At 42.8% G+C, this 1,104,401-nt stretch overlaps 7 protein-coding genes and 2 long non-coding RNA genes across 21 annotated transcripts; 6 read left to right on the plus strand and 3 right to left on the minus strand.

The window, feature by feature from the left end:
- Positions 1–635: 635 nt before the first annotated feature.
- On the plus strand, positions 636–53,446 carry LOC138798554 (transmembrane protein 26-like). Its single transcript, XM_069979069.1, has 7 exons — positions 636–695; positions 6,036–6,456; positions 26,720–26,798; positions 29,333–29,395; positions 31,964–32,184; positions 42,651–42,727; positions 52,883–53,446. The coding sequence occupies exons 2-7, from the start codon at positions 6,266–6,268 to the stop codon at positions 53,242–53,244; spliced, it is 993 nt and encodes a 330-aa protein (XP_069835170.1). The 5' UTR covers positions 636–695; positions 6,036–6,265; the 3' UTR covers positions 53,245–53,446.
- LOC138798555 (uncharacterized) lies at positions 7,817–235,849 on the minus strand. Of its 3 annotated transcripts, XR_011364097.1 has the most exons (4): positions 235,549–235,849; positions 234,124–234,247; positions 51,643–51,777; positions 7,817–8,577 (listed from the first exon to the last, which is right to left on the minus strand). It is a non-coding gene; the product is annotated as an uncharacterized lncRNA (long non-coding RNA). The 3 variants fall into 3 exon arrangements; XR_011364098.1 differs by lacking the exon at positions 51,643–51,777; XR_011364099.1 differs by lacking the exons at positions 7,817–8,577; positions 51,643–51,777 and adding an exon at positions 152,734–152,781.
- On the plus strand, positions 67,388–102,053 carry LOC138798916 (transmembrane protein 26-like). Its single transcript, XM_069979533.1, has 8 exons — positions 67,388–67,437; positions 70,832–70,907; positions 87,964–88,188; positions 91,732–91,744; positions 92,401–92,432; positions 98,284–98,313; positions 100,632–100,641; positions 101,704–102,053. The coding sequence occupies exons 1-8, from the start codon at positions 67,388–67,390 to the stop codon at positions 102,051–102,053; spliced, it is 786 nt and encodes a 261-aa protein (XP_069835634.1).
- A 45,720-nt stretch (positions 235,850–281,569) lies between the features above and the next one.
- Positions 281,570–341,003, plus strand: RHOBTB1 (Rho related BTB domain containing 1). Of its 3 annotated transcripts, XM_069980288.1 has the most exons (11): positions 281,570–281,662; positions 288,701–288,806; positions 324,982–325,183; positions 326,035–326,138; positions 333,238–333,423; positions 333,540–334,501; positions 336,252–336,370; positions 337,445–337,595; positions 338,691–338,779; positions 339,162–339,267; positions 340,380–341,003. In XM_069980288.1, exons 3-11 carry the CDS (start codon positions 324,992–324,994, stop codon positions 340,550–340,552), a joined length of 2,082 nt encoding a protein of 693 aa, XP_069836389.1. In that variant the 5' UTR covers positions 281,570–281,662; positions 288,701–288,806; positions 324,982–324,991; the 3' UTR covers positions 340,553–341,003. The 3 variants fall into 3 exon arrangements, with proteins under 3 accessions (XP_069836389.1, XP_069836391.1, XP_069836390.1); XM_069980290.1 differs by lacking the exons at positions 281,570–281,662; positions 288,701–288,806 and adding an exon at positions 318,203–318,584; XM_069980289.1 differs by lacking the exons at positions 281,570–281,662; positions 288,701–288,806 and adding an exon at positions 319,860–320,052.
- Positions 341,004–388,803: 47,800 nt separating this feature from the next.
- CDK1 (cyclin dependent kinase 1) lies at positions 388,804–410,205 on the minus strand. Its single transcript, XM_069979070.1, has 8 exons — positions 410,119–410,205; positions 405,894–405,952; positions 401,329–401,485; positions 397,355–397,478; positions 397,098–397,268; positions 395,878–396,041; positions 390,445–390,586; positions 388,804–389,128 (listed from the first exon to the last, which is right to left on the minus strand). Exons 2-8 carry the CDS (start codon positions 405,928–405,930, stop codon positions 389,015–389,017), a joined length of 909 nt encoding a protein of 302 aa, XP_069835171.1. The 5' UTR covers positions 405,931–405,952; positions 410,119–410,205; the 3' UTR covers positions 388,804–389,014.
- A 9,512-nt stretch (positions 410,206–419,717) lies between these two features.
- On the plus strand, positions 419,718–926,667 carry ANK3 (ankyrin 3). 7 transcript variants are annotated; one of them, XM_069980293.1, is made up of 47 exons: positions 419,718–419,939; positions 507,439–507,477; positions 764,715–764,819; positions 765,857–765,955; positions 769,152–769,250; positions 779,093–779,191; positions 780,136–780,321; positions 784,620–784,643; positions 787,579–787,677; positions 792,377–792,475; positions 795,358–795,456; positions 799,552–799,749; positions 808,645–808,743; positions 810,112–810,210; positions 812,511–812,609; positions 812,866–813,063; positions 814,476–814,574; positions 815,914–816,012; positions 818,550–818,747; positions 821,637–821,735; positions 822,435–822,533; positions 823,906–824,004; positions 824,943–825,038; positions 829,218–829,290; positions 829,537–829,599; positions 847,648–847,771; positions 856,497–856,599; positions 861,179–861,285; positions 867,788–868,012; positions 876,349–876,503; positions 884,402–884,613; positions 885,005–885,212; positions 885,896–885,992; positions 886,570–886,798; positions 887,118–887,243; positions 888,822–888,944; positions 894,530–894,611; positions 905,489–905,563; positions 905,852–905,983; positions 906,400–906,546; positions 911,914–912,574; positions 913,978–914,311; positions 915,651–915,779; positions 919,146–919,229; positions 919,351–919,422; positions 921,621–921,702; positions 925,301–926,667. In XM_069980293.1, exons 1-46 carry the CDS (start codon positions 419,898–419,900, stop codon positions 921,684–921,686), a joined length of 6,099 nt encoding a protein of 2,032 aa, XP_069836394.1. In that variant the 5' UTR covers positions 419,718–419,897; the 3' UTR covers positions 921,687–921,702; positions 925,301–926,667. The 7 variants fall into 7 exon arrangements, with proteins under 7 accessions (XP_069836394.1, XP_069836396.1, XP_069836397.1 ...); XM_069980295.1 differs by having other exon boundaries at positions 419,719–419,939; positions 915,687–915,779; XM_069980291.1 differs by lacking the exons at positions 419,718–419,939; positions 507,439–507,477; positions 784,620–784,643 and adding exons at positions 695,675–695,788; positions 891,384–891,410; positions 897,436–904,953 and having other exon boundaries at positions 764,718–764,819; positions 912,487–912,574.
- On the minus strand, positions 772,020–783,235 carry LOC138799311 (uncharacterized). Its single transcript, XR_011364237.1, has 3 exons — positions 783,157–783,235; positions 778,728–778,933; positions 772,020–772,204 (listed from the first exon to the last, which is right to left on the minus strand). It is a non-coding gene; the product is annotated as an uncharacterized lncRNA (long non-coding RNA).
- Positions 926,668–984,939: 58,272 nt separating the features above from the next.
- On the plus strand, positions 984,940–1,021,385 carry CCDC6 (coiled-coil domain containing 6). The gene is made up of 9 exons (XM_069980299.1): positions 984,940–985,247; positions 1,002,294–1,002,443; positions 1,006,487–1,006,615; positions 1,009,968–1,010,071; positions 1,011,202–1,011,362; positions 1,014,208–1,014,364; positions 1,016,162–1,016,262; positions 1,018,518–1,018,642; positions 1,019,835–1,021,385. The coding sequence occupies exons 1-9, from the start codon at positions 984,990–984,992 to the stop codon at positions 1,020,021–1,020,023; spliced, it is 1,374 nt and encodes a 457-aa protein (XP_069836400.1). The 5' UTR covers positions 984,940–984,989; the 3' UTR covers positions 1,020,024–1,021,385.
- Positions 1,021,386–1,070,219: 48,834 nt separating this feature from the next.
- Positions 1,070,220–1,087,835, plus strand: SLC16A9 (solute carrier family 16 member 9). Of its 3 annotated transcripts, none has more exons than XM_069980302.1 (7): positions 1,070,220–1,070,492; positions 1,074,746–1,074,802; positions 1,075,873–1,076,090; positions 1,081,970–1,082,113; positions 1,083,324–1,083,419; positions 1,084,240–1,085,139; positions 1,087,204–1,087,835. In XM_069980302.1, the coding sequence occupies exons 3-7, from the start codon at positions 1,075,895–1,075,897 to the stop codon at positions 1,087,383–1,087,385; spliced, it is 1,518 nt and encodes a 505-aa protein (XP_069836403.1). In that variant the 5' UTR covers positions 1,070,220–1,070,492; positions 1,074,746–1,074,802; positions 1,075,873–1,075,894; the 3' UTR covers positions 1,087,386–1,087,835. The 3 variants fall into 3 exon arrangements, with proteins under 3 accessions (XP_069836403.1, XP_069836404.1, XP_069836401.1); XM_069980303.1 differs by having other exon boundaries at positions 1,070,220–1,070,438; positions 1,074,746–1,074,818; XM_069980300.1 differs by having other exon boundaries at positions 1,070,220–1,070,438.
- Positions 1,087,836–1,104,401: the final 16,566 nt, after the last annotated feature.

Below are 1,104,401 nucleotides of genomic sequence, written 5' to 3' on the forward strand. Positions count from 1 at the left end.
AACGTGGACCCAGCCTATTTTATGGCAGTGTGTTATGGTTTAGATATTGGCATCAGGTCAGATTATTTACCATATTTTCCGGGTATAAGACGACCCCCAACTTTTCCAGTTAAAATATTGAGTTTGGGATATACTCACCGTATAAGACTACCCCTATTCCAACGCACACCAAATAAAAATTAATAAAAAAACATCAGACAGCAGCGAGATCTGAGAGGCAGAGAAGGAGGTATAGTAATAATGGTAGAATATAAGGGCAGGTCAGACGGGTGAGAGAGGTGTGTTTTTCTGGGCTTAGCGCCACTCTACCGTATTTTTTTTAACATACCCCGGATTCCTGCAGCTTGCGCTGCGCTTTATACGGTCGCCGCATACATCGGGGATGCGGCTGTTTTTTAGCTTCATCATATGCGGTGACCGGAGATTCTCCAGTCTGGTTTTGAGATTTCTCAGCACCCGCCCAATAACACAATACCCGGCGTATAAGACGACCTCTGCCTTTTGAGAGGATTTTCCTGGGTTAAAAAGTAGTCTTATATGCAGGAAAATACACAATCCTTTTGTGAAGGAACAGTGGAGCAGTTGCCCATAGCAACCAATCACATTCCAGCTTTCATTTTTAAAAAAGGCCTAGGAAAAATGAAAGCTGCAATCTGGTTGCTATGGGCAACTGCTCCACTGGTCCTTTACACAAGGTATAATATATCTCCCTCTTCATATATCTCTGTCTCTTCTCAACTGAAACTTTTTTCGTTCCATTACTGCTAGAGAGGAAACTTACCAGGACATGATGTGTAATGTAATACAATTGATGTTATGTGCTACCATTTCTCTTTGGGTCCTGTATGTACAGGAGCCAGGGAGAAAGAGTCAGCACCCTGTAAGACTTGTATTCTAAACTTTCAGCAGCCCCCATAGAGAATTATGGAGTTCTATGGAGACCCCACCCCCACAATCTCTAACTTGTCCCCTATCTTGTGAACAGGGGACAAGTAATTTTAAATCAGAAAATCCTTTTAAATTTATGCTGAGATGATCCCAGCTGTCAAACCCTAAGTGATCAGCTTGTTTTTGCCATCTAATGTGTACAGGAATCTTTAGACTTTCCCCTCCCAAATGACGAGGGGAAGAAGGAAAGATTTTAACATTCTTTTGTTCTAAAGACAGATAAGCCGCTACTAGAGGTGTTTGGCAGTGGCTTATTCCCCTATCACTAGTGAGATAAGCTATTGGTTAATCTATGGGTTTGGCTGACATCCTTCCAATGTATATGTACAGTACATACAGTATATGTCTCATGCCCATCCGTGTCAGGGTATAAATAGTAATATTACAGAAGATCTGCTAAGGATTCTATTCTGCTAAGATGGGAAAAGGTTCTTACAGCAGATTGTTCCAGTCCAAAATACATTAATGTGTGCAATCATTCACATAGTGATATAATTATCAATAGTTTGGGGTCATAATGTATGTAAACTCAAAGAGGGAGTTTTATAAAAGCTGCGCCCCAGGCATACGCAACAGAGCAGGAGCATATTATTACCTGCTCCATAGCGTATACCGGCCGATGGGCGGGCGAAGGGGTGTGTCAAGGAGAGTAGGAAGTGGGGCCTCCTCCCACACCTGTTTTATCAAGGTTTACATCTGGAAACAGCAATAAACCAGTTAAAAATCTACACCTGCTCCAAAGCAGGTATATATTTTTGCACAATGTCTGTGATGGGTGCAAGGCTGCCCAGCCCTGCCCCTTTAAGTAAATCCAGCCTGGGAAAAGGGGGTGGGGCTTTATCTAAGACTGGCATACAAGTACGCCAGACTTGATAAATGTCCCCCAAAGTGTGTGTGATACAAGACTATGGTGTGTGGTCAGGATACATGATCACATGTCATAAAATAATCTCTTTAGGACAAAGACCTCGCTCTGATTTGGAGACATGAAGGGGAATGTTTACAGATATGTCTTTTAGAAAAATAGTGCTTACTATAGTGCTGGAGAGTGTGAAAGCGGACAAGAGGAAGGGCTCAGCATCTGTACATGTGACAAATAGGAAACTGGAGAGCGAGCACCTAGGAGGACAGGCTGCAAGGAAGATAATAGCAGATGACTCCAGCTCTCTAAGGTCTCAGGGATAAAACATGATGTTTAAAAAGTCTGAGCAAACAAAGCAGACATTTGAAATCATACAGAATCCATAATAAAGATAGAATACTTGAGTGGTGAGACTTAACACCACGGAAAAAAAAAACAATGCTGTGAGAATTACCTCCCTGCATATTTATTATACTGGATGGCTTACAGTATTCAAACAAAAAGACCCTGCTTGTTTTCTAGAAACAGCACCATACATGTTCATAGGCTGTAGCTAGTATAACCAATACCAATATTACTCACAGCACATGGACAAGTGTGGTGCTATTTTTGTTAGGCTATGGCTACACTGAGACCTGTTGTAGCACTACTGATTTACTTTAAACTCCTAATGACCACCAATACACCTTTTTAAGTTGAACTCGCACTGTATGCCCTGTAACATACAGCTGACATCTGTCTGCATCTACCAGGAGTGGACTGCAGTGCTGTGATTAATATTGATCGTAGCATACACAGTGTAACCTGGCAAGTGCCAGACCTATCAGGGGACCAGTCAGCACCCACGTTCTTTGCTGTGGTTGTGCATCGGTTGCTGTGGTTGCAAGAGTGTTATACTTACAGTCCCTGGCAGCCATGGTCTCTCTACTGATTAAGTCTGCCTCAGGCAGACTTAATCAGCAGAGCATTGATATAACTGATCAACGCTATATTTTGGTCATATCCTCTATCAGATAAAATGGAATAAAAAGCAAAAAAAATTTCCATCCACCTGAGCCTGGTACCGTTAACAACTACAGACCATAGCACAAAATAAAAGCCCTTATATGTTGCTTTACATGAAAAATTAAGAGGTAATAGTAAGAATATGGTGATTCAAAACCATGATTTTTTTTCTAAAAAGTTTTCATTTCTTAAAGTTATTAAAAAAGAAAACTAAAAGTATATAAACTGCCTATCAATGTAATCAATATGTTTTATGATGAATTGCAGGATGTCATATAAAAGGTCTATTTGTCCTACAGAAATTAAAGGGGTACTCCACTCAAATATAACTTGTCATATTTTGCTGTCCATGATGAAACTAACAATTCTGATCTCCCTGTAATTAACACTCCTGGCATTACAAAGTGGCTACAAAGATGCTGATAGGACTTGTTTACATGAGCTCTTAGAAGGGAGCAGAGAGGGAGATGGAGAGGACAGCTCACGCACAATTTTCTGTATTTTCAACAGAAAGTAGCACCTCAGAACTGGAGAAAAGAGACTGAAAAGATAAGTATTGAATGAAATAGTCTCACCATGAGCAGCAATATAAGAAAAATATAAAATGTCTGAGCGGAATACCCCTTTAATCCCTTATATGGCCTATTATAAGGAAAACATTAGAGTTATAATTAGAGATGAGCAAAGCGAATTTGACAAATTCCGACTTGCAGCGAATCGGGCATTAAATTTACTAGATTTACTTGGCAAATTCACTAAACATGGCAGCCGCACATGTTAGTTTACAGTACTGTCTTTTGGCAGGAGAAAGGGATTATCCACAATCCCTAGTGCCCATCCAATCAGCTGCAAACTCCAATGTAATGTCAGTAACCCTCACCTCACCGTATATAAGGTGATCGTCTTCTTGGAGGCGGCCAGTCGGCTGTGTATAGTAGAGAGCAGGTTGCAGCAGGCCGTTAGACCAGGGGGAGAAATACAGAGAGATAGGGACAGAGGAGAGGAGGGTGGATTGTGGGTGCCTAATTGTTCATTATACCAACTGAGTGCTGGGTGTGCATTATAGGAAGTCACAGTGAACACAGTGTCCATCTTAAAGCGACTCTGTACCCACAATCCGACCCCACCAAACTGATTGTACCTTCAGATAGCTGCTTTTAATCCAAGATCTGTCCTGGAGTCCATTCAGCAGGGAATGCAGTTATTGTCCTAAAAAACAACTTTTAAATTGGAGCACTGTGTCCAATGGCCGGGGCTTAAATTATGTATGCATTAGGCTGGCACAACCTCTCTGTCCCTCCTCCCCACCCTCCTCATCAATAGGAATGCTCCAGGCAGATTGTCTCCTATTCCTCACCTGTGTCAGCACGGCACATAGGCTGGATCATTAGGGCACCTGTGCAATGTTCAGACGGGAGAAAATGTTCTAGGGGCATTCCTAATGATGAAAAGGGCAGGGAGGAGGGACGGAGGGGTGGTGCAAAGTTAGGGCACAGATATTGTAGGCCACGGCCATTTGACACAGGGCTGCCAGTTTAAAAGTTGTTTTTTAGGACAATAACTGCATCACCTCCCGAACGGACCGCAGGACAGATCTTGGAATAAAAGCAGCTATCTGAAGGTACAAGAGGTTGGGGGGGGGTCAGATTGTGGGTACAGAGTCACTTTAACCACAGGCTTCTGTGTCGCGGGTCTCTTCTTCTCTCTTCCCTCGCCCGATGAGCAACTCTCTGGTGGAGTCCCGGGCAGCACATCACTGAGCTCCCTGTACTGGAAGTCCTAGCCGCTGCGGCGCACATTGAGCTCAGTGATGGCGCTTGCCCGGGGCTCCACCAGGGAGCTGCTCATCGGGCAGGGCCAACATTCTTGTGATCGCAAGCAAAGCGCTGCTTGCGGTCACAAGAGTGATTGACAGGGAAGGAAGCCTATGGCTTCTCACGCTGTCAATCAGAACACTGACCACCCAGGAGGCCCGCTCGGCCGCTGGGTGCTGCAAGCGGTCAGCTCCGGGGGCCCAGGCCATGGGCCCCCTGATGCTACAGGCCCCCCTATGGCTGCTATGATGGTAGTTCCGCCCCTGCCATGACATAGTGTTAGTGAAAGTGCACTAAATATGTGTTTTACACAGTAGCAGCAGCATTGTGACAGTATGTACACCACTATTTTCACAAGAGACAGTTTCCATGAGCTTTATGAGCGGTGAAAGATGAAAGGGATGCCTTTATTTGACTCTTAATAACTCTTTGGGTGCTCATTTACCAATGTCTACTGCTGTCCTGGGAGAAAATTGATATTATGCCTCTGATCCACCAACGTCCACTACTGTCCATGGCGAAAATTGAATGAATGACAGGCTGATTGACATTTTTAAAAAATTTACATTTTCCAATTTTTACACTGTCACAGCTGTTGAGAAAATGCTACTCTGTAAGGATATGTGTACACTGAGGAAAAGGTAAGGAATTAGGTGAGGAATTAAAGAGAAATAGGCTCTTATTTCAGTTTGAAATTTCTACGGTAAAATATGTACAGAGCAATTTCCTATTGTGTTCAATGGGATTTCTGCTCTGTTGTTCACAATGCAAAATTTCCAAGCAGAATTTTCTGCTGCTGATCCACTTTCTGCCCAAAGAATTGACGTGTCAATTCTGCTAGAGGAATCCTATAATTCTTGCATTCCGCTTGTATTTCGCTTGTATTCTGCTTGTATTCCGCTTGTATTCCGCTTGTATTCCGCTTAATTTTCTACTCAAATTCTGCCAGAGCTGAAAAGGCAAGGAATTTCAAGCAGAAAACAAACAAAACAAATATGCTCAGCATGCATATACTCTAATAATCCCACTATTGGAGCTAATATAGTTTGCCGGTTTTAATCAAAATTCGTTTGTTATTGATATTCACAAATTTGCACAAATGTTCATGTACTTTGCAAACTGAATTTCTGAGTGATTCGCTATAGTTATGATTTTTTGATGTAAGCAGGTGCAAATTTGCCAAAAATCTTAAACAGCAGAACTTTTAAATACAAATTTAAGATTGCTGAATTTAGATGACAAATATGCAAGAACAGAACTAATATTCCCCCCTAAAAGGTTAATTAAAAAAATATATATATGTTTAGAGCTTTTAAGGTTATAAAAGAAGAAACTGTGTACCACCATAGTAGGCGGAGTAATTCTTTATGATGCTAGAAGGCTCATTCTCACTTTTTTCCCTACAGTGTGCTGTGAGCACCACAGCTCCGGACAAGTTCAGCAGACGCATAAGTTCAGGAAGTTTGGAGGAGGGGCGATTTAAGAGAAGCTATAGGCTTCTTTGTTGCAGGAGAGGAAAAATCATCTGCACAGATACACATCACACATCCTTGAAGCAACTTTCCTGTCCTGTCTGAAAAACTTCACTGGAGACGGAGAAAAAGGAGACTCATTTACCAAGAGACATACTAAAACCATGGAATTCAAAGTCTTCCTAAGTGCAGTTCTGACCAGATTGTTATTCGTGCTTCATTCTGTGGTTGGAGTTTGGAGAGTTTCAATGATAAAAAATGACAATATGTACTGGCTGCTAGCTCTGGTCAACATTTTACTGGTGATTGAGATGGTGCTGACAATGAAGCTAAAGAAGGGACGAGGGCTGAAATGGTAAGTAATTCTCTATACATTCTATTTCTATTACTTCTGATAAATTAACTTTACACTTTCTTTCCTGTCTTCTGTGCCACCTAGTCATAACATCTGTGTGCATTTACGATCACATTGGATGATCAGTGATAGAGTTTGTTTAATATTAAGTTAACTTAGAAAAATTAATTAAGTTAACTTAGAAAAATTTATAGAGTTCTAAATGGCAAAAATGACCACTTTATCCCAAAAGTTAACTTGTAAGTTACTTTACAAAGTCATTATATATCAATGTATGGGGCATGTGCATGCAAATAAATAAATTACAGTATGGAGCTACATGTATTTGTAAGTATATAAGATACAGAAGAGCTGAGTTTGTCATTTGCCACATCATTTCATATCACTGTGTGCAATAGGCTGCAAGCAAACCCATTGCATTACTGTATGATGATGTACAGTGCATCCTCAAACTAGACAAGTCCAGGTCTGCTGCCTCAGCAGTGTGAAATGAAATATAGTCATACATTCCATTGCAAAGTATTACGACCGTATTAATAATGTAAGTGCAATAGTAGGCAGTTTATTTATTTATATTGGTACAATAAGGGCCCTATTAAAGTCAAATCCAGGAATGGATTTAAAAAGAGGAGAAATCTCAGTCTTTCCTTTATGACCTGTTATCTGTTTATAGACTGTTCCTGGCTTTGGCTTCAATCATCTGTCAGATAAATCTGCATGTGTAGTAGGACCTTTAGCCTGGGATCATATTGTGTCTGTATTGTGGCCACTGGTCAGATGGCAGATCTGTCAGCCTAGACGCATGCCTGTCATTTCAGGTCATCAGGCCTGTGGTTAGGCCAGGACTTGTGGCCATAATTGTGTCAGTATTACTCTAGTGTGAACCCAGCCACAGTCTTATTTATTTCTCATAGTTTGAATGAAGTGTTCTGACCTATGCCCTATTGGTTCCTTGCTGTCTAGAGCCAGTAGGCGTTTGATGTGTTTGGACAAGTACACAACCTATTCCATTGCAGACACCATAATGAGTAAGAGGAAGGTCAGACACAATGTAAATAAATAATGATTAGGTTAAAGAGAAAATAAAACAGACAGATAAATGGACACTCACAGTTTTTAATGGACAGAATGATATTGTATGGATTAGTATTTAACCATCATTGCTATATTTTACATTTAGGACCATATTTTCTTTACTTAAAAGGATATTCTAAAGGCCCTATTCACACATTAGTAATCCTGTCTGTAATTGCGGACCCACAACTATGAACAAAATTCAAATGTGTATCCGTACCTGTCCGCATTTGCACAGACCCATTTATTGAATTGGTGGATCATGGCCCTAGTAGGCCCATAGCAAGTACCGATATCTAAAAGGGTCCATAGAAATCAATAGGCACAATACTGTGCGTAATTATGGACAGTATAATACTGATGTGTGAAACGGGCAAGATCATGAGGGTCCAACCTCTGGGATCCACTAGGATCTCCAGAACAGAGCCCTGAGTCTATTAGTGGAGTGGTGAGTTGTACTGTGCTCGGCTATCTTCAGTGTTTCCATGGACAATGAATAGAGCTGTGGTGGGCGGTTCCACATAAATTAAAGGGGTGTTCCAAGTTAAAGGGGTATTCTGGGCAAAATTTACTGAGCGAGCGGATGCCCACACCCGTCACTTGTGCTGATCAGAGTTGTCTCCATTCATTGTGAGGCGGTAGAAATGTACAACAGCAGCTCAGATCCCATTCAGTCAATATTAGAGATGAGCGAGCATGCTCGTCCGAGCTTGGTACTCGTTCGAGTATTAGAGTACTCAATGGTACTCGTTACTCAGACAAGCATCTCACGGTACTCGAGACAATGGCATCTTCCTCTTCTTGCATGTTTGGGGGCTTTTTCTCAGCCAATCATCATGCAGGACAGTCTTTGAGAGCTCGTAGCATCATTTGGGAACCCTACATGTTGATAGCATCGATTAGCTGGCCAGATAATATGACCCAGGCATATAAGAATCAGGTTCCGCGATGCTTGCTTCAGACATTGCTGACATTCTCTTGGCTGGCTGGGATCTGTAGTTCAGCTATACATATCTTCACTGTGCCGTGTCCTATGCACATGGTGCCCTTAAAAAAAAAAAGCACCAGTTACATACATACTCTATACGACTACCCCCAAAACTGCTGTCAGTATTCTATTTGTCCTATTGCTGACATTCTCTTGGCTGGCTGACCACCCGGCTGTTGCCCATAATTTGGCGTAATGTTGCGATTAGCCAGTCCGAGAGGCATCCATATATGCTGCCCCTGCTGTTTCCTGTCCATTTCCATGTTGTTTCCATCATTATTAGAGGTTTCCAGGTTTTTAGGCAACCTTCCCTGTGCAGAGCTTTGGTCCCCTGCAAAAATGCTCGAGTTTCCCATTGACTTCAATGGGGTTCATTACTTGAAACGAGCACCCGAGTATCGGGAAATATTCGTCTCGAGTATCAAGCACCCGAGCAGGGATGTCTATCTAAGGCTCAAGCCATGCTTTTGCAGTCAGTTTAGCCTACATTTTATGAAGGAAAACAGATGCAAAAACGGATGCCATTGTGTGCAATCCGTTTGATGGTGCGTTCACACCTACAGGATCTGCAGCTGATTTTCTGCAGCAGATTTCATTTAAATAACTGAACACAGCATCAAATCTGCTGCAGATCTGCTGCAGATCCTGTAGGTGTGAACGCACCCTTAATCTGTTTTTCCTTCAACGTTCCTTTATAAGAAAAAAATGGATCAAAAGCGATGTGTTTCCCCCCCCCCCTTTTTTAGCATACGTTAAAAGTAACAGTTTAAAAACGTTAAACTAACTGCAAAGGCACAGTGTGAACCCAGCCTAACTGAATATCATACTCTCAGTGAAGTCAGACTCCTGAGTAGATGAATAGGTGGAGCTAGCTTGGCTCAGTACTGTGCATTCATTGTAGTTTGGAAAGTGCTGAATGCCATTGCTTGCTACAAATAGCAGTTCAATCCATATATTTCTAAAACAGCATATTCAGCATTTGCACAGACGTCATGTACACTTTCATAATTTAAGAAGTGAGTAATTTACTTTATGTTCAGTTCCAGCACTGTGCGCTTTTTCACAACTATAAAAAGTAACAATACTTCTATTCATGCAATAGGCCTTTCTGACAATATTTTATATTGGCTGTATAGAAAGCAGCTGCAATGGCACATTGCCACTATGTTACATTTTACATAATAACTTACTTTTTTGGACAATGGTATCAGCATGTACAAATACATAAAGTACTGCATGCAGTGATTAGGTGATAGCAGTGATTAGGGTTATACAGTGGTATAGCTATAAGGGGTCAAGTGATTGCAATCACAGTTCATGGTTGTGTTCACACATAGTATTTCTGTCAGTATTTTCGCCAATATTTGTAGCCAAAATCAGGATTGGAACTGACAGGGAAAAATTATAATGGAAAGATTTGTACAGTTATGTGTTTCAATCCACTCCTGGTTTTGATTGGAAAAAAAAACTGTCAAAAAGACTGACAGAAATACTGCGTGTGAACATAGCCTAAGGCCATTTCTGTAACTCCAATGGAATGCCCTTAAAAATTCAAAGAAAGATCTGTATACATGTGTGGACAGCTTTTCACTCATTTTCCACCCCCTTATTATTTAAAATGGGGGTCAGGAAAACCCGTACATGAAAGATTTCAAAGAAAGAAATATCCTGTTACTATATTAAAAATTCATATCCTACAGCTCTAGGCCACATTTCCACACAGTATTTTTGGTCAGTATTGTGGTCAGTATTTTTCAACTAAAACCAGGAGAGGATTGAAAACACAGAAAGGCTACAGTGTGTGAACATAGCCTTTATGTGTTTTCAATCCTCTCCTGGTTTTTGGTTGCAAAATACTGACCAAAATACCGAGCAAAAATACTGTATGGGATCATGGGCCTAAAGGGTATTTCCAAGTAAAACATCTTTGTCAATCATTCTGGCGCAGACCTAAAGATTCAACCGGCGGCCGTAGCACTGGAGAAACCAGATGCCAGAATCCAAGCAGCATGGTAAGTAAAGACTGCTTGTGATTTAGAAACTGACAGCAAGGATTTATGCATATCTGTGCTGCCAGTTTCCCTTTATTGGTATTGTCCACACATAACCTTGTTTAAACAGAAAGCTGTGTGGCGGACAACAATAGATTTTAAAGTCTTCTTTAAACATACAATCAGCCAAGGATCGGGTGTTTTCCTGGTCCTCAGTTCATCACTGTTACTTTTACGTGTGCCGATTATTGGTCGCATAAGCATTTCTAGCAACACTACTGGCCGATAATCGTTCTGTGTAAACGGCCCTTAAAGAGGATGTACCACCAGGTACATCCTCTTTAAGCTGAACCCACGGATCGAATGGCGCCGTCACAGGGAAGCCGAAAAATGGACCGTGGCCGGTGAAGCCGTTTTTCGGACTGCGGCACTGGCTTCCCTGTGACGGCGCCATTCGATCTGTGGGTTCAGCTTAAAGAGGATGTACCTGGTGGTACATCCTCTTTAAGTGATATCAGTGCCACTCTCTATAGAAAGATAAGCTGCTTTTTCAGTTCTGTTGCTACTGCTCTTTAGTAAATAGATAGACCGCGCCATTACTCCCCAGTGAATGGATATGCCACATTCTAGGAGATGCCATCACTGCTTTCTTGTGAATGGATCTCAGAGATGTCACCACTGTCCTTCAGTGAATGGATAGGCTAAAGGCTATGTTCACACAACGTCAAAAATAGAGAAAAGGCGGCCGATTTGCATATTTAAAATAACGGCCATTTTTGCTGCGATTGAGCTGACTGCAATTGCAATGCATTAAAGTCAATGGGAAGACGGACGTCTAATGCACAGTGTATTGATTAACAGAAGTTTTTGCCACGGACAGTAAAATAATGAACATGATCATTATTTTCGGACGTCTTTTGCAAACAGCGGATGTTTTTTATTAGTAGTTCACACACAGTTTTCCTTTTTCCACCGTTCTTTCTCCGTCATTACTATTAAAGGGGTTATCCAGAGTGGGGGCTATTTTTAGATCTGGCCGGGGAAGAGGTGGCTGAAAGAAAAGACACCCGGAAGTGGCCGGGAACCGGGCACCGGAGCGCCGCGATGCGGGACCCGCCGCTGGAACCGGGGAGGTGAGTGGACGTCTTTTCTTTCAGCCACCTCCTCCCCGGCCAGATCTAAAAATAGCCCCCACGCTGGATAACCCCTTTAAATTCAATGGACGTTTCAATTAAGACACACCCAAAGTTCAATTAGTAATCCCAAACTAAAATAATGTGCAAACACCAGTCATTGCACTAAGGGGAGGCCAGACAGCTAAATGACGTCCGTTATTTTAGACTCAAAATAACGGACGTCATTTTAAACTGAGCTGAAAAAACGTTGTGTGAACATAGCCAAACAATCATATTTCCCATTCACCCCACAGCAACTGGGTCTATGTCATTTCAAATTCCAGAGCTAAGTTCGGTCCCACTCTAGGCCTGTCCTAACCCTGTAGTCATGTGTTACTCCAGCAGAACCTACCTGCAGTTAGACTGTACTATAATAATAAGTAAATGCAGACTGCCAATGCAGCTTCCCGGACCCCCTTGTACAGTCCATCTTTGCAATGTCTATGCTAAATACATCCTAATCCATAGAAAACAACTATGTAAATCCATAAATTATTATACAAAGCCTTTTATAGGTATAACAAAGTTAGACTCAGACATGTAACACAACTTCCCATCCATTATCTGGCATTTAGTCATGCAGCAGGTCAGGGTACATATAACAACTAATAAATATTCGCTGCCTTATCCACATTACTACCTGAACAATACCAAGTAGACTTCAGGTAAAATTGTTCCTTCAGCTTCACACAAAATGAAAAGGACTTTTTCTTTAATTCTACAAGTCACATTGAATTACCAAAGAAGGATAACGTGTGCTATCACCTTAATCTGTTCTTCTCATCTCCACATTTGGTTAAACCTGCTGGTGTGAAGAAGTTGACTCATTGCTTTTTATGTCACTTGTATTTTTTCTACCAGACCATGTAACATGTTTTTTTTCTTAACCTAAAACAGAATGGTCTTTCCTTGTTGCAAAAAAAAAAAAAAAAAAAGCAATACAAAGTAAAGCCTTTTATTAGCTTTGATTTCATTATTGTTCTTCAAGCTACTTAGGATTTTACTCATACTATTGCTATGTGCCTGTGCAACCTGCAATCTAATTTCTCTAACAGTCATTCATAAATGGTTATGAAGAAACCATTGGGTTGGCAAACATTGGACACTCATTGTACAGCAAACTACCTTGGCCCAAAGTCACAGCATCAAAGGGTTCTATGATATTGTGATAATGGATCAGTAAACCCTCAGCTGAGCCAGGTCACTTGACCTTATTGTGAAAAAAAAAACAAAAAAAAAACAGAAAGTGCAACAGCAACCTATAGGTGCAAGTGCTTACTGTACATATTCCCATAGGTTGTACACACGATAAAAACCTGTTCTATAGATTTTAAAAAATGAGTATCTTAGCAAACTATTTGATCAAACAGAGTGTACCATGTCACCACATTAACCCCTTAACGACATCGGGCGTATATTTACGCCCTGATGCCGGTAAGGACGTTCAGAGCGGGGCCGCGCGGCAACCCCTCTCTGAACCGCGGCGGTCCTGGGTGCCACTTGTAGCCCGGGACCGTAGGTATTAGTGGGCACGGTCCGATCGCCGTGCCTGCTAATACAGTAATCAGATGCAGCTGTCAAACATGACAGCTGCATCCGATTACCGGATTCAGCTGTTCCCTGGTGTCTAGTGGCGGAGATCGCTCCCCCGGGATGTTATCCCGGAGGAGCGATCTCCGTTTCTGAAGCCGGCCGGGGACCGCTCCAAGATGGCGCCGTCCCCGGCTCGGCACTCGTTTACTTCCGGCTGCAGCAGCTGGAAGTAAACGAGTGCCTATCTCATGGATCTCTGCAGCATATCTATGCTTATACTAGTCCTTCCCACTAGTCCTTCTAGTATAAGTGTTAAAGTAAAAAAAAAAGTGTTGTTAATAGTAAAAAGCCCAGGTTTCCCAGGTTATAAATAAAAGTAAATAAATAAACAAACATGTTTGCTAAAGCCGCGTGCGTAATCGCCCGAACTATTAATTAATCACATTCCTGATCTTGCACGGTAAATGGCGTCAGTGCAAAAAAATCCCAAAGTGCAAAATTGCGCATTTTTGGTCGCATCAAATCCAGAAAAATTGTAATAAAAAGCGATCAAAAAGTTGTATATGCGCAATCAAGGTACCGATAGAAAGAACACATCATGGCGCAAAAAATTACACCTCACACAGTCCCATAGACCAAAGGATAAAAGCGCTATAAGCCTGGGAATGGAGCGATTTTAAGTGACGTATATTTGTTGACAATGGTTTAAATTTTTTACAGGCCATCAGATACAATATAAGTTATACATGTTACATATCGTTTTAATCGTAACTACTTGAGGAACATATATAACAAGTCAGTTTTACACCAGGGCGAATGGCGTAAAAACACATTTCCCCCAAATAAACAAAATGCTTTTTTTTTTTTCAATTTCACCACACTTTGAATTTTTTTCTGGTTTCGCAGTGTACTTTATGCAAAAATTCAGCCTGTCATTGCAAAGTACAATTAGTGACGCAAAAAATAAGGGCTTATGTGGGTTTCTAGGTGGAAAAATGCAAGTGCTATGACCTTTTAAGCACAAGGAGGAAAAAACTAAAACGCAAAAATCGAAATTGGCTCTGTCCTTAAGGGGTTAAAGTGTTCTCAGAGACATGGTCCTACTGTAGCATTCTCACACTAGCAATGGCCCCTCCTTGGTTAACATTAATGGCCTCTCCTGGGCTAACATTAAGCCTACAACTGGGCAGATAGGATCCAAATAATCTCTTTTTATAGCACCCTTGGGACATGGGTGGAGTGCAAGCCAAGAAGAGGTAGCCACACCCCTTATATACAACAGAAGAGAAAGAAAAAATGGCTGCAAGAGATTATTTTGCTCTTATCTGCCAAGTTGTAGGCATAATGTCATCCCAGGAGATGCCATTGCTAGTGTGAAAATACTAGAGTAGGACCATGTCTCTGAGGACACCTTAATGTGGTGACATGGTACACTCTGATCAAATAGTTTCCTAAGATCCTCATTCTTTAATATCTATAGAGCAGGTTTTTATCTTGTGTACACTGGGGGGAGTATATCTGGTTAGCACTTGCACCTGTAGGTTGCTGTTGCACTTTCTGTTTTTCTGTCTGTATTTAAGCCACAAGCAGCATGCGACCTGCAGTGTGAACAGAGGCAGAGAGGTGCGGCCAATTTTTCCTTTTTTTTCTATTGACCCTATTGTGGTCATAGCACCCGTGAAACATTTTGGTCAACCTGGGGTTATAGATTTTTAAGTGATGAGATGCGTTTTTAGTGTTCATAAATATGATATACTATCCTGTAACTGCAAACTTTTAAATGGGCCCTCATTATGGTGCCATGGTTTACTTATGTTTGTTTCCCTCTCTTTGCCTTTTCTACAACCATTGGGCCAGAGATGGCCACCTACAGGAGCCTCCCCAGAGTGGAGTAAATTTCTAACAGAGAACCATTTTGTTGGACCTTTATCTTAATTCGATCAAATCTGGCACCAAATTATCTTTTTATGACTGCATAATCTGTTGGCGCTATACAAATAAATATTATTATTATTATTACTATTACTATAAGACACTTGTCCAAAAAAGGCTTCATTGCTGCAGTACTTTGAGTAAGGGTAGCTGCCAGGTGTCATTAACGTGCCAGCATGATTACATGCCATATACCCTTCTGTTACGTATTCATTAATACAGTGTACCGGATTTGGCAGAGCTGCTCTGTGGCAGCTACCATTTGCTATTTTCTACATGTACAGTACAGCTTTGAGCTTATTAGAGAACAAACCCTTCCACATGCCAAATAGATATTTTAGATTATTTCAACGTATCCACTTCACAGTGAAAATAACCTATTCAAAAATCCACCTTATTCACCTTAGCTATTCTCACTATTTTAGTCATTGTTGGGGGGGAGGGGGTCAATCAGCAAGAACAGGAATGTCCCTAAAGTACACTAATGAAGTTTTAAGGAATCCAAATCTCTTCTATTGCTTCTATCCTGTTTAGGCTATATTCACACTTCGTAAAACACACAGCCGTAATTCATAGCACCGGCCGTAATTGTGCAAACAACGGTCGTTATTTCGCAAATAACGGCCGGTGTTATAAATTAGGGCCGTGTTTTTTACGTAGTGTGAACCCGACCTTAGGCAGGAATTCCTGAAGTCTTGTATACATATGACTGTGAACAGTGTCATTAGACTAGTTGTCAATCTTTATATCTAGAAAATAATATTAATACAAGTTTGTGTAACATCAGAGCTGAATGGTACTTGATACATATTAAACTAATCACATGGAGTGTGGTGGCTTCCAAGATTTTGGAATTAGTGACCCTTGTGAAATGTGGTTTGGCTCAGAGAAGGCTGGGGGTTTTGTGGGAATAAATGAAAAACAGAAGTAACTGTGACTTGCCTCGAGGATGATGTTTCACATCTGAAATTCTGTGGAAGTTTTAGGAGGCATTTAAAATAGTCATAGAATGACAGAAGTATGGGATATTGTAAACCAATCACAGAAACATTGTGCGTTATAATAACAAAATTATAGATAGATGGTGTTATTATGGCAAATATACATCTTAGAAGGGTGATCTTTTGCTTGGAAATCCCCTTTCTAAATGAAAAGTAATAGAGATTTAATTACCAGAGGCTGAAGAAGTTGAATGTAGCCCTAAGACTGCATGGAAAACATTGATAAAGCCATAGGCTATAGGTTGTATCCATGTTTTCCAGGACTCCCTAGTGCTGCGTTCAACTTCAGCTACTGGTAATCAAATGTAGAGCGTTGGGTTTGGACAAACCCGAGCATGCTCGAGCTTTGCTTATCTCTAATTCTTATTGATATGGAATAAAACAAAAATACTACATATACAGTTAAAGGGGTAGTGCGGCGCTAAAAAATTATTCACAGAATAACACACATTACAAAGTTATACAACTTTGTAATGTATGTTATGTCTGTGAATCACCCCCTTCCCTGTGTTCCCCCACCCCCGCACGTGTACCCGGAAGTGTGGTGCATTATACATTACCTGATCCGTGTCGAGGGCCGACTGCCATTTTGTGCCAAACGCCATCTTCGGACAGACAGCCGAATCCTTGCCGCCGCCCCCCCCCTCCGCCGCGTCACAACTGTGCTCAGCCGCAATTGGATGAGCATAACTGTGCTTTAACTCTATAAATACAGGGTCTAAGATGTAGCTTGGCAATGAAGAGGAAATGTTTGAAAGACTTTAGATGTGACCCCTTTCACTGAGCATGTTGGCTCATCAGCAGGTAACAGTATAATAATCAGAGATGAGTGAACCTCGAGCATGCTCGAGTCCATCCGAACCCGAACGATCGGCATTTGATTAGCGGTGGCTGGTGAAGTTGGATAAAGCCCTAAGGTTGTCTGGAAAACATGGATACAGCCAATGACTATATCCATGTTTTCCACACAGCCTTAGGGCTTTATCCAACCTCAGCAGCCACCGCTAAACAAATGCCAAACGATCGAGTTTGGATGGACTCGAGCATGCTCGAGGTTCGCTCATCTCTAATTATAATGTACAATACATAGCCAGCAAAACAAATTGTCTCACATGTCTAATATCGCCACTAATCACATTGAGGTGAAAACTTGGCTGGGGAAATTAAAGCAATATGTGATGTACAGTAAACTCTGTCAGTGATTTAGTTGTAAGAATCTGACTTATCATACAGGATATTACATATTTATTTAAAGTTTGGACAACATGGGGGAAGAAGTTGTGGTTTAATGGTTCTCCTAGCAGACATGCTCTCTTGAGCTCCTAAGAACCCCAGCCTAATATCATGTAATCCCCTCTTTCCATTTTGCAGACATTTATTATGTCTAAGCCTTATACTTCTTCTCCGCATATTGAAGAGCTGCTAGGTCTCCATGTTGTTGCCCTGGGAGCCTTGCCAAATGTATACAGTTTCTGGCACCTGCTCCTGGACCTCCATTTTGCTGTGCTCTGCTTACTTGGCTGCTGTGTCTGGTCATAGTCATCTGGTGCCCTGATGTCCTTCCTACATCATCTACACAGTTCAGTGTATCCCTCCATACTGATGACACTATTCTCTCGTGAGGGCACAATATCAGAAAGAGTACACTCACATTTAGTAGTCTTCACTTCGACCCTTTTATTTTCGCTGTGGTTCAGTTCGGCTGCGTGTGAACAGAGCACTGGACGTAGCTGGAGGCTAGGCGTCCTCTCCCCTGCAGCACGACGTTTCGGAAGGCGGGACTTTTTTGAATACATATTTTTATCACGGGTATGTCCACTATATGATTCCGCGATGGCATGCGTAACGATACGTCATCCTCATTTCCTTTGCAATGGAAAATTCAACAGAGCTGTTATTTTTCCCTATTTTTGTTTGCCCTAGACATACAGCCCATAGCTATAGCCATACACCAACCTCAATCTATTTGTGGTGTCTGACTTGGATCCTTAGTCAAAAAGATTTTCCTGTGTGTGGATAACACGTTTGTGTACCACAGTGTAGTGTATGTCGGTCCCTCCCTGACGTCCCTTTTGGAGTTGGTTAAGAGATTTTGAGTTTTTCTGGATTGTGAGTTAACTGGGCCAAATCTGTTATTTATTTATTTTTTATTTATTTCTTTACTTTGCCTGTCAATCTGACTAGTCATGGCTCAACACCGGCAAAATGAACTAGTTCAGCCTTGCTTGCGGGATTAAAGCATTACCAGGACATGAAGCTATGGAGTCAGCAAACCCCGACATGATAGGAGGCCTGTCTGTGCAGTCTGTGCAGCGTCCCTTGGAGCCTAATCAGCACAAATGAGCTGATTGATTCCCTTTAATTCCTACAAATTGGAAGCACACATTTTTAAAGGTACTTGTAAGTCTAAATATATGTTTAAGTTCATCCCTACAGAAGTAGCCCATGGGGGCATGGCATAAATTGATATTTCTATTATATAAATATCAACGGATTCGTGCAATGCTTCTTACCATCTAGGGCATGGTTTACTAGGACAGATGACATCATTTGGAATAAAAGATATCATTTTAAATGCAGTTACTACTTATAGGTGAGCTTGGAAAGTGTGAAATTATTAGGAAGCAGGAATAGAAAAGATGTTGGGACTTCCTGCAGCCTGCACAGAAAGATGCCAATAAGTCTCTACTTAGCTTATACATTCCTCTGTAGTTGGCACTGGTGAGAAAATTATTTTACTGAGCTTAAATGCCCTTGATAAATTTATCTTTGTCTTTCTTTTTTCTAAAATAATTGAGTAGAAGGGATATTGACCATTGTGTTATGTTAATCTTTAAATTACAGGTAATTTAAGTGACAACAGTATATATATAGTTTAGTCTTGTGCACCATGGAGAAGAAGATATGCGGATGATAATCTCAGTTGGTACAGATAAATACTTCTAATTGATTTATACAGCGCTGTTGTTACAACTGCTCGGAAAGTTTCGAAAATTCAAGGACAAGCAGCCAGCTAAAAGTTGGACGTGTTATATGGTGACTCACACAATGTATAAGACATAGGGAGCTGCATTTTAATGACTGATATCAAATTTCAGCTCTGCACATGGTTTCTGTAGAAATTGAAAGCTTCTGTTTAAGTCCTGGCAATGGTGTAGCAGAGGGCAATGTTAAAATATGGCCTTTTTGTGTTGGTTTTACAATGATATGGGGTCAAAACTGAGGGAACAAATGACACTTAAAGGGCTATCTGCTGGGTTATTACTAGAGATAAGAAAGGCAGCCGGAAATTCATTTCGTAAGGTTCACTAATTTTGGGTCAAATTCATTAATATTGGCAAATCAAATCTTAACGATTAAAAAACAAACAAAAAAAAAACAGACAAACTATATTAGCTACAGTACAGGGACTAATAAAGAAGGACAAATTTGTTAAAGCATGTTATTGTAAAAGTGTAAAAAAAAATGTCAATCAGCCAGTCAATCATCCAATTTCAACCATGGACAGCAGTGGACATTGGTGGAGCAGCGGTGTAACATCAATTTTCTCCCAGGACAGCAGTGGACATCGTTGGATCAGGAGGTAGCAGGGAAAGGGCCTCTCTTCGACCCTTTCTCCCACCCAGTGACACTCCCGACAGCTAACATGTGCAGCCACCATTTTTTTGCGAATTTACTTAACAAATCCGTGTGAATTCGCTTCACAGAACAAAGCAAATTGACTGCGTGATTCGCAGCAAATCTGGCTTCGCCAGATATGCTTCGCTCATCTTTAGTTATTGCCTGTCATGTGAATGTACCTTAATGTATGCTAGATTTACAATGTGATTCTTCAAAACAGTTTCACAGCCCTACTAGGTAACTATGAGTTAAGGGTCCATATCTCTCGACAAGAATGAGCATGGTTGGGCAGCTCTCTCTCTCTCTCTCTCTCTCTGGAGGATTTGCCCTGTCCTCTATTGCACAGACAGCTCTTTGACTACAAGTGATATTGTCACCCCGTTGGTCAAGGTGATGATTGCTGCGGCAACATAGACAGTGGCTGCTGCACATTGTCGGTACCTTTGTAAGCGCTGTCTTTTGGCATAAAAAGGCTTTTAATCATTGGTGGCAGTGGGACTTCTTGGCTCTTAAGTCCCTTCTCTCCTCCTTGGTTCACCAGTTGTTTTATTAGGATTAACACCCCCCACACCCCCCCACACACATGTGTAAGTCACATGGGGGCATGGATTAAAGCACCAGACTGAGGTGGGGAGAAGGGACTCAATGGCCGAGAAACCCTGCCTTGGTGACACAGTCCATCAATGATCCATCAAGTTGCCAAATTTGTACACAAATTACAGCTGGTGTGTGGTGGTGGTGGTAGTGGTGGTGGTGGTGGTGGGGGGGGGTTTGTCATCATAGTAGGAAAGCTTTTTATTATCAGATCATTGTTAAGGGGCTCCTCAAGTGTTTAGGGATTGTCCATTGAGGAGAACCCTTTAAAGTAAACGTGTCATCAGAAAATGATCTATTGTTTATATGTTTACGTTTTTATATTGAATATTTCTTTAACCCCTTAACGACCACTGGACTAAATCTATGCCCACGTCTGCCTGGGCCTTGGCGCAGGAGGACGTAAATGTACGCCCTGCCAGGGTCCCGGGCTATGGAGTGGGCTCAGGAGCTGAGCTCGCTTCATAGCCAGTGAGGACTGGCTGTTATCTGCAGCCAGGCCCTCACCCTCAATGGCGGGCCGCCGTGATCGCACCGCATGATGACAGTATTTAAAGGGTTAACGGGGGCCGGCCACACTGTGTTTAAGTGTAAGTGACAGGAGCAGTTCCTGTCACTTGCTGATCGGGACCCCCGCAGCGTGTCATTTTATGGCAGATGAAAGATGCCTGTTCCTGAAAAAAAAAAGCTCTCACATGACCCTTTAGCTGGAAAAATGAAAGAGTTATAGGTCTTATAGGCCCAGTCCCTAACCCTTTGAGGACCAAGCCCAAAATGACCCAGTGGACTGCACCTATTTTCATTTTTGCACTTTTGTTTTTTACTCCTCCCCTTCTAAGAGCTCTAGCTCGTTCAGTTTTCTATCTACAGGGCCATGTGAGGCCTTGTTTTTTTTAGGAATAGTTGTACTTTGTAATGGCATCTTTCACTCTACCACAACATGTATTATGGAACCCCAAAAATATTATTTATAAAAATATAAATTGGTGAAATTGGAAAAAACAATGCAATTTTGTAACTTTTGGAGGTTCCTGTGTCTACGTATTGCACTATACGGTTTACGCAACATGATACTATTACTCTAATGGTCAGTCCGAACACAACCATATGCAGGTTTACACAGATTTTCTAATGTTTTGTTTGTTTTTTTTAGATGAAATACTTTTTTTTTTTTTTTTGCAATTATTAATAAAATGGTCCTATTGTGACTCTTATAATGGTTTTAGTTTTTCATGTATGAGACTATGTGGTGTGTCATTTTTTGCACCATGATCTCTACTATCAAATTTGTGTAGATCGGATGTTTTGATCACTTTTTATTATATATATATATATATATATATATATATACACACAGTATATATATATATATATATATATATATATATATATATATATATATATATACAGTATATACATATTAACAAAAAATCGGTAATCCTGGCGCTATTTTCCCTCTTTTCATTTACGCCGTTCACCATACGGGATCACAGTTGTTATGTTTTAATAGATCGGACAATTATGCACACTACAGTATATAATATTTTTACTTATTTATTTTTATATGTTTTATTTATATAATGGGAATGGGGGTGATTTTAATTCTTATTGGGGGGAGGGGCTTTGGGGTATTTTTAAAAATATATATTTTTTTTACACATTTTAAGTCCCCTTGGGGGACTTTTACATGCAATCAATAGATTGCATACACCGAGCAAGGCATAGCATTGATCAATCTACTAGGTGCTCTGCTCATTGAGCCTGCCTGTGGAAGACTGAATGAGCAGATCGCCGATCGGACCGCAGAGAAGAAGGTAAGAAACCTCTTGTGGTCTGACACAGCGATCGTGACCCTCGCAATTAGACTGTGGGCGTCCCTATTGGTAAGTGTCAGGAGCTGCTCCTGTCACACTTAAACGCTGCATCGCGTCATGATCACAGCGTTTTTTAATGGGTTAATGACAGGCTGCAGTGCGATCGATGCAGCCTTTCAATAATGACGGCCCGGCCGTTGAATGCAGCCAGCCTCCACCTGCTATGTAGCTCGCTTCATAATCCAGGACGTACCTGTACGCCCAGGGTCATCTGGTGACAGGCGGCCAGGGCAAACAGGTATGTTCTAGGTCATCTAGGGGTTAAAGAATTTTTGCAGTTTTTTTTCCCCAAATTTTTTGTTTAACTTTTCATATTATAAAATAATACTGTAATGTGCAATTTTCATTCAGATCACTGTGCCTAACACTAAGCTGACATTTGGCTATCTATCAGACCTCTTATGAGCACTCCCACAGCCAAATTATGGGGCGCTGATCAGTTACCATGCTGGCAAGAGATCTGAAGACCTCCATGATCTGCTTGTACAGCTTCAGACAGGCTGTAATAATAGATCACTGACTCAACTGATAAAAGTAATCCATAGATTTTTGAGAAAATGTTTAGTGTTTGAGCTTTAACTTTCTACTCTTAGGCTATGTCCACACTACGTAAAAGTACGGACGTTGTTGCCGATGGCCATACTTTATGGGCCTGTGAACACTGCCTTATCTGCTATGGGATCCCGGCTGGAGCATATACACATCGTATATGCTCCGGCTGGGATCCCATGCGGACCCGCAAATAACTGACATGTCAATTTTCTGCGGCCGCAATTCACTGAAAAGACCTGTCAGTTCACACAATGAAGCGAGCGGCTCCGGCCGCTTGCTTCATTGTGTGTTATGTGAAGTTCTACAGCCATAAAGATCATCTGGGCAGAGACTGGCCGTTCCGTGACCCAGCCGGGTTACAGAACGGCCGGTCTCTTTTCGTTGTGTGAACATAGCCTTAGACTGTGTTTGCTCAGTATTTTGGTCAGTATTTTCCAACCAAAACCAGGAGTGGATTAAAACCACAGAAAGGCTATGTTCATACACTGTTGAATTTTAGTCTATGGTCGCCATTTAATTGCCGTTATTTTAAAACAACGGCAATTATTTGGTTTCAATCCATTCCTGGTTTTGGTTGAAAAATACTGTTTCTGCTGAATTCCCCGCTGCACACAATGTAGCATGCGTCCGGAGCAGCTCCATTGTGTGAACTGACAGGTTCTCTGTGGCCGCTATTCAATGAATTGTGCGGCGCTGCTAGGGATCCCGGCTGGAGCGTATACTATGTGTATACACTCCGTCCAGGATTCCCTCAGCTGCAGCACAGTGTAGGCAAAGTATTAATCACGGCCGTGTTGCAAATCGGCAACAACGGCCGTGATTAATACTTTACTTACGTTGTGTGAACACAACCTTAGGATGATATCAATTGAAGGCTGGTATTTGCCACTTTCCCATGTCTTCTAAAAATAACAATGCAGGACACATCACACTAGTGATGAGCGAATACTGATCGATCGAATAGATATTCGATCGAATAGTGAGATATTAGAATATTCGATATTCGTACGAATATCCCGCGAGTATTCGATAAATATTCGATAAGCGTTCAAATCCCCCAGCTCCCGGTTTTACCCTCCAAATGGTTAAATAGATGTTTTTCACTAATCGAATACTTGTTCCCATAGACTTTAATGGGATCGAATATTCGATCGAATATTCGCAGGATATTCGTACGAATATCGATTATTCGAATATCTCACTATTCGCTCATCACTACATCACACATGTATATGTATGTACTCTACATGTCAGAAGCATCAACTAATGCGGATTGAAGAACAAGCTATAGAATAATAGACGAGTATAGGATAACACGACCCAGTATATTTCTCTGAATTCTGAACTTCCATCAGATTATGTTTGTGCAGGACTGTAGTTCTTTATATAAAGACTTATGTGCAAAAGACTTATTCAGTAGATTAGTGGAAGGAACCGTTTTGCAAGTCATGCCTGCCAAGATTTCCCAGCTGCCTCTTTCAGACCTGGGAAAAGAAGTTTAACATCAGCTATGTCATATTATGATTTTCCTTTTGTACTAAACACGTTTGGATTCAGCTCTGTGCTCATTGCTATAACATCAATGCTCTTAATCACAGGGCCATAGATTTTCTATTATAATTCTTCGTATTTAGTGTAAAATTGTCGATACAGACCTGTGCGACATTAGCAGTAAAAGACTTAATCACCGGGTTTTAGATTCTGTAATTATTGGTTGGTATTAAATATAGGTATATATATATATATATATATATATATATATATATATATATATATATATATTTATTTATTTTTTTATTTTCTAGGTATTTCTGTTCACTCTTAGCCTTTTGATGACCAAGCCCAGTGGATCGCGCCAATTTTCATTTTTGCGTTTTCGTTTTTTCTCCTTCCCTTCTAAGAGCTTTAGCACTTCCATTTTTATATATACAGGGCCATGTAAGGGCTTTGTTTTTTTTCAGGAATAGGTGTACTTTGTAATAGCGTCTTTCATTCTACCATAACATGTAAGACGTATCCCTTAAAATATTATTAATGAAAATATAGGTAAAATTGGAAAAAAGTTATGGTAACGTTTGGGGGGTTCCTGTGTCTACATAATGCACTATATGGTAAAAACGACATGATACCATTATTTTGTTGATCAGTCCGAACACAACCACATGCAGGTTTACACAGATTCTCTAATGTTATATATATTTTTTTTTTATGAAATCCTTTTTTTTTTGCAATTATTATTAATGAAATGGGCCTATTGTGACTCCTATAACGGTTTTAGTTTTTCACCTACGGAGCTGTATGGGGTGTCACTTTTTGGTGCCATGATCTCTAGTATTTATTAATACCATATTTGTGTAGCTCGGACGTTTTGATCACTTTTTATATATATATATATATATATATATATATATAATGTAACAAAAAATCTGTAATCCTGGCGCTTTTTCCCTCTTTTCGTTTACGCCGTATGCAGTATGGGATGGCGATTGTTGGTGACCGGACAATTAGGAACGCTACAGTGTATAATTTGTGTATTTATTTAATTATTTGTATATGTTTTATTTATATAATGGGATAGGGGGTGATTTTAATTTTTATTGGAGGAGGGGCTTTGGGTGTAAACGCAGCATTAGGCATAGCAATGATCAGTCTCCCAGGTGGACTTGTGGGTGCGTTCACACCTACTGGATCCGCAGCTGATTTTCATGCTGCAAGTTTGCAGCGAAATCAACTGCGGATCCTGTACTGTGAATCTCAATGGGTCCCATACACGCAGCCTGCATGGGCCCCGGCCCCTTTAAGCCCTGTGCCGCCCTATCGCCCGATCGCCGTGCGGGTGGTGTGGGGGTTTAAGGGGGGCCGGGGCTGTAAGTTGCGGGCGCAGGGGTTAAAGGGGCGGGGTCCCATGCAGGCAGCGTGTATGGGACCCATTGAGATTCACAGTACAGGATCCGCAGCTGATTTCGCTGCAAACTCGCAGCATGAAAATCAGCTGCGGATCCGGTAGGTGTGAACGCACCCACAAGTCCACCTGGGAGACTGATCATTGCTATGCCTAATGCTGCGTTTACACGGAACGATTATTGTTCGAATTTTTGCAATAACGATTGCATTTGAGCGATAATAGCTTTGTGTAAATAGTAATAGTAATAGTAATATTCAAAGATTCACCCTATGTAAAAGATGGGCTTAAACGATCTTAAAAACGGTCGCAATAACGATTTTACTTAGGAATTTTCTAACGATTTATTCGTCTAAACACTGATCGTTATAAAAGCAAAATTGTTGCTTCAAAATCGATCGATTGGGCGAATTATCGCCTCGTGTAAACGCAGCATTAGGCATAGCATTAATCTGTGTTATCGTGGCTCTGCTCATTAAGCCTGCCTACAGCAGACTCAATCAGCAGAGCGCCGATCGGACCGCACGGAGGAAGGTAAGAGACCTTTGGTGGTCTGTGAAAGCTATTGGGACCCCCGCAGTCACACTGCAGGGGTCCCAATCAGTAAGTCACATGAGCTGTTCCTGTCACTTACACTTAAACGCCACTATTAGTGTTTAACGGGTTAATGACAGGCTGTAGCGTGATTGGTGCAGCCTGTCACAATGAAGTGCACTTCGCTCCAGAGCGCTCTTCATAGCTCCTTAGAGACCCATGACATACAGTTACATCCAGGGTCCTCTGGTGACAGACATCCATGACATAACTGTACGTCCAGGGTCGTCTAGGGGTTAAATAATGTTGCACAAGAAAACTGAATAAAAATTACCAAAAGATGGAGGCAAATGGCACAACAAAATTGATACTGTACATGGGCCCAAAGTGTTACTCCAAATGGTTCCCATGCCTAGATAATACATCTTTGTAAAGTTATACTTCCTGTGCATTTCAGTCATTTCATAATGATTTCTTATTTTCTTTCTACAGGGTTTCACCTCCCATATTTTGCTTTTTATTAAGCATAGTGCCGTCTCTCTGGCTTCTAGAAATAGACGCAGGACTTCAGGTAAGCATGGTGTAAAGTGCTGTGTAATATGATGACACTGTGTAAACTGAATGACTAATGCTGGGTTTACACGGAGCGATAATTCGCCCGATCGTACGATGAACGATTTCTAAGTAACGATTTTTCTTTTATAACAATCAGTGTTTAGATAGAACAATATATCGTACAGAAAATTCGTTTTCTGATCGTTTTGCGATCGCTTAAGCCTATCTCGCACATAGGAAAAATCAGTGAACGACTGTTTACACGGAACAATCGGCGAATTTTTTGCGAATGGCGAACAGCGATTTAAGAACATGTTAAAAGATCAAAATGAATGATTTCTCGCTCGTCGTTCGATCGTTCACCGCGTTTACACGTACGATTATCATTCGAATTCGATCGTTATCGTGCAAATTCGCACGATAATCGCTCCGTGTAAACCCAGCATAAGGGTCCATTTACACAGAAAGATTATCTGACAGATTATCTGCCAAAGATTTGAAACCAAAACGAGGAATGTATTTGAAAAGAGGAGAAATCCAGTCTTTCCTTTATGACCTGATCTCTGTTTACAGTCTGTTCCTGGCTTTGGCTTCAAATCTTTGGCAGATAATCTGTCAGTTAATCTTTCTGTGTAAATGGACCCTAAAAGTATGTGAACACCTGACCCTCAAATGAGCTTGTTGTGCATTCCATTATAATACCACATGTGTCAGTATGGAGTTGGGCCCCTTTTGTGGAGAGATTTGGAGTGTGTCTATGGGAATTTTTACCCATTCGGTTATCAGACTATAAACAGAGAACAGGTCATAAAGGAAAGACTGAGATTTCTCCTCTTCGCAAATCCATTCCCGACTTTGGCTTCAAAAATCTGTCTGATAAATCTCTCTGTCTAAACACCACAAGTGTTCAATAGGTTTGAGGACTCTTGAGTAGATGGCATTCTATGGCATCTATCAAAAATAGAGTGTAAGAAAGTATACAAAATTTATTGGGGAGCATATTCCTCTTAAAGGGGAATGCTGGTGAAATATTTTTTCTTTCAGATCAACTTGCGTCTGAAAGTTATATAGATTTGTAATTTGCTTCTATTTCAAAATCTCACGTCTTCCAGTACTTATCTGATTCTGTATGTCCCGCAGGAAGTGGTGATTTCTTTCCAGCCTGACACAGTGCTCTCTGCTGCCACCTCTGTCCATGTCAGAAACTATCCAGAGTAGTAGAAAATTCACATAGAAATCCTCACCCGCTCTGGACACTTTCTGCCATGGAAGGGTGGCAGCAGAGAGCACTGTGTCAGGCTATTTTTACACAATGTAAGAGGCATATTAATCACGGCCGTCGTTGCTGATTTGCAACAACGTCCGTGAGTAATACGTCACTTACTTTGGGCTGCCGTCTATGGAATCCTGGACAGAGTGTATGCACATAGGGGGACATTTATTAAAACCGGTGTTTTCTGCGCCGGACTTAAAAATGTCCCTGCAGCTCCGACAGGACAGTATGGAGAGTTATGTAGAGGTGCACTTCCTCTACATAAATCCCAGTGTGTGCGCCAGAAAACCTACGCCAGTTTAGAGCGAGAGAGATAATTTTTTTGCGAAAAAAATGATGAATTAAGCGGACCCAGAGTCAGTGCCCCCCTGTTCCATACCCTCCCCACCCCCCTGGTGTACTGGGCGGAAAATGCCCAGATGCAAATATTTTTTCGCAAAATGACCATTTGCGAATAAATTTATTAGTATCTGGCCATTTTTCGATGAAAAATATGCCTTTTTTTCCTTGATAAATTTCCCCTATAGTATACACTCTGGCCGGGATTGCTAGCAGCTGACTGACATGTCAGTTCAACAAACATGTCAGTTCACACAATGGAGCGTGCGGCTCCGGCCGCATGCTCCATTGTGTGCAGAGGCAAATTGGGATGGGGGCGCACACAGATGCATCCGCATCCCAATTCAGAAGAAATAAAGATCATCTGTCCGGTATTGCAGTACCGGCCGGGATGATCTTCTCAAACACCGGCCGTTCTGTGATCTGGCCGGGTCACAAAACGGCCAGTGTTTTACAGAATGTGTACATGGCCTCAGACTGTAAACAATTTACCACTTGAACAGAACATACAGCAGCTGCTAAATACTGGAAGACAGAAGTAAATTACAAATCTATATAACTTTATAACACCAATTAATTCGAAATTCAAAATTCGAAAGCTTGGGGCATCTACTCTTGGCACATTTTGAGTTGCACGCGGTTAAAGCACAGATCCTGTCACATCTTAAGTCTTATCAACGTTTTATATTAGCCCTTTGAAATGTGACAAGTTTACAGATATTACTATAAAGACACCTATAAGTGACTGAATTGAAGATCACTGACCAGTAGCTATTGTCAGTCAGAGTTCCCCCCTAGGATGTACAATACAATGATATAATGACAAACTATGTAAACTATAACCTAAGTTGTGGCTGTGGTATTCTGTAGCGTCAGCATCAGTTTTAATTCGTTGTCACATATGTGATCCTAACACATTTTGTCTTCATATTTTCTAGTCATGTCCTAATAAAACGGAGTTAGTCCTATCAAAGAACAACCATTCAGACATAATAGAAGCGGTAAGTTGCACAATGTTTTTTTTTTATTCCCAAGCACGCATGATGGTGTATTTCCAGTTCTGGTTGTATGAGTTTGTCACTGATCGAGGAATCTGGATATAGATCACTGCTTCTATATTGTGTAAAGATAAATTTGCCTTCTCAAAGCAGTGAGTGGCAATAGGTGAGCTGTAATTCGCCCATTAGATGGGTCTGCCTCTCAAGTTTTCAGAGATAAGTGTGATTGCAAGATATTAGGTTTACCCCAATATATTTTATACATTGTGTGAACTAACGACTGCTGTTTCCATAGACTTCAGTGGAAATCATTGAAGACTGAAAACAATAGTCTATCTTTTTGCATGCTCACTAACACTATACTCTTACTGTAGTATCTGGATAGCTTTAAAGGGAACCAATCACACAAAAATAGGCTATAAAGCTAAGGAAACGTGCTAGTAGATCAGGTAGCACACTTCCTAACCATCATCCTGTCCCCTCCGTCCCCTGTACATAGAGCTCGCAAAGTTAGTTTATTAGTCTCCCGGGCTCTATGCAAATTACCATCTAAGTAGTCACGAGGGTGGGTGTCTTCGTCAAGTAGTCACTGTCCTGGGCCTGCTTCGGCGCTGTTATCACGCCCCTCTGGGCGTGTGTAGAAAGCGCCGCATGGTGACGTCATTGGGGGGGCCGGCATTGCACGTCGGCCTGGCCGACGTCTTTACTAAGCTGCGCATGCACAGTACTGTGGGCAGGGCTGTATTAACAGCTGCTGCTGCCCTAGGCACTAAACCTGAAGACGCCCCATCTTCACGCACCTATTGGCGATACCAGATCTGACCAATACCACCATACCCCCCACCCCCCTGGAAAAGACACCAGATTTACTGGCAAGTCTGAACGGGAGGAGGGAAACTAAAAAAATAAAAACAAAAAAAATAGTTTTATCTGTCCCCCTGCTCCCTGGTGCTTCCCCCTTGCAAGGTGCTGCCCTAGGCACCGCACCACGGGTGCCTAATGGTAAATACGGCCCTGACTGTGGGTGAAGCCGCTGCTGTACTACGCCGCGCAGGCGCAGTACCTCAGCATCTTCTCCGGCTGCACTGCGCATGCGCAGCTTAGTAAAATTGACGGCCAGGCCGACGTGCAATGCCGCCTCCCCCTAATGACGTCACCATGCGGCGCTTTCTACACACGCCCACCGTGATAACAGCGCCGGAGCCGGACCAGGACAGTGACTACTTGACGAAGACACCCGCCCACCGTGACTACTTGAAGAAGCCGCCCACCGTGACTACTTAGATGGTAATTTGCATAGAGCCCGGGAGACTAATGAACTAACTTTGCGGGCTCTATGTACAGGGGACGGAGGGGACAGGGGGATGGTTATTAGGAAGCGTGCTGGCTGATCTACCAGCACGTTTCCTTAGCTTTATAGCCTATTTTAGTGTGATTGGTTCCCTTTAAATTCTCACTTCATTTACAGTTACATAGTTAATAAGGTTAAAAAAGTCCATTTAGTTCAATCTACAGTATAACCCTTCTGTGTTAATCCAGAGGAAGGTAAAAACCCCCATGAGACAGATGCTAATATGGCAATCAGAATAAATCCCTGAAACAACACCCTATCACATGTTATCTAATGCCTATAACCTATAATGTTATAAAAAGCATGAAAAGCATCCAGACCTTCCTTAAACTCATTTAATGACTCAGCCATGACAACATCATGTGGCAGAGAGTTCCATAGTCTCACTGCTCTTACAGTAAAGAATCCCTGTCTGGGCTGATAGTGAATTCTTTTTTCTTTCTGTGGCAAAAAAGACTTTCTGTTTTAATGTTTGCTTCTTTTTTACACAATTTATTCTTCTGTCTATAATTGTCCAATACTTTCCCACTAACCTTTTGTTTTAGTAGTCTGAACTTCTGCACAGTCCACTACAGTCCACCAGGCACACAGCTTTATTTATCCATATTTTACTGCAGGTCCCTAATGGTGTGTTTAGACAGAGAGATTTTTCTGACAGATTTTTTAAGCCAAAGCCAGGAACGGATTAAAAAAAAAAAGGAGAAATCTCAGTCTTTTCTTTATGAGCTGTTATCTCTTTATATCCTGTTCCGGGCTTTGGTTTCAAAAATCTGCCAGATAAATCTCTCTATCTATGTCTAAACACACCATAACCTCATAAACTAGTGTTATCCAGACAGCGGAAAAGGTCGTCCTACTTCTTCTGCTCTCTAGCAGTCCACTTGTTTCCCCTGACCATCTCTGCTGACAACTTCCTGGGGGAGGGGGGGCATGTTTTGGGAATTGGAAGCATTGCTTGCAAGCAAAACCATGCCCACACGCAGTGTCCAATAGCTGCCCGAAGTCACCGCGACATCAGCAACTTCACGTGGCTATGGTTCGATACCCTATCTGCTTAGTGTGAGAGAAAATTAGAAGCTTTATGTCAATGCCAGAACTATCTACAGTGCTGGAACCAGATATAAAGAGTTGTAATGTGTAATGTGTGGTTAAATACGTCGTAACTCATCTGTCTGCACTGTAATGTTCCAAGCTAATGCAAGTGTCTTATTTTATTGCAGAGCATGCAAATTGTTCAGTCGCTTAATGAAATTTGTCAGTCGGCCTGGACTTTAGGACTGCACCAGACATTTCTTCTCCTTCTCATTATCGGAAAATGGCTGCTTCCAATTGGAGATGGAGTAACACGTGATCAGCTGTCTCAGCTACTCCTTTCCTTTGTGGGAACTGCAGCAGACACCTTAGAATTTTGTAGCGAGACTTTGGAAGAACCTGGCATAAGGTATGTTCTATCAGTTGTTAAAGTGTCACTGTTGTTTATTAAAATGTTTAATGTCATACAGACATATGAAAGGTTTTGATCGCTCCACGTCTGAGTGTCAGTATGAGAGACTCATACTGATCGGGAGAACGAGCGGTCTCTATGACATGGCAAAAGTTTTTACAAATGACAGTAACACTTTAAATACATATATTAGCATGATTAAATTGCAGATATTTAGAGCAAGCTTGCTTGGCTGTTACCATACCCCCATAGTCTTTAGTGGAAAGAGACGATTAATTGGAATCACATCCATTCTCAGTCTTGAGCAGCAACTTACAGGGATTGATACTGCTGCTTCTTTAACACTTTGGACAGTGTCCTCCCTCCCCTATGTCTGTACTTTTGTGGTGTGCTCCTTTTTCCATCTGGGCTGTTGACTTTTTGCCTTATTTTTTGTTACTTGGTGCATGTCCTAGATAGAATAGAGAGAGACCAGACCAGTTGAATGCAGAAATACGATAAATGAATGTGCAAAAGAAGAGCCCGTGGAGCCTCATTAAAGAGTCTTGAAACACAGGACTAGCCAGATATCCCTCCGGGAAGGTCCCAGCCAAGGGGTGGCTCCTGTAGGGAAATCACCAAAACCAACATATTAAGTGGCCTCATAAGTCAATGTAATGAAAAGGGAAAAACCAAGGCCAGGTATCCATCAACAGACAGCTGTTTCCGGGTGTTGCCCCTCATCAGTGTGGAGCAGGATTCTGGCTAGGTGGGAACAATGCCTAGTGGAGCCATAAGAGAAACAGATCACTGATCCCAGGGAGACCAACCAAACGATAACACTGCCGGCTGCTAGTGAAAGCGCTCAATGCAATGAAATCCTAGGTGCATTGCCCCCTGGGAAACATTAATATGCAAAAAAAGAGCCCGTGGAGCCTCATTAAAGAGTCTCAAAACACAGGACTAGCCAGATATCCCTCCAGGAAGGACCCAGCCAAGGTCGATAATCATGGTCAAATACAGTTCACTTTCATAAAAAGGCAGCAGGCTGTAATGGAGACCTACATCAGCATAACAAGAGCTGTCTTAAAGCAAATATGTACCCGTTGCCAGCGGTGCAGTGAGGAGGGATGTCAATGAGGATGGGCTAGAGCATCTGTGCCCTAGGCAAGCAGTGCTTCTCTGTATGGCTAGGTTCACACTATGTAAAAATGAAAGCCATCTTTTATAACAACTGCCATCCTTTCAATGCTAAAAGACTAGACTTCTCTTCACTTGGTATAGATATTGTGCTTTTTAACTTTTTTATTTGGGGGGGGGGGGACAAAAACAAAAGTTATTTGCCCAGTGACGGCTCTTGTTATGAACGACGGCCATCATGTTTACATAATGTGAAACTAGCCTATGAGTGTAGCTAAAAAGCCCAGTATTAGGGATGAGCGAACCGAACCGTTATGAACCAGATTCGTTACGAACTTTGCAAAAGGTTCGGTTCGGTACCGAACCAAACTTTCAAAAGGTTTGTGACGAAGTTTGATAAAACCGCAACGGCGTCGCAAAACTGTATTGTTTTCACAGAATGGAAGAGGATATAAGGAATTATTACTCCTATAATCCCTTTTATCCTTTTATTATGTGAATGTCAAGGTGTGTGACGTCACTACAGGAACAAGAAGTGCCTGAGCGTCCATGCTCTTTCTCATTGTGTGTCTAGACTGCAGAGAGAGAGGAGCTCCGTGCTAGTTAGGGAGGGAAAGCACATAGATAGATAGGCAAACAAGTAGATATTTACAGTGAGGTAGAGAGAGGGATAGGCAGAGATAGGAAGTAAAAAACTTGTGATATCCAGAAAATAGTTAAACACTGATATATCACAAAATATCTTTATTACTTGCTCGAAATAGTATAAAGCACAGGGTAGTGGTTGGGGGGGGGGGCAGAGGCTGTGTGACCACTAATCACAATCATTTATGCCAACAACAACCTTAGTATAAGAGGGAGTGCAGGCAGGACGCCCACAATTTATTCTTTAACGTCAAGCCAGATGTTCATCTCCCTGCCCAGGCTCAACAGGGCCCTCTTGGTGGTGGAGTTATGGTGCGTGCCTCCGTCAGATGAGGTTCTTCATTCTCTTCATCCGATGAGGCCTCTGCTGTTTGTTGAGCTTCTTCATCTCTGCTGACAAATGAACAGTGGACAAAATCTGTTATTACAAACATGTTACCAACATTGTAACAATTCTCAAGAACCAATATGCATCCAATGCAGGATTTTACTTAGGCTTTTTGTGTCCTTTTTTATCCAGTATGTCCAATGTGTTAGCCAGGGGCGTAACTACCACTATAGCAGCCATAGTGGCTGCTATGGGGCCCGCCGCATCAGGGGGCCCCATGGCCTGCTCCTGCAATACACTGGGCTCCCTGAGCCGTCATCATTTGCAGCACCGGGTGGCCCTGCTGGTCTCCTGGGTTTTGCAAATGTCCCTTTAACTGCAAGCACTCCTGACCAGAGCTAGCAGTTATGTAGTTATGACTTCACTTGACCGTTTAGTGGTCAGTCGGGGGGGCGGGGGAGGGGGGGGCCCAATCAAAAGTTTGCTATGGGGCCCAGCCATTTCTAGTTACGCCCCTGGTGTTAGCCTTACCTTTGCGCATAATCTAGACTATTGATCAACATTCACACACTGCTCCCCAAAAATGATGCTCAGGGAAAATAATATGTCTGCAAAGAAATAGTAATTTATTCTCACATCTTGAGCTAATTAGCCCTTGGCTCCCTAAAAATCTAATTTGAGAAATGAGTGGGACATTGTTAGGTCATATGTAATCATTGGGGCACATTTGTAGCTATTTATCCTGTCCGTGCTTTGTAGCTAAATCGAACTCCAGTTAGGTCTTACATCATCGACTTATTAAACAATTTTTAGTATCCAGTTAGGGCACGCTGCATTTATAAAGAATATTGAGTGTACAGCAGGGGGAGCATTATTGTTAGTAACTTTATTATTATCCAGTTCCAGAAATATATAGGTCCCCCTGCAGGAAGCTCGATATATAATATAATGTACATAATCTCTGTCTACGTAACACATGTCTATATGTCTGCACACATAACAGACTGAACTAATACTGACATCATCTGATCCTATCATGGACAGATGCAATTGAGACACACACTTACTGGCGCCGTCTGCTGGCATTCAAAATGAAACGCAGCATTGGGGCGAAACGCAAAGAGTCGAGTTCTTCTTGTGAGGCCCCACGGCTCATCAGCTGCCGTCGCTCCCTGATGAATCTGTCCCTCACACTGGACCACCTGGTCTCCACATGTTTGGCTGAAAGCAAAAAACGTACAGACATTAGTAATATATGAGCGTCAGGTGACCATAACAGTAGAGTTTCTTGTTTGACATAGTGGGTAAATAACTTACCAATGATCAACTTCTGTAATCTACTATGCTTGTCCCAACCTGGGTACACAATCCGGGCAACCTCCCTCCATGCGGCACTCCGCCTTAGCCGGCTTGTGTACCCAGGCGCAGGGCCGTCCCATAGCAGTGGCCGAGCATGGACCTTAATAAAAAGATAAATAAATAATATAAACCTCTTGCAAACAATGCTTGCTTGGTAAGGTAATAGCTAGTCGAGGCTTTTTCCTTGTTAGAGGCAATGTTGCTGACTAAATATGACGTCACTTATGTGGGTGGGTTATGGAGCTTCCCGTGCTGCTAACTCCCTCCCTCCTCCCTCTCCCTCCATGATGTCTGCTGCCGGCCCATATCATATACACAGTACACTACTCCCATCATGTGGTCATAGTGTAAGCCTCAAATATTTCAAACATAACGTAATAGTGAATTCGACACCACAATCCGGAGGGGGGATGGGGGAGGGGGGAGTGAGTTAGCTGCACGGGCAGCTCGCTAACACAAACCATAAGTCACACCCTCGTTTCTCAGCAACATGTGATCAAACTAAGAAAATTCCTGGAAGAGATATTACACAAACATAGCGAATCAAACATAATTAGCGGCACATTGGCTACAATTGGAAATACATTGCATTATGTTTCACACAGACACATAGCCTAAGGGTACAAACACACACACCGTATACACAGCCTATTTACTGCTGCGATACGCAGCAAATACGCAACAAATACACAACGCATACGCAGCAAATACGCAGCAGATTAGATCTTAATAACTGAACACAGCATCAAATCTGCACCACCAAATCTGCTGCAGATCTGCTGCGTATTTGCTGCGTATCTGCTGCGTATACGGTGTGTGTGTTTGTACCCTAACAAATATAAATGTATAGTGCGATTTAGAGCTAACCCTTATGGGCAAGTCATAGGAATTACACACATTCGTAGGGACGTGAACTACTATCAACAATGTATGGTGACCAAAGTAGTCACACAGGGCAATAGGTGGGGGCAAAAATCCATAATAAACATTTAGATTCGTGATAAATAAAGATCATTCATGACTAACTTGTAATTGATAAATTAGGAAGGAAAGAGCCTTTAACAACACATATATAAAATGAAGCAATGTAAAGTACCGGGACAGAATGTAAGCATTATTGAGAACAGATATCTGATATATTCGAAGACCAGACCTGTACATTTAATTTTGACACTAACTCTAAAAAATACATCAAGTGACTGTCACACACATCGCTTCTCAGACTCACAATGATAAGCCAAAAAGCGGTAAGCTGTTAGAACTCCACCTATGTCAACATTTATTAACTCATTAATGGCAAGGCGTTATCAAATACTTACTTGTAAGATTAGTCCATAAACGTCGATGAGTGATTTATCGATAACCATATTTGCCTCCATCGATTTGCCTTCACAGTTCTAAATAAGCTAATTGAGTGAATTGCTTTCACTCTTCAGATGTGAAAAAACAGAAAATGGCGAAATAACCTTGGCATATACACACAGGAACAAAAGAATGATAGATTAGTTATTTTGTTTGTCAAAACAATCACGTGACCCCCTAGATGCAATTGTATCATGGCCAGTGAACCTGCTTCGTAGGAGTAAGTAGATTTAGTTTGTCAGAACTTTGTAAGCCGAGGAACAAAAATAGAAATATAATCATCACTTCACTAGTAGTCCGGTGGTGCTGGCTGGGTTTTGGTGGGGCTTTTTGGGTCTGGTCCTGTGACATTGGGGTTGCAGGGCCGTTCCATGGCCTCCCTTCCCTGCATGTGCACGCTTTGTGGGGTTGGCGGTCGCTGACCGACACGGTGTGGAGTTAGCGTAGGGACCCGTGTGGACCAGAGGACCTGCGCGGTGGTACACGGGGCAATATGGCTTGATCAATTCATATACAGACACTCTGGTGTTGATTTTTAATATAGGCCTAGCGGCATTAGTATCAGCCATAGATGGGATGTGCAGCCATTCCACTCTCTCCAGTTCGTGTTTCACAGTTCTCCCTCTCTGAACAGCTAACACTCCTTTATAAGACCCACATGACCAAAATTAGCAGGATATGTCTGTGCTCACATGTCTGGACCCTATGTCTTCCCCATTCTGTGAGAGCAGCAATGGTAAGTGTAATACCATATCCATACTTGTGTCGTTTGGGGGCAGCCTTCCCCGCCGGTGGTGCTGGCTGGGTTTTGGTGGGGCTTTTTGGGTCTGGTCCAGTGACATTGGGGTTGCAGGGCCGTTCCATGGCCTCCCTTCCCTGCATGTGCACGCTTTGCGGGGTTGGCGGTCGCTGACCGACACGGTGTGGAGTTAGCGTAGGGACCCGTGTGGACCAGAGGACCTGCCCGGTGGTACACGGGGCAATATGGCTTGATCAATTCATATACAGACACTCTGGTGTTGATTTTTAATATAGGCCTAGCGGCATTAGTATCAGCCATAGATGGGATGTGCAGCCGTTCCACTCTCTCCAGTTCGTGTTTCACAGTTCTCCCTCTCTGAACAGCTAGCACTCCTTTATAAGACCCACATGACCAAAATTAGCAGGATATGTCTGTGCTCACATGTCTGGACCCTATGTCTTCCCCATTCTGTGAGAGCAGCAATGGTAAGTGTAATACCATATCCATACTTGTGTCGTTTGGGGGCAGCCTTCCCCGCCGGTGGTGCTGGCTGGGTTTTGGTGGGGCTTTTTGGGTCTGGTCCTGTGACATTGGGGTTGCAGGGCCGTTCCATGGCCTCCCTTCCCTGCATGTGCACGCTTTGCGGGGTTGGCGGTCGCTGACCGACACGGTGTGGAGTTAGCGTAGGGACCCGTGTGGACCAGAGGACCTGCGCGGTGGTACACGGGGCAATATGGCTTGATCAATTCATATACAGACACTCTGGTGTTGATTTTTAATATAGGCCTAGCGGCATTAGTATCAGCCATAGATGGGATGTGCAGCCGTTCCACTCTCTCCAGTTCCTGTTTCACAGTTCTCCCTCTCTGAACAGCTAGCACTCCTTTATAAGACTCACATGACCAAAATTAGCAGGATATGTCTGTGCTCACATGTCTGGACCCTATGTCTTCCCCATTCTGTGAGAGCAGCAATGGTAAGTGTAATACCATATCCATACTTGTGTCGTTTGGGGGCAGCCTTCCCCGCCGGTGGTGCTGGCTGGGTTTTGGTGGGGCTTTTTGGGTCTGGTCCTGTGACATTGGGGTTGCAGGGCCGTTCCATGGCCTCCCTTCCCTGCATGTGCACGCTTTGCGGGGTTGGCGGTCGCTGACCGACACGGTGTGGAGTTAGCGTAGGGACCCGTGTGGACCAGAGGACCTGCGCGGTGGTACACGGGGCAATATGGCTTGATCAATTCATATACAGACACTCTGGTGTTGATTTTTAATATAGGCCTAGCGGCATTAGTATCAGCCATAGATGGGATGTGCAGCCGTTCCACTCTCTCCAGTTCCTGTTTTTAATTATACTGGCCTGTAATCGATCAACTGCTGCCTCCTCCTCAAGTAGCCTCTCCTCAATAATACTGGACTGGAATCAATCAACTGCTGCCTCCTCCTGCTGCTCAACTTGTCTCTTCTCAACAATACTGGCCTGGGTGCAATCAAGTGCTGCCGCATCCTCCTTGTAAACCTTTTTTTCCAATATTTTTTTCACTATTTTTGCACTTTTATTCACTATATTTTATTAATGTTATTCCTATTATTATTATTATTATTATTATTATTATTATTATTATTTTCTCATTATTTTTGGAAAAAAATTTTCCCACTTTTTTCATTGTTTTTTCATTGTTTTTTCACACTCCCACTATTGTAGCTGCAATTATTCAGCCATTAGAGCAAGGTTTGTTTTCGGTTCGGTTCGGACCGATCCGAAATTCACGAAAGTTCGCCGGATCGAACCGAACCGAACCTTTCAAAAGTTCGCTCATCCCTATCCAGTATCTATACCAAGTGAAGAGAATTTCAGTCTTTTAGCATGGGAAGGATAATTACTTGTAACATAGTTTCTGACAAGTGTAAATAAATTCAGAGATTTCTTCAGTCAGACTAACATCGATTATATTAGTAGAAATTGTTTACCTATTCCTTGCTGTGAGACGAGGCCATTTAACAATACAAATACTAATCTGTTCTTGCAGTTTGTCTTTATTTTCTGTTCTGTTCTTTGAAGTTGATATTAAAGGGATAATAGCCTGGGCAGAAGTCAAATCCATAACATTCACGTACAGAAGACTGAAACATCACCACAGTATATATTTCACAACAACAAACCATTACAGAGAATAAGGAATATGATCCGGATATACTCATCCAATATCTGATTAAATCCAACAATCATATTTATTTTATCACCTCTACCAATGAAAATTAGAAGCAAATGATTTCTGTGTGAAAGCTTGGTTGACCACTGATGTTTGATGTGAAACAAAGAGCCTGGTTCTCATCATGTGCTAAAGGCTTTATGTTCAAATGCATTTTGTTTTCCAGACAGAATCAATACAGAAACCTTGAGAGTGAGAAAACTTGATCATTTTACAATTTGGCAAATTGCCTGCCTTTCATCCAAAATGAAAAAACAAAACAAAAAGAAAGCATTTTATACCACTAGTTGTAAAGTTATTGCCATGTTGTAGTTGGGTATGAAACCCTTACTTGCAAAAAAAAACAAAAAAACAGCTAGATGATATATGCGCTAAAAATATGTGACAACTAAGAGTGGAAATAAATGCCTAGACTACAGATTCCTATGGTTCATATGGCTGCTGTAATTCCTACAGTATCTGCTTTACAGAAAATAGTAATGGCAGGTGCGTGACAGAGGAAGGGTTTCCTATTGGTGCCTAATTGCATGATCATTAAAGTCTATAAAGAGAAAGTATCAAAATAAGCGAGCCATCAGGGAGTGGATCGCACTGCTGTCACGCTCTCTCCCCGGTTGTATCTTCATATATCAATAACTTTGACATACCTGATAACATGTCAAAAGTTATTTTTAGAGCTAAGCAAACTTTGAGCTTGCTCAAGTTCATCTGAACCTGAGTATGCCGTTTTGCATTAGGGGTGGCTGCTTAGGTTGGGTGCAGTCCTTGGGAGTCATGGAAAACATAAAATCATGCTGGATGTTTGTTCAACCTTAGTTATTTATAATGACAGGTACTCTTTAACCCCTTCACATCAGCAATATGGCTACATATGTTCCTATTGCCAATGCGCCATGCAGTAGGAAAGTATATATACGCTCCTGACATGAAGGGTTTGCTTCAGTGTGCGCAGCCCTGCATGCATTAATGTGCCAAGAGCCAGAGATAATGACAGGCAACAGCAGTTTATATTTACAGCCATCCTGTCAGATAGGCGAGCTGTATGTAGAGTCTGCCTCAGACAGACTCTAAATGCAGAGCACTGATAACACTGATCACTGCTATGCAATTGCATAGCATTGATCAGTATAAGCAATTTAAAGATTGCTTGTAATAAAAAAGTACGTAAAATAATTTAACATATCTGGTAGCGCAGCCTGCAGAATTGTCCAATCTTTTAAAATCTAACAATATTGTTCCCACACTGTGAACAGCCTAAACGAAAAAAGAGAAAAAAACACCAGGATTGCTGATCCCCCCCCCCATTATGTATCAGAAAAAAAAGTATAAAAAGCTATTAAAAAAAAATCCGATTTACACCAATAGGCTATGTTCACACAACGTTTTTTCAGCTCCGTTTAAAATGACGTCTGTTATTTTGAGTCTAAAATAACGGACGTCATTTAGCAGCCTTGCCTCCTTTTAGTGCGATGACTGGTGTTTGCACATTATTTTAGTTTGGGATTACTATTTGCCCTTTGGATGCGGCTTTATTGAAAAGTCCATTGAATTTAATAGTAAAAACGGAGAAAGAACGGTGACAAAAGAAAAACTGTGTGTGAACAACTAATAAAAACCGTCCACTGTTTGTAAAAGACGTCCGAAAATAATGTTCATTATTTTTAAGTCCGCGGTAAAAACGTCCGTTATTCAATGCTTTGTGTGCATTGGACGTCCGTCTTTCCATTGACTTTAATGCATTGCCATTGCAGTCAGTTAAATCGCGTTTAGCAGACGTTTTTTAAATATAAAATTCTGACACCTTTTCTCTATTTTTGACGTTGTGTAAACATAGCCATATGATGCCAATAAAAACTAGAGATCATGGAGCAAAAAAATGAGCTGCCATACATCCCTGTAGGTGAAAAAAATGCATTACGACTCTATGAAAAGATTGCCAATATAACTGATCAGTGCTATGCAATGATATAGCATTGATCAGTATATGCAGTATAATGATTGCATATTTAACTATAAAAAAAAGTGTAAATTTAAAAAAAAATACTAAAACAATCTTTATAAATGAACTCCAATAAAATTTAAAATTACCTCCTTTCCCATTATAAAAATGAAAATATATAAAATAAACACATATATATATATATATATATATATATATATATATATATATATACTGTATATATATATATATATATATATATATATATCGTAGCATGTGGCATTGTCTAATCTATTAAAACATAACATTGTTCTCACGCGGTGAACAGTGTAAACGAAAAGAGGATTGCTGTTTTTTTCATTATATACTGGAAAAAAATTATTAAAAAGGGAACAAAATTTTTCTTATACACCAATATGATACCAATAAAAACTAAAGATAAAAAAAATTAGGTGCAAAAAATGATGTCGCTCTTAGAAGGTGATGAGGAGAGCACTGCTTCAGTGTGACCTGGACATTCATTCATTGACATATACTATGACATATACTTATTTGGTTTCAGCTTTTTTGTATCAACCCATATAAAAAGTAATTGTTAATTTTACTGCACAGCAAATCCATTGTTTTCTTCTGGGGTCTACAGCCATATCCATTTGTTGGGGGCAGCAAGCTGAGTTAAGCTTTTTTGCTGTTTTGTGCAGTCAAAATGTCTCATTTACTGATGACTGAGATAAATATATATATTTTTTTTGTTTTGCAGAAATAACCCAATATTGCTGTATGCTATCCTTGGTGTATGGACATGGAGCATGTTACAGTTTCCTCTTGACCTTGCAGGTAGGTAATATTCCCAAACAACTGACAAAGCTCTGTTCAGTTTCAATCTATGGGGTTCCAATGGTTAAGATTTCCTATATTTTTTAGAGTAAGAACTATACAGTGTACAGCGCTGTTCTTGCCAACAGAAATACTATAAAAAATATAACTATATTAAGGTCAATAGAGTGTTCCAGGATCCCTTTGTGATCTGTTGAAAAACCAATCTATCACAGACCTTGTGGCTGTGTTATATGTCATTCCAGCCTTTTCTTTTAGCCATCACCTATCCCGTATTCTGTCTTCATTTGGTTATATCACTTAGCAGACTACTACTACCAATAGGCCTTATCTTAACCATATATTCATATTCTGGAGACAAAAAAAAACAAATTTTAAAGATAGCTTTAATAAAGTTATATTTCTTTGTAATATAATTTAATTAAAAAAAAAGAGTGTAGTTTTTTATTTTTATATGTACTTCCGGTGCCTGTCAGCAATAAGAGGCGACACGGCCCCTCTGCTGCCACCACAGTTTGTGTCAGGAACCTCATGGTTGTAAGCCATGCAGTTCACAATCTCCTGCTATGTTTTACGATTGCTAAATAGCACTAAAAAGAGCAGGTGCTGCCCCCATGTAGTATATCTTCTTATATATAGTACACAGAGAGAAGAGGCTGCCCAAAACCATCCCAGTGTCTGGCAGCCTCTGCAGAAAGAGTAGTGATTGCTGTCACTGCTCGCTCTGCTTCTAGAACAGTGATCAGTGATAGTAATCACTTCTCACTGTGCAGAGGCTGCCAGACATAGGCATATAACCCTGCAGTTCCCAACAGAAACTGTGGCCCTATGTCACCCCTTATTGCTGCCAGGCACTGGAAGTACAGATAGAAATAAAAAATGAGACTTTGCTTTAATAATATTATATTACATTGTAGTATGACCTAATTAAAAAATATATTATGGGGGGAAAAAAAGAATTCAAACACTCTACCATGCATAACAATTGTTAAACAAATTCATCTATTTCAGGGAGGTACACATAAATAATAGGTGCTCACTAGTGATGAGCAAGCATGCTCGTCCGAGCTTGGTACTCGATCCAGTATTAGGGTACTCGATGGTACTCGTTACTCGGACGAGCATCTCGCAATACTCGAGAAATTCTCATCTTCCGTTTCCTGTAAGTTTGGGCGCTATTTCTAAGCCAATAAACATGCAGGAGACTCTTTGGTACATCTTGCGATCACGTGGGACCCATACATGTCGACAGCAGCAATTGGTTGGCCAGATCAGATGACCCTGCCATATAAAACGGGCAGCCGGCAGTACTCACTTCAGACGCATACTGAAAGGGACAGCTGCTGCTGGTCAGGGAGAGCATCAGTGTAGGATTTAGCGTTCCAGTAGGCAGGGAATACTAGCATACAAACAGCCCCTTTCAGGGCTTCAAAGCGTTTTTTAATAGTATTACTACAGACTGCTGGCTGGGTCTTGCAGTGCTGCTACCACGATTTCACCAGCACACTGTGGTGATCGGCTGCTAGCAGAAAGGGGACATTAGGTGTTGCATACAGACCGCTAAGAAGTGCTCAGTGCACTCTTTTTTTATTTTGGGGCTGGTGGTGCTGCTGTACTAGATTGTATTGCTGGGATTTGTAGTACACCTGCATAAAACTTCACTGCTCATTGGACAGGGGTGTCAGAGAGTGTGTATAGGTGCAGCCACTACCAGATTGTACAGTACAGCCCCCCAAAAACTAGTTGCTACTACACTGTAATGCTGGGATTTGTAGTACACCTGCATAGAACTTCACTGCTCATTGTAAGGGGGTATCACAGAATGTGTATAGTTCCAGCTGCTACCAGATTGTACCGCACAGCCCCCCAAAAACTAGTGGGTACTACACTGTATTGCTGGATTTGTAGTACACCTGCATAGAACTTCACTGCTCATTATAATGGGATATCGCAGAGTGTGCATAGTTCCAGCCACTACCAGATTTTACCGTACAGCCCCCCAAAAACTAGCGAGTACTACACTGTATTGCTGGGATTTGTAGTACACCTGCATAGAACTTCACTGCTCATTGTAAGGGGGTATCACAGAGTGTGTATAGTTCCAGCCACTACCAGATTGTACCGTACAGCCCCCCAAAAACTAGTGGGTACTACACTGTATTGCTGGATTTGTAGTACACCTACATAGAACTTCACTGCTCATTGTAAAGGGGTATCACAGAGTGTGTATAGTTCAAGCCACTACCAGATTTTACCGTACAGCCCCCCAAAAACTAGCGAGTACTACACTGTATTGCTGGGATTTGTAGTACACCTGCATAGAACTTCACTGCTCATTGTAAGGGGGTATCACAGAGTGTGTATAGTTCCAGCCACTACCAGATTGTACCGTACAGCCCCCCAAAAACTAGTGGGTACTACACTGTATTGCTGGATTTGTAGTACACCGGCATAGAACTTCACTGCTCATTGTAAGGGGGTATCACAGAGTGTGCATAGTTCAAGCCACTACCAGATTTTACCGTACAGCCCCCCAAAAACTAGCGGGTACTACACTGTATTGCTGGGATTTGTAGTACACCTGCATAGAACTTTACTGCTCATTGTAAGGGGGTATCACAGAGTGTGTATAGTTCAAGCCACTACCAGATTTTACCATACAGCCCCCCCAAAACTAGTAAGTACTACACTGTATTGCTGGGATTTGTAGTACACCTGCATAGAACTTCACTGCTCATTGTAAGGGGGTATCACAAAATGTGTATAGTTCAAGCCACTACCAGATTTTACCGTACAGCCCCCCAAAAACTAGCGGGTACTACACTGTATTGCTGGGATTTGTAGTACACCTACATAGAACTTCACTGCTCATTGTAAGGGGGTATCACAGAGTGTGTATAGTTCAAGCCACTACCAGATTTTACCGTACAGCCCCCCAAAACTAGTAAGTACTACACTGTATTGCTGGGATTTGTAGTACACCTGCATAGAACTTCACTGCTCATTGTAAGGGGGTATCACAGAGTGTGTATAGTTCAAGCCACTACCAGATTTTACCGTACAGCCCACCAAAAACTAGTGGGTACTACACTCTATTGCTGGGATTTGTAGTACACCTGCATAGAACTTTAATAGAATGTTACCCCTACTGCTACAGTCAAATTGAAAATCGAAAGGGTGCTGGGGGTAGAAGGCTACTTGTTGGCTACTGCTGGGCCTTAACTGGCATCCATGTTGACTACTGGTGTGCCTGCCCTTGCCTCCTTATTGGCTACTGCTGGGCCTTAACTGGCATCCATGTTGACTACTGGTGTGCCTGCCCTTGCCTCCACGTTGGCTACTGGTGGGCCTTAACTGGCATCCATGTTGACTACTGGTGGGCCTGTCCTTGCCTCCACGTTGGCTACTGCTGGGCCTTAACTTGCATCCATGTTGACTACTGGTGTGCCTGCCCTTGCCTCCATGTTGGCTACTGCTGGGCCTTAACTGGAATCCATGTTGACTACTGGTGTGCCTGCCCTTGCCTCCTTGTTGGCTACTGGTGGGCCTTAACTGGCATCCATGTTGACTACTGGTGTGCCTGCCCTTGCCTCCACGTTGGCTACTGGTGGGCCTTAACTGGCATCCATGTTGACTACTGGTGGGCCTGTCCTTGCCTCCACGTTGGCTACTGCTGGGCCTTAACTTGCATCCATGTTGACTACTGGTGTGCCTGCCCTTGCCTCCATGTTGGCTACTGCTGGGCCTTAACTGGAATCCATGTTGACTACTGGTGTGCCTGCTCTTGCCTCCATGTTGGCTACTGCTGGGCCTTAACTGGCATCCATGTTGACTACTGGTGTGCCTGCCCTTGCCTCCTTGTTGGCTACTGCTGGGCCTTAACTGGCATCCATGTTCACTACTGGTGTGCCTTCCCTTGCCTCCATGTTGGCTACTGCTGGGTCTTAACTGGCATCCATGTTGACTACTGGTGTGCCTGCCCTTGCCTCCATGTTGGCTACTGCTGGGCCTTAACTGGCATCCATGTTGACTACTGGTGTACCTGCCCTTGCCTCCATGTTGGCGACTTCTGGGCCTTAACTGGCATCCATGTTGACTACTGGTGTGCCTGCCCTTGCCTCCTTGTTGGCTGTCCACCCAGGGAATGCAACTCAACATGAAGATTCTTGTTATCTCCTCTCCTCCTCCTCCTCCTCTTCCTTCAATTCTGAGCCAACAGCCAAGTCTTCTTCCGCCATGCAGTGTCTGGCCTAATTATTGGGAGGCTCAATTGCTTCCTCACTCACTTCTAATGGTTTTCTGTGTCCTCACTGCCATGCTCTGACGTCACACTACATCTGCGGAGGAGCGGGACTGCTTGCCGGGGGCCTGGCGATTGGACCCCCGCCAACCAGCCAGATGTTTTATTTTATTTGGTCTAGCCGTGGCCGAGGCCTCACCACCCCCGGTCGAGAGGCATCAGATGTGCCCTTGATGGTGACTGACAGCTGGCCTAGCCAGTTAGCTGTGAGCACCTGGGTTCGTGTGTGAGCTTGGTTGCATGTGACAAGGGGCAGAACCTGGTGGCGGCTCTGCAACTCAGTAGCCTCACACATGTACCATGCCTGGCCCACGTCTTCAACCTAGTGTTGCTGTGGTTCCTTAAAACTTACCCCAATGTAGCTGACTTGCTCACCAAGGTGCACTGCATCTGTGGGCATTTCCACAAGTCAACTAGTTAAACTAACCCAAACTGCTACAGTCAAATTCAAAGTCAAATTCAAACTCAAAACAATGGTGGGGGGAAAAGTGGGGAGTCACATGATGCAGGGAATGTTACCCCAACTGCTACAGTCAAATTCATAGTCAAATTCATTTTACCTTCCTTGTCTTGTCCATTTCGAACCATATTATCTGTGGATATCATCTCATCTTAGGGGTGTCCTCTGCCATGACCAGGCCTTTCACCAGTAGCTTCTATCCTTCCTTGGATGTTGTAGTAGCCTTTTTGAAGGCAGGATTGACCGGGCCTTTCAACAGTATCTTCTATCCTTCCTTGGATGTTGTTGTAGCCTTTTTGAAGGCAGGATTGACCAGGCCTTTCACCAGTACCGTCTACCTACCTTGGATGTTGTAGCCTTTTCGAAGGCAGGATTGACCAGGTCTTTTTAATAGACACTTGCCCTCTCTTAGAGACTCTTTAAAGGATTGAAAGTGTATTCATTCGTTCAAATCAAATTCCGGGGCCTCTTAAGAAGACTGTATTGTCATTCTTTGTCCCTACCTCCAAAGACATGCCTCTCATGCACAACTGCACGTGGGTGTGAGGCTAAATCTAGCCATAATTGTATTGTCCATCTTGGTTTGGGTCTGTGGTGTCAGGCTAAGTTTTCGGGTGGTCCATATGCTACCGGTGTTTGAATGGTTCCATGTGTTCTCACCGCCATGCTGTGTCAGGCTAAATTTTGGGTTGGTTCAAACGCTAACTCTGCTTTATTGAAACTCTGTGTCCTCACCGCCATGCTGTGTCAGGCCTAATTTTTGGTAAAGCTCACTTGCTACCTCACTTTTAATGGTTCTCTGTGTCCTCACTGCCATGCTGGGATGTCACACTACGTTTGCGGAGGAGCAGGACTGGTTGCCGGGGGCCCGCCGATTGCGTCCTCGCCAACCAGCCAGCTGTTTTATTTTATTTATTTTTTGTCTAGCCGTGGCCGGGGCCTCACCATTCCCCGGTCAAGAGGCATCAGGTGTACCCTTGATGATGACTGAGAGCTGGCCTAGCCAGTTAGCTGTCAGCACCAGGGTTCGTGTCCACTAAATATCCCAGCCCCTGGACTCACTCCAATTTTTGGGTGGGCTCACTTGCTTCCTCACTCACTTTTAATGGTTCTCTGTGTGCTCAATGCCATGCAGTGTCTGGCCTAATTTTGGGGAGGCTCACTTGCTTCCTCACTCACTTTTAATGGTTCTCTGTGTCCTCAATGCCATGCTGTGTCTGGCCTAATTTTTGGGAGACTCACTTGCTTCCTAACTCACTTTTATTGGTTCTCTGTGTGCTCAATGCCATGCAGTGTCTGGCCTAATTTTGGGGAGGCTCACTTGTTTCCTCACTAACTTTTCATGGTTCTCTGTGTGCTCAATGCCATGCTTTGTCTGGTCTAATTTTTGGGAGGCTCACTTGCTTCCTCACTCACTATTAATGGTTCTCTGTGTGCTCACTGACATGCTAGGTCTGGTATAATTTTTGGAAGGCTGACTGGCTGCCGCTTCTACCTTGTTCACTCTGTCCTCACCGCCATGCTGTGTCAGGCTGAATTTTTGGGTGGTTCATAATATGCTACCTCTGTTTTAATGGTTCCCTGTATTCTCACTGCCCTGCTGTGTCAGGCTGAGTTTTTGGGTGGTTCATATGTTACCTATGTTTTAACCAGGCTGTTGCACAGAATTAGGCATAATGGTGCCATTAGGCAGCCTCAGAGGCATGCATACATGCTGCCCCTGCTGTTTCCTGTCCATTTCCGTTGTGTTTCCATCAATTTCTGAGGTTGACAGGTTTTCACACGACCTTTCCTCTACCGAACTTGAGTCTCCTGCAAAAATGCTTGAGTCTCCCATTGACTTCAATGGGGTTCATTACTCGAAACGAGCACTCGAGTATCGGGAGATATTCGTTTCGAGTAACGAGCACCCGAGCATTTTAGTACTCGCTCATCACTAGTGCTCACAAAAAAACTGACAATCGGCACTATACTTCTGTGATTAGTTTCACAATTCTAAGTTAATTCATTTCTTAATATGGATGAGGCAACCGGTTCCTTCTGAGCCAACCTCAAACCAAATGTACTATAAAATTGGGTTTCGGTTTTCATGTACATTGCAGTGTACAGGTGTCCCTGGTCCGGTACAGTAAATGGTGATGCATACATGTAGAAATGAGCAAAGTGATGGCAGTCGCACAGGTTAGCTTGCGGGACTGTCATTGGGTGGGAGAAAGGGATTAACCATAAACCCTTGTGTCCATCCAATCAGCTGCAGGTCCCTCTGTGATGTAAGCACCTCACCTTCTATTTATCCCCTTAAAGACAGCCAATTTCGATTTTTGCGGTTTTGTTTTCTCCTCCTTGTACTTAAAAGGCCATAGCACTTGCTATTTTTCACCTAGAAACCCACATGAGCCCTGATTTTTTGCGCCACTAACTGTACTTTGCAATTACAGGCTGATTTTTTTCATAGAGTACACTGCAAAACCAGAAAAAAAAGAAATGTGTGGTGAAATTGAAAAAAAAAAAAAACAACAAAAAAAACCATTTTGTTTATTTGGGGGGTATATATGTTCCTCAAGTCGTTACGATTAAAACGATATGTAACATGTATAACTTTTATATTATGAGATGGCTTGTAAAAAAATTCAAACAATTGTTAACAAATATATGTTCCTTAAAATCGCTCCATTCCCAGGCTTATAGTCCTTTTATCCTTTGATCTATGGGACTGTGTGAGGTGTCATTTTTTGCGGCATGATGTTTACTTTCTATCAGTACCTTGATTGCGCATATACAACTTTTTGATCGCTTTTTATTAAAATTTTTCTGGATTTGATGCAACCAAAAATGCGCAATTTTTCCATGTTGGAATTTTTTGCGCTTATGCCGTTTACCGTGCGGGATCAGGAATGTGATAAATTAATAGTTCAGGTGATTACGCACACTGCTAGACCAAACATGTTTATTTTATGACATGGGAAAAGGGGGGTGATTCAAACTTTTATTAGGGGATGGGGCTTTTTATTAACAACACTTTTTTTTTTTTTTTTTTACACTTATACTAGAAGCCCCTCTTGGGGACTTCTAGTATAAGCACACTGATCTCTCATTGAGATCTATGCTGTATAGTTATACAGCATAGATCAATGAGATAGGCACTGGATTGCTTACAGCTGCTGCAGCCGGAAGCAATCGAGTGCCGAGCCGGGATCAGCGCCATTATGGCGCAGACACCCTGCCGGTCCAGACGCGTGGATCGCTCCAACCCACTAGACACCAGAGATCGGCTGCAACTAGTAATTAACCCCACTAGACACCAGAGATCAGCTGCAACTAGTAATCAGATGCAGCTGTCAGATGCCCCGCTCTGAACTCCCTTAACGACCGCAGGGCGTAAATATACGCCCTGTGTCATTAAGGGGTTAAGGTGATTTGCTTCCTGGATGCCAATCTGTGTGTGTAGTGGAGATTAGGTGAAGCGGACAGTGAGAGCAGAGCAGATAGAGAAATAAAGAGAGATATAGGGACAGAGAGGACACACCCCAGAGCAGTGAGGAGAGCCAGGCAGGGCAGCCTATGGCCACAGTACATGATCGTACTCCCGTGGAATCCCCATCCACAAATGATATCCTCTGCATCAACATCAGAGGATGAAGCTGGGTCTCTGCCATGATCCAGCATCCAGTCCCATCCAAACGTTTAGGCTCAGGGGGGAAAAAGGTTAGGTGTAGAACATCAGCCAAAGGTATTTAACGGGTACCACAAGTGGGCAGCAGTGGCAGTTAAGAAGAGGCTAAAAGCGTGGCTGCTTGGAGGAACTGTCCACTGACATCAGCGGTGTGGCAATTACTTCCATCTTGGTGGCAGAAAATATCATTCGGCCATCTGGAATCTCTGTGACTACAAAGTGGGTAGAAATTTTGGTACAAACCCAGGCACCACTTCTATGCGTCAGCATATGGAGCTCCACCACCACCCTGAGTGGAACCGGGACCCCTAGGGCATGTGGCAGTCTCCATCAAAGTAAAGTCTCCAATAAAATATTCCCCCCCTTTAAGTAATCTTCCCCCACCACAGTATATTGGGAAAATCTTCTCTAATTTAAGGGTGTTGCAAAATTTGCCACTCTTTTATTTAATTAAATCACTGTAAAGCGTTCTTGAATCTGACCTTTTCTCTGTTCCATTCTCTATCACATGATCCTTGCTTTTTGTTTTCTGGTTTATTTAGGTGTATCCCAATTGACTAGGTTTTCTTTTCCATTTTTTGCCAGTTGGCACATTCAGCTCAGCTGACTTGACTTTACTTGACATGGAAAAAAATATAAAAAATCTGTAAGCTAACGTGTGGCCGCCATGTTTCGCAAATTTGTGAAGCAAATCTGGCAAATTTACGAATCGCTACAAAGCAAATTTAATGCCTGATTTGCTTTTAATGCCTGATACAAATTGGAATTTATTCATCTTTAGTTACTAACATAAAAAAGTAAGTGTTACTCTTGAGAGAGAGGAATAACATCAAATAATACATGTTTTGTTTTTTGTTTTGTTTTTTTAAATTGGTCATCTTGTGCAGTTCATCTCAGGATATCTCAACCTAACAGGAAAAGGAAGAAAGGACACATCTGATTGATCAGTAAATTTACTCTTAAAATGTATTTAGTTTTAGGAAAAGGAGATCAACCCTAGGTCCTCTTCCACTAAGCACCTGATAGGCTATGAGTCATAGCAGTCCCATGCCTTACTTTTATGGCCACGTTTACCAATATCAAGCTATTTTGTATATTTTCTACATTTCTTCAATAATTATGAAATACTCAAACTGAATTTCAAACTCTCCATTTACCTCCTCAACTAGAAAACCTGTTTAATTGTAAAAGACAAAAGACATTTCAAAAGTTTTCATTGGTCCGGGTCTCAGTGTTCACACTCATATCGATCTGGAGCACAAGTAAGAAAAAAAGAGTTGGGCTCCATAGACTTACATTTATGAGCCCATTCTCTTGCCGATCAGCATTGGTCTGTACACATAGACCAGGACTGATGAAAACCTTTGACATGTCTCTATGATATGTCAAAAGTTTTTACAAATGACAGTGACACTTTAGGATAACCCGATTGCTTCCCTTTTACCAGAGACGCAAAGGTATGATAAGACATAGCAAACGCTTCAACAATTGTAAGCTATTTGCTAACCATGGTGCCTTTCTATGTCACCAGCAATATTTTTTATTTCTGGTAATAAAATTGTGAAATTACAATTATATAGTACTTTTTTGTACATGATACAAGTATGTACAATAGAGAAGCTCACAGCCTACGTTTTCATTCAGAATGTACTTATTTGTAATAATGCTTGCTGGCAAAATCCAGTGTTACATAACCGTTTATTTGTTGTTTCTGTTTTATAGTGCAAAATATCGTATGTGAGCAAGGAACATCAATCAAGAGGAATATTTATAGACTGCTCTGTACGTACAGTGCAGATCTGTGGAACATCGGGATAAGTCTATTAATTCAGGATGGTCCATTTCTTATCATTCGAATTCTTCTTATGGCTCGCTTCAAAATCATTAACCAAATGTTAATATTTTTTGCGGCAAAAAACAGCCTGATTGTTCTGCTTCAGGTGTACAGGCTTGTCATAATACTTATAGACTTTTATGGTTCGCAAAATGAAGCAAAAGAGAAAACAGAAGATCCAGAAGTCCCAGCTATATCTGAAGCTTTGGAAACAGATGTAATTATTACAACTGATGAAGAAGCTCAGTAATTGGTTACATTCCTTTTTTTTTTTATAAATATATATTTAAATAAAAATATTATTTTAACTTTTTTTCACCATTTTACATCATTTTTGTCAAGTATACATACACATACACACAATACACATCAAACCCATCCCCTTCTCTAATCCCCCCTACCCCCAGGCAGAGCGGGGGGGGGGGGGGGGGACATATACTGTACGTGACAAGTCTTTCCAAAAATATTATTTTCTATATAAGAAACCCTTCCACCCCTTAACGGTTGGTAACTCAGTAGGCAGAAATTTTTTAACAATTTTCAATCTAGCTCCAAATATTTTTTTAGACATTTTTAGTTTCTGCCTCTTGGAAACTTCTAAGTATCCTTTTCCAAAACCCTAATTATAGGTTCTAATGGTATTACCACTTTTGTTTCAGTTTGAATTTTTTTTTACCTTCTTTTCATAATATCCCTGTAACTCAAGACAAGAGCATAAGATATGTAACCATCCTGTGGGGCCTCTATTACACGTTATACATTTCAGCGTTCCCCTCCTACCTATGATACAGACTATATACTATATTGAATTGGATTATTCTGAGACTGTTTTCTCGTGACATGTTGTACTTTATATTTCTGGTAAATTGGAGTCGATACTTACAGCCTATCTTTATGGGGAAAAAAAACAAAATAATGTGAAAAATTGCATTTTTCTAACTTTGAAATTTTGTGCTTGTAAGGAAAATGGTTATGCCACATAAATAAGATATGAAATAGCATTAGCAATATGTCTACTTTATGTTGGCAGCATTTATTAAACTTTCATTCAATTGTTTAAGACAATAGAAAGCTTCAAGGTTTAGCTGAATTTTTCCAAATTTTCACAAGAATTTCAAAATCAGATTTTACAAGGGACCAGTTCACGTTTGAAGTGGATTTAAGGAGGCTGTATGTTGTGAAGCCCCACAAAGCACCCCATTTCAGAAACTTCACCCCCGAAACTGTGCAAAATCTATTCCAGAAAGTTTTTAACCCTTTAGGTGAGTCACAGAAATAAAAGCTAAGTGTGTAAGAAAATTGAAAATTTCAATTTTCTTTGCAGAGATTATATTGTGATCCAATATCTTTCATAAAAGAAAACCTATTTCCAGAAAAATGCACCACAATTTGTATTGCCTCGTTTCTGCAGTTTATAGAAATGTATGATATGTGGCCCTATTGCTCGATTTGACGCAATCACAAGCCCCAGATGTAAAGGAGCGCCTAGTGAATTTTGAAGCTTCCATTACAATTGGCAAATTTTCAAAGTACCACTTCTAGTTGGCAGAGGCTCTGGGGTGCCAAAACCTAACAAACACCCCTAAAGTGACACCATTTAGGAAATATAACAAGGGGTATAGTGAGCATATGGACCCTAGTGGTGACAGGCAGAATTGCGGAACAATGTGACGTGATAATGAAAAATTTTATTTTTTACACTAAAACGTTGATGTAACTTTGAATTTTTCATGTTCACAAGGGGTTAAAAGAAAAAATAAACCACTAAAAATGTAGAGCAATTCCCCCCGATTACAGAAGTACCCCATATGTGGACACAAAGTGCATAGCCGGCACACGGAAAGCCTCCAAAGGGAGGGAGCACAATTTGGATTTTGGAAGCTGGATTTGGCCAGAATGGAGGACGAAGGCCACGTGGGGTTTGCAGAGACCCCGTGCTGCCAAATCATTGGAAACCCCCCACAAGTGACCCCATTATGGAAACTACACCCCTCAAGGAATGTAACAAGGGGTATAGTGAGCATATGGACCCCACTGGTGAAAGGTAAATGTGCCGTAAAAATGTAAAATTGAAATTTTTTTACACTAAAACTTGGTCTGGCCTTAAAATTTTCAGGTTTACAAGGGGTTAAAAGAAAAAAAAAAACATAAAACTTATAGAGCAATTTCCCCCGAGAACAAAAATACCCCACATGGGGACATATTGTGGCATGATGGCGCAGGACACGCCTCCAAAAGGAAGGTGCGCCATTTGGCTTTTAAAAGCTTGATTTTGCCAGAAAGGAGGACGGAGGTCATGTTGGGTTTATACAGCCCTCGTGCTGCCAAGACAGTGGAAACTCCCCACAAGTGACCCCATTATGGAAACTACACCCCTCAAGGAATATAACAAGGGGTATAGTGTGCATATGGACCCCACTAGTGACAGGCAGAATTGTGGAACAATGTGACGTGAAAATGAAAAATTTAATTTTTTACACTAAAACGTTGATGTAACTTTGAATTTTTCATGTTCACAAGGGGTTAAAAGAAAAAATAAACCACTAAAAATGTAGAGCAATTCCCCCTGATTACAGAAGTACCCCATATGTGGACACAAAGTGCAAAGTCTGCGCACGGAAAGCCTCCAAAGGGAAGGAGCGCAATTTGGATTTTGGAACCTGGATTTGGCCAGAATGGAGGACGAAGGGTTCGCAGAGCCCCCGTGCTGCCATATCATTGGAAACCCCCCACAAGTGACCCCAACAAACTCAGGAATCTGTGGTTCGTAGGGGTTGGGGGTCACTTGAGGGGGCTTGTGGGGCTTCCTGGGGCGGCGCCTTGGGGGCTTGTCATCACTAAATGATGATGATTATGAGGAAGGAAGAAGGAACAAAAGATCTTCCTCTTCTCCCTCACTGGTTGTCTCAATATCTGAGGCAACCCAGGCCAATGCATCCTCAGCCGAGAACAACCTGTGGGCCTTTTTTTGTTTTTTTCTTTAGGGTGCCTTCACACACACCGGATCCGCAGCGAATTTCACACTGTGGATTTGCAGCAAAGTTCACTGCGGATCTAGTGTCAGTGCATCCCTATGAGAATGCATATACGCAGTGGGCTTGACATACTGCTGCGTGTAAGTAAGTTAACCCCCCGCTGGACGGAGCATACATCACCTCCTCCCTGCTACCGCTTGCTTCAGGGCTCCCGGTGTCTGCTCATCCCGCGCAGCCAATCAGTGTGCTGCCCCGCCGCAACCACCGATTGGCTGAGCAGGACATCCTGCCGAGAACCTCCAAAGCAAGCTGGAGCGGGGAACAGGTGATGTATGTTCCGGGCAGCGGGGGGTTAACATACATACACGCAGCAGGATGTCAACCCGCTGCGTGTATTTATTCTCATAGGAATGTACTAACACTGGATCCGGTGTGTGTGAAGGCACCCTTAGAGGGGTGTGTAAGTGTTATGCTTCTACACGTGAAAGTGTGTGTGTGTTTTATGTACTGTTTTTACATATTTATTTTTTTTACTTGGCGGGCACACCGGGAAAGGGGGGGGGATGCAGAAAAAAGAAAGAAATTTACTCTGAAGAAAAAAAAAACAGCAAAGGGCAGAGGGTGGCAGGCAGGGGAGAGGGTGGCAGAAGAGGAGAGAGGGTTGCAGGAGAGGGGCGGCAGGACGGAGGAGAGAGGGTAAGAGGAAAGGGTGGTAGCAAAGAGGGGAGAGGGTGGCAGGAGAGGGGTGGCAGGATGGAGGGGAGAGGGTAAGAGGAAAGGGTGGCAGGACAGAGGGGAGAGGTTGGCAGGACAGAGGGGAGAGGTTGGCAGGACGGAGGGGAGAGGAAAAAGTAGCGGCAGGACAGAGGGTGGCAGGGGAGAGGGTGGCAGTGGAGGACAGAGTGTGGCAGTGAAGGGGAGAGGGTAAGAGGAGAGGGGCGGCAAGACGGAGGGGAGAGGATAAGAGGAGAAGGTAAGAGGAAAGGGTGGCAGGACAAAGGGGAGAGGTTGGCAGGACAGAGGGGAGAGGTTGGCAGGACGGAGGGGAGAGGGTGGCAGGATGGAGGGGAGAGGAAAAGGTAGCGGCAGGACAGAGGGTGGCAGGGGAGAGGGTAAGAGGAGAGGGGCGGCAAGACGGAGGGGAGAGAGTAAGAGGAGAGGGTAAGAGGAAAGGGTGGCGGGACAGCGAGGAGAGGTTGGCAGGAAAGAGGGCAGAGGTTGGCAGGACAGAGGGGAGAGGTTGGCAGGACGGAGGGGAGAGGTTGGCAGGACAGAGGGGAGAGGTTGGCAGGACAGAGGGGAGAGGTTGGCAGGACAGAGGGGAGAGGTTGGCAGAACAGAGGGGAGAGGAAAGGGTAGCGGCAGGACAGCGGGTGGCAGGGGAGGAGAGAGGGTGGCAGTGGAGGACAGAGGGTCGCAGTGGAGGGGAGAGGGTAAGAGGAGAGGGTGGCAGCAGAGAGGGGAGAGGGTGGCAGCAGGGAGTGTGGATGGCAGCAGGGAGGGTGGATGGCAGCAGGGAGGGTGGCAGGAGGGTGGGTGGCAGCATGGAGGGTGTGTTGGTAGGTGGGTCAGGTGTCAGCAAGGAGGGAGGGATGGTGGGTGCCAGCAGGGAGGGAGGGATGGTTGGTGCCAGCAGGGAAGGAGGGATGGTGGGTGCCGGGAGGGAGGGATGGTTGGTGCCAGCAGGGAGGGATAGTGGGTGCCAGCAGGGAGGGAGGGAGGGATGGTGGGTGCCAGCAGGTAGGGAGGGTGGCATGATGGGTGCCAGCAGGGAGGGAGGGTGTCATGGTGGGTGCCAGCAGGGAGGGAGGGTGCCAGCAGGGAGGGAGGGATGGTGGGTGCCAGCAGGGAGGGAGGGATGGTGGGTGCCAGCAGGGAGGGAGGGAAGGTGGGTGCCAGCAGGGAGGGAGGGTGGGAAGGTGGGTGCCGGGAGGGAGGGTGGGATGGTGGGTGCCAGCAGGGAGGGTGGGATGGTGGGTGCTAGCAGGGAGAAAGGGAAGGTGGGTGCCAGCAGGGAGGGTGTGTGCCAGCAGGGAGGGTGGGATGGTGGGTGCCAGCAGGGAGGGTGGGTGCCAGCAGGGAGGGTGGGTGGGATGGACGGGTGCCAGCAGGGAGGGAGGGAGGTGGGTGCCAGCAGGGATGGATCGGTGGCGGAACGGGGAGGAGGAGTAAGCACCGGGCAGCGGCGTGGGGGAGAAGTAGGAAACATGGAGTGGCTGACGGGGAGGAGGAGGAAGCGGGGGCAGCATGGAGCGGCGGTGGGGAGGAGGAGGAGGTACCGGGGAGGAGGGGGAGGAGACAATCGGGTTACGGGGGAAAGCGGGAGAGAGCACAGGGAAGTCAGAGGCTTCTGATCTCCCTGTTATTGGTGGCAGCACGGGGGGGCCAGAAGAGGAGGAGGCAGTATGGGGGAGGAGGCACCCGGCGCCCGGCACACCCCAGGTACGCCGGGCTCACTGCACAGTACTCCCATCATCAAGGAGATGATGGGAGAAGTAGTAACGATCGCCCATGAATAGCTGGCCGGTGGTCACCGGCCAATCACGGGCAATCGGGGGGCCGGATCCACGGGCAGGTGACGCCCGGGCACAGCAGTGATTGGTGCTGTCTCGGACAGCACCAATCACTGCTGAATTCCGGGGTCCGGTCCTGTAAACAAAGAACATTGCTGTGATCGGTCAATCACAGCGATGGGCGTCACGGGGGGCAGGGAAACTGATAGAATCAGCAGCCATCTTCACCGGAGCCCAGCACGATTTAGCGCGGCGGCTGTACCGGTACGTCATGGGTCCTTAAGTAACAGTGATCCATGACGTACCGGTACGTCATGGGTCCTTAAGAGGTTAATCATGGCATAGTATGAATATGAATAAATGAAACATTTATAGTCATACAAAATGTGGAAAGACCTGCAGACCACCCCCACTACAGATGGAACAAATTGTGTGTTATGCACTAGGGAATTAACCATTAGTGCACCAGCAATGGAGATGATAGGGATCATGTTTCAATATGCAGCACATGGATACAGGTTCAGGCAATGGACAAATGCTGCATGTGAACATGTCCCTTTAACTGCAACTCCAAAGTATGGACAAAAATCCAAAAAACGCACATAGAAAGACAATGATTGCACATAGTGTGAACATGGTCATTAAAGCTGTATCAGACTATATAGAATAATGCAAAAAGGTATAGAGTTGTAATCCAACAGTATGATGTAATGTATGGATAAAGAAAATCAATGAGGATAAGCAAAATCGTTGCAAAAATTTAAACCAGTGGATATACTGGTATCTAGGTGTAAAATCCAATGCACCTCACGTTTATACGGAAGGTGTGCCCAGTCTCCTCTTCAAGAAGGTTCATTGACATGCACTAGGGAGTTAACCATTAGTGCACTAGCAGTGGAGGTTGTGGAGATCATGTTTCAATATATGTCCCTAAAACTCCACCCTCAAAAGGTGCACAGGAATGCAAAAAGACACACATAGAGAGACAATTATTACACATAGTGGGAACATAGTCATTAAAGCTAAATCCTTGATCTATATAGAATGATGCAAAGAGGTATAAAGCTATAATCCAACAGTATGATGCAATATGTGAGTGTAAAAAAATCAATTAAAAATAAGCCAAATCGTTGCGAAAATTTAAACCTGTAGGTATGCGGCTATCTAGGCGTAAAATCCAATACGCCTCACGTTTTTGTAAAAGGTGTACCTAGTCTCCTCCCCTGGGTGGTTTATTGACATGTTTTATGCCCTGTACTTCTAAGGAGGTTAGATCCCCACTGTGTGTTTCACTAAAATGTTGGGATAACCCCGACATGGATGTTCTAGTGAACATTCTAGAGGCTGTGCTCACATCAGTTATATCAGCAATAAAAAAAGCAAAAGCTACCGGCACTACTCCGGGAGGAATATATCAATCACCTTTGTCTTATATCCCGCCGGGTTAGACAAACCAAACACAAGTACTGTCTGTGCTCACTGGTTGGTGCTCACTCTCTCTAAATAGCAAAAGCAATTATCGAAATCCAAAAAGAGAACAGAAAGGGCACTCACCCTTTTTATGTGATCTTCTTTATTGCAGCATTGTGGATTAAAACTTACAGGATGTATGCGGGCTTATCCATAGTATGCCAAGCATAAGAAATTTCTTCCTCCTCAAACTGAAATGTGAATGTGAGATTTAAATCATTATTATAAATGAAGAATACAAAGTTCTCCGCGTCCTGGCAAGAACCTGTCCAGAGGAGGAGGAGGTTATCAATATATCTTCCATACCATGAGATATATGGTGAAAATGGATTGGTGTGACTGTAAAGGATGACCTCCTCCCAATAGGACATGTATAGGTTTGCCAGGGACGGGGAGAACTTCGCACCCATAGGACATCCCAGTATCTGCAAAAAAAAAGTGTCCTCAAACATAAAAAAAAATTGTGTGTAAGCAAAAAAATAGTGGCTAAAACAATAAAGTGTTGTAAATTGTCACTATAATTGCTATACTTGCAAAGATGATGTTTGAGGGCCATAATGGCCTTGTCGTGTGGTATGCTGGAGTATAAGGCTGATACATCACACGACAGCTATTTGGTATTTGTTTTCACTGGAAGTTTATCTAGAGACTGCAGGAGGCTTTACTCATCACGGACATAACAAGGGGTATGGGTAACCAGCGGTTGTAATAAGTTATCAACCCAGGCACAGAGGTTCTCCAATAGGGAACCTATGCCCAACACTATGGGGCGCAGAGGTGGGGGAAAGACATTTTTATGGGTCTTTGGAAAATCATGGAAAATAGGAATGACTGGATGTTGTACAAACAGAAATTCTGAAAGTTTTTTGTCTAAAACCCCCATCTCTGCACCCAATTGTACAACTATGGATGTACAACTATGTATGGATTGGAAATTAAATCCCTCAGAGCATGGCGTTCTTGCTGGTGCACTAATGGTTAATTCCCTAGTGCATCACACACAATAGTGGGGGTGTAGTGGGGGTGGTCTGCAGGTCTTTCCACATTGTGTATGACTATAAATGTTTCATTTATTCATATTCATACTATGCCATGATTAAGGGACTACATCCTAAAAACGCGTTGGCGCATGTTTTTATTGTTTTGTCATCCATTTTTAAGATGTGAAATAAAGATTCTACTTTTATTCAACTGGAGCGGTGGACAATCCATTATCCTATGATTCCTGCTCCCACCTGTTGGCACCAGGTGTTTTCATCTACCTGCTCCTTCCCAGGAACCCGCCACACAAACAGAGGACTAAGCACAAGATACAAGGGTGAGCTGACTGCAACCTGCTTTCTATAATTTATTGACCTTATCTTTTAGGGCTTTCAATACTGATACTACAGTCATGGCCAAAAGTTTTGAGAATGATACAAATATTAATTTTACAAAGTTTACTGCTTCAGTCCTGACGAAGGGTGTACCGAAACGGCGTTGGGGTGTTTCTGTGGGTAAGGGAGCCGCACGGCATATATGTATGGTGTTTGTATTTTGTTTCCTATTCTGTGGTAGGCATTATAGTTCTGTTTTTTATCTGAGGTGACTATTAGTTAATGCTAAGCACTTTTTGCACTTTTGGAATTTACCTTCAGCACCTCAGATTATTAAAACCGTACATAAACTTTGTTATTTATTTGATTACTTGAGCATGCTTTGCCTTTGTTATGTCTGTTTATTGCATGTTGCACTTTGTAATGTATACTATTCACTGGTCAAAGCATGCCTTACATTTTCTTAATTTTTCATGTGTCGTGTGGCTTCCTTTTCCTTTTGTTTGTCTTGTCCGTTGTTGTAATCCTCCTTTTTGTATGTACATGTTATGAAAAAGTTTTTAATCATGTCTGTTCATAATAATTGTTTCAAATAAACTTTATCATTGATTAATTTATTTGTAGTGGGCTCAAATATTTCTTCCTTGTGGGGAGGTCTGTTTGGTGGTATAATTCAGTTTTTAAAATGGCAATTTGCATATACTCCAGAATGATATAAAGAGTGATCAGCTTAACAACAATTACTTGCAAAGTCAATATTTGCCTAGAAAATGAACTTTATCCCCAAAACACATTACAACATCATTGCAGCCCTGCTTTAAAAGGACCAGCTAACATTGTTTCAGTGATTGCTCAATTAACACAGGTGTGGGTGTTGATGAGGACAGGGCTGGAGATCAATCTGTCATGATTAAGTAAGAATGACACTACTGGACACTTTAAAAGGAGGCTGGTGCTTGGCATCATTGTTTCTCTTCTGTTAACCATGGTTATCTCTAATGCAGTCATCATTGCACTGCACAAAAATGGCCTAACAGGGAAGAGTATCGCAGCTAGAAAGATTGCACCTCAGCCAACAATCTATCGCATCATCAACAACTTCAAGGAGAGTTGTTGCCAAAAAGGCTCCAGGGCACCCAAGAAAGACCAGCAAGCGCCAGGATCATCTCTTAAAAGTGTTTCAGCTGCAGGATCGGGCTACCAGCAGTGCAGAGCTTGCTCAGGAATAGCAGCAGGCAGGTGTGAGTGCATCTGCACACACTGTGAGGCGGAGACTCTTGGAGCAAGGCCGGGTCTCAAGGAGGGCAGCAAATAAGCCACTTCTCTCCAGAAAAAACATCAGTGACAGACTGATATTCTGCAAAAGGTACAGGGAGTGGACTGCTGAGGACTGGGGTAAAGTCATTTTCTCTGATGAATCCCCTTTCCGATTGTTTGGGACATCTGGAAAACAGCTTATTCGGAGAAGACGAGGTGAGCGCTACCACCAGTCTTGTCTCATGCCAACTGTAAAGCATCCTGAAACCATTCATGTGTGGGGTTGCTTCTCAGCCAAGGGAATCGGCTCTCTCACAATCTTGCCTAAAAACACAGCCATGAATAAAGAATGGTACCAGAATGTCCTCCAAGAGCAACTTCTCCCAACCATCCAAGAGCAGTTTGGCGATCAACAATACCTTTTCCAGCATGATGGAGCACCTTGCCATAAAGCAAAGGTGATAACTAAATGGCTCAGGGAACAAAATATAGATATTTTGGGTCCATGGCCTGGAAACTACCCAGATCTTAATCCCATTGAGAACTTGTGGTCAATCACTAAGAGACGGGTGGACAAACAGAAACCAACACATTCTGACAAACTGCAAGCATTGATTGTGCAAGAATGGACTGCTATCAGTCAGGATTTGGTCCAGAGCATGCCAGGGAGTTGATTGATTGAGTTGATTGAGAGCATGCCAGGGAGAATTGCAGAGGTCCTGAAGAAGAAGGGTCAACACTGCAAACATTGACTTGCTGCATTAACTCATTCTAACTGTCAATATAAGCTTTTGTTACTCATAATATGATTGCAATTATATTTCTGTATGTAATAAAAACATCTGACAAACACCCATAAAAACCAGAGGGCAGCAGATCATGTGAAAATATAATATTTGTGTCATTCTCAAAACTTTTGGCCATGACTGTATGCTCTTATCATGCAATTCCTCTGCTCGTCCTGTTATGTCTATACCTAAATATTTTAAACTTTCAGCTGGCTGTAAGATCTTAACCTTCAGGATTTGATTATCTTGTATGTTTATCAAAGGACCTGAAGGGGCTGAAGGACAGACTTGCTCCAATTTATGGACAACCCCTACACCTCCCCATACTTCATAATAACTTCCATTACATACTCCATGGATGTCTCGTTAGCTTAAAGACCATTCTTATCGACCTCCGCCCCCCATATTCCTATCTTCCCGAATTAACATAGTCAGAGGCTCAATTGCCAAAATAAACAACATCGTCAACAGCTGTGTCTGGTCCCTCTCTCTAACAAAAAGCTTGCTGATATCTTCCCATTTACTGTTACTGTCGCTTTACTGTTACTGCTCCCTACTTATCAGGTCAAATCAAAAGGGGTTTATTTTTCAGGGCAGGCCATTTTTCCTTGCTCCAGTCACCAATTCTACACATAGGGGAATCATTAGGCAACAATATATTTTTTTTACGTATTTTTTTACGTATTTTAACATTGGCTTGTTACCCAATGCAAATCTTTACGAGATAATGTGCCCTTAATTTTATTATGGCGCAGGTATACAGAAGCACAAGATGTTTTTTTTTCCCTCCAGAAATCAAAGATACCCATTTTACTACACAACTTTGCTAAAAGGGAGATGAGCGGAATGTCTACTTCTTTTAAGCTCTTCCTAAAACTGTCTCATTGTATTACTACAGCTGTATCGACCTGTGGTAATATTGGTAGACTTTTATGGTTCTTTAGAAAATTAATCCAAAGGGAACATGGTAGAAGAATGCTGTCAATGTGAGCCCACAGATGATCCAGAAGTCCAGCCACAAGTCTCACCTAAAGCAAGAATTTGGAAACCAGTGTTGTCATTACAATAGATCAATGTCTATCAGAAGCTCAGGGAATGGTTACAATAAAAAAGTACACCCCAACTTTTCCAAGGGCAAAGGGGTCTACTCCCATGTGTTTCTAGTCCTGAAACCACCAGGTGGAGATTAATAATTGATCTTCATAAACTGATTCGCTTCATTGTCAAGAAGAAATTCTGTATGGAATCTGTGAAATTGGTCAATTCTGGACAGAGGGGACTTCATGGCAACCTTAGACTTGAAAGATGCCTACTTCCACATTAACATTTTTAAGAAACACAGGAAGTATCTAAGAATAGCATTGGGGATAGAGGGACAACGATGCCACCTTCAATTCAAGGAGTATGTTTGTATACTCCCACATGTACTCTAAGTGACATAAAAGGAAGCACTAAAGCATGTGGAGAGACAGCTCATGGTTAGAGATAAGAGAACCGGGTTCGGGTTCGAGTCGATCCGAACCCGAACGATCGGCATTTGATTAGCTGGGGCTGCTGAACTTGGATAAAGCTCTAAGGTTGTCTGGAAAACATGGATACAGCCAATGACTATATCCATGTTTTCCACATAGCCTTAGAGCTTTATCCAAGTTCAGCAGCCACCGCTAATCAAATGCCGATCGTTCGGGTTCGGATCGACTCGAACCCGAACCCAATTCGCTCATCTCTACTCATGGTAAATAAAATTGAAACTATCTTACAGTTTTATAATTAAGACATGGTTGTTCTCATTAAAAAAAAATTTCCTCGCCCAAACATCTAGGTTGTGCTCACACATTGCAGTTACATATTGGAATAAAGGAGAGCTGGTCAGAGATAGTGAACCACTCCTCCTGTGACATTTTATTTTCAATTTCCTGTCAGTGGTGTAAATCTTGGAGATGGATCGCTAATGTTTTGAGGATGTGTGAGCTACAAAGGCACAGGAAATTTAGTAAAAGTTGAAGGAAAGATGAATGTAGCACGTTATCAGTAAATACTGGAGGCAAATTTGCACTAATCAGCCCGGAGGTTTCGCATGGGACGTACTTGGATGTTCCAACGAACCAAAACAGAAGGCCAAGTTCGGGAGGAGTAGGTAGGTTCCCCATTAGGTTCTGTATATAGTAGAGGTCAACCATAGGTAAAAAATAAGAAATAAAAATAAATAAAGAAAAATAATATAGTACAGACCAAAAGTTTGGACACACCTCATTCAAAGAGTTTTCTGTATTTTCTGGACTATAAAAATTGTAGATTCACACTAAAGGCAACACTATGAAATAACAGATGTGGAATTAAATACTTAATATATAATATAGTGTGAAACTACTGAAAACATGTCTTATTTTCTAGGTTCTTCAAAGTAGCCACCTTTTGCTTGGATTACTGCTTTGCACACTCTTGGCATTATCTTGATGAGCTTCAAGAGGTAGTCACCGGAAATGGTTTTCACTTCACAGGTGTGCCCTGTCAGGTTTAATAAGTGGGATTTCGTGCCTTATAAATGGAGTTGGGACCATCAGTTGTGTTGTGCAGAAGTCAGGCTAAGTAAAGAAAAACAAGTGGCCATCATTACTTTAGGAAATGAAGGTCAGTCAGTCCGAAAAAAAATTGGGAAAACCTTAAAAGTGTCCAAATGCAGTTGCAAAAACCATCAAGTGCTACAAAGAAACTGGCTCACATGAAGACCGCCCCAGGAAAAGAAGACCAAGAGTCACCTCTGCTGAGGAGGATAAGTTCATCCAAGTCACCAGCCTCAGAAATCGCAGGTTAACAGCAGCTCAGATTAGAGACCAGGTCAATAGCACACAAAGTTCTAGCAGCAGAGACATCTCTACAACAACAGTTAAGAGGAGACTCTGTGCAGCAGCCTTCATGGTAAAATAGCTGCTAGGAAACCACTGCTAAGGACAGGCAAAAAGCAGAATAGACTTGTTTGGGCTAAAGAACACAAGGAATGGACATTAGACCAGTGGAAATCTATGCTTTGGTCTGATGAGTCCAAATTTGAGATCTTTGGTTCTACCAGCGTGTCTTTGTGCGACGCAGAAAAGGTAAACAGATGGACTTTACGTGCATGGTTCCCACCGTGAAGCATGGAGGAGCTGTGATAGTGTGGGGGTGCTTTTCTGGTGACACTGTTGTGGATTTATTAAAAATTAAAGGCATACTGAGCCAGCATGGCTACCACAGCATCTTGCAGCGGCATGCTATTACATCCGGTTTATGTTTAGTTGGACCTATGAGAATACATACACGCAGTGGGCTTGACATCCCGCTGCATGTATGTAAGTTAACCCCCCACTGGCCGGAGCATACATCACCTCCTCCCCGCTCCGGTTTGCTTTGGGGGTTCTCGGCAGGACGTCCCACTCAGCCAATCAGTGGCTGTGGCTGGGCAGCACACTAATTGGCTGCATTGGATGAGCTATGCTGGGAGCCCCGAAGCAAACCGGAATGGGGAGCAGGTGATGTATGCTTCGGCCAGCGGGGGGTTAACTTACATACACGCGGCGGGATTTCAATCCTGCTGCATGTATGTATTCTCATAGAAATGCACTGACACTGGATCCGCAGTGGATTTAGCTGCGAATCCACAGCATGAAATCCGGTATGTGTGTGTGTGTGTGTGAAGGCATCCTAAAGTAAAAAAAAAAAAACACTGTTGTGGATTTATTAAAAATTAAAGGCATACTGAGCCAGCATGGCTACCACAGCATCTTGCAGCGGCATGCTATTCCATCCGGTTTATGTTTAGTTGGACCATCAATTATTTTTCAAAAAGACAATGACCCCAAACACACCTCCAGGCTGTGTAAGGGCTATTTGACCAAGAAGGAGAGTGATGGGGTGCTATGCCAGATGACCTGGGCTCCACAGTGACCAGACCTGAACCCAATCAAGATGGTTTGGGGTAAGCTGGACCACAGAGTGAAGGCAAAAGGGCCAACAAGTGCTAAGCATCTCTGGGAACTCCTTTAAGACTGTTGGAAGACCATTTCCAGTGACTACCTCTTGAAGCTCATCAAGAGAATGCCAAGAGTAATCAAAGCAAAAGGAGGATACTTTGAAGAACCTAGAATGTAAGACATATTTGTAGTTGTTTCACACTTTTTCGTTAAGTATATTCCACATTTGTTAATTCAAAGTTTTGATGCCTACAGAAAACTCTTTTGTTGAGATGGTGTGTCCAAACTTTTGGTCTGCACCGTGTACATATATATATATATATATATATATATATATATATTGCTCCTTCATTATTTTAAATGAAATATGAACATAATTTATATCAGCCCGTAAGTTAATATCTGAACTACTAAAATAGAACATTATTCATCCTACAGGGTAAACACTATAAGGGCCTTATTACACAGGACTATTATTTGCCCAACCAGGCTGATTCAAGCAGATATCACCCTATATAGTAAAGCCAACGATCAACAAAAGGAGGAAAAAACTAAAGGGCCACAATGAAGCAGTGCTTTCCTCATCGTCATTTGCACCTCATTTTTTTTATCTGGTATTATATTGGTGTAAAATAAAAATTTGCTTTTTTTCCCCTGATACATAATTAAAAAACAAAACAAAAAACAGCAATCCTGTTTCTTTTCCTTTCCTCTTCTAGTTTATGTTGTTCACCATGTGTGAACAATATTGTTGTTGTTGTTGTTATTATTATTTTAATAGAACAGACAATTCAGCATGCTACCATGTATAATATGTTTATTTATTTTATTTTTTACATATTTTTATTTTTATAATGGGAAAAGAGGTAATTTAAAGTTTTATTGGGGTTTATTTTATAAAGAGTTTTTTTTATCTTTAAAAACTTTTACAGTTAAATATGCAATCATTGGATTGAATATACTAATCAATGCTATGCCATTGCATCGCACTGAACAGTAATATCGTCGATCTGAAGATAGTGATCAGAAGATGGCCACGCTGACATAACCGAGGTAAGGAGAACTCCTCTGCCTGTCAGTGCAAGTAATCAGGACTGGATACGGGGGTCCAGATTAGAAATGAGGGTCCTTTAAACGATCGCCGAGTGACGTCACACGGCGATCGCGGGAGGATGGATGCTGTTTTCTACAGCAGGCCATCTTCCCTTTACACGGAGGGGGAAGTTTGACACACACCCCACTCCCCCCGTGACGCCGATCGCCGTGATTGGCTGCCCAGTTTTGCCCAGCTAATCACGGCTATGCATGTGAATTCTGGGTTATGTGATGCTGCTGACCCGGAATTCAGTGGTGATTGGCGGTGTCCGTGACCAATCACTATCATGCCTGATGGGGGTTAGTTGCCGGTCTGCGGGGTGCCCGATCGCCCAGATTGGCCGGTTACCACCGGCCAGCCAATCTCAGGTGAGCCGAGCAATGTGATTCATTGATCCCTCCCTGCTCACAGATCCTGAGGCGAGCAGGGAGGGATCAATTAATTATATTGCCCGGTTCAGGGTTCACGCCGTCCCCGCGCTGCCCCCATGTGCTCCTGTGCTGCCGGTGTCGTTGGTGGCACAGTGGATGCAGGGAGATCCTGCTAGCGTGCTGCTAGCAGTCTCCCTGCATTTCTTCTGCCTCCTCCGTCACCAGTATCCCCCTCACCATCCACCCTGCTCCCCTCTGTCATCCTGCCACCCTGCTCCTCTCTGTCATCCTGCCACCCTGCTCCCCTCTGTTATCCTGCCACCCTGCTCCCCTCTGTCATCCTGCCATCCTTCTCCCCTCTGTCATCCTGCCACCCTGCTCCTCTCTGTCATCCTGCCACCCTGCTCCCCTCTGTCATCCTGCCACCCTGCTCCCCTCTGTCATCCTGCCACCCTGCTCCCCTCTGTCATCCTGCCAGCCTGCTCCCCTTTGTCATCCTGCCAGCCTGCTCCCCTCTGCCATCCTGCTCCCCTGTCATTCTGCTCCCCTCTGTCATCCTGCCAGCCTGCTCCCTTCTGTCATCCTGCCACCCTGCTCCCCTCTGTCCTGCCACCCTGCTCCCCTCTGTCCTGCCACCCTGCTCCCCTCTGCCCTGCCACCCTGCTACCCTCTGTCCTGCCACCCTGCTACCCTCTGTCCTGCCACCCTCTCCTCTTGCCACCCTCTCCCATCTCCTGCCAACCTCTCCCCTCCGTCCTGCCGTCCCTCTTCCCTCCGTCCTGCCGTCTTTCTCCCCTCCGCCCCTCCCCCCTCTGTCCTGCCACCTTCTACTCTCTCTTGCCACCCTCTCTTCTCTCCCCTCCGTCCTGCCATCCCTCTCCCCTCCGTCCTGCCACCCTCTACTCTCTCATGCCACCCTCCGTCCTGCCACCTTCTCCCCTCCGTCCTGCCGCCCCTCTCCTGTCACCCCCTCCCCTCCGCCCTGGCGCCCCTCTCCTGCCACCGTCTCCCCTGGATCGGTGGTGATATTGTGTCCCCTGCCTCTGCCCTCTGCTGTTTTTTTTTTTTTCTTTTTCAATGTAAATTTTTTTTTTTTTTTTGTAAAAAAATTCTTTTTCCGCCCCAGTATAAAATAAAAAAAAAAGTCAAAAACATCACACACACAAAACGTAAAAACAGTACATAAAACATACACTAACACTTACACGTGTAAAAGCATAACACTTACACCCCCGCTCTAAGGGTGCCTTCGCACACACCGGATCTGCAGCAGATTTCACGTTGCGGATTCACAGTGAAATCAACTGTGGATCCAGTGTCAGTGCACCCCTATGAGAATACATACACGCAGTGGGCTTGACATCCCGCTGCATGTATGTAAGTTAACCCCCCACTGGCCGGAGCATACATCACCTCCTCCCCGCTCCGGTTTGCTTTGGGGGTTCTCGGCAGGACGTCCCACTCAGCCAATCAGTGGCTGTGGCTGGGCAGCACACTAATTGGCTGCATTGGATGAGCTATGCTGGGAGCCCCGAAGCAAACCGGAATGGGGAGCAGGTGATGTATGCTTCGGCCAGCGGGGGGTTAACTTACATACACGTGGCGGGATTTCAATCCTGCTGCATGTATGTATTCTCATAGAAATGCACTGACACTGGATCCGCAGTGGATTTAGCTGCGAATCCACAGCATGAAATCCGGTATGTGTGTGTGTGTGTGTGAAGGCATCCTAAAGTAAAAAAAAAAAAAAGACCTAAAAGTTGTTTTCGGCATGGGTTTCGCATTGGAACGTACTTGGATGTTCCAACGATTCAAAACAGAAGGCCAAGTTCGGGAGGAGTAGGTAGGTTCCCCATTAGGTTCTGTATATAGTAGAGGTCAACCATAGGTAAAAAAATAAGAAATAAAAATAAAGAAAGAAAAATAATATAGTACAGACCAAAAGTTTGGACACACCTCATTCAAAGAGTTTTCTGTATTTTCTGGACTATAAAAATTGTAGATTCACACTAAAGGCAACACTATGAAATAACAGATGTGGAATTAAATACTTAATATATAATATAGTGTGAAACTACTGAAAACATGTCTTATTTTCTAGGTTCTTCAAAGTAGCCACCTTTTGCTTGGATTACTGCTTTGCACACTCTTGGCATTCTCTTGATGAGCTTCAAGAGGTAGTCACCGGAAATGGTTTTCACTTCACAGGTGTGCCCTGTCAGGTTTAATAAGGGGGATTTCGTGCCTTATAAATGGAGTTGGGACCATCAGTTGTGTTGTTCAGAAGTCAGGCTAAGTAAAGAAAAACAAGTGGCCATCATTACTTTAGGAAATGAAGGTCAGTCAGTCCGACAAAAATTGGGAAAACCGGATCTGCAGCAGATTTCACGTTGCGGATTCACAGTGAAATCAACTGTGGATCCAGTGTCAGTGCACCCCTATGAGAATACATACACGCAGTGGGCTTGACATCCCGCTGCATGTATGTAAGTTAACCCCCCACTGACCGGAGCATACATCACCTCCTCCCCGCTCCGGTTTGCTTTGAGGGTTCTCGGCAGGACGTCCCACTCAGCCAATCAGTGGCTGCGGCGGGGCAGCACACTAATTGGCTGCGTTGGATGAGCAGACGCTGGGAGCCCCGAAGCAAACCGGAGTGGGGAGCAGGTGATATATGCTTCGGCCAGCGGGGGGTTAACTTACATACACGCAGCGGGATGTCAATTCTGCTGCATGTATGTATTCTCATAGGAATGAACTGACACTGGATCCGCAGTGGATTTCGCTGCGAATCCACAGCATGAAATCCGGTGTGTGTGTGTGTGTGTGTGTGTGTGTGAAGGCATCCTAAAGTAAAAAAAAAAAAAAAGACCCAAAAGTTGTTTCCGGCTGAGGAGGCATACGTCTGGAAAACCTCCGATACTGAAGCAACCAGTGATGATAAGCCCCCAAGGCGTCTCCCCAGGACTAGGCCCCAGGAAGCCCCCTCAAGTGACCCCACCCCGTACGAACCACAGATTCCTTAGTTCGTTGGGGTCACTTGTGGGGGGTTTACAACGTTTTGGATGCACGGGGGGGGGGGGGCTCTGCGAACCCGACATGGCCTTCGTCCTCCATTCTGGCCAAATCCAGCTTCCAAAATCCAAATCGCGCTGTTTCCCTTTGGAGCCTTTCTGTGCGCCGTCTTTACACTTTGTGTCCACATGTGGGGTACTCCTGTAATCGGGAGAAATTGTTCTACATAATTAGTGGTTTATTTTTTCTTTTAACCCCTTGTAAACATGAAAAATTCAAAGTTACACCAACATTTTAATGTAAAAAAACTCACGGCACATTGTACCTGTCACCAGTGGGGTCCATATGTCCACTATACCCCTTGTTACATTTCTTGAGGGGTTTAGTTTCCATAATGGGGTCACTTGTGGGGGAATTACAATGTTTTGGCAACACGGAGGCTCTGCAAAGCCGACATGACCTTCGTCCTCCATTCTGTCCAAATCCAGCTTCCAAAATCCAATCCTTCCCTTTGGAGGCTTTCCGTGTGCCGATTTTTGCACTTTGTGTCTACATGTGGGATACTCCTGTAATCGGGGGAAATTGCTCTACATGATTAGGGGTTTATTTTTTCTTTTATCCCCTTGAGAACCTGAAAAATGTTAATTTTCACGGCACATTGTTCCACATTTGTGTCTGTCATCAGAGGAGTCCATATGCTCACTAAACATCTTTGAGGGGTGTAGTTTCCATAATTGGGTCACTTGTGGGGGGTTTACACTGTTTTGGCAGCACAGAGGCTTTGTAAAGCCGACATGGCCTCCGTCCTCCTTTCTGGCGAAATCCAGCTTCCAAAAGCCAAAAGGTGCTTTTTACTTTTGGAGGTGTGTCCTGCGCCCGCATGTTACACTATGTTCCCATATGGGGTATTTTTGTACTCGATGGACATTTCTCTACAAGTTTTACGTTTTTTTTTCCTTTTAACCCCTTGTCAACCTAAAAAATTAGAGGCTAGACCAAGTTTTAGTCTAAAAAAAATTAAATTTTTCAATTTCACAGCACATTGTGTCCATCACCAGTGGGGTCCATGTGCTCACTATACCGCTTGTTACATTCCTCGAGGGGTGTAGTTTCCTAAATGGTGTCCCATTAGGAGTGTTTGTTAGGTTTTGGGACCCCAGAGCCTCTGCTAATATCATATATTTCTATAAACTGCAGAAATGGGGAAATACAAATTTTGGTGCATTTCTCTGGAAATAGGTTTTCTATTATGAGAGATATTGGATCACCATATAATTTCTGCAAAGAAAATTGAAATTTTCAATTTTCTCACACAATTAGCTTTTTTTTTTTTTTTTTTGTGACTCACCTAAAGGGTTAAAAAAAAATAAATTCTGGAACAGATTTTGAACAGTTTGGGGGGTGCAGTTTCTGAAATGGGTTGGTTTATGGGGCTTAATAAAATACAGCCCCCTCAAATACACTTCAAACGTGAACTGGTCCCTTGAAAAATCAGATTTTGAAATTCTTGTGAAAATTTTCTGTTGTCTTAAAAGCGTTCTATTGTCTTAAACTATTGAACGCAAGTTTAATAAATGCTGCCAACATAAAGTAGACATATTGAGACATATTGCTAATGCTATTTAACCCCTTCACGTCAGCCATCTGTATATATACGTTCCTATTGCACATGCCCCGTGCAGTAGGAATGTACATATACGTTCCTGACTGACAGGGGCTTTGTGATGAGAACGGGATCGCTGCAGGGACAGCGATCCCGTTCTCATCTGTGTACAGCACCGGAGATAATGAGGATCAGCTGCGATCCCGCAGCTGACCCCCATTAACCCCTTAGTGACCGCCGAAACGGCGGTCACTAATGGGCCGGTGCCGCCGCTGTATTTCATCTCCCCCCACCGTGAATCCACGGTGGGGGGAGATGAAATATGTAAAAATCAGACCCCAGATCAGCCCCCTAGTGCCCCAGTCACTAACCCCCCCTCCCGCGGCGGCCATCGGATCCAAGATGGCCGCCGCGATCACTGTGAACAGACTAATGTCTGTTCACAGTGAGCAAAAAAGAAAAATGAATGAAAGCCCCATGCTCTCCGCCACCGGAGGTAGCGGAGAGCATGGGGCAGTCATCGGGACCCCCCCTGTGGGGTCCCGGTACAAGCGATCAGCGGTATATACTATATACCGCTGATCGCTTGTGCCACGTGCCGCCGGCACTTTTTATCCCCTGTCACCATGAATGATTGGTGACAGGGGATAAAAAGTGATGTCCCCCCACCCCCCAAGTCGCCCCCCACCCCCCCTGTCACCCCCGTCCCCCAGTCACCCCCCCCTTCCCCATATACTCACCGGATCCACGGAGCTCCTTCCTCCTCGACGTCCTGGCTGGTTATGAAGTGTGCATGCGCTCCACAACCAGCCAAGCTCTGAAAATTTAAAGTGACAGAGACCAATTTGGTCTGAACTATGATTACTGTGATAGAAAATATCACAGTAATCATAGTAATACAGTGAAAATGAATGTATAAAGTACAAAAAGTGACAAACATACAAAAAAATAAAACACACACTTTTTATTATAGTAATAATTACAGTTTACTCCCAAATTACCCCTAACCCCCCCCCCCCAGATTACCCGTAACCACCGCAGGTTGCCCGTAACCACCGCACGTTGCCCGTAACCACCCCAGGTTGTCCGTAATCACGTCAGATTGCACGTAACCCCCCAGATTACCCGTAACCACCGCACGTTGCCCATAACCACCGCACGTTGCCCGTAACCACCGCACGTTGCCCGTAACCACCGCACGTTGCCAGTGACCCCCTCCAGATTGTCCGTAATCACCCCAGATTGCCTGTAACCACCCCAAATTACATGTAACCACCCCAGATTAGCTATAAGCACTTCACTCTATCCGTAACAATTCTAGATTGTCTGTAACCCCTCCAGGTTGCCCCTAACCACCGCAGGTTGGGCATAACCACCGCAGGTTGGGCATAACCACCCCAGATTGCCCGTAATCATGCCAGATTACATGTAACCCCCCAGATTGCACGCAACCACCGCAGGTTGCCTCTGACCACCGCACCTTGCCTCTGACCACCGCACGTCGCCTCTGACCACCGCACGACATCTATGACCACCGCACGTCGCCTATGACCACCGCACGTCGCCTGTGACCACCGCACATCGCCTATGACCACCGCACCTTGCATCTGACCACCGCACCTTGCCTCTGAACACTGCACCTTGCCTCGAACCACCCCAAATTGCCAGTGACCCCCTCCAGATTGCCCGTAACCACGCCAGATTACAGGTACCCACCTCAGATTACCTATTAGCATTTCAGTTTATCCGTAACCACAGCAGGGTGCCTGTAACCACCCCAGATTGTCCGCAACCACCCTAGATTGTCCGTAACCACAGCAGGTTGCCTGTAACCATAACAGATTGTCTGTAACCACAGCAGGTTGTCCGTATTCACCCCACGTTGCCCATAACCACCCCAGGTTGCCTCTAACCACCCCAGGTTGCCTCTAACCACACCAGGTTGCCTCTAACCACCCCAGGTTGCCGTAACCACAGCAGGTTGCCTGTGACCACCCCATGTTGACCGTATCCACCCCAGACTGCCCGTAACCACCCCAGACTGCCCGTAACCACCCCAGACTGCCCGTAACCACCTCAGACTGCCTGAAACCACCTCTAGATTACCCGGAACCACCCCAGATTACCCGTAACCACCCCAGATTACCCGTAACCACCCCACATTACCTGTAATCTAATTTTTTTTATTGTATTTTAGTAACTGCGCTATTCTAATAACCATTACTAGCTGCGGTTTTGCTCCAGCAAATTGGCGCTCCTTCCCTTCTGAGCCCTGCTGTGTGCCCATACAGTGGTTTATGCCCACATATGGGGTACCGTTCTACTCAGGAGACCCTGTGTTACAGATTTTGGGGTGAATTTTCTCTCCTGTTCCTCGTGAAATTGAGAAATTTCCAACTAAAGGAACATATTATTGGAAAAATTCGAGTTTTTCATTTTTACTGTCTACTTTTGAATACTTTCCTCTAATACCTGTGGGGTCAAAATGCTCACCACACACCAAGATGAATTCTTTGAGGGGTGCACTTTCCAAAATGGGGTGACTTATGGCGAGATTTTACTCCGCTGGCACTACAGGGGCACTGCAAACCCACCTGGCACTCAGAAACTTCTTCAGCAAAATCTGCATTGAAAAAGCTAATTGGCGCTCCTTCCCTTCTGAGCCCTGATGTGTGCCCATACAGTGGTTTATACCGACATATGAGGTACCTTTTTACTCAGGAGAACCTGCGTTACAAATTATGGGGTACTTTTTTTCTCTTGTTCCTCGTGAAATTGAGAAATTTCAAACTAAACGAACATATTATTGGGAAAATTTGAGTTTTTCATTTTTACTGTCTACTTTTGAATACTTTCCTCTAATACCTGTGGGGTCAAAATGCTCACCACACCCCAAAATGAATTCTTTGAGGGGTGCACTTTCCAAAATGGGGTGACTTATGGCGAGATTTTACTCCGCTGGCACTACAGGGGCTCTGCAAACACACCTGGCGCTCAGAAACTTCTTCAGCAAAATCTGCATTGAAAAAGCTAATTGGCGCTCCTTCCCTTCTGAGCCCCGCTGTGTGCCCATGCAGTGGTTTATGCTCACATATGAGGTACCGTTGTACTCATGAGAACCTGCGTTACAAATTTTGGGGTACTTTTTTTCTCTTGTTCCTCGTGAAATTGAAAAATTTCAAACTAAAGGAACATATTATTGGAAAAAATTTGAGTTTTTCATTTTTACTGTCTAATTTTGAATACTTTCCTCTAACACCTGTGGGGTCAAATTGCTCATCCTACCCCAAGATGAATTCTTTGAGGGGTGTACTTTCCAAAATGGGGTGACTTATGGGGTTTTTTCTCTCTGCTGACACTACAGGGGCACTGCAAATGCACCTGGCGCTCGGAAACTTCTTCAGCAAAATCTGCAATGGAAAAGCTAATTGGCGCTCCTTCCCTTCTGAGCCCCGCTGTGTGCCCATGCAGTGGTTTACGCCCACATATGGGGTACCGTAGTACTCAAGAGAACATGTGTTACAAATTTTGGGGTGCTTTTTCTCTCATGTTCCTTTTGAAAATGAGAAACTTTAATCTAAATTTTAATTTTTCATTTTTTTAATCTAAAATTTTAATTTTTCATTTTTTTACAGCCTAAAGCTGGGTTCACACTATGTATATTTCAGGCTGTATTTGGTCCTCATGTCAGGTCCTCATAGCAACCAAAACCAGGAGTGGATTGAAAACACAGAAAGGATCTGTCCACACAATGGTGAAATTGAGTGGATGGCCGCCATATAACGGTAAATAACTTCCATTATTTCAATATAACAGCCGTTGTTTTAAAATAACAGCAAATATTTGCCATTAAATGACGGCCATCCACTCAATTACAACATTATGTGAACATAGCCTTTCTGTGTTTTTAATCCACTCCTGGTTTTGGTTGCTATACAGCCTCAAACATACAGCCTCAAATATACGTAGTGTGAACCCAGCTTAATGGTGAATACTTTCCTCCAGCCCCTGTAGGGTTAAAATGCTCATTATACCCCTAGATTAATTCTTTAAGGTGTCTAGTTTCCAAAATGGGGTCACTTATGGGGGTTTCCAGTATACAAACCTCCTAAATCAACTTAAAATAACAACTGGTCCCTAAAAAAATCAGTTTTGGAAACTTTCACGAAAATATGGTAATTTGCTGATACATTTCTAAGCCCCGTAACACCCTAAAAAAGTAAAATATGTTTATGAAATGAAGCCAGAATAAAGAGGACATATTGGTAATGTGACTTAGTAACTAATTTATGTAATACAACTTTCTTTTTTTAGAAGCAGAGAATTTCAAAGTTCATAAAATGCTAATTTTTTCAATTTTTCATGATATTTTGATGTTTTTCACAAAAAACACACAAAGTAGTGACCAAATTTTGCCACTAATATAAAGTGCCATATGTGACGAAAAAACAATCTCAGAATCGCTAGCATACGTTAAAGCATCACTGAGCTATAAGCGCATAAAGTGAGATAGGTCAGATTTTGAAAAATGAGCCTGGTCTTTTAGGTGCAAATAGGCTCGGTCTTGAAGGTGTTAATATCTAATTTATGTGGCATAACCATTTTCCTTACAAACACAAAGTTTCAAAGTTAGAAAAATGCAATTTTTCTAAATTTTTCACGTTAGTTTGGGGTTTTTCCAAAAGATAGGCTGTAAGTATCGACTCAATTTGTCCAGAAATATAAAGTATAACATGTCACCAGAAAACAACCTCAGAATCAGCAGGATAGGTAAAATCATCCCAAAGTTATTAATGGATAAAGCGACACCTGTCATATTCCTGAAATTAGGTTTGGTCCTTAAGGCCATTTTGGGCTCCGTCCTTAACCTCTTAAGGACGCATGACGTACCCATACGTCATGCGCCCGCAAGAGGTGTTCAAAACGGGGCCGCGCGGCGACCCCGCTCTGAACCACCGTGGTCCCGGGTGCCGCGTGTTGCCCGGGACCGCGGGTATTAGATACAGTACAGTAATACAGTAATCAGATGCAGCTGTCAAAGATGACAGCTGCATCTGATTACCGGATGCAGCACTTCCCTGGTGTCTAGTGGGGTGGATCGCTCCTCCGGGACGTATATGCGCAATCAAGGTACCTATAGAAAGTAAACATCATGGCGCAAAAAATGACACCTCACACTGCCCCATAGACCAAAGGATAAAAGCGCTTTAAGCCTGGGAATGGAGCAATTTTAAGGAACGTATATTTGTTGACAATGGTTTGAATTTTTTACAAGCCATCAGATAATATAAAAGTTATACATGTTATATATATCGTTGTAATCGTAACAACTTGAGGAACATGCATAAGAAGTCAAAGAAGAAAAAAAAAAAACCTAAAAAAAAATGCTTTTTTTGTTCAATTTCACCACACATTGAATTTTTTGCTGGTTTTTTAGTGTACTTTATGCAAAAATTCAGCCTGTCATTGCAAAGTACAATTAGTGGCGCAAAAAATAAGGGCTCATGTGGGTCTCTAGGTGGAAAAATGCAAGTGCTATGGCCTTTAAAACACAAGGAGGAAAAAACTAAAACGCAAAAATGAAAATTGGCTCCGTCCTTAAGAGGTTAAAGTGTCACTGTCGTTTAAATTAAATTTTGCAGAAATCAATAGTACAGGTGATTTTAAGAAACTTTGTAATGGGTTTATTGGCCGAAAAATGCTTTTTTTTTTTATCATGAAAAAGCAGTTTGAAGCTCTCCCCCCTGTCTTCATTGTTCTCTATGGAGGGGGAGGGGTGGAGGGAGATGAGGCACCAAAACAGGACAACAAAGAGTTAATTTACAGCTACATCACTGGCTATCTCCTCTGACAGTCAGCACTGACCTCTTTGACCTCTGAATAGAGGCTTTTACATAGATCCTTTGTTCTCTGCTCTCTGCTACAGACTAATCACCCTCCTCCCCCCTCCCCTCTCCATAGAAAAGACAGATACCAACTGATGTAAACCAGTCGAGATTTCCTGATGAGCAGTGGATGAGAGAGAGGGGACCTGGGGAAAGTCTTTTTGAATGCAGATAATGGCAAATTTGCCTAATAAACGCAATTGTAAAGTTTCTTAAAAATGCTGGACTATTGATTTCTGCAAAAAAAAAATTAAATGACAGTGACACTGTCACCCCTTTTGTGCATTCTGACATCTTTACACAGGTGTAAAGGCTAAATTTAGCGGTTTTCATACCTTATTTTATATCATACGTCATGGTACTTGTTCAAGTAAAAAGTAATCTTTTATCAACTGCAGATTATGTTAAGTGGGCGTGCCCCGCCCACAACGCCGCCGTTGGCCCCGCCCCCTTGGCGGCCATTGGTGGGCCGACCTAGAGGGGGTGGGGCCTAGACCTTTAGGCCAGCCTGTTCCAATGGCTGGTGAGGGTCGGGGTCATGGTGTTGTGGGTGGGGCTAAGTGGCGCTAATGCCGCGAGGCCACGCCTACTTAACATAATCTGCATTTCATAAAAGATGACTTTTTACTTGAACAAGCACCATGACGTATGATATAAAATAAGGTATGAAAACCGCTAAATTTGCCCTTTACACCTGTGTAGAGATGTCAAAATGCACAAAAGGGGGTGACAGTGTCACTTTAAAGGGTTAATAGGCCTTTTTCTATGCTACAATTCAAAGGTTCATTTACTTTGTATCATCTCAGAATTCTTTATTACATAAAACTTTAAATGTTTCTGGGGGGAGAGGGGATGCAGAGGGATGGGGGTTTCTGAACTGCTGGGGAGTGGAGGGGGTTATACAGTGCACAGTCTATCTTCTTTGGCATCTGAGCCCAGAATATTGTCACAGCAGACAAGTTTGCATTCTCCATTGATAAATTGATAGATGTCCAGGTAGTCAGCATTGCAATGAGTTCCATTGATAACAGCAGGGGCCTGTTCAGTGTAAGAATTATAGCCTTCAATCAAACAGTTTAATGCACAAACAAGGTTTTTTTTTTCCCCAAGCCTTTATTAAATAGCAATGGTAAAGGTGAAACTCATAATATTGTGCATCTCTACTAGCACAATATCAATCCATAGAAACTAGTCTATCAAAAAAGTATCAGCTAATCACCTTAACCCCTTAACGACATCGGGCGTAAGTATACGCCCCGCAGGGTGGACTTTAACGCAAACGGGCGTATACTTACGCCCGATGTTTCCCCGATCGCTGTGTGTTCACACACAGCGGTTGGGGAAGATGGCCTGCTATAATGTATAGCAGGCCATCTCTGCTCGTCGGCATGGGGGGTGATTAACCCCTCCCGTGCCGACGATCCCTGCTATAGGCTGATCAATACAGATCAGCATATAGCAGCTGAAAACATCTTTCCGGGTCATCGGTGACCCGGAAAGCAATGGCGATTGGTGCTGTCCAAGATAGCACCAATCGCCATTAGTGTGCTACAGAAAGATAGCTGAGGGGTGCAGAACAGGTGTGTGTGGTGCAAGTGTACCATACTCACCTGATCTGGGCGTCCGGAGCGACGATCTGCGGTCCGCGCCGTCCTCGTGTCTTCGTCGGCTCACTTCCGGGTTCGGTCGTCCAGCGTCGGAAGTCTTCGGAAACTCTCGGGTCTTCGGGTTCGGCGGGCCTCGGCAATCTCCCAACCTTCCGGCAGCGTCGCTCTACTGCCCCCTAGCGGCTGATCAATGAATATCATTCACTGATCAGTTGCTTTGGGTTAAAAAGATTTTTAATTTTTTTTCCAATTTTATTTCTTTTTTTGCGCCCTAACCTAACACGTAAGTGCGCTGCTGATCAGCAACTCCTCCTTTTTGACGTAGGGGCGTTTTATCCCCCCTATATCCTACCGCCACTGTCTGCTGATAAGTGCCGCACATAAGTACCGTCCCAATAAGAGATGACAGTATGGCGTGAAATTCTACAAACTCTTTGAGAGTACCTCAGGGTACTCTTACAGATTTAGGGTACGTGCACACTGCGGAATGGCGAAGGGTAACCCTTTGTGCATTCCGCAGCTGGCACCCACTGGCGGACTGATGCAGGCGCGCGTCTCCACCCGTGTCATAGACTCCATTCTATGCACGGGCGGATTCCGTTGTCCGTCCAAAGAATGAACACGTTCATTCTTTGGACAGAGGGCGGAATCCCCCCGTGCATAGAATGGAGTGTGACACGAGTGTATGAAGGAAGAGACAGCCGAATCCAGCCCCCAGATGCCCCCCCCCCCCCATCCTCGGAATTTGTGGGGAGATCATTCGGGAACTGATCCTACCACTGCTGGATAAAGGTTACCACCTGTAGGGGATAACTGTTATACCAGCACCCCCTCTTCTGGTCTCTCGCTGCCCGAGCTACTGTAGCTTGCGGCACAATCCGAAAATATCAGCAGTGTGCCACCTGTCCTGATCACCCCGGCCTCTGCATACTGGATCGCTCCAAGGCGCACCACACGTCATTGGAGTTCTACATTTTCTAAATTATGTCCCTTATTCCTATTTCAGGGGTCACCGTGATCCAGGGATTATTCTGATTGCCAATATGGAGTCGGGAAGGAATTTTTCCCCTGTGATGAGGCTACTGTCGTCTGCCTTACGAGGATTTTTTGCCTTCCTCTGGATCAACACAGGTTGAATTTGATGGACACCTGTCATTTTCAACCTTATAAACTAATAATTGGCCTAATACCCCCAAAGAAATTAGAATTGTCCCTTTTCCCCAGCTAAATAGGTATGGCCGCCATTCCCATTAGAGGATACCATGATGCAATTACAAAGCCTCTGTGCGGCCAGGACAGTAGAAAACCCCCCACAAGTGACCCCATTCTGGAAACTATACCCCATAAGGAATCTAACGAGGGGGTCAGTGGGGATATGGCCCCCTGGTGACGGGCACATTGGTGCCGTGAAAATGAAAAAAATTTATTTTTTATTTTCACAGCACATGTTCCACATATGTGCCCATCACCAGTGGGGTCCATATTCCCACTATACCTCTTGTTGGATTCCTTATGGGGTGTAGTTTCCAGAATGGGGTCACTTGTGGGGGGTTTCTACTGTCCTGGCAGCACAGGAGCTTTTTAATTGCGACATGGCCTCCATCCTCCATTCCAGCCTCTAAATGGCGCTCTGTCCCTTTGGTTGCTTGCCCTGTGCCCATATGGCACATTATATCCACATGTGGGTTATTTTCGAGAAATTACCCTACACGTTTTGTGTTCACTTTTTTTTTTTTTAACCCCTTGTGGATAAGGAAAAAATCAAGGCTAGACCAACATTTAGTGTAAAAAAGTTTAAATTTTTACACTAAATCATTGATCTTGTCTTGATTTTTTCATTTTCACAAGGGGTTAAAAGATTTAAAAAAAAAACACTAAATGTGTAGAGCAATTTACCCTGAGTACGGAAATACCCCACATGTGGACATAAAGTGCCAGGCGGGTGCAGGGTAAGCCTCCAAAGTGAAGGAGTGCCATTTGGCTTTTGGAGGCTGGATTTGGCTGGAATGGATTTCGAGGGCATTGTTGCATTTAAAAGGCCCCTGTGTTGCCAAGACAGTTGAACCCCCCACAAGTGACCCCATTATGGAAACTACACCCCTCAGGGAATGTAACAAGGGGTGTAGTGAGCATATGAACCCCACTGGTGATGGGCACAAATGTGGAACAATATGGCGTGAAAATGAAATATTATATTTTTTACACTATAATGTTAGTTTAGCCTTAAATTTTTCATTTTCACAAGAGGTTAAAGGAGAAAAAAACACACAAAATGTGTAGAGTAATTCCCCCTGAGTCCGTAAATACCCCACATGTGGACATAAAGCGCCATGTGGGCGCAGGGCAAGCCTCCAAAGGAAAGGAGCGCCATTTGGATTTTGGAGGCTGGATGTGGCCAGAATGGATGATGAACACCATGTCGCATTTACAGAGCCCTCGTGCTGCCAAAACACTGGAAACCCCCCACAAGTGACCCATTCTGGAAACTACACCCCTCAAGGAATCTAACAAGGGGTGCAGTGAGGATATGGACCCCTGGATGACGGCCACATTTGTGCCGTGAAAGTGAAAAAATGAAAATTTTCCCTTTCGCGTCACATTGTTCCACATTTGTGCCCGTCATCAGTGGGGTCCATATGCTTACTGAACCCCTTGTTAGATTCCTTGAGGGGTATAGTTTCCAGAATGGGGTCACTTGTGGGGGGTTTCCAGTGTTTTGGCAGCACGAGGGCTCTGTAAATGCGACATGACCCTTGAAATCCATTCCAGTAAAATCCAGCTTGCAAAGGCCAATTGGCGCTCCTTCCCTTTGGAGGCTCGTCCTGCGCCCGCTTGGCACTTTATGTCCACATGTGGGGTATTTCTGTACTCGGGAGAAACTGCGCTACATGTTTGTTTTGTTTTTTCTTTTATCCCCTTGTAAAAATTAAAAATGAAGGCTAGAACAACATTTTAGTGGTGTAAGAAGATGTTCTGCATCAGCTAAGGTGTATGATGTTCTGCAGCAGCTGAGGTGTAAGAGGATGTTCTGCATCGGCTAAGGTGTATGATGTTCTGCAGCAGCTGAGGTGTGTATGAGGAGGTTCTGCATTAGCTAAGGTGTATGATGTTCTGCAGCAGCTGGGGTGTATGAGGTTCTTTATCAGCTAAGGTGTATGTTGTTCTGCAGCAGCTGAGGTGTGTATGAGGAGGCTCTGCATCAGCTAAGGTGTATCATGTTCTGCAGCAGCAGCTGAGGTGTAAGAGGATTTTCTGCATCAGCTAAGGTGTATGATGTTCTGCAGCAGCTGAAGTGTGTATGAGGTGGTTCTGCATCAGCTCAGGTGTATGATGTTCTGCAGCAGCAGCTAAGGTGTATGGGGATGTTCTGCATCAGCTAAGGTGTAGGGTGAGGTTCTGCAGCAGCAGCAGCTGAGGTGTGTATAAGGAGGTTCTGCATCAGCTAAGGTGTATGATGTTCTGCAGCAGCTGAGGTGTGTATGAGGAGGCTCTGCATCAGCTAAGGTGTATGATGTTCTGCAGCAGCAGCTGAGGTGTAAGAGGATGTTCTGCATCAGCTAAGCTGTATGATGTTCTGCAGCAGCTGAGGTGTGTAAGAGGAGGCTCTGCATCAGCTAAGGTGTATGATGTTCAGCAGCAGCAGCTGAGGTGTATGGGGATGTTCTGCATCGGCTAAGGTGTATGATGTTCTGCAGCAGCTGAGGTGTAAGAGGATGTTCTGCATCGGCTAAGGTGTATGATGTTCTGCAGCAGCTGAGGTGTGTATGAGGAGGTTCTGCATCAGCTAAGGTGTATGATGTTCTGCAGCAGCAGCTGAGGTGTGTGTATAAGGAGGTTCTGCATCAGCTAAGGTGTATGATGCTCTGCAGCAGCTGAGGTATGTATAAGGAGGCTCTGCATCAGCTAAGGTGTATGATGCTCTGCAGCAGCAGCTGAGGTGTATGTATAAGGAGGCACTGCATCAGCTTAGGTGTATGGTGATGTTCTGCAGCAGCTGAGGTGTATGATGTTCTGCAGCAGCTGAGGTGTGTGTTATGATGTTCCACTGCAGCTGTGGTGTACTATGAGGTTTTGCAGCAGCTAAGGTGTATGATGAGGTTCTGCAGCAACTGAAGTTTATGATGAGCTGCCGCAGCAGCTGGGATGTGTGTTATGATGTTCTGCAGCAGCTAAGGTGTATGATGAGGTTCTATGCGTATCTTTATAAGTAACAGCCTCTTACCAGACAACAACTTTTAGCTGTAATTGTTGTAAGTTCCAGCATATAGCCCAGCTGCTGCAGAACCTCATAATACACCTCAGCTGTTGCAGAACCTCATAATACACCTCAGCTGCTGCAGAACCTCATAATACACCTCAGCTGCTGCAGAACCTTATAACACACTTCAGTTGCTGCAGAACCTTATAATACACCTCAGCTGCTGCAGACCCTTATAACACACTTCAGTTGCTGCAGAACCTTATAATACACCTCAGCTGCTGCAGAACCTCACCATACACCTCAGCTGCTGTAGAACCTCATCATACACCTCAGCTGCTGCAGAACCTCATAACTCACACCTCAGCTGCTGAAGAACCTCATACACCTCAGCTGCTGCAGAACCTCATAATACATCTCAGCTGCTGCAGAACTTTTATCATAATACACCCCATCTGCTGCAGAACCTCATAATGCACCTCAGCTGCTGCAGAACCTTATAACACACTTCAGTTGCTGCAGAACCTCATAATACACCCCATCTGCTGCAGAAACTTATAATACACCCCAGCTGCTGCAGAACCTCATAATGCACCTCAGCTGCTGCAGAACCTTATAATACACCTCAGCTGCTGCAGAACCTCATAATACACCTCAGCTGCTGCAGAACCACTTCATACACCTTAGCTGCTGCAGAACCTCATAGCACACCCCAGCTGCTGCAGAACCACTTCATACACCTTAGCTGCTGCAGAATGTCATCATGCACGTCAGCTGCTGCAGAACCTCATCATACACAAAGACAAAATAATAAGTGTACTTATAGCTGGAGTAACATGAGAATAATTGCTACACAACTGAGTAGCGTGTTAGTAGTATGGATGCAAATATATCATTTACATACGTGTATATATCTGTTTAAAGTGTAACGGTATGTAATGTATACAGTATGGGAGGCATTTATTAAGTCCGGCGTTTTTTACGCCGGACGTAAAAATGCCCCCGCAGCTCCGGCGCTACGGAGATTTATGTAGAGGCGGACTGCCTCTACATAAATCCCGTGCGCGCCGTTGCGCACCGCCGAAAACCTACGCCAGCTGAGGACTGGAGTAGGTTTTCGGCGTACATTTTGGCGGAACGGATGATAAATCGCGCGGACTCTGAGTCCACGCCCTCCATTCCGCCCACTTTCCGCCCCTTTTCCGCCCCCTTTCCGCCCCCTGGCGTACTCGGCGGAAAGTGCCGATTTGCGAATATTTTATTCGCAAATCGGCCATTTGCGTATAAAAAAATACGCAAATCGGCACTTTCCGCCGAAAATCATCCGTTCGCCGGATGATACATGTGGCCCTATGTGTGTTGTGTGTATATGATGTATGTGTGTTATTTTAATGGGGTCAAAGTGTTCGGCATGGCCTTAAAGTGTCACCATCGTTTTAAAAAACATTTGACATGTCATAGAGACATGTCAAAAGTTTTGATCAGTCCGGGTCTGAGTGTTCACACCTGTACTGATCAGAAGAACAAGCAGGGAAAGGACTATAGGGGAGACTTATCAAACATGGTGTAAAGTGACACTGGCTCAGTCGCCCCCGGCAACCAATCAGATTTCACCTCTCATTCCTCACAGACTCTTTGGAAAATGTAAGGTGGAATCTGATTGGTTGCTAGGGGCGACTGAGCCAGTTTCACTTTACACCATGTTTGATAAATCTCCTCCCATAAGTCTATGGAGCGTTTCTCTTTTTTTCGACATGTCTCTGCGTAAATGTTTTAAAAAAAACAACAGGTAAGTTTCAAAGGTTACCTGTCACGAAGTTGATGTCTCTGGAGTGATGTTCAGATGCACGGTCTGCTGGGAGGTTGGGTTACCATGTTTTTTTAAAAATATGGATCATGCATGGAACTGGTCTGGCATGGGACGTATCCAAAGCAACCCAATCTTCTACAGACAGCTGTGTCTGTACGCCGCACCAGAGACATCAGTCAAAGATATGTCACAGATTTTTTGTTAATGGGGGGGCCCAGACACTTCGGGTGTATGGGGCCCCAAAATTCCTGATGGCGGCCCTGTGCAGCGTCCTGCTCCTTCTGTACATCCTGGCAGAAGGACCAGCGTTCTGAGGGCCTAAGCATAGCTGTCCAGGGAGTTTGCCTGTAGCAGGGGGCACTGGCACTGGCTGTCATCTGACTGGGAAACATCACCCAGGGCCCAGTCAGATGACAGCTAGCACATATGACTGTACCCTGTGTAATGGCAGTGTTCCTTTACATTGCCACAGCTCTGCTTGGATGCCGCCTCTGCAAGGGCCCACCTGCAGGGAGGAAGGGGGAGGGGCCCATCAGGGGTTTCCCCGGCTCCCCGGTGGCCCAGTCCGAGGCTGCCAGTAGCTATTGTCAGTCAGAGTTCCCCCTCAGAATGTACAATACAATGATATAATGATAAATTATTTAAACTGTATTATGAAGCGTCAGCATCAGTTTTAATTTGTTTTCACATATTTTATCCAAACACATTTTGTCTTCATATTTTCTAGTCATGTCCTAATAAAACAGAGTTAGTCTTATCAAACTACAATAGAAGCGGTAAGTTGCACAATATTTTTTTTTATTTCCAGTTCTGGTTGTATGAGTTTATCACTGATCGAGGAATCTGGTTATAGATCACTGCTTCTATATTGTGTAAAGATAAATTTGCCTTTTCAAAGCAGTGGCAATGGGTCCGCTGTAATTCATCCATCAGATGGGTCTGCCTCTCAAGTTTTCAAAGATAGGGGTGGTTGACAGATATTAGGATTACCCCAATATATTTTATACATTTTGTTAACTAACAACTGCTGTTTCCAGAGACTTCAGTGGAAATAATTGAAGACTGAAAACAACACTAACATTCCAAGCTAATGCAAGTGTCTTATTTTATTGCAGGGCATGCAAATTGTTCAGGCACTAAAAGCAATTTGTGAGTCAGCCTGGACTCTCAGACTCCACCAGTCTTTTCATATCCTCCTTATAATTGGAAAATGGCTGATGCCACTTGGAGTCGGAGTTACCCGGGATCAGCTGTCTCAGCTACTCCTGTCTTATATGGGAACAGCTGCAGACACCCTGGAGTTTTGTACCGAGACATTGGAAGAAACCGGCATAAGGTATGTGATATCAGTTGTTAAAGTGTCACTGTCATTTGTAAAAACCTTTGCACCTGTGCTACCATCACGGGGGATCTCCCCCCCCCCCCCTTGCAACCCCTGCCACTGCCGGAAATGGTCCACAGGGCTAACATGGATATCCCCCGCAGTTTGGAGGGGACCCCGCCAATATTGGCCCCCAACTCACTAGTAGCCATCTGAACTCTCTGGCCCACTCTCCACCTTCTCAGGCGGCCCATGTGACCACCGAACTGGATAGACCTATCACGCTCGCAGACCTGCAATCCCTTATGCTATCTCTGCCTACAAAAGATGACATCTCTTTACTAGCCAAAAAGATAGTAGACAAATGTAGACAAGTATTTACCAAATTTAATGCAGAACTCACGTCACTCTCCACTAGAGTGAATGTTCTGGAAACAACACAAGAATCTTACTCCTCTACTGTACAAGCTCTGCAGTCGCTGGTCCACCAACATACTGAACAACTGTTCACACTCCAACAACATCTGGATGTTGTGGAAAACAGAACTTGCAGGAACAACATTAGAATACGGGGGCTCCCGGAGTCAGTCAATCCTAATGAACTCTGGCCCGCTGTGACCTCCATTTTCATTGATCTCTTAGATAAGCCTCCTACTGCACCGACTGAATTGGACAGAGTACACAGGGCATTCCGCCCCCTGAGCCAGGATGAACAACACCCACATGATGTTATCTGTAGAGTCCATTTCTACGCAATAAAGGAGCACATTCTTCAAAATGCACGGAAACGCCAGCGGATTACTTATAAAGGAGCGTCGCTTCTATTGTTTCCCGATCTTTCCAGACACACTCTGGCACAAAGAGCAGCTCTCAAACCGGTCCTGGGAGCGCTCAGAGATAAAAACATACCATACCGGTGGGGATTCCCGTTCTCTCTATCTGTACGCAGGAATGGACATACCCACACACTTCGCTCCCCGGATGACTTGCCGGGATTTCTCCAGGACCTGGATCTGCACAATATCTCCCTACCGGATTGGCCAGTGATGACCACTTTTCCATCCAAGAGGCCCCCCCAGAGATCACCTCTAAGGCCTGCTAAATCACCGTGCCCGGGGTTGCCGCCCAGATGCCCACACCGTCGGGCCCCCCCACATTCTGGGGATCGCGATGCCATGCCAGGCGTCGCACATGCCTCCTCCGGCGAGGCCACCTGAGTGCTGCCTGTTACTGCCTTCAACGACACGACCCAGTATCCTTGCAGTATTCCCCCTTGTTGTCAGTGAGAGTTCATAAGACCGTTACCATTTGCTATTGTTTCCCCAGATGATCTGGTGCATTGAGCCCGAGCGCATAGTTACTTAGTTGCATATGCTGGAAATTTTTGCCTGTTTATAGTGTTATAGTGTATTTCTTCTCTTCTTGGTACCGGCAGCATTTAGATGTTATTAACACCCGATTTTTTTACCCCCAATAGGTGAAGGGCCTGTTGTTGGACCCTTGTTATAGATTATATATAGTTCACGCCGCAGTTTTAGATTACTGCTTGTGTTCTTTTTCTTCTCTCCTCATCTCGCTACTCTCTCCCCCCTTCTCTTCTGCTCCCTTCCCTTACATAACCCCCCCCACACACACACACACACAAAAGTAGTAGGGTAAACTTCCTTGCAACACTACTAAAGGTTTATTCCTTTTTGTCCTTGTTTTCTCCAGTTTCCCTCCCTCCCCTCTTCCCCCTTCTCCCCCCTTTATTTCTCTAGGTCCCACCGCAGAGGTCTCCCTTCCTCTCCCCAACCCCCTATCAACCCCGGCCTCCCCTCCGTCCTTCTCTTTTAAATGTGGACCTGAAGGTTTTTGCCAAACTCATTGCGAACAGGCTGGGCCCTTATCTCCCTTCCCTCATCCATCCAGACCAGGCGGGCTTTGTTCCGGGGAGGGAGGCTCGCGACAACACGCTGATGACCCTTGACACCACTCATGATTCTATCCTTGGACACTGAAAAGGCATTTGATAGAATCTCCTAGCACTCACTCATATACTCACACAAAATACCCTCCAACAAATTGGTTTAGGCCCCACGCTCACCTCTAAAATTCTCTCCTTATATCACAATCCCTCGGCTCACCTGAAGATCAATGTTTCCCTATCATCCCCCTTCTCTATTTATAATGGGACAAGACAGGGGTGCCCATTATCCCCCCTATCCCCCTACTTTATGTCCTCATCATGGAGCACCTTCTGGCCTCCATCCGCCGCAATCCTGACATTTTGGGCATCAAGATCAGAGACTATGAATATAAGTGTTCTGCCTTTGCAGACAACCTTTTGTCTATATTACTGATCCTCACGTCTCCCTCCCTTGATGTGGGAACTGTCGGCCTTTGGCGGATGGTCCAACTTTAAAGTTAATGCAACCAGATCGGAAGCTCTAAATGTCTCCTTGCCACCACATACTGTGGAATCCTTAAAACGCAGCTTTCCCTTCTCATGGCACCAAGCGGGAATTAAATACCTAGGTGTCCTCATTCCGCTAGACCTCACATCGCTGTTCTGTTGCAACTTTCAAACACTGCTCTCTCAGTTTAAAACTCAATTGGCTTCATGGGACCGTAAGGAATTTTCATGGTTTGGTAGAATAAATATCCTTAAAATGACTCTCTTACCAAAACTTTTATACCTCCTACAGACAATACCTATACACATACCCATATCCTACTGGCGTTCCCTCCAAAGTCAGTTTGGGCTCTTTGTGTGGTCCACAGGGAGACTGCGCATTAACAGGAAAGTCCTTGCCTGTTCCAAGGCAGAGGGCGGAGCGGGCCTACCTAACTGTCACCTTTACTACCTTGCCGCCATGCACGCTCGCCTCTTGGATGTATTACATAGTCGTGACACTAAAATATGGGTACGTGTAGCACACACCATTTACCCCCACTCGCTCGCAGCCCTCATGTGGTCGGGACCTCCTACCCCCTCCGCACTTTGCTCCCTTTCCTTCACAACTGCCCATATGATTTTGACCCTTCACCCCGCCACAAATAAAAAGTCTTTGGGGGACCCCAAAAGGCCCACTTCTCTCAGTAACTGACAACCCAACCTTTTTGCCTGGCCATACCCCCAATCTCTTCAAGGGAGCCACCAAAAACCTACCCCTCCGGTTCACTAAAATCCTTTCCCCTAGTGACCTGCTACCTCTCTCCTCTATAGTCCCTGATCCGGCCCTTTAAGGCCGCAATTTTCTGGCATATTCTCAGTTACGCCATTTTTATACGTCCATCAAAAACTACCATAACCTGCATCGACCGCTTTCGGATTTTGAATGTCTGTGCTTATGCCCTCCCTCCTTCCCCCCGCATGCCATTTCATCACTCTATCGATTGCTGCTGTCTGCTGAGTCCTCCTTGCTGCCCCCCTATTGCTCGGCCTGGGAACTGGAGTTGAATAAGCAATTCTCTATGCCCCAGTGGACTAGATGCTTTACGCTCTCTCATAAAGCGGTGGTCGAAAATAGGGCCCAGGAGACCAATTATAAAATTATCTCCCGATGGTACAGGACTCCAGAGCAACTTCACAAGTGGTACCCATCGGTGCCCGACAGCTGCTGGTGTTGCGGCAGCAGCGTGGGAACAATGTCACACATCTGGTGGGTGTGCCCGCCCCTCAGACACTTCTGGTCCACGGTTCTCGCCACTATTAGGTCAATAACTGGGGTCACTATCCCTGACTCTCCTGAAACTACCTTACTATACATGCTTGACATGTCTGTCCCCAAATTCAAGAATCGCTAACTCGCCATTTGCTACAGGCGGCTAAGACGTCATCCCACGTCAGTGGCAAACCCCCGACCCCCCCCCCACCATATCTGACCGGTTGGCCGAAATCTCCCTCACCCAACGCATGGAGGACCTAATTGCCCTGACGCCTACAGATGCTGACCGTTACAACAAGACCTGGTACTACTGGACGGAGTTTTTGAACTCCAACACCTATCGCAATCTCTCTGACAGGCCCCCCCCTGCGGTGGGATAAAGACCTCTTGCCCCCCCCCCTCTTACCACCCTCTCCCCACTCCCCCCCCCCTTTTTTTTTACCTGCTTTTGCAAGCTCCGTCTTACCCTGCCCTCTTTCGCTTTACCTCTCTTCACTTCACCCTGCCCGATGCTTGGGCGGATGCAACCGTGCGTCAAAATGCTTTCATTTACTGCTGTATAAGCCATGTGTGCAATTTAGCTATGTATTCTATCATTGACCTGTGGACACTGGTCGCTACTCAGGAGACCTTCCTGCTTCTATACCATCACGATAACTTTCATCTACCACTGTTTGGTTCCCATCATTGTCACATTGACATTGTTCTTATTATTATCCTTCAATGTTGTTGTGGTGCTACCCGCATCTTGTTTGCTCTTGTTCTGTCAGTATTATTAAGATGAACTGCTCATTTCCTTTTTGTTCTTAAAACAATAAAAAACCTAAATATGAAAAAAAAAATTAAGGTTGAATCTGATTGGTTGCTAGGGGCAACTGAGCCAATTCTGCTTTACGCCATTTTGAAAATCTGCCCCTTAGTGTAATTATTTTTGGTTGAGAAATTTTACACCTTACCCCTGATTAGGCCATAGTTTATTTATATAGACTAATTTGTGTGCAAGTATGAAACCTGATTTTGCACAAAGGACTGTCAGTTGTCAGAAATCACTTGTCATTAATCATGTATGTTTTATAGGACATTTGTGTAATTTTGTTATTTGTGTTTTTCAGGTCCGTGCTCGTCCCCTGCTATCAGGGCCGGGACAAGGAGTTTTGGTGCCCTAGGCAGACAGGGCAAATGGCGCCCCCCCCCCCCCCCCCCCCGGGACTTCTATCTGATGGCATCGCTGTGTAAGAGATATGTGCATGACATCAGATTTTCCTAATCACATGTATTTACAGTGCATGGCATCAGACGTAGTTTCTTAGTAATTGTGTCTCTCTGTGGCCCATGACATGATGCTCAGATGCTACTTCTGTATCATTCATAGTGCAGGATCAACGACTTGAGCATCAGAATTGCTTGATGTCTTCATTGCACATTTAGGCTATGTTCCCACACAGTCTTTTTGTTCATATATTCTTGAAATTTTGTGGATGGCCACCATTTAACGGCAAAAAAATGTCTGTTGTAGCCTTTCTTTGTTTTTAAGCCACTCCTGGTTTTGGTTGCATAATACTAAGCAAAAATACTGTGTGGGAACATAGCCTCACAATGCATTTCAAACACAGCAGCAAGCACACCACTTCTTTACCAGGAGCTGTGCCATATGGCCAATAATCCCAGCAACATTGCATGGCTATCAGTGAAGGAATGGCAGTGTTGTGTTGTTGTTTTTTTTTAAAGGGGGAAAAACACTGAAAGGACTTTTTTAATACTTTATTTTAAAGAAATGTTTGTCTTTTTTTCTTAGGGATTAAGAGACCTAAATATATATATATATATATATATATATATATATATATATATATTATACATATATATTTATTTTTTATTTTTTTTAAGGATCACGCTGCGTTTATGCCGTGCATGATAGCTATCAAATCCCACCAAAAGGAGGTTAGGGTATAATTTGACATAGTGCAGCAGGAACCATTAAATTACCATCAGCTGGTGACTATGCTCACACTGCTTCCTGCTGGATCACTATTAATTATGGTGCGTTTACACACACAGATTTATCTGACAGATTTTGGAAGCCAAAGCCAGGGATGAATTTGAAAAGAGGAGAAATCTCAGTCTTTCCTTTATGACCTGTTCCCTGTTTATAGTCTGTTCCTGGCTTTGGCTTCCAAAATCTGTCAGATAAATCTGCCTGTGTAAACGTACCATTACACAGGACACAATAATTCAGTATACCACACTAATGAGTCCAGGTAAATTAATTGAAGTGGCTGGGACAATCTCTAAGTGAGTGTGTTGCAGTCTATGGGGGATGTCCATGCTGATGGATAGCTGTGAGGTACTGCACTAGCTGTACTCACATGTGTGGTGTGTGTCAGGGACCCCCAGTACAGCTCCCTGTCCCTCCTTTGGCTGCTCCTGTCTCCTTATCTGTGACTTACATTGCAGCAAGTCAGGTTTAACCCTTTCACTACTTTACTTTAGATATTCCTCTAACAGTAGCTACAGAAGAGCAGTTAAACCTGACTGCTCCAACAAATCAAGATAAGGAGACAGCAAGAAAATGGAGCCCCTTCCTATGTGACAGGACTGCTGCCCCCACCTCAGAGTCCATCTGTCCTGTCACAGCCCTCACACATGTACAAGGAATGGTGCTGTATAAGAGAAGGAAGCAGAGAGATTACTCACACACACACACTCACACAGGACGGGTCGGCCGGGGGAGGGGCGCCTCATCTCTGGCTGCTGTGTATGTGCACAGAGCTGCTGAGCTCATTGGTGGATCAGACGGCAGGGGGCGCTTCTGTCATCCCACCGATCAGCAGCAACAGATGCCGTACAGCAGGAGGGAGGGGAGTTCATGGCCCCCCAGCTGAGTGTCAGAACGGCCTCAATGACATCCGGCCCCTGCAGCCCGCCCCTGTCTGTCTCCGTGGGCAGGGGGTGGGGGTTGCTGGCTGGGATAGGCTGTGGGGGGCGGGGGATGGTGCCAGGCTACAGGGACTGGAGGATAGGAGCTCACTCCTTACTGCGTCTCACTCCTTGCTGCGCCCCCTGTAATTAACCACCAGATGGCGCCCTAGGCCATCGCCTACCCCTGCCTACCCTTTGTCCCGGCCCTGCCTGCTATAGAGGAGGATCCAGCGCCTGGGTACATAAGCCGGCAAAGGCAGAGTGCAGCATGGAAAGAAGTGGCCTGGCTTGTGTACCCAGGTTGGGACGAGCATGGGAGATCCCAGCAGGTGACCATTGGTAAGTACCTTTACACACTTGACACAGGTTGTATGTCAATTGTATTTGATGTATGTGTTGCAGGCCTATTAGACTTTTTTGCACTATGGCAACAAGCAAACTCTAATGGGCTGGTCACAAAACAAAGATATAGTAAATATTTTTATCCCTTTTTTGCTTTCAGCCCAACATGTGGAGACAAGGTGGCACAGTGTGAGGGACAGGTTTGTCAGGGAGCAACGCCAACTAATGAGTCGTGGGGCCTCACAAGAAGAAATTTACTCTGCGATTTTCCCACCAGCTGAGGTTCATTTTGAATGCCAGGGGACGGGGACAGTAAGTGCTTATTCTAACTTTAGAGTCATGTCATGTCCTTGTTGCCTCCCAGACAGGCCCCATGACATGAGAATTACAGATAGTCGTCGCTGATGCACTCACATGCCCTGCCGGGGACTGACTGCAGAGCTCACCGCTGCCCCAGCCTCCTGGCGACTCGTTCCCTGATGTCGCCCCGGCAGCTCGGGTTACATCAGGGAACGAGTCGGCATGAGGCTGGGGTGGCGGTGAGCTCTACAGTCATTCCCCGGCAGGGCATGTGAGTGCATCAGCGATGGCAATGTCAGTGGCGGCAGGGGTTTGCTTGTGATGGGGATAGCCCTGGTACTACTCCCCCATCATCTGTCAATACTGTGAGCAGATGATGGGAGGAGTAGGACAGTGTATTATGTGTGCATATGTATCATGCGACCCCTGCTGGATACTCCATAGGAATTACAACTGATTTGTGACAACAGTCTTTGAGAGAATTGAACAATTCCATGATCTACTAAATTAAGGGAAATAGCAGTATATGTGCATTTCCCATAATTAATGTACATTATGAATTTGTGTAACTTTCCATAAATAACATTTTAAAAAATACTTTTGGCCAAAATTCTCCTTTAATAGGGAGCCACGACCAACGGGTCGCAAGATGTGTAAAATTGTCAATTTGTTCTTCTATGCTCCTATTGTTATCCTGGCATCTGATTTTACTACCAGTGCGTGGATGTAGCTTCAAAGCAGACTATGGGATAGATTTATCAAACATGGTGTAAAGTGAAACTGGCTCAGTTGCCCCTAGCAACCAATCAGATTCCACCTTTCATCCCTCAGACTCTTTGGAAAATGAAAGGTGGAATCTGATTGGTTGCTAGGGGCAACTGAGCCAGTTTCACTTTACACCATGTTTGATAAATCTCCCCCTATGTGAGCCTGGCCAAATAATCAATTGCTATGGTGGCCTCAGTAGCTGCTTGGCTAAACTCTGTTGAAGCTAAAGTCCCAGCACCAGGTGTGAGAGCAAAGGCCAGGAGAAGAACAGGATCATGGAAATGCAATGTCAAACAGGTTATTGACAAGGGCTTAAGAGACATCCATAATGATGTCCCTGCAGACCTAGATCAACAATCATACAGCTGTGCAATAGGCTCTGTCAACAAACTACAAGGTAATATGCGTTCATTACTATAATTTATTATTCTATCCAAACATTGGACTATGTCAGGGCCGCTAGTCATCCAATACTCTAGCTTCAGGGAAGAGCAAGCCTACTCCAGTTGTCATATTTTAATTAATAGGCCACTCACAGCCTGATGAAGCTACTGCATTGGATGGATAGGGTGTTGTGCCACTTCTAAAAATGTATAGAATATGTTTAATTATTGATTATGTCCAATGTTCCTTTCTCAGCAGAGCAGAAGAAGCTCAACAAGCGGAGCCCTCGTCCCCTGAAGAAAGGGAAGAACCTCAGCTGGTGCTCCTAAAGTTCGACAACCGAGCTACCACTGTATTTTGGAAATTAAGAACTACACAGTTTACAGCGCTATTCTTGCCAACAGAAATAGTATAACAAATTATAACCACTTTAAGGTCAATATAGTATCTCAGGATCCTTTTGTGATCTGTTTAAAAACCAATCCATCACAGACCATGACTTATATGCCATTTCAGCCTTTTCTTTTAGCCATCGCCTATCCCTTATTCTGTCTTCATTTGGTTATATCACTTAGTAAACTACTACTACCAATAGGCCTTATCGTAACCACATAATAAAGGGGTTTTCCAGAGGAAAAAAAAACTGTTTTTATAGATAACTTAAATAAAGTTTTATTACTTTGTAATATAACTTTTATTTTAAAAAAAATATATTATTTATTTATGTACTGCTGGTGCCTGTCAGTGCCCCCACTGTTTGTGTTAGGAACTTCAGGGCTATAAGCTATGCAGTTCACGGTCTCCTGCTATGATTTACAACTGATACACAACACTAAAAAGAGCAGCATATACTATATATTTTTATATACAGCACACAGGGAAAGAGGCTGCCCGATACCATCCCAGTATCTGGACGCCTCTACTTCTAGCACAGTGAGCAGTGACAGTAATCACTGCTCACTGTGCAGAGGCTGTCAGACATAGGCTTATAGCCCTGCAGTTCCCATCAGAACCTGTGGCCCTATATCACCCCTTATTGCTGCCAGTCAGTGGAAGTACAGGTAGAAATAAAAAACTACACTTTTTTATATGGTTATATTACAAAGTAATATAACTTTATTAAAGCAATCTGCCAAAAAAAAAAAAAAAACTCTTAATGGTGCGTTCACACCTACAGGATCTGCAGCTGATTTTCTGCAGCAGATTTCAGTTAAATAACTGAACACAGCATCAAATCTGATGCTGTGTTCAGTTATTTAACTGAAATCTGCTGCAGAAAATCAGCTGCAGATCCTGTAGGTGTGAACGCACCCTAACAGTCTCAAGAGTACCACTTTAAGGATTTCCAAGCATAACAAGTGTTAAACATATTCATCTATTTCAGGGAAGTACACATAAATCATAGGGGCTCACAACAAACTGACAATGGGCACTATACTTTTGTGATTAGGTTCACAATTCTAAATTAATTTATTTCATAATATGGATGAGACAACCAGATCCTTCTAAACCAATTTCAAACCAAATCTCCTATCAAATTTGGTGTCAGTTTTCAGGCACATTGCACTGTACAGGTGTCCTTGTCATTTGTAAAAGCTTTTGACATGTCATAGAGACATTTCAAAAGTTTTCATCTGTACTGGTCTGAGTGTTCAGACCCATACCGATCGGAAGAACAGGTAAGAAAAAAAAAAGAGCTGTGCTCCATAGACTTACATTATGAGCCTGACTCTTTTTTTCTAATGGGGTAGACCGTGCTGCAGCTTATCCTCTTCCCGCTCGTTTTCCTGATCAATATGGGTTTAAACACTCAGACCCGGGCCGATCAAAACTTTTGACATGTCACTGGAACATGTCAAAGGTTTTTTTTTACAAACAACAGCGAAACTTTAAGATGACCAGATTGCCTCCCTTTTACCAGAGGCAAAATGTATGATAAGCAGTGGCGTAGCCACCGTGGTCGCGGGGGTCGCCGCCGCGACCGGGCCCGCCACAAGGGGGGCCCGCGGGGCCCCCCGATCAATCACTCTTGTGACCGCAAGCATTGTTTTGCTTGCGGTCACAAGAGACTGGCTCCGTCTTTCCCCCGGCTTCTGCGCGGCTGCCGGGGGTGTCGCGTCTTACCCCCGGCAGCGCGCGCATCCCAGAACTCCCTGCGCGCCTTGGGCCCTGACTTCCGGTTTCCGGCGCGCAGGGAGTTCTGGGATGCGCGCGCTGCGGGGGATAAGACGCGACACCCCCGGCAGCCGCGCAGCAGCCGGGGACAGACCAGGAGGAGTGAGGATCAACGTGGGAGCGCGATGTCAGGTGAGTTAAGTTTTGTTTTTTTATCAGCCTGTACGGGTGGGGGGAAAGGAGGGGGGCATCTATGAGGGTGGGGGGAAAGAGGGGGCCATCTATGAGGGTGGGGGGAAAGGAGGGGGGCATCTATGAGGGTGGGGGGAAAGAGGGGGCCATCTATGAGGGTGGGGGGAAGGAGGGGGCCATCTATGAGGGTGGGGGGAAGGAGGGGGCCATCTATGAGGGTGGGGGGAAGGTGGGGGGAAGGAGGGGGCCATCTATGAGGGTGGGGGGAAGGAGGGGGCCATCTATGAGGGTGGGGGGAAGGAGGGGGCCATCTATGAGGGTGGGGGGGAAGGAGGGGGGCATTTATGAGGGTGGGGGGAAAGAGGGGGGCCATCTATGAGGGTGGGGGGAAAGAGGGGGGCCATCTATGAGGGTGGGGGGAAAGAAGGGGGCCATCTATGAGGGTGGGGGGAAGGAGGGGGCCATCTATGAGGGTGGGGGGAAAGGAGGGGGCCATCTATGAGGGTGGGGGGAAGGAGGGGGACATCTATGAGGGTGGGGGGAAAGAGGGGGCCATCTATGAGGGTGGGGGGAAAGGAGGGGGCCATCTATGAGGGTGGGGGGAAGGAGGGGGACATCTATGAGGGTGGGGGGAAAGAGGGGGCCATCTATGAGGGTGGGGGGAAAGAGGGACCATCTATGAGGGTGGGGGGGAAGGAGGGGGGCATTTATGAGGGTGGGGGGGAAGGAGGGGGGCATTTATGAGGGTGGGGGGAAAGAGGGGGGCCATCTATGAGGGTGGGGGGAAAGAGGGGGGCCATCTATGAGGGTGGGGGGAAAGAGGGGGGCCATCTATGAGGGTGGGGGGGAAAGAGGGGCCATCTATGAGGGTGGGGGGAAAGGAGGGGGGCATCTATGAGGGTGGGGGGGGGGAAAGGGGACCATCTATAAGAGAGGGAGGAAGGGGACCATCTATAAAGGGGGGGAAAGGGGACCATCTATAAGGGAGGGGGGAAAGGGGACCATTTATAAGGGAGGGAGGAAGGGGACCATCTATAAGGGAGGGGGGGAAAGGGGACCATCTATAAGGGAGGGGGGGAAAGGGGACCATCTATAAGGGAGGAGGGGGGGGAAGGGGACCATCTATAAGGGAGGGGGGGGGGAGAGAGGGCCATTCATAAGGGAGGGTGGGGGGAGAGGGGACCATCCATAAGGGAGGGTGAGGAGAGAGGGGGCCATCTATAAGGGAGGGGGTAGAGGGGGCCATCTATAAGGGAGGGGGTAGAGGGGGCCATCTATAAGGGAGGGGGTAGAGGGGGGCATCTATTTGGGGGGGCAACATAGGGGGAGAGGGAATACACAGAGGGGGGCATATATTATTAGGAGGTCACATAGAGTCAGGCTACCCACTAAATGAGGGTGTAGAGGGGACAATACATATGTGCAGTGTGTAGAGAGATGGAGATGGTGTCAGAGTGTGGAGCCTAATATGTCTGTCTGGCAGATTCTGTGGATTCGTGGCTCGGAGAAGTTCTCATAACGGCCTAGGACGGATGGAGAAGAAGATGAAAAGGAAAGAACTCCGATCAGAAAAGACGTCTCCTGTGAGTCACCTGATATAACTGCACAGTAATGTATATGGTGTATAGAACCTGTGTAGAGCTGGGGCCACCTCTATATGACTGGATGAGGTGATTTAGTATACTGGATTTGGTCAGTAACAATATGGTGGTGATGGTAGTGGTTGTGGTGTGGCAGTAATGTTTCCTCCCTATATACTGGTATTACTGGTAATATTGGTCTCAGTATACAGGATTTGGTCGGTAACAGTATGGCGGTAATAGGTAATATCTGTCTTGGTGTGTGTGTGTGTGTATATATATATATATATATATATATATATATACATATATACAGTGGTACCTTGGTTTAAGAGTAACTTCGTTTAAGAGCGTTTTGGTTTAAGAGCTCACAGTTTTTCAAAATTGTGACTTGGTTTAAGAGCATTGCTTTGGTTTAAGAACTTCCTGTATTGGGTGGGAGCGCGAGTGGAGAAGGGGCATGGCCTGCATAGCGGGGTCTACAGCACTGTACTCTAAACACCTTCCAAATCATAGCAGATCCCCTTCAGGCTGGGGCTTACATCAGGGGACAGGACTGTGGGGGGGGGGGGGGTAATCTCTCCATAGCTGTAACCCCTCTCTCCCCGGACAGAGAGTGCTGCATGTATGTGCCCACATCTGCCCTGCTCATTCCTTCATGCTCCCTGCAGTCTCTGTCAGCCCTTGTGTTTCCCATCCTCTCCATTACTGTACAGTACAGAATAATAAATATATTTGGGGTGTGGAACCTATTGTCTGCATTTACATGATTTCTTATAGGAAAATTTGCTTTGGTTTAAGAGTGGATTTGGATTACAAGCACGGTCCTGGAACGAATTATGCTCATAATCCAAGGCACCACTGTGTATATATATATATATATATATATATATATATATATATATATATACACACACACACAACAATAGCATCACTTGGTCGTGAAAGGAGGGGGGGGGGGCCCAAGTTGGCCTCTCGCACCAGGGCCCAGGAGACATTAGCTACGCCCCTGATGATAAGACATAGAAAACGCTTCAACAATTGTAAGCCATTTGCTGGCCATGGTGCCTTTCTATGTCACCAGCAGGAATTTTAATTTCTGGTAATAAAATTGTGAAATTACAATCATAGAATACTTTTTTGTACATGATACAAGTATATACAATAAAATAGCTCACAGCCTAGGTTTTCACTCAGAATGTACTTATTTGTAATAGCTTGCTGGTAGCACCACTGCACAATCCAGTGTTATATAACCTTTTATTTGTTGTTTCTGTTTTATAGTGCAAAATATTGCGTGTGAGCCCACAACCAAGAGGAATATCTCTAGACTCTTCTGTACATACAGTACTGACCCTCGGAACATCACTATAAGTCTATTGATTCAAGACGGATCATTCCTCATTATTCGTATTATCTTTATGGCCCAGTTAAAAATAGTCAACCAACTGTTACTATTCTTCACTGCAAAAAATAGCCTGATTCTAATGCTTCAGGTATACAGGCTAGTAGTAATAATGATAGACTTTTATAGTTCAGAAAATGAAGAAAAAGGGAAGACAAAAGATCTAGAAGTCCCAGCCACCTCTGAAGATTTGAAAAATGATGTCATTATTACAATAGAAGAAGAATAATTGGTTACAATAACTTTTATTTTATTATTTATTTTTTATTTTATTTTAATAAAGTTTTATGTTAACCTTCACCATTTTCATCATTATCTTCGATAATTTGCAATACATTACACATCAAACCCATCCCCTTCCCAAATCCCCCCCTCCCCCGGGGCAGATTTGAGGGGAAAAAATACATATAGGTGACAGGTCTTTCCAAAAATAATGATATTTTCTATATAGGAGACAGGACTCCTTCCACCCCTTAATGGTTGGTAATTAAGGTAATTTTTTAACAATTTGCATTCAGACTACAAATGACATTTTATAATTTTCTTGTTTCTGCCTCCTGAAACCTTTTAGTATCCTCTCCTAAAATCCTAATTGTAGGTTCTAATAGTATTACCACTTTTGTTTCAGTTTGAATTTCATTTACCTTCCTCTCCTATTATCCCTGTAACTCAGGACAAGAGCATAAGATATGTAACCAACCAGCCGGGCCTCTTTTACACCTTATACATTTCAGTTTTTGGTTGATACATTCAGTAGTTTTTTGTAAACAACACATTTGTGCAAAAATTAGAAAAATTTACTTTTCTTTATATTCAAAATTCTTTTTTCCTAAGTAAGATAGTTATGTCACATGAACTAATTATTACTGCAACATCTACAACATGTCTGCTTTATGGTGACATCATTTGGTGAACGTTCTTTTACTTGTTAGGATGTTAGAGGGCTTTAAAATTTTGTAGCGATTTTTCACATTTTCAGGAAAATTTCAAATTCTGATTTTATTAGGGACCAGTTCAGTTCTGAAGTGAATTTGTGGGGCCTGTAGGTAAGTTACCTCCATAAATCCCTCCACTGTTAAACTACACCCCTCAAAGTATTCAAAGTAGCATTTCATAAGTGTATTAACCCTTTAGGTATTTCACAGAAATTTAAGCAAGTTGGAGGGGAAATTTAAAAATGTAATTTTTTTTGGGCAGATATTCCATTTTAATCCATTTTTTCCTCTAAGGGCGGGTTCACACTACAGAATTCTCACGGACAATGTCCGCGGAATTCCGTCAGCTGTCCGCCCGCACATCTGGGCGCCTTTCCGCCGCCCCCATTGACACCATTCTATGGGCCGGCGTATTCCGCTATACGCTGAAAGAAGTGTCATGTCACTTCTTTTAGCGGATCGTGGAATACGCCGGCTCATAGAATGGTGTCTATAGGGCCGGCGGAAAAGCGTGTGCCCGTGCGGGCGGACAGCTAACGGAATTCCGCGGACAATTCAGCAAATACTAAGTGAGAAATGGAACTCAATATTTATTCCCCTTATTCCAATGTTTCTAGAAATCCCCCATATGTGGCCGCAGTGCGTCACCTAACTCAACCACAGGCCTCAGGCCTGACAGAGACCTGGTGAATTTTGGGGTCTTTTTTATTTCAGGTTTTTGTTAGCCATTATACCATGTCACAGAGGCCTTGTGGTGAAAAATATTTGTGTAAGACAAGTTGACGTTTCCATCTGTACCATTCTGAGGGACATGTGACACCGTGATCAATATTTTTTTTTTTATGAGGCGGTATGAACAAAAAACACAGTTTTTCACCATTTTTTGGTATGCCGTTTACTATACGTTACATATAACATGTTATCGTTATTCGTCAGGTTGGTCCAATTATAGTGATATCCATTTTATATGGCTTTTGTTATAGTTTATTGCATTTATACTATACATTATAGTTTATGGTATTTATACTATACATACTGCTTGTGTCTTGCATATTGTAAGAGCAGTAATATTTAAATTTTTTCACCAATGGAGTTATGTGAGGGATTTTTTTGCAGCATAAGCTGACGCTTTTAGTGGTACACCTTATGGGTACATGTGACGTTTTGATAGCTTTTATCTACATTTTTTAGGGGGCGGGATTAACAAAAAATCATTTTGGTTAGTTTTTTATTTTTTTTTTAATGGCGTTAATCAGGCGGTATAATTAATATAGCAGGTTATAGACGGGGTCATTACGGACGCGGCGATACCAAATATGTGTATCTTATAGGGTGATAATTTATAAAGGGTAATGGGGAATGTGTATATTTATTTATTTATATTTATTTATTTTAATTATTTATTTATTTTGTATTTAATTAGTTAGTTATTTTTATTTGTTTTAATTAATTATTTATTTATGTATTTGTGTGTTTTTTTTTTTTTACTTTTGCATATATATATATATATATATAATGCATTACAGCACATGATCTGTGCTGTAATGCATTATACAGTGAATGAGCTGTCAGCTTTACAGCTGATAGCTCATTCAAATGATCAGGACCTGATCGTTGAGCACCGGGAGGGAGCCAGAGCCGGATCCGGGTGGGGGTGAGCAAGGGGAGGGAGAGGGAGCTGGATGGGGGGGGGGGAATGGGGGGGAACTGAAGCAGAAACAAGGGGGGAGTGAGCATGGGGAGTGAATGGGAGAGGGTGCCAGAGCCGGATCGGGGGGAGCGCATTGGGGGGAAATCCGGATCGGGGGAAGCCAGATCAGGGGAGGAAACTAGATCAGTGAAGGGGGGGCGGAAGCTGCAGCAGGATTGAGGGGGGAGGAAGAGCAGCACGGAGAGGGAGCTGGATTGGGGCGGGGGAGCAGCACGAAGTGGAGAGGGAGCTTTATTGGGACAGGGGGAGAATAGAACCGGGGCGGCGGGAGGAGGCAACATCCGCAGCCTCCGCCCGATCAGCGGGAAGCATCGGATCTTCCCATAGATACTGCAGTCGCAACGACCACGGCATCTATGAGGGTTAACTCCCCCGGGCAGTGGCAGCAGGGGGAGCCTGTGTGACACAGCCTCCTCCCGCTGCCCGGTCTCAGAAAGGGACAGTGGGGGGAGGCAGGGAAAGCATGATGTCCAAGGACGTCATGATGCGTTCTGGCACTGCTTTTCATGACGTCCCTGGATGTCTTATTGGGGGAAGGGGTTAAATTGGATTATTCAATGGTTATAATTTATTGACACTTGTTTTATATTTTTCAGTATAACAGCCCATTGGTTGTCAGACATCTTGTCTTCCCACTCTTTATTACCATTTCCACATATTTTATTATCTCTTAAACCCCGGTATAATCTTGACAACCCTTTCCATTTATTTTCTGTAAAGAGAATTTTTATTATTTCAGGAGATTCCTGTATTATAAACGGCTCCTTATTCAATGTTGTCACATAGGCATGATATAGACATATATCTTCATATCATCCTTTATCCAAAACCTTATTTCCCTCGTTTATCGCCTTCCAGGTTTTGATCTTTCCATCTATAAACAACTCACTTATTTTTCTTATCCTGGCTTTACTATGTTCCATTAAAGGGGTACTCCGGCCCGTGGGACGGGATGTACGGGGTGGCGCGATCCGGGCACCGGCGCTGGAACTGGGGAGGTAAGTGACCTCCGCCGTCCATAACCACCCCCTCCCCGGCAATAGCGTAAAAATACCCCCGGCCAGAGTACCCCTTTAATACCTTAGACCTTTTCACCTCCTTCAGATTAGTATTACACCATAATGGAGTGCAGCTTAGCCTCCCCATCATGCATCAATCCACATTGGGGTGGTGGTAAAGAGGTGTACAAATTTAGGTAGAATAACTGCTTTTACCAACATTGTTTTCTATTCTTGACCAAGCTACAGGAGTTTCAATACTGATACTATGAGGCTCATTTGCCAAAATGTCTGTTCCTTCTCTCTAAAACAAAGATTTCCGATATCTCCCCTATGACTGTTACTGTCTCTTTTGCCTGATTATAGAGTAGTGTTACCATATCTAAAAAGGGCTTACCTAATCCAAACTCATCATGACCCATAAAAACTCCCAGTCCACCTTTTTAAACTCGTCTAAGGACAGGACGGAGTGGGAGCTCTCCCCAAAGCCAACCTGAATGTTCTGATATAACCTAATTATATTTTGTTTTATCACCCTCCCAAGAACAAACCCCTTTTGGTCTTGATGAAACAACTCCTTAATAATTAATTTTAATCTACTTGTAATAGCAATAGCATATGTACATATATTTATTTATTTTATTATTATTATTTTTTATTTATTTTTTTTACATAAATTTTATTAAAAACTTGGTATGCAAACACATAAAGCAATTAAAGGTTACAATGCCATTAAACGCACTCCTGAGCTTGCAGAAGGTGTGCAGATTTTACAAAGTACAAATATCAATAACCCACAAGGCCAACTTACACTAAAACCAACAAACCAAAGGCCTGATTGAGCAAAGGAACGAATCCTAATAGAACAAGAATACCATATTAAATTGGGTTACCTACGCCTGGTAGTAAGAAGATTGAGTCCATTTGAGCCAAGTTGCATCAATTCTAGAATGACAGAGGGTGGGAGAAGCTCCATATCGGAGCTGCTCCATATCGGAAGCAAAGTTAACTGAGCACAGAAGTTTTGTTATGGTAGGAAGAGTATTGGACTTTCAATACTTGCCAATGTTGGTCTTAGCTGTTTGCAGAATATGAAATGTTATTGCTTGATCATCTTTAGGCAAATCCAAGATACCAATATGTAAAAGTGCCAGATTAGGGGACCATGGTATAGGGTGTTGCAGCAGGTAAAAAATTACATCTCAAACCATGCCCCAAAAGTTTTTAACCAATGGACATGTCCAAAATATATAGTATATATCCCCTGTTGCCTTTTTGCATCTTCAACATAGACTGGATACATTTGGATAAATTATCACTAACCTAGGGAGGGTATAATACCTTCTGTACAGAACCTTCCTAGATTGAACAACTGAGATCTCTCTCCCATAGCTCCCAGCATGTCAAGGTGGAGTCCAATAATTTAACTAAAATGGCATTATATAGCATGGAGATACCTTTTTGTTTTATTTGGGTTGTGGAAGAAATTTAAAATGGGGTTTTGGGAGGGTTCTGTGAAATTGTGTGTTGTTGAAGTGTCTAATTAGTAAATATTTATAGAATGCCGAACTAGAGAGGTGAAATTTATAGATACATCCGAGAAGGACATCGGGAGATCCGCTGAACAAATGTCTGCAATAGAATGTATCCCAGACCTAGCCCAGGTAGAGAGATCAAGGTTAGGAATCAGGCATCTTAATACAGAAAATAGCAATTCATCCATTTGGGTTGGTGAGCTATTACCTTCCCCCAAACAATTTTTTTTTGTGGAACTAAATGGGATAGTTACTGTGATACCCAATGATGACATCCATAAAAGCACCTGAAGGGAGCTGGGATTGCAGTATATTTGTTCTATTTGTACCCATGTTACGAACATCCAGTTCCTAGTTTGATCTAAAATGGTTGCGTAGTAATAATGAATCAGACTCAGGAATCCCAATCCACTTTTCTAAACAGGTAAATAAAGAATTTTGGATGAAACTCTTGCTCTACAAGATTTCCAGTCATATTTAAATAAAAGCTGTTAAAAGAGTGTAAGAAAGAAACGTATTTTAATTGACATATTCCTAAAAGTGTACAGAATTTTCATGACAACCAACATTTTTATGGCTGCCTTCTGCCCCTTCCAAGAAATTTCATGCGCTAGATAGTCTTTGAGGTGTTGGAAATGGTGATATAGGGGCTGCATTCACACTACGTATATTTCAGTCAGTATATTTCAGTCAGTATTGAAACCAAAACCAGGAGTGGATTAAAAACACAGAAAGGATCTGTTCACACAATGTTGAAATTGAGTGGATGGCCGCCATATAACAGTAAATAACTGCCATTATTTCAATATAACAGCCGTTGTTCTAAAATAACAGCAAATATTTGCCATTAAATGGCGGCCATCCACTCAATTTCACCATTGTGTGAACAGATCCTTTCTGTGTTTTTAATCCACTCCTGGTTTTGGTTGCAATACTGACTGAAATATACATATACTGACTGAAATATACGTAGTGTGAACACAGCCTTAACAAGGTAAATTTATATTGGAAACTTAAGTTGAATATATGGAGGTTTCGGTTGTAACGAGAAGGTATGAGGTTCCATTATATATGGACTTGTACTTGAAGTGAAACCTAGGTCCTCCTTAAAGTTGTTATGACTGGCTCTAAGATATCCTGTGTAATATAGAGAAGGAGGAGGAGGAGCAGAAGACATAAGTAGAGCAGCAGTGACCTCTGTCATCAGTGTGGTGTTTTCTCTCTGGAAGAGGTTTGCATGTTTTTCTTGCGTGTTCTATGGCTGCAGCAAAGTGTGTGTGTGTGCTTGTGTGTGCTATGCCTGCAGCAGGCTGTGTGTGTGCACTATGGCTGCAGCAGGCTGTGTATGTGTGTGTGTTATGGCTGTAGCAGGATGAGTGTGTGTGTGTGTGTGTGTGTGTGTGTGTGTGTGTGTGTGTGTGTTGTAAGGATCTTCCCGGGGGATGGTGTGTTGGACACAGTTCAGCAGCACACTTGGACTTATAAAACAGCTTGGAGTTTATTTGTAGCATAAACAGTCCATAACAGAAATATAGCAACACTGTGCTTAAAGAACAAAACAAAACAAAAGGTCTTGCCCGTCTGGGCGCTAACTAACAAAACAGGTTACCTCTCTGGCACTTTGATAACAGTATCGCAGGGTATGGACAATCCCCAGCAGCAGTGGTATCCCTTGCTCCCAGCAAATACAGCATGCAGGCTGTTTCCTCCTGGCTGAGAGCCAGGACCTGTACACTGTGTGAGTTTTTTGCCTTCTCAGGCTGATTGGGATCAGAGCTCACCTGATCCCAAAACCCACACTGGAACGAGGGGGAGGGAATGGCAGATCCCACTACCAACCTATCCGCCATTCCAGTAAATCCGGCCCGGAAAAATTAAACAACGACTCAGCAGCATATCACTGCTGAGCAACCGATCTCTCCCAGATTTACCATCTCACACTAAGCTGTAACCTAGGTGAGATGTACCTCCCCTCGCACACTTTTCCTGTGACAGGTCTACATATCCCCCCCCCCTCTTTTTCAGACCGGAGAGCTGAGCATTTTGTCCCCACAGACAGTGTACCCTTGATAGGGCGTCCGCATTTGCCTGTAATTTCCCTGGCCGGTGTTCCACACTGAAATTAAAGTTTTGTAGGGACAGAAACCATCTAGTCACCCTTGCATTTCTCTCTTTATTAAGCTTCATCCATGTTAGGGGGGCATGGTCTGTCACTAACTTGAATTTTCTGCCTAGCAAGTAATACCTGAGGAACTCCATGGCCCATTTCACTGCCAGACATTCTCTCTCAACGATGGCGTAGTTTTTCTCGGCCGGGGATAGCTTTCTACTCAAGTACATCACAGGGTGCTCTTCGCCATTCACGACCTGTGAGAGGACGGCACCTAACCCTGTGTTAGAGGCATCTGTCTGTACCAGAAACTCTCGCCTAAAGTCAGGGGTAACTAGCACCGGTTGTTGACACAAGGCAGACTTAAGGCTTTGAAAAGCCTTCTCGGCCTCTGGAGTCCATGTCACCATTGCGGACTTCGCACCCTTTGTCAGGTCAGTTAGCGGGGCTGCAACTGAGGCAAAATTCGGCACAAACCTTCGGTAATAGCCCGTAATACCCAGGAAAGCTCTGACCTGCTTCTTTGTGAGGGTTTGAGGCCAATTCTGTATTGCCTCAATTTTATTCAGTTGTGGTTTCACTAACCCCCTTCCAATAATGTAGCCCAGGTATTTGGCCTCCTCTAAGGCTAGTGCACACTTCTCTGCATTGATGGTTAACCCCGCATCACTTATGGCATCTAACACCGCCTGGACCTTACAGAGGTGACTTTCCCAATCCGGGCTAAAAATGACCACATCATCGAGGTAGGCAGCGGAGTAATCACGATGCGGTCGCAGAATCAAGTCCATCAACCTCTGAAAAGTGGCAGGGGCTCCATGTAACCCGAATGGCATCACTACGTATTGGAAGAGCCCATCAGGGGTGGAGAATGCAGTCTTCTCTCTAGCCTCAGGAGTGAGTGGGATCTGCCAGTAGCCCTTAGTGAGATCGAGGGTGGTTATGTACCTGGCATTACCCATCCTTTCTATCAACTCATCTACCCTGGGCATGGGGTAGGCATCGAACTTGGAGATCTCATTTAACTTTCTAAAGTCATTACAGAACCTCCAAGTTCCATTGGGCTTTGGGATTAGCACAATCGGGCTGGACCACTCGCTCTGGGACACCTCAATGACTCCTAGGTCAAGCATACGTTTTACCTCGGATGATACCGCCTCCCTCCGTGCTTCTGGAATCCTATAGGGCTTAAGGTTTACTCTGCTTCTAGGCTCAGTTTCAATATGATGATGAATGAGATGTGTACGCCCTGGGAGGTCAGAAAACTTGTCTTTATTTTTCTGCAGGAACTCCTTAGCTTCCTGCTTCTGTGACACTGATAGAGTGTCACCAGTCTTGACCGGAGGGATTGGTGGTGACAGATGACCAACAGGATTGGTCGCCACCAAGGATTCCCTGTCTTTCCAGGGCTTGATCAAGTTTATGTGATAAACTTGAAACGGCTTCCTTCTACCTGGTTGGTGTACCCTGTAGTTGACCTCACTGACCTTCTCTACAATTTCATAGGGACCCTGCCACTTTGCTAAGGATTTGCTTTCTACCGTGGGAACAAGTATGAGTACCTGGTCACCTGGGCTGAATGTCCTGATTCTTGCAGAACGATTGTAACTTCTGCTTTGGCTCTCTTGCGCCCTCTGGAGGTGTTCCCTTACTAGGGGCATTACAGTGGCTATACGGTCCTGCATCTGTGCTACATGCTCTATAACACTCTTGTACGGGGTGGACTCACTTTCCCATGTCTCTTTCGCTATATCCAATAAATCCCTAGGGTGACGACCATAGACCAATTCGAAGGGAGAGAACCCTGTGGATGATTGGGGCACTTCCCTAATAGAAAACATCAGGTAAGGTAGTAAGTGATCCCAATCCCGACCATCCTTTTCCACCACTTTTTTTAACATATGTTTCAGGGTTTTATTAAACCTCTCCACTAACCCGTCTGTCTGGGGATGATATACAGAGGTACGTATGTGTGAGATTTGAAACAGTTTGCATAGCTCTTTCATCACTTTTGACATAAACGGGGTACCTTGGTCAGTCAAGATCTCCTTGGGGATCCCCACCCTGGAAAACATATAAAACAATTCCCGTGCAATTGTTTTAGAGGCAGTGTTTCTTAGGGGTACAGCCTCAGGATAGCGGGTCGCGTAGTCTAATACAACTAGAATGTACTGGTGACCCCTAGCCGACTTTACAATGGGACCCACCAAGTCCATTGCAATGTGATCAAAAGGTACCTCTATGATGAGGAGCGAGACCAAAGCACTGCGGAAATGTGACACTGGAGCGCTAAGCTGACATGTGGGACATGACTCACAGTATTTTTTTATGTCAGCATAAATCGCAGGCCAATAAAACCTCTGGAGGACTCTCTCCTGCGTTTTATCTGTCCCCAAGTGGCCCCCAAGGACATGATTATGGGCCATGTCGAGTACCTGACGCCGGTGCGACTTAGGCACCAGAAGCTGTTCCACAACCTCATCATTAATTTTAGTGACTCTATAGAAGAGATCATTAGTCATAGAAAAACGTGGAAATTTTTTCTCAGCTTCTGGTTCCTGAGGTACCCCATTCACAACAGCGACCTGCTCTCTCGCATTTTTGAGAGTGGGGTCCTGTAATTGTGCAGTACCAAAATTATCCCTAGACACCTCTAAGTCTGGAATATTCTGCTCAGTGGGAGGAGCCTCTTCCTCGCCAGCCAGGACCTGTAAAGGAAAAGCATCATTTTCATCCTGTACATTTTTATCATTGACCGTGGGTAATGCAATAGACTTAGGGGTCTCCTCACTCCTTTCAGGGGATTGTTGTTTTCCCCATAGAGCCCAGAACAATGGAAAATCACGCCCCAATATCACATTATGCATAAGGTTTTTAACCACACCCACTTCATATTGTACAGCGCCTAGTTCAGTCCCGACATTAGCCAGTACTATAGGGTAAACCTTTGTATCACCATGTATGCACACCACACTCATGTCTTTTTGCCACAAAGTCCCCAGTCACCAGGCTGGCATGCACCAAGGTGACAAGGCTTCCTGAGTCCAGCAACGCCTTAACAGGGAAGTCATTTACAGTAATGTTGCAGACTTGTGGTTCAGTCTCTAGTCCAGGAACTGCAACACATGACGGTTCCGCAAATAGCGACTGACGCCGGCTAGCGTCACACTCCATGGGCTCAGTGGTAAGAGGGCAATGGGCAGACATATGTCCCGTCTCATGGCATCTCCAGCACTGGATAGGGCCTGGTCTCCTTGGCAGGGAGTCCTTTTTAGGGCCACTTAGCCACCTGGGACCATCACCAGTCTTTTGCCCTTGAGACACTGCCTGAGCACTCTTCCCTCTATCAGCACCCCTCCACAATCCCCCAATAGATGGAAGTCTCTTACCAGCTGACGGCACAGATCTGGCACTCCGTGGAGGTGAAGGTGCTGCAGGAGCATCACGGAGGTAGTCCTCAGTCGCCTGGAACCTCTCCACAAGGTTGACAAGTTCATCGGCACTCCTAGGGTCACCTTGTCCCACCCAGCGTTGCAGATCAGCAGGGAGTGCTCGTAGGTAGCGATCCATCACGACCCTCTCTAGGACCTGGGCAGGAGTAGAAGTGTCTGGCTCCAACCACTTTCTTGCCAAATGGATCAGGTCGGATGAGTATCTCTGCTCTTAGCCGAGGATAGTCCTTGACCTCTTGCTCACTGAGGTCATAGTAGGCCTTTTGAGGTTCGCCTGTTAAATAGGGAGCAATGACTTTTGCCCACTCAGTGGAGGGTAACTTTTCTCGCTCAGCCACACGCTCAAAGACAGTTAAGTAGGCCTCAACATCGTCATCAGCAGTCATCTTTTGCAGCGCTCGCTGCACAGCTCTTCTCACAGACAAAGTCTCTGGCGCGGCTGCTGCCACCAGCTGGGGATTAGCACCTGCAGACGCCTCTTGCTTCGCTATCAGGTGCTCAATAAGTCTCTGTTGTTGAGCCATCGCTTGTTCGTGGCGCAGATTAGCATCTGCCTGAGCCTGTTCATGGCGCAGATTAGCATCTGCCTGAGCCTGTTGTTGTTACAGACTCACTTGCATTAACTGCTTCATCATCTCCTCCATGTTGCTTGGCTGTTTTTGGAGTGAAGCAGCAGCCTTCACCCAGGACATAAGCAGCTGTAGCCAAGTTGATGCACACCGTTGCCCCTAGCAACCGTTTTGCCCGCTCCGCAGCACCAATTGTAAGGATCTTCCCGGGGGATGGTGTGTTGGACACAGTTCAGCAGCACACTTGGACTTATAAAACAGCTTGGAGTTTATTTGTAGCATAAACAGTCCATAACAGAAATATAGCAACACTGTGCTTAAAGAACAAAACAAAAGGTCTGCCCGTTTGGGCGCTAACTAACAAAACAGGTTACCTCTCTGGCACTTCGATAACAGTATCGCAGGGTATGGACAATCCCCAGCAGCAGTGGTATCCCTTGCTCCCAGCAAATACAGCATGCAGGCTGTTTCCTCCTGGCTGAGAGCCAGAACCTGTACACTGTGTGAGCTTTTTGCCTTCTCAGGCTGATTGGGATCAGAGCTCACCTGATCCCAAAACCCACACTGGAACGAGGGGGAGGGAATGGCAGATCCCACTACCAACCTATCCGCCATTCCAGTAAATCCGGCCCGGAAAAATTAAACAACGACTCAGCAGCATATCACTGCTGAGCAACCGATCTCTCCCAGATTTACCATCTCACACTAAGCTGTAACCTAGGTGAGATGTACCTCCCCTCGCACACTTTTCCTGTGACATGTCTACAGTGTGTATGGCTGCAGTAGACTGTGCATGTGTGTTTTGGCTGCAGCAGGCTGTGTGTGTGTGTGTGCTATGGCTGCAGCAGGCTGTGTTTGTGTGTGTTAGAGAGAGGCAGAAATTAAAGGGGCATTCTGGGTAACAGTAAAAAATCCAGGGGGACAGGGGGTGATGGGATCATAATAAAGAAGTCCTATTTACCCGTCCCAGCAGGCACAAATCATGGCAGAAATCTACACCTGCTCAGGGGCAGCTGTAGATTTCTGCGCTGGCCATACAGCTCGTGCAGATCAGACCAGATACACGTGGCGTGAACCCCTTAGTGAATCCAGCAGGGCCTAATTTAAGACTGGTGTACGAGTACACTGGTCTTGATAAATTCACCCCATTACGTCTATATAGTATATAGGCACAGATGATGCCTATATAGGCCTATAGGCCGCATTCACACATTCTGTGTTCCACAAGGAACACGGACGTGGAAGGCCTGTAATGAACCCCCCCCTGTGATAAGATGCTGAGAGCAGGGGAACTGTACAGATATGCTGCACACTGTAATGACAGTGGCATGTGGTTGCATCATTGCAGCGCGGCGTATATATCTGTACAGTTCCCCCCATTGAACGCATATATGCGCCTAAGGCACAAATGAAGCGTATATACTATATAGACACTATATAGATGAGGTTTATATAGGCACAGATGAGGCCTATATAGTGTATAGGTCCAAATGAGGTCTATGCAGTATATAGGCACCAATGATGCTTATATATGATATCATATTTGCCAACAGTCCCAATATTTTTGGGACTGACCCAGTTTTCAGGAGACAATCCTAAAAAGAAAAAAATGGAAGACCAAATTTACGAAAAATAATGTATTTTATTTAAATATATTTCAAATGAAAAAAATCCACTAAAATTCATAAAGTGGGAGCTAGAAGCTAATACATATCCCCAACATATGGTGGAAGGGAATATATTACATTACATAGTAAAACAAACCCTGATAAATGTATAAAATGGATAAAAGTAAATAAATGCTAACTAGTAATCCACATTCATATGTACTGGGCACTGGACATGTAACAAGCAAAATGATAAATTCACAGTGCAAAATCAAATCAAAAGATAAACACATTCAAAGCGCGCGTCAGGTGAGTGATGAGGTGGACCTATGTACTTAGGACATGTATGGGTAATGTGCAATAGTTTTTTGATTGTTTTTATCTTTTGATCTGATTTTCCACTGTGAATTTATCATTTTGCTTGTTACATGTCCAGTGCCAAGTACATATGAATGTGGATTACTAGTTAGCATTTATTTACTTATTAGGGTTTGTTTTACTATGTAATGTAATCTACTCCCTTCCACCATATGTTGGGGATATGTATTAGCTTCTAGCTCCCACTTTATGAATTTTAGTGGAATTTTTTTATTTTAAATATATTTAAATAAAAGACATTATTTTTCGTAAATTTGGTCTTGCATTTTTTTCTTTTTCTTTTTTTTTCTTTTTTGGTGTTTGTTTAGGTTTTGTATATGCATTAAGACCCTATATGTGGTAGCCTTATATAAGTGAGGAGACAATCCTGGCAAAATAATGTCCTGGGAAGCCCTGCCCCCATTGTGGGAAGTTTAGCCCCCCCCCCCCCATGCCCCAGCGGCACCACACTCTGTTCCCTCCTCTGCCCCAGACCAGCATGAGGAAGTATTATAACTGGGGGAAGGAGGGACGGGGCTGAGGTGGCTTATTGTTTAACGGGGCCTGTAGATGACTCTGGGGGGGGGGTATCTGGGGGTATCTGTCCGACAATTGGTGGCTGTCGGGGGCAGGCTGCCACCTTGTGCGCACAACCTCATTATTTATTTCTGGATCCAGCTCTCATCCCCTCTATGATAGGTTCTGCAGCAGCTGGGGTGTATGAGGTTCTGCAGCAGCTGGGGTGTATGAGGTTCTGCAGCAGCTGGGGTGTGTTATGAGGTTCATACTACAAGTTCCAGCATATAGCACAGTTGCTGCAGAACATCATAATATACCACTGGTGACAAGCCACACCCCACAAACCACACCTACTGTAGGCCACACCACCACACATACCACACCCACAATAAACTACACCCCTTGTTGTCAACTCTAAAGTGTTCCTGGAAAAAAATGTCAAATGTTGGCAACTATGCTATATAGACACAAAATATGTGTATATAGGCACAGATTAGGCCTATTTAGTGCATAGGCACAAATTATATCTTTACAATATATAGTATAAAATGAGGCTTATATACTAAATAGACACATGAGGTCTATTTAGTATATAGCAGGGGTAGGGAACCCTGGCTCTACAGCTGTTGCAAAACTACAACTCCCATCATGCCTGGACAGCCAAAGCTTTAGCACAGACATCAGGGCCCAGCAGAGAATTCTCAGATGGGACCTGCCATCTGTGGTGTAGTGCATTGTGAGTGGGCCCCTCCACCCCTCAGGCCCCTGTGCAGCTGAACCTGTTGCACGTGTGATATGTCCACCCCTGCCCAGGAGCCACAAATACAAAGAAAGTGCCATTATTTTACATCTAGCCTACCCATGTATGAAGTATGTGCTTATATAACTCCATGTACACATACCCCCTGCTTGTTCAAAGACTTAGCCTATTGTAATTTGACCCATTTTAAAGTTTCCATACAAAACATTATCCTGCAGAGCACATGCCTGTTTCAACTAACAATATGCATAGAAAATCTTCTTTTTTTGCCTTTTCTAATTTTATCAAATTCCTTTGGGAGAAACCCTTTTCCTCCTCTACATTTTTGCACTTCCTGAGCACTTTCAGAATAACTTCCTGCACTAGTAGTGTGGATGAAGAGAATGAAAAGATGTTTGTTTTTCTGCAAACACAAGATCTAAAACTAAATCACGTAGTACCACACACACAGCGCCTACAACCATGTTTCACTACAGTGAGCTTGTACTTTACAATGGACAAATATTGTCAAACTTAGCTGCTGAATATTCAACATGGGAGGTAGAAAAAATTGGCAAGAAAGTTAGATGTTAACATCAGCCAAAAAATAATTGTCTTCCATTGTTCTTAATCGAGCTCTTAATTTCAGACATTGTTTCTTTATAAAACTGTTTTACAAAAGAGAAGAAAATCAGCAATACAAACTACAAGAATAAGCTAATTTACTGAAATTATCCATTTAATTAATGCACTTTAACAATTCTCACATTTGAATTGTTTAGGTCATTACACAGCCTGAGCATGTTCTTTGTGATTAACAATGTTCTATTGTGTGTTTATTCTGGTCTGTGCAGTTGAGAATTACCATACTATTTGTATCGCTAAAACTGATCCGGCGGCAGTAATTCAGATGGCGATTAACCCCTGTGAGATTGATTCTTCACTTCATACTGTAAGGGCCCTATTACACAAAATGATTATTGGCCATACTTGGCTGATTACCGGCCGTACTGATCGGTGATCGTTTCGTGTAATAGCTCATGCCGAAAAACAACAATCAGCCAGCATGCATGATGTCAGCTGATCATTGTCTTCCAGCATGTTAAGTAAAAACAACAATAGCATCTAAAGATTGTCTGGGCAGCCCCTCCCGCAGCCCTGCCCCAGTTACGCTTTAAGGCCATGTTCACACAACATATAGCACCGGCCATTCTATGACCCGGCCGGGTCACAGAACGGCCGGTGTTACTAAAGATCATTCTGGCTAGTACTGCAGTACCGGCTAGATGATCTTCACACAATGGAGCATGTGGCCGGGATTCCCTCTAGCTGCAGCACAATGTAAGTAAAGTATTAATCACGTATTCCGACCGGAGTGTATAATATGTGTATACACTCCAGCAGGGATTTTATGCTTTCACATACAACGTGTGTGCTGTATAAATCACGACCGTTGTTGCAAAGGCCGTGATTTCTACAACACATACGTTGTGTGAACATAGCGTAAGGCTTGGTTTGAACACTGTATTTTTGCTGAGTATTTTGGTCCTCATATTGCAACCAAAACACACTGTTGAAATTTAGTGGATGTCCATCATTTATTGACAAATAATGGCCATTATTTCATAGAACAGCCAATGTTTCAAAATAACGGCCATTATTTGCCATTAAATGACGTCTATCCACTAAATTTTAACAGTGTGTGAACATAGCCTATCTGTGTTTTCAATCCACTCCTGGTTTTGGTTGCACTATGAGGACCAAAATACTGAGCAATAATACTGTGTGTGAACATAGTCTAACTCTGTAAGGACCCACAATGTACCTGGTACGTCATGGAATCCCTAAGTAGAGACAGAGAGGGCTCACTACATGAGTCCTCTCTGTGCCGTGCCACTCCTGGCTGCTATCAGCCAGCAGTATTTAGAGGGAATCTTTCAGCTGCATTTCATATTCCAAACTGCTGACGCTATAATGGTCCTTTTACACAGAACGATTTATCGTTCGAATTTGCACGATAACTATCGAATTCGAACGATTATCGTACATGTAAACGCAGCGAACGATCAAGCGACGAGCGAGAAATCGTTCATTCTGATCTTTCAACGTGTTCTCAAATCATCGATTATCGTTCGCAAAAAATTCGCAGATCGTTCAGTGTAAACAGTCTTTCAATGATTTCACCTATGTGTGAGATAAGCTTAAGCAATCGCAAAACGATCGCAAAACGATTTTTCCGTACGATGTATCGTACCGTCTAATTGCTGATCGTTATAAATAACATATTGTTCATTCAAAATCATTACTCGTGCGATCGGGCGAATTATCGCTCCGTTTAAAAGTACCAATAGATAGCTGTTAGAACATAGCAAAATGCTATTCTTATATAGTGAGAAGAGTCAAAGAGGCTTTCCTGAGCTCCTGAGGGGCACAAGCTTTAATACTTTCTAACACCTCCTTCCATACCTAACCCTGATTGGGACTTCAGGAGTCAATCAGACAGGGAGGAGGTGGTGGAGACATTCCAGCTTGTAACTTATTCTGGGAGCATTGACAGATATATGAAAGGCACAGTGTTTCTCCTTCTTCCTAACATCAGTCTAACAGTGTCAGCAGTTTGGAACTTAAATTATAGCTGACAGATTCCCTTTAAACGCCTTGTGAAAGCAATCCCTGATGGTCTAATGGGGGGTATTAACTTGCCTCGATGTGATAGCTGCAAGCGGATCCATTATATTTACTGTTCGGGTCCTCTTCTGGTTCCCAGCACTGTCCTGGCTCTTCATTCTCTTTAGGCTGCCTTCAGCAGCCTGAAGTAATCAAACCCAGATAACATAGATCAATGTTGTACATAATTATATACTGCACTGATCCCTATAAACAATCATAGTATTGCTAATTGTTGTCCCCTAGGGGGACTACAAATTAGTGTAAAAATAAAAAGAGCGCCGTAGGGACAAAACCCCCTAAAATTTTCTCAGTTTCACCTTCCAAATATTTTTTTTCTCTTTTAATGCATATTTTATGGAAAGTAAGTGTGGAAAGTAAAACTGGCTTGGTCCTTGGGGGCTTAAAAAATACAATTTAGGAGACGGAAAGCCCTCATTGATTACAGTAAACACCACCCAGACATCATATGTCTTCAGGAGACCCATTTCTCTAACACCTCACAACCCAGGTACTTCCACAAGAACTATACTCGTTTTTATGTAGCAACGCATGAACGAAAAAAACGAGGAACCCTTACACTTCTTAAAAATTCCTTTCCGCTCCAAATTACTTCATCAATAGCAGATACTGAAGGCCGATATATCATATTGCTTGGTTCTCTCATGTCACACACGGTCTGCATAGTGAATAGTTATGCTCCCCCGGATAAGCCGTTCCACACCTTCCAACATATTTTACGCAAACTAGCATCCCTACAATACCATACGCTCATCTGGTGCGGAGACTTTAACTTTACATGGAACCCATCCCTAGATAGCACAACTGCCACCCGCTCCGACTTGTCCAAGACAGACCGGGCCAGATTTCACGCACTTATTAAAACACACGTCCTGACAGATACGTGGAGAGAATCGCATGGCCCACACAAAGGGTACACCTACTACTCACCTTCCCACCGATCATACTCAAGAATTGACATGATCCTCACAAATTCCCCAGCTCTTCCATCTTTGCTGTATTCTAGGCACGTGGTCTCCTCCTGGTCAGACCATGACAGTGTCTTATCAGTCTTCCTCTTCAACACCACCTCTCCACCTCCATTCCGCTGGCGACTCAATGAGGCCATGCTGACAGACCCGACAGTAAGGTCTGAAATAGAGGCTGATCTGCGCTCCTACTTTAGTATTAACACCACGCCGGATGTATCCTCCGGTGTTGTCTGGATGGCTCATAAACCTTATGTCAGAGGCACCCTAATTAAAAAAGCAGCGCAAAGGAAGAAAGAGAGAACCAAACTGCAAACTACCTTAGAACATCAACTACACCGCCTAGAAATTGCAAACCAACATGCCCCCTCCTTGTTCCTCCATAGACAGATTAAAACTATTAAGATGCAGTTATCTTCCATTCTAACAAATAGAGCTGAAAAAGCCATTAGGTGGACCCAAGCCACCTACTATCGGTTTGCTAACAAACCAGACAAACTACTAGCAGCAAAACTCCGTTCCAAAGAAAAACTCAACACCATATACCAGATAAATGGACCGAGAGGCTCCCCTACATCTAACCCTGACACCATTTACAAAACGTTCTGTGAATATTACACCTCCTTATATTCTGAACCCACTCCTCCTTCCCTACCTGACATTACAACTTTCCTACAAACGCTACGTCTACCCACACTGACAGCTGAAGCGGCCACCTCACTAGGACGGGATATAACTGAAGAAGAGATAGCAGCCACTATAAAACACCTAAAAAACGGGAAGTCCCCGGGCCCAGATGGCCTCACTGCCCTTTATTTCAAAAAGTTCTCCACCCTCCTCATACCTCACCTTAAATCAGCCTATAATGACATCCTAGCTGGAAAGCAAATGCCACCTGAATTTTACACAGCATTAATTACTGTCATCCCAAAACCTAACAAGGACCCCCTGCAGACTAAAAACTATCGGCCTATCTCCCTCCTCAACATTGATTTGAAAATTTTCACCTCCATCTTAGCCCAGAGACTTAACCTACTACTCCCCTCACTAATACACAAAGACCAGATAGGATTCATCCCAGGACGACAAGCCCCTGATAATATACGCCGCACCCTCAATCTGATCCATGCCGCTCACCTGAACAAGCGCCCCCTATTTCTCTTGGCACTCGATATAGAGAAAGCCTTTGACTCCTTATCATGGCCATATCTCTTCCAAGTTTTACAAAAACTAGGCTTTTCAGGCCCCTTTGTTAAAGCACTACAGCTCTTATATGACTCACCTGCAGCATTCCTAAAACTCCCTTCTAGCTCTCCTAACCAAATCCCTATCACCAGAGGTACTAGGCAGGGATGCCCTCTTTCCCCAGCCCTATTTGCTCTAGCAATGGAACCCATTGCTGAAGCCATACGAATGCACCCGGACATCCAGGGACCTATTATGCGAGACCAAACCTACAAATGCAGCCTTTTTGCGGACGACCTTCTCCTCACCCTCCACAACCCTCTCATCTCTGTTCCAAATCTCCTCTCACTCCTTCACACCTTTGAAACATTATCTGGACTTAGAGTTAATGTAGATAAATCTGAGGCCTTACTTATCAACACTGCCCCTCCAGAGCGACACCACCTTATAGATACATTCCCTTTCCAATTTAGAGAGCATTACCTCACATACCTGGAAGTAAATATCCCTGCAACACTGGCCTCAGTCTATAAATGGAACTATACCCCCTTATTTAGTCGTTTGGCCCAAGAGTTGACTCAGTGGTCCTCCCCCTCCCTATCGTGGGTCGGCAGGATAAATGCAATTAAAATGGTAACCCTCCCCCGGTTGCTATACCTATTCAGGGCCCTCCCAATACCCATAATTGCCCATGACCTCCATAGATTTCAAGCACAAGTTTTCAAATTTATTTGGAACAATGCTAAAGCCAGAATAGCTAAATCTATTATGCACTATCACAAAAGACTGGGAGGCCTCTCAGTTCCTCATTTTGACAGGTACTATAAGGCTGCTCGTATTGCCCAACTTTCCGTGATCTCCGCCCGACAAAATGCACCCCGCTGGGTTCACTTGGAATCAGCCTTATTGGAACCATACTCCTTGAATGGCTTACTATGGTCCACCGGTCTTCTCCCACGAGAACTGAAAGCCAAGTCCCCATTAACGCACCATTCACTGATTCTCTGGAGAACCCTCCGCTTCCAGTACAAATTGCAATTAAACCCCTCCCCTATGCTAGAAATACTTCGCAATCCTATGTTCCCCCCTGGCCTTTCCCCCTCAGAATTTCGGTGGTGGACGGAAAACCATCTGACCACCCTCAAGAAGTTTACGCAACACTCCATATTAGTCCCTCTAGACAGATTTCGCCAAGACCACCTCATTCCGCCCTCAGAACTGTTTAGACTACGCCAAATTTACCATTTTCTCGAATCCCTCCCGTGGCAAGGCAACACTAGCTCCTCCTTCTCATCATTTGAACACATTTGCCGTTCTGACCCAACCGGGAAGGGGATAATCTCCGATCTTTATTCCACATTCAACTCCCCTCCCCCCCCACAGACCAAATTACCTTTCATGATCAAATGGGAAACTGACCTTGCTCTTACACTATCCCCAGAGCGATGGCATCATTGCTGTGAACAGATCACTAAAGGAAGCCGGCAAGTGTCCCTTATGGAATCCTCGATTAAGGTGCTACATAGGGTCCATTATGTGCCCAGCCTCCTTCATAAATTCTATCCCCATGTGCCACCGACCTGTTTCCGTGGCTGCTCAGATACTGGCAATACACTGCATACTTGGTGGACCTGCCCTGTGGTCTCTAGCTTTTGGGATTCTATATTGGTAATTCTCTCCTCCCTGCTTCACAAAGCCCTCCCTAAAAGGCCATCAGCACTCTTACTAGGTGACAAATTTCCCTCCACTAATTTCAAACAACATAAACTACTCCAACACGTCCTTATGGCTGCCAGAATTCACATAGCGGCCAAATGGAGATCTCCCACACTGTCAGTCCAGGCAGTTGTTGACAGGGTGAATGTAATCATGCTCTATGAAAAAATTGAAGCCACCCGTACTGACACACTCGAACACTACACCGCAGTCTGGCAACCATGGCTAGACTACGCAACCACCCCATCCCTACTTTCAATGCTCCGTCTAGCTTCCTAGCGATGGAATCCTCCGTACCTACGCATGAGCTAAACCCTCCACTCCCCCCCCAAGGGACTCTATTACCCTTCATGTTTAAACCCTGCAGGCACTTGAACGACCTTGTATGCTAATACGGTATATCCGTTTGTTTGTTGTTTGTTTGTTTTATGTTTCCTCTTCCCTGATCTTGTGTTTTCTTCTTCCAAACCTGGAGGAGGTATCCAATGTACTTTATCCCCCCTGCGTGGGGCGATTTTGCCTTGATCCTGTTTATTGTATGCATTAAATCTTCCTTAATAAAAACTTTGACACTAAAAAATACAATTTAGAAATATTGCCATGGGTTAAAGGAAATGTTAATAATAATAATAATAATAATAATAATAATAATAATAATAATAATAATAATAATAATATTTTCCAAGCATGAAATATTTTATTTTCCAGCTGACCAGCATTCATAACAAACCGATATTTCCTGCTTTCTTTAGAACATTTGTTAGCTTTGCTTTGCTAACCTGCATAGACAGGTTAGGGACAGTTATTAAACTGTAATACTCTGCACAATTTCTCTCTCAGTTGACTCTTCTTATGCTGCGTTTACACGAAACGATAATTGGCCCGATCGTACGATTAACAATGTCGGAATAACAATTTTTTTGTCATAACGATCAGCGTTCAGACGGTAAGATATATCGTACGGAAAATTCGTTTTGCGATCATTTTGCGATCGCTTAAGCCTGTCTCACACATTGGTTAAATCGGCGAACAGCTGTTCACACGGAATGAACTGTGAATTTTTTGCGAACGATCAATGCCGATTTGAGAACATGTTCAAAGATCAAAATGAACGATTTCTCGCTCGTCGTTTGATCGTTCGCTGCGTTTACACGTACGATTATTCGAAATCGATCGTTATCGCGCAAATTCGCACGATAATTGTTACGTGTCAATGCAGCATTATTCATTGCAATTACAATTAAAGGGATATCTGCCGTCTCATAAGGTGATAGTATATTGCACTTTATTAGAGGGGGGGTCCAACTTCAGGGACTTCCACCACTGATTGAGAGAATGAAATAAATGCCATGCTGGTACAGCACTACATCCCATTGTGAGTATTTCCTTGCACAACATTGCTCCTCATCACCTAGCTTTACAGGGAATGGCAGGAGGCTAAATCCACTTAAATGGGGTCTTGCTGGATTTCTTCTTCCTACCCAGATAGGCAGGTAAAAAACAAGACGATAATTGCAGTGCTACAACAACACAGACCCTCACCAAAGTATACAGGCACAACATTAAAGGAAAACTAACAGCCAGGATACTCTAACTTGCTTCTTTGTTTCCTGATGTCCTATTTGATCCTTTCATCAGCCATTAAAGGGGTTGTCCGGCGAAAAAAAATTATTCACAGAATAACACACATTACAAAGTTATACAACTTTGTAATGTATGTTATGTCTGTGAATGGCCCCCTTCCCCGTGTCCCACCACCCCCACCCGTGTACCCGGAAGTGTGGTGCGCTATACATTACCTGTCGCGTGCCGACCACGGTCTCCGATCGTCAGCAGTGACGTCTTCTTCGGGAGCTTGGCGGATCTTCCCGAGTGCCGGCCGCCCTCTGCAGCGTCATCCGAAGCTCAGCCGCGATTGGCTGAGCATAACTGTGCTCAGCCAATCGCGGCTGAGCAGCTGATGACGTGGCCGCGTCATCAGCCGCTCAGCCGCGATTGGCTGAGCACAGTTATGCTCAGCCAATCGCGGCTGAGCTTCGGATGACGCTGCAGAGGGCGGCCGGCACTCGGGAAGATCCGCCAAGCTCCCGAAGAAGACGTCACTGCTGACGATCGGAGACCGTGGACGACACGACATGCGGTGAGTATAATGCACCACACTTCCGGGTCTAGCGTGGGTGGGGGGAAACACGGGGAAGGGGGCCATTCACAGACATAACATACATTACAAAGTTGTATAACTTTGTAATGTGTGTTATTCTGTGAATAATTTTTTTTCGCCGGACAACCCCTTTAATGACCTTCTCAATCAGGTAAGAGGAGCTAAGTAAAACTATTTTTTATACTGTACTAAAATAGTCATGTTGTCCACGTTACTTTTAACGTGTATTCTGACACCCACCCAAATTAAACTAATGACTAGTATTTAATCAGAATGAACTCATCACAGCTAGCTTGGGAAAAGGAAGTATCTCAGACTTAAATTGAAAAACCACAACCATCCTCAAGAACTGAAAGTGTGAGTCATACAGTAGATATTATTGATGGATGACCAGGGGCGGACAGCTGCATAGGGGGCCCACTCTCAACCAAAAATCTAATTCTAATGTCTGTTAGATTGAATATATAAGTCTAAGCTAAAGAACTCCTTGACTTGACTTTTCTTTGATGAGTCACAGGAGAACAAGGGCTCTATATATTGTTCATGCACAGGAGGCCTCTACCTCTGCTGGACACCATTTACTAATTTGCAAACAGAATAATTCCACATAAACAACTAATATGTAACAAAGGAGGACAAACAGAATGGGATCACAACAGTGCCTAGAGAGATTATTAAAACTAGGGTTAGGGTTTATCTATCTATTTTTGCACCAACACAGAAATGCATTCTTTACTGTAAGAGCAGTGAGCACTGTTTCCTCTAACCTGTGAGCTATGGAAAGGAATATGCTGAAGGCAAACTAACAGCAGGTTAGAAGGTGAGAAGACTAACCAGTTGTTATGTTTCCATATGGCCAGGGATGGTAATTCTCTTACCTTATTCACACGTTCAGTAAAGCTGTCCGTAATTGCGGATCCATAATCATGGTTCATGTTAGAGCACATTGATTTATATTGGGCTATTCACACAGTCTGTTTTAATATTGATCCATAATCCTTTTGTTAAAAAAAAAAAAAAAATGTCCTAGTGCGGATTGTGATTGCGGTATGGATTACCAATAGAAGTCTAGGGGATCTGTATTTTTTATGGACGTCACTGATGTCACATCCATGATGTCCGTAAAAAACACGGATCAAATCTATGCAAACCAGTACTGTTTATATTTTACAGATATGGATGCTATTACGGATGCAAATACAGATGAATTTATACGGACCACGGAAAAAAAAATAGCGGGAGGATTTGCGGTCCAGAAAAATTACTGAATGTGTGAATGAGGCCTTACCTTCATCCTAAGTGACATTTCAGCATATGCAAATAAAGCAGTTTGGTGTACTAGGAAAGTGCACTGACCCAGCCTATTCATCCATCTCTATGCAGTAATGTACTCCAGAGCGCAACCTCCATGTATATAAGATCAGGAAGGCCAGCAGGGGAGATCGGTAGTCCCTCCCCAGTGCGCCAGACCACCTAATTTGCTTATTGAATAAAGTGAAGATTTACTGTAAACAAGGCCCTTTAGCCTGTGAAAACATAACTGCAGGTTACAGTCTTCAAACCTGCTGTTCGTTTCACATAAAAACAACATTCTAATGAGGTTAACAATCCAAAGAGCAGTAGTATCTATCAAGCTGATCACTTCCAGAGTGCACAGCTTTCAGAAAACGGTGGCCGTGAGGGTACAGAATTCTCTTTTATGGTGCGTTCACACCTACAAGATCTGCAGCTGATTTTCTGCAGCAGATTTCATTTAAATAACTGAACACAGCATCAAATCTGCTGCAGATCCTGTAGGTGTGAACGCACCCTTAGGGTATAAACCCACACACCGTATACGCAGCAAATACGCAGCAAATACGCAGCAGATGTGATGGTGAAGATTTGATGCTGTGTTGAGTTATTTAGATCTAATCTGCTGCGTATTTGCTGCGTATTTGCTTTGTATCGCAGTAGTAAATACGCTGCATATACGGTGTGTGGGTTTCTACCCTAAGGTCACTAAGGAGTGCAACAACATTACAGGTTACAATTACTACATTCTGGAGAAAAGTTAGTGATCCTGAGATGTATTTTGACTGCCAGATTTGGTTTTTATTTGCATTTCTCTGGACCAACACTACAAGATCATAAGCTGAACTGGATAAACATATTCCTTTTTCCAGCCTTATAACTATGTGATTTTACCCGTTGATATTTCTTGGAACATGGATACATATTAGTGTTTTCTTTTACTATGTAATACGATTTTAGGAAAAGAGAAGAACTACATGAAATAAATAATATAAAACAAAAAGCTCAACGCAATTGGCATAAATTCCCTTTACAGCACCGTTGGGGTGTCTGATTTCATGTTCTAATATCACAATTTTAACTAAGGCAATTAAAGCTACAAATTGCTGTTTCATATTAAAATAAAGCAATAAAAGTTTTGCTTATGCAAATTACTTTGGTTTCATAAAAATCAACATGTTATAACCGAGTACAGCTGGAATTAATCTTTACAGAGTCCAAGATGCTGTAAGTAAAAGGGAATAGACAAGAAGGTTTGGAAAACAAAACCTCTCTCATATGGTCCTCAGATGGAGGACTGGATTCTCGTTTGAACAACTGGTGCCAATTGGGGGACAGTATCAGGGGGTGGTATAGTTGTCTTCTAAGAGCCACCTTAGAACTCCATGTTGTCATCCCATGAAAGTAGGAGTGTGTAATTAAATTAATTGAGATAAGTACTCTCTGAGAAGGAAAGTTTTTGGAGAACTTCTTGTTTGAATCAACCTATAGAAATACCAGTTGCAAACCACTGTCACCATACATTTCCCTGTGCAAACCATCATCCACTATCACCATACATCTCCCTGCGCAAACCATCATCCACTATCACCATACATCTCCCTGCGCAAACCATCATCCACTGTCACCATACATCTCTCTGCTTCTACCAATGTCCACTGGTGCCATAAGTCACTTAGCTTGAAGCAATTTAACTAGTGACTATCTATGCCTACTGGTGGCAAACCCCTCTGCAGAGAGCAAGATTAGCTCAGTGATCATACACCAATGGGAGCTCATGCCACAAGTCTACCCTCTCCCCAGACATAAGCCAAAGTACCCGCTGCCACCCCCACTTGGAATAAGCCATCCTCGGCCAGAAGCCATGTCCCACACTGGTGCACCCTTTTTACCACAAATGCTCCATACTCCTGTCATATTAGCCAGTGTTAGTCTATGTACACAGGGGGGCATTTGAAGTGCTGGGTCCCCTAATGTTGGGCGGGCCTGGCTATAGTACCATGCTTGATTAGCCAGTGTCAGGACAGAGGTCTTGAATGGATAACCAGAGACATAATGTTACAGGGCTGACCGGGCCCCTAAGCGCACGGGCCCAATAGCAGTTGTGTGGTCTGCCTTAAAGGAGAAGTCCGGCGAAAGTATTGTATTGCCCCCCAAAAGTTATACAAATCACCAAAAGAGCTTTTTTCCCTGCACTAACTATTGCATCAAGACTTCACTTTCTGAATAAAAAGGTGATGTCACGACCCGACTTCCAGAGCTGTGCGGGCTGTGGCTGCTGGAGAGGAAGATGGCAGAGGGACACAGGGTACTGGAGGGACACTGAGCATCCCTCTGCCATCATCCACTCCAGCAATCACAGCCCGCACAGCTCTGGGAGTCCGGTAGTGACATCACCATTTTATCCAGGAAGTGAAGCCTTGATGCAGTAGTAAGTGCAGGGAAAAAAAGCACTTTATAAGCATTTCCTGTAATAAGTGTATATTGGTGATTTGTATAACTCTTGGGGGGCATAACAATACTTTTTTGCCAGACTTCTCATTTAATGGTAGCTACAGCACTGTTGATGCCTATGTATCCACAGCTTTTGTACATTTATAGTCCAACCAGGGACTAGTCTCAAAGGGATGTTTTGCTTTGTTAAGCAACCTATTCCACAGGTCAATGCGCTGTTAAAATCAGTGCCGTTCTCATTAATTGGTGCTTGGTTAAAGGCTCAACCACGATCCAGGAAGGATCATGTGACCTCTGCATGCATAACTCATTGGCAGCACATCCCCTATTACAGGGAAAAATAACATTGCTGCCCAAGGGAGAGGCCCTCATGTGCCTAGTGGCAGATGTGGCCATGAAGCATTTCCTCGTGCATACTCTGACCAACCTTCGCTGTGTGTGGGAGAGCTTGACACCATGCTATGTGCACTAGTCAAGAATCCCTAGTGCGTATGATTTTTATGAGAATTTCAATGGAAATGGATAATGACACCGAATCAAAAATCAATGCGGAGGTAGTTTTCCCACATTTGTGTTGGAGTCAATAACAGAACAGCTTGGTGACCTGTTAAACTCTATTCTAAAATCTATGATCCATTATTTGGTCACCACTAATCTAAATGATTTATCCATCCTAAAAGGACATACAAAGTTTGTCTGACTTGTTTGTGTGGGAAGGTAGTAAATTAGAAACCACAAAGCACCATATTCCCGGCCTGTTTTCAGTTAGTAGCCTGACAAAAATACACATTGCGGCTGAGTGGTGTTTAACCCCCTCCAATTACATACACGTCATCATGACCTTGTTTTGTGACTTCCAGCTGATACTACTTTTTCTGGTTTGAAAGTAGAAGAAAACTACTAAAATTCTCCTTTTATTAACTGTGACTCAGCTCGGTCTCTGCCAGATGTTATCACTTAGTGTTGTCTGTTTTATAAATTGCTGTTTCAGAGAGAAAAGACATGTCATGGTTCAGATATCATGCAGCCAGATAGTTGTCAACAGAAACATTATGTACCCACCATCAATTTCTACATGCATAGCGGAAGCAGGATGCGGCAATTGGCTAGGTCCACACTATGTGAAAACAACGGTCATCTTTTATAACTACAGCCGTCATTGCGCAAATGTCGCTTATTTTTAAATAAGGAACGTTATTTGCATAATGACAGCCATTGTTATGAAACACGGACGTCATTTTTACATAATGTGAGCCTAGCCTTACTGTTTAGTGTGTCATGAGTGAGTAAATTTCTACTTTTACCCATCCTGGTCTGATGGGCAACAACCCCAAACAGCAAAAAAAACAGAAGGTGCAACAGCAACCGACAGCTGTCTGCAGACGGGCACCTTTTCCTTCTGGGGGAAATTCTTGCTTAGCTAAAAATACCAAGGCACAAGAGAGTAATGTCTTCCCCTTTTGTAGGAAAATTCCTTTGCATATATTGAAATAAGTAACTTCAAAAAGGGAAAGACAAACCTTTGAATTTCCTGTTGTACTGTATAAACAGTACCAATATCTGTAATGTCAGAAGTATATGTAAATTATGCTGTATGCCTCAAAAGAAGGGACGCTACTGGATACTAACTATAAAATATCCTTGTTTTAGCTCTTTATAGAATGTGTCTGTACAATAAGGTATACGGCTGGTAACTATATAGCAGACATTTTATTTGTTTTTGGTGATTTTTCTTTGGACACATCAAATGAATAGAAAGTAAATATTAGGGATGAGCGAACTTTGGAAAGTTCGGTTTGGTTCGGTTCGATCTGGCGAACTTTCGTGAAGTTCGGATTCGGCCGAACCGCACCTAAAACAAACCTTGCAATAACGGCTGAATAATTGCAGCTACAATAGTGGGAGTCTGATAGGGTATAGTTTTGTTTAGTTGCAGTTGCTATTACAATGAAAAAAGTGGAAAAAATCAAAGTGCAAAAATAGTGAAAAAAAATTAGCCAAGGTGTAAGTGATCACACGGGACATAGGACACAAAGTTCCTTGGACCCAGTAGGGTGGAAAACAGACATTTGACAGTGGAACCAGCACCAGTAATAGCACTGTATTGGACCCAGTGTGGAGGAGGGGGAGGAGGAGGCAGTAGCACTTGATTGCAAACAGCCCAGTATGGTTAAAAAGAGACTATTTGAGGAGGAGGAGGAGGCAGCACCTGATTGCACTCAGGCCAGTATTTTTGATGTTATATTATCAATATATTAATATATTATTGTGTGATACATCTGCTAAGGTGCTGCTCAGTGAATGGAGGGACCCAGCCAGGGAGATGAGGGATAGGCTACGCCCACTTTCTCTCAGCCAGAAGAAAAATTCATTTATTCTTATGAGCCAAACAACTGGTGATATCTCAGCGAATGTACACGCTATCAACACAGTTTATGGCTCTTTTTAAAGGGTAACACATGGGCTTTTTATTTGAGAAATTTCATTTTTTGGCTACTGAAATTATAGTTACGTTTTAAATGAAAAAACGGGAGCGTGTGTAACACCATCATTGAATTTGCAATGAAAAAAAAAAATACCATAGATTGTCATATAAATACATTCATGCTGGCACAAACTTAGATTTTGCTGGAATTTTAGGTTATTTAAGGTTACTTATAGCGGCGCATGGACTTTTATTTAAAAATATTAGACATGTTTAAAGTAGTTAAAGGTTGCTCTTTGCGCAGAGAGAAGTTTTACAATTGTCTAATATACTTTATTGGCTGGCTGTCATAAGCCTACTTTAACACTGCACTAAGCAGAGTCCAAAGCCATACCCATCAGAAGAAGATCCTAACATGTAGTGTACGTCTGACATTTACTACATAAACAGTAAAAAAAAAAATTAAAAAGTATACTGCGCGCACTGCATCTTTTCATGGGATTCAGCTCAATTGAACAGAAAGGAAGTCTGCACTATTGCATCCAGAAATATTCATCCTGTATGGTAGCCAACATGACTTTTGGCCTCAGAAAGGTATATTAGGTCTCTGGATCTGTTTAACACATGTGCAGGAAACTCTACGGGTGTTTGCATTAAATGGAATCAGCTGAACATTGTTTAATACAGTATAAAATCAGCCTTAAAGGGGACCTGTCACCCCTGATCAGCCCCCCAAACCCACTCTAACCCTGGATATGGCCCCTCATACTTACCCCATCCTGCCACTCCGGCCACAGAGATACGGCTGCTGCTCATCTGCGCGTTCAATAAGCAAATGAGCGGAGATTAGTCCTACATCCATAGGAAATCATTGCTCCAGTGAGCAGTGATGGGGAAAGTATGGGGGGCCATATCCAGGAGTAGGGTGGTTTTGGGGGCCGTCAAGGGGTGATAGGTTCCCTTAAAAAGGACATTAAAAACACTGAAGAGACACCATCTCGTGTCTTAACGTCTGTGAGGTAGCTAGACCTTCTTCCGAGAAGGAACAACCAAGCCAAGGAATGTCTCCAGTCAAGGAAAACACCAAAGCAAGGTATCCATCCACAGACAGCTGTTTCGGGGTGTTTGCCCCTCATGCATATTTTATTTCCCAGGGGGCAAAGCCCTAGATACACTGACATCGAGACATGTGATGGTGTCTCTGCAGTGTTTTGGTTGATCTCCCTGAGGTCAATCAGCGTCCTTTTTGCCTGCACTTACTAGGCGTTGCTCCCTCTAGCCAGATTCCTACTCCACACTGATGAGGGGCAAACACCCCGAAATAGCTGTCTGTGGATGGATACCTTGCTTGGGTGGTTTTCTTGACATTCCTTGGCTTGGTTGTTCCTTCCCAGAGGAAGGTCTGGCTAGCTCACTGACATCGAGACACGTGATGGTGTCTCTGCAGTGTTATTTGGCATATTTGATATCCAAGGGGGCAATATCCTAGATACACTGACGTTGAGACACGTGATGGTGTCTCTGCGGTGTTTTGGTTGATCTCCCTGAAGTCGACCAGCGTCCTTTTTGCATGCCCTTTAAAAGGACATGTCTGACAAAAATTTTGGGTTTTTTTTATCAGATATTCACAAGTTATACAGTATGTACTTAGATGACACTTATCAGCCAGCAAGATCCATCTGTAACTTGGCCAATAAAGGTACCACGCCTAAAATACTTTTTCGTTTTGGAGTATTTACCATCGCTTAGCATCTGTAATGGAAATTAATATAAGATTTTCATGTATTTTATTTCACACGGTGAACAATGATAAAAAAAAATATGCTGTTACTGTTTTTTGTTCTAAACATTTATGTCACAGTGAATACAGTAAAAAGTGAATCCATAAAATGAGGGGAGGGAATTGGTTCTCTCCAAACTGACCTTGCTGGGAATTTGGAGAAAATTCAAATTTCAGTTTGTTTAGAGCGTACCACAGTATTCAGAAGAGACTGTTGACAAAGACAGGACTCATTGCTTAGTTAGGGTGGGTTCATACTGAGGAATTCTCACGGATAATGTCTGCGGAATTCCGTTGTCTGTCCGCGCGCCTTTCCGCCGGCTCCATAGACACCACTCTATGGGTGGGCGTATTCCGCTATCCGCCGAAAGAACTGACATGTCACTTCTTTCGGCGAATAGTGGAATACGCCGGCCCATAGAGTGGTGTCTATGGAGCCGACGGAAAGGCGTGCGGACAGACAGTGGAATTCCGCAGACATTATCCCTGAGAATTCCTCAGTATGAACCCACCGTTACATTAGCCGATGGACAGACAATGTTATATGCAATAGTCAAAGCATACACTCTACTCCATGCACATGCACAATAGGCTGATCGCCCTTGTTATTTCAGTCACCTACGGCACCGCCAATTACCTGAAGATGTAGAAAATATAAGGGCACAGCTGGACATTCTCCATACACATTAGATTGTTGGCACTCATCATCATGTCTGATCACTATTTTGGGTATATAGCAAGTATAACAAATAAACTTGGAAAATAAGGCAAAAAGAACAAATACATTGTACATGAACGCCTGTACAATTAGCTGTAATACATTTAAATATTATCAACCAGAGGTTACCTTTAGATGAGGTGTTGACTATAAAGGGAAGCCATCACTGTTAAAATGCTATATAATCTATCAACATCATGTTATAGAGCTGACAGATTGATATATATTTGTGTGAAAAGATTCTGTAAAGCATGTAACTTATAGATTGAATTCCCTTCTCTTTTAAGTGCTAAGGAGCCCAGTAGACAGCTGTGCTTAATAAAAGGGTTTAAGTTCTCCTTTAGTGTTATACAGAGCCTGGTTATATACAACAATGGCAGTGTTATATACAGCCTGGTTATATACAACATTGGGAATTTTATTGGCAGGTGCATAAACATTAAGATTTTTACCTGATTCAACTCTTGAGCCGCAATCTACAATTTTCCATGTGGAAAACCTGTTGTATTTAGTTGATGGAGGTCCTGTATACCTGTAATGTATAGTTTGGGGGGGTCCTGTATACCTGTACTGTTTAGTTCAGGGGCACTGTAAAGTTGGGGGGGGGGTCCTGTATACCTGTACTGTATAGTTAGTGGAGGTCCTGTATTCCTTTACTATATAGTTTGTGGAGGTACTGTATACCTGTGCTGTATAGTTTGTGGAGGTACTGTATACCTGTAGTGTATAGTTCAGGGGGGTCCTGTATACCTGTAGTATATAGTTGGTGGAGGTGCTGTATACCTGTAGTGTAGATTTTGTGGGGGTCCTGTATACCTGTGCTGTATAGTTTGGGGGTCCTGTATTACCTATAGTGTATAGTTTGGGGGTCCTGTAAACCTGTACTGTATAGTTTGGTGGTCCTGTATACCTGTACTGTATAGTTATGGAGTCCTGTATACCTTTACTGTAAAGTTGGTGGAGGTACTTTATACCTGTGCTGTATAGTTGGTGGAGGGGCTGTATACCTGTAGTGTATAGTTATGGAGTCCTGTATACCTTTACTGTAAAGTAACTGTAAAGTAACCGTAAAGTTTGTGGAGGTCTTGTATACCTGTACTGTATAGTTATGGAGTCCTGTATACCTTTACTGTAAAGTTGGTGGAGGTACTTTATACCTGTGCTGTATAGTTGGTGTAGGTGCTGTATACCTGTAGTGTATAGTCCAGGGGGTCCTGTATATCTGTAGTATATAGTTGGTGGAGGTGCCGTATACCTGTAGTGTATAGTTGGTGGAGGTCTTGTATACCTGTAGTATATAGTTGGTGTGGGGGTGTGGTGGGGGTCTACCATGTATTTTTGTGGATCTGTTTTGAGGCAACCAATCAGATTCCAGCTCTCATTGAAAATGAAAGTAGCAATTTTATTAGTTGCTAATGCTTACAACTGCCTTTACTGCTGGGGAGCTGCAGCAATAATTATGTCACCTGTGTGTGCAGTGTGGAGATTGTGCCAGTCATTTCTATGGGGCTCCTCTTCCCCATCCCGCTCCCCTCCTGTACATCTGGCAAGGACGGGACCTTCGCTCTAACCTTCCCGGGCACCCAATGTATGTGTGTGCCAAATTTGGGGTCAAACGGTTCAGGCATTCGGAAGTCTATAGAGAAAAGACAGACATTCATTTTTATAATATAGATAACCTCATCCATAATGATCTGAACCATAAAATTATCCTATTATTTATCCCGCATGGTGAACACTGTAAAAAATAAAAGCTAGAATTGCTGTACTTTGTTAAAAAGGAAAACAAAAAGTCATGTATCCAATTAGAAGGCACTTGTAAAACTAAGAACATTGCTTGGTCATCAAGGGGTTAAGGGAAAGTTACCTTGAAACAAAGGTGTGAGAGTTGCTTTCCATATCCTTTAGGCTATGTTTAGACAACGTCCAAAAAAGAGAAAAGGCGGCCGTTTTTTCTATTTAAAAAGACATCCGTTATTGCCGTGATTTAAGTGGCTGCAATACAATGCATTGAAATCAATGGAATAACGGACGTCCAATGCACACAGTGTATAAAATAAGGGACGTTGTCTACGCAGAAGTGAAAATAATGATCATGTCATTTTCAGACGTCTATTGCAAACAGGGTTTTTTTCTACCTTTTCTACCTTTCACCGTTTTTATTTATTTATTTATTAAATTCAATAGACTTTTCAATTACAGACACACCCAAATGCCAGTTAGTCCACCTAAATCAAAATAATGTACAAGCAGCCGTCACTGCACTGATGGGCGGCCAAACAGCAAAATGACAGATGTAATTTTAAACGGAGCTAAAAACGTTGTGTGAAGATAGCCTTATTCTGAATATTTTCCCCTAAAGATATATGTCAATCTGTTCAGCTCTTCCTGCTCTACATCATTTTTATGGTGATAAAACTGACCCTGCATGTTAGTTGAAAGTTTTTGATGTGTATGAGATTCTAGAGACGTTAGCCATATTCTCACATTCCATGCACAGTCCGTCTATATAGACGATGTGCTGCGATCAGCTTCAGAACTGCATGTCACTTCATCAGCGGGAAGATTTAAACAGTTTCGGAGCTCATGGCATCATCATGAGTGATGATTCGGGAGTTCTGAAACCCAGTCCATAGCACATCGTTCGTATATACAAACTGTGCATACAATGTGTGAATGTAGCCTTTCTCCTAATTTAGCTCCTAATGTAGTTCCTTTGTTTGTGGGGGAGACAACCCTCTGATGAAAGTGTCTGGAAGCTGTATTTCAATATATACAATGTGCTCCATTGACATCAATGGGCAATTGGCCAGCAATGCACACACCCCATAGAATAACTACCTTTTTTGTGCCAAAAAAACATGCTCATTATTAACATTGTATTGTATTTTTGTATTATTCTACTGCCAGTGAACCTAGCCATATAGTGAGTTATATACTGTAATTTTCAGCGACTTTTTAACCCCGAAAAATCAGGGTTAAAGTTGGGGGTCGTCTTATACGCCGGGTATGGTCGCCCTATACGGTGGGGGGGGGGCTCAAAAAAGGCCCCATTCCCACCGTATGGGGCGACCACTATAAAAAAAAAAAAACCTTTAACTCACCTAGGGCCCATTCCCGGCCTCTGAGTGCCTGCCGTACCGTCGCCAAACCTCTCCCGGGTAGCCGAGCGTCTCATCAGAGAGGCTTGGAGACTCTCAGCTGCCAGGAGAGCTTCGGGAGAATGAGAGAGGCTTCGGGAACTTTCTCCCCCTCTCTCATTCTCCAGAAGCTCTCCCGGCAGCCGAGCGTCTCCTCGGCTCCTCGATGAGACGCTCGGCTGCCCGGGAGAGGTTTGGCGATCTCCGTCCCCGGCGCAGGTAGTGTACGTAACACTGCCTGCGCTGGGAATGATACGGAAGGCATGCGGAGGCCGGGAATGGGCCCTAGGTGAGTTAAAGGTTTGTTTTCTTTTTAATTTAGCTGCAGTTAACCCCTGCCAGGGGTTAACATTTTACGGCGTATAAGACAAACCCCTGACAATCTGCTTAAAAGTCAGGGGTCGTCTTATACACCTGAAAATACGGTATAGAGAGAGAGAGAGAGGAATGCCTGTTAGCGGAACACTATCTAAAGTGCATAGCCAGCCTTACTAAGCTCCCTTTGAATAAAATGCCACTTGTGTGGCACTTAGTCTAAGGACAGTGAGTTTTATACATTTGGTCCAGGCTTCTGTAACTTCAGCACTTTTTATATTGGACCTCCTTAGAATATTCAAGTGTAATTTCCAAGGGTATAAAAAGGTTGGGGAGTGATGCTGGGGACTGATAATAATTTACTTTCTAAATTGCAGGTTGTCAAAATTTATTCAATTGCCAATAATATGATTTGGCTATTATGTTTGCAGTTAAAACGACACGGCATGAAAGCGAGTCCTGCTATAAAGTATAAAGCAGGGCAGTGATGTAATGCAGTTAAGGTTACAGCATTATGATTTTTAATTAATGTTTAGCACTGAGAAAAGCCGCCTGCTGTAAGGACTTAGCACCTACACTGCTAGGCATGGCGAAAAAGTTTGCTTTGTAAAAAAAAATTACTCAAAAATGTATCTGCCAAGTGTATAAAACAGCTGCAAGGTCTCTGCTTGTGAACTTGAATGGTGTTGGAAAAATACCATGCACGTTCACACTATTATATGATGTATAGAGAAATGTATATGAAATGCGTCTTATGGGACTGTCAGATCGTAACCTTAATAATCGGCATATATCCAACCAATGAACGCAACAGCTATAAATCACACACACGTGTGCTTGGCCAAGACACTGATTTTTTTTTGTTTAAATACATCCATATGCTGTATGTGAAATTATTCCTGAAAGTTATATTTACTAATACATGATATTTTTTTTTCCTTTCAACATGGGAAAAATGGTATACTAATAATAATAATAATGTTGCAAGTATAATTTTATCTAATTGGTAGATTAACAGAATTTAACTAATGTAAAGTCTAAGTCAACAACAATTTTTCTTATATTGTTCCAACAGAGAACAGATGAAAGGCAACAGGACTGCGGGATCAGACTACACAGGTTTTGTTTGTTGTCTGCTACCATGGAAACAGATACTTGAAAAATCCACAACACTCACTATTAATCCTCAATATTTGTCCAAATTTTTTATTATAACATCATCAACATGAAGTGCACTCTCTCAGTTACATTCAAGGTTAGTCCATTGATATGTTAGTTTATTAAGGTACCCTAATATATATACTGGACATTTCATTCCTCCCAGATCTTTCTCAGCAGTCAATGGAATCAAGTAATAGAGAATATTATAATTAGTAACCAACAACTTTACAATTAGCAACCAACATTATAATAATAATAATAATAATAATAATAATAACAACCAATTCTTTATTTATATAGTGCCCACTTATTCAGCAGTATTTAACCCTTTCCCCCACCATACATTCTGGCCTTGCTGACCAAGTCCTTTTTTTTATTAATTTTTTACGTTTTTCAATAGTCGCCTTCTAAGCTGTATGGTCTTTTTATTTTTCAACTGGCATAGCCATATGAGGGCTTATTTTTTGTGGGACAAGTTGTAGCATTTTGAAATATGCATGACATTTTCCTTTTTTATTTTTAGCATTAACAAAATACAAAGTACAAATACAAATAGTGTTATTGTTCAGGTCGTTACTGGCGTAGCGATACCTAAATAAAAAAAAAATAATAATATATATATATATATATATATATAAAATGCTTTATATACAATGAGGGAAGGGAAAGGGAAACTGTTTACTGAATAGGGGGATGGGGGATGTGTTGTATTACTTTAATTTTTATGCACTATTATTTTTTTTTTTTTTACTTTTTTCAAGTCCCACAAGGCAGCTATTACAGAGATCATTAGTTCACTACTGTAATACGCATAGGTGGATTATAATGGGGGCAATCTGGGCTACCGCCCAGGGCTCCAGGGTCCCCATGAGTTTGCCAACATTATAATAACGCTGCCACCGCACACCTCTGCCCCGCGAGCCAGCACTCAGTGGCAGCAGAAGTGACGCACGCAGGCAGGTCTGCTAGAGCGTCCTCTGGCCGGTAACGTCACTTCCTGGATGCAAACCGTCGCAAAGGAGCGAGGAGCGAAGGCCAGAAGAGGAGAGAGTCATAGCTCTTCAGCTCCACGAGAGTTCACTTTTATTATTTTGTTTTTCACATGAAGGCTGCACAACATGCTCTTCATGGGGGTGCTACAGAGAGGGGGCTAGTCATAGGAGGGCTACACAGAGGGGGCTATTCATGGGGGTGCTACACAGAGGGTGCTTTTCATAGGGGTGCTACACAGAGGGGGCTATTCATGGGGGTGCTACACAGAGGGGGCTTTTAATGGGGCATACTACACAGAGGGGGCTATTGTATATAGAGGAATTATTCACAGACAGGGCTATTCTATAGAGAGGGATGCTACAGAGGGGTCTATTCTACATGTGGGATGCTAAATATGGCATCAGAAAAGCCCTGCATTTATAGTTCACATAGCCTATTATAGCCCCTGCGAGCAGGGTTAGTTGGGGCATGGTTAGTGAGGTGGGGGCAGGGCTAGAGGGGGTGTGATTAGGAGGGGTCCACAATTTCTGAACTGCCAGAGGCCCATAATACCCTTAATCTGCCCCTGGTAATACACTAGTCATCTAGTGCAGTATTTTATATTGTGTATTAAGCCTGACAGGCTATGTACCCAGCCATGCTACAGCACGGCCAGGTACACAGGTGTCTATTGCAGCCCTGGGGGCCTCACAAGTCCCCCCGGCTGCCGTGGAGATGCATCCGATGGAGATCCCAGCCAATTGGTAAGTCTCTTTCTCCAGTGTCTTTAAATGTCGCGGTCATGATCTAACCACTGCATGTAAAGAGTTAATCTATCAGGAACTTGATTGCTGCACGTGGCCCCATTATGCCTTATTCTAGGCCCACCGTAAAAAGGTGGCAGCCTAGAATAAGGACCCTTAATGACCCCCATGAAGTGATGTATCAGTGGTCATTAAGAGGTTAAAAATAGAAAAATAAATGGATAAATAAGTAATGCTAAAAGCCTAATTTATAACACAATTTCATTTCATAATTCATAGCAGACAAGGTTATAATCCCATGAAATGGGTGTAACTGAACATGAATGTGATACTAGATTTCCCAAGTGTACAACATTACTACATTACTTGATCACAGAGCCACGTTGTACAGTAGGTTCAGGCTCATATACAAACCCGAGTTAGAATTGTGTTTGCTAGTCTGCTAGTCTAGCAATATATATGGCAATAATAATAAACGTAACAGAGAAAAATGGCTAGCCCTACAATATATGTCAAAGAGAATCAAATAAAGAGTAGTAGCATGGTGGCATATGCATATCCAGGACAAAATAAGCCATAACTATGCATGTGTGCATCTAAAAATAAGTAGGACACTGACCTGCATATTCAAATCTATTGTATACATGATTTGCTTTATTGGTATAGCCCGAACTTATTTCACAGCGCTGTAAATAACATGTCATTACTTAGATCAGTCCCTGTATATATTGTATTAGGGCTGACAATGTAAATTCTTCTATCTAAGCTTATATGCCATGCAGTGTGTGTCAGAGTACCGGCAGGAAATCTATGCACACATGGTGAGAACATACAAACTCCTTGCAGATATTGCCATTGTGCTTCCCAATTATATGATTTTATACAGATAATAAAGTGCAAGAAAAATGCAGGAACACATAATTTGCACCCCCACAACAGGAAGACACATACCAGGAAAAATGTACAGTATAAGGCTAGGTTCACACACCTCCTTTTTATGGCCATATGATGGCCGTCTCCAGGGTTTAAGGCCAAATAACAGCCATTATTCCATCATAGGGGTTCAATCATATCTGCTTGTGTTCATAACAAATCTATTCATGTAATTGAAAGTATCTATGAAAAATGCATCATATGGCTTATGACTGTATCTATCTTTTCCAGTACTCTCTAGGGCTGCATCCAATGTCTGCAACTGCCAGGACTCAAATGCTGAGCGTTCTGGTCCGGTGAACGTTACCAAACCCAAACAGTTTGTCAAGTTTGTACATTAGTTATGGTTTTTACCTACAATGCTTCTGGTAAAATTTATGCCAAATTTGCTGGCAATAAAGGCAAAATCTACATGTAACATATGCAGATTTGGCTGTGGATGTCAAAGATTTGTGGCAAAATTCATGGTAGACGTTATCCCACACATAAATAATCAGGGCTGCGGCGGAGCCCTGTGGTCCAAGCTGCCGCCGCACCCGCTCTCCCTCCTCTCAGTCTGCCGCAGTCGCTGGAGCCCATGTGCAAGGGCTCGGCGCTGCCCTAGTTTCGGCCCATGGGGGTCTCCCTCTTGCCTGCTCCCCGCTGTCCCGCCTCCTAGGGCGTGCGTGCGCCGGCTGTCACAGATTTAAAGGGACAGGTCGCCCTTAATTGGTGGTTCCATCAAACACACTGGAGGAGATTTATCAAACATGGTGTAAAGTAGAACTGGCTCAGTTGCCCCTAGCAACCAATCAGATTCCACCTCATTTTCCAAAGAATCTGTGAGGAATGAAAAGTGGAATCTGATTGGTTGCTAGGGACAACTGAGCCAGTTCTACTTTACACCATGTTTGATAAATCTCCCCACTCACTCTATAAATATCCCCACCTGTCCTGCCCTTGCCTTTTTGGAGCCTCTGCATGCTTCCAAAGTGTGTGGTCTCAGCTCTCCGTTGTTCCCGCCATCTGCGGTCTCCGCTTGTGACTGCTACCCCGCCATTCCTGTGTATCCAGCTGCCTGCCTGCCTACCTGTCTTGCTACACCTCGTCCGCCATCACTAGCAAGCCAAGCCAGGGGTAGCGACCTGGGGGTCGCCTGCTGCAGCAAGTCCATCCCCCCTTGCGGTGGGCACTGGTGAAGACCAGAGGCCCCTTAGACACCGCTCCCTGGTGCGTCTTACGTCATCGCTAGTGACGGTCAAGTGGATACACGACTCCAGCCGTTGCACTTATCCTAAGCCAAGGCCAGGGTTACAGAGATTAAATTACCCATTGACCATTGCAGCTCATCACAGGTGTCAGCAGCACACTACTCAGCCAGTGACTTGATGCAACAGCCATGTGGACACCATCAATAGGCAATAGCACTTGAACAGCAGTGGATGTTTCAGTTGAGAAATTGCTTTTTTCATGGCATTTTCCCTTCTTGGCCTAACTTTGCTGATCTAATAATATTTTTGAAAAGATGCATCAATTTTCTTGTTTTTCATACTGTTAAGTTCCAAGAACCATAAGCTTTTTATTTTTCCATCAATGTAGCCATATAAAATCTTGTTTTCTGTGGGAACAGCTGTAATTTTTAATTCCACCAATATAAGTGATTGAGCTTTATCTGTTTTTGGGAGAGTGAAAAATGATAGGACTACAGAAATACCAAATATTATATATTGCACAATAAAAATCACTTTGTTATAAAACTCATTTGTTTATGTATTGCCATATTCTAAGGGTATGTTCGCACACATTAGAGTTTCACTGTGTAAACACAATGAAAGACGGCTGGATGGCATTGAAACGATCAATTACTGTAATGACACAATGCAGTAATTCAATGAAATGATCAAATACTGCAATGAAATGATCAGTTACTGCAATAAAATGATGCAGTCACATTGTATTTAAATTTTTCCATTGCATTACTACATGTGTGAACTCAGCCTAAGAGCCATAACGTTTTATTTTATTTTTTTTTTGTATCACCTAATTTTGCATTGTTTGCACCAGAGCTTGCTATCATTGGTATGTACCATTTTTTAACGCATGCAACTTTTTGACTATTTTTAATTCCATTTTGAAGAAGGCAAGATGAGCAAAAACAGAATTTCTGGTGACGGATTAATTGCAGTTGATAATTCAATAAAATTTTTAGTTGTTTTTAAAATATTTTTAGCTTATTATTTACCTGTGTATTATTTTATTTTTATTTTATTATTTTCAACTAAATAAAATGATACATGGTCTTTAAAATTTTTTAAGAAACATCATTAACCCCTTTATGTCTGCCATATGTCTACATACATTGTAACTACTGATGCCATGTGCGTTAAAATGTGTATATAAGAGGAATTTTATGTGTGCAGCGCTGCTTCAGTGCCAGCAGCCACTACAAAACTATTGACCCCTTGAACGTCCTGATCTATAGCAATCAGGACATTTAAAGGTGTCAGTGACACAGCGGATCCTGTCACTTACTGATCTGAACCCTACAGTGTGATTGTGGGGGTTCTGATCAGTTTCCCAGACAACTGGGAGTCTCTTACCTATCTCTGTGCCTCAGGGAGACTCTTCTAGCAGAGTGCTAATCTCACTGATCACAGCTATGCAGTGGCATATACCAGTATAAGTAATCTAATTATTGCTTGGAAAAGTCCCTTAGGGAAACCAAAAAAGTGTAAAAAAAAAATAAAAATTTTAAGCGTAGTACCATCAGGTACATTTGCTTTAAGTATTACCTAAGTATAGAACGGCGCCGACGCGGGAAAGCCGGTGCTGTGGTCCCTTTTTTGAACCATGGGCCGGCCCACCTCCAGTACTCCCCCCCCCCCCAGCCTTGTGCATGTGAATAGAACGCCGCTATACATGGGAACCAGGCTGGGGGTGAAGCACTGAAGGCAGGATGACCTGACCCCAGTGTGAGGAAACCCTCACCCCTTTATGACGCGGCTCCATTAATTCATAGAGTTCTGACCATTATGGATTAGTCCCACTTTTTGCTTCTGCACCTGGTTTTTGCAAGCCTGAAATCAGGAAAATCAGGGAATACAATCAGGATACAAAACCCTAGCATAGTTACCTTCACAAGGAGGCTCTATCGCAGTCAAGGAGGACACATAGCGGAGTGTTTTTATGGAGACTGAAGTCCCAGCCCGAGGCTGTGATTGGGGCTGAGACTAAAGATCCAGATCACATCACTAAGCTGACTGGTGGTGCCGGCTGCCAGTCAGTACATACATATGACTTTCACCTGAGCTGATCGCCGGGGGTGGTGAAGCCCCGGCTGCGGCAATATAATAGAAGATGCTGGTCAGCGCATATATTCAAATATATTGAGATTATTTGTGTATATAAATATATTTTTGTTATATTATGTTTAAGAAAAAATGAAAATATCAAAATGAAAAGTATCAAAAATACCCATTAACACCAATTTGGTATCAATAAAAACTATATATCATGGCGCCATAATGAGCCCCTAAACAGCCCTGTAGGCGGGAGTTATGGCTCATAGAAGGAGGAGAGTGCTGCTTCAGTGTGACCTGGACATCCATGCATTAATGACCTTTAAAGAAAAATCTGGTCTAGATCATGGTTGGTCTTTTCATGCAGTGAACATTGTTCACTGCATTTAATTTGCACTATTTTATGGTTTTTTTGTTTTTTTTTCATAGATCATCTGTAACCTATTTATTAAGTTTGTAGAAGAGTTTGTAGAATGTGACTAGACAGTGGTAAAATGTAGTGGTGTCTCTGTATTATTTCCTACCACTGCTCCCATCTAAGGAAATTATTTACTTTATTAGATATAAAGTTGTTTCAAGTTTCTCCTGAGTGAACAAAACTAATAAACATTCTCATTTGTGCCAGGATAATAATAACATCTATACAAACTGTGAAATGAAATCTGCATATTGTTTAGATTTTCAACATTTGTTTAAATTCTCATTTTATTACGACTTGGACATTGGACAAGAAATTGTATTTTAAAATCTACATATTAAAGAAAAGAAGCAAGCCACACGGCAAGTAATAAGAATGCCTCACACTGTATGTACAATATGCTGATGCAGAATGTGAGGGGAAATAATAAACTCACGTAATAAAATTATAACATCATAATGAACGGTTACCTGCCTCAAATGTGTGTGTCCATTAATGGTTTCTGCTTAGTGTCATCTTATAAAATTCCATTCAATTCAGTTCTTCTATTCCATCTGTACTCAGAAAGACTTTAAACATCTGGACCTAGTTAGCATTAGTATAAATGTTGCTTAAAGGGGTTTTCCAACTGAGTTGGTAAAGTGTGAGCCACATACATAGTTTAAAGGAATATCAACGGGCTATTTTTTCAACCCACAGTCCTCATCTCATCACTTCCTGTTTTCCTTTCTTAACTGTGGTTATACCGTTGCTGTGAAAGAGTGCACACACTTTGCCATATAACCCCCCTTACTTGCATGGACTAACAGCCAATACTACCAGAACAGACTATGGCTATGTATTTTTTTAGACAAAAACACTGCCATTTTTTGATAATGACAACCATTAATAATGATCATGCCATTATAAAGTAACAGCCATTATTTTAAAAACAGTGATTTTTCAAATGAAAAGACATTGTGGGATCAGAGCCTTAATGGCCATACACCTGCCTACTACAAGGTGCGTGGGGTTTCTCCAACCACCGGCAGGTTATGTCAATGGAGATAGGGGTCAGGCATGATGGTAAATTACCGCCTGACCCCTTCGTTCTGGGAGAGATAAGCCGCAGCCATAGCAGTTTACTGCTCCTCGTATAGAACACAGGATTGCTGGGCCATGCCAAGCATTCTTGTGTATGGGAAGAATGGGGGCCAGACAGGGTGTACAGAAACCTTTTAAGTGTACAGGTGTACAGAAACCTTTTAAGTCTATATATCAGTGCATTTTTAGAAAAGCCTTTACACTAGAAACACGTTCATTTTCACATATTTCATCTGTTTATCCTAATGGGAAAGCTCTCAAAATTATTGACAATATGACTCGCTATTGTTTCACAATATTGTTCTTGCAATCTCTTCTTAATAATGTATATCCCATATTAGTAGGAAAAATTTTATATGAAGACTTCCTGTTCTAAAAATAAAAAAAAACATTGTGGGTGTTTCCTGCCTTATACTTATCCTGCACATACTTTTCCAGAATCCCTTTTCTGCATGCACAATGGAGACTGAATTCCAATACTTACATCACAGACCAGGAGATTGCAGTTAAACTATTTCAGATAAGTATCGTAGTTGATGCCCTACGATAGTTGTATCCTAGAGCCACAGGTGATCAAATCAAAGCAGGCACATTGGGGGATAATAAATATATTTACTGTATGTAAATGGATTTAGAAACTTTTCAGAATCTTTCACTTTATTCACATTTTTGCTATACAGTATTGTGGCCTTGTGCTTAAATTTTTTAAAATCAAGTTTTTTACCCAATGTTCTACACTTAATTCCCCATAATGAGAATGTGAAAATGGAATTCTAGAAATATTTGCAAATGTATCAAAAAGAATAAAATTAAAACTTTGGTAAATCTTTGCTATGATACTTGAAATGTAGCTCTGGGGGCTTCCGATTTCTCTAGATCTCTGAGTTGTCTCTGCACCTTGTTTGAAGTCCCCTTGTGGTAAATTCCGTTAATTGCACATGATTCAAAAAGGTTAATACAAGGTCTGACAGCTGACAATGCACTGATAGTATCCAAGATCACAGTGGCCTTCAGCATTTATCAATAAAAAAAAAACATAATAATTTGGAATAACCAGGACTAGATATGGCCACCCCACCCATCTAATCAATCGGAGGGGGGGGGGGAGGCCTTGATAGAAGAGGTGACCAAGGATCCAATGATCAAACTGGTTGAGCACCAAATTTCCTGTGTGAAGATGGGAGGAAATTTCAGAAAGTCAACCATCACAGCAGCACTCCAGCAAACTGGAGAGTCTGGCTTTATGGCAGAGTGGCAAGAAAGAAGCCTCTCCTCCATAGAAGACAAATGAAAGCCTTTCTGGAGTTTGCAAAGAAAACTTCCAAAGAATTCTTAGCCTTTAAAAAATGAGATTCCCTTGTTTGATAATACCTAGAGTGAACTTTTTACCCACAATCCTAGGTGTCATGTCTGGAGAAAATAAGGAACTGCTCACCACCTGCCCACTGCTATCCCTACATTGAAGCATGGTGGTGGCAGCATCATGAAATGGGGAGACTGGTCAGCGATGAGGGAAAGCTGAATGGAGTACAGAGTTCCCAATTAGAGATGAGCAGACCTTGAGCACCCTCTCCCAAACCCAAGCGTGCAGTATTTGATTACTGTTGACTGAAGAAGTTGGATGATGCTCTAGGGAGTCCTGGCTGTATCCATGTTTTCCAGGCAGCCTTAGCATTGCATCCAACTTCTTCCGCCACTGGTAATCAACTGCTGCATGACCGGAGTTAGAACAAACCCAAGAGTCGAAGGTTCACCTTCCAACAAGACAATGATCCTAAGCACACAGCCAAGACAACACAGGAGTGCAGATAAATTTTGCACTGGGGCCCATCGACTTCCTCTGGGGACCTCTATGTGAAAGTCCCTGAGGGCAGGGCAGATTCTAGCTCTTCTGCTGTCTGAGACGGAAAATTGAAATCCCTGCCCCCATCTTGCTCGTCAGCTGATTCTGTGAAATCGTTAAAATCATCTGTACTTGCATGAGTGTGTAAACAGGAAAATGTGGGTGACTATAATGAAGTTAACGGGGTTTTCCAGAGTTAGAAAAGCATGGCTACTTTCTTGCAAAAACTGCGCCACCTGTATCAACAGGTTGTGTGTTGTATAACAATGCAGCTCCATTTACTTCAATAGAACTGGATAGGACATGAGAGGTGTTGCTTCTGAAAGAAGACAGCCATGTTTTTGTAAGCCTGTATAATCCCTTTATTGGCAACACGATTTAATGAGCTCTGTAGTCTTGTATGTCTTGTAAGTCTTGCGGCATTATGTTGGCCCATGTAAAAGGGTCCTAAGAGAATATCCTCATGGCATCATACACACCACCCTGTGAATATAATACTGCTACACATTGGGGGACATTTATTAAGTCCGGCATAAAAATGTCCCTGCAGCGCCAACAGTACAGAGATTTATGTAGAGGCTCACTGCCTCTACATAAATCCGGCACCCACCAGTGTGTGCGCCAGGAAACCTACGCCAGCTCTGAGGTTTCCGCATCATTTTTCGGCACGAAAAATGATAAATGAAGCGGACCCAGAGTCTGCGTCCCCTGTTCCGGCCCCTCCACACCCCCTCCCCGCCCCCCTGGTGAAGCTGGTGTAAAATGGCCGAATGCAAACATTTGTTCGCAAAATTTTAAACCAGAAAATACAACTTTTTCCTTTGATAAATTCCCCCCATTGTGCCCCATGAATATAATACTGCCACATTTCCATCCCCCCGAAAATAATAGTGCCACACACTGTGCATGCACACTGTGTGTCCTTGATAGTGTGACAAACCGTGCCCCCTTGATAGTGCCACACACTGTGCCTGTGAATTTAACAGCTTCATACACCATGTCACATGTTATATTCCCTGAATATAATGCAGCCACATAATGTGCCCCTGATTATAATAGTGCTGCATACAATGTGCCTCCTATACAGCACAACATACTGTCCCCCCACAAATTAGTAAAACACACATTATGGTCTCTGAAAATGACAGTGTGAAGCACCAAACTGGTCAAATGCCCTCCTGAAACATGCCATGAGTAGTTCACAGTGCCCCAGAAGAAATCATAGTTCCATTCACTGATAACTAGCCACAATTTGACTTTCCCAGAAATGACACAGTGTGAAGAGGGTAACATACACTACATGAAGGGCTTATGGGAGCTGCCAGGGTGTAAACTGTGTCCAGAGCAGTAGAGGAGGAAATCTGCCTTTTTCTGTGTCACGGTGCAGTCATTTTCACTGTGACCTCCCTGACCCCATCACTCAGCACTGTGTTCATGAATACTCACCAGAACCTGGGAGCCAGCACCAGCCAAGAGGAGGATGACAACAGCAGCAGCGTTGTCAGGTCGGGGAGGGGGAAAGCAGCACTCTGCTCTACAATGAACATACTGACGTGTTAGAACCTTACATGCTGGGCTCGGATGTGGCAAACCAAGGACACAACCGAAAAGCCACATAGCAGCCAACTGTGTGCCATAGAGGAGCAGCACATACTGTGATTGCCAGTACTTGCAGATGGGGATCAGAAGGACCATGGAAGATACATCAGAAGTGCCCAAACACATAGCGCACTGGAGGGTAAGGAGCCGGGAGGTCAAGCTCAGCAAACTACAAATCTACCGTTATCTGCCACCAATCCAGTGCAGGACCTGTTCATGAGGCTGTCGCTACACACCCATGTCCTGAACTTAGTTGATTTTAGTATAGGGGTGGATCTGACAGGCATAAAGATGAAGTGGCGGCTGCCCAACTCACACCAGGGGCACATACAAAATAATAGTGACTTTAATAAAATGACAGGGCCCAGTTGCTGCCCCTGTTAGGGACAGAAAATCTGCTTCCTGAGACAAAGTCCACACCTTGCCTCATGACAGAAGTGGCCCTGGTTGAGAGATACGGTAAATCTTAAAATACTTGTAAATTGCTCCACCAATGGTCTTCATCCAACCTGGCAGGGCTTTAGAGGATCTGCAGGAAAAAATTGTAGAAAATACCAAAATTCAAATCTTGTGGCATCATATCAAAGAAGGTGCTTCAACTAAGCTTTTTACCGCTGTTACAAAAGGCGATTAAGGTGACTGAGTCAATCAAAAACTTTAAAATCCTGCAGCGCTAGGCATTAAGAAGGTGTAGTACATATAGTATAAATTATATGTGACAACTAACTTTTATGTACTTTTATTACTTACGTTTTATTAAACAAAATGAAAGAAGCTTTAAGTTAGAAACCCTCCAACAATGTGTACAATGCTCAGAATGTTTAATGCCAACTATGGAATACAATGTACAGAAAACTTCTTTCCTCCCAGGCAACTTATTCACATTCAGCCCTGTGGTAATGTCATAAGTTGAAAATCAAATATTTATTTAGCATTTGCTTCATATAGAACATTTACTTTTTATGAAGCCACAGTAAGAAAAATCAAAGGAATTGTACAATGAACATGAAAAAAATATTTACTTCATATTGGAATATATAGTGGCTATGAAAACTGCATTCTTCTTTTTGATAGTAATAGAAAAGCCTAGAATCAATAATATGTTTTGCCCTGATATGGGTAAAGGGTAATGAATAGATTACAGGACTGGCCTAAGGGCCCTATTATATGAAGCTATTAGCTGCCAAATCAGGGAAGATAACTTTCCATGTAATTAAGACAACGATCAATGATCGGCTAATCGTTGTCTTTCAGCAAATTTAAAAATCATCCCAAGCTCCTGCAGGACAATAACATCCCCTACCAAAGTAGCTTAATAGTTATTTCAGGATTTGTCAATTCTCAAATGTTCGACTAACCCCACTGAAATCAATGGAAGACTTAAGCATTTAAAGGGGTACTGAATGTTTTTTCTTTAAAATTAATTGGTGTCAGAAAATTTAGATTATAGATTTGGAATTTACTTCTACTTAAAAATCTCAACTCTTCTAGTATTTATCAGCTGCTATATGTCCTGCAGAAAGTGATGTATTTTTTGCAGGCTGACACAATGCTCTCTGCTGCCATCTCTGTCCGAGACAGGAACTTCCAGAGCAGTAGCAAATCCCGATGGAAAACCTCTCCTTCTCTGGACAGTTACTGTCTTGGACAGAGGTGGCAGTTAACTGTAAAAATATAAAACTAATAATGGCACAGGGCACAAAAGGAGGCATGCCCTGTGTCATTATTTTTGCATTCTGACTTCTCTACGCAGGTGTAAAGGGTAAATTTTGCAGTTTTCATACCTTATTTTATATCATACTTCATGCTGCTTGTTCAAGTAAAAAGAGATCTTTCATCAACTGCAGATTGAGCTAAGTGGACAGAGCTTTGCGGCAACAGCACCACTTAGCCCCTCCCACAGCGCCACCACTGGCCCCGCCCCTCCATTACATCATGGGACCATAGGCCTCACCCCCTCGTTGACCATTGGAACAGGCTGGCCTAAAGGTCTAGGCCCAACACTAATGAGTGTCGAGGGGGCGGGACTAACATTGGCATTGTGGGCAGGGCTAAGTGGCGCTGATGCTGTGAAGCCCCACCCACTTATCACAATCTGCAGTTAATAAAAGATCATTTTAAACGTGAACAAGCACAATGACGTATAATATAAAATAAGGTATGACAACTGTAAAATTTACCCTTTACATCTGTGTAGAGAAGTCAGAATGCAAAAAGGGGGTGACAGTGTCACTTAAAACACAAAGGCGGCCTATCCCTGTCTGGATCACCAGTGCTCAATAAAAGTCTGGAGGCCATTTTGAGAAGGTCATCAGCAGGAAAAAGCGGAGGGTTGGTTGGTGCAATCTACATGTACTATTGCGAGACCTGTTGCATGGAGAATACCATGCCACATACAAAATAAAGGGCAATTTATTTCCCCATAAAGCACATACAACGTGTTTTAAGGTTTAACAAACTCTTCCTCTGAACTGGAATGACTTCTCCTCTCTAAAAATTAGACAGTTTTAGTAAATTCACCCCAGTACAATACCTTTTGCCCTTTCTTCTAGGTAGGATTACGCATAGAGTAACTTTAGTCTGTTAAGAATCCTTCAATACTTTGATTCAGCTGTATCCCACATGGGAAAATTAGAAATTACATAATTTTCATCTAAATTACTAAATTGTCTGTGGAATACATGAACATACTGAGTCCTCCAAAGAGTGACACTCTCTGCAGCTGCCTTTTGCTATAGTTAATGGATAAAATTCCTGAATGGGGGATGATAATAAATTACCTCAGAATTACCTGGGAAAAGTATTTAAAATGGACATTTTATGCCAGAAAACTCATTTAGGTATAATAGTTGGCACAGGTCAGAACCCAGAGGTAAATCGAAATAGGATGGGTGTATGGGTGAACCCCACTTTGCAGTGCCTAAAGCACCTAAACATATTTATATGCTTCATTTTCCTATACTATCCTCTACATGTTTTGTGATTGGTTGAATTAATTCATTTTGGGAAAACTTAATGTACATAAAAAAAAAAATCTACCTAATGATTTGCCTTTATATTACAACATCTCTTATCATTTGCATTGAGCACCAACTCACTGTACAGAATCTAATTATGTCGGCCCTTATCTACTCGGAGATCTGTGCCGGTGACAAGTAGCCTTTAATATTTTATTTTCTTCCAGAAAATGAATGTCCAGGGATTAGAACAGTGTCAGTAGCGTGTCAGTAAAATAACATAATAAGAAAATCATTACCAGTATTTGATAATAGAATAAAAAAAAATAAAAAGCAAACAGCACAGCACATATTCCACAAAGAGACAATAATAAAAAAATAAAAAAACTGAATGTGATGTATGAATATTTATGAAAAACAATTATTAGCCTGAGCTGAGCTAGACAGTTCATGCACAGATCATTGCCAGCAGAAATGTAATAAAGTAATCTCAAAGTATTCAAAGGGAAAACAGTTGGGGACTTACTTTATGATGTTTCAATGGGCTACATTACTTAAGACGCCATTCTCTAATCTACAAAGAGAGTGTTTCGATTATTATAAAACTATCTCAAACAGACATATTTAAAAACCGAAAGCTTTCATACATCAATCAACTGATTCTCAAGATAGTCTTGGGATATTGAAAAGCTTGTGTGTCTGTATTAAAAATTGCACGGGGCTGTAGAGCCGGCGTTCTGTGTCAACTTTTGATTAATTAGACGACCGTTTTTCTTTGCTTTATCAAAGATGTATTTTGATTGAAATCAATGGGGGATCCATTGTCACATTCATCTTCTGTATCCTTTGTTGATTCTCACTAAAAAAAATATATATAATGTAGAAAAGACACTAAAGTACCTTTCTATTCGAAAAACCCACAGCTGTAGTTTCTTTGAAAAATTGCTGCCTTATGATATCTTTAACTGTAGAGTCCTAGTTGACTAAAGGCCCTTTGAAATTATGCCTCGGGCATCAATAATTCTAAGTGAGTAGGCCACGGGGAGAAGCGGGCACGGGTTAAGACATGATCAAATGCAAAATATTTGATGTTTTATTTCAGAGCGCCAGCCTTTATTTCGTTCCGGTGATAAACAATTGGCTGACATTTAAAAAGCGACCTAGTGGGGTGTATAGGAAAGCTCCTGATAACGTGGCTCTCTGAAACATGGGAATTGTCACCATTATCACTATTCAGTCTTAAATCAACCATTCTCAGCAGCTGCTGGAGTTAAATTTATCTTTCTTAACAGAACATATATGAGGCAGATGGAGTTTAAGAATATTTGCAAGAAAGGTCATAATCCATGAAAAATAGCTCCAGGCAGTTTTATATTATCTGGCAGTAGGTGGGCAGATTTCTATAATTTTCAAAGGTTACATTGTGTCTGTTTATGTAGTTTACAATATTACTAAATGTATATCTTAAACAGTCCTATCTAGCTTGTTAAGTCTCACACTGATCGAAAGGTATCTCATATTGATTGTATGCTGATGGGAATGTAAAACAGTTTGGTAATGACTACTATGTACTGTACTACTTTACTGGCCAAAACCTGGTCTGTGTTCATACACTACAATCATAACTGAACATGTGGTTTGCATAGAGGTGTCATCGGGGGCAAATACAGAGTTTTGGATCTGATGTTCATGCAGCTTGTTGCGTAAATCACAATATCACAAGAATTGCCTAAATTGTGATATATATATATATATATATATATATATATATATATATACATATTTGCCACCCCTTGCAAAAAAATACTAGCCACAGGCCTAGAGGCTATATTACACGAAACAATGTTCTAGGGGAAGTGAGCGCCGAACTGTAAGGTCAGCATTTGCTTCCCCCTTGTTACCCACTCGCTTGTGCTTTTACATGCACAGACAGCAAGCGTGAGGGGCTGCCTGGATAATCTCTAGATCATTCGAGCCTCCTATTGAAGTCGGCAGCAGTCTGCCTCCACCACTCCTCTTATGCGGAGTAATGCTCAGCAGGCGACTGCTGTACAAATTGTGCTCTTTCCACATATTGAAAGACCACGATCAGCCGACACTGTGCATGTCAGCTGATCTTGGCCTTTTAACACGTCCTATTACATGAAACAATTATCAGCCAGAACGGCCACATAGGGCTGATAATCGTTTTGTGTAATAGGGCCTTAAAGCGACTCTGTACCCACAATCTGCCCCCCCCCCAAACCACTTGTACCTTCTGATAGCTGCTTTTAATCCAAGATCTGTCCTGCGGTCCGTTCGGCAGTGGATGCAGTTATTGTCATAAAAACAACTTTTAATCTGGCAGCACTGTGTCTAACGGCAGGGGCTTACATTTGTATATGCATTAGGCTGGCACACCCTCTCTGTCCTTCCTCCCCACCCTCCTCATCATTAGGAATGCTCCAGGCAGATTGCCTCCTATTCCCCACCTGTGTGTATAATGAACATGGGCTGGATCGTTAATACACCTGTGCAAAGCTAAAACAGCAGTAAATGTTCCTGGATCATTCCTAATGATGAGGAGGGTGGGGAGGAAGGATGGAGAGGTGGTGCCAGCCTAATGCATATACAAATGTAAGCCCCGGCCGTTAGACACAGCGCTGCCGGATTAAAAGTTGTTTTTAGGGCAATAACTGCATCCCCTGCCGAACGGACCCCAGGACAGGTTTTGGATAAAAAGCAGCTAGGAGGTACAAGTGGTATGGGAGGGGGGACATATTGTGGGTACAGAGTCGCTTTAAAGCAGTCTGCGACTTAAAGGTAAAGTGGCAGGGCTGGGAGCCCATGGCTCTGAGCTATAGTATAGTTTCTTTCCTGAAGGTGTGGATACAGTTGAAGGCTATGTGCAGTACTTTTAGGTTCATTTTGGTGCAAAACAACCGCCAAGTGTACATTATTGCCATTCTATGAAATGTGAAATCTGCACTTTTTTTATAATGTTTATTGCACTTTCTCTCTGTACCATATACTTGACAAGTGGTGAAGGGTCAAAATGACACACACATTCACATTCTCGCCATAAAGTTACACTTTCCTGACATCTAGTGGTAGTGTTAAAAGGCTGTAATTCCCAGGCCTCCCGCTGTCTTCTGCTCTCCACTGTTGTCATCATTTTGACAACATCGGGTGATGTGCCATTCCCATTGTCCATTTTCCTTCAGAGCATAGGAAACCATGAGGTAGTGGTACTTCCACTGCACAGGTTAACCGTCACCAGTTACCATCTGCAATGTCCCTAAAGGGGTATTCCCATCTAGTGACATTATCCCTATCTATAAGATAGGAGATAAGTTGAGCAGTGGGGGTCCGGCTATTGGCGTCCCCACCAATCCTGAGAACGGGGACACAACTGTGGCAGGAATGAACAGAGAACTCCACCCATGTGCAGCCAGTACTTTATTCATTGTCTAACGTGTCTAATTGCCTGCAAAAGTTTTGAACTTGGAAATATCAGGTAGCTCCATGAATGGATCAAGCATTGGCTGTGCCTGCATGCTCTATTTATTCCATTAGAGGTTATTGAGAGCTGCCCATAGAGCAATGTATATAAATTGTGCTGTCAGGCCACCCTGGAGAATTACCCGGATTGTTAGCATTTATAAGTAGCTTGCGCCAAAAAACACACATAGTGGTTGGCTCATTTAATAAGCCATATACATGACATAATGTTTTTTCCCCACATAATCAAAGCCTTTGTAGTTTTTCTTGTAAGTTAGAATTTTCCTATAAATTTTTTTAGTATGAGTACTGAGATGTTTTAATTATACCTTATATGTAGTTGATAAATGTATACTAGTTTTCCCTCTTTCATTTTAGTCAGTCTTGGAAAGCACATTTTTTATTTAGTACAGGGTAAACCAAAACAGATGATAAGTCCTAAGCTTTCACCATAGATCTGGCAACATTTAAAAGGATGTGTGAACACTCTCAGAAATAAATGGTACTGGTTATGATATCTATCTGAATATGCTATATTAATGGCAATCCGTGTTCTTTTATTGGAGGTAGTGTATTTCATGTATACAATCACTATCAGCTCAGAGAGCTCAAATGGTCTTAACTAAAAGTTTGGTATAGCCATCCCCTATTATTTATTATTATGTCTATATGTATAAAATATGTATAATTAAAGAAAATTTTAGTTCTAGATCATTCTCAAAGCTCAAGTGTCAAGAAGAATTTTCTGATCCACAGCATGCATGCTGCCTCCGTCCTCCATCCCTCCCTGCTTGGATTCCAGCAATGAGCCTGAAAAGTGTGGGGGAGGGAGGAGGTATGCACTGTATCTACAGCATCCTAATATTTAGCTATACAATATCCAGGTATACAGGGCCATATAGCACCACTACTACTACTATTGCTACTAGTACAACAAGCATCAAACACCATCCAGTTCTAGGGTAGTGAGTGTTATTACCTTATTAATACCATGTTAATTTAATATTTTAAAGGAATAGACATTCTTGCAATTCAGTGAAATTAGAGTAGAGAGCAGATAAAAGGTAGTCTACTCAAGAGAATTATATAGATTCTGTACAGAGAGAGAATAGAGTTCATACGAGACAAAGCAGATGCTGTAAAAGCTAAACTAAACACAATTTTTATTAAAGACCATAAGTACCAAGAAACAATGGGAAAAAAAATATTTTCATATTGTATCCATAGCTTTCCACTGAATGAATGTTTTATAACAGCAACTTTGTCTTTTTTTTTAGCTTTAAAATCCCTTTATAGCCATATACAGGTAACTGATAAAATTCACTTTAGAGAGCTTAAGAGCTTACTTTATAGTAAGGCTGAACATTCACTTTAAAGCATCACACATCTGTTATAGATAAAGACAGTCATGGTCATGGATTTATGTTGGATTGTATTGACTTATGATATATTTGTTCCAAGTAATTAACAAGATTACTTTTTTATGTTCCTACCATTAGGTATTTGTGTTACACCATCATACAAATAATTCACATTTAATAATTTCATCTTGTTTTTATTGATATTGCAGATGACCCAGATGCTACATTTTTGTATATTACATGTGTAGAATGGGGCTTATATTTTATACTTACTAGAGTCGACAAATTCCTATTTCATTTATACCCATACTACAGGCTACATGTCAGGACAGGGAGGTACGGACACAACAAGACAGTGGGCCCTGAGTCTGAACCAACCCACTGTCCCTACCTACTTGCCTCAGTCGGCCCTAGGCGGCCATGTACAACCACAAAGGCGTTCCCTACGCTGTATATGTGGAACACTCAACAGAAGAGACAAACAAACACAATAAAGGATAGTAAACAAGCCAAGTCAGAACCAAACGGACAACGCGGTACAAAATCAGCAAACAATCGGATAGTCAAATAGTCAGGCTGGAGGTCAGATAACAAGTCGAGCAAAACAGAGGAATTAGGAACGGGGATCTCAGGAGTAGACAGGGAAGCTGGGACCAGGGAGTTAACATAATAGCCAGCAAGGTAATGCTGGTTCTGACTGCTATATATACTGGATCAGGAGCCCGGACCAAAGGCTGATTGGTCCGACCTCCTGAATCCAGCTAAACAACAGCTGCAGACCTGCAGGCTGAGTGGCAGAGCGATCTGTCACTCAACCTGAGTGTAGAAGCCGCTAAGCTAAGTTGCCGGCCAGCTGCTTGTCACGTGAGCTTGGGGCGTCCCTGGTTGTCAGGGATGCCGTCGGATCTCCGTGACGTCACTCGACTCCGGCAGGCGGAGCGACGGCGAGCCGAGCTGGAGGAGGTCACCGCAGGATCCTGGTTAGGTAAGTCCCTGACACTACACCTGTGAAGATTGTGCATGGTTTCTTCACTGTATTCAGTAAGTGCCCTTAAAAAAATCCATTTGTGATATCAATACAACTGAAAAGGAACCAAAGTAAGAGCTAGCTAAACTGAAATGTTATTTTTTACCTAAAGAAATGGAACACAATCAATAGGAGCCCTGAAATATCCTACTGTAATATGAGTACACATTAGATGAAACCATTGCTTAAATGCATAGAAAACCTTGCCTTAAATATCAATGCTATCTCATTTCTAATATCTCATTACTTAATTAAACAAGTCTTTGATAGGCTAATGGGCTTTCATTACCGTCAATTAAAATACACTTGTAATAATAAGAATAGTCATTTAATAAAGTAGTTCTATTGGATGTTAAGCTTAATAGAGAAGTACCCTAAAATAGAAATATTTATACAAACGTTAGTTCTATAACCTTGAAAAATGTTCTGCTTTGGGACATAAAAGAATTTGGTTGACATGGTTTATTTTTTTTTTAAAGTGCTGAAAAGAGGGAACGTCAGCTACATCTGAAAACTGGTTTCAGGCAATATATCTTCACACAATGATAAATTGTGGATGGCGTTCTTAGGATAACCAGTCTGGATAATCAATCAAAGGAACATTTACATTCATTGTTCCTGAATTCCCAGGATAAATTGTCATGCTGAGCAAGTAACACACTCTAAATGAATCAAGGCAATTACTGAGAAAAACTCTCAATGCAAATAAAACAGTAAATACCATATATATAGCTTAATGTACATGAGTTGTTTTTGCTTCATTCATCTTCTCATTTAGATATTCTTAATTTACATTTTCTTAGAATTATGTTTATTCTTTCTGATCACAAACATGGACAGAATATTAATATATTGCCAAGCCTACTGCCATATACTGTACTTATAGTTACATATAACAACAGTAAGTATTGGTTGCTTTATTTACAAGTAATTGAGTCAGTTTCTGCCTCCCATTCCTAAAAAATAGTCTTTGTTATAAATTTAATAACTTTAAACTGCCACTCAGAGAAGGTTGAAACAAATCATTCCAAATGGCTTTCAGCAGTAGGCAGGTTAGAGGGGGTTACACATGGGATGACAGTAGAAAGAAGAGCATTCATGGAGGGCTGTAGATAGAGAAGGAAGCAGATACAAGTACAAGTATAGAGAGAAACAGGGGTCACAAAGGAAACTACAGGGACTGTAAATGCGAAAACTAAGCAACCTTTGTAATAAACTCCTATGAGCTTTTTGCACCATAAAAAAACAAGAGTATAAAAAATGCTTTTTAAAGATATCCATAGCTTTTAGGTTTGTTTTAAAACAATGTATTTTAAGTAAGCTTCAGGGTGCCTTCACACATAACGGATATCCGCAACGGATTTCACGCTGCGGATTCGCAGCAAAATCCGCTGCAGATCCAGTGCCATTCATCCCTATGAGAGCACATACTCACAGCGGGATTGACATCCAGCTGTGAATATGTGAGTTAACCCTCGCTGCCCGCCACCAAGAGCATACATCGCCTGCTCGGCACTACGGCTGCATGTGAGGCTCCCATCGGTCCAGCTCAGCCAATCAGTGTACGGCAGCACTGATGGCTGAGCGGGACCGAGGCCGGGAGCATGACAGTAGGTAATGTATGCTCTCGGTGGCGGGCTGCGGGCGGCGGGGGCTGCAATGGTGGCTGTGTATTGGATTTTCAGAGTGGATTCTGAAATTTCTAGTGCAATACAGTACATAGTTTGAAAAGTGATGGCATAGTAAATTATCAATATTTATATTCAATATTAAAGTAGAACAGGATTAACACAGATAACTGATAATTACATACCTAACTATTCATGACATGCTTATATTATGGACATTATCAAAGCTAAAAAAAGGGCCAACAGGCAATTCATAATTGGTTTGGTAGTCTGTTCCAACCATACAAACAGGAAGCCTGAAATAACACTGCAAAGAGATGTAGTGATTGTGAGCAGAATACATGCTCAGCAGTGATGGGATACTGGGAGGCAGCCAATTGCCGATGTCAGAAATACATATTTGGCAAATGTATTATAAAGTTCAGTATGCAAGCAGTTTTTGCTTTTTTTTTTAAATTGAATTATATTCAATGTATGTGTTATTATTAGAGATGAGCGAACCTCGAGCATGCTCGAGTCCATCCGAACCCAAACTTTCAGCATTTGATTAGCGGTGGCTGCTGAAGTTGGATAAAGCCCTAAGGCTATGTGGAAAACATGGATATAGTCATTGGCTGTATCCATGTTTTCCAGACAACCTTAGAGCTTTATCCAAGTTCAGCAGCCCCCGCTAATCAAATTCCGATTGTTCGGGTTCGGATGGACTCGAACCCAAACCCGGTTCACTAGTTATAATCTACCTAATTCTATAAACATAAGATTTGTTTACATGATATGGTCACTGCACTCTCAACAAGCTTAAAGGGAACCTGTCACCCCCCGTTCCGGGGTGACAGGCTCCCGACCCCCTGTTAGAGCCCCCTATACTCACCTAATCCCGCCGGGTCCCGCTTCTGGAGGTGGTTGGGTGATGAAGATCTCAGCCGCTGCAGCCCGGCGCGCTCGCTGAGAGATGAGTCCAACGCTCATAGAGAATGACGGAGCGCTGGACTCTCCTGTCATTCTCTATGGGTGTTGGACTCATCTCTCAGCGCGCGCGCCGGGCTGCAGCGGCTGAGATCTTCATCACCCGTCCACCTCCAGAAGCGGGACCCGGCGGGATTAGATGAGTATAGGGGGCTCTAACAGGGGGTCTGGAGCCTGTCACCCCAGCAATAGAGAGCCCCTCCTCCTGCTATGCCATCATTATTAGTCGGTGGAACGCACGCAGCGTTCCACATAGGGGAAGTTGTGGCTGTTATTCATTTATGCGCCACTACTTAAGAGAGGAGCAGCCATGTATAGTCTCCTAGGGACATTCCATCATGGCAGGAGCTGACCTATCCCAGGAGCTGACCTAACAACACTCTCTGTGGCTATCTGTGACAGTTTTGGATGAGTATTGGCTTTCTTTACTTATGGATCCTGTTTGTTGATTTATTTGTTGTGGGTTATCTACACCAGTGATTTTCAACCTTTTTTGAGCCGCGGCACACTTTTTATACTTAAAAAATCCCGGGGCACACCACCAACCAAAATGACACTAAAACAGTACATATTATACATATAGTTAATAATATAGATTCTAAATGTATTTATACTCACTCAGTGTGAAACCTGGGCCTGTTTTCTTCTCTCCTCTGTGCTTCTCTCCTGTGCTTCTCTCCACCATACTTCTCCCCCCTACTTCTCTCCTGTGCTTCTCTCCACCATATTTCTCCCCCCTGTTTCTCTCCCCCATCCCCAGGTTTCTCTCCCCCCCCTTCCTTCTCACCTCCTCCGAGATGGTCGCCGCTGCTGTCCGCCTCACCTACTGGCCGCCCGTAGGGTCCGGACGTGCTCCTCCAATCAGCGGAGACCGGGAGCGTGGTGCGCTGCGGCGGGCCGTAGCGCACACGTTGATTGGATGCGTGCATCACGGCCTGCTGCAGCGCACCACGCAACCACCCACATTATAATCCGCCACTGATCGCTGCGCATTGCCGGGGAACAAAACACAGGGGCACCATAGTTTGGGGAACTTTCCCCGCGGCACACCCGACCATGTGTTGCGGCACACTAGTGTGCCACGGCACACTGGTTGAAAATCACTGATCTACACCACATGGTTTGGACCATTTGTTTGGATGTATTATTACCATGCTCACACAGATCACAGTGTTTGTCCTGGGAACCCAGCAATGAGATCCCTATTTTTCTATCTGATCTATAGTCCCAATATGCTGTATCTTTAAGGACTTTACTGTCTCATTGGTCTGCTCCCCAATACCTGTACTTATCCAGCAGCCCACAAGGGGTAGTGTTAGTGGTGCTGCTTTATGTATTTATCCCACTACCTTTTGGAGTTTTGTTATTATTTGTGTTTGCACCAGTGTATCCCTGATGATCCTGTGGTTACAGCACAGGTGAAACGCGTTGGATGTTTGTATCTATTTTGGTGTGGTAGTTTATCTACTTGGGTCACTTTTTTATTTGTTTGTTTGTCTTTTGTCCTGCACTTAGAATAGCACAGGGAACGTCATCGTTGTTGGGGCCACCCTATTAAGGAGGTGGGTACCCCCAAAAGGCAGGGACAGCGCTTCTGTGATAGGAGTGAATAGAATGCACTGTGTTCCTTTGTGTACACACGTAATTATCTGATGAACTGTTAGCCTGTGTTCCCTGTTTATCGATATTCTTACTGTCCTAGGTGCCGGTATTGGTCATTCACGTGGATTGTGTTACATTGTTTATTTGTTTTTCGTGTAATCATATTTTAGTCTGATCAATTAAAAGTTATGTTTTAAGCCCATCTAGTGCCTGCCTTTTAGGAGTTGGAATTCTGTAATTTGTGCATGGTAGCACGGGGCTATGCCCATCTTGTTGGAGATTTCTTGACCACCTCTTTCATTAGTTTGGTCAATTGTGGAATTTTTTTTTACAAGGTCCTAAGACTCTCACTAACTTAAAGCCTTTTGCCTTCTTCTGGAGGAAGTTCTCCCTCTCTGAACGTAACTATAAAGTGAGTAACCGAGAACTCCTGGCTATTAAGTGGGCATTTGAAGAATGGAGACATTTCCTTTAGGGGAGCCAAACATAAGATTATGGTCCTCACCGATCATAAAAATCTTTTGATACATTGACAATGCCAAACGTTTCTCCCCCAGGCAGGTTACCTTTGGCTTCACCAGAGTGTCCCACACGACAGATTTGGTTGCCATAGACCCAGGTTGCATCTGCAGAGCCTAAAGATGGAGTAATGGTGCTGGTCGTAAGGCTACAAACTATCACAGGAGCCCCCGAGTGGTAGAGAAAGGTCAATTAGCTGTATCAGTAACAGCACAGTACCAGTATTGCAGCACTCTTGTGTAGTCAATCAAGCTGTGTTTTTTTATTCCAAAGTGGCAAAATGCATTCCAACCAATAGAAGCGTTTCAATTTCTTTTCAGGAATCTTTCTCAAACATCAGTATTGGTACAGTATGTACTTGTACCAGGAAAACACATGTAGACAAAATCAGCAGGCAGAGGGATAAATGATAGCAGTCCAATAGTCAGAAGCCAGGAGATAGCATACATACAAAATTAGTAGCCAAGCAGTTAATGTGCAAGTAGAAATGATAGGCAGAATCAGCTGGGAAAAGGTTACCAGTACACGAACTAAAGGTCAGATGTCAGATGGTATATAGCACGTATAATACTCAGGATATACTCAATGTAGGCGTCAGGACAGTAAGTGGAGTACAATAGTAAAGGAATGGGAAGAGGACACAGACAGTGATCCCTAGCCTGGACGCACGCAGCTGACCCTTCCTATTTGCCTCAAAAAGCCCGAAGTACCTACGGACAAGTGATGGTCCCTTACCTGAGGGTATAGTGATATCCTGAACAGAGACAAGACAGACAGACACCAAGGGGAAGTCATACAAGCCATGGTTTAAACCAAATGGACGATGCAGCACAAAATTGTTAACCAAAAGAATTGTAAGGGAAACAGGAGCCGAGGTCAGGAAAGCAATATAACAATGCAGATATAGAAGACACAGTCACGGAGGGGCGATCCTTCCAACCTGTACCGGCCGGGGTCTGCGCCGTATCCCGGCTCAGCACTTGATTGCTTTCAGCTGCAGCAGCCGAAAGCAATCCAGTGCCTATCTCATTGATCTTTGCAGTATAACTATAGATCTCATGAGAGATCAGTGTACTTATACTAGAAGTCCCTCAAGGGGAATAACCCTAACCCCAGGGGGGGCTTCTAGTACAAGTGTAAAAAAAAAAAAAAAAAGTATTATTAATAAAAACAAACCCTCCCCTAATAAAAGTTTAAATCACCCCCCTTTTCCCAGGTTATAAATAAAAATCAACAAATAAATAAACATGTTTGGTATCGCCGTGTGCGTAATCGCCCGAACTATTAATTGATCATATTCATAATCTTGCACGGTAAACGGCGTAAGCGCCATAAAATCCCAAAGTGCAAAATTGTGCATTTTTGGTCGCATCAAATCCAGAAAAATTGTAATAAAAAGCGATTAAAAAGTTGCATATGTGCAATCAAGGTACCGATAGAAAGAAACATCATGGCGCAACAAATGACTCCTCACACAGCCCCATAGACCAAAGGATAAAAGCACTATAAGCATGGGAATAGAGCAATTTTAGGGAACATATATTTGTTAACAATGGTTAACAATGGGTTTTTACAAGCCATCAGATAATATAAAAGTTCTACATGTTACATATTGTTGTTATCGTAAAGATTTGAGGAACATATATAACAAGTCAGTTTTACCCCAGGGCGAATGGCGTAAAAACAAATAATGTTTTTTTTTTTTTTTTTTTTTAAATTTCACCACACTTTGATTTTTTTTCTGGCTTGCAGTGTACTTTATGCAAAAATTTAGCCTGGCATTGCAAAGTAAAATTAGTGGTGCAAAAAAATAAGGGCTCATGTGGGTTTCTAGGTGAAAAGATGCAAGTGCTATGGCGTTTTCAGCACGAGGAGGAAAAAAACGGAAGTGCAAAAATGCAAATTGGCCCGATCCTGTAAGGGTTAAAAAATACATTTTGGCCAGAGTTGTCCTTTAATTGGAAACTTCTTAGATAACTTGTAAAAAATTAAATATATGCACCTCTGAATCCACATCTTAAAACACCATAGATAGATGCATTGGTCTTTTTGTTTTTATTATGTTTGTAAAAAATGTATTTTTGGATGGCATTTTTACTCAAGTCCTATAAAGATGTCTACAGGGTCAGGCCTATCACAAAGTCTACTAAACATCTGGCACCCCTGAGTTAGACAACAGAAAAATATTTTAGAGTATAAAAACTCCCCTGGTGGTCTAAAGAAGCGAAGGGGTCAATGTTACTATATTTTTTGGTTTAGGGTTAAACAAGGGAGATCATGTTAGCTTAGTGTCATTATCTGATCGCTTAAAAAACAGCAATGATGCACATAGTTACCGTGTTACATTTAGCAGTGCAAGTTAGGCCTGGTTTACATAAGCATTGTATGAGGACATTTCTGAATATGTATTCTGGCCTCAGGTCCCATCCAGACTGCAGGTCTAATCATATAAACTGTCAGCATTATACATCCCTATGATAGATCTCTATGATACTGCAGCAAGGAGACAGAAGTGTTCAAGTGTTCAGGTGTGAGTGTGTGCTAAAAGCCTGTACTTATTGTAATTTGCGATGTAGTAGTGATAATGTTTCGCCACAAGTTGTCGCTATTGTAAGTATGTTTACTCAATTGCTGCACAGCTGAAGTCTGGAAAGGGTTATTGTTTGCTTATATGTCACATGGATCTTTGAACCAATGAGAGTATCTTCTTCTTCTGTCCTATCATCTCTTTCCTTACTTCTTTATGCACTCTTCATCCATTCACGGCACACCTTACAGGGAGCTGTAGAAATCACATGGGTAGAGGAAGTGTAGGGGTCTTTTGTATTGGACTTTGTAGGGGAAGGATGCAAGCTAAAACGCTCCCTACAGTGGTTACTTTGGGCCCTAGCCCTCTGCCAGTTCCCCAGTCCAAGTAGCAGTCTTAGTCAGGTTCCTGTATGGTGAGGAAGCAAGACAAGATGCACCTAACAGTTTCTCTTCAAGTTACCTTACTCAGCACTATGCAGTGTTAAACCCCTTACAGGAGAGGACAAGTCAGAGATCATCTCAACCCACGACGTGGACTAGGAGAGTCACAGTGCAGGACAGTATCCACAAAAGGCAGAAAGCTAGGAACTGATCCGGATAAAGCAAAGTTGCTAGAAGCCTATGAACTCCATCTCGCAGCGCGGTCGTCAGCAGGAAACTCTCAGCAATCCGCTTATCTCAGGTAACAGGGTCTGGGGCTTGTGTCACCCTCTAGGACGGGTCCCCGGACAATGGTAGGGCAACAGGTGGTTCATTCCGACAAGAGTTGATGCACGGGCACAAGTGTTCTCTCAAGTATTCTTCTATCTCTACCCCATACTCCAACATCCTGGCAGAACACAGTACTACTTGGGTTGGGACTCTCACAACATCCTCCTCTCTGCTTATCTAATTCTTCTGTATACCTCTCAACACTCAACCCAGTCAGCACGACTGTACTCGCTATATTCCTATCACAGATCTGGATCCTGAACTATTAAGTGTTTTATCAAGTGTTACGTATTCTGTCAAGGCAAAGCTGTATGTTCTGCTGCACACAAGAACCTTCAGAGTGAACAAGATTTTTTTTAATGGTGATTCTTCGTCCCGCACCAACACAGTGTACACACACTCCTTGGGCCATTTTCCCTTTCTGTGGGTGGCAGTGCCAACAGCCTGGGAGGATCGCTACTCCATTCCGGCCCACTGTGACTATAACCCAAGGGACCCCGTAGCAGCCCGGCAGGTCACTGACCACAGGGGAAAAAGGTGTAACCAGCCCTCTCAAATAAAAACAGGTGGGCCACCATACCTGTGTGCCCAACCGGCACTGGTGTCATGACACAACACTGTAGGGTCTGGCTACATGTTGGCCATCCACCAGAGAGTGTAACACTCCACCACCTAGCAAGTGACCGTACGTACCACCTCTATACCAATGCAGGGGTGGCTCACCATGTGTGTTTGTGTATTTGTGTGTGTGTATGTATGTATGTATGTATGTAGCAGAGCTGTATGTGTGTAGAATACCCACTCACAGTTTTGCCACACACACACACATAAATTTAATACATACAGGTTCTGACCATAGTCCAGGGTACATTTAGACTACATCCAATACTCTGGAGCATGTGAAAGATCCTGCACCAATATGGGAACTAAATGATTCCTAAGGTTCATTGCTTCCAGCTTTCTCTCCTGATCCGCCCTGATCACACAGATTTGTGCCCAGTAGGAAAGGGAGAAGACTGTACAGCAATGAACGGCTGCATAGTTCTCTCAGGCCCCCTTCACACGTCCGGAAAAACCATCCGGATTTTCTATCAGGAAATCCGGACGGATTTCCGGACCCATACACTTTAATTAGTCACGGACACCCTTCCGGATTTTTCCGGAAGGGTGTCCGTTCCGGAAAATAGATCCGGAAAAAATAGGACATGTCCTATTTTTATCCGGAATTCCGGCCCGGACGCTCCCATAGAAGTCCATCAGGAAAGTGCCCGTGATTCCGGATAAGTGAGAGCCTGCCGGCCCCCGCAACCACTGGCACCCCTACCTCCCCACCGCACAGGCAGCGACAGCACAGGCCTCCCCCCCGGCGCCACGACCCCCGGACAGCTTCCACCAACTCCGCCCCCTCCCCCCCCCGGACCGGACAGCTTCCAACCCCCGCGCCCCCCCCCCCCGGACCGGACAGCATGCACCTACCCACGCCCCCCCGGACCGGACCGGACAGCATGCACCTACCCCCCCTCCCCCGGACAGCATATACCCCCCCCCCCCCCCCCCCGGACCCGGCCGCGTACGCACAACGCCAGCAGCCCCCCCCCCCCCCCCCGGAACTCACCACTCTTCGCTGCACCCCCGGACCGGACAGCAGCCGCCTGATCATCCAGCTCGCCACTCTTCTCTGCACCTCCGCCGGCCCGCACGGGACTCCCCACCAGCCGCCGCCGACAGGTGAGATACAACATCCCCCCCCCCGAACTAAAACTCCCATCATGCAGGCCATGATGGGAGTTGTACTTCTGCTGCCTGTGGCCATCCAGGTTGCAGAAGTACAACTCTCATCATGCATCTGCTGACAGGCCATGATGGGAGTTGTGCTTCTGCTACCTGTGGCCATCCAGGTTGCAGAAGTACAACTCTCATCATGCATCTGCTGACAGGCCATGATGGGAGTTGTACTTCTGCTGCCTGTGGCCATCCAAGTTGCAGAAGTACAACTCCCATCATGCCTCTGCTGGCAGGCCATGATGGGAGTTGTACTTCTGCTACCTGTGGCCATCCAGGTTGCAGAAGTATAACTCTCATCATGCATCTGCTGACAGGCCATGATGGGAGTTGTACTTCTGCTACCTGTGGCCATCCAGGTTGCAGAAGTACAACTCTCATCATGCATCTGCTGACAGGCCATGATGGGAGTTGTACTTCTGCTGCCTGTGGCCATCCAAGTTGCAGAAGTACAACTCCCATCATGCCTCTGCTGGCAGGCCATGATGGGAGTTGTACTTCTGCAACCTGGATGGCCACAGGCAGCAGAAGTACAACTCCCATCATCCCTTATGTTGGCATACTAGACCATATTAAGAACTATTTTTTTTTTCTCATCAGGAAATCCTGAAGGTTTTTCCTGATGATTTCCTGATGGTAAAAACGGATTACTGTCAGGAAATCCTGATACTATCCTGATGACATTTGAGGTCTCCTGATCAGGATTTCCTGACAGTAAAAACTGACACGGACGTGTGAATGGGGCCTCAGTGGTCAGGTACAGCACCTCACAGGAAAGCAGGGCAGTCTGACACTGACGTTTAAAACACATTTAGGCTATGTTCACACTACGGAAAAGTACAGCCGTTGTTGCCATCGGCAACAACGGCCGTACTTTGTACGGGATGGAACACTGCATATTCTTGTATGGGATCCCGGCCGGAGCGTATACACATCATATACGCTCCGGCCGGGATCCCATGCAGTGCCGCAAAGTACTGACATGTCAGTTCACACAATAAAGCGAGCGGCTCTGGCCGCTTGCTTCATTGTGTGCTATGGGTCTCTGCAAAGATCATCCCGGCCAGTACTTAAGTACCAGCCGGATGATCTTTCCGGCCGCAGTGTTCGGATGCAATGTTCAGCGCACGCACGCTTCAGAACGCTGCGGCCGAAAAGATCATCCGGCTGGTACTTAAGTACTGGCCGGGATGATCTTTGCAGAGACCGGCCGTTTCAGTCTTACGAAGTGGGAACATAGCCTTAACAATAAAGTCATTTTCTTTAAATACGTTTTTGCATGGTGTGTTGCACTTTAGGTTTTAAGTCAAAACTCGTATACATTCAGAAAATAACCCGATCGTAGTAGCTGAGTATACTGACTACGTTTGGAAATTACCATTGAAATTGATGGGGCCCATGCCTGTAAGTTCATGTATTTGTTCGCTTCCCATTTGACAGGATTCTGACATATACAAGGAAGGTGTTGGAAAATCATGATTGATACCAACAGGAATCTATTTTTTTATTTGATTGATTGTCCATACTTTCAGTAAGGCTCGTCTTACTCTGCATTATGTAGTGTCTATACATAAATACTTCGGGGAAAATTCCTCATGCATGTTTCAACCATTTCAGCCAACTACAGCACTATATAGCACAGCAGGAAAGACAGAAGGTGTTGTGAGGAAAGCGTGTACTATAAAGACCAATCCTAAAGTGGAAACTGTAGTTCACACAACATACAACCCAAACTAACTAGCCAATTAAGAAAATAAAGTTTCAGTGGATGTTATATCATATTTGTACACTAGATGGCAGCATATGACACTACTTGTTTTTTATTATTGAGCACCACTCATTTAGCACACTCTGCCTTTACATTACTGATGTCATCTTTTTATCCTAATTTGTACCATATATAGTCTTCATTTTCTATAATTTTGCTGTACCTATAAATATTAGCAACCTATAAACCCTGTATCCTGGTCCCAGATGGCACTATGCCTAGTTATAGTCCATGTCACATTGCTAGATTTTGTTGATTTTCTTGCAGTCAGCTTGGCAACTTAACAGTTAACAGTTTTCCTATCTATTCTATGTATCTACAGGGCCATGTAGGGGCTTGTTTTTTTTTTCAAGAACAGATGTACTTTGTAATGGCACCTTTCACTCTAACATGTATGAGGGAATCTCCAAAATATTATTTATGAAAATATAAATTGGTGAAATATTGTAACCTTTGGCAGATTCCTGTGTTTACCTAAAGGACTATATGGTAAAAGTGACGATTCCATTATTCTAAAGGTCAGTCCAAACACAATATATGCAAGTTCAGACAGATTTTATTTTTTATTATTTAATGACATTTTTTTTTGCAAATAATTATTAATAAAATGGGCCTATTGTTACTCTTATAACGGTTTTATTTTTTTTGCCTATAGGGCTGTATGGGGTGTCATTTTTTGCACCATGATCTCTTTTTTTTATTAATACCATATTTGTTTAGATTGGATATTTTGACCACTTTTTATTATTTTTTATATATATAATGTAACAAAAAATCAGCAATCCTGGCGCTTTTTTCTCTCACTTCCTTTACGCCGTCCACCGTACGGTAACGCTTTTGTACTTTATACTGTAAGTCCCCCTCGGTTACATGCAATCTTTAGATTGAATACACTGTTCAATGCTTTGCCATAGTATAGCATTGGTCAGTGTCATAGGCACTTTGCACATAGAGTTGGCCAGAAGGCACGTAGAAAGGTAAGAGACCTCCGGCGGTCTGGGAAAGCAGTCACAATGCGGGGGTCCCAAATGGTAAGTGAAAGGAGCTGCTCCTGTCGCTTACACTTAAACTGCTTTAAAGGGGTTAATGACAGGCTGCAGCGCAATTGGTGCAGCCTGTCATTAACAGTGAGGGCCCAGCTGCTGCATCCGGCTGCCAACAGCTATGAAGTGCGCTCTGCTCCTGAGCATGCTTTATAACAGGATATGCACCCTGGACATACCTGTACGCCCAGGGTCGTCTAGGGGTTAATGTAACATTACCAGCCATACTGTACATCAGGGGCGTAGCTAGGGGTTCAGTCTAGGGGGGGCGGGCAAGTCTGAGTGGGCCCCCAACCGATTAAGTTACCCATAGGGAACCTCAGCAGAAGACACTGCTTTCCAAATAATAAAGGAAATATTTAACTACATTACTCATAGAGAACAGGGACTGAGAGCAGTGTAAAAGGCTTTCTACTTTTCACATATATGGCCATGTAAAATTTAAAGGGCTTATGCAAGATAAGAGAACCATAGCTGCTTTGTTGGGTGACCTCCATCATACTGAGTATTAGATGCTGGGAAAGCAGGGTGACCTCCATCATACTGAGTATTAGATGCTGGGAAAGCTGGGTGACCCCATTATACTGAGTACAAGATGCTGGAAATGACCAACATCATAAGGGGTGTAGTAGTGAAGGTCTAGTGGATGAGGGGTGTAGTAGGGAAGTATAGTGGATAAGGGGTGTAGTAGTGGGGTATAATGGATGAGGGGTGTAGTAGTGGGGTATAATGGATGAGGGGTGTAGTAGTGGAGGTATAGTGGATGAGGGGTGTAGTAGTGGAGGTATAGTGGATGAGGGGTGTAGTGGTTGAGGTATAGTGGATGAGGGGTGTAGTAGTGGAGGTATTGTGGATGAGGGGTGTAGTAGTAGTGGAGGTATAGTGGATGAGGGGTGTAGTAGCTGAGGTATAGTGGATGAGGGGTGTAGTAGTTGAGGTATAGTGGATGAGGGGTTTAGTAGTGGAGGTATAGTGGATAAGGGGTGTAGTAGTAGTACAGGTAGATATGAGGGGTGTAGTAGGGAGGTATAGTGGATGTGGGGTGTAGTAGTGGGGTATAATGGATGAGGGGTGTAGGAGTGGAGGTATAATGGATGAGGGGTGTAGTAGTGGAGGTGTAGTGGATGAGGGGTGTAGTAGTGAGGTATAGTGGATAAGGGGTGTAGTAGTGAGGTGTAGTGGATGAGGGGTGTAGTAGTGAGGTATAGTGGATGAGGGGTGTGGTAGTGGGGTATAATGGATGAGGGGTGTAGGAGTGGAGGTATAATGGATAAGGGGTGTAGTAGTGGAGGTGTAGTGGATGAGGGGTGTAGTAGTGAGGTGTAGTGGATGAGGGGTGTAGTAGTGAGGTATAGTGGATAAGGGGTGTAGTAGTGAGGTGTAGTGGATGAGGGGTGTAGTAGTGAGGTGTAGTGGATGAGGGGTGTAGTAGTGAGGTATAGTGGATGAGGGGTGTAGTAGTGAGGTATAGTGGATGAGGGGTGTAGTAGTGAGGTATAGTGGATAAGGGGTGTAGTAGTGGAGGTGTAGTGGATGAGGGGTGTAGTAGTGAGGTATAGTGGATGAGGGGTGTAGTAGTGAGGTATAATGGATGAGGGGTGTAGTAGTGAGGTATAGTGGATGAGGGGTGTAGTAGTGGGGTATAATGGATGAGGGGTGTAGTAGTGGAGGTATAGTGAAAGAGGGGTGTAGTAGTGAGGTGTAGTGGATGAGGGGTGTAGTAGTGAGGTATAGTGGATAAGGGGTGTAGTAGTGAGGTGTAGTGGATGAGGGGTGTAGTAGTGAGGTGTAGTGGATGAGGGGTGTAGTAGTGAGGTATAGTGGATGAGGGGTGTAGTAGTGAGGTATAATGGATGAGGGGTGTAGTAGTGAGGTATAGTGGATGAGGGGTGTAGTAGTGGGGTATAATGGATGAGGGGTGTAGTAGTGGAGGTATAGTGAAAGAGGGGTGTAGTAGTGGAGGTGTAGTGGATGAGGGGTGTAGTAGTGAGGTATAGTAAATGAGGGGTGTAGTAGTGGGGTATAATGGATGAGGGGTGTAGTAGTGGGGTATAATGGATGAGGGGTGTAGTAGTGGAGGTGTAGTGGATGAGGGGTGTAGTAGTGAGGTATAGTGGATGAGGGGTGTAGTAGTGAGGTATAGTGGATGAGGGGTGTAGTACTGGGGTATAATGGATGAGGGGTGTAGTAGTGGAGGTGTAGTGGATGAGGGGTGTAGTAGTGGAGGTGTAGTGGATGAGGGGTGTAGTAGTGAGGTATAGTGGATAAGGGGTGCAGTAATAGTATAGGTAGATATGAGGGGTTTAGTAGTGGAGGGGACAGGGCACACACATTCCAGTCAGCTCTACTGTGTGTCGGCTCTGCTGTGGTGCTGGGCTTTCCTCCCCCTTCGAAAGTGAAAGTAAGGGATTGTGCTGTGCAGCCGTCCCCTAGTGAGGCAAAGAGTCTGCTGCCTGAGGCAGAAAGCAGCAGTTACCAAGTGAACACATGGCAGACCCTCTTCTTACCACCAGCCCGCCATTTTTTCCACTAATACAGCAGGTATACACACCCCAAGCTGCATCCCCCCAGTAGCCTGTAACTCCAAATTAGATCCCCGTCATTTGGCCAGACCAGTACATCACACCCAAGGGCTGGCTGGCAAATTTTAGCCTGGGGGGCAAGCCCACAGCACTGGCCCATGAGTAGCGGCTAGCGGCCCATCCTTCAAGGACCACCCTGTCCCTTACCTGTTATTACCCTCCCCACATCAGTGCAGGGAAGGTAGATGGTAACTTGGACCTGTACGTCCTCCAGCAGCCATGTTCCCACAGTTCGGATAACGTCTTCGGGCCTTCCAGTCATTTGTAAACAGGGAATTCCAATTGCTCCCTGAGTCACTTTCCTGTATGAGGCTATGTTCAAACACTGTATGACACTGGCCATTTCGTGACCCGGCTGGTGTCAGATAGTATCATCCTGGCCGATACTGCAGGATGATCTTCAGCGCCGTTGAATTCAGATACGGGTGCATCCGTGCGCGCCCGCATCAGAATTCTCCGCTGCTCACAATGGAGCATGCGGCCGGAGCCGGACGCTCCATTGTGTGAACTGACAGGGTTTTCTGTGGCTGCTATTCAATGAATGACATGCCAGTTTCTTGCGGCACCACTAGGGATCCCGGCTTCTATACGGGAGAGCGCACGCTCCACCGCTGTCTCCACTCAAAGAAGTGACATGTCACTTCTTTGAGTGGAGAGCGGCGGCAGCGGAAGAGCGCGCGCTCTCCCATAGAGAAGCAGTTTCACACTGAGACAGGCGGGATTCTGCGGTGGAATCCCGCTTGTCTCAGTGTGACTATTCCGCCTGATTTACCCAGTGTGAACAAGGGCTGACTCTGACTCCACAGCCCTGGTGTAAACATACCCTAAGTATATGGGACGGCTCATCACAGAAACAGAACCGTCCCATAGACTTATATTGACAAAGTGACTTCTGGCCCCTTCACACAGAGCAGTAGAAATTCCCTGGTCACAAATGACCAGAAGGGCTGGAGAAGTTATCCGAACTGTCAGAACATCACCGCTAGCAGAACTACAGGTCCGGGGTGCCATCTACTGACCCTGCACTGATGTGGGGAGGGTAATAATAGGTAAGGGCTGGAGTGCTCCTTTATAGGGAACCAATTAGCACAATTGTGCTGATGTGGTTTTCAGCTGCACAGTATAGATCTACTGTGCAGCTCCCCGAGGCTACCAGTCACTGAGTATAAGGGTATAAACCCACACACCGTATACACAGCGTATTTACTGCTGCGATACGCAGCAAATACGCAGCAGATTAGATCTAAATAACTGAACACAGCATCTAATCTTCACCATCAAACTTTTGCGTATCTGCTGCGTATTTGCTGCGTATTTGCTGAATATACAGTGTGTGGGGGCTGGGTTCACACACTGTATACTTCAGGCAGTATTTGGTCCTCAAGTCAGGTCCTCATAGCAACCAAAACCAGGAGTGGATTGAAAACACAGAAAGGCTCTGTTCACACAATGTTGAAATTGAGTGGATGGCCGTCATATAACGGTAAATAACTGCCATTATTTCAATATAACAGCCGTTGTTTTAAAATAACAGCAAAAATTTGCCATTAAATGACGGCCATCCACTCAATTACAACATTATGTGAACAGAGCCTTTCTGTGTTTTCAATCCACTCCTGGTTTTGGTTGCTATACAGCCTCACAAATACAGCCTCAAATATACATAGTGTGAACCCAGCCTAGCTATGCTGCATTTACACAGAGAGAATTATCTGACAGATTTTTTAAGCCAAAGACAGGAATGGATTTGGAAAGAGGAGTTATCTCAATCTTTCCTTTATGACCTGTTCCCTGTTCATAGTCTGTTCCTGGCTTTGGCTTCAAAAAGCTGTCAGATAAATCTCTCTGTGTAAACACACCATAAGATGGTGGGAAAGCTGGGTAACCTCCATTATACTGACATACAGGATGCTGCGAAAGCTGGGTGACCTCCATCATACTGACTACAGGCTGCTGGGAAAAATGGATGACCTCCATTATACTGACTGCTACACAAGATGCTGGGAAAGCTGGGTGACCTCCATTATACTGACTGCTACACAAGATGCTGGGAAAGCTGGGTGACCCTATTATAGTAACACTGAACAAAGGTGGGCGGCACTACCAATGACAGTTCATGGTACGGGGCTGGCTCCCGGAGTGAACAAGAGGCAAGACCCTTGTGGTGCTAACTACAGTAACACAGTCATATGGAAAATATCACGTAGTGTAGAAGGAAGTGCAACTATTTCCTTGGGTGACACCATTATACTGATTACTATACAAGATGCTAGGAAAGCTGGGTGACCTCCATTATACTGACTACTATACAAGATGCTGGAAAGCTGGGTGACTTCCATTATACTGACTACTATACAAGATGCTAGGAAAGCTGGGTGACTTCCATTATACTGACTACTATACAAGATGCTGGAAAGCTGGGTGACCTCCATCATACTGACTACAGGATGCTGGAAAAGCTGGGTGACTTCCATTATACTGACTACAGGATGCTGAAAAGCTAGGTGACCTCCATTACACTGACATACAGGATGCTGGGAAAGCTGGGTGACCTCCATTATACTGACTACGGGATGCTGGGAAAGCTGTGTGACCTCCATCATACTGACTACAGGATGCTGGGAAAACTGGGCGACCTCCACTTTACTGACATACAGGATGCTGGGAAAGATGGGCGACCTCCACTTTACTGACATACAGGATGCTGGGAAAGCTGGGTGACCTTTCATACTGACTACACGATGCTGGGAAACCTGGGTGACCTCCATTATACTGACTACAGGATGCTGGAAAGCTGGGTGACCTCAATTACACTTACATACATGATGCTTGGAAAGCTGGGTGACCAGAGTGAACAGAGAGGGGGCAGGGGATCCCCTCACCCATGTACTGTTCAGGGCCTGGCACCCATACAGACCCCCCTGCATATTTGGGCACCAGGCCCTGAACAGTACATGGGAGGGGGTACAGATCCCCTCTGCCCTCACAATACTGCTTACTAGGCCATGGTGCAGGGGAGAGGGAATGCTGTATAATTCATAATAAACATCTTACCCATATACTGTTCAGGCCTAGTGGTTGGCCCCCGCCCGCGAAACTCCGCCCCCGCAACTTTGGCTCCGCCCCCTTTCACCCGCGACCCTTACCTAGGCCATAGTAGATGGGGGTCCTCTCCATCAGTCCCAGGCAGGAGGGGGTGGTCTGTCCTCTCTTCCAGGGCAGTGGGCAGGAAGCTGTGAGCTGTGCTGCCTGCTCCATGAGTGAAGGAAGAACCACACAAGTAAGCACCCTCTCCCGCAGCGACCGTGGCCCCGCCCCCGCGATCATGGCCCCGCCCACTCACCGGCGACCATGGGAGAGAAAAAAAACCTTTGCCCCTTCCCCTGAAGGTGCCGTCCTAGGCAAATACGGCCTGAATGTGCTTTAGCTGTTCCTGTTGCCTGTGATATGTAGAAACGGCCCTGCACAGCAGCCTTACTGACATCCGGCTGCCGCAGCCCTTGGTGAGTTGGGGGGATCGGCCCGGGGGGCATATGCCACCCTGCCCCCCGGCCCAGCCCGCCCCTGATCACACCCCACACCTCCTCTCCCCCCAGAAAAAGAAAGGACGCCATAATTACCTGCAACGCAGTACTGTCACAGTAAGCCTCAGGAGTCAGCTCACTCCCTGAGTCTCTGCTCTGTGTGTGTGACTCAAGTGCAGGGGGAAGGGAGCAGCCTCTTGTGGCTGGAGGCGGAATTTTTCTGCTTCCGGCCACAGGAGTGATTACATGGCCAGGCTCAGCATCCAGCAGCTAAGTGCCGCCCCAAGAGCACTTGCCGGATGCCGGGGGACCCAATTCAGCGAAAAATCTCTGGAGATCACAGTGGGCCCCTGCCAGAGTGGGCCCGGGGGCAGCGGCCCCCCCTGCCCCCATCAAATTTCGCTACTGCTGTACATCCATTCAATAGCATATAAGATTATAAATATTATAAATATTCTAAGTTTAACAGTAATTTCTGACTCTTAATAACTGGATTATGTACAGCCAAACGGAATTTTTTGTTAAACATATTCTTGTACCTCGCCTTCCATTGTTTTAGGAGGCCTGCCAATATCTGCAAATGTGCAATGATAAACATTCCTTAAGCAATAGTTGGACTGCAGATATAGGATAAGGAAAGTGTTGACCTCCCATTGATGTTAGTAGAAAAGCATGTTGGAATTATGTTGCATTTAAGTAGCGTGTAGAGAAATGTAACAACAGGGAGCTATCTAAAATGTTTTTCTTAGACCAGAGAATTTATCTTGGAGCCATATCATATGCTATCAATGAAGGGAAATTACTGAATGCAACAATATATACTTAGAAACACAGGATCCTGGGCCATGATGGGAATGTACAGTATGCACCCTAGCTCCTTCCTTACTCACAGCTCTATGCCTTTTACTTTGACAAAGTTAGGATACAACTCACAAATATGCAGTGTCCCAGAAAGCTTTTTAGTGGCTGGGTTAAGGATGGGCCCTATTCACTGGTTCATTTTTTAGGCAGATCAAAAAGTCACGCAATCAAGGTACCGATAGAAAGTACAGATCAAGGCAAAAATGACACCTCAAACAGCCCCATAGACCAAAGAATAAAAGTGCTATAAGCCTGGGAATTGAGCGATTTTAAGGAACTTATTATTATTATTTTTAAAAGGTTTTAATTTTTTTTTTTTAATAAAAGTTATACATGTTACATATCAAGTTGTAAACAACTTGAGAAACATACACTACCGTTCAAAAGTTTGGGGTCACCCAAACAATTTTGCGTTTTCCATGAAAAGTCACACTTCTTCACCACCATACGTTGTGAAATGAATAGAAAATAGAGTCAAGACATTGACAAGGTTAGAAATAATGATTTCTATTTGAAATAACATTGTTTTTACATCAAACTTTGCTTTCTACCTTTCCACCTTTTGCAGCAATTCCAGCATTGCACACCTTTGGCATTCTAGCTATTAATCTGTTGAGGTAAGCTGGAGAAATTGCACCCCACGCTTCTAGAAGCAGCTCCCACAAGTTGGATTGGTTGGACGGACATATCTGGCGTACCATACGGTCAAGCTGCTCCCAGATCTGGTGACTGCGCTGGCCACTCCATTACCGATAGAATACCAGCTGCCTGCTTCTGCTGTAAATAGTTCTTGCACAATTTGGAGGTGTGTTTAGGGTCATTGTCCTGTTGTAGGATGAAATTGGCTCCAATCAAGCGCTGTCCACTGGGTATGGCATGGCGTTGCAAAATTGAGTGATAGCCTTCCTTATTCAGAATCCCTTTTACCCTGTACAAATCTCCCACCTTACCAGCACCAAAGCAACCCCAGACCATCACATTACCTCCACCATGCTTAACAGATGGGGTCAGGCATTCTTCCAGCATCTTTTCATTTGTTCTGCATCTCATAAACGTTCTTCTTTGTGATCCAAACACCTCAAACTTGGATTCATCCGTCCACAACACTTTTTTCCAGTCTTCCTCTGTCCAATGTCTGTGTTCTTTTGCCCATCTTAATCTTTTTCTTTTATTGGCCAGTCTCAGATATGGCTTTTTCTTTGCCACTCTGCCCTGAAGCCCAAAATCCTGCAGCCACCTCTTGTAGATGTTGACACTGGTGTTTTGCAGGTACTATTTAATGAAGATTCCAGTTGGGGACCTGTGAGGCGTCTGTTTCTCAAACTAGAGACTCTAATGTGCTTATCTTCTTGCTTAGTTGTGCAACGCGGCCTTCCACTTCTTTTTCTACTCTGGTTAGAGCCTGTTTGTGCTGTCCTCTGAAGGGAGTAGTACACACCGTTGTAGGAAATCTTCAATTTCTTAGCAATTTCTCGCATGGAATAGCCTTCATTTCTAAGAACAAGAATAGACTGTCGAGTTTCAGATGAAAGTTCTCTTTTTCTGGCCATTTTGAGTGTTTAAGTGACCCCAGAAATGTGATGCTCCAGAAACACAATCTGCTCAAAGGAAGGTCAGTTTTGTAGCTTCTGTAACGAGCTAGACTGTTTTCAGATGTGTGAACATGATTGTACAAGGGTTTTTCTAATCATTAATTAGCCTTCTGAGCCAATGAGCAAACACATTGTACCATTAGAACACTGGAGTGATAGTTGCTGGAAATGGGCCTCTATACACCTATGTAGATATTGCACCGAAAACCAGACATTTGCAGCTAGAATAGTCATTTACCACATTAGCAATGTATAGAGTGTATTTCTTTAAAGTTAGGACTAGTTTAAAGTTATCTTAATTGAAAAGTACAGTGCTTTTCCTTCAAAAATAAGGACATTTCAATGTGACCCCAAACTTTTGAACGGTAGTGTACATAAAAAGTCAGTTTTACCCCAGGGTGAGCAGCGTAAACACGAAACCTCCCCAAATTAAAAAAAAAAAAGCTTTTTTTTTTTCAATTTCATCACACATTTAATTATTTTCTGGTTTCGCAGCATATTTTATGCAAAAGTTCAGCCTGTCATTGCAAAGTACAATTAGTGACGCAAAAATTAAGGGCTCATGTGGGTCTCTAGGTGAAAACATGCAACTGCTTTGGCCTTTTAAGCACAAGGAGGAAAAAACGAAAGCGCAAAAATGGAAATTGGTCCGGTCCTTAAGGGGTTATAGACCTTCATGAACTGCTGGGAGTTGTAGTTCTCACAATAAAATACATACTTCTGTATTTTGTAGGAAGAACTACAACTCCCAGCAGTTCCTGAAGGTCTATAGCTGTCAGGGCAAACTGGGAGTTGTGGTTCCCCATCTATGGGGTTATGTGTTACATAGTTCTGGAGAATTCATTTTACATTAATAAAAAATGTAACACCCAACCCCATAGATTGTGAACTACAACTCCTAGCATGCCCTGGCAGCTATATACCTTCAGTAACTGCTGGGAGTTATAGTTCTCCCTAAAAAATACATATTTTTTTTTATTTTGTTGGGAGAACTACAACCTCCAGCTGTTTCTGAAGGTCTATAGCTGTCACTGTCAGGGCATGCTGGGAGGTGTAGTTTATAACATTATAATCTTATTTTTTTAATCCTAAGGGCCCAGCTTCCACACTTATATTAGAAGCTTTCACGCTTACATTACAGTACTTTTCATTTTATACTTTTACTACCTGCTGCCAGGGCAGATTCTAGGTTTTATGCTGCCTGAGGTGAAAATTGAAACAGCGCTTCCTCCTCCCACAAACATAGCTATATACCAGCAGTGGACATATTGCATACATGACTATATACAATGTAATATATATATAATGAAATGTATATATGTAATGAATACAGAACTATATTACAGAAGAGCATACACTACACACATGTTAGTCCTGTCTTAGTGGTGGTGACATATGGGGACCCCAGTTGTAGAGACCCCCTAATAGTAAAGGCCTCCAACTGCCTAATACTGCCAGCTTCAGACACCCAATAATACTGTTAGTCTCTGAGGGTGGGTTCACATGTACCGAACATGCAGCGGAGCAAAATCCCCTGCGGATGCAATTCCTGTCATTTTCAGAGATTACCTGCTCCATGCTGCAGCTGCACCAGAGGCTCCTGGAGGTCCCTCTCAGCCAATCAGTGACTGCGGCAGGGCTGTGCACTGATTGGCTGAGCGGGACCTAGGAGACCGGGAGCCTCAGGTGCAGCTGCAGCATGGAGCAGGTAATGTATGCTCTGGCCGGTGGGGGGCTAAGGGGTCCTGATGCATTCCCACTGCGAGTATGTAATCTCTGAAAATAACAGGGATCGCATCTGCAGCGGACTTTGCTGTGAACTCGCAGTGTGAGATCTGCTGCGGATACGGTACATGTGAACCCACCCTGAGACCCCTTAAAGGGAACCTGTCACTAAGGACGCGGGCACAGAGCCTGCCCGACTCCCCAATGCAGCCCCTGGATACTTACCCTTTCCGGCGAGTCCTGCTCCCGGAGCCGATCCCAGGACGAAGATATCAGCGCCTGAAGCCGTGTATGCGCGCCGCAGAGATGAGTCTGATGCCTATAGAGAATGACGGCTCCATTCATTGTCTATGGGCATCAGACTCATCTCTGCAGCGCACACACACGGCTTCAGGCGCTGATATCTGTCCCGGGACCGGCTCCAGGAGCGGGACTCGTCGGAAAGGGTAAGTATTAGAGATGAGCGAACCTCGAGTCGATCCGAACCAGAACTTTCGGCATTTGATTAGCGGTGGCTGCTGAAGTTGGATAAAGCCCTAAGGCTATATGCAAAACATGGATATAGTCATTGGCTGTATCCATGTTTTCCAGACAACCTTAGAGCTTTATCCAAGTTCAGCAACCCCCGCTAATCAAATACCGAACGTTCGGGTTCGGATGGACTCGAACCCGAACCTGGTTCGCTCATCTCTAGTAAGTATCCAGGGGGTCAGGCGGGCTCTGTGCCTGCATCCCCAGTGACAGCTTCCCTTTAATAGTGCCAGCCTCAGAGACCCCTTAATAGTGCCAGCCTCAGAGACCCCTTAATAGTGCCAGCCTCAGAGACCCCTTAATAGTGCCAGCCTCAGAGACCCCTTAATAGTGCCAGCCTCAGAGACCCTTTAATAGTGCCAGCCTCAGAGACCCCTTAATAGTGCACGCCTCAGAGACCCCATAATAGTGCCAGCCTCAGAGACCCCTTAATAGTGCCAGCCTCAGAGACCCCATAATAGTGCCAGCCTCAGAGACCCCATAATAGTGCCAGCCTCAGAGACCCCTTAATAGTGCCAGCCTCAGAGACCCCTAATAGTGCCAGCCTCAGAGAGCAGCTCTGTAGTTGTAGTTTACACTTACTAATATGGCTCCCAGTCTCACATATACTGCTCCCTATATACAGGTACTACCCTCCCCCATATACATGTATCCCACCCTTTCCTTATCTTCACACTGTCTGCTGCCTGACAGATATGCTGCTATATGAGGGGCCATAGCTGATTCCCCTGCTCAGAGGCCATAGAGGGATCGGTAGTGACTAAATCCCATACCGCAAAGGGACCTCACTGGGTGCGCGCACACAGCTCCCAGGCAAGCCCCGCCCCGGCCGGATTTCATTGGCTGCTCCACTCCGGGCTTCCTATCAGTTAAAATCAGCCCCTGCCGGACCCCCGACCCTAATCCGAGCGTTTAGTATTAGGGTTAGGGTTGGGGGTCGGATTAGGGTTACTAAAATCATCTAACTATCCCCTTCCCACACAACAACCCTAACCCTAACCCTCGGGGTTGATGCTAATCAGTAGGGTTAGGGTTAGGGTTGGGGCTGTGGGGAGGGTTAGACATGAGAATCAGTGGAACGTAACCCCAATCCGACCCCTAACCCTAACCCTGATACTAAACGCTCGGATTAGGGTCGGGGGTCCGGCAGGGTCTGATTTTAACTGATAGAAAGCCCGGAGTGGAGCAGCCAATGAAATCCGGCCAGGGCGGGGCTTGCCTGGGAGCTGTGTGCGCGCACCCAGTGAGGTCCCTTTGCGGTATGGGATTTAGACACTACCTAGAGGGATCATACAGGATCTTTATCTACCTGCAAGGACCTGAGGTGATCCGCCCCCTCCTCATGATGTCATCAGGTCCTTGCAGGTAGATAAAGACCTCTATGGCCTCTGAGCAGGGGAATCAGCTATGGCCCCTTATATACTGTACATTATTGCAGGCTGCTGAATTTGCGCAAAATCGTGGTAATTTTACCGCGATTTTGCACAATTGCTTTGACAGAGGATGTAGCCCTCTGGCATTTTCCAGACTTGCCCTATGGCCAGTCCGGTCTTGCACATACTCCTCGCTGTTTAGACAACAGTGCCCCCTATTGACTTTCTTAAGTGACTGCTGTTGTTGGACATTACAGGGATGTAGAGGGGGTTATGCAAATTAGACCCATATTTAAATCTTGCTTCCCTATTGGGGAAGAGGCTTAGATGTTAAAACTGTAGTCCAGGACCTGCGAAGATAGGCTCTGAATGTACTTTTCCGGCAGTCACGATAATTTGACCCTTTGTCCTGTTTTCCTTTGTGTCTACAAGTGCTCTTTAGCACTAAAGGGGTTGTCCAGGCATAGAAAAACATTGCCACTTTTTTCCATAGACAGCGCCACTCTTGTCCTCAGTTTGGATGTGGTTTTGCAGCTCAGTGCCTTTGAAGTGAATGGCACTAAACTGAAATATGAAACGCAACATGGGGACAGGGGTGGCACTGATTTTGCAAGAAAGTAGCTGTGCTTTTTCTAATCCTGGATAACCCCTTTACTGTAGGACCCGTATACTGGCATCACAACCGGCCTAGAGACTTATCGCCCCCCCTACGTGACCTTTATAGTGTCACCCCCAAAGATGGGAAATGGAAGTGAGGACCCATACTTGTAAAAGGGGGAGGGGGGCTCCACACAAGGGAGGTATCTCAGCCCCTACAGGGCAGTTACCGATGATGCACTTTTTTGTTAGTTACACACTTTCTATCGCGGCCAAAACCACTCCACACGGGTAAGCCATTCAACGCCACCAGGATTGTAAGCCTAAGCAACTGTATTTTAATGTGTTTAAAGTCTCTTAGTAAAAGTTCCTGCTACATTACCTTCCTCCTTGTCTCTCTGGGTCTGATTTACATTGCGTCTACACCGGGGTCTTAAAAGATCTGAGGCATGGGTCCTTTGAGTTGCAGCTTGCTCAGTGAGGGTGGGTTCACATTGAGGAATTCTCGTGGATAAACTCTGCGGAATTCCGCCGGCTGTACGCGCTCACGGACGCGCGCCTTTTTTCGCCGGCTCCATAGACAACATTCTATGAGCCGGCTGATTCCGCATTCCGCTGAAAGAATTGACATGTCAGTTCCTCCGGAATGCGGAATCAGCCGGCCCATAGAATGGTGTCTATGGAGCCGGCGGAAAGGCGCGCGTCTGTGAGCGTGTACAGCCGGCGGAATTCCGCAGAGTTTATCCGTGAGAATTCCGCAATGTGAACCCACCTTAAGAGGTTAAACACACAAAATTCTATCAGAAGTCTGAAAGCCTTGAAAATAAAACATTTTACCAAAATACTGGGGCAGGTGGAATAGGAAAACCTGCACAGGCCAATTCTAGCCTCTCTGCTGCCTGAGGCTAAAACTGAAATAGCACCCCCACCGAAAAAAAAAAAATCTAAAGTAAGTAAGGAAGTGAGCCACTGTTCAGTATCAGCACAGCTGGCCGTATAACTCTATATGATAATACTACAGTTACCAAATTATACCACTATACAAAGAACAAATAATATCACCATATATATATATATAACCATCATACTGCTACTGTACTGAGATCAACCTCAAATACACTAAATAATACCGCCCCAGAATAACCGCATATTACCACAACAAAATGACTAAATATTATCACCAATATTACCACTACACAAGGGAAAAATAATACATTCTGACCGTGACTGAAAAATACCACTGCTACTAAATGAAAACCATTGTACAGGGTTCAGAATTACCCCCACATAGTGACAGTATAGTGATCAGGGTGCAGTTACATCTAGTGACTAACAGGTGACGTCTTCTCTCATAAGAGTTGTTCACTTTTCATAAGTCACATTCATTCAGTCACATCCAGTCACAGCCATTATGAAGACTTCTTTTAGCCATGACTTGTCCTCGCAGTATCTATTGGACAAACAACAAACATTTTAGACTCCACACTTTACCAACACTCTCCTCGCCCCTATACAATATCTCATCCATAGTGCCCCAAACATGAATAGTTCCCCCTATCTGAAACCCACACAGTAACTAGCCCCTTCTGTTCCTTTCTTTATGCTGTAAATACCTATTTTTTTTTGCCCTGACACAAAAATGGGCACTGTCATGAAAAGTAACCCTAGACACGTCATGAGACAAAACAGAAAAAAATGCTGCAGCAATAGAGATGAGCGAACCTCGAGCATGCTCAAGTCCATCCGAACCCGATTGTTCATCATTTGATTAGCGGTGGCTGCTGAAGTTGGATAAAGCTCTAAGGTTGTCTGGAAAACATGAATACAGCCAATGAGTATATCCATGTTTCCCACATAGCCTTAGGGCTTTATCCAACTTCAGCAGCCACCGCTAATCAAATGCCGATCAATCGGGTTCGGATGGGCTCGCGCATGCTCCAGGTTCGCTCATCTCTATGCAGCAACCTGCAAGTGTCAGGACTCACCGCATATACTCCCTCTATCGTACATATGATAAAAGCCTGTTCTAAAGATTTTTTTAATTTTTTTTTTTTAAACAAAGTTCTTAGCAAATCATCAAATAGAATGTATCTCACCACTTTAAGATGAACCCCAGAGAGCTGGGGGATATTTTTTTTCTTTTTATGCAATGAGACATGTCAAAAGTTATTGATCAGAGTGGGCCTCACTGCTGAAACCCGCTCTGATCAAGCAGCTAAAAATGTCAAATTTTCCCATTTACTTCTTTGGGGAATTTTGACGGAGTGCGCTGCTGGCCGGGGATTGCGTCGCCCTTCCAAACTCTCCCAGGCTATATCTCTTGATCAGAGCAGGTGTCAGCAGTGAAGCCCACTCTGATCAATAACTTTTGACATGTCTCATGACATGTCAAAAGTTTGTTTTTGTGACAAGAATGCTTTATTTATTATTTTATTTGCCATTCAATGACGGCCGTCTACTTAATTTCACCAGTGTGTGAACATCTTTCAACAACAGCCTTTCAGTGTTTTCAATACACTCCTGGTTTTGGTTGCAAAATACTGAGCAAAAATACTGTGTGTGAACATAGCCTCAAGGTGGTCTTACTCGCAGTTCAAGCAGCTGTGGCTAGTCCTCCCAAAACTTGAAAATAGCATATTGCAAGTGCTAGCTACTGCTGCTACCTCTACATGTAAGACTGTTTGGGCTCAAATTTTCAGAAGTTTTAGAGCCTTTTTTTTTGCCTTTGGTCCCTTTTTAACCCCTTTGACGTATTATGATATTTCAGTGAATATAGGCACTCCTTTTCCTAATAAATATCTTGAGAAAAAGTGATCTACAGTAGTTTTAAAAGTCTCCACTAGATGGCGATGTGTAGTAACTAAGCCACTAAGTGCCGCTATACTGCATGTTTGTTGTTACCTATTTCATACAGCGCAAAGTTAATTTTAACAGGAAAATGATGTTCTAAACTTAACCTGTGTGCAATTATTGCTTGTACAGCTTTGTTTATGCCATAACTATATCCAGAATTGAATTACTCTCAATTCAATTATTTCCAGTTCTGATGTTAGAAATAAAGACTACTGCTACAGATGGTAATTGTTCTCTGTTTGTTCACTACAGCTGGTGGTCTCAGGCTTATGGGGTATAATGAGATGTGGTAAAGGCCAATGTAAATGTTATTAGCTAATCTGTACAAATGATCCTATTTGGGTTTTCTGTCCTTAAACGGTGGCACGCAATGCCAGGGATGAAAGATTGTAGACGTTATCATACAGTGGATAGGATAGCTAGAAATAGTACAATGTAATTTCTAATAGGTGTATTGTATTTGTGATGCACCTTGGGAAGCATTTTATGACTATGTGCACACAACGTAAGTTTTATATTAATCACAGCTGTTTTTGCAACAACGGCCGTGATTAATATAAAACTTACGTTGTACTGCAGTCAATATGATCCCGGCCAGAGTGTATACACATAGTATACACTCCAGTCGGGACCCCTAGCGGCGGAAGCAAAAACTGACTTGTCAGTTTTGTGCAGCTGCTATTCATTGAATAGCCGCAGCACAACCGTGACAGGTCACACAATGGAAAGTGCGACTCTGGTCGCACTCTCCATTGTGTTTAATGGCGAACTGGGACGCGGGCACACACGGATGCACCTGCATCCCAATTCAATAAAAATGAAGATCATCCAGTCGGTACTGTAGTACTGGCCGGGATGATCTTCACTGACACCTGGCCCGATCACAGACTGGCCTGTGTCTTACATAGTGTGAACCTTGCCTATGGCTGTATTATTTAGATTCTGAATAGCAGTTGTATTTGGGTATTGAATGACAGTATTGTGTGGGCATTATATAAGTGTAATGTGAGCACAATATATCAGCATTAGTTGGATACTGTATACAGCCATGTTCACATGGCCTAAGAGACCGGCCGTTCCGTGACCCGGCCCGGATGATCTTTCAGCCCACAGAGTTCTGGTGTTCCGTGCGCGCCCGCATCAGAACTCCCCACAGCACACAATTAAGCAAGTGGCCGGAGCCGCTCGCTTCATTGTGTGAACTGGCAGCGGCCGCAAAAAAACTGACACGTCAATTCTTGGCGGCGCTGCGAGAGATCCCGGCCAGATCGTATACTATGTGTATACGCTCCGGCCGGGATCCCATAGAAGGCTACGCACCGTAGCTTTTCGTAAAAAGTATAGCAGTTGTTGCCGATCACAACAACGGCCGTACTTTTACAAAAAGTTACGTTGTGTAAACATAGTCTAAAGGTGTTTTTATTATTTATTATCAGCTGGAGCCTATGTCTTGTCTGAAGAAGGTATCCTGCATACTAAAATCCAATATGCTGAACCGTGTTTTTCTCAAAATCAGACACTAGGAGATAGCGGTTCTGCCCTTTGTCCCCAGGTCCTTTAGACATTCTCATGATCTGCAAACAGTAGTCTTGTGTATAGACAGTATGTTTTATACACAAATTATATAACACTGCTTCGGGGAAGGGAGCTGTCCAGAGACCTTAACCAACCTCGACATGGTCCTGAATGTTTTTCTACCTTCATTGCCTCATAGCCAGAGTCTCTATGGTCTGCCCTTTGCCATCATGTAATGTGTTTTTGATCTTATATTGTTCCTGTTTGTTACTCTCTATCGCTTGTATAGCTCTCTGGAGTTTCCACTGATCCCTGCCCACTTTTAGAAAATAAATACAGCCATAATAAAATCCCAGGGAACTTGTCATCAAGGCAATGTTATCTAATATATTAACATCACGCTATAGAGCTGGAAGAACTGAGCAGCTTGATATATATCTTTGTGGGAAAAGATTCAGTATAACTTTGAACTTGTTGATTGAAATTCCGTCTCATTCTGGGTTAAGGAGTCCAGTGGGCTGTGTCACTCAATAGAGCGAACTCTTTAGCATGGAAAAATCAGAGATTTCAATCAATGTTAAAATTTATACTTATTTTTTCTCATAAAGACATATATCAATCTGCTCAGCTCCTTCTGTTCTATTACATGATGCTGATAGCTTAGGTAGCATTTTGATAGTGACATGTTCCCTTTAAAAATGTCCTCTAATATATATATAAATAGAGAGAGAGAGAAGTCTAATTTTCTAAAAAAAAAAAAAATCTTTACTCAGCAAGTAGCTACCCACTACGGAATAATAATTATTTACAGTAAGTCTTGGAAAGTATCAGACTACACACCTGAATCTGTATAGGAGCCGTATACAGAGAGATGTTTACATGTATATCCAAAGAGGTATTCTCCTTCTCCTGATATGCTGCTCTTTTCTTTCCATTGTTGACAGGTCATTGTCTAGGTTACCGACCACCACTCTGCTCTAAAAGCAATGGTCTGACTGGTGTATATATATAGCTTTTATTTGAACAGTAAACAATGGATATTAATGTGCATATATCCTTAAAGTCAGCAATTAAGTAAAACCATGGAAGCCCATTTATTCCTGTTTGTGCACATATCCTAATTCACACCTAGCAGGGTCCTGGTAAAATATAATCCCATTTTCTCAGTATTTCCATTCAATAGACAAGTCTGTGCAGCCTGCTTGTTAACCCCTTAAGGTCAAAGCCTATTTTCGTTTTTGCGCTTTTGCTTATTCCATTTTAAGTTTAAAAGTCCATAGCGCTTGCATTTTTTCACCTAGAGACGTATATGAGCGCTTATTCTTTGCGAAACCAATTGTACTTTGCAATGACAGGCATTATTTTTCCATAACATATGCTGCGAAACCGGAAAAAAATCATTTGCGCTGTCAAATTGAAAAAAAAAACGAATTTGTTTTGATTTCGGGGAGTTTTGCATTTACGCCGTCCACCCTATGGTAAAACTGACTTGTTATGCATGTTCCTCAAGTCGTTACGATTACTATGATATATAACATGTATAACTTATATTGTATCGGATGGCCTGTAAAAAATTCAAACCATTGTTAACAAATATACGTTCCTTAAAATTGCTCCATTCCCAGGCTTATAGCGCTTTTATCCTTTGGTCTATGGGGCTGTGTGAGGTGTCAGTTTTTGCGCCATGATGTGTTCTTTCTATCGGTACCTTGATTGCGCATATACGACTTTTTGATCGTTTTTCATTACATTTTTTCTGGATTTGATGCGACCAAAAATGCGCAATTTAGCACTTTGGAATTTTTTTGCGCTGACGCCATTTACCGTGCGAGATCAGGAATGTGATTAATTAATAGTTCGGGCGATTACGCGCGCGGCGATACTAAATATGTTTATTTATTTATTTATTCATTTATATTTATAAAATGGGAAAAGGGGGGTGATTTGGACTTTTATTAGGGGAGGGGATTTTTTATTAATAAAAACACTTTTTTACTTTTTTTTTTACTGTAACTAGAAGCCCCCCTGGGGGACTTGTATATAGACAGCACTGATCTCTCATAGAGATCAATGCTGTGTATATACACAGCAAAGAGATCAATGCTGTGTATATACACAGCAAAGATCGATTAGATCGGTCATAGATTACTATGGCCTGCTGCAGGCCATAGCAATCTATTGCCGAGCCGGGATCAGCGTCATTCCGACGCTGAGGCCCGGCACGGGCGGAAGAACGGATCTCCCCCCCGCGATGCGATCGCGGGGGGGGGGGATCCGTCCCACTAGACACCAGGGACGTGCGGCGCAGTGCCTCTAAGTGCAGCTGTCAGGTTTGACAGCTGCACTTAGAGGCTTAATTAGCCGGCGCGGCAACGGGACCCGCGCCGGCTAATAGAGGCACTGCCCGGCTGCACGTGTCAGCCGGGATCAGCGCCGTTCAGAGCTCGGTCCCGGCGGGACCCCGCTCTGAACACCCCGAGCGGCACCATGACGTATCAGATGCGTCATGGGTCGCTAAGGGGTTAAGGCCCAAATTACAATGGGGCAATATCCCACACCAATTTAGCTGTTTAGTTGAATAAATCAAAGTTGTCACAGGGACAATTGGGAATTTAGTCTTGATAATAATTCAGAGCTTCATTATTTCTGTTATTTGAGTCATGGTAGCGTCTTGGGCACCCCATCGCTAACCTTCATCAGCAACGTCAGCAGTGTCCTATTATACAGAGCTTACAAGTCTTTCTCATTGATTTATGCATTAAAGTAGCTAATACTTGACACTGGAAAATCCACAGTCAACACACATCACACAATATTCTCAGCAGTGGCAAGACATCACTGTATAAATGAATGAACTTAGCAGGAACATTGAACTAGGAGTGATGATACTGTCAGGGCCCTATTCCACGGGACAATTATCATTTGAAAAATCATTAAATCGTTCGTTGTTGAACGATAATTGTTTCGTGTAATAGCAGACAACAATTAAATGACCAACGAGAAACAACGAGTAACAATCATCATTCTGTGTATTTGGGTGAACAATTTTAGGTTGTTCGCCATATCGGTCATTTGAGAATGAGATTGTTAATAGTTAATCGTCAAAAAAATCACTTTGTGGAATAGAACCCTTACTTTCATGGATGAGAAAGATAGTGTAATGTCAGGGACAGGGATGTGTAGCTACAGTCACCACCTGCCTCACTACCTACCTGGAGTATCTACCCTAGATGAAAGCCTCCAACTAGGCGACGGTCTCTTCCTAACTAATGTAATTTCAGGAAATAAGACCAAAGTCAGAACCAGGAATATGCAAAAGAAGAGCCCATGGAGCCTCATCAAAGAGTCTCAAAACACAGGACTATCCAGATCACCCTCCGGGAAGGACCCGGCCGAGGGGTGGCTCCTGTAAGGAAACCACCAAAACCACCATATTAAGTGGCCCTATAAGTCACTGTTATAACAATGGAAAAACCAAGGCCAGGAAACCATCCACATACAGATGTTTCAGGGTGTTGCCCCTTATCAGTGTGGAGCAGGATTCTGACTAGGTGGGAGCAATGCCTAGTAGAGCCATAAGAGAAACAGATTGCTGATCTCAGGGAGACCAGCCAAACGACAACACTGTCGGCTGCTAGTGAAAGCGCTCAATGCAGTGAAGTCCTAGGTGCATTGCCCCCTGGGAAACATAAATATGCAAAAGAAGAGCCCATGGAGCCTCATCAAAGAGTCTCAAAACACAGGACTAGCCAGATCTCCCTCCGGGAAGTCAATGTAATGACAAGGGAAAAACCAAGGCCAAGTAACCATCCACATACAGCTGTTTCGGGGTGTTGCCCCTCATCAGTGTAGAGCAGGATTATGGCTAGGTGGGAGCAATGCCTAGTAGAGCCATAAGAGAAACAGATCTTCTTTTGAAACAGATCTTCTTTTGCCTATTTATGTTTCAATGCACCTAGGACTTCACTGCATTGAGCGCTTTCACTAGCAGCCAACAGTGTTGTTGTTTGGCTGGTCTCCCTGAGATCAGCGATCTGTTTCTCTTATGGATCTACTAGGCATTGCTCCCACCTAGCCAGAATCCTGCTCCACACTGATGAGGGGCAACACCCCGAAACAGCTGTATGTGGATGTTACCTGGCCTTGGTTTTTCCCTTGTCATTACATTGATTTATAGGGCCACTTAATATGGTGGTTTTGGTGGTTTCCTTACAGGAGCCACCCCTAGGCTGGGTCCTTCCCGTAGGGAGATCTGGCTAGTCCTGTTTCGAGACTCTTTGATGAGGCTCCACGGGCTCTTCTTTTGCATATTCATGTTTCCCAGGGGGCAATTTCCCACCAGGGAAATGAGCCAGTGGTCAGAACACTGTAGATCCAATAAGCAGAACAATGTGTGTACACTAAAGTAACAATCATGGGACTGTGGACAGCAGCCACCTGTAAAAATCTAGACGCTGGTGCTGAACCCAATTGGCTTGGTGTCTCCACTCTGATACTTACCCAAAAATGTATTTACGTCGACATGCATATTTTATTTCATATTTATTTACGAAACTTACCAAATACCAAAATGAGAAACTTTATATTTTATGCAATTACATGAGAGGCCTTAAAAGCATAAACCCCCAACCTAGAAGAACAAAAGGATAATAAAGATGTACATTTTTGATACATGATAGGAATTATGATAATGTATATATAGCATTCTTATTCCCGCTTGATGCATTACATTTAATTACTACCCAGCAGGATGTTTACATTGCTACTGCTCTCATTCTGTACATGTAATAATTGTGGCATGCTGTCAGGACTGACTGCTGAGTTGCCTCACATTAACATGTTGATTTACATTCCTTAGTGTCATATGATCTCTTTCAAACCAGATTTCATAAGCTTAAGGTTGCATATATGTCTAAGAAAGAACAAAATAAAATATTCCATGAATGTGTTATTTCCATTCCTTACATAGCAATGCTGGAGGAATACATAAGCACATTATTATACCCTCCAGCAGTGAGACAATATTTCTCATTTCAGTTCACCTTTCCTGGTCTATTGTAGATATGCAAAATTCAAAATGAGACACCCCCCCCCCCTCTTCTCTCATGCATATCAAAACACCATAACAACTAGGGAAAGGGCAGAATATAGTTTGTTGTTCTCCCTTGCCTATTCATTTCAATGGGGGCTTTACATGAGCAAGGAACCAACTTTTTTAAAAACTCCACAATAGTTGCTTCTATGATATATACCCTTGCCTTTGGTATAACAAAATAACAATCGTGTGGTAACTCGGCCAGTTATTGTGATGTTGTTTGTCATAACGCCAGCACTGTAGCAGTGCACAGGTGTAGTCAACCTAATTTTTGTGTCCGTTAAAAAAAAAAAAACAGATCCATTTCTTTTATAATGGAATTCAATGGAAAAAACGGATCAAAACAGATGCACACACATGCATCAGTTTTTTCCATCCGTTTTTTGCAAAACTAGTGGAGTATAGGATTCGGAGCAATTTGCCCTAAAACAAAACAATAAGGCCATGGATTGAACTCCTGGCCACCCTTGGAGCAAATTCAATAGACACACAAAAAGACAAAACACATTTTAAGGGACATGCACTCTTCATTAGGTCTTTAAGACTCATGTCCCTTGAAACGTGTTGTCCCAGCTGCTGTATGTAAATAAATGAGTTTGTTTCTTCAAGTAGTGAAACGACTTAGCTTTCCTTGTAACCTGACTGGTAAGCTCCTCAACAACCCACCAATTTTACAATAACTCCCTAGCGACCATTGCTTCTACCAAATCCTGAAGGGTATTTCAGGAGAAAGTGGCAGCTCTTCGGTGATCTACTGTGCTCAATACTGTTTAATAGAGTTGCATCTACAACTCGACTCTGCCAGCTGAGTGGCTTCTCTCTATAGTTAATGGTATGCACCTCCCGATCATTTCACTTTACTGGTGAGCGCCCTTGCTCTTTATGTTTTGTCGTTTGTAAAACTTTATACTCAGACAGCCCTGGGTAATATGTCTTGTAAACACTAATAATAATGAGGCTTGTTTATTCCGTTCCTTGATTAGATTCGCCCAGCTCTGTTTCTTTACTCCCCTTTCCCCTTTACAATTTCCAATGTTTAGCTGTAATAGGGTAAACATTTGTGTTGAGTGGATTTGCCAAACCGTTTGGCTTTGGCAACACTCTCTCAACCCAAACACTCTGCATTCCCAGCATCTGAAGAAGCTGGATGCCATCCTAGGGCTGCCAGGAAAACATTGATACAGCTTATGGCCATGTTCCCACTTTGTAAGATGACACCTGGCGTATAAGACGACCCCTAGGTTAAAAAGTAATCTTATAATAAATAAAAATAAATAAATATATATATATATATATATATATATATATATATATATATGCTTTTTGGCTGTACATTGATCCATTGATCGCTTTGGCTTTGTGGAAACATGGCGTACATATACAGCATGCCTTTGCTATTAGGCAATAAAGCAAACAAAGTAGCTAAGCAAGCTTCAAAGATGGTTGGCGCCAGCCGCTATCAGCAACCAACAATCACTGTCAATGACCAACATCAGTGATCAAACGGCAGGTCTTGTGGAGAATTCCTGGTCCCCTGTGGTCAGTGTCCACAGAAAGCTATTAGGCGAGATAACCTATTATGGAAAGATGTCAGATCAGTCAGTGCATGGCTGTGCAGACCAGTCAGTGTGCTCATGCAGACACCTAACTACAATAGGCATGTGGGCCTCAGTATGGTATCATGTTATGGAGTCATTGAAAAGATGGACTGGTCTGAGAAATCACATTTTCTTTTATATTATGGTCATATAGAGGCAAAGTGTCATTATATCTGGCACTGCCTTTTTGCCTAGCAGCATAAGTGCTTAGTATATTTTAATCCATTATTACTATGGTGTTACTATAAAGCCATGTAACCTTCCACCTTCATACATTTTTAGCACTGTGTGCAAGGCAGCACACCACAGCACCAACTTTTAGATAAAAGGAATGAATAAAAAGAAATAAAATTAAAAAAAATTGTGTTCTACACACAGACATAAAACTTTTTGATTAGACTACTTGATTTTGGGTTCTTTGACTCTCTATATCGGTATCCTTGCTATTTGGCTTGTGGAGCCATTGGACTGGAGGTTCAACACTCCATTATCTGTTGTTAGTGCCTTGTGTGTAGAACACAAATTTGTATACGGATTTTAATGCATACTCATTAAAAGTTATATTTTAATACGTGATTCTGAGATATTGTATATATACTCCACGTATTTGGACCACTAGTTTTTGCACACCTTGACTTGGTGACGCAACTGTAATTTCTAATACTTTACCTCTTCCTGCTCCCCGGTGTCCTATTAGCTTGTCATGGCTCACCACAGCCACTCGTGAAGCTTCTGAAGCCATGTCTGCAGTGACAGGCTGCTAGCCACAGCAAATCGGCAGACTTGCCACAGCAGATCGGAGCTTGCTTAAATAGAATATTGGGCCGTGTAATACGGCCTAAGCCAATACCTCTTACTCTGTCTGTGATGATAAGTAGGGGCTTCTGGAAAGCGAGAGGTGACACTGGTAGAGGAGACAATAGATAATGTTCACAGCTCAGCCTCCTATTTCCTGTGGAATGACCTTTGCCCAGTTCTCAAAGGTCACACAGCATGCTTACAAATTTACCCCATACAAAGAATATGGTCATAAGGTGTTCCTTGTAGCTATGTCCATGCGACTTGCTGTAAAGTATGTTACAAAATGTTGTCAAAACAGATCAGGCAAGATGGCTGCCCCCATAATAATGTCTTAAAAATATGATTAAACAAAAATTACTCTCGTACGGAGTACCCCTTTAAGTGACAGATGGTGGGATCTGTGAAAGGAACAACTGGACAGCTTGCCAGTCAAAGGCAGTGAAGGAGGAATGTGGCTCTAAATGTACTAGTGTGTCACTATTAGCTCAAAGAGATAGAAAAACTATATGGGAAACTACAGATTGTCCAAACATTTAAACTTAAAGGATAGTGTACAAGAGCATATTTAGTCTATGTTCACACTGCGTATGATTCCGGCCGCATTTCGTACACCGCCATACATGTGCGTCTGAAACTACAAGCGTGGGAAAAATAGACATGCGGCCGGATGCGTACGAACCGCGAACATACGCCCGTAGTAGAATTATGCTTCCCTAGCTTTTTTGAAGCGATCTGAGGCAGGTCATTTACTTGGAAATCTTCGCCCAGCCCCGTACACCACACAGAACCTTTTGGATCGAAAAATCAAGTTCAATTTGGCTGAAATAAGTACTCCGTACGGGACCGCATGGAAATCCACGGCCGTGAGTTTCAACATTTCCGTCCTCAAACAATGGTCTTGTTCATTTTTCACGGCGCCGTATACGATCCGGCCGTAAGCTTATACGTAGTGTGCATTGTGCGGGCGTATATCGTATACTTTCAAGCGAACGCATCAACCTCAAAACTACATGCGTATATTCGCGGTTCGCACTACGGCCGGAATCATACGCAGTGTGAACATAGCCTGATGGTGCAACACATGACAATGTGAGAAATCCATCCAATGTACCTAAACATTTTTCTCGGGTTCATGTAGGAGCTATATTGTCACTCACCATCACGGGAATTGAGAAAAAAAATTTCCGAATCGTGGAATTGATAGGAAACAGAAATTATTGAATCGTGAAGGTTATAGGATTCTAATGCTTAATATTTCATCACCTAAAGGAGTCAATCATAGACTTGATCTGCTTTTTAATTACTTAATATATTCTTGTAATTGTATGCAATTGTATCATGTCATATTACTCTAAACCTGAGTGTAATCATCAATGTCGTACTCGGCCAGTGCTGTGATGTTACTCATGACGTCAGTTTAGTGGTATTGTACAGGTGTGATGTTGGTACCTGTGTTGGCCGGTTTGTTATCCCCAAATAGTCGGTATCCTCCGGGAGTGTTTAGAGTCCCTTGGGCTCTTATCACGGCAACCTGAAGTGGTAGTAGACCCACCCGGGATGTTGGTACTGCCACACACAGGAAGGGGAAAAATAGCCGAAGATAAACGGTGGTGTGTGTGGGTGCAGGTGCAAATAGATGAGGCAGAGTCCCATGCGTTTAGTATAAAAATAAAAAACTTTACGCAACAAGGCTTGAGATGAACAGTACACTTAATACAGTTAGGGCAAATATTGAAACTGAAAACGTAGTTGGTGACAGTAAAGTAGAACCAGTGCGTTACAGAAGTAGATGCTTTGAAGTAGTAAGTGCTTTGTTAAAGTAGGTGCTTTGCAGTAGTAAATGCTTTGCAGACAAGGAAGAGGAGAGAAGTTGCCAGAGGAGCCCTGCCCAATGTAGAATATGTGCTCTGCCGGAACAGGAATGTAGATAAGAAAACATAAGGGATACTCGTATTCATGTATAGACTATAGTCTAACCTCCTTCTGCCCCCTAGTTTTATAGAACCCATCCAAGGTGGGTAGCATGGGCCCCCATCATCGGTTATCTGGGTGTAGCAGGTTCCCTAGATTACCCAGTCGTCCTGAGCTGCGCAGTAGGATACGTAAACCTATTCTTGGTAGCTTTGACCTACTGTAGCCATCTCCACTAGTGTCAGGAAACTGCCCTGCACATTTTAGAAGGGTTCCTGGCATTGGTAAGGGTTATCCTAGGTGGCGTCTCTCCCATAAGGTGTGCTTAGCACTGCATAACTGTGGAAGTTGCATTCATAAAGAAAATCCTCTGTTACTGTCTCTGTGCCTGTCTTTACTAGCTTTACTTCTGCAGGAACAGGGTCTCTTTCTGTCCTCTCACTCTAGAAAATAACTAGAGACTGACTCACTTCCTCCACCAGGTTAACTCCTTCTACAGGGGTAAATCTAAAGTCTACTGTGAGTGGTGGGGCTGAGTAAGGGTGAGAGAGATGAAGGATAGGATAGGATAGGATAAGAAGAAAAAGCATCTGTGACTGGTCAGCATAGAAAGACATGGTACAACACAGTTAACCCTTTGACTCTACAGCTGTGCATAAAAGACGAAAACAGTGGTGACACATAGTAGGGAAAATAAGGTACTACATCTCCCACTTTATTAAAGCGGCACTATCATATGAGCCAATCGCTATTTACCTCAGGATTCCCTGACTGTAATTCATATTCCTGTGGGGTCCGTTATGCGGTAGTTTTTTGCTAATTGGCCCGAACCTGCTGACAGTGTCGCTTTAACCTGAGTTAAAACTTTGTACAGGTGCCAAGGAACAGCACCTTGTGCTGGGACACCACATCAAGAACGGGTGGGAGGGGGAAGGGACTATGATTTCCCCTATATATGTTTCTCCAATACCTGTTCACACAGGATCTATGATTACGGGATTAAAACCAGAAACGTGTTAGATATGTCAATTTTTTCTACTTTTTGTATCTGCCTGGAAAACTTTTAATGAATTTGGAATAAAGGCAAAGTTTTATTTGATATGCTGACTTCCTTGTCTTGCTTTATACACTCCTCCATTTAATGTCATAGGTGCAATAGGGACATGACTAAAAACGTATCTATTTTATGTTTAGCTATTGTACTGAATATAGCTCACTTTGTAGGTAACTAATATGGACATGGTAGATACTTTCTATGATGATTGTATGTGTCGTAAGCGCTCCATATACTACTTTGCATTCATTCATAGTATGAAAATGTCACATTTGTTTTGTGTGATAACTAATCTGTTACCTTTTATAACATTCTGACATTTCAACCAGCTCTTCAACGATGCGGCGCTCATAGGCATATTTCATGACCGTCCAGTCATTCCTCATTCAATCTGTGCATTCACATCCATACAGAGTCTGACAAGAAGCTGTATTAATACACTGACATGTGAACACAATTACAGGACAAAGGAAACTTGGAAATCAAATGGAGCGTAAATAGGTGTCCAGTTTCTTAAGCTTTGTCATTTTCAGATCAATAATCAAGCAGACACTAGTTGTGGATTTCGGAAAGTTGCCTTTAATCAATATATCCTTGTCTATCTAATAATAGCTTGTAATGCTTGTAGTAAAAAGCCACATCTCAACAGCTCGGTGTGCGCTTTATCTCTTCTACCTCCCCTGCCTCTAACCACACACAATGTAGACAATATATACAAATATATATTGAACCTTCATCCACAGTCCTATACAATAGGAAAAATGAAGACACAGCAGCATTCCAGAGGAACCAGTGTGTGTGTGTCTGTGGGGGGGGGGGATAACTCATTTACTAACCCATGTTCACTGTCATATCGCAGCCCTCCATATGTTTCACTGAATATGAGTGAATAATTTACTTTGTTCACTGCATCTTGTAAAGTAACACACATTCATTTTTTATTTTCTCCTTTTTTGCAATAAAATACATTTTTTAAATTAAATACTACTTTATTTTGTCACTACATTAAAAAAAAAAAGAGACAGAAGAGTTATCTCTGATCCCAGCCATTAGAGCAAAGGCCATATTACACGGCTCAATGTTCTATATGAGCACGCACATTTGCTTACTGAGCCTAATACACGGCTTGCGTGCAGCAAGGGCTATATATATATATATATATATATATAAATTGTTAGTGATGCCCTTGCCGAACATACAGACAATAGTAAAGCAATACTTTACCTCTCCACCCTCCACGGCTTTCTTCCGTCGTTCAGCCTTCTCCCAACAGCCGCCGCTGAAACTTTTAAGATGTCTCTGAAGTAACAAGCCGCTCAGCCAATCTTTGGCCGAGATGGGACAGAGCCACGGCCAGTGATTGCCTGAGCAGCTTCAGAGACGGCTTCAGAAGCTTCAGCGGTGTTGAGAAGCCAGAAGGACACCAGGGAACATGGAGAGGTAAAGAATAGCTTCATTATTTTCTCTGCACTTTCATTGGCCGCAGACCATGCACTTCCTGTTACAAAAAGCGATGCATGGTTGGCAGATGATTATTTTTAAACCTGCTAAAAGACAACGATCAGCCGATAATCGGGTCCTTGGCAGATCGTAGTCTTTATTACACAGGGCAATATTTGGCAATATCAGTATGATTGGGCAGATAATCGCCCCGTGCAATAGAGCCCTAAGGTAACATTAAAACAATAGATACAGCCCAGGGTATAAATAAATCATAGGAGAGATGCCTTTTGATATATTTATACATAGTTATTAGGTCACCCTTCATCCAATTTTCATAATCTTTCTGGGTACTGTAGCCCACCCACTCCATTACTCTATTACTTTGGTTGTCCGTCTTTGAACCTACTCCAGCTCCATTATGTTTTTGTTCTATGAGGGTGTCCAAAACTGTCCACAATATTCCATGTGTGGTCTGACTAGTGATTTATAAAGTGATAGTAATATGGGGGAGATCAAACTGGTGAAAAGTAGAATTGTCTTAGTTGCCCCTAGCAACCAATCAGATTCCACTTTTCATTCCTCACAGATATTTGAGAAATGAAAGGTGGAATCTGATTGGTTGCTAGGGGCAACTGAGCCAACTCTACACCAGTTTGATAAATCTCCCCCTATGTCTTTGTCATGTGCTTTTATGCCTATTTATGATTCATCACATGTTCCTACTGGATATTGTTATATATAGTTATAATTTCTCATACAGCTACTCAGGAGTTTAATGTTAGTACAAGGACATGGAAATATTTTTTACTTTATAGGATATGCTTTTGCATATGTTTTGACTGTACATTTGGCTATGTGTCAGGAGTATTTCCCGGCATATCTGCTCAATATGGAAAAAAAATGACTTCTCAGCCTAATCTTTACTATCTATCAACATAGAAGTATTTGAGAGCTTATTTGTTTTCAGTCTAACATGCTCATTTAGAAATCAATCATGTGATGCCAATGTTTTATGCATATAATATGATCCAGGGTATTATATTTCTTTGGGTGAAATATCGCTATAGTTTAGCTTTTTATCTATAGCGATATACATTATGATCTCTAGGAATAAGTGATGCATGACAACTAGCACATCAATAAACATAAATCGGCGGCATTCACACCTGATTGTGCAAAATAACACATCAAGGATGATGGATCCACCAATCCCAGTTTTTATCAGCTCCATCACTTTCTCCATCACTCACATCTTTTTTTTTTGCATAGTCTGTCTTGATCAGTATTTTTATCCTTCAGGGTCAGAGAATGACAGATTAATAAAAGATTATGAAAATGAATGTGAACACGTATAGTACATACAAGCATATCGTTGTTGTTTGTTGTCAGAGCATAGATGCTTCCTGCTGGTATAACCTTTAACCCCTTAATGACATCGGGCGTAAGTGTACGCCCCCACAGCGTGGTACTTAATGCAAACGGGCGTACACTTACGCCCAATGTTTACCGGATCGCTGTGTGTAAACACGCGGCGATCCGGTAACGATGGCTGCTGTAATACACAGCAGACCATCGTAGCTTGTCGGCACGGGGGGTGGATTACACCCCCCGTGCTGACGATCGCTGTAATTGGCTGATTTATTCAAATCAGCCAACTACAGCGATTTTCCGGTTCCCGGGTCATCGGTAACCCGGAGCCCCTGAAAACAATGGTGATTGGTGCTGTCCGAGACAGCACCAATCACCATTACTGTGTATAGTGAAGGGGGCCATGGTGCCACCCCCCAGATCGCCAATGGCCGGCCAATGGCGGCGATCACAGTAAAGCAGTTAGTTAAGAGGTGCAGAGAAAGTGTGTGTGGTGTGTGAGCACCATACTCAACGGATCCCGGCGCTGGAGAGAAGATTTGCGGTCCCGCGGCGTCCCACGTCGTTCTCCGTCGTCTTCCCTCGGCTCTGCTCGGCTCCGCTCGGCTCCCGTTGGTTTTCGTCGTTTTTCTTCGGAGATCTTCGTCCAGGTACTGCCCCCTAGCGGCTGACTAGTGTATATCATACACTAATCAGTGGCTTTGGGGTAAAGAAGTAGCTTTTTTTTTTTTTTTTCCCAATTTTATGTATTTATTTTTTTACGCCCTTCCGCCGCTGAGTGCTGATCAGCATCGCACGCAAGTGCGCCGCTGATCAGCAACTCCTCTTTTTTGGCGTAGGGTTTTTTTTTTTCCCCTTCCCCCCCCCCCCCTTTATTTTCTATATCCTACCGCCACTGTCTGCTGATAAGTATCGCACATAAGTGCGGCATTTATCAGCAACTCCTTTTTTGGCGTAGGTTCCCCCCCCCCTCTTACTGTGAAAAACACGTATAAAACACTACATTACACTACACTACCCCACATTACACATTACACTACTTGAAATAAAGTTTTACACTACACCACATCACATTTACATACCCCCCATACACCAATCCCCGAATAATGTCCCAGAGAGTGTTTTCGGTAAAAGAGGCATACGCGCTTATTGCCTCCGACACCGAAATGGCCAGTGAGGATGAATGGGAGGATCCTTCTTTCCTCCATTCATCCTCATCATCATTATCATTATCATCATAATCATCCAGTGATGATGACTTTCCACCTAGGCGTCCAAGGAGGACGCCTCGGGCTGCCCGCCAGACACGTCATCCCATGCCGCCCCCTGCCCCCCAGACAGGTGACCCCATCCCGTCCCCTGCTCCCCAGACACGTCATCCCAACCCGCCCCCTGACCCCCAGACACGTCATCCCATCCTGCCCCCTGCCCCCCAGACAGGTGACCCCATCCTGCCCCCCGCCCTCCAGATAGGTGACCCTATCTGGACCCCAGACCCCCAAAATCATCAGCCCTGGATTCCTGGCTTTATGGCAATGGCGGGGATCCAAATTAACCCCACAGGTCTCAGAGAAATAGACTTTTTCAAGCTCTATTTCTCTGATGACTTTGTAAATTTGATGGTGGCGCAAACAAACTTGTACGCGCACCAATTCCTAGCCCAGAACCCCTCCTCTTCTTTTGCTAGGCCCATGGCGTGGACCCCTACTGATGCAGCCGAAATGACAAAATTTTGGGGGCTCCTGCTGCACATGGGCCTAGTAAAAAAAACACAATTCGGCAATACTGGAGTGGGGATATTATGTATAATACCCCACTTTACAGTATGGCCATGGGACGGTTTCGATTTGAAGCCCTCCTAAAATTCTTGCATTACAATGACAATGCAAGGTGCCCCCCACGAGATGATCCCTCGTATGACCGACTGTACAAAGTACGGCCGGTCATAGAGCACTTCTCAGCCAAATTTACTGAGATGTATATCCCAGAGAAATACATCTCAGTAGATGAGTCCCTCCTGAGCTTCAAAGGAAGACTCCATTTCCGCCAGTACCTTCCCAATAAAAGATTGCGGTATGGCGTGAAACTATACAAACTCTGTGAGAGTACCTCAGGGTACACTTACAGATTTAGAGTATATGAGGGTAGGGACACCCAAATCCAGCCCCCAGAATGCCCCCCCATCCTCGGAGTTAGTGGGAAGATCGTTTGGGAACTGATCTTCCCACTGCTTTATAAAGGTTATCACCTGTATGTTGATAACTTTTATACCAGCATCCCCCTGTTTCGGTCCCTCGCTGCCCGAGCTACTGTAGCTTGCGGCACGATCCGAAAAAATCAAAGAGGCCTACCAAGTCACCCTGTTAGACAAGTAATGCAAAGGGGGGAGAGCAAGGCCTATGTCTGTGAAAATATGTTGTTGGTCAAATATAAGGACAAGCGCGATGTCCTTATTCTGACCACAATTCACAGGAATAGCACCACCCCTGTCACTGTACGTGGTACCACAAACGTGGTGAACAAACCTGATTGTGTTCTAGAGTACAATCAGTATATGGGAGGAGTTGATCTCTCAGATTAAGTCCTGAAACCATATAACGCCACGCGAAAAACCAGAACGTGGTATAAAAAGGTGGCCGTATATCTGGTACAGACAGCGATGTACAACGCTTTTGTGCTGTACCGATATGCCGGCCACCTGGGGAAATTCCTTGAATTCCAGGAAGCAGTAATCAAAGCCCTGATATTCGGCAGCCACGGAGCGGGCCCCAGCGCTTCTGGATATGAAGGACCCCGTATCGTACAGGGACAACATTTTCCAGGTGAAGTCCCCCACACTGGAAAAAAGGGGAGATCCCAAAAGAAGTGCAGAGTGTGCCGTAAAAGGAGGATCAGAAAGGACACCATTTACCAGTGTGACACCTGTCCTGATCACCCCGGCCTCTGCATAAAGGATTGCTTCAAGGCGTACCACACGTCATTGGAGTTCTAAATTATCTAAATTCTGTCCCTTATTCCTATTTCAGGGGTCACATTGATCCAGGGATTATTCTGATCGCCATTATGGAGTCGGGAAGGAATTTTTCCCCTGTGATGAGGCTACAGTTGTCTGCCTCACGAGGGTTTTTTGCCTTCCTCTGGATCAGCACAGGTTGAATTTGATGGACTTCTGTCATTTTCAACCTTATAAACTAATAATTGGCCTAATACCCCCAAATTAATTAAAATTGTCCCTTTTCCCCAACTAAATAGGTATGGCCGCCATTCCCATTAGAGACTTGCCATGATGCAATTAGAAAGCCCCTGTGCGGCCAGGACAGTACAAACCCCCCACAAGTGACCCCATTCTGGAAACTACACCCCGTAAGGAATCTAACAAGGTGGGCAGCGGGGATATGGCCCCCTGGTGATGACCACATTTGGGACGTGAAAATGAAAAAAATTGTATTTTTCATCTTCACAGCACATGTTCTTCATATGTGCCCGTCACCAGTGGGGTCCATATGCTCACTGCACCCCTTGTTAGATTCCTTATGGGGTGTAGTTTCCAAAATGGGGTCACTTGTGGGGGGTTTCTACTGTCCTGGCAGCACAGGAGCTTTGTAAATGTGACATGGCCTCCATCCTCCATTCCAGCCTCTAAATGGCGCTCTGTCCCTCTGGTGGCTTGCCCTGTGCCCATATGGCACATTATATCCACATGTGGGGTATTTTTGTACTCAGGGGAAATTACCCTACACGTTTTGCATTTATTTTCTCTTTTAACCCCTTGTGGAAATGAAAAAAATTAGGCTAGACCAACATTTAGTGTAAAAAAAATAAAATTTTTACACTAAATCATTGATCTAGTCTTTATTTTTTATTTTTCACAAGGGGTTAAAAGATAAGAAAAAACACTAAATGTGTAGCGCAACTTCTCCCAAGTATGAAAATACCCCACATGTTGACATAAAGCGCCAGGCGGGTGCAGGGTAAGCCTCCACAGGGAGGAAGAGCCATTTGGCTAGAATGGATGGTGAATGCCATGTCGCATTTACAAAGGCCCTGTGTTGCCAAGACAGTGGAGGCCCCCCAAAAGTGACCCCATTCTGGAAACTGAACCCCTCAAGGAATGTAACAAGGGGTGCAGTGAGGATATGGACCGCTTGATGACGGGCACATTTGTGCTGTGAAAATGAAAAAAGGAAATTTTTCACTTTCACGTCACATTGTTCCCTATTTGTGCCCGTCACCAGTGGGGTCCATATGCTCACTACACCCCTTGTTGGATTCCTTGAGGGGTGTTGTTTCCAGAATGGGGTCACTTGTGGGGGTTTACCACTGTCCTGGTAGCATAGGGTCTCTGCAAATGCAACATGGCCCTTGAAATCCATTTCAGCCAAATCCAGCATCCAAAAGCCAAATGGCGCTCCTTCCCTTTAGAGGCCCGTCTTGCGGCCGCATGACGCTTTATGTCTACATGTGGGGTATTTCCGTACTCGGGACAAACTTCTCTACACGTTTTGTGTTTTTTTTTTCTTTTAAACCCTTGTGAAAATGAAAAATTCACGGCTAGGCCAATGTTTAAGTGTAAAAATTTTTATTTTTACACAACATCATTGATCTAGTCTTGACATTTCTCATTTGCACAAGGGGTTAAAAGAGAAGAAACAGAACAAAACATGTAGAGAAATTTCCCCCGAATACGGAAATACCCCACATGTGGACTTAAGGCGCTATGCGGCCGCAAGACAAGCCTCCAATGGGAAGGAGCGCCATTTTGCTTTTTGGGGCTGGATTTGGGTAGAATGGATTTCAAGGGCCATGTTGCATTTAAAAACTCCCTGTGTTGCCAAAGCAGTGAAACCCCCCCACAAGTGACCCCATTATGAAAACTACACCCCTCAGGGAATGTAACAAGGGGTGTAGTGAGCATATGGACCCCACTGGTGACGGGCACAAATGTGGAACAATGTGGCGTGAAAATGAAATATTACATTTTTTTACACTATAATGTTGGTTTAGCCTTGAATTTTTCATTTTCACAAGGGGTTAAAAGAGAAAAAAACACACAAAATGTGTAGAGCAATTTCCCCCGAGTCCGTAAATACCCCACATGTGGACATAAAGCGCCATGTGGGTGCAGGGCAAACCTCCGAAGGGAAGGAGCGCCATTTGGATTTTGGAAGCTGGATTTCACTGGAATGAATTTCATGGGCCATGTCGCATTTACAGAGCCCTCGTGCTGCCAAAACACTGGAAGCCCCCACAAGTGACCCCATTCTGGAAACTACACCCCTCAAGGAACCTAACAAGGAGTGCAGTGAGGATATGGACCCCTTGATAACAGGCACATTTGTGCCGTGAAAGTGAAAAAATGAAATTTTTTACTTTCACGTCACATTGTTCCACATTTGTGCCCGTCACCAGTTGGGTCCATATGCTTACTGAACCCCTTGTTAGATTCCTTGAGGGGTGTAGTTTCCAGAATGGGGTCACTTGTGGGGGGTTTCCAGTGTCTTGGCAGCACGAGGGCTCTGTAAATGCGACATGACCCTTGAAATCCATTCCAGTGAAATCCAGCTTCCAAAAGCCAATTGGCGCTCCTTCCCTTTGGACGCTCGTCCTGCGCCCGCTTGGCACTTTATGTCCACATGTGGGGTATTTCTGTACTCGGGAGAAACTGCGATACACGTTTTTTGTGTTTTTTTTCCTTGTATCCCTTTGTGAAAATGAAAAATTGAAGGCTAGAAAAACATTTCAGTGTAAAAAATTTTTTTTTCTTTTTTCACGCCACATTGTTCTGAAAATCTGTGAAACACCTGTGGGGTCCAGATGCTCACCGCACCCCTTGTTACATTCCTTGAGGGGTGTAGTTTCCAGAATGAGGTCCCTTGTGGGGGTTTTCCAGTATTTTGGCACCCCAGAGCCTCTGCCTGCCTGAAGTGGTACAGTCAAAAATGTCCAAATATAACGGAGCCATTGAAATTCACTAGGCGCTCCTTTGTATCGGAGGCTTGTGGTTGCGTCAAACAGCGCAATAGGGCCACATATGGGGTATTTCTATAAACTGCAGAAATGGGGCAATCAGTATTGGGGTGCATTTCTCTAGTAATGGGTTTATAATTATGAAAAATATTGAATTACAATAAAATCTCTGCACAGAAAATTTCAAATTTCTTACACACTTAGCTTTTATTTCTGTGACTTCCCTAAAGGGTTAAAAAACTTTCTGGATGTGCTTTTGCAGAGTTTAGTTCTGAAATGGGGTGCTTTGTGGGGCTTTCTAACATACAGTCCCCTCAAATACACTTTAAACCCGAACAGGACCCTAAAAATATCTGATTTTGAAATTTAGGAAAATTGGAAAATTTGGAAAATTGCTGCTAATGTTTTAAGCTTTCTATTGTCTAAAAAATATTAAAGATAGTTTAATAAATGCTGCCAACATAAAGTAGACATGTTGCTAATGCTATTTAATATATAATTTATGTGGCATAACCATTTTCTGTATAAGCAGAAGAGTTTCAAAGTTGGAAAAATGCATTTTTTCACAATTTTTCACGTTATTTTGTTTTTTTTCATAAAGATTCATTATGAGTATCGACTCCAATTTACCAGAAATGTGAAGTACAATATGTCACGAGAAAACAGTCTCAGAATCAGCCGGATAGGTAAAAGCATGCCGAAGTTATTAATGACTAAAGTGACACAGGTCATATTCATAAAATTTGTCTCTGTCCTTAAGGCCATTTCAGGCTCTGTCCTTAAGGGGTTAAATGAATCCTAATTTCTTATCATCTTGTCTTTTATGTGAAAAACTTGGCACAGAGCTCCTAATACTCTACACATCCAACTGCTAGAGAGATATATTAACAAATTAACATACAAGCAATAATTCCAAACCCAGTCTGATGACGAAATCAACAAAGGGCAAAATAGCAATCAAATTTAAAGGAGTTTCCCATCCTGCAAAGTTGATAGGGAATAACTATCTGTCTGGAGGGGGTTCTAAATGCTGGGACTTCCAGTGATCTCAATGGGGAGCTATTGGAGCAGTGGGTCCAGGGCCGATTCTGGGGTCTGTGCCGCCTGAGGCAAACCTCAGGCTGCCGCCCCCCTCACTGGCACTCGAACTCCATCCGCCCCCAACCCCCCCCCCCACCCCGCGCCCGCCCGCGCCCGCGGCAAGCCCACCACCAACATACACTACCTCCCCCACCTCACTGGAACACCCAGGGGATGCGGCCGCCGGAGCTCTTCAAGGCGGATCTGCCGCTTTAAAAGCAGGGGGCTCCGCTACCGCTAGCTATTCTATCCAGTCCATTGAGCTTCCGGGACAGGTCACCTGATGCACGCCGGCCCCGTAAGCTCACAGCTCCAGCCCCGCGCGCCGCAACTCTCTAGTCTCCTGCTCAGTGGCATACATGTAACAGCTGACCGCACAGGACCGCGGAAGAGGTGCGGCGCACGGGGCTGGAGCTGTGAGCTTACGGGGCCGGCGTGCATCAGGTGACCTGTCCCGGAAGCTCAATGGACTGGATAGAATAGCTAGCGGTAGCGGAGCCCCCTGCTTTTAAAGCGGCAGATCCGCCTTGAAGAGCTCCGGCGGCCGCGTCCCCTGGGTGTTCCAGGGAGGTGGGGGCGGTAGTGTATGTTCTGGAGGGGCCCGGCAGGCGGCCCTACAACTGATAATCTGGGCGGCCCAGTGGGCATTTGCCCGGTCCGCCAGATTATCAGCCGGGCATGCCGCCCCCTGCAGGACCGCAAAATCTGCCGCCTGAGGCGGAATACTCATTCCGCCTCATGGCAGAAGCGGGCCTGAGTGGGTCACACATCCATACCACCGCTCCATTCATTCTCTGTTGGAGCTACGGAAACAGCAACGTTCAGCTCTATCCGCATCTCCCGTAGAGAATGAATGAAGTGACAACATGCATGAATGACCCACCACTGTATTTTAACAAATTTCCCATTTCTGTCGAGGATAACTTTGCAAGATAGGAAAACCCCAACCCCAAAGGATATCTCTAATGGTAGGCTATCTATACTTACCATTCATCCCTCTCTGATGCTACTCAGAAGATTTATACTACATATCAGTTTCACAACTGCAACCCTTTGGCATTAGATTTTTCTTGGTGTATACCAACAACTTTCAAACAGAGTACCAACAGCACTAAAATTACGTCATACACATTAGGGCACCTTTCACACATCAGTATTTTGCATCACTATTTGTAAGAAAAAAATTAGGAGTTAGTGCAAAACATGGAAGCGATACAAATCCATTATAAATTTCCTAAGTATTTACATTGCCCCTCCATAGCCTCATCCATCATGAGACAAGATTAGTATCTTGCCACAGCTGGCAATACCAGGTGCTTCTGCATAGTGAGTGGCCATGAATACATTTATTACTGGTATATTCAGTAGATTCTTCCTGGTGATGATTGCTTATGGGCTGAATTTTATCAACTAAGTCTATAAGTATAAATTGGATATGCAGCCCTTCATTATAAAACATTCAGCCCTTTCTTGTATATAAATATATTATGAAAGGAACTTCATTGAGTACTCCCGAGATTATTGGAATTGTTTTTGCCAATACATATATTTTTTCATATTCCTATACACCTCCTGCTTGTGGCAGCAGAAAGGGGCCATTTCGCCCCTCTGCTGCCACCGTTTGTGTCGGGAAGCCCTGCAGTTCCTGACACAAGCTGCAGGGCTCCGATCTGCCAAATTGTGCCATTGCTATGTAGAGCATGGGGTTTGTTTCTCTGTGGACTTTATATGCTAATATACAGTTCACGGGGTAGGAGACAGCCTGCCCGACACAATCATGGTGCTGGACCTGTGCCACCCCTTACTGCTGCCACTAACCAGAAGTGCATGTGTATATTGAGGCTATGTTCACACCATGTATCTTTCCGGCCGCAGTGCGAACCGCAAATATACGCACGTAGTTTTGAGGTTAATGCGTTCGCTTGAAAGTATACGATATACGGCCGCACAATGCACACTACGTATGAGCTTACGGCCGGATCGTATACGGCGCCGTGAAAAATGAACAAAACCATTGTTTGAGGACGGAAATGTTCCAACTCACGGCCAATGTTCCAACTGCGGTCCCATACGGAGTACTTATTTCAGCCAAATTGAACGTGATTTTTAAATCCAAAAGGTTCTGTGTGTTTTATTGGGCTGGGCGAAGATTTCTAAGTAAATGACCTGTTTCAGATCGCTTCGAAACAAGCTAGGGAAGCATAACTCTACTTCAGGCGTATGTTCGCGGTTCGCCTGCATGTTCGCAATCTGTCCGCATGTCTATTTTTCCAGCGGCCGTACTTTCAGCCGCACATGTACGGCTGCGTACGAACTATGGCCGGACTCATACGTAGTGTGAACATAGCCTAAAAAATATCATTTTTTATAAAGTTATATTACAAAGTAATATAACTTTAATAAAGCAATGTATTGGGCATAATAGCGTACCCCTTTAAATTACAATGAGGTCTAAGTTACACTTTCCATACATTATCAGTGAATTACTTTATTAGTCAAGAATCAGAATGGTCGGCCCTTATAACTAATAACACTTTACAGCATATTGAAATGAATACTCAGGATACTTTAGAATAAAAAAAAGACCTGACTAAAAAAAACAAAAAAAACAAAATTGGATATGTTTTAATTCAAAGAGACATATTTAATCCCTTCAGGACATTCTCTACTTTCTGCACAGTTCAATAGTTTATCTCCGCTACTATGCAGATGTAAGGTTGGCTTTACTTCACTGGCAGTAATCTTTTCTATCTTGTGTGTTTCAGCTGAAGCATACATTTTCCCTTCATGTTGTAGGAAACATCTGCACTATGTTAGCTAGTTGCATGTTTAACTCTTAATACAATTTGATTAGGATTTTTTTTTTATTATTGAAAATGGCTTTATTCATAATCAGTCATCAAGAAAAACATATGCACTGTATACTATAATGCAGCACATGCTGAGAAAACAGTACCTTAAATGACACACTTACTACTGTATGTGTGGTGTCCCACCATGGGTGTTGCTATTGGTTACACTACTACTTGGGTTGGAACTCTCTCAACATCCTCCTCTCTACTCTTCTGATCCTCTCTTCTACCTCTCATCACGCAACTCAGTCAGCACAGCTGTATCACTCCTTCTACTCTCAGTGCAGTTCTGGACTCTAACGTATTAAGTAACTTATCAAGTGTAAAGTATTGTATCAAGGCAAAGTTGTATTATCTGCCGTCTATATCAAGTATCTTCACAGTAAACAAGATTATATTTATACATATGCTTATTCTTTACTAAGCACCGATACAGCAAACACACCTTCCTTGGTTCAACTCCCCTTTCTGTGGGTGGTAGTGCCAATAGTCCGGGTGGGTCACTACTCAACTCCGGAACACCGTGATAATTGTCCAAGGGTCTCCGCAACCGCCCGGCAGATCACTGTCCACAGGGAAACAAAGTATAGCCAGCCCACTAAAATAAAAGCTGGGGTGCTCCCATACCTGTGTGCCCAACTGGCGTCACGACAAACTACCACCGGGCAGAGCTAACCACTGCATCAGTGGAGTCACACTGTACCAGATAGCTTGTGACCGGCCATCCGACCATTTATGTTTTTTTGTTAAATCGCTGCTTTTGTACAGAAAATAAGAAACATCTTATTCTCAACTAATCAGACTCCTCCTGTGACATCTTCAGGTCACCTGCTGAAGACTCCGCTGCTACCTCCAAGAAGGACTCGTCTCAGCAGTGACAGCCTGCTCAGCCAATCACTGGCCGCAATACTGTCCCTTTTCAGTCAGTGATTGGAAAGGACCTGGAAGAACATAATGCTGTCTATATGAGGTTTCACAGCTAATGTATATCAGTGCAAAAACCAAGCCATCAGGAGGAAAGAACTGCCTGTAGAGCTAAGAGACAGGACTGTGTGGAGGCACAGATGCAGAGAATGGTACAGAACCATTTCTGCAGCACTACACGTTACTAAGAGCACAGAGGCCTCAATAATTCTTAAATGGGAGAAATTTGGAACAACCGGGACTTTTCTTAAAGGCAATCTGCTGTAAAGTCAGCTGTAATTTACATTCCAAACTGCTGTTACTGTTAGATAGCTGTTAAGACAAGGAGACACATGGTACCTATCATATATCCAGCTGTACTTTCAGAACGTAGAAAAATGTTTTTTATTTTCTGGGACAAAGAGTAAAAGATGCTCTTCCAAGCTCCAACATAGCAGCAATAGCCTAAAGGTGTTCACTTGACCAAAACAAGCTCTTAGGGGAGAAGGGCTTTGCTAAGAGGGGTGAGCAAGAACCCAATGGCGGAGCTCCAAAGAGTCTTTGTGCTGCTAGTTAAGAAATGTCCAGAAGGTCAGCCATCACTGCAACGCTCCACCAATCTGGGCTTTATGGTAGATTTGTCATCAGAAAAAAGCCTATCTTATGATAGATATATGTTTATCCCATGCACGTTTATATTCAGTTACTGTAGATTTCCCTACCACATCAGTTGGAAGTTTATTCCAAGTATCTACTACTCTTTGGACCTTCCCTACTCCATTGTTCCTCAGCAATTTGCTCAGCCTTGTAAGTGTAATGTAATCTTTAACATATTCTTGGCAAGTTAAGAGTTGTAAGGGGAGCTACCACTCTGGTGGACCAGGAGTATTCATACATTACATGCATGGCCATACATTTGAATGAGGACCATGTATTGCTCCTTTCCTTGTATAGCAACGCCTGCATAGGAAATGTATAGTCAGACATGGCTTTCTCTAACAGCTGACTGGGGTTTAGAGAGATCAGATGACGTCTTTGTTAAACAAGCCCTTAAATGACTGCATAAAAGAACTCCACCCTCTGTCACCTTCACGTATTTCACGTATCATTGGTTTCTCTGAATCATTGTAAGTTTTGAGTCATAGAGGAAAAGAACATTAAAAAGCATTGCCTGTATTTTAGATAATGTGATACCGCGCTTGTAGTCACTTATACAAAGAATTTTGCTTGAGATTAATGTACAAGGTCTAATACCTGTAATTACATTTGTTCCTTATACTATGCATCAGATGTGTCCACTTCAAGGGTGCTGCAGGATAAGTTGTCTTAGAAGACGCTAGCTCCTATGTCCTCAGTATCTTACAGCTGACACTTGCCTGCAACTGTAGCCATCCAGTGTCAGGTAGCAGTATAACCCTCTACATGGCACAACTAATAGCCATCATAGCGTGTAGAGAATAGATTGATAGGTGCCACATCTTTGGAGGGGTCTGATCAGCTCACCTGCAACACAATTGTGGAGTGCTTATTAGTTACCTTCTGTAAGCTTTACAAAATATCAAAAGTCCCTCACTGTAATGCTATACAAAGGAATTCACTATAAGGGTGGGTTTATACTGAGGAATTCTCGCGGATAATGTCCGCAGAATTCCGCTGTCTGTCCGCGCGCACAGGCCGCACGCCTTTCCGCCAGCTCCATAGACACCATTCTATGGGCCGGGGTATTCCGCTATCCGCCGAAAGAAGTAACATGCCTCGCAGCATATCTTATGTTAAAATTAAAGATATTTTAAAAAAGTATAAATAGTCCTTGAAAGTCCTCGAGTTTCTGTGGATGGAAAAGTGTAATGGCTCTTAGGGCCCTATTACCTAGAGCAATAATCTACCAATTCAGGCTAATTCAGCAGATTATTGCTCTGTGTAATAAAGACAATGATCAGCTGATAAAACAATCATCAGCTAAAACGTTGTTTTTTCCAGCCTAAAAATCTTAAGAGATGACTGGCTGTTGTGGCGTGTAAAAGAGATGCCCACCCAACAGCTGATATCTGTTTAAAAAAATAAATAAACCTTATACATACATACATACATACATACATACATACATTATTATTTTATTTTATTTATTTATTTTTTTTGGGGGGGGGGGGGGGATTATGAGGCAAGCTATCAATTAATACTCTTGAGTCCTCCATTGATTTTTTTTTTTGCTGATCTTCCTGAGCTCAGTGATAGTTGTGTTTTACTGGTCTATTATTCATTGCCCCCATTAGCCAGAATCATACTCCACACTGACAAGGGGTAAATACCCTGAAATTTGTGGATGCGTGGCTTTGGTTAGACTTTGACAAAAAAGGGGCCACCCTGGTATTTCCCTATTTGTATCCCAATACTTACAGCTCAGTGGGACTTAAGGGGCTATGTATCAGGGTGGTTTGGTGATCTTGTCAGTAGGAGGCACCCTTTAACGAAGGTCTTCTTCCCAGGAGGGATATTTGGCTGTTTTGATTTGAGACTTGTGACTGAGGCTTTTTGCATATTCTTTGTATCTCACATTGCAATCAGTTGATTGTATGTAAAGTATAATGCATTGGAAATCCCACATCCCTCTGTCAAGCCCTTTAAATACTGTAATCTCTACTTAAGAGAAACAGATCACTGACCAGCCAAAGATAACATTGTTGGATGCTGGATAAAGCGCTCAATACAGTGAAATCCTAGGTGCATTGTTGCCTGTGAAACATGAATATGCAAAAGAAGAGCCCGTGGAGCTTTATTTTAGAGTTTCGAAACAAAGGACTAGCCAGATATCCCTCCGGGAAGGGCCAAGCCACGGTGTGGTTCCTGTAGGGAAACCACCAAAACAACCATATTGAGTGGCCCTTTAAGTCAATGTAATGACCAGGGAAAACCAAGGCTAAGTATCCATCCACAGACAGCTGTTTCGGGGTGTTGCCCCTCATCAGTCTGGAACAGGATTCTGGCTAGGTTGGAGCAATGCCTAGTAGAGCCATAATAGAAACAGATCACTGATCTCATGGAGACCATCTAGAGCTAACAATGTGGGTTGCTGGTTAAAGTGCTCAATACAGTAAAATCTTAGGTGCATTACACCCCAAAACAGCTGTCTGTGGATGGATACTCAGCCTTGGTTTTCCCTGGTCATTACATTGACTTATAGGGCCACTTAATATGGTGGTTTTGGTGGTTTCCCTACTCCTTGGCTGGGCCCTTATATGAGGCTCCACAGGTTCTTCTTTTGCACAATCTCTACTTGGCATTCAAGCAGACAGAACCATTAACTGCTACATTGAGAGGGCTGACTGCTGGGTTTAGCTTCTATTTGTATGGTCACAGCTTCTGTGCCCATACAATAGCATGCCAAACACAATTAGCATGGCGCCTCATGACAAGGCATTCCATGACGTACATGTAGGGGTTAAAGCGACTCTGTACCCACAATCTTTCCCCCTAAACCACTTGTACCTTCGGATAGCTGCTTTTAATCCAAGATCTGTCCTGGGGTCCGTTTGTCAGGTGATGCAGTTATTGTCCTAAAAACTACTTTTAAACTTGCAGCCCTGTGCCCATAAGCCATGGCTTGGAGTATCTGTGCCCTAACCTTGCACCACCCCTCCATCCCTCCTTCCCACCCTCTTTCCTATTCCTCTGCAGTGAACATTGCACAGGTGCCTTAACGATCTAGCCCATGTGCCGTGTTCTCACAGCTGATGAATAGGAGACAATCTGCCTGGAGCATTCCTAATGATGAGGAGGGACAGAGAGGTTGTGCCAGCCTATTGCACAGACACTCTAGGCCATGGCCATTGGGCACAGGGCTGCAAGTTTAAAAGTTGTTTTTTTAGGACAATAACTGCATCACCTGCTGAACAGACCCCATTACAGACCTTGGATTAAAAGCAGCTATCTGAAGGTACAAGCGGTTTGGGGGGGGGGGTCAGATTATGGGTGCAGAGTCGCTTTAAACAATGAATAATCGCATTATTGCTTCCTATTTAAACTAATTATACAGAAAATAAATAGACATAGAAACATAGAAGAAACATAGAAGATTGTCGGCAGTAAAAGACCACTGGGTCCATCTAGCCTGCCCTTTTAGTATTTTCTTTCTTATTATCTTAGGATAGATGTATGTTTATCCCAGGCATGTTTAAATTCTGTTATTGTAGATTTACCAACCACCTCTGCTGGAATTTTGTTCCAGATATCTACTACTCTTGATTCTTAGGTGATCCATTATCTTCTTTTTTAGAAGAGTTTCCATAATTTTCACTACTACAGATGTTAAGCTCACTGGCCTGTAGTTACTGGGCTCTTCTCTACTCCCCTTCTTGTGGATTGATATAACATTGGCCGTTCTCCAATCATCGGGGACATATCTTGTTAGCAGGGATTGGTTATACAGATCTGTTAGGGGGCCAACAATCACAGATCCGAGTTCTTTAAGAACCCTGGGATGGACACCATCTGGACCCATCGCCTTATTCAGCTTTAAACGGGCAAGTTCCTCTACAACTTCAGCCTCTGAAAATACTGGAGCTGAACCCATACAACTGGAGGCAATGCTGTGTCCAACCATCCTGTGATTGTGAAGGCCTCCTTCTGAAAACACTGAGCAGAAGTAACTATTCAAATAGTCAGCGACCACCTTATCTCCATCAATAAATGTATTCTCCCCATTACTTATTTTAGTAATGCTGCAGCCATTCTTCTTCTTCTTCCTGTCACTTATATATCTGAAGAAGGTTTTATTCCCCGCAGTAACAGATTTTGCCATTTCTTCTTCTTTTGAGGCTTTAGCAGCATTTATAATCTGCTTTCCCTCCTTCTGTATAATTTTATACGTCTCTCTGTCAGCTTAATTTCCAGTCTCCTTATACTTCCTATACGCTGCGTTTTTTCCCTTTACAATGGCCTTAACCTCTCTAGTAAACCATAATGGATTCTTCTTCTTTTTACTTTTGCTAACTTCTCGTACATATAGTCTAGTTGCCTTTAATATGGCATTTTTAATTCTGCCCACTGAGTGCTCGCTCCCGATGTTTTATCCCACCCTCTTAATTCTTTATCTAAATACTCCCCCATTTTCTTAAAATCTGTCTGCCTAAAATCCAGTACTCTTGTTGTAGTATGGGATTGGACGCAGTCAGTTTGTACGTCAAACCATAAACACTGGTGGTCACTGGAACTGGAAAAATGTCTAATCATCTTAATATTGGCTGCAATAGAGTACACAGCATCCTTGAGCAATGTCAGCTTGATTCACCTCTTTACTAAATCTTATAGTGTATAATAGAGAAGACTATGTTTTAGCTAAGTAGAATGACTTCTCCTCCTAAGCTGACATAATTTTATTTGGTTCGAATGAAAGAACCGGGGCAGCTACGCACAAGGATTAGAACTGATTAACCAGCAAATCTTGTTAGCATGTCAGGTTTTTAAACTCACATAGAGACCAGTTATTATTTGTCTTCCTTTTTCTTTATGAGCGTGAGATTGCAAAAAAAAACTATACACAAAAGATATTCACACTGCAGTGACTGCAGAAATGATGCTTAGAGGCTAGCAAAGCAAATTACAGCTTACACATTCAGTATAAGCACTTCAAGGCCTCCAGGGACTATGCCCTAACTTCTTCAAGGACCATATGGAAGGTTGATACTGAAAAAAGGGAATGTGTGGGACAGTACTTTGTATGGGGGACAGTATCAACAACTTGATTAGGATACGCTACAAAAATTAACAGCTTAAGTAAAAAAACAAACACAAAAAAACATGTGCTGACTTTTTTCATAGACGTCATGTGGACTCCGGCGGAGATGAATATGTTGGAGACATAGAAGTCGACAATATCTATATTCGGCCATATCTGACAATGATTCAAGAGCATGAGGCCTTACTTTGCTTTGCTTGGCCCATTTGAAACAATGCAGAAATCAACCTGACTGTTCCTTTTCTTTAGGTTCCACCCCTTCTAACACAAAAGAATAATATCAATGAAAAAGGGTTGCTTTACTTTAGGGATGTATGGGAGAAAAGAAAAAATGGTGGAGAAGGCGCCTTGTGTAATTCTGTTACAAAAAAATAAAAAGCGTGCAAGGTGTAGGTTGATGCTAACCTGGGTGCCCCCTGGGTTTTATGCGTATCACCCCAACAGTCGGAGAAGCTTAGGGAGATGGCTGCTGGCCGAATGCTTTGTACATTGGGATGCTTCCACTGGAGGGGGCCCTTACTGTCATGTCAGGAGCGAGAAGTCTGGTTGTGGTGATGCCAAGGATATCTCCACAGACATGTTATATAAAAAGTAATAGGTGGTTTTATTGATTAAAAACCAAATGTTTTTTATTTGGTTTTAATCAATAAAATCACCTATTGCTTTTTATGCAACTTGTCCATGGAGATATCTTTGGCACCGCCATGATCAGACTTTTTGCTCTTTTTTTTTCCCTCCTAGCTTTACATTATGGTTAACGGGGTTCCATCCTTTGTGACCCTTAGCAATCATAAGGATAAAGGCAATGCAGTGCTGGTGTAGTGTAGTGCCCTGTCATTGTACTTCTGGTGCACAATGGTCCCTGGTTACTAGGCTGTGCAGGCAACTATAGGCCAATGCCAATAATAACAATTCTAGCATGTACATCCACTGAGCCCTTGGATCTGAAAATCAGCTGACAGTATCACTTGCCCTTTGAACTAAGGAAAAAGTGTATTTCGGGGTTAGATGGTGAAGCGGTTAAAATTTTTACTAAACTTTTACCGAGCTAGATGGGGATTATGATGATATAAAAGAAGCTTTGTGCATGTGCGTGTGAGCTGATTAAAGCAAAATAGAAGACTGAATAAGTGCTAATAGTTTAAAGGGCATGAACAGCTTTGTCTTGAAGTTTTTTTTTCATGTCCACTTATTTCCCAACTACAAAATAAAGCAACTTTTTATCCGTCTTAGTTAAAGTTGCCTAAGATTTTGGTTATACAGAGCGTGTAAGTCCTTCAACCAACTAGTGGTCCTGCAGAACCTGATCCCTCCCTTTTTTTAGAGGAGCTTAGTGGATGTGGAGAAAGGGGAAAGCATACATGGTGGACAGTTTACACAGGTTGTAGATAAGGCAGACAGCATACACAAGTAGTTTGCAGGAGAAGAATCACATAGGCGGTGTACAAGTGCAGATTGAAAACATAACTCAGGGTAAAATCTTTGAAAGATTAATTATATGTAATAAAAGGAATTCCTTTACGAACTAAAGAAAGGAAAATAAATAAATTTAAGAATGAAGTTTGGCTAATACAGCAGCATCCTTGGACCCACATGTGAAAAGGAACTGCCCATTCAGCCAGTCACTGGTGGAGGTGGGTAATCACTGTAGCCAGTGTTTGGTCGAGTAGAGTTCCTGGGTGGATTGTGAGCCATCAAAACAGTGTAGGTGCAGCTGCATCCCCCCTTTTCTTTCACACAAACATATTCTCCTGTTATGAGGGCGCTTGCTCATGTGCACAGAACCTGTAAGGTGGTAAAGACTGTATGGCTTCATATGAAATAAGAGATGTAATGGCACCATAGACTGCTAGAGACCCATGTGCATGAGTTTATACAAGTAGCATGCTACAAGTTTAAGTGGAAGAAAAATCACACAAAAGCCAAACATGATGAGTAAAGTACTTAATTTTTGTATAACATATTGTTTTGAAATAATAAGAACAGTCCTGATTTTCTCTTCCTCTAAAATGACCAGATAGTAAGTAAATAAATAAATTAATTAAATAAATAAATAAATAAATAGTAATTTACTAATGTAGTTTATGTTGTAGTTCTGCCCCCAGTATAAATCCTCATCCAGGCAGAACAAGGAGTTTATGTAATCTCTGCCTCCATGTGGTATGCCTTTGACTATATTTAAAGCAAATGTACTACTAGGTACATTGCTTTGTGTTTTTTACATGAACAGACCATGAATCTAAAAGAAAGGGGTTTTGTCACACTAGGGCCGGCGGGCTTGCCCCTACTGCTTCATGCCTGGCCGTTGCTCGGGAATAGTACGACGCTGTGCATGGGAACCGGGTGTCAGTTCAAAAGATGAACTGCGGTACCGGCATTCGTGCATCGTGTTCTTGTAAAAAACGCAAAGCAATATACCTAGTGGTACATTTGCTTTAAAAATATTGAAACTTTTTATTGTTGTTACTTGTCACTTTTCAAATACACAATTACCATAAAACAGAAAACATGTTATCATCTCTATCTTTTTCTTTCATTTTTCGCTCTCCTAATGTTATAGGACAGCATATTTCTATTGCAGAAATTGTCTGGCTTCTTACCTTTTTTAGTCTAATTGTAAGGGGAGCCTATGACCAATTTTACCAGGAGCCAAGAAATTCTGCATGATAAAATAAAAGCATGCTTTCTTATCTTACTCAGTCTCTTCTCAGGTCTCCGACATCTGCTGGTTCACTTAGTGGTGATTCAGTTACAGCAGGATTGGCATCAGTAATAAACACGATTTGACAGGAGAGGGAAGAATAAAGCCTCAGGAGTACTGGGCATTAAAAAGTAGCTTTACTTGAGTTGGCGGAATTATTCTGAAGGGAAAAAAATCTACATAGCTTTGTTAGAAACCAGACAGTGCTGGAGTGTTTGTCGGAAAGCAATCCTAGCCTTTCTTGTAGAAGCGTATCAAGCTTTTCTGATTGTATTGAAGTTTAAACGCTTTCATTATACTTAATGTATTAGGAAAAATAGCACACCTACTCACAAGTATAAAAAAAATATATGGCTTCAGTTATTTTAATAGTTACCTATGAAACAAAGTTGAAAAAATCAGATGTGTGCCACATACATACAGTTTTTCCTCGAAAATAAAACACCCTCCAAAAATAAGACACCCCAACTACCCTACCCTCTAGCCTAAAGTAAGGCATCCCCCAAAAATAAGACACCCGTACTCTAAACTAGGGCAACACTTAAAGTAAGGCCGCCTGTTGCCACCCGCCGCCACCCAGGACTAATTACAGATGTACACTATAGTATAAACAAATGTGTATTTAGGAAATTAATGGCCAATAATATTGAAAAATAATATAAAAAAATTACAAAAGCTTTCCAGTACTAATTACAAATCACTGTGATAGCTCTATTCTAATTGTGAATCTAAAAATACATAAACATTAACCATTTGTGAAAGTGAACACATACAGTAAGGGGGGAGAGATTTATTATGTCCTGCAACATTTTGGTATTTTTTGCTTCTTGCAAACCCAGATTTTGCTCAATAAATATTGTACAAACTCTAACTTCACGCAAAAATGTTTGAACAAAACTGAGCTTGTACAAAAATGTTGCAGTTTTGCCTCTCTATGCTGATGGATACCCCCTTATGTGATTACCATAAACATAACATTTTTAAAGCGACTCTGTACCCACAATCTGATCCCCCCAAACCGCTTGTACCTTAGCTGCTTTTAATCCAAGATCTGTCCTGGGGTGATGCAGGTAATGCAGTTATTGTCCTAAAAAACTACTTTTAAACTTGCAGCCCTGTGCCCAACGGGCTTAGCCTAGATTGTGTATGCATTAGGCTGGCACACCCTCTCTGTCCCTCCTCCCCACCATCCTCATCATTAGGAATGCTCCAGGCAGATTGTCTCCTATTCCCCACTTGTGTCAGCCCGGCACATGGGCTGGATCGTTAAGACACCTGTGCAATGTTCAGCATGGAGAAAATGTTCCAGTGGCATTCCTAATGATGAAGAGGGTGGGCAGGAGGGACGGAGGGGTGGTGCAAAGTTAGGGTACAGATATTCAGTTTGAACGTTTAAAAGTTGTTTTGTAGGGCAATAACTGCATCACCTGCCGAATGGACCCCAGGACAGATCTTGGATTAAAAGCAACTATCTGAAGGTACAAGTGGTTTGGGGGGGACAGATTGTGGGTACAGAGTCGCTTTAAATATTACCCTTATTTTTCAAACTGTACTTTCAAAAACTATTAAAACCATTTAAAAAATGGTCATAATGTATTTGTCATTGTGTTTGTACACAAGGAGGTAGACTCTGTCCATTTTATAGTATAACTTGTGTGGCATTTTTCACCAGACTGTTACTCTGCAAGCATCATCTGTCATTTTCAGAAGCAGCAGCTGCAAAGCAGACATTATAAGGCAGTACTGAGTAGTCTGAGCTAAGGGGTGGACTACAAAAATAATGTACTAGATTACTACACTTCAATGTAACCTCATACTTCATTAAGTTGTGCCACCGAGCAGTCCTCAGCTTGGATCTGGTTTTTCAGCTCGTTTCCATTGAAGTGAATGGAGCTTAATTATAATACCACACACAACTGAGGACAGGGGTGGTGTTGTTTTTGCAAGAAATTAGCTGTGCTTTTCCCAATCCTGGATAACTCTTTTTAATATTTACCCATACTATCTGTTTTTCTAATCCTTTTGAGTTGATAGTATAAGTTGTCTTTTTGGTTTTGTGTGAACAGCTATGTTTGCACCTATAAATTCTTATCTTATCATAGAAACCTATTGCCATATACGGTTATTGTCCGTCTACAAAGTAAATCCTGAATAAATCTGCTTCCTGTGAATGTGTATCTTCGCATGACTGCTTTACCTTGCACTAATCCGGGCAATGGAATGCAGTAGGAGAAGTTACAGTATCATCAAAACACCTTGTGATCGGAAGTCACCCACAATAAAGATGATGTAAGCTCACCATTATGTGTGTAATAGTAAACTCATACTTTCAAATGTTCAGTAACACTGTGTCCACACCCAGGCCTGAACTACATTGGTTTCAGTGTAGGCTGTTCAATCAGATATAATTTAACTTTTAACACCCACTCATTACACTAATTGTAGACGGTTTATTTCTGCCCTTTTTTTCAACATATTGTAATTATCATTGCTGGAAGTTACCAAAACAATACCATAAGCCAAACATTTCGTCATAATTTGTATCTTGTGTTTGATGACTAATGTATCCGGTACAGTATTATATTTATCCAATACTTCCATTTACCAGAGTTCAAAATATTGTACCCAATAAAAGATACATGTAGCCTTCAATTTAATTTTGGTGCACCTGCTGGGATGTTGGGCCATGAGCTACACATATCTACTCAGTTATTCATCATTCAAACCAAGCAATGGAGGCTTCCTTCATTGATCCCATCTTAAAAATTAGAATGGGACATATATTTATTTCTACTATAACTGCATTAGGAGTATTGATTTAACAAACCTGTATATAGTAATATTAAGTTTCTTTTGCAAAAAAAAATCTCTGTGTTCCTTGTACCTTTTGCCTCTTCAGCTGCTAGGCCTCCTGTCAAGGCTATTTACCCTCACTAGGCTTACCACCACTGCTACTGCTGTCTTCGAAGCTGCTGCTCCTCTTCTTTCCTGCTTCTTGTCTCCCTACTCTTCTCCTTTCCTCTCTTTCAGTATTCCGATCACTGATATCTTCCACCTCCTAGGTATCTCTCCATAGAGCTGGCTCATTACCTCTTGCAGTTCTGCCCCCCCCCCCCCCCCATCCAATGACCTTTCACCACAGTCTCTTAAAGGACCAAATCTCCGTCACTCTTTACCTGAGTGATAAGGTTCCTAGTTTCCTGTTTTGTGAAAAGGTGTTCTAGAGAACCATTTGATATGTTTCTGATCCAGCTTGTTTCCCAACTTCATCTTATTATCTTTTTCATGCCCTAACCCAGTAGCTACCATAAAGGCAGACCATGCCACTGCTATGGGGCCCATGCACTAAGGGGGTCCACAAGCCCCTGGCCCTTTAATTATGATCGTTAAATTCTGCAGTGCACTGCCGGACAGAGCAAGAAGCCATTGGCTTCCTGCCCTCCCAGTCTCTCTTGTGGTCGGAAGGAGCATTGCACCTCCAGCCACAAGATGCCTCTCCACATACTCATATAGCCCAGCACATTCCACTGGCATTCTTACTCAGAAGGAATGCTCAGCACTGTGCCGGGTCAGCTAAGTATTGGGGGGGGGGGGGGGGACGCGTACAGGATTCATGGAGCCCTATACAGTTTTTTGCTATGTGGCCTCATGAATCCTAGCTACGTCCCTGCCCTTACCTCCTGACTGTCCTAAATATTGAGTACTCTGACCTTGATCTGTGCACCATATTGACTAATCTCCACCAGCCCTGACTTCTGCCCACCTCAGTTTGCTTATTGTCTAATTCTTTGGTACCATGCTCGGATTTGTCAGATGTTGGCAACAGACAGGGCCGTATTTGCCACTAGGCACCCGTGGTCCGGTGCCTAGGGCAGCGCCCTGTGGGGGGACTTCATTTTCCCTTTTTTTTTTTTACCCCCTCGGCGCATACTAGGCACCCATGGGCCGGTGCCTATGGCGGCGGAGGGGGGGTATTGATCGCCACGGTCCGGGGCCGGGGTGAGCTTCCGGCACAGACAGCTTGACAGAGGCCGGAAGCTCACAGCTGCAGCCCCGCGATGCCCGAACTTCTCTCCTGCTTGGCAATTACGTCATATCATGTGAGCAAGGAAGAAGTCCGAGACTGCGGGGCTGCAGCTGTGAGCTTCCGGCCTCTGTCAAGCTGTCTGTGCTGGAAGCTCACCCCGGCCCCGGACCCCCAGCTTCTCTCCTGTCCCCCTACTCCTCCCCCTGACCCCAGCCTCCCCCCTGCCCCTCTCCTGCCCCCCTACTGCTCCCCATGACCCCCAGCTTCTCCCCTGCAACCCCTACTGCTCCCCCTGACCCCCAGCCTCACCCCCTGAACCCCAGCTTCTCCCCTGCCTCCCTACTGCTCAACTCGGTGTTACGGGTGTTACGAAAGGTTCAGTTTGGATGGAATGGCCCATTAACAGGATCTACCCTAAATAATAACAAATCATCTGCATACAATAAAATTTTACTTTCCGATCCCTCCAACCCAAAACCACTAAACTCTGAATGCTGCCGAACCCATGCTGCCAAAGGTTGAATATAAATTGCAAATAATAAGGGTGAGAGGGGCACCCTTGAGGGGTTCCTTAACTGAAGGGAAAAGATTTGGACAAGAAGCCATTAATAGACAGTCTTGCTAGTGGGGAGTCATAAAGGGAACAGTTCCAAACCACAAGCTGCTGACCTAGTCCCATCTTATCTAAGATGGCCCAAAGAAATTCCCACTCCACCCTGTAGAACACCTAAGTGGCATCCAAAGACAGGATGGAGCGGGAACCCGGAACCCCAGGTTGAATATTGGTAAACAGTAGTGGATTATAATAGGTCCGTTTTGGGCGGTAGCCCGGGGCCCTGACCTCCTGGGGGGTCCATGGCCATCAAAACAGACTTTTACTTTAGGTGTGTATTGTTTTCTGGCTACAGTTCTGCTATGATTTGCAAAAAAATCTGCTGCTTTTTTTTTACTGTGATTTTGCACAAATTAGGGTATTTTGACATGATTTATCCTGTACTATGAACACCACGCTTCTGCTGCCAAAGTTACAGTAAAGTGGGACCCAGGCTTAGTGAACAGCCCGGGGCCTATGGTAAAGTTTATCCGCCCCTGTTGGTAAATACTCTAAGAACATTGACATGTTCAGTGCGGCCTGGGATGAATCCCCCGTGCTCAGGACTAATTAGGGTTCACCCCAGTCAGTCTCCTAGCAATGATTCTAACAAATAATTTAAAGTGACACTGTCACACCCTTTTTGCATTATGACTTCTCTACACAGGTGTAATGGGTAAATGTAGCAGTTTTCATACCTTATCTTATATCATACGTCATGGTGTTTGTTCAAGTAAAACGTAATCTTTTATCAACTGCAGATTGTGCTAAGTGGGTGGAGCTTCATGGCAATAGCGCCACTTAGCCCCGCCCACAGCACCACTGTTGTCCCCGCCTCTCCGCGACGTCATCGGCAAATAGGCCCTGTCCCCTTGACGCCCATTGTATGGGATAACCTAGAGGGGGTGAGGCCGAGACCTTAAGGCCAGCCTGTTCCAATGGATGATGAGGGTGTGGGGCCAGACATTGACACACAGCACTTACAGCTCAGTCTTCCTCTCTGTCGGGCTGATCTCAATACAGTAAGGTTGAGGACTAGAGATGAGCGAACCGGGTTCGAGTCTATCTGAACCTGATCGTTCGGCATTTGATTAGCGGGGGCTGCTGAAGTTGGATAAAGCTCTAAGGTTGTCTGGAAAACATGGATACAGCCAATGACTATATCCATTTTTTCCACATAGCCTTAGGGCTCTATCCAACTTCAGCAGCCATCGCTAATCAAATGCCGAAAGTTCGGGTTCGGATCGACTCGAGCACGCTCGAGGTTCGCTCGTCTCTATTAAGGACCTTTGGGTCATGTGATCAGGTCCTTTACCCTTCTCTCTCTGTGCAGGTCCTGCTCAGTCTCCTGTGTCTTGTGATAATCAGTGTTCAACCGGCACTACAGTAAGGGGGTGTAACATCAGAATACCAAGCCCCTCTGCCTCTCTGGGCCCCTAAAGGCACTGTGGGCCCCAGCACTTGCCCAGGTAAGCCCTGTGCTGATGCCGGATCTGAAGAAGACCCAGCACTTAGCATGGGCACAGGTGGTTGAGATACTGTAGTTTAAAACTTGCCCTAGGCCCATGTTATGGCCCTCTTGACATTTAATGCTGTCCCAATAGTAATTATGTATTGTAATAACGCCCACACTATAATCTGGCTGCAGCTGTCCTTGGAGATAAGAACTCTTTAGAATGGGTTTCTAAATCCAGTCCCACAGCAATGAACTGATCATTTCATCAGCTCTGATCTGAAAAAGGGTTGTCACCTGTCCCTTAAAGAAAAAAACTTTTGCATGACTGAAACAATCCCATAGATTTATTGTAGGACTGTACACTTATCCCGGCTCGTTCTAGCAGTCAGTTCAGGTCTCAACACCCAGACCCCCATCAATCTAAATCTTTAATATGCTATCTGTGATGTCACTGTTTGTTTGTTTTTTGTGAAAGTGCCCTTTTAAAGTTTTAAGGAAATATAAACCAACCTCAGCATCTTAGACTTTTTACTACACCAGAATGTCCAATATACAAACTCTATTATGAAGTTATTGAAATTATACACTGAATGGATTCACTATATATATTTTTTAAACATGTCTACGCTCAATTGAAGCTCATATACAGTATATGCTTATTTCAGTTCTGTGTATTTGGGCAGATGCCAATAAAGAACATTTGTGAAAACTCGTTTGTCAAATCTGAGCCACACAAGTTTATGAAGCATGGTTAGGCCAGCTGTGAATTTCCTGGCCACATTTAGCTTCAGCTCAAGTCATTGAGCTCAGTAGAAGAATGAGAAACACGTGCAAAATAAAAAAAAAGCCATTTATGAACAGCCAAAGAACAACAATGGAGACCACATATCCTAAAGTACAGGCATGTTCTACTCTTAACATGTACAACAAGTGAATGGTAGAGTTGTAGGGTCTCTTAAAAGTCAAATAAGGCAGGAACATGTGAAGGAACATAATACGTATGGAATACTTCAGCTTGAGAACATTAGGTCCCAGACTAAAGTCCTAAACTGGAAAGATTACAGACAACAATGAAATCTCCAGCAAATGACAAATCAAATAGAAAAAAATGTCACATTCATGATAAGCAATATTTTTAGACTTATTTACATTCACCCTGGGGACTATATACAGCTGAAGTCATAAATGTTCATATGCCTTAGCCACCTGTTAGAAGACTAGCCCCTTGCCGGCGATATCCCTGACAACTGGCCTGGCCTCACCAACCCCAGCAGATCGGCATTAGGAGCTGTACTTAACAATCAGCTGACTGATGGCTGATATCGCCAGTGAGCTGCCTGACATGATCTGGGACTTCTTCACTTGAGTTCACGTCTTGCCTGTGATAGAGCCTAGTTTACTACTGTGTCTTGACTGAGCAATTGTTCCTGCATTCGTTTCCTGGTTTTTGGACTTTATGGCTTGGACTTTGATTCGGTTTTGTACTGCTTTGACCAGGATTCAACAACCCTGAATTATTGTGTTTGTTTTGTCTGACTTGTTCCGTGTTCACTTATCTAAGTTAGGAACTGCCACCCAGTTGTCCACTGTTGCCTAGAGCAGTTGAGGCAAGTAGGCAGGGACAGCAGGGTGGGTGCTAGCAGTAGGGCATCAACAGTCTTGTTTTGTTCAGTCCTCTACTCTAACACCACCTTCTTTAAAACTAACTATAACACAAATCCTGTGCCTAAACCCTCCCTGGTACCTTATAGCTGTCAAGTACAGCATTTGAATGCTGTGTCTGGTGGTCTGGTATTAGGCATCCGGTCAGTAGGCAAGGGGGTGGAGTCACAGTGACATTTAGTCATGCTGCCTCTGTTCTTTTCCCAGCAAATCAGGTTTGGTTGACACTAGAGATGAGTGAACCTGGAGCATGCTCAAGTCGATCCGAACCCAAACTTTCAGCATTTGATTAGCGGTGGCTGCTGAACTTGGATAAAGCCCTAAGGCTATGTGGAAATCATGGATATAGTTATTGGCTGTATCCATGTTTTCCAGACAACCTTAGAGCTTTATCCAAGTTCAGCAGCCCCAGCTAATCAAATACTGAACGTTCGGGTTCGGATCGACTCGAACCCAAACCCGGTTCGCTCATCTCTAGTTGACACCCTTAGTAATGGGAAGTTCATGCAAAGCCAATCACAGACCTCCAAATACTTCTGAGCATTGGAACAGGTTAACTAAGTTAGGGTCCTCTGGGCCCAGTCATAGCTGCAGCCCCTGCCACTGCTAAAGTTACTCTACTGCATGTATGCTATTGAGATGTAACTCCTACAGAGTTATGTGTGTATACTGTAAATGAATCCATAGATTTTTTTTTATAAGCATTGGCAACGCATTATGATTTCCGTAATTTTGTGAAATGCCCCTTAGTGTGATTAATTGAAATGCTTAACGTAAATGTATTAGCGATCTTATACATTCAGACTTAAATTTATTTTTCTACAACAGAAACTCAGGGAAAAAAGTAACTCTGTGAAACGTAATTACATTTAGACATATTCGGAAAGCATTGCTATTCTGAGATAAAAGGATTAGTTGGAAAGTAATATACCAATTATTTCTCATACAGACACGTGGGTGATGCTTATTCAGCTCATTTTATTAAGTACAATTGCAGCAACTGAACTTAGGTTCAGTGTGACAGGATCATATATAAAATCTAATACAAGATAAAATTAGGCCTGCATACCTATTTGCATAATTAATACTGGAATCTGAACTAATGGAATGAGTAATATTTAGGGTTGCCACATTTTCCACCCCAAAATATCATCCAGATATACATGGGTGTGGTTTGGACACATGGCTTCATACGTAATTACTACAGAGAAGATCAGGGTGAAAGCCGTATAGACAAAAGTATGATGCTAATATATTTTTACAATGTCTATCATGCTACCAAACATTATTATTGTATACTTACTAAGTAACCTGTATTTCCTGTCTAAGGGTATGTTCACACTAAGCAAAAGTGGTGGAATTTCAAGTGGAGCCTGTGCCGCGGATACTGCTTGAAATTCTGCCTGTCCCATTGATTCAATTGGATTTCTTGTGCGCCTCTGTTCTCCACCCAAAGAATTCACATCCCTCTGGGAAGGACCCAGCCAAGGAGCAGCTCCTGTTAGGAAACCACCAAAACCACTATATTAAGTGGCCCTATAAGTCAATGTAATGACAAGGGATAAACCAAGGCTAGGTAACCATCCACATACAGCTGTTTCGGGGTGTTGCCCCTCATCAGTGTGGAGCAGGATTCTGGCTAGGTGGGAGCAATGACTAGTAGAGCCATAAGAGAAACAGATTGCTGAACTCAGGGAGACCAGCCAAACGACAACAATGCCGGCTGCTAGTGAAAGTGCTCAATGCAGTGAAAACCTAGGTGCGTTGCCCCCTGGAAAACATGAATATGCAAAAGAAGAGCCCGTGGAGCCTCATTGAAGTCTCAAAACACAGGAATAGCCAGATATCCCTCCGGGAAGGACCCAGTCAAGGGGCAGCTCCTGTTAGGTAACCGTCCACATACAGCTGTTTCGGGGTGTTGCCCCTCATCAGTGTGGAGCAGGATTCTGGCTAGGTGGGAGTATAGGGGAGCCTATGCTTACCTTCCCACACTCCCCCAGTGTCCTCCTGCAGCATCTCTGGTGTCCCCGCTGACCGCAGCGGCCAAAACTTCAAAGACAAACTTATCTCAGCAGTGACAGCCACTGACTGAGATAGGACAGTGCTGCAGCCAGTCATTGGCTGAGCGGGCTGTCACTGCTGAGACAAGTTCATCTTGAAAGTGGCAGCATTTACAGGGACACTGGAGACACAGAGGGAGCGCTAAGAGATAAGACTAGGCTCTTTATTATTTTTCTTATAACTAGAGCACAATTTTAAAAAAGATTTTAGCACCACATAACCCGTTTCCAAGTTAGTCCACCCATTTCTCCGTAAGCCTTGCCCCTTTGTTGAACAAGGCACAAAAGTATCTAAAGAAAAAAACGTGGTGAAAATCATGTAAAGTAATTGTTTGACCAAATTGTCGCAGATTTTAAGTGCACATTTTTTATCGCCTGTAGTTCATGACTCTTGATTCTTAAGGCTGTGCAAAAAACTGTGCACGTGTACCCCCTTGTGCCAACCCCACACTTGACGAATTTTAATGGTTCTGGCATTCCTTGGGGCTGGCATAGGTGAAATATTCTATTCATATACGGTATAATCTGACTATGCACTTACAAAAACATGACCATGACTGCTGGTACAACATTATTATCAATTTCAGCCTCCCCCTCCTCATAGAAAAAGGCTGTGAGACCTGCTTTTCCCGCCTGCACACAGTTATACAGACTCATAAAGGAAAAACTACAAGTCACTCTGAGTAGGAGGCACAGGATTCACAGGAATATTTATAAAGCTATATTCTTGTACATGAATCAGATCATAGAAAACCATATATCGTTGAGCCTAGTATCAATCTATCTATCAAATTCTGCCCTAAAATACTCTAAGAATTGCTTTTCTTTCTGTTATGAAGAACAGGAAATTGAAGTAGTAGAAGAAATTTTAAAGTTATGGGGTGAATCACTTACCAAGTATACTTGCCTGACCCTTTGGTGCCATGCCCATGCACTGGTATCTTCTCATTCACTGGGACAGCTACTGCCTGTACCAGGAACGCTCTTGGGAAGCGACCTGGTACCCTCTTACACCTAAACATAGTGATGGGTCAGTGCACCGGAGTGAGTTTCAATGCTTCAGTGCTTAGTGTTTTATTGATTTATAAGGATGAGCCTGCATGGCTAGGCATCTCACACAGCCACTCGCCACGCAGGCTCATCTTCAGGTCAATTAAAAGGGTGATTTCGCTCACTTTTGTTCTTCTGCATGAACTAGCCCAGTTCTGGGAGTTGTCTGTATGCCCATGAGTCTGATAAAGGGCAATTGCCCAGTAAACATTACTACAATTTTAAAAATCACAATTTAATAAAAAGCTGTTTTGTTATTGCACATGGAACAATAAAATAGGATAGGGGGAAAGTAAATTTTTCCTGTAATACCCCTTTAAATTCAAATAATATAACGATTTGTCGCACTATAATCTCTCCATGCAATAGGACCCTAAGTACAGCTTCCAGTGCAATAATAATTGAAAACCTACAGGACAATAAGGCTCTGCTCATCAGCATGGCCCAAAGCCAAACCAGTTGGGTAGCACAACAGGTCCCCATCCTTTGCCCCAATACACCTCTAAGATAGGAACATTCACATTACTTCAGTGCAGTTTGAAGCCTGAAAAATCTGAAGAAATCTGTGATAAGCTTTTTGATTTGTTAAAGTTTCACTGTCTTTTAACTTTTCTTTGCAGAAATAAACAGTACAGGTGATTTTAAGAAACTTTGTAATTGGGTTTATTAGCCAAAAAATATATTTTTATCATGAAAAAGCAGTTTGAAGCTCTCCCCCCTGTCTTTATGGTTCTCTATAGAGAGGGGAGGAGTGGAGGGAGATGAGGACAACATAGAGTTAATTTACAGCTACATCACTGGGCTATCTCCTCTGAAGTCAGCACTGACCTCTCTGACCTCTGAATACCGGCTTTCACACAGATCCCTATGTGTAATCGTTTGTTCTCTGCTCTCTGCTGGCGACTAATCTCTCTCCTTCCCCCTCCATAGATTATACAGGGCTCGACTGATGTAAAAGAGTCGAGATTTCCTGATAATGAGCAGTGAATAAGAGAGAGTAGGGAGGGGGGGGGTACCTGTGGAAAGTCTTGAATGCAGATAATGGCATATTTGCCTAATAAACCCAGTTACAAAGTTTCTTAAAATCGTATGTACTATTGATGTCTGTCGTTTTTTTGACACTTTAAACAAATACCTGTAAGTATACAGTACTTTATCCTTTGGTACAGCATAAAGTGTGAAGGTCTTAGCACCAGTCATTTGCTGCATTTACAGTCTGTAATATAACTACTGATTGCCAATGGCTCAATGAACCGGCAACCTTTAATTAGCAAACAATTTCACTGTTCAGAGGATATAATGAATTTGGCCTAAGATTACAAATACATTTTCATTGATTCATTGACTTGATACCTATTTGTAATCAATTGCAAAAATTGTTACTCTACCATCTAACATATTTAATCAGCTGCTGGAATAAATGGCCATCGAATAAGGTATTAAATACATGAATATTCAGATATTAAGGATAATTAAAGGCGATATATTAGAATGTCAACAACCAGCAGACCTATCATCTCAACTTTTATATTACACTTTAGATTATATATGGCAACCCTAGATATATATAGCTAGTAGCTGGGAACGGAAGGTGTCTAGTTTTAAATAGAATATCATCAGCTAATGAGAACATTGATCCTGATATATTAATGTGTTTATGTCAGATTTTTTATTTATTTATTTATTTTTTTCAAAAATGTAAACCCTTGTATAAAAAAATTGTGTAAATCTTTATGTAAAAGGTCAGTCCAGGCATTCCTTTAGGCTGTGTTCACATGCTCGATAAACAACAGCCATTGTTTCACACGCAAAACAACGGCCAATGGTTTATCATGTTCCTATAGCTCACAATATCAGCCGCAGTAACATTATTTTAGCTCAATATTGACTGCTGTCCTATTCGTGTGTGATTAGTAATAAAATTCCATTGACTACAATGCAAAGGACGGGTAAAAACAAAATATTTCTGTGTGTGAACAACTACAAAGAACGCCCGTTGTTTGTGAAGCAATGGCTGTGAAAAATGGACATGCTCATTATTTTTGCGGCTCCGTCAAACAACGGCCATTTATCAATACATTGTGTGAACAATGGTCGTTGTTTGCATTGACTTCAATGCAATTCATTTCATTATGAAATGAAAGGCCGTTGTGTAAATTAAAAACAACGACCACTCTTTTAATAAAAAGTATGTAGCGTGAACAGACAACCTATCTACTTAGCGATCCACTCTAAATGGTGGACCACAAATGGGCAACAGTCCCTTCGTAAATACTGAGAGGACAGGGCAAGGGATCAGTAACAAACAAGGTCAGGTTAGACCCCAAACACATAGGTCGTCATAAGGAAAGAAAACAGATAGGCAAAGGCATAGACAAAATACTCTTCCAAGGTCAGACATTCAGGAGAAGTAGAGCAGAACAAATCACAGAAGAGCAATCCAAGAAGCAAGCAGTGGTCTGTACAACATGGTTCAGCAGGCAGAAGATGCAGGTGTGGTAAGACCAATCACAGGTAGCTTGTTCCCAGCAAAACGACTCTTTAAATCTACCATGGAACATTGGACTCTTGAACTGGGTTAATCAGCTGCACAGATGACACAACTGGTAACCAAGACTACTGAGGATGTCAGGTGCTGTGCGAACACAAGAACCGGCTTATCTTAGTAGAGCGGATCGGAAAGTATTTTACATTTGCCCACTACACCCAGAGTGTGAGGGAGATTTGGCTGAATTTCCGACCACAGTGTACAGCAAGAACAGAAAGTTTGTTACAGGACGTACACTAGACAGAAAGTTGGTATAGCGAAGGAAGAGCAGACAGTTTGCATCTGCAATGGAAGGAAAGCATGAAGGACCACAGAAAGATAGTAAAATACCTTCATTTACCAATACATGTTAATTTATTGGAAGTTAAGAATAGGTTTCATCTTTGGAAAAAATGCATTATGTTACATATTATATAATGATACATATATCATACTGTGGTAATACCTGCTGAATGAAAGGACTCCCAAGACAGACTGCACGACCTATCACTAGTCTCTCCATTTGGTCCTGGATGTATCTACAACCACTTCGCATCCTACAGTTATGTGTCTTGGAGACATTCTGCTTCCTGTTGTAGACAATGTAAAAAAAAAAACCAAAACTTTTAGAGTTCGAAAGCTAATAAAATGTTGCCCCCAAAATACTTGTCGATTGTATATTTTATGTAAAAGACAATATGCACTGATTGGGAAAAATAATGAATTACTTCTAATAGAGCTTGTTTCTTAACTATATTGAATATGTTTTTAAGAAAGAGTAGTTTGTAACATATTGTAATGATATAAGGGTCGGAGGGCTAAGTTTGGCAGAGAACCAGAAGAGAACAGAGCCATTTAAAATGCAGAGACAGTATGCATGCATGACTGAGCAAAATGAGATGTTAACTGCTTGCATGTCTGGCAAAAGTTAAAGAGGTCACCTTGTTACAAAGAATACTAATAGAAGGCATATAACACCATGTGAGATACTGAAATAGCTCTACTTTCAAGAGTGCAAATAATGGGACTGCAATAGCTGATTATGTAATGTAAAATGTTACAACATACCGCCTATCTGTGACCTCAGGTATGATTTTGTTTACTTCTTGCAGATGTAACATATTGTATCTAAAGGTTAGTTGGACCTTTATAAGAGGACACCTCCCAGACTCCCAGCAGAGTAAGTTAGTCTCCAACATAGATATCCAGCAGGAGGGAGCTGACAGCTCGTTCTGCACAAGCAACTCTTTCTATCGCTATACTGATACACTGTAAAGCAATAATATATAAGGGGCTTCTTAATGTATGCTGACATGTCCCTTCTTAGGTTGATATATATCAGGCCTCAGCCAGGCCCTAACACTTATTTACTAACAAAGCACTGTATAGAAACCCTGATACCATAAAAAAAAGGTTTTCATTGCATGCTAGGGCTATACTCAGAAAAACAATGGGCGCACAGTTGGTGGCGTCCCCAAAGTCCATTTGGCAGGGGGCTGTCCCTATTATAGTTACCCTCATAGGAACATAGTATTTACATGTGGACATAGGTTATGTCAATTACATACATATAAGTAAGAATATGCTGTACACATTCAAAAAAATCTCACACATAGATAACATGGAAAGCTGTGTCGGCCTTAACTTTGGAGGCTATGTCGTTTCCTCTTGACATACAGGATAAAGAATTGTAAACACCCAATTATCAGACGCCTTTCCCTCTCCTTTAGTTTATGTGGGGAGGGTTCGTCTGGGATGTCGGGTGTACCATATCAGTCTTGGGGTTCAGGTTCAGCAAGAATAGTAATATATGTGTGTCAGCACATGATTGATATCCAGTAGGAACAGATCAGTGGGTCCTGTTGATGATCAGTGTGTTATAGCTCTGCACCTTTATGGCTTCTTTCGGTGATGGAGCTGAATCTCCCAATTCTCCCAATATCTTCACTCGGCTGATTTATCAGTTGATTAACGTCTTATGTTTTCTGCACAGTGTGATGTCCTATCCCCGCAGTCACCAAGTCAATGCAGGGCCCTACAGACAACAGCTGGTGGTCACTAGGGTGGGTGTCTGAAGTGGTCACTGCGATGGGTGTCTGGGGTGGCTGTGTAATAGTTGTAAACGCGTCAGCTAGGTGTGCTGAGAAAGCTGTGATGGAAGAAAACTACTATAGTTGCTCCACCACAGAGATTCTAACTGGATTAACTGACTAGTTTTTCCTCTGGGTATAAACTACTCTGTGATTGGCAGGAACAATCTGGAAGGCTCTGACGCTGGCCTGTGATTGGTGGGATGGTAAAAGGTATCCAGTTTAAGGATTGGTTGGGGGAAATCACCCCATACAACAGTGGCATAGACACAGATAATCATACAGTTAGGAAGTTAACCCCTTTAAGTACCTCTCTTCAGCTGGGCTAAAAAGTACATAAAATATAGTGAGACATCTTCTGGTGGGAGTGCAGAATACACCTTTACTATCCACACAACACTTTAATAGCAAATGCTTTTGTGCTGAACTACATATAGCGGAACAGCAATGGCACAACTGTTCTGGGACATTGCAGGAGTCTCCGGTTTGATCTGTCCTCTGGTTCTCTTTGCTTTGCCACTACAAAAGACGTTGGTCTTTTTGTATGGGTGGCACTGCCATCAAGTGAATGATCACGCTATTTAAGGATAGGGTCAACAAATCAAGAATTAGCTGTAGTCCCCTTTGCAACTTCTTTATCCTCGAAAAGCAACAGTAGCATTGAGCTAGTGGGAAACTTAGCATGTGCTACTAGTGCAAGTGGGATGGTTGTATAGTCAGCTCCTAGTGCTCAATAGAATATTGATCCCCGGTTCTGATCATTGCAATTCAGCAACAGCGATTCAAGAACAGCAATTCCACTTCATAATAGGTGGCACATGAAAGGGTCTGCAATCCCTTGTAATCCAGTTGAGGTCTTCTAATTCCTGGTCATCCAGTGTGGCTCTGTCCAGTTGTTTATTCCATTGCCTTGTTCTTTTACCCTATGAGTAACTGAAAGATTTCCTAATAATTTAGAGTCTTTAAGGGGAGAAGTAAGATTAGAGTCATACTTCATATTTCATTGGCTATGTTCACACATAATTATAATGGAAATATCTGTTTCTGTGTTTTCAACCCACTCCTGGTTATTGTTGACTGACTTAAAACTGACCAAAAGAATCATGTAAATACTATGTGTGAACATAGCCATTCACCCAAAGCTACAAGATCTCAAAGTATTTTGACCAAACATGTCAAAAGATCACCTTTTATTAAATGCAATACATGTCTGGGTACATCTGGATATTTAAGGCCAGGGCTCCACTGCAACTTTTTGAAGCGCTACATGATTGAGCTGCTATCAAGCTATAGTTGTTGTCCAAAGCAATACATTGGACTGCATGCAATCTTGTGGACTATAGCTTTTGCTCAATCTTGTAGTGCTACAAAAAGTTGCAATGTAACCCTGGCCTTACCTGTTATATAATTCACCATTAGGTTTGGCTCACTGCTTTTGGGTGGTGCACGTAGACGAGAACAAGTCCAACGTATAACAATAGAATTCTCAGCACTCACCAAATTGCTTGAAGTTTTTATTGTATCCTTCCATCTCAAAGTAAAAAAAAAAAAAAACTTTACAGGACGCGTTTTGCCTTCTCGGTTGATAAAGCCGAGAAGCCAAAATGCGTCCTGTAAAGTCTTTTCTTTTTTTTTTTTTTTTTAAGCAAACTGTAAAGTTTCTTTTTTAGGCAAACTGGTGAGTGCCGATAATTCTATTGTTACCTAACATATACACTGATAGTATAACACAGTTGTGTGGTGCGAATCCTGCCTAACAATTTGGATCATATAAAACTGATCCCATTACTTGCCAGAAGGGAATTATTTTGCTGCAGTCTTACACCCTAAGGCCATGTTCACACAACGTAAGTAAAGTATTAATCATGGCCGTTGTTGCTAATTTGCAACACCGCCATGATTAATACTTAACTTACCTTGTGCTGCAACTAGACGGAATCCTGTTCAGACTGCATACACATGGTATACACTCCGGCCAGGATCGCTATCGGCCATGCAAAAAACTGACATGTCAGAACTTGCCAGGTCACACAATGGAGCGTGCGGCTCCGGACGCACGCTCCGTCGTGTGCAGCAAAGAATTCGGATGCAGGCGCACAATGATGCGCCCACATCCGAATTCATTAGTACTGCAGGACCGGCCTGGATGATCTTCAGTAACACTGGCCATTCTGTTATCCGGCCGGGTCACAGAATGGCCGGTGTTTTACATAGTGTGCACATGGCCTAAAAGGGTAATCTATATCTGACCACAAAAACTTTCATCATAGCTGTTATTTTCCAGTTTTAGATCTAATACCCCAAATCTGACAACACTGATTATAGTTACTATACACACCATTTATCCTGACTCAATGAGAATGATACTACGATATGTATATTTTGGAACTTTTCAGTAGGAATTTATAGTGAATGAAATGTTTCACTGCAGTCAACCATTTTTGATATTTTTGATAAATGTATGTTTATTATATTTGACAATTTGCCCCATTTCAAGTGTCAAATAAAATCCCCAGATTGAATCTAGCAGTGCACAGGACTGTAATGACTGTATCATGTGCTACCTAGTACTTTTCCGATCACAGGGATAAAACCTGTATGTCTGGTTTGGTGAGACAACCGAATGAAAAACAAGTCTACTATTTTCTCAATCTTTAAAAAAGATCTCCTGCAGCACTTACTAAATGATCTGCCCTGTCATAAATGTATACTTGGCTAGCCGCAAACAATAAAGGCATCTCTGTAATGTGCTCAGTTTTTCTCCATAAACTCGGATGTCGTCATGCTTTTACATCTTATATAACATTTATCAAGCTTGGAAGCCGGTTCAGGTGTCCTGCTGAGCCGTCTCCTTGCGATGACATTTTGCAGGCAGTTAATAATACCTGTGACCTATAGAAGGCCATTTCTTGATTGTTAAATAGTCTGTGTTGAGTCTAATGTGTGAAGTTAAATGATGGTTTGGAAAAAAAAATGACCACTGCTTCAATGAGTGTATAAAACCATAGAATGACACCGATAGAAAGGCTATGTCTCCTGCTAACTATTTAACGAAATGTGAAATTGCTTCCTTAGTATATGTCAACTGAAAGGTTTGCTACTTGGCATTTCAATTATACAGTAAGTATGCGGCACTCAGTGTAATGGGGAGCTCCGATCATCCTAATGACCCTTAATAGTTATAAAAGCTTATTTGAGGTTATACTGTTTTATATTTTAGATATCATTTAAGTTAGAGGTTCTTGAAGCTATTACTTTTGCATTGTACTTTTATTTCTATGACTACTTCTGGTTGAAAACACCATCTTTATAAGAGAAGGACACTAGCTGGGCATGGGTGCTGCCACTCCATTTAAAGTGTCACTGTTGTTATAACTTTCATAATCTAAATCAACAGTAGATGTGATATAAAGCAAGTTTGCAATTTACTTTCGTATTTTTTTTTTTTAAAGTTATCATGGGAAACATGGCACTTCCTGTGTTTAGACTCTCCCGTGTTTCCCAGGTCATCTGTGTGCCCACATTAAAGTCTACTATTACTGTTTGAACCTAGTCCATGATTATCTTTGTGGAGATTTGCTCAAATTGCATAGTGATTCTATGAGTATTATTGGATCTATACTTGTACACCTGTGCATGGCCTAGACCAAGCAGTGGTAGAGGAATGAATCCATAAGGTACTAGATAGAGTTGTGTCTATTATTAGCCCAACATATAGAGGTGAGTGAACTGATGTTTGTGCTACCCTGGTCTGGCCCTTTGCCACTGAATATACTACAACAGAAGGCATCTTTTCTTTTCTTGTTTAAAAAATTGACGGACATAATGAGTTGTCACACTGTGTACTGGCCAGGACTTGATGTGTTTAGTCTCTTTTTTTTTAACCAACACAAGACTAAAAAGCTGCCTTCAGGAGACTGGACCTGGATTTCTGGTAAGTCTGTTTTTCGCAGCGTGAACAGGCCCTAACAGTAACATTAGATGAACAAACTTATCTGCACCAACTTGGCAAGTTCTTATTCCAACACATGAATAACAAAAGATCCAAGTGAATCTTTGACAAGAGTAGTACTGTCGAGTCTACCAGGAGTCCACTCCATGAATTGCAAGACTATGTTGCACTGTATTGATCAAGAAATGAAATACAAGGAATAAATGCATTCTGCAAAAACTCCTGTAAAGAAAGACATCAGCAGCAAATAACAATATAACACTAACTCCAGATGGGGCCCACAAAGAGTTAAGTTTTAGCAGGAGAGTACTTGCACAGCTAGCTCCTGTTTCTGACTAGATGATTCTCTATCTTGGAGCAGACACAAGACTTTAGAGATGAATGCCCACTCAGCATGGACTAGAAATAGTTTTGAGTAAAACCTCCTGAAGTGCTACACATTTCTGTGATTACCATGACCAACCCAGGACTGACATCTCCTACTTCATCTTATGTCTAGCCAAGCATGTCTATTCAGGTTGGACTAGGTTACAGTGATTGGTTCTAACCTAGGTTACAGTGATTGGTTCTAACCTGGAAGGAAGAGTTGACTTTAGGAGACTCCTCTATCATAACACACGTCTAGCAGGAGCTGGTCTGAGGAAAGTCATGTAACCAAAGTTCCAAGCATCCTTTACATATACAATCCGCCTGTGGTGACAGTAGAGGGCAATGTATTATACCCTGAGCATACCATTACAGGGTATTTATCTCAGCCTTCCCAGGGTATTTCCTTATCAGCCTGTTAAGTCCACAGCGTAGCATAAGGGGCTATGCCTTTCGCACAAGTCAAAAGAAGGTACACAAATTGCCCAACTCACCCACCTAACCCGGAAACGATACCCAGAGATTCGCCACATAACACCTTTACAAATCACAGGTGGGACACCGGCACCAGGACACTACAATAATATGTAGCTAATATTAACATGAAAGATTCCCTTTAAACCAGACACCATAGTATTACCACACATTTGTTCTACAGAATATATCTACTTTATAAAACTTTTAGGCTATGTTCACACACTGTATATTTTCATAAAACCACGGCCGTTGCACAATGGCCATGATTTATACAGAAATATACATCCATTTCTGCCTAGGAATCCCGGCCGGAGCGTATACACATAGTATACACTCTGTCCGGGATCTCTCACGGCGCCGCAAACAACTGACATGTCAGTTTTCTGCGGCCGCTATTCATTGAATAGCTGCCGCAGAAAACCATGTCAGTGCACAGTATGGAGCGAGCAGCTCCAGGCCCCTCGCTCCCTAGCGTGCAGTGGAGAGTTCTAATGCAGGCGCACACAGATGCGGCCGCATCAGAACCCTGTGACCAAAAAGATAATCCGGCCGATACTGCAGTACCGGCGGGGAAGATCTTTTGAGAGACCAGCCGTTCCGTGACCCGGTCGGGTCACAGAACAGCCTGTCTCTTACTGCATGTGAACATGGCCTTAAGATGTAATAATGATGATCATGGGAACTTTCCTCCAAACCCTGAGAAAGCAATGTACAGATTCATAGAAAACCTATAAGACTTTCTATGAATCCATTTTACACTGATCAGAAATAAAGGGGCACTGCACTCAGCTAAGATCTTCTACCGCTTTGTTTTAGCTATGGTAGGGCCCTATTACACGGGCCGATTATTGTGTGAAAAATCGCTAAATCGTTTGAATTTAAACGATAATCATTCAGTGTAATTGCCGGCATCGATCGAAAAATCATTCATATGTCGTTGACCGTTGATTTAGATCTGAACCTAAAATTATCGTTAATCGTTCGCTATAATTCCACGTTCGTTCGCTCAAGTTCCGCATATTTTCACTAATTGTTTGGTGTAATGCTGAGTTTACACGTAACGATTATTGGCCCGAACGTACGATGTCGGATTTACGATTTTTTTTTTATAATGATCAGCGTTTAGATGGTACGGTTCGCGCTGCGATCGTTTTGCGATCGTTTAAGCCTATCTCACACATTGGTTAAATCGGCAAACGACTGTTCACACGGAACGATTTGCGATTTTTTTGCGTATGATGAACGACGATTTGATGACCTGATGAAAGATCAAAATGTACGATTTATCGTGCGTCGTTCGATCATTCGCTGCGTTTACACGTACGATTATCGTTCGAATTCGACCGTTATCACGCAAATTCGCACGATAATCATTACGTGTAAACGCAGCATAACTGCACATTGTTCATTGTTTTCCTGAGATCAGAAGTAACGATCATAGTAACGATCGCAATAACGATGGTAATAACGATCGTATCTAACGATTATCGTTCTGTGTAATATAGTGAACGATTTTAGGTTAACGATAAACAATCTTGTTTGCGATCTTTAATCGTTAGTCGTTAACCGTTAAAAATCGCTTAGTGTAATAGGACCCGTAGTCTCTGTATCAGATCCCCCTCCCACCACTACCACCAATGATCGCTTTTAACATGAAAAGTTTTTAAAAATGTACATATCTTTTATTGTCTGAGAGAGGAACATTTTGCCGTCTCTCCTGTACCTAATTCTGTTGCTGTATATCAATATAATGTCACCCTAAAAGAAGCTAGGTGACATATCCTAGCTTCATCCTCTCCGCTACTTAGCAACAACACAGAAATATCCGAGGTCCCACATCAGGGCCATATACTCATTGTATAGGAAGTGTAAAGGACTCCCTAAGAAATACTTACCAGCTAAAACTCCCCTTTTCTGCATTTTCCCTTAATTCTTCTGCCTTTATTTCTACTTTAATAGGCCCCTTGGTGCTCCAGACTGTGTTATTCATTGCTCATCTAAAAGAGAAGAATATTCACATTTAAACCAAATCCTACAAAGAAACCCGGGTAATGCTGTTCTGTGCAGCCATTAGGTTTTCATGCTACTGATGAGCGCTACTACGTAAATAAACAGACTGCTTTGCCGGTCTGTTAAGCAGCTTAGAAAGCACCTGAAAAAACATGGTGAAATTTCTCCCTCCTGGGGATCGCAGCAGGATAATATGAATATGGAAATTTATTGTAATAGGCCAGCATCTCTGAAATGTGTCATTCTGCCTTAACCGACCGGTAAAGAATGGTCTATTTTAAAGTCTTTCTCCTAAATTGGACGTCTCCTAAAGAGGACGTTTATACAACATGTGTGACCCAAGTAGAAAATCTGCTTTTTATTTTATTTCTTTTTTATTATTCTTTTTTTTTACAAAGTGCTAGATAAATTATAACATAAACCAGTATAGTTTTCAGCATTTGCGGCGTTATGGACTATATGATTTTTTTAAAGGATTTTCTGGAAGTCAAAGCTGCTTACTCTTAGCCTTATTGCAGGGGGTCTGACCTTTGAGACCCCCTAATGTCTAGCAGAATAAAGTCGCTGTGTACTCCAGCAGACATCCCATCGCTTTCAGAGCTTATTCGGGGACATCATTTTATCTGTACAGACAGCTGTGTCTGGTTCTAACCCTCAGTTCCATTTAAGTGCAGGTCCAGGTAAAGTTGCCTGTACATACCGACCAATGTGTCTGTATAACATACAATGGCCTCTTCTTTCTGCTGACTGTCAGTCTTCTTGGAGGTCAGACCTCTACCAAACATTGCTGCTGGTGGTGGTTACTGGTTGGAATCAAGGAGCAGCCATAAAGAAGATTTCCCACGAAAAGAGAAAAAGCATCAGTTCTATCAGTTCTGACCCAACAAATACAGCAGTGGAGAAGGCTCGTAGGCTTCGTAATAGTGAAATCGCAGATGTCAATGAAAGCACTGAAATAGTGTCCTGAATAGTGGGCAGAAAAAAGGTTGAGAAGTCTCGACATTAATATTGACATATGAAGCATTGGCTTGAGTTTGCAAAAAAATTAAAAAATACAAAGTGTGGACAGTAGAAGATTGGAAATGGGTGATTTGGAGTGATTTGATGAAAGGCAAAAGAATGGGCTCTGGTGGGTGTAAATGGGTCTGGAAGAATCAAGGAAAAAGGGGGCTAACACATCGAAAAGTTAAAGGAACTGTCAAATTCAGTGGAGGAAACCTGATGATAGGGGTTGTTTCACAGCCAAAGGAATTGGATACTTGACCAGAATTGGTGGTGGTCTCAATGCCGAGCTGTACAAGCGAGTGCTATGGGTATGAAAAGGATGACATAGTGTTCTAGCAGGACAACATCTCGAGGCATATGTCAAGATTAGCAAAGAAATGGTTAAATGATATTGAACTACAGTTGCTGGATTGGACCCCATAGTCCCCAGACCTCAATCGAATGTAACACTTGTGGGTAGAGTGTTCAACCCAAAAAGTTGTATTCATACCCAAGTGAGTCAACCAGTATGCACCAACATTGATAAATGTGTAGAAGAGACCGGAGGGCAGATTTTGGTCGAGACATGTTTGACTCTGATCGAGAGAGCATGCCCAGAAGGATTCAGTTCCATTGTGTTACTGAATTATTTGCAGTACTTTATCATTTCATTGTGTTTCCACCCACACAGCACACTGAGCACAGGTCCCCTGTACCCCTATAAAGTAGTTACACCCCTCTGTGGCCCCATAGTTTTAAGGTGTCCCTGTGCCCCCACTTAATAATTAGGTATGCTCTGTGCCCCAGTATAGTAGTAAGGTCCCTATATAATACAGTCCCCACATAGTATAAGGCCTCTGTTTGCAGCCCCAATGTAGTATAGACCGCTGTGTGCTGCCCCCAGTAGTAGATACCACTATGTGCTCCCCCCAGTAGTATTTACCCCTTGTGCACTTCTCCCAGTAGTATATACCCCTTGTGTGCTGCCCCCAGTAGTATATAAACCCCATTGTCCTGCCTCCAGTAGTATATAGACCCCATTGTGCGCTGCCCCAGTAGTATATACCCCTTGTGTGCTTCCCCCAGTAGTATATACCCCTTGTGTGCTCCCTCCTGTTATATAGATCCCCGCAGTGTGCTCCCTCCTGTTATATAGACCCAGCTGTGTGCTCCCCCAGTTATATATAGACCGCCACTTTGTGCTCCCCCGCTTATATACACCAGCTGTGTGCTCCGACCAATTATATAGACCCTGCTGTGTGCTTCCCCAGTTATATAGACCCCCACTGTGTGCTCCAGCCGCTTATATAGACCCCCTTCTGTGTGCTCCCCCAGTTATATAGACCCTGTTGTGTGCTCACCCAGTTATATAGACCACCTGCTGTGTGCTCCCCCCACCTATACAGACCCCCGCTGTGTGCTCCCCCCGCTTATATAGACCCCCGCTGTGTGCTCCCACCGCTTAAATTGACCCCTGCTGTGTGATTCCCCCGCTTATATAAACCCTGCTGTGTTCTCCCCCCACTTATATAGACCCCCGCTGTGTGCTCCCCCCGCTTTTATAGACCCCTGCTGTGTGCTTCCCCCGCTTATATAGACCCCCGTTGTGTGCTCCCCCCGCTTATATAGACCCCCGCTGTGTGCTCTATGGTCTGTATTTTAGGGGGCCTAAATGTCCCCTTCCTTAGGAGCCACATTTGGCTTTCTTAAGTACCTATTACATAGGCCGACCTATCAGATTAGCGCTCACTTGTTCCTCGTTCCCCGCTCACTGCCTGTGCTATTACGCGCGCCGACAGTGAGTGAGTCAGAGCAGGGGGGCCGCGGGGCGCTGCAGATCTGACTCCCGGGACAATCTTTAGATCCTCTGGGGAGCCCAAAGGAAATAGCGGCAATCTCCTATTGCAAGAAACGACGGCCAGGAGACCATCTTTATTGTTCAAAAATCTTTCAACATGTTAAAAGACAAGAATCAGCCGACATTGTGCATGTTAGCTGGTCATTACCTTTTAACAGGAGCTATTACACCAAGCAATTATCGTCCGTAACGACTGATAATCGGCCAAATACATCTGATAAATGCTTGTTGTAATAGGGTCCTATTAAACTAAAGTGTAATAGAAGACAATGCACAATGTCGGCTGATCACTGTCTTTTAAGGTGTTGAAGCGGCTACGCTGAGGATAGCAGTGATATTCTGCCGTCGCCCTGTGTAATAGGTGCGGTGACAGCAGACCGCCGGTATCTTCTATGGGCTGCCCGGACGATCAATCGATCACCCGGGCAGCCCCACCGCCGCTCCCCGGCGCTTGTTTGCTTCCTCTCGTCACCCTGTGTAATAGGGGCTTAAGTGATTTTTCGTTTTACAAACATTAAAGGTAACTAGGGCAATGATAAGACTATTATCAGTTAAAGATAAGACATTTCTCAAAGTATAAAGAGAGATATCCATTAGACCATGTTGTTATGTGACTACGCCAAGTGACCTTTGGACACGACGTCAGTCTAGACAACATACTGTTTGCATATAGCTGCAGCTGTGCCGAAGTACATTCATAGATGTTTTTTATGGCTACAATCTTGGAAACCCCTTTAAGTAAGGCAGTGGCCCCCAACTGGGGCTTTACCTTAATCTGCATTACTCCAATACAATGTTTTAGAATTTAAATATTTACAATAGAAATGAGTGGAAAACTACTAGGATAAAGATGTGGCATGCTGTATCCTTTATTGGCTTCTATCATTGCAATATAACAGTGAAATTAACTAGGGGAGCCTAAAATTACAATACAAAGCAAATAATATACAGTACACGTGCAATTGACAATGATTATTACCGGTGTGATGCTTTGACTCTAGATGCTGAGCGGAGATGGTTACAGAGAAATCTTATAAAACATGAATGTGCTGAGTGCCGATGTAAGATGGGAGATGAAAATGCTACGTTCAGTATGCTACATCGGTTGAATGTCAATACGGCTGGCTGGATCTGAACTCGATGAGGTAAACTATAGAGGTAAGCAAGGCTGCAGACGTAAGCCGGGCTGACTGCTAAATCTATTAGAGAGTTACAGTGAATCTCATCAGCGTTCACAAACAATAAGCACCGAGCGGTTACTGGAATATTAACCATCCGTAGGCATCACACTGCTGCACATGTAAGCCAGTCTGCAAGAACGTCTGATTTATAAATAGCAAAGCTGATTTCCACAGTATTACACTGCTGCTCTGATGCTTCTTTGATGTTTACCACTTGCAGTATTGTTACATGATCATCCCCAGGATATATCTAGAAGGAAGACAGTTGAAATTCCCTGTATAACAAAATTTTATACCATTCCGATGTGTTTTGCCATGAGGCATAAGAACATCTTTGGGACTTGCTTTCTTCAACCGTCAGTCCGTAGGCGCGCCTCCCGACATCTACGATACAAAAAAAGAACCTGAAAGACTAGAAAAAATTAGTTTTTGTCTACCTTCCTCTTAACGGCTGATTGAAGAGGTTCAGAGATAAAAAAAGCATTAGTGTCAGTCTTGTCTGTGGGCTGTGCCTGCTGTTTCCTTCAATAAGGCTGAATTGCAGTACTAGTAGTACTGATTCTAGCAGCCATGTTTTTCTATTATGATACGCCAACGGCTGTTCTGCCCATAGAAAGTAGATTTACCAATCGATTAGTAAAAACTATATTTTTGAAGCCTGGGCCCTAATGTGCTCCTCATGTAGCACTATATCAGGGGCATAGCTAGGATTCATGGGGCCCCATAGCAAAAAACTGTACGGGGCCCCATGAATCCTGTACGCTCCCCTACCCCCCCCCCCCCCCCCCCCCCCCCCCACACACACACACACACACTGCCAGACACAGACAATGATGCACATATACACACACAGAGGCACCATTAACATATATACAGAAACGTCACTGACATACACACACATATATACACTGTAATGTGATTACACTAGTGCTGATGTATACGCCATGAGTAGACTGTACACAGGGAAATCATCTCAGTGTAATAAGAAACACTTAACCAGAAATAAAAGAAAATGCAGCAGATATTAGTGGTGGGTTCTTTTATTAGAGCCCAGCATTAATAGAAGCTCCTGCAGGACATCTTTGGGAGCAAACCTGTCAATCACTTGAGACACACCTGACATACACAAACACACATATACACCAGTGCTACAGACATTGCTGACATACACACACATATAGCCACAGATACATACACATACTGACATATAAATATATACACAGATACATATATACACACACTAACATATACATATACCCACAGATACATATATACACTCACTGACACACATACACAGCACTTACAGCTCCCAGGCTTCCCCCTCCTCCTGTAGTCCAGGCTGATCTTCACATAGACGTATTGAGGACCCTTGGGTCATGTGACCATAAGGTCCTTCATCCCTCTCCTGTGCCGTGCAGGACCTGGCAGGTCCTGCTCCTCTGTTCCGCCTGCTCACCCGGCACTACAGTGAGGGGGCTGAACAGTGCAGTGCCACTGGACCCCTGGGGGTACAGTGGTCGGATGTCAGTGTCAGTACTTACCATGAAGGCAGGGCAGGCTTCCTCGGGCCCCCCTTCCTGCAGGGGCCCCACAGCAGTCGCCTTCCCAGCCTTCATTGTAGCTACGCCACTGCACTATATAATTAAAATCTAGAAGATGTTAAAGGGAAATAAATATTTCTAATCCACTGGTTGCCTCAGGGCAAACCTTTCCTGTTCTAGACAGTTCCTGACATAGACAGAAGTGGCAACTGGGAGCACCATGTCACACTGAACAGAACTACACAACTTAGCATAAAGTAGCTTTTCAGTACCGGAAGGCTTTATTTTTTTAATAGAAGTGATTTAACCTCTTAAGGACATAGGACGTACCGGTACGTCCTATGTCCTCACTTGCACTTCAAAGCGGGGCCGCGCGGCGGCCCCGCTTTGAAGTGCCGCGATCCCGGGTGCCGCGTGTAGCCCGGGACCGCCGCTATTAGCGGGCACGGTCTGATCGCCGTGCCCGCTAATTAGCTAATCGGAGGCAGCTGTCAAAGTTGACAGCTGCCTCCGATTACCGGAGGCAACGTTTCCCTGGTGTCTAGTGGGGGAGATCGCTCCTCCGGGACCTTGTCCCGGAGGAGCGATCTCCGTTACTGATGCCGGCCGGGGACGCGTCCAAGATGGCGCCGTCCTCGGCTCGGCACTCGTTTACTTCCGGCTGCAGCAGCCGAAAGCAAACGAGTGCCGATCTCATGGATCTCTGCAGCATATCTATGCTGCAGAGATCTCAATGAGAGATCCAAGTGTATATACTAGAAGTCCCCCAGGGGGGCTTCTAGTATATGTGTAAAAAAAAAAAAAAAAGTGTTGTTAATAGTAAAAAGCCCCCTCCCCTAATAAAAGTCTGAATCACCCCCCTTTTCCCAGGTTTTAAATAAAAGTAAACAAATAAATAAATAAATAAACATGTTTGCTATCGCCGCGTGCGTAATCGCCCGAACTATTAATTAATCACATTCCTGATCTCGTACGGTAAACGGCGTCAGCGCAAAAAAATCCCAAAGTGCAAAATTGCGCATTTTTGGTCGCATCAAATCCAGAAAAAATGTAATAAAAAGCGATCAAAAAGACGTATATGGGCAATCAAGGTACCGATAGAAAGATCAAATCATGGCGCAAAAAATGACACCTCGCACAGCCCCATAGACCAAAGGATAAAAGCGCTATAAGCCTGGGAATGGAGCGATTTTAAGGAACGTATATTGGTTAACAACGGTTTGAATTTTTTACAGGCCATCAGATACAATATAAGTTATACATGTTATATATCGTTTTAATCGTAACGACTTGAGGAACATGCATAACAAGTCAGTTTTACCCCAGGGTGAATGGCGTAAAAACACATTTCCCCCAAATAAAAGAAATGCGTTTTTTTTTTCAATTTCACCACACTTCGAATTTTTTTCTGGTTTCGCAGTGTACTTTATGCAAAAATTCAGCCTGTAATTGCAAAGTACAATTAGTGAAGCAAAAAATAAGGGGTCATGTGGGATTCTAGGTGGAAAAATGCAAGTGCTATGACCTTTTAAACACAAGGAGGAAAAACCGAAAACGTAAAAATGAAAATGGGCCATGTCCTTAAAGGGTTAAAGGGATATTCCGGTGAAAATGCTTTTCTTTTAATTCAAATAATTTCAGAAAGCTATACAGATTTGCGATTTAATTCAATTTAAAAAATATCAAGTCTTCCAGTACTTATCAGCTGCTGTATGTCCTGCAGGAAGTGGTGTATTCTTTACAGCGTGATACAGTGCTCTCTGCTGCCACCTTTGTCCATGTCAGGAACTGTCCAGAGCAGTAGCAAATCCCTAAAGAAAACCTTTCCTGTTTTGGGCAGTTCCTGTCACAGACAGAGGTGGCAGCAGAGAGATTCAATAAAGATTGGATGGATCAGAGGGTCAACAAGTCATGGACTATAACTAGCTAAGTTTTAACTGATTAGCAAACCTATCAATTATGTAAATCTGTCAAATGTATATAAATCACCCTATGGAAGGCGGTATGCAAAGTAAAGTCACAAGACTGCAGTTAATATGCATTCTTCATCATGAATCATCAGCAATAATTACAAAGTTGTTGGCATATTGACTTATGTAGAGAGGTGAAACAACCTGTAGTTTATTTATATTATAAAAGATGTAGCTTTATGTAGGTCAATATGATATTATGGTGCAATGTACAGACATCCACCTGATCGTAATCAATAAAAAAATTCTACACAATAATAAAGATGTCTATTTAGAATTGATTGTTAATTGATAATTGATAATTATTTTTATTACTATTGAAAGTTAGAGGACTTGTCTGGGCATGAACATAAACATGATTTATATATGGTTGGGGGCGCTAGAAAAATAAAAAAAAGAAGTGATACTCACCTCTCCCAATCCTCCCACAGATCACAACTCCTGTACCTGTTGGTCACTGCTGTTGGTCGCTCAGCCAATCAGAGTGCCAAAGCCCCTATAGCACTTTAAGGACAAATTTTTGGCTTATTTAACACACATTGCAAAGTTATATAACTTTGTAATGTGTTTAAATAACCGGTCTGGCCCCCTTCCCCCACTTTCGGACCCCCGACCCTGCCCCCGGAAGTTAAAGAAAGTATACATTACCAATTACGGTCGTCACCCGGGCGCCATCTTGTGACGACGACATCAGAGCTGGGGGGCGGTCCGGGTCTTCTTCCTCCTCGGCGTCTTCATAGAAAGTGAATGGGAGAGAAAAGGCTTCTGGTGCATATGCGCACCAGCAGCCTTTTCATTGGCTGCAGTGCATCACATAGCTTCCAGCTTGCTCAGCCCTGAGTGACTGAGCTTGCTGGAAGCCATGTTATGCGCTCCAGCCAATGAAAAGGCTGCCGGTGCGCAAGCGCACTGGCAGCCTTTTCTTTCCCATTGACCCGGAAGTAAGAGACATCTCTGGACGGCGGTAAGACGTGACGGAGACGCGGACGGCGGGCGAATCGGTTGGCGATCATCACCAAAGGGATGGTGAGTATGGTGTCTGTGTGTGTCTGTTTTTTTTTGTTTTTTTCGGGTCCCGTGGGAGTTGTCCTTTAAAGGGTAACTATAAAGTTTCGCAGACGGCAGGATATGCTGGGAAAAAAACTGCTGCATCGCTCTCGATGCAGACGCGTGCCAGGTATGGATTTCTTCCAGCAGTGCTTTTAATTGCATTAGAAGAAATACGTACCTGGTGCATGGCTAAATCGGGAGCGCGGCCGGAGCATTTTTCTTCACAGCGTATCCTACCACCCACGACACTTTATAGTTACCCTTTAAGCACTAGACAATGGCTTTCAGCTGAAAAGTTATGTAGTGCAGATCATTATTGCACACTTCGTATTAGGAATTCCCTTTGAATTTTGAGGAAATGTTTACTAATGTAATAATTGTGAGATAACTTTTTTTTAAAGAGGTACTCCACTATTTTTTTTTTCTTTCAAACCAACTGGTGTCAGAATGTTATATAGATTTGTAGTATACATCTATTTAAAAATCTTAAGTCTTCCAGTACTTATGATATGCTGTATGTCTTACAGGAAGTAGAGTTTTCTTCTCAGTCTGACCCTGTGCTCTCTGCTGCCATCTCTCCAGGAACTGTCCAAAGCAGTAGCAAATCACTATAGAAAACTTCTCCTGCTCTGGACAATTCTTGACAAGGAGAGAAGTGGCAGCAGAGAGCACTTCACATAGTTTTTGCCAATTATTGCTCCCTGTTCCCAATAGGGCTCACAATCCTGGGTGTGGGAAGAAACTGGAGTACCCGGAGGAAACAGGGAGTACCCCATGCAAACACGGAGAGAACATACAAACTCTTTGCAGATGTTATCCTTGTGGGATTTGAATCCAGGACCCCAGCACTGCAAGGCTACAATGCTAACCACTGAGCCACCGTGCTGAAAGAAATTGTACCCCTTTAACTTTTCTGTCACAAAGCAAAACATCAGGCTTTTCCCTGCACCCGTCACCCATGATCCAAATTAAAAACAGCACTGTACAGATACGTCATATGAAACAGAAACTACTGTAATCTATACATGGTACAAATCTCCATACACAATTACAGTACCCTATCGAATCTCATCTAATCCATTCCCCAGAAAGGAGCATATCAGGAACATGAGATGATACACATCACAGATTTAGGAAAGCATATGTCGTCTAAACAGCCTAGGAAAATAGTTTATAAATACACTATATAGTCAGGATTGTCTCCAGAGTACAACATCTTCACAATATAAACCTGATTTAAGATTATTTAATCTTTTTTTCTTACAGGTACTCTCCGATGATAAACTGATCCAATGGTGTCCCACTGCTGGCGTCCTTAACAATTAGCTGTTATCTGTTTTTAAATTCATCACCAGTGTTCAATTTCCCTGCAGCGCCACCACAAGGGGAAAGTGAAGAACTACACACAATCCACTGAAATGTATGGGTGGACAATGTGAAGCATAGACATGCAGGTTGAGGCTCACTGTGTAGCAGTTTTGATAAAAGTTTTGGGCCCTGGAATACAAACATCCTCAATTTATGTTAAAGGGGTATTCCTATCTCAACGAGCAGAGCTAAACTTGTAGAGTTCGTCGAGTTAAATATTTTTGCAAATCGTTAATTTATCAAACTTCTCCGGATATGACGTTTTTTTCCCCTCCTTCGTTGACAGCTCATTGTCTAGAATACCAACCACCGCTCTGCTCTAAAAGCAGTGGTCATGCCTGATATATTCATAGCTATAGCATACATATTTATATTATTATATTATATAATATTTATATTATACAGTATTTATACTTTATGGGGGACCTTTATGGCGTATGCCAGGGAGAAGACACATCCCTTCTCCCTGGCGTTTGCCTGCTGTATGTCCCGCTTGCCTAATGGGCGGGGGGGGGGGGGGGCACAGTAGGATGAGGAGGAGACGTGGCCTCCTTCTGTGTCTCCTTTATTATGATTTATGACATGGAGAGAAAGGAACGGGTGCAAAATTCAACACCAGGGTGTCTCTATATAATTTGATAAACCATAATAGCCCCGTGTACCACGTGCAGGTCCCCTGGTTCACACGGGTCCCTACGCTAACTCCACACCATGTCGGTCAGTGACCGCCAACCCCGCAAAGCGTGCACATGCAGGGAAGGAAGGCCATGGAATGGCCCTGCAACCCCAATGTCACAGGACCAAACCCAAAGTGCCCCACCAGAACCCAGCCAGCACCACCGGCGGGGAAGGCTGCCCCCAAACAACACAAGTATGAATATGGTATTACACTCACCACTGCTGCTCACACAGAATGGGGAAGACATAAAGTACTGACATGTGAGCACAGGCATATCCTACTAATTTTGGTCATGTGGGTCTTATTAAGGAGTGCGAGCTGTTCAGAAAAGGGAGAAATGTAAAACACGACATGGAGAGAAAGGAACAACTGCACATCCCATCTATGGCTGATACTAATGCTGCTAGGGTGTCTCTATATAATTTGATCAAACCATAATAGCCCGGGTCCCTACACTAACTCCACATCGTGTCGGTCAGTGACTGCCAACCCCGCAAAGCGTGCACATGCAGGGAAGGGAGGCCAAGGAATGGCCCTGCAACCCCAATGTCACAGGACCAAACCCTTTTTTCATTTTCTGATCCAAATTAGCAGGAAGCACCTGTGTACATAAGGGGAGGACCTCCTAGTGTTCTCCCATTCTACCTGCACAAGAATGGTGAGAGGTAAGAGCTTGTTCACACTTGTGTTGCTTGGTGTCCACTTTTTCCGCCAGCGGCGCCTGCGGGGTTCTGGTGGGCCCTTTGGGGTTTGGTCCTGTGATATTGTGGTTGCAGGGCTACTCCGTGGCCCCCCTTCTCTGCTTGCGCACGCTTTGCAGGAATTGTGTTTGCTGACCGACACAGTGATGTTTTTTTGGTTAGGGACTAATGGGTATCAGAAGACCTGAACGTTGGTACATGGGGCAATATGGTTTGATCAAATTACATACGAACTTTTGATGTTGATTTTTAAATGTAGCTGAACAAGCTTTAGTATCAGCCATGGGTGCGATGTGCAGCCATTTCTGTCTTTTTGGCTTGTGCATTTATTATGATTTATGCCTGCTGGAAGCCGGGTAGATTTGTTGTACCGAGCGCAGGGCCAGCCGGGTTTACTAAGAGACATTTGCCTCTTAGTGAATCCAGCTGGGGAAAGGGGTGGGTCCTAATTTAAGACTGGTATACTCATACTCTGGTCTTAATAAATGTCCCCCTATATTGCTATATATATATACACTTGGGGGTTATCAAACTGGTGTAAAGTAAAACTGGCTTAGTTGTCCCTAGCAACCAATCAGATTCCACCTTTCATTTCCTAAACAGTCTGTGAGAAATGAAAGGTGGAATCTGATTGATTGCTAGGGACAACTAATACAATTCTATTTTGCACCAGTTTGATAAATCTCCCCCTAATATATAAATCAGTCAGACCTTTGCTTTTAGAGTGAAGTAGTAGTTGATAACATAGACAACAAATTGTCAACAATGGAAGGAAAAGAAGGGCATATCAGTAAAAGGAATCAACCTTGCTAAATAAATGTGTTTTCAAAAATATTTAACCTGGTGTGCCCTTCATGTTTAATTTCATTAGTTGAGATGGGAATATCCCTTTAACTAAGAGTTTTTAATACAGTATTAGTAAATAGTTTTCCTTAATGGGGTTTTCTGGGCATTTAACATGGCCGGGAAAATCCCTTTAACTGTGTGCAACCCCTGAAATGCAATTTGATAATATTAATTTTTAAAAAGTTGTAAAAGATCATTACACAATTCCTATTGAAATGTATAGGATGTGTCGTATCCTGGAACAAAACAATACAGTTGTCAAGTGTCTAATTCTGTGTCTGGGTTTTGTGAGTTACCTGTATACAGCCATTTTGCTTGTCTCACTGCTAAACCCTGCCGTATTGCCTAAGCTCAAGTATTATGGATGTTCAAGGTTTAATACAGTTTTTTGTTACCACTCCTAGTGGGTCTAATGCCAAAGATGTATGGAAGATTGGTTCCATGACCTTCATTTCTAGGTTGGAGCCAATAACTGCAAACCTAAGTCCAACCCTCTATCCCCAGAGAGCTACTGTAGATTTTGCTAGTCAGTCCCGGCTTGACCAGGCATGTGTGGGGATGTGTATGACAGGATGCTAGGCCATGTGAAGTGGTTTAGACTGAGTTAGTTCCACTTCCCAGTTAACATCTGCTACAAGCAAGATAACAAAAAAGTTTTATCAAAGCTCAAAATCCTGTCCCAGTTGCTATTTTGACCTAAGACAGATCTAGGTCAGGGTTGTGGTGATAACGACACTGTGCAAAGTTCAGATCACCCTGAGAGAGCAAATTAACTCTAAAGATCCTGATCTTACAGGGAAACATGGCAAGACAGGCAACAGCTTAACAAGGACTCTTCTGTGACACTTTACTCTTTGTAGGCTTCCAGTAAGGGTACTATTACACGGAACGATAATCGGCCGAATCGGCCCTATCCGGCCAATTATCGTTCCGTGTAATAAACACAATGATCGTTGTCATCGGCTGATCGTTGATATAGGATTGTCCACCGACCGCGCACCGCTACGTGTAATAGTGGTGCGCGGCCGGCGGCTAACGATTTGCAAAAGAATACATTACCTATTCATGGTCAAGGGCTCCTCCTGCTCCTCTTCTTCCCGGGTCCCATGCACTGCAGCTTCAGCCAATCACAGGCCGGGACCGCCGCGGCCAGTGATTGGCTGAGTGGCCTGTCAGCTAAGACAGACCGCTCTGAAGCTGCAGCGCGCAGGACCCGGGGAGAAGAGGAGCAGGAGGAGCTCTGAACCCGGCATAGGTAATGTATACCAGTTTAGCAAGGGCTGCAAGGACATTGGTAACGATGTCCCTGCAGCCCTTGTTAAACGATTATCGGGCCGTGTAATAGGCCCTGTAAACGAGCGCCAATCTAGCCAATCGGCGCTCGTTTACATTTATTATCGGGCCCCTATCTGCCCGTCTAATAGTACCCTTACAGTTTGTGCTTTGACAGAATTTCTGCACAGAGACTTTCAGTAAATTCTTCCCAAGTTACACATGTCTAAAAAGTTGAGTCACATACATAACATCATGGTTACTGCTACCTTACACCAATGTTTCAAGGAGTCCTCATTGTGCAGACCTCCATTGACAAAACTTATGAGGTTCCAAAGGAAAGATAAAGGATCAGCCAGTTACAATAGACTTTGTCCGAGAGACTTCAACCCTCAGCTGCCTTGACTGATCCCGCTATCTTGCAATGTGTCCATAGAACACACAATAGGATGAAATTATAATAGTAGATGAAGTGGTAAAGGGGGTATATAAAACACACTCACTAATTATGGTGCTAATTGGGCACAACTCTAGAGGGATTTCCAAGGTATACTGCATGTGTAAGTGAACGGAGTGGCCTCCAGGGCTTTGGGGTTTTCTGTATGTTACCCACATGGGCATGTATCTCTTCACTGTGAAAAATATGCTTTTTTTTTAAGGTCCAGAAGATTTTGGAACTTTATAAACATGGTAAGAGTTAATTTATATGTTTCTTTTTGGAGCTGCCATCTTACCCCCACCTCTTATCGTGTTTCCCCGAAAATAACAAAGTGTCTTATATAAATTTTTGCTCCAAAAGATGCTATGTCTTATTTTTAGGCGATGTCTTTTTTTTCTGTGAAGAAGAATAAACACTTGTTGTTGAACAATAATTGAGAACATTTATTATATACTGTATATATATCACAAACCAGCATAACCAAACAAAACCAACCACCTCCACCCTACCTGCACCCCTACTCCGTCCCCTTTGCAGCGTGGCGGCCTGGATCTTACTTTTGGGGGAAGCCTTATTTTCAGGGGGATGCCTTATTTTAAACTATGCTGTAAATCCTGCTCTATGCCTTATTTTCGGAGGATGTGTTATTTTCGGGGGAAACAGGGTAGTTGGTGGCCTTGACGTCGGAGGCTACCAAGGCTGTGGAAGGTGGTCATCTGAAAAGGAGTAAAGTGCTTGTAGCAGGAGTAACTCCCATAGTTACCAACAGTTCTGGTTTTGCCGGGACAGTCCCGGTTCTGAGGAGACAGCCCCGGCAAAACCATGTCCCGGGTATGTCCCGGGAAGCTCCGCCCCCTTCCAGCGCGACTGATGTCACTCATGCAGGGCAGGGAGAGGAGTAGCTTGGGGACTAGAGGAACCATACTGGTGGGTAAGTATAGCTTTTTTTATTTTAAATACAGATGAATGGAGGATGCTGAAGGGGGTACTGGTATGATGATGAAGGGACAGGAGGAGGATGAGGGGGGAAGTAGTATGATGCTGGAGGGGCAGGAGGATGAGATGGGTAGTATTATGATGATGGAAGGTCAGGAGGATGAGATGGGTAGTACTATGATGATGGAAGGGCATGAGGATGAAGGGGGTATTAGTATGATGATGGAGGGGCAGGAGGATGATGAAGGGTTAGTAATATGATGATAGAGGGGCAGGTGGATGAAGGGGGTAGTAGTATGATGATGGAGGAGCAGTAGGATGAAGGGGGTAGTAGTATGATGATAGGGGGTGCAGCTTCATCATATGGGCACAAACTACCAGTATATAAAGTCAGTTAGTAGAGTGACTGAAACTGGGGTGTGTAATATACTGGGGAGCTAATACTGGGGTGTGTAATATACTGGGGACCTAATACTGGGATGTGTAAGGTTCCTTTTGTGTTGTTCTGACTGTTAATTTTAACTTTGTTGTTCTGAAAGTTAATTCTAACTTCAAAATTTTGAACCCACACCCATGATAGGCCACAACCACCGAGACCACACCCACAATAAGCCACACCCCTTTTTACCGCTAAAGTGTCCCTGGAAAAAAATTTCAAATGTTGGCAACTATGAACTCCTACATTATTTTGTCAAAGCTCCCAGAATTGGTGGTTCCGGTGACCACAATGGCAACTGGACTACCCCAGCAAGTAATGCCTGGGGTAGTCCAACTGCTATAAGTCCTAAAAGGGCTATAAATATATAGGCTTTTCTGCCCTGCTGCAGAAAGAGAGAGAAACACCATGACTCTAAAGGTCCCCATACACCTTATCCCTTTGGCAGCCATACCGGCCGCTTGCAGGTTGTAACTGGTTGTAACTGTTCTATTGGCAGCGATTATTTTCTGTACCAAATTTGTTGCATGACCAAAGAACAAAACAAAAGAGGAGCACAGCATGACTAAAGTTAACCTATATAACTGAAGTTATATAGGTTATACAGCAGAATCACAATCCATGAAGAAGCAGCATGGAGCCCCCAAGCAGATGTATAACTTGCCTCTGCTGTATGTTATGTGCACATCTGGCACAGTCCTAGATAGTGTAGCATATGTACTGAGTCCTAGGGAGGGAACAAGCAAGCTCCTTTGCCTTGGATAGTGCATTTTGATCCAAGACAAGGGACATTGACATAAATATAAAAATTCCTCTTGGCTATCTTCTCCTTTGAATACAGAGATTATAACATAGAAAACGACTGGTGTATGTTGCAAGAAAAATGGCACTAACAGGACACACACCAGATATGAGCTACATTCTCCATGAAGGCGCTAATAATAGGGTGTATATAAAAAGCCCTGTAGACAGGCATCTTGGCACCCGTATCCCCATTCTAAGGATATGATACAGCACATATGCAATGAATCTTCTATATTTGTGTCTAGATCAGGGTAATAGATTGGATAAGTTAAACCTTCCCGCTAATATCTATTCCATTACATAAGTAGCTAATGTTAGCGCTCCCGTGAGAAGGGCAAACACTCAAACCTTTGTATTTAACTTGTCTCATCACAATCAGTGCAAACAGGATCACACTATATGGCCCAGCCAGATACCAGACCAGCACAACTGAGGTTATTCGAGGTCAGTGTGGTAAACATTAAGCAGATAATCAATATACCCACCAGTTACTGGAAGTGAAATAAATAGCCTTGCCCCCAGCTCCAGACTGAGCAAAAGACCATGTGAGGATATAAACACTGACCACGAGGGAGCTTGTTTACATATCATCTTCATGTGCTCAGCTGGCAATAGGACATTGCATATGTCTAATCTACATAATAAAGTAGGTCTTTTTACAGGTATGGAATCCATATGGACTAAAAGCAGGGATGGGGAACCTTCGACCCTCCAGCTGTTGCAAAGCTGCAATTCCCATCATGCCTGGATAGCCAAAGCGAAGCTTTGGCTGTCCAGGCATGATGGAAATTGTAGTTTTGCAACAGCTGGAGGGCCGAAGGTTCCCCATCCCGGGGCCCTCTTCTATGAGCCAGGGCAGATTGTCACTGAGAGGAGGGCCTCCTTTTAGAAGGGCTTCCTTCTTCATGACCAGGCTTCCCTGGCTGACTGCTGATGGTTATATAGGTACAAAAAAATATACGATCAAGACAGGTAAAATCTATTTTACTCAAGTGGCAAGCATTACGGTCCATTAAAGAGAAACATCATGCCTATGGGTAGCTTTACCTTCTATATAAATGTAATCAGTCAAGCCAAATGGGGTGTGTTTACAGCCGATGACTCTTCTACTCAGCGGCTGCACCTTGATGACTCATTTACATACAGTACATGCGAGGATTAAACTTATTTTACATAATGCTGCTATAAATATAACATATAGACACCTTTAGCAAACTAAACCCCAACAGTAAATGCAAATGCTGGCAGCTTAGGGTCATAAAATTGACATGCTCCTGTAAACTGCATCATCTACCAGACATTCTGTATGTGATCATGTAGCTTGCTGTGGGGAGGTAAGAGGAGTTATAGCCACTATTTATAGGCAATGTCTCTTGGCACATTTACTGAAAACAATAAAGGACCAATCACTGACAAGCAATGGCCAGAAGTTTTGAAATTAATATTCACATTATTCCTAGGTGAGGCCCAAAGACTGACACAGATATAAAGGGCATGTAAAACACACTTGTATAACAATGGTTCCACAGCGATGGTGCATGTCCCGGGCCGCCGCTGCCCCTCTCCCCGCAGGCTCTGCAGGGTGGACGCCAGAGCCCACGTGCAGGGGCCCAACACCGCCTCTTCAGCCCTCTCGGGCACCTCACGAGGCCCAGCTCCTGTCCTCTCTGGCTCCCGGCTCTGTGTCCCAGCTCGGTGCGCATGTTCCCACCTCCCAGGGCGTGGTGCCCGCCAGGTGCTGTAGGGACAGTATGTCCGTAATTGGATGTTGCACCCATTCATCTCCCCTACATGAGCATCTGTCCTGACATTCCCTGTTAAAGTGTCTGCATGCTTCCACACTGTGTGGTCCCTGTCCGTGTTTCCTGCCCGTGGTTCCTGCTATCTGTGGTTCTTTCCTGTGACAGCTATTCTGGTTTCATCCATGAGCCCTGTTGTGTTCAAGCCTGCTTGCCTACCCGTCTTCAGCTGCACCTCACCCGCTGCCGCTAGCAAGCCAAGCCAGGGGTAGTGACCTTGGGGTTGCCTGCCACAGGAAGTCCATCCCGCCCTGCGGTGGGTACTGGTGAAGACCAGCTGCCCCTTAGACTCTGCTCCCTGGTGCAGCTTACATCATCGCTAATCGTGGTACAGAGGATTCACAACGCCAGTTGTTACAATTGAAATAAGAGAGAACTCCAAAAGCCCAAGATGTGGCATGGTGGATGCGTATTTACTGCATATGAAGTAGGAGTCTACTGAGTTGGGCTCTTTTTAGAAAGGAATTAATTCACCTTCCAGACCTGTTACTAACCCTCTTTACAAACCTTGTTTTCCAGACAGCCTTATGGCTGCATCCAACTTCTTTAGTCACCGGTAATCAACAGCCAAAATACTTAACCCTTTGAGGACCAGGCCCAAAATGACCCAGTGGACCGCGCAAATTTTGATCTTAGTGTTTTCGTTTTTCCCTCCTCCCCTTCTAAGAGCTCTAGCACTTTCTGTTTTCTATCTACAAGGCCATGTAAGTGCTTGTTTGTTACAGGAATAGTTGTACTGTGTAATGGCGTCTTTCATTTTACCATGAATTGTATGACGGAATCCCAAATATATTATTTATGAAGATATAAATAGGTGAAATCGTAAAATAGAATGCAATATGGTAACGTTTGGGGGGCCCCTGTGTCTACGTAATGTACTATATGGCAGAAGCGACATAACACTATTACTCTATAGTTCAGTGCGAACACAACCATATGCAGGTTACACAGATTCTCTAATGTTATATATTTTTTTTTAATGAAATCCTTTTTTTTGGCAAATAAATATTAATAAAATGGGCCGGCCTATTGTGACACTTATAATAGTTTTATTTTTTCACCTATGGGGCGTAATTTTTTCCGCCATAATCTCTAGTTTTTATTAATACCATATTTGTGAAAATCGGACGTTTTGATCACTTTTTATAAATTTATTTTACATATAATGTAACATTAAATCGGTAATCCTCGCACTTTTTTCCCTCTTTTCGTCTAGGCCGTTCACCGTTTGCAATGACGCTTTTTATATTTTAATAGATCAGACAATTGCGTACGCTACGGTATATAATATGTTTATTTATTTATTTTTAAAAGTTTTATTTATATAATGGGAAAGGGGGGTGATTTAAACTTTTATTGGGGGAGTGGTTTGGGGTAGTGTGTTAGTGGTTTTGAACTTTTTTTTAAATACATTTTAAGTCCCTTTGGCTGACTTGTACCTACATAACTTATATTTGTACACTGATCATTGCTATGCCATAGGCATAGCATTGATCAGTCTTATCGGCGCTCTGCTCATTGAGCCTGCCCGTGCAGGCTCAATGACCAGAGCGCCAATCGGACTGCACGGAGGCAGGCGAGAGACCTCCGGCGGTCCGTTTTAGAGCGCGCTTCATAGCTCAGGACGTACCGGCACATGTAGGGTCGTCTGGGGACAGACTTGCAGGACGTATCGGTACGTCCTAGGTCGCCTAGGGGTTAAAGTTCACTCATCTCTACTAACCTCCTATCCTGCCACCTTTTTAGCAGTGCCATCCTGTTGCTTCCCTTCCTCCAAGATAGTGCCAAACACTGACTCCAAGGCAAAATCGCAGTCCCTTTGTGCTCCCCTCCTGATAGTAATAGTGCCACAACAAACTTATATATCGCTGCCACAACAAAAAGGAGAGCAATCAAGGCGCTATGACGCTTTTATACTGTGGCCTGCATTGTACATGACCTTAAGTGCCTGCAGTCTATGACAATATATGGTGGGGAAGAGAAATAAAGTATTGACTATATCCTGAGAACACAAATCCGGTTGATAGGGGCATAGGGAGCTGGTTTCTCTTGTGTATGTCCCTGAAGGTATCACAATGGATTGGCTCACGTATCTATTTTGATTAGTTGTGGTTGATTACTGATTTTCCTGCTGCTAGATCCCACTCCTGGAGCTGAAGGATCCCGCCTCTGGTTGAGGTTCAATCTTGTCAGTAGGCCCAGGGCCTCTGTCTTATTTTCAGCTTTGTCTTGTTACTCTCTTCGCTGAATATAGTGATAGTATAGTAAACAGATAGTCAGAGGGGTTACCTTATGAAGACACTCCTATTCATACGCTCAGTTACGGCAGAATGGCCCCAGAGCAGCTGTTATGTTTGCTATTTTGGTAGATACTCCCATGATATAGCACCTTAAAACCAGAGCCATAAACTAACCTTTCCTTGGCATGGCTATTAATAAGATATGGTCCTTGTCTAAAAGGATTCTGATATCTTAGCACTAACAAAACCATTGTTTTTTTACTGTTTTTGTTACTGTTTATTGTGACACGTTTAGACAAGTGTACGTGTTACCCATATAACACTGATAAGTATAATATTTACTAACAAACCACATTGTTTGGACACAAACATACCCAAGTGTTTATATAGCACTCCACAACCATGAGGACATGTTTTGTATTCCCGCCAAAGTGTATCCCTCTCTTGGCATGAGCTGAAAGCTATTTCCAGCAGGAATTTTAGTGTTAGTGGGAGAAGTCTACAGTGTTGTTCCCTAGAAATGCTTTGTAAAGGATTTGAATACTACACTACATGACTTCTAGTCTTCCCTGCTAAACATTAAATCGTACCTGTCGCAAACAATTTTTTAAGGAAATCAACAGTGGTTGTCAATATAGTTGATCGAACACCGGAAAAAGTTAGTTTCTATCGAACTCGAACCTTGTTGAACCTTCCGCATTTAATTCCTGATGCCTTCCCGTTCCGTGGGGAAGGAGGAGACAGCCCGAGTACCGCTTGGTATTCCAGGATACAGCCTAGGTAATAGGCTGTATTCCGGAATGAGGTATGCAGCTGCAGGAAGATATCACAATGAACCTGCAGATAGATAGTTTCCATTTAAATTAATTTTATACATATGGACAAACTGTGGTCCATGCTTCTTTTTTACCGATACTTGGTCTTTTCTGTTCATCATGCTGGTTGTATATTAACTGAAGGCAATTAACTTAGGGTGGTATTCCACGGGCCGACCAGGGACCGATCAACGATGTAAACGAGCACTGATCTGCTAGATCGGCACTCGTTTACTGGGCCTATTCCACGGCCTGACAATCGTTTAGCGAGGGCTGCAGGGACATCATTACCGATGTCCTTGCAGCCCTTGTTTCATACTTTACCTCACCAGGCTGCAGGTCTTCTCCCCATCCCGTGCCGCAGCAGCTTCGGAGAGGCCTGTCTCAACTGATAGACCGCTCAGCCAATCACTGGCCGCGGCGGTCCCGGACAGTGAGTAGCTGAGCAGTCTGTCAGCTCAGACAGGCCGCTCCGAAGCTGATGGTGCCGCGCGGGACTGGGAGAAGGAGAAGACCTGCAGCCTGGTGAGGTAAAGTATGATATTTTCAAATCGTTAGTCAACTGCTGTGCACCACTATTCCATGTAGCGACTGATGATTTTAGGTTTGAACCTAAATGAACGTTCAGCCGATGACAAAATCATCGGCTGATCGTTCTCTCTATTCCACGGAGTGATAATCGGCCGAATCGGGCAAATTATCGCTCCATGGAACAGGCCCCTTAGGCTAATTATATTATTAACTATTCATGCTTGAAGGAGACAATGCTGTTTGTTATGCAACAATTTAGTCAGTATAATGTTACTGTGTGGTTACAGAGATTTTGATGCTGAGAGGAGAGCTGACCATACAATGCGTGTACCCCCAGGATTTTCTGCTACTGAAAGTGAATGTGCACCAGCTGTACACATGTACAGCGACCACTTGTCCCGCTTTGTGCACGTTCAGGAATACCAAGACCAAATATCGGGATGGAGGGAGCATGGACCGTTTTACGGAAAGGGAGACTCCTAGTGGCCAGATGTATAACGTTGATTTAAACATAGAAAAGTTTTTAAAAAAAGAGAGAGTACAGTGGTACCTTGGTTTAAGAGTAACTTGGTTTAAGAGCGTTTTGGTTTAAGAGCTCACAGTTTTTCAAAATTGTGATTTGGTTTAAGAGCATTGTTTTGGTTTAAGAGCTCCCTGTACTGGGTGGGAGCGCAAGTGAAGGAGGGGCATGGTCTGCATAGCAGGGTCTACAGCACTCTACTCTGACCCAGGAAGTCTCCCTCACCTTCCAAATCATAGCAGATCCACTTCAGGCTGGGGCTTGCATCAGGGGACAGGACTGTGGATCTCTCCAAAGGTAATCTCTCCATAGCTGTAACCCCTCTCTCTGGACAGGGTGCGCTGCTATACTGTGCCCATATCTGTCCTGCTCATTCCTTTATTCTCCCTGCAATCTCTGTCAGTCCTCATTGGTCCATGCTGAACTCACACCCCTTCCCCATTGCTGTCATGTGACCACAAGGACCTCTGACAGCAGCCCTCCTTCTCTATTCTAGCCTGTTGTACTACGCTACTGCATTATGTAGATCTGCAGTTCCATCCTGTATCTACAACTGCTGCTGTGTTATCAGGTTTATGCACTTACTATACATTATACAGCACATGCTGTTTGCTATACTGTACATTAACTTATAATATCACATATTCTGCTGTTTATAATTGTTTGTTTCATCTGTTCTACACATTATTCAGAATATAAAATCATTATTTTTGGGGTGTGGAACCAATTGTCTGCATTTCAACGATTTCTTATGGGAAAATTTGCTTTGGTTTAAGAGTGGATTTGGATTAAAAGCACGGTCCCGGAACAAATTATGCTCGGAAACCAAGGCACCACTGTATATTGAAAAAAAATTGAGACAGCTAATTTGTCCAATTATCGTTTTGTGTAATAGAAACAATGATCATCGGCTGACCATTGATTTAGGTTTAGGCACATCCAATGATTTCCCAAACACCTGACACCTTACCTTTCCCCGCTTCTGGTCTTCCCTCCTGAGCTCCACAGCTTCCCGATCCTGGCGACAGTCGCATCTGAGCAGCCTGTCAGCTGACACACAGGCTGCGGCAGGCTGCGAAGCACAGGAGAGAAGACCGGGAGCAGGGAAAGTTAAGGTATCAGGTGTTTGGGCAAGGGCTGCATGGACATCGTTAACGATGTCCATGCAGCCCTTACTGCCTGATTTTCGGGCCGTTTAATAGGTCCAGTAGCAGATCAGTGCTCATTTACTAATAGGCCGTAGTCAATCCAAGTAATAGTGCCCTAAGACTTGTGTGACAGTACAGAGGGAACGCACCTCTGGTATGGTTAGGAACAGTAGTTCCACAGCCAGTCACAGTCATTATAATCCCATACCTTTTTGCCATATTGGGTTCATACTGAGCTCAAGCAGAGCCAAAAACTTAACTTATGTACTTAGTGACAAAGGCTTATCATGTGCAAAATATAACAGAATCTCAGATAAATAAAAAACACAGAAGGTAATATCCTGGTATATGAAGGTCTTATGCAAATCGCTGCCTTATGTAATCTGTAACAATCAGCATAGTATAAGAAACAAATGACTGTCTCCTGTACTATCTGCTCTCTTCCCTCACTGGCTGTTATGTATAGGACCACAGAAGACGTTCAAGTGACTTATGGGCTACAGCTGATGAACCTTTGAAAAATTCTCTTGCTTTTGGAAAAACTCATCTGAAAGTTAAAATTCACTTTTCAATGGTACAGATATTTATAAATGTGTTTGTGCGACTATTTCAGACCTGGGCCAGTATTACTCTTATCAGAAAATAAGGAATGATTTATTTTGTACGCTAAAGTGAAAATTCATGTAAGCAGTATATTAGTTTTTGTCTTCTAGGAAATGAGATTTCCATAGATTATGCAGTGACAGCCAGAAATAAATGCACTCACTTCTGTTCTAGTGAAATAAATCAGGAAGCTTGAAACTTTCTAATAGTTTTAATGTATTTTAAACACTTTAGATGCAGTGATTTATACTTTGCTTGGGAGAATGCTTCTACAGTTATACTATAGGACTCCAATACATTGATTTAAAGGATTAAAGGGGTATTCGGGGAAAAATTAACTTTTCCCCTATCCACAGGACACCACTGAACCCCCTGACCATCTCCGTATTGAACCCCTCTGGCTCTGCCACGTGCCGACCCGGGGCTCTATTCATTCCTATAGAGCATCGGAAAGAGCCAAGCACGCCAGAAGAGCGCTGTACTCGGCCCTTTCCATCACTCCATAGGAATGAATAGAGCCGCAAGTCACCTGCTGACCCAGGGCTCTATTTATAACAGAGCCGGCAGTGTCCAATACGGAGTTTGCCGGGGGGTGGGTTCATTGGTCGGACCCCTGCAATCTCCTACTTTTCCCCTATCCAGTGGAAAAGTTAATTTTTCCCAGAATACGCCTTTAAGTAGTTTAAATGAGTAGTTTAGTAGTTTAAATTAGCGTTAAAAACATGGTCACTTTCTTCCAGAGACAGCACCGTCTTTGTCTCAAGTTTGGGTGTGTTTTTGCAACTTAGTTCCATTGAAGTGAATGGAGCTTAATTGCAAACCACACCTGAACTGGAGACAAGAGTAGAGTTGCCTCTAAAAGAAAGTGGCCATGTTTTGGTAGCTCTGGATAACCCCTTTTAAAGTCAGGTTCCATTTTGTTTAACCTTTGTTTTCCTACTGTTCAATTATTATATGTGTGTAGATGACCCCAGTTCACTACTGTTTTCAGCTGTCCCCAATAGTATCTAACACAGAGCCTTCCATTAAAAGGCCCTCTATATGTATAAAGCATCGATCTCCAGGATCAGCCCATGTGACACTGCGGTTTTCATGGGGTAGAGTGTGACATAAATATTGTAAAATGTTTATAGGGGAACTATATGTGGCACTGTTATTTTTTAAAAGTTCAGTGCATGGCATAAATGCTGCATAAACTTAACCACAACAATGTTTTCTGTAAAAGCTTGGCAGAAGGAGTTTATCCTGAGGAACAACCTCATGAAAGGCAAAAGTTTTGACAAAAGAAATAATCCAATTACACAACTATGCAAGTCATGAGAAGTTCACCTATTCTTGTAACCATGTGATAAGACAGTGTGCTGCGTTCCGGCCTCCAGTGTGCATATCATGCATCCAAGTATTCAGCCATAAGGATTTTATCAGCACTTAATTATTCTGCATAGAAGTTATCATTCAGTCTGCTAACATCTAGGCACGGAAGTGGTTCTCTTTTTGTTAACCCTATTTACATGGCTTGGAAAAAACCTGAACCTGAATACAATAATGTGCAGAAGTATCAATATTCCCATGGATTATGCCGGAAAAATCCACAAATTAGCTCAATTCAGGCTGATTCTTGATCTGATCCGCCAACATATCCACTGCATGGCCATCACAGGTGTCTTTGAAATACATGTTGCATTTTCCACAGGTATGTGCAGATACATGGGAACATAAAGTTATATGTAGTAAGAGATTGAGTTGTAATATGGTTGCATTTTAATGTTATTTTCCCGCTATATCTAAATGAAAAATTACACAACTTTTAAACTATTCTAAAAATATACTGTCATTTTGCATCTAGAGCTACTGTACAGAGTGATGTGTTTCTATGGTGACAGACTACAAACATACTCTGTGTAGTCTGGTCCTTCAGTCATACTCCTTTCTATCTGTCCCATACTTTTTACTTACACACATTTGAGTGGTAAGCAAGAAGTAGGGGACAGATGGACAGAAGTATGACTACAGTATAACTACACACAGATTTCAAGTTAAAGTGATACTGTCACCAGTATCTATCTCGCAGTGCAGTTGTCAGCAGGAAACCCTCTGCATCCCAGATAACAAGGTCTGGGGCCTTATGTCACCCTCTTAGGACGGTTCAGCCACAACTGGTGAGCATTAGGTGGTGCAAAGACCCAAAGGTCAAAACACTGGGGCAAGGTATTCTCTTCTTCTTCTAAGTATTCTTCTACCTCATCCTCCAACATCCCGGCTGAGCACAGTACTACTTGGGTTGGGACACTCAAGACATCCTTCTCTCTGCTCCTCTGATTCTTTGTATCTTTTCTACAGGCTACTGAGTCAGCACGACTATACCCTCCACTATACTCCTATCACAGAACTGGATCCTGTATTATCAAGTGTTCCACCGTGTGTATTATCAAGTGCTTTCTCAAGAGAAAAATACCCTTTCAAGGGAAAGCTGTATACTCTGCTGTACACCAGAACTTTTCAAGTAAACAACAGATTAGAGACTCTGTGATTCTTCGCTCCACACCGACACACTTCAACCTTGGGACATCTCCCCTTTCTGTGGGTGGCGGTACCAATAGTCCGGGAGGGTCACTACACCACTCCGAACCACCGTGACTACACTTACCCAAGGGACCCCATAGCAACCTAGCAGGTCACTGTCCACAGGGGAACAAGGTGTAACTGGCCCTTTAAAATAAAAGCAGGTGTGCCACCATACTTGTGTGCCCAACCGGCACTGGCATCATGACACAACATCTTTGGGACCAGCTACATCTCGGCCAACCACCACAGAAGTGGTGTCACACCATTCCTCACCGTCACACCGGTGGCGTCACACTGTTCCTCTGCCATAGCACCGCGGGTGGTCACCACACTACTGCTTCTCCCTATGGCCCCTCCCACTGCTCCCCGCTTGCTGTCTATGCATGTGATAGCACACACAGTGAACGGGGAACAAGGGGGAAGCCATCACTGAGGTGACAGGCCGGTGCTCGCTTCCTCCTTGTTAACGTGCAGTGTAATACGACCTCATGTCTATAGTCTAGTCTAGATTAGATAAGGTAAAACTTGCATTCTTTCTCTTCATTTCCTCTTTATAAATAAATATATATATTATTATACACTTTAAAAAAAATTATATCATTTACTTTACAAATTTTAAAATCCATACCAGTCTCCTTCACTTAACCCACAGATAAATTGTTGATCTAGTTCTAATCCCATCATCCCTATCCAATACCTGCACTGAATTGTGGGCTAAGCTTCTTGTCCAATATTTACAAAAGTTTCTTAACTTCTTTTCTTATCTCGTTAAGTTAAAACTGCACTAATGCATTACAAAGGTTCACAACTTTGCTGATACAAATACATAGCTGAACAATTATCTGATGTTCTTTTCGATAATGAGAAACACAATAAACCCTCTGACTTGGCACTTTCAGTTTACCCTCTAAGGCCCAGAAACACTTACTTTGTTAGTGTAATGTCTCGCGGCTATGGTTTATGCAGAATGGTTTTAAAGTGTTTAGATGTTTACCCTTAGCAATATAAAAAATAAAAATTTAAAGAGTCTTTCCAATTGTTCATCTTTCATGCATTCACACAGACAGCTGGTGTATTGGGTCAGGTGTTAAACTGTAGATAACATTACTTTACTTTTCAGGATTAGCCTTTTGATCACCAAATTTTCTATACAATTTACTAATATCAACCATTTTTATGTTTGGATTGGAAATGCTTCTTTGCTCATCATACAGTATGAAATTTATTATTAGAATCGCTGTAATATGTAGCTGGGTTTTGAAAGATAGTAATTGTCTTTATACCCTATGCTCTTCACTAGGGTCCCTCTGCTGCACAGGGCTATTGTGGCCTAGTGGCCTTTACTAACCCCAACCCCCATCTGCTTCAGAAATGACCCCTATCGCATAGGCCTGAGCCTTTGACTCCCCTGTTTATTAACACTTCATTTTACCCGGTTATGGAGACATCATACCTAAAAATAGTATGATCCAGCTCCTCAACATTATGCCTGATGCTTCCTTATGTCCCTATCCCTAAGTTTCACAGTCAAAGTGCCAGACTTGTTTTCCTATGGCTTTCATTTATACACCTTCTCTATTTCTCGCCTTATATGTTTAACTGACCTTGAGCTAGTACATAAAGCGACACTACATCCTCCAACCCACCTCCCCCATTGGTACCGTCCATTTGATTAGAGTAAGTCCTTCCCGGTCATGCCTTTTCAAATGCTCCCGGTGCCTTGGTTAGGGTAAAAAATGATCTTTTAATCTGTGACATCACTTCTTTCTTCCTCCCCCTCCTTGTTGTTAGGGCAAGATTTTCCCTATTTATCGCTTGTTTAAACAGTGCGCATGCCACACCTCATTGACTCGGCTGCTGCAGATTAAAAGATCAATTTTCACCCTAACCAAGGCACCAGGGGCATTTTAAAAGACACAACCAGAAAGGACTTACTCTCATCAAATGGACGGTACCAGCAGTTTGGGGGGTGGGTTGGTTGATACAGTATTGATTTAAATGGATTTCAGGAAAATAACCAATAGCTAACTATCTGCATTCCCATGAATTGAAACAACAAAAGCGGGCATACTTACCTCACGCAGCATTATTGCTGTATGCATATGTCAACATTCTATTAAAAATGGAGGCCAACATTTACCGCAGTGCCTAGCAGCAGGTCCTCTTACCTTAATAGTCCAAATGTAGTCAGCTAGTGACAACATCTCAGCCGCTTCACACACATACACATTATTTTGCTGAGCTCAACAATGCAGCAACCCATGCTATGGAGTCCAGCAAAATATCTTGTACATGTGAGGAGTGGCCCTATCATAGTCGCTAGCAGAAGGTAGGCCATTAAAGTGAATGGACCACTGCTTTACACGGCACACGTTGGCATTCATTTTTTTGACAGAATGCCAATGTATACCTAGGACATACAGCAATGTGTAATCCCAGCCTCAAGCTTTCTTCAATATAAATCATTGCTTTGTTCAAGATACCCTGAGTTAATGCCTTTTGACTATGTGATGTGGTTTCTTTTATGTTTCTTCTATCATCCCTTTGTTCTTACACATTGGGGGGTCTGTTCCCAACCCTGTCTTTGAATGATACTATATGAAACCTAATCTATCGAATATTTTAAATAATTTTCTGGTTATTGTTTAGTCTATTATCTGGTTTTGTTTTCTAAATCCCACATTCAGAATTGAGAACATTTTCCCCCAAAATAACATTACAACAACTTCCTCGTAGGGGTTGTTTTTCTGGATTAACACTGCAGGAACAGTAATGCTTGAACACAACGGATGGTTGTCTTTATTCAGTCTAACTATGTAATACAATGCTCAGTTTGTAGGCAGCGTTATAATTTAGATGATGCATAAAAAAATCTATAATTAACAACATAATTACTTTATTTCCTGTTTTTCTCCAGCACGTTGTCTGAGAGGATAGAGAGGACAAACAGAGGAACTTTAATGTATAACTCATTCATATTTAATGGTAAATTAAATGCCTCCTTCTGCAAAATACATCATCCACCCCTAGTAAAAGTCTAATGACCTGGATATGAGACTTTGCCCGTATTACTCACTGAGAAAGTATAATGTGCAGTAACCCAAAATAATCAATGTGCATTTTTGAGGCCTCAAAGTAGCTTAGAACTAAAAGAAGTAAGTGTGACTCATCGTCAATTACATAGGGCATATAAGTGAAAAGTCAAAAAAATCACCTTTTTTTTTAAATCTGAATTTGGGGTTAACCCACTTGGAATGTTATGTCGCAGCTTATCATTCTGTGGTAACCCACTTGTGATAACATAGAGGTTGACATTTATTTTCTTAACTGACCAAAACATAGTTGTAATGTCACACCAGCTTACCTCGCTCAATTGACTTGTCTGTTTTCCTAACAATATCTCAGCAGTTATCTGATGGAAACACCTTTGTGATGTCACAACAGTTGATCTAAGACTGGGTTTACGCTACGTCATCCCTGTAAAATGGCATCCTGTCAAAGAGGGATGCCAGAGTGTACTGCTATGTCTTGGCAGCAGGCCTATGCAATTTATTGTCTTATACATTTTTTTAATTTTAATTTATTTATTTTTTAAGTTTTTTTGTCCCCCTAGTGACCCCATGTGTTGCATGGATCAGTTAGACTAGTGCTCTGCTAGCAATGCCTTTTCAGTTCTTAAGCCTTCCATTTAAAGAAGAAGTCCAGTGATTAAAAAAAAAATTCAATTGGCAGAGGCGGGGGGGGGGGACATAATAAGCAATCACTACTCATCTCTCCCAGTGCCTTTGCAGTGCTGGATAGCCAATTTGGGACCCCCAATGGGCACCAGGATCCCCTTTACAGCCAACGTCACGACCTGGTTTATGGACTGTCTACTCAGCCAGTCAATGACTGGGGCGGGACACCGCTGCAGTTCCTGATTAACTGAGCGGTAATCCATCAGCTGGGTCAGAAGTCGGGGAAATGCCTTCCGGCAGGGGTCCTGGAGCCTGTGATGTGGCGCTTCACGGGTATGGGGAGAGGTAATTAATGACTGTTTATTATGTTCCCCCAATGCCCCTGACGGCTGAAAATTTTCTAAAATCGCTGGACCTCTCTTTGAAATGTGATTCTAAACCCAAGTAAAACATCTAGTATGATTTTAAGTACATCCATTTTTTTAACCTTCAAAAAAAATAAAATATATTTGTGAAACAAACACAGAAATGTCCTTATTAGACAATAAAAGGAAACCCTTCCTTACCCTTCCCTAAGGCCATGTTCACATGGCGTATGAGACCGGCCGTTCTATGACCTGGCCGGGTAACAGAACGGCCGGCATTACTGAAGATCATCCCGGCCGGCACTGCAGCACCAGCTGAATAATCTTAACTATGTGTATACGCACCAGCCAGGATTCCACAAATGCAACGTATGTTTAGCATAAATCACGGCCATTGTTGCAAATTGCAACAACAGCTGTGATTTATGCTAAACATAAATTGTGTGAACATGGCCTAAGAATGGTGTGTTTAACCACTGACCAACTCTTTACTTTCTCGCCCACCCTACTAAACCCAGATTGCCTGGCCTTGAGGGCTTGAAAAAAGGCAGCAGGAGGACCAGTTTACAAAGCTAACTGTGAAAATACACCATAAATAAATGTTTGGTATATCAATGAGTTAATTTACACAACCTGCTCTATGGCCTCTAATGTTATTATAGTTATTTACATTTTCTATTGTCTGAGACGTCTATAGACCCACTTTGTATCCTCCCATGTTTTTGTTCCCTGAGCTATACAGAGGTTTTTTCCATTGCTTGATGTAGCGTGCCAAAGTGGAACCAGTATTCTTCTCTGAAAACATATCCACAATACAGGGCTGTATAGAGGCAGTGTCTGGCTGCACACAGATATCTCTGTAATACACGTGCATAAAGCCTACACCAAAACCCGATTCCAAAAAGTAACATAAATAATGCCACTGCAGTGAAATATTGGTTAATTTCACTAGGAAGAGTATAACATAATAGTCCCTTTAGAAAAGTTACGTCTTGCCCTGGGCCATAGGAGATGGAATAGCTTCCTGCTTATATAAACAAAGAGGAGACATTTTTTCCTAACAATGGATTTTTATTATATTATTTTTACAGACACCTTCAGGGTATTCGTGTCTCTTCTATTCAGAGAAGCCAAAATTTTAACTTGAGGCCAGGCCCTTTGATTTTGGCATATATATATATATATATATATATATATATATATATATAAAATGGAAGGTAAATTAGAGAAAGTCAAGCATTCTTTTAGTTGTCAGAGATGCTCTGACCCTTTTAGGAGCAGAGTAAGGGCCCTATTACACGGAGCGATAATCGACCGAATCAAGCTGATTCGACCGATTATTGCTCCGTGTAATAGAGAAAACGATCAGCCGATAAAACGATTAGCGGCTGATCGTTGGTTTAGGTTTAGACCTTAAATTGTCAGGCACCAACCATGCATCACTACATGTGATAGCAATGCACGGCCGATGGCTGACGACTGCCCAAACACCTGATATCTTACCTCTCCCAACTCTTGGTCTTCTCTCCTGTGCTCCGCAGCTTCCCGTTACCCGACTCCTGCAGTGTCCGAGCAGCCTGTCAGCTGACAGGTGGTTTAGATGCTGCTGCTGCCTGGATCGGGAAGCTGCGAGGAGCAGAAGGAGAGAAGACCGGGAGTGGGAAGAGGTAAGATATCAGGTGTTTGGGCAAGGGCTACATGGACATCGCTAATCTAATAGGTCCAGGTGCATGGACATCAGGTCATCTAATTGGTCCAGTAAACGAGCGCCAAACTAGCAGATCGGCACTCGTTTACTAAAATGATCGGGCCGCACTTGGCCCGTGTAATAGGACCCTAATGCACTTTTAGGATATTATTTAATCTTAGTATGTTTTAATCTATGTAAAGTTTAGAGATGAGCGCAGCTCGAGAATGCTTGAGTCCGATTTCTCGGCATTTTAATATAGGTGGCTCCAAGCTAGGGAGTTCTATACCATCCATTTTCCAAGAAGGACTACAGTATGCCCAACTGTATGTCCAACTTGTGCGACCCCTTTTAAATCTAATATAAAAACATAGTCAAAAACCATAATGTTTACCATTTTGCAATGGTCAGATGACTGTTGACACTTTTTCATAAATGGCTGCTTTCATAAAGAATAAATAAAGTTACTGTTAAAAGATCAGGCAATAAAACAGAGATATCTATTCTTGATTGTAGCAAATCATGTTGTCCTGGTGTGCACCAGGTCATGTACCAGCTAAAAAACTTTATCACGTTGTGTTTTTGAAATATAAGTTCAGAATAGGCAGAAAATTGACAAGTGGTTCAAGTAGTCGCAGATTTATCTCCTGCACAATATTATGTGTTGGGATTACAAAAGGTGTACACATGAGGATTTCTAAACATTTGACCTCCATAGTAATAGGAAGAAAATATTTTACTTGGTTCTTATCCAATATTCATGAAATACTATATTTTGGCATTGAGTCCTTGTTTGGAGAGTTATAAACCACCAGCACAGCTATACATTGTCAGGAGCCTTGAGGAAGTCAGCTCATACCAACATCCAAATTAACCCATCCTGTTAAGAAATATCTTGCGGCAATACCAATGTTTATTCCTTATTTTAATGCAATGAATGCAAAAGTGACAAACACTGATAACTAGAGATGAGTGAATCGTAATGTGCTCCAAATCGGCCGTCAATTCGCTTCGTTCTGCAAAGTGAATTCCCGCCAATTTGTTAAGGAAATACGCATAAAAACAAAATGGCATCCACACATGATGTCTGAAGGGTCACTGGACGGGAGAAGGGGATTAACCATAATCCCTAGCGCCTGTCCAATCAGCTGCAGGTTCCTTTGTGATGTCAGCATCTCCCCCTCCCCCTCTATATAAGGAGGTTTGTTTCCGGAGGTGGCCAGTTGACTATGTGTGGAGGAGAGAGCAGGATGGCAGCAAGCAGTTAGAGCAGAGCAGGGAGAGACTAACAGAGCCATATAGGGACAAAAGAGGAAAGGATAGGATAGGTGGGCTGATTGTGTGTGATTTTTGGTTGTAGCAGCCAACCAAGTGTCAAGTTTACCAAGTAACTGGGTGCCTTTAGGAATTCACTGGGACCAGTGAAGACACAGCCCGTATTATTCACTCACTGGGCCCTGGGCACTGTAAACTCCTAGTGAGTTATACCAATTTACTGGGATCAATAAATGGAGCATGCGCCTTACAAAATCAGTGCTCGCACTCCACTCCTACTGAGTTATACCAATTTACTTGGATCAATGAATAGAGCATGCGCCTTACATAATCAGTGCTCGCACTCCACTCCTACTGTGTTATACAAGTTGGGTTTCATTAGATTGGATGAGTGACTGGCTGATAGTTTGGCTGTTTTATTGAAATTCGTTAAGATTCGATTCGACCCAAATTCGAATTCGACCCCAAATTCGCAAAGCTCATGAAACGAATTTCCTCCTGCTTTGCTTATCTCTATTGGTAACTATAAAAGTTTTTTTTATTATTATTTTGGTCATCAAATCTTGTATTCTGAACTTGCCTTCCAACCCAGTGACCACTGCCATGACCGCTATTACTTTCTTTTTGTGCATGACTCCGTAATCATCACATTAGTGGACCAAACTTTGATACTAAGACTTTTTATATTGTGAAAATCTGAATGAAATATTATACTTGCAAACACCTTATAGCTTAGTACCCATACCCTAATTGCTGCATAAATTAAAAAATATTTATTATCAAAGAGGCCTTGTAATTAGATTGCCCATGTATGCTTTAAAGGGGACCTGCCACATTGAAAATGCAAAATATTCCATAGGCAGCATTGTACAGAGTGGGAGGAGTTGAGTAGATTGAGGGAAAACATTCAGTATAATTTCTATTCTATTGAACCAAACCGCTGCTTACCTGCCTGCACTCCCTCATTGTGCTCCTGTTTCAGTCTATGTCCCTGCTCACTGATGGTTAATCACTGAGCTGTCCTGCGCAGCCAGTGATTGGCTGAGAAAGCCGTCAGTGAGGAGAGACCTGGAGACTGAAGCAGGAGCATGATGAGGGAGTGGCGGCAGGTAAGCATTTGCTGTTTTTTTTACCGGCAACTAATTAGTTAAATATGGCTTTCACTACATCCTCGCAGTGAAATGAAAATCTGCTGAAAAAAATGCAAGCCCACAGACTGCAATGTTACTGAGCGGCCCCCGATACAAAAAAAAGTCAGCAAAACATTTAAGCAAAAAGTTCAATGCATGATCTATTGAACTTTTTGCACTTTGCACAAGGCACTTTGCTATATAATATTTTTATTGACTAATATGTGTGTCTAATGCTGCGTTTACACGTAACGATTATTGGCCCGATCGTACGATTAGCGATGTCGGATTTACGTTTTTTTTTTATAACGATCAGCGTTTAGATGGTACGATATATCGTACGAATATTCGCACTGCGATCGTTTTGCGATCGTTTAAGCCTATCTCACACATTGGTTAAATCGGCAAACGACTGTTCACACGGAACGATTTGCAAATTTTTTGCGTACGATGAACGACAATTTGATGACCTGATGAAAGATCAAAATGTACGATTTATCGTGCGTCGTTCGATCGTTCGCTGCGTTTACACGTACGATTATCGTTCGAATTCGACCGTTATCGCGCAAATTCGCACGATAATCGTTACGTGTAAACGCAGCATAACAGACTTGTATTTAACCATGCGGTTCCCTCTCCCTGCTGCTGTTGTCTGTGTTGCTTCCATATTTACATATCATACTTTCATTTTTTAATCTTTGTCTCATTATGATTAGTGGTTAGACACTTGAAGTCGTGATCTGCCTGGTATATATAGGTACCATAATATTTTTTGTGGGTTTGCAATGTTACTGATGTTACTATCTCAGCAAATTGGCTGCAAACTCGCAGCTTGAAAACCACTGTGAAAGCGCTATAGGTAACAATACCCTATGCCTTCACACGTACTGTATCGCAACGGATTTTACAATGTGTGTTACGGCCTATGGGCTCTACATTCTCACAACTGATTTTCATTCTGGTGGAAAAATGTAGCCAAGGCCTACTTAACTCAGCAGATGCCGGGCTAACAAGTGAATACATTACCTGTCCGTGCTCCGGCTTGCTTCTCTGGCTCCCAGGTCACTGACGTTCCGCTCAGCCAATCAGTGTGCTGATTATCTGAGCGAGACAGCAGTGACCTGGGAGCCAGAGAAGCAAGCTGGAGTGCGGACAGGTAATGTATCGCAGCGGATTTTGCTGTGGAGTGGCGTGAAATCCGCTGCAATATGGTACGTTTGAAGACACCCTAGGAGTTTTTTTTGTTAAAACCAGGAGTTAGAAAGGGCAGGTTATGTGTAATGTAGGCATAAATATTTTAGACAGTGTTAGGTGCTGCTATTTAGGTCTGCCTGAATGCCGCTTTGTCTGAAGCGAGGAGGTTGTAGAGAATTCGGAAGCGAAAGGCAATTATTTCATGCTCCATAATACAGGTTCACCCTTGTAATTAATGCAAATTAATGGCTAATTAAAAATGTGTGAGCCAAAAAACTATTATGAATATCTTGGAAATGGTAGATAGACGAGCATAGCATATAGATATTACTCTGTTTTTTAATTTAGTACAAAATATACCATAAAAAACTGTATTAATATGTATGGGGTAGGAACCAATCAACAATCTTCCATAGTTGGCTATGGCTGCCATATTCCATACCTTGAAAGTGCCAATTCTACATCATCTCTTCTCATCCCTGTACATGCCATGATTTAGTCCTAGATGTCTTTATTTTTGCTGGTCCCAGATTTCTCAGTATGAAATGGTTCTTAAAGGATTCATTTTCTGAATAAACTAGTAGGGATCAAGACACAAAATGGTAGTGGACAGATGGCCTAATGGTCTATTCTGTCTGAGATTCATCTGAGATTAAGTCAGAACCTGAAGACGGAATTCTAAGCTTGAGGACAGCAGCAATTTAATGTATTATTCATTTGTTTTCTGAATGTAAAATGATTTTTTTTTATTGAAGAATTTTTAATAGTTTTTAATTAAAATATATATATATATATTACAATTTAGCTGCTAACCAGAGAAAGAGAAGGTAAATCTACCAGATGGACTTTCTGGTCATATTACATGGTCTGACATTAGCTATAGGCAATCGGCGCTTGCTAACAGAGCTTATTACACGGCGTGATGGTTGTGCTCTCACTGCGGCTTACCTCTCCCCTTCCCATAGAGAACACAGGAGCACTGTGTTTGGGAAAGACAGGTGGCAGGTGGCAGGTCTAGACCCCACCCCCTTTACGTCGGCCAACCAATGTGCGTCAAGGGGGAAAGGCCAACGATGCAGTTGTGGGCGGGGCTAAGTGGCGCTAATGCCGCGAGGCCACGCCGGTATAATACAATCTGCAGTTGATAAAAGGACACTTTTTACTTGAACAAACACCATGACGTATGATATGAAATATGGTATGGAAAACGCTACATTTACCCTTTACACCTGTGGAGAGATGTCAGAATGCACAAAGGAGAGAGCTCAAAATGACCTTAAGAACTGGGCCAATTTCCATTTTTGCAATTTCGTTTTTCCTCCTCGTCTTCTAAGAGCTATAACTCTTTTATTTTTCCATTCACAGCTCCATGTGTGGTCTTGTTTTTTTCAAGAACAGGTGTACTTTGTAATGCAGCCTTTCAATCTACCATAAAGCTAATGACTGAATCCCCCAAATATCATTTATGGGGCGAATTTGGGACAAAAATTGCAATTATGCAAAGTTTTTTTTTTTGGGGGGGTACGTCCGTGCACGGTAAAAGCATACAGCATACTTTATGGAAAAATGAAGCCTGCCATTGTAAAGTACAATTAGTGGCTCAAAGAACAAGGGCTCATGTGGGTCTGTAGGTAAAAAAAATGCAAGCGCTATAGCCTTTTGAACTCAAGAAGAAAAAAACGAAAACACAAAAACAAAAATTAGCCTGTTGCTGAAGGGCTTAATTTCGACCAATTTAAAAAAAAAATCACATTAATTGGCCAGTGTAAAAAGCCCTTAAGGGTTCTTTAACACATATAGATAAACTGCTTAAGTGCTTGTTTAGTGAACGACAAGCAATCAATTTTTCTTTTAAACAAAACGATAGACATTTAGTTGAAAAGAAAAATCTCTAAGAAAAATTGTTAATGGGATTGTATTTAAGATTGTAAATAATATCAGAATTGCATTCGTATATATTCTGTGAACGATGAGTGTTTGCACTGTATGGGCCAGTTCACACGGAGTAAAAGAGGTGGAATTCTGTGATGGAACTCTCCGCCGTGGAATCCCACCAGCCTCAGTGTCATACCAGCTGTCTATGGGAGGGCTTGTGCGCCTCTCTACTCAAAGAATGAACACGTGGAGAGGCGTGGAGAACGGAGGTGCGCAAGCCCTTCCATAGACAGCCGGTATGACACTGAAGCTAGGGGATTCCACAGCAGAGAGTTCCATTGCAGAATTTCGCCTCTTTTACTTGGTGTGAACTGGCCCTTAGACTTGAGAACAGTTACCAATGATTTAAGGTCAGCTTAAAAGATGCAATCAACGATTTACAACCAAATTTACTGTACATTGTCGTGTTTAAATCAGAAAATTATAAATATATTTAACATGGACGTGGAATGCCTGTAACGGACTTCTCCCCCCGCCCGGGAAGCATCTGTGATAAGATGATGGGAGCGGAGGAACTGTACAGATATGTGCCACGCTGTAATGAATCAGCCGCGTGGAACGTGTGAATGCAGCCTCAGTGAGATTGTTCTGTTAGGCCATGTTCAAATGGCGTAAGACAACAGCCGTTCTGTGACCCGGCCGGGTCACAGAACGGCAGGTGTCAAAGAAGATCATCCCAGCCAGTACTGCAGTATCGGCCAGATGATCTTCCTTTCCAAAGAAATCAGATGCGGGTGCATCCGTGTACACCCACATCCATAATCACTGCTGCACACAATGGAAAGTGCGGACGGAGCCGCATGCTCCATTGTGTAAACTGACATGTCTGTGCGGCCACTATTCAATGAATAGTGACTGCAGAAAACTGACATGTCAGGTTTTCGTGCGGCTGGATAGTATTCCAGCCGGAGCGTATACTATGTGTAGGATTTATCAAACATAGTGTAAAGTGAAACTGGCTTAGTTGCCCCTAGCAACCAATCAGATTACACTTTCATTCCTCACAGACTCTTCGGGAAATGAAAGGTGGAATCTGATTGGTTGCTAGCGGCAACTGAGCCAGTTTCACATTACACCATGTTTGATAAATCTTTCCCATGAGTATACGCTCTGGCTGGGATTCTATTTATTCAAATGCAACATATGTTACACTGTAGACTGTGTGTTTTTGTATTTGTTATGAAATCCTGTAAACCATACAATTCATATAGTGATAGTATTTCACTTCAGGAGAAATGCTGAGTATAAACACTTCTCCTAATGCTCCGGTGAGCAGATCACATCAGGTGACAGGCTGCTTGTTTGGTTTGCAGAGACCTAATAATACTTGAGGTAATAGTCGACTGTGTCAACGATACCGGTAACGTGCACTCAGCCATTTGTGTTTACAAACTGTGTTGCAAGAGAAAATGAAATTGTAGGTGTGTTGTGGGTGTGACATCCTCCTTAGGGGCCTGGTCTGGACGGAGTAAAACCTCGCATAGGTGACAAACTGTAAACACATGATCCAGGTAACTCAGAGTTTGACTGCCGGAAGGATTGCTGTGACTGTTCACACCAGGTATGGCTACTTGCATTTTTTTCTGCAAACTGCATTTGTTGCTGACTGCTCAATGACTTTACACTGTTGTATCATGCAGCTATGTAATACTGTTAAAGGAACTTTATATGAAGCAGCTGTTGCTGCCCTGGTGACAATGGAACAGACTGGACTGTAGGTGACAAAACAAATGAATGCTATAGGATTCTTTACAATAATGTAGGGAGTTAAAAAGCCTTGGAAATGTTGTGAGTGTTAAAATGGTGTTTCTCTGTGCAGACAGCTGTGGACGTGCTATGTGCACACAACCACTATGTACATAGCCCATCTATACAACTCTAGGGATGGTCCGAACCGAGTTTGGTTCGGGTTCGTACGAACCCGAACCCTCGGTAATGATTCCCGCTGTCTGCCCGCTCCATGGAGCGGGCGGATCCAGCGGGAGGACCGCCTGGAAAACTGCGATACAGCCATAGCCATAGGCTGTATCCCAGTTTTCCAGGCGTTACTCCCGCTGGATCCGCCGGCTCCACGGAGCGGGCAGACAGCGGGAATCTGCTGCCTCGGCAGGTTCGGACCATCCCTAACTGCCACACTAACTTCTTTTATGGTCAGAATTTTTTTAAAGTAGTCTTTCAGGTACTCATTAAAGACAAAAAGCTGACTAAGGTCTCCGCACCTATTATTTTGAGTTTTGTTGGTTGCAAACAAGGGGCATGTTCTGAAAATGACATAAAAATGCAATAAACCAATTTAAAAAAAATTAAAAATTACTGGTGGGAAAAACAATGCAGTGCCATTCATCTGCATGCTGTGGCAGGAAGCACATGGATGTAAGCCCAGTTCAGATGAATGGAGTCAGGTACATTTCTCTAACAAATCTGATTTCTTCTTAAGGTGGTGGTGGTGGTGGGGGGGGGGGGTCTACACATAACAAGGAAGATTTATTACTGCAAAAAAAATCATAACCTGTGCAAAATTTATTAAAACAACACCACTGCAGTTTTTTAATGCAGATTTTAATGCAGATTTGCCATGTAATATTGCAATTACAATCAAGCTGCAGGCTGTTTGCCCAATAAGGAGGGAAAACTGCTGACAGAACATAGATTGGGTTGTGCCCTTTGAATAAACTTTATGGGGGAGATTTATCAAACACGGAGTAAGTGAAACCGGCTCAGTTGCCCCTAGCAACCAATCAGATTCCACCTTTCATTTTTCAAAGAGTCTGTGAGGAATGAAAAGTGGAATCTGATAGGTTGCTAGGGGCAACTGAGCCATGGGACACCATGTTTGATAAATCTCCTCCTATAATCCAGGCAAATATATACAGTATGTACATTTTACCCATAGTGACTGTCTGTATCATTGTAGTCAATGTATCATTCTTCCATTGTTATATATTTATCATGCTATCATTGTTTTGTATTCACCTGCAGGTTTCTACTTTTCATTGTTTTTAAAGTGCTTAAGGGCAACCAATCAGCATGATTGTGCTGATATGGTTCCCAGCAGCACAGTATAGAGCTACTTTGCAGCTCACAGAGCATACCAGTCATGGCTGCAGCAGTAGATTTACATTGGGCAAAAAGATGGTTTGTTATGCCACGTGTGGCTGGGAGAGGGGCAGCAACTAGTCATCTTAGCGGCAAGCCATCCGTGACTAGTCACAGCTCTCTAGTCAGCACACAGTGTGGGGATGATTGCCGCCAGCAAGCCGCCGGTGACTAGTCACAGCTCCCTAGTCAGCACACAGTGTGGGGATGATTGCCGCCGGCAAGCCGCCAGTGACTAGTCACAGCTCTCTAGTCAGCACACAGTGTGGGGATGATTGCCACCGGCAAGCCGCCAGTGACTAGTCACAGCTCCCTAGTCAGCACACAGTGTGGGGATGATTGCCACCGGCAAGCCGCCAGTGACTAGTCACAGCTCCCTAGTCAGCACACAGTGTGGGGATGATTGCCACCGGCAAGCCGCCGGTGACTAGTCACAGCTCCCTAGTCAGCACACAGTGTGGGGATGATTGCCACCGGCAAGCCGCCAGTGACTAGTCACAGCTCCCTAGTCAGCACACAGTGTGGGGATGATTGCCACCGGCAAGCCGCCAGTGACTAGTCACAGCTCTCTAGTCCACACACAGTGTGGGGATGATTGCCATTGGCAAGCCGCCCAGGAGTAGTCACAGCTCTCTAGTCAGCACACAGTGTGGGGATGATTGCCACCGGCAAGCCGCCCAGGACTAGTCACAGCTCTCTAGTCAGCACACAGTGTGGGGATGATTGCTACCCTTCTCACGCGGCGTAATAAAACATCTTTTTCCCCTTTGTAAAGCTACTTCTGCAATGCTCCCAAGATGGGAGGGGGTGGGTTTATATCCTGATCGCAGCGTAAAGGGAAACCACGCCCACACAGGATGACCCAATAGCCGCACAATGTTGTCACATTAGCAACAATGTGCAGGTATTGAACATCTCAGTTTAGATGACCTCTTTAAGGCTGAACTCATACATGCAAATTTCTGTGCATCTTTATTGCAGTTTTGTAAGCAGAAAGCCAAAAATAAATTAAAAAGCAAACGAAAACTATTGCAGATAACTTATCAACTATAGTACGGCCGTTCAGCATTTAAATTCTGGTGGCTGAAAAAGTTGGAAGCAGCCCTAGGGAGTCCGTGAAAACATGAATACAGCAATAGACTGTATCCATGTTTTTCAGGTAGTCTTTGGGCTGCATCCAACTTCTTTAGCCACCGGTATTCAAATACCGAATGATGCATGCTCGAGTTGCGCTCATCTCTACTAAGACCGCTTTAATGTTGTCTGAAGCATTGGGGCAATCCTTGGTGGCATCTTTCTGCCCCACCAGATATCTCCCTATACCTAAACAAGAAGAGTGCTATCCATCAAGGCTGGAAGGGTGGTAGGATGCTAACATAGATCACCCCAATGACTTGTGGCTCAGTCATCAAAAAAGTGAATGATTCCCTTTAAGTAAACACCAATGCATTTCAGTTCTGTATTCATTCATGCATTTAGCTGAAAAATCCACATAGGTGAATCCAGCCTAATCGTAGCCACTTTGCACTAGCATAGTATTCTGAGATAATAAATAAGCAGGCAACATATGTGACGTGTCTGAGCAGCAGAATCTAGGAATGTTACAGCATGTGATTGCATTCCCTAATAATAACCTCTGTTTATCGTATACAATACAATATGTAACTCCAAAGTAACAAAAGACATAGATCACTGATCCTGCATTAGTCAGCTGGCATAATACCACTCTGGAATTGGCGTCATACCAGTCTCCAGAGGTTGTAGTGTAATAGCTAGAAACCTATAGAGGAGAACTGTACAAAGGAAGTACTAAAGAATTCTTTGATAGGAATGTGAGATAAGAAGACAACTTCTGCACACCTGAGCATGTCTGGGCTTCTTCAGTTCAAAGTTTTACTGTACTATACATAGCACCATAACCAGCCTGTTATCAGAGTATATAGGGATATACTCTGTATGCATTACTCAGAAAGTATATGGTGTCATTAAAGGGCTTCCTTTTATTGCCAGAAACAGCTCTGCTTTTTTCCATGGGCTGTGTCATATCATACAGCTCACACATGTATTTTTCATATGTATTACATGTCGGACATGCCAGAGAAGAAGACTTTGTAAAAAAGCTGTTATCTATATAACCTTTATATATTTGATATGTACGGTATTTATCAAACACCTCCCTATTGGGCACGGAAAGTGTTTGGGGACAGCTAGAGCCACGCGGCCTCACAACTAGCAACAGAAAATTTGCTATCCAGAGAATTAACAGACTATGCACGAACAATGCAAGGAAACAAAGTTCTATCTCATTCTTGTATCATCTTCTCATAGCTTCTAACTATTTCTCTAGACCAGGGCTTATAACGTCCTGGCAAAGAGAACTACGGTTATCTCTCACAGATGCAGCGGTGCAATACATTTTATCCAAATCAGAGGGCTTTTCTAGATGTGTCCTACTATAAATGAACCATTATCAGCTTTAGACGAGATGGTACAAGACACCTGAGTGGCTATTTGTTACAAACTATCCCCAGCAGGTAAGTGCTGGAGATGTCTAGACCAGATACAATCTCTCACACACGTTTGGTGGGATTGTCCAAACATAAGACCCTACTGGAAACAGGTGGAGACCGTGATCTATCAACCCAAGCTGACTTCCACATCTCCATGGACATAATTGCTTTGGGCAGACCCTCCTCTAACTTCACACCTTCTAAACACAATGTAGTCACTCGGTTCTGGGAAGAAAAAGAGCGCTGCACCTCACACCTATGGCTGACACTAGTGCCTCTCGGCTGCATAAAAACATCAGAATTTTGTGTATGAATTGATCAAGCCACACTGCCCCATGTACATGACCACAATCAGCAGGAGACAGCTGAGTGCATGTGCTTTTATCCCTCCTGTTTGTCCCATTCTATCTGCAGTAGCAATGGTGAGCGCAATACCTTATCCAGACTTGTGCTGTTTGGGGGCAGCTTCCTCCGCCAGCGGTGCTGGCTAGGAGTTTTTTGGGGGGGCATTTTGGGTCTGGTCCTGTGGCATGGGGTTGCAGGGCCATTCCATGGCCCCCCTTCCCTGCCCATGCACGCCTGCGGGGGTGGTGGTCACTGACCGGCACAGTGTGGACTTAGTGTAGGGACCCATGTGTATCAGATACCTGCACGATGGTACATGGGGCAGTATGGCTTGATCAATTCATACACAAAATTCTGATGTTTTTTATGCAGCCGAGTCAGTTATGAGCCAGTTTCACTTTACACCATGTTTGATAAATCTCCCCTATTGTTACTATAATGTTCATATGTTAGAGTATGTGTAACATTTACTAGATAGTTATATCAATAGCAGCCGCTGAAACCTTTCAGACACCAATTCACATTTATACTGTAGGTACTGCCAGCTAGACTTACAGTGGATTTCCATAGGAGAAGCATGGATCTGACAAAGTGGATTTGACCTGTGTAATTCTTTGTTTTCCAATTTTTATGTGCTCTTCTCCTTTACCAGTAACCTGCATATTCAACCAAAAGGAGTAATACATGTCTAAGGTCAACTTTATGATTAAAGGGATTTTCCAGGGAAAACATACTGATGAGCTATCCACTCAGCATCTACATCGATCAGCTATTCGGTGCCCACACTACACAGTGAGTGGGGCCAGAAGCTGTTGACTCCATTCACTATGTAGTGGTCAGACCTGGTTATTGCAGTGTATCTGCTGTTCACTTGAATGGAAGCTGAGCTGTAGTTAAAGGGGAACTCTAGGTAGAGGTTAAAAAAATGAAACTTCTGCCGAAGCATATAGCATTACTTACCTGTCTATCCCAGTTTTAGGCTGGGTTCACACTACGTATATTTCAGTCAGTATTGTGGTCCTCATATTGCAACCAAAACCAGGAGTGGATTAAAAACACAGAAAGGCTCTGTTCACACAATGTTGAAATTGAGTGGATGGCCGTCATTTAATGGCAAATATTTGCTGTTATTATAAAACAACGGCTGTGGTATTGAAATAATGGCCGTTATTTACTGTTATATGGCGGCCATCCACTCAATTTCAACATTGTGTGAACAGAGCCTTTCTGTGTTTTTAATCCACTCCTGGTTTTGGTTGCAATATGAGGACCACAATACTGACTGAAATATACGTAGTGTGAACCCAGCCTTAAAGCGTAACTGTCATTTCAGGGTCATTTTTTTAAAAACATTAAATCAACAGTACAAACGATTTTAAGAAACTCTGTAATAGGTTTTATAAACCAAAAGAGTTTCCTTCTGGACTGAAAAAGCATTCTCCCAGCCTCCCCCCTCCCTTCAGAAGCAGCAGGATTTCTGTGTCCATTATGTGGCTATGGAGAGGGGAGGGGCTGTTAGGAGTGACTGAGCACGGAGCAGTCTTGCAAAGCACAACACCCTGCAATCTTCTCTCAGTAAGTTCATAGATAAGCACTGACCTTTCTGACCCCAGAATCCTGCGGTTTAGGTGCCCAGAGAGTCTACAAACAGCTGACCTTCATGTCACTGTCTTCACTGGCTTCTCTGTAATGAAGACGTGTTTGTCTGATAATGCACAGATAAGAAGTCAGGGGGGGAGGCTGGGAGATTGCTTCTTGAGTACAGAAGGAGACTTTTTTGGCTGATAAAACCTATTACAGTTTCTTAAAATCGCTTATACTACTGATTTCTGCAATAAAAAAAAAATATGACAGTTACGCTTTAAAACTACCAAAAACCTATTTGTTCGTTTGGGGGGGGGGGGGGGGGGGGGGGGTTTGTTCTGTATTGTGTTTCTGTCCTTCCTGGTTTTGCAGTTCCCAGAATGCAATGCTTTCCCTCATCACTGTCCCCCACCCATCGCAGTCAGTAAAATTAGTGCTGCACCTGCTTCTGGCCATTTAGAGATGGTGACTCACTCAGGGGATTGGGGGATCCAGCCAAGCCTCCTGTGACATCACGCCCTGCCCCCTGTCTGCATCATCAGCTTGTGCTCAGCAAATACACACAATGTGAGACAGAGGCATGGAATATTTGTCTCCTAAGGGGGACAGCACAAGGAGCAGGAAACAATGTGAACTGGCACAGGGGCCTTTTTTTTCACTTCCTGGATTTCTATCAGCTACCAGTGTGGCAGAACCGCACAAATACGGTAATACATTGTATAGACACATCTATATAACTTTTAATGTACTTTTACTAGAAAACAAGTTTTTCTTATCCGGAGTTCCCCTTTAAGCCTGGCCAGTTCTCACACTGAATAGATCTAACTGCTTCCAGCCCTGTTAGTGTGGGCACTGAACAGCTGATAGGCGCAGGTGTTGGGTGTTGACACCCCACCGATCAAAGACTGATGACCTATACTGTGGAAGCACAATACTTCCTCAGAGACAGAGATGATTTTATACTGTGTTGTGCTATCGACTTCTGTAGTAGCTGTCTGGAATATTTGTTGTTGTTTTTTTTATTTTTGTGTATGTTGCTCACATAGCATTGTTTTACCTTATAGCTACCGACTAATAAAGTACAAGGAAGAAGAGTGCATGCGATCAATTCATTCACTGGCTTTCCCTGTGGAATTGCTGAAGATGGCGTGTGTTTCTTTCTCTGTTGTGGTAAGAGAACATTTCCCATCACAAATATCTACCCTGACACTCTGCATATCCAAATAGAAAATCTCTGATGTGGCAGATTGTTATGTTTTTACTAACTATATCTGAAAACCAGTTTAAACATATTCCAAACAAAGGGAGAACCGGAAAATAAAGGGGTAACTGGAAGCAATGTTCATGTTCACAGAACGTAAGTTCTGCGGTAATCACGGCCGTTGTTGCAACGGCCGTGATTAGTAATGAACTTACGTTGTGCTGAAGGCTGAGGGAATCCTGGCTGGAGTGTATAGACTTAGGGCCACATGTATCATCCGGCGAACGGATGATTTTCGGCGGAAAGTGGCGATTTGCGTATTTTTTTATTCACAAATGGCCGATTTGCGAATAAAATATTCGCAAATTGGCACTTTCCGCCGAGTACGCCAGGGGGGCGGAAAGGGGGCGTGTAGTGGGCGGAACGGAGGGCACGGACTCAGAGTCCGCGCGATTTACCATCCGTTCCACCCAAATGTACGCCGAAAACCTACTCTAGTCCTCAGCTGGCGTAGGTTTTCGGCGGTGCGCAACGGCGCGCAGGGGATTTATGTAGAGGCAGTCCGCCTCTACATAAATCTCCGTAGCGCCGGAGCTGCGGGGGCATTTATAAGTCCGGCGTAAAAAACGCCGGACTTAATAAATGCTACCCATAGTATATACTCAGGCCGGGATCCCTAGCAGCGCAGCGAGAGACTGACATGTCAGTTTTCTGCGGTCACTATTTAATGAATAGCGGCCACAGAAAAATCTGTCAGTTCACACAATGGAAGATGCGGCTCCGGCTTCATGCTCCATTGTGTGTAGGGGAGAAATCTGATGCAGGTGCACACTGATGCGCCCACATCAGAACTGTCACTTTAAAAAGCATTATCTCAGCTCTTCTAGTAATTGGTCAGGGTCGGAACACCCAGACCTAGACTGATCAAAACTTCGATATTGTGCAGAAGTTGTCGAGGATGAAGGTATGTCTCTTACCTTCATCCTCAGCACGATTTTAATGCTCTTAGTCATTTGTTTCACATTCCAGTAAGACCATTAGGGGGACTGCCCCGTCCCCATATTAACAGTCCTTCCCGCCCCCGGACAGCAGATTGCAGCTATAGGGGTGGGTCAGTGTTCCTAACGGTGCCCAGTGTTCCTAACAGTCTTACCAGACCGTGGAGCAAATGACTAAATGCATTGAAACATACCTTCATCCTCTGCATCTCCTGCACAATAGGGAGCTATGAGCAGGTTACATTTGTCTCATGTGCAGATAGATGCCCTTTAATATCTTTATATCGATCATAACTCTGTTTTTCTGCTACAGAGCTCTAAATCATTTGCATTGAACTAGAGTTTAAGGGTCTGTACCAATGATCCCCAACTAGTCAACTGGGCGTCTTCTCTTTGGCAACTAGTCACGATCAGGGGTGTGTCAGCACTGTAATCATGCCCCTCTGGGCATCATTCAAAGCAAAGTAAGCTCCATGACATCACCGAGAGGTGGGCCTTTACACCACAGCGCTGACACACCCTGTGAGTGTGACTAGTTGCCAAAGAGAAGACGCCAAGATGACTAGTTAGAGATTAATTACATACAATGCCAAAACGTTCTAGTTTTTCACAACGGATTAAAATGGGTCTGCCTGGCAGTTTTATTCCTTCTTAATTGATCCCCTGCCAATGCTCGCCACAAAGTAGTGTTCACGGGCTAAGGTAGTTCAAGGCTACGTTCACACAGAGCAAAAGGGGCGGATTACGCGAGGAAATATTTCCGCCTGAAATCAACTGACGCTGAATTCCGAGCAGAATATAAGCAGAATGCAAGCAGAATCCCTGCGTATTCTGCTAGGAAAGTGTTCAGCTCGTAATCAGCTCTTCAGCGCGGAATACTCAAGGAATCCGCGCTGAATCCGCATGCATTCAGCGCTGAAATTCAGCGAGTATTTGGCGAGTAAACTAGACTATACCAGAAAATATACTAGAATCCTCCTCCCCCATTTTTTCCCCATTTCTGCGCTGATTCAGCGTGTAATTTCCGCTTGTATTCCGCGCTGAATACGCGCGTATTCCGCGCTGAAACAGAAAATTAGAGCCCCATTGGTTTGTATAGGCTTCCGCTAGCGAAAGAATGACTTCTGGCGGAAAGCGGATTAGTTCAGTGCGGAAATTCCACCGTGTGAACTGCAGAGCAGAATTTCCATTCAACACAATGGAAATTAGCTCTGCACCTATTTTAACGGCTGAAATTTCAGCGCTGATTCAACGCAGAAATTCAGCTGCTTTTGCTCTGTGTGAACGAGCCCGTATAGTCTGATTTACTCCAACCAACACTGAAAAAAAAGGCAGTTTAACCAGTTTAACTGTCCAGCTGTGTAACTAGAAGCCATAATATGGAGATCAATATAGTAAAAATGGAGCTTTATATTTATAAAAAATAATCAACGCATAATATTGAATTTGTTTAGCTATAATTCATAGGTAGGATAGCCTTACAGTCTATGTTCTATTTACTTACTGGTAGTGAATAGGTTTTTATAGGTGTTTGTTAATATGTACTTTATGGCTCTATGCACTCAAAGTATGTAAGCTTGTGTTGTAAAATGAACAGTGAGGGATGGAAAAAACATACATTAATTCCCACACAATAATGCCATCTGTCTACAAGTATAATAAACAAGCTGAATCAGCTCCTATTTCATTCTGCAGATTATCCTATCCTATGCTTACAATGTTTCAGTGAATGACCGCGCTGCTAACTCCATGTAGCGTGCCTCTCAATAGTAATAAACTACAAAGCGCTCAATGCACCAGGCTGCTTTTTGTGTCCCAGTAACACCTTCTCACATATCTGAGAGGTGTTAAGGCTCCTAGGGCTCCTTTATAATGACGTTATTTCTGTCTGCTTGTTTTTGTTTTTTCGTTTTTTTTTTGTATTTTGTGTATTTCTATTTAAAATTACGTCCGTTATTGCCACGATTTAATTGACTTCAATGGACACAATGTATAAAACGACAAACACTGTCTGCGGGGACATCAAAATAATCATCATGTCACTTATTTTCGGACGTCTTTTACAAACAGCAGACATTGTTTTTTAGTTGTTCAAACTGTTTTTCTTTTCTTCATTGTCCTTTCACCGTTTTTACTATTAAATTCAATGGACTTTTCAAATAATGACACACTCAAAGGCCAATAAGTCTACCTAAACTACATTGGCTCTTTTTGGCATATTTGTATTTCCCAGTGATCAATGCACCTAGAATTTCACTGTATTGAGCTCTTTAACCAGCAGCCGGCAGTGTTATCTTTGGCTGGTCTCCCTGAGATCAGTGATCTTATGGCTCTACCAGGCCTTGCTCCCATCTAGCCAGAATCCTGTTCCACAATGATGAGGGGCAACACTCCGAAACAGCTGTCTGTGGATGGATTTTTCCCTTCTGATTACATTGACTTATAGGGCCACTTAATATGGTGGTTTTGCTGGTTTCCCTACAGGAGCCACCCCATAAATGGGCCCTTCCCGGAGTGATATCTGCCTGGTCCTGTGTTTTGAGACTCTTTAATGAGGCTCCAAGGGCTCTTTTTTACATATTTGTTCACCTAAACTAGAATAATGTACCAACAGCCTTCATTGCACTGATGGACAGCGAAACCACAAAATGATGTCTGTCATTTTAAGCGGAGAGGAAAAAATGTTGTGTGAACATAGCTTATGAATGATAGGCTTTAAAATAAAGTGGTCTGCTTACTGCTGAAAAAATAGGCAAGACTTTTTGTATGAAAAATTAACATTTTTTTAAGTCACATTCAATTTAAAAAAAAAAAACTTTCGACATGACATAGAGGTATGTCAGAAGTTTTGATCAGTTGCAGTTAGGGTGTGTAGACCCTCACTGATCACTAGAATGGGCTTGGAGAAGCAGTAACTAATTAGTACCTACCTGCTCATAGCAATTGGTGGGTGTTTCAGCATTCAAATCCCAGCCAATCAAAATGCTTGACATACATACAGTCAAAAAACTTATGAGGGGAAGATAACAAGGTGTTCATGGCACAAGACATAAAGCAGGATATAAACACCAAGGGGAGAGGGGATTTATCAAAGTTTTACCAGAAAACAGGTGTAAAAAGGTGCAATTTATTTTCATAAATAAGCTATGGCTCAAAAATTGGTGACAATTTTAGTCAAACACAAAAACCATTGGTAGCCCCACCACCATCAGGAGCAGGCTCACGTGAGACTGGCTTACAGAGGATTTCCAGCTACAGACAGTACATTAGTAAGTGACTAATCTGACTGCAGTTAAACCATTTGCACAAGATTTTTAAAGACTGGAAAACCCCTTAAAACATCTTAATTATGCAAATTGCTTTAATTCTTCCAGAGTTTGTTACTTGCATTGTTGAACACTAATTAGCAAAATGTTATTTGTACCCAATTCCCATTTACATATGTACTTGTACTTTAGAGACTCGTTATTTATAGTTACTTTAGTATCACACGCCGTTGTAATTACTCTCTAAAGCATTGACTCCTAATCCCAGCCATAGCAGGTCATGCCAAGAAATAAATATTTAATTTGACCACGTTGTGGTATATTGCTGAAATTTCTTTAATAGGTCAGTGTTTAGGCTTTCCTCTCACAACATTCTTTCTGTGTGTTTTTTTTTCCAAGAAAAAATGACATCCGCCATTTCGCGCTTTCGGCCTATTGCCCTTTGGGTGTGTCTTTAATTGAAAAGTCCATTGAGTTTAATAGAAAAGATGGTAAAAGGACGGTGAAAAAAGAAAAACTGTGTGTGAACAACTAAAAATGACATCCGTCGTTTGCAAAAGACGTCCACAAATAATTATCATGATCGGTTTTTTTGAGACCCACGCAAACAACATCTGTCATTTAATACACTGTGTGCATTGGATGTCTGTCATTCCATTGACTTCAATGTCATTCCATTGACTGACTACTATAACCACATAAACAACATAAAATCTGCAAAAGGCCGACTTCACTCAAGCTTACAGGAGTATGTCTCTAATATGGATCCAAAATACCTTAATTTTACAGATAAAATACCATTGGTATATCATCAGTATTTTATCAGTATTGCATATGTATCCTTGATATGATAGAAACCAGCATTCTATGCACTGACTAGGGGTCCTATTGCAGGGTGATAATCGTCCAAATCGGCCTGATACGGGCGATTATCGCTTAATGGAATAGACACAACAATCAGACGATGATCATGCCATCGGCTGATCGTTTATTTACGTTCAAACCTAAAATCATCGGGCTGCATGGAATAGCGATGCGCGACGAGCAACCAACACTTTCACAAGCACCATACTTTACCTAAGCATGTTGCAAGGCTTCTCCTGTGTACCTTCTTCCTCCCGATCCAGCGCGCAGCAGCTTAGGTGTGGCCTGTCTTAGCTAACAGACCGCTCAGGCAATCACTGGCCAGGACCGCTGCAGCCAGTGATTGGCTGAGCGGTATGTCAGCTCAGACAGGCCACACCGAAGCTGCTGCTGCTGCGCGCTGGACTGGGAGGAAGAAAGAGCGCAGGAGGAGCCCTGCAACATGTTCAGGTAAAGTATGGTGATTAACAAGGGCTGCAAGGACATCGGTAACGATGTCCCTGCAGCCCTCGCTAAACGATTATCGGGCCGTGTAATAGGCCCAGTAAACGAGTGCCAATCTAGCAGATTGGCAGTCGTTTACATTATTGATCGGGCCCCCATAGGCCCGTGGAAGAGACAAATCTGAACAGACAAATGCGCAAAGCAGGAAGGAGAAATAGAGCAGCAGTTTGTGTCTATGATAAGATAGATGTATGAGGTCTTCCTGATGAAGGAACTGATCTGTCCCCAAAACACATTATAAGTTTTCAGAAATAAACTACTGACACCTTAAGGAATACTCTGGTGATGCTTCCATATATAGCGCTCTATTTTGGACTGTGAGACCGTTCCTTAGACAATGCAGATAATAAGCAGTCACTGATCACAGATCAGTGTCCTAATAACCACTGATCTTGGAGGCTTCTGACGACAGATCCATGGGGATCATCTGATCAGAGCACTGACTTCAGTTTATAAAGGGAATTCATCATGAGACTAATTTTAGGTGGTGACTTAACATAAAGACCAAACTAGACATATAGCAAATGTTTAAATCAGGTGGGATAGAACCCAGTAAGCTGTTTCCCAAAGGGCATTTATTGGTGCTCTAATTCAAAGGGATCTGTCCTGGTGGAAATCTCTGTACTTAGAAAGACCTACTTATGGTCTATAGTGTATTAGGAAATAAAGCGATAAAAATACATGTGCCTAACAACAGAGGGAACGCAGGTGGCTAAGTAATACCTCTGTGCAAAAACACTAATTATAATACCGGTAAAAAAAATGGCTAGGGACTATCCACCACAAGGTTGCATGACACGAGTCTTTAAGGAGCAGTAATTGACCCAGTTATTCTTCCTCAGGTGATCACATGAATGAAGCATGAATATTTTTAACCTTATACCGAGGATTGTAGTCTTGTATCTCATGTATAATTATGGTTTAACTTTATTAATAAAATGGAGCTTCCAGTTGTTCTCTTAGGGTCCTATTAGACGGCCCGTCCAATACTATAAACTAGTGCTGATCTGCTAGATTGGCGCTCGTTTTTTGAGCTTATTACAAAGCTTGATTATAGTTTAGCAAGAACTGCACTGACATCATTAGCGATATCTGTGCAACACTTGCCTTAAACTGTTAATACATTACCTGTCCATGTCCCTAGTCTTCTGCCCCCTGCTTTCACTCTTGGCACCACGGCTGAAGCTTCAGGCCGGCCTGTCTCTGACGGGCCACTGTCGCTTACAGGCCACTCAGCCAATCACTGGATGGGACCGTCGCGGCCAGTGACTGGCTGAGCAGCCTGTCAGCTCAGAGCCAGTTTTGAATCTGCAGTCGCCAGGAAGCAAGCAGAGGGCAGGAGAAGACCGGGAATGTGGAGAGGTAATGTACCATCAGCCATGCATCGCTATTACATGTAGCAATATGCGGTCGGCAACTGATAATTTTAGGTCCAGGCGTATAGACACGATCAGCCAATGATCGTTGTCATCGGCTGATCGGTGTCTCTATTACACTGAGCGATTATCGCTCCATGTAATAGGGCCCTTAGGGCCCTATTACACGGGAAGATTATCGAGCAAAAAATTGTTATATCATTCAAATTTAAACCATAATCGTTCTGTGTAATTGCAGGCAACGATCGAAAAATCGTTCGTACGTCATTGATCGTTGATTTAGATCTGAACCTAAAACTATTGTTAATTGTTCGCTGTAATTCCACATTCGTTCGCTCAAGTTCCGCATTTTTTCACTAATTGTTCAGCGTAATTGCACATTATTTATTGTTTTGCTGGGATCAGGGATCAGGAATAAACGATCATAGTAACAATCGAAATAAAGATCGTAGTAAAAAAAATCTCATTTGCGATCGTTTATCGTTAGTCGTTAATCATTAAAAATCGCTCTGTGTAATAGGACCCTTAGGCTATATTCACACAGCATTGAGTGTATAATAATAATATTTATTTGTATAGCACCAACAGATTTTTTTTATATACAGTACAAAGGTTACATAATACACAATTAAATAATTAGAATAAATAAAAATAAAATAAAAATACAAAATGTAACCGAGACTTGCTCATTGGAGCTTACAGATGCTTACAGACGTGGGTCGACACTAGGCACAAGTGCTTTATATGCACAAGCCAAAAAGACAGAAATGGCTGCACATCGCACCCATGGCTGACACGAAAGCCTGTTCAGCTACATTTAAAACCAACATCAGAAGTTAGTATATAATTTGGCCAAACCATATTGCCTCATGTACCACGTGCAGGTCTTCTGATACACATGAGTCCCTAACCAAACCTCATCACTGTGCCGGTCAGCGACCACAATCCCCGCAAAACGTGCGCAGGCAGAGAAGAGGGGCCACGGAATGGCCCTGCAACCCCATTGTCACAGGACCAGACCCAAAAGGGCACCCCAAACCCCGCAGGCGCCATGTGCTACAAGTGCTTTATATGTCCATGGTCCAGCCATTGTACATAGTTGGAAAGAACAGGATGAGCCAGTAACAACGCCAATATCTGATTGCAAGTAAAATGTATAAAGTGCATAAACCATCAGGGATGAGGAGCCTGAGGACACGCTTGAAACTGTGAGTATTGTGTATGAGTCTGAGGTCTTTGAGTAGGGCCTTCCAGAGAAATGGTGCAGCACGAGAGTCTTGGAGGCGGGAATGAGATGTTCTGATTATGGAAGAAGTTAGGGTTAGATCATTAGCAGAGCATAGAGCATGGGAAGGATGATAGGTGGAGATGAGGGAGGAGATGTATGGAGGGGCAGCGTTGTGGAGAGCTTTATGGGTGAGGGTAAGAAAGTGTATACCAGAAGTTTGCCACTGTATAGCCACGGTATATATTATCCATTGGCCAAATGCAAAAATTTGTATGCTGTATGGCTGTCTTTGTTGTACAATTTGAAAGCTTTCCCATGTTTACCCCTTTCTATGTGAACATAATCGTACTGTTCCACGGTAAGAACGATTGCCCTCAAAACACAGGCCCTTGAAAAACACTTGTAGAATTAAAAAAAACTTGCATGGCAGTTTTCTGGTGCAATGCAATTTTTGGGCAAGCCAAAATGTTGTGACTTTATCCCCCTTTCACTGCCTTTTTCACCAAAGGTGGGCATGCATCTTCAATGATTGTTGGTCAAACCTTCGTTCAGCCATCAGTTATGTTTCCCGACCTCCCCGAACACATGAACGTTTAGCGAAGGGAAAGATAATGTCCCTTTCTCCCATCCTTTAAATTTAGCCACATTTGTGCATCCCCTATTTTTAATGAGGGGTCCATGACCTTTCAGACATGCCCTTTGCATACGGCTACAGGAGCACTTTCGCAGTCCTGTCCGTAGGTTACATTGGACCAGAGTAGTATAGTATAAGACTTATACTGAATATGATAAATAATAAAAAGTTGTCATGACTGTTTCCAGGTTATCAGTACATGGGTCTTTCATGAGCTGCATACTGTAACCATTTCCAATATCAGCTGATCAGGGCTGGTTGCTCTGTTTACTTGTATTTGTTTGATAAGGATCATTATTATTAGGCGGTTATAATATTATATTCAGTTTATTGGATACAAAATAAAGATCAACATCTCAAGAATGTATTGACTGAACATTACTGAACCAAATAATCTTATCGTTATTTTGCATTTATGATTATATCATAAATTGGGAAAGATATTGAGGAAGATTTATCAAACATGGTGTAAAGGGAAACTGGCTCAGTTGCCCCTAGCAACCAATCAGATTGCATTCTTCACAGACTCTTTGGAAAATGAAAGGTGGAATCTGATTGGTTGCTAGGGGCAACTGAGCCAGTTTCATTTTACACCATGTTTGCTAAATCTCCCCCATTGTTTCTTAAAGGGATCAGCCACTTTATAGTAAAATTGCTCAGTGTACAGTATCAGTAAGTGTACTTACTGCCCTTTCTGACAATCAGCAGCTCCCTGTGTAGCTCATAGAACTAAAATCAGACTCCCCTCTTCCAGGCTGTGCTGCCCTGCTCTGTGGCGATTCTGTCCATAATATGGCCAACATGGAGGAGCATGTAATTATGCACCGCCCTCTGTGTCCCCATAGGCAGGCTGAGTGGTGGACACTGGGGCATGGTCACATGCTCTTCCATGTCGGCCATCTTATGGACAGAATCACCACAGAACAGGACAGCACAGCATGAAGGAGGCGAGCCTCTGATTGCAATTCCGTCATTTTTTTAGTACATTATTATGTAGACAGCAATCTTCCCTGAGCTGTTTTAACAGCATTTAGTGACTTGCTTTACAACAAACCTCATTAATACAAATAACATCTAGACCCTATTCTTTGTATGTAGTAACACAATGCCAGCTCTATTCTTTGTATGTGACATTTGTAAGCATGCTCTGTGCCCTATGTGACTTGCACGTAGGTCATTCTACAGATTGTAACTTTTTTTGTTATCATATAATTAGTAAAAGGAAAGAGTAAGAAAAAAAAAATTCATTAAAAATATTGTTTAACATAGAAAACTTTATTTAAACAACAGGCCATTTCTGATGACACATTCCCTTTAGGTAAACTTGCACAAATAAGCTTACAAATAGGGAGATAAATGTCAATCCAGCCAAGCCAAGACAGGGAGAAGCTGGCTGGGAGCCGATCCTGTGACTCTTCTCTTAGTTCCTGGCTTGTTTTCAAGCTATGTTTTCTCTGAAATGTTGCAGTGTTTCATTTCGTAGAAAAATACTGTTTCTATCTAGGGAGCCCTAAAGACTTCATTCTGCCCCTTGTTTAGGCATGATCAATCTCCTGACTATTCCCTTTAAGTTTAACCTCTTCTTTTCAGTAAAAGGGGTCTCAAAGAATAAAATCCTTATAAACATTCTTATTACCCTATTTATTATCTTTCCTCTTCTATATTTGTACTTTCTACATAGCAGACTAATATAGCACACTCCTGAAGATCCCGTCTAGGCCAGACCGTGTACTGTTTTTGAATTTAAATATTATATTTTAAAGGAAGGTCTTCATACAAAGGTGACTGTACAAACATAGTAGTTTCAGTTTCCCTTGACTGCAAGTGACATAAAGAAAGAAATGCATTGAGGTTAGTGCAGCTTTTAATCTGCCAGGCCACCCACACAATTCTCAGAGTAGTATTTACATTTAATTACAGAGCAAAACTTTGTGCTAATGAGATTTTAATCACGTTGTAAGTGTCAGTGTAAAGAAGACACGTGACCCAGGTTATTGGAGTTTACAGACTGGTAATCTGTACCAGTTTAGTCATATGATTTCTTTTTATTATTATTATTATTATTATTATTATTATTATTATTAAAGGTTTTTAAATAGTAAACCAAAAAACGGACCTGATATGACCTGCATTTTGCATGTCCAATTGGCCTCTAGAGGGAGCTAATATACAACCGTATATGTAATCAAAGTGCCAAAATCCTTCATGCACTTAAAAATAACACTTTAGAACAGTATTGAAAGTAGCATTTCATCTCTCCAAATTCTGCAAATACAGCAGAGATTTCAGCATTGTTTCAATACAAATTGTGCAAAAGTCAGTGAGGGACATTGACTAAGGAGTAATTGTGCGACTTTTCAATGTTGGTTGGTGTTTATTTTGTTCTGATATATTGTGTGTGATAGTAAATGTATCTAAGAAAAAGGTCACAAAAAAGTTGCAGACATACTCACCTGGTACTGACCAGATTTAAGCCTGCACCAGTTTTTGTGACTGGGTGCAAATCCCAGATTATGTGAATTTTGGGGTGAATACTCAAAACAGGCAGATTAAAAAAAAACTGCATCTAAAAAACATTTGCCCGTCGAATACTCTTTCATAAATAGAACTTAGACCAAAAGTTTGTGAAAAATCAACTTAAAACTATCAACTTAAAAATAGGCGCAAAGCCTAATTTTCCCCATATTGATCAGACAATGAATGATTAAATGCTTTTTCGTCAACTAATCTTTTGGATCATGAAGCACCAAAAATCATTTTTAATCAGCCGCATTGTGTAAACAGGGGCTGCCGGCAGCGATGTCCAGAAAATGTCTGCGTTGCCCCGCATTTACAATAATTGAGCTATGTAAAGCTCCCAGTATCAGGCAGCAGTTCTCCTGCCTAAAGGAAGCTTTGGGAATACATTACACAGCTAGATCTCTGCCCAATCCAGGAAATCGGCAATCGTTTAGTCTCTGAGGGTGACACACTGAGGAATCCGAACGGATAACATCCTATGGATTTCGCTGGTCGCTCCCGCTTAACTCTCCGTCCGTACTAAAGACTCAATGCTAGGCTCAGGCAATGTCGCCACCCCCCCCCCCCCCCCCCCAAAAAAAAAAAATAAAGAATTGACATGTCAATGCGAAATCTGCCCGAGCCTAGAATGGATTCTATGGCACGGACGTAGAAGTTATCCATGCGGATTCCTCAGTGTGAACGCACCCTTAGGCTATGTTTACACTACGTAAAAGTATGACGGTTGTTGCCATCGGCAACAACGGCTGTATTTTGTACGCCTGTGAACATTGCCTACATTTCTATGGGATCCCGGCCGGAGTGTATACACATCATATACGCTCCGGCCTCATCCCATGCGGACCCGCAAATGTCCGCAGAAAGACCTGTCAGTTCACACAATGAAGCGAGCAGCTCCGGCCAATCGCTCCATAGTGTGCTGTGGGAGGTTCTGATGCGGGCGTGCGCTGATGCGCCCGCATCAGAACACTGCGGCCGGAAGGATCATCCGGCCGGTACCTAAGTCCTGGCCGGGATGATCTTGGTGTGAACATAGCCTTACACAGCTCAATAATTAGGCAAGCAGGGTGCATAAATGATTGATGGACTGTACATGCAGCTCTTTACTTCTATCCTTCGTCAGCTGCACATCACCTATTACACAGGGCAATGGGCAATTAACCAACAAGGATTTTCTTTTTTGCAATCTAAAATATACAATCAGCCGACAAAGAAGCATTTGTTTATTTGTCAGCTAAATGCTGGGCATTTTACAAAAGAGCGAATAAGCCTGATGTAATAGGCCCCTTAGATTTCAACATATCCATTAAAGAGTCAATAATTTTGACATGTCATTGAGCATGTGAAAGGCTTTAATTGCAATGGGTCTTACTGCTGAGACCCACCGTGATCAAGAGATATAGCCCGGGAGAGAGCGCATCCACTTCCCAGTCGCTCGCTAATTCCGACAACGCCTATATCTCATATCTCACCAATGGAGTGGAACATTGAAATAAAAACATACTCCCAGAATCCTGATGACTATCCCTCATTATCCATATCCGCCATCTATGAGGTTATTTACACCCTTGTGTAGGAACAGGTCCGATTTCAGTTTTTAGTTACAAGTCAGCACAAACCACTTTTACTTTATCCAGCCTAAGTTTTTGCTCAGATTTCATCTGCATCGGTCATCCTATATTTTTATTATTTGTAAAGTGAAATATTTTGTGGATTTTTTTTTCTATCATTGTATAAAACAATGCTGCACATTTTGCTGATTTATTATTTGCTTACTCTAATATTTCTATATATACATTGTGGTCTCAGAAATTACCAGGAAGCCTTCTGCATAGCTCTCACTATTTATCAGCTTTTCTTGGTAATCTGTTGTGTGCAGAAATCAACATTTCTTTATGAGATTGTTTTTTTCCAAGTAGAATAAAATGCGAGTCGCGTGCTACGCACATAATGATGAGTTTAAACCGCTAAATTCTTCTTAGCAGCAGGTACCTACCCAAATTCTCCATCCAACACACACAGTAGGCGGCCATCCCCAATACTATGAAGAATACATTTAATATTTTTCCGGAGCCAGGCAGATTATTTGTACGTATATGTAGAAAGATATGTTAAAATATTCTGTGAAATTTAGACTAGATCTAATCACCTTTTTGACAACTCTGCAAATTAATTTGTAAACCATATAATGACATATTAAAGTGATAAATAGGTTGTTATTAGATAGATAGATAGATAGATAGATAGATAGATAGATAGATAGATAGGAGATAGATAGATAATAGATAGATAGGAGATAGATAGATAGATAGATAGATAGATAGATAGATAGATAGATAGTAGATAGATAGATAGATAGATAGTAGATAGATAATAGATAGATAGTAGATAGGTAGATAGATAGATAGGTAGGTAGATAGGTAGATAGATAGGAGAGTGGATAGATAGATCGGAGAGTGGATCCAGTAACATGCTGCTATATGCCTCGCAACTACCTTGATTTTGTTGGGAAAAGTCAGAGAACTAGGCCAGAAAAAAGCTGGTGTTTATGCAAAGCTCACCAAACATTGAACACTTTAAGGGCATTTCCAGGGTTTAGACTTAAAGGGAACCTGTCACCCCCCCCCCCCCCCGTGCCAGGGTGACAGGCTCCCGACCCCCCATTAGAGCCCCCTATACTGACCTAATCCCGCCGGGTCCCACTTCTGGATGCGGTCGGGTGATGAAGATCTCAGCCGCTGCAGCCCGGCGCGCGCTGAGAGATGAGTCCAACGCTCATAGAGAATGACGGAGCGCTGGACTCTCCTGTCATTCTCTATGGGTGTTGGACTCATCTCTCAGCGCGCGCACCGGGCTGCAGCGGCTGAGATCTTCATCACCCGACCGCATCCAGAAGTGGGACCCGGCGGGATTAGGTGAGTATAGGGGGCTCTAACGGGGGGTCGGGAGCCTGTCACCTCGGCATGGGGGGTGACAGGTTCCCTTTAAAGAGGCCTTGTGGCCATTAAAATAAATATTACATAAGGGCTGTAAATGTGGTGGAAAAAATATTCATCCCCACCTCACAGCTCCCTACTGTTCCATCATCTCTGCCACCCAGTGATGTCCCAGCACACTCAGCATGGAAAGTTCCAGCCAATTACTGGCCTTCCACCTTGGACTCCAGGACAGCAGCAGAGGTGGAGCAGCAGGGAGCTGAGGGATGAGTATGCTTTTTTTTTTTTTTTTACAGCCTAATCCCTGACCCAATGCCATTGAAAAGGTCTGAATACTCTTTAAGTGTCTATTTTTTGTTTTTTAAAGCAGCAGGTTCAACCCAATGAAGATTTTTACCTGATGACAGCACAGCTGGTAATGAATTCTCTCTTCTTCCCCCCATTCTTACAATATTTGCTAATTGCCCCTATGCTAATGAGGGACTTAGGAGCATCTCCCTAAGCCCGCCCAGCCCGCCCCCTCCCATACCGATCCCTCCCGTGCCGCTCCCTATGCATATATGAATATGCATAGTGGGTGGCTGGGAGCAACCACCTCCCTCACTATGCAGCACGGGAGGGGGTGGGGTGGGCAGCACAGGAGGGGGATGCTGGGCGGGCAGCCCCAAATGCTCCTAGGCCCCTCATCAGCATAGTAGCAATTAGCAAATATCGTAAGAATGCAGGGAAGAAGAAAGGATTCATTACCAGCTGTGCAGCCATCAGGTAAAGATCTTCTGTGGCATATCAGCAGGTTCATTGGGCAGAACCTGCTGATAGTGCCACTTTAAATGTAGGCAAGTATGCTATGAGATTTGGCTTAGGGCTAAACCAGGAAGCAGACTGTAGGGGATTGCTAGTTCTTTACCTTCACCAAAGAAATCCATAGTTCATTTACCCTAAGCAGTCTCCAGTAACAACAGCCAAATTCTAGAGGATAATTTCCTGAAGCACAGAGCCAGAAATGATAGGCAGAAGAGTAGTTGTACAAGTATTAGGCCCAGTTCACACTGAGCAAAAACAGTGGAATTCTGTGGCGGAGCTCTCTGCTGCGGCATCCCACCGTGTCCTGCAGTATTGGGAGGGCACGCGCACCTCCGCTTACTCCCCTCTCCACTCAAAGAATTGACATGCCAATCCCGTAAGTGGAGAGCGGCGGCAGCGGAGACCCTCGCATCCTCCCATAGAGATACTGCAGGACACTGAGCACGGTGGGATTCCGTGGCGGAGCTCTCTGCCGTTTTTGCTCAGTGTGAACTGGGCCTTAGGTTAAAACTGGAAGAGTTCACGTAAAAACAGCTAAACAAGCATGAGTCAGATAAGGCAGCAATAAATAAACAAATAAATAAAAATAAATAAATAATAAACTAAATAAAACTGACCTGGGTCAGGACAGGCAGCAATAGTAAACATAATAAAAAAACATCTGTGTTAATGTAAACAGTAATATAAACCATTTCCAAATATACCACAAGAACCACAGGCAAGAGAGGTGTGTCCAAAGCATCTGTAAATAAGCAGAAGTGCTCATCCATTTGCCAATCATCCCTTTTGAGCATAGACCTTAAGGAACTGCCACCCTCTCACTTTGGAGAGCTTTAGGACACCAGTGTCCAAACATAAACAGATATGAGAAAGACAGGTAGATATATAATACATAGATGTGAGTCAAGGGGTAATGTGTACATATCTACTGCTTTTTTGCAATAAATATCTCTTTTTAGCCAGAACTGGTAAAATTCAGTAAGAAGGGATCACGGTAATTTGTCTATTTTTATGCTCCGTTTGTATGACAATATAAATGGATAACTTTGATCTTCCCACAGAACTCTGTTGTTTTAGACAAGGTTAATCTCTTTATTCTGCCAATGATAAAGTTAGGTTTTTGTCTTTAAAATTATGTATAATTAGTGTTGGCATAGCTATGCCCGGGTGCTCTGTGTGGCCTATAATTGGTCTATGCACAAATATTATTAGAATTTTCTCATTTGACATCAAAGATTCTGACAATTTTAGATTAGTTAACTTGTGTATTTTTTTGTGTTTGAACACCCCCCCCCCCTTCCTCATCCCAACATAATATATGGTCATTTTACTGCATTGTGATTTTGAAGCTTGTATTCAAAGGGAATGTTTCATCAGAAAATGACTTATCGTTTAAATTATGGTTTTATGTTAAACATATTTTTGTAGAATTTTTGGTGACTTTTTTTCTAATTTTCCATTTTTCTATCTATATTATAAAATAATCCTAAAATATTGCAGTTTTAATTACTAAAGCTAAGCTGAGACTTTATGTTCTGTCTGTGGTGATAAGAGGAGTCTGCTGTAAAGTAATCTGTACAGCAGCAACATGTGACACCAATAGATAGAGAAGACTACAGCAGCTCCCTGTGGAATGACCTCTTCAAAGGTCACAGAGTCTTGCTGTAAAGCATAAATATGCAAAAGAAGAGCCCGTGGAGCCTCATAAAAGTCTCAAAACACAGGGCTAGCCAGATATCCCTTCGGGAAGGACCCAGCGAGGGGTAGCTCTTGTTAGGAAACCACCAAAACCACCATATTAAGTAGCCCTATAAGTCAATGTAATGACAAGGGGAAAACCAAGGCCATGTATCTATCCACATACAGCTGTTTTGGGGTGTTGCCCCTCATCAGTGTGGAGCAGGATTCTAACTAGGTGGGAGCAATACCTAGTACAGCCATAAGAGAAACAGATCGCTGATCTCAGGGAGACCAGCCAAACGACAACACTGCCGTCAGTGTTGTCGTTTGGCTGGTCTCCCTGAGATCAGCGCTCTGTTCCTCCTATTGCTGTAAAGCATGTCACTAAATGCTGTTAAAAAAAAAACTCAGGCAAGATGGGAGTCCCCATAACAATGTAAAAAAAGGGAAATAATATTTCAGTCAGAAAACACAAACAGATTAGAATAAAAGAACAACTTTTAGTATCTGACTAATTTCATACATTTTAGATGCTAAATGCAGGGTTCAGGTGCACTAGGTTTAAAACATATTACTAAGGGCCCCTTTTAAGTAAGCTTAGCTGACCTAGTAAGTTCACACTAATTTAAGGAGCCTTTTACACAATTCAATCATTATGCAGACAAGGGCACAGGAACAATCAAGGTATCACTCACCCTTCATTATTATCATTATTGGCTGCACATCCCCCTGATTCTTAGGCCCGAATACATAATATGATCATCTACCAAACAAGCGTTTTCTCATTCAGTGGCCGATTGCTGACCCTTTTACATGGCTCATTTATTAGTTTAGAACATTTCCACAAACATTTATTTGGTGGATAGTCAGACAGTGTAAAGAGCCTATACGCTTGTGATCTTACTTCGTAGACTATATCTCCTTCTGACAGTGTTAGGGTGGATACCCTTTCTGTTTCTCGCATGGTTCTCCTCCAAAAGAAGACAATCCCAGACAAAAGCAAAACGAACAACTCAAGTTAAAGGACAACTACGGTGAAAAGCTTTTTTTCCCAGTAATTGAAACACATTACAAAGTTATATAACTTTGTAATATGCTTCAATCACCTATCTGCCCCTCTTCCCTTACTTTTCCCCCCTCAACCCCCACCAGAAAGTGAAGTAAACTCATTCTTACCTAATGACTGTTGACCCCAGGCTTTTCTGTGGCAGCCATTTTGTGACAATGACATCATCAAGAGGGAGGCGGGTCTAAGCCCTGTTAGGCCAGCCTCACTTTGTCAGATGTCTCCGGTTGCTCAGCTCTGATTGGCTGAGCAAGCTGTAAGCCATCTAACAGTTCTACAGTCAGTTAGACATCACAGGAAACAAAGTGCATCATGGGAAAGCCCAAACCAGCAAGTGAAGAAAAAATGAAGACACCAACTGGAGCTTCGGTTCAGTTTTTCTTTTATCAGCACCGGAGTTGTCCTTTAACATAACTTTTTCTCAAACAATGTTACAGGAAATTTTGTTAGTTACAGTACTCTACTAAGGCATAAAAGCTTGAAGATTAAAGTCCCACTGGATGTTGCTTTTTCCTAAACATTACTATTACTGTAATGTTAATTAGACAATAAAAATATCTAACAGTTCAAATCTGTTAAGGTTTCCGTTCCCTCTTCCTCGGCAGTGTTACTTCACACAGGTGTCTCTTTATTTGGCAAGCTCCCCCCTTTTACCAGACACTGGTCTTAGAGGTTAAAACCTCTACATATATTCCATCAAATATTGCCCAGTAGGCTACCTCTCTCCGGCTTCTAAGTCTCATGGACACCTGCTTTCAGATTTCTTATCACCATTGGGGCCAATTAGTTTTGCTCTGCACTCCTTCCTCCCGTCCATTGCTACCACTGCTACCAAGTCCCAATCAGGCTTACAACCCAGATACCATTATCTAGGCCACTCCACAGGCCTGCAGGGAAACGACATCCAGCTGCAGCTATCTTCTGGCCTTATAAGACTGGGGATTTCCCACTTTGACCCAACTTCTGCAACTTCTGCAACTGCTTGCCTCCCTGAAAGGTCATCCATACCAGGGTAATTTGCCCCCACAGTCCCAGTAGACTCTTGAGAGCTAGCCATTCATAGGCTGACAGTACAAAAGTAGCAGATGCCCCCACAAAATGACACATGCCAGCCACTTCTACGGCCAATCTTTCCCTAGCCTCAGGATTGTAGTTACTTCCATCATGACCTTGGTAAGGCTCCTTCTTCAGAGCTTCTCACACAGCCCACAGTCCACCAGTGCTTCTATAGCCTCCAGTCCTGCTCTCCTGCCCAAGAGACGGCTAGTGAACTACTATCCAAGTCCCTGCACTTCCTTCTCACTATTCAGGCCAACAGCAAAGGCAGCCGGTGAAAGATTATCTTCTAACATGTTACAAGACAGTTATCCATTTTCCAGCTCATCTGCTGATTGCTGTCTCTATTACATGGAGAGATTGCTGCCTGATTTGGTACATAATCTCTCAGTGTAATAGGACCTTACACACTCTTCACACTTTGACACCGAACCCAGGTCGTTCAACACCGTACCAGGGCTCCATCCATTCATTGTAGTGCAGCAGAAAATCGGTGTCACAAAGCTTGTACCGAAAAATAGCTCACATTGTGTAACCAGATCCAATGAAAGACATTTCCTTTCATACCAATACATTAGATGGTTGTGTCTCATCCTATGCGTACATAACTTTCATCTGTCTCAGATAATTGAATGGATTTTTACTGTTTCGTGTTCGATGTGATTTGGCTGCTCTTCCTGTCACAAAGACAGGATGAATGATGATGATGATGATGATGTAACTTGGGACTGCTCTACACATTGAGTGCTGACATAATCAAAAAGCTGCTAGAAGTAGCCTGATGGAAAAATTATACAATAATAAAAATAATAATAATCAGCAGCATTATAAAATGCATTTCTCAATACTTACCTAAAAATTTTTATCCACTACTTTTTTTCTGGCGCAGTTCCCTAAGGTCTTATTCACATGTCCAGTAAAACTGTCTATGGTCGCAAATCCGCAACCACAGACAATTTTAGGGCCTATTAAATCCTATGTGTGCATTCACACCATCCATGCCGTCATCTGTGCCGCGAAAAAATAGGACAGATCATAGTGCGGATGGCAGCACGGATGCCTCCCCCCATTCCTGTCTCTTCTCCTGTCACTGCTCCCATCTCTTCTCCGCTACGGTGGAGGTTGGGTTGCTGGGGATAACTGGAAGGGAGGACTTGTGGGATACATTTTCTTTTTAAATTTTTTATGTGTATCAAATGTGCACTGTGGAACATTATTCCTTTCTGTGATGATTTTATTGGTGATTGTCTTTTATGGAAATGTAAACTAAATGTTGAAAGAAAAAGAAAAAAGGATACAGCCCCACAGGTTGCAATTTGCAGTTGGAAAATGTGCAGCAGTGGAAATCCTTACCAAATTGTACAGATTTATTTTAGATCTACCTATGGAAGACGTGCCAGTCGTACACGATGTGCACTACATTAATTATTAGTTTTAGACACAAAAAAGGAGCGTAACCTAAGAAGTGCAATAATGTGCCAAAATTCTATCACAAATTCCTAGTGCAATTTAGGACAACTAATAAGTGGACTAAACTTAGACTAGACAGTCTAAGATTACGACAGATTTATTAAACAACCTGAGCAACTGTAATAAATTTGGCACATCCTTAAGCTGTCTTGTCTAAGTTTACACTGTCTAAGAATAAAACAATGTTAGTAAATGCAGGCAGTGTTTTTGACTAGCCCATAACAAACTCGCAGTGCATCCACAACATAAACTAATATGTCTATTCGGGCCAAATCCCATTAGGATTCTCCATGGATTTTTTGCAGCGTATAGATGTGATTTGTTGAAACCTCCCCCTGACTATAAAGAAGTTGTCCCACTAATAACACTTATTTAAATGAGTTTTATACTGGGGGTGCATCACTCCCAGTAATGTAAGGATCCTAAGGGTCCTATTGTAATACAACGGTGGCCATGTCTACGCTCACTGCCTCTCCATTTATTATCTATGAGACTTCCAGTGAATACAGCACCATTGTGCATACATGACCACTGCACCAGTCCAATGGTAAACTCAGGATTCCTGTTTTTGAGATCAGTGGTTGGGCCCTCAACAATCATAGACTTATTCCTTTTATCATGTAGCTAGGGTATAAGTATTGGTGGGGAAATACATTGTTTAGGTGATACAATGTAGGTGGGATGCTAGACATTGTTAGGAAATTGCTAGACTGGATGATTCAGATTTGGTGGAAATGGTAAATAAACCTTTGTAATTTCTGGTTTGTAATCTTAGTCTTATTTGAATATGAGGCAGAGCAGTAAAGAGAACATAAAGTAACACACGCTCCTAGTGGAATGCTACAAAATATATCCCCTCTCTTATTAGGGCTTGTCAGAATAGACAATGCCTTTGTGATGAATGCTGTGACTCCATCAACACCATGACAAGCGTCTAGTAGGAACCTGTTTTTTGTTGTTCTTTCCCACAGGCTCAGCCTATTCTCTATGCGACACATCTCACTGTCCAGGTGCTTTAAAATATTAGTGGAATTTTGCTAACATGTCTACCTAGCTAAATATTTGTTTTTATAGTGGGATGAATGGTAGCACGTAGAACCTATATATAGTTAGTAGCCCATAAAGAACATACGCATCACTTTGAGGAATAACCTGGTGACCTACTCTTTGTTGCCTTATTCCCAAAATCTATCTATTGTCATTTCCACCTTGTTCTGACCTGTGAGAGTCTAACAACTTCACAAGTGGATGTAAGCTGAGAATTAGAACGTGTCTGAACCAACGTTACCCCCTGCAACAAACCTGTGAGACATCAATGACTCATTGTCCTCTTTGGAAGCTGAGATTTTATTTTCCTATCCATAGACATGTGCTGGAGACCGCAAAAATGTGATAATACAACACAGGTATTAGGATCTATAAATATATATTGCTCATACCTGGCAATATATGAGAGGGGACATCATGGAGATGCAAAAAAAATTGACGTGACACTCTTCCTGTAAAAACTTTTTTCCCCTATGCCCTGTCCTTTTGTATATAATACCCCCTAAACAAATACAAATCACACTCCGGACTTCTTAAATGAAGATTTAGACCATAGCCAGGATGTGTATACAGACCCCAGACTATAATCACCACCCCCCATATATGCTATTTACCAACCTGGTGTGGCAGACCAGATATTTGGCAGAGCTGCAAGGGGCACATAGGTACCATCCAAGCCCAGGTAGGCAGGACATGTCAATATCATGGGGCCCATGGTGGTCTGTAGCTACTACTAGAGGGACTCTAGTGCATACATTAAAATGAATAGCCCCTATCAGTGGCAGCATGCATCCAGCATTATGTCCTATCATTTTAGGTCTGAAAAATGCTGATTTAAAATACACATATGTAAGCCTTAGCGTTCCGTGTGTCCCTTTGTAACTGGAATATCCCCACCGTGTGGTTGGATAACACGCTAAAGCATTTGCATATGTTGGCCAATAGAAGAGGACTTGAAACCTTAAAGCCCTATTACACAAAGCGATTATCGTCCATATTTGGCCAATCATAGGCCATTACGGACAAGTATCACTTCATGTAATAAAAGGCAACGATCAACATGTTGAAAGACAATGATAGTAATGATCTGCTGCTCTCGCTCCGTGTAATAGGAGCAGTGGCAGAAGACCGCCACTATCACCTATTGGCTCCCTGGATGATCTAAAGATTGTCCAGGGAGCCTCCTGCCCTCCCCCCCCCCCTGCGTACTTACCTACTTGCTGTAATAGCACCGGCAGCGAGCGGGGAAAAAGGAGCAAGCGAGCGCTGACCTTTCAGGCCGGCGTTTGCTTGCTCCCTCTGATCGCCCCATGTAATATAGGCTTTACTGTTTAGACTGTAAAGGGCACTGTGGATTGCACTCACAAACTGGGGGGTGGGGGTTATGGGAGACTGATACTTCACCACCCACTGATCAGCACTGTAACTGTATAGTATAACGGTCTGGGGCTCCCAGGTCATGGAGGAGGACAGTGATTACAGATGATTGCAAGAAATTCAGGAAAAATGCCTGTCAATTTTTAATCCAATTTGTTAATCAAAAACTTCTGCTATGTTTGGATAGAGAAAACTCTATAGTGATGAGGTAGCTGATGTAACCTCACCGATCTACTTTATCCATTGATTAATCAGTAACTGGGAAGAACATAGTAATGAGTAGAAAAACTGGTGGAGACATCTAAAAACATGAATGAACACTGAACACATCCACAGACCACAGGGCACGTCTGCTTGACAATTACAGCATGCGGCATATACAGATGTGTTTTACATTGTATGATACAACTAATGTTTGCAACAATTTTTCTTAAATGCTGAGTCGGCATTACAAAAAATCTGTATATGTAATTTTAATAAAAGCCCCAATGAAATACTATAAAAAACACCATATAAACAAAGATGGGTGAATGTGAGCACTCTTGTATTTTACCATCCGTATTATGGTTACACAGTCTGATGACCCAGGCCCAAGCTCTGGCCAGGACTTGAAGTGTGAATCTATCTGAAGATGGCATGGATGGAAAAAACAGGAGATGTCGAAGATGCTCAGAAAAAGCTCAGATAGGCATTCCCCTTTAAATATCACTGTGCTACCATGGTTGTTTTTGTTTTTTTTGCTATGGATTAATGTACTTTTTTTTGTCCACCGCCACCCAAATTTATTATAGAAGTTTGGCTTGGAAAAAATTAAAACAAAATTATACCTACCTCCCCTGATTCCCTGCAATGTCAATCCCAATGATCACGCAGGAAATGTTTGCACAGCCAACACACAGAGACCACTGACAATTTTAAGGCCCATTAAATCCTACGTGTCCTTTCATACCATCCGCGCTGTCATCCATGCCATGATCCTTGCCACAAAAAAAATAGGACAGGTCATAGTGCGGATGGCGGCACAGATGCCCCCCCCCCCCTCACTCCTGTCACCGCTCCTGTCTCTCCCCCACTCTTGTCACTTGCTCCCGCCTCTCCCCCACTCCTTTCAACCTTTCCTATCTCCCCCGCTCCTGTCACCCTCTCCCATCTCCCCTGCTCCTGTCTCCCCCGCTCCAATACCCTCTTCCATCTCCCCTGCTCCTGTCTCTTCCCCACCCCAATCACCCTCTCCCATCTCCCCTGCTCCTGTCTCTCCCCCGCTCCAATCACCCTCTCCCATCTCCCCTGCTCCAATACCCTCTTCTATCTCCCCTGCTTCTGTCTCCTCTGCTCCTGGCTCTCCCCCGCTCCAATACTCTCTTTCATCTCCCCTGCTTCTGTCTCCCCTGCTCCTGTCTCTCCCCCACTCCAATCACCCTCTCCCATCTCCCCTGCTCCTGTCTCCCCCGCTACAATACCCTCTTGCATCTCCCCTGCTTCTGTCTCCTCTGCTCCTGTCTCTCCCCCACTCCAATCACCCTCTCCCATCTCCCCTGCTCCTGTCTCTCCCCCGCTCTAATCACCCTCTCCCATCTCCCCCGCTCCTGTTACCCTCTCCCATCTCCCCTGCTCCTGTCTCCCCCCGCTCCAATACCCTCTTCCATCTCCCCTGCTTCTGTCTCCTCTGCTCCTGTCTCTCCCCCGCTCCAATCACCCTCTCCCATCTCACCTGCTCCTGTCTCCCCCGCTCCTGTCTTTCCCCCGATCCCATTTCCCCTGCCTCCCCATTTCCCCTGCCTCCCCCGCTCCTGTGTCTCCCCTGCAGGTAATGGGAACTGTCATAGAAGTTGTGGTTTGGAATTGGGGCAGGTGAGTATCACTTATTTTTGCACCATAATCGTGTGGCATCGGACTACCCCTTTTAATTGCTATACAGATTAGTTTAAATAAAACTCAAAAACCCATTGCCGTTAAAAATTAGTTCATGTGATAGAGTCTTTAATAGACCGCACTCCTACAAATGTTCTGCTTTATTTGAAAGATTCTGAGAATTACAGAGAATAACATTCAGTCCTTCCTGTATCTCTGCTTCTCTAGAGCAGCTGAACTTTACATGAGCATCGATAACTAGGTTCTAATTGATTTCCTGTGTTCTTGTAGACAGGATGTCTCAGTATCACTTTTATTATCATTGTATAGTTCATTCTTAGAAAGAAACTAACACATTGGCCATTTCTAGAAAGTCCGGAAGACATATATTTTTTTTCTTCTTCATCATCAGATAGAAGGAAGATAAACCAATATAGTGTATACATACATTGAGTAAAGGATTATAGTTACAGATCACTGTATGGTTATAGTCTCCAAGCTATGTGGCTGTAGCTACCTGTCACTGTGGTGGGAAAGCTAACTCTGGAGCTGAAATCATTAAAAACACAAATATAAAAACATTAAATAAAAACATGTTTAGATGTGATAATACTTAAAGGGGTTCTCCACAACCTGTCAACCTGTTCACAATAATTTAGCAGTTTTACAATAATTTAAAGGGAGACTCCAATGAACATCTTTTTCTTTCAAATTAACTGGTGTTAGAAAGTGCCAGAGATTTGTAATTTACTGCTATTTAAAAAATCTCCAGTTTTCCAGTACTTATCAGCTGTTGTATGCCCTGCAGAAAGTGGTGTATTCTTTCCAATCTGAGACGGTGCTCCCTGCTGCCACTTCTGTCTGTAACAGAAACTGTCCAGAGCAGTAGTAAATCCCCATAGAAAACCTCTGCTGCTCTCCAGATTAAAAAAAATAACACACCACTTCCTGCAGGACATACAGCAACTGATAAGTACTTGAAGACTTGATTTTCAATCTGGAGAGCAGCAGAGGTTTTCTATGGGGATTTACTACTGCTCTGGACAGTTTCTGTTACAGACAGAAGTGGCAGCAGGGAGCACTATCTCAGACTGGAAAGAATACACCACTTCATGCAGAACATACAGCAGCTGATAAGTACTGAAAGACTGAATTTTTTTTTTCTTCAAAGAAGTAAAATACGAATCTCTGGCACTCTCTGACACTAGTTGATTTTAAAGAAAAATATGTTCACTGCCGTCCCCCTTTAAATTCTTGCAAACTGCTAAATTATTGTGAACCCAAACTTAAAAGAGCTAAAAAATAAAATGCCCCCCAACCTAGCTGCTCTTACTCCCCAAGTCGTCTCCCGCCGTCTCCCGCCTTTCTAGCTGCTGCCGTTCCAGAGAAAACGTTTTTTCTAAAAGCCGTATAAATCCAATATGGCGCCGGCCAGGAGACTACATTTCCATGCAGTGCTTCTCGCTGCTTGCTGGAACCTGTAGTTCAACAGAAGCTCTGTGACCTGATATATTGTGATGTGGATGGATAGCAGCTTGCTGGGACCTGTTGTTCTACAGAAGTTCTGTGACCTGATATATTGTGTAGAAATACAGGTTCCAGTAAGCTGCTATTCATCCACATCACAATATATCAGGTCACAGTTGTGGATGGATAGCAGGATATACGCTAGGAGGCCGAGAGGAGGAGGAGAAAATCATTCGCACCGGTCACGGCTGCAAATCCCCCACTGGCACAATCATCCCCATCCTCCCCGCCCGCCGGCCAGCCACCGCTACTGCTGCTCTTTGGCACAATCATCCCCATCCTTTCCTGCCCGTCGCCGCTGCTCACCCGCACCATTCCGCCCCCCCGACACTATCATCCTAAGCCACACCACTGCTCCTGCTGCTCTCCGGCACAATCACCCCCATCCTCGCCGGCTGCCGCTACTCACCCGCACCAGTCCCCCGGCCCGGTGCAATCATCCACCCCCCTGTCCGCCTGCTGCCGCCGCTCTCCCGCACCCCCCCCCCCCCGGCACGCACCGATGCGGGAGAGCATCAGCGGTATCGGATGGGCGGGGGAAGAAGGGATGACGATCGTCCTGTTGGTTCCCGGGCCAGGGGTCTGGTGCGGGAGAGCATCAGCGGTGGGCGGGCGGGGAGGATAGGGATGATTATGCCGTTGAGCAGCTTAGGATGATAGTGCTGGGGAGGGACGGGACTGGTGCGGGAGAGCAGCGGAGGCGGCCGGCGGATGATTGTACGAGCAACCAGGCCAGGGGTTTGGTTAGGGCGGTGACGATTGTGCTGGGCCGGGGAGACAGGGACCGGGGGCGGCGAGATGGGTGGTGACGATTGTCCCGGGGCGGGTGCGGGAGGGCGTAGGGGGGAGATGGGGATGATTGGGCTGCTGTGTGCCTCTCTTCAGGGGAAGACTGTCCTCCCTTTCTTCAGTGGGCAGGGTTATAATCGTTCACCCTGCCCATTGAAGAGATGGAGGACACGTGATCCCGACACGGAGGGTGGGGGCCAGGAGCAGGGAATGGTGTCGGACAGGACTGAGATTTGATGATTTTATGCAACCAGAGGGAGTGAGTGCGTCCAGAAAACAGCAAAACTGTGCATAATCCGTAATAAATGTATATTGGAAAGATGAAAAGCTATGGGTGGGCAATTTATTAAAGCAAAAATGATTTTAGGGGGAATACCCCTTTAAATTCTTGCAAACTGCAAAAATCTTTCAGAGCATTTTATGTATGTGACAACTGTAGCCAGAAGGAAAGGGTGACACAAGTTGTAATAATAAGATTGTAATATTGCAGCTTCTGCGCCACTTTACATTTAAAGGGGAACTATCAACTGGTTAGACGACTATCCTGCTGATATGTTTCTACTGTGCAGGAGACGCCGAGGAGAAAGGTATGTCTCTTACCTTCCTCCTTGATGGTGTTCTTTGCTCCACGGTCCGGTGAGACTCTTAGGTGCACTGCCCAGTAGCTCCATTCCATTCATTACGATTAGAAAGGGTGCGGATCGGCGCTATGGGGATGGCTAGAGCTACTAACAGTCTCATTGGACCGTGGAGCAAAAGACTAAGGGCCTATTCCACGGGAGCGATAATCGCTCGGTGAAATAGAGAAAACGATCAGCCGATGATCGTGTAATCGGCTGATTGTTTATTTAAAGCCAGACCTAAAATCATCAGTCCCCCACCGCACATCGATACGGTGGAAAAGCGGTGCGCGGCGGGCGACCGGTGATTTGAGAAGCAGCATACATTACCTGGCAGGACTTTTCCTCCGTTCCGTCTTCCTCCCCGTGTCCTGCAGCACAGCATCAGCAGCTCCGGAGCAGCCTGACTGAGCTGTCAGACCGCTCAGCCAATCACAGGCCACCGAAGTTGATGCTGCGCCGCGGGACCCGGGGAGGAAGACAGGGCAGAGGAGAAGTCCTGCCAGGTAATGTATGCTGCAAGGGCATCGGTAACAATGTCCCTGCAGCCCTCGCTCAACGATCATCAGGCCGTGCCCTGTAAACGAGCGCCGATCTAGCAGATTGGCGCTCGTTTACATTGTTGATTGGGCCCTGTGGAATAGGACCCTAACTGCACGGGAAATGCGCCAAGGAGAAAGGTAAGAGACATACCTTCATCCTCAGCGTCTCCTGTGCAGTTGGGACATATCAGCAGGTTAAATTCGCCTATCCTGCTGAGTTCCCCTTTAACCCCCTAACAACAAAGGGCACAAATGTACGCCTTGGCGTCGTTAAGGGTGTTCAGAGGGGGGCCGCATGGCGACCCCGCTCTAAACCGCCGTGATCCCGGGAGCTATCTGCAGCTCGTTGTAATCGTTCTAATTTGAAAAACATTTATGACAAGTCAGTTTAGCCCAGGGCGAACAGCGTAAACACGAAAGTTCCCCAAATAAAAAAAATATATATTTTTTTTTTTTCTATTTCACCACACATTTAATTTTTTTCTGGTTTCGCAGTGTACTTTATGCAAAAAATAAGCCAGTCATTGCAAAGTACAATTATTGGCGCAAAAAAATAAGGGCTCTGGGTGAAAAAAATGCAAGCGCTACGGCCTTTTAGGCACAAGGAGGAAAAAACGAAAGCGTAAAAATGGAAATTGGCCCGGTCTTTAAGGGGTTAAAATAAAAGCCCATGGGCCAGTATAGAGCAGTAGGCTAGTATGGCTATTAGAGGGCACCTGGTGCTCCCATCACAGGGCACATCTTATGGGATCCTATAGATCAGCTACGTGAGGGAGAACGTCTCACATGGCAGTAAGTTACCGTGGAACGTGACCATTGTTATTGTCATCTCCCCCCTCGGGGCACTGCAAGGTGCAGAATGGCTGCAGCTATGGGCCCGGCTCCCTCCAAGCTGTCATTAGACTGACGTCAGTCCATTGAAGTGACAAGAGACGCCCGCGGCCGTGCGGCCCCTGCTGTACACAAGTTGTTATTGTGCCCGGGAGGCTGGGGAGCTGCACACGGTACCGCACGTACAAGCGCACAGCAGCAGCAGCGGCAGACAATAAGCCGGGGCGCGCGCTCTGAAGTGCTCGGGGCCGCGCTCTAAGGGAAAGGTGCGCGCCCGCGCTCTCTACACCAGGGGGCGCGCGCTCTATCGCCGCCGCTCAGAGCGCTCTCGTTGTTTTTCATGAATGAAATCCAATCGGGCGGATATAAATAGCACGGGAGGCGCTGACGTCACGCGGCGAAGCGGCTGCAGCTGGAGGTCGGCTTCTTGCATTATACACAGCCCTGCCTGCGCTTCTCGGTTCACGGTTTTTTTTTTTGTTTTGTTTTGTGTTTTTTTTTTTCTTTTTCCTAAAGTGTCTGCGGGAGGGAGGAGATTAAAGAGGAAGAAAAAAAAAGGGGGATGGAGATGCTTAAAAGGGTAAAGATCGCCCCTTAAGATGGATAGGGGTAGGGAATGTCATCGCAAAGGGAGAAGACAATGAGATGGCGCTATGGTGCTCTGCAAACTTGTGCCTAGTCTGAGCCTGGCACCTCCATCCTTCCAGGGAGAACAATAGTCATCGCAGACAAGAAGTCATCCAAGAAGGACAACACACCAGGTATTCTAGTCACTGACTAGCCAGCTGTCTGTCTATGTATATGGCACCAACATATTCTGCAGCCTTGTACAAAGCATGCACTTAGATTGCATTGCATGGCACAGGTACTAAGAACAATTCCTTTAATTTTTAAAGAATGGGAAGAACATGCAAACTCCATGCAGATGTGGCTATAGTGTCAATTCATTGATGACTGGCCTGTTCCTCTATGCAGCACAGCTTGCCGGCCATGTGTGTGTATGTGAGAGCGTTGTGTTCTATGATGCATGTAGGGAGGCATGACGTCTGCCCGCACAGGTATGTGTCGCCTGCCCGCACAGGTATGTGTCGCCTGGATTCCTGCGCTCTCTGATCACTCGTGGGCTTTTGATGTGCGGCACCATTGATATAACGGTAACACAAGAGAGAGGGAGAGGCGTTATCAGCACAGCCAGGAAATAAAGCAGATCAAGGCGGATGTAATGAGGCTTTGTGTCTTTTTTTTTTTTCTAGTGGACGCTGTAATGTGGCATTTAACCCTGATGAGGCTGCATCCTCCTTGGCGGATCGGATATAGGATGCATGTGGATGTTTGGGTGAGGGCGCTACAAATTTGTCTTTGTGTATGCTGAATGGCAGCGACTAGGTTTATTCCCAGGCTCGGGCTGTGTTGTGTCTATGGAGTGTGTTGTGTGTTGCTGTGACAACCGTTCTGTAGGAAGGCGTGAGGGGGCTCGAGGCGCAGAAAGCTGCCATATGATTGTTTAAAAATAGCGTCCACATTCGTCAGGGAATAGGATCCTATCTACCTTAGCACATCTATATATTTATATACGTTACAAAGCTATTTTGTGTATAGGCATCTGTAGAGCGGCGTATACTCTATATACAGTATAGGAAGCAAATTATGGATTAAGATATAGGTGGCTATTCAGTCCGCAGTTCGTCCATATATTTATTTTTTTATTGCATTTAATGCAGTTGCATCACATTAATCCATGTGCTGCTAGGAGTTTATTTTATTGTCCTATAAAATGGCACCTGTGACAGGTATCTACGTTCAGTAAGGGAGTCACAATGGAAGTATGTATAGAATCTACCATATAAGTGTTAGTCTATACTCCATTTATAATTCAATGGCGCTGCATGTTCTACTCAGGTGACTCCAGGTGCTGACTGGGTGGCGGGTTGGCACACCTGTAATCTACTAGGATTTGTCATATGGAGATGTGAGTCACGGTGAGGGATGGGAAGTTGTTTCCTATGACTGGATCCAAGCCTACATATTTGTCACGTTGTCTAGTAAAGTTCAACCTCAGTACAGTTATTGACTGCGTCTTGTTCAGGCAGCAGCGGCTTTTCCAATGAGACCTGAGGCGACGTAGGTAATGCCGGGATCAGAGGTTTGTCGCCACTGACTATTCTGCCAAGACCAACAAGAATTCTTCACAATCTGATTTTGCTTTCTTCCTTTGTACTGGATATACAGGTGAATAACGTTACTCTTTCATTACTGTACTTACTGGTTATTAACTCTGTAGCTGCTGTAGAACTACAAGTTTTAGCATGTTTTATAGCCAGAAGGGGGCAAGAAGTGGTCCATCATGTTCCACACCAGGGGGTAGGGAATCTTGGCCCTCCAGCTTCTGCAAAACTACAACTCCCATTGTGCCTGGACAGCCAAAGGCTGTCCAGGCATGATGGGAGTTGTAGTTTTGCAACAGCTGGAGAGCCAAGGTACCCAACTTCTGTTCCACACCAACTTTAGAGCTGAAAGTTGCTAGCATATGTTGTGGTGTTAGTTGTCAGACTGTCTAGACATGCTGGTATTTGCAGTCCTATTGCCATAGTTTTTCCTGCCTGTGGCTCTTGTAAAGTGTAACAGGTGATCGTTTACATAATGGCGAGGATTAGCGAGAGAGAGAAACACAACTTTTCATTGTTAAGAGAAAATGTGTTCTTCTGATCTGTTAGTGATGCAGTCTGGGATCTTGCATAATATTGCGGACCTTTGCTTCCGATGTTGTGGCAGAAATCTCTGAGCAGGGCCAAAGGGCTCTAAATACAATCATCCTAGAAAACTGTTTTACAGGTGTCTGTCATCTATAAGAGGATTGTAGGAACTGGATGTCCTTTTAAAATAATGCATTAAAGAGTCTAGTTTAAAGGGATACTCCGTCAACTTTTTTTTTTCCTTTTTCCAAATCAACTGGTGTCACAGAGTTATATAGATTTGTAATTTACTTTCATTTAAAAATCTGAAGTCATCCAGCACTTTTCAGCTGCTGTATGTCTTTCAGAAAGTGGTGTATTCTTTCCAATCTGACACAGTGCTCTCTGCTGCCACCTCTGTCCAGAGCAGTAGAGGTCTTCTATGGGGATTTGCTGCTGCCATGGACAGAGCACAGTGTCAGACTGGAAAGAATACACCACTTCCTGTAAAGCATACAGCAGCTGATAAGTACTGGAATACTGGAGATTTTTAAATAGAAGTAAATTACACATCTGTATAAGTTTCTGACACCAGTTGATTTTATTTCTTTAGCCAGAGTACCCCTTTAATATTGAGAGTTAACTTCACCTACTTGTTAGATGTACAGGTAGATATTGGAACGCATATTCTAATATGTCATGGTATAAAATAGTTTATTGAATTTAGAGATTTCATCAGCCAAACATCCATCCAGGCATCCATGATGGGAATTGTAGTTTTGCAACAGCTGGAGGGCCGAAGGTTCCCCATCCCTGATATAGAGTGACACAATGGGGGAGATTTATCAAACATGGTGTAAAGTGAAACTGTCTCAGTCGCCCCTAGCAACCAATCAGATTCCACCTTTCATTTTCCAAAGAGTCTGTGAGGAATGAAAAGTGGAATCTGATTGGTTGCTAGGGGCAACTGAGCCAGTTTCACTTTACACCATGTTTGATAAATCTCCCCCATTATATACAAGCCACAGAACTGATAACTATGCCATAATGTAAACTGAAGCTCCTATACAGCAGATTGTTTGTATTTTCTCATAAATCCTTGGTATGAAGGGGATGACTATAGAGAAACCATACATATCCTTAGGTGTGTTTCATGAAGTATATGTCCTTGTCTTTTGTAAGAAGTGTGATAATTACATTTTATTGATTAATCCAATTGAAATATTTGCCCTAGGCTTATAAGCTTGATGTAGACTCAGCACACAGGCTAATTAAACATGAAATACATATATATATATATATATATATATATATATATATATATATATATATATTTAGTGTGTGTGTGTCATTGGTACAGTTACAGTCAGGATGTCGGTGATCTTTGTACTTCCTTTTTGATGACTAGTGAGTCAGCTCTGGGTAAGGCATCCCACAGTGTCTTAACTGGAAAGTACCTGGTACCTTCTCCGCTGGCTGGAAAGTGTGCGACAGCATGTTGAGAATGAACATCCTGTGAAATAAACATTCATAATATGCCTCAGTATTAAGAATACATTCTTCAAGATGCTAAGAATGACTGAATGAGGCTTAAAGGGACCTTCCCAACTTCAGACAATGAATGGAACGCTGGCCGTGCATGCTGCCATCATTTATTCAGGGCACACTTTTTCTCTGGTCACAGGAACAATGAGGGTCCCAGCAGTTGGACACCCACCACTTAGCTCCATAGCATAGGGAAGTTTGTAATACGTCTTTAAGTTTAAGTAAGAATCACTTTTAAATGGGTATTCCTACGCTGTTTACGTAATTCCCATTAACCATAATATGAGTTGCACTAACTACATCAAATAGGCAGCTTGGCTGTTTTTTTAGCTTCCTGGCCACTATCAACTGCTATAGTGGGTCAGGGAACCTTCAGTTTCAAGGTGCGGGACCCATATGAGCTATTTTTGGCATATCCATAAATTTACTGTATAGGACTACCCCTTTAAATTTTTCCCCTGAGTAACTCTGAGGACTGCAGCGAGTGATTGCTCACATATGCTTTTCTATAAAGTACAAAACACTGTCTTTCAAAGGGTTAAAAAAAAAGTTTAATCTTAAACTTTTTGTACCATATGCAAAAGTTGCAGCATGGTGCTTCCATAGCCAACTACTTGTTCTGCAGTCTCTAACAAAGTCTGTTGTGTAGTCCGGCTGGTGAGTTACCATGACTCCAATAAGTGACTTGCAAGTTGCATAGAGCAGAGTTGAGAATTAATATACACTGCAATACAAATATTTCCCCACTGAGCTTCATTTCTTTTCTTCAAAGACTAAACAAGCATCCTCCTTTCAAGGATTTCCTAGACAGAACAGTGTTAGCCCAAATGGAAACAAGGAAATGTTCAAGACAGAAGTTGTAATACTGGTTTACCATTAAACATCATGCAGCTTTTGAGGGCTCCAGACAGTGTAAGGTTCAAAGACGTCACATTTCCAGTCTCTACTGGACATCAGGATATTACCAAAAAGGTTATTCTGACGTACAGGGCGATGGCTCGAGGTGCACCTCTAGGCTTGCCACTCTACTAGTGACTACATCATTTAGTCATTTTACATGAGTATACGTCTTATTTGCAGGACACAAAAGTCTAGTCTACCATGCTTTAGTCCAGGGATGGGGAACCTTTGGCCCTCCAGCTGTTACAAGCTTTGGCTGCCCAGGCATACGTTGAGTTGCCTTATCAAGTTTTGGTTTGGTGCAACACTTCTTGTTATTTGTGTATTAAAAAAAAAAAAGTGAGAAAATCAAGCATAGATGTGCACTACTGGCAACTATTGGCTACACTTCAGCAGCTGAACCCCTGCTTCCAGTTGATATGGAAGGGCTTGGTACTGCTACCCTTTGGGCCCATGGAAGGGAGCCAAGGGCCTCTGTACTCGCGGATCCCGCGAATAACTTGCTGCTGATTCCGCCGCTTAACACCCCCCCTTTAGGTTCCACCAGCCCCATAGACTCCATTGTATGGTCAGGTGGATTCCTCCTTCCGCCCAAAGGATTGAAATGTCAACTGTTTGTGCAGACAGCAGAATCCGCCTGACCCTAAAATTAAGCCTATAGGACGGACAGATGTTCAAGTGGGAGCGGTCACGGAATCCGTGGCAAGTTATCCACATGATTTTCGTAGTGTGCAAGGGCCCTTTAAGTGATTGACTGTATGTAGTCACTAGAGTCCCTTGGCTCCCTTCCATGCACTACACCTCTTCTTCTTTTTCCTTGGAGATCCCCAGTGATACTTCCCTCTTTGATATCTTTCAGCCATATGATTATATTATTTTAACTGTACCCACTGGCATCTACAGTGTTTCTAAAACATTAAGTACAGATCATCTTTTCTAGAAAGCATGCACAGATCGCCTCTCATAAGGCATTGTAATGTTTAGCATCATTTCTCTTGGTGCTGGTTAACAAGCTCTGAGAATAGATGCCTGGACTAGAAAGCAGAGGCGCTGTGGTGGTGTAATAACGTCTTTCCTATGGGAATATATATGTAGAAAATTAACAGATATAATTACTGCACTGCAGTAAAAACCCCGGAAATATTGTGTGTAGATGGAAGAGCAAGCAATAGAAAAGGATACAGGATTTGCAGTCTGATATTTACCGGGTGTCATGGATTTTATTGAAATCAATGATTTTTATTATAATGGTTACTATTTATAGTGTATATCTGTAGGTGGACGTGTATTGTGCTATGTGTTTATTTTTAGAATATTTATTATTGTTGTAGACCAGATGAAAAATAGCACCTTACTGTATTGTTCTCACTATTATTGAAAACTATGGTTCTCTTATCGCTGATAAAAAAAAGACCCTTTAAGGGGTTGTGCAGTTTAGAAAATCCATTGTCCTATACTATATTAGGGATATTAATCTCTGGAGTTGAGAGCAATTACAAAGAATGTCGCTGTGTCTGGAGGACCTGACTCATTGATGTGAATGGGCGCTGTGTAATGCTTCATTTCCCCTGTGGTGGCGCTGCAATAAATTGTACCAGGTTTCCCCACAGACTGCAACTGACCTTAGTATGAAATGGACCCTTCTAAAAAGTACGATCATCCATAGTGGAGAACCCCTTTAAATACTTGCTGGGGTTGAACAATTCTTTTTGTGTATGCTTATAATGGGGACTTGGCTTCCACAGCGTTTGGATTGCATTGTGAACACGTGAAAACACAGCCATATTTTGTGTAAGTGCAGTCGTGATAAAGAAGATTGGCCGCATTCCAGATACACCTTACACAGGCTGGCGTATGTTTAGAGCAAACAAATGCTGTCATGATGTTTATTTCGTTCAGGTGTGACCTGATACTCCACGGCTCCAGGCGTTCAAGTATAAAAGGAGGAGCATCCCTCTAATTTTTAGTTGTAGAGTACTCTCCATAGAGCTAGGAGTGAGTTGTCAATGCTTTACTCATCATACCCTCGTTGCCTTCTTAGGGCTGCATAAATGGACACTGATATGGACTACGAAAGACCGAATGTCGAAACCATCAAGTGCGTGGTGGTGGGAGACAATGCGGTGGGCAAGACGCGGCTTATCTGCGCAAGAGCGTGCAACACTACACTAACCCAGTACCAGCTGCTGGCCACACACGTACCTACAGTGTGGGCAATAGATCAGTACCGAGTATGTCAAGAGGTAAGTGTCAGTGAATTCTGCATATGCATGTTTCCATGTCTGACCATAGCTGTCTGTAAGAAAGATAGGAGATATATCGGTTGAATCACTTCTCTTATTCATATATTTTATTGTTTGATTTATTGTAGCCATTTGTTCTTTTTAACATATAACTGTAGGGGAAGAAAAATATATACCATCCCATATAAATAAAGTCAGTATGTAGCGGAACAAATATTGGGAGAATTCAGGCAATAGGTCATAAAGGAAAGGCTGAGATTTCTCCTCTTTTCAAATCCATTCCTGGCTTTGGCTTCAAATCTTTGGCAGATAATTTGTCAGATAATCTTTCTGTGTAAATGGACCCTAACGACACTTTGTCATGGTTGCTTTTGAAGAACTGTTAACAGATTACAGTACCTGTGAAGGTGCATAGGTAATGATGACTGGCAGCAGTACTTCTTTTCTATTGACTGCACCAAAAACACTTATCCCTTATTATCGAGACAACAGTCCAGTTTAATGCACATGTTAGGGAGCGAAGGACATGGGTCATCCCTAATCTGCCTCCCATTGACTATATTTGATTTTCATGACACTCCCTAATATTGCCAAATTATTACCTGTGCACATGCACATTGGTTTAGTATTATAGAGTCAATGCCTATGTAGGATTGCTTTCCAGATGCATTACCAGCTATTGTATAGCCGTAATCATAGATATGAAACAAACCATTCTCTGTTAGTCCTGCATATTAGGTTTTGTGATGACAACAGAAATAGTGCACCATCTGCAGAATTCTTCAGCAAGAAGAGGTTGCTGCAGCATTAAACCTGTACTATTATATATATATTTTTTCTTTTTCCTTAAGGTCCTTGAACGCTCCCGGGACGTTGTTGATGAAGTGAGTGTATCTCTCAGGCTGTGGGACACCTTTGGGGATCATCACAAGGACAGACGTTTTGCCTATGGAAGGTAAACACTATTGCTTACTCCATACATAGCCAGCCAAATACATCCACATTACATTTGATGGGTACAAAGAATATTGGGTTTTATAAGTCTTAATGGTGCTGAAATCGGAGACTGGGATCGTATTTCACACAGTAAGCGTATCTGATGTACAGTACTTTACCATTCAGGTATTAAGAGAGGGATAGCATTACTATGGTAACTTAGATGCTGTTCTTCTTTTCCATATTTGTTCAATAGCCATATGTATGGGTGCACCCTTGAAGTGGTTGTAGAACAGCTCCAAGGTCATGTGAATGTAGCTTTCTGTAAGCAGCTCATTGACTGAAGTCATTTTATATTCTGCTCAGCTATTCCTTGGTTATCTTGGTCCTTTTGACAAATAACAGATGGGATAAGTGCTAATGGCAGCCATTACTGCGTCCATATGGGTTGTAAACCTGTGTCCTCCTTTCTACATGCCCTGAATAATGTATATAATTTAGCACTTCTTCCTACCTATGCCGCATCTCCTATACTGATTTGCTCATGTCAGTTTTTTCACTTGAGTCTTATATCGTCATTGCATTACCAGACCACGGTGCACAGACATGTGTGAGAGAGGGACTTCTGGTAAAATGATAGTCATAAAATTAGAAACTACAGCTGGGCTCTAAAAGGGTTAACAGTAGTTTGACAATAATGGAAAATGTTTTGCAAACAGTGAATGAGAATAGCCCGGTTCTGTGATGTAAGGTATTTTGAAAAGTTTACAAAATCACATTGTAAATTCCTACACAACAGCCTAAGGCAGGGAACAGACAGAGATTTCTTAAAGGTTCTCGAATCTTGCAAATATCTCAAGATTTTTTAATAACTTGTTTACCTGTTAGAAAAAAATATAGGGGGAGTTTTATCAAACTGGTGTAAAGTAGAATTGTCTTAGTTGCCCTTAGTAACCAATCAGATTCCACTTTTTATTTTTTAAAGAATCTGTGAAAAATGAAAGGTGGAATCTGATTGGTTGCTAGAGGCAACTGGGACAATTCTACTTTACACCAGTTTGATAAATCTCCCCCATAGTGTCCATATCATCCTCCACCGATTGTTAGATGGGAGAAGAGCTCAGCTATGGGCTTTACTCCCCAGGTTGCTGCACTTCTCCTGGCTCTATTCAATGATTGGAAGGGTTTGAGCACCCAGATCCTGACTGATCACTGATCTGTCCTCAGATTATTGGTTGTCTGACTATTGGAACCCCTGTCGACCAGCTACTGAAGACTATATATAATGCTTATGCAATTGCTGCAGCCTCTTCAGTGTTTCTCATCTATTGATGCACCGTCATTTTAGTTGCAACAATCAAACAAACTACAGCGTTGCCCAGTTCATTTGAATGGAGTAGTGCTGCAATATCTTGCACCGCTGCTACAACAAGTATGGCAACTGCAGAACAACTTTTTGGCATGTCTAATGAATATGCTCTATATGAAAAAAATGGGAAAAACCCTTTAAGAAAAACTGCCGTATTAGGCCCAAGACCTTATGTTTATCTCTTGCTTAAAATTATTGCTGACCACTGCAAGATTAAGTAAGACAAAAAAAACCTTCAAAACACAGTATCTTTAGGCTAATTCTTATGTCCAATCCTCACCAGCTGCTATGGCAGCCTAGTCTGCTTATGGTGAGGTTCAGCAGCAGCAGTAAGTGCCGCTTGCAATCTGTTGACAGCAGGTTGACCCCATCAAGGTTCAGCTTCGTTTAATACAAGCAAAGATTTAATTACTTAACAGTGTACACTTAGGATTAAATATAGTCTGGAATCTATGTGCAGAAATGCAGGGCTGCTCCCCCCCAGCAGGTGCCACTCTGGGTTATATTGGGGCCTGTCATATCTCAAGTCATGGGACATTAAATATATAGAGCCAAATCTAAATTTCTGGCTCAAGCATTTAAAACTTCTCATCATTTCATGCAGTATCTGGGATGTCTGTCGTGTCGTTGGCAATTCTTGAGGTCATAATAAAGTAATAAATTGCAGGCAATGTAAGCAAGTTCTGTGCTGCCATGTACGGGCAGTGTCATCTCTGTAACCTTTGCACCAAATTTACAACATGGAAAAACGTGTATTTCACATTTCATGTGTTTGTAGTTACCTCGGACTCTAACCTAGACGCTGACAGCTAAAACCAAGTAAACAAGTAATGGATACATAAGCGGGTGTAACTAAATAGTATCATAAATTTACAGGGCCTGGGACTAGATCTTGTGCAAAAAGTATCCTCATGAAAGTGCTCACCTCACTTTCAGTGTACCTGGACTCTTTCAGCAGAGCTAGGTTATTACAAGTATCGTGGGGACAATTCACTTTCTCTGCAACAGGTGCACTTTTTTTCATATTTTAGATTCTCTACATTGCTGCTGTAGTACAGTGGATTTTCCATGAGAAAATCTGCATCATACTGTCTATATCACCCCCTAACAAGTCATTGGGTTAGAGAAGCCAAGCCCAGTGGCCGTACACATGGGTGTGGTGGCATCTTTCTGCTCCCATCACAATGACTTTCGGTTCCACCTATTCAATTAGCATCTAACTCATTTACATCCTGATCTTCCATGCCTTGTTCTGTGTTCTACTAATAGCTCAATGGAGCATTGGTAATTTGGGGTGTTTATTAAAATGCTGGGGATTACACTCTATTACTACATGCTTGGCGTCCTTTGATGACAAAGGTCGTACGTGACTGACTACAGCATTCGGCCCAACAACATCCTCTGAACAGTGGTTAAAGCTTGGGGGATTAAATAGCCTAGATGAAAAAGCAGCTATATGTGCATACATTGCATTATTGTAGGGAGATGGCACAGCAATAAAATGTACAGTTTCTGTTATTATGGCTCATCATAATCTTTACAAGCAAAGGATACAAAAAGCTTGGCTTCCTTTATTGTACTTGTCTTTTAAGTACTTTTCTGTGCACTCTTTGGCTTAATCAGTACTTAGCCCTGGGCAAAGTCTCGGATTGAATTAAAAAAAAAAGTTATTGGATATCTTCTAGACACTTGGAGTAGTGCCTGGGTTTGATATTTATAGCTTTAGAAGTCTTTTTTATGTTTAGGATAGAAATATGTAGAGCGGTTACATAAAGCACTTTATTTTGTGAGTATTGTGGCTTAGATGGTGCTTGTCACAAAACAGGGAACTGCTAGAATGGAAGTGTGGAGCAGTGATGGCTTTCCTGGCTTAAAGTATTGGACCATTTTTTAAAATTGTGTCATTTACCCTTTCATTTCTTTGTATATGAGAGCAGAGCTCCAAATTCCCTTTATTTGCATTATATAAAACTCTAAAATTCTGTCTGCCTGCAGCCACCACTAGGGTGAGCTCATGAGAGTACTGTATACTGCTTATACACTATCTCCATGAAACATTATGCAGCAAGCTTCTATGCTTCAGAGACAGCCATGTAACTCTTTCAGTGGAGCTAATAAAAGAGTTATCCAGTGCTAGAAAAACATGGCCACTTTCTTCCAAAGACAACACCACTTTTGTTTCCAGTTTGGGTGCAGGATCTGTAACTCGGTTCCATTGAACTGAACAGAGCTTAGCTGCAAAGCACACCTGAACTGGAGACAAGAGTGGTGCTGTCTCTGGAAGAAAGTGGCCATGTTTTTGTAGCAATGGATAACCCCTTTAAAAGCTCTTGCTGCTATAAAAATATATTAATATTAAGCAACTTCCAATCTTTACCTACATAGGCCAGGTTTACATTCATCTGCCAGTAGAAAAGCGCTAAAAGAAAAAGCATCTTTGAACTGATCCTGTTCATTTCAATGGGACAGTTTAAAGCATCTGGCGTGCTAATAGTGCTGCCAGATCACTGAACAGGCCGTATGTTAAAATGTGTCTTGCAGTGTACTGCCATACGGCATGCCCGTTGATGGATTGAAGGATAGAAATACGGATGACAACTGATACCTTTTTGGCATCAGTTGTGTTCAGTTTCTGAAAAAAAAACTTGAACAGATGCAACTGATAAATGTAAACAAAGCCTTATGCCCATGTTACACAGGGCGATCTCCAGGGGCAAGCAAGCGCTGACCTGTTAGGTCAGCGCTCGCTTGCTTCTCGTTCCTTGCTCGCTGCTGGCGCCGACAGTGTGCACGTGTGTGCAGGGGGCCACAGGGGGAGATAGCGGCAGTCTGCTGCTGATGCTCCTATTACACAGAGCAATGGCAGGAGACCGCAGCTATCTGTTGAAAGACAATGACAGACAACAATCAGCTGACATTGTGCATGTCAGCTGATCGTTGCCTTCTATTACACAAATCAAATATAGTCCGTAATGGCCGATAATTGCCAAATACAGCTCGTAATCGCTTGTATAAAAGGACCTTTAGAGTTGAAAAAGATGCTGTTGTAAATAAAGTGGTTCCATTGTTTAAAAAACACTTACCTCCTAAGCCCGAAATGAGCAGCGATTTAAATGAATACATTAGTTATACTGAATTGTTATATACACTAATATATATCCAGCACCTTCTGCTCTGTAACATACTGCCTGCAGGTCAGATGGCATCTTCAGCATGGCAGGTTCAGTACTTTAGTACAGTTCTATGCTGCTTTTTCTCTCCACACTCAGTATCACTGCTTGCCATCAGTGAATGGGTACATTGTTGTTTATACCCAGAAGCTAAATGTACTTACACACGCTACTATATCAGAGCTCTGTATACGTATAATCTGTGCTCCTTTGTCACTTGTACAGGACAGGTTTTCAGGCTATGAAGGTAAACACTAAAAGGCTCCATTCACTAACAGCTAATCTCTATCCTGAAGGTGGCGTAGCATTGATACAGTGTATATGCAGTTACATAACTTTACATTAGACTTACAAAAACTTACAGTAACACTTAAATGAATTAGTAACTGAATACCTATGTTCAATGAATCTAAGAAAAAAAAAAAAAATTCCCAGATTTGTTCTTCTAGGCAATATACGTTCTATTTTGTGAATATCAAACAGTTAAGTAACTTTGCATTGAAGGTTCAGCCATGAATGGTTACTGTGTTCCTGAACCCAACTGTGTTCTTTAAACTCCCTATAATTACTAGTGTAGAGCCTGACATGACGTAGATTATTAGCAATGGGCTGTAGAGATCAGCACTTACGGAGGTCATGTGATATATCCAAGTAATGAGCGAGCTTACGCCACCACCCAGCCTAGAAGACCAGGAATGTGAACATGACCTGAGCAGTATTAAATAGGTGCCTACTGTATAGCCAGGGGAGCGAGGGTCTGCTATATTATTGCCATCTGTGTAGGTGCCTGCAACAAGTTATATGAGCTCATCAACCTTTGCTAAATGCTAAATGAAAGAGACCAATTATTGCCGCGATAACCCTGTAATTACTTAGGTGGCGCCCTTTTTAGCGGGCGGCCAGAGCAGCGAGACTTAGGATCTTTTATATTTGGCATCAATATACAGGTTTTTTTTTATTCTAACAAGGAGCAACCTGCAGTGTTGGTACATTAGCATATTATTTATAGAAACCGTGTGTCTAGCGTGATCTTCCTGCCATTCTGTTGAGATCTAGAAAAAGAACAGGAGGTGTATGATCACGAGGCAATTAGTTCTTGGATCTGTTGTTTATGTATTAACTCATGCAGTATTGGGGCGATAACAGGAGCGAAAATAGAATGTTTTGTTACTGTTAATAACCACAGCCTGTCTGTGCTGGAGGCTGAGAGGAGCTCCAAATGAATTCATTATATATATTTAGCACCTCTCTGTAGGAATATAGCACTTCCTTTAAGTGTTGGATGGTATTTGCAGGCATTAGAATAGACATCTCATTTTGTCGGGAAAAACGCCCACAAGGAGTGCAGATATTTACTTACTGGGTAGCACATGATAAATTGAAAGGGGTATTCCAAGTTAAAATAAGTTATGCCCAAAGTGTCAGATCGCAGAGGGCCCAACCACTGGGATGGCTCAATCTCCAGAACAAGGTACCAAGTGATAGAGATGAATGGAGCAGCGACTGCCACTGCAGCGTTGTCTATAGAGCTCACTAAGTTTGCTGTCTCTGGCAGCTCCATACACAGTGAATACTACTCATCCCTCCATTCTTAATAAACACTCAAAGCCCTGTTCTGACGATATCCAGTGGTCTGACACTTAAAAAAAAAAAAAAAAAAAAATAGCAGAATAACCTCTTAACAGAAGTTTGCCTTTATTAAATATCAAGGATGACCTTGGTTGAACTTAATGGCCATGTTTTCTTGTCAACCGTACTATGGAGGCCGCTAGGGACATTATATTTTACATTAACATTTTAAAGTGATACTACAACCCCCTTACACTCACTTCCCTTCATCAGTGGACAGTGTCAACTAGGCAGGGCTTCATGGCAGCTGGGCCCCATCTCCTGGCTGGGGAGAAGGGGCCCAACTTCCATGAAGCCCCGCCTAGCTGACACTGTCCACAGATAAAATTAGGCGATTTAAGAGCAGAAATAAGACACAGACAAGTGTTATAAAGATATATATTGAATGTGCAGCATCTAAGCTTAAGGATGATGCGGAGAACCACACGTAGAATAAGGGGGGAATGACAGTATCACTTTAGGCATTAGTCATTCCCAGCCCTTTAAAAATGTCCCCAGCCCCTTTCTCTATAGGGGAAGACTCCTTGTGTAGCAGCAGCTAGGATGACCCTGTCACCATGAAAATTGTATTATGTAAAATTGGTAATTGGTAATGTCCCCTCATTCTGGGTTTAGGAGTCCAAAAGGCAATATCTATCAATGATTGATAGTCTTTACAGTACAAGCATACATACAGAAATAGCTGTCAGTCACTGACTTCTAAGCCCAAAATCGGCAGATGTTTATATATAAAATATATCATAAGGCTAAAATCGGTAAAATGACAGCTCTTGCTGCTGCTGCTGTCTGTAGGTGAACCCCTAGATTCTGAAGAAACTTAGAAACTCTGGTTGGGTAGCACTGGTCTAAATAAATTGTATGGAGCTTGCACTTAACTTTTTAATACTGATGTGATGTGATTTAGATGTGATTTATTTCTATCTCTGATTCAATGGTGCTCTCTTTTTCAGATCTGATGTTGTTGTCCTGTGTTTCTCAATTGCAAATCCAAATTCCTTAAACCATGTGAAAACAATGTGGGCTCAGGAGATCAAGCATTTTTGCCCCCGCACACCTGTCATTCTTGTTGGCTGCCAGCTGGACCTGCGTTATGCCGATCTTGAAGCTGTTAACAGAGCAAGGCGACCATTAGCCAGGTAAAAAAGTTCAACGCTTTATAAAGAGGTGGTGGAGGCAGCATATAGTCATGAAGAGATACTAATTTCTCTTTAGTTTACAATACATTTACTCTTCTGTGTAATTTCCATTACAGACCAATAAAAAGAGGAGACATTTTGCCGCCAGAAAGGGGAAGAGAAGTTGCAAAGGAACTCGGGATTCCATATTACGAAACCAGTGTTTTTGACCAGTTTGGGATAAAGGATGTGTTTGACAATGCAATCAGGGCTGCCTTGATCTCCAGGAGACATCTTCAATTTTGGAAGTCTCATCTGAAGAGAGTTCAGAGACCTTTACTACAAGCTCCATTCCTTCCCCCTAAATCACCACCGCCAGTTATCAAGGTCCCCGAATCCAGTGAGTCTAACATTAATGATGCTGGGGATTTGTTGGACAATCCATTGTGTGCAGATGTCATGTTTGTCCTTCAGGACCAAAAACGGATCTTTGCTCATAAAATTTACCTTGCTACCTCCTCTTCAAAATTTTATGACCTTTTTTTAATGGAACACGAAGAGTCTCAAATCCCTTTAGAAAGGTTTTGCAAGAAGGAAAAACCCACCAAGGATTTGTTATTGCGGACATTAAGCCTTGATACAGATGAGGACACTGATGGGGCTTCCTTGAAACCATCCAATGCCTGTCTTCGGATTTCAAGGAGCGATGACACCTTACTAACTTCAGATTGTGACGAGGAAGGTTGTGTTTCTTTATTATCTTGGAGCAAAGGCTTTCATAGTATGCACCAAGAACTGATGGTCAACCAAGTCTCTAATAGGACTTGCTCAGTGACTGTGGTCCGAATGGACTCCTCTATACAGTACGGGCCTTTTAAGACTGTGTTAAGGTTTCTATACACTGGACAGCTAGATGAAAATGAAAAAGGTTTGATGCGCGTAGCACAGATTGCAGAAATTCTAGAAGTGTTTGATTTGCGAATGATGGTAGAGAACATCACAAACAAAGAAGCCTTTATGAACCAGGAGATTACAAAAGCGTTTCACGTCAGGAAAGCAAATCGAATCAAAGAATGTCTCTCCAAGTCAACCTTTTCTGGTGAGCAGATTCTCTTTTGATTAGATTTCTATTCATCGGTTCTTCTGAGCACCTCTTCAAGTATTAGAATTGTAGAGTTTGTACCTTTTTGCAGGTCATTTTTATAGCCCCTCGCAGCACTGATGACCCATTTCAGCTCTGTCATCTCTTCGACCTCATACTTTTCCTATATCTTCCTACAATTTCTTAAAGTTGCAAATCTCTTTTCTTATGAATATTTTTATTATCTTTCAAAAAATTATGCTTGCCCTATAAAAAGGTAACTTTAAAGCATCTACTCATGGAATTGCCTTAAACGCTAAGCTGCAATTTAAGTTTAAGGTCCCTAGTTTCACATCCACCTTGACAAATAGTATATGAAGACAAATGTTAGAAGCCTATGTTTAAAATATTGGCAAGCTAGAGCACAAAAAAAAAATTGAGGTGCACCAAATCCATATATAACAATTCTCTAATGTACACCTATTGTCAGAATGACTATCTGTACAAGTAAGAATGATCCAATTATTGAGCCAGGAAGCCGCAGGAAACTCAGGTTATTGCCGCTCCCCTGCCATCCAATTATTCTGTGTCTACTATTTCATGGGGAATATAATGGTTGTTTATATGATAGCCTGCATTCTGCTGACTGACTCTCCTTAAAGAAGATCTTTCCTTGGCAGCTCCTCTTTAAAATTAGGACATGATGCTACTGTTGAAAGTTTGACGATAGTGAGGGTGGGTGGAGGGAGATAAAAGTGTGGCTTGGTGAAAAGTGGATGTGGCTTTGGTATAGAAAGGGTGTGTGGCTTATATGCACCAATTTAAAATTGGTCTAAAAGCGCCAGTCTTGTAGACTGGTGCTCGTTTAGAGTCTATTATAAGGCTCTATTACCATCGCTAGCTGAATCATTCATATGGGCCTTTGCTAAATTTGTTAATCCGCCACCATCCCCAGGGAGATGCGCATCCAGCGTACAACTTTTTTACATGAGAAGATCAACCAGTGGACTAGCATTGGTTCATTCATTGGCCCCATTACACATGGCGATATTGGCCGATACACTCCATGTAATAGGGCCGTTGAATGTCTAGTCTAAGAACCAGACAGTTTGTAATTTACCCTTTCCCAAGAAGTGTGAGCAGGTCTAAAGACCCGTTCACACTACGCAATGTCAAGTCTTGGAGCGGAGAGCGGAGGCACCCAAGGCCTCCCATTGAAAGACATAGCAGGTGGGATTTGGCTCTGCGCCGATTCCATAGTGTGAACGGGCCCTAAAGGAATCACAACATTTACTTATATTTAAACAGTGTCTAAAAACTAAACTTCTAATCCTTCCCAAACAATTAGCATACAGCGCCTATGAATGGGTGGGAGAGGAGGCATTGTTCCATGTGACATACACTTCCATTGTTTCCCGCACATGCAGCTATGTATCTGCAGTGGTAAATGGTGGTACATGTAGTGTCCAATAAAATCTTATATATATATATAGTTCCATTAAATTATATATAGAATAGTCCTTCATTGTAGGTAACATGGCTAAAAATAGCTGTTTCCATTTTGTTTACTGCTTAAGGAACACATAAACAATAGCAGATGATGTTCTGACACCTCTTGGGGCCAATGCACGGTTTAACTCCTAGCCAGGAGCATTGTGCAATGATAACCTAGTCTCTCCTCTTTGCTCTTCTGCTGACATCGTTCCCTGTATTCCTGGAAGCTGTGTGGCAACAGGCTTAGTGATCATGTTTCTATATTTGGTTCCAGATGTGACATTTAAATTGGATGATGGAAGCATCAATGCCCATAAGCCGCTGCTAATCTGTAGCTGTGAATGGATGGCTGCAATGTTTGGAGGCTCATTTGTGGAAAGTGCAAATAATGAGGTATATACACTTTAAGGGTTCTAGGGGGGCCTTTTGCCTACTGTACTTTATTGCATACATTGCGTTATCGTCTCCCTACAAAAAACATATCTGGTAAATATGGGCCCTATTTATAATACGAAGGAAAACCTTCGGTTGTCAAGGGCAATAAGGTTAGTTTTCTTTTTGGCGGTCTTAATAAATCAGCCCCAAAATTCCAGTTACAAGCAAATGGAGACCCCCTTTAAACTTTTTTTTAAATGTAAATTGTATATTATGCATAATACTATACAGCGCAAAATTTAATTTGTATCCTAAATGGAGACCCCCTTTAAACTTTTTTTTTTATGTAAATTGTATATTATGCATAATACTATACAGCTCAAAATAGCAAAAAAATATTTACAGTAGTGAGTAATGGCATAAATATCATAGGGGCTATCCATGCACTTGCAATAGAGCACAGGGAGACTAGCCCCTTTGCTATTCAGTGGTAAAAGCCTGTGCAAGTCTCCTCAAAGCATTAAATTCTTAAGGTGGCCATACACTTTCAATATCTGTTATCTCTCCCGACCTCTCCATACACATAAACATTTGGCTGTAGTTGTTATGTCTTGTATAGAGAGAGGAGGGGTAAACCACAACTAGATGGCTCTGGTGTTGGCTTATCTTTCCTAGAACAAATGGGTCATGCGGCAAATATCCAACATGCCAGACCCTTGTCGCCACCGACATCATCTGTCATTGGAAAGTTAGGAGGCCACCATACACTTCCAAGCCAGCAAACTTTAGCCTGAGGTATATGGGCAACTTTAGCAAATAAGGATGCAGGTAGTTGGCCCAAGGGCCATAGAAAGGGGTGGAGATGGGAGAAAACATCTGGACCCTTTTGTCCTGCGTGGCTAATCCAGCGCCATACACTGAGGCCTATTGTGATCTGTGCCGTGGGACTCCCCTATGTCATTGGTAGTAATTTCACAGATGATATAGGTAACTCCACAGTATCCTCTTGATAGACACAGAAGATATAATGTCCTTTCTTGGCATAAGTTATTCGATCTAGGTGTTAATTGAGAATTCGGTGTTTGTTTGCAGGTCATTTTACCTAATGTAAGCAAATCCTCAATGCAAGCTGTGTTAGACTATCTCTACACCAAGCAGTTGTCCTGCACATCAGACATGGACCCACTGGAGCTCATTGCACTGGCAAACAGAATCTGCCTTCCACGTTTGGTGGCTCTCACCGGTAAGAGCTATAGGATGCTATGCCGTTGTTATATTATTGTTCTCGACTAAACAACTAAAGAGTAGAGTCACTGTGATTAAAAATAACGTTTGGCATGTGAAACAATATTGATCGCAATGGGTCTCACTGCTGTGACCCACTGTAACCAGGAGATACAGCTGGAGAGAGAGCGTGGCAGTAGTAGGATCCCTTTCCCCAGCCATATTTCTGTATCAGCTAATTCCGACAAAGCAAGTCTATGAGGCCACATTGCTGAAATTATCGAGCGACGGACTATGGTAGTAAAACTGGCTGCAGTCGGTTACCCTTGACATGCCTGATGACATGTTAAAAGTTATTTTTAATGACAGGTACTCTTTAAGATCAAAACTGAGGAAGCCATGGAACATTGAGTATAGTCTTGATTTGGGCTTGAATTTGTTAGCTACCTTTGATGCTACATTAGCAAAACTGGAAAATTGACCACAAATCCACAGCATGTGAACATCCTCTTATTCAAATTATCTTCAGTGGGAAATCTGGAACTTAATTGCAGCATGTGAACATACCCTAATGGGCAATTGCACAAATTGCACATCCCAAAAGAGGTGTCTTAGGTATAGGCTACAGCAGTGCAGTCAAGTCAAATGCAAGCGTCAGTCTTTACTACGGAGTCCCTTGGTGGGATTTCTAAGCCCCGAACAATTGTATTGGGGCCATCAAATACCTATAGAGATTCTTACTATAGCATAGAAGTTGTATGACTTGTTTCTTACCCTATACACTCCCTTGGGAGGCTGTTTTTTCCTTCTATAAAAAGTAATCTGTAAAGTATATTTGGGAGAGCCGAACCTGTATGTAAATGGTAGAAATGATAGTGATAGCATGACTATGGGCAGCTAGCTGTGCAGCCAGGGGCCCATAGCTCCACCAGTTCTATAATGTTGTCTGTAATGCGTATCTACATTGCATTCCCCTGGGATTATCAGATTCTTATACTGTCTATAGGGTATTAATAGAATCTGCTTTGTATGTATATTTTTTTTCCGATGGCCAGAAATATTTCTATTATTTATAACTGTTGTCACTGAGTGTAAAATGTGCTTTGTCCTGCAGAACAACATGCTGTGCAGGAGCTGACCAAGGCTGCGGTCAACGGGGTGGATATTGATCAGGAAGTGCTGACCTATCTGGAAATTGCTCAGGTTTGTAGTATTATGGTTCTGTTCTATCGAGCACAGAGGATATTACTGTATAAGCACCAGAGGCAGGAGAGAGAGAGGAGAGCAGATGTAAATGTCTTTATCTTTCAGCAGAGATTATCTTGGCTAAAGATCAGGCAGTCCTGGAATTGTGTTGATCGGATGAGAGAGGCATAGATGTTCATAACAGGACAGAGACATGATGTTGAATCTTGCTCTTATGTAAGTGTGCTGTAACCCATAGCAAGTAGTCAGATGGTAGCTGTAAACGGTTTAATCTAGTTCGGCTCCCATCTGGTTCATTGCTGTGCTTTACACTACATTTACCTACATTGCATTATTCTATAGTGTGCATTTATGTAACTTTGCTTTATTTGTCTTACAGTTCCACAATGCACATCAGCTAGCGGCCTGGTGCCTGCACCACATCTGCACCAACTACAACAGCGTCTGCTCCAAATTCCGGAAAGATATCAAATCTAAATCACCTGGTAGGTAATTCTCAGGGCTAAAACATTTGTTGTGTATATAGTAGTGTAATGATATAGTGAAGATTCTGCATATTGTCACAGGCATCGGGAACACTGTCGCGGTAGTCAAGTTTATTTTTTGTGATCGTCTGTTTTCAATCATTTTTTGCTCCAGTTCCCACAGTAGACGAGCCATCATTGCTATTTTTAACACTCCTTCACACAGCCATCTGTCAAGGTGATTTCTCATTCCAATGGTTTTTATTTTCCTTCATTCTCACAAGTGATACCATACACCTTTTTTTTTTTCCCTGATCTTTCTGCTCAATGCAATGGTCAGGACGTTAACTGGGGATAACTGTGTCGATGTGTATGAATATCCAGAGACCAGAAGCTTTCATTATCAACATGATTATTTTGATCAACTTGATTATCTTGGTCATTTAGTAGAATAATGCTGAACACACAGGTGTAGGGCTTGTTACAGAAAGGTTATCAGTACTTTGTCTCATAGTCACTAATGGGATCATTGCACGGCCTGGTCTGTGAAACAATGTAGTTTCCAGCTAAATCACTGCAAGCAGAGACCTTGAAAACCGAGAAATTTATATAAATTATATATAATATATATGTATGTATGTTGGAGTGTGTCTTATCACATTTAATTTTTTTTTTACCTTTTAGCTTTCTTAAAACAATATTGGGGATTATGAGCAAAGTCAGAAACTCTCCCAGTAGGGAAAGTTAGCCATCTATAGATTGCTTTTAGGTTCTTGTAGGGTACGTGCATAACCTGTTCTTGCCCTCAGCAATACAGCAGTACAGAGATGCTATCAATATGGGACAAAAGGGCATTGCATGGAGAAGCTACCTCCAGTAGGTGATATTGAAGAGAATTTTTTTTCTTCTAGAGGAGAGCAGGGAGTTCTGAAGTCCAGTCTATCTCACCCTCAGAATAAGGCATTATCCCTGCAGCAATCTGTGGAGTAAAGGGCTCTTCAAACTAACGATAGTATGGGGGGGGGGGGGTCTGGACACCCAGACATTTTTAGACATGTAAAGTTTTTCAAAGTGATAGTTGAGTTTGCACACCCACATTCTAACAGGCCAGGTCTGTATCATGTCTTCTATAGAAAACCAGGAGTATTTTGAAAGACAACGTTGGCCACCAGTTTGGTACCTTAAAGAAGAAGACCACTACCAGAGAGTGAAGAAGGAGAGGGAGAAGGAAGACCACATCCATAACAAACATCGCTCAAAGCGCAAGTGGTGCTTCTGGAGCTCTTCATCCGCAGCCTTTGCCTAAGCAGTGACTTGAAAACACATGTAAATGAATATTGTCTTAATGTTAAAACAAGCTGTACAGTAGTTACCTGAAGCACTGATATGAATCCACATGTGTGCATTTATTGTTTTTTTATAAGATCAAAGCACAATTTCACTTCAAGCAGGTCAAAAAAAAAAAAAAGCTTGTTACCTTTAACTGGGGAGGGTCCTTGCAGACCTTTGTATTACAGGAGAAGGATTGGCATTGGTAGGCAAAAGGAATGGTCATTATGGCCGCTTAAAACATACCTATGTAAGGAGATATACACTATGTTCAATACAGGGATCCGTCTCATTTTGGAAAAAATTCTCTCTGGTTAGACTAAGCCAATACATGGACGAGTGCTCACCCACAATAACGTGTATGTTGTAGAGCACATCTCCTCAACTAGTACTGTGTTTAAAAAAAAAAAAAAAAAAAAAACTCGGGATCAACATTGTGTAGCATCCAGGCTAGTGTGTCAAGCTAACCTCACTTGTGGAAAGCTCGATAATCATGTTTAAAACCTAATTGTCTGTATATACGTTTCTGCTTAAAGCTCTCTGAATAACCAGAATATCTTCAGATTCAGGTATTTTTTTAATTAATAAATTGCACGATCTTTATAACAATCAGTCAAAGCAATGCAGAAGGCAAAAGTCATATTTGCCACGTGTACTATGTGCTGCCCAGATTAGTCCTTGAGTGCCAATGGCCGAAGACGGGGTCACCGAACCTTATGTCATTTAAAACCTGAAAATGTGGGTAACAGGAATTAATCTTAGTGTTTTACTCCTCTTACCTCCTATCTGACACAAAAAGAGATGTTGGAGGATGAAACCGGTCGCACATGGTCTAATACGTCCACCTGACATTTGGCTTGGTTGGGTGTAGCTTCTAAGCGCTGTAAAGACATTTACTAGAGGGCTTTGTACCCTAATGCACTAGTAGAATCTCTTCTTCTGGATCCACCATGAGTGGACATGAAGTGAAACAAACTCTATAGTTTCAGGTTTTGAGTGGTATCTGGCTTTTAAGTCTTCTATACCTCGAAAAGCAGGCCAGTATATAATTCTTAAGGCATGGCTTAGCATATAATACAAGCCACTTTATTTTATTGGCTGCTTGCTGGCTAAAACTGTATAAATTAGGAATCACTGATGCTGTATTGCTCAAAACAGATATAAAAATTCCCATTGAAAAGGAAAAAAAAACAATAATAGTGAACATAAACACTACAACCTAGCAATGACACGATTTTGTCATGGGGAAACGCTTTTTTATACTGTCTTACATGGAATATAACAATATTCTGTATGTGAAATGCCTATCCTAGGTTAGACTATTCAACATAGAAGGGCTTTATTCACAGGGATATGCAGGGTACATAAAACACCCTACTTGTAGGAAAATGTGTGACTGTCATTGTGACCTAAACTATGTACTTATCTTGTGGTATCATCCATTTATTACACAGTGGTCTTCCACCTTCAGTGCGGTCTAGTGGTGGTTTAATGTGAACCTGTACAGAATTTTACAAACGTACTGTATAATGTATACTGCGAATACGAAAAACACAGGGAATGTTGGACTCTTCTCTGGTGGTGTGGATCATTCCCATTTTCTTGTACACATTTGAAGGTCCAGCCAATTGGTTGGCTACAAGTTGATGACATCACTTCATGTCTCAGTGATGTCATTTCCTCCTATTGTATTGATACAGATCTGAGAGAGAATATTTGGTCTGAAGTCGCTACATCCCATGATACAGATCTAAGAGAGAATATTTGGTCTGAAGTCGCTACAGCCCATGATTATTGTCAGGTTCACTTTAAATTCTGGGTATTAAAAATGCCTGGATGTCACATACTGTAGCTAAGTGGATTTCATAGCATTTCACTAAAACACTGTGCCCAGGATGGGCATATGAGCCTCCCTATTGTTACTTAGTGAATATGCTTCCTGTGTATCAGTATTCCTTACCTTCTCTTCCTTCACTTATTTAAATTGGTTGTTGTGTGTATTTTTTAGTGTTAAGTATATAAAAAAAATATATGAATATTGTTGAAGGAGGATCAAAGCTGCTCCTGGGCCAATATATCACAATGCATATCATAGCAGACAAGCTGTCATTGTTGCTATACAATAGTCATGTGGTATTTAAGCCCCCACAGAACCTAATAGAAAGGTGGATCACCATTGTGAAGAGGCGCCAGAAGGAGATTGTAAACCTAAAATACAGGTCCTATATGGAAAGACCCTTGGTAACGTTCACAAAGTACAGTTTACCCAGTCCCATAGAGTAATGGAGCTTGAGATTCCTGACACTGTGCCTATTATCTCTAAATACAAGAATTTGCTTACTTACAGGAACCTAGGTCTCCTTATGAAGCCTATGTCTACGTATATAGTAGGTATGAAGTACATGAGAGGTTTTCCGGAAAATTTCCCATGTATTTATGAATGTTACCAAGAATTCTTCCGTATAAAATGTAAGGTATTTTAGCCTTAGTGGCCTTTTATATGGAAAATAATCCCCTAGCCTGGTCCGTGTGCTTCTCCTAACGCTAATGCAGACTACTTAATCACAAGTGTACTTGAAAACATAACTGGATAAAAACACAATCTGAAATGCCTCTGTAAAACCATTTCTTAAGAATACTGCCTTGTATTGTAAATCAAGTCTAAGTTTTAATGTAGACTTTAAGCTGTGCACTATGTATACTACATATATAACGTTCATTGTAGCAGAGCTGCCAACACAATCCTTTAAGATCTTTAGGCCCCACCCTCATGACTGCCCCCAGAATGTCCATGACCTAAAGGCTTCTTGTGTGGTCAGCTCCACCCCCTTTTCCCAGGACTGTTTTAGCTATGCACTAAAGTTGTGCAAAGCCATAGCAACCAACATTTAAAATTTAACTGACACTAGTCCCATATAAGGTCGTTACTGATTGGTTGCTGTGTCAATGTCAGGAAATAGTTTTATAGACGGCATCAATCATTGTGGAATTTTAAGTGCTCATGTGAGATTTGTAAGTTAGGCCTGATCAAATATAAATCCATTACTTACCCCCAGAGTTGCAGAAAGCCATAACATTAATAAAATTCAGGTTTTTGACAGGAGTTCAATGTTGGAAAATATCATTCACTTTTAGCATTATAGTTACAGGTGCTATGAAAAACAGGGATAACCCTGTTATAATATACCAGCAAAAATAACCAACACAATTTGCGCTCTGCATAATGGACTCATCAGAACGTTGGTATCGCTGATCTGGGGCAAAGGATATATGTTCATGTAGGCCATGTGACGTTAGGTGTTGCAGGACTGGTTACCCGAATCCACACCTTGATGTCTGCTGTGACCCTTAGGAATAAAGTAACAGTCGTCGATTTTACACAACCAAAGCTCAGTTTGTAAACTTGCCAAATGTTACAACTATATGAACGCACCTGGGGTATATGCAATAATATCCTGTTGTAATCTTAAATGTCAGTTTATTTAACCAAGTGGCTGGTTCATTTGGTTAATACAGCCTATGGCCTTTATCTTTGTGGTTATTTTATGTTTTTAATTTTGCAAAAAAAAACTAAAGAAAATGTCAATAAACTTGTTTAAATATACAGTTATTGTTTTGTGTGGTTTGTAGTAAGAGTTACAGATTATATATAGACTGTATATCTACATAGCGGAGGATATACAGCTTGTCACAGTCAACACTTTTGCCTTGGTTGTGACTCTAAAAGCTTAGGCTGGATTCACGCTGTGTTTTTGCAATTCGTTTTTTTTTTTATCATTTTATGCAAAGAAAAAATGATAAAAAATAAAGCATTTGTGTGCATCCGTTTTGATCCGTTATTCTATGACTTCCTTTGTTAAAAAAAAAAACTGATCAAGAAGGATACACAAAAAACAAACACAGTCCAGCATACAATTTGCTTTCCCTACCACCTGGTTGCATTGGTGACTTATTTTAAAGTGTCACTGTCGTTATAACTTTCAAAACCTGCAATTTACATTCATTTCTTTGTTGTTATTGTTGTTATCATGGAAAACACTGAACTTTTTTAAATAAAAAAAAAAAGTCCCGTGTTTCCCAGGTCATTTTAGAGCTCACAGAGAAGGCAGTCATGTGACTGATGGACACATTGAGCTGGCCAGACTTCATGGCCCAGATTTATCAGAGGGTGTAAAATATAGACTGGTGCAAACTGCCCACAGCAACCAATCACAGCTCAGCTTTCAGCTCTGGTAAAATGAAAGCTGAGCTGTGATTGGTTGCTGTAGGCAGTTTACACCAGTCTATATTTTACACCCTTTGATAAATCCCCCTTGTGTATAAAGTATAAAACAAAGTCTTGTTGCCACAACTCTTTGCTACAACAGACAAGATGCCTTATCCTTTATAAACTCACAGGTACGCTCTAGTACTCCGTAAAGGCTTAAACAAATAGACTATACCTTGGCTCTTTAAGGTTGTGGGTATGTTTGGAGCAGCAAGGAACAGACATTTTTTTCAACTGGGTTATCCAGGAAGTCGGTGAAAATAAAAATGCTCCAAATAAACTTCCTTGTACATACCAGTGTCCCCGTGTTTGTTTTCAGCCCCAAACCATGGTGCAGGTGCACTGGTATCCTCCCCTCCCTGCTCTGTTGCTTCTGACTGCCAGGTAACCTCTCACTCTGCCTATTGGTTACCTACTGCATGTTCTCTATAGCAAGGGCCCTAATGAAGACACAGGCAGCCTGGGTTTGGCTATGAAGCAATAGGGTACAACCTTCTTGAAGCGTTAAACAGAAGTTGTAGCTTTGTAGACCCCAGTGCTTCCATGTTCCTTGTCCAACCTTGTCCCGATGTCTTAAGTGGCAAACACAAACCCTGAGTTTTCTCATATGGAATATTTCTTTACTATTCAAGGTATTCTGCACATGTCCTGCAATTCTATTCTCCGACATTACATTCTTTGACAGAAGAATAGAGAGAGATGGGTACTTAGATCACCATCAGAGACTTTTATGTGGTAAGAGAGCACATGAGCACACACATGAATAACAGGAAAAGTAGGGCATATCCAGCAATGTTCTTCTGAGGGACAGACCCTAAAAGCATTATATGTCAAAGCCAGGATCAAAACAACTCTGCAAGGAGAGATCTTACAAAGACAGTGAGTTCACAGTGCCGTCAATTTTTTATTTTTATTTTTTGCAGTCATTTCTGCAACAAAACATTAATGTGTCATTAATTTGAATGGGATTGTTTCAAGGGAAAGCTGATGGAATTTGCAACTTCAGAAAAATAGAAAAATAATGGACAGAGGTGTAAGAATACACTGCTTCCTGCAGGACATACAGCAGCTGATAAGTACTGGAAGGCTTGAGATTTTTAAATAGAATTAATTTACAAATCGGTATAACTCTCCGACACCTGTTTATTTGAAAACGAGTTTTATTTTTTCCCCCGGGGTACCACTTTAAACTCGGCATCTTATTAATTTACGTGACAGATTTTTATCTCGATGCCACATATGTACATTGCAAGTGTTAATTTTGCCTGAGAGGAAACCAGGCTTTTGTGACTATAACAGACAGGATCTAAAACAGAGATGGGAATAAAAGGATATAGTAGCAGTGCCACTGTATATGTGATGAGATATCCAAGCTCAAAGCTATTCTTGAAGCACAACTAACATTGGGTTCATGGCAGCAAACTGGTTTGCTCTGATTGGGCTATACACATTTCATTTGCTGTCTCTATTTGAGTTGTTTACATGTTGTATTTGATTTTTGTAGTGGTTCGTGTTTCATCTCCCCTTAGCTTATATTTGTATGGGGTCACTTTAGTACATGTATACTGAGTTATATAGTCTTCTCTTTTTCTTTTTGTAATATTTCAGGTTTTGGTCTCTAGGGGGTCGCCCCTATTACAGGGCTCCTCTTTTGGTTAACTTACACATGTTTATGAGCAATTTAGGTGGTTTTTTTCCACATTTTGTCAGGCCTTAAACTTGATAGATTATTTCCTGGGCTTACAAATAGTGGCGTGCATACAATTTTTTTGTGCTCTTCTTCTCTATGATGTGCAAGACTAAAGTATTTCAGTGAACAAATACATAAGCACATTCTCACATAGCTGAAGCATGGTTTCCTTGTCCCCCCAGGCCTATTTTTGGTAGCCTGAGGTGGTCAGAAGGCAAAAATACCTGAGTCGGCTGTCGTAAGCAATTTGTGTAACTTTAAGTAACCCTTTACTTTATTCTGAACCGTGTAAACAACCCCGCCCGAGAAGTTTTGATCAGTCAGACCCCTACTGATTAGAATGAGCAGGGGAAAGCACATGGCTGTGCACTTCACTCCCAACACCTCTGCAATCGCCTTACAGTTGCAGGAGACTAAGGTTTACATATCTGCTAGTAATTTATTTATATGATTTTTAGAATGTTAAAAAGCATACAAATATCTGGTAATATTATCTTAATTTTTATGATGTTCATCCTAAAAACAATAGAGCACTTAAAGAGAACCTGAAATTAACTGTTCCTATAATAAAAGTTTCTCTCTCCCTAAGTCTATTCATTAAAATACAGACTGCCTTTGCAGTCTGTATCTTATATCTTACTTTACCTGTATAGCGGTGCAGTATTGCCGGGCGCCGCCATCTTGATGATGTCACTTGCGTTCCAGTGCTGGAATGCAAGTGACGTCATCAAGATGGCGGCGCCCGGCAATACTACACCGCTACACAGGGTTAGGTAAAGTATAAGATACAGACTGCCATGAAGTTTACTTATGAAGATACAGACTGCCTTTGGCAGTCTGTATCCTATACTTTACCTAATCCTCTGTAGCGGTACAGTAAGGCTGGGCGCCATCTTGATGACGTCACTTGCGTTCCAACAAGGTTTTAATAGCGTTTTGGTTAGGCAGGATTACTACTGAACCCTAAAGTCCTTTTCAGGGCTAATATCCAGTGAAAAAGTCATCTCTGGAGTCTGCATCCAAAGCACTTCTCAGTGCTAAGAAATAGATGATATAACAGCAGCAGGTGTATTCATTCCAGTACCCTGTGTGTACAAGTGACTTATAGTGTCCCTGGTTTAGCCCACTAAGGGCACGTTAACCTTATACCTATTGTGCCAGTAGCCCAGTAAAAGGCATGTGATACCTATTGTGCCAGTTGCCCAGTAAAAGGCAAGTGATACCTATTGTGCCAGTAGCCCACAAAAAGGCAAGTGATACCTATTGTGCCAGTAGCCCAGTAAAAGTTACGTGATACATATTGTCCCAGTAGCCCACAAAAAGGCACGTCATACATACTGTTCCAGTAACGTTCGTACAGCATGATGCGTGATACGCGCAAATACTATGACACTCTACAGACGTACATTGGAATCATGTATGTAATGCTGCGCAAGAAATACGAACGAAATGTGTGAACATTGCCGTAAAGCGTTCGCAAATATTTTTCCTTTGGAACTGCGGAGAGTGGCATTATACTGCGATTTTGGAGTGTTGGGTGCACCCAGGCATGCTCCCTCTAATGTCCCAGTGTCATTCCCGAGGTGTTCGCATCGTTTAGGGAGGTTTCGTGGGGGACTTGGTGACCTCCAAGTGGTTGAACTTTGATTTCCAAGTGGCGAGAATTTTTTTCCCATAGACTATAATAGGATCGAATATTCATTCGACTAGTCGAATCTCGGTGCCTATTTAATTCGAATTCTCAAAAGTCGAATATTTCACTACTTGCTCATCTCTACTGTGGAGCCTTTGTGCTGCTGTAGTATACCATGGAACCAAAGAGGAGTGTCTATGAAGCTTCTGGTTCTTCACTCCCAACCCTTGGAAGGGTTTGTGCAGCAAGGAACTCTCAGGTTGCTACCCTTAGCCTGATCATTGTTGAAAACTGCAGACGTGCATGTAGCATAGTACAGAAGAACGCAACAGGCATAGTTGTTCATGCAGTAGATCAGGCCAGGAGGCAGCGCCGGACTGGGCCACCGGAGATTCCTCCGGTAGGCCCCAGCCTCCCATGCTGATGCAGCACACTGACTGTCGGGCAGCAGGGCCCCCCAACAGTTATACTGCGGGCCCCCCTCCCCAATTACTCTTGTGACCGCAAGCAGTGTTTTGCTTGTGGTCACAAGAGGCAATCTGCCCCCCAGCAGATGCCGCACTCTCTGGGGGGTCCCGCACCCAGGCAGTGCATGCATCAGGAAGTTCACTCTGCGTCGGCCGTGACTTCTGGTACAGAGAGCGCATGTTAGAGTCGCTCCCTGTACCAGAAGTACCAGCCCAGGCACACGCCGAGCTTCCTGATGCGTGCGCCGCTGGGACACCCCCCCGGGGGCCGAGCATCAGCCAGGGGAGGAGAGAAGACAGACGACGGGGGAGCAAGATGTTAAGAGAGTTGTTTTTTTTATCTGCTATGCACAGGGGGGACCATCTATAAGGGGGATATAAGGGGGGCAACATAAGGAGGGCATCTATAAGGGGGATATTAGAGGGGCCATCTGTAAGGGGGTAGCAGGGGGGCCATCTATAAGGGGGTAATGAGGCCATCTATAAGGGGGATATTAGGGGGGCCATCTATAAAAGGGATAACTGGGGGGCATCTATAAGGGGGATAACAGGGGCATCTATTAGGGGGATAACATGGGGCCATCTATAAGGGGGACAACACGGGGGGCATCTATAAGGGGGATATTAGGGGTGCATCTATAAGAGGGATAGCAGAAGGGGGCATCTATAAGGGGGACAACAAGGGGGGCATCTATAAGGGGCATAACACAGGGGGGGCACCACAGGGGGCATCTATAAGGGGGACAACACAGGGAGGGGGGCATCTATACATAGTACAACATAAAGGGGCATGTATAAATGTATAAGGGGGACAACATAGGGGGCTTCTATAAGGGGGATAACACTGGGGTTCAACCTATAAGGGGGACAACACAGGGGCCATCTATAAGGGATACAGATGAATCCAGGAAAGGACCGGGTCAGCATGTCGTGTCTCACTGGTTCTTTATTGGTGGGCCCCAAGAATCATTTCCTCTGGTGGGCCCCAGGTACCCCAGTCCAACACTTCCAGGAGGATTCCTAGAGATACAGGTTAATGCTCAGTATTTGGTGCTTGGAGAGGCAGCTCTTCCTTCTCCCCCCCTACAAATGATCAGGTGCCCATCAGTTGGAGCATAGCTTCCTCACAGAACGCCAGCTGCATGTGGACCTGGATACAACTGATCTACTTAATACATCTGCAAAACGACAACACCAATCCCCCTAGCAGTAGACCACCACAAGGACCGAGCACTTACCCGCTCGCTGTCAGCATGTGTAATAGCGTTGGCAGTGAGCAGGAAACGAGGAGCAAGCGAGCGCTGAACTGACAAGTCGGAGCTCACTTGCTCCTCTGAATGGGCCCATGTAATAGGGCCTTAGGTAACCTTGTAATAGAATGACCACTGACAACTTAAGAAGGCTCAATAATATAACAAAATCAAAAGTTTTACTAATAATTAACACATAACTAGAGATGAGCGAACCGGGTTCGGGTTCGAGTCCATCCAAACCTGAACGATCGGCATTTGATTAGCGGTGGCTGCTGAACTTGGATAAAGCTCTAAGGTTGTCTGGAAAACATGGAGACAGCCAATGACTATATCCATGTTTTATCCAACTTCAGCAGCCACCGCTAATCAAATACCGAAGGTTCGGGTTCTCTAAACATAACCAATAACAGAAAAGTTATAAGACTATAATGTAAATAAAAGAGTGTTAGCTCTTCAGAATCATATTGGAAAGAAAAATCTAGGCAAACCCCAAACGGCAAGCCTCGAAGAACCTACCCCAGTATAACAAAGTGCTGACAATACCAATTAGGGTAACTAAAACATCTAAATACGCAGTTTATGAAGATAAAAGAACATACTTGTAGCATTCATCCCATTTCATTCTTTATTGTAGATAAATCAGCGATTACATAATAGATGATAAGAATACCTAAGCTCAGCTCACTGGCCAGCGGCCGCCTCCTGTCTCCCATAAGAAAGCATCATGAGATGTGAAGCTGCTGATGGCCAGTGCGTTGGATTGAAGTTTGTGCATCATGTCTACTTTATCTACAATAAATCAGGAATGGCGTGAGCGTTGCGAGTTTGTTCTTTCATCTTTATAAACTAGATCCTTGACAACTGTCACTGCAGTTTTTATTGCCAAACTGTGTTCAACACACCCTACCACTTCAAAGTGTGTATAAAGCATTAGTACACACATCACGTCCATCAGTTATCCTCTACTGACATTGTACATCATCTAAGTAGGTTTAAATAAATAAACATATAAGTGTAACCCAGTAACAAATCCCTTAATACTTCTCATATAATACAACAGGCAGAGCACTATATAAACACATACTGGACATTTATCAATGGTTTTTGTGTAGGTTTTGGTGCAAATTTTTAAGCAATCACTTACCTGTGCAAGAATATATGATTTCTGTGTTTTACGCAAAAATGCAAAGCAGTGTGCAGCAACCTGTGACATTCTTACATTGGTGTTCGAGCATTGATACCTTACAGCAAATATAAAACACAATTACAGTAAATATAAAACACAACATATAGTCTCACCCCTAGACATTAAGGGGGACATTTACTAAGTCCGACGTTTTCTGCGCCTGACTTAAAAATGTCTCCGCAGCTCCGCCAGTACGGAGATTTATGTAGAGGCGGAGTGCAGTGATGAATCACGCGGACTATGAGTCCGCGCCCCCGTTCCGCCCCCTCCACACCCCCTCCCCGCCCCCCCGGCGTACCCGGTGAAAGTGCTGATTTGCGAATATTTTATTCGCAAATCGCCCATTTGCGCTTAAATTCATTTGCAAATCGTCACTTTCCGCCGAAAATCCACATTTCGATGCTTGATACATGTCCCCCAATGTCTTAAAGCAAATGTACCACTTTTTTGTTTTCTACATGAATAGACCTACGCGAATGCCGGTGATGCAGACCTTTTTATAAACTGCCGCCCGGTTCCCGTGCATGGCGCCGGTCTATTACCGAGCGTCGGCCGGGCATGAAGCACGGGCCCGCTGGACCATAGTGTGACAAAACCCCCTCTAGAATCAATGGAGCCACATCACAGAGGGGACGGCAGATCATCATACTGGGGCGCCGGGCCTGCATGTAGTGCTTCATGCCCAATCGGTGCTTGGTAAGGGTAAGTGCACACTGTGGAATCCCAACTATAAACCTGTTGCGGATTCCACATCTTGCGAGGTTCATTCTTTGGTCCTCGAGCAGGTGCGAAATTCGCAACGGATTTTCTATCGGGATTCCGTAGTGTGCACATACCCTAATAGACTGATGTCGTGTGCGGGAACTGGCAGCAGTCCAAAAAAAGGACTGCGGCACTGGCTTCCCCGTGTCAGCGCCGGTCTATTCATGTGAAAAAACAAAGAAATTATGTACAGGTGGTACATTCACTTTAAACCACCCAAACACCTCACTTCATTGTAATTACAGCTTTGTCAGTAATAAATATTCGTAATTGTTATTTACCGATAAAATGCTTGATCAATATCTCTTAGCAATTGTATTGAACCTTCTTGAGTTGTCAGCGGCTTTATGACGTGTAAGATCTAGATTATTTGAGTATAGGTTTGTATAGGTTTTGTGTTTGTAACCACATCAGCCTATTTCATAGTTCTAAGTAGCATTCATGATGTTGCTGGCTATTAACCTGTTTATGACCCACTAATGCAGCCTTTCCCAACCTGTGACTCTCCAGCTGTTGCACAGCTGCAACTACCATGACACTCTGACTGTCAAGGCATGATGGGAGTTGTAGTTTTGCAGGTATGTTGGGTAACACTAACATGATGTGAACATGTAGCGTGCTCCTGAAAAACCAGACAGTATTCCGAGGTGCTCATGCAGGTGCCTTTTTTCTTCCATTATCAGGCACCTGTATATAGCAGCAACATGATACAGGGTTTAAAATGTCGCAAGCACACAAGTCATATAAAACATGTGCCACCATATTTCACTGTTTTTGCATTTATGAAACCTTCCTATTGGGTAACCCCTAAGATTCATCAAAGTCCAAGCTTATTTTAGGGTTTCATTTTCAGGCTGGTATTTCTGGATCCGAGCGCAATGATCCCAACTGACTTAGAATTTGCTGTTTATCAAACACTAGATATGCCATGTTTTGGCATCACGCTGGACTGCCAGTAAATTGTTTGTGATCTAGTTAATGTTCTATCTGGACAAGGTAAAGTATTTTATTTTGCACAGGTGATACATCAACCTTGAGAACATAGAAATAACCTTGCTGCCCCAATGCAGTAAATAGAATACTTTATATAAGATCAAATGGAAATTCTTAGGAAAATTGTGCACATCTATAAAAGCTTGTATGTAAGAAATAAGGTTTCCAATATTTATTCACCCCTACTTTTTATTAGGATTTACAATACTAGGTGATTTTCCAATGAGAGGAAGACCTGGGATATCACTAGGATATGACATCTTCCTCTTCAGTTGGGGTCTTTGGGGACCCCCATGATCCTGAGAATTAAAAAGTTAGTTAAGCACTGAGGCTACTTCATAATTTTTTTTCTACACATCTCTCGGCCCATCCGCCCACTGTGCAGAATAATGTCATACAACCATATAGGCAGGAGTGGTGTGACAGCTCCCTAATGAAGCGGATAAATGGGACCTGTGTAAGTACAGGGAAAGTGCACCTTAGCAGACCCTTAAACAGCTAATTGGCAGAGGTACCATGGGTTGAACCCCAGTGTTAAAAGACTCCTGTGTATGGACAGGGTACTGGGGACACAAACAAAAACATACCAAATTATTGGCAAATGGGTGTGAATGCCTAGTACAGGGGGCACTCTAGTTATTTTTGAACTGCATATTGTGTGACAAGGCCTGAGCTCTGTGTCCTGACGGGCATTTGAGAGCAAGTTGTCCTGAGACAGGGTAGGAGCTATGCTCTTCCAACTGTTTCAGGATGCCCCACACTCAGTACACTTCAGAAGTGCCATGTCTTGGGCTGGCTTTTTAACAGGCTCGTCATGACAGAAGCGCCCCATAGGGAGCACACTTTGTATTATAATGAATTACAGTGGCCATGGTGTAGGATATCATTAATTTCAGGGGGCACAGTGTGTATTATAATGAATTTCAGAAGGTATTGTGTTTGAAGTGGACAGTAATGATTTGTTCATATTTCCCTTTAACCGCAGATCAGTTTTACGGGAATACAGACTCCAGATGCCTTGGAGCACTTGAGTGTTTCTGCTGGTAAATGCGGCTTAGTGTTGCAGACAGTATGCGGCTTAGTGTTGCAGACAGTATGCGGCTTAGTGTTGCTGCTGGTATATGCAGCTTAGTGTTGCAGACAGTATGCGGCTTAGTGTTGCTGCTGGTATATGCGGCTTAGTCTTGCAGACAGTATGCGGCTTAGTGTTGCTGCTGCTATATACGGCTTAGTGTTGCAGACAGTATGCGGCTTAGTGTTGCTGCTGGTATATACGGCTTAGTGTTGCAGACAGTATGCGGCTTAGTGTTGCTGCTGGCATATACGGCTTAGTGTTGCAGACAGAATGTGGCTTAGTGTTGCTGCTGGTATATGCGGCTTAGTGTTGCTGCTGGTATATGTGGCTTAGTATTGCAGACAGTATGCGGCTTAGTGGTGCAGACAGTATGCGGCTTAGTGTTGCTGCTGGTATATGCGGCTTAGTGTTGCTGCTGGTATATGTGGCTTAGTGTTGCAGCTGGTATATTTGGCTTAGTATTGCAGACAGTATGCAGCTTAGTGTTGCAGACAGTATGCGGCTTAGTGTTGCTGCTGGTATACGCGGCTTAGTGTTGCAGACAGTATGCGGCTTAGTGTTGCTACTGGTATATGCGGCTTAGTGTTGCAGACAGTATGCGGCTTAGTGTTGCTGGTATACACGGCTAAGTGTTGCAGACAGTATGCAGCTTAGTGTTGCAGACAGTATGCGGCTTAGTGTTGCAGACAGTATGCGGCTTAGTGTTGCTGCTGGTATATGCGGTTTAGTGTTGCAGACAGTATGCGGCTTAGTGTTGCTGCTGGTATATGCGGCTTAGTAATGCTGACAGTATGCGGCTTAGTATTGTTAGTAGAGATGTTGCTATGCAGCCTTGCTGGAGGATTCTCACTTGGCAAACTCTGGTTTAGTGTACTGAAGTAGATTAAGGGGTAGATTTATAAATCTGGTGTAGAATTGTTTTAGTTGCCCCTAGCAACCAATCAGATTCCACTTTTCATTCTTCGCAGATTCTTTGAAAAATGAGAGATGGAATCTGGATTAGGAACTGGTTCTTGTGTAGAACTTTTCTCTCAGCATGGACATTATGTAGTCTTGGGCAAAACTCTTCTAATTCCACACTATTTAGTTACTGTACTTGGTTAGGCAGGTTGCAGAGAACTGGAAGCTGACTAGGCCCGAGGCTTGGTTTGAGGCCTAGCACTAAAGTTTACTCAGCTACAAATCTTGCAGACTCCTCCCTACACTTCTCTGGCCATAGTCAGACTTGTTAGAAAGCTCCAGCTCCCTGGGGAGAAAGGGCCCTAGACGATCATTATTATATTGTTCAAATTTAAGCGATAATCTTTCTGTGTGTATGCAGGCAGCAATCGAAAAATGATTTGCGTGTCGCTGATCGCATCCTTTGACCTTACCGTAGGATCATTGTTAATTGTTTGCTTATCGTTCGCTAAATCGTTCGATTTCAGGTCATTACCTCTTGTTTGTGAACGTTTATTGTTAATCTGCAAAAATTAAAAATCTCTTCGTCTAATAGGACCCTTAGCTTTGCAGGGATTGGTTCTCCCTTGAAAAGATATGGACCTGGGAGCAGTGGTGTAGCTACCATAGAGACAGGGAAGTCAGTTGCTATGGGGCCCATAGGGGGAGGGAGGCCCGGGGATGCACTGGGAAGATAAGAGCCTCCTGTGTTCTTCTGCTTAACCCCTTATGTACTGCAGTGTGTAAGTGACGCAGTGTTCTCTTACATGCTGCAACACAAAAAAGGGTTAATAAGCTAAAGACAATTAGCTCTCTGCTTCACTGCTCTGATACCCTTTGACCTCTGTTCTGTGAGCTCCTGCAGAGGTCAGGGGTTTCAGTGCAGGAGTAGTGAAGCAGAGAGCTAATCTGCCTATTAACCTTTTTTTGTGTTGCAGCATGTAAGAGAACACTGGGTCACTTACACACTGCAGTACATAAGGGGTTAAGCAGAAGGTAGTCTGCTTCTGCACCCATGTATATAACTATAAGGCTCCTAATAGGCTGTTATAGTTAAATACAGTGGATGGACAGAACAGAACAAGCAAACATTGGCTTTCTGCTCTGCCAGTCACTGTTCTGGCTGCAAGAGATTTATTTTTGGCCATATCACCGAGCATATATATATATATATATATATATATATATACATACATACTGTATATACATACAGTGGTACCTCGGTTCCAAACTGCTTTGTTGTCAAACTGCTCGGAACTCAAACTGTATTTTCAAGGAAAGTTTGCTTTGGTTCTCAAACTCTTGCTCGGTTCTCAAACACTTTTTGGCCATCCAGTCTTGAAGTACAAAAATACAGAGGTTTTCGAATGAAAATTTACCTGGAAGTAATATTCAGAATTCAAACTTTTGCTTGGTATCTGGACGTTTTTGCTAGCGGGGATGGTGGGTTGTACCTGTTGAGTTTAGCACTTGAGAGGCTTCACATGTAGTATAGTACTGTATAAGACTGCTGGAGTGCAAATACATTACAGTAGTAGTACAGTCAGTGCACCGCCATCTCCCATCCTGTAGAGTACTGTATAAGATGGCTGGAGTGCATATACAGTGCAGTAGTAGTACAGTCAGTGCACCACCATCTCCCATTCTTTACATTGCTAGGTGGGGGGAGTTAGTGACTACTATACTATAATTGCTGGTTTTTGTTGAATGTTTCTTGTGTATAATGTAATGTACAGTATATAGTGCTGTTCTGCACTCTACTGCAGGGATTATACTGGGATTATACTTATCAATGTAATAAATAAGTATTGTACGTACTGTAATTATTGGTTGGTGCTGGAACCAATTATACACATTTAGATTATTTCCTATGGAAAAACACTGCTTTGTTCTCAAACTGCCTTCCTGAACCAATTAAGTTCGAGAACTGAGGTACTACTATGGGTGTAACCGGATGGGTTTTTTTTCAGATTGTTAAAGTGTCTTATTCATGTGATAGGAAGGAATGTAGTGTTTTCATGTCTTATTTGTATCTATCTATCTATCTCCTATCTATCTATCTATCTTCTATCTATCTATCTATCTATCTATCTATCTAAGCTGGCTGTGTAAGTGGGATTGGTTTGTATTTAGCTATGTGCATGGGAATAGGTAGATGTATTGTTATGTCAACTGTTCGGCCATAAACCTCCCCAGTAGTGTCAACATTGGAGGACACAGTTGTTGTTATTGCCCAAATGCACGTAGCTGAAATTGAACAACCACATTTTGCTTGATAAACATGTACAAAGCCTGGGAAACTTCCATTCATGGTCATCAGTGGTCTACATAGACATTTCTGGAAGCACATCACCCCCCACCCAAACTTACTATAAAGATCGGGGGTATGTAGCTTCTAGTCAGCCTCAGCTGGGACCATGGATGGAAGGTGCCCAGCACCCTGTCATCGAGCGAGATGGGTGTATATTAGTCCATAATATACAATGGGGCTCCCCATTTCATTGTGGAAGGAACATCTATGCATCTGTACCATCTGTAACTGCAGCTAAGTATTGTTTTCTGTAATAAATCTCTTATTTTTCTATAAATCTGTGTGGTTATAGCCTTCTCAGACTATTATCAAAAGCAACCGGTTACATAATGGTGTCAGAAGTGGGATAATAGTCCAGGAATTGCTATAACTATATAATAGAAATATAATGTATGTGTTAGCTGAGATGTGTAGTTGTGGGGTAGATGACAAAGTGAGTCCAGTCCCCTGGTGGGTGTATAGTTCGCGACCCTGGGCACCCAGCACTCGAGGTGGTGACACCATGTCAGCTGACAGACCCCAGTCGGCTGGTGGTGCCTTGTTATGTCTTTTGAATGGCAGAAGACCGCAGCAGATGTGGGATGGATCTGTCTGCTGGCGCGAATTGAGAGAGACATACAAGAAAAAGAAGTGAAGCAAGTGGGCTTCATGGATGTGGAGATTGTAGGGTGGGAGCAGGCTCCTCACCAGGTTTTGGCCAATGAGTGGCCGCAGTGTGTTGCTTTATAGGTTTGAAGTAACTCATGTTAAGAGTTAGAGAGATGTGAAACCTGTAGTAATGTGTTTGCAAAGAGGATGAGTAGAAGTTGTGTGTTATTGGCAGGTAAGAATGGATGTTATTGTATTACCGGTATTGGAACGGCGAATGTGTAGAAGGTAACAGTGTGATAGTGAAAAGTGTAACTTCCAGCCATAAATCAAGGCTTGTATATTTGTGTTGTAATGGTCCGTATATGACGTTGCATGTGTATTTGCACTGCAGAAAAGTTTTTTCTCTCTGTATTTAGGAGAGCAGAGTGAGCAGCAGCTTGTCAGGTAACAGTCTGTGTTCAGCCCCTGAAGCTGATCTATGGCTTATAGTAGTAGCATGGAGTTGGTGGAGTTTTGACAACAAGTCTAATATTACTAGATATTCACATTTGAAACTAATGAAGATCATGAATATATTGGCTAGAAAGATATCAGTTGGGGACTCTGTCATTTGAAGGAAAGTTGATCTGGCTATCTGGTGGTGAGATTTATAGACTTAATCTCTGTGCAAAGTGTTGTCCTCTGTCCATTGTTTTAGTGTTTGTATTTTCTGTATGTGGACCAGTCAGATAAAGGATATAGTCTGATGGAACATGATGACTTCATGGGATTATTTAATCAATGATATAACTAATATGTCTGTGTTTTATCTGCAGGTTCTTGGAGTATTGCTATATATAGTATGTGTATAACCTGGGATGTAATGGATATCCTTTAACATTAATTTAAATCCACGTGGTAACAAATTGGCCAAATGTCAGTACTTTTGTATTGTGTACATGTTCTGTTTTCCTTATTGTTTTGTATTCTGCAGCTGTTGAGAGAAGAACAGAAGTAAAGAGACACCCCCTGCTAATGTTTTTTCTTCCCCTAATTACAACTAATGATTTGTTTGTTTGCAGGAGTAAGTGGCCATTCTAGCAGAGAAGCCAGGTTTGATATCACCTGTTGAGTCCTGGCCAGAGTAAAACTTAATGTTCTTTTTTGTAGTACTACCCACATGTGTTTTTTGGGTATACTGGGGATTGTAGTTCAGTGAGACACCAGACTGAATAAAAATGCGCATTTAGGATTTTGGTTTTTGTTTGGAGCTCCAGTTAGAGTTGATAAGAACTCTTTTGTTTTTTTTGGAAGTGACTTTTGCGCTTCCTGTGAGACTGTTGTGAATGGGCCCATGTATGTCTATTGTTTGTCTGTACTGCCATATGTTATATGTTTCTAAACGTTTGCGCAGCGATTTTGAACTCAGCTGAAAGCAATAGAGTGATCTATTTAGATCATTCTATGAGCTGTATGTATAGTTGTATTACCTGTATGTATGGATGGCTGAGACTGATGTATAGTTCTATGAGTTGTATGTTGGAGTTATATGATATAATCTAAAATGTGATGTACTAAATTGAATCAAATTTTTCAGATGGTAAAGGAAAGTTGACATGTTTTATACTCCCTCTTGCTATAACAGAAGTATACACTTTTATTGATATTGATGAGATACCTGAGAGCCTTAGAGTATTTAGCAATAAGAGTAGAATGACTAGAGACATATAGGAGGACAATATGTGTTTGTCTTGTTTGTTTTATAACAGAAATCCTCAGGTGCTGACTGGGCAATGTTACTACAAGAAGGTGTTGGATTGACAAAATTAGAGTGTGACATTTGTTACTCTTGTTTCATTCATGTAATGAAGGGGTGGTGAAGAACAAACACTATAAAGAGATAAAAGAGCCATCAAGGACGCTGCAAGTCATGATATTCTGCTCTTGTGTGACTGAGACTGAGTTGCTGAGCCCACCCCATACAGCTTGAATGTTTGTTATCTGCTATGGTCTGTCTCTAACTCCATCTTCAGCAAAGTGCAGAGAGCAGATGAGCCTAAAGAGCCGACAACCTGAGATGACTGTCTGCCGAGGTGCCAAGATGATGGAGAAAGACGGCCCTCACCAGGCACAGCACTGCCACAGAAAGGGGCTCTAGAGTCTGCACCTCCAGCCATATCTGCAACCCCCCTGACCTGAGAGAGAGGAGGGGGAAGGACTAAGACAGACCAATCAACTTGCAAAGACTGTAACAAAAGAGACTTTTAACAACTAAAGAGACATTTTTTCATTGCTATGACTGATAATCCAGCACACCAGTCTTTTCCAGTTTTTGTTTTTAGCCCAGTCAGTGACGGGGTAATTTCTGTGATAGACAAATAAGAAATAGTGAAATATTGTCCTACAGCAACCTCATGTCCATTATGGACCAAGGGGTGGGAAGTGTCATTACTTATATGTACTTGTCATGGTCTCAAGTTTAGTGTATTACACAAAGGTTTAGAAACAGGAGGTGAAGTATAAAATGAAGAGAATAGTAAGTGAATAATTACATGTTCAAATGAGGATGATACCAAATCTATGACATCACAAATAATGTTTTGTAACTTCCTTAAATCACATCAATAAGACAAGGGGTGGAGTGTAACCGGATGGGTTTTTTTTCAGATTGTTAAAGTGTCTTATTCATGTGATAGGAAGGAATGTAGTGTTTTCATGTCTTATTTGTATCTATCTATCTATCTCCTATCTATCTATCTATCTTCTATCTATCTATCTATCTATCTATCTATCTAAGCTGGCTGTGTAAGTGGGATTGGTTTGTATTTAGCTATGTGCATGGGAATAGGTAGATGTATTGTTATGTCAACTGTTCGGCCATAAACCTCCCCAGTAGTGTCAACATTGGAGGACACAGTTGTTGTTATTGCCCAAATGCACGTAGCTGAAATTGAACAACCACATTTTGCTTGATAAACATGTACAAAGCCTGGGAAACTTCCATTCATGGTCATCAGTGGTCTACATAGACATTTCTGGAAGCACATCACCCCCCACCCAAACTTACTATAAAGATCGGGGGTATGTAGCTTCTAGTCAGCCTCAGCTGGGACCATGGATGGAAGGTGCCCAGCACCCTGTCATCGAGCGAGATGGGTGTATATTAGTCCATAATATACAATGGGGCTCCCCATTTCATTGTGGAAGGAACATATATGCATCTGTACCATCTGTAACTGCAGCTAAGTATTGTTTTCTGTAATAAATCTCTTATTTTTCTATAAATCTGTGTGGTTATAGCCTTCTCAGACTATTATCAAAAGCAACCGGTTACAATGGGGCCCCATGAATCCTAGCTACGCCCCTGCCCGGGAGAATCCTCTTTTAGAGCTGACTTCACATTGAAGCTCCCAGTAATAGTGTCAGGTGATCAAAATCTTTACTTCACTAATCGCTACATGTGACTACTGGACAATTTACACATATAACAATACATATATCCGGACACTGACACTGTACGGCACTGTTTTCTGGATGAGGGATGTTCTAGTGTTCTAAATCTTAATGTATCTGTTGTGTACTGTCAGTTTAGGCACTTGACCTTATGCAGTCTACAATCTGTAATTAACATATAATTATATGTAATACTCAATATATATGTAATCATTATAAACATTTGTGCTCGGCACTCTAGTCGCACACTGTCATCCTCTGCTCTATTCCTGGCCTAAAATTCTACTAGATTAGAGGTGGGATTTGAAATAACTGAAAAATAATGCAGATGATCAGCCATGGCGAATGACTCCATCCCCAGGGAAGCTGCACATTCTTCCTAAATCTAGCTCTCCGAGTGAAAGCCAATAAAGATATCACCTTCACTGAGCAATTTGTCATTTGTCTCTTAACAGAATGTATTTATAACCCGACTGGAAATCTCAAGTGCTTTTAAATTTCTTCATGACTGACACATGAGCTCTTTGTTGAAACACCGGCCAGCATGCTGCAATGATTGTCAAGGGCTGCGGAAACAGCAATAAGATGCGGCATACAATGCATCAACAGGATGCAACATTGGAAAGAGATACTAAAACTGTGTGCATCTAGCAGTCTGAGGCTGTTCCACCTGACCTTGAGACGACATGTGTATAATCAGGGTGCATTTTCTTAAAAGTGGTTTTCCTCAATGCACTCTCTATATGGAAATTTACCAGCGTAGCTAATCTACCTTCAGTCATGGTTGATGCTCACCTGTGACCCAATAAGAATGAATATGGTAGTGTAGTTTCAGCTCCAGTAGCCTTGATTGTAGTATACACATACAGGAGAGTTCTGGGTATTATTGGTGTTATCTACTACTGTTCATGAAGCGTATTTACTGTACACAGATGGAAAATGTTTTTATGTGGGATGTTGCCAGCCTCCTGTATTTATTACGTCTACAGTCCTTGTAAAGAATATTTCTACCCTTGAATGCCATTGTACAGTATAAACTATATATATATATATATATATATATATATATATATATATATATATATGTATTGCATGGACACTTTATTACAGTCCATACAGAGTCGAGTGCCCCTTTTTATGGTTGGTGCCTCCCTGTATGGAAACTAGACATGTGACCCTGGAGTGCTGCATAAAATCAAGTACGTTTTCTATGAATTAGAGTCAATGTAAATCCTCATTAGAATGGGAAAATTGAGAGAACTCAGCAACAAAGCATGGTCATTGGTTAGACTACACTAGCTAGGTTTGCTCATGCACCGTTGAAGAGAATATACCAAGAATGCTGTGACTGAGGAAAACATCCTGGGGATCCTATAGATAAAAATGACAATAAAAGGAGTCAAAGGAGGATGTCAAGATGAAGAGGTGGAACACAGTCAATAGAATTGTGGTTGAATACAATGCTGGCGCTCCAACTAAATCACTACACGTCATTCCTTAGCACAAATGGGCTATAACAACAGATTACCAGTTCAAATGCCATTGCAAACAGGAACAGAAAGGCAAGATTCAAGAGGGAGAAAGAGTACAAAGGATGGATCACTGAGCTGTGGAAAAGCATTACCTGGTCAGATGCATCTAGGCTTCTGTGGCACCTTGATGGTGGGAGCCTCAGAATTTAGCATTAGCAGCAAGAATTGATGAACCTTTCCGTTCAGGTGTCAACAGGTGCGACTGGCGGGGACGGTATGAGGAATGTTTTCTTGGCATATCTTGGTTGTATGACACCTGTGGATGGACGCCTAGACAGTTGGGTTTATCTTAGTGACCAACCTGTTTATCCCTTTATGGAAGGATGACAGCGAGTTTTCCTTGTTTCCTTCACAATCCCTACATCTATATTCTGTAGAATATCTTTGGGACAAGGTGGCTTTTTGGAGCATGTCCGGACCTCCGCCTAATCTGTAGAAACTTTGAGAAGCAATCCTATCTGCATGGGCCAATATACCTGCAGAATGTTTTAAACACTCATTGCTATCTATGCCATAATGAATTGTTGCTGTTCTGAAAGTCAAAAGAGAGTCAACGCGCTACTAGATAATAAAGAATCTAATAAAGTGGCCATTCAGTGTATTTGGAGACCATAAAAAAGTTATTTTTTAAAATTCGCTGTATTTTTTAAATTTGTTGTATTTTTGTACACATTCTAAGAAACTTCCTGTATTATTATGTTTTGCAGGAGGCGTCTACAAAGGCTGTCTCTCTGTCTCTTTCACCCCAGAGGGCTGGATCATGGCCCTCGCCCGAGAAGTGTGAGGTTGTCTGCCAGACAGTATATTCCCACTGCCAGTGAAGCCTGCTGTCCAGTAAAGTAACTTAGCCCTGGCTGTGCCAAAGATTTAAGAGTACATCACAAAGATCATCTCTGCAGATTGGCATGTAGACTTAGCTGCCGCCAGAAGATCGGGATGCTGTGGATACGTCCCAAGCTGGCCATATTCTGTGCATGAGCCCTTTTACCTAAAATAGACACCAAATTGAACTGTGAACCTTCCATAACAATGCTAAAAGTGCTTATAGGGAACATGAAACAGAAATTACTCATTGTTTAAATAATGTTTTTATGTTAAACAGATTTTTTAAAAGAATTTTGGTGCCATTTTTTCAAATTTTCTATTTTTCTATCTATATTATAAAATAATCCTAATATCTTGCAGTTTTCATTCATTCTCACCACTAGAGCTAAATCTAAGCTCAGACCTTCTGCTGTTCTGTCTGCGGTGATAAGAGGAGGCTTGTGTAAAGTGATCTGCACAGCATTGCAGCGACATGTGACACCAGTAGATAGAGGAGACAATATCAGTTCCCTGTGTAATGACTGCTTCAAAGGTGACAGAGCACGCTCACTCACTATCACATTCATCTTCAGGAGACAGACTCTATCAAATCTCGTCTATGTCCATGAGTCTTGCTGTAAAGCATGTCACTAAATGCTGTTAAATGCCTGTGTTACAACCGTGCCTGATAAGGCATCAGTGCCGCCTTCTAGGGTGAAGTTTCGACCTCTGCGCCAGAGAGTACGCTTTTAGCTTTAAATTCCACACCTAGTTTTTCTATGTTCTTTAATTTTGTCTTTGCTTCAGCTGTCCATTCCATGTCTTTCAATTCTCCCTGCACTTACCTTTGCTGTTGCCTTGGCACTAATTGTCTCTGTTGTGCTTTGATGGACAGCTAAGACTCAATTATATAAATGAAATAAAGATACCACAAAGGTGTCCATAGCCGTTAATAATCAGATCATGGGGAACAGAAAAGAACAGGCTGCATCCCATGGGTCAGGTGGCAGTAGGCTCTCTGTAGTGCAATGGATCCTGGCATCTGCCAAGCTTTACAGAGTGCTAATGCTAGTTCTGCACTCAGTTATATCCTCATACGTTCACTTTCAACAATATAGATTGTTTGGCTGATCCTCAGCAGTTAGGAGTAATTACTTAGACAGCGCTGTACTATATTACTCACTGACCTCATTACAATGAAAGCTTTAAGCCGGAGCAGAAAATAGAGATGGCATAAAGAACAGAATCCTGAAAGCAGATAATGCATGCAATGGACTTTAATGAGCACTCTAACTTCCATGTGTTACTGCCCCCACTTCCCCACAATACCATAATTGAAGACTTTCCAAGGCAGGAGATTGGCTGGATGAACTGGGAGGCATATAGAATATAAGGCTATAGCATTCATGTGACCTTCCCCTAAATATGTTTCTTGCTTAGGTTGTTGGGGTTTTTTTTTTGGAATTTGTTGCTTATTTTTTCTACTTGGAATTGAACATTTAAAAATAACTTAATTGACATGCCATATGTTTGCTTTGGTTCAAAATTAGCAACGGCAAGCTGAAAAGCAAGGCAGTGAAATTATACAGTGTGATAGACATGTGATATGTACGCCATACTTTTAAATTCGGTTATAACAAAAAAAAAAAACATTTTTTAGGACTGTGTATATAAATTGACAACTGGTTGTTACTATAGCCCTTGTCCATCTCATATGACTTTACACACTGTTACAATAACAGAAGACATACACTTAGATTTCAGCACACCATTTTGTAACCATTGCCAAAATTCCAACTTGGCTTTGGTTAAGTCACTGTCTGTCTGCCTACACGAAGGTTGAATGATCTGCATCATTGGTGCAATGCAACAAAGTTGTATTATATAGAGTAGGGAAAAAAAGTATTTAGTCAGTCACCAAAAGTGCAAGTTCTCCCACTTAAAAAGATGAGAGGCGTCTGTAATTTACATCATAGGTAGACCTCAACTATGAGAGACAAAATGAGAAAACCAATCCCGAAAATCACATTGTCTGATTTTGTAAGAATTTATTTGCAAATTATGGTGGAAAATAAGTATTTGGTCACCTACAAACAATCAAGATTTCTGTCTCTCACAGACCTGTAACTTCTTCTTTAAGAGTCTCCTCTTTCCTCCACTCATTACCTGTAATAATGGCACCTGTTTTAACTTGTTATCAGTATAAAAAGACACCTGTGCACACCCTCAAACAGTCAGACTCCAAACTCATTTTGTCTCCCATAGTTGAGGTCTACATATGGTGTCAATTACAGACCTCTCTCATCTTTTTAAGCGGTGGAACTTGCACTATTGGTGACTGACTAAATACTTTTTTTCCCCACTATAAATGAGAGACTTGTAGTATTGATTTTTGTACTATATAGTGCATAGTACTCTATAGTTTACACCGGTCATGCTCAAGGACCTGGGGATGTCCCCAGTTGACGTCAGTGTTTGCTGGCAGGCAGAATCTGGTATGTTCCTACGCACAGCCTGTTCCTACGTCTTAAGTTCTCCTCATCTTGGTCTTCTGTCCTACTTTTTATCAACGAACACTTTGCCTTTCCTAAAATTCTGTCTGCGGGTCGGTTATTGGCTTTCAGATACGTTCGTATTTTGAAATCACAAACATATATTTTTCCATGTCTTATTGTTTTGCTTATGGAAGGTGATTACGGTGGTGTCGAAATCTACCAACTACGGCACATGTACGCACTGATTTGTTTACTACAATTCTGGGTTGTGAGGATCTGGGATCAGTGACTGAGTAAGGGTGTGTGTCTGCTGTCACTTGGGCTGTTTTCTTCTCGGACATCTTGCGATTTTACCATTGTGGACTGGTTATTGTAATTGCCGCTGCTCTCCCCTTGAAAAGACGGATCCTCCTTGTTATTCAGTTGTCATCCTTATGGTCGTATTACATTGCATGATAATAAGGTGGAAGCAAGCGCCGACCTGTCAGGTCAGTGCTCGCTTCCCAATGATTCCTTGCATGCTGTCTGTGCTATTATATCCACAAAAAGTGAGCAGGGAGCAGCGGGAGGGGCTGCCTAAATAATCTTTATATTGCCCGTGCTGCCCATTGAAGTCAGTGGTGGTCTGCTGCCACAGCTCCTATTGCATGGAGAGACAAGCAGCAGACTGTAGTAACAATAATCATTATATTTTAACATGTTGAACCAAGAAGATCAGCAAACATTGTGCATGTCGAGTGATTATGACTTTTTAATCGTTTCTTGTAATAGGGCCTTTAGTGTCTACAGGCTCCTAGCCCAACTGGATGAACTTTTTTTCTAGTAATACTATATAATCATGTAGTGATAAAGCCTTGAAAAATGAAAGAACTTTCAGCCCTGCTTGGGACCCCTATCTATTAGGGTATGACCATACATAACCTCTGTACTTCAAATGTTGCACTTCATACATCTAGGCGGGGGGGGGAAATCAGCTTTTTGCATGAAAATTGTTGCATGTTTCCACATCGACTTCAATGGGGGGGGGATCAGAATCCCCCAAAAATATGTGTTATATGCATCACATATAAAAAGAAACTAAACCTGTGCAACCTCGATTCTCAAAATCTTTGTATAGTCCTAACGTAACAATGAATCTTTTTTCCTCCAGTTAATGATAATGTTGCCAATTTCTAATTCAGAAGTGCACAAGATTGAGTTGTTTTGCATATTCCGTATAAAATACAATAAAGTGGATGTCTATTTTCCATTTTATATAGCGCTGCGCTGGGTGTATTATCTTATTTTTGTATCTCTGAATCTACAGCTTGACATAGAGGAAAATCTAGATCCATGAGTTCAGATACAAAGCACTGTATTACTTTTCTCTATAAATATTCATTCACATTGATGTGACTCCGGAGAGGAATGCATTTTTTGCCAAGGCTGATGGGAACGGCTTTCAAAGACTATTTTCAGTAATTATTTTCACTCATTGAAGTGTCTCTTATCATTTTATACAACTGTAACCATATTCTGTTTAATACCAGTTTATTCTTGGCTGCTAATTTACATTGCAAACTCGCTAACAAGGCAGCTGAGTTTTAGACAAATGCTTAAACACTTGCAAAATAAGGAGAGTGGAGGGGGTTGTTTATTTAAAGGGGTATTCCTGTCTTGTCTCAACGAATATAGTTATACTTGTAGAACTCATAAAGTTTAATATATTTGCAAATACATTCATTTAACAAACTCGTCTTCTCCTCCTGACATGACACTTTTTCCCGACCATCGCCGATAGCTTGTTGTCTATGTTACCGACCATCCCTCTGCTCTAAAAGCAGTGGACTGGCTGATTATATATATATATATATATATATATATATATATATATATATATATATAGTGTATATACAGTATAATCTATATAACTATGTATATTACTCAGGAGGGCGTCCTCCTGAGGAAACGATAGACGCGAAAACGTGCGTTAGGGGGATCTGGTGGCGGTGGCATTAGTTTACATCATAATGGGTGAGTTCTGTTAATGTTTATTTGAGATCATATATGTGTATTGGGAGACCGGTACGAAGACTCCTTGTAGGGGCGCAGTGAGATAGGTAGTTAACCATACACAATATTGTGAGATTCATGAATCTATCTCCCCATGAATTACTTTTTTGTACATGTCATCTTTTGTAATACATGCCATTTTTTGCACACTGCCACTTTTCATCCTGGTCTGTTTCTTTGTTGTTTTTTAGTGTTTGTGTATTATTTTACAAATAAAGTACATGGCTTTTATGGGAACTAGCCTCAGTGTTTTTTCAGTATACAAATTTATGTAGAGGTGTTTATGTTTTGAGGTTTATCTGGACTAATACCTTTTGGGGATATAGATTGAGTTATCATTGTATGTCCAGGTGGGATTATAAGTATAATTCTCTATATGGTAGGTGTGGTATCCCACCACAGGTGTTGCTATTGGTTACATCCTTCGCAAAAGCCTGTGTCATGTGGATCTGTTAACCGTTGTGAGTATCTTCTTCTTCTGTCCGATCATCTCTCACTTTACTTCTTCTTTATGCACTCTTCACCCACTCACAGCACACTTTAGATATGCTAGAGATAGGAAGTCACATGAGTAGAGGTGTGAAGGTCTTTTGTGTTGGACATTGTAGGGGAAGGACGCAAGCTAGACGCAGTGGTCACTTTGGGCCCTGGCCCTCTGCCAGGTCCCCCAGCCTCAAGGAGTAGTCTTAGTCAGGTTCCTGTATGGAGAGGGAGCAAGACAAGACGCACCTAACAGTTTCTTTTCAAGCAACTCTATACAGCACTATGCAGTGTTAAACCCCTCACAGGAGAGTATCAGTCAGAGACTATCTTAACCCACGCTGAGGACTAGGAGAATCACAGTGCAGGACAGTATCCACAGATAGCAAACAAGCTAGGAACTGATCCGGATAGAGCAAAGTTGCTAGAAGCCTAGGAACTCTATCTCGCAGTGCGGGTGTCAACAGGGAACCCTCAGCATTCCGCTCATGCCAGGTAACAAGGTCTGGGGCTTGTGTCACCCTCTAGTATGGGTCCCCCGACACTGGTAGGGCAACAGGTGATTCATTCCGACAAGAGTCGATGCACAGGCACAAGTATTCTCTCTCAAGTATTCTTTTATTTCTACCTCATCCTCCAACATCCCGGCAGAGCACATTACTAATTGGGTTGGGACACTCCTGACATCCTCCTCTCTGCTCCTCTGATTCTTTGTATCTCTCAACAAGCAACCCAGTCAGCACGACTGTACTCCGTGCTATACTCCTCATACAGATCTGGATCCTGTATTGTCAAGTGTATTCGCAAGTGTCTTATCAAGTCTACTATACACTGTCAATGCAAAGTTGTATGTTCTGCTGCACCTCAGTACCTTCAGAGTAAACAAGAGATTATTTATGGTAAAGAGACTCTGTGATCCTTCGTACCGCACCAACACAGTATACACACACTTCTTGGGAAACATCCCCTTTCTGTGGGTGGCAGTACCAATAGTCCGGACCACTGTGACTACACTAACCCAAGGGACCCCTCAACAGCCCGGTAGGTCACTGACCACAGGGGAACAAGGTGTATTTGGCCCTTTAAACTAAAAGCAGGTGTGCTATCATACTTGTGTGCCCTACCGGCACTGGCGACACGCCACAACAGCCTAGGGTCCGGTTACATCTTGGCCAACCACCACCGGAGTGGTGTCACACTTCACAATCCAGCGAGTGACCAGCCGTACCTCCGCCATAACCCCTCAGGGGCACACCACATAGGTTTACACTGCACTTTGTGCCCCCATCACAGGAACAGGATACCGACGTATACTGAGGTGGAGGGCAGCGGGTCCCATTCATTTCTGTGGCCGAAAAGAGTCGCTAAGTTTGCCTTTGCCACACATGCTAATTTTATAGGTCTGAACAGAAGAGTCAACTGTGTTATTGAGTCCTGTTAATTTAGGATATATGGCATGAACAGAGACTCCACTCTCTGCCACAGTGTCACAGTATTCTGATGGTTTTCTGCACAAAACACAGTGTGAACCCATAGTAAAGTGATTGTGTCTGTATTAGCTAGTACATATTCTGAGATACATGTCCTCAGATGATATTCAACTCAACTGCAGAGGCATGAAGCAAGATTACAGAGTTTTTTCCAGGTACAAATGCTAAGTACAGTCACTGGAAAGGATTATAGTTTGTCAGCATACAGTAAGCACATGTAAAATGAAAATAAACATGGCTGCTACCAGCAGGGAGAGCTATTGTATCACATCTATGGTACAGGGAGAAAGGAGGGACAAACTTAGAAAATGCAAACACAGTCATGTGACAGCCCAAGATTAGTACTGGCACCTATGACTACTGGCTGCTATAGATCTAATGTTCTTCTATACCATCTGTACGGGGGTTCTATAAATGTCACTGTTAGGAGCAATGACACAGATATTTGTATCAGGGAGAGTGACTCATAAAGCTGCTGTGCTTGTCTGACATTGATTTCTTTCCATAAAAAAAATATTACAAAAGGTAAGAATTTCCACTGAAACATTAGTCAGCGGTTACCAGTCTGTCTCATCTCATTTCAATGGTAAAATACATCCTGTACTGGTTTCATTAAGCTTTCCCTATGATTAAGTCACTGCAGATAATACACAGTTGCCAACAGCCCCGGTTTTGCCAGGACTGTCCCAATTCCGAGGAGACAGCCCTGATGAAGGGGTTAGTAGCATGATGATAAAGGGGCAGGAGGATGAAAGGGGTAGCAGTATGATGGAGGGACAGGAGGGTGAGGGGGGTATTTGTATGATGATGTAGGGGTAGGAGAATGATCTAGGGGGTAGTGATATGATGATAGAGGGACAGGAGGATGAAAGGGGTTATAGTATGATGATGGAGGGGCAGGAGGATAAAGGGGGAAGTTGTATGAAGATGTAGGGGTAGAAGGATGATAAAGGGGGTAGTGATATGATGATGGAGGGGCAGGAGGCTAAAGGGGTAGTAGTGTGATGATAAAGGGGTATTAGTATGATCTTGTAGGTGCAGGATGATGAAGGGGGTAGCAGTATGATCTTGTAGGTGCAGGAGGATGAAGGGGGTAGTAGTTTGATGATGGAGGAGTAGAAGGATGATGGGGGAGGTAGTATGATGGTGGAGGTGCAGAAGGGGGTAGTAGTATGATGGTGGAGGTGCAGGAGGATGAAGTGGGTAGTGGTATGATGATGAAGGGGCAGAGTATGATCAAGTGCTATCTCTGGGCCACAGCCTGTATGCTGCTCTGAGGTGAAGTGTGTAATACACTGGGGACCTGACACTGGGTTGTGTAATATACTGGAGACCTGATACTGGGGTGTGTAATATACTGGGGACCCGATACTGGGGTATGTAATGCTCCTTTTGTGTTGTTCTGACTGTAAAATTCTAACTGGAAATTTTTGAAGGGAAAAAAAACCCAAAACACTGGTGACAAGCCACACCCACGATAGGCCACACCTCACATAGACCACACCCACAATAAGCTACACCCTTGCTGTCAACACTAAAGTGTCCCTGGAAAAAACTATGATAAAATGGGGAGAAGGTTTCTTACTGTGCTGCGATGCAGGGTATGCACGGCAGGATATGTAGTGAGGATGCCAGTGATAATGTATGCAAAGCCCAGGGGCTGACACTAACCACATAGAGGTCACTGTGCAAGACATGTGGTTAGCCCTCCTCCTTATACTATATACACAGATATCTAAATTACATATATACAGTACACATTCATTATATATACACATTACCCAGTGGCCAAAATTTTGTATAATCTGAAATTTGAGGAAAACACCGGTATCCTTCATTAAAGAGTATGGTGTACATAACAAGCTATCATCTTATTGTGTTTTCGTAAATCTATTGACACAGTAACCATTTTGGTGGCTAAATCAGTTTTCATTATAGTTTCCCTTTTTATTCAGGGCTAAGTGACTTCCAATAAAAGGGGCAGCTATACGGTCAGGTGTGCTTTCTATCTTGTCTCTTGCTCTCATCTTTTAGTGTACACTTGACTGACATCTTGTGGCCAAAATGATATGAACAGGCTAATATTACTCAGGCTTTACATTGGTCTTTGATTAGTTGCAACAAGAAGTGGTTAGGACATATGTACAAAGCTTAAGTACCTAATTTACTGATCTCACATGCATATAGGGGCACTTTTTCACAATGCAGTTTTGCTCAGGTTTTGTGGATCATCATGAATTAAATTATATAAAGAATAAATGCTACTTCTATTTTTTTTACTCTTCTTGTGTTAAGGAATGGATTAAAAAAATCAAATCAAATAAAGGCCGTGTTTTCACATACCTTGAAGTGTGTGAGGCTGAAACCATCCCCCCCCCCCCCTTTAACAATAGCTTTGTAATGTTGCATGTATTCTTTCTTGCACCACAATGCTCATCTGCTACAACCCACCCCTGATGGCTGATGTCACTTCCTGGATGCGCCGCAGAGGATCCTGAAGGGCAGAGCAGAAGCCGCCACCGGGAGCCGAAACAGCAGGGATAAGAAGATCCTGCCGATGTAAATATGCTTTTTTTTGTTTCGTTTCACACGGCTGCACAGTAGGGGCTGCAGATTCTATATGGGGATAATACAAAAGGGCTGCCAAATCTTTATGGGGATGTTACAAGGGGGTAGGGGAGACTATTCTATATGGGGAAATTACAAGGGGGAGGGGGGGGGGCTATTCTATATGGGGATATTACAGGGGGGGGGGTATTTTATGTGGGGATATTACAAAGGGGGGGCTATTCTATATGGGAATATTACAAAGGGGCTATTCCATATAGGGATATTACAAAGAGGGGGCTATTCTATACGGGAATATTACAAAGGGGGCTATTCCATATAGGGATATTACCGGGGGGGGGGGGGGGGGCTAGTCTATGTGGGGATATTACAAAGGGGGGGGGCTAGTCTATATGGGGATATTACAAAGAGGGGGCTATTCTATATGGGGATATTACAAAGAGGGGGCTATTCTATATGGGGATATTACAAAGGGGGGGTATTCTATATGGGGATATTACAAAGGGGGCTATTCTATATGGGGCTAATACAGGCTGGAACTATTTTATATTTAGTATTGTTGTAATGGTAATGAAGTACAGAATAAAGTTATCTTGTCATTTAGACTGCATAGTGAACTCTGTACAAAGAAAACACAAAAAGATCAATTGTTTGATTGCATTTATTTTTTTTTTACCTGGTCTTGGAAGTTAGACATGTCAAAAAACAAAAATGCTGTCTCCAAAGCTTGTGTCAGGAAGGGGTCAAACAGAGTATCGGTATTGCGGACATTATCAGGACAAGCACTTATGTTATTTAGCTTAAAAATGCCACCCGTTCTAAAAGACACTGCGTGTGAACATAGCCGAATAGTGTACATCTTCAACTGGTAGAAATGTAACAGTATTTAACGCTACAGGCTCAATTGTATTCATCATTATGGGTTATGAATGGGGAATTCTTATCCACCAGACAACAAGGCATTGTTTATTGAGCTGCAATATTATCTTATTGGAGCATTTTACACTCTTAAGACTTGTTATTCCTTATAATACCGTGTATACTAGTGCTGTGCCTTGTACAATACCCCTTTATCTGAGACATGGGTCCACATTGCACCAGCAGAAACACATACTATCATATCAAGGGCACTGGACGTAGGTACAGTAACTTTATCTGTGAAGATATCCTGCATATAATATTATTGAATGTTCATTATCTGATCACTCAATTATATAATATATTGGAAGTTCGCATAAAGAGTTCAATAATTTAGCTCACGGCCAGGTTCAAATCAGTGTATTCTGAGCTTTTCCAGTTCACAACTCTAAGGAGAACATCAGAGAGAAACATTCAACCCCAAGTAATGTGTCCATCTTCAAAAACCCTCCTGGAGGTCTCTAGGGGGCCAATTTAGAAATCAAATAACTTTTTAGTCACTAAATTACACAGCGCCCCCCCCCCCCCCCCATTTATTAAACGTTTCAACATTTTACACCCCGGAATATGTTTTAATAAGGTACAAAAGATAGCACTACCTAATCCACACATAAATAGTATATATAAATAGGGGTAGAGATGAGATTTACAGTAATAACAAAGCAAAACACTTGGTTATCTCTGCAATCCGCTCATCAGCTGGCTGCCTTCTAACTCACTGTCGCTCCTCCCGGGTGCTAGGTTTAAGCTGGATCCAGTCCTGGGAAGATTCTCCCAGTTTTCCCAGGACTGGATCCCGCTTTTCCCAGCACCTGGAACGGGGTGGCACAGAGCAGCAGTGAGTTAAAAGGCAGCCGGCTGATGACAGGGGAAGGGGAGAATAAAAGAAAAAACATGCTCTTATCTCCCCGCTCAAACACTGGTGACCACATACTGCTGTTGTGGTCCCCGGCTGCTTCCTGCTCTGAGCAGGGACCTGGGTCGTGATGTGAGAGGTCCGCTCAGCCAGGCAGTGGTCGTACTGGGGTCCCGCCTCGACTACTGACTGGTTGAGCGAAACTCACAGGTCACGACCCGGGTCCCCGCTCTAGCCAGGAAGCGGCCGGGGACCCAGGGGACTAAAGCGGCAGGATGCTACCAGTGCTGTAGCAGGGGAGGTAAGAGCACTTTATTTCTTTTATTGTCCCCCTCCCCAGCACTTGCTAAAAATGGGTCTTGCTAGACTTCTCCTTTAAATGCCATTTTCCACAAACATAGCAATTAAAAGAGGCACAGAGATAGCCTGGGGAAAGTCTTTCAGGTCAGTAGCTAACTTACCCAGTGCAAGTGGGACCACTGCTTCAGTCAGATAGGAGATTTGGGTCCCCATTCTTAAGATTATGGGGAGTCCCAGCAGTCAGATCAGAGTTATGTCCTATCCTGTGTGTAGTGGATACCTTCTAATAGTGAGACTAACCCTTTAACATAGCTGATTTAAATACTATACAGGGGTGCCAAGTACCTTTTTTTTTTTTGTCACGTGGTTAATATTTATCTGACATAGACATATTGATACAGAAGCGTAAAGAGTGATCTCTTTTTTTTTTTTTTTCAATTAAAATTTTAAGTTTTTTAATTTTAAGTGAAAAGCACAGCTAAAATATATTCTCAGTTTTCATCTGGCCATGACTATAACACATTCCCATACACTTTACTGACATCTTGTGGCAAAAGCGATCACATAAGGAGAGTGAAATAAAAGGCAATAAATAAAAGCTATGGTGGAGGACAGTAAAATCTGTGGATACATGTTATTAAAACGTTTTGCAGGAAATCCTCAACTGATAGGGCCTGAGTGTTAGTTTCTAAACTTGCCATAAAATTTGCGAGTTTTTTTTTTTTTTTTTTTTTTTTAAACTTGTGAATTTAGTTAGAATAACCTGTACAATGTAGGCTGGAAACACACATGCTGTTCTTGATGCAGTTTTGTGAGCCAATGCCAGGAGTAGATTCCAATAGAATAGGAGATACTTGTATAGAGGAAACACTGGAGTTCCACCATTTTTACTTTGTGTGAACTGGCACTAATACTAACAGGCATCCTACTTGGCCCTACCTTAGGGCTCATTCACACGATCCGTGCCGCGTCCAGATGAGGATCGCGGCACGGATCCCCTAGCCGGAGCCCCCGCCGCCACCCAGCACAGATCCCCCCCACCCGTCCGCAGAGATGACAGAGGAGCATGATGTGCTCTCCTGTCATCTCATCTACTACTCACCAACTTCCCGCTCTGACCCGCTACACACGCTCACCGGAAGTGGCCAGGACTACGCTGCCAGGAAAAGGTAGCGTAGTCCAGGCCACTTCTGGTGAAAATGAAGCCGGTCAGTGCAGGGAGTTGGTGAGTAGTAGATGAAATGATAGGAGAGCACATCATGCTCTCCTGTCATCTCTGCAGCCGGGGGTGGGGGGGGAGTGATTTGTGCCAGAAAGAATAAGAAATAAAGCCTAAACATGGCTTCAAAAGCAGCTGAGGCAGCTTCCTTACGCAATTTACGAAACTTCTATTGACATTAAATAGGAATTGTGTAAATGGTGCAGCACCAGAAGCTGCTCTGTTTACACAACACAAGTATTGTATTGCCCCTCAAAAGTTATACAAATTACCAATTATTACGGGAAATGCACATAAAGCCTTGATGCATTAGTAAGTGCAGGGAAAAAAGCACTTTATAAGCATTTCCCATAATAAGTGTATATTGGTGATTTGTATAACTTTTGGGGGGGCAATACAATACTTTAATAAAAATTTATATAAATAGTAAATTTTTAATGTTTCTAATGCCACAGCATGGCAGTCATATATGGCACCAAATAACATGCACAGGCCACTATTATCCAATATGAATGAGTAATTCTTATAGACAGCAGTCTACTCCATGAGACAAATCATTGTTTACTGAACTATGACCCATTCTTGTTGGAACACTTTACACTCTCGAGACTTGTTATTCTTTGTAATCACGTCAATTAGCATTGTTTCCTGTACAATATCCCTGTTATCTGAAACAGTGCACCTGCAGACATAGACCCCATATCATAGCAAGGGGACATGGAGGTGAATCATAAGTAAATACAATCATTGTATGAAGAGATCTTGGTAAGCACATATGTTACTCAATACTACTAGTATTAAAGCACCATATCACAATCTCATCGCAATCAGGGCGCTTAAAGGGAACCTGTCACCCCCCCGTGCCGGGGTGACAGGCTCCCGACCCCCCGCTGGAGCACCCTATACTCACCTGATCCCGCTTCTGGAGATGGTCGGGTGACTGAGATATGAGCGCCCGAAGTCCGGCACGCGCGCTCCTCAGATGAGTCCAGCGCTCATAGAGAATGACGGAGCGTCGGACTCGCCTGTCATTCTCTATGAGCGTTGGACTCATCTGAGTGCGCCCGCCGGTGCGACCACCTCCAGAAGCGGGGCCCGGCGGGATCGGGTGAGTATAGGGTGCTCCAGCAGGGGGTCGGGAGCCTGTCACCCTGGCACGGGGGGTGACAGGTCCTCTTTAAAGTGTCATTGACGTTATAACTTTCTAAATCAACAGTAGATGTGATATAAAGCAAGTTTGCATTTTACATTGATTATTTTTTGTTGTTGTTATCATGCTGTAGAACAAAGCTGAACTTCCCAGAAATCCAGGCCCAGTATCCGGGGGGCAGATTTTCTGACTTGTTCTGGTTGAAAAAAAACAGACTAAACACAGGAATTCCGGGCATTACAGAGAGTTACGGCTCACTGTGTCCATCAGTCACATGGCTGCCAGTTGTTTTTCACTATTGTGGCGCATGCCCTATGTAAATCTGGAAGGTTTTTCCACAGGACAAAACAATAACCTAACAAGACATGGCTGGTTTTTAGAATCAAAAACCTGTCAAAAAATTATGGTTTTCTTAATAAATCTGTCGGTTTAGATGGGTTTTAAAGAAGAATTAAAGAAAAATTTATAGTATGGTACCGTGTTAGCCAGAAAAATCCATATCGTGGTAAATAAGTCCTTTTTATTGCCCTGGCTTATCTATGTGATGTATATACCCCCTCACCCCCCCCCCCCCCATTCACAGATGTCTCTCCCTTCTGGCTTGTAACATCCCTAAAATGTTGTGCTGTTTCTGTAAGTCATTCATTTGTGAACTTGTCTGACGAAGGGATCTTGTGAATCCCGAAAGCTCACAGCTCTAACAGTTTTTTGTTGCCCAATAAAGGTATCACTCCTAAAATACTTTGATTTCAAGTATTTACCACGATATGGAAAGAAGAATTAAAGAAATTGTAAAGAAGACAATTTACTGCCGGAAACACGTTAGTAAAACAGCCCCATTATGTCTGTGAGACCATCAGGTTCAGTATTTTCTACTTAAACAAAAAAAAAAAAAAAAAACACGAGCACTTATATACAACTTGTAGATGTTCTTCTTTAAGCGCTATAGTATTTAACAAAGCTTTTTTTACTATCCACTTTAAAGCGACTCTGTACACACAATCTGACCCCCCCAAACCACTTGTACCTTCGGATAGCTGCTTTTAATCCAAGATCTGTCCTGGGGTCCATTCAGCAGGGGATGCAGTTATTGTCATAAAAATAACTGTTAGGGTGCCTTCACACGTACCGACTCGCAGCGTTAATAACGCTGCAAGTCGGCTAGGTCCTGGCAGATCACTATCAGTACATACACGTGTATGCAATTCTGCCTCCCGCTTCGTATACATACCTCCTCGCTCCACGGAGTCCCGGCGTCCTGCTCTCCCGCCCGGCCAATCAGTGGCTGCGGCAGGGCAACACACCGATTGGCCGGGCGCGAGAGCAGGACGCCGGGACTCCGTGCAGCGAGGAGGTATGTATGCGGAGCAGGAGGCATCAGAAGGGGTTAAGCGGCCGGCAGTGATCTGCCAGGACCTAGCCGACTCGCAGCGTTATTAACGCTGCAAGTCGGTACGTGTGAAGGCACCCTTAATCCAGCAGCGCTGTGTCTAACGGCTGGGGCTTACATTTGTATATGCATTAGTCTGGCACACCCTCTCTGCCCCTCCTCCCCACCCTCCTCATCATTAGGAATGCTCCAGGCAGATTGCTTTCCTATTGCCCACCTGTGGCAGCCCGGCACATGGGCTGGATCGTTAATACATCTGTGCAAAGCTCAACAGCAGTAAATGTTGAGGAGGGTGGGGAGGAGGGGAAGAGAGGGTGCGCCAGCCTAATGCATATACAAATGTAAGCCCCGGTCGTTAGACACAGCGCTGCTGGATTAAAAATTATTTTTATGACAATAACTCCATCCCCTGCTGAACGGACCCCAGGACAGATCTTGGATTAAAAGCAGCTATCCGAAGGTACAAGTGGTTTGGGGAGGGGGGTCAGATTGTGGGTACAGAGTCACATTAAGGTTACAAACCCACTTGCCGGATCTGCAGCGAGTCTCCTTGCTGCGTTTTTGCAGGGAGACTCGCTGCAGATCCTGGCCCTATACTTTCAATAGCAGAGAAACTCGCAGCAGGGATGTACATCCCTGCTGCGATTTTGTCTGCAGCCCGCCCCATTAACCCCCCGGCCGCCGGACATTATACATTACCCGGTCCCCGTTCCTGCTTGCTTCGGGGCTCCCGGTGTCTTCACGGCCCGCCCGGCCAATCAGTGCGCTGCAGCGGGGCAGCGCACTGATTGGCCGGGCGGAACGTGCCGGGAGCCGCTGATGCAAGCAGGAGCTGGGATCAGGTAATGTATATCCTGCCCGCCCCCCTGCAGCCCCGATCGCCCCCAGCCGCACGATCGCCCCCAGCCCCGCAGCCCCCGGCCGCACGATCGCCCCCAGCCGCACGATCGCCCCCAGCCCCCGGCCGCACGATCGCCCCCAGCCCCGCAGCCCCCGGCCGCACGATCGCCTGCAGCCCTGCAGCCCCCGACCGCACGATCGCCCCCAGCGGGCGATCGTGCAGCCGGGGGCTGCGGGCGATCGTGCGGCCGGGGGCTGCGGGCGATCGTGCGGCCGGGGGCTGGGGGCGATCGGGGCCGCAGCGCACTGATTGGCCGGGCGAGCCGTGAAGACACCGGGAGCCCCGAAGCTAGCAGGAACGGGGACCGGGTAATGTATAATGTCCGGCGGCCGGGGGGTTAAGGGTGCGGGCTGCAGACAAAAGCAGAGTTTCTCTGCTATTGAAAGTATAGGGCCGGGATCTGCAGCGAGTCTCCCTGCAAAAACGCAGCAAGGAGACTCGCTGCAGATCCGGCAAGTGGGTTTGTAACCTAAGGGTATATTCACACGGGCAGAGATTCTCGCTGCGAGCCCGGCAGGTCCTGGCAGTTCCCACACACTACATACTTGCTGCGGTCTAAACGATTGCAGCGAGTATGTAATTATACCGCCCTTAACCCCTTCTGCTCCCCCGCTGTAAGCATACTTTACCTGTCCTTGTTGCACGGGTCCGGTGTCCTGCTCTCCCGTCCGGCCAATCAGTGTGTTGCCCAGCCGCAGCCACTGATTGGCCGGACGGGAGAGCAGGACGCCGGACCCGTGCAACAAGGACAGGTAAAGTATGCTTACAGCGGGGGAGCCGGGCGGGAGCAGAAGGGGTTAAGGGCGGTATAATTACATACTCGCTGCAGTCGTTTAGACCGCAGCAAGTATGTAGTGTGTGGGAACTGCCAGGACCTGCCGGGCTCGCAGCGAGAATCTCGCTGCGAGCCCGCCCGTGTGAATATACCCTAAGGGAAATATTGCCAATATTTTGATATCTACATTGGCTATCACAATATCCTATTTCAATCCTATTGGAACTCGTCTTAGTTTCCATCACATGACTAAAAGATTATAGTGTGTTTCTTTGTGTTAAAAACTTGTTTTACCTGAAGGGGTTTACATTAATTTCTGGTTGCAGTGTATACACACAGCTCAGCCATAACATTAAAACTACTGACAGGTGACATTACCAATGATTATATAATGGACACCAATCAAACATTTAAGTGTATTCTAAAATAAGAGGTAGAAAGCACTTGAAACAGATTCATCATGAGTACCATAGATCTCCATATCCCCAGGGAGGTCAAAAATGTATAATTGTGGCCTCTTTGGGATTTATGCCTCAGAATTTGCTAGATGGAATAGTGGGACCTCTGCACTATTGGACTATGTCCCCACTGCATAATATTGGTGCAAGACAGTAGTTGTGGTAAATAGATGGCCGCATATTACAAAATGGACGCCTTTCCTGATATTACGCAGTGGGAACATGGGGGAGATTTATCAAACATGGTGTAAAGTGAAACTGGCTCAGTTGCCCCTAGCAACCAATCAGATTCCACCTTTCATTCCTCACAGACTCTTTGGAAAATGAAAGGTGAAATCTGATTGGTTGCTAGGGGCAACTGAGCCAGTTTCACTTTACACCATGTTTGCTAAATCTCCCACATAGTCTTACACTGAGTTTGAGCCGATGTAATAATAATAAAAAAACTCCACATACTGCACAGGCACGGGAATGACTGTCAAGACTACAGGAACTAAGCGGCAAACCAGTGGTAGAGAACAGAACAAGTGTTTGAATTCTAAAACAAGTTCTTTAACCCGTTCATGACCAAGGTCATTGATGCACAGATGTCTGGGTCACAATGAAGCAGCGTCGCCTTCTAAGAGTCATAATGGTTTTATTTTTCTACCTACAGGGCTCGTTGGTGGCTTTTTTTTTGCTCCACGATCTCTAGTTTTTATTAGTATCATATTGGTGTAAAATAAAAACAAGTGTAACTGCTCCTCAATTTCTGGAATTTTTTCACCTCTTTCGATTGCACTGTTCACCACGCAAGAAAAATATTGTGATATATCAGACAGTTCCACAGGCTACGATATATAATGTTTATTTAATTTTTACATATTTTTATAACTGCCAAGGAGGTAATTTTAATTGAGGTTTAAAGCGTAACTGTCATGTTTTTTTTGTATTGCAGAAATCAGTAGTATAAGCGGTTTTAAGAAACTCTGTAATAGGTTTCATCAGCCAAAAAAGCCTCCTTCTGTACTCAAGAAGCAATCTCCCAGCCTCCCCCCCCCCCCCTGACTTCTTATCTGTGCATTATCAGGCAAACACGTCTTCATTACAGAGAAGCCAGTGAAGATGGGTTCTGCTCTCTTCATTGTAAGCCTATGAAGGGGGGAGGGGCCGAGGGAGATGAGGGGGCAGGAAGAGGGGACATGAAGGTCAGCTGTTTGTAGACTCTCTGGGCACCTAAAACGCTAAATTCAGGTGTCAGAAAGGTCAGTGCTTATCTATGAACTTACTGAGAGAAGATTGCAGGGTGTTGTGCTTTGCAGGAATCCTCCGTGCTCAGTCACTCCTAACAGCCCCTCCCCTCTCCATAGCCACATAATGGGGACAGAAATCCTGCTTCTTGTGATGTGAGGGGGGAGGCTGGGAGATTGCTTTTTCAGTACAGAAGGAGATTCTCGCTGCGAGCCCGGCAGGTCCTGGCAGTTCCCATACACTACATACTTGCTGCAGTCTAAACGACCGCAGCGAGTATGTAATTCTGCCGCCCTTAACCCCTTCTGCTCCCCCGCTGTAAGCATACATTACCTGTCCTCGCTGCACGGGTCCAGCGTCCTGCTCTCCCGTCCGGCCAATTAGTGTGTTGCCCAGCTGCAGCCACTGATTGGCCGGACGGGAGAATAGGACGCCGGACCCGTGCAGCAAGGACAGGTAAAGTATGCTTACAGCGGGGGAGCCGGCCGGGAGCAGAAGGGGTTAAGGGCGGCAGAATTACATACTCGCTGCGGTCGTTTAGACTGCAGCAAGTATGTAGTGTATGGGAACTGCCAGGACCTGCCAGGCTCGCAGCGAGAATCTCGCTGCGAGCCCGTTCGTGTGAATATACCCTTAGTACATAAAACCTATTACAGAGTTTCCTAAAATCGCTTGTACTGTTGATATTTAATGTTTTCAGAAAAATGGCCCTGAAATGACAGTTACGCTTTAAATTAAAATCAATTTTTTTTACCTTTTTTTTTTTTTACAGTTAACTATGCAATCATTAGACTGCATATACTAATCTATAGATCAGTGCTATCATCGATCTATACATAGTCTGCCTGAGAGCAGACTATCCACAGATCTGACAGGATGGAGGCAGGAGTGGTCCTACGCACATTTAAAGCCCCTTCAGCTCAAGAACATGTATATATACGTTCCTACTGCACGGGGCATGCCCAATTGGAACATGTATATACTGTACATATTGTGGACATGATGGGGTTAACCATACAATGTCTTTGAACATGACAGTCTTATGCCAGACACAAAACTACCGTCACTAGCTGCAATCTTAGTTCTGGCAGGATGTTGAATATTTTAGATAATGACCTATTTAAAAAAAAAAATATTCCCCACCCCCCTTTACCCAAAAATCCCTGTGGCGTCTATATGTAATTTGCCAATTGCACCCCACACAGTGCCAGGCTGGAAGCATACATGTCCGTGTCCCTGTGGTGAGAGGAAACGCTGTACATACTGTTACTATGGCAATAATGGAATAGTACCGATGGGAAGAGTTGCTGCTATTGTCACAGTCCATGATGAACTCATCATTTTGCTAAGCACTTTCTGAAAACACTTGTCTTGTAACATTTTTGTGCCAACAAACAGTTGTTTATGATAAAGTCCCAGAAAAGAAAGGCAAGCATTTATTATAGTACAATGTTTCCATCCTGACAATTGCAGCAGACAAAGCCCCCACTAGAGATGAGCGAGTAGTGAAATATTCGACTTTCGAGAATTCGAATCGAATAGGCACCGATATTAGACTGTTTGAACGAGTATTTGATCCCATTATAGTCTATGGGGAAAAAATGCTCAGCACTTGGAAATCCAAATTCGACCACTTGGAGGTCACCAAGTCCCCCATGAAACTTCCCTAAACGATGCCAACACCTCCTGAATGACACTGTGACATCAGACAACACGCCAAAATCGCAGTATAATGGCACTCTCCGCAGTTGTGAACGCTTTACGGCAATGTTCACACATTTCCTTCTTATTTCATGCGCAGCGTTACATACATGATTCCAATGTGTGTCTGTAGAGCGCCACGTTATTTGCGTGTATCACGCATTACGCTGTACGAACGCTAGGCTGCAGCAGAGATTAGGCAACTGGCACTATATCACTTGCCTTTTACTGGGCAACTGGCACAATAAGTTATCACGTGGCTTTTACTGGGCAACTGGCACTATATGTATAACGTTTACGTGCCCTTAGTGGGCTAAACCAGGGACACTATAAGTCACTTGTACACACAGGGTACTGGAATGAATACAGCTGCTGCTGTTATATTATCTATGTCTTAGCACTGAGAAGTGCTTTGGATTCAGAGATGACTTTTTCCCTGGATCTCAGCCCTGAAAAGGACTTTTGGGTTCAGTAGTAAGCCTGTCTAACCAAAACGCTACTAAAACCTCTCTCCCTGCTGGAAGATCTCTCCCTAGCTAGGATGAAAGCGCATCTGCGGTCGAGAGGAGGAAATCAATTATTAAATATTCGAGGTCATGTGGTTCAGCCATCCAATGAGGGTAGACGCAGTTTTCACGCTGCGTGCATGCTTCAGGGTCCATCACGGCCTCCCTGCATGGTGATTGGATTAAAAAGAGCCAAGTGCGATGGGAGGGCTTTTGAATATTTCCCGCATATTCGTCACAATACTCGATTGAATTTAAAACTTTCGAATACCGCAATCGTATTCGCTCATCTCTAGCCCCCACATTCACTACTATTAACCCAGAGCCTGATGACAGACTTCGAAAACCTATAGCCAATAGATATAGAAGGGTAATATCTGATGGCACCCTGATTGTTCCCCTTTAGTTTTGATGGCACCCTGATTGTTCCCCTTTAGTTTATGTGCCCTCTAGTTCTGGAGACATTTGGGTTTATATTGTGACTTTAGTTATATGGGAGTGAATATCAGATGTCCAGTGTCATCATACAGCCAGGAGGTATGAATGTATTAGATATAATACATACCTTGTTACTGTATTAATCATATCCATCACTTGATCATTCCCATAAAATTAAAGTCACATCCATCTGGCCAATGACTACAAACTGTATATGATGTCTCATCACAGGTGTTGCTAGTCTATACACCCCTTGCAAAAAAAGTCTGTACTTTAAGTGGTGATGAAGTTATGCTTAAGTTTTGCCACTAGATGTCGCTAGTATATGTATTTGTACTTGTATATTGCACAGCTGTACTAAGCAAGGTGTTATTGTTTATTTGTGATATGTGCACCAGTGAGAGCTCTCTTCTCCACCTCTCTCTATTGCTTTCTTTTCTTACACTTTCTTTGCCACCACTCACAGGAGGTATTACAACACGCTGTAGGAAGTTGTCACATGGGGAGAGGAAGTACCCACAATTAGATGGTGTTTTCAAAGCCTTGGTAGAGAGGGGACCCTGCTGTGGTTCAGCTGTCAGGGACAGAACAACAAGTCTAGTCTAGTCTGTAACGTGGTAGTGGACAGACACATGGGAGACGGTGACTTTCTTCTTAAAAGCAACTTATTCTAGTTATGCAGTGCTACACAGGAGAGGACAAGTCAGAGATCACCACAATCCACGGCGTGAACATCTGCATGAGTGCATGATAGTATCCTGAAACAAGAGGAACTGATCCGGATAGCGCAAAGTTGCTAGAAGCCTACATACGCTCTCTCGCAGCGCAGGTGTAAACAGGTAGTCTGGGGCTTGTGTCACTATTGTGTCCACTATTCTGAACCAACTCTACTTCTGAACCAACTCTACTTCTGAACCAACTCTACTTCTGAACCAACTCTACTTCTGAACCAACTCTACTTCTGAACCAACTCTACTTCTGAACCAACTCTACTTCTGAACCAACTCTACTTCTGAACCAACTCTACTTCTGAACCAACTCTACTTCTGAACCAACTCTACTTCTGAACCAACTCTACTTCTGAACCAACTCTACTTCTGAACCAACTCTACTTCTGAACCAACTCTACTTCTGAACCAACTCTACTTCTGAACCAACTCTACTTCTGAACCAACTCTACTTCTGAACCAACTCTACTTCTGAACCAACTCTACTTCTGAACCAACTCTACTTCTGAACCAACTCTACTTCTGAACCAACTCTACTTCTGAACCAACTCTACTTCTGAACCAACTCTACTTCTGAACCAACTCTACTTCTGAACCAACTCTACTTCTGAACCAACTCTACTTCTGAACCAACTCTACTTCTGAACCAACTCTACTTCTGAACCAACTCTACTTCTGAACCAACTCTACTTCTGAACCAACTCTACTTCTGAACCAACTCTACTTCTGAACCAACTCTACTTCTGAACCAACTCTACTTCTGAACCAACTCTACTTCTGAACCAACTCTACTTCTGAACCAACTCTACTTCTGAACCAACTCTACTTCTGAACCAACTCTACTTCTGAACCAACTCTACTTCTGAACCAACTCTACTTCTGAACCAACTCTACTTCTGAACCAACTCTACTTCTGAACCAACTCTACTTCTGAACCAACTCTACTTCTGAACCAACTCTACTTCTGAACCAACTCTACTTCTGAACCAACTCTACTTCTGAACCAACTCTACTTCTGAACCAACTCTACTTCTGAACCAACTCTACTTCTGAACCAACTCTACTTCTGAACCAACTCTACTTCTGAACCAACTCTACTTCTGAACCAACTCTACTTCTGAACCAACTCTACTTCTGAACCAACTCTACTTCTGAACCAACTCTACTTCTGAACCAACTCTACTTCTGAACCAACTCTACTTCTGAACCAACTCTACTTCTGAACCAACTCTACTTCTGAACCAACTCTACTTCTGAACCAACTCTACTTCTGAACCAACTCTACTTCTGAACCAACTCTACTTCTGAACCAACTCTACTTCTGAACCAACTCTACTTCTGAACCAACTCTACTTCTGAACCAACTCTACTTCTGAACCAACTCTACTTCTGAACCAACTCTACTTCTGAACCAACTCTACTTCTGAACCAACTCTACTTCTGAACCAACTCTACTTCTGAACCAACTCTACTTCTGAACCAACTCTACTTCTGAACCAACTCTACTTCTGAACCAACTCTACTTCTGAACCAACTCTACTTCTGAACCAACTCTACTTCTGAACCAACTCTACTTCTGAACCAACTCTACTTCTGAACCAACTCTACTTCTGAACCAACTCTACTTCTGAACCAACTCTACTTCTGAACCAACTCTACTTCTGAACCAACTCTACTTCTGAACCAACTCTACTTCTGAACCAACTCTACTTCTGAACCAACTCTACTTCTGAACCAACTCTACTTCTGAACCAACTCTACTTCTGAACCAACTCTACTTCTGAACCAACTCTACTTCTGAACCAACTCTACTTCTGAACCAACTCTACTTCTGAACCAACTCTACTTCTGAACCAACTCTACTTCTGAACCAACTCTACTTCTGAACCAACTCTACTTCTGAACCAACTCTACTTCTGAACCAACTCTACTTCTGAACCAACTCTACTTCTGAACCAACTCTACTTCTGAACCAACTCTACTTCTGAACCAACTCTACTTCTGAACCAACTCTACTTCTGAACCAACTCTACTTCTGAACCACTCTACTTCTGAACCAACTCTACTTCTGAACCAACTCTACTTCTGAACCAACTCTACTTCTGAACCAACTCTACTTCTGAACCAACTCTACTTCTGAACCAACTCTACTTCTGAACCAACTCTACTTCTGAACCAACTCTACTTCTGAACCAACTCTACTTCTGAACCAACTCTACTTCTGAACCAACTCTACTTCTGAACTAACTCTACTTCTGAACTAACTCTACTTCTGAACTAACTCTATTCCTGCAGTAAAGGTGGTTTTATTTATGGTAACAGGACTGATTATTGTTCAAGCACCTACACAGTTGTTTCACCATCCTTGTGTCATCTCCCCTTGCTATGGGTGGCGGTACAGATAGTCCGGGTGGCTCACAACTCCACTCCAGACCGTGATAAGTACCCAAGGGACCCCCTCACAGCCCGACAGGTCACCGATCACAAGGGAAAGGGTATAGCTAGCCATCCTAAAATAAAAAGGTGTGCCTTCATACCTGTGTGCCCAAACGGCACTGGCGTCATACCAGAACCACAGGATGCGCTATACTCCGACCAACCACCACAGTAGTGGCGTCACACTGTACCATCTAGCAAGTGACCTGTCGAGTGCACACCACACATAGAACACAGCTTGCCTTCAGTTAGCTTAGATCAGTGATGGCTAACCTTGACACTCCAGCTGTTGCAAAACTACAATTCCCATCATGCCTGAACAACCAAAGATATGGCTTTGGCTACCCAGGCATGATGGGAGTTGTAGTTATGCAACAGCTGGAGTGTCAAGGTTAGCCATCACTGGCTTAGATCAAAGTTTATCAGCTCGTCTTTAAGATCCCTAAGAGATCACAATTTGAGAGTTTTTCATATAAACAGCAGCTGTGGTGATACCTGATGCACTGACCATATTGATAACCTGTGCAATATTAAGGGGAGCCTCAAAATATTACCTGATGGGGGTACCCCAGAACTGTAGTTGAGAAACACTGCCTTGGATAACCAAGTTCTCAGTGACTATATTTTATAGAATTGCTGGTTTAGGGAGCGTCGCTGCAGTTAACAGGCTCTAGGAATTATCCTTTATTCTTCATTATCAACCACACAGGGCATAGAGTTCTGGAGGTAAAACTCACTGTGCACAATGCAACACTGTTTTCATACAAGAATGCCAATATGAACATTTTTACCCTTCTTATATGAAGTTGTATTGTCTTTTGAAAAGTGTAAATTTGAACTGAGGAAGGTGGATGTTTTACCATAGAAAAGCACTGTCCTACTGTGTATTTGATGACTATGGACGAGGCCAGCAAGCAATAAGGGTCCATTTACACAGAAAGATTATCTGACAGTTTATCTGCCAAAGCCAGAAACAGATTAGGTCATAAAGGAAAGCCTGAGATTTCTCTTTTCAAATCCATTCCTGGCTTTGGTTTCAAATCTTTGGCAGATAAACTGTCAGATAATCTGTGTAAATGGACCCTTAGCCATCAGTGGAGGTTTGGTGATCAGTGTTACTACCTTAGTAGGGGGACTGTCTCTTTTCGACCAGACTTATCAATAGCCAATCATGAAAATCTTTAAGTTATTATATCTAAGAATTAGTGAATATAGATTTTTATTTCAGTCGTTGCTGCAAATTTCTTTGTACACAGCACACAAGGCATATTTACAAGAAGTACAGGGTTTACATGTAAGTACATTAACTGCAAAGGCTGCAGGAGAAAACATAGATATACACAAACAATAAAAAGAAATAAGAGTGGTGGTTCATAGAATTCTTTACAGAAGACCCAAAATGGGGGTCAGGAATTAACTCTTAATCTGGTTGGCTGGAAGGTTTGACTTATCCAAATCATCAAAGTACGGGTGGAGCAAGGCCTTCCTGGCAGAGATTCTCTTTGCAGGATCATAGATCAGCATTCTCTGTTGATGATATGATAGGACATAAAGTTAGCAAAATATGCTTAGAGTCATTGTCGTAAAATTTTTTTTTTTTTTTTTGCAGAAATCAATAGTGCAGGCGATTTTAAGAAACTTTGTAATTGGCTTTATTAGGCAAATATGCCATTATCTGCATTTAAAAAGACTTTTCCCAGGTTCCCCCCTCCTCTCCTTTCTGCCATCCACTGCAAAATACCAGGAAATTGTGGCTTGTTGCATCAGACACAACCTGTCTGTTCTATAGAGAGGGGAGGGGGGAGGAGGAAGGAGGGAGTTAGCCAGCAGAGAGCTGAGAACAAAGGATTAGGGTACTATTAGATGGGCCGATGGGGGCCAGATAATAAATGTAAACGAGCGCCCATCTGCTAGATCGGCGCTCGTTTACTGGGCCTATTACACGGCCCGATGATCGTTTAAGGGCTGCAGGGACATTACCGATGTCCTTGCAGCCCTTGTTTAAACGTTATACATTACCTGTCTAGGCTGCAGGGCTTCTCTCTCTCTGTGCTTCTCTCCGGGTCCGCTCGCTCCAGCTTCAGAGTGGCCTGTCTCAGCTGTAAGGCCACTCAGGCAAACACTGGCCGTGGCGGTCCCGGCCAGTGATTGGCTGAGCGGCCTGTCAGCTAAGAGAGGGCACTCTGAAACTGGAGTGTGCGGACCTGGGGAGAAGCACAGAAGCACAGAGGAAGGGGAGCCTTGCAGCCTGGATAGGTAATGTACATCATCAGTCGCCAGCTGCGCAACGCTATTACACGTAGCGGTGCGCGGTCGGCCCCTTGACGATTATAGGTCAGAACCTATATCAACAATCAGCCGATGACAACGATCATAGTCTTTATTAAACAGAACAATACGGCCGATTATCGTTCCGTGTAATAGTACCCTTACACAAACAGCTGGGTGACAGCGTATTCAGAGGTCAGTGCTGACTGTCAGAGGCTCTTTGTGGTCCTGTTTTGGTGTTTTATTTCCCTCTCTACATAGGAGAACAATGAAGACAGGGGGACAGCTTCAAACTGCTATTTCACGATAAAAACTCATTTTTCGGCTAATAAACAAAATTACAAAGTTTCTTAAAATCGCTTGGACTATTGATTTCTGCAAAAAAAAAATAAAATAAAATTTCACGACAGCGACTCTTTAAGCAGATATAGGAAAGAAAAGGGAAGCATTTGTTCTACCATATCGAATTCCATCAATTACTTATGAAGTGCCAAAACACTGCACATTTAACGTAACCAATGTACAAAATGTACCCCCCCCCCCCCCACAAAAACAAACATATGCCCAATACTTACTGATAGCAAGTCAATTCCATCTTTATCAAGGTTTTTCACATTAGAAGAAAGGTTGCCACCTTTCCATTTAGGGAATGTGTTCTTGTAGTCTTGTAAAGACTCAACTTCTGGCCAGACCTCATTATTGGGTGTCCCCAGAGCTCTGTAAGATGCAAAACACAATGGAAAGTTAGAGCGCTACTGATCCAGTAACCATGCTAGCGAATATATGAAAGCTTACAGCTTTGTGCACATAGGGCTGTTTGATGGACTTTTATCTGAATATTTATAAAGGTATATAAAGATGTCACTTTTATAAAAGGGAACCTGTCACCACCACCAAGCCCTGTAAGGTATTAAAGAGGGTGTCCAGGCTTTCTTCCAAAAACCGCACCACTCTTGTCCTTCGTTTGAGTGGGTTTTTGCAGCTCAATTGCATTGAAGTGAATTGGGAAGTGCTGTTTTTTCAAGAAAGTAGCTGTACTTTTTCTAATCCTGCGTAACACTTAAGGCTATGTTCACACACCATAATTTTGCTCAGGACTTTAACCCCTTAGCGACCCATGACGTATCTGATACGTCATGGTGCCGTGGAGGGTGTTCAGAGCGGGGTCCTGCCGGGACCCCGCTGTGAACGGCGCTGATCCCGGCTGACATGTGCAGCCGGGCAGTGCCTCTATTGGCCGGCGCGGCAACGCCTTAGATGCTGTACTCTCCCTGTCCCTGGTGTCTAGTGGGACGGATCTCTCCCCCCCCCCCCCCCCCACGATGCAATCTATGACTGATCCGATGGATCTTTGCTGTGTATATACACAGCATTGATCTCTGAGAGATCAGTGCTGTTTATAAACAAGTCCCCCAGGGGGACTTCTAGTTAAAGTAAAAATAAGTAAAAATGTTTTTTTATTAATAAAAAATCCCCTCCCCCATTAAAAGTCCAAATCACCCCCCTTTTCCCATTTTATAAATATAAATAAACAAATAAACAAACATTAAGTATCGCCGCGCACGTAAACGCCGGAACTATTAATCACATCTCGCACGGTAAACGGCGTCAGCGCAAAAAATTCTAAAGTGCAAAATTGATCAAAAAGTTGCATATGCGCAATCAAGGTACCAATAGAAAACACATCATGGCACAAAAAATGACACCTCACACAACCCCATAGACCAAAGGATAAAAGCGCTATAAGCCTGGGAATGGAGCGATTTTAAGGAACATATATTTGTTAACAATGGTTTGAATTTTTTTACAAGCCCTCAAATATATGTTATACATGTTACATATCGTTGCAATCGTAACAACTTGAGGAACATGCATAACAAGTCAGTTTTACCATAGGGTGAATAGCGTAAATGCAAAACTCCCCGAAATCAAAGCAAATTCTTTTTTTTCTTCAATTTGACAGCGCAAATTATTTTTTTCCAGTTTCGCAGCATATGTTCTGGAAAAATAATGCCTGTCATTGCAAAGTACAATTGGTTTCGCAAAAAATAAGGGCTCATGTGGGTCTCTGTTTAAAAGTCCATAGCGCTTGCATTTTTCACCTAAAGTGGAAAAAGCAAAAGTGCAAACACGAAAATTGGCTTTGACCTTAAGGGGTTAATCATTTCTTTGCAACCAACACCAGAAGTGCATTGAAAACACAGAAAGACTATCTTCACACCTGTTGAAATGGATGGCCGTCATTTAACGGCAAATGGAAAGTTATTTCAAAACTGTCGTTGTTTTAAAACAGTGTCAGCAGTTTGGAACATTACAGCTTACAGATTCCCTTTAAGGGTACAAACACACAGCAGATACGCAGCAGATTTGATACTGTGTTCAGTTATTTAGATCTAATCTGCTGCGTATCGCAGCAGTAAATACGCAGCGTATAAGCAGTGCGCGTTTGTACCCTTAATGGTCATCTGTAGTGTGCTAAGGATTAAACATTATTACCCCCACATTTTACTGTTGTCGTTGAAGCACAACTCAGACATCACTGCATTGATGTAGTGTTCACGCAATGCTGGTGTCATGTCAACATGCTGCTATGAAAACTGAAGTGGCACAGAATCTTAAACATTAGGCAAGTCACCACACAACATTTGGGTTATATGCAAGTACAAAAGACCACATAACATGATTGCAATGGCATATGGGGTGCTAGCCTCTGCCCCTTACCATCAGCAAGGTTCCCTAAGCATGTTTTCAGACAGTCCACAAATTAGCTGGAATGCCAGACAAATCTGATGTGTAAGTCTGTGTGTGGGTGGGGGATCGGTCATTCATCTGGACTCTGAAGTAGGGCTGGGCGATATGGGCAAAAAATAAAATCTCGATTTTTAAAAAATTTTTGACGATTCTCGATTTAAATCTCGATTTTTTTCCTTTTTTGCTAAATAAACAGAACATTTTCTCCCTGCAGCATCAGATACTATTTTAATATTTTAGACAACAACTGTATTGATTTCCAGTGTAACAGAGGCCCCATATAGTATAGGAAATCATGTTTGTGCCTCCATCTACGTAGGGTGTAGGAGTGTAGGAGTGGAGGTATAGATGAGGGGGGACACTAAAGGGGACTGGGGTGACACTAAAGGGGACTGGGGTGACACTAAAGGGGACTGGGGTGACACTAAAGGGGACTGGGGTGACACTAAAGGGGACTGGGGTGACACTAAAGGGGACTGGGGTGACACTAAAGGGGACTGGGGTGACACTAAAGGGGACTGGGGTGACACTAAAGGGGACTGGGGTGACACTAAAGGGGACTGGGGTGACACTAAAGGGGACTGGGGTGACACTAAAGGGGACTGGGGTGACACTAAAGGGGACTGGGGTGACACTAAAGGGGACTGGGGTGACACTAAAGGGGACTGGGGTGACACTAAAGGGGACTGGAGGGACACTGGGGGACACTAAAGGGGACTGGGGGGACACTGAGGGAACAATGAGGGGACTGGGGGGGGACACTGAAGGGGACGGGGGGGACACACTGAAGGGGACGGGGGGGGGACACACTGAAGGGGACGGGGGGGACACTGAGGGAATGGGGGGACACTGAAGGGGACACTGAAGGGGACGGGGGGGGACACTGAGGGAACAATGAGGGGACGGGGGGACACTGAAGGGGACTGGGGGGGGGGGGGACACACTGAAGGGGACGGGGGGGGACACTGAGGGAACAATGAGGGGATGGGGGGACACTGAAGGGGACTGGGGGGACACTGAAGGGGACACTGAGGGAACAATGAGGGGATTGGGGGGACACTGAGGGGACACTAAGGGAACAATGAGGGGACGGGGGGGACACACTGAAGGGGACGGGGGGGACACTGAGGGAACAATGAGGGGACGGGGGGGACACACTGAAGGGGACGGGGGGGACACTGAGGGAACAATGAGGGGATGGGGGGACACTGAAGGGGACACTGAAGGGGACGGGGGGGGGACACTGAGGGAACAATGAGGGGACAGGGGGGGGACGGGGGGGACACTGAAGGGGACTGGGGGGGGACACTGAAGGGGACTGGGGGGGGGGGGACACTGAAGGGGACTGGGGGGGGGACACTGAAGGGGACTGGGGGGGGGGACACTGAAGGGGACTGGGGGGGGGGGGGACACTGAAGGGGACTGGGGGGGGGACACTGAAGGGGACTGGGGGGGGACACTGAAGGGGACTGGGGGGGGGGACACTGAAGGGGACTGGGGGGGGACACTGAAGGGGACTGGGGGGGGGACACTGAAGGGGACTGGGGGGGGGACACTGAAGGGGACTGGGGGGGGGGGACACTGAAGGGGACTGGGGGGGGGGGGACACTGAAGGGGACTGGGGGGGGACACTGAAGGGGACTGGGGGGGACACTGAAGGGGACTGGGGGGGGGACACTGAAGGGGACTGGGGGGGGGGACACTGAAGGGGACTGGGGGGGGGACACTGAAGGGGACTGGGGGGGGGGACACTGAAGGGGACTGGGGGGGGGACACTGAAGGGGACTGGGGGGGGGACACTGAAGGGGACTGGGGGGGGGGGACACTGAAGGGGACTGGGGGGGGGGGACACTGAAGGGGACTGGGGGGGGGGGACACTGAAGGGGACTGGGGGGGGGGGGACACTGAAGGGGACTGGGGGGGGGGGGACACTGAAGGGGACTGGGGGGGGGGACACTGAAGGGGACTGGGGGGGGGGACACTGAAGGGGACTGGGGGGGGGACACTGAAGGGGACTGGGGGGGGGACACTGAAGGGGACTGGGGGGGGGGACACTGAAGGGGACTGGGGGGGGGGACACTGAAGGGGACTGGGGGGGGACACTGAAGGGGACTGGGGGGGGGGACACTGAAGGGGACTGGGGGGGGACACTGAAGGGGACTGGGGGGGGGGGACACTGAAGGGGACTGGGGGGGGACACTGAAGGGGACTGGGGGGGGGGACACTGAAGGGGACTGGGGGGGGGACACTGAAGGGGACTGGGGGGGGGACACTGAAGGGGACTGGGGGGGGGACACTGAAGGGGACTGGGGGGGGGGGGACACTGAAGGGGACTGGGGGGGGGGACACTGAAGGGGACTGGGGGGGGGACACTGAAGGGGACTGGGGGGGGGGACACTGAAGGGGACTGGGGGGGGGGACACTGAAGGGGACTGGGGGGGGGACACTGAGGGAACAATGAGGGGATTGGGGGGGACACTGAGGGGACTGGGGGGTGACTGGTGCAGCTGGAGGTGATTGGAGCAGGAGGGCACATACATCTCCTCCTCCTCTCACCTCCACACACACGCTCCCCTCCCGGCCAGATATGGAGGTCCCGGGTCTGTGGAGGAGGAGGCCGCAGGGACTACAGTAGGTGGTGATCGCATAGCTGCGGGTCACGGAGCTATACAGCGGGAACGGGGGTCTGCACCGAGCCCCCCGATCCCGCTGTATAGCTCCAGGACGAGCAGCGCCGCGATCACCACCTACTGTAGTCCCTGCGGCCTCCTCCTCCACAGACCCGGGACCTCCATATCTGGCCGGGAGGGGAGTGGGACGCTCAGTGGAAGGGGCGGGGGCAGATCACCGGCGGCGCTGTCAGTGGCTGGAGGCCGCCGGCACTGCACCGCCCCTCTCCAGCATCTTCTCCCCGCTCACCCACACCGCCCCTCCACAGCTCTCCCGCCGGCCCGCACCGCAACCCCCCTTCTCTCAGCTTCTCCCCGGCACCGCAGCCCGAAATGATTTTTTGTGAAAATCGAATTTACGATTTTCACAAAAAATCAAATCGATTTCAACGTTCTGGACGATTAATCGAATTAATTCGATTAATCGCCCAGCCCTACTCTGAAGTATGGCTGCATGCTATTCTCAATTGGTCTGGCAATGGGATACTCACTATCACAATCGTCATTTCATTGTGCAAGATTGTTTGAATAACCCATCATGTTTGTGTCAGGGTAAGAGAGCTGCATTTTATAACCTACTTTACATACCTGAATATCCTAAACAGCTGGTCTATTTCTGAATCACCATGGAAAAGGGGCTTCTTTGTTGCAATTTCAGCAAATATAGTTCCTATACTCCATACATCAACTGGTGTTGAATATCTCACAGAGCCCAACAAAACCTCGGGTGCCCGGTACCATAAGGTCACTACCTGTAACCAACAAAACATTTTTATGTTAGAACACATCATTTGAACTGACTTTGAACTGATTTAGAATATATATATACACACAGATATGTAATAGCTCCTGAGTGAAACATCCAACTACTAACTGGGTCTAGCATCTAGTATTGCAACAACCTACCCCCCACCTTCTCCTTTCCACTGGTGGGGGATGCCAAACAGTTATCTCGAGACAAGAGTGTAAGGAGACCTCCGGACTCTCCACTGAAAGACATAATTCTTGTCCGGCTGTAAAAGGTAACTGGTTGCAGAAGGAGCCCCCACTCACTGTACATGAGGCATGTTATATCCCTGCCTTTAAATCAGCCAGCCAAAAATAAGTGTGATATGGAGAAAATAATCAATAACTACCTCCTAAAAGACTGCTGGATTTTCTATATAGGTGTTCACACTACAGAATCCGCTACTCATATCCGCCTGTGCCATAGACACTATTCTATGTCTGGGCCGATTCCACCAAAAGAATTGACAGGTCAGTTCTTTTGGTGGATTGCAGATTGAGTGACGCGCCGCAACGAACGGGTACGAGCGATTGAATCTGCCAGAACTTATCAGATTCCGTAGCGTGAACCCACCCTAATATTGAAACAGCTTTTTTTGTTTAAAGGGAATCTGTCACTAGAAAGTAGTAGCAGCAGAAAAGCTGATCTTGTAATGCAGCCATCGTTCTGATATAAGCACCATGACACTTCTTACCCCTACCAGTCGCTGACAGTTGGAGAGAGTCCAAGAGTATCAAAGACTACCCTGTACACACATAATGGGAAGAACTAGCTCCCTGCACGCTCAATGAGAATATCAGAATGGGCGCATTACATACAAGTAATTTATCATGGTAAGGAGCATTTATCATTGGTTTTTACTGCCCTCAGATAAGACAGCAAAAACTTTAGTGTTCCTGTCAGACATCAACCCCACAGAAGCTGTGCGGCATAACCGTAAACATTCCTGGGGATGGGGGAAGTGTGCAGGCACGACCAGTACCGAAACTACAATGTCAGCCCTCGGTATATCTTTTCTTACCTCATGTGTGTAAACACGAACAGGGATCCCAAATGCTCGAGCCAACCCAAAGTCAGCCAGCTTTATTACTCCTTTACTGTCTATTAACAAATTCTGGGGCTTCAGGTCTCTGTGTAATACTCTTCTAGCATGACAAAATACAATGCCCTGTAGAATCTGATACGTGTAACTCTGTAAAAAAAATAAATAAATTGAAATTTAATATAAAGCCCTGCGGGTTACAGGGAACACTGCCTTGTCAAATCATTTATTCTTACCTTCACAAGCATAGTGTCTAAGTATTGACCACTAGGGATGGAATCTAAATACTTCTTCAAATCCATGGAAAGAAACTCAAAAATAAGATATAGCCTGGAATCTTGCATCAAAACATCCAGAAGGCTGATTAAAAAAAAAAAAAAAAAAAAAAAAAAAGATACATCAAGTTACTGACACCTAAAATATACTTCGTAAACAGATTGGGGGACATGTATCAAGAGGCATATTTTATTTTTTCGGCAGAAAGTGCCAATTGGCAAATATTTTATTTGCAAATAAAATATTTGCAAATCTGCACTTTCCGCCGAGTACGCCAGGGGTTGTGCGGATTCAGTCTGCACAATTCATCTTTAGTTATGCCAAAAAATATGCAAGAAACCTTCTCCAGCTCTCATCTGGTGTAGGTTTCCTGCCGTGCGCACGGGATTTATGTAGAGGTAGTGCTCTCTACAAAAATCTCCGTAGTGCCGGAGCTGCGGGGACATTATGTCCGGCGCAGAAAACGACTTAAATGTCCCCCATTGTTATGATAACTCTGGAAATTTCTTTTGCTTGCCTATAAAGTACAGCATAACTCAATAAAGCAGAGAGTAGAGGTTCTAGAGTCTATGTATTTGAGCTGATGTGGAATATGCATGTGGGCTGTCTCATCTTACAGGATACCTGTCATAAGAAACATAAAACTGATCAGCCTGAACACTCCAGAACGATCAAAACTTTAGATGTCAATTTTTTCCCCCTAATTACAGGTAGACTTTAATGTGTTTTCCCAACTGATATGCTTTCCTAATTGAGCCAACATTTCCCAAAATGTCTCTGGCTTTGCAGAGAGGAGTGTCACTGATCCATCACTTGCTTCAGCTCCTGCAGCTCAACACTACTCTGTTTATGGGTATGTGCAAACTGAGGAATAGGTGAGGAATCGTCTATTAACTTCCACTTGAAATTCCTCCCATTAAATATGAACAGAGCAACGTCCCATTGTGCTCAATTAAATTTCTGCTCTGTCAGTCACACTGCAGAATTTCGGAGCAGAATTTTCTGCCTAAAGAATTGACATGGGCGTGTGCTCATCCGCTTTCTCTCCGCTCAAAGAACTAACATGTAAGTTCTTTGAGCGGAGAGCGGCGGCAGCAGACGATGTCGGCTGATCGCTGCCTCCTATTCCACAGGACAACTATCGGCCGAATACGGCCGATAATAGTTCCGTGGAATAGGGCCTATAGGTTATGATCACACTGGCTATCAAATGGAGGGATTGTAACGGATACCATCTCAGAAAACAGATTAGGCCACACTTCTTAGGCTGGGTTCATACTACATTTTTGCAATCCATTTTCTTTTCATCCGTTTTTTGCAAAAACTGGATGGAAAAACCGGATGCATGTGTGTGCGCATCACTTTTTCCATTGAATTCCATTATAAAAAAAAAAAAAAAAACATCAAATCAGATCATTTTTTTTTAACCCTTTGAGGACCAGGCCCAAAATGACCCAGTGGACCGCGCAAATTTTGATCTTAGTGTTTCCGTTTTTCCCTCCTCCCCTTCTAAGAGCTCTAGCACTCTCAGTTTTCTATCTACAAGCCATGTAAGTGCTTATTTGTTACAGGAATAGTTGTACTTTGTAATGGCGTCATTCATTTTACCATAACATATATGATGGAATTCCAAATATATTATTTATGAAGATATAAATTGGTGAAATCGCAAAAAAGAATGCAATGTGGTAACGTTTGGGGGGGTTCCTGTGTCTACGTAATGCACTATATTGTAAAAGCGACATGATACAATTACTCTATAGGTCAGTACGAACACAACCATATGCAGGTTTACGCAGATTCTCTAATGTTATATATTTTTTTTAAATGAAATCCTTTTTTTTGGCAATTAATTATAAATAAAATGGGACTATTGTGACGCTTATAACGGTTTTATTTTTTCACCTACGGGGCTGTTTGGGGTGTCATTTTTTCCGCCATGATCTCTAGTTTTTATTAATACCATATTTGTGAAGATCGGACGTTTTGATCACTTTTTATAAATTTTTTTATATATATAATGTAACATAAAATCGGTAATCCGCGCACTTTTTTCCCTCTTTTCGTGTACGCCGTTTACCGTTCGCAATGACGCTTGTTATATTTTAATAGATCGGACAATTACGCACGCTACGGTATATTATATGTTTATCTATTTATTTATTTTTATATGTTTTATTTATATAATGGGAAAGGGGGGTGATTTCAACTTTTATTGGGGGAGGGGTTTTGGGGTAGTGTATTGGTGTTTTTAACTTTTTTTTTTTTACACATTTGAAGTCCCTTTGGGAGACTTTTACGTTCACTACTTGGATTTTTACACTGATGAATGCTATGCCATAGGCACAGCATTGATCAGTGTTATCGGCGCTCTGCTCATTGAGCCTGCCTGTGCAGGCTCAGTGACCAGAGCGCCGATCGGACCGCACGGAGGCAGGTGAGAGACCTCCAGCGGTCCGTTTTACCGATCGGGACCCCCGCAGTCACACTGCGGGGGTCCCGATCGGTAAGTGACAGGGGACTCCCTCTGTCACTTACACCTAAACGCCGCGGTCGCGCCGCGATCGCGGCGTTTAAGGAGTTAATGACACGCGGCAGCGCGATCGCTGCAGCGTGTCATTGCCGGTGAGGTCCCGGCTGCTGATTGCAGCCGGCCCTCACCTGCTATGAAGCGCGCTCCGCTCCGGAGCACGCTTCATAGCGTGAGAAACACCCAGGGCGTACAGTTACGCCCTAGGTCGTCTGGGGACAGACTTCCATGGCGTAACTATACGCCCTGGGTCGTCTAAGGGTTAATGGACACAATGAGGTTGACAACGTTTTTGTGTCAGTTAAAGGGGTTGTCCGGCGAAAAAAAATTATTCACAGAATAACACACATTACAAAGTTATACAACTTTGTAATGTATGTTATGTCTGTGAATGGCCCCCTTCCCCGTGTTTCCCCCCACCCACGCTAGACCCGGAAGTGTGGTGCATTATACTCACCGCATGTCGTGTCGTCCACGGTCTCCGATCGTCAGCAGTGACGTCTTCTTCGGGAGCTTGGCGGATCTTCCCGAGTGCCGGCCGCCCTCTGCAGCGTCATCCGAAGCTCAGCCGCGATTGGCTGAGCATAACTGTGCTCAGCCAATCGCGGCTGAGCGGCTGATGACGCGGCCACGTCATCAGCTGCTCAGCCGCGATTGGCTGAGCACAGTTATGCTCAGCCAATCGCGGCTGAGCTTCGGATGACGCTGCAGAGGGCGGCCGGCACTCGGGAAGATCCGCCAAGCTCCCGAAGAAGACGTCACTGCTGACGATCGGAGACCGTGGTCGGCACGCGACAGGTAATGTATAGCGCACCACACTTCCGGGTACACGGGTGGGGGTGGTGGGACACGGGGAAGGGGGCCATTCACAGACATAACATACATTACAAAGTTGTATAACTTTGTAATGTGTGTTATTCTGTGAATTATTTTTTTTCGCCGGACAACCCCTTTAAAAAAAAAAAAACGGATCAGTTTTGATCCATTTTTATAATGGAAGTCAAAGGAAAAATGGATCAATGGATTTTCACAAAAACGGATTGCAAAAAACGTAGTGTGAACCCAGCCTTACCCACTAGGATCTGGCACAAATTACAATGGTTTCTAAATGACATTGATGCAATAAAAATTCTCTTGAAAGTTACACATTTACAGAAAAACCTGTTGGTTGTCTTCTCATTTTCAGATGTATGCATTGCGGATGGATGTACGTGCATCAGCCTCACGGGAAAGCGCATACATTGTGCTATATATTGTTGGGGATATACAATGTGACCATGAACTAGACAGGAATCTCAGGGGCATGTAGTTCTGACCAGCAAATATTTGTTTCTGTACAGTAACCTGCCTTCTCCAAAGACCTTGTAGATCAGCGGCATTAGGTGGGAATGGACAGACACTTACCACACAATGTTCGGATGCTGAAGTTCCTTGAGGAGAGAGATCTCTCTGATGGCTGTACTAGGGACACCTTCCTCTTCATTTTCCAATCTAATTTTCTTCATGGCAACAACCTGCCCGGTAGCCTTGTGTCGCCCCTTATATACAACCCCATAAGTACCTGAAAACATTGGATGTACATTTTAGTTTTCACTCCAACACAGTGAAAAGTCTGTTAAAATACCCACATATAATGCATTGTCTATGGAGACTTTAATCAAATCTGAACATTACTATTCTAACATACATTTAAAGCGTTTCTCTCATTTGTACTGACACTAGACATTATTGTAGCGAGCTTCACTGCCAAGACCTGCTGAGATATAGCTGGGGGGGGGGGGGGGGGGGGGGGGGTCGTGCTCTCCACTCCCCAGCCACCAATTTTTTTACCCTTCAAATCAACTGGTTTCGGTAAGTTATAGATTTGTGATTTACTTCTATTGAAAAATTTCAAAGCTTCTCATACTTATCAGCTGCTGTATGTCCTACAGGAAGTGGTTTTCTTCCCATTCTGACATCTGTGGGAGCCAGGAACCGTCCAGAGAAGTAAAGGTTTTCTATTGGGATTTCCTACTGCTCTAGACAGTTCCTGTATCGGACAGAGATGTCAGCAGAGAGCACTGTGTCAGATTGGAAAGAATACACCACTTCCTGCTGGACATACAGCAGCTGATAAGTACTGGAAGACTGGAGCTTTTTATATATAAGTAGTTTACAAGTCTACATAATTTCTGAAGCCATTCGCTTTGAAAGTTGTTTTCCTGGAGTACTCCTTTAAAGACCAACCTATCCACCTAGAGTCTAACCCACTCAACACAACAATCTCTGTATCATTATGTGGCTTAAGACGGACTCTTCAACACTTCAAGATTTTCACCACTAATCTGCAGTAAGTGAGTGGGAGTTTAAAGATACAGAAAAGGACTTTTTGACTTCATTGGAGACTTTTCTAGGCATTGCCTATAGGTGGGAGATAGAGAAGATTCACATCATGAACAGTGTAATCTGGTTTCATCTATACATTGATGTCTTTATTTAAAGGGAAACTACAGCAAAAAGAAATTCTATCAAATCAACTCGTGTCAGAAAGTGCCAGAGACTTGTAATTTACTTACATTAAAAAATTCAAGTCTTCCATTACTTATCAGCTGCTGTATGTCAGCTAAAGAAATGTAGGACATACAGCAGCTGATAAGTACTGGAATACTGGAGATTTTATAATAGAAGTAAATTACAAATCACTAGCGCCAGTTGAGTTTAATAAAAAAAAGGGGGGGTTACTCACTGGAGTACCCCTTTAATGTCACATCAGTGATTTAAAGGAGAAGTCCAGCCAAAATTAATTTTTGATATGTTGTTACTTATGAAAAGTTATACAAATTTCTAATGTACATTATGGGAAATGCACATATAGGATATGTGCATATTTCCCTTAATTTAGTAGATCAGGAAGTGTTAGAATTCTCTTAGATCCAGTGACGTCACGACGAAAGGTGTAATTCCTATGGAAGTGTCCAGCAGGGGGCGCTCTCTATATAGTCTATGGGACTTTATTGTTTCTATGGATTTCTATGTAATGTAATGTAGTGTAGAGTGCTTTATTGAATGAATACATCTATGGAATACTTTGGGGAGCAAGTGTCCTTGCTCCCCAAAGTATTGCATAAATGTATTCATTCAATACAATAGGATATCACAGTAAGCCCGCCGATCCACCGTATATACACTGAACTACAGCTTCCATCATCTGCTTATTAGTATGAACAGGTGATGGGAGCTGTAGCTGGGTAATGGCTGACTTGCCTGCGATGCCGCCGGGCGCAGGGGGAGCCGCTCAGTACACAGGAGCGCTCCCCCCTCCTCCTCCTTCCAGGATACCTTCCTCCTATACCACTGCTGACTCCCCGCCTGGCCACCGCTCTCTGCTCTCATATACCGGCTCCCGATGCTTCCTGGTGTCCACGCTGATGCATCGGGAGTCGGTATATGAGAGCGGAGAGCGGCGGCCAGGCAGTGCTGCAGGATGCTATAGCAGTGGTATAGGGGGAAGGTTCCCGGAAGGAGGAGAAGGGGGGAGCACTCCTGTGTATTGAGCGGCTCCCCCCTGCGCCTGGCGGCAGGCAAGTCAGCCATTACCCAGCTACAGCTCCCATCACCTGTTTATACTATAAGCAGACGATGGGAGCTGTAGTTCAGTGTATATGCGGCGAATCGGCGGGAGTGCGGCGGATCGGCGGGCTTACTGTGATATCCTAATGTATTGAATGAATACATTTATGCAATACTTTGGGGAGCAAGGACACTTGCTCCCCAAAGTATTCCATAGATGTATTCATTCAATAAAGCACTGTACACTACACTACATTACATAGAAATCCATTGAAACAAAGTCCCATAGACTTCTATGTAGAGAGCGCCCCCTGCTGGACACTCCATAGGAATTACACCTTTAGTTGTGACGTCACTGGATCTGAGAGAATTCTAACACTTCCTGATCTACTAAATTAAGGGAAATAGCCCAGAGAACCTGCTGATATTGCGTAGTAGCTACGTATGTCAGTAATACATAGCCACTACTTTAAGCCCTGGCCGCCTCCGCATTGTTTGTAAAATCACTAAAATGTTCTTATGCAAATTACCTGCATAAGAGCATTTAGGGCGTTGTTGGGGGCCGGAGAGCATCGCAGCGCCAGCCCAGCCCGCCCCCTCCCGTCTAGCCCACCATGCATATTCCTAACTGCATAGTGTGCTGTATACACTGCGGCTGCGCAGGGAAGCACAGGCTGCTTTCCGCAAATCCCCACCCCACCCCCCCGCAGGTCCCTCAAGACAAGTATAAAGTCTATCTTATACTTACGTCCTGAGGGACCTCCGGGAGGATCGGCGGTGGCCCGGCGGGTTGGCACATGCGAGAGAAGCAGCCTGTGCTTCCCTGCGCAGCCGCAGTGTATACGGCCCACTATGCAGTTAGGAATATGCATGGTGGGCCAGACGGGAGGGGGCGGCCTGGGCTGGCGCTGCGATGCTCTCCGGCCCCCAGCAACGCCCTAAATGCTCTTATGCAGGTAATTTGCATAAGAACATTTAGTGATTTTACAATGTTGGGGCGGACAGGGCTTAAAGTAGTGGCTATGTATTACTGACATACATAGCTACTACGCCATATCAGCAGGTTCTCTGGGAAGTCCTAAGACCATCACCAATCATTAGAGTAAAAAGTAATGCCTTCACTCCCCAGCTTGCTTTGAATTCCATTCCTTTTTTCCAGGCATTGCCCCTGTGTGTCCTCACTTGTTCTAATAATTGAGGGGGTCTCAGTCTTTCAAAACATTCAACACGTCCTTGTGTCATGTCAAACGTTCTTTATCAAACGTTCTTTATTAACAGGAACGATTTAAAAGAAGTGCAGCGAAATTAATAATGTATTGCCCCCCAAAAGTTATACAAATCGCCAATATACACTTATTACAGGAAATGCTTATAAAGTGCTTTTTCCCTGCACTTACTACTGCATCAAGGTTTCACTTCCTGGATAAAATGGTGATGTCACGACCCGACTCCCAGAGCTGTGCGGGCTGTGGCTGCTGGAGCGGATGATGGCAGGGGGACACTGAGGGACACAGGGCACTGGAGGGACACTGAGCATCCCTCTGCCATCATCCTTTCCAGCAGCCACAGCCCGCACAGCTCTGGGAGTCGTGTCATCACCATTTTATCCAGGAAGTGACATCACCATGTTATCCAGGAAGTGAAGCCTTGATGCAGTAGTAAGTGCAGGGGAAAAAAGCACTTTATAAGCATTTCCCGTAATAAGTGTATATTGGTGATTTGTATAACTTTTGGGGGGGCAATACAGTACTTTAACCGGACTAGATTGCCACTCGCTTACAGAGCCTATTACATGGCTCGATTACCATGTAGCAAGGGCTGCACATAGAGATGTGAGCGCATCCCTTGCCTTAAGTTTAAAATAAAATGCATATAAATAAACCAAAGTGTAAAACAATAAAAGCACTACAGAATCTGTTGATGCTATACAAATATAATTAAGTTATTACTTACACATCCAGGCTCCCCATTGTGTCCTCGGCCCTTGTCTGTGGGATTCCCCAGTCTCCACAGCTGCAGCTCACACTTCTCGCCAGTCTCTGAAGTAACAGGCCGCTGACTGACTGAGCAGCTTGTCACCTCAGAGACGGGACCAGAAGGGTGAGCTGCAACTTCAGTGACCTGGGAATCCCATAGATCAGGTCCAAGGAAACCAGGGAGCCTGGACATGTAAGAAATAATTTTATTATTTTACACACTGAATCATCAGCCACACTTCCCATTATAAGTGGTAACGCATGGCCTGAGGCCAATGATTTTTAACCTTTCCAAAAGACAATGATTAGCTAATTGGCTGATTGTTGTCTTTATTACACGGAGCGATATCGGCCTGATTATTGCTTCAAGTAATAGGGCCCTTAGGGTGAGGTTGGAAGTTAAATCCTAGCGGGTACTGTTTAAACCATACGTAATATACTTACCCTCTCCAATTTTTTCTATCTTTGCATACTCATCCATTTTTGTGGCTAATTATACGTCCCTAAAAAGAGAGGAGGGAAAAACAATTAAATCTGAAACAAAACAATGCAATCAAAATATACATGTACACACACACACCCACACGTGTGTGGTTCTCAGCATAAAAATGTAGACCATTGCGCTGACAGTGTGAACTATAGTGCTTCTTCCCTTTGAAAACAATGGATTGCGTATTAAAGATGCATTCCAATCCAGGGCATGTGCGCTGTGAGAACATGTGATCACTTTCATGCTGGCTGAGTCATGGAGTGGTCTCCCACCACTTCTCATACACCAGCCTTAGGGCAGTATTATAGGTTCCAATATTAAGTTCCTCGGTTCCCACTTGCTGTCTGTGCTATTATACGAAGACATGGGGGGCCCACGGAGAAGCAGGAGGGGCTGCCTGTCTGCCTAATCTGCAAAAACCCATCAAATCTCTCTACAATTACCATCCTGGTAATGTCTGCGTCCTAATCCAATACTACAGTTCAGCTGTCAAGTGATGAGCACTAAGCAGCAGCCCCAGGCATGTCCACATGAGTAAGGGCCCTATTCCACCGGACGATTATCATTTGCATAATCGTTAACGATTAACGATCTCGAACGGCCGCTATTGCGAAAGACCTGAAAACGTTCACTCATTTCCATTGAACGATAAACGTTACTTATGATCGTAATTGCGATTGTTTTTCTTCGCTATTGCGTTCGTATCTATTGCAAACGACCAAACGATGTCTTATTCAATGCGAACGATTTGCGAACGAGCAACGATAAAAATAGGTCCAGGTCTTATAAAGCGATCAACGATTTCTCATTCGGTTGTTAATCGTTAACTGCATTTCAACCGAACGATTATTGTTTAGATTCGAACGAATTAACGATAATCTGAACGATAATCGTCCGGTGGAATAGGGCCCTAAGAGGGGGCGCCACTACTCACCATAAGGATGTTACACACAAATAGAGCCCCTAGCTCAGGGCCCTGAAGCCATCGCTGACCACCAGGGCATACATCAGCAGGGGACTAGGGCAGCTTCCTCCTTAGAGAGAAGGTCAGCCCCTATATCAGTGATGGCTAACCTTGACACTAGCTGTTGCAAAATTACAATTCCCATCATGCCTGAACAACCAAAGATATGGATTTGGCTGCCCAGGCATGATGGGAGTTGTAGTTTTGCAACAGCTAGAGTGTCAAGGTTAGCCATCACTGCCCTATATGTTATATTCTAGGACTGTGGCAGCTTACTCCTTAGAGGGGAGGGGGCTCCCCTATACCAGGGGTAGGGATCCTTGGCTCTCCAGCTGTTGCAAAACTACAACTCCCATCATACCTGGACAGGCAAAGCTTTAGCTCTCTGGGCATGATGGGAGTTGTAGTTTTGCAAGAGCTGAAGATCCAAGGTTCCCTGCCCTACATGCTATATTCAGCAACTGGGGGAGCTTGTGTCTTAGAGGGGCTCATCACCTATATATTCCAGCACAGAATGAAAAAGTGAATTCTGCAAATACCTGATCGTTATTACATCCTATAGGGCCAGGCCGCCACCACCACCTCCTATAGGGCCAGGCCGCCACCACCTCCTATAGGGCCAGGCCGCCACCACCTCCTATAGGGCCAGGCCGCCACCACCTCCTATAGGGCCAGGCCGCCACCACCACCACCTCCTATAGGGCCAGGCCGCCACCACCACCACCTCCTATAGGGCCAGGCCGCCACCACCACCACCTCCTATAGGGCCAGGCCGCCACCACCACCACCACCTATAGGGCCAGGCCGCCACCACCACCACCACCTCCTATAGGGCCAGGCCGCCACCACCACCACCTCCTATAGGGCCAGGCCGCCACCACCACCACCACCTCCTATAGGGCCAGGCCACCACCACCTCCTATAGGGCCAGGCCACCACCACCTCCTATAGGGCCAGGCCGCCACCACCACCTCCTATAGGGCCAGGCCGCCACCACCTCCTATAGGGCCAGGCCGCCACCACCTCCTATAGGGCCAGGCCGCCACCACCTCCTATAGGGCCAGGCCGCCACCACCTCCTATAGGGCCAGGCCGCCACCACCTCCTATAGGGCCAGGCCGCCACCACCTCCTATAGGGCCAGGCCGCCACCACCTCCTATAGGGCCAGGCCGCCACCACCACCACCTCCTATAGGGCCAGGCCGCCACCACCACCACCACCTATAGGGCCAGGCCGCCACCACCACCACCACCTATAGGGCCAGGCCGCCACCACCACCACCACCACCTATAGGGCCAGGCCGCCACCACCACCACCACCTCCTATAGGGCCAGGCCGCCACCACCACCACCACCTCCTATAGGGCCAGGCCGCCACCACCACCACCACCTCCTATAGGGCCAGGCCACCACCACCTCCTATAGGGCCAGGCCACCACCACCTCCTATAGGGCCAGGCCACCACCACCTCCTATAGGGCCAGGCCACCACCACCTCCTATAGGGCCAGGCCACCACCACCTCCTATAGGGCCAGGCCACCACCACCTCCTATAGGGCCAGGCCACCACCACCTCCTATAGGGCCAGGCCACCACCACCTCCTATAGGGCCAGGCCACCACCACCTCCTATAGGGCCAGGCCACCACCACCTCCTATAGGGCCAGGCCACCACCACCTCCTATAGGGCCAGGCCACCACCACCTCCTATAGGGCCAGGCCACCACCACCTCCTATAGGGCCAGGCCACCACCACCTCCTATAGGGCCAGGCCACCACCACCTCCTATAGGGCCAGGCCACCACCACCTCCTATAGGGCCAGGCCACCACCACCTCCTATAGGGCCAGGCCACCACCACCTCCTATAGGGCCAGGCCACCACCACCTCCTATAGGGCCAGGCCACCACCACCTCCTATAGGGCCAGGCCACCACCACCTCCTATAGGGCCAGGCCACCACCACCTCCTATAGGGCCAGGCCACCACCACCTCCTATAGGGCCAGGCCACCACCACCTCCTATAGGGCCAGGCCACCACCACCTCCTATAGGGCCAGGCCACCACCACCTCCTATAGGGCCAGGCCACCACCACCTCCTATAGGGCCAGGCCACCACCACCTCCTATAGGGCCAGGCCACCACCACCTCCTATAGGGCCAGGCCACCACCACCTCCTATAGGGCCAGGCCACCACCACCTCCTATAGGGCCAGGCCACCACCACCTCCTATAGGGCCAGGCCACCACCACCTCCTATAGGGCCAGGCCACCACCACCTCCTATAGGGCCAGGCCGCCACCACCTCCTATAGGGCCAGGCCACCACCACCTCCTATAGGGCCAGGCCACCACCACCTCCTATAGGGCCAGGCCGCCACCACCACCACCTCCTATAGGGCCAGGCCACCACCACCACCACCACCTCCTATAGGGCCAGGCCACCACCACCACCACCACCTCCTATAGGGCCAGGCCACCACCACCACCACCTATAGGGCCAGGCCACCACCACCACCACCACCTCCTATAGGGCCAGGCCACCACCACCACCACCACCACCACCTCCTATAGGGCCAGGCCACCACCACCACCACCACCTCCTATAGGGCCAGGCCACCACCACCACCACCACCTCCTATAGGGCCAGGCCGCCACCACCTCCTATAGGGCCAGGCCGCCACCACCTCCTATAGGGCCAGGCCGCCACCACCTCCACCTCCCATGGCTGGAGCACAGTGTGAAGCAGTCTCCCCTCTCCATGCACATACAGAGGGGGGGTCTGCATAGTGCAGGGAGACCCCCATACATAGACCGCATACAGATGCTTCTCCTATCCCCCATATACACTGACCCTGAGGTATTACAGAAGAGGAGGTATAGGAGGACGGACCCCTATATAACCGCACTGTGTGCAGCAGCCTCAATGCTTTATCATTCTAAAGAATAGAACGTTATAAACACAGAGTTACCTGAACGTTCTAGAATCCCCCCCAACCGCAACGTATGACAGCCGTACTATACCCCCACGCCGCCTGTATACACCCGGCTCCCCAGCACATCACCCTGCAGCATTCCCTCCCGGCTCCCCAGCCCATCACCCTGCAGCATTCCCTCCCGGCTCCCCAGCACATCACCCTGCAGCATTCCCTCCCGGCTCCCCAGCCCATCACCCTGCAGCATTCCCTCCCGGCTCCCCAGCCCATCACCCTGCACCATTACCTCCCGGGTCGCCTCTCCCTTCTCACACACGAGCAGCTGAACACTGAGAGGATTTCAAACCGGCCGCTCAAAACTCAAGCAGCTCAGCCAATGAGAGAGTCAGTGGATGTTCAAAGCAGCCAATCAGAAGCGGGCATTGATGACGGCGCGAAACGTACCAGGAAGGGCGGGGAGAAAAGGAGCTGCGGGCGGGGACGAGACAGCGTGTGGTTCAAATTTACCGTCAGGCGGGAGGGCACGTACCAGACCGGGAGCTCCAGCCTCGTTCTCTTTGAATGTTTAGTTTCTCCTCAGCAGACGTGTATATGTGTATGGAGCGTTAAGCAATTTATTTTCAAACAAATAAAGATACCTGAGCTTCTTCTGTTCTGTTTAATAACAATGCTGAGTGTATGTGTAATAACACATTTATATCCTCTATCTGCAGCATGTTCAGCTATTTAACCCCTCCATGACCTAACATAGTTATGTACACATGTCCAGGTCACATTGAAGCAACGTCCTCTTATTATACCAAACGGATTTTGGTCGTTTGCGGTCGGTTGGTATAATAGCTGTGGATAATGCTGGGTTTACACGGAGCGATAATTCGCCCAATCGTACAATTAACGATTTCTAAGTAACGATTTTTCTTTGTGTGTTGTGTTTCTTTGTAATGTGTGTTATACAAGTGAATGGTCCCCTTCCTCATGTGTCCCCCCCCCCCCCCCCCCCGCCCGTGGACCCGGAAGTGTGATAGAGTATACTTACACAATCACTGTTGACCCCGGCCGCCATCTTGGGACGATCACGTTATTTTCAGGAGGCCAGCCTGACTACTCCAGCCCTCCTCCATGCTGGCCTCCCTCCAGCTCATCATCAGCCGCGATTGGCTAAGCATAACAGAAGACGTCAGAAGGGCTGCGGCTGTTGGAGAGGATTATGGCAGGGGGCACTGAGGGACACAGGGCACTGGAGGGACACTGAGCATCCCTCTGCCATCATCCTCTCCAGCAGCCACAGCCCGCACAGCTCTGGGAGTCGGGTCGTGACATCACCATGTTATCCAGGAAGTGAAGCCTTGATGCAGTAGTAAGTGCAGGGAAAAAAGCTCTTTATAAGCATTTCCCATAATAAGTGTATATTGGGGATTTGTATAACTTTTGGGGGGCAATACAATACTTTAATAAAAATTTTCGCTGGACCTCTCCTTTCAATAACACACATTACAATGTTGTATAAATTTGTAATGTGAGTTATTTAGTGAAAAAATGTTTAACACTGCACTTCTTCTTTAAAGGAGAAGTCTGGAGAAACTTTTTATATAAGTATTGTATTGCCCCCCCCCCCCCCCCCCCCCCCACAAAGTTTATACAAATCACCAATATACACTTATTACAAGAAATGCTTATAAAGTGCTTTTTTCCCTGCACTTACTACTGCATCAAGGCTTCACTTCCTGGATAACATGGTGATGTCACGACCCAACTCCCAGAGCTGTGCGGGCTGTGGCTGCTGGAGAGGATGATGGCAGGGGGACACTGAGGGACACAGGGCACAGAAGGGACACTGAGCATCCCTCTGCCATCATCACCTCCAGCAGCCACAGCCCGCACAGCTCTGGAAGTCGGGTTGAGACATCACCATTTTGACATCACCATTTTATCCAAGAAGTGACATCACCATTTTATCCAAGAAGTGACATCACCATTTTATCCAAGAAGTGAAGCCTTGATGCAGTAGTAAGTGCAGGGAAAAAAAGCTTTATAAACATTTCCCATAATAAGTGTATATTGGTGATTTGTATAACTTTTGAGGGGGAATACAATATTTCTCCTTCAAATTTTGCTATGATACTATATATGTTTGAAGTTTTTTTTCTTATATTTTTATTTCTCTTAATTGGAAAGAGGGTGTTTTCAGCTTTATTGAGGGAGGGGATTTGTATTATTTTTAAAAACATGCTCTATTTAAGTTCCAATAGTAGACATATGCATGGCAGACTAGATACAGATTGCATATCTGACAGGAAGTAGGACATATTATCCCTCCCTCAGGGAAGCTGATTAGCACCCCTGCACCAATCAGTCAGTGACTGTTCCCGTCACTGACTCTCTTAAACGTTGCAATCCCAATAGATTGCAGCATTTAAAGCGAATGTACTATCAGAGCTATGTATAAAGTACCCTATCAACGCTGGAATAGGGATCCTGATGACGCAGTCTTTTTTGCCTGTTCTTGTGCACCAGCACGGCTCTATGCACTGGAGGAGGGCTCAGCGCCCCCCATGTCATGCTGTCCTCTCCTCTCGATGACGCGCCTCCATTAAAATCAACAGGACCGTGTCACCAAGGGGAGAAGATATCCTTACACTGGGGGGCTCTGGGCCCACCTCCAATGCATAGAGCACCAGAACAGAACGGCACAAAGCACCTGAACCAGGTTTTGTTTTGAAAAAAGGACTGTGCCCGGCACCAATAATGTACCCCCTCCCCCCATTTTATTTTTACCTAGGTCTGATGGTATTAATAAAGTGTAACTGTCATATATATATATATATATATTTTTATTTTTTTATTTTTTGCAGAAATCAGTACAATAAGTGATTTTAAGAAATAGGTTTTATTAGGCAAAAAAGACTCTTTCTGTACTCAAAAAGCAATCCCCCCCCCCACACACACTTCTTATCTGTTCATTATCAGACAAATCCGTCTTCATTACAGAGAAGCCAGTGAAGACGGGTTCTGCTGTCTCCATTATATCCCTATGAAGGGGGGAGGGGCTGAGGGAGATGAGTGAGCAGGAAGAAAAGACATGAAGGTCAGCTGTTTGTAGACTGTCTGGGCACCTAAAACGCTGGATTCAGAGGTCAGAAAGGTTAAAGGTTTGTAATGTGGTTAAATACCCGGTCTGGCCCCCTTCCCCCACTTTCAGACCCCCGACTGAATATATACATTACCTTATACGATCGTCACAGTCCTCTTCTCCCGGGCGGCATCTGGTGACGACGACGTCAGAGCCGGGGGGCGGTCCGGGTCTTCTTCCTCCTCGGCGTCTTCATAGAGAGTGAATGGGACGGAAAAGGCTGCTGGTGCACATGCGCACCAGCAGCCTTTTCATTGGCTGGAGCGCATCACATGGCTTCCAGCTTGCTCAGCCCTGATTGGCTGAGGCTGCTGGAAGCCATGTGATGCGCTCCAGCCAATGAAAAGGCTGCCGGTGCGCGAGCGCACTGGCAGCCTTATCCATCCCCAGGACCCGGAAGTCAGAGACATTGCTGGACGGCGGTGACGGTGAGGCGGACGGCGGGCGAATGGAGTGGCGATCGTCACCGGAGGGATGGTGAGTATGGTGTCTGTGTGTGTCTGTGTTTTTTTTTGGGGGGGGGGTTCCTGCGGGAGTTGTCCTTTAATGCTTATCTAGGAACTTACTGAGAGAAGATTGCAGGGTGTTGTGCTGTGCAGGACTGCTCTGTGCTCACTCACTCCTCTCAGCCCCTTCCCTCTCCATAGACACATAATGGACACACAAACTCTGCTTCTTCTGAAGTTAGGGGGGAGCTAAGAAAACAGCTTTTCAGTACAGAAAGAAACTCTTTTGGTAAATAAAACCTATTAAAGAGTTTCTTAAAATCGCTTGTACTATTGTTTTCAGAAAAATGACCCTGAAATGACAGTTATGCTTTAAGGGGTTAGTGGAAGGCATCTGTAAAACACCCACAGGAGCTGGGTGGAGTGCACGGCTCAAAGAAGGTAGCCACCCCCCGCCTGTGATACAAAAAAACAAACGTATAGCCAGCACCCCACTCACGCTTGTTCACATTATGCAGTTTGCACACTGCTGTGGCTAACAAGCAGACAAAAATAGAAAATTGCTGCAGCAAACTGCAAGTGTCAGTGCACTCCACCCAGCTTCTGTGGGTGTTTTTCACAGAGATTAGTGGATCTTGTATGCCCAGTTTTGTAGACTTAGGGTGTGTTCACACAACGGAATCCGTGCGGACAACTTTCTGCGGATTCAGCCACTCGCCCCCATGCGTTCCCACTTGAATCTCTGCCTGTGCCATAGTCTCCATTCTCTGCTCGGGTAGATTCTGCCGTCTGCCCAAAGAATTGACTAGGATACCAGTAAACTGACAGAAACTGCCTCTGACCCTTTGTCCCAAAGAATAAAAGTATTTATCTACATCCTGGAAGTGCAGCTGTATAAATGAAAGGTGTCATGCGTCTCCTTGACCCAACATCTATCTAACAGTGTCAGAAGTTTAAAACATAAATTATAGCTGACCAAGTCCCTTCAAAGGGATTATCAGGGTAACAAAAACAATATTGTAAATGACCCCCCTTCCTAATGCCGCTCATTTTTTACCCACTCATATTTACCCACTTTGAACATCATCTAAAATCATCTTCTTTGTTTCCACTCTGACAACATGCTGCTCCCTCTTTCCCCCTCCCCTTGTAGACACAGGTCATGTGATCTCCTCTCTGGGTGCCGGGTTAGCTGTCTATTGGCTTGGTAACCCGGCCACCAGGGGACATCATCTGCACCTGATCACTGCTAGTAAATGTGCTGCTTCTATAGACTTACATGTGTCCCATGAAGAGTTATTCTATCTCTGCTTGTGGTCAGTGAATGCGGACACACGTACCTGTCTTTGTGTCACAGCTCTGTATATTGTAAATGTTATAGGTGTTGTTAGAGTCTTAAAGGGGTAGTGCGGCGGTAAAAAATTATTCACAGACTAACACACATTACAAAGCTCTACAACTTTGTAATGTGTTATGTCTGTGAATGGCCCCCTTCCCCGTGTCCCACCACCCCCACCCATGTACCCGGAAGTGTGGTTCGCTATACTCACCTGTCACGTGCCGACACCCGTCTCCGATCTTCAGCGAGTGACGTCTTCTTCGGGCGGACGGCGAACAGCTCCGACTGTCCCGAATGCCGGCCGCCCTCTGCAGCGTCATCCGATGCTCAGCCGCGATTGGCTGAGCATAACTGTGCTCAGCCAATCGCGGCTGAGCACAGTTGTGACGCGGCGGAGGGGGGACGGGCGGCAGCGACTCGGCCGTCAGTCTGAAGATGACGTTTGGCACAAGATGGCGGACGGCCCTCGACACGGATCAGGTAATGTATAATGCACCACACTTCCGGGTACACTGGTGGGGGTGGTGGGACACGGGGAATGGGGCGATTCACAGACATAACATACATTACAAAGTTGTATAACTTTGTAATGTGTGTTATTCTGTGAATAATTTTTGAGCGCCGCACTACTCCTTTAATGGAACTAGAATGTTTTCATTCACAGTCAGCAAGCAGAGATCTAAACCTACACTACACCCCCCCCCCAAGTAAACAGATGCCTATTATGCAGCACATAGCTACACCAAGGAAAATCACTGCCTGACCCCTTTGTTCTTGAAGAGATAAGCTGCTGCCAGAGTTGCAGCTTTCCCTTCCCTACAAAGAACACAGAACCGCTCAACTGTGCTGAGCATTCCTGTGTATGGGGAGGAGGGGAAAGATAACCAAACAGCTGACAATTATTGAAGATATATGGCCACCTTTACACAGCTCGATAATTGTGCGGCCAGGCCTCACTACACGACTTCGGATTATTTTTCACATGTTGAGGCTATGTTCACATGTCACGGAACGGCCGGTCTCTGCCCGGATCATCCCGGCAGGTACTGTAGTACCGGCCGGATGATCTTTCTGGCCTTAGTGTTCTGATGCGGGCACATCACCGCGCGCCCGCCTCAGAACTTGCCACTGCCGGAGCGGCTGCTCGCTTCATCGTGTGAACTGACATGGGTTTCTACTGCCACAGAAAGCTGACATGTCAGTTATTTGCGGGTCCGCATGGGATCCCTGCCGGAGCGTATACGATATGTATACACTCCGGCCGGGATCCCATTAAAGTAAAGGCAGTGTTCACAGGCGCATAAAGTACGGCCGTACTTTTACGTAGTGTGAACATAGCCTTAAAGGGAACCTGTCACCCCTGTGCCGGGGTGACAGGCTCCCGACCCCCCGTTAGAGCCCCCTATACTCACCTAATCCCGCCGGGTCCCGCTTCTGGAGGTGGTCGGGTGATGAAGATCTCAGCTGCGCGCGCGCGCGCTGAGAGATGATTCCAACGCTTTTAGAGAATGACGGAGCGCTGGACTCTCCTGTCATTCTCTATGGGTGTTGGACTCATCTCTCAGGTTCCCTTTAAGTGATCAATCACTCGATTGCTCATTCAGTAGCTGATCAATGGCTTTATTACACGGGGAGATTTCTGCCTGATTTGGCACATAATCTCTCTGTGTAATAGGACTTTAAAGGGGTACTCTGGTGTTGGAAATTTTTATTTATGATGCAGTTATATAGAAAATAATAAAGAGCCTATCCTTACCTTACCACGCTCCCCCAGTGTCCTCCTGCGGCATCTTCATGTCTCCCACTGACCACAACCACTGCCACTACCGAGACGGACTCATCTCAGCAATGACAGCCTGCTCAGCCAATAGCTGACTGAGACCGGACAGCACTGCATCCAGTGATTGGCTGAGCTGGTTGTCACTGCCGAGACTAGTCCGAAAATGCCACAAGAGGCAACCAGGGGAGTGTTTTTTTATTATTTTCTATACAACTGCAGTAATATATATATATATATATATATATACTGTATATATATAAGTTTTCCAGTGCCACAATACCCCTATAAGAGTCATAAGAGTCATAGTAAAACTTGCAACCTGTTGATTAAATGCTCATCTATTCTAATTTGACACAAACGTAACATAGACTTATTTCTTTGCCCATAGTATAGCCACAACTTCTGGCCCAACAACAGGTCACAGAAATCTCTGCAACAAATGTCATTGAAAAAACTCTGTGACTAAAAAATCTGAATTTCTGAATGGAGCTATTTCAGCTTTGTGCAATGCTTTTGATTTGTGTAATGCAAAAACTTTGTTATCTTAATCAGCGATCTGGACCTTAGAGAACAAGCAGTATTCTTCATTTTTCTATCATCACATTCAAAGAGCCATAGCTTTTTTTTCCCATTGACTCTGTAACACCACCAGGTGTCTCCCGAGGGCTGTACTTCTGGCTCCTGCTGTGGGTTCTCTTTTGCCCTTTAGGGTGTGCATGCACCTGCCATCTCATCTGGGCCAGTGTTTGGTGCATTCTTCTTCTTCTACCTGTCCCGATTATCCAGCACATCTAACCATTTCTTCTTGCCTAAGTGTTGTTGGTTGCCTGTTTTCCTAATTGAAGGTGTTGTTTCTGTATCTGCTATTCCTTGTATCCTGACCTGTACCTTCTTCTCAGACTATGTTTGTCTGCCTGACCCCTGTTTACACTGTTTGCTTCTCCTGTTGACTGTGCAGATTATTTTGCCTGCATCTGAGCGGCCTGCCCAGTTGTTTTGACTGTTACAGGTTTTGCAAAGGGGCCCAAGAGCTTCCGGTTACACTTTTGACATGGTTACAGAACCCCTGTACTATAAGACAGGGAGAGGTAACCTGCGGATCTCTAGCTATTGCATAACTACAAATCCTAGATTCCCCTTCCTTGCTATAAGGGCCGGTAATGTGGCAGGTGACCAAGCACCAGACACCCCCATCAATGAAGGCTGGCCTGGTTTCAGTATTGTTCTGCCCTATCTCAATCCTCTTTGTATATTGTGCCTAGGTTAGTATAGTAGTGTGTAGAGCAATACCACTGTAATAACATATTTGTGATATTTTTGTCAGATTTATGAGCAGGTCCAGACTTAGTTTACAGAGACATAGCGTGTCAGGAAGCCTGGTGTGTGTTTTACATTAGTTGATCAAAGTCCAGGCACTCCTTATGTAAAAGATTGTGGTTACTGAAAGGCAGTTTATGATACATGAAGGACGCACCTCCCACTATATAGAGCTTTTAAGTATGACAGCTATGGTAGGGTGAATATTAACGCCTTCATCACCAAAGGCCTTTTCTAGATATGCTATTCTTATATCCTCTTCAAAATAGAAAAAGCGTCCGGCGCTACTAAATCCTTATGAAATTTTTCTTAATCCATATTGAGTCCGAGTTTATCACAAAAGCATTTTGGGGTACTCACTTCTACTGAAAATATAGATACATATTCATTAGTCAAAAACTAGAAAAACATAGAGGGCACTCACCAAAATAACTTTTTCTTTATTCACAACCTCTTAAAAATGCCATAGCAAGTATAGCAGTAGCGAGGCTGCTAGTACCTCCGTGATAGAGTGGTAGTGTGACAGCTGTTTCGCACAAGTCAATGCGCTTCTACAGACGCTGTTAATGCGTGCATGCCCAGAGCTAAATACTCGCATAATGAATTGTTTTCTGCACGTGTTCATTATGCGAGTATTTAGCTCCGGACATGTATGCCTTAACAGCGTCTGTAGAAGCGCATTGACATGTGTGAAACAGCTGTCACACTGCCACTCTATCACAGAGGTACCTGCAGCCTCGCTACTGCTATACTTGCTATGGCATATTTAAGAGGTTGTGAATAAAGAAAAAAAAATTTGGTGAGTGCCCTTTATGTTTTTCTAGTTTTTGACTTAAGAAGATGTATCTATATTTTCGGTAGAAGTGAGTACCCCAAAATGCTTTTGTGATAAACTCCTGGCCTTTCTGTGGCAACTTTAGGCAGTTCACAGCCTTGCCATTACTTATACTGAGAGATGAATTGACCAACCGTTTCCTCTATATCTTCGTCTTCCTCCTGTAAAAGTTTCTCTAGTATAGTCAATAAAAATATACCGTAGATTCCTATATGACGATGATGTATGATTAAGGGCCCTAATACACTTACCAACACACAGTTCAAATGTGCAAACTAGAAAATATTGGTGCTTGACCACCACACGGGGAGGGCTGCACCATGTCACTGGTCATATCCCCACCCCATTACATTTATTCTACCGGGGACTGCTCTACAGACTTGGATCTCTGCTCCCGGGCAATGTTATAACTAGGATTTGTCTGAAATACTGCAATGTTTTGGAGTAGCTCTTAATGAATGTACCAAAAAGCCTGCCCCCATTTCATGCTGCTTGGAGTTTGGGCAGCATGAAACTGATGAGTTTTTTGTTGTTTAGTTTTTTTGCTTTTTAAACAGAGCAAATATGGCTAATAAGTGTTTAATATTTTGCTTTGACTTATTATACATGTAAGTCCATCAAGTTCCACCAGAACCTATCAATGTACTTTGGGTAATGTTTATTAATCCTAATCTTTAGACAGAGACCATATACATAAGCTAGCCCTATAGCGCTACATATGCACTTTTATTTTATACAAATGCACTTTTATTAGATGTAACATACAATTTCCCATCATATTGTGCTAAGTAAAGAACACATCACGGACACTAATATATATATATATGCCTGTCTACATCTATTTCCCTTTAACCCTAGCAGTGGGAATAATGCCCTTGACAAAGAGGAGTGTAAGTAGAAAGGGAAAGTGGATGACATGTACAGATTGGTGTTCTCCTGCCCACAAACAGTTGAGCAAAGCAATGTAAGCTGTGCCTGTACCTGGCTGCCCAGCAGCCACTCCCTCTGCCTGTGTGTAATGTAATACTAGTGACTGCAGGCTCTGCTGCTGCTGCAACAAGTATCCAGGGAGCTCTGCACAGAGCACAGCTATCAGGAGAGCTGACTGCACTGATCTCATTGGGACTTAGGACTTTCAAGCTCTGGACTCTTCTAGAGAACTCTACAGGGGGTTGTTACAACTTTGGACTAGTAAAGAAGTTGCCTATTGTATAGGACATGGCCTCCTTCCCTTCAGGAGGTAGTAAAGGAAGACACCAGGTGAGTAATTTTCTTTGGATACCTTGCACTGTACATAGATGGTGTTACTTGTCCTGTTAGTTAGAGGATCTGAGCTGTGGTTTCATGACTTTTATTAAACAAATCTGCAACTACTGTATAACACCCTGCAAAGTGATGAGAGTTGTAGTCCTGCTGCAGAATGTAGTGGTATAGGCAAAGCATAAGATCTGACTATAGCTAGGGAGCTGCTTCTATATGGAGGTGAAGCTCCTTGTGGAGAGTTCATTGTAAGGATACAATGCAGTCACTTAGCTTGTGCTTTGTTCTGTCAATGAAATTCTATGTTTTAAGGAAATATTGACTACTGGTAAAAGCGAAAGTTCTATGCAGTGCTCTATTATGGAGACGTGACAATATTGATAGACTTCTTATAATATTTGTTACTGTATCAAACATTCCATATAAACTGATAGATACAAAGGAAATGTAGACTGCAGATACAATGAGCCATGTTGGCTGCACAGAAGTGAGTTTGTTTTCACAGAGCTGAAGACCTGTCAGTTCCATTTGCTGTGAATTTTGGTGCCAGCTCCTCTGTGTCTCTGTCATGGTCAGATGTTCACATACAGCCTAACACTGGCTTGTATTGAATGGAATTCCACTGCACTGTACTCTGGGAAATGATTCCTCTGCCTCATTAAAGTAGGAGAACATTTCTAACAGGGCTAGGGGAATACTTCACAAAATTCAATATTTAGAGGCTTTTTAATGTGGAGTTGCTCCCAGCATAAAGTTAATGACTTTTGAAACATTGTCTTCTATGGAGCGAAGAGGATGCATATCAGAGGTTCTAGTGCTCCAAATGGAAATTTGGAAATTTAAATTCAAATATAATGTTATAAAAAAAAAAAAAAAGCCCCTTTAAAGTAAATGCACACAGGGTGGAATTGCTGTAGAATATTTTTTTTCTGCCATTCGGTCCAACATCCTATAGAAATTATTGCAGAATTGGTCCTGTGTGTTTTTCTGCAGAAAAAAAAAGAAAAGGAAAAAAAAAAGCTTATTTTAAATTGTAAAAAATTGCTGTGGATTTTAAATTTCCTAATGAATTCTATGGAGAACTTCCACAATCAATTTGCCGCATATATTTAAAAAAATCTGCACTGCAGTTGAATTATAGAAATTTAAAGGAGAAGTCCGTCAATTTATAAAACCCGGCAGGGGGAGAGGGGAAATTGATTACAAGTGCGAACGAACTTACCTCTCCCCGTGCCCATGGTGAGTGGCAGGACCCGCTTGGGACCTTTTCCCCCAAGTTATGATGATGTAACAACTCGTTGGGGGGGGGGAAGGCCTGTCCCAGATAATGGACTGGGCGATCAGCCAATCGGTCACAGGAGCGGTGTCCCGTCACTGACTGGCTGAGCAGCCATCTGGATCGTGACGTGTCATACCAGAGATCCTGGAGCCTGGTAGGCATCCCGCGGCCGGTCCCTCTGCTCACTGCGGCCCCGGGAAGAGGTGAGTTAGTACTTGTAATCAATTTCACCCTGCCAGCTGGTGTTTTTTTTTTATTTGCCGGACTTCCCCTTTAAGAAGCATTGCCTGGGAGATGTGATTTCCAAATCTACTTTGCTGGTGGTGTAGTACTCGTTCCCATGGGCAGGTTACATGGAAAATCCAAAAAAAAATCCATCTAACGTACATTTAGCCTTATAGCCAACTTTCAAACCTAAAGCCATAAATAATGGAGTTACTGATCAGATAAGTGTCACTAGGCTATGCTTTGCAACGAGGCCACCTTTTCCTCTGGTCGCAAACCATTTACATTGTGCAGCTTAACATGACATTAAGGGGAACCTCTTATGTTCGGCAGTTTGGTCTCTCACTTGTATGTTATGTGGCCAAAGTTGCTGAGTGAATAAATTGTAGGAGAAGATGCCTTTTAAATTGGATTTTATTAAAATTTCTGTTCTTCCTAGGATTAGGAGTCAAGTGGGCGGTCCTACTCACTAGACATCTATCTCTGTATACATGCTTACGGAGAAGGCTGCCAATTACATAAGCGGGGATTTCAATCAATAAATGACAAGTTATATTAATCCTTAGTACACCTAGCTTTATATTGGAATGCTTAGCAGGGCTGTGGAGTCGGAGTCGTGGAGTCGGAGCTAGTTTTGGCTGGAGTCGGAGTCGGAGCTAGCTTTGGCTGGAGTCGGAGTCGGAGAAAAATGTACCGACTGCGACTCCAGCTTTAAAAAAATCTTTAAAAATGTAGAATTGAATTTTGATATGAATTTTACAAGTTTTGCTCATGAATATATATTATGAGCAACATTCTATTAGGACACTGGCCCTATTACATAAGTGTGGTCGGGGAAAAGTTGTCGGTCACTATTTGGCAGTTTGTTTCTGAGCTGGAAAAGTCCATTGTGGGGAGATCTGTGCTGTTCTCTTTCTGGATGCTGGATGACTGTATATGAGCAGCAGTGTAATATGGGGTATCCTGTATAATATAGAGGAGGAGGAGAAGACTTAAGTAGTGCAGCAGTAACCTCTGTCCTCAGTGTGGTGTTTTCTCTCAGGGAGAAGATTGTGTGTTTTTCTTCAGTGTTCTATGGCTGCAGCTGTGTGTGTGTGTGTGTGTGTGTGTGTGTGCGCGTGCTATGGCTGCAGTAGGCTGTGTATGTGCCATGACTACAGCAAGCTGTGTGTGTGTGTGTGTGTGCTATGGCTGCTGCAGGCTGTGTATATGTGTGCTATGGCTGCAGCAAGCTGTGCGTGTGCACACTATGGCTGCAGCAGGCTGTGTGTATGTGTGCTATGGCCGCAGCAGGCTGTGTGTGTGTGTGGTGTTCGCTATGGCTGCAGCAGGCTGCGTGTGTGTGTGTGGTGTTCGCTATGGCCGCAGCAGGCTGTGTGAGTGCTATGGCTGCAGCAGGCTGTGTGTTATATAGCTGCAGCAGGCTGTGTGGATGTGTGTGTATGCTATGGCTGCAGCAGGCTGTGTGTGTGTGCGTGCTATTGCGTGCCCCCAAAGTGACCTACTATATCACTGTGTGACCCCTCTCTATATAACTATGTGTGACCCCTCTCTATATCACTATGTGTGACTTCTCTATATCACTATGTGTGACCCCCTGTATATCACTATGGCTGACCTCTATATCACAGGTATCTGGCATTGTTAGCAGTGTTTCTTTAAGTATGGTAAATATTTAGTTAGAAACATAGAAGATTGTCAGCAGGAAAAGATCACCTGCTCCATCTAATCTAGTTGTGAGTAGTTCAGGACTAGAGATGAGCGAACCCGCCGGATTTCTTAGTTCGTATGAACCAGAACTCTCGGCTTCTGATTCCCGCTGTCTGCAGGCTCCGTGCAGCAGGTAGATACAGCCAGAGGACCGCCTGGAAAACTGGGATACAGCCTATGGGATAGGCTGTATCCCAGTTTTCCAGGCGGTCCTTAGGCTGTATCCACCCGCTGCACGGAGCCTGCAGACAGCGGGAATCAGAAGCCGAGAGTTCTGGTTCATACGAACCAGAAATCCAGCGGGTTCGCTCATCTCTATTCAGTACATGGAGGCTGGAGACTGGCTGCATCCACTGCACACACACAGGAGAAGCTGCTTTATATCTTTCCTTATTCCCTCAGAAGTCTCCCCAGGATCATGTAGGACATTAGGGAGAAGCTGCTGCTGATAAATAACTCCCCTGGTATATGACTGGCCATTTATGAAGGAGCAGGAGTCGGGAGTCAGAGTCGGTCCTGATAAAATTCAAAATTCAGGAGTCGGAGTTGGAGTCGGTCCTAATAAAATTCAGGAGTCGGAGTCGGAGTTGGAGTCGGTCCTGATAAAATTCAGGAGTCGGAGTCGGAGTTGGAGTCGGTCCTGATAAAATTCAGGAGTCGGAGTCGGAGTTGGAGTCGGTCCTGATAAAATTCAGGAGTCGGAGTCGGAGTTGGAGTCAGTCCTGATAAAATTCAGGAGTCACAGTCGGAGCTGCACCTTACCAACTCCACAGCCTTGATGCTTAGCTCCTTCTACATGACAGCATTGGATTAGACAGCATTTCATGAGAACAGATCAAAGATGATGGCTTTGACCAGAAAATTTAGGAATCTCCAGGCACGTTGGGCTGCCTCCTGATCACAGTGATCCTTCAACAAGATGATTTTATACTATTTTATTGGGGGTCAGTCTCCCCCTGTCTAAGTGATGATGTTGTGAGGATCAGAGCCATTGAATAGAATAGAAAAGCTTCAGGTTATGTCTAACCCTCCTGTGTTGCCTTCTTGGTTACTACCAACTAATCCTTTTAGTTCTGAATTGTTTGCTCAGTTTTTTTTATGTCTTTGTTGAGGTAATTCATAAAACTTGAATGGCAGTAAAAATCTTTCAGCTGGATGTTTTGAAATGCAATGTACCTTACACTCATAATTTTCTCACGCCTTTTAGCTATGCGCCTTTTAGTTTTTTTCGTATCAGTCTGGGTATGTATAACGTGTCAGGAAAACTCTGGTAGTTTTCCATTTATTAATAGTCTTTTATGCTTTTTATTGTCATGATAACACTTGTGACAGCAGCCACTGCTTAGGGTAACAATTCTTCTGGAGACTTTTCTGTAAGTCATGGAGGAAGGGACAGAATTCACCTAACACAGGTTTCTCCATTTGTTGTACAATAGGGGGGATTTAGCATTTGCAGTTTTTATGATTCGTATGTGTTAAAGTGCCTATTTTTGACTTGCTTCCATAAACAAATGTATCAAATTAATATACATGTTTAGGCTATGTTCACACGTATATTTTTGTAAAAGGCAATCGGCAACAACGGACGTACTTTTTACGAAAATATATGTTGTCCTGCCTTTTATGGAATCCCGGCTGGAGCGTATACACAAAGTATACACTCTGGCCGGGAACTCTCGCTGCGCTGTAGAAAACTGACATGTCCTGTGTGAAGGCACCCTAAAGCTATGTTCACATCATGTCCCTTCCCTGTTTAGTGTATACACCAGAAAAAGCTCCCAATGTCTATTCTAAACAGAGGCTGTGAGGGATGCCTGATAGCATTGACTAGTGTGAGTATCCATTTAACAAATTCCTAGATTATGGTGGCCTAATTTTACTTGATAGGTCATGAAAAGCTACTAAAATCTTATGTTATCCATTTAGCAGATGCTTCTGGTAGATGTCATATGATGGCACCCATCCCCCATAGGCTAATGGCATTGTTTAAAGAATATTAGTTTGAAAGGATCCTTTAGTGTAGACTACTAAGCTGTTCCTTTTTTTCATTTTGTACACATACTATGGCCAGTTCTAGGCAATGTAGTAAGCAGTGGAATTACAATATACACAATCCTATTGCTCCCCATTTCACCGCACCTACACCCCCTAATGCAATGACACTAACTGTGACTGCACAAATAGCAGGCCAGGTTCAGACTATATAAGTGTGCGGCTGTATTTGTGGCTGTAATTGTGCGGCGGTATTTTTGGTGGCTCATGCGTACGCTGGAAAGTATAGGATATACGGCTGCACAGTGCACACTATGTATGAATCTACGACCCTATCGTAAACGGACCCGTAAAAAATGAACAAGACCATTGTTTGCGGCTGGAAATGCGGCCGTGGATTGACAGGCGGTCCGTACGGAGTACTTCAAAAATAGCCGGCAATGATGCCGAATGCCGATGCCTCTAATAGTTAATATATTAAATTAATAAAACACATTTTCTTTGTAATAAAGTCCCTTTCGTTGTTCAATAATTTAATTCTAACGAATCCATCATTGTGCAATTAAATATACAGTTAAAATAAATATATATATAAATAAATGTATATTTATATATATATTTATTTTTTGACAGTATATTTAATTGCACAATGATGGATTCGTTAGAATTAAATTATTGAACAACGAAACTGATTTTATTTCAACGAAAATGTGTTTTATTAATTAAATATTAATTAGTACAGGAAGCTCCATAAGCCGTTAATTCATATTGCCGGCAATAGAGCATTCTGTACTAATCATCACTTTACTTTAATGAAAACATCAAATGTTTCTTCTAATTATGTTATCACAATAGCATTATTAGAAGAAACATTTAGAATTATATGTGCGCTCAGCTGATTGGCTGATCGGCTGAGCGCACATATAATGAGCCGGTCCTCAGTACAGTGACTTCATTGTGCTGCGGACCAGCGAAGAGGACACATCGGGGTGAGTATAGAGCTCTCCCCACCCCCTCCCCAGCACTGCACCCCTCCCAGCAAGGAAGGGGGGTCACTTAACCCCTTCCTTGCTGGGATGGGTGCAGTCTGACATCAGTCTGGCCCCCAAGGGGTTAAGGGGGATGCAATACATCCTCCCTTAACCCCTTGGGGGCCAGACTGTAAGCAGCGATCTGTAAAGATGCTGCATACTGTAAGGAGCGCAACACCGCTCACAATGATGGGTGTTGTGCTCCTGTTTGTGTGTTTTTTGTGTGTTTCTCCCTTTTTGTTTTTCAGATATCGATATCCTGGGGATTACGTCGGATTCCGTGGACTACGTCGATGACCAGCGTTTTTTTTTTTTTTTTTTAATAAAATGGTCAATGAGGGGTGTGGGGGTGTTTTTATTTGAATAAAAATTTTTTTAACTTGTGTCTTGTCTTTATTTCTTTACTTTATAGACTTAGTAGTGGAAGCCGTCTAATAGACGGAATCCATTACTAAGTTGGGGCCTAGTGTTAGCCGGTATAAAATGGCTAACACTAACCCCCCATTATTACCCCAGTACCCAATGCCACCAGGGGTACTGGGAAGAGCCGGGTGCCAGTGGTCCCGGAGCGTCAAAATTGGCACTCCTGGACCGGGCGGCAGCAGGCTGGTAAGATTTAGGCTGGGGAGGGCCTAAACCAATGGCTCTTCCCACCCTGGTGTTACCAGGCTGCTGTCGTTTGGTTTTTAACCCGGCTGGTTATAAAAATAGGGGGGACCCTATGCGTTTTTTTAAAATAAGTAAATAATAAAAAAAAACCGCATAGGGTCCCCCCTATTTTTATAACCAGCCGGGTTAAAAACCAAACGACAGCTGCCTGGTAACACCAGGGTGGGAAGAGCCATTGGTTTAGGCTCTCCTCAGCCTAAATCTTACCAGCCTGCTGCCGCCCGGTCCAGGAGCGCCAATTTTGACGCTCCGGGACCACTGGCACCCGGCTCTTCCCAGTACCCCTGGTGGCATTGGGTACTGGGGTAATAATGGGGGGTTAGTGTTAGCCATTTTATACCGGCTAACACTAGGCCCCAACTTAGTAATGGATTCCGTCTATTAGACGGCTTCCACTACTAAGTCTATAAAGTAAAGAAATAAAGACAAGACACAAGTTAAATTTTTTTTTAATTCAAATAAAAACACCCCCACACCCCTCATTGACCATTTTATTAAAAAAAAACAACAAAAAACCGCTGGTCATCAACGTAGTCCATGGAATCCGACATAATCCACAGGATACCGATATCTGAAAAACAAAAAGGGAGAAACACACAAAAAACACACAAACAGGAGCACAACACCCATCATTGTGAGCGGTGTTGTGCTCCTTACAGTATGCAGCATCTTTACAGATCGCTGCTTACAGTCTGGCCCCCAAGGGGTTAAGGGAGGATGTATTGCATCCCCCTTAACCCCTTGGGGGCCAGACTGATGTCAGACTGCACCCATCCCAGCAAGGAAGGGGTTAAGTGACCCCCCTTCCTTGCTGGGAGGGGTGCAGTGCTGGGGAGGGGGTGGGGAGAGCTCTATACTCACCCCTATGTGTCCTCTTCGCTGGTCCGCAGCACAATGAAGTCACTGTGCTGCGGACTCGCTAATTATATGTGCGCTCAACCGATCAGCCAATCAGCTGAGTGCACATATAATTCTAAATGTTTCTTCTAATAATGCTATTGTGATAACATAATTAGAAGAAACATTTGATGTTTTCATTAAAGTAAAGTGATGATTAGTACAGAATGCTCTATTGCCGGCAATATGAATTAACGGCTTATGGAGATTCCTGTACTAATTAATATTTAATTAATAAAACACATTTTCGTTGAAATAAATTCAGTTTCGTTGTGTAATAATTTAATTCTAACGAATCCATCATTGTGCAATTAAATATACTGTCAAAAAATAATTATATATATAAATATACATTTATTTATATATATATATTTATTTTTACAGTATATTTAATTGCACAATGATGGATTAGTTTAAATTTAATTATTGAACAACGAAAGGGACTTTATTACAACGAAAATGTGTCTTATTATTTTAATAGATTAACCATGAGAGACATCGGCATTAGTGCAGAGGATCGCAAACCCCGGTAATAGCAATTCATGTAAACTGTTTCCCTGCTTTCCCAAATGCATCCAGAGGTGTTTGAATCACTTTCTTAAGATTTTATTTGTTATTTTTAGTTGAACCAGATTTCAAAGTAAATGACCGTATGTTTTGAGCCGCATGTCTATTTTTTCCCACGGCCGTAGTTTCATCCGCACATAAAAAATACAGCCGCACAGTTACATAGTGTGAACCTAGCCTTAAGCTTATTCTGCCCTCAGTTTCGATCATAAATACTTCCTAACCATGTACTGGAGAAAGACACGCTGATCCAGAACTGGCAGTAGAACGCAGCTTTATTGGTATCCACAGAAAAGCCAGTCTAGGGGACACCAATCTAGAGGAGAACTAATAGGTGCCTTACATGAAACAATATCATAACCTCCACCTTATATAACATTCAACCTGTCATCCTCCAGCAAGATGTGGAGATTTTGACCATTTATTTTACCATTTATTAACCATTACTTCTGTTCCCCTTATATTATATTAGAGCAAGTATACCCTGTGTTTGCTTGTCTTTACCACACACTTTACTTTGTTATCTACATGTATTATGCTTTGCATATTCCATTTTTAAAGTTAGTCATAGTGGAGTGGAGGCGCACTAGACACCCCATTGAAACAATGGGACAGGCTTAATTTAAAGCGTTGCGGGTTCCGCTTGAAATTCCGCCACTTTTACTGTGTGAACGGGCCCTAATAATGTTTTTCTGCGTAATGTTTATATAAACCATTGGACACATAGATATTGTTTTATGGCTTCTTGGCATCACAGTGAAGTAGAAGTAACAATGTCCAATTGTCAGCTCTGAATACTGCTTGAAGCTGTGGTCTCAGTAATGCATCACAGAGGAAATGCTCATCTCCGTGTCTCTTGTTCCATTAGTTCTCTAAGGCTGAGGTTAAACCTGTGTATATAATGCTGTCAGTAAAGGGTTTGTTGCTCTATGAGGTAATACATGGTATCGTTCTTTCATAATTAATAACATGTAATTGTATTCTCAGAATTCCCACTGATTTTCTTCATTTCAGCCAAGATCCACATTATGGTTTATTTCAGCATTTTAGATCATTGCACATGAGTTATATTGTGTTTACCATTAAAGGGTAACCCCACCAACTACATCTAAAATGAAAAGGTCTGTGCATATCACTTAGGGTATGTTCACACTGAGGAATCCGCAAGGAATAGGAGGGAAATTGAAGAGGAATAGTTTTTGCTTGAAATTCCTCACCTATTCAGCTCTGGCAGGATAGGAGCAGAATTTGAGCGGAATTCGAGTGGAATGCAAGCAGAATTCAAGCCCCATTGACTTCTATAGGTTTCCTATAGCGGAATCCGCCCAAAGAATTGACATGTCTATTCTTGAGGTGGAACATGGCAGAATTTTTTTGGAAAATGGAAATTCTGTGCCGATTCCTCAGTGTGAACCTACCCTTATGGTTCATTTGCTACAGGTAGAAGCTGATGATGTACACTATGTTTGATCTAAGCTTTTTCTTCATTTTCCCAAGCATTTCAGCATGTATTGTTCTAGTTCAGCTACATGCAATGGTTTGGAATTATTTTATATTACATTTACCAGTATCTGTTACATTGTAAAAATTCAGTCTTTCTTGAAGGTGGCATGGCTTGTTTTTTTCTCTGTGATGCAGTTATAGGCTTCATTCCCAGAAGAATTTTATTTTATTTTACCGTCAAAAGACAGCTATCTGTTGGTAATACCGGGCAAAAATAATGACCATGAACATACAGACATCATTACCAATACACAGCCGTCTTACCATAGTGGGAACATAAGCATAAAATATATATAATATATATTCAAAGGGGGAGATTTATCAAACATGGTGTGAAACTGGCTCAGTTGCCCCTAGCAACCAATCAGATTCCACCTTTCATTTTTCAAAGAGTCTGTAAGAAATGAAAGGTGGAATCTGATTGGTTGCTAGGGGCAACTGAACCAGTTTCACTTTACACCATGTTTGATAAATCTCCCCAAATGTGTCTTTTTAAGATGTTGTTGTATAATGAGTATAAACATAGCAAATTTTTTAAAACAATATAGATAAAATATAAGTAGGCAATAGCCATAGGAGTAGATATAGACAGCCTCAGTTATGGCTTTAAAATCGACATCCATTATTGCTACAACATATATAGATAAAGGCCGGGTTCACACACAGTATGACACGGCTGTGTCACAGAACGGCCGGTGTCAGTGAAGTTAATCCAGTACCGGCCGCATAAACTTAATTCCTTTAGAATTGGGGTGCGGGTGCAATCGTGTGCGCCCACATCCCTATTAACCATAGCACACAATGTAAAGTGTGGCCGGGGCCACACTCTACATTGTGTGAACTGTCAGTGTTGTGCGGCCACTATTTAGTGAATAGCGGACGCACAAAATAGACATGTCAGTTCTCGCTGCGGCCGCTTGGAATCCCGGCCGGAGGGTATACACTCTGGCCGGGATTCCCTTGACTTCAATGCAATGTAAGGCTATGTTAACACAGCGTAAATTAACGGCCATTGTTTTCACCCGGCCGGACACGTACGCCTGAAACTACGGCCGTAGAAATACGAGCATACGGGCTAGTCGTGAAACTACGGCCGTTGTTTAAATTTGCTTCCTAGCATGTTTCTAGGAAGCCCAGCCCGAGAAACCACTCAGAACATTTTTTATATTAAAATCAAGTTTAATTCGGCAGATATAAGTTTTACGTTCGCGGCCGCATTGAAATCCACGGCCGTTGTTGGAGCATTACATTTTTCACGGGGCCGTATAAACAACGACCATTGTCTGATACGTAGTGTGCATTGTACGACCGTAGTTCGTATATATTGCAGCCAAGTTTATAAACCTCAAAACAACGGCCGTAGTTTTGCGGCGTGGCCTACGGCCGTTGTTTTACATAGCCTAAATTTTCAATTAATCACGGCTGGTGTTGAAATTAGCATTAACGGACGTGATTAATTGAAAATGTATGTTGTATGAACATAGTCTAAAGCTATCCAAAAGGTCGCAACTTGCGTAAATTCCCGGCCGGAGTTTAACACGTATATGTCCGGCCGCGAAAATATGGGGCCGGACATATACGTGTTAAACTCCGGCCGGGAATTTACGCAAGTTGCGGCCGGCTACGTAGTCTACTTACGCTTCCCGAGCGCCCTACGTAGCGATGTGACAGCGGTCTTTTACTTGGAAATCTTCGCCTAGCCCCGAACACCCCATAGAACCTTTTGGATCGGCACAAAAAGCTTGCAAAATGAAGAAATCACCACTACGTACAGCATGTAACGATACGGGCGTAAGTTACGGCATTTTCATCCTCAAACAATGGTCTGGTTCATTTTTTACGGCGCCGCGTACGATCCGGGCGTAAGTTCGTACGTAGTGTGCAGCCGTACATCGTATACTTTCCATTGTACGCAAACTACGTAAGTCTCCGGCCGCTTATTCACGGAACGCGCTACGTCCGGAGACTTACGTAGTGTGAACATAGCCTAATACTGTATAATACTAGGTATTTTATTAAAACATATGTAGATACGTAGATTATTTTGTAACAGTTATTACAAATGTAAAGCAGAGTAGGAATGCTGTGTGGCCAATGCTATACTAAGTCAGTAATTGCAGAGCTCCAGATCACATCTGGCATGCCCTTTCACACGAAGGTCGATAAAGGCATGGTTGGGAAAGGGTTAGTGTGGAAGACTTGACTAGACTAGAACAGAGATTGTAAGGCATTTATGATGTCCGGCGTTTTTTACGCCAGGCTTACAAATGCCCCGCAGCTCCGGAGCTCAGGGGATTTATGTAGAGGCGCACTGCCTCCTCTCCGCTCTGGTGCAAGCGGCGCTAAGGGGCCCAATACTAATTAAATATTCACAAACCAGGCGTTTGAGCAAAAACGTATGTGTGTTGGGCCCCTATCCACCACAATATGGCACCTATGCCACATAATACATGCCTCCTTAAAGGGAACCTGTCCCCCCCCCCGTGCCAAGTTGACAGGCTCCCGACCCCCGCTACAGCCCCCTATACTCACCTGATCCAGCTTCTGGATCCGGTCGGGTCACGGAGATCTCAGCCGCTGCAGCCCGGCGCGCGCGCTGAGAGATGAGTCCAACACTCATAGAGAATGACAGGAGAGTCCAGCGCTCCTTCATTCTCTATGAGCGTTGGACTATGAGCGTTGGGCTGCAGTTACTTGTATCTGTTGTTATTTATTTCATACATTAAAACAGATTTCTTTAATTTAAAAGATTCTCATTAACTTTTCCACCGTAGAAATGTCAGAAGTTGCTCAAATAACATAAAAAATGGGAGGTTTGGATTTCTGCCCAGAATCTATGTATTTTTCTCCTAATCTAGTATCTAGGGAAGAAGAGGCATGATGGTTTAAGCCCACTTTAATGTTCTTTAAATTTAATGTATTTGAAACAAATATATTTAAAGGACAACTCCGGCGGGACCTAAAAAAAAAAAAAAACAGACACACACACAGTTCATACTCACCATCCCCCCAGTGACGATCAGTACTTGAATCTCCCGCCGCCACCGACTCCGTCACCTCCGGACGCCGTCTTCAGAACTCCCTCACTTTTGGGTCCATGTGAAGTGAATGGGAGAGAAAAGCCTGCCGTTGCGCATGCGCACCGGCAGCCTTCTCATTGGCTGGGGCATATCACATGGCTTTCAGCAAGCTCAGCCAATCAGGGCTGAGCAAGCTGGAAGCCATGTGATATGGTCCAGCCAATGAAAAGGCTGCTGGTGCGCAAGTGCACCAGCAGTCTTTTCCAGTCCCATTCACTGAAGCAGAAGACTCCGCGGAGGATGAAGACTTGGCACGCCCCCCCCCCCCCGGCTCTGACAACACCGTCACAAAATGGCGCCCGGGAGAAGAGGGTGGGGGTCGACTGTTATCGGGTATGTATATTTTATTTAACTTCAGTAATTTGCTGCATTCGACCAGCAGTTATCTCCCCCAGCCTCCCCAATCACATGATTGTCTGTCACAGCCAAATAATCATGTTTCCTCTGTGAAGAATGGAGGTGTACGCTGCAGTCAGAGGGGTGAGTATCCTACATGACAGACTCTTCTCTTCACCAACGTCATCTGTCAGGTGACGCTGCATTACACAGTCAAGCTGCATTACACAGTCAGTCAATCCCACCTAAATCGACCTAACCTAAGGCGGGTTAGGCCGACTTTTGTCTAAGGTGTGTGGGCACCTTTGGGCTGTTGTCACATTTTATCATACAAAGTTTCTCAGTGTTGTATGGCAGTGTTTACCTCTAGAGTGTAGCTATGATCTATGGCACATATAGGCACCTCTTATACTTAGACATATACATGTCTATATACATATATACATATTTTTTTTTTTTTTTTTTTATTTATTTTTTTTTTGCTGTAAATGGCCCTATAGGAAAAGCCCAGCAGCCTGCGCTATTCCATACAGCAAAGAAGCATCTGAATGGAGGACAAGATAAAGTTATGAAACAAATTGCACGAATGAATCTGATCATTGGGGGGCTAAAAGAAACCTATTACTATGAGCATAGTCTCTGATCTGTGAGCAGCATGTTAGACAGAAGGGTAAGTCAAGTGGATGGACCTACTCTATATACAGACTATTAATCACTGGCTCACTCCACTCACTGGACTCAGTCAATCAATAGATTACATGTTTTACTAATTTCTTTTCTTCTATCAAAACTAAAGTATACATGCAGATACCTTGAAAGCAGAGGTCTGTTATCTCAGTCTGTATAGAGAAATTTGTCTGAAATTAAACATGGTTCATTGCATACTCCTACTACCTTTCTCTATATATAAAAAATCTATTAGTGCTAAATGGAATGCTAGTAACGCTAGAATGCTATGTTAGGATAAATAATTCCATAATATCTAGTGCATAATTTATTCCTTGCGTCTTTGCATTGTACAAATGATACAAACCAACATAGTATTTCCATGGTAATTCTTCATTGTAAAGTCTTACAGTTCCCCTAATAATTCACTTTTAGTTGTTCAAGCAGCAATGTGAATACGGCTTTGGCCATTCAGAAGAAAAGCTAATGTCACATATTTAGCCTTCCAGGAAGAGGAGCATTGTCACTGCCCAAAGCTAGATTGTGGATTTCTTAGTAAATATTTCTTGGTACTGTTTTATAGGGACCAGGAGACAAGCCGGAACTTTTTATCTTCCTGATGGCAATTTATTCCACGACTCTCCTTTATAGTTGGATAGCTCTACCTCCCACCTTCCATTCACATCCCTCAGGCTTTTTAAGTTAATATTTATTGAATACGGCTATTAAAATGCACAGAAGGATTTTATAATGAGAGCGGTAACTATAATGCGTAGGTCAGTGTAGTGCAGGCTGGTTCTGTGAGGCTCGGGATTGCCTTAGGTGTGTTATTTCAGCATCAGATTGACTGTAAAAACTATTTTATAATGAAACACAGTAATAGGTGAGGAGACAAACCATGCTGTGTAGCAATTTCTCAGTATGCTTCTGTATATGAATATTATGTATTCGGTAGTGAACCTAAAACTGCCATACTCACTCTACGGGTCTTCATTTTAGACAGCTGAACCCTTTAGCTACAAAAAAGGGAAAGGATAAACATATTACCTATCATTACGCTGTCTGTGACTGCAATCTGTTAATAAAAATTCTTTTTTATGTTTCAGTGAAGTGCCAACAAAGTGTGGCCTAAGGAGTTCAGCTCTGATCTGCCTGGGTCACACCTCTATGGCACTTCACTGCAGCACAAACATTAACATTTTAACAGATTGCAGCTAAAGACAGATAGGTGAAAGGTAATATGTGTATCCTTTCTCCAAGAACTATGTAAGCACTTTGGTATGCAATTTTCAGGTGATAGGTAGAGATGAGCGAACCTGCCGAGCTTTGGGTTCGTATGAACCAGAACTCTCGGCTCCTAAATGCTGCTGTCTGCCCGCTCCGTGGAGAGGGTGGATACAGCCGGAGGACCGCCTGAAAAACTGGGATACAGCCATAGCCACAGTGGCGTAGCTATAGGGGTCGCAACGGTCGCCATGGTGGCCGGGCCCCTAGCTACAGGGGGCCCGGTGGGCTCCCTCGCCACTTCCGGCCTCTCTGCAGTCCTCACGAAACAGCTGTGATAATGGCAGACGATTAGGGAGAACTGCACTGAGCCAGGCTGCCTAACGCTGCAGTGTGGGGTCCTAAGTCCTCCCCATCACCTGTTTCCTCCTGCACTCTGCACTCTTCAGTCCGTGCAGGGGGGAGGGGCGGGAGACCATAGTCCGGCACCAGGAGAAAGAGGAAGCAGGAGGAGGGGGGCATGGAGCTGCTGATAAAGTTTCCTCATTTAAGCAAGTGTCTGTGTGCTGAGTGTGTGTGTCTATCTGTGCTGAGTGTGGCTGTGTGCTGAGTTTGGCTGTGTGCTGAGTGTTGCTGTGTGCTGAGTGTGGCTGTGTGCTGAGTGTTGCTGTGTGCTAAGTGTGGCTGTGTGCTGAGTTTGGCTGTGTGCTGAGTGTTGCTGTGTGCTAAGTGTGGCTGTGTGCTGTGTGCTGAGTGTGCTCTGTGTGCTCTGTGTGCTGAGTGTGGCTGTGTGCTGAGTGTGGCTGTCTGTGCTGAGTGTGGCTGTGTGCTGAGTGTGGCTGTCTGTGCTGAGTGTGTCTGTCTGCGCTGAGTGTGTCTGTCTGCGCTGAGTGTCTCTGTGTGCTGTCTGTGCTGAGTGTGTCTGTCTGGGCTGAGTGTGTCTGTGTGCGCTGAGTGTCTGTCTGGGCTGAGTGTGTCTGTGTGCGCTGAGTGTCTGTGTGCGCTGAGTTTTTCTGTGTGCGCTGAGTGTGTCTGTGTGCGCTGAGTGTGTCTGTCTGGGCTGAGTGTGTCTGTCTGGGCTGAGTGTGTCTGTGTGCGCTGAGTGTGTCTGTGTGCGCGTCTGTGCGCTGTGCTTGCGCTGAGTGTGACTGCGCTTCTGTGTGTGACTGCGCTCATCCGAAGGGATGGGGGGCCCCAAGCTAAAATTTTGCACCAGGGCCTATCAGCCTTTAGCTACGTTCTGCATAGCCATAGGCTGTATCCCAGTTTTCCAGGCGGTCCTTCGGCTGTATCCACCCTCTCCACGGAGCGGGCAGACAGCGGCAGTCAGAAGCCAACAGTTCAGGTTCATACGAACCCGAACCTCGGCAGGTTCGCTCATCTCTAGTGATAGGTTCACTTTAAATGAGCTGAAAAACAGCACACATGCTGATATGTATTTTTATGTAGCATGGACTGATACTTAGCAACTTTCAGATTTTAGTAAAGTGTAGCACCCAGTAATCTACAGTATACATCCCCATGGCGGCTGCAGTAAGTCACTGGGATCAGCAGTGATTCTAGCATGTAGAGAATGTGACAACTAAGGCCGGTGATTGACTACAGGGGGTATTTGGATGGGCGCTACATCAGTGGATAAAAAACAAAGTTTTCAGGGATAATTGGAGTTAAAGCAGTGGGAGATTTAACAGGTGAATAATATATATATATACAGTATATATATACAGTATATATATTACATTTAATGCAGCTTCCTTTTTCTTTAAAGTGTACCTGTCATGACATATAAAAATAAACGCCAAATATATACCATAGCTAATGCTTGCCTTATGTATGCTGTCAGTTTTGATTTTTATTTTGCAGGTCAAGTGGTCTGTTTAGTGCCCATTGTGCTGCTGACTCATCTGTATGTCACGCTGAGCTAGTGGACAGGCACTTAGATCAGTTCTTTAACTCAGTTACAGCAGTGTACAGGGGCGTGTATGGCTGCTGGCCAATCAGAATTCATCTTCACTGGGACAGTCGATGCTGAGGGACAACTGACATCACTTCCTGCATGTGGTCTTTTTTTGTTGTAACTAAAGACCAAATGGCCTTAGTGATGAAGCCTCAACTGCAGTAAGTGAGACACCTAGTGGCTGAATGTATAGCACTGTATTTCATATGGAAAACAGGCAAAAAAAACGACGCAAATTGCAAAAATGTAGTAAATCACTTCCCCATCTCGTTATTTATTGGTAATGTCAGTGCCTAGTTAAACTCTCAGACAACCATGCCAGAGAAGTAAAATGGTCTGTCGTCTGGTTAGATAAATTTAAAATATCAACTTTTATTTACTCCATTAAAAACATGTGGTTAGTGAAATAAACTCCAACGCATTTCAAGCAATGTATGCTTTAGTCTTGCTGAAACACATTGCAGTTTATATTACTAACCATATGTTTCAGTAGAGTGCATAAAATGTTATGCTTGAACTAATCTAACTGGGTGCTGGATTGCTCCCCTTAAGTTGCATGTCATTGAGGAGACCTGTGCACCTTCCAATACAATGCAGTGCTTCTGATCATCATGCTTCTGATCATCATGTTTCCATCATTTTTTGGCCATACATTTCCTATTACACAGGGATATGTGCACACAATGGGAAGCATTGATCTTTTAGCAGGTTAAAACAACATGTCAGCCAATAAATAAGCATCAAAGGGAAACTAGCAGCAGTTTAGAAGCATCAAAATAGGGCTATTTCTATGGTAAAGATTAGTGATGTGTCAGGAGGAGATAAGAAGCACCTCTTCTAACTTCATGTAAACCTATTAAACTGAATACAGATCGTGCTCTTATGGGGAATGGGGAGTGCAGACATGGAAATGCTAAGTTACTGCAGTCTTTTGCCTTCAGTGAGAATGTTCCTTGTGGATGTACTGTATCTGGCATATTAACTAAAAACATGTTGAAATCGTCACATCTAGAATAATCATATACTCTGTACCTGTTACCATCTTTTAATTCCAATGAGACAAGTGCATTTAACCTATCATTAGCTGCAGTAATAGGCAACTAGTTCCGACATGTAATTTAAATTCAGCTGTTCCATCCTATGTGTCACACAGCCTCTATATGTGACCAGACGTGAAAAAGTTTTAGTTCCTTTATGCTATATAATGCACTTAAAGCCTGTTTACTTCTTACAAAATAAAGAATCTCTGTAAATGCCTTACACACCCTATGGTTGCTATGGTACAAAGATATCCATTCATTTTACAGACAAGGATGTTTGTGACTCCATGGTAGGGTACTATCAATTTTAACCCTGTATATATCTTACTTTTCTTAAGATGGGATGTATAAAGGTTAAACACAAACTGGAATTCCTTGTGACCATGTAAATTACTGAGTTCATACAGAAGCAGGGCAATTTTATCAGTGCTAAGAATAACTAGGTGGCCTCCAACCAGTGGTTCCAGTTGAACAACAACTCCCAGTGAATTATGACACGATTCTCTGACATTTTCATGACATTCTAGAACCCAGCATTGGATTTTACCTGTCTGTTTCCCACTGTATTTGCAGTGTATACTCAGCGTAGGCAGTGGGAAAGGTATTATATACAGAATCATCCAGAAAGATCTACATCACACATTGTTCTGCAACTAAGTGCCATTGTTCTAGTAGGTGCAGGTATTTTTGTCTTTGCAATATTCGATTATATCACTTCCATATTTTGCACAAACAATTTGTAAAACCTGGACAGATTAAAACTTTCTATCTGCTGAAACTGCTAAAACTTTTACTACTGAGACCGTCTCTGATCAGAAGATATAGCTGGGGAAAGATTGCAGCAGCACAATGCTACACCGGCTAGTCCTGCAATCCATCAATAATGTTGGTACATGATCAGAGTGGAATAAAACACGATGAGAAATAATAAATAAATAATACACTTGTAGCTACAGAAGGAATTAATAAGAATTGTCATAAGTAAATTACCACACAGTAAGTGGAAAGTGACCGGTAACTAATAATCAGCCAATAAAGCTGAAGAAGTGTATCCACAATGTGCAAATTACTGCAAAACAGAAGCCAACTAACAATAATACTCTATAAACTATCACTAAGGGGGACATTTATTAAGTCCGGCATTTTTTACGCCGGGCTTATAAATGTCCCCGCATTTCCGGCGCTATGGGGATTTATGTAGAGGCGGACTGCCTCTACATAAATCCCGTGCCCTCTGGTGCGCACCGCCGAAAACCTACGCCAGCTGAGGACTGGAGTAGGTTTTCGGCGTATCTTTTGGCGGAACGGATGGTGAATCGCGCGGACTCTGAGTCCCCGCCCTCCGTTCCGCCCCCTTCACACCCCCCTCCCCGTCCCCCGGTGTACTCGGCGGAAAGTGCCGATTTGCGAATATTTTATTCGCAAATCGGCCATTTGTGAATAAAATAATGCGCAAATCGGCACTTTTCCGCCGAAAATCAACCGTACGCCGGATGATACATGTCCCCCTAAGTGTAAATATTTGATTGAGTGTGCCACTCAGCCAATCACCAGGACAGCCTCTCTAACGATGTCCGTGCAGCCCAGTGTATGGGCTTAGTAAGCAAACGCCGATCTAGGAAATCGGCAATTGTTTACACAGTTGATTGGGCCATCATCAGCCCATCTAATAGGACCCTAATGATCATGGTGCAGTATGACCTAGAGCGAGCTCATTTCCCCATTCTCTTTCTCATTCCATATATCTGCCTGTGTCTCCATAATGTAGAAAATTTATTTTATTTATTTATTTATTTAACAACATCAGCTGTAAATGGGGTATCCTGAGATTATTGTTTGGTAAGTGTAAAGCAATGAAGCTTGGGCACTCTATGGCACTTACAGTATAGAGGCGGGGGTCAATAGAGGGTACTGCATATACTCGCAGCCAACCCAAGGCACTGCACATGTCTGTGACTAAGATTTTTTCATGCGTTTATATTTTTTTAACTATCACTGACTACTCCTTCATTCAGGGTAGTGCCGGTTCACACTCGCTATTACTAGCATTTTGACTGTAAAATACTTTCTGCCTACACAGAGCACATGTATAAGAGTAAGTCATAGGAATAATAATTATAGATGAGCAAACCTTGAGCATGCTCAAGTCTATTGGAACCCGAACAATCGGCATTTGATTAGCGGGGGCTGCTAAAGTTGGATAAAGCTCTAAGGTTGTCTGGAAAACATGGATACAGCCAATGACTATATCCATGTTTTCCACATAGCCTTAGGGCTTTATCCAACTTTAGCAGCCACTGCTAATCAAATGCCGAACGCTCGGGTTCGGATGGACTGGAGCATGCTCAAGGTTCGCTCATCTCTAATAATAATACATTTCCCTAGATCTTTACTATTTGAAAACACTCTTTCTAAATGTTACAGGAAACTATCGATAAAGTTTATCATCCTACGTAAAATACCATAAAAACAATATGTTTAGATAATCTTTCTTAGGCTGTAATTAGACTGTTCACAGCCACTAATGCTGTCACTTACATACAGTTTTTACAGCCACATTTGGTTTTCATTGCTCTATTTACATGGATTACAGCTTTTGAAATTTTACTACAGTGTCCTTTAATTAAGAGTCCTATTAAAGTCTCCTCGATGGGTGCACACCTCTAGTGCTTGCTGTGGAGGAAAGTTCACTCTGTTTAATTTAGATAAGGTATCATAATGTCTCCATTATAGTTGATTGGCTTCGCATAATCCTAAACAATTTTAAGAAACAGTATTTGGAGGTTTAATGAAGAAACAGCAGGGCCACATAGACTTCTATATTCCATATTATTGCTTTGTACAACTTCTATTATGTATAGCGCTTAAAATAATTGTTTGCATGAGCGCTTGCTGGCAATGTCTTGAAAATGGATTTACAGATGTTTCCTTTCCTAAAATTTACTTGTCACCAGGAAACAGGGGTGTGAATGAGTTCATAGGTAATAAGGGCTAGTCATTAGAATTTGTATTCCCATAGTACTTTGTTAGGCTATGTTCACACACTGTAAGAGACTGGCTGTTCCGTGACCCGGCCAGGTCACAGACCGGCCGGTCTTTGAAAAGATCATCCTGGCTGGTACTGCAGTACTGGCTGGATGATCTTTTGCGCCGCTAAGTTCTGATACGGGTGCATCTGAGTGAGCCCGCATTAGAACTCTCCACTGGACACTATGGAGCGTGTGGCCGGAGCTGCTCGCTCCATAGTGTGCACTGAGAAGGTTTTCTGCGGCCGCTATTCATTGAATAGGGACCGCAGAAAAATGACATGTCAGTTTCTCGCAGCGCCACTAAGGATCCCGGCCTTAGTGTATACCATGTGTATACACTCCGGCCGGGATTCAATAGACAGTAATGCAACATATATTTTCGTATTAATCACAACAACGGCTGTAGTTTTACGGAAATATACGTAGTGTGAACATATCCTTAACATGTAAATGAGATCCAAAATCCCAGGGGGTGTTCCTCAGCAAATTAAAAGCCCAGGCAAGTCCAAGCTATGTCCTCTTATTCACCAGCTCTGTATACTGTTACTAAAGGAAAGGTAAGAATGGCTACATCTGGTACTCCAGGCTTCAATATGGAAGGATATAGCAATAACAACCAAGGTAGCTGCTAATTTCAAGACACCAGTATGTTCTTAACAAATAGAAAGTGAAACCTTGCCCCATCCTTTTTCACTAAATGGTTAAGTTCAATTACCATAACTCATACGCACATTTTCCTGGTTTCTTCTGCTCTTAGGTAATCATATTTCTAAAGAAGACTGTGATTCACTCTTGTGGTTACAACATAAGGGCTCTTAAAGGCTTTTAGTTTTCCAGCTTACAACAATAAGTATTTATTCTAAAGGACTTTGTCCATTTACACAACCAATAGCAAATACGAAACAGGAAATAATCATTTTAGAACAACGCAACAGCCAATATCTGCGATGAAAGATTGCAGTCATACAGATCCAGAACATACATGCAACAAACGTTCAGGCATGTATACAATGAGAAAAGGTGGCCTCTTGTCTATGAATCATGTTCCAAACTTCCAACATATAACAAATTAACAAGCCAGCCGACAGAATAATGGTATGCTACAATGATGTGCTGAAGTAAAGCATTGCAGTAATACAGGTACATATGGCATCAGTAACAATAAAACTAGTATAACCACACATAAGTACTGTACAAAGAACAGATGGAAATCAAGACATGGGATGACAGAGGAATTGAAATGGTTAAATAGTAAGTGACAGGGAATTATGGAGTGATTATGGGAGTTATGGAGTACTATGAGCCAAAAAGGAAGACTGTGTCGGAGATGAAAAGCACCAGGCACCTCAAAACTTTAAAAAATTATTATGTTTATCTATTCAGCCACACCTACTGTACCAGATCTAAGGGCCCTATTACACAGGAAAAATCGTGTGAAAAATCGTTATATTGTTTGAATTTAAACGATAATCATTCTGTGTAATTGCAGGCAACAATCAAAAATATAGTTCGTATGTCATTGATCGTTGATTTATATCTGAACCTAAAATTATTGTTAATCGTTCGCTAATCGTTCGCTGTAATTCCACATTCGTTCGCTCAAGTTCCGCATTTTTTCACTAATCGTTCAGTGTAATTGCACATTGTTCATTGGTTTGCTGGGATCAGAAGGAATAAATGATTGTAGTAACGATCGTATCTAACGACCATTGTTGTGTGTTATATGGTGTACGATTTCAGGTTAACAATAAACAATCTCGTTTGCGATTATTTATTGTTAGTCGTTAATCGTTAAAAATTGCTCCGTGTAATAGAGCCCTATAGCTCAGGTGCCTAAAGGCAGAAACTGCAAGCTCCCTTAGACCATGTCCATCACAAAAGGTTTACCAAAACTCTGCACCTCTTATGCAATTGTTCATAGAATAAAGTTTTGTTAACTACTGTATGTTCACCTTGGCCACCATAGAAGATAAACACACAAATGTAAGGCAGTCATAGACTGTGTAACACTGGGAATACATTGGTGGTGGTGTGACGTAGCTGCTCTGTAGCTGCGCTGTCTATGTGATGTGTTGAGTTGTATGCTCAGCTATTGTGCTTTTCACCTTGTGTACATAGTTGGTCATGGGTTGGCTGCATGCCCTGTACTGTATGTAGAAGCTGTGCAGCTCTATGAAAGATGTCAGTGAAGTGTTGTGTACAGAGCGAGCTGTTATTCCCTAGGGGGAAGCAGTTATGGGATGACTACAGAGAGAAACATAGAGGAGCCATGAGGGCTTGGGTTGGCTCAGGGAGGGCTCTCTGGAATAAAGTTGGGTGTGGAGTAAGGTTAGTTATTGTTTGTTATTCAGTCTGTTATAATGGTCAGTGTGAACAATGATCTAAAATCTCAGTGAAGGGGAAAATGCCATAAAGTAAGAAAAAAGGTGATAACATAATACATCCCTGCTCATCCTGCTATCATCCCGGTGGTCCCTTATGGCTTTTATTACTGTGATGGATCTATATACCTGTGTGACTGCCTCAGTGATGTACAGCATAAGGCCATCAGTCATCACTAGGACAGTCTAAGAGTAGTAGTCCACAACCCGTCCATGGATTCCAGATGCTTAACTATGGTCCAGTGCCTATCACAATAGCAGCTGCTATATAAACATACTCCATCTAGTAGTGCTCTGCTCTAAATAGAAAGACCGTCTCACATAACAATCCACAAAGAGAGAGAAGAATGAGCGGCACTTACTGAGTCCTCTAAAATCACATTCCAGCTTTATGTGTAGTTGCCGCATTGACCATATAAACAAGAGGAAAGTAGGAACTTCCTACTTCTATATGGCTACCGCTATAATAGCATGCCCTCTGTTCCTATGTTGTTTTTAAACTCTTCTAATGGAGGACATTTACTCAGCAATACAGACAGAGCCATCCAAAGTTACATGCCACTTCCATTTCAAGTGGGACAAAAACACCCAAAAATAGTGTCGTTTTCACGTGGCTTCATTTAAAATAAACAGGAGATAGTATGTAAGCCTCCCACACAGATTTTAACAGTGTAAACATGCCCTTAGGGAGGGCACTGAGCACAGGAGGAGTCATAGAAAAATAAGTTAAAGTGCAAGAGCTGGTTGTGGTTCAGAACATAACAGAATTTGAAAAGTTCTAAATAGACACACTAAATATTCAGCAGTGACGGCAAGATGAGGGATTTGTGTGACTCCATCCTTTGTTCAACTGTAAGGACCAGTTCACACTGAGCAAAATTGGCGGAATTCGTTGTTATTATACAGTTATACCAGTTTGTGTTGCTAAAGTACCTATTAGGTATCTTGTAGACTTAAAGAGAACCAACCAGCACGATCGTGCTTATATGGTTCCCTGCTGCACAGCATAACTCTGCTGTGCAGCTCCCCGAAGCGGCTGATAACTTTGGGGAGGTGCACAGCAAAGCTATGCTATGCAGCAAGGAACCATATCAGCATGATCGCGCTGGTTGGTTCTCTTAAAAAAAAAAATCCATTGTCACAGGCCTGCTTTAAAAAAAAATCTTTTGTTTTAATGTTTAGCAGCATTAAAACTGATTCATCTGAACATGGAGAATGGAGTATAGTAAAAGCTTAGTAGCAAACAATACAATCACAAACAGGAAAGACAGGAAATACAAAAATGAAAGAATCAAGATACAACATATGACTCTCCAATGAATATAGCCTCAATAGGCTCAATAGAGCATATACTTATCAGATAATACATGAACTTACATATCAGATGGACGTCCCAGAATGAACTAACCAAACGTAGAAGGAAAAGGGGATAAAAAAACATATAGTGGCGGGTTTTCTTTAACATATTAACCCTTTTATGACCAAAGGTCATCGATGCACAGATGTCTAGGTCACGCTTATTTTCAACTACAGGGCAAGTTGGGGCGTCATTTTTTACACTGTGATCTATAGTTTTTATTGGTATCATATTGTGTTTTATAGGTGACTTATATATGTTATCATTAGATTTCATATACTGTTCAATGTTATGCCACTGCATAGCATTCACCATATTATTGGCGCACTGCATGTAGAGTCTGCCTGAAGCTATGTGCTTAGTGTCATTGTCTCATTGGACGGTGCAGAACACTTTGGATCAGATTTTCATTTGGAATATTTCTGCTTGCACCATTCAGCTTTTCCTTAATCTTGATCGGTCTACCTGTTTCATGCTCTTAAAAACACCCCACAGAATGATGCTGCCACCACCACCATACTTTACTGTAGGGATGGTTATGGTAATGGTAATGGTCAGTACCTGTTTTTCTCCAGACATGATACTCAGAATTGAGGCCAGAATTGAGACTTCTTATGATAAGAGAATCTTGTTTCATGGCCCCAGAGTCCTTTAGTTGTTTTTTTTTTTTTGCCAACTCAAGGTGGGTGCTTTGTGACTTTTACTGAGAAGAGACTTCTTTTTGGCTTTCTACTATAAACAGATGGAGTGCTGCAGTGATGGCTAATCTTCTGGGTGCTTCTCCCTTCTACACACAGGATCTTTGGACCATTGATTTCTTGGACACCTCTCTTACCAAGGCCCATCTCCCCCCTGATTACTTTGTTTAGTGAGGCTGCCAACTGTAGGAAGTCCTGGTTGTTTAAATGCATATCCCTTTCTAGATCTGTGCCTCCACACAATGCTTTCTCTAAGCTCTACAGGCAGTTCTTTCCCCCTCATAGTTGGTCTTTGCTCTGATATGCATTGTCAGATGTGAGACCTTATACACACAGGACTGTGTCTTTCCAAATCCTGTCATCTTGTCCTAGTCAAGATGTATATTTGGAGCAATGGAGCGATAATTCGCCCAATCGATCGTTTAGCGGTTTTTAAAGTAACGTTTAGACGAAGAGATAAATCTTGGAAAAAATCGTTCTTGCAGTCGTATTAAGATTGCTGAAGTCCATCTCACACTTTAGGGTGAATCTGTGAAAGACAAAGCGATCGGCAAATTTTCATTGAGAGGCCAACAACGATTTGAGAACATTGAAAGTTCAAGAACGATTTCTCGATCGTCACTTGATCGTTCGCTGTGTTTACATGAGCCGATTATCGCTCAAATGCAATCATTATCGTGAAAATTTGACCGCTAATCGATGCGTGTAAACAGACCCTTAGAGATGATCATAAGAAATGGGAGGCCACAGAACTAAACTTCAAGTGTCATACTTACGTGTTATGTCCATGTCAAATTTTAGTTTTTTTTTCTTTTTTTAAATTAAAGACATTAAAGACATTTTAATTATTTTTTTTCACATTTCCATTATGGGGTATTGAGTGCATATTGATGGGGGTCTGAAGACTTTCCGAAGGAATTGCATTTCATTCGTATCTCACATGTACTGTCTATGTTCCTGTGAGATCAGCAGCAGGAGCTGTGGCTGGAATACATACCAAATCCCTACCAGGATTAAAAAAAACAAAACGTTCATGGCCCAAAATAGTAGTTTTTTTTGGAGGTTGAGAACAATATATTCTATTCAGGTTGTTTACATATTCTCTTAAGGTAACCTGAGACTTAGTTGGGAACCAATTCATGGGAAGCTTAAGAGAATACTTTGGTAAAGCTTGCAGCATCCATTAATGAGAGTCTTTCTGGATTGTTGTGTTAGGAGGAGGTCATGTTACACATCACGTGAGGTGCATCATAAGAGGATTATAACTTTTCTGTATAGTTTATAGGTGTTTCCCAGTGCTTGATACGTTATACCTTGAAATTGTACGCATTTGACGTTGAAATTGTATCTTGAGACCAAAGCAGTGGAAATATAAAAGGGTTATCCAGCGTTAGAAAAACACAGCCACTTTCTTCAAGAGATAGTCCAGGTGTGGTTTTCAATTAAGCCAATGTACAACACACGCAGGATTCAGTTGCGATATTTTTATAAAGAATTCAGTATTACAATTCAAATCACCATTTTGTGCAGACAATTTTGCTGTAAACGAGGAAGCATGTAAAGTCCAAGGCTCACATAGAGCTCTCTCAGTCCATACGGATCAGATTCTTGATGGAGCGTCCACGTTCACATGCCGTGCGACGTTTCGAGAGCTGACTCTCTTTCTCAAGCATAATTAGTGAAGTCCCACCACCACCTAAGTATCTGGGAAGTCTCGCGAGATTACTTCCCCCACTACAATAAAAACATAGACATATAGGAGTGAATAGTCTTATACAATCACATAGTGATACTTCTTATTACCCTCCTTATTTGCTATGTAACCGTCTGTAGAACATCTTAACAGAAATCATATCACAAAAATACATTGAAATTACATTGTTCATTTAGTCCAAATGGACTTAATGTTTCCAGTTTTTGTATCCAGAAGACCTCTTTTCGCAACAGTCTCAGTTTTACCTCCTCTATGTTGTTCCCCTGGACCTCCTCCAAGATCGTCCATTTAAGTTCACTAACGCTGTGTCTGAATTGGGCAAAGTGTTTAGCTACCCCAGTTTCACCGTATTTACTAGGAGCGGCATCGCCCGATGATAGTGCTCTCCTAATCGTAGCACGATGTTCATTGAGCCTAACTTTGATGGCCCTCGTAGTTTGCCCTACATATGCCATCCCACATGGGCATTTTAGAAAATACACGACATTCTTACTATCACATGAGTGTCTACCATTATTGCTACTGGGGTGCCTTTCCTCGGGTGTAATAGATCATGGCCCCTAATAATCGATCCACAATTCTGACAGCTTCTGCAGGGGAATGTTCCTTGTTTTACACTCCGTAAAAACATCTGTCTAGACATCTTGCGTTTTTTCATATCAGCATTAACCAGATGATTAGCCAATGTCTTTCCCCTCCTATATACAAACCTAGGTGGTTTGTCAAAGAGTTTACTGAATTTGGGGTCATGTTTCATCATTTTCCAATGACGCCGGATGACATTTTCCACCATTTTAGAATGGCTATCATAGGTAGTGATAAACATTGGGCAATCATCTTTTTTATCCTTATTGTTCCCCCGAAACAAGCTCTTTCTCTCGATTCTTCCTACCTCTTCTCCTGTTCTTCTCTATTGTACCCTCTAGCTGCATATTTCTCAATCAATTTCTCTTTATGGATTGTAAACTCAGTATCATTATTACATATGCGCCGGGCTCTGATGAATTGGCCTCGAGGAATACCTTTAAATGTTTGTGGAGCATGGGCACTATCACGTAACAACGCATTATTCTTATCGGTGGGCTTAAAATAAAGCGTGGTGACGATCTCATTCTCAGTCCCTTTTCTGACTTCCACATCAAGGTAATGAATATACTCAGAATTAGCCTCTAATGAGAACTCGATAAGAGGATGACATTGGTTAAGATAGGTGACAAACAGTTCAAGGGACTTCTTGTCGCCTGACCAAAGCAGGCAGACGTCATCCACATATCTTGTCCAGAGTCTAATGTGGGAGCTTAATTCATGTGTCCAAACATATCTCTGCTCAAATTGAGACATAAATATGTTTGCGACACTTGGTGCTGCAGGGGACCCCATCGAAGTCCCCTGCAGCTGTAAGTAGTAATCATCGCCAAATCTGAAGTAGTTTTTCTTCAGGATGAAGGAGTTCCATGAGAAAAGCTATTCTACGATTGTCGATGGAGGCATTCATGGATAGAATATCACATATCGATTCAACAGCATCATCATAAGGAATGTTTGTGTACAAACTTTTAATATCGAGTGTACACAACCACTTGACGCCCGACATTTCTGTTTTATCCATCACCTCTAAAAACTGTTTGGTATCCCTTAGACAGTTAGGCAAATTTTTTACCTGTTTTTGTAGGTAACTGTCCAAGTAAACCGCTACGGGGTGAAAGATAGAATTTATCCCCGAAACAATCGGGCGACCGGGTGTTTTTTTAAAATCCTTATGGACTTTGGGGAGGAGGTACAGTAGTGGGACTCTTGGATAGTTGTTGATCAGTGCGCTCTTTATCTCTGCATCAATGATGCCTTCCTCGTATGCTTCATTGATGATGGCATCAAGTTCTTTTTTGTACACTTGGGTAGGATCACCCCTTAGACGTTCATATACTTTGCCATCACCTAATTGAAGCATAGCTTCATCCACGAACTGATCTCTGTCCATCACTACTATACCTCCTCCCTTGTCCGCTTTTTTGATAATTATTTCATCATTTTCTTTCAATTCCTTTATGGCTCTATTTTCTTCTATCGTTAGATTCCATTTTTTAGATCTATCGCATTGGTCCCATTTTTCCATAACCTCAGCAGTAACCACATGTTGAAAACTTTCAAAAAGGGGGCACTGTATGTCAGGGTCATATTAACTTCTGGCACGCAATGCAATAGGTAATTCAGAATCTTTTTTATTACCCCTCTTAACATCAAAAAACTGCATTTTCAGCCTAATATTGCGACAGAATTTATAAAAGTCCACTAGGAAATCGAAATTCTGAATGTCCCGGGTTGGCACAAAACCAAGTCCCTTATTAATTAAAGCAACTTGTTCGGGAGCCAAGGTGTGGGAGGAAATGTTCATTAGTAGCTCACCTTCTTTCGAGGTTTCTTTTTTCTGGTTACCGGATGTTTTTACGGAGTGTAAAACAAGGAACATTCCCCTGCAGAAGCTGTCAGAATTGTGGATCGATTATTAGGGGCCATGATCTATTACACCCGAGGAAAGGCACCCCAGTAGCCCTTAATGGTAGACACTCATGTGATAGTAAGAATGTCGTGTATTTTCTAAAATGCCCATGTGGGATGGCATATGTAGGGCAAACTACGAGGGCCATGAAAGTTAGGGTCAATGAACATCGTGCTACGATTAGGTGAGCACTATCATCCTAGTAAATACGGTGAAACTGGGGTAGCTAAACACTTTGCCCAATTCAGACACAGCGTTAGTGAACTTAAATGGACGATCTTGGAGGAGGTCCAGGGGAACAACATAGAGGAGGTAAAACTGAGACTGTTGCGAAAAGAGGTCTTCTGGATACAAAAACTGGAAACATTAAGTCCATTTGGACTAAATGAACAATGTAATTTCAATGTATTTTTGTGATATGATTTCTGTTAAGATGTTCTACAGACGGTTACATAGCAAATAAGGAGGGTAATAAGAAGTATCACTATGTGATTGTATAAGACTATTCACTCCTATATGTCTATGTTTTTATTGTAGTGGGGGAAGTAATCTCGCGAGACTTCCCAGATACTTAGGTGGTGGTGGGACTTCACTAATTATGCTTGAGAAAGAGAGTCAGCTCTCGAAACGTCGCACGGCATGTGAACGTGGACGCTCCATCAAGAATCTGATCCGTATGGACTGAGAGAGCTCTATGTGAGCCTTGGACTTTACATGCTTCCTTGTTTACAGCAAAATTGTCTGCACAAAATGGTGATTTGAATTGTAATACTGAATTCTTTATAAAAATATCGCAACTGAATCCTGTGTGTGTTGTACATTGGACTGAGACGTTGGGGTGGCAGGCCCCTTAAATATACACACGGAAAATTGATTGAGGAAGAGGCAGTGATATAGTTTATTATTGTTTTCAATTAAGTTCAATTTACTTTAATGGGACTGAGTTGCAAAATTTCACCCAAACTGGAGACAAGAGTGGTGCTGTCTGTGGAAGAAAGTGACCATGTTTTTCTAATGCTGGATAACCCCTTTAAAGCAAAATGAGATGATAACTAACAGGGGCGTAGCTAGGATAAAATCTCTGAGGCAGAATCCAAGAGTAATTGGCAAAGCAGAGAGCCAATAGGGGGGTGTAAATTATCAATGCACTAGCAGTGAAGCAGAGATCTCCTTATCTTCTGCTTTTTAACCCCGTTTTATTTTGCAGCATGTAAGTGGGTCACTTCCACACTGCAGTACATAAAGGAATAAGCAGAAGGACATGGGATGGTTCCTACCTTACTTGCGTGTTCCCGGAGACCCACGGTGCATTGGAGTACAGGAGGTGTTGAGTCAGTGTCTCTTTGGCAGTGGATCGTGCCAGAGGAGGTGCTGCAGAGGCAGTGCTCTGTCTCTGTTGGGGATGTTGTCTCTGTCAGTACCGGAAGGGCCGTTGCTACCATGGGGGCAGGCCACATTTTGCAGGGGCCACATAGCAGTTGCGTGGCCTGCCTCCATGGTAGCGAAGCCACTGATAACTAATATGAATAAAGCAAGTGCAAAAAAAGTCTCAAAAAAATAAAATAAAGCAGCCCTCACTTGGTGCCCATAGGTAAAGAACAGTAGAGAACATGTATTATTAGGCTATGTTCACACAACGTATATTTTCGTAAAACAACTGCCGTGATTATAACGAAAATATACCTTACCTTGCTGTCTATGGGATCAATAGTGTACGCTCCGTCCGGGATCCCTAGCGGCGCCACAAACATTGAATAGCGGCCACAGAAAACCCTGTCAGTGCACACTATGGAGCGAGCGGCTCCGGGGACACGCTCCATAGTGTGCTGTGGAGAGTTCTGATGCGGGCACGCATGGATGCGCCTGCACCACAACTCTGCGGCTGCAAATATTATGTGGCCGGTACTGCAGTATCAGCCGGGATGATCTTTTCAGATCCGGGTCACGGAACAGCCGCTCTCTTACGTAGCCTGCACATGGCCTTACACTGTATTGTATAGAGGCACTACCAGTGACAGCCAAAGTCTAAGTACAAAAATCTTAGAGTGCAACTTACACAGCTTGGATATAGAAATATAAAGAAGATACAAGGCAGTTTGTAGTGGAGAATCCTATAAGCTGTGTACAAGTGTAGAGAGGAAAAAGAGCTCATACTGCACACTGTAGAGGCTATAGAAGCAAAGATTAGCAAAATGTTTAACAAAAAGTCATGATGAAAACAAATTTGCAACACAATAAGTATTAAACAAGGTGTCCATAGCCCGCAAATCATGTGCCGACTGCATTTATGGGATCTAACATGTATACCACTGCTAACTAAAGCAAGGAAACAATTCTATTGTAACATATGTATGTATGGTAAAGCTTTGTCCAGAGAAGGTGATATATATATGATATAGTACTTCTATTATTCAACCTCTCTCCTGGTTATACCTAAGAGGCCATTTTTGAATCAGTTGGAACATAAAAGTGTTGTGTTTTTTACAGCTTGTTAGTTCTCGACCCTCTGAATTCTCCTTGTTCTCACAATGAATGTGCTGTGCTGCACTGTCATTGTTCCTGGCAATAAACCGTGCTGGGAAACGCTAATAAATGCTTCTAATTACCATTCAAGATGAACGGAGCGGGAGATATACACATAGCAATAATTCTTTCTTGCATGGCTGACAAGTGGCTCTCCGAGGGTAAACATGTTCAGAGAAGGTGCAAAGTAATAACTGCCTGCTGTCACATTAAGCTGGATGATATGTAGAAATGAATGGAGAGTAGGCCATAAACAGTATGCATACTTTACAGTATACGGTAAGGAACATGACTAGAGGCATAAGTCACACATGCAGAATAATTCTCCCCACACCTCTGATCTATCCCACATGCACAAACTAATATGGGAAAAATAATCATAGCATTGTCTATAGTAAATTCTAACAGCAGATTAAAAGTATCCATCTATTTAACGGGACGGTCGCCAAAGTGGGAACATACACTACCGCTCAAAAGTTTGGGGTCACCCAAACAATTTTGTGTTTTCCATGAAAAGTCACACTTATTCACCACCATACGTTGTGAAATGAATAGAAAATAGAGTCAAGACATTGACAAGGCTAGAAATAATGATTTGTATTTGAAATAACATTGTTTTTACATCAAACTTTGCTTTCGTCAAAGAATCCTCCTTTTGCAGCAATTCCAGCATTGCACACCTTTGGCATTCTAGCTGTTAATCTGTTGAGGTAAGCTGGAGAAATTGCACCCCACGCTTCTAGAAGCAGCTCTCACAAGTTGGATTGGTTGGATGGGCACTTCTGGCGTACCATACGGTCAAGCTGCTCCTACAACAGCTCAATGGGGTTCAGATCTGGTGACTGCGCTGCCCACTCCATTACCGATAGAATACCAGCTGCCTGCTTCTGCTGTAAATAGTTCTTGCACAATTTGGAGGTGTGTTTAGGGTCATTGTCCTGTTGTAGGATGAAATTGGCTCCAATCAAGCGCTGTCCACTGGGTATGGCATGGCGTTGCAAAATTGAGTGATAGCCTTCCTTATTCAGAATCCCTTTTACCCTGTGCAAATCTCCCACCTTACCAGCACCAAAGCAACCGCAGACCATCACATTACCTCCACCATGCTTAACAGATGGCGTCAGGCATTCTTCCAGCATCTTTTCATTTGTTCTGCGTCTCACAAACGTTCTTCTTTGTGATTCAAACACCTCAAACTTGGATTCATCCGTCCACAACACTTTTTTCCAGTCTTCCTTTGTCCAATGTCTGTTTTCTTTTGCCCATCTTAATCTTTTTCTTTTATTGGCCAGTCTCAGATATGGCTTTTTCTTTGCCACTCTGCCCTGAAGCCCAAAATCCTGCAGCCGCCTCTTCACTGTAGATGTTGACACTGGTGTTTTGCGGGTACTATTTAATGAAGATGCCAGTTGGGGACCTGTGAGGCGTCTGTTTCTCAAACTAGAGACTCTAATGTGCTTATCTTCTTGCTTAGTTGTGCAACGCTGCCTCCCACTTCTTTTTCTACTCTGGTTAGAGCCTGTTTGTGCTGTCCTCTGAAGGGAGTAGTACACACCGTTGTAGGAAATCTTCAATTTCTTAGCAATATCTCGCATGGAATAGCCTTCATTTCTAAGAACAAGAATAGACTGTTGAGTTTCAGATGAAAGTTTTCTTTTTCTGGCCATTTTGAGCGTTTAATTGACCCCACAAATGTGATGCTCCAGAAACACAATCTGCCCAAAGGAAGGTCAGTTTTGTAGCTTCTGTAACGAGCTAGACTGTTTTCAGATGTGTGAACATGATTGCACAAGGGTTTTCTAATCATCAATTAGCCTTCTGAGCCAATGAGCAAACACATTGTACCATTGGAACACTGGAGTGATAGTTGCTGAAAATGGGCCTCTATACACCTATGTAGATATTGCACCAAAAACCAGACATTTGCAGCTAGAATAGTCATTTACCACATTAGCAATGTATAGAGTGTATTTGTTAAAAGTTAGGACTAGTTTAAAGTTATCTTCATTAAAAAGTACAGTGCTTTTCCTTCAAAAATAAGGACATTTCAATGTGACCCCAAACTTTTGAACGGTAGTGTAGCTTATAAAAGTAAAAGAAAAAAAAATTGAAAAATTGAGGCTCTTTTTCAAGTAAAAATGTAAAACAAGAATATTTTTGGGACTTAAAACACATACAGAATACCACTGTGTGGACATATCCTTACAATATAGTGGCAATACGTAAATTGTAACTTATTGTCATCATCCATCATTTTGACCTGAATGCTAAAATGTAACATCATATTGCTCACATTTGTAGCACCTATAGTGATTGTCACAGTTCTTCATGTAAATGAGAGTGGACAGATAAATTGAGGACCAATGTCTAGAGATGAGAGAAAAGGGTTTGGGTTCGAGTCGATCCGAACCCGAACGTTGGGATTTTGATTAGCTGGGTGTCAGGAACCGGACAGCAAGACAATACAAGACAGTGAGCCCTGACGCTGAACCCCGCCCACTGCCCCTACCTGCTTGCCGCAATTCGCCCTATGATGGCGGTGGGCAACTTGGCGGCGGTCCCTGCACTGGCTTGGTGGGACACAAAGACAAGACAGACAGACAAAACACAATAAAGAATAGTCGACAGTCCGGGTCACAACAATCGGGCAGCAAAAGTACAAAATCATAATCCAATAGCACGATCAATATACAGGCAATATGGTCAGGGGCAGGCAGCTAGCAGGAATGGTCAGAAATACAGGCAAAGGGGGTCAGAGTAAAGACAGAATAAATCAGAACACAAGCAGGCAGAGTCAAGCTCAATATCCGGCACTAGAATGAGCCTCAGCCAAATACTTATAGGGAACAAGGAGACAGTTCCAGCCCCCTATTGGACAAGGCTCCTGGTTCCAAACAAAATCACCTGCGGATCAGAACTGGCAGCAGTGTAACTCCTTAATAGCCAGAGCACAAAGCAGACGGGTGGGGCTGAACATCATGATAGAAATAGGCCAGTGTTCAGACAGGGTTCAGGTTACTGCACAAGACATACCAAACACTGAATATCAGCGCCATCTCAGCCGTGCAGCACGAGCTGAGGGGCGCATGGAGTTCATCCCAGGCACATTCATGACACTGGGGCTGCTGAAGTTGGATAAAGCTCTAAGGTTGTCTGGAAAACATGGAGACAGCCAATGACTATATCCATGTTTTCCACATAGCCTTAGGGCTTTATCCAAGTTTTGCAGCCACCGCTAATCAAATGCCGAATGTTCAGGTTCGGATCGACTCGAGCATGCTCAAGGTTCGCTTATCTCTACAAATGTCCTATACAGAAAGGAAGGAAATTTAAATTGCCCAAAGATCACAAAAGCCAGAGTTTACATTTTACTGAAAGAATACCGGCTGCCATAAACAATGTAGTATAATGTGGTGATTCCTCCGTCTGGGAGAACGTGACAGTCACAGCTCTGCGGCAGGTAGCAGCTGTACCTGGATTGTAGCTTATCCCTTTGAAGTAAATGAGACAAGCAGCAACATTCATTCTACTGAACGTAAAGCACTGAGACTAGTAGTCAAGAGGCTTTAGCGTGTAGGCTGAAACATCACACTACCTTGGATGTGTCAGTAAGGATGAGACCTGCTTTTGTCAGAATCTTTTTTCCTCTGATCCGTATCTAGGAATAAGTGGCATTTTCTGAACTGTGCAGCCATCATTTTTTGGACTACTTCTGAAGTGTTAGTGCCAGTGGACTTGTTTATACATTAAAGTTGAGTCCTAACCCTAACAAGGAGATATCAGCTCCCCACCCACCGTACACTCTTCATCTCAGACCTTCTGCCTACTAGTCTTGGTACAGGCTTGTGTGATACATTGACATCATTGCACCTACAGTACCTGCCACATAGAAAGAACCTTTGCCTTAACAGGGTTTTCCAACGCTACAAAAACATGGCCACATTTCCCCTTCTCTTGTCTCCAGGTCAGGTGTGATTTGCAATTAAGCTCCATTTACTCCAATGGAACTGAGTCCCAAACCCCACCCAATCTGGAGACAACAGAGGGGAATAAGTGGCCATATTTTTGTAGCGCTGGATAACCCCTTTAAACTTCTCCACTCATTGTGGGGGGTGGGAGTTGGGTGTCAACATTTACCATATCAAGGTACCTTAACTGTGTGGAGGTACTATAAATATATAATAAGCAAGGGGTACCATAAAAGTGCAGGGGCATTAAGAGGGCACTATTATTGTGAAGAGGACGACAAAGGGTTCACTTGTCCCAAAACGGGTTTCCTTATGGATTAAGGTTCCATTGGTTGTCATTACCCCTGGGTGTGACTGTGGTTATACTCCTGCTGCTGCCATCTTCAGCCACTCATTGTGAACATCTTTCATAGGGGTTGTGAATTGGCACAACTCAACCAGGTGATCTGCGGTCTACTCACCCCCCCTCCCCTCTCTGTGCATGTCTCTTCAGATATGGGGGTCACCCTATGAGGTGCTCTGCCTTTTTTTTTCTTGCTGATCTCAAAGAAGGACACTGTTGCTCCTTGGGGCACAAAGAGGGGCACAATTATTGTGTTTGGCACTATTACTATCTGGGGCACTATCTGTTGGACCCGAGTTTCATAACCTGAGTAAGAAGTGCGCCTGGAGCCGCAGAAGTCACAGTACTGGGAAAAGCAGCAGCAAGGTACTGTTAAAAGGACAGCAGGATAGCAATTTTGTAAGACGCTAGAAGATTAAGGTCGGGGGAAGCGCTTGAAAAGTGAGAGACTGTGAAGTGTTGCATATCATTAGAATGGCACTGGTGCAGGGAAGCTAGTGCCCCAGTCCTTTCTATGAAACATGGCCTGGTTCCTGCTTTTAATGGGGGCAAACCCCTGCCCCTCTATAATGTATTAGAATCAATGGAGCCGTGTCACAGATGGCAGGGGTTGATGGTACATTCGCTTTAAAATGCAACTCTGCAATGGTTACCTAGGTTCGGGGCCCAGTCAAACTTGGGATGTATTTTGTTCCCGCTGTACCTAATCCATAGCAGTAACGCATGCGCTGTTTTGAAAAGAACAACGAGGACCCAAAAAATGGACCAAAAAAAGCAACAGTTTTTAATGTGTTTTATATATCACTATAGGTTTTCAGCAACATTTAGCTGCAGCTAAAAAAAAAATCAACAAGTTTGAAACCACCCTAAGTAGCCCACTGTTATCAGCCATCAAAGCAGAGAGCATTGAACCTAGTAGGCTGTAAAACCCTACACTTTGATCCAGACATTATTTATGACTGTGCTAATTTCATGCCTTCATAGCAGAGTTGACTCAAGTCTCTCTTCAGGCTTTCAGTTGCAGTTCTTCAGCTTTCATTTTAAAATCCTGGACCCAGATTTATCAAAGGATGTAAAATATACACTGGTGTAAACTGCCCGCAGCAACCAATCACAGCTCAGCTTTTATTTCACTAGAGCTAAAAGCTGAGCTGTGATTGGTTACTGTAAGCAGTTTACACCAGTCTATATTTTACACCCTTTGATGAATCTCCCCTCTACTGTACAGACATTGCCCACCAATAGCATCATGCCATACTTTCACAGTGACTGATTGCAGGGTTATGTGTTTCATGATGTAAGATGAGTATTTGGCCTTAGGAGCCAGACTGCAGAGTCCTAGAGTGACTGTAAATAATACTGTCTACTATATTTTGCTATACATGTTTAGGCCTGGGTCACACAGCGTATCACACCAGCCGTTCTGTGACATGGCCCTGTCACAGAATGTCCAATGTCAGTGAAGTTAATCCCGGCCGCTATTGCAGTACCGTAAGGATGAACTTCATTTCTTTTTAACTGGGATGCGGGCACATTTCTGTGTGCCTGCATTCCAATAACCCATAGCACACAATGTAAAGTGTGTCCGGAGCCGCACTTTACATTGTTAGCACTGTCAGTTTTGTGAGGCTGCTATTCAATGAAAAGCAGCCGCACAAAACTGACATGTTACACAGTGTATACACTCCGGCCGGGATTCCATAGACTTCAACGCAATGTATATTTTCAATCATGGCTGGTGTTGCAATTTGCAGCAACAGCCGTGATTAATTGAAAATATACATTGTGTGAACTTAGCCTTATACAGTACTGTTGGCTCCATTGACGGCATATCCTTAAAATTATGTCTGGACTCACATGAAGAATTTGTGGCAGTCAGGACTGGAATTATTATATAAAAGTATACAGTATATTTTGCTGGTACTATTATATGTTGCATATTTTTGTTACTTATGATTTTCGATTGTAACTTAATTTATTGTGTACCATATTATGGTATTAATAGATCACAACATAATAGGTACATATGGCGGTACATGGAATGACATACTGACTCCTTCTGCTTCACAGTATTATTGCATGTGGCTCTGCTGTGTGCATGAGGCCTTAGGCTAGAGTCTTTTCATATCTGAGAAGTACAGTGCTGGCCCAAAGTATTGGCACCCCTGCAATTCTGTCACATAATACTCCATTTCTTCCAAAAAATGATTGCAATCACAAATGCTTTGGTATTAATCTCTTCATTTAATTTGTCTTCAATGAAAAACCACAAAAAGAATTGTCAAAAATGCCAAATTGGATATACAGCCACACCAAACATAAAAAGGGGGTGGGCAAAAGTATTGGCACCCTTAGGGCCCTTTTACACAGAAAGATTATCTGACAGATTATCTGCCAAAGATTTGAAGCCAAAACCAGGACTGGATTTGAAAAGGGGAGAAATCTCAGGCTTTCATATATGACCTGATCTCTGATTATAGTCCGTTCCTGGTTTTGGCTTCAAATCTTTGGCAGATAATCTGTCAGATAATCTTTCTGTGTAAAATGGCCCTTAGAAAAATCATGTTATGCTTCTCTTATTTGTGTAATTAACAGCACCTGTTACCTGTGGCACATAACAGGTGGTGGCAATAACTAAATCACACTTGCAGCCAGTTGAAATGGATTAAAGTTGACTCAACCTCTGTCCTGTGTCCTTGTGTGTACCACATTGAGCATTGAGAAAAGAAAGAAGACCAAAGAACTGTCTGAGGACTTGAGAAGCCAAATTGTGAGGAAGCATGAGCAATCTCAAGGCTACAAGTCCATCTCCAAAGACCTGAATGTTCCTGTGTCTACTGTGCGCAGTGTCATCAAGAAGTTTAAAGCCCATGGCACTGTGGCTAACCTCCCTAGACGCGGACAGAAAAGAAAAATTGACGAGAGATTTAAACGAAAGATTGTGCGGATGGTGGGTAAAGAACCTCGACTAACATCCAAACAAGTTCTAGCTGCCATGCAGTCCGAGGGTACACCAGTGTCAAACCGAACTATCCGTCGCAGCCTGAATGAAAAGGGACTCTATGGTAGGATGCCCAGGAAGACCCCACATCTGACCCAGAGACATAAAAAAGCCAGGCTGGAGTTTGCCAAAACTTACCTGAGAAAGCCAAAACACGGTCCCTACAGTCAAACATGGCTGAGGTTTCCTGATGTTTTGGGGTTGCTTTGCTGCCTCTGGCACTGGACTGCTTGACCGTGTACATGGCATTATGAAGGCTGGAGACTACCAACAAATTTTGCAGCATAATGTAGGGTCCACAGTGAGAAAGCTGGGGCTCCCTCAGAGGTCATGGGTCTTCCAGCAGGACAATGACCCAAAACACGCTTCAAAAAGCACTAGAAGATGGTTTGAGAGAAAGCACCGGAAACTTCTAAAGTGGCCAGCAATGAGGCCAGACCTGAATCCCATAGAACACCTGTGGAGAGAATTCAAAATGGCAGTTTGGAGAAGATACGCTTCAAATCTCAGGGACCTGGAGCAGTTTGCCAAAGTAGAGTGGTCTAAAATTCCAGCAGAGCATTGTAAGAAACTCATTGATGGTTACCGGAAGCAGTTGTTCACAGTTATTTTGTCTAAAGGTTGTGCTACCAAGTATTAGGCTGAGGGTGCCAATACTTTTGTTCGGCCCATTTTTGGAGTTTTGTGTAAAATGATCAATGATTTGACTTTTTTTCATTCTCTTTTGTGGTTTTTCATTGCAAGCAAAATAGATGAAGATATTATTACCAAAGCATTTGTGATTGCAATCATTTTCTGGAAGAAATTGAGTATTGCAGGGGTGCCAATACTTTTGTCCAGCACTGTCACTGTTATACATTGAGATACCAGCAAAAAGGTATTACAATGTTATCAAAACAATTGATCACTGACAAAAGCCTCAAATGCAAGTGTGAACAGAGCCAAAGGAAGAAATAAATTATCACTTAGTACTAAGTCTTGAATGCTGCCAGACACATGTTATTTATTCCAAGTAAATTGACTCTGGATGTATTGTTCTATAGGATACGCTACTCGGCTTTTTTATAGTCTGACATACAGAAAATTGAAGCAATTTACTTTTAGCTGAGGAGCTTAGAAACCTGCTGAGGTTAATGTTCTGTAAGATTTTGTTGTGCTTTGCAGAATAGAAAAACAGATTACCTACATTAAATACTTAAAGGGGTTGTGTACTATTAGCATGTGTCCACACAAATGAGCACAACATGTTCTGCAAGGTTGCAATGTATTCTATATGTCTGCATGGTCCGAATAAGACTGTACAGGAATGCCTGATAATGCTTACACATGCGGCTCTGTATTGCATTGTTACTGTCAGACTAGCATAGTAATGGAACTACATAGTTCAGGAAGCAGAAAAGTGAAAATAAGCCCTGATTGTATAAAGGAAGTAGGAACATCTTGTTTTGGGCCAAATACAGCCTAAGGCCATGTTCACACAACATAAAATACGTCCGTATTTGAATAAATACGGCCTGAAATAAAGAACATTAATTCTTATTATCCAAATACAGACGTATTTTGCCCTTATTTTTATGCTGTGTGAACTTACCCTAAGGGTAGGTTCACGCATAACTAAATTGCAGCGGATTTCACGTCATTTGAATGGGCATCATTTTAGGACACAAATACAAAGAGTAGCTTCACAAGGGCAGCGCACTGATTGGCTGAGCGGGACATCAGGATGCCGGGAGCCGCAAAAGCAAGCCGAAGCGTGAACCAGTAATGTATTCACCAGGCCGCCGCGGGTTAAGGGGGGGGCGGCATTTACATACATGCAATGGAATGAAAAGTCCACAATTAGTATGTAATCCTATTCAAAGCGACAGTACGGGAGTCACATCGGTGACTAGTTACGGCTCTCTGCCTGTCAGCGCAGAGTGGGGGGATGATTGACAAGCAGAGAGGCTTGTTAATCAAGATTAAACGGGGGGACAAAACTAAGAAAATAACCCAAATTTAAAAAAAATAAATAAAAATACCAAAATCCGCAAAGGCACAACTGCATGATTTTGGTTGCAGATTTTGGTATTGGAAAGCTGTGTATTTTTTGTTCAAAAAACTCTGTCAACTCCACAAAAATGCCAGAAAAAACTTCAGTGCCGATTGTGGTGTTTTTTTTTTTTTCATGCGTTTGCATTTTTTCCTTACATTTTTGTGTTTATGGTAAGTATGGTGTTTGGCACAACCTTCATGTTTTTCAGATCGACATTCGGACCCGAACACAGATTTTATTGCTGAAGTCCGTTTTTCGGGTCTGTCCCTGCACCAGAAAGGAAGGGGTAAAGTGACCCTTTTCTTGCTGAGGTGGGCGCCAGTCCCAGTACAATGAGTTTTCTGTGTGCTGGGTCCCTAAGCCAGCCAATGGCTGAGACAGTGTCCTACTTCATTGACTAAGCAGACTTGCAGGAGCCAGAGCCCAACATGCATCAAGCTCAGTGTGGTGGGTCTTAGAAGAGGTCTGATGGTGACTATGAAGCCCCTCCACACTGTATCTGTCTCAGCAAGGAACTTTACCTCCTTCCTTGCTTGCACAGATGCAATGCCAGATCAGTCTGCAATGCATCCTCAGTTAACTTCCTGGGGGCCAGACTGTTCTGTAAGGGTGCTAGACTGTAATCAGCTATCTGTACAGATGCATTGGATAGAATAAACTTCTGGATAAATCAAAGGAGCAAAATAATAAAAGGAGCGATTTCAACAGGGGTATACATAGAAGGGAATTACAAGCACTGAAGTATATTTGTAGTATAATGACCAGAACTCGGATGGCAGTATCCCTTTAATTTTTATTGTATTTGTAAGTATATTTCTCCATTATAGTTCCAGTCGGGCTATCCTCACTGATAGATGATGTAAGGTAAGCTATTTTTACTGAAGGGGAATATGGCATGTTCAATTAATTATGTGGAATGTATTATACATCTCTGCACTTGTTCAGTCACTTTGCTGAAATGCTGCATGCATGCCTTCATTCTCAGATATGTGCCCTCAGGCAGTGACAGCTTAGCTCCCTTGCTTTGCCTTTATCACATACTTGCCATAACTTCAATGGCAACATCTGCCTCTGTATTATTTCAGCAAAAAAATCCACTTTTACCTTAATATACTACTATCCGCATCACAGGTTCCATCAGAGAGTATGCTTACATGGCTGGAGGTGCGTTCATAAAACTAATAGTTGTATCCAGGGCCGTTTCTAGATAATTTGGACTACAGGGCAAATCTTGCTAAAAGCGCCCCCCCCCCCCCCCCCCCAAAAAAAAAAAAAAAAAAAGTAATTCCGTGACTCACAGGTAACGTCTTCTTTGATCTGAGGCGTCACCTCTCTTTTCCTCTCCTTCTGGCCCAGACCGCCATGATGATTTCTTACAGCTACAATTCTTCTCTTCTGAACCTGCCAGACAGACATCTTAGGCTCCGCACTTTTACAACAACTTCCACTTTTTCGTGTCATGTGCAGTGAAGTCAGTAGCTATTTCGGTTGCCCCCTGTATGTAGGATCCCCTGCTGTGCCCTTATTTAGTAATAATCCCCTTGTTCTTCCCCCCCATAGTAATAATCCCCCTGTGCTGCCCCCATACTCAATCCCCATAGTGATAATCCCCCTGTGCTCGCCTCCATAGTAATAATCCCCCTTGTGCCCCCCCATAGTAATAATCCCCCTGTGCTCCCCCCATACTCTATCCCCATAGTAATAATCCCCCTGTGCTCCCCTCCATAGTAATAATCCCCCTGTGCTCCCCTCCATAGTAATAATCCCCCTGTGCTCTATCCCCATAGTAATAATCCCCCTGTGCTCTATCTCCATAGTAATTATCCCCCCTGTGCTCTGCCCCATAGTTATAATTTCCCCGTGCAGTCCCCGATAGTAATAATCCCCCTGTGCTCTATCCCCATAATAATAATCCCCCTATGCTCCCCCCATAGTAATAATCCCCCTGTGCTCCACTCCATAGTAATAATCCCCCCTGTGCTCCCCCATAGTAATAATCCCCCTTGTGCTCCCCCCATAGTAATAATCCCCCCTGTGCTCCCCCCCATAGTAATAACCCCCCTGTGCTTCCCCCCCATAGTAATAATCCCCTCTTTGCCCCCCACCATAGTAATAATCCCTCCTGTTCCCCCCTATAGTAATAATGCCCCCTGTGCTCCCCCTTATAGTAATAATCCCCCTGTGCTTCGCCTCCATAGTAATAATCCCCCTGTGCAGTCCAGATAGTAATAGCCCCATATAGGATAGCCCTCCCCCGTGTAGCCCCCCCATAGTATAGACCCCCTGTGTAGCCCCCCCATAGTAATGCCCTCCCCTCATGTAGACCCCCAAAGTATATCCCTCCCGTGTAGCCCCCCATAGTATAGCCCTCCCCCGAGTAGCCCCCCCCATAGTATAGGCCTCCCCCCGAGTAGCCCCCCCATAGTATAGCCCTCCCCCGAGTAGCCCCTCATAGTATAGCCCTCCCCCCGTGTAGCCTTCCATACTAATGTCCCCTTTGTAGCCCCCACATTGCAGCAATTAAGAAAAAAAATACACTCAGCCCTTCTGGATCCTGCAGCAGCGTCCCCTTCTGTCTGGCAGCTGATCCTGCAAGTACAGTGAGCTTCCGGCACAGGCAGTCTGCCACACCGGCCCGGAAGCTCACCGCTGTAGCCCCGCAGCGCCCGGACTGCTCTCCTCGGCTGCGGACATGTCACGTCATCACATCACATGTCCACCGCCAAACAGGAGAGGAAAAGTCTGGGCACCGCGGGGCTACAGCGGTGAGCTTCCGGGCCGGTGTGTGGCAGACTGCCTGTGCCGGAAGCTCACTGTGCTTGCAGGAGATCCGGTTGCCTGGAGGGGCGGGCTGGGGTGGAGGCGATTGGGGCAGATGATGGGGCGGGCGGCCGGGCAGCCCGGCCTGCCCGCCACTAGAAACAGCCCTGGTTTTATTTATAGTGCCAGGCGGTATGTAGCCATATTATTTATGACACTTTAGGGAATATCATACATGACAATACATTCATATAATGAGAATACCAGTTTACCTGTAAAATGTAGAGAATCCGTCCCAACCAGACAGCAGTATGATGTACTGGGAAAAACAGTCTGTCTCAGCTAAAGGGTCTATAGGGTGGCCTTGGTAAAATTCTACTTTCTTACAGCCCTGTATTATTTTCATTGCAATGTTTTTGCTGTGAGCCACATGGACATCTGTGTAGATGAGGGACTTTTATATTGATGGCCTACATTTTAGCATAGGCCATTTATATCTGTTTGGTAAAGGTCCAACAACTTGAATGGGCCGCAGTGCTGCATTTACGTTGTCACTTACCAGGCACAGATCTGATGTTGCTGCTTATCAAGCACAGGTCCATTTATTTGGTAATATCAGGGATATATGCCAAGCAAAAAATCTCTCAAAGGAAAGACTTCCCATTTTTGGCTTGGCATATATCCCTAGTCAATGTACTGAGGAAGTGAAACACTGACTTTTTCTGTCAGCAAAGACTTCTGAAGAGAAAGATTTAGGGGCAGTGATTTCTGACAGCCTTAAAATGAGTCACCAGTGCAACCAGGCAGTGGGGAAAGCAAATTGTATGCTGGTCTGTATAGCTAGAGGTATAACCAGTGAGAAGAGGGAGATTATGATCCGGCTGTATAGAGCTGTAGTGAGGAATACAGTGTCTAATTCTGGGGACCTCACCTACTAAAGGATATTGATAATATAGAACGGGTCCACAGATGGGCTACAAAACTGGTGAAGGGTGTGAGGCATAAACCATATCAGGAAAGGATTTGAATCTGTATAGTCTGGAGGAAAGAAGAGAGAGGGGACATGATCGAAACCTTTAAATATATTAAAGGACTAAATAAGGTTAAAAGGGATTTTTTTTTAAATTTAAAGCAAATGAAGATGTATCAGGTACATCACTTGGGGTTTTATACCTCAATGGAGCCACAGAGGAAAGGGGGTTTAGTTAAAAACACTGGGGGCCGGCAGACCTGTCCCCAGTGCTTCGGTATGGGGCGGTGCTCCCGAAAAGACTGGTGCCAACTGGTTAAAAAAAAAGACTACGCCACTGGCATCCCCGCGCAGACAGCGATCCATTAAGGTATAAAACAGAAAGCAATGTACCTTATGGTACATTTGCTTTAAAAAAAAACAATAAAAAAAACGACAATACACGGACAAGGGGACACAATCTGAGGCTATTTGGGGGAAAGATCAGAAACACTAGAAGATATTACTTTACTGAAATTGTAGTAGATGCTTAGAACAAACTTCCAGCAGATGTGGTTTATAAATCTACAGTAACTGAATACAACCTGCCTTGTATAAACATATGTATCCTGAGATAATAAGAAAGGAAATACTAAAAGGGCAGACTAGATGGAGCAGATGGTTTTTCTGCCCACATGTACACTACCTTCCAAGGGTGGTGTCAGAACTATTTTGCATATCCCTTTTTCCCAGAATTCCCAGTGGAGTAGGAATGGCCTATGAGTCTCCACACGTCTTTATGATGCTCTCCTTAACTGGAAGGGTTAACACCATTAACCCTTCTCTTCAGTGGAACAAGGGTACGAATACAGCCACTACCAAATGTGCCGAACTGTGTCAGGCAAGTGATAGGGAGGATTTTCCCCTGGGGCAACTGCCCATATTTACCACGTCATCCTGCCCTCCTTTTGCTTTTAATAAGAATGATAACATTATCTTACCATAAACCTTAATATAAAAGTAGAATATTGTAGAATAAACCCTACATTCTTCTGCAGACATATTTCACTAAAGGTGTGTTAGAATCAACGGTGAAGGCACAACTGTGATGATGAGCTATTTTTACCGATGATATAATTTATTCTATTACAAATAAAGTTTATCTGTTATGAATGTTCGTATATAAACCATATAGTAGTCTTCTGTAAAACAAATGTATTGAGTTCCTACTTTCTAGCCATTATAAAGAATATGTTTAATATAGGCTGATTTTTTTATTATTATTTTTTGTCAGAAACTCAATTCAAAATTCCAATGCCTTATGTACAGGCCTATCAATACATTGTCTGATGTATTGTTGAATTAAGTTAAGGTTCTTGCCCAGAAACTCTTCTATTGGATAAAGCATTGGGCACACAACATTATTAAAGATCCATGAAACATAATGGGAAGTTCTGTAGCCAGCTGTATTAGTTAGGAACTCTTTTTGGAACCATTGCAGTGGCATAGCTACCATGGAGGCAGACCATGCATCTGCTATGGGGCCCAGGTTCCCGAGGGACCTGGGCCCCCCTGGTAAAGAGTGGCCTCTCTCCATCGTAGCTACAACATTCACTCGTATGAGTGCCCTGTAGCCCCTCCCCCACTCAGAGCAGACCCCACCCCTGGTGTTTTCCTTTGGGGCCACAAGTGTCCTAGGAGACCAGTGTGTGAACCATGACATTATCAAACATAGGAACATGTGAGAAAAAAGTTACTCACCCTACCCCTATATGTATTTTATAAGAGGTTTACATGATTACCTTCAGCAAATGTAATAATACATACAGAACACCTTCCCTGTTCTGTGCTACATACAAAGGAGTTTGGTTGCATGAGTAAAGTTTTCTTAGTGCAGGACGGATGAGGCATGATCATCCTTATCTATCCGCAAACCTATGAGTTCGTCCTACAATTACCTTATATCTCTTTATCCCATTGAAGTTACTCAAGCTCCTTGTTCCTAGTGTCTTCAAGGAAGAAAGAAAAGAAGGGCTTTTTTAGTTGGACATAGTGATAATGATGCATCCAGATGTTAAATGTGACCGATTAGGCAAACGACTTATGTTACACAATGAAGAACAAGTTCTGCACCAAATAAATCTTGATGTAATATCAGGAAAATCAATGACAAGCTGAGAAACTATTAGGGGAATTTCGGATATCATTTTTCTCATGTATGTTCTATGGAAAGCCCCTTTCATTTAGTAATGTATAGTAATGTTCCTGGGATTTTCAGAATTCCGGTAACTTTAACAAAGCCTCATAAAGATGTAACTGGGGTCTAGACGGGCTTATTTTTATTAATTACTGCTGTACCACAGAGTTTACCCCACAAGCAAGATTACACATATCCGTCTTCTCTAGTCGAGAGAGGATTTTATATCACAAAAAAATAGCATTTTTGCATGTGCTGTTTTTTCTTTCTTTAACAAGAAATAAAAAGAAGCTTTGTACGGCTAGGCTCACACTCCTGCTGGGCTTCTTTTGGGGTTCCTCATCCTCATCAGAGATTTGCAGGATCTGAGTAGACATAAAAATGCTGCAAGCATTAATTTTTTCTTGTCCTCTTAAAGTAACTCTGTACCCACAATCTGCCCCCCCCCCCCCAAACCACTTGTACCCTCGGATAGCTGCTCTTAATCCAAGATCTGTCCTGCAGTCCGTTTGGCAGGTGATGCAGTTATTGTGCTAAAAAACAACTTTTAAACTGGCAGCCCTGTGCCAAACGTGAATATATGTGCCCTAACTTTGCACCACCCCTCCGTTCGTCCTCCCCACCCTCTTCATCATTAGGAATGCCGCTGGAACATTTTCTCCATGCTGAACATTTGCACAGGTGTCTAAACGATCTAGCCCATGTGCAGTCCTCTCACGGCGGACGAATAGGAGGCAATCTGCCTGGAGCATTCCTAATGATGAGGAGGGCGGGGAGGAGGGACAGAGAGGGTGTGCCAGCCTAATGCATATACAATGTAGGCCACTCCCGTAGGGCACGGGGCTGCCAGTTTAAAAGTTTGTTTTTAGCACAATAACTGCATCACCTGCCAAACGGACCGCAGGACAGATCTTGGATTAAAAGCAGCTATCCAAAGGTACAAGTGGTTTGACGGGGTCAGATTGTGGGTACAAAGTCACTTTAAATCCTGGGGGGAAAAAATGGACATCACTTGAAACCCAACGGACCTGATTAAAGTTAATGGGATCTCTGAGTTAACCTTTTGCATCACTTAGTGTCTGTCCTTGGGCAGACCATTCAGTGCCACTCTGCACAGACATCACTGCCCAATGGTCGGCCCATGTGATAAATGAGCAGATCTAGCAGATCGGCGCTTGTTTACATTTCATAATCGGGCTGTGTAATAGATTTAACTTAGATGAACTCTACTTTTTATTATTATTATTGTTATTATTATTATTATTATTATTATTATTATTATTAATCTATTCTATCAGTTTGTATCTTTTTTTAACAAATGAGGTTGTTTGCCTTGGAATAGTAATGTCAGAGAAATATTGCCATAGACTTGCACTGAACAGGTAACAGTCCATTGGCATCTTGTTTTTTTAATAGGACAGAAAAATGAGGCAGTCTCTATTTTTCTCTCTAGTTAAAGCTAATCTAAGATTTAAAAAAAAAAAACATAGCTTCTTTCTAGTTTTTTGCGGTATTGCAACAGGTGGGTGATGTTTTGCGAAGAAAGTGGCTACGTTTTTCCAAACCTTGTACAGAACCTTGTCAAACAAACAGAAATGGATACAAATAAATCTACACGTGCCCTGAGCAGGTGTAGATTTTTGCCCAATACAGGGCACAACGCCTCTTAGTAAATCCGGCCGGGGAAAGGGGGCAGTGTCTCTACCATTTCACTAACTTCTTTGGTTTGACGCCCCCCCCCCCCCCATGTTTGTCCAAGGAGGTTAAAAAGACAACGTAGGATGACGGAGGTATAGATATTTCTATTTTCCTTGCTGTTCCAGTGGTATACATCTGTTACTGTAACGGTCAAGGGAAAAGTTTCAGTAAAGTTAATTTTCTCACTTTCACTGTGTCACTGTCTCGCTGAGTAGCTTTTTAATGGATTTTAATAGGCAGAAATATCAGAAAATAATGCAGTCCATGTCCAATAGCCATCAACATAATTACAGTGTGCTACGACAGGTTCTCTTTTCCTAATGATTACTATTATTGTGTGCAAACGGCGGGAATGTGCTGTCACTGTGTATGCAGCGTATGTCAGTCCCACACACGGCTTCTGATTGCTCTTCACAATTATGTCTATATTTATTGGAGGAAACAACTTAACAAATCCACCACAGCTGTAACTATGAGGATACACTCACATTTCCTCCTCTTTTATCACTCACAATCCTCTTTTATCTAGTGCCTGCCTCACCCATTGCTTGCTTTAAACAGTATATGAACGCCTTGACACCCTCAGCCCAACGTAATCCTCCACACCTGGCCGTCACCTACAGTATAGCAGCTTATGGCATTTATCACGAGAGGGAAGACCTAATAACACCGATCAGCATTCCTTCTGTAGTTTGTTTATGCCCCATACCACATGAAAATCATTGTCCATATTTCAGGTATGAAAGTGCACGTGAAAACTATTTTGTTTAATTGGGTTTATTGTCAGACCATTCCTTATAGCTCTAAAGGGGTTTACTGCTGAAACTTGATTTCTGACGTCAGCATAAAAAATTCCCAATGATCTCATAGATTTTAGTGGTGATTCATACTGTATATGCCATAGCATATATTTGAGAAGTGTGTGTCCCACAGCCCCAATATAGTGTAAGTCATAGTCATATAAAGTATACTGCTTGACATGCAGGGCCGGTGGGTTGGTTGTCTGGCATTGGTGCTTTCTATTTATATGTGTTTTTATAATGTTTTGAACTATTCCTATACCAGTCTGATGTTTGCTGGCTGCAAGTGGCAGGAAGCCCATACACACATAGGCCCATGCTCTTACAATTGGGAATATTCTAGTTTGTGAGATCAGTCTTTTCTGGCCAGCCTCTCTCTCTCTCTCTCTCTCTCTCTCTCTCTCTCGAGAGAGAGAGAGAGAGAGAGAGAGAGAGAGAGGAAACCAGTTAGTTGTGAGGGGTAGGGGAAGGAGAGTTCAATCTTCCTCCTTTTAAAGTTAGATCTCAAACCCAGTAATGATCTTCTTAGTCCATATCATGAAGAGAATGAGAAAAGGTTGAGAAGCTATAGTGAAAGAAAGTGGAAGACTGTTGGGAAAAGTGGAATATGTGCCATTTATGTATTCGCTTGTTTCGCCTATTTCATGGCTACTAAGTTATGATTTTACAGAGGACCTCCACCCCAAATTGGGGGTTGAAGCTCAATAAATACTACTTATTTCTTAGGAATCCACTGGGGACCACCCGATGATTACAAACCCTTCAGAAAGAGAACATAGAATTAAAGGCCGTATTCCACGGGCCGACAGTGAGGAGCAAACGAGCGCTCCCCGCTCACTGACAACACTATTACATGCGGCAGCAGCGAGCAGGTGAGTACGGAAGCGGCCGCGAGGAGCTGCGGGGGGGCTGCCCGGATGATCGCTAGATCGTCTGGGCAGCCCATAGAGGAAAGTGGCAGTCTTCTGCGCCGCTCCTTTTCCATGGAGCAACGGCAGCAGATCGCTGCTATCACAGTCATTTGTTTTTCAACATGTTTGAAACACAAACGACTGCAACGATCAGCTGACATGAACGATGTCGGCTAATCTTTGCCTTCTATTCCACAGGACGATTATCGGCCATAACAGCCGATATTGGACAGATACGGCTGATAATCGTACCGTGGTATAGGGCCTTAATTCTTTGTCAAGAGGAAGAAAAGTAGAGCATATGTTTATGGGGCCCCTATTCCTTATCTTAATTTCTTAAAGAGAACCTAAATTTACTGTCCCTGTTATAAAAGTGTATCTCTCCCTAAGTCTATTCATGAAGATACAGACTGCCTTTGCACTACTTTACCTAATCCTTCGTAGCGGTGTAGTATGGCTGGGCGCCGCCATCTTGATCACGTCAATTGCGTTCCAGGGGAGAGTTCCACAGTTGGAACGACAGTGACGTCATCAAGATGGTGTCCGGCCTTACTGCACCGGTATAAAGGAGTGGATAAAGTATAAAGTGCAGACTGCAAAGGCAGTCTGTATCTTCATGAACAAACTAATAGGGTCAAATAGGGTAATTTAGGACAGTTAGACATACACAGCAATCTTGCGCTGTATAGCACGAGATCTCTGTGTATTGACAGAGCGGCGGGCAAAGGCTCATGGGAGCCCTTCCAGCCGCTCTGCATGCCGGCAGTTTTCTGCCATGCGCCAACTCTTTTGAAAAGAGCCGGTGCGTGACAGTGAAGGAAAATTTAAATTTAAAAACGTTACCACAAAACTAATTAATTATATTTACAAATATTGTTTTAAAAGGACATTTTATTAAATGGAGGAATAAAAAAATTAATTAATAATCGGTCTTAATTGGTACTCTTTAAGGGCAACTCCTTTCCTCCTGCCATTTATTGGATTGCTGTATTGTACATCTAGTTAATGCTGTTACATTTTCTCTACATCCGTGTTACATGTGAAGCCTTTGCGCCATATGTGAAAGATGTTACATTAATTGTGACTGTGAGGAAACACAGGTGCCAGCCATGCCCCATGTTTTTTTTTCTGCTGATGTGCCAGCTTGCATTCCCTCTGGGCTATTTCACATAGTCATACAGTTTAAGATATCTGGCGCACCTGTCCGCTCCCTCTCCGCTCAAAAAATGAACATGTTCATTCTTTGAGCAGAGAGCGGCGGCAGCGGACAGGTGCGCGCTCTCCCATTGCGCCGTGTTTGCTCAGTGTGAACTGGCCCTTAAAGGGAACCAATCAGCATGACTGGGCTGATATAGCTACCAGCAGCACACTATAGATTTACTGTGCAGCTCCCCTAGCATATCAGCCGCAGTGGTTGCTTTAATAAATGGGAAAAATGCAGTTTTTTTGCAGCACACAAGGCCGAAAGAGGGGCGGCAACTAGTCATCTGGTTGGTGAGACGTCAGTGACTAGTCACCGTGCTCTGTGGGGGAGGATTAACAGACAGAGAGACTACTAACAGGTCTCTCTGCCTGTCAATCATTCCCGAAGAGCATGGTCAGGCAGAGAACCGTGACTAGTCTCAGATGGCTCTTTACCCAGATGACTAGTTGCCGCCCCTGTCTCGACCTTGTGCGCTGCAATAAAAAGCGTTTTCCCCCACGTAAAACTATCGCAGAGCAGCCTTGGGGAGCTGCACAGTAGATCTATAGTGTGCAGCAATCGTACTGATTGGTTCCCTTTAAGAGTGAATTCACATACAACAGATTCAAAACAGAGCATCTGCCATTTATATATGTGCTTTCTGTCAAACAGACCCTATTTAGATCAATTGACTACTTTAAAATCTCTGAAATTTTTAAGGGGGGGGGGGTTGGCCGTACAGGAATGAAACAACAAAAAAAGTTTTGTGGCTCCTAAAGATCCGTTCCTACATAATCACACTGTAGAATTATTGTGGGGGTAGGGGGAGGGGTTGGGTAAGGGTGTTCCCCTACTAAAGGAATGTCATAGGAGAGCAGTGACCTGTAATCCAGAATTGTGTTACATCACTCTTGTGAACTATGACATAACAGGACATGTCACCAGAATTAAACAGCAGTGCAGCCTTAGGTTTTGGGCCTGTGTCAGCAGAGACACAACATATAACATTGGTTCTGACACTGTGAATGGCAAATAGTATTCATCTGACATTGTTGTATTTATGATAACACCAATACACTAGACCATTGCAAAATAGGACCAGCACCTGCATGTTCTCTAAGTCACTAGACAGTGGTGGATCGCTGAGATGATGAATAGTATAATGAGGGAATAAGATCCATTGACTGACACTGATCTTACACAGACAGAATGCCTTTTGTTCTTGTTGTTCACCACTTCCCAGTGCATCTAAAATGATATCTATGGTTGGATTTGTATTATATAAGTTATGGGACTGTAGTGAGAAAATAGTTTTGTATCAGAGACATCGAAAACCACAGCATAATGCATACTGTGTACACAGGGCTCATTTATGTATACAAAAGAGTCATTGGGAAACAATAGGGGGGCTTTGTCAGGCCATGGGCAGCAATATTTTGTGTAGCTGACTGTTTCCTGACCAATGTTCCCTCTAAGCAATGTTCAAGCAAAGTTGGGCAAACCAAAAACGTAACACAGGAACAATGGTACCTTAGTCTAATGTAGCTTAGCAAATTAACTCTAGTGGAACATTCGGTGTACATTCACATGGACATCTATTGCAGATTTGATGCAATATTAAGAGATTTAGTTATAATGGTTTACACAGCATCAGATCTGTGCAGTTATATCCAGTGACTCATGTGGAGCGTCTTCTCTGATCTGTCGTTCATTTCCTTTCCAGCCAGGCCGGGCCCCTAGTATTGTAGTTAACCCCGTCCCCACCAGGATCCCCCTAGTATTGTAGTTAACACTGTCCCCTCCAGGATGCCCATAGTATAACCCTCCTCCCCTTTCGATGCACCCAGTATATTAAAAGTCTCCTCCCTCTTCCCCCCAGGGACCCCTTGCATTGTAATCAACCCTTCTGTCCCTAAAGTAATGCCCCTGTGGCAATTCCAAGTAAAAATAAAAATTCCACTCACCTGTCCTCCGTTCTAACGCTGGCCAGCCTCATCCTCCTGTAGTCTCTGTGGTTTGCCGGTCTTCTCCTACAGGCAGAGCATAATCACACGTTGCCTGTAGGAGAAGATGTGCAGGGAGTACCTGCTTGTGTACGCACGTTATGTAGTACGAGATGTATGTACAGGAGCAGGGATTCCCCTCCAGATTTCCTGCTCCTGTACAGAAGTGAGTGGTGATGTGTACATAGTATCAGCAATAGTCAAACATTTGACTGATTCAGGAAGTGCTACATCGCAATGTTTCCGGGATGCTTCCCCCTTTCTCAAGCGCTTGAGAAAGGGGGAGGATCCCTGAAACGTTGCGACGTAGCACTTCCTGAATCAGTCTCCTGAGGGTGAGAGCCTCCTATGGACACTAGGAACTGACGAGCACCGCAGCCCTGGCGCGAAGACCGGATTCCGTGTAGTGTCGGTACTGTGATGCAAAAAAATAAAATAAATGAAGAAAAAATATGTTTGGTATGGCTGCAAGCACATATAATATCCCTGATCCCACAGTCAACGGCGTAAATGCAAAGTACAAAATTGCAGATTTTTTTGCCACATCAGAGTACAATTGGAATAAAAAGGTGATCAAGAAGTCACATCTTTACAAATGTGGTACAGTCAATAACTACAGATCACTACACACAAGATAAGCCTTCATACAGTTTTATAGGTGGACAAATGAAAAAGTTACAGAGGTTAGAACATGGCGATACCCTTTTAAAAAAAAAAAAAAAATTTAATAGTAAAATAAAACAAAAACCTACCCGACCTTGGTATTGTTGGATTTGTCCTATCAATAGAAAAATCAAAACGTTATGGAAAATCAGGAGTTGGGAAGGGGCTAAACTGCTTTGGTGTTCTGGAGGTCCCATCTGCACCACCGCAATGTGACAATCCAAGGTCTTCTAAGCTGATATTTTTAAAGGTGTCAAATCATTGACATGACATCCCCCATAGAAAAGGGGTTGTGGGTAATGTGACAATGCTGTAATGTTTTTTACCCTAAGGGCCAGATGCTTACCTCTATATTCTGTAACAAGTGCTCTCCCTGGAAAGACTAGTTCTGGTTAATATACAGGTATTATGTTCTAGTTACCATTTTCCACCTCCTTCATGTAGATCTAGTATACTATGATTGATAATGTATTTTTTCCTAACAGCGACATATGTAACATGGTCATATATACTCTTCACCAAGCAAACAATTATCTGCAGAAATGCCCTTAAGATAATAAGATACTTAATATTATTATCCCTATAACATGGGAATCATAGACTTTTCCTCGCCAACCCAACTAATGTAGAGACAGAGACCAGATTGTTTCATACTCTGTAAAGATATAATATACTATACATGTTTGCTCATGTCCTGAGGATTTGTCACAATGAATAGCTGGCTGTCACCCACATGCCTTAATATAAAATATTTTATTGTTCTCCTATCTATTTTTCGGTAGAATACTCTAACACGCATGGGTAGCTTTCAGTTATTGCAAAGCACTGACCTTCAATAGACGGGCTCCATTTTCTCACGTCACTATATAGGAGTGTGATATGTCCAATGACCTCTGAAGGGACCTCATCATGTGAAACAAAATATCAACCTTTTATATTTCATCTGTAGCATTCTATTATTATGTTACTATGTGCCTATAATGCTGACTTCCATTGTACACAAGATGCTACCTTTGTTTTTGTCAACAGATGGCAGTCTAGCCCCACGACTTGGAGAGGAGCGGCGGACATGCAGACAGCACAGGACAACATGCTCAGAATTATTGATTAGATGACTCATAGCTTTTTTAGAGTGGCATTTAAAACTATAAATAGGCTCGGTTGAAAAGGTGCAACAAATTACGCCACAGGTTCCAGCGTCACTAGATACCATCTAGAGTCATTCATAGACATTTCTAGCTAGCTCTACAAGAGAGGCAGATTATCTAGTATAAATGATTAGACCTTTAACCCTTGGTGTGCATTACAATGGCTCTCCTGGGAGCGTGCACCTGTGACATCTCTTGTGGGAGAGTGCCTTGGTGTCCAACCATCTGGATCTGGATTTTTTCATTCATTTCACAGGTCATTGTTTATAATATGGTTCTTCTCCCGTTCACTGCTCATTCTGAAGAGCAGAGACTGTTTTGACGTGAAGCGTTTGGCGATAGTCGCTGGGTTGCAGCTTGTGTCTATATTCTCTTTTAGTACAAATTAATATTTATTGAAAGGCTAGACTAAAAAATCAATGTGTTTGTTAGTATTAATGACATCTGTCTTCTGCTATTTACATGTATCTTAGGCTTCAGGTTATTGATTATTGACCCCAGAAGAGCTTTCTTCTTTATATGACACTGGGGAGAGGGCAGCTGAGATATAGTGACCTTATAAAGGTTTGGATTCTTTCTTTTTCAAAGTGCCAGTGATCAGCCAATGAGTGAGCTCGCCCATCGGCTGATTTGGTCTTTTGTGTGACCATAAAAATCATTAATAGTGTCTTTAAATCTGGCCCTGTGATTGATTGTGCCATGTGAAGGTCACATATTGCTAAGAGGACTAAGAGGACCCTTAAAGAAAATGTTAAAAATGCAAACTAGAATGGTAAATTGGATTTAATTAATCCACCTCCTGATACCTTATGTAATAATTCTAAAGAATCGCAGAGAAAGTCAATGATCAGCCAATGAGCCGATCATCGGCTGATTGTTGTCTTTCAGCAAGTTTAAAAATCATTGGCTGACAACCGAGTATCGCTCCATCTAATAGGAGGTGCGCTACTGGCAGCTGATGAAAGGGTACACAAACCTCTCCAGACTCCAGTGGTTGTTCTGCCTGTTCCCCGCTCACTGCAGCCGCCGCTAACACTTCCCAATTCATCTGTGCAGTGACAGCCCGCTTAGCCAATCACTGACAGTGACCCTCTCCTATCTCAGCCAGCGATTGGCTGAGCAGCCTGTCACTGCAGAGACAGGTTCGGCAGGTTTGCAATTGTTTTTTTGCCTACAGCGTTTACCCTATATGATCAATAACATATATTAAAGGGGTATTCTGGGAAAAATTTACTTTTCCCCTATCCACAGAATAGGGGAAAAGTGGGAGATCCCTGTGAACCCCTCGGTGATCTCCATATCGAACCCTTCCGTCTCTGTTCAGGGGTCAGACCCCCCACGATCTCCTACTTTTCCCCTATACTGTAGATAGGGGAAAAGTACATTTTTCCCTGAATACCCCTTTAATAGTTCGCCCAATTACGCATGTGGCGGTATAACATATGTTTATTTGATTAAGAGGTTGATTAAATCTTTTATTATGGGAAGTTTTTTTTTCAATTCAACAAAACTTTTCACATACATTTTAAGTCCCCATAGGAGACTCTTATAAGGAATGCTTTGAATCCTTATACAAATGCTTGAATCCTTATACGGATTATAGCTTTCTCATAAGAAAGCTGTGATCATTATTATCTGTGATCAACTGATAGAGGCTACAGGATCAGTCGATCAGGCCGCAGAGCCCATACACAGACGTTAGAGGCCTGCGACCTTTGGATGTAGTGGTGATCGGGACCAGGAGGAGGACTGGACCCCGTGATCATTACCAGACCATCAGGTACCTGTTTTAAAGCCAGATTTAAAAACGGTATCTAAGGGGATGAGGTGATTAGGACGTGTCGGCATGATGCGGCAGCCCTCTGCTACACAAAGTAAGAGAGGGTAGCTCGGTACAACGAGAAGTTATCAAATTATTGGGGCAACACCTTAAACTACCACTAGTTCAAGGGGTTGTCTGGGCTGCAGCAGTGTCCTGCCTTAGTTGCTGATTGCCTGAGGGGTTGTGCATTGTCACGACTCCAGAACCTTAGAAGCGGCTGTGTGGGGGGGTTGGGAAAGAGCGGTAGGATACTAGTGGCAGGACAGGAGCTAGGATGGTATGTGTACTATTTTCATCTTATCCAAGGGCATATGATAGTGCAGTGATACAGGTACCATCAGCAGTAAACCCTGATGAAGCTGGTGCACTTGAGTGAGCGCCATGCCTTGTTCAACACCTGATCAGCAAGGGTGCCAGGAGTTGGACTCCTATGTATCTAGTATTAATATCCTATCCTAAGGATAGGCCATCGATTTTACAAAGCAGGATAGCCACTTTAATACAAAAGGATCCTCTCTTTTCCAGATTCTCATCTCTGTCCAGAGTAGTGTTTCTCACTCTGAGGGTGCCTTCACACACACCGGATCAGCAGCAGATCTGCAGCAGATTTGATGGTGCAGATTTGATGCTGTGTTCAGTTATTTAGATCAAATCTGCTGCGGATCCACATCAGAAAATCTGCAGCGATACGGTGTGTGTCAAGCTACCCTTAAGGACTTTTTGTTCAACATTCAGCTGGCCACTTATTAGTGCTGTGTAATTCCTAATTCATCCTGTGGTGGTGCAGCAAAAACACGGATTACTTACTGGCAGATATCCCCACAGGTTATAGCTGATGGCTGAGGGGGTACTATGGGGGGGGGGGGGTGCAGTATATCACTGGTTTACAGTTAAGGCCCCATTAAATGGAGCAATAATCTGACCAATCAGGCTGCTTCGGCAGATTATCGTTCCGTGTAATAATGATCACGGCTAATCGTTGTCTTTCAACATGTTGAAGAATCATCAACCACCGACCGTGCATCGCTATTTGTGATAGCAATGCACGGCCGAAGGGTGATGACTGTGTAAAAAAAATTATAAACTTTATACATACATGTCCACGCTCACTGGTGTGCTCCCAGCTTATGCTCTGCAACTTTTGAGACGGTCACTGAAGTGACAGGCCGCTCAGCCAATCATTGGCGGTGACGGGACAGCACCGCCAGAGAACTCTATTGACACATTGATGGAAGAAAAGTCAGTTTTCTAAAAAAAAAAAAGAAAATAAAATTAAGCGGTCCCAAAATGTTATCGCTTCAGAGTATATAACATAGCGCCAATATATTGATAATGAAATAATTTGTGGTAGCCAAAGGAATAACTTTCCAGTGGACGATTCATTGTACACAAACTTCATCTAGCCAAGATGGGGGTAATTCTGTAGGAAGCCAATTACTAAACTCCATGCAGCGTCATTTTCCATGGCGGTATCAGGCTTATAAAGCAGAACGATAAGTGGTTAATTACCAACCTTTCAGTTTTCTGAATTAATTGTATTATTCTTACACTGACGACTGTAATAATTATGTTCATTTTTCTTTTGCACACAACAGAAACAGCGAGCAAGGCTGAATGCAGCCAAATTATTCACTGAGTACCATTCACAGTTCGTCAGTGCTATCAGTATTCCTATACTTTTCCTAGCCCCGGTATTATTAAAGCTTTAAGGCTTTGTTTACACCCGTTTGTCACACCTTTTGCCATGATCATGCAAATCAGGGTAAAAATAAGTTGCTTTTACCGTGATTTGCATAATCTTAGTCAAAAAGTACCATTAGCAACCCATAAAATGGCTGCTCAGGTAAATAAAAATGATGAGAAGATGTGCTTGATTCAGTCAAGTGTAGATCTGTAATATTAATTTTCCCACTAGGGGCACTGCTAATGCTTTTTGTTTTGTTGAAAATAGTAAAAGCTGTAGCCCCAGTTTGGCCAGGTTCACACTGCATCAGAGCCTATGTTGCAGAATCTGTTTAAAATTATTGGACAAAAATGCTTTGTATGTTTTGTGTGGAAATGTGCATGTGCATGACTGGTAATAAGAAAAATGCAGGCAAATAAATAAGCGGCACCAAAAAAGCACATGTACTAATATCATGAATAAGATAAAGAAAAGGCCAAAGGCAAAAAAAGTGTTGTATGGGGTGCATCCCCCCCCCCTTTTTTAAGAACATTTTTGTGCTTCTTTGCAGTTTCACAAAATTCCAACCTGTATTTCAAGGGGTGCCACTTTTTAAGGTTAGGCAAGAGTTGTCTTACACATAGGGGGAGTTTTATCATGTGCACCAGAAATGTGCAAACAGCGCAGCAAAATGTTAGGGGTCTGAGCAGAGCCGTATTAACACTTGCTGCTGCTCTAGGCACTAAACCTGAAGATGCCCCATCTTCACGCACCGATTGGCCATACCAGGCCTGACCAATACCACCATACCACCCACCCCCCTGGAAAAGACACCAGATTTACTGGCAAGTCTGAACAGGAGGTGAGAGACTAAAAAAATAAAAACAAAAAAAATGTTTTTTTTCTTTCCCCCTGCTCCCTGGCGCTGCCCCCCTGCAAGGTGCTGCCCTAGGCACCGTACCACGGGTGCCTAGTGGTAAATACGGCCCTGGGTCTGAGCACACAATGTCATGTGGCGAATAGAAGAAATGGTGAAAGTTCTTTAATAAATTTCGCTCACCAATTTCCGGTACGCTTGCACATATTTAAGCGAACACGCGTCCAACAAAATGTGTGCTGGTGCATACATGACAAAGGTTTGCGAACGCTCTGCGAATGTCTGCCACAAAGGCAAAGGATACACCTGGTCCTGGTTGGCGCCATTTTGCAAAGAAATAGGCGAAAAATTTAAGTTTGCACTTAATAAATTCTGGCGCAAGTCAGACTCACCCCTTGGCCACGTCCACACTGGCGGACCGAGACAGGAAAATGCGAAGCATGCGAAAAGGTCATTTGCACTGGTATAAATTAGTTGATAAATTACACGGACCCCGGCGTACACACATAATGCGCCAGAAAATGACAATCGGCATTACATACGCTGCTTCATACATGTCCCCCATAGAGTATAAACAGATGTATTAGCTTGTGGAATAATAATCTACCCTTATGTGGAAGCAGCCCATGAATACAGCTCTATTGAGGTGATATACTTCACCTCCCGTCCTTCACTGCTTCAAGGGCATCTCTTCCTGCCTCCAGAATAGGGGCCAAGTCATTGTTAACTCTTGAAAACCAACATGTTGAATTCAGTCCTATAACCCCATGAGAGCTGTATATCCCACTAGCCTGCAGCTATGACCAGGGGCATTGTCACCCATGTTCACCCAGGAATATACAGCTTGTACGGCTCCATCACTAAATGCTGCACGCTTAGAACAGACACAGATATATTTCATACAACGTCTTTGTACTGCTTCACTTTGCTTTTGCATGCATCTTGCAGAGAGGGTCATATGACATCCAAAACAAGGGGGGGGGGGTGATGTATCACCATGGCAACAGATATTGCTACAGAATTCTCCAATGCTGTGTGGCCACTTCAGAAAGAAGAGCATTGAATAAAATGTGTCACTCCTCCATGATTGGTGGTTGCCATGGTAATAATACAGTTATTGTCATGGCCGATGATGTTGTTGTTGTTATGGCTTTTTCTGCAAGTCATTTGATGCTTTTATAAGATTTTTTCCCTTTGCTACCCTGCTGGGAGACTGAACTTTTTGAAGGGGATTAGAAGAAATACTGTGCAGAGAAATGACTCTTGGTTATTTTTATGATACTTTAGCAAATGAAAAGAAAAATTATAAATTAATATTTTTTAGATATAACAAAGCACCTTAAGGCCACATTCACACAACGTATCTTTTGTATTAATCACGGCCGTAGTTGCAAATTGCAACAACAGCTGTGATTAATACAAAAGATACAGTGCCATAGAAGTCAGAGGGAATTCCGGCCGTAGTGTATACGGGGATAAAGTGAAACTGGCTCAGTTGTCCCTAGCAACCAATCAGATTCCACCTTTCATTTTCCAAAGAGTCTGTGAGGAATGAAAGGTGGAATCTGATTGGTTGCTAGGGGCAACTGAGCCAGCTTCACTTTACACCATGTTTGATAAATCTCCCTCATAGTATACTCATAGTAGGGATCCCTAGCGGCCGCAGTAAAAACTGACGTCAATTTTGTGCGGCCGCTATTCATTGAAAAGCACCCGCACATCGACTGTTCACACAATGGAGAGTGTGGCTCCGGTTGCACTTTCCATTGTGTGCTATGGTAAATTGGGATGCGGGTGCACACGGATGCGCCCGCATCCCAATTCAATAGAATCCCTGCAGTACCAGCTGGAATGATCTTCACAGACACCGGCCTTTCTATGACACATAAAATCTGCTGCAGATCCTTAGGCCGGGTTCACACACTGTAAGAAACCAGACGTTTTGTGACCCGGCCTAAGGGTGCGTTCTCACATACAGGATCTGCAGCAGATTTGATGACGCAGATTTGAAGCTCAAAGCAAATCTACAGCTTCAAATCTATGCCATCAAATCTGCTGCAGATCATATACGTGTGAACCCACCCTAAAGGGGATATCCAAGATTAGAAAAACATGTTTCTTCCAGCCCTGTCCTCAGTGTGGCTGTAGTTTTTTTTAGCTTGGTTACATTAAAGTCAATGGAGCTAAATTGTAATACCGCACTCAGCCTGAGGACAGGGGTGGTTCTGTTCTTTTAAGAAAGTTGCCATGCTCATATAGCTTACACACATATATATATATATATATATATATATATATATATATATATATATACATACATACAGTGGTGCCTTGGATTACAAGCATAATTCGTTCCGGGACCGTGCTTGTAATCCAAATCCACTCTTAAACCAAAGCAAATTTTCCCATAAGAAATCATAAAAATGCAGATAATTGGTTCCACACCCTAAAATAATGATTTATTATTCTGAATAACATGTAAAACTAATGAAACAAACATTCAGAAACAGCAGAATATGTGATACTATAAGTTACTGTACAGTAATGGAGAGGATGGGAAACACAAGGGCGGACAGAGACTGCAGGGAGCATGAAGGAATGAGCAGGGTAGATTTGGGCACATACATGCAGTGCTCTCTGCCCGGGGAGAGAGGGGTTACAGCTATGGAGAGATTATCTCCACAGTCCTGTCCCCTGATGTAAGCCCCAGCCTGAAGTAGAACTGCTATGATTTGGAAGGTGAGGGAGACTTCCTGGGTCAGAGTACAGTGCTGTAGTCCTCGCTATGCAGACCCTGCCCCTCCCCCACTCGTGCTCCCACGCAGATCAGGGAGTTTTTAAACCAAAGCAATGCTCTTAAACCAAGTCACAATTTTAAAAAACTGTGAGCTCTTAAACCAAAACTTCCTCAGGGGACAATGATAGAACTACCATTCCCATATAGTTATTGCCATTGACATTTTACTTTATGACTGTGATAGGTGTTTAGTGGGACTGTTGTGTATAACTAAACTCCATAAACATTAAGCCCTTTGTTACAGATTTAGGGAATGTTCACACATAGTATTTCCATCAGTCTTTTGGTCAGTATTTATTCAGCCAAAATCAGGAGTGGAACTGACAAGGCAAAATTTTAATGGAAAGATTTGCACAGTTTCTGTGTTTATAATCCGCTTTTAAGGGCTAGCTTCAGCACCTGGCTTAGTCGGGCTAGTGTCGGGCCCACAGCACCCGGATTCCTGGCAAACATACCAGTCAGTTGGCATACACCTGTACGTAAGACGCATACGCAACTGACTGAGTGCAGCCGGACGGAACTTCTGGTATAGGCAGTGTCTCTAGCATGCGCTGCCTGTGTCGGAAGAGAGAGGAGACCACATGCTGTAAGAGCGGGTTGTTAAGTAAATGGTTTTTATTCATTTTTTAAAAATCTGGACTGCACATAAGAGCCATCTGTAAGGGGGACAACACAGGGGGGCATCTATAAGAAAGACAACACGGGGGAATCTATAAGGGGGCAATGCAGAGGGGACCATATATAAGTGGGACAACACAGAGGGGGCCATCTATACGGGGGACAACGCACATGGAGACATCTATAAGGGCAACAACACAGAGGGGGGCCATATATAAGGGGAACAACACAGAGGGGGCCATCTATTAGTAGGACAACATAGAACGGGCCATCTATAAGGGGGGGGCAACACTTAGGAGGGGAATCTATAAGGGAGACTTGTCAGAGGGGATGGCCAACTATAAAAGGGACTACACAGAGGGGGGCATCTATAAGGGGGAATACACAGAGGGGGGCAATCTATAAGGGGGACTACACAGAAGGGGCCATCTATAAGGGGGACTTAGAGAGGGCAGCCATCTATAAGGGAGACTACAGAGAGGGGGGCCATCTATGAGGGGCATTTAACAGAGGGACCATCTATAAGTTGCCCTACACAGAGGGGGCTAGCTTTAAGGTGAACTACTCAGAAGGTGGCCATCTGTAAGGGGGCTACACAGAGGGGAGCCATCTATAAGGGGTCCTGCTGTTTTATGGTTGCTACATGATTTGTTCTACAAAGGAGCCCGCTAAGGCTCTGTCACCCACGGGTATAATTTAGTTATCATCATAGCAGTGATGAGACTGTATGGTTTGGCACACCATCATATATTCTGCCCTGGAATCTTTTCTGGTAACATATATTACTATTTCATTTAGTTACAGCTATTAATTATTAACTCCGCCATAGTCAGCTCTGAAGGTTTTATAGCCCAGAGCTGCATCCACGCACACTTTGCATAGCGGAGCTCCTATAATACTGTGGAACTATTTTACATTACAGATAGATAATCAGAGGATTATGTATTGCCTATGGAAATACACTTTACAGAATGCAAATCACTAATTCTTTGCTTCTTTGCCTGAATTTAACTTTAGTGTTAGGATGGGGGGGGGGGGGGGGGGGGGGGGCGGCTATGGCCCACTTATACCAATATTATTGAAAATGAGGGCCCAACTGTTACTGCATATGGAAATATTAAATGTTCTGTTTGAATAGAGTGGTATATCTCAGCCACGGTCTGTTCTGAAAGGCTGGTTCAGTACCATACTGTTTGAGAACTGCGCAGTTTTTTCCTATAAGGGGTGTAATGTGTTGAATTGGTTCCACCATCCACCAATAGCTAACTACTACACGACTGCAAGACTGGCTGCCAAACAAGTGGTTAGGAACCGAGCAAGTGGTTAAGCAGAATTTTGCTTCATTACATCATCATTACACTGTAGAATAAATAATGCTGCCATACCGAACAAATAATGCAGTAAACAGCCACTGCCATAATATACACCCACAAAATACTGCCTAAATCTGTACACACCAATAACCCTGCCAATTTATGTATGATGAATGGTATTATACAGTAGTTTAAAGGGGTAGTGCGGCGCTCAGCAATTATTCACAGAATAACACTCATTACAAAGTTATACAACTTTGAAATGTATGTTATGTCTGTGAATCGCCCCCTTCCCGTGTCCCCCCACCCCCGCACGTGTACCCGGAAGTGTGGTGCGATATACATACCTGACACGTGTCGACCCCCGTCTTCTGTCGATGCAATCTTTGGGAGGCCGGCCGACTCGCTGCAGCCGTCCCGCATGCCGGCCCCCCTCTGCAGCGTCATCAGCTGCTCAGCCGCGATTGGCTGAGCATAACTGTGCTCAGCCAATCGCGGCTGAGCACAGTTATGACGCGGCAGAGGGGGGCCGGCAGGAGCGCGTCGGCCGGCCTCCCGAACATGACGTCTTTGAAGAAGATGGCGGATGGGGTCGGTCGACACGGATCAGGTATGTATAACGCACCACACTTCCGGGTACACATGCGGGGGTGGGGGGACATGGGAAGGGGGTGGTTCAAAGACATAACATACATTACAAAGTTGTATAACTTTGTAATGTGTGTTATTCTGTGAATAATTGCTGAGCGCGGCACTACCCCCTTAAGTTTCTGTGAGATGGCACCTACCTAGAATTATACTTTATTCTATTCCTCCCCTGTACAACCACACCCTATTGCTAGAGTCATGGGCTGAATCTATGACTTTCCGTACTGCCCAGGCCTGCATCCATTTTCAGCCACCAGTATTCAAATACCACACGATTGTCCTTGAGTGTGCTCAAGTTGTACTCATCTCTTCTACATACAAATTGGCCTTGGCCCTGCTACCCTTACTAAACTACACCCCATCCATCTGTCTTGTAGCACAGAGCGAGAGTAGGGGCGTCACATGACCCAAACCACTTTAGTCTGACAGTTTTAGAGCTTTTGTTCAATGACAGCAAGTGAGAAAATGTAGGCCACCCATGGCGTTGTAATTTAGATGTAGTCTATACTTTAGATAATTAAGTTTAACATAGTCACAGTCATAGTCTAACATTTGATACTTTCTCGCTGTTGAAAATAATTACAAATATATGTTGCCTCGGTTTTATTAGTGTTCTGTCAAAGTAACTGCTATTAAGAAATGATGTCATGTCTTCAAGGGATTTTAAATCATTCCTCCCGTCCAGAGGTTGTGGGTGGTATTGCAGTGTGGTTACTTTAATTACACTAGAGCCGAATGGCAAGTGTCAAGCTTAAAGTGTCACTGTCGTTATAACTTTCGAAATCTAAATCAACAGTAGATGTGATATAAAGCAAGTTTCCAATTCACATTCATTTTTTTTTTTTAGTTATCATGGAAAACGTGGCACTTCCTGTTTTCTTACTCTTTTTTCTCAAAAAACAGGAAACAGTCAGAAAACAGGAAGTTCTGTTTATCCCAGGCCATCTGAGCGCTCACAGAGAAGGCAGTCATGTGGTTGATGGACACATTGAGCCGTGACTCTCAATGTTTCCGTGTACTGGCCGGAAATCCTGTGTTTAGTCTGTTTTTTTCAACCAGCACAACTCAGAAAATCTGCCTTCAGGAGACTGGACCTGGACTTCTGGTAAGTACAGCTTTTTTTTTTACATCATGATAACAACATCAAAAAGTAATGAATGTATATCACAAACTTGCTTTATGTCACATCTACTGTTGTTTTAGATTTTGAAAGTTAAAATGACAGTGACACCTTAATCTATAAAAAGAGGTGATCTTGTTTTTGGAAAAAAACTGTGATATGTTTCTTACCATGTTTCATCCCTTTAACTATTTCTGCATTGTTTTATTGTATTATGTTAAACTCACTTATGTCATGTTGCCATATTATGCTGTTTATTTGTTTTTAGCATTGGTTTCCTAATGCAAATTACATTTGCAATATGTTTTGCATTCAGCCTCCTGGCTACATTTCTGCCAGTATTTGAATAGGTACAGTATTTCTTTATCTAGGTTGCAGTGCTTAAAGGGATTGCCTCATCAAGAGAACCACTTTGTAAATGGATGTAATTTTTTGTTCAACATATGGGAGCTTATTTTTGTAGAACAAGTTGTATTTTTTAATGATACCATTTACAACACCATGTAATGTACTGTGAGACCTTTAAAAATAATTCATGGACTTAAATTGAAAGAAGCTAAAACAACTGTACCATGTTAGCAGGATGTGTTCCTACAGAGTTTACTGTGCAGTAAAATCATGTGTTGACTTTATTCTGCAGTGCAGTTTGATTATTTTTGTAGGGTAAACTGTTTTTCTTTATTAGTACCACTCTGGGAGACATTAATACTATATCACTGAGCTTGCAGCTTATGCCTTTACTAGAAGAGATGACATACTGTACCTTAGCATGCAGCCGGTACCTACACTAGAGGTAATGACAGAACGGAGCTTGCTGATTTTACTAGAACAGATGACGTCACTGAGAGTCAATGAGTTAGACAATGACTGGAGCACTAGTCCACAGGATAGGGGATAGCTTTACATTGTGGGAATACCCCTTTAATTGTCCATATATAGACTGTTACATCATCTTAGCTTCCTAGAGGAACATGAGTCATTTGGCCCTGTAATGAGCCTTCCTTTTTCCTACTAAGTTTTCTGCAGAGCAGTGGTATGGCTGACAACCCCCTTACACATATTTTAATGTCTATACATCGCGGCCTTCCATCAAATCTGGAGTCCTACTAATGTCTACCTCTAAAGGCTTTAAACACAGCTTGAACCCAGCAATTTTACCATACAGCCATAAAGAGGTATTCCGGACACTACTCATCCAACTTGCTCCATTGGGGGTCCTCCTTTTATGCCTTAAAGTGTCACTGTCGTTATAACGTTCAAAGTCTAAATAGACAGTAAATGTGATATAAAAATTAGCAATTTGCATTCATAATTTTTTTTTTTTTAGTTATCATGGAAAACACTGCACTTCCTGTTTTCTGACTCTTTTTTTTCTCAAAAAACAGGAAACAGAAAACAGGTAGTCCAGTGTTTCCCATGCTCACAGAGAGAAGGCAGTTGTGTGATTGACGGAAACATTGAGCCGTGAGTTTTTGAAAGTTATAAGGACAGTGACACTTTAAGTTTCCCCGCTAAATGGTCTGCCGATATGTCCAAGACATACTCATCATGGCAGAGACGGCCCGCTCAGCCAATCTCTGACTAAGGGCCAGTTCTCACAGACTAAATTCCGCCGCTCTCTGCTAAAATAATTGATATGTCAATTCTTTGAGTGGAGAGTGGCAAAAGAGGAGGCACACAAGCTGCCCCATTGAAACAGATGGCTCTCCACCACAGATTTCCGCCAATTTTACTTTCTGTGAACTGGTCCTAAAGCAGGTCAATTTCACAGCCAGTGATTGGCAGTGCAGGCTATATCAGAATCAGTGGCCCAGCAGGACCCCCGAATGAGTTTGTCCAGTGACTATAGGTTTTAATTTTTCTTTTCAGTGCAAGTAATATGTAAAAAAAAATAGTGTCTGGAATACCTCTTTAACTGTTATTACTGACACATTATATAGAAAAACACAGGGAAGCTGTTAAATTTCTCTGGAACATTTTGGAAACAGTTATTGAGCCAGTTGTTTGAGCAGATTTCCATCTTAGAATGTGTAAGGATCTTTTGTTACGCAGCAGGCAACAGAAAGCAGCAAGGACATTGGAAATTGCCTATGTATTCTTAATTAGTATTTTATTTTCCCAGTACATTCTTCCTGCTGTGCTTGGATCAAGCCCTCTAGAGTACTGGTGTGTTAATGTCAACAAACACTTTCCACTTCCCTCTGTGCTCATCTATTAATTAGAATCTGTGGATGACCTATAAAAATAATGCAAAGATATCAGGCCAATGTTCCATTTCAAGTAAATACACTGGAAAGATGACAAATGCATGTATCTTTAACATAGTTCCGCCATGCTAGATTTAGTCCGGACACGGTATAAAATCTAAATGTGAACAAAAACACAATGCAATTGTGTAAAAATCTCACAGCCTGTATTTTATTAAGATAGAATACAAATCGACTGACTTAGAAAGTCAACTAAAATAAGTTGACTGACTTAGAAAAGCATCTCAAAAAATTTAGGACAAAGCCATGCCTTCCATTGTGTAACATTTCCCTTTAAGAACACTCTGTACACATCTGGGAAGTGAAAAGACCAATTGCTGGAGTTTTGGGAAAGGAATGTTGTCCCGTTCCTGCCTGATTCAAGATCCTGGATTTTTACTTTTGTGATGCGTCAAATGTTATCTATTGGTGAATGGTGCACTGAAGGGAGACCAGTTCAGTACCCAGACTCTTCTCCTGTGAAGCCGTGGTGTTGTAATGGATGCAGCATGTAATTTCATTGAAGTTTGCAAGGCCTTCCCTCAAAGAGGCCTTGTCTGGATGGGAGTCTATTTTGCCCTAGCATTGATAGGGCCTATCCGGATGATTAAGCTGCCCACACCATCGCAGTGGTGAATTAAATATACCCTGGGCCCTGAGCTGTCCACCCAAACTGCAACCTCCATCACCCCCAGGCACCCTATGTGCATCCCCAATATAGTAGGTGGCCCCCTTTTTGCAGCCCCATATAGTAGATGCCCCCCTGTACAGCCCCCTATAATAGGCGGCCCCCTCTGCAGCTCTCTTAAAGTAGGTGGCCCATGCTTGTGGGCTGTGCAAAGGTATTAATTGTTAAGGGTTGCATCAATACTAAAGCGCCTTCTATAGAGGAATGGTTAAGACTCAGTAATAAAATAAAAAAATATGAAAGATTGGTAGCAAAATGGTCTAAGAAGACTACTATTAGATGGGGAAGATTTGAGAAAAATGGGTTTAATTAATAGGAATATTTTTTTCTTCCTTCCTCGCAGGCTATGTACCAATTTGGGAGGGGGGGGAGTAGGAAGGAACTTTGGGGATTTAAAATTAAAAATGTTTGGAAATATCAATATGTGAAAATATATAAGGGTGTTATTTTGTAATATGAAAAGAAAAATTAAGTTGTTTTTTTAAAAAAAAAGTAGGTGGCCCCCTGTGCAGCTCCCCTAAAGTAGACGGCTCCCTCTGCAGCTCCCCTAAAGTAGATGGCCCCCTCTACAGCTCCCCTAAAGTAGAGCCGTGTTAGTTCAGTAGCATAGAGATTTAGCTGTTTCAGAGCTCACTGCATCATAAAGAATTATTATGAAGGGAGTTCTGTAAGAGTTGAACAATTCAGTCCGTGATATAGAGTCAGCTAATGGACCATATATAACGGAGGTGTGAATGCTGTCTAAGGCTAAGTTCACACAAGTTAGAGTTTCGTTGTAGTATTCTCGCGATACTGCAGTGTCTTCTCAGAAATAATACAGTAATGCAATGAAATAATGCAGTACCACAGTAAAATTGCAATGTGTGAACACAGCCTAGAGAGCCTTGCAACTAAAAATAGTCGTTAGAATGTGTATAATTTCAAAGGCGTGCGCAACTTTTATATCTATGGTAATAGTGGAGCCATATTGTCCATCGCACATGAATGATGCCTATTCTCCACTGGGGGCCATAATCTTATTTGTCTACTAAAAAGAACCACAATAGTTGTTTATGTAGAAGACATCTTATGTTTTTGGACTGTGAGAGAAATCTGTATTACCCCCATATAGAGAATATACAACTTTCAATCATTTGTTCCTAAGGTCAAGTTTTGTAAAGTGGATATTCTGCAGTATTTAACCACTATGATGTTCCCCCTAAGCTGCTATGCTTTAGACAGGTGTTTCCTTACTTTATTCTTTGGAACCTGCGTTTGGTCAATGTTTTTCTAGAGGGTACCAAAAAAAAGGGTGGCAAATAGATGGCAGATCATTTACAGGAGTTCACCACTTTGGACAATTCCAACTTGTTAAGCCCCTATTACACATGGGCGCTGTCAGTGCTCTTTGCTCCTCGTTCCCCGCTAGTTGCTGGCGCTATTAGACATGTGGGCAGCGAGTGGTTGAGAGCCAGGGGGGCGCCGCATTGCGCCGGGGAGGGGCTGCCCAGTTGATCGCTAGATCATCGTTGTCTTTTATTACACCAGATGATTACAATAATTGTATAGTGTAATAGGGCCTTTAGATGTGTCTATTTAAAATAAGCAGATCAAAAAAGGGTCCACCTGTTGACTACCCCATAAATTAACTGTAATCTGTTTGGAAACCTGCCCGTATGTGTTTAGTTTCCCTGCAACAACTACAATCAAAACCAGTTGATTGCTTGTCTAATGTAGAACAGAACCGTTCCTCTGGAGCAGGAGGCAGTCCTGGTAACCACTCCATTAGATAGGTCTCCTAACCAGATCCTCTATTAGTTCAGAATTCCCTAATAAAGATCTGTGTTTTGGAGAATTTGGGCAAATTAGTCAACAAACCTCAAGCGGAACATAGTACTGATTGAAAATTATGGGATTTTTGCCTGCTCAAATCTCAGAATTAGGTGCTTCATAGGATTGTATGATTGAAAATGCCAGTTCACAAAAAATTATTATTTTCTACATACAAGTAGAGTAGACTCAGCTACAAAACTTTGCATGCACTCTGTGCCTATTTGTTTTCATTAACAAACCACAATTATAACGTATCCAAGAGCGGGCCTGATAAGGTTCTTCTCCCAAGCACAGTTATACCCTCAGGCAGAACTCAGTTCATGTCTTGTGCAAGAGAACAAGATAAAAAGTATATATTGAATTAACCTTGCTGAAGGAATAAAATGATTCATTGTTGTAAAGCAGTACTTTACGTTTCTATATCTCAGCACAGCTGGGCGGTGTATTGGGCGGACATGTTATCACAGAATTTCGTGAGGAAGTCATTGGAATACTGATCAAGTCGCAGAGGATGTTTTGGTGCCTGAGGAATGGTAACAAATATATATCAATTTCCTTATATAATGGCCTTGATTATTCAATGGGTTATAAATTGGGCATGTATTAGCTAGGATGCCCTAAAAGGTATATCAGAAAAAAATTTAATAGCTGGGAAACCTTTTAACTGGGAGGCATTTTAACAAAAAATGTTGCCCAAAGTATATATGTATATATATATATATAGAGAGAGAGAGAGAGAGAGAGAGAGAAAGAGAGAGCTTGCTGTGGGTAGGAATACCAAGATTTCCTAAGATTTCTCATCCTCCTCTAGTATGTAGCATAAGAGCATGGGTTCACACTTGGTTTCCTTTTTGTGAAATGGGCACAGCCTATTGGTTACTTTCACATTACGTGACTACTACTACTGCCAACAGGGATGTAACTGTACTCAAACCCTTCCTTTTATCAGACCCTGAACTCAAGGGTACTGAGATGTGGTTCTTCTCCAGTTTAGTGCCCAGTAGGTATATTAATGGCTCCAGTAGGCCTCGGTTAGACCTTGTTCTAGTTCTCCTTCCACAACAGCTGCATGTCTGAATCCAGCTCACAGATAGGGTTACTAAACAAAACATCCTCAACAATCTATAGCTTACTGTTTTACCGTCAAAGTGAAAAACTTAAATGAATAATATAGATTGTAAATGATATATGTCTACAGCCTAAATCACTGATATGAATACATACATTCATTGGTACTAATGATCATTACAGTCATAATCCCCTGCACAAGGTAGACTCAACTATAGCTTCCCTCTGGCTTGAGCACTCCACTTCTCAACCCCTAGAAGTTACCGATACTGGGCTTACTTGTCTTATAGTCTAGCTAACTCCACAAATCTAGCAACTCATAGGCCAGCAATGCAATCAACTGACATTGCTTCAGCAGTAGCTGATAAAACACACTTTATGCCATTTACCTTCATGGTCAGTCCTCATGTATTCCCAAGAAAATAGGATTCACTTCTCCACCTCAATGTCCATGTGATAACATTTAGGCCCTGCTTTTCAAAGTAGCACTGCTGCCCTCAATATAAAGATTGGCCCTTTCTAAATGGGTGATCCTCAGGAAGAGCTTCATGTGGAAGTGGACTGCATCTTCTGTCCTCCAGAAGTGTTATAAATCTGGCAATTTTTGGACAGTCTTCTGTGTTTCAGTATTAGGGCCAGTTCACTTGGAGCAAAAACGACATAATCCCGCCTGCCTCAGTGTTACACAGTGTCTCTATGGGATGGCCTATGTGCCTCCACTTCCGCCGTCCTCCGCTCACAGAATTGACATGTCAGTTCTTTTAGCGGAGAGCGGCGAAAGCAGACGCACCTGAGCCCTCCCAATGACACCCTGTGGCAGGCGGGATTCTGCAGTGGAACTCTCCACAGAATTCCGACGCTTTTTCTCCATGTGAACTGGTTTTTAGTATTTTTGCCTTAATGAGCCAGTGGCTGAAGGAGCCCTAGGGAATCCTGGAAAACATGGATACAGCCATGTTTTCAGCCATTGTGACATGTATGTACGTATGTATGTATGTACGACCAGACGAACATTTACAAACATGTTCACTTGCCACTATTTTTAATAAAATTTGTTTGTATGCAAATTGCAAACATTTTCGAACTTTGCTAAACGAATTTCCAAGTGATTCACTCATCTCTAGTACCGTAGTCATAATAGTCTGTGAGTTTATTGCAGTGATGGGCAACCTTTTGAGCTTGGTGTGTCAGTTTTCGGCAAAAAAATGAGTATAACTCGGTTGGTGTGTCACTTTGCGAAAAAACACCATAATTTTGCGATATTTATAGTTTAAATAACTTTTATTAATAATAATTATTACTACTATTATAATAATTACTGTGTGAAATAAACTGAAAACCACAAACACATACACTACCCCTCTTGACCCCCATCCCTCCCCATACACTATCTTACCTGACCCTTCCACAAACACTACCCCACCTGACCCCTTTCTCTCCCCATACACTACCCCACCTGACCCTTCCACATACTCTACCCCACCTGACCCTCATTCCTCCCCGTACATTACCCCACCTGACCCTTCCACATACACTATCCCACCTGACCCTTCCACATACAAAATCCCCCGACCCCAATCCCTCCCCACACACACACAATACCCCAACTGACCAATCCCCCGACACTAATCCCCTGACCCCTATCCCTCCCCACACACACTTACAATTCTGCTGCGATCCAGAATGCAGGCTGTGGAATGAGGCAGGTGCAGGAGCAAGTCGGGGCTGGAGCGCAGCACCGCTGTGGCTGGTCGTACGCAGCTACTGTGCCGGGTGATGTCACAGTAGCTGCGTCCGGGTGGTACGTGGGGCGGGCAATACGTGGGGTCAGGCCACACTGTTAGGCCGCGGGGCTGTCCTGGAGTTTGCATGCAGCCGCATACTTTTCTGTATGCGACCGCATGTCAGCGACTATGGCTACGTGTGTCAGTGCTGACACGAGTGTCATAGGTTCGCCATCACGGGTTTATTGTTATCTTGTATTCTATAGTAATAAGTGATGACACCAAAGGTGTCTAATGTGATGTCATAAAAGAATTGTTTTTGTTCTTGATTTGACTCTATTATGTTGAAGTCACAACAGTTTGTATCTTTATTATAATCTGTGTTATTTTGCAAATGTCACTATATTGTCTGGCTGTATTCTACATTTCATAATGTGCAATGTTCTATTTTGATGATGTTATAATATCTTGCGTTTTGGATATAAGTTGTGTGTTTTAATGATGCAATAGAGTTTTCTCGTGTGATGATACCCTGATAATGATAAGCTTTATTCCTTGCCTGTTTTCTATTGTGAAGACGTTAACATGGTGATTGTCTATATTACTAGGCTGTCTTCTGTGGTCATGATATAAGGGCAGATTGTGCCATTATTTATACTCCGTGTTTTGCTGTGACGTTGTTACAATAGTGATTGTCCCATTTTCCTTGGCAGTGTACTATGGGAATTTGTAACAGTTTTGTCTGTATTTATTGCTTGACATTTTTGCCAACCATAGGAAATAGTTTCTCGAAAAATAAACCATACATTTTCTCTTCATTCCATTCAGTGCCCACCACTCTTCCTGTAATAAGTTACTGTATCTGCTTACAGAGGTAAATATTGTGTCAGCTCAGTAGTAAGCAGCAAATGGCTACTGGACAGTCACCACTAAACTTTAGGAATCCAAACCTCTGGAAGCTTACAATCATGAGAAAAAGAAAATGCATTCTCTATTCTATAGCTTACATATCACTGCATAATAATATAAAACTGGCCATATAGAGATATAGAGGGTCCTTAAGTCACAGGCAAGTCACAGGCTCCCATGACATACCACTACGACATAGATCCTTAGAGGTCAAAAAAGACTAAAATTAGGTAAATACAGATTAGATGAACAATAAGGCCATGTTCACACAATGTATGTTTAGCAGAAATCACGTCCGTTGTTGCAATTTGCAAAAACGGACGTGATTTATGTTAAATATACGTTGTATTGGAATGAATGGAATCCCGGCTGGAGCGTATACACATAGTAAACGCTCCGGGCCGGAATTCAATCCGGCCGCACGAAAAAAAGACATATTCATTGAATAGCGGCCGCACAGAACATGTCAGTTCACATAATAGAGCGTGCGGCTCCTGCTGCATGCTCCATTGTGTGCAGCGGTGAATTGGGATGCGGGTGCATACGGTTGCGTCCACTTTCAAATTCACCAAAAATGAAGATCATCACCGGCCGACCGGTTCAGTAACATTGGCGATTCTATGACCCGGCTGTGACCACGCCCGGTGTTATACAATGTGTGAACATGGCCTAAAATACAAGAGGTTCCACCATGTCATTATTTAACAAAAACAAGGCCAAAATGCAAAAGCAACATTTGAAAAATTATAGAATAGTAAGTACACCTTTACTACTTCCATAGGAATTATGGGTAAGTAGCAGTCAGGAGCCGCTAATCAAATGCCCTTGATTAATTCATTGATGTGTGATTGTGCCAAGATGAAAAGACACCAGCAAGTATCTTAGGGAAGCAATTGTTGCTGCCCGTCAATCTGGGAAGGGTTAAAAGTCCATTTCCAAACAATTGTATATCTATCATTGTACGGTGAGAAAGATTATCCATTTCTTTCACATGACTGCCTTATTGTATATTAACAGTAAGACATAGTATACAGTACATTTTTTCAAGCCAACTAGATGTATAGGAATGCTAAAAATGTCTCCATCCTTTTAGAAACCTGACCATAAAATTGTAGCTTTTATGGAAATTGAAATTACCATTTTTACTACTGCTCCTTGGTTTCCACCTGCTGATTATTACTTTTCACGGTGGGGTGCTAAGAGCACTTAAGAATCATAGACTGAGGCAAATCTAAATAAAGAGGTGATTGACATCCCAAGACCCTTTTAATTATTGAGAGTAAGCAGATGTGCTCACAAAATTAGTTTTAAAAATATCTAACTTCAGAAGCGTCCCACACATAATGTAATGTTCACGGTTATTACCTCCTAACTTTGCTATTTTTACCGTGGCAGCGTATTCTTATTTCCCATCTATGAAATATTACATGCAAAGATTTAGCGACACAACATTTGATACTAAAATGATTGCGGCTTTTTTTTATGCAGCCACAAATTTCATATCATCCTTGGCCATAAGTGTATGACATACATCCCCTTGTTCTATTCCCCATATATGTGATCCGTTGTTTTCGCGGCCTCGTAGTTTTACTCCCGGTACTCATACTATGGATTTTTCATAGATAGAAGTTTGTGATGAGATGCTGCTATCACACACATTCTGCTGCCAAGCAGTGGCTGTAAAACATTGCCGTTAACTGATCAAACACTTCTTTACTTGCCAGTGTAAATTTACACTGGCGTATGATGTGTTATATATGTTTATGCTGTTATTGAGTTGGGTTCATTAAACCTTACTCACTTGCACTGTACTTTATACTTTATACATCTGAAATCATGCAACTAATACACTGTGCATTAGTCTCTGATTCTTTGCTAGATACCATGCACCTTCAGTAGGTTTTGGACAGCAGATATCTCTTCTGTTCCCCATGTAGACATTAGGGGTTATCAAGCGCTACAAAAAATATGGCGATATTCTTCCAGAGACAGCATCATTCTTGTCTCCAGTTTGGGTGGGGTTTTGCAACTTAGTTCCATTGAAGTGAACGGAGCTTAATTGCAAACCACACCTGCACTGGAGTGGTGGTGTCTCTGGAAGAAAGTGGCCATGTTTTTGTAGTGCTGGATCACCCCTTTAAAGAGGATGTACCACCAGGTACGCCCTCTTTAACCTGACACAAGGATAGAATGGCGCCGTCATGGGGAAGCCAGTGCCGCGGTCCATTTTTCAAACCGCGGCCCGGTTCCCATGTACGGCGCCGTTCTATGCACGGTTACCGGCCGGTGCTCAAGCCCTGGAGGTAGGCCCGCCCCCAGTGGGAGGGAATTCCTTCCCCTCTATGATGCAGCTCTGTTAGAATCAATCGAGCTACGTCATACAGGGGAGGGAATTCCTTCCCACTGTGGGCGGGCCAGCCTACCTCCAGTGCCTGAGCACCAGCTGGTAATGTGCATAGAACGGCACCGTACACGGGAACCGGGCCGCGGTTCGAAAAACGGACCGCGGCACCGACTTCCCGATGACGGCGCCGTTCTATCCCTATGTCAGGTTAAAGAGGATGTACCTGGTGGTACATCCTCTTTAAGGCAACTCTTAGGCTATGTTCACACTACGTACACTACTGTTCAAAAGTTTGGGGTCACCATGAAAAGTCACACTTATTCACCACCATACGTTGTGAAATGAATAGAAAATAGAGTCAAGACATTGACAAGGTTAGAAATAATGATTTGTATTTGAAATAACATTGTTTTTACATCAAACTTTGCTTTCATCAAAGAATCCACCTTTTGCAGCAATTCCAGCATTGCACACCTTTGGCATTCTAGCTATTAATCTGTTGAGGTAAGCTGGAGAAATTGCACCCCACGCTTCTAGAAGCAGCTCCCACAAGTTGGATTGGTTAGATGGGCACTTCTGGCGTACCATACGGTCAAGCTGCTCCCACAACAGCTCAATGGGGTTCAGATCTGGTGACTGCGCTGGCCACTCCATTACCTATAATAGAATACCAGCTACCTGCTTCTGCTGTAAATAGTTCTTGCACAATTTGGAGGTGTGTTTAGGGTCATTGTCCTGTTGTAGGATGAAATTGGCTCCAATCAAGCGCTGTCCACTGGGTATGGCATGGCGTTGCAAAATTGAGTGATAGCCTTCCTTATTCAGAATCCCTTTTACCCTGTACAAATCTCCCACCTTACCAGCACCAAAGCAACCCCAGACCATCACATTACCTCCACCATGCTTAACAGATGGCGTCAGGCATTCTTCCAGCATCTTTTCATTTGTTTTGCATCTCATAAACGTTCTTCTTTGTGATCCAAACACCTCAAACTTGGATTCATCTGTCCACAACACTTTTTTCCAGTCTTCCTCTGTCCAATGTCTGTGTTCTTTTGCCCATCTTAATCTTTTTCTTTTATTGGCCAGTCTCAGATATGGCTTTTTCTTTGCCACTCTGCCCTGAAGCCCAAAATCCTGCAGCCGCCTCTTCTTTGTAGATGTTGACACTGGTGTTTTGCGGGTACTATTTAATGAAGATGCCAGTTGGGGACCTGTGAGGCGTCTGTTTCTCAAACTAGAGACTCTAATGTGCTTATCTTCTTGCTTAGTTGTGCAACGCGGCCTCCTACTTCTTTTTCTACCCTGGTTAGAGCCTGTTTGTGCTGTCCTCTGAAGGGAGTAGTACACACCGTTGTAGGAAATCTTCAATTTCTTAGCAATTTCTCGGATGGAATACCCTTTATTTCTGGGAACAAGAATAGACTGTCGAGTTTCAGATGAAAGTTCTCTTTTTCTGGCCATTTTCAGCGTTTAATTGACCCCACAAATGTGATGCTCCAGAAACACAATCTGCTCAAAGGAAGGTCAGTTTTGTAGCTTCTGTAACGAGCTAGACTGTTTTCAGATGTGTGAACATGACTGTACAAGGGTTTTCTAATCATCAATTAGCCTTCTGAGCCAATGAGCAAACACATTGTACCATAGAACACTGGAGTGATAGTTGCTGGAAATGGGCCTCTATACACCTATGTAGATATTGCACCAAAAACCACACATTTGCAGCTAGAATAGTCATTTATAGAGTGTATTTGTTTAAAGTTAGGACTAGTTTAAAGTTATCTTCACTGAAAAGTACAGTGCTTTTCCTTCAAAAATAAGGACATTTCAATGTGACCCCAAACTTTTGAACGGTAGTGTAAGTTATGCAGAAATCTTACATAGTGCTGCAGGCTTAGGGAAACCCGGCCAGAGTGTATACACAGGGTATACACTCTGTCCGGGATCCCTAGCAGTGCCGTAGAAAACTGACATGTCAGTTTTCTGCGTCCGCTATTCATTGATTAGCGGCCGCATAAAACCCTGCCAGTGCACACTATGCAGCGTGTGGCTTCAGATGCATGCTCCACAGAGTGCAGTGAGGAGTTCTGATGCGGGGGAGCATGGATGCGCCTGCATCAGAACTCAGCGGCGCTACTGCAGTACCGGCCGGGATGATCTTTTCTGAGACCGGCTGTTGCGTGACCCAGCCGGGTCACGGGACGGCCGGTCTCTTACAAGGTCTGAACATGGCCTAAACCAACAATCTGCCCCCACCCCAAACTGCTTGTACCATCGGACAGCTGCTTTTAATCCAAGATCTGTCCTGTGGTCCGTTTGGCAGGTGATGCTGTTATTGTCCTAAGAACAACTTGCAGCCCTGTGCCAAATTAGCGTGGCCTAGAGTGTCTGTGCCCTAGGTCTGCAATGCTTCTCCATCCCTCCTCCCTGTCCTCTTCACCATTAGGAATGCCCCTAGGTAGGATTTCTCCTAATCATTACTTCTCTGAACACTGCACATGAGCCTTAACGATCAAGCACATGTGCAGTATTCAGACAAGTGGTCATTAGGAGAAATCCTGCCCAGCGAGATTCCTAATGGTGAGGAGGGGCAGTGCAGGCCTATGGCACAGACACTGTAGACCACGCCAATATGACACAGCACTGCTAGTTTAAAAGTTGTTTTTTAGGACAATAACTGCATTACCTGCCGAACGGACCCCAGGACAGATCTTGGATTAAAAGCCGCTATCTGACGGTAAAAGTAATTTGGGGGGGGCAGATTGTGGGTACAGAGTTGCTTCAAAGTTTGGTTTGACTGAACTTCACTTGTCAAGGGGAGGGCTGTACCGGCATGGCTTCCCCCTTTAGACCTCTGGGATGAAAGTTGTGCATGTGCAATACATGAGCATAACAATCCACATCCTGTTAGTGAAATAAGATTGCAGCATGTAAATCTGGCCCTGTTAATATGCAGCACACACTGTAGGTATTTGTTTGTGCTGACTGCATATTGATAAGGCCATATTATAATGAAGTGCTGCCAATAATAACATATACAGGTGTGAACACAGTCAGAGCTGAGAGTCACCGTATTCCCCAGCCTGTTCTCACCTCACTACGTAACATGCAATGTTCGTCATCATAATATTTCTGATATGTTTAACTGCATTAATAGCTATGTTTTATAAATGATACATGAGATACCAGGTCCCTTGATATCCCTGTACTAACTTCCTGTTGCCATAGGCATTCATTAATATTCCGGGGAGGCCTGGTTGCCATGGCGAAACATGTAGTTGTAGAGGGGTTTCCATGGTGACTCTCCACCATTAGGTATCTACAAGAGGCAGGAAATCGGTGTCGATAGCTGTGAAATGACATCTCTTAATATATGATGATCAAGGGTTATTTCAAAGACCTTGAACGTTTTTTTGTCAATCAGTTTTTTTGTTGTTTTCATGCAAACAACATGTCTGATAATCTGCCGGCAAATAGGGAACGTGTTACATAAGGATCTCCTTTAGATGATAATAAGCCGTGGAGATTATAGCAATGTTTTGGTTTCAGTAAATAATTGTTTTCTTCTCTGGTTCTAAAAATTCTCCAATATTCTATTGATATCAATTTCTGTCACTTTTCAAGATCTCTGTTTCCAGTCATTTGATAGAAAGTTTGTTAAGGCTGGGTTAACACTATATTTTGGCAATCCGTTATCATTTTAATTAGTTTTTGCAACAAAAAAAAAAAACGGATGGAAAAACAGATGCATTTGTGTGCATCCATTTTTCCATTGACTTCCACTATGAAAAAAGGTTCATAATGCATCTGTCTTTGTTAAAGGACACAAAAATAAGGTCAGCTATGTTTTTGTGTACGTTAAAAAAAAAACGGATGCGTTGTGATCCCTCTTTTTATAATGGAAGTCAATGAAAAAACAGATCAAAACAGATGCACACAAATGCATCCATTTTTCCATCCGTTCTTTGCAAAAACAGATGAATAAAAATGGATCGCAAAAACGTAGTATGAACCCAGCCTTACTCCTAAAAATCTTTCCTGGTCTTATGATGGACACATGGGGTACATAGGTCATTAGAAGACACAACCGCAATAAGTATCTGCAATCAGTCCTGCACCTCCTTACAGGACACATTTAATTCAAGTAAACTGTCATGGTCTCTGTTGTATTACAGCAAGCATTGATCTTGAAAAAATGGATGAACAAATGGGGGAATTTTTTTTATGTATGTCTGCTGGTTTTTGCACTGTTAGGGTAGAATAGAATAGAAAAAGCCAACAGCACTAACTAAAGATGCATATGTTGTAAAGCACTGCATAAATTACACAAAGAGACTTAGGCTCCATTTCCACAAAAAGATTATCTGCCAAAGATTTGAAGCCAAAGACAGAAACAGACTATAAACAGAGTTAAGGTCATAAGGGAAAGCCTGAGATTTCTCCTCTTTTCAAATCCATTTCTGGCTTTGTCTTCAAATCTTTGGCAGATAATCTGTCAAATAATCTTTCTGTGTAAATGGAGCCTAAGTCTCTTTGTGTAATTTATGCAGTGCTTTACAACATATGCATCTTTAGTTAGTGCTGTTGGCTTTTTCTATTCTATTCTACGCCATGCCAAAGCATGGTTTAAGTTGAGTAGTGTGTTACACCCAACATGTTTTATGTTGCGCCACAGCTATGTCTTTTGCTGTGGTTATTGGTTATATTTAGGTGCAGCAAGTGATACATGAGTGACATAGAACTTTTGTTCTCTTACTAATAGAATGTAACTATGAGATGTAGCTTCAGCCTTTCTTGTTGTCAGAGTTTTCTCCCCATCTGCAATTATGTTTTTGAACATCTCTGAATGTTAAATTTAACGTACAGAAAAACATGGCAAACCATGTTTTTGTGTACTGTAAGGCAGGGTTCACACAGCGTAAGACAGTGGCCGTTCTGTGACATGGCCATGTTACAGAACTGACAGTGTCGGTGAAGTTCATTTCTTTTGATGTTCAGGCGTGCCGGCATTCCAAATCACCATAGCCGACAATGTAAAGTGCGTCCGGAGCCGCACCTTACATTGTCTCCTCTGTCATTCTTGTGCAGCCTCTATTCAATGAATAGTGGCCGCACAAAACTGGCATGTCAGTTTTTTATGCAGCCGCAAGGAATCCCAGCCAGAGTGTATACATAGTGTATACACTCTGGTCAGGATTCCATAGCAATTAAAGCAATCCACAATTTCATTAAATAACGGCTGTGGTTGAAACTACAGCCGTTGTTTAATGAAATTATACGTTGTGTGAACTAAAAATAATGATAAAAAACTGATCCGTCTTGATAAGTATTTTTTTAATACCTTAAGGCCTTATTCACACGCCCGTAATATACGCATTTGTATTTCCATACTCAAGTTAGTCCACATTGATGTTTATTGGGCTATTCACACGATCAGTAGATTAATCAGGACACAAAGCTATCCTAAAAAAGGACATTTTTTTGCGGGTTCTCTCATTAAAATCAATACTGATCCGTAGATTAGGGGACATGTGAATAAGGCCTAATTCAACGAAAAATGGATCCTGATGGATGGCATGCATTAAACAGATACATTAAACGGACAGCAAAGACGCAGTGTGAACCTAGCTTTAGTCTTGTATTACATTTTGCACTGAATATTTTTTGGGGCCTACACAAACAGAAATTCTGAGATCATCTGAAGTTTTGCAAATAATTTACTGAATCCTTTTTGGACATAAAGCTGTGGGAGACTTTGTATATATTTTCTTTATCAATCTGCAGTCCTTCATTTGTATTCCGCTTTGTTCCTGTAAGTGAATATAGGTTACGTCCTGCAGAACAAAATAAGCGCATGGGAGTAGAAGGTAGAAGAATTTGCTTTAGAAAGTGTGACAAGTAAATCACAGGTTCTAGTACATGTTGCCTGTGTCCTACTTGTGTGAAAACTGACAAAGAACTCTCTCAGTTTTACCAGAAGCGTCAGACAAAATGAGACAAAATGCTAATATAAGAGAAGCGCTCGACACATACTCTTCATTTACAGTGAATATTTAGTCTTCTGCGTGTAATATAGAAATAGTGAAATATACCTCAAGATGTGGCTTCATTGGTTCTGGTAAAAATCCCATATTATTTAAGACATCTGAAAAAAAATCTATCTATCTATATCCATATTTATAGGCATACTATAGACAAAGTCTACAGTCTGATTTTTGCATTATTGATGTTTTCGATATACTATACATTTAGGTGCATTTACCAACTCTGGATCCCATTTCTCCCATATGGCATATAATGTGTGCTTACAGAGTGCATGGCAAGACACGAGATCATAGAAGACTAATATATGGGTACAGCATTACTAAAAGCGACTATCAACAGAGACAATTGTGGGCCGTGTCGGACTGGGGTACCTGGGGCCCACCAGAGGAAATCATCCTTGGGGCCCACCAAAGAACAACCAGTAAGACACAACAGGCTGACCTCCACTCGGAATTCCGCCTTCCTCAATGACTTAGTGTGATGTCTTGCGCACCTCTGCGCTCCGCTAAAAGAATTGACATGTTAATTCTTTGAGCAGAAGCACGTGAGACATCACACTGAGTCACTGAGGCAGGCGGGATTCCGAGCAAAGTTTGTGGCGTGAGCTCCACAAGGAATTTCTGCTTGTTTTGCATTATGTTTTTCTTGCAGGTACTATGGGACACTAGAGGAGTACAAATACTGTGACTATCTATCTATCTATCTATCTATCTATCTATCTATCTATCTATCTATAAGATAGATAGAAGGATAGATAATAGAACAAAGAGAAGATAGATAGATGATAGATAGAGAGATAGATAGGAGAGAGAGAGGGGCAGAGAGAGAGATAGAACAAAAGAGGAGACAGAAAAATTATTAAGACGGACAGAGAGCACAAGTAATATTACTTACTCAAAAATCAGGGGCACAGGTAGGCATGGAGGGAGGGAGACAGAAGATCCTAGACGCTGCGCAGAGAGGGTGAAGAGAGGCCTGTGAAGTTAACCCTGCAGTTGCCTCACACATACAGACTACACAGCACAGAGTTTAGCAGGCCAAGTGGGCAGCTGCAGGGTTACCTTATCTGCCTTCTCCTCCACCAGGCCTGACAGGAGGAGAAAGCGACTCCCCCCTCCCCTCACTCACACAACGCGACTCTGCAGTCCACTGCTCCCTTCCGCTGCACTGTAAGCCAGCACTTGCAGGGTTAAGGCTCCTCTCCCAGGCCGAGTCATAAGAACCATACAGCAAAGATGTAAAGATCAGAGACCCAAGGGGGTTTGATTTGGGCTGGAGGAGGGTGTGTCGGAGCAAGTGTCGACTACTGTACAGGGGAAAGGAGCAGTGGACTGAAACGGTTGGATCCTGTGTGAGGGGGCCATACACTGCCTGTGTCGCTGTGGCAATGTCTGGAGCAGGGGGCCCTGGCACATGCTGTCATCTGACAAGGTGAGAGTCTAACTTATGACCCGAGGGCCCAGTCAGATGACAGCATGCCCCTTCAGTTGTTGTAGTTGCTGCACACACTGACTGACTGTACCCTGCTCCCCTGGACAGTCAGATACAGTGTGCGTGCGTCTGCAGGTGCTGGGCTTGAGGCCCACTGGAGGATCCTACGGTCCTTCGGTGGCCCAGTCCGACACTGATTGTGGGCACCACTGCATGAGTGCAATACCAATGCATGTAAAGAACAACAGTACAAAAAAGAGAAAAGCACATGCATACAATCAGTTGCACATCAAAAAATCCTTTATTAGAAATAAAAATCCTTATTAGGGTCAGTTCACACGCACAGACTCGCAGCGTAAATCTTGCTGTGAGTCTGGGAGGTCCTGGCAGTTCCCTGTCACTACATACTCGCAGCGGTCTGAACGACGGCTGCATGTATGTAATTCTGCCGGGCCCTTTACCCCTTCGGCTCCCACCCCGCTGTGTCTGTATATACGTTACATGTCCTCGCTGCATGGGGTCCCGCTGTCCTGCTCTCCCGCCCAGCCAATCAGTGGCTGCGGCTGGGCAACACACTGATTGGCCGGGTGGGAGAGCAGGACGCCGGGACCCTGTGCAGGAGACAGGTAATGTATATACAGACACAGCAGAGCGGGAGCCGAAGGGGTTAAGGGGCTGGCACAATTACATACAAGCATTGGTTGTTCAGACCGCTGCAAGTATGTAGTGACGGAACTGCCAGGACCTGACAGACTCGCAGTGAGATTTACGCTGCGAGTCTGTACATGTGGACAGACCCTTAAGTGTAATACAAGACAGACATGAAACAACAAGTCTAAAAGCAAAACATGCCAAAGTTAACAAAAGACTTAAAAGCACCTAGCCCTGCTAAGGTAGGAGCAGGGCATCCTATTTACCAATCCCCACCGCCCAGTATGTGGTAGGGACCTGCAATAGTACTGATAAATAATATAAGAAATACACAAAATGGTTACGTTCTCTACCACAGGTGGTAAAAAGATAAGTGAATGAGTGAATTGGGACAGAGCACCCCACGTGTTTCACTACCCACCCAGCTTCTTCAGGAGACACTCAGGAGCAAAGGCATTGTACAATAAAGCAGCTTGCCCTGAATCAGGAGATATAACTCTTATTTCAATCCATCGCTCTAGCACTGAGATAGAAGCCTTAGAAGTTGTATGCAAAATAGAAGATAAAGCCCAAGGGCGACCCCTGGGCTGCTAAAACTGAGTCCTGCTGGACTTCTGCAGGCAGGGAAATGCCTCTTGGTCTTTATTTCCAAATTTGCATAAAACTTCTAAAGCTTATATCTCAGTGCTAAAGCAATGGATTAAGATAAGAGTTATACCTCCTGATTCAGGGTAAGAAGCCCTATTGGTCACTGCCTTTATTTTAGTCTAAAAAAGTTGCTGACAGGTCTGCATGAGGTCCATCTATGTATCTATCTAGTCTATAGTTTTTATGTACCTTGAATTATCTTCAACAGACGATCAGGTAATGCATGGTGTTCTCCATAGCAATAAATATAACAGGAATTTGCTTAGGTTCCTTTTAGGACATTGTCTAAAGGATTGATTGATTTAGGATACAAAGTTGTATTGAGCTTTGTGCCTTGTGTGTTTTTTATTAGAGTTCTCTCACTAGTTGATTTATTTTGCCATTTTGCAAGTCTTCATTGTTAAATCTTGGCTGCACTGCACAAAAGCATTTCATTACTGTACATTTACTTAGATTAAGCCTCTATCAAATAAATGGGCAGCAATGCCAGAAGAGCAATACAATAATATAGTGGAATAGGGATTTATGCTATACAGTTGGTGCTGTGTTACTGTACTAAGGAACTCTAGGTGGATCAATATTGGTTTGTGTTTCCAAAATAGTGGTGCAAAATATAAATGTCTAACAAGAGTTTAAGTAAAAATATACACTGAAATCATTTATATGAAACATAGATCCTATCCTGCTTGTAAAAAAAAGGTGCCAGTACAAAGCTTCCAACAGTGTTGAGGCTCAACAGACTTTATAGTCTTGCAGATAAAAAAAGCGGCTTTTTAGTTGGTATTCAATGTCCTGGCCAATCCTCAATTGATAAAGTCTACCCAGACTTCTTTTCTCTTGACAACTGCTATAGACCCTCTGCCACACAAGAAGGTACCAGTACCACTGGGGAAGCCTAATGGATCTTTGGAGAAATTTTCATTTGTGTATTTCGTTGTGTAGTAACTTTTTCTTTTTTTAGTATAGCAGATGCTTTCATGGACACAATATTTCTAATATTTTAAAAGTTACCAAAATAAATTTTTATTTCTTTCTGTCTAGATTGACAAGCGCTCATCTTTATCTCGGAGTCCATCTAAGGTAAGACCTGTCAAATAACCAATTAACCACAAAGTATGGTATAAACCAAGAAATTAATGTTTTATTTTATTTGAATATTTTAATTGTTTGACGTGTACCTGTCATTTTAGGTGACTTTTCAGGATAAACACTTATTATGTGCACACATGAGGGGTAGCGCTAGTTCTGTCCCTTATTTAACGTGTATATACTGTAGTACCTTTTTTATTTTTTCCATGAGCTAGTGTGTATAGCCTATCCACTATGATGACATCAATGCACTGCAGACACACAAACTGGGGGATTCTGCACCCCTGTTTCTCGATAGTATATCCTAAGACGCAGGGCCGGACTGGGACTTAAAGTCAGCCCTGGCAATCAAACCCCAGCAGCCCACATACCATATCCTTCCCTATATATCATGGATAGCGGTGTAAAATACGCACTGTAGCAAATTCTGCTTCATTTAGCCGTGTCCCCACTACTCCCTTAGTAGTGAACCCCACCATCAGCACCTAAAAATAATGCTATAACATAATCTGCTGCGGATTTGATGCAGCATATTTATGCATTTATTTCAACTGATTAAATCAGAAGCATCAAATCCGCATTTGATTAGGTATGAACGTGCCCTTAAAGGGAACCTGTGGTATCTATACCAGGTACACGGCTGTAGATCCCAGCGTACAGGTCAGGGACTGGATCTTTAGTCTAGTGTAAACCTCTGTAACCATTCTTTTCATTACCCCTGAAGTGTCACAGAGGTGGAGCCACAGCAGCACCTTCTGCCCCCAACCCTTCCTGCTCTGACTGATGGATGTATAGGTTAGTGCTGCTGCTGCGGCTGCTGTTGTGAAACTTTAGTTGGAAATGAAAAGGACAATTATAAAAGTTTACACTGGACTAAAGATCCTGTCAGTGATATCTCCCTCACACCTGTCTGCTGAGATCTACAGCCCTAGACCTGGTACGGACCTCACAGTTTTCCTTTAAAGGGGAAAAACATGGCCACCTTCTTCCAGAAACAGCGCCACACTCTTCTTCAGTTTGTGTGAGGTATTGCAGCTCAGTTCCGTTGAAGTGAATGGAGCCAAGTTGTAATACCACACACAGTCTGAGGACAGGGTGGTGCTGTTTTTGGACAAAAGTTACTATATTTTTTAAATCCCTTTTATCCTGACTATATCTGCACTCCATATAATGGCTGTATAAGTAGTAAGGTTTTAATTATTAAAATGTGTCTGCTGGTTGTGATCTCATGTGTAATCAAAGATACGTAATGAGGTGCTAGATAGCTATTTCCTACTGGATATCTATCTATCTATCTATCTATCTATCTCCTATCTATCTATCTATCTATCTATCTATCTATCTATCTATCTATCTATCTCTCTCAGGTATAAGTAGGGTCCCAGGACAAATTTTAGGATATATAAGGGTAACATAGGTAAGAATTTTCTGTGCATGATAATACTGTCATAGGTATTAACACCAGTAAGCAAATATTATCCCCATACTGTACACATTACTGCCATACTGTTACTAAGCAAACCCACCAATATTTCCTATACTACCAGTATATAAGTAACAAATAATATCACCACACCATGAGCACGGCCATTATCACCACATAATGACTAATACTGCTACACTGTAAATGAATACAATCCACTATATACAACACTAATATTACCAATAATACCAGAATACACAGGACGAGTAATACCATCACACCATGCCCACGGTGACTGGATAATACCACTATACCATCACAACATGCCCACTACTCTCACCATACAGTGACTGGATAATACCACTATACCATCACACCATGCCCACTACTCTCATCATACAGTGACTGGATAATACCACTATACCATCACACCATGCCCACTACTCTCACCATAGAAGTGACTGGACAATACCACTATACTGTCACCAAATAACAGCCATCATATAAACACCAATATTCTCCCAAAGCAGTGACCATAGAACACAGGTGTCACACTCCGTCCCTCCAGCTGTTACAAAACTACAATCCCCATCATGACTGGACAGCTAAAGCATGACGGGAATTGTAGTTTTGCAACACCTGGAGGGCCGAAGTGTGACACCCCTGATACTGAGGTAGATCCCAGCTGTGTAACGGTTCTGCAGACATTATAAGTGATTATAGTGCAGTTACATCCTGTCACTCACAGTAGGAGTCTTCTCTGCATGAAGAGACGTCCACTTTTCCTTTTCTTCTCCATCTGGCTCCGACCATCATGAAGGCTTCTCTGGCCATGACTCCTCTCCACGGGATCTGCCAGACAGACATTTTAGGCTTCATGCTCCAGCAACATCCTCATCTATACATCCCTCCATATAGAATAGCCCCCCCTGCATAACCCTATATAGAATAGCCCCCCCCGCTGTACATCCCCCCATATAGAAAAGCCCCCCCGCTGTACATCCCCCCATATAGAATAGCCCCCCCGCTATACATCCCCCATATAGAATAGCCCCCCACAGCACATCCCCCTTTATAGAATAGCCCCCCCACTCCCTGCTGCACAACTCTCCATATAGAATAGACCCCCGCATTCCCCCATATAGAATACCCCCCCCGCATCCCCCCATATAGAATAGCCCCCCTGCATCCCCCTCAATAGAATAGCCCCCCTGCACACACACCCCTCAATAGAATAGCCCCCCTGCACACACACCCCTCAATAGAATAGCCCCCCGACATCCCCCCTCAATAGAATAGCCCCCCTGCACACACACCCCTCAGAGAATAGCCCCCCTGCACCCCCCCTAAATATAATAGCCCCCCTGCACACACACACCCTCAAAGGAATAGCCCCCCTGCGCACACACCCTCAATAGAATAGCCCCCCTGCACACACACCCCGCAATAGAATAGCCCCCCTGCACACACACCCTCAATAGAATAGCCCCCCTGCACCCCCCTCAATAGAATAGCCCCCTGCACACACACCCCTCAATAGAATAGCCCCCCTGCACCCCCCTAAATAGAATAGCCCCCCTGCACACGCACCCCTCAATAGAATAGCCCCCAAGCACCCCCCTAAATAGAATAGACCCCCTGCACACCCCCTAAATAGAATAGACCCCCTGCACACCCCCTAAATAGAATAGACCCCCTGCACACCCCCTAAATAGAATAGACCCCCTGCACACACACACCCATAGAATAGCCCCCTCTGCGTGCCTCCCCCCTCCCGGTGTGTGGCCACATGTGAAGGGGTTAAAGAAAAAAAAAAAACATTCTCACCTCACCTCGCTCCCCAGCAGCTTCTTCCTCAGCTTGGATCTTCGGTCCACGTCCACTGCTGCTGTTTCATCTTGCGGTGGCGGCGGCAGCGACCCCTCTCCTCTCTGTCCTCCAGGTCCTCAACGGCGCGCCAGGGAAGTGACGTCAGCCGCTGGGGGCCTGGTGATGTAGGTGCCTGCAGACATGCCTGCGTGCGCGGCACGTCTGCGGCCTAGGCACCTGGGGGGGATCAGGAGGGGCGGAGACACACCACCGCAGCCCCCTCCCGCCACCACAGCCCTCTCACCTCGGCCCGGCTTGCCCGCCCCTGCCCGCTCCTGACGTGCTCCTTCAATTAACGAGGGGCCGCTGCGGCCGGCCGCATCGGCCCCACGTTGATTAGATTGGAGGAGCACGTCAGTAGCGGGCAGGGGCGGGCAAGCCGGGCCGAGGTGAGCGGGCCGCAGCGGTGATCTTTTTTTTTTTTTTTCATTATCCAGCCCGGGCGGCCCACGGACTGGTAATCTGGCCAGCCCAGCGGGCATTTGCCCGCCTTGCCAGATTACCAGTCCGGGCCTGCTAAGACGCAACAGAATGAAGGCCATTATAAAGCAACACTGAGCAATGTAAGCTGTAATTAACAATTGGGATGAGCGCTAGAAATAACTCACTATAATCTCCAGAATTCTCTTTGTCTGCCTCTAGCTTATTCCAGCTTCTCCCCCTAACCTTGCCCATATCTTTCTCTCTTGACTTGCATGGGCAGCATGTAACCTCTCTCCCTGCGTTAACTGGAAGTTTATCTTTAGACAATTCAAGCAAAATGATGAGTTTGGGCGTCCATGTGACTACCAGGATGTATAGACTTTGTAGCTTTGTGTAGAATGGTGCTGTGCTTTTTTCTGTAACTTGATCACCATTTGGATGTCCTCCTGTCTTCTGGCCATTGCCCAGATATCACTGCCAATGCTCCAATACTCCCAGGCTTCCTGTATGGCATATACTTTAGAGCGGGCACAATTCTCCTCTTGTCCACACCGTGATCTACCTGCATTTCTGCTCTTGTCCTCTCAAGCTCTGTTCGTTTTCCTTTCTGAAACCAATTGTACTTTGTAATGACAGGCATTATTTTTCCATAAAATATGCTGCGAAACCGGAAAAAAATCATTTGCGCTGTCAAATTGAAAAAAAAAGGAATTTGTTTTGATTTCGGGGAGTTTTGCATTCACGCCGTTCGCCCTATGGTAAAACTGACTTGTTATGCATGTTCCTCAAGTTGTTACGATTACAATGATATGTAACATGTATAACTTTTCTTTTATCTGATGGCCTGTAAAAAATTCAAACCATTGTTAACAAATATATGTTCCTTAAAATCGCTCCATTCCCAGGCTTATAGCGCTTTTATCCTTTGGTCTATGGGGCTGTGTCTGGTGTCATTTTTTGCGCCATGATGTTTTCTTTCTATTGGTACCATGATTGCGCAAATACGACTTTTTGAATGCTTTTTATTACATTTTTTCTGGATTTGATGCAACCAAAAATGCGCAATTTTGCACTTTGGAATTTTTTTGCGCTGACGCCGTTTACCGTGCGAGATCAGGAATGTGATTAATTAATAGTTCGGGCGATTATGTGCGCGGCGATACCAAATATGTTTATTTATTTGTTTATTTATTCATTTATATTTATAAAATGGGAAAAGGGGGGTGATTTGGACTTTTATTAGGGGAGGGGATTTTTTATTGATTAAAACACATTTTTACTTTTTTTTTTACATAAACTAGAAGCCCCCCTGGGGGACTGTATATAGACAGCACTGATCTCTCATAGAGATCAATGCTGTGTATATACACAGCAAAGATAATTGTAATCGGTGATAGATTGCTATGGCCTGCTGCAGGCCATAGCAATCTATTGCCGAGCCGGGATCAGCGTCATTCCGACGCTGAGACCCGGGCCGGCCAGAAGAACGGGTCTCCCCCCCGTGATCGCATCGCCACTAGACACCAGGGACGTGCAGTACAAAGCACTTCAATGCAGCTGTCAGGTTTGACAGCTGCATTGAAGTGCTTAATTAGCCGACGCGGCAACGGGACCCGCGCTGGCTAATAGAGGCACTGCCCGGCTGCAGATTGCAGCCGGGATCGCTCTGAACACCCCCCGCGCCACCATGACGTACCAGGTACGTCATGGGACGCTAAGGGGTTAAATGAAATCTGATGCGGATCTGCTGCGGATCCACAACAGAAAATACGCTGTGGACTTGGTACGTGTGAACGTACCCTTAATAAATAAATATGCACCCGGCACTTCTGTTGCTTACCTGGTGTTATCTCACCTGTGGTTCATCACTGCTGGCAATTTGTTGTAACTCCTGTACTATTGCTTGGGTCTTTGTGATTCAAGGGCATTATGTTGAGGGCATGATGTGCAGACACAGTGTCTTAATAGGGGTGGGGTAAATGTACGTAAAATTTTTGAACTGTAAATCCTTGATTTGTAGTTCAGTTGCCCAGAAAGAGAATTGCAGAGGAGGTTGGCAGCAGTGCTTTACTGCATGTAATGCTATAATAACTATGTCTGCAAGTGTATTTGCTGTTAATTTCATTTGCATAGTCTGCCAAGCAACAGTATGGGGTATTGAAAAGTGGGTGGAAGCCGGTAAGGAGGAAGTACTACGACACTGATCCATGCAGAAGCAATCTAGCTTTGCCGAGTGGATTTAGAAGGGTTACAGAGCACATTTATACCTGGGTCTAAGTGTCTCATAGCAGTTTAATGAATTTCATGATTTAATTTTTCATGATATGTGCAATGATGTAATAAAGCAAGACAAATACATGCTTACTATGAACGTAGAAGCTGAAGCACATTGAAAAATAAGTATCGGTAGTGAGTGACCTTTTATTTTTAGAAGCAATTACAATCTAACACTATATCACTACACAGGAAAAGAGCTCAATTCGATTAAAAATCTATTTCCACATCACAGCAAAGATAATGTCAAACAGTAATGTTAATAGTAATGTTAGTATTATAGGTTCTTAGGCCTTAGTGTAACATATTATTGTTGTATTTTAGAACTCTTGTGGTCCAGCTAGGTACCAAGGAAGAAAAAAAAGGGAGAAAAAAGGCAACGGCGCCTCGTGTGATACCTCAATACACCGAGGATAAGGATTATGTGAGAAGGTGCTCACCTGGACGCCACTTGGGCTTTGTGCATATCACCCCTCAACAGGGTACAGATCCGAATCCAAGGTCTTGTTTGGTAACGGTCCACTGTATAGGGGCCTACTGCCTCTAGGGACTGCTAAGCCGACTGTACAGTATCGGACTGGGGTACCTTGGGCCCATCAGGGAGTATTTTACTCTAGTGGCCCACCCTACCTACCACAGATATACCCAGCGCCAAACCTTTCACATTACTATAGCGATTTTGCACAGTGCTGTGTATGTGACCGGCAATGCTCGCTCACTGTTACTAACTGGTCAGACACTCCAGGGACGGGGACCTGGACAGCCGAAGGCTGTCTAGGCATGATGGGAGTTGTAGTTGTGCAACAGCTGGAAGGCGTAGGTTCCCTATCCCTGTTCTAGTGTATAGGAGCTGTCCAGACATGATGGGAGTTGTAGTTTTGCAACTGCTGGAGGGTCGAAGGTTCCCCATCCCTGTTCTATGCAAACAGCACAGCTGTACACTTAAGTTTCTTGAAAGGTTAAGTCCCATGAAACTAACTGGGGGATTATATGTCATCCTGAAGCTGCTAAACAGGGATACAGACCTCCTGCTCAGGGGCCCACCAATGGGTAGGGCCCACCGGGGGATTCTCCATCTCCCCTGTGGGCCAGTCCGAGCCTGCAACTGTACCAAAAACACAGGATACTCCCAAAATAATGGGGCCGTGAAGACAATAAGTGAATAAAAAATAAAAAAGAGAATAAGGTACCTTATTCTCATTTTTATTTTTTATTCACTTACAGCTAGGCACCAGGTATTTTCTAGTTTCTCTTTTTGCACAAATATTTGCTCCTCTTCAGACCACAGTGTAGTCCTCTTCCCATAAAGTACGGATGACTGTGCTTTTGTCCATGATTCAATGTGCATGTTTCCTACCAGTTTGAACTTTGTCTGATTCCAGCACTTGATGTGTGTTGATTGACAGGTTCTACCACATTTATCTGTGTTTTTCTGCTAGTCCTAGCCAGGCTGCAGATGGTTTAGACTGAGTAGTGATGGACCTTCTCCACTTATTTCCCTTCCCTGGCAGTCTGTGTTCTGTGTGGTCTAGATGTCAGAGGTCTGGTCCAATCACGCTCTGGGCTGGGACTCTGGCATCTCGTAAGAAGACCATTTGTCCGTTCGGACCATCCCTACTTCTGACCTCCTTGCCTGACTTCTGTTTTGCCTCCTGTTCCTGTACCGTTCTGCTATCTCCAATTTTACCTGTATCTCCCTGACTATTCTTTATTGTGTTTGTCTGTCTTGTCTCATTCTGTTTCACTTACCTATTGAAGGGAACTTTGCACAGTTGTCGCTGACCACTTAGGGTCAGGCTGGCAAGTAGGCAAGGACACGGTTGGGGGCCTAGCGCTAGTGCTCACATTGCCTGTCTGTTCCTGTCTCCCATTCAGTCTTAGGTTCCTAAAATTTTTGTTCTTGTCTTTCTCTGCCAACTTTTTTAACATGGTGTCATTTTTTTTCCATTCAAGGAACAGAAGATGATCAAAGGGCATTTTTATTTTCCAATCCTTTATAGGACACTTATTTCCCTATTTTCAGCACCCTATTACTCCGTACCTAAAGTAACCCCCACCCTATGGAGGCTTTCCCTAATTACACTTCTTCCCTCCTCCTATTTCCTCATACCCTTACCCTATAGAGACTAACTTTACCCTTCTGACGTGTTTTCTTGTGCTCTACATGGTTCATCAGGGGACCTGTTCACTATTTAGACACCCAAGTCTCAACTTGGAATGGAGTGGTGAGATGCACAGCAAATTTATTTATTTTCTGTGGAAAAGATAATAGCCAAGTCCTGTGCACTGCTATTTCAAACAGCTAGATAGACAGTAAATACATGGCTCGCTGCTGCACCTTGAGGTGAGGCTTGGGTGTTCGCTTCACTTTCCTGCTGTCAATCATGTACATCCATAGACTTAGGTTATGTTCACACATTAAAATAATACCAAAATCCGCCTGTGATTTTGAGTGACAATAAAACAACAGTGTGAACATAGCCTTACATAGCCTTGCATAGCCTTGCATAGCCTTGAAAATACAGCCAGATTTTTACCTCAATATTATGGTTGCATTTTGCTTTTATTTTACTGTGTGTGACCATAGCATTGTAAAGAAGCCACCTGGACAGTGATTGCTGTTAGCTGGGGGTTCTCCTGTTCAGTGGCAGTCTCAGGTCTCAGGAAAAAGTTTGACATATTCCTGTAACGTTAGAAGTTACTCAAACCTATAACACAAAAATATTCATTTAAGTCTGCACATTGTTCATGTGTTTCTTTGTTTTAGGGGGAAATGATAAACCTATGATTGTGTTTATAGTTTTTTTTACAGGTTCTAGTAATAATGTGGCAGGGTAGTTAATGCCTCATACATAAATAAAGATACATAAAGAAAGATGGCTGTAATATACACCTGGTTGTTCTGTGGGTGTTCATATCACATAACCTATCTTTACTAAAGGAAATCCTTATGCAAATCCTTATGGAAATATTCCATGCGAAAGTCTACTGGCAGAGAGTTGGTGTTTGCCATGTGTTCCTCTCTGTGATAATAGACGGACAGGAAGCACGGGACAAATTTAAACATTTCATATTGAGTTTCAGTGAGGCTGCATCCTGTAATGCAAGCACCGAGTCAGCTCATGAGTCTGTCCTGCTCGAAATATGAATTATGACGACCGAGGGGGTTCTCTAAAAGTTTAACAGGTGTGAAATATGTTGCATTATGGCAAATATAGGATAAAGTAAGAACACTCAGACCCGTACTGATCAAAACTTTTGACATGTCTCTATGACATGTCAAAAGTTTTTAATAACGAAAGGTACACTTAAAGTATCACAGTTTTTTTTTTTTGCAGAAATCAATAGTCCAGGCGATTTTAAGAAATGTTGTAATTGTTTTTTTTAGGCAAATATGCCATTATCTTTATTCAAATAGACTTTCCCCAGGTCCCCCCTCTCTCTCATTCACTGCTTATTATCAGGAAATCTCGACTAGCTTACATCAGTCGGGCCCTTTCTGTTCTATGGAGAGGGGAAGGGGGAGGAGGGAGATTAATTGCCAGCAGAGAACAAAGGATTACACAGTGGAAGCTGTATGAAAGCCGGTATGCAGAGGTCAGAGAGGTCAGTGCTGACTTCAGAGGAGATAGCCCAGTGATATAGCTGTAAAGTAACTCTTTGTTGTCCTGTTTTGGTGCCTCATCTCTCTCCACCCCTCCCCTCTCCATAGACAACCATGAAGACAGGGGGGAAAACTTTAAACAGCTTTTTCATGATAAAAATGCATTTTTCAGCTTATAAACCCAATTACCAAGTTTCTTAAAATCGCCTGTACTATTGATTTCCGGAAAAAAAAAATAATTAAACTACAGTGACACTTTAACAACTGTAAAATGGACAGCACTTGTATAAAAGTAATGGGCATGCAGCGCATCAGGCAGAGATATAATAGTTTTGCTGAAATCAGAGTCTACAAGCTTCATTTACTTTCCAGAATAGCAATAGAAAACAACATTTCCACTGTGACTGCATCAGATTTTCTGCACTGAAAAACCTGCAGCCAATGCACTATGTGTGACTGTGCCCTAGGGGTCCTTTTACACCCCAGATTTACTGCCTATAATGAACACCGGCTAACAACATAGCAAATCAATAGGCAATCACTTTTATTTTCATGTGGCAATGATCACGAAAGGCTTATATGTGAAGGATCATTCATGCTAAACTACTTTACATTATTGTTGGCAGCACGTTCCCTGTTTACATGAGGGGGTGTGCTGCCGACAAAGATAATTTTATGCCAACTTAGAAGACGTGATCAACAGCAAATGAACGTTGTATTGTTTTTTGTTTAGTCGCTAAGCCTGTTTACACTGAACAATCGTCAGGGACACAGGTTTATATGATCCAGAGTCTGGAGGATCATTGCCCCATGTAAAGAGTCCCCAAATCTAAGAGATTGTATTTGATTAGCAAATTTGTAAATATTGATTTGTATTTGTAATCTTTGTGTTTGTTATCTTTATGACTGCCGTCTTTTATACTTTATTATAGAACCCTGACACAAGTGTAGATATCTGAACTAATATGTACCGACATACATATTGCCCAATAATCGGTTCCAGCACTACAGTCTTTTTTTATTTTGTAACTATTAAAAGTCATCTTGATGGCTAAAACATGCATGAATATTCTCATTCTCAGAAAGGCAGTACATTTAAAGGGGTTGTGTTGTTAGATACAAGTCTTCCCTTATAGTAGCTGTCCCCATATCTCAGTCTAGCAGTTTCTTCTGCAATTTTTGCAGGCTAAAATGAACAAGCATAAGGATCTGGGGTACTTCGACAAGACCCAAATTGTAAAGGCCCATGGGTGGCTAAGGCTCAGTAATGGACGTGATCAGCAAAAGCTAGCCTGTTTGTCCCAAACCCACATCAAACCTACAGTAGCATAAATTACTAAAAAAGTTACTGATGACTAGGATAGGAAGGTTAGACCTGGCCACCCATACCATGCAGTGCATCACTGCTTCCTGCATATGAGGCTGCAAAAATGCAAACCGTGAAAGTGCCCATGGTGATGCCTATCCATTTCTGAAAGCAGAGGTACAATATGCATGTGAATATCAAAAATAAACCAATCCAACCATCAGCTCCAATGATTAAATGTAGCTGGGTGAAGTGTCTAGCAGAGTGTTCTTATTTATGGGGGGTAAGCTGCAGTCATGCAGCTCAGGTGGCAGCTTATCTCTCCTAGAACAAAGGGGTCAGGCAGTGATTTTCCCATCATCTTCTGTTGGTGGAGTCTCGGGAGACCCCCTATGCACTTAAGACTCTATGGTACACATGCTGTCATTGCCCAGGGACAGATTGACTTGTAGACACATGCTAAGCACAATGGGGTCATCTTGGTTTGGATTTTCTGCGGCTGATCTGGAGAGGTCTAGTCATAGTTATGGTACTGAGTGCAGATCAAGGGTGATTGCTTTCTTACCCTTTTCTGGATTAGTTCAAAGCCAAGGAGTCAACCCAAGCAGGAAACATCTATGATCAGAATCAAATCCTACAAGATCCATGTGCCTGACTGAGAATATTAGTACCATCAGCATCTATGTGAGAAACATTATGTGATTTGGTCCCATCTCATTGAGGGATCACACATTTCCATTCTTCTGAGAGCAGGTGCGGCCTGCCAGTTACTGTGTGTTACTGTGAAATCACATTGTGCCTGACTGATCACACAGTGCTCTCCAGGGCAATATCATGGCATATAGGAAGAAATAAAGGAAAGAGCGGAGAGAAGTGAAAGCCATAATTACATGTACAGTACGTGCTTTACTAGCTATTCTCCTGCCGGTATTATCCTCATTTTCTAAATATTAGCCAAATGTCTATTACCCTACAACAAATATTTGTCCTGACAGTGTTCAAGTTATAAGAAGTTTAGTAAAATATTTAACACATAAAAAATTCCATAAGTAATGGACCAAGCAGAACAATGTACCACAGTCTAAGGTGATTTCACAGCATATATCCAGTGACGCTGATGATATCTATCCTCATAAGGTGCTGTATATTATGCTGTAGGTGTCTACAGCTGTTTACTGTATACTGAAATGTATTATTATTTATAGCTATACTTGCAAGGATTGTGTCGCATGTGGTGTATTTGCTGTAGATTTTCCACATCAGACACGTTGGCAGCGAAGTGAATGGGAGTTTAATAACTGCAGATTGGAGTTGTTGATTTCCCCTTTTATTCTGGACTTATTAGCGTCTCCTTTTCTTCTCTATCTGGCCTAGACTGCCATGATGACTTCTTCCATCCGCAATTCAATAGTGCCCCTAAAAGCAATATTGCCAGTGGCTAGAAAGGAGTGTTACTTGAGCATGCGTCAGTCGGTTCACATGACATTTTAATACCAGTGGCTGATGAAGTTGGGAGTCCTGGAAAACATGGATACAGCCATAGGCCACCTATATTCAAATGCCAAGCAATCCGACTCCAGCATGCTCATTCCTACCAGTGACCAAAACAATAATAGTCCCATAGATGACAATGATGCCTTACATTGTAAAAGTACCCTGTTTATGCTCCACACAGTAATAGGGCCCACTTTAGGTCTCCATGGCTAATAATGTTCCCCTTTAAGCTTCATGTTCTTCTTTATATTCCACATGTTAGTAGTAGCCCTCTTTAGGTCCCACACACTAAGAATGTTCCCTTTTAGACCCCATAAACCAATAATGTTCCATTTTAGGCCCCAACATTGAATGTCACCTTTTAGGCGCCAAAGACTAATAGTGTTCCCATTTGGTTCTCCCACACTAATAGTGCCCCATTTTAGAACACCGATAAGGCACGGAGGATTTATTAATTTATCATGGCTCATGCCTGGAAACACCTCCAGAGCAGGTGAGGATTTTTGCACAATCCCTGCAACAGGCACCAGGCCGGCTGGCTTTATAAAGAGGCGGGCACCTCTTAGTAAATCCGTCTGGAAAAATGGGGGAGGCCTTTATGAGTATGCAAGTCTTGATAAATGTCCACCAAATTGTCTATATGTAATAATGGAATATCATGTTTGGTCATCGCTTTTAGCTTAACTAAATGCTGCATGTTTGCTGCTCTTATTGTATGGGATTTAGGATTATTAGCATACCAGGTACAATATATTGAGTATATTTTTGGCAACTTTATCTTATTATGGATCTTACAATTGAGCCAACAGTATAGCAGAACATTAGGAACAAGTAATTTCGTAAAGAGGCAATAAATTGCAGTCATTGGCTTTCATTTGGCCTGATGCTAGAACGGATGCCAACTGCAGTAATTCAGAAGATTCCGGAGAAAAAGCAGATATTGAACTGCAGTGTGTTGCAGATTCCAGTGCATTGTAGAATAGCTTTTAAATTGATTGATACTGATCATATTCTGTTTCCTTAATATAAAACCCCTGAAACAACAATTACAAAATTTTATTGATTTGCAAGGAAATATGTTTTCTTTTAATCATTGCCGCATGTGATATGATTAGTTGTAAAAGCTCTCATACACTTTATGCAAAACGTAGACACATCTACTAATGTCAGAGGGACCAGCGGACTAACTTATGTGTACAAGGGACTCCTGTGTTTCCTTTGACAGATAATGTCAGTGAAAAGAAGCATTGAGTACAATAAATGCCAACATCCAGTCCTTTTGTTTTCTAAAGAGATAACCCATTGGTAGAAGAAAGCCAAAGGGCACTTCCCCCTGAGTTCTGATGACGCCAGGACTCGGTGGAAAAGGCCTGTCCCGGCTGATGGACTGGCCGATTAGTAAATCAGTGACTGGAGTAGCCCCACTCACTGACTGTAAGAGAGGCCAGTCCATCACCCGGGTTATCACATGTCACAACCTAGGAGCACCTTTATTAACATCATATACTTTAACAGGAAATATGTATAAAAGTTGTCCTCTTAAGACAATGCCTTTAGTGCACCCCAGTATTTTCACATTTGATGAGACTGTCATTTTGAGCTTCTAAAGACAGGGGCAAAGATTTAATGTGGATCTACCATAGTTGGACAAATATTGATATCTTCTGGGCCTTCTTACTTGCCATGTTATACCCTACTGAGAATCTGGTATCATGTATGAAATATTACTGTATCCAGCAGCTTGGGCTCTTTTAGCTCAAGGGCATGAAGCTGTTATTCTAGGAGGATGACTGCATGTGATTGTCATTGAGTTTGTATGCTAAGCATTCTAATGCCATAACTTGCCTGCCGAGATTTCCCTCTTTCACCATCTGGTACTACGTGTTATGTACAACAGAATAGATGCATTCATTTTCCTGTAGCCCTGTCTCCTCATGTCATTGCATGCTGGTAGATGCAGAAGCCGCTGTCGTTTGTGGTGCACATAATCAGTCTTTGAAATGCTTATTTGTGAGAAGAATTACAGAAGTGCCATTTATACAAGAACTTTCCCTATCTGATAAAATTCATATTTCTTTATCAGGTTTCAGCAAGTGTCGAAAGGAACTTTTTCAAACGTAGAGGTGGGACATTTGCCAGAGGGTCTCCAATTTCAATAGAAGACCGTATGTCATCAAATATAAAGTAATCCTACAGCATCCAGTAGTATCAGTTCTGTACATACATAGTGGCCAGGGTTTATGTTGCTTGAATAAAATTTAACGGAACTGATACTACCGGACGTTGTCGGACTACTTTTTATTTGATGTCCTAGAGAAACGTCAAACATTTTGATTGGGGTCTTGGTGTTTAGACCTCTATTAATTGTTAGATGGGCAGAAGGACTCAGCAAACTGCCCTTTTTTCCATTTTTATGTCATTTTTATAACAAACAAGCTGAAAATGGGCTGCACCTCACAAATAACTTATAATGTACTGGAAAAAAATGTATTGACAAACGATTAAAACCATCTAAAATACCCACAACACCCCACTGACTTTGATGCGATCTAGTGGGACCTGAGGCCCCCCTAAAGAAGTCTATGTGACGGAACAAATGGGGTGTTCTGTTCTGATCCGCTTTCAATGTGACAGCCCTTGTATTTCATTCCATTTACTTCTTTTCTGTTTTGCGCCTGCACTTTTTTTTTGGAACTTATATATTATATATTATACTTATATTGATTTGTGATTTCATCCAGTATATTTATACACCTTTATTTTCATTTGGTTATATTGTGTAGTGTGCTTTGTTCTGGCTGACATTTGGGACCCCATATACTCCCTTTGTTTTTTGTTTTTTTTTTTTGGGGGGGGGTTGTCAGGTCCCACTAGACTGCATCATAGTCAGTGGGGTGTTGTGTATATTTTAGATGCTTTCAATCGTTTGTCCCTGCATTTGTGTCAGTAATTTTTTTCTAGTACATTTTTAGTTATTTGTGAGGTGCAGTCCATTATTTGCAGCGTGTCTGTTGTTCTTGTTCATGTCACTTTCAGGTTGTTAGGGCTTGCACTCAGGCTCGGACTGGGCCACCGGGGGGCCGGGGAAACCCCCGGTGGGCCCCGAGCTGGAGTGGGCCCCCCTGCTCCTAGGGGGGCCGGGGGCCGCGCCTCCCTTTTTAACTGGAAGCGATCGCAACAATCGCTTCCAGTTAAATGTAATGAAGTGTTCTGATTGACAAAGCGGGAAGCCGTAGGCTTCCCGCCCTGTCAATCACTCTTGTGACCGCAAGCAGAGATTTGCTTGCGATCACAAGAGTGTCGCAAGCTCCGTTGCGAAGTCCCGGCGGCGCCATCACTGACCACAGTGTGCGCCGCGGCGGCTAGGACTTCCGGGTCATGGAGCGCATACCGGAAGTCCCAGCCACCGCGGCGCACACTGAGGTCAGTGATGGCGCTGGCGGCACTTCGCAACGGAGCTGCTCACCTGTCAGGAGAAGAGAGAAGAGGAGGCCGGCGTCCGACGGGGGATCGTGTGGTTAGGTGAGTAGTCTTGTGTTTTTTGTTTTTATCAGAGGGGGTAAGATAAGGGTGGGGGCTGTATACAGGGGAGGACAACATAGGGGGGCTGTATACAGGGGGGAGGACAACAGAAGGGGGGCTGTATACAGGGGAGGACAACATAGGGGGGCTGTATACAGGGGGGAGGACAACAGAAGGGGGGCTGTATACAGGGGAGGACAACATAGGGGGGCTGTATACAGGGGGAGGACAACGTAAGGGGGGCTATATACAGGGGAGGACAACATAGGGGGGCTATATACAGGGGGAGGACAATATAAGGGGGGCTATATACAGGGGGAGGACAACATAAGGGGGGCTGTATACAGGGGGAGGATAACATAAGGGGGGCTGTATACAGGGGAGGACAACATAAGGGGGGCTATATACAGGGGGAGGACAACATAAGGGGGTCTGTATACAGGGGGAGGACAACATAAGGGGGGCTGTATACAGGGGGAGGACAACATAAGGGGGGCTGTATACAGGGGGAGGACAACATAAGGGGGGCTATATACAGGGGGAGGACAACATAAGGGGGGCTATATACAGGGGGAGGACAACATAAGGGGGGCTGTATACAGGGGGAGGACAACATAGGGGGGCTATATACAGGGGGAGGACAACATAAGGGGGCTGTATACAGGGGGAGGACAACATAAGGGGGGCTATATACAGGGGGAGGACAACATAAGGGGGGCTATATACAGGGGAAGGACAACATAGGGGGGGTATATACAGGGGGAGGACAACATAAGGGGGGCTATATACAGGGGGAGGACAACATAAGGGGGGCTATATACAGGGGGAGGACAACATAAGGGGGGCTGTATACAGGTTGGAGGACAACATTAGGGGGGCTGTATACAGGGGGGACAACATAAGGGGCTATATACAGGGGGGAGGACAACATAAGGGGGGCTGTATACAGGGGAGGACAACATAAGGGGGGCTATATACAGGGGGAGGACAACATTAGGGGGGGGGCTGTATACAGGGGGAGGACAACATAAGGGGGGCTATATACAGGGGTAGGACAACAGAAGGGGGTCTGTATACAGGGGGAGGACAACAGAAGGGGGGCTATATACAGGGGGAGGACAACATAAGGGGGGCTATATACAGGGGGAGGACAACATAAGGGGGTCTGTATACAGGGGGAGGACAACATAAGGGGGGGCTGTATACAGGGGGAGGACAACATAAGGGGGTCTGTATACAGGGGGAGGACAACAGAAGGGGGTCTGTATACAGGGGGAGGACAACAGAAGGGGGTCTGTATACAGGGGGAGGACAACATAAGGGGGGCTGTATACAGGGGAAGGACAACATAAGGGGGGTATATACAGGGGAAGGACAACATAAGGGGGCTATATACAGGGGAAGGAAAACATAAGGGGCTATATACAGGAAAGGACAATATAAGGGGGGCTGTATACAGGAACGGACAACATAAGGGGGGCTATATACAGGGGAAGGACAACATAAGGGGCTATATACAGGGGAAGGAAAACATAAGGGGCTATATGGGGCAAGGATAATCTAAGGGGGCTATACGGGGGAATAGACAACATAAGGAGCTATATGGGGGGTAGGGATGGCCAACATAAGGGGGCTATCTATATGGGGGGGATGGATAACACAAGCGGGCCAGTTATAAGGGGGATAACACAGGGAGCCATCTATAAGGGACACTGGTTGGGGGCAATTTATAAGGAGGACACCACTGAGGAGGCATCTATAAAGGGCACTACACAGAGGGGGACAACAATGTATAAGGGTAACTATACTGGGTGCGGTGTGTATACAATAGGGCATGCACAGAGAGGGGCATCTACTTTAGTGGACTACACAGAGGGGTCATCTATAAGGGGACTACACAGAGGGGGCCATATACTATAGGGCAGGAATAGGGAACCTTGGCTCTCCAGCTGTTGCAAAACTACAGCTTTAGCTGTGGCTGTCCAGGCATGATGGGAGTTGTAGTTTTGCAACAGCTGGAGAAGTTCCCTACCCCTGATATAGGGAATGCACAGAGGTTGTCATCTACTGTAAGGGGATTACACAGAGGGGGATCTCTACTATAGTAGAGGCACACAGGGCCATCTATATGGAGAACTGAACAAGGGGCCATCTACAAGGTGTGTACATATATATATATATATATACACACACGCTACAAATAGTCAGGGCTAATCACTGAGAGAAGGTGTAAAGGGGCCAGTACAGATGTGCAGTGTGTAGAGAGATGAGGATGGTGACAGAGTGAGGAGCCTAATATATTTCTCTGGCAGATTCTGTGGATTCGTGGCTCGGAGAAGTTCTCATAAGGGCCCAGGGCAGATGGAGAAGAAGATGAAAAGGGAAGAACTCCGATCAGAGAAGACGTCCACGGTGAGTCACTAAATCTATGTGCACTGTAACGTATATAGTGTAGAGCTGGGGCTACCTCTATATGACTGTATGAGGGGATATTGATCTTTTGTTCAGAGGATTTTATTCAGTAGCAGCGGTGGTGTTAGTCAGTATGTGGTGGTGTTAGTCAGTATTTGGTGGTGTTAGTCAGTATTTGGTGGTGTTAGTCAGTATGTGGTGGTGTTAGTCAGTATTTGGTGGTGTTAGTCAGTATGTGGTGGTATTAGTCAGTATTTGGTGGTGTTAGTCAGTATGTGGTGGTGTTAGTCAGTATGTGGGGGTATTATTTGTTACTTGTAATCTGGTGTGGTGTTCATTGGTCTTAGTATACCAGATTTGGTCAGTAACAATATGGTAGCAATGGTTGTGGTGTTGCGGTAATATTTCCCCCTTGTATACTGGTAATATTGGTCTCAGTATACAGGATTTGGTCAGTAACAGTATAGCGGTAATATGTATGGTGATACTATTTCTCTCCTGTATACTGGTTTATTGGTAATATCGGTCTTGATAGACAGGATTTGGTCAGTTACTATATAGCGGTAATATGTGTGGGGATATTTGCTCTTTGTATACTGGTGTTATTGGTAGCTGTATGACTTGTATCTAAGTATACAGTGTTATCATACAAAAAAATTGTCTTATAGCCTAATTACACCGGCCAATAATCGGTAACAAGTGCTCCTAGGAAGTCTATTCAGCCGATGATCGGCCCATGTAAAAGTGCCAGAGATCAGCTGACATGCAAGCAAATGCCCCATAGTCGACTGATTTGATCTTTTGTGCGGCTAAGATCATTGCTGTCGGCTGCACATCTCTATACAGGGCTCCAGATGGCGACCAAAATGGTCGCCAATGCGACTGACTTTTTGCAAATGGCGCCCAGATTTATTAATCTGGGCGCCATTTGCGACTGGCCCCGGCGGCGGCGCGCTGTCTCTTTAAGATGCGCGGCTGATGCGCTGATGCGCGGCTGCCGGGGGTGTCCCGTCCTATCCCCGGCAGCGCGGCGCATCAGTGAGCTGCCTGGGGCCCTGACTTCCGGCACAGGAAGCGCACGTCAGAGACGCTTCCTGTGTCAGAAGTCACAGCCCCGGCGTACAGGAGCTCACTGATGCGCCGCGCTGCCGGGGATAGGACGGGACACCCCCGGCAGCCGCGCATCAGCCGGGGACAGCGTCCGAAGAAGAAGAGGATCGCCGGGGGAGCGGGTTGTCAGGTGAGTTTGTGTGTTTGTTTTTTTTTTAAATATTGCTTAGCATAGAGGAAAGGGGGGGGGGGCTTTATAATGGGGGGAAGAGAAGGGGGGCATCTATAATGGGGGGAGAAGAGGGGCCATCTTCAAGGGGGGGAGAGGGGGCCATCTATAAGGGGGGGAGAAGAGGGGGCATCTATAATGGGGGGGGAGAGGGGGCATCTATAAGGTGAGGGGGTATCTATAATGGGGGGGAGAAGAGGGGGTATCTATAATGGGGGGAGAAGAGGGGGCATCTATAATGGGGGGAGAAGAGGGGGTATCTATAATGGGGGGGAGAAGAGGGGGTATCTATAATGGGGGGGAGAAGAGGGGGTATCTATAATGGGGGGGAGGAGGGGGCATCTATAATGGGGGGGGGGAGAGGGGGTATCTATAATGGGGGGAGAAGAGGGGGTATCTATAATGGGGGGGAGAAGAGGGGGCATCTATAATGGGGGTAGAGGGGGTCATCTATAAGGGGAGGGGGCCATCTATAAGTGTAGGGCAGACTGGCTGCAGACACTGGGAGATAGATATATGCACAATTATTATTATCAGGGCCCCTCAGGTGTCTGTATTGTAGGGGGTCACTTGCATTAGTCACTAGGTGAGAGATATATCTATTTATATACATCTTGTGGGGGGTCACTATGGCTGCAGTCATAAGTCTAGCTCAGTATGTATAGACTGTTGCAAGCTTTTAAAGGGAACCTGTCACCCCCCGTGACGGGGTGACAGGCTCCCAACCCCCCATTAGAACCCCCTATACTCACCTCATCGCGCCGGGTCCCGCTTCTGAAGATGGTCGGGTCACGGAGATCTCAGCCGCTGCAGCCCGGCGCGCACACTGAGAGATGAGTCCAACGCTCAGAGAATGACGGAGCGCTGGACTCTCCCATCATTCTCTATGAGCGTTGGACTCATCTCTCAGCGCACGCCGGGCTGCAGCGGCTGAGATCTCCGTGACCCGACCATCTTCAGAAGCGGGACCCGGCGCGATGAGGTGAGTATAGGGGGCTCTAACGGGGGGTTGGGAGCCTGTCACCCCGGCACGGGGGTCGACAGGTTCCCTTTAAGTTCAAGTTCAGAAGAGTAAGCCTCATTAAAAGGCTAGCCAAGTGAAGCTGAAGTACTGAGTCAGACTGGATATGGTTGTCAGACTGTATATGGTTGTCAAGTTGCAAGTTTCCATGTTGAACGTTTTCAAACTAAGAAAAGAAAGGATCTAAAGGAGGAGGAGGAGGAGGAGGCTGCCGTGGCCTCTGCACACAGTAAGTCCCATTTAACATAACATTAATTTTACATGGTTTAAAATGTTGGCGACCAAATATTCTATTTGGCGCCTAAATTTTTCAGGTTAGGAGCCAATGGCTCCTAGGTAAATTTTTTAGTCTGGAGCCCTGCTATATATTCCTGCCCCGCTGATTAGCAATCATTTGCAGCCCTATGCTGCCCCATATCACGCCGTGTTAATGGACCCTTATTAATGTTACCATAGATAAGTGCGGTGGCAGAAGGGTGGGCCCCAAGAATGATTTCCCCTGGTGGGCCAAGGCACTCCAGTCCGACACTGCTTGCACTCCCTTTTATATTCTGCATGTTATCAGCCCAGGCATTTTACTTTTTAGCTCATGAAAAGAGACAGAGATCACAATTGATCAGGGTCTAACCAGTAGTTTTACAATATCTCTAGTACGTGTCAAAAGTTTTTATGTTTTTTATTTTTTTTAAGTGGTAGGGACACCTTAAAGGAGGCTTATAAAAACATGGACACTTTCTTCCAGAAACAGCACCACTCTTGTCCTCAGTCTGGGTTTGGTTTTACAGCCGTTATTTTGCATAAATTGTGTAAACATAGCCTGTAAGCGTCTACACTCTTTAGTTTACTGTGTGAACTGTAGCACATATATTTTGGCATGTACTTCACATACGTGGGAATATGTGACCTGTAACTTATTCTGTGTACATTTGGAAAACATGTCAGACATCCACTCCGAGACCACAACCGGCGCGTGATCAAAAGAATAAAATCTGTGATGGAAATACGATCTTACCTTCTGGATTTCTGCCACATTTTTCACTGTGTATTTTTCACAGCAGAAAAATCTGTTGTGTGTGTGTGCACATACCCCTACAATGGATATGTTTGCTATGCCGTATGGATTTTTATCCATAGAATCCTGTTTGCTAAACTTTCTGTGTTTTCCCCTGATCAGTCTGCCAGACGGCTGCTAAATTTAATCACTGGTGTAAAGTATTTTCTGCTGTCTAGGGTGAAACATGTTAGAAGTTTTTTTTTTTTGTTTTTTTTTAGCTTCACACTCATTTCCCTACCAACTGGTGCAGAGAAAACTAGGACATGAAGTACATAGAGCTATTCCCTCTATATCTACAAGGTCAGCAAAGCCTGAACTTTTCCCCCCTACATATTTTAGATGGCTGGGAGTGTGAATTACATGATACCTTCTAAACACATCAGAAGGAAAGAAGTTTAATCACCGCTTTCCTTCTAGAGTTAAATTTGTCTTTCTTTTTTCGGCACACTAGCAGGAAATGACACTATCTCGGATTGTGCCATATTAGTGTCTCAATTTTTCAGATGGGAACAAGTGTAATTTGTGTTACCATTTAACAGCAGGCCATTCCATTCCACGTCCTTCAAGATTCAGATCTTGTTAATCAGAGATTTTGGATGACGCATTGCTTTTAACCAAGGGGATTAATGTTGTGATTTTTTTATTTTTTTAATTTAAAGAACCCTTAAAGTGGTATTCCTCTCATTTTCAACTTTTCAGATGTTGCCGTCCTGGTGGAGGACATAACAAACAGACTAGTCTTACCTTTCTGCTCTCCCCCACACTCAATATGGCAGTAAATACAGTGACGTTTCAACCTTAACAGCCTTTCTCTGAGTACTGTTAGTATGGACCATCATGGCCATATGCCTGTCTGCTCTTCTTCTGTATAATTGTACTTTATTTATTATTGTGTATTATTATCTAATGGCTTCTAATTCCCTTGGTTGCTGGTGCTTGTGTTTGAGCTCTTTATACCTGAATTTATAAAAGCCAATAAAACCAGATTTTACTAAAATAATTTTATGTCCAATACAATCCCAAGCTAACACTTCCATGGTTCCCTACTGTTTTTTTTTTACTTGGTTTATGTGTCATACTAGACACGTGATTTTATTACCCACCAATGTAGAAAGTTATATCCATGGATGGCACATCAACATTATCGCTGTGGCCAGTGATTAAGTGCTCTAGTCACTAGTCATCTCAATTGTTACACATTGCCAAAAAAACTAAAGCCAAAGGGAATGAGAGAACCATTAGGAAATATATGGCCTATGGTGGACATTTATCAAAGTTACGGCAGGGACCTACTCCAGGGAGAAGATGCAGATTCGCCCCTTCTCTCTGGCGTATGCCTGCCGTATCCCCCGCTCGCCCAGTCCGCCTCATTTATCATGATTTACGCCTGCTTGCAGGTGTAGAAGCAGGTGTAGATTTGGTAGTTCGGGTGCAGGGTCGGACGCACGGCCGGCCGGATTCACTAGGGGACAAGGCCTAATTTAAGACTGGCGTATGAGCAGGCCGGTCTTCATAAATTCCCCCATGTGTATTTTGTAATGTTTTATTTTTAAATTGTCTTTTACTATTACAGAGGCTATGTGGCTGGAACTGTTATAGGGACACAAAGGTAACAACTTTGTTTTTGTTGGCCACCAATCATATGCACTATGCATGATCACTGCACATGATTAAATGGATATATGTATTTAAAGGGAACCTGTCACCATGAAAATGCTACCTAAGCTATCGGCATCATGTTATAGAGTAAAATGAGCTGAGTAGATTGATATATGTCTTTATAGGAAGAGATTTAGTATCATCTGTAATTTGATTGAAATCTCTGATGTTTCCATGCTAAAGAGTCTAGTCCTTTGAGTGAGACTGTCCACTGGACTCCTTAACACAGAATGAGCCAGGATTTCAATCAACAAGGTACAAGTTATACAGAATCTTTTCCCATAAAGATATATATCAACCTGCTTAGTTCTTCCTGTTCTATAACATGATGTCGATAGATAAGAAAGCATTGTCTTCGTGACAGGTTCCCTTTAAGGGTTGGGCCCCAACAATTCTGCAGCCCATGGTATATCCCTGAAATAATTTCCCAAAAGTTGGCAGAGGTGATATTCTAGTATCTGTTGTACAGACAGTAAGAAGACTAAAGTTCCCCAGATAATTTAATAAAAACATCTAGTCCTCTTATTGCATTAATACCTTATCTAGTGTGTCATAGGCAAAATAGAAGATGTGAGAATTGTTTTCACTGCAGCTCTGAAGCAAGAAGAGCAAATTGTTGAATCATGTGCATTAGATGCCAACATTTCTGGGCCCTTGTCCAGACTTCCATTATGTGAGCACTGTGTACAGCACCTTACGTGGGTGGGGAAATCGGCAAACTCTCAGCTGTGGAGGTTTACACAGATTTGGATCACATGGGGATAACAAATAAAGGAGATGCAGTATCTTACAAATGTAGGAAGAGGCAGTAATGGAAGTAGAGGAACGTTCTGTCCGGAATAGAATTGTAACTTAAAAGCTTTTAAGACAAGTCTGAATATTATCTCTCAAATTTTAATTAAGAAAAGGATATTGTATTAGATAATGCTGCCTTCAGCATTACAGCTCAGTGTATAGCAAGTATATACCAACTTGTCCCATTACCTAGAACTTATTTACCTGGTACTGTTTTATGAAAAATAAAGTGATTGTTAAAACAAGAATGAGCAAAAAGTATTAAAAAAAAGCTCAGCATTATATTTATATAGTACTACCCTAAAGTATGTAGTAATAGTAAAGTATTATTTTTAGAGATGAGTGAACCTCAAGCATGCTCGAGTCGATCCGAACCCGAGCGTTCAGCATTTGATTAGCGGTGGCTGCTGAAGTTGGATAAAGCCCTAAGGCTATGTGGAAAACATGGATATAGTCATTGGCTGTATCCATGTTTTCCAGACAACCTTAGAGCTTTATCCAAGTTCAGCAGCCCCAGCTAATCGAATACCAAACGTTCGGGTTCAGATGGACTCGAACATGCTAGAGGTCCGCTCATCTCTAATTATTTTACCAATAGAGATGAGAAAACTTGCCGAAAGTTCGGGTTTTCACAGATCAGCAATTGAATCCTGCTTCCTGGAGAAGGTGGATGCAGCCTGTGGCTGTACCCATGTTTTCCATCTGAACCCAATTATGGTGTCTCACTAGGGGTGTTGCAGTTATACACACCCTTCGCAAAAGTCTGTACTTATTGTATTATTATTGTGATGAAAGTAGTACCAAAAGTTAGCCACTAGATGTCACTATGTTACGTATGTGTATGTGGAAGCTGCACAGCTGAAGGATTGCAAAGGGTTATTGTTTTTACATGTCACCAGAATCTGTAGACTAGTAGGATTTCTGCTTTCTTCTTTCCTGTCATCTCCCTCATTTCTTCTTCTGTTGCACTCTTTCACCCACTCACAATGCACCTTACACGCTAGGGAGAAGGTAAGTCACATGGGTGGAGGAGGAGCATAGGTCTTTCGTTCTGGACGTTGTGGAGGAAGGACACGAGCCAGATAGCTCTCCACAGTGATCCTATTTGGGCCCTGGCCCTCTGCCAGGTTCCCGTACCTACAGGTCAGTCTTAGTCAGTACCGCGCATGGGAAGGATGCAAGACACCACACTCAGGTAACAAGGTCTGGGGCCTGTGTCACCCATTAGGAAGGTTCAGCCGAGTTTAGTGCGCATAAGGTGGTGTGAAGACTGAAGTCAAAGGTCAATACACGGGCACAGGTGTTCTTATTCTTCTTACAAGTATTCTACCTCATCCTCCAATATCCCGGCAGAGCACATTACTACATGGGTTGAGACTCTCACGGCATCCTCCTCTCTGCTACTCTACTTCGTGTATTACTCAGCACAACTCAACCAACACAGCTATATCCTACACCGCACTTATCCTATGGATCTGGTCGTTCTATTATCAAGTGTTTATTGGAACTTTGTCAAGTGTGTTACAGAGACTTTGCCTAAGGGAACTTTATATTGTCTGTTTTCTACTACTTGCTGCACATTTACAAGTAGTAAAGCAACTCAACTTTATTTCCAGACTGTCATTATTCGTCACCTTCTACATAGCACACACACCGCAACCTTGGGACACTTCTTCTTTCTGTGTGTTGGCGGGTCCTACTATCCAGGAGGGTCACTACACCACTCTGGCCATCCGTTATATAACCTCAAGGGACCCAGTAGCAACCCAGCAGGACACTGACCACAGGAGAAAAGGGTACAAGCGGCCTTGTAACTTAAAAGCAGGCGTGCCATCACACCTGTGTGCCCACTAGACACTGGCGTCACGTGACAACCTGCCAAGGACTGGCTGTATCACGGCCATCCACCACCAGAGTGGCGTCATACTCCAACACCTAGCAAGTGACCGGTTGCTCCTCCAACCAATACCAGTGGGGGTACACCACACAAGCGTGCAGCATTTCATTACCTGTGGCTGAAGAAGTTGGATGCAGTCCTAAGCCTGCCCGTAAAACATGGATATAACCACAGCCTGTATTCATGTTTTCCAGGACTCCCTAGGGCTGCATTAAACTTCTTCAGCCTAACTTCATCTCAAGTTGTGCTCATCTCTAATCTGGACCTGAATTAAGGGTTCACAGGATGTAGGTATCAAGTAAACACAGTTGTTTATTCACCCGTACACAAGCAACGCTTTAGCTGAAACAATGACCATACATGTCAGTCATTTATGCCTTTATGTCTAGTGACAGAAAACTTGTCTGTATAGCATTTTATGCTTTCTATAGCATCTGTATGCATCTATCGCAGACTTAGTGTCAAGGTTATTTTGTTGATGAATATATTGTATGCTCAACATGTATATCTGTCCTCACTGAAAGTGCACCTGTTGCTGTGATCCGATATCTGTCACTCTTCAGCCTTTCATCATCCATAAGTTGTGCTCTCCATTTCTCAGTAAGGTCTGTATTCCTAATTGGTTAATTAATAAAAATACATTTTCTGTTATAATTTTTTGTTTATCAAAAATGTCTTCACTGTGGGTGGAAATAAACTGTATGGAAGTGGCATTTGTTACAGTGATAGTAGAATTCCAGTATACTACAAGAAAGCAAGCCTCACATTATAGTGAGAACGCAAGGGGTACATGCCGTGGGGGCTCCACCACTTTGGGAAATTAGGAAGTTTCCACCACATCCTCCTCTATGTCTCTTGGATTATCCTAACCAGCTGAGAAGTTGTGAAGCGGTTATACATGTTTGTGTCACATGGGGTGATTAAGAGGAGAAAGCGAGCGCCAACCTGTCAGGTCAGCGCTCGCTTGCTCCTCGTTCCTTGCTCGGTGCCAGCGCTATTACATGCACTGACAGCGAGCAGGTAAGAGCAAGGGCACCCCATAGAAAATAGGGGCGGTCTGCTGCCACCACACCTGGTGCACACAGCGGCGGCAGCAAATCGATCAGACGACATTGAGCTAAGAGAACACCAAGAAGTTTGGGAAGGTATCATAATGTTTATAATTTTTTTACACAGTCATCAGCGGCACATCACTATTAAACGTAGCAATGCACAGTCGGCGGCCAATGATTTTTCAACAAAAGACAACGATTAGCCGATGAGTGTTTCTAAGGCTGATCATTGACTTTGTTACACGAGCGATAATCTGCTGAATCGGCCTGATTGGGCAGATTATCTCTCCGTGTAATAGGGCCTGTTAATCCACAGGAAGTGGTTAAACCCCTGAGATCTAAATACTGCAAAAAGCATAGATCCTGTAGGCTAGGAAATCTATGGGCCATCACAGAGTGTAATTGCAGACACTGGGAGGTATACCTCTATAACATAACACTAGTTAGTTACTGTTTTAAAGTCTTCAATATCACAGAATAAAAATGGGGTCAAAATAAAAAGTTGTCAACTATATGCAAAAGATTTTTTTTAATGTTTAATCCTTCTGGAAAGAAAGACAGATTGTGTTGACTGTGTTCTCATTAAGAGTTTGATCTAAGGTATCCACAGTCACAAACATAAAACGCGTCTGGAGATGAAAGACAGCGCATCTTTTAAATTGGCTGCTTCATAATATGCTGCGCCAGTCAGGCTGCTTGCAGAAGTTCGACATCTCAGCCACCTAAAAGGTATAGTGACACTGGGTTTACCGCTAGTATGAGACTGTATTTGGTTTTTGCAAGTGTCAAATGGAATTGATTTATATCAAATCAACCAACACAACATCTTGTGCTGGTACTATGTCAATTGTTGGCTTACAGCATACTGTACCTTCTCAAAAAGTCATATTTACCTTTTTATATTCTTTTTATATTTTTCTTACAAAGTAGCTCATTTAAGAAAGTTATATTGATTTGTATTTAACTTCTATTTAAAAATCTTAAGTCTTCCAGTACTTATCAGCTGCTGTATGCCCTGCAGGAAGTGATGTTTTCTTTCCAGTCTTACATAGTGCTTTCTGCTGCCACCTCTGTCCATGTCAGGAAATGTCCAGAGCAGAAATGGTTTTCTATGGGGATTTGCTGCTGCTCTGGACAGTTCCTGACAAGGACAGGGGTGGCAGCAGAGAGCACTGTGTCAGACTGAAAAGAATATACCACTTCCTGCAAGACATACAGGAACTGTGGGAAGGCTTGAGCTTTTTAAATAGAAGTTAAGTTAATATAACTTTCTGAAACCAGTTGATTTAAGAAAAAAAAAAAAAAAAGAATTTCGCTGGACTAACCCTTCAACCTCTTAAGGATCCATGCTGTATAGGTACGTCATGGAATCCTCTCACTTAAGGACCCATGCTGTACTTGTACGTCATGGTGTCCGGCGGTACTCTGAAGTGAGCTTAGGAGCTGAGCTCACTTCAAAGCATGCGGGGACCGGCTACTATATGCAGCAAGGTCTTAACTGTTAATGGTGGGCCACCGCGATCGCAGCGGCACTTACATCAGTTACAGGAGCTGTGCTCCTGTCACTGACTGATCGGGACATCGGCTGTGTGGATGCGGGGGGTTCAGATCGTTCTATCTGACTGCTGCAGGTCTCCTCCCGGCAGTCAGATCGGCGATCGATCTATAGAGTCTGCCACAGGCAGACTCTATGCAATGATCGCAGATAACACTAATTAATGCTATGCTATGGCATAGCAATGATCAGTGTAAGAAATCCAATGTAAAAATGTTAAAGTCCCCTAAGGGGGCATAAAAAGTGTAAAAAATAAGTATAAAAAACATGGTATAGCCCCTTCCCCTTTCTCGTTTTATAAATAAAACATATAAAAATAAATAAACAAATAAACATATTATATACCGTAGCATGCGTAATCGTCCGATCTAATAAAATAAATTAATACCATTCTCGCACGGCGAATTCAGTAAACAAAAAGCGGTAAAAAAATACCAGGATTGATTATTTTTATTACATTTTATTTAAAATAAAATGGATAAGAATTGATCAGTTATGTCTCATCTAGACAAATATGGTATTAATAAAAACTAAAGATCATGGCGCAAAAAATTACACCCAATACAGCCCAGTACATGAAAAAATGGAAATGCTATAAGAGTCAAAAAAAGGCCATTGTAATCACACCTATTTGCAAAAAAATTTTTTTTTTACTGTTAATAAAAATAGTAAAACATTAGAAAAGCTTTATAAAATGCATATCGCTCTATTCAGACTGACCTATAGAAAAAAGATAAAATGTCAGTTTTACTGTAAAGTGCATTACATAAACAGGGAACCCCCCACAATTTGCAGAATTGATATTTTGGGGGTTCCCTCATATATGGTATGGTTGATCGAAAGGCGCCTTTACAAAGTACACCTGTTCCTAAAAAAAATAAGCCCTTACATGGCCCAGTAGCTGGAAAAATAAAAGAGTTATAGCTCTTAAAAGACGAGGAGGAAAAAACGAAACCGCTATATTGAAAATTGTCCTGGTCCTTTAGGCCATTTTGGGCTTTGTCCTTAAGGGGTTGAGGGTCCTATGAGACAAAGTGATCTACAAGATCAGTGCTCACTTTCTCCTTGTTCCCTGCTCGCTGCCAGTGTTATCTTTAGGGAAATCAAAAGTATCAGGCATTGAAATTCAACATGACTTATTATTGTCCTCCTGACATCATCTTTTAGGGGGAGAATCAGGAGGCCCTCCATAAACAATAGACAGTTGGACGGCCACTGGAATCACTGGGATCAGCAGATTTGTTTATATATGTTGGTCTATAGGGATATACATGCTACAGGTACTGGGTGTATTTGTGCTGCCCTAAGGCCATACTTATGAGGCAGATTTCTCTCTCTTCCACCATTTGAGGGTGACTTTGTATGGCCTCTTGCACGCTACCATAAAATAAAATCTCCTATGGAGACAGTTTTGGACCCATTGTATCCTATGAGGCAGTGCACATGACTTTAGCTTCCATGGTCCATGCATTTGCCCGGGGATTGGACCAGGAAATAATATGGAGATACCTAATACTTGGTTGATTTTTATTGTTTACTAGAACAAATTGGGTATAAAAAAGGGTTGAAGAACACAGCATTATTGATGTTATTAGGATGCCTCCACCCCTTTATGTCCATCACATCTGATCATAATCCTTATTACAGTGGGTCAATATATATTTTTTTAGTTACAACTCACCCACTATCCTTTGTAAATCTGTATAATACATATATGCACATACTGGAGCAAAGTTCTGTCAAGAAACATGAGTGGTTATAGTTTACATGGGGGTATACTTGTTTTTATATTTAGAAACTTGGCCATTCGATTAAAGGCAGAGTGGACATACTTGGTAAGGTGCCATGGTGCTTTTAATTACGCTTGCTTCCAGAGAGGGAGGTTCTATCCCATGCCGGGCAGTCACATGCTGCACTATGCACGACACACAGCTAGGCTCTGCTCCAGCAGCATGGCCTCTAGATACCTCTTACTGTCCTAGCTGTATTAAGGGTCATGTCACAGTTTACCCTCTAGGCCGGATGAAACCTTCATTTTCCAATAAAGTACTGAAATTGGTTATTATTGGTGATATTGAAGATAATAAATTATTAACATTATAATGAGAATATAGATAATGCAGAAGATGTAAGGAAAGTATACTTATACTATAGTAGTTAGTAGGTTTTGAATATGATTAACCCTTTAAGGACATGGCCCATTTTCGTTTTTGCGTTTTCGGTTTTTCCTCCTTGTGTTTAAAAGGTCATAGCACTTGCATTTTTCCACCTAGAAACCCACATGAACCCTTATTTTTTGCATCACTAATTGTACTTTGCAATTACAGGCTGAATTTTTGCATAAAGTACACTGCAAAACCAGAAAAAAATTCAAAGTGTGGTGAAATTGAAAAAAAAAAACGCATTTCTTTTATTTGGGGGAAATGTGTTTTTACGCCATTCGCCCTGGGGTAAAACTGACTTGTTATGCATGTTCCTCAAGTCGTTACGATTAAAACGATATATAACATGTATAACTTATATTGTATCTGATGGCCTGTAAAAAATTCTAACCGTTGTTAACCAATATACGTTCCTTAAAATCGCTCCATTCCCAGGCTTATAGCACTTTTATCCTTTGGTCTATGGGGCTGTGCGAGGTGTCATTTTTTGCGCCATGATGTGTTCTTTCTATCGGTACCTTGATTGCGCATATACGACTTTTTGATCGCTTTAGATTACATTTTTTCTGGATTTGATGCGACCAAAAATGCGCAATTTTGCACTTTGGGATTTTTTTGTGCTGACGCCGTTTACCGTACGAGATCAGGAATGTGATTAATTAATAGTTCGGGCGATTACGCACGCGGCGATAGCAAACATGTTTATTTATTTATTTATTTGTTTACTTTTATTTAAAACCTGGGAAAAGGGGGGTGATTCAGACTTTTATTAGGGGAGGGGGCTTTTTACTATTAACAACACTTTTTTTTTTTTTTTTTACACATATACTAGAAGCCCCCCTGGGGGACTTCTAGTATATACACTTGGATCTCTCATTGAGATCTCTGCAGCATAGATATGCTGCAGAGATCCATGAGATCGGCACTCGTTTGCTTTCGGCTGCTGCAGCCGAAAACGAACGAGTGCCGAGCCGAGGACGGCGCCATCTTGGACGCGTCCCCGGCCGGCATCAGTAACGGAGATCGCTCCTCCGGGACAAGGTCCCGGAGGAGCGATCTCCCCCACTAGACCCCAGGGAAACGTTGCCTCCGGTAATCGGAGGCAGCTGTCAACTTTGACAGCTGCCTCCGATTAGCTAATTAGCGGGCACGGCGATCAGACCGTGCCCGCTAATAGCAGCGGTCCCGGGCTACTCGCGGCACCCGGGATCGCGGCACTTCAAAGCGGGGCCGCCGCGCGGCCCCGCTTTGAAGTGCAAGTGAGGACATATGACGTACGCATACGTCCTATGTCCTTAAGAGGTTAAAGTCCATTAGCTTTTAATGCTTAACCCTTTAAGGACATGGCCCATTTTCGTTTTTACGTTTTCGGTTTTTCCTCCTTGTGTTTGAAAGGTCATAGCACTTGCATTTTTCCACCTAGAAACCCACATGACCCCTTATTTTTTGCGTCACTAATTGTACTTTGCAATTACAGGCTGAATTTTTGCATAAAGTACACTGCGAAACCAGAAAAAAATTCGAAGTGTGGTGAAATTGAAAAAAAAAAACGCATTTCTTTTATTTGGGGGAAATGTGTTTTTACGCCATTCACCCTGGGGTAAAACTGACTTGTTATGCATGTTCCTCAAGTCGTTACGATTAAAACGATATATAACATGTATAACTTATATTGTATCTGATGGCCTGTAAAAAATTCAAACCGTTGTTAACCAATATACGTTCCTTAAAATCGCTCCATTCCCAGGCTTATAGCGCTTTTATCCTTTGGTCTATGGGGCTGTGCAAGGTGTCATTTTTTGCGCCATGATGTGATCTTTCTATCGGTACCTTGATTGCCCATATAGGTCTTTTTGATCGCTTTTTATAAAATTTTTTCTGGATTTGATGCGACCAAAAATGCGCAATTTTGCACTTTGGGATTTTTTTGCGCTGACGCCGTTTACCGTACGAGATCAGGAATGTGATTAATTAATAGTTCGGGCGATTACGCACGCGGCGATAGCAAACATGTTTATTTATTTATTTATTTGTTTACTTTTATTTAAAACCTGGGAAAAGGGGGGTGATTCAGACTTTTATTAGGGGAGGGGGCTTTTTACTATTAACAACACTTTTTTTTTTTTTTTACACATATACTAGAAGCCCCCATGGGGGACTTCTAGTATATACACTTGGATCTCTCATTGAGATCTCTGCAGCATAGATATGCTGCAGAGATCCATGAGATCGGCACTCGTTTGCTTTCGGCTGCTGCAGCCGAAAACGAACGAGTGCCGAGCCGAGGACGGCGCCATCTTGGACGCGTCCCCGGCCGGCATCAGTAACGGAGATCGCTCCTCCGGGACAAGGTCCCGGAGGAGCGATCTCCCCCACTAGACACCAGGGAGACGTTGCCTCCGGTAATCGGAGGCAGCTGTCAACTTTGACAGCTGCCTCCGATTAGCTAATTAGCGGGCACGGCGATCAGACCGTGCCCGCTAATAGCGGCGGTCCCGGGCTACTCGCGGCACCCGGGATCGCGGCACTTCAAAGCGGGGCCGCCGCGCGGCCCCGCTTTGAAGTGCAAGTGAGGACATAGGACGTACCGGTACGTCCTATGTCCTTAAGAGGTTAAAGAGTAACTGTCATGTTTTTTTTATTGCAGAAATCAGTAGTATAAGCGATTTTAAGAAACTCTGTAATAGGTTTTATCAGCCAAAAAAGCTTCTTTCTGTACTCAAGAAGCAATTTCCCAGCCTCCCCCCTGACTTCTTATCTGTGCATTATCAGGTAAACACGTCTTCATTACAGAGAAGCCAGTGAAGACGGGCTCTGCTCTCCCATTTTATCCTTATGGAGGGGGGAGGGGCCGAGGGAGATGAGGGAGCAGGAAGAGTTGACAAGAAGGTCAGCTGTTTGTAGACTCTCTGGGCACCTAAAACGCTGGATTCTGGGGTCAGAAAGGTCAGTGCTTATCTAGGAACTTACTGAGAGAAGATTGCAGGGTGTTGTGCTGTGCAGGACTGCTCCGTGCTCAGTCACTCCTAACAGCCCCTCCCCTCTCCATAGCCACATAATGGACACAGAAATCCTGCTTCATCTGATGTGAGGGGGGAGGCTGGGAGATTGCTTTTTCAGTACAGAAGGAAACTCTTTTAGTGCATTAAACCTATTACAGATTTTCTTAAAATCGCTTGTACTGTTGATATTTAATGTTTTCAGAAAAATGATGCTGAAATGACAGTTACGCTTTAAAGGAGAAGTCTGGTGAAAAATATTATTAAAGTATTGTATTGCCCCCCAAAAGTTACACAAATCACCAATGTACACTTAGTACGGGAACTGCTTATAAAGTGCTTTTTTCCCTGCACTTACTACTGCATCAAGGCTTCACTTCCTAGATAACATGGTGATGTCACTTCCTGGATAACATGGTGAAGTCACGACCCGACTCCCAGACCTGTGCGGACTATGGCTGCTGGAGAGGATGATGGCAGCGGGATACTCAGTGTCCCTCCAGTGTCCTGTGTCCCTCTGTGTCCCCCTACCATCATTCTCTCCAGCAGCCGTGACATCACCATGTTATCCAGGAAGTGAAGCCTTGATGCAGTAGTAAGTGCGGGGAAAAAAGCACTTTATGTGCATTTCCTGTAATTAGAGATGAGCGAACCGATTCGGCCGGTATGGGATCTGGTTCGGATTTTTACAAAAGGCCGAGTCTCTTCGGATTCGGATTTTACAAAGCAGGAAGTGTTCTGGGCGGGAAAAGCGCTTTCCCATGATGCCCAGAACACATCCAATCAGTAGGGACGTTGCACTAGCCCACCCCATGTGTGATGTCGGTATAGCTTTAAGAGGAGCAGTCACATGACCGCATGAGGCAGTCTGCACAGAGAGAGAAAGGAGACTGTTAGCAGTGCACAGAGCTCGTCAGTGACAAAACGCTGCTGCTGCTGCACGCTGCTGCTGCACGCTGCTGAAGATATTGTACAAAAGCAAAGGCAAAAAGATTATTAGGAAAGCGGAGAGGAGAAACATATAGTGATTGAGAGAGGAAAATAGAGAGGGCGAAAGATAGATAGATTAGGCATAGGAGAGCAAAGGGTGCACAGAACAAAAACGTGCTATACAGATATCCAAGTACTACACTATCAACCTTGCAAGAGTGTATATGACATAGGTGTTTTCCTGAGGCACAAATATATACCTCGTGCATGTGTGTAGAATAAAACTCTAAAAAAAGTGCTATACAGATATCCAAGTACTATAGTTGGACCCTTGCGAGAGTATAGTGGAGAGAGACTGCTCCTTCACTGCATTTTTCCTGCATAGACCCAGTAATGGTGACTTTCCTGCATAGACCCTGTAATGGTGAATATTGATGTAAGGAACTTACCTTGTCCGGCTCCAGCGGCGTCTCCTTCCAGCCCGCCGGAGCCGAGTAACGTCACGGAGACCCGACGGCGTCCCTAGCAACCGGGGACGCCGTGGGGTCACGTGACCGTCAGCTGGCCGGCCGGCACGCAGCTGATGTGTTTTACACTCAGGCTGAGTGACAGGTCGCCCGGCCGCTCAGCCTGCAGTGCACCAGCTGCAGTGAGGCTGGACTCAGGAGGCCGGACCAATCAGCCTTTGGTCCGGGCTCCTGGTCCAGTATAAAGTTTCAGTGTAGCCAGCAGGTTATCGCTGGCTATTAGTTGTTTCTGATCCCAGCTCCCCAGTCCCTTGTATTCTGTCCTATCCTTTCTCATTTCGACTTGCCCGGATTCTGACCTTTTTGCCTGTCCCCTGACTCTCCGTTTGGTTCCGATTTTGTACTGCGTTGCTCGTTTGGTTACTGACTCGGCTAGTTGACTTCCCGCATTGTGTTTGTCTGTCTGCGTTTTATGTTCTGCACGTATACAGCATAGGGATTGTCTTCGTGGTTGTCCGCGACCGCCTAGGGTCGACCGAGGCAAGTAGGCAGGTGACAGTGGGTGGGGTCAGAGCTAGGGCCCACTGTCTTGTGTCTTATCTTCCCCCAGCCACTCGTGACAGAATAGCCAGCCCAAAAATTTTGTGTGACGTGTGCCAACGATTTGTTATCATGGATCCTATGAATACGCTAGTGGAACAGATGCAGAATCTGAACACATTGGTTCATAATCTCGCTGAACGGGTTCAAGAGCAGGAGGCTGCTCCTCGACAGGTTACGATGACCACGCCCTCTCCCCCTGAACCGCCTGTACAACTCCCGGAAAAATTTAAGGGGGATAGAAAGAGTTTTCGAACCTTCAGAGAAGGGTGTCGGTTGTTTTTTCGACTGCGTCCCCGTTCGTCAGGAGATGAGGCCCAAAGAGTGGGAATAATCATGTCCCTCCTGCAGGGTCCCCCACAAGAGTGGGCATTCTCTCTCCCTCCTAACGCCATAGAACTAACTTCTGTGGACTTTTTCTTTTCGGCCTTGGGACTATTGTACGATGACCCTGACAGGACTGCAGTGGCCGAGCGACAATTGACGTCCCTAAAACAGGGGAAAAGACCAGTTGAAGATTATTGCGCAGAGTTCCGCCAGTGGTGTATCCCATCTGGTTGGAACGACTCCGCTCTGCGCTACCAGTTCCGGGTGGGTCTCTCTGACCAGTTGAAGGACCTGTTAATAGCTTATCCTCCCCCTGAAACGTTAGAAGAGACCATGACGTTAGCCATTAGGGTAGACCGCCGGATGCGAGACAGACGAAGGGAGAAGTGCACCTCTGAACCCTGTAGTACCTCTTTCTCTCTTGTGTCTTTTCCTAAAAACCCCTCTTCCCTGCTGCCACCACCGGAGGAACCTATGCAAATTGGCGCCACCGATGCAAGAACTAGACGAGCCCATCGGATGCAGCATAATCTTTGCTTATACTGCGGCAAAGCTGGACACCGGGTTCGGGAATGTACCTCCAGGCCTGGAACATCGTCGGAAAACTCCAGCGCCTGAGTGACTATCGAGGGGGTCACTCAGGCGCACATGTACCACTCGATAAGAATAAATTGATGGTTCCCATCTCGCTATGCTTGGGCGAGAGATGTATCTCGGGGTTTGCCCATGTTGACTCAGGGGCATCCGCTAATTTTGTTAATTCCGGATTTTGGTCCGGTCTGGGGGTATGCCCGCTTCAGCTTAAATGCCCGCTGAGTATCACGGGGGCGGATTTTACCCCATTGGCCCAAGGAAGAGTAAAATATATTACTCCTCCTCTCGAAGTGAAAGTGGGGTCGATCCATTCTGAGTGTCTAGATTTTTTGGTTATGGACAATTTGTCCTCTGATGTTATTTTAGGTTTACCATGGTTGACCCAACATAACCCTGTGTTTGATTGGGTAAACAGAGAACTTGTCCAATGGGGACCAGGTTGTGCCGCCCATTGTATTTCTTTGAATTTAACTGAATGTTCTTCGTTAGAAGGAGAGCTCCCTGAATTTCTATCTGATTTTCTTGATGTCTTTGATGAAAAATCGGTGGACGAGCTACCCCCTCATCGTCCATACGATTGTGCTATTGATTTAGTTCCTGAATCCAAGTACCCGAAAGGACGCATTTTTAACTTGTCTAAACCAGAGAGAGAGGCTATGCGTGATTATGTTAAAGAGAGTTTACATAAGGGTCACATCCGTCCTTCCTGTTCTCCCCTTGGTGCTGGGTTTTTCTTTGTGGGTAAAAAGGATGGTGGCTTACGCCCTTGCATTGACTATCGGGAATTAAATAAAATCACGATTAAAAATCAACATCCTCTCCCTCTGATTCCTAATTTGTTTGATCAGATTGTAGGGGCCCGGTGGTTCTCCAAAATTGACCTCCGGGGGGCCTATAATTTGATTCGTATAAAGGAGGGCGATGAATGGAAAACTGCCTTCAATACCCCCGAAGGACACTTCGAATACCTTGTCATGCCCTTCGGGTTGTGTAATGCACCTGCAGTTTTTCAACGTTTTGTTAACGATGTTTTTCGCGACTACCTGGGACGTTTTTTAGTGGTATACCTGGATGATATCCTGATTTTCTCTCCAGATTGGTCTTCGCATGTTGGTCATGTTCGTAAGGTTATGGAACTCCTAAGACTTAACCATTTATTTGCTAAATTGTCAAATTGCCAGTTTGGTGTTCAGGAGGTCTCTTTTTTGGGATATAAAATCACCCCTAGTTCTTTTGGGATGGATCCCCTTAAGGTGACGGCCATTGCCAAGTGGGAGCGCCCAAGGAATCTTAAAGCTTTATGGTGCGTTCACACCTACAGGATCTGCAGCAGATTTTCTGCAGCAGATTTCATTTAAATAACTGAACACAGCATAAAATCTGCTGCAGATCTGCTGCAGATCCTGTAGGTGTGAACGCACCCTTACAGAGATTTTTGGGATTTGCTAACTATTACAGAAAATTTATTAAGGGGTTCTCAGTGATTGCTAAGCCCTTAACAGATCTTACCAGAAAGGGAGCTGATGTGGATAACTGGACTCCTGAAGCCATTCTGGCATTTGACAAACTTAAAAGATGTTTTTCTGTAGCTCCGGTGTTGATTCAACCTGACTTTGAGCAACCTTTTATTGTCGAGGTGGATGCCTCAGAGGTAGGGGTGGGGGCTGTTCTTTCACAGGGTCCTGAAACTCTCACCAATCTCCGACCCATTGCCTATTTCTCTAGAAAGTTCTCCAAAGCAGAATGCAACTATGATATAGGCAATAGGGAACTCCTTGCCATTAAGTGGGCGTTCGATGAATGGAGGCACTTTCTAGAGGGGGCTAAACACAAAGTTAAGGTTTTAACCGACCACAAAAACCTTGTTTATTTAGATAAAGCTAAGCGTCTTACTCCACGACAGGCCAGATGGGCACTCTTTTTCACACGGTTTAACTTTGAAATCACCTTCAGACCGGGTTCCAAAAATGTAAGGGCAGATGCTTTATCTCGTAGTTTCGACGTCAATGAAGTCCCCATAAAGGAGTCTGAAACCATCTTATCTCCGGGGGTGGTGGTGGCTATACTGCAGCCCGATCTGGCTGCCCAAGTCGTCCAGTCTCAATCTATGGCGCCTAGAAATACCCCGGAGAACAAACTGTTTGTTCCCCCAAATCTTCGTTTGAGAGTTCTGGAAGAAACACATTGTTCAGTTTTGGCAGGTCATCCAGGTATTGCTGGTACTAAGTATTTATTATCTCGTCATTATTGGTGGCCATCTTGGGTCAGAGATACTAAGCTGTTTGTGGAGGCTTGTGAGATTTGCGCCAGGTCCAAGGTTCCTCGCAGATTACCCGAGGGACTTCTCCAACCCCTACCGGTACCTGCTAGACCGTGGACCCACATCTCAATGGACTTCATAACTGATTTACCACCCTGTAAGGGTAAAACTGTGATTTGGGTGGTGGTTGATAGGTTCTCTAAGATGTGCCATTTAATTCCTCTCAGCAAGCTTCCTAATGCTCGTACCTTGGCTTCTCTTTTTGTTAATCATATCTTACGTTTACATGGTGTACCAGAGAATATTGTTTCTGACAGGGGAGTACAATTTGTGTCTAAATTCTGGAGGGAGTTTTGTGGTCGCCTGGGCATATCCTTGTCCTTTTCTTCAGCTTTCCATCCGCAGTCCAATGGTCAGACGGAAAGGGTTAACCAGTCACTGGAGCAGTTCTTGAGATGTTTTGTTGCAGGGTCACAGGAGAAATGGAGAGAATACCTGTCTTTGGCACAGTTTGCCCTGAATAATCGTGAAAGTCAGTCTCTCAAAATGTCACCATTTTTTTGTAATTTTGGGTTTAATCCTCGTTGTTCTTCTGTACATGCGGCCGAGTCCATTAATCCATCCGCTGAAAAAATCTACAGAAAACTGTGCACAGTTTGGGCCCAGGCTCTGCAGAACCTGGTTAAAGCCCAAGAAAATTGTAAGAAACAATCAGACAAAAGACGTATATCTGGCCCTGAGTACAGGGTAGGTGACAAGGTATGGCTCTCTACTAAAAACTTGAGATTGAAAACACCATCTGGTAAACTTTCTCCTAAATATATTGGTCCTTATGCCATAGTAAAAGTCGTCAACTCAGTTTCGTTTAAGTTACTGTTGCCTAAGAGTCTAAAAATTCACGATGTCTTCCATAAGTCTCTGTTAAAGAAATATATTAATCCCGTGTTACCGTCTGCTCCCCCTGCTCCTTTGATTATTCAGGGTGAACTTGAATATGAGGTAGAGAGGATTCTGGATTCTCGCCGAGTTCAGAGTTCTTTACAGTATCTGGTTCATTGGAGAGGATTTGGCCCAGAGGAGCGCACTTGGGTAGCAAGTAGGGATATGCATGCACCACGTCTCATTCGGCAATATCATTTGCACAACCCGTCTAAACCAGGTCCTGTTACTAAGGGTCCTGAGGCCCCTCATAAGGGAGGGGGTATTGTATGGAACTTACCTTGTCCGGCTCCAGCGGCGTCTCCTTCCAGCTCGGCTCCGGCTGTCGGCTCGGGAGCGCGCCGCTGCTCCACCCGCCGGAGCCGAGTGACGTCACGGAGACCCGACGGCGTCCCTAGCAACCGGGGACGCCGTGGGGTCACGTGACCGTCAGCTGGCCGGCCGGCACGCAGCTGATGTGTTTTACACTCAGGCTGAGTGACAGGTCGCCCGGCCGCTCAGCCTGCAGTGCACCAGCTGCAGTGAGGCTGGACTCAGGAGGCCGGACCAATCAGCCTTTGGTCCGGGCTCCTGGTCCAGTATAAAGTTTCAGTGTAGCCAGCAGGTTATCGCTGGCTATTAGTTGTTTCTGATCCCAGCTCCCCAGTCCCTTGTATTCTGTCCTATCCTTTCTCATTTCGACTTGCCCGGATTCTGACCTTTTTGCCTGTCCCCTGACTCTCCGTTTGGTTCCGATTTTGTACTGCGTTGCTCGTTTGGTTACTGACTCGGCTAGTTGACTTCCCGCATTGTGTTTGTCTGTCTGTCTGCGTTTTATGTTCTGCACGTATACAGCATAGGGATTGTCTTCGTGGTTGTCCGCGACCGCCTAGGGTCGACCGAGGCAAGTAGGCAGGTGACAGTGGGTGGGGTCAGAGCTAGGGCCCACTGTCTTGTGTCTTATCTTCCCCCAGCCACTCGTGACAATTGAAGTCTAAAAAAAAAAAAAAAAAAAGACTTTGAGATATTGAAAAGATAACAATGTTACTGACATGTAGAGCCCTAAATTCAACCAAATACACTACCCCCGTATCATATAGATGCTTTAAACTATGAAATCCAAAGAAATCTGAAATTCAAAAAAATCCGGAAGTCCGGTCGGAACAAACTTTTGAAAAGCTCCACCCGTAATAAGTGTATATTGGTGATTTGTATTACTTTTGAGGGGCAATACAATACTTTAATAAAAATTTTGCCGGACCTCTGCTTTAAAAAAATCAACATTTTATTTAGAGGAAGCAAAAATGCAATGTGGAAAAATGTCTTTTGCAAAATAATACTTGCAATATATGTGATCTATTATTATGTGTTTCATTTTAACTCCAAGAGGACCTATTCAATGTGATAACCAGCTTGCAGTATGGTCATCTGAAGTAGCTACAATTAAATATACAGTGGATCATTAGGATCAGAGTTTCACAGCCTTGATAAAGGCCATCAATAAATGGGGCAATTATTTGCTAGTTACCTGTACACAACAGACTGAAACTACACACAGTTCTTGAAGACTTTAAAAAGGACCTCGGAAATCTTTGGAGGAAGTGTTACAGAGTTAGGGCTTTATTACACGGGAGGATTATCGTGCGAAAAATCGCTATATCGTTCGAATTTAAATGATAATCGTTCTGTGTAATTGCAGGCAAGGATCAAAAAATCGTTCGGATGTCATTGATTGTTGATTTAGATCTGAACCTAAAGTTATCGTTAATCGTTCGCTGTAATTCCACATTCGTTTGATCAAGTTCTGCATTTTTTCGCTAATCGTTCAGTGTAATTGCACATTGCCCATTGTTTTGCTGGGATCAGAAGGAATAAACAACCATAGTAACGATCGCAATAACGATTGTAGTAACGATCGTATCTAACGATTATCGTTTTGTGTAATATGGTGAACGATTTCATGTTAACGATAAACAATCTCGTTTGCGATCGTTTATCATTAGTTGTTAATTGTTAAAAAATCGCTCCGTGTAATAGGACCCTAAGCTAGACCGGCCTAAGGCCATGTTCCACTTTGTATGACACTGGAGCCTGGCCTGGGGCTTGTACTACCCAACCTGGCACTCTCTGAACTGGTCTTCTTAAAGGGGTTATCCAGCGCTACAAAAACATGGCCACTTTTCCCCCTCTCTTGTCTCCAGGGCAGGTGGGGTTTGCAATCAAGCTCCGTTTACTTCAATGGAACTAAGTTTGAAACCCCACCAAATCTGGAGACAAGAGAGGGGAAAAAGTGGCCATGTTTTTGTAGCACTGGATAACCCCTTTTATGTCAAGCTGCCCCTTCTTCTGATTAATGTTGTACCCAGTCACTACCTCAGTACTACCTCCTGTACCTGCACCAGCTGAGTCGTGTGTTGGTATTCACTGTATTGCACTGACGACCTTAAAGGGGTTATCCAGCGCTACAGAAACATGGCCACTTTTCCCCCTACTGTTGTCTCCAGTTCAGGTGCGGTTTGCAATTAAGCTCCATTTACTTCAATGGAACTGAGTTTCAAAACCTCACCCAAACTGGAGACAACAGTAGGGGGAAAGTGGCCATGTTTTTGTAGCGCTGGATAACCCCTTTAAGTAAAGCTGTACCAGACTCTGTGCTGATTTGCTCACCGCACCTGCACCTTCACAATTGTGCTACCTTTTTAAAGTGCCAGTGTCCATGTGTGGGTCTCACCGTAACAAGTAAACCAGCTACAAAACACCAAATGCCCACCTGTTGCATAACACCTCAACACGCTGGGCCACGGCATGATTCCTTTATTTATACAGTGCTAATATATTCCATAGTGTTTTACATTATTTGGCCCCTGTCCCCATTATGGCTCACAATCTAAATTTACTTACAGTATCTGTATGTTTTGGAGTGTGGGAGAAAACCCACGCAAACACGGGGAGAACATACAAATGCTCTTCTTATTTTGTCCTTGGTGGGATGTAAACCCAGGACCCCTGCTCTAAACTCATACACTTAGGGCCCTATTAGGTGTCATAAGGCCATCTGTAAACAAGCACTGATTTCACTTATTTACAGAGCCTTCGCAGGGCATGATCAGTTGTGTGGCCGGGCAGCACAAACAATCACTGGATTACCTGCATCCAAATTCACCAGAAGTGAAGATCATACGGCCAGTACTACAGTAACACCGACTGTTCTGTGAGTCACATAACAGCCGGTGTTACTTTGTGTGAACATGGCCTTAAAAAGTGTTGTAAAATGCAACCTAAATACAGCCTATCCATCCCTCGCTCAGGGTAAATACACATGCTTCCATAATATCTAATTTCATTTGTATGGAATAGAAATCTTTCTATATGGTCTGTAGACTTCACTGACTGAGAGAAATAACAGGCTGATTGAAGATAATTGTTGGCTCGGTAGGAAAAATCTGATTCTGAAATAACACCACATATAAAATATTCATCAGTTCCTGAGCTGTTGACATTCTAAGACACCACCTGTTTAGTTATTTACCAGGCATGTGGAAAATACCTGCTGGATTACAAGGCAGTGTTTGGTGGAGTTGAGCATGTGGTTTCTCCCATATTTTAGCAGATCTCTCGGAATACTTGACAATTATTATAATATCTGCTGTCTGGTATAATATCTGCTGTCTGTTTAGTGTTTTAGCTAAACGAAAGCTCAAAACTGATGAGCTGTGCCACTTTCATGGGATTATGGTAAGTATGTTGTCTAGGTATTTGTAAGCCAAAACCAGAATTAAGTCCAAAACAAAAATACTCTTTACAATGGAAGTTCCACTCCACTGACAAAGTCTCCCTTACATGTTCTGTATTTATTTTGAGATGCCCCACAGATGAGAAAAACTTTTTGATGGGGAAACTAAAAATTTTCAAGTTCAACACCTGGAAAATGAGTGGATTGATAACCACACAAGGGCTTTGCACACCTTCCAATGACTATTTTGTACCTATTCTAAGGATCAGTGGGGGGGTCCAGGGGTCAGACCCCACTGATAAGGATGTTATCCCCTCGCCTTTTTATTTCTCAGTCAGGACACTCAGTCAAGTGTCAGGAACCAAACTGTTTAACCTCTTAAGGGCGGAGCCAATTTTCGTTTTTTCCTCCTTGTGCATAAAAGGCCATAGCAGTTGCATTTTTCCACCTAGAAACCCACATGAGCCCTTATTTTTTGTGTCACTAATTGTACTTTGCACTGACAGGCTGCATAAAGTACACTGCGAAACCAGAAAAAAATTCAAAGTGTGGTGAAATTGAACAAAAAAAACGCATTTCTTTTATATAAGGGGCATTTTGTTTTTACGCCATTCGCCCTGGGGTAAAACTGACTTGTATTTGTATGTTCCTCAAGTCATTACAAAAATTACAAAAATTTGTTAGTAAATATACGTTCCTTAAAATCGCTCCATTCCCAGGCTTATAGCGCTTTTATCCTTTGGTCTATGGGGCTGTATGAGGAGTCATTTTTTGCGCCATGATGTTTACTTTCTATCGGTACCTTGATTGCGCATATACGACTTTTTGATCACTTTTTATTACATGTTTTCTGGATTTGATGCGACCAAAAATGCGCAATTTTGCACTTTGGGATTTTTTTGCGCTTACGCCATTTACCGTAAGAATGTGATTAATGTGATTAATTAATAGTTCGGGCGATTACGTACGTGGCGATAGCAAACATGTTTATTTATTTATTTACTTTTATTTAAAACCTGGGAAAAGGGGGGTGATTCAAACTTTTATTAGGGGAGGGGGCTTTTTACTACTGAGAACACTTTTTTTTTTGTTTACACATATACTAGAAGCCCCCCTGGGGTTAGGGTTATTCCCCCTGGGGGACCTCTAGTATATACACTCTGATCTCTCATTGAGATCTTTGCTGTATACTTATACAGCTAAGATCAATGATATCGGCACTCGTTTGCTTTCGGCTGTTGCAGCCGGGATCAGCGCCATCTTGGCGGAGACCCCGGCCGGCACCAGATAAGGAGATTGCTTCTCCGAGACAACGTCCCGGGGGGGGGGGGGGGGGGGGGGGGGGGGGGGCGATCTCCGCCACTAGACACCAGAGAAGAGCTGCAGAAGGTAATTGGATGCAGCTGTGAACTTTGACAGCTGCATCTGATTACCTTATTAGCGGGCACGGCGATCAGACCATGCCTGCTAATAGCCGCAGTCCCGGGCTACATGCGGCACCCGGGATCGTGGCGGTTCAGAGCTGGGTCGCCGCGCGGCCTCGCTCTGAACACCTCTTAAGAGGTTAAAGGGGTTCTCCAGCGAAAATCTTTTTATTTCAAATCAACTGATGTCAGAAAGTTATAAAGATTTGTAATTTGTAACTTCTATTAAAACATCTCAAGTCTTCCCATACTTATTAGCTGCTGTATGTCATTCAGGAAATGTTGTATTTTCAGTTGTACACAGTGCTCTCTGCTGACATCTCTCGCCAAAACAGCAACAGTCCAGAGCAGTAGCAAATCCCCATAGAAAACCTCTCCTGCTCTGGACAGTTCCTGTCTCAGCCAGAGATGTCAGCAGAGAACACGGTGTCAAGAAGCGGACCCAAGATGTTTAGGTGCCACAGCCCGGCCTTCCTCTTCATTTCCTCTCTCCTCTGAGCCATTCCTTGATTGACATACAGGGCTCAGTACAACACACATATAGAAAACACGAAACGTGTCGTCTAGTCACCACTTTACCCCAACATGGATCCAAGTTTTAACCGTAACATGGATTAAAGTTTAATGTTTTAACAGTTTTTCTTTTGAACTCTCTGGTCGTGCTGGATCCACCAATTCTTGGTTGAAAGTTTGCTCAGTACAACAGCCAGAAAGGAGCTGGTGTGAACTTTACCTGCAGATTTGCAGCCACAGCATTTTCCTTGTGATGTGGATTTTTTATTTATTTCACTACTTTCTGTGCATCAGGATGCCCGATAATTCTGCAACAAAATCTGCACATAATTCATAATGCGTATTTGTGACAGATCTGCATGAAGAAATTCTGACGCTTGCATAGTCACCCTAAGGGTGCCTTCAAGCGTAACTGTAATATTTTTTTATTTTTTTATTGCAGAAATCAGTAGTATAAGTGATTTTAAGAAACTCTGTAATAGGTTTTATCAGCCAAAAAAGCCTCCTTCTGTACTCAAGAAGCAATCTCCCAGCCTCCCCCCCTGACATCTTATCTGTGCATTATCAGGCAAACACGTCTTCATTACAGAGAAGCCAGTGAAGACGGGCTCTGCTCTCTCCATTGTAAGCCTATGAAGAGGGGAGGGGCTGAGGGATATGAGGGAGCAGGAAGAGGTGACATGAAGGTCAGCTGTTTGTAGACTCTCTGGGCACCTAAAACGCTAGATTCAGGGGTCAGAAAGGTCAGTGCTTATCTATGAACTTACTGAGAGAAGATTGCAGGGTGTTGTGCTTTGCAGGACTGCTCCGTGCTCAGTCACTCCTAACAGCCCCTCCCCTCTCCATAGCCACATAATGGAGACAGAAATCCTGCTTCTTCTGCAGTGAGGGGGGAGGCTGGGAGATTGCTTTTTCAGTCCAGAAGGAAACTCTTTTAGTACATTAAACCTATTACAGAGTTTCTTAAAATCGCTTGAACTGTTGATATTTAATGTTTTTTAAAAAAAGGCCCTGAAATAACAGTTATGCTTTCACACATACTGTACAGTACAGATAACCCCTGAGGAAGTTCCCAGTGAGGAACGGAATGTGTGGGGAGCGGTGGACCCCGACATGGACCTTCTGACAATTTGGTGATATTTTGGTTATTTTTCGTTATACCTGCCCTGTTTTGCCCACCTTTGGTAGTTTTTCTACCTCATCATTGTTGTTTACAGTAGTGGGGCACAGTTATTACATCAGATTCATTGGTTAGATATGCTCCTTGCCACTTTTGCTTGTCAGAGTGTCCTGAAGGCCTCTCCCTATATGTAGTGCGGCCCCTTTGATGTATTTTGTGGGGGGGGGGGAGTTTAGATGTTTTCAACTATTTAAGTCCCAGTGTGATGTTTGTTATTTTGAGTTATGTGAAATAAAGATACATATTTTCTTCTTTATTTGTTTGGTGTGCCAGTGAGTACATATGACAGGCCTTCCCTTTTCGTTTGGTTGGTAGACTTTATTGTCACAGTCCATAGTCTATATCCAGCGGTAGATGACAGACTGCTGTAGGTGGTTATGTATACCTTGCTGATAGATTCACCTACAGATGACCTTTTCTTACAGTTCACTCTCTCTGCTTACTGCATCAGAAGCTAAAATACAGGCAAATAGTTGAGATTCCCTGATATATACTAATCACTAACTAGTGATCAATAATACACACAATTGTAGATACGTATTGAATGGCGTATTTTTTAGGAACATGCATTGACCCATAGTATATTTTACCATTCTGCACGTTGGATGCCCGTCTTCTGACCATTTTATTCATATGCACCCTGTGTAGCTGTGAAGCCTAAATTGTTACTTGCAAAGTGCAATCTTCTGTTCTGCTCTGATTTTACATGAGATGTCCAACAAGTGAGTGAGGCTAAGCTTTGTTGTCATGGCAATGTAGAAATGCACCATAAATTCACTGCAATGGTAAAATGAATTCTAATAGAATGTAATAGCTGTGCTATTAGCTTTTAGCTTAGACACGTCAGAAACAATTGTGCTGCTTGTCTATGATGAATCCTGAGTAATGCAAAACATTATTATCGATAGCACAGTTTGGCATCCTTGTATGCTTCCCAACATAGCGAATGGCTAATGGCTTTTTAGGGGGCTGTGATCATGACTGGACTGTAATGCTAATTAATATTATTTCCAGTAATAATTACCAAATAGATTGTGCTTGTGCTTAAAGGGAACTTATCATGCTGAGAATGCAGTCTAGGCTGCAGGCAGCATGTTATAGAACAGGTGGAGCTGAGCAGATTGATATATAAATTTATGGGAAAAGTTTGAGAATAAGGCTCACAATACATTTTTGCAGTACGTTTTTTTCATCCTTTTTTTGAAAAAAAAAACATGAAAAACGAATGAAAAAAAGTATGCATTTGTGTGCATCCATTTTGATCTGTTTTCCCATTGAGTTCTGTTAAAAAAAAAAAAAAAAAGGATCAAAATGGATCTGTTCTTTTAACGGACACAAAAATGAGGTTGACTAAGTTTTTGTGTACATTAAAAAAAATGCACACAAATGCATCAGTTTTTTTCATCCTTTTTTTTTTGCAAAAAAACGGATGAAAAAAAAAAGGATTGCAAAAATGCAGTGTGAACCCGGCCTAACTTATTATTTATGTAAATCTCTGCTCATTCTGGACTAAGTAGTCAAGTAAGCGGTCCTACTCAGTTATTGATAGCTCACTTTATATGTAAACTTACACACAGGTTGCTGTCAGTCACTGAGGACCACTAACCTGATTGCTTAGCACTGAATAAGCAGAAATGTATATAAAAACATGTTATGCTTGAACTTAATTTTCTAAGTGACAGGTTTGCTTTGTTCTTTGCTGAGACTTCTTGTTATGTTTGTGATGGCTGGAAAGTGATCTGTATAGAAGTACAGTAAAAGGTAACACTAGTATATAGTAAAGATGATGGTAGCTCAGCCTCCCCCTTGTAAAACAGGTCACAGAGCATGCTTACAAAGCTGTCCCATACAAAGAATATGGACTGGAGATGTTTATTTTGCCTGTGTTCATGAGGCTTGCTGTAAAGCATTAAATGCTGTTAATAACAGTTCAGCTAAGATGGCTTCCCCCATAATAATGTGCTAAAAATAAAATAGAATTATAAAATGTAAACAGATTGCAAAAAAAGAAGAAAAAAAAAAACTAAATATTTTAGTATCTGGCAGCAATATGTGAAAAAAATATATATGGGAAACATTTGCTTTAAACGGCCAAAATGTAATTTTTCATATTCCTAGAGGTGGCGCTGTGGGGAAATGTAAAAGTTCTTTAGCAGAATAAAGAAGCAGTTCATTTCCAGAGTGGAAATTATCTCAAGATGAAGTCACATGGATGATTTCTGAAAAAAATATCTTATTCCTGTATCAGTTATTGAAGCTAAATGAAGTCCAGTGAAAATCTTTTTTTTTTAAATCTACTGGTTTCAGAAAGTTAAATAGAATGGTAATTTACTTCTATTTAAAAATCTTAAGTCTCCCCATAGTTATCAGCTGCTGTATATCCTGCAGGAAGTGGTGTACTCTTTCCAGTCTGACACAGTGCTCTCTGATGCCACCTCTTTCTAAGACAAGAACTGTCCAGAGCAGGAAGGGGGATTTTCTGATGCTCTGCACAGTTCCTGTCTCGGACAGAGGTGGCAGCAGAGAGCACTGTGTTAGACTGAAAAGAAAACAATATTTCCTGCATGACATATGCAATGAGGCACAGGGAGTGTTGGTTTTGGGATATACTCCCGGCAGGTCAGCGGTTATGTTGGTGTGGTAGCTGAGTGGGTCTAGGGTCACTTGGGCACTTGTCACTGTAGCCTGGAGTGGTATAGGACCCACCCCGGACATATTGACACCTCATCAGCCCTAAAAAGATATTAACCCAAGTGTATAGATGTGTGTGCAGGTGCAGAAGAAATAAGTCGGAGTCCAGTGCTTCAGGAAAATAGAACAGTTTACTTGGAATAGCAGTAGTGCAATACAAGAGGATACTGAAGGCAACACTAAAGTCCAGTGCAATACAGTAGTTACAATCTTGTAATAACTCAGGTGCTTGTAGTTGAGGTAGAGACCAGGTGCTTGTAGTAAGAAAGTGCTTTGCAGTAGAGAGAGGAGAGGAGTTGCTGGAGAATAGAGCTACCAGTCCCAGGAGAGGAGTTGCCAGAGAATTGAGCTACCCATCCTAGGTGGGTAATACGAGCCCCAGGCCTTGTTATTTGGGTTGAGCCCACTCCCAAGCCTTTCCAGTTGTCCTACACTATGCAGTCAAATACGTAGACTTTTCCTAGTACCTTTGTTCCACTGGGGTCAGTTCCTATGACTCTTAGGCTACGTTCACACAGAGCAAAAGGGGCGGATTACGCGAGGAAATATTTTCGCCTGAAATCAACTGACGCTGAATTCCGAGCAGAATATAAGCAGAATGTAAGCAGAATCCCTGCGTATTCCGCTAGGAAAGTGTTCAGCTCGTAATCAGCTCTTGACAAATTCAGCGCGGAATACTCGAGGAATCCGCACTGAATCCGCATGCATTCAGCGCTGAAATTCAGCGAGTATTTGGCGAGTAAACTAGACTATACCAGAATATATACTAGAATCCTCCTCCCCCTTTTATCCCCATTTCCGCGCTGATTCAGCGCGTAATTTCCGCTTGTATACCGCTTGTATTCCGCGCTGAATACGTGTGTATTCCGCGCTGAAACAGAAAATCAGAACCCCATTGATTTGTATAGGCTTCCGCTAGCGGAAGAATGAACATGTTCATTCTTCTGGCGGATAGCGGATTAGTTCAGTGCGGAAATTCCACTGTGTGAACTGAAGAGCAGAATTTCCATTCAACACAATGGAAATTAGCTCTGCACCTATTTTAAAGGCTGAAATTTCAGCGCTGATTCAGCACAGAAATTCAGCTGCTTTTGCTCTGTGTGAACGAGCCCTTAAGGTACAGTATCTGCCCTTTTTAGAGAATTTCACAGGGTGAACAAGGTGATCCCTGTTAGGCTTCTCTCCCCTGTGGAAGGCTTAGCACTGCATAGCCGTTCTAGTGCTCTTAAATAATAAACTGTAGCTTACTTACCTCGGTCCCTGTCAGAGGACCTGGCCAAAGCCAGGCCCTGGCTTGGCTTTAGCAGGGACTTGTCTGTGTTGCTTCCTCTCACACAGAATCCAGACTGCAGACTGACTAACTGCTCCCACCAGTAACTAGGTCCTAACTACAGGGATTTATCTAGCCCTGTCTGTACAGAAAAACAGGATAGAAAAAGGAGGGAAATCACCTACACCTGTGAGTGGTCAAAAACGTGACACATAACAGTTAACCCCTGAAAGACTTCAGCTGTGCATACAACAGATTATATAAAAACACATTAGTGACCCTAGTGGGCTAAACGCTAGTTACCGCGGCCACCTTATTCCACTTGTGTGAGCCTGAGTTACCTTACTCAGGTGCAACAGAATTTAAGATTTTTAAAGTAACTTACAAATCTATATAACTTTCTGAAACCAGTTGATTTAAAAGAAAAAGATTTTCACTGGAAAACCCCTTTAAAGGTAGACTGACTGTGGTGGAGATATTAATTGTCTCAGTCAGGGTTATCATAAAAAATTAAATATTTCATACTGTCAATGACATATTGTACTGTATGACAATATAAGTAAACTGGAGTCAACTGGTCATAGGTATGCCATGGTGAAGTATGACCTAAAAGCTAGCATACAGGCAACATTGAAGAAAGTGATCTCTAGCTAAGCATTATCCAAATGCACTTTCTAAGAAATACATTACTTAGAGTTCTTGACTCCCTGGCTCACTGTCATCTCTGTCTCACTGCATAAGAGGTGCTCTATTATCAGTCTATGGAGAGTATGTCCTATATTAAGCAGGGGAGTCAACCACACTCATTTTAGAGATTATTTGGGGTCTAAACACTCAGATCCCAACTAATAAAAAACTTTGACATGTCTCTGCAAACTATCTACAGACTACAGGAACACTTTAAAGTGAATCTGTGACCCCCGTAACCCAACCCAACCCATTGTTACCTTTATGCAGTTGTCAGTATATGACATTAATTTCTGTTAAAAAGATTCTTGGTCTTATTATTTGCCAAAAATAAAAAGTAATTTAAATCCATTGGCAGTGGGGTCAAAGAAGTGGGGCCTAAGGCTGCCATGCCCTAGTCCTGAAATGCCTCTGTGTTCCTTTTCTCCATTTCAGGGCTAGATTACACCCCCTTTGCGCCATCAAAATTTGGATTAAGAATCAGACGGTGCAAGAAGGGGGGTGGGGGTGGCTAACTATGATAACACAACATATTTTTTTAATTAATCACGGCTATTGTTGCAATTTGTTGCAATGACACAGCCGGTGTCATAGGTAGTGTGAACCCAGCCTAAGGGTAGCTTTACATGTACTGGATTCACAGCGGATTTCATGCTGCGAGTTCGCAGCGAAATTCACTGCAAATCCTGGTACTGTGATCTTCAATGAGTTACATACCTGCAGCAGAATTTTCATTCTGGCGACTTTAACCCGGCCACTTTAACTGGCCACCGCCCGGAGCAAAACGTTACCTTCTCTGCGCCGCCGCTGCATCTGAGGCTTCTGGCGGGGGTTAAAGAGGTCGGTGTTACATGAAAATTCTGCTGCAGGTATGTAACCCTATTGAAGATCACAGTGCCAGGATTCGCAGCGGATTTTGCTGCAAACTCACAGCGTGAAATCCGCTGCGAATCTGGTACGTGTGAAGCTACCATAACTCTGTTTGCATACCAAATGCTGTTTGTAGGTGTCAACTAATAGCTTTATCTATAAGCTAACATTTTTTAAGGAACATTCCAGATCAAAAAAAATAAAAAAAATCCCTGATTCAGTGGGTTATGCCTAGTGCAGGATCCTACTGGGAGGTGCTTGTCATGCAACACCCCCTAAAGCTCTTCACTAGGCATTACATTGAACAATTGTGGTGTCCCACTACGGGTGTTTCTACTTTGAACACCCCTAGCAAAAGCCTGGTAAGTAAAGTAATAATGAAGTCATGTATAAGTTTTGCCACTAAATGTCAGTATTATGTATATATATGTATATATGTTGCACAGCTGTAGTCATGTAAGTGTTACTGTATTGTATCTTGTGATTCTGTACACCAATAAGAGAGACTCTTTCCTTCTACCTATCTCTATCCTCCTTTCTTCTCACACTCACTTCTCCACCACTCACAAGAGCTGTTACATATACCCTGTAGGAAGTAGTCACATGGGCAGAGGAAATATAGGTCCAGACTTAGTTCAGTTCTTCTTTGTTTCTCAGTGGAGCAAGACACACAGATCAGGCATCCCTGCTGAGCTTAGCCAGGAGTCTGGCTCTGCCAGGTTCCCTGTTTGGGACAGACCAGCTGTAGTGTACAGACACTTATGGAGAACACAGAGGCTTTCTTTCTTGAAGCAAACTTTTCACTAAAGATGCAGTGCTAAACACCTAAAGAGAGGACAACTCAGGGATCCCCCCAACCCATGCCGTGAACATCTCTAAAAGTGCAGGACAGTATCCAAAAGCAGAGGAACTGATCTGGATAGAGCAAAGCAGCCAAGAGCCTACATACTCTATCTCGCAGCGCAGGTGGCACCGGACAAATTTCACAAGGGACCCATCACAGCTGGCAGATCGCTGACCATTGGGGAAAAGTATAGCCAGACACACATTGCTGAGTTAACACTGTCGACAACCTCCCATCTGGCTGTGCTATACTCCTTCGACCAACCACCACAGTAGTGGCGTCACACAGTACCATCTAGCAAGTGACCGGTCGCAGCTGCAGGGCAGCCACCACACAATGATCTTGCCTGGAAAGTCCCTAATGTTTATCCTGAGCTGTGGGAAGAGACCTGTTGCCTGATGAGCAATATGATCTTAAATTTGCTTTACTACGACCTTCCATAAGGACGCTTATTTAGATATGTCTGCAGGTAGAATTTATCTTCCTATAATGTCTGGGTGAGACATTGGTTGTCATTTGTATGCATGTCTGCAATGAACAAGAATATATGAAGTCAAATGTACTGATCTTAGACAAAACCAATATTAGATGATGTTAGACTATGGCAGAAGAATATTAAAAAGCCTCCATTTATTGTGCTGGAAAAGTCCAGAGAAACTCTGAGAGCTTTTTGTCCCATGGTAAGCGCTGAGTATAAATGAATAATGTATAACTGGCAGAGATTCTACATCACTGCATTTGGTTACTGTGTAATCCCTGCCAGACTCTTCATATTTTAATGCTGGTGCCTGTCCCTGATTTCCTATTTAGATATTTTCTGCATGGTTAGGGCTCCCATTCGTTTGAAATAAAAACCTATCCTCCTAAGTCATGTGATCTTCATGGCCTTTAAGCATCACTCCATTTGCAACTTTTGGTATTAAATACTTTAAATTAGAAAAGTATTCTTTGTTCTAGTCTTCTACATTTCAGGAGCCTGATTTCTGTCAAAATATAACCCAAGTTTATATGGAAGAAAATAATAAATCTCCTGCCATCCCATTCACTATTAGGCCACGTTCACACAAAGTATGACACCAGGCGTTCTTTGACCAGTCCTTGTCACAGAATGGCCGGTGTCAGTGAAGTTTATCCCAGCCAGGTACTGCAGTACCGTCTGGGATAAACTTTATTTCTATGAAATTGGGATGTGGGCGCAATTCACCATTAGAATATAACTATATTTTCAGGGAGATGTAGGCAACAGCCAACAAGCAGTTAATATGGTCGGAAATGCTGCCGCATGCTTTATGCATGCATTAGTGTTCTTGTAACCTTAAATCCTCATGATTGGTTCCCTCAAAAGACATCTTTATACATATTATCAGTATTATTATTACTATCGTTACTATCCTTTATGTATATAGTGCCATATTGTCCAGAATTTTACAATTTAGGGATTTCGCAAACGTTGAGACAATTATTGACAAAACTTACAGAAGTTGTAAGAAGAGAGGTGCCACTTTCTCAATCTAGTCCTCACGTGAACCATGGCAGATCTGGACATATTTTCCTATTTGTCCTTTGTGTGATAAAAAATCATACTGAATATAAATTAACTTGATGAACTCATCTAATGGAATTCATATACCAACAAAAGGACTTTATGAAACTTTCTGGAAACCTTGGTTCAAATTCCAGTGATCTTTTTGACTTTGAACAAATCACATTATCTTTGTGGTGAAAGTACCAAATAACTAGACTTCATGTCTGCTATGACCAAGAAGAATTATTCTGCAGGCAGACCCCAAAACATGTATAAAGGGGTTGTCTGATTTAAAAGCAGTAGTAGACAGTTTTTCCTAGGACCCTTATCTATTAACCAGAACCAGTGCCATTGTGACACAAAGATTGTGTTTTTCTCTGAAGCGCCTGAGTTGTTTATGTGATACTTAAGCCAATATTATACGACGCGATAAGAGGGAGCAAACGAGCGTCGACTTGTCAGGTCAGTGCTTGCTTGCTCCTTATTTTTCGCTCGTTGCCGGTGCTATTGCACGCATCGGCAGTGAGCGTGTAAGAGCTGGTGGGGCCGCGGGGAGCTGCCCGGGTGATCGCTAGATCATCCGGGCAGCCCATAGGAGGCATCAGCGGGCTCCTGCGACCACTCCTCTTGCATGGCAGCACATCACTGCTATCTAGATTGTTGGTCTTTTAACATGCTGAAAGACACTTAAAGACATTGTGCATGTCGGCTAATCGTTGTCTTCTATTATTTTAAGAGATTATCATCTGTAACGGTTGGTATCGGCTGAATACGGCCGATAATCGCTTTGTGTAATAGGGCCTTTAGACAGCCAGTGATTTCAAAAGGCACTTTGTTATGCTTACAGTACTTTCTCCTGTGGGAGTGCTGTCGGGGTAATAAACACTTTCCCCTACAGTATACAGTTGGTAACCAGAAGCAGCAACGGGATTTAATGAGAGATAGGTCAAGTAAAAAAGACATCTTAGGGTCGATCTGATCACAATGTACAAATATATGAATGGACAGTACAGAGATCTTTGTAGTGGTCTTTTTACTCCTAGGTCTGTAACAATGACAAGGGGGCATCCTCTACGTCTAGAGGAAAGATGATTTCATCATCAGCATCGACGCGGGTTCTTTACTGTACGAGCGGTAAGACTGTGGAACTCTCTGCCACATGATGTTGTCATGGCCGATTCATTAAATAAGTTCAAGGGAGGCCTGGATGCTTTTCTTGAACAATATAATATTACAAGTTATGGGCATTAGATTTCTGGTGATACGTTGATCCGGGGATTGTTCTGGTAGCCATTGCAGTCGGGGGGGGGGGGGGGGGGGGGGGGGAGTTTCTCCCTGTGGTGGGGCGGTTGTCTTCTGCCCCATAGGGGTTTTTCGCCTTCCTGGATCAACACAGTAGGATTCTCCTAGGTTGAACCTGATGGACTCTTGTCTTCTTTCAACCTTATTTACTATGTTACTATGTTAAGTAGGCAGCCACATGGGGTGCTGTTGGGTAAAACAATTCATGGACCTCTTATTTAACTTACTTACTCTCTCTCTCTCTCTTTATATACACTACCGTTCAAAAGTTTGGGGTCACATTGAAATGTCCTTATTTTTGAAGGAAAAGCACTGTACTTTTCAATGAAGATAACTTTAAACTAGTCCTTACTTTAAACAAATACACTCTATACATTGCTAATGTGGTAAATGACAATTCTAGCTGCAAATGTCTGGTTTTTGGTGCAATATCTACATAGGTGTATAGAGGCCCATTTCCAGCAACTATCACTCCAGTGTTCTAATGGTACAATGTCTTTGCTCATTGGCTCAGAAGGCTAATTGATGATTAGAAAACCCTTGTGCAATCATGTTCACACATCTGAAAACAGTCTAGCTCGTTACAGAACCTACAAAACTGACCTTCCTTTGAGCAGATTGTGTTTCTGGAGCATCACATTTGTGGGGTCAATTAAACGCTCAAAATGGCCAGAAAAAAAAAAACTTTCATCTGAAACTCGACAGTCTATTCTTGTTCTTAGAAATGAAGGTTATTCCATGTGGGAAATTGCTAAGAAATTGAAGATTTCCTACAACGGTGTGTATTACTCCCTTCAGAGGACAGCACAAACAGGCTCTAACCAGAGTAGAAAAAGAAGTGGGAGGCCGCTTTGCACAAATAAGCAAGAAGATAAGCACATTAGAGTCTCTAGTTTGAGAAACAGACGCCTCACAGGTCCCCAACTGGTATCTTCATTAAATAGTACCCGCAAAACACCAGTGTCAACATCTACAGTGAAGAGGCGGCTGCAGGATTTTGCAGGATGGGCAAAAGAACACAGACATTGGACAGAGGAAGACTGGAAAAAAGTTTTGTAGACGGATGAATCCAAGTTTGAGGTGTTTGGATCACAAAGAAGAACGTTTGTGAGACGCAGAACAAATGAAAAGATGCTGGAAGAATGCCTGACGCCATCTGTTAAGCATGGTGGAGGTAATGTGATGGTCTGGGGTTGCTTTGGTGCTGGTAAAGTGGGAGATTTGTACAGGGTAAAAGGGATTCTGAATAAGAAAGGCTATCAGTAAATTTTGCAACGCCATGCCATACCCAGTGGACAACGCTTGATTGGAGCCAATTTCATCCTACAACAGGACAATGACCCTAAACACACCTCCAAATTGTGCAAGAACTATTTAGAGCAGAAGCAGCCAGCTGGTATTCTATCATAGGTAATGGAGTGGCCAGCGCAGTCACCAGATCTGAACCCCATTGAGCTGTTGTGGGAGCAGCTTGACCGTATGGTACGCCAGAAGTGCCCATCCAACCAATCCAACTTGTGGGAGCTGCTTCTAGAAGCGTGGGGTGCAATTTCTCCAGCTTACCTCAACAGATTAACAGCTAGAATGTCAAAGGTGTGCAATGCTGTAATTGCTGCAAAAGGTGGATTCTTTGACGAAAGCAAAGTTTCATGTAAAAACAATGTTATTTCAAATACAAATCATTATTTCTAACCTTGTCAGTGTCTTGACATGTCTTTTCTATTCATTTCACAACGTATAGTGGTGAAGAAGTGTGACTTTTCATGGAAAACACAAAATTGTTTGGGTGACCCCAAACTTTTGAACGGTAGTGTATATTTATTTAAAAGTATAATAATTTAATAAGCAGCAATCCAACTTTTCAAACATAAATAACTGTTTATTCACCCATCAGGACAGCAATGCTTCGGCTTACTGGAACCTTCCCATCGTTCTATGTCTGTATGCTAGGTAATCAGTACTGATAGCTGTGTGCTGAATTAACTGATTGACTTTAGGGTTTAATGACAGATTGAGGGGGGGGGGGCTTCCAGTGTCGGACAGGGTTATCTCGGGCCCACCAGAGCAAATGATCCTGGGGGCCCACCAATGAAGAATCAGTGAGAAACGATGTGTCAGTCAGTGGTAGTGCAGGTTCTAGAGCTGGGGGCCCACCGTAGGATCCCTGGTCCTCTAGTAGGGCCAGTCTGACACTGGGGGCTTTTAAAACACCTACCATGGGCACTATGTAGCTGATAGTTTACAGCAGAAGGACCCCCTGTGATTGGATTATGATCCGTATACCCCTTTTATAATAATTGATTTTAAAAAACGAACAATCCCTTCAAATAAAAAAAAAAAAAAAGAATTCTCTATAGAGAAGACATTCTGAAAAAACACAAACAAATAACCCTTCGGGTAATTCAATATAGACAATGTTGATGATGATAACATGGTAAATCTGGCACAGGAAGAACCTAGAAGACTCAGTAGATTCCTTTTCTCCAATATGGTAGCTTTTGATTATTATCTTCCACGACCAATCGCGTCGAATGATTATAACGCTTGAGATGCCATGAAATCCTTCCATAGGGGGTGTGAACCAGCAACGGTTAAAGCCAAGCTCATTATCACCAACAGTTTGATGTAAGTTGATTGTTTTGCTCGCCCTACTGTTAGGAGCAGCCTGGGAGTGGCTTCAAAGGCAGAGGGAGCGCGAGTGCTTCTCCTCTCTGTCATGCCTTGATGCATTTAACACATGTGTTAGTATTAAGACGCTCGCTGCAATCAGTGAAATTTACATTCACTTTCCAGTCCACAAGCGAGAAAAAAAGCAGAGATCATCCAGCGAGGAAAGCTTCCCAAGACTTGTCAGCAATCTGCAGCTCATTCCTGTTCTGTACTCGGCAATACCATTTAAAGCCTGGAAACACTGTGGGGAGAGCACAGCTTTAAAGTCTTATTCCAATTGACTTCAGGGATATTGTATAGTTGATACCGGATGGGGTTAATGCTCATTTATTTAAAGGAATAATAGTCTTTTGTGTCAGGGAAACTCCCAGTTTTTTTTTCCCTTCCCTTTAAACCTAGGCAGCGAGCATGGGCACTTTCTGTCTGTGCAGCTGGAAGTAAAGACTGTAAAGCCATCAGCTTCAAAGCAGCGCTTGTCTGTGACATACCGGGAGAACGACTTGGGCTTTCTGTGTTTTGATTTCACTCGTTGGCTTTGGATGTTGGAATATATAGGAGCAGCGATCCCTCTACTTCCATTAGAACAATAAAATGAGTGAGGAACCTAAGGAGAAAATTTCCAAGCCTGCACATAGGAAAAAGAAAGGAAAAAAGGTAACACACATCTCTGTTGCTTGCATTGTGCTCGTCGTCAACGTAATACTAGTTTATTTGGAAAAAGCAAAGACGTTGTCAGATAAGATGCTGCTTGTGCACTATGGTGTCTGCTGGGTGTGTACATAGGAGGAAAACAGAGAAGGACCCGGGCAGACTTTGTGTGTCAGTATACAGACACACCTTCACATATACGGTCTGCTATATAGAATATCACTGAATGGACTGGTATCCAGAAGGGTTACTATATACATCTCAGCCCAGTGCTCCTGAAGGCTGGAGAACTTTCTATTATGGGTTGCCTTGGGTTCTGTTTGACTCCTCAGGCTGTTAGGACATGGATGTCTATCAATATGTCTGATCCGTAGCCCATCACCGAGAGGGTGTACCTGTCAGATTAGCATTGGGAAAATGTATTAGGAGGATGCCTTGTAAGCGTATATCATGGCAGGATTGCATTTTATTACAGTGCACTCAGATCTTGCATTGTGCAAACAGGTGCTTTGTCTAGTTAGATGCTGTATAAATGGAGGGCATGGGGTGGTAAGAGAAGGGTGAAAATGTGATATGTTACTCACATATGCTTACACACACATATATATATATATATATATATATATATATATATATATATATATATTAGTAGTCATCGCACCCAATTCGTCACTTTCTATTCTACAACACAATTTTAATTCCGTGAAAATCTCAGCCAGTGAATGACTGGAAAAATGAGAACCGTCAAAATAGAAATCATCTCAGTGTGACATGAAGCCATGGCGGCACCTGTTTTTCCGTTCTCCGTGAACAATTCCGACTTTATTTTGCTATTAAGCTCCATGCTGTAATGTTTTTTTTTAAGGGATTATATCACATTTGAATAGTCATTTTCCACAGCACTGCCATACTGTTTTTGTACATGCAGCTCCGCCTTCGTCACACCTCTCTTTATTACATCACCTTTTATATTGTCGATTCCAAGGTGAATGCAGCCTACATTTCCCTGACATTTAAAAAAAAAAAAATTATGAATATAATAGTAGTAGAGTGGAGAGTATTTGAACTTGTGTGAGTTATGGACCTGTATGAATGCAACATTGGAAATGAAAAGCTCAGTGATGTAGCAGAGTTGAATTTGTCAATCAGTACGTTTGAGGCTGCGTCATTCATGCTTTGTGATAATTTCTCACGTTGAGTGGTAGAAGCTCTATGTAAAATCACACATGACACAGTAGATCATTGAATTCATTAACCAACCTACTTAGCTCTGCTACATTTGAAAAACATGAACAGCTCTGCTATATCTATGTTCATAGAAACTCGAAGGGACAGTATGGTAAGAAAACGGTGCTCAGTAGAAAACTTTCATCCTGTAAAGAAGCTTCCTCTCTTGATAAAAGACGTTACCATAGCCTGATATGAAAAACTGGAACAACTATTGTTTGTTTACCCCCAAATTGGAGCTCCCTGCTTGATGAACGGCCATAACAGTGGATGAAACGTTGGCAGAAACCAAAAGACGTAATCCTCAATTCAAAGTCGTGTGACATTCCAGACTTTTCAAGGACAATCTGTGTACAGATTCATGTTCAGCTCACAATGGATGGAGGCACGTCCAGTATCATTCTACTAGTCTACCATTGAGTCTGCCACTGAGATTCACTGATGACTTTGCTTTGGGGAGACATCATAAATCATGACTTATAGTAAAATTAACATTTTATATCTGTGTGTTTACATATACATGTAGAAAGATATCTATTTTGTACAATTCAATGTATGATAGCAACAGGATATATATATTAGATCAGGTCTGGGGGGGCTATGTCACTTACGTGTTATTACCAATAGAAGTGACTGTGCTTGTATAGACCTAGGAACAGGTACCCCTATATTTGGGATCAGTGAGGGTCACAATAATGGAGAAATATGGCTTCTATAGCATATATAGCTGAATTATTTGCAGACCACTACAGGTGACATTGTTAATGACAAACTCAGCTCTGCCAATTGTCTGTGCTTCATAGGTATGTGTATGTATAAAGGTGTATGAGATTACATATGTATGTCTGTGCCTATTTATATATTGATGATGCATATACTACAGGCTATATGGTGTTCTGTACATAGGCAGATTGCTTTGACACAGATCAGCATTTTTTATAGATGGAGCACACCTGCCAATCAGGTCGCTCTTGTGAAAGGTTTTTAATGGATCATCTATCCACCTGGGATCAGATTTATCCTCCTCTGGGGTAAACTTATATGGCATTTCTAATGTTTGACAAGAAGTCACCACTTGAAATGCTTTCTCTGATTTTCCCTAAATCTGATGTAGTCATAACAATTAATGGGGAGATGATTGACATAAGCAGGTCTAAAGATGGCTTTCCCTTTGGATTTGTCGGCTGGCTGTAAATAAGCGTGAATGAGCACCAAGTCATATTTCTTACGTAATGAATGTTATATAATCAATTCTTTGCAGTTACAGACATGGCAGCTTATGTATAAAATCCCTTAGTACTGTATAACCCGTCAAGGAATGCCCAGGGGGGGATTAGTTTGGGCCATTAAATACATTGTACACATCTGCCCCTTATTACACTGTGGACCGGAGGCTGTGCTGGGGAATTTTTATAACCTTGTAAATATCCAATCAGATTCTATTTAAATCACTTGGAAGCTGTTTCGGCTACAGATGTGCCATCAGCATAGATCTCTGCCTCTTTTTTATATAAAAATGCTAAAAATAATAGTTAAGGGACTTTCCAGAAAACATATTCAGAGGCTATGTATGGCAAACAAAAAGTCAGATTGATCGGACCGATTCAAAGTATGTGCAGTCACTTTCTATTAAAGTCAATGAAAAATACAAAAACAGCTAAATGGGCAAGTGTATTGACTCCTCCACCAGAATCGGAACTTGGTACCCTTGTTCTTGGGGTTGATGGGGATCCCAGCGTCTATTTCATGTATAGTCAGAAGTCTTCTATTAAAGCTAGTTCTATAGGCCAGAGCTACAATCATGTATTTTCAGTCCCAATATGTTTGGATGATTATGCTAAATGGGCAGCAAAAGGGTCATAGTTTATATAAACTCCACTCCAGTGGCTGTTTTGGAAGTGGTCCTGACTAGTCTATGGGTGGTCCCCTGTTATGCAGGACTTAAATGCTCAGATTGTGGTTGTTAAAATGTTGGTAGATATGAAATAATAATTCTCTTGGATATTAAAAAACGATCAACCAGTTATCAGGTTATTGTACAGTGTCCAGAACATGAACAGCAAGGAATGCTGGGAGATTTAAGCCCTAAAGACTACAGAAAAGTGTATTCATAAAAAGAATAACTTGGGATCTGAACAAGATTAAATTTGCAAAGTATTAGAAAATTTCTTAACTTTTTATACTGGTATTCCTAGTCAATAGTGTAAAATGTTCTTTTTTTCTAGGTGAGAAGATACTTTTTGATATTCCTTATTGTTATGTACTACCATACTGGTCAGTGCAAATTCTGGAACATGTAAAACCTGTCACAGTTTCCTAACGACAACAAGGTTCTTTCCAATGTCTGCCACCCAGACATTGTAACAGCTGTAATGAACAGTCATACTAAGTGACTATTTACACTGCAAGAGGACCATGGGCATTACTAGAATTGACTGGGCCCAATAGCAAACTTTTCATTGGGGCTCCCCTCCACCAGGAATATTGGATCATCTAAAAGTTTCTAGTTCTTTGTATATTTATTCACAGATATAGATTATTTACATTTAATCACACATCCAAATATACTTTTTATAATGCACATACTGTACACACTATATACATGTTCACACATATTTTTTTTACACATATACACACTTGAACATTACATACACACATCAACAGTACTAACACACACACACACACACACACACACATACATACACACATACATACACATAAATAGGCACATGGCATAGATACACATGTATGCACATATACAGCCACATGACATAGATCAGGGGTGTCAAACTCAAATACACAGTGGGCCAAAATTTAAAAAAATAGAGAAAGTTGCAGGCCAACCTTAATAATTAATGAAAAGTGCATGTGGCGTTCCTGACACTGCCTATCCTAAAGTAATTGTCCCCACATGGTAGTTACCCATTATATATCTCAAGCAGTAGGTATTCCCAGAATTGTGCCCCATGTAGTAGTCCCCCTCCTAATAGTGCCCCACATACTAGCCAGGCCTACTATTAGAGCTCCACATAGTAGCCAGCCCTCCCAATAGTGACCCATATAGTAGCCAGCACACCTAATAGTCCCCAATATAGTAGCCAGCCCCCTGATAGCGTCCCATATAGTAGCCAGCCCCCAGTAGTGTCATATATACTAGCCCTCCTCCCAATAGTGCCTTAAATAGTAGCCAGCCCTCCTCAATAGTTTCTTATATAGTAGCCAGCCCTTCCAATAGTGCCCAATATAGTAGCCAGCCCTCCCAATAGTATAGCCAGCCCTGAGTGGCCATCCGGACCACAAATATTATGGAAAAATGTGGCGGGCCAAAAATAATGGCACCACGGGCCAGATTTGACATGACTGACATAGATACATACATATGCGCATATACAGTACAGATGCATGACATAGATACACATATACAGTACAGACACATGACATAGATACACACATATACAGTACAAACACATGATATAGATACACCTGTGCACATATAGATTATACACTACATATACATGACATAAATATGCACTTATACAGTACAGACACGACACATGCCCCTGACAGCAGTACTAGCAATACTGCCCTAATGACTGCCCTGTCAAGCCTCCTAATTACTTCCTCTTACTTATATAGCACCAATATAAGGGCCCTATTCCACCGGACGATTATCGTTTGCATAATCGTTAACGATTAACGATCTCAAACGACGGCTATTGCGAATGACCTGAAAACGTTCACTCATTTCCATGGAACGATAACACTGGCCAACAAATTTTCAAAAGTTGTTTGGTTCCGAAATAAAATTAGCCATTTCTTAATGATTTTTATGTGCTGAATTCAAATATCACATGTTACTGTTTTGTGAATTGTATAGAATACAGTATAATAGCCTACAGATTTATTACTTCTTCAATCATAAGGAAGCAAGTTCATTGTTCATAAACTTTTGAAATATTTTCATAGGAAACTTAGTTCTATCTGAAATCAACTACAATTTACAGGCATATCCAAGAATTTTTACTAATTAATTATGTTTATTGAACTCTGGAATGTAGGTCCTTATTCAATGACTTCTCAGTGCACTTACACGTCTTTTCTATTCATACATGGGATTGTCTCTGATAACTGTCCAACAGCAATCTGCAAGCATTGATGGGTTCCATTGAGGCTAGGTTCACACTGCGTTTTTGCAATCCGTTTTTTTCATCCGTATTTTTGCAAAAAACTGATGCATTTGTGTGCATCTGTTTTGATCCATTTTTCCATCCACTTCCATTGTAAAAAAAAAAAAAAAACGGATCAGTTTTTTTAACGGACACAAAAACGTAGCTGACACTACTTTTGTGTCCGTCAAAAAAACGGATCCGTTTTGAGCCGTTTTTTTTTTTTTATAATGGAAGTCAATGGAAGAACGGATGCACACAAATGCATACGTTTTTTTCATCTGTTTTTTGCAAAAAAAACGGATTTCAAAAACGCAGTGTGAACCTAGCCTTACCCTGATACCTTTTTTCCATATCGGTCATTCTAATGGTGGTTTTACACGGAACGATGTATCGTTCCTATTTGCCCGATAACGGTCGAATTCGAACGATAATCGTACGTGTAAACGCAGCGAACGATCAAGCGACGAGCCAGAAATCGTTCATTTTGAACTTTCAACAAGTTCTCAAATCGTCGTTGATCATTCGCAAAAAAATTCGCAGATTGTTCAGTGTAAACATTCTTTCAACGATTTCCCCTATGTGTGAGATAGGCTTAAGCGATCGCAAAACGAATATTCCGTACGATGTATCGTTCCGTGTAAACGCCGATCGTTATAAAAAAAAAAAACGTTCATTCAAAATCGTTAATCGTGCGATTGGGCGAATTATCGCTCCGTGTAAAACCACCGTAAGATGATGCAATATACCAGTTGATGATGCAATACTGATGATGCAAACTTTTCCCAGTATTGTATCACAGGCTGTGAGAAGTATAGAAAGTATGTCTATATCATGAAAATTAGAGCCAATTTCAAAATTTTAACATCATTTTCGATTTCAGCACCCCAAAAATTAGTTAAGATCGACTGTTTTCATGACGGAACCTTTTTGGCCGTTGACCAGTGATATCGTTACTTATGATCGTAATTGCAATAGTTTTTTCTTCGCTATTTATTCGCTATTGCGTTCGTATCTATTGCGAACGACCGAACAATGTCTTATTCAATGAGAACGATTTGTGAACATTTTGCGAATGAGCAACGATAAAAATAGGTCCAGGTCTTATAAAGCGATAAACGATTTCTCGTTCGGTCGTTAGTCGTTAACTGCATTTCAACCGAACGATTATCGTTTAGATTTGAACGATTTAACGATAATCTGAACGATAATCGTCCGGTGGAATAGGGCCCTAATTCACAGTGATCCCTCAACATACAATATTAACTGGTTCTGGGAGGACCATTGTATGTTGAGTCTATAACTGTAAAAAAAGATTAAGGAAAATAAGCACAAATAGTACAGATAAACTGAATAAAACTTTAATAAACTTTATTAAAGGGCAGTTTAGGGACTTATTTGGTCAATTTTTCACCTGTAAAATGGGCATTTTATGGGTGAAAAAATACACTGTGTGAACATGACCTAACCAAAATTACAAGTCCTAGTAGGTCTAGAAGGAGAAAGGGGGATTGCTTTTACTTCTTATTACACAGACAAATATACAGACAGAAAGACAGACAGACACACAAATAGATAGACAGACAGACAGACACACACACACACACACACACACACAGATAGACATAACAAAGATAGATAGATAGATAGACAAGCACTCCCTAGCTTAAAAGGAATCTGTCACTAGGTTTATGCTGCCTTAAATGAGGGCACCATAAGCTAGTGACAGAAATGCTGAACAGATCGGTGTGTTACTTACATCATTCTGTTCAGCCGTTCTCCTAATATGCAGGAAAATAGCATTCTTGCCACACCCTTCTCCCCGCCCTCCAGCTGCTGATTGACAGTTGACTGATTATACACAGCATGGATAGATAACTGCCAAACGGCAGCTGGTGGGCGGAGTTTTCTGCTACTCATGAATAATGAAGACTACCTGGCTTATGCACATAATGGAGAGGAGTACTTATTGTTTATTTTATTCAGGAGAATATCTTTGTATAGCTGCATAGAACAATAAAAGTGATACATCATTCTGTTCAGTTTCAGTTTACACTAACAGGTTGTCTGACAGATTTTTTTAAGCCAAAGCCAGGAATGGATTTGAAAAGAGGAGAAATCTCAGTCTTTCCTTTATTACCTGTTATCTGTTTATAGTCCATTCCTGGCTTTGGCTCAAAAAAATCTGTCAGATAATCTGTTGATGTAATAGGACAGCATAAACCTGCTGACAGAGTTTCTTTAAGCACCTGTGAGATTTTGGTCTGTACTTCCTGAAGTTTAAGGACCTTTGATAATGTCACCAAAGGTCCTTAAACTCCAGGATGTACAGAGCTTACATTGATAATTCAGAGCTAATATTATCTCTGCCTAGAGCCCCTGCTGTGTGCCGATATCAGGCTCAGACAGGGACCAATGATCCCCCAGCATACTTTGTGAGCAGCTTTGTAGGTTGATACTGCATTCAATTGACAATGGCCTCTAAGAAACCATTGTTAGTGGGATCTATAGTATGTTGGGGAACCACTGTACATAAGTTGGGGGGAGAAATATAAAAACTGGTTAGTTCTTATATGAAGAATGCACCAGATTCTTAATAGTGGCTCAGGTTGGTGCCTCTGTAGACTGTCTAGTTGAAGTATAAACTGTTTTCAAGTTGCCATACTTTTAAGCCAAAATGGGCACCACAATTAGTGCATTAAGCCACACCTCTTTTCACCGAGGCCACACCCACTCTCCACTAAATCACACTCCCACATTAAGGCCAGTGCAGATCTCAGTTCTTTTTGTTTAATAACACATGCCCCATTTAGCTGTGTAAACTGCACCAAGGTTCTGTCCTTCATACGTTTATTTATTAGTGCTAGATGAGTTCATTCCCTAATTCCCCTATGTATCATACAGCAGGGACAATTTCACGTACAGGCAATTGTTTTATCAATACTTCTCCGTTGGATCCCTAGATATGGAACCCCCCCCCCCCATCCCTGTGATGCTTGTGATGGAAAGTATCTCTGTATACTCAGTCTGACTGCGCCTGTTCAGCAGCCATGTGGTCTCCTGTACTGACGCCATACAGGCTCCATACACAGGGCTCTGTTTTATAGTTCTGGAATGTGAATGCCTGTTTAATGTGAATACATCCTGTTTTATTATAATGTTCTCTGCAGATCTCAACCTTGTTTGTTAACGTTCATTCTTGCTAGAAGATGTGTAACCTTTCCATGAACTGAAAGTGACGTTTCTTCTTGTAGCGAACAAAAGTACTCAATTTCGTATTTTTCTTACCCACTAAAACTCATTGGGGCTGAGCTCATAAGTCACAGATTGATCCTGAACCTGGCGACTTATTTACACGGCTTTGGAGACCAATAATAGTTTTTCAATATTTCATCTTTTGCCACTTACATGTTAAATAAATCTACATTGTAAATTTAATGGATAATCACTGAGTCTATAATACAGAGAATACAGTTTACACTCAAGACTAAAAAATACAACATCAGTGGCTTTTATCGCCCAATTCAATATGTAGCAATAAAGATAATGTCTTTCAGTAATTGCAGTAAAAATAATGCTGCGTGTGTTAAAACACTAAAATTGTATTAAAAAACAGCAATGTGCTTGCTGTGAAGACAAACTCGTAGGGGGAGATTTATCAAAGGGTGTAAAAATTATGACTGGTGCAAACTGACCACAGCAGCCAATCGCAGCTCCTCTTTCCTTTCACCAGAGCTGGAAGCTGAGCTGTGATTGGCTGCTGTGGGCAGTTTGCACCAGTCAAAATTTTACACCCTTTGATAAATCTCCCCCATAATGTATATAGCGGTATCATAATTTATCTATTAATCTGGAAACCTCTCCCTATGCCCAGACTGGGAGAGATCTATCAATTAAGGCTGGTGAGGAAGCTGCCTGGGAACCACCATGATTAGGCAGCATAAAAGTGATGACAGGTTCCCTTTTAGGCTATGTTTACACTACGTATTTTGCATGCCTGTGAACACTGCCTATTGATCTATGGGATCCTGGCCGGAGCGTATACACATCATATGCGCTCCGGCCGGAATCCCGTGCAGCGCCGCAAATAACTGACATGTTGGTTTTCTGCGGCCACAATTCAGTCAATTGCAGCTGTAGGACTCCCTGTCAGTCCACACAATGAAGTGAGAGGCTCTGGCCGCTCTCTTCATTGTGTGCTATGGGAAGTTCTGATGCGGGCGCGCCCTGCGGCCGGAAAGATTATCCGTTCGGTACTGAAGTACCGGCCGGGATGATCTTGGCAGAGACCGGCCGCTTCGTGACCCGGCCAGGTCACGGAACGGCCGGTCTCTCACAAAGTGTGAACATAGCCTAAGTCCACAAAAGTATTAAAAATGTACGACCATAAGTAAGTGCATCTATGTGAAGTATAATGGATAGCAGGGCCGCCATCAGGAATTTCGGGGCCCCATACAACCAAAGTGTCTGGGCCCCCCACATTAATAAAAAAAAAAAAAAAAAATTGTGTGTTGGCCCCACGCCTTGCTGGGAGGTATAATTTGGTTCAGATTAATTCTAGAGAACTGGCTCATATTCCCCATTTTTCCCAGTGGCTTAAAATGTAACCTCTGTTATACAGTTATAAAATTGTAGAAACTAAATGTGAACAAGGTGCAATGTAAATGTCACCATACAGACACTTACTTGTATAGCTGCCTCTTGTGCTCTGTATGCGGTGCATTATACTCACCCTTGCAACGTACAATTTATAGCGTGTCTAGAAGCCCAGCGGGGCTCATTATGATGGAGACTAAAACTTATACAAGAGTGGGGTAGGGGTTCCCCTGTATTCAGAATGCTGTTGAGTACTAGGCAATGCCCCGTTTGGGGTTATTGAATTTTGAGGGTCTGGGGGGGGGGGGGCTGTTTGATTTGTATATGTTCACCAATATCCCCCCCCCCCGGTATGCTCACTAACATAGAATGTTGATAAGGCTAATATAATGAGGCTGTTCCATGTTAGTGAGCATATACAAATCACCCCCCCCCCCCCCAGGCAGACTAGTTTAGCTCACCCAAGCCAGTGATAGCGAATACATGGCGGTGAGCAGGTCTGTATTTAGAGTTCATGCTGCCCTAGGCACTTTGCACGCAGAGGTGCCCCCCCCCCCACGTTGCTGTACATGCATGGTATATACCCTGGCACTTGGGTGCCGCTCTGCTTGATGCCCGCTGTTCTCATCAAACAGACGTGATGGAGGAAGGAAGGAGGCCGGGGACGTCTTAGTTTGGGGACTGGTTCTGTCCAGTGTTGGACTGGGGTACCTGGAGCCACCAATATACAACCAGTGAGACACGACATGCTGACCCGCTTCTTTCCTGAATTCATCTGTATCTGTGACAAATCTCAGAACACCCTCCATTTATACAGCTCTCAGGGTATGCTGGGAGTTGTAGTCTCTGAGAGGACAACCCTTTAATAAATCACTGTGTGCAGAGGCTCCTGGTGGCTGCAATCTGTGGGTGACAACCATCAGCCCTGAAGGTCCAGCAAAACATCTGTCTACACTGTACTACAACTCCCAGCATATCCTGAGGGCTGCAGACTGTCAGTACATGCTGGGAGTTGTAGTGCCTGCAGCTGTTGTAGTTGGATCCTAGGTGCATCATACACTGGATGCTTTGTGGCACATAAGAATACATAGATCTGTGGGGGCTCAGTGCAGGGAAGTGACCCCAGAACAGCACTAATAGGGGATAGAACAAAAACATCTCCTAACCCTATATCTTATTAGTGATGTTCTGGGGTCACTTCTATATACTGAGCCCCCACAGATCTATGTATACTTATATGCCACAAAGCATCCAGTGTATAGGGCCCAACTACAACAGCTGCAGGCACTACAACTCCCAGCATATCCTGAGGGCTGCAGACTGTTCTGGGAGTTGTAGTGCCTGCAGCTGTTGTAGTTGGGTCCTGGAGGCGTTGTGGGAAATCAGAATACATAGATCTGTGGGGGCTCAGTGCAGGGACATGACCCCTGAGCCCCCACAGATCTCTGTATTCTGATCTCCCACAAAGCCTCCAGTGTATAATGCACCTAGGACCCAACTACAACAGCTGCAGGCACTACAACTCCCAGCATTTACTGACCGTCTACAGCCCTCAGGATATGCTGGGAGTTGTAGTGCCTGCAGCTCTTGTAGTTGGGTCCTAGTTTAAAAGTTTGGGTTAGTGTACTGTAGTGACCGCAGGGCTGTGTCAGTACACTACCGCAAACAATACACTGACCCATTGAGACCCCAATGGTACACAGGCTCTGCACACTATAGAAGTGATTACAGTGCAGTTACTAATGACTCACAGGTGACGTCTTCTCGAATTGCTGTCGCTAACTTTTTGCTCTCTTCTCCATCTGGCGCAGCATCATGAAGACTTCTCTGACCATAACTCGTCTGCAGGCGGGCAGCTGGGGGTGACTGGGGAAGGGAGGCAGCTGGGGGGAGACTGAGGAAGGGAGGCAGCTGGGGGGTGACTGGGGAAGGGAGGCAGCTGGGGGAGACTGGGGAAGGGAGGCAGCTGGGGGGAGACTGAGGAAGGGAGGCAGCTGGGGGGGGGACTGAGGAAGGGAGGCAGCTGGGGGGGGGGACTGAGGAAGGGAGGCAGCTGGGGGGGGGGGGGGACTGAGGAAGGGAGGCAGCTGGGGGGGGGGGCTGAGGAAGGGAGGCAGCTGGGGGGGGGGGGCTGAGGAAGGGAGGCAGCTGGGGGGGGCTGAGGAAGGGAGGCAGCTGGGGGTGACTGGGGAAGGGAGGCAGCTGGGGGAGCCAGGGAGAGCAGCTGGGGGAAAGGGAGAGCAGCTGGGGGGCAGCTAGGGTGGCAGGGGAGAAGCTGGGGTTCAGGGGGAGCGGTAGGGAGGCAGTGGAGAAGCTGGGATTCAGGGGGAGAGGCTGGGGGGCAGTGGAGAAGCTGGGATTCAGGGGGAGAGGCTGGGGGTCAGAGGGAGAAGCTAGGGGTCAGGGGGAGGGGCTGGGAGGCAGGGGAGCAGCTGAGAATGCAGGGGGGAGAGGCTGGGGGCAGGGGGGAGAGGCTGGGGGGGCAGGGGGAGAGGCTGGGGGGGCAGGGGGAGAGGCTGGGGGCAGGGGAGAGGCTGAGGGTTAGGGGAAGAGGCTGGGGGGTCAGGGGAGAGGCTGGGGGGTCAGGGGAGAGGCTGGGGGGTCAGGGGAGAGGCTGGGGGGTCAGGGGAGAGGCTGAGAATGCAGGGGGAGAGGCTGGGGTCATTGGAGACGCTGGGGGCAGGGGAGAGGCTGAGGGTTAGGTGGAGAGGTTGGGGGGGCAGGGGAGACGCTGGGGTCAGGGAAGATGCTGGGGGGCCGGGGAGAGGCTGGGGGGGCAGGGGGAGAGTCTGGGGGGCAGGGGAGAGGCTGAGGGTTAGGTGGAGAGGCTGGGGGGCAGGGGAGAGGCTGTGGTTTAGGGGGAGAGGCTGAGGGTTAGGGGGAGAGGCTGGGGGGGGCAGGGGAGAGGCTGGGGGCAGGGGAGAGGCTGGGGGTCAGGGGAGAGGCTGGGGGTCAGGGGAGAGGCTGGGGGGTCAGGGGAGAGGCTGAGAATGCGCAGGGGAGAGGCTGGGGGGGCAGGGGAGAGGCTGAGGTCAGGGGAGACGCTGGGGGGCAGGGGAGAGGCTGAGGGTTAGGGGGAGAGGCTGGGGGGGCAGGGGAGAGGCTGGGGGGGCAGGGGAGAGGCTGAGGTCAGGGGAGACGCTGGGGGGCAGGGGAGAGGCTGAGGGTTAGGGGGAGAGGCGGGGGGGGCAGGGGAGAGGCTGAGAATGCAGGGAGGAGAGGCTGGGGGGCAGGGGGAGAGGCTGAGGGTTAGGTGGAGAGGCTGAGGGATCAGGGGAGACGCTGGGGGGCAGGGGAGAGGCTGGGGGGGCAGGGGGGGAGTCTGGGGGGAAGGGGGAGAGTCTGGGGGACAGGGGGAGAGTCTGGGGGACAGGGGGAGAGTCTGGGGGACAGGGGGAGAGTCTGTGGGACAGGGGAGATGCTGGGGGGCAGGGGAGAGGCTGAGGGTTAGGTGGAGAGGCTGTGGGGTAGGGGAGAGGCTTAGGGTTAGGGGAGAGGCTGGGGGGGCAGGGGAGAGGCTGGGGGTTAGGGGGAGAGGCTGGGGGGGCAGGGGAGAGGCTGAGGGTTAGGGGGAGAGGCTGGGGGGGCAGGGGAGAGGCTGGGGGGGCAGGGGAGAGGCTGAGGTCAGGGGAGACGCTGGGGGGCAGGGGAGAGGCTGAGGGTTAGGGGGAGAGGCTGGGGGGGCAGGGGAGAGGCTGAGAATGCAGGGAGGAGAGGCTGGGGGGCAGGGGGAGAGGCTGAGGGTTAGGTGGAGAGGCTGAGGGATCAGGGGAGACGCTGGGGGGCAGGGGAGAGGCTGGGGGGGGCAGGGGGAGGGGCAGGGGGACAGGGGGAGAGTCTGGGGGACAGGGGGAGAGTCTGGGGGACAGGGGGAGAGTCTGGGGGACAGGGGGAGAGTCTGGGGGTCAGGGGAGATGCTGTGGGGTAGGGGAGAGGCTGAGGGTTAGGTGGAGAGGCTGTGGGGTAGGGGAGAGGCTTAGGGTTAGGGGAGAGGCTGGGGGGGCAGGGGAGAGGCTGGGGGTTAGGGGGAGAGGCTGGGGGTTAGGGGGAGAGGCTGGGGGGGCAGGGGAGAGGCTGGGGGGGGCAGGGCAGAGGCTGAGGGTTAGGGGAGAGGCTGGGGGGTCAGGGGAGACGCTGGGGGGCAGGGGAGAGGCTGAGGGTTAGGGGTGAGAGGCTGAGAATGCAGGGGGGAGAGGCTGGGGACCGGGGGAGAGGCTGGGGGGCAGGGGGAGAGGCTGGGGGCAGGGGGAGAGGCTGAGGGTTAGGTGGAGAGGCTGAGGGGTCAGGGGAGACGCTGGGGGGGCAGGGGAGACGCTGGGGGGGGCAGGGGAGAGGCTGGGGGGTAGGGGAGACGCTGGGGGGGGCAGGGGAGACGCTGGGGGGCCAGGGGAGACGCTGGGGGGGCAGGGGAGACGCTGGAGGGGGCAGGGGAGAGGCTGGAGGGGGCAGGGGAGAGGCTGGGGGGGCAGGGGAGAGGCTGGGGGGGCAGGGGAGACGCTGGGGGGGGCAGGGGGAGACGCTGGGGGGGGCAGGGGGAGAGGCTGGGGGGGGCAGGGGAGAGGCTGGGGGGGCAGGGGAGAGGCTGGGGGGGGCAGGGGAGAGGCTGGGGGGGCAGGGGAGAGGCTGGGGGGGGCAGGGGAGAGGCTGGGGGGGGCAGGGGAGAGGCTGGGGGGGGCAGGGGAGAGGCTGGGGGGCAGGGGAGAGGCTGGGGGGCAGGGGAGAGGCTGAGGGTTAGGGGGAGAGGCTGAGGGTTAGGGGGAGAGGCTGGGGGGGGGGCAGGGGAGAGGCTGAGGTCAGGGGAGAGGCTGGGGGGGGGGAAGGGGAGAGGCTGGGGGAGAGGCTGCCCCCCAGCAGGGGAGCAGCTGAGGATGCAGGGGGGCGGGCGGCCGGGTGAAGGATAGGCAGACAGGCTGGTTCCCTCCCCCCATGCAGCGTCGGGGTCCGGGGCAGGTGTTGAGCTTCCGGCACACACAATGACAGAGGCCGGAAGCTCCCAGCTGCAGCCCCGCGGTCCCGGATCTTGTCTCCTGCTCGGCTATGACGTCACATCACGTGAGCGCCGCCGAGCAGGAGAGAAGATCCGGGAACGCGGGGCTGCAGCTGGGAGCTTCCGGCCTCTGTCATTGTGTGTGCCGGAAGCTCAACACCTGCCCCGGACCTCGGCGCTGCATGGGGGGAGGGAACCAGCCTGTCTGCCTATCCTTCTCCCGGCCGCTCCGTCACCCCCCCTCCCCCCCCCCCCCCTCCCGGCGCGGACTAGGCACCCGTGGGCCGGTGCTCCCCCCCATCAAAAACAGGTGGCAAGGGGGGCCGTGCGGGCCCCCCTAGCGTAGCGGACGGGGGGCAGCGGCCGGCGGGCCCCCCCCCCCCATGTCTCTTAGGGTCCGGGCCCCGTACGGCAGTACCAGTTGTACTGCCTTATCGGCGGCCCTGATGGATAGTATACATGTAACATAGCCGAAATAAATATCTTTGATTTGCTCATACAATAAATGTGATAGTTACAAATCCAGATGTGATATAATAACATCCAATTGTCTATTCATTGCATATCTGTAACATCAAATGGCTTCTATTGAATATCAATGAAGAACTCAAGCAACGTTTTAAAATCCAGGGGTCCATTAGCTCCTGGTCCTGCTACATCATGAGCCGGCTCAGACATGCTCATCAGGTAGTTCCTGCAGCGTTCCTGCCGGGTCGGGACAGCACAGGAACTAGGTGAAAACTGGAGACCAGAGGCAGTGAGCTGGTGGCATGGGAATGGGTATAATAAAGTAGAACCTGGATTTTTTAATTTTGACGGAGTTTGACGGAATTTTGACAGATATGTTTTTTTCTATTTATTGTATAAATCCTACGACAGGTACTGTCCAGTGAGGAAAATGTTTGTTTTACATGTTGGACCTCTAGAGATCAGCTGATCACTGGGGTCTGTTTACTACTGTCTGAAACTACTACTGATCATGCTGGGTAGACATCTGATGCTGGCAGGCTGGTACCAGTTTAAAAGCTAAGTTGTATTAAATAATTTTTTTAAAGGGAACTAGAAAATAAGTCCCAAAGTGGTTACAAGGCTATATACCATCACTATGTAAGCAGTGAGACTATCCAAACCTTTATTTTAGATGTCCGAGGCTACAATCAACTAATGTTTCACAGAGACATGGCCATGTCACTGAAAAGCATTAAAGTGCTCTGGCCACATCTCTATGGCACTATAGAGCAGCAATAAACAACTAGAATGATGGTGTGGATGGCCTCACTGCTCACATAGCCATTCGTGGCCCCCATAGCCATCAAATCTGTTAATCTAAAAGGACCCTTGCTTGCCTAGTGGCCCTATTCCACGGAACGATTATCGTTCGTTTTCGGACGATATCGACCGCTACGGACGATAATCGTTCCGTGGAATAGAGTGCAACGATCAGCCGACATCGTTCATGTCGGCTGATCGTTGCAGTCGCTTGTTTTTCAACATATTGAAAAACAAGCGACTGATATAGCAGCGATCTGCTGCCGTCGCTCCGTTGAATAGGAGCATCGGCAGCAGACGCTGCTATATCCTATGGGCTGCCCGGACGATCAGCGATCCTCCGAGCAGCCCCCTGCAGCTCCCCGCCGCCCCTCCCGCACTCACCCGCTCGCTGCAGCCGCGGTGAATAGCGGCGGCAGCGAGCGGCGAACGAGGAGCAAACGAGCGCTAATAGCGCTCGTTTGCTCCTCTAAAACGACCCGTGGAATAGGGCCATAGGTCCCTGACAATTACAGTATACTGCATGCCTGAGATATCACCCATTATCACCCATGCCTGAGATAACCAGTATAAACAAATTTGATGGTGAATGAACTTACGTGCATAATTTAAAGTGATACTCCCCCCCCCCCCCTTACCCTATGTGCAGTTTTCTACACCATCCATGCTTAGATGCTGCACATTCAAAATATACGTATATAAAACTTGTCTGTATTTTCTTTCTGCTCTCCTTCTTGACAGTTGACCCTTTCCTCAACAAGATAGCAGTGGTCTGCTGCCTCTGCTCCCGTCCCACAGAGCGGCGGCAGCAGATCATTGCTTATCTTAGTTGTCTGTCATTCAACATGTTGAAAGACAACAGCAGACAACGATCAGCCGACACTATTCATGTCGACTGATCCTTGTCTTCTATTACATGAGACGATTATCGGCCGTAATGGCCGATATTGGTTGAATACAGACAATAATCTTTTCGTGTTATAGGGCCTTAAAGTGGGTGACAACATCACTTTAAGTTCCATAAAGCCATTTCAGATAAAATATACCAGGAGAGAAATGAAGCTGTTAAAAGGCACTGTGAGTTTTTAATCATTAGAGAAACCTATCATGTAGACATGGCCTTGAGGCAGCCGGGGCAGTAGATTAGCATTTCATCTCCAGTACTGCTTAGCCTGTGAAGCTGGAGGTTAGCGCTGCACAGAAAGAGCCAAAATTCACCATGTGATTACTTAATTTTTAGTTCCATTCACATGTGAATTAGGATGTTGAATTGTTATACTTCCCCTTTATGTTAATTGGGGATGTAAGCTGATCATTAATTTCAGTTTGTGCTATGAGTAGGATTTGTCTCTATTCTTATACAATCTGGGGATTTAAATTTAGCCTTATGTGTAATCCACATCTTAGGCCTGAAGAAGTCTGATATATTTTTTTTTAAAGTGGTTCTGCTTATTCGTTATCCAATTTCAGGATTTCGGAGTCAAGTGTCACACAACTGAAGCAAAACCTGAGAGTCAGAGACTGTAAGAGATATATTTAGGCATGCCTCTGTCCCTCACATGTACTCAAAGGTCTTCTGATTTGTGTGCTAAGATTGTAAGAGGTGCCAAACATGACAATTGGCCTTGTATTGTATAGGATGATGAGCTTTATGGGCTGGTGGTGGTGTGGCAAGTGGCCTGATGGGGACCACCCAACTGGGGAGATGTCCCAGCGATACAAACCATTGCTCACAAACTCTGGAGCACTTCTCTCACATGAGGCACTTCAGGCTTGATCTCACTGAGAGGCAGTCACTCGGACAACAATTGCAGCTTGCAGTTATGTGCAGCAGTTTTCTAGATGTAGGCAGGGCCGTATTACCAGCTGCTGCTGCCCTGGGCACTACACCTGAAGATGCCCCATCTTCACTCACCAGTTAGTATCATGATTTTCAAGTATCTGAACATCATATTAATATCTGATCAGTCTTTGGCGGCTTTCCCACATTTACTGAACGTCGCCACTTGCAGCCGAAGCGAGCCATTCATGCGGTAACCAATAGGCGTATGGCCAATAATCCTGGTAACAGCACATGACTACTGGGGAAGAAATGGGAGCCTGGTTTTGGCCATATGCATTTCTCTACATGGAGAAACATTGTCTCAATCGCATTTGTTATGGTTTTCAACTGCTTAAAACATTTCCACATTGAATTCCCACCACAGGATTGGTAAATTGGTAGGTAATAGCTCCAGGCGTCACATTTACCACTGCCACATCAGACCTGACCAATACCACATACCCCAGCCTGCAACCCCCCAACCCCCCCCCCCCCCCCCCCACACACACACACACACACATACACACACACTCCTGAAAAGACATCAGATTTACTGGCAAGTGTGACGGGAAGTGGGAGACAATAAAAATAAAGCATGGTGCTGCAAGGTGCTGCCCTAGGCACTGGACCACAGATGCCTAGTGGTAAATATGCAATATTGCAGTCATAGCACTAGCATTGAGGGTACTCTATTGCATAGTCCCTTAAAGGGCCTTTTACATGGGCCAATTATCAGCCTGTGTAAATGTGAAAGAAATCAGCATCAGGCTCTCCCATGCTCTGGCCGCTGCTGTATCTTTAGGTCGCCACCTCCTTCAGAATGATTGACAGCCGGAGAAGGCGGGGCCTGAAAATACAGCTAGTGTGAGGACTGGAGAGCCTGATGCCAGATCACAAGCAGCGTGGCTGGTAAGTATAGACTGCTGCTTGTGATCTGGAAATTGACAGCACAGATATATACATATCTATGGTGTCAGCTTCCATTAGGCCGGACATCTAACAGGAAGTGCCCTGGGGAAACTACTACCACCATCACCTGGTTTATTCACTCTTCTCTATAACAGCATGGGGAAACCCTGTGTAAGCCCTAATGCCAGTGTGACCATACCTCCCAACTTTGGCTGGGAGGAAAGAGGGACATGGACACGCCCCTAACCAACCCAAAGACACGCCCCTAACCCCACCCAAAGACACGCCCCTATATCAGTTATAAACGCAGCGTTTCGACGAGTCGACCGCCATTTTCATGCTTCAAAATGGTGATTGACTCACAGAAACGTCACGTTTGTGACTGTTTGCTGTGCTGCACTATTTGTTAATGCTTTGCATGTTGTTGGAATAAACACTTCTTTTGCAACATAGAAGTTGGAGTGCTGTGAAGAATCCGTATGGTATAGACATCTATCTCTGGTCAAGATTTAATTTGCTGGCACCAACATCATGGCTTGTGCTGCTGACATTTGTTATCTATCTATCTATCTATCTTCTATCTATCTATCTTCTATCTATCTATCTATCTATCTATCTATCTATCTATCTATCTATCTATCTATCTATCTATCTATATCTATCATCTATCTATCTATTTATCTATCTATCTATATCCTATATATCTCCGATCTATCTATCTATCTATCTATCTATCTATCTATCTATCTATCTATCTATCTTTCTATCTATCTATCTATCTATCTATCTATCTATCTATCTATCTATCTCTGTATCTCCTGTCTGTCTATCTATCTATCTCTCTCCTATCTATCTCTCTCTCTCCTATCTATCTATCTATCTATCTATCTATCTATCTATCTATCTATCTATCTATATATCTTCTATCTCCTAGATAAATAGGAGATAGATAGATAAATAAATAATGGATAGGAGATAGATAGATAGGAGATAGATAGGAAGGAAAGAGGGACATGGACACGCCCCTAACCAACCCAAAGACACGCCCCTAACCCCACCCAAAGACACGCCCCTAAATCAGTTATAAACGCAGCGTTTCGACGAGTCGACCGCCATTTTCATGCTTCAAGATGGTGATTGACTCACAGAAACGTCACGTTTGTGACTGTTTGCTGTGCTGCACTATTTGTTAATGCTTTGCATGTTGTTGGAATAAACACTTCTTTTGCAACATAGAAGTTGGAGTGCTGTGAAGTATCCGTATGGTATAGACATCTATCTCTGGTCAAGATTTAATTTGCTGGCACCAACATCATGGCTTGTGCTGCTGACATTTGTTATCTGTCTATCTATCTCCTATCTATCTATCTATCTATCTATCTATCTATCTATCTATCTATCTCCTATCTATCTATCTATCTATCTATCTATCTATCTATCTATCATCTATCTATCTATCTATCTATCTATCTATCTATCTATCTATCTCCTATTTATCTATCTCCTATCTATCTATCTATCTATCTATCTATCTATCTATCTATCTATATCCTATATATCTCCGATCTATCTATCTATCTATCTATCTATCTATCTATATATATATCTTCTATCTCCTAGATAAATAGGAGATAGATAGATAAATAAATAATGGATAGGAGATAGATAGATAGATAGATAGATAGATAGATAGATAGAAGATAGATAGGAGATAGATAGATAGATAGATAGATAGATAGATAGATAGATAGAAGATAGATAGGAGATAGATAGGAGATAGATAGATAGATAGATAGATAGATAGGAGATAGATAGGAGATAGATAGATAGATAATAGATAGATAGATAGGAGATAGATAGATAGATAGATAGATAGATAGGAGATAGATAGATAGATAGATAGATAGATAGATAGATAGATAGATAGATAGGAGAAAGATAGGAGATAGGAGATAGATAGATAGAAAATAGATAGATAGATAGATAGATAGATAGATAGATAGATAGATAGATAGATAGGAGAAAGATAGATAGATAGATAGGAGAAAGATAGGAGATAGGAGATAGATAGATAGAAAATAGATAGATAGATAGGAGATAGATAGAGATAGATAGGAGATAGATATAGATAGTTTATTTATCTAAGTAAAGCCCCCCTGTGTACCAGAAAAATAAAAAAGGATACTGACATGGCAGCACAGCAGTGGATTTCTCCCCAGTAGTGGCTACTTGCACACCTCACACCCAGCTCCCAGCCCCCGCAGCTCCTATCTCCAGCTCCCCAGCGTCTGCACTCTCCTCACTCCTGTCTGTCCCCGACATGTGACCCTATTAGCGTGGGGAAGATAAGCAGGGGAGAAGATGAATGCAAGTGCTGCAGGGCTGGAGATAAGAGCTTCGGGGGCTGGTAGCTGTGCGGTATATGAGCTTCCTGCTCAGGGCTCTGAAAGGGACAGAGCATCTCACCCTGTCAGCGGCCACTGACTGATACTGAAGACTGCTGCTGAGTGTCAGATGTCCTTCAGTGTCAGTCAGTGACACCCCCCCCCCCCCCCGACTGGTAATCTGGGCCTGATACACTGCTGATCACTTGGCTGTGTGACTGCACCGCCTCCCCCCTCCGACCCCAGCCGGAATGCAGAGCAATCAGACAGCAGAGTGATGAAGACCCCCCTCCCCCAGCACTCCCATGATGAACACCCTCCCTGTCAGCTAGCCTCCCCCCACCACATACTCACTCAGGTTCTGTTCTTCAGCCCTCCAGCAGGGTCTCCGTCCTCTCGGCTCTGCTGGTGACGTCACTCTCCTGCTCCGCGCCGGAACGCAGGGGATGAGTGAGGCCTCTAGTGACCGGAGGCAGAATGCAGCTTCCGGCCACTAGAGGAAGCTGTGCACAGCCCCGCATCTGCGAGCGCTCACCAGAGCACTCGCAATTAAAGGACCAGGCATGTTTTGGGAAGCGGGACACATGGGGCCCGTACCGGGACAGCGGGACATGACCCCGAAATCGTTGCGCTTGAACCGGGACGTGACCAAAGCTATCTCAGTCAAGACTGGCATAGGGCTATGTCGCAGCCATCACACAGGTGTTCTCCCCAGCTACAACATCTGCGCTCCCTGTGGACTGCTTCACTAGAACAAAGCCTTACACCCTCTTGGTACTTTACATTGGGTGCTGTTTGTACAGATCCTTTCTGCCTGTACAGAATCCTGTGGAATATGCTGTGATTTGTTTTCACAGCATAGTCTGCTGACAGACGAAACACCCTCCTCTATGGAAACCATGTTACCACTACAAACTCCAGAAATGCAGCTGTGTGTGTGTGAGGTCTTAGTAGGTTTCATTTTCAGGACACTCAGTTTCCCTCCTCATTGTTTTATTTCTTGTACATTGTTGTACCCTTTTATTCAAAGCCTTTCTTACTTTTACTATACTTTTAAATTCCTTAGTCAAACCTTTCATATGGTGTGACATCTGCCTAGATGCACATATTGCGGACTGTTACACAATTTTGTCCTTGAGAAGCCATAAAACACAATGGGGGAAGTTTACTAAGCTATTACAACATTTTTTATGGCTTCTCACTTTTTGTGCACGCCATTTACATATGTGCCAAACATTGTAGTAAACTTTTTACTTCTGTTGCCCCTTTAGAAAAGTGCAGAGAAACAAGGGTGGCACTTTCTGGCAAGGCCGTGGCCTCCCGAGAATTACCAAAATTTATGACATAATGTCTATACCAGTTCCCATTGCCGTCATACAGTACATTATAGTTTGTGGTGCATGGACTGGCTGCACCTGCATCTTACTCTGCCAGCTCCTATAAAACACCAGTTTTAATGGGGTAGTGCGGCGCTAAACAATTATTCACAAAATAACACACATTACAAAGTTATACAACTTTGTAATGTATGTTATGTATGTAAGTGGCCCCCTTCCCTGTGTTTTCCACCACCCACGCTAGACCCGGAAGTGTGGTGCATTATACTCACCGCATCTCGTGTCGACCCTGTCCGCCATCTTGGGACAATGATGTAGTCTTCGGGAGGCCGGCCGAACAGCTCCATCCGTCCATCATGCCGACGCCCCCCCCCCCTCTTCCGCGTCATCAGCAGCTCAGCCGCGATTGGCTGAGCATAACTGTGCTCAGCCAATCGCAGCTGAGCACAGTTATGACGTGGCAGAGGGGGGGGCGGCATGAGGGACGGTTCGGCCGCCCCCCCGAAGACTACGTCATTGTCCCAAGATGGCAGATGGGGGTCGACACGAGATGCGGTGAGTATAATGCACCACACTTCCGGGTCTAGCGTGGGTGGAGGGAAATACAGGGAAGGGGGCCACTTACATACATAACATACATTACAGTATAACTTTTTAATGTGTGTTATTTTGTGAATAATTGTTTGGCGCCGCACTACCCCTTTAATAAGTCTTCCCTATTTTAAGAGTTCTTGTTTTTTTCTAACTAGGTCTTTTCACTGGTGTTGATAAGATTTGTGTAGAAATGTAATGTATAGATGTAGTATGAGGAAGGCCACATGTATGTGCACATACTTTGCCAGGAATGGACTACAGACGGAGAACAGGTAACAAAGGAAAGACTGAGATTTCTCCTTTTTTTACATCCATTTCTTGCTTTGGCTCAAAAAACTCTGTCAGATAATCTGTTGGTGTAATAGGGCCCTAAGGCACTGTGCACCATCATGTTCTCTTCATTGGGAAATGTAGTCCTCTCTAGAAAAAGAGGAGGAAACCATTATACTTTTTCCCTAAGGCTTAGGGCCCTACTCCACCGGACGATTATCGTTCAGATTATCGTTAAATTGTTCGAATCTAAACGATAATCGTTCGGTTGAAATGTAGTTAACAACAGAACGAGAAATCGTTGAGAATCGTTATAAGACCTGGACCTATTTTTATCGTTGCTCGTTCGCAAAACGTTCGCAAATCGTTCGCATTGAATAAGACATAGTTCAGTCGTTTGCAATAGATACGAACGCAATAGTGAATAAATAGCGAAGAAAAACGATCGCAATTACGATCATAAGTAACAATTATCATTCCATGGAAATGAGTGAACGTTTTCAGGTCTTTCGCAATAGCGGTCGTTTGAGATCGTTAATTGTTAACGATTATGCAAACGATAATCGTCCAGTGGAATAGGGCCCTTAAAGAGCATGTACCACCTGGTACATCCTCTTTAATCTGAACCCACCAATCGAACGGTGCCGGCATGGGAAAGACAGTGCCGCAGTCCGTTTTTCGGACAGAGGCCCCGTTCCCGGCCGTTCTATGCACGGGAACCAGCCGGTGCTTAAGCACTGGAGGCCGGCCCGCCCGCCCCCAGTGGGGGGGAATTCCAGCCTCCAGTGCTTGGGCACCGGCCGGTTCCCGTGCATAGAATGGCGCCGTGCACGGGAACGGGGCCTCGGTCCGAAAAAACGGACTGCGGCATCGGCTTCCCCGTGCCGGCGCCGTTCGATAGGTGGGTTCAGATTAAAGAGAATGTACCAGGTGGTACATCCTCTTTAATTACATCATTGGCACTGCCTATACAGTAGCATTAGGTCTGTTGTTTTGACTTTTCAACCTCAAGTTAACGTCTCTGATCCGGTGGTTAGGGAAACACAACAATTTTTGCTTACCATGTGCTTTTTTTTCCACTCAAATCTGTCATGTTCTGGCTATTGGTACAACTGTGACAGATGGGAAAATGGCCATTGGTTGGCAAACAGGGAAGTATACACCAAGCTGTTGGGTAAAAAAAAAAAATTACAATATATCTTGACCGTGTCTTTATGGATTCAAGGACCCCTTGAAAATATATTGTTCCCTATCCATGGCCATTGTGTCTGATTACATTATGTTGAACTACTTGTCTTAGGCAGCGTCCTTGGTGCCCAGTTTTGCCACAATAGCATGTAAACAGCATTTTTGTATTCTCTGTTGCTTGCACAGGTGCCTGCTTCTAGCAGCTGAGCCATAAGAGCATTTCCCCTGTAACAACATACAATGAAAACAATTACATCCACCGTAGGCTTCATGTAACTGAAGGCTGATGATGGCACCTTTTCTGGGAAGAAAATTAAAGGCAGGCAGTAAGCCCAGTATACCACTCCCTTTTTATTTAGCTGTTCATTGGAAACACTCCCAGCTCTTATATGATTAAAGGCAGAAGAAGTGCTAATAGGCAGCCCCATCCAGGGAATTGAATCACCAGGGAGGCAGCAGCAGCAGGAGGAGAAGATGCAGTACACAATGTGCCAGGTGCTACATCTCACAATGCTGGATTTTCCATGCACAGCTCAAATTCTGAAACTTCTTATCTTATTTTTATTCTTTTATATTTTCCAAAAACAAAAAGTATTTGGTATTTAGGAGTAGGACCACAAGGGTTAAAATTATTAGAGAAACAAAGTCATTATTCTCCAATGATGTGAACCTTTAATCTGTTGCTTTGATCTCTTGGCTGAAGTTTAAAAGCTTTTTATTGTAACACAATGTGACTTTTTTTTTTTTTACTATATTGAGCATCTTAATACCTTATGTCAATGAAATAGATTCTGAAATACATTGTTGAGAACTCTGACATATATCTAAGATGCTATTAATCTTTTTCTGTATTGGTGCTATTCCATACAGAAACCTTAGGCTTATACCACCCAAATGGATGCTGAATTGGTTCTTATTTGGCATTCATTGGCCAATAATGGTCTATGGATACTTTATTGCATATATAAGAATCATTTCCAGTGCATATAGAGACCAGGCAGTGTGAATATAGTCCTAAAGGAGTAGCACTAAAAACAATATTTAAGGAGTACCTGTCACTAAAAATATTTTTTTTTTTACTTTTCAGGCATGTCAAAAGATATTGATCCCTGGGATCAGGGGAGTACACAGCACCGGGAATCAGACACAGCAGTGGCGCAATCCACTTCCCGGCCACCTGCTCTGACAAAATAGTCAAATAGTCATAGACTTCTTTTGACGAACGGAGCTGTTTCGCAGATATGGCCGAGGAGTGAATGTGCCGGCTGCCTCCCTCTGACTATATTTCTTGATCAGAAAAGGTGTCAGCAGTGAGACCCGCTGTCATCAATAACTTTTGACATGTCTAATGATGTGGAAACAAAGGAATCCCACAGCATCTAGAAGTAGTATCAAGAGTGTTTCTTCACACATCAGGGTACAGAAAAAGCAGCAACGTTGCTGCTTTATCTGTACCCCGAAGTGTGAATAAACATGCTTGGTACGGTACTACTTCTGGATGCTGTGGGATTCCTTTGTTTCCAAGTCTACAGCGCCCTCACCAGGGATTGGGGGACTACATGAGTGCATCCTGCATTCTTATTAGTGACCATAGACGGATTATTTCCAGAGGTTGGACTCTCTCTTTGTTTTGGCATATCTAATGACTTGTCAAAAGTTATTTTTAATGACAGGTACTTATTAAAGTTTTTCAATGTCTAATCTACAGGCAATGTACAATAGGGCTTCTTACCTTGATTCCATAGATGACACTATTATTGCAATCCAGTGCTACATTGCTGAGACCCACTCTGATCTATAACTTTTGACATGTCAAAAGTTAGTTTTAGTGACAGTGCCCATTTAAGCCCTAAAGAAAGTGCTGAATGATAATAATATTTGTCACATGACTTTTACAGTTCTGTGAGTGGTTGCTTAGTGGTAACCTGCAAAACTCTTGTTAGCGTCGAATATGGCAAAAGGCAGTCTGACAAGAATCGGACAGTGAGCCCTAAGCTGACCCCACCCTTTGTCCATGCCTACTTGCCACAAGAAAGCCCTAGGCAGCTGCGGACAACCACAAGGACAGTCCCTACGCTGGTAAGGTGTGACACAAAACAAAGACAGACAAACAAACACAATAAGGCGAGGTAAACAGTCTTGGTCAATAACAGTGGGCAGCTAAGGTACAAAAACAGGCAGTGGGGTAGTCAAGGTCAAGAAAAAATGGTCAGGGCAGGTGGCAGTCAAAGAACGAGCAAAAGGATCAAGAGAACTACAAGAAACAGCAAGAACACGCTGCCATCGACAATGCCTTGTGGGCTTTATCTACCAATTTACATAAAATTTCTAAAGATTATATCTCGGCACTGGAGCGACGGATTAAAATAAGAGTTATATTTACTGATTCAGAATAATAGGCCCTGATACTTAAGTCAGCAAAAAGATGCTGACAGGTCTGCCTTAGACTAAGTTCAGATTTTTTTTCACTTTCTTCAGTTTTTTTTTTTTTCATTCTGCGAATGAACTGGAAATCATTTGTTCCATTTAGACAGAGCTTTCATAAAAATCTATTGGGGAAACAAACAATGTACAAAAATGCATGTAAAAATGCTTTGCATGTGCCAACACCTGTTGTGTTTTCTATAGAGACTGTTCTAGGAACATTTTATCATAATCACAGCTAAAGAATCCATGACAAATACATGGTTTGAATGCAGTTTGCAGCTCTCTCACATTCTAACAAGATTCAAACCTGCGTTGAATAGTACTAGACATTCCCCCATAAGTCTGTATACTTCTAATGATGTCATGATGATCTGCTAAACAATATAGTACATAAAACACCAACAACCAACAGCGTTATAGGGAAAAATACAAACAATCTTTATTATTGCATAGAATAAGAATTAGTTAAAATACATACATGGCTTTAGATCCCAGAAACCTGGGTCTGTGTAAAACAATAAAAAAGTTTCAGACAGGAGATAAAAGACCCCACATGTAGCAAAAGAAAGGACCCCAGGACATACCTCCAACTAAATAACCTATATACAATATACAATCACTATGCAGTATTCCCCCAAATAGCCAGATATACAGGACCTGTAACCATAATAAAGTGCAAAAAATGGTAACAGTCCAGCTAATGTAATAAGGATGTAAGTAAGAGCGAAAGAGCAAGGAGCACAGACAATGCAGGAGAGACAGCTACAACATCATGAAAATCCTACTACGCCCAGCCTGGCCACAGACCTGCCAGTGAGTAATAGTAATAAGTAGTGAGTCCCGGGTCTAGAACCCGTAGTACGTTTTGCTACTGCACGGTTCTTCCAGGGTTGACCTGGGGTTCCCTACTTATTACTATTGCTCACTGGCAATCACTGGTGATCGTCACTCATCTAAACAAAGGTAAGTGCTTATTTGATCAGCGCTCCGCTCGTCAAGCCGTTGGCCTTTCAGCTCTGCTCCCTGCCACTCCTCCCAGGATGCCGGGAAAAGCTGGATTCAATCCTGGAAAACTTCTCCCAGTTTCCCAGGATTGCATCCAGCTTTGCCCTGGCAGCCATGGTGGAGCGTCAGGGAGTGGAGCAGTGCTGAAAGGCAGGAGGCTTGATGATCGGAGCGCTGATCCAACAAAGCACTTCACTTCATTTAGATGGGTGAATCGCTGTGATATATCACTTTGGAAAACAAAAAAGATGATTTAAATTCAACATATGATGTTTGGAGAAAATTGGGAAGTCTCTGCGTGCATTAGATAATCTGCCAGTCCTGCTCAAAAGCCTTTAGGATAGGCAATCAATATCTGATCAATGGGGTTTTGATTTCCTGTGCTAAGGATAGATGATCAATATTGTTTTTCTACAACTTTTATGGGTAAAATTAAATTGTAAGATACTGGTTAATATGGCTAAAGAATCATCATCATCATCATCATACCCTTCTGGCTACATCTAAATTGACTTCAAAGCCACAATGACTTATGGCTAAAGTCACCGGATAACAAGCTATGGTTTGTTATCGGTTCACTTGCATTTTGTTTGGCTGGTGAAGCCCGGACAGAAGCTGTAGCATGTAAATCAATGGAAAGCTCATGTTGTGCAATTGTTTATTCTTTGGGGAGAAGGAGTTGGTGTTAAATGTCCTCGAGTAGGATGTACGACACTCCTGCGGCTGGCGCCACAAGCCAGAAGTTACACGGATTTGCTTAATTTTCAAAGGCAAACCAGAGAGATTCTGAAAAGTGAGGTACTACATAGTTACTGACACCAGACCAGAGACCCCAAACAATTCAGACCTGATTCTACAGTATATTCAATCCTGTAGCGTATGATCAGATCACTCCTGAGGGCTGCCAAGAACAGACAATATACAAAAATTAGCTTAGGCTAGAATCCCATCATGTACGCTTACAGTATGCAATACACAGAGGTCAGAAAAGGTTACTGACATATTGTATACTCTGAAGGGGCCCATTGGGCTTAAAGTGTCTCTGTCATTAAAAAAATGTTTGCAGAAATTGATAGTACAGGCGCCTTTAAGAAATGTTGTAATTGGGTTTATTAGCCAAAAAATGCATTTTTATCATGAAAAAGCAGTTTGAAGCTCCCCCCCCACCCTGTCTTCATGGTTTTCTATGGAGAGGGGAGGGGTTGAGGGAGATGAAGCTCCAAAACAGGACAACAAAGAGTTAATTTACAGCTACATCACTGGGCTATCTTCTCTGAAGTCAGCACTGACCTCTCTGACCTTTGAATATCTGCTTTCACACAGGTCCCCCTGTGTAATCCTTTGTTCTCTGCTCTCTACTGCCAACTAATCTCCCTCCTCCCCCCTCCCCTCTCCATAGGTTACACAGAGCTCGACTGATGTACAAGAGTCAAGATTTCCTGATAATGAGCAGTGGATGAGAGAGAGGAAGGGAGGGGGGGACTTGGGGGAAATCTTTTTAAATGCAGATAATGGCATATTTGCCTAATAAACCCAAATACAAAGTTTCTTAAAATTGCCTGTACTGTTGATTTCTGGGAAAAAAACAAACAAAAAAAAACACTTCAGTGACACTTTAACTTATCGACATTGTCAACTAGTGTTTACATTTGGTCCTGTTTTCCAATGTATATGTTATAACATAGCATACCATGCTATGCAGTCCTGCAAAATGAATGCATACATAAAGCAGGATTGAATATTCAGAGGTGCTTAAGAATAGGCTTAGCACCGACACCTTGGTGCTAAGGTGCTTACACCTGCCGCTTTGGAGAGTCTGGTGGTTGGAGTATTGGGATAAGAGAGGGATGTCAGCTATATTGGCAGGTGTAGTGGCCGCAGTCTTTCTATAACAGGTTTGTCATTTTCTCGGTATAAGCTAGCTGCTAGACAATAGAAAATGTGCTGTTCAAATATTTGCAGATTATCCTGTTACATCATTCGGAGTATTCGCATTTCAGCAAACCATATAACATTATCCTTCTATGCTAAGCCTCTATATGTTGTATATCCAAAGCAGTGAAAAGTAACATTGGCCCTGCACTTATTACATCACTGTTCCCTGACCAGTTGATCTCTAACTGTTAAAAAAACTACAACTCCCATCATGCCCAGGGCATGATGGGAGTCGTAGTTTTACAACAGCTGGAGAGCCACAGGTCAGGGAACACTGCATTACATGATCCCATCCTCTGCTTCAGCCCCTTGTGTACTTCTTTAATGCCCTCTAGTGTTTGATATTTAAATATTGTGAGGCTTGTGTATAAAATATGGTATTGATCAGAAATTATGTCATTTATCTTCTATTTTATACTTCTGCCGTATGCAGAAAAGCATTCTCATACAGTTTGCTGTTCTGTCTCTTCTCAATTTCTGAACTTCTTACAATCATTTTTTTATGCGTCACTCCGGAGTCTTCAGTGACATGACCCTTATTTTCACAGTTGTGTTTCTATTTTTTCCTTAAAATATTTTCAGATACTAAAAAGACAACTTTATTTTATTTTACAGGGAAAGAGATAAAAAAAAATTCTCTCAAATCCACTGGTGCTAGAAAGTGACAAAGATTTGTCATTTACTTCTATTCCTTCCAGTCTGACACAGTGCTCTCTGCTGCCACCTCTGTCCATTACAGGAACTGTCCAGAGCAGCAGCAAATCCCCATAAAAAAATCTCTCCTGCTCTCTAGACGGGAGGGAATACATCCCTTACTGCAGGACATACAGCAGCTGATAAGTACTGGAAGACTTGAGATTTATTAATAGAAGTAAATTACAAATCTATATAACTTTCTGACACCAGTTGATTTTGAAAGAATTGTTTTTGTTTTCTTGCTGAACTACCCCTTTAAATGCATTGGAACAATAATAGGACAATACCTTTAAGGCAAACACTGCCAACCTCATTCCATAATAATGTTTTACCATCGCTTTATTCCAGGCAGTGCCCGAAATATGTTAAGGCCATTAGTTTTCTGAGGCCAAGTGGAAGCCTGTTTCTCAATATTTGTGTATGGATCTAGTGGTGTCATTCACTATTCAGTAGATAGGCCCATGGCATGTATTGATATTAATGCTTCCAGTGCTAGCTGCCAGTTACAAGAACACAGCAGCTGTCCCTAGCATCGGATGGTAGATTTCCTGGTAAATAAATGTATAAAGGCAAAGGGAAGCCAGCATCGCGACTTTTTTTTCTCCTCACCAAAGGTCTCTTCTATTGAACAATTGACAAGAACACTAGGATTTATGATAATTTTTAGTAATTTCTGCATATTATTTACTGCATGTTCTAGTTCATTTGACAGACGGACAGTAGTGTTCGATTCTACATTACTGGACTGATATGGAATCCTTGGCCCAACATAATGCGTATATATATATATATAGATATATATTACAGTCTTAACTGTTAACAGTGGTGTTACACTGTGGTGCTTGCAGCTATTTGTACCGAACTATGGTTTTTATGGCTGGAGAGGTATTTGTTTGGCACTGCTGGAGTAGTACTTTGTGTTCGTTGTTTTATACAGTCAGGGTAGGTTCACACTACGGAGCCAGAACAGACAATTTCGCCGGATTCCATAGCTCATACCCGTTCACTGCAGCACACCTTTCCGCCAGCTCCATAGACACCATTCTATGGGCAGCCCGATTACGCTTAGGTTCCGTAGTGTGAACCTACCCCTAGAGGAGTATTTTGTCTTGCCCTGTATTATGTGGCACTGTTGGAGAGGTATTTTGTGCTACCCTGTATTATGTGGCACTGTTGGAGAGGTATTTTGTGCTACTCTGTCATATTAGGCACTGTTGGAGAGGTATTTTGTGCTATCCTGTATTATGTGGCACTGTTGGAGAGGTATTCTGTGCTATCCTGTATTATGTGGCACTGTTGGAGAGGTATTTTGTGCTATCCTGTATTATGTGGCACTGTTCGAGAGGTATTTTGTGCTATCCTGTATTATGTGGCACTGTTGGAGAAGTATTTTGTGCTATCCTGTATTATGTGGCACTGTTGGAGAGGTATTTTGTGCTACCCTGTATTATGTGGCACTGTTGGAGAGGTATTTTGTGCTACCCTGTATTATGTGGCACTGTTGGAGAGGTATTTTGTGCTACCCTGTATTATGTGGCACTGTTGGAGAGGTATTTTGTGCTACTCTGTATTATTAGGCACTGTTGGAGAAGTATTTTGGGCTATCCTGTATTATGTGGCACTGTTGAAGAGGTATTTTGTGCTACCCTGTATTTTGTGGCACTGTTGGAGAGGTATTTTGTGCTATCCTCTATTATGCGGCACTGTTGGAGAGGTATTTTGTGCCACCCTGTGGTATTTTGTGCTTTCAGGGAGTATTATGTTCACTGCACTACATGGCAGTACTTGGCAGTATTATGTGTTTGCTGATGAAGTCCATGTACAAAAAGGACTGTGACTGTTTTGAGTACAATATTTTGTAATTTGTGTTGCACACTTACAATAGGTTCACACTTGTTTTTTGCATTCCGTTTAACTGATCCATTTTTAAATTGTTACTTATAACGTACAAAAAAACTTGGTCAAACTATGTTTTTGTTTCCGCTACAAAATTTTGAAGAAAGTATTGATTTTGATCAGTTTTTTTTTAATCTAATGGATGTCAATGGAAAAACAGATCCAGATTAATGCACACAATTGCATCAGTTTTTGAATCCGTCTTTCTATTTATTTATTTTTTTCATTAAATGGATACTTTAAATGGACGTACCCTCTTATTTTTCAGGGCCACTTTTGTGGTGGTGGAAGCAATTTTAAGCTATGGGCAAAGTTATTTTGGAAAATTGTTGATTCTAGCATTCATTTGGACATTACTGTGACCAATACCACCTTAACATTGCAAACTATGTCCCCTCTTAATGGCAGTGGTATTCCCAAGTGGCATAGGCCTCTTTCAGCAAGACGTTTTGTTCTGCCACATTACACAAGTTCATGGATGTTTTGAGGAACATGACAAAGAGGTCAAGGTGTTAAGTTTGCCTTCAAAGTGCCATATCTCATTGTGATTAATTACTTGTGGGATATGCTGGGAAAAAAAAGTCTGACCTGTGAAATCCCATGTTACAGCTTACTAGATAGCACAGGATACCTTCCTTTGAAATCCATGCCTTAGCCCAATGGGGATCACCTAATGTTAGGTAGGTGGTCTCAATGTTATGACTGAATAGTAAATACATTCTAGCATCATGCAGATCCCCATTGTGTCAGATCATAGAAAATATATTTGACTGAGAAATACAGTATGAAGTGTAGGTGATATACAGTATTGGCTTTAGTTGAATATCTACACAGTTTACATTACAGAGGATCTGCTTGGCATCTGGCGGACTGCTTTGGCCTCTAAATACAGTATGCCATTAAGGAGGAATGGACAGGAAGTACATGTCACAGTAACTCAGTATTCAGGGCTATTCCTGCTCCACAATCTACATCTGTCTGAATGCTGTAGGTGAAGATCTGATATACTAAGCACCATTCTAAAATTACGTGTAGAAAATGGTGTGTATATCGCATCTGGTCCTCCAAAGAAAGCATAAAATTTAGGTAACCATATATATAAAAATATACGGCATAAAGTATAAGCTAATGCAGCTTACTGTATACAAATATAAGATGGCACATTGAAGTTCTATGACTGTATTAAAGCACAAGGACACAAGTTAATTTTAGTTTTTTCATTAAAAAACAAACCCGAGCTGCTGTAAAACCAATGTTTGAGATGAAAAGAGAATGATTCAGTAAAGGCGTTACAAATTGTTCCTGTGTTATAGATTCATTGTCAGTGAGAGTGTGAGGTGCACTGGAGTGGGACCCCCTGTTATATGAGCCGCTCTCTGTCCTGGCTTACACCAGGGGATCCTTACTGGGGGATCCCACTCTATGACTTCTTTTTGCTTTAATAGGGCATATAGAAAGTGGTTGTTGTTATTAAACAAGATAATTTAATTGATATGAGGCTTCTGCTTCTTTTATTTAAGGGGTTATCTCAAGATATCTCAAGATTATAATTTACCATCTAGCTACCGAACCCTCACTCATTACAAGAATGGGGGTCCCTTGTGCACACCGTCATTCCATTCACTTATTGTAGGAGTGCAGAAGCCAAATACTGTACTAAGCTATCTCCGCAGTCCCATAGCAAGTGAATGGAGCGGCAATACACATGCCCAAACACCAAACCATTCATGCAGGGCGACAAGGGACCTCTGTTCTTTTGATAGTTGAGGGTCTGGCCATTGGGACTTTCAACGATTAGATGAAAGTTGTTTTTTTTGTCCCCTTGAGTGAAAACAGTGGACAAGCATGCACGTTATCATGTGGAATACTATTGGTTATAATATTGGCATAATCCCTTAAAGGAGCTGCAACAGCTGGAATGTAAATATGAGGGTCTTCATCAGCTAGCGTAGCTTCCAATATCCACTTCAGGCACTATAGAATGGGAAGCTACTCATTGGGCCGCATTCAGGTGTATATGTTGTGTCAGGTAATAGACAAAGCAATAGCAAATAGCAAATGGATCCTGTTCTTGGTACAAAATACTGCATGCATTCACACTACGTATATTTCAGTCAGTATATGTATATTTCAGTCAGTGTATTTCAGTCAGTATTGCAACCAAAACCAGGAGTGGATTAAAAACACAGAAAGGATCTGTTCACACAATGTTGAAATTGAGTGGATGGCCGCCATTTAATGGCAAATATTTGCTGTTATTTTAAAACAACGGCTGTTGTATTGAAATAATGGCCGTTATTTACTGTTATATGGCGGCCATCCACTTAATTTCAACATTGTGTGAACAGATCCTTTCTGTGTTTTTAATCCACTCCTGGTTTTGGTTGCAATACTGACTGAAATATACGTAGTGTGAACGCAGTCTTAGAGTGGGTGTTTTGTCAACTTGTCAAATGTGTGGCTTAATGCATTTGCTATTACCTCCATATAAATCATATAACTCACTCTGAATACTATATATAGTAATTACCTATAGGGGGTTTTCTGGGTCTCGCTCCTTTCCACCTCTTCTTCACTTAAATAACTAATAATGATTTTATTAATGGTTGGGATCTAAGGCATTCTGTGCTTACAAGGTCCTGAGACGTGCGTGAAAGACCTAAACTGTGTTAGAGAATAGAATTTACTTCAATAGCATTAAATAAAAATAATCACAGCACACACCAGCGCTTACTATAGCACAATCACATAAACCAGACCAGGAAAGGAACTAAATAACAGGCTGCAATCAAATAATTATTATTTATTCTTGTATAATGCTATTTACACAGGAAGCCTGGCACATAGAATCTCAGTAAATGGCTAGAACGGACATTAACTGATTTAATTTAATAGCTATTTAAGTGAATGGTTTCAAACCATCAATAATTATTATTTTATCACAGTTAATTAAATTGGGATTACTGTCTGACTCTGTACGTATGCTGTATATATCCACCAAATATATTATAGTAATGTCAGTATACATGTGGAAGAACCATAAGAGTAAAGGCTGAGTCTTCATAGATGGGAAATTGACTTAGACTGCCACAACTATTGCATTAGGCACAGTAGCGGATCACAATAGGTCCGTTTCGGGCGGCAGCCCGGGGCCCATGGCCCCCCAAACAGACTTATACTTTCAGTGGTGTATTATCTCCAGGCTACAGTTCTGCCATTATTTGCATAACAATCGCCGCTTTTTACCACAATGTTGCACAAATCAGGGCAAAACTGCAACCAGGAGATAATGCAGTAACATTAGAGAACATACTGAAGGACCTTACCATGTGACAATGATGTCACCACATGTCCTTTACAGGCTGCATTATGGAGGAAAAAGACTAAAGCTAGTGCTGCCATAGTTACAGTTGGTTGGAGGGGCCCAAGCTTGGTGAAGAGCCCAGGGCCTATGGTAAAGTTAATCCGCCCCTGATTAGGCATCATGGCCCCGTATCCTGCTGTGAGCCTATATACTATTACCTTTAAATAAAGGCTACACTGCATGCTGTATTCCAGAGATTTCCTCCTTAGCAGCACTGCCTTTAGGAAAAGCATTGATACAGTATGTGGGCCCTTAGTTCTAAATTTAGTCCTATCCTGCAGTGTTGATTCAGAGGTCGGCAAGAACCCCTGACTCTAACTGACTCCATATCTGTCAATCAGAAGGAATCCCTTGACCTACAATCCCTCTCCAGAATCTAAACTGGCGCCATACAAGCTCTTATAGTGAATCCAACCTGACCCCCAACTTGACCAACTTGTCCGTAGTCTCACTGCTTTTACAGTAAAGAATCCCCATCTATGTTCTCTCTTCTAAACATAGAGGATCCTCCTTGCTATAAAATGGAAAAGGAAGAAAATGAGTAGGCCCTGAGTATTTTTCTGAAAAAGATAATTTAAAAAAATTACAATCTAGTTCCCTATCCTAGAATAATTTACCACAGGACGTATCTAAGGACTTGATCACATTGTGTTTCTGCCGTCTGTGGCACAGAGACCTGCCTTCCGTGGACCCCAAACCATGGTTTGCTGCACCATTGAGCAAAGAATTGTATACATTTAGAGAATGACCACAACATACTCACTAGCTGACTAAAGAGACCTGGCCATGTATGGATATAGATTTTTTTAAAAATTAACAATCTGTTAAGTGCGAACTGTTTCTGTATGTAACAAATAGACAATTGTCCTCTGAACACCTAGTAATAGAACATGATTTTAATATTGGCTCTGATTGGGTAGTATAGACAACTGTACATAATGATTAATGTTTTATTGGTTTGTGCTGCACCTTAATTACATTTCTTTGCATTATCAGCTTATTGAGGAACCAGATTACATGCTGCCCATAGAAGTCTATGGAGGGGAGGAGGTAGAAGAGGGGGTGTGGCTAGAGAGAACCAGAGGCATACAGGCTGCAGTGAAACTATGTATAGATATTATATAGATACGTCTTCAACATGCTAGAAATAATGCTCTTTTCTTGTACACACAAATGGCAGCTTATACTTAGAAGTTACAGTACCTGAAATGACAGGTACACGTACACTTTACTCCCATCACCTAGGCTTGCCTAGTTTGGGGCTGCTAAGGTGACAAGAGTTGGCCTGTTTCTTGATGCTAAGCAGGTATATTTACTGTAATAGTTCTGCCCAGTGTGGCTATAATATCCATGTCTCCTATAGTTTTCAGCTAAGACTGAGTTACAAATTTTAAGATTGAGGGTCCTATTACATGGGCCGATGGGGCCCGCCACAGCCAGAGATTGGCTGAGCAGGGTTTCAGCTCAGACAAGCCGCTCTGAATCTGCAGCACGTGGGACGGGGGAGGAATCAGACCGCAGGAGGAGCCCTGGAGCATGGATAGGTAATGTATACTGTGTGTAGAATTGTCGGCCACACATTGCTATTACACATAGCGATGCATGGCCGGCGCCCAATAATTTTAGGTTTGGGCCTAAAGAAATGACCAGCCGATGATCATTTCATCGGCTGATCGTTGTCTCTATTATACTAGGCTATAATCGGCTGAATCAGCCATATTATCGCTCCATGAACTAGGGCCCTGAGACTGAGTTTAAAGAGAACCACGTTACCTCTTTATTTTACGATATAGGTTTCCCTATTTAAAAAAGAGCAGTCCATATATCCCATAAATAAGGGTTTTATCTTGTCTCTACGGGGACATTAAACGGTATCTATTAAATCATATCCATAGAGTCTTACTAATCTCTTAGAACTTGTTATTTGCTCAAATTGCTCGACATTTCTGTTTAAACTCCCACACAAACCTTGATCCCTCTGCTTTATGTGACCTTCCAATTTACTGCTCCTTACGCAGAACATTAAAAATGCATCGTAGCGCAGTTTAACTTGGCGGGAAAAGTAGCGTATACATAATTAAATGGAGAGCATTTGGTATGACAAATACTCTGCATGAACCGATAACATTTTTCCCCTCATCTTTAATTTTATTTATGCTAATTAATCGGGCTGGCTGGTGGAAACGCTTTCATGCCTGATTATGGAAATTACTAATATTGGCGCCGCAGTTTGGTGCAGGATTCTATTAATTGGAATTTTACATGTCTTCATCTGTATCAGAGGTCCATAAGGGATAGTATGTTTTCCTGAATTATATTTTTTATTACAGTGTTAGAACATGTAGACTTAACATGATCCTGGGTGATGTTTACCCATTTATAGGTACCGCTCCCTAGAACCAAGGACAGTCTTAAACTAAATAATAGTAATGATAAGTATCTTTTTCTCAGTCTCACTCTCAGGGCCTGTTCACACTATGGAATCGGTGCTGAGATTCTGCTTGGAACCCCCACCTGCCGTATCCAGCCTGCTATGTCTTTCAATGGGAGGCCTTGCGTGCCTCCGCTCTCTGCGTCTTTCCGCTCGAAGAATTGACATTTCAGGTGGGATTCAGCGGGCAGGCAATCCGAGCAGAATCTCTGCACCGATTCCATAGTGTGAATGGGCCCTTATTAGTGCCATAAAATCTGGATTTTAGAGTTTGTCAATAATCATGTGTCTTTTAGTAAAGGAAAAAAGTAAGCAATAGGACTCTGCAGCAAAACCAGGTATGGGACCCCTTTCTATCAGCCCCATTAATACAGTCTGCACTTTACTACTGAGTGGAGTTGGCCCCTTTTAGGGTCCTATTAGACAAAGTCAATTTTATCAACGATAAACGATCGCAAACGAGAGCTACCTGAAATCATTCACCATACAGTACAGAGAATGATAAAGGAGCAGGATAAACGAGTATCATTGGGGGTGTCGGATCACCTGTTTGTATCAGGGGCCAAATTTTGCAGATTGGAGAGTGCACGGATCCTGGGTAGCCAGCCCACTTGTAACAAGATTTCCAAGGAAAGAAGTGTGGATCCAGCACATCCGAGAGAAAAAAGAACTGTTAAAACGTGAAACTTTAATTCATATTAAGGTTAAAAACTAAACCCACTCTAGGGAGTGTTGCTGCTGTATGACGCGTCTAAAGCTGTATATGTGTGTAATGATATAAAGTCCCCAAATGGCGCATGCACAAAATGTGCCGTCCAGCCGCAACACTTCCTAGAGTGGGTTTAGTTTTTAATCTTAATATGAATTAAAGTTTCACGTTTTAACAGTTCCTTTTTCTCTCGGATGAGCTGGATCCACACTTCTTTCCTTGGAATCCTTGTTACAGAGAACGATAGTCGTTAGTTATAAATGTTACTACAATCGTCTACTCCATCTGATCCCCCCCTGCCCCCGCCCCCCCCGGTGATCAGCTGATGTACACAGCCACGGCACCAGAAATATACAATGCGCCAGAAGCATTATTGTTACAAATTATTAACCTGTCATCTAGACATGTCAAAATTTGTATCATACTGGGTCTTAGTCCTAAAACCTGCTGTGACCGTGAGTTACAGCCAGGTGAAATGCATGGCAGAGCACTCCGCTCCCTGGGCAGCCGCCTGATTAAAAGTTGTCGTACTATAATAATTCATCTCAGCAAATTGTACTTTGCTGAGTACTTTGATTGAAAGTATTTACCACCACAGCAAATTGTACAAAGGTTTGGATAAATGACAGTGCCAATTCAAATATAAAGCAATTTCCTAATATTTTACTATTGCCGAATTCACTACCTGATCTGAGGAGCTTCCAGATTCTTAATGCTGATTCTGTGGTGTAGTGTTGTGTTTTTTGCTCTGTACATTAGTCCCCTGTACGTGGCTGTGTAGAGAACTGAACAGCTCCATTGAAGTAAATGGTCCTGACTTCAGTTCCCTGGACATCCAGGAGGAAGGTAGTGCTACACTAAGGGCCCTATTACACGGGACGATTATCGTTCAGATTATCGTTAAGTTATTCAAATCTCAGCGATAATCGCTCGGTTGTATAGCAGTTAAGGATTAACGACCAAACGAGAAATTGTTGATTGTTTAATAAGACCTGGACCTAATTTTATCGTTGCTCGTTCACAAATCATTCGCATTGAATAAGACGTTGTTCGGTCGTTGGCAGTAGTGACGAACACAATATCGACAATAAGACGACCACAAGAACGATCATAAGTAATGATTATTGTTCCATGTGAATGGGTGAACGATTTCAGGTCTTTCATTTATCGTTAACGATTATGCGATTACACTAATCTAGCGATCACCTGGGCAGCCTTCAGACCCCCGCCCCTCCCCCCGCAGTTCCCCATTGCCCCTCTTCTCTTACCCACTAGCTGCTGGCGCGTGTAATAGCGCTGGTAGGGTGCGGGAATTGAGGAGCAAGCGAGCGTTGACCTGACAAGTCGGCACTCGCTTGCTCCTCTGAATCGCCCTGTGTAAGTTTGGCCCTTATTTATTTGAGTGATGCTCAGCAGCAATAGCAGACACAGCTCATGAATAACAGTGAAACTATACCTTGTACAGGTATGTTCACACGTATTTGCAGATTTCACCCAGCAGATTTAACCACTATGAATAAGTAGCTAAAATCCACAGTATCAAATCCACAGCATGCTATCCACACTTTAAGAGAAACAGATCGCTGATCTCAGGGAGACCAGCCAAACGATAACACCGCCTGCTGCTAGTGAAAGCGCTCAATGCAGTGAAATCCTAGGTGCATTGCCCCCTGGGAAACATGAATATGCAAAAGAAGAGCCCATGGAGCCTCATTGAAGAGTGGCAAAACACAGGACTAACTAGATATCCCTCCGGGAAGGACCCAGCCATGGGGTGGCTCCTGTAAGGAAACCACCAAAACCACCATATCCACACTTCGTAATCCACAGCAGATTAAGCCCATGTTACCATACCCTAATAAGACCTTTTCTTCTAATCGTGAACACTTGCATACATTTTGTATAAATGCAAGAGTTATAGACAAATGTCTTCTCAGGTTGATCCCTCAAGATGCAGATAGTTTTTGAAAATGTAATTTCTTACTAATAAGAGTGCCTGGAGTCAATCTCTACCTGGCACCATCATCATCGTGACCATTGGGATTAACGCAGCCCATGTCCGGAGGATATTACCTTTTGCATGAAAGTATTAAGCAGTTTTGAGACCGGGCTTTGTACTCAATCTTTTTTAGCCTCTGCATGAATAATTCTCACTTGTCTGTTATTTTGTCACGGTTATATGCCTCCTTCTCACCGCACAACAGAGACGCATTACAATATGGTAATCTCCTATTAAATAGATGCAGATTCAGTCTGAGGCTTGTCTTGAAAGTCTTGCCCTGAGGATAGATTTTAAAGCGTGGATTAGGTGAAGTCATTTTAAATTGAAGGAGATTTCATGAATTTCAGGTGAAGGCAGACTGCTTTATAACTAGATGGATGCGGAGAGTTATATATTGAGCAATGATACAAATATGCCCTTATAGCCATAGTTCATAGTAACATGTTCAGCCCACACCTGATCCGGAGACCCCAAGTGTAAATAAATCACTTGTTTTTACTTTGCCGAAAGAAACCTACAAGTCTAGGATTGCATGCTACAAGTTGCCAGATGCTCCTTAGTGGCATGTATGGGAAGTTATTTCACTCCCTTGGAACAGGATATGATGGGGTATAATAGGAATAATTTTAACTTAGTCAATGGCTCATCCGGTGCAGTGTTGACATTATTGACATTGATCCAATGCTTCCGCTGCTTTGGAATTAGAGCCATGTGCTCTTACACTTCCTAGAGATCACAGTGCAACAGGAATAGCTTACTCCAAATAAAATACATTCCTCCATTGGCTTCATGTGTCAAAGTGCCCACAATGCCTGCGTGAAGCTCCGTTGATGTTGATTCATGTAGCGAGTCACTTTCTATATAGGTGTACCCTCATGTACTTCTCCAGCCAAAATGCATTGTGGGCATATGGATGGATCATGGCATCCCTTATTTCTCTAGGCAACCTTCCAGATTTATAGTGCATCACACATTTATATCATAAACCTGAGAACTAGTGCTGGATTTTGTGCGTCCTACGCAAGTCAAGGCTAGACAGAGAGACGTTGCAAAACATATTAGGTTTTAAAGGCTTCTGACGGTATTTGTAAACTGTAGAGGATGTAGAGGTTTAGTAAACATATCAATAAGGTCCAAGAAATCCTTGTTTATTTTGGTAATTGTAAATTTTAGAGGATGTAGGGATTTCGTAAAAATGACATTGAGGCACAGGAAAATCCTTGTTTATGGGGTTAAAAATAAGTTACAACTTATGGCTAGAGATGAGCGAACCAGGCGGACATTTGTTTTGAGAGCTTCGTGAATTTTCAGTCAAACTCATTAAGATACAAATTTCATTAAAACAGCCAAAACTATATGTCAGTCAGCCAGTCAATCATCCAATTTCCGCCATTCCTCTCTGTCCCTATATCACTCTGTTAGTCTCTCCCTGCTCTGATCTAACTGCCTGCTGCCATCCTGCTCTCTCCTTCACACACAGCCGACTGGCCACCTCTGTTGCTGAACCTCCTTATATAGAGGGGGAGGTGCTGACACCACCCACAATCAGCCCTCCTGTCCCTATATCACTGTTAGTCTCTCCCTGCTCTGCTCTAACTGCCTGCTGCCATCCTGCTCTCTCCTCCACAAACAGCCGACTGGCCTTCTCTTTAACCAAACCGCCTTATACAATATAGAGGGTGGGGGTGAGGTGCTGATATCAGAGAGGGGCCTGCAGCTGATTGGACGGGTACTAGGGATTTTGGTTAATCCCTTTCTCCCGTCCAGTGACGCTGCAGACTGCATTTTGTTTTTGGCGAATTTCCTTAATGAATCGTCGGGAATTTGTTTCACAGAATGAAGTGAATTGACAGCGCGATTCGTAGCAAATCTCTACTTATGGCATGTATGTAACGCCTGGAGTAGTGGATCCACTGGACCGTCACCAGCGATGGCACTAACCTCACCAGGGAGCGGAGTCTAAGGGGCCGCTGGTTTTCACCAGAGCCCGCCGCAAGGCGGGATGGACTTGCTGCGGCAGGCGACCCCCAGGTCGCTACCCCTGGCTTGGTTGCTGGTGATGGCAGGCGAGGCGTGGCAGGAGCAGTAGGCAGGAGATGGTAGTGGCAGAGGTCTGTCGTCGTGACCGCAGGAGACAGGCTGAAGACAGGAGCAATAGAGTAACGGGGAAGCAGGAACCAGGAACAAGGACTAGGGACCGGGTAGTGGACAGGAATCAGGAACAAGGACTAGGGACCAGGTAGCGGACAGGAATCAGGAACAACAGGGAGCTGGGCCAAACGCTATGGGAAGCATGTAGAGGCTCCAACACCTGTAGTGGGGCAGGGCTGGAATTTATAGGGAGTGATTGTGCACATGGACCAATTAGGAGAGCACTGCCCCTTTAAATCTGAGACAGCCGGCGCGCGCGCGCCCGAGGAGGCGGGGACGCGCGCGCCGGCCGACACAGCGACGGACCGGAGCGTGGAGAGGTAAGGCGCCCCCCGGGGCCGAAGTGACAGCAGCGCCGGGTCCCTGCCTACGGACACCGGCTGCTGCATGGGGCAGTGGGGAGTCGCGGCGGCGGCCCGGAGCACGGGCCGCCGCCGCGGCCGTGACAGTACCCCCCCCCTTTGGCCTCCCCCTCTTTCTGGCCTGTAGGAACCTCTTGATGAGGTCTTGGTCCAGGATGTTAGCCTCGGGTTCCCAGGACCTCTCCTCAGGACCAAATCCTTTCCAGTCCACTAGGAAGGATCGTCTCCCTCTGACAGTTTTCATAGCCAGAATGTCTTTGACAATGTAAACGTCATCAGAGATGGCTTGTGGAGCAGAGAGCGAAGTCTTATCGGAGAACCGGTTGAGGACCACTGGCTTTAAGAGGGAGACATGGAAGGCGTTTGGAATCCGCATCGTAGGGGGTAGGCGGAGTTTGTAGGTGACAGGGTTGAGGCGTTTTAGCACCGAGAAAGGACCGAGGAATCGAGGACCCAACTTGTAGCTGGGGATCTTGAGTCGGACATATTTGGCCGAGAGCCAGACTTTGTCACCAGGGAGAAAATTCATGGCGGGTCTTCTTCTCTTATCCGCCTGGTCCTTCATGCGGACAGATGCCTTGAGCAGAGATTGTCGAGTCTGTTCCCAGATTGACTGCAGGTCAGATAACAACTCCTCCACGGCTGGGACCTCAGAGGATGGAGAGAGAGGCAGAGGAGGACGAGGGTTACGTCCATAGACCACATAGAAGGGTGACTTGCCTGTGGAGCTCGAGTCCAGATGATTGTAGGAAAACTCTGCCCAAGGAAGCAGACTGGACCAGTTGTCCTGGCGAGCGGAGACGAAATGTCGAAGATAATTGCCAAGGACCTGATTGACCCTCTCCACTTGCCCATTGGTCTGGGGATGATAGGCCGAAGAGAAGTCCAGCTTCACTTGGAGTAGAGAGCAGAGAGCACGCCAGAATCTGGAGACAAATTGTGAGCCTCTGTCAGAGACTATATGAAGAGGAAGACCATGGAGGCGGAAGATATGCTGAAAGAACAGCTGGGCCAGGCGAGGGGATGATGGTAATCCAGGAAGAGCCACGAAGTGGGACATCTTGGAGAAGCGGTCCGTGACAACCCAGATGACTGTGTTACCCGCAGATGGAGGTAAGTCTGTGACAAAGTCCATGCCTATATGACACCAGGGGCGGTCTGGAACTGGCAAGGGCTGAAGTAGGCCGGCAGGTCTTTGATGAGAGGACTTGTTTCTGGCACAGATGGTACAGGACGCCACAAAGTCTTTGACATCCTGGAGTAGGCTAGGCCACCAGTAGTGGCGGGAGATCAGTTGCCCGGTCTTTAGAACTCCCGGATGCCCGGCCACCATAGAGGAATGACCCCATTTCAAGATGCGTTTACGGAGTGCGGGGCGCACATAAGTCTTACCGGGAGGCAACTGCTGCAGAGTAGAAGTGGCAACTGGTACTAGGCGATCGGGAGGTATTATGTGTCGAGGAGATTCCTCTTGCCCCATAACATCGGATGCTCGGGATAACGCATCGGCCTTGATATTCTTCTCGGCTGGACGGAAATGAATGGTGAAGTTGAACCGAGAGAAGAAGAGGGACCACCTAGCCTGCCGGGGATTGAGGCGTTGAGCCGATTGGAGGTAGAGGAGGTTCTTGTGGTCCGTGTAGATGTTAACGGGATGTTTAGCCCCCTCTAGGAGATGACGCCACTCCTCCAGTGCCAGCTTAATAGCCAGGAGTTCCCGATCTCCTATAGTATAGTTCCTCTCGGCAGGGGAAAAAGTCTTAGAAAAGAACCCGCAGGTTCTGGTCTTGCCTGATGTGTCCCTTTGCGAGAGGACTGCTCCGGCGCCCACAGAGGAAGCATCAACTTCAAGAGAAAACGGCTTGGAGACATCCGGGCGGACTAGAGCAGGAGCGGAGGCAAAGGCAGACTTTAGGCTATTGAAGGCATGTTCGGCCTCGGGAGGCCAGCGTCTAGGATCCGCCCTCTTCTTTGTGAGAGCCACTATGGGTGCAACCAGGGTAGAGAAGTGAGGGATGAATTGCCGATAGTAGTTGGCAAATCCAAGGAATCGTTGGATAGCTCTAAGTCCCTCAGGACGAGGCCACTGGAGAACAGCTGAGAGCTTGGCAGGATCCATCTGTAGGCCCCGGTCGGAGACAATGTATCCAAGAAACGGCAGGCTGCGCTGATGGAAAACGCACTTCTCCAGCTTGGCATACAAACGGTTGGCCCGTAGTCTCCGTAGAACCTGTCGTACATGGGACACGTGGGTCTGCTGGTCGTGGGAGAAGACCAGGATGTCGTCAAGATAGACAATGACGCAGACGTAGAGGAGATCGCGGAATAAATCATTCACGAATTCCTGGAAGACCGCTGGGGCGTTGCATAGGCCGAATGGCATGACCAGATATTCGTAGTGCCCATCTCTGGTGTTGAAAGCGGTCTTCCATTCGTCTCCTTCACGAATACGGATCAGGTTATACGCTCCCCTGAGATCCAACTTGGAGAAGATCCTAGCTCCACGGAGACGGTCGAATAGTTCTGGGATTAGCGGAAGAGGATAGCGGTTCTTGACAGTCACCTTATTTAAGCCCCGGTAGTCTATGCATGGGCGGAGGGAACCGTCCTTCTTCTGCACAAAGAAAAATCCAGCGCCAGCGGGAGACGTGGATTTACGGATGAAGCCCTTCTGTAAGTTCTCCCGGATGTAGGAGGACATGGCTTCCGTCTCAGGCACAGAGAGAGGGTATACTCGACCACGTGGGGGAGAAGTTCCAGGAAGAAGGTCTATAGGGCAATCATAGGACCGATGAGGTGGTAGAGAATCTGCCTCCTTGGCCGAGAAGACATCAGTAAAGTCTTGGTATTCCTGCGGTAGACCAGACAAAGGCTTGGCATTAGCAGGTGACCTCGTAGAGCACTTGGGTTGAGGAGGTCTCAGACACCTATTAGGACAGTCCTGGCCCCAGCTGAGAACCTCCCCAGTTCTCCAGTCCAGCTTAGGGGTATGTAATTGCAGCCAAGGAAGACCCAGCAAGATGGCGGAGGAGGAATGGCGCAAGACGTAGAAGGAGATCCTCTCCTGATGTAAGGCGCCCACCTGGAGGACTAGGGGTTCAGTCTGGCAGTGCACAGCTTCGGTAAGAATCTCGTCCGTGATCGAAGAGATAGACCGGGGTTGGGCTAGCTGTATCACGGGTAGCCGCCATCTTTGGACCAACGAAGCAGAAATGAAACTGCCAGCAGCGCCAGAGTCGATGAGGGCCGTAGTCTGGAGAACTTGCCCTGAGGGTGTCTGGATGGAGACTGGCATAGTCAATCTTGGAGAGGTGGCATTCACACCTAGGGAGACCTCTCCCACTGGACCTAGGTGCGAGCGTTTCCCGGACGCTGAGGACGTTGGGGACATCTCTGCCGAAAGTGATCAGCGCCACCGCAGTATAGGCAGAGATTCAGCTCTAGTCGACGGGCCCTTTCTTCAGTCGTCAAGCGAGCTCGATCCACCTGCATAGGAACTTCTGGAGACAACTGGGGCATAGGAGCAACGGGATTTTGGAATACTGGTGCCAACCGAGGATGGCGACGGGGCAGACTCAGACGCCGTTCTTGTCGGACCTCCTCCTCTCTCTCGGAAAACCTGGTGTCGACTCTGGTAGCCAGTAGAATGAGTTCGTTCAAGGAGGTAGGAAGGTCTCGGGCAGCGAGCACATCTTTCACTCGAGTGGAAAGGCCCTTCTTGAAGGTGGCTAATAGGGCGGCCTCGTTCCAGTCCAATTCAGCTGCCAGGGTGCGGAACTGGATGGCATAGTCACCAACAGAGGAGCTCCCTTGAGAGAGGTTGAGGAGAGCTGTCTCAGCTGAAGTAGCACGGGCAGGTTCCTCAAAGACGGAGCGAAACTCGGCCAGGAAGGTTCGGAGATTGGCAGCAACAGGGTCATCTCGGTCCCACAGCGGCGTAGCCCAGGCCAGAGCTCTACCCTCCAATAGGCTGATGATGAAAGCCACTTTAGAGCGCTCGGTGGGAAACTGACTACTTAAAAGTTCAATATGCATGGTGCACTGAGCCAGGAATCCCCTGCACAACTTGGGATCGCCTCCATATTTAGTCGGGAGGGCCAGTCGAAGTCTCGAGGTGGCTGCTGGTGGTGGTGAGCGCTGGGCTGTAGCATGCTGCTGTAGGGCGGCAGTCAATTGCTGGATTTGCTGCGACTGTTGCTGGATTTGTTGAGCCTGTTGCGCGACCACTCTGGCGACGTCACGGAGATCAGGCACCTCGCCGGGATCCATGGTTGGAGCCTACTGTAACGCCTGGAGTAGTGGATCCACTGGACCGTCACCAGCGATGGCACTAACCTCACCAGGGAGCGGAGTCTAAGGGGCCGCTGGTTTTCACCAGAGCCCGCCGCAAGGCGGGATGGACTTGCTGCGGCAGGCGACCCCCAGGTCGCTACCCCTGGCTTGGTTGCTGGTGATGGCAGGCGAGGCGTGGCAGGAGCAGTAGGCAGGAGATGGTAGTGGCAGAGGTCTGTCGTCGTGACCGCAGGAGACAGGCTGAAGACAGGAGCAATAGAGTAACGGGGAAGCAGGAACCAGGAACAAGGACTAGGGACCGGGTAGTGGACAGGAATCAGGAACAAGGACTAGGGACCAGGTAGCGGACAGGAATCAGGAACAACAGGGAGCTGGGCCAAACGCTATGGGAAGCATGTAGAGGCTCCAACACCTGTAGTGGGGCAGGGCTGGAATTTATAGGGAGTGATTGTGCACATGGACCAATTAGGAGAGCACTGCCCCTTTAAATCTGAGACAGCCGGCGCGCGCGCGCCCGAGGAGGCGGGGGCGCGCGCGCCGGCCGACACAGCGACGGACCGGAGCGTGGAGAGGTAAGGCGCCCCCCGGGGCCGAAGTGACAGCAGCGCCGGGTCCCTGCCTACGGACACCGGCTGCTGCATGGGGCAGTGGGGAGTCGCGGCGGCGGCCCGGAGCACGGGCCGCCGCCGCGGCCGTGACAATGTACAGTATAAGAGTCTGACAATTGGGATTCCACTGCTTTAACCACAAATAATCCTGTATGAAAAATGATTGATGTCATTATAGAATAGCCCTGTGAGCTCTGGTGGTAAGACTGTTGAAGACCACTAAAGTATACCTCCAGTAAAAAATACAAAAATTACTGGTTATTTTATAACTTATTGGGGGGAAATAAAGTGAAGCCTTATGAGATAGGAATAATGTAATGTAATTTGTCCTCCGTATAGCAGCCAGGAGGGGCATAGGTGATAAGAAGTATATAGTAATGCACAGTAGCAGGAAAAAAGCACTTGCATTTACTGACTTGCTGCAGTCTCAGTCTCAGTGTGATGGAGGAAGGTAAGCACAGGTGCGTCCCAAAAAAGTCTGTTGCCAGGACACACCTGCACTCACCTCCCTCCATTCATGTAAATAGACGGACTGAGATTGTAGCAAGTTGTGAGCGCAATTTTTTTTTTTAACTTAATGCTACTCTTGTTCATTGGGCAGAGCTTAGTGGGCATAGCCTCCTGCAACACCATATTTATCATAATTTATTAATTTATGCTACATAGTGTAAACTGTAGGTTAAATTTACCGCCAGAGTCAGAGTAGATTATAGAAGCACAGTGCATGGTCCCCTTCCCTGTGTGATTTAAGAGTCACGCACCTCTTAATAAATCTGGTGATGTGAAAACTAGTGCGATTTTAGGCTACGTTCACACAATGTATTTTTTGTATTAATCATGGCCACTGTTGCAATTTGCAACAACAGCCGTGATTAATACAAAAGATACATTGCATAGAAGTCAGAGGAAATCCTGGCTGAGTGTATGCACACAGGGGGACATTTATTAAATGGCTAAAATGCCTCTTTTAGGTGCAGATGGGCCCGATTGGCGTAAAAATATTTGCAAATGGTCTATTTGCGAATATTTAATTCGCATCGGGCCCATCTGCTCCTCCTGCTCTAGTGGGGCAAGGAGGGCCGTTACGGGGGGTGCGGAAGCACACAGAGGGGGCACGGCCTGTGGGTGCACCACATTTATCATTTTTCTAAAGGAAAAATGATAGAGAAACCTATGCCAGCTCTGAGCTGGCGGAGATTTCACTTTGTTCGCACTGACGGGCTCCATGCGCGCAGGATTTATGTAGAGGCAATGCGCCTTTACATAAATCCTCTGAGCTCCGGAGCTGCGGGAAAATTTGTAAGCCCGGTGTAAAAAACGAAGAACTTAACAAATGTCCCCCATAGTATACACTCTGGCAAGGATTCTAACCTGCCGCATGAAAAACTGACACGTCAGTTTTGTGCGGCTGCTATTCATTGAATAGCGGCCGCACAGACCTGTCAGTTCACACGATGGAGAGTGCGGCTCTGGGCTTTAATTCAACAGAAATGAAGTTCATCCGTGACATGACCGGGTCACAAAACAGCCAGTGTCTTGCATAGTGTGAACCCGGCCTTACATTAAGACCGACTGGTCTTGATAAATTCCCTCTTGGTCTTCCAATTTTCCTAACATGCAGTTGTTATCCCTGCCTACTATATTACAGACTAAATAGGTTTTGAATCTGGTCACAGTCACTGTTTGCAAGTTCATGTTACACCTTCCACTTCACCTTCCTCTGCTTTGTTACTATACTCCTACATACAGCCTGAAGTAGTGCTGAGGCTGCTGCAATCCCAGGGCTTTATTAGCTTGCCATTTCTCTGTATAAGCACAAAAAAAATGTTTGCAATTTATTTTGATCGATTTAATTGATGATGTAAGAATATGGGGGATTTTATAGGTGCATGGCCAAAACTTAAATTGCCTATATAGATAAACTAACAGATGGTGTTCTAATGTTATTATGGTGGTAATAGCTTAACCATGTGTGCTTTACATCTCACGCCTAATTAGCATATGGATTCAACTACTAATATCACAGAAATGAAAGGAATAAACTTACCTTAATAGCCCTCTGTGCTATAGGGAGATATCAGCAGGTTAGACTAATCGAACCTATTGAAAGTTTCCCTTTAAATGGTTCACCCAAGGCACACTTTCATGGTGTGAGAACATGCTGGATTCCATGTCAGGTGATCGTTGTCTTTCAGCATGTTGAAACAGAAATGATAAGGATAGCAATGATCTGCTGCCGTTGCTCCGTGCAACAGGAGCGGCTGCAGTAGACCACCTATATCTCCAATGGTCTCCGAACCTCCCGGCAGCCCCCCCCCCCCCCTCCACACTTACCCGCTCGCTGTCGTCACAGGTAATAGCGCCGGCAGCGACCGGGGAATGAGGAGCAAGTCAGTGACTGACCAAAACTTGGGAAGAAAGGATATGCAAAATAGCCTCTTTGGGAAGGTCCTGTTCCTTAAAGTCAGTATTAACTCTAGGAGTCTTAGAAAATTCACTAGGATATATACCAAGCCAAAAATCTCTCTAAATAAGTCTTTATGATGCTTTCCTTAAGGAGAACTAGAATCCATTTGATCCCTAACCAAACCTAAAATACAAGTATGGATAAAATGACAAATGATGTTCTCATGTCTTCATCACGGTGGTAGCTTTTAGATGTGATAGCTGAGCTTATGATCCACAGTAATATGAGCACCTATCAAGCTGAATATGCCCGTTAAAATGTTGGTAAACCCTCTCCGAAATGAAGTGTGCGTGTGTGGGTGGTGTTGGTGGTGGTGGTGGGGTTTCTTGTAAGGACTCTGGCCCAAATACTTAAAAGTGAAAATCTACAACGCACAAATTTACTGGCAGAGAATGCATTTGGGAAGCCTGTGCCTGTATTTAATCAGGATTTCCATGATTACTGTAGAATTGTAAATGATCCAACTGTGACACACATCCCATATGGAGTGGTATTTCCATCACATACTGTATACGAGTTTTTCTCATAATGATTCATCAGTCTGATTTTCTTCACTAAATACTAATTGCTGATTTAATGTCTGAATTGTTGGAACATTAATTAAAGCGCATGACCTATTCTAGGAGATGTGAGCACAGTGAAATAGGTAATCAGTAATGTGTGCATTCACATGACTCAATAACAGGAACTTTAGGAGCAACAGGAGTCGTGATTAATACACTTTTTTTTACGTCAATTTATTTGGATGACGTGAGTAATATGTTTTACATTACAGCAGAGATGTATCGATTGGCACACAGGCATGATGACTATGTATAATGTATTTTTAAAAGGGTTTAAAGGAAATTCACTTTATACTGACAATTCACATTATTATTGCAAATATAATGTTGCTAATAACAAGGTTATAACTGGGCTTTCTCTTAACCATGACTTTCCATTAGACCCATCACAGTACTTGACTGACATTTATTATTTTAAATATATGAGGTCTGTACAAACAGTATCCAGCCATTGTCAATACAGCGAGAACAGATTGCACGACATTGATGGAACCTGGCAGCCAAGCAAAGTGAACTGAAATGCACATGCATGAACAATGACAACTACTTTACTAGCCAGTAGGGGCACTAGATTGAATGAGCATATGGGCCATATGTCCTTTTACCTTCAAAATGATTGAGTCAGTGGAAGAAAAAAAAATCTGCATAACATTTTGCATCAATTTCAGATAGTCAGTAAGATTTAGGAAAATACAATGAGGAAGCTGCTGGGAGGGTTTTGCATAATGTTTTGAACAGTGGAGGAAATGCTGGGAGAATTGTGTTAAAGGGGTTATCCTGCGTTATTATTATTTTTTTTTATACATTGCTGACCTGTTGGTAAACATAATAAACATGTTATACTTACCTCTCCATGCTTCCTTAGTGTCCCGATGTGGTATCGCTGACTGCAGCCAAGCTACTTCCGAGACAGCCAGCTCAGCCAATCACTGGTTGAGATAGGACAGCACCCCGGCCATTCATTGGCTGGACCAGCTGTCACTCCCGAGACAAGTTTGTCTCGGAAGTAGCGGAGCCGCAGTCAGTAGGGGACATCGGAAAGGCTGCATTGGGACACTGGGGGAGTGCGGAGAGGTAAGCATAACATGTTTGCGTTGTTTACCAAAGGGCAAGCAATATATTAAAAAAATTTTAATGCTGGTTTACCCTTTTAAGACCCCAGATTCTTACTTTAAGGGGGGTTGAGGTTAAAGTGTTCTATGTATAGTGTTTTTGATAAATGTCTCCATTTTTCATATTACATGGCTTGATATTTTCCAGACATACATTGTAAGCCTTTTTTCTATTCATATGCAAACTTTGTATAGGAAATCTATAAATGATGGTGAAAGCAGATTTTTTTCGCTGTTTTTTTGTTTACTTGACTTGGCAATCTGTGAAGAGCTTTTTTAGATGAATATAATATATCATATAACTGAAAACTATATATCCCTCGGCTTAGGGACTCCCCTTCTATCCGATGCTGCTGTCAGATAGGAGAACATAGGAGACCTGACAGACCTTTTAGTCTTTTATCACTTGCTCTTTGAGGTTACATCTTGCTTTATGTAGCAGAAAACCAAACTAGTTTTTCCAAAGGGGCAATAAGCAGAACTTACCATGAAACTATAAACCTTATAACATCTCTTATTGTCTCTGTAATACCAAAACCACTGAGGCCCAGAGAGAGGGAACCAGTGACTTTATCGTGACCTTTACCTAGGCTTGATACAGACTCAGGATCCTGCTGTGCTCAACCAGGGAGCAGCAATTTTTCTGAATAAAAAAGCAAAGAATGTGATTCTATTATTTCATTAGGGAAATTAACCCCCACAGGGCATTGCTGCAAGAACCTGCCATAAGTAACAATATAATAAAAGATCTCTGTTTATAATATTTCTTTGTTAATGTAAAAAAATCTAAATGAATCGTGGAGATAATCATCAGTTGCCATTTCTGCAAGCAACAAAATGACTTCAATTTCATTTTAAAATCTTGTTAAATTAATTTTGGAGTGAGGGTATAATATATCTATTTAAATATATATACTGTTAAAAAAATAAAAATAAAGCTAACACTTAAACAACACAATATAACGCTAAGTAAATCAAACTGGAAGCAACACTGATTGGCAATCAATTCTACATGCAATTAGCAAGACACACTCAATGAAGGAGTGGTTCTGCAGGTGGTGACCACAGACCACTTCTCAGTACCTATGCTTTCTGGCTGATGTTTGGTCACTTTTAAATGTTAGTGGTGCTTTCACACTCGTGGTAGCATAAGAGAGACTCTACAACCAACACAAGTGGCTTAGGTAGTGCAGCTCATCCAGGATGGCACATCATTGTGAGTTGTGGCAAGAAGGTTTACTGTGTCTGTTAGCTTAGTGTCCAGAGGCTGGAGGTGGTACCAGGAGACAGGCCAGTACACCAGGAGATGTGGAGGAGGGCAACAACCCAGCAGCAGGACCGCCTTCTCCGCCTTTGTGCATGGAGGAACAGGAGGAGCACTGCCAGAGCCCTGCAAAATGCCCTCCAGCAGGCCACAAATATGCATGTGTCTACACAAATGGCTATAAACTGACTTCATGAGGATAGTATGAGGGCCTGATGTCCACAGATGGGTTTGTGCTCAGAGCCCAACACCATGCAGGACGCTAGGCATTTGCCAGAGAACACCAGGATTGGAAAATTTGCCATTGGCGCCCTGTGTCACAGATGAGTCTGGAGACACCATGGAGAGTTGTTTCCTGCCTGCAACATCCTTCAGCATGACTGGTTTGACAGTGAGTCAGTAATGGTGTGGGGTGGCATTTCTTTGGAGGGCCGCACACCCCTCCATTTGGTCACCAGAAGTAGCCTGACTGCCCTTAGGTACCGAGATGAGATCCTCAGACCCCTTATGAGACCATATACTGGTGTGGTTGGCCCTGGGTTCCTCCTAATGCAGGACAATGCTAGACCTCATGTGGCTGGAGTGTGTCAGCAGTTCCTGCAAGATGAAGGCATTGAAGCTATGGACTGACCCGCCCTCACCCTAGACCTGAATCCAATTGAGCACATCTGGGACATCATGTCTAGCTCCATCCACCAACGTTACATTGCACCACAGACAGTTGCACCACTGTCCAGGAATTGGCAGATGCTTTATTGCAGGTCTGGGAGGAGATCTCACAGTAGACCATCCGCCACCTCATCAGGAGCATGCCCAGACGTAGGGAGGTCATACAGGCACACGGAGGCCACACACAATACAGAGCCTCATTTTGACTTGTTTTAAGGACATTATATCAAAGCTGGATAAGTCTGTAGTGCATTTTTCTACTTAAAATTTGTGTGTGACTCCAAATCCAGGCCTCTATTGGTTACTAAATTTGATTTCCATTGATCATTTTTGTGTGATTGTGTTTTCAGCAGATTCAACTATGTACAGAACAAAGTATTCAATGAGAATATTTCATTCATTCAGACTTATGTGTTATTTGAGTGTTCCCTTTATTTTTTGAGATGTGTGTTTAGGTCTATATATACTGACTGAAATCAACAGATGATTCTAACTAGTGAGTATGCCGCATGGGAGAATCGTCTGAGATGTGTGACTGAGTAGGCGAAAGAATGACCTTGATAAAGAGAAGGATTTTTTTATTGCTATGTTTCATTGGGTATAAGACGATTCGACTTCAGCTTTCTTTTGAAATGAAACAGCAGCTGAGAGTTCCTGGGCGTATTCAGATCAGATTGTGTATAACAACTAGAGTCTTCCAAGTAGAGAGCTGTGGAACCTGGGGTTTCCTTGGAGCCTAATCAGGGGTTCCCCCGAAGACAGCAAGCTGGAAAAAAGATGAAAGCCTTACTGCTAGATTGGAAAGAGAGATGTTTAAATAAGTAAAGAAAATTTGTAAAATATTTTTTTTTTACATTGAACATAGTTGATGCGGTTGAAAACAGGATCCATGAAGCCTAACCAGTAACTTTACTGTATTAATCCAGAGGAAGGCAGAAAACTCTTATGAGACTAGTGCAAACTGCTCCATTCAAGGGGGGAAATTCCTTCCTAAGGCCTCATTCACACATCCGCAAAATTTGTCCATAATTGCGGATCCGAAATTACAGGCAAATTTATTGCTCATAGATTTTTACGAGCCACAATTTTTGCAGATCCGAGAATAGGCCGTAATATGTGCTGTGAAAAAATAGGACATGTCCTGGTGCAGACGTGCAATTGCAGAATGGGTCACTGTCTCTGCATCCGCTGCCCGCAATTGAGGAAAGCACTATAGACATGTGTATATAGCCTAAGTCCTATTATAGAAATCACAATAAATCCCTGGATCAAGGCCCTGTCTCCAGAAATCTAGTACCCATAACTTCTAACCTACTTTCCATCCAGGGCCCTTCTGAACATGTTCATTGAATCAACCATCACAGAGTTCCATAGTTTCACTGCTCTTACAGTAAAGAATCTCCCTATATCTGGAAATGTACATCATCAGTGATAGATTTAGGAACCAAATGAAAAAAAAAATTTATATAATCACCAAAGAGAGAGTTTAGTCTCTGTAGCAAGTTCCTTTCCCCGATCCTGTGACCCGATATCTTTACATGACATGTCTATATGCCTTCAGACCATATCACATAATAATTCAGCATTAATGTAATTGGATCTGTACGCCAAGATGACACAAAAGATGTTCCAATGCTTGGCAAAAAGGAGCTGTGAGAATACTGTAGCCTCCTAGTTATGAGTCTAAGGGCCCTATTCCACCGGACGATTATCGTTCGCATAATCGTTAACGATTAACGATCTCTAATGGTGCGTTTACACAGAAAGATTTATCTGACAGATTTTGGAAACCAAAGCCAGGAATGGATTTGAAAAGAATAGAAATCTCAATCTTTCCTTTATTACCTGTTCCCTGTTTATAGTCTGTTCCTGGCTTTTGCTTCATAGATCTGACAGATAAATCTTTCTGTGTAAACGCACCATAACGTTCGCTATTGCAAAAGACCTGAAAACGTTCACTCATTTCCATGGAACGATAATCGTTACTTATGATCGTATTTGCGATAGTTTTTTCTTCGCTATTTCTTCGCAATTGCGTTCGTATCTACTGTGAACGACCGAACGACGTCTTATTCAATGCGAACGTTTTGCGAACGAGCAACGATAAAAATAGGTCCAGGTCTTATAAAGCGATCGACGATTTCTCGTTTGGTCGTTAATCGTTAACTGCATTTCAACCGAACGATTATCGTTTAGATTCGATCGATTTAACGATAATCTGAACGATAATCGTCAGGTGGAATAGGGCCCTAAGACCAGCTATGCAGCGAATGGCAGGCTTCCATGTATGGCAGCCCTGAGGGCACTTCCTTTATGATTACAGCAAATTTATAACTCTAAGGAGGCCATTACATGATCAGACAATGATCAGCTGATGACACTGATCATCTGTACACACGAACTGTATACATTACCTTTCTACACTGGCCACCGCGGTCAATGATTGGCTGAGCGGCCTGTCAGTTCAGAGGCCACTCTGGAACTACAGCAGTGGCTCTGAGAAGCGAACAAAGGTTAGAAGAACACCGGGAGCATGGATGCATAAAATTTTGGGCAAGAGCTGCACGGACATCGCTAACGATGTCCGTGCAGCCCTTGCTAAACGATTATCGGGCCGTATAAAAGGCTCAGTGAACGAGCACTGATCTAGCAGATCAGTGCTCGTTTACATTATTGATTGGGCCTTCATCAGCCCGTCTAAGAGGACCCTAATGCTACATTTACACGGAACGATTATCGGGCGAATTTTCGCGATAACTATCGAATTCGAACGATAATCGTATGTATAAACGCGGCGAACGATTGATAAATCGTTCATTTTGATCTTTTAACATGTTCTTAAATCGTCGTTCGCAAAAAATTCGCTGATCGTTCCGTGTAAACAGTCGTTCACTGGTTTTACCTATGTGTGAGATAGGCTTAAGCGATCACAAAACGATCGCAAAACGAATTTTCTGTACGATATATCGTTCCATCTAAACGCTGATCGTTATAAAAAAAAATTGTTACTTCGAAATCGTTAATCGTACGATCGGGCCAATAATCGCCTCGTGTAAACTTAGCATTAGGGTCCATTTACACAGAAAGATTATCTGACAAGATTATCTGCCAAAGATTTGAAGCCAAAGCCAGGAATGGATTTGAGGAAAAGAGGAGAAATCTTAGTCTTTTCTTTATGACCTGATCCCTGTTTATAGTCTGTTCCTGGCTTTGGCTTCAAATCTTTGGCAGATTATCTGTCAGATAATCTTTCTGTGTAAATGGGCCCTAAGTCTGCTGCACATAAAATTTATGTGGAGCCACTTTGACAACCTGTAGTTGTACTATGCTGCCCTTACAAAAGCCAAATGATCTCTTTTAACACAGTATACAATGTATTATAAGTCATAATGTCATTTTCTAATGTGAACCTAGCCTAAAGGAGTAGATTCTAAGCCCTCGTGGGTAGGGTCCTCCTCTTCCTATGTACTACAATAATATTTTATTTTATTTATGTTGTTTTCTTGATTTTGTTATTTTCTGTAGGTATACATTCTGTATGTTAGAATCTTGTATAACGCCACAGCGGGCTATTGGACCATGGAATCCCGGCTCCCGGTTCAGATAATAGGGATTTATTTTAGTCACAACGCATTTCGGCCGCCAAGTACAAGGGGGCCTTTCTCAAGTTGACTTGAGAAAGGCCCCCTTGTACTTGGCGGCCGAAACGCGTTTTGACTAAAATAAATCCCTATTATCTGAACCAACCACGTCATAGTGTGGTTCCCTGAGCATCAGCGCCCATACCAAGCCGGGATTCCATGGTCCAATAGCCCGCTGTGGCGTTATACAAGATTGTTTTCTGTACATCTCTCCTGATGTGCCCCAGCAGGAGCTGCGGTGTCTCTCACGTTTTATGTGCTGTATAGAGTTGTGCCTAATTTTGCACAACTCTTCTAGGTAAGTGCAACTCAATATCCCGACCTACTGGTATTTGTTTTTAAAAACCTACTACACTAGGAGGCGCCCCCGCCCTCTCTCCTTTGTTTTCTGTATGTTAGGTAAGCCTTCCTCAGAACAGAAACCCCTCCTCTCCCCTCCCCAATATCATCAGAAGGCCACCAGCTGACTTGCTGTATAAATTGCAGATTTGCAGATATCGATGTCACTCAATGCATGCATCAATCTGCAGCAGATCCTCTAGGTGTGAATGCATCTTTAAATTAAAAAGTATAGATGGGACGTCTGTAACATTTTCTTAGCGTAAACCACAAGTGTCCCTCTTTGGCCGTCCAAAAAGTTGGGAGGTATGTAATAAGGAAAACTAAATTAAACAGAACACATTTCAATCCATATCATATCTCTGTCCTGTCCTCATTCTGGAATACATTTCTGGAAACCCCTATGACTTTTTACCCCCAGTCAGATACAGGCAGTCCTGCTGAGATAAACCCCTTTCCAATAAGACTAATTTCCCTATCAGACTCCTATCTGGTGGAGGATTGCAGGCCCGGAGATAAGGCCTGATTACCACTGTTTGCATAAAGCGTGTTTGAAGATTACTTGTATGTTTGCTGTCAGGCTGGATGGGATTGTACGCCACACCAGTAAGCGCACTGGGGTTTGCTGCTATTTGTGGCTCCTTTGAGATGTCAGTTGCCTAGGAGATCCCTGGCAGATTGCCACAACAACCTGCTCCCGGCTGGCCTACAAAGAGAGAGAGCTGCAACAGATCTAGCTGCAATCATTATATACTTCCTGAAGGGATCGCCATGCTGGACTTAAGAGGCTTACATATCCATCACCTGCCTCATTTGCACATCTGGTCTCCACTCAATAGTAGAAAATGTTGGTTGTATGCACAATAAATGAATTTTTAAAATATTCGCACTGTGTCAATCCATCAAATATCTACCTCGCCGCAAGGTTAAATGCTCCTATTTCCTTGCCACGTCAGGTCTTATCCTACTTTATGTCACATGCAATTACTACCATGGTAAAGAGATTAGCTTTGTGTCATTAGCCGGCTCATACTCTGTCCTTTTCTCTTTCCAGGTAAGTGGCAGTGAATTAGATCCTTCTTGCTATCACTTTCTATGGGGATGGTGGATTTATTAAAGTTGCTGCTACTCTGGAGATTTAATGGCTGACACAGGATGGTAAGTCCACGTTACCCATGTTGCCCACACAGGGCATTCCACTGTGTTCTGGAATAAAATCCGTGCTGGATTGTGAGGTATTGGTTTTCTGTAGATCTCTGTTTTTCTGAAGGTGCTGTGTTTTCGGAAGAGATGTCAGCTTTGTTCTCGAAAATTTGTGATAATTTAATATGGTGCGCAGAATTCCTGGCTGGCTGAATGGTATTGCTTTGTGGTAATTACATGCGGGTTTATAGGAACCGGAAGATAAACTAACATCACCAGTGATAAGTGACAGCAGATTTCATAGGAAGTTACTTGTGCTGGGCTAAGAGGACTCGTGGGAAAGTGGTTAGGAATAGGTTAATGGTCAACTATAGAATATACCAGGGCAATGTACTCGTGTTATACTGTATATTGAGGAAATTTGATGTAACAGAATTGTTTCCATTTTTGTTAATGATATATGATTATTATATGATATGATGACTTTTTCTATAAAGGGTTTTACAGTATTAGGACTCCCATATGCTATGAGTGTAAAGCACATCGATTTTTATGGATCCAGATCTGGATCCACAAAAAAATAGGACTTGCAAAATCTATATGTGTCCGTAGAAGGCAATGAATAGGTCTGTCAAAAATACAGGCAGCATGCAAATTACCATCTGTTTGCAAGTGGGTTGCCTGATATATACCATTTTATAAATGTGTTGTATGCACTTTTAGACACTTTTGAGCATTACTAATCTATTACGTGTGAGGCTCACCCCTCTATAGGACTGAGGTCAATAGTTTATCGCCCTATACCTCTAGGGATAAGCATAAAAAGTGAAAAAATATAAAATAACCAATCCTCAAGGTTCTATTAAAGAGTAGAAAAAGTAGAATAAGTCATACATGAAGTTCAGAAAAAAGTATGAATCATACTTTATATAGTTAAATACAAAATGTCACCACAGGGCTCTATATAGTTAAAAACAAAATGTTAAAAATAACAAAGTATGATTTATACTTTTTTCTGAACTTCATGTATGACTACTTTTTCTACTCTTAATAGAACCTTGAGGATCGGTTATTTTATATTTTTTCACTTTTGAGCATTACCTGATAAAAGAGAATGGTTAAGCAGAAAGAGGGTGTGACTTCATTGAAGAGGGGGTCTAGCTCAAATGCAAAGAAAAGTAAGTCAGGCTGGGTTCATACAATGTTTTTTTTTCATCAGTTTTTACAAAAAAAAAAAAGGATGAAAAAGCGAATGGAAAAACAGATGCATTTGTGTACCTCCGTTTTAATCCATTTTTTCCATTGATTTCCATTATTTCAAAAAAGACTCAAAACGCATCCATTTTTCTTTTGCATAGTAAAAGTGTTTTTGTTTATGTTAAAAAATTTGATGCTTTTTTATCCTGTTTTTTTTTATAGGGGAAGTCAATGGAAAACTGCATCAAAATGAATGCACACAAATGCATCTGTTTTTCCATTTGTTTTTTCATCCTTTTTTGTAAAAAACAAAAAAGTACTGTAAACCCAGCCAAAACTAAAAAATGTTCTGAACTGCAGTCTACAGATGCGTAAAATTATCATGCTGTTAAATCTGCTACATTTTGGTACCGTTAAGCAACGCCCCTTTTCCACGTAGCTGCACCCACTTTCCAGTAAGTGACGCTCCCTTAACGAATGAGGCATGAAAGTATGAAAAACGTGTCCAAAACACATTGAGACTGTCCTATTTGAATCTCAGTGTTGTCAACGTACCCCCTTTCTCATGCAAGTAGTAGTAGAGCAGCTTGGAAAACCAGCATGGCATAATTTCACTAAAACACCTATATTTTAATTATTTTAATAAAGCATTTGTTCAACACATTTCAGCTACATGACCTTAAGGCCCTAATACACTGAACTAGTATTAACCTAACCTGGCCAATGATGGGTGGGATTTATATCCAGTATAGTTAAAAAAAAAAAACAATGCAAAAATGCATCCATATTAAGGCCATGTTCATACGGAATGGCCGGTCTCTGAAAAAATCATCCTGGCTGGTACTGCAGTTCCGGCCATATGATCTTTTCGTCCGCAGTGTTCTGATGTGGGTGCATCTTTGCGCACCCGCATCAGAACTCTCCATAGCACACTATGGAGCGAGCGTCCGGAGCCGCTCGCTCCACAGTGTGTACTGACATGGTTTTCTATAGTCGCTATTCACTGAATAGCGGCTGCAGAAAACTGACATGTCAGTTGTTTGCGGCGCTGCAAGAGATTCCGGACGGACCGTATACCATGTGTATGCGCTCCGGCCAGGATCCCATAGAAGGAAAGGTAACGTATATTTTCGTAATAATCACGGCCATTGTACAACAGCCATGATTTTACGAAAATATACGTTGTGTGAACATAGCCTTTTTCTGCGTGTACATCTGATTCTTCATATGTTTTCAAAGTTTTGCAGGATTTGGCCTTGCTTTATGGGATTTCTATTATTTTTTGGTTTGTCAATCTGTAGATATGGTCCTTTAAACTGGTTAATGCTTTAAAGCAGGCACTGGGAACCTCTGGCCTTCCAGCTGTTGCCAAACTACAAGTCCCATCATGCCCGAACAACCAAAGGTTTTGCAACAGCTGGAGGGTCGAAGGTTCCCCATCCCTGCTCTAAAGACATATGATGCCAAAAATAATTGATTTTAATTATTTCTGTTGCTGCAGATTTTATATGGATCTTTTGCACATTTTAACCTTAACATCTGAATATACACCCCTAGGATATGTGCACAGATCCCCTTATTCCGGAGAATGCACTAGATCACATAATAATGTTTTTTTCATCAGACTAAATGAGAACTGCCAATATTGGGAATAAGCAAATCTCAAGTTCACTTGGGTTTGTCCAAATCCGAAAGCTTGGCATTTGATTACCGGTGGCTCAAGAAGAACTAAAATTTAGATTAGTTTGAAGGCTTTACATGTTTTTTCTTACCTTTTCCAGTTTTTCTATCCTTAACAATAACCCTCAGTCCTAGGCATAAAGACGACATGAACTTCCACAATCTCATTGTTCCTTGCAGAGGGTTGTAGGCCTGTAATGTGAAATGATTCAGTGCTTGATTGCAATCAGTAGAGTGAGACAGGATGTATTAGGATTTACAATGCATTTAGCAGGGCCTTGTGGTGACCCTTTGCTTTCTTGTATCTCTGCTAGTAACATAGTCTTAAGTAACAGCATTACGTCTGGTGAGCTCTACTCACTTATGCCTTACATAAGCAGACATGGGGTTGATTCAGCAGTAATCTAATGGCCCTAGTCATCAATTCTTTCTATCACCAGTACTTAAGTGGTACATTTCCAGCCTTTAATTATGTTCTACAGTCACAAACCTGATGTTTGTCATGATTCAGTGGAATTTTTACATTAGCTAAAGCTGTTTACACCAAAATGTATTGTCAGATAAGCTTCTCATGGACTTTATATTGTTTGAGCTGAAAGAAAATGTTAGCTGAACTATTTCACAGGGTTGTATAATTAAATGGTCCCTAATGTTCAAATATACAGTTGTCAAAATATACAGTTGTCAAAAGTGATACTGTCACCCCTTCCCCTTCAGACATGGCCTGATTTCAGAAGGATTGTGTAGTTAATAAAATATATGCCCATGTACCTTTGTTTGTGTCCTCTGTGCCTTTATTTAGCCCCCCCCCCCCTTGCTTTGTGCCACATGTCCCAGCACGACCCTCGCTACCAAAGTACTCTGTGTCAGTGCGCCTGACAGTGATGAACCAGGGCAGGACAGGAGGCACAAAGCAAAGGGGGGGAAGGGGGGGGAGGGTAAATAAAGGCACAGAAGGTGCAAACAAAGGTATTTAGGCATATATTCTATTTCTAATATGAAATTTTCTGCTAAAATTGGGGCATGTCTGTGGAGGGTGATGATATCACTTAAATATTCCTTGTCATTCTGTGATTCCTGTAAATGGCAACATCTAGTTTTGCTTAGAACCTCTCAGGTCCTTTAAAAGGGTGCTCTGGTGGTAGAAAACTTATATGTTGCTGCCCTATTAGAAAACATAACAAACATTATGAGGGAGATTTATAAAACATGGAGTAAAGTGAAACTGTCTCAGTTGCCCCTAGCAACCAAAGATTCTACTTTTCATTCCTCACAGACTCTTTGGTTGCTAGGGGCAACTGAGCCAGTTTCACTTTACACCATGTTTGATAAATCTCCCCCTATAAGTTTATCTCTCTCTGCTCCCTCGGTGTCCTGCTGCAGCGTTTCCGGTGTCCCCTGCTAACTGCAGCCCTACCACTTCCAAGACAGACTAGTCTTCGCAGTAACAGCCCACTCAGCCAATCAGTGATTGAGGTAGCGTCACGGCCAGTGATTGGCTGAGCGGGCTGTAATTGCTAAGACGAATCAGTCTTAGAAGTGGCAGGGCTGAAGTCAATGGAGAACACCGGAGAGGCTGCAGCAGGACACCAGGGAAGCAGGGAGAGGTAAGTATAAGGTCTTTGTTATAATTTATAATAGGGCAGCAACATATACAAAGTTTTCTACCACTGGAGCACCCTGTTGTACCTTCATAAGCCCTTGTAACTACCAGACACAACATTTGGATGCTGCGCCCATAATTATTCTAAGGTGTACAGTATTTTCTAATATTCTAAGTTGTATTTTCATATAAATTTTATTTCATATTTTTGCGCCACTCTTGTCTCCAGATTGGGTGGGGTTTGAAACTCAGTTCCATTTAAGTAAATGAAACTTAATTGCAAACCACACTTGAACTGGAGACAAGAGTCGTGCAAAAGTGGCCATGTTTTTGTAGGGCTGGAAAACCCCTTTAATAGTTATGTAGAAGCACTCCAGGAACAAGATGTGGTACCAGTGGATCTAGTCCTGACCAAGGACGAAGTAAATATACAGCAGATAATCCACAGCATTTAGGATTAGTGCAAAAAATGGTGTTTTATTCCATCAAAAAAATCTTCAACAATAAAGTGCAGCACTTAGAATACCAAAGCCCAACGTTTCATCAAACAGACTTCGCCGTCTTCAAGCACAAAATAGTTAATAGTTAGAAATATTGCCTTTACTGTGCCAGTACCTAACGTAAAGGCTGATCATAGTGAGGATTTGGTGCTGGGAGCCCCCATAATTAGTTGGTCTTTGTTGGCATTACATTGTAACAACTATTGAATGATTTGATAAACAATCACAGACAGTCATACATATTGTACTTTATCTTGGCCGTGATAGTTGTTTAAACTGGTTGTGCATGCTCATTGACACCTGGCAAAGCCTAACTATCTTTCTGGGAATGTGTTGGGAACATTTTGACAACATACTTTCAAGGAAAGATCATTAGTGAATGAAAGGTCTTTCATCTATCGGACAAAAATTTCACTCGCGGCTGACATTTCGGATAATAGTGCTCTGTTCTTGGTCAGCTACTGCCACTTCTTTTACCTGAAGAACGATAGGTTTGGTTGAAATCATTGACTTTCATCAACATTAATGTCCATGGGTGCTCCGAGATACAGTTAGGGCATTTAACAACTTTTGACATGTCAGGGAGACCTCCCCCCCCTCATTACAACAAGAAGTAAGAAGTGTATGTCTTTGTGCTTCACTCTATGCCTCACTGCAATCTCTATCCAGCTGAAGTAAGGTGCGTTTACACGTAACGATTATTATGCGAATTTGCGCGATAACGATAGAATTCGAACGATAATCGTACGTGTAAACGCAGTGAACGATCAAACGACGAACGAGAAATCTTTCATTTTGATCTTTCAACATGTTATCAAATCGTCATTCGTCGTTCGCAAAAAAATTGCAGATCGTTCCGTGTGAACAGTCGTTCGCCGATTTAACCAATGTGCGAGATAGACTTAAGCGATTGCAAAACGATCACAAAACGATTTTCTGTATGATATATCGTACCGTCTAAACGCTGATCGTTATGAAAAAAAAATTGTTACTCCGACATCGTTATTCGTACAATCGGGCCAATTATCGTTTTGTGTCAACGCACCAGTAGACTGCTTCATTCTAAGTTTAGAGGACCACCTTCTACAACTGGACATAGATCACAATGAGCCGGGAAGTGAGGCAAACAGATGATCAGTAGGGATCTGAACACACAGACCCAGACTAATCGAAACTTTTATCACGTCTCTGTGATGTAGAGTTTTGGTAAATGAAAGGGACACTTTAAGAGCAGTCATTATTATATCTATAATTCAAAGCTGCAGAATGATTGCAGCGGCACTCACTGATAATGTGAAAGGTTGCTTTATTTCAGGTCAGGTGTAGTGATGAGCCATCATGTTTGTTCGTATGTTCGTACGAACATGATGCTAATTGTTCGTGTTCGCCAATCACGAACAATTTGTTTGATGATGGGAATGGTTATAATGATAATTTTTTAAAACTTATTCGAATTTGCAAATGTACTAAATAGCGTAATTTACTCTTTGCACCTGATGATCTGCACGAATGTGCTAGACCGAAATGCATGCAATCTGTACGCAATTGCGTACACAAAGGTTTACGCTTTGCACCTGATGATCTGTACGCATGTGTGTGGACTACGCCTCTATCCGTTCGTTATTTGTTTGTGAATGTTCGGCAAGATGAGCATGAACCAATCGCGATCCTTTTTTTTATGTTTGTGTTCGGGATCCGAAACCGAACATGCGATGTTTGCTCATCACCAGTCAGGTGTAAACTAACATAAGTTGCATTCCAATAAACAGAGCTACATCTGTATCCAGTGGCAGATTAAATGTACCCTGGGCCCCGGGCTGTCCACCCAACCTGCCCCCCCGGTCAATCCGCCCACATTATAATCCACTACTGCCCCCCCCCATGCTGTCCCCAATAAACATGATGTTTGGTCCCTTGTTGCACAGAGGATGTCAGGAGAGGAGGGTGCTGATCTTATAGAAGAGGTCACAGCAGCACAGAGGATGTCAGGAGAGAAGGGTGCTGATCTTATATGGGAGGTCACAGTGTCCCAGCAGCACAGAGGATGTCAGGAAAGGAGGGTGCTAATCATATAGGGGAGGTCACAGCGTCCCAGCAGCACAGAGGATGTCAGGAGAGGAGGGTGCTGATCTATAGGGGAGGTCACAGCAGCACAGAGGATGTCAGGAGAGGAGGGTGCTAATCCTATAGGAGATGGTCCCCCTCTCCCCCCCCCTTATATTTAGTCCCTCTCTCCCCCCCCCTTATAGATGGTCCCCCTTCTCCCCCCCCTTATAGATGGTCCCCCTCTGCCCCCCCTTATAGATGGTCCCCCTCTTCCCCCCCTTATAGATGGTCCCCCTTTGCCCCCCCTTATAGATGGTCCCTCTCTTCCTTCTCCCCCCACTTATAGATGGTCCCCCTCTGCCCCCCCTTATAGATGGTCCCCCTCTTCCCCCCTTATAGATAGTCCCTCTCTTCCTTCTCCCCCCCCCCTTATAGATGGTCCCCCTCCCCCCCCCCTTATAGATGGTCCCCCTCTGCCCCCCCTCTGTGCACAGCAGATAACACACACACACAAAAAAAAAAACAGAACACAACTCTCCTGCCGTCCGTTCCCCCGTCGAGCCTCTCGCCTTCTGGTCCCCCGGCTGATGCGCGGCTGTCGGGGGTGTCCCGTCCTATCCCCAGCAGCGCGCACATCAGAGAGCTCCCCGTGCGCCAGAAGTCACAGCTACAGGCGCACAGGGAGCTTTCTGATGCGTGCGCTGCTGGGGATAGGACGGGACACCCCCGACAGCCGCGCATCAGCCGGGGACAGTAGAGAGACTCAGTGGCGGATTATAATATGGGCTGTTTGGGCGGCCGCCCGGGGCCCGAGGCTTCGGGGGGGCCCATGCCACGCCGCCCACATTATAATCCGCCACTGAGTCTCTCTACTGTCCCCGGCTGATGCGCGGCTGTCGGGGGTGTCCCGTCCTATCCCCAGCAGCGCGCGCATCAGAGAGCTCCCCGTGCGCCGGAAGTCACAGCTACAGGTGCACAGGGAGCTTTCTGATGCGTGCGCTGCTGGGGATAGGACGGGACACCCCCTACAGCCGCGCATCAGCCGGGGACAGTAGAGAGACTCAGTGGCGGATTATAATGTGGGCGGCGTGGCATGGGCCCCCCCGAAGCCTCGGGCCCCGGGCGGCCGCCCAAACAGCCCATATTATAATCCGCCACTGTCTGTATCGCGCTCCTGCACTTCATCCAGCTTACAGTTAGACTGTGAGCCGGATGAATTACACAACACAAAGCTGGATTCTTAAATATTAACAATTTTTATTAGCATGATTAAAAAAATCACATAAAAAATATTTTTGTGCAAAAAAAAAAAGGATCCAGTAATTGAAGACAGCCAAGAGACCATGAATGTAAAAAGTCACATAATCATATCAACATATATTATGTAAGCGTCCAAATCATTGTGTATAGCCATGCAGTGTATCCACATGGCCTCCTAGGAAAACTGCATGTAACTCTACCTAAACAATGCAGTATACAAAAAATCATAAGGAGCGCTTACCCATCATGGTATCTGGCGTCCGCTACCCCAAACGCACGTTTTGCGTTAGGTCGCTTTCTCAAGGGGCTATGCTCCTGATAAGGTTTTGTGTTGAATTTCTTCTTGCAAAAGCTGCAATTTCTGTATATTCAGCTTCAGTAACCCAATAATACAAACGTAAAAGACTTCATAATGAAACCTTGTAAAACTGTTACTGAAGGCAGCTACAAATTCTTCGCCCGTTCATATTGGATCCACGTGTCACATTTAATCTATTTATCCTAAAATGTATCCCACCCCAGAAATAGGCTTTCTTATTCCAGAATATTATGTGTCTTCGGGAACAACCTATTTTTCTTCTTCTTTGCATCACAACAAGGATATTATTTAAAATAGTTGCCTGCCAATTACAATCAGCACGCTTTCTACCAGCTGAGCCCGGCATATGACTTCAGCACTTTCAGCTGTGTATCCGGGGAACTGAACAAGATCTCACTCCAGGCGGAATTGTAAAAATTTCCTTGTAAGCTTCAAGACTTCCCTAAGCTGAGTCGGCGAGCGTTTGGGTTGCTATATTTAGCACTATATGTAACTTCCTTAAATTTATGCTGGAGTTGGAATGGGAATTTCTGAACATGAAAATGTTTTATTTTATCTTTATCACACTGTTAAATTGCATGTGACTGTACAAAGCTCTGAGTATAGATAAAATAAGACATAGGCGCAATTTATAACTCTGAAATATAAGATATACAAAAGTCTGGAGCAGAGGTGGCACGAAAAAGCTGCACAGACATCAGGGTAGTACATAGAAGTGATGGAGCACCATAACAAGGACCAAGGTGCCCCCCCCCCCCTCCGCAACATATCCTGTCAATGTTTTTTCTTCTTCTTCCGTAACCTTTATTTGCCTATTTGCTAGAAGGTCAATTAGGTTATTTAGAGATCCAGTAAGTCTACACCCACATCTGGTCCTGTATGGTATTGAATCTAGTATTGACCCCCCTGCCCCCATCCTAATATGTAAATGAGACCGTAATTCTTTACCGTATATAAGTACAAATGGGCCTCTAAACCATAATCTATGAACCCAGCCTCTTGCAATGCTTTTATGTGATGTGTTAGTGAGAGGAACAGGTCAGAGTTGTCTGGCATCCATTAAATTGAATGAGACATATGGAAACAGACAGGGCTGTTTCTGTGCTTCCAGTCTACGATAATAAAGAGTGACTAAGCATGTACAGTCAATTTTCTTCTTGGAATGGGCACCCCTCAGTTGATCCTTCACTGGCGAGACTTTTATAGCTTATCTAGTAGGCTGTCTAGGTTAATAGAGGTGTTAATGGCTGCTTCCCTTGTGGTCTTGGGTAATAATAGACTTAATGCTCATTTCCCGGTGGTCTAAGGTAATGGCATGGTTAATAGCTGCTTTCTTGACTTTGTAGGGTTTTCTGGTGGTTTTAAAGTAGTGGAGAGGTTAATGGCTGTTCTGCTAGTGGTCATTGATGAAAAGTTTATTGACACTTAGGGTGGTGGAAGGGTTAATGCTTAATGTTCAGCAGTGCTTTAGAGCATGTTTACATGTAGTAGCTCCAAACTGTTGACCGTTTTCAAGGTCTTAAAGGTTACATATATGAATGAAGAAGGAGGACTTAATGTATAATGTGCAAAATATACAAAGCAAAGTAATTGTTCAACTTTAGATTTACTGTAAAAAATGTATTTGCTTCCATTCTGACACTTTCCTAGTCCCCTACTGATCTCTATTTCCTTCTCCTATGAACATGGACATGTGACCTGTGCAGCAAGTCACTGGCTATACAGTGGATTGAAGCTATAGATAGTAAATACAGCAAACAATCTGTCCCCTCCAAACCGCTTGTACAGTCAGACAGCTGCTTGTAATCCAAGACCTGTCCTGGGTCCGTTCAGTAGGTGATGCAGTTATTGTCCTAAAAAACTACTTTTAAACTTGCAGCCCTGTGTCAAATTTGCATGGCCGTGAATGTCTGTGCCCTAAACCTCTCCGTCCCTTCTCCCTGCCCTCTCCCTCCTATTCATCTGAACACTGCACATGTGCATTAAAGGGGTAATCCAACGGGGGGGGGGGCACTTTTTTGCTGGGACTGGGGAGGAGGTGGCCGAGGGAAAAGACGTCCACTCACCTCCCCGGTTCTAGAGGCGGGTCCCGCATCACGGCGCTCCGGTGCCTGGTTCCCGGCCGCTTCTAGGTGTCTGATGTGGGCCCAAGGCGATACGTCTCACGTCCGCTCAGCCACTCAGTGACAGAGGCATGATCTGAGCGGACTTGAAACGGATCCCGCCTCCTTCACTAAGTGGCTGAGCGGACCTGCGACGTCATGTCCGGGAACCGGGCACCGGAGCGCCGCGATGCGGGACCCGCCGCTGGAACCGGGGAGGTGAGTGGACGTCTTTTCCTTCGGCCACCTCCTCCCCGGTCCCAGCAAAATAGTGCCCCCCCCCCCCCCCCCCGCTGGAGTACCCCTTTAATGATCCAGAACATGTGCAGTGTTCAGACAAGTGATGATTAGGAGAAATCCTGCCGGGAGCGTTCCTAATGATGAAGAGGCCGGGGAGGAGGGATGGAGAGCTGTGGCAGGCTTAGGGCACAGGCACTCTAGGCCAATTTGACACAGGGCTGCAAGTTTAAAAGTAGTTTTTTTAGGACAATAACTGCATCAATTGCCGAACTGACCCCAGTTCAGATCTTGGATTAAAAGCAGCTATCCGAAGGTACAAGTGGTTTGGCAGATTGTAGGTACAGAGTCACTTAAAGTGTTTGTGTCGAAGTAAAACCTGGGGTGGATAGGTAAGATGAGTATGGCTTCTTTTATTAGCCTGCAACTTTCTAAGGGGCAGTAATATTGTAACGCTCAATGTTCTTCTAGAGATGGGGAACCTGTGGCCCTATAGCTGTTGCCAGAGGCTGCCCAGACATGATGGGAATTGAAGTTTTGCAACAGCTGGAGGGCTGTCAGTTGCCCATCGCCATTCAATACTATAAATATATATATCCAGTTTAATGAAATCAAGTTTCCTAATATTATTTCATTCCTTTCACCCTTCTCCTCAGTCATATTAGCCAGCAGCTACAATTAACAGGAGGTGTAATTGTCATTACTCCCTGTATACAGTACAGTGCTGGGGATGTGGGAGCTGTGTGTATACGGCTCTGATTTCACATTTAATCAGCACTGGGCCAATCAATGCCCGGACTCAGCTGGTGACTAAAATCTCCAGGGACATTTCAGAGGGAGCAGCCCTTTCTATGGAATGTGAGACTGGAAACACCACTGACACGTATTGATGTGTAGATGACAGGAACGTAGAGGTTAATTTTGGTACCTAGTGACGGGACATCTCAGCTGTGCCTGAATATCTGTTTCCATAATTTCCCGGGCATACACTTACAATTGATTGCGGTGCCAACTACATTCTCTCGTACATTTAGGAGATGTATTGGCAATTTCCCTTTATGATTCACACAGAACAGACTGTACTCGGAGCTTTTATTTCTGATTGCTTTGCAGTACAAACCTAAATCAGATGCACTTACTAAACATTATTCTGATAACTGTTTGCTGTATCGAATCACTAGATGAACTGACAGTATGGCGAGAGATGCTGGTGAAGTTATTAATGTAGAAAGTCAAGTCATTTCATATATGAAAAGGTAATATTGATAAAGGCTTATGTCCAAAATTAATTTCCGTATGTATACATAAAGGTAATGAATATTTAAAAGGGTTCTATCATGATGAACAACTCTTTTAACCCATCTAATAATAAAAAAAAAAAAAAAAAAAAAAAAAAAAATAATAATAATAATAGATAAATAATTGTAGGGCGGCCATCCACATGAATAGGGTAGGATAGGTTGAGTCTACCAGAGTACGAGCTACTTTCTGTTCTCCCACATTGAGAAATCCCAAATATAACCCCACATTGTGAAGTCCCTCTACTGTAATAAGACATGAGGAGAACATATATGAAACAATGGCTGATCATAAGAGACACCATTTCACATACTGTATGATCTCCTCATTGTGGCTGTTCTGGAGAGAAGCAACAGGCGTTCTCTTTTTCAGCAATAGGTGCAGGTCACAGAAGACATTTATCTGTAGATAAATTATATTAAACACCTCTTTTAAGGAGTTATCCCAAAATTAAAATCTTTCACCTATCCAAAGTATAGCTAATAAAGTGTCTGATCACTAGAGATCCAACCCCAGCTGATTACAAGAAGAACTCTGTAATTGTCTATCAGAAAGTCAATTTAAAGGGAATCTATCAGCTTTATGCAGGGCTACTTTAACTAGCTAATGTAGCTACGTTGTTCGCAGTTACAATCAGGCCCGCCCCCTTGCTACCAGCATCCAACACAGAGGATCCTGCCCACAGCAGTACCTTAGCCCTGAGGAGGAAGATCAGTGGGAGGAGCAGGAGAAATACAGAGAGACACCTTAGAGCAGGTAAGGACCCAACATGGACCCCCGTCCCTCCCCCACCATGCCTGCCGGTAACTGAAACTACTTCTCCCAGCCCAACTGCTACTATTACTCCCAACCCTTTTACTACTACTCCCAGCCCTACGGCTACTAGTCCCAGCCCTACTGCTACTAACTACTACTCCCAGCCCTACTACTACTACTACTACTACTACTACTACTACTACTCCCAGTTCTCCTGCTATTACTTCTTCCAACCCTACTGCTGCTGCTACTACTACTCCCAAGACTACTGCCGATACTTCTCCCAGCTCTACTGCTGCTACTACTACTCCCATCACTACTGATACTACTACTTCAAGTCCTCCTGCTAGTACTACTCATAGTCCTTTTACTACTAAGGTGGGGTAGTCTGTGTTTGTGTGTGTGTGGGGGGGTCACTCTTGAGATCTTTGCACTGGACCCAACAGTGTATTAAAACGGCCCTGGCTTTATATCATGTAGATAAACAAATGATACCTGTCTCTTAGCTGATAACTTTTTGCAAAGTTATAAAAAGGTGAAGTGCCAGAGAAGCAGTGCTGAGCTTCAGTATGCATGCCTCCACCCCCCCCCCCCCCGCCCCTTTCTGCTTGGCTTCCAGCACTGACCTCTGTACATCAGTCACTAAAAGAAGGAAAGGGTGGGGGAGGGAGGAGGCATGCATGCTGCAGCTTGGCATCGCCTTCTTAACACTTAAACACTCTAAGGATGACATAGAGCCGACAGATTCCCCTTATAGGATTACTGTTTTATTTATTTTGACCAAACCAACTCCATTCAGATGTATGGAGCTTATTTTCAATTACAGAAATGTCCACAACAAATCTGCCTCATGTGAATATACGCTGTTAAAAGTACATTGCAACTAAATGTAGAAGCCCTGTGTGTACCCATTAAACCACATTAATTCCCTCTTCCTCATAAATCACATACATCTCCGGAAATAAACAAAGCGAGTGTCTAAGCAGAATTACAAAGGAAATAAAAAAGGAAGATAAGTGTTTTTCCTTTCCCTTCAAACTAATTCTCCTAAGTGTGCTCCTCGCCGCAAGCAGAGCGGATTAAAGCCGTCCAGATAGGCAGCTCCATCCAGTTCAAATACAAAATCTAAAAGGTTAGATAGACTGTAATTCTAACATTGGGGACAAACTGAGCTTTTTTTCCTTCCTTCAGTAACCATAGTAACAGCTGTGATTATGTTCTTGAGCGTGTGATGAATATACACAAATTCGGCGGAGTGGTCCTTTGAGCTTCCACCATATGAAACTGACTGATAAGCACGTTTGCTGCTTAGAATTCTTATCTGGGTGATGCATTGGTTTTGCTAAAACAAAAAAAAAAAAAGCTGTGAATCTGTATAATTACTGATGTTCTACAGACAAAAAAAAACTATTTGCACATTATTTATTATTTATTAATTGCTCTTTTTGTTATTTGACCTTCTATATTATTAATGGTCTTAAGCTGACAGCTTGAAAACAGGCAGATTGAAGCACGGGGGGAATCACCATCCATAGACCAATGGACCAATTTGTTTAACCATCCACCATTAGGCTATGTTCACACTATGTAAGTTTCCAGCCGTAGCGCGCTCCGTGAATAAGCGGCCAGAGATTTACGTAGTTTGCGTACAATGGAAAGTATAGGATCTACGGCTGCACAGTTGACACTACGTAAGAACTTATGCCCGGATCGTATGCGGCACCGTAAAAAATGAACCAGACCATTGTTTCAGGACGGAAATGCTGTAACTTACGCCCGTAGCGTAAGATGCGGTCCGAGACGGAGTGGTGATATCTTCATTTTTACATTTTGATTTGCCGATCCAAAACAAAAGTGTGTGGGCACAAAGGAAGATAGTGTGTAGAGGCAAAAAGTGGGGCACTACTGTTGTGTGGGGCACAAAGAGAGTCAATATGTAGGGAACACAAAATGAGTGTGTGATGGCACAGAGGGTACAATTACAGTGTACCCTAAAGGACACTTTTATTGTTCAGGGGAAACAATTACTGTGTGGGCCAATAAATAGGGGGTAGTGTTGCTATGTGAGGTGCCAAGTGGGGCATCATGACCATTTGGGGCACCATTACTGCCATGGGCACTATGGATATGGAAGTTTATGAAGGTTGGGAAAGGTAATTGCGCTGGAAATGTAAGGAGCCTATATCTGGGTGACAACATTTTTGGAGATGAGTCTGGAGGAAATTGTCTCTGCAGTCTGGCATGGAGGGTGAAGAATAGGGAAAGTAAAGGACTCAGAATAATAAATACTATAGCCATTTTTATTAAACATATATTACCACTATTTGGTCTTACTACAATATTAGCCTTATTACAGTGTTTTTTGCTCAGTAATAATGTAGTGATGTTATTAAATCACCAGTACTGGAGGTAAAATGTGGCCACACTAAGGCAGTGTTAATTGACCTTTATATAGTGCTATGGTTGGCAATATTGGCTTTGGTATGCTGTTTTTTGTAAAACATGGTCAACTTATTCAAAGTATGAAAATGCAAAAAATGAAACCAACATTGAGGCAAAAAGTTCAATCTTGGTTTCACCAGACCTGGGAATCTTGTTTATCAACGTCTGAAAGTCTTTTAGATGCTTTTTTGCAAACTCTAGACAGGCTTTCATGAATCCATCACGGAGGAGAGGCTTCTTTCTAGCCACTGGTCTATAAAGCCTGGATTGGTGAAGGCTGCAATGATGGCTGACCATTTGAAAGTTTCTCCCTTCTGCACGCAGGATCTTGGAGCTCAGCCAGAGTGACCATTGTCTTCTTACCACCGCAGCTGCTTTCCCCTTATTACTTAGTTTAGTGGGGTGGCCAGCTGTAAGAAAAGTCCTGTTTACTTTTTTTCTTCAGTTTTTTTTCTTCAGTTTCCATTTTGTTCTTGAGACCTTTCAGTACAGCAGAAATGTTTTTTCTCCCCTTCTCCAGATCTAGATCTGTGTCTCTCCACAATCCTGTCTCTGAGCTTTACAGGCAGTTCTTTCCTCCTCATGGTTTGGTTTTTGCTCTGATATACATTTTTTTTAATACATTTTTGAAACAACTTTCTAAAATTCTATCACAAGGCTGCAACATAAAATGTGAAAACAGTGAAAGGATCTGAAGACTTTCTTAATGTATTGTACATTTCAGAAATACTTATAATTTTCTGTGGTGCTCTATGCTTGTCCTGGGGCTACTTGAGTCTTCTTCCACCTTCTGCTGCAATGACACCTCTGGCCACTAGGCGACAAACCGCTCTGGATTTGCAGGCGACAAACCGCTCTGGATTTATAGAGGCAGCTTGTCTACACCTGCTACAGCCATCTGCCAATCCAGAGCCACCTGCACCTATTTAAAACAACTCCACCACCTGCATTCTGAGTGTTGTTGGATTTTGAATTCCAAGCAAAGCTGTCTGTCTGCTATTCTGCTGACTCTGTTGATTCTGATCTGAGCTTGTTTTTTCGGATAATGGCTACTGCCTAAACCCTATGTGTACCATGTACCTCTCCTGCTTTCATTTTGAATTGTCTGATCTGCCTCTGAAGCTGCCTCTCCTCATTCTTTGCCTGTCTGACTATGATACCTGTCCTATCCAAGGTATTGCACTGATTCTCCTGTTGACTACCCTGGCCTGCTGACCATGTATACTCAGACTGTTCCCTGTGCCTTGCACCTACTCTGCCTGGTTCTTGGGAACCAACTGTTGTTCTAACTGGGACCCATACTTGTGAAGCGACCTGGTGCCCTCTAGATGCAAAAGTAGAGGTTAGGCTTCCTGAAATGGGGTAAACAGTGAAGACTTAGACTCCGCTCCCTGGTGTGGCCCAAACTCAAAGAGGTTGAGTAGCACAGTGGGTCTACACTCACTGTCTATTACAACCTGTGAATTTATAATTAGTGTCTTAGCACCAGGTGTGCCATAACTTTCAATTACCTGTTAAATGGGTTCTCCTATTCTTGCACTGTCATAATATCTCATTTCTATTGTCTGGAATTGGTGAGGGTCAGGATTGTTATACAGACTGAGCTAGATTAATTATAAGTTTTCTTTTCCATAACTTGCAAAACCCAGCTCATCCAGTAATATCTCAGAAGCAATACGAGTTGGAGTAGTTGCACTTTCATCTCTGTAGGCTTAATGACTATGTTTCCTCCAGAATGTGTCACTTCTCATTGGAGATAATACACACTATGTGGTAATCCATGTTATGGTTCAGGCTTTTCTCCAAACGCTTTCTTGCTTCATTAGCTTGCATCAATATTTTTTCATTCCTTGAGGGAAAATGGCTGCTTACTTGTTGTGACTTGTGTTTCCATCAATGTACTTAATGGACTGGGGTTATGTTTTATGCTGTTGTGGATATTATGATTACTGCACTCACTGCTCTCCTCTTCTTTGCATTGAATCTGATCCTGAATATTGATTCACAGGCGGTCTATGTAAACTAGATGCAGACAACAGTAAGAGAATGTTATTTTATAAATTTATACCTTGTTAGGCTGGATTCACACGCTGTAACTGTGCGGCTGTATTTTTTATGCGGCTGTAAATGTGCGGGTGAAACTCCGGCCGTGGGAAAAAATAGACATGCGGCTCAAAACATACGGTCATTTACTTGGAAATCTGGTTCAACTAAAAATAACAAATAAAATGTTAAGAAAGTGATGGAAACACCTCTGGATGCATCTGGGAAAGCAGGGAAACAGTTTACAGGAATCGCTATTACCGGGGTTTGCGATCCTCTGCAGTATAGCCGATGTCTCTCATGGTTAATATATTGAATTAATAAAACACATTTTCTGTCTAATAAAGTCCCTTTTATTGTTCAATAATTAAATGTAAACGATTCCATCATTTTGCAATTAAATATACTGTTAAAATAAATATATATATAAATAAATGTATATTTATATATATATTTATTTTTTGACAGTATATTTAATTGCACAATGATGGATTCGTTAGAATTAAATTATTGAACAAAGAAACTGTATTTATTTAAACGAAAATGTGTTTTATTCATGAAATATTAATTAGTACAGAAAGCTCTATTAGCCGGTAATTCATATGCCGGCAATAGAGCATTCTGTACTAATCATCACTTTACTTTAATGAAAACATCAAATGTTTCTTCTAATTATGTTATCACAATAGCATTATTAGAAGAAACATTTAGAATTATATGTGCGCTCAGCTGATTGGCTGATCGGCTGAGTGCACATATAATGAGCCGGTCCGCAGTACAGTGACTTCATTGTGCTGCGGACCAGCGAAGAGGACACATCGGGGTGAGTATAGAGCTCTCCCCACCCCCTCCCCGGCACTGCACCCCTCCCAGCAAGGAAGGGGGGGTCAGTTAACCCCTTCCTTGCTGGGATGGGTGCAGTCTGACATCAGTCTGGCCCCCAGGGGGTTAAGGGGGATGCAATACATCCTCCCTTAACCCCTTGGGGGCCAGACTGTAAGCAGGGATCTGTAAAGATGCTGCATACTGTAAGGTGCACAACACCGCTCACAATGATGGGTGTTGTGCTCCTGTTTGTGTGTTTTTTGTGTGTTTCTCCCTTTTTGTTTTTCAGATATCGGTATCCTGTGGATTACGTCGGATTCCGTGGACTACGTCGATGACCAGCGGTTGTTCTTTGAATTTTTTAAATAAAATGGTCAATGAGGGGTGTGGGGGTGTTTTTATTTGAATAAAAAAATTTGTAAACTTGTGTCTTGTCTTTATTTCTTTACTTTTTAGACTTAGTAGTGGAAGCCGTCTAATAGACGGAATCCATTACTAAGTTGGGGCCTAGTGTTAGCCGGTATAAAATGGCTAACACTAACCCCCTATTATTACCCCAGTACCCAATGCCACCAGGGGTACTGGGAAGAGCCGGGTGCCAGTGGTCCCGGAGCGTCAATATTGGCGCTCCTGGACCGGGCGGCAGCAGGCTGGTAAGATTTAGGCTGGGGAGGGCCTAAACCAATGGCTCTTCCCACCCTGGTGTTACCAGGCTGCTGTCGTTTGGTTTTTAACCCGGCTGGTTATAAAAATAGGGGGGACCCTATGCGAATTTTTTTTTAAATAAATAAATAATTAAAAAAAAACGCATAGGGTCCCCCCTATTTTTATAACCAGCCGGGTTAAAAACCAAACGACAGCAGCCTGGTAACACCAGGGTGGGAAGAGCCATTGGTTTAGGCCCTCCCCAGCCTAAATATTACCAGCCTGCTGCCGCCCGGTCCAGGAGCGCCAATTTTGACGCTCCGGGACCACTGGCACCCGGCTCTTCCCAGTACCCCTGGTGGCATTGGGTACTGGGGTAATAATAGGGGGTTAGTGTTAGCCATTTTATACCGGCTAACACTAGGCCCCAACTTAGTAATGGATTCCGTCTATTAGACGGCTTCCACTACTAAGTCTAAAAAGTAAAGAAATAAAGACAAGACACAAGTTTACAAATTTTTTTATTCAAATAAAAACACCCCCACACCCCTCATTGACCATTTTATTTAAAAAATTCAAAGAACAACCGCTGGTCATCGACGTAGTCCACGGAATCCGACGTAATCCACAGGATACCGATATCTGAAAAACAAAAAGGGAGAAACACACAAAAAACACACAAACAGGAGCACAACACCCATCATTGTGAGCGGTGTTGTGCACCTTACAGTATGCAGCATCTTTACAGATCCCTGCTTACAGTCTGGCCCCCAAGGGGTTAAGGGAGGATGTATTGCATCCCCCTTAACCCCCTGGGGGCCAGACTGATGTCAGACTGCACCCATCCCAGCAAGGAAGGGGTTAACTGACCCCCCCTTCCTTGCTGGGAGGGGTGCAGTGCCGGGGAGGGGGTGGGGAGAGCTCTATACTCACCCCGATGTGTCCTCTTCGCTGGTCCGCAGCACAATGAAGTCACTGTACTGCGGACCGGCTCATTATATGTGCGCTCAGCCGAACAGCCAATCAGCTGAGCGCACATATAATTCTAAATGTTTCTTCTAATAATGCTATTGTCATAACATAATTAGAAGAAACATTTGATGTTTTCATTAAAGTAAAGTGATGATTAGTACAGAATGCTCTATTGCCGGCATATGAATTACCGGCTTATAGAGCTTCCTGTACTAATTAATATTTAATGAATAAAACACATTTTCTTGGAAATAAATTCAGTTTCGTTTGTCAATAATTTAATTCTAACGAATCCATCATTGTGCAATTAAATATACTGTCAAAAAATAAATATATAGATAAATATACATTTATTTATATATCTATTTTTTTTAACAGTATATTTAATTGCAAAATGATGGATTCGTTAGAAATAAATTATTGATCAACGAAAGTGTCTTGATTACAAATAAAATGTCTTTGATTAATTTAATATAGTAACTATTAGAGGCATCGGCATTCGGCATCATTGCCGGCTATTTTTGAAGTACTCCGTACGGACCGCCTGTCAATCCTCGGCCGCATGTCCAGCCGCAAATAATGGTCTTGTTCATTTTTTACGGGTCCGTTTACGATAGGGCCGTAGATTCATACATAGTGTGCACTGTGCAGCCGCATATCCTATACTTCCCAGCATACACACGAACCACCAAAAATACCGCCGCACAATTACAGCCGCAAATACAGCCGCACTCTTACAACGTGTGAATCGAGGGTAAAAGGGGATGCCGATTAAATGGCATATTCATGACGCTCACCTATCTAGATGAGAGCCCATAGGTGTTAATAGGAGTTGTGCACTATGATCTTTACTGTTTCCATAACAGATGGCTCTTGTTCTCAAGAGCCAAGAGATGGGCCTCACATGTATGCTGCATTTACGGAATATCCTGTGGATATGCCATAAATGTTGGAGGTGGAGGTACCCTTTTATTAGAGGACCAAATGACCAGCTGCAAGATAGGGAAGAAGAAAGATTGTGTCTAGAGCCAGACTACAGCACTGCAAATTAATAGAAGCACAACGGGGAACACAAGGTCAAATACACAGAATAGTCAGGTCACAAAACGCTAGATCAAGGAGGCACTAGGAAACTAGGTTCTTTAACAGGCAAAGAACCTAAGACAAGTGAAAGTACTTATAGGACTAAAAGGCCCAGCCCAGCCCAGATACCGACAGCTAACTGGGAGAGTCAGCTGTCAGTCAAATCACAGTGATAATAAACACCTAGGGGGACATTTATCAAACTAATTGCGCCTGTTTTTAGTCTAATATATCTAGTTTGCGCTCAAAATAAATCTAATATGAATTTATGAAGCTTTTTTAGACAAGACTATCCAAATTAGATGCAGCTTTTTGAATTAGATCGAAAGTGCGCCAGAATTCTTTTTTAGCTAAATTTATTAACTGCCCAATTTTTTAAAAGGTCGCATATATTGGTGCATCGCTACATCTGCTCCGAACCAGGTAAATTTATTAGACTAATTAAAAGACCATTATTTTTAAGACACATTTACTATGCTATTAGACAATGTACATACATTTGACTAAACACATTAGATTGGAAATTATGCCAAAAACATCTTTTACAAAATCGTGTTTTTAGATTTGTTAGTAAATATCCCCCCAAGTGCTGATCAGCACCTCTCAGCTTGCTCCTGTTTCTGCATCAACTAGGTAAGTACCCTGATGACATCATTGTACACCGTTCATCAGAAGATATAGCGGATCGTTGCATTTTTTCCTACTATGGCCTGCTCTGTCTACTTTTTTTTATTAGCCAGGAAGATCCCTTTAATTTTGTTGCTGGGTTTTCCTGCTGTCAGAGGTCTCAGCAGTAGCAATTTCTGTAAGTAGCTTATTGTAAGGGGAACCCTCTAAAAAAAGTGATTTCCCTTTAATGTAAGTGGCAGTAAATGTCAAAGTAATCTTTATTTTCCTTTCATCTAATGTGCTAGCTTCCCTTTGAAAATCAGACATAAGGACAATAGCAGACGTAAGCGTGACTCACTTTTGCACATATTAATGTCTTTTTTTTTTTAAATCTGACAGCTAATTGTTTCAGACAATACTGATGCCAGCTCATTCGTTCTCACCTGAATGAGTCATTTGACATTGGCATGACATTAATATGCATGGAGTACTAGAAATTGTGATGCCAATGGTGGGATCAGATTAATTGTGGTAACAAAAGGCATGGTGTTTAATGAACTTCAATTACAACAGAACATTCGAATCTCTTTTATCTTGATCCCCGTTTACATGTTTAATGTAACATAGAAACATTGGGTGTAAAGTGAAACTGGCTCAGTTGCCCCTAGCAACCAATCAGATTCCACCTTTCATTTTCCAAAGAGTCTGTGAGGAATGAAAGGTGGAATCTGATTGGTTGCTAGGGGCAACTGAGCCAGTTTCACTTTACACCATGTTTGATTAATCTCCCCCATTGTTACAAAGAACATTGTAATATAGAGAAATAAGACCTTATTGATCCCCTGCAGCTTCACTTCTGACATGTCCTGGGCCCCTGGGCCCCATCAACTAATCAGACACTCTTGATAATTATATTAAAGAGAAACTGTGATGATTTTCATGTTGCCTAAACAGTGAATCGTAGGGGTGGTTCCTGATGGTGTCTCTCTGCCCCACCAGCCTTGATCGATAGATTGATCTCTCCCTCTTTGGGTATTGGAAGAGATCTGTCAATCAAGGCTGGTGGGACAGACAAAAGCCACCAGGGACTACCCCGATGACCAATGGTTTAGGCAACATGAAAGTCGTGAGAGGTTCTATTTAAGCACCTACTTGTATAAAGTTAGTAAAGTTTTTTTTGCTTGCCTTCCTCTGGATCAACACAGTAGAGCTAAATGTTGAATCTCGTGGACTTGTTTTTTTATAACCTTATCAATTTAGGTAAACATAATTACCATAGATTTCTGTATTGTGCTTGGGCCCTTCTAGATGCTTCGATATTCAGCCAGTCACGGCCACAGACGAGTGCCAATCAGTGCGATACTCGTGGCACTCCTTAGCAGTAATTTTTGATGGCATAACCAACTAAGCAGCTGGGCCGCATGAACAATCACTGTATAATTTGTGTGGCCATTAAATTCTATTGCTATCACAGGAATATGTTCGCTCCATAAAGATAGATTTTAAAGTTCACACAAAAGAGGCAATAAGGAAAGGACCTGGTGTTTTCCCACTCCTCAGCTGATTACTGTCACTTTTACACTATTATCTAGCAACGCTCCTGGCCGATAATCGGCTCTTGTAAAATGGCCTTTAGTTATGGAATTTTTTAAACTAATAAATTAATTATATTTACACTTTCATTCCTTTCTCTATACTATGTAGAGATGAGTAAAGTTTTTAAAAGTGTGGTTCAGCAGGTTCGCAAATTTTTGGCGTAAAATTCATGAACTGAACCTTAATGAACATCAATACTTACCAGATTATGCACCCCCAATGTGCTCATTCTCTTGTCCCCCCGTAGCCAAAATCCCACTCAACCAATCACCAACTAAAGGACAGTATTGAGGCCAGTAACTTGCTTAGCTGGCTGTCACTCATGTGTCTTGAGAGTAACAGCCTGCTCAGCCAATCACTGGCCATGGCACTGTCCCATTCCAGTCAGTCAGTGATTAATTGAGTGGGGTTTCACTCTTGTTTTTCAAGAGTGACAGCCTGCTAGGCCCATCAATGGCCACGGTGCTGTCCTTCAGTCAGTGACAGCCCGCTCAGCCAATCAGTAATTGACTGAGATGGAAGAGTACAGAAGCCAATGATTGGCTGAGCAGGCTGTCTTGTCTGGAAAGTGATAGCCAGCTCAGCCAATCACTGGCCGCTGCGCTGACCTGTCTCAGTCAGTATTTTGCTAAGTGGGTTGGAGGGGGCTGGAAACACCAGAGATACAGAGGAAGACATCAGGAGAGTGCGGACAGTTCAGAATACCATTTTTTTTGCAGTTTTTTTGTGTGGCAGTGATTTTGAACTAATTTAAAAAACAATCTAGCAAAAATTCACTTAGATAACGAAGCAAATTGTTGCAAACTTCATTGCAAATCCAGCTTTGCTGATTTCGCTTCACTTTTCCCTAATATTGAGGCACTTGTATTATCTATTGCCTGAAATATATTTCCTCCTTTGTGTTGTGGTTTTAGCACAAATTGTTCCACACTTAATTACTATCAATTCCTATAAAATAAAGATGATGGGGGAGATTTATCAAACTGGTGAAAAATTGGACTGGCTCAGTTACCCCTAGCAACCAATCAGATTCCACCTTTCATTCCTCACAGATCCTTTGGAAAATGAAAGGTGGAATTTGATTGGTTGCTAGGGGCAACTGAGCCTATATGTGTAAAGAAACAGAAGATTGTTGGCAAAAAAAGACTACTTGGTCCATCTAGTCTGTCCTTTCAGTATTTCCCAGCTTGTGGTTTGGCTGCTGATTTTTGTAGGTAGCATTGCATTTTTGTAGATAGAACTGCTTTAATAGCGTGGGGAAATGATGTGGTCATACTTATCAGTATACATTGTGTTCCTATACTGTCTTTTTTAGTGGCTACTGAAAAGTGTTGGAGACTAGAGGAAGCTGGGTCTCCCTACAGCCATGTTCTTGTGCACAGTACTCAGGACAGAGCTTTCTTGATTTCCATGTAAGAGCCACCCTCAGAGCCATTGGCAAGGACGCGGCTGCGGTCATACTTAGCGCCTTTACTGGCTTTTCCTGTCTTCTGCTCATCCATAGCCACTAACACTTTATGAGTGTTTACCTAATGTTTGTTGCATATTGTAGGATGAAAAAGTATAATAATTTTTTTAGAACATAAAAATGTAAATTGCCCTAAAACAAATAACCTCCAAAAATAACTTGCAGGCAGTGGCGTAGCTACAATAGAGGCAGGGTAGGCAGTTGCTATGGGGCCTGTGCAGGAGGGGGGCCCAGGGGAGAAGGTAAGAGTGTCCTTCTGCTTAACCCCTCATGTACTGCAGTGTGTAAGTGACCCAATGTTTACTTACATGCTGCAATACAAAAAAGGGTTAACAAGTAGAAGACAGAGATCTCTGCTTCACTGCTCTGATAACCTTTGACCTCTGTTCTCCAGCTGCGCAATCAAGTAAGAAAGTGAAATGTGCAGAGCTCCCTGCAGAGGTCAGGGGTTATCTGTGCACCAGCATTAAAGCAGATATATATAATATATTCAGTGCTTTGTGTTGTGCGTAGGGAAAGGGGGGCCCCTTAAAAATATTTGCTATGGGGCCCCGTGAATCCTAGCTATGCCCCTGCTTGCAGGATTATCCAAACTACTAAAATATAATGTTGCATGGTGAACAGTGTAAACAAAAAAATACAACAAAAATAAATGCCAGAATGGTTGATATTCGGTCACATCATATACCAGAAATAAAATAAAACGTGAAAAAAAAAATACCATCAATACCAAGAACTGCATATTACAGTTTAAAAAGCATGGCCTACTATCACTCCAGTGATAAAAAATGAAAAGGCTATATGGTTACAAGATTTTTTTTTAAATAGTTTTGAACTTGTTTCATAAAAATAAGCCCTCAAATGTCTCTGTTGGTAGAAAAATAAAAATATTATGGGTCCTAGAAAGTGAGGAGGAAATTTGCCTATATTTACTTTTCGCCTGTGTGAAGTAAATATGTCAGATTGCTTTTCAGGTAGAAGGACACTTTAACAGTTGAAATTATTTAGATTGCATCCACCAACACAGATTTCTAATAATAGATGTTGTGCATCTCAAGTACCAAGTTCTTTAAACTTAAGTCTTGTCAATGATGGAAAAACATTTTCCTTTCTTTGTAATTGCTTGTGCGTCATAACAGGATGGGTCTATAGATGACTGAAAGGAATACTGAAAATAACCATTCCATTTTTTCTATGAAATGGTGACAGGCTGACTACCAGCCAGAGGCTGTATCCATGTTTTCCAGGCAGACTTTAGGGCTATATCCAACTTTAGCAGCCACCACTAATAAAATGCAACACGCTCAGGTTCGGACAAATTCGAGAATGCCCAAAGTTCGCTCAACTCTTGTAATAAGAATAGTAAATGTAAATAATAATAAATAGTTAATAATAATAATAATAATAATAATAATAATAATAAAAAAATAGTTAATAATAATAGTAGATAAAATAGTAAATAATAAATAGGAAATAACAATAGTAAATGTCCGAAGTTCTCTCAACTCTAGTAATAATAATAGTAAACCTTCTCTATGACAAATATCTCTAGAGGATAAAAATGAAGTGTTATCTGATTCCAGAAAGCTGCATAATTGACTTTAGAGGAAAATGTTGCCATGAAAATATGATGTCTCTAGAGAGTCTCTTGGCTCATAACTAACTCCTGTGAATGACACATGTTAAAGACGTCTCTTTTACACAGTGGTCATTCAGATGATGGCTGTCTACAGTTGGACAGCTCAGGTTCTGGGTTGTAGAAAAAAAAGAAAGTTGGGATCCCCATCTATGATATCCAATAAGCTCCAGGAAAATTATCTGTTGCTGGTCTAGTAAACACTTTGCATTATGGATTATCAACCAGTAAAAAAATGGAGGAGTATGTAGAGTCCTGGTACTTATTCAAATTGGGATATCATTTCCAGAAGGAAGATAAATGAGTCTTCTTGGTGGTAGTTTGGTACTGAATATTACAGCCTGCTTACCAATTACCATTAGAATTCAATACTAGGACATCTCCTAAATGCTTAAAGAGATACTGTAAGTAGGTTTATGCTGCCCTATTTATGAGTAGATAAAGCTAGTGACAGAAAAGCTGAAAAGAATGATGTATTACATTGTTCTGTGCAGCTGATTTGGAGATATCCTCCTGAATAACATGAACAATAATTAGTTCTCTCTATTATGTGCATAGATAGTCCGGGATATTCATGAGCTCCAGCAATCTCCGCCCATCAGCTGCTGATTGGCAGTTATCTATTTATGCTGTCTATAATCAGTTAACTGTCAATCATCAGCAGCTGGAGGCTGGGGGGGGGGTGCAGGAGAATTCCATTCTCTTGCATATTAGCATGGAAGCATGGGAAAAACATAACTAGCTTATCCTGTATAAGGCTGGGTTCACACACAGTATATTTCAGGCAGTATTTGGTCCTCGTGTCAGGTCCTCATGGCAACCAAAACCAGGAGTGGATTAAAAACACAGAAAGGCTCTGTTCACACAATGTTGAAATTGAGTGGATGGCCGCCATGTAACGGTAACTAACTGCCATTATTTCAATACAACAGCCGTTGTTTTAAGATAACAGCAAATATTTGCCATTAAATGGCGGCCATCCACTCAATTACAACATTGTGTGAACATAGCCTTTCTGTGTTTTTAATCCACTTCTGGTTTTGGTTGCTATGAGGACCTGACATGAGGACCAAATACTGCCTGAAATATACTGTGTGTGAACCCAGCCTTAAAGAGGATCTGCCTATACTCCTCATATTTTTGGTATAGTAAATAAAAGACCAATTCTGGACCATCTTTTTTTTAACATTCTGTGTTGTGTAGATTCTCTGTTACTACAAATATGAATCAATTGACAACTAGGTGGTAACAACTTGGGGTGGGTCTCTTTGACAAAGAAAATAGTAATCATCAGTTGTCAATGTATTCATTAAATTCTAGCAGGTATAAAAGAGAAACAGCGCAATTCAGTCATTATAAATATTCTGTAGAATTGTTATTTCTTAGGGTTGCAGGGATTCCCTGGGACGCACATGTCAGGAGTGTTGTTGGATCCTCTTTTAATGCAATGACTTTAAGAACAAGTAATTAATTTTGGATTTACCAGTACAATGTTTGAGGAAAAATAAAACCTCTTGTACTTTCAGAGATCATTTTGTCTGTAGCGGCTAAGCAATTTTAAGCTTCCTCGTACATTAACTGCAGTCCTGCTGTGTGACTTAGAATAGAGCAGGATTACTCCTCAGATACTGATTTGCTCCAACACTGTCCGGTCCATCAATGACTCTGTACTAAACAGAGACTCATAAATGTTGGGGCTGAAAAGTTCAGCTATGAGGGCTCATCTGCCATAAAGGCTGTCAGCATGCTATGTTTGACTTCTTTAATTTCCATTTCCCTTACATTCGTACAGGGTACATGAGCGTATTCATCCCAAAATCATTAATTTCTTTTTTGAAATTTTTCGCTTCATCAGAAAATTTGTGACTCATTGGCTAAATCTTTGGATGAGATTGCACCCCTGGGACCCCATGTCTTAGAAGAAAGAGAGACTCCTAGTCCCTGTATTGCAAGGCAGCCCACTCTTTCAAATGGAAACTGAATGGAGAAGTGTTTACCAATGTATATTAGCAGGCAGAAGGGAATCCAGATAACTGAGACAATGATGTCCACCTGTAACAAAGTATGTGAGGCTAATGCTGGGTTTACACGTAGCAATAATTCACCCGATCGTACGATGAACGATTTCGAAGTAACATTTTTTTTTTTTTTTTTTTTATCTATTAGCATTTAGACAGAACGATATATCGTACAGAAAAATCATTTTGCGATCGCTTAAGCCTATCTTGCACATAGGTTAAATCAGTGAACGACCGTTTACACGAACCAATCTGCTAATTTTTTGCAACCGACAAGCAACGATTTAAGAACATGTTGTAAGATCAAAATGAATGATTTCTCGCTTGTCGTTTGGTCATTCGCTGCGTTTACATGTACGATTATCGTTCGAATTCGATCGTTACCGTGCAAATTTGAACGATAATCGTTCCGTGTACACGCAGCATTAGAGAACTCAATCACAGATTACTTTGGCCAACATTACCTGTTTAAATTTGGAGTAGTCAGGGAGCATGGGATGCCGGTGTCATGACTGATTGGTCCTGTTTCCCTAACAGACTCATCAGTAGAGATGATCATACATCGGAAAATCCTAGGTTCGATCGAACTCAAACATTATTGAACCTGCCGCATTAGATTGCATCAGCAAGGCATCAGCATTCTAATGCGGCAAGACTGTTATCCATTAGTGCTGCTAGAGATCAGAAGCCAAGGTCACCTTGGGAATGAAGTCATACCTTCAACCAATAGTATTGTCATCAAAAAAGTTTTTTTGTTTTTTTTTTACCTTGCATTAGATATTCCCCATAGTGGTCAAAAATTAAAATTGGCTGGACCTAAAATGAATTATAATGGGAATTTAGCAGCACAAATGGTCCAACAGCACTGTGGAATAATGTCCAAGTAGGAAAGACGATGCACGACAGTAAGCCAATGATCTAAAATGAAGTCTGAATTACATGCAAAATATACAAAGTCCGACAGCCAAGATAGTGAGAATATCTTCAAGGCGTTTACAAAGAACCTCAGTTTTGAGTTTTGAAGATATTCTTATTATTTTGGATGCTATCAGACTTGGTATATTTTGCTTATAATGTAAATTTCCTTTGAGGTTTCCATTATTTTGTATGCTGTAATAGAAGCCACACATTTAGGTGGAATATACTCTTCAATGACTTCTACTTGAAATCTGTATTTATTCCCAGAATACCACTCTAAATCCTTTGATGAAAAGGTTAACACTTTTGATATTCAACATCATCCTGTGTGATAGCTGAAAGAGAAGGTTTATTTATTCCTCTTGGTTTTCTAGAGCCCTATAGACAAGACATAAGCCTAGAAGGAGTTTCAGTGGTTTTACACTTGAACTTGAATGGTAAATCTTGAAGCTTTGTTTTGGAAATGTGAACAGTAAAAACCCTGGAGCAGACAATTCAAAGTCAAAATGTTCTTGTCGATAGTAATAATATATCAAAATTGCATGAATTCAGGGCACACACTGAGTAATTCTTCATAGACTAGTGTATTATTTAATATAGCAATGTAAGGGGCCATGTCTCACCCCAGTTACACTTAAAATGTATAGGCACCAATAGGGGAATAGAAAATTCATCTTACATTAAACTGGTGCTTTATTTCCTTGCTACTGTATCTCATTGCCAGCTCATCTTGTAGATGTATATGATTGGTAGGGAAAGTAGGAGCCTTCCTGCTATCCTGCCTTCTACCTGTTATAGAAAACCCTGTCAGTGCACACAGTGGAGCGTGCGGCTCCTGTCGCTCGCTACATAGTATGCAGTGGAAAGTTCTGATGCGGGCACACTGATGCGCCCGCATCAGAACTCTGCGGCCATAAAGACCATCCGGCCGGTACTGCAGTACCGGCTGGGATGATCGGCCAGTCTCTCACATTGTGTGAACATAGCCTTATGCTGTTTTCTACTATTGAGTCCTCAGTCCAATGGAAAAAAAAGGTTGGTTGTAGTTATGCCATGGGATAATATAAACCCTGCAGAATAATTTTTAAACAATAGACAGAACACTATTTTAGGAACATTGTAATATTATATGGGTGATTAACACACATACTTTATAGCTCCTTGAAAGCCTTTACATGTAAGGATGCTAAAAAAAAGATAAAATGTGAAGGATGTACCAGTAAATAAATGTACCGTATTTTATATTCTTCTATATTATATCATCTACCTACCAGATTAGTATAAGCTAGATGGCAGACTGGCACCGTCTTTGCTACCCACATCAGCCCTCACATAGTCCTTTTTATTGGCCAATATAAATTCTGATGAAGTATTATGACATATTGTTGGCCTAAGCTTCTAGCTATGTGAACACAATGCTTGTTTTTCTGGTCTATTACTGTAATGTCATGCCTCTGCATGCAGGGTGCTTTTCTAGGACCAAGGGTTGAGTAGCAAGCCTGTGAATGCGAATCATACTGCCCACCACTGTGCTGGATTTTGTCTAAAAATATCAGCACACTAACCATCTGGCACAACAATAAAACTATAAGACGCTCCATAATTTAATATATATAGGACTGAAATAACAGGTCACATGTAGAGCTTACAGTTGCTAATATGCTCTTTGTTAAAACCAGATTTGGGGGCAAATAACTGCAGAAAGGGGGGAAAAAAAATAAAATAAAAATATATATATATATAGTCTATAAGGATAAAACTGCTTATAAGTTAATATTATCTCCATCTGTTGTGGTCTCTAACTATATATGTACTGTATATTTCCCATTTTTCCATATACCTAATGCATAGTTTACATGCCATCTTTGTGTGGTTCTGTATTCTGAGTAGTTCGCTGTACAGCATCACTACCAGTGACCGTAGCAATTGAGTTTGTTACCTTTTTTAGCCATATGGCTAGTAATGCTTTTAAAGAAATCTGTCACCATGAAAAGCTGTTCATTATGTCAGCGTTTTGCTATAGAGCTGAAAGATCCAAGCAGATTAATAAGCCTCAAAGTAATTCATCTTTTCTTTTTTTAAACCTCTCCTCATTCTGGGCTTAGGAGTCCAGTGGGCAGTCCTGCTCAGTGATTGGCAGGTTTTTCTGTATGTACTCTAAGGCTATGTTAACACAACATCAAAACTAGAGAAAAGGCGGGCAATTTTGAAATTTAAAATAACGTTCGTTATTGCCGCAATTTAACTGACTGCAGTGCATTGAAGACAATGGAAAGATAGACGTCCAATGCACACATTGTTTTGCATAACTGGCGTTTCTACCGCGGGCGTCAAAATAATGAGCATGATCATTCTTTTCGGACGTCTTTTGCAAACAGCGGACATTTTTTATTAGTTGTTCACACACAATTTTTCTTTTGCTACCAGTCTTTCACCGTTTTTACTATTAAATTCAATGGACTTTTCAATTAAGCCACAGCCAAAGTCCAATTAGTAATCCAAACTAGAATAATGTACAAACACTAGTCATTGCTCTAAGGCCAGACAGCTAAATGACGTCTGTTATTTTAGACTCAAAATAACGGACGTAATTTTAAACGGAGCTAAAAAAAACATTGTGTGAACATAGCCTAAGGGTATATTCACACGAACGGGCTCGCAGCGAGATTCTCGCTGCGAGCCCGGCAGGTCCTAGCAGTTCCCATACACTACATACTTGCTGCGGTCTAAACGACCGCAGCGAGTATGTAATTATACCGCCCTTAACCCCTTCTGCTCCCGCCCGGCTCCCCCGCTGTAAGTATACTTTACCTGTCCTTGCTGCACAGGTCCGGCGTCCTGCTCTCCCGCCCGGCCAATCAGTGGCTGCGGGTGGGCAACACACTAATTGGCCGGACAGGAGAGCAGGACGTCGGACCCGTGCAGCAAGGACAGGTAAAGTATGCTTACAGCGGGGGAGCCGGGCGGGAGCAGAAGGGGTTAAGGGTGGTATAATTACATACTCGCTGCGGTCGTTCAGACCGCAGCAAGTATGTAGTGTATGGGAACTGCCAGGACCTGCCGGGCTCGCAGCGAGAATCTCGCTGCGAGCCCGTTCGTGTGAATATACCCTAATTAAGACTTCCCACTGGACAATGCACATATTTAACAGAGGTTTCCATAAACTATATATCAATCTGCTCAGCTCCTCCTGCTCTACATTATGGTTCTGATAGATTGCCCTAGAACATGAGCAAGGTTAGGATTTCATAATAAAAGGCACTAGAAATAGTAAGGATTTAAAGGGGTTGTCTGTGAGAAGAACCCATGTCCACATGGAACACAAATCCATAATTTGTATGGCTAGCACTCGCTGCGTATTCAGCTTTGTCTAGCAAACCAGTAGACTGCCATGGGTTACAGAAGCCAAACTCATTGTAAGTGGGCAGTGGCTACATTCTCTAGCATAATGAAAATCCACTGTGAGAATGTAGAGCCATAGGCCATAACTGTACAGAGTATGGCTATGTTCAGACTGCGTAAGAGACAGGCCGTTCTGTGACACGTCTGGGTCTTAAAACGGCCGGTCTCTGAAAAGATCATCCCAGCCAGTACTGCAGTACCGGACGGATGATCTTTGCAGCAACAGAGTTCTGGTGCGGGCGCATCCGTGCGTGCCTGTATCAGAACTCCCTACTGCACACTATAGAGTGAGCAGCCAGAGCCGCTCACGCCATATTGTGCACTGACACTGTCATGTCAGTTTTCTACGGCACCACGAGAGATCCCGGCTGGAGTGTATACTACAATGGCTGTACTTTTACGAAAAGATACGTTGTGTGAACATAGCCTATCGCAGCAGATGTTGCTGTGGAACTCACAGAGTGAAATCTGCAAATTCGGTACATGTGAATGTACTCTAAGGCTATATTCACACTACGTAAGGGACCAGGGACCACCGGTCTCTGGCCAGAGCATCGGATGATCCTTCTGGCCGCGGAGCTCTGATGCGGGCGCATCAGCGTGCGCCCGCATCAGAGCTTCCCATAGCCCACAGTGAAGCAAGCGGCCGGAGCCGCTTGCTTCACTGTGTGAACTCACAGGTCTTTCTGCGGCCGAAATTCACTGAATTCCGGCCGCAGAAAACTGACATGTCAGTTGTTTGCAGCGACGTGTGGGATCCCGGCCGGAGCGCACACAATGTGTGTACACGCCGGCCGGGATCCCATAGAACAACAGGCATTGTTCCACCGCGGTAAAAGTACGGCCGTTGTTGCCATCAGCAACAACGGCCGTACTTTTACGTAGTGTGAACATAGCGTTAATAAAGAAAGAAATATGTAGCCTGTTAGGGACTCTTCAAACCCACTGTAGCCTCAGTGATTGGCTGGAGTTAGTTGGATATGTCAGTAGTAGAGCCAGGAGAAATCAAAAATCTATTATTTATGCAGCACGTATATAGTAAAGAGTGCTACTTAAAAGGTCCTGAGTAACCTTGAAGATGTGGTACAGTATCTTTATAAAAGAACAGTCCCAAAATCCTAAATAACCTCTGAGTCACAGCCTGTCATTGGAGAGGCTTTACTGGTCTCGCCGAGCGATCCATTAAATGGTATTAGATAGACGGGCAAAGAAAACATGTCACAGAAACGGGAAGTCGTAATTTTCAGTAGGAGTCACTGATATCCAACAAGAGCTGACACTTTGTCACACTTACCTCTCATCTGTCTTGCAAATGTTTAAAAAATTAACTTAAAAAATCCTGCCTTATTCCATACATGTGATATCGGCTTTCTAAGTCAGCTGCAAGATGTGTAAAATTGGTAAGAATTCTGAAAGAGATGGTGGTGGTGGTCGGAATGGATCCGATGGTGCGGGTTCTTGGATGATACTTGCACCAAATAACAATGTGAAAGGAATATATGTACAATATAGTAGCTCATTGGCCCAGATAATACTAATGTGCCCATGCCAGAATTCTGTCCAAAAAGTTTTGCATGGGAGTTTTCTCCACATTGATTATGTGTTACATCACTAGACCCAATAAGAGTTGGGTCTAAAGTACAACATTATGCACCAAACATGCTCCAGGGTCTGGCTTCAGATAGGTGATAGGTTTATCAAAAAGTCACAGACGATGTGCTACGGACCGGGCTTTGGTGCTCTCTGCTTCATTATTCATTATGCTGTAACTCTGAAACTATTTAAATCTTTGTGCTACTGTACTGACACAGCGTTATATTGTAGATAGGGGGACCCCACAACTGTTTCTTGCACCATTCTTTTTACGGGATGTTTTTATGGGTTTTTATTTTGCAATTTTGTATATAATTTATTTTATTTTTTTTGCTGAGCAGGTAACTAGCTGTTTTATAATATAGATAGTATAGTGTAAAAGTAGAAAAGGAACATGATCATACAGTCTTCAAAAATATGTTTAAAATAAAGAAATGGATTTGAACCATAGGTTATTTTCTGATTACACAATCCCTTTAAGAGCATTAAAGGCATTTCCCTTTAATGAAACCAGTTTTATACAGTTTCACATGGCAGGACTTTGGCGTGCACATTATGGTGGCAGCAACCAACTTTACGTGAAGGCCCATACAACTTTACATAAAGCCCTATGCTGAACTGAAACAGTAATTGTCATACTAAATTAGCAAGTGACTTTTTCCAAGGTCAAATGTTCTACAGAATAAACATCACAGTACATCATATTTTATTCAAGATGTCACGATTCATTCCTTTCTTTTATTAGTGTATTGAGAAATGATAAAAACACAAAGTTTTGCTGCTTTTACTATGTACATTTCAAAGTATTCCCATCCGGACAACATAACCCTGCTAATAAGTATTATGGGCGGAGATCATTTCTAGGATTGATACAGTATTATGGTGAGGAATATGCTAGAGGCGAGCCGCACATATTTGATCATATCCCCAGCTGATTCTCAGTGAAGTAAAATGTACAATTGATGTTGTCCATGACTAAAGCGCCCATAGTGAGAATCTGTCAAGTCACACAGTGTGACAAAGAGACATTTTGTAAGCCATGTCACTTTCAGTAAGCATCTGGAGGAGCCACAAGGCAGTGCCACGCAGACAATGTTTCAGCAAAGTGGACTGTGGGACCCACAGCAGCATGTGTAAGGATGGGATGCCCTGCACCATGAAGAACTGGAGGTTTTACATTAAGATATAGTGCTAAGTGGAAAAAGAGAATTAGGGCGCTCACCACTTAAACGTGCACTGTCTTTATATCATCTGTGGTATACATACATATCAGCAGGTAAAATTCATATCGGGCACGGACGCTCGTTCAGTGATTGCAGTCACAGCTGTATTGCGCGCATGCGCGCTTCATCAGACAGCATACCCCCAGCATACCCCCTTTTTGTGAGGAGCTGTAAAATTTTTGTAATATTTTTTCTTTCAAGTCATATGAGGGTTTATGCAAAGTGAATATAGGTGGATACAGAGAATGATAATAGAGAGAGAGATAGGAAATAGATAGATGAAATTCACGGTTGAACAGCACAGTTGTGGAATTTTAGAAGCTTTTTTTTTTATACACCATGCAGTAAACTTTTTATTGTGCAGCGTGATGACAATGATACTACATTTTTGTAGTATTTGTCTAAAACAAAGCTATGTGAAGGATTGTTTTTTGCACATTAAGGTGTATTTTTTTTATTTTAGGTTAGATGTGATTTTTGGATCTTTGTGGGATGTGAGGTGACCAATCCATCATTGTTTTTTTTTATAGCCATTGTCATTCAGACTTTGAATAGATCAAATTAGAATTCATCAAAGTGAATATAAGAAACCTTGCAATATATCTTATTGGATAAAAATGTTTTCTTCTCCTGTTATCAAGCTGTTCTCTTCTCCTGTTGGAAAGCTAGTGGCCACCATGGAAATTATTCTTTTTGCCTGATATTACATGTTCTAATCCCTTCTGCTACTAGTTACGGTTTCTAGTGGAGACCAACTACATTGTTGTTAATGTATGTTCACACAGCAGACTAACAATCCGTCATGGATGCATCCACTTTGGTTTTCCATCATGGATCTGCTCAAGGATTAACCCCATTGAATGATATCCTTGGCATGTTCACCCAAAATAAGTAAGATGTCACTTATCTTTCCAGTGGATTTTATTCCTTAACATAAGCAAGAATCCACTGCAGAAATATTCCATGTCATGTGAACAAGGTTGTGGAAACCCCATTTATTGGCTGACTCTGCACTCTGTCTCATTGCAGGAGTCAAGCTCCATAGCCTTATAAAGGAGTATGCCCTCTGCTGCTACTTGTTTCCCCATCTACAAGTCAGTGGGGTCCCAGCATTAAGACCCCCTAACCTATTAAAACATTTGATGTGCTTATCTGTGACATGACACAACATATCAGTACTGTATTATACAGATTTAACTGTTCCGGAGCTCACAGCATCATGAATGGGTCCATCCCATAGCATACCGTCCATGCACAGAAAGTATCTATCGAACATGTGAATCTGGCCTAAGGCTATGTTCACACTACGTATATTTCAGTCAGTATATGTATTTTTCAGTCAGTATATTTCAGTCAGTATTGCAACCAAAACCAGGAGTGGATTAAAAACACAGAAAGGATCTGTTCACACAATGTTGAAATTGAGTGGATGGCCGCCATTTAATGGCAAATATTTGCTGTTATTTTAGAACAACGGCTGTTATATTGAAATAATGGCAGTTATTTACTGTTATATGGCGGCCATCCACTCAATTTCACCATTGTGTGAACAGATCCTTTCTGTGTTTTTAATCCACTCCTGGTTTTGGTTGCAATACTGACTGAAATATACTGACTGAAATATACGTAGTGTGAACCCAGCTAAGACTGTATTTTTCCTGGCTCTTTAAAGCGTCTCTGTACCCACTATGCCCCCCTAACCACTTGTATTGTCAGATAGCTGCTTTTAATCCAAGATCTGTCCTGGGGTCCGTTCGGCAGGTGATGCAGTTATTGTCCTAAAAACAACTTTTAAACTTGCAGCCCTGTGTCAAACTGGTGTGGCCTAGAGTGTCTGTGCCCCAGACCTGTGACGCCTCTTTGTCCTTCCTCCCCGCCCTCTTCATCATTAGGAATGCCCGGAGCAGGATTTTTCCTATTCATCGCCTGTCTAAACACTGCGCATGTGCCTTAAAGACCCAGCACATATGCAGTGTTCAGACAAGTGATGTTTAGGAAAAATCCTGCCCAGGGGCATTCCTTATGGTGAAATGGTGAAGAGGGCAGGGAGGGAGGACGGAGAGGCGTCACAGGTCTGGGGCACAGACACTCTAGGCCACACCAGTTTGACACAGGGCTGCAAGTTTAAAAGTTGTTTTTTAGGACAATAACTGCATCACCTGCCGAACGGACCCCAGGACAGATCTTGGATTAAAAGCAGGTATGCGACAATAGAAACGATTTGAGGGTGGGGGCAGATTGTGGGTTCAGAGTCGCTTTAAATGTTGCATGTGAAAAGTAGCATTTTACATCCAGCCATCCCCTCTAACATGTGTGGGTATGAAGGCTGTGCGAACAAATTGGTGGGCACTATTTGGATGGTTTTAAGGAGCTCTCCCTCTGTCTAACTTGAGGGGAAGTTATTACTGTCTGTACATGGTGCAGATTCACCAAAATTTGTGTGAGAATCCGGTCTTAATAAGTCCAACCCTCCATGTTTACCCACACCAGTGGTCATTTAGGACTCATTTTATAAGACTTATGATGGCCATAGACTTCAGATTGGTATTGGCCAAATCCAATTATATCAGCTGAGCCACCGACCATCTAATGCAGGGATGGGAAACTTGTGGTGCTCCAACTGCTGCAAAACTGCAATTCCCATCATGCCCATACAGCCAAAAGCAAAGCTTGATGACATTTGTATTTCGATGAACATAGTTTTTCAACAGCTGAAAGGCCAACGTTTCCCCCATGTAATGTATGTGGGGAACTCCTTATTTTCCCTAGACACCAGATGGGGGATTTCAGCGTGTCAGATCATTGTGTTTTGAAGGAAGACATGCCACCAGAGGAGTCTGTTTGCTGCTTACTGCTTTCTCATTATTTACAAGACATGCACGCTCGTCTGAGTCAAGTGTGCATGTGTATGTGGTATATATAACACTAGGATATATAACTGTGATCGCTAATGTGAATGGCCAACCTAGCAGTGCTGGCGGTTGTCCCTGTTTATCATATTAAGCATAAATATTAGCTTTATTTCTCACACTTCCCAAGTTGAATTTACTTCCATATGCTTATACATCCCACCATACGGCTCATCACATATTTGGAAAACGATTCAGTTTAAAAATAGGATTCAGCATTTTAGCATGAACAATTAGATACTGTATGTTTTTCTAGGAAACGGTGGTAGAATGTAAGTAGATAAAAGCTTCATTCTAAAGCACAGACATTACTGTTAAGCTGAGTTCACACCATGTTCAGGCTTTATGTCGCTGGTGCACATTGGGATGTGGACATATACCAGAGCGTACCCCTGGCAGACCCAGTCACTGTAATGGTCCATTCCCAGATTCCCGAGAAAAAAAGGTTCAATCTCCGGAGGCGACAAGCCTTTTTTACCATGAGAACTGTGAATCTGTGGAACAGTCTACCACAGGATCTGGTCACAGCATCAACAGTAGAGGGCTTCAAAACCGGCCTAGACAAGTTATTGGACCAAAATAATATAAATGCATATGTATAGAACCTATGACCCCTCCCCCATTCCTGTATCCATCCCCTCCTTGGTTAAACTTGATGGACATGTGTCTTTTTCAACCGTATTAACTATGTAACTATGTATACTTTCATTTTGCTGGACTGAAAAGCATAGAGTCATTCCTATTTATTCTAACTACTTGGAGCCTAAACTCAGTGTAAACTCAGCTTAACAGTCTTCTAGTAAAGCCTTGAGTTGAGTCTAGCCTTGAGTTGCAGAATAGATACAGGGGATTTGTCACCTGAATTTACTGCCCTATGTGTGAGATCATATATTAGATACAAGTCACATGCCTATAGGTCAGTACAGCACAATAAGTTACTATTTAGCTAGTAGAAGCAATGTTGTCAGCTGTTCTGTAGCATATTCTATGAAACAGCATTGTAATAACTGTGATACATACCCTACTACAGGCATGTTAATGAAGTATTTAAAGACATTCACACCTTTGTTAAGATATCTTGTGAGACCAACTAATGAATGGTACAGACTAAAGGCCCTATTCCACGGAACGATTATCGTTCGTATTCGGCCGATATCGGCCGCTACGGACGATAATCGTCCGGTGGAATAGAGTGCAACGATCACCCGACATCGTTCATGTCGGCTGATTGTTGCAGTCGCTTGTTTTTCAACATGTTGAAAAACAAGCGACTGATATAGCAGTGATCTGCTGCCGTCGCTCCGTTGAATTGGAGCATCGGCAGCAGACGCTGCTGTATCCTATGGGCTGCCCGGACGATCAGCGATCCCCCGGGCAGCCCCCCCCCCCCCCCCCCGCAGCTCCCCGCCGCCCCTCCCGCACTCACCCGCTCGCTGCAGCCGCCTTGAACGACCTGTGGAATAGGGGCATAAAGGTCCTCTTACACCTTATACTTTTGTCGTCTGTACCCACCACGCACTGCAGGGTTCGGTCAACATTATAAGGTAAATGGGGTTCTTCTGACCAACCACTGACAGAGGATGTTGGTGGAAATAGAGGTTGCGAGTGATGAAAAATCACTGCCTGACCCCTTTGTTCTGGGAGAGATTAGCCGCAGCCAGAACTCTCTGGCTTAACCTTCCCCACAGACAACACAGGATCGCTCAGCCTTGTTAACGTTCATGTGTATGGAAAGGACAGGAGCTGGAGTGAAGAGATAACTGGAGAGTAAACGATTACTCGGTCATTAGTTATTGAAGGGGTATTGAAGGGAACTTTTAGACTAGACAGTCTAAAGTTGCAAGTTCAGGTTTTCAAACTGCCTGAGCCACTGTGATAAATATGGTGCACAGACTCTCTAGTCTAAGGCTGCGTTTACACGAAACGATAATTGGCCCGATCAAACGATTAACGATGTCGGAGTAACGTTTTTTTTTTCATAACGATCAGCGTTTAGATGGAACGATACATCGTACGGAAAATTCGTTTTGCGATCGCTTAAGCCTATCTCACACATTGGTTAAATCGGCGAACGACTGTTTACACGAAACGATCTGCGAGTTTTTTGCGAACGACGAACGACGATTTGAGAACATGTTGTAAGATCAAAATGAACGATTTCTCGTTCGTCGTTTGATCGTTCTCTGCGTTTACACGTTATCGCGCAAATTCGCCCAATAATCGTTACGTGTAAACACACTCCAAGAATGCACTCTCTAAGATTATCCTCCTCTGTTCACACCTGGCTATAATAATAAAAGCTCATATACCAATTACACATGGACCGTTTACATGCCCCATTTACACATGGACACAATTTCCCTGTCTGGTAAGGGTCCATGTACACAGAAAGATTATCTGACAGATTATCTGCCAAGTATTTGGAGCCAAAGCCAGGAATGGATTTGAAAAGAGGAGAAATCTCAGGCTTTCCTTTATGACCTGATCTCTGTTTATAGCCTGTTCCTGGCTTTGGCTTTGGCAGATAATCTGTCAGATAATCTTTCTGTGTAAATGGACCCTAAGAATATATGATGGGAATATCCTCATAATATGGTATGTGAGAAACCTTATATAGAGTTCAGGATGCATAGTTATATAGTCGTTCTTGCCAATTCATCCAAACCTTTGCACACCATTCCATGTGATGATGGTTTTAGCGAAGGCTTTTGGTTTTATTTTAAGCTTATTGATTTGCACGGTTGGGCTTAGTTCTGGGAATTGTTTGTCAGATGTGGATCAAGGACATCATTGTCGTGAAAAAAAAGTCAAAATTATAGGATGTAGTATGAGTAATTTTTTTTACTGACACATTTCAAAGGAAACATGTCCATGTGTAAGACAGCATGATATCTCATCCCAGAAGACCTCAGTGGATGTGATGCTCACTACACAGCCTAAGGGAGCGGCACATTACACTAAGCTTCAAGAAGTGAATCTCTCTGCCTCACACCCCAAGTCCTTTCCCCAGGCATAACACAGAATATCCATTTCACCTGGAATTTTTATTTAAAGGGAATCTGTCAGCTGTAAATCCCGATCTAGACTGCTGACAGTGATAGCTGTTAGGATAAAGAGACACATGGTACCCTTCATATATCTATCTGTTCTTCCAGAACATAGAAACATGCTTATTTTCTCCATTTAAACATGTCAGAGAGGCTTTCCAAAGTTCCTGATCTGCTCCCCTCCCATACCTGACCCTGCTTGATAGACAGTATGCAGGAGGTGTTTCAGCCTTTAGGAGCTTTGGAAGTGCAAACAGATATATGAAAGGTACCATGCGTCTCCCTGGCTTAACAGCTTGCATCTGACAGATTCACTTTGAGGGTAGATTCACACGTAGGGCATCACGCTGCACGTTTCTCAGTGAAAATCACTGTGATACTGTGTACCATTAAAGTCTATGGCACCTTATTCTTCGTTTGTCATTCCACTGCGAGAATGTAATAACATAGGTGTATTAACTACTTCACTGCTTTGGCGTTTAAAACAATAAACACACCAGAGTGCGGGTCTGTTTATTCAGTCTGTTTATTATTAACAACGCCACAGCAGTGAAGAAGTTAATATGTCAATGTCATTACACGTGGAATGAAAATCCACTGCGAGAATAGAGTTCCATAGACTATATTTGGTACACAGTATCACAGCAGATTTCACTGAAAACGGACAGCGTAAAATCCGCTGCGATACGTTACGTGTGAATCCACCCTGAAAAGGTATTCCCATCATGGCCTGTTTTCCCCAATTTATAGCGTAGGGGAAAACAAGCTGATTCCTGGGGATCTCTTAACCAGGACCTTCACTGATCCTGACAATAGATCCTGTCTCTGCAATACGTAGCTTACATTTTACTTGCTTTTAGTGCTTGTTCTTTATGATATGGATTCCCATTTCCCTGCTACTTGAGGTTCCAATTTATTGTCTATGACCCATCATGTCAGGACATTGTGTGTGGCACTATCCAGGAGTGGAAGCACAGGAACAGGGACAAGAGTATAACAGAATGTATGTTCTATATATCTGTTTGTTGTGGAGTCTAAGACATAAGAAAACACTTCCTGCACCCGCAGATTGCTTCATGCAGAATACAGAGACTAAACACAGCAAGTCTCAGACCAGGACGATAGTCATGCCACAAATGTGCTGAAGCAGTAGGGGTGCTATGGCGAATGTGCAGAACTCCTCAAGACACCCTTAGTCACTAGTATAATACTCCCCGTAACTCCCTGTGAAAAACTTGTTTCAATTTTTAGTTCTCAAACATAACACAAATCTAGGAATTATGGAGCCCTCTAGTGGCAGAATATACAATTTAAGTCTAATTTAGTTACAATGTTCTGTTTTTAGTTTACCTTTACAACAGGTAATCGTGTGACTTTAAGTCTATGTTTACACAGAACATTTAAGTTTTTTAAGATTCCCCCTTTACATTACTACAAATGTTCTTACATTTTGTGACGTTCTTTTGCTTATGTAACCTAATGTAATTCTGTTTGCTGCAAAAATGCATCTTGCCACAAGATGGCACTGCATGTGTATCATTTTGGAAGAGATTCAGCTATAAAGTCTTCCCTAGATGTTCACATGTTTTATTTTGTTTTTTAAATGAAAATCTTAGAGCTTTTCCGAACAGGTGACAATAAATAATAATAATTTGCTCATTTATTGAAACAGTTTACAAGAGGCACATTTTGCAACTTCCATTCATTGAATGTCAACAGGCTTGACACTAAAACATTGACAACAAATTGACGTGTGCCTTACTGGTCATTAATAAATCCAGAGAAAAAAAGTCATAGTGGAAGTCTATTTTATAATAGTGCATACATGTATGCAGTAAGCAAAATCTATATGTGCCTCAATGTATGCACCGCAGTGCATTCTTACAATACATTCAGTTTTAGTGTCTTTTTGTTTGCACTCCCTCTAGACCAGTGCTTCTCAAACTGTGAGTCAAGCCTCCCCTGTGCGGCGCCCCCTAGTTGCTGGTAAGGCGCAGCTTGGGAGGCAGTTCTCATAAAAGTGGCTATAAGCAGCACAGTCCTTTCCCTGACTGCAACAATCTAAGGTTTAGCAACATTATTGACTTATTTTGTACTTATTGTAATGTTATACAGAGATTAGGAGCCAAAGTACAGTTATGACCTATGGCTCTGCATTCTCACAATGGATTTTAATCGCTGTGATAATGTAGTCAGTGCCTATTTAACTAAGTAGTTGCTGGCTTTAAACAAGATAATAGTTTACCTGCCTGTGCTCCCGCTTGCATTCCCAGCTCCCGGGTCACTTATGTCTTGCTCAGCCAATCAGTGACTGCGGTGGGACAGCACCCTAATTGTCTGAACAGGCTGTCAGTGATCCGGGTGCCGGAAAAGCAGACAGGAGTGTGGATAGGTAAGCATGATCTGTTTATGGCTCGGCAACTAATTAGTTAAATAGGCACTGACTACATCCTCATAGCGAAATTAAACTTGTAATGTGAAATCCGCTGCAAACTCTGTACATTAAAGGGGTAATCTACCCTTAAAACATGGCCACTTTCTTCCAGAGACAGACCCACTCTTGTCTCCAGCTTGGGTGGGGTTTTGCTGCTCAGTTCCATTGAAGTGAATGGAGCTTAATTGCAAACTGCACCAGATCTGGAGACAAGCATCGTGTTGTCTCGGAAAGAAAGTGGCCATGTTTTTATAGCGCTGGATAACCCATTTAAGCCGCAGCCGTAGCATCAACTTTATATCTGGTTGTGACCCAGAGAAGCATGTGGGAATGCACTGGTAAAACACAGACAGGTAAGCATTATGTTGGGAGCTAAGCAGTTAACTTTTCCAAGTCTACAGCACAATACATTTAAATCCGCTGCGAGAATGGAATATCATAGACTTTAATAGAAATTACTATTGCAGCAGATTTTACTGTGAGTAACTTGCAGCGTGAAAACTGATGCAGTACGGAATGTGGGAATCTAGCCTTAGGGTATATTCACACATAGTGTATCTCTTGCAGATTTTATTCTGTGTACAACAATTTATATTGATTTGCATCAAATTTGCAGCCAATATGCTATGTATAAATATAAACTTATAGAGTAATGAGTATATTTATCAAGGCCTATGCCGAATGCAGACCATTGAAAATACAACCATAAATCCCTCCCTATATGTTTATGGATTTCCCTATTTCTGATGTCATAACATAAAGCTACCACTAGATGGCGCCCTTTGCTAGTTTTAATAAGAATCTTTTTTTTTTTTTTTCTTCCGCTGCTGAAAATAGCACAGCCCAGTAACATGGAGTATTTCCTTACAATATGAGCTACAGTATATAGCAAACGTTGCTGTGTAGTGGGATGTGGCAAGTACATGTGTCACACAGTGTCTTAGATTTCATGCAAGAATATTGTAATATTTACACCTTTTGCTGTTGGTGTCGTACGGGTTGGTGAAGAACGCCTTTTTGATATTAATAGAACATCTGGCCCCTGTGGTTTACTTATGCATAAAAATATATCAGGAATATGCCGACATTTTTGCTGCTTGTTAAGCTCCATAGCAATTACATATATCAGAAAAGGAGGTAGCTAGGATTGGTGGACCTGACCTGGGAATTGGGTATTGCCTGACAACATTATATATATATATATATATATATATATATATATATATATGCACTGTTGTGCATGGACACTGTTGTCTGTCATCCCTGCCTGTCACAGCTGTAGGGTGACACTTGACAATGCCATGCGAACTAAGCCATGACCTTTGCTGAGCGCAGCTCCTCCAGTCCTCTTCTATCTTCTTATATATTCCTCCACATCTCATCTGTTCTTATCACTGGAGCCTCAGTCACCTCCACCCATAATGACATGACTGGTCGCCCTTTGAAGGTCATTCGTCATCCCCTCTCCTGTGCCTTGTCTGTGCCTCCTGTCCTCAGAGACATATTTGGGATGTAAATGAGGTTTTTTTTTCCTGTGTGGACCCAGCCTAGTAATATTCATCTTCTTCCATTGTCTGCAGGCAGCTCTGCAGCATAATCCCTGGTGGAGCGTTCCTGTTTTGCAGATGAATCATTTTGTAGCCGTGTTACAAGGAAATCAATACCATGTTGGTAGTTTTCAAGTGGAGTAATCATGAGAACTGCGGCCGTATTGTTATTCTCTTGCATCCACATAATACGTGATGCGTAACGTGCACTGCGGGATATGACTGTCGGCCATGAAGACTAGAGGAGGCCTGTCACTAAGGCCCAATCTGCTCTCTGTCATTCTCTCTCTCTCTCTCTTGCTGGGAACTGATTTCCTTTTTTTTTCTTCTTTTTTTCTGTTTAAATAAAATGGATATACCATCAAATCAACCAGCGAAATCCTGAATCTACATCAACCACGGAAAGACAACCCATTTGCTGATTGTTTAATATGATTGTGTGCAAATAAAGATAAGATATAGGTAGAATTATATATGAGGCCCGCTGTATGAGTGCAAGTGATTGCTTTCTGTTATCAGCCTCATCATCCCCTTTATACACTAGCAACACAAAGGATATACAGATAGGTCAAAATGAGCCCTGATGATGACCCCCCCCCCCCCCCGCTCTTGTTTATGAGCCCACTCTACATGCTAATGTGAGCTATCGTTTTCTGTTATCAGTCATTCTGTAGTTGACTGCAGGCCGCATTCTCACATTATGAATGCGGCTGAAACTACCCCTTCGTGCGATCCCCAATAATCGGGCAATGTTGCCGATAATCCCTGCAATGTCTCCCGGCTATTGGTGATGAAATGGAGGGTGTGGTTTTGGCCGCGCTTTTCTGATTGTAAATATGGGGCCCTGGGGGACTGTGTGCGGGGGTGGTTAGTAGTGGGAGGGTCCAGATGATCTGGGTGACCCATAGGAGAGAGCAGCGGTCTGGCTGCCACGGCCAGTAGACGGTTGTTATCTGGATCGTTCTTTTAGGTCATGTTTTAAATCAGTGATCAGCCAACATTGTGCATCGCTGATTTATAACATGACCTATTACACAAAATGATTATTGGGCGACACAGCCGGTAATCGGCCAAGTACAGATGATAATCGCTTTGTGTAAAAGTACCCTTAGGGCCCTACCATATTACACAAAGTGATAATCACCCAGTGTTAGGGTCCATTTACACAGAAAGATTATCTGACAGATTATCTGCCAAAGATTTGAAGTCAAAGCCAGAAACAGACTGTAAACAAAGATCAGGTCATAAAGGAAAGCCTGAGATTTCTCCTTTTTTCAAATCCAGTCCCGGCTTTGGCTTCAAATCTTTGGCAGATAATCTGTCAGATAATCTTTCTGTGTAAATGGACTCTAATAGAGACAATAATCAAATAATTGAAACGATTATTTCTTAAGGCCCAAACCTAAAATCATTGAGCGCCGACCTACGTGTAACAGCAATGCGTGAGCGGTGGTTGACAATTCTACAAACAGTATATATTACCCATCCATGCTCTAGGGCTCCTCCTGCGCTCTGCTTCCTCCCGGGTTCCATGTGCTGCAGCTTCAGAGCGGCCCGTTCTGAAGCTGCTGTGTGGGACCGGGGTGGAAGCAGAGCACAGGAGGAGCCCTGGAGCATGGATGGGTAATGTATTTGGGCAAGTGCTGCGAGGACATCGGTAACGATGTGCATTCAGCCCTTGCTAATCGATTATCGGGACGTGTAATAGGCCAAGTAATAGGCGCCCATTTACAGTATTCATCGGGCCCCCCTCGGCCCATGTAATAGGACCCTTAGACTTTGTTTCCACATTTGCATTCCGAATGTGTTCCACAGTCAAAACAATGTCCACTTTTCTTAACCAATAGCCATGTAATGTTGTCGATAATCCTGGTGCTTTTTCTGAAGTACGAATGATAATTTCTAGAATAACATTTATGGGTAACGTTTCTGTAATAAGAATCTGACCTTTAGAATGATGTGAACACATATGGACTTTATGGTCTTTTACAACAGCTAAAATCTACCAATCTAACAATGCAAGAAAATGAAAGCTGTTATTTTATGCGATTAGTCCGACTATAAGTAACTGTAGCGCCCCCAACAGGTTTCCTGCAAGGCAATAAATGTGTATATCTGTTATGTTTTACATAGATATGTATGGAGATGATGTCTTTCTCTGTTAAAGAGTACCTGTTAGACCATTAGACATGATGACATGTCCAAAGTTATTTTTAGTGACAGGTACTCTTTAAGGCAAAGATTCGTTTCTGTGATTCTTCAGTATTTGCTCTTTAAGATGGAGTATGAGAAGGATGGATAACAGCTAAAGCAGAGCATTCATGGTAAGTGTCTGCTCCCATCTTCTCATAGCTTGATCTGCTTAGCCGGATTAGTTCATTGTCAATTTGCCAATTTTGTCGAAGTAATTTCTGTCCTAGTTAATCATATCAAAAATCCCAAGCAATGCCTAACGGGTTACTCCACTCAAACATAACTTTTCATATGTTGCTGTCCATGGTGAGACTAATATTCATCCATACTTATTATCTATTCAGTCTCCTTCTCTCAGTTCTGATCTGCTGCATTCTGCTGAAGACAAAAAAACTGTGTGAGCTTTTCTCTCCATCTCCCCCTCCTCCCCTTTCCTTCCGAGACGGCTGATGTAAACAAGTCCCTGGCAGGCTTTATCTGCAACTTTGTAGTTTCTTTGTAATACTGGGAGGGTTAATGTGAGGTCAAGTTGCTGATGCACTGACTTTAAATAACCCGTCCAGCATTACAAAATTGCTGCAAAGTTGCAGAGAGGGACTTGTTTACATGAGCCGTCTTTGAAGCCGTCAGGAACAGGGAGGTGGGGGAGACAGAGAGAAAAGCTCACTCACAGATTTTTGTGTCTTCAGCAGAAAGCTGCAGTTCAGAACTGGGGGAAGAAGACTGAATAGATAATTACAAGTATGGAAGGAATTGTTAGTCTCACCATGGGCAGCAACATATGAAAAGTTATGTTTGAGTGGAATACCCCTTTAACCATGTACACAACTATTGCTTATACCAGCTTATCACTTAGCACTACCCTGACCACCCGTTTCAGAAGAACACCCTTTTATCCATACTAGCTGTTGTGAGATGAGTTTCGAGCCCATCATTCATTATGCATAGTGGTCAAATCCTTTAAAATAGGGTTGGGGAACCTTTTTCCTGCAAGGGCCATTTGGGCATTTATAAAATCATTCGAGGGCTATACACACTCAATATTAAAGGGACTATCCAGAATTAGAATAATAATATTGTTGCTTTCTTCCACAATCTTGTCCTGTGTGGTATTGCAGCCCAGTTCCACTGAAGTAAAGGAAGTGGGTTAAACCATCCTTTCAAGAATCAGACTAACATGCCTGCTTCTAATAAACAACGTGGTACATGAAGCAGTGGGTGGTGGACAACCCGCAGGTACATTCAGGGCCGTATTAACAGCTGCTGCTGCCCTAGGCACTAAACCTGAATCTTCACCCACCAATAAGCATCAAAATGGGTAGATTGGTAGGTAATAGCTCCAGGCGTCACATTTAACATCACCACACCAGACCCGAACAATGCCGCCATACTGTGACTGGATAACACTGCCATACCAGACCTGAACAATGCCGCCATACTGTGACTGGATAACACCGCCATACCAGACGTGACCAATACCGCCATACTGTGACTGGATAACACTGCCATACCAGACCTGACCAATACCACCACACTGTGACTGGATAACACCGCCATACCAGACCTGACCAATACCGCCACACTGTGACTGGATAACACCGCCATACCAGACCTGACCAATACCGCCACACTGTGACTGGATAACACTGCCATACAAGATCTGACCAATACCGCCATACTGTCACTGGGTAACACCGCCATACCAGATCTGACCAATACCGCCATACTATGACTGGATAACACCGCCATACCAGATCTGACCAATACCGCCATACTATGACTGGATAACACCGCCATACCAGATCTGACCAATACCGCCATACTGTGACTGGATAACACTGCCATACCAGACCTGACCAATAGCACCATACTGTGACTGGATAACACCGCCATACAAGATCTGACCAATACCGCCATACTGTGACTGGATAACACCGCCATAGCAGATCTGACCAATACCGCCATAATGTGACTGGATAACACCGCCATAGCAGATCTGACCAATACCGCCATACTGTGACTGGATAACACTGCCATACCAGACCTGACCAATAGCACCATACTGTGACTGGATAACACCGCCATACAAGATTTGACCAATACCGCCATACTGTGACTGGATAACACCGCCATACCAGATCTGACCAATAACACCCCTGGGCTCTGGGTACATTAACAATTCATAGTTGTGTTATTGAAATGCTCTCGGGCAAAATAATTCAAAAATAAGTCAGACTTCTACAGTATGTTATTACACCTGATGTTCTTATTGTCTCCCCCTCCCCCTTCTTCCCATCTTCCCCAGTGTAATGTTATTAGAACTGGTTCTTTATACTGTTGCACTACTTGTCAAAGACAAAATCTGACACAATGACTCTCACAGCACTTAAGATGAGTCTGTGGTATTCTTGTACAACTCTTGATTTGCTTTGACATTATCATTTGCACCAGATGGTTTATCTACTCTCATATATCTACTGTGTATTTGGCCACCTGCTACTCCTATCTTCCCTTAATCCCATAACTCTTGTGACCCTTACAGACCTATGAGCAGCTAGTGTACGCACCAGTCAGCGAGGCCTATGGGGAGGTGGAAAGTGGCCACAAACCCCTATTCACACAGACATGGAAATTTAAAAAGGCACTGTCATTAATTTTATTTTATTTTATGTTAAGAAATCAACAGGGGTTGTGATCACAAGAAGTTTTATAACATACAAAGAACTGGGTCTCTTTTTTTAACAGAGAAAAGACCAAATATTGACACCGAGGGAGCATAGACTATTTTGGCCATATGTATAATAAGGATTTTAACATGGAAAACTATTCTGTGGATCGGCTATCAATTGTTTTATCCCGAACAACACTTTTAAATTAGTAACTCGAATCATGTGCGGATTTATTTATTTTTTCGTCATCCTCTCCAGCAGCCACAGCCCGCACAGCTCTGGGAGTCGGGTCGTGACATCACCATGTTATCCAGGAAGTGAAGCCTTGATGCAGTAGTAAGTGCAGGGAAAAAAGCACTTTATAAGCATTTCCCGTAATAAGTGTATATTGGGGATTTGTATAACTTTTGGGGGGCAATACAATAGTTTAATAAAAATTTTCGCCGGACTTCTCTCTTAAATGTATTTTATCTGGTACACGGTATGACCAAAAATCAAGTCTTGCATTTGGTATTATTTTTCATTTAAGCCTATTACTGTCTGGAATCAATTACATTAGTAACGTGGCAATGCAATATTTTTTTTTCCATTCAAGATTTTTTTATTTGAAAGTTGGGAAAAGGGGGTTATTTGAACTTATATAAAAGGGGGGTTATTAGTGTGGGTGTGCTGATTGGCCCACTTCATTATTAACTGAGATTAGTGTCTGAGGAGGGCAACAAACAGTTTCTTAAACTAAGTAAGGGTGGGTTCAGACTACGGAATTCCCGCGGATAAATTCAGCAGAATTCTGTCGCCTGTACGCGCTCACAGCCGTGCGCCTACTGCCGGCTCCATAGACACCATTCTATGGGCCAGCTGATTCCGCATTCTGCTGAAAGAATTGACGTGACAATTCTTTTGGCGGAATGCAGAATCAGCCGGCTTATAGAATGGTGTCTATGGAGCTGACGGAAAGGCGCGCGGCTGTGAGCACATACAGGTGACGGAATTCCGCGGAATTTATCCAGTCTTTTGAACTGAGCAGCAGTCTCTATGGAGGAATTGTTTACAGTGTCTATGTGTTATACTTTTTTGCCCTAGGAATCACTCGTAGTTCATAAAGCATCTGACTTTAGTTGTTCTTACTAACAAATGCTGTGGACAGTTTTACACACCTGATTGCAAGAGTGATGACGTAAATGCCCCTGCTTTACAGCTCTCTGTCAGACACTCAGCTCTCTGTGTCTGTCTCTGTCTGTTCTGAGTGCTCAGTATTGTTCTGCCTCTTTCAGCTCACAGTAGTGCTACCTTTACCCTAGTGGCTCACCCTGGCACTGCCCTGGTTCTTGCTGCTCACACTGGTGTTGTTTTGGCTCTTGCTGTGGTGCCGATTCAGATGCTGGTATACCTACATGCTCAGTTATACCAGTACAGGGACTTTTCCTCTTGGCACGTTTGCTCAGGAGGTTCCTCCTATTATTAAAGTGTATGTTCTAGACGTCCTCTTCTTCTGTATGTACGTGATGTACGTACTTTGAGTAAATATAAAAATCTCAAACAGTTTTGCTAGTTGCTACATTCTAGAACAAAGCAGAAACAATTCAAAGCAGATCCAATAACATAGGGCCATGTGTTTACGCTTAGGGCCATGTGTTTACACTTCGGCCGGGATTCCATTAGTTGAAATACAACATATCTTTTGCATAAATCATGGCCGTTGTTGCAAATTACAAGAACGGCTGTGATTTATTCCAAAGGTACGTTGTGTAAACATGGCCTAGTACTGTTAGAATAGAATTGTACGAGGATGTTTAAATCCCTATGATACAGGTCAACGCATGGTATAAATGGGTGACGGTCTACTAGATGCTATTACAAGGCTCAACCACCATGTGTGTGTGTGGGGGGGGGGATGCGTAAACATTTGCCCTAGTGTAGGCAACCTAATACATATCTGGTGGACTTGTCCACAGATTAAGCCACTATGGCAATGAATTCATATACTTATAGGGGGAGATTTATCAAGCATGGTGTAAAGTGAAACTGGCTCAATTGCCCCTAGCAACCAATCAGATTCCACCTTTTATTTTCCAAAGAGTCTGTGAGGAATGATAAGTGGAATCTGATTGGTTGCTAGGGGCAACTGAGCCAGCAATGCATAGTGATCCCAGCATTTAAGGAAGTCAGTGACAGGTTAAGTACCTGTCACTGATTAATCAATACCCTCGCATAACTTGTTCTGGTAGGTGGGGGTAAGCCACTCACCTCCATCCTGTTGGATTGGTGATCTGTGCTCTTAGGCAGACTCTATGTACAGATCGCCCATAGCTTTAAAATAAACCCCATTAACAGTTTAATTTACCTCCTTGCCCATTATATATAAAAAAAATTAAATAATAATAATATAAACATATTATATATGGTTGTGTGCGGAATTGTCCAATCTATTGAAATCATTCAACTTTTTTCTTTTACACCGTTATGATACAAATAAAAACTAGAGATTGTGGCACAAAAAAATAAGCCCCCCCACCCAGCCCTGTAGGTGGAACAATAAAAGCGTGATGGCTCTTAGAAGGCAGAGAGGCAACACTGCTACATTATGGCCTGGACATCCATGCACTAATAACCTCGGTCATGAAGGGGTTATGGCCACACAAACTTGTCTTGCCAAGCTGATCAATTAATATGCAAAGGCTCTGAAAGCTTTATCAGGAACTAGTCAACCCTTAGGCTTCATTCACATGTAGTAAAACTAGCGGAAATCCGCAACGGAGAATCCCGCCAGCCTCCTTGTCAGACAGACAGTCTATGGGAGGCTCAGGCACCTCCTCTCTCCGTGCAGAAGAATGGACATGTCAATTCTCCTGCACAGAGAGAGGAGGCGTTTTGTTGTTGCTGTATTTGGTTTTTGGCCTTCATGACATTTATGACAAACAGATGTGGGAATGCTGAAATATATGGTGGAATGGGCTGCAGACATCGTAGGTTGGTCAGCAGGCAGGAACACAGCAAGTAACACAGACAGGACTTATGGCCATGAACCACAGGGCAGGGGTCACAGGTAGGAGTCATAGACAGGAGCCACAGGCAGAAACCAAGGGCAGGAATGAAGAGCAACAGAGCTGGGACCACAATGCTTAGGGTCGCAAATGCAGAGACTCCAACAAGGGAGCCAGAGCAAAGGGGCCTTAAAGAGCAACAGGCTGGCAATTAAGGGCGCGCTGGGCCTTTACATGAAGGAGAGCTGGCGTGCACACCCTAGCATGGCCGGGTAAAGAACCATAGGGGGGGGGTCCTTTTTTTTTTTTTTTTTTTTTTTTTTTTTTACTGTTTGGGGCTGTTATTTGGCCTCAAAGGATCAAAAAAGACATAGCCTGTCTATGCTATTGTTGTTGCATTTATTGGGACAGTGAAATGCACTGATTCAACATCAGAACAAGAAATAGAAAACTCAAGTACAAAACAAATGGTACTACGCATATTACAGATTGCTAAGGAAATAGTAAAACATAGTTAAAAATAAAATCTTAGGGGGGAGATTTATTAAACATGGTGTAAAGTAGAATTGTCTTAGTTTCCCCTAGCAACCAATCAGATTCCACTTTTCATTCCTCACAGATTCTTTGAAAAATGAAAGGTGGAATCTGATTGGTCGCCAGGGGCAACTAAGACAATTCTACTTTACACCATGTTTGATAAATCTTCCCCTTAGACCTTAGTTAGTGGAAAAATAAGATTTCAGTGTTGATAGATGGGTCTACAATACTTACAGGAACATCTGATTTGATTATTTATATTAAATGCCACATTGGAGATGGACAAAAAAAACAAACAAAAATGTTTTTCTTTGGAAAACCAAAAGGGCAGAAACAATTACTGGTACGCTACTAAGATTCTCACATCTTACAGCCTATCAAATGATGTTTAAAGAAAAAGAAAACTTTGTGTGAACAACTAAAAAATAACGCCTGCTGTTCGCAAAAGACGCCCAAAAACATTATTTGATGCCCCACTCAAAAGACTTCTGTCATTTAATACACTGTGTGCAAATGACGCCCATTATTCCATTGACTTCAATGCAATTTATTGAAGTCAATCAAAATGATGCAAAAACAGACGTTTTATTTTAAAACCGAAAGCAAAAGGCATTTTCTTTTTTTAACTTAGGCTGCATTCACACGTTCCGGGAAGTTGTCCGTGCTCACGGATCCGTGCGCACAGACAATTTTACAGCCCATTGCTTTCTATGGGGCTATTCAGATGTTCGGTGATTTCGCGGATCCGTGATCCGTTCCGTTAAAAAATAGGACATGTCATTACTCGGAACGGATGCACGGAAAGGATTCCCCATAGAAATCAATGAGATCTGTTTCTTTCACGGATGTACACGGATGTGACATCCGTGTTCATCCGTGAAAAACACGGATGTGATGTAACCAATGTCATTTAAAATGCTGTAAGACATCCGTGAAAAAAAACGGACACGGATACAAAATGGATGCAAAACGGACTGTTTTGCACGGATCACGGAGGTAGCTGCCGGACCACAATCACGGACCGGGAAAATCACTGAACGTGTGAATGCAGCCTTAGTGTGAACATAGCTTCAAAATGGTGTTGATGGGGGTTATGGGATTAGGGTACTTTTACACGGAACGATAATCGGCCGAATCGGCCCCATTCGGCCGATTATCGCTCCGTGTATTAAAGACAACGATCAGCCAATTATAGGTTAGAACCTATAATTGTCGAGCGCAGACCGCGCATTGCTACGTGTAATAGCGGTGTGCGGCCGGCGGCTGACAATATACATTACCTATCCACGCCCCGGGGCTGCTCCTGCGGTCCGCTTCTCCCCGGGTCCCGCGGGCTCCAGCTTCAGAGTGACCTGACAGCTGACAGACTGCTCTGAAGCTAGAGGGCGCGGGACCCGGGGAGAAGCGGACCGCAGGAGCAGCCCTGGAGCGTGAATAGGTAAAGTATATAGTTAAAGCAAGGGCTGCAAGGACATCGGTAACAATGTCCTTGCAGCCCTTGTTAAACGATTATCAGGCCGTGTAATAGGCCCAGTAAACGATCTAGCAGATCGGCGCTCGTTTACAGGTATTATCGGGCCCCCATCGGCCCGTGTAATACCACCCTTAGTGTCATGGCTGGGAAATATCTGAGTGGTTGAAGCATTGAATCAAAAGTTGGTGGCACTGCTGTTATCGTTGCTGCTGCTGTTGTTGCTGTTGCTGTTGTTGCTGCCACTGTTGTTGCTGCTCCTGTTGCCATTGTTCCATTTACTGTGTTTTTGGCCATGTTTCTGGATTAAGAATAACACAATCACTGAGAAACTGCTTATGTTTTATCATTTCAGAATATCATATCATCATATCATATCATCTTTATCATCTCAGCAAGCTAAACGTTTTCATGCTATGAGAGGAAAACTTAAAAGTTTTTCTTTTTTCACCATCCTCTTCCATCTTCTTTGCTATTAAATTCAATTGACTTTTTAATTAAAGACACACCCAAAAGCCAAATAGTCCACCTGAAAAAAAACAGCCTTTATTGCACTGACTGACAGCCAAAACGCAAAATAACAGACATTATTTTAAACAAATTATAAACGGACAGGAAAAAACGTTGTGGGAACATAGCCAAATGGTGTGCTTACACGAACAGAGTTATCTGAAAGATTTTTGAAGCCAAAGTCAGGAACAGACTATAAACAAAGAACAGGACATAAAGGAAAGATTGAGATTTCTCCTCTTTTCACATCTAATCCTGGCTTTGGCTTCCTAAATCTGTCAGATAAATCTTTCTGTGTAAACACACCAATAGTATGTAATTGAATTAAATCTTCAACATATAAGAAAAGATGATTATTTTTGGCTGCTATATTTTTAGCCCCTGAGATCTACAGGCACCTAAACTTTATAAAGACCTTATCTGGGCTTTTTTTCTAACATTTGGACACAAAATACATACGTAATTAGCATAATTCGCCAGATTTCGGCACCAAAACGATGGCCATCTAAAACGGCGACCGTAAAACTGCAGGAGAAAGACGTCGTGGGGACGTAGCCTTAGGTTAAAGCAAATGAGCCAGCAGTAAATTCGCTTTAGGGTGCCTTCACACCTACCGTATCGCAGTAGAAAATCCGCTGCGGATCCGCAGCGGATTTAACTAAATGAATGAACACAGCACTAAATCCGCACTTACAAATCTGCTGCGGATCCGCAGCGGATTTGACAGTGCGTATTTAATGCTGTGTTCATTCATTTAGTTAAATCTGCTGCGGATCTGCTGCGGATCCGCAGCGGATTTTCTACTGCGATTCGGTAGGTGTGAAGGCACCCCAAGGGTGCGTTCACACCTACAGGATCTGCAGCTGATTTTCTGCAGCAGATTTCAGTTAAATAACTGAACACAGCATCAAATCTGATGCTGTGTTCAGTTATTTAACTGAAATCTGCTGCAGAAAATCAGCTGCAGATCCTGTAGGTGTGAACGCACCATTAAAGTGTCATTGTCGTTTAAATTTTTTTTACAGTAATCAATAGTGCAGGCGATTTTAAGAAACTTTGTAGTTGGGTTTATTAGCCGAAAAATGCATTTTTATCATGAAAAAGCAGTTTGAGGCTCTCTCCCCTGTCTTCATTGTTCTCTTATGGAAAGGGGAGGGGTGGAAGGAGATGAGGCACCAAAACAGGACAACAAAGAGTTAATTTACAGCTACATCACCGGCTATCTCCTCAGTCAGCACTGACCTTTCTGACCTCTGAATACCGGCTTTCACACAGTTCCACACTGTGTAATCCTTTGTTCTCTGCTCTCTGCTGCCAACTAATCTCCCTCCTCCCCCTCCCCTCTTCATAGAACAGACAGGGTCCAACTGAGTCGTGATTTCCTGATAATAAGCAGTGAATGAGAGAGAGAGAGAGAGAGAGAGAGAGAGGAGGTGGGGACCTGGGGAAAGTCTTTTTGAATAAAGATAATGGCATATTTGCCTAATAAACCCAATTACAAAGTTTCGTAATATCGCTTGTACTATTGATTTCTGCTAAAAAAAATTAAATGACTGACAGTTTAGGTTAGAACGGAGACGGTGCCGCAGTCCTTTTTTTGAACCGCGGCCCGGTTCCCGCATATGGCGGTGTTCTATTCCTGTGCACCAGAAGGGGCTGAAGCATTGGACGCGGACTGGAACGCCCCCCAGTGGGAGGAAACCCCCACCCCTCTTTGACGCGGCTCCATTGATTTAAATGCTAGTACATTTGCTTTAAAAAGGTGAACGGTAGTAGCGATTGTTGATGATTTATTCTGTGTTCCAAATATTGGATCACTAATAATTATTACTATTTTACACAACTGTTTTATTTTGGGTTAGGCTGGCTTCACACTGCCTTATAATCTGGGGAAAATGCAAATAAAAACGCCATGGCATTTTTTTGGCAAACACCCCAGCAGACAGCTGTTATCTGTAAGTCAATGGAGGTTTATGATCTGCCTTACACACATGGCATTTTTGGGGGGTAGCTATTTTCTCTCTTTTCTTGCATTTTGACCCTCTGTGACAGTTTTTCCAAAGGGCAGCATACTGAGGGTGTGGCATTTTTTTGGGCAAATGGTGGCATTTTTCTTACATAGACTTTAATGAGAATGTTCTGGTCATCTCAAAAACGCCATTGCTCTGTGTATGGCGTTCTTTGCTGGCGTTCTAGTACCCTTTTGGTCCAGCAATTATGCCACGTGATGGCAGAAGAAAAGAAAGTTAAGTCATCTTGGTGCCTAAACCACAAAAAAGATAATTCACATATAAAGTAAAAAATGCCAGAAAGTTGCCACAAAAAGAAAAAAAAAAAAAAATAAGAAAGAAAGAAAGAAAGAAAGAAAGAAAGAAAGAAAGAAAGAAAACAAATCTAAGGGCACCCTTATAGTTTTTTTTTGTTTATTTTTTTGTTTTTCTCCAGTATCTTGTACCACCTACTGTAGGTCCTCCTTTCTTTTTGTACACATTGTGCTCTCCTGGGACTGTTTCCCAAATCTTATCCACTCAGACTGTGAAATGGCTGCCCTGGCACTGTGACACCCTTAAATAACCTGCTAACCTGCTTCAGGCCAGTATGTAAAGGTGAAACTATGAGTAAGTTAAGCCCCTATTACACGGGTGAATGGAGAGGAGCAAACGAGCGCTGTCAGCGTTCTCTTGCTCCTCGCTCCCTGCTCGCTGCCAGTGCTTTTACACGCATTTGTAGCGAGTGGGTAAGTGCAGGGGGGCTGCGGGGAGCTGCGCGCGGGGGGGGGGGATCTGCCCGGGTGATCGCTTGATCGGCCTGGCAGCCCATAGAAGATAGCAGCGGTCTGCTGTTGCAGCTCCTATGTTATGGAGCGACGGCAGCAGATCTATGCTATCTTAGTTGTTTGTCTTTCAACATGTTAAAAGACATTGAGAGACAACAATCAGCTGATCATTGTCTTCTATTACACCAGACGATTATCAACCATAACGGCTGATGTTGGCCAAATATGGCCGATAATCGTTTTGTGTATTAGGGCCTTTACACCACCTCAACCTGCTGATATGGGCTGATAGGACACAGGACTATTATTTACATGTCACCTTTATTATGTGTCCCTGATACACCATTTGTCTGTAAAATTCATTCATTTTTATTTGCAAACTTCAATTTGCTAACAGAAACTCTCTAATTTAAGGATGTTAGCATTTTGTTGGCATGTCCTACACTGTGGCTGCCCACTGACAGGTTTTGGGTAAATGGCCGTTTTTATATGCTTGTTTCAGGAGCATCACTTGGCATAAACTATACAGTGAGTCTTGTGTGTCTTGTGTGAACTGCTCGGTTCTCAAACTGCTTGGAACTCAAACTGTATTTTCAAGGAAAGTTTGCTTTGGCTCTCAAACTCTTGCTCGGTTCTCAAACACTTTTAGGGCCCCCGGTCTTGAAGTACTTGGTATCTGAACATTTCTGCGAGCGTGGATGGTGGGTTGTACCTGGTGATGTTAGCACTGGTGAGGCTTCACATACAGTACAGTACTGTATAAGGCTGCTGAAGTCCATATACAGTACAGTAGTAGTACAGGCAGTGCACAAACATCTCTCATCCTGTACAGTACCGTATAAGATTGCTGGAGTGCATATACAGTACAGTAGTAGTACAGTCAGTGCACCACCATCTCCCATCCCTTACAGTGCTGGGGGCGAAGTGAGGGGTTGGTGACTACTGTACTATAATTACTGATTCTGTTGAATGTTTCTTGTGTATAATGTACTGTACAGTATATAGTGCTGTTCTGTAATGTACTGTGCAGTATATAGTGCTGCTCTGTAATGTGCTGTAGGGATTATACTGGGCACTATACAATGTAATATTTGGGTACTGTAGGTAATTATTGGTTGGTGCTGGAACCAATTAAACACATTTACATTATTTCCTGAGGGAAAACACTGCTCGGTTCTCAAACTGCCTTCCGAAACCAATTAAGTTCGAGAACCGAGGTACCACTGTATTCATGACCAGTTTTTACAGTGCTGGAGAAGAACCATGGACAGTAATAGTGAATTACCCTTTCCAGCTGTTCTGGGGGCTTCCATTGTGCAGTCCAATGTAAATAAAAGACATGTGATTCCATGGCAGTTATTGTCATGGAGTTGGAGTTTAGTTAATGGAAAATGGCAAATATAGGAATGTCATTAGAAGGTTTTATGTTCTGTTTTCTTTTTTAAAAAAATCCAATTTTTCCTTCATCTTGTTTCAAAGAAATAAGATAAAAAAACCCCTCAAAACGGTATAAGAAGATTTACAGGTTAGACAACTAACAATTAATGTAAATTTGGGTTTGAACAACCTATTTCACCCCCATTCCTCTTTTCACCATTCACTTTTCAAACTTAATTTAAAAAAAAATCTATTGGTCTTTCATGGGTTCTGAATGTGATGTATCAGTGATCTGGAAATATTGATCTGACTGCACATCCTCCTCCCTAAATGATGACCAGCTGGCAAGCAGCTGATGACTGGAGATGCGGCAGCTAAACCCGGGACAAACAGATCTGTGTTGAGGTGGGGTCCCACAGTGCAGAAGTTGCACACACTTTTGGGTTGATGAAATCTGTGGAAGGTCTTTTCCCATAGAGGTAAATGGAAAACTTAAAGGGGAACTCCAGGTAGAGGTTAAAAAATGAAACTTCTGCAGAAGCATAACGCATTACTTACCTGTCTATCCCAGTTTTGAAACAACCAAAAATCCATTTGTTTGGGGGGGGGGGAGGGGTTGCTCTCTATTGTGTTTCTGTCTTTCCTGGGGTTTTTTTCAATTTCACCACACTTTGAATTTTTATCTGGTTTCGCAGTGTACTTTATGCAAAAATTTAGCGTGTCATTGCAAAGTACAATTAGTGACGCAAAAAATAAGGGCTCATGTGGGTCTGTAGATGTAAAAATGCAAGTGCTATGGCCTTTTAAGCACAAGGAGGAAAAAACGAAAACGCAAAAATGAAAATTAGCCTGGTCCTGAAAGGGTTAATATGTAAAATAGGTGGTTTGGCATACTGGTGGTGGGATTACAGCCCTCCGCCCTGCTTGCTGGCTTTCACCAGTGTACCAAGCCATCTAATCTACATTTTATTAAAACTGAAGGTTTATGAAGGTAAGAAAATTACCATGCTTGTTAGCGTTCTATGCACCATGGAAACATGTCAGCAGGTTAGAGCCTTCTAACCTGCTGATAGTTCACATGGAGTAAAACTGGCAGAATCCCACCTGCCCCCGTGTCATACTCAGAGTCTATGGGAGGCTCATGCGCCTCCTCTCTCCACGCTGAAGAATTGACATGTCAATTCTTCAGCGTGGAGAGAGGAGGTGCACGAGCCTCCCATAGACTCCCAGTATGACACAGAGGCTGGCGGAATCCAGAGTGCTGGTGTGAACAGAGCCTAAGAGCCCAATGATAGACACCACATGATTAATCAGCAGGAATTAAACTGCATGTTAATTGTAAAACACACATCTTCTGCACACTAGCATGGAATTTATACGAAATTGGAGAGCAAACATTTCTGTATGAAACAGGAGACAAACAGGTAGAGTAGATTTCTTGTGCCCATTTGTGGCTGCCCTGTTAGGGTCCTATTAGACTAAGGGATTTTTAACTATTAAGGGATTTTTAACTATTAAAGGACACCTAACAAAATCATTGTTAGTCGTACGCTTATCATTCGCTGTAATTCCACATTCTTTGGCTGTAATTCTGCATTCCTTCACTAATTGTTCACTGTAATTCAAAATCGTTCCTTCTTTTGCTGGGATCAGATGGAGTAACGATCATAACTAACGACTATAGCTCTGTGTAATATGATGAACGATTTCAAGTTAACGATAAACAATCTTGTTTGCGATCATTCATCGTTAAAGAGGACCTGTTACCCCCCGTGCTGGGGTGACAGGCTCCCGACCCCCTGTTAAATCCCCCTATACTCACGTGATCCCGCCGGGTCCCGCTTCCTGAGCCGGTCGGGTCACGGAGATTTCAGCTCCCGAAGCCCGGCGCGCGCGCTGACAGCACAGTCAGATGCCCATAGAAAATGAATGGGGAGTCCGATGCTCCGTCATTCTCTATGGGCATCGGACTCTCTCAGCGCGCGCGCCGGGCTTCGGGCGCTGAAATCTCTGTGACCCGACCGGCTCAGGAAGCGGCACCCGGTGGGATCACGTGAGTATAGGGGGATCTAACGGGGTCGGGAGCCTGTCACCCCAGCACGGGGGGTAACAGGTCCTCTTTAACGATGAATGATCGCAAACAAGATTGTTTATCGTTAACTTGAAATCGTTCATCATATTACACAGAACTATAGTCGTTAGTTATGATCGTTACTCCATCTGATCCCAGCTAAAGAAGGAACGATTTTGAATTACAGTGAACAATTAGTGAAGGAATGCAGAATTACAGCCAAAGAATGTGGAATTACAGCGAATGATAAGCGTACGACTAACAATGATTTTAGGGTCAGATCTAAACCAACAATCAACAATACAAACGATTTTACGATCATTGCCTGCAATTACATGGAACGATTATCGTTTAAATTCGAATTACTGTATATAACAATTTTCTGCACAATAATTGTCCTGTATAATAAGGCCTTTAGTTCTCTATGTTAAATGGAGCCATACTAGAAGTTTTACTTACCTACATGAAACAAATCCACTTGAACCACAGAATTTACAGTTTTGTTTGACATAGTGAGAGGACATAGTGAGAGGACATGGTAGGTAGAGGATTACAGACACACAAAACAAATGTTTTTCAGCAGAGCTGGAGCATACAGCTGAGCAATGCTACATACTGTATATGCTTTTTTTTTTACTTAATGTCAGAGTACCCCTTTAAAGGGCATGTCACATGCAGGGTAAATCCACACACAGCAGATTTGTTGCAGAATTTTTTGCTTCTGAAAATCTCTTCCATTAATCATAAGGCTATGTTTACACAATGTCTTTTTTTTTTATTTGGTCACCTCATGGCATCTTTTTGACGCCCATCATTTAAATAATACAGGAATATTTATGTCTCAAAATTACAGTGATCCAAAAAAATGTTGGTAAAATGGCCGAAAAAACGTGTGAACATAGCCTAATGGTGTTCTTTCTGCAGTGTGTATGGCTTTTTTATTTCCCTATTCAGAAGAAAAGGACAGTCACAAAATTTTCTGTGACAAAGACGCTGTGAGTGAATTCACAATAATAATAATAATAATAATTGTATATATGCTCTATATATTTAGGTCCATGGTATATGTCAAGGTAACATTCCCTTGGATATCAGGACTAGGAATGAACAAACTTTTGAAAAGTTCGGTTCGGTTCCATCCGGCGAACTTTCGCAAAGTTCGGATTTGTACGAACCGAACCTAAAATGAACCTTGTTATAACAGCTGAATAATTGCAGCTACAATAGTGGGAGTCTGATACGGTATAGTTTCGTTTAGTTGTAGTTGCTATTACAATGAAGAAAGGGGAAAAAAATCAAAGTGCAAAAATAGTGAAAAAAAAATTAGCCAAGGTGTAAGTGATTACACGGGACATAGGACACAAAGTTCCTTGGACCCAGGAGGGTGGAAAACAGACATTTGACAGTGGAACCAGCGGCAGTAATAGTACTGTATTGGACCCAGTGTAGTCGAGAACAGACAATTGACAGAGAAGGAGGAGGCAGCAGCACTTGATTGCACCCAGCCCAGTATGGTTGAAAAGAGACTATTGGAGGAGGCGGCACCACTTGATTGCACCCAGGCCAGTATGATTGAGAACAGACTATTTGAGGAGGAGGAGGAGGCAGTACCTGATTATACCCAGGTCAGTATGATTGAGAACAGACTATTCATGGAGGAGGATGTTCAGCCTTGGAGTGGTGGCCTGGGAATCCTCGCTGATGATGTTGTTCACCGCACTTTCAAGAACACGGACGAGTGGGATGATGTCATTGATGTCTGCCACAGAATCGCATCCTCAAAAGGGATCAACAATTGGCACGCCATGTTCGATGAAACCTGTGCACTATGAGGTTTATCACATGTGCCATACAAGGTGTATGACGCAGCCCTCCCTTAAAGGGGTATTCCCCCCAAGAGCTAAAAAAATGAAATGCCTCCAAACCTAGCTGGTCTTACTCACCAAGTCTTCCTGAGTATTTTGAGCTGTCTCCCGTCTTTCTAGCTGCTGCCGTTCCCGAGTTTTCTAAAAGGTGGTCTATATCCAAGATAGAAAACTACATTTCCCATCATGCAATGCTTATGCCTAATGATGGTGATGCAGCAGAGCTAAGATGGTGATGGTGACAGTGCAGCAGGGCTGAGACTGTGATGGTGCAGCAGAGCTGAGGTGGTGAAGATGTAGCAGAGCTGAGGTGGTGAAGATGTAGCAGAGCTGAGGTGGTGAAGATGTAGCAGAGCTGAGGTGGTGAAGATGTAGCAGAGCTGAGGTGGTGAAGATGTAGCAGAGCTGAGGTGGTGAAGATGTAGCAGAGCTGAGGTGGTGAAGATGTAGCAGAGCTGAGGTGGTGAACATGTAGCAGAGCTGAGGTGGTGAACATGTAGCAGAGCTGAATTGGTGAAGGTGCAGCAGAGCTGAGTTGGTGAAGATGTAGCAGAGCTGCACTGTGAGCGTCGAGGGGTGAGAGGGCCGCAGCTGAGTTTGCAGGGGGGGTGGGGGGGGTGGGACTGGAGGGGCCGCACAGACTGGAGCGCCGTGGGCTGCAGGCGGCCACCGGGTGAACTGGGGGGGTGCACAGAGTGTGGGGGGAGATACACGGGGCAGGTGTCCTCGCTTGGGGGGCGGGGGGGTGTCTCTTGCATTGAAGGCAGCCCCCGCCGGCGTCCACAGGTGAGCGGCACAGACTGTGTGGGTTCGCACAGAGGTAGGACTGTGTGCCGCACGCACTGGAGCGCCGCGGACGGCCACCGGGAGACCTGGGGAGGAGGAAGAGGGGGGCTACAGTGAAAAGAGTGCCGCGGGTGCCGGGTAAGCTGCGGGCGGCCACCGGGAGACCTGGGGAGGAGGAGGGGGGCTTCAGTGAAAAGAGCGCCGCAGTCGCTGGGTAAGCTACGGGCGGCCACCGGGAGACCTGGGGAGGAGGAGGGAGGCTACAGTGAAAAGAGCGCCGCAGGCGCTGGGTAAGCTACGGGCGGCCACCGGGAGACCTGGGGAGGAGGAGGGGGGCTGCAGTGGAAGGAGCGCTGCGGGCGCCGGGTAAGCTGTGGGCGGCCACTGGGAGACCTGGGGAGGAGGAGGGGGGCTGCAGTGAAAATAGCGCCGCGGGCGCCGTGTGAGCTGCGGGGGGGTCTGTGTGTACGCTGGGGAGGGGGGCGCTGCACTGAACGGAGCGGGCAGACGCCGGGTGAGCTGGGGGGGCAAACACTGCGGGTACGCTCCGGCGGCTGGCGGGGATACACAGTACTGGTGAGCTCCCCGCCAGCCGCCGGAGCATACCCGCAGTGTTTGCCCCCCCCCCCCCCCCCCCCCAGCTCACCCGGCGTCTGCCTGCTCTGTTCAGTGCGGCTGCAGTTGTCAGCGTCTCACTGTCCTCCCTCACTTCAGTGGACTGGGTTAGGAGCGCTAGCCCAGCCCATTGAAGAGACTGAGGACACATGATGCCATCTCGGAGGGTCGGGGCCAGGAGCAGCGAGCGTGTCGGGTTGGACTGAGGTCTGATGATTCTATGCAATCCGTGGGGGTGAATGCATCTAGATAAGAGCAAAACTGTGCAGAATACATAATAACTTGATATTGGAAAGATGGAAAGCTACGGGTGGGCAATGTTTTAATGCAAAAATAATTTTGGGGGGAATACCCCTTTAACACTTCCCACCGTTAGTTGACCTTGGGTCAGCCATTCATATATCTTCTTCTCTTCCCTGATGGTCCGGAGGAGCTCCTGCCCACTGTGGCTTCGTTCACCCAGGCTCACAAAATGGAGGGCAGCCTGAGAGCGCCGGGCCTGACTTTGTTGGTAAGACACCGGAACAGGTTAGACTGCAGTCGAAGCGATGGTTGCAAGCTGGTGGAGGCAGAACTTTTGCACAACTGGCCCCCTAAAGGGCACAACTGTGCAGTGATGGGACAGCCGATGGGACTTTTTTGTTTCTCGGACAGTGATGGGACTTTTTTTTTTTGGACCTTTTTTGTTTCTCGGACAGTGATGGGACTTTTTTTTTTTGGACTTTTTTTGTTTCTCGGACAGTGATGGGACTTTTTTTGTTTCTCGGACAGTGATATGACTTTTTTTTGGACCTTTTTTGTTTCTCGGACAGTGATGGGACTTTTCATGGACTTTTTTTGTTTCTCGGACAGTAATGGGACTTTTTTTGGCTTTTTTTGTTTCTCGGACAGTGATGGGAACTTTTTTTGGACTTTTAAAAAAAAACTTTTTGTTGTTGCGGCTAAACGGGGTTCTCCTATTTTTTTAACCTGATTGTAAAGATATGAACTGATTTTCCCTTAATAAATTTGATAAGCTTGAACACTGAAGTTGCTTTCATGTGTCTTGGTTAATACTCACAGACAGCTGTCACATTACATTTTTGATTAGGCAGCACCCAGGTATATCTAAGGAGACTAATTTTAAGGTCTCACCCTAACAGGGGTGACGTCACACATCTCGATATTCACAGAAAACCAGGATACAAGGGATTATAGTAGTAATAATCCCTTGTATCCTGGTCTATTCTGTGAAAAAAGAAAAAATTTTGTGTCGCCGTTGTTATTTTTACCAGATTCGTAGCAAACTTTCTCAAAGTTCATAACGAATCTGGTTCATAACGGTTCGGTTCGCTCATCCCTAGTCAGGACCCAATGCTTCCCAGCAAAACATTTCACAGGGCATCACAGCACCTCCACTAGTCTCACTTTATCCCATATTGCAGCCTGAGGTCATCTCTTTCCATGTAAACATTGCATGCACACCCAGCCATTCACATGATCTCTTCCCATAGTAAACAATGCATGTATAACTGACCATTCACATGATTTCTTCCTATAGTAAACAATGCATGCATACACAGCCATTCCCATTATCTCTTCCCATAGTAAACAATGCATGCATATCAGGACATTCACGTGATGTCTTCTTATGATAAACATTGCATGCATACCCAGACATTTACATGATCTCATACCATAGTAAACATTGCATGCATACCCAGACATTCACATGATCTTTTCCCATAGTAAACAATGCATACAAACTAGACCAGTCAGATTATTTAAAAGAAACACAAGGCTACCTTCTTCCATCGCTCCATAGTCCAGTTCTGAAGCTCACATGCCCATTGCAGATCATACAGGCTACTGTCCTTGCATATAAGTGAACATGGTTGCCAATGACCTGGATCCAGTTGTCCTTCCTTGGAAGCTGACCACTGTATATTGAGAGCACCTCACGATATAAACAGTTGTAACGCTGCTTTGACCCAGTTGTGAGACCATTATAATTTGACCCCTGTCAAAGTTTCTCAGATTCTTATACATGTCTATTTTTTCTCCTTCCAGCACATCAACTTCAAAATTTGCTAAATTGCTGCCTAATACAGTATATGTCAATCTTTAACAGATGCCATTGTACCATAAATGTCTTGTCCATACAGGTCCCACACCTGCGTAAGGAATGGGGGTCCCTTGACCCTGGAGAATGGATGTTGTTGAGGATTGCCCTATTGAGAAAGTGAGGGAAATAAATCAGGGCATTTGTATGGGACATCAATATGGGATCCCGACTCCTAGAACTCCATCAATCTACATGTCTGAAACTTTAATAAGATTAGGGATGCCTTTCTTTTACATTTGTTCACGTCAATTTCCCTTGTTTTATTAATATATATATTGTATTAATCCACATTATTACATAAACTTTTTGACTGTTTTTGTAGTTTTTGTTTGTTTTTCACATAACATGACCTAGTTGACGGACAGCAGTTGGTAAAATGAATTTTTCATCTGGATTAACAGCCTTTGGATAAACCAGTTACCGCTCCATGCATATTAGAAGGGTTTATTGGTCTAGCGTTACGTGTATGCTGGCATCTGGATAAACCATGCAGAGATTAACCAGGCTCAGCGTCGTGACAGTATACCCATCCTTGATGAAAGTGGAATAGTCTAAGCCCCGCATATCATGTGATGGTTGGATGGGAATGTTTTTTTAGGTCACATTTCCAGATTTTGTAAACAATTTCCCAAAATGGCCGTAAAATATTTTCCCTCTGTCTTTTTTTTTCTCTCTTTTTTTTTGTATTGAAATAAAGGTTATTCTTTGCATGTCGTTTCAGTATTAGTGTTTGCTAGAACGGTTTTTAATTTTCTTCTGTGTACATTCCATTAATAGCTCCTGCTCTAGGGCCAACGTACTGCTATTTATATACAGGCGATGAATATTCACAAGCTGCAGATGCTATGGACTCAGGTGGTAAGAAACGGAAGGTGATCGGAGGAGGCCTCCATACAGAACTCCTTAGTCCGTAAGCATCGCTGGATCCGGAAAATTATACAAATTCATTGCAATGATTTCTATTTGTGCTTTTGTCTCCGGATCATTTTTTTTTTCTCCGCAGGACTGACTTACAATGGGGGTTTATGTGTAAATTCTGAGACAAAACCCAGCTTCATTCCACCTCCCTCTATGAATCTGTTGTCATTCTGTGCATCCAACACACACAGTGTTAAAAAAAAAACCTCCCGTCACATTGTGTTCTGCATAATGCAGCTCAGGGACTCTTTTTTTTTTTTCTTATTATTATTTGCCCTATATCTTGGCTATATCATCAGCAGCTATAGAGAAGTGGGAGGCTCCTCTGCATGCTGGGTTCAGAGACCTACACAAGGACACATTTTGGTCCTAAGCTGATGACAAAGTGCATGTCTTTAGCTTCCAGCTCCTGGATTGGGAAGCAGATTGTGATGCTGGCTCTTTGCATGTGCAGCTTCACATGACTGTTCCTCTGCATAGAGCATCATTAGGAGCAATCCCCCTTTCCTGGGATCACTTAGACACTTCCAGCTGGTAACAGGGGGATACAGCAGTCAACCAGCACACTCTGCTTCAGCTGTCTTTCTCATTGTACTTATGCATAACAATGACTGGGAACGCTCCAGGTACTGGAAGGTAGAGCAAGGGATGTGAGCACTGGATATTTGCACGGTTCCTCATCCTGAGCCTGCGTACTGGGGCTTTCAGCTCTCTCTCTCTCTCTCCATTTGTTGGAGTCTTCCCTGTCAAGCTGGATAGAAGGTGCATAAGGGTATACCACCTTTTTCAAGGGACTCTTATTACATGGGATATTCTCTCTCATAATGGCTCATGCAGCATCCCAATTAAAGAAAAACAGGGATCTGGATATTAATGCAGAGGAAGACGCTAAGGAGAAAAAAAGGCACAGGAAACGCTCCAGGGATCGGAAGAAAAAGGTATTATTTCTGCATATGACAGATGGATGGCTGTATGTTGATTTCACGTGTGTAGAGCCAGTGTTAGCATGGCGTGAGAAGAAAAGCACATTTCACACTGTTATGGACTACTGCAGAGATGATGCAGGAGGTGTGTGTATTTGCACACATGTCCGTCTTCTTCATGGGGATTTCAAGCATCTGATTCCCACTTCTATGGCTTAGAGCTTCACTACTTATATTTGCCATTGAACATCTTTCCATACTACATAATGCATTGTCTTATGTAATGAAATTAGTCATTTGTTACTATCTATCTATCTATCGATATATATATATGTATGCTATTCTACCACCGTTGTGATCTCACTCGGAAACGTTCACTATGACGATACTTGTACGTGGGGGGACGTAAAAATTTTTTGACACTGTCGCTAAATTATTCGTTGCATACAGAACCGATAAGATAAAGCGTTGTCTTCTGCGTTTCTCTTGGTGTCAGTGTCCCCTGCCTGGGACAAAGGGCTATTAAAATGCATGTTCCTATAGAGGATGGTGTAGGCAGAGGGGAGACTCCGTCCTCCAGGTTAGGAGATGAGGCCCAGCAGCGTTTTTACTCTCATCACATATAATTAATATATATTGACCAGGAGGCCACAGATGAAGGCCAGCGGTTTGCTGCTATAGGTTTCCCCTTTCTTTTCTTTTTTATGATCTTTTGTGGTATTCCCTGAAGGACGGATAATCCTAATTTACTGAGAGCATTGATGCATGAGCTCCTTCCTTCAATGACATGTAGATTTGCTGCAGTAAATGTGCATCCCCCCTGTTGTAGCACATAAGGCATCACACCACTTGGCTTCCGTCTTGTATACACTGTTCCATCCACAAATTCCTGGTAGGAATCCATTGCCTATTGTTATAGGTGACATAACAGAGAGGCTCCAGGTACTGTCATTGGTGAGGATGTCATATATACAATGTACTCATCTACTCCACCTTAAATCTCTCCAAAAACTGCATTGATCCCGGTAATGGGAATCTATGACATTACTTGTCAACCTTGGCTGATCATTGTGGTGGATCGGCCATTGTGCCCTTAGCATTTCTGTGTATGATCCGGATGTTTATTGACCAGGCAGAAAATAGCATGGGAAAGACATGTTGGCATAACATTAGGTTTTCAAAGAAAATGCTAGATTTGATAGAGATTCAGGGATGACTGCTGTTTTCACATACTGATATTGGATACTATGATCGATATTGGTTTCTCTTGACGTAATTGGTGATGCTCTGTATGTCTTATACCGTGGGGTGTATACATAGCAGGCATACACGTGTCTAGTACAAATACTGTATGCCACCATGCAAATAGATGCAGGGAGTAACTCTAAGCTTCAGCAATTGTCTGGACACCTCCAAAGGATGAAACTGACTCCTGGCCAAATCCCTTGGCGTATAGCTCTTTGATACTGTTTGGGCTTTCACTTTATAATCCTGTATCTTGTTACATTCAGGAAAACACAAAATGCCCCCCCTCCTCCTTCCGCAGTAAATGGTCAGTGTTCACACTGAGACCCCCTAATGTCAGTCCATTGAATCATTATTATCAATTAGTAAACTTTGAAGCAGCATGACAATAGCAGTAACATGCGTCGGGGTCACAGCTAAGATTTATCCATTCTTCAGGCTTTTTCTATTACCATAAGACCACCTCCTCAGTATAGAGGGGGAGAGAGGACTGAAAGGGTATACATTGTGCTGTGTATTGCCTTTGTCTTTCCAGCAGGGCTTTGATCATATGCCTGGCTTGAGGGATTGTATATGAGGCCTACAGACAATGCACAATAAAAACGACATCCTACCCATATTCATACAGGCCCATTACCATGCTAAATGAGCAACATTTTCTCAATGCCGTCACTTTACAATATGGTGTTTGCATAGTCAGTGATGTTATGGCTACAGATTCTAGTAAATCATATATGTCGCTTATTGTGAATTATGCATACTCAGAATAACACATCTTAAAATTAAAAAAGGGAATAAAGTAATGTTGGTGCATTGATATATCTTGTACAGCACTTAGACTGATATCTGTATAGTGCACATATAACGTTATATTATGGAGCAGTACTATACTAGCGTCTCTTAAGACTTTCAGTGGAGGCAGATTCACGCTCCTGCTAATGGATTGAGATCAATCGAATGTTTCAAGTGTAAAAAGTACAAAATTTCAGCTCATTAAAAGGACATTTGTGTTTGTGTAAAGCAAAGGGTGTGGTTTACCGTAATGGACAGTCAGCTGTTCTGTTTCCTGCAGTAAGTCAACCCAAAGTAGTGGAGTCTGCCTATACTAACTGTTCTTCAGGGACGCTGCAACTTTCCATGTGATGGGGTGTGGTAGTGTAATACAGATTTACACTGTTTATACTCTACCATAACACATAGGGTTAATAATCTTTAAATGTCAGACAGGGCAGACAGGGTTAAAAAATAAAACAGCAATTACTCACCTCACTGATCTCCCCCTGCAGACACTGAGTCTCCAATGACCTTCACTTCCTGGTCTGTTTCAACACACAGGAAATAGCTGGAAAAGTGGGTGATGGCTAGAATGGTGGGGCACAATGTGGCCAGTGATTGCCTAAACGTGCATGTGCTGGGACCAAGGATTGAAGATCAGTGACGACCCATTCAAATATGCTTACCTGCAAGATATTTCTTTTTTTTTTTTTTTTAAGGAGTTTTGATGGGATCTGTACAAGTGTATGGAATATAATATAATTAGGTGCACCACAATATCTTTCCAGTTTATACATCTGATATTTTACCAGATTTTAATCTATATATAACATAAAATGATATCTTAAACCATACTTGTCACAAAAAAAAAAAAAAAATTTATGTCAAAAGTTTTTATCGGTCAAGGTTTCATTGTTTTAAACCTGAATGAATGAACAGGCTGCACTGTGCGGAGCTCAATGTTTGGAAGTCCCGTAGAAGATGATTGGAGCACTGGGTACACAAGCATGGAGTGCTTTGTTTATTTGGGGTTACCGTTTTCCTGTATACTGGGTAACGAAGGGGATCCCAGTGGTTATAACCTCACCAACCTGCTAGTTAAAGAGGTTATCCGGCGCTACAAAAACATGGCCACTTTTCCCCCTACTGTTGTCTCCAGTTCAGGTGTGGTTTGCAATTAAGCTACATTTACTTCAATGGAACTGAGTTTCAAAACCCCACCGATTCTGGAGACAACAGTAGGGGGAAAGTGGCCATGTTTTTGTAGCGCTGGATAACCCCTTTAACCCCAATCCTGCAATAGGGGACTACTTTCTGAAATGGCAATACCCCTTTAACTGACCCTAATATGGAACATTTGTCTACACCATGGGGGAGATTTATAAAGCATGGTGTAAAGTGAAACTGGCTGAGTTGCCCCTAGCAACCAATCAGATTCCACCTTTCATTTTCCAAAGAGTCTGTGAGGAATGAAAAGTGGAATCTGATTGGTTGCTAGGGGCAACTGAGACAGTTTCACTTTACACCATGTTTGATAAATCTCTCGCCATATGTTCCTGTGGTGATTTTATTTATTACAGTACAGGGTTATTGCTTTGTTCTCCTATATACATGTGTTATAGAATATCCTACATTAGGTAATGTGGACTTGTCTAATGACATTTTGTTGTTGCATTTCTCCTCTTCTAGATGCCCCACTTTATGCTTTAAAGCGCAGACTCCATGATTCATAGGCAGAATATCTTTACAGATCAATACAATATAGAAACAACATATTAAACTATAATACGGGGATCAGTTACATAGATTTCATTCAGTACGTCTCATGTTCATCACTGATGCCCATTGTTAAGGATGAGGGATACCCCTCCACATGTTAGATCTTTCTGTTGGGCTCATGGGATTAGTCACCAATGAGATGTCATCAGATCATGTGTGAATATGGTCTTATCTGCTCGGGGCAGCCTCAGCTTTGTTGCTGTGTCACATCCTCAGGTTTACATGCTATACTTTATTTGTTGCTTCTTCTATCTAAAAGATAAAAAAAACCCTTTGGTATATAAATCTGTTAGGGATGATATAGAAGACGGAAAACCAAGGGATGTTCCAGAAAATATTATAAAGATATCAAGAGACAAGGCTATTGTGACCATGTAAAGGTAATATGTGCCATTCGCGTAGCATATAGAGTTAACTGATTTGGTGATCACAACATTTCCATAGCTTGTGGTTTGTATATACAGCACATGGAACAGCCTTAGAGTATAAGGACTTACCATAATGCAGCATAGGAGGCTTTCACCTCTGGATCACTGAGTCTGGATATCCGTTATTCCATCAATATAATCCTATAGGCAATGTCCGGGTTGTTATACAGTTTATGTAAGGCTTATTGGCATTACAGTCTTGCATACAGCAATGTGCTCTTGAATAGACATCAACATAAGTAATGTTGCAAAATGTATCTCAGTTGTGGTGTATTAGAGCATAGATGGGGAACCTACAGCTTTTGCAAAACTACAATTCCCATCATGCATAGTCAATAGTGATGAGCGAATAGTATTCGATTGAATAGCTATTCGATCGAATACTACGCTATTCGAGCTATTTGTTTTTGTTCGAATATTCGAGTTTTCTGGCCAATAAACATGCAGGGAAGAGGGGCAGGCACTAGGAATAGGCAGAACTTTAGAAAAAAACTCTAACTGTGATTGGCTGGCTAAACTACGTCACCTCCTGCATATACGAATAGGGGATTTCAGATTTGTGACACTTGCTGGTTGGAGCTAGAGAGCTACAGGCTGTACACCAGGGAGAGAAAGCTTTTAGGTGAAGTTAGGTAGGAAGGGACCCCCAAAAGCCCTTGTTAGGGCCAAAAGTATAGAAAGCAGAGATTTAGAAGGTGTTTTGAGACAGTGTGTTTAGGGTCCTATTAGACGAAGCTATTTTTAACATTTACTGACAAACAATAAACGATTGCAAACAAGATTGTTTATCGTTAACCTGAAATCGTTCACCATATTTCACAGAACTATAGTCGTTAGTTCCGTTATTACGAACGTTACTATGATCGTTTACTCTATCTGATCCCAGCAAAACAATAAACAATGTGCAATTACACTGAACAATTAGTGAACGATTGCAGAACTTGAGCAAACAAATGTGGAATTACAGCAAACAATCAGTGAACAATTAGTGAACGATTAGTGAACAATAGTTACCAAAGATAATCATCCCGTGTAATAGGGCCCTTGGGTAGGAAGGGACCCCCAAAAGTTAGATGCACCCAGGCATGCTTCCCCTGGTGTCCCAGATGCATTCCAGAGGTGTTGGCATCATTTCCTGAGGTGTCATTGTGGACTTGGTGACCTCCAAGTGATCGAATATTGATTTCAAAGTCCCGAATATTTTTCTCCCATAGACTATAATGGTATTTGATATTTAATCGAATATACGAATATCAGGGGCTATTCGAATCGAATTTTGAATTTTTGAATATTTCCAGGCATTGCGGGAATTGTAGTTTTAAATTGTTCCCCATCCCTGATTTAGAGCAGGACCATCAAACTGGTGGCCCTCCAGCTGTTGCAAAACTACAATTCCCATCATGCCTGGACACCTAAAGCTTTAGCTTTGGCTATGCCCGAGGGCCTCGAGCTTGATGCCACTAATTTTAAAGGAATTATGTGTTTTAAGCATTTCATTGATCCCAGGAACAACCTTAGTTTTTGCATTGCACAAAGACAATAGTGAACATCTGGATTTGCTAATAAAGGGAGCTGGCAATGCACATACGTATCACAATAATCCTGTATGGTCCTGCAGACTAATTCTGTTATATACCACTGCTTTATATTTTATTATAATGTAGTCGTATAGCCTAATAAGCTTATACTGACAGGCAACATATTATACATTGAGCCTGTAGGATGAAGGGGCTGGCAATCTCTTCCAATGAATCTACAATTGACCCTATACCATTGTACACAAGGCTCAGCTGATGCCTTCCCTCTACTGCACAGAAATCTTAGGTCAAATGAAATTAACCCCTGGCTGACAATCTAGTAGGAGGAATATTTATGTGTGACAGATAAAATGTTCCAATGTGATTTTTACAATGTGGATGTAGACAAGAGGGCCAGATGCCACTAACAAAGGCTTTTGTTCCCTTCAGCGAGCCCCATAATTGTTGTGCTATACGTAGTTTATGGATGTATATGGGGTAGCAGGTTCCGTATATCATCACCTCCTTAGGTCTTAATAGGCTTAGTAGCCCATGAAAATATCTCAAAGTAGTTCCTCAAGCCTTCTGTAGTAGGTGTTTATAGCTTAGAGAAGAACTATGATATGCAATCTAATCTAATATTTTCCTGTGCAGGTATCTGTGATGTAGAAATATAGGCTGGAGTTATTTTTTATTACTTAAAAGGGTTGTCTATTGCTGAAAAAAAATTAGGGGCTCAGGCTGGCCTAAAAAAATAAGTGATACTCACCTGCCCACTTCTCCACATAGTGTCCACTTGCTGATCAGTGCTTCAACACAGGAAAAATTCTGCTCAACCAATCAGTTGGGTTGTAAGACATTACCAGGAAGTGCCAATAAGCATGGTTAAGGCACTACTAGAACAGCAGCATTGGGGAAATGGGCAGATTAGTATCACTTATTTTTTATTTTAAAGCCAGTTTGAGCCCTTACAATTTTCTCTTTTTTAATGCTCTTAAAGGGTTTTTTTTTTTTTTTTTAAATTTCATACTTTGCTGGAGGTGTGATAAAAAAATAAAGTCATACAAACCCACCCCAGTCCATGTGTCATATAATCAAGCCCCCTGCCCTTTACCCTTCTTCCTGCTTCTGAAAGTGATGGCCGCAGCAATGTCCCGGCTTATTCAGACATTGCCTGAAGTGACAATTCCTGTGATATGGGTCAGGGATATGGATGACACTGGATGCTTAAAAGAAGATGGGGTAAAAGGCACCAAGTACCAGTGCCCCAGGTGGTTAGGATGTATGTAATAGCATTAACCCGCACTAGAAAGGACACATTTTAATCTATGTACTGTATGTCCTGAATGCAGTTTATACCACAGCTCTGTAGACTACAGATAATTATTTGGCGTTTGCTGTGAGGATTCTGAATTTGCAGAGAATCCCAGGCTGGGAAATTCTTTTGCTCATTTCTATTTATAATCCTTGGTTTGCTGTGGGTGTCAGTATATGATGTTAGGAGGCATTTGTGTGGCAGAGGACTGGAACACACAGGGGTTGGAGAGATCACACTTTGATTGGACTTCTTACACTGCATTTTCTTTGAAGTCAACTTCAAAGTGTTGATATGTAAGATGCCGACACTGATACAGAAGGAAGACAAGTCTTTCTTTTGAACTGTTCAGAGGAAGAATCCGGTATATTTTATAAATACAAATATTTTGGTGCAGTTGTATTTCATGTAAGAAAGGCATCCAATGGACAAAAAGTTGAATGTTGTTTTATTACTTTTCCAACCTCTGCTAACTTAGGGTATGTGCACACTACAGAATATGTGCAGAGACTTCAAGCGGATTCTGCCGCCCGCACGGCCTTCACTTGAAGTTTCACCTGTCCCATAGACTTAATGGAATTCATCAGCGAATATCAATGAGTCTATGGGGCAGGTGGAACTTCAAGCGGAGACTGCGCGCGTATCCTGTAGTGTGCACATACCCTTATACCTACAGTGCCATTTTAGTCAGGTGTAGACAAAAAGATTTGTCAATGAGCAGATGAATGATCAGCAAATTTTAACTGGAGTTGTAGATTGATGGTAGCATACAGTATATGCTAGTGTCTAAGGCTACAGTCTGATTTATTTTCCTCATTAAATGAGCACAAATGAGGGAAAGCTCATAAGGCTGATTTTACATAGCCACAGTACATCAGCATTTAAGAGTATATATTACAGCTGTAATTCATTGTTTTCTTGTTTGGTGCTGTTTTATACCCAAATTGTCACCCAATCCTTACTAGAGCAATACACTTCCTATTGATAATACATTAGATCCAGTGGATTGACGATGCATGTGAGGTGTCTTTACGTATGGCTTTTATTGGGATTTTGTTGTATATTTTTAGCACTTCTTAAAAGCTATGACCATGTCTTAAAAGTAATTGTGTATATTTACACAATTTGATGATGTTAGTAAAAAGGCTGGAAATATATTGACTCTCTTCGTCCATCCTGCCATCTCTTCGTCCATCCTGCTTGATATCTGCCATTAGGTGAAGGGGGGAACTTCCATACATATTACATGGCTCTAATGTGTATGGCTACCTTTAGGTGATCTCTGCCTATCCTGACCCATATCTGTCTACCATTAGTTACGGCATGTGAATATAAGAGGCCATGCCTCGGCTTCTTCTATCTTCTATCAGCATTCTCTCTGCAAGTCATCAGTTATGACTATTAGAGAATACTCCAGGAGGACATTTTAGTTGAAACCCATTCCCTAAGGTGGCCATACACCTTCAATGACTCACAGCTGAACTCTCCCATCTTCTCCCTATCCTCCTCATACACAGGAATATTTGGCACAGCTAAGTGTTCCTATGTTCTCTATGGGGAGAGTTAAACCGCAGCCAGAGTGCTCTGGCTGCGGCTTATCTCTGCCAGACGAAAGGAGTCGGATGGTGATTTCCCATCACACCCGGACTATATCTCGCCCGACTTTCGGTCAGGAGAGCTACATGTACCTCTTACTGATGGTCAAACCTGACGCAAATGTAACCCATACGGTTGACCAAAGTATAAAGTGACCAGTGCAATCATTAGATTAGATCAGCACTGCAGGGAAATGTGAACACTGGGCTCCCTTCAAATGACAACCTTTAGGAATCTTTTAAACGCTCATCTCTATTCTGAAGAGAAAGCACAACCCATATTGATGCTTTTGTATTATTAAATGTGGGAGTATGTGTAACCAATGTTTCCATAAAGTTGTGTGATGAGATTTTGCAGCCTATATGGATCTGGATACTTGGTGATATCATGCCTGTCTATACTGTGTGTGAAAACACTTCATCAGAGTGCTAATCTAGTGTGTGGGTGTTTTATACAAATAACCACTAAGTAGAAAAGACTGAGCACAAAACTCTACACAGTATCTGCTTATTGAGGTCACTTTTACTTCCTCTACATCTATTTTTAATTGGACCAGCAGAATGGGCAGGAATGCTGTCTGCAGATTTCCAATTACAGGAGATTGTCAATTACCCATGCCGGCAAAGCATAGAGCAGTCATCCTCATAGAATGGATTCCATGGAAGGTGCTTTTCATCCTTGCTTTCAAAATATATTTGGTTATTCTATAATAAATGCATGCAAATGTACAAGAATAAAAGGGGCCTAAAAGTCATTTCCAAGTTTGTATATAAAATATAATAATAAGTATAATTGCTTTGCAAATAATAGAAAAGTATACCATTAGAAGTAACTTATCATATACCAATCCAGCATATAAATTATATAGAGACAGGCCATTCATGCTCCACTGGAAATTCTGGGAATATAGGATATAGCTCTCAAACCACCTTAAAAAGGTAGCTTTTCCTTCAAATCAGTGTTTCACTCCAAATAGGAGTCTCAGAACATGACTAGAGATAGATGCCAAGCCAAAGATCTCTCTGAAAAGAAAGAATACCCATCTGCAATAGGCCGCTCAACAGCCAGCCAGCACCCTTGTGTGTATTGACAACAACCCTGAAACAGCGATCTACACATGATTATGCTTTCCTTTTGAAAATAGTTTTTTGGCATTGGTATAATGTTCTAGCGGGTTGGGAACAGTAGTTGGCTCTATAGCTTCATGTATGTCTGTCCTTAGTTGTTGTGGAAATAGGTTTATAAAAGAATTTGGCCTTTATGCAGACGCAACCACAAGTTTTAGTAGATCTGTTGAAATTCCTGTTTGGCCGTCATAAAGTCCAAATTCTTCTGGGCATCTATCTCCACATCCTGCTATCTGCAGCTCCTGTAGCTTATCCGGGGGTCTGTGGCTTGCGAAACCAGCAATATAATGGGTGTCGTCATGGTTGTATAAAGTTGGGGATGTGTCGCTCCAAGCACAACACCCAAAGGTGAGTACAATCCCTACTGTGAATAATCACTGCACAGTAAGGTCTCACCCAGGGGTGCACTCCTTTTTTTTCTTTTATCTTAGCCCCCCCAGCTGTTGACAGATCCAGTTGTGTAGCAGCAATTCAGGTGATGACGTAGCATAAGAGGATGGCTGATAAATGGAGATAGATGGAGTCCCCACTGCTGTTTATCCTCACCCACACAACTACAGTGAGGAGGCGTTTGCAATAAGCATGTGTGCCGCTGTAGTCAGACTCTATGGGACTGATGGTAACAGGCTAAAGCCCTCTTTGAACTTTTGTTGTAAGAAATATTTGATGCGTTACACTTATCGGCATAAATTGTTTGTTGTTTATACATGAGGGGTAGCATTATTTTTTACCACTATATAAAACAGATTCTGCTGTCTCCCACATACACAGAAGAAGGAATTCTGCTCTTTTATAATACTTCTTAAGAAGCAGCAGCAGTATGGAGGACATTGTAGAGGAATCCTGTGCTGTCCAAACTGTAATTAATTTCCACAGTAAGCTCAAAATATGTCTGCAGTCTACTCCCCCCCCCCTCTCCGTATAGTCAGTATGTAACCCCTCAGTGATCTACCATACTGTCTGGTGAAGACCTGTGGTGTCTCCGGATTCCCCGCTAAACAAACCCAAGGCCACTTCTGAGAGAGACTTGGCAGTGACAGTCCGTTCAGCCAATCACTGGATAAACAGAAGAGCAGAAACAGGAAAGCTATTGCAGTTGTCTTTTTCTGTAATTTGTATATGCTTTAAAGGGAAACTATGAGGAGGTTAGACCTGCTGACAGCTCCCTATTAGGCACGGGGTGCTGAGGATGAAGGTAAGTCTCTTATGTTCATCCTCGACACTTTACCTGTGAGTTTGTAGTGTAAACCTGCATCCAGTAAGGCCTTTGGAGCACTGGGGGCGGGGCTACTGCCCAAAGAGCACCGTTCTGCCCCAGTAGCCACACCCCCTAGTGCTCCAAGCAGCCCTACTTGGTGCAGGATTACACTACAAGCTGCATGGCAATGGCGCCGAAATTGAAGGTAAGAGACTTATCTTCATCCTCAGCACCCCGTGTGCTACAGAGAGCTATCAGCAGGTCGGATTTGTCTAATCTGCTGATAGTTTCCCTCAAATGGGGAGAGCAGCCTTCTTCTTCTTCTTCTTCTTCTTCTTCCAATAGGTGGCTTTCTGAGAGGTGGAATCCTCACTTTCGGGCCCTGTGGATACATTTTTAAAGTGAATTGTTGCAGTATCACTTTAACTTTTTTATTTTAAGTTTAAAGGCATATTCTCATCTCCACTAATATAGTTATACTTGTAGGGTTTGTCAAGTTAAAACTTTTGGAAATACATTTATTTAACAAACCTACCTCATTCTGCTTGATATGCTTCTCTTTTCCTTCAACTGTTGACAGCTTGTTGTCTAGGTTACCGAATACCGCTCTGCTGTAAAATTTTGCTAAATGAATATATTAATAAAAGTATAACTATATTAGTTGAGATGGGAGTACCTCTTTAGAATGAAATGCTTGATTATAAAGAATAATGCTTGGCCTGACATGTGCCATTTTTAGTTTCTCCCCCAAAGGTACCTCCTATATCTACCTCAGGTTCACAATGCTAACGCATAATACACAACTCAATTTGTTAGGCAGAGCTTCTGATAGCTAAGCTGCAGTACCACTCACAAACTGAGAACAAGGGTGGCACTGTTTTGGGAAGAAAACAGCAATGTTTTACTAGTGCTAGATAAGCTCTTTACCATTGACCATTAAAGGGATACTCCAGTGGGGGGGTAGGGCACTTTTGTGCTGGGACCGGGGAGGAGGTGGCCGAGGGAAAAGACGTCCACTTACCTCCCCAGTTCCAGCGGCGGGTCCCACATCACGGTGCTCACGTGACGTCTCAGGTCCGCTCAGCTACTCAGTGAAGAAGGCAGGATCTGAGCGGACTTGAAACGGATCCCGCCTCCTTCCAGGTGAGTGGACGTCTTTTCCCTCGGCCACCTCCTTCCCGGTCACAGCACAAAAGTGCCCCCCCCCCCCCCCGCTGGAGTACCCCTTTAAAGCTAAATTAAATCCGGAGTTTACCTTACATAAGAAAACTTCCAGCTCTTTACTGCAGATGGAAGGAGCACAGCCTTGGAGGGGGAAGTCATGAATACATTTGCTATGAATCTATCGTTGCTGTGCTGGGGAGTAACCTGTGTGTGATGTTGTTTTTTACTGTTTAGAATAGAGTAAGAACCCTGTGAATTGGCTGCTGTTTGTAAGGCTGTGGGTGTCTCTGTGGGCCGAATTGAAGAGATTGAAGATTCAGGGGATTATTGTAGAAATTAATGTAATTGGCTGAATGCATTATTCATTATGTGGCTTCTAATGTGGTCATCTATTTTTTATATTTTCTGTAGATTATTGAGGATCCAAGGTTTTCAGATCTGTCAATATTCCTATTAATTTTAATTGTTAGTTGATCACTAGAGGTCCAGCTGCTGAAACCCTTAGTAATCAGATAATATTGTCAGGCATCGGGGGGGGGGGACCATGGAAGGTATAGATATACATTACAGTAAAGATTTTTTTTTTTTTTTCCGTAAAGATCATTAAAAAATTACAGCTTTAACATATAAATTTCTCACTCTTGTATATACTTAAAACATAAATACAAATTTCCCCCCTTTTGAGTAATAATAATATAGCACCAACGGATTCTGCAGCACTTTTTTTTACACAATACAGAACGTATATATTTATATTACATTATATAATAAATTAATAAAAATAAATAAAGATACAAAGGGAGTTAGAGACCTGCTCGCAAGAGTGTACAGACTGGCAAGCAGGTCTCTAACTCCCTTTGTATCTTTATTTATTTTTATTAATTTATTGTAGAATTTTATATAAATATAACCTCTGTATTGTGTAAAAAATCGCTGCAGAATCTGTTTGCACTATACAAATAATAATAATTATTATTATTTTTATTTCTTCACAAACACCTTAAAAAAATCTACCATTTATTATCAACAGTGATTATTGAAAATTAACCATTTTAGTGATGACTCCCATAAAAATTATATATAGAGAAAAAAGACAGTAAAAACCTATCTCTGCATACTCATTAGAGAAAATCCGCAGATGAGACCTTCTTACGAAGCTGGAGGAGTCTGTACAGATTATTGTAATGATCATTTTATAGTTTACTGTAAATGCCGCTAATGTGTTCATATCAGCATTTTGGGCTGGAGACATATATCACTTATGGATTCATTATGGGTTTTCATTGTATACATAAAAACGATGGTTGCCTGTGATTTTTTTCAACATGTTGTCTAGAGAGAAAATTAAAGGAGAAGTCCTGCAAAATTTTTTATTAAAGTATTGTATTGCCCCTCCAAATTTATACAAATCACCAATATACACTTATTACGGGAAATGCTTATAAAGTGTTTTTTTCCCTGCACTACTGCAGCAAGGCTTCACATCAAGACTTGGTGATTTGTATAACTTTTTTTTTTTTTTTTTGGGGGGGGGGGGGGCAATACAATTCTTTAATAAAAAATTTTGACGGACTTCTCCTTTAAATTGGCCATCCTTCCCTGGTTTAGTCTAGTCCCGTCTGTTAACATGGCCGCCAACTTCTCAGAAGTTCTCATACCTCTCAGATAAGGACCCAGCTGACCATTGATGGGGCTTCTTAATTTTCCCCCATCAGTTGATGTTGGGAGCAAGAAGGTTTACGTATGTTGGCCTATCACTGCCTGCCCTTTTGTTATTAAGAAGATAAACAAGAACCAGAGGCGTCTGGCAGTGACTTCTCTTCTCTCCTCATTCTTGTGGAGGCGATGCACTTTAAATGGCCCTAGGCCAGCTGGGGTTCTGTTATACCCGCATCCTTTGAGAATTACAGTACTTATGAAATAAATGTTTTAATTAGTAATTTAATTACTCACCTGGCTGCCCGCAGTGGTGTTTTACTATGCCGCATTGTATGGGGTTCTGTCTTGGTGTACACCTAACAAAAGCACTAAAACCTACTGAGGACTTCCATGGCAGGAGAAATGAAGATGCAGTGTACAGTATATAGTGGCTTTTTCTTTCAACCGTGTTGTGACTGATCCACATGCCTGGGGAGATATCTTTATGTGTTATCCAATCTGTTCTTGCATCATTCATGGCCACTTGCATTTTTTATAGGCTGTGCATATATTTCTCTTATGGTTTTGTATGGAATGTTTTATATGTATGGAAGGTATTATATGTGTCTGTGAACCTGCAATTTTGGTGGGACCAGCTGACCATTGATGGGGTCTCTAAACTTTCCCCCAACAGTTGATGTTGGGGATGAGAAGGTTTAAAGGCCCTATCACACGGGCCGACAGTGAGGAGCAAACGAGCGCTGTCAGCGCTTGCTTGCTCCTCGTTCCCTGTTCGCTGCCGCCGCTATTACGCGCGGCGGCAACGAGTGGGTGAGTCCGGAGTGGGCCGAGGGAAGCTGCGGGGGGGCTGCTCGGGTGATTGCTGATCGTCCGGGTAACCCATAGGATATAGCGGCGGTCTGCTGCTGCCGCTCCTATTCCACGGAGCGTCAGCACCGGATCGCTGCTATGTAAGTCGTTTGTCTTTTAACATGTTGAAAGACAAACGACTTCAACGATCAGCCGACATGAACAGTGTCGACTGGTCGTTGCCTCCTGTTCCACGGGACAATTATCGGTCGTAACGGCCTATATTGGCCAAATATGGCTGATAATCGTTCAGTAGAATAGGGCCTTTAGTATGCTCACCTTTCACTGCCTGCCTTTTTTTTCTTGAAGAGATAAACAAGAACCAGAGATGTCTGGCAGTGACTTCTCTTCTCTCCCCATTCAGAGCACATGCCTGCTTGGCCAAGCAGTCTTCCCATCTAATACTACCTCAACACCTTTGCATACTAACTATTCAGTTCCTCTGGAAAGAAATTGGCCCCCTAAACCAGGGACCCTATAGCCGCTGCATGGTCTGCCTCTGATTTCTATATCCTTGACATTTCACATACTACTTGCCTAAATTTTTAATCACCTCAAAGTATAATATACTTTATTAATTCTTAATGCTAATATACTTATTCATTTCACTTAAAACACTGACAAATCCCTTCATTTTACATCAGCTCAGGTTGCTCTTATTTCCCTTTGCCCATGGCTGCAGGGTCCCTTCCGCCCTCTAAAGACACTGCAATATCAGCAAAGAATGGAGCATCAGCCTGACTGTAGCACCGCTCCTACTAGTGATAGAAAAGAGAACCTCTTGTGTTCCCGAGGTATACCAAGGAGGCAGACATATTTTGCTGTCCTCCCCTTACCTCCCCTTATGTATCACATTAAGAGAAAAATAACAGCTAATATAAAAGAATCATATACTTATCCCTCTATCAGCTTAGTGCATTAGTCCTATATCATGGAAGGGTTAAGAAGAACTACAGTCGTCAGTGCAACACCCGGTCTCTGGTGCTCTCCTTCTCCGTGTCTCTGCAGTGCAAGTGAACATTACTTGTGTGTTACATAAACATGCATCGTGCTGGCTACATCTGCAGTGCTCATTCCTGGCCCCGTGCCATACTAGAGATATATAAGAGGGATTCTTCCACTAGTTGGTGCACACAGGCTGTACTATATAGCTGCAGTCCCTGCCGCCTACAAAAAAGAGAATATAAATATAAGGGATTATTTCGAATCAACCCACATAGAAAAAAGCTCAGATCCGTAAAGCGCGTAACCCTATAAATTCCATTTCTGTCGGTTACATAACAGCTCGGAGACATGGTCTGACTGCCTGATGTTAGCGTATGCTGTTACACAATAACAGATCCTGGTGCTTTCAAGTAAATTGTCCTATTGTTGCGCAGTGCAAGGTTATCCAAGATTCTTCCCACCTCTTATCAGTCAGAGGGCATGGTGGGTCTGCTGATGATCTGTGGATTTTTATTAAAAAAAAAAGAAAGAAATGAAAATGTATGTTGATTCCTGCCCATTCCGAGCTGCATCAGTCATCGGGCTTTGACGTAAATAATAAGTCATTGGTTGTGACATTAGCCGCAGAGCTCTGTGACACATTAGAGTGTGATTGGCGCTGTACGGTTCAATACCTTGGCAGATTTACCATTCGGGATCCTATGATAGTGGCAATCCTACATGACTGGATACATCAAAGAGATATTACCAGGAAATAGAATTTTAACTAACAAGATGAAGACAATGTAATAGATTATATTTAATTTAGCTGAATTACCATTTTAGATAAATGGTCTGCAGATCACTAGCAGCTGGCAGCTATTTCAGTGTGATCCTCACGTATCCAGTCCAATGGTCCGTTCATTGTCCTTCTGTGACCTTGCCAGTCTTCCCAAAGGCACATACTCATTAGTCAGGCTGCACTGTATTGTGGGGCTACCTAGGTGCCCTTCAGCCTGACCGCAGCTGTAATTCTAAATGAGGCTGTTCTGCTCGGGAGACATCTGCCCATCCTGAGATGTCAGGACAAAAAGTAGGAATGTACAGACACATACGGGGCTGTAAATCTCTCTGGAGCTATATGAAGAGCTTCTGGTCATTGGACGTGCTTGGTATGTCTGGTCTGTACAACCCTCATGTGGATAGCAGAGATGTGTTCGGGAGTCTGCATGGACACACCTGTTCTGCCAAGTCAGAGGCACTTTGTAGGCTGCTGTATGTATATGTTCTGTATGGTGTTGTGTTACTACTTCTTAATATGGTATCTAATAGTATGACACCTCGGGATCATTGTAAGGTATGAGAGAGAAATCTATGGGTGGTTCACTACACTTAGGGGAGTAATCAGATTAGGGGTAAAAATAGACCCATATAATACTAGAGATCACTAGTCTGTCATTTATAAAGCTGGTAATACAATTATTTATGTTGGACCAACCTGACCATTTTGATGCATCAGCAGATCTCAACAACCCTTAGGGCCCTATTACACAGAGCAATAATCAGAGATTTGGCAGATTATCACTCTGTGTAATAAGGACAACGATCAGTCGAAGAAACGATCATCTGGAATATCGCGTATCTGGAATATCAGGCTGTGTAATACGGCCCTAACATCTGCATTGAACATGGTGCATGATCCATAGTTTCGATTTAAGATAAGACTAGTGTTAAGCCAGCACGTAAATGCTCGAGTGCTCACTACTTCAGTGCTCGACTCGAGTAACAAACCCCCTTGAAATCATTGAGAGACTCAAGCATTTAACCAGGTGCCATCTGCTCAGCACAGCAGACGTTGCCTGGTTGACTCATAACATTTTTTCGTTCTAACTTTTGTATATTTTGTCCCTTCAAGGTAGGAAATAGCCATCATACCACCGGAGTTCTAATGTGTCTTGCAGAAACGACTACATTTGTCATTCTAATTTTTGTATATTTAGTTTAAACATCCCTTCAAGTGACAAAGTATACAAAAATTAGAATGAAAAAATGTAATAGGTATAACTGATGGCCGACCGCTAGCAGCATCGAGCTCAATCAAGCACCACATTGCATTTTTTTCATTGTTGGGACATTATTATGGGGGCAGCCATCTTGCCTGAGCTGCTTTTAACGGTGTTTATAGATATGCAAACGTCAGGGTAGAGAAGGATTGGGCATGTTGGTTTCCAACTGCCCAATCTTTTTGTTCTTAGGAAGATAAGCCACTGCCAGAGGAGTCTGGTTGTGGTTCATCCATTCAGAGCATATGCATGCTTAGACAAGCCAAGCATGCATGTTTATAAGGGGACTGGAAGAGATAATTATCAGCTCAACAAGCATTTAGTCGACAGCTATCTTAAGTACACGGGTACATGGCCAGCTTATGAATCCAGCAATAATAAGCCTAGTCATTTTTGACTCATCTTGATCCTGTGTAATCCTTTGAAAGCATTGGTTACACGTTACAGTTTGGGAATTATAGGCTTCTCGAAAGAATTTAAACAATGGCAGAAAATATGAATGTAACAAATGTATTAAATTGGAACAATGCCACCAATAGTGCTTCTATGACCCAAAGCAACTGTACCGATAAACAAGTTCCTACAAGAAACATTATTAACCCCGCAAGAAAGACATGGTGACACAACCTTTATATGATGGGGGTCAGTCACTGTTTTATTACATAAACCAGCAATACAAACAATGAGCTGACAGCATTGTGCCATCCACCAGATTAACAATAGACAAGTCCGGCTGAAATGCTAAAATTTTGTATTTTTTTTTTCTCTCTCAAAACCACTACTATGGCTTGAAAGTAGACAACTGTCACGGCCGCGGCGGCTTCCCGCGTCCCGGGTGGCCGCCGCGACCGCCTCCTGTCCCGTGCAGCCGCCGGGGTCCTTGTGTAGGGACCCGGCGCTGCTGCTGCTTCGGCCCCTGGGGCGCCTCACCTCTCCTCCTTGCATGTCGCGGTCTGTGCCGGCCGGCGCGCGCGTCCCCGCCTCCTAGGGCGCGCGCGCGCCGGCTGTCTAAGATTTAAAGGGGCAGTGCGCTCCTAATTGGTTAGTGGCACCAATCACTCCCCTATAAATCCCAGCATGCCCTGTCCTTAGTGTTGGAGCCTCTACATGCTTCCCATAGCGTTGGCCCAGCCCCCTGTTGTTCCTGTGTCCTATTCCGCTACCTGGTCCCAAGTCCCTGTTCCTGAGTCCTATCCGTTACCTGGTCCCAAGTCCCTGTTCCTGGTTCCTGTTCCCCTGTCACTCCATCTGTTCCCGTGTTCAGCCTGTCACGTGCGCTCTCACCTGCAGACCATTGCCTGTGCCATCTCCTGCCACGCCTCGCCTGCTGACACCAGCAACCAAGCCAGGGGTAGCGACCTGGGGGTCGCCTGCCGCAGCAAGTCCATCCCGCCTTGCGGCGGGCTCTGGTGAAAACCAGCGGCCCCTTAGACTCCGCCCCCTGGTGAGGTTAGTGCCATCGCTGGTGTCGGTCCAGTGGATCCACTACTCCAGGCGTTACAACAACACAACACAAACAGAACTGTAGAAAACCCTACAGAACACGGGGTGTGGGGGCTCTGCAGTATAGGGCCGCAGTGACCTTAGGGGATCTTCCTAGAAAATAAACAAGTTCACTTTTTTTTAGTTTATGGCTTAATTAATTATACATTAAGTTGAAATAACTTTGTAAATAGGGAATCTATATTTAGCTATTCAGAATTCCGCTTACATCTTACCATATATTACAGCAATCTCATGAGGTTCTATGTCTGATCTGCATAGATTTCAACTAAGCTATGAGAAATGTTTTGACTGATTCTGTAATGTAGACTTGATCCCTAAAGCAAAGTGTTTGGAAAAGTTTCTCAACTTTTTCAGCATATTTATATTTAAGGTATAAGGCTATGCTCCCACTTCGGGAACATCGCGGGGAAAGGTGACCGTCACGTCTATATAACGAGCCAGCCATGTTTGTCTGCTATGTTCCCAAAGTGGGAACATAGCCTAAAAGTATGTTCCGAAGTGAGTTTTTTCCCTCAATTATGTGCTGCCTGCTTATTTGAACATTAAAGGGGATTTGAGGGCAACAATCTTACCACCATTGGCACCAATACGAAATGAATGGAGCAAACTTTTTTCTGTCATTCATAGTATGTTCTGATTGGTTGGGTACCAGGTGTTGGCACCCTACTGATCAGACATTGATGACCTATCATGTGGATATACAGGTATCATCACTGGAAAAACCTCATTTAGGCCATGACCACACAGCGTCTATTTTTTGGGCAATTTTGAGCTCAAATAGTGTCCGTTATTTCAAAATAATGGCCAAAAAACAGCCAAAAAAGATATTGAGGGAGATCTATCAAAATTGTGTAAAGTGAAACTGGCTCAGTTGCATCTATGAACCAATCAGATTCCACCTTTAATTTTCCAAATGGAATGGAAAGTGGAATCTGATTGGTTGCTAGGGGCAACTGAACCTGTTTTACACCATGTTTGATAAATCTCCCCCTTTGTGTGGTTGTAGCCTCAATCAAATTTATTATTCACATTAAAGCCAAAGCTCATGTTCCCTGTCTATAGGCCCTATATGAGTACATTTACATTTTCTACATGTCTGACTTATTTATTGAGTGTAATTGTTTCAGAATGTAAACTTCTGGTGTGCTTCTTTAATCTACATCTATATGAGTCCAATTAGACCTAAAACCAGTGAACATGTACAATAAATCCAGTTTGAAAGTGCACATGCACAATGTGCCTTGGGATAAGAAGCCAGGAAATGCCGTAATGAAATAAGCTTCACATATGAGCTGTTCAGATGATGCATGCCAGCAAAAGAGAAAGTGCAAACATGCCCCATATAGTATAGAAAAATGTAAGTTGGTCACATTAATAAGTACATATTAAGTACACCATTGAAAACTGGGCTGTAACTAAGCAAATAATGTGTTCAATGTGCACTATCCAACTTTTCTGCTATGTAGCCTATTTACTGTTTATATTAAGGTTTTTATTATCTTTATACTGTTGATTATTTCCGCAAATTGTGTTTACTTACTGCAGGCTAAAGGCCCTATTCCACGGAACGATTATCGTCCGTATTCGGCCGATATCGGCCGCTACGGCCGATAATCGTCTCGTGGAATAGAGTGCAACGATCAGCCAACATCGTTCATGTCGGCTGATCGTTGCAGTCACTTGTTTTTCAACATGTTGAAAAACAAGCGACCGATATAGCAGCGATCTGCTGCCGTCGCTCCGTTGAATAGGAGCGTCGGCAGCAGACGCTGCTATATCCTATGGGCTGCCCGGACGATCAGCGATCCTCCAAGCAGCCCCCTCGCAGCTCCCCGCCGCCCCTCCCGCACTCACCAGCTCGCTGCAGCCGTGTTGAATAGCGGCGGCAGCGAGCAGGGAACGAGGAGCAAACGAGCGCTGAGAGCGTTCGTTTGCTCCTCTTAACGACCCGTGTAATAGGCCCTTAAGGCTATGTTCACACACCGTGAACAACCGGCCGTTCCTCTGCCGCGCATCAGCACGCGCCCGCATCAGAGCTTCCCCCTGCACACTATGGAGCGAGCGGCCGGAGCCGCTCGCTTCATAGTGTGAGCTGACAGGGTTTCTTACAGACATGTAGGAACTGACATGTCAGTTATTTGCGGGGCCGCACGGGAAGTGTATACGCTCCGGCCGGGATCCCATTGAAACTAAGGCATTGTTCCACCCTGCAACAACGGCCGTAATTTTACATAGTGTGAACATAGCCTAAAAAGGATTGATTCTTAAAGGGGTTGTCCAGCGTTTTCCTTCAAATCATCTGGTTTCAGAAAGTTATATAGATTTGTAATTTACTTCTATTTAAAAATCTCAACTCTTCCCATACTTATCAGCTGCTATATGTCCTGCAGGAAATGTTGTTTTCTTTTCAGTTTGACACAGTGCTCTCTGCTGCCACCTCTGTCCAAGACAGGAACTGTCCAGAGCAGGAGAGGTTTTCTATAGGGATTTGCTGCTGCTCTGGATAGTTCCTGTCTGCTGGCAGCAGAGAGCACTGTATGAGACTGAAAATAAAACACCATTTCCTGCAGGACATATAGTAGCTGATAAGTATGGGAAGACTTGAGATTTTTAAATAGAAGTAAATTAAAAATCAATATAACTTTCTGAAACCAGTTGATCTGAAAGAAAAAGATTTTCTTTGGATAACCCCCTTTAACTTAAGTGTCTGTTCACATGAGGAGCAGGGCCGTATGCCTAGGGCAGCACCTCACAGGGGGGCAGTACCAGGGAGCAGGGGGACAGAAAAAACTAATGTTTTTGTTGTTATTTTTTTAGTTTCCCTCCTCCCGTTCAGACTTGCCAGTAAATCTGGTGTCTTTTCCAGGGGGGTGGGGGGTATGGTGGTATTGGTCAGGTCTGGTATCGCCAATAGATGCGTGTAGATGGGGCGTCTTCAGGTTTAGTGCCTAGGGCAGCAGCAGCTGTTAATACAGCCCTGATAGGAGGATAGCATTTTCTGCAGCTGATGGTTCTATGGAAAATCTCGGGGTAGTGCAGAAATCTCAGCCACACTCTGCATACAAAACCTGCAGAAAACCCTTGGCTATTGACTTGTGGTGTGGATGTTCAGTTACAATTGTTACTGCAAATACGTTGCAAACTTAAGAGAGGGCGCCTCATTGTTTCTATACATGCTCCTAGGGCCTCTGTGTTTTAATAGAATTATAGGTATGGGTTGGGAATTTGTGCAGATATCTCTGGTTATGACAAGATAATGTGGTTGGAGGTTGGAGCTATTTTTAGGTTTTTCAGAATTTACCCGTCTACACTACACACATTTATAATAAGATTCATAATCTGAACCATATTGTTTATAAAGGCCTTTAAGGGCTTTTCCCAGCCCGTCTACTGTTATTGCCCAGGGGCAGTAATGGCAGGAGAAAAAAAAACACAATAGCCCCTCTGCTTGCTTCTGGTCCAGCTCTGCCTCCACTCTGGACTGCAGAGCAAAAGTCCCCCATTCACTCAGCATGGGACATCATAGTCTAGACAATCACTGGCCTCAGTTGTCATGTGCACTTTAACTTGCCCAAACAACCATGTTAGTTTATATTATAATAGATTAGATTATAGGTGATAAAACGTTAGTGTAAGACACCCACCAATGGCAATAATAGCCCAACATGTACCGTCTGCTATTAAAACAAATGGTTGTTGTGCAGGATTGTTGTGCAGAAACTTCCATGAGGGTACGGTATGTTTACATAGGCTAAGATTGCACCCTCTCCCATTAAAGGAGAAGTCTGGTGAAATTTTTTTATTAAAGTATTGTATTGCCCCCCAAATTTATACAAATCACCAATATACACTTATTACGGGAATTGCTTATAAAGTGCTTTTTTCCCTGCACTTACTACTGCATCAAGGCTTTATCAATAAGAGCTTGAAATGGTGATGGTAGTGATGAGCAAACACTCTGCATTTGAGCATTTCCTGGAACACATGTAGGGGGGATTTATCAAACATGGTGTAAAGTGAGACTGACTCAGTTGCCCCTAGCAACCAATCAGATTCCACCTTTCATTTTCCAAAGAGTCTGTGAGGAATGAAAAGTGGAATCTGATTGGTTGCTAGTGGCAACTGAGCCAGTTTCACTTTACACCATGTTTGATAAATCTCCCACATGTACCAGTCTGCCATTTGCCTTCATGTTATGTGTTTTTGATCTTGTAATGTTCCTGTTTGTTACCCCCTATCTTTTGTATAGCACTCTGGAATTAAGGGCTCTCTATAAATATTAATAATAATAATAATAATAATAATAATAATAATAATAACATGGATACTGCCATAAGGCTGTATTCATTTTTTTTTTATTTTTTTTGGGGCAACCATAGGCCTGCATCCAACTTCTCCAGGCAGCGGGAGTCAAATGCTTCACATTCATGTTCAGATGAACCCAAATGTTCGGCAAATTTTGCTCAGGACTGTAAATGCCATGCTCATGTTGAGGTGTAGATCAGTGGCATCACAGCACATAACCCCTATAGATACAGTATATCATCATAGTGAGGGAAAAACCCTTTAAGTAGTGAACTGCCATCCACGTGTGAACATGTTCCACTGATCTTGCAGCATGCACAATGCACGTTTGCAATTACAGTTAATTTTCTGTTTCAGCTGTCAAATATATAACAAAGCAATGATTACGCTAACCACCTAACAATGTGCTAATTGATGACAACATTAGTCTTGATCACATGCCTTACTCATCCTGTGTTATTATTATTGTTATTACTGCAGCCAATGCAGAAGCCAGGGAATACCTTCTGTACATTGAGAGAATCCCAATATCATGGGTACCTCACAAGCACAAAAATCACTTAATCTTTTCAATAGCGGAATGGTTTGGTTTTCATGGCAACCGCACAAAGCCCTCAGCTTGCTCCTCATTGTGTGTGGTGTTTGAGGGGGAGGGGAATTGGGCAAGCTGTCAAAATTACTAAATTAATGTAAAACGCTTAAGTGCTAAAGGGCTTGTAAAGTGCGACTGGCACTGAGATGATTAATTGCCATTGTATTGTTTACCGCAGCATTATGCATGGATTTTAATTCAACTTTTAAGTTTTGATCTTTTTATTTGCTTACATATATATATAATTGGTACAGGTGTTAGATCAGGAAAGGTGCAGCATTGTGCAAGAATTTCTATGTGGTTTTTGTTGCGTAACTGGATTTTGTGCTGATGATTTTTTGTTGTTGATTGTAGTGGGGCAGATGTACTAAAACTGGCCATAACTGGGTTCACAAATTTTTGGGCCTCATTGTGTTTAGTAGTTTTACCAAAACCAGGATTGGAACTAATACAGAGAAAAACTAGAGTGGCACCTTTTTCTATGTTTTGGACCCACTTTTAGTTTTGGTAGAAGTATGGCTAAAAATGAGGCCCAGAATAGTGTTTGTGAATCCAGTCTTAGGCCATGTTCAGACTTGGTAAAACATTGGGCGTTCTGTGGTACTGGCTGGGTTAGCATCACTTCTTTTTAATTGAAATATGGGCACAATCGGGTGTGCCCGCACTCCAATAAGCCAAAGCTGACAATGTAAAGTGAGTAAAGTATTTGCATGAACAATCGTGTCAAACAACGGCCGCTGTCTAACATGTTTACCAGGCCCATACTGCAGTATTAGCCAGATGAACATAATTTTACTTTAATTGGAATGTGGGCACATTCAGGTGTGCCTGCAATCCAATTGACCATTGACCACAGTGTAAAGTGTGGCTGGGAGCAGTATTTTACTCTGTGAGCACAGTCTATTTTCTAAAGTTGCTGTTTACTGGACTGCAGCCACAGAAAACAGACGTTTCAATTATTTTCTGCAGCCGCAGTGAATAACGGCAGTAGTGTATACAGTGTGTATACACTACGGCCGTTGTGCCATTCACTTCAATTCAGCTGAACACTGTTAGGAAACAACGGCCATTGTTTGAAAAAATACAGTGTGTGAACTAGACCTAAATCTACCTGAGTGTGCTTATGTGATGTAAAATAATAAAGGCCCAATAGAGGTAGACCTTTACAAATACACATAATTTCATTCTTTATACAGATCTCCAATTTATATGTTAAATAAGGGTCCAAGCTAATGGCATTGCTTTATGAATGGAACCTGTATGGTGGCACATTGAGTTCTTAGGCAGTCTATGTGGCGTGGCACCTCTTGAAGTACTGTATTTCCCCTCTAAGCTAAGCCTCTAGGAAACAAAAACATAGAACCTTTTGTGTAAGACACAAAACATGTTTTCAAACAATTGTTCACCATCAAAACCAAATATAACAATGTAGTAAAGTCACAAGCTAAAGCGGAAACAGGATGACACTAAGTGATCTGAATGTATTGTATGAGAATTAACCAATAACACTGACCCACATTTGTCCTAATGTAAAGCTATGAAGTCATTGGTTCCTGGCAAGCCCATTGCTGAATGATCTATTGATCTGGCACATTATCATCTCCGCTGTACTATCCCCAATGTGCACATTGACATGGCCATATCAGAAATTAAAGGCTTGGTTTTATTCTGTATAATAAATCAGATCTTCTTGGGATTTTCAAATACCCAAAGGGTTGTAGCATGCTCCAGCCCGAAGCTTCTTTGACTATTTTATGTTAATATCTTCTGTGAGCCAGACACCAGTAATATATTCAGTGGGAGCAACTCCATCTGTAGTCACTATGGAATTCAATGCTGAATGTTTGGCTGCTGTTGTTTTTATATAATGTGATGTATAAATTTGCTCCATTTTGATATAATTTCTGTACCATTGTTTAGCTTGGAAGAATTGGGGCACTGTAGAAACACAATGCACACTGGTGCTGCTAATATAGATCTTCACCTTTTGAGAAATCTAGTCTTAGGGTAGCTTCGCATGTACCGTATCGCAGTGGATTTGATGGTGTGGATCCACAGCAGATCCGCAGCAGATTTGATTTAAATAACTGAACACAGCTTCAAGTCTGCACCATCAAATCTGCTGCAGATCTGCTGTGGATCTTGTACATGTGAACGCACCCTTATACTTGGGAACTGACATCTACAGGGGTGGTGCAGAAATAAGAAAACATTACTACTAGAGATGAGCGAACCGGGTTCGGGTTCGAGTCCATCCGAACCCGAACGTTTGGTATTTGATTAGCGGTGGCTGCTGAACTTGAATAAAGCTCTAAGATTGTCTGGAAAACATGACTATATCCATGTTTTCCACATAGCCTTAGGGCTTTATCCAACTTCAGCAGCCACCGCTAATCAAATGTCCAACGTTCGGCTTCGGATGGACTCGAGCATGCTCGAAGTTCGCTCATCTCTAATTACTACTTTTTTTTTTCACGAACACTATACTTGAACATAGGGGGAGATTTATCAAACATGGTGTAAAGTGAAACTGGCTCCGTTTCCCCCCTACATACTCCGAAAAAATAGCCCTTTAATGTTACTATGAACCCCATTGCCACCCTAGGCCACGAGCTATGTTACCCATTGCTGTGGGGAAAATAATATTAAGTAGAGATTGGATATACTGCTATGTATATTGGGTGACTGGATGACCAAAGACAGCTCTCCATAGCCTTAATTTTCATTGACGATAACTACAAGCTTCTGCCACTAGTTATAGAAGATTAAAAATAAAGTACAAACTGCTAAGGTAACAAGTGAAATAGTGTACAAGAAGAGGGAGTGTTCCTGAGCACATATATTATGCATTATAATGATAAATTGCTTAGAACCATTGTGTCGGGGTCCATCTTTCTTGGTCACCCTGTGGCTTCATAGGTATTTATGGGCTATAATATTGTATATTATTCCACGGCTACTTTATATCTTCATTTACAATGACGTTGCTCTCTATACCCAGACCTTTAACATCTCTCAGTGAGTATGTTTGGTTTAGAAATGGAATTATAAGATATTGTAAAGAGTAAAATTGAATAGCTAAGCGGCTGTACTATTGTACCATTAATCTGTCTTTTAGCTGATTAATTTAAAGAGCCTCCCGTAGCTAAATATTCCTTGATGCTTTTTTATAAACTATTGTAAATGTTATGTAAAACCCAGATTTATTGAAGAAATCAGGTCAGCGGAAAAAAAAATCTGATCCTAATAAGTCTCTGCAAGTGCATGGTTGTAATATTTTTTTTTTTTCATTTTCTATCTGGGTTATGCTTAACCTAGTAGAAAAGTTAAGGCTACTATGGGCTAAGCCTAGCAGAATAAGGAATTATGAGGAGAAGAGCGGTGTAATTAATTAGATGTCTCTATGATGATTAAGGGAGAAATCATGAGATATAATAGGCTGCATGTAGGTTTTTTTCAGCACACAACTCACTTGGTGCTATTGGTCTGTAGCTGGTAAAAGTTGGTGTATCTCTAGGCTTGTGGACAGTCCTTAGAGGCATACGGACAACACAGAGGTGGCTCCTTCACATGAGACCCTAGCATGAGCCAGATCACAGAGCTGCTGTGTTAAAGGGGTAGTGCGGCGTTTAACAATGATTCACTAAATAACACATTTCAAAGTTATGCAACTTTGTAATGTGTGTTATGTAAGTGAATGGCCCCCTTCCCGTGTCCCCTAACCCTTGGAAGTGTGGTGCAGTATACTCTCCAGATTACTGTCGACCCCGGCTGCCAACTTGGGTCAAACAACGTCATCTTCGGGAGGCCGGCCGGAGCGCTGCAGCCGTCCCTCATGCCCGCCCCCCTCTGCTGCTTAATCAGCTGCTCAGCCGCGATTGGCTGAGCACAGTTATGCACTTACTGTTTGTTTCCCACTCAATGTCAGTGCTATTGTACGCACCAACATCGAATGGGGGGGGGGGGGGGAAGCCTATAGGAGATAGTGGTGGTCTGATCCTGCTGCTCCTATTCCACAGGCCGATATTTAGGGGCAAGTGAGCGCCGACTTGTCAGATAAGTGCTTGCTTGCCCCTCGTTCCCTGCTTGCTGTCGGTACTTTTACACACACCAACATCAAGTGGTAAAAAGGGGGCCCTGGGGAGCCCATAGGAGATAGCGGTGGTCTGGTGCTGCTGCTCCTATTACATGGAGTGACAGCCAGCAGACTGTCGCTATCGTAGTTTTTTTTTCAACATGTTGAAAGACAATGTTCATCCAACATCGTGCATGTCAGCTGATCATTGCCTATTAACACGATCTATTACATAAGGTGATTATTGGCCGTAGCGGCCGATAATTGGCAAAGTCAGGCCGATAATCGCTTGGTGTAATAGGGCCTTAAGAGTAAGAGCAGCTCCCACTTATGTGGACCTAGGAGGTTCATGTATGACGTGGTCAGCCATTCATTTGAAAGATTTATACAATGTATACTGGTGGCATTGCGGTACTGCAGTTCAGCTCCCATTCATTTCAGTGGAAGCTGAGCTGCAGTACCTTCAGATCACCACTACAGACCACCACTATAGCCATAGGCTGTATTCCAGTTTTCCAGGCGATCCTCAGGCTGTATCCACCCTCTCCACGGAGCGGGCAGACAGCGGAAACAGAAGCCGATAGTTCAGGTTCATACGAACCCGAACCTCGGCAGATTCGCTCATCTCTAATAAATAGATGTTTTCAATTCCATTTTATCCAATGGTAAAACACTGATGTATCATGCCATGCGTACATAGCCCAGACCATTGATCTGGGCTCACTGGGGGGGGTCACACTGAGATCAGCCAATTTTTGGGCAACCCTTTTAAAAATGGAAATCATAAAGTTAATTCATACCATTCACTATTTAAATTGAGCATCTCTTCTATCCAGTTGGTGTCTTCATTTTTCTTCGCTTCCTGGTTTGGGCTTTCCCATGATGCACTTTGTCTACTGTGATGTCTAACTGACTCTGTAGAACTGTTAGATGGCTTACAGCTTGTTCAGCCAATCAGAGCTGAGCAACCTGAGTCAACTGACAAAGGTAGGCTGGCCTAACAGGGCTTAGACCCACCTCCCTCTTGATGATGTCATTGTCACAAAATGGCTGCCACAGAACAGCCTGAGGTCAACAGTCATTAGGTAAGAATGAGTTTACTTCACTTCCTGGTGGGGGATTGAGTGGGGGGGGATAGGGAAGGGGAGCAGATAGGTGATTGAAGCATATTACAAAGTTATATAACTTTGTAAGGTGTTTCAACTACTGGGAAAAAGCTTTTCTCTGGGGTACCCCTTTAAGCATGGTAAGATGGCAGCAGCTTTTCTGCTAAACATAATCTGCAAAACTCATTGAAAGTCAGTAGAATTGAGCAAATTTGGAGCATGTTCGGGAAGTTTGCTCAACTCTAATAGCCAGTGTTGAATTGCATTGTATTCGTATTGCTTTGCAAGGCAAAATTGGTAGAGTTCTTGGTGGAAAGTGCAATGTAGGGCTCCTTAATAGATATAGTGGTTTGGTTGGTCACTTAAAAGAATATGAGGCATTACCATAATCAATAGGTTACACTATAAAAGTCTACCAGGCCACTGTGACAGAGAGAGCCAGATGATGTATTCGGATGAAGGCAATGGAAATGTTACTGTGGATGGATTGCTGATAATTAGGTTAGCAGAATACTGCCCAGCAGAATGGTACAGTGATTGAGAAGGGTATCAATGAGCCAACCAAGGCAATATTTTATATGGAGACTTGAGTAATTGAGTCTCCTGGAGAAAACAGAAGGTCAATCAATAATGACCTCAGGGTAACAGAGCACAGAATTGTGGAGTTCATGACAGCCAGGGAAAGTTGGGAAGAAATACTGGATGTGGATATAGATGACTCGCTAGTTGTAAAAGGTATACATGTAAAATGTAGTTAGTTTTTCCATTGATTTCCATTACAAAAAAAAAGGATCAAAATGCATCTTTTTTTTTTTTTAACGTACACAAAAATAAGGTCAAGTCCGTTTTTGTGCACGGTTTGATACTTTTTTAGAAGTCAATGGAAAAACAGATTTAATTAAGGGGTAGTGCAGCGCTAAGAAATTATTCACAGAATAACACACATTACAAAGTTATACAACTTTGTAATGTATGTTATGTCTGTGAATCGCCCCCTTCCCATGTCCCACCACCCCCGCAAGTGTACCCGGAAGTGTGGTGCATTATACATACCTTATCCGTGTTGCGCCCGTCCGCCATCTTGTGCCAAGACGTCATTTTCAGACGGACGGCTGAACCGCTCCGACCGTCCCTAGTGCTGGCCGCCCTCTGCAGCGTCATCAGATGCTCAGCCGCGATTGGCTGAGCATAACTGTGCTCATCCAATCGCGGCTGAGCGGCTGATGACGCGGCAGAGGGGGGCCAGCATCAGGGACGTCGGCAGCGATTCGGCCGGCCTCCCGAAGATGACGTCTTGGCACAAGATGGCGGACGGGCGCGACACGGATCAGGTATGTATAATGCACCACACTTCCGGGTACACGTGCGGGGGTGGTGGGACACGGGAAGGGGGCGATTCACAGACATAACATACATTACAAAGTTTTATAACTTTGTAATGTGTGTTATTCAGTGAATAATTGTTTACCGCTGCACTACCCCTTTAAAACGGATGCACACAAATGCATCAGTTTCTCCATCCTTTTTTTGCAAAAACGGATTAGAAAACATAGTGTGAACCCAGCCTTAAAAGGTATCTTCCTGCTTGGAAGATGGGTGCTACAATTTGTAGAGAACCTGGCAGTAAGGCCTAATTCACACGTCCGTTGTTCTGTCCCGCAATTGCGGACAGAACATGAAACCAATGTTATCCCATGGCCCCGTTCACACGTCCTTATGTGTATACAGGGCCACGATCCGTGCCGCAAAAAAACTGACATATTGTAATGCGGACCGTTTTCTTGTGGCACAGATCGCTGGGGTAATGATGTGTGAACGTAGTGATCCGTGAAGCACGGAGCACTACGGATGCACATTCGGTAGTGCGGTCTGCGGTGTGTGAATGTGGCCTAAGTGTTCGATTTCCCTTGAGCACCACCACAGGACAAATAAAGCATTACAGTGGGGTATCTGGGTAATGCAGCATAGAATCAGTCCTCCAAAACAAGAAGCACTCTCCAAGAAATGAGGATCCTGAACTAATTACTAATTAACTAATAACTGTTAATGATGTAATAGTTTATTTTTATTTTTATTGCATGGCACTTCTCAAACTTGCCCATTTTTATGTGGAAATTTCATTGTTTAGTAAATTACTAAAGCAGCCATCTAAGATTAAACTGTGTGGTTTAAATTGTGTGGAGAGATTGTGATCCTACACCCAGGGCCGGCATCAGCACTGGGCTTACCCGGGCAAGAGCTGGGGCCCCCACTGCCACTAGGGGCCCAGAGAGGGAGAGGGGCACTTTTTTTAATGTTTAGCCCGGTCACTGTAGTGCAGGGTGAGCGCTGAACATCAGAATACACAGGAGACAGAGCAGGACCTGCACTGATTGAGAAAAGTGTGAAGGACCTGATCACATGACCCAAAGGTCCTCAACATTACAGTGTGGAGATCAGCAGAGAGAAAGAAGGAGAAGACTGAGCTATAAGTGCTGTGTGTCAGTGTCTGAGTGTGTCAGTTTCAGTCAAACTGTCAGTCAGTCAGTGTCTGTGTCAGTTAGTGTCTGTGCCAATAACATGTTTTTGTGTATATTAGTGGTGTCTTAAGTGATCGTGCATAGTGGATGAATGAGGGGCCCACTGAGGCTGTCGCCCAAGGGTCCGCAAAAACCTGGAGCTGGCCCTGCCTACACCGATAGCAAGCATCCAATGGTCTCTCACTGGCTGTCTCTAATTCAGTGAGGGAAAAAAGCAGCTTTCTCCTCCCCCTTATAGTTTGTAATGCAGCCATGACTCCCCCTCCCCCGCCCCCTTCCAGGAAGCATGCACTATACCGTAAACAAAATAAAAAAAAGACAGAAAACCCCTTTAAGGCTTATTGTAAATATTAGTGATATCATGTGACATTTTGTAGTTTTGCTAATCAGATTTGATCTGTTTTATTTCCTAACCAGTATGTCATTGTTAATTGCCATACATAGGACATATGTAACACCCTTCTACCATCTGGCACATAATCGTATGCTAATGTGTGCACACTAGAGGATATTGCTTCATGGGAACTGAAAATATCTTGCTTATGATCAATGCATAGAGAGATTAGATTGAAATGACTCTCTCCAAATAAGTCTTATATAGTTTAGCAAATATTTGTATAAAATAGTCTAAAGTAAAATGACACCGTTATCATCTTTGCCCACAATGAACACATAGAAAGGTTAATCACTCCTAGATAAAAATTTTATGTCTGGTCAGCACTAGAAGTGGTGATTGAAATGTATGGCCTTAAAAACAATATCAGATTGGCTGCTCTAAAGCAGAGTGCTTACAGGAGACAGTGCCACACCTATGCATAGGTTGTGAATGGTATTGCAGTTTGGACACTAGAGATCAGCCAACTTCAAGTGGGTCAATCAATTTTTTTGTAGTTATGCTCATTTTATGGTCAACTTTGGCCAAATCAGTCCCTTTAGAGTTGGACACAGAGCAAACTTCAAGTATGTTCAGGTTTATTTGAACCCGAACTCTGAGCATTTGATTACCATTGCTGAAAAACAAGTCACACGTCTGACTATACAGAAGAAGGTTTAATGCATATTATATTAAATAAAAGCTCCTATGTTCACACGTTACATTTTTGCAGTGATGCAAAAAGGCCTAAAAAACATAAGAATTGCAAACACAGTCTAATAGGGCAATTGTGTATCTGACAATCTAGTCTTTTTATCTCTTCTGTATTGATTTATGGACAGTTATTATTTATAAAACTTGTAACAATTGCCAAGGGTATCTGAATTGCTAGAATACCGGGTGCAGACGACAGTAGTAAGATCACATGGTCTCATGTGGGTCATGTATACTATTGAGACTGATGATAAATTCTAGCAGGTGAGGATGAAGAGATTAGGAGGGGCCATTGCCCCTGGGCATCTCATTTTGTCAGTCTGAGCTCAAATTGATGGGTTGTTGGTGGTTCATTTATTGCTGCAAATAATCTCGCACAGCGGGGTCAGGCAGTTGTTATAGCTATGATAATCTGCAGAGGGGCACAATCCCCTTTACAGCTAGCTATCTGCACATTATTGGATCACAACAGGGGAAGGCTATGGACTGTATGCATGTCTAAATCAAGGGTGCTTTATAAATAAATAATAATATTTTAATGAAGTTTTTCTCCCACCTGAGTTTCCCACTTCATGCTCATTTTCTCTAAAGTCACTTTTATTGGACGCCAAGTATTCTAAAAGCACTTGCCTATAAAGACAAACCCTGTCCATATGCTGTATAGGACATAGGGATGTGTAGGACATAGGGATGTCATGGAGGAGGGTACTCAATCAGGACCTCCCCAGGAGCAAGATTCAAGGGGCAATGAGTAAACTAAGTACCAGCAATCAATGTACAGTATTAGGCCGGGTTCACACAGTGTATACAGCAACTATTCTGTGACGCAGCCGGGTCACAGAACGGCTGCTGTCTGTGAAGTTCACTCCAGCCGGTACGGCAGTACTGGCCGGATGAACTTCACTTGGAATATGGTGATTTGGAATGCACCCACATTCTAAATCACCATAGCAGACAATGGAAAGTGCGGCTAGAGCCACACTTTACATTGTCTGCACTGTCAGTTTTGTGCAGCCACTATTCAATAAATGTCAGTTTTCTATGTGGCCGCATGGAATCCCGGCTGGACTGTATATAGAGTGTATACACTCCAGCCGAGATTCCATAAGACACAATGTTATTTTAATTTTCTATGAATAGCAGACTGTGTTGTAATGCCTGATATTTATTGAAAATTTAAGTTGTGAGAACTTAGCCATACATAGTTAGCTATTCACCCGGGGTCCAGGTGCTGAGACCCCTGCCGATCACTAAAATGCGTAGACACGCTCACTAACAGTAGACAGAATGACAGTATTATGGCACCTATGGAACATCTGCTAGACGCAATTGTCGGAAGTTCCATAGGCTCCATTATAATTCTGTCCACCACTACATTAGCAGTGAGAGTGCAGGGCAGGGGCAGAGCGTGCACTGCTGTGTGCCCCTGCCTCTCGTTCTAGTGGTCAGCAGGGGTCACAGCACCGATACAAACCTCTCTGATGTGTCGCTATGAAACGTCAGAAGTTTGTTTAAATGAAAGGTACCTTTGAATGGCTGAAATGTAATACTAGCCAAGGTGTAAACCTTTCCATTGTACCTTTTCTCTGTTTAGGTTCCACCCCTGGTTTTGACTTCCAAATTCTAATTTGGATTTGTTACCCAAGGAGTAAAGGCCCTTTTACCCAGGCCAATCATAGCTAATAACCTTTCTTGGAATTCTCGTGGGCTAATGTGATATTTCTTATGACTGGTAAAGTCATCGTTCTCTGCTGCACATCACTCTGTCTGAACAGGATATGTGCGGCCGATAACAATGTGTTTAATAAAGGCTGCACAAACAATGCAGTGATTATTTGTGTGGCCCAGATACTCGATTAATCGTATTCGTAAAGGAATTTTGTGAGTGCTGATCTCATGCCTCATATCGTGCCTAATGCATAGTATTAAGGCAGGTTGCATTTGTCATTGATGCTGCCATGCTATTCTATCCCCATTCTATAAGACCAGCAAAGTCCCTTTTTAGTAGACACAAGAACGGGTGTATTTGCGTAGAAAGCTGACCTAAAAATATATTAATACTACTTATTCAATCAAAGGTCATTGGGATGTAGTGCTAGGATATGTCATGAAAGCTGCAGGACATACCAATAGCTAGGACCCCAACTGTTCCCATACATGAATGAATTCCAGTAGTGTCTTTGATTTTCAGTCTATTTGACCATGATAACATTCCTTCAGGCAACGTGACATTGACAGTGCCCCAGAAATATACACCGCAGGACGTACAGTACAGTCAGAAACCTGTGCGCGGTCCCGTATTGCCTTGTATTATGAGATGTTAGGGATGTTAGCTTTATTTTACTTGTATTAACACCAATCAGAATCAGGTGCCGGACACTTGAAAGCTACAAGGTCTGTGTTACAAACTGGGTCAGTGGCGCTGGACGTTTGAAGCTTAGCTCCATCCATCCGTCACATTTTGCAGGAGCGTTGTGCAGCATGTGACGCCAGTGATGCGGATAATTCTATATTTGGAAGTTCTATGTCACAGCAACTCGGACAAACTCACCAGATGTACTTGCTGGATATATGCCACTTGTGCATCTGCGGATGGATGTGCTTGATATTGATTTATTAGGGAGTTCCCATGTATTCGCTATAAGCCGAACCCTGCTTGATTAAATAAATTGGAACATGCATCTTAATATTAAAAAAGGGGCGGAATAATCCAATAAAGCATAGAGCAATCTCTTTGATGTATCTATGCCTATAAAGGGATCAGTGCTTTGTACTATACACTATGGTTCACTAAACTTTTGCAGATGGGACCCCTTCTGTTATCGTGGGTGATTGAGTATGCCCATGTGTATGTGGGGAGGGTTATCACAATTAGAGACTAGATGGATGTCTAACTGAATTATTAACATCTTACATATTTCCACATAATACAAGTAGTTGAATATAATAACTAGACTTGCATATAAGATCCATGCACATTGGATATATCAATGGATTTACCCACAGTCTCACATGTACAGTATAGAGGCAGCCCAACTGTCCCTTGATGATGCAGTCTGGGAAATATTTTTCTGGCACATAGGACTTAACGGGTCTATAATTTTAGTAATATTAATATAATAACAAACAACATATACAATAATAAATAGGAACAGAACGGTAATAATAGAACTAGACTAGTAACATATCCCATACAATAATATTAACTTACCAATAACACGTACAGTACCCTAAAATAATACTAATAATAACAATGTAAGGGTTTGCACACCGTCAAAATGATGGTGGTTTTTTTTTTTAGATGGCCACCGTCATTTAATGTCATATATCAGATTTTATTTTTTAAAAACGTCCGTTATTGTACAAACAGTTTTTTGCCTATACATGATGGCTGTCCAATAAAAATGGTGGTTTTGATTTTGACGATGTGTGAACATAGCCCAATAGTAACATATACAAGATCAAGCTAATAGGAACAGTAGCATTTTATGGCTATGTTCACACACCGTTTTTTTTAATGTGAAAAACTGCCTTTTTATAATAAAGAGCGTAAAAAATTATTACAGCTGTTTTTATCAAATAATGGCTCTTATGAGTTAAAAAAAACGGCAGTTTTTTCACTTTAAAAACAATGGGGAAGAATTGTGAAGGGGTGTAAAATTTAGACTGTTGCAAACTACCCACAGCAACCAATCACAACTCAGCTTTTAGCTCTGGTGACAGGAAAGAGGAGCTGTTATTGGTTGCTTTGAGTTGCACCTGTCTAAATTTTACACCCTTTGATAAATCTCCCCCAATGTGCTAACATAGCCTATAGCTATGTACCCACAACATCAAGATGGTGTCTGTTTTCATTAGATGGCCGTCATTTAACAGCAAATAACATGTTATGTCGCAATTCATATAATAACTTTAAAATAACGTCCGTTATTTGCCGTTGAGTGACAGGTGTCCAATAAAAAAAGACACCATTTTGGCGGTTTGTGAACATAGCCTATGAGTGATATAGTCAGTAATAGAATAGTAACATATACCTTATAATAATACTAACAGTAGGAATATGATTAAATACAAAAGTAATAGAAACAGTAATAATACTTGAATGTTACTAATGTACAATATAATAATACTGTAATACAGAGGCAGAATACTGACATATACCATCCAATGGTACCTATACCATACTGTACAAAATACTAATGTAAGTAATGTAACAATAAACTATAAAGTAACATAAAAGAAGTTATAATAATTATGTATGAATGTTCAATATAGTAATACAATGCATAGAATGATAACAATAATAGTGCTATAATAGCAGTATGGACATAGCAGTAATGTATATGAACGTCTCCTAAATTGCATTTTATAAGAATTCCCATTTTTATACAAGGGAGTATTTCAGAAGTGCTCTTTGCGGAGAACAATCTGCAATGGATAGGCTTGGTGCACATTTGTCCTTTTGTGCTCTCTAATCATTCTTTCACAGTTCAGTGGTTCTGGTGATACAATCACAGCTAATACTCTCATAAAACATTGATTCACATGATGAGCTAAATTAAAGGGAATCTGAAAAACAACTGCAGCAGCAAATCACAAGCCAAAAACTCTGGCAGAACAGCAACATGACCATTTCCTCTCTTTTCCTCGCTTTTGGGTTTTATTTTAGTCAATATGATTTTAAATTGATATTTCAGAACTCTAGCCATCCTGTATGTAGCTAGTATAAGTTATTCACAATATAGGACACGTTGGCTTCCTGGAGGATTCTCTTCTGTATTCCATAGTAACAGCATTGGGCCCTGGGTTCAAACCTAAACATTAGTTTGTATGTTACTGCTGGTACTTGGATTTTCTCCAGTTCCTCCAGTTTCTTGCGCTTTATATACACACCAGTAGGCTCATTTGCTTCCTATGAAATTTGCTTTAGTATATAAGATACTTTTGAGTGTCATTTGGGACATAGACTGATATGAGTAATGACAATGTATGTAAGTGCTGAGGAGTATGTTGGCATGATATAAGCATTGGAAAATATAATGATAATAATAATAATAATAATAATAATAATAATAATAATAATAATAATAATAATAAACATCCTGTCTCTTAGAAACATATATAGTGGTTTAGCTGTTATATGCTTAGACCCGAGACAGTATTGGATAGTTTGCATTACACAGCATAGCCCTATTCTGTATATATCTATTGTTTAGGTTAGTACAGACCATACTGAATCTTCAAACAAATGATATGGCAATTGCTTATACATACCTGGTGAACTAAAAGAGCTGGGAGGACCCCTGGGCCCCTGATATTATAAAAGCTTTAACAACTGAGCCCCTTGACAGTCAGTGCCCATTGGTTTTCCTTCTATCCCTATAAATATTTAGGATGATGTTTTCTGAACACTTGGGCTCCAAACACCAAACTCATTCCTTAGCAACGCTGGGTTCACATCAGGTTTTTCCATCCTGTTTTTTCCCCCAATCTTTAAAAGACATCAGTTTTTTCAGCAGATGGGGAAAAAATGAGCATGTTTTTTATTTGGACCATTGTACTCAATTACGGCTCTTATTCTCTGTGGTGTGTGCACTGCTGGATAAATTGGCCATGTTTTGGTATTATTTTACTGTGTGGGAACATAGCCTTAAAGGAGAACTCTGGCGAAAATTTTTATTAAAGTATTGTATTGCCCCTCAAAAGTAATACAAATCACTAATATACACTTATTACAGGAAAAGCTTATGAAGTGCTTTTTTCCCTGCACTTAATACAGCATCAAGGCTTCACTTCCTGGATAAAATGGCGATGTCACGACCTGACTCCCAGAGCTGTGCGTTCTGTGGCTGCTGGAGAGGATGATGGAAGGGGGATGCTCAGTGTCCCTCCAGTGCTCTGTGTCCCTCAGTGTCCCCCTGCCATCATCCTCTCCAGCAGCCACAGCCCGCACAGCTCTGGGAGTCGGGTCGTGACATCGCCATGTTATGCAGGAAGTGAAGCCTTGATGCAGTAGTAAGTGCAGAGAAAAAGCACTTTATAAGCATTTCCCATAATAAGAGTATATTGGTGATTTGTATAACTTTTTGGGGGCAATACAATACTTTAATAAAAATTTTCGCCGGACTTCTCCTTTAACAGATTAGCCTATTAGACTTCAGTTTACAAACCGATTGCAGCATTACCCTTATAGTCATATCACAGTGTATTTCTCTAATATGTCCGTTTAATGGGTACGGAAATATATAAAATATAATGGATACAGGAATATATAAAATATAATGGATACAGGAATATATCAAATAAATAGCATTAATTAAAAAAAAAGTCTATCTAATTGGTTTCCCCTTCTTTGGACTGGGCTGGCTGTTTAGTGGTGCCTATGCTGAGTAATACGTTATGTTTACAGGGACCCCTCTCCATGCACAGCTCAGCTGTTCGGCGTATAATACAGCATCTGACATTACTATCGGTTACCATGGCAATAACAAGTGAAGCGGCGCACTTCAATTCTAGGACTGAGCCACTGAAAGAGGGAATCACAATGAAAGACAATGAGAAATCTCAAGGGTTTGATGCCTGTCTGTTCACTGTCTTTTTTTTCTATATTTTATGTTTTTTAATAACATTTCTGCATTCACCTTTACTAACATAAATTGCAAGCAGCGATGCAGCGTTTATTACAATGGGGAAAAATTGGAATATTCATTTTACCAATGGATTTGGTCTCCTTTTAGTAAGCAGCTGCAGAATATCTCCCACCATGTAAATTATATATGACAGATAATTTGCTGCAGATCATTACCATTAGTCCACAATGGTCAGTGTCTGCGGTGGGTCTTGTCTGCACAGTCAGACACTTCTATAGACTGCAGACATTGTATGGCTCTTATGTGTATACCTTATCTGCAGTCTAATTTTGGTGCCTCCAAGGTCACGATGAGAATGACATACAGGGGTTTGCATCTTGTTATAATGGTTATGCTGCTCAACAACCATGATACCTCTTCTCTTTAATACCCAATAAATGTTCTCAATGGGGTAGAGGACAAAAGAAGGACAAGATCTGACCAAATGGCAGCCCACATATTGCTGGTGGTAGCAGAGGCTTTCCTATCCTATGACTATGTATCCTATGACTGTGTATTTCCTATCCTATCAGTATACAAATGTATATCTTTTTAGACTGTGTTCACACAATGTAAAAGTAAGGACCGTCTCTTGATAATAATGACTGTAAATAATGGTCACGATCATTATTACTGCCGTCTATATCAAAAGACGGCTGTTTTTTGCCCTTATTTTTACATTGTGTGAACATAGCCTCAAATGGTTTGTCTTCGGCTATGTTCACACAACGTATTTTTTCGTATTACGACAAAATACGTTGGCCGGGTGTCTATGGGATCCTGGCCAGAACGTATACACATACACATAGCAGCGCCGTAAATAACTGACATGTCAGTTTTCTGCAGCCGCCATTCTGAGAATAGCGGCCGTAGAAAACCATGTCAGTGCACACTGTGGAGCAAGCGGCGGCGGCTGTGGGGGGTTCTGATGTGGGCGCGCACGGATGCACCCGCATCAGATTTCTGCAGCGGGAAACATCTTCCAGCCGGTACTGCAGTACTGGCCGGGGTGATCTTTGCAGAGACTGGCTGCTCCGTCACGTAACGGCCAGTCTCTTACACCATGTGAACACAGCCTTGTGAGAATATCCCCGCTCCATATACCCTATTAAGGCACATATATGTCAGAGAGAGAACTCCCCTTTATAATCTAAAATGAAGAGTGAACAGCTTTAGGGCTATGTAAGCACAAGGCACATTCACTGCAGCCGCCAATTGCTGGGGTGAGAGTAGCCAGACCCATGGCCATCAGTTTTATGGCTATGTTCACATACTGTACATTTTATGAAAAGGACAGACTTTGTTTTCAATTTACACAACAGCCATTCTTTTCATAATACAACGACTCTTGTTTGCTACAGCCGTCGAAATAATGATTGTGTCAATTATTTCCAGCCCTTGTCCATAGACTTCAATGCAATTTTCATAAAGAATAGCGGACGTTTTAAACTCAAAACAATGGCCATTGTTTTGAGTGCCAAATAACTTCCGTTGTTTATACAAATTGTGGAGAAGTCCAGCAGAAAAAAAAATTAGTTCATGCAGGGGGTGGGGGTGGGGAAGGTATAACAAAGAATCTATACTTACCGTCCCCTTGCCCTCGCAGTGCTGCATCCCGTTTTTGGACCCCAGCCAGGATTCTCTATCCCTCCCTTCTTCAAAGTCACAACCCAGCTGAAAGATTCCCCGCTCAGCCAGTGACTGACTGGGACAGGACACCTCTGCAGTCACTGACTGGGACAGGACACCTCTGCAGTCACTGACTGGGACGGGACACCACTGCATTCACTGACTAGGACGGTATACCACTGCAGTCACTGACTAGGATGGGACACCACTGCAGTCACTGACTAGGACAGGACACCACTGCAGTCACTGACTAGGACGGGACACCACTGCAGTCACTGACTAGGACAGGACACCACTGCAGTCACTGACTGGGATGGGACACCACTGCAGTTACTGACTGGGACGGGACACCACTGCAGTCACTGACTAGGATGGGACACCACTGCAGTCACTGACTAGGACGGGATACCACTGCAGTCACTGACTAGGATAGGACACCACTGCAGTCACTGACTGGGACAGGACACCACTGCAGTCACTGACTGGGACGGTACACCACTGCAGTCACTGACTAGGACGGGACACCACTGCAGTCACTGACTAGGACGGGACACCACTGCAGTCGCTGACTAGGACGGGACACCACTGCAGTCACTGACTAGGACGGGACACCACTGCAGTCACTGACTGGGACAGGACACCACTGCAGTCACTGACTGGGACGGGACACCACTGCAGTCACTGACTGGGACGGGACACCACTGCAGTCACTGACTGGGACGGGACACCACTGCAGTCACTGACTAGGACGGGACACCACTGCAGTCACTGACTGGGACGGGACACCACTGCAGTCACTGACTGGGACGGGACACCACTGCAGTCACTGACTAGGATAGGACACCACTGCAGTCACTGACTGGGACAGGACACCACTGCAGTCACTGACTAGGACGGGACACCACTGCAGTCACTGACTGGGACAGGACACCACTGCAGTCACTGACTGGCTGATCAGGCTATTTCCCACCGGGTAGTGACGTACTCCAAAGCTGTGAGAAAATGACATCCAGCGGGGTCCAGGAGCCTAGTGACGCGGCGCTGTGTGGGCACTTAAGTATAGGTTCTTTATTATGTTTCTCTCACCCCCTGCCAGCACTCTTTTTGGATTTCACCAAACTTCTCCTTTAATACAAAAAACAAAGATAATATGAAAAGCGATGCTATTGCCCTAGCACAACTAGCTTATTGGCTGCTGGGATATCTGATCAGCATCTTGCAGGACTATAGATTTCTCTACACAAGAATCCATCCTGTAATTCCAGTCTTAGTACTGTATCACATAATTCCTATATATGCTGAATCTCTACCTTTGATGTCTTGCTCAGTGCCCGCGCATGCTGTGATGTCTTATAGCACTTGTATATAGGACAATCTCTGCAGCAGAGGACATTACACTTTAGATATACACAACATATAACTGGCTTCTGCAGTATTAATAGCACTGGCAGCTCTTACGGTAATGGATTCTGTGACCTAACTCACACAGATAAGGCTTGCTATCTGCATGCATCCCTCATACCTTTCAACACTTTGTTGTAGACTGCACACCGCTCCCCAAGGACTGTCAGGGGGGAATGTGCGGAGCACAGAAATATTCATTGCAGCTTCAAAGCCGTTTCAAAGATTCTACAGAGAATATGTTTGTAAACATTCCATGTTCTAGAAATATATATTTGTAATGTACATTGCCAATGATGTTTTACAATACTGCAGTATTTTCCAAGTATGTAAACTGAGAATAGTTTTCCCACCAGTCCATCTACCTGAATATCAGAAGAACTGAGGGATGGTGTCACTCTGTGTACTTATAGCACTAATGTTTAATTTTCCTTCTAGAACCTTTCCCTATTATCGCATTGGGGTCAGTTAGAATTGTATCCTCTATGTACCACCTATTTCTATGATGCTGCTATATTCACTAATATAATAATAATATTTCAAAGTACGTAAACTTTTTATTAGTTGTACACTTTGTTAAAGGAAACTTGTCAGATTGTTTTTGTTCCCAAAAGCCCTTGTCAGTAAGTGAAACAGATCGCTGATCTCAGGGAGACCAGCCAAAGATATCACTGCCGGCTGCTAGTGAAAGCGCTCAATGCTGTGATATCCTAGGTGCATTTCCCCCTGGGAAACATAAATATGCAAAAAAGGAGCCTGTGGAGCCTCGAAACACAGGACTAGCCAGATATCCCTCCGGGAAGGACCCAGCCGAGGGGTGGCTTCTGTAGGGAAACCACCAAAACCACCATATTAAGTGGCCCAATAAGTCAATGTAATGACAAGGGAAAAACCAAGGCTAGGTAACCATCCACATACAGCTGTTTTGGGGTGTTGCCCCTCACCAGTGTGGAGCAGGATTCTGGCTAGGTGGTCTCCCTGAGATCAGTGATCTGTTTCTCTTATGGCTCTACTAGGCATTGCTCCCACCTAGCCAGAATCCTGCTTCACACCGATGAGGATGAGGGGCAACACCCTGAAACACAGTCTTAGGATAATAGGGCATCCCCTTATAAATAATTACATAAATAATAAGGCCAGTTCCCTTTAAATGCAATTTTATAATCTCAGTTTTATTCATCATAATGCTGGTTCTGGGTCAAAAGGTTGCCATTTATACTGTTTATTTATGTACAATTCATGACATTGATACTTTTACATGGTAAAATATAGAGCAACTTCATGTCAGCACCACACGGTTGCATCTAGCACAATCTTAGCAAACAATGATCAGGGCCTCTTTGAGGAATATGTTGCCATCCCAAAAGATGAGAAAGTGAACAGAAAAGTGCAAAGCTGTCAGATGACTTGAAGGAGATGAGGTGATGTTCTTGGACCACTTTTACATAGAAGTAATGTTTTTCATATGAGGGCTTATTAGTTTATCTTATATTAGCCCCCCCCCCCTTTTTGCCCTCTTTAATAATTTAGGAACATAAGGAATATTGTTATGAGTTCAGTGAATCCAATCGGTTGAGACCTGCTCATGACTTGTTGCAGGCTGTAATCACCGGCTGTTCCAATCTACCAGCTATGATTTCTACATTGCTAATGCTCTTCTGCTGATTACTTTATGTAATATCAAGCATTAGGAACCTATTATTTGTGTAGAGGGCAAAAATGTAAGTAATGTAATACTTTCAAGCAGATCCAGACTCCTTCTCTAGTCTCCCCCTAGTCTGCTGCTTACATCACATCTTTTGTGAATCCCTTTTACTACCCTGACACTCTTTGAGACCATCCTAACCTTTAGAGCAACCTGAAAACCCACCTGTTCAGAGAAGCCCACAGCACCCAATTACCCTGTACCCTCTATGCTCTGCTCTGAGCAGCTTCTACCCTCTTCTTTTTCCTCTTCCTTTGTACATTGTAAGTCCTTACAGTCAGGACCCTTTCTTCCTTCTGTGCCGGTTTGTGGCTGCCGCAGTAATGTGCCCATATGCCTACATGACAACTGCATCTAATCCCTGGCCTCAGTGGTGTATGGCATAGGAGAACTGAGGTCAGTTACTGGCTGCAGCATTCATGTGGGCACTAAAGCCAAGTGGGGAGAATAAGAGGGGTGGACTGGTGCAGCAAAGTGTCTATATGGAAAGGGATAGATGGTTTGTTATATTATGTCAGTCCCCTCATTTAGGAAGTTTTTTTCTCAGAAAACCTATTTAAAAGGAATGTACCATCAGGTATATTTGCTTTAACATGATTTAACATGATTGGCGCCAACACAGGGAAGCCGGTGCTGCTGTTCAAAAAATGGCGCAGTTCTATCCCCGGGTACCGGGGGATCAAAAAATGGACCGCGGCGCTGGCTTTCCCTGCGCCAACACCGATCTATCCGTGGGTCATGTTAAAGCGAATGTACCTGATGGTACATTCGCTTTAAATAATTATGCAATAATGCAATTAAAGGAGAAGTCCAGTGAAATTTTTTTATTGAGGTATTGTATTGCCCCCCAAAAGTTATACAAATCACCAATATACACCTATTACAGGAAATGCTTATAAAGTGCTTTTTTCCCTCCACTTACTACTGCATCAAAGCTTCACTTCCTGGATAAAATGGTAATGTCACGACCCGACTCCCAGAGCTGTGCGGGCTGTGGCTGCTGGAGAGAATGATGGCAGGGGGACACTGAGGGAAACAGGGTACTGGAGGGACACTGATCATCCCTATGCCATCATCCTCTCCAGCAGCCACAGCCCGCACAGCTCTGGGAGTCGGGCGTGACATCACCATTTTATCCAGGAAGTGAAGCCTTGATGCAGTAGTAAGTGCAGGGAAAAAAGCACTTTATAAGCATTTTCTGTAATAAGTCTATATTGGAGATTTGTATAAGTTTTGGGGGGGCAATACAATACTTTAATAAAAATTTTCGCTGGACTTCTCCTTTAATCAAGTAACTCAGTTACGGTATAACTAACAGCCAACATTGGCGATAACTAACATTTGGTTGCTTAACACCAAAGATGTCACTATACTGACTGTGGTATCTAAGCAGACACAAGTCACATTATTGGTGTCCTACAATGCAATTGTGAGAGTAAATGTTGCTATGGTCCTTAATAATAAAAATAATAATAATAATTATTTGTATAGCGGCTACAGATTCCGCAGCGCTTTTTTTTTTTTTTTTTTTTTACGTAATTCACAGTTAAATAATCAGAATAAATAAAAATAAAATAAAAAAAATGCAAAGTGTATACGAGACCTCCTCCTTAAACAGAAAAATGTCGCTGGGGTTATATAGGACTCTCCTATATTTCCAGCATTATTTTACTCACTTCTTCAATAATTTAGCTGCCGTTGTAGGGATAGATGAATCCAGCCCTTCCTACCACATGCCGAAAATATTCACAAGGACAATTAAAGGCTAACTGCACTTCTGTAAACTCTATAGACCCTAAGGGTATTTCATGGTCTTGTCTGCGTCCTTCAGTGCATAAGATAAATTATATATGCAAGAATATCTAACAGCGGCTTATTTATTCTGAATGCCGGGGGCAATAGTTAACAAACAATTGTCTCCACCAGCGCTCCTGTCTTTTGATGTTCCTGGATGTAATCTTCTGGCACACACATTATTGTTGTCTTATGTGATTAAACAGCCCATAGACATTAAATAAAGCATGCTAACGGGACAGTCGGCTATTTTAATTTGATGGTGGAAGGTAGGGCCAGCAATTTTTGAGAGTGTTGTTAATAGGGTACTTTTCCACATATTATGGTACAGAGTTTACTCAAACAAGTCTGATCAAGTTATTGATGCAGCTAGCGATGACTGTGGATGATTTCGAGGGAATTCTACACACTTCAATGCAACTGAGCTGCAATATCACAAATAAACTGAGGACAAGAGGGGAGCTGTTTTCCAATCCTAAATCCCTTTGAGATACTTTGCAAAATATTGCTCAGCCACATCTTTATATTTTCATAGCTGGAATATGGATATTGGGTCACAGATAACCTGTTAGATAGCCCAAGATAACTTGTTACAATTCTGCTGTAGACAACGTAACTGGATTATAACCTCTATGCATTAGGGATCATTCACACGTTCTGTACACGGTCCGTAATTATGTACGATGTGCTATAGAACCGACTTCAGAGCTCCCAATTTAACCTCTGAGTGCTGATGTAGTTTAAAATGAATGTACCATTAAGTATATCGCTTTGTGTCTTTAACATGAATAGACTGGCACCGGCGCGGAGATGCCGGTGCCACGGTCCTTTTTTTGAACTGCCAGTTTATTCCCGAGCACCAGCCCAGCATGAAGCACTGGGGACAGGCATGCCCCCAGTGTGATCAAACCCCCATTAAAATCTATGGCGCTGCATCACAGAGGGGAGGGGAGATTGTCATACTGGGGGCCGGTGGACCAGCCTCCAGTGCTTCATGCTAGGCTGGTGCTCTGGAATTAACCGGCGCCTTGCACAGGAACCAGATGGAGGTTAAAAAAAAACTACCGTGCCACCGACATCGCCGCACCGGTGCCAGTCTAGTCATGTAAGAAACACAAGGCGATGTACCTAGTGGTGCATTCGCTTTAAATCTTCATAATAATAGTTCATCCTGGTTAAACAAGAGTTTTATCAAGGTGCAGTCAGCCCAGAAAAATGTGCAATACTGCAGATTTTCTTTCTCAGTGGTCATACTCTGAGGGGCTAGTAGTGTATAGTCTTGTTGTTGGTGAAGTCACCTATATGGATGACTACACAAACATGATGTGCAAAGACAGAAGGAAACCTTGTGTGATACCACTGGACCCTAAATACATTCACGTACAAGCATGGCTTCCCACCATCATACCCTTCTTTATTCACACGGCCAAGTCTAGAGACCACGGCATTGATCTTGTGTGACTTCTAGTCATGGTCTCCTCTTACACGCTGTTAACAAGCAGGGCAGCTGAGTCCTGTCACACGCCTGTAGACTTCCACAATAGGCCGGGTGAAATACTGTGCATGGGGGACATGACGGGATTTCTGAGCCGTCTCTACGTGTGGTAAGGAACACTGCAGTGATAAACCCAGAAAAGCCACAGTCTGATATCCTCCTAACTAAGATTATTATGCAGTTTTATTAATCTTACTAGGTAGATCCAGATTAGCATTTTAGAAGATTATTTTATATGCTAATAGTGCACTTGGCTAATCCAATAAAGATGTTAGGCAGACATTAATTTTGCTATCTTCATAGGATTTATTTGAATGAAACATAGAATGAAAAGAGGATTTGATGCTCACTGTGCCACAATGCACTCTTGGAAGATAGAGGAAAGCTATATGTGTGCAGTGTCTATGAACACTACGGGGGAGATTTATCAAACTGGTGTAAGGTAGAATTGTCTTAGTTGCCCCTAGCAACCAATCAGATTCCACTTTTCATCCCTCACAGATTTTTAAAAAAAATGAAAGGTGGAATTGGATTGGTTGCTAGGGGCAACCAAGACAATTCTACTTTACACCAGTTTGATAAATATCCCCCTACATGTATAAGTAATGTATAAGTCAATATAAAAGAACAAGGATTGACCAGAGTACAAAGGGCAGACCACTAGGTACATGTAACTTATTGGCCTCTTTTCTTTTGCTCCTCCAACCTCATAACAAACCAAATCCAGTAACACAGCTAAGGATTCCTGGCACTGTCTTCTAATAAGCATCTATCAATGAAACTTGTGGTCGATAGACTTCTCCGGTTTCTGACTGTACAGAATAGAAAAAGGAAAAGATACCAATGTTCAAGATGCCTCTAGCTGCTCATGTTGTAATTTCCTGTTAGACTAGATAGCAATGCAGACCATGAAGGATATGAAAGCTACAGTAAAAGGTTAATGCAATACCAATAGCTGCTGTGCGCGGACTTTTATGTGATTATTCTATGGACCATCTAGCTGTTATACGGAGTATGGCCTAGGCATGATGGCAAATGGTGTGGAGGTGGGTATGGAATGGAAGGCCCAGAGTGGTCTTTGTTAGAGGATCCCCACTCTTTTGTGTATACGGTTATGTATGAGACCCAGATAAACCAGAATAGATAAAGAGTAGATATTATGGTATTTTATCTCTACCCCACAGTCAAAGAGTTTCTCTTTCTTTCTCTCTTTTTCTTCCATTGCTCCATAGTTCCATCCCAATGCTCATATGCACATTGGAGACACTTTTCGTGGTGACCAGGGGTTAGCGGCTACACAGCCCCGGACCAGGGGTTAGCATAGACACACTGACAGATTTGCGGCTACACAGCCCCATACACAGCAATGCAGTGGGTGTTCTAATGTCTTTCTATCATTGTCAGTATTAAAATGATGAAATATTTAGTCTCAGCTCACCCCTGAGACTGTTGTTATGAGAAATGACATCATGCAGCACTGTGTCATTCTTCTATGTAATTTGAAATTTGGCGCCAGAATAGGTTTCCCGCCACATATAACTATACCTTATTAAATGGAGCTTCCTGCGGCATCTTCATAGCTCCCGTCTGGGAGCTATGGAGACATAGAGGGAAGCTCCCTCTCCTAATGCATAGTTATACCTGGCACAGAGCAGGGAGAATAGGCACCCAAACCTATTCTAGCACGGAATTCAAAATGACAATGATTTAGAAAAATGACGATGATCAGTAGGGGTACATTCTAACATTTTTTTTTATTTTTTATATTTTGTGGAATCAAGTAGCTCTTCCATTAGATCAGACCAGGCAGCTTGTCTTTGCCCCCAAAGGGCTTTAGTCAGCCTTGGATGAACATGATTCTGTCTACGGATAGGCACTAAACATCAAAAACATCCTAAAAGTCCTGCCATTTTATAGATACTCAAACCCAGTCATCATGATCTAGCCATCACGATTTGGCCCTTGTCATAGTTGTCATTTTTCCTGCTTTCAACACATCAACCTCAAGAACTGTCTGTTCACTTGCTGCCATATGCTGACAGCTGCCGTTGTCAGGAGTTTATCAGTGTTGTTGACTTCATCTGTGGCTTTAATATTATGGTGTGTATATATATATATATATATATATATATATATATATATATATATATATATATATATATAATCTTTGGTGTTGTCGAGGAGGATTCTCATGCTGCCATTTACTGCTTAATGTTATTAGCCTCGGTGCAGCTTCCATTTCTTAATCCTCTTTCAGTATTTTTGACCCTTTTTTGTTTTTTTAATATGCTTATGTCTCCAGTGCACAAAAGATACACCCACTAGATTCCCTCTGACTTTTACAGGGTATGGATTTCCATAGTTATTGCCATTTGAGTCATTATTCTATGCAGGCTGAATTACAGCTGAGAAAGCTGATAAGCGGAATGACAAAAGCCTCTTCTGAGCCCTTCTAAGCAACTGTAGGGAAGTAGCCAGTGGAATCTGCTGCTATTTTTGGTATGCCACATATCATGGTTACATATACAGAGAATGATTGGAGCTTACAAATATGGTAAGTCAGCCAGGAATCCTCACCACTGTTGTCTGCGAGTGTTGTGGAGTGTATGGTGGAGGCTGTAGGACGTCACCTGGAATTCAAGTCTGTGTCTTTTCCGGATTACGCCTTGTGATTTTTTTCTCTCCCCCCCCCCACCCCCTCCTGGGATGCGGTGTTAATTCATCATTATCGGGTTTCATTGTAAATATGGCAGTAGAAGAAGGAGAACGCTTTTTCGGACAAGTAAGGATTTCTCCATGGTTTCCTTGATCCTTTACGAGAGCTGCGTAATATCTGAAATGGCTTTATTTCTTTATTTTGGTAACTTAGCTCCTAGGCGAAGAACAGATGCAACCGTTTACATGCATCTGCACAGGACATCAGCGTTTGCCCTTGCCTCCAGGTTAAATGTCGTACAGTATTCTACGTCTCTGTGTACTCTCAGGATGGACTGTAAATGCTTAAAGGCTGAACATCTTATGTAATACCAGCATATTATATTGATATCTTATATTTTTTATAGTATAATTTGTAAGGTGTTGTGGTTTTAAGTTTAGCGTCTTGGTCCTGAAGGTCATATGGTTATATCTTGCATGTTGCTTATTGTATTATATTGAGGAGAAGCAGCTTTGTATCCTGTGTGGGAGCCTATCCTATATCAAGGTGCATTTATTATATTACGTCATTTGTAGATGAAAGGCCATTATACCCCCCACTGTTGATTTCGGTGGGTTTTACATAGAGCTGTACTATATAATAATCCAATGATTTATGAACGCATATGCAATGCAGATCTAATAATCAATAACATGTTTAGCTCCGCTACATTGCTATATAATAGGTTAAAGCTGTATATATTTTCTGCAGTAACAAACATTGTTTGCTATGTAAGATTAGGAATGTACAGGCAGTAGTAATCGATCAGCCTACGGGATTTGTTGCCGAGTGTGATTCTATGTTCCTTTTGTTTGGTTCAGAACTTACATTTATATCCAAATGGGAATTATTAATAACATTTCCAACCAATCTATGGCAGATGAGATTTCCTTAAAATGTTTTTTTTTTTTTTTTTTTAAATAAGTCCTCCTCATGGATGGTATCCAAAGATACAGAAATGGGGAGCACATTGTTGTGGGGATGGTGGCTGCTGAGGTATAAGTGGCTATTTTAGCGCTATGACAATTGAGAGCCGATAGGGTTTGTATGATATGGATAGTGTTGTGATACATTTGTGGCCATTCTATACTCATGTGATTCGTTTTTGTTCATCTCTTTGGTGATTATAAGGTAGATATTTGTATTTTGTGGATTATGGACGTACTTTCAGGTGTGCATACTGACCGCAATTGCAGACACTATAGGACTCATTGATTTCTAGAAGGGTCCATAGGGTCCATATTTGCAGCACAAACTCGCAAGAGAAGTCGATGGGTCCTTTCAAACTGCGGAAAGAATATACATACTGGTTGTGGATATGTCCAGACAATATTACCCTAAAGGCCCTAAAATAGCTCAATGATGTATCAAGAATAAGCCCGGGGTAAACTTTGCCACAACTGTGCTAATGCAGCCCCATTATTTGGAAGCTGTCCCTAACCATGAAGGTTTTGCAAGAAACATACAATGTGCTATGCTCCTCCAAGAATCTGTTGTCTCTATGGCTTTATCTCTGGTTTACTGGTGTGAGGAACCGAGTCACACAATCTTGAGTTTATGTTATTTGCTGTATGGAATAGCGTATGCTGCACTCCTCCATACAGAATAAAAGAATACTGCATGGTATAAGGTCTTTACCATGAAAGTCTATGTACTGTATGACAGATGCCATTGTTATAGCTGTATGTTGGAAGTATACAGTACATCAGGGAATTATGTACAGCTTACAGTATTTCTGAAAGACACTTCACAACACAGTATGAAATATCTTTGAAATCAGATCAACAATTGATAATATATCTAGTGTGTGTCTGCTTGGTGATATACCTCTCACCTTTCTATCTTTGCAGACACTGTAAGATCTCTGTATTTTACTATAGATTATGATTCACCATGACATCCTTTACTCTGTCTGTCTTAGATAGCAAGGGCTCAGGCCCACAGGCATGGAACTGCATGGGCTCACTCTATTTATCATACATGTAGCTGATAATGTTACATCATTCTGCAGCATACCGCTAAGGTCATTATGACACTTGATACCAACTATGTAGAATGTGGGCTGGAACTCAGACCCTCACAGTGTTTGACTACAAGAACCTTACTGGTTGTTGTGCCTGATTATATATATACACACAATTTGCGTATGTTGCCTATTGTACAACATGTGGCCTCAGTTTGTATTTAGTTTGCAATTTTAAGTGTATATGCTCCCAGCAGATGTATATTTCACCTGATTCCACTAGGGGCAGAATGGAGCTCAGAGAATGAATAGTGATTGCTGGCATTAGGAGGGCAGGTAAAATTCCTTTGTATTGGGCACATACAGTGTATCAAACCAATCTTTAGGTGAAATGCGGGCACAGCCAGGATACACGCTTTTAGTATGGTAATTGCAATTATATGGGACTTTTCTCAACACGTAAAACAATCTAGTATATGGACATATTTGTGCTATAGGGCGTCACTTAATTTCAGACAACTGTGGCAGGTAGCAAAAAGTCATAAACATTCTGCCCAAATCTCCAGTTTCTGCAGTAATTTTTTTCTTTAATGTAGCTACAGCAGCTCTGAGCTGGCATTGATTTCAGAGACACTACACAAGCAGCCGCAGAGGGTGTGCACCTCTACCAAACTCCAGTGTACTATTGTTCTGTTAAGACTGTCTCCACTGTTATCTGTATATAATATATATATATATATATATATATATATATATATATATATATATATATATAGAAATCACTGAAATGCAGACAATTGGTTCCACACCCAAAAAATAATGATTTATTATTCTGAATAACATGTAAAACAAGCGAAACAAACATTCAGAAACAGCAGAATATGTGATATTATAAGTTACTGTACAGTAATGGAGAGGATGGGAAACACAAGGACTGACAGAGACTGCAGGGAACATGAAGGAATGAGCAGGACAGATGTGGGCAGATACATGCAGCACTCTCTGTCCGGGGAGAGAGGGGTTACAGCTATGAAGAGATTACCCCCACAGTCCTGTCCCCTGATGTGAGCCCCAGCCTGAAGTGGATCTGCTATGATTTGGAAGGTGAGGGAGACTTCCTGGGTCAGAGTACAGGGCTGTAGACCCCACTATGCAGACCATGCCCCTCCCCCACTCGCGCTCCCACCCAGTACAGGGAGCTCTTAAACCAAAGCAATGCTCTTACACCAAGTCACAATTTTGAAAAACTGTGAGCTCTTAAACCAAAACGCTCTTAATCCAAGTTACTCTTAAACCAAGGTACCACTGTATATATATATATATATATATATATATATATATATATATATATATATATTTAAACCTCCTTTCAGTCCTTTCATTAATACAATGTGGTTTGCAGGACATGTTTATCTCAATAGTCAGCGTTTCTTTTTGACACTGAGCTGATCCTATCCGACCAAGACTATGTGCACTATACCAGGGGATACTGGTCATACAAATAACTTTAAAACTGGCAATTCTACAATCTAAACCCTTGAAATGTTATTTGCATGTAAAGGAATTACCACCCGTACACCTCTTCTGTAAGTAATAATAATAATTAATATACATTGATAAAACATAAAGTAAATATTTATCTCTTTAGAAGTAATAAACATGGAAAAGAGGTAACAACACAGCGCTATTTATGAGACATCACATAAGATGAATTCTATCAAAAAATTGTCCAAAATAGGACGAAAATGTCCTGGCCAATATACATTGATCCATGGCGGGTCAGCCTCATCAATTACTCACTTAGGGGGCTTGTCTGTTTTAGGTAACTCATTTTTATTTGCCCTAATAGAGTATTTTAGGATTCAAATAAGAAGATTCCCATGTGGTGTCACCTCTATTAGATAGAGTCAAGAGCTGTGTCAATGGTTGCTCTCAGGTTTAAAAGACTTCCTATTAAGATGAATAGATGCTTATTGATTTACATGGGTGTAATTCTGTTCCAAGCTCATGTTATATACAGTACTTCCAGGTACCCTGTTTGCCTGAAACTAAGACATCCTTTGAAAAATAGGCATAGTGGAGGATTTACAGGATAGCTTAAAATAACGCATCCCCCGGCAGGGATAGACAGATAACCCTGCATAACCCCTTTAAGAAAACATCTGCACAGAAATGGATACACTTGCAGATTGGCATATTCCACAAGGAGATCCACAGTATTAAATCTATAACAAAAGCCAAACTTTTTGCAGATTTTGGTGCTGCAGTGAATCTGTTACATAGGCTGCCATTACACACAGCAGTTGTTGAGCCAAAACTAAGAATGGGAGCTATAGCGGATGGATTTAACCTTCTGCCTCTTGCTGGATCCACTTCTGGCTTTGACTCAAACACTGCTGTGTGTGATAGCAGCCTCAAAATCTCCCTGTCATCCAAGTTACATTGGTAAATACAGATGGGAGAAGAACTCAACTGTACTTGTCCCTCTCCAGCATGCTGTCATCTCTGCCACACTACAGGAGATGGGCCGCATAGCCTTACACCAGTGACTGTCTCCTATAGCAAGACAGACAAGGTAGCGAGCTGGGCGAGTGAAGTGCTCAGCCATGCGCTTCTCCTGCCTCATTCTAGTGATCAGTGAACACCCAGACTCCTACTGATCCAAACTATTAGGCTACATTCACACATTCAGTAGTTTTTCAGGACCATATATAATGTCTGCAATCATCTGCAGTCTACAAGAAATTAATCCGTAGTGCAATCTGTATCGTAATCTTATCATAATCTTATAATCTTATCATAATCAGCAAAGAAGAAACAGAGTGTATATTGGTTATTTGTATAACTTTTAAGGGGCAATACAATACTTAAATAAAAATTTTCTCTGGACTTCTCCTTTTAATAAGTGGCACTGGTTTAAAATGCTAACTCACCTGTACTTTTTACTGATTTGCGGACATTACGGGTGTTTCATCTGTAAAAATTACGGCTGCTCTCATAGACTTGTGCCGCAGTTATGGTCCATACTAGAGCTTGTCAGTAATTTTTGTGGATCCACCCTTTGTGGATTGTGGATCCGTATATATACGGACAGTGTGAACAGACCAATTAAAATCAATTGGCCCTAAATTTGTACGTAATTGCAGATCCGCAAATACAGACATAACTAAGGAACCCATGAATGTCGCCTGACACATATAGAACGTGTGAAAGGTTTTTAAAGTTGCAGTGTGCATAATTTATATCAAGCTATACATGTTGGGGAGAATACTGCCATGATATGTTGTGTGATGGAGCATGTATGAATACAGTAGGCTGTCTCTCGGATGTATAATACAATTTAATATGTGTCAGGTGGTTCAGTATGTTTACTGCATGCCGTAACAATAGATAGGACATCTGGGGCTGGCTATAACAGTATGCATCACTAAATTTGGCCCGGAAAAAGAAACCTGCTCTTAATTTCTCTAGCTCTCAGCAGGTCAGTGTGGCAGTGTAACTAAGCTGGTGTGTCTGCCCTGTGAAGCCAGAGTTGAAGTGAAATCATTATTTGCCCACTGCTATGGATTTAGGACTGTGCTGACCCTGTGCAAGTCTGGCCCTACAACAATGGGACAGTATTTACTGTGCCGCTTTGGGTGGGTCTGTTACACTCATTTGGATACCCTGCTTACCGATGGTTTCATCTGGAGCTTGTCAGCTTCGATGGACTAAATCATGGAAAAGAATATCCCGGCGCTGGTAATGTATCTCTGCTTGTTACCATGTATTGCTCACATGTAATATAGGCTTGCTGAAGTGACAGGCTACATAGTGTCACCCGCATTATGTATGGGTATGTGTACTATTCATACTAAACTCCTAATAGTTTCATGGTATGCAATAGAGCTGAAACTGAATAAAGATCCTGCTTCGTCCATGCTGTGCATGTGATCTTTGGCTTTTTTTCCTGAGACCACCTTATAGCAATATGCACTATTGTTCGCTATCATTATGGGAAGTCATAGGAAGAACTGTTCTCCTTATCCTGTTTATAACTGAGAATATGTATGAAGAGAGTGGTAGGGGTAACTGTATTATCTCCTACTGATCCAGAGTGATGGAGGAGTGGTGGACATCTCAGGAGGTATCAAGCACATAGACTTCTTGGACATCCATGTTATATGAGATATGCTGAAGTTTTGTTGTGATTTAGTGAAAAGCAACCTTGTGATATGGTCCAATGCATGCTGTGTTATGTAGGTATACTCCCTGTAAATGATGGTTCACATAAACAGCGCACAGCTCCACACAGATTGCATATGGAATAGTACTGTCACATGAAAATATTCTGGTATGAGTATGTGTAAGCCAATACTAGCAATGGAACATAAACAGAGAAAACTATAATGGAAAGATCTGTAGCCACACTGTTTGAAAGGGATCATAGCTTTAAAACAGATCAAGAAAACCATGCAGGGGCTACACTAAGCAATGTGTTGCAGCAGCGTCTAAATTTCCACAATATTTTCAGCACCTCAGGACGAAGAACAAGGGACTTTACTGAGTAACTTTCACTTTTTAATATGTAAATGAGGGTGTTCAGTGCACTGGGGGTAGTCCCGTAGTGCACCTATCCAGCCGCCCACTGACTCCTGCAGAATACCTACTAATAAATGGGGTAGTCCCATAGTGCACCTATCCAGCAGCCCACTGACTCCTGCAGAAAACCTACTGATAAATGGGGTAGTCCCATAGTGCACCTATCCAGCCGCCCACTGACTCCTGCAGAATACCTACTGATAAATGGGGTAGTCCCAAAGTGCACCTATCCAGCCGCCCACTGACTCCTGCAGAATACCTACTGATAAATGGGGTAGTCCCATAGTGCACCTATCCAGCAGCCCACTGACTCCTGCAGAATACCTACTGATAAATGGGGTAGTCCCAAAGTGCACCTATCCAGCCGCCCACTGACTCCTGCAGAATACCTACTGATAAATGGGGTAGTCCCATAGTGCACCTATCCAGCCGCCCACTGACTCCTGCAGAATACCTACTGATAAATGGGGTAGTCCCATAGTGCACCTATCCAGCCGCCCACTGACTCTTGCAGAATACCTACTGATAAATGGGGTAGTCCCATACTGCACCTGTCCACCCGCCCACCGACTGCTGCAGAATACCTACTGATAAATATCTATTCGGCACTGCAGTGATGTCACTTTAGGCCACAGTTCACTGCAGAGCACTGACTTAATATTCTTCAGTAGGAATTCTCCCAAGGCTAGAGGGTGGACAAATTAGCATAACAGCATAACTTAAAATTACTCAGTAACACTGCAGCACACAGATGTAATAAAAGGAAGTGCCTCCTTCCTTCCTTTCCCCTCGCCTATTAGAATCCATTCGCAGGTTAGGATCACCTTTTGCTTTAAAATGTCACATCTGACATGTCAAGAAGTTTCGATCAGTCCGAGTGTTTAGACCCGTATTGGCACACATAGGGAGAATGAGCGGAGAGAAGACCGCACTTGGACTCATTAGAAAGTCTATGACTCTCCGCTTGTTCTCCTGATAGCTCTGGGTCTGAACACTCAGACCTGGATCAAACAAAACTTTTGACATGTCTCTATGACAAGTCAAAGGTTTTTTTTAGAACCATAGGTACACTTTAAGGTTTTGCTTGCACGTTGTCAGTTTTGTTGCATTTCTTTGTTTGCATAGGTAGTACAAAATTGATTACGTGGACTGTTTTGGCTTTGCCATGGGATCAGCATTACCAGGCTTAATCAGATCTTTTACGAAAAGAAAAGAAAAAACTGTGATAAAGCCTGGTAAATGCCAATCACATTACAAGGCCCAGATAGTCAATCTAGACAAATTGTATTGCCCACATAATCAGTTAGGCCTTAATTAAGTAAAGCAAGAAACAAAACTGCAATTTTACACATACTTACATGTGGCCTCCAACCTGCTGGGGACTGCCTGATGATTCATGGTTCGGGCAGAATGGAACCGATGGCAGTAGTACATATCATATGAGCAAACTTGGCACATGCCTAAGGCAGCATAATTCAACGGGCAACCTACAATGATCATGTATTAATGTTAATTCTCTTTTTCAGTTTCTTGTAACTTGGTCCCTTCACATAGCATAGAATTAGTGCCTGGAAATGGGTCATAAACATGTTTTGCTTTATGATGTACTCAGCACGGACTGTAAAAGAAGTCTGGACTCTTCCCAAAATGTCTGCAATATATAAAATGCGTGCTCAGCTTTGAGCTTGTCTGCTGTATAGGATATCCCGTGTCACAGTAATCTAAGGACACTGCTGTTTGTTGCAGTTTTTTCATTCGGTTCTTTAACAATACCCTTTTCCTTACAATAGCTTTGGGTTGTTTTAGTAAATATTCCACAACATTTACCCATTGCAGTAGAAAATAGGGCTTATATATTTGGCTCCAAAAACAGCAAATGACTCATGTTTTAATTTTTTTTTTTCAAATTGCAAATTGTCATCCTTTTTATTTTTTGCACTTTTCGCAGATACCCATGTACTGTTTTTAACTTGATGTGTTGCTGTAATTAAAAAAAATTATTGGTCAGTATCTGTGTACGGAGACCTTCATCACTCAGTAAAACAAGCAGGAAGAAGCCCTCAGCTATGTGTATCTCTCTCCATCTCTCCCATCACAGACAGGCTCCATGGCTCCCTAATCTGCTGCAGATAGGAGAGAGATGGGGAGAGAAGTGTTTAGCTGTGTGCTTTTCTCCACTTGCTTGGTGGGGATTTCAGCACCGCCACCCAGACACCTACTCATCAAAACTTTTGATATATATTTCTTGTTACTACAGACATTATACAGAGGATTACTATTGCACCTTCAGTGCCACATATGGCATTGTTACTTATTAGTGTAGTAATAACTGTCTTTTGCCAAGGTGTACAAAATAATTATCACACGTACTTGGAAAAATCCTTTAATACCCCTTATATCTGAAGTGATTAGTTTAGTTAACATTTCTTATGAAACTGAAAAAATGTTAGTTGCCCAACCCAATAATTATTCTCTGTAGATTGTAGATTTCAAAACACTGAGAAATATGGCTTAATAGCCCACACTACTTCAGTTATGTGTAAATATACTATCAAAGAGGAAGACAATGTACATTCTATTTCTTTTTGTTTTTAGTTGGTACTTGGCAAGAAATATGCCTCTATAGGCGATAGTACTAGGGATGGACCGAACCTGCCGAGGTTCGGGTTCGTATGAACCCGAACGCTCGGCAGCAGATTCCCACTGTCTGCCCTCTCCGTGGAGCGGGCGATACAGCGGGAGGAACGCCTGGAAAACTGGGATACAGCCTATGGCTATGGCTGTATCCCAGTTTTCCAGGCGGTCCTCCCGCTGGATCCGCCCGCTCCACGGAGCGGGTAGACAGCGGGAATCATTACCGAGGGTTTGGGTTCGTACGAACCCGAACCAAACTCGGTTCGGACCATTCCTAGATAGTACCACTAAAAGCAGTAGCAAATATTTTCATGCCACCTGGTTGGCGCCACTGTGCAGATTCTCATGGTGCCATCCATTTTTTAAACTGCTACCTGGTTCCCGAGATCTGGTCCAGTTTCTATATATATGCTAATGGCGCGCTCCTTCTGAGTTCGGCCCCGGCCTGGCTCTACTTCTGCTTGTGCTCCCACCATGCCTGGACAGTCGAATCTAAAGCTTTGGCTGTTGAGGCATTATGGGGGTTAGAGTTTTTCAACAGCTGGAGGGCCAAAGGTTTCCCATCCCTGCTGTATGGCAAACAGCTGAATTCAGCATTCAGCTGTTTCTTCAGTCCCGATAGAGAATGAACGGAGCAGTGTTGTGGATGCATGGCCCATTACTCTATTCTAAAAGGATTATCATTATCGCCATTGGCCCCAGGAGTCGATCCTCCTGCAATTAGATAGTTGTCCTCTATCCTGTTAATAGGGGTTAACATTGAAAAAAAAATGAAGGCTGAGTTGATATACTGCAAGTTACTTGGAGTAGATTGGTCAATAACCCTTTTCCACAAATAGACACAGAATTACTTTTACTATGTGGTTTTCATACTGCAATAGAGAATAATAGTATGTGCAGTGGAGCCAACCCAATTAACTATTGCTATGATGGTGGCTACCCTAAAGCTTTGGGATCATGTCTTTTTCATAACTGTAGCCTAGCTCATACTATTATAGAATACCATTTATAAGACACAATGAAGTACTTGTTCAGTATGGATCTGTACACATTTATTGTGTCATCATCACTCAGAAGGTCATGTAGTGTTTTGTCTTAAAGTTAATTCTGAAAAAATGTGTAAAAATCTTAAGTGGGCCATACACATAGGGGGAGATTTGTCAAACATGGTGTAAAGTGAAACTGGCTCAGTTGTCCCTAGCAACCAATCAGATTCCACCTTTCATTTTCCAAAGAGTCTGTGAGGAAAGAAAAGTGGAATCTGATTGGTTGCTAGGGACAACTGAGCCAGTTCTACTTTACACCAGTTTGATAAATCTCCCCCATAATACCTATTTTCCCAACCCCCACATGTGCATGAAGGCCTTTGTGTTCTCAATGGAGGAGGTGGCAGTAGGCCGCTGCCAGACTTCTCTAAAAGCGACTTATCTTCCAGAGAACAAAAGGATTGAACATTTGAAATTCAACACTTCTTTGATGCAATCCTCCTGTGACTCAAGTCAGGAGCCATCCAGCTAGTCTTGCTGAAATTGGTATGTTTAGCTGATGGGTCTAAATGAACTCAATGTTTGATCGCTTCATAGGGTAATGTAACTAGGTTTACACCTGCTTGAGACTTTGGGACTGATTAATTTGTATAGGTTCTTTTTATCACTTATTAATGGCATTATACATGATTCTGGTAGATGAGAAAGAATAACCTGTAGAAAGCCACAAATCATCATTACAGTTTCATGCACATGCTATAGCTGTATGCTCAAACTCCCTGCGGCCCATACTAACACCAACATGAAAGGACCACATACGGAACTGGAGGCAAAGTGGGGTCTGTGGGGCCTCATAGACTGCTACTGCTCTCACATTACAGCTCCATACAACTTTGAATAATTAAAGTGAAAAATGTCATTTATACTAGAATCCAGTTGAAAGAAATATTTATTATATAGCAAGTATTTACTATATATCTTATTACTATAAATGTAAATAGTAAATATTTAGCCATTAGACCGTGTAGAAATCCGTGAAGGGTGAGATATGTTTGTCTTTCCTTGCTGGTATCTTTCAGTAGACATACTGTGTAGTTGCACTATTGTTGTGGAAGAAAAGCTCAGCAAGGGTTCTGTGTAAATACAGATGTTAACCTGTGCAGTTTCTGCTAGACCATATGACACCACATTGCAGTAAAATTTGCCTAACAAAAGCTTGTCTTTTCTGTGACCCACTTTATGAATAATGTCTGGGCCATCTGTGCGCGTTTAGCCTTGACATAGCTGAGGTGACATCTTCAGATAATTGGTGCATATCAAGCTCCGGTTCTCCTGATCTCCTATTTGCCACGCAGAGTTCTTGCTATGACCTTATAGTGTTTATGTTCCTTGGTGTTAGTGCACAGGAACATTTATAGGCGGCTAGAAAGTAAAATGAAAAATTATTGCCATGGTCATACACTATGAAATGACAGCTTCTGTCTATTAGGTAGTATACTTCAAATCCGACAGAAATCATATACGTTGTTTTTTTTCCAGATCTACACAATATATTATTGTCTAAAGTTCCACTTCACAGGGTACCATGACTTCCCATATTTCAGGAGCTATGATGTATCTGACAAGACTATTGTATAATACACACCTTTGGCTTATAGTAAGACTGTCAGGCTTCTGATAAATGGGATTGTTTGGGTCCCACTACTCGATCAGTAAAATGGCCTGACTGCATAACCACAGTAAAGAAGAGGTTGAATGGAGCCCTGCTGTCCCATAGACTATGAATAGAGTGGCATACTCATGCACACTAGACTTCAAATTCATCAGATGGGAGCTCTGAGATTCCTGTGCTTAATAGCGATGAGCGAACATGTTTGTAAATGTTCGTATGTTTGCACGAACATGGCGCTAACTGTTCATGTTTGAATGATTATAACGATCATTTTTTAACATATTGGAATTTGCGAACATACATAACTTCATAATTTACGCTTTGCACTTGATTATCTGTATGCATGTACGTAGACTAAAATGTACGCTTTTACTGTATGTTCGTTACTTGTTCGTGAATGTTTGGTAAACACGGACACGGAACGATCACGATAATTTTTTTTTTAATGTTCGTGTTCGGGATCCGAACCGAACATTGGGATGTTCACTCATCACTAGTGTTTAACACTGGGTTTTTAATGGATGGACCCTCAATATCAAATGTTTTTTTTTTCTCCCTATTTTGTAGGTGAGGAAAAATTTAAGTGCAGGAAAAACCCCTTTGATAGTTTTGGGTTTAATTATACATACTGTATAAGGGTATCTTGACCCTTTTTATAGGTAACCAGCAGAAATTTAGAGAAAAGGATGGAATGGGTTAAATTTTTCTTACTTACCTCAATGATCCCCCGCACTGCTATTATTATGTTTTAATAGGACTCTGGAATAGGACTCATCTGTTGTGGGGGTATCCATACAGTAGTTACGTAATCTTTTGACAGTAGGCACCCCAATTAGGTAAAGCTGCCTAATGACAGGTACACATGAATGTGGTACCAAAAGCAGAACCAGTATATTTTGCTTTTTTTTCTTCTTCTTTTCTTTTATAATTTCACACATGTGGGTTGACCGGACGTGGTTATGACACAGATTTATATAATTGTATTTGCTTAACCTGCATCATTGATATAGTGCCTAAAACAAAGCTCACAGTTTTTTTTCTGTAATGCTATATGCTGCTGGTGAAGGAAAAAAGTACAGGAGAGGTCACAGCACTCCACCAGTACGGTGTCCCTTTTTCAGTTGAATGTTGGGGGGTTTAGAGGTCAGACCACCACTAATCATAAAGCGATTACATTTCCTACCTACATATCATTATAAGGTGGAAATACCCCTTTAAGATGCCTTCAGTAAATATTAGTGCTATAATATATACAAACTATCACTTCAACATCTACTTTAGCATTTTAATTTAGTTGTAGATGATGGGAATTATGGCTGGAAGTCAAAGAAAAACTGACCAGCAGGTCATTATTCCTGAACATTTATACTGTGCCCAGCGATTTTTAACAATTAACGATAAACGATCGCAAACAAGATTGTTTATCGTTAACCTGAAATCGTTCACCATATTACACAGAACGATAATCGTTAGATACAATCGTTATTGCGATCGTTATTGTGATCATTATTGGGATCGTTTACTCCTTCTGATCTCAGGAAAACAATGGGCAATGTGCTATTACACTGAACTAACGATTAGTGATGCGGAACTTGAGCGAACAAACGTGGAATTACAGCGAACGATTAGCGATAATTTTAGGTTTAGATCTAAACCAACGACATACGAACGATTTTTTGATCGTTGCCTGCAATTACACAGAACGATTATCGTTTGAATTCGAACGATATAATGATTTTTTTGCATGATAATCGTCCCGTGTAATAGGGCCCTTAGGGTCCTATTCCATGGGCTGATGGGGGCCCGATCAACGATGTAAACGAGCGCCGATCTGCTAGATCGGTGCTCGTTTACTGGGCCTGTTCCACAGCCCGACAATCGTTAGCGAGGGCTGCAGGGACATCATTACCAATGTCCTTGCAGCCCTTGTTTCATACATTACCTGTCCATGCACAGGACTTCTCCCTGTCCCGCTCCGCAGCAGCTTCGGAGCGCCCTGTCTGAACTGATAGACCACTCAGCCAATCACTGCTTCCAGTGATTGGCAGAGCGCTCTGTCAGCTCATACAGGCCGATCCGAAGCTGCTGCGGCTCGGGACTGGAAGAAGGAGAAGACCTGTGCCTGGACAGGTAATGTATGATGTTTTGAAATTGTCGGTCACCCACCGCGCCCGCTATTCCACCTAGCGATGCGCGGGTGGCGACCGATGATTTTAGGTTTGAACCTAAATGGACAATCAGCCGATGACAGGATCATCGGCTGATCGTTCTCTCTATTCCACAAGGCGATTGTCGCTTCGTGGAATAGGCCCCTTAGTATGGCTTAATATCAGAGGAGCCCAGGAAAGCCATTATAATGTTTTGTTTTGTGTTTTTTTTTTGGGGGGGGGGGCTTCCTATGACAGGATCTAATTCATTTTAGTGGTCCTTAACACACACACACACACACACACAGCATTAAAAGTTTTTTTGGCTCATCTAAAATGGCCTCAGTGAAAAAAAAAACATAGTTATATTCATCAGCTTATTGGGGTATTCCCCCCAAAATTATTTTTGCATTAATACGTTGCCCACCCGTAGCTTTCCATCTTTCCAATATAAACTCATTATGGATTCTGCACAGTTTTGCTGCTATCTAGAAGCATTCACCCCCCTCCCCCCCCCCACCAAATGCAGAGAATCATCAGCTCTCAGTCCAACCCTGACACACTCCCTGCTTCTGGCTCCCACCCTCCGAGACGGCATCACGTGTCCTCAGTCTCTTCAATGGGCCGGGTTAGCGCTTGTACCCTGCTGCTGCTGCTGTTCACTGTCTGCCTCACTAAGAGCACCCAGAGATCACCCGCCCCGCACCCTGTATCCCCCCACCCCCCGCAGCTCACCCGTTGGCCTGTGAGTGCAGCCCCCCCTCCCCACCCCCCAAAGCGATCTCCCGGGGACCCCCGTCCCCCTCCCTACAGCCCGATCTCCAGGTGCCCCCCCAGTATAGCCCGCAGCCATCCTCCATCACCGATCCCCCCCCCCTGCGTCTAACCCGGGTGAGACACCAGTGCGGAGGTGGCGATGCGGGCGGCCAGGTGAGACGCCAGTGCGGAGGTGGCGATGCGGGCAGCCGGGTGAGGTTCAGCGGGGGGTTGATGCAGCCGGCTGGGTTACATGGTTAGGGCAGGCGGCCTTACACGGTGGGGGCAGTCGGCAGGCGGCATTACATGGTTGGGATCACATGCACTTACAGGCCGGCTCTCCTGGCTCGGGCAGAACTACAACTCCCTGCATGCACGGAGAGAAGGCTGAGCATGCTGGGAGCTGTAGTTCTGCAAGAACTGGGAAAGCCACAGCTTCTGCCGGGTGAGACGCAGGGGGGAGGGATCGGTGATGGAGGGTGGCTGCGGGCTATACTGGGGGGGGGGGGGGGCACCTGGAGATCGGGCTGTAGGGAGGGGGACGGGGGTTGCCGGGAGATCGCTTTGGGGGGGGGGGAAGGGAGGGCTGCACTCACAGGCCAACGGGTGAGCTGCGGGGGGTGGGGGGATACAGGGTGCGGGACGGGTGAGCTCTGGGTGCTCTTAGTGAGGCAGACAGTGAACAGCAGCAGCAGCAGCAGCTGTGACTGTCTCACTTTCCTCCCTCTCTTCAGTGAACTGGGGTACAAGCGCTAACCCAGCCCATTGAAGAGACTGAGGACACGTGATGCCGAGCGTGTCAGGGTTGGACTGAGAGCTGATGATTCTCTGCATTTGGTGGGGGGGGGGGTGAATGCATCTAGATAGCAGCAAAACTGTGCAGAACCCATAATAAGTTTATATTGTAAAGATGGAAAGCTACGGGTGGGCAACATATTAATGCAAAAATAATTTGGGGGGGAATACCCCTTTAACCCTCTGCCACTTTCAGCATTGGTCCTCGACATAAGCTTTATTTACATGCCTGCATTGATTATGTATCCATATACTATTTTGTAACTACGTTTTCTTCATTTGCCGGACGTATACTTCTTTTGTGCACAACTTAAACGCGTGGAAGACCACACTTTTGAGTCCTGCACAAAAGAAGTATCCATTGGGCAGTTGGACAGAATGCCCAATGGCCCCATTCACATCAATGGGGCTATTGGCTGCATGTCAGCATCCTTTTTTTTATTGATTCCCGGCGTGTAGCCCGATGTAGGGCTGAAAACGTGATGTGAGCTAAGCATTTCTTGATTTTATTTTAGAGCCAAAAGACGGCTATCTATTGACAATGACAGCCATCATTACTGATAGACAGTAATATGACAGTTGTCCAAAAAGAGGTCCGTCAATTTCTCGTTATGGGAACATAGACTTAGGTCATGTTCACGCGGTAAATAACACTGGCTATTCTGGACTGGTGTCTTTAAGGATCATCCCGGATGGTACTGCAATACCGGCCAGATGATCTTTATTTCTGGTGAATTTGGATGCGGGCGCACCAGTGTGCACCCGCATCCCAAATCACTGCTGCACACAATGGAGCATGCGGCCGGAGCCGCACTCTCCATTGTGTGAAATGACATGTCTGTGCTGCAGGTATTCAATGAATAGCGGCCACAGAAAACTAACATGTCAGTTTTTTGTGCAGCCGGATTGAATCCCGGCCGGAGCGTATACTGTGCAACTAAGGCAACAGTTTCCACTATTGTTTCTGTTTACAATGAAAGGAGAACTGGTGAACATTTCCAAAATCCAAACTGGAACATATAGCTGAAGGTTAAGCTCCTGGATCATTCACACAACCTTGAAAAGTGATCCAAGTGTTTACATGAACTATTGATTGATTCCTACTGGTCAAATACTGAATCTTATGCATATACAGTGCAGTGTGCATTTTTCTTTCATTACTTTTAGATAACATAGAAAATTAAAGTATTTTATTAATAATAATAATAATAATAATAGAATAGTGTAGTAAGAGACTGATTCCAATAAGTCTTTTTAGGACATATGGCAACCGAAGAAGGCAACCTCAAGGGCAGCAAGTTACCTGCATTACATATACTGGTTGACAATTATTAGTGTCTTCATTCCTCCCTTCCGCATCATTACAAAAACAAATGAATTGTAACAAATTTTAAAGGTCACCAGAGAATTCTTTGCCAACGCTGTCAGGTTTGCCAAGAGTCCATAAATTCAGTCCATAAAAACGTGTGACTTCCGGCCAGCATCTCAAATAAAAAAATAGATTCTTACAAAGATTGCATTCTTGCGTAGGTTGATGTTTTCAAAATTTTAGGTTTTATTCAAAGAAATGTACGATTTAAAAAAAAAAAAAAGTTTTAAGTATTTTTGGCAAAAAATGAGGTTGGCAACATGGAAAAGGCAAATTCATAATATATTCCTAGAGACCTGTGAAATTCAAATTAAGAATTCAAAGGAGAGACCTCATGAATTTATACATTTGTACCTGTTTGAGTAAGATTGTTAAATTATTAATTATCAGATTATGGGAATGCTTATAATCTAATAATCTACTTAAGACTTTAGGGATCTTTCATGTTGGGTATTTTGTTTTTTCAGATAAAGGATACAGACTTAGGGTGCACTGTGTGGTTGTTTCCATGACTCCTAACCTCTAGTATATTCTGTCTGTGTTAACAACAAAATACACTGGCCTCTGTCCCAAAGCAGAATGAGCAATGCTGAACATTTGTTTTTTTTTTTTAAACAATTGCCTCCTGTAGAAGGGGTGGACATGTGTGAACTGGATCCACCCTGCTCTCACTGTTTACATGAGGTTCTACACAAGGGGTAGCCATAGACAACAGAGAAATGTGAATACACGTATTATCTGCAAAGAACAAAGGGGCATATTTCACCTTTCTGCCATAAATCATTAAAATGAAAATTATGTAAAATGGTGTCATCGACCAAATAGAGACTTTCTAAAATTTATATTTATCGCTTGTAATCACACTAATTTATAGTGAGTGGTTATAAAGATAATTCTTAATTATATCTATAAAAAGCCAAATGAATGATACAGTAATCGTTTGTGCAGCCTGACCTTGTGATTAATCATGTCTTCTGAAGGCACTGCAAACGAGCGCCCATCTTGGTGGTCATGTAAAAGGACACGAGTAAACTTACCATAAGTTCAGGGCTGCATCCATCTCCTCCAGGCTGCAGGAGTCAAATGCCGAGCAATCAGGTTCACAAGGGCCCAAACCTACTGAAAGGCCATATTCACAGTGTGAGAACATCAGCTGCTATTTGACATGGACATGTCAAACAATGGCCAATGTCTCACATGTTCACATGGCCGATAGCAGTATCGGCTGGATGAACATCACTTGATTTTAATTGAAATGAGGGCACATATGGATGTGCCCGCACTCCAATTTGCCATAGCCCACTGTGTAAAATTAGGTCGGGAGCGGTACTTTACACTGTGAGCATAGCCTATTTTGTGCGGCTGCTGTTCACTGAACAGCGGCCGTACAGAATACACCTGTCAATTATTTTCTGCGTCCATTGTTCCATACACTGCTATGCAATTAGGCAGTGCTGATAAACAACGACTGTTGTTGAACTCTGCAACAACGGCTGTTGTTTAACAGCCAAATACAGTGTGTGAACATAGCCCAAGTTTGCTTATCTCTAGTCCTATGGTATAGTTAGGCAAAGAGGATTCAAAAGCTCCATGTAGTCATCTGACTATATTATTTTCAAGCAAAGAAAAAAACAACAACAAATTAAAAGTAAAGCAAAACATTTACTTATTAAAACCAAAGAATGTAATCGTATAGTAAAACAATTCTTCTTTTCTAGGGTTCATACCTTTTTTTTCAGCCATGTACAGATTAAAGCACTTTAATTCCACCATTCCCATATTCTGATATATTGTATGTGTGGCATTTCGAGGTATTCACTTTCTAAACTGAGAGTAATCATTGTTTTTTCTTCTTCTTGCAGCAGTCTGACACAAGTGCAAGTTACCTGAGAGCTGCCAGAGCCGGTAACTTAGAAAAGGCTCTAGACTATTTGAAAAATGGTGTGGATATCAATGTCTGCAACCAGGTAAGCACTTAGCATTAGAAAATTAGATTTGTATTTTGTACATGGCTATATCTATTGCTTCTTTATCTCTTGTGCAATAGATTGGAAGCTCTCATGGGAGGGGTGGAACCCCCCCCCCCCCATGTCATTCTATCACTAAAGCCCCTATTACACAGGGCCGGCGAGAGGTAGCAAGCGAGCGCTGACCTGTCAGGTCAGGGCTTACTTGTTTCTCATTCCCTGCTCGCTGCTGGTGCTATTACATGTGTAGCTGTGAGTTGGTAAGAGCCGGGGGGCCACGGGGAGCTGTAGGGGGGGGGGTGCCCGGGTGATCACTAGATCGTCTGGGCAGGCCATAGAAGATAGCGGCTGTGTGCTGATGTTGCTCCTATTGCTCGGAGCGACAGCAGAATACCGCTGATATCGTGATTGTTTATTTTTCAGCATGTTGAAAGACAACGATCAGCCGACATCGTGCATGTCGCATCATGTCTTCTATTACATGAGGTGATTATCAGGCGAGTATAGCCGATAATTGCTTTGTGTAATTGGGCCTTTATTAATTTCATGTTTTTCATGGGTGAAAAGAGAAGAGTAGAGATCCAGGGTGAAGCCCTAAGAGACTGCACCAATGAGGGCAAGGCTAGGAGTTGGCGTAAAAGTGGGAGATACTAAAGGGAAACTATTCATTAGGAGGGGGTGGGCCAGCGGGGGGCAGATCGGTAAACTGAGGGTGGTCATCCTGTCCAAAGTGTACCCAACGCATCATCTAGATGTCAAATAAAGTACAAAGTTCCCGAAAACAGTGCTGAAGATCAAGGTAAGAAACACCCTCATCCTCAGCATCTCGTGCACTATAGGGACATATCAGCAGGTTACTGGAGAGTGCCAGGTCTATTAAGCTGTTTGAAGTTGTAATAGAATGAAGAGGTTGATAAGGCTTAAAGGCTGAAGATACATTTATGGGGGGAATAGGTATAGAAAGAAATGAAGACAGGTTCAGAGATTTACCATTGTTAGTTACATGTTCTATAATTGTGTGTATTTCTGTTTCTCAGAATGGGTTGAACGCTCTCCATCTTGCATCGAAAGAAGGACATGTAGAAATAGTCTCAGAACTCATCCAACGAGGTGTTGATGTGGACGCAGCAACCAAGGTTTGTGGTTTACATCTCAGTTTATACCATAAATCCAGTTCTTATATTTAAGACACGGTTTCACCAATTCTCTTGACATTGGGTTGCACAGCTGAATTAGTACAGCGCAATGTTCCTTTAGTCGCTTGATGGGAGATTAAATTAAGTGTTAAGGCCCCTTTACATGGGGCCATTATTGGTCAGGAGTGTTGTAGAAACACTCCTTTGGCCGATAATCAACCCGTGTAAAAGGGACAGCAATCAGCCGGGAAAACTGTTCCTCGCTGATGACATCTTTTGTACTGCGGAAAAATACACCGCTATTGGCCGCCCGTTACCATGTGTCAACTGGGGATGTGCAGCCAATAGCAATACATTTAATTGGCCTGTCGCTCGATTCATTGTGCCTTCTAAAGACACTGCAGACGTCCGAAGATCGGCACATGTAAAATTACCTTAATGCAGAAAGCATAAGGTACTAGCAATGGTGGATTGTCTCATTACTTTGGCAGGATATCCAAAGGCTAATGCAATATTTTATGTAGAGTATAAAATTCACTTAAATGTCTAAATTACACTTTCTAAACTACAAACTGTATAGGTTCTGTCATTTATAAGTTTAAATTATTAAATACTTACTATACCTCCATTGTCATCTTAAAACTGTCCTTAAATGACAGCGGACCCTTTGAGTCCCCTAAGGCACCAGAGCCCATATGTATTTGTACTCAATACACCACTACAGGTTTTTCACTGGACATTAAAGGGGTTATCCAGTTAGGTAAAATACATGTTGAATCACCCTTCTCCCTCTGGAGACTAACAATTTGTTCCATATGTGTTAGTTATTTTCTTTTCTGTCTCCTTCTCCCAGTTCTAAGCTGCTGCTTTCTGCTGAAGACTCAGAAAAGTGTTTATGAACTGTTCACTTTGTCTCGGCTCTGAACCTCCTCCTCACCCCTCCCTTCTGAGACAGCTCATGTAAACAGCTCACTGGTTTGCTGTCATTGCAATATGTAACATCAGGATGGTTAATCACAGTGAGGTCACCAGCAATATGACCTCAGATTAGCCCTCCTGGCATCACAGAGTGCAGAGACCGCCATCTAGGAAGTGTGTGTGGGGGGGAAGGGTTTTCAAAGCGTAGATGGAGAGAACAGCTTACACACAGTTTTCTGTGCATTCAGCAGGAAGCAGGAGGCTCAGAACTTGACGATGGAGACAGAAAAAAATAATATACAAATATAGAACAAATTGTTAGTCTCCAGGAGGGGGCTATCCAGTTTCCCTAACTGGCCAACCACTTTTAGACCTCTCTTGATCCAATAAATGTTCTAATATTTTTTATTATTAAGTAGCTCAATGTGCAGGACATAAGGTAACGTAATATTACAAATGATAGACATTATACATAGAAGTAAAAAAAAAAACCTACCCATTGTTGCTTACAAATAATGTCTTCTTGCCTAGCTCCATATGTATGATAAGTGTTTCAACGTAGAACAGATGTCCCTAGTTTGGGCATATTAGATACCTGTCTGCTAAATGCTTGTTCATCTGACAGATATCTTCCCCAGTTCCCTCATACTCATACAGTACATGCTTAGCTCACTGGACACATCTATGGTCTATCTCCCTTGATAACAAAACTATTGGACATGTTAAAATACAACATAGCTAACCCATCTCTCTCTCCTTACATGTGTTGTCTGGGGAATAGATAGTTGGAAAGCCACCATACACATTAGACAGTCAGCCAATCCTGCCAAAATCAGCTGGTTGTGTTGACAGTATTTTAATGTGTACAGCTAGCCATGGACCTAATTTGTACAGCTAGCCATAGAACTAATTTTAATTGCTTGTCAACCAGTGCATTAAAGCTGGCCATACACCTTCAATAACTGATGACCAAACAAGTACGGCCAACAAAAGTATAAAGTGTAGGAGGACCTATTCCATGGGTCGATGGGGGCCCAATCAATAATGTAGTCGGCTGATCTTTGTCTCTATTCCACGGAGCGATAATCCGATTATCGCTCCGTGGAATAGGCCCCTAAGTGTTCAGGCTTTCCAGGCAAATGTGATTCATCAGTCGTAGGTCTTTGGAGTGTCAACATCTAGCACATGTGGAAATTGGCTGTATGGCTCTCGCACTACACTATGAAGAGAACTAAAAGTGGATAGCTCTGTTCACTGCATAGTGGTTGGGCCAGGCCTGGTTACTGCAGCAAAGATCCCATTTTCTGGAATGGCATCTGACTGGCAGCAATACCCCAACACAGTAAATGGCGCTAACTACCTCCAGGTCTGTTCACTGTGTAGTGTTGGTGCTGATCAGCTGACCATTAGAGGTGTTGGGTGTCAGCACCCCAAAGAGCAGAAGTTTATGGCCTGTCCTGAGGATAAGCCATCGATCCTATTTGCCAAGAAAACCTCTCTATTCCAATCAGTTGGTCATGTGTGTAATATAGGACAGGGCAGTTCCTTTAGAGGAAACTAATGCACACATCTGTAGAACTCCATCCGTACACGGACGATGATCTGCGGACTGGACCTGGGAGCAGGGCCGATTCTGGGGTTTCTGCCGCCTGAGGAAAACCTCAGGCGGCCGCCCCGAGTGATGGCCGGCATCCCCCCCGCAACCCCCCCCCCCCCGCAGCCAGCCGCTCACCTGTCCCACGCCGCAGCCGGCCCGCGCTCTCCGCTGTCTCCACATCCCGTCAGGTCCCGCGATGTCACCCTGCAGCTGTCACGGACCTCCAGGCTGTGGTGAGTGAGTGGGGTGATCGGGTCGCGCAGGGCGGCCCCGTGCGACCCGATCACCCCAGCGTGTCCCCCACCGACCCCGGGCACTCACCACAGCCTGGAGGTCCGTGACAGCTGCAGGGTGACATCGCGGGACCTTACGGGATGTGGAGAGCGCAGGCGACGGGACAGGTGAGCGGCCGCTGTCATTTTTGTTAAGTGATACTTAACAAAAATGACAGCAGGGGGGACATAATGCCGCCCCCTGCCGGACCGCAAAATCTGCCGCCTGAGGCGGAAGGCTCATTCCGCCTCATGGCAGAAGCGGGCCTGCCTGGGAGCTACTAAACAGTTTAAAAGTTTGCGCTAGTGTACTGACTCTTCTACAGATAAGGGATGTAAAAACAGATTTTGTAAACTAGACAACTACTTTACAATTGAGAATAATATAAAACCATGTTCCTTTTTACAGAAGGGAAACACAGCACTTCACATAGCATCATTGGCTGGACAAGCAGAAGTTGTCAGAGTTTTGGTAACAAATGGCGCAAATGTCAATGCACAGTCACAGGTAAGCCGTCACATGTCTGCAATGTGTTTTGTATTTCCTTGTTTACTCCCCTATGAATATAAATGACAATTTTAGTTTACATATATTGTACTGGGGTTTCAGTGACCAGCTTGAAAATGTAGATTTATGCAGATGATAGATATCTTGCAGCTTGCAGTGGTGTATTTAGAAGAGAGAGCCACCATGGCAAAGATCAAAGTGAGCTCTATTATATAGTGCTCTATTTTATAGTCATGGTTGTGGCAGTGTCCCATGCTCCGGACCGACGCACTCGCTTCCCTGGGTCTCCTGATAATTTGGATTCCGGAGCCCACATGCCAGGGCCCAGTGCCACCTCCCCTTCAGCCCCGCAGGGCCCCTCACCGATCCACACTCCTGCTCGCTCCCTCCAGCGCTGTCTCTTAGGGCACACACGCGCAGCAAAATGGGGGCAAAATGCCCTTAGTTGATTGTTGCACTAATGCACTCTCCTAGAAATGCCTGTCCCTGCCCTAAACCCCCTTTTGGAGCCTCTGCATTGCTACCCTTAGCATACTGGTCCCAGCTCTCCTGCCCATGGTTACTGCCCATGATTCCTGCCAACCTGCGTGTTTTCAGTTGCACCTCGCCTACCACCACTAGCAAGCCAAGCCAGAGGTTTTCACCTAGGGTTACCTGCCGAAGCAAATCCAGCCCACCTTGCGGCAAGCTCTAGTAAGGACCAGCAGCCCCTTAGACTCTGCTCCCTGGTGCGGCCTACACCATCCCTAGCAGCGGTTCAGTGGATCCACAGCCATTACAAAGAGCCTCACCACCATATTTCATTTCTCCTTGCATGCTCTTTACATGACCCATGAGCTAATTCTTAACTATCTGACATGCTAACAAGGATGTAGAAGGGCGCCCCCCTTTGGAGTGTGTTTAGTTTTGAAGTGGACTCTAACATAAAAACATTTCAATAGGAAAAGCTGCATAGAACTATGGCAAGAATAAACCAATCGACTTTACAGTTAGAGACATGAAATGGAACGAGAATGTCCAACAATATAATATATTGCTAATACTAGCAGCTACCATAGTGTGCTGTCACAAACAGATAGACTTCAGACTTGCTTTAATTAAAAATCTGTAAAGCAACTATATGAGTTTCTGTCAAAATCCTTTCCAACATTAAAAAAAATGGGCACAATACAGTAATCTTTGTGTAATATACAAAAGTGTATCTATTACTCCAAAAAAAGGATGCAAAAATGAAATGTCAGAAATAAGAAGTTGAGCTGGCGCCGTGTGGGAGACGCCTGAGCACTGTTGTGTGGGTGGGCTACATTAATATTCAGTCATATAAGAGCACACAAGTCCTCAGACTTTACTCAATATGGCCTTTCATTAGTTCTTTTCTTTGTTTCTTCGTTGAGTGGAGTATTTCAACATAGTAAAGGAGAACCCAAAAATGAAAAAGAACCCCAATATTAATGAATTACAATGACTGCCCTGCTTCCCTTTTCTGTCTAGTGGAATAACCTTTAAGGGTAGTAGGCACCTGGAGTTTAATTAATGTGTACTAAAATGGAAACATAGAAAACTGCTAGTCCACCTGGTACATCTAGTCCATCCTTATATTGTATATCTATTCTAAGATAAAAAAAAGAAAAAAAAATGCTGTGTATAGATATTGTTCACTTAGTTTTGTCTAGGGATTTATTGTAATGCGCTCAGTTAAGAAGTAAACAAAAAAAATAAAACACTACTTAACCATCCTTGGTCTCTGTCATCACTGCTGTCATGGAGCCCCAGTCCCGATGCACAGGACTTCTACCATTGGGGTCGGCACAAGACATTGTCCGCTTAATTTCTTATGTGTAACATCTGCCTGAGCACGTTTAAAAAAAAAAGTCCTTGAATATTTCCTTTATGTAAAGTAACATTTTCACATATTTAAAGGGTACCTGACACAAAGCTGATATCTCCTGATTGGTGTACAGATGGCGTCAAATGTTCAGGTTACCGATACATCCCATGGCAGCCTAATTCTGTGCACAGGTCCATTAACGTTAAATCAATTAAAATAGGGCTCAGGCACAGAACTCCGCCATCATTAAAGTCCCAGATGGGAATGCCCCTTTAACCAAACACCTAAACCATTAAGGAAACATTTTAAACTGATTTTAAAAGATTATGTAGATAAAATTTTCATGAAAACGTTTTAAATTTAACTTTGTAAATACATTGAATTAGTCATCTTGTATTAATCCTGAGGTTGGTTGTAACATATGTGCTGTATATATGTATGTATATATATATATATATATATATATATATATATATATATATACACACAGGTTTGCTATAGGACAATCCTTGATGGTTATTTGAGCTCCTATAGTGAATGCAATAGGACAGCTCTTACAGGTGTAAAGACTACACTTGCCACTCTGCAGGCGATGTTGGGATATTGCAGCTCTGGACTAAAGCACATATGTAACTCAAGATCAGTAAAATATTTGTAATGCAGTATATTTGTAACCTAAAGGCTTAGAAAAACATGGCCAACTTGCATTGAAGTGTATGGAGCTGAATTGTAGTACCACACAAAACCTGGGGGCAAGGGTGGTGCTGTTTTTGTAAGAAAGTAGTTTTTTCTTCTTCCAGATAATCCATTTAAATTTTTATGTAGAATATTTCTGAATGTCATGTTCTGGACATACCCTTTAACGTCTATGAATGAACGTCACTGAATGTAGAAATGATGTCATTCACATTAGAAGCTTTATTACGTTTTGCTGTATGGAAATGACATTAGAAATCAATAATAATGAATACTCTGCAATTATTGATGATCCGGGCGGCTGTTGTACACAGACAGGTTCTGAGCCGGTACTGGTATATATCCATTACAGTTGTGCAAACTGCATTGTTACATGGTCTGAATGAATAATGAGAGTGTGAGAGTACAGTCAGCTGGATTTCCTCCTTTCCTAGAGGAAGAATAGACAGAAATTATTTCCCAGTTGCAGAAATGCATAAAACTGAAACGATGTAAACAGCTTAGAAGGTGTATGATGGTGGGTACGGATATTACATCTTTCCTATGGACCTGATTGGCAGTGCTGACATTCCCACACTATTGAGACCCCTATGGCCTCCAGCTCATGTGAAGTAGTTTAGTTGCCTTTTTTCAGATCTTTATTCAGCTGTTTGAGGAAGCGATTTTACTGTGAGGATGACAGCTGCAACACCCAAAGGCATCTGAGTAGATTAATGGCTTATCTTAGTGGTCCATGATGTGCAAATGAGAGAGGGTCTGGATTCTTTGGGCGGAGAGTTGCCTCTGAGTTTCTCCTTGATACTTTGTTACTATTGCAGCCGCTAAGTCGGTTTTGGCTTGACCTTATATAAGTCCCCAACTTAGGCAGGGACTACGTGACAACTTTGGTCGACCATGATATTTTATGTGATTTGTCTACCACTTGCTGACACATGTTTTTATTACAGTTGCAGTAATGGCTGGCATGGCTGTTGATATAGATAGAAAATGCTTTTATTATAAGGTATACAGCAGTACGTCCAGTTACCATTAAAGTTTTGGAGGGACAACCAAATCTCATGTGGAGGTTGAGCTGCTGACCTCTGTAAATTTCGGTCAAAATATTCACTATGCAGTACATAAACTATATATCTAGCACATATAGCTTGTTGTAAGTCTATTCCCCTAAATGATGTAGCATTGTGTCTAAGATTGGAACTCTCCCCATATACTTTATATCTATGCCAGCTGAAACCGCTGCTGGCGTCAGCATAAGGTGTATGGGGTCCCCCAAGACTCCACCGAACAAATGATTTCAGTACAGATAGGAGTTGAGCGTGATGGATTTTCACTGCCTGATCCCCTTTGTTCTTGGAGAGATAAGCCGCTGTTTGGCTGCACCTACCCCTCCCCATAGGAAACACAGGAACATTTGCCTGTGCCGATTGTTCATGTGTATGGGAAGGATGGGAGAGATAACTGTCAGCCGAATTGAAGGTATATGGCCACCTTTACAAAGAATACTAAAGAAGGAAAACTAATATGTTCCCAATTTACCCTGCTAGGCTACTTCTAGCTGCCACACGTGGACAAACCCAGGCCCACATTCAGTGGTCATAAGCTTCTGACCTAACCGGCAAATCTATTATTGTCAACTGCATATGGGCACGGTTTTGTTCACACGTGACAACTGCAATGTAAGAAAGCACCCCTAAATATCCTGGCCTTTATCCCCATCATATATATATATATATATATATATATATATATATATATATATATAAACAGGCTGGTCCAAAATTAGGTGGACATTATGGGGGGCATTTATTAAGTCCGGTGCTTTCTGCGCCGTGTTTAAAAATGTACCTGCATTGCCGACAGTACTCCGATTTATGTAGAGGCGCAACGCCTCTACATAAATCCCGTGCACACCAGATCCAGAGTCCGCACCCCCAGTTCTACCCCCTCCTACCCCCCTCTCCGCCCCCCTGGCGTACCGGGCAAAAAATGGCCAGATGCGAATATTTATTTGCAAAAAGACCATTTGCGAATAAATTTACGCCAAAAAATACACCTTTTTGGCTTCATAAATGTCCCCCTATGTGTAATAGGTTTATGAAGGAGGAGATTTATCAAACATGGTGTAAAGTGAAACTGACTCAGTTGCCCCTAGCAACCAATCAGATTCCACCTTTCATTTTCCAAAGAGTCTGTTAGGAATGAAAAGAGGAATCTAATTGGTTGCAAGGGGCGACTGAGCCAGTTTTATTTTACACTATGTTTGATAAATCTTCCCATTCATAACCCTATTACACATACTGTCAACCTACTTTTGGAGTAGCCTGGTGTGAACTGGGCCTGGTTTTTGCTTTTGTGTGACACGCCCGATTGCTTCTCAGCATCCGGCAATGCAGGATTTACACAAAGCTCTGCAAGACTTGATTGCTGCAGCTGAGCAAGTCTTTTGACTGACTTGTTCCCCTGCCTGTCCAGAACCTGGAGGATCAGAGTGCCGGTCCAATAGGGATCCGGACCGGGCTCTTGATCCTCATAAAAGAAAGCTGAGACAGTTTCTCAGTGCTGGCTATAAAGGTTCATACCTTCATACTTTGTACTGGTTTGCCCGTTTGGTTTGGACTTTGGCTTGTTTGACTCTTCCTTTGTGTTTGTTCGTCTGTATTGTTCTGTGTTACATCTATACTAGAGCAGGGACCGCCTTGGTGGTTGTCCGCAGCTACATAGGGCCATTTGAGGCAAGTAGGTAGGGACAGTGGGTGGGCTCAGTATTAGGCCTAACAGTCTTGTCTTGTCCCTACCTCCCCTGTCCTGACCATATATATATATATATACAGTGGTGCCTTGGATTACCAGCATAATTCGTTCTGGGACTGTGCTTGTAATCCAAATCATTCTTAAACCAAAACAAATTTTCCCATAAGAAATCAACAGACAATTGGTTCCACACCCCAAAAATAATGATTTTTTATTCTGAATAACATGTAAAACAAATGAAACAAACATTTAGAAACAGTTTAATGTGTCATATTATAAGTTACTGTACAGTAATGGAGAAGTAATGGAGAAGTGGGCACATACATGCAGCACTCTCTGTCCGGGGAGAGAGGGGTTACAGCTATGTAGAGATTACCTCCACCATCCTGTCCCCTGATGGAAGCCCCAGCCTGAAGTGGACCTGCTCTGATATTGAAAGTGAGGTCAGAGTACAGTGCTGTAGACCCCACTATGCAGACCATGCCCCTCCCCCGCTCCTCTTCCCACCCAGTACAGGGAGCTCTTAAACGAAAGCAATGCTCTTAAACCAAGTTCTAATTTTGAAAAACTGTGAGCTCTTCATAAAAAACGCTCTCAATCCAAGTTACTTTTAAACGTATGTATGTATATTTATTTTTGTGTTAAGAATAAATTTAGGTACATTTGATGAGTAAATGATGGCATTCTGAGCCTATGCCATGGGTGCCGACATAAGAACACAAATGGTTGGTGGGTGTTAGTTTTGCATATTCCTTTATTGGACTAAAGCTGTTTTCTTGGCATCTCTGCGATACAACATTGTATCATTAATGAGGCAGCATCTTGAATTGTATTTGATGATCTACAAATAAAATTAACTCAGTGCAAATTATCAACATCATCAGATTGCAAAATAAAAAATAAAACAAAGATATCTAGTTATTGACGCCACCAATTGATCCATGTCTTCCCTTAAAAAGTTTTTATGCATTTAACTCGGCTTCCTTATTTATATACCTTGTAGGTAAAAATAAAAGCTATAGGGAAAATTAGAATGTGCTCAGAAGATGGTCATTGTTGGCAGTCATGCCGGAAACAGTCTGGTGATGTTCTTTTGCATATCTATGTTCTGCTTCAAGTGGTATGAGAAAAATGTCTAAAGACCTGACAGCTGAGGGCTTATCAGACTCTGTAAAGGCTCGCATACTCACTGGGCATTTTAAAGGGGCTGTCCACTATGTGAGAAGAGTCTTGGTGACACGTTGCCATGCTGCCACCTGGAAAAGGTTCTGTGTTTGCCTACAGCGCCACCTTATGGAAAATAAATCATTGTAAATCTGCTCAGTGGGCCATCCATAGGATATACAGACACGCAGTCCTCCAGATTTTGCCCAGGAAATATTTCACCCCATGTTTTGACATCTGCTTTTCCTTTCAAATAGGATATGAATACCAATACATTTTCTCAAAAAACAATTTAAACACAGTATAGAAGCAAATAAATACATGTGAGTGTTAAATGATACACTGTCAAATACTTTTTAAGATAACAAAAGTGAATGATACCACATACAGTAAAAAGGCTAACTGAAGTATGGGCTGATTCTTCATTCCATTCCTAAGGAAGTCTAATGTACTGTAGATGGGTGGAGTGGCAAGCCTGCCCATACCCTAGTTAGGATCTCACCAATTGGTAGAACAGGTCGGGAGAAGTGCGCAGCTAAGCGCTTCTCTCCCTGGCTTGCTGTGCTCCCCATCTTGCTGCAGGTCAATGGCTCCATGGACCTATGGTTCAATTAGATGGGGTGATTAGGAGCCCAACAGTCCGATACCTTTTTTTTTTTTTCCTAATGACAGAGACCCTTTAAGCCAGTGTGAGGTAATGGCTTCTCCTAACAGTCTATGAAACACATTCCTGGCTAATCTCCTCATTGAAACCTTACATCAGGGCTCTGTATAGGAATTTTCCACAGTATTCCCCAGTTAATCTTATTTTAATCACAGAAGCAAACAAGTGCAGAGTGTCAGGAACATGTCAGTGTCACCTACAGAAGATTACACTGTCCTTTACAGTGCGACTATAATAGCAAGTATGGTATCACATAAAATAATAGCACTGTAGTAGGTGCAAGTGACATACACATCTGCGCATAACCTTAAAACCAGCGACAGATGCAGGGAATAACATTTATTATCTCATGACCATGGCAGCTGACAATAGGTGGGCTATGTAGTAGGCAAGTGAACAGTCAATTCTTGAAGCTGATGTTGCAAGTATTATTTAGTACCTGCTAAATATGATCCAAAGAAGGACATACATTCACAGACAATTTTCTGAAATCTTTTGGTATCCCAGGGCTGAAAGAAATAGTAATCTAGTAATTGGGTTTATTAGCCAAATCTGCCATTATCTGCATTTAAAAAGCCTTTTCCCAAGGCCCCCCCCCCCCCCCCCCGCCTCCTCTTTTCCATCCATTGCAAAAAATCAGGAAATTGTGACTTGTTGCATCAGACGTACCCAGTCTGTTCTAGGGAGAGGGGAGGGGGGAGGAGGAAGGGGGGAGTTAGGCGACAGCAGAAAGCAGATAGAGGATTACAGGCACAGAGCTGGGTGACAGCTGTAATCAGAGCTCAGAGAGGTCAGTGCTGACTGTCAGAGGAGATAGAGGGTGATGGATTTGTAGATTAACTCTTTGTTGTCCTGTTTTGGTCTTTTCTTTAGCTCTCTCCATATGAGAACAATGAAGACAGGGGGGAGAGCTTCAAACTGCTTTTTCATGATAAAAATGCATTTTTTGGCTAATAAACCTAATTACAAAGTTTCTTAAAATCGCCTGGACTATTGATTTCTGCAAAAAAAATTCACGACACTTTAAAGCAACACTTTCACTTAAAAAATAAATATGGTAAATAAATAAAAACTTTTACAGCGTTTTGGAAGAAGGTCTCACAGTTTTTCAAAATTGTAACTTGTATTAATAGCATTGCTTTGGTTTAAGAGCTCCCTGTACTGAGTGGGAGGGAGAGTGGGGGACGGGCATGGTCTGCATGGTCTACAGCCCTGTATTCTGACCCAGGAAGTCTCCATCACCTTCCAAATCATGGCAGATCCACTTCAGGCTGGGACTTGCATCAGGGGACAGGACTGTAGAGGTGATCTCCGTTGCTTTGGTTTAAGAGTGGATTAGGTTTACAAGCACACTCCCGGAACAAATTATGCTCGTAATCCAAAGCACCACTGTACATGTTTAAAGTACTCACCTTTCCTTTAGGTAGAGAGCTCTCTTATGAAACATGGTAGGTAGTTTGGTCTCGGGCAGCAAAGTCATCAGTTTGTTTGGTGTATAAAGAAAATAAGTTGAAGACCATAATGCATTGGTACCATACCCCAGATTTGCTGCATCAATTGTTCCCACAAGTTCCTCCAACCTGTTGGAGGGTTATGGGTGCCCCTACACAAATGATGCTTAGACATAGAATTATTGATACTCGCCAGATAGAATAGCTATCTGCTTTGAATACAAATTGGGTGGATAAATTTAGGGTGGTCTGGGACCCCTGGGACGCTAAGAATGGGACGGTTTGGCAACCTACTGTGTTTTCCCCTGTGTTTTGTGTTGTCTTTTGTCTTCTGTTTGCACCGATTCATTCTCTTTCTGGACTCTGTGCACTGATAACGCATATGTAGTTTTTAGGTGGACTTGAGGGGTCCTGTTCTTGCACTAATGTTAATAATGTATGTTATTTGCTGTTGGTATTATCTATTATTATCTACATTCAGAATTGAGTTCCGAACGGACTTTGTGACGCCTCTCTAAGCAGTGTTTTTGGAAGTCTCAAGATTCAATTTTTTCTTTTTTTAGTGTACATTTTATGTTCTCTGTTATGTGTAAAATTATGTAAAATATAAAAATTGTTGAAAAATAAACATTTATAAAAAAAAAAAAAAAAAAAATACTCACCTTTCCTCCACTCCAGTACTGGCCAAGTCCTCTCCCTTCTCTTGCAGCCTGTCCCAAAGCGGTGCAGGTCTTCCACAGATTTAATTATGCCACTGCGCGTGGTCGACAAAAGACAAGCACTGCAGTAGTGTACAGGAGCAGAGAGTTCCTGCTTTTGTACGTGAATTATGTACACTACCAAATGTACGTACAGGAGCAGGGACTCCCTGCTCCTGTACAGTAGTGAGTGGCGATGCGTACATTGTAGGTATTGCCACTTACTTTACATTCTTAGTCGCCACGGGCCTCATCAGAAGATCTCAGGGGCTGTATATGGCCAGCGGGACGGATGTTCCCCATCTCTGCTCTAGGGCAATGTTTCATAGCCAGGTTTTAGTCTTCCAGATGATAGTAGCACTAGGTTTGGTAAAATGGCTTCAGCCTCAAAATATGCCCCTTTTGTGGGGGAGTATGTCTTACAAATGCCCCTACAAAACATTAATTGGAGGTAAAAATGCAAAGATTTATAAAATAAAATAACATAAAAAATAGGAATAACTGTTCTATGTTCAAGAGATGCTACTGCATAGAAGAGAAGCTAAAATATGTGTACTAAATATTTGTACTCTCTTATTTCTGTCTTCCAGAATGGCTTCACTCCACTGTATATGGCAGCACAGGAAAACCACTTGGATGTTGTAAAATTTTTGCTAGACAATGGAGCAAGCCAAAGTCTTGCTACAGAGGTAAGAGTTCAATTCAATGCTCAGGGTATAGGGTATATATGTTTTATATATATATATATATATATGCTGAGAATTTCTTGCTGTAGATTTAGTACTGTGTTTAGTTATACTAGAAGAATAAATCAATACAAATAAATAATGGAACACAGCGTAAAATGTGCAGCATTAAATACGCAGTATAAAATCCACAGTGTATCCTTTAAGTGTGAACATAAACCCAAGGTCTCTGTGACATCAGAAAACCTACTGTGCATATTGTCTACTGTATTGTTAATGGATGCTGTTATATTTCACATAGGGTGTATTATATTTATCATGTATATAAAAATAGTATCCTGAAATGTTTGACTATAATACAGTTTACTGCAATAAATAATATATTATTAAAATTCATGAATTTTTTGGAATGTCAAAAGGGAACCTGTCATCATTAAAAAATTTTCTGCTTTACCAGCTTCATGTTAGAGGCAAGGAGAAGATGAGGGGATTGTTATATAGTTTTATGGAAAAAGCTTCATTGGAACATATTAAACCGCCTTCTATTTGTGCCTAGTAGTCCAGGGGGTGGTCCTGCTCAGTGATTGACAGTCTTCCTATGTGTGCATGCACTGATTAGGACCGCCTACTTGACTCCTAAGCCAAGAATAAGCAGTGATTTAAATGAATAATATACAGGTTAAACTGACTCTTTCCTACAAAACTATCTATATCAATCTGCTCAGCTTGCCCTGTCCTTTAACATAATTCTGCAGATGAGAGGTTCCCTTTAAGAAGCAAAGTATGCAAAAATATGAGAGCAGAGGACAATTAATGGCCACCATTATAGATTTAGGTATTAGACTCTGTTATGGCTATCCTGGCCTTACATAAGCGACATCTCCAGTGTCCAATTGCTATTGACTTGTTTTCTTCACAAGTTAAAATAATCTCATTTGCTCTCTCAGGATGGTTTCACACCTCTGGCCGTCGCCCTTCAGCAGGGTCATGACCAAGTGGTTTCTCTTCTTCTTGAAAATGATACAAAAGGAAAAGTCCGCCTGCCGGCTCTACACATTGCCGCCCGGAAGGATGACACAAAAGCAGCAGCTCTTCTCTTGCAGAATGACCACAATGCTGATGTGGAATCCAAGGTTTGTTGGTTTTTATGTGGATTTACTAAAAACAATAGTGTGCATGATATAATACCGTCAAATATCTTCCAGCAAAGCATTTCCCAGAGAAGCACTGCAAGCCTTTCCTTCTGTGAATCTTCTGTCTCTATTGCTTCCACCCTACGTATAATTTTGTTTACTTATTAATTCTGTTCTAAAAATTTCTGGGCACACTTTTAAGTTGCCGGTTAAGTTTTTTTTTTTTTTATTGTCTACCTTTATTTGTGCAGTGCATGTGCCAACACAACCTGCTCCCAGGAATGTCTGCGCCGCTCAGATGCAAAGCAATATTAGAGGAGACCCATATATAGGGCAGATACATGGTACCAAAATACTGCAGAAATTGTCAACACTTATAGTGGAGCTATTGAAAACCTAGGCCAAGTGCATCCCTAGAAGCCCATAGGGTTTGATTGTAAGTACATTGGACAAACATATTTTTGTATGGAAAACAAGTCTTACTGGATAGGTGCAACAGCCTTTACTTTTTAAAGGTAAAATACACAATTAGGCCATGTTCACACGGTGTATGACACTGACTTTTCTGTGACCCTGCTGAGTCACAGAACAGCGTGTGTCAGTGAAGATCATCCTGGCTGGTACTGCAGTACCGGCCAGATGATCTTCATTTGTGCTGAATTGGGATGCCAGCGCATCTGTGTGGGCCTGCATCCCAATTCACCATAACTGACAGTGGTGAGTGCGGCCGGAGCTGCACTCTCCATTGTGTGACCTGTCAGGCTTGTGCAGCTACTATTCAATGATTAGCGGCCGCACAAAACTGACATGTCAGTTTTCCATGCGGCCGCTAGGGATCCCGGCCGGAGTGTATACTATGTTGTTGCAAATTGTTGTGTGAACATGGCCTTATAGTAATAAAATGCCTAGGGACTAACTCTATCCTTGCCTACTGTTAGCATACATTTGTTACCCTTATCTCTTTATGATATATGGTTAAATAAGGTACATGGCCATGCATATAGTTATGCGATATAACATTCTTATTTCAAGAAGCTCCTCCACCACAACACTCATCGAATCTTCCTTTAGTTTTAAGAATCCCATGCACTAAAGTTGGCTGAACCCACAGCTGGCAGCCGATTTGCACCTAATTTGAGGTGGCTTAAAATGGGCTGTGACACATTTAACCTGTTATGTCCTGATAGCGTATGGGGTAATGAGGATGAAGGTTTTTTTCTTTCCCTAATTCTCAGTGCTTAGAGAATCCCTAGAGGACTTTACCTTGATCCTCATTATTAGGGTATGTTCACACAGTGACATGACAATTATTTTAGCGGAGCGCCATGGAGAACAGAGACGCCCTATACTTATCATTGAGACACTGAGACAGGCGGAATTCCAAGCGGAGTCTGGGGCAGGGATTCCACTCAAAGTTTCCACCTTTTTTCCCTCAGTGTGAACGTACCCTTAAGTTTGTAGATTATTCCATATGCTAATGAAGCATATCATGTACTAAGGGCAGGACTACCAATTTAAGTGTACTAATCCACCCCAGCCACCCCACTCCTTCTAATGAACCACAGACACCCAGATGAAGACGCATTCGGCGGGGCGAGATGGCTGGAAGGGACTACCGGAGGGTGTTAGTCCCGCACCCATGGCACCAAACTGCCTCATTAGCATATGGATTAAACTACATAGTACACAAAAACGGGGCAGAGGATTATGGTTAAAGTTGGTCCAAAAGGGAGATGTACAAGAGGGATGGTTTGCATCCATAACATTTAGGTACACAGATACTTATTGAGGAATTCAGATTGTTTTTGGACAGGCATGTACACTTGAAGAAGGGGACATAAATATTCCTTCCTTTAAAGGAATCTGTCACCATGAAAATGCTATCTAATGTGTCATAATGTTATAGAATAGAGAAAGTTAAACACACTGATATGTATCCTTGTGGGGAAATATTTAGTATAACTTGTCATTCATTGATTGAAATCTCTTATTTTCCTATGCTTAGGAGTCCAGTGGTTGGTCCTATCATTATGTGCACTGTCCACTGGACTACTAAGAATGGAAATAGCAGGAATTTACAAGTTACAAATTGTACTGGTTGCTTTCCCACAATCTGCCCTGCTCTATAACATGATGCTGATAGATAAGATAGCATTTTCATGGTGACAGGTTCCCATGAAATGCGGCACAGTTGTTATTAATTTTAGTGTAAAAATAGAATTAAAAGATGCTGCAAACTTAGACTAGACAGGTCTAGAGTCCAGATATTCAAACAGTAGAAGCCACTGTGATAAATCTACTACATTCTCGGATGGTCTGTTCCGGTTTATGCCGTCTAGGATGTACTGTACACAGCTTTAATGTATCTTTCTTGTTGTGTCTTGGATATAGAGAGGGAAAAACAGCAAGAACCCCAGAATAACAGTTCAAAGTTGTTTAACCTGTCAGCATCAAGTTTTAGTACAGCTGGAGTTGAGCAGATTGCTATATAAATTTGTGGGAAAGATTTCAGGATAACTAGTAATGAATGTAAGTGGTCAGGTGGGTGGTCCTACTCAGTGACTGACAGCTACAGTACCTGTGTGTATAAGTGAGTCTTTAGATACAATTGTAGGCCCTCCTATTTGACTTCTTTTTCAATTCTTGGCTAAGTAGTTAAAGGGGTGCTCCAGCGTAAGGGCACTTTTTGGGGGGGACCGTGAAGGAGGTGGCTGGGGAGGTAAGTGGACGTCTTTTATTTCAGCCACCTCCTCCCCGGTCCCCCCAAAAAAGTGCCCCCACGCTGGATAACCCCTTTAAAGGAGTATTCCCCCCAAAGGCTAAAAAATTACTCACCAAGTCCCCCATCTTTCTAGCTGCTGCCGTTCCTGGGTTAAAAGTTTTATAAAAAGCCTGTTTATATCAAAGATGGCGTCGCCCCGGAAACTACATTACCCATAATTCAGTTCTTCTCCCTTAGCTTTCTTTCTTGTCCACTGCTCCTCATTACTACATTGCACATTAAACTCAGGACTGTGACAGTGAGGGGAGACTGGAAGGGGGGGAAGTTGGGGGGGGGGGGGGTAGGTGTCATTGCATACAGCAGTCACAGAGGGACACTGATCTGCAGCATCTCCTGATCAGCTCTCTCTGACAGCTGACACCCTTCCCAGCCTGCTGCAGGATCACTGTTTTCGCTGTGTAGCCTGGTCCATGACACTAAACAACCCCACCCCGGCCCATGCTTATCACTGTCTCCCTCCAGTCTCCTGCAGTCCCGTCCCTGATAGCTAAGGGTCCTATTCCACAGGCCGAGCAGGGCCCGATCAACAACGTAAACGAGCGTCGATCTGCTAGATCGGAGCTCGTTTACTAGGCCTATTCCATCGCCCGACAATCGTTTAGCGATGTCCTTGCAGCCCTTGTTTTATACATTACCTGTCCAGGCGCAGGTCTTCTCCCGGTCCCGCACCGTAGCAGCTTCATAGTGTAAAGATTTTGGGGGGCATACCCCTTTAAGTGGGCTGTCAGTCACTTTTTAGAACCACCCACATGACTACTTAGCTCTCATTGAACAGAGATTTACATGAATAAATGACAGAAACTTTTTTTTACAAAACTTTATAACAATTTGCTCAACTCCTCCTGTGCTATAACATGATGCTTATGGATTGTATTCAATTTTCAATTTGGCAGGTTTTGTGTAAATAAAGCAAAATGAAATGTGCTATTTGGGTAATATTTAGACACTGTATAGCACTATAGTTTGTGCACTATATGGCAGCTTTATGAGGTTATTGTATAGTGCTGTAATTGGTACACCCTAATTAAAAGCCCTTACTATATTTTAATAAAAGCTTTCACCTTTTACCTGAGTCACTGGAACAGTGCCCAGCAGCTTCTCACTGTCTTACCAGCTTTGACTAATTTTTTTTTTTTAATAAGGAGTCACCTTGGCTTTGTGCTGTAGTGTATCATCCTAAATTACGTATAATGTCCCTTAGATCTGTATGTTGTTTTTATAAAATATTTCTAGCACTATAGATATGTGAAATAAATGTCTCTATCTCTTCTGAATCCAGTATAATATCACACCAGAGCCATTTCTGTAGAGGATCCCATCCTTTTTGTCTAACCTGCATGATAAGGCATGCAGAAGTACTTTCTAACACTGGTCTTCAGCCGTATCCCCCCACCCCACTGTGTCTGCCTTGTGATCATCCCATACTATGATCCTCATCTTATGTCATCCATATCATCACTGGTGGACTAACCATTCATTCTTTTCCCCTTCTTTGCCTCCCAATGTGTAAACATAGGTGATGGTGAATAGGACAACAGAGGTATATATGGACACACAGTCACTTGCTCATACCTTAGCACTGCTGCTGCTTCCTCCTTATCTTCTTTGTGTTGCCTCCTATGTAGTATTGATTTGCTTTAGACTATAAGGTAGCATGTGCAATAGGAGGCAATACTGTAAACGGGGCTGTCTGCAGTAAAGAACTGTAACCGAGCGCAAACAAATTATCGACATGTCACATAACGTTTGTGACGTCCTCGTAAATATTTTATTGACTTGGTCCTGAGCTGCAGACAGTCCTGACACACTGCTTCCTAGACTCTTTTTCTAGTAGGCTTTTCTGCATGACACTTGCACTTACCTGGTGTCAGCAAACCAGTGATCTGGACTGGGATTTGGCAGACCCTCACTTAAGAAGCCCTTTACCGGCTAGCATGGCTGAAATGTTTGCTACCTCTTTACAATCTGCATCTAGTTTCTTAGATACATTGTTTGAAGGATGAATTGAAGGCTGAATGCATGTTAAGAGGAAAGATGAGTTTAAAACTGACATGTACTGTCAAGGGTTAAAAAATGAAACTCTGATTTTTCTTTAATATAGAATACAATGGTCTCCAACCTATTGCTCTCCACCATTATAAGGGTGAGATAGATCATGTCCGTCATTAGATGCCCCTAAATGATATGTCCCTTACTTTATGCATCCCATCAAAATAAAAAAGAATATGATGTATGAATAACATATACTGTATGGTATATGGGTGGTTACATATATTTATATTCCATGTAGCATTTTTGCTATTAAAATGTAGATATGTCAAGGGCAACCTGTGATATCCCAGCTGTGACCTACAACTTCCAGGTTGCAGATCACCAAACACATACTGTAAGTAAGGCTATGTTCTCACTTTGCAGTAGAAAGATTGGTTTATTTAATGCATTGTTGAAACACACACAGTATCTGATGCCGTCAATGCAATTTAGCTGCAACGTGAAAACTTAGTCTATTATCCTGCCAGTAGGACAGAAGCATACTGTACCTTTAATGCAAGAAGTAATAGGGAGGCCCCCTACCATGCACATTTTATAATGGACTAGTGTGTCTATTCCAGTGGAAAATGGACACACTCACCTTGTGGAGTTGTGGAAATGATAGGAACAACTCTACTGTAGGTATATGATGTCACTCAGCTATCCCTTGGGTTGCAGCCACCGAAGGTGGGTAGAAACATGCAGAGTTGTATCTCAGAAGAGATCACAGGGACCAAAGGAGAACCCGTAGGAGGGTCAGCGCAGGTCGATGTCCAGGAGACAAGCGAAATCACAGTAGAAGAATCAAACAAAGATGTGACTCAATTGTTCTGTTTAATATCGCAACGGTTTTCGGTCTGTCTATTGGATCACAGACCTTTATCAAGCATGCGTTTCGGTCTGTCTATTGAATCACAGACCTTTATCAAGTATGCGTTTCGATCTGTCTATTGAATCACAGACCTTTATCAAGCATGCTTGATAAAGGTCTGTGATCCAACAGACAGACCGAAAGGTGTTGGGCTATTAAACAGAACAATTAAGTCACATCTTTGTGTGTGATTCTCCTACTGTGATATTGCTGGTCTCCTGGACGTCGACCTGCGCTGACCCTCCTACGGGTTCTCCTTTGGTTCCTGTGATCTCTTCTGAGATACAACTCTGCTTGTCTACAGATGAGACAGTCGAAACATGGTGGATTTACCTGCTGTTCTAGTGCATGATAGAAAGATTTAGAGAGGGTGACATTATAGAATGGCAGAAATCCTAATTCATTCCACCAATACGATTCTTTAAGGCAGACTTTTTTATTTAATTGGTAGAACGGAATATAAATCCTTTGGGGATTTCCCAGCTAAGGGCCCTATTACACAGGGCAATTATCGGTCGACAAGCTAGTATTAAACGATAAACGAGAAAACTATAGTAAGTTGATCCAATCATTTAGATTTGTCAAAAAAAATCATTGGCGGTAAGTCGCCCATCTCCATGTGTAATAGGAAATTTTTGGATGTACAAGTGACCCAGCAGTCATTGTTGTGGTCCTCTTCACCTAATGCTTGTGCCGTAAAGGCTGACTACATGAATGCTGAATACAAGATTGGGGCTCATTTACTGTATAGGGTGGAGCCATGTTATAGGGCCCTAAGCTATAACATGAATAAAAGAACATATTTCAAGTTTGTTAATAGAGGTTTGTTTAAAGGGGTATTCACATCTGATAAAGTTATAACTAGCTGATTGCATGGGGTCAAAATTTGCTGAATTCCCCAGCCCCCACCCCCACCCCCGGGAACTTTAGAATGGGGACTTCAGTCTCCCATTTGAAGAGATTGATCTATTGATTCTCTATTTGAACTGGCAAAACCAGACAAACTCTGTATGTGTCTGTTTCCCTGGCTCCCGTAGAGAATGAAGAGGAGTCTCTCCATTCTAACAGGAGACTGGTGTCCCCGTGCTTAAGATCACGGGGGGCTCTAGCAGTCAGATCCCCTGAGATCAGCAATTTATCCCCTATCCTATGGTTAGGGAATAGCTTTATAAGATTGGAATAACCATTAGAGTACATTAACATGTACAGAATCTGGCGCTTTATCAAATCTGCTTCAGATCCTGCACATGTGAACGGGCCCTTAAGCAACATATTAAACTGTGCCTGCCTTTATCTTTGTAATAAACTAGTAACATATAATTTTCCTGTGTTACGCTGGCATGGATTGATTATGGACCTTCCTATAGGTTTCAGTAATAGCAAGACATTAAATGTTCATCTATGAGTCAAATGCAGAAGAGACAAGAATATTGATCAGGATACTGCTGGTGCTTAGTGTGTGTCAATAGGTTTTGAATGTTATTGCCTTTGCTATTGATACAGCTTATATGAATTATATTGCTAACATTGACCAATCCATAAAATTTACATTACTCTTGTTTGGTCTTTCCAGAGTGGCTTTACACCCCTCCACATAGCCGCACATTATGGGAACATTAATGTGGCAACTTTGCTCATAAGCCGGGGAGCAGCTGTGGACTTCACCGCCAGAGTAAGTCAACAATAGAGGATTGGATTCATTATAAATCACTACACATGATATAAGGGCACAATTCTGTGTCCTACAGGAAATGGTGACTGCTGTGTTTTCCTTTCTAAATTCTTTTTTTTTATAAAATAACATTTACCAGTGTACTTATTATAGAGGTAGCCTATATGGTTGTTATGGGCTCTTTAGAGAGACAGGGCCCAGTTCTGGTTGGTCCTATAACCTTCAAATTGGGCCCCTTTGTAAGACTGTCTAAATGAACTGCAATGTAGTAATAGACTAGGGAATTGGCCATGGAAGGGGGTGGAGGGTGAATCGGTCAGCATACCCTTTACTTAGTAGCATTGTTGGAGGCCAGTTTGATGTTTACTATGAGTGCCCCCCTCCCCCTTCTATATGCTTAGCTCCAACCCTACTTTAGTGCCAAGTGGCTTAGTAATGGTTGATGTCTTTGGAAAAGAGTATTAGGAAGGACAGAAGACAAGATAGCATGAACAGCACACTAGTTTATATATAAGTAATCAAAAACATATATTATTATTAATACCCATCAAGTGATATGTGGTTTAGGTGTATAATTTTTTAAATGGGATCTTATGGAGGAAAGAAAAAGAAAGACTGTAAATCTCTGGGGTGATATTGTAAACAAAAAATAAAGGCCCCCAAGTTCACCTTGTCCCCAAAAGGTGTAGGCTCCCCTGGATTGGTAGTACTGGTGCCTGTACCACTCAGCTGATGGCTATCTGTCCCGATCCCTCTGTACACATGATCACTCAGGTGTGTTCTCGATGGAGAGAGCAGGGGTAAGCCCTTGTCAACCTGCTTTGGTAAAGTTATCTCTCTAAGAACAATTAAACTACAGCACACCCACTCCTTTCCACCCCAACATCATCTGTCAGGACATCCCATACACTTTAGACAATTGGCCAGTCCTGTCACGGTTAGGGGGTTCAGCTGAATTGATTGTAGGGAGTCGTCTAGTGGATACAACAGACAAGTCCTCTATATGGATTTTGCACAACAAGACGAGCCCATGACACTTATGTGATATGGTAAGAAACCTTATTGATCACCTGACTCATGGTTGCTGTAATGCCATAGCAGCATTATCAGTGACTGACATACAACCCAAGCATTTCACCTTAATGCATCCCTGCTGATTGAGCAAAATGGAGATTTGGTTTTTCCACCAGAATGGCAAAGTTAGCATTGTCTAGCATCCCTAAACTGACTGACGGGCTTCTACACACATATCCATCATGTAGCCTTTTCACTCTCAGAGATCCAGTGACCCGGGGTCTGTCTAATGCTCATGATGTGTATACTATATGGGGGACTATTCCTAGTCAGCAAATACATTTACAAGCTGGATGCCTTCCGTGACATGTCAATATCTTAACATGTGGCCCGTTGCTTTTAGTTGTCTTGTATATATCAAATATAGCTACCTCAGTCTTAGAACCATTCTCCAGCTGTGCACGTCCAGCAACCGTGAAAAACAAAAATCCTGTTATATCTGTTTATTGGAAACCTGGGTGTTAAATATAAGAAATAGGTCTGTAGGATATATTGTTACCTAACCAGGCAGATATGCCATACGAGAGGCTGGGAGATCTGAATGATATACCCCAATGGCTATACAATGAAATGATGACAAGATGACAAGTCTCCATAGGCCCCTAACATTACACAGAGCATTTATTTAAGGAGTTCAAGAACATATATATTACACAAAGCAACATTTCAACTTTTTAAAGAATATCTAAATATATGAATGAAATGTTTTTGCCAAATGTCAGCGCTTAAATGCATGGAAATAATACACTCTAAAAATAAAGGTGTGTGTTTTGCACTGTAAAACATAAAAACTGAAAAGGACGTGAAAACTGAAAGGAGCAGATGTAACGTGAGAATGTATATTCTGCTTGATGGTGGAACCATTTTTCTGCAACTGATAAAGGTGATCTCCTGTTGAAAGATGTCCGATAAGAGGACCAATACCCACACACCTCATAGCTAGAGGAACATCTAGTGACCCTGTTGGGTCATAGGTCACAGAGCTGAACAACATATGTTATGTAGCCAGAGGTCGCACTCAATATTTTTAAGCAGTGTTAAAATAATTGTATATTTCTCTGAGAATTTTTATGGATTTTTTTTAGCTAAGACATAGTAGTTTGTATGGGATATCTCAATTTAATAGTAAATAGGCTGAAAGCTATTGTATGTAAAATACCTAATAGATGTAAGCACAAATTAGCACATAGAGTATACACAGTATGGCTGGGTTCACACTACGTATATTTCAGTCAGTATTGTGGTCCTCATATTGCAACCAAAACCAGGAGTGGATTAAATACATAGAAAGGATCTGTTCACACAATGTTGAAATTGAGTGGATGGCCGCCATTTAATGGCAAATATTTGCTGTTATTTTAAAACAACGTCTGTTATATTGAAATAATGGCAGTTATTTACCGTTATATTGTAGAAATATGTAGAAGACGGCACTTCCGTGGCGGTGGTGCTCGAGGTGAGAAAAATGTTCAGATATTAGGAAGAGCCCGGCACTCACCAAGTAGATTATGCTTCTTTATTGTAGTGTAGCAAACATATGGTACAAGGACGCGTTTCTGCCAAGCATTGTCTTCATCAGCTTAGAGGTGTACACCCCTAAGCTGATGAAGGCCATGCTTGGCCGAAACGCGTCCTTGTACCATATGTTTGCTACACTACAATAAAGAAGCATAATCTACTTGGTGAGTGCCGGGCTCTTCCTAATATCTGAACATTTACAGTTATATGGCGGCCATCCACTCAATTTCAACATTGTGTGAACAGAGCCTTTCTGTGTTTTTAATCCACTCCTGGTTTTGGTTGCAATATGAGGACCACAATACTGACTGAAATATACGTAGAGTGAACCCAGCCTATTACAGCATTTACTGTAAATGCTGCGGTCAGTCTGCAGGGTGGTAAAAATGCTGAGGTCAGTCGGTGTACTGCGGCAGTGCTTACAGCAGAGGGTCTAATGACCTGCACTAACAGTATAATATGGATGAGACCCATGGTTGGGCCTGGATGGCTGTCAGTTAAATGAGGGGTTATTTAGCCTGTATAAGCTGATGGCCTATCTGCCAAATAGGTCATCTATATTAGATCGGTGGGCGTCTTACTCCTGACACCCCAGCTGATCAGCAGATTGAAGGGGCAAGTTTTGCACCCTTGTTCTTTTAGTAGCTGAAGTGCAAGGAACTCACATAGTCCTATTCTAATGAACAGGTCAATGCTGCAGGATCTTGCATCACCATTATGTATAGTACTACAAAGCAAAGCAATGTACAACAAAGCAAAGAGGCTGTGGCGTTCACATCATGGCCTCTTGGGGGGTGACAGAAGTCAATTTTCACTGGTTGGATATCCTTTGTATTTGTTTCCTTTTTTGCCTGAAGAATGCTTTTACAATAAGCTAAACACAGTACATAATATAGCAGGGATAAGCTGTAGTCTATTGGGGAACCCCTGCAGCACCACCACAGGTGAAATGAGGTATTACATAAAACAAGTTTCCATATAATTCATTAAGATACTCAGACCTGCTCCTTGTAGTCACTCGCTATTCTAGTTAATAAATAGACATCCTAAACCTTTATGGCTGAAACATTATTTGTCAGTTTTGTAATAAAAAAGACAACTTAGCAGTCTAAAAATTTCTAAAAGACATCTGCTTTTTACTAAGCATTTTTCATATTAGACCAAAATTAAAGGGGTATTCAAATCTTGCAAAGTCAACAATCTGACTTATAGGGGTCCGACTGCTGAAACCCCCATGATCACGAGACCTCTTTAAGAGTAGGAGCTGTCAGTATTCTTCAAACATACATGTGCGCCATGAGCTTTTTTTCAACCCAGCAAATAATAATGGAGGAGAAATGGCTCCTGGCTATTAGCGACTTCAGCATATAGCTGGCAAGGCTGGAAAGAAACTGTATCTGAAGTAGCTAGGAAATAATATTCATGTCACGGTAACACTGGAAAGAGTGGACACAGGTTCCCAAGCTCTAGGTTAGTTTGGGTGAGAAAAATGTGCAATATGCAGGAAGTAGAGCAGAAGTAACATACCTGAAGGAAAACTTAAAACCATATTCTGCATTGCAGTGGATTTCTCTACATTAAACTTTCATGAATAGTGTATAGTTCAGGGAGTATGTTATGTAATTGCAAACACAAAGGCGTATCTCTAGAAATAACAGGGGCACCTATGACACTGCATCTTTTTTTCATTCTGACATTATCACATGGGGGGACTACTATTAAATAACCGTATGTGGCTATGTAAAAAGTCAGAAGTGGTTATTTTTTTGGAAAAAAAAAATAATTAAAATATCCATAATAATAAAAAAAAATTGGTTACTGAAAAAAAACCATAAAAACAAAAAATCATGGGTAACTTAATCTAAAATCATTTCACCAATTGGCCAGCCCCTGATCGATCAATTTTCCCCTATATCCAGACAGAGCTCGATCAACAAAGCAGAAAAAAAACAGGCGATGACTAAGAGCCAGTAGAACCTGAAACGCATTGGCCAACGGTGATCGTGCTTTTACTGCTGTTCTGTCATTCAAACTACTGGAGTTCCTTCCTTTCTTTGTATGATAAGTAAGTATGTTATATCTAATGACTTGCTCTTGTTTTTTATAGAATGACATTACTCCCTTACACGTGGCTTCCAAGAGAGGCAATGGTAACATGGTGAAACTTCTGCTTGATCGAGGATCCAAGATCGATGCCAAAACAAGGGTAAGGCAAATAGCATCTGCTAAATAGGATGGGATATGTGCACAACACTAAACTATCAATGATCATGTTCTTCATTGGTATAGTAGGGATTATTTGTAAATGCTAACAATTTCAGGGAAATTTCTCTTTTGCTTTAAGGATCTTAAAAGAAATCACTGACCATAGTCCTAGATGCATTATACAACAGTTATTAATAATATCGGGCTGGTATAGTCTTTTACTGGGCCCTAGTTGATATGTGCCTGATCCCGTTCCTTGATTTCTGTATGGGAAAGACTATATTTTTGAAGAGGTGTTTAGCTCTTCAGGCCAATATGGTGGCACGTATAAGTCAATTTACACAGTGAATTATCAAGTCCATGTGTGGTGATGAGATGCAGGATTAAGACCTAGAACATAGGGATGGAAAAGATGTTTTGACATGGCTGCACCAAGGCCACCTCTATTCTGAAAGCTATTACAGGGGTTATCTCGGATTAGAAAAAAAAAAAAGCTATTTTCTTGTAAAAACACTACGGTAGTTCCCAGGTTGTGTGTGGTATTACAATTGAGCTCCATTGAGCTGCATTCACACGTCCCGTAAAATTGTCCATGGTCTCGGATCTGCATCATGGACATTTTAGGGACCATTGATGTGAATGCTGCCATTCACATGATCCGTGCCACGACCTGCACAGTGTAAAAATAGGACGTGTCCTAGTGCGGATCACGGCACAGGTCTGCAGCCGGGCAGTGGGGAAGGGATCTATACAAGGCAGCGGGGCTCCAGCTAGGTGATCCATTCCACGATCATTCTTCAGATCGCGGCACGGATCGTGTGAATGAGGCCTTAAATGGAACTGAGATGCAAAACCCACACCCAAACTAAGGACAAGGCTGGTGGTGTCTCTGGAAGAAAGCAGATGTGTTTTTCTAAGCAATTACCAAATTAAAGGGATAGTGATTTCCTTTTCTTATATTGTGCAAAAAATGCTGCAGAATCTGTTGGTGCTAAATAAACATTACTATAGTTATAATAATAATAACAATTATTATATTTCATATTATTTTGCTATTATTATTGGTATTTTCCTAATATGAAGCCCCATGCCTGCAGCACCACACTGCTGGGAAGTCTGTTCAGAATGCTACTTCAAGATCTAGGCGGCTTTATGTTTGATACACTGTATGTTCTACAGAATAAAATATCTACCATAGGATTCTGTGCAGAAGAGTCATATACGATTTTTGTGTGTTGCCTCTTTCAGCACACCCCTCCCCCTTGGAACATATGCTGATTAGTATACATTTATTAAATATGGACGTGTTCTGTGTTCATTCCACAGAGGTTCCAAGTGCATACTCTGAACAGTCTAACAAGTATTCCTTACTAGCTTCTTAGCACTTAGAAACTTAGAAAAAAAAAATACATGAAAGTCTATTTATCAAACGCAACTTCACAGAACGTGCAGCTCTTGAGAGCCTCAGAAAGCCATACAGATATCATACATTTTAATGAGGACATCCGGAAGGCAGAAACATCTTTGTCGGTGGTGCTGAATATGCATTTAGCATATAACTCACGCATCATGTCTTACGTATAGCTGATGCTGCACTATTGATTTTCTTGGAGAGAAGCCAGTCTTATGCTTCATGCATTATATATATGATCTGCCCGGCGCAAAAGAAACAGAGAGGTGAGATATCACCTGTGAGACCGAAGTTCTAACGCTGGACAATTGCCATGATAGTTCATTCCAAAACCAATGAGAACTGAGGTGAGAAGGGCTTCTACCCATTATACCCAGCAGTTCTCGTGATCATTCTTTATACGAAGAAACCTTATCATGTCAAAGTCATTTGGTTACTTTGCACGGCTGCCAGAGTAATCACAGCAGCTCCTGAGGAGCCCCGAAGCTTGATAAGAGTAGTAGCTTACATGTTTTTAGGCCCTTTACCCATAGTATACCTAGCTCAGAGCAATCTCTCCAGATGTTTGCCGTTTATATATTTAATAAGACCCTTCTGCCATAAGGATCCTCCAGCCTTCTTACTGCAGTAGTGGCAGCATGCTATGGCCCCGCAGGCTTCCAGCCACTGACTAGAGACTTAGCAAGGTTCATCACCAGGGGCTGACATTAGTCAAAAGCTGTCCTAATACATATGTGCAAATGTTACACTGCTCTCAGTTATTATTAGAAAAACAAGATACGTCTGTTACTTCTACACAAGGTCATGGATCATGTCTGAAGGATAGGCACTATCTATCTCCTATTCATCTATCTATCTATGGTTTTTCATGGTATAACCTGGAATATACTGTAGACTTTACAATTCTTGTATTCTGGCTTTTGTGTATAATGGAAAAAACAGCTACAGTATTTATAAATTTTCTTTTTCACCTTAAGATAATAAATAGGTGTTTAAAAAATTAGACGTATCATTGATGCTCGGATTTTATTTTTCTTAGGGTTCAGTAAGGGAATCTCTGCCCTAAATATTATGAATTCAGGTTTTTATGATTTGCATCAGATCCCAGGGGAGTAGCTTTTTATTTAGTAAAATTATTGATTGAAGCAACACTGCCACACAGTGGATACTGCAAGTATTACAGTAGTATTGTAAATGCAGTACTATATAAGGCTCTGACTAGCTAAATGCATAAACTATCTGTAAAATTATGTATGTGTGTGGATTATCTGCAGTATCTATCTATCTATCTATCTATCTATCTATCTATCTATCTATCTATCTATCTATCCATCCTAAGAAAAATAAATAACATGAAAGAAGATGATCTACTGATCTACTTAGCATTTTAACGCAATTGACATTTGTGCAAAGCAAAGGAAAACAGATCAGCAGCACATAGAATATTTATACACTGTGTTTTCTGATTACAGGACGGCCTGACGCCCCTACACTGTGGAGCAAGAAGTGGCCATGAACAGGTTGTGGAGATGCTGCTGGAAAGAGGAGCCCCTATTCTTTCCAAAACAAAGGTTTGTTTCACAGTTATCTATATTAGTTTTTTTTTTGTGTTTCTAAGATCTAAATATATCCTATTTAAATATATGCATAAAAGTAATCCCAGGCTGTCATCATACCCTGTCCAGACTATTAAAAGCATGAGGACACGGCATGTACCCTGTGGACTACAATATACCATAACCTAGGAGCCTAGGACTGCTGTATTTTAACCCGTTTCTCAAAAAATAATAAGTAATAAGTTCTCTAAAATGGTACTAATTAAGGTCACTTTCACACAAGGTAAACTTTCTAATAATCACGGACATTTTTCCGATTTGCAACAACGGCCGTGATTAATAGAAAATCTACATTGTGCTGCAGTCTATGGAATCACGGTCGGAGTTTATACACATAGTATACGCTCCGGGCGGGATCCCTAGTGGCCGCAACGAAAACTGACATGTCAGTTTTGTGCGACTGCTATTCATTGAATAGTGGCCGCACATCCCTGACAGTGCACGCAATGGAAAGTGCGGCTCCAGACGCACTTTCACTTGTGTGCAATGGTGAATTGGGATACAGGCTCACACGGATGCACCCACATCCCAATTCAATAGAAATTAAGTTGGCCTTAAAGTAAAACTTGTACCACAAAATGAGCCAGGACATATGGCTATGTTGATGAAAATTCATATTAAAAAAGTCAAACCACTTGGGAGGCTACTGTGGAAAAATGAACAAACAAAAACTAGGAAGCTAAGGCCCAAAATGTACTATATGTCGCAGACAGGGTTAAAAGTGGCCACAATAAACCTTAGAATTAGATGAGCGTCATCTTCTTCAGGATTCAATAAAGTGTGAAAATATAGATCTAAGCTACACCAGAGAAGTCAATGAAGTCAAATGTACAGATCGGTACCATAGATTCTTCCCTATAGGATATACAAATCCATAGAGTAAGTCTGTGTCTTCCATGGTCAGATATGACGACTTTATTGACTTCTATATGAGAATACATATCAACTTTAGATTGATCCTCTGCAAGGATGAACAGGGATTAATGGTCAGAGGATCACATTTTGCTGTCTCATTCATCTGCAATGGTTGGGTGTACAATGTTATGCTTATGGCTATAGGCCACCCTTATAGGCATGCCAATAGTTTATGGATTGTCTTTATCCTGTAGTCCAGAGAGATAATCCCTACAAATACAATCAGTCCTGTGTATCTGGGAGACAGGATGCAGATCTGTTATGCATGACAGGGGTGAGGAATCACTTGTGAAATGTATCATTATCTTCTGTATAGCATGGACCTTATCCAAGGTAAATGTTTACATGTTTGCATAGTCCTCTTAACCCAGACCAAACTGGTCTTAATGGGAACTAGGAAGACCTGAAACCAGTTGAACCTGCCTTGTGCTGTTATAGAATCCTCTTAACTGCTTCCTAGCCGTGGCTCATACACTTACAGTATGATAGCATAGACTGGTTCTTAGGCCATCAACCATAAACCTATCCTATATCTTTAAAGGAGAAGTCCAGTCAAAAGTTATTTTAAAGTTTGTTATTGCCCCTCAAAAGTTATACATATTACCAAAGACACTTATTATGGGATATGCACATATAGTGCTTTTTTCCCCTGCACTTACTACTGTATGAAGTCTTCAATGTTTTGTAAAACTTATGATGTCACAACCCACTGTATAAGTCCCAGTTGTGTGGCGGCTGCTGCTAGGGCTATGGATGGAAGAACTGTGCCCAGCAGCTTCTGCTTCTTCTTCTAGGGCTCCTGGCACACTGGTGCCCTTCCCCTGGGATAACAACATTGCTGGTGTCAGGGCAGTCCCGCGCACTCGCCCGGTAGAGAAGCCTCCTCCTGTCTGTAGCAGCTCCCCGGGACCTTCTCCTGGCCGCTTGCTCCCTTGCTCCAGCACTGCTGGCCCTCAGCACCGCTCATCTGGCACCCGCCTGCCAGCTCTCCCTCCGGGCGGCCGGTGCTTCTCTCCACCACTGGGAGAAGCTCCTCCTGCCTGCACCAGCTCCCCGGGACCTTTTCCTGGCCAAGAAGTAGCGGCTGCCCGGGGGGAGAGCTGGCAGGTGCATGCCACATAACTAGAAATCCTCATACAGAAAAGGTCTGACAGTATCGCTGTAACCTATTTTCCTACAGACTATATAGATTTAGATCCTCAAGTCTTTTCTGATATATTTTGTGCCTAACCCCTTCCCGTCAGTAATATGTATACATACGTTCCTACTGCACGTACCTCGTGCAGTAGGAATGTACATATATTGGAAAACGAAAAAAAAAAAAAAAAACAGGATTGCTGATTTTATTAAATAATATATCAGAAAAAAAATTATAAAAAGCGATCAACATTTTTCTGTTACACCAATATGATATTAATAAAAACTGGCGCAAAAAATGACAACCAGCCCTGTAGATGGAAAAATAAAAGCGCTATGGCTCTTAGAAGCTGAGGAGGAACATTGCACTAATTTGATCCGGGCATCAAAGGGCCCTGTCTTGAAGGATTTAAAGAAGAACTGACAGCATGGAATTGCTAATAACAGTGCAGCCAGTTATTCATGTAGTAAACAGTTAGCCTTGGTCAGGTATAGCCTTGGTCCATGCTGCAGGCGGAGGAGGGCAGGCACCAGTAGTGTCACAGTCAGTCCTCTGTTACACTTTTCCTGAATTATTTTTTTTTTACACTAAGACCAAGGATATAAATGTTCTTATGGACTCCCTGTTTAATACATAAATGATAATTAGCAGCACTGTTATTGCCAATTCCACACATCAGTTCCACCATTTTTGTAGCCCATCCTTGGACACGTTCCCTTTTATGAATATCTTTAGTTGGTGAGGTCTCTAAAACTGGATACAGTATTCCAGAAAACAGACAATCCTTGCCTACCAAACCCAGGACCCAGAACAGACACACTACTTGTATCTCTGCTCAGAATTCACTCCATTAAGCCCTTATAACACAAAGTGCTAATCGTTTAAAGATTCGCTATAACGATCGATCGCTTGCAATAGCTAGAGATTTTGTAGTGAACGCTTCTGAGTTTATTCCAGTGTTTTTTGTTTTCACCATGAAAGACAAAAATGAACGATTTTTCGGTTGTCATTTGATTGCTAGGTGTTATTAAACGGACAGGTCGTTATAGCGAATTTCTAAACGATAATCAATCCGTGTAATAGGACCTTTAACCACAACCCTCTAATATCTATTCTTCAGGCAACTACAAATCCGCTGAACTATTCAAGGATTAAATGGGCACTGTGATAAAAAGCAAAAAACAAACAAACAAAAAAAACATTTTTGACACTTTTGGCACAGGTATAGGGTTCAAAGTTTTGATCAGTCGGGGTCTCACCAATCAGGAGAAGAAGATGGGAGAAATACATGGAAGCACCTTTCAATGCCTGGCTCACGGCGAGGCAGCCCCATTATAAGTCTACAGGGTTGACTGGACAGAGACGATTAAGCTGCTCCCTGCAAGTTCTCCTGATCAGTGGGGGTCACAGCCATGAGACGTCCACCGATCAACACTTTTGTCATGACCCAGTGACAGTGGTATTGGAGTGCTGGCCAATTTTGGTTTTGTATTATGTCCTGGTGACGTCAAAAGTTTTTGTTTGTTTTTTTTAATGATGTGTGAATGATGTGGAAGCATTTTTTTTACATTTTTATTGTATTATTATATGTTAAATATTATTACTTCATAGTCTTCATTGAGTTACAGAGAATGTATTCTCTGGGGATGAATAAAGAAGATGGTTTAAATATGTTATTTCGTAATTTTGTTTATATCTAATCTGATATATGTGAATTATTGGAAAAAAATAAAATTTCTGTTTAAATGATTTTATTGCAATGTATGATGAAAAAAGTAGAAAAGAAATAAAGTAAAAAAAAAAAAAAAAAAGATGGTTCAGGGACAATTATCTTCCATTAACTTGTATAAGTACATGGAGAGATGGGTTACATACAGTCCTTAGACAAGCAAACCTGCCAAATTCCCAAGCATCTAAAAGTAATAGGAGAAGAGTATTGGAAACTCCTGCTTACCTGCCTGCTCCACCTGTAACTCACCCTGCTTGTTTGTTTACAGAACGGACTGTCACCACTGCACATGGCAACCCAAGGAGATCACCTCAACTGTGTCCAGCTCTTGCTAATGCATAACATACCTGTGGATGATGTGACCAATGACTATCTAACTGCACTACACGTTGCTGCACACTGTGGCCATTACAAGGTTGCTAAGGTCCTGCTGGATAAGAAAGCTAATCCTAACGCCAAAGCATTGGTGAGTACATTCTTCACACCAGTTTCACTTTACACCATGTCTGATAAATCTCCCCCAGTAAGCGTATGTTCACACATGCTTAGTCTGCTGCAGATTTAAATAGCCGAAATCTGCACCATTAAATCCGTGTCAGATTAAGTACATGTGAACGGACCCTTTAAAGTTCAAACACATAATAAACTGCATATAATTAAGTCATCATATTAGGACTGCATTATAGTTCCTCACCAGTTACAATGATCTTGAGCCAAGATTTCTCACAGTCTTGACATTGGATTGTCACAATGGTAAAGATGCTGTTAGCACGGAGTGACACATCAGGGAACATTGCCTACATCATGAATGCTCCTTGTTATATTTTTTTATGGAGTCAGCACTTGCAGGGGTGTCAGTCTGCATCAATACTAAGTTTACTAGAAACATTAGAGTCTTAGCTGCACTTCCCATGTGATGAACAGAGAGATGTGGGCTTTCGGCACGCAATCTGCCAAGCATAAACCTGTTTTATACAGTATGTGACTCATGAGCTATATTTTTATTTAGAGAATAGTCATTGAAGACTCAGGAACAAATCTCCAGATCATGAAAAGTTTTGACACCATTCAAGTAAATGGATCCTTCATTAATGTAAAATTCTCCGGTTCATTCTATCTTGTCAGGTTCCTCTCTCGGTGGCTGGTAGTCACTTCGCTGGGTGTGATTTATTATTTATGTCTGTCTGCTGTGATTTCTTTTCAACTACAGCACATAACAGCAGACCCAGTAACTTTCTAGTTGCAGAACTTTGTCAAGCAATCTGAGTTTCCACTAAAGAGGTATTCCAGGAAAAAAAAATTAAAACTTTTCTCCTATCGATAGGAGATCACGGGGTCTGACCTCTGTACCTCCCGCCGATCTCCATATTGGGCCTCTGGCTTCTGTATTATGGAAAGAGCAGCGGATACGGCACATGACCCTTGGCTCTATTCATTCCAGGGATAATTAACCTCTTTAATATAAAAATGAAATACCTATAACTATAATGCCGCTCCAATAGATGTACCCATAGCACATCACACTCTTTTAGCACCTATTTCAGGAATGTTGTATGCTTTTTCCATGTGCAGTTGTCTTTTAGGCTATGTTCATACATAGTATTTCCGTCAGTCGTTTGGTCAGTCTTTTCTTTAACCGAAACACAGAAGCTGTGCAAATCCTTCCATTATAGTTTTGCCCTTACACCTTTTTGGGATGATAAATGTCCCCCTATGTGTGAACCATGTACTGCTATACACACTCTATCACACCTGTGTACAGAGATATTCTCCCCTAGTAATGCTTTGAGAATACCACCATACATATGGAGTGGTTTTTACATGGTGTGTATGGATACTTTTTTCAAATTTATTTTTTTTTAAGCTTGTGAACTGCCAAGTGGATCTCCTCTGAACTATGTCACTGCTTTTTTTCATCGTTGTTTTATACATTCCCTATTCAAGTCAATAGGAGCTATAAACCACGTATATTTAGGGATATTTTTAGTGTTTTTGATCTTTTTTACTTGTGTTTGAGTCTTGTGTGTCCAGGATCTTTTGACCCCTGTTGCTACACTAGGAAGGCTGTGCTGCCCCTTTCTCCTATATAACCTTCCTCTCCAGTTATACATAAGGATGGTTGATACCTGCACCTTATTGGCACCTCGTGTACAAATGTATAGAAATGAGTTCCAGTATTAGGGTGGGTTCAGACTGACGAATTCTTGCGGAAAATGTCCGCGGAATTCCATCAGCTGTCCGCCTGCACATCTGGGCGCCTTTCTGCCGGCCCCATAGACACCATTCTTAGGGCCGGCGTATTCCGCTATACGCTGAAAGAAGTGTCATGTCACTTCTTTCAGCGGATCGTGGAATACGCTGGCCCATAGAATTGTGTCTATGGAGCCGGCGGAAAAGCACGTGCACGTGCGGGCGGACAGCTGCCGACATTTTCCGCGAGAATTCCTCAGTCTGAATCCACCCTTAATATAGAAACAATTTCCTTAGAAAGACTCTCCGTCCCCAGCCATCCAGCAATCTGTCATCTAGGTTTATTAGTTTCTGTACCTTTTTTCTCAGCTTGCTGAATAAAAACTTTTAATGATTTTTCAGAAGAAAACAGAAGTCCCTTATCTGCGGCTTGTCGTGTGCTTCTATTTATGTCATATCAGACTAACAATCCGCTATAAAGTCTCTCTAACAAATAATAGCGACTTTGGATTCAGTGAGTCAGTTCACCTCTGTAATTATTGCGTCTTTGTTGAGGATTGTCAGTAGTTTCCCAGAATATCAAGTCATTTTCATATATGGCGCACAATGATATCCTACTGTCTCAGCCGCTCACCCGCGATTGGCTGAGCACAGTTATGCTCAGCCAATCGCGGCTGAGCTTCGGATGACGCTGCAGAGGGCGGCCGGCACTCGGGAAGATCCGCCGGCCTCCCGAAGAAGACGTCACTGCTGAGGATCGGAGACCGTGGTCGGCACGTGACAGGTAATGTATAGCGCACCACACTTCCGGGTACACGGGTGGGGGTGGTGGGACACGGGGAAGGGGGCCATTCACAGACATAACATACATTACAAAGTTGTATAACTTTGTAATGTGTGTTATTCTGTGAATAATTTTTTATCGCCGGACAACCCCTTTAATACAGAAGACAATTAGCTTTCTCCTTCACTACTCCTGCACTGATAACCCCTGACCTCTGCAGGATCTCAGAGAACAGAGGTCAGAGGTTATCAGAGAGCTCATTGTCTTGAGCTTATTAACTTTTTTTTGTGTTGCAGCATGTAAAAGAACACTGGGTCACTTACACACTGCAGTACATAAGGGGTTAAGCAAAAGGACACAGGAGGCTCTTATCTTCCCTGGGCCTCCTCCCTCTATGGGCCCCATAGCAACCGCCTTCCCTGCTTCTATGGTAGCTACGCCACTGACCTAGGCCCAAGGCATGAATACAGCCTATGACTTGCTAGGGCTGCATCCAACTTCTCCAGCTGCATGAATTTAAATGCCAAAAGGTCTGGCTCGGAGAACATTGCCAAACACAAACAGTTCGACAAGTTCACTCAACACTACTCATGGACTCTTCATTTCTTCGACTGAAAAGAATGCTTGGTTGCAGGCATTGCATGGGAGGTTTTCAGTGATCAATAACTCTATGGCCTAATTGGTTCCATTGTTTCATTCATTTGGAGGTCAGACCTCTTTTCAGACCTTTGTGACTATAACTACGCGCCAACATCCCGAAAAGATTAGATTTTGTGTGATGGTCAAGAGTTGTGTTTTGCAGCTGGAAGATACCCCTATGGGCATATGTAATATAGTTGGTCTTTGATATGATTCTTTGATTAAAAGATTTCACTTAATTGTATAGTGCTAAAAGCCCCCCCTCGGGAAAACGGTAGGGAAAACCAACCAAGATGAGAGGAAACAAATGCCAGATCATATCCTGGCAAGAAAGTGTGGTGATGTGACCTAGCACAGATCCTCCACATATGGCCCTAGACCAGGTTAGCATGTTTTTCAAAGGACTTAACTTACCATTTAAATACATAGTTCACATGGCGTGAGACACCGGTCGTTCTGCAGTACCGGCCAGATGATCTTTACTGCCGCTGAATTCGGATGCAGGTGTATCAGTGTACGCCTGCATCCGAATTCACTGAATTCCGGACGGATTCTGGATTCCGGCCAGAGTGTATATTTTAGGGGAGATTTATCAAACATGGTGTGAAGTGAAACTGGCTCAGTTGTCCCTAGCAACCAATCAGATTCCACCTTTCATTTTCCAAAGAGTCTTTGAGGAATGAAAAGTGGAATCTGATTGGTTGCTAGGGGCAACTGAGGCAGTTTCAGAAATCTCCCCCTATGTGTATACACTCCGTCCGGGATTCCGCACTATGTAAGTACCATAGTAATCACGGCCGTTGTTGCAAATTGGCAACAATGGCCGTGATTACTTAGGTACTTACATAGTGTGAACATAGCCTGACTGTGTAACGAGAGGAAGCTGCCTAAAGCTATGTGACTTCCAGGCTTGAATTATAAAATATTCACATTCTTTGCAAAATAGAATTATAATATAATTACACATTTTCTGTTATAAATTCCACGTATTTAATCCTATAATTCAGCAATGTTATCATTTTGTATTGCAGGATGTTTATTCCATACTGTACAGCGGCCTAATTTATGTCATAGGAACTGTGCAGTTTATGTAATTTATGAGATAAGAATTTGTCTAAATAGGACCTGTATTTTTTTCCATGGCCATTGAATCAGCAGATGATGGGAACAGGACGTGTAGAACGCGTGGGAACTAGCTGTACAAGGTTTTATTACTTCTTACTCAGAGCTCACCTCCATTTGTCACATTACAGGCAGTTTACAACCCAGATAAAGAAGCTGAATTAGATATCGTATATCGGGGAATCGCCATGACCCTGGTGCCCAGCTGTGGTGACTCTCACTGGTCACCACTCTATATAGTATTGCGGTGTGTATACACCCATAATGCCATTAGAACATACAGTCTGATATCCATATCACAATCCAGAGTAACATTAAAGAGGTACTACAGTGAAAATAATTCCCTTTCACATCAACTGGTTTAACAAAGTTATATTGATTTGTAATTTACTTCTGTTTAAAAATCTCAAGTCTTCCAGTACTTATCGGCTGCTGTATGTCCTGTAGGAAGTGGTGTATTCTATCCAGTCTGACACAGTGCTCTCTGCTGCCACCTCTGTCCATGTCAGGAACTGTCCAGAGTAGTAGAAAACCTCTCCTGCTCTTCAGACTGGAAAAAAAAGTCCACTTCCTGAAGGACATACAGCAGCTGATAGGTATAAGAAGAATTAAGATTTTTAAATAGAAATAAATTACAAATCTATAGATCTTTCTTTAGTCAATTGATTTGAAAGAAAAAGGTTTTGGGTGGAGTACCCCTTTAACACCTTGTTTAGTCTGAAGGCCACATTGTCATAGTGTTCTAATTCAAGAGTCTTATGCTGCGTTTACACGGAACGATTATCGTGCGAATTCGCAAGATAATGATCGAATTCGAACGATAATCGTACGTGTAAACGCAGTGAACGATCAAACGACGAGCGAGAAATCGTTCATTTTGATCTTTCAACAACTTCTCAAATCGACGTTGATCGTTCGCAAAAAATGCGCAGATCGTTCCGTGTGAACAGTCGTTCACCGATTTAAAGAATGTGTGAGATAGGCTTAAGCGATCGCAAAACGATCGCAAAATGGATTTTCTGTACGATATAGCGTACCGTCTAAATGCTGATCATTATGAAAAAAAAATCGTTACTCCAACATCGTTAATCGTACGATCGGGCGAATTATCGTTTCGTGTAAACGTAGCATTAGTTTACTGCAGAAAAGCCAATCATTTTGATGCCACAGATTCACAATGAAATGTAATATATAGTATTAGAAGCCGACTACTCCAGTGGACATAAGACCATGTGTGTGTGTTTTTGTGACTATGTCGGTGAGAGACCCAGCCATGTTTTTGTGTAGTTACATAGATATTTAAGAGACTTATCTCTGTAATTCTGCATCTGATTTTTTTTATCTTTTATCCATTATACATGACTGATCTTGATTACAGTAATTGAAACCACAAAGGAAGCTGAATTATGGAGAAGTATCATGTGACAGTCTGTACACTGTCATTACTAAACATCCAGAAATGACACACCATGGGTCACATTAGTACTAAATTGGTTTGGTTTAGCTACATTTTGACTATAATTTTTAGTTTCACAGTTGCTTTTTGTTATGGATTTGGGCTTAGAAGAAAATAATAATAAAAGCACAACTTCTTCTTCTCTTTGGATAGTACATACATGTAATCTCCTAGTTACTTTTAAAGAAGTCCTGTGGTGTCATCTTTCAGGTCTTGCTTATGCCCCAGCGTAGCCCCCCCCCCCCCACACACACACACACACTTCTTATTTACTAGCAATCAGTGCTGTTAATTTCATTATCCCATATGCTAAAGGAAATCTAGACCACCCCTTTCAAAGCCTAGTCTAAAGGGACCACCCAGTTGACAGTTTATGTCTGGCACTAAAAGTAAGAGTAATTGCTGGAGAACAGGGATAGGGGGCCAGGGGAAGCTAGAAAAGATGATGTGGCCAAACCAGTGAAACGTGATTTAGACATGGGTGATATTTTTAAACAACAAGTGTCACATAGAAACATTAAAAGTTTTGATTGGTCAGAGAGAGAGACAAAAGGAACGTGCGGGTCAGCGCTTCCCTCCCCTTCTCACTGCTCCTTCTGGGTTCTCTGGGTTCTCCTCCCTCATCTCCACTTACCATCCTTCCAGTGCTCTGCGTTCTGTTAATGACCTCGCACTAAGATCTTCCATAATCAGAACCTCTCATTCCCGCCTCCAAGACTTCTCTCGTGCTGCACCAGTTCTCTGGAACGCCCTACCCAAAGACCTCAGACTCATACCCAATACTCAATGTTTCAAGCGTGCCCTGAAGACTCATCTCTTCAGGCTCGCTTATAACATTCCCTAAACTTGTTTCCCCTTCTGTTGTCTCCTCACTTTCTGCTATATCTTTGACGGTTCCATGCACTTTATACGTTTCTCCTATAACAAGACATTGGCGTGTAACTGGCTTGTCCAGCTCCTTCTATGTAAAATGGCTGGACCAGGGGCAAATAAAACACTTGTGCCTCGTGTTACCCCCAGTTCGTAGTCTGTACGCTCACGTATCATATGCAATTACTACCTTTTTTTACTGTGTAAAAAAAAAGGGCTGCGGAATCTGTTGGCAGTATACAAATAAATAAATATTATTATTATTACTATTATTATTATTATTAGTCTACCAGCAGCCATAAGAAGAGTGAGCTGCCTGCATGCTGTCTACACATTGACACATTGACCTAAATAACAGCACTGTATTCTATTATCTCTGATGCTCCATCTAGTGGAGGCTGCAGGTAGCAAGAACATTATCTTAAAGGGAACCTGTCACCAAGACAATGATATCTTATCTATCACCATCATGTTATAGAGTAGAAAGAACTGAGCAGATTGATAGATAACTTTTGTTGATTAAAAGTCCGGCTCATTCTGGATTTAGGATGTTAAGACATTAGTCAGGTCAGGATTTTGGAGAACATCATGATGGAGATTTATTTACATTTTTTGTAATACTTATTACAAAAGCATTATTTATACCAGAAGGGCACAACCTGCTGCCCTATAATACCCATCATGTCTGGATACCCTGTGGCTGTCCAGGCATGATAGGAATTGTGATTTTGCAACGCTGGAGGGCCACAGGTTGTGCGCCACTTATTTATGCTATACTTCATTATATTCCATTCCCTTCTCTACTTGCAGCTCTCCAAGAGATTAGCTCTTTGCCGAGGCGTCTAATTTTAAGAATTAAAGTTTCAAACCTTCAATTGGGTTTGTCAAAGCATTTTGTATAACAGTAACCCCCTGAAAATGTTTGTGTCTCACCCCACGCTACCTCACCAACAAGCTTTCATTAAAGTTCGATCAGAGTACATCGCCATCATGCCAAGTCATCAGCACAGTTCAGTGGCGTGCAGCATTGTAAATTTCTGTTTTTGCTGAGCTTGGGAATCCTTGTCCTTGAAACAGTGAAAAAAAACCTGTATGTGACAGAAAAGCAAGTGGTGCTGTGCTTTATAGGTGATATATGTGATCCTACTGTGAACTCTGAGAGCCAACGGAAAGTCCAAAGGACTCAAAACTTTTATTTAGAAAGTATATGAAAATCTAATTATATGAAGGGGCATCTGTGGCCTACAGAAAAATGCAGACACTTTGTTGATGCATTGACCAGAGATCAGTGACAGTAGTGTAATTCATAAGTCACCACCTATTCTCTTGAAAGAAGCTATAGGATATCTCTTTGTTTGAATATTGCAGTAGTTTTCTTCATCAGTTATAGTTTATAGGTAGTATTTTACCTTGGGTAGTGCCCACTATACGTGTCACCCTCTACTGAGCTGGTGGCACTGCTTGATATATATCATTAAAAGAAATTCAGAACGTACCGTTGTTGCTTGTGTCTGTGTTTTTATTTTCATAAAATTACACCTTTATTCGGGCTGTAAATAGTGTCAAAGAGGCGGGGCCTATCGTTCCCTGGGCCCTAGCAATCCTAAGCCTAACTATGTACAGTATGCATAAGAAGGTTCCTCCATCAACACAGAAGGGGATTCTTTACTGTAAGAGCAGAGAGGCTATAAAACTCTGCCAGAGAAAGTGCTCATAGTGAAATAAGAGTCCAAAAAGGAGTCAGGATGCATTTCTGGATTGTAATAATATTACAGGTTATGGCTACTGCTGTAGATTATGGAGAAGGGTTGTTGATCCAGGGGTTTATCCCAACTGCCAGATTTGAAGTTAGGAAAAATGTTTTTTTAAGTAAGTATAAACATTTGTGTTATGCCTATTTCTGGATCTACAAAGCAGAATGATAGGCAGTGTTTAATGTGTTAGTATAAAATTATGCACAATGGGGTAAATTTATCAAACATGGTGTAAAGTGAATCTAGCTCAGTTGCCCCTAGCAACCAATCAGATTCCACCTTTCATTTTCCAAAGAATCTGTGAGGAATGAAAGGTGGAATCTGATTGGTTGCTAGGGGCAACTGAGCCAGTTCTACTTTACACCATGTTTGATAAATCTCCCCTAATGTGTTTGTGTGGGTTCCACTTCATTTTTTTTGGTGAACCAGGGAAATAGGCTGAACTGGAGGAACTTTCGTTTTGCCTTACAAACTATCTATGTTGCTATGACAGGTTCCTTTTAACCTACGATGACTAAAAGATCTGCCTCTTTCTCTGCCTTACAGAATGGCTTCACACCACTTCACATTGCCTGCAAGAAAAACCGGATCAAAGTAATGGAACTTCTCTTGAAACATGGGGCGTCCATTCAAGCGGTCACTGAAGTAAGTGTTCTGTTGACGTGGCTGAGTAGCATAAGGAACAGTATAATCCTGCCTGAGATAAACATATATCTATCCTAAGATAATAAGAAAGGAAATAAAATGAGGACCAACCGGATTGTCCTTTTCTGCAGACAATCTTCTATGTTTCTACTTTTATTGGATTTATCGACCTGAGCCAGTATAGTAGATCAACACTCATATAAAGAGTCTACGACGGGGCTGCAGGTTGGCTGCATTCCTTATTTGTTGGTGGTAAGAACTTGTCTAAGGCCACACAACATTAGCACATGTTCAGTGTGTTACACTATTAAAGGGGTTATCCAGCACTACAAAAACATGGCCACTTTCTTCCAGAGACAGCAACGATCTTGTCTCCAGTTTGGGTGCAGGTTTTGCATCCTTGTTCCATTAAAGTAAATGGAGCTTAACTGCAAAGCAAACCTGAACTGGAAACAAGAGTGGTGTTGTCTCTGTTATAAAGTGACCATGTTTTTCCAACACTGGATAACCCCTTTAATATTATAGCTGGGTTCACACTACGTATATTTGAGGCTGTATATTTCAGGCCTCATAGCAACCAAAACCAGAAGTGGATTGAAAACACAGAAAGGATCTGTTCACACAATGTTGAAATTGAGTGGATGGCCGTCATATAACGGTAAATAACTGCCATTATTTCAATATAACAGCCGTTGTTTTAAAATAACAACAAATATTTGCCATTAAATGGCGGCCATCCACTCAATTTCAACATTATGTGAACAGAGCCTTTCTGTGTTTTTAATCCACTCCTGGTTTTGGTTGCTATGAGGATCTGACTTGAGGACCAAATACAGCCTCAAATATACGTAGTGTGAACATAACCAAAGTTTGGCTGTGTTCATCCACGATGCCCTTTGCTATTAGGTAGCACCATCATACCTATAACTAGTGTTGAGAGGACTTGACGAACTTTTTGGGTTTGGCAAAGTTCTCTGAACCCAAATGCTCGGCATTTGACTACCGGCGGCTGGAGATGTTGGTTGCCACCTTAGGGAGTTCTGGAAAATATGGATACAGCCATAGGCTATGTTTACATGTTGTAAAATAATGGAGGACATTTTCATTTAAAATAATGACCATTGTTTTCATTCTTCAATGATTAACATTGAAGTCTATGGAAAAAACGTCCTTTGCTTCACACAATGTATAAAATAATGGCCGGTGTTGAAGGAGAATAATTTTAAACCATGGCCATTATAGCAGCCATTAAAAAACAGTGTGTGAAAATAGTCATGGGCTGTATCACTTCAGCTGAGTATTACATTTCCCAACAATCTTGTGTATAATTACCACCATCTAACAATGAATATATATATATATTCACAGTCCGGCCTGACACCGATCCACGTTGCTGCCTTCATGGGACATGTCAATATTGTTTCTCAGTTAACGCACCATGGAGCATCACCTAACACTACCAATGTGGTGAGTTCAATTGGAAGTTACTAAAACAAATGGAGTATTTTGAAGTATGTTTGTTTTAGCATAGCTGAGTTTACTATTTGGTACAACTCATTAGAATACTGGAATATTACATTTTTATCAGTAATCATATATAGGACTGCATGTCCCAACTGATGACATTATCCTGTATCCACAATATAGGGTGTCTGACTGACCCACTTTGATCCCAAAAATGGGAATAAATTTGTCTCTGGAATGAATAGTGCATGTGGAGCCAGTGCTCCCTTCTTTCTCTATGGGGCCACTGAACATTTCCGTACTTGTCAATGTTCAGTTCAATGAAGGAAGTACAGTCCGCCCATGTGGACATCAATTATTGCACGGACAATTTTGCCCTTGTTCTCAGGATCAGTGAGGGTCTGACTGCTTATTATGCCCTAAATACAGGAATACAGTTTCTAACACAGGTAGAGGGGATTTAACATAAGTTTTGGTGTACCATATCACTGGATGTTACGATCATTTACGACCTTTGTCAACATGGTATACTGTGCTCAAGAGTTATAGGAGACACCGTGTGTGGGAACTGCATAGGAGTACGTGATGGGGGCCAGATGCTTATTATGCCTTGTCCTGTGGATAGGGGATAACTTCAACAGATGGGAATACAGAAATAACACATGCTGTACTACTACTGTCTGGTGTGAATGTAGCTGTATTACTGTAGAGACTAGTCATTTACAGCTCATGGTTTCATGTAATCGTGTCCATTATTGAAGACATTGACCAAAGACCAATTAGAATCCAGTTATTGTAATGGTAATGTAATTGTATCAATTGCATGGAACACACAAATGCCATTATCTCCTATTACCTCATGTAAAACAGCAGCCACGTATGTTTGAGATATCGATTTGCATTTGTACCCGTGTGTCCTACACAGTTGGGATAATTTTAGATTTACTTACTGCTGTTACTCATTTTCCAAGATACATAAATATGGTCTATGTGTCCAACAAACTGCTGGGAACAGATTACCTCTGATGATTAGAATCGGTTCCCATACTCATGGCACAATTTGTATTCTTAAGCATAAAAGATATGGAAATTTCTCAACGGTAAATCATAAGTTTACATAGATGTTGACTGCAAAACCCCATTTTTATATTTCCATAATATTATTGCATTTACTAAGAGTGTACTACCCACAATGATATAATGGCATTATTAGTAATATTAACATTATATAACAATATTTTTAATTATTAAAAATATAAAATAATAATAATTGTTTATAATAATAATAATTATTATTATTATTATTATTATTATTTATTTATTTTAATTGTAACTTTTTTTTTCAATCCAAGCCCTGGTGGCCAGAGCTGATACTATAAGTATTTGATCCTAACATTATTGCACCTTTTTTTACTTCAGCTTTGGGTCTATATACTTATGTTCTGTATCTAATCACTAGTGTTGTCTTGTTTGTAGTTAAATAATATCCTTAAAAAAAAAAAAAAAAAAGTGATGTATATTAAGTTACTAGTTAACATGCAATGTTGGGGCTTCTTGCGCATTTCTTATGCTGGAATCACACACACTGCTGTTTTTGAACCAATGGCAGGAGTGGATCCAGCAGGAACTGGAAGTATAAGTCCTCCCTTTATATTTACCATTCTATTGTAATCCACTTCTGGCTTTAGTTTAAAAACTGCAGTGGCAGTTTTCCAAAAAAACTGCTGCATGTGAAACCAGCCTCAGCTGCTTAAAGGGGTTGTCCAGAAAAAATATTTTTCATTCAAATCAACTGGTATCAGAAAGTTATATAGATCTGTAATTTACTTCTATTAAAAAATCTCCAGTCTTCCCATACTTATTAGCTGCTGTATGTCATGCAGGAAATGTTTTATTTTCATTCAGACACAGTGCTCTCTGCTGACATCTCTGGCCGAGACAGGAACTCTGTCTCGGTTTTCTATGAATCCCCATAGAAAACCTCTCCTGCTCTGGACAGTTCCTGTCTCGGCCAGAGATGTCAGCAGAGAGCACTGTGTCAGACTGAAAAGAAAACAACATTTCCTGCAAGACATACAGCAGCTAGTAAGTATGGGAAGACTTAAGATTTTTTAATAGAAGTAAATTACAATTCTATATAAATTTCTGACACCAGTAGATTTGAAAGAAAAAGATTTTCGCTGGACAACCCCTTTAAATCTATGCCATGTTAAACATGATGTCCACTCCTTGCTGAATGAACGTGTAAAGCTCAATGTTAGCTGGTTGTGATATTAACATGTTTTTTACCTTTAATGTTGTAGAGGGGGGAAACGGCACTCCATATGGCCGCCAGAGCCGGTCAGTCTGAAGTTGTCCGATACCTTTTGCAAAATGGAGCTCAGGTAGAAGCTAAAGCAAAGGTAAGCAGTATTTTTATTATATATAATTATTTCTGGTTGCTGTTATACAGTTTGAGCTAGTGAAGTAAGATCTAGCACAGGAGTGGAGCAGGGTACAGGGATGGGAGAAAAAAAATAAATAGTGTCTCTGGTCGGGATGACCCCTGCTGCCTTTTTTTTTTAATACCTTGTTTTATAGTTTTCTTGATTTAGGACTGGCAAACCGGTCAGCTGTTTTGCCAAAAATAATGAAATCTTTTCTTTGTTTTGTTCGTAGGATGACCAAACACCACTGCACATAGCGGCTCGTCTGGGGAAAGCAGATATAGTTCAGCAATTACTCAAGCAAGGGGCAGGTCCAGATGCCTCCACAACATCTGGTTATACTCCATTACACCTGGCTGCCAGGGAAGGGCATGATGATGTGGCCTCTGTGCTCCTAGAGCATGGGGCTACGTATGCAATAGTCACTAAGGTAAGTTAAAGAACTCTTATGGAATTCACATATTGGCTATGTTAAACAGCCGGCTGCTGGGCTGCACTCAGCCCGTTCCCGCAGCCAATACCTCCGTATCGGATGCAGGAACGTTCTTTTTTCACAATTGATTTGCGGGTACCAGCGGCTGTGCCCGCAAATCAAGTAGCCATTCACTCCAATGCAATGTGCGGCCGCGCTGCACATTGCATTGTGTGAACAGCTGATGTTTCCAGACGCTGTTCAGTGAACAGCGTCCGGAAATAATTGAAAGGCACATTATTCTAACACCCATTCTAAAGATCGGGTGTTAGAATAACGATGTGAGAACACAGCGGGCGGCATTGCATTGACTTCAATGCAATGCCGCCCCTGCAGTAAAGAACGGACGCTGAGGCAATTGTAATCAGCGTCCGTTCTTTACTTAAAAAGAACGTTGTGTGAACATAGCCATTCTATGATATTCTATTCTGCTATGTTCACACAACGTCTGTTGAGCTCCGTTTAAAATTACGTCCGTTATTTTGAGTCTAACATAACGGACGCCATTTAGCTGCCTAGCCTTCCCTTAGTGCAATGACTGCTGTTGGCACATTATTCCAGTTTGGGTTACTAATTGGACTTTAAATGCGGCTTAATTGAAAAGTCCATTGAATTTAATAGTAAAAACGGAGAAAGAACGGTGACAAAAGAAAAACTGTGTGTGAACTACTAATAAAAAAAGTCCGCTGTTTGCAAAAGACGTCCGAAAATAATGATCATGTTCATTATATTGACGTCCCTGGTAAAAATGACCATTATTCAATACATTGTGTGCATTGGACGTACGTCTTTCCATAGACTTCAATACATCGCCATGGCAGTCAGTTAAATCCGGGCAATAATGGAGGTTTTTTTAAAGATCAAAATTGGACACCTTTTCTCTATTTTTGACGTTGTGTGAACATAGCCTTTTTATGCAAAAGGCTGTACTGTTTTATTAAAGTACCAGAAAGATCAACTCAAAAAACTGTGTTAGGCTATGTTTACACTACGTAAAAGTACGGCCGTTATTGCCATCGGCAACAACGGCCGTACTTTCTGTGGAGTGGAACACTGCCTCAATGGGATCCCAGCCGGAGCATATACATATAGTATATGCTCTGGCTGGGATCCCGTGCAGCGCTGCAAAGAACTGACATGTCTGTTTTCTGCGGCCGCAGTTCAATGAATTGCGGCCGTAGGAAACCCTGTCAGTTCACACAGCGGCTCCGCGAGCGGCATCAGAGCTTTGCGGCCGGAAAGATCATCCGGCCGGTACTTAAGTCATTGTGAAAGTAAATAAACTTTGGAAAAATGATATGGAAAAAAGGAAGATATGTTGGACAAAGAAGCAAAACTTGTCTGATCACCTGTGAAAATTATATTTACAGAAAGGATTCACCCCTCTACATGTTGCTGCAAAATATGGAAAGCTTGAAGTGGCCAAGTTGCTTTTGGAGAAAAATGCATCACCGGATGCTGCTGGAAAGGTACGTAGTAGTAAATCACATGATCAGCAGCATAATGAAAGATGAAAGAGCCATAAATTACCCATGTAGACATTTTCTCAGCATTATCTAGCTAGGCACACCACCTAATTCATACAGTTTGTAAGCTCGTATTTGGAGACCTCCCATAACAGAAATTGCAGCTAGTGCCAGAAGAATATACTTGCTTGGACATAGCAGAATGACATTGAATAGACTTTGAATAAAGAACACAAATTATACACTCCCAGAATTACCATTAAGTCGGTGTCACACAATGTATTTCTGGGGGGGGGGGGGGGGAAAGTGTCACATTAGCTTGGCCTTCTTGTCTTTTTTGGTGTATTTGCAGCAGCCAAAAACTGTGCTGCCATCTGTTATGTTAGTCTATAGTGAATGGGGTTTGATGTTTGGCATTTTGGTGGCTTTTTTAGTGGTGTTTTTACCCAAAGTATAGCACATTATGCTATTTTTGAGCCTTCTCTATAGACTAGAAAAATATAAAATGACACTAGATAGAAAAAATAGGAGTAAGGGTTCTCTTACTGTGCTAACCCCCCTGCTAAAACTCACTTTAAAGAAGTAATATAGTAGTAACTTAGTTATACCATCTCACCCCAAACAAGCATGTAGAAATAATCTGTAAATTATCTGTAACTGGACTAATTTATAAAATTATATTCCTATAGAATGTACAATGTTTGTTGGTGTTGGTATTGTCTGACACTATTATCTAGGTTATGAATAACACTCTCTCAGCATTCTTCCGATAGGGACACATGATCATAGAATAGTACTATATGCTAACCTCTTAGAGTTTGCAATAACTGTGGCTATGTTCACATCTCATTTTGAGCCTATTTTGAAGGTGCGCATTGGGAGAACCTTCCAAAGTCCCCAATGAAAGGCTGCAATATGTCCTACTGTGTAAGCTTACAGTAGAATACACCACACACACTGTAGAACAAAACTTATAAAGTACTGTTTATTTTTCTTTTTTTTTATTGTAATCTTTACATTTCCTACACAGCAAACAATGTATGCCAATAAATACCAACCAAGCTTATGCACTTTATTTGACATGTGCTGGGTATATTGGGGCCTGTGAATATATTGGACATATTTTTTAAGATGAAATTGAGCCTTATTCTTTCTCCAAACTAGGTTACATAATATCTGTAAAATAGGATTATTTTAAATTTAATTTAAATGATTTTATGGCTAACCTACGGAGATGACTCACATTCTATTAGTCTCCAGTTAGGCAGAGTAGGATGTATGCTTATCACTGATTTCCTTATTGACACGTTGTGTGATCTCGGTTATTTCTGCATGTCTTCAGAGCGGTTTAACTCCACTGCATGTTGCGGCACATTACGATAACCAGAAAGTGGCGTTGTTACTGTTGGATAAAGGTGCCTCACCTCATGGAGCTGCAAAGGTAAAACCACCTTCCATCATATATGTATGATAGAACATGCATCCCTATGGAGTTCATCACATTGGCTGAAGTTTGATTATTTACCTATGTGAGTTCACGTCAGGAAGCCCTAAGGCAAACTGGACAGTGACTATATCCTATGTAACATTATCCTGTGGCCTCAGTCCTATACACAAGATTGGTGCTCTTTATACAATAATGAAGTGCCATTTTATTCTAATCTCATTAGGTATGAAGCAATATTCATGGGTAGAGATGAACAAATTTCAAATTTAAGTACAGGTTCAGCAACTTCTCCGAATCCGAACACTCGGCATTAAACTGAGAAAAAGTTGGTTGCTGCTCTCTGGAGTCCTGGAAAACATGGATACAGTCTTAGGCCATGTTCACACAAGGTATGAACTTAGGCCGTTGTTTGACACTGCCGATGTCTTACACGCTCACCCGGCTGTTACAGCAGTATCAGCCAGATGAACATAATTTTAATTGGAATGCCGGCATTCAGGTGTGCCCGCTCTCCAGTTTTACCATTGTCCACAGTGTAAAGTACGTCTGGGAGACGTACTTTACACTGTGAGCACAGCATCTTCTAGACCTGTCAATTATTTTCTGCAGCTGCAGTTAACCGCAGCCGTAGTGTATACAGGGTTTATACACTACGGTCGTTGTTCCATACACTTCAATGCAATCGAGTACTGTTAGTTGACAACGGCCATTGTTTTACTAACAAATACAATAGGTGAACATGGACTTAGGCTATATTCATGTTTTCCTGGCATCCCTAGGGTGACAACAGGGGTGTAACTTGAAATGGCTGGGCCTCATAGCAAACTTTGGATTGCCCCCCCCCCCCCCTTCCTGACTGACCACTAAGCCGCCAAGTGTAGTCATAAGTGCATAACTGTAACCTCTTGTCTGAAGTGCTTGTAGTTAAAGGGACATTTGCAGAACCCAGGAGGCCCACTTGGCCACCTGGTGCTGCAAATAATGACAGCTCAGGGGGCCCAGTGTATTGCAGGAGTAGGCAACAAGGGACTCAGATGTGGTGGGCCCCACAGCAGCCGTAATGGCTGCTACAGTGGTAGTTACGCCCCTGGGTGGCAACCAACTTTTCCAGATGCAAGAAGTTCAAATTTGAGGAAGTTGCTGAATCTGGACTTAAACTTGAAGCTTGTTCATCTCTATTTATGAGCCTTATATTGATAGGACTTTATAATGTTAATTCCCAATCTTAGGATTCTGTACCAGTAAACACACTCTTAGTAAGCAATGCAATGTGTCATTATTTAAGACATCACACAAAGCCATCATACCCTCATGGACCGTAAGTGGTGAGTAATAAAACAAGAATCTATTTGGCATCAGACATCTGTAAAACTTGGTCTGTGGGCTGTAGCATGCAAATATGATATGTGCTGAAGGGAAGGGAGTGACCTTTAAATGGAAGGAGTAAATAGACAGCATAATGACAAAGTGGTATATATAGATGGCAGATACTTATTAGGGACAGGCAGAAGGTTGCAGATATTTTAATTCCTACATTTATGAGCATTGCCCCTGTATAGTTAAAGGCATTGTCTATGATTTGAAAAAAAAGGTGTCTGTTATATTCCCAGATACAGTGCCACCCTTGTTCAAAGGCTTTGTCTGGTATCACTAGATGTAGGTCACTTAGTTTGGACACAACAGGTTCTACATTGTATAGTGATTTATAATACATATGTATGGATTGGTAATGGTAATTGCAACCATTGTAATAAATTTCCACCATATCCAAAATATCTACCATGTAGTACAGGAATGGAGAACCTGTGGCCCTTCAGTTGTTGCAAAACTACAATTCTAATCATGTTTATGCGATAAAACCATTGGCTTTCCAGGCACGAAGGACACTGTAGTTTTTCAACAGCTGGAGGGCCATGGGTTCCTCTTCCCTGATGTTCTATATGGTCGCACCCAGTCTCCTGGGCAAGAAGTGTAGTTTGAAGTCATGCTCCACTTTGGTTAGGGATGAGGGTTTGTATGAGACACCCCCTCTCTGTCACATCCTCGAGCCTTCACAAAATCTGCAGAAATGGGCAACAAGATTTAAGAAGTAATTCTTCTGTTAAATTGGCACAATACTCCATATAATTAGTATTTGTTCCTTTGTGTTCTAGAAAACAGGTCTTGTGGTTGGTCTTTGTTCTCATTGGTGTTTTTAGCTGTCAGTCCAGAGGGTCGGGTATTTTTTAATAGCAAAAATATCAGTCTACTGCACTTAAGTTACCATCAGAAACCTAACAGACCCCAAGATAAGTAAGTGTTATAGCTTTCACGCTAAGCACAATGTGGTTATAGATAAACATTTGTGCTTTTTCTATATCTGACATAATAATGGATATTAGCAGAGACATGACAGCTGGTTCTCCAGATGTTTAATATGGGGGGGTTTCTTATTATACAATATAAGACTTCTAGGATTCTGCTAGATGGTATAAGTTACTGTTGTTCTTTTTTTTTTTTTTAAATTAAACTCATTTTATGTTTTCTTATAGAACGGTTACACGCCTCTACACATTGCTGCGAAGAAAAACCAGATGGACATAGCCACTACCCTACTGGAATATGGTGCTGATGCCAATGCTGTTACCAAGCAAGGAATCGCCCCTGTCCACCTAGCAGCTCAGGAGGGCCACATGGACATGGTGTCTTTGCTTCTCACCAGAAATGCCAACGTCAATGTTAGCAACAAGGTATTAAAGATGCTATAAAAAATAGTCTTCAAGACGTATTTCTACAGTGCAAATATATTCCGCAATACTATAAAATGAGGCTTTAGTGAAGGTTCGAAAATAATTAGGAATAAATCTCAGAAGTCTTAAGAGGCCAGGAAATCTGGTTTGACTTCTTTCTTCAGACTTTGGACAGATATCCTCCTACGCCTTGGGCGACGATTGTAACATTTAAACATGACATCATCTTGAGCTCAGAAACATCATGAGTTCAGTGTTTCTTGTTTTTAGATTTTGGTTCAAACATGAGAACCAGGAAAGCTGAAGGCTAGGCATCATTGATGTGTACCTGATCTGTAGGATCCAGTAACATGGGAGAAAATGGGAGACGATGTAGAACAGGGATGTCAAATTCAGTCCCTCCAGCTGTTCCAAAACTACAATTCCCATCATGCCTGGACACCCAAAGCTTTAGCTTTGGCTGTTCAGGCATGATGGAAATTGTAGTTTGGGAACAGGTGGAGGGCCTGAGTTTAACACCTGTGATGTGGAACCAATTAAATTAAAATACCTTCGGAAATAGTAATGTAAATCGACACCTAATACATATTAGATTATGAATAGGTCTTCCTTTTCTAAAGGCAAATTTCCTACTTATTGCATTAGCCTTGTATAAAAAAAACCCTGGCCATGGTAGAGTGGCTTGTAGTCACATCCCCATTACTGCTCCCAATGTCTGTCCTTCTGCTTTCTCATATGTAAGTTGCTAAATACTTTGCATGTTTCTTAAAGTGACTCTGTACCCACAATCTGCGAACCCCAAACTGTTTGTACCTTTGGATAGCTGCTTTTAATCCAAGATCTGTCCTGGGGTCCGTTCGGCAGGTGATGCAGTTATTGTCCTAAAAAACAACTTTTAAACTTGCAGCCCTGTGTCAAACTGGTGTGGCCTAGAGTGTCTGTGCCCTTAATTTGCACTACCCCTCCGTCCCTCCTCCCCATCTTCTTCATCATTAGGAACGCCACTGGCAGGATTTTTCACTGGATTTAACACTGCACAGGTGCCTTAACAATCCAGCCCATGTGCCGTCTTCTCACAGCTGATGAATAGGAGACTACCAACCTGAGGAGGAGGGATGGAGAGGTTGTGCCAGCCTAATGCACAGACACTCTAGGCCATGCCAGTTTGGCACAGGGCTGCAAGTTTAAAAGTTGTTTTTTAGAACAATAACTGCATTACCTGCTGAACGGACCCCAGGACAGATCTTGGATTAAGAGCAGCTATCCGAAGGTACAAGTGGTTTTGGGGGACAGATTGTGGGTATAGAGTCGATTTAACATGAATAACTTTATCCTGCTACATGTCATATAGTATAATGTTTTATACGTGAAATCCTGTAGCACAAAGAAAAATCTCTGCATTGATTATTCACACTGTAGCTAAACCAGCTCAACCGGAATATCAGACAAACACATTTCCAAACCCCATATTACAAAGTCATCCCAGACAAAACATTTACATTGTTTTAATATACATTTTAAATCTATTCAAGCTAAATATTATAGTCTCATAGTTTTCTACATACAGTATATGTATTCTGGTCATAGGTTGTCTTGCAGCATTTCATAAATCATTTGTGGTACAGTATATACAGTAACTCTGTACTTGTACAAAATGTAACATATACCTCTACAAGTCAGAGAAGAGATGGGCATAACTAGGGATTAGGGATTAGGCAAATTTACAGTAGAAATAAAGCGAAGCTCCTCACTAGTCTCGGAGGTCGGCTTGTTAGCCTGCTGCCTTTGAACTCTGTGCCCAGGACTGGATCCTGCTTTTCCAAGCACCCGAAGCGAAGCGGCACAGAGCAGCACTGAGTTCAGAGGCAGCCTGCTGACAAGCAGAACAGAAGAGCTTAGCTTTTACTGTAAATTTGCTCATCCCTAGTTACAACATTTATAGCACTGTAACGGCTGCGCCTAAACTTAAAGGGATTTTCATGATGCTTGTCGAAAGCCTCTATTTTGCTCCACCTTAAAACAAACACACCTGACAAGGCTCCTGAATGATAGACATATGGATTTTCTGTTTATCACATCACCCATATCAGCAGCCATACCCAGATTTTAAGCTCCGTGAATATGATATTCTCACCCAAAAAAAACTCCTTGCTGTAAGACTGCACCATTGGTCAGTCTTGAGAGGTATGTCAGGAGTAGAGATATCTCAGGTGGAGATATGTCAGGAGTAGAGTTGAGCGAGCTTCTAGAATACTACAGCCATAGGCTATGTTCACACTACGTATATTTTCGTAAAACATGTCAGGTTTCTGTGGCCACTATTCAATGAATAGCGGCCACAAAAACCCTCTCAGTGCACACAGTGGAGCGAGTGGTTCCGGCCGTATGCTCCATTGTGTGCAGTAGAGAGTTCTGATGCGGGCGCGCAAGGATGCGCCCGCATCAGAACTCAGCGGCGAGAAAGATCATCCGGCCGGTACTGCAGTACTGGCCGGGATCATCCTTTCTGAGACCTGGCGGGTGACGGAACTGGCGGTCTCTTACGAGGTCTAAACATGGCCATAAGCTGTATCCATGTTTTCCAGGGCTCCCTAGGGCTGCATCCAAGGATCAGAAAATAGGCGTAATTTCTGATCCTGGTGGATCCAGAGTTAGTAATGTTCTCTTTAAGATGTTGCATCATGTTAAAAATACAGACCAAAACCAGTAATTTCCACAATATCTGTTTGCTATTTGTCATTATGTTTTCCATTTTAGGGAAGATGCAGTGGTTGTGTTCAACTACAGCGATGCCTAAAAATGTACAATGAACAGTTTGTGAAAAAGTCACAAATATCCAAAAAAATATGAAAAATAATACTAAAATCTGATATTTTCCATGATTTATAGAGTGGACTGACACCTCTACACTTGGCAGCTCAGGAGGACAGAGTCAGCGTAGCCCAAGTCCTACACAACAATGGAGCAGTCACCGACTCTATAACTAAGGTATCTGCATGTGTTCTGCATACCATAAAATATTATATATGTCCAATGCTCAAACATTCTGCGAGAACATTTCATTCAAATGATATTTCCCTAAAATATTATTCAATTTTAGTTGTTTAGAAGACGAGGCAATAGCCAAGGAAATGTTAGCGATTTTCCTGTAAAAAAAAAAAAGATTAATGTGTTGTTTTTTGATATATTCTCAAATATAAATATAACATTACAAAAAATGCAGTTGAAGCCCATATGCTGATACATACCCACCTCATAGGCACCAAGAGCATACTGTTTGGTCACCTTCAGGTGCCTATGGCGGGGCCTATGGATATGTTTAATATATACACTTTTACAGCTCCTCTTGGCAGGTACACTAAACAAAGTGCACAAATGGCCTATCACTAGTTCACTAGTAAATAAAGTCCCTTTCTCTGCCTGGTCCCTTTACGCTTCTTATCAGTATTGATTTGTTGCTAAAGCCATGGAAGATGGATGAAGACAATGGAAGTTGACTTAATACTTAAACTAATATTTGTCTATTTTTACAATGGTGGGAGAAGGGATGAGAAATGCCAATGTTGTGAACAAAGAACATGTGGAGCAAAGGCAATGAAAAAATAAAAAAGACAATGTAAATCCAAAATGCAGATATGAATGGAGGTAAGAGTGATTCCTAATCTTTTCTGTAATGATTTTCTACAGATGGGATACACTCCTCTGCATGTAGCCAGCCACTATGGGAACATTAAAATGGTGAACTTCCTGCTGCAGCATGGTGCCAAAGTCAATGCCAAAACCAAGGTGGGTTGTGGTATTTTATATTATAGAGAACTAGTGTATACTTTATGGAGAATCAGTCTTGAACAGCACTGCACAATCTGCAGCATAAATCCAAGGCATGCCTTCTGACGTCTAGCACAACTTTTCTCTTTCAGTGCTGAGGATGGGCGGGTTCAGATTGAGGAATTCTCGTGGAAAATGTGTGCGGAATTCCGTCAGCTGTCCGCCTGCACATCTGGGCGCCTTTCCGCCGGCCCCATAGACACCATTCTATGGGCCGGTGTATTCCGCTATATACGCGGAATACGCCGGCCCATAGAATGGTTTCTATGGGGCCGGCGGAAAGGCACCCAGACGCGCGGGCAGACAGCTGACGTAATTCCGCGGACATTGTCCGCGAGAATTCTGTAGTGTGAACCCACCCGATTAGGGTGTGGTTTAGGATGTGAAAAGGAAGATCCATATAACCTGATGTCCATACCACATTTAGGCTATATTCCCAGTACGGGATCATAGTGGGGAAGGTGGCCTTCTCCTAATATTGACAGGATCAGGATTATTATTTGTGTCCATCATATTCATACAAAGAGTTGCAGTCTGTAACTTTAAAAGGCTTGTCAAAGGCTAGGTCCATACTAGGTAAAAATGGCAGCTGTCTTTCATAACAACGGCCGTCATTGTGCAAATAATGTTAGTTATTTTTTAAATAACGTGTTACTTGCACAATGATAGCCGTTGCCAAGGCGGCTGTCATTTTTACATACTGTGAACTTAGCCAAAAGGTAGTCTATGGTAAAAAGAAAATGTTGTTAAAAATCTGTCAATTTTGTTATCCTAATATGCTTGATTGTTGTCAATGGAAAATTGGCCATTAGAGCAAGAAAAAAAATAAAAGGGCGTTATTTCCATCTGTTTATAAATAAGAAAAACAGTATGTAAACTAGATATGATTGAACAGCGCTGATGTTCAGGTTCGTACGAACTTGAACCATCGGTATTTGACTCCTGCAGTCTTCCCGTTCCGTAGGGAAGGTGGAGACAGACTGAAAAACAGGAATACACCCTGGGCCATAGGTTGTATTCCTGTTTTCCAGGCGGGACTCGGGCTGTCTCCACCTTCCCCACGGAACGGAAGGGTTCGTACGAACCTGAACTTCATCGCTGTCCGATCATCTCTAATGTAAACATAGCCTTAAAGGTTTATGTATCAACCAGTATTAAGAAAGATAGTTATCAGAGACATCACTAACAACAATGTCTATAATATTTATCTCACTAAACCTTATCCTTTGAAGATTATATTAGTACATGAGCCCCTCGGTTCTCTGTGCATTCCTTTCTTTTCGAGAACATTTTTCCTTTGAAGATGATTCATGCAATGTTCTTTTACCAGAACGGATACACTCCTTTGCATCAGGCTGCTCAGCAAGGACATACCCACATCATCAACGTATTGCTCCAGCATGGTGCCTCCCCCAATGAAGTCACTGTGGTAAGTGAATATTCCCAAACCCTGAGATTTTTTGCAGTCCAAGTGACACTATTGAATACCGTTTTGTGCTTTTGAACAGAGGTACAACATTTTGTGTTGAATACGCTAACTGATTACTTTAAATATCCCCCTTTCTAAGATATAGACTTCAGTGATGCAATTCTGTCTCTCTACAGTCACCACTAGGGGGAGATTACTGTACACTGTGCATACATTAAAATCAGTATTAATACAGTAGCCCAAAAGCCCCCTTTAAAGACGGCCGCAGGCAGTCGGAACTTTACTTTTTATCTATTTTCTTTCCCTATTTGTTTGCAGAGGATTTAGAGCTCTGTATATAAATAAAATAAAAAATATATTGATTATTATGAAGATTATTATAAATTAATAAAAGCTTTAGCTGTCCAGGCATGATGTTAAATGTAGTTTTACAACAGCTGGAGGGCCGAAGATTCCCCATCCCTCTTTTAGGAGCATCGCAATCTTGTTGCAATGGCTACATGTGAAGCCAAGGCCTAAACCATATTAAAATGTTGGTTCACTGAGGACTTATATTTCAGAATATGTTAGGTTTTCTTACATGATAATCTGTAATCTAGTGATCCCAATCATATACCACAGATTAATACTTTTATACAGACATATTTTATTCTATTCCATTTTGAAAGGATAGAACTGCACAGTATGTCACTGGTTCTACACATTCTATGCTTATTACATGCAGGATGTTGTCTCTCAATGCTGATTTCATGTATGGATGAGTGCCAGGAAAGAGTCATCTGTGCAGACACTTCTCAGGGAAAGTTGTAGAGCAGGGGAGGTGAGCTGGAGGCCTCTGGTGTGGGTGTAAGGATGCAGAGAGATTACAGTCACATTCAGGCCGTCTCTAGCTAACCTTTCACTCTAACACAACACACTGTGGTTACTTTTTTTCTCAGAATGGTAACACCGCTCTCGCCATTGCTCGAAGGCTGGGGTACATTTCGGTGGTCGATACTTTGAAGGTTGTGACGGAAGAGACCCTGACTACAGTTGTAAGTAAATTTATATTATAACGCTCCAGAAGGCAATGATGTGCCAGTACATTACATGATCGTTTTGATGGGAAACGTCAATCAGAACGTAAAATATTGTTTCATGTAAACAGGCCTATACATTAGAGATATCCAGAAAAATGGTAAACTGGTAACAAAAATTTAACTAGTTTGCATAGATTTCATCCGCGTTTTTCACAGACGTCATGGTTGCCATATAGCTCTATTGGCTAATCCATACCGCAATCACAATCCGCACCAGGACATGTCCTATTTTCCCGGAACCGATTATGGATCCGTGCAAAAAGCAGAATATTTGAAGAGCACAGTAGAAATCGGGCGCTAAGTTGATGCGTGATTGTGGATCCACAATTACGGACAACTTTGCGGGACGTGTAAATAAGGCCTTAGTGGTCAGAATAAAAATTGCACAATTTCAGATACATTTGAAAAGATGCATGGTAAAAATTTTAAAATTCTTAAAAATGTTTTAACATAAGTTAAGGCAGTGGGTAATTTTTCGATGACACGTTCCCTATAAAAGACCCAGTGACTTCATTTTCTTAGCAGTAACAATAGGCAGGTGGTGACAGGTATTGCTTCACTGAGGAGCCATGTGTCTGGATGAGAGATGAGCTCAGTCCATAATGTGAGGAGATGTGAGACTTGATAATCTCTTAGTAAAGTTCTACATGAAAACTTTTTCCTTTTAAAACAATTGCATTGGTTAATGTGTGGATATGCACGTACTATAGAGATACCCAGATTCAGTATGACAGTAGCTTAGACTCACTGGCTAGAAATACCAATCTCCTTAAATCACCTCTCAGTTCTGCTGGCTGCAAAATATTACAGTGAGGCCAAACATCTGGCAGCTCTACAGAGACCTAGTATGTGGCTGTCATGTACCAGACCTGCAGGACTGGGCTAAAACTCTCTTTACAGAGCGTAAAAGTGACAGGAGATAGAGGCTAACAAGGTGATCGGTGGGAATCCCACCTCTGAGAACTCCAGAAGGTAAATGTCTCTCGCAATGGCAGTAGACCATAGACAGACACACATGCTCAGTATGTCCATATCATTGCAGGGCACCTTTTTCCTTAATTTTGGGGGTCCCATTTGTCAAACCCCCACTGATCACCTAGTCTTATAATTTTAAGTTGTGTGAATACCCCTTTAACTTAAAGGATCCTGCCATCAGTCTCATGATGAACTATGACAGCAGGGACAGCCTTCATTATTACAGTCGTCTATGATTCACCGTGTAATGCTGCAGTGTTTCTGAGAATATATAGTTTAAAAAACAGCTGGGAATATAACTGTGAGTCACTGAGGTGGACCCACATGGCTTCTCCCCACCCTGCCAGACTCGACTGATAGATGTCTTCTTATACACAAGTAGAGAGAGAACTATCAATCGAGCCCGACATGGCTAAAACTTCCTTACTGATGGGAGTGGGTGGTTCCTATAAATAGAGCTATGACCAGATTCATCACTATGCACAGCAAGACAAGTTTTACCATGTACCACAATGATGCAGAAGGAAACACAAGCTTTACAGATGTAGGATATGGGAGGTTATAACGATTGAAGAAATCTGTATTAAGTAATCTGGGTAATGGATGGGACACTGTAAATCTGAACCTGTACATCTCTAAACCTTCTGATGTGACGGATGAAATGCCATATCACTGTTAGAAGGGATATGTATGAAATGTATAATATGTAGTATTTATAATACATTGTAGGACTACATTCTCATTGCATATAACTCCGGCTGTTCTGTGACCTGGCTGGGTGACAGAACGGCTGGTGTTACTGAAGATCATCCCAGTCGGCACTGCAGTATCAGACAGGTGATCTTAATTTCTGGTGAAATCGGATGTGTGCACCCGCATCCTAATTCACTGCTGCATACAATGGAGAGCACGGCCGGAGCATGTCATTGAATAGCGGCCGCAGAAAACTGACATGTCAGATTTTTGTGCAGCTGGATGGAATCCCAGCCGGAGCGTATACTATACATTCATTCCAATACGATGTATGTTTAGCATAAATCACAGTCGTTGCTGGAAATTGCTGTGATTCATGCTAAACATGCGTTGTGTGAACATAGACCTTTGTGTAGCTACTACAAGGCATAGCGACTGGCACTACGGGTGGACGGGTAAGTAGTAAATGCGGTCCTGGAGGTAATTTGGATGGCAGGAAAGATTGTGAACTAGGGGTGCACCTCACCAAGCACATATGCAAATAGTTCACAAGCGAAGATATGAGGAGGGCACTCACCGTTTTGGTTTACGTAAACTTTATTTTCTTTCCATCAGAACAGATAAAAGTCCAATACTCGTATATGGTTACATTGGACAGCTTCCCACACCAACACCCTCTAGCTGATTGCTACAGCTGTTTTGCGCTTCCGCACTTCTACAGGCACTGCGGTGCCTGTAGAGTGGCAGAAGCACGAAACAGCTGTAGCAATCAATGTAACCATATACGAGTATTGGACTTTTATCTGTTCTGATGGAAAGAAAATAAAGTTTACGTCAACCAAAACGGTGAGTGCCCTCCTCATATCTTGTGAACTATAGACCTATGTGTGTAACTTTATTTGATATTTAAAGGGAAATTCTGATCCCATAATTACAGTGCAGTTACAGATTCAGGTATTCAGGGTCCTGGGTGTGTATTTAAAAGCAGAAAAGCTGTGGAATTTTATTTGGTAATTGACACACATAATTTACACACAATCACACTTTTATGTACATACAAATATGCTTTTATATCAATTGGCACAGATCTATACACATAGGGGGACATGTATGAAAAGGTGTAAATGCCTTTTTTGGGCGCAGATGGGGCAAATCCACGTAAAAATATTTGCAAACGGTATTTTTGCGAATATTTTTTTCACATCTGCGCCACCTTCACCAGTGGGGCGGAGAGGGGGTGTTACGGGGGTGTGCGGCTGCACGCAGAGGGGGCGCGGCCTCAGAGTGCGCTGTATTTATAATTTTTTCTGTGAAAAAATTATACTGAAACCTACGCCAGCTCTGAGCTGGCGTAGGTTTCAAAATTTTCGCTTGGACAGGCTCCGTGCGATCGGGATTTATGTAGAGGCAATGCACCTCTACATAAATCCCCTGAGCTGCGGGGACATTTGTAAGCCCGGCGTAAAAAACGCTGGACTTCATAAATGTCCCCCATATTGTATATCTACACACACAGGCATGCTTTTACACATCTACACATGCAGGCAGTCTACCAATGTACTGTGTATTACACATATCTTGTACCTGCTTCACATTATGTGCCTCTTGCAGGTGCTTTGTGGAGTTTACATATGACTCCAGGTGCTGGGACATCCTTATTCCCACTATAAGCAGGGCTCCACAATAAATGTGTGTCCACATGTTCTCATTCTACATAAATGTGTTGCAAAATGCAACCTTTTTTAGGCTGCATTCACACGTCCATAATTGTGCCTGCAATTGAGGACAGAACATAAGACCAATGTTTTTCAATGGCCTTGTTCACATGTCTGTATGGATCACTATCTCAATGTAGTGCCCATGTAATGCTCTGTGACGCACGGAGCACTATTGATGCACATTCGTAGTGCGGTCCGTGGGTCCACGTTAGGGTAGCGCACTGCAGTTGTGTGAATGTAGCCTAAGGGCTGTATTAGACAGCCTAATGTCTCCTGATCTGATCTGATAGATCGTCGCTCGCTTACTGAGCCTATTACATGGCTCGATAATCGTTTGGCAAGGGCTGCACTGACACCAATGTCTCTATTAAACGGAGCGGTAATCGGCTGAATCGAATATGCTTTCAATGACTCAATACTACGTACTAGTGATCTGTGGGCACCACAGCAATCTTCCATTTATTTCCTAACCTTTGTTTCGGGGATAAATACTGATTGCTGGGAAACCTATAGGGCTGTATGCAATATTGGAGTTATTGTGATAATGCAGCTCTTGTACACCATGTGTTAGAGGTTTTACACGTGGGGTTTGGAGCGCACATGTTATAAGCATCATAAATCTTCTCTGTTCTTCTCTTCACATCATATCATCTTGCTTCCTTTTTTTCCAGCTATGTTGTCATGTTTGGCTTTATACATCCTAAACCTAACATAGGAAGTGATCATTTCAATTTTTTTTATCCAACAGATGGTGACAGAAAAGCATAAAATGAATGTTCCGGAAACAATGAACGAGGTCCTGGACATGTCAGATGATGAAGGTATGGGAACCACATATATCCTTCCTTTTATCTATGTCATCACCAGGGCTGCAGGATGAAGAGCTGCAGCTTTTTGGTTTATTTTGTCTCCATAAACAAATATAGAGTATAATTCCTTTAGATTCACATTAAGTATTAAATCAATTATATCCTAACTCTGTCTATATGTGAATAGCTGTGTTGCAGAGTTTTGTGCACCTTGTATCTATCTCCCATTCACTTCTCCTGTTTACTTGAATTACACAGTCCGTAAAGCCAATATACCTGAGATTCTGAGTGATGCAGAGTATTTATCAGAAGGGGATGAAGGTACAATGCTTTATTCATCCACAGTGGATTCAACTAACATTTACAAGTAATTTGAGGCTCTCACAACAATGAGATTAAGGGATAACAACAGGCTTTATCCTGGAACAATCATGAACAAATAGACCAGTGTTCCCATAATAAATAGGAGTTTTTATAGAACTTTCTGAGTATCGTGAACTTATTCTCCAGTTTTGTGTAGAACAGAAATTCTGATCTTACTGACATTAGCAATTATAATGGAGTCCATATTAGTGTTGTGATCCCTAAAACTCTAAACATAGAAACCCCATGATGAAGTAATTTTTGTTTTCCGTGGGGTAAGTGTATGGGTCTGTATATATATATATATTGGATTAGATTAGATATAAATGAACTATATCCACAAATACAGACAGCACTATGAACCTTTTAATTTAAATAGCCCTGTTCAATGTGTGTAACGGGACTGTGATCCATGCCGCACAAAAAAAGGGAACTGGTCCTAGTACAGAGCCACAATTGCGGCACCAATCACTATTTTCTATTGAATAGGTCCGTGCTGTGTGGTCACCCTACAGATGGACTTCCATAGGCTGTCTGTAACTACGGGTCTGCGGCTATGGAACGTATAAATAAGGCCTAATAGTGAAGCCTAGTTCCCCTAATAATAATAATAATAGAGTTGTTTGCTTCTTACCACAGATTATTAAAAGCTGAGAAAACACAAGGAATAACTGATCCAACCTATCTGTATTAGCTCAGCTAAACTGGTTACGATGTACCAGAATAGATCTTTGATCTCCAGGAGACATGATTTAAGTGGTTTGATTTCAAGTAAATACACAATGGCTCCATCTCAATGAACAGTCAACCACATGGTTTCCAGGGATCCCTTTTGTTTAGCTAATAATAGACAACCCCCTTCCCCTAGTTTGAGCCTATACAGTATATCTACTTCTGTACATTCCATATTGTGCTTGCTTGCTGCCGCTCTTATTTCAATACTTTCTAGATATACTAATAGGACAAGGCCACCAACTCAACCAATGCTAAAAAGTTTTTTAATACTCTAAACTTTGGCATATTTTCAAATAAAGTTTCCAACACAAATTGTCACAACCATATTTATCAGACCCATGTGCAGACAATATGGCAGGGTTAACTGAAGAAACTATATCAGTCATCTCATATGCCTGGGAGATTTTCTTGCATTTTCTTATAAATGATCTAATAATCCAGGCAATTATGTTAGTATTGTAATATATAATGGGAACAGGAGCAATAAATCCTAAAATCCTCTAAATCTTGCATGTTGTGTTCATAGCGGATAGTGGAATGCTTACTAGCCACACTATCATTACCTAAAGCCCTTATACTTAGGTGTGTTGTGTGAGCTCCAAGTTACAGACGTGATTCTTTAACTATCAGTCCAGATGTGTGATTTATTCCCAATCTAATGCTTTAACCGCACAAAGCTTCAGCCAATGCGTCCTCAATAGGGGATGTTTATATGGTGTGTCTGTAATGGGTGATGTTTATATGATGTTTCCCCGATGGGTGATGTTCATATGGTGTGTCCCCAATGGGTCATGTTTATATGGTGTTTCCCCGATGGGTGATGTTCATATGGTGTATCCCCAATGGGTCATGTTTATATGGTGTGTCCCCAGTCAGTGATGTTTATATGGTGTGCCCCCAGTCGGTGATGTTAATATGGTGTGCCCCCAGTCGGTGATGTTAATATGGTGTGTCCCCAGTCGGTGATGTTTTTGTATGGTGTGCCCCCAGTCGGTCATGTTTATATGTAAATGTAACTTTTTTTTTTTGTAGACATGTTCTGCCAAACCTTGGCATGGTTTTATTACAGGAAATAGTGCTGAGAATTTATAGACGCTAAGGAGGAGAGGAGCTGTCTGAGCTCTTAAGACAAATCCTTTCCTGTTTAGATACAGCTCCTTTGTTTAGATACATCATTCATGTTTGACTTGATTTAAGCCATTTGGAGCTTCTGTTCTGATTCATTCTACTAGGCATATAAGCCTGTAATCCAGGAGAAGGCCGGTAATGCAATGGCAGTCACTTTGACAATACACCAGCTGCAGTACTGATCCTCAAACAATTCCTACTTGAAGTGCTGTATAAGAAGGATCTGCCAGGAGAAAATATTTTTCTTTTATTGTAAAATTTTTTTGCTGGTGTCTTTTAAGCTGTAGATTTACATAATGGCCCAGTATAAAAGGAACAATGTCTGAACCAGGTGTTGAAAACAGTCTATGGCTCTCTTGGCACCAGTTATGCCTGTAATCAATAACATAACTGGCACCAAGAGGCCAATAGATGGATTCCTCCACAGTACGGCCGGTACTGGCACCTGTTATTGGAGAACATGTCGCTCCTTTTACAGATCCTCCTTAAAGGGATATTATGACTTCATTTGACTTACCCCCTAGACTAAGGGGTGAACACTAGGCAACCTTGAAACTCCCAAAAGGTATCCGACTCATTTTTTTTAATGGATTAGCGGGTCAACAGATAGGCTGCAGATTCATTTATTTTCTATGAGCTACTACAGGTACAGCACTCTACAGGTACTGCTACCTTAAGAAGCTCCTTTATTAAATGAATGGAGTGGTGCCAGATTGCCACTAAATTCAAGGCAAACAAGTCAAATACCTGTTCGGGAGATCTTGGTGGTACCCAGTGCTCTAGTCTAAGTTTGAACCAACTACTAGCTTACACTTCTTCAAAATATTCCAGAACTATGGTGCACAGAGCTGCAAGACATGTGTCTTTGCAGAGTTGGACACAAAAGTGTTTAAAAAAGAATCTAAAACTCATAATAAAAGTGATGAAAGTTAGGTAGGAGAGTTTTTTGGTGGAAATGTCACTGTTATTCTGGCACATTTGAAATGGGGTTATCCAAAATTAGAAAAACGTAGTTGTGTCCTAAGCCTTGTATCGACAACAGTCAGTCCAGGACACGCCATATGGAGCACTGTGAAACATTTTTAATCCCTTTCACAGATTAAAATTGTTTGCTGCTGCACATGATTGGTGTCCTGGACTGACTTTATGGCAACTCTCATTTCTAGACAAAAAAACATCAAGAATTATGTTGCAGATACTGAGAAAATGAATATTGATCCATGAGCGCAGCCAGCGGGTACAGGAGTCAAGGTGGCTGAGTGGTCAGCACTGCTGTCCTGGTGCTTTATACTTAAATCCAATCCAAGCCAAGTATTCTAATAGTTTGCAAGTTCCTCTTGTGCTGGTTAATGCAGGAAACATCCCTCATATATATAGGAAAGCTATTTTTTATTAGTAGCAAATGTTTTTTGTCCAGATTAAATAGAGGAAGAACTTTTTAAATCACTTATAAATAATTATTATTTATGGAATCATTTACAAAAAAATTGCAGCTTTCTCACAGAAACAGCACCACCCTTGTTTCCAGTTTGGGTGTGGTTTTGCTGTTGTTTTTGCCTTTTCAGACAAACAAACAAAAACTTTAGAGTTTGTTCACACGCAGCAGATTTATTGTGTATTTTCTGCAACTGATGGAGCGCTGGAGTAAAAAATCATTACAGGCAAAGGGATGGGGGGAAAATAAAAAACAAGTTTTAGTCACCTGTCCCGTTGCCCGCGCAGAGCCGTCCTCCTAGACCCCGCCAGCTGTCTTTTGAGTTCCCCCTGTCACAATCCGTCTGAAAGATGCCCTGCTCAGCCAGTCAGTGACTGGGGCGGGGCATCACTGGAGTCACTGATTGGCTGAGTGGGCTAAATCCCAGCCATTAGTGACGTGGAACCCAGTTCATGATATATCCGGAACCAGGGAAAAAATAACAGCCGTCGGGGTCCGGGACCTCCATGATGTAGCACAGCGCAGGCTCGGAGACTGGTAAGCATATTTGCTTTTTCACTTTCCCCTATTCCCTGCCCATAGTGATTTTTTTTACTTCCCCTGTGGACTTCTCCTTTAAGGGCATAGATTTGGGGGTTCAGAATCACTGTAGATTGATCTGTTGCAGATTTTCAGTGGCATAACCATAATGGGTACAGATATTACAGTTGCACTTGGGTCCTTCTGGATGAGGTATCCCAGAGGCCTAATATAAGAAGATGCTACTTTTAAAGACACATGATACTTAGGGAACCATTACAACTACAACTTCTTACAACTTCTGCATCAGGGACCAGCAGCTACAAGTGATACCACTGTGAATAAGAGCTCTTATTATCAATAATATCTTGCTGCCATAGCTGTGCAGAGTATAAGTACCGGGGGCTGGATTTATATGCTACAATTTCGAGAAGTTGTGACCTCATATTGGGATTTTTCTTAGAATGTGAATAATTATATGTTAACATTGGTTGGAGGCCATTCACCTCTATACATAGCTATAAAACAACTTGTGTACCATGGCAGGGCCTAACAGATTTGCAATGAAACTTCCTCTTACATTTACTCACTGCTGTCATCACTAGATTCAATCACATCGCTTAAATCAGATGAAATAATCATAGAATGGAGACATTGCCTAACATGCGAGTCATATTGGGGAAATTATCTGTGCATTCATCTATAGCAGCTATCGAAGGTCACACACAGTCACTAGGTGTCGACAGCTATTCTTCTTCATTCCCCCAGGTTTAGGCTATGTTCCCACAACAGGGTTTTGCGGCCATCATTTGATAATGACTAAAAAAGAGCAAACCTGCCAAAAGTTCTTATAATGACGGCCACCGGAAAGACGGCAACAAATTCCATTGTGGGAACATAGCCTTACTGTGAATAAAGGGGAATAAGCCAATGCCAGACCTCTCTGACTGTGGCTTATCTATCATGGGCAGAGAGGTTCGTGCATGTTGAAATTCAACATGCCTGGCCATTGTTTCCTATGATTTAGCTTGAAGGGGTATCGGGACATATATATCATAAATGGATCTGATCTTGGCTAACCTTGTAATAATGTGTACAGGCACCTTAAAGTGCATATATAAAATGATGATTATTATTATTATTATTATTTTTTTTTTTTTTTTTTTTTTTTTTTTACTAATCAGAGCCAGATACTGAAACATGTTTATTTTTCTTTTATTTTCTATTTTCTGACTGTAATTTTTTTTTTATTTCTTTTCAGTTGATTATTATGTGGGCAGCCATCTTGTCTGAGCTGATTTTAGCATGCAGTATTTAGAGATTTGCTGTACAGCAAGCCCCATAGACATAGGCACAAAACACTGGAGTGGACCCTATTTACTTCTATGGGAAGCTATTCTAGACATGTTCTGTGACCTCTGCTGGGGCGCCATTGCTCAGGGATGAGGAAGGCTGAGCACTGACCATTACTTATTGTGAATAGTCTATGTCTGTCTTATCTATATACTGATGTCCCCTTTCATTGTATTACCATTTGTGATCATAAAGAGACAGTGCTGGAAAGTGATCTTTACAGAACAGAAAACCTCTGCTTAATATTAATCTCAGTGGCCATAATAAAAACTGCAAGTTTTCAGGATCATTTTACAATGTAAAACGGAAACAGTAGAAAAAAATATCACTGAAGGGTCTTAAAAATATAGTTAACAGGATTTTACCAATAGCCATTTTCCAATGACACATTCCCTTTAAGGCTAACTTGTCCATCCCTTGCACCTGATCAGTCTCCTCCTATGTCCTCCCTCAGCTCACCACCCCCTCAGGTGACCTTATTCATGTGGAAGTGTGTATGGTGCAGGGATGAATAGCAGGCCAATTTAGTGCAATTAACTCCTATGGCACTGCTTTAGGCTCCTTTGTTCTCCTCCCATCCCCTATCTCAAGTGCTCTGAGAAGAGTCCTAGATAGTACTACGGAAGTAATGCACATGTGGGATAGAGGAAGAAAAGCACAGTGTGCAAGCAGGAAACACTGCTGGGAACAGAGCTAGGGGATCCATATAGCTCCAGGGAAAGATTCCTGATACTATTATCCATATTCAGTCTCCATTTATACTGCATTTATCCTACACTACTGATACAGTCACTTTAGAGGCAGGTTCTTAAAACCAATAAATCTGCCACTCTGTAATAATACTTTTGCCAACTCTTTTTCAGATGTCGTTGCCATCTAAATCATGATACGAAGACAGCTTTTCTATGATTTCAATCCACCCCTATTCTTGTCTTGTGTTGGGATGTCAGCAGTACAGAGGCCACTGAGGTCAAATTAGACTATTGTGAATGTCGATGACAGTCCAGTATCTTTTTGGACAGGGACTGCTTTAGAGAGCCTTTCTCTCTCCCTGGAGGACCCAGAATTATATGGACAGACTATCTACTTCAATGGGCACTGTGTCATATTTATTTTAGCCTGAGGTGGCACTGCAGGGAAAGTGAACACTTTCCCAGAGATCATAGTTGATCGATTGTGGTCCCAGCGATAGACCTCCCTATGATCGTCTTGTTTTTTGTTGGACTTACTAACATTTGGCAATATTGACTTCTCTTTTGCTTAGTAGAAAGATTACCCAATCATATAGGTTGCTATTTCGGCTCTTACCAGGAAAATTTCAAGACTCAATTGTTTGACATTGTTTTCATTGAAGGGTAAAGTAATGAGAATCTGCGAGGAAGACAGCAAAAAAAAAAAAAATAATAATACATGGAGAAAACGGGAAAAACAAGTTTGGGGTATTTTAAAGGATCATTATATTCAGTCCTTAAGCTGCGTACTCAACCAAATATTACGAGAAAATTCTTTTAGGATTACTGATGATGTACTAAGGGCTTATGCACAAGGCAGAGACATGTGCATGGGGCTAGTATGGCAGTGTATTAGGGCCTTACAACTCCCTACAGAGAAGTGTGGCCTCCGTATGCCGCCCTAAGTCTAGCGGAGAGTATCTCCCATGTATGGAATTTGTTGTAGCATGTCACAATTTTATTTGTTGATTTCATACAGAACAAAAAAAACACAAAAAATGTTAAAGTGGTTTTTCAGTGTTGCCAAGAACAACTTATAATACTGGGGCTGTAGAGAAGATAATGAAAAAATATATATACTTTCCTATCTTCTGCCCCTTCACGGCTCTCGTTGCAATATCTTTCAGTCTCTGGCTATGTTCACATGACTTTTTTTCTTTCTGTTTTTGATTTTTTTAACATGACGTCCATCATTTTGAGTTCAAAATTGCGTCAGTCATTTCGCTGTTTGGATGCCCCTCATTTCAATGACGGCTGTTGGCAAATTATTCTAGTTCAGGTGGACTAATTGGCCTTTGGGTGTGTTTTTTATTGAAAAGTCCCTTGAATTTAAAGACGGTGAAAAAAGACAAAACTGTGTGTGAACAACTAAAAAATAACATCCGTTGTTTGCAAAAGACGTCCAAAAATAATTGTCATGATCATTATTTTGATGCACAAGCAACATTCGTTATTTAATACACTCTGTGCATTCCATTGACTTTAATGCTTTCCATTGAGATCAATTAAAATGCTTTAATAACAAACGTCATTTTAAAGAGGAAAAGCGGAGGCCTTTTTTCTTCTTCTTTTTATTTTTACTTAGTGTGAACATAGCCTCTTGCTGCTTTCTTTCTGCCTGCTTCTGAGACAAGAGGTTTTATCTGAACCTGCCAACTCCGCAAATGACTGGCCAAGATGGGACACTGCTGTGGCCAGTGATTGGTTGAGTAGGCAAGTCTTGCTCCAACCACTCTTCTCAAAAGAGGCACAAAGCAGAGCACCATAAGATTGAAGGGTGCCATAGCAGGAGCTGCAGGCGATTTGGGGTAGGTAAGTATTGATGGGTTGTTTTTTTGTACAGCCCTGGCATTATATGAAGTTCTTGGGGACACTGGAATAACCCTTTAAAGTGCACAGCATGTTCGTTCATTTAGCATGGATTCCACATGTAATGGTTATGAATTAGTCTACATACACATCCGCTAGCACATCCAGGGCAGAAATCAGAATGTGTCATTGGCTTTAGGACCTATGCACTGACATGCAATAAGCTTTAGTGCTCATTAAGTGTGGCATGCAGGGTATATGGATAACACAATGCCATACTGTTTCTGTATACTGTTTTATAAGTTCAATAGGACAATGTGTTCACAGATATTATCAGAAATGCTACAGAATAGCAACATTTTTTTTCTGTCAGATTCTTATGTAATCTAACAAACTACCTCTATGTGGGTTTATATGAAATCAGAAGCATATAGAGGTTTAGTAAAGGGACCATGTATCTCTATGGCAGCATGATACATGTGTACTTGAGCTCTAACTCTGTATTAGGTAGATGGGTTTTAGAGGACAGAACAATATATTATCAGCTCTGGATCTGTGTGGTGTTACAATGGTTAAATATCTTTTCCAAAAATAACATTCAAAACATTCATGCATAGATCTGTACAATGTAAGCCCTGCTGTGGTTTTGTAACCAACATTCCCTATTGACTTTAATGGGGAGAGCTGTATATGCATTCTTTACATGCACTAACACACGTTATTCGCCAAGAAACAATAGGAACGCTCCATGTATGGTTTTTACATATGAGATCATAAAGCGGCTTGAAATAAAAATAGTTCTAATAGCATTTCCAGGAAGCATTTCTATATAAAGACAACCCATCTCCGACAGGCAGAAAAAGTCCGACCATGACTCCAAAGACCTCACGCTGTCGAATATTTCATTAATTATAATTCACCTTTAGGTACTATAGGTCATCATTCACACATGGCTTTATTCCTTGATATCACTGAAAAATGCACAAAGAGATTCTACTGGAGATAAAATATGATGGCTTTTTAATCTCCGAGCCTTGTTTCTGAGGGGCTGCTCCCTTTCTAACCCATAGAGAACACATGAACGTTCGGTGTTTCCTGCATGAGGAAATCAGGGAGACAACTGACAGCCGAATGAGCATGCAGCCGACAGCCATTGGAAATGTATGGCCTTGAGAGGTTGTCCAGGGAAAACTAAGGATAGGGAAAAGTAAGAGATTTCGGGGGTCTATGCTCCGTACCCCCTGCCAAACTCCATAACGGGCCCCCGGCTTCTTTGTTATGAATAGAGCTGCGGGTACGGCATGTGACCTGGTGCTCTATTCATTCCTCTGGAGCCGCTGGAAAGAGCCTAGTAAGACAGAAACTGCTTACTCTGCTTTTTTCGGCAGCTCTATTTATTCTTATGAAGCCGCTGGAAAGAGCCTAGTAAGCCAGAAAGTGCTACTCGGCTCTTTCCAGGGGCTCAATAGGAATGAATAGAGACGTGGGTCACTTGTCATACCTGTAGCTTTATTTAAAAAAAGGAGCCAGGGCCAGATAAGAAGATTGGCGGGGGGTGCAGAGGTCGTCCCCCTTGCCCCCCCTTAACAATCTCTTACTTGTCCCCTATCCTGTACGATAGGGGACAACATCTTTAAGCGCAACTTGAGCATGCCGGATCCGTCTGAACTTAAGCTTGGTCATTTGATTACAGGTGGCTGAAGAAGTTGGATGCAGCCCTAGAGAATCCTGGAAAACATAGATACAAGGATTTATGACTTAATTTATAAATAATTCAGAACATTTCATAATCCAAAGATTGAGATAACATATTAGGGATTAGATATATTTCACATTATTTGTAAATGTATAAAGAGAAAGGAGATGCAGTTTTATTAGAGAGCATACACTGCTTTGTGCATAACATTATAACATTATATAGCATACACTGCTTTGTGTATAACATTATAACATTATATAGCATATACTGCATTGTGCATAACATTATAACATTATATAGCATACACTGCATTGTGCATAACATTATATAGCATACACTGCTTTGTGTATAACATTATAACATTATATAGCATACACTGCATTGTGTATAACATTATGACATTATTTGTGTATAACATTATAACATTATATAGCATACACTGCATTGTGCATAACATTATATAGCATACACTGCTTTGTGTATAACATTATAACATTATATAGCATACACTGCATTGTGTATAACATTATGACATTATTTGTGTATAACATTATAACATTATATAGCATACACTGCATTGTGTATAACATTATAACATTATATAGCATACACTGCATTGTGCATAACATTATATAGCATACACTGCTTTGTGTATAACATTATAACATTATATAGCATACACTGCATTGTGTATAACATTATGACATTATTTGTGTATAACATTATAACATTATATAGCATGCACTGCTTTGTGTATAACATTATATAGCATACACTGCTTTGTGTATAACATTATATCATTATATAGCATGCACTGCTTTGTGTATAACATTATATAGCATACACTGCATTGTGTATAACATTATGACATTATTTGTGTATAACATTATAACATTATATAGCATGCACTGCTTTGTGTATAACATTATATAGCATACACTGCTTTGTGTATAACATTATATCATTATATAGCATGCACTGCTTTGTGTATAACATTATATAGCATACACTGCATTGTGTATAACATTATGACATTATTTGTGTATAACATTATAACATTATATAGCATGCACTGCTTTTTGCATAACATTATATAGCATACACTGCTTTGTGTATAACATTATATAGCATACACTGCTTTGTGTATAACATTATATCGCATACACTGCATTGTGTATAACATTATGACATTATTTGTGTATAACATTATAACATTATATAGCATACACTGCTTTTTGTATAACATTATATAGCATACACTGCTTTGTGTATAACATTATATAGCATACACTGCATTGTGTATAACATTATAACATTATATAGCATACACTGCATTGTGTATAACATTATAACATTATATAGCATACACTGCTTTTTGTATAACATTATATAGCATACACTGCTTTGTGTATAACATTATATAGCATACACTGCATTGTGTATAACATTATAACATTATATAGCATACACTGCATTGTGTATAACATTATAACATTATATAGCATACACTGCTTTGTGCATAACATTATTTGTGTATAACATTATAACATTATATAGCATGCACTGCTTTGTGTATAACATTATATAGCATACACTGCTTTGTGTATAACATTATATAGCATACACTGCTTTGTGTATAACATTATAACATTATATAGCATACACTGCATTGTGTATAACATTATGACATTATTTGTGTATAACATTATAACATTATATAGCATACACTGCTTTTTGTATAACATTATATAGCATACACTGCTTTGTGTATAACATTATATAGCATACACTGCTTTGTGTATAACATTATAACATTATATAGCATACACTGCTTTGTGTTACGTCTGATAACATCATATAGCATGCGGCATACAACATTACCAGCACTGTAAGCTTCCTGTGCTACTGCGTTACAGATGTCCCAGGCTGGTGACTACATCTGCAGAAAAGGGACTGTACCTTTAAGGCTCAGATTACCAGAAAAAAAAAATCCACACCCCCTGGCAGATACCTATTTACATACAAATACTTGAGGGCTGATTATTACACCATTCACTGCTTGCAGAGTTTTGTCAAAGAAGTTTTGTAACCCAATCAGGAGCAGCTTTCAATGGATGTGTGCAGGGCGATCACTGGGCTGCACTTCGGATGACTGCTATCTTACTTTGTTATGGGGGGGGGGAGTTGTTTGTGTGTCTCTCTATAGTGTAACTCGAAATTTAAAGGGACTTTGGTCTTTGCGGATTATTTCTGCTGGAGCTGCAGAGCAGCACTGAAATGTCTGGAACATGTTGCTTGTCACATGGAGAAGTTAACATGACCCTGTGGAATTAGTTTCTTTCCTGCGCTGTTTTGGATTAAACTTAATTCACCGCTTAAGGACTACAAGGAATTTCTTGCGGGGGAAAAAAAGGCAAACATTTTGTAGCTCGGCTCAGATGGCTCTTCTCATATCAAGTAAGATCTCTATACTCTGCTTGTACGTATGCATTAAGCTCCTTGTGGCTATAAAACGCAAAAAAGGAGCTCTCCTCTGGCTCTTAAAATAAAATGGGAGAGGCGGAAAGATGATCTATTCTTTATAAGTAGACTTGTGTATGTGCCGGGTATTTTTAGATGGTTTCTGGCCAGTTAAACTGAGTCCATTTGCGGCTTCCTGAATGGAAACTCTTTGGCTTTGAATTATCCCTGTAAAGCAGAATGGAAAGATGGAGATTGCTTTAATTACAAGTCTCTGTATAAGGGTAATAGCCGGTTGTAGAGTAAAGGCGGAGAGAGCCTAGTGCCCTGAACTTTGCTTTACCTGCTCTGCAATGGAAAAAACAATTAGCAGTGAAAGTCCAGATAAAGGTTCTAGTCCTGTGTCAGTGCAGGAATGTGCTGCCCGTAACCTGAGGTGCTACTCTGCCTGGGTAACCCTTTGTCGTCCGCCGGGTTTCACCATGAGAATATTCATGGGATAATTGTTCGGTTAATTTTAGTGCAGTAATCTGTGGTTATAGGACACGCATGACATATATGATAGCATGTGGCTCTGAAATTAAGTGTGGCATGTAAGAGGAGATAAGTTGTATAGGAATCTTACAATGAATGGATGACCTGGGGGGCTGGGAACAACCTGTATCCTTATATTTTGCTTATGGCTCCTGCAGGACAGTGGCGGTGAAAGCAGCTCTGTAATTCCATATCAGATCCCTCTGTCGTTTATAGTATATCGGCTGAGGAGATTCTCTAATACCATCTTAGAAGTAGATCCAAGGTGGAGTTTTGGAGTTTTTTTTTTTGTTTGCAAGTTTTGAGGATTCTAAATCATAGTTATGATAAATACATCCCATTGATTTCATTGGGAAACACAAGCCACTGTTCACATGTATATTTTTCTGTATTATATTTAAAAAAAAAAAAGTCACTCATTCTGTGTGTATGTATTGGGCTTTTTTCATAGGCTTTGAAAAAGGGGACAAAATAAGTAAAATAAAAAAATTGTATAAAATGTAAACCACCCCATGTATTTAGATGATGCAGAGAAACACACATCACAATAGAAGTGTATTTCTTCTGCTTCTTTTTTTTTTTTTACGACCTGTGAACGTAGCCTGAGGCTAGTCTTGACAAGGTGTCGTGATGTCAGAAGTGTGTCGTATGCTATTTTAGTGACCCCTCCAGGTTGATTGGTCAAGAGTTATCATGTGGTCATGGCCTTGACACATGACAGAAGGAGTTGCAGTCATAACCACGTGATGTCTTCCACAAAGCTTTGTTACAGATCAAATCATTAATAAAAGTTATGCATCTGTGTCAGCAGAACAAGATCAGGACAGGAGTGTAACCAGGGAGTCTTCCATTCACTGACAGCAAGCCGCTAAAAAATAAAACATAGGAGGACGTTGCATAACTTGCCTATTTTTTTTTTTGTATACAATGAGTGAGCTGTATTGGTATAATAACTCCCGTAAGCTCATGCATGTGAGCGCTGAGCTGACTGATATGGAGACTGTCAGGAGGTAGGAAGGAACAAGTCTCCAAGATCTGCTTCAGATCAGTTCTATGTTGGATAATCCTGATGTTTACATGATAGTGCCATAGTGGAAGCTGTAACTTCTCATTGTTTAGAAAGTGATCCCATCCCAGATTCTGCTGACCAGGATGCATTGTGCTTATGATAAGGCCCATGTTAGATAGCACACTCTGGTTTGTCTGAACCAGTACTCTCGGCATTTGATTACCGATGGCTAAAGAAGTTGGATGCAGCCCTAGGGAGTGCTGGAAAATATGGATACAGCCTATGGCCTATGGCTGTATCCATGTGCTCCAGGCTTCCTTAGGGCTGCATCCAACTTCTTCAGCCGTTGGTAATCAAATGCAGAGTGTTAAGGTTTGCTCATGTCTAAATATTACTGTTTCTTTATAACAGATATTTCCAATAATACATGTGCAGAACTGTATGTAATTCTCCAATGTTATACATATGAGTAGTATTGCGTACAACAATAAATTATAGACCAGCCACAGGTATGAGAACACTGCCATAGGCTGTGTAATAATGACGTCCATCTTTTATAATGACGTAGGCGTATGTCCGTCATAAGACTCATATACAAGATCTACAACCACATGCCTAGGGTCCTTTCTAGGTCCGTAGGGTTCATCCAGCCCCTGATTATATGATTGGAAAATCAGTGACCTTGTCAGAGGTGAGGAGCCCCCTTTATTTGTGGTTAAACAGCCACAATCATTAGATAGCCAAGCATTCACTCCAGGGTGACAGAGGACACCCATGCAGGGCTTATTCTACAGGAACACAAGGCCATCAAAAAGGCATATAGCAGATGGTAAGGAGTAAATCTTTCCCGTTCTATTATAACTGATGACATAACGGACACCATCTTCCCCTGATGTTGTGAAATAATATGTGCGGTCAGCAGGTTCATGAGAGTCAAGGTTGATTTGGCCATTTTAACTGGCTACATTGCTTATTGCTCATATAATGCATCAGTAAGCAGTTTTTCCGGGTGTGGAGTGGCCGTATCCACATACAAAGGTACTGGTGTATTATATGACCAATAGGCCCTGGAATGTATGCTTGGCTGGAGATGCATTTAGGACGTGACTGGTTCCCTTTAAGGGGATTCTTATGAGACTATAGATCGTGCAAGGATTTGGGATTTATACAGATGCTGTAAGCAAGTAAAGGAAGTTTAGCAGCCTGTCTGCAAAGTGCACATACCCTGAGCTACTCAAATACACTGCGTTCTGTTTGCAAAGCAAAGTAAACATTTATATACTATTATAAAATGGCACTAAACCCAAATGATACTAGACTGGAAAGACAACTGTGGTTAACCATTAGATGGGCAGGAATAAAGGAATTACTATTGGCTGGTGGTAGTCTATAAATCCATATATACTCACTAGTTTACCCCTGAATTGACTGACACAGGGGCTGGACTACACCTAGACTGAATCTAGACTACATGACTGGTCACAACCAGAGATGAGTGAACCTCAAGCACACTATGGTTCGTCCATACCAAAACTCTCAACACTTGATTAACGATAGTAATCTGTAATAGTTTGCTGCAGCCTAGGGAGACACCCTATGGATACAGCCTATGACCTATGGCTGTATCCATGTTTTCCAGGCTTCCTTAGGGCAGCATCCAACTTCCTCAGTAATCAAATGCAGAGTGTTCAGGTTTGCTCATCTGTAAATATTAATGTTTCCTTATAACAGATATTTCCAATAATAAAAGTGAAGAACTGTATGTAATTCTCCACTGTTATACATATCAGTAGTGTAGAGTACACCGGTAAACTATAGGCCAGCCACAGATTGGAGAACACTGCCATAGGCTAGGTTCACACTGTGTAAAAATGACATCCATCTTTTATAATAACCCATGTCCGCCATTGCGCAAATAACGTCCATTGTTCTTTAAATAACTGTGGTTTAGAGATGAGCGAACCTCAAGCATGCTCGAGTCCATCCGAACCCGAACTTTCGGCATTTGATTAGCGGTGGCTGCTGAACATGGATAAAGCCCTAAGGCTATGTGGAAATCATGGATATAGTCATTGGCTGTATCCATGTTTTCCAGACAACCTTGGAGCTTTATCCAGGTTCAGCAGCCCCAGCTAATCAAATGCCGATCGTTCGGGTTCGGATGGATTCGAACCCGAACCCGGTTCGCTCATCTCTACTGAGGTTATTTGCCCAATGGCAGTCATTGTTATGAAAGATGGTCGTTTTACACAGTGTGAACCTAGCCATAGGGTTATGTATGATAGTTAGGAGTAATTTGAATCCTGCTGGGGAGTGCAGGGCAATAACAAATGACAGAAATTCTAACATGTCATTGACATTAACATTCACATACACCGGATCCGCAGCGGATCTCACGCTGTGAATTTGCAACAAAATCCGCTGCTGATCCCTCGCCCGTTTGTTTCTATAAAGGATGCATACTCACAGCGGGATTGACATCCCGCTGCGAGTGTGTAAGTGACAGCTCTGTTAACCCCCTGCCGGCTTGAGCATACACTACTGGCTCCAGGCTCCAGCTTGCTTCGGGGGTTCCCCGGTGCACATCCGGCTTAGCCAATCAGTGGCTGCGGCAGGGTAGCGCATTGATTGGCTGAGCGGGTCGTGCAGATGCCGGGAGCCCACGAAGCAAGCTGGAGCGTGGAGCAGGTAATGTATTCTCCGGCTGGGGGGGGTTAACGGGGCTGTCACAGACTCGCAGCGGGATGCATCCTCATAGAAACAAACAGGCAAGGGATCCGCAGCGGATTTCGCTGCGCATTTGAATTTGTGATAGTGAATTACTATTTGCAGTTACCTGGTTTACTACATTAGCTAGGGTGCACTTACACTGTGCAGTTTTGGGGCAGTTTGAAGCCAGGTGTGGATCATAATAGATTAGAAATCATTCCATTGACTTCAATGCATTGCATCAAAGTCAACTACATCGTGGCAATAACAGACGTCTTTTTAAATAGACAAAGCGGACACCTTTTCTCTTTTTTTGACATTGTGGGAACATAGCTATAAAGTAGATGTTAGTTAATTTCTGATACCATTGTTTCCATGGGTGCTTCATTTTAAGGGGAACCTGTCATCACTTTCATGCTGCCTGAACCACAAATAATTGGGGTGGCCCCTGGCACCTAACACCCACGCTGCCGGCCTTGATTGATACAGTAGATATTTCTCTGTTTAATGCTGCGTTTACACGGAGCAATAATTCGCCGGATCGTACGATTAACGATTTCGAAGTAACAATTTTTTTTTTTATAACGATCAGCGTTTAGACGGATATATCATACGGAAAAATCGCTTAAGCCTTTCTTGCACATAGGTTAAATCGGTGAACGACTGTTTACACGGAACAATCTGCGAATTTATTGCGAACGACCAAAGATGATTTGAGAACATGTTCTAAGATCAAAATGAACGATTTCTCGCTCGTCGCTTGATCGTTCGCTGCGTTTACACGTACGATTATCGTTCGAATTAGATCGTTATCGTGCAAATTTGCACGATAATCGTTCCATGTAAACGCAGCATAAGAGAGATCTATCAATTAAGGTTGGTGGGGCAAGGTGAACCATGTGGCTCAGGAAAGTGATGATCTACCAAAAATCTAATTTTTTGTGTCTTCATATGTGTAAACATGAGAATACAAAATGCATCCTGAATATTTAATATCAAATGTTTCCACGTGTGGTGAGACAGATATTTGTATATATTTGTAATTCATATTGCTCCATTGACCCCCCCCCCTTCCTTTTATTAATAACACCGGAGAATACAAATATTTGAAGAACCAAATGAGGAATATGGAAAATGCTGTCAGGATATTGTTGAATGATACAACCGATGTATATATATATATATATATATATATATATATATATATATATATATACTGTATATATATATATATATATATATATATATATCAAATATATATCAAATATGTTGTTGCTATATAAACCACATGAAATAAATAAGCAAACTCATCATTGTTCTGGGTTTTCTGACATAACACCGTAACATATATTATAGATAAGGGTAGTTATTTAATAAGGATCAGCTACCGAAACCAATGATGGACAATTCTGGTACAGTCTCAATATGCTATCAGATAGATACGACCACAACCAGAAAATTCAGCATATGTTTATTTAGTATTGCACAGGGTAGAACCCATAACAAAAACCTAGAAGAAATTGGTGACACATAGTACTTAGTACATAGTATGAAAATCTGAGACATGTCCTAAAGCCTTACGTGTATAATACCAGTGTATTTGTTATATGTAATTTATGTATAACTGAGCTATCTCTGCCATAATAACGCCTGCTTCTGAGCATGTATCCTCCTAACAATGGAAATAACATCCAGTGACATACTTATCTATGTGTTTTTCTGGTGCTGGCGTGTATTATTGAGATTACTGTATGGAAAATATCCCAGGGCTGTCATGTCATTGATTAGAAGCCGGAGTGCTCACAATGATGATTTACTAACCCACCATCATCATCAGGACTTGTATGAGGTGCTGCTGGTAGTTACAGTCAGTCTTCTCTCTTAGGTGAAGATGCAATGACAGGTGACACTGACAAATACCTCGGACCCCAAGATCTAAAAGAGCTGGGGGATGATTCTTTACCCCAAGAGGGATACATGGGCTTCAGCCTAGGAGCCAGATCAGCCAGGTAAGTCGCAGCATGGTGGCACTGTGTTTCATATTACACCATTGACTTACATTTCTCCATCTCTTTTCAGCTTTGAGCTTCTGCTTCATAATCATGGAAAGTCACAAAACCTGTTTTAGTTGCTGGGAATCTGATATGTGTGCATACTGCACTGGGGGTATTGAAGAGTATAGTCAAAGTAAACCAAACCCTGTCAGGTGTATAGCCTTACCTCTGGATTGTCTTAGCTGGAGTCTGTGGAATACAGTATGTGGAACAATGTAGCAGCAGCCAAATAATGAAATAGGAAAAGTCTCTTTTTTATGATATCGTTGCACCAATGTGTAAGATAGAATAGTAGCATAGTGTGGTTAGGGGTGGGGGGCGTTCTGTTGGAAATCTGCCTATCTGGTCTTGTTGTGATGTCCAGGCACAATCCTGGTGTCGGCTATAACCATGTTCATTCAATGTGGTTCGGTTAGCAGAATCCTAAAAAGCAGTTTGAAAGACCACTGCACCACTGACCTGGCCCCAGAACACGTCCTATAATAAAGTTCTGCCTTCCATAAGACTTTGGGGTGTAGCCGTCCTTCAAACAGCTTTATAGGGTTTTTCTGCCTTGGCCACAATAGATCTATGTATGTGAAATCATGCTCCATATATCTAAAGCAAATGATCCATTATCAGTGATTTTTCATGTATCATTGTATGGTTATATGGATTTAAAAGGGTTGTCCCACAAAATCAAGTTATGCCCTTTACTGGAGTGGGGGTCCACCTGTGCATTGCATAGGAGCCTCCAGAGATAGAAGAGTACAAAGCTGGGCTCTCCCATGGAGAATGAATGGAGTGGCGGTCACCCTTGCACACTGCCGCACCATTCAGAAGGCAAAATAGGGTACCCCTTCTCGAGATTGAGGAGGCCCCCCAAAATCCCCTGAGGATAGGGCATAACATGATTTCATGAGATAGTCTTTTCAATGTTAACATTAAAACCTATATCAAAGTATGTTGTGAGTAGGCTTGGGACCCCCCAGTCCTCCTGCTTGGGTCAGTGACATCACCACAATGGAAGATCAGCAGGACATAAGGAGGAACCCCATTCTAAGAGTGCCCCTGATGCCTGGCTGTATAGGGCACAAGGCAATATGGCTGCAGATAGGTGGAGTGCAGTTTGTCTATGATATTACGACCAATCGTAAGCAAATCTAGAGAGACTGCCCACTGTGTATCAGCTGTAACTACACACTACATCCTATAGGTGCTTTTTTGCAGCATTTCCATAGGTGTAACCAAAAGATTCTGGGCACCAAGAAAAAATCTATAACAGGCCCTGAAGGAACCATGACCGTGCTGCGCCCATTGCCTCGGCTCTCTCTATAACAGCGCCTCTCTAGTGTACAGGCTTTCTTTAACAGTGCAGCTCAGCCCTATTCACTGCATATCCAGACACGCAATTTGAACTAAGGGGGCGCTTTTTGGGGAAGAAAATCATCTTTATTTTTAAACTCTCACATCCCCCTGAACATATTTAAAGGGAAGAAATTTCTATAGAAAGATTTCAGCCTTGGATGCCATGTTCCAGGTAATAACCAACAATAACTGGTCTTGGCTTTCACACACTCTTAGGTTTTCGATACTCCCATATTTCTTGTTAAGATGTACTCTCTAAGTAGTAAATCACATTATATTGTCACTTAGCTTTATTTTAGTGTGTTGCTTTATAAGCATACACTATACTGAGAGATTGTCCAACTATAACTCAGATCAGGATTGTAGAGAAGCCATACTGCCATCAATTTATCAGGATATTACACTTACATGTGGAATTCAGGCCTGTTAAAGCTCTGCTGTCGTAGATATAGCGCTCTGTATCCTCTGGAGCTCTGTGAGGGCCAAGGACATAGCCATACATTCTCTGTGAAGCTTATTCAAAGCCCATAACAAAACGGGGCTCTGTGCTGGTGGAGGAGATTACCGCCCGTGTTCTAGATTACAGCGGTGGGTTTGCTCATGGGCCAATGTTTAAGCCAATAAAGCCGTCTTTTACAGTGAAAGCTGTACAGATATTTCTCTTGACTACACAGCATCCCATACAGATACAGTAGTACGTAATGCAGTCTATAAGTCTTTCAACCTCTGTACCCCCCCCCCCGATTTCTATATTGGGCCCGACTTCTGTGTAATGAATAGAGCCGCGAGTACAGCTTGTGACCCTTGACCCTATTCATTCCTATGCAGCCAACGGAAAGAGCTGAGTACAGCGCTCTTCCGGCGTACTCAGATCTTTCCGTCGCACCATAAGAATAAATAGAGCCGCGGGTCACAAACCGTACCCACGGCTCTATTCATGATACAGAAGCCAGGGGCGGTCGTACCACCTGAGATCTACTTAAAAAAAAATTCCTGGAATACCCCTTTAATAATGGACATTGTTTAGCATTTTGGGAACATAGTCTTAGACTTGGTCTATCTACTCCACATCTTCTGGATCTTTTGCATCCTCCTAGCTCCCCCAGGTGCCTCAGTCCTACACTACTATAAGTGCCCATAACATATAAAATATATAATATAACGCACTGTTACTTACAGTATTATTAACATGTAACTTTTCTCCTCAGCAAAAGCCCTTTCACAGTTGTCACCTATAGGCACCAGCCTTATGTGCCTCTAGATGCCCCTGGAGGTTACAAACCATACATATCAAGATGCACATTATTTTATATCCAGTGTCTTATATTGTTACCTAGAGAAAGCTTTCATTCATCAAAATTTTATTCTAATTTGAAATTCTTTTTTACATATCAAGTCACACGTTATACACAATATATCTGTTTATAAAAGTCTGTACATAGCTGACAAAATGTTCTTTTATTGATATTTGTGTATAACTTGTACTGAAACTTCAAGTATCCGACTGCTTATTCATTTATACTTTTTACATTTGCTGCGTCTGATTTTTTTTATTTTACTTTTTTTTCCTTCTTCAAAATAAATTTCTTTAAACTAGTCCTAAGATCAGGTAAGAAGGCATGTGATCCATCATTTTAGACTGTTGCTTTAACTTTTGCTCACTGTCATTCATATTAGTCATTATTGTGCTGTAGCAATTCTTTTCTTTAGTTCTGTGTTTGAAAAGTTGTGGTTTTTATGTTCTTTACATTTTCCTCATTGCTTCAAGAAAGTTCTTTTCATGCATCACAATTAGTTCAAAGCAGCTTTTCCTGTTCATTAACATTTTTAAAACCCATACTAATATAAAGACTTGGGTAGAGGCCATTTTATAGGTGCAATTTTGGGAGCTAATTCTGTATTTGGGTTATTGCAGTTAGTCATGTTATTAAGGACCAGTGATACTGTCATACTTTTAGGGTTTGGACTTAAAGGGGTTATCCAGCGCTACAAAAACATGGCCACTTTCCCCCTACTGTTGTCTCCAGTTTGGGTGGAGTTTTGAAACTCAGTTCCATTGAAGTAAATAGAGCTTAAAGAGGATATACCACCAGGAACATCCTCTTTACCTGAACCCACAGATCGCACGGCGCCAGACCGGGGAAGCCGGTTCCCATGCACGGCGCTGTTCTATGCACCGGAACCGGACGGTGCTCAAGCACTGGAGGTAGGCCGGCCCGTCCCCAGTGGGAGGGAATTCCCTCTGCTGTATGACGCGGCGGCGGCGGCCCGTTCGATCCGTGGGTTCAGGTTAAAGAGTATGTACCTGGTGGTACATCCTCTTCAATTGCAAACCACACCTGAACTGGAGACAACAGTAGGGGGAAAAGTGGCCATGTTTTTGTAGCGCTGAATAACCCCCTTTAAGCTTCCCCAACATGCCTACATTTCAGTAAAGTCTTTTGGACCTTTTTTGAACCCTTAAACAGCCATTGTACAGTTGAAAAAGAAGCCCAAAGGGACCATATTTTTACTGTTGAGTTCTAATGGGCATTGGGTGGGGGAACATGGCTAAGCCTGCTATCTTCCACCGTTTCCTGACGCATGGTAATGTAGTAAGAAATGGGAAGAAGATGATATCCAGGAGCTCCATGATGCGAAGATTGTTTATTATGTTCCCCCCACCCCCTGCTGACCCTGTAATTATGAATTGAGGTGGACTTCTCCTTTAAGACTATGAGTGAGATATATTAAACTGGTGTAAAGTAGAATTGTCTTAGCTACCCCTAGCAACCAATCAGATTCCACTTTTCATTTTGCAAAGTGAGGAATAAAAGGAGGAATCTGATTGGTTGCTAGGGGCAACTAGGACAATTCTACTTTACACCAGTTTGATAAATCTCCCCCTATGTTCCTACGATGGGATCAAAACAGAAAAAGACAGCCGTCTCGTAATATTGATGCCCCCCCCCCCCACACACACACACACACACGTTCCCTTAATAAGAAAAAAGCCTAAAACTAAACTGGTATGATGGCCAAAAATATGTCCCAAATAAAAACAGACATTTTTTTAGCTCCATGCCAAACATGACTAAAAAAACAGCTAAAAAAAAAAACTGTTGAAAATAAATAAATAAAAAAATTCCATCACTGAGCCAGGTGACTGCTTAAAAATAATAGCATGTTTTTCTGCAAAGCACTCACTCTGCTTAAAAATCTGTGACTATTTTTACCTGGCGCAGCCCCGTTCTTTTAATGGGTGGGCAGGGGGCGTGAAAAGTGGGGAAGAGGCGTAGCCTAGCAGACATAAATCATGCTGAAAATCTAAGCCTGTTCCAGAGCATCTGTATATTTTTCAGTCTATCCAGATTTACTAAGACTAAATCCAGCAAAGTGCACAGGGCAGGGATTTTTGTTATATTTCCCCCAGTGTGTAAAAATATTCTAACATTTTACCTGTTTTTGAAAACAGGTTCCTCATTCAGGTGCATAAAAGAAGGAAGCCCTGCATGATTACAATAATTTGAACTATTTATGTTGAAAGTGTGAATTTATTGTTCTCTGAAAAAACGAATATAAATAAATAACAGGGAAAAAAAATGTGGCAACACACACTTATGGTCTGAATTCAGCGTAACAGAGCTGAACTCTATGAATTTTTTTTTTTTGCACCTCATCTAGTAGGCCATTTATACTTTTCACATTTAAACATTAGGCCGGGTTCACACTGAGAAAAACTAGCGGAATTCCATGGCGGAATTGTCCGCCACGGAATTCCGCTAGTTTTGCTCAGTGTGAACCTGGCCTTAGACCTAAGGGGCTTTTTAAAGCGACTCTGTACCCACAAACCAAACCCCTAAACCTCTTGTACCTTCAGATATAAGCTTTTATTCCAAGATCTGTCCTGGGGTCCGTTTGGCAGGTGATGCAGTTATTGTCAGTGGTGTAACTACCATAGAGGCAGGGAAGGCGGTTGCTATGGGGCCCATGGAGGGAGGGGGCCCAGGGAAGATAAGAGCCTGTGTCCTGTGGCTTAACCCCTTATTTACTGCAGTGTGTAAGTGACCCAGTGTTCTCTAACATGCTGCAAAACAAAAAAAGGGTTAATACAGAAGACAATTAGCTCTCTGCCTGACTACTCTGATAACCTCTGACCTCTGTTCTCTGAGTTCCTGCAGAGGTCAAGGGGTATCAGTGCAAGAGTAGCAAAGGAGAGAGCTAATTGTCTTCTGTATTAACCCTTTTTGTGTTGCGGCATGTAAGAGAACACCGGGTCACTTACACACTGCAGTAAATAAAGGGTTAAGCAAAAGGTAGTCTGCTCCTGCACCTATGTACATAACCATAGGATTCTGCCTCTGGCCACAAGAGAATTTTTTTTTGGCAACATCACCGAGTGTGTGTGTATATATATATATATATATATATATATATATATATATATATATATGTATGTGTGTGTGTGTGTGTGTGTGTGTGTGTAGGGGTGTAGGGGAGGGGGACCCCATACAGTTTTTTGCTATGGGGCCCCATGAATCCTAGCTACACCCCTGGTCATGTCATAAAAAACTACTTTTAAATTTGCAGCCCTGTATCAAATTGGCATGGCCCAAGCCTTGCACCGACTCTCCATCCCTCCTCCCTGCCCTCCTCATCATTAGGAATGCCCTGGGCAGGATTTTTCCTATTTATCAGCTGTCTGAACACTGCACATGTGCTGGATCGTTAAGGCCCATGTGCAGTGTGTAGACAGGTGATGAATAGGAAAAATACTGCCCAGGGCATTCCTAATGATGAGGAGGGCAGGGAGGAGTGATGGAGAGTCGGTGCAAGGCTTGGGCACACACACTCTAGGCCATGCCAATTTGACACAGGTTCGACAACTTTAAAAGTTGTTTTTTAGGACAATAACTGCATCACCTGTCGAACTGACCCCAGGAAAGATCTTAGATTAAAAGCAGCTATCTGACTGTAAAAGCGGTTTGGAGGGGTCAGATTGTGGGTACAGAGTCGCTCTAAAGTTTTCCTTACTTAGCCATGTTTCAGTATTACTGGTTCCTAATGATTTGACAAACTGCATCTCTATAGGCAGTACCCAGAAATGACTGTCTTTACCAATACAGACAAAAAGCAGAGCCGAAAGAGTCAAAAGCCTTGTTGTTTCTATGAACAACTGCTCCCCTTCCGTAAGCACTGTTTCCACAGCTTATCAGTACACTGTAAAATGACCCGACCCGCAAATGCCAAGCATAGTCTATGCAAAAATATGGTGAAATGATTGTAGTGTTTATTAATACATGAAATGCTGCTCATGTAAGACTTAGTTTTCCAATGTGTGCCTAGAAAGGAGTGTATGTGTAAGGAATATTACATCATTACCGCTTAATAATGTCCAATATTCTGTGTCATAACCTACGTCTGTTCATGAGACTGTGGCAGTGCCCAATTCGGAGTAGAGGGTCACTGCTTCCCTACAACCTAGTCAAGAAAATTACTTATATTAAATATTAGATTCATAACATATCTCTCTTCCTAACAGAATAAGGGCTAACTTATTCTACACTGAGCAGGGGGGTGAGGCGTATTTTCCATATGGCATTTTTAACTCTATGTAATATAGAGCCGCAACATATCCCTGTGTCGCCATATGCTGTTCTGCTGGGTGCCATATTTAGAGATATTCCTCTGCAACATGGCATGAAATATAGTTAGAACACAACCTTATAAAATCTCCTTATTGAGCGTACTTTAGCGTACTTGCCAAACTATTCCGGTTTGGCAATGTTCTACGTACCCAAACGCTCAACATTTGACTCCCGGCAGTTGAATGCTTCCCCAGTACAGCCAGGAAACTATGTTTTACAGAACTCTCTAGGGTGACATCCAGCTTCTCCAGGCATCGGGAGTCAAATGCCAAGCATTAGGCTCGGGGAACGTTGCCAAACCAGAACATTTCAGGAAATAAGCTCAACACTCCTCCTTATCTCTCTATGATAATGGAGGCCTAAGAACAAGTAGTATGCAACTCTACAGCGACACGAAGCCACAAGACATGTATTTTCTGGACGACTTGTCTGGATGTAGATGTCAAAGGTTTTTTCAAGTGACAGTAACGCTTGAAGAACAGGATCCAGTTTGATCTCCTTTTTTTGTAACCTAAGGCTATGTTCACACTGCGTAAAATAACGGCCGTTATTTTCAATGGCCGTTATTTTGAGGCCAAAACAACGGCTGTAGAATTACTATCGTACGGGCTAGTCGTGAAACTACGGCCGTTGTTTAATTTTGACTCCTAGCATGATTATAAACAGGATGAAACAGGTCATTTACTTTAAATACTGCGCCCAGCCCGAGAAACCACTCAGAATTTTTTTTACATCAAAATCAAGTTTAATTCGGCAGATATAAGTTTTACGTTTGCGGCCGCATTGAAATCCACGGTCGTTGTTGCAGCGTTACCGGCCAGAAATAATTGACATTTTTCATTGTTCATTTTTCACGGGGCCGTATAAACAACGGCCGTTATCTGATACGTAGTGTGAATTCAACGGTCGTAGTTACATTGCATTACAGTCATTATAAGGAACCTCAAAACAACAGCCGTAGTTTTTCGGCGCGGACAACGGCCGTTATTTTACGTAGTGTGAACATAGCCTAAAACTGGATGCATCCTGTTATGCCCTGTTTTAAAGATACCTTTCTCTAATCTTGGGGGGGGGGGGGAAATCAATCTACTTTGAACAAGATGCAAAAACACAATGTGAACAGAGATTAGTAACAGTATGTGAAAGCTTCAGTCACACAACATATAGCCCTGAGGTTGTATGAGATTGTTTGGAAACCCTGCAATTATCTGTCTACCAATCTGTTTTTGCCACTGTTCTGATGAAGGGCATGTAACGTATCTGAAGACTGAGTATAATGCACTGAAGTGAGTGTGAGCTAGCGAATGTTTAGTTTTATGCTTTGGCTTTGTCTATTAGAAGTAGGGTTTGGCTTGGAGTCTGTCCATCATGTATCTTCCAGGGTTCCATTCTCAATCTTTATTCTAAACCCAGACGTGTCCACAATGAGCTGCTCAGCCACGGTTGCTGACCTATAACTCATATATATGTATATCATTTTTTTTCTTTCAAATAGCAATTTTTTTCTCCAAAAGTCATATTATCCAAATCTTTTGTGACAAATTGTTTTTATATCTCATTCGTACAATTTTCTAAATTCATTGCTGCTCTGATCATTTTTATCATATTTTGTTTTGCCCTGGAAGCTGCATTCATTGTTTCCTTTTTTTCCCATCCATCTCATTTTCATCTGCGTGTACTGTGGTAAATTGTAAATGCAACAACAGCCTCCGCTCCTTCAGTTCGGATAGGTCCTACACACTCAACAGGAGTTCTTTCGCTCGGGACAGTATGATGATTGAAGAACTCCTTGCACCTTCAAAGGATCAGGTACGTCCATGTTTGCTGCTGAATTCTTATAAGTGATGTTATCAATGACCGTAATAATGGCTATTGTCAGAATATAATCCCTTTCTTATGCAGATGTGTTTTTGTCTGATTCCAATTTTTTTAATTTTTTTTTTTTTTTTTTCACCAACATGGCATTCTAAGTGAAGGTCCACCATGCAAAACCATTGTCTACTTGCCAGGGCACAGAGTGAGCTGTTTCTCTGAAGGGTGTGGCATGCCCATCCATAAAATTGATTTTTTATTATTTTTTATTATTTTTTATATATATTTTTTTATTACTTTTATTTTTATATACACATATATTTTTATACAAAACTAAATCATATGAAACATAAAGACTGTCAAGAGACAAAATAAATAAACTGCAAGTTTAGAAACTGTAATACCTCATTTCTCCTTTGACAGCACTTCAGAGTAGGTGAACACATGCTGTTTTTCCATAGAGTACTGCTGATTGTCAGGGGTCCCATTTATTTTGTGATTAGTTTAATGTCCTTAATGTCCACCTTTGTCTGCGACAAGAACTGCCCAGAGCAGCAGCAAATCCCCATAGAAGACCTCTAGTGCTCTGGACAGTTCCTGACAGATAGAGGTGGCAGCAGAGAACACAGTGTCAGACTGGAAAGAATACACTGCTTTATACAGGACATACAGAAGCTGATAAGTACTGGAATACTTGAGATTTTTAAATAGAAGTAATATGCAAATCTGTATGACTTTCTGACACCAGTTAATTCAAAAAAGAAAAATCCCACCAATGCTACTATGTTACTAGATGAAGTCATTGATAACTTCATTGTTATATAAACACATGGATTTAGAAAGCAACAGATGTTAACACTGATCACCTTCTGTATACAGTCTTTATATTCCTAGTTCATTTGTTTTGGGGCAAATGTTCAAACTGTATATTTATCCGAATGTCCGGTAGAATGTATGTTCTTCCATCTTCTTGTTTATTAGCATTGTATACAGTCCTGATGACCTTCTAATAATCCATCATTAGCCACACATGCTTCTTATTCCATAAACAACCCTCAGCTGTTCTCGCAGGCATCAGGCCAAAAGGACAGAATGCAGAATGAGCTAAGAAATATCACAAGTAGAAGCAGCACATACTGAGCTAGAGGTTGGTTACGTTGACTTGGGGTAGGCCAGAAAGAAACGTTATTTAAGATTGTATGTTGTGGGCTTTCCTGCAACTTTTTCCGAGTCTTAGGCTGCATTCACACGTTCAGTGATTTTCCCGGTCCGTGATTGTGGTCCGGCAGCTACCTCTGTGATCCGTGCAAAACAGTCCGTTTTGCAGCCGTTTTGTATCCGTGTCGGTTTTTTTCACGGATCTGTCTTACAGCATTTTAAATGACATTGATTACATCACATCCGTGTTTTTCACGGATGAACACGGATGTCACATCCGTGTACATCCGTGAAAGACACAGATCTCATTGATTTCTTGCGCACGGACAACTTCCCAGAACGTGTGAATGCAGCCTAAGGGTACAAACACACACACCGTATACGCAGCAGATCTGCAGCAGATTTGATGGTGCAGATTTGATGCTGTGTTCAGTTATTTAGATCTAATCTGCTGCATATTTGTTGCGTATCTGCTGCGTATTTGCTGCGTATCGCAGCAGTAAATACGCTGCTTATACGGTGTGTGTGTTTATACCCTAAAGCTGAAAACTCTTTCACTATACTTCTATCTTCTGTGGTTATATTCCAATAAGCCAAACTAAATCCACAGCCATGTTATCTCTGTTCTGCATTTGATAACCTAGATTAATTCATCAGAAGATGTATCATATGCAGCAATTGTTAAAGATGTCCTTCAAAGATTTGTTTAGTTTAGGAAATCTCTTTTCAAACATAGTATATAGGGCATTCTACAAATATTCAGGGTTGGTATTTAATAATTCTCCCATTCACATTGATTGTCTAATGTATGGCGACCTGCTGATTCTCCCTGATAGATAACGTTAGGGGAGAAAAAGATTGAGCATAATGAATTTCAATTGTCTGATCCTATTGTTCTTGGGGAGATAAACCACCAAAGGAATCTGTCAGCACTTGAACTCTGCTGAGCCAAGCTTTCATGTGAATAGCACGACCAGTATCAACCTGATCGCAGGCAATTAACATTTCTGTTGGCCCTCCTGGAGTGACTGACAATGAGTGATCTCAGTAAATAGCTGAAACTGAGAGTAACCCCTAACTTTAGTCTGTAGCATTCCTCACTTTAACATGTTAGACCCCTTTAGATATCCATGAGAGCATCTGACCCCTTTAGTTTCCTACCATGGTTGGTGTTTATAATTAGTTATTGAATAGCGGCCGCAGAGAACCTGTCAGTTCATACAATGGAGCGTGCGGCTGCAGCCACACGCTCCATTGTGTGCAGTGGTGAATTGGGATGCGGGCACACACGGATGTGCCCGCATTTGAATTCACCAGAAATTCACCAGATCATCTGGCCAGTACTGCAGGGATGATCCAGCCCGGAGGATCTTTAGTAACACAGGTCGTTCTGTGACCTGGCCAGGTCACAGAACAGCCGGTGTTATACATAGTGTGAAACTAGCCTCATACCCTATTGTGCTGCTCCTGCTTGTGCATCAGTTTTTTTTCAAAGCCATTTGTTTAATATGGAAAGTTTATACCCCAGTCCTGTGAGAGGTGAGCAGACCTCAGGACATGGAGCAGCTGCAGACTTCTAAAGAGATATCTCTTAGCATGGATCCCGGTTACATTCTAATTACAATTAACTCAACATTTTAATCCTGTTCATTTTCGAAAGCCATCTGTTTCACTTTAGGTCACTGACATTACTGCAAGGAGTGACTGTCAGGTGTTTAAATAATACATTTATTAATGAACGGGGAAAGCATTGGCAGGGAACTGTCTATCAGTGCACCTGGACTAATAGGTAATTGTCAGCCACTCACATAGGATTATCTGCATTATGTGAGTCAATATATTCAGAACAATAAACTTTCCAGGGTTACGATGTGGCCAACAAAGGGCTATAGGCAGTGGAAACATCGCTCCATCTGCTTTTCTTTACATGCAATATACAGTACGTAATGACATACAAGAAAAAGGCAAACAATGCCATCGACATATTACAAGGAAACATACAGAAATGTGTATAATGGCCGATGCTTTATAACCATAGTATGAAAATCTGACACATTGATAATAGTACAAAGCAATATGTTTGTTCGATATATTATACATTATTATACAAGTTTACTTTCAGAGAAGTAGGTCCCCTTATTCCTGGTGTCCCCGCATTGAGACCACAGGTGGCGGCTAACAAGGACAGCCAGACTCTGTACTCAAAGGGGTCCTACGATTAGATCTTACTATGGATAGGGGACAACTAAGAGATCCCGGGTTGTCTGACATCCGTATCCCCGCTGATCCCCATATCAGCCCCCGCTTTGAATACAGGCTGAGGTAGGTCACGTGACTGCTCTATTCATTCTCATTGGAACCGCCAGAGAGAGTAAAGTACAGCAGTCATCTCTTTCTGTTGGCTCCATAGAGAATGACTAGAGCTGCCGGAGAGAGATGAGTGCAGCTCTCAGCTCTTTCTGGTGGCTACATAAAGAAGGAATAGAGCTGTCGGAGGAAGTTGAGTACAAAACTCAGCTGTATTCAAAACAAAGGAGCTGGGGGCCGATCTGGAGATCAGTGGGGATACTGAGGTCGGGCAACTTGTCCCGTCTCTTGTAGACATGGGACGTGTAAGTTTTGATTGGAGAACCCCTTTAACTATCCCCATTAGGCCTACAGAGCTCAATGGGGCAGCATTGTGCATGTCCAATCACATCCATTCACAACTAAAGGGACACACGGCCCAGTTTTCATTATTGGCGGAGTGTCAGTAGTCCTGCAGATAGGTGATAAGTGTTATTTATGGAATTATCCTTTAAAACAGCTGGGAAGTGAAATGTTACTCCTCATTTGGTAGGGAGATGGGTCACTAGGTCTCTCTGTGTCTGCTATAGAAGTATGACATTTAGGCTGGGTTCACACTATGTATATTTCAGGCTGTATTTGGTCCTCATGTCAGGTCCTCATAGCAACCAAAACCAAGAGTGGATTGAAAACCCAGAAAGGATCTGTTCACACAATGTTGAAATTGAGTGGATGGCCGCCATATAACAGTTAATATCGGCCATTATTTCAATATAACAGCCTTTGTTTAAAAAAAACAGCAAATATTTGCCATTAAATGGCGGCCATCCACTCAATTACAACATTATGTGAACAGATCCTTTCTGTGTTTTCAATCCACTCCTGGTTTTGGTTGCTATACAGCCTCAAATATACAGCCGCAAATATACGTAGTGTGAACCCAGCCTTATACAGAGTAATGGCTGTGGGTTCTTTCTTCCTTTTCATATTACTGGTTCACTGAATGCCTGTCTGTACTAGGTAAGTATTAGTGCTAGATCAGTGTATGGCATTAGTAATTGTATAGATGGTGTTTTGCAGTCTCCAGTGCTGCTATGAATCCACTTCTCCATTGTGCCTGTCTCTGTTTCAGCACCATTCTTTTACAAGAGAATTCGACTCGGACTCGTTGAGGCACTATAGCTGGGCTGCAGACACATTGGACAACGTCAACCTTGTCTCAAGCCCTGTGCATTCTGGGTAAGTTAAAACTGAATTTTAACTAACTAACTAACTAAATTCTATAATTTTAATTAACTAGATTAGTATTACCAATGAAACATGCATCAGAATTTGTGGAACTTGATGTTGGTGCACTCGATGGGCCACACTTCCTTTGAAATAAGGGATAATGGTCAAAAAAAGGGGCAAACTGCCACTATATACTGGTAGCGCCATAGCTTTTGGGTTGTTTACACATTGCTTGCATTGCCGATTTGCCATATATCCATAGGTCATGCTCATACTCATTCCTTTGCTAATGTTAAAGGGGTTATCCAGGCTTAGAAAACATAAACCACTTTCTTTCAGAAACAGCACCTCTCATGTCTTCAGTCTGGGTGTGGTTTTTGCAACTCATTTCCATTAAAGTGAATGAAGATGAATTGCAATACCACACACAACCTGGGGACAGGGGTGGTGCAGTTTTTGCAACAAATAGCTGTGCTTCTTCTAATGTTGGATAACCCCTTTAAATATTTAGCATTGCTGGATCCAAGCATGAGTAGGGATCACCACTCTTTATAAATATGGAGCTATAATATATGTTTTCTGTATTTTATTATGTAGCATACTATATGCTATAGCATACTATTTTATATTGATTTGTATTAGCAAAAGGGGATCACATACTCACTTTTGGGGAATTTTGTACTATTCACCACCTTGTGTGTCAGTGTGACTAAGATAGCTGTTTTATTATTACCTCCTATTTGGACTAGATAGATTGTCCACTCACTTCTTTATATAGCTGTCTGCAGTCTCCTGAAGGCTCGGCGGCATTATGGTGTTTTGTTTTGTTTTTTTTTATCCCCTGTAGCTTTACCTTGTATTACTAAAATAGGCCCAGGGCCCATTCTTTCTTTTTTTCTGATTTTTCCTTATTCTTCTTGCATGAAACCATACTACCTGTATACATGTGTAAATGTATACAACTCCCATTCAGTTTATTACTAGCCTTATAAATCCATAAGCAGTTAGCTCCCCCTGGTGGTGGTTGAATGCAACCAGAATTACATTTTTTATAAAACACAGACATTCTAAATGAGGATGAGAATGTTTTCAAGGATTTCTATCACATAGAACACATTGGGGGAGATTTATCAAACTGGTGTAAAGTAGAATTGTCTCAGTTGCCCCTAGCAACCAATCAGATTCCACTTTTCATTCTTCACAGATTCTTTGGAAAATGAAAGGTGGAATCTGATTGGTTGCTAGGGGCAACTAAGCCAATTCTATAGCTTCTAGTAATTACACATTTTTTTACACCTTAAACATTATGGGGGAGATTTATCAAAGGGTGTAAAATTTAGACTGGTGCAAACTACCCACAGCAACCAATCACAGCTCAGCTTTAGGCAGTGCTGAAAGGAAAGCTGAGCTGTGATTGGTTGCTTTGGGCAGTTTGCACCAGTCTAAATTTTACATCCTTTAATAAATCTCCCCCTATATGTGCTTCAGGTGATATAGGGAGATGATAGGTGTGACTTATCCTTAGTAGACTTCAGATTAGGCACGAGCTATGCTGGAAAAAAGCTTCATCACTGCTTTCATCTATGTCTTGTATAAAAGGTATACAGCCCGCTCATGCTGACTTACCTGTTATTTCCTTCGCTCTCCATAGTTTTCTTTATGCTGATCAGTTTGTTGCTTGCTTTTAACTGTTTATATGATCATTTCCCCGTTTTGCTTTCCCATATTATTTTGCAGCTATTTCTCTCCACTTCCACTGTATGATGCAAGGTGATGGCGCTCATCTGTGTGTGGTTGTGTCTGTTTATGTTAAAAGTACTAACTCGGTTTTCATTGCTGGATTTAGATTCCCAACTACAGACCTTACTACATTTTTTTTTACGTGTGATCATCATGGTTATGGACATTGAGATTGGGAATGTATTGAATGCTTTTATGTATTGTGGCTCTTATGGATCCGCATGCTGGTATACAGATCAACTAAATAATGTGCTAGATAGCTGAAGCACCGTAAAACTTACTACTAACATTTTCTGGTATCTAACATGCCCCCATGATGTTTGGTAGTGCTGTACAAGGCGTAGACTCAGCAGCATCCAGGAAATCTTCAAGTTTTATTGCATATCCAGTTATAGCAACGTTTCAACCAACATGCTTGACAAAGGCCAGAGTGTGGTCGAAATGTCGCTGTACAGTACCTGGATGTGCAGTTAAGCTTATTGAAGAATTCCTGGATGCTGCTGAGTTTACACCTTTGATGTCTATACTTTGGTAGCTGGGAATAACAGCGACACAGTGTGCGTCCCGAGTATCATCCCTTTCTATTAGAGTCTGACTCCTGGGTGCTGTTGAACTTTTACAGTAGATACAATAGTCAATGCAAAAAATAAGAGAGGCACAATAATAATCAAAAATACATATAAATTGTGTTTTTCAACAAGCATATTGGTGTGTGTCCAACCACTGGGATGCACACAAATCCAGGGAATGGGAACAAAATTGCCCCCTATATGAAAGATGCACTCTGCACATCGGTGGCCAATGTTTCATCAATTCCCTGCCTTACATTTCCACGTGCTAAACTTAACAATGTTTGGTGGCTTCATAGAGAATGTATGGAGTTCTGGCCCCACACGGGTGGTGTGCACCATTAATTCCGCGGACAGTTTTATTTCTATTCTTGGGACCATTGAGGGTCCCTGTGTTCAGGCCACCACCTATCAGCTTGGTATCCCCTATCCTGTGCATGGGGATTACATTTTGAGATGGAAATGCTCCAATGAAGGGATTATCTCATGAACAATCCTGATGCCTTACTAGGGCATATGGACATTTGACCCCGCCCCCCTTTCCCCTTTGATAGAGAGCAGAGTCCTGCATTGGTGGACCTGAGTTATCAATGTATTTCATGGAAGGCCTTGAATGGTCGCTATGTAAGGCTCGGTTCACACAGCGTTTTTGCAGTCCATTTAACTGATCTGTTCTAAAATGTTTACTTTAAACGTACACAAAAAGGTGGTCAACCATGTTTCTGTGTACGCTAAAAAAAAAAAATCAGTTTTAATACTTTTTCTTTTTTTCAATAATGGAAGTCAGTGGAAAAACGAATCCAAATGGATGCACACGAATGCATCTGTTTTCTCACCTGTGTTTTCCATTAAACAAATATGTTAAATGGACAGCAAAAACGCGGTTAACCCAGCCTAATGCTATAGGAAAACTGTTTTATAATGTTTTTATCAGGTTAGAAGTTGTCTTCCTGGGAAGCCAACGTGCGTTCTCAGATTACTTTCATCATTAATGGAACATTCTGAATAGAAATGTTACATTTTTCTAAACAAAAGTTGAGCCGGTGATTGTGCCAACAGAACACTGTACACCTTGACTTTATGGGGTGTGTTTAAGTCCTGAACACAAAGCCTACAGAAAAGTCTTTTCTTGCTTAATTTAGCAGTCACAATGAAGCAGAGTTGTTTTACTGACTCATTCACTGGCAGGTCTGAAACACTCAGGATTCACATTACACAATGCTTGGAAAAATCTGAGGATATCCCATAACCTGTAAAGGCATTCTGCCCCTCATTACATAAACCGGTTTATATCAAAGGAGCTTTCTGTGCTGCATACAGGCATAGCTTGTCTTCACTCACGGTAGCCAACTGGTGCCAGCAGATCTGTGTCTTGTGCAATTGTATGAGAAGGAAAGACCTGCTGTAGTAGTAATCAATGATGGGCGAAGGAGGGATATGTTCAGGGTGGAAGTCATGCCAAGTGTCACTTAATAGGGTAACACCTGAAACCTACTCTGTACTACTACCAAGGCTACTGATGCAGCTCTCATGCTAAAGTCATACCTATAGAAAAGAGGTCCCATTAAAATTATATATAAAACAATGTTTGATATAGTGTAAAAAAAAAATATCCCAATATGTCAGAAAAGTTGATTGAAATTATGTCATTTTATTTTTTCTATGTATCGAGAGACCTCAGAACCTACATTATGGCCATTAAAGGGGTTTTCTAGGGTGACACAATTGATGGTTCTTCCTCAGGATAGGCCATCAATCGCTGATCAGCAGATAGAGACAAAAACCCTGTGCTGTTCATTGTATAATGGTGGTGTAGTGTTACTGCAGCCCAGCTCCCATTGAAGTGAGTGACCCAGTGACACCACTACACAATGAACATTGCAGGGCTTCCAGTAGGTTGTGTAGCGCAGTGCAGCAAAAAGCTCATTAGGTCCCAGGTGTCAGAACCCCATTAATCCACTATTGATTGTCTATCCTGAGTTTAGGCCCACAATCGTTTCACCCCAAAGTTTAAAGGAAAACTATCAGCGGGCTATACGAATCTAATCTGCTGATATGTCCGTACTGCACAGGAGACGCCGAGAAGGAAAGTACGTCTCTTACCTTCCTCCTTGGTGCCATTTTGGTGCAGTTAGTCTTTTGCTCCATAGTCCGGTGAGACTGTTAGGAGCACTGCCCACGCCCATAGCACAGATCCGGCCCACCCCTGGTCTGCTCACTCCATTCATTATCATTAGAAAGGAGTGGGCTGGCTTGGGGGCAGATCGGCATTATGGGGGTGGGCTGGATCAGCGCTATGGGGGCGTGCAGTGGTCCTACAGTCGTACTAGACCATGGGGCAAAAGGCTAACTGCACTGGAATGATGCAGAGGAGGAAGATTAGAGACATACCTTCCTCTTTAGCGTCTCCTGTGCAGTAGGAACATATCAGCAGGTTACATTTGTCTAACCTGCTGATAGTTCCCCTTTAACACATTTGAAGATGTGTCCTTGTCTATCCAGAATTTTTCATTTATCACATATATGAAAATAAATGAAATTAGACCCATTTCCACAAGACTAGACCACTAAAGTGATCTCCTTCCTCCATCCCAACTTATCATTCATCCTGAAATTTTTTTTTAAATCCATCTCAACAGATCAGCTCATCAGGTATCAGATTTTTATGCTGCTCACATGGAAAGGGGGTGGGGAGCGTAGAGATGTAATGTCAGAGACAGAGAAAAACACAAAGGAGGGATTTACGAAGCATACGCCAGAGGCGTACGTCAGGGAAAAGGTGCAGATTCGCCTCTTCTCCCTGGCGTACACCTCCCATAAGCCCCGGCTCGCCCGATAAGCGGGCTGGCGGAGCTTGCGGGGCGTGATGAGACGGGGAGGAAGTGTGGCCTCCTTCCGCGCCTCATTTATCATGATTTACGCCTGCTCGCAGGTAAATCATGATCAAAATCTACACCTGCTGGAAGCAGGTGCAGCTTTCGTATGCCGGGCGCAGGTTCAGGCGCCTGGCCGTCCAGATTCAGTAAGAGGTGTGCGCCTCTTAGTGTATCCTGCCTGGGAAAAGGGGGTGGGGGTTAATATAAATCCCCCCCAAAGACTAGAACGCTCTAGTAAGTATTATATCTCACCTAAGAGGTTAGATCATGGCTTATAATGCTCACTACTGCTCCTTAGTCTGTGTGTGCAGTATATGGGAAACATCATAGCAGCTAGTCTCTACTTAAACTGCCATGTATACATTATACTTTGGCCAGAAATAGCACTGTGCATCATATAAACAGGACAACTTATCCTGGAAAGTTACCTGAAACGACCGGTATGCTTTAAAGTGAATATTCACTCTTTAACACCTTGATGTCTTTTGATATAAATTCTGTACTGATTAATTTCATTATGCAACCTTATACTGGTCAGAGCTTCCATTCACATAGCCATTAAATTAAATGTGAAAAGTTCTTGGTGTGTGCAACCAGAAATAAGGGGATTTTATTGCCTACTGAAAAATATGCATTAAAGTGAATCTATTAGTGGCAATTCATGTTACGTCAAGTAGACACCTAGTAGCTCTCATATATCTGTCCGTGCGTTCAAAGTGTATTAAAATGCTGTGGTGCCAATGTCAAAAAGTTTTCCCAAGCTCTAAATGCTGCAGGCTGGAATCCATCTTTTCCTCCTATACCTATTCCTGCCTAATTGACAGTCAGCTGCAAGCATGCTCAGGTATGGGAGATATGGAAGGTAAGACTTCTATAGTTATAGAAGCAGAGACTGATTTATGAAAAGTACTTTGTGTCTCCTTGCTCTAACAAATATTTAAGTGTCAGCAGTTTGGAATGTGAATTTCAGCTAAAAGATTCACTTGAAGCTCCCAAGCTCCCTCTAGTGGTGGCTGCAAACAGCTAAAATCTTAACATTTAATTCTGTGTCTATGCAAAGGCTTTCAACATAAAATAGGACACTGACCCCCTACAAATACATGAAGAAACTAATCAGAACTGAATTTTGTGCTTGAAATATTGCATTTGCATGATAAACATGTCCAGAGGGATATACGTGCACAATTGATCTGTTCTGGAGTGTTTAAACAAAACTAGAACTAATCTGCGAAACTGCACGAAAATATTAAATTATATGTAATCTATTATTTCTTCCTATCCTTTTTCCGTCAAATTTCCTTACACTTGAAGTTTTGTTTCTAACAGTTTCCTGGTTAGCTTCATGGTGGATGCCCGTGGTGGTTCAATGAGAGGAAGCCGACATAATGGCATGAGAATCATTATCCCACCAAGGAAGTGCACAGCCCCAACCCGTATTACCTGCCGCCTGGTCAAGAGGCACAAGTTAGCAACCCCACCGCCAATGGTAGAAGGAGAAGGATTGGCAAGTCGATTGGTTGAAATGGGCCCAGCAGGGGCTCAGTTTTTGGGGTGAGTTACTTTAGTATACATTTTTATTATGCTATTGTTATAATTTACAGTTATAAATAAGTTTCCATACCATGATACCAGATAAAGCAACCTGTAAACCCGTGTTAGTGACATCCATATAGTACAACGTGCATTAAACCCTGGGAGAAGTTACATCTTTTAGCCAGATATATTGTGGGAACAAATGAATAAAACATTCATGGCTTTTACTGATCTTATTGAGACCAAAGGCCACTGTATTGGGTAGTACAGAAATCTCGCTTTATCCTTTTATGACTGTATGTACTGTAGTTTATATATTTTTTTATCTGTTTTGAAGAAACCCATTAAACATTTCACTATACAGTAGATGAGTTTAGGGGACTATTGTGACAGGACTGCACTCTCTCACAAACATTGCTTTGACTAGCGACCTGTTTTTGGCAATGCAACCTCTCCGCCCCCTAACAAGCAATTGCATTGTCAGTTTCAAGTTAATTTTTAGTAAATGAGTCACATTTTGAATAATTCTATGTCCCTATATACAGATTTCTATTTGTCAATGTGTTCTCTACTGGAAGCATTCCTTTTTAGAGTGATTATTTAGGGTTAAAAAAAAAAAACATGGCCACTGTCATACAAAACAGCACATCTCCTGTCCTCAGTTTGGGTGTGGTTTTGCAGTTCCATTGAAGAAAATAGAGAGGAATTGTGTTACCATACCTGACCTGGAGACAAAAGAAATTAAAACAGTGCTCTATAGCACAGGTCAAACAATAGATAACAAGGCAGATGACACTTGAAAAAGAAACTGGATCAGTTTAGAAACGCTATTTAACGTTTTTATTCATTGTTCTATAAATACATTTTTAGCCATTATTTATTGTGTTTCAATTGGACCTGCGCCCGTGGATATCCCTAGGTGGAGTGGAGGTGTTTTCTAATGACCTGGAGACAGGAGTGGTGCTGTTTTTGTAAGAAAGTAGCCATGCTTTTTCTAAACCTGGATAAGATTATACTTTCAGACAGTGTCAAACTGAGGTATATTAGGCCCACCAGAGGTCATTATTTAAAATACATTATACAGAATATAAAATATATTTTACAGAATATAGGACTAGATTTTCATCTTCCTAATGCTTACAAAGATTTTCATCTTCCTAATGCTTACAGAGCAATTGCTGTCAATAAACTGCAGACTCTTGGAGGCATTCATAAAAATTGCAAAAAAATACTTAAAGGGAATCTGTCACTGGGTTTATGCTGCCTTAAATAAGGGCAGCATAAACTTGAGATAGAAATGCTGAACAGATCAATGTATTACTTCCATCATTCTATTTAGCCGTTCTCCTAATATGCAGGAAAATAGGATTCTTGCCACCCCCCCTTTCCCCATCCTTCAGCTGCTGATTGACAGTTGACTGCCTATACACAGCATGGATAGATAACTGCCAATCAGCAGCTGGTGGGCGGAGTTTTCAGCTTCTCAGCTGCACAGAACAATGTAAGTAATACATCATTCTGTTCAGTGTCTCTGTCACTAGTTTATGTTATCCTGAGATAGGACACTATAAATCTACTGACAGAGTCTCTTTAACCTTACATATAAAATATGAAATGCACTTAAATGCATATAAAGCGACTGATGGACACATTTGCATTTGTTTTTACTTTGGAGGTATGGTCAAATGTGTTGCATTATAATATTAAGTAGACAGCCCAATTCTGTACCTGAACCATCATACTTATATGCAATATTTTTCAGGTTAGGTTATTGGTTAGGTTATTACCAGGATGCTTCCATGCAGATGATAACTTCCTCTGACATACAGAAAACTTTTTAGCTTGTTTGCATGTTTTTTAGTTAATATTTTTGTATGAAATTATTATGCATTTTGCTGTTTTTACTTCTTGGAAGCAGTCTTAATGTATCTGGGCCCCTTACCTCTATTTCCAGCATGAGACTATAATTATCCTCCCCAGTCTTCCCAAATGACCCTGCTCACTCATTTTGCTCTATGCTGCTTTACAGCGCTCTCTTTGCTATTGTATGACAGACCCATAAGTAGTAAAATGGACTTGTTGCTCTTTCACTGACTACTTTAGACGATGACATTCAGATTTACTGCAGGCTGTAAAATAAGATTTTTTTTTTATTTTGACTGGACTGGAATGCTGACATCTAGTGGTCATCATGACAACTGCAACCTTTCATAATATATTTTTAGAAGATAAAGAAATATTGTCAATTATTATACTATTATACTATATCACTGATGATCCCGTCCATTTAAAGTGACTCCTGTCTAATTATGATCACAAAAACACATAAACCGATACTATGCACAATTTTGCAATGTTTCCCATAGATTGTAGTCTATTGTCTATTTCGATACAACCTGTCCCTTTTCTCCACTTATTTTGTTAAATACTAAGTCCCAAATAATAAACTCACAGTGTTATAGCTGCTGACATAACAGAGGCATTATGAGAACGCTGAACGGTGAATAACTCAGACAGTTCATTAGGTGGTAGTGAAGCCAATGGTGAATGATATTGTTAGTATAAGTGTCATATTCATATTCTATCTTGCAAGCAATCATACCTGTGACATTGCTGTATCATCCAGCTTGCTGACAGGCAACAAATCAAATGGTATGGATTAAGGCCTGACGCCCAGATTGCTACTACTGTTCTGGAACTGCATTACAGCAATTACTGTATATCACATTTTGATGTGGTTGCTTTGTGTCTGTAATGCAAAGGATTAGAACGTCCAGCGATTGTACACAGGCTGTCAAAGCATATCCTCTATGCTTTTGACCATTCTATTTATGAATGCCCCCCCCCCCCCCTTTAGATTGCATGCAGAATTTTATTTTATTTCAAAACAGGCACCAGACATCTGGTATAGAACCGGCAATCATTGTCTGGAGTGGCCGTCCAATCCTAATTTCCCCTTCTTATTTCTCTTCTTGCTGCATGGATGTTATTCAGTAAACTGCATCTTCCTACCAATTCCCCCCCTCTAAACGAGGGAGAGAGCTTGATTAGCCGAATCCTGCAGCTTGGGCCTCAAGGGACAAAATTTATTGGGTAGGATGCTGCATTATTAACCCAAAAACTAAGGATATCAATGGTCTGAGGGTTTTTATTTGTACATTTTATATTATTATTATTATTATTATTCTTTTCCATCCTTATTTTGCTCTTTTCCGTTGTCACAACTTTAAGTGCAGTCATGTTGTTTAAAGGAGAGTGGCTTGTCTACCGCTGCTGACTTTATTGTGCTTTTAGGCATGTGGAACTCACGGCAAACAATGATTTCTTTTAAGTTGCTTTTTTTTTTCCTTTTCATGATTGCTCTATTTTTGTCTGTTTTTATATGTTAATGCTGCATCTAACACATTATAGTTTGGAGAGACAGTATTTTCGTTTTATTTTGTTCAAGAGAAGGTATTTGCAGTTGATGTAAAATTGTATGCAATTATATTCGAGATGAGACACGTGTACACGTGCTTGGTTTATAGCGATGGAACGGTAAGTGGTTTTGTAAGCATGGTTTAGATTGCTCTATGTTTTCCCTCTGCTGTTATATGATTATGATATGGCTGGCGGTGTGAGACCTAGACACCCCCTGTGAGTTCAATTACATAGAGGAGAGGTTGCCAGCTGAATAGAAGCATTGAACAAGCTCTTCATTCCCAGCTGGCAGTGGGAGCACCAAGCTGCTTATCAGTAGCCGCTCTTCAAAGAATTCCAGTCATGTGAACAATAAGGAATGTTCTTCTCTTGTCTGAATGTGGCCTGATATTTGCTGAAACACAGGCTACTTCTGTGAGTATAGATATTGGAATAATTATCCTGTTACAGGAGGCCTGCAGACTACACATTCCCACTGACTAACTATATTTGTACTGAAGTTATCATCGTAAGAAAGGAATTTCTCATTAATTCATTCCTGGGAACTGCAGTTAAAATGTCTTCTAAAGAAAATTTTTGGTCCTTAAAGGGATATTCCCATCTAAACTAATATAGTTGTACTTGCAGGTCTTATTAAGGTAAATATTTTTGTAGATACATTCATTTAGCGAACTTGTCTCCTCCTCCTGACACTCCTTCCCTCCCATTGTTCACAGCTTGTTGTCTAGGTTATCAACCACCACTCTGCTCTAAAAGCAGTGTCCTAACAGGTGTAAGGAATCTAACCTGCTGATAGCTCCCTATTGCACCAGTAAGGCCATTTGGAGCACTTCCCCATCCCCAAAGTGCCGATCCGCTCCTGGCCGGCCAACCCCTTCTAATCGTTATCAGTAAAGTGGGCCAGACATGGGCAGGCAGGATTGGTGCCCTTGCGGTAAAAGCCCTGCCCCCAGTGCTCCTAACAGCCTTACTGGAGACACAATTACATTAGCTACACTGGAACGGTGCTGATGATGAAGGTAAAAGACATACCCTTATCCTCCACACCCTGTGCGCAATAGCGAGCTATCAGCAGGTTAGATTTGTCTTCAACTACAAGTTTAACTATATTAGTTGAGATGTGGAGCTCAATCACCTGTAATCTCAGGTACTCAAATTCCAACAGTGCTCTTACTTGCTGTTATTCCCCCCACCCCCACTTCAGGGTCCTTAGATATTACTATTTGGTTGACTCTCTGTACCTTTCACTGAACAATGGGGTGCAAATGCTAGGCTGAGGGGGTGAGATTCGAAGCTTCATAAGCATAGACCTGAACATAAATCATACCATGCTGTCCCCTTATAACACCCTTATGAGCCTTTAAGTGGTCAGATTGGGTATGATACATTCTCTTGATACAGTGTAAATGAAATGTAAGCGATTGCCTCAAATCAAGTTGTGGCAGGTATAGTGATCCCATGATAAGACATATTTACAGTATGTCACCAGTGGCCAATAAAAATATATTTTAGACAAGGTTCACACTCTTCTGCAGTATAAAGCAACTGATCTGCTTAAAGCCCTATTACACCAAAAGATCTGACGATAGATTATCTTCCAAAGATTTGAAGCCAAACCCAGGAGTGGATTTGAAAAGAGGGGAAATCCAGTCTTTCCTTTATGACCTGTTCTCTGTTTATAGTCCGTTCCTGGGTTTGGCTTCAAATCTTTGGCTTCAAATCTGTCGTCAGATCTGTTGGTGTAATAGGGCCTTTAGATCACTAACTTTTTATCAAACTTTTTGAGGAAGCCCCATTTTCCAAGAGACAGAAGATAAACTGATACTCTTCATGCTGAACAGAATACTCAGCAGATTACTGTGGCCAGAAACCAAGAAACTTTGTTTTTTTAAAATGGCAGGAAGATCCTAGGGCACAAAACTATAATTATGAAGGCTTAAAGCAGACCCGTCATAAAAAGAAACTTTGACAAACTTGTGTCAAAAGTTTTGATTGATTGGAGGCTTAAGTGCTGAGACTAAACCCAACCATGAGAACAAGAGGGAGTAGCGCCCTGAGCTTCCTCACTGTCACTCATTCCCATTTAGCCAGCCCTATAAACTTATAATTAAACTGCCTGGAATGAGATTTCTGTGAGACAATGAATGTGTGCACTTCCCCTGGTTCTTTCAAACACCACTGATAAAAAACTTTTGACATGCCCTTGTGACATAACAACTATACATTGTCCAGCAGCACGCTGTTACCTTAGTCCTTTTTAGAAGATAAGTATAATGGACACACACTGTGTCACAGGCAATCCTAATAGCCCGTAAGGTGATGTGCAGGTTAAAGGGAAACAGCATCCAGTAATCAGCAAAAGGCCTAAGCTGTACTGCACGTCCAAATACAGCAGCGACGTTTCCACCAAGCACGGTCTGTAAGCTATTGCTGGTTACTGGATGCTGTTGGATTCTCTTACACCTGCTTATGACATGTCAGAAGTTTTTGTAATAGCAGTGCAATGCCCATTTACAGAAGGAAAAAAAACTACTAAAAGGTTAGCATTAGTGTAAAGAGTGGTCCAAGTTATTATACTGGTGTAATCTACAATGTAGGTAGCACATGAATAAATGATAGCCTTTTGGAAAATGCATATTGGTATTCATGTATGAGTAGATAAAATACTAGTTATGTGTATATATTACAAGGAAAAAAACTGTGAGCAGCTAGATATATATTTTACTGAACAAAAAGGTATCACAAAGTTAATGATTACTCGGTGAAGGACACTGGATACATTGCGACACTTGTTTATTCTTCCCTGTACAGTGCGAAGAAGAATATCAGGATCTCAAGCATTAGGCCTCATTCACATGTTCAGTGTTTTTTTTCTGGGCCGCAAAACCCAGAACCCAGTTTTTTTTCCTCTGCTATCTGTGTAAAAATCATCCGTATTTGCATCCGTAATTGCATCCGTTTCCATATCCGTTTCTGTAAAATGTGAATAGTACTAGTTTGCATAGATTTAATCCATGTTTTTTGTGGACTTCACGGATGTGACATCTGTGACGTCTGTAAAGAATACGGATCCCATAGACTTCTATTGGTAATCCATACCGCAATCACAATCCACACTAGAACATTTCCTTTTTTTTTAGTGGAATGGATTGTGGATCAAAATTAACACAGATTGTGTGAATAGCCTAATATAAATCAATGTGCTCTAAGTTGAACCGTAATTACGGATCCCCAATTACAGACAACTTTATGGGACATGTAAATAAGACCTTAGGCCTTATTCACATGTTCCGTGAAATTGTCCGTGATCACGGATAACATTATAGCCCATCGCTTTCTATTGAGCTATTCACACGTCCAGTTTTTTTCATGGATCCGCAATCCGTTTTATGAAAAAATAGGACATGTCATAACGCGGAGGAGATGATGGCACAGATTCCCCCATAGAAGTCTATGGGATGTTTTTTGCACTGCAATCCATGCAATCCGTTAAAAACATTGATTTGACTTAATCAGTGTCATTTAAAAAGCTTTAAACAGATGCATTAAAAACACGGACACGGATGCAAAACGGATCCAATCACAGATGGTTTTTCACGGATCATGGAGGTAGATAGCAGACTTAATCCTCAGACCTTGAAAATCACTGAATGTGTGAATAAGGCTTTAGGTTCCTCAAAGCTCCAACTATGCCAAAGAGACTATTGGCAGTCACATCTGGCTTTATTTTTTAAACATTTGTGGACATGTGCAAAGATGAACACGCTTTACCTTTCTTTTACTGTAAAAATATAATTATACAGTTCATATGCCACAGCATCCACTGCTTGTTCGGTGTCTGCACCATCTAGGAGTGTTTCTGTGTGAAACAAGAACTGATGTAATATACAAACCGTCTCTGGTAAAGTAAAACCTGAGCTGTGATTGGTTGCTACAAACAGATTATTTTACACAAAGTAATCCATTATTTTTATGTTACCAGTAAATAGTGTTAAGATGTAAACCATTGTTTTACTATGTTGTTGTTATGATACATTTATTTGCATATGGGGGTATCATATAGGGCTGCAGTAGTGAGTTTCAGTCTGTTTACTTCTAAAACAATTGGGTTTATTTAAGTGTATTTCCCCCTAAAATACCAAAAACTAAATTAGTTAATTATATCTTAGAGAGTATAACCAATTTAAACACTATTATGGCTTCCAGAGGATGCTGTAAAGTTTCACAATTATATCAAATTATTTTAAAACCAACTTACATGAAATTATACAATTAAAAAAAATGTTTAAATGATGAAATGACTGTGAAATACCTTCTCTCCGAACAGTCTCCTTCTACACCATGCACAATGATTATGTGGTCTCTGACGAAAAGCAGACAGTATCTGACCTATTAACCTGCAAAGATTGTATTGCCCTTATCATTTCCCTGTGTTCATTGAAGTATGTCCAGTCTCCTATGTATGTCTACAGGATTCCATGAAAGATTTTCTCTAAGTAACCCAATTTTTTTTACCTCTAAATAGGAAATAAAAAAAATTAAAAAAAAATTAAGAGTTAAAAGACGTGGTCTATATGATGGTATATGCTCCTTCTAAATAAAATTGTTCAATGCCTTTTTTGAAAGATAAAATTCACAGCTTGGATGACATATGTACAACCTCTGTAGGAGAATATAGATACTGTCTATTACTCAACCAAGAAAGCTGCAAAATCAGTCCTGAGAAATAAGTAATTCTGATATGAAGAGTACCTGGATAAGCTCATGACAAATTGACAATGCTTCAAATTAACCATTTAGATTCTGATAGATTCTGCAGCTTTTTTTTTTTTTTTCAAATTCACTTTTTTCATGTCACTTTGCTGTGGAGGGTTTGGTGTCTCTGTTGCGTTTTTTTTGTTTTTTTAAAGTGACTTTTTTTTGTTTCTGTGCAGACCGGTCATAGTAGAAATCCCCCATTTTGGATCAATGAGAAGTAAGGAACGGGAATTGATTGTATTGAGAAGTGAAAATGGAGAATCTTGGAAGGAGCATCAGTATGACTGCAAACTGGAAGAGCTGACTGAATTGCTGAACGGCATGGATGAAGGTAAAACTAATGGGGATGTCTTATCCTTCCCTAAAAAGCAGCTAGATAGTAGGGAATTTTTAATGAAGACTATTTAGAATAAACAAGTGAACAATAAAATCAGTGCAAATGTGTCTGTAGCTGTTAAGACACTCCATCTAAAGTACTGAATAATAGCTTTTACTGGGCTAAGTGCATCTTATAATTGTACAGGCCTGCGTTGTTTATTGTTAGACAGTGCATTACCTATTACAAAATATTTCCAAGGGGTGAGGTCACACATGACTGCTCGTATGGCCTCACCCTAACAGCTACAGATACCCCCCCCTCTATTCATGTACCTGCTACATACAAATTTCATATTGTAGCATATATTTTTACTGTTCTTTTAGGACGTGAAGTCTTCAAGGAAATTGTTCTTATAATTAAATTCATAATGTAAAAAATAAACTTTTTAAAGGGATTATTTAGCTTAGTTATGTTCTTGCATAAACAGAACCACCCTGTCCCCAGGTTGTGTGTGGTGTTCCAATTTCACTCCATTCACTTCAGTGGAACTAAACAGCAAACTGAGGACAGGAGTGGTGGCCATGTTTTTGAAGCCTGGATAAGCCCTTTAAGCCCTAGTATTAGATGTCTTTACTAAAAATTAATTAAGTCCACTTTTGAACGTGCAGCACGCTCGGATTCGTGTATGCAGTCCTAAGGCTTGCCTGGAATACAGGAATGGGCTAGGTTCACACTATGTAACTGTGCGGCTGTATTTTTTATGCGGCTGTAAATGTGTGGATGAAACTACGGCCGTAGGAAAAAATATACATGCGGCTCAAAACATACGGTCATTTACTTGGAAATCTGGTTCAACTAAAAATAACAAATAAAATCTTAAGAAAGTGATGCAAACACCTCTGGATGCATCTGGGAAAGCAGGGAAACAGTTTACATGAATTGCTATTGCGATGCCCTGGCCCCTGGGGGCCACTTCCGCAGTGCTGGTGTTATGAGCGGGCAATGACCGGTGCAGCTGCCGGGGTTATACTTGTCACGGTATAGGCCTGAGGGCGGCACAGCTGTAGGGCCGGTCTGAGGAATCTGCGGGTGATGATGGGCATGCGATTCTTCGCTGCACTTAGTCAGGGCACCAGTTAGTGGACACCAATGCCAGGGTTCAGTAACAGCGGTTTTATTATAGATAAGGTAACTAGTAGCAACAGTTCTGTCCGGATGCAACCGGGTATATAGCAGGCTTTGACAAATAAGGCAGGAGTGGTGCTGCATAGGCTGTGAGAATACGTGCCGGATGATGGGAGTAGGAGTATGAGAGAAATAGCGTTGCTGGGTGGATTAGCTTGAGAATAATACTTGCTGTGAATCCTTGTAGCGATGAGGAGAGATAACGGAATGACACCCAGATGAGAGAGAAGACTCCGGACACTTGAGCAGGCAGATACAGCCGAAGACTTGAATACAGCAGCAGAATCAGTCACTCTTCTTATGGTGAAGAGGCTGCAGAGAAGAAGCCCAACTCCTCTGAGACAGGAGAGGGACGACACACATCCTCCTTGCTTGGAAGCAGGGGGAAGACTAACTTGTTAGGAGGAAGTGGGAGGTCACATGGTTGCTCCTGGCCAGAGCTAGTCGGCCATTGGAGGAACCATGGTTACAGGTCACGTGATCAACAGCCTTGCATACCACTGTACACTGTAATAATACACAGGAATACATGACAATACACATGAAAATGCACATTACCAGAGAATACTAGGGGAAAACCAGCAGCAGTTGCAGTGCAAACACTTACCAGAACAGGCATTGACACAGCAAGAGAAATGGCCATAATAGGAGTAGTAGTCTGCATGTTCTGGGACACTGCATACCTCCCTAGCAAGTTTGAGCCGACCTCGGCGAATCTAGAAGGCAGCAAACATGAATAGACTGGACAATCAAACAACAGGAATGAATGATGAGAGTGAGTGTGATGAGGTGTGTGTTTCCCACGCCCAAGGCACAGGTGAGAAGAGAGAGAGGATGAGAAACCCTAGTGGCAGGACTTCACCTAGGGGTGCCTAACGTACTCTGGCGACCAGGTAGCTAGTGCGTGAACCATCTGACGTGTAAGCCAGGACAAGTTAACTGCTGGCGGGGGACCCTCAATATTCCAGCCAGTTAGACAGTAGGTTTTCTGTTAAATGTGTTACCCTACTGGAGGAGAACGTGAAGACCTGTGTACTATCTTGGCGTGTCTGAATAGTGTCTTGGATACCTGGAAGAGAAAAGAACAAAATAATAAAAGCAAACATACATGGGGGCCCCTTACATACCGGTCAATCATACAACACAATTACTCAATAGGCCAAACACACGAAAGGGTATCCAAGGTGCAATATGTATGGACCAGTGTGAATGTTAGGTAAGACTATGTGTGATAACTACTGCGTTGGGACAAGACAGAGGTAAACAAATACTGGAAACAAAAGGAAGGGAAACACAAAAGACAACAAATACTGCGAGGTCTTGAGGAGAACTGGCTCACATGAATCTGAATGAAACCTGAGAGAAATCTGAATGAAAATCTGAGAAAAATCTGAATACAAACTGGCTCAACTAAATCTTTCCAGCTATAGATATGATAATAATACACAATAATGAGACTGGATGAGAAAATACACTCCTACATAAACTGGACTTTCTCTGAGGTATATGTAAACTGACTTCTCTTACTCAGAGGAGGAGCTATCTGACTTAGACACTGGAAAATATACAGTTTTACAAAAGAGGCGCTCCACTCTGAGGCAATCTATGTAACCTTGTTCTTACTCAGAGGAGGAAATACAAAGACTTTGATAACACTGGAATACAATAGTAGGAAAAGTGCAATAATGAAATAAGTGCAATAATACCCTGTGTGGAACACGCAATCACAGGAAAGTGCATTAGGAAGGAATGGGTTAAGTGTCTCTGTTAGGTAGAGTCTCTTTTAGGCAATTGGAACATCGTCCATGTAAAAGGCTCTGGGACAGGCACTAGAGAACCTTTTGTTACTGTAAGTGTCCATCAGCTCATGGCTGGTTAGTACAGGGAACTTGGTCAGGAGGACCAGGCACGAACCTTGAACGTTGCATACACTAGAATGGTGAAACAGCACACACAAAAAAAAAAACACAGTCATAGAACTCAGCCCTTGGGAGGACATTTAACAGAAATGTCCTGGAGGATCCCAAGTGGCACCCCTCTTTTTCTCCCAGGGATAATACCGGGAGGAAGCCGGAGCAGGAGCATCATCTGCTGCGATGGTGACCACGAGGCTAGGGGTCACGGTGGTCACAGGAGAGACAGTAGGGGCTACTGTGGTCACAGGAGAGACAGTAGGGGCCACGTGGTAGGTGGTGGTAGTGGAGGAGACAGCAGCTTTAGCCACGGCAGGGGAAGGAGCGGTGCTAGCAGCCGAAGTAGATGGGCCCGGAGCAGGGGGCGCGGCGACAAGTGAGCCCAGGGGCTTGAAATCAGGCCAGTCCTCATCCCATTGCTCTGATGGAGAAGGCAGGAAGGGCCGTTGCACCGCATGTTTTGGCCTGGTGATAGCGGCTGCCCAGGGGCTGGTGAAACAGGAGGCCTTCGGCTTTTTCCCTTTACTAGGGCCGGGTAACGGGGTGTCCGGAGGTCCGGTACTCACTATTTCGTCCTGTTCCGGCGAAGTCGATCCTCCGGTGGAGAAGGCCAAGTCGGACTCGCTGGAACGGCCGGTCTCCGGGGAAGGACTGGTGCCGGATGATGGTCCCCCGTCCGGGTGAGCGCAGAGTGGAGTGGAAGCCCGGGTGGAACCTATGTCGTCCGACGCAACGGAGCCCCAGCTGGAGTCGCTATCCGGAGGTAGCGGAGTTAGGAGACAGGCAGGATCTACCTCCGCTAGGCTTGTAGGCCATTCAGGCACAACGGGAGCAGCAGCAGCGAAGATGCACTCCTCAGGGGTCGCCATCTTGTCTCGCTGGAACTTGTAGCAGGAAGGGGAGGAGCGCCAGGCTGGAGGATCAGGCTCCAAAGTCTGCCCAGCAACAATGACGTCAGTGGAAGCGGCCGGCCAATCAGGAGAGACACAGTCATTATCAATGGCGCCAAACAATTCCCGCTTCTCGGCCGCATGGCAGTTAACCCCCTCGTCACCGGGGGATGGCGCAGGTAGAAATAACAGCAAGAAGCGGCCATTTTGTGTACAGTCCCAGCCGTGCAGCGACTCAGTTATCAGAACTCCCATGGCAATTTCAGCACAGTCTCTGGAGACGATATTAAACTGTAGATCTGGTACACCGCGTGGCGGGTATATCCTGTTCGTGACGCCAAAATGCGATGCCCTGGCCCCTGGGGGCCACTTCCGCAGTGCTGGTGTTATGAGCGGGCAATGACCGGTGCAGCTGCCGGGGTTATACTTGTCACGGTATAGGCCTGAGGGCGGCACAGCTGTAGGGCCGGTCTGAGGAATCTGCGGGTGATGATGGGCATGCGATTCTTCGCTGCACTTAGTCAGGGCACCAGTTAGTGGACACCAATGCCAGGGTTCAGTAACAGCGGTTTTATTATAGATAAGGTAACTAGTAGCAACAGTTCTGTCCGGATGCAACCGGGTATATAGCAGGCTTTGACAAATAAGGCAGGAGTGGTGCTGCATAGGCTGTGAGAATACGTGCCGGATGATGGGAGTAGGAGTATGAGAGAAATAGCGTTGCTGGGTGGATTAGCTTGAGAATAATACTTGCTGTGAATCCTTGTAGCGATGAGGAGAGATAACGGAATGACACCCAGATGAGAGAGAAGACTCCGGACACTTGAGCAGGCAGATACAGCCGAAGACTTGAATACAGCAGCAGAATCAGTCACTCTTCTTATGGTGAAGAGGCTGCAGAGAAGAAGCCCAACTCCTCTGAGACAGGAGAGGGACGACACACATCCTCCTTGCTTGGAAGCAGGGGGAAGACTAACTTGTTAGGAGGAAGTGGGAGGTCACATGGTTGCTCCTGGCCAGAGCTAGTCGGCCATTGGAGGAACCATGGTTACAGGTCACGTGATCAACAGCCTTGCATACCACTGTACACTGTAATAATACACAGGAATACATGACAATACACATGAAAATGCACATTACCAGAGAATACTAGGGGAAAACCAGCAGCAGTTGCAGTGCAAACACTTACCAGAACAGGCATTGACACAGCAAGAGAAATGGCCATAATAGGAGTAGTAGTCTGCATGTTCTGGGACACTGCACTATTACCGGGGTTTGCGATCCTCTGCAGTATGCCGATGTCTCTCATGGTTAATATATTAAAATAATAAAACACATTTTCGTTGTAATAAAGTCCCTTTCGTTGTTCAATAATTAAATTTAACGAATCCATCATTTTGCAATTAAATATACTGTTAAAATAAATAGATATATAAATAAATGTATATTTATATATATATTTATTTTTTAACAGTATATTTAATTGCAAAATGATGGATTCGTTAGAATTAAATTATTGACCAACGAAACTGAATTTATTTCAACGAAATTGTGTTTTATTAATGAAATATTAATTAGTACAGGAAGCTCCATAAGCCGTTAATTCATATGCCGGCAATAGAGCATTCTGTACTAATCATCACTTTACTTTAATGAAAACATCAAATGTTTCTTCTAATTATGTTATCACAATAGCATTATTAGAAGAAACATTTAGAATTATATGTGCGCTCAGCTGATTGGCTGATCGGCTCAGCGCACATATAATTAGCGGGTCCGCAGCACAGTGACTTCATTGTGCTGCGGACCAGCGAAGAGGACACATCGGGGTGAGTATAGAGCTCTCCCCACCCCCTCCCCAGCACTGAACCCCTCCCAGCAAGGAAGGGGGGTCACTTAACCCCTTCCTTGCTGGGATGGGTGCGTTTTTTTTTTAAAATAAATAATAAAAAAAACCCGCATAGGGTCCCCCCTATTTTTATAACCAGCCGGGTTAAAAACCAAACGACAGCAGCCTGGTAACACCAGGGTGGGAAGAGCCATTGGTTTAGGCCCTCCCCAGCCTAAATCTTACCAGCTTGCTGCCACCCGGTCCAGGAGCGCCAATTTTGACGCTCCGGGACCACTGGCACCCGGCTCTTCCCAGTACCCCTGGTGGCATTGGGTACTGGGGTAATAATGGGGGGTTAGTGTTAGCCATTTTATACCGGCTAACACTAGGCCCCAACTTAGTAATGGATTCCGTCTATTAGACGGCTTCCACTAATAAGTCTATAAAGTAAAGAAATAAAGACAAGACACAAGTTAACAAAAATTTTTATTCAAATAAAAACACCCCCACACCCCTCATTGACCATTTTATTAAAAAAAAAAAAAAAAAAAAACGCTGGTCATCGACGTAGTCAACGGAATCCGACGTAATCCCCAGGATACCGATATCTGAAAAACAAAAAGGGAGAAACACACAAAAAACACACAAACAGGAACACAACACCCATCATTGTGAGCGGTGTTGTGCACCTTACAGTATGCAGCATCTTTACAGATCGCTGCTTACAGTCTGGCCCCCAAGGGGTTAAGGGAGGATGTATTGCATCCCCCTTAACCCCTTGGGGGCCAGACTGATGTCAGACTGCACCCATTCCAGCAAGGAGAGGGGTTAACTGACCCCCCCTTCCTTGCTGGGAGGGGTGCAGTGCTGGGGAGGGGGTGGGGAGAGCTCTATACTCACCCCGATGTGGTCTCTTCGCTGGTCCGCAGCACAATGAAGTCACTGTGCTGCGGACCGGCTCATTATATGTGCGCTGAGCCGATCAGCCAATCAGCTGAGAGCACATATAGTTCTAAATGTTTCTTCTAATAATGCTATTGTGATAACATAATTAGAAGAAACATTTGATGTTTTAATTAAAGTAAAGTGATGATTAGTACAGAAAGCTCTTTTGCCGGCAATATGAATTAACGGCTTATGGAGCTTCCTGTACTAATTAATATTTCATAAATAAAACACATTTTCGATTAAATAAATTCAGTTTCGTTGTTCAATAATTTAATTCTAACGAATCCATCATTGTGCAATTAAATATACTGTCAAAAAATAAATATATAGATAAATATACATTTATTTATATATCTATTTATTTTAACAGTATATTTAATTGCAAAATGATGGATTCTTTAGAATTAAATTATTGACCAACGAAAGGGACTTTATTACAAAGAAAATGTGTTTTATTAATTTAATATATTAACTATTAGAGGCATCGGCATTTGGCATCATTGCCGGCTATTTTTGAAGTACTCAGTACGGACCGCCTGTCAATCCACGGCCGCCTTGGGTTCGGAAGCTCCCGGACTCAAGGTTAACTCTTCTCTAGTAGCCTGTAAATTTTTTTGGCCATTACATGTGACTGCATTAAAACACAAATATTTAGATCTATTGGATTAGAACATGAAAGATAGAATAGTAATATACTTAAAAGGATATTGTCACTCCCCCCCCCCCTCCCCCCTTACTCTCACTTCATTCCATCAGTGGACAGTGTTACCTAGGCGAGACTTAATTGCAGTTGGGCCTAGCTGGGGAGTGGGCCTAACTGCTGGGAAGCCCCGCCTAGGTGACACTGTCCATTAATGAAATGAAGCAATTTTAGAGAGTAAGGGGGTGACAGTATCACTTTAATTTGATCTATACCTTCCTAAGCACTGCACCGGCTTTACATATAGTGCAAACATTGATACATTAACCTCTGACAACTATGTGCAACAATAAAACATTTAGACCTACTAAATTGTAATTGTAACACACAGATGTAACATAATAAATGTCACATAAATTTATATACATCTGTAGTTTACTAGTTTAGATCAGTAAGTATGATGAAGTCTACAATAATATTTCTATACTTTTTTTTTACTTAAGAACTGGACAGCGCAGAAGAACTGGAAAAGAAGAGAACATGTAGAATTGTTACCAAGGATTTCCCACAATACTTTGCTGTTGTGTCTCGGATAAAGCAAGAAAGTAACCAGATTGGACCTGAAGGTGGAATTTTGAAAAGTACAACAGTCCCAAGAGTTCAGGCCTCCTTCCCTGAGGGGGCTCTGACAAAAAGAATTCGAGTAGGCCTTCAAGTAAGTGCAAAAATACTATTGATGTTAGTATGCCGTGTACAATATAAATATCGAGGTGTTACTTACAGCAGAACTGCAATACGATTATTCCTACAGCTAAAATGTTTACAGAATATCAGAGCGTGAGCATTCTATGTCTTATGCTGTAACTCTTGTACTGTAATTTGATGGTGGAACTTGAACATAAGGCATAAAAAAAAAGGTTGCCGGTTCTGGTTCATTTGTTCTGGTTGTCCGCATATGCACCTGCTCAGCTCAGAGACTCTGAACTTTCCAAATCAATTAAGTACAATTGATATTAAAGTTAATGAAAGATGAAACAATAGCTGTTTTACTGTTGATCCGCAGTGGATGGATATAATGAATTATTCATAACGTTAATAAATTACAGGCACAACCGGTACCTGATGAGCTGGTCAAAAAGGTCATTGGAAACCGAGCAACGTTCAGCCCCATTGTCACTGTGGAACCCAGGAGAAGAAAATTCCACAAGCCAATAACAATGACAATTCCGGTGCCCCCACCATCAGGTGAAGGCGTAACCAATGGCTATAAAGGAGACACCACCCCAAGTCTCAGGCTGCTGTGCAGTATTACAGGTGACTATGAGTTAAATCCACATTTACTTGGTTAAAGTATAAAAATACATATTAAGTGAAGATCTCTCAGAGTGGCCATTTTTATTTTACAGTATAAGTGTCATTTAAATGTCACTTTTTAGAACCTGGTAGGTATCAATACAAGCAATTTTAAGAAACTCTGTAATAGGTTTTATTAAGCAAATGATCCTTTTTCTGTACTCAAAAGGCTGTTTTGCAGGCCCCCCACCACACACACACACACACACACACACACACACAGTTCAGAAAAAGCAAGATTTTATGCTTTATGGAGGAGGGATGGGACGAGGGGGGGGGGAAGCACAGAGAGGAAAAAAGGCAAGTTTCCAGACCTGCACTGACCTTTCTAAACTGTGAATCCAGCATTTTATGTTTCCAGACAGTCTCCAAACTACACAGCTGCTTTTCTCCTCTTCCTGCTCACTTATTTTAGACATGACCCTATAATATCTGTACATAGATTAGTTTCAACACATTGATGAATAAATTAGTCATCAAATTGCCAATATTTCACAGACTGCTATAATCCCCAGTTAAATGAATTCATTCTAAATACCCTCTCAAGTTCAATGAGTAGTATTCTACATTTTCTGGAGTTTAAAAATATATATATTTTTTTATTTCTTACAATGAACCTGAATAATGGTGTTTATTATTTATAGGTGGGACATCTCCAGCCCAATGGGAGGACATCACAGGAACAACGCCTTTGACGTTTGTCAATGACTGTGTATCTTTTACAACCAATGTGTCTGCCAGGTAAATATTAAGCTAGGAAGGAGGTAAAGTAGAAATGTGTACAAGTTATGTTTTTATGCCGAATTGATACCTGGACACAAGACTACTATAGAAGCCATCTTTTAAAACACTTACATACAGTATGTAGAATCTAAGTATTTGAATATCCATTTATCACTTAGCAGCTGGAGGGATATTTATGAAGATTGATGTACTCGTACTTCCAATTACCCGCCAGATTCACTAAGAGGCACACTTCTTTTGGTGAAACCGATCTGACCTACTCCTGATTTACAGCAGGTGCAAAAATCTATACCTGCACCTGAGCAGATGTAGATTTCTGCCATGATTTTCGCCTGGTGTAAATTATGGTAACTCAGGTGTGGAAGAAGGCCACACCTCCTCCCACCTTGCCACCTCCTCCCCCCCTCGCCCACTCATCAGGTGAGTGGGGGATATGGCAGGCATATGCCAGGGAGAAGGGCGAATCTGCGCCTTCTCCCTGCCATACGCCAGTGGGGCAGCCTTCATAAATGTCTCCTGAAGTGTTCCATCCCTTTCTATAAATGAAGTCAAACAACTGTGTCTTTTTGTGCAGGTTTTGGCTTGGTGACTGCCATCAGATTCCTGAAACTGTAAGTTTGGCGACACAGCTCTACAGGGAATTAATATGTGTACCATACATGGCCAAGTTTGTGGTCTTTGCCAAAATGAATGACCCGGTGGAAGCTCGACTACGTTGCTTCTGTATGACTGATGACAAGGTGGACAAAACGCTGGAACAACAGGAGAACTTTGAAGAGGTTGCTCGGAGTAAAGACATAGAAGTAAGCTTCTCACTCCCCAGGAGAATGTTGTAAATACAAGACTGTATATATATATATATATATATATATATATAGCAAATGCAGTGGAAAAGCTTTTTCCTATTAAGGTAATGCAGAGAGGATTGTCTCCCCTCATAGCCCCCATAAACTTTTTTATGCTACTCAAATCCTTTACATAAGAATAATATTACTATATAATAATATCAATAACTACATTTAATGAAAACTCAAAAAAAGTGACCATTCCTTCTGGAAGTGAATAGACAACTGGGTGATACCATACATCGAATTAATAACTTTGTTCTTACCCTCTAAACAGGTTCTAGAAGGGAAACCCATCCATGTGGACTGTTATGGAAACCTAGCACCGCTAACAAAAGGAGGGCAACAGCTTGTGTTTAATTTCTATGCTTTCAAAGAAAATAGACTGCCCTTTTCCGTAAAGGTAAAATGATAAAAGCAGATGTTTTAGGCCATGTTCACACAACGTAAGTAAAGTATTCATCGGCAACAACGGCCATGAATAATACTTTACTAACATTGTGCTGCAGCTAGAGGGAATCCCGGCCGGAGTGTATACACATAGGGGGACATTTATTAAGTCCAGGAATTTTCTGTGCTGGACTTAAAAACGTCCCCGCAGCTCCGACAGTACGGAGATTTATGTAGAGGCGCACTGCCTCTACCTAAATCCCATGTGCACCAGTGTGCGCCAGGAAACCTATGCTAGCTCAGAGATGGAGTAGGTTTCCTGACTATTTTTTAGCGAAAAAAATGATGAATTGAGCAGACCCTGAGTCGCCGACCCCCGTTCCGCCCCCTCCACACCCCCTCCCCGCCCCCCCTGGCATACAGGGCGGAAAATGGACAGATGCGAATATTTATTCGTAAAACGGCCATTTGCAAATAAATTTATTCGTATCTGGCCATTTTCTGACAAAAATATGCCTTTTATCAATGATAAAGGTCCCCCATAGTATACACTCTGGCTGGGATCGCTAGCGGCCACACAAAAAACTGACATGTCAGTTTTCTGCAGCCACTATTCATTGAATAGCGGCCACAGAGAACCTGTAATTTCACACTATGGAGGGTGCAGCCCGCATCCACATCCCAAATCAGCACAAATGAAGATCATCCAGTCCGTACTGCAGTACCGGCTGGAATGATCTTCAGTAACACCAGCCGTTCTATGACCTGGCCGGGTCACACAGCAGCCAGTGTTATACGTTGTGTGAACATGGCCTTACCTTGTATTTACTGTATGTTTGTTCCATAAACTTTCTTGAAAAGTATAGACTATGAACAAATGCCACAACCCCCATGCCTGAACCACGCCAAACACAATCTGCTCCCAAGTGTTATTAGAGAAGCTCAACTTTGAATACCAGAGATTGTTATATAAGAAGGAACGTCCAGATGAGCAAGAACAACCTAGGTCAAATTACTTGTAATGGGAGATGAGGTTTTCCTATGTAATATCTGTTATATAATGTAAATTGAATAGGCAGCAGTGGTAAAATGCTATTGCCATGTATCATAGTTCCTATGGAGGCAGGAAGGATGGGTGCAAAAGAATAACTTGTAGTCCCTGGGCCCCAGGGCAAAATCTATAAGAGGGCCTTACCTACTGTGTGCCATACTGGAGTCTTGTTACATGGCTAATTGAGCCTTAGATCCCCTTAGGCACCAAGACGCGGATGTGACTGCTACCTCTGTAATCTCTATAGCTAAGCCCCTAGATGAGTGATTATCACCCACCTCCAGGGCAAATCTCGACCTGGATAATGCTTTTACTCCCTGTTAGGAAGCACCTGGGGTCATCCTCATACACACTGCTGGTTGCTACTAGAACCAGATGACAAGTTTATGAACAGTCACATGTTTCTAACCAATGAAGAAATAAAAGCAAGAAATTCAGATACGATATGAATATGCAAAATTATCTAATAAATAAAACATGTCACTGTTTATTTACTGTATATTGCAATATATAAAAATTGGTTTATAAAATGTATTTTAGGTCAGAGACCCCAGTCAGGAGCCTTGTGGTCGACTGTCATTTCTGAAAGAGCCGAAGACAACAAAAGGCCTGCCGCAAACTGCAGTCTGCAACCTCAACATTACTCTGCCAACCCAGAAAAAGGTAACGAATCGACTACTTAGAGCTGGCTGCCCCATATGGCTACATTCATAGCAATTTACATGAATACAGATTAATATAATTCCCTGTGGGTCAGTCTTAAAGAAGAACCCAACTCAGATTGGTGTTACTTTTCAGTTTTCGAAACCATTGGTGGATTTTCATTTTCAATCTATCTGAATTAAATCTTCAGTGTCTTTCATGGTGTTCTCCGTTAACATATTAAGGCAAAAATTTTTATTGATATTCTTGAGTGCCATGTGCAACAGGTCCGTGCCTATGTGGCCTTTCAATTATATGACAGTGAATTTGATGAATTTCATTTAATTCACCAATAACAACTGACCAAACTACAATTGGTCTGGTAAATTATATTCAGTTACAATTGAAGAGTTCGGTCTGGCTCTTGGTTTGGTGGCACAGTGATCCTTTTTCATCCCAACAAGAATCCCCTACAGTACTGGCCATACTCATGTGGTTCTTCTTCCAGATCTCTGCTGGTCTCCATCTCATCCGGGACATTTGAATCAATGTAAAGCTTACCAACAGGAAAACATTAACTCTGAGTGCAGTTTTTCTTTAAGATGATTCTAAAGGAACTAGTAAAGATATTCATTGGTTGGAGAATGGAGAAAAGAGTTCTCTGGGCAGGCCTCTGTCTACTCCATTTATATTGAAAATAAAATCTACAGACGTGACCTATTGTGTAAAATATACAGACAGAAAACCCCTTGTATTTTATTTGGAATATCAATGATAGCGTTACTTCTTTAGACACAAGTGTTACGTACAATATGCTTATGTCACTAGTAGAAGAGGAAATGAAGTATAAAGAATTGTCAGCATTTATGGTACCTGTTATCTTACTTAATTTTGTGCTCCATAAATAAGGACTCCAGCTAGTCTTAAATGAAAGTATGCATTAAACCTATGAATATAATTGTTTCCCACTTCTAATTGAACATTCAGATGTCAGCATCTAAAGCTCCAGGTCTGATGTCAACAGATCTTTTGCAGGAACCCTCCCATGCAGAAAGCCTCCCATAATCAGGTCTGCGTAAAAGGGACAGCAGTCAGCTGATGAACGAGAAATCTCACAATTGTTGACTGATCGTTTCTTTCCTGCAGCCATTTAAAAATTTGTGGTCGGCCGCATATCTTCCCATGTGAATGGGAATGTGCTCCCGACTATGATGAAGTTAATAGGCCTCATGGTTAAAGTAGGACTTCAGGCCCCATCTAAAATCCAGGGACAGCAGGGGGTGAAGGAAAAATAAAGAATCTACTTACCTGTCCCCATGCCCACGCAATGCCATGTCACTGCTCCTGAACCCCCGCCGGCCTCCTGCAGCATCACGTCCCAGCTGAGAAATGCCCGTTCAGCCAGTGACTGAGGCAGGACACCACTGCAGTCACTGACTGGCTGAGCAGGTACTTTCCTTCAGGACATGACAATGCAAAAAAAAGGAAGACTATCTACTGTCAGTTTGCTGTTGATGCAGAGCTGTGGGAGCATGGAGATGGGTAAGTATCAGTTCTCTATAATGTTCCTCTTTCCCTCTGCCCAATCCGGGAACAGGCCAATTACTGCACCGTTTAAAGGAGATTGCTAGGATTGTGCACCTATAAAAAAGCCTAATAAAGTATTAAGACTTTTATTTGGTGTCTACAACTTACCTATGAAGGACTAAAAATATAATCTCAAGATATACATTGTGAATGGCTTATTGATTTATTTTACTATAAAATAGTAGTCAGCTTCCAACACATGGAAGAAACATTGACAATATTCCAATTTAAAGCATCTGTGCTGGGTCAGACCACAAAGATGTATAATTTTCTATGATTTACTCCGTATTCACATGTAGATAAAGATATCAGGACTTATGCAGAAAGTCTGAGAGTTCTGCTTTCCCTGCCCATATACTGTGTTTCACAGATCCTCCTGCATCCAGGCTCATACAGGAAGCAATATCAATCACTATGAGGAAGCAGCACTCACAACATTTTGTATAAAAACTAATTAAGGTTTTATATATATATATATATATATATATATATATACACATATGTGTATATATATATATATATATATATATATATATACACATATGTGTGTGTATATATATATATATATATATATATATATATATCAATACTATAATGTAATGTGATAAATACATGTGGTTCCCACTGTGCTGTCATCATTGTAATTCTGTGTTAAAGTGGATCGCTTAGTTGACGGTGTGAGTTTGCATTCTTCAGATAACCTGTATGTTTGTTTCTTTACCTAATTTACTTGTCTACTTATCTTACGTGTCACTGTTTGCTGTTTTTGTGCTTGCGCTGCTGCTTACCTATCCCTTATCACATCCTAATATTCTTTTCCCTGCTGCCCACTATAATTTACCTTATCTCTGCAATGCATCTTGGACCCAAAAGGAAACAGAGTCAGACCAAGATGAGGAGGTAATAAAAATCATGCACCTTTCTCAAAAATAATCATCTGTAGTCGAGGTTCCCACATTAGTTATGTAAATTGAGATGGTTAGAAAGCACATAAGATCCCTAAGTGAAGCCAGATCGCATATATGCTACATTGGCAGGCAAGTTAGCAGTAAGCATCAGGATAAACCTTGTATGGTGATCGGCCATAGGAACACAGCAAGATAAATAACATGTGCCGACATCACGCAGGGACATGCTGCTGCTAGTATATTACCAGCATGCACAGTCACACTCCAGTAGAAATCCTGCATGACCTTCACAGCTTTGCTTTTCTTGAACTGGCTCCTTAAAGGGAATGTGTCATCATAAATGCCCTATTACTTATAGTAAATAAAGTATTTATGTTAACCATATCTTTTAAGAATTATTGGTGACTAGACATGAGCCCAACTCGAGCATGCTGAATAAGTACGATCACTTGGCATTTGAATACCGGTGGCTGAAAAAGTTGAATGCAGCCCTGTATCCATGTTTTCCAGGCAGCTTTAGGGCTGCATCCAACTTTTTCAGCCGACAGTTGAGCTACAGCTCAAGTTGTGCGCATCTCTATTGGTGATTTGTTTAAAAAAATTTCCATTTTATAAATAATAAACTTTTTCATAAATTTTTATTTTGGCCACTAGGCCTAAAACTAAACTGATACTTCCTATTCTGTCTGTGATGATAAGAAGGGGGCTGCCAGAAAGTGATCTCTGCAGTATTACTGCGAAAGATGACACTGTGGAAAGAGGCTACACATCATGGCTCCCAATGTGTCCCATACAAAGAAAACCGTGCCTATGTGCATGAGCTTTGCCATAAAGCATGTCTCTAAGTGCTGTTAAAAACAGTTTAGGCCAGATGGCAGCCCCCATAATAGTGTACTAGAAATAAAAAAAAAAAAATCTGGATCTAATCAATAAAAACAAATCTAGGTGATACATTCCCTTAAAGTGTAACTAAAAAGGAAGAGAAAGACTGTCTCCTGTGTGGGAAATACACTGAATTAAGCCATACATATACGTACACACATTACATAAAGTTAGGAATATTTGGCCTGCTGGTGAAATTTATGGAGAACGTAAAAAATTTACACTAAAGTGATAATATATCATGGGGCTTTTAAGTAGAAGCAGCAATGGGGATTTCCTCATCTTAGACTATTTATTGAAATAAAAAACAACAACACTGGTGTGTATACCCCAACAGAAATGTCAATGTCTTAATAACTTGTCTTGTGATCCATTATCCATGAAACACTGGCCGTGATCCATGAAACACTGGCCGGGTCACAGAACGGCCGATGTTAGTGAAGATCATCCCGGGCCAGTACTGCAGTACCGGCCGGTTAATCGTCATTTGTGCTGAATTGGGATCTGGGCGCATCCATGTGCACCTGCATCCCAATTCACTATAGCCGACAATGGAGTGTGGCCAGAGCTGCACTCTCCATTATGTGACCTGTTAGGCTTGTGCGGCCACTATTCATTGAATAGCGGCTGTACAAAACTGACATGTCAGTTTTTTTGATGGCCGCTAAGGATCCCGGCCGTAGTACTATGTGTATACTTTGGCCTGGATTGCCTCTAACTGCAGGGCACATAAATTGTGTATTAATCACGGGTGTTGTTGCACGTTGGCAACAACGGCCGTGATTAATACACAACTTACATTGTGTGAACAGTGTAGGACAGTAGAGCAGTTCTTTATTGACTAGAATCAGCTGCCCACACTTTAGCACCACCACCAAAGACAATAGTGGCTAATGCATATTGCTCTCTTTGATGTCTCCGATATAGTTGGCAGCAATATTTTCAACTTTTATCAGTCAACTGCACTAAAGCAAAGAAGGAGAGCTACCATTGCCTTTGATGGTGGTGTTACAGTGTGGGCAGGCATGTCTAGTGAATACTAAACTGCCCTATACTTTGTGAATGGTACAGTGACAAACCTATACTACTTGAATAAAATTAATTCAGTCATTGTGCATGAACAACACAGGCCTAATATCTTCTTCATTGACAACAATACTCCAGCTCATCAAGGTCTCATCATTATGGAACAGCTGCTGGAGACCGGGGGACCTCACAAAGAGTAGCACTTTTTCCAGACCTGAATCCCATAGAAAGCCTATGGGATCAGCATAATCATCATGTAGAGGCTTGTAACTCTGTACCCCAGAACCTCAGTGACTTGAGGGTCTCCCTTTAAGAAAGGTGGGATGCCTCAGCAGACAATAAGTTGTCTTGTGAACAGCATGAGATGTCGTTGTCAAGCTGGAATTGATGCTCAGGGGCACATGACAAAGTATTGAGACATTGACATGTTTTGTTAAGGGAATAGACTGAAGACATCATCATGTTTCTACTAAAATGCCCTACTTTCATGATATAATATCACTGTAGCAAGAACATTTTACGTTTTTCATAAATTCCACCAGCAAGCTGAATATCTCTAACTTTTTGTGACAACTTTCCCATAAATCACGCATGTTTCCAATGGACAAAGGGGGACAAATTGCTGCCAGACACTTCTCAATATCAGAGGTTAGTAGGGAGAATTCAGTATACAATAGATTTTTTTGTGGAGGCTCAAAAACTATAGGATCTACCAACATGTTTGTAATATGTCCAAACCTTATAATCTCACGCAAGTCTTCATTTAGTCTGTGTTTCCTTATGCTCCTCTTTGTTATACTACGTCAAAATGCTACTCAAAGTCTTTCTAATATTTCTGCTAATTCAAAACCCCTACACATGTACAGAAACCACTAACACACATGCAACAACATTATCCTAAGTAAAACACACTATATAGTTTTTGTTCCTTGTTATATGCTATGTTACCCTGTTAAATGTTTAAAAAAAACTGTATTTTTTAATGTATGTAAACTGTAATATAAAGCTTATTTTTGTCTTGAATGTGACAGAGTGATGTGGTAGAAAACAATGTACTATGTCGTGGTGTCCTTTTAAATGTGGTTTATGCATTTGGTTACTTTGCATAGAATTAAGTATCAGGTGCTAGATGTGCATGAACTTCTAGGAAGTTACTAATTTGTAGAAAAGGAATTATTTTACTCTATTGTTCATTTTTCACAGATGGAGAAGGTGGACCGCCGTCAGAACTTTGTGTCTTTAGCCTTGCGTAAGCGATACAGCTATCTGACTGAGCCTGGAATGAGTGAGTTTATTAACATTCTAACAATACTAATCCTTTTAAAAGAAGACTCTTCTATTAGTCACCTGTGAATTAACTTTTTCTTATCCCACATTTGGGATATAGTTGCCATTTTTTATCTATGTTAAAAGAGTAGTCCATGTCTTAAAGCTAATGTACTGTCGGGTACATCACTTTTGTTTTTTTACCGTTAGAGTGGTTCTTTTTGTGAACCACTGCCCAGTGCTAGTGTATCCCTGGGCACCGGCCCCTGGTGTGACAAAACCCTCTCACCTCTGTGACGTGGCCAGACTGATGCTCAGGAATAGACCGGCGCTATGTGCAGGAACCAGACAATGGTTCAAAAAAAGGACCACCCCACCAGCAACCCTGCACCAGTGCCGATCTGTTAAGTTAAAAAAGCCAAAACGATGTACCTGGTGGTACATTCACTTAAAGAAGTTCATAATTCATTTCAGGTTTTTGCCAACATGATTGAACCTAGTGTCTTGTGGGCTGCTCAAGTTTACATAACATGGCAGAATATTATAGTTATATGTCTGCTGTACTATTAAACCAAGCAGCACAAAAATAGTTCAGTTTTCATTTTTAACAATATTTATTCTGCGGATGATCACAATGTGTATATGCAAATACCCAGTGGTTGCCAAATAATAGAAAAGTGGATAGATGGCAGGTGGTGATTAGAAAAAAATGGAGTGCCTCATCTCATGAGTACTAGACTCACAGAATGTGGCAGGCTCACAGTTATAACATAGAAACATAGAAGATTGTTTGCAGAAAAAGACCATTGGGTCCATCTAGACTACCCTTTTAGTAACAAAAAACTTGTCCCTGTAATTAGTGTCCCTGTAATTAGTAACAAAATACTTGTCCCTGTCATTTGCTGTCTTTAAACAGGACACCATTAGGATATTCTCTTATTAAACTACTTAATGAAAAAACATAACATAAAAACTGTTGGCTGTACCCGCCCAACATGTTTCACCCTTTAGCATAGCATCATCAGGGGCACTGTATGGTACTGCATTTTTTAATTTATTTATATTTATTTATAATTACAAAAATCTTAGCACACTGAAATTAGTGGGACCACCAAGTTGAACAACAACAATAACCACTTTTACTTTTAAAAACAAAACAAAAATCTGAAGGATAGATAGTAATGTCACATCAGGCCCACACAGAAGTTGTTGACAGCAAAAGTATGGATTTTTTCCCCTGTGTACCTACAGCTGTAGTTGAAACTATAATGATTTCATTGCCTGCTGGGCAAGCATGCCAAATTTTTAAATTCCTGGTAGTTCTGTGAGTTACTTCGAGAGACATTGATAAAGGGGAAAGATGTGGTGAAATTGGATATTAAAGCATACCTATCACTTGGACAGCGAGGCAGGATATGTTAAAAAAATGTCTGCCAGTGCACTGTCCTGTTCTGATGCGGGCCATAGACAGAATTCCCGGAAGCGCTGTAGACTGCATTGTATTATATTATTAACATAGTATTAAGTGTATTACAATGTAATCTATGGGTCCCCAGGGAGTTCCAGCCTGTCTTGGAAGAGGACAGAGTATCAGCAGGAGTTTTTCAATGTATCCTGCCATGCTGCCCAAATTATAGGTACACTTGCAATGGGCTGTAATGTAAAATCTAATACTGTTACATTTAAAAAACTGCCTACTCATTTGATAATTTGTTTAAAAAAAGCTATGTCTACTGTAATTGAGAAGAGGTCTTCTTTTAAAGGAAACAGTGAATGTGTATATTGAACAGTATTTTTCCAAATCCAGCCTTTTTTCATAGACTATAACCATATTTTACTTTTCTGGTGGATTCAAATATTTTGGTACAATATAATTTCAGTCTTAAACTATGGCTATGACTCTGGATGTAAAAGGCTGGCTTTGGAATCTGTACAAAAATACGTAAAAAAAATAATGTCATAATCCATTGCTTGTTTTGACATAACATTCCATGCACGCTTAAGTCCAGAAACCACTCTTTAGCTACTCCTGCCTGATCATGTTCTCAGACATCACGTTTCACCCATCATCCTGACCCAATGGTTTTTACTTCATTTCATTTCATGTTTTCTTTGGTTTTATGTATATATAAAAAAAAATTTGGACAAAACAACAGCATGAAGAAAATGCAAGGACAATACAATAATTAAGAAAATTGTGAGAAAACCTTATTGGCTTTATGATTGTGCAACCTATATCTAAATTCTGCATGGGAAAACAAACATTTTCGAATGTATCAAAGTTCCTCCACATTTTTGCACTGTACTTGCCTGTCACATATTTCAATTTGGAGTCTGCATGAAGGGTTCTGCCTAAATATAATAACTATTGTTCACAATTTACATTGTTTTTAATTGACAGTAATGTGTGCATCATGATACTACCAGAGAAACTGTAAAATACAATACTAATTTTGAACACTAACCCTACACAAATGTATACTGTATTCCGCAGGACAAAATGAGCACATCAGAAAGTCAATAGGAAGTTTGAGTAGAAATATGTGTTTTGTAGCCCTTTTTTTACATGTGCTGTCTTTTCTGTCCCTTTATTGTTTTCTATTCTGGCTTTTGTCCTTCACTTTATGTTGCTTATTGTGTTGGCTCATTTTATGTCATCAAAATCCCTTTTTTATTTCTTTTCTTCCATACATTAAAACCATAACCATCATTCTGACTCATAAAAAGTTGTACTTGCTTTTGAAATAATATAATCGTTACTGACCAATTTTTTTCTCTGGTCTCTCTGTTTTTTCAATCATTTTTTGTTAATTTTGCATTTAATTTTAATTTATTCATAAAAGAACCCATTGATCGGAATGCAGGACCACCAAGAACTATACCTGTTACCTATTCATACAAGCCAGGCTTTGCGGCAAGACCATATCAGTCATGGACAACTGCTCCAATCACAGTACCTGGGCAGACCAAATCAGGCTTTACCTCTCTGTCAAGCTCTTCTTCTAATACTCCATCAGCATCCCCATTAAAATCAATTTGGTCTGTCTCCTCTGCCTCTCCAATAAAATCTACATTAGGAGCCTCCACTACATCTTCAGTTAAATCTGTTAGTGATGTAGCATCTCCAATAAGGTCATTTCGGACAATTGCTTCACCAATAAAAACTGTTGTCACACAACAGTCTCCATATACACTTCAAGGCTCCACTGGTTCACCAATAAGAGCCCCTACAATTGCAGAAGCACCAGCTTTTAAGGGATTATCCTCCACTTCTGTTTTTACTTCCAGAACATCTCCAGTGACTACTGCTGGCACTCTTTTAGAAAGATCATCCATTACAATGACACCTCCAGCATCCCCTAAATCAAACATTAACATGTACTCTTCAAGCCTCCCTTTTAAATCAATCATTACTTCTGCAGGGTCACTTTCATCTTCACCTCTAAAGTCGGTGGTTTCCTCCACTGTCTCCACTCCCTCTAAAATGAACATTGCCCCCTCCCTATCTTCAACCTTAAAGATTGGGAATGGGCCAAGTGAAGTTGGATTTATGAATGGGTCTGCATCGCCACTAAAGTATCCACTCTGTTCCAATTATATCAATGGCTCGGCAGTAAATTTGCAAGACAAGATATCAGCCGTTACGAAATCTGCAACTGCATCACTTAATTCAACCATTGACACAGCTGAAAAAAGTTTTTCCATTCCCACAACAACCCAAATGTCATATTCACCAATCAAGTCTTTTGCATCTACTGCATCAGCCTTTCAGACAATAAGAGCTCCCCCTACTGGTGCAGTCTACACAAACTTTAGGTCCTCATTGTCCTCTACTACCTCATCTGTTACATCTTCAACATTAACTGTACCAGTGTATTCTGTGGTGAATGTGCTGTCAGAGCCAACCCTAAAGAAACTGACAGAGTCTGCATCCTTAACGAAGTCTGCGGCTGCCCTGTTATCAACATCAAAAAATACATCAACCGAAGCTAGCCAGTTCAGTCGAATTTCCTCACCACTTAAGACATCCTTATTTCTTTCCCCTGCAGCCCTTAAGTTGTCTACAACCTCTTCTTTATCTTCAAGTCAGGAGATTCTGAAAGATGTTGCTGATATGAAAGAAGACTTAATAAAAATGACGGCAATCTTACAAACCGATACTACCGAAGACAAACCATTCCATTCTGAGTTAGCTAAAGAAGGCAGAATTGAAGATGAGGAGCCTTTTAAAATAGTAGAGAAAGTAAAAGAGGACTTGGTAAAAGTCAGTGAAATTTTAAAAAAAGACGTATGCTTAGAAAAAATGACATCTTCATGTGAGCCGGGGAAGTCACCAGAGGACGACTGGGTAGAATTTAGTAGGGAGGAAATTGAAGAAGCTAGAGTGAGTGCTAATATAAGCTTACCTTTGTACCCACCAGAAAAAGTAGAACTGAAATCTAGAACTTTAACTGAAAAAGACTATAACTTAACAAAAGTAATTGATTACTTGACAAATGACATTGGTGGGAGCACATTTTCAACTCTAAAATACAAGTATGATGATGGGAGAAAAGATGGAGAGGAAAAACAAAAACGAGTTCTGAAACCAGGTATAGCTCTGCAGGATCATAAACTTAAAATGCCACCACCGTCAATGAGATCATCTGCATCAGAAAAAGAGTTGTGCAAAATTGCAGACTCTGTATTTGGAACGGACATGATTTTAGAGTCTCCAGATGATTTTTCACAACATGAGCAAGATAAAAGTCCTTTATCTGACAGTGGATTTGAAACAAGAAGTGAAAAGACCCCATCAGCTCCACAGAGTGCTGAGAGCACGGGTCCTAAGCCACTTTTTCACGATGTACCTATTCCGCCAGTTATCACAGAAACACGAACAGAAGTGGTTCATGTTATAAGGAGCTATGAGCCATCAACTGGGGAGGTTGGAGAAGCTGATAAAATAGAACCACCACAGTTAAAAGCAGATAAAACATTCATGGAACTAGAACAACACCAACCTGGACCTTTAAAAGTAAAAAATAAAGCATTTCAGCTAAAAACTGGACTCGATGAAGATGACCATGCAGGAGTTTTGGGAAAGGGTGTACGAGTAAAAGAAGAAACTCATATAACAACTACTACAAGGATGGTGTATCACCCTCCTCAAACTGCTGAAAAGTCAGAAAGAATTGAGGAGACCATGTCTGTTCACGACATAATGAAAGCTTTCCAGTCAGGCCGTGATCCATCTAAAGAGCTTGCAGGCCTATTTGAACATAAAACTTCAGTAGCTTCAGATGTTCAGAAGTGTGCTGACACCTTACAACAACATGCTGAAAGAGACATGAAAATGAAACCAAAACTGGAGCGTATAATTGAGGTCCATATCGAAAAAGGTAACCAAGCTGAGCCTACAGAAGTCATTATTAGAGAAACAAAAAAACACCCAGAGAAGGAAATGTATGTTTATCAAAGGGACTTAAGTCAGGGAGATATGGTAACAGAAAGAAATAAAAATTTTCCTTGTTCAGATGAACAAGGTCAGGGAGAAGAAGAGGAGTTGACTGCAGAAGAGTCTTTGCCATCTTATTTGGAGTCATCAAGAGTAAACACTCCAGTTTCCCAGGAAGAAGATAGCCGCCCAAGTTCTGCTCAACTCATATCAGATGACTCATATAAAACACTCAAATTACTGAGTCAACACTCAGTAGAATATCATGATGATGAATTATCAGAACTAAGAGGGGAGTCGTACCGATTTGCAGAGAAAATGCTCCTTTCTGAAAAACTAGATGATGCACAGGAGTCTCTGATTGAACATGCTGTACTCCTTGGATCTGATTTTCATTTACCTGAAAAACAATGCAGAGAAAAAACAATCACTACCCCTAAAAAGGATATTCTTTCTAAAGTATATAAGGATGTAGCCGAAAATGGTTTAGGTAAAATGTGCAGTGATGACTCTCTTGATAAAGTAGCAGTGTTGCATTATGCTGGAGATCCTAAAAGCCCTAAACATGCAATGTGGATGCGATTTACTGAGGATAGGCTAGATAGAGGTAGAGAAAAGTTACTTTATGAAGATAGGGTGGACAGGACTGTTAAAGAGGCAGAAGAAAAACTAACTGAAGTATCACAGTTTTTTCGAGACAAAACTGAAAAACTAAATGATGAGCTCCAGTCACCAGAGAAAAAACCACACAAAAAGAACAGTAGAGATTATAACTCAGGTCACCATTCTACTAACAGTAGTCCAGAAAAACTAAAGGTTTCAGAGTTTAGGACTTCCAGCGAAGACTGGACTAAAATGCATCAGTTTTTGCATGATGGAAAGAATACCACCTTAGCAGATGACCGAAAATCAACAAGTTTGCCTTGTAGTCCTGAGAAAAGGATGTTTGACCACAAGGCAGGCAGCCCACAATCAGGTTCACAATCTGGCTTTCAACTAAAACAATCAAAACTCAGCTCTATTAAATTAAAATTTGAGCAAAGTATAAATCTCAAAAATAAGGACAACAACCAGGAAGAAAAAAAACATGAGACTCCATCAAAAATTCCTGTTAAAAAATCTCAAGACAGTCGGCTTCCATTTTTTCAGTTTCACGCAAAGGATAAACCACAAAAGACTATTGAAGAAATGAATGGAGAGCTTCCCTTGCTGAAGGAATCAATTACAGAAGCTATCAATGAAGAATGTCTTAAATTCAAAGAGATGATTAAAAATAGTGGTGGATTTTTAGATCACAAAGCCGATAAATTAATTGGAGGACTAATGGATCAATTTCCACAGCAGACAGTGACCTCGGTATCTGGCACTAAAGGCTCCCCGGAAAATAAAATGTATAGGACATGGGAGACGTCTGGTGCCCCTACTCCAAAGTTGCCGAAGGAGAAATTATCACACGTCTTCGTCAAGGACAAAGCAGAAATGAATGGATCTCATCAATCAAACTGTGAAACTGATAAAGACAAAATGTTGCCCAAAAATGGAACTTGTACAACTCATCCAAAAGTGATTGTTAAATCTCCTTCAAAAAAACTTTTGTACACTGAACTTGCTCGAAAGGATGTAGGATATATCAGTGATGAAAAACACGAGAACAAGAGGGAAGGGACAAGTGTATCACATATCCCTGTCCGAGTCTCTGAAGAAAAGAAACTATTGCATAGTGCAGACAGTCATAATAGCCTATCAAAACTTGAAAACAATTTTAATAGAACATCTTCACTACCTTTAAACAAGCAGATAAAGCCTGATATACTCCATTCCATGCTTGTTACTGATGATAATAACAGGCGTACAGAAAAGGCCCAAGATTACCTGGGGTTATCGCCTTCTACCGAAGAAAACGAGATATCCCCAGTTAGGTCCCCAGATTCTTTAGAATTTAGTCCTGTCAAAGAACGTTTAGCCAATATTCATGAATCTATGGTAGTAGGGGATTTGAGCAACAAATGTCCAGCAGGAAATACTGAGGCGTTAAAGGAAATAAAAACATTACCTGTTTATGTTAGTATTGTCCAAGTAGGAAAGCAATATGAGAAAGATGTACAACAAGGAGGTGTTAAAAAGGTAGTCAGTCAGGAGAGTAGGACAGTCCAGGAAACAAGAGGCACTCTATTTAATATTAAACCACAGAAACAACCCCCATCTCCTCAGGGCAGCCCAGAGGATGATACCCTAGAACAAGTGTCATTTATAGATAGCTCAGGGAAAAGTCCTTTAACTCCAGAAACACCTAGTTCAGAGGAAGTCAGCTATGAATTTAATTCTAAAACCCCTGATTCACTAATGCCATATATACCAGGGAAACCAAGCCCTATACCAGAAGTTTCTGAAGAGTCAGAGGAAGAAGAATTAGTCAGACTTCCATCTATTAAACAGTGCATTCCAGATAGTAAAAATTCTGATATAGCAAAACCAGTTACTGTTAGCAAAGATGCAAACAAAAGGTCAAAAGATAACAGAGTTGCATATATTGAGTTTCCACCTCCACCGCCCCTAGATTCTGAGCACAGTGACTCTAGTAAAAAAAATATGGACAATTCAACAGACAGTGAGATGGAACTGACTGAAGTTAACCTGCAAGATGATCATGACAAATATCTTTCCGCTGAGCCCATGATACGAGTACAACCACCATCTCCCGTTCCCCCCGAATTAGACATTAGTGATTCCAGTGATGATGAATCAGTTATTCAGCCTGTTGCTGTTAAAAAGTATATGTTCAAAATTAAAGACGAAGAGATAAAAGAATGTACAAAAGTGAATTCTTCTGGGAAATCTTGTACATCAAAGCAAGCTCAAGAGTCAGATATGGGCTTAAATGCCTCTAATGACCTTGAACAAAACGGTAATGACCAATCTGTCACAGAGTGCTCCATAGCAACCACTGCAGAATTCTCACATGATACTGATGCAACAGAGATTGACTCTCTAGATGGCTATGACTTGCAAGATGAAGATGATGGTTTGACAGAAAGTGATTCCAAACTTGGACCGAGTCAAGATGTGGAAGTTAAAAAGGAACCATGGGCAAAAGAAGGAATGCTGAAACACAGTGACCGTAGCTTTAGTCAAAGTAAGCTTGAAGTTATTGAAGAAGAGGAAAAAGTCGTAATTGAGGAGTATAAGCCATGTAGAAAAATATCTGATGGTGATAAGAAAACTGAATCTGGCGACAAAAAGCAAGGAGGACAATTTTTTACTCTGGAAGGAAGACATCCAGACAGACCGGTGTTTCCGGACACATACTTTAGTTATAAAGTAGATGAAGAGTTTGCAACACCATTTAAAACTGTAGCTACAAAGAGTCTTGACTTTGATCCATGGTCCAGTAAAGCAGGAGACGATGATGTGTTTGAAACTAAATCCAAAGATGAGGAACCGAAGCCTTTTAGTCTGGCTGTAGAAGATCGCTCTCAAGCAACTACACCTGATACCACTCCAGCCAGAACTCCTACAGATGAAAGTACTCCAACTAGTGAGCCCAACCCCTTCCCATTTCACGAAGGGAAGATGTTTGAGATGACTCGCAGTGGTGCTATTGACATGAGCAAGAGGGATTTTGTTGAAGAAAGACTTCAATTTTTTCAGATTGGTGAGCATAATTCTGAAGGGAAGTCAGGGGACAAGGGGGAAGGGGAAAAAATTACTGCCATCACACTTCCACAGTCAGGGGACATCTTGATAGATCCCATCCTAGAAAAGCAAGTAGAGGCATCTGCAGTTGAACATGCTACCATCATCCAGGGAAGTGGAGATTGTCTTGATGGAACTAATGGTAATAATTTACTGGACAAACCAGCTGCAACTAGCAATTGTAAAGTTGATCCTAAATTGCGTACACCTATAAAGATGGGTATATCTGCCTCAACAATGACCTCGAAGAAAGATGGCACTGGAGAAGTGGCAGATAAAATAGAGGCTGTGCCAGATTCTCATATTTTAGATAATGAGAGCAAGGCTATTTTCACAAACATAACATCCACTGAGACAATTATTAGGCACATAGAGATACATGATTTCCAAGCAGAGAATTATAACAACAACAACAACTTGGATTCATTAGCTTTAAATGTTAATAACAACACTATTAATTTGGTACTTAGTGAAGACTGTGAATCCAAGCCTTCGAAAAAAATTAGTAAAACAAAAGACACTGTAGAAAAAGACTCAGGGACATCCAGTAAAAACATTAATAGGGATAAGAGAAAACCCCAAAGAAATGAGCAGAAGCTGCCAGATCCTTCAGGGAATAGGCCAAGGTCAAAGTTACCAGTCAAAGCCATATCAGTTAGGCCAGTTAATGACCGAATAAGCAATACGAACACATCAGTTGTTAGAAGAAATTTGCCTAGTAAGGTTGAAAAAGATACAAGGCAGGTATACAAATCAAATACAGAAATAAAGTCGAAAATCCCAGTTAAAAATGTCAATAGACCGAACCCACCTATACCAAGAAAAGTACCACCAAAGCCCAGACAGGCGCAGATAGAGAAGGAGGCAAGTAAACCAACGCCTTCAAAATTACCAGTAAAGGTAAGATCTTTGCCCACTGCCACCTCAGCAGCCAAAGTAAAAAAACATGAGTTCAGTGAGGTTTGTAAACATTCTATTGAATATTTTAAGGGAATTAGTGGTGAGACATTAAAGCTTGTGGACCGCCTTTCTGATGAAGAAAAAAAGATGCAGCCTGACATCTCTGATGACGAAGACAGTACATCAAGAAATACATCACTATCTGAAGCTACTCAAGTGTCCCAGCCTTCGGTAACATCGAGGTCTGCTAAAGAAATGAAAGCAGACGCAACATCTATAAAATCAAAGATTGAAAAGGCCGACAGTGAGAGAAGGAGCAGTAGAAGGACTGGTGAGAATAAAGGCAGTCAGGTTTCTGGAGCTGTAATAGCTCACATCGTGGAAATCCAGCCTAGTTTGTAAACCTCTCGACTTGTTGACCTTAGTGCATGACCTGTCGTGATTGCTTGTGGAGTGACCTATGTTAGTTTCCATTCTTTCATTGTCATCTGTGTCTGTGTCTTAAACTACTTGTTCTGTATATATTATTTTTTTTAGATACACTTCAGTTAAATAGAAAAGCATGCTAGTAATTCAAGAAACCACACTCTACATGAGAACTGCCTCTACCAGGCCAACATCATCCAACACTGCAACGCACTTCTTGTACACTCAACCAGCATGCTTACCTCCATTTAATAACTGTACTCACAGAGCTCAACTTGTACTCCCCACACACATAAAAGTACAAGCTGTAATAGTCCAATGTTTCCAGATCACGGATCACACACATTATTTCGTAGAGTAGTTTCAGTTGACAAGCTCAAAATTTCAACATGTTCTCGTAAAACAACAAAATGTTATAATTTCTCTTTTGTAAATTTCAGGTCCTCAAAGCCCATGTGAGCGGACAGACATAAGGATGGCCATAGTTGCTGATCACTTAGGACTTAGCTGGACAGGTAAAGAAATGCTCCAGTGTTAACAATTCCCTGTGGCTAGAAAATTTATATGTTTATATATAATCCTCAAAATTTCTTACTTGATTTTCTTTATAAGTATCCATAATGATAGGAATGTCTTCTGAAGACATTCTGTTTTTGCATGCGTTCAGCTTTATATTTTATCTTGCCCATAGGCTTTTATGGGGTTTACTGTGCCCATAACAATGATTTAGTTTCTAATCTCATATAAACCTTTTTACTTGCTATATTATAGATCAGTATTTTTTTTTTAATGTTACTTTTCAGAACTTGCAAGAGAACTGAACTTTTCAGTGGATGAAATTAATCAAATTCGGGTTGAGAATCCAAATTCGTTGACTACACAAAGCTTTATGTTGTTAAAGAAATGGGTGATCAGAGATGGCAAAAATGCAACAAGTGAGTACTGTACTTCTAATAAAGGCTTTAAGTTGTTTTTTTTTTTGTTTGTTTTTTAAGATAAGTGAATCGAAAGTTAAGCAGAGCTTTCGATTAATAATAGCGATATAGTAATAACTATAAAACTAGCATTTACTTTGTGCTGGTTCTATCTTCATGTCTATGTCTATGCCACTGATTTGTCCATTTCTCCAGTTTGTGTCTATAGCGCTTATAAAGATCCATGTTTTCATGGTTACAGGCTACAAACTGATCTGAACCTGCAGTCATATTCCTGGTTTTTACTAGCTCACTTATTTACATCATGATTCGTCCCGTGTAATACAACCTTCTGCAATAGAACAAATGATTAAAATCTTTTCTCTCAATGTATGTTTTTAATAAGCCCATTGTAACATATGGATGTTTATTTTTAGCTGATGCCTTAACCAATGTCCTGACAAAAATCAACCGAATAGACATAGTGACGTTGCTGGAGGGTCCAATATTCGACTATGGAAACATTAGCGGTACCAGAAGTTTTGCAGATGACAACAACGTGTTTGGTGACCCCGCTGTTGATGGTAAAATTAGATTGTCAATCTAAATTGAAGATGCTTATGGAGAGAAGGTCATAGTCTTCTATGAGTGTCTACTCATTTGTTACACACAGCAGATGACAACCATTGGTCTATACCTAGCCATACTGGATAAGTTTTGTAGTACTGTTTCTACCCAGGTTTTTCAACAAAGAGTTTCCCAATAACCAATTATGACAATACTGGGCAAGTCTGTTTGGCTTCAGATAGAGTTAGAAAGGCTATGGCATGGATAAGCCTGTAACTACCAAAGACACTGACTGATAATAAATGCTAATCTGATAGAAATGCAAAACCTACTATAAGGCTCACAAAGGGCTCCATGCTTTCCATTTACTGTTAAACCTTTATATCCTATTACCTCTATAGCACCTTCATATAATGTCAATAGAAATCTAATTTCTCTATATCAGAAAACACTAGGCAAATATTATAGGAAGCTAGTTAAGGAGATCAGCTTCTTAAATTCCCCTTCCCACTATGCTTCACTTTCCTTATTCATCTGTGTTTCCTCCATGCAGAGAATGCTGCTGTAAATATAATTTCTGTCCTATCCAAGGGACCAGGAGAGCAGTGATATAGTACATTAGTCCCCACTTTGTGTAGATTCTCTAGTGTGTCCAATGAGATGTTGTGCCACACTACTGTCCAATTCTATCTGCTGGTAGAAGCTAACAAGAGGAGATAGGCTGAAGTTGCATCTCATAGGAATACATAGGAATACATAGGATTTACTATGGTGTGAGTTAAAGGACAGAAGTTTGCTGTCACTCTCCTATTGCTGTACTCAGAGCAGAGCTCACCTTGATGTCTTAGCAGAGCCAGAGCTATTATGGGAAGTGTAGACTGCATTAGGAGATTGCAAATATCTGCCTTTCACTATCCTATGTTTTAAGAGCCAACATTTTATGCTTATTAATACATCTTGGAGTTCTAATGAACTCCCTGCATAGACATAGCGTTAAATAAAGACATGGAGAGAAAGGAGCTGCTGCACATCACCCCTATGGCTGACACTAATGCCACTCGGCTACATTTAAAAACCAACGCCAGGATGTTGGTATATAATATGATCAAACCATATTGCCCCATTTACCACGTGCCGGTCTCCTGGTCCAATGATATCATTTTTTGATTGCCTTCAGTCATTACGATGGAGAGCAGAAGAATTTATACACCCAGCCCAATAATAAAACAGTATGCAGTTAGATCATAAGCTTTTCCCCATGGTGGCTAAAAACAGCCAGAATTTAATCATCTCACTTTACATCTTTGCGGGGAATTTAGTTTTAGTATCACAGCTCTGACTTCTTCTATAAAATTTGTTAAAGGAGAAGTCCGGCCAAAATTAATTTTTGATATGTTGTTACTTATGAAAAGTTATACAAATTTCTAATGTACATTAATTATGGGAAATGCACATATAGAGCTATTTCCCTTAATTTAGTAGATCAGGAAGTGTTAGAAATATCTCTGAAGAAGTGACGTCACGACCCAGGGTGTAATTCCTATGGAGTGTCCAGCAGGGGGCGCTCTCTATATAGAAGTCTATGGGACTTTATTGTTTCTATGGGTTTCTATGTAATGTAATGTAATGTAATGTAGTGTACAGTGCTTTATTGAATGAATACATCTATGGAATACTTTGGGGAGCAAGTGTCCTTGCTCCCCAAAGTATTGCATAAATGTATTCATTCAATACATTCAATACACAGTAAGCCCGCCGATCCGCCGAATTTCCGCCGCATTCCCGCCGATCCGCCACACGCTGATCCGCCGCATTCCCGCCGATCCAGACCATATACATTGAACTACAGCTCCCATCATCTGCTTCTAGTATGAACAGGTGATGGGAGCTGTAGCTGGGTAATGGATATGACATGCCGCCGGGCGCAGGGGGGAGCCGCTCAGTACACAGGAGCGCTCCCCCCTCCTCCTCCTCCTTCCGGGATAACTTCCGCCTATACCAATGCTGAGTCCCTGCCTGGCCGCCGCTCTCCGCTCACATATACCGGCTCCCGGCATCAGCGCGGACACCAGGATGCATCGGGAGCCGGTATGTATGGGGGGGAGAGCGGAGAGCGGCGGCCAGGCAGGGACTCAGCATTGGTATAGGCGGCAGTTATCACGGAAGGAGGAGGAGGAGGGGGGAGCGCTCCTGTGTACTGAGCGGCTCCCCCCTGCGCCCGGCGGCATGTCATATCCATTACCCAGCTACAGCTCCCATCACCTGTTCATACTAGAAGCAGATGATGGGAGCTGTAGTTCAATGTATATGGTCTGGATCGGCGGGAATGCGGCGGATCAGCGTGTGGCGGATCGGCGGGAATGCGGCGGAAATTCGGCGGATCGGCGGGCTTACTGTGTATTGAATGTATTGAATGAATACATTTATGCAATACTTTGGGGAGCAAGGACACTTGCTCCCCAAAGTATTCCATAGATGTATTCATTCAATAAAGCACTGTACACTACATTACATTACATTACATTACATAGAAACCCATAGAAACAATAAAGTCCCATAGACTTCTATATAGAGAGCGCCCCCTGCTGGACACTCCATAGGAATTACACCCTGGGTCGTGACGTCACTTCTTCAGAGATATTTCTAACACTTCCTGATCTACTAAATTAAGGGAAATAGCAGTATATGTGCATTTCCCATAATTAATGTACATTAGAAATTTGTATAACTTTTCATAAGTAACAACATATCAAAAATTAATTTTGGCCGGACTTCTCCTTTAAATTAAATAAAATTTTAAATTAAAAATTAAAAATTAAAATGGTGTGCGAGCACATTGATTGAAATTTAACTAAAAAATTCTACCTTTTCTCCTTGGTACATGTCTGCAAATTTTTCATGCTTTCCTACTGTATTAGCCAGCTATGGTCCTCTTTTGAACCTTCAAAAAGTGTAGCATAGAAGAGAAATAAAGTAGGAATCAATGTTAATAATTGACACATTATAATTGATTACAATAACCATAGGTACAAACATTAAAGGTAGATATTGATCTAGATATAAGATAATGACTGCATGACATATGTAATACAATGCAATTTCCTACTGTGCTATCTTGTTCTCTGTATATGAAGAGCTCTTTGTCATAATGCTTCTTCTAGATGCATGCATGTAAGATGCACTGCTGCCTTTGCGTTTCATATCATCTTCTTATTTAACCAGCTTGAGTCTGCATCTGCAATTCTTAAAGTCTGAGCTACACTGTTCCTGTCTCTCCTCTGAATCTTTTACACCTCATCAAGACCAGACTACAAGCTACTGCTCTTTCAATAAAAGACAATCGGCTAATTCATCTTAAAGGAAGAATGTGTTCATTAATTTTATCAATTTTTCATTTTATGAACGATCTACAGTATATCAAAGAGAATTAAGAATAGTATATAAAGTATTTACCTACTTATATATATATATATTACTAAAAATGTACCCTTATTATAATTTACTGTATTATTGCAATACTGCTTTTAGTAACACATTTTACCATGAATTGGAAAATTGATGCGATTCAATAAACATTGCCAGCAAAACAACGTAGGGACATTCTGGAGTACTACATATTCTCAAGTGGATAAGTCATTATAAGGCATAGCCATCCCACTATTTATAAATATTTTTCCAGTTCCGGAATAACCACCAGGATTTTTACAGATTTCTGCCCCTGCTTCAAACTCACTTAAAGGGCATCTGTCACTACCTGCATGCCTTCGTCCATAAGATGGCTTCCAATGAAGGAGCTTCCGACCAGTACACATTACACTGTCTCCTCCACTGCACCTGTTATACTAGATGCAGTGTACCACTATGGAGTAGGCATAGTGTCATGTACACCACATGCCTCTCCATTGGCAGCCATTTTATTGATGGAGAAACTGTTCACCCGGAAAAAGGGGGTGAGGGGGGCAGAGCTTAATTATAATTAATTATATGTATATTAAAAAAAGAACTCTAAAATAGCCAACCCCACTTTTTAGGTTTATTTATCTCTGAACAAGGTTATAAGGTGATTGGGCAGAGGTAATACTGTTAAAGCGTACCTCCAGTGTCCAACTTACAAGAGTGCTCTGTGCTGTTTCATTGTGGGGGTTTCCTCCCACTGGGGGCAGGCCCACCCACCTCCAGTGCTTCAGCCTGGGCTAGTTCCCGGCAATAGACCGGCACCATGCGTGGGAACCAGGCCGTGGTTCAAAAAAAGGACCGATGCACCGGCTTCGCCACTGTAGCACCTAATGGTACATTCGCTTTAAGTTTATGGCCTCCCATCTCTCTACCGACATCAAGGGTCGGATGTGCTGGGTTTTTGTTCTGGGGGAGATAAGCCACCAACAGAGCTATCTGGCTGCAGCTAACAGTGCAAAGAGGGATGTAAGAAAAGTGGCAAGGGGAACGCGAATTATTAGGCGCGTATACACTGTAGAGGTCTGTAGCACAGGTGGCTCCCCAAATGTGCTATATATATATATATATATATATAGAGAGAGAGAGAGAGAGAGAGAGAGAGAGAGAGAGAGAGATATCTAAGAGCACTGTAAAGTTTTTCACAGGAGGTACACTTTAATGAATATTTGCCAAACACCATTTTGATTAAAAATATGTAGAATATTTCAGGAAGATTACAATATAATTTATTTTAAGAAAAAAATAAAAATTAATTATTATATTATTATATTGCATTGTGGTGACACATGCTCTTTTAAAGCTTCAGTTTGAATGATCATTTTCCAGTATATGTTGCATCCATTGTACTTGTCTATTCGCTGTGTAACACGACTGTGACCATTATAACTGTCTCTATGTCTTCCATGGCTTACTATTTCTATTTTCTTTTTCTCAGTGTTTCTGATCTTACCCATGACAACGAATTCTCTTCATTCTCCAAGATCACCTTACTCTTCACATTCTACTCATCCACTTATTGTTACCATACCTGAAATATACTTATAGGAAACCTTTTCTGTACTCTTTCTTCCCTTTAGATTTAGCTTCTTGCTTTATAACGCTCTATAGCCTCTTATGCAAAGGTGGAAGATATTAGTTTCCAGATGCACTGGTCTATTTAATTTACAATTAAAAGGGGGGGGGGATATTATTATTATTATTATTATTATTATTATTATATTATTATTATTATTATTATTAAGAACCTAAATACCTGGGAAGATATAAACCAATGTTAAAACCAATGTTTCATTATATCATTACATATAACATTACATGTTACTCAATCATTATACCATATCACAGAGTTAAGCATGCTTTGTATTGTAAATTTTATTTTTGTCGTTTCATAATCCATTTCATTCAGGTCAGTGTACTGTTTTTCTCAGGTTATCCTGCCATCCAAGTGGAACTGGAATCTCCCACTGGTTTGCGTTATGTGCCTCCTACCCCCCTCCACCAAGATGATTTCTTTAGCGATAATTCTAGTGTAGAATCGCCCCTTAGAACTCCCAGTAGACTGAGTGATGTGTTAGTAACTCAACAGGGAAATGGAGATATTTCCGCTGCTCCACCTGTGGTGGTGGCAGAAGACACATCTCTAGATGACAGCAGGCCGGACAATACAATGCACAGTCCTGATGCTTCTTACGAAATGCAGATTCATCGGGTGAAATTTGAAGACGTTAAGTTGTATGATGAACCTCAGTATGAAGGTAGCCACATCGAAGCTGACAAGTCTGTTCAATTCAAAGAACAAAAACTGATTGAAAGAGCAGAAGAGACTGTCCGGCTTGAGAGAAAAACATCTGGTCCTGAGGAGATCACTGAAGAAAGGCTTAAATTACTGTTTAAGCATCTTCATCTTGAAGAGGTGGAGTCAGAGGAGATGACTGAGGAGAAGGTGCAGGCCATCCTCAAACATGTTGAACAGGCAGAACAAGAGATGTCTTCAATTGCAGGTTGGCACACGGAAGCATCGAGCATTCATGTGGAATCGACGCCTGAGCGGAAACTTAATAGTGAACTGTTAGAGCGACTGGATGACAGGTATGGCCATATTTACCCATTGGAAATTACAAAAAGAATTATAGAGATTTATTTATTGGTACATTGTATGAATAAAATGTTTTTCTTTTTTTTTTTTTTCCTTTAATGTGTGTGTGTGTGTGTGTGTATATATAAATATATATCTTTGTAATACAACTTTATTACAGAAAATGATTTTTTTTTTCTTATGCTTTTTTAATTCAGCGTCAGCTATAAGGGGCAATATGGTCCCTTTACTGACGCTGGTGGCTGTGCCTGGAACTGCAGGGTTGCACAAGCCCTGTTCCTGGGACAGTTGCATATCACTAGTGCTGCTGCATCCAGCACTAGCAATGCTTAGCCTCCCCTAATGTCTATTTTAATGCATGTTAGTATTCGAATAGATATTAAACTTAGGGAAGTAGCCTGTGTCAGTAATAGTTACCGGCCGCTCTCCTCCTGGCTGCCACAGTTGCAGTGCTACTAACACAGACGGCTCCTCCAAGTCTAATATCTATTTTTATGCTAATACATTAGGGCTCGTTCACACAGAGCAAAAGCAGCTGAATTTCTGCGCTGAATCAGCGCTGAAATTTCAGCCGTTAAAATAGGTGCAGAGCTAATTTCCATTGTGTTGAATGGAAATTCTGCTCTGCAGTTCACACGGTGGAATTTCCGCACTAAACTAATCCGCTTTCCACCAGAAGAATGAACATGTTCATTCTTCCGCTAGCGGAAGCCTATACAAATCAATGGGGCTCTGATTTTCTGTTTCAGCGCGGAATACGCACGTATTAAGCGCGGAATAAAAGCGTAATACAAGCGGAAATTACTCGCTGAATCAGCGCGGAAATGGGGAAAAGGGGGGGGAGGAGGATTCTAGTATATGTTCTGGTATAGTCTAGTTTACTCACCAAATACTCGCTGAATTTCAGCGCTGAATGCATGTGGATTCAGCGCGGATTCCTCAAGTATTCCGCGCTGAATTTGTCAAGAGCTGATTACGAGCTGAACACTTTCCTAGCGGAATACGCAGGGATTCTGCTTACATTCTGCTTATATTCTGCTCGGAATTCAGTGTCAGTTGATTTCAGGTGGAAATATTTCCTCGCGTAATCCGCCCCTTTTGCTCTGTGTGAACGTAGCCTTAGAGTATATATCAGGGAAGACTCAATATAAGCTGTTGTATGCAGCAGTGTTTGTGATATGTGCAGCCCTGCAGTTCCCAACTACATATGTGGCAGCAAAGGGGCTGTATCCCTTAGTGCTGCCATTCAATGTAAAGTTAATAAAGTTTTATTACAAAGTTATGTAACTTTATTTAAGAAATGTAAACATTTTGCAATTATTTCCTGTGTTGGGAATTTGGATTCTAAGCAGTATTGCATAATAAATCTCTTTTACTTTTGTTTGTGATTTCGTAGCCATGAGTCAATTACCTCATATCTCAAGGGAGAAGTAGGAAGACTAGGATCTAACGTGAGTCCTTCTGAGTCACTAACGGAGGGTAAGACAAGTTCCAGTGGTCTGGAGAAAGAGGCTGTGAAACCGAACGAAAAACAGAAACCAAAAACACTCCAAGGCAAAGTGGAGCATACAACGCCATTGACAGGACATCAGAAGTCAGAGATGACAAGCAAGTCTGTAATAGGAGAGCATAAGAGCTCATTACCTATTAGTGCAAAACGGACTGGCTTGGAAGAAGGAAAATCCAAGCCCTCATCCCATGCTCATGAAGAAGGAACATCCTCTGAAAAGGTACAGTTCTGTTTTTTGTTTGCATAGCTAGTGTGTACATTTTGTGTTTGACTAAACAGAATAGTGATGATATATTATGAACATTGACACGTATGAGCTTGTGGGGAAAAAAACTGTGCAACATTGAACACAAAAAGAGCCAAACTGCACTCATGACCTGGCATATGTGCACCTCAGAAACCAATATATAGAGATATAACCTAACCTACAAAAAGTTTAATAACTTCATAAACACTTTACATATTTCTACTAATCCTGAGTCATATATCATACTATAAGTTTGTATTCAGAATTGTTCATGTAGCTATGGGAACCAGTCGGCAGCTTGTCAACAGTCACATCCCTGAGCTCCTAGTAAGCAAGGCTCAGAGCTACAAGCATTTTGGAAGTTACATTGTCTTATATGAGATGACTTTACCGTGCCATGCTTTAGACTATACTTCCAGATTGTAGGTCACCAGTCACTTTTTGCTAAATTATCTTGAACTGCCCATTCTGGATGTACTGTTGTGGGATGTAGCATTGTTGCAGGCTGTGAAGGTGCACTAATACAGTCCAACTGTATTAGTCATGGAACGTTATATGGGGGCAATGTCAATAGCTCTGTAAATGGGTAGGTTTGCTGACTTTTATTTATAGGGGCATTGCAGCTATGTCCTTATCGACCTCTAAAATTTTCAAACAAGCCCTCTTTATTTGCTTATACACCTCTCATTGATATGGATTGCCACAGCAGTAAGAGATGCAGCGGAATATGGATCTAAAGGCAGCCATACATTATCAGTAACTGGTGGACAAACGTTCATTTGGCAGCCGGTAACTCTCCCAACCTCAATCTCTTCTTTATAGGAGGAGGGGGTGTTAGCTGCAGCCATAATGTTCTGGCGCCATCCCTTCCAGAATAGCGTCAGGTGGTGAAAATCCAACACACCAGACATCAGATGTTGGTGGGGTCAGGAAGCCACCATATATCAAAGGTAGCAGCTGAATTTAGTCTGTGATGTATGGCCAACTTAATATACAATATATATACTCAAAGCTATATATAATCCAGTTAAATCCATTGGCTGCCTACCGTGACGGAAAGCCATGTGCATGCAGCTTATGAAAGCTTGCCGACATTGCCTGGTACCACTGTAAATGAGGTACTATCAATGTGGAGAATCACACATAGTAGGTCTTGATGAAGTAACTAAGAAGTTATAGGTGACACATATCTACGCATTTCAGGCTTATGGGTCTACAACTACTAACCACCAAAAGCAACATCAGTGTTCACTCGAAGACTCGAGCATCATTTTCTGGATTCGTAGATAAAAATATTTCTTTTTCTTTAAAGTCTTCTGGTAAAACTTGCCTAAAATGCATTTATCAGGATTCTAGTGACAGTGAATGTGAGAGTGGGTCAAGCTCAGATGAGGAACGAAGAATCACTACAAAAATAACTCGGCGACGGCTGATTTATAAGGTACCGAGTACACCTGGCTCCCACCACCGCCTCTAGCATGAGTGTTCAGCTCCAATGGATTTTTGCTATTACAAGCATGTTATAACTACCCCATGCTAATTTACCCCTGACCCACTGCAGCTTTACAATGCATACATCATTGGCCAGGTTTCCTGATAATGATATATGCAGATTCTAAACTTTAAATATATTTTATTTTCTGCTCTATTGTATTCTGGGTAATCTACAAATTACCCACATTTTCTGGGATTTTGGTATGAAAAGTTGAATATTTCAAAGAGTTCTGATTTTGGTGTGTATCACCTTATAGCTATTTTCACACATAGTATTTCCATCAGTCTTTTGGTCAGTCTTTTTTTAACCAAAACCAGGAGTGGATTGAAAGAACAGAACATCTTTCCATTATAATTTTGCCTTGTCAGTTCCACTTCTGATTTTGGTTGAAAAAGGAAATAACATGTGTTAACATAGCCTATAATTGAAATCTACATAATACTGAATATAACTATGTTGTTTTCATTGACGTTATCATCATTAAAGGGGTATTCTGGGAAAATTTAACTTTTCACCTATCCACAGGGTAGGGGAAAAGTAGGAGGCCATGTGGGGTCCGACCGCCCGACTTCTGTATCATGAACCCCAGCGACCTGTGGCTCTATTCATTCCTATGGAGCGACGCAAAGAGATGAGTACGCTGGAAGAGCAATATACTCGTCTCTTTCCGTCGCTCCATAGGAATAAATAGAGCCGCGGGTCACATGCCGGTCGAGGGTTCTATTCATAGGAGAGCTGGTAGTCCGATACAGGGATCACAGGGGGGTTCAGGGGGCAGACTCCCCACGATCTCCTACTTTTCCCCTATCTGTGGATAGGGGAAAAGTAAAATTTTCCCGAAATGCCCCTCTAACGAGGTAATCTGCATATAGTGGAAAATGTGAATTTAGCATGGAGCAGAATCTGGTGCTTTACAACTTTGAGGAATTATGGGCAATGAGCGAACACAGACTACAGTAGTTGTGAAATTCCTTGCCCAGTGATTCACTTACTATTTACTTGCTCTGCTTATGACCTATAGCAAGGCTTCCCCTGTAATACAGAGCGCTCTATCCTCCCACCTTCATTCCTTTTACGCAGTTTGTTTTATAGACATTTTCTCTTCTTTAGCATGACTATCAGAATCTGGATCAGGATCTGAGCTTTTGTGCATGTTTGTGTGGTTTGTAGGCTATTCAATGGAGTGAAAGAAGTGTATCTAACACAGCCAGGTTGGTCTCTGCAGGGTACTACAGTAGCAGGAGTAAATGGGGCTGTTTAATTGTTCAGCTGAGAATTAGTGATGGGCCCAATAGTCATATATCCTCCGATCAGATAGTGATTGCATGTCATAGAAAAGGGTCATCACAGAGGGGTTTTGTCCTTTAAAAAAAGCCACAGCATTGGATGCAGTTTTAAGTTAAAGTGCCACTGTCGTTTCCCAAAACTTCTGACATGTCATAGAGACATGTCAAAAGTTTTGATCGGTCCGGGTCTAAGGTTATGTTCACACTGAGGAACAGGTGAGGAGTTGAAGAGGAATCCGCTCTTATTTCAGCTTGAAATTCCTCCCGTAAAATATGAACAGAGCAATGTCCCATTCTGTTCATTAGGATTTCAATTCTGTTGTTCACCCTGCAGAATTTCCGAGCAGATTTTTTTGCTGCAGAACCGCTTTCCGCCTGAAGAATTGACATGTCAATTCTTTGGGCGTATTCTGCTAAAAAAATCCTATAGAAGTCAATGGGACTTAAATTTTGCTTAAATTCCACTTGTATTCCACTTGTATTCTGCTCGAATTGCGCTTAAATTCCGCTTGAATTGTGCTCCTATTCTGCCAGAGATGAATAGGCGAGGAATCTCAAGCAGAAAACTTTACTCTTCTATTCCTAAGTGTGAACATACCCTGAGGGTTCAGACCTGTACCGATCGGGAAATAGAGCTGGGATAAGACTGTGCTAAGCACGGTCCTCTCCCGGCTCTGTGTCACATGATCAGTGGGGCTTCATAGGGCTCCAAGTCCAACTGATCACGTGACACTGAGCCAGGACGACCGTGCTTGACATGTCTCTATTACATGTCAAAACTTTTGGGAAATGACAGTGACACTTTTAAGCCAGAAGTGGATCCAGGAGGAATGAGAAGAATAAGCTCTTCCTTTATATTTCTCATTCTTTTTTAATCAAGCGGGGCGTATGGGAGGCACCTTCTCCCTGGCGTACGCTTTGTAAATCCCCCCATAGGGTTCACGCCCATTTGACTCTTTAGGTAAAAGTTCTGTTAACTAATATTGGGAACAAATGGGTTTAAAGTGAATGTACCATCAGGTACATTCTCTTTAAGTATTGCCCATGTATAGAATGGCGCCGTCGCGGAGAAGCCAGTGCTGTGGTCCTTTTTTTGAACCGCAACATGGTTCCCGTGTACAGAGCTGTTCTATTCACGGGCACCAGATCGGGGGTGAAGCACAGGAGGCGGGCTATTACCTAGGTTGAATCCCAGAATTCCAGGCAGTACCCGAGCTGTCTCCTCCTTCCCCATGGACCTGGAAGGCATCTGGAATCAAATGTGAAAGGTTCGACAAGATTCGAGTTCTATAGAACCTAAGATTTTGCGCTGTTCAATCATCTCTAATTAAAATAGCACAACCGAGCAGCAATACCAAATACAGCCTATGGACAATAGTGTTACTGTTTCTGGAAGCAAAGAAAACCTTAAATGGATATTGCCACAGCCAAAATTGCTATGTAGCCCCAGCATAAGAGTCCAATTGTCCATACTATTTACGATCAAGTTGCACAAGTTGCTAAAGCCCCTATTACACGGGGGGATCTCAGGAGCAAGCGAGTACCGACCTGTCAGATCAGCGCTCACTTGCTCCTCATTCCCTGCTCACTGCTGGCGCTATTACATGCACCAACAATGAGCACGTTATTGCGGGTAATAGTGTTCAATAAGTCGGTATTATGTTACTCCATTTACCATAATGGGCTTTCTACTTGAGATTTGCTGCAATACTTTAAACCACTTGCCGATTACCCATAGACTATAAATGTTCTGGCAGTCCATGGTCCATGGGCATGTGGAAAAGTCCCTGGTCAGGAAATGGTTAACATAAATGCCTTCTAGCGTGACAGATGTTAGAATTTGCAGTGTACATGAAATCTAACAATATGTTTATTTTCATCAAACTTTTCTTATGGCCAGTCTCACCCACTCTTAGCATGGTTCCCGAAGGCTTGTGTTGTTTTGTTCTCCTCCTACCTTGCATGCCTGGCGTGCTGTTTTAGGAATTAAGCTGTATGATTGATGTAATAATCTGACACTCTCTAGGGGGAGGAAGTTAAAAACATTCCCGGAGAAACTGTTACTGAAGAACAATACACAGATGAAGAAGGCAACATTATCACCAGAAAAGTAATTTTTTCCTCTTTGTCCTATGTTAATTTGGGAAGTATTTCCCCTATTCAGCTTTTTGTGGTGTGAAACTTTAGAAAAATTGAACACCATAGGAAGTCAATGTTCCTGACTCTCACAGGTGACACGGAAAGTCGTGAGACGAGTTGTGGTTCCACAAGAGAAAAAAGTTGGTGGAACTGTAACGGTTGGGGCAAGTAATTTTTTGTTGTGGTGGTGATACATGCTTTGCTGTGTGCCTTGGTTTCATGTCTTAAGACATTAGTTTGGTTTGTACTTAATATTGTGTCGTACTGTACTTGGTTGGATCTTTATGCATTTATTTAATAGATATTATGCTTGTAATAGCTAATCAACTAACAGAAGGGTATATTCACATGCAACTGTGAGATGTCGGCAAAGCAACCCTGTTAGTGCGGTCTGATACAGAATGTCTTGCTCCCAGGAGTAAGAGAGTAAAAAAAAAAAGAAAAAAAAATGACTCAACCCCACTCAACCATGCTTTTAAAGGCATCTTTATTCATGGAAAACACTTACATAAACATTGTGGACAAACTTGGGGTAGACACCAATGAGGTGCATGGTAATTATTTTTATGTAGTGCAAATATAGACCAGACAGTCTAAAAATCTACCACAGTGACTAAAGGTGGTCATACACCATACACCAATAACTGATGGCCGAACAATTGTCTGGCCGTAAGTTATCTCTACCGCCTGGCCCCTGTCCTCCACATACACAGGCATGGCTGACTTTTCCTGTGTTCTCTGTGGGGAGTAAAGGGTTAAACCACAGACAGAAAGATCTGGCTGTCCCTTATCTACCCCGGAGCAAAGGGTCAGGCAGCAATTTTCCATGATGCCCAACCCCTATCATCATTGACATCATCCGCCTGGGGTCGGTCGGGAAAGCCTCATACACCTTATACTGCCGGCCAACCCACAGTGAGCGGTGGCTACAGCCAACAAAACTATAAGGTGTATTGGGGACCTTTAAACTGTTAAAAAATCTAAAGCATTTTTAGACTTTCTTATCCATGTTTGCACCCTCTATAAGTTGGTTTACTTTCATGGCAGAATGTGGCTGTGGCCTTAATAAACGTGGCTGGGGCTTAAACGTGTAAAAATTGCATTTTTTCCTTTTTTTACCAACAATGCCACACCCCTTTCTAGCAAGATCATGCACACTTTCCTGTAAGCCATGGCGCCTTGACGAATGTGCCGCAAAAGTGTCTAAAACACATTAAACATGGGGTCCTGTAAGCCGTTGTTTTGCCAATTGGCGAAGGCGGTTATAGCTATCTCCTGCACTTGAAATATGATATATGAAACAACAGAGATTTAGAGTTTTCTATACATGATGCAGCCTGTCTCAAACTTTCCAGTCAATTTCAGAGTAAAGTTTACAGGCGCTATTAGGTGAGTATTCTAGGTTACCTTATTTGTGCTATAATGGAGGTGTAACTGGAATTTGCTGTTGATGAGGTTTCATTGATTGTTGGTTTATATTTCTTTACTGTGGTTCTTTGTGAAAAGGCTAATCTTTTTTGTGTTATGTTTTGCTGTCAATAATATTTTGTCAGAATTACATTTGCTTCCATTATGTTAACTATTCTAAATGTAACATCTAATTTCACCAAAAGGCCTCCTATGGGCTGGAGAGAGTGCCAAAGCTCAATTTAAGGTTGGCTTAAAATTGGCACTGTCATTTAGAAAAACTTTTGACATGTCACAAGGACATGTCAGAGTTATGATCAGTTGGGGTCTCGTTGCTGAGACATCTACCGCTCAGGAAAATAAGTCTGGAGAAGTGTGCAGTAGAGCATTTCACTCCCTAGCTAGCTGCCATCTCTGTCCTGCGGCTCTATTATAAGTCTGTGGGGCTGCTGAATGGAGACAATTGACAGTGACGAAGTGAAACATGTTACTGCATGCTTCTCCTTGCTTTTTTTTTACTTTTTTTACTTGGGTCTAAACAGTGAGACCCCAACCAATTAAAATGACATGCCCCTGTGACAAAAGTATTTCTTAATGATAGGTATGCTTGAAAGGGTTTATCCACGGCTAAAAAAAAAACAAAAAAAAAACACAGTGCCAAAACGGCACCTCCCCAACTGGAAATGAGCTGCAATCCACACCCCAAATTCAGGACAAGAGTAGTGCTGTTTCTGAAGGAAAGCAAACATGTTCTTTTCTATGCCTGGACTTCCCCTTTAAAACCTTTAGATATAGGCAATGCCCTTTACAGTTGACCTGATTTAGGCCACTAAATAAGGACTAAATTTAGAATCAATATACAATCCTTATACTTTTGGTTTTTAGGCTGGAGAAAACAGAAAGTAATAACTTTATTGGAAATATCTATAACATTTCTCATTCATTTATATTTTAGAATGATGGATATAAAGTGAAGACCAAGAAGGAAGTCAGACACATTGAGAAGAAAAGTTATTCTTAATACCACAGAGATCCAGGTCAGTTGTGGGCAAAGAATTTAGACATGTCATTGTGATACTACAGAATAGAAAGCCATCCATTATCAAAGATGTGAGCGTTCAAGAACATGTTAGATCATACTTAACACTGGGAATGTTATTCCAAGATTACCCTTTCTTGACAGTCAGTTTATAAAGGTGTTATGAGCCCAGCAATTTAATATATTGCCCATTAATCCTTGGTACAGTGCTATATTTGAAAGAACCTTCCAAAAAGAATAGGCTAATGTATCTATTAAGGCTACAACACATATACATGTAATAAAACAGTCCAATGCGATCTTATAAAACAATAAAATAAGAAATAGGCACTAGAGATGATCAAACAGCGGAAAATCTTAGGTTCTATAGAAATCAAACCTTGTCAAACCTTCCGCATTTGATTCCCGATGCCTTCCCGGTCCGTGGGGAAAGAGAAGACAGCTGGGGTACCACCTAGAATTCGAGGATACAGCCTATTACCAAGGCTGAACCCCGGAATTCCAGGTGGTGTTCGGGCTGTCTCCTCCTTCCCCACGGACCGGGAAGGCATCGGGAATCAAATGCAGAAGGTTCAACAAGGTTCGAATTCTATAGAACCTAAGATTTTCTGCTGTTCGATCATCTCTAATAGGCACTTGCTTCTGAAATCTACCCATATAACCAGGCCCACATGTGTTTTGAAACAAGGCAGATGGGGATACTAAATATTGCACCCGAGATTCTGTCCAGTGCTCCATAGGCTTAAATGGGGCATGCAGTGTTTTTTTGCATTTACGCCACTACACCAAAGGGTCAGATTGCAAGACATATGTAGTCTCCTGACACACATCCCATCTGTGAAGTCTGCGAGCTTGGACTTCCACCAGTTTCCAACATAATATGTGAAAGATTTTAATCACTAGAAATGTATAACACAACACACATGACCATTCACATCCATGGAGCTTCCATAAACCTCACTTCCAATTCCCTAAACTACTCTGGAAAATTGAAAGACCAGTGATGTATTGCGATGGATGACAAGACCACTCTTTTAGACAACAGATCCCAACTTAGGAGTTTCTTAAGGCAGCTCAGAGGAGTCTCTAGAAAACATCAGCAGAAGTAACATTTAGGCTGGGTTCACACTACGTATATTTCAGTCAGTATTGTGGTCCTCATATTGCAACCAAAACCAGGAGTGGATTAAAAATACAGAAAGGCTATGTCCACACAATGTTAAAGGGGTTGTCCGGCGAAAAAAATTATTCACAGAATAACACACATTAAAAAGTTATACAACTTTGTAATGTATGTTATGTCTGTGAATGGCCCCCTTCCCCGTGTTTCCCCCCACCCACGCTAGACCCGGAAGTGTGGTGCATTATACTCACCGCATGTCGTGTCGTCCACGGTCTCCGATCGTCAGCAGTGACGTCTTCTTCGTAAGTTCGGCGGATCTTCCCGAGTGCCGGCCGCCCTCTGCAGCGTCATCCGAAGCTCAGCCGCGATTGGCTGAGCATAACTGTGCTCAGCCAATCGCGGCTGAGCAGCTGATGACGTGGCCGCGTCATCAGCCGCGATTGGCTGAGCACAGTTATGCTCAGCCAATCGCGGCTGAGCGGCTGATGACGCGGCCACGTCATCAGCTGCTCAGCCGCGATTGGCTGAGCACAGTTATGCTCAGCCAATCGCGGCTGAGCTTCGGATGACGCTGCAGAGGGCGGCCAGCACTCGGGAAGATCCGCTGGCCTCCCGAAGAAGACGTCACTGCTGAGGATCGGAGACCGTGGTCGGCACGTGACAGGTAATGTATAGCGCACCACACTTCCGGGTACACGGGTGGGGGTGGTGGGACACGGGGAAGGGGGCCATTCACAGACATAACATACATTACAAAGTTGTATAACTTTGTAATGTGTGTTATTCTGTGAATAATTTTTTTCGCCGGACAACCCCTTTAAAATTGAGTGGATGGCCGCCATTTAATGGCAAATATTTGCTGTTATTTTAAAACAACGGCTGTTATATTGAAATAATGGCCGTTATTTACTGTTTAATGGCGGCCATCCACTCAATTTCAACATTGTGAACAGATCCTTTCTGTGTTTTTAATCCACTCCTGGTTTTGGTTGCAATATGAGGACCACAATACTGACTAAAATATATGTAGTGTGAACCCAGCCTTACAGTGCTAAATGCAGGCAAATGACAGGCTCTTGGTAAATGCCTTACAAGAATGCAAACACAGCAGCCAAAATATTACAGAATAAAAAATACAAGGCACCAGAGGTCCCTGTTAAAGGGATCTTTAACAGAGATTTATATGCTTTCATTTCAATTATATAATTGATTATAGTAAAATAAGGAAGCTACAGATTGTCATCCATAGTCCATATTCCATTTGTTTTAAATCTTTATTTTTACCACCATACATGCAAAACCTGCATCTAGGGATGGATAATCAAAATAGGCACAGTTGCATGGTACAGTAGATACAGTAGGCCATTAAAGTCCAGCACAATACATATATAATGAGATACACTCATGTACATGAATTTCTCTCCATTCATAGTCCATACATTATAGACTAAACATCTACCTCCATTTTGTCATTTTGGCAGATTGCAGGATTTAATTGTACAGACCTCAGAGTAGCATATGTTTCCATTTAAATTCACATATTAAATATATCTGACTCCATATCATCCAGCAATTTTTTTCCCACTAATCACTCGGCATACTGTCATGTCTCATCACCCAACTTGTTTCCTGCTTATAACACGATCATCAGGAGTGTAAATAAAGCATTCGTATGCTGCCATAAGTCATTAGACTCATATACATATTCACACATAAGCCTGGCTTTATTAAATATATACATTCAGATCACCTTTCCGTTTACCAATGTACATTTGTTCTGTATATTTTAACCATACCAAGGCTCAAACTGCTAAAAAATTGGAACTCTTGTCATATTCAAACCCTATCTAAAATTCTAAGATTGTAGGCCTGAGTTATCACAAAAATCTTCCAATCCAGGGGGGAATTATGGCTAGCAAGTAGCGATGAGTGAACCTGGAGCATGCTCGAGTTCATCCAAACCAGTGTGCGGCATTTGGTTATTGGTGGCTGGAAAAGTTGGATGCAGCCTTAGGGAGTCCCGGAAAACATGGATACAGCCTATGGCAGCCACCAGTAACAACTGATTTCAATCAAATGCTGCGAGCTCAGGTTTGGATAAACCCAAGCATGCTTCAGGTTCGCTCATCTCTACTAGCAAGTAATTACAATACTGTTCAGATTTAATGTCTATCTTCCACAAACAGGAACTCCAAAAATCTAATTCTAATTCTTTAAAATGACCAGAAAAACTATCATGTGTCATTCTGTTGTAATGTTTACTGAGACTTCATATTGGCTAAAACTTGTATTCACATTATTTTATTTGTACATTATTTGCATTCCTCTCTTTGTATTCTGAAAACTTCAGGCAAATATTTACTTTATAAAGAAAACTTTAAATAAAAAAATGGATCCATCATAACTTTCACGTTGGATTGAACTTTCATTATGGATAAACACGAAACTCATTCTTGTCTTCTTTTCCCTATAGGATGAATGGTTACTGCCAGTATTCAGAAGAAAAAAAAAATTAGTGAAGAACACTGAAAAACAAACAAAAAAGTGTGTGTTTGCCGCTTCCACACATTAACCGCATGGGTTTTTTTTATGCAAGAAACCTTTATTTTAGCATGAGCCAATTATACAGAGCATGGGAATCACCTTCATTCGGATGGGGTCAAGGAGTGTGTAGTTTACAATGCAGTGTACATATTAAATACCATGCTGGCAATGCCATCTCTTCAAGCTTCTGGATTTTTCCTGGCGCTGGAACACCATCGAAGAGGATGACATTGGATGGACTTGTGAAAGACACAATAATCACTAAATAAGCAACAGTTCGCCTTATATTTTACATGTACCCTGCAAACTGGGGTCTAAGATGCTCTTGATTTTCTTTTATAAATCATCAATGGATTTGCTGTAAATAAGTGACACTTGTATAAAACTCTAACAAGACTACAATTGATGTTAATAATGCACCGCCTGGTAACTACTTACCAACCGAAGATCACTCACACATTCATATAACCTGATAGGTGTCTGACAATACTTCACCGATGGGGTATATATTGGGTGCGTCTTCACCAAATCTTGTATATTATCAATTCAATTGTTTGTATATGAAAAAAACAAAAAAAAAAAACAAAGCCAAGCAGATTTTACACAAATTTCTTTAATTCTGCTGCAAACTAAGAGTACCACGACGAAACAGGGACTTCTGCAATCCCGACTCATTTTCTTCAGATTCAGTAATATTTTGGTGCATGTCTCTCTCACTTTACTTTGATTTAGCCTTTTGTTCAACTTTGCAAAAGCTACACTAGAACACAGAACAACATCGGAGCTATCCACACGGGCCCTTTATTTAATCGTATTGCTGTTGCCAACTTCTCATGAACTTTAAGAAGAACATAATATATTTGTACGGTAGTGCGTAGTTACAGGCACTCACCGTATCGCTTTTACAAGGGTGGGGTAACGGCTTAAGGTTTTAGAGATGAAGTTGTGCTTAAGCAAAGCACAAAGAAGAAAACTGAAGAGGAACAATTAGATCTTAGGCAGGCAGCACGATGTAAAGTCCTTACTGTATTGTGTACTGGCTATAAAGATGTAGACTCTTTTCAGTAAAGCCAATCATCTGTATTCATTCTAGCAGTGTAATATTAGGTTGTTAATGCTGCTGTGTTTTAAAAGGGCATTTTTATTTTTGGGTTTTGGTGAAATCTTTTCATTTGTTGATTATATTCATATGAAAACAGCATTCATTGATAATAGCTCTAATAACAATGTATGAAATCAAAACACTGGATGATCTAGTTGATTATTTAAAACAAAAATAAATTGTGTTTAAAACTGCTCCGGATTATTATTTATGTAGATTTTAAAAACAAATTTAAGCCAAAAATACTCTATAGATTGGTCTACTGTATGTTATCAGAAATAGCAATGCAGGGCATGAGGACAACAGATGTATAACAGGAGCGATACCCTAACTCAATGGTAGATGATGGTGAGTAGTATCATATAATAAGGACATTCTGTTTGACAGTGACAGATTTATGTATTATGGCAAAATATTGCACAGTCAACATCAATTGTCACCATTCCAATCAATGGGGTTCAAAATCTAATTTTTCTCTCTGCTACTAGGGACAGGGACACAGTTTACACATAACAGTACGTTTTTTTTAGTGTGGGGGAAACATATATGAACACAAGGAAGACATTTAGACTCCATGCAGATGTTGCCCTTTGTTGGATTCAAACCCTGGACCCCAGTGGACCAAGGTCATAGTGCTGACCACTGAGCCAATGTGCTGCATGTGTGATTCCTTGTTTATAGTAGCATGTAGCCTACTACTGTGATTGCCTAAAACTTGATCAATGGAAGTGAGAACCTGTCACCAAAAATAACATTTGACATGTGAAAGAAGAGTTGTGGCCAGGGGTGTAACTACCACTGTGGCAGCCATAGCGGCTGCTATGGGGCCCACCACATCAAGGGGCCCAATTGCCTGCTCATACAATACACTGAGCCCCTGAGCTGTCATCATTTGGACCACCAGGTGGCCAAGCGGTCCTCCAGGGTTCTGACAAGCGCTTGCAGTTATAACTAGACCTGACAGCTTAGTGATGAGTCAGGAAGGAAGGGGGGCCCATTCTAAAGTTTGCTATGGGGCCCAGCCATTTCTAGTTACGACCCAGGTTGTGGTACAGCATTTTTTGCCACACTCTGGCACAACTTACCACTCCTTCCTCCTCCCTCTTCTTCATGAATAATCTCTGCCGCCCGGCCTTTTCGCTGTCAGCCAGTGTCTCTGAGTGTTTTTTTCAGTCATAAACTGCCTACAGAGGACTGTAGGAGCCATGGTCTAGGGGTAAATCACCCCTAGACCAACAATAGTCTTGTGTACAAAGAATTACTAATTAGGTCAAAAGTATGATTAAAATTAAGATTTTTTTTTTTATACAATGATTAGAAAAAAGAAAAAAATAGCTATATTTCACTTCCCTCAAGGGAATCAAATCCAGGAAAAAAAAACTGCTGTTGGTCTCTAGATTTAGACACTGGCTGACAGTGTAAGTGAGCAGGAGGCTGGGTAGCAGAGATTATTCATGGGGAAAGTAGTGGTGATATGTGCCAGAGTGAGGCACAAACAATGAGCCACAACTCTTTGACACTTCATTGCAGTAGGAGACCTGAGATTGGGCAGAATCCACTGCCCAGACACAAATGGTAACATGCTTAGTAGGGGACTGCCAGCTACAGCACACTGTCAGCACCTCAGGTAGGGCACAGGTGCTGACAGATTCCCTTTAACTAGTGCACACTCCCTTTTATTAGTGTGCTTCCTCCCCTGCGTCTGCTGGATGCAGTGTGCCACTATGGAGGAAGCAGAATGATGTGTACATTATATGCCCATCCTTAGGAAGCCATCCTATGGATGGAGAAGCTGTCCAGCTGGCAGTGTGGAACAGGGGACAGGAGGGGAGCTTTGTTATACAGCAATGCAAATATCACTATATATGTGCAGTTTTTCATCAATACTTTATTTACTATACAGCTTAAGGCCCCATTCCCACTGAGCAAAGGTAGCGGAATTCCGCGACGGAATTGTCCGCTGCGGAATGCCGTTAGCCTCCTGCTCATAATGGGAGTCTATGGGAGGCGCGCGCTCCCGCTCTGTACGCGCTGAAGAATGAACATGTACATTCTTCAGCGCGTACAGAGCAGGAGCGCGCGCCTCCCATAGACTCCCATTATGAGCGGGAGGCTAACGGCATTCCGCGGCGGAAAATTCCGTCGCGGAATTCCACTACCTTTGCTCAGTGGGAACGGGGCCTTAGGCTATGTTCACACTACGTATATTTCAGTCAGTATTGTGGTCCTCATATTGCAACCAAAACCAGGAGTGGATTGAAAACACAGAAAGGATCTGTCCACACAATGGTGAAATAGAGTGGATGGCCGCCATATAACGGTAAATAACAGCCATTATTTCAATACAACAGCCGTTGTTTTAAATTAACAGCAAATATTTGCCATTAAATGGCGGCCATCCACTCAATTTCAACATTGTGTGAACAGATCCTTTCTGTGTTTTCAATCCACTCCTGGTTTTGGTTGCAATACTGACTGAAATATACTGACTGAAATATACGTAGTGTGAACCCAGCCTTAAGGTGCCCATCCTCTTTAAGAAGTAGTTTTATTTCTGTCCATTATTAAACATATATATAGCAGTTTTCCCTTCTGCGGGTTTTATCTCTAATTTTCAGTTGTTCCTAAACTATTGGGTGAAGCCCAATGTCTATTATGGCTCCCATACACTACACATATTCAGAAGAAGGGTTACTGCTCTTCAGTGTGTTCATAGTAAATAAAAAAAATATATATATATCATCAACATGGAGAACATTAGAAAGCAGTAGTGAGCAGTGTCTTTGTTGTCTCTCTGTTTGCTTATGGCTATCCGAAACTCCCCCCATCTCTCTTTCCTTGCCTCTCCCCACTCCATAGACATGTATAGTATGTAAATGATCCTCTTGTGACCTACTCGTCTGTCTTATAATAAGATGAAACTGAGCTCTTTTTGGAGGAGTTTGAAGTTTGGAGGAGGGGTAAGCAGGAATGGGGGCTACACTAAAAGAATGATAAAGAAGCATTTTGATATATTACCATATGTTTTTGAATTTGCATGTACTACACTAATTTCTACAAAAAAAAATTGAAATTACATTGACTGTTTTTTTTTAAACCAGAAAAACAATTTACAGGAAATTCTGGATCAAATCATGTGTAAGAAACAAACAAAAGGAAAAAAGAGAACTAGACAAGAGCATACTGTATATACTACCAACAAAGTAACCACAAACTGATAAAAAAAATTATATTGTGTACTAGCATGCTAAACTTGGAGCATGGAGCAGAACCAAGCCAGTGAAAGACATCCACATTAGTGAAATTCGATGAACTTTTAAGAGTTGTCAGAAAATAACCTATTGTTTAACCCCTTAACGACATCGGGCGTACCCATACGCCCCCGTTGCCTGGGCTTTAACGCAAACGGGCGTATGGGTACGCCCGATGTTTCCCCGATCGCTGCGTGTTCACACACAGCGGTCGGGGAAGATGGCCTGCTATAAATCATAGCAGGCCATCATAGCTTCACGGCACGGGGGGTGGTTAACACCCCCCGTGCTTACGATCGCCGCTATAGGCTGATCAATTCAGATCAGCCAATAGCGGCGATCGGAACCTTTCCGGGTCATCGGTGACCCGATGACCCGGAAAAAAATGGCGGTCGGTGCTGTCCGAGGACGGCACCGACCGCCATTACTGTAAAAAGTAATGGTGATCGCCGTGCCACCGGCCCGATCGCCGTGAACGGCCGGCCGGCCGTTCACGGCGATCGGGCCGGTGGCACGGCGATCAGAGTCCCACAATATAGTAAATACCTGCCCTGGACCCCTCAGCTAGGTAGCGGAGGGGTCCAGAGCAGGTATTTGTACATTACTCACCTGTCCCGGGCTCCTGATCGGCGTCTTCCGGGTTCGCGGCGTCCTCCGTCATTCCGTTCGGTCTTCGGGTCTTTCCGGCGGTCCCCGTCGTCTTCTCTCGGCTATTTTCGGCTCCAGCCTCGTCATTTTCCGGATTTTGCGCTCTGCTGCCCCCTAGCGGCTGATATGTGTAATACACTTATCAGCAGCTACAGGGATATTCTGAATGTAGAAAAAGGTTTTTTTTTTTTTTCCAAATTTTTTTTTTCTATTTTCCGCACCCTATCGCCGCTGAGTGTTGATCAGCATCGCACGAAAGTGCGCTGCTAATCAGCAACTCCTCCTTTTTGGCGTAGGGTGTTTTTTTTCTATATCCTACTGCCACGGTCTGCTTATAAGTGCCGCACATAAGTGCGGCATTTATCAGCAACTCCTTTGTTGGCGTAGGTTTTTTTTTTATACTTACTGTAAAAAAACACGTAAAAAACACTACATTACACCACACTACATTGAATAAAGTTTGACACTACACCACTACATACCCCATATACTAGTCCCCATATAAAGATGGCCCCCAGGGTGTTTTCGGCGTCAGAGGGATACGTTATTATTACCTCCGACACCGAAACAGCCAGTGAGGATGAATGGGGGGGATCCTTCTTTCCTCCATTCATCCTCATCATCCAGTGACGTGTCTGGGGGTAGCCTAGCGTACGCTGCCCCCCAGACACGTCTTTTCCGCCAGTACCGTCCCAATAAGAGATCACAGTATGGTGTGAAATTCTACAAACTCTGTGAGCGTACCTCAGGGTACACTTACAGATTTCGGGTACGTGCAAACTGCGAAATGGCGAAGGATAACCCTTTGTGCATTCCGCAGCTGGCACCCGCCGGCGGACTAATGCGGGCGCATGTCTCTACCCGTGTCATAGACTCCAATCTATGCACGGGCGGAATCCGTCGTCCATCCAAAGAATGAACACGTTGGACGGAGAGCGGAATCCGCCCGTGCATAGAATGGAGTCTATGACACGGACGGAGACGTGCGCCTGCATCAGTCCGCCGGCGGGTGCCAGCTGTGGAATGCACGAAGGGTTATCTGTCGCGATTCCGCAGTGTGCATGTACCCTTAGAGTGTATGTAGGAAGGGACACCCGAATCCAGCCCCCAGATGCCCCCTCCCCCCCCCATCCTCGGAGTTAGTGGGAAGATCGTCCGGGAACTGATCTTCCCACTGCTGGATAAAGGTTACCACCTGTACGGGGATAACTTTTATACCAGCGCCCCCCTCTTCCGGTCCCTCGCTGCCCTGTAGCTTCCGGCACGATCCGAACATATCAGAAGTAGTAATAGAGCCCTAATATTTAGCAGCCATGGAGCGGACCCAGCACTTCTGGATATGAAGGACCCCGTATCGCACCAGGGCAACATTTTCCAGGTGACGTCCCCCACACAGGAGAACGGGAGACCCCAGAAGAAGTGCAGAGTGTGGGGTAACAGGGGGATCAGGAAGGACACCATTTTCCAGTGTGCCACCTGTCCTGATCACCCCGGCCTCTACATACTGGATCGCTTCAAGGCGCACCACACGTCATCAGAGTTCTACATTTTCTAAATTCTGTCCCTTATTCCTATTTCAGGGGTCACGTTGATCCAGGGATTATTCTGGTCGCCATTATGGAGTCGGGAAGGAATTTTTCCCCTGTGATGAGGCTACTGTCGTCTGCCTCACGAGGATTTTTTGCCTTCCTCTGGATCAACACAGGTTGAGTTTGATGGACACCTGTCATTTCCAACCTTATAAACTAATAATTGGCCTAATACCCCCAAATAAATTAGAATTGTCCCTTTTCCCCAGCTAAGTAGGTATGGCCGCCATTCCCATTAGAGGAGGCCATGATGCAATTACAAAGCCTCTGTGCGGCCAGGACAGTAGAAACCCCCCACAAGTGACCCCATTCTGGAAACTACACCCCATAAGGAATCTAATAAGGGGGGCAGCGGGGATATGGCCCCCTGGTGACGGCCACATTTGGGACGTGAAAGTGAAAAAAATTGTATTTTTTATTTTCTCGGCACATGTTCTACGTAAGTGCCCGTCACCAGGGGGGTCCATCTGCTCACTGCACCCCTTGTTAGATTCCTTATGGGGTGTAGTTTCCAGAATGGGGTCACTTGTGGGGGGTTTCTACTGTCCTGGCAGCACAGGAGCTTTGTAATTGCGACATGGCCTCCATCCTCCATTCCAGCCTCTAAATGGCGCTCTGTCCCTTTGGTGACTTGCCCTGTGCCCATATGGCACATTATGCCCACATGTGGGGTATGTTCGTACTCAGGGGACACTACCCTACACGTTTTGTGTTCATTTTCTTTTTTAACCCCTTGTGGAAATGGAAAAAAATCAAGGCTAGACCAACATTTAGTGTAATTTTTGTAAAATTTTTACTCTAAATTATTAATCTTGTCATGTTTTTTCATTTTCACAAGGGGTTAAAAGATAAAAAAAACCATTTAATGTGTAGAGCAATTTCCCCTGAGTACGGAAATACCCCACATGTGGACATAAAGCGCCATGCGGGTGCAGGGTAAGCCTCCGAAGGGAAGAAGCGCCATTTGGTTTTTGAAGGCTGGATTTGGATGGAATGGATTTCGAGGGGCCATGTTGCATTCAAAAGGCCTCTGTGTTGCCAAGACAGTTGAAACCCCCCACAAGTGACCCCATTATGGAAACTACACCCCTCAAGGAATGTAACAAGGGGTGTAGTGAGCATATGGACCCCACTGGTGACGGGCACAAATGTGGAACAATGTGGCGTGAAAATGAAATATTACATTTTTTACACTATGATGTTGGTTTAGCCTTGAATTTATCATTTTCACAAGGGGTTAAAAGAGAAAAAAACACACAATATGTGTAGAGCAATTTCCCCCGAGTCCGTAAATACCCCACATGTGGACATAAAGCACCATGTGGGCGCAGGGCAGGCCTCCGAAGGGAAGGAGCGCCATTTGGATTTTGGAGGTTGGATTTGGCTAGAATGGATGATGAACGCCATGTCGCATTTACAGAGCCCTCGTGGTGCCAAAACTCTGGAAACCCCCCACAAGTGACCCCATTCTGGAAACTGCACCCCTCAAGGAATCTAACAGGGGGGGAAAAGAGGATATGGACCCCTTGATGACGGGCACATTTGTGCCATGAAAGTGAAAAAATGAAATTTTTCCCTTTCACGTCACATTGTTCCACATTTGTGCCCGTCACCAGTGGGGTCCATATGCTCACTGCCCCCCTTGTTAGATTCCTTGAGGGGTGTAGTTTCCAGAATGGAGTCACTTGTGGGGGGTTTCCAGTGTCTTGGCAGCACGAGGGCTCTGTAAATGCGACATGGCCCTTGAAATCCTTTTCAGTGAAATTCAGCTTCCAAAAGCCAATTGGCGCTCCTTCCCTTTGGAGGCTCGTCCTGCGCCCCCTTGGCACTTTATCGCCACATGTGGGGTATTTCTGTACTCGGGAGAAACTGCGCTACACATTTTTTGTCTTTTTTTGCCTCTTATCCCTTTAAGAAAATGAAAAATTGAAGGCTAGAACAACGTTTTAGTGTAAAAAATAAATTTTTCTTTTTTCACGCCATATTGTTCGGAAAATCTGTGAAGCACCTGTGGGGTCCAGATGCTCACCGCACCCCTTGTTACATTCCTTGAGGGGTGTAGTTTTCTGAATGGTGTCCCTTTAGGGGTGTTTTTTAGGTTTTGACACCCCAGAGCCTCTGCCAACCTGAAGTGGTACAGTCAAAAATGACCAAATATAACGGAGGCGTTGAAATTCACTAGGCGCTCCCTTATATCTGAGGCTTGTGGTTGCGTCAAATAGCGCAATAGGGCCACATATGGAGTATTTCTATAAACTGCAGAAACGGGGCAATAATTATTGGGGTGCATTTCTCTGGTAATAGGTTTATAATTATGAAAAATATTGGATTACAATAAAATTTCTGCACAGAAAATTAAAATTTTCAAATTCCTTACACACTTAGCTTTTATTTCTGTGACTCCCCTAAAGGGTTAAAACACTTTCTGGATGTGCTTTTGCAGAGTGTGGGGGGTGCAGTTTCTGAAATGGGGTGCTTTGTGGGGCTTTCTAACATACAGGCCCCTCAAATACACTTTACACCTGAACAGGTCCCTAAAAATATCTGATTTTGAAATTTGACTGAAAATTTGGAAATTTGCTGCTAATGTTTTAAGCTTCCTATTGTGTAAAAAAAATGAAAAATAGTTTAATAAATGCCGCCAACATAAAGTAGACATGTTGCTAATGCTATTTAATATATAATTTATGTGGTATAACCACTTTCTGTATACGCAAAAAAGTTTCAAAGTTGGAAAAATGCATTTTTTCACATTTTTTCACATTATTTGGGTTTTTTTCATAAAGATTTGTTATGAGTATCGACTCCAATTTACCAGAAATGTAAAGTACAATATGTCACGAGAAAACAATCTCAGAATCAGCCGGATAGGTAAAAGCATCCCGAAGGTATTAATGACTAAAGTGACACTGGTCATATTCATAAAATTTGTCTCTGTCATTAAGGCCATTTCAGGCTCTGTCCTTAAGGGGTTAATAAAGAATCTTTAGAGGAAAATCTTTTGACATGTCACAGTCCTCTCCTACTCAAATCCACCAAAAATGAAAGTGATAAGGCCCTATGAAACAAAGCGATTATAGTCTGTATTTCTCCCATTATCGGCCATTATGGCCGATAATCGCTTTGTATAATAAAAGGCAACAATCAGCCGACATGCACAATGCCGGCTGATCCTTGCCTTTCAGTGTCTTAATGATCCAAATAGCAACGATCTGCTGCCATCACTCAGTACAATAGGAGCGGCGGAAGCAAACCGCTGCCATCTTCTATAAGCTGGACAATTAAATGGTCGCCCAGGAAGCCCCTCCGCAGCTCCCCCCCCCCCCCCCCCCCCCCACTTACCTGCTTACTGTCTGAGTGTGTAGGAACGGGGAGCAAGTAAGCGCTGACCTGACAGGGCTCACTTGCTCCTGCTGATCACCGTGTATAATGGGCTATACTGTCACCCCAATTTTCTGTGTGGCACCATCAGTTACAGACAGTGTCCCTCTTCATAGGGGATCATGGATAACAGCACTGGACCGAGGCAGGGAAAGAAGGCTCAATGGATGCTAAGCCCTGCCTTACTGACATGGTCTGTATCTGGTGATGCTAATAACAGAACACAGGACAACCAGGGTGACAATAACACTTTAACAGCACTATCTGCATCATACTGGAAGCACTGAGTAGCTAGGCAGGAAGTCAAGTGTCCCATCGCTCTGGCCTGTGCTCTGATTGTCTTAAAGTGAATGTGTTACTTAGATGTTTTTTACTGATTGGATCCAGATACTGAAACATGTTCTTTATTTCTAATCTGTTTCTATTTTATGATTGTAACTTGTTTTACTACAATATTATGAAGGTTGTCATCTTGCATGAGATGTTTTTGTCAGCAAGGCCCATGGACACAGACATAATGAACATCTCCAGACCATATTCTTTGTATGGGGCATGTATTTAATCATGCTTTGTGACCTGTGCAGAGGTCATTCTATATTCTGTCATGTTTTTCTAATGCTGGATAACCCCTTAAAGACACTGCCTGTAACCTCTTTGTATATCTGGGTGGGCACCTCTTTCTTCCTCCAGTTCTCTGGTGGGCCAGTATGTTTGCAATAATGTAAATTGCCGATGCATATGGTCATAGACTACAGTGATGGGTCACACAGCATTCTTAGGCTAGGTTCACACTGGGTAAAAATGACGGCCTTCTTTCATAACAACAGGCGTCATTGTGCAAATAACGCCTGTTATTTTTTAATTAATTGGTGTTTTTTGCACAATGACGGCCATTATTATGATAGACAGTCATCATTTTTACATAGTGTGAAGCTAGCCATATACTGTCTAGTCTAAGTTTCTGTTGTCTAAGAATTACATGGTTTTTTATTATGTTATACGCTATGTACCCTGAAAATAGAAGGATTGAGGTGCACTATGTGTCTATAGAATTCAATGGGTTCTGGATCAGTCGTAAACGCTGCTGTGTACATGCTGATGCTAGATATTTTATATGTAAACTACAGTAAAAAAAAATTTAGTCATTGCCACTCGACAATGCACCAATTCTGTTCATTTTTAGATATTTTATCATCTTCCTTTCATTGTTATTTTTCCCTGGAGCCCAATCTAATTGACAGCTTTGTCATAGAAAATTCATCCCAGCCTCATTCTGTAATGAGCGGCCAGACTATTTCCTCACAGATTCCCCTTTCCCATTATTGAATTTCTCTTGTTCATATAGAAAGAGATTTGAATAACAGAAATGTAGAGAATTGCTACGAGTGCCCAACAGAGGAGACAATGTGAGCCAGTTTCCTTACAAAGAAATCAGAAAGGCCATGACGCAGTTACATGGGTTACATTTTCATATTTTTTTCTATTCTTCTCTTTGGTGCAGTTTTTTGATGCACTTTGAAGCCAAACTGTGTACCATGAGCCTGACCAAACAACATTAAGGAGCCATTGACATCTCTAGATGTAGGTTAATTATGTGAAATACATCTTATATTATTGGAGACTTGCAATCTTTTGGTAAAGGGAACCTTTCTTTAGTTTCATGTTGCTGGGACCAGGGGATGGAGTCATCAGGGTAGTCCGCCATCCCTGATTGATAGATCCCGGCCTATACACAAAGTAGAGGAGAGCTAGGAATGGCTGGAGGCCTGCCTTGATGGACCATTGCCCCATTCCCAAAGTAAGAACTATGATTTCTGTGGAACGTTACAGCCATTCAGGGTGGATGATAGATTGTTGTGATGAAGGTGTCTGTCACGCCTTGCGCTGTACTGCTGTAGATGTGTTCCTGTATTCCTGTATTTCCTGTATTTCTCTCCAATTGGTGGCCCTGCTGTTACCGTGCAACAGTGGAGACACTTTCCCACAGTGCCTCTTGATTTCAGGCTCAGTAAAGACCAACTGCCAGTGTGGTGATGCCCCGCTGTGAGGCGTGACCGGTCTAGTGCCGGTTGGGCACACAGGTATGCTGGTGCACCTGCTTTTATTTTGAGTAGGCTGGCTATACCTTTTTGGGGGTCTTTTGTAAAATTATCATGGTGGTCCGGAGTGGAGTAGTCACCCACCCGGACTCTTGGCACTGCCAACCACAGAAAGGGGAGATAACCAAAGGAAAGTGTGATTACTGTGTCTGTGCTTGGTGAAGAACCACAGAGTCCCGTTAAAATAAATATACTCTTGTTTACTGTGAAGATACTTGATACAGAGAACATATAATACACTTTTGCCTTGATACGTTACTTTATACTTTAGAGTCCAGATCTGTACCGGGAGTGAAAAGGTGACATAGCCGTGCTGGCTGGGTTGTGTGCTGAGAGATAAAGAAGGTTCAGAAGAGTAGAGAGGAGGATGTCATAGAGTCCCAACCCAAGTAGTACTGTGCTCTGCCGGAACTTTAGAGGTAGAATAAGTAGAATACTTGAGAATAGAGAGAATACTTGTGCCCGTGTTTTGACTCCTTGGTCTTTACACCACCTATTGCCCACCAGTGTCAAGCGACCCATCCTAGCAGGTGACACAAGCCCCAGACCTTGTTACCTGGGATGAGCAGAGTAGTGAGAGTTCTATGATTACACATGCAAGATAGAGTGCTAAAGCTTATAGCAACTTTGCTTATCCAGATCACTTCCTTTACTTCTTGAGGATACTGTCCTGCACTGTGTTACGATGTCCACGGCGTGGGTTGAAATGATCCCTGACTTGTCCTTTCTAGTAGTGACTTAACACTGCAAAGTGTGTAATAAGGTCGCTTGAGGGAAAACTGTGTCTAAGTCTCACATATACATGTGCTCTGCTTAACGTCTAGACCACAACCCATGTGCACTTCCTTTTCCTATGAGACTTCCTTTCTACAGCATATGTAAACTGTGCTGTGAGTGGGTGAGGAATGCGTTTGTAAGATGTAAAGAGAAAGGTGATATGTTAAAAGAAGAAAGAACTCTCATTGGTGTACAGATCCATGTGTTACATAAGAAAACAATAACCTCTGTAGTTCCTACAGCTGTGCAAGATCTGGACACAAAGACTTGTAACAATGACATCCAGTCGTAAGACTTAGGTACTGCTACATTACCACTTACTCTTTTAAGTACAGACTTTTGCGAAGGGTGTAACCAATAGCAACACTTGTGGTGGGACACAACACCAGTACTTCCTGGAGACTGCAGTTGAACTGAGCATGCCTTGCCTGTAAACAAAACAAAGCAGGCGCATTGGGGATTAGTAAGTCTATATCCTTCACAGAGTACATTTTCTTAAATGTTTGTACATTTAAAAATGTTTAATTTCACCTAATATATCAGTTTCTACCAAGTTTGCTTAATGACTCAATCCCATTAAGTCCAACTGGCTTTACAAGTGCATCCAATCGCAGTGTATGTATAGTCATCATCCAAATATTGGCATCCTGCTGCATTGCCATTATATTAAATAACACAGTAAGATGGAGACTTTTCTGGAGTACACAAGGTGCCTTATACTGTAGATCTATCTGCAGTTATCACTAAATGTACAGTCAGGAGTTTAAGAATAATGGCGCACTGTGACATACAGTGATCCAGACTGCACAGCACAACTGCAAGCAGACGTTCCCTCTCTGCCTACTGAGCCTATGATGATATGCCTGGAATCTATTCCGTTGTCATGTTCCTCAGATGAAGATCACTTGAAGGGGTTATCTAGCAAAAATCTTTTACTTTCGAATCAACTGGTTTCAGAAAGTTATATAGATTTGTAATTTACTTCTATTTAAAAATCTCTAGTCTTTCAGTACTTATCAGCTGCTGTATGTCTGTCACAGTGCTCTTTGCTGCCACCTCTGTCCAAGAAAGAAACTGTCCAGAACTGGAGCTGTTTTCTATGGGAATTTGCTGCTGCACTGGATAGTTCCTGTCTCAGACAGAGATGTCAGTAGAGAGCACTGTGTCAGATTGTAAGGAGAACACCATTTTCTGCAGGACATAAAGCAGCTGATAAGTATGGGAAGGCTGGAGATTTTTAAAGCGGCTTTATCAGCAGGTTCTGACCAGAGAACCTGCTGATATTCCCCATAAGCTGATTACCTAAGCTGCACATCACCGTTCTGAAAGTTGCCCAACTCCCCCGCATTGCCGAGTAATAGCCTAATTGCCCTTATGCAAATCATGTGCTTTAGAGCATTTGGGGCGTGTCCCACTTGCCCCTAGCACCACTGTGTCCGGCCAGGCCCACCCCTTCTGTGTCTTCCAGCCCCTCCTGTGTTGCCCAGCCGGCCCAGTTCACCGCCCCCCGTACCGCCCACTGTGCCTATTAACCCCTTTGTGCTGCAGCTAGTTTGGGCCTTAATGACCAGGCTAATTTTTCAAAATCTGACCTGTCTCACTTTATGCTCTTATAGCTCAGTGATGCTTTAACGTATGCTAGCGATTCTGAGATTGTTTTTTCGTGACATATGGCACTTTATGTTAGTGGCAAAATTTGGTCACTACTTTGTGTGTTTTTTGTGAAAAACATCAAAATATCATGAAAAATTAAAAAAATTTGCATTTTATGAACTTTGAAATTCTCTGCTTCTAAAAAAAGAAAGTCGTAGCACATAAATTAGTTACTAAGTCACATTACCAATATGTCTTCTTTATTCTGGCATAATTTGGTAAACATATTTTACTTTTTTAGGGTGTTATGGGGCTTAGAAATTTATCAGCAAATTATCACATTTTCGTGAAACTGATTTTTTTAGGGACCAGTTCTTTTTTTAAATGGATTTAGAAGTCTGGTATCCTGAAAACCCCCATAAGTGACCCCATTTTGGAAACTACACACCTTAAAGAATTAATCTAGGGGTATAATGAGCATTTTAACCCTACAGGGGCTGGAGGAAAGTATTCACAATTAGGCAGGAAAAAAATTGAAAATTTTAATTTTCCAATAATATATACGTTTAGATTAAAGTTTCTCATTTTCAAAAGGAATATGAGACAAAAAGCACCCCAAAATTTGTAATGCAGGTTCTCTTGAGTACAACGGTACCCCATATGTGGGCGTAAACCACTGTATGGGCACACAGCAGGGCTCAGAAGGAAGGGAGCGCCAATTAGCTTTTCCAATGCAGATTTTGCTGAAGAAGTTTCTGAGCGCCAGGTGCGTTTGCAGAGCCCCTGTAGTGTCAGCAGAGAGAAAACCCCCCATAAGTCACCCCATTTTGGAAAGTACACCCCTCAAAGAATTCATCTTGGTGTGTGGTGACCATTTTGACCCCACAGGTATTACAGGAAAGTATTCAAAAGAAGACAGTAAAAATGAAAAACTCGAATTCTTCCAATAATATGTTTGTTTAGTTTGAAATTTCTCAATTTCACGAGGAACAAGAGGAAAAAAGTACCCCAAAATTTGTAACGCAGGTTCTCCTGAGTACAATGGTACCCCATATGTGGGCATAAACCACTGCATGGGCACACAGGAGGGCTCAGAAGGGAAGGAGCGCCAATTAGCTTTTTCAATGCAGATTTTGCTGCAGAAGTTTTCGAGCGCCAGGTGCGTTTGCAGTGCCCCTGTAGTGCCAGCGGAGTAAAATCTCGCCATAAGTCACTCCATTTTGGAAAGTGCACCCCTCAAAGTATTCATCTTGGTGTGTGGTGACCATTTTGACCCCACAGGTATTAGAGGAAAGTATTCAAAAGTAGACAGTAAAAATGAAAAACTCAAATTTTTCCAATATTATGTTCTTTTAGTTTGAAATTTCTCAATTTCACGAGGAACAAGAGGAAAAAAGTACCACAAAATTTGTAACGCAGGTTCTCCTGAGTACAATGGTACCCCATATGTGGGCGTAAACCACTGTATGGGCACACAGGAGGGCTCAAAAGGGAAGGAGCGCCAATTAGCTTTTTCAATGCAGATTTTGCTGAAGAAGTTTCCGAGTGCCAGGTGCGTTTGCAGAGCCCCTGTAGTGTCCACAGAGTAAAATCTCCCAATAAGTCACTCCATTTTGGAAAGTGCACCCCTCAAAGAATTTATTTTGGGGTGTGGTGAGCATTTTGACCCCACAGGTGTTTGAGGAAAATATTCAAAAGTAGACAGTAAAAATGAAAAACTCGAATTTTTCCAATAATATGTTCCTTTAGTTTGAAATTTCTCAATTTCACGAGGAACAGGAGAGAAATGTCACCCCAATATATGTAAAGCAGGTTCTCCTGAGTAGAACAGTACCCCATATGTGGGCATAAACCACTGCATGGGCACACAGCCGGGCTCAGAAGGGAAGGAGCGCCAATTAGCATTTTCAGTGCAGATTTTTCTGAAGATGTTTCTGAGCGCCAGGTGCGTTTGCTGAGCCCCTGTAGTGTCAGCAGAATAGATTCCCCCCAAAAGTCACCACATTTTGGAAAGAGCACCCCTCAAAGAATTCATCTTGGTGTGTGGTGACCATTTTTACCCCACAGGTATTAGAGGAAAGTATTCAAAATTGGCCAGTAAAAATGAAAAACTCGAATTTTTCCAATAATATGTTGGTTTAGTTTGAAATTTCTCAATTTGACGAGGAACAGGAGAGAAAATTCACCCCAAAATCTGTAACGCAGGTTCTCCTGAGTAAAACGGTACCTCATATGTGGGCATAAACCACTGTATGGGCACACAGCAGGGCTCAGAAGGGAAGGAGCGCCAATTTACAGGAGCAAAACCGCAGCTATTAATGGTTATTAGAATAGCGCAGTTACTAAAATAAAATAAAAAAAATGAAATTACAGGTAATGTGGGGTGGTTATGGGCAACCAGGGGTGGTTACAGGTAATCTGGGGTGGTTACGGACAACATGGGGTGGTCACGGGCAACCTGCTGTGGTTACAGGCAACGTGGGGTGGTTACAGGCAACGCGGGGTGGTTACGGGCAACGTGTGGTGGTTATGGGCAACGTGTGGTGGTCACGGGCAACGTGTGGTGGTCACGGGCAACCTGCTGTGGTTACGGCAACGTGGGGTGGTTACAGGCAACGTGGGCTGGTTACAGACAACGTGGGCTGGTTACAGGCAACGTGGGCTGGTTACAGGCAACGTGGGCTGGTAACGGGCAACGTGGGCTGGTTACGGGCAACCTGCTGTGCTTACAGACAATCTGGGATGGTTACGGGAAACGTGGGGTGGTTACGGGCAACCTGCAGTGCTTACAGACAATCTGGGGTGGATACGGGCAACGTGGGGTGGTTACGGGCAACCTGCTGTGCTTACAGACAATCTGGGGTGGATACGGGCAACGTGGGGTGGTTACGGGCAATGTGGGGTGGTTATGGATAAACTGAAGTTCTTATAGGCAATCTGGGGTGGGTACCTGTAATCTGACATGGGCACCGCAATCTGGAGGGGGTCATTGGCAATTTGGGGTGGTCAGAGGCGACGTGTGGTGGTCAGAGGCGACGTGCGGTGGTCAGAGGCGACGTGCGGTGGTCAGAGGCATCGTGGCGTGGTCAGAGGCATCGTGGCGTGGTCAGAGGCATCGTGGCGTGGTCAGAGGCATCGTGGCGTGGTCAGAGGCAACGCGCGGTGGTTACGTGCAATCTGGGGGGGGTTACATGTAATCTGGCATGATTACGGGGAACCTGGGGGGGTTATGTGCAACCTGGAAGGGTTACAGACAATCTGGGATTGTTACTGATAAACTGAAGTGCTTATAGGTAATCTGGGGTGGGTACATGTAATTTGGGGTGGTTACGGGCAATCTGGAGGGGGTCACTGGCAATTTGCGGTGGTTACGGGCAACGTGCGGTGGTTATGGGCAACGTGCGGTGGTTACGGGCAACGTGCGGTGGTTACGGGTAACGTGCGGTGGTTACGGGTAATCTGGGGAGGGGTTAGGGGTAATTTGGGAGTAAACTGCAATTATTACTATAATAAAAAGTGTGTGTTTTATTTTTTTGTATGTTTGTCACTTTTTGTACTTTATACATTCATTTTCACTGTATTACTATGATTACTGTGATATTTTCTATCACAGTAATCATAGTTCAGTGACAGAGACCAAATTGGTCTCTGTCACTTTAAATTTTCAGAGCTTGGCTGGTTGTGAAGCGCATGCGCACTTCATAACCAGCCAGGACGTCGAGGAGGAAGGAGCTCCGTGGATCCGGTGAGTATATGGGGAAGGGAGGGTGACTCGGGGACGGGGGTGACAGGGGGGGTGGGGGGCGACTTGGGGGGTGGGGGGACATCACTTTTTATCCCCTGTCACCAATCATTTATGGTGACAGGGGATAAAAAGTGCCAGGAGCACATGGTACAAGCGATCAGCGGTATATAGTATATACCGCTGATCGCTTGTACCGGGACCCCACAGGGGGGTCCCCGATGACTGCCCCATGCTCTCCGCTACCTCCGGTGGTGGAGAGCATGGGGCTTTCATTCATTTTAACTTTTAATCGCTGTGAACCGACGTTAGTCGGTTCACAGCGATTGCGGCGGCCATCTTGGAAATGATGGCCGCCGGGGGAGGGGGGTTAGTTATCGGGGCACTAGGGGGGTCTGATCTGGGGTCTGATATACACTTATTTCATCTCCCCCCGCCGTAGATTCACGGCGGGGGGAGATGAAAGGTGGCGGCGGCACCGGTAATCCTCTTTACCGACGGTCGCCGCTATAACGTTAATAGCGGCGATCGTCGGTAAGGGGGGGGGCCGGGACGGACCTCACACACTGCCCCAACCCCTCAGCTACCTCCGGTAGCCGGGGGGATGGGGTGGGAGCCGTCCCGGCCCCGCAGCCTTATTCTCTGCCATCGCCGTAAAAAGCTGATGGCAGCAGAATAAGGCCCATTAGTGACCGCCGTAGAAAGCCGTATCGGCGGTCACTAAGGGGTTAATATATGCAGTAGCGGTCTTTGGCACCAAGCACCCCAACCAATCGCTTGGGGCCCCCAACATCCAGGGGGGCCCCCACGCCCCGCTCTTCTCTTGTGCTCAAGACCGCTAGACAGGGCCGCTGCCCCGCTCACTGCTGTGATCTGAACTGTAACTATGAGCACTTGTAATGAGCGCTCACAGTTACATGCAGCAGCAGCACTGACAGGGCGGGAGCCATTGGCTCCCTTCCTGTCAGTCACTCTTGTGTCCGCAGGAAGTGTTTTCCCTGCGGTCACAAGTGGCCGCTCTGTCCTTGTGGTGTCGGTGCTCCAGTGACATCACTGGAGCATCGGTGCCAGGACAAGGGGAGCGCAGGGAAAACCCTTGCAGCCACAAGAGTGAAGAGAAGAGGAGACGCCCGGACCCAGGTGAGTATAAGTGTTTGTTTTATTGTGTTATATACTATATGGGAGAAGGAGCACACAGGGGCCTGTGTAACTGGGGGAGCGCACAGCGGGGGTCTATATAAATGGGGGGAGCACACAGTGGGGCTATATAATGGGGAAGACACAGGGTGGCTATATATAACTGGGGGAGCACACAGGGAGGCTGTAGACTACTGGGGCTTCACAGAGGGGTCTATATACTACTTGGGTCAGCACACAGGGGGTCTATATACTACTTGGGGCAGCAGAATGGGGTCTATATACAACTGGGGGAGCACACAGGAGGTCTATATCCAAGTTGGGGAGCACACAGGGGGCTATATACTACTGGGGGAGCACACAGGGGGTCTATATACTACTGGGGTAGCACACAGGGGGTCTATATACTACTGGGGTAGCACACAGGGGTCTATATACTACTGGTGGGGCATACAGGGGGTCTATATACTACTGGGGGAACACACAGTGGTCTATATTCTACTGGTGGGGCACACAGGGGGTCTATATACTCCTGAGGCAGCACACAGGGGGTCTATATATAACTGGGGGGCACACAGGGGTCTATATACTACTGGGGCAGCACACAGGGGGTCTATATACTACTGGAGGAGCACACAGAGGTCTATATACTACTGGTGGGGCACACAGGGGGTATAGATACTACTGGGGGAATACACAGAGGGTCTATATACTACTGTGGGGCACACAGGGGGTCTATATACTACTGGGGGCAGCACACAGGGGGTCTATATATAACAGGGAGCACACAGGGGGTCTATATATAACTGGGGGAGCACACAAGGGGTCTATATACTGCTGGAGGAGCACACAGTGGTCTATATACTACTGGGGGAGCACACAGGGATCTATATAATACTGGTGGAGCACACAGGGGGTCTATATACTACTGGTGGAACCACACAGGGGGTTTATATACTACTGGAGGAGCACACAAGGGTCTATATCCAAGTGGGGGAGCACACAGGAGGTCTATATCCAAGTGGGGGAGCACACAGGGGGGCTATATACCACTGAGGGAGCACACAGGGGAGCTATATACAAGTGGGGGAGCACACAGGGGGTCTATATACTAGTGGGGGAGCACACAGGGGGTATATGTAACTGGGGGCAGCACACGGGGTATATACGACTGGGGGCTGCACATGGGGGTTTATATACAACTGGGACAGCACACAGGGGGTCTATATACTTTTGGGGGAGCACACGGGGGGCTATATATAACTAGGGAAACAGACAGGCGTCTATACACTACTGGGGGAAGCACACAAGGGGTATATACTACTGGGGGCAGCACACGGCGGTCTATTGTTGTGGAGTGCGTGTCGAGGAGGGTAATCGCTGGGTAATCACTGGGTAATCGCTGATCCTCTGGGCAGCCCATAGCATACAGCAGCAGTCTGCTGCCACCACTCCTATTCCACGGAGCAACGGCAGACTACACCATACACCATGTCAGAAGATAAATAGCTAAGAAAATCTAACAGGACTGACCGCCTAAGCATAAAGCAAGCTGTAGTAAAAGACAGAAGACAGAAGGGCTGCAAGGATTGCTTGAAAATGTTGCTTGAAAAGTGGCGAAAATTACAAGGTGCCAATCTTGCCAAGAGATACAAAGAGGGAAAAGGTTGGCTCTCTAATTATATCTCTAGTTATAGTGATCTGATCACAGTCAAAGATCTTCATCTGAAAGGTTTAATGTCTCCTTGTTTTATATCCATAATACAATAAGGATACAATAGATATGATAATACATACAAATACATACACTTACAATGTGTGGCTGCATGGATAACAGATGGTTGGCATTTTTTAGCATCACATGAAAGTCCACATGGTTCTGGATGTTTTCAGGGACATGATCGCTGTAGTCAGACACATTTGTATTCACCAGCTTTCTATTAAACAACTGCAGATGCCTCAGTTCTATTGTTGTGGTATTAGGGGAACAATAACAGAATAAAACAGCACAAAGGAATTTCACAAAGAGGACACAGGGCATCTAAACAAGTACAAATCCTGAACCCTAAGCACACTAAAAACAACCCAACTAAAAACAATCCATGGCAACCAAAATATGTAAGAAGTTTACAGTAACGGGCAATGGCAGGAGAAAAGTGATTATTACCTGTGACAGAGAGACAAGAGACTAACTGAAAACTAATGCAGAAGCACAAACGCAATGGAACAGTAGAGAAGCCACACTGCAGAAAAGGTGCAGAAATAGCAGTGACAGTAAGGGTAGTATAGTGGGGATTGTGTTAGAAAAGGGTGGCGTCAGGACAATCTCCTATCAGTGTCTGCTGACAGACAATGGCTCTTGCTCTGACAGATTTCATTAGCATTGTGGCATCATGACTGTCCGGCAGTTACTATATCTTGATGGTATTTCAAGTGAACATCCGATTGGTTACATATGTAAATGCAATGCATATGCTTTGCGTTAATCTACAGTATGTACTGCTTATATAGACTGCCAGACTGTATCAGTGGAACAGTTGTAAAGGTAGATGGACGGAACTCCGTAAGTTGGTAACTTTTGGTGGAGTCCAGTAGTATGTAGAGAAAGATACCCAGCACTCACCGTTCTGTTCATTTATTCAGTGCAGAAATGCATCAAAAGTTTGAGTAGGACGGGTTTCGGCCAAGTATGGCAAGCTGATGAAGGGCATGCATGGCCGAAACGCATCCTACTGTAAAAGTTGATGCAATTCTGCACTAAATAAATGAACAGAACACATTGGTGCGTGCTGGGTATCTTTCTCTACATACTACTGTATCAGTAGAACGGTCAATACAGAAACTGAGGCCTAACAGAGGTGTTAGGGTGCTTTTAGACGGAACGATTATCGTTCGAATTTGCACAATAACGATCGGATTCGAACGATAATCGTACATGTAAACGCTGCAAACGATCAAGCGACAAGTGAGAAATCGTTCATTTTGATCTTTCAACTTGTTCTAAAATCGTCGTTCGCAAAAAATTCGCAGATCATTCCGTCTAAACTGTCCTCAGGTATAGAGAAAGCATGGCCCCCCCAATCTTATTTTATACTCCCTCACCCCACCCATGCAGCAACTGTACACCATTGATCAGGATGGAAGTAAAGTGGTTATCCAGCTTCTAAGAATTGATGGCCTATCCGCTCTACATTTCATCAATATTAGATCAGTGGTGGTTTGACTCATAGAATCTCTGCTGATCAGCTATTTGAAGGGGCTGCAGCATGCAAATAATAATCTGTATGCAAGTACAAATGGCCTTGTAGTCCATGTAAACATTGTAGAGGCCCCTTCAAACAGCTGGGAGTTGGATTTCTATTGATCTAAAGTATTAATTGATTAAAGTAATACTCTCACCACGTGTTTTCTGTGTGCTATTACTATTGTTAGACAGTGTCACAAAGGCGGAGCTTATCATCTATTAAACCCCCCTCCTTGCCTCATCACAGGCAGAGCATGGCAGGGAGAGGAGGCTCAATGGACACTAAGCCCCACCTTAGTGACACTATCTAACAATAATATTAAAAGCACACAGGAAAAGGGGACAGTATCGCTTTAATGTCCCACCCTGAGGTGACAGTATCACTTTAATATCTCACCCACAGGTGACAGTATCACTTTAATGTCCCACCCTGAGGTGACAGTATCACTTTAATGTCCCACCCTGAGGTGACAGTATCACTTTAATGTCTCACCCTGCGGTTATTGTCACAGTTGGTGGATAATGCCCCTGGGGGACCTAACACCGGTGACGTTACCACATGTCTGTTGCTACTGATGGATGACATATAGTGATATAGGCAGTAAGTCCATCTACAGCGCTTACTAGGATGCCAGGACAGACGGAACTTAATCTTGCCCCAGATAAGTACCAGTAACAGCAAGCAGTTAGTCCAGCGTCCCATAAAACCTGAAGCTTTATTAGAGTTCTCTAATATCCATACACAGAAGCAGAATAGGTATTGACTTACATGTATCAGGATTCAGATAAGCCCTTAGTCATAGGATGCTATGATTAAGGGCTCAGATGAAGCTTGGAACATATAAGCTACTGTATCCTGTTTTGTATGGATGGATATTAGAGGAAACTAATAAAGCTTGGAGTTTTATGGGACGTTGGACTGCTCTCTTTGACTCGTATTGAGTCTAAGGTTGCTGTCATATCACTGTGTTGTATATAACATTTTTTGATTAATAAAAACTTTCAAAAACTTTGAGTCAGCATAGTCTAACTGTCTCCTCAGTTTATAGTGTTTTTGGATATCCATTACTGCGATAGGATATCTATTACTGTGATAGGAGGATAGGCAGGTACCAGGACTAGAAGAGCATTTGTCTTATTTCATGTGCTTCCCCATACAGGACGCTGCACATCAGACCCTGTATTTTCCGAACCTCTGAGTTCTGACCACCAAGATTCACACCCCTGAGGAAGTCCTCATTTTGCAGTTTGATGTGGACGGATTACTGTGTCATCCCTATGCAGGGCTCCTGGCCTACTACCCCAGTTTGGTCACATTACAACTATATGGTGATACATTATGGTTTTAATATAGAATTCACATTCCCTTTAAATTAACTCAATTTAGAACAATGTAGAACTTCAGTTAAATACTTGGTATACACAATGGACAGCTATAAAGCAATCTACAAGATGGATGTGTTTGCACATAGTGGAAAAAACATAGGGCCTGTCACAGTAGAGTGAATGCAATGGCCCAGTTATTATGCATATTATATAGTACGTGTGTAATATGAATTAAAATCTTCACCTAATGCTTATAGCACATCAATGAGTCAAAGCACTTAAATTAAAAAAAAAAAAAATGTAACACACAGGATTGTGGAAATGCACAAGTGCATTTCTTCATACTAGTTTCCTTGTGCAAGAACTGATAAATTCTCTCCTATAGGAGTTTGAGTGATTTATTCTACAGGTATACATGCACATCCCAATGTAGTCTGTAACCTATTATTCATAGAAGCCAAAACTCAATTGACTAAAATAGGAAATCAGCAGGAGGTGGAAACATGAAACCTCTAACCGGTGCGGAAAAAAGTATAGAGCTGCTTTATCTCGGGGGAACGTCTAGATGGCTTGTACGAGCTGCTTATAAAGATGTTATTACTACATTTATAGCTGAGCTGCCATCTAACCTCTCCACCCACACAAATATCCTGAAGACGAGTGAAAGAGAATGCATAGCCGAGACTTCAGGAGGAAATCTTCATATCTGGGTAAGACATCAGACCCTTACAGTCAACTAGAGATTTAGATCATAATTGGTTTTAGAAACAATTGCTATCTATTCTGCAGGGAGGCTGGGGGGAGGGGGGGGGCAATATTTTAAATTATTTTTCCAAAAGAAAATCAATTAAAATCTGTTTCGCAGAGAAGCTATTGTATATATGTATTTCTGGCTGCACATACACACAGCATTGTGGCTTGTTATATCTGTACCTTATGCAGTCTATGTGTCACTTGTATTGACTATGTGTAGACTAGTCACTATAAAAAGTGGTGCTGCCCCTGGTTGTTTCATGTCCAAAAACCAAGAGCAAGGGATCTGCAAACATGCCTTAGTTATATAGGCATACATGGAAACTCCAGAAAGTAGGAGGTCCTTTTCTTAGTTCCAATCCCTTCTCAAGCCTTCCTCCAAGGAAGGAGCTTACAATTGTGGTAGAAAAAAGTAAGATGAGTAAGCACTCTGGGGGAGATTTACTAACAAATCAAAAAACACGATTTTGTCAAAGATGTTTTGGCATAATTAATTAATTAAACTAATGTGTTTAGTCAAATTTATGTAAATTGTCTAATAGCATAGTAAATGTGTCTTAAAAATAATGGTCTTTTAACTAGTCTAATAAATTCACCTGGTTCGGAGCAAACGTAGTGTTGCGCCAATATATGAGACTTTTATAAAAATTGCGCAGTTAATAAATTTAGCTAAAAAAGAATTCTGGCGACTTTCAATCTAATTAACAACAAAAAATCTAATTCAAAAAGTCGCATCTAATTTGGATAATCTTGTCTAAAAAAGCTTCATAAATTCATATTAGATTTATTTTGAGCGCAAACTAGATATATTAGACTAAAACCACACAATTAGTTTGATAAATGTCCCCCTCTGTCTCTCCTTCTGAAAGTTTAAATCTTAAAGGGATATTCCAATCTCAAGGAATATAGTTATAGTTAAATCGTCATGTTAAATATTTTTGTAAATACATTCATTTAGCAAGCTTCTCTCCATCTCCTGACACGCTGCTCCCCCCTCCCCCATTGTTGACAGCTCGCTGTCTAGATTACCAATAATCACTCTGCTTTAAACGCGATAATATACATGCCTTGCCGCCCCCCACCCATCAGCTTAGCAGGAGATACGGCTGACGTACGCCACGGGAAAGGGCCAAATTTGCCCCTGTTATGTGGTGTAGGCCAGGGGCACACATTGACAAATGTCCCTCATAGTGTATATAAAGGGGGACATTTATGAAGACCGTGTACTTGTACCCTTAAATAAGGCCCTGCCCCCAGGGCCGGCTCCTTGGGCGACAAAGCCTCGGCGGGCCCCTTTGGGGAGCAAATCATGGAGAGACAGGCGAGGAAAGATTTGCAGCAGAAGAAACATGCGGCTGCTGCATATCTTTCTCCTCCTGTATCTCCTGATCTCTGCGGTAGTCAGGACTCTGGAGGAGTCAGACACAGTGACAGGATCACATATATATATATATATATATATATATATATATATACACAATGAGCAGGAGCAGCCCCTGCATTATATATATATATATATATATATATACATACATACACAGAGCAGGAGCTGTATACAGAACTAGCAGCACCAGCATGGTATGTATATATATATATATATATATATATATATATATATATATATATACAGAGCAGGAGCTGTATACAGAACTAGCAGCACCAGTATGGTATATATATACAGAGTAGGAGCTGTATACAGAACTAGCAGCCCCAGTATGGTATATATATATATATATATATATATATATACACACATACATACACCATGCTGGTGCTGCTAGTTCTGTATACAGCTCCTGCTCTGTGTGTGTGTGTGTGTGTGTGTGTGTGTGTATATAGATGTCCTGCTGTAATAGATATATTATATATATATTACAGCAGGACCTCTATACACAAAACAACTAGAAGCCCCAACACATACAGAAGTTTAGAGATCCTACCGTTCAGCCCTCTATCAGGTCAGGTGTCCGATCACATGACCCGTGACATCATCAATGGTCCTTCTCCCTTCTACTAAAAGGTCCTTTTCCCTACTACTCGGCTGTAGGGATGATTTGTGCAGGGAGACGTGAGCCCGGGGCCCCCAGTATGTATCGGCGGGCCCCTAACTGTCACATGCGGCCTCTAGGGGTCCAGTCCCCTCTGTTACTACACTTTTTTTTTTACTAAAAGAAAAGAAATGTAGTAACAGATGGGACTGGGCCCCTAGAGGAGCTGTGGGCCCCGGCATTTGCCCTAGTTATCCGGGTGCTGACGCCGGCCCTGCCTGCCCCCAATTACCCCGCCAGATTCACTAAGAGGTGCACACCCGTACAGCAGGCACAGAAATCTAGATTTCTGCCATGATTTCTACCTGTGAGTATGCCTCCTCCCCGCATTGACACACTCACCGGCTCGCCTATCAGGCGACCAGGGGATACGGCTGGTGTACGTCAGGAAGAAGGGGCGAATCTGTACCATCTCCCTGCCGTGCGCTAGAGGCGCAGAGTTCATAAATGTCCCCACTAATGTATAATACATATAAAATGTGTACTTGAGTGCACCTCTTAGTAAATCTAGCGGGATGAATGGGGGTGGGGCCTAATTTAAGATTGGCGTACAAGTAAATGTCCCCCAATGTGTCCAGCATTTTATTCTGCACGTAATTACGTCATCAGGGCACCTTAGTTTCCACCATGCTGGACACTTACAGTATCCTATGAAGTGCTTGCACCAGTTCCCAAGAACATAGGTGCACCTGGATTTAGGACTGCAATCCCAGAGTAAAAGGAAAAATAACTTACAGAAGCAGTTCCCAAAAAATCATTATTGGCCCCCCCGGTAGGCGCTGGCACGTATACTCACCGCAGCTGATCGGTGTCGCAAGGCCTCATTTTGGTCCCATGGCGCCGTTCAAATCTGGCGCTCGCTCACCGCTTCTGTCTCTTGGGATTGAACGCTGGAAGTCACGCGCTTCTATAGAGAGTGCATTGAATCGAGTTCTGGCGTTCAATCCCAGGATAGGAGTCACAGCAGAGGCTGAAGTGAGCGTGCGGCGGAATTGAACAGCGATGCGGGACTGGAACTAACCCGTCCGTGGGACACCGATCAGCTGCGGTGAGTAAACATGCCAGCGCCTGCTGGAGGGGGGCAAAAATAACTTTTTGTGAACTGCTTTGATCACCACTGGGGTCATGAAGGAACATTGTCATCTATAGATTATATAGGATTTATTTATCTTCTTCTGGATCAACATGGGTAAACCTTACCTCCTTCCCTGATAGACTTCATGCACATATATCTTTTTTCTTGTTCAATAGTTTTTATTATTTTAGTTATATAAAGCAATAACAAAAGTATAAAATTATGAAAGCACATACAAATTATGCCATAACAAGAGTGTAAGAGAACTCAGGGAGACCAGCCAAACGACAACACTGCCGGCTGCTAGTGAAAGCGCTCAATGCAGTGAAGTCCTAGGTGCATTGCCCCCTGGGAAACATGAATATGCAAAAGAGGAGCCCATGGAGCCTCATTGAAGAGTCTCAAAACACAGGACTAGCCACATATCCCTCCGGGAAGGACCCAGCCATGGGGCAGCTCCTGTTAGGAAACCACCAAATCCACCATATTAAGTGGCCCTATAAGTCAGTGTAATGACAAGGGATAAACCAAGGCCAGGTAACCATCCACATACAGCTGTTTCGGGGTGTTGCCCCTCATCAGTGTGGAGCAGGATTCTAGCTAGGTGGGAGCAATGCCTAGTAGAGCCATAAGAGAAAAAGATTGCTGAACTCAGGGAGACTAGCCAAACGACCAGCCCAGCCGGCTGCTAGTGAAAGCGCTCAATGCAGTGAAGTCCTAGGTGCATTGCCCCCTGGGAAACATAAATATGCAAAAGAGGAGCCCGTGGAGCCTCATTGAAGAGTCTCAAAACACAGGACTAGCCAGATATCCCTCCTGCAATGCAGACTTCACTGCATTGAGTGCTTTCACTAGCAGCCGGCAGTGTTGTTGTTTGGCTGGTCTCCCTGAGTTCAGCAATCTGTTTCTCTGAGGAGGGGCAACACCCCGAAACAGCTGTATGTGTATGGTTACCTAGCCTTGGTTTATCCCTTGTCATTACACTGACTTATAGGGCAACTTAATATAGTGGATTTGGTGGTTTCCTAACAGGAGCTGCCCCTTGGCTGGGTCCTTCCCGGAGGGATATCTGGCTAGTCCTGTGTTTTGAGACTCTTCAATGAGGCTCCACTGGCTCCTCTTTTGCATATTCATGTTTCCCAGGGGGCAATGCACCTAGGACTTCACTGCATTGAGCGCTTTCACTAGCAGCCGGCAGTGTTGTCGTTTGGCTGGTCTCCCTGAGTTCAGCAATCTGTTTCTCTTATGGCTCTACTAGGCATTGCTCCCACCTAGCCAGAATCCTGCTCCACACTGATGAGGGGCAACATCCCGAAACAGCTGTATGTGTATGGTTTCCTAGCCTTGGTTTATCCCTTGTCATTACACTGACTTATAGGGCCACTTACTATGGTGGATTGGGTGGTTTCCTAACAGGAGCTGCCCCTTGGCTGGGTCCTTCCCGGAGGGATATGTGGCTAGTCCTGTGTTTTGAGACTCTTCAATGAGGCTCCTCGGGCTCCTCTTTTGCATAACAAGAGTGTACAATAGCAGAATATTTTTTAAAACCCCCACCATGTACACTTTGCTTTAAACAATCTGATTTGTTCACCAAGTTTGTTTTTCCATTTCTTCCATACTATAATATTATCCATTGTTAGTAGATATGAAATACCTGTTTAAATCCCTCTCTCGGTTGTTGCTGTCCTAGTAGTCTACAATTATACTGTCAGGGTTTGGGAATAATTATAGCTAAAACAAATAAATATAAGTATTATAGGATTAGGACCTGGCCTTCTTATTGCTTGGTCAGCATTTTCCATGTGCGTTCACCATGACTATAACGTACATGTTTGGTGGGTGTCATTTCACTCTCAAGCGATAAATCCAAAGATTGCAAAGAACACCCACTGTAAGTGGATAATAAAATGTATAATTTGTCTGTATAAAGCTCCAGATTAAGGCAAGGCTTAATACCCGCTTATTATGTTGATCATTACAATTATGTAAACGGATGGTGCTGTCCACAAGGCTGTGCTGTTCTTGTACTGCAGTGCGCTATTACAGAGCAGCTGGTGGTCAGGGTCTATTAGATCACCCATTACAGTAAAGAATAGCGTTCTATTTACGGCTTGATTCTAGCATGGTCATAACACACTGCTTGGATCCAAACTGACGACCAGGGGAGGGGGGCGATACCCACTGTAATAAATAAGTTGTAGAACTAATATGCTTCTCTGCTTTGGGGCGTTTAAGATTGTGACAGACTGGTGACAGATTGGTAATCTAATATTTTTCCTTTCATCCTAATGTGTTCAGAACTGGTGAGAAGCTGCTTTTAGTGCACAAAGACTTGGCTGGTCTACAATACCAGTGATATGAGCATGTGTGACCACCAGCACCAGACACATATGGTGGACGTACTAAGATAGAATTACGTTTATAAAATACGTTTTTTCTTATGATTTCAAGTCTGGATTCACGTCATATGACAAATTTTGTGAACCATGAACCAGGCCGCGGTTGAACAAAAAGTACTGCAGCACCGGCATCCCTGTTTCAGTGCCGGTCTATTGATGTCTTAAAGCGATGTCCCTGCTGGTACATTCACTTTAAGGGTAGCTTCACACACACCATATGGCAGCGGATTTGATCTAAATAACTGAACACAGCATCAAATCTGCTGCGGATCTGCTGCAGATCCGGTGTGTGTGAAAGCACCCAAAGATACCTTACTAATACATTTTTATCAATGTAACTTTAAATGCTTGTCCACTTTCCTGCGTAATGGCCAATGGGGCTTCATAACTATGACAGTCAGAAGAATGTATTAGCCAAAATCACATAAATTGATGCATGATTATCACATTGGAAAAATATCCTATACTGTATTTGCAATACAAACCCGCCCCACCCCATATAAGAATCGCATATATTACCAAAAAGTCACAGAATCTGCTCACTCTCCAGGACGCCACCACCCCATGAGACATGAGACATCTCTCCAGGATTGCCGCCCTGTTTTATAGTGTTGATTAATTTTAGATTTTTAGATTTTTTGGTATTTTAAATATTGTTTGAAATAAAATTATTGCTACATTATTCAATTTGTTTTTCATTGGTTCAGTCAGAAGAATGGTACATTTCTTTTGATAAATCTGCCAAATATGTAAAAAAAAAAAAAAAAAAAAAAAGAAGCAAAAGAAGCGTTCTTGCATGACACACCGAACAACATAGACATCACATTTTGTATGTGATTAATCACAGATTTCACAACAGCAAATAAAGGAATGACACCATTGTATCATGTTAGGAGCAACTAAGAGCCAAGACAGACAAAAAAATATTTTCATCTACCTCACCCTCAAATAAAATTCATTTGTGGGGAACGTAATCTGCACAGACACTTTCTTTCTTTCACTCAGTATTACAGTGTAATAGCAGATAACATCCTTACAGCCCTTCTATGGAAATTTATATTCTTATTGCTATGGAAATGTTATCTAGCAGTTGACTACAACAGAAGCATCCCATTCAGTATTAATGAAGATGATTCAAAATGCATTTTATTACTGACATCTAACACATTAGAGAGATTATCCTGAAAGTGTATAGCAGTGCTGTGTATGTATCTCCATAGTGCAGAGGAAGAGGAGAGGGAAGAGTTCTAATGTACCTTGTTCTGTAAGCCACAGAGAAAGAACTACACAGGAGCACACAGTCCACCGGCTGTATAGAAACTTCTAGACTTTAGGAACAATATGTAGCTACGGAAGGTCATGCAGTAGACTAGACGAGTAAAAATAGAGACAACCACAGCGCCAAAAGAATAGACAGTAATGTAGTCACAAAATGAGTTTGGTTTAGAATGGTAGAATGGACAAAGAACCTAAGCAGAACCAAGGATGCATACATATAGGGGGCATTCATCAAGGGATTTTGTGTAGGTGTTGGCATACAGTTGTTGTATATGTTTGAACAATTGGTTATTTATTAAAAAATTGCGACCTTTTTTTGTGTTTTGGCCATAAACTTCAGAGCATTGTGCAAAAATGGGCAGCCTTGCACAAAAATGTGCGACTGGTTCTTGGTTATTACTCTGGTTTTCTGATAAAATAAACTTATCATAAATAATTTGGTAAGTGATAACTAATTGATTGGTGGGGGTCCAAACACTTGGACCTCTATCAACCCAATAATCAAGGTCAAATGTCCCTCAATTTAATGGATTGACGGTGTCCATGTACAACCAGCTCTCCATTCATTCTCTATGGGGATACTGAACATTACTGAGCTCAGCACTCAAAGTGTAATTTTTTTTTTATTTATTTACCTTTTACCCGAACATGGCTATCCCTTTAAAAAAGAGACACTAACAATGAGGTAAACACAAACAACATGGAAACTCCATTCCACAACCACTCAGTCCTGGGGGCCTCGATTTGTATACAAAAAGCAATAGGGTTTCTAAAAGAACTTAAGGACCTGCTATGGTTGGAGGCAAAAAAGCTTTCCCCCAGCAGCAGAAAATTATTAATCCCATATGGCCCCTCCATAATGCCCAGAATCAAAGGATATTAGTAACTATTAAAAAATAAAGTTTTCACTGCCGGCTAAAATAGTACCACCAGTGACTAAATAAAACAGCAATACGCACAGGAACAAATGCACACACATGTACTTGCTCACTCCATATGTGCACAAACATGCACACTCACCCAGAGTGCTGTAAAATACAATCAGTAGTACTCACCTTACCAAACCCCCACCATTTTGATGCCTCCCAGGTCACATCCCAATGTGGACATGTGACAGCTACAGCCAATCACTGGGGTGAAAAATTAAAGTGGATCACCCTTAAACATGCCCATTCTTGCTTGACTTATGTTCCTGAGGCAGAGATTTAGAGGGGGCTTATGATAATGTATTCCTGCCTCGATGTAGTCAATCAAGGAAGAAAAAGCATGTTATAGGGTGATCTGCTGTGAATGATCAACCAATCGGCTTCATTATCATGTCTAAAAGAAGATGAATAGCAAACAACAGGTGTTTTAGACAATGCATAGGTAGAAAGAAAGTATAGGGTCTACAGTTAACAGTGCTGCAGATTTCAACTTCTCTTTGAAGCTAATCCTTCCTTCCAGTAGAAAAATGCTTTTTGGCTACATTCACACATCCATAGGGCTGTCCATAGCTACAACCCACAGCTATGGACAGCATTATGGATGTGCATCCATAGCCGTCCACAATGCTTGGACCCATTCATTGGCAAATTGGATCACAACCCATATAACACCTACTGGCGTGTCAATGGGGCCATTCAAATAAATGGGTCTGTTGTCTGTCCGCAATTGCAGACAGATATTATGAACACTTACCCCCCAACCATCAGGATCTTGGGTTGATGTCCCACCATCCAAGAATGGCCCCCATGTGTCCTGCTCCCATTGTGCCAGCCTGCTGCAGCTAGTACCCCTTCAACTGTGAGCGCTCATGATCAATTCAGTAAAAGGCAGCACTGTCAGTCACTGACAGAGTGAGGAGCTATAGGCTCCCCACTCTGCCACAAAAGGCCCCTACCCCAGCGTTGCAGAACACAAGTGACATCCCTTATGTTCTCTAAATAGGCAATAGAGACACAGTGGGATGCCTACACTGGGGGAGGGTGGGGGGGGGGGGTTAAACTAGCAGGGGAGATGCTTACATGGGGGGGCTAAATATCAGATGATAGTGGGGAGAAGGTCTAGTAACAGGCTAAGTAACAAGCAGATGTCGGCCTTGGGGGGGCTAAGTAACGTGGATACCTGCAGCCTGCATTGAGTAGAGGGATACTACCATACCTCCCAACCGTCCTGGATTCAGCAGGACAGTCCTGATTTTGGGGGGATGTCCTACCGGCCCCTATTTGTTCCACTGCCTACCTAACATTCCCCGCCCCGACATTGGCACCAGGAGCTGGCTCTGCCAGGTGCTGTCAGTGGCCCTTTCACTTTATGCACTCCTGATGAGCGCTCACAGTGACAATGACAGGCCGGGTCTCCTTGCAGAAGCCCCCACCCCTCCCACCCTGAAACCCCCAAACAATGAAGGGCCATGGCCCTCACAATGTAAATACAAAGACTTCTGGTACAGGCTTCCTGCATCGCTGTGTGAGCACGCTGCTTCTGCTTGGCCCAGAAGTGATGTCATGGCCGGAGCCAAGAAAGAGAGAAGAGTGCAGGCACCACTGGGCTGGAACAGTAAACTTCTGAAGCAGGAAGCCTGCACTGGAAGGCTCTGTACTTGGGAATAGCAGCATAGACATGTGGGGGCTACACAGGGGGGCATACTAAATGGGGGCCACAAAGGGTGCTATACTATGTGGGGGCTACAGAGGAGGCTCTACTATGTGGGGGCTACTAAGTGTGGGCTACACAGGGGGACTATACTATGTGGGGGCTGAACAGGGAGTTATACTATGTGGGGTCTGCAAGGGGGGCTATACTATTTGAAGACTACACAGGAGAGGGCTATACTATGTGAAGACTATACTTTGTTGGGGCTGCTACATGGAGGGGCATAAATGGGGAACAGATGGAGGCAAACTATTATGTGTGGCACAGATGAGCCTGATTACTATAGGGGAGCATAGCACAGTGGCCTAATATATGGGAACACAGCACACAGGTGCCCTAATACCATATGAGGGCACAAAGGGTACTGGCTACTATTTGGGGGCACATAGCCTTATCGAGTGAAGCAGATGAAGTGTTGATGATACTGGATGAAGATGAGGTTGAAGATGAGGATGATACTGGAGAGAGGAGCCTAAAATGTTTGTCTCGCGGGTTTTGCAGAGATGAGTCACGGCTAGAGAAGTTTTCAAGACGACCGGGCAAGATGGTGAAGAAACACAAAAGTGAACAACAAGAAAAAACGTCCCCTGTAAGTCATTGAATAACTGCAATATAATCACTTAAAAGGTCTACAGAACCTTTGTAAAGCTAGGTCTACCTTTATATGGTCAATTTTGAGGGAGAATATTGCTGTCTGTATAATGGATGTTATGTAGTAATGGTATGGTGATATGAGTTACTATGTGGTGAAAATGTGGTGATAATATTTGTTTCCTATATAATGGTAATAGGTGGTGTGGCTATGGGGGGCATGGCTATAGGGCGTGGCACATTGCAGTGAATGTCCCTTTTCCCTGCCTTCAAAAGTCGGTACTTTAATTTGGGGGAGGGGGGAGGGCTAAGTGACATGGAAGATGCCTATATGATGCAGTGGGTGGCTAACTACCAGGGGAGATGCCTAACAAGGGATGCTATCTGCTTGGGGGGGGGACCAACAGGGGGATTACTTATAGTGGGAGGCCTTCATTGGATGTCTAGTGGGATGCCTACATTGGGGGTACACCTTCATATGGGGAGGATTTGCACCAGGGTTATCAATTTGTACCTAATCTATGAAATACTAATGGGGAATTTGCATAGAGGTGAGGATGGTGCTTGAGTAAAGAGCCTAAAATGTTTTCTGACAGATTCTGCAGGGACAAGTTGGGACTGGGAGAAGTCTTCATGATGACCAGTTAACATATAGAAGAAAAGATAAAGTGAGCAACTCTGATCAGAGAAGACATCCCATGTCTTGGATGAGTCTCTGGATGTAACTGCACTGTAATTACTTATATGGTGTGCAGAGCCTGTGTACCATTGGTATCTACCTCTATATGGGTCAGTGTATGGGGGAGTTACTGGTCTTTATTTAGTGGATGTTATCTAGTAATAATATGGTGGTATTAGTCATTATGTGGTGCTCATGGTATGAGACAATGTGTTTCTTATAGACTGGTATTATTGGTCTTGGTGTACTGGATTTTAGTAATGGTATTGGGGTATTAGTCAGTATATAGTGAAGTTCTAGTATAATATGTTTCTTATACAGTGGTATTACTGGTATTGGTTTACTCAAATTTGATAAGTAACAATGTGATGGTATGGTATGAATCCACTTCTGGCTTTTGACACATTTTCTGCTGCAAAAATATCTGCAGCATCTGGCGCTACCCAATGATTGTGTGAACAGCAGTGGTAAAAGTGTTTGGGCATGGCTATGAGGCATGGTATTCTATGGGGGGGCGTGGCTATGAGCAGGCCCGTATCTGCCATGAGGCGAGGTGAAGTCTTCCCCTCAGGCGGCAGATAACACAGCCCTTGAGGGGGGCGGCATCAGCCTCCTGTGTCCTTATCATTACAACTAGTTCCGGCTTGGTGCCCAGCGTGTTTCCTGCCAGTTGCCTCATAAGAAGCACTGAGGAGGCACTGGAAGGCTCGTATTCACAGGTATTCACATCACATAAGACATAGATATAGTGTCTCCTGCTGTTAACCCTTTCAATAATGCAGTTATTATACTCTGCATCACTTACACACTGTAGAAAAGAAAAAGTTAACAGCAGCGGGAACGCAATATTATGTCTTCTCTGCACTGCCGAACTCCGAGCTGATCTCAGCATAGTGCAAGAGCAGGAGAAGAGGCATAAAAGTAATGTTCTGCTCTGCTGTTAACTCTTTCTGTATTGCAGAATGTAAGTGATGCACAGTAATACTCTACATTCTGCAGTACTGAAAGAGTTAACAGAGCAGTCCGTTTTATGGCTCTTCTCTGGCTCCTGATGTCAGAGGTCAGAGGTTATCTATAGTGCTGTCCCATACACACTGCGATGCTGCACTGTGCCTGTCCTGGATCTTCTCTCCCTGACTATTGCTCTGAGGTCCCTGCAGTTTAGACTGCTGTCAGGTCACAGGATAGGATACTCAGCTGAGGCATTAATCATGTTGAATGGGGGGGGACCTGGGATTGCTGGAGTTCTTGTATGGGGAATGTGAGGGGCACTATGGGCATGGTGATATTACAGGGAATGTGAGGGGCACTATGGGCACATGCTTTGTCAGTTCTTGCCTCAGGCAGCAGAAAAGCTAGAATCGGCCCTGGCTATGGGGGTGTAGTTCATTGAATGTTCCCCTTTGCTGTTAGCAAAAGTTAGGGGTTATGCTGTCACGTGAATGAGGCCTTATTCTCCTGTGCAAAGTGTCAAAGTGGTATTCCCAAGGTCTTGAAATGCTAAAAACTACAACACCTCCTCATTCCTTCTCCCATCAGGGATTGGAGGATGTAAGGAATATCAGGGGAAGCTAGAGGATGTTACAGCCCCAGCACCTCAGGGGCTTTTTGCTCCAGTTAAAAAAAAATAATTCTATGTTCTGGAAGCACAGACATATATATGAAAGGTGCCATGTGTCTTCCTGACCTATCAGCTATCTAACAGGGTCAGCTCCGGCGCTGATTAAAAAAAAATTGAACTGAAACTCCAGTTGGTGTCTTCATCTTTTCTTCACTTCCTGGTTTGGGCTTTCCCATGATGCACTTTGTCTGTTGTGATGTCTGACTCTGTAGAACTGTTAGATGGCTTACATCTTGTTCAGCCAATCAGAGCTGAGCAACCTGCGTCATCTGACAAAGGGAGGCTGGCCTAACAGGGCTTAGACCAGTTTCCCTCTTAATGATGTCATTTTCCACAGAAAAGCCTGGGGTCAACAGTCATTAGGTAAGAATGAGTTCACTTCCTGGTGGAGGGTTGAGGGGGGAAAAGATAGGTTGAGGGAGGAAGAGGGGCAGATAGGTGATTGAAGCATATTACAAAGTTATATAACTTTATAATGTGTTTCAATTACTGGGAAAAAGCTTTTCACTGGGGTACCCCTTTAACTGACATCCCTGAGCCCAGCACTCATAGACGTCTATCAGGTATGGTTGGAAGGGAGGAGGGCCTGGCCAGTGTGAATGGAACTGGCCATGTCTCCATCTCTCAGACTAAATAATCAAGATTTCTAGTAAGAGTTAGGACATCGCCTTGTGCACACATGTACATGACTCTGATAAATAGGATTATGTCAAATTCAGCTGACAGGTTCCCTTTAACAGTATCCTGGCTACCCTCAGTGGATTTTCCTTATGTTGAGAGAGAAAATGAATACAGATGCTTTCCCTCGTATAATATTCAGGTGGAAGGAATAACACTGGTGTAAGAACTGCTTCACTCCTCATCTTGAGGCTAAAGCCTTAAAAAGCAGCAATCTGTACTGCAATCCTATACTGTCCTCAGGCACTGATCAGACTGGTAAAGTACATTGTGAGCTACCCACTGAACTCTGTAATGCTGAGAGCTAGCATGGGACTCACTGATGCTAAGACTGGGTCCACAAACCCTCTATACAGACATTAAGTCCCTGATGCTTGGATGATAGTCAGCACAGATGCCTCTGGAGTGTAACATTGTGTGGTGTTCCACTGCGGGTGTTGCTATCCTTTACGCCCCTCGTAAAAGTCTGTACTTGTTTGTGGTCTTGTCACAGCTATAGTATTACCAGAGATGACAACTAGATGTCACTGTATCATATAACTAAGGTCTAGTAGGATTTCTACTTTCTTCTCTCCTATCCTCTCTTTCCTATACAGTTTTTCTATTGCACTATTACACGCTGGTTAGGAAGTTAGTCCCTTAGGTGAAGGGGGAGTCTTAGCTGAGCTTTGGTGGAGAAAGGACGCAGCTCAGATAGCTCTAGACAATGGTTCTACCTGGGCCCTGGCCCTCTGCCAGCTCCCCTCTACAGTTTAGTCTTAGTCAGTACCCCGCATGGGTAGGACGCAGAACAGAGCCTTCTTACAAACCTTTTTCTTGAAGCACCACACAGGCTGTGTGATGCACTGTTAAGCCCTTCAAGAGAGGACTAGCCAACAGATAACCTCAACCCACGCCGAGGACAAGGAGTAACTACAGTGCAGGACAGTATCCGCAAAAGAGACAAAGAGCTGGGAACTGATCCAGGTGGAGCAAAGTTACGTAAAGTCTATAAACTCCATCTCGCAGCATGGGTGTACTTAGGAAATCCTAACCATTCCGCTCATCCCAGGTAACAGGGTCTGGGGCCTTTGTCACCCATTGGTACGGTTCTGCCAAAGCTAATGGGCATCAGGTGGTGTGAAGACTATAGGAAAGGTCAAAACATAGGCACAGGTTGTTTCTTCTTCTACAAGTATTCTTCTCTACACTCCAACATCCAGGCAGAGCACATTACTAATTGGGTTGAGACTCTCACGGCACTCTCCTCTCTACTACGCTACCTCAGTACAACCTTATCAACTGTACTACATCCTACTCAGCACTTATCACACAGATCTGGTGGTTCTATGCTCATGTATTTATTGGAACTGTATCAAGTGTATTTCAAGATTTGTTGTATTACCTGCTGCACATTTACAAGTAGTAAGTCAACGTGAGTAGTAAGTCTGTGATTATTCGCTATCACCTGCACAGCACCTGTACCGCAACCTTGGGACATCTCCCCTTTCTGTGGGTGGCGAGTCCTGCCACTATTCGTGAGGGTCACTACACCGCTCTGGCCATCTGTGACATAATCCCAAGGGACCCTGCAGCAACCAGACAGGACACCGATGTGGAACAGTGTGGTACAAGCCACATGTCAAACATGCATCCCCCTGCTGGGATGTTGCCCCCTAGGCCTTGCCACAGCCCCTGTTGCAACAAGAGCAAGAGAAACCAGAGCAGCCAGAACTTGTAACAGAGACTGTGACTAACAGCCTGAAGAGCATAGGGTGTAGAGGGAAGGAGAGTCCTCCATCTACGTGTGTGCCACGTGTGTGCAAAGCTTCCCACCTGGGAACAGGTAGTGATGGTCGACTATAGTAGCCATGTGACCACTACTGTAAGCAATGAGCAGCTGAGAGAGTATACGAGGAGAGGAACTCTCCTTCCACAGAAACACTATTAAAAAGACCTAAGGGGCCCATTACACACAATGATTATGGGCTGAACAGACCTTTATAATAGAGCCAGGGATCTGACAATAAACAAACACGTCTTTGTTTAAGTCATTTTGTCCCTTAAAAAAAATCTTAGGCCATCTAATAGGGAATGTGCAGCCAATGGCTGATAGCAGCAAATCCAGTCATTGTTTGTGCAGCCTTGCCTGGAACAATTGTTAAACCATGTAATAAGCTTTGTAAGTAAGCACTGACCTACAAGAGTGCTTGTTTACTGTGCAGGGGTCATGTCATGTTATAGGGCCCTTAGACATGAGGACTGCTGGGGGACCAGCTGAAAAGATGTGTTTTAGAGGCCACTTTTGAACAGAAAGAGATAGTATACCATAAGCCGCAGAACATCGGCTGTTGCCCTATATGTGGGATTGGTGCTTGGCAGTCTTGCAGAGGGATGTAAGTTAAAGAGTCCATCGTATCTACTGACTGCGCAAGAGCATCAGAGGGAAGGATGGAAGTGACAGACTTGTAATAAGTAGTAAAGAAATATGACAACCAGTCACCTCCCTGGTTTTCCTAATCCATAATCAATGGATGTATTGGAGCCTATGGTGGCTCCATGGTTAGCACACTCGCCTTGACTGGGTTCCCGGATTTACATCTAACCAAAGTGGATTGAAAACACAAAAAAACTATGTTCATACACTGTTAAAATTTAGTGGAAATTTAGATGGCCGAGTACTACGGTACTCATGTAGTGGTACCCTCTAAGGAATCCCGGCCGGAGTGTTTACACATAGTATACACTCCGGACGGGATCCCTAGCGGCGCCGCAAGAAACTGACATGTCAGCTGAAGGGGATAATGGCACAATCGCTGCAGCCAGCCATTGAGGGTGAGGTCCCGGCTACTAATAGCAGACGGTCCTCACCCGCTATGGAGCGAGCTCAGCTCTTGCGCCCGTTCCATAGCCTGGTACCCCGGCGGGGCTTACATTGACGCCTGTTTGCACCAAGGCCCAGGTCCAGGGGTTAAAGGAGAAGTCTAGCAAAAAAAATTTATTAAAAAATTGTATTGCCCCCCCAAAAGTTGCCCCACAAATCTACAAATCACCGATATACACTTATTACGGGAAATGCTTATAAAGTGTTTACTACTGCATCAAGGCTTTACTTCCTGGATAACATGGTTTTCTTCTAAACCAGAAGCTGTTTTTCATTTGTAGACTACAAAATACTTTAATATTATCCATGTGCTACAAATATCTTTTTACTTTACCTATGCAGTCAGTTAGGCACTGACAAGTCATGTTGTATGTTTACAGAGAGCTGAGAATCATGAGATGCATGAATTAAATAGGTATTTTGCTAAATACACAAATAAAGTAAAGCAAGTCAGTTACCTATCACGCAGTTTGCTTTATAGTTGCACAATGATTTATGAAAACCACAAGATTCACACATAACCAGAGAAGACTCACACATATGCCCCTAGTGGTAAGAAGTGGAACTTATGGGACAATTATCACTACAAATACACTTTATCATGTTCCTACATCATATTTTCTTTATTATTTTGGGGGGTTACAAATTCTGATTAAAATCCTATGTGTGAGTTCTGGAACTGACGATTGAGGCTCATTTATAAGGGACTTTTTTCGTAGTGACATCTTGTAATATAGAATATTTAACAGCCAGAATTGACGGAATTATTAATCCAATTCATCTGTAGAACTTGGCAAAGGGTCTTCCTAAGAAAATATGTTTAGCTAATTGTCACCTAGATGCATTGTGTCTACCAGAAATTATGCTTGGCAGTAGCAATAATGAGTTCACACACAATGACTTTGTTCGGTTACCGCCAAAATGACGACAGTAATTTTTTTATTTACATTGAATGTCAAACAATAGCCGTTATTTTGAGATAACGGTCATTCTTACAGAATACCAGACGTTATTTGCCATTTATTGTCAGCTGTCCACATGTGAACATAACCTTATATAATGGTGCATGGTGAGTGCAATACCTTATCCAGACTTGTGCTGTTTGGGGGCAGCTTCCTCCGCCGGTGGTGCTGGCTGGGTTTTGGTGTGGCATTTTTGGGTTTGGTCCTGTGGCATGGGGGTTGCAGGGCCGTTCCATGGCCTCCCTTCCCTGACTGTGCACGCCTGCGGGGGAGGTGGTCGCTGACTGGCACAGTTTGGACTTAGTGTAGGGACCCATATGTATCAGATACCTGCACGCAGTACATGGGGCAGTGTGGCTTGATCAATTCACATACAGAATTCTGATGTTTTTTGTGCAGCCGAGAGGTACTAGTATCAGCCATAGGTGTGAGGTGCAGCACTCTTTTTCTTCCCTGAACCGTATTTTGTTTCTCTCTTTTCTCCGTGTTTTGCACTCCTCCTGGTGAGACCCACATGATTGCAATTAGCAGGAGACACCTGAGTGCTCATGGTTTTAATGCCTCCTGTCTGTCCCATTCTATCTTTGATAGCTATGGTGAGTGCAATACCTTATCCAGACTTGTGCTGTTTGGGGGCAGCTTCCTCCGCCGGTGGTGCTGGCTGGGTTTTGGTGTGGCATTTTTGGGTCTGGTCCTGTGGCATGGGGGTTGCAGGGCCGTTCCATGGCCTCCCTTCCCTGACTGTGCACGCCTGCGGGGGAGGTGGTTGCTGACTGGCACAGTTTGGACTTAGTGTAGGGACCCATATGTATCAGATACCTGCACGCAGTACATGGGGCAGTGTGGCTTGATCAATTCACATACAGAATTCTGATGTTTTTTGTGCAGCCAAGAGGTACTAGTATCAGCCATAGGTGTGAGGTGCAGCACTCTTTTTCTTCCCTGAACCGTATTTTGTTTCTCTCTTTTCTCCGTGTTTTGCACTCCTCCTGGTGAGACCCACATGATTGCAATTAGCAGGAGACACCTGAGTGCTCATGGTTTTAATGCCTCCTGTCTGTCCCATTCTATCTTTGATAGCTATGATGAGTGCAATACCTTATCCAGACTTGTGCTGTTTGGGGGCAGCTTCCTCCGCCGGTGGTGCTGGCTGGGTTTTGGTGTGGCATTTTTGGGTCTGGTCCTGTGGCATGGGGGTTGCAGGGCCGTTCCATGGCCTCCCTTCCCTGACTGTGCACACCTGCGGGGGTGGTGGTCCCTGACTGGCACAGTGTGGACTTAGTGTAGGGACCCATGTGTATCAGATACCTGCACGAGGTACATGGGGCAGTGTGGCTTGATCAATTCACATACAGAATTCTGATGTTTTTGTGCAGCCGAGAGGTACTAGTATCAGCCATAGGTGTGCAGCACTCTTTTTCTTCCCTGAACCGTATAACCTTATATAAGCAAAATGAAAAAACTGTTATGTACCTTTATTACACCTGTCAGTTGCTGTCCGACTATAGGACTAGTACCACTCAAAGTAACAGCATGATAGGAATCTATGATACTGATACAGTGGTACCTTGGTTTAGGAGTAACTTGGTTTAAGAGCGTTTTGCAAGAAGTGCTGACAGTTTTTCAAAATTGTAACTTAGTTTAAGAGCATTGCTTTGGTTTAAGAGCTCCCTGTACTGGGTGGGACGGGCAGTCGGGGAGGGGCATAGTCTGCATAGCGGGGTCTACAGCCCTGTACTCTGACCCAGGAAGTCTCCCTCACCTTCCAAATCATAGCAGATACAGCAGGCTGGGGCTTGTATCGGGGGACAGGACTGTGGAGGTAATCTCTCCATAGCTGTAACCCCTCTCTCCCCGGACAGAGAGTGATGCATGTGCCCACTTGTCCTGCTCATTCACTTCATGCTCCCTGCAGTCTCTGTCAGCCCTTGTGTTTCCCATCCTCTCCATTCTTGCTATAATGTGCCTGCACTTACACTCGGCTATACACACTGCTGCTAAAATGCACCTGCACTTACATTCAGCTATACACATTGCTGCTATAATGTGCCTGTATTCACACTCATTTATACAGCCATCCTGTATCTACAAACTGCTGCTGTTTTTTTCATTCTTATGCACTTGCTGATTGCTATACTTTACAGTAACTTATAATATGGAATATCCAGCTGTTTCTAAATGTGTGTTTCATTTTCATTTCAGTTTTACCTGTTAAAAAAAATTTGTAATTTCAATGATTCCTTTTTGGAAAATTTGCTTTGGTTTAAGAGTGATTTTGATTACAAGCACAGTCTCAGAACGAATTATACTCGTAATCCAAGGCACTACTGTATATGAATCCATGAGACTTGGAGTGCAGACAGGGGGTGAAACAGTTGTTCCTATTCTTTTTGAAGCCACAATAAATACAATAAACTACTACTGACTTCATCCAATAATAACAGTGCACTACTTCCTTTCCCAGTCAAGCAGTCGGGATGCATTTCTATAAAACTTGGTTCTTTCTAAAGTCCTTCTATCATGGGAATTTAAAGGGGTTCTCCAGGGAAAGAAAACATCATAAGGTGTATAAAAGTGTATATAACAACTAGACTTGTTTAACTAAACTCTGCAAAACTAGATAACCATATAAATAGCCATATAGTTATTATACTGCAATGTTTAGAATATATGGTCAGCACAAATGTGGTAGAGCTGGTCTTTTAGTTCAGACCAAGAGAGGGATTCTCATCATCCTCTCTCTGGCTTGCAATAAAATCACACAGTGAAAGCAGGCAGATGGGGGTAGTAGTCCTGGCTCACTGGACTGATCCAACTTTGTTGTTAAAATCCAAAAGTCAATTTGTAGATAACATTCCAAAGTAAATGATCTCCTTATGTGGAGTGTATAGTTATTAAACCAGTATAATAGATATCACTGATCCCTGGTGTTCTGTCTGAGATGTGCTGCATACACTGGATCTCTCTGGCTCTATCACTGTTTGTTGGCAAAGGGGAGGATTTATACACATTCACATAGTTTGGTGCATGTGCACTGCTCACCCATACAGGATCTGCGTCTTCTCCAGGGTCACCGGCGTCCCGGTCTGCCCACGGTGAATGCGTCACCAGTCTTGTTCTTGGTCTGTGTCAAAGCGTGGCCTCACTGCCAGTAGTGCAGTAGACAAAGTCACTGTTGAACCAGCTCCTCCCAGACTTAGAGGGAAGGGAAATAGATCCAGGGGTATGCTGAAATGACTGTTGAGGGGTGTAGGAAAATGTTGGGTGGCTATCAGACGCGTTTCGAAGCTGTTAGCTTCTTCCTCAGTGGCTGGAAAATGGTGTGACCATCACACCATTTTCCAGCCACTGAGGAAGAAGCTAGCTAGCTAGCTAACTGTATTCCAGTTAACCTCAGCAAAATCAGATACAGGTGAGCTGCACCTTAGATCGTTACTGTGTAAGGCTATGTTCACACTGCGTATGAGTCCGGCCGCATTTCATACGCCGCCGTACATGTGCGGCTGAAACTACGGGCGTGGGGAAAATCGACATGCGGCCAGATGCGTACAAACCGTGAACATACGCCCGCAGTACAGTTATGCTTCCCTAGCTTGATTCGCAGCGATCTGAGGCAGGTCATTTACTTGGAAATCTTCACCCAGCCCCGTAAACCACACAGAACCTTTTGGATCGAAAAATCAAGTTTAATTTGGCTGAATTAAGTATTCCGTACGGGACCGCATGGAAATCCACGGGCGTGAGTTTCAACATTTCTGTCCTCAAACAATGGTCTTGTTCATTTTTCACGGCGCCGCATACGATCCGGCCGTAAGCTCATGCGGGCGTATATTGTATACTTTCAAGCGAATGCATCAACCTCAAAACTACGTGCGTATATTCGCGGTTTGCACTACGGCCGGAAACATACGCAGTGTGAACATAGCCTTAAAATGCATACTCACCTGCCGGTCAATGCCCTGCTGCCATTCCTACCAGGCCCAGATCACTTCCTGTGTTCATGTGGGGACACAGGAAATGTAAGCTTAGCCAATCACTGGATGAGGAGGGTCTCATACCATCTTTGCTCGAGCATATATGTTCTTTATTTATTAGACCTTTTAAAGGTAATAAGCAGAAAGTTTTATCCAGGAGTTTTTCCTGAACACTTCATAAAAATAATGTGAAAAGAGCCAACATTTTCTTTTCCCATCTTAGACATTGACTTCTGATTCTGGGCAACATTTTCTCTGGTGTTTTTTTTTTCTTTTTTGGTGGTGCAGAACTCCGAACTGTGACTCTCTGGCTACATGTGACCTTACCATTATGTGTACTGCAATTAATGGTCAAAGAATATCCTGGTGCCCTGGGGAGAAGCCTGTGGTGGTCAGTGACTTTGCAGGGTCTACAGTGAATACAAGGACCCCAATAGAGCTCACACCCCAGGGTAGCTTGCATCAATTACATTGTAGTTATGGTTACTAAATCCAATACAGTCACCATGTCCTCATGAAAGCAGAAGGCTTTATGTCTCGCCCGAGGGAAAACAGCAGGTGACTCCTGTTTGTCTGCACTTCCCCTATATTTAGTATCACTAATACCTGAAAGTGCCAGCTTACCCTCCTGAGACGTGCTGCATTATCAGGAGGAAAATAACTGGGTATGGGCTGCAACTGCTTGGAAGAAGAAGGAATTGCGCCTATGGTTTGCACCTCTACATATCACCATACTGAGATACCTGTGGTGGCTGCACCCAGAACACAGAAAGGTGACAATAAGTTACGTCTCCCACACATCTCAATAAGGTTGGCATCACCCCACACATTGCCCTATGATGAACTCTGCTTTTCCACGCATCAAAGAGGCCACTGTGTGCTCCTTTATGGCTGATATGTTACTTCTCAAAAAAGCAAAGATGCAGAGCATTGGCGGACGTAGGAGGTAGTAAGGAGGATCAGTGAAGAATCACTAATCTGTGGGTAGTTTTTGAAGCAGGCCACACCCACTGATTTTGGCATCCAATCTGTATGGCAGATGTTGGGGGGAGACAATGGTTGGGCATCTTGAACATTAACAGCCTGATCCTTTTGTTCTCAGAGAGATAAACTGATGGCAGGCTGACAGCGGCTCACCTCTCATCTCCCCCATTTACAACATTTACAAGCTCAGCCAAGCCCATGTCTATGGGGGATGGGCAGAGATAGCTGATGTGTATTGCCATCTTAGGAAACAGATAAAAACTCAGACAAATCCTTAAACCTTTTAGGGCCATGATGTTCAACACTTTATATCAAGTAGCCTGGGTCATACAGAAGAACGTTCTAAATGGGACCTAAACTTATTAAAGAAAATGACATATACAAAACTAAGTACATAGAGGCTAATCATAAATCTTCAGTGACTCAAACTATATTAGATGTGCAGTGAGTGGCCTGTCAGATAACTCCACAAATCTCAGCGGCCAGGGCTCTAGTACTGGGTCACTCTGTATGTAATACTGTATCAGTCTATAGCTCTGGGTCACTCTGTATGTAATACTGTATTAGTCTATAGCTCTGGGTCACTATATATGTAATACTACATCAGTCTATAGCTCTGGGTCACTATGTATGTAATACTACATCAGTCTATAGCTCTGGGTCACTATGTATGTAATACTATATAAGTCTATAGCTCTGGGTCACTATGTATGTAATACCATACCTCCCAACCGTCCCGGATTTCGCGGGACAGTCCCGTTTTCGGGGTTCTGTCCCGCGGTCCCGGAACGGCTCCCCATGTCCCGCATTATATGTGGCTCCAGCGAAAAAACAATAAACCAGTAACTCACCTGTCCTCCGGTCCCAGCAGCTCCTCTCCCGGCAGAGCGCGCACTCCCGTCATCCTCCGGGGCGGGCAGCGGGGTACAGAGACACTGACTGTGCCGGAAGTGACCTGCAGCCTCTATCAGGAATCACTTCCGGTACAGTCAGTGACTCTGTGCCCCGCTGCCCGCCCCGGAGGATGACGGGAGTGTGCGCTCTGCCGGGAGAGGAGCTGCTGGGACCGGAGGACAGGTGAGTTACTGGTTTATTGTTTTTTTCCGCTGGGGCCACACTAATGGGGGGTATTGGCTACTCTGTGGGGCGCTATATGGGGTATTGGCTACTATGTGGGGGGATTGGCCACTATGTGGGGCACTATATGGGCATTGGCTACTATGTGGGGCACTATATAGGGGATTGGATACTATGTGGGGCATATTTGGGGGCATTGGCTACTATGTGGGGCACTATATGGGGGATTGGATACTATGTGGGGCACTATATGGGGGATTGGATACTATGTGGGGCATATATGGGGGATGGGCTACTATGTGGGGCACTATATGGGGGATTGACTACTATGTGGGGCACTATATGGGGATTGGCTACTATGTGGGGCACTATATGGGGGATTGGCTACTATGTGGGGCATATATGGGGGCATTGGCTACTATGTGGGGCATATATGGGGGATTGGCTACTATGTGGGGCATATATGGGGGATTGGCTACTATGTGGGGCATAAATGGGGCATTGGCTACTATGTGGGCACTCTATGGGGGATTGGCTACTATGTGGGGCACTATATGGAGGGATTGGCTACTATGTGGGGCACTATATGGGGATTGGCTACTATGTGGGGCACTATATGGGGGCAAAGGCTAGTATGTGGGGCACTATATGGGGGCATTGGATACTATGTGGGGCACTATGTGGGGGATTGGATTCTATGTGGGGCACTATATGGGGGCATTGGCTACTATGTGGGGCACTATATGGGGGCATTGGATACTATGTGGGGCACTATGTGGGGGATTGGATTCTATGTGGGGCACTATGTGGGGGATTGGACACTATGTGGGGGATTGGATTCTATGTGGGGCACTATATGGGGGCATTGGCTACTATGTGGGGCACTATATGGGGGCATTGGATACTATGTGGGGCACTATGTGGGGGATTGGATTCTATGTGGGGCACTATGTGGGGGATTGGATTCTATGTGGGGCACTATATGGGGATTGGACACTATGTGGGGCACTATATAGGGGGATTGGATACTATGTGGGGCACTATAATGGGGGATTGGATACTATATAGGGCATTTTTGGCGGGATTGGATACTGTATAAGGCACTATTCAGTCAGCAGCATGTGGTGACTAGGGGAGTGGCTATGGAGGGTTGCTATGGGGGGCGTGGCTATGGAGGGTCGCTATGGGGGCGTGGCTATGGGGACCACGGCGCACATGTCCCTCTTTGCTCTTTGCAAAAGTTGGGAGGTATGCGTAATACTGTATCAGTCTATAGCTCTGGGTCACTCTGTATGTAATACTATATCAGTCTATAGCTCTGGGTCACTATGTATGTAATACTATATCAGTCTATAGCTCTGGGTCACTCTGCGTGTAATACTGTATCAGTCTATAGCTCTGGGTCACTATATATGTAATACTATAAATACTGTATCAGTCTATAGCTCTGGGTCACTATGTATGTAATACTATATCAGTCTATAGCTCTGGGTCACTATATATGTAATACTATATCAGTCTATAGCTCTGGGTCACTCTGTATGTAATACTATATAAGTCTATAGCTCTGGGTCACTCTGTATGTAATACTACAACAGTCTATAGCTCTGGGTCACTCTGTATGTAATACTACATCAGTCTATAGCTCTGGGTCACTCTGTATGTAATACTGTATCAGTCTATAGCTCTGGGTCACTCTGTATGTAATACTATATCAGTCTATAGCTCTGGGTCACTATATATGTAACATACCTCCCAACTTTTGCAAAGAGCAAAGAGGGACATGTGCGCCACGGTCCCCATAGCCACGCCCCCATAGCGACCCTCCATAGCCACGCCCCCATAGCAACCCTCCCTAGCCACTCCCCTACAGTCACCACATGCTGCTGACTGAATAGTGCCCTATACAGTATCCAATCCCCGAAAAAATGCCCTATATAGTATCCAATCCCCCATATAGCGCCCCACATAGTATCCAATCCCCCATTATAGTGCCCCACAAAGTATCCAATCCCCCACATAGTGCCCCACATAGTAGCCAATGCCCCCATATAGTGCCCCACATAGTATCCAATGCCCCATATAGTGCCTCACATAGTAGCCTATGCCCCCATATAGTGCCCCACATAGTATCCAATCCCCCACATAGTATCCAATGCCCCCATATAGTGCCCCACATAGTAGCCAATCCCCCATATAGTGCCCCACATAGTAGCCAATGCCCCCATATAGTGCCCCACATAGTAGCCAATGCCCCATATAGTAGCCAATCATCCATATAGTGCCCCACATAGTAGCCAATGCCCCCATATAGTGCCCCACATAGTAGCCAATGCCCCCATATAGTGCCCCACATAGTAGCCAATGCCCCCATATAATGCCCCAAATAGTAGCCAATGCCCCATATAGTGCCCACAAAGTAGCCAATGCCCCCATATAGTGCCCCACATAGTAGCCAATGCCCCCATATAGTGCCCCACATAGTAGCCAATGCCCCCATATAATGCCCCACATAGTAGCCAATGCCCCATATAGTGCCCACAAAGTAGCCAATGCCCCCATATAGTGCCCACATAGTGTCCAATGCCCCCATATAGTGCCCCACATAGTGTCCAATGCCCCCATATAGTGCCCCACATAGTGTCCAATGCCCCCATATAGTGCCCACATAGTGTCCAATGCCCCCATATAGTGCCCCACATAGTAGCCAATGCCCCACATAGTAGCCAATGCCCCCATATAGTGCCCCACATAGTAGCCAATCCCCCATAGAGTGCCCCACATAGTAGCCAATGCCCTATATAGTGCCCCACATAGTAGCCAATCCCCCCATATATGCCCCAGTGTCCAATGCCCCCATATAGTGCCCCACATAGTAGCCAATGCCCCCACATATGCCCCACTTAGTAGCCAATTCCCCCATATAGTGCCCCACATAGTAGCCAATCCCCCATATAGTGCCCCACATAGTAGCCAATGCCCCCATATAGTGCCCCACATAGTAGCCAATGCCCCATATAGTGCCCCACATAGTAGCCAATGCCCCCATATAGTGCCCCACATAGTAGCCAATCCCCATATAGTGCCCCACATAGTAGCCAATGCCCCCATATAGTGCCCCACATAGTAGCCAATGCCCCCATATAGTGCCCCACATAGTAGCCAATGCCCCCCATATAGTGCCCCACATAATAGCCAATGCCCCATATAGTGCCCACATAGTAGCCAATGCCCCCATATAGTGCCCACATAGTAGCCAATGCCCCCCATATAGTGCCCCACATAATAGCCACAGCCCCATATAGTGCCCCACATAGTAGCCAATCCCCCATATAGTGCCCCACATAGTAGCCAATCCCTCCATATAGTGCCCCACATAGTAGCCAATCCCTCCATATAGTGCCTCACATAGTAGCCAATGCCTCCATTTGTGTGGCCCGACCAGAAAAACAATAAACCAGTAACTCACCTGTCCGCCGGTCCCAGCAGCTCCTCTCCCGGCAGAGCGCACACTCCCGTCATCCTCCGGGTCGGTCAGCGGGGTATACAGACACTGACTGTGCCGGAAGTAATTCATGAGAGGCTGCAGGTCACTTCCGGCACAGTCAGTGTCTGTATACCCCGCTGCCCGCCCCGGAGGATGACGGGAGTGCGCGCTCTGTCGGGAGAGGAGCTGCTGGGACCGGCGGACAGGTGAGTTACTGGCTTATTGTTTTTTTGGTCGGGCCACATATAATGCGGGACACGAGGGGGCCGTTCCGGGACTGCGGGACAGAACCGCGAAAACGGGACTGTCCCGCGGAATCCGGGACGGTTGGGAGGTATGATGTAATACTATATCAGTCTATAGCTCTGGGTCACTCTGTATGTAATACTACAACAGTCTATAGCTCTGGGTCACTATATATGTAATACTGTATCAGTCTATAGCTCTGGGTCACTCTGTATGTAATACTACATCAGTCTATAGCTCTGGGTCACTCTGTATGTAATACTACAACAGTCTATAGCTCTGGGTCACTATGTATGTAATACTATATCAGTCTATAGCTCTGGGTCACTCTGTATGTAATACTACAACAGTCTATAGCTCTGGGTCACTATGTATGTAATACTATATCAGTCTATAGCTCTGGGTCACTCTGTATGTAATACTATATCAGTCTATAGCTCTGGGTCACTCTGTATGTAATACTATATCAGTCTATAGCTCTGGGTCACTATGTATGTAATACTACATCAGTCTATAGCTCTGGGTCACTCTGTATGTAATACTGTATTAGTCTATAGCTCTGGGTCACTCTGTATGTAATACTATATAAGTCTATAGCTCTGGGTCACTATGTATGTAATACTACAACAGTCTATAGCTCTGGGTCACTCTGTATGTAATACTGTATTAGTCTATAGCTCTGGGTCACTCTGTATGTAATACTATATAAGTCTATAGCTCTGGGTCACTATGTATGTAATACTACATCAGTCTATAGCTCTGGGTCACTCTGTATGTAATACTACATCAGTCTATAGCTCTGGGTCACTATGTATGTAATACTACATCAGTCTATAGCTCTGGGTCACTCTGTATGTAATACCACATCAGTCTATAGCTCTGGGTCACTCTGTATGTAATACTACAACAGTCTATAGCTCTGGGTCACTCTGTATGTAATACTATATCAGTCTATAGCTCTGGGTCACTATATATGTAATACTATATCAGTCTATAGCTCTGGGTCACTCTGTATGTAATACTACAACAGTCTATAGCTCTGGGTCACTATATATGTAATACTATAAATACTATATCAGTCTATAGCTCTATGTCACTATATATGTAAGGCTATTTTCACACCACATATAAGTACGGCCTTTTTTTTGCCATCGGCAACAATGGCTGTACTTTATGCGCCTGTGAACACTGCCTATTGAGCTATGGGATCCCGGCTGGAGCGTATACACATTGTATATATACTACGCAAGACAGAAAGACAGAAAAAGGCGCACCCACAAAATAATAATATGTAAATCTTAATATCTTTATTATGCATACAAAAAACAGCAAATGGACATACACTTAAAAACCCAATCCGGGAAAACCATCACAGGGAATATACGTAATAATGTACGTGTCCCTCTAGCCGCAGCCCCAAAAGCCAATAACTATCAGGCCCTATATCCTATTGTACACTGATGAACTGAAACATCCTGACTTATCACAATACATGTATCCTAAAGTGCACGTGCTCACAAAAGTATCAACGACTAATCAATGAAACATACAGCAGTAGTAGTGTGAGAAATATAAATCAAAAAGAAATTCATGTACATCTCCCCCCCAAAAAAAAGTGACCAAGTGCATAACCTATCATATAATGGCAGAAAGTCAGGGTCAACACCATATAAACTGGTAAAATATCACCAAGGGCTCTGAAATGGGGCTCCGGTCTGTAACCCTACGCGTATCGTCACCTCACGTGACTTCGTCAGGGTGACGATACGCGTAGGGTTACAGACCGGAGCCCCATTTCAGAGCCCTTGGTGATATTTTACCAGTTTATATGGTGTTGACCCTGACTTTCTGCCATTATATGATAGGTTATGCACTTGGTCACTTTTTTTGGGGGGGGAGATGTACATGAATTTCTTTTTGATTTATATTTCTCACACTACTACTGCTGTATGTTTCATTGATTAGTCGTTGATACTTTTGTGAGCACGTGCACTTTAGGATACATGTATTGTGATAAGTCAGGATGTTTCAGTTCATCAGTGTACAATAGGATATAGGGCCTGATAGTTATTGGCTTTTGGGGCTGCGGCTAGAGGGACACGTACATTATTACGTATATTCCCTGTGATGGTTTTCCCGGATTGGGTTTTTAAGTGTTTTTAAGTGTATGTCCATTTGCTGTTTTTTGTATGCATAATAAAGATATTAAGATTTACATATTATTATTTTGTGGGTGCGCCTTTTTCTGTCTTTCTGTCTTGCGTAGTATATGTTCTGGTATAAGGACATTGGCAGCATCCCCCTTATAAATTTGTAGTAGCTCCCACCATCTCTGTTTGTTTATTATACACATTGTATACGCACCAGCCGGGATCTCGTGCGGCGTTGCAAATAACTGACATGTCAGTTTTCTGCGGCCGCAATTCAATGAATTGCGTCCGTAGGAAACCCTGTCAATTCACACAATAAAACGAGGGGCTGCGGTCGCTTTCTTCATTGTGTGCTGTGGGAGGTCCTGATGCGGGCGGGTGCTGATGCGCCCGCATCAGAACCCTGCGACAGGAAAGATCATCCGGCCGGTACTTATATACCCTTATATATATACCCTCAGTAAATTGCGGCCACAGAAGGACCTGTCAGTTGACACAATGAAGCGAGTGGCTCCAGATGCTTTCTTCATTGTATGCAGTGGTAAGTTCTGATGCGGGCCCGCGCTGATGCGCCTGCATCAGAACACTGTGGCCGGAATATTATCCGGCATGTACTGCAGTACAGGCCGGGATGATCTTTTTAAAGACCGTCCGTTCCGTGACCCGGCGGGGTCATGGAACAGCCAGACTCATACACCGTGTGAACATAGCCTAAGGCTGTGTTCACACTTTGTAAGAGACCGGTCGTTCCGTGGCCCAGCTGGGTCATGGAACGGCCGGTCTCTGCCCGGATCATCCCGGACGGTTAATTAGCCATTCACTTCAATGCAATGTATGGCCGCCGCTGCACATTGCGTTGTGTGAACAGCTGATGTTTCCGGACGCTGCTCACTGAACAGCGTCCGAAAATAATTGACAGGCACATTATTCTAACATTCGTTCTAAAGATCAGGCGTTAGAATAACGATGTATGAACACAGAGGGCGGCATTGCATTGACTTCAATGCAATGCAGCTCCTGCAGTAAAGAACGGACGCTGAGGCAATTGCAATCAGCGTCCGTTCTTTACTTAAAAAGAACGTTGTGTGAACCTAGCCTTATACTGTATCAGTCTCTATGTAATACTGTATCAGTCTATAGCTCTGTGTCAGTCTCTATGTAATACTATATCAGTCTATAGCTTTGTAACACTATGTATATAATACTGTATTAATCTATATGTTATACTGTACCAGTCTCTAGCTCTGTGTCACTATGTATATAATACTGTACCAGTCTCTAGCTCTGTGTCACTATGTATATAATACTGTATCACTCTCTATGTAATACAGTACCTACCAGTCTCTAGCTCTGTATCACTATGTATATAATACTGTACCAGTCTCTAGCTCTGTGTCACTATGTATATAATACTGTACCAGTCTCTAGCTCTATATCACTATGTATATAATACTGTACCAGTCTGTAGCTCTGTATCACTATGTATATAATACTGTACCAGTCTGTAGCTCTGTATCACTATGTATATAATACTGTACCAGTCTCTAGCTCTATATCACTATGTATATAATACTGTACCAGTCTGTAGCTCTATATCACTATGTATATAATACTGTACCAGTCTCTAGCTCTGTGTCACTATGTATATAATACTGTACCAGTCTCTAGCTCTGTGTCACTATGTATATAATACTGTACCAGTCTGTAGCTCTGTATCACTATGTATATAATACTGTACCAGTCTGTAGCTCTGTATCACTATGTATATAATACTGTACCAGTCTCTAGCTCTATATCACTATGTATATAATACTGTACCAGTCTGTAGCTCTATATCACTATGTATATAATACTGTACCAGTCTCTAGCTCTGTGTCACTATGTATATAATACTGTATCACTCTCTATGTAATACAGTACCTACCAGTCTCTAGCTCTGTATCACTATGTATATAATACTGTACCAGTCTCTAGCTCTGTATCACTCTGTATATAATACTGTACCAGTCTCTAGCTCTGTGTCACTATGTATATAATACTGTACCAGTCTCTAGCTCTGTATCACTATGTATATAATACTGTACCAGTCTCTAGCTCTGTGTCACTATGTATATAATACTGTACCAGTCTGTAGCTCTGTATCACTATGTATATAATACTGTACCAGTCTGTAGCTCTGTATCACTATGTATATAATACTGTACCAGTCTGTAGCTCTGTATATAATACTGTACCAGTCTCTAGCTCTGTATCACTCTCTATGTAATACAGTACCTACCAGTCTCTAGCTCTGTATCCAGGGCCGCCGATAGGACAGTACAACTGGTACTGCCGTATGGGGCCCGGACCCTAAGAGACATGGCCCCCCTTGCCACCTGTTTTTGAGCATCCTGAGAAGCTGCCGCCGCGCAGCTTCTCGGGATGCACTGATCGCTTTGATGTTCCGCCCGCACATTGAGCGGGCGGAACATTAAAGCGATCAGAATACAGGAGCAGGACCTGGCAGCGTCCTACTCCTGTATTCTCTCCCATAGGCTGCCGGCACTTCATACCAGCAGCCTATGGGAGGCCGGGCCGTGACCTCTCCGGCAGGCGTGATCATGTGACCTCATCACGCCTGCCGGAAGTCCCGTCCCTGCGGCTCGCAAGATGGAGCCCGAAGAGGAGGAAGAGCTGCTGCCTGCACAGCGCGGATTAGGTGAGTAGGATGTTTGTTTTTTTGGGGGCACCTCTGGGGGCATTATTAGTATATGGGGGACACCTCTGGGGGCATTATTAGTATATGGGGGCACCTTTGGGGGCATTATTAGTATATGGGGGCACCTCTGGGGGCATTATTAGTATATGGGGGCACCTCTGGGGGCATTATTAGTATATGGGGGCACCTCTGGGGGCATTATTAGTATATGGGGGCACCTCTGTGGGCATTATTAGTGTATGTGGGCACCTCTGGGGGCATTATTAGTATATGGGGGCACCTCTGGGGGCATTATTATCTCATGTGGGCACCTCCGGGGGCATTATTAGTTCATGGGGGGCACCTCTCGGGGCATTATTAGTATATGGGGGCACCTCTCGGGGCATTATTAGTTCATGGGGGCACCTCTGGGGGCATTATTAGTATATGGGGGCACCTCTGGGGCATTATTAGCTCATGGGGGCACCTCTGGGGGCATTATTAGTATATGGGGGCACCTCTGGGGGCATTATTAGTTCATGGGGGCACCTCTGTGGGCATTATTAACTCATGGGGGCATCTCTGGGGGCATTATTAGTTCATGGGGCACCTCTGGGGGCATTATTAGTATATGGGGGCACCTCTGGGGGCATTATTAGCTCATGGGGGCACCTCTGGGGGCATTATTAGTATATGGGGCACCTCTGGGGGCATTATTAGTATATGGGGGCACCTCTGGGGGCATTATTAGTTCATGGGGGCACCTCTGTGGGCATTATTAACTCATGGGGGAATCTCTGGGGGCATTATTAGTTCATGGGGGCACCTCTGGGGGCATTATTAGTTCATGGGGGCCACCTCTGGGGGCATTATTAGTTCATGGGGGAATCTCTGGGGGCATTATTAGTTCATGGGGGCCACCTCTAGGGGCATTATTAGCTCATGGGGGCACAGCAGGGAATCCTACATACAGGGGGCATCCCACATTCCTACTCACTTTACTGCACATTACACCAAACAGCGCAGTTACTATGGGAGCCTACAGGAGGGAGGAAGGAAGGAAGTTGCTAGAAATGTGCGGAGCCTAAATTGTTTGTCTCGCAGGTTCTGAAAAGATGAAACATATCTGGAAGGAATCATCATGGAGGTCTGGGCCGGATGGAGAGGAAAAGGGAAAGTGACGCCTCAGATCAAAGAAGACGTCACCTGTGAGTCACTGTATGACACTTTTCTTATTTTGTAGAACATCATTTAGTAGGGGTGCCCTGAGGTGACAGCTACTACATTATCTGTACTCAGAGATATCACTGTGTTATCTGTGGTGTTACATAGGACTGCAGGTGACTACTACATTATCTGTACTCAGACATATCACTGTGTTATCTGTGGTGTTACATAGGACTGCAGGTGACTACTACATTATCTGTACTTAGAGATATCACTGTGTTATCTGTGGTGTTACATAGGACTGCAGGTGACAGCTACTACATTATCTGTACTCAGACATATCACTGTGTTATCTTTGGTGTTACATAGGACTGCAGGTGACTACTACATTATCTGTACTCAGAGATATCACTGTGTTATCTGTGGTGTTACATAGGACTGCAGGTGACATCTACATTATCTGTACTCAGAGGGATATCACTGTGTTATCTGTGCTGTTACATAGGACTGCAGGTGACATCTACTACATGATCTATACTCAGAGATATCACTGTGTTATCTGTGCTGTTACATAGGACTGCAGGTGAAATCTACTACATTATCTGTACTCAGATACCACTGTGTTATGTGGTGTTACATAGGATTGCAGGTGATATTAGGTGATTTCTCCAGGTTGCAGAAGTTCAAACTTTATTGTGCCCTGGTGTGCTGGTGTCTGTATACATGTGTGCTGGTGTCTGTATGTGTGTATACATGTGTGCTGGTGTCTGTATACATGTGTGCTGGTGTCTGTATAAATGTGTGCTGGTGTCTGTATGTGTGTATACATGTGTGCTGGTGTCTGTATACATGTGTGCTGGTGTCTGTGTGTGAGATCAATTCTAGAGAACTGGCTCATATACCCCATTTTCCCCAGTGGCTTAAAATGTAACCTCTGTTATACAGTTATAAAATTGTAAAAGCTAAATGTGAACAAGGTGCAATTCAAATAGACACTTACTTGTATAGCTGTCTCTTGTGCTCTGTATGCAGTGCATTATATTCACCCTTGCAACGTACAATTTATAGCGTGTCTACAAGCCCAGCGGGGCTCATTATGATGGAGACTAAAACTTATACAAGAGTGGGGTAGGGGTTCCCCTGTATTCAGAATGCTGTTGAGTGCTAGGCAATGCCCCGTCTGGGATTATTGAATTTCGAGGGTCTATGCAGAGCAGGATAAAGACACCTCTGCTGCACAAACAGGATCTCCTAGAAAGCGTTCTCACCGCCATGTATTCGCTATCACTGTCTTGGGTGAGCTAAACTAGTCTGCCTGGGGGGGGGGGGGTGATTTGTATATGCTCACTAACATGGAACAGCCTCATTATATTAGCCTTATCAACATATTCTATGTTAGTGAGCATACCGGGGGGGGGGGGGGGGGGGGGGGGGGGATATTGGTGAACAAATACAAATCAAACAGCCCCCCCAGACCCTCGAAATTCAATAACCCCAAACGGGGCATTGCCTAGTACTCAACAGCATTCTGAATACAGGGGAACCCCTACCCCACTCTTGTATAAGTTTTAGTCTCCATCATAATGAGCCCCGCTGGGCTTGTAGACACGCTATAAATTGTACGTTGCAAGGGTGAATATAACGCACTGCATACAGAGCACAAGAGACGGCTATACAAGTAAGTGTCTGTATGGTGACATTTACATTGCACCTTGTTCACATTTAGTTTCTACAATTTTATAACTGTATAACAGAGGTTACATTTTAAGCCACTGGGGAAAATGGGGTATATGAGCCAGTTCTCTAGAATTGATCGGAACCAAATTATACCTCCCTGCAAGGCGTGGGGCGAACACACAATTATTTTTTTTTTATTAATGTGGGGGGCCCAGACACTTTGGTTGTATGGGGCCCCGAAATTCCTGATGGCAGCCCTGTCTGTATCACTCTGTATATAATACTGTACCAGTCTCTAGCTCTGTGTCACTCTCTATGTAATACAGTACCTACCAGTCTCTAGCTCTGTATCACTCTGTATATAATACTGTACCAGTCTCTAGCTCTGTGTCACTCTCTATGTAATACAGTACCTACCAGTCTCTAGCTCTGTATCACTACGTCGGTAACGCTCGGTGGTGGAGAGCACCAATAACAGGCGGTCTGATGCCATTCACACTGTGGCCTGGCGGTGTCGCTGTGGTCAGGCGCCGTAGTTGGCGGCTGAGCGGTAGCTCCCTCCTGGCTCGGCTCTCTGGTCTGGCAGAGTGTGCGCAGTGCAGTGTGCGCTCACACAGTGGGCGAGTGTGTCTAGCCGCTGCCGCTGCCGCCGCCGCCGCCGCCGCCGCCTGTGTCATCCCCCTCCTCCCAGCCATAAGCCGCGGTGATGGCGGACAGCGCCAGCGAGAGTGACACGGACGGAGCGGGCAACAGCTCGGCCGCCATGCAGACGTCGTCCTCAGCCTCTTCCTCCGGGAAGTCGGGCATCGTCATCTCCCCATTCCGCCTCGAGGAGCTGACTAACCGCCTGGCCTCCCTGCAGCAGGAGAACAAAGTGCTCAAGATCGAGCTGGAGACCTACAAGCTGAAGTGCAAGGCGCTGCAGGAGGAGAACCGGGACCTGCGGAAAGCCAGCGTCACCATAGTGAGTACCGAGCCGGGGCCGCACCTGCCTGCGGGGACCACACAGCCCAGCATGCCCGCCCGGGGACCACACAGCCCAGCATGCCCGCCCGGGGACCACACAGCCCAGCATGCCCGCCCGGGGACCACACAGCCCAGCATGCCCGCCCGGGGACCACACAGCCCAGCATGCCCGCCCGGGGACCACACAGCCCAGCATGCCCGCCCGGGGACCACACAGCCCAGCGTGTCCGCCCGGGGACCACACAGCCCAGCATGCCCGCCCGGGGACCACACAGCCCAGCATGCCCGCCCGGGGACCACACAGCCCAGCATGCCCGCCCGGGGACCACACAGCCCAGCGTGTCCGCCCGGGGACCACACAGCCCAGCGTGTCCGCCCGGGGACCACACAGCCCAGCGTGTCCGCCCGGGGACCACACAGCCCAGCGTGTCCGCCCGGGGACCACACAGCCCAGCATGTCCGCCCGGGGACCACACAGCCCAGCGTGTCCGCCCGGGAGCCGCACAGCCCGGCACTAGCAACTCCTAGTCCCGGCATAGTCCTGGATGGAGTGCTGGTACTTGTAGTTCCATCACAGCCTAGTCACGTGTCACTATAGAGTCATGTCACATGTCATTAGTCACCCTGAGGGCCACAATCTTGCCACATCCTATATGTGTGTGTGTGTATATATATATATATATATATATATATAGTGGCCTGTATACTGAGCACATCGTATACATGTATATACAGGCCTGTATACTGCGCACACCACATACATTTGTATATATAGAGTTCTGTATACTGAGCACATCATATGTATGTGTATATATAGAGGCCTGTATACTGTATCATTGTACATGTGTGTGTGTGTGTGTGTATATATATATATATATATATATATATATATATATATATATATATATATATATATGCCAGTATACTGCGCACACCACATACATTTGTATATATAGAGGCCAGTATACTGCGCACACCGCATACATTTGTATATATAGAGGCCTGTATACTGCGCACACCGCATACATTTGTATATATAGAGGCCTGTATACTGAGCACATCGTATACATGTATATAGAGGCCTGTATACTGCGCACACCACATACATTTGTATATATAGAGGCCTGTATACGTTGCACACCACATACATGTATATATATGTAGAGTGCTGTATATTGAGCACTGTATACATGTGTATAGAGGTCCGTATACTGAGCACATCATATACATGTGTATATATAAAGGCCTGTATACAAAGCACATCATATACGTGTGTGCATATATATGTATATACAGAGGCGTGTATGCTGAGCACACCATATACCTGTGTGTGTGTATATATATATACACACACACTGAGCGCAGCATATACGTGTATATATAGGCCTGTATACTGAGCACACCATATACATATTTATATATAGAAGCCTGTATACTGAGTGCATCATATATGTGTAGAGGCCTGTATACTGACTGACATCTATTACTGCAGAGCTGACACACTCATTCCCCACACATAGGGGGCGCACCCTCTCAGTCATGTTGTGCTCTGTATTGCAGCGGTGCGGCTCTAGTGCTGTGTTTCCCAGACTGTTTCTCCAGCTGTTGCACATCCAGGACTGCTGGGAGCTGTAGTTCTGTAACAGCAGGAGAGACACAGGTTGGTGATCATTACTGATTCTGTAAGGGTCCTATTACACGGAGCGATTTTTAACGGTTAACGACTAACGATCGCAAACGAGATTTTTCAATTGTTGCCTGCAATTGCTCAAAACGATTATCGTTTAAATACGAACGATTTAATGATTTTTTTGCACGGTAATCGTCCCGTGTAATAGGGCCCTAAATCTTTCAGTGTGGGTGGAGTGGGACAGAGCGGACCCCCTCTCTACAGGATAAGCTATGTAACCTATAGGGCAGGCCGCTCTCCGTCTACTATCTCTCATATACATGCACATTCAGTCTGGTTTCAGCATGCATATGTTTTGAATGGGCGTTGGCCGCTACCATACACATTTTGAGTGGTTTACAAGGTTTAGTCCAGTTCATGCGTAAAAGGGGCCTCATAAAGTTACCCCCTAGGACCCCCACTGGTCATGAGTATGCAGGTAAGTTATAACTATGAATGAATGGAGCAATCAGCTCGGCTGCGTTTAGAAGCTCAATAGCGAAACAATGTGGCGTTGGCCACACCTGCTCCACAGCTCCATTCCCTTGAAGGATTTTTATCCTCCTTTCTGTACATTGTCCGGGGTCTTAGTTGTCGGACCCCCTACCCGATCAGCATGACATGGTACCTATTTGGAGCGATCCTCTCTGGCCTTAGCATAATAAGGGGTTGTGTTGGCTATAAAACCCCTTTGCCTATAAACTTATCTTCATCAGTGCCACAGGACATGCTTGAGGGGCACTGAGGACCCTTGTTCCTAGCAATGGTGGAAATCCCATTTGTAGGACTTACTGACTGATCGGGCCACTTTTCACTTATTTTTTGGATTATATGTTGAGCACAAAACTAAGGGGTCTCTCTGCTGCCAGTGACAATTGTGTCGGGAACTGCAGGGATGTCCAAGCCCTGGTCCCCACTCTGTCCCAGCCACGGCCACCTCCTACCCAACCCCAATACTTTGTATATAAGAGCTCTGTGCTGTACTGCTTCATGTCTTCATCTCGGCGCCCACTTCTGCCCGCCTAGTTGTTATTTAGAGGAGGATAGTGAGGTCAGAGAGCGCCAGGCATTTATTCTAATGAGGCAAGCCACCAGTCCCCTTAGAGGGGATCGGGAGATGGGGGATGAGCGAGCAGGACTGTAAATATTTAACATGCACTCTGTATAAGTGATATTTCATCTTCGTCACTTCCTATACCCTTCCACCAGTTGTGTGCATATGTTTTCATTATCTTGAGTGGTTTATACATGTGTGGTTCAGTAGCCGGATCGGGCTGCATTATTGAGATCAGCATTGAATTCATGAATCGCTCCTCGCATCTACTTTCTCTGTATCAGCCTGGTGTGGTTATCGCTGTATTTCTTCCAGACTACCTCCACCCAGAATTGTTACATGTCACAGTGTAGTATTAGGTGTGTGTGTATGTGAGGAGATGCAGTATGTAGAAACTTGACTAACTACTAGACCTATTGTTCTTCCTATGTAGTTTTCAATATAGTATGACTATAGATCTGCCAGCAAGCCAGCTTTACCACAGTTTTGAAAGCGGCCATTTTTCATTGATCCCCATAAACCCCTCTGGACTACAGACATTGGCCCCGAGTTATTAGCATATGTGCTTTTACATTGGGCATCGTCTGTCTGGCAGAGCTACAAGGGCGACTGATCCTGTAGGAATCACTGGGTTTGGCTGACATAAATCTCGGGTATGGGGGGGGACCTTAATTCACATATTGTCCATTGGGTTGTTTGGGTCTACCAAGAATAATTAGGCTGCTTAGGATCAATTCTTCATCATTGGACTCTATTTAGACAGTGTAATTGGCTGGGTTTACAATTATCAGGTGATCCCGTGGCGTTTCCCTCTGCATCTTTGAACTGATCCCATTAATTTCAATGGGACAGTTTAAAGCATCGGGCGTGCTTTGATGGGGGAGAAAAAAGGATAGAAAGCCGGATGACAAGTGATGCCAAAAAGGCAACTGAAACAGATGCAGCTAATAAATGTGAACTTAGCCTTATGGTGTGTTTACACAGACAGATTTATCTGATAGATTTTTGAAGCCAAAGCCAGGAATAGACTAAACAAGGAACAGGTCATAAAGGAAAGACTGAGATTTCTCCTCTTTTCAAATCCATTCCTGGCTTTGGGCTCATGTACACTGAGCAAAAGACGAGGAATTGTAGAGGAACGATTTCTGCTTGAAATTCCTCTTGTATTCTGCTCTGGCAGAATAGGAGCTGAATTTGAGCTAAATTCAAGCAGAATGCAAGTGGAATTTAAGCAGAATTCAAGTCCCATTGACTTCTATAGGATTTAGCAGAATGACCCCGTTCACACTGAGCAAAAACGTCGGAATTCCGTGGTGGAGCTCTCCGCCGTGGAATCCAGCCGTGCTCAGTGTCCTGCTTTGAGCTCATTCACTTACAGCAGCACACTGAGCACGGTGGGATTCCACGGCGGAGAGCTCCACCACGGAATTCTGACGTTTTTGCTCAGTGTGAATGGGGCCATAGAAGTAACATGACACTTCTTTTTGCAGAAAGCGGATCTGCAGCAGAGAATTCCGCTCAAAAATTCTGCAATGTGTACAACAAAGCGGAAATCCCATTAAACACAATGGAACATTGCTTTGTTCCTATCGTATGGCCCCGTTCACACTGAGCAAGAACATTGGAAATTCCACTGCGCTCTCCGCTGCGGAATCCCGCCTTGCTCAGTGTGCAGCTGTGGGTGAATGAGATGGCGTGCGCACGTCCGCTACCTCGCCTCTCCGCTCAAAGAAATAACATGTCACTTCCTTAAGCGGAGAGTGGTGGCAGCAGAGGAGCGCGCGCACAGCAGCACAGTGGGATTCCGCAGCGGATAGCTCCATTACGGAATTCCGATGTTCTTGCTCAGTGTTAACGGGGCCTATCGGAGGAATTTCAAGCAGAAATTAAGAGCAGATTACTCTTCAATTCCTCGTCTATTGCTTAGTGTGCATGAGCCCTTTGGCTGTCAGATAAATCTCTTTATGTATATGCACCATTAGGCTATGTTCACACAACGTAAGTAATGCTGCCTTCTGAGGGAATCCTGGCCGGAGTGTATACACATAGTATACACTCTGGCAGGGATCCCTAGCAGCGCCGTAGAAAACTGCAATGTCAGTTTTCTGCGGCTGCTATTCATTAAATAGCGGCCGCAGAAAACCCTGTCAGTGCACACAGTGGAGCAAGCAGGCTCCATAGTGTGCAGTGGGGAGTTCTGATGCGGGCACACACAGATGCACCCGCATCAGATCTCAGCAGCGCTAAAGATCACTCAGCCGGTAATGCAGTACTTGCCGGGACGATCTTTTCTGAGACCGGCCGTTTCGTGACCCAGCCTAGTCACTGAATGGCCGGTCTCTTACGTAGTGTGAACATAGTCTTTGGCTGTATTCACATGTTCCATGTTCCGCGCGGAACGCAAACGTGGAATTCCTGTAACAGACCCCCCTCTGCCCAGATAGCATCTGTGATAAGATGCTGGGAGCGGGGGAACTGTACAGATATGTGCGGCGCTGTAATGACAGAGCTGCGAGGCTGATTCATTACAGCACGGCGCATATCTGTACAGTTCCTCCAATCCCAGCATCTTATCACAGATGCTGCCCAGGCGGGGGAGAGTCCGTTACAGGCATTCCACGTTCGCGTTCCGTGCAGAAAACTGAAGTGTGAATGCAGCCTAAGTCTCTCATCTTAGATCAGGTATTTCTTCTGCATTCAGAAAAAAGTAACATGGTAATCTAAAGCAGTTTTTTCATGAAAAATCCCTTCAAATAAATGTCAGTTAGCTAAATAAAATGCAGTCAGCTGATGAGCATTCTCTGAGTGTTACAGTTGTGGACTCTTGTGTTGAATAACATTGGCTGCCCGGCTGCAGACGGCTCCTTTGTCATTGGACTTTCATCTGATGGACTTGCAGCACTTGTGCAGTCAGGGCAGGGTGCGCCCGGTTACCCATTAGCTGAGTGATATTTCTTCTCCTCTCAGGATATGAATGCGGGAATCTCTCATAGCTGGCACACACTGTTACCTTTGCGCAAGATCTTATTTAACCAGCCAGATGCGCTCCAGGGAAAGGCAGGACCTGTATGGCCTCTTTTTTTTTTTTTTGTCTGTTTCTACTGTTCTTTATGATACATGCAGGGGATTATTACGTGAATTTTTATAACTAGTATTTCAAAAGTCTGGTTATGGTACCTTACGTTTTGCTGCTGTTCTTGCAATATAATGGGTATCTGTGAAAATATCACACACACATATATATTTCTTAACTTAATGGGTTATTCTTTAGATCTTTCAATCTCTAACTGTGCCAAGAGTGCAGGTAAATGGACTAAAAACTGTACTTAAAAACTGCCTTTTTGTAGGAGATATATACTGGTGAGCCCCTTTTGGCGGGTTGCTGTGGTCAGTGTAGGAGTATAGTGAGACAGAAAAGTGAATTGCTTGGCCTTGTGCTTCTCCCCACTCGTTGGGGTCCGGTCGGTCATGATCGGTTAGGGTCCTGGCCAGTCGACTCCAGGACATGTCAAAGGTTTTTCAATGTGTAAAAATAAAGAATTGAAGTTTCTAAAAACTACAGTTTTTCTTTTAAACTATATTTAGACTGTAGTTAACAAATGAGTCAGATTAATGGAGAACACACCCAAGACTCCAAGACACAGATTTGTTACACCTTCCCCAAGCAACAAAGTGTTTTTGCACTCAAAATAGCATTTACTCTTTGGCCTCGACAGGATGTTGGCTATAACCAGCATAAGTTACCTCTTTTCTATTGTTGTCTTTAAAATCTAGTGGTTTTCCCTCATTACCCCCATGATTTGGAGTATTTGATGTCTGTGTCTCTAAAGTCCTGTAAATGCCGGATTAAACTACTACACTGCTCAAAATTCCTCTAAAAATCCCCTGTACAGTGTTAATCTGCTGTGGTCGGCATTCTGCCACTTCCCACACCTTAGGGAGTAGTTGTCATGAAACCGTACAAAGTTGCAAGTCTAGCATTTGTGTCAGTAAATGAGTAGTAGTTTCATTGTTTGTAAAGCTCCTTGGTATCATTGCAGAAACAGTCATGTATGAACCCCAATGACACATAAATGGGGTCCCTAGAATAAAGTGATTATGTTTCCACTCACTTTCAACCCCTTGTATTTTGTATTTACCGTATGGGTAATTCCAGACGTATGGAGACGTTCACTGTGGCCGTACACTTGACGTCTGGCTTTCCATGGAGCGTTGAGCAGAACTAAAGGAACCCTATTTCTTGGATCTCTGCTGTTGGACAAATAACAGGTTGTTTAAAAATGTAGCTATACTTTTAGGCTATGTTCCCACACAGTATTTTTGCTATGTATTTTGCAATCAAAAACAGGAGTGGATTAAAAACACAAAAATGTTCACACTGTTGAAATTTAGTGAATGGCCATCATTTAATGGCAAATAATTGCCATTATTTTAAAACAACGGCCGATGTTATAAAATATTTGCCGTTTGCCATTAAATGGCAGCCATTCACTAAACTTCAACAGTGTGTGAACAGAGCCTTTGTGTGTTTTCAGCCCTCTCCTGGTTTTGATTGCAAAAATACTGACCAAAAATACTGTCTGGGAACATAGCCTTAAGGGAATCTGTTTTGTAGAGAGGACAGGAGCTAACCCACCACCACCATAGATCTGGGTAAAAAGTCCTGAAGCATAGCAGGTATTGCTATTGCTATCTTGCAAGTGTCCCGGGGGTGGATCCTTCCTGATAAGTGGCTGTAGCATTTCCCTGCCCCCCCTCCTCTCGGCTCTGAGTGATGGTGGGGGACCTTTTGGGGAGGCACTCAGTATACAGAGCTCTGGGCTCTTAACATGAACAGTCTGACTCCTGGCACTTGATGTATCTGGATACTTAGGATATTTTTGTCCTCTGCTTGAAGATAAATGTGTAATACTTCATGTCCCACCTCCCACCATTGTTACTAATCATTACTAGCACTGCTGGCAGCCAGAAATCCTACAAGGTTACACCTTCCTACTGTCCTACATGGTGGACTTTGCCTTGTGTGGTTTAGTAAACAAAACAAATCTGTACTTGATCTACTCAAACCGTTTCATAATCTTAAAACACATAAGCAAACAGCGTAATGGTAGACTGGATGTCACCTCTGTCTACACTGTCGGGCTGTGTCTTCTTTATGGTGCTAGGCAGAGTACTATAAAGTTTTACAGTAGCCTGGTGCCAGGACTGTACAGGGAGGGGGCTGTTAATCATTGAACCATTTAGCAGGTGTAGACTGTTCTCCATACCAGAAATAGGAGGATAAGGAAGCCGCAGCATAGGGTCACACATACAGTATTCACTATGGACATTTGTATAGAAAATCCGCACCATTTGCAGTAGCAGTGAGAACAACCTGGGCATGCCTTGTTGAAGAAATCTGCCCCAAATCACCAGTGCAGAATTGACACACATTGCAGGTTTTACATCCATAGCATATCAAGCTTTGCGTTGGAAATTCTGCTCATCTGGAAACCTCTGCACACTGGTGTGGATTTCAGGCTGGAAATACTGTAGGTTATTTTGCTATTGAAAATCCTCCACATGAACACTTTACCTTGCACTCTTACCTAGTATTTTGGTCAGTATTTTAAGTCAAACCCAGGAGTGGGCCCAAAACAGAGAAAAGGGTGCAAATTGTAACATTTTTTTCTGTCTATTCCACTCCTTGGTTTGACTAAAAAAAACAAACAAACTACATGTGATCCCAGCCTTACAGTGCACTTGTCACCTGATCCCTTAAAGGGATATTCCCAGCTCAACTAATATAGTTAGTCTCACCACCAGAGACTCATTAAGAAGATTGGTTAATAACACTGTTTTCCCACATGGGTGAATGATAAATAAGTTAAACTAATATAGATAGATAAAATGGTGATGTCACTTCTTGGATAAAATGGTGATGTCACGACTGGACTCCCAGAGCTGTGCGGGCTGTGGCTGTTGGAGAGGATGATGGCAGGGGGACACTGAGGGACACAGGGCACTGGAGGGACACTGAGCATCCCTCTGCCATCATCCTCTCCAGCAGCCACAGCCCGCACAGCTCTGGGAGTCGGGGTGGCGACATCACCATGTTATCCAGGAAGTGAAGCCTTGATGCAGTAGTAAGGGCAGGGAAAAAGCACTTTATAAGCATTTCCTGTAATAAGTCTATATTGGGGATTTGTATTACTTTGGCGGGGCAATACAATGCTTTAATAAAAAATGTTGCCAGACTTCTCCTTTAATGAGTGTCTGGTAGTAAAGATGCTAAATATTGTCCAGGGACCCCCTCCTGCAGCTCCCCGCGGCTCCCCTGCACTTACCCGCTCACTGTCGGTGCGTGTAATAGCGGGGAACAAGGAGCAAGCGACTGCTGACCTGACAGGCCGACACTCGCTTGCTCCTGCTGATCAGCCTGTGTTATAGGGACCTTACACATACATTATTATTCTGAGACCTGCTTTCTATGGGCAGGTTGCAGTCACAGATGACATTTTTGGCCGGCCAATTCTTGTGCATCTATAGCTGGACAGAGGAACATTTGATGCCATGTCTGGTGTCTCAGCTGATGGCCCCAGACAGGAAACTGATCCCAGAAATCATGATCCTTGCCCGATACAAGACTATTACAGAGTTATTGGGCCGGCCGAGCTGTGTAAATGATGGTTGGATTGTCTGTTGCCCTTTACTTCTGTCATTCATTGGCTGCCCATCCCCTATTACACAAGGCTATGCATGGCTGACAAATGAGGATTTGTGTGTATGTTAAAACCAAGCGTTTGACCAACAATGATCTCTGGGTGTATCACTAGGATATGGATATACTGTATATGAGCTATTGTGCTGCATAAATGGAGCTTAAACATAACAGATACAGGAACACTGCTAGAATGTTATATTGTATAGAAGGTGTAATTCCTTTTTGAATACATTGTAAAGAAGCATTGTAATGGTACATTGTTACTGGTGTGCTATTTGTATTACAGCTCCCAAATGATTGCTTTGTTATCTGCTGAAATCTCAGGTAAACCTGTTGAGGCTTCCCTGTGGCGGTCTCATCCTGTATAATTATAGAGGATTATAATGAATAGATGTTGTTTGAGTAATAACTGGATAAACACAGGTTTAGTTAAGAGATCCGTGTAATAAAAGAAGGTATCTGTATATATTGGTTATGGCCCCATAGTGTGAATTGCTGGTGCATCTTTTAATGGGGGTTGGGCCGCCTGCTTTGTTGGAGACATATAGTCTACAGATGGATTTGCCCAGCCATGGCCGGGCATTTAAGTTCACTGCAGCTTTCTATGTATTATCAGCATAAGATACAGCTTAAAGGGAAAGCTTTACATATAAGCATCTGTTGGATGTTGTGCAGCTCAATGAACTGAAGTTCATACTTGTATTACTGTACTATTACAGTCATGCCATAGAAGTGCTTCCTTTGTTCAGACATGCAAGAGTGGACAGCCATTGACAGTGTGATCAGCTGCTGTGTAATACTGTCTATAGTGCATAGCTCGCTGAATTTTCTTCTATTAAAATAAGATCTTTGCTTAGGGACTCACTAGCCGAACCTATGAAAGAATGCCACAGAAGATGTAGGACTAAAGGGTAGCCCCTTTAAAGAGAATCTGCCAGCTCTAGATCATGCTTAAGTGTCAAGAAGGCTGTACTGAGCAGCAGCATTCAAGCAGCCTCCTCCCCCAGCTCTCCTTGCCCTGACTGACATTAACGGCTTAGTGCAGGAAGATGAAGCCTGTACATCAGTCAGTCACGGCATGCATGCTGCAGCCTTAGCACAGCCTCCTTGATGCCTGAGCTCCGAGCATGATCTAGAGCTGACAGATTCCTTTTAAAATACAGTAAGGATACTATTACACAAAGCAATTATCAGCTGTACTCAGCCGATTACTGGCCGTTCCAACTGATGATTGTTTTGTGTAACGGGTCATGTTTTAAATCAACGAGCAACTGACCTGCACGATGTTGCCTGATGGTTGATTCAAAGCATTGCCTTAAATCCTGATAATGATAGTGACGGTTTGCTTTCCGTCGCTCAGTGTAAGGCCCCGTTCACACAGAGCAAGAGGGGTGGAATGCTGTAAGCCTCCGTTTAATAACGACACTCTATGGAAGGTGTGCGTGCTGCATCTCTCGGAGAAGTGGGGGGCGGAACATGTTCATTCTTCAGCGCTGAGAGACGCTGAATGATGCGACGTATGTGCCTTCCGTAGAGTGTCATTATGAGACACGGAGGCTAACAGCATTCCGCGGCGGAATTCACGCTGCTCCCCATGGCCCCCCACTTCTCCCTGATTGATGTTGGTGCGTGTAATAGCACTGACAGTGAGCGGGGTGCAAAAAGCAAACGACAGGTCAGAAATCCCTTCCTCTGAAATATCAGTCTGTCTAATACTGCCCTAAGAATAAGGCCAGCATTGTGCCACCCTGTCAAGTACACCTGCAAAATCTATGATATGGCTTCCTTCTATTGAAATCCATCTATTACCTGAACACCAAGATGTCGAGTAATATGTGAAATGCTTTTACATTTAGATGCTATATAAATTATAAAGGTAAATGGCTGAGCTGTGTATTGGCTCCCCTCCTCCCAAACATGAATCATTTCTCTTGGCACAGAACAGTGTTGGACGCAGTTAGTCCATTAGCGCTGCTCATCCAATTATATGGAAGTGGAATGGATGAAGAGCAGGCCTCCGTCCCTGCCTGAAATGTTCTCCTAAGTGATGGATCACAGCTCTGGAGGCCACTATCAGAACACTTCCATCCAGTGTAGACGTGCAATATAGAGCTTCATATCAGCTGAGCCAATTGTGAGCCAAACATCCTGGACTCCAGACTGATACGTAATAGAAAAATGACGGGACTGGAAACAATTATATCAGATTTCTGACATAAGGAATGGGGTCTGCGTGGCAGTAATGCTGGCAAACTGGGTCCTATCAGCACCTCTGCACTGTTAATTCAAGGTGCTAATTGGCCGTGACAGCTTTTCAAAGCCTCAGTGCCTGCTGGGACCTCTCTGCTGATGAAGTCTGCCTATGGCACATTGTACCATCAAGAGCGCCAATCGAATAGATCAATGCAACGCGGGTCGCTTGAGAGAGCTAGAGACACACCCAGATTGCAGGAGCTTGTAGTGTCGGATCTTGATTAGGCTTAGTTTGAAAGGCTTACTTCATTAATTAAGCTGTTGTATGTTGTTCTCCATGCTGCTGCATTCTGTAGAGAAAACCGGTGAGAAATGCTGTATTGAGAGTGTGAACATAGCCAAAAAGTATATAATGGACAGCAGTAATACTCCTACTCTTTATGGTTACACCCAACAGATTATCCTGTAAAATCCACCATATGTAGACTTGTTGCGTTGTTTCCTTCAGTGTATGGGGTGAAATCTATGCTGAATTCGCCGAATTTGTTGACAATTTTCAGGTGAAAATTTCTATTACATATGATCTTATCCTTTGGAAGAAAGTGGCGGGATATCTATTTTCTGTGAATTTTCTTTGTTCAGTGTCCCCATAAGTTAGGGTGGTGATGTTAGGGCTTTTGTTACAGCTTCCAGAGTTACACAGTAGAGACTCTACTATCCACAGTACTTTGTGTTGGCTAAAATTAGAATTAGCTCTCATTTATTAATGACAAAAGCGAAAGGGCAGGATACAGCCAAACTGTTTGCCCAGTTGCGTCATAGAAAAATACACAGCTATCTCTACTGGTTGGAGGGATTTTCCAGTATCTGAAAAACAACTTGCAGTAAATTTGCCCTTTAAAAATCTTCACTGTTCCAGAACTACTGGTGTTCTGGTCCTGTGCTAGCCCTCTATAAATACATCAATGTCATGCGTGTCACATGACTAGGATACCTTATAGTTAATGGGGAAGCTCCTTTAACCCACCAGTCTGTAAAATTTCTGAGTAGAGCCCTATGGATACGTTTGGTGTATGTTTGGACGTTTTGCCAGTATAGGCTCTTACCATGATGTGAGAAGAGCCTGGTGTGTGAGCCCTTCTGTCTGCCTGCCTCCTATAAGAATACTTAGGTCGGAGCTGCCCGGAGAGACTGTGCCCTTGGAGGATTGCTGTAGTGTTTGTTTTTGAACACTAACCTGTTCCACCTTATTAAACTAGGTCACACAGATCCACTTGTGATTCAGACCCACAAGACTGTGATTTTGGGAAGCGTAGACAGCATGTGACAGCGGGCACTGCCAGCCTTCATCTTGATGTGATGTACAGTAAATTGGAGTGGATTGTATATTTATAGCATTGACTTTACACCGCCAGCACAGCCTCACGTGTTCACAGAATCTAGGCAATTATACATCTTATTTGATGCTGTAAAAAACGGATCATTGACTGAGACCCCCTGTAGATGATCCAGACCTTGGTGTGAATGCACAGCAAGGGTCAAGGTGGATCTCCTGCTATCTTTTTAGTTTTATGGCCACATATGAGAATGATAAAAAAAAATAAAGATGGCTCCTGCAGACTTGCCGTGTAAATGTGAATGGGCGGCATGTAATACTACACTCCCTCACGTCTCCAGGGGTTCCCAAAGCCAGATAAGTGTCCATATACTGATCGCTGGGCCAGCTTTAATCTAGAAAAGGGTAGTATTTCATAAAACACCACCTTTAATTTAGCCAAGAGGGTTGTCACAGTATTTTTTTTTCTCTTTTCACCCGTGTATGGTGTTGGATATGTACATGGGGATCTAGGCACATGCTTCTTTTCTATTGACAGGTGAAAATTAGCCAGAAATGCATTATTCACACACAACACGTTCAGACCTATAAAGTATGTTAATCCAGGCTGCAGTAACACGAGTGGTTGCCTTTGTACAGGGAGGATGCTGTAAACGCTTACTATCCCTTAATAGAAGACTTTGCCATTTTTGCCAGAATTGTTGTCTTCTCTGCCTTGCCTGCTGGTGGTGTGGCTTTCAGCAGAATGCAGTCTTATGGCTTTTAGGGGCAATATATTTCTCCGGGGTTCTGTGTAAATTACTACAATATCCTATAGTAGCGTCGCCAGGACAGACTGGTTAATGATTTCCTAGAAGCACATTATAACCTTGTTTTCTGTACTCATCTTTATACCTTGTTATTGCTGCTCCTTTCCTGTGCCTTCCCATAAATTTCTGTGGTGAGCTCATGAATTGGATATGACAAGCTCCACACCCTTATGCCGAGCAGGCTTTGTGGTAGGAGTGTTTCCTAGATACTCTTCTGGACATTTACGCTGTTTAGGCTGGAGTCTAACATAAAGTTGGTACAGTGTTCTGAGCCAAATGACAAAATGTATTAAAATAAGTATATTAGTATTTCCTGTCCTGTTTTGTTTGTTCTAAATTAGATCTAGGCCTCCTACTTTATTTCTGGACAGCTTCCCCTGGCAGTGCCCCTACTACTGACTATACACAGTGCTGACTCCTGAATGTAATCATCCCCTCCCTTTAGTCTGCAGCCTTTGTATCGGTTTCATCCACAGCTGTTTGGTGTTTAGTGTAACCCCTTCCTTGTTGTCATGCTGCTGTTTCTTTCCTTTTGACTCACATAGCCCAGTGCATCAATAACCTCTTCTCCCCAGAGGGTAGATTTATTTTGACTGCTTGGACTATACAGACTATTGAACATCTCCTAACATTCTAAACATTTTCTGATTGGTGCTTAGTTATGTTAACAGCGAGCTTGTGCAGAGACACTGATGTTATATACTGTATATATAGGCATGCATATGTGTGGTTAATAATTAATGTGTTGTACATAGTGATGGTTATGCATGTCTTCAGAGCTTTTTTTACAGTTAGTAATAATCAACTATTAAGTAATGGATTTCTAATTGAAGTCACTCTGAACAGTAGTTTAGGAAGTGGGATATAAACAGCACATAGATCCAATTGAAAAACTGGTCTGGCATTACCACCAATGCTACACTGCTAAGAGGGTGGGTGCTGTGCGCTCACACATGGATATGAAACAAATGGGGCGCTCGCATTCATAGAATCCAAGACAGTTCAACCTAAATTTCCAGTTGAGAAAAGATGTTGCTGTCAATTTGCACAAAGTGCATAGCAGGGGAGGGAGAGTTAAACAGGCGGTCGCGTCACAGCTGCGCACTTATTGCACCTGACCCTAAAAGTGACATATTTGGTTATGTGCATTCATACATGGTCCTGTATGTTTCGACTTTTAACTTCTCATCTATAAACAATTGGTTTTCTATTTGAGCTGCCTACGGCAATACTCCTTTATAAGTTGCAGTAAATGCAATAACTATATCTGTTATAACTTTGGTGTTTATGAATAAACACTCCGCCTCTTACTCCAAAGCTTTCCTAGAAGTGGACGTTCAGCAGGTTTGGTGATTAAAACGCCAGCTTGAAAGAACTTTCAAGGAACAATTTAACCGCACCTCTAGTTATATACCGCTTTTCATGAATCAATAGTACATCTTAGGATCAGATACCTTGTAATGGTTCATTACAGAAAAATGCCTCTTTTTCCACTCATGAGCCATTTCTTCTTCACTTATCACTCTGAAATCACTGGTAAAATCCATACACCTGAGAGAGAAGAGACTGATTTACAGCTTCTGCCCATAGAAGTCTATAAAGAGTGGAGGGAAGTAATTAGGGAGTGCCTAGAGAAAGAGACACACATGCCGCTGCTGTTCTAGCTCTCCCCAGAGCTGAATTCAGTGTTCCATACTGGAGCTGGGGGAAGAGGGCTATGGAGTTGCTAAGCCACAGCTCTGACTCCTGAATTTTATCATGCATCGGCTTCTTCATAAATGACCAGTCAGACACCAGGGGAGTTATTTATCAAACTAGTGTAAAGTAGAGCTGTCTCAGTAACCTAATGTCCTACATGATGCTGGGGTGACTTCTAAATGAATAAGGCAAAGATATAAAGTTGATTCTTCTCCGTGTGTGAGTAGTAGATTGAGCTAGTCTGCAGCCACCATGTCCTGAACAAATCAGAACTAGACTAGATGCAGCAGGTGGTCTTTTCCTGCTGATAATCTTCTGTGTTTCTAAGTAAATATTCACAGCTTCTGAATTATTCGGGCTCTACAGGGACTACCTGCTTAGCCGGTCAGTGATTACAGCTGTGTCCTGCCTCACTCACCGATTTTGCATTTCTAAATGGACATTACAGGATCACTCACTGATTTTGCATTTCTAAATGGACATTACAGGATCAGGGGCCTGATAGGGACCATAAGACATGACGTTGCACTATGGGGGTGGGTAAATAAGACTTCTTTATTATGATCCCACCTCCCCCTTGATATTTGTTTTTCTATGTTGCCCAGCAGACCCCTTTAATTTCTCTCTCTCTCAAACACACACACACAGCCTGCTGCAGCCATAGCGCACACACACACACACGCAGCCATAGCGCACGCACACGCAGCCTGCTGCAGCCATAGCGCACGCACACACAGCCTGCTGCAGCCATAGCATGGCTGCTTCTTCTCCTCTATATTACACTGCTACTCATATACAATCATCTAGCATCAAAGAAGAGAAGCCCCCCCCCCCCCCCCCCCCCCCCCGCCACACACACAAAAAGGACTCTTCCAGAAACAAACTGCTGGGGTGGCCAAAAATCATTATGGTGTGGGGTTGGGGAGACACCAAGCTTACCTGTCCCCGTATTGTACAGCATGATCGGGCTCCCATACCCCACCAGGTGTCCTCTTCTCCCGGGTTCCAGGTATGTCACAACCCGGCTGGTGCAGGGACAGGTGATTATAACTTAGTTTTTATGGTCCCTCAGCCCTAAATAATTTTTTGCTCCGTGCGGGACTTCTCGTTTAATAATATATCTAGCAAAAGTTAATAATTTAGCCTAAGTTAATTGCCCTGAGATGTACAACCTGCATGACGAACAGGTGTCTTTCCTTGTGTTTGAGTGTGCAAAGCACTGGCACTTCCCATGGTTTTTTTTTTTCCTCTTCTGAATAGAGAAAATTTTGGCACCGCGAGAGCATGGAGCACAGTTTGGCCATATGTATAACGATGATTTAAATATAGAAAACCTTATTAATAAAAGGCAATATATTTCAAAACTGCTTGAGCTCACAAGCCCGTTTGACATGTTTAAAAAGAAATTATACCATATATTACATTTCTTTACTTTTATCTTCTATATATAAAATGCTGTTTATAATCACATGTGCATCTTAATATTCCACCTTATGGATGTACATTGCTATAATTACTGCTTTGTGGGATACTTTTTCCTATTTATTTTTCTGCCAATAACACGTGTCTCTTTTCTTTACAGCAAGCGAGGGCTGAGCAAGAAGAAGAATTCATCAGCAACACCTTATTTAAAAAGATCCAAGCCTTGCAGAAGGAGAAGGAAACACTTGCAGTGAACTATGAGAAGGAAGAGGAATTCCTCACCAATGAATTGTCCCGGAAGCTCATGCAGGTGATGAGATGACACAAGGTGGCAGCTTTCCTGGGCACAAGCATCTAATGGCATACCATAGTCTGTGCCCGATGCCCACTGACTCCAGAAATGCACATACAGTAACATTTGTCTGCTATTGACTCATGATTCTGAACAAACAAACCCAAAATATATATAGTGGTTATATGTAGCGAGCCAATATGTGTACATTTTTATTGTGACTTTAGTATACATCTGACCTTTAGCCTAGTATAGTATTTATATAGCTGTAATTCTGGGCCCTCTCAAGGACAGCCATGCAGATTCAAAGTTTTCTAAAGTGTTTTTTTTTTTAATTTATCGTAACTTTCATTTTTTCATCAACATATTAGGGATATATATTGGAAAAGGGGGATGTCTAACCATAGACACTACTGTAAAATTATACATACGTGCTATAAAGATAACATAGCTTAATATATGAAGAATCAGAAGTACATAAACATGTTACTAACTTTAGAGTGGTACATCTTAGTCATCCTATAGGCAGTGTAGCCAGAGACAAGGTACACTGTGTCATGGGCATATAGCCAAAAAAAGAAATAACGGAGATAACCTAAGAGATTAGTACAGTACAATAAAACCAAGAACGGTAACAATTGTGCTGTTATTTTCGCCTGTCTTTGTGGATTGGTTTATAAAATCTTCAGGAAACTATGTAGGTGGTCAGAGGGGCCATCATTGTAAGGTGTAAATTCTGAGAAAGACAGGCCTTCTGCAGGATTAGCAGTCTGGACTGGCATAGCTGTTCTGAGGTTGCAGTCAAATGTTATCTGTAATGCATCTGGTTAAAGACTTTGCAGATCATTGCCTTGGAACCCTAAGGGCCCAATTACACAGAGTGATAATCTGACGAATTGGGCCGATTAAGCAGATTATCGCTCTGTGTAATAAAGAGAATGATCAGTTGTTGATTACAACAATCATCAGCTGATCGTATTTTTAGGTCCTGACATAAAATAATTGGCCACTGACCGTGTATAACTGCATGTGATAGCGATGCACGGCCAACGGCTGATAAATCTGTAAATATAAAGTATATACGTTACCTGCCCACGCTCCCCAGTGTGTTCCTGGTTTCTCCCCCTCCCTGCAGCCACCGCAAATTGCAGAGCTGCTCTCTAAAGTGACATGCTGCACAGGGATGGGCTGAGAGGCCTGTCACTTCAGAGACCATCTCTGCAGCTCTTGTGCCAGCTGGGGAAGAGCAGGAGAAGGCAGCAAGACACTGGGGAGCTGGCAAAAGCTTCGGGGAGCGTGGACGGGTATTGTATATGCTTTATTTTACACTAAAGGCAAGAGCTACACAGACATCGATAACGATATATATATATATATATATATATATATATATATATATATATATGTATATATATATATATATATATATATATATATATATATATATACCACCCTTGCTGCGTGATAGTCAAGACGTGTAATAGGCTCAGTAAATGAGTGCTAATGTAGCATATTGGCGTTCGTTTACCTAACTTATCAGACCATGTAATACGGTTCTTAGTCATACACGTGCAGACCGTGAAGCTGGGTAGTGGACTCGACATCTCCGAAAATGTTAAAATCTTTCCTGGACTATGTTGATACAGCCACGCAGCTGCATCAGTACAGTCTCGTGAAGAATTTATTGTCTGCACGTTCCGTGATTCACAGAACACGTGCATGAGGCCTTAGGGTTGCAAGGCAATGAGCTGCAGATCCATCACAGATAAACCTGTACTGCAACCTCAGAACAGCAATGTTCGTCCAGATTGCAGATTTTTTTTTTTGTCACATGTACAAGATGACGAGTCTACTGCGCATGTTCCATTATTCACCGAATGTAACTTAGGGCCTATTACACGGCTCAATAATCGTGCAGCATGCGCTGTATATATATTGTTAGCGATGTCCGTGCAGCCCTTGCTGTATATAGTGAATAATAAAGTATATACGTTACCTTTCCGCAGTCCCTTATGTTCTTCCCCCTTCTGTCTGTTACCGCTGGAACTTCATAGCCCGTCTCTGAAGTGACACTCCGCTCAGCCAATCACTGGCCAAGACAGTATAACACCGCAGCAAGTGATTGGTTGAGCAGCCTGTAACTTCAAAGACTGATGTAGAAGCTTCAGTGGCGGTGAGCGGGCATAAGGGAGAAGAATACTGGGGGGCATAGACAGGTATGTATAAAGATTTTTATTTTTTTTTGTTACAAAGTCATCAGCCGTCGGCTCCACATCACAATGACATGAAGCGATTCCTATCGACACTTATATGGTACCAATAAAAACTATGGGCCATGGCACAAAAGATCCCGCCCCCTAAACAGCCGCATAGTTGGAAATATAAAGGAGGAAAAAAAAATGAAAACTTAAAGTGAAAATTGGCCTGTTCATCAATGGGTTAAAGAGGTTTAAGAGGTTAAGGCAATTTTAGTGAATCTAAACAAATGCTACTTGAGTTCTTTTAGGCAAATCAATAGCTTTATCTGTTTCCATGGGTTTTAGTTTTCTGTTACTACTATACGTAATGTTTCTTTACCCTTTTTGCTACCGAAGGTGAGAAAACTTCCATCACTGTTCATGTTGTTGTCAAGATGCCAGATAAATCCTTGGTTGAAAACATCTTGTTTTTTTTTGTTTGTTTTTTTTTCTGCATCTGTGAACATCGCTCTCCAGCTTCAGTAATTCTCTTAGCAGTCTCCACTCTTTGTGAGATTGTTAGATCACAGTGGGTTGTGTACCCTGCACAGCCAGACATGTCTGCTTTATGTCCACAGGTGATTGCTGAACATTGCCCTCAGTATTGGACACTGGAGAGATGGATGAAGTGCAGCAGGGCTTAGCTCAGGAGTAGAGATGAGCGAACCTGGAGCATGCTCGAGTCCATCCGAACCTGAACTTTCGGCATTTGATTAGCGATGGCTGCTGAAGTTGGATAAAGCCCTAAGGCTATGTGGAAAACATGGATATAGTCATTGGCTGTATCCATGTTTTCCAGACAACCTTAGAGCTTTATCCAAGTTCAGCAGCCCCCGCTAATCAAATACTGAACGTTCGAGTTTGGATGGACTGGAACCCGGTTCGCTCATCTCTACTCAGGAGGCGTTCACAGTTTCCTGTGGGATCTGTTGGCAATAAGGCAGAGTTCTCACTATTAATCATGGATGGTTTAGTGTTCCCTTGCAATGATGTACTTGTACTATATGGTAGAATTTGGGTGCATTGGAGGTTGCTGACTTTGGGGATTTGATGCATTGTGAGCAGATGATACGTTTGACCTTTATTGGAGATGAGTATGATGTCTTCCTGCAGATGGTGGCCATGCCTTTTGTAATGTTAAAAATATGAACACCTTTAATTTCTTTTAACTTGTTCTAAGTTTCCTATAGCTCATTCTTGTTGCCTTTACTACTTTTGTAACCTCTTTGTGTGCATTTGTACCACCTTTGCCTTCAGAGCAGCTTCTTTCTGTGCCTTTGTAACATTGTATGGCCATTGGTCGCCACATGTGGGCATGGTGTGGCTTGCATGCAGTGATGGCAAAGTAGTACCTACCTCACCTGTTCATCCTGCCCCCTCCTAACAGGAAGAAGTAACAGTCTGAGATTGCACAAAGCTAAAAGTTAGGAAACGTAGTACATTTTCAGCTCCCAAGATAACCCCTTTATTGCCAGCTAGAGGAGAAAAAAAGATCTGTGAGATCTGCGCTCATCTGTGAGATTACTCACCCAAATATAAAAGATGAGCAAATTGATAATAAACAGTCCAGTTTTTTTTTCTAAGTCTTTTTCATTTTAATTTCAATAAAATAAAAAAGTGTTGTATAATGAAGAACAACCCGTTTCGTGTTATCACACATCAGGTTCAACCTTCTGGAGGAGAAGGGGCACCATGTAATGCTAGATTTCAAATTTGTAGTGAATGCACAAACACACAGGATGTCGGCTTTTACCTGATGTGAAAGTTAGGGTATTTTTATATCTGCTTGACACTCTCCTCATTTTATGTTTTGTGTATGTTTAGTTACAGCACGAGAAAGCTGAACTTGAACAACACCTGGAACAAGAACAAGAGTTTCAAGTCAACAAACTAATGAAGAAAATAAAGAAACTGGAAAATGACACCATCTCCAAACAACTAACACTAGAACAGGTAATATGCTGTACCACCTTTTGGCAGACACCTCTCATGAATGCGAGGAGGGAGCAGCCATAATGGTTTTATCTTCACCAATGTCAATTTATTGGTAGGATACATTTCCACTAACACCACTGGCCAGTAGGTGGCCTGAATAGACCATGCTCGTGGGATAAGAAAACATACATGTACAGGGTGTCTTGAGATTTTTGTAATAGCTCAGTTTTCTAGATATTTCAGATGTTATCCACAGTTTTATTTCTGATGTGCATTGCTCACATTCTTCCAGTGACTCCTGTTTGCCATTTACACGGATGACTTCAGCGACCGCCAGCTCATCATTTTTTTTTCTTTTTCTAATTTGTTACGCACGCTAAGCATCTTGTAAGGTACGCTTGAACTTCTGACGTACCGGCTTAAATAACACTTTCTGCATGCCTAGCTGAAGTGGCAGGTAAAAAAAGGCTGGAGGAGGACAGCGCATACCTGTGAGAATGGAGATTAGCAGCCAGCAGATGTTATCTCAGGGCTGGAGGAGAAGAGAGTAAACGCAGTCAGCGAGACTGGCTCCAGCCATATTGTAGTTTTGAGTTAGGGCCCTATTACACGGGACTATTACTCGTTCTGTTTAATTGCAGGCAATGATCGAAAAATCGTTCGTATGTCGTTGATTTAGATCTAAACCTAAAATTATTGTTAATCGTTCGCTAATTGATCGCTGTAAATCCACACTTGTTCTCTCAAGTTCTGCATTTTTTCACTAATCGTTCAGTGTAATTGCACATTGTTTTCCTGGGATCAGAAGGAATAAATGATCGTAGTAACGATCGTATCTTAACAACCATCAGTCTGTGTAATTTGGTGAACGATTTAAGGTTAATGCGACCGTTTGTTTGTCGTTAATCGTTAAAAATCGCTCAGTTTAATAGGACCCTTAGGGTGGTATTACATGGGCCGAGCAGGGCCCCATAATACCTGTAAACGAGCAGCGATCTGCTAGATCGTTGCTGGTTTACTGGGCCTATTACACGGCCCGATAATCGTTTGACAAGAGCTGCAAGGACATCGTAACCGATGTCCTTGCAGTCCTTGCTAAACTGGCATACATTACCCATCCACGTTCCAGGGCTGCTCCTGCTGTCTGCTTCTCCCGGGGTCGCGCGCGCTCTCTAGCTTCACAGCGGCCAGTCAGCTGGTAGGCCGCTCAGCCAATCAGAGGCCGGGACCGCTGACAGGCCGCTGTGAAGCTAGAGTGCGCGGGACCCCGGGAGAAGTGGACGGCAGGAGCAGCCCTGGAACGTGGATGGGTAATGTATATCGTTAGTCGCTGGCCACGCACCGCTATTACACGCAACGGTGCGCGGTCGGCGCCCGACAAAAATAGGGTCTAACCTATATCAACGATCAGCCGATGATCGTTGTCATCGGCTGATCGTTGCATTTATTACACGGAGCGATAATCGGCCTAATCGGGCCAATTCGGCCGATTATCGTTCCGTGTAATAGTACCCTTAGACCAGGCAAAAAATGGAAAACATTTGTAAAATTCTAGAATTGCCTCCTGAGTAAAGTCTAGTTAGACTTTATCGATATCTGGGGGTTGATTTTTCACTCTTGATAAAATATTAGATTAGGATTATACAGGTTTAGAAAAACATGGCTGCTTTCTTCCAGAAACTGCTCCACTCCTGTCCTTCGTTTCAGTGTGGGTTTTGCAGCCTACTTCCATTGAAGTGAAAGTAACTGGACTGTAATACCTCACACATCCTGAGGATCGGGGATTTAGCAAGAAAGTAGCTATGTTTTTTGTAATCCTTGAAAACCCCTTTAATACCTGTAATCTGTGACGTGTTCTAGTTTTCTCCAGTCTGTGGCTCTTCGGCTGTCAGGGCATGTTGGACTTTGTAGTATTGCAACAACTTGAGAGCCTCAGGTTGAAAAGCAGTGATATAAATGATGTTCACATGAAGCTGTCAAGCATTTCACAATATAAAGATTCTGCTGAATGATTTCTATGCATGCACATTTAGGCTGGGTTCACACTACGTATATTTCAGGCTGTATTTGGTCCTCAAGTCAGGTCCTCATAGCAACCAAAACCAGGAGTGGATTGAAAACACAGAAAGGCTCTGTTCACACAATGTTGAAATTGAGTGGATGGCCGCCATATAACGGTAAATAACTGCCATTATTTCAATATAACAGCCGTTGTTTTAAAATAACAGCAAAAATTTGCCATTAAATGACGGCCATCCACTCAATTACAACATTATGTGAACATAGCCTTTCTGTGTTTTCAATCCACTCCTGGTTTTGGTTGCTATACAGCCTCACAAATACAGCCTCAAATATACATAGTGTGAACCTAGCCTTATGCAGCGTATCAGCAGAAATCCTTGGCATATATCCTAGGCTGAGCATACAGTCTGCAACAGTGGTGCTTCATGTATAGTAATCAGTTTCCACTAGATGGCACTAGGTTGTAGTATTTCAGCTAACTGTGTACTAAGAGCAAGAGAGGCTTGCACTTATGGCAATGGATAACTAAAATGAAAGGAATTGTGTTAAACAGGAAGCTTTCCAAACAGCTTGGGTCTCTGCATCAGGTGTGGTATAACCAAATGTGCGTAGACTGGGTTAACAAACACCTTTGGGCTCTAGGTTGGCGGACTATGCTATGCCCGAACACCAGATAAAAAAAAAAAAATGTATGCTAAGGTGTATCATGTGGTAGTCCACTAGTGACCATGCTCCAAAACATACATTTTTATATTGCAGGACTAAAAACGTGGCCTGCTGCACACTTGGAAATGGTCTTAACATAGTCACTAGTGTTATTTTCTGATGTCAATTTGTGACCATCCTTAGATATTGTAATATGAATAGTTTGTATTCCTAGACTTCCCTGTCTCTTTGGGATTTGAATAAGCTTTTTATCTGCTATTCAATCCATCACATAATAGCAAATGGGGGTCTCTGCGCCCAGACCCTCACTGATTTAAAACCATTTGACATTTTGTCACTATCGGTGGGTTTCTGAAAGTACAGGTACACTTTATGTAAACATAATCTGACATTACAAACAACCTTATTCACTTAGATATAGTTTAGAGGACTTCCCCCTTTTGGACTATCTCTTCCATTACCAGCCAACTCCTTCTCTGGTCATGTGGTGTTTCCTTTCCATATGGCTGTTTTACATGTTTCATCAATGTTTTTGGTCATTACGTAATATACATAACTTGGAGATTAAAATTATTTCTAAATCTGTTGTGTTCACATTATCTTAGTAGAAGGGTCAATGTGTCCCGTTCTCGACAGCTCTGCATATGTTCATTTTCTAACAGAAATATTTTTATGCACTCAGCTAAGACGTGAAAAGATTGACCTCGAAAACACCCTGGAACAAGAACAAGAAGCACTAGTTAATCGTCTCTGGAAGAGGATGGACAAACTTGAAGCAGAGAAAAGGTTGGCTATTCATACAAATTTCCTTGTAGGCCCTGATCATTAGCTTGTGTTGTGTTATTACTTTAACCCCTTCACATCAGCCATATGGCTTAATATGTTCCTACTGCCGATGCCCCATGCAGTAGGAATATATATATATACATTCCTGGTGTGAAAGGGTTTTAATGTGTGCTGGTTTGCTGTAAGCACCCAGGAACCAGGCATAATGACAGACAGCACAAATCGCCACTTAAACGCCACAATCCGTGTTTAATGTGTCAGTGACAGGAGAAGTACCTGTCACTGACCGATCGGGATCCCTGTAGCGGAGGTCACAATCAGTTTCCCTGACAGATGGAAGAAGAATACTGACCCCTGTCCTGTTGGATTAGCACTGTTCTCATAGTCTGCCTCAGGCAGACACTATGAGATGAGTGCCAATAGTTCTGAGGCCGAAATGTTGGAGCAAGGTACTATGTTGCGATTATTGGATGTAAACGCAACTGTGACTGCATGCTGTGGCTAACTGCTATATGATATTGTTGCAACGTTGTGTAGGTTTGATTTTTCCTGCATGCAGTGATGACAGTGACACTTTTAGCTGAACATACTTTTGAGAGAGAAGTCATCTGATTAAAATAATATAAATATAATAAAATTGTGAATCATATTGGCACAATCGTGCTGATTGGTTCCCTTTAAAACTAAAGCTGATGTCATTTTTAGATTACAATATTTTATGTATGCACAAGTAGTACTTCGTTATGATCAGAATACTTTTTTCTGCTATCACTGTTAGGGCCTGTTCACCCTGATTAAAAAAGGCGGGGAGCTCCACCGCGGAATCCTGCCTGCCTCAGTGTCACAGTGCCTCTATAGGATGGCTTGCAAGCCTCCGCTTCCGTCGCTTTATGCTCAAAGTATTGACACATCAATTCTTTGAGCAAAGAGCGGCGGGAGCGGAGGTGTGAGCCATCCCATGGAGACACTGAGGGATTCTGCCGTGGAGTTCCGCCTGTTTTGCTCAGTGTAAACATACCCTAAGTATTGTGCATCATTTTTACCTATTATTGTTACTGTCAACTAATAACTAAATTGAAATTCCTCTTGATCATGTGTCATGTTGCCTTATAACTATATTTTGTCTCTAGAATTTTGCAAGAAAAATTGGACCAACCGGTGTCTGCTCCACCTTCACCTCGCGACATATCAATGGAGATAGACTCTCCGGAAAACATGATGAGACACATACGTTTCCTTAAGAATGAAGTAGAAAGGCTAAAGAAGCAACTGAGAGCTGCACAGCTTCAGCGTAAGTAGATTTGCAGTCTTTTAATTCATTTCCATGTGTCCTACTTCATTGATTCATTAGGGAAAATTTAATGTGATTTTTGATCAATTTGGGCCCTAACACGCACCAATCACAGGATGAACTTATTATGTAAATCTACAGGACCACCCCGATATTATAAACACAGGATGTGGAGTGAAGCACCTGGCTGCCTGCTTCTCTCCACGCTCATTCTCTATATTAGTTGGGGTTTGAACACTCAGACTCTGACTAATAAAAACTTTCCACATGTCCCTAGAATGTTTTTTTCTATAGTGGGTGCATGTGCAGTCCTCATTTGTATTTTTGATGCCATAGACCTTCAAGCGTTGGGATATATCCGGCATACATGATGAATGAATGGGATGATTATCTATGGCATTTGCTCTTTGTTTTGTCCTTGAATGCTTTGTTTTCTTGGTATTTTCAGGCGATAACTAAGATTACCCCTTTTGGTGCTTATCAAATTGTGCAAGCCACTTTTATCTGATGTCTTATTTCATAAACCAGTGGAAGTGAGTCAGCCAGTTTATATAACCTCAAGGGCTAGATCAAGAATATTTTCTTTTTGATGTTGAAAAGATAAGCTCCGGGAGATGTAGTGAACTGGATGTTGCTTGCCTACAGCTGACCCTGTGCTGCGACAGCCAGGATTGGAGTTTTAGGAGTGACTACAACTTCTAAAAGCGGTTAGGTGTGACTAATACATGATCGGTCACCATGTGACGCTGTGTATATTAGCACTCTTATTTACACCTAATAGGATACAGCAAAATACACCTCAATACAGATTTATTATGATGTTTTATGTAATATTTTTATTAGTGGCACTAAACAAAAATATATATGACTGATGTGGTTGTGATTAGGGCTCATCAGAAAGATAGTTCACTGCAATACATAGGTATTGCAATGTACTGTATAAGTGATTAGGCTATAACATGTGTAAGTTCCCTATTCTTTAAATGGTAATTAAAAATTTTATTTAGAAAGTTAATAAAAGTCACATATAAAAAAAAATCCTCATCACCACCTCTTGCTATTCTTAAAGACAAAAATATGAAAGTGAAATTTTTTTAAACATTACTGGTATTTCTGTGTGCACAATTGTCCAAATTCCTAAAGGGCTTTCCAGTGAAATGTCAGAGTTTAGTGTGTGCCTTCCTGTGAAGCATAGCAATTAAGGACTAACCTTCCCAGCCCTGTTGCGGTCAGATGTCCGCTTCCCTATTGTGGTCTTCCTTCATCTGATGATGTAGCAGGACATCATTGGAAGCTGGCAGTACAGGAGCAGTGTGCAGACTAGAGGACCTGACCACTGTAGCGCTGGGGAAGCAAATTTTTATGTTAACTCTTATTTTAAGACTTTTCATAAAGACAAAACAGCAATACAGCATGTCCAGAAATGACAATGAATAAAGGTAATCAGTGACACAAACCAACACCAAAATATACAGCCCTTTTTAATTTGTTTTACTGCATGGGGAGGTGCATACTAAACTTATATATAAACACAAACAGGGGAGCTATATGGCGTAGAGGTTCAAACCACACAATGGGTTTAAGGTCAGTGTAGAGCAGTGCTTCTCAAACTGTGAGGCGGGGCTCACCAGTGAGGCGCCCCCTAGTTGTTGGTGAGGCCCAGCTGGGGAGCCAGTTTTCACAAAGCAACTATGATCTGCACAGTCCTTTTGCTATATGCAAAAATTTCCATTTTAGCAATATTATTAATTTATTTCGTACTTGCATTATTAGAATATAGAGCTTAGGAGAATGGTGAAATGTAGCCCTAGCATTATTCTCAGCTTTTAAATGTACTTTCACCACAGATAGTGAGGCCCAGGCACCCGCTTGGTCAGTCTGTTGAGGCACAGACATTGCCTTGGTCTGTTGGGTGAGGCTCCAGTGGCAAAAGTTTGAGAAGTGCTGGTGTAGAGAAACAAATCTGACAGAGTTGTGCTATGATATTGGCTCAACTCTACTGTAAACAGAAACTATAGCAACACCTCTGCCAGGTTTGTCGACCTTGCACTCGCCATCCATCATGATGTGTTAACCCAGAAAAGCAACTCCAAACAACTAGGTAGGGTCACTTTCTTTACCTTGGCACAGGAATTTAATTAACATTTAATGACCAACTCAAATCCAAAGAAGAAGGGTAAGGAGCACCATTTTTCTATGCCATACGATCGTCTTCTTCAGGCTCTCTGAGCCTGTTATGCTATGTTACGTATACTGCTTCTTATTTTATAATTGCTTCCACCCAAACAAAATAGAATAAAAGTGATTGAGAAATTCATATGTGCAAAAAAAGTACAGATTGCTGCACACAAAATAAGACTCACACAGCTCCAACTATGAAAAACTGATAAGAAGTCTGCAGATGGAATCACAGAGCAAATACAATGTAAAAGTAGTTACACATTGCTGCAGAATAATATTAACTGGAGAAAAGCTACCACACTGAAACATTGCAGAGAGTAAAGAGAACACGTACTTGGATGTGCAGCTCTGGATTCTTTTCTGTAAGAAGATAGTACCCTTTCCGGATCCTTCCTGAGGGAGTTGGTGTATGACACTGGAATTATCACTTCCTTTGGGACTTGTTGTTTAAGATGAATTTCACTATATGCTTTTGCAATATTCCTGAAGTAGACTAGACATCTGATGTAATCGGGAAAATGTGTTTTTTGGATTCAGTTACTAGCCAGTCTGTGCATAATGTCATTTGTTTGTCAAGAACCTACCTGTTCTGTTTTGCATTTTGTAATACTGTGATACTTTCTGTGTAGCCTTCATTCTTGATTTCTGCTTTTATCCCATACAGACACTGAGAAAATGGCCCAGTACTTGGAGGAAGAACGCCACATGAGAGAAGAAAATTTGAGGCTTCAAAGAAAACTGCAGAGGGAAATGGAAAGACGAGAAGCCCTGTGCAGGCAGTTGTCAGAAAGCGAATCCAGCTTAGAGATGGATGATGAGAGGTTGGATTTCTTGTTTGTTTTTTTTAACCTTATAACAGGCTTCATCACATAACAGGCTTCATCACAACCATTGCCCACTTGTCATTTTTAATACTGGTATGTTAGAAAAATATAATTTTCAGAAAGGTACATTTTAAGCACCTTCAAATTTTTTTTTAATGAGGTCTTGTCCATAATGTTTTTAATTAACAAAGGATTCATAGGTAGACCTTTCCAGGCCACATCCATAAGTTGTGCCCTATTCCTATGATGCTGTTTGGCTCTGACTGCTGCCAGACAAATCTCTCAAGGACCGAAGGGCTGGACATGTTCAAATCTACCCTCGATTGCATTGTTTCATGTTAAATTAATTTCTGAATGTAACTTTTACCACCAGTGATTGAGGTAAGTTTTGACTTTAAGTATATTGGCCAGTTAGAATTAAAGTGTATCTGTCGTCATACAAAACTTTTGACATGTCACAGAGACATGTCAAAAGTTTTGATCGGTCTGGGTCTGACTGCTAAGACCCATACCGATCGGGAGATAGAGCGGGGAGAGGACCACAGCTGCAGCGAGTTTGCTCCCCACTCCCATCGGTATGGGTCTGAGCACTCAGACCCGGACCGATCAAAACTTTTGACATGTCTCTGACATTAAAAAAAAAAAAGTGCAGCAGCAACCTACAGGTGCAAGGGCTTACCGTATATACTCCTCCCAGCGTACACACGATAAACACCTGCTCTGTAGATATTAAAAAGTAAGGATCTACTCTAGCATTTTCACACTAGCAATGGCCTCTCCTGGGCTTTAATAAGCCTACAACTGGGCAGATAGGAGCCAAATGATCTTTTATAGCACCCTTGGGACATGGGTGGAGTGCAGGCCAACAGGAGGTTTCTTTTTTTGTCTGTACTTAAGCCACTAGCAGCGTGCAACCTGCAGTGTGAACAGAGTCATAGATGTGCTGCCAAATTTTCCCTTTTTTTCTGTTGAATGTGGGGGGTGTGGCTACCTCCTGTTGGCCTGCACTCCACCCATGTCCCCAGGGTGCTATAAAAGAGATCATTTGGCTCCTATCTGCCCAGTTGTAGGCTTATTAAAGCCCAGGAGAGGCCATTGCTAGTGTGAAAATGCTAGAGTAGAGACCATGTCTCTGAGGACACCTTAACGTTGGTGACATGGTACACTCTGTTTCATCAAATAGTTTGCTAAGATCCTCACTTTTTAATATCTACAGAGCAGGTGTTTATCGTGTGTACACTGGAAGGAGTATATACGGTAAGCCCTTGCACTTGTAGGTTGCTGCTGCAATTTTTTTTTTGTCTGTACTTAAGCCACTAGCGGCGTGCAACCTGCAGTGTGAACAGAGTCATAGATGTGCTGCCAAATCTTCCCTTTTTTATGACATGTCAAAAGTTTTGTATAACAGGCACATAAAAGTTTTGAGCATGTTCGGGTTCATCTGTACTAGACTGTGCGACCTTTGATTAGCAGTGGCTGCAACTGCAGCTATAGGGAGTCCCCCTTGGAACGAATACGAGCATGCTCAAAGTTCGCCGAACTCTAGTAAGAAGCATTTGTACTGCCATAGACCTATGGGTTTTAGTTTTTATTGCAGATCTAAAACTAAGTAAATTTCATTGTATCAGTACACAGAGAACTTAAGATTACACCCATGATCACGGTATTATGGCCAAGAAGGCACTTTGTGATTACCCTCAGCATAGTTGTTAAGTGTCTTATGCAAGAGTGTGTTGTGCAGTACACCACCATAAGATATCCACTTCATGCATCTAGTTTCCTTTTTCATTTTAGGTATTTTAATGAAATGTCTGCACAAGGATTAAGGCCTCGTACTGTGTCCAGCCCAATACCCTACACACCATCCCCAAGTTCCAGCAGACCCATTTCTCCTGGTAAGTGACTTTTGTACAAGGTGTGAATGAGCCATGCATTGATCACTGACTTTGACCTTTCAATAGGTGGGTTATGTTGTGGTTAAGGTTCATGCTGTATAGCAGGATTCTGTGTTACACAAAGCTGTATACAGAAGTTTTTACCATGGAAGTCTATGTATGACTGATACTACAAAATGCAATGTGAAAAGTCCCAAAATATTATTGTGCATTATTCATTGGCCCAGCAGCTTACAAACAAGACCCCTCCTAGACATCTAGCAATTGTGGTTAAGGCCCTATTCTACGGAACGATTATTGGCCGTATTCAGCCGATATCGGCGGCTACGGACGATAATCGTCCCGTGGAATAGAGTGCAACGATCAGCCGATATCGTTCATGTCGGCTGATCGTTGCAGTCGCTTGTTTTTCAACATGTTGAAAAACAAGCGACTGATTACAGCAGCGATTTGCTGCTGCCATCACTCCGTTGAATAGGAGCGTCGGCAGCAGACGCTGCTATATCCTATGGGCTGCCCGGACGATCAGCGATCACCCAGGCAGCCCCCCCGCAGCTCCCCGCCGCCCCTCCCGCACTCACCCGCTCGCTGCTGTGGCGTTGAATATCGGCGGCAGCGAGTGGGAAATGAGGAGCATTCTATGACAACCCGTTGAATAGGGGCATTAGCAAAATTACCCTGCAGCACTGACTAAAATAAACAATAAAACACCAGGGAAGGATATAAGCTGCACACCATTTTTTTGTGTCTGTAGCTCATTTACAAGCTGTTTGCTAAGTTTTAAACCAGACATTACAGATGAGCAGACCTTAAGCTCGGTGGCTGAAGAAGTTGGATGCAGCCCTAAAGCTCCCTGAAAAACATGGATACAGTCATAGGATGTGTATACATGTTTTCCTGGACTCCCTAGGATGGCATCCAACAACTTTTAGCCATTGGGAATCAAGTGCATAACAATCAGACTCACTCATCTCTACCAACCTTTTTGAATTCAATAGGAAAACTGCTTAATTTAACAGTTTAATTTTATTACTGTAAAGACTGCACTGGGGCCACTTTGGGCCATTGACATCACAAAAAATTTCTCCTAGCTTGCTGTAACCAAAAAAGTCTTGGCAAAAAAAGAGAAGCCTTATTTCTCCAATACAGAACACTAATGAATAAAAAAGCCGCTCACCGCTGTTCTCTGGGTCTCCACACCTGTGCACAGAACTGCTGCAGGCAACACAGCCAGACTAAATGTGAAGAAAGCGAATGTCCAGCACCAGAGCAGGAGTTCCAATGCAAATGTTCCTTTATTGTTTAAAACACAAACACTCCATAGTCCGAAGATTTGCATTGGAACTCCTGCTCTGGTGTTGGACATTCGCTTTCTTCACAATACAGGACACTGGAGAGGTTCCCATACACATGAGATTGTCAGTGGTATTCTGTAACATTAGTCTAATGCAGTGCTTTTAAAACTGAAAGCAGAGACTAACCAGTGAGGCGCCCCCTAGTTGCTGGGGAGGTAGTATTCACAAAAGTGGATGTAAGCTGCACAGTCCTTTCCCTGACTCCAACAATCTCAGGTTTAAGAACAGTATTGGCTTATTTTGTACTTTATTTTAAAGAAGCAGTTCCCAAAAAATTATTATTGCCCCCCCAAACCCCCCCCCCCCCCCCCCCCCGCCGGTAGGCGCTGGCACGTATACTCACCGCAGCATGGCTTTGTTCTGGTCCCACGGTGCCGTTGAAATCCGGCGCGCTCACACTTCAGCTTCTGCAGTGATTCCTCTTCTCTGTCTTGTAATTGAATGACGGAAGTCACACACTTCCATAGAGGATGCATTGAAGCGCGTGTGTTCCGGCGTATAATCAGTGGACAGAGAAGTGGAGTCACAGCAGAGGCCGGATTTGAATGGCATTGCGGGACACCGATCAGCTGCGGGGGGGGGGGGGGGGGAGGGGGCAATAATTATTTTTTGTGAACGGTTTCTTTAATGTTCTACAGTGTTTAGGAGCAAAATGGGGGGAAGATTTAGCAATAGTGTTTTTTTGTTTGTTTTTTTGCCTGGACTTTGACCACAGATGGTGAGGCTCCAGCACTCACTTGGTCAGTCTGGTGAGGCCCAGGTATTACTTCGCTCTGCTGGGTGAGGCTCAAGGAGAAATAGTTTGAGAAGCCCTGGTCTAATGTGTATGGACAAATTATTTTGAACATTCTCTGTTTAATGTCTTTGTGCTGTATGTGATTTTTCTGTTCTGCGTTTTAGGCTTGTCCTATGCAAGTCACACCGTTGGCTTCACACCTCCGACCTCCCTTACTAGAGCTGGAATGTCTTACTTCAATTCTCCAGGTTTACACGTGCAGCACATGGGCTCATCCCATGGTATTACAGTAAGTAAAGGGTGTTTGCTTTTCCTCCTAATTTAATTGCTTGTTTCTATAAAGAAGGTGGAATAAACTGTGACCCATTTAATCACCAATAAAATAAATCCAAATCTCATTTCTCATAAGATTACATTTGTGGGGTATCTTTTATAAGAACTTGTCAAGTTATTCATACAGTGTGTTACTATACCTGTGGTCAGTAGGGTGCGCTCCATCAAATTTCACCTTTAAGAAGAAAGTCAATAGTTGTCACTTTCTTCATACATTCGGTGTAACACCGGGCAGGCAGTATGCAGAGTGTAGTATTAGAACTAATGGTATTAGGTAAACGGACAGGACAAGTGGGCAGGCTTTACAGAGGACCTATTAAGAGGATATCATTATCACTTCTGTTGGCGTAGAAAGGTTTAGGTCAATTTAAAGGGGTTATCCAGGATTAGAAAAATCAGTAGTACTTTATAGCAAAAACAGTGCAACTCCTGTCCTCATGTTGTGTTTGGTATTGCAATTCAGCTCCATTCACTTTAGTAAAGCAATGTTGCAAAACCCACACCCTGACAGAGGACAGAAATGGTGCTTTTTCTGGATGAAAGTGACCATGTTTTTCTGAGCCTGGATAACCTTTTTAAATTACAACATGCCCACTGACAGCAGACAACAGGGGACAGTTGTGCCTACCCTGAAGCCTTGTTGACAATGTTCATTGCCCAAATAAAGGAGTTTTCTTGATTGAAAAAAAAGGCATCAAAGATATGCTCACAGGATAGGGGGATAAGATGGTGATCGTTGGGGGACCTCCACCAATCCAGAGTATAGGGACATAATAGTCCTGGGTATGATTTGGGAGCATGCATGGCCAGTGCTTTGTTCATTCTCTATGGGGCCACTGACCGTTCCTGAGTTCAGTGCTCAGAAATGTTTGGTGACCGAATAGAAAATGACTGTGGTCCTAGCTGGTCACACAAAGTGTGTACCATTCATTCTGGGAGCTTCCTGTTCTCAGGATTGGTGAGAGTCCCAGCAGTCAGATCCTCACCAATCCGCTAGCTATCCTGCAGATAGGGAATAACATTTAAGTTTGGTTGGTTTGATGTTTTGTAGACCTTGCTAAACTTGTGTCTTGTCAGTCACTGTCTGCTTTCTTCACAACAGGACTTGCTTGTGTGTGTACTGTTTATGTTTTTTTTTTCTTTTATAGAGACCCTCACCTCGAAGGAGCAACAGCCCTGACAAGTTTAAGCGTCCCACTCCACCTCCGTCTCCAAACACCCAGACTCCAGTGCAGCCTCCACCCCCTCCACCTCCTCCGGCACAACCCGCAGTCCAGTCAACTGTATCTCAGTCCGCCACTTCCCACAATTCAGTGCATCCTCCCTCTCAGCCCTAGTGCATGTCCGCTGCAGTCTCTGCATCTTGAGTTGGACTCATAACATGGAACAGTTTACTCAGAGCCAAAGGCTTACATGTCATATTTGGATTTGACTTTATTTGCACTGAGGTTACATAGGCTTCACTGTCTAATTGTGTTGTAAATGTTTGTCTCAGAAATCAGCCAGTGTTGTGGGTCTTACAGCGTTAACGTTCCCACACAGTTCCCGTTCCATGTTTACCGAAACTACATGTACGTTAGTACCCTGGCTGGGACATTGCTACTCTGTAATGAGCAGGGCAACCTTACTCAATGTTATATCATGCTGCTCAAATGCTTTTTCTTTGAGGCTTTTAGGTTTATATAATAAAAGGGATACCTTTTTTTATTTTATTTTTTGTTTCTCCTTAATTTTGCATAAACGTTCTAAGCATGATGGTTTGATTTTTTTTTATTTTTTTTTGTTTTGATTTTATATAGTATCCCGTATATATCATTAATCACTACATTCAAGTAGTCTTAGACTGCAACTGCTGAGATATGCACACCTTAAGCCCACGTGCAGTGGAAACCAGTAACTCAAAGCCAGTTTTGCTGTTTAATAGCAGAGTGAGCAGTAACCTGATATAACGGCATGTTTCTTATGTTGCAAAAACAAAAAAATTATAAAGGCCTATAAAAGCACAGTGTTATATGTACAAATCATGTGCTAGTAAGGATGTGTTTATGGCTTTATGGAGGTAGGTTCAATTTATCCAGTGCCTGTAACTTACATACATCTTCTAGCTAGCTATACATAGACCTTCTGGCGTCTATCACACACCAACCATAACTGATGCAACAATCACAAAACCAAATCCTCATCTATAATGACATGGTAGTGAAATGTGGGATTCCTTGTTTAACTATGTGGAATGTATTGTAAATGGATCTTAAGATTTAATTGTATCAGTTTTAGGTGATCTTATCCTGTAAGCTGTCCGCAAATCCATTTCTATGAGTCTCAGTATTTAGAGAATTTTTTTTTTTTTTAAGATGTATACAATTGGCTGTACAAGCTATGTAAAAATACCTTGGCATGTTTTTTTTTCCCCCTTCAATTTTGCTAAGTATTTTTAAATATTCACTGAAAAATCGACCTCAAAAAACCCTTGAGATTTAAATTTTAGCAATGTACTTGGCAGAACAGCCAGTCATTTTGTATTGCTTAATAGAAGCAGGACAGATTACCTATTGAAGTAGCACAGCTTGGCACTAATGAATGCTTATTTAGCAGAATAATGTAAGCCGGTACAATGTATAAAGAATTATTTTGAGTACAATATTTTTTTTTTTTCATTTAGCACAAATAAATTGTTTGGGTTTCACTTTGCAGTGGAACAGTGTGTGTTTTATTATTGCTTTCTCCTATATTGTTGGAGTGGTTACTACTTATCAGCCATCCCTGGACACCAGCCAATTCCTCTTTAGGTCTGGCACATATTCAACTTTATTATGGCGTCACACAACGGTAGAGTGGTACAAAGCTGGGATGTGGCTGCTATAGCAGTATATAGGTCCCTAGTGAGCCGCTATATTCTCAGACTATAGATGAGCTAAACTAGAGTATAATTCTATAGAACTGCAGCATTGGGGGTGGATTTGTTCTTGTAAACACATAAAATAATGAAATATAGAAAGGCTGCATCCATGTTTTCCAGGACTCCCTAGGGCTGCATGCAACTTTAGCAGCCGCTGCTCCTCAAATGCTGCATGCTCAGGTTCAGACAAACCCAAGAGAGCTAGTTTTCTCAACTGTAATATATACCTATGCATGAATACAGCACATTTTGGGATAATCCACTAGTTTACGCAGCTGCTTGATAAATGGCCAGCAGGTGGCGATGCTTCTACAGGCTGACTAATAAACCACCAAGGTGCGTTTAAGCGTATCAGTGCTTTGTCTGTGTAGACATATTGAAAGACAAGGTAATATTAACACATATATAATGTAAACCTTATAATGTTTAATAATATAGTGAACTAATAAAGTAAACTTATGGTGCGTTTACACGAAACGATAATTGGCCCGATCGTACGATTAACTGTCGGAGTAACGTTTTTTTTTTCATAACGATCCGCGTTTATACGGTACGATATATCGTACGGGAAATTCGTTTTGCGATCGTTTTGCGAACACTTAAGCCTATCTCACACATTGGTTAAATCTGCGAACGACTGTTCACACGGAACGACTTGCGAATTTTTTGCGAACGACGATTTGATAACATGTTGAAAGATGAAAATGAGCGATATATCGTTAGTCGTTTGATCGTTCGCTGCGTTTACACATATGATTTTTGTTCGAATTCGATCATTATCGCGCAAATTCGCACGATAATCGTTACGTGTAAACGCACCATTACCCATTCCGTGTGTTGCTCCCAAGTCCAGCTGACACCCGCCAGTGTCTTGCAGCCCTTCCAGTTGCAACATCATGTACTCTGCTGAGTGATTGCCCGCTCAGGACACCACCCCAGTAACTGACTGGCTCAGCGGGCAATCGCTTAGCTGGACTGTGACATTACAGCTGGAACCGAGTACATGACATACCCAGTATCCAGCAGAAAAAGACATCTGTCGGCCGTCAGCGGGATTCAGGAGGCCATGAGGACAGGTGAGTTTTACACGGTTTATTATTTTTTCACACCCCTCTGCCTTTCTCCATTTTTTGAATTTGGTGGGACTCCTTTAATCTAAAAAGTAACAAGACTTTTTTGTAAGATTATCATACATTCTCACTGTTCTCCTTTCTCTGTTTAGGCATTAGTGCTGGTTTTTGTTCGGCTTTCCTGTTTCATTTAGCTGATTTCTTCTGGATTCTGCCTATTTGCCACATTTTTCTGTGCTTTTTCTAGTTTCAATACCTATTGCTTTGGGTTTTCCGTCATATTTTCCGTCTTCCTTTGTCTTCTTGTTTCCTTTTATAACACACCATGGGGGACATTTACTCCGGAGTAATGTGTGCGGCTGTTCTAATGGGGGCAGAGGGTGTTGACAGACAGCCATTACTGGTTATGGCCCAAATGACTAGTCACTGCTTTCCTCCACCGCACCGGATTAAAAAGTTTTACCTGCTTACAACATCTATATTGCGTTGCTTGGAGCTTAATCAGAACGATTGTGCTTGATTGGTTAAAGAGCCTTTAAAACATTACTCAGGGTTATATGCCAGACTGCTTCTTAGAGGAGGTATCCAGCAAAAATCTTTTTCTTTCAAACCAACTGGTGTCAGAAAGTTTATATAGCTTTGTAATTTACTAAAAAAATATCAAGTCTTCCAGTATGTTGTATGTCATGCAGGAAATCTTTTATTTGTTGTATGTCATGCAGGAAATCTTTTATTTTCAGTCTGACACAGCTTTCACATAGAAAGCTTCTCCTACCCTGGAGAGTTCTGTGTCAACTCACAGATCAAGTGTCAAAGTGCCAAGGTGAGCGCATCATGCATGCCTCCTCCCTCCCCCACCCCTGCCACGGACAAACTCCATTTAAAAAAACAACCAGGGAAATCAGTCAAACCAGGAGAGCTTAACTGGATATGCAAAGGAGGGTAAAACTATTGATGTAACAGTAACACTAGTGTGCGTTAATCCTGGAAAATAATCAGATGCTGGCTCAATGGAGAAGTCACACGGGAGTACATAAACTGAAGGCAGGATGGAGGGGGAAGGAAAATAATAAACAACTAAACTTGTGAATTTGGTGGATGTTTAGAAAATGGTACCCACCAGGATGCCTACCATAATTTTTTGGAGTAGGGATAATAATTTGGGTCTGTTCCAGGTTTAGTGTGGTCTTCTTATGTTGAGTAAAGAATCATGTTATTGCCACAGCACACGTTAGGCAATTCTTTCTTATTGGGCCATGTTACAATATGGGTAATTGCTTATTTCTTTCCTTCTTGGATCATTGCCTTTTCCCTTGTTAATAAAATTGATATATACCTTTATATCAAGGTGCAAATATATAAATAGTCATTGTGCAGGAAATACTGGTATAAGGTGTTGATATGAAAGGATAAATAAGGATAAGTAGGTGTAAATAATAAGGGGAATACAGGATTATATTGTAATATGTGTATGGGATTCTTGTTATAGTGGGTAGTAAATATACATGTATGGAACAACAGTATGCATTGCTTTATGAGTGTGTATCCCAGGTATGGTGCTGGATGTGTCAGGCAGTTGTGATGGGTACACAGTGAGCTGATCACGATCACCCACCAGACCAGCTCCTCCGTGTACGTGCCCAAGAACCCATATCATGATTGTTGGTATTAGCTTGGGGACAGCCATAAATACCAGAATGGTGGATGTGATGTTTAAATTTCCCTTATTTGGACATATACAAACACATTCCCAAAGAAACACAATCATTATAGGTTATGACCAATCAGGACTAAAGTTGATCGAACTATTACCTACTACCTAGGTACGTATTACCTAGGCTGAAGGAAGCAGCCGACTGAGCAGGTACCCGGGCGCCCAGGGAGTCCACGAGTCCGTCTCTGCCGCCCAAGGGCCGGCCGGAAGATGGCTGCCGTTTAGCAGAGGCAGTCCTGCTGGGTGTTGGGCAGGAAAAGAACCCGTCTAGGTTGCCCTGGGGGGTCCCAGAACACGGTACTCGGGTCTGCCAGGTGGTCCCCTTTGATTTAGTGCGCATAGGGTCGGCAAAGGCAACAACAGTATCCCGTAATTCCAGGCAGTACACGGGCAATCATCCTTCCCCACAGACCGGGAAGGCATCAGCAATCTAATGCGGCAGGTTCATGAGTGTTCGAGTTCGATCGAACCTGGGATTTCCCGATGTTCGATCAACTCTAATCAGGACCAGCTAGACTTTCTAAATGGCTGAAAGGTGTATAAATAGAGGGTCCAGAGAGATAATGTTATGCACTAGGGAGCCATCAAGAAGAGGAACCACACAGCTGTGTAGACAGAAGGTCCGCTGGCCTTTAGATCTGAGCATATGCTTAGATTAGGAACCCTATAAGGAGGCATAGTCTACCACAGATGTATCGTATGATGTTAAACTTTTGGGCAATGTGCTTAATAAATTTGTTGATTAGAACTAATTTCTGCGGTTCTGAATTCTTATTATTCACATATAGTTGTGGATGTCCATGTGCATATGGATACAAACATCTATGAACTGAGGTAACAGTGCCTACCATAAATTTTGGAGTAAGGCTGGATTCACACTACGTTTTTCCCATACGTTTTTGCTAAAAACTGATTAATTTGTGTGCATCCGTTTTGATCCGTTTTCCATTGACTTCCAATCAATGGATTGGTAGACGGATCAAAATGCCACCATCTTTTTTAACGTACACAAAAATGTGGTCTACCTGTGGATGCGTTGTGATCTGTATTTTTCAATCCATTGATTGGAAGTCAATGAAAAAACGGATCAAAACGGATGCACACAATTGCATCCTCTTTTCCATCCGTTCTTCAATCCTTTTTTTGCTGTGAACCCAGCCTACGGATAATAATTTTGGTTTGTGTTTACTGGTTTAGTGGCAATAATATAATCCTTCACTCAACAGAAGAAGACCATTCTTATGTTGAGTAAAAAAAATCATGTTATTGCCACAGCACACAACAACATTTTAGGCAATTGTTTGGTAAAGAGCCTTCCTGTTAATGCATGCAGGGCTGGCGTCAGCACAGGGCTTTCCTGGGCAATTGCCTGGGCCCACAGCACCTCTAGGGGCCTGGTGTTTTGCAGGGTAAGTGAGCTGAACATCAGAAGAAAAAGGAGACTGAGCAGGACCTGCACAGAGACAGAGACAGAGGGATGAAGGACCTGATCACATGACCCAAAGGTCCTCAACCTTCAATGTGGAGAGTAGAGATGATCGAACAGCAGGAATTTTCAGGTTCGTTCGAACTCGAACAATATTGAATGAAATGGTTTGAGTTCGAACGAACCTAAAAATTCCCTAGTGGAGAGCAGTCTGCCAGAGAGGAAGAGGGAGAAGACTGAGTGTGTCAGTGTTAGTCAGCTCTGTCGCCCAGGGGCCTGCAAAAAACAGGAACTGGCCCTAAACGCATTACTATGTTGCTGTGCAAAATGTCAGACCATTAAATGCCGACGTTCTCACCAGACACCACTACTTTATCTTGCAATGCTCTCTTAGCATAATGGGCACAAATTTCCATAAACAAGCTCAAAAATCTTATAAAAAGCCTCTCAAGGAATTCTCAGGTATTATAGTCACAAAAGTGAGACCAAAATAACATACATGGGATCTACGAGGACCGTTACTGTTAGGTTAACACATCCAAGACTCTCAGCTGTACAGTGTATATTCACTTTGCAATTTTTTATTTTACAATTATTTTACAATTATTAACAATGATTGTTATTTATTTTTAGAAATTCCAGGAGGAACTGATTTTTATCTTGGAGACCACATCGACTGTAGGATATAGCACCAGGCTATGACATATGAAAGTTCCCATAGTATAAGGGACGAAGCACTGAGGATGAAGAAAATTTTCTTACTTTTATTCTCAGCGCCATTTTTACAAAATCTTCAGTTTAATCTACATTCAAACTAGGCAGTTTGGTGCACTTGGACTACCACCCAATGTGCACCGATCCACCCCTCCTCATGAATATTGAGGTCGCTCTTTGAAGTGATTTATCATTCCGACACTCATCTCTGCAGAGAGCTAGATTAGTGCGACTCTGTACCCACAATCTGCTTGTACCTTCGGATAGCTGCTTTTAATCCAAGATCTGTCCTGGGGTCCGTTTGGCAGGTGATGCAGTTATTGTCCTAAAAAACAACGTTTAAACTTGCAGCCCGTGCCCAATGGGCGTGGCCTAGATTTTGTATGCATTAGGCTGGCACAACCTCTCTGTCCCTCCTCCCAGATTGTCTCCTATTCCCCACCTGTGTCAGCCCGGCACATGGGCTGGATCGTTAAGGCACCTGTGCAATGTTCAGACAGGAGAAAATGTTCCAGTGGCATTCCTAATGATGAAGAGGGTGGGGAGATGGGACGGAGGGGTGGTGCAAAGTTAGGGCACAGATATTCTAAGCCCCGGCGGTTGGGCATGGGGCTGCAAGTTTAAAAGTTATTTTTTAGGACAATAACTGCATCACCTGCCAAATGGACCCCAGGACAGATCTTGGATTAAAAGCAGCTATCCGAAGGTACAAGTGGTTTGGGGGGTGGTCAGATTGTGGGTACAGAGTTGCTTTAATATTCATGAGGATGGGTGGATTGGTGTATCGAGGGCAGTATTCCTGGCCACAGTTCACCAAACTGCATAATTCATATTGTGATTAAACTGAAATGATTTAGAGAAAAAGATGCTGAGGATGAAGGTAAAAAAAAAAAACCATATTCTCACACGTCCCAAGCCCTATTGGAACATAACAGCAAGGTATAGTCTGCTAATCTAATGCTAGTTTCCCTTTAAGAGTCAAGGATTCTTAACACAAAAACAAGATTGTCACAATGCCTCCTTTACTGATGAGTCAGCAAGAACTCAGTTTTTGTTTTTCAGTGTATACATGTAAAGCTGTCCTTATGTGCAGGGCAGAGAAAACCTTGTGGTCTTTCTAGATTAAGACGGCAATAAGGTTTCCGTCTGTTGTACTCCAGTTTCCCAGAAAGGTTATACTATTTGTGCCAATATTCCTAAAGTCTGCCATACATACAGTATAAGGTTAGGTTCACACTCTGTATCTGTGCGGCTGTATTGCGGGCGGTAAATCATCGGCCGGATTTTTCCGGTTCATGCGTACGCTGGAAAGTATACGATATACGGCTGCACAGTGCACACTATGTATGAATCTACGGCCCTATCGTAAACGGACCCGTAAAAAATGAACAAGACCATTGTTTGTGGCTGGAAATGCGGCCGTGGATTGACAGGCGGTCCGTACGGAGTACTTCAAAAATAGCCGGCAATGATGCCGAATGCCGATGCCTCTAATAGTTAATATATTAGATTAATAAAACACATTTTCTTTGTAATAAAGTCCCTTTCGTTGTTCAATAATTTAATTCTAACGAATCCATCATTGTGCAATTAAATATACTGTTAAAATAAATATATATATATATATAAATAAATGTATATTTATATATATATTTATTTTTTGACAGTATATTTAATTGCACAATGATGGATTCGTTTAAATTAAATGTTTAATTAATTTCGTTTAAATGTGTTTTATTAATTAAATATTAATTAGTACAGGAAGCTCCATAAGCCGTTAATTCATATTGCCGGCAATAGAGTATTCTGTACTAATCATCACTTTACTTTAATGAAAACATCAAATGTTTCTGCTAATTATGTTCACAATAGCATTATTAGAAGAAACATTTAGAATTATATGTGCGCTCAGCTGATTGGCTGATCGGCTGAGCGTACATATAATTAGCGGGTCCGCAGCACAGTGACTTCATTGTGCTGCGGACCAGCGAAGAGGACACATCGGGGTGAGTATAGAGCTCTCCCCACCCCCTCCCCTGCACTGCAACCCTCCCAGCAAAGAAGGGGGGTCACTTAACCCCTTCCTTGCTGGGATGGGTGCAATCTGACATCAGTCTGGCCCCCAAGGGGTTAAGGGGGATGCAATACATCCTCCCTTAACCCCTTGGGGGCCAGACTGTAAGCAGCGATCTGTAAAGATGCTGCATACTGTAAGGAGCACAACACCGCTCACAATGATGGGTGTTGTGCTCCTGTTTGTGTGTTTTTTGTGTGTTTCTCCCTTTTTGTTTTTCAGATATCGGTATCCTGGGGATTACATCGGATTCCGTGGACTACATCGTTTTTTTTTTAATAAAATGGTCAATGAGGGGTGTGGGGGTGTTTTTCTTTGAATAAAAACATTTTTTAACTTGTGTCTTGTCTTTATTTATTTACTTTATAGACTTAGTAGTGGAAGCCGTCTAATAGACGGAATCCATTACTAAGTCGGGGCCTAGTGTTAGCCGGTATAAAATGGCTAACACTAACCCCCCATTATTACCCCAGTACCCAATGCCACCAGGGGTACTGGGAAGAGCCGGGTGCCAGTGCTCCCAGAGTGTAAAAATTGGCGCTCCTGGACTGGTGCGGCAGCAGGCTGGTAAGATTTAGGCTGCGGAGGGCCTAAAACAATGGCTCTTCCCACCCTGGTGTTACCAGGCTGGTTATAAAAATAGGGGGGACCCTATGCGGTTTTTTTAAATAAATAAATAATAAAAAAAAAACGCAAAGGGTCCCCCCTATTTTTTATAACCAGCCGGGTTAAAAACCAAACGACAGCAGCCTGGTAACACCAGGGTGGGAAGAGCCATTGCTTTAGGCCCTCCCCAGCCTAAATCTTACCAGCCTGCTGCCGCCCGGTCCAGGAGCGCCAATTTTTGATGCTCCGGGACCACTGGCACCTGGCTCTTCCCAGTACCCCTGGTGGCATTGGGTACTGGGGTAATAATGGGGGGTTAGTGTTAGCCATTTTATACCGGCTAACACTAGGCCCCGACTTAGTAATGGATTCCATCTATTAGACGGCTTCCACTACTAAGTCTATAAAGTAAAGAAATAAAGACAAGACACAAGTTAAAACATTTTTTTATTCAAATAAAAACACCCCCACACCCCTCATTTACCATTTTATAAAAAAAAAAAACAACAAACAACCGCTGGTCATCGACGTAGTCCACGGAATCCGACGTAATCCACAGGATACCGATATCTGAAAAACAAAAAGGGAGAAACACACAAAAAACACACAAACAGGAGCACAACACCCATCATTGTGAGCGGTGTTGTGCTCCTTACAGTATGCAGCATCTTTACAGATCGCTGCTTACAGTCTGGCCCCAAGGGGTTAAGGGAGGATGTATTGCATCCCCCTTAACCCCTTGGGGGCCAGACTGATGTCAGACTGCAACCATCCCAGCAAGGAAGGGGTTAAGTGACCCCCCTTCCTTACTGGTATGGGTGCAGTGCAGGGGAGGGGGTGGGGAGAGCTCTATACTCACCCCGATGTGTCCTCTTCGCTGGTCCGCAGCACAATGAAGTCACTGTGCTGCGGACCCGCTAATTATACGTGCGCTCAACCGATCAGCCAATCAGCTGAGCGCACATATAATTCTAAATGTTTCTTCTAATAATGCTATTGTGATAACATAATTAGAAGAAACATTTGATGTTTTCATTAAAGTAAAGTGATGATTAGTACAGAAAGCTCTATTGCCGGCAATATGAATTAACGGCTTATGGAGCTTCCTGTACTAATTAATATTTAATTAATAAAACACATTTTCGTTGTAATAAAATCAGTTTCGTTGTTCAATAATTTAATTTAAACGAATCCATCATTGTGCAATTAAATATACTGTCAAAAATTAAATATATATATAAATATACATTTATTTATATATATATATTTATTTTAACAGTATATTTAATTGCAAAATGATGGATTCGTTTAAATTTAATCATTGAACAATGAAAGGAACTTTATTACAACGAAAATGTGTTTTATTAATTCAATATATTAACCATGAGAGACATCGGCTATAGTGCAGAGGATCGCAAACCCCGGTAATAGCGATTCATGTAAACTGTGTTCCCTGCTTTCCCAGATGCATCCAGAGGTGTTTACATCACTTTCTTAAGATTTTATTTGTTATTTTTAGTTGAACCAGATTTCCAAGTAAATGACCGTATGTTTTCAGCCGCATGTCTATTTTTTCCCACGGCCGTAGTTTCAGCCGCACATTTCCAGCCGCATAAAAAATACAGCCGCACACATACATGGTGTGAACATAGCCTAAGGCTGGGTTCACACTATGTATATTTGAGGCTGTATTTGGTCCTCATAGCAACCAAAACCAAGAGTGGATTGAAAACACAGAAAGGCTATGTTCACATAATGTTGTAATTTAGTGGATGGCCGTCATTTAATGGCAAATATTTGCTGTTATTTTAAAACAACGGCTGTTGTATTGAAATAATGGCCGTTATTTACCATTATATGGCGGCCATCCACACAATTACAACATTATGTGAACAGAGCCTTTCTGTGTTTTCAATCCACTCCTGGTTTTGGTTGCTATGAGGACCAAATACAGCCTCAAATATATGTAGTGTGAACCCAGCCTAAGAAAGCTGGCGGCTGAATGAGTCATATCCTCTATGCATATTCAGCTGAGGTTGAGTGTTATTTTAAGGGATGGAGGGAGATAAGCGGCTGAAAGCTTCTTCAGTAACAGCTTATCTTAAAGGGAAGCGAGGCATCAAAGATTAATGTCTCATCTGGATATCTCTTGACATTGGCACCTGCAGACATATAATGTGTATGGACACATTATAGATAATGTTCAACTACAACTAAATCTAATGAACTCATTGACTAAAAAGAAATAATTCACCCAGATAGAAATGTCAGATTGTAGCCAAACTCTGCATGCTGTTATTTCCTAGAGAAAAACTGGTGATCTGCCACTTGCAAAGAAGAATGCTTTATTTCCAAATATGCAGAAAACCTTTGTGCAGTGACCCCACAGAATTCCGACGTGTTTCAAGTGCATGCACGCTCTTGCTCACCTCAAACTCTACCTTTGCCACCCTCTCTAAATAGTGACCACAACAGGTGTATACTACAGGGGTGTGGCTCTATGATTAAAAGAACTAACAAATCTGCAGTATTCACAACTAGAATCGAATAGTTACATAATCTTAGACAAATCAATACATGAATATGCATCCAGATAAATCAATGGGCAAGACAGAAGTTGACTTCTTTGCAATATAGGTGGAAAATAATCATAAAATACACAGCGCAAATACCATTATATATTTGGTACATTCAGTACTCGCTTACTATGCAAAGAAATACTAAAGTACACTATGTAATCAGCAATAATGTTATAAATAAAACTTAAGCTGTATTACTAAAGGTACTGAGATATACAAATACACCCAGAATGATCTTATATGCTGACACTTATATAACGCTGAGTGTGAATACATTCCCATCAGATATATGCTAACACTCATATAGCGCTGAGTGTGAATACATTCCCATCAGTATATTCAGTATGGAATACAGTATATTCCAAATACGTCCCACAAATGTCCTAGGCAGGTGTGTAATGACTGCCGGTGTGGTCTGTGGACACTCAGGCTTTAGTAATACATTCATTGTTTTTCCCTGTCCGCTATTTTTACTCTGTGGTCCGTGCATCTTGCATGTTGGACTGGTAAAAAAAAATGGCTACTTTGCTTTGATCTGATCCATGTTTTTCATCCGAGACATTCGTGACTCTGTGAAAAACACAGATCCGATAGACGGTTAATCCGTGCTGTGATCACCAAGTTATGACATGCCCTATTTTTTCTGGCATGGGTCGAAGCACGGATCATCTGAATTGACTCATAAGATTCAATGGCCCCTAAAATTGTTTGTGGTCGCAGATCCGTGATCACGGACAATGTCACAGAACATGTGAATGCAGCATGCAGAAAACTGCTTCCCTGTCGTCCCATAGGCAGCACAACAGATGGGGTGTCTCCGCCCCTGTGAGCCCGCAGGACGATAGGAATATTTAATAAAATTAGCATAGCTCCTCCCCATCGGGCATAAGTAGCCTCCCCAGCCACAGGCTCAGTGAGTTTTTTTTTCGTCCTTGGGCCCGCAGGCGTATTACACCAAGGACGGGTGTTTTTTGAACAGCCGAATCTGTCAGCTAGCCTGAGGATTCGGCATTATGTTTACCTGGTCTCCCTCTGCCCTGCGGTGTACTGTGCCTTTCCCTCTCCCTCCGGCGCTACTCAGTGTCAGAAACAACGCGGGGATCCCAGGTATTCCTTCACAGGTCTTTCTGGCCGGCAGTGATAACTTGGATGGCGTGTCCCCGCACAGGGGCGCCGCCATCTTTCTGGAGTCCAGAGCGCCGGAAGTGACGTTGGAGCTATAGGACTGATAGACTCCGTACACTCTGGTGAGCGGCGCACGGAGACTCGGGATACCGGAGGCCAGGGAGCATCCTCGGAGGGTAAGTGAGAGCTAGCGCTGGTGAATCTCTGCATGTTACCGGAATTTGCTGGGGGTGAGGGGAAAAGAGCACAGTGGCTGGGGGAGGGGCTAAGGTTTGGCGCCAAGGCGGCCATATTTAAGACTGGCGTCAGTAACTCCTAGTGCTGTCAGTGATTTGCAGTAAGGAGTGGGTGCTACTGACGAGCTATCAGGATCTGGATTGTGAAGTTGGAACTGACTTTCGGTATAGTAAGTACACTGTATCTTTTATCTGCTTATGCTCAGTCTGCTGGATACTTATTGGCATGTATACCCTTATATGTCTTCTATGGAATCAGGAGGCAGAGGGTCAGGAGGAAGGAAGGCCACCTCCAAGCGTAAACACCTAGCATGTAATCGCTGTGGTAATTAGTGGGATATATATATATATATATATATATATATACATACAGATCTGTTGCAGCACAGATTTTATCCCAGTCTTATGGCCCCTATCTTTAATTATAGAGGGACCTCTACCTGATGGTTGGGAATCTACCACCTGCCAGGACTGTCGCCCCAGAGAGTCTGATAAGGAGGAACCAACCATACAGGATCTAGTGACCTGGGTAACGGATTTTGTACAAAAGTCCATTTCTGAACTAAAGGACTCTTTAACTCAGAAACCCAGGAAGAGAGCCAGAAGGGCTCAGTCCTCTCCCCTGGACTCACAGTCAGAACAGGACTTCAGAGTACTGGATGAAGTTGGACCATCATCCTCATCATCCTCTGATGAGGGTGATCTTCAGCCTGGAAAGCTCTATTTCCCAGCTGACAGGGCTCAAAAGCTGATTAAAGCTGTACAGCTAATCAACCAGCCAGAAGAGTCAGCTGACTCATCTTCTGCAACAAAGGGTTCTAGAGCATTTAAGCTTGAGGACCGTTTATTGGATCTAATGAAGTTTGAGTGGAAAAAAATGGAGAAGGCTCCGGTATTGAGTCGCAGGTTTAAGATGCTTTACACTATACAGGAACAGCAGGCCAAAGATTGGGTTACACCACCTAAGGTGGATGTAGCCATTGCAAAGTTATCAAAGCGCACGCTAGTCCCAGCAGAGGATGGCTCTAGCCTTAAAGAGCCAATGGACAGACGTCTGGAGGTTGCGCTTAAAAGAACCTACGCTGCAGCGGCAGCACAAAACAGTGTAGCCATATCCTCCTCTGAGGTGAGCAGGGCGCTCAGAAAATGGTTAATAAAGATTCAGGAAGATCTGGAATCTGGTGTTAAAAGGGATGATATTTTATCCTCATTTAAGCAGACTGACCTAGCCATAGATTATTTGTGTGATGCTTCTGCCCAGCAGGTTAGACTTGCCTCTAAAACCATGGCATTATCCACCGCGGGACGAAGGGCTCTGTGGCTAAGACCATGGTCAGGTGATAACCCATCTAAATATCACCTGTGCAACCTAGAATACCAACCAGGAAGACTATTTGGAACAGAGTTGGACAACCTCATGGAAGAGCTGTCCGATAAAAAGGGCAAGTCTCTGCCGCAAATCTCGAGAAGATTTCGGAGACAATATAGGAGAGATAGATCCCCCCAGAGAGGAAGACAACCCCGTTATTCTTCTAGAGGTAGAGGAGCCTACGCTAGAAGAGGTACCTCAAGACAGGGACCCAAGTCCAACACCAAGAAACCGGACTTCTGAGGACGAAGAAATACCGGTAGGAGGTCGCCTAATGTTTTTTTCGCCAGCCTGGGAGTCTGCAATTCAAGACCCTTGGGTGTTAGGCACAATCCGGTCAGGATACGCTCTTACGTTAGACCCTATTCCCCCAGAAATTTTTTTAATTTCCTATCTACCAAGACCTCCAAAGCAGGAGATCATTCAGGAACAGATCCTACATTTAATTTTGATCGCTGCGGTAGAGGAGGTTCCTCCCGCAGAAAGGGGGAAAGGGGTATATTCCCTAATTTTTTTAGTACCAAAGCCTTCGGCAAAATGGAGGCTCATAATAGACTTAAGGTACTCAAACAGGTACATGAGGAAGAAAAGATTCCGCATGGAAACCATAAGGACAGTCAAGTCAGAACTTCTGGAGGGGGACTTCATGGCATCCCTGGATCTCCAGGATGCCTATTTCCACATACCCATCTTGCCCGCCCACAGAAGATTCCTAAGAATTGCGGTCACACTCGAGGGTCAGTTACGCCATCTCCAGTTTCGGGTCCTGCCTTTCGGCATCACCTCGGCACCGTTTGTCTTCACCAAGGTGATATCAGCGGTGGTGGCCGTTCTACGGTTACAGGGAATCAGAATAATTCCCTACCTGGACGATTGGCTTATCCTCGCACCCTCTGTAGACCTCCTCAACACGCAGGTCCAGACCACACTTCAGTTCCTCAAACAGCTAGGCTGGTTGGTGAACTTCAACAAGTCAGACTTAGCTCCCTCTACAACAAAAACATTTCTGGGATTCATCGTGGATTCAGAGTCCATGAGACTCTACTTAACACCAGAAAGAAAGACCAGAATTCAGAATGGATGTCAGTTTCTTCTATCCCCAAGACAGGTCTCTCTAAGGACTTTAATGAGGTTTCTAGGCCTTCTGACCTCAACATCAGAGGCCGTCCCTTGGGCTCTCTTCCACATGAGGCGTCTACAGAAGGAGGTTCTCGACCTTTGGGACAGAGATGTCAAATCCTTGGACAGTCAACATGCTCTTTCCACAAACACAAGAGTATCACTTCGGTGGTGGAAGCAAGTAAAAGATGGCATGGACATCCCAGAACTAGAATGGGTTACGTTAACCACAGACGCCTCAGGTACAGGATGGGGAGCCCATATTCAGGATATGGAGGCTTCAGGTCTTTGGTCAGAAGAAGAGAGGAGTCTTTCCTCCAATTTAAGGGAGTTGAGAGCTATTTACAAGGCACTTGTCCGTTTTGCACCACTGCTGGTGAATCAGGCAGTGAGGATTCGGACGGACAATATGGGGTGTGTTTGTTACATAAACAAACAAGGAGGTACTCAATCCCAGTCTCTTCTAAGAGAAGTGGAGAGGATCCTGAGGTGGGCAGAAGAAAGAGTAACAAGGTTATCTGCTGTCCACATCAGGGGAACACAGAATGTGCTAGCAGACCGACTCAGCAGAGGTCTCACAGTACCGGGGGAGTGGTCATTGAACGAACAGATCTTCCAACAGATAGTGGACAGATGGGGGTTACCCCAAATAGATCTAATGGCCACAAGAATCAACTCCAAACTCAGCAACTTCGGTTCCCTATACAAGGAGGACAATCCAACTATACTGGATGCAATGTCAATACCATGGTCCTTTCAGCTAGCCTATGTGTTCCCCCCGGTCTTTATGATACCCAGGGTATTAGTGAAGATCCGGAAGGATCAGGCCTCGGTAATAGCCATAATTCCATTCTGGCCAAAGAGGTCCTGGTTCTCCCAGCTGATGCTGATGAGCAGGGGGGTATATTGGAAACTACCCCTCAGGAAGGATCTCCTATCACAAGGAGCCCAGGTATGTCAGAACCTCAACACATTCAGTCTGGCAACCTGGAGGCTGACTCCTCCCTTTTGAGGGCTGAAGGCCTCTCACAAAGGGTAAGGGAGACATTGTCTCACTCCAGAAGTGAGGCTACGAATCGTTCATACGACAGAATCTGGAGGATATTTCAGACATGGGCTGTCCCCAAGGAGGTTAATCCTGCAGCTCCCACAATTTCCCAAATCCTAGAGTTCCTACAGGATGGTTTTGAAAAGGGGCTAAAACCAAACTCTATAAGAGTACAGATTGCGGCTTTATCAGTCTTTCTCAAAAGAAGACTTCTACAGGTCTAGGAAATAAAGGACTTCACCAAAGCAATCACAAGACTGAGGCCTACTGTTACTAGGCCTGTAGCGGCCTGGGATTTAGTTTTGTTTTTGAAACAACTGTGTCAGGCCCCGTTTGAGCCTCTGGAAGAGGTGGACTTAAAACATCTAACACTTAAGACTGTCTTTTTGTTGGCAGTAACAACAGCTAAGAGAGTGGGAGAGCTGCAGGCATTGGGGTCTGAGGAACCATACACATCTATATCATCAGATAGAGCCGTGCTAAGATTACTTCCATCATTCAGACCAAAATTTGCTTCTGTGTCTAATCTTAACCAATCAATTGTACTCCCAGTATTTTCTCCAGGGACTCCTGTGGACGGTGTGGACTCTACAACTCTGGATGTGGTGAGATGTCTGAAAATCTACATACAGAAAACTCAGCAATTCAGAAGAGAAGAAAATCTTCTGGTATGCTTTCAAGGTAAAGCTCGTGGGAGAAAAGCATCTAAGCCATCAATCTCTCGGTGGATCTGTGATTGCATTCACATCTGTTATTCCATAGCAGGGGTTCAGAGTCCGGAGTTTACTAGGGCTCACTCCACAAGGGCGGTGTCCACGACTTGGGCTGAAAGATGTAACATCCCTTTAGAACAGATTTGTCAATCTGCAACATGGTCTACTCCACAGACTTTTGTAAAGCACTATAGGCTTGATTCTTTTTTGAGTAGACAGACCGCTTTCTGCAGGTCGGTCCTGAATGCGGTAGCAACGGAGGGCCCTCCCTATGGGGGTTCTTCTTGCTAATTCCCTATCTGTTGTGCTGCCTATGGGACGACAGGGAAGTTAACATTATTATGTTAATGTGTTTTCCCTTAGTCCCATTGGCAGCACAAACGTCCCGCCCTATTATGGTTGTTTAGTAGTTTTTTTCTTTTGCATTAACTCACTGAGCCTGTGGCTGGGGAGGCTACTTATGCCCGATGGGGAGGAGCTATGCTAATTTTATTAAATATTCCTATCGTCCTGCGGGCTCACAGGGGCGGAGACACCCCATCTGTTGTGCTGCCAATGGGACTAAGGGAAAACACATTAACATAATAATGTTAACTTCCCACCCAACTGACCGATAAAATGGCTCATACAGGCTACTTCTGGGTACTTCTTGGTGAGAGATTGTTGACTTTAATGCTGCATTTATACGGAGCAATAATTCGCCCGATCGTACGATTAACGATATCAAAGTAACATTTTTTTTTTTATAATGATCAGCGTTTAGACAGAACGATATATCGTAAGGAAAAATCGTTTTGAGATTGCTTAAGCCTATCTCGCACATAGGTAAAATCGGTGAACGACTGTTTACACGGAACGATCTGTGAATTTTTTGCGAACAACGTACGACGATTTAAGAACATGTTGTGAGATCAAAATGAACGATTTCTCACTCGTCGTTTCATCATTCGCTGCGTTTACACGTACGATTATTGTTCGAATTCGATCGTTATTGTGCAAATTCGAACGATAATTGTTCCATGCAAACACAGCATTAGACATGCCACTATGGTGAACTCAAAGACATCTTGCTCAATTGACAGACTTTAAGAGGAAGCCGAAACTAGACTAAGAAAAGCAGAATAGTCATTTCAATGAATTGCCCGCTATCTAAGCCAGCCTGAACAAGTTGTTAGAAGATGTTGGGAGCAGTAGTTACATACGGGCGCGCTCAGATATCAAACAGGCTCTAGAAAGACTACTAGGAGAGGGGATATTTTGACTTGCTGAAAAGCACAGACACAGTTGAGACCTTTATTACACCCCTGTCTTTGCCCAGACTATTTCTAGGTGCTTACCCAATGGAAATCTGGTGTCACCGAATCCATTGGGTTCCCTGCCATTACCAGACATGCACAGTTGCTTTCATTTCCAGTGCTGTTGTGAACATTAAACCTGGATTTCTGTGGCCTGGAATCGTATCATCTTTAACGACTAATTTGGGCTCTGTTTGAGATCCAAAAACGTTTGTGTTCAGGTATGGTGGCCTCATGATAATCCTGTCTTTGCTGTGGAGCTACGCACTGACCAAACTGTTAGTGTAATGATCTGAGAAGCCATTGCATACGATGGTCATCCCTAGCGACATAAGGGACAGTAACACTTCAGGTAGTTATATATATATGATATATGTTGGACATCCTGCGACCAGAGTTGTTGCCTCTCATGGCCTCCAGCTGCAGGGTAATGCTGACCACACACAGCATGGGTTTCCCAGGAATGTCTCTGCCAGATGGCAATATTTCCTTGGCCTGCTTAGTAGCCCTCGGCTGATTCGGCAACCTACAAGTGTGCCACAGGATGTCATATGTATCCTGTGTGCCCAACCGTATATTATCTTATCTTGTATCCAGGCTATCCTGCAGAATACTAGAGGCTCCGTTCCAGAAAGAGAGGTTATCAGGGGCACATGACTGCAGAATCCTAGCACACAAAGACATTATAGTCTGTAAAAATTGAGGCTCAGATCGGCATTGGAGAATAGTCTATAGGGAACCTGAGAATATTGCAAAAATGATGTTCATGAGTAATTGGAGGTCTCTAAAACGAGTTGGAGATACCTGTTAGTTCTCTGATTGTATAGTGTACGCAGGCCTAAAAATCATCATTAGGCAGCTGTGCATAACCCTATGTATATTTGGGATGTGCGGCTGAAGATGAAAGTAAAGGGCTGCACATATTATTGCTGAATCCTGCCTGCATGATGCATTGGATTGTGTACAAGGACTTTGAAAAAAGTGCTGATCCATGAGATCAGCGATTCCTTTGGGCATGCGTCAGCCCATTGAAAAGGCCCTCATGTTACTCTGAAAATTGGTCTAGAAGCAAACTCTCAGGCGCAGACAAATACCAACAACGGACACATTACTGTGTGACCATACTTATACAAGATTCCCCTCAAACAAGCAGAATCAGTTCATCAATTTTATTGTAAATTGTTGAATGTCCACTTCACACTTCTCCAAAAGGGTTTGACAGTGATACTCAGCACAAACATGTTATTCCAACAGTAAATCTATTTTTTTTTCTCTTGTTTTGAACTTTAGTCACACTTTAGCCAAGCTTAGTTTTAGTTTTACCAGTTATGACGTATTAGTTTACTGCAAGAGTAATTGTGTCCAATGAAAACTATAACATTCATGTAAAGCTGTCCATCTTCTGCATTGTACTCAACTGGAACTAAACCCAGAGAATACTTTCTTTTACCCCACTCTGTTACAGACGTTCATTAACGTTTCAGGAATGGAGTACATGTTCTTCAGGAATTGTGTTTATGCTCATCTTCAGATATTCAGCAAAACCTGACGTTATATTAGCTGTAGTTGCTGTAGAGACGGGCTTTGACACAACCAGCCCCTGGCGGAGAGCCTAAGCTTAGTACTTAGCCAGGCAGATGCCCCTGTAGTGTGGCTGGTCTTTGAAGTGATACAGCCTTGTCATGGTTATGACTGTCTCAAGGGTCTCACAGTATATCTATACTGTGTGATGGGAATGGGATTAAAAGGACTGTTCGGCATCAGGCAATTTTTAATATATTATTGCTGGTATATAAACAATAATGAGCCTATACTTACCTCTCTATGCTCCCCCGTTGTCAGGTAAGTATAGGGCCAAGTTTACGGCCCACTGGTTTCAATTGAGTGGTTCACGATGCTCATTTATTTATGGGTCTACAATCCGTAAAAGTTGCATCCACAAAAATTACTGACAAGCTATTGTAGCTCTAGATTGTTCCATAGAAGTCTATGGAAGCATCTGTAATTTTTACAGATGAAACGCCTGTAATGTCCCCAAATCTATATAAAAAATCAGCTCCTGCTTTTTTGCTGCTCCACAAAAATACTGATACAATACAGATTAGGGATGGTCCGAACCCGCCGAGGTCGGCTAAACCCGAACGCTCAGCATCGGATTACCGCTGTCTGGCCGCTCCGTGCAGCGGGCGGATACAGCGGGAGGAACGCCTGGAAAACTGGGATACAGCCTATGGTTATGGCTGTATCCCAGTTTTCCAGGCGTTCCTCCCGCTGGATCCGCCCGCTGCACAGAGCGGCCAGACAGCGGTAATCATTGCGGATGGTTCGGGTTCGTACGAACTCCGTACGAACTCGGTTCTGACCATCCCTAATACAGATGCATTACAGATAAATTTTTTGTGGATTGTGGATGGCTACAGACATCATATACGGTCCTGAAAAACTATTGAACTTGTGAAGGTAGCCTTAACCTGTCCCAGGATAGTTTATATATATTAATATAACTAAATAGTACCTGTTTCATTATTCCTAGCCGATTTTCATAATGTGTAATTCTTAAAGGGAAAATCCATAAAACCCAAAGTAATAATTAATTTGAATTGTCTCTTAATCCCTTGGTGGCTACTGAAGCTACAATCACGAGTCTTCAATCCTCACGTTTGACTCATGTATACATGTCCTCATCCTCACACTTAGGTGCATGCTTCTTTCTTCATTTAATTATGGGTGGTTTTATTATAGATGTTACTACTTGCCGGCATCTCTGGCAATAGTTTTGGCCATTGCTTCTTGCCAGTGAAGCTGGTTTATCATATATACTTGTCAGTTTTATGCTGTTTTGAGATTCTGCCTGAATTCTGCCTGAGCCTGTCTTAAATCATTTCCTGTACTGGAGTCACTTTTCTGTTTTGCTATAATATTTTCTTCTCCTGACCTTTTGTCTGAATCTCTGACCTTGGATTATTTCTACAAACTTTCATTTGTGGCATTGGGTACAGCTTAGCCATGGACATCACTCACTTGTCATAAGGTTTGGTACGGTTTCACATTCCACAGCAGGTTATTTTGTGACATCTTTACTGCCATTGCCTTACTGTGAGGCTAGCCTGGGGGCTGCGCACTGTGCATTGCCTGCTGCAACGTCTACTGCATGCTTTCTTTCACTCAAGCACTATGAAGTACAGCATGCCAAAAAAAGAACACAAGTATAAGCTTTAACATAAGCATTCTCCAGAATGAGAAGGGTCCTAACCTAATCCCCAACCATCTGAGCCCAGTAAACATTAGCTATAACTTTTATATGTTGTACAGACATGTCAAAAGTTTCAAACAGTCAGGGTTTGAAACTTCAGTCTGAGTTTTAAACAGTGTTTAGACCTAGTGTTGAGTAAACTTGCATAACACGAGCGCTCGCCCTTTGACTCCTGGTGGCTGGACAAGTTGCATCCAGCCCTAGGCCTGCCAGGAAAACATGGATACAGCCTATGGCCGGGTTTACATAATGTAAGACAGCGGACGTTCTGTGACACGGCCGTGTCACAGAACAGCTGCTGTCTGTGAAGTTCACCCCAGCCGATACAGAACTTCATATCTTTTGAAATGGAACGCAGGCACATTCAGGTGTGTCCGCGTTCTAATTAAACATTGCAGACAATGTAAAGTGCGCCCAGAGCCGCACTTTACATTGTCAGCACTGTCAGTTTTGTGCTGCCGCTATTCAATGAATATCAGTCGCACAAAATCAACATGACAGTTTTTTGTGTGGCTGCATGGAATCCCTGCCAGAGTGAATACAGAGTGTATACACTCCAGCCAGGAATCCATAGAGTTCAATCAATTGCGATCAGCTGCTGTCAGACAACGGCCGATGTTTAATGAAAACTTACACTGTGTGAACGCGCCCTTTGGCTGTATCCATGGTTTTCACAACTTCCTTAAAGCTGCAACTAACTTCTCCAGCCCCTGGGAGCTGCCAGCTCAATAAATTCCCTCCAATATTTTTGTTTCTTTTCAGAGACAACCTATTTTGCTTATTTTCTTCATAGGGAGCCTTGCCATCAAAGCTTTACACGAGCTGCATCTCCACAAGGGGGGTAGACTTACCGGCATGTGGCGCGGTGTACTAATGGGGGACGGGGCTTAGCAAGGTTTTCCCCTGGGTGTGGGGCTTGTCTGCAGGGGTAGGGTGTACCAATGGGGGAAGGGCTTACCAGCGGCAGAGGGGGGTTACCATTATTATACAATCCCATGCTGTATTGTCATTATCTCTGCACTGAAAAAGCATCTGCACACAGAGCTGCGGAATGCATCACCAGAATACTGAAAATCACCAGACAGCAGCCAAAGAGGTAACCCTAACTGTATGTGAACTTTTATATATAATAAAAAAAAAACAGCTCCATTTTAACACATTCTACAAAATAAATAATAAACTTAAATGATATTAATATGGACAGTTGGCGTATATCTTACAATATAACTAGCTTGCAGACTTCTTATCTATTTCTTAGTTAATTTTTGGTGGTTTAAAATGGTGATAATAAGGAGGTTCATGGAGAGGGATTTCAAGAAGAAACTCAAAGGTTAAACAGTAAAAAAACATACAAGCTAAGGCTGCGTTCACACTACGTATATTTTAGTCAGTATATTTCAGTCAGTATTGCAACCAAAACCAGGAGTGGATTAAAAACACAGAAAGGCTCTGTTCACACAATGCTGAAATTGAGTGGATGGCCGCGATATAACAGTAAATAACGGCCATTATTTCAATACAACAGCCGTTGTTTTAAAATAACAGCAAATATTTGCCATTAAATGGCGGCCATCCACTCAATTCAACATTGTGTGAACAGATCCTTTCTGTGTTTTTAATCCACTCCTGGTTTTGGTTGCAATATGAGGACCACAATACTGACTGAAATATACGTAGTGTGAACACAGCCTAAAGAAATAAATGAGAGAAATAAAAACTATATATGATATCAGATTACAGGGAGGTTTGTAAGCAAACTGAAAGCATTTCCCAGGGTCCTTTTAGATGCCACGATTTGTCGGCCACAGGGACCACACACAAGTGCCGATCCTTCTGACATGTATATAACTGTGCTGTCTGTATACTTACATCCGTGCTACTTGTGATCCAGCATCCAGGTCTCCTGTCTTCCGGCCGATGGCTTTATCTTTAGGACCCGCCTCCTCCGGCTGTCAATCATTCTGGAGGAGGTGGGCCCTGAAGTTACAGCCAGCTGCCGGAGGATGGGAGACCTGGACCCTGGACCACTAGGAGGGCAGATGTATAGACTGCTGCTTGTGATCTTTAAACTGAAAGCACACATACTGTATATACATATCTGTGCTGTCATTTTCCCTTTATTGTTATTGGCTGCACTTAACCCTGTTTACCCAGAACAATGTGTAGCCGGCAATAAAAAATGTCAAAGCCTGCTCGAAAGTCGAACGACGATTTAAGAACATGTTCAAAGATCAAAATGAACGATTTCTCGTTCGTCGTTCGCTGCATTTACACGTACAATTATCGTTCGAATTCGATCGTTATCGTGCAAATTCGCGCAATAATCGTTCTGTGTAAACGCAGCATCACGTGGGCCAATTATTGGCTGAAGGAGAATTTCTAGCAACACACTTGGCTGACAATCGCCCTTATAATAGGCCCTTAAAGGGAACCTATCACGCAGAAGACCAGGGAAAAACCCACCCTCCCCATAATAAAGCTTTTAAAGTGACTCTGTACCCACAATCTGCCCTCCCCAAACCTCTTGTACCTTCGGATAGCTGCTTTTAATCCAAGATCTGTCCTGGGGTCCGTTCGGCAGGTGATGCAGTTATTGTCCTAAAAAACAACTTTTAAAGTGGCAGCCCCGTGCCCAACAACCGTGGGCTAGATTGTGTATGCATTAGGCTGGCACACCCTCTCTGTCCCTCCATAACTGCATCACCTGCTGAACGGACCCCAGGAAAGATCTTGGAGCAGCTATCTGAAGGTACAAGTGGTTTGGGGGGGTCAGATTGTGGGTACAGAGTCGCTTTAAATCTTACCCTCTCCTCCCAGTGACACTCCGGATGTCTTTTGTGTTGCCGAGAAATCCCAGCCGCTCTTCTGCTAAATATGCTAATGGGCAGAGTTGAGCCCTGTAGGAAATCACCGAGCCAATCACTGGATCTAAAGGTTGGTGTTCCAGTTATTCTTTTGAGAAATCTAGATGCACCAGCCGAGATAGCTCCATACATTATAAAGCCATCTCAATCACAGGACACCCAGACCCTGACTGAAGAAAACTTTTAACATGTCCCCAGACCATGTGACCCATGGTAACTCTGAGTGAAGATTCTTCACCTAAAAACTATTTGAGCATCTATATTTTACAGATGTTATTATCTTGAGGAAAATATAAGGTTAAAGCACTAAAGGCCCTATTACACCAGCAGATTATCTGACAGATTTTTGCAGCCAAAGCCAGGAATGGACTATAAACAGGGAAAATAAAGGAAAGACCGAGATTTCTACTCCTTTCAAATCCATTCCTGGCTTTGGCTGTAAAAATCTGTTAGATATCTGTTGGTATAATAGAGCCCTTAGTTGGCAAAGGTTCCTTACCAATTGTCCTTCTTGTGCTTACTATTATCTCACCTTCTGACAGGTATTTCCAGCCCCATTCTTCTCTATGGAGTAGAAAGCAAGAGATAATGCACACAATGCGTATACCGTAATTATAATACTCTACTGTACTTTACGCTCGTATGAATGTGTCATTATAGTACATACCATAGCTGACTGTGTTTTGTGTTTACGCTTCATTATCCATGACATCCTGGTCTGCAGACTTTACAAGGGCAAGGCTCAAGTACAAGGGAGACGTACTGAAGGGGAAAGATCTGAGACAAGACACATACACAAATAGTCCCAATGAGCTGACCTGATCCTTGCAACACAGCATTACTATATCCAGACACACAGAACGCGCTGTGCTATGTGCACAGGACTTCAACACGTTAGAAGGTAAAAACTAACCTATCTTTGTGTACACTGTGAACATTATGTAAGCCTGTTTTCCCTACAGATTTTCTATGTTAAAGCTTGCACTGAATAAAACTCATAGCGGGACATTTATTAAACTTATGGCCGGGGCATAAGCCAGGGAGAAGGTGCAGATTTCCCCCCTCTCCCTGGCGTACTCCTGCCGTATCCCCTTACGTGGCCTCCTCTCGTGCCTCCTTTATCATGATTTATGTCTGCTCGCAGGCGTAAATCATGATTCTAACCTACACCTGCTTGAAGCAGGTTTAGATTTGTTGCGCAAGTTCGCGACACAGCCGACCAAATTCACTAAGAGGCGAGTACGACAGTCTTGATAAATGTTCCCTACAGGAGGCAGGACCAGATCTGGGCTGTTATCCAGTAGTGCACATGGGACTTCCTTTCCCTTACTTCTCTGCCCAATCATAGCACAGTACATTCTGCTGTAGCAGTATACTGAGGGATAATTTACACAGTAAGGCACTATCTATCTATAGCATGTGGGGAGAAGGGCTTACTAATGCGCTGGAGTTTCAAGGAAAGGTGTGAGAAGAATTTAAAAAAAGTGGTAGAACATCAAGGAAAGAGTTGTATTAAGTGCTGAACTGCGGATGAGGAGAAGCTAAAGGGAGGAAGGTTTATGCTGCGGTACTGTCAGCATACAGTAATAGGTACACTGGTACCTATTTACCCAATGGTTAGCTGCCCTGAGCTTTAGGGCCCTATTACACCAACAGATATCTGACATTATCTGACAGATTTTTGCAGCCAAAACCATGAACAGACTATAAACAGGAAACAGGTCATAAAGGAAAGACTGAGATTTCTCCTCTTTTCAAATCCAGTCCTGGGTTTGGCTTTAAAAATCTGTCAGGTAATCTGTTGGTGTAATAGGGCCCTTAGGGTGATCAGAGATAAGCCTTGAGAGGATAGAGGCAGACTGGTAAATGGGGAAAGAGGACCCTGCCCGCATCCAATCTACGCATTGGATGCACCCTAAGGGTCCTATTCCACAGGCCGGTGGGGGCCCGATCAATAATATAAACGAGTGCTGATCTGCTAGATTGGCGCTCGTTTACTGGGCCTATTACACGGCCCAATAATCGGTTAGCGATGGCTGCAGGGACACCGTTACCGATGTCCTTGCAGCCCTTGTTTAAACACCATACTTTACCTAACCATGTTGCAGGTCTTCTCCTGCGCTCTTTCTTCCTCCCGATCCCGCGCGCAGAAGCAACTTTGGTGCGGCCTGTCTGAGCTGACAGACTGTTCAGCCAATCACTGGCCACGGCGGTCCTGGCCAGTGATTGGCCGAGTGGTCTGTCAGCTAAGACAGGGGCACCGAAGCTGCTGCTGCGCGTGGGACTTCGAGGAAGAAGGAGGCAGGAGAAGACCTGCAACATGCTTAGGTAAAGTATTGTGCTTGTGGAATTATCGGTCACTCGCCGTGCATCACTATTCCACGCAGCGATGCACGGTCAGTGCCAAATGATTTTAGGTTTTAACCTAAATAATGAGCCGATGACACGATCATCGGCTGATCGTTGCCTCTGTTCAACGGAGCGATAATTGCCGATTATCGCTCCGTGGAATAGGACCCTAAGGCTGCCTGGAAAGATAGGTACTTGCATTGAGCAGCCGTTTTCCTACCTAAAGGGAGCCAAACTCTCCCAGTGATCTTTTGACCTATCATTATATAATCCTAAGTTATAGTCTTTGCCAAATTGGATAATACTGAATGTCTTATGGTGGATGGAATCTCATTCAACACAGTTAAACTGTAACCTGTAGGAGCAGCAATAAATAAGATTGGACTTTGTCTCTTCTCACTCTGTTGAAACACTTATGATTTTGCTTCGGTGAACCTAGCACTTTCATCATCATCATTAACTTTAATGAGTATCTCAATTTCCTCATAAAATATTGCCACATGGCTGCAGTACTTTGGATACATGTCACATTAACGGATCACAATTGGGCAGCTAGTCTCTAAGCTAATCTTGCATTCAGTTCCTGTAGTTTGTGAGACTTGTTGAAAATATATTGGGGCAGATTTTTTATTGCAAAATTACCAGGAATCTGGCATCGAAATTCAGGACACCTTATTTATTAGCACCTGTTTGACATGAGGAATCATTTAATAGAAAGTGGGCATAGCCATGAGCCAAGTGCTGCACCACAATCATGACAAAATATTTTGGAGTAACGTAAGCCAACTAAATTTGGTGTAAACCTAGATTTATGCATTATATTTATCAATCCCTAGTTTCAGTGATAAATCTGGTGGATTTGTAGGCCATCTAGTCTAAGCTTGCACTGTATAACAGTATAAGTAAATCTGAACCATTATATACAGTGCTCAGCTATAATATAAAACTTATATTAGAAAGTGAACAGTCCATTTTTGAACTAGATGTGTTGAAACCAGCAAAAATGAACAAGTAGCTGCTTTCTATAACATTTAAACGGAATGCACATTCCCTTTAAGTTTTGCCCATGGATAGAACAGCGGCGCGGGGAAGCCAGGCCGCGGTTAAAAAAAAGGACTGCGGCACCAGCTTCCCTGCACCAGCGCTGTGTCAGAGTATATTTATAATTTATATTATACATCGCCCATATTGGCTTCCAACAGTGCCTCGACAGGTCAGGCTTTTTTTTTTGGCAATAAGAGAGGGGGTGGGGGTTACCAAAATATTAATAGACAGGTGGTTTTCATGTGGAGGCTGTAGAGGTCTTAGACTTCAGAAACATATTGTGGAGGAAGGCCATCTCATAACAGAGATGACAACTAATAATGGTCATGATCATTATTAGCAGCCATCTATTTAACAGTGCTCCACACTGATGAGGGGCAACACCATGAAACAGCTGTATGTGGATGGATACCTGGCCTATGTTTTTCCCTTGTCATTACACTGACTTATAGGGCCACTTAATATATTGGTTTTGGTGGTTTCCCAACAGGAGCCACCCCCTGGCTGGGTCCTTCCCGGAGGGATATCTGACTTGTCCTGTGTTTTGAGACTCTTAAATGAGGCTCCACTGGCTTTTTGCATCTAATAACTGGACGGTATACAGCTGTAGTGGCTGCCAACATAGTCGGCAGTGCACTACCCTTTCTGTAGCACACAATGCGGTAGGCATAGACAAAGACTCCTGTCTATCTCTGGACTCCCTGCTCCTGTACAGTAGTGAGTAGTGATGCATACACTGCTGTATGTATCGCCATTCACTTCACACTTCACTTACTGGCATAAGGGGTGATACATATAGTACTGTATGAATCTATGTTCACCACACAGCCATTGGCCCACTTTCTGTAAAACATGTTGGCCATGCATTTGTATGGTCATGGGATCTAAAAGATTGCAACAGGCCACATGACCTTAGTCAAGAACTGTGGCGGTGCTCTCTGGTGCCATACGGTTACTACAATTTGATCAGCCGACATTGTTGTGCATTTTGGCAGAATATTGACTTTCTGTATGAGCTATTACACAAAACAATTATCAGGCAAGTACAGGCGATAATCGCTTTGTGTAATAGCACCCTTAATCTAGTCGTCTTGGTGAATAAGCTGACGGAGCAGCAGGAGGTGATCTCAGGTCATGCTAGAAGCTGTATTTTCAAATGGTGAAACGTTTTATAGCACTTGGCAATAGATATATCGAGTATTAGACTAGAATTGTCCAATGGCCCGATACACTGCAGACATTAGTCATGCCAAATAAGATATCTGTTTGATACATCCAGGATGTATTTTTCATGGCTTTGGTGTCACGGTTACGGCAACCTGTGGGTTGCAATGTGACTCCATTCACTTGAATGAGAAGCTGAGCTGTGTGACCAGGAATCATTCTATTTCTATTTCATTTTTAATCCATTCTATTTACGATTACATTCTATTTACCTAATATAAGAAAATCCATTTAACATGAATGAAAGTTAAACAATGTAGTGCAATGTGTTGCAGTAGTAATAATCACTGGACATTACCCGATAACCTTCTGTGTTACATGTGAAATGTTGCCAATCTTTCAATGCCACATTAAATATTTCAGAAAGTATTAATGTATTTTCTCAGAGCCGACATTAAAGGGAAGATTATTAAACTAATCAGCCAAATAATGAGCAGTAAATCCTGGACTCACATCAGTCTTGATGCTGAAGGGAAAGCCAAGTCAACTGTGCAACAGTTTACCAATAAGGAAAATGTACTAACATGGCAAGCAAATGACAATTTTTAAAGGGGAATTCCAACGTAATGGACTGATGATGTTTTTCTGAATTAAAAAGTTTAGAATGGGGGCGGGTTATTGAATTAAAAAAATTTTTTATGATAATTTACAAAATGTCTGCCTGTACTTTTGGTTTAAAGCTAATGTACCAGCAGATGCATTGCTGTAAGATTTTAACATCAATAAACCAGCGCTGGCACAGGGATCCCGGTGCCCCTGTCCTTTTTTGGAGCCGGTTCCCGTGCATAGTGCCAATCTATTCTCAGTCCCCATCTTGCCCCGCCCCCAGTGGAAGGAAATCCCCTCCCTTCTGTGACACAGCTCCATTAGAATAAATGGAGCTACATCACAGAGGGGAGGGTGTGTTCTCCCACTGGGGACGGGACGGCTTGCCTCCAGTGCTTCAGGCCGGGCGGTGACTGGGAATAGACTGGTGCCATGCATGGGAACCGGGCCGCAGTTCAAAAAAAGGACAGCGACACCTGCATCCCTGTGCCAGTGTCGGTCTATTGATGTTAAAATCTTAAAGCGATGTACCTGCTGATACATTCGCTTTAAAGCGACTCTGTACCCACAATCTGACCCTCCCAAACCACTTGTACCTTTGGATAGCTGCTTTTAATCCAAGATCTGTCCTGGGGTCCGTTCCGCGGGGGATGCAGTTATTGTGCTAAAAAACAAATTTTAATCCTACAGCGCTGTGTCTAACGGCCGGGGCTTTTATTTGTATATGCATTAGGCTGGCACACCCTCTCTGTCCTTCCTCCCCGCCCTCCTCAGCATTAGGAATGATCCAGGAACATTTACTGCTGTTTGAGCTTTGCACAGGTGTCTTAACGATCCAGCCCATTATACACAGGTGGGGAATAGGAAGCAATCAGCCTGGAGCATTCCTAATCATGAGGAGGGTGGGGAGGAAGGACAGAGAGGTGGTGCCAGCCTAATGCATATAAAAATGTAAGCCCCGCTGCCAGCGCTGCCGGATTAAAAGTCGTTTTTAAAACAATAACTGCATCCCCTGCTGAGCGGACCCCAGGACAGATCTTGGATTAAAAGCAGCTATCCGAAGGAACAAGTGGTTTGGGGGGGACAGATTGTGGGTACAGAGTCACTTTAAATCTTAAAATTGCCAAATACTTGGATTGTGTATGCTGTATTAGGTAGTATGTTTCCAGCAGCTGTATGTTAGTCAGATTTTACTATACTATATCTAGCTGTCTTGCATGTGGCTTTTTTTGCATTGCAGTTGTAGAGATTTTAATTATGGTTTACAGTCTTTCCTTACTTGCTTTCTACAGCATGAAGAAAGATAAAAGTGCAATGTCCATCCTATTAAATATGCACATTATACTACATTATTCCACTATACAGTGGAGCCTGATAGTCTATGAGCCCTGCAATATTTTCTATATTTCTCCATAAATTTAACCTAAATCTTCATGAATCCTAAATTAAAGAGAACCAAACCAAACAAGTGAGTCAAAATATTAGATTTGGCCACTTATGCATTAAGGAAAATAATCTTCCGAGGTCCTCAGAAATCTCCTTTGTGCCATGAAATACTTCAACAAACACATTGAGGAACATTTATCAAAACTGGCATACTGGTATGAAGATGAGGAAGTTTTTAAAAAATTCAGTTTGCCAGGTTTGCCTCTTCTGCCTCTCCAGTGACCTCTTCTGCGTCTCCAGTGTCCTCTTCTGTGCCCCCCTCCAGCCCACTCAGCCAATCACTGACTGAGAAGGGACAGCGGCGGCCAGTAAATGGTTGAGAGGGCTATCACTGTCCAGACAAGAGGGATAGCCCCCTCAGCCAATCCATGGCAGCGGCCCTGTCCTGTCTCAGTCAGTAATTGGCTGAGCAGACTGGAGGAGGCACAGAGGAGGACACCAGAGATGTCAAAGACACTGGACACACAGTAGAGGACAGTGGGGGAGTGCCTTCAGTGCTTCAGGCCGGTGCTCAGTAATAGATGGGCGCCAGTAATAGATGTGTGCGAACCAGGTCGCGGTTCAAAAAAGGAGCTGTAGCATCGGTATCCCCGTGCCAGTACCGGACTATTCATGGTAAAAACTAAAAAGCAATGTACTGCTGGAACATTCACTTTGAATAGAAAAAAAAAAGTTGTCCCACTAACACCTGACTGTCATTCTATTGATTAATTTAAACACCATTAAATTATCTAATTATCCTCAAGGTTTGCATACTTTTGCCACTGACAGATATTTATGTGCATCATTTTCCTCAAAACATAAGGGACTGAATCATTTGTTTAATTTTATTCTCTTTATCTGCTTCTAGGGTTTGTGAAGTCAGATTTATGCATAAATATAGAAGACTCTGAAGGGTTCACAAACTTTAAAGGGGTTGGCCACTTTATAGTAAAGTAGGCCAGTACAAAGTATTAGTAAGTGTACTCACTGTATATACTGACAGCAGTTCCCTGTGTACATCATGGAGCTAAAATCAGACTCCCCTTCACCAGGCTGTGCTGTTCTGCTCTGTTTTGTTTCAGTCCATAAAATGGCCGACATGGAGGAGCATGTGACCAGGCCCTGTCCCCTGTGTCCTCCATAGACACATACAGGCTCAGTGGTGGACACTGGGGGGCGGGGCCTGGTCACATGTTTCTCCATGTCAGCAATTTAAGAAGTGGATACAATTATTTCCAGTTTAATACTATTAGAACTAAACAACCTGCATTTCAGGCTGGTACATGTAGCCAACTGGCATGATGATCGATCGTTGTTACATATCCAGGGCAGGTGAGAGAATTGTTTATGATGATAGATTGCTGTGCTGTCAACACAGGAATATGCAAAATTGAAGGGAGCCAGCCACCTTCACACAAGCTGCTGACCATACATTTATGTCTTTTATGCTAGGCATGTCAAACTCTCTTCCACGGGCCAAATCTGGCCCACAGAGCAGTTATTTTTGGCCCACCAAAGAAATCTTAGAATTTCCTACAGCAGTCGTCTGATGATCTCTATTATCCTACCACCATAAACAACAGTCTTTTGGCCAGCCACCCAGCCCGACTATGGGCCTCCTAGGCCTTTCATGGCTTCCTCCAGCAGGCTGTTCCAATAGAGTGGCAAGATAATAGATCAATACAATACTGCATTGATCCCTATGATCAATTAGGTTATTGCTCATGAAAGTCTCCTGGGGGGGCAACAAAAGTGTTGTAAAAAAATATTTATACATGTGGTTTTTTTTGTATATACATCCATACAATAGGCCTCCCCCCCCCCCCCCCCCCGACCTCCTCATCATTAGGAATGCCCCAGGGTAGGATTTCTCCTATTCATCACTTGTCTGAACACTGCACATATGCTGGGTCATTAAGGCACCTGTGCAGTGTTCAGACAAGTGATGAATAGGAGAAATCCTGCCTGGGGCATTTCTTATGATGAGGGGGGCAGGGAGAAAGAAAGGAGAAGCGTCACCGGCCTAAGACACAGACATTCTAGGCCACGCCAATTTGACACAGGGCTGCAGGTTTAAAAGTTGTTCTTGAGGGGGCGTGGCCTGCAGCCGACTCGCATGGACGCTTGATTCCGAGCTTCGGCCTCACAGCGTCTGTAAAGCGACTTAGACCGCATATACCTACCCAAAAACTACCCGACTGGAGAGGGGAAGGATTGCTGACAACGTCGGGATGCAGCGGGGCGAAAAAGAAGGGGGGAAAACCCCTAAATCGAGCGAAACTCGGCACCCACCAGGAAAACAAGATGGCGCCGGCTCCCGGACCAAAAACGGAGCCCCGGCACATGCAGCCACCAGAAAGCAGCAACCTGCCTCCACCAAAGCCTCACAAAGAAACACTGGAAATAAGAGTATTAGCAAGCACAACGTCTCTCCTACATCAGGAAACAGAGGTACACTTTTATTAAACAAATTCTCTGCTTTAAAGGGCAACTGTAGCAGAACGGAGAAAGAGGGGGAGGGGCTAACTCCACAGCACAGCTCTGCAGCAGACAGGGAGAACAAGCGCCCCCATGACAAGCCCTATGGGCACAGCTCGTCCTCTGACGATTCTCCCTCATCACAGAGCCCTGTGAAACAAAAACACAAGCCCTCTCATGATGATATAGCTGACTGCTTTGATGCTATACAAGCCAATGAATCACCAACTACCAACATGTCAATTAAACAAATGCTCTCTGCTATGAGAGATTCACTTGAACGCAAAATAGAAAAGCTCAATGCCCCTATACATTCAGCGATTCAAGACTTTGGTCAACGTATAGACCATATTGAGCACAAAATGGATGACTTTTCTACGTCACATAACTCGCTCATTGAGGCACACCAGGCCCTGGAAACTGAAGTTCAGCAATTGAAATCTAAATTGACAGATATGGAAGACCGTACAAGGAGGAATAACCTCAAATTTAGAGGCATTCCAGAGTCAATCACTCCTACTGAACTGACACATTTTGTCCAACGGTTTCTTAAAGAAATGCTCCCAGATAGCACCCACAGAGACTTGATAATTGACAGAGCTCACAGAGTTCCCCGCCCAAGACACTTGTCATCAGATGTTCCAAGGGACACTCTAGTGAGAGTACATTTCTTTCATATTAAAGAATCCTTCCTTGCAGCATGTAGAAAGAGGGAAGCAATACCGGACAAATACAAGGATATATCAGTCTTCGCTGACTTCTCAGCGGCTACCCTACAATGGAGAAGATCAATGGGCCCCATTACATCCACACTTCGGGAGGAAAACATTATATATAAGTGGGGGTACCCCAATCGCCTCTTAATCACAAGAAATGGATCCACATCCACTGTTTTCCAGTTAAAAGATGGCCTTCAACTGCTGGAGTCTTGGGACTTGGTCACAGCATCATCTACCTCTTCTGCTAACCCTGGTCCTATCCCACAGAAAATGCAACTTGACTGGCTATCCACCCCTAAATCCAAAGGTCATCCTACCGCCTAACATTAGAGGCCTGACACGACCTTGATTTTGTTTTTGTTCTCGTTCCAAGTTGAGTCGGTTTTGGCTGAACTTTTCCACCCCTGGACATCGAGAGCTAACTGTATCTTAGCTATCTTTCTTTTTCTTTTGTTTTTTGTGCCCCAACAAGGCACTCATGTGTTCTCGGTTCGTTTTGTGTTTAATACTTTGACATTTTGTTTTGCAGGCTTAGATTGGCAGATTAATGCAACTAATGGAGTAACTCATGTGTGTCGTCCTTTGGTGCATGGTACATCCCCAAAACAACGTCGCTATGGTAATTATAGATTTCTACATATAGCAATCTCTCCCACAAATCATTATGGTGATTAATTTCATATCATATAATGTAAGAGGCCTTAATTCCCCAAAAAGGAGAAGCTATTTGTGGTCTGAAGCCAAAAAACTTAATGGCGATGTTCTCTGTGTTCAGGAAACGCATATAGACTGACGCATATAGACTTAAAAATTTAGCATATCCAACTATCATTCACTCACACTACAAAGCCAAGAACAGAGGAGTTTTAATTGCTTTTAGGAACACAGTTGCCCTCACTATCCACAGCCAAATATGTGACCCAGCAGGTAGATACATTCTGTTAGTCTGTACCCTTAACAATGTCGCATATACTATACTCAACGTATACGCCCCTAATGAAAGGCAACTACCCTTTATTAGAAAAATCCCCAACTTACTAAACACCAAAAAGGCCACGTGATTATTTGCGGTGACTTCAATATAGTCCCAGATTTAAAAAGAGACTCTACATCTAGATCCACTAGAAATCTGCCTTCACTAGATAATTTCCTATGGGAACATGAAATCTATGATATATGGCGCGCTCTTCATGGGAATGAATTGGATTACACTTATTATTCCCAAGCGCATAATACTTACTCCAGGATTGACCTAGTGCTGGCTGATTTACCGACCTCCATGTGTATTACTAAAATTAATATCGAAACTAGAACGTGGTCAGACCACTGCCCAGTAACTTTCTCCATGTCCGAACAAACCAATACACCAAAAACATTCCTTTGGAGATGTAATACCTTTTTGATCTCCCACTCCAAACACAAAGCTGAGGTTGAAAAAACTCTTAAAGAATATTTTATGTACAATGCCACAGGAGAGGTCAGGCCAGAGGTGGTTTGGAACGCCCACAAAGCAGTAGTTCGTGGTACCTTAATTAAACTGGGTTCAAAAGTCAAAAAAGAAAAAATGAAAATTATAACATCTCTTCTAACGGAAATAAAACGTTTGGAGATAGATCATAAACGCATACAATCTCACTCAGCCACAATGGAACTGAAAGCTTTGCGTTCCAAGCTACGCGCTGCCATGCTAGCGGATTATGAATATAAATTTAGAAAACTTAAACGTATGTACTATTCACAAAGCAACAAGGCAGGTAAACTACTTGCACAAAGACTGAAAACACACCACACCAAGACGAGAATCCCCTTCTTAATCGACCCAATCTCTAAAAGTAAATTGATTACTCCGAACGCAATAGCTGAATGCTTTCAAAAATTTTATACTCAATTATATAATTTGCGCGACGACCCAACCACCCCACAACCATCTCCAGACCAAATAGAGGCCTTTCTTGACTCCATGCACCTACCAAAAATCACCCCTGAACACTTATCACTACTCAACGCCCCTTTCTCCATACAAGAAGTAGAACAAATAGTCAAATCATTACCAGCACATAAGTCCCCAGGTCCTGATGGACTTACGAATTTATATTACCAATCCTTTTTCTCCTGCTTAGCCCCACACCTACTAGCCTTTTTCCAAACAATCAGAGATACAGGTAAATTCCCTGACGAAAATCAACGGGCCATAATAGTTACACTCCCTAAACCAGGTAAACCCACAGATGACCCAAAACAATATAGGCCAATCTCACTATTAAACTGCGACCTAAAAATATACGCAAAATTACTGGCCAACAGGTTGGCAGATGTGTTGCCTGCCATCATTAACAGTGACCAATCTGGCTTCATCAAATCACGCCAAGCATATGAAAACACAAGGAGGGTTGTGGGGGTAGTGCATCACATATTTACTACTAAAATTCCGGCTGTCTTAGTAGCCCTCGATGCTGAAAAAGCATTTGATAGAATCGCCTGGTCATATGCTTTCGCTGTTTTACGCCGCATAGGCCTATCTGGCGACTTCTATAAATGTGTGACTGCATTATACTCTAACCCATCTGCACAAATTTTCACCAATGGTGCCTTATCCTCATCCTTCCCAATTACAAATGTGACACGGAAGGGGTGCCCCCTTTCCCCCCTAATATTCATCCTTTCCATTGAACCCCTTGCACAACTCTTCCGCTCTGATGCTATGATTGAAGGCGTCGACGTTGGAGGTGGCAGACACACACTGTCACTATATGCTGACGATGTTATTCTCATGCTTAGCAAACCTGCTTCATCCTTAAAAAGGGCCTTGCAAATACTCCAGAAATTTGGCACTGTGTCCTATTATAAATTAAATGCTTCAAAATCTGAGGTACTACCCATCAATGTTCCTCCTGCCGAACTATCTAAGATGAAGTCGTCTTTCCAACAAATACTTAGGCACAAACATTACCAAAGACCCCAAAATGCTATTCTCAAGTAACTATCCCCCCCTACTGGCCGAACTTAATCAACTAGCATCTCAGATGTCAAAAATTGAAACGTCCTGGATTGGCAGAGTAGCCGCTTTCAAAATGCTCTTATTACCAAAGCTACTATACCTATATCAGACCATGCCCATTTTCATTCCCCAACACTTTTTTAAATCTATTCGAAAGCTTATTTCACAATACACATGGGCCGGGAAACCACCACGTATTGCTCAAAAAATCCTTATAAAACCAACATGCATGGGAGGCCTAGGCCTACCTGATCCCTACCTATATTACCAAGCAACACTTACGAAACAGCTTCAATCTTGGTGGACTAACTCTACTGACAAACCTTGGGTTCTAACTGAACGTAATATTAGTGGTACTGACCTAAAAGATCTCCTTATATCTCACATATGGAAAACTCCATCACCTACCCTATCTCTATCCCCTCCAATGATAGCCAGCATTAAATGCTGGAAACTATGTCATGAAACACATGGTTCTCCATGTACCCTGATATCGTCTCATATCCCCCTTTTATCCCTTAAAGCTTTAATGCCCGCCTCATCACATTCATATCTCCAGAGTTGGCATGACAGAGGTGTCGTATCAGTGTCCCAACTATTCTCAGATGGTTTGATGCGGGACTTCCACTCCCTTCAGATAATATACTTAATTCCAAAACAGGAATTTTTCCTATTTCTTCAGCTGCGACACCTTCTGACATCCCCTCCCCAACAGCCTGTCAAATGGGATAAGACTTTGATATCCCAATTGGACAGACCACTTAGAGGCCTTAAACCCCTCTATAACCACATAGGAGGGTTTGACATGTTTATTAAAGACGCTCCAATCTCCAAGTGGGAAAACATGTTGGGAACGTCATACTCAGCTTCCGAGTGGAAACAGGCATTCCATTGGTCGTTAACCCCTTAACTTACGCCCTCGCGCCCTGGTACTTGGCGCATCAGGGCGTAAATTTACGCCCGATGTTTCCCCGATCGCTGCGTGTTCACACACAGCGGTCGGGGAAGATGGCCTGCTATAAATCATAGCAGGCCATCTTAGCTTCACGGCACGGGGGGTGGTTAACACCCCCCGTGCTTACGATCGCCGCTATAGGCTGATCAATTCAGATCAGCCAATAGCGGCGATCGGAACCTTTCCGATTTCCCATTATGGAAACTGCACCCCTCAAGGAATGTAACAAGGGGTGTAGTGAGCATATGGACCCCACTGGTGACGGACACAAATGTGGAACAATGTGGCGTGAAAATGAAATATTACATTTTTTACACTATAATGTTGGTTTAGCCTTGAATATATCATTTTCACAAGGGGTTAAAAGAGGAGAAAAAAAACAAAATGTGTAGCGCAATTTCCCCCGAGTCCGTAAATACCCCACATGTGGACATAAAGCACCATGCGGGTGCAGGGTAAGCCTCCGAAGGGAAGGAGCACCATTTCGTTTTTGAAGGCTGGATTTGGATGGAATGGATTTTGAGGGGCCATGTTGCATTCAAAAGGCCTCTGTGTTGCCAAGACAGTTGAAACCCCCCACAAGTGACCCCATTATGGAAACTACACCCCTCAGGGAATGTAACAAGGGGTGTAGTGAGCATATGGACCCCACTGGTGACGGGCACAAATGTGGAACAATGTGGCGTGAAAATGAAATATTACATTTTTTACACTATAATGTTGGTTTAGCCTTGAATTTATCATTTTCACAAGGGGTTAAAAGAGAAAAAAAACACACAATATGTGTAGAGCAATTTCCCCCGAGTCCGTAAATACCCCACATGTGGACATAAAGCGCCATGTGGGCGCAGGGCAAGCCTCCGAAGGGAAGGAGCGCCATTTGGATTTTGGAGGTTGGATTTGGCTAGAATGGATGATGAACGCCATGTCGCATTTACAGAGCCCTCTTCAGGTTGGCAGAGGCTCTGGGGTGTCAAAACCTAAAAAACACCCCTAAAGGGACACCATTTAGAAAACTACACCCCTCAAGGAATGTAACAAGGGGTGCGGTGAGCATCTGGACCCCACAGGTGCTTCACAGATTTTCCGAACAATATGGCGTGAAAAAAGAAAAATTTATTTTTTACACTAAAACGTTGTTCTAGCCTTCAATTTTTCATTTTCTTAAAGGGATAAGAGGCAAAAAAAGACAAAAAATGTGTAGCGCAGTTTCTCCCGAGTACAGATATACCCCACATGTGGCGATAGAGTGCCAAGGGGGCGCAGGACGAGCCTCCAAAGGGAAGGAGCGCCAATTGGCTTTTGGAAGCTGAATTTCACTGAAAAGGATTTCAAGGGCCATGTCGCATTTACAGAGCCCTCGTGCTGCCAAAACACTGGAAATTCCCCACAAGTGACCCCATTCTGGAAACTGCACCCCTCAAGGAATCTAACAAGGGGTGCAGTGAGGATATGGACCCCTTGATGACGGGCACATTTGTGCCATGAAAGTGAAAAAATGAAATTTTTCCCTTTCACGTCACATTGTTCCACATTTGTGCCCGTCACCAGTGGGGTCCATATGCTCACTGAACCCCTTGTTAGATTCCTTGAGGGGTGTAGTTTCCAGAATGGAATCACTTGTGGGGGGTTTCCAGTGTCTTGGCAGCACGAGGGCTCTGTAAATGCGACATGGCCCTTGAAATCCTTTTCAGTGAAATTCAGCTTCCAAAAGCCAATTGGCGCTCCTTCCCTTTGGAGGCTCGTCCTGCGCCCCCTTGGCACTCTATCGCCACATGTGGGGTATTTCTGTACTCGGGAGAAACTGCGCTACACATTTTTTGTCTTTTTTTGCCTCTTATCCCTTTAAGAAAATGAAAAATTGAAGGCTAGAACAACGTTTTAGTGTAAAAAATAAATTTTTCTTTTTTCACGCCATATTGTTCGGAAAATCTGTGAAGCACCTGTGGGGTCCAGATGCTCACCGCACCCCTTGTTACATTCCTTGAGGGGTGTAGTTTTCTAAATGGTGTCCCTTTAGGGGTGTTTTTTAGGTTTTGACACCCCAGAGCCTCTGCCAACCTGAAGTGGTACAGTCAAAAATGACCAAATATAACGGAGGCGTTGAAATTCACTAGGCGCTCCCTTATATCTGAGGCTTGTGGTTGCGTCAAATAGCGCAATAGGGCCACATATGGGGTATTTCTATAAACTGCAGAAACGGGGCAATAATTATTGGGGTGCATTTCTCTGGTAATAGGTTTATAATTATGAAAAATATTGGATTACAATAAAATCTCTGCACAGAAAATTAAAATTTTCAAATTCCTTACACACTTAGCTTTTATTTCTGTGACTCCCCTAAAGGGTTAAAACACTTTCTGGATGTGCTTTTGCAGAGTTTGGGGGGTGCAGTTTCTGAAATGGGGTGCTTTGTGGGGCTTTCTAACATACAGGCCCCTCAAATACACTTTAAATCTGAACAGGTCCCTAAAAATATCTGATTTTGAAATTTTACTGAAAATTTGGAAATTTGCTGCTAATGTTTTAAGCTTCCTATCGTCTAAAAAAAATGAAAGATAGTTTAATAAATGCCGCCAAAATAAAGTAGACATGTTGCTAATGCTATTTAATATATAATTTATGTGGTATAACCACTTTCTGTATACGCAAAGAAGTTTCAAAGTTGGAAAAATGCATTTTTTCACATTTTTTCACATTATTTGGGTTTTTTTCATAAAGATTTGTTATGAGTATCGACTCCAATTTACCAGAAATGTAAAGTACAATATGTCCCGAGAAAACAATCTCAGAATCAGCCGGATAGGTAAAAGCATCCCGAAGTTATTAATGACTAAAGTGACACTGGTCATATTCAGAAAATTTGTCTCTGTCATTAAGGCCATTTCAGGCTCTGTCCTTAAGGGGTTAAAATCGGTCATTAGCGCACAACAACGAGAAAACGCTCTCAAATGCCGATTACACTGGTACTTTACACCACAACGTTTGCATATCATTTATCCAACAACATCTGCTAACTGCTGGCGTAGATGTGGAAATGTGGGTACCCTGTTACATATATTATGGGACTGCCCATTTTTAAAACTATTCTGGCATCAGATTTCTGATATTGTATCTGAAATATTACATACCGAGATCCAACTCACCCCAGCAATGGCAATTCTGGCGTTAGGCCTCTCTTCCATACCTTCCAAAGACAGACCCCTAACATGTAAAATTCTGACCTTGGCCCGATTGCTGATAACCAGGAAATGGAAATCTCAAGCCCCACCGCTAGCCTCTGAAGTTTTATCAGAAATACGTCAGATATATCTAATGGAAAAACACATTGCCTATGGCAGGGGAACTTATACTACCTTTATGAAACAGTGGCTTTCTTGGGAGTCAAGTAAGTACCATGTACCATCGGACACCTGACACAGAACTGCTGAGTAGATATCTTTTATTGAATATCTTTACACTATACTGTATGCCTGCAAACTATTAGAAGGCTGTTTTCCCTTCTTTTCTTCCCTGGTTGTTTGTTACTATGTTGATACTATGGTTATCTTAATTGTACAGCTTAAATGATTCTTTAGACATAGTCTCATTCACAAGGTCTATACGTAATATGGAATCTCTACATTGTCAACCCGCATTAACACCTAAGGCCTTGTGTTACCTGATAGGTGATAACCCCAACCTATTCTCTAAACATGTATATTTTACCTATTGTCATATGAGCTGTACTGACTTATATTCATCTAATTTGTACACCTATACCTTACATGTATAACCTAATGTATGCTTTAAAACTTATATGGAAAAACTTTAAATAAAACTTCTTTGAAACATTAAAAGTTGTTCTTTAATACAATAACTGCATCACCTGCCGGACGGACCCCAGGACAGATCTTGGATTAAAAGCAGCTGACGGTACAAGTGGTTGGGGGGCGATTATGGGTACAGAGTCACTTTAAGGGTCTCCAAAGCATTTAGAGACTGTATTCCTGTAAAACTGCTCAAAAAGCACAGGGGACTGTAGCCAAATCTTTACTGTCCACTACAAGTCCTGTACTTCACAGCTTCTTTCATCTCAGATGTTTTTTCCTGTATTGTTGCATAGAGACTGTCACAAGAGAGTTAAAGTTATATTATGGACTATAAAGGTCCCTATTCACCTTAGACTATGATCAGCCATACAGCTGTGGACGGTTTGGCTGTAAGGTATATTGGACTCTCCTGATGATGACAGATGATGACAGTAGAGATAGAGGTTAGTTGTGATGGTAAATCACAGCCGACCCCTTTATTTTGGGAGAGAGGAACTACAATACCCAGCTAGCCTGCAACATATCATCAGTTGGGTATTACAGAAAGGGTCACATCTATAGGGTCACATGTTTTGGATATAGCTTGTTGACTGTTGTTGCCACTACACAATCCTGTTCTTGTCTGTTTCCTGCCTGTCATAACCATGTGCCTGTCTCTTTAATGTCTCTGTTTGTGCCTGCTAATGACTTTAATGCTGTTATTTATGACTAAATGTTCCATTAATAAGTCTCCTGAGCTCCTCTCTATGATCCTCTGAGAAGATTAAGATGAAACATTTCTTCCTGATAAATCCTACATGGGAAATAATACAGATTAAATAGTAGGGAATGTGTGAATCAGATGAGTTGTATCACGTGCAAATACTAAAGGATTATATGAAAGGCAAACTAGCTGGCATGAAGCTTTTTTTCCATAATGTTGGTTTCACACGGGTCCGTTAGGGTCTGCATTACGCCCAAAACACCAGCAACCCCATTAGCTCCATGGAACTCAGTTTAGATCTCTGTAGGGTTCTAGATCAGAGAACTAAGATAGAGTCACATATCTAGAATCACAAAATGGACCTAAGATAGAAAATCTTTGCGGCTGTATGAAACCAGACTAAATAGTATGAATAAATATAGATAACTTATTGTGCTTCTAGTTAAAGGCGTATTTCTAAGTGGAATGTTTATGGCATATCTGCAGTCTGGGCGCTGGTTTTCATTGAGATACACAATGGCAATGCATTGGTGTTGCTTTGTGACACCCATTATTTGGTTAGTAGGGTGGCATGAGCTCAGTTACAACATAGATGTGTAAGCTTTGCCTAGATTTGTAGAGTGAAAGCCACCATACATGACCAAAATGGTCTTAAAGCTGGAACATGTGCCTTTATTGAACACTAGTTCAATATAAAAATTATTACTTATATTTATTCACTGTTCATGCTTATATAGTATAGTACCAATATATTCTGCAGTGCTATACAGGGATTATTCCAGCCCACAATGTATTATAAACACACCTTGCCATCAATTTCAAGGGAAACCAATGACCCTGATCACATGTTTTTTGAAGGTAGAAGGAAAGTGGAGAGGAAAGTGCCCAGAGGAAACCCACAGAAACATGAGAATAACACGTAAACCTCATGCAATTGTAGCCTCTGTTTAGATTCGAACCCAGAAACTGAGTGTTGCAATGTAATAAGGCTAACAAGGATTGTACCAATAGGTACATCGCAAGATTTTTACTGGCACCGGTGCAGGGATGCCGTGCCGGTGCCGCGGTCCTATTCTATCTATTGATGTAAAAATCTTAACGCGATGTACCTGCTTGTTCTATCCTCAGAGGCTTATAGACAAAAAAAACAAATGCAGACAAAGTTTCTAGTTCTCTAAGCACTCCTACTAAAAGTTAGAATATATAAATTCAACAAATATGATGAATATATAGAATATATAAATACAAAAAATATATATGTGACTAAGTTTCTTGCTCTGAAAGTATACAGATACAGGTCAGAATATCAGTAAAAATACATAAGACTATGACAAATATAATAAAATAAAGTAACCACAGAAATTAGAGGACTAGAACCTTCCTTCGTATAATAAGGCTAATCATTGAGTCACCGTGATGGCCATTTCTGTAAGTAAATGTTAATGTTTTAGTTCTCCACCATTTCTCCAACCATAAAGTTAGCCTTAGAAATGACAAAGCAAAGGCTGATTGTGACTGACCTATAAAAAGGCCCTATTACACGGAACGATTATCTGTCGTTACGACCGATAATCATCCCGTGTAATAGAAGGCACCGATCAGCCAACTTCGTTGCTGTGTTTTGTCTTTGAACATGTTGAAAGACAAACGACCAGGATAGCAGCGATCTGCTGCCATTGCTCCGTAAAATAGGTGCGGCAGCTGACAGCACTCGTTTGCTCCTCTATGTCGCCCCGTGTAATAGGGGCTTAAAGGGGTTGTCTAGCGAAAATCTTTTTTTCAAATCAACTGTTGTCAGAAAGGGTGCGTTTACACAGACAGATTTATCTGACAGATTATTGGAGCCAAAGCCAGGAACAGACTATAAATGGGGAACAAATCATAAAAGAAACACTGAGATAAATCTGTCTGTGTAAATACACACTTAGCTCTCAATTGCTTGAGTTCTTTCAATCATGGGGCAGGTAACACCAATAATTTGTTGAAAGTACAATTTAATTTGGTCTTACACTCAATAATCTTTTTAATGTTTTTGGTACAATGGTCAATGCCAGCTAATAGGACATGATAATAAAGTATTATCACAACCCTCCAGGGTTAAAGTTTTGGCTTACCATAATTTTTATCTAATGGCAATGGCCATCTTACGGGTATTAATTTTGCCAGTGTTTGTCGGGTGTCTCCAATTGTATGGACTGATTAAGAACTGTATCGGTAGTGAACCTACTGTTTTCTAACTAATGTTATTCATTATTTTCTATTTCACTTTCTATTTTTTTTTTCTTTTGAATTAAGAATCATCAAGGCTGCATTTTAGTGGTAACTTTTACAAGTTACATGGTCAAAAACAAGACAGAGGGGCACTTGTTACTGTGGCCACCTTACAGAGTGTCATAGTCACTTGCAACACAAAAATCAACTAGGCAAGGTATTGGTCCCTTTGAGAAGGCAAGGTTTTAGTAGCTGTGTTCGGGTCTTGTTCCTGTGGTCTGGCTTCCTGGACAAATGCTTAGGAATCAGTGATTCGCACACCACAGAGCAGAAGCTGGATAGCAAACATGCCATAAGAAAGAGCTGAGGGTCCAGTACAGCTAAACTAGACAGGGTACTGAACGCGGTAGTGCCTCCATAGTACACCATAGGCACCGAAGCAGTGCCAGAGTAAGTCTCAGATAACAGAGATAGGCCAGAGTAAGTCTCAGATAACAGAGATAGGCCAGAGTAAGTCTCAGATAACAGAGATAGGCCAGAGTAAGTCTCAGATAACAGAGATAGGCCAGAGTAAGTCTCAGATAACAGAGATAGGCCAGAGTAAGTCTCAGATAACAGAGATAGGCCAGAGTAAGTCTCAGATAACAGAGATAGGCCAGAGTAAGTCTCAAATAACAGAGATAGGCCAGAGTAAGTCTCAGATAACAGAGATAGGCCAGAGTAAGTCTCAGATAACAGAGGTAGGCCAGAGTAAGTCTCAGATAACAGAGATAGGCCAGAGTAAGTCTCAGATAACAGAGATAGGCCAGAGTAAGTTGGAAGCATCTGAACACACCGAAGTTGGTAACAAACACAGGAGCCATGCCAAAGTGAGCCAAAGTTCAGGCACAGATTGACCGAGAATTACAGTAAGAAACTGAGGCAAGTAATGCTGCGTTTACACGGAACAATTATCGTTCGAATATTCGCATAAACGATCGCATTTGATTGATAATCGTACCGTGTAAACACGGCAAGTGATCAAACGGTGAGCGAGAAATCATTCATTTTGATCTTTCAACATGTTCTTAAATCGTTGTTCGTTGAAAATTCGCAGATCGCTTTGTGTAAACAGTCTTTTACCCTATGTAAAAGATGGGCTTAAGCGATCTTAAAAACGATCGTAATAACAATTTTTCTTGCAAATTTTCAAACGACTTTTCTAAAGATTTATTCGTCTAAACGCTGATCGTTATAAAAACCAAATCATTGCCTTAAAATCGTTAAATGATCGATTGGGCGAATTATCGCTTCGTGCAAACGTACCATAAGTCATCTCATTTCAATCGGGTGTTTTAATCTGTCAGGAGTGCTTGGCAAGCCAGAGTCAGGTGTGCCTAGCTTAAAGTAAATGTGGCATCAGAAAAAGACCTATCTATCTACTGTCCTTATGTTACTATAAGTTTCACTTAAGCTAATTATAAAGATACAGACTGCCTTTGCAGTCTGTATCTAATACTTTACCTGATCCTCTGTTTACTGGCTCTACTGTTGGGCGCTGCCATCTTGGTGACGTCACTGCCTTCCGGCTATGGAATGCACCGCTGGAACGCAGTCACTTCACCAAGATGGCAGCGCCCGACGGTACAGCCAGGGAACAGAGCATCAGGTAAAGTATTAGATACAGACTGCCGTTGCCGCTTTAGGGACACTTACAGTGACATAATAGGGACACAGTAATACACAGCGATCTCACGCTGGATAGGACAAGATCACTGTCTATTGACGAAGTGTTGAGCAAAGGATCATGTAATCCCATCCTGCTGCTCAGTGTGCCGGGAAGTTCTGGGTTTGCGCTGATTTTTTGAAAAGAGCTTCCGTAAGCCCATAAAGAATAATATAAATAAATAAAAAATGGGTGCCTAAAAATAATACATTAAATTTAGAAAAATAAATAATTATTGATGATTAAATGAAAGAATAAAAAAGGCCATTATTGGTTCTCCTTAAATATTTTTTTTTTTTATTATTTAAACATCTTCTGAAAAGAATTGGTTTTTTTTTCTTCTAATTTTCCATTTTAATATCTATATATTAAAATAATCCTGAAACTTTGCAGTTTCTATTCTCACCACTAGGCCTAAAACTAAGCTAAGACTTCCTGTTCTGTCTGTAATGATAAGGAGGGGGTTGCTGTAAAGTGATCTGTACAGCATTAGGCCGGTTTCACACTATGTAAAAGACACAGTCGTATTTCATAATAATGGCCGTTGTTTGCGCAAGTACGGCTGTTGTTATCAAATACGGCCGTGTTTTTTACGTAGTGTGAACATAGCCTTACTATGAAAGTTGATACCAGTAGATACAGAAAACAATAGAAAAAGATCACAGCTCAGCTTCAACCTACCTGAGGAATGATCTCTTCAAAGGGCTCTCAGCCTATGTCTTGTAAAGTTTCATATTCAAGTCAATGGACAGGTCTTGTACATTGTTGTCTATGACCCTGGGGTTTACTGTAAAGCATATCACTAAATGCTGGTAAAACAGCTCAGATTCAGCCCCTATAGCACAGCTCAGCCCCTATAACAATGTACAAAAATTAAATAAAAAGTTACAACAAAAAAATAGAAATAGATTACAAAAAAAGTCAATTAAGAGTAATCTGATATTACCTGGAACAAGAGATAACCTGACTGTTGCATTGCCTCTTTATTCCACCTGAATTTAAACAAATAACTGATCTTTTATGTAAAAAAACATATAGAATGATTATTAACGTGTCTAATAAAGTCAGCGAGCATGTATGCATGTACAGTACATAAACACAAATAACGATAATATGGCCCAAAATCATGTTCTTCACCATGAGTCCAATTACTAGCCTCCAGCAGTCTTGTCATTCTTTGTCCCACCATCACTTCCCATATCATTCATGGTTCCCATCATAGCTCCCAAACTCATTTCTTATCCCCAGTATTGCTCCATATTTCATTCCTAGTCCACTGAATGGACATCCTCCAATTTCTAGTCCTTAACATGGCTTCTCATCTAATTCTTGGTCCCATGCATAGTTCTGATTTCAGTTCTCGCCCCCAATTCTCATATGGCTTCCCATATCATTCCTGGTCCCCAACATGGTTCTGCATGTCATTTCTGGTTCCCAGCATGGCTCTGTTTAATTTCTGATCCCTAACACTGCTTTCCATCTCATTCCTGGTTTCCAGCATGGCTCCCCATCTCATTTCTGGTCCCCAGTATAACTCCTCATATAATCTCTGGTCTCCAGTATGACTTCTTATCTCATTCTTAATCGCATGGCTCTCCACATCATCCCTGGTCCCCAACATGGCTCATAATCTCATTCCTAATCACATGGTCCCACATCTGATCCCAGATCCCCAGCATAGCTCCCTATCTCATTCATGGTCTCCAGCATAGCTCCCTATCTAATTCATGGTCCCCAGTATAACTCCCTGTCTCATCCATGGTCCCCAGTATAACTCCCTATCTCATTCCCGATCCTCAGCATGGCTCACAATTTTCATTCCTAATCACATGGTCCCACATCTCATCCCTGGTCCCCAGCATGGCCCCATATCTAATCTGTGGTCCCTAGCATGGCCCCACATCTCATCCCTGCTCCCTAGCATGGCCCCACATCTCATCCCTGGTCCCTAGCATGGCCCCACATCTTATCCCTGGCCCCCAGCATGGCTCCCAATCTCTTTCCTAATCACATGGCTCCACAGGGGGAGAAATGCAGTAGATGTCCCGGTTCCTTCTTCTAGTATACCATAAGGCAAATGGATATGAGAGTACAGAAGATTGCTTCGACAAGTGCAATAGGAGATCTTGCGAACACAAACCCTAATATGGATCACAAAAGAACACCATTACATCTGTGGTCCATATGGAGGTTTGAGCTAGGATGATGTCCTATTATATTTTTCTATTCCTTAGTCAATATAAGGGCTCCAATACAAAAAATCCTTATGTAAACACTTCTTTTTTATATACCTTTTTATTACAAGCATATTGGAACTAGGGATGAACAGAGTTCGGTTCAGGTTTGTGCGAACCCGAACCTTCGGTAATGACTCCTGCTGTCTGCCCGCTCCGTGGTGCGGGCAGATCCAGCGGGAGGACCGCCTGGAAAACTGGGATACAGCCACAGCCATAGGCTGTATCCCGGTTTTCCAGGCGTTACTTCCGCTGTATCCGCCCGCTCCACGGAGCGGGCAGACAGCGGGAATCTGCTGCCGAGCGTTCGGGTTCATACGAACCCGAAACTCGGCAGTTTTGGACCATCCCTAATTGGAACCTTTTTTATATTTTGAAATACTTTTAAGATTTTTTTTTTCTGCAATTTCCCAATCTCAATAGAGAAGCCTTAAATGCTAATAAAAACGCCGTCCCCATAGCATAAAGCTGCAAACCAAATCGCTGCTGACGTGCTGAAATGCTGCAAAATGTCACAACATCCACAAGATCTGTGTGCATAGATGCTTCAATTTTTCATCGTAGACTTGAGGCGCCAACGTTTTTAACCTTAAAAAAATGCAGTGACCACAATGAAAATGTCAAATAAAGCCATGTAAACTAGCGGATGAGAGAAAGTGTGACGAGTGTGAAAACAGCCTTAGAGGATTGGAATTAAACTGTCATCCAATATTTTTTTCGCACATTTTTTATTGCTATTTTTTTTTTTTAATCGATAAAACAACAGAATGACATTTAGCCGTAGGCACGTGCATGTAAATCCAGGCGTGTTATTGATTACATCTAGTGATAATGTGAATTCAGTCTGGGAAATGACATGAGAGGCAGGAAAGAGGTGAACCTTATGACTGCTTGCTCCTTGTACCTTGTCCGTCTCGCGACAAGGTAGCAACCAGTGATGTGTGTGCCAGCAGCTGTGCAGGCTCCCGGGTTGTCCTCACATTCTGCAGCTCCCCCCCTCCTCCCTTTCCTATTTCATTATCTTCCACACTCTGCAGTTATGGGAACCGGTTCAGACTGGACTAATGTCAGGCAGGGAAAGGAGGTGAAGCTGGGTGGAGAAGAAGAAAGAGGAGGAGGAGGATAGCACCAATATAATGGAGACACAAACAAAAATATTCCTTCTCACTTTCAGCACAGTCCTCTATGAACTTGGGAGCTCCAGCCTGGTACTGAAGCTGCAATGAGGTCTTCAGTATACAGGTAACGCTGCATGATCAACACATGCTGCAATTCTCTCGGCTTACTGTGCTCTAGGTACTTGCTTCTGGTTATTTCCAGTTTGCTCTGGGTTGATTATAATAATTTTAACTTGACATTTCCTTCTCCAATTTCTAAGACGCAGACAGAACCATGATGCAGCTCATCCTGCTATAGGGAAATGATAACGATTCTCTTACCCTCATCTTCTGAATCATATTGAAGGTTATTTTAGGGGAGTTTATGTAACCATAAAAATTCTAGGGTTTTTTTTTTTACAGTAAGCCCGCTGTCATTTTTTTTTATTAATAACTAACTGTATATTACGTGTAGTCCTCATGATTATTGTGACGTTAACATGGCAGGTGGCTCAATAGACAGTACAGGGGTCCTGAGTTTCTAAGCACATCAGCATCTTCGTAGAGCTTGTGTGTTCTCGCGGTGCTTATATGGGATTCCTTAGGCTTCCTCCCTTACTCTGCTCACTACCATTGCATGCTATTTTACATGTGATTTGTATGCAAGATTAGGAAACGCCTTTTCCTATACTCAACATCATGAAAATGCATTGATAAGCAATTTTTAAGGAAGAAGAATTTTCTAAAAACCTCAAATAGATAATAAAAAAAACCATTACAGCACCATTGCGCCTATGCCGTGTTAAAGTCATTTAGCAACGCTAACTGCATGGTAAATGAAACATTTGCACACATGTCTGCCCATGTGAATAACCAATATTTTTAATGTACATCTTGATTAACGACTTGTGATCAATAACCTTACAATTCAATATTACTATATGCTTCTTACATGTATGACCCTTAAAGGGTATTGTGCAACTTAAGGTACTTTACTCTAGCAAAATGTCATACTGAGTCTTTTACACACAAAACTTTTTGTCATCTTGCTCAGGTTATTCGTTGTTTAATAAAAAAAAAGAAATATTTTTTTTTTCAATATAGTAACTGTATCAGTTCCACACTGTTTTCAAAATGTCAGCTTCCAGCCAATCACTATTTTTTTTCATGGGATAAAACAAAGTCCCGGTCATGTGATAGATACATGGGTACAGATGTAGCTTGCGCACATTATGTTTATCTTTGAATGTAGAGCAGTTTGGAAAAAGCACAGACACCTGTCTTTGACAGTTGTTAGTAAAGGCACCATGAGGCACTAGTAGTCTGTGTTCCACAAAACAGTAAGCCAGGGATGCCGTATGCATTCCTGCCTTACTGTTATTGTGCATCCAAACAGTGGAATCTGTACGCCCCTTCACAATAAGCCAGTGCGGGTTTAAACAGTAGAAACATAGAAACTAAGAAGATTGTCGACAGAAGAAGACCACTGGGTCCATCTAGTCTGCCCTTTTAGTATTTACCTTCTTATTATCTTAGGATAGATATATGTTTATCCAAGGCATGTTCAGATTCTGTTATAGTAGATTTACCAACCACATCTGCTGGAAGTTTGTTCCAATATCTTTTACTCTTTCAGTAAAATAATATTTTTTTACATTGCTTCTGATCTTTCCCCCAGATAATCTCTCACTATGTCCTCTTGTTCTTGAGCTCAGTTTTTTTTTTTTTACTAAAAACACTTCCCTCCTGCAGGGTATTCTGGTAAAAAGTAGGAAGTGCACAAAATTGTGCCACATGATACCCTACACAGGGATTGTGTACCACAGTCTGGCACCATCATGCTCTTTTTCAAGAATCCCTGTGGCAGAAAGAGACTGCACGAGATATATGTCTTGTTGGTCACATGCAGTACAAAACAAACAGTTCTCTTAAGGGTACAAACACACATACCGTATACGCAGCAGATTTGATGGTGCAGATTTGATGCTGTGTTCAGTTATTTAGATCTAATCTGCTGCGTATCTGCTGCGTATTGCAGCAGAAAATACGCTGCGTATACGGTGTGTGTGTTTGTACCCTTAGACTGCTAAACTATGGTTAAATCTGTAGAATTGGTGGGATTCACATCTAAGGGAGAAATTGGGCCATTGTTGACATATATATATATATATATATATATATATATATATATATATATATATATATGTATATATATATTTATTTATTTATACATATATATTCAGAATGTGACAGAAACCTTCCAGTTTATAATCCTGTGTTTCCTTTTGTGTTCTTTGTCCTGCTCTCTCAGTTTCAATGTAGAGAATGACACATAGTAAACAGCCAGTCATCTCATACCTCACTCAGCTATAAATACAGAGAAATGTAACTGCAGGGAAGATTGCATCAGTGCCACATCTAACTCATGCTCTGCCTGTTCCTAAAACACAGGCATAACCAGACTCTCATAGATCTCAATGTGATGTGTGAATGGTAACACTGATGTATGTGGCAGCGAGGCCTTGGCAACTGCTACTTCTCCAACCTTGTCCTGTCTGTAACAGATTTACTGAAAGATCCCTATTGTCTGGTGACAGATTATATTGACAAATCAGGAATAGTTTAAATCAGGAGTTTAATGTGACTAGTAGTAATATATTGATTTATATCCCTGCTTATTTAAGGCTTAGGAGTCCAGTGGGTGGACCTACTTACACAATGAATATGACCGCCCACTGGACTCCTAAGCCTAGAAAGGGTGGAGGTGTAAATGAATAGAGTGCATTTGAATTAGATTCCTTTTTTAAAATCTAAATTATTAAGGGTCTATTACAGAACATTAAAACCCGTTTCCCATCTGGCAGCCATATAGTTAAATGATTCAGTTCTCGCTGCCTGCAATCTACCACTATCAAGCTGCAGGCTTTACATTTTGGATGACTATGCCATACAAGCTACTCTTAAACTGTATTGGCCATTAGATGTATTTGTGCTGTCATAGTTGCAAGGTGGTGGCCCTTCATGTGCATTTTTACAGCAGTCCCACTTATTAATGTAGCATTTCAATAAAAGCCCATGATTACACTATTCACTAACATAATCATTATAAACTTTTAACTCCTTGTCATGTTAAGGTCTTAAATTAATACACTTTGTAACCCAACTTTAGAGTGGGCACAACATTGTTTCTCTGATATAAAACTCCAAATCCCCTGCATAATCATAGTGATAAATCATAAAATTCTAACTGCCATTAGCCACCACTAGGGGGAGCTTATCTGCTAACTGTTCTATAATTGAGTTTAATATATGTACAGATGTTAATAGCCCTCTGTTGGGGGTTAATAGAAATGTATTACTTATTGCTGGAGATGATTACAGGGGGAATTCTTCATTAAGTTTCATTGTTTTTGTAAGAATATACTGGTAGGTTTTCTCGTGTAGTGATAGGCAGAGAATTTATGTTTTTGGATTATTCCGCTTGTCTTTTCTGCTTGATGGGTAGATGTAAAGGAGCTATGATTTTTTTTATCTGTGTAGTAGTTTTCTTGCAATTTATTACCTGCATATTTCTGCTTATGAAATTTCAGCACAGTACAATTTTTTTTTCACAAATTTTAAATCAACACATTATATATGCTGGGCACCAGCAAAAAAAAAAAAAAAGTTACAATATGTTCCTAAGTCCTGCTCATAAGTTTTGTATCATGTAAACAAGGAATTTCTAAGGGCTACATCCCATTTTGGCACGTTTTAGCATTGACAGCTGGGCTTTAGTATTACTAGTAGACCCTACAAACAGACTTGACAAGTTGTTATTGAGTTTCATCTGGAGCTGCCAAGTAGAGCAAGAGCAGAAGTTCAGCTCAGGCTCTGGTAACCTGAACACATCAACAGCTGATTTCAGGAAGTCTTAGTCAGAATCTTTATACTGCACAAATAATCTTTTGTGGTCAGCGCATCATATGTTCCTTACCCTGATACATGTAAACACATTGGTGACAATTTGCAAAAAGCAGTTTCATCTACACAATATTTATACAAACATGCAACCACATTTCCCCATAGCTCAACTTCTTGGACCCCTGGGAGTATTAGGGTTTAATAGGAACTGTCACTTTAAAAGATTTTTGACATATTGCCCAAAGCTTTTACCGGCTTGATTGGCTATAGACAAATCAATGCAGAGGAAAATTGTTGCAACAACCGGTTTCTTTATGTTCTGTTGCTTATATAACAGTCACATACAGCACTCCATAGAGATTGTAATCATTCATGTTCGCCTGGTTCTCAAAGGGGCTCACAATCTAAATTCCCTATCACAGACATAGGATGCAGTTTACTTACTATTTTTGGAGTGTGGACCAAAATCTGGGAACATGTTACGGGATATGTGGGGGATGATGTTTTATATGAAATCATGTTTCTTTACTATCTGCTTTTTCTTGACAGAAATAGATGAATATCCTTGATACGATGGCACTGCTGCAGATTTCCAGATCCTAATCTGTAAGTAACAGCCCTGGTATGTTGAGTTTTACTAAATATTACAACTCTAAGGGGGGACATTTATGAAGTACCAGTACGCCGGCTTTAAATTAGGGCCCACCCCTTTTTTCCGGTCAGATTTACTAAAAGGTGCATGCCTCTTAGTAAACCCGTTCGGCTCTGCGCCCAGCAAGTGTAGATTCACATCGCAATTTATGCCATTCTTCGCCTCACTTCGCCTTGCTACGCCCCCCTGCCCACTCATCAGGCGAGCAGGGGATTTGGCTGGTGTACTCCAGGGAGAAGGGGCAAATCGCCGCCTTCTCCCTGGCATACGCTAAGGGTGCAGTGATAATAAATGTCCCCCTAAGATGTTCACATAGGAAAAGTTATACCCATGTTGAGCACAAAGTGAGCCCCCTGGGTGTGGGGATGCAGGCCCTGAAGCACCCATTGACATGTCACTTCGTTTTAATGCGTTTCCCTGCTTTCTGAGGTTTACCCACTGCGGAATCTGTTGGCGCTATACAAATAAATCTGTATGTGAATGCACTTATGTTCAAAACCAAATGTAGTAAACCACCTGGAATAACAGCCTCCAAAACAACTTTGAGAAATGCAATATTGAGCGATGTTTCTGGGGTGTTTTAATGCTTGCTTGGAGATTCTGTTTCCTTCCCCTTTAAAGGTTGTACCCTTGTGGTAAAACAGTCGATTAAACAGGAAATATGTGTGAAAAAAAGAGATTCCTGTGTTCAGGATGCTAATGGTTGGTGGAACCAGGCAGATGTCATCTAATACCTGACTACTGGAGACACTGTCAGGTGCTAATGTAATTTCATAGCCCTATGATATTAGACCTTCTTGACCTAAATGTATTTCTAGAAAAATGGGATTAGTAATGTAGATCAGGACTAAAATACTGGCACATTGTCAATCCAATTATTTAAGACTGATTCAAAAATTCCCATGTAAACATATAAAGCCTTTTACCTCTAGTTATCAGGAAACATGTGACTATCTGTTTACATGTCCGAAGAAGTGGACCCATCGCCACAAAAACTTTTAAAAATGTATTTATCTCTCCACAGAGCTGCACAAAGTTACTACGATATGACGCACCAGAAGCCACCCGATGGAGGATGGGGCTGGATTATTGTCGTGGCCTCCTTCTTTATTCAGTTCTTGTGCTATGGTTCTCCACTTTCCGTTGGAGTCCTATATGTAGAATGGTTAGAAGTCTTTGATGAAGGAAAAGGAAAGACTGCATGGGTCGGGTCTCTGGCAGCTGGGGTAGGATTACTTGCAAGTAAGTATACATCATCAACTTCCTTAGTTCTTTTCACATCTACATTATAAGTGATCCTGAGGGATCTATCATATCCATCATGCTCACGTAAAATGATAATCTCCAATTCATTATGAACAGAGCCTTTCATTAAGCTTGCACTGCATGCTCATATTCTAAGGTATTATAGGAAAACTGCCTCTAAAGTGGCCTATAAAGGTGCGCATACACAATAGGCTGGGTTCACACCAGATCCTTTTCCATGTTCTGATCCATCATTAAAGCAGAACATTGCCACTGGAGGATCGGTTTCACGTTGGTCACCAATGGCACCCAATGGACCACATTGACTTTTATGGAGTGGGTATGGTGTCTGGTATTTTATTGGACACAGTATGGCTGATATCTGCACTATTTTATGATGATTATTATTGCAAAACCTATATTGGAAGCACCCAGTGGAGCCTCTAATGCAGGTCCCAATACACTTTAGACTTTGATCAGCCGAACCCACCGGTTGTGCAGGATTTGGCAGTCAACTTAAGGTGTATGGGGCCACCATCAGGCCCGCTCCTACCATGAGGCAGAGTGAGGATGCCGCCTCAGGCGGCAGCTTCCGAAGTCCCTGAGGGGGGCGGCACAATCCTGCCCTGTCATTGTAGTTAAGTCATTTCTGACTTAACTAAATGACAGCAGCCGCCCAGCAGTGTTACAGGACCCCCTCCTGTTGCCTTATCTGGGTCCCGGCTGCCTTATCTCCAAAGCAAACAGTGGAGGATGTGATCCCCGTGCTTCCTCCACTGTGTGCTGCCTGAGCGTCGGGACTGGAAGCAGGAGGAGGGGGGACTCAGCACGGTAGCCTGCAGAGGTCAAAACAGTGAGAAGACCAGGAAACTGACCCTGCAGAGCTGTGTGCTGCCTATCCTGTGCCCCCCTCCCCTCTGTGTGCTGCCTGTCCTGTGCCCCCCTCCTCTCTGTGTGCTGTCTGTCCTGTGCCCCCCTCCCCTCTGTGTGCTGTCTGTCCCCCCTCCTCTCTGTGTGTTGTCCCCCCCCCCCCCCTCCTCTGCACCATGAGCTCTGTCTTCTGAGGTCCTGACTCTCCACAGCCTCCCAGGACCTGTGTAGCCAGGAGACAGATCAGAAACAGAAGGTATGGGTGACTGACTGGTAAAGTGGCTCTTTGCTGAGGGAGGGGTATGGGTATCTTCTATTAGGAGGTCAGTATCACCAACAAAGATGCTGTTTGGGGGTATTAGGTGATGTCCACCATTACAGGGGGCACCATGCTTTATAGGTCACCTCCCCTGATCAAATGCAGTAATCCTCTACAGGGCACTCTGGAGGATTACTGCATTTGATCAAGGGAGGTGACTTATAAAGCATGGTGAGGGTACAGCGATTATGCGGATCCCATGCTTTATAGATCATCATCATCTTTCCATCTCATTCATTGAATAACGGCCGCAGAAAACCTGTTAGTTCACACAATGGAGTGTGTGGCTCCGGCCGTACACTCCATTGTGTGCAGCGGTGAATTCAGATGTGGGCGCACATGGGTGGGCCCGCACCCAAATTCAGAAGGAATGAACATCATCCACTGCAGTGACTTGATGATCTTCAGTAACACCAGCCGCTTTGTGGTCCAGCTGGGTCACAGAATGGCTGGTGTTATACATAGTGTGCACATGGCCTAAGGCACAGAGACAGAGGGAATGATGGTAACTGGTCACACAGCTGGTACATGTGTTTGCATGCAGTATACGCACTGCTGGTACCTACTATGCAGTACATACACTGCCGGCATATATGTTTATGTGTCATACAGTGACTACTGGTATATTTTTATGTGTATGGTATATTTATAGCTAATATATACCTATATGTGTGGTATAATTGCTGCTAGTATATATATGTATGTGTGCAGTTTATCACTAATTATTGGGGGGGGGGGGCGCCATTTTAATTTTTGCCTCAGGCAGCAGAAAGGCTAGAATCGGCCCTGGCCACCATCGACAGATGATGTCAGTGATGATAGGGGTCAGGTGTGATGGAAAATCACAGCCAACCCTTTTGTTCAGTCAGAAAAAAGCCGCAGCGAGTGTCTGGCTACCCCAGCACTTCAATAGTCAGTGATGGGAATCTCCAGTTCCTAGAGATATGTTCTCCTTTATGGAGGAAAGTTAATTTTAGCATTGCCTGAAGTTTTTCTCTGTCCCTCCCTACTAGATGTGTACAGGCAGAGGTCAAAATAAATCGGACACCACAAAGCTGAATACATATAAGACTACAAAGCACAGGAGCCAGTCACACAGTGTCATATAGGCCTGGAATAAAGGGAACCTTACAAAAGAAAAACTTTTAGTCCAAGTCCGTGTTTAAATTAGAAAAAACACATCCATAGCTAAATCCTTGTCAGCAAACCTGTTAATGACAAATGTCTGGTGACAGGAGCGAGGGTTCACTATAGAGTCACATTCATGGCCTGTTAACTTAAGGTCAGCAATCCAGACAGTACCCACAATAGCCACAGTCATAGCTCACAGCACTAGTTAAGCTTTTCCACTGATGTTTACTCCATAGAAATTCTTGCCAAGATTAATATGGGTTATTTGAGGAATTAAAGTGGATTCAAAGTTTATTTCCAGTTAACCAAATGACTAAATGAAAGGCGTACATTGTGACCAATTGGGGTCTACTTTTATGCATGTTTTCCTTTTTCCATTTCAATACTTGTTTTTTTTCTGTTTGGCATACAGCAGTATGTGTTTGCCATGTGTTTAACATACATTTTTCCTTTTCAACAGTATAAATCCTTTATAATAAATGTCATTCATGTGCACGCTTGTTTAGGTGTGCATACTTCTTTTAATGGTGGGTGGGTAAACCACTGCTAGACCCCTCTGGCATGGGCTTATTTCATACAATAGCAAAGGATCCCATACCCATCAGGTAGTCACCCAATCCCTCCAATAATAGGACTGAAGTTCACTGTTTTTGAGCATTGATAAATAATAGTGCATCAGTCCAGCAGACAATGAATTCATTTTTCTGTAGAAATTGTTTGTATCTCTGTACAAGCACACCATTGTATTCACCAGTAGGAAATAAGAGTTATACTTGACTCAGCCCTGAGTGCCTTAATAAAGCGGAATTACGGAAAACATTGTGTTAAGCTTATGGAAATCTTTATATTAAATCCCCACATGCTATCTGATTACTCATATTATTAACAACACATGGAAATAACATATTTTGAAAGTTCACAAGAGGACAGATTTTCTAGGGTGCCTACGAAAACTAACCCCACCCATTGGGATAAGGATTGTGGGGCGACCAGGAATTGAACACAAACAAGTATAAAAACCTAAAGGGGACCTGTCACATTGAATATGGTGTCTGATCTGTATCATGTAACAGAGCAGGAGGAGCAGAGCAACTTGATATATAGTTTATTGGAGCCTATGAGAAATTTGTTTTAATTACTTACTATTTTGCCTTTTGAGTCCAGTGGCCGGTCCTACTTAGTTATTGACAGCTTTCCCTGTATAAGTGTGCATATAGAGACATCTGTCAGTCACGGAGTAGGACCGCCCACTTGACTCAAATTTAAGAGCGAGCAAGAATTAAAATAAATTAATGACAGGTTCTACTGAATCTTTTTTCATAAAACTTTTTGTCATTCTACTCAACATATTCAGCTCTAAAACAAATTGCTGGCAGATTCGACCGCATGCTTGACATGACCGGTTCCTTTTGTATTTACCCTTATTGTTTCTGTGGGATTTGTACATGATGATACATAACTGGATATGCTATCATGCATAGTATATCGACACAATGTTTTCCTGGAACACCTAATCAAGTCTTCCTCAGTCTCCTTGAGTGAAGAGTCAACAAGCAGAATACCTATTAACCTGAAGCCATCTGGTCTCTGTATGCTAAAGGTTGCACAAATTGCTTTTACTATCATTATGTGCTGTTAGACTAACACTTTTATTTTACAGAAGTGCAGAGTGATACGTTATCACAGTGTTTTTTTACTTCTTGGAAACATGAGTTCTGCTGACAAACATTAACAACAGGAAACAGCCCCCTGGGAAATCCATAAAGTATTAAAACACCTCAAGTATCTTAGAGACCGGTCACTATCTTGCAGATTTAGTATGGACTGACAAAAGTATTAATAGCAAATAAAGGAAAAAAATAAGACCCATCAAAGTATTTTATACACGGCAGCTCTCTGATACCATTTTTTGAAGGTAGCATTCTGTTTAAGTCAGTGTGTGGCCTATATAGGAAGCCTTAGACCATGATGGGGGATTTATAAAGCCAAGTCAGAAACCTCCCAGAAGGGGAAGTTACCCATCTGTAGACAGCTGTTTCAGGGTTGTTGCACCTGCAGTTCAGAGCAAAGTGCTAGTTGACTGCAGAGAGGTCTGTCATCTGGTTGGTTAATTAAATCTTCGGCCATGTTGTCATCCCATTGTAAATGCCGGCCCCTTTAACCCGCCACCGCCCAGAGCATACATTTACCTGCTCCGCGCTCCGGCTGCATCTGAGGCTCCTGGCGGCCCGCTCAGCCAATCAGTGCACGGCTCGATCGCAGTCACTGATTGGCTGAGCAGGACCGATGGGGATATGCAGCAGGATAGTGGAGCAGGTAATGTATGCTCCAGGCGGGTTAAAGGGGCCGGCATTTACATACTTGCAGCGGGATGACAATCCCGCTGCGAGTATTTACTCTCATTGAAAATGACAGGGATCATATCCACAGCAGATTTAACTGTGAACTCGCAGCATGAAATCTGCTGCAGACACGGTACATGTGAACCCATCCTAGAGGAACCAAACAATGACTTTAAGGGCCCTATTACACGGGGCAATTATCTGCCCAATCAGGCCCATTTGGGCAGATATTGCCCTGTGTAATAAAGACAACAAAATGTTTACTTGAGAACAATTAACAATGATTTTGAGGTTATTCCTTTAATCCAAACTATTTAATGATTTATTGCACAATAAGCAGCCCATGTATAAGGCCCTTAAGGAATATAATGAAGTTTATACTTACATGTTCAGACTCCCCTGGTGTCTTGCAGCCTTTTCATGCACATTCCTTGCTCCCCTCAGCTGCCTCTGACACTTCTGTCCCCATACCTATACTGACAGGCCACTCAGCCAATCAGTGGATGTGGGGCTGTCTCGTCTCGGTCAGTGATTGGTTGAGCGGCCTGTCACTGAAGAGACGGGGATAGATGTGTCAGAGGTGGCTGCCAGGAGCAGGAAACGCAAGGAAAAGGCATCAGGACACTGGGGGAGTATGGGTAAGTATAACCTTTTTTAAATTTTCTATGTGATAACGATGTCTGTGCAGCCCTTGATCATGATTGTCAAGCCATCGAATAGGATCAGTAAGCGATCGCCAATCTAGCAGATCAGTGCTCGCTTACACTGCTCATTGGCCGTGCAATACAGACCTTAGGTAAAGCTACAACTACAAGGTGGCATCTGAGAGCTGCTTTGCATAATCTATTTTTCCCCAGAATTCCCATGAATGTCCTTTAATTCTCAACATGTCTTTAGGTTGCTCTCCTCAAGGAGACACATTACCCTTTTGGTCCTGAAGGGTTCGATTTTACAACCATCCATAGTCTGGGTGATCCAGGTATAAAGCTGTCTGAGATTAGCCTGTGTGGTACAAAATGTGGGAAACCTTGGTTGGCCAGGAGTTTACAGATAGGCACCAAGAGTTAAGACAGAAAGCTAGGAAGGGATTTAAGGCTTAGGAGAGGAGAAATGTAATAGGTGAACAGATAGGGTAGCAGTAATAAGGATAGGCTTGACGTTTTCTTCCTTTTCAGAACTATATGTAAGTTACATATGTTCCCTCTTCTTTCTAGGTCCTTTGTGCAGTGTGAGTGTCTCTTCGTTTGGTGCTCGCCCGGTCACCATCTTCAGCAGCTTCTTGGTAGCTGGGGGGCTAATTTTAAGCAGCTTTGCTCCCAATGTCTACTTCCTTTATTTCTCCTATGGCTTTATGGTTGGTAAGTACATACTGTATGTTTATCATGGTAATAATAGTCTGACATGCTATTAAATGTTTACCTATTTGTCTAGAGAAATAACAGATTTGAATGGCAAATCTATCATTGGATTTGTACCCATTCAATGCTTTGTCTTCCTGGCAGACAAGCAGTGCCAGCGATGCCTTGCATTTGCCTTCCTCCTTGTAGTGAAATAACAAACACTGCTATTCAGTCTGAATGGGGATGTTTATAGAGCTAATAATTCAGACAGACACCACCCAGATACTAATCCCAGAGTGCTAGTCAGCATACAAAGCCTTAATCCATCCAAAGTAATATGTATAGAGACTGCTTCTCTTCTGATACACAATCTGCACACAGGGCTGTACAAAATGCCACAGATGTAGAAACACTAAGAAAGACACACCTTTGTGTATATACCATACCTAGTCAGACCTTGGTTGGGTACTGGTCCCCAACAGGGTAGGACAAATGACGAAGTGGTAGCCAGATAGCTGGAAAAGGTCTATACTAGCCTAAACACATAACCTTCCCTATCAGGTTTATGTTCTAGTACTATAACTGGTTTCATCACCTCATTCAGTATGTCCCATAGACTCCCTCCCCCATTGGGGACTAAAACCCCACAAGCTTAAAGGGGTATTCCGCTCAAACATAACTTTTTATATTTTGCTGGCCAGGGTGAGACTAACAATTCATTCCATACTTGATATCTTTTCAGTCCCTTTCTCCTAGTTTTGAGCTGCTGCTTTCTGCTGAAGACACAAAAATCTGTGTGTGAGCTGTTCTCTCTGTCTCCCCTTCCTTTCCTCTTGCTTCTGAGACGGTTAATGTTAACAAGTCTCTATCTGTAACTTTGTATAAAGAAGCTACAAAGTTGCAGATACAGCCTGCAGGGACATCAACCGTCTGGAAAGGGAGGGGGTGGAGGGGAGAAAAAAGCTCACACATAGTTTTTGTGTCTTCAGCAGAAACAGCAGCTCAGAACTAGGAGAAGGAGACAAAAAAATGGAATAGAATGAATTGTTAGTCTCACCGTGGACAGCAACATATCGAATCATATGTTTAAGTAGAATAACCCTTTAAAAAGCTGTCATACACGATAACAGTTTATTGAACAATTGCTTGGCTATCCTATGTGTATAATATGCCATAATCTCTACAATCAAGTGACCTTATACACTAATATTTTACTTCTTGACATTAGGTTTTGGATGTGGCTTACTGTACACGGCCACTGTGACCATTACTTGCCAGTATTTTGAAAAACGGAGAGGACTTGCTCTTGGGATCGTCTCAACAGGTAGATCTAATGTGTCCTTGTTTAAAAATATTTCTATTCTTTTTCCAAAATTCTAAAAATTGGATTTTGTATCACAGTGTATAGATGTGCTCTCCCTGACTTCACCAGTGGACAGGACAATTTACATTATGCCACAGCCAATTTTAGGAGGTGTCAAACTGGCCAAGAATTGGGACTCTGGGAACTAAAACTTCTTCATATAACTTAGCAGTGTAAGGCATTATCAGCTAGCCTAATTATGTAAATTGGCTATTTAAAGGAATATTTAAGCAGGCAATATCTTTAGTTGACCCTGACCCCAGAAGTGGTACGCAGTGGAATTGAGCTCTGTGGGAACAGCACTGAGGGAGTAAGGAAGGTAGGTATAGTTTTTTTTTTTTACCTCTTACCTGAGCAGAATTATACATACAAGTTACCCAGAATATTCCTTTAAGCCGGTACTATTTTAATACTGTATATCATCTGATCATTTTATAGTGGTCTTATGAAGACTGTGTCGGTATTATCTTGGCCGGATATGGCAGTAATATGTTGGTTGCAGTTATTAGGGAATCAGACAGTCTTCCATATTTGGCTCAAGGCTGCATACTGTATAATATATATCATGTCACATCAGCTCTGTAGTAGTCATCAGTTGCAGGTCTACGGGGAATATTTTATAGCAATATCAGTCATTCCTAACAAGCTTGCATTTATAAAAGCATTGGTTGCTCAGCATATCCAATCAGCTATAGCAGAGCACAAATGTATGAATAAGTTAAATATTTTTTAATAACACATATTTAGCTTTGATCTTTTTACATGTGTCTATCCTTTTTAGGATCCAGCGTTGGCACCTTTATATATGCAAGTCTACAGAATGAGCTGATTTCACTCTATGGAATAGATGGCTGCTTGCTTATTATAGGGGCATTAGCATTAAATATATTGGCATGTGGCATCGTAATGAGGCCCCTACCACAGTTACCCAAGGCAGCAGAGGAAAAGCCTTGTTTAGAGAATGTCCCCGATGCCTACCTCATATACCATGAAAAAGACCAGACAAAAGAAGAAAACATTGGGATGCTTAAGAAGGAAAAACCCAATGAAGCCAATGGGAACTGCTGCACTCAGGAAAACCCCGTCCAGATCAATAATGGAATTATGGTTCAATGCGACACAATGAAGGACAAGTGTAAAAGCAAAGACAAGGCGAAACCAAACTGCAAACAGCTGGTTAAAAACAAGTGCCATACCTACCTAGACTACTGGGAAGACACTATAAACCTCTTTAAAAACAAAGTATTTGCTGCACTTTTCATCAACATTTTGTTATTTGACATTGGAGGATTTCCCCCCAGCCTTCTTATGGAAGATGTAGCCAAAAATGCCAATATTGCTAAAAATGACATGGTAGTGCCCCTAGTATTCGTTCTTGGCGTCATGATGGCTGTTGGGAAGCTTGTGTTAGGGATACTTGCCGATTTTAAGTGGATTAATACATTGTATCTGTATGTATTCACTTTACTAGCTACAGGCTTAGCTGTAGTCGCTGTTCCTTTTGCCAAGACTTATGCCACCTTAGCTATTATTGCTGGAACAATAGGATTTTTTACTGGGAACTGGTCAATATTTCCTTATGTAACGACAAACACGGTTGGATTGGATAAGCTCACTCATGCCTATGGAATACTAATGTTCTTTGCTGGTGTTGGAAACTGCCTAGGACCGCCTATTGTGGGTAAGATACTAGATTGATATACATATGTTTGTATATACCAATGGAATGCATTTTCACAATATAGTCCAATAGGTCACTTATCACCTGATCTGCTTATTCACCTGGCTTAGGAACTTTGGTATCACTAAGGAATTAAAGGGTGTATTGTAAGTGAAGGTTATATACTGTATCAGTGCCAGCTAAGTGTATGCATTGTTTAGCAGTGTATTAACTTAGTGAGGACTTTGTGTACTTCCTAGTACACAGCACTTCCTGAATCCTGCTGGCCGTCAGCCCTGTGGCAGGTGAACAGATTTTTCATCACGCAGTGACTTTTGCAGTCATATTTTGTATTGTACACAATGAATGTACAAAGTAAATGTTGAAATAACCCGTCATAAAACAAAGCTTTACTAGAAGGTAGAATATACATCCACAAATATATTCATGTGAATAAAATGAATATTCTTTTTTATTTTTTGAATGACATTTGAATTTGCCACATTTTTGTCACAAGATGTTTTAGCTTAAAGGGGTGCTCCAGAGGGGGGGGGGGGGAATGTTTTCAAAATCAATTGGTTCCAGAAAGTTATACAAATTTGTAAATTACTATTAAAAAAACTAAAGCTTTACAGTACCTATCAGCTGCTGTATGTCCTGCAGGAAGTATTGTATTCTTTCCATTCTGACACAGTGCTCTCTGCTGTCACCTCTGTCTGTGACAGGTACTGCCAAGATTCAGTAGCAAATTCGTATAGAAAAACTCCCCTGCTCTAGACAGTTTCTGCCATGGACAGAGGTGGCAGCAGAGAGCACTGTGTCAGACTGGACAGAATACACCACTTCCTGCAGGTTATAAAGCAGCTGATAAGTACTTGAATGATTGATTTTTTTAATAGAAGTTTTTTTGGAGTTGCAATTTAAAGCGTAACTGTCATTTCAGGGTCATTTTTTTTAAAACATTAAATATCAACAGTTCAAGCGATTTTAAGAAACTCTGTAATAGGTTTTATAAACCAAAAGAGTTTCCTTATGGACTGAAAAATCAATCTCCCAGCCTCCCCCCCCCCCTCCCTTCAGAAGAAGCAGGATTTCTGTCTCCATTATGTGGCTATGGTGAGGGGAGGGGCTGTTAGGAGTGACTGAGCACGGAGCAGTCCTGCAAAGCACACCCTGCAATCTTCTCTCAGTAAGTTCATAGATAAGCACTGACCTTTCTGACCCCGGAATCCTGCGGTTTAGGTGCCCAGAGAGTCTACAAACAGCTGACCTTCATGTCACCTCTTCCTGCTCCCTCATCTCCCTCAGCCCCTCCCCCCTTCATAGGCTTACAATGGAGAGAGCAGAGCCCGTCTTCACTGGCTTCTCTGTAATGAAGACGTGTTTGCCTGATAATGCACAGATAAGAAGTCAGGGGGGAGGCTGGGAGATTGCTTCTTGAGTACAGAAGGAGGCTTTTTTGGCTGATAAAACCTATTACAGAGTTTCTTAAAATCGCTTATACTACTGATTTCTGCAATAATAAAAAAAACATGACAGTTACGCTTTAAGCCATAGAGTCAATCACTCAAGCCATGTCCCCTTTTGATGAGGTTATTCCCCTTTTGTTGGACATGGGGAAAGGTGTCTAACACCATAGTTCTGGTGCATTTACAATAGTAGATGTCCTTTTATCATTTTAATACATTTCAAACTTCTACAAAGTTGAGTTTGTATAAAAAGTGGCACAGTTACCATTAACAAACATGGTTTAGTTGACTTTGCTTTTGGAAACTGCAGCGTCTCATGACATTGTGCACTTGATGTAGTGGTTCTAATGATGCAATTTCTTAGTTTAAATAATATAGAGGTAGTGGTTACATCTCGGCCTTGTTGCCTGAGGATCCCTAAATGCCCCAATACCAGATTATAAGACATCTGTTTTATACATGCAACATGGTAACTGCTGGGCCCAAAAGTGGCACATTACATGCCTGGGCCTAATACATACAGCTTATACATAATACTCTAAGACCCTACATGCTACTATTTAGAATAGCGATCATGATTCACATTGATATTATTAACCCACATTTTATTTTTTAGGTTGGTTCTTTGACTGGACCCAGTCTTATGATATAGCCTTCTATTTCTGTGGAGCATGTGTCATCCTGGGAGCGCTGGGCATGTTAGTTGTGGCACTACCCATTTGGAAGGACTGTAAAACAGCAAAAAAGCTGGAACCACCTCCGAAGAGTTACTCTTATAAAGTAGCGTCAGCCGTTTGACAGACTCCTGCAATTTTATGTTTGTGAAGTGTTGTATTAAGTATTGTACTATGGGGATGCGCCTATACCAGCATTTTATAGTGGTTTTTAATTATTTCTAATATACAGTATTTTCCTAGTCATAGGTCTATATGAAGTATCTCCTATATAAAGGTTTCTCCTCAGGAAAGTTTCATTCCAGATATTCCAATGATAAAAGAAATGAAAAACCTTTATAGATTGCGTATGTGTCCAAACAACATTCATGACATTAATGTCTTAGTTGGACCAAAATGTTGTTCTTCGTGTTCAGAACCAAGTGCTGATAGTATTTATGGCATACACATTAGAGGTTGTATAGAAAAACCTTTACAAAAGAATGTGGCCAGGATGGGGGAAAAAAACAATAAAAATGATATACTCAACTGCCCCCGTTCTTCACCACTGTTGTTCTAAAAATGCTCAGGAAGTGCCCTCTCAGCCAACCAGCAGCGGAGCCGTGTCACCATGTGACCACTGATTGGCTAAATGAGCACTTCTTTGTGTTAAGACCAGGAAACATTGAGGTGCATGAAAAACGGGTGGGTGAGAACCTGTTTTTTTTTTTTTTTTTGGGGGGGGGGGGGGGTTTGTCACCCATCTTGACCATTTTTGTTTGCAGTTTTTCCTGGGCATAACCTGTAGTAAAGCAAAATATATAGTATATCTTCTACAAAGCTGTGCTGGGCTGTGTTCATACATCTTATGGAAACAGCCCTGGGCTGTAATATGAGCACAGTTTAGTGTCCATGTTACCAATGCACCTCCTGCATTACAATTACAACTTTGGTCACTATAGAACACACAGAACACATTTTGATCTTGTCTTTCAGCCAGGATCATCTGTGACTTCACTGCGGTTAAGAAGAAACAGAGGTTTCTACTATAATATGTCTCAGGTAGATGGAGACAGTAAAAATTTGTAATCCAGTGGACCAATACTGTATACTGTATGTTGGTTTTCATAATGTAGAGTACAGCAATACATATGGTGCATGATACAGTTGTTTCTATCATGCAATGTGCACTTTATAAGTAAAGCCCCTATTACACGGGCAAATGGTCAGGAGCAAGCGAGCACCGACCAGTCAAATCAGTGCATGCTTGCTTCTTGCTCCCTGCTCGCTGCTGGCTCTATTACACGTGCCGACAGTGAGCAGGTGGGAGGTGCGGGAGAGGCTCCATGCACAATTTTTAGATCGTCCCTAGAGCTCATAGGACATAGTGGCGGTCTGCTGCTGCCACTCCTGTTACACGGGTGATGGCCAGCAGACCATTGTTATTGTTTTCAAATTTTTCAACATTTTGACAATAGCTATTACACCAAGCGTTTATCAGCTGTAGTGTGTAGTGGCCGATAATCGTTAGATTATAGATAGAGGGTTTGTCATGGCAGCAGGGGCCTAGTGTAGCCCACCAGATCTGCCATGACAGTGCTCCTATTACATTCTGCCATATGCAGGGTCTTTTAGGACACTGGTAAAATCACTTTGTGCTGCAATAATGTTCAAGTTCTGAGGTGAGACTATGAAAAGAAAAAAAAGGAAAATAAAAGTTTTAAAACATTAAAAATATAAAAACAAATGCAGTTTAAAACATCCCCATTTACCATGAGAAAAATTGAAGCAATGAATAAAATTAGAATTGGTAGCACTGTATCCCGACATGTAATTCATCCAGAATTGCATTGGTTACCTTGCTTCATGAAAAAAAAGCCACATAGTCCCCAAACCAATAACAACTATAGTTCACCACCCCAAAAAACAAGCCCACACACTGAAAAAAAGAGATTTTTTATATTCTTTAAAAAAATTAAAAGATAACTTAAAGTATACTAATTTGGTATTGTAGTCATACTGACAAGCAGAATAAATTTTTCATGTAAAAAAAAAATAGTTTTCTATAAATAACTTCTCAATACATTAGTTTTTTTAATACTTCACTTTGAAGATCAGGACAAGTAATGAGCGAATTTACTATAATAATAATAATAATAATAATAATAATAATAATAATAAAGTGAAGCATTTTGTTATCTCATAAATACGCTCATCAGCCGTCTGCCCTTTAACTGACTGCCGCTCCAGGTGCTGGGAAAAGCTGTATCCAGTCCTGAGAAACTGGGAGATGATGAACAGAATTCCGAGATGACGAAATGCTTCACTTTTTTATTCACTTATTTGCTCATCTCTAATTATGATAAAAAAATGGATTCCTGACTACGCTTCCAAGGGGTTAAATAAAAGTAAAAAAAAAATCCGTAAGAAGGTAAAAATTATAAATTCTGAGTAAAGCACACAGAGGATGGAAATTATATGTAAACTATATTCAGAATAGTATACAACCTGAGCAAATGCACAACTAAGCTCAAAAGCACAATCCATGGTGTTTTGCACCATAAGTTGATAAAAAGTTAACAATCTATTGGAGTTATCCTGTTCACCTGTTCTACATCATTTTTATAGGCATAGATCTGTATGGACTTGTATTACTCCTATAGTTTTGTTTTGTATGGTATAAGTAGTGTTTACATTACTATTGTTATTTTCATAGACAGATTGTCCAGTGTGTGTGTGTGTGTGTGTGTGTGTGTGTGTCTCTTTGTGTGAATGTATGCAACAGTGTGTTACTTATGACAACCTGAAGCTGTAACTTTTAATGAAATATTCATGATTGTGCAATATTTTCCGATATTTAGTTCATTCACCTTTTTGCTTTTAATATTTTAATTGAAAATAAAATATTTTTTATACATTTGTGTTTTCCCCTTTATTTAATGCTTATATTAAATTAATGTTGATAGGATCTCTTTGATTTCCATACTGGGATATGTATTTTTGTAGTGGAGATAAATTAGCTACTTTAATGCTATGTTTACACGGAGCGATAATTTGCCCAATCGAGTGTTTAACGATTTTGAAGCAACATTTTTTTTTTTTTTTACGATCAGCATTTAGACAAATGAAAAATTGTCTAAAAAATCATCATTGCGATCATTTTAAGATCGCTTAAGCCTATCTCACACATAGGGCGAATCTGTGAAAGACTGTTTACACGAAGCGATCTGCGAATTTTTAGCGAACGACCAACGACGATTTGAGAACATGCTGAAAGATCAAAATGAACGATTTGTCGCTTGTCGCTTTATCGTTCACTGTGTTTACACGAGCCGATTATCGCTCAAATGCGATCATTATCGCGAAAATTCGAACGATGATCGTTTTGTGTAAATGCACCATCAGGCTTCTATATCATTGGAAAAAAATCGTTGCTTTGGAAAGTCTCTAATACACCCACATTTTGGGTAACATATAAAGACAGAGTAAATCAATATCCACTACCCAAGAAAAAAACCCTTCAACCAATTAATTTGAAAAATTGCCATAACCAAATTTGTATACCAAAAAATATTAATTCTTTATTAATTCATAAATCCCAAAATAATCCCATTAAAAACAACAAGAACACAATGGACAATTAAAAACAACGGGTGCAGGGGATCATAACAACATACAATTCCAATTCTAATAAATTATGCAAAAACAGGGGGGAACAACAAATGATAAATACATAGGGTTCCAAAAGGTTCAATTCATATATCTTAAAGTACAATATGCCTATTTGTAAATTAATGGTCCTGAGATTAGGCACTGAAAATCAGTCAAGTGGCTAAGTTGCCAAGAAAAAATCCTGTACTCAGACCAATTCACCTATAGGAAACACCATCCCCCATGACTGCATCCCCTGCACCTCACCCTCCAACGCGTTTCGTAAACCTTTCTCAAGGAGTGGTGAGATGTGTGGGGCTGGGCAGGTTTAAATACCTAGTGTTGCTTATCTTGACCAATAACATACCGTGATTTTAATTACCGGGCGCTCCGATGCCATGCCGCCCAACATCCAGGATTGCGCCAGTCCTCAGTCCGCATCACCGGTGCACCATCAGGGATACGGACGTCAGACTGGAGGCGACCGCGGATGCGAGGGCGCATGCGCCCCGGAGCGCTCAATCCCGGTGGTCAACTTGGATAAGGGCAACCGCTAGATATAGCCCAAAATATTGAAACAAAAGGCCAGGGAATAGTCTTATCACATCAAACATGATTTAATTGTGTTACCTAGTAATAATAAGTAAATAAATAGCCCTGCAACTATTGTATATAATAATTAGTAATGAACAATGTGTTATATCTATATACATAAGCTATAGGAATTGCTATAAGAATCAAAGTACACCATGATAAGCCAAATAAAGTGCATATGTGCATTAAAAGATGACCATGTTTATGAGTGTGTGCAGATGAAAAGAAAAAAAATTATAATATTTTTATAAAAGATGCTGAATGAAAGCAGAAGAGGTGCTGTGCATATTGTGTAGAATAAAAATCATTAATAATATATGTAAAATGAAATACAATGTGATACATCCTGTGAAGAGTGTGAGAAGGTGAAAAACTTATGATGTGGAATAAAGAGTATGAATTGTGATAAACATTAGTGTTCTCAATTAGTGAAAAATAAGTGTGAAAAAATAAAATAAATCAAAATGATGGAGCCACTAAAAGCCCATCAACGTGGCATGACCTAAAGAAGCAATATGCTGGTGTATGAGTGCGATATGTGAGTGTGAATAAAGACACAAAGTGGTGTGTAGGTGAAGATAAACAAGTGAACCAAACCAAAAAAAACAGAAAATATTTTTTGAAAACCGTGCGCGTTATTGAAAAATAAATAGATGCTTAATGGAAAAGTATATTAAGTTGCATATAGTAACCTCATAGGTCAAACATGATAGGAAATGATCCCATAAGGAATCCTAGCTACCCAGCCTAAATGCCACAACAAATAAATTAAAAATCCAACCCATAAAATCAGTACTCTTCCGTATGACCCTGAGATCTATTTTAATTATAACCTTGAATTCACAAGTGTTGGCTTCACAAAAAACTTGAAAATGTCCATTGTTCATTCAGACCATCTGGTGAGGTTGTTCTGAGTTTGGTGATCCATTTGCATTCACGTAACGCCAGCATTTTGGCCATGTCTCCCCCTTTAGATCCAAATCGTACATGATCAATTCCTCGTACTTTCAGTTCTTTCCATTTTCCACCATGTTGAGTCCGAAAATGTCGAGCCAGTGGTTTTAATTGTTGGATGACGTAATTGTCCTCCAGGGGGATATTCATAGCTGCCTTAATATCCCGTATATGTTCCTGTGTTCTGACTCTCAAATCTCTGGATGTAAGTCCAATATAAATCAGGTTACAGGGACATGTAGCGTAGTATATAACGCCAGTAGTCCGACAGTCAATGTGATGTACAATGCGAAATTCACGTCCCTTCGTGGAGTCACAGAATCAATCCGTTCTCACAATGTGTGGACAAATGGAGCATCTGCCACATGGAAATGATCCCCATTTCGGGCCACGTGTCTGAAAAATAAAATTTGATTTAGAAGGTATATAATGGCTCTGCACCAATTCATCCCGCAATGACCGACTCCGTTTAGGTGTAATCATGGGTTGGGGGGACAAAATCTTTTTCAGATCAGGATCTTGTGATAATAAAGGCCAATGTCTCCTAAATACCTAAGTCATCTCTGCCCACCTAGTATGGTATCTTGTCATCAGTCGAATCTGCTCATTATTCGTCCGTTTCTGGTGTGGCACCAACAGCTCGCGGCCATGTGCTGCTCTGGCTCTCACAATTCCAGCATCAATATCCCTGGATTTATAGCCTCTTTGTTGGAATCTTCGCTCCATCTCCTTGGATTCTATTTCAAATTCCTCATCCAGGTCACAGATCCTGCGCGCCCGCAAAAACTGGCCTGTTGGTATGGCTTTCACAACATGTCTAGGATGTGATGAATTTGCATGAAGAAGAGAATTGCTGCTTGTACTTTTTCAATTAATTTTTGTGTGAAGTAGGCCCCCATTATCTGCAAAAATATGCAAGTCCAGGAAGTCAATGTTATCCTGTTTAATGACATGTGTTAACTTGATGTTCAGACTATTGTCATTGAGGTTTGCAATAAACCTCTCCAGGCCCTGTTTAGTCCCCTGCCACAAAAACAAAATGTCATCGATAAAGCGCATCCACATAATTACCTGGCCATACGATGACGTGTCATAGGTGAATACATTTTCCTTTTCCCAGTGGCCCAAAAATAAATTAGCATACGATGGTGCGCATGTCGCGCCCATGGCCACGCCCCTCGTTTGCAAAAAATATCTATCCCTGAAAAGGAAAAAATTATGATGAAGAATTAACTCCAATAAAATCAGTAACAGATCTGTTAGTCTGGAATCGAGACCACTGTTGCTCAGAAAGAACCTACATGCCATTAGTCCGTGCTGATAATTTATACAGGTGTACAAGGACTCAACATCACATGAGACCATGTACATATCCCTTTCCAATACCACATCAAGTCTTTGCAATACTTCATTTGAGTCTCTAATATAAGATGGTAAATCCTGTACACACGGTTTCAAATAGTAGTCTAAGAAGCGGCAAACTGGTTCACAAAGTCCCCCTTTACCGGAGACAATAGGTCTTCCCGCTGGATTTAGAATATCTTTGTGAATTTTGGGCAACAGATATAGGGTTGGAATTACTGGATGTTCAACCATCAACCCATCATGCAATTTTTTTGTGATTATGCCCTCTCTTAGGGCACATCCCAAGATGTCCCATAGTTGTTTTTTGAATGCGGTTAGGGGATTCTCCGTAAGTTTCTTGTAACAGTTGCGATCATTCAACTGTCTCATTGCTTCTGCCTCATACATATCACAAGGCCATACCGCAATGTTTCCCCCTTTGTCTGCAGGTTTGTAAATTACATCCATCATATCTTTGAGGATGTAATTTACAAATCTGCAGACAAAGGGGGAAATGGAGAATCCCCTAACCGCATTCAAAAAACAACTATTGGACATCTTGGGATGTGCCAAAGAGAGGGCATAATAAAAAAAAAGTGCATGATGGGTTGATGGTTGAACATCCAATAATTCCAACCCTATATCTGTTGCCCAAAATTCACAAAGATATTCTAAATCCACCGGGAAGACCTATTGTCTCCGGTAAAGGGGGCGGCATGGCATCGGAGCGCCTGGTAATTAAAATCACGGTATGTTATTGGTCAAGATAAGCAACACTAGGTATTTAAACCTGCCCAGGCCCACACATCTCACCACTTGATAAAGGTTTACGAAATGTGTTGGAGGGTGAGGTGCAGGGGATGCAGTCATGGGGGATGGTGTTTCCTATAGGTGAATTGGTCTGAGTACAGGATTTTTTCTTGGCAACTTAGCCACTTGACTGATTTTCAGTGCCTAATCTCAGGACCATTCATTTACAAATAGGCATATTGCACTTTAAGATATATGAATTGAACCTTTTGGAACCCTATGTATTTATCATTTGTTGTTCCCCCCTGTTTTTGCATAATTTATTAGAATTGGAATTGTATGTTGTTATGATCCCCTGCACCCGTTGTTTTTAATTGTCCATTGTGTTCTTGTTGTTTTTAATGGGATTATTTTGGGATTTATGAATTCATAAAGAATTATTATTTTTTGGTATACAAATTTGGTTATGGCAATTTTTCAAATTAATTGGTTGAAGGTTTTTTTTTCTTGGGTAGTGTATATATGAGTTGAACCCTCATTAGTTGATATTTTGTCAGTGGACCTAATATAGGTTTTGGTAAATCAATATCCACGCCTTTAAATATTTGTTTATATAAAACATTAAAAAAAAATGATGACATTTTTGGACCATGGATTAACTTCCCAGGTCTGGGTCTGTAACCCTAATGCTGGAGAGGACTCTAACTAGTTTGTAATTTCCCATCCATTTCAGACCTTGGATAATGTTAAATAATTTCTCTCTTCAATGTCTTCCTGTAAGTTCAAGAACCTCTCTTTGTAGTGCAGAGTGTTTTCTAAATTCTCATTGTACTATTTTTATAAATATTCCAGTAAATGATTAGGTGGGATATTGCTAGGAATAACACTCACTGACTGTAGAGGGGGTGGGGGGATTTCTTTATTGTTTGTTTCCCCTTTATTCTTGTGAACAATAACAATAACCTTTGATTATACAATAATGGTAGAAAGTTAATTTAGTAACTAGATAGGAAGTTTAGATTTTATAGAGGTTATCGAGGATTAGAATAAGCACAGCTACTTTCTTGGGGAAAAAAAAACAGAACAACCCCTGTTCTCAGGTTGTGTGTGGTATTACAAGTCAGCTCCATTCACTCATTAGAGCTGAGCTACAAAACCCACACCCAAACTGAGGACAGGAGTGGTGCTTTTTCTGGAAGAAAGCAACCATTTATCTAAATCTGCTTTCCCTTAGTCCTGCCAGCAGCACAACATATGAAACTAATTCACCAACCTGCAAGCTAAGATAAGTGGAAATTTTAATTAACAACTGAACACTATATAAAGGTGCCCCAACCCCTCCTCTTTGTGTATTTTAATGTTTAATACCAGACTTAAAAGCAACACTGTAGGCAGGAAGCCTAGTGTTGCTGCCCGGACTGTTGCTGTAAAAACAGATTTACATTAAAACTTCTTTTGCGTCCCTCAGCAGCACAACACATGGGGATACAGCAGGTAAATATCTTAGGAAAGGACATGTATAGGTCTCAAGGCCAGAAAGTCTCCTATGTAGATCTCTCAGGCTGGCTTCACACTGCCTCTAGTTCTGGAAAAAAGGCCAATAAAAACTCCATGCATTTTTTTTGTTTTGCAAAAACACCAGCGGGCAAAAGTTATATGGAAGTCAATAGAAGTTTATAATCTGCCGTACACATGGCTTTTTTGGGGGTTGGTATTTTTGTCTCCTCTCTGAGGTTTTTGAGACTTAGTGGCACTTTTTCAAAAAATGCAGCATGTTAAGGGTGTGGTGTTTTCTCCCTTAGACTTTAATGAAAGTCAATGGTCTTCTGCTCCACTAAAAAATGCTATAGCTCTCAGGGCAGGATGGTACGGACAAGACAAGATAGTGGGCCCTGAGTCTGAACCCACCCACTGTCCCTACCTACTTGCCTCAGTTGGCCCTAGGCGGCTGCGGACAACCACGAAGGCGTTCCATATGCTCTATAAGTGACACACAAAACGGGACAGACTGACAAACACAAGGGTAAACGAGCTAAGTCAAAACCACACGGACAATGCAGTACAAAATCAGCAATACAATCGGATAGTCAAAGGTCAGGCTGTAGGTCGGATAACAAGTCGACCAGTCAGAGGGAATTAGGAAGGGAATAACAGGAATAGACACAGGGAAGCTGGGATCCAGGTATGAACTGAAGTAGCCAGCGTACAAGTAAGGAGCTAGCTGTTATTTATCCAGGATCAGAGGCTAGGTTCAGAGCTCAGGTTGACTCCTGCATTGCTGGATAAAAAGAAATGGGGTGTGTCACAACAAACCAGGCCCAGTTAACACCAGGATACTGCACATTCCTGACAGTACCCCCCCTCTTATGAGGGGCCTCAAGATCCTTAGCCAATGGACCAGGCTTAGAAGGATTTAGTACATGGTATCAACGAACCAGGCGGGGCACATGCATGTCCTTGGCAGAAACCCACGTACATTCTTCTGGCCCGAAGCCCTTCCAGTGGACCAGATACTGTAATGAGCCCTGTATCCAATGAGAGTTTGAAATTTTCTCCACCTCATACTCCAATTCACCCTGGATGATGAGCGGAGCAGGAGGAGGCGACAGGGACATCGGCAGCACATATTTTTTCAAAAGAGTCTTATAAAATACACTGTGAATGCGGAAGGACGCAGGCAGTTTCCACCTGAAGGTAACAGGATTAATAACCTCCACAATGGTATATGGCCCAATATATTTGGGAGCCAGTTTTCCTGATTGCACCCTTAACACCTTAAAGACAGCCAATTTCTGCGTTTTCGTTTTTTCCTCCTTGTGCATAAAAGGCCATAGCACTTGCATTTTTCCACCTAGAGACCCACATGAGCCCTTATTTTTTGTGCCACTAATTGTACTTTGCAATGACAGGCTGAATTTTTTCATAAAGTACACTGCGAAACCAGAAAAAAAAATAAATGTGTGGTGAAATTGAAAAACAAACAAACGCATTTTGTTTATTTGGGGGGTATTTGTTTTTACGCCATTTGCCCTGGGTAAAACTGACTTGTTATATATGTTCCTCAAGTCGTTACGATTAAAATGATATATTACATGTATAACTTTTCTTTTATCTTATGGCCTGTAAAAAATTCAAACCATTGTTAACAAATATATGTTCCTTAAAATCGCTGCATTCCCAGGCTTATAGCGCTTTTATCCTTTGGTCTATGGGGCTGTGTAAGGTATCATTTGTTGCGCCATGATGTTTAATTTCTATCGGTACCTTGATTGTGCATATGCGACTTTTTGATCACTTTTTATTATAATTTTTCTGGATTTGGTGCGACCAAAAATGCGCAATTTTGCACTTTGGGATTTTCTTTGTGCTTACACCGTTTACCGTGCGAGATCAGGAACGTGGAGGAGAAGATTTTAAGGCACAAACAAGAGAGATTCCGGAGTATTACGGGGTGCGAAGTATCTGTGACTCTACAATCTGAGTCACCAAGTCTGGCTGCAAGACAGACACAAAATCACCAGGTTTTGAAATCGTATCAGGCTGATTCCTGGGAGAATTCTCGATGTGGAAACTGCGAGACAGGGAGTTAGCTCTGACATTCTTGGAACCAGGCCGATACGTGATCACAAAGTTAAATCTAGAGAAGAACAAGGCCCACCGTGGGGTGACGTGGGGTGAGACGTTTAGCACTGTCTAAGTACATCAGATTTTTATAGTCAGTGAGTACTACCGCTTTATGTTTGGCACCCTCAAGGAAGTGCCTCCATTCATCGTACACTATTTTGATAGCCAGTAATTCTCTGTTGCCAATATCGTAATTACATTCGGCGTGGGTAAACTTCCTTGAAAAGTAGGCAACAGGACGGAGGTTGGTAAGGGTGTTAGACCCCTGAAAGAACAACGCTCCCACCCCCACCTTGGATGCGTCCACCTCCACAACTAAGGGAAGCTCAAAATCCGTCTGTGTGAGCACTGGAGCCTCTTAGAAACATTGAGGAAGTTAATCGAATGCTTTGATAGCTTCTGAGGTCCAGTTTACTAGGTCCGCCCCCTTCCTAGTTAAATTCGTAAGGGGTTTGGCTACAATTGAGAAGTCTTTGATGAACTTCCTATAGTAATTGGCGAAACCCAAAAACCTCTGCAGGGCCTTCAGGTTATTGGGTCGCTCCCAGTTTTTAATGGCTACAACCTTAAGCGGATCCATACTAAATGAGTTTGGGGTTATATAATAACCCACAAAAGAGACCTCCTAGATACCGAACTGGCATTTTGATAACTTGGCACACAGACTATTTTGTTTCAGAAGCTCCATTACTGTACGTACATGCAATACGTGAGAAGCCCAATCAGGGAAAATATCAAAATGTCATCCAAATAAACAACAAGAAACCGACCCAAATGCTCACGAAAAATGTAATTCACAAAATGTTGGAAGACCGCCAGGGCATTACATAACCCAAAGGGCATGACGAGGTATTCAAAATGGCCCTCTGGGGTATTAAAGGCAGTCTTCCACTCATCACCTTCCCTGATTCTGATAAGATTATATGCCCCCCGTAATCCACCTTAGAAAACCATCTGGCTCCCACAATATGGTTAAACAATCAGGGGTAATGGCTGCTGATTCTTAACAGTAATTTTGTTCAACTCCCGGTAGTCGATACAGGGCCGAAGCCCACCGTCTTTTTTGCCCATAAAAAAGAACCCCGCCCCCAACGGAGAGGATGAGGGACGAATATGTCCTTAACGCAGACTATCCTTTATATACTCTCGCATGGCTTTCCTCTCAGGACAGGACAAGTTAAATATTCAACCCCTGGGGTGTTGGGCACTGGGAATTAACTCAACAGCACAATCAAATGGCCTGTGGGGCGGCAACCCGTCCGCAGCTCCTTCATCGAAAACATTTGAATAATCAGTCAGAAATTCCGGAATCTCCCCCTCCCCAGGGGAGCATTCCACAAGAGATACAGTGGGAGACACATTCAGGCCCCCACCGCACAAGTTCCCTGCTGGACAAATTGAAGACAGGATTATGTGCCTCCAGCCTGGGTAACGACAAGTTATGCATACCCCACCCCACCTTAACTTCCAGGCAGGGAGTTATGTACCGTACATCTTCTTGGGCAAAGGGGGCAGAGTCTGCTCCAGTGACATTGACTGGACACTTGAGCAGCAAGGGACATACTTCTAAACCTGAAAAGAACTTAGAATTAACAAAATTAGCTGAGGACCCAGAATGAATCTGGGCATACCCTGAAACAGCTTTCTCTGCCAACACAAGAGAAATTGGCAACAGTAATTTATTCTTCTGGGTGAAAGTTACCTGTGCACCTGAGAGACCCCTGGATAGTCTCTCTGGCGCTGACGTTTTTCCGGCGGTGGTCCCGGCTTGGAACGACATTGCCGAACTCGGTGTCCTGCTTTCCCACAATACAAACATAGGTTGTTCTGCAGCCAATGTGCTCGTCTGACCTTGGCATCGGTGGATACCTGCATAGGCTCCTCTGGTGTGGGTATGGCAGGAGGGTAAGGTTTAGAGTAGGAGACAGGAGACAAAGAGATTCTGGGATGGTCTGGGGTACCCCTCTCCCACTGTCTGTCCCTCAAACGTCGGTCAACTCGGATGGCTAGTGTCATACTCTCTTCAAGAGAGTCAAGGGTGGAATAGGCCACCAACATGTTCTTTAACCGGTCACTAAGTCCTGCACAGAACTGAAAGCGGAGGGCAGAGTCATTCCAAGTGGAGAAGCCACCCCACTGCCTAAACTCTGAACAGTACTCCTCCACTGGACGTCTGTCCTGCCTCAACCCAGTCAGCTGACGTTCAGCATTGGCTGCACTGTCAGGGTCATCGTAAAGCAACCCCAATGCCAAAAAGAACTGGTCCACTGTGAGTAACTCAGGAGAGTCAGGTGGTAAGGAGAAGGCCCATTTCTGGGGTGGCCCTCGGAGAAGGGACATGACTATGCCTACCTTCTGGGTTTCATCTTCAGAGGAGCGGGGACGTAACCTAAAAGATAACCTGCATTCCTCCCGGAAGGCACAAAATTTTCTCCTGTCCCCCGTGTGTTTGTTGGGGAGCTGGACGGGCGGCTCAGGAGGTGCAGGGGAGGTCACCGTGAGTTGCCAGGGGGAAGTCTCCTGATCCTGGATCTTTACAGCTATAGTATTGAGCCGCTGCATTTGGTCCACTATATTGGCCATGGCAGTTTTGTTGTCCATGAACAAAACTACAGTTAGGCTGGCTATTCTGTCAGGGCAGGACGGTACGGACACGACAAGACAGTGGGTCTGAGTCTGAACCCAACCACTGTCCCTACCTACTTGCCTCAGTCGGCCCTAGGCGGCCGCGGACAACCATAAAGGCATTCCCTATGACGGCGGGGCTGCGGGCACCAGGGAGTTAAAGCACATATTCCGCTGCGAATATGTCCTATCATAGGGGTGAATTGATACCGGATCCGCATCGGTTCTCGCTTCGAATCCACAGAAGTGAGATCCGCTGTGGATCCGGTAGGTGTGAAGGCACCCTTATAGGGAAAATAATCAGATTGCACTATAAGTCCCAGCTGTTGCAGAAAAAATACTCACTATATGACCCAGTTGTTTCAGAAAGGGCAATCAGACTGCACTCTATATCCCAATTATTCCAGAGGAGAAGACAATATTGCACTATATATTCCAATTATTACAAAAAAAGTAATCAGAGTGCACTGTATTTCTCAGTTGTTCTAAATAAGGTACTCCAGTTGCACTGTAAGTTCCAATTGTTACAGGAAAGGTGGATTGCCCTGTACAGATACAGATTGCCCTGTATGTCCAAGTTGTTACTTTGTTGGCACAATAAACACAAACTGTAAACCCTAAAAGGACTTATATGTTACAAACAGTCCCCTGAATTACCACCCCTACTCTTCTGAGAAGATGCCTCCTTCACCCAGTCCCTCCTTTTCAGAGAAAAAGGAACAAAGTCACCTGGACCGCTTATTAGATGCCAATGTCCTTCCTCACATAGTCCTGGCACCCTTTCTCTTTTCTGAGTGGCACTCTCACTGTCACTTTACTCTCCGTAGCCGTTCGTTGCTCTGGTTTACTCCCTGCTGTACTGGTAGTCGCACTGCCTCTGGTCCCCTCCTTTCGCAAAGGCCAGCATCCTCGTGGAACCCAACCAGCTCTCTCACAGCTGTCAAGAGTATTCCCCACTGCAGCGCCCTCTCCAGCAGGCAGCCTCCTCTACCGCTGTCTCTCGCGTCTCCTCTGCAACTGCGGCGCCTCTGGCTCTCTTCCATGTGGCTTCCCGATTCCCGATACCATTAGGGTAGTAATGGTATAGGTCATGATTTATATATATTGGTATTATTGGTAATATTAGTCTTGGCATACTGAATTTGGTAGTAACAGTATGGTGAAAATATATATGGTGATAGTAGTTGCTTCTATTATATTTGTGGTATTTGGTATCTATGACCTATTTAGGGTTACACAGTATTATATTGCCTGGAGAATTGACTTACCAATGTTGAAGTATATATAGGTCCAACCTCTGGGTCCCCACAAATTAGTCCTTTGTCCCTGTTTTAATTGAGTTGAATGGAGCGGTAGCACAGCCGCTGGGACCCTCACCATTCAGCCTATTTTTTAATCCCTATCCTGCAGAAAAGAAATGATTCTATGAGGAATGGGAATATTTATTTAAGATGGCTGCTAAATCTCCCATTTATATGAAAATGACAGTGTATGAAAGTTGTGATGTGTTATGGTATTTGTGATGTTCCTCAAATTTGCACTGTGTGTTCCTTTTATTATAAACAGGAGGGCTTTTCTTCACCATTTTAAGGTTTGTTTGGACAAAAGAATTTAACTCTTTAATAACCCCAGATATTACTAGACATTACTAAAGTCATAACTCTTTAAAGGGAACCTGTCACCCCCCGTGCCGGGGTGACAGGCTCCCGACCCCCCGTTAGAGCTCCATATACTCACCTAATCCCGCCGGGTCCCGCTTCTGGAGGTGGTCGGGTGACGGAGATCTCAGCCGCTGCAGCCCGGCGCGCGCGCTGAGAGATGAGTCCAACACCCATAGAGAATGACGGAGCGCTGGACTCTCCTGTCATTCTCTATGGGTGTTGGACTCATCTCTCAGCGCGCGCGCCGGGCTGCAGCGGCTGAGATCTCCGTCACCCGACCACCTCCAGAAGCGGGACCCGGCGGGATTAGGTGAGTATATGGGGCTCTAACGGGGGGTCGGGAGCCTGTCACCCCGGCACGGGGGGTGACAGGTTCCCTTTAAGAAATGCACCTGGCATTAAATAATCAATGGCTAATATTGATCCTCTGCATAGTCACATGTATAAAATGTTAAGTTAATTTAATAAAATTCAGACCGGGATCAAATTTGATTTAACTAAAGAGTGAAACTTTTAACTAAAGAGTGAAACTCTTTTTTTTTTTTTAGAGAATTCCATGGAAACCATAATAATAATACCATACAAGGGCAAAATAACAAGGATGTGGTTTATATGACTGGACAAAGCAAGATAACACTAATATATCAGACTAATGAGACCCAATTGCATCTAATAAATCGTAATGTTCTGTACATTGCACTCTCCCTTTGTTCATCATCTGGCCCAGAACATCAGCTTTGTTATAATACAACTTGCCTGGAGTTTGTTATATGGACATCTTTGTGTGATTAACAGTGTTGGCCGCCATGCTACCCCATTATAAGCAGTGTCTGCTGTCGTCCCTCTCATAAACAGTGACTGCTTATAAGGAGGTTAAACCTCACTTACCATACCCTTCCTTATATAACATTGTAGCTGCTTTTAGGTGCTTATTATTGTTGTAGAGGTAGGCCATATTTGTATGGTACAACTTTGTACCCTATACTGAATATGAAAAAGTGTGCTTCTCTTATGTATACAGAGTAGGTATATTACATTATATATAGTACATTACCTAAACAAATATACCCGTGAGAGACATATTGTCCTGTGTCACGTTCATTTGTGTTGCTGCACTGTTGCTGTTCCAGGCTGCAAGTAAAGTGTTTTTTACATGATGGCTATGTTAACGGATGGACAGGTGTCCCATGTGCAGTGCCCCACTGCGAGACTTTAGGAAGTGTTGGTTGGGGTTGGTCATGAATGATATTTTTATATTTTTATGGTGTTGTATGCCACTGTTATATTGCTTTACCCTGTCACCGTCTGTTAGTGAGAGAAGCCCCATTCATTTTGCACCGACACAGACCCAGAGAAAGGAAACAAGTTTAGTGTAGAGAAGGGGGCATAACCAGCTATGGAACCGCAGATTCCCTATATACTAAAGGTATATTGCTGATGCTTAGAGAGTCTGCAGTCCCTCTGGGTCGTCATACGGGTGCTGAGTGTAAGAAGGATGAAATCATGTAAAATGATTTAGATACAGGATTGAATCTTTGCCCTGATTGAAGAAAAGCTTTCAATCTATGAGTCAGCCCCCATCTAAGGTAATGTGGATGTATGATAGTTGCAAGCTATTAAAGTTAATGTACCAATTGATTTTTTTTTTTTTAACACTACGCGATCAGCGTTAGAGCTGAGATCCCATTGGCACAGTCCATTTTTCAAAACACTGAATGGTTTCTACGATTAGCGTTGGTTTCTTCATATGCACTTCACAGAAATGAAGGCCCAATCCCCCATAATAATGACTGAAAAGTGTTTATTAGGCCGTGGCACTTTAATATGAGAAAACATGAATACACTGTTAAAGGGGTTGGCCCCTTTATAGTAAAATAGGTCAGTGTACCGTATTGTAAATGTACTAATATATATACTGACAGCAGCTCCCTGGGTACCTCATACAGGTAAAATCAGAC

Source organism: Dendropsophus ebraccatus, chromosome 8 (assembly GCF_027789765.1).
Source record: "Dendropsophus ebraccatus isolate aDenEbr1 chromosome 8, aDenEbr1.pat, whole genome shotgun sequence".
Classification (NCBI taxonomy): domain Eukaryota; kingdom Metazoa; phylum Chordata; class Amphibia; order Anura; family Hylidae; genus Dendropsophus; species Dendropsophus ebraccatus.

Bases quoted from the DNA above. Each gene is read 5' to 3' on its own strand.
- LOC138798554 (XM_069979069.1), top strand. From the start codon at position 6,266: ATGGAATTCAAAGTCTTCCTAAGTGCAGTTCTGACCAGATTGTTATTC. The intron at 6,457-26,719 runs GTAAGTAATTCT...TTCTTTCTACAG, and splicing joins AAGGGACGAGGGCTGAAATG to GGTTTCACCTCCCATATTTT. The intron at 32,185-42,650 runs GTATGTTCTATC...TTTGTTTTGCAG, and splicing joins TTGGAAGAACCTGGCATAAG to AAATAACCCAATATTGCTGT.
- LOC138798916 (XM_069979533.1), top strand. From the start codon at position 67,388: ATGCCAAGAGTAATCAAAGCAAAAGGAGGATACTTTGAAGAACCTAGA. The intron at 70,908-87,963 runs GTAGTCACCGGA...ATTTTATTGCAG, and splicing joins CTCTTGATGAGCTTCAAGAG to GGCATGCAAATTGTTCAGGC. The intron at 92,433-98,283 runs GTCGCTACTCAG...CTAATGGGGTAG, and splicing joins TCATTGACCTGTGGACACTG to ACCGTGCTGCAGCTTATCCT.
- RHOBTB1 (XM_069980288.1), top strand. From the start codon at position 324,992: ATGGACACTGATATGGACTACGAAAGACCGAATGTCGAAACCATCAAG. The intron at 326,139-333,237 runs GTAAACACTATT...TCTCTTTTTCAG, and splicing joins AGACGTTTTGCCTATGGAAG to ATCTGATGTTGTTGTCCTGT. The intron at 336,371-337,444 runs GTATATACACTT...GTTTGTTTGCAG, and splicing joins TGGAAAGTGCAAATAATGAG to GTCATTTTACCTAATGTAAG.
- CDK1 (XM_069979070.1), bottom strand. From the start codon at position 405,930: ATGGATGAGTATGCAAAGATAGAAAAAATTGGAGAGG. The intron at 397,479-401,328 runs GTAAGTGTCTGT...TTTTTTAATCAG, and splicing joins CAGCATCCGAACATTGTGTG to CCTTCTGGATGTTTTGATGC. The intron at 389,129-390,444 runs GTAAGTATTGGG...TATCATCAACAG, and splicing joins ATGGAATTGACTTGCTATCA to AGAATGCTGATCTATGATCC.
- ANK3 (XM_069980291.1), top strand. From the start codon at position 695,675: ATGGCTCATGCAGCATCCCAATTAAAGAAAAACAGGGATCTGGATATT. The intron at 829,600-847,647 runs GTACAATGCTTT...CTTCTCTCTTAG, and splicing joins TTTATCAGAAGGGGATGAAG to GTGAAGATGCAATGACAGGT. The intron at 847,772-856,496 runs GTAAGTCGCAGC...ATGCAACAACAG, and splicing joins CTAGGAGCCAGATCAGCCAG to CCTCCGCTCCTTCAGTTCGG.
- CCDC6 (XM_069980299.1), top strand. From the start codon at position 984,990: ATGGCGGACAGCGCCAGCGAGAGTGACACGGACGGAGCGGGCAACAGC. The intron at 985,248-1,002,293 runs GTGAGTACCGAG...TTTTCTTTACAG, and splicing joins GGAAAGCCAGCGTCACCATA to CAAGCGAGGGCTGAGCAAGA. The intron at 1,014,365-1,016,161 runs GTTGGATTTCTT...TTTTCATTTTAG, and splicing joins TTAGAGATGGATGATGAGAG to GTATTTTAATGAAATGTCTG.
- SLC16A9 (XM_069980302.1), top strand. From the start codon at position 1,075,895: ATGACGCACCAGAAGCCACCCGATGGAGGATGGGGCTGGATTATTGTC. The intron at 1,082,114-1,083,323 runs GTAAGTACATAC...TCTTGACATTAG, and splicing joins CTCCTATGGCTTTATGGTTG to GTTTTGGATGTGGCTTACTG. The intron at 1,083,420-1,084,239 runs GTAGATCTAATG...TATCCTTTTTAG, and splicing joins TCTTGGGATCGTCTCAACAG to GATCCAGCGTTGGCACCTTT.